This window comes from Sceloporus occidentalis, unplaced genomic scaffold (assembly GCF_023333645.1).
Source record: "Sceloporus occidentalis isolate IW3139 unplaced genomic scaffold, rSceOcc1.0.p SCAF_202, whole genome shotgun sequence".
NCBI classification, from domain to species: Eukaryota; Metazoa; Chordata; class Lepidosauria; order Squamata; family Phrynosomatidae; genus Sceloporus; species Sceloporus occidentalis.
This window is the reverse complement of record NW_028317182.1, coordinates 1-1,122,500: the sequence shown is the minus strand read 5'-3', so window position 1 is coordinate 1,122,500 and position 1,122,500 is coordinate 1. Positions and strand designations below refer to the sequence as shown.

At 43.9% G+C, this 1,122,500-nt stretch overlaps 19 protein-coding genes, 6 long non-coding RNA genes and 1 pseudogene across 29 annotated transcripts; 13 read left to right on the top strand and 13 right to left on the bottom strand.

Annotated features, from left to right (window-relative positions):
• Window positions 1–5,854: 5,854 nt before the first annotated feature.
• On the bottom strand, window positions 5,855–7,862 carry LOC149278079 (uncharacterized). The gene has a single exon (XM_089502437.1). It carries the CDS (start codon window positions 7,827–7,829, stop codon window positions 6,297–6,299), a length of 1,533 nt encoding a protein of 510 aa, XP_089358563.1. The 5' UTR covers window positions 7,830–7,862; the 3' UTR covers window positions 5,855–6,296.
• A 24,205-nt stretch (window positions 7,863–32,067) lies between these two features.
• On the top strand, window positions 32,068–37,063 carry LOC149278078 (uncharacterized). Its single transcript, XM_089502436.1, has 2 exons — window positions 32,068–32,245; window positions 35,711–37,063. Exons 1-2 carry the CDS (start codon window positions 32,212–32,214, stop codon window positions 36,421–36,423), a joined length of 747 nt encoding a protein of 248 aa, XP_089358562.1. The 5' UTR covers window positions 32,068–32,211; the 3' UTR covers window positions 36,424–37,063.
• Window positions 37,064–141,412: 104,349 nt separating this feature from the next.
• Window positions 141,413–144,742, top strand: LOC149278077 (uncharacterized). Its single transcript, XR_016278797.1, has 3 exons — window positions 141,413–141,444; window positions 142,301–142,421; window positions 144,698–144,742. It is a non-coding gene; the product is annotated as an uncharacterized LOC149278077 (long non-coding RNA).
• A 69,439-nt stretch (window positions 144,743–214,181) lies between these two features.
• LOC149278076 (uncharacterized) lies at window positions 214,182–216,247 on the top strand. The gene is made up of 3 exons (XR_016278795.1): window positions 214,182–214,362; window positions 215,206–215,374; window positions 216,230–216,247. It is a non-coding gene; the product is annotated as an uncharacterized LOC149278076 (long non-coding RNA).
• A 1,568-nt stretch (window positions 216,248–217,815) lies between these two features.
• Window positions 217,816–225,728, top strand: LOC149278075 (uncharacterized). The gene is made up of 3 exons (XM_089502433.1): window positions 217,816–217,843; window positions 218,622–219,437; window positions 225,697–225,728. The coding sequence occupies exons 1-3, from the start codon at window positions 217,816–217,818 to the stop codon at window positions 225,726–225,728; spliced, it is 876 nt and encodes a 291-aa protein (XP_089358559.1).
• Window positions 225,729–239,061: 13,333 nt separating this feature from the next.
• Window positions 239,062–246,766, top strand: LOC149278074 (uncharacterized). The gene is made up of 3 exons (XM_089502432.1): window positions 239,062–239,850; window positions 244,721–245,200; window positions 246,741–246,766. The coding sequence occupies exons 1-3, from the start codon at window positions 239,664–239,666 to the stop codon at window positions 246,764–246,766; spliced, it is 693 nt and encodes a 230-aa protein (XP_089358558.1). The 5' UTR covers window positions 239,062–239,663.
• Window positions 246,767–272,814: 26,048 nt separating this feature from the next.
• Window positions 272,815–771,774, top strand: LOC149278062 (uncharacterized). Its single transcript, XM_089502431.1, has 5 exons — window positions 272,815–272,820; window positions 273,586–273,706; window positions 753,912–754,255; window positions 754,415–754,502; window positions 771,050–771,774. Exons 1-5 carry the CDS (start codon window positions 272,815–272,817, stop codon window positions 771,772–771,774), a joined length of 1,284 nt encoding a protein of 427 aa, XP_089358557.1.
• On the bottom strand, window positions 316,387–327,402 carry LOC149278073 (uncharacterized). Of its 4 annotated transcripts, none has more exons than XM_089502414.1 (4): window positions 327,378–327,402; window positions 324,325–324,490; window positions 323,354–323,474; window positions 316,387–317,901 (listed from the first exon to the last, which is right to left on the bottom strand). In XM_089502414.1, exons 2-4 carry the CDS (start codon window positions 324,397–324,399, stop codon window positions 316,664–316,666), a joined length of 1,434 nt encoding a protein of 477 aa, XP_089358540.1. In that variant the 5' UTR covers window positions 324,400–324,490; window positions 327,378–327,402; the 3' UTR covers window positions 316,387–316,663. The 4 variants fall into 4 exon arrangements, with proteins under 4 accessions (XP_089358540.1, XP_089358537.1, XP_089358538.1 ...); XM_089502411.1 differs by lacking the exon at window positions 327,378–327,402 and adding an exon at window positions 326,502–326,632; XM_089502412.1 differs by lacking the exon at window positions 327,378–327,402 and adding an exon at window positions 326,384–326,447.
• On the bottom strand, window positions 374,966–379,270 carry LOC149278072 (uncharacterized). The gene is made up of 3 exons (XM_089502426.1): window positions 379,247–379,270; window positions 378,297–378,417; window positions 374,966–376,427 (listed from the first exon to the last, which is right to left on the bottom strand). Exons 1-3 carry the CDS (start codon window positions 379,268–379,270, stop codon window positions 375,361–375,363), a joined length of 1,212 nt encoding a protein of 403 aa, XP_089358552.1. The 3' UTR covers window positions 374,966–375,360.
• LOC149278071 (uncharacterized) lies at window positions 451,210–454,714 on the bottom strand. The gene is made up of 3 exons (XR_016278794.1): window positions 454,696–454,714; window positions 454,069–454,195; window positions 451,210–451,345 (listed from the first exon to the last, which is right to left on the bottom strand). It is a non-coding gene; the product is annotated as an uncharacterized LOC149278071 (long non-coding RNA).
• On the top strand, window positions 456,178–483,730 carry LOC149278070 (uncharacterized). The gene is made up of 2 exons (XM_089502425.1): window positions 456,178–456,208; window positions 481,874–483,730. Exons 1-2 carry the CDS (start codon window positions 456,178–456,180, stop codon window positions 483,265–483,267), a joined length of 1,425 nt encoding a protein of 474 aa, XP_089358551.1. The 3' UTR covers window positions 483,268–483,730.
• Window positions 521,041–532,786, bottom strand: LOC149278068 (uncharacterized). Its single transcript, XM_089502424.1, has 4 exons — window positions 532,677–532,786; window positions 525,372–525,492; window positions 523,283–523,969; window positions 521,041–521,078 (listed from the first exon to the last, which is right to left on the bottom strand). Exons 1-4 carry the CDS (start codon window positions 532,749–532,751, stop codon window positions 521,041–521,043), a joined length of 921 nt encoding a protein of 306 aa, XP_089358550.1. The 5' UTR covers window positions 532,752–532,786.
• LOC149278069 (uncharacterized) lies at window positions 528,525–529,332 on the bottom strand. Its single transcript, XM_089502417.1, has one exon. It carries the CDS (start codon window positions 529,306–529,308, stop codon window positions 528,586–528,588), a length of 723 nt encoding a protein of 240 aa, XP_089358543.1. The 5' UTR covers window positions 529,309–529,332; the 3' UTR covers window positions 528,525–528,585.
• Window positions 552,346–553,862, bottom strand: LOC149278067 (uncharacterized). The gene has a single exon (XM_089502435.1). The coding sequence runs from the start codon at window positions 553,788–553,790 to the stop codon at window positions 552,747–552,749; it is 1,044 nt and encodes a 347-aa protein (XP_089358561.1). The 5' UTR covers window positions 553,791–553,862; the 3' UTR covers window positions 552,346–552,746.
• On the top strand, window positions 595,262–611,820 carry LOC149278066 (uncharacterized). The gene is made up of 3 exons (XM_089502423.1): window positions 595,262–596,177; window positions 601,162–602,397; window positions 611,693–611,820. The coding sequence occupies exons 1-3, from the start codon at window positions 595,997–595,999 to the stop codon at window positions 611,818–611,820; spliced, it is 1,545 nt and encodes a 514-aa protein (XP_089358549.1). The 5' UTR covers window positions 595,262–595,996.
• On the bottom strand, window positions 613,184–616,282 carry LOC149278065 (uncharacterized). Its single transcript, XR_016278800.1, has 4 exons — window positions 616,130–616,282; window positions 614,352–614,426; window positions 614,111–614,261; window positions 613,184–613,495 (listed from the first exon to the last, which is right to left on the bottom strand). It is a non-coding gene; the product is annotated as an uncharacterized LOC149278065 (long non-coding RNA).
• Window positions 698,767–700,284, bottom strand: LOC149278064 (uncharacterized). The gene has a single exon (XM_089502422.1). The coding sequence runs from the start codon at window positions 700,271–700,273 to the stop codon at window positions 698,906–698,908; it is 1,368 nt and encodes a 455-aa protein (XP_089358548.1). The 5' UTR covers window positions 700,274–700,284; the 3' UTR covers window positions 698,767–698,905.
• LOC149278063 (uncharacterized) lies at window positions 736,227–738,660 on the bottom strand. Its single transcript, XR_016278796.1, has 3 exons — window positions 738,193–738,660; window positions 737,562–737,727; window positions 736,227–736,333 (listed from the first exon to the last, which is right to left on the bottom strand). It is a non-coding gene; the product is annotated as an uncharacterized LOC149278063 (long non-coding RNA).
• A 20,028-nt stretch (window positions 771,775–791,802) lies between the features above and the next one.
• On the top strand, window positions 791,803–801,923 carry LOC149278061 (uncharacterized). Its single transcript, XM_089502429.1, has 5 exons — window positions 791,803–791,861; window positions 792,155–792,311; window positions 793,139–793,259; window positions 796,516–797,195; window positions 801,909–801,923. Exons 2-5 carry the CDS (start codon window positions 792,237–792,239, stop codon window positions 801,921–801,923), a joined length of 891 nt encoding a protein of 296 aa, XP_089358555.1. The 5' UTR covers window positions 791,803–791,861; window positions 792,155–792,236.
• A 29,764-nt stretch (window positions 801,924–831,687) lies between these two features.
• On the top strand, window positions 831,688–914,216 carry LOC149278059 (uncharacterized; annotated as a pseudogene).
• LOC149278060 (uncharacterized) lies at window positions 875,253–897,613 on the bottom strand. The gene is made up of 4 exons (XM_089502421.1): window positions 897,604–897,613; window positions 896,967–897,058; window positions 878,694–878,814; window positions 875,253–876,503 (listed from the first exon to the last, which is right to left on the bottom strand). The coding sequence occupies exons 1-4, from the start codon at window positions 897,611–897,613 to the stop codon at window positions 875,770–875,772; spliced, it is 957 nt and encodes a 318-aa protein (XP_089358547.1). The 3' UTR covers window positions 875,253–875,769.
• A 44,490-nt stretch (window positions 914,217–958,706) lies between the features above and the next one.
• LOC149278058 (uncharacterized) lies at window positions 958,707–980,466 on the top strand. Its single transcript, XM_089502419.1, has 3 exons — window positions 958,707–958,762; window positions 962,495–963,571; window positions 979,494–980,466. Exons 1-3 carry the CDS (start codon window positions 958,714–958,716, stop codon window positions 980,072–980,074), a joined length of 1,707 nt encoding a protein of 568 aa, XP_089358545.1. The 5' UTR covers window positions 958,707–958,713; the 3' UTR covers window positions 980,075–980,466.
• Window positions 980,467–992,160: 11,694 nt separating this feature from the next.
• Window positions 992,161–1,011,360, bottom strand: LOC149278057 (uncharacterized). Its single transcript, XM_089502428.1, has 4 exons — window positions 1,011,215–1,011,360; window positions 998,220–998,388; window positions 997,261–997,381; window positions 992,161–993,481 (listed from the first exon to the last, which is right to left on the bottom strand). Exons 1-4 carry the CDS (start codon window positions 1,011,358–1,011,360, stop codon window positions 992,664–992,666), a joined length of 1,254 nt encoding a protein of 417 aa, XP_089358554.1. The 3' UTR covers window positions 992,161–992,663.
• A 2,503-nt stretch (window positions 1,011,361–1,013,863) lies between these two features.
• On the top strand, window positions 1,013,864–1,018,573 carry LOC149278056 (uncharacterized). Its single transcript, XM_089502418.1, has 2 exons — window positions 1,013,864–1,013,952; window positions 1,017,230–1,018,573. The coding sequence occupies exons 1-2, from the start codon at window positions 1,013,904–1,013,906 to the stop codon at window positions 1,017,874–1,017,876; spliced, it is 696 nt and encodes a 231-aa protein (XP_089358544.1). The 5' UTR covers window positions 1,013,864–1,013,903; the 3' UTR covers window positions 1,017,877–1,018,573.
• Window positions 1,018,574–1,036,151: 17,578 nt separating this feature from the next.
• On the top strand, window positions 1,036,152–1,044,882 carry LOC149278055 (uncharacterized). Of its 2 annotated transcripts, XR_016278799.1 has the most exons (5): window positions 1,036,152–1,036,186; window positions 1,037,820–1,037,959; window positions 1,039,755–1,039,921; window positions 1,041,504–1,041,624; window positions 1,044,822–1,044,882. It is a non-coding gene; the product is annotated as an uncharacterized LOC149278055 (long non-coding RNA). The 2 variants fall into 2 exon arrangements; XR_016278798.1 differs by lacking the exon at window positions 1,036,152–1,036,186 and having other exon boundaries at window positions 1,037,600–1,037,959.
• Window positions 1,044,883–1,090,512: 45,630 nt separating this feature from the next.
• LOC149278054 (uncharacterized) lies at window positions 1,090,513–1,097,488 on the bottom strand (the record flags this gene model as incomplete). Its single annotated transcript, XM_089502427.1, has 3 exons — window positions 1,090,513–1,090,529; window positions 1,094,739–1,095,470; window positions 1,097,368–1,097,488. Coding segments are annotated over 3 exons (870 nt in total), but the record flags the coding sequence as incomplete, so codon positions are not given.
• Between the last annotated feature and the right edge of the window lie 25,012 nt (window positions 1,097,489–1,122,500).

The window sequence follows — 1,122,500 nt, the reverse complement described above, 5'->3', positions numbered from 1 at the left end:
CTGTACAATATGATTTTAGGTAGAGTATTAGAATAAAAAAGCAATGAAGTAGACCCATTGAAATCACTGAGAGACATGAGTCCCACCCAGCCCTTCTCCCATTGACTTCTTTGGGAATGAAGAAGGCTGGGACCAACCCTAGGACTGCAATTCTGACCCCATTTTCTTGAAGTTGAATCCCAGTGCTGAAATGATGATGAAGATGGTCATCATGGTCAGGATTATGATAATAATAAGACTCTTCCCTTCAAAACGAAAAGCCTTGTTGAACTTCAAAGACTAATAGAGGTCCAAATCACATGGCAGAAATAATCCACTTAGAGTTCACTTTAACTGCCTTTGTTCAGCAATAGACAGTCCTGGGGATTGTAGTTTACTGTGGCACCAGAGCTCTGTGACAAAGAAGGCTAAATGTCTCACAAAACTACAGTTCCCAGAATTCCCTAGCATTGAGCCAGGGCAGTGAAAGCAGTCCCAAACTGGAGTATTTATTCAATGTGTTTTGGATCTCTGTTAGTCTTTGTTTTCACAAGGCTCTGTGGTTTTGTTGACAAGAGATTTATTATTATTATTATTATTATTATTATTATCCCATTAACCCCCCCATAAAGGTACACAACACAGATTACAAATTTAAAAAATATAATTAAAACATATGAAAATAGGCATTAAAATAGAATTTAAAAGAATTAAACCAATTTAGCTCTCCCTCTGGAAGTGGAAGCAAAGGGACCTGAAAGTGACACGAAAAGGGAAGAAGGGAAAAGGGGAAAATGCTGAGGGGGGATCTCTTTTCCTGGAGTTTGCACCCATTTCTCCGTCTCCCGGTCTCCTCCGCTGGGAGGAAGGGTGAGAGTGGAATTCTGGGAGAGGCTGGCAGTTGGCTTGGAGCCTGAATAGGGTTCTAGATGGCTGGTGGGTTTGACTGTTGGCTGGTTTGGGAAAAGGGCTCCTTCTAGATTTTCTTGGCAGGAAAGGGAAGGTGAGGACCCCCAAATTTGGTTCCTATGTGAGAATGATGACTGAAGGGGGAACAGCTCCCATTTTGGAGTCAATGATGGGAGCAGGAGGGTCCTCTTTGGGGGCTGGAAGCAAAGAAGGCCTCCTCCTCCTCTTTCCTCCCCCAAAAGGCAGTAAGGCTCCTAGGGCTGCCAGGCCTCCTTTCCCCCCTTGGGAGTCTCCATGGGGCCATGAGATTTCAGAGGGGGGATTAAAGGGAGGGTATGCATATGTTTACGTGTGAATATACATTTGCTTCTTTTCAGGAAAAAGAAGACTATCTCTGGTGTTGAATCTCTTTGCAGACTCCTCACTGAAGGCTGGAACCTGGAGGAAGGGGCTCTGACTCTGTTTCCTTCATTGCATACAGTTGGTTCTCTTTCAACTGGGATGGACATCCTATAGCCCAGAAGATATTGACAGACTATAGCTCTCATCAGCTGGGAATTGTAGTACCTGACACCCGAATTCCCATCCCTAGTTTAGGACTAAGCCTTGTGCGTAATCCCAGCTAGAGGGGTTTTATTTTTCTGTTGAAGAAAGAAGGAACACAAGACCCTTTTCCTGTTCCTCTGTTCTGTTCAGTTGGTTTCGGTCTAGATCAGGACCGCTCAACGTGGCAGTCGGCAAGGGCCAAAATTTTAAAGGCTTAACTTATTTGGGCCGCAGATAGGTTTTTAATGGCTCGCTTTCCAACTTTTCACTTGAAGGCGAGTGTTGACCCTTCCTCTGCCGCCAACGTCCAGCTCCTTTCCAGGAGCAAGATGGAAAGCCTTGAGGGGTAAGCACTGAGGTCTATAGTGTAAATGCAGACTGAAAGGAAGAAGTTGGAAGCATGAGCTTTTGTAGATTTGAGCTTACTTCCTCAGATGCAAGAACTTTCAGTTAGTCTCAGGGGTGCTATAAGATGGGCAGAGGTGCCTTTGGCAGTGCCTCCCCCCGGCCTTCAGAGCCCCACAGAGCTGCTGCCTGGTGGGACTCCAAAGGCACTGCTGCTTCCAACCCCCAGGCCTCCAGAGTAAAGGAGAGGGAAAGGAATAGAGGGAGGTGCCCCACTACTCCAACTTTATGCTACTCTCCTGTGGGGCCAGCCAGTGTGGCACAGTGGCATAAGTCCCACCCCCCAGTATTAAGGAGGCAGTGTGCATGCGGGGGGAGTGTGTGTGGGGGGCCCTCAAGCCCCAGGGACTCAGGAGAGAGGATCCTTCAGAGCCCCATGGGAGTCTGAAGGCTTGGGGGCAGGGTCTGAGGAGGAGGAGGAGCACGAGGCAGGCAGAGGGAGGGAGGGAGCGAGGGTGGGAAGAAAATGGCTACTGGGGTCTGTTTTGCAAGGATTATGGGGCTTGGTGCAGGTCTGCACAACATGCAGCCTTGACCATAGCCACCAACATCCTACAAATCTTTGCGGGCCACCTGAAATCCTTTGGTGGGCCTTATGCGGCCCGTGGGCCATATGTTTTGCAGGCCTGCTCTAGAGCCACCCTAAGAAGGAGGGACCTCCAAAATGCCTTGCTTTTCACTGGCTGAACAAGGTCTTGCAACTCAACCTTTTGGCTTTGTTGACTGAGTCCACCTGGAGTGCACTCTTTCTCTTTTCCTGCTGCCTTCCACCTTACAGACCATCATCTTTCTTTCAATGAGTCATATCATGTCGCAGGGCAGTTAAACCAGTCCCAAACTAGGTTATTTCTGCAGTGTCTTTTGGACCTCTTTTAGTCTTTGAGTTTTCACAAGGCTCTGTAGTTTAGAAGAGACTAATAATTATAAATATATTAATAATAATGAATAGGAATAAAAAGAGAATTAAATAACAATTAAATAATAAAAACTGAATAAAAACATAAAAAGTAGACATTAAAATAGAATTAAAACCAAATTGAACAAACTCAGCTCCCTCTTTGGAAAGTGTAAGCAAAGAGGCTTGGAAGGGGCATTAAATGGGAAGAAGGGGGAAGGGGTAAATGTTGAGGGGGTCCCTTTTCCTGGAGTTTGCACCCATTACTTCTTCTCCCTGTCTCTGGGGGGGTCTGCTGGGGGAGGGAGTGCATGGAATTCTGGGAGTGGGATTTTAGAGCTATGCCTAAGGTCCGATACACTCGATTTATTTGGTCTTCTAGGGAAGGTTGAGGCTTGCTTTGCTCTGAGAGCCATTGAATTATAATTTTGGTGGTCCGTGGAAGACTGCATAAGTGTTGCACATGTAAAACACCTCTATTTGAACTTTCTTCAGGTGTGCAAAGAACCAAGATGGCCTCCAAAGGAAGGAAGAGAGGAGAAACTACCCTCAGTTCCTCCTTCGTGGAAGAAATTGGAGGAAAGAAGGCCTGGGACAGTTAATGTCCAGCCCTTCTTTGTTATAGTGAAGCCATTGGGAATCTGACAGACTGGGATGTAATGGGGGTCAGTTATGTACAATCCTCTGTCTTTCAGTGATTAGTTGATCCATGTTCCCTGGCATCTTGCCCTTGCTTCCCCTCCCAGCCAATCAGCGTGAAGTCATAATGAGCCTGAGTTCAAATTGGGCCAATCTGAATCCTTCAGGTGAAGTCACAATAGTACCATCTCAGTTCTTCAGGCAAGGAACCTCAGGCTGAGATCACAATGGTCCAGTTTCAATCCTTCAAGTAAGGAGCATCAGCCTGAGGTTGCAATGGGCCATTCTCAGTCTTTCAGGCAAGTAGCATCAGCATAAAGTCACAATGGGCCAGTCTCAGTCTTTCAGGCAAGGAGCATCAGCGTGAAGTCATAATGAGCCTGAGTTCAAATTGGACCAATCTGAATCCTTCAGGTAAAGAGCACTACCCTGAAGTCACAATAGTACCATCTCAATTCTTCAGGCAAGGAACCTCAGACTGAGATCACAATGGTCCAGTTTCAATCCTTCAGGAAAGGAGCATCAGCCTGAGGTTGCAATAGGCCAGTCTCAATCCTTCAGGTAAAGAGCACCACCCTGAAGTCACAATAGTACCGTCTCAATCATTCATCTATGGAGCATCAGACTGAAGTCACAATGGGCCAGTCTTAATCTCTCAGGCAACGAGAATCAGCCTGAGATCACAATGGGCCAGTCTCAGTGTTTCAGGCAAGAAGCATCAGCCTCAGGTTGCAATGGGCCAGTCTCATTCAGGTAAGGAGCACCAGCCTGAAATCACAATATGTCATGAATACCTTTATTCATGCATTTATTCATTTGGGATTCATGCCATTAAGGTTATAGTTTTAGGTTTAGATTAGAGTTAAGACAGATGGGATTTATGGTGGGTTACAATAATAGGTTTTAATATGTGCTTTAATAGAAGATACTAGAAAGAGGTAGGGAGATCATGGCTAAAGAATGTGATTGTTTGCTAGGATTGGAATGTGTGGGAACCACCCTTATAAGAGAGGATTGATTTTAAAAGACTAGTCTCTGTAAAAGGAGGGTGAACATAGAGAGTTATTGGTATCGTTATATTGTATTATGTTGTTATGGGTTTATGCTTATTAAATATTTATACGATATCATATTAGATTGGGATTGATGGGGTTTCATTTTATATATATATATATATATATATATATATATATAGTTAAGCCATAATGTTAATTAAACTGTTGTGTTGCTGAGTTCTATGGTCCAAAGCCACAGGTGCAGTGGTTGAGAGAAGGCACATGAGAGCTTAATTGTCTTTAGAAACACTGCCAGAATCCCGGATGGGAGGACACTGCGCAGAAAAGGGCAGGAGAACGCTGTGCGGGAAAGGGCTATCAAATTAATTAGCTTTATTGGTTAATGGGGTGGGATTGATTGATATGGTTATAAAAGTGATATATCTATACTTTCTTTCATTCCTGACAAAAAAAGTCACTTCTATTGCATGTATCTCCTTCAATGAAAGCTGTTCCTTTTCCAAGGTACTGCCTTTTGTGTTGTAAAAGGAGCTGCAATTAGGAGCCTGACAAATATCTCTCTCCCCTTCCATTCACCCTGCTATCCCAAAAGAGCAGGAGAGCATACCAAACCAGCCACAGACCCTTTCCCTGCTCTTGTGTAATGCCAGGTCAGTCAAAAATACAACACAGATAGTACATGATCTCCTATTGGATGAAGAGGCTGACCTGGCTTGTTTCACGGAGACCTGGCTGGGTGATGATAGCTCAGCCTCCTGGGCTCAGGCCTTACCAGCCGGGTTCTCCCTCGGTGAGCAGGTAAGGGGAACGTTGCTTTGGTCCATAAAGATAATCTTGCTTTGGCCAGGATACCCATCCGTAAGATGGACTACATCGAATGTGTTTGCCTCTGCTTAAAGACTAGTCAGAATTGCTTAACAGATTTCCTAGCAGAGCTGCTTCTGGATTTGCCTAGGATTTTGGTCCTGGGCGACCGCAACATCCCCTCGATGCCCCTCCTGAGTATGCCCAGGGATTGCCAGGGCCTAAATGCTGCTGCTTATTCTGCGGGCTGCCTTTGCGGGAAAGGAAGGTATGTTCTGTGGTTTCAGCGGCCTCCCCTTCCTTCCCTCCTTTCTTCCTTTGAGAAGACCGCAATGGAGCCCAAGGTGCAGAGCTGGACTCAGGAGGGAAAGGCAGGAAAGGAAGGTTCTAGTTTGGAAATATAGCTCTCTCTGTGTATATTGTATGCATGTGTGTGTGTGTGTTTGCCTCTGCTGTTCTTATGGCTGGGAATGGAGCTGAGGACTGAGGAGAGAAGAAAGGGTCAGTTTTGGGCAAATTCAGAACTTCTGTGCATCAAAGAGTCCAGTGTGTTGAAACAGCAAAGAACTTTATTGAGAACATATAGAAATTCAATGTTTAAGCCAGAACTGCCCACTCCAATCCAAACAATACATTAAAACCCCAAAACCTAAAACTCCACCCTCTTCCAAATCTAGCCCCCACCTCCAATTCCCACAGTCTATGCCCCACAAGAAACAAGACCCCCTTTGCCATTCCCACAAACTAGCTCTTTCTGTTAATACGGCCTCCAACTTTCTTCAGCCAACATCCCACACATTGCAAAAGCTATTATTCCCATAACTATCATTTCCATAACTAATAAAGCCAGCTGCAACAAATCCCAACCCCCCATCTATCTAACCTATACCACAACCCACAATCCCCAGCCAAATAGACAACCGAAAGTAATTATCTATACAATTAGCAATGAAAACCTGAATTTAACAAAATACAACCTTAAAACATAAACAGACATATGGACAGACAAACCTTACAAGCAAAATCACAAGGACCTTTTCTTAGCACGACTGGATGGAAAATATAATTTTTGTATTACTAAATGACAAAAAAATATTAGATCACTACTGGGATTTGTGTGGCTTCTCTCCTGTGTGGACTCTCTGATGTGTCACTAGGTTTGACTTCAAAGAAAAACATTTCCCACAATACTGGCATTTGTATGGCTTCTCTCCTGTGTGGACTCTCTGATGTTTCACTAGGTTTGACCTCTGAAGAAAACATTTCCCACAATGCTGGCATTTGTATGGCTTCTCTCCTGTGTGGACTCTCATATGTCTCACTAGGTTTGACCTCTGAAGAAAACATTTCCCACAATGCTGGCATTTGTATGGCTTCTCTCCTGTGTGGACTCTCCGATGTACCACTAGGTATGACTTCTGAGGAAAACTTTTCCCACAATGCTGGCATTTGAATGGCTTCTCTCCTGTGTGCACTCTCTGATGTGTCACTAGGTCTGACCTCCAAGAAAAACATTTCCCACACTGCTGGCATTTGAATGACTTCTCTCCTGTGTGGACTCTCTGATGTGTCACTAGGTGTGACTTCAAACAAAAACACTTCCCACAATGCTGGCATTTGTATGGCTTCTCTCCTGTGTGGACTCTTCGATGCATGACAAGGACTGACTTGTAGGCAAAACATTTCCCACAATGCTGGCATTTGAATGGCTTCTCTCCTGTGTGGACTCTCTGATGTGTCACTAGGTGTGACTTCCGAGGAAAACACTTCCCACAATGCTGGCATTTGTATGGCTTCTCTCCTGTGTGGACTCTCTTATGTCTCACTAGGTCTGACTTCACAGAAAAACATTTCCCACAATGCTGGCATTTGTATGGCTTCTCTCCTGTGTGGACTCTCTGATGTGTCACTAGGTGCGACTTCGAGGAAAAACATTTCCCACAATGCTGGCATTTGTATGGCTTCTCTCCTGTGTGGACTCTCTTATGTCTCACTAGGTCTGACTTCACAGAAAAACATTTCCCACAATGCTGGCATTTGTATGGCTTCTCTCCTGTGTGGACTCTCTTATGTCTCACTAGGTCTGACTTCCGAGAAAAACATTTCCCACAATGCTGGCATTTGTATGGCTTCTCTCCTGGGTGGACTCTTCGATGCATGACAAGGACTGACTTGTAGGCAAAACATTTCCCACAATGCTGGCATTTGAATGGCTTCTCTCCTGTGTGGACTCTCTGATGTGTCACTAGGTGTGACTTCCGAGGAAAACACTTCCCACAATGCTGGCATTTGTATGGCGTCTCTCCTGTGTGGACTCTCTTATGTCTCACTAGGTTTGACTTCAAAGAAAAACATTTCCCACAATGCTGGCATTTGTATGGCTTCTCTCCTGTGTGGACTCTCTGATGTGTCACTAGGTGTGACTTCCGAGGAAAACACTTCCCACAATGCTGGCATTTGTATGGCTTCTCTCCTGTGTGGACTCTCTTATGTCTCACTAGGTCTGACTTCCAAGAAAAACATTTCCCACAATGCTGGCATTTGTATGGCTTCTCTCCTGGGTGGACTCTCTGATGTCTCACTAGGTATGACTTGTAAGCAAAAATTTCCCCACAATGCTGACATTTATGTGACATCTTTCTTGTGTGGATTCTTTCATGACTGACAAGTGATTCTATAAACAAGGAAAATGACAGACAAGACAATCTCAGCATTAAGGGAGGAAGATGTTACCCCAAGATTTAGCCCCACGTTCACCCCTCCCTATTTCAGATTAGATTAATAAAGTTGGTGTGAGTGGCCTGAGCATGACACTGTTCTGGATGCCCCCAAATCCATATAATGATTGTATCCTTACTCATAGGAGCTACCAAAGAAGAGACTGAGGGAACTTTGATGAGGGAATCAGTGGAAGCAGATACTCAAAGGACGGTTGAAAAAATATTCCATTAACATGTGGAAAAATTACTTTGATTCACATGTGGCATCATATCCTGTGAGACGGCCATAGAGTCCTGAGTCAGAGCCCAAGGCATGATGGAAGCTAACAGTAGAGGTCCCTTCATGGTGTTTGGCACCTGGAGATGACTCACAACCAATACAGTATACAGCTCACATGCAGATTGGTGTGGATTGGACTGGAGTTGTGTGTATAAGAGATGGTGAAGTTGATGGAAGTCAGAGGGGAAAGCTTGCAAATATTTGTATTATTTTGCAACTCAAGATAGAGAACCTCCATGAATTTAAATAAAACCAATTGTGTTTCTGATTTATTTTTAAGTGAAAAGTGGCCAGTGTATTGCCAATATCTGTATCTGGATATTTGTTTCCATATTTTGCTATGTTATTGTTGAGCTGCATCTGGGAGTGTCACCCTCAGATTGTGCTGTATATTGGCTTTTGAATAGGAATTCAGAGCCAAGAAGGACCAAGAGCCAGTGTGCTAATCCTTTTTGTCTGAGATATTTCCACCAAGCACCCATTGCATTCAATTTAGTTTCAAACCATTCTCTCCCCCAGGAATCTTTCTAAAATGATATAAACCTTTTTGAACACTTGGTTTCTGACCCCAAGAAACAATTACAGTATAAATATCTTCCCTGATTGACTGTTCTTTGACGTCAGTCCAATTACAGACAGACAGTCTGTCAGTTTTCATTGCTAAACACCTCATTACACTCACCAGCTCCACTTGCTATGGAACTTACTGACTTCTCTCACCATTCTGGACCCTCAACAATTGCAATCAAGATCCACCTAGGTAAAGTTTTACCATTAGCAAAGCCTCACACTATTCACCACTCCCACCTCTGCTACTAGTTCTTGTGTGTGTGTGAACACCTATATCTGTATATGCATGTATATTGCTTTCCCCCTAAATAAAACATAAAAACCTATTTCAAATGCATTTGGAGTTCTCTGTGCTTCCGGGCCTGGTATAGTTGAGCTGAATCCCAAGGTTGCTTTTGCCCCAACCAAACTATATGTCTACTTTCAGCTAGGTACAGTGGAACCTCGCCATACGCGGGGATCCGTTCCGGATCCCGCCGCGTATGGCAATTTCCGCCTATGCTCGAGCCCCATTGTAAACAATGGGGCTCGTGCACAGCGGTGCGGAGATGCACGGGGCGCAACGGGCACGCGCGTGGTGCAACAGGCGCACACGCCCATTCAACTGAATGGGACGTGCCGCCGCTTCCGCCCCACGCGTGCCCAGTGGCTTGAGCGCGTATGCTCAAAGCCGCTTATAAAAAGTCCGCGTATGCGGAGGCCCCACTGTACCACATTCCCCTAAAGGCATAGCACTTGGGAGTATCCTTCCCAGACTCCAGCATGTTGGGTAACAAAGGGCCTCTGGAATCAACCAAGGAACTAAGCAAGCTCAGGTAGGAAAAGAAACATTAGAGAAAAAGCAGGTTTGTGCCCCCCCCTTCCTCCCTTCATAGTTATTACTCATAATTGCTTAATGGAACCCCTAAATATGTCTGAAAACAAGGATTTCAGCCGATTCTCAGAGGTTCTCTCAAACCAGTTCTTAAAATCTGTCAAGTTCGTGGCTGTCTCCCAATCCCCAATGCCCCTCTCCTTTGGTGTCTCTCCAATAGTGCCTCACTAAACTACAAATTCAAATATTCTACAGGATGTTGCTTTCGACATTTAAAGCCCTCCATGGACTGGCCCCTTCTTACTTATCAGACCTTCTTTCTCCTCACCTTCCCACCAGGGCCCTCCATTCTGGTAGTCAAAGTCTGCTGTCCCAGCCCAGGATTTCCTCTGCCCCATCCCGGATTCGCCCCTTTTCACTTGCTGCCCCTCACTCCTGGAACTTTCTTCCCCCACAAGCAAGAGCCATCACTTCTTTAACCAGCTTCAAAACGGAGTTGAAAACCATCCTGTTCAGAGTAGCCTTCCAGGCATTGCATAATTGTCGCTTACTATCTGATGTTCTTTTGTTGCATGTTTATCAAACCATTTCCTGTATTGCTATGTATTGTATATGTATTATCCTACTTGAGAGTATGTATTTCCCCTGGAAAATGATTAACCATCCATTATGAAGCCAAGCCCTCCCTCCACTCCATCTGCCTTGGTTCAGGCCTCGGAGGTAGAGAGGAACTGCTGGACCTCTTACCCTTTCCCACCACCACTCCCTTCTCCTTCTGTGTCATGTCTTTTTAGATTGTAAGCCCGAGGGCAAGGATCCGTCTAACTAAAAAGATTGCATGTACAGCGCTGTGTAAATTTACAGCGCTTCATAAATAAAGGTTAATAATAATAATAATTAAACTGCACTTGAAAGGGATCTAGGACTCCTAAAGGCCAATGTGATTCTAGGCTGCATCAATATGAGTATAGTTTCTAGATCAAGGGAAGTAATAGTGCCACTCTATTCTGCTTTGGTCAGGCCTCACTTAGAATAATCCTGTGTCCGGTTCTGGGCTCCACAATTCAAAAAGGATGTTGACAAGTTGGAACATGCCCAGAGGAGCGCAACCAAAATGGTGAATGATCTGGAAACCATCAAGCCCTATGAGGAGCAGCTTAGAGAGCTGGGTATGTTTACCCTGGAGAAAAGAAAGTTAAGAGTGGATATGATATTCATGTTTAAATATCGGAAAGGGTCCTCGTATTGAGGATGGAGCAAGCTTGCTTTCTGCTACTACAGAAAAAAGGAGACACCACAGTGGATGCAAGCCACAGGGAAAGAGGTTCCACCTAAACATTAGGAGGAATTTTGGGACATTAACAGCTCTTCAACAGTGGAATATACTCCCTTAGAGCTTGGTGGAGTCCTCTTCTTTGGAGGGCTTTAAACAGAGGCTAGATGGTGCTTGGAATGTGTATTCATGCATGGCAGAAGAGGGTTGAACTGGATCGCCCTTGTGGTCTATTCCAACTATGATTTTATAATGCCAGTGGATTCCGGTTCCTTACCCACAGAGGCCACATTCTCATAATTCTCCATCATTATATAATTGTACATAAGTCTCTGTTTCTCCGTTAACAGTTTCCATTCATCCTCGGTGAAATATACTGCCACATCCGCAAAGGTCACCTGCAACAGAAAATAGGCCTCATCCACATAGTGCCTAACCAAAAGGGGAGGAAAGCATATGGTGCATCCAAATATTATTTGATCACTTTAGAATTCAGTCCAGGAAATAAACTTTACATTCTGTCAGCAAGAGAAAAGCTACTGCCTGTGAGATCAGTTTGTCTTGAATCCTTTCAATATAAAATACAATATAATTTAGGCCATAGCTGGGATGAGGATGGATTAGGATACTGACTATCACAACACATACAGTACATTTAGCCACCAAAGAAATATAGTGCATTTAGACATTTCTTGCCACATTTCAGAGGCAAAAGTTAATTTTAAAAAACTGTTCTGGGGAGCACTGTGGGCTTGAGGGCCCCTGGGCCCTCCCCATATTTAGACCCAGAGATGTTCTCCCATATCCTCCAACATTTCATAGATGAGAAAAGCAAGACACATGTGGACAAGCAAAACCAAAAGGCGGTGAAGATGGCCAAAGTTGTTTATGAGGAAGGTCACACAAACGGAGAAGGCCACAGCAGTTTGATTTTGCTTCGGCCTCCTGGGAAGGGCAATACCTTGCCTACGTCTTTCCTGTCTTCTCCCCACTTTTGAACTGATGGGGTGCAAACTGAATGGCACTCAGGAATTGAAGTGAGCTGAGAAGGGGGAAAGTGGGACGATGAGAGATCAACCGGGACATTTTTAAAAGCCTCTAAAAAAGTGGGGTGACAGAGGGTTAACCAGGACTGTCTCTGCCATATTGGGAGAATATGTTCTCCGCTTGCTTTCATGAACTGGCCCAGCAGTGACACAGATGAAAATTAATAGTCAAGAACTTCAACTCACCATAGAATTCTTGTACCTCCAAAGCCTCTTTCTTTTGGAGCCCAACTCCCTCCGCTTGGCCATTGTGTCGGACATCAGGTGGGCAGGGAGTCCTGGTGGTCTTGCACTTGGGTCACTTCCAGCAAGAGAGGCCCCAAAGCCGTGTAGAAGGAAGCAGAAATGAAGTTCCTGAGAAAAGGGACCAGGGTTAGGATTGACTTGGCAAGAAACCGTGCAGCACTCAAAGAGACAGAGAAAAGCATCCTGCTGGTGACATACGCAGGTGACACATGCCTCCTTTGGGCCGATGCAGAGATGGACATCCATTTCCTCCCTCTGCACCAAGCAAAGTCCCCTGGACCTAGCATAGATTCACTGCAGCTAGGTAGGGGACTACACAACAGATACTCCATGCCTTATTAGAGTGGTTGGGGATTAGGGGATGGGGAATTGGAGAGGGCCCTGTTTATGTCCCTGTAGCTAGATGTGAAATGACTGCATCATAAATAAATCATCTGCTGAAACCTCCAGAGGTCCCCAGTGCTTACCCCCAGCACCATCCCCTTTCCAAAGAAGGCTGCATCCGCACTATGGAAATAAGGCACTTTGACACCGCTTTAACCGCTCAGTCCTATGGAATCCTGGGCTTTTATCTTTGGGATACTCAGCCTTCTCTGCCGCAACGAACTACAAATTCCAGGATTCCACAGGAAGGAGCCAGAAGAGTTAAAGTGGTTTCAAACCGGATTATTTCTCTAGAGCAGATACAGCCTAAATCGGTTGTAAAAGGATAGAAGCACTCAAGTCTTGTTTTTACCCTCCAAATAATGGTTTTCCTTTTAAAAAATAAGTAGTTTGTTTTATCTGTAATCCTTATTTTTGTTGTTCTTGTTTGTTTCTATATTTATTTGGTCATTTGAGATGACTTCCTTCTTGAGTGAAAATCTCTTAATAAGAAAACTGTGGAGATTTTTAAAACCTCCCAAAGGAGCCACTTTTGGCCTTTTTTGGGGACAAGCCTCCTCCTAGAAGCCAAAGCCCAATGTTTGTGAAGAAGATGAATAAGGCTTGTATTAAAACTATCCTCCCATTTCTGACCCCTTTTAAAACCCTTGTTCCCCAGAAGGAGCAGAGCTGTGTAATAAGAAAACCCTCTCAGAAAAGAGACACAAAAGACACACAGAGACACACTTCCTTCCTTTTGGCAAAAGGAGCCTGGCCTCCTTCTCTCTCTGGAGCCTCAGGAGAGAAAGAGAAGCCTCTGTTCAACTGAGGCCTCAGAGAAGGTTCTGGAACATTATTCCCAACAGTCACAAGCAGCACACAAAATGGCTGCCAGAAAACAAAATGGCCTCCTCTTCCTCAGCGCTTGGCAGTTGGCAGTTTGAGGCCTTCAGGGAACCCAAAATGGAGGATGAAAAGACCCCAAAGTCAGAAGGGTCCTCAAATAGGATTTCCAAACCTTAACAACAGCTAAAATCTTTGCTGATACTATAATACAGAGAATAACTGAGATACTAGAACATGGCCACATAGCCTGAAAAACCCACAAAAAACTATCACTGAGATACTGTTTATAAATATTTTTATGTCTTTATAAGTAAATAAAATTTAATAATAATAATAAGAAGAAGAAGAAGTTACAACCAGGAGCTAGTTCTCCCTGTGGCTTTTCCCCCAGGAGCCCTTTCTCCTTCTCCTTCTTCCCCTGAAGAATCCTCATCAGAGGCCTCTCTGCTCGTCCTCCTCCTCAGGCCCTTCCTCTATGCCTTCCTCCTCCTCCTAGGACTGCATTCCTGGCCCCACTTTCTTGGAGTTAAGTCCCAGTGATTTCTGGTTCAAAACACACTGCAGGAATGATGATGATGATGATGAAGATGATGATGATGATGAGTCTCTTCCTTCAAAAGCACAAAGCCTTGTGGAAGCTCAAAGGCTAACAGAGGTCCAAATCACATGGCAGAAATAAATAACCCTCTTTCAGATAGCTTTAACTGCCTTTGCTCAGTGCTAGGGAATCCTGGGGATTGTAGTTTATTGTGGCACCTCAGCTCTCTGACAGAGAAGGCTAAATGTCTCACAAAACTGCAGTTCCCAGAATTCCCTAGCATTGAGCCAGGGCAGTTAAAGCAGTCTCAAACTGGACGATTTATACAGTGCATTTTGGATCTCTGTTAGTCTTTGAGTTTTCACAAGGCTCTGTGGTTTTGGGAACAAAAAACTAATTATCATAATTGTTGTTGATGATGGTGATAATAATAATAATAATAATAATAATAATATCCCATTCCCCCTCATAAAGGGACACAACTGAAATTACAAGTTTAAGAACATTGAATTATAACATACAAAAGTATACATTAAAATAAAAGTAAAAAGAATTAAACTAATTCAGCTCCCCCTCTGGAAAGTGGGAGAGACCTGAAAGGGACATGAAATGGGAAGAGAGGAAAAAGGGGGAGATGCTGAGGGGGGGTCTCTCATGTCCTGGAGTTTGCACCCCTTGCTCCATCTCCTGGTCTCCTCCGTTGGGAGGAAGGGAGCGTGTGGAATTCTGGGAAAGGCTGGCAGTTGGCTTGGAGCCTGAATAGGGTTCTAGAGGGCTGATGGCTTTGACTGTTGGCTGCTTAGGAAGAAGGGCTCATCTGGATTTCCCTGGCAGTGAAGGAAAGATGGGTGCCTCAATGAGGAGCTCTCAAATTTGGTTCCTATGTGATAATGATGAATGAGAGTGAAAGGCCCCCAGGTTGGAGTCAATGATGGGGGGCTGGAAGCCCTCCTCCTCCCTCTGAAAGAGGCCTCAAGGCTCCTCTGGCTGCCAGGCCTCCTCTCCTCTCTTGAGAGTTTCTGTGGGGCCATGATATTTTGGAGGGGAATCCCAAAGGGAGTCTGTGACCAAGGAACCTCAGAGTATGATCAAGATTGCAAGGTTGTTCCTGAGGGAGGAGAGGCAAACTAGGAGAGGCTGCAGCTGTTTGCTTTTGCCTGAGTCTCTGGGAAGGGCCCCTCTTTTCCTTTCTCCTTGGCTGTCTTCATGGAGGGCAGACTGCCTTTACGCTTTGGACTCCGTTTGCAGCAATGGCAATGAGCTGAAGAGGAGGGAGAAATGGCAGGAGGAGAAAGAAGAAACCAGCTGAGAAGGTGGGAGGGCAGAGGATGAATCAGGGGGAATGTCCCTTCCAAACTGGGAGAGTTGGAGGGCATGCAGAAGGAGCTGGGCCTGGAAATGGAGGAGGAGAAGGGGGCTTGCAAAATGACCTCCATGGATGAGAAAGTTGGGCCTAGTCCATGAAATGTAATGGCCCAGTGAAATGGTGTCCATAATATAGGAGCCAGTGTGGCATAGTGGTTTGAGCATAGCTGAACTATGTTTCTGGAGATCAGATTTGGAATCCCAGCTCTGCCATGGAAAACCATTGGGTGACCTTAGGCAAGTCACACTCTCTCAGCCTCAGGGAAAGGCAACAGGAAAGCTATTCTGAAGATATTTGCCAAGGAAACGCTGTGATAGGTCTGCCTTAGGGTCACCATAAATTCAAAACGACTTGGAGATACACAATAATAACAACAACAAAAGAAACGTCTATTATGTAAAATGGCAAAACCAAGAATTGCTCTTGGAATTTACATTATTTTTCTATATTTTCAAGCCTTGAATGGTTCAATCCACAGATAAAGAATTCTGTAGATAGAGAGGGCTATCATCATCATAATCATCATCATCATCATGAAAAAGTATAGGGTCTTCTTTATCAAATTTGTACCAGGAGGGCGACTAAAATGGTGAAGCGTCTGGAAACCAAGACCTTTGGCTTAACAAGGCTACAGGCCTCTTCCCCCACAAAAAACTCTAATGCACCCCTGAAAGGAGCTCCTCCCTCTCACTTCTTCTTTTTGTGGAGAGCCCCTTCTTCCCCCCCCAATGCCCCTCTCTCTTCTCCTCACAACCACAATCACAACAACAACCCTGTAAGGTTGTTCTGCCAGGCAACAGAGACCAGTCCCTCCATGGTCTCCTTCTGGGTCAGAGGAAGGGGATGGAGAGAAGGCCTTGGCAGCCATTGCTTTGTGTGTGTGTGTGTGTGTGGGGGGGAGGCAATTGCCTTCATGCCATAGACCAATACCTACCCCAAAGGAGAGTATTCATTGAGACCTTTCCTCCTTCCCCCCATGGCCAACTCTCCCTCCTCCTTCTAGGCCTGCCCCCCACAATCACCTTTCCTCTCCTGGCAATGGGAAATGGGGGCTCTAAGACTTTTCCTGTCCCCCTTTGAGAAGCAGCTCCCCTACACAACAGATACTCCATGCCTTCTTAGAGTGGTGGGGGATTAGGGGATGGGGAATTGGAGAGGACCCTGGTTATGTCCCTATAGCTGGATGTGAAATGAGTGCATCATAAATGAATAAATAAACAAATAATCTGCAGAAACCTCCAGACGTCTCCAGTGCTTTTCCTCATCATCGGCCCATTTCCCAAGAAGGTGTCATCCACACAACAGAAATAAGGCACTTTGACACCACTTTAACCGCTCAGTGCTATGGAATCCTGGGATTTTACCTTTGTACACTTAGCCTTCTCTGCCAGAGAGCTCTCATGCCACAACAAACTAAAAGGCCCAGGATTCCATAGGATGGAACAAGGAGAGTTAACACACTTTAGAACTGGATTATTTCTGTAGTGCAGATACAGCCTGAGTTGTTTGTAAAAGGATAGAAGCACCAAAGTTGATTTTTAACCTGTTAAAAATGGTTTTGCTTTTTAAAAACATAAGCAGTTTGTTTTTCTGTCTAATCCTTATTCTTGTTGTTCTTGTTTGTTTGTATGTTTATTTGTTTCATTCTTGGTAATATGAGTTATTTTGGTCTGTCTCCTTCCTTCTTGCCTGAAAATCTATTAATAAGAAAACTGGGGAGACTTTTAAAACCTCCCAAAGGAACCACTTTTGGCCTTTTTTGGGGGACAAGCCTCCTCTTAGAAGCCAAAGCCCAATGTTTGTGAAGAAGAAGAAGGAAGAAGGCTTGTATTAAAACTATCCTCCCATTTCTGACCCCTTTTAAAACTCATGTTCCCCAGAAAGAGCAGAGCTGTGTAATAAGAAAACTCTCTCAGAAAAGAGCCACAAAAGACACACAAAGAGACACACTTCCTTCCTTTTGGCCCAAGGAGCCTGGCCTCCTTCTGACTCTGGAGCCTCAGGAGAGAAAGAGAAGACTCTGTTCAACTGAGACTCAGAGAAGGTTCTGGAACATTATTCCCCACAGTCACAAGCAGCACAAAATGGAATTCTGGGAAATGTAGTTTTGTGAGACATTGCGCCTACTCTGTCAGGGAGCTGTGGTGCCACAATAAACTCAATTTCCCAGGATTCCCTAGCACTGGGCCAGGGCAGTTAAAGCGCTCTCAAACTGGACTATTGCTGCCGTGTGTTTTGGATCTTACTTGGCCGCAAAGTGTCCATAGCCTGCAATGCATCTCCTAATTCTGTTGGCAGTCCCTCCCTCCCAACACTTTCTCATTTCCCCCCAAAATCAGAGCAAAGCTGGCAGATGGAAAGAGGTTTTAAAGCAGCATTTAAATCTGCCATATTTGTTTTTAAAAGACTAAATGTCCCAAATGCTATTATCCGTTTTGTAGCTATTACTGTATTACAGAAAGATGTAGAGTGCAAACTCCTCAAGTACCTTTATTTTCTGGAGTGAGATGGGCTTTTCCAAATGACTCACTGTGATGATCTCCGGTGGTCCAAGCAGCCAAACCGCGGTTCTGTAATAATAATAATAATAATAATAATAATAATAATAATAATAATAATAGTTTTATACCTCTCTCTTCAGCCAAAAGGTTATCAGAGTGTCTTACAAATTCTTAATTAGCCATTTAGACATTATGGCTCTTAGCCCAGGAGACCCTTAAATTCCTGAAATCACGCTGCCATCATCCAGTGAATCATAAAAGGGCTTCCCTTAAGCTTCACTGGGACCAGTTAAGGAAACTTATTTCTACTCCTTTACTGATTTTCCCAAGCATCAACTGATCCAAGACATGTGTAAAAGGAGCGTCGAGTAGTAGATACTCCAAGGAGGTATTTATTATAGTTAACAAAATATAAGTAAAACATAAGTCATACAAGATATTAAGAATCTTGCAGGTACAATATTTGTAAGTATATAATATTCAATTCATACAAGCTATTAAAAAATAGACCTAAGCGTCCAATTCTGAGACTAACTTCCAAGATCCTCTCTTTAACTCTCTCTCTCTATCTCCAACCGACACAATTCCCCCAACTGTCTCTTGGTCTCTCAGGCCTTATATCTCCTTCTCACGGAAACTTCCAGAAGGACCTTTATCTTGCTCTCTGATTGGTCAAGAGAGCCTTCCGTAGCAGTGATGTCATTCTGCGTTTGCATAAACCTCCCTTTACTGCCTGAAGAAGACCTCCATTGACTGGAGCCCAGTCATTACAACAACAACAACAACAAGAACCCCTCTTTTCTTTGGAAGAGATTCACAACTATACCTTGCTTCCTGGCTTTAAAGAATAAGAGAGTTCAAGAGGTTCCCATTTCCACTAAGATTCAGGGCTCCCAAATTCCCATGGAAGAGGTTTCCTAAGGCATGTGCCAGGACAGGGGTGGGGGAGGTGGGTTCAGCATGGGCAAATTGCCATTTGTCAGCTGAACTTGAGGCTCAGGGTCCCTAAGAAGGGGAGGTGCCCATGTCCCCCAGAATCCCCTCTGAGCCTCCAGGAGAGAAAGACTCAAGGAAGGGACAGCCTGCCAGGGGCTGAGAGCCGTTTGGACTAAACCTTGAGGGCACTTTCCCAAAAGCTGGCCAGGATTGGTTTCAGGGGCTGGCATTTTCCTCTCAGAGGACCATCAGGATCTCAAAGATCACTCCCCATTTTGGATTTTGTCTTTTGACTGTGCTGCCCTCAGTGGAGACTTGCTTGCTCCTAAGGTGCCATGGAGGTGAGCATGGAACGTACAGGGAAGGTGGCTTTTGCAGTCTTTTCCACCATTGAGCTTACCTTGTGTGGTCTTCAAGCCTGTCAGAAGAGAGCCGGAAAGTAACCGGGGGGATAAAGCAAAGTCCCACATTTGCTCCCATAAGCTCCCCTGAAGCTTTTCCCAGCATGCCCTAGTCCCCAGTCTCCCTCCCTGGCTCCACTGTTTCCTAGAGAGATGGAAAGCTTCAAGGGAGAGTCCTTGGGGGTCCAGGCAAGCTCTCCTCTGCTTCACCAAGGCCTCCTTCTCCATCCACTGCTGCTCTTTGGAAGGGAGACCTAGACTGCTCTTGGGAAAGTTTATTTTGGAGGAACAGGGACTCCCAAAACCTCCCAGTCGTGCTCTAACATTAAGTACGTCAAATATCTGCAATGAACTGGGCCAGGTCTTAGGCCAGGAGTTGGGATCCTGTGACCCTTGCTCCGTATCCCCATTAAGAAAAAGACTGAATCTCCATGACTGGTGCTATGTTTCATACTCTTGGGATGGGCAGCCAGGAAAACAGAATGCTTCAGAGAACTCAAAGGTTTATTGGATGGAGATAGAAGTGTAAGATGCCTTAAAATCATATGTTCTGAATCAAAAACAGCATCAAAGGGGGCTCTAATAGTTTTACAGGACAGAATCTGGATAGACTCTCCCTCCAAACAAAAAGTATTTCGCACTTCCACTTTCTCTCCTTTCTGGAAATGCTGATGCCTCAAGGGCTGGATCCTAAGCAAAACAGAGATACGGTTTGAACTGCAATTCAGAGGTCAAGGTTTGTATGTGGTTTTTTGATGCAATTTACTATTTTCAAGGTCCAACTGTATAAATGATTTAATTTTTTTAAAAAAAATAGTTATAATTTTAATCCCTTTGCATTGTTTTGAATTTGTACTGTATTAAATTTGCTGTTAGCCACCCTGAGTCCCTATATTGGGAGAAAGGATGGATGTACATAAATAAAATACATAAACTGGAGATTCCTTGAAGATCCATGGGTTTCTTGGTGTAAATAGCCCCTCTACCGACAGAGACAGAGACTGAATGAGTCTGTCCAGAATTGCTATGGGTCATTTTTGGCACCTGGGTTGTATCTCCATTGCCCAAACCTAGCACTTTGACACCATTAAACTTCCAGGACTCTGTCCAACAGAATCCTGGGATTTGTTATTTCATGAAGTACTTAGAATTATATAGCAACTCAGGAAGGACTGCACTGGGGCTCTCTACCAAGCATCCAGTTCTAAGCATCCCATTCCCAGGTTTCTGTAGGATGGATCCACAGCCGTTAACATGGCACCAAACTGGTACAATTGGATAATATGCATAGGACTTTGGTTGTCTACTTTCTGGTGTCCCTCCATCTCTCTTATAAGGTTGTGAATTCAGGTCCTGAGGTTTGTGAGCTAAAACCTAGGACCTGGGGCAGGGCCTCTAGCGATCTCATTCAGCCTAATGCATAAATTACAATCCACAGTCGCTCACAGTTTGTCATTCAAATCTACTCAATATACTTTCCTGTGTAGAAATGAAGAGAGAAAATTTTAAAGGTCTGTTCCCAGATCAAAGGGAAATGAGAGAATTATTCTTTCTCACTTGCTTGGAGAGACAGGATAAAAAGCGTGAAGTCGAAGGCTTTCATGGCTGGCTTCCATAGCTTTTTATGGGTTTTTCAGGCTATGTGGCCACGTTCTAGAAGAGTTTCTTCTGATGTTTTGCCAGCATCTGTGTCTGGCATTTTGAGAGATGCCAGCCACAGATGCTGACGAAATGTCAGGAAGAAACTCTTCTAGAACATGGCCACATAGTCCCAAAAATCCACAAAAAACTAGGGATAAAAGGCATTTAATTTAGCCTCCTTCTTTCTAGCCAGATGGCGAATGCAGAGTATAGTAGTGAGCCCTTGTACCACAACAACTGAGAGAAAGCAAGAAACTGCACCAATCCATAGACCCCTGCAATTTTCCTAGTTGAAGAAACCAATGAACTAAGCCTTGCAAATTATATTAAGCTACTGCTCTCACATCTGATCTGGATGTTTGCACAGAGCCCTTTCCTCTTCCCTGGAATTGGGCTCCCTCCAAAATGGAGAAGAGGCAGCCTCATCTCCTGTCTGAAGATCATGCATGAAAACTGGAAGCTCAATGCCAGGCCCTGCTGTATCGTATCTTTACTGCCACGTGTAAAAAGGGCAAGGAAAAACACCTGTTACAGGAGAAGAAAGCAAATAAAACCTGATCCTTTCTGGTCCAGGTTTAGGTCCTTGGCAAAAGAAGGGAAACCAGGATTTGACTTGGGAGTTAGCGAATAATAATAATAATAAAATTTTATTTATATACCGCCTTTCCAGAGATCAAGGCGGTTTCACAACACAACACATATAACAATAAAAACCATTAAAAACATCATAAAAACAAATCATACAGTAAACAGTCTCACGCTAGCTCAACAATGCTGCTGAGAGGAGAGAGGAAGGGAGTACATCAGGGGTCATCAGGGGTCAGGGTACGCCTGCTGGAATAGGTGTGTTTTTAACCTTTTTAAATTGTTCCAGCGAGGCGGCTGAGTGGAGCTCAACGGGAAGTGAGTTCCAGAGCTTGGGGGCCGAGGTAGAAAAGGCTCTCAGCGTGGTGGTGACATATCTAGCCTCTGGAACACTTAGCAATTGCTTCCCGGCAGACCTGAGTGTGCGGGGCGGATTGTATGGAGAGAGGCGGTCCTCCAAGTACCCTGGGCCCAAGCCATTTAGGACTTTATAGGTAATAACCAACACCTTTTATTGCACCCGGAAGTAAATAGGCAGCCAGTGAAGGTCTTTAAGGACCGGTGTTATATGACTGGTCCTGGAAGTACCAGTGACCAGTCTTGCTGCCATATTCTGCCCCAATTGCAGCTTCCGGGTATGGTACAAGGGTGGACCCATGTAGAGCGCATTGCAGAAATCCAACCGAGAGGTTACCAGAGCTTGTACTACCATTTCAAGGTCCCTCTGGCCCAGGTAGGGTCGCAACTGGTGTATCAGCCTAAGCTGATAACAGGTGCTCCTGACCGTCGCATCCACCTGAGATGTAAGGTGGAGCGACGAGTCAAGGAGCACCCCCAAACTGCGTACTGAGTCCTTCACGGGAAGCGTGACCCCGTTCAGAACAGGTGGAACCACCACCATCCCTGGGCCAGGAGAACCTATCACAAGCACTTCCGTTTTCTTTGGATTCAGGCTGAGTCTGTTTTCCCTCATCCAGCCCATTACCGACTCCAGACAGGCAACGAGAGGAGAGATGCCATCCTTGGTCGCTGAATCAGTCGGAGACATAGAGAAGACTATTTGGGTGTCATCAGCGTACTGAAAACCCCGCGCCCCATGCCTCCAGATGATCTCTCCCAGCGGTTTCATGTAATTGTTAAAAAGCATGGGGGACAGAATGGCTCCTAGAGGGACCCCAGATGTAAGGACCCTCTTGTCGGAGCACACGTCCCCCAGCTGCACCATCTGGAATCTCCCAGAGAGATAGGATCGGAACCACTGGAGCGCAGTGCCCCCGATTCCCACCTCTGCTAGGCGCTCCAGAAGAATACCATGGTCAATGGTATCGAAAGCCGCTGAGATGTCCAAGAGCACTAACAGGGACACATTACCCCTGTCCATGCCCAGACGGAGATCATCGACCAAGGAGACCATGGCGGTCTCAACCCCGTAACCCACCCGAAAGCCGGTTTGAAATGGGTCTAGATAATCCGTTTCATCCAAGATCGATTGAAGCTGGATTGCAACTGCCCTCTCAATCACCTTCCCCAAAAATGGCAATAGCGATACTGGCCGATAATTACTATGCATCAGGGGGTCAAGGGAGGGCTTTTTTAGCAAGGGTTTTACAATGGCCAATTTTAAGCTAGATGGAAATTGCCCATCCCTCAGTGATGTATTAATTATGCGGTGTAACATGGAAGTTACCACCGTCCCCCCCTGAGCCGCTAGCCACGAGGGACAGGGATCGAGAGAGCAAGTTGTCTTCCGAACGCTTCTAAGGATCTTGTCCACATCCTCGGTGCTGACAGACTCAAAATGATCCAGTACAATCGAGTCCACGGAAGCTCTGGAAACCTCTACTCTGGTATCTGCACTAATACTAGCATCAAGACCTTCCCTTATCTGAGGTGTTTTATCCGCGAAGAAGTTGTTAAATTGGTCACAGCAGGCTTTAGATGGTTCCAATAGGGTTCAGGGCAGGGGGGAGCCGGGTGAGCTCCCTCACTACCCTGAACAGCTCTGTTGGAAGCGACTCCGCGGACGCTATATGTGCAGCAAAGAACGAATTCTTTGCTGCATCTATCGCCTCTCCATAGTCCTCCAACAGGAGGTCTAGGAGAGCCTTGTCGGGTAAGTGCTGGTGTCTACGCCAGTCGCGCTCTAGACGTCGCAGCACCCGCTTCCTAGCCCAGAGATCTTCCGTGAACCAGGGCTGTTTTTTGGAAGCAGGCCTGAGAGGACGCTTGGGAGCAATGTTGTGTATAGCCCTGGGGAGATCAGTATCCCAGATGTTAGTCAGGGCATCAACAGAATCGCCGTCATTTCCAACCATATAGCTCTCTAGGGCTTCTTGGAACCTATTGGGTTCCATCAGCCTTCGAGGGTGGACCATTCTAATAGGTCCTTCACCCCGGGAGGGATCTGGGTAGATGCCTTGATTTTTGCCTCCACCAGGAAATGATCCGTCCATGACAGGGCGGAAATATTAGTTATTTCCACCCACGGAATTTCCATGTCCGTACAAAATACCATATCAAGTGTATTACCCGCAGAATGCGTGGACCCCGTGACCAGTTGTGACAGACCCATGGCTGTCATGGTATCCATGAATTCCCGAGCTGCACCTGATGGAATATAATTGGTCGCGAAGGGGATGTTGAGGTCTCCCAGGACCAAAAGCCTGGGGCCTCCAGCACCAGCTCCGAGATCAACTGTGTCAGCTCGGTCAGGGAATCTGTTAGCACACGAGGTGGCCGGTAGACCAACAGAATCCCTAGACTGTCCCTGGCCTTCAGGGTCAAGTAAATGCACTCAATGTAGGAAGTTTGTCTTACATGGTTCCTGGATAGTGCCAAGGTGCTCTTATGGATCAAGGCAACACCCCCCCCCCGCCCACCTAACCTGGTCTGGTCCTTCACTGAGTACCCGGCAGGTAGGGCCTGAGCCCACACAGCTTCCCCTTCAGGCCCAAGCCAGGTCTCAGTAATGCAAGCCAGGTCACAGTTGTTATCCTCCAGCAGGTCATAGATAATGTGGGTCTTGTTTTTAATGGACCTAGCATTGCACAGGAGCAGAGACAGGGTTTGTGGTACGGTTGGAATGACCCTCAGACCTCTTTGGTTAGAAGAGGGACAGGAAGGAGGGATAGATATTAAGCATCGATCTTGCCCTGCCCTGCCTGCCCTGGGGCCTCCCTGGGGACCAAATCCATCACCCTTCTCTTCCCCCTCAGTCAGCATTCTCACAAAGGAACCAAATTTAGGGGTCTCCCATCGACATCTTGAGGCACCCACCTTTCTTTTCCTTTCCTGCCAAGGAAACCCAGAAGGAGCCCTTCTTCCCAAGCAGCCAACGACCAAAGCCACCAGCCTTCTAGAACCCTATTCAGGCTCCATGCCAACCACTAACAATGGTCCAAGTTCAGGGCTGCTTTATTTGTCTGGCTGAATGCTAGGGAATTCTGGGAACTGTAGTTTTGTGAGATATTTAGTCTTCTCTGTCAGACAACTCAGATGCCATAATAAACTAAAATTCCCAGGATTCCCGAGTACTGAAACAGGGCAGTTGAAGTGGTTTATTTCTGCAAACTGGATTATTTCTGCAATGTGTTTTTGACCTCTGTTACTATTTGAGCGTCCACAAGGCTCTGTGGGTTTGAAGGAAAGATTTATCATCATCATCATCATCATCATCATCATCATTTCTGCAGTGTTTTAGAACCAGATCTGAGAGAGCCCTGCAGCCTGGATCAGCCCAAATGCCAAATATTGCCCGCTCAGCAAAGCCTGGAGATATTAACCTTTAAGGACCAGAGCTCCTCAAAGGCTGACTTTCCCAATCTCTCCTGAGAGACCCTCCTGGACCTAGAGCAGCCTCAGAGAAAGGGGTCCCATTGAATGGGGGCCCCATGTCTTTCTGAGTCTCTGGGTCCAGAGGAAGAGGACTGTTTTCCAGGACCCTCTTCCTAACCTCACAAGACAGCTCTTAGCATTTGCCCAACATGCAAAGATCAGGCAAGCAAGATCTGCTTTGCTGTTTGCAAAAAAAAAGATGGAAAAACAGTGTGCCCTTGGTATCCTTTGGGATTTGGTTTGGATAGCAAAATCCATGGGTGCTAAAGTCCTATTATATAATATGGGTGACCTTGGGTAAGTCACACTCTCTCAGCCTTAGAGGAAGACGAATGGCCAGCTGGAACGCATACAACACACACACATCTACATGAAGAAAATGGCATTCAGTCTGGGCCATGAAACCAACTGCGGGGGAAGCTTGGGCAGCAGACACTCTCTCAGCCTCAGAGGAAGACAAAGGGCAAAATGGAAGGCAAACCTGAAGGCAAGGAAAACCTGGGAATAGGGTCACTAGACACAAGTTCAAGGCACGCAGCACACTCCCAACCCCCAAGGCACACTCTCTCAGCCTCAAAGGATGGCAATGGCAAACCCCCTTCGACAAAACCTACAAAGAGACTCCTGTGACAGTGTTGCCTTAGGATCGCCAGGAAGGAATTGAAGGCACACAACACTCCCCCAAAGTCTGGGAGGAAAAGGAGGAGGAAGGCTTAGAGGAAGGGTTGGAGGAGGAGGAAGTCTTAGAGGAAGAGGAGGAGGAGGAGGAGGAGGAAGGGCTGGAGGCGGAGGAAGGCTTAGAGGAAGAGGAGCAGGAGAAAGGCTTAGAAGAAGGACCTGAGGAGGAGGAGGAGGAGGAGGAGGAAGGCTTAGAGGAAGGGCCGGAGGAGGAACAGGAGAAGGAGGAGGAGGACGGCTTACAGGAAGGGCCTGAAGAAGAGGAGAAGAGTAGGAAGGCTTAGAAGAAGGACCTGAGGAGGAGGAGGAGGAGGAGGAGGAGGAGGAGGAGGAGGAGGAGGAGGAGAAAGGCTTAGAGGAAGGGCCTGAGGAGGAGGAGGAGGAAGAGGAGAAAGGCTTAGAAGAAGGACCTGAGGAGGAGGAGGAGGAGGAGGAGGAAGGCTTAGAGGAAGGGCCGGAGGATGAACAGGAGAAGGAGGAGGAGGACGGCTTACAGGAAGGGCCTGAAGAAGAGGAGAAGAGTAGGAAGGCTTAGAAGAAGGACCTGAGGAGGAGGAGGAGGAGGAGGAGGAGGAGGAGGAGGAGGAGGAGGAAGGCTTGGAGGAAGGGCCTGAGGAGGAGGAGGAGGAAGAGGAGAAAGGCTTAGAAGAAGGACCTGAGGAGGAGGAGGAGGAGGAGGAGGAAGGCTTAGAGGAAGGGCCGGAGGAGGAACAGGAGAAGGAGGAGGAGGACGGCTTACAGGAAGGGCCTGAAGAAGAGGAGAAGAGTAGGAAGGCTTAGAAGAAGGACCTGAGGAGGAGGAGGAGGAGGAGGAGGAGGAGGAGGAGGAGGAGGAAGGCTTAGAGGAAGGTTCTGAGGAAGAGGAGGAGGAAGAGGAGAAAGGCTTAGAGGAAGGTTCTGAGGAGGAGGAGGAGGAGGAGGAGGAGGAAGAGGAAGGCCTTACAGGAAGGGCCTGAGGAAGAGGAGGAGGAAGAGGAGAAAGGCTTAGAGGAAGGTTCTGAGGAGGAGGAGGAGGAGGAGGAGGAAGAGGAAGGCCTTACAGGAAGGGCCTGAGGAAGAGGAGGAGGAAGAGGAGAAAGGCTTAGAAGAAGGACCTGAGGAGGAGGAGGAGGAGGAGGAGGAGGAAGGCTTAGAGGAAGAGCCTGAGGAGGAGGAGGAGCAGAGAGACCTCTGGAGGATTCTGCAGAGGAAGAAGGAGGAGAAGAAGAAGGGGCTCCTGAGCATACGCAGAGGCCTCTGGGGCAGAAGCCACAGGGAGAAATCTCCTGGTTGTAACTTAATATTACTATTATTAGTAGTAGCATTAGTATTATTAAATTTTATTTATTTATAAAGACATGGCAAGACGTATTTATAAAGAGTATCTCAGTGAGTCTCTATATTATAGCATCAGGAAAGATTTTAGGTGTTGTTCAGGTTTGGAAATCCTATTGGGGTCCCTTCTGACTTTGGAGCCCTTTCATCCTCCATTTTGGGTTCCCTGAAGGCTGCCAACTGCCAACTGCCAAGCGCTGAAGCAGAGGCAGCCATCTTGTGTTTCAGTGGCGGAGGTGGCCATTTTGTGTTGTGGCAGCCATTTTGTTCTGCTTGTGACTGTGGGGAATAATGTTCCGGAACCTTCTCTGAGCCTCAGTTGAACAGAGGCTTCTCTTTCTCTCCTGAGGCTCCAGAGAGAGAAGGAGGCCAGGCTCCTTTGGCCAAAAGGAAGGAAGAGTGTCTCTTTGTGTGTCTTTTGTGTCTCTTTTCTGAGAGGGTTTTCTTATTACACAGCTCTGCTTCTTCTGGGGAACATGGGTTTTAAAAGGGATCAGAAATAGGAAGATAGTTTTCATACAAGCCTTATTCTTCTTCTTTACAAACACTGGGCTTTGGCTTCTAAGAGGAGGCTAGTCCCCCCAAAAAGGCCAAAAGGAGCTCCATTTGGAGGTTTTAAAAGTCTCCTCAGTTTCCTTATTAAGAGACTTTAAGGGAAGAAGGAAGGAGGCAGACCAGACCTTCTCATATTATGACCAAATAAACATAGAAACAAACAAGAACAACAAAAATAAGGATTAGACAGAAAAGCAAACTGCTTTTATTTAAAAAAAGCAAAACCATTTTCACCAGGATAAAAGTATGAATTGGGTTCTTCTATCCTTCATAACCGACTAAGGCTGTATCTGCACTTCAGAAATAATCTGGTTGGAAACTACTTTTTTTCTTTTGTAATTTGTTTATAAACAATCCTTTACAAACAAAAATGAAAAAACATACCAAGACATTTGCATAAGAAATACAGCTACAACAACAAAAAAGTACAAATACCTATAACATAGACATACAACATGCAATAAATAACACCCTAATATACAAAACTGTAAGAAATATACTATTAAGTTACTTCCCAGTTAAGCTAAGATGACCCTTTTATTTAATTTACTTAAATTCCTACAAGGTATCAATATGTGTTAAACCTCTAATGTTCATGTAGACTTTCCATATGAAATCTGGGATTGTAAATTAAAAATTAGTATTACAAAATAAATCAAAGCATGACCAGTCCTCTTTAGTTTTCTCAACTGGTTTATCCCTCATGATTGCGGTTAAAATGTCCAATCCCTTTGCTTCTCTTAGTTTAATTATCCACTCCTCTATTTTAGGAATTTGGATGTTTTTCCAATACTGTGAGTGACCATCTACAAAATTAGTCTGGAAAATCTTTTAGCTACTTCCTTTTTCAGTTTACATGTCATATTGAGATCAAAGGGTTTAAAGGTATTTCTTCCTGTAAATGCCATCAAAGAAAATGCCATCAAAATAAACCATTATCCTGAAACATGGAAACAAGCTAATATAACTTTGCTGTTAAAACAAGATAGAGATGCAACTGAGGTAAAGAGCTATAGGCTAATTTCCTTATTAAATATTGATTATACATTATTTTCTATGATTTTGGCCCATAGACTCAAAAAGGTTCTTAAAGACTGGATTCATAAGGACCAATCAGGATTTCTCCCTCACAGAAAACTCAGTGATAAGATATGAAACATCTTAAATATAATTGAATATTTTCAAAGGCACAACGAAAAAAACACTTATCTTTTTAGAAAAGGCTTTCAATAACATAGGATGGGATATGTTATTTGCGACACTTGAAAAAATCGGAATAGGAGCTTCTTATTTAAGATGGATAAAGGCAATGTATAAAGATCAAAGAGCAAAACTAATTGTTAACTATAAAAAAACAGAGGAATTTAAGATTTCTAAAGGTACCTGGCAAACTTTCCCACTATCACCCTTTTGTTCATTCTGATCCTTGAAGAACTGAATAATAGGATAAGATTAGAAAATAAGATCAATGGGATAAAAATTAAAAACAACTGAGTTTAAAATGAGAGTCTTCTCAGACGACATTTGTATTCCCTGGAGAACCCAGAAAAGAGCACAAGGCAATTGATCGATGTAATAGTGGAATTGGAATATGATTCAGGACTAAAAGTAAACAGAGACAAAATAACATTAATAACAAAAAATATGGGGAAAAGGAAGAACAAATGCAGGAAGAAATTAGTGGATTTAAAGTGAGAAAGAAAGTTACATATTTAGGAATAAATGTAACAAATAAAAACTCAGATCTATTTCACAATAACTATGAGACACATGGAAGGAAATCAGAAAAGAACTAGAAAAATGGGGGAAATTACACTTATCACTATTAGGAACAATATCACTGATCCAAATGAGTTTCCTTCCTGAGATACTGTTTCTGTTTCAAGCAATAACCATCATCCAGAATGAAAAACCCTTGAATCTATGGCAAAAGGAAATCTCAAAATGTATTTGGAATAAAAAAAGAGCCAAGATAAAAACGAAAATACTTTGAGATGACAAAAGTAGAGGAGGGCTGGGTTTACCAAACTGAAAACTTTATGATGCTGCTTGTTGTTTAGTTTGGATTAGAGAATGGTTTGTGTCAGAGAATGAACAGTTGTTATGTCTGGAGGGTGAACATTTAAGATTTGGGTGGAATGGATACCTAATTTACGGCAAAGAGAAAGTTCATAAAGAAAGCTCAAATCGTTTGGTATGAAAAGCTCTATTGAAGATCTGGGGAAAAACAAGTGTAGAATATGTCCAAAAATACCTTTATGGTGTTTGCCGCATGAGGCTCTTTTTGGGAGGAAAGGTATCCAGAAAACTAACTGGTTAAGATACAAGGATGTCCTGAAAGAATCGCAAGGAAAACTAGAGATCAAAACACAAGAAGAACCTAAAGAATCTGGCCTAGATTGTCACTGGTATCTTTATCATCAAATGAGGGAGAGATTTAAAATAGATGTGAAATCAGAAGGAATACAAAATGAAAAATGGGAATTGTGGAAGGCATGCTCCATGTTCATTCCATGCCTGATGAGAGTCTTGGGTGCGAGGCATTGGAGAAGCCTCCAGCTGTGTTTCTCTAGCCAGAAGCCAAAGGAAGGCATTCTCCTCTGAGGGCCACTGGGGAGGTCAGGAGGTTTCAGCAGATGATGCGCTCATTTCACATCTAGCTACAGGGACATAGCCAGGGTCCTCTCCAATTCCCCATCCCCTGACCCCCCTCCACTCTCACAAGGCATGGAGTGTCAGGACCATGGTGAACAGGTCTGAGGAAATGACATGCATGTGGCCACTAGAAGGAGCTGTTGTGGAAGTCATTGACAGCTCTAGTGGCAGTTATATGTGTCAGCATTTAAACAGTGCATCATTGGAATGTTGATGCAACTGTCAACTGTCATTCTCAGCTGTCACTGAGGAAGAGTCAGACAGTGTGTGCCTCAGAGTGGGTTGTTACTGGTGTGGATGGTGGAGGGTGTCGATGTATATAGTGTTGTACACAGTGGAACTTCTTATATGAATAAAAGCCTCATCTGAGAGAAGATTACAGTGTCTCTTTGCTCACTGAGAAAGCGACAGGTGTTTCTTCAGTTCACAATCTACTGACTACAGTCAAGGTGGAGAATCTGGCGCCATACGTAAACATGTTGCCTCACGTGCTGCGCAACATAGCAATGTCAAAAGCATTTTAACATGGAGTATCTCTTGTGTAGGGGAGCTGCAGTGAATCTATGCTAGGTCCAGGGGGCTTTGGTGAAGAGGGAGGAAGGGGATACCCATCTCTGCATTGGCCCAAAGGAGGCATATGTCACCTGTGTATTTCACTAGCAGCATGCTGTTCTCTGTGTCTTTGAGTGATGCGGGATTTTTTGACAAACAAAGCCTAACCCTAGTCTCTTTTCTCAGGAACTTCATCTCGGTCTCCTTGTACACAGCTTTGGGCATATTTTGCTGGAAGAGACCCAAGTGCAGGGCCACCAGGACACCCTCCCCCTTACCCACCTAATGGCCAACACAGAGGCCAAGCAGAGGAAGTTGGGCTCCAAGAGAAAGAGGCGGTTGAAGTACAACAACTCTTTGGTGAGTTGCCATCCTTACTATTAGTTTCATTTGTGTCATTGTTGGGCCAGCTCATGAAAGCAAGTGGAGAACATATTGTCCCAGTTTGGCAGAGAAAGTTCAGGTTAATCCTCTGTCACCCTACTTTTTCAGATGCTTTCAAAAATATCCCGTTTTCTCTCTCCTCCAGCCACTTTCCTCCTTCTCCTCAACTCATTTCAGTTGCTGCAAAATGACTTCCAAGGAGTTTGGACCCCATCAACTCAAAAGCGGGGAGAGGAGAGGAGATACATTGCCAGGGTCTTCCCTTGCCAGGCGGCTGAGGCAAAAGCAAACTGCTGTGCCCTTCATAGCTTGTGTGATCTTCCCAATAAACAACTTTGGCCATCCTCACCACCTTCTGGTGTTGCTTGTCCACATGTGCCTTGCTTTTTCGGTCTGTGAAATGTTGGGGATATGGGAGACCATCTCTGGATCTAAACTGAGGATGGGCCCAGTGGCCCTCAAGTCCAGAGTGCTCCCCAGAACTGTTTTTTAAAATGACATTTGCCTCCGAAATTTGGCAAGAAATGGCTAAATGCACCATAATTCTTTTGTGGCTAAATATAATGTATGTGTTTGGATGGTCAGTATCCTAATCCATCCTCAATAGCTGAACCATGACCTAAATTATATTTTTTATTACTGTATATTGTAGATTATATTGAAATGATTCAGGAGAAACATCTCAAAGGCAGTAGCTTTTTTCTGGCTGACGGCATTTAAAGTTTATTTCCTGGACTGAATTCTGAAGCGATCAAATAATATTTGGATGCACCATGTTCTTTCCTCCCCTTTTGCTTAGTCACTCTCTGGATGAGGGCTATTTTCTATTTCAGGTGACCTTTGCAGATGTGGCAGTATATTTCTCTGAAGAAGAATGGAATCTGTTGACAAAGAAACAGAAACTTTTGTACAATTCTGTAATGATGGACAATTATGAGAATGTGGCTTCTGTAGGTAAGGAACCTGAACCCATTGCTCTTGCTATAAAGACTATGGTCCCTTTCATACTATATTATCATATCGCTATGGTTCCACTAGAATTATAGAATCATAGAGTTGGAATAGACCACAAGGGCCATCCAGTTAAACCCCCTTCTGCCATGCAGGAATACACATTCAAATCACCCCCAAGAGATGGCCATCCAGCCTCTTGAAAGACCTCCAAAAAAGAGGACTCCACCAAACTCTAAGGGAGTATATTCCACTGTATAAGAGCTCTTACTATCACAAAGTTCCTGCTAATGTTTCGGTGGAACCTCTTTCCCTGTGGCTTGCATCCATTGTGGTGTCTCCCTTTCTCTGTAGCAGCAGAAAGCAAGCCTTTTCCTTGCGCAAAATGACACCCTTTCAAATATTGAACAATGGCTATCATATCCACTCTTTATCTTCTTTTACCCAGGCCAAACATAACCAGCTCTCTAAGCTGCTCCTCATAGAGCCTGATGTTTTCCAGACCCTTTACCACTTCGGTTGCCCTCCTTTGGACATGCTCCAATTTGTCAACATCCTTTTTGAATTGTGGGGCCCAGAACTGGACCCAGGATTATTCCAAGTGAGGCCTGACCAAAGCAGAATAGAGTGGCACTATTACTTCTCTTGATCTAGAAACTGTTCTTGTAATGATGCAGCCTAGAATCACATGGGCCGTTGTAGCTGCTGCATCACACTGTTGGCCCATGTTCCACTTGTGGTCTCCTTGGAATCCTTGAGCCCTTTAAAGCATAGTTTAATTGTGATAGCAACATCCTGTAGAATATCTGAATTTGTAGTTCAGTGAGGCACTATTGCTCTCCAGTTTCTAAGGATTCTAAATACGCCATCCTAAACTTCCTATTCTAGGATTTTGTGGGGAAAAGCCATAGAGATTAATGCTTTTCACACCCAAATTGTACTCAGCACATCCCTGGGCAGGTTTCCTACTTTTTTTGGTGCCTATTCCATCCTTTTAAAGCTCTGGAGAGTCTTCTTGGGGGAAAGACCTCTCTTGGGCCTGCAGTGGCTCAGAGAGAGCTCAACAGTGGTAAAATGGCCTCCGCTTCCCCAAAGGGATGCTGTGGGATGCTGAGGGGCAAAATATTATTTCATTCTGACCCCCCTCCCCCCCAGCAATACAATGTGGGGTTGCCCCTGAGATCTCCTACAAACCCCATCAGTAGTCCATGCCTGTCTTATAAATGTTTTAAGGCTGTTTTAAGGCTGCTCCCTGGTGCTTGACCCTCACCAAAATTGAAGTCCAGGTCCCAGCTCCTTTGCTCTGCCTTTTCCAGTGAATTATTTGTATATTGATTATACCACCTTTCTCAAGAAATGGGCCTCAAAGTGTCCCTTTTATGCATCACACTCTGTGGGTATGTGTCTGTGATAAAGAGACGGACGGAAAGTGAAAAAGTGAAAGGCAGGGAAGAGATGCTGAAAATGAGATGCTGATGGGCAAGAAAGAAAGTTAGATCACAGAGGGAGAAAGTGAAGGGGATCAGGCCTCTGGGAGCCAGGAGGGGAAGGCAGGAGCCAAGCCAGGATCGCCTACCTCTATGTGGAGAGGAAGGGACCCCTGGGAAGGGCCAGGAGAGGGGCCTTGGGGATTGGGAGGCAGTTCTGACAGATTTTCAGAACTGGTTTCAGTGAACTAATGAGAACTGGCTCAGGTCCTTGTTTTCAGACATATTAAGTGGTTTTATTTAGCAATTATGAGTAATATTTAGGAAGGACGGAAAGGAGGACACAGTTAGAGAAAAAGCACTTTTATTTTCCAACCTGAGCTTGCTTAGCTGCCTTTTTGGTTCCAGAGGCCCTTTGTTACCCAAAATGCTGGAGTCTGGGGAGGACACTTGCAAGTGCTATGCTTTGGGGGGGGGGATTTGGTACTTAGCCCAAAGAAGAGACTGTGATGTTTATCACACTATGCTCTTAAAGAGGTACTATTCCAGTGTGACTCCTCTAGCTGCCTCCTGTTGCATGCTGGGATTGGCAGTTCTCTGCCTGAGAATTCTAAATACCCCTCCTTAAAACTGCCAATCCCACAATGCAACAGGTGGCTGCTAGAGGAGTCACACTGGAATAGTACCTCTTTAAGAGCATAGTGTGATAAACATCATAATTTTCGTCAGGCAACAGTGACCTCGGAGGTCAGCCCAACTATACCAGGCACGCAATCTCACATAACTCCAGAGGCATTTCAAATGGGTTTTTATGTTTTATTTAGGGAAAAAGCAAAATACATGCACCCACACGGCGCGCGCGCGCGCGCACACACACACACACACAAGCATTCATACATACACACAAGAGGTAAGTAAAAAAGGTGGGATTGGTGAATAATTTAAGGCTATACTAATGGTAATACATTTCCTAGAATGTTCTTGATTCGAATTGCTGAGGGTCCTGCAAGGGAACAGAAAGTGGTTTTGTTGAGTATATTGAGGCGCTTAGCCATGTAAACCAACAGAGTTTCTCTCTGCAATGGGACTGACGCCAAAGAACAATAACTATCGGGGTGGACATTTATACTGAAATTGTTGCTTACAGACAGAGACTGAGTGTTCAAAATGGTTTAAATGGCTTTAGTATGTTTCCTGGGTGGGGAAAGAACTGTCTGAATCCAAATTCAATGCAGCAGATGCTTGATGCAAATACCTCAGACAAAGGGGATTAGCACACCAGCTCTCAGGTCCTTCTTGGCTCTGAATTCTAGTCCTGTTCATAAGCTAATGCACAGCGCGATCTGAAAGCAACACTTCCAGATTCAGCTCAAAAATAACATAGCAGAGTACGGAAACAAATATCCAGATATAGGTTTTGGCAATGCACTGACTACTGTCCACACTTAAAAGTAACTCACAGACACAGTTGATTTCACCCAAGTCCTTGGAGGTTCTCTATCCTGAGTTGCAAAATAATACAAATCTTTGCAAGCTCTCTGACTTCCATCAACTTCACAATCTCTTGTATACACAACTCCAATCCAGTCTACACCAATCTGCAGATGAGCTGTATAGTGTATTGGTTGTGAGTCATCTGGTGCAAAAGAGCATGAAGTGACCTCTGCAGTTAGATTGCATCATGCTTTGGGCTCTGACTCAGTACTCTATGGCAGCCTCATAGGAAATGATGCCACTTGTCAATCAAAATATTTTAAATCATGTTTAATGGAATATTTTTTCAACAGCCCTTTGACTATCTGCTTCGTCCAATTCCCTTAAGGGAGTTCTAATACAATCTCTTCTTTGCTCCTGTCAGTAGGGATACAATTGTTTCATGGATTTCGGGACATCTGCAATAGTGTCATGCTCGGGTCACTCTCACCAACTTAATTAATTTAATATCAAATAGGGAGGGTTCAGCAAGGGCTAAAAATTGGGGTAACACCCTCCTCTCTTAATTCTGATATTCATTCTTGACTGTGATTGTCCTTCTTTACAGAAGAACTTGTGAGTCATGAGAGAGTCCACACAGGAGAGAAACCATACAAATGCCAGCATTGTAAGAAAGGTTTTTCTTCAAAGTCACACCTAGTGAGACATCAGAGAGTCCACACAGGAGAGAAACCATACAAATGCCAGCATTGTAAGAAAGGTTTTTCTTCAAAGTCACACCTAGTGAGACATCAGAGAGTCCACACAGGAGAGAAGCCATACAAATGCCAGCATTGTGGGAAATGTTTTTCTCGGCAGCCACACCTAGTGATACATCAGAGAGTCCACACAGGAGAGAAGCCATACAAATGTCAGCGTTGTGGGAAATGTTTTTCTCGGCAGCCACACCTAGTGATACATCAGAGAGTCCACACAGGAGAGAAGCCATACAAATGCCAGCATTGTGGGAAAAGATATGCCTACAAATCAGTCCTTGTCATGCATCAGAGAATCCACACAGGAGAGAAGCCATACAAATGCCAGCATTGTGGGAAATGTTTTTCTCGGCAGCCACACCTAGTGATACATCAGAGAGTCCACACAGGAGAGAAGCCATACAAATGTCAGCGTTGTGGGAAATGTTTTTCTGAGAAGTCAAGCCTAGTTAAACATCAAAGAGTCCACACAGGAGAGAAGCCATACAAATGCCAGGATTGTGAGAAATGTTTTTCGTCAAAGTCAAATCTAGTGAAACATCAGAGAGTCCACACAGGAGAGTAGCCATACAAATGCCAGCATTGTGGGAAATGATCTTCTTCAAAGTCAGACCTAGTGAAACATCAGAGAGTCCACACAGGAGAGAAGCCGCTCCAATCTCAGCAGTAAACTAACATTGTTTTTGTCAATAAGAAATACAAAAAGGATATTTTCAATCCAATAATGCAAAGAAATGCCCTTGTGATTTTGTGTGTTACGTTTGTCTGTCTATATGTCTGTTTCTGTTTTAAAGTTATAGTTTGTTAAGTTTAATTGCTATTAGTATAGATAATTGCTTCAGGTTATAAACTTGGCTGGGGATTATGGGTCATGGCATAGGTCAGCTAGATAAGGGGTGCTGGGATTTTTTTTACAACTGGCTAGAATAGTTATGGGAATGATAGCTTTTGGAAAGTGTGGGATGTTGTCTGAAGAAAGGTGGGGGCAGGTATTAACAGAAAGGGGTCTAGTTTCTGGGAATGGCAAAGGGGGCTTTGTTTCCTTTGGGGCATAGACTGTGCGACTGTGGAGGTGGAGGCTAGGATTGGAAGAGGGTGGGTTTTAGGTGTTGGGGTTTCAATGTATTCTTTGTCTTGGGGAGGGCAGTTCTGGTTTAAACACTGAATTTCTGATGTTTTCTCAATAAAGTTATTTGTTGTTTCAATGTGTTGGACTCTTTGTTGTACAGAAGTTCTGAATTTACACAAAATACACTTTTTTCTCTCATCAGTCCTCAGCTCCATTCCCAGCCATAAGCAGAAAAGAGGCAAACACACACAAACACATACCAAACAGACAGATAGAGCTCTATGTACAAAGCAGAGCCTTCCTTCCTTCCCTTTCCCTCCTGCGTCCAGCTCCTCCTTGGGCTCCATTCTGGCATCCTCCAAGTCTCCTCAAAGGAAGGAAGAAAGGAAAGAAGGGTGCACTCCTTCCCTTTCCGCAAAGGCTGTCAACAGAATAAGCCTCAGCAGCAGCAGCAAGGCCCTGGCGATCCCTGCGCATGCTCAGGAGGGGCCTTTGGGGCATGTGCACATGCTCAGGCCCTGAAGCCATTGCTGACCTCACAGTCTGTTCAGAGGTAGAAAGAGATGGAAGTGGGGGAGAGAAATGTATGAGAAAAAGGGGGCAGGGGGCACTTGAGGAGAGGCATGGCCATGGGGGGAGGGGCAGGGTCCTCAAGATGTAAAAAGGGCTTTAAGGAGCCCCTCCCTCCTGGAAAGTGGGGCAGAGGAGAGACTCTCCCTTCCTTCCTCCTCATTTGGGGGGAGATAAGGGCTGGCAAGCCCCCCTCTTTGGTCTTCCAATGGGGGCACCCTCTTCATCTCTGGGAAGAGGGGAGGCTCCCAGTCAAAAGACTTTTGTGACAAATAAAAAGCATCAGATAGCATAGGCTTCAATAGCATTGGAAACAACAGCTTTCTGGGGGGAAGGGGTTTTCCCTGGAGGAAGGGGGCTCTGTCTGTGGGGGAGAGAAGAGCCCAGATTTAGGCCAAAGCCAAGAACAGGCAGACGGAGGGAGCTCAAAGCCCCTTCTGGGGAGAGGGATACCCCCCTGGCAACTAGGCTTAGAGGCCCACAGGATCTGAATTAGCCCCCCCCACACACACACACACACATCCTTTAGTTACCCTTCACAACAACCCTGCAAAGCTCAGTGATCCTCCTCTGGGAACAAGCAGAAAGGACATGGAAGCCATTGTTAGTTCTTTGCCTGAAAGTCCCCTTCCTTGAAGGGATGGAGGTTAAAGGAAGGAAAGAAGGAAAGTGCCAAGGGAAGAGATGGCATAAAGGGGGCTGCTGAAAGACAGGGGGCATTTGGATAGGACTCCCTCAGCAGCCATTTTGGGAAAGAGGGCTCTGCCTCTGGACAGAGAGAGACGGAGAATGTGCTCATTTGGGAAATGTTAGGGTCCCTCTATTGGGCCACATTCTCCTCTGCCCTGGAGCCTTCTTTTGAAGCCCCATAGACAGGGAAGATCTAGACCATGCCCTCCCCAGGAAAGGAAGCCCCCTCCCTTTGCAGGCCCCATAGACGGAGGGAAGATAAGAGGGTTATAAAGAGAGGAAATCCCCTGGAGTGGACGGATTTACATCTAGATATTACAAAATATTTCAAGGGGAACTAGTGGATCTACGATATAAATGGTTTAATCCTATTAATGCAGAGGGGATTCCAGACTCATGGGAGCTAGCGAGTATCACTTTAATTCCCAGAGAAGGATAAGACAGCTTGTTAATGACTAATTATAGACCAATAAGTTTGCTGAACACTGATTATAAGATATTCACACAAATACTTGCCAGCAGACTGAAGGGAATTTTGAATTCGACAATTGGGAAGGAGCAAAACGGTTTTTTACCGGGAAGACAGATTAGGAACAATATCAGAACGATTATAAATTGTCTTGAATTTTACCAGGTCAATAATGAGAAAAAATGTGCCCTAATTGCTATTGACACGGAGAAAGCCTTGGACAGCGTGAGATGGGATTTTTTGATAGAAGTGGTAAAAAGTATGGAAATGGGAGACAATAAGGCAAATATATAATCGGCAAAGAGCTTAATTATCAACGGAGAAAGATCCCAAGAATGTATGATCAATAAGGGCACAAGGCAAGGATGCCCGATATCACCGCTCTTATTCTTAGTAGTGATGGAAATTTTGATTTCCTCTGTTAAAGGTAATCCAAATATAAAAGGGATTAACAGGAAATGAAACCAAGATAAGAGCGTTTGCGGATGACGTGGAAACAGTTTTGGAGGACCCAAATCGGGGCAGAGAACCGCTGCTACAGGAGCTAAACAAATTCACAGGACTGAAAATCAATACAGACAAGACAGTGTTGATAACTAAAAATATGACTGGAGAAGAGGTAGAGGAATGAAAGAGGAAACCGGGCTTCCAAGTAGGAAAGAAACTGAGGTGCTTAGGAATTTGGATTTCTAAAGACAATAATTATTTAGGGGTATGGAAAGACATAAGAGAACATTTAAGGAGATGGAGCTGGTTAAATCTTTCACTACTAGGCAGAATTGCCGTCATCAAAATGGCACTTCTACAGAAAAGTATGTTTCTGCTACAAAATTTGCCAATAGAGATTAAGGATAAGATGTTTAAAGGTTGGGAAGCCAAGCTAAAAAGATTCATATGGAAAGGACACAAACCTCGGATTAAATGGGAGGCGCTCAAAGATGCTTCAGAGAGAGGGCTATTCGCTCCCAGACTTCAGATTATATTATTGGGCATGTAATCTAATTTGGATACAAAGATGGATTAAATTAGAGGACAAAGAAATGCTTGATCAAGAGGATGTGCAGTTAAGATTTGGTTGGCAGGCCTTCTTATGTTATGAGAAGTTGGGGATGAATATAGATTTCAATAATCATCCAATGAGGAAATCTTTACTACTCACTTGGAACAAGATTAAAAAGACATTTTAAGTTAGCACTTCGGACATCGGCCCAGAAGGCACTCTTCGGTAGATGGATAAGCATCAGTAATTGGCTCACTTAATTAAGAAGGATCAATCAGGGAATTGGCCGATAAGATCTAGGGAAGATATTAACAAGGATGGACATAATATACAGTGGTTTAATTCCTACCAGCTAAAACAAAGATTTCTGGTAGATGACAAAACAATAGGGATCGAAGCTAGACTAAACGGATTGGATGATTTGTTCTGGCAACCTGATAAGAAAAGGATATCCAAATGACACAAACTACTGTTGAGGAGGAATATGGAACAGGAGACTGTGAAAGAGTATATGGTGAAATGGGCGCAGGATATGGGATGCAAAATAGAAATGGAAGAATGGCAAAACGCCTGGAATAGAACAAATAAATTTATAGTAGAGCAGGATCTAAAAGAGAATCACATGAAAATAATGAACAGGTGATATTACACCCCATGGAAGCTAAACAAACACCTTATAAATTAGCACAGGGGAATTAATTGTTGGGGGTGTGATTGTGAAAACGGAAACATCTATCATATATGGTGGCATTGCAGGGAAATTCAGAAACTTTGGAAGAAAGTACATGACTCAATACAGCAGATATTGGGAATAAAATGAGCCCTAAATTGTACTTACTCAATATAACTTTGATTTTAAGCCCACCGGACGAAAGACAATATTGGAGGATTATATTAGAGCTATATTAGAGCAGCTAGAATTGAAATTGCAAAGTTATGGAAGTCAGATGAGACTCCAAGACGGGAAAATTGGATGCAGAGAGTTAATGATTGCAGGGAACAGGACAAACTCTCTTGTAGGGCTCAGAATTACGATATGGAAAAAGAGAAGAGGAATGGGAAAAGAATGGAACTTAAATCTGAAGCTCATTGAGGTTTGAATTAACTGGAATTGAATCTACAAAGTCTGTTCTTCAAAAATTGGTTTAAATGTGTATCTTTATTTCCTGATTAATTATAGTTCAGTAGAAGAAATTTGAGTCTCCTGCTTAAAGTAAAGCATGATAAAGAAGGAATCGAATACTGCAAAGTTATGCATACGTTATTTTGACAATAGATAAGAACATAAATGAAAACTGATACTATCAATAAACAATTGGGATATATTGTGTTCATACGTTTTAGAGTTGTGCATAAAATGTGTGTTTAAAAGCAGGGTTCGGTTATAATATGATGAAAGTGAGATCTTTGAAAGGCCAAGAAGACAGAAAGCAGAAAGTGGGTCCAAGGAAACTGAAAGATTTGTGACAGTGATGTTATGGATACTGGATTTGTGTGGTTTCCCCCCCCTATTTTTATGACTCAGAAAATAATAAAGATTATATAAACGTCAAATTTGTAATGAAAATTACTATGTATTGTGGAAAGAAATGGTAATATCTGGGGGAATATGTACAAAGGATTTACGTTGAAAAGGGGAGGGAATAATTCCAATTCAAAATAAAATTGGTATAGGTCAAGTATGACGACAAATAGAGAATTATGGACTCTCATCCATAGGGTCACCATGAGTCTAAATTGACTTGAGAACAAGAAAAGATGGAAAGACTAATTAGCCAGAGATAAAAGAGGATTATTTAAAGAAAGGAGCTAGCTGCCGCTTTAGGTTTGGAAGTTTATTCTAATGTATTTTGCATTTAGAATTATATGTATATATGGTATTCCTATGTATGTTTGGTAATTTAAATGTTGTTCATTTGTTTAGTATAAGTTATATGTATGTTTTTAATTCATCTTTATTTAAGTTTCCAAATACATAAAACACGACCAATACATAATCCAAATAAAAATTGCTTGTAAAAGCAAATCTGAGTCTTGACTGGTCATTTGGGACCCTCTTAAGTCTTCCTTTTCCGTCTTCTGAATCTGAGCCCATTTCAATGTCCTTCGCCTTGAAACCTCCCTCCGAAATACGATGTCTAGCTGTGAATTATTCCTTTACAATTTAAGTCAAAAAAGAAAGACACTGCAATTTTTTCATTCGATTTTACATAGAAAATTTGTCTACTTCTCTTACTATTTTGTAAGGTTAACAACAACTGAAGAAATATATATTGATACAGATGTTTACATCAATTTCATTGTATGGATCTCTCTCTATTGTTTTTAATATACACAGTGAGTCATTCAATCATTCTTTGTTGACCTGGGATTTATATAAGAAAGCAAAGAGAAACAGAATATTCTTATATTCAATTTATAACATGCATAGCATAATATTCTTAAAGGTTCTTAAATTTCATTCTCCCAAATCGACTGAGAACAGTAAAAAGAGAGGACTTTGATTAGTCCTCCACTAGCGACAAGTTTAATTCCCATTCTTTTCCCTTATCAAAACTTTCCTCCACTCCTCCTTTCTTTCGCCTTTATCATGATTTTGGGCTATACATGAAAGTCTATCCAATTCCCTGGACTCATTTACTTTCAGCATCCAGTTTCACCAAGTTGGTCTCTTATCAGATTTCCATAATTTAGCTATTTCTGTTCTAGCTGCCGTAACAAAATATGTCTTTTAATACAATAAAGATTTAAAAAAGAAACCTTCTGGGTGACCTTGGGGAAGTCGCACTCTCTCAGCCTCAAGGGAAGGCAATGGCAAAGCTCCTCTGAACAAATCTTGCCAAGAACAATCCAGGATAGCGTCGCCATAAATCAGAAACCACTTCAAGACACACAACAAAAACAACGGTTGTTTTAATGGTCAGAACCTGCCTTGTGTCCCAAATCGGGGGAAGCAGAATATTAATGAAAACGGCAAGACTAAGAAGGGGTCCCAACTCCTGAGAGCAGCCCCCAAGCAGCCCTCTCCTGCCTTCCCCCCAAATGCACCTGAGAGTTTCCTGGGACAGCAACCAGGGCCTCCCCAGAAGATCCCAAAACCAGGACAGGTTTCATGCAGGAAAGCAGAGGAAGATCGGTTGCAAAATACATATCTGGCACATTTTTTGAATGAGGAAGTACTAGAGTATCTCAGATAAGAGCCTGCTCCCTTGCGGCTGAGGAAGACCTCTTGTCTTGAAATGTCCTCCATCAATTCCCAAAGACAGGGATAACAGCACTTTATTTAGTTTCATATCATCTATTTTAGCATGTCACCTAGAGCAGATATATTGGAGGGAGTTTGTGTCTTGTAATTGTTCCTTTTGTTGTTTTGTTGTAGCCCATTCTTAATTATATGTATTGTCATTGTACTGAAGCCTTTGTGTAACTGTACTCACAATTGCCCTTGTTTATATACAGTCATTCTGTATTACTTACATTAGTAGGTTATTCATAGTAATAAACTGAAATTAGTTTTTACATTATCATTGTTTAGATGTTATTCTGCATTACATCAGTATGTTATTCGGAGTAGATAAATTGAAGCTGATTTGTGTATTGTAATTGTTCTTTGTATACATAATACATACATACATATTATCAGACATAACTCCAGAGAATGTTAGCCTTTTGGATGCCAGAAGGTTCCTCTCCTTCTTCAGTCCAAGAAGCAACACTTCAGCTGCCTTCTAGAAGATAAAGCAAAAAGGCTTCCAAAAGGACTGAAGCCTTGGACAAGTCACACTCTCTCAGCCTCAGAGGATGGCCATGGGAAACCCACTCTGAAGAAACCTGCCAGGAAAACCCCTTCAGAGACTCCCATAAGGTCACCATAAGACCTGGAAACAACTGGAAGGCAGACCCCTTCTTTGAAAAAGGAACAGCTTGCATTGAAAAGGTTTAGACACTTCAGAGACAGCTTAGACTTATTAATGGACCCTTCTGCCTGAGTTTCTCAATAAACCTTTTCGTGGAAGCAAAGGACTTTTTAATTCTGAAACTAAGTTCCGCCCCCAGATATCTCACCAATGCTAGGATTTTGTAGGAAGACAGCATGGAGATTACTAGTAATGCATTTCTCATTGAAATGGTAGCACATCTCTGAGTATGTTTCCTTTTTTGGCCCTCTTCCAGCCTTTTGAGGTTCTGCTTCACTTCCCGAAAGGGATGCAATGGGATACTGAGGCACAAAACTTTATTCCTATTTTAAGGCAATACAATGTGTGGTTGACCCTGAGATCCCCAGGGGGCCAATGTGACGCCCCCAATCCCCAACAGTAGCCCATCCCTGTCTTAGAGATGTCTTAATACTGCTCCCTGGTGCTTGATCCTCACCAAAACAGAAGTCCAGGAGCCAGCCCCCTTGCTTTGCCTTTCCCAATGAGTAATTTGCATATGGATTATCCTGCCTTTCTCAACAAATGAGCCTCAAAGTGTCCCTTTTATGCATCACACTCTGTTGGTGTGTGTCTGTGATAGAGAGAAAGAGCGAATGTGAAAAACAGAAAGGCAGGAAAGAGATGGTGAAGATGAAATACTGAAGCAGTGCAGATGGGCAAGAAGGAAGGTTGGAGAGCGGAGGGAGAAAGGGAAGGGGATCAGGCTTAAGAGGGAGATGAAATGCACAGATATAAGATGGGGGATACCTGGCTGAATGAAACTACGTGTGAAAGGGATCTAGGAGTCCAAGTAAACCACAAGTTGAACATGCGTCAACAGTGCGATGCGGCAGCTAACAAGGCCAATGTGATTTTAGGTTGCATCAATAGAAGTATAGTGTCAGGATCAAGGGAAGTAATAGTGCCATGGTATTCTGCTTTGGTCAGGCCTCACCTGGAATATTGTGTCCAGTTCTGGGCACCACAATTCAAAAAGGATGTGGAGAAACTGGAGCATGTCCAAAGGAGGGCGACTAAAATGGTGCAGGATTTGGAAACTATGAGGAACGACTTGGGTAACTAGGGATGTTTAGACTGGAGAAGAGAAGGTTAGCCCTGTTTAAATATTTGAAGGAATGTCAAGCTTGTTTTCTGCTGCTCCAGAGACTAGAACACTGAACAACGGATGCAAACTACAGTAAAAGAGATTCCACTTCAACATTAGAAGGAACTTCCTGACAGTAAGGTCTGTTCGACAATGGAACAAACTCCCTCTGAGATTTTGGTGGAGTCTCCTTTCTTAAAGATCTTCCAACAGAGGCTGGATGGCCATCTTTCAGGGATGCTTTGATTCCTACGTGGCAGAATGGGGTTGGACTGGATAGCCCTTGTAGTCTCTTCCATCTCTATGATTCTAGGCCAATGGGAGCCAGGAGGGGGAGGCAGGAGCAAAGCCAGGATCGCCTAGCTCTGTGCGGAGAGAAAGGGACCTCTGGGAAGGACCAGGAGAGGAGCCTTGGGGATTGGGAGGCAGCCACCAACCTCACAGATTATACTGATAATAATAATAAGTTTTATTTGTATTTACCCGCCTCTCTCAATGGAGCGAGGCGGTATTACAACCGTAAAATAGCCACAAAACAACAATAGCATCCAATTTACACACAGTAAAACAACAAAACGCTTAAAACTCAATTTGGGACAAATAAAAACATCATTTAAAATGCACAGTTGTGATCAGAAGTGGGATTTTTCCTTAAGTTCTTTACAAGAGGTCAGCTGGGTAAGCCTGCCGGAAGGGATCCGTCTTAAGTCCTTTCTTGAAAGCATCCAAGGTGGTGTTAAGATGGATCTCCTCCGGCAAGTTGCTCCATAACTTGGGGGCCATGGCTGTGTATGCGCTGTGAGAAGTTGTTTTTAGCCTGACCTTTGGGTAATCTAATAGATTCTTCCCAGATGTTCTGAGAGTGAGGGGCGGATGATGTAGGGAGAGGAGTTCCCTCAAGTAGCTCAGGCCCAAGCCATGTAGGGCTTTAAAGGTAATAAGCAATGCTTGGTATTGCGCCCGGAAGCTAATTGGCAGCCAATGTAAGGATACTGGTGTTATATGGTCTGACCTAGATGTTCAGGTGACCAATCTGGCTGCCACGTTTTCAACTCACTGAAGCTTCCAAATTTGGTACAAAGGTAGCCCCATGTAGAACACTGAATTTAGGAAATGAACTTAAAATCATGCCCTTGTTTTCATACATATTAAGGGTTCCATTTAGCAATTATGAGCAATGTCTATGAAGAGAGGAAAGGGTATCACAAAAATTCCTTTTTCTCTATTGTTTCTTTTCCAACCTGAGCTTTCTTAGCTCTGTGGTTGATTCCAGAGGCCCTTTGTCACTCGAAATGCTCGAGTCTCGGGAGGACACCCACAAGTGCTATGCTTTTAGGGGAATTTCATACTTAGCTCAAAGGAGAGATTGAGGCAACAGTGACCTCGGGATTCATCCCAACTATACCAGGCCCAGAAGCACACAGAACTCCAGAGGCATTTCAGATAGGTTTTTGTGTTTTATTTAGGGGAAAAGCAAAATACATGCACGCACACACACATATACACATATAGGTGTTCACGCACCACATGCAAGAACTAGGTAACAAAGGTGGGAGTGGTGAATAGTGTAAGGCTTTGCTAATGGTAATACGTTACCTAGATGGATCTTGATTCCAATTGCTGAGGGTCCAGAATGGGGAGAGAAGTCAGTAACTGCTATAGCAAGTGGGGCTGGTGAGTGTAGTGAGGTGTTTAGCAATGTAAATCAATGGAGGGTCTGTCTGCAACTGGACTGATGCTGAAGAACAGCCAGTTGGGGCTGATATTTATACTGAAATTGTTGCTTGGGGGCAGAAACTGAGCATTCGAAAAGGTTTAAATTGCTTTAGGATGTTTCCTGGGTGGGGAAAGAATTGTCTGAAACTGAATTAAATGAAATGGGTGCTTGGTGGAAATACTTCAGCCAAAAAGGATTATCACACCGGCTCTCAGCTCCTTCTTGGCTCTGAATTCTGGTCCCATTCAAAGCCAATGTAAAGCACAGTCTGAAGGCGACACTCCCAGAGTTCAATAATAACATAGCAGAGTACAGTAGCAAATCTCCAGATATAGGCATTGGCAATGCATTAACCACTCTCTACACTTAAAAATAACTCACAGACACAGTTGATTTCCTCCAAGTCCTTGGAGGTTCTTTAGCTTGAGTTGCAATAGAAAACAAATATGTACCAGCTCTCCTCTCTGACTTCCATCAACTTCACAATCTCTTGTACACCCAACTCCAACCCACATCAATCCACATGTGCGCTGTATACTGTATTGATTGTGAGTCATCTCCTGGTGCCACACAGCATGAAGCATCCTATACAGTTAGCTTGCATCATGTCATGTGCTCTGACTCAACACTCTATGGCAGTCTCACAGGAAATGATGCCACTTTTCAATCAAAGTATTTTTACATAGATTTATTATTATTATTATTATTATTATTATTATTATTAACCTTTATTTATAAAGCGCTGTAAATTTATGTACATAATTTTTTTAGTCAGATGGTTCCCTGCCCTCAGGCTTACAATCTAAAAGACACGACACAAAAGGAGAAGGGAGTGGTGGTGGGGAATAGGATCAGGTCCAGCAGATCTTCTCCACCTCCGAGGCCTGGACCAAGGCAGATGGACTGGAGGAAGGGCTTGGCTTCTTGATAGATGGTTAGAAGGAGGATTCCTGGGTCAGAGAGGGGCTCACCTCTGGGAATGCTTCTCTAAACAATATAGTCTTTAATTCAGTTTTGAAACTGGGTAGAGAAGTGATGAGGTGTGCATGTGGGGGGAAGAAGGTTCCAGGAGTAAGGGGCAACAAGCAAGAAGGGACAAATTCGAGAGGGGGCAGTAGTAGAGGGGGCAGTAGTAGTCCTACACTGTGACAGGAGACCCTGACTACCAGAGCGGAGGGTGCGAGTAGGAATGTAAGGAGAAAGAAGGTCAGATAAGTAAGGAGGGGCCAACCCATGGAGGGCTTTGAAAGTCAGTAACAAAAGCTTGTACCGGATGTGGAAGGGGAAGGGGAGCCAATGAAGGGAGGAGAAAAGAGGAGAAATGTGGTCAAAGCGGCGAGCAGATGTGACAATACGGGCAGCTGAATACTGGACAGAAATTAAAGCATGGAGGTGTGAAAGAGGAAGCCCTGTTAGAAGGAGGTTACAATAATCTAGTCGTGAAACCACTAGGACATTGTCCAGAGTCTTGGCAGTAGAGATTGAGAGGAATGGACGGATCTTGGCAATGTTGTGGAGAAAGAATCTACAGGCCTTGGTGGTGGCCTGGATCTGGGGAATAAATGACAGAGAAGAGTCAAAAATGAAGCCAAGACTGCAGGCTTGATTAACCGGTTGAATAGAAGTGTCGTCGACAGAAACAGAAAAGGAATAATGAAGGATGGGTTTAAGTGGAAAGACGAGAAGCTCAGTCTTAGACATGTTGAGCTTCAAGCGCCGAAGCCGTATCCACTGAGAGTTGGCAGTTAGACAAGAAGAAACTTGCTATTCAAGCCCCGTCGAAAGGTCAGGGGTGGAGCGATACAGCTGAGTGTCGTCGGCGTACAGATGATAGGAGAAACCAAAAGAACTGATGAGTTTACCTAGAGACAGTGTGTATAGAGAGAACAGAAGGGGACCCAAGACAGAGCCCTGGGGAACTCCAATAGATAGCGGAACAGAGGATGAAGTCTGACCACCCGTGACCACTGCAAAAGATCTATCTGACAAGTAAGATTTAAACCAGTCGAGAGCAGAGTCGGCGAACCCAAGGTCAGAAAGTAAATCAACCAGGAGACAGTGATCCACAGTGTCAAAGGCTGCAGACAAATCAAGAAGAATGAGAATAGAGTAGAGGCCGTTTGCCTTGGCCCGCAAGTGATCGTTTGAGCTCTTGGTGAGGGCTGTCTCTGTAGAGTGCCGTGGGCGGAAGCCAGATTGGAAAGGGTCCAGGATGGAGTTGGCTTCAAGAAACTTAATACAGCGAGAATAAACGACCCATTCTAGGACCTTAGAAAGAAAAGGAAGAAGAGAAATTGGACGATAGTTAGACAAAGAAGAAGGGTCGAGAGAGGGTTTCTTCAGAATTGGGGAAACGAGAGCATGTCTGAAGTCAGAAGGGAAGGAACCCATAGAGAGAGAGAGATTAAAGATATAGAGGAGCGAGGGCAGAAGAGAAGGGGCTATAGAGATTAGGAGACGGGAGGGAATAGGATCAAGAGAACCGGTAGTAGGTTTGGAAGAATTTAGCAGCTTAGAGAGTTCACCCAGAGAAACAGAGGGAAACACAGAGAGTTTATTAGTAGAAGGTACCTGGAGGTTAGTGTTAGGGGGCAAGTCGGGAGGAACTATTTCAGATCGAATAGTAGTGACTTTTGTGATGAAGTAGTTGGCGAAGTCAGTGGGGGAAAATGATGAGAAGACAGGGGGAGAGGAAGGTTTGAGTAGTGTATTGAAGCATTGAAAATATTGGAATATTTTCAAATGCCTGACTATCTGCTTCTACTGATTTCTTCATGACAGTTCCCCTTCAATTTCTTCTTCGGCGTAGCTCTGAGTAAGGATACAGTCATTATGTGGATTTGGGGCATCCAGAACAGGGTCATGCTCAGGTCACTCACACCAACATTATTAATTTAATCTCAAGTAGGGAGGGATGAAAGTGGGGCTAAGTCTTGGGGTAACCCTTTCCTCTCTTAACACTGAGATTCAGTCTTGTCTGTCATTGTCCCCCTTTACAGAAGAATTTGTCAGTCACGAGAGAGTCCACACAGGAGAGAAGCCACATAAATGCCAGCATTGTGGGAAATGTTTTTCTTCAAAGGCACACCTAGTGACACATCAGAGAGTCCTCACAGGAGAGAAGCCATACAAATGCCAGCATTGTGGGAAAAGTTTTTCTCGGAAGTCAAACCTATTGGCACATCAGAGAGCACACACAGGAGAGAAGCCATACAAATGCCAGCATTGTGGGAAATGTTTTTCTCGGACGTCACACCTATTGACACATCAGAGAGTCCACACAGGAGAGAAGCGATACAAATGCCAGCATTGTGGGAAATGTTTTGCCTACAAGTCAGTCCTTGTCATGCATCGAAGAGTCCACACAGGAGAGAACCCAAACAAATGCCAGCATTGTGGGAGATGTTTTTCTAATAAGTCAAACCTAGTGACACATCAGAGAGTCCACACAGGAGAGAGGCCACACAAATGCCAGCATTGTGGGAAATGTTTTTCTTCGAAGTCACACCTAGTGAGACATCAGAGAGTCCACACAGGAGAGAAGCCACACAAATTCCAGAAATGAACTAACATTATATTTATCAAGAAGCAAAACAAAGAATATATTTTAAATCTTGTGGTGATAAGAAAAAGCCCTTGTGATTTCGTGTGTTAGGTTTGTGTGTCCATATGCCTGTTTATGTTTTTCAATTATATTTTGTTATTTTGAGGTTTTATTTGCCTTTATTATAGCTTATTGCTTTCGTTTATAAATTTGAGTGGGGATCATGGTGGTGGAATAGGTTAGTTAAACAGAGGTTTGGGATTGGCTGCAGCTGGTTAAAATAGTTATGGGAATGATAGCATTTGGAATTTGTTCGATGTTGGCTGAAGAAAGTTGGGGACAGGTATTAACAGAAAGGGCTAGTTTGTGGGAATGGCAAAAGGGCCTTGTTATCTGTGGGACATAGACTGTGGGAATTGGAGGGGGGCTAGGTTTAGAAGAGGGTGATGTTTTAGGTTTTGGGGTTTTATGTTTGCTTTGGGGAGGGCAGCTCTGACTTAAACACTGAATTTCTGATTATGTGTTTGAAATAAAGTTTTTGTTGTTTCAACACACTGGACTCATTGGTGTACAGAAATTCTGCATTTGCACAAAATGTACCCTTTCTTCTCTCCTCAGCCCTCAGCTCCATTCCCAGACATAAAAAAAGAGGCAAACACACATATATACTCAGAGAGACAGAGCTATATGTACAAAGCAGAGCCTTCCCAGCCTTTCCCTCCTGAGTCCAGCTCCGCAGCTTGGTCTCCATTCCGGAAGGAAGGAAGGAAAAAAGGCCGTAGTCCTTCCCTTTTTCCAAAGGCCGACGATGGAATAAACAGCAGCAGCAGCAAAGGCCTTACAATCCCTGCGCATGCTGAGAAGGGGTCTTTGGGGCATCTGAAAGGAATGAAAGCGCCAAGGGAAGAGAAGCATAAAGGGACTGCTGAAGTAGGGGGGGAGGATTTGGGACCTGTTTCAGGCACCTTCCCCCCGGAACCCATTACTAGAGCCTTCCACAGCTAACTATAATGCTTTAAATGACTATTTCACAGATAATGTCTCTCAGATAAGAGCCAAATTGGACGTCAGCTTTATTGCGGAGGCTATAAGTGAGGTGTCCATGAGTAAGATCATACTGTATCAGTTTGAATCTGAGTACTGAGGAAGTGGACAAGCTCCTTGTAAGTGTGAAGAGGAGAACTTGCCCTCCCAACCCTTGCCCTTTTTATATCACCTGAGATATATCATAGATGCATCTCTTAGTTAGGGCTATTTTCCATCATGCTTAAAAGAAGCAGTGTTACGGCCGTTTATGGAAAAGCCCTCCCTAGATCCCTTGGACATGAACAATTACAGACTGGTCTCCCGTCTTCCATTTCTAACCAACATAATTTTGAGGATAGTTGCTCTTCATCTCCAAGCGGTCTTGGATGAGACAAATTATCTGGACCCATTTCAAACTGGCTTCAGGATGGGATACGGAGTCCAAACTGTTATGATTGACTTAGTAAATGATCTTTGCTTCAAGAGGGGGAATGTAACTTACCAAACTTTAAGCTGTATTATTATGCAGCTTGTTTCAAATGGTTAGAAGAATGGTTCAAATTAGAAAACAAGAATTTACTGAATATAGAAAAAGCTAACCTGAATCTTGGTATACCTGCATATATGTGGTATACAAAACCAAAAGATAATGATACTTTTAACCATCATGTTATAAGAAGATCATTGCTTAAAGCATGGTATAAAATGAGACATCAATTTTGGGTGTCATTGCAAGAAGCCTATTACAATAGAACAAAGGACAAAGATACTTCATGGCTAAGATATGGAGATTTAATAAACAAAACACCAGAAGGAAAATACAATATGAAATCTATAGAAGAACTTAATGAAAAAGGAAACATGAAGGATTGGTTTTTATACAACCAATTAAACAGTCGTTTTAAGGCAGATAATAAAGCTCCTGGGTTAACGATGGATAACAATGCAATAGATAAAATTATGATGGACAAAAAAGGTAAACACATATCCAAATATTATAAACTATTCAAAGAAAGAGATCTAGAAGATGACATTATTAAACACAGCATGGTAAGATGGGCACATGATATAGATAAAACTATGACTATAGAGGAATGGGGAAAATCATGGAAAGGAACAAATAAATTAACTCTGTGCCAAAACTATAAATGAAATTATATCAAAATGTTATACAGGTGGTATCTAACCCCCCAGAAATCCACCAGATGTACAAAACTGTCAATACTAAGTGATGGAAATGCGGGGAACCCGAGGGAAGCTTCTTTCATATTGGTGGAGATGCATTAAAGGATTCTGGCAAAGGATTCATGGAACCATCCAAAACATTCTGGATATAAATATTCCCTTTGAACCAAATTTATTTTTACTAAACATGACACACAACATAAAGTCAGTAAAATACAATAGAATTGTTTTATATATGGTCTCATGTGCAAGGATCTTATTTGCTCAAGTTTGGAAATCTACAATTAATCCTTCTATCGAAGATTGGTTGATTAAGATATATGAAGCTAGAAATATGGATGTAGTATCTGCTTTACTCAGAGGGAAATCAAAAGAAGATTTAGAAATGGAATGGAGTTGTCTTAAAACATTTGAAGAAAAGGGTAATAAAATCCCGTTAAATTAATAGTTAATATTTGGTCAATATTTGGTAATTTAAATACTATCATGGGAATATCTCAGTGTAATAAGAAATTTGAAAATAAGAAAAGGAAGACCCACATCATTGTTGTTGGAAACGCCACACACGGAGTTGTTTAGCCACATTCTTTGCTGCTCCTGGCCTTGCTGCAGTTGAGTGATTGACAGTTCAAGGGCGGCGACACGCTCCAACGCTGCAATGGTAAAAGGAAGTGTTTAGACTTTGCTTGTTGTTTCTTGCTCCCTTCACCCTTAAATATAAGGCCATTCAGACTACAATTTACCCTGGTTCCCAAACCGGTTTAAAAGTTGGAAGTTCACACTCACACCAATTTTAACACAACTCTGTCAGGGGCTTGCACAAGAGATCCAGGGCAAATCCCCCTTAGTGCGTTTTTTCTGAAAGCGGACTATGGACCCTTTCCTTTTGAAAACAACCGGCTCTTCCCTGTTGCCGACAAATATGAACTCAGCCCCGGTCATGATTGGGTCAAGTTCAGGGGGTAGATTACCCTGATTGAGGTAAAGGGTAGTAGGAACTTGTTTCTGGGGAGATTTGATATGGGGGCACCCGGATCTGCCCAGTTCTATCCAGGGCAAATGAGGGAGTGGGAATGGGGCCTTTGTGACCTTCCTGGTGCTGGCCCTCCAGGTGAGCGATGCATTGGGCAAGGAGTCCCTCTCCTCATCGCCTGCAGCTTCTGGTTCCGCTGGAGGCAGGGCCTCTTCTCCAGCATCACCTGGAACAACGGACCAGAACAATGGACAACAACAGATGGATGTGTGCATGTGTGTTTGTGCATATTCATATATGTATATATGTGGAGGCATCTCTATCTAAGACCACTCAGACTTATACCTTTATGAATATATATATATATATATATATATATATATATATATATTAATAATAAATTTTATTTCTACCCCGCCCTTCCATGGAAATGATCAGGGCGGCTTACAAAATTTATAAAAACATTACAGTACAAGATTAAAAATTCAATATAACAGTTAAAACCATTACTACAAAAAACAGGAACAGGAAACAGTAAAATAGGAAAATACACATATCAGGGGCAGAAGAAAAATGCAAAAAAGTTCCATCGATCCAGGGTCAGAAGGGAAAGAAGTGGCAGGAAGAATAGACAAACAAATTAAGGTGGGAAGGCCAGCCGGAATAGATATGTTTTCAGCTGTTTTTTAAAGACAGCTAATGAGGCGGCGGAGCGAAGCTCTGCAGGGAGCTTATTCCAAAGTAAAGGGGCAGCAGTAGTAAAAGCCCTCTGTGAGGTCCGAGTAAGGTTAGACCTAGGGACCTCCAACAATTTAGTCCCGGATGTTCTGAGTGTGCGGGGTGGATTATATGGGGAGAGGCGGTCCTCCAAGTACCCTGGGCCCAAGCCATTTAGGGCTTTATAGGTCAAAACCAACACCTTGTATTGAGCTCGGAAGCGAATAGGCAGCAAGTGAAGGTCTTTTAAAATAGGTGTTATATGGTCCGACCTGGAGCTACCAGCGACCAATCTGGCTGCCATGTTCTGCACCAATTGCAGCTTCCGAGTTTGGTACAAGGGTTGCCCCATGTAGAGCGCATTGCAGAAATCCAATCGAGAGGTTACCAAAGCATGTACAACAGATTCTAGGTCCTTTCGGTCCAGGTAGGGACGCAGCTGGCGTATCAGCCGAAGCTGATAACAGGCACTCCTGACCGTCGCATCCACCTGAGAAGTCAGCTGGAGCGACGAATCAAGGAGTACTCCCAAGCTGCGCACCGAGTCCTTCAGGGGGAGCGTGACCCCGTTCAGGGCCGGGTGACAGATCTCACCACCAGAAACCGGGGAACTTATCACCAGTACTTCCGTTTTCCCTGGATTCACACTGAGTTTGTTCTCCCTCATCCGGCCCATTACCGACGCCAAGCAGGCATCTAGAGGAGAGATGCCATCCTTAGTTACTGCATCAGTCGGAGACATAGAGAAAATTATCTGGGTGTCATCAGCGTACTGATAACACCGCGCCCCATGTCTCCGGATGATCTCTCCCAGCGGCTTCATGTAAATGTTGAATAGCATAGGAGACAGAATCGCTCCCTGAGGGACACCAGATGCCAGGGCCCTCCTATCGGAGCGACAGTCCCCCAGCTCCACCATCTGGGACCTACCTGAGAGGTAGGAACGGAACCACTGCAAAGCAGTGCCCCCAATTCCCAACTCCCTCAGGCGTCCCAGAAGGATACCATGGTCGATGGTATCGAAGGCCGCTGAGATGTCCAAGAGCACTAACAGGGACAGGCTCCCCCTGTCCTTGCCCATATAATGTTTCAAGTCTATAGATCTTGCATACAACATCCATAGATACACCTATACATATCCATAGATACCTGTCTGAACGTGTGCATGTGTATGCGCACGTATTTAAACACACACACACACACACACACACACACATATATATATATACGCACAGAGAGAGAGAGAGAGAAAGAGAGAGAGAGAGATGCAAGCACATGTACACATATGTGTTGGATTATATACACACACACACACACACACACACACACACACGTATATACACACACACACACATTTATATATACTCTTCTACTTGCGTACAATTTAAACTTAAGCAAACGCATGGAGAAATATGCGGGTACATAAGCATGCACATGGACGCACCTGCACATGTATACACCGCCCACGTTCTGTTCAACATCAGTGTGTATATATAATTATAATTGCATATATGTTTACTTCCAGTCATAACAGCATAACTGCCCTGCGATTACTGTAACTGGAATGTTTATACTTTGTGATGTTTTTATGATATGTAAAGTCGAAGGCGTTCATGGCTGTCATACACAGTTTTTTGTGGGGTTTTCAGGGGGCTCTGTGGCCATGTTCTGGCAGAGTTTCTTTCTGACGTCTCTCCAGCATCTGTGGCTGGCATTTTCAGAGAATGCTTTGCCTCGAAAAATGCTTTGCCTGGAAAAAGGACCAGAGAGACCCTCTCACAGCCGCAGGAGTTTACTGCAAACCATGTTTAATGGAATATGTTTTTCAGCAGTCCTTTGACTATCTGCTTCCACTGATTCCCTCATCAAAGTTCCCTCAGTCTCTTCTTTGCTAGATCCTATGAGTAAGAATACAAACATTATATAGATTTGGGGGCATCCAGAACAGGGTCATGCTCAGGTCTCTCACACCAACTTTATTAATCTAAACTGAAATAGGGAGGGGTGAACGTGGGGCTAAATCGTGGGGTAACATCTTCTTCTCTTAATGCTGAGATTGTCTTGTCTGTCATTGTCCTTGTTTACAGAAGAACTTGTCAGTCATGGGAGAGTCCACACAGGAAAGAAGTCACATAAATGTCAGCATTGTGGGGGAAAATTTGCCTACAAGTCAGTCCATCAGAGAGTCCACACAGGAGAGAAGCCATACAAATCCCAGTAATGAATTAACATTATTTTTCTCAATAATGAATACAAAAAATATATTTTCAATCCAGTGGTGCTAAGAAAAGGCCCTTGTGGTTTTGTTTGTAAGCTTTGTCTGTCGATATGTCTGTTTGTGTTTTAAAGTTGTATTTTGTTATTTTAAGGTTTTAATAGCTAATAGTATACATAATTACTTTGGGTTGTAAATTTGGCTGGAGATTGTGGGTCGTAGTATAGGTTTGGTAGTTTGGGGGCTGGGATTTGTTATAGATGTCTAGAATAGTTATGGGAATGATAGCTTTTGCAATGTGTGGGGTGTTGGCTGAAGAAAGTTGGGGGCAGGTATTGACAGAAAGGGTTAGTTTCTGGGAATGGCAAAGGGTCCTTGTTACCTGTGGGAATTGGAGGTGGGGGCTAGGTTTGGAAGAGGGTGGAGTTTTAGGTTTTGGGGTTTTAATGTATTGTTTGGATTGGAGTGGGCAGTTTTGGCTTAAATACTGAATTTCTATGTGTTCTCAATAAAATTCTTTGCTGTTTCAACACACTGGACTCTTGAATGCATAGAAGTTCTGAATCTGCCCAAAACTGACCCTTTCTTCTCTCCTCAGTCCTCAGCTCCATTCCCAGCCATAAGAACAGCAGAGGCAAACACGCACAGAAACACACAAACATACAGGATACAGAGAGCTATATTTCCAAACTAGAGCCTTCCTTTCCTGCCTTTCTCTCCTGAGTCCAGCTCTGCACCTTGGGCTCCATTGCGGTCTCCTCAAAAGAAGGAAGGAAGGAAGGAAGGAAGGAAGGAAGGGGAGGCTACTGAACCCCCAGAGCATACCTTCCTTTCCCACAAAGGCCCCCAGTGGAATAAGCAGCAGCATCTAGGCCCTGGCAATCCCTGCGCATGCTGAGGAGGGGCATCGAGGGGGATGTTGCAGTCGCCCAGGACTAAAAGCCTAGGTGAATCCAGAAGCAGCTCAAAGACCAGTTGTGTCAGCTCCGCTAGAGAGTCTGTTAAGGAATGGGATGGATGGTAAACCAACACAATCCCTAGACTTTCCCTAGTCTTTAAGCTGAGGTAAATAAATTCGATGTGGTCCATTTTACGGATAGGTATCCTGGCCAAAGCAAGATTGTCTTCATGGACCAAAGTCACTCCCTTTACCTGCTCACTGACGGAGAACCCGGCTGGGAAGGCCTGATCCCAGGTGGCTGAGCTATCTTCACCCAGCCAGGTCTCCGTGAAACAAGCCAGGTCAGCCTCTTGGTCCAGTAGGAGATCATGGACTATGTGTGTTTTATTTTTGACTGACCTGGCATTAAACAAGAGCAGGGGAAGGTTCTGTGGTTGGTTTGGTATGCTCTCCAGCCCTTTTGGGAAAGCAGGGAGAATGGAAGGGGAGATAGATATCTGTCAGGGTCCTAATTGCAGCCCCCTCTTGCAACACAAAAGGCAGTACTTTGAAAAAGGAACAGCTTTTATTGAAGAAGAAGATACATGCAATAGAAGTGACTTTTGTCAGGAATGAAAGAAAGTATAGTTATATCACTTTTATATCCATAAATTAACGCCACCCCATTAACCAATAAAGCTAATTAATTGGATAGCCCTTCCCTGCGCAGTGTCCTCCCATCTGGGATTGTGGCAGCGTTTCTAAAAACTATTAAGCTCTCATGTGCCTTATCCCAACCACTGCACCTATCTCCTTGGACCACAGAACTCAGCCACACAACAGTTTTAATTAACATTATGGCTTAACTATATATATATATATATATATATAATGAAACCCCATCAATCCTAATCTAATATGATACCGTATAAAAATATAGTAAGCATAAACACATAACAACACAATACAATATAACAATACCAATAACTCTCTATGTTCCCCCTCCTTTTACAGAGACCAGTCTTTTAAACTCAAGCCTCTGTTAGAAGGGTGATTCCCACACATTCCAATCCTAGCAAACAATCACATTCTTTAGCCATGATCTCTCTACCTTTTTCTAGTACAGTGGGCCCTCGCCTTACGCGGGGATCCGTTCCGGATCCCTCCGCGTAAGGCAAATTCTGCCTATGCTCAAGCCCCATTGTAAAGAATGGGGCTCGTGCATGGTGGCGCGGTGGCGCGCGGGGTGCAACAGGCGCGTGCGCCCATGCAATTGAATGGGACGTGCCACCCCTTTTGCCCTGCGCGCGCCCCGCGGCTTGATAGCGTATGCTCAAGCCGCGTAAAGCGCACCCGCGTATGGCGCGGGCGCGCTGCATCTTCTATTAATGCACATATTAAAACATATTATTTTAACCCACCATAAATCCCATCTATCTTAACTCTAATCTAAACGTAAACCTAGAATCCCAAATGAATAAATGCATGAATAAAAGTATTCATGACATATTGTGATTTCAGGCTGGTGCTCCTTCCCTGAATGAGACTGGCCCATTGCGACCTCAGGCTGATGCTTCTTGCCTGAAACATTGAGACTGTCCCATGGTGACTTCAGTCTGATGCTCCTTGGATGAAGGATTGAGATGGTACAATTGTGACTTCAGGGTGGTGCTCTTTATCTGAAGGATTGAGACTGGCCCATTGCAACCTCAGGCTGATGCTTCTTTCCTGAAGGATTGAAACTGAACCATTGTGATCTCAGCCTGAGGTTCTTTGCCTGAAGAATTGAGATGGTACTATTGTGACTTCACCTGAAGGATTCAGACTGGCCCAATTTGAACTCAGGCTCATTATGACTTCACGCTGATGCTCCTTGCCTGAAAGACTGAGATGGGAGAATTGTCACTTCAGACTGGTGATGTATACCTGAAGGATTGGGACTGGTCCATTGTGTGTCAGAAACAGTATATAAGGGTTCTGTCATAAAGAGTAAAAATATTAGGATTTGGTTATTAAAGAGGAGTTATAGTTGTAGTTCATAGTAGGTAGTGTAGAGTGATGGGTTATAGAAAGCATGTAGTGGGAAATGTTAGGAAGACAAATAGAGTGGCTTTTAGATGAAGGATGGCGTTTGGAAAGAGGGATGGGGTTGCAGCTGGAGATGGTTATCAAGGAGGAGGGAAGCTGGCTTGGGAACACCGCTCTTCAAGGTGAGGCTGTCTGGGGGAAGGGAAGGGGGAGTATACACAACGTTGGTATCTATGCAACCTCCGCTTGTGTTGCTTTAGCTTGGGAATTGGGGGCTGGCTTAGGGAGGGATCGAGCAAGTCCCTTTGGACTTCAGACTTTGCAAAAAGGTGTTAATGGGTGTTTCTGCCTGGATTCATCAATAAAGCTTCTTTTGTTTCAAATGAGTTTTATTTTTTGAGCACAGGACTGACTCCAGATCTCACCGATTGCAAAGTCTCACAGTTTTAACTCCAATGGAGACTCAGGAACAAGAAGAGTCCTTGGGGAACCAGGTGGTTCTGGAGATCCCGGTGGTGGAGGAGCAGGTGCCTTCTTCAGAGGAACTAGGGCCAAGCCCAAGACTGTGAAACCTCCTGAAGCTCACACCATCCAGGCCACCACTGGAGGATTTGGGTTTCTGGCCCCAGAATGGGGAAAGGAAGGCCGTCGGGGGGCAGAGGGACAGCCTGGGACCTGGCAGTGGGGGAGTCACTTGATAGCCGCCCCAGGACAGAAGAACCCCAGGTAGACGTTTATTGAATGGAGGAAGACATAAAGGAATTAAAGGACCTTATGAAGTGGATAGTGCCCAAGTTAAAGATGCGGAGGAGGAAGATGTCAGAGGCGAACCGAGGGCAGCTGATGCTCCTTGCCTGAAGCATTGAGACTGTCCCATTGTGATCTTAGGTTTCCAAATCCTTCACCATTTTAGTCGCCCTCCTTTGGACGTGTTCCAGTTTCTCAACATCCTTTTTCAGTTTTGGTGCCCAGAACTGGACACAGTATTCCAGGTGGGGGCTGACCAGAGCAGAATAGTGGCACTATTATTTCCCTTGATCTAGACACTATACTTATATAGATGCAGCCTAACAACGCAATGGCCTTGTTAGCTGCCACATCGCACTGTTGACTCATGTTCAACTTGTGGTCTACCTGGGACTCTCAGATCACTTTCACACGTAGTTTCATTCAGCCAGGTGTCCCCCATAAGTCTATATCTGTGCATTTCATTTTTCTGCCCTTAATGCAGTACCTTACATTTCTCCATATTGAATTTCATTTTGTTAGCTTTGGCCCAGCTTTCTAGTCTATTCAGGTCATTTTGAATTTTGATCCTGTCCTCTGGGGTATTAGTTACTCCTCCTAATTTGGTGTCATCTGCAAATTTGATAAGTATGCCCTCATTCCTGTCATCCAAGTCATTGATAAAGATGTTGAACCGCACTGGGCTCAGGACAGAACCCCACTGGACACCCCATTGGTCATTTCTCTCCAGGATGAAAAGGAGTCATTGTTGAGTGCCCTTTAGGTTTTCGCAGGTCAGCTAATTACAAATCCATGTAACAGTTTCCTTGTCTAACTTGTTTCATGTTTTTGTTTTATATACTGTTTAATTTGGTTAACTGCTATTAGTGAATTGCCAAGAGTGGCCACCAGATGGCGCTCCAGGATAGAAGTTGGTGAGAAGCCCAAGGAGACTGCAGTACCCTGAGTATCCACAAGAGGGCGGCGTTGTATTAGGAATGTTCTTGATTGATAAAACCAAAGTCTATGGGGACTAATGTGATTTTCCCATTGGCTCCCCATTCCTGAAGGGCGTGGCCTCCTTCCCTTTACCTGGACCTTCCTCCACTCCCATTGGCTGCCTATCTCCCCCCCTCGGTTGCCCTGAAAGCGAAAGGACCACCGGAAGGAAATGGGGGGAATTGCAGCGCTGCATCATGGGAAATTTGCAACCGGGGGGTTTGCGGTGGTGGAACAGAGCAGAAGGAAAGCTGCATTCCACACCAGACCAATTTGGAGTGGAATCGGAGTGAGCTTGGAAGCAATTTCTGAGCATTCGCTTGTTACCTATTTCGCCAAAATGAGGGGTCACTTTGGAATCACTGCGGAAGCCCCACGGAAGGAGCCCCCAATTAGACTATTTCGATCATGCCAAGAAGGAAGGGAGATGGTTAGCCCTTAAATTAGAAGAGAAGAGAAATAGAAACCAAATCTTAAAAATCAAGAAAGATGGGAAAATATTATCAAGACAAGAGGATATTAAACAGACCTTCTTTGAATACTTTAAAAACTTATACGGAAGTGAAAATCTCAAGGTGGAAAACTTACTTGATTGGCGTAACATAGAAGAAAGAGTGAAACTAGACGAAGGACAGAGAAATTTCTTAGAGCCAGATATAACTATGGATGAAATTTTGGAAGAAATAGAGGAAGGAAAGCCCATAAAACCCCAGATGGCTTTCCCTTAGATTTGTATCAAGCCTTTAAAGAAGAGTTATGCCAAGTTTCCAAAGAAGCTCTTACTGGTAAAATACCAGATACATGGAAAGAAGCGAATGTGACCTTAATTGTGAAAGAAAGCAAAGCAGGCGATGACCCCGCTAATTATAGGCCTCTCTCGGACTACAAAATATACACAGCAGTTTTGGCTAAAAGATTTAAAACGATCTTAAGTAAAATTATTGATGTAGATCAGAAAGGTTTTCTCCCTGGAAGACAACTAAAAGAGAAAACACGGCATGCCTTGAATATTTTGGAGGACTATCATAGACATAATGGCAAGTGGCCAGGTTTATTTCTTTTAGACCTACAAAAAGCATCCGATTCTGTAAATTGGAACACAATGTTTAAAATCTTAGATGCGATGGATATAGGAGATAGTTTTCGTAGACGGAAAGAGAGATTGTATTCGGATCAAAAGGCTAATATTTTAAGAAAGGGAGAGAAAACCCCCTCCTTTCCAATTAAAAAGGGAACGCGTCAAGGATGCCCCTTATCTCCCCTTCTCTTCTTAGTTGTGATTGAGATCTTAATTAGGGAGGGAAAATTGGATATTGATTTGAAGGGAGTAACAATTAAAAAACATACATATGAAATAAAAGCCTATGTGGATGATTTGTTTATAGATCTAGAGGAGCCCTTAGATAATGCAGATAAGCTTATCAAGGCTCTAAAAAACATTGGAGACTTTAGTGGTTTCAGAGTGAATTTACCAAAATCCGCGATTTTAACGAAAAATATGAATAAAGAACAAATGTCCAAACTAACCGGATTCACTGGAATTGAAGTTAAAGGGAAAATTAGATATTTAGGATTAATTATTTCAAATGAAAGAAATGAACTCTTCAGGAATAACTATGGCTCTCTGTGGAAAAACAATTAAAATGAAATTAATAATTGGAATAAACTGCACTTATCTTCTTAGGTAAGATAGCTGCCATTAAAATGAAGATATTACCTTAAATCCTCTTTTTATTTCAAACTCTCCCTATTATAATCCCAGGGAAAATGCTTAAGGATTGGCAAAGGGATTTAACAGACTTCATTTGGGAGGGAAAAACCCTGGAGTAAAACTAAAGGTCTTACAAGAGGCAAAGGAAAGAGGAGGGTTAATGGTTCCAAATATTAAATTATATGATGAGGCTAATTAAAAACTGGATTAATTTGCAGGATAAAGAATCATAGGAATTGGAAGGCGAAGGCCTTAAATTTGGAAGACATGCTTTTCTCTTATATGACAAAGAAAAAGCAGATCCCTCGATTAACAATCATTGTATTAGACATGCGTTGTTTAGGATTTGGAACAAGTATAAAGGTCGGATAGTTATAGGATTCCCAAAATGGGCCTCGCCTTAGAAGCCATTTACAGAACGAAAATGGAGAGAGAAGGGAATTGTTTATGATGATCTCTTAAAGTTTAAGGGTGAAGAAATAGAAATTAAAACACAAAATGATTTAAATTTACAGTACAAGGTTTTAGTCTGAATTGGTTTGAATATCAACAAATTTACTCCAAAACGCAGCAAGACCTAAAATCACGGGAGAAAAAGATGATAGTTCAGAGCTAGAAAAGCTTTTATTGATCAAAGGATATCAAAAAGGTCTGATGGGTAAAATATAAAAGGTGTTGCTAAGCTGGGACTCAGAGCAAGAAATAATCAAGCAATCAAGGATAAAATTGGGCAAAGAAGGTTAGAGTATGTATGAACGAGGAGGAAGAGACACGGAAAGTGGGATTAGTTGGATGAGTGAGATAAGAAAGATAAAAGGAGCGAGGAGCTGATCTGAAGAAGGTATGAGATGGGAGAAGCCAAAGAACTGACTGTTCAACCTCTGAGTATAAAAGGCTGCATACAAATATTGATACCTCATATACCTTGTCAATGTAACTGTTGGTTCTTTTTAGAAAGATGTATGTATGTATGTTTTACTTTAAACTCAATAAACTTTATTTAAAAAGAAGAAGAAAGGAATCGCCTGTGATAACACAAAATGTTGTCGCGTGGATTCGCATCATTGGACCCGCAGTGGCTTCGGATCTGAGCTGCAAAGAGCTGCAAAAACCTCCGTGTGAGAAACACAGTCTTTGAGATTTCACAAGGCTCTGTGGTTTTGGGAACAAGAAGCTAATTATCATAATTGTTGTTGATAATAATAATAATCTCATTCTCCCTCATAAAGGGACACAACTGGAATTACAAGTTTAAGACAATAAACTCTCTTTCCCTGGAGTTTGCACCCATTGCTCCATCTCCCGGTCTCCTCCGCTGGGAGGAGGGAGAGCATGGAATTCTGGGAAAGGCTGGCGGTTGGCTTGGAGCCTGAATAGGGTTCTAGAAGGCTGGTGGCTTTGACCGTTGGCTGCTTAGGAAGAAGAAGGGCTCCTTCTGGGTTTCCTTGGCAGGAAAGGGAAGGTGGGGGCCTCGAGATGGCGATGGGAGACCCCCAAATTTGGTTCCTCTGTGAGAAGGATGGCTGAGGGGTAAGAGCCCCCATTTTGGAGCCAAGGGTGGGGGTCTGGAGGGTCTTCAGTAGGGAGTCAGCTTTGGGGGCTGGAAGCAAGGAAGCCCCCCCCCTCCCCTCTTCTCCGGCTGCCAGGCCTCCTCTCATCTCCTCTCTTGGGAGTCTCTGTGGGGCCCTGAGATTTTAGAGAGGGATCAAAGAGAATCAAAGGGAGGCTCTTAAATCCCTCCACTTGCAAGATACAAGGTGTTGGTTGTAACCTTTAAAGCCCTACATGGCTTGGGTCCAGACTACTTGCAAGATTGCCTTCTTCCACACAATCCTCCCTGCACTGGAAAAAGTCTCCTAAAGCCTAAGAAGACTAGATTGGCTCCAACAACCCAGAGGACCTTTTCTTCTGCCTCTCCTAGGCTTTGGAATGACCTGCCAGAAGAGATCCATCACATCTCCACCTTAGAAGCCTTTAAAAAGGCTGTTAAGACAGATCTCTTTCGGCAGGCCTTTCCAGATTAGACTTTTCACTGTCACTGACACTGTTATTGATACCGATACCCCGGCTACCCTGCATAGATAGAAGTTCTCCCCTCAGCCTCTCCACCCTAATGTTAGACCATTTTATCTTTCTCTTATCTGTATTGTAATTTATCTTACTTAGAGCCCATAGAGACAGGCCAAAACAAAGCTCCTTTGGATCACTTTGGAGGTATACTATTTAAATGATGCATGTGTCCGAAGAGGCCAGAAGCCATGCCAAAGCCATGCTACAGTCCTAAGGACTGGGGTACAGCTTTGGTGCAGCTTCTGGCCTCTTAAGATGCATGTGTCTCTGAACAGCATTCCTCCAAAGTGACCCAAAGCAGCTTTATTTTGGCCTTTCTGTTCAGGCCCATAATTTACTTCTATAATTGGGACTGGGGTGCAGGAGGGAGGGTTAGGGTTTGGCTATTATTTTAAATGTATATTGTATTTTATTACTTTTTCTTGTAACCCACCTTCATTCCTTCGGGAAAAGGCGGGATCTAAATATATCATCATCATCATCATCATCATCATCATCATCATATTCACCCAGAGTTAGAGGGCATAGGAGTGGAGTGGAGTCATCACTGTTTTATATAATGATGCAGAAATGCATCAGTCAGCAGCCTTCAAAGGAGATAGAAGGAGATGACATTGTAGATTCTTTTCTGTGTATTAAGTGAACTTTGGATAGAGTAGAAGAATGTAAATTGAGTAACAAGATAGAAGTGTAGTAGTAAAGTAAATATGAAATAGAGAAAGAAAGGAAAGTTATGATACATGGTAAAGTATAGAATAAATTAGAAGTGAGGAAGCTGAAATAAGATCTTCTTTCCTATTCTTCTAGAAGTGAGAAAGAAAGGGAGTAAGAAGATAGATGTGGTAAAAAGAGAGTTATGTATGTAGTTGAAGGTATGTGTAAGTGTATAAGGTAGAGGTTACAGTTGGGTAGAGTGGAATGATGAGAAAGAGAGTGGTACAAGTATGAAGGAGAGAGAGAGAAAAGAGGAGAAAGGTGGAAAGAATGAGAAAGAAGGTAGTAGGAAGGTAGGATGACATGCGGTTTAAAGAATAGAGGAGGTAGGAAGGAGAAAGATGTAGATGGAAGAAGTAGATGCTAATAATAAGAACAAAAAAAGAATAAGTGTGATGTATTTTTGAATCGTAATTTTATTGATTATATGGTTGTTTATTCTGAAAATAAAAAGAATTTGAACATTATTTACAGTTTGACCTCAGTATCTGCTGAAGTTTGGTTTCAAGACCCCACGTAGTAACCAAAATCTGTGGATGTTCAAGTCCTATTACAAACAATGGGGTTGTAGTATGATATTCCTTACATAAAATGGCAGAATCAAGGTTGGCTTTTTGGGGATATATTGAGATGCAGAATCTGTGGATACTGAGAGCTGACTGTGAAATGTTAAAAAGCAGTTGAAATCATCTTATTAAGAGAAATGCAACCCATGTAATTGGACTCATGGAGAAGTGGTCAGATGGGACCAAGGAGAATGTGTTTTTTGGTTGGTTTCCCTGGAAAGAACTGAGAATCTTGGCCAAGGAGGGAGTTGAGTCACTTGAAGCTGAGAGAAGGAGGAGAGACCTCAGGAGAAGAGCATTTCTCTGGGTTAGTTTGCCTGTTTCCTATTCTATGTTAGTGTTTTGAGTACTGTCTTTCTTACAGTGGAACCTACTCCTGCTTTGTGAAGGCATCACAAGTTGGACTGGTTGATCTCACCTGAAAGCATCCTTCTTATTCATTCATTCCTATTGTACGTTCCTTGAACTGTATGGTTGTGATATTTATTACATTTCATCCCACCTTTCTCCCATGGGTGGGTCTCAAGGTGGCTTAGGATACAAAATATAGAATAAACAAAAGCGTTGTTTAAAAAAGAGCACATACTAGTAAAATAAGGATATTGCTATTCCTTCGGTTGGAAGTTCGTTCTCCAAGGTCTGCAAGGGATAATCTTCAAATGTTAACTGGGAGGGAAAGAGGACATTGGAGGACAAAGGCTTGGAGTTATATCACATAGACAGTAGTGAATGGAGACTTCCATGTTAGTGGGTTGGTGAATCTGCTCTGTCTTTTAGTCTGAGCTCTCTCTGGTGCTGACTCTATTTTGGAAATGGGCTCCAGCCCCATGGATGAAAACCTGGAGGAAATTCAATGCTCCAATAATATGGAAGTCACAGTCTGACAAAGTTTACATGAACTGTGTGAATGTGGTTTTTGTTTGCTGTCCTGAATTTCCCATCTCCACTAAATGACCCCAAGATCAAGCAAGAAGAGAGAAGGAGAAAACTGTGTCTCCTTCCACTTTCTCAACCCCATGCAGAAATGTATGGACCTCTTTCATGGCCATGTTTTGCTCCTTAAAAAACGCAAGGCTTGTAATCTTTCACAGAAGACATATTATTTGGGAGGCAGTTCAAGAAAAATCCTACCAGGAAGGTGCCCTCAATTTCTTTTCTAGGCATAGAGGCTGGTGGGCTTTTCATCCACAGTTTTATGGTGGAGGTGGCCTATGGGAAACCTCCTTTGAACACAGATAAATGAAGAACTGCCTTCAACTTGACCACTAGCGAACCTGTTAAAGGTTTACATGATGAAGAGAGTTCTGCCTGATATATCCTATGATGCTTCTTCTGAGTTTCACTTAATTTGCTGAGGTTAAATTGTATTTATTTATTAGACTGTTATTATCTTTTTTAAAAAAATCTTCTCCAAAGGACTTGGAAAGAAGAAAGGTCCCTCCACAAAATTGTCTGGCCTTAAGATGAATGACAAAGGCATCATGCGAAATGAAGAAGAGACGGTGATCGTGAACCAGACAATTCTTTCTGACCCAGAGGAAGGGAGCCAAGTGAGTCTGGGACACTTTTATGCAAGAGGTTCTTGGCCTTAGGAGAAAAGACGCAATATGGAAAAGGGGCACCAGCTCATCTTTCTATTCTTTGTTCAAATGGACAGGTTTTCTCTGACTTGGATGTTGAATGCGGATTGGAGGATGACTCACATTTGCAGCTGGGATCTTACTGGCATGGCTACAGGAACATGGATCTCATAGAATCAGACGACCTGGAACTAACTGACAAGGTACAGAAGAAGCCTCATGCACTTTCCATGGTGTTTTAGAGTTGGGCAGCGTGTTCGCATCTGGCTGTCTTGCAAAGAGAGTTAGTTTTTCCTTCCCACTGAGAATTTATCCTTTAAGTAATGGAGGTCAGGGCAGGGGAGCATTAAATCCACCCCAAACTTTTTACTGAACTCTCTTCCCCCCAATAAATTCAATGCTTCAGACAGTCACGATTAAAACCAACATTATGTCATCTACGTATATTTTCATGTTTAAAATATTTTGTAGTAGTTTTTCCTTAGGGCTTGGGAAGCTGTGTATTTTATCCTCCTTTTCCAACTTAACTCCTATTCTTCCATCTCAATATTGTGTCCTAGATTTCTTGGCCATTGAATCATGTTTTCTTTAACCACTTCAGATTCCATCTCATGTTTTAACAGGATTGTATACAATCTCCCCACAAGTGAACCTTTCCCAATAGCAAGCACATTTCCTAATATTTCTGTACTAATTATTTCTATTCCATATGTTTTCATATCCAACAAAAACCTCTCCCTTATTTGCCAGAAAATAAGCCAATTACATTGTTTACCTTCTTCTCTTATTTCCTCTAATGTTTTAAATTTAATCATATTGCCTTGCTTATTTATCAAATCATTGTATTATTATTATTGTTGTTGTTGTTGTTGTGCTTCTCCAAACAGATCAAAGCAGCTAACAGTAAACACATCAGTAAAATACTGTAGCAACTTACCATCGTTGCTTCCAAAACCCTCCCAACTCCTTCCATCCAGAATAAAATACAATTAAATCTTAAGCAATTATTAAAACAATTATTAAAAATAGAGCAGGCATTTAGAGCAGTTGTTGAACAATTTATTAAATTAGTAGGAGATTGCTGTAATGTTAATCTGGAAAGCTCTGCTGGAAGATATACATCTTGATCGCCTTTTTAAAACCTTCATGACTGGTGATATATCAGATCTCTTCCGGAGGCTATTCCATAAACTGGGAGCAACAGAAGAGAAAGTCCTCTGGGTAACTGCATGGAGCCTTGTTATTGCTGGCTGCCGTAAGCTTTTACAAGAGGACCTCAGTGTGTGGGGCAGATTATATGGGAGAAGGCAATCCTGTAAATAAGCTGGACACAAGCCATGAAGGTTATAACCAAGATCTTGTACTGTCCCCAGAAATTAATGGGCAGCCAGTGAAGAGATGTTAGAATAAGTGTGATGTGGTCACCTCTAGATTTTCCAGTGACCTCTCTGCTGCCATATTTTGGATTAGTGAAGTTTCCGGACTTGATACAAGGGTAGCCCTATGTAGAGCACATTACAGAAGTCAAGACATGAGGTTACCGGCGCATGCACCATAGTTTGTAGGTCTTCGGGTTCCAGGAAGGGACGCAGTTGGCGTATCAACTGAAGCTGATAACAGGCACTCTTGGCCATCACATCTATCTGATCTGACAACTGGATAGATAGATCCAGGAGCACCACCAAACTGCAAACACAGTCCTTTAGGGGAAGTGTGACTCCATCCAGGACCAGTTGACAGACCTCCATACCCAGATTAGGATCTCCAACAACACGCACCTCCGTCTTGTCTGGATTCAGGTTCAATCTCTTTTTCCTCATCCAGCCCATTGCTGCCTCAAGACATTCATTCAGAGGGGAGATGCCTTCTTTAGTTGACACTGAGATATCTCTGGATGTCATGAGCATACAGATAGCACCCACCCCATGTCTCCAGATGAACTCTCTTGGCGGTTTCATGTAGATGTTGAATAGCATTGGGGATAGGATGGCGCCCTGAGGAACGCCGGATTTAAGCTCCCTTTTAGAGTAGCAACTGTCCCCAAGCATCTCCATCTGGAATCTGCTTGAGAAATAGGACTGGAACCATTGCAATGCATTGCCCCAATCCCCAATTCCCTCAGACGTTCCAGAAGGATGCCATGGTCAATAGTATCAAAAGCCACTGAGAGGTCCAAAAGCATCAATAGGGTCACACTTCTCCTGTCGATACTCAAGCGGAGATCATCTAAAGTGAGCATAGCAATCTTGACTTCACCTCCCATCCTGAAGCCAATTTGAAAAGGGTCTAGATAATCTAATTCTTTCAAGACCACTTGGACTTGAAGAGCAACTGCCCTCTCAATCACCTTGTTTAGAAATGGAAGATGGGGGACCAGTCTGTAATTGTTCATGTCCAAGGGATCTAGGGAGGGCTTTTTCAGAAGCGGCCGTACCACCGCTTCTTTTAAGCAAGATGGAAAATAGCCCTCACTAAGAGATGCATCTATGATATAGCTCAGGAGAGTCCTAAGTGCATCTCCTCCTTGGAGGACTAGCCATGAAGGGCAAGGGTCGAGGGGGCAAGTTGTCTTCTTCACACTTCCAAGGAGCTTGTCCCCATCTTCAGTGCTCACAGATTCAAATTGATCCAGTATGATCTTACTCACAAAGTCACTGGACACCTGACCTATAGCCTCTACAATTTGAATCAAATGTTTTTACTGTTTTCCTGTTTTTATACTATCATTGTTTAATCCAGTTTTTGTATTGGGATCGGGGCATAGGGATTGATTTCTCTTGGATTTTATTGTAACATCGATGTATTTTATTGTTGTACCCTGTCCTGTTTCTCCATGATCGGGCGGCCTAGAAATAAATCTATCATCATCATCATCATCATCATCATCATCATCATCATCATCATCATCTTATGCTGGCATCGTAGATGTTGGTTCTTCTGTGAGAGATTTTATCTGCGAAATGATCATTCAAAGCATCACACTGAGCTGTGGTAGGCTCTAACAATGCGTTCTGGGAGGTGGGTTTCTGGATCAGGTCCCAGATGCTCCCCTCCCCACTTCAGCAGTCCCTTTATGCTTCTCTTCCCTTGGCACTTTCCCTCCTTCCCTCCTTCCTTCCTTCTCATCCTTTAACCTACATCCCTTCAAGGGGGTCCAAGGCCCTTGCAGCATTTTCCCAGAACCAGGAGGGGGGTAATCTTTCTGGGGCTCAGGGTCTTTCTGCTGGTCCTCCTTTGCAGGGTTGTTGTGAAGGAAAATCCAGATCCTGTGGGCCAATAAGCCTAGTTCTCAGGTTGCCAGGAGGGTGTCCCTCTCCCCAGAAGGGTCTTTGGGTTCCTCCGTCTGCCTTCTCTTGGCTGTGTCCTAAATTGGGGCTCTTCTCTCCCTCCCAGACAGAGCCCCCTCCCCGAGACCCCAGGGAAAACTCCTCCCACCCGAAAAATGTTGTTTCCAATGCTATCCTGTGTGATGCTCTTTATTTGGCACAAAATATTCTCCAAATGAGGCATCAGAATGGGGGGGGGGGGGTCTTTCCTCTGCCCCACTTTCCAGGAGGGAGAAGGCTCCCCAAAGCCCTTTTTACATTTGGATCCTGATCCCCTCCATGGCCATGTCTTTCTCCAAGGGTCCCTCCTGACGTCTTTTCTCATAATAACCCCCCAAGTACCTGGGCCCAAGGAATCCCCCGAGGAGGAGGCAGGAAAGGAAAGAGGGAGAGGAGGCCTGGCAGGCCCACTTCCTTTGAGGAAGAAGAGGGGCTTCCTTCCTTCTTATAACACCCAGGGTCCCCAGAAGACCTTCCAGCCATTCCTCTAAACCAGTGATGGAGAACCTTTTACAGACCGAGTGCCCAAACTGCAACCCGGACCCCACTTATTTATTGCAAAGTGCCACGTTCCTCTGGCTTTCTAGTAAGAAACTCTGCCAAACTCTGTGCTAGGTCGATAGCATGTGTGCCCACAGAGAGGGCTCTGAGTGCCACCTCTGGCACACGTGCCATAGGTTCGCCATCACTGCTCTAAACGAACGAGGGTTGTCCCCCATTTCCATCCCTCAGAACAGACTGTGAGGGCAGCAATGCTTCAGGTAGGAGATTGCGCATGCGCACATACATCCAAAAGCCCCTTCTAATCATGCATACAGATCACCAGGGCTTTACTGCTGCTGTTGTTTATCCCACTGGCGGCCTTTGAGGGAAGGAAAGGAGTGCACCGGGATTTCAGCAGCCTCCCCTTCCTTCCTTCCTTCCTTCCTTCCTTCCTTCCTTCCTTCCTTCCCTCCCTCCTTCCTTCCTTCCTTCCTTCTTTTGAGGAGATTTTGAAGAGGCCACAATGGAGCCCAGGAAAGGCAGGAAAGGAAAGCTCTGCTTTGGAAATTGTCTCTCTGTGTATACTGTATATACACACATAGATAGATAGATAGATAGATAGATAGATAGATAGATAGATAGATGATAGATAGAGATAGATAGATGTGTGTTTGTCTCTGCTGTTCTTATGGCTGGGAATGGAGCTGAGGACTGAGGAGCGAAGAAAGGGTCAGTTTTGTGCAAATTCACAACTTCTACGCATCAAAGAGTCCAGTGTGTTGAAATAGCAAAGAACTTTATTGAAAACACACAGTCAGAAAATCAGTATTTAAGCCAGAACTGCCCTCCCCAAGCCAAAGAATATATTGAAACCCCAAAACCTAAAACTCCACCTTCTACCAAACCTAGCCCCCACCTACAATTCCCACCATCTATCCCCCACTATTACCCAGCCCCACTTTGCCATCCTTCTCACACGCACAATCTCTCCCTGCCAAAGACATTCCAAGAGGCTAGATCCCTTTCTGTTACTACCAGTCCCCAACTTTCTTCAGCCATCATCCCACAAATTCCGAATGCGATCATTGCTATTCTAGCTAGCTGCAACAAATCCTAGCCCCCCCCATCTAAACTAACCTAAACCACGACCCATAATCCCCAGCCAAATTTATAACCCAAAGCAATTATCTATATTATAGAAATTAAAACCTAAACTTAAAACATACATTTCAAACATAAACAGACATATTGACAGAAAAACCTTACAAATAAAATCATAAGGGCCTTTTCTTAGCACCGCTGGATTGAAAAAAATATTTTTGTATTCCTTCTTTACAAAAAAAATGTTTGTTCACTGCTTAGATTTGTGTTGCTTCTCTCCTATGTTGCTTCTCTGGTGATTGAATAGGCCTGACCTCCGAGAAAAGCATTTTCCACACTGCTGGCATTTCTATGGCTTCTCTCCTGTGTGGACTCTCTGATGTCTCACTAGGTTTGACTTCAAAGAAAAACCTTTCCCACAATGCTGGCATTTGTATGGCTTCTCTCCTGTGTGGACTCTCTGATGTAACACTACGCTTGACTGCCGAGAAAAACATTTCCCACAATGCTGGCATTTGTATGGCTTCTCTCCTGTATGGACTCTCTGATGTCTCACTAGGTGTGACTTCCGAGAAAAACCTTTCCCACAATGCTGGCATTTGTATGGCTTCTCTCCTGTGTGAACTCTCTGATGTAACACTAGGCATGACTTTGAAAAAAAGCATTTCCCACAATGCTGGCATTTGTATGGCTTCTCTCCTGTGTGGAATCTCTGATGTATCATTAGGGTTGACTTCCGAGAAAAACATTTCCCACAACTCTGGCATTTGTATGGCTTCTCTCCTGTGTGGAATCTCTGATGTCTCACTTGGACTGACTTAGAAGAAAAACCTTTCCCACAATGCTGGCATTTATGTGACTTCTCTCCTCTTTGGACACTCTCTTGACTCACAAGTTCTTCTGTAAAGAAGGACAATGACAGATAAGTGAAAATCAGAGTTAAGAGAGGAGGGTGTTACCCCCAGATTTAGCCCCCATTTACCCTTCCCTATTTGACAGTAAATTAATAAAGTTGGTGTGAGTGACTGAAGCATGATCCTGTTCCAGATACCCTAAATCCATGGAACGATTGTATCCTTACTCATAGCAGCTAGCAAAGAAGAGACTGGATGGGGACTGCCTTGAGGGAATCAGTGGAAGCAAATAGTCAAAGGACTGTTGAAAAAATATTCCATTAAAAATGTCCAAAATACTTTGATTGACAGTTGGCATCATTTCCTGTGAGACTGCCATAGAGTTAGAGCCCAAGGCATGATGCAAACCAACTGCAGAGGTCACTTCATGCTGTTTGGCTCCAGATGACTCACAGCCAATACAGTATACAGCTGACATGCGAATCAGTGTGGATTGGATTGGTGTGTGAACAAGAGATGGTGAAGTTGATGGAAGTTGGAGAGGAGAGCTTGCAAATATTTGCATTATTAGGAGCAGGTAACTGTTGAAGTTGCCAGATATTGTGCAGATGTGATTATTTGTCGCAGAAATTTTTTGAAACTGATGCAGAAACAACCATGAAATATCGTCCAGTTAGTCTGACATCAATACTAGGAAAGATTCTAGAGCAGATCATTAAACAGAGAGTCTGAACATCTAGAAAGCAATGCCATAATCACAAAAAGTCAACATGGGTTTCAGAGAAAGAAGTCATGCCAGACAAACCTGATCTCTTTTTTTGATAAAATTACCAGCTTGTTAGATGAAGGGAATGCTGTGGATATAGTATATCTTGATTTCAGTAAGGCCTTTGACAAAGTTCCCCATGATATTCTTGCAAACAAGCTTGTAAAATGTGGGCTAGACAAGGCAACTGTTACATGGATTTGTAATTGGTTGACCGGCCAAACCCAAAGGGTGCTCAAAAATGGCTCCTTTTCATCCTGGAGAGAAGTGACCAGTGGGGTCCTACAGGGCTCTGTCTTGGGCCCAGTGCTATTCAACATCTTTATCAATGACTTGGATGACAGAATGGGAGCATACTTATCAAATTTGCAGATGGCATCAAATTAGGAGGAGTAGCTAATACTCCAGAGGGCAGGATCAAAATTCAAGATGACCTGAATGGACTAGAAAGCTGGGCCAAAGCTAATAAAATGAAATTCAACACGGAGAAATGTAAGATACTGCACTTAGGGCGGAAAAATGAAATGCACAGATATAGGATGGGCGACACCTGGCTGAATGAAACTATGAGTTAAAGAGATCTAGGAGTCCAAGTAGACCACAACTTGAAAATGAGTCAACAGTGCGACGCAGCAGCTGAAAAGGCCAATGCAATTTTAGGCTGCATCAAGAAAAGTATAGTGTCTAGATCAAGGGAAGTAACATTGCCACTCTATTCTGCTTTGGTCAGGACCCACTTGGAATATTGTGTCCAGTTCTGGGCACCACAGTTTAAAAAGGATGTGGAGAAACTGGAGCATGTCCAAAGGAGAGCAACTAAAATGGTGAAGGAAGCCATGCCCTACGAGGAATGACTTAGGAAGCTGGGGATGTTTAGCCTAGAGAAGAGAAGGTTGTGATATGATGGCCCTGTTTAAATATTTGAAGGGATGTCATGTTGAGGAGGGAGCAAGCTTGTTTTCTGCTGCTCCAGAGCTTAGGACCTGGAACGATGGATGCAAGCTAAAGCAAAAGAGATTCCATATCACCATTAGGAAGAACTTCCTGACAGTAAGGGCTGTCCGACAGTGGAACACACTCTTTCCTCGGAGTGTAGTGGAATCTCCCTCCTTGGAGGTCTTTAAGCAGAGGCTGGATGGCCATCTGTCGGGGATACTTTGATTTGGATTTCCTGCATGGCAGGGGATTGGACTGGATGGCTCTTGCGGTCTCTTGAAATAATTATGACATAGAATCAGTCTACTGTTTCAAGTCTATATTTCTCAAAGTTATTTGGGACAATTTTTACCTGCAAAGTTTAGGATTTCATTTTATGAACTGATGTTTATCCTTATTGCTAGGATGCAGTTTACTTATTGTGATGCTTTGTGATACTTGTTTTTACTTTGTTTGTTTTTTTAAGCTGGCCATGTGCCATAATAAATTATTCATTTATTCATTTGAATTATTTTGCAGCTCAAGATAAAGAACCTCCAAGGACCTGAATGAAATCTACTGTGTCTGTGACTTATTTTTAAGTGTGGAAAGTGGTCAGTGTATTGCCAATACCTATATCTAGATATTTGCTTCCATACTCTGCCATGTTATTGTTGAGCTGCATCTGGGAGCGTCACCCTCAGATTGTAGTGTACGTTGGATTGTGAACGCGATTGAAATTCAGAGCCAACAAGGACCTGAGAGGCGGTGTGGTAATCCCTTTTGTCTGAGGTATGTGCATCAAACACCCACTGCATTCAATTTGTGTTCACGCCATTCTTTCCCCACCCAGGAAATATTCTAAAGAGATATAAACCTTCCCGAACCCTCAGTTTCTGCCCAAGCACCAATTTCAGTATAAATGTCAGGCCCAACTTGCTGTTCTTCAGTGTCAGTCCAGTTACAGACAGACACTCTGTTTTCTTGGCTAAGCACCTCAATGCACTCACCAACCCCAATTGTCGCAGGAACCACTGACCTCTCCCCATTCCAAATCCTCAACAATTGGGATAAAGCTCTGGATAGGTAATAGATACCTTTAACATCTATTCACCACTCCCACCTTTGTTACCTAGATCTTGAAAACACTTATATATATAGTATGTGTGTCTGTGTATTTTCCTTTCCCCCTAAATGAAACACAAAAACCTATTTCAAATGCCTCTGACATACTGTTTGATTCAGGACCTGCTATAGCTGGGCTGGATCCAGAGGTCACTGTTGCCCCAGTAAAACTATCTCGTTCTATTGAGCTAAGTACCAAATTCCTCTAAAAGCATAGCATTTGCGGGTGTCCTCCCCAGACTCCAGCATTTTGGGTAACAAAGGGCCTCTTGAATCAATCATGGAGCTAAGCAAGCTCAGGATGGAAAAGAAACATTAGAGAAAAAGCAGATTTTTTGTTCCCCATTCTTCCCTTCATAGACATTACTCATAACTGATCATAGAATCATAAAATCGTAGAGTTGGAAGAGACCACAAGGGTCATCCAGTCCAACTGACTGCCCTGCAGGAACTCTCAATCAAAGCATCGCCGAAAGATGGCGATTCAATCTCTGTTTAAAGACCTCCAAGGAGGGAGACTCCACTACACTTCGAGGAAAGAATGTGTTCCAATATCAAACAGCCCTTACTGTCAGGAAGTTGCTTTAATTCTATAATTCTAAAGTGGAACCAAAGCACTCTGACAGTGAATGATGAAAGGGCCCTCAGTCTTCACTGGAAGGGCAATGGATTCAGGTTCCTTACCCACAAAGGCCACATTCTCATAATTCTCCAACATCACAGAACTGTATGTAAGTTTCTGCTTCTTTGTCAACAGTTTCCATTCCTCCTCGGTGAAATATACTGCTACATCCGCAAAGGTCACCTGCAATAGAAAATAGCCTTATCCAGAGAGTAACTAAGCAAAAGGGGAGGAAAGCACATGGTGCATCGCAAATATTATTTCAACACATCAGAAATCAGTCCAGGAAATAAACTTTAAATTCTGCAAGAAAGCAAAAAGCTACAGCCTTTGAGATCCAGTTTGTCTCGAATCCTTTCAATATAATAAACAATATAATTTAGACCATTTCTGAGATATTATTGGTTGATTGGGATACTGATTAGCCCAACATGTAAAGTACATTTAGTCACCAAGGAATTATAGTGAATTTAGCCATATCTCTCCTAATTTCAAAAACAGTTCTGGGGAGTACTCTGGGCTTGAGGGCCACTGGGCCCATCCCCAATTTAGGTTCAGAGAAATTCTTCCATATCCCTCAGTATTTCACAGATGGGCAAAGCAAGACACATGTGGACAAGCAACAGCAGAAGGAGTTCAAGATGGCCAGAGTTGTTAATGATGAAGATCGCACAAGTGAGGAAGGGCACAGCAGTTTGCTTTTGCTTCTGACTCCTGGCAAGGGCAAGGCCCTGCCCCTTTCTCTCCTCCCCTCTCCCTCTTTTGAGTTGATGCGCTGGACACGTCTTTTGAACTTGGAACACATTTTGCAGCAACTGAAGTGAACTGAGAAGAAGAGGGAAAGTGGGAGCAGGAGAGAGAAATGGGTCATTTTCAAAGCCCTTGAAAAAATGAGGTGACATTAAGCAGGACTCCCTCTGGCAAACTTGGACAGTTGTTCTCCGCTTGCTTTCATGAGCCAGCCCAGCAGTGACCCAGATGAAACTAATAGTCAAGATGGCAATTTACCAAAGAGTTGTTGCACCTCGGCATCCTCTTCTTCTTGGAGCTCAACTCCCTCCGCTTGGCCTCTGTGTCAGCCATCAGGTAGGCAGGGGGTTCCTGGTGGGCCTGCACTTTGGTCACTTCCAGCAAAAGATACCGCAAAGCAGTGTACAAGGGGGCCAAGATGAAGTTCCTGACAAAAGAGACCAGGGTTAGGCTTGGTTTGGAAAGAAACCCTATAGCACTCAAAGTCACAAAGATTGGCATCCTGCTGGTGACATATGCAGGTGACATATGCCTCCTTTGGGCCAACTGGGCGGTGGGCATCCCTTCCTCCCTCTGCACCAAACAAAGCCCCTTGGACCTAGCATAGACTCACAACAGCTCCCCTACACAACAGTTACTCCATACCTTGTTAGATTAGCTAGGGATCAGGGGATGGGAAATTGGGAAAAGGCCCTGGTTATGTCCCCATAGCTAGATGTGAAATGAGGGCATCACCTGCTGAAACCTGCAAAGGTCCCCAGTGACCCTCAGAAGAAAATGTCTTTGTTTTGCTTCTGGCTACAGAAACACAGCTGGATGCATCTCCAATACCTCGCACCAAACACTCTCACCAGGCATGGAATGGTCATGCGGGATGGCTTCCACAACTCTATGGTAATACCTGGGTCAGTGAATGGTCAGTTGTAGCCTGATTCCGCCTGGAGCAACACTGAAGCATAGAGGGTTCTGCTGGGTCAGGCTGTCTGGCCTGATGGCCCCTCATTCTCCCAGTGGCCAAACCAGTTGCTGTCCATCCCCCAGAGAGTCCCCCGGTCAGGCAGGGCAGAAAAGCAGCTCTCTCTTCTCTGGTTGCCCCCCTTCCTTGGGATCCAGCCCTCCTCCCCAATTGCCATGGCAGCCTTCTGCATGCAGAGAAGTCACAATTTTGAGAGTGTCTTTGCCCACGTAGAGATTGCCTATTTTCCACACTATTGCCTGGCCATGTTGGCTTGGGAATGTCCTGTTCTAGCCATATAGAATCACAGAATAATAGAATCGTAGAGTTGGAAGAGACCCCAAGGGCCATCCAGTCTAATCCCATTCTGCCATGCAGGAACTCTAAATCAAAGCATCCCCAACAGATGGCCATCCAGCCTCTGCTTGAAGACCAAGGAAGGAGACTTGACTGCACTCCGAGGAAGGAGTCTGTTCCACTGTCGGACAGCCCTTACTGTCAGGAAGTTTCTCCTAATGTTGAGGTGGAATGTTTTTTCCTGGAGCTTGCATCCATTGTTCCGGGTTCTAGTCTCTGGAGCAGCAGAAAACAAGCTTGCTCCCTCGTCTATATGACATCCCTTCAAAAATTTAAACAGATTTATCATATCACCTCTTAACCTTCTCTTCTCCAGACTAAACATCCCGACCTCCCTAAGTCATTCCTCATAAGGCATCGTTTCCAGACCCTTCACCATTTTAGTCGCCCTCTATGATTCTATGATGTATATCCCAGGTGGAGAAACTCTGGCCCCTGGGCTGGATAAGACCTATATTACTTTATGGATCTGATCCACGACTTCCCCTCATTACGCCCCCTTTTTCATTTAGACACTGGTGAAAATAATCATTTCATTTTTCCAAGTGAGACAAATCTCTTTGCTTAACTGCTGCGTTTATACTACTACTAATAATAATAATAAATTTATGTCTATACTACCTTTCCAAAAAAATCAAAATGGTTTAAAAATTGACAATTACAAAATGTGTGTGTTTGTGTGTGTCAGTCATAGCAGGAGCATGAGGTACGTACCTCCTCCCTCTGCTTGCTAAAGCCACACAGAAATTGAGGGATGTACATTTGTGTACATTGTTTCTGAATGGATCTATTGTCAGTATCACAATTTCTTCACTTTTCCTTGTATATTTTTTAAAAAGATGCACACTTCTGAATATGTTGCATTTATACAACAAAAATATATAAATGTATAGGTTTATGAGTGAAGATTGCATCCTGGATTATGCTTATTTTTGGGAAGTGAAGACCTATGTAAATTCATTTTGTAAACCCAGTGAAACAAATATCTCACAAAGCTCTAGAAAACAACACATACACACAGTCCCCACACAAAGGACTCACTAGCGCACTGTGTGTCTGGGTCTGGAAATCTCACTTCCACTTTCTGGAAAGACAATGCTGCCAGACACTCAATCTGGGGCTTTATGCCTGCAAAGCATGGACTCACTCTCTCAGCTGCAGCCCTTCCACACAATCCTGGACTGAAGCGTTTACACATAACTCCTCTTTCAGCTCCAGGAGTAAAGGCGTACCTTCAGTACAAAGACCCTGATTCCTGCAGCCCCAGGAAGGCCTCTTCCGCAGTCCTTTATGGCCGGAGCTTCCCTGGGTCAGAGGCCGTCTCCTCAGCCGTAGAGAAGGGTTGCTCTGAGTGCGAAGGAGGAGGAGGTCCAAGGGCTGAGGGAGGGAAGGCAATGGGAAAAGGTCAGTGCCAATGGTCATGGAGGGCAGAAGGTGACAATGCCTAGGAAACTCCTCTGAATCCCAGCCCTAGGAATCAGTGGCAGGAGTGAGTTCAGGAGGCTGAGGGGGTCTCCTTTCCCAAAGGGGGAGGCAAGTACCGGTGGTCCCTCCCCAGCTAGGGCCCAAAGGGAGGGTCTCTTTCCCCACCTCTCTCTCCCAGCCAGTGTTGCCAATCTTGTGACTTTCACACGAAAATGGGTACTTTTCAGAGCCTTTGGTGTGATTTTGGTGATTGGTTTTAATGGTAATTTTGAGAGTTGAAATCAGTATTTGGTGAGATATGGGAGGGATTTGGTGAGTTTTGGCCAAACGTTTGGGGAATTATCTTTGAGGCTTGTTGGCAACACTGCTCCCAGCCCCCAAAGCCCAGCCTCCCCACTGGTCCTGAGTCCCCTGCCTCCCTTCCTCAGACCCCCCACAGACCCCTTCCTTCCTTCCTTCCTTTGCCCCAAAATGGAGAACCAGAGGCACAAAAAGACACACTTCCTTCCTTTTGGCCCAAGGAGCCTGGCTCCCTTCTCACTATGGAGCCTCAGGAGAGAAAGAGGAGCCTCTGTTCAACTGAGGCCTCAGAGAAGGTTCCGGAACAGTATTCCCCACAGTCACAAGCAGCACAAAATGGCTGCTAGAACACAAAGCAGCAGCTAGAACACAAAATGGCCGCCTCTGCCTCAGTGCATTGGAGTTGGCAGTTTGACGCCTTCAGGGAACCTAAAATGGAGGATGAAAGGGCCCCAAAGTCAGAAGGGACCCAAACAGGTTTTCTGAACCTTAACAACACCTGACCATTTTCCTGATGCTATTGAAAGGAGGAACCTGATTAATTACAATCAATAGTGAAAGATATTAGTATTGATATTAAGAGTGCCCATTGTCCACAACCCAGCTCAGGTCTTGACCGCTCAAGGAGGCCAGTCCAGCTGCAGGTGGCCCTCCGTCCGTCCGTCCGTCTGTCCTCCTTTCCTTCTGCATTCCTCCTCTTTTCCCCAGCATCAGCCCCTTTCCCAAGAAGGCTGCATCCGCACTATAGAAATAAGGCACTTTGCCACCGCTTTAACCCTCAGTGCTATAGAATCCTGGGATTTTACCTTTGGGACACTTAGCTTTCTCTGCCAGACAGGTCTCATGCCATAACAAACTACAAATCCCAGGATTCCGTAGAATGGAGCCAGGAGGGTTAAAGTGGTTTCCAACTAGATGATTTCTGTAGTGCAGATAAAGCCTAAGTCGGTTGTAAAAGGATAGAGGCACCCAAATTGAATTTTTATCCTGTAAAAAATGGTTTTGCTTTTTTAAAATATAAGCAGTTTGATTTTCTGTCTAATCCTTATCCTTCTTCTTCTTATTTGTGTTTGTTTGTATGTTTGTATTATCATTCTTGGTAAAATGAGATGGTCTGGTCTGTCTCCTTCCTTCTTCCCTGAAAATCTATTAATAAGAAAACTGGGGAGACTTTTAAAACCTCCCAAAGGAGCCACTTTTGGCCTCTTTTGGGCGACTAGCCTCCTCTTAGAATCCAAAGCCCAATGTTTGTGAAGAATGATAATAAGGCTTGTATTAAAACTATCCTCCCCATTTCTGATCTCTTTTAAAACCCATGTTCCCCAGAAGGAGCAGAGCTGTGTAATAAGGAAACCCTCTCAGAAAAGACACACAAAGGGACACACTTCCTTCCTTTTGGCCCAAGGAGCCTGGCCTCCTTCTGACTCTGGAGCCTCAGGAGAGAAAGAGAAGCCTCTGTTCAACTGAGGCCTCAGAGAAGGTTCCGGAACATTATTCCCCACAGTCACAAGCAGAACAAAATGGCCGCCAGAACACAAGGAGGCTGGGACTGAGACTCCAGCCAATCAGGGCCAGGGATGGTGGGAGGCACTGGGATTCCAGGCAATCAGGGCCAGGGATGGTGGGAGGGACTGGGATTCCAGCCAATCAGGGCCAGGGATGGTGGGAGGGACTGTACTTCCAGCTAATCAGGGCCAGGGATGGCTCATAAAGGTATAAGTCTGAGTGCACTTAGATAGAGATGCCTACATATACATATACATATATATACACAGATGTACAGATGTATTTGCACAAACACACATGCACACATGCATCTGTTGTTCTCCATTGTTCTGGTTCGTTCTTCCAGGTGATGCTGGAGAAGAGGCCCCCCTCCAGTGGAACCAGAGGCTGCAGGCGATGAGGAGAGGGACTCCTTGCCCAATGCATCACTCACCCGGAGGCCCAGCACCAGGAAGGCCAGTCCCCCCACCTTCACAAAGGCCCCATTCCCACTCCCTCATTTGCCCTGGACAGAACTGGGCAGATCCAGGTGCCCCATACTGAATCTCCCCGGAAACAAGTTCCTACTACCCTTGACCTCAATCGGGGCAATCTACCCCCTGAACTTGACCCAATCATGACCGGGGCTGAGTTCATATTTGTCAGCAACAGGGAAGAGCCGGTTGTTTCCAAAAAGAAAGGGTCAATAGTCCACTTTCAGAAAACCACACTAAGGGGGATTTGCCCTGGATCTCTTGTGCAAGCCCCTGACAGAGTTGTGTTAAAATTGGTGTGAGTGTGAACTTCCAACTTTTAAACCGGTTTGGGAACCAGGGTAAAATGTAGTCTGAATGGCCTTATATTTAAGGGTGAAGGGAGCAAGAAACAACAAGCAAAGTCTAAACACTTCCTTTGACCATTGCAGCGTTGGAGCGTGTCGCCACCCTTGAACTGTCAATCACTCAACTGCAGCAAGGCCAGGAGCAGCAAAGAATGTGGCTATACAACTCCGTATGTGGCGTTTCCAACAACAATGATGTGGGTCTTCCTTTTCTTATTTTCAAATTTCTTATTACACTGAGATATTCCCATGATAGTATTTAAATTACCAAATATTGACCAAATATTAACTATTAATTTAACGGGATTTTATTACCCTTTTCTTCAAATGTTTTAAGACAACTCCATTCCATTTCTAAATCTTCTTTTGATTTCCCTCTGAGTAAAGCAGATACTACATCCATATTTCTAGCTTGATATTTCTTAATCAACCAATCTTCAATAGAAGGATTAATTGTAGATTTCCAAACTTGAGCAAATAAGATCCTTGCACATGAGACCATATATAAAACAATCCTATTGTATTTTACTGACTTTATGTTGTGTGTCATGTTCAGTAAAAATAAATTGGGTTCAAAGGGAACATTTATATCCAGAATGTTTTGGATGGTTCCATGAATCCTTTGCCAGAATCCTTTAGCTTTAATGCATGTCCACCAATATGAAAGAAGCTTCCCTCGGGTTCCCCGCATTTCCAGCACTTAGTATTACCAGTTTTGTATCTCTGGTGGGTTTTTGGGGGGTTAGATACCACCTGTATAACATTTTGATATAATTTCATTTATAGTTTTGGCACAGAGTGAATTTATTTGTTCCTTTCCAAGATTTTCCCCATTCCTCTATACTTATAGTTTTATCTATATCACGTCCCCATCTTACCATGCTGTGTTTAATAATGTCATCTTCTAGATCTCTTTCTTTGAATAGTTCATAATATTTGGATATGTGTTTACCTTTTTTATCCATCATAATTTTATCTATTGCATTGTTATCCATCGTTAACTCAGGAGCTTTATTATCTGCCTTAAAACGACTGTTTAATTGGTTGTATAAAAACCAATCCTTCATGTTTCCTCTTTCGTTAACTTCTTCCGTAGATTTCATATTGTATTTTCCTTCTGGTGTTTTGTTCATTAAATCTCCATATCTTAGCCATGAAGTATCTTTGTCCTTTGTTCTATTGTAATAGGCTTCTTGCAATTACACCCAAAATAGATGTCTCATTTTATACCATACTTTAAGCAATGATCTTCTTCTAACATGATGGTTAAAAGTATTATCATCTTTTGGTTTTGTATACCACATATATGCATGTATACCAAGATTCAGGTTAGCTTTTTCTATATTCAATAAATTATTGTTTTCTAATTTGAATCATTCTTCTAGTCATTTGAGACAAGCTGCATAATAATACAGCTTAAAGTTTGGTAAGTTACATCCCCCCTTGAAGCAAAGATCATTTACTAAGGCAACCATAACAGTTTCGACTCCGTATCCCATCCTGAGGCCAGTTTGAAATGGGTCCAGATAATCTGTTTCATCCAAGACCGCTTGGAGATGAAGAGCAACTGCCCTCTCAATCATATTGCTTAGAAATGGGAGACTGGTCTGTAATTGTTCATGTCCAAGGGATCTAGGGAGGACTTTTCCATAAAGGGCCGCATCACTGCTTCTTTTAAGCATGATGGAAAATAGCCCTAACTAAGAGATGCATCTATGATATATCTCAGGTGATATAAAAAGGGCAAGGGTCGGGAGGGCAAGTTCTCCCCTTCACACTTCCAAGGAGCTTGTCCACACTCTCAGTACTCAGATTCAAATTGATCCAGTATGATCTTACTCAGCGACACCTCACTTACAGCCTCCGCAATAATGCTGATGTCCAAGTTGGCTCTTATCTGAGAGATATTATCTGTGAAATAGTCATTTAAAGTATCATAGTTAGCTGTGGAAGGCTCTAATAATGGGTTCCAGGAGGAAGGTGCCTAATCAGGTCCCAGATCTCCACCCCCCCACCCCCCGACTTCAGCAGTCCCTTTATGCTTCTCTTCCCTTGGCACTTTCATTCCTTTCAGATGCCCCAAAGACCCCTTCTCAGCATGCGCAGGGATCGTAAGGCCTTTGCTGCTGCCGCTGCTTATTCCGCTGGCGGCCTTTGGAAGAAGGGAAGGACTACGGCCTTTTTTCCTTCCTTCCTTCCGGAATGGAGCCCAAGCTGTGCAGCTCGACTCAGGAGGGAAAGGCTGGGAAGTCTCTGCTTTGTACATATAGCTCTGTCTCTCTGAGTATATACGTGTGTTTGCCTCTGTTTCTATGGCTGGGAATGGAGCTGAGGGCTGAGGAGAGAAGAAAGGGTACATTTTGTGCAAATGCAGAATTTCTGTACACCAATGAGTCCAGTGTGTTGAAACAACAAAAACTTTATTTCAAACACATAATCAGAAATTCAGTGTTTAAGTCAGAGCTGCCCTCCCCAAACCAAACATTAAAACCCCAAAACCTAAAACATCACACTCATCCAAACCTGGCCCCCACCTCCAATTCCCACAGTCTATGTCCCACAGATAACAAGGCCCCCTTTGCCATTCCCACAAACTAGCCCTTTCTGTTAATACCTGTCCCCAACTTTCTTCAGCCAACATCGAACAAATTCCAAATGCTATCATTCCCATAACTATTTTAACCAGCTGCAGCCAATCCCACCCCTCTGTTTAACTAACCTATTCCACCACCATGATCCCCACTCAAATTTATAAACGAAAGCAATAATCTATAATAAAGGCAATTAAAACCTCAAAATAACAAAATATAATTGAAAAACAAACAGGCATATGGACACACAAACCTAACACAGGAAATCACAAGGGCTTTTTCTTATCACCACAAGATTTAAAATATATTCTTTGTTTTGCTTCTTGATAAATATAATGTTAGTTTATTTCTGGAATTTGTGTGGCTTCTCTCCTGTGTGGACTCTCTGATGTCTCACTAGGTTTGACTTCAAAGAAAAACATTTCCCACAATGCTGGCATTTGTGTGGCTTCTCTCCTGTGTGGACTCTCTGATGTGCCAATAGGTGTGACTTCGAAGAAAAACATTTCCCACAATGCTGGCATTTGTATGGCTTCTCTCCTGTGTGGACTCTCTGATGTGCCAATAGATATGACTTGGAAGAAAAACATTTCCCACAATCCTGGCATTTGTTTGGGTTCTCTCCTGTGTGGACTCTCTGATGTGCCAATAGGTATGACTTTGAAGAAAAACATTTCCCACAATGCTGGCATTTGTATGGCTTCTCTCCTGTGTGGACTCTGTGATGTGCGAATAGGTATGACTTGGAAGAAAAACACTTCCCACAATCCTGGCATTTGTATGGCTTCTCTCCTGTGTGGACTCTCTCATGTGCCAATAGGTATGACTTTGAAGAAAAACATTTCCAACAACGCTGGCATTTGTATGGCTTCTCTCCTGTGTGGACTCTCTGATGTGCCAATAGGTCTGACTTCTGAGAAAAACATTTCCCACAATGCTGGCATTTGTATGGCTTCTCTCCTGTGTGGACTCTCTGATGTCTCACTAGGTGTGCCTTTGAAGAAAAACATTTCCCACAATGCTGGCATTTGTATGGCTTCTCTCCTGTGTGGACTCTCTGATGCATCTCTAGGACTGACTTCCAAGAAAATCTTTTCCCACAATGCTGGCATTTGTATGGCTTCTCTCCTGTGTGGACTCTCTCGTGGCTGACAAATACTTCTGTAAAGGAGGACAATGACAGACAAGACTGAATCTCAGTGTTAAGGGAGGAAAGTGTTGCCCCAAGATTTAGCCCCACGTTCATCCCTCCCTATTTGAGATTAAATTAATAATGTTGGTGTGAGTGACCTGAGCATGACCCTGTTCTGGATGCCCCAAATCCATATAATGACTGTATCCTTACTCAGAGCTACCAAAGAAGAAATTGAAGGGGAACTGTCATGAGGAAATCAGTAGAAGCAGATAGTCAGGCATTTGAAAAATATTCCAATATATATATGTAAAAATACTTTGATTGAAAAGTGGCATCATTTCCTGTGAGACTGCCATAGAGTCTTGAGTCAGAGCACATGGCATGATGCAAGCTAACTGCAGAGGATGCTTCATGCTGTGTGGCACCAGGAGATGAATCACAGCCAATACAGTATACAGCTCACATGTGGATTGATGTGGGTTGGAGTTGTGTGTACAAGAGATTGTGAAGTTGATGAAAGTCAGAGAGGAGAGCTGGTACATATTTGTTTTCTATTGCAACTCAAGCTAAAGAACCTCCAAGGACTTGGAGGAAATCAACTGGGTCTGTGAGTTATTTTTAAGTGTGGAAAGTGGTTAATGCATTGCCAATGCCTATATCTGGAGATTTGCTACTGTACTCTGCTATGTTATTATTGAACTCTGGGAGTGTCGCCTTCAGACTGTGCTATACATTGGCTTTGAATGGGATCAGAATTCAGACCAGAATTCAGAGCCAAGAAGGAGCTGAGAGCCGGTGTGATAATCCTTTTTGGCTGAAGTATTTCCACCAAGCACCCATTTCATTTAATTCAGTTTCAGACAATTCTTTCCCCACCCAAGAAACATGCGAAAGCAATTCCAAGTTATGGAACAACTTGCCGGAGGAGATCCGTCTTAACACCACCTTGGATGCTTTCAAGAAACGACTTAAAACGGATCCCTTCCGGCAGGCTTACCCAGCTGACCTCTTGTAAAGAACTTAAGGAAAAATTCCACTTCTGATCACAACTGTGCATTTTAAATGATGTTTTTATTTGTCCCAAATTGAGTTTTAAGCGTTTTGTTGTTTTACTGTGTGTAAATTGGATGCTATTGTTGTTTTGTGGCTATTTTACGGTTGTAATACCGCCTCACTCCATTGAGAGAGGCAGGTAAATACAAATAAAACCTATTATTATTATTAGTATAATCTGTGAGGTTGGTGGCTGCCTCCCAATCCCCAAGGCCCCTCACCTGGCCCTTCCCAGAGGTCCCTTTCTCTCCGCACAGAGCTAGGAAATCCTGGCTTTGCTCCTGCCTTCCCCTCCTGGCTCCCATAGTCCTAGAATCATAGAGATGGAAGAGACTACGAGGGCCATCCAGTCCAACCCCATTCTGCCATGTAGGAATCAAAGCATCCCTGACAGATGGCCATCCAGCCTCTGTTTGAAGACCTCTAAGAAAGGAGACTCCACCAAAATCTCAGAGGGAGTTTGTTCCATTGTCGAACAGACCTTACTGTCAGGAAGTTCCTTCTTATGTTGAAGTGGAATCTCTTTTACTGCAGTTTGCATCCATTGTTCCGTGTTCTAGTCTCTGGAGCAGCAGAAAACAAGCTTGACATTCCTTCAAATATTTAAACAGGGCTATCATATCACCCCTTAACCTTCTCTTCTCCAGGCTAAACATCCCTAGTTACCCAAGTCGTTCCTCATAGTTTCCAAATCCTGCACCATTTTAGTCTCCCTCCTTTGGACATGCTCCAGTTTCTCCACATCCTTTTTGAATTGTGGTGCCCAGAACTGGGCACAATATTCCAGGTGAGGCCTGACCAAAGCAGAATACCATGGTACTATTACTTCCCTTGATCCTCACACTATACTTCTATTGATGCAACCTAAAATCGCATTGGCCTTGTTAGCTGCCGCATCACACTGTTGACTCATGTTTAACTTGTGGTTTACTTGGACTACTAGATCCCTTTCACACGTAGTTTCATTCAGCCAGGTGTCCCCCATCCTATATCTGTGCATTTCATCTCCCTCTTAAGCCTGATCTCCTTCCCTTTCTCCCTCCGCTATCCAACCTTCCTTCTCGCCCATCTGCGCTGCTTCAGTATTTCACCTTCACCATCTCTTTCCTGCCTTTCTGTTTTTCACATTCGCTCCTTCTCTCTATCACAGACACACACCCATTTATGTGATGCATAAAAGGGACACTTAAAGGTTCATTTGTTGAGAAAGGCAGGATAATCCATATGCAAATTACTCATTGGGAAAGGCAAAGCAAGGGGGCTGGGTCCTGGACTTCTGTTTTGGTGAGGATCAAGCACCAGGGAGCAGTATTAAGACATCTCTAAGACCGGGATGGGCTACTGTTGGGGATTGGAGGCGTCACATTGGCCCCCTGGGGATCTCAGGGGCAACTGCACATTGTATTGCCTTAAAATAGGAATAAAGTTTTGTGCCTCAGTATCCCATTGCATCCCTTTGGGGAAGTGAAGCAGAACCTCAAAAGGCTGGAAGAGGGCCAAAAAAGGAAACATACTCAGAGATGTGCTACCATTTCAATGAGAAATGCATTACTGGTAATCTCCATACTGTCTTCCTACAAAATCCTAGCATTGGTGTGATATCTGGGGGTGGAACTTAGTTTCAGAATTAAAAAGTCCTTTGCTTCCACCAAAAGGTTTATTGAGAAACTCAGGCAGAAGCGTCCATTAATAAGTCTAAGCTGTCTCTGAAGTGTCTAAACCTTTTCCCTCTGTCATTAACTACCTTCACACTCCTCCCTTTTCCTCCCCTTCAGCCCCTAAACAGCCCGGCTGCCAAGGTACCTCTTGCCTTCTTCTTCCACTGTTCACATACACCACTCACCCCTGGAGCATGTCTGCCACCCAGAGTTCACAGAACAGGCAGTTAACAGCCTCCACAACTGCTTCCCTTCCCTGAAGCCATTCTAGGCCCCAATATCCTTACCAACTACTTAAAACTACTATCGTTTAAACGACTAACAATTTCTCCCTAAACCCCAAAAACATTCTGGATGAATGACAGAAGCTGGATTTGGCAATTGGCAATTTACAATGCGGTATTTAGAATCCTTATAAAGTGGAGAGCAATAGTGCCTCACTAAACTACAAATTCAAATATTCTACAGGATGTTGCTATCACAATTAAACTATGCTTCAAAGGGATCTAGGACTCTTAGTAAACTACAAGTTGAACTTGGACCAACAGTGTGATGCGGCAGCTAAAAAGGCCAATGTGATTCTAGGCTGCATCAATACAAGTATAGTTTCTAGATCAAGGGAAGTAATAATGCCGCTCTATTCAGCTTTGGTCAGGCCTTACTTGGAATAATCCTGTGTCCAGTTCTGGCCTCCGAAATTCAAAAAGGATGTTGACAGGTTGGAACATGCCCAGAGGAGGGCAACCAAAATGGTGAAAGATCTGGAAACTATAAAGCCCTCTGAAGAGTGGCTTAGAGAGCTGGGTATGTTTACCCTGGAGAAAAGAAAATTAACAACAAATATGATATCCATGTTTAAATATTGGAAAGGGTCGTTTTGAGGATGAACCAAGCTTGCTTTCTGCTGCTACAGAGAAAGGAGACACCACAATGGATGCAAACCACAGGGAAAGAGGTTCCACCTAAACATTAACAGTAAGACCTATCGGACAGTGCAATATACTCCCTTAAAATTTGGTGGAGTCCTCTTCTTTGGAGGTCTTTAAACAGAGGCTGGATGGTGTTTGGAAATGTATTCCTGCATGGAAGAAGTGGGTTGAACTGGATGGCCCTTGTGGTCTATTCCAACTCTATGATTCTATAATGCTAGTGGATTCCGGTTCCTTACCCACAGAGGCCACGTTCTCATAATTCTCCATCATTACAGAACTGTACATAAGTCTCTGCTTCTTCGTCAACAGTTTCCATTCGTTCTCCGTGAAATATACAGCCACATCCGCAAAGGTCACCTGCAACAGAAAATAGCCCCCATCCAGAGAGTGACTAAACAAAAGGGGAGGAAAGCACAAGGTGCATCCAAATATTATTTCATCACTTTAGAATTCAGTCTAGGAAATAAACTTTAAATGCCGTCAGCCAGAAAAAAGCTACTGCCTTTCAGATCCAGTTTGTCTTTAATCTTTTCAATATAATATACAATATAATTTAGGCCATAGGTGGGATGTTGATGATGTCCCAAAATATATAGTACATTTAGCCATAAAAGAATTATGGTGCATTTAGCCATTTCTTGCCACATTTCGGAGGCAAATGTCATTTTTATAAAGCAGTTCTGCGGAGCACTCTGGGGTTGAGGGTCATTGGGTCCACCCCCAATTTATATCCAGAGACATTCTCCCATAGCCCCCAACATTTCTTAGATGGGAAAAACAAGACACATGTGGATAAGCAACCCAGAAGGCAGTGAAGATGGCCAAAGTTGTTTATGAGGAAGATCACACAAGCTAGGAAAGGCACAGCAGTTTGCTTTTGCTTCAGCCTCCTGGGAAGGGCCATATCCAGTCTCCCTCTTTCCTCTCCTCTCCCCACTTTTGAGCTGATAGACTGCAAACTCAATTGCACTCAGGAACTGAAGTGAGCTGAGAAAGGGGAAAGTGGGAGGAGGATAGACCAACTGGGACATTTTTAAAAGCCCCTGAATAAGTGGGGTGACAGAGGATTAACCAGGACTGTCTCTGCCAAACTCTGACAGTATATTAATTGCTTCCTTTCATAAATTGGCCCAGCAGTAACACAGATGAAGCTAATAGGATAGTGACTCACCAAAGAGCTATTGTTCCTGGGCATCCTCTTTCTGTTGGAGCCCAGCTCCCTCTGTTTGGCCTCTGTGTCGGCCATCAGGTGGGCAGGGGTCCTGGTGGCCCTGCACTTGGGTCACTTCCAGCAAGAGAGGCCCCAAAGTCGTGTCCAAAGAGGCTGAGATGAAGTTCCTGAGAAAAGGGACCAGGGTTAGGATTGGCTTGGCAAGAAATCCTGCAGCACTCAAAGACACAGAGAACAGCATCCTGCTCATGACATACACAGGTGGCATATGCCTCTTTTGGGCTGATGCAGAGGTGGATATCCCCTTCCTCCCTCTGCACCAAACGAAGCTTCCCAGACATAGGATAGATTCACTGAAGTTCCCCTACACAACAGATACTCCATGCCTTCTTAGAGTGGAGAGGGATTAGGGGATGGGGAATTGGAGAGGGCCCTGGTTATGTCCCTGTAGCTAGATGTGAAATGAGGGCATCATAAATAAATGAATCATCTGCTGAAACCTCCAGAGTTCCCCAGTGCTTTTCCCCATCATCAGCCCTTTTCCCAAGAAGGCTGCATCTGCACTATAGAAATAAGGCACTTTGACACCAGTTTAACCACTCAGTGCTATGGAATCCTGGGATTTTACATTCTCTGCCAGAGAGTTCTCATGCCACAAAAAACTACAAATCCCAGGATTCCACAAAATGGAGCCAGGAGAGTTAAAGCGGTTTCAAACTGGATTATTTCTTCAGTGCAGATACATCCAGAGTTGCTTGTAAAAGGGTAGAAGCGCCCAAGTCTTGTTTAATTCTTGGTAATATGTGTTATTCTGGTCTTTCTTCTTCCTTCTTGCCTGAAAATCTCTCAATAAGAAAACTGGGGAGACTTTTAAAGCCTCCCAAAGGAGCCACTTTTGGCCTTTTTTGGGGGACTAGCCTCCTTCTGACTCCGGAGCCTAAGGAGAGAAAGAGAAGCCTCTGTTCAACTGAGGCTCAGAGAAGGTTCTGGAACATTATTCCCAACAGTCACAAGCAAAACAAAATGGCCGCCAGAACACAAAATGGCCACCTTCACCTCAGCGCTTGGCAGTTGGAGGCCTCAGCACAGCAGTGAAGCCTACCGCTTCCAGGCCTTGTCCCTCCCCTCTCCACTCCCCTCCTTCCTTCCCTCCTTGTCTCTATCTCTCTCTGTCCCTTTCTCACTCTCTGCTCCTCGCTCACTCTTCCGCGCGCAGAGCTAAATAGAGAGGCAGAAGCTCCTCCCCTTCTTCATTCTGGCCAATGAGGGCAAAGGAGTTGGAAGGCCCCGCCCCCTGCCCCACCCTCACAGGCTCCTCCTGCAGTTAATATGGAAGAAGGCAGGAGGGACTGAGGGTCCCTGGAGCCCCAGCCACACGGACACTGGCCAAAGGCACACATTCCCAAAGCCTAAGACCCATGAGATGGCAGCCTATGCAGGGCAGGACCCTCCCCTCTCTGTCCATGTGGATGCTGGGAGATCCAGTCCAGGGAATGCACAGTAAATCCCATTGGCAAGAGGAAAGGCTACTACTGCTCTCTGATGTCTCACTAGGTGTCAGAACCTGTTATTAAGATCAGTTATAAGGTCATATCTTTTCAGTTCATGAACATTCACTTGATTTTAAAACCTCCCAAAGGAGCTACTTTTGGCGTAGTTTGGGGGACAATCGTCGTCTCAGTGGCCCTCCTATTAGAGACCCCTCCTCTTTTGACCCAAATCCTTATGAGGCCCAAAACCCCTTTGTTAGGAAGCGAACACCGAATGTCTCAGGAAGGCTCTATATCTGTGAGGGTTGGAATCCTCTGATCAATGGCCCACAACCAAACGTATACCAAAAGTAGAAAGTCTATTGTAAGAGCATTGCAGTAGTGATCTGTAACCCTTTTTTGCGGAGTCTGAGGCTTCAGAGAAAAATGTACACTTTTAAAATTATTATTATTATGATGATTAACCTTTATTTATAAAGCGCTGTAAATTTACACAGCGTTGTACATACAAAAGCGCCCCCTCCTTTCTCCCCCCTGCTAGTTCCCCACCCCAGACACACTTAGCCAGGTCCCCATCACAACCCAGCCTCACTCAAGGCATTTGCAACATTGCCAGCTAGTTGTCTAAAACAACACTCCAAAGCAGTTAATAGGGCCCCACTTAGAAACTAACACCAACTTTAATATTCTCCCCATATACTCTCCACCCCCCACCCCCCAACATCTTAGCTAACAGAACAATATAGATCAGATATCTCAAAACATACATGAAGTGATTATACATGAACTGAATATATACAGCATTATAACTGATCTCAATAACAGGTTCTGGCAATATCTCCCAAGGCCCCCTCCCTCCAGGACCCCCTTCCACTCTTCCCCTCAGTCTCTCTCTCTCTCTCCTCTGAAGGCCTCAAACTGCCAACTGCCAAGAGCTCAGGCAGAGGCAGCCATTTTGTGTTCCAGTGGCCATTTTGTGTTCTGGGGCCATTTTGTGCTGTTTATGAGTATGGAGAATGTTCCAGAACCTTCTCTTAGGCCCCAGTTGAACAGAGGTATTGCTTTCTCTCCCTGAGGCTCCAGAGAGAGAAGGAGGCCAGGCTCCTCGGGCCAAAAGGAAGGAAGTGTGTCTCTTTATGTGTCTAGTCCTCTCCTCTCTTGGGAGACTCTGTGGGGCCATGAGATTTTTTTGGGGGGGAGGGGGAATCCCAGAGAAACCATGGAACCTCAGAGTATGATCAAGATTACAGGGTTGTTTCTCAGGAAGGAGAAGCAAACTAGGAGAGGATACAGCCTTTTGCTTTTGCCTGAGCCTCTGGGAAGGGCCCCTCTTCTCCTTTCTCCTCTGCTGTCTTCATGGAGGGCAGACTCCTTTTCCCCTTTGGACTCAGTTTGCAGCAATGGCAGTGAGCTCAAGAGAAGGGGAGAAATGGCAGGAGGAGGAGGAAACTGTGGCCTTTGAAGAGCAGCTGAGAAGGTGGGAGGGCAGAGGATGAATCGGGTAATGTCCCTTCCAAACTGGGAGAGTTGGAGGGCATGCAGAAGGAGCTGGGCCTGTAAATAGAGGAGGAGAAGGGGGCTTATAAAATGACCTCCATGGATGAGGAAGCTGGGCCATGTCCATGACATACAATGGCCCAGTGAAACCATGTCCACGTTGTAGGAGCCAGTGTGGCCTAGTGGTTTGAGCATAGTGGAACTACGACTCTGGAGTTCAGATTTGGAATCCTAGTTCTGCCATGGAAGCCCATTGGGTGACTTTGGGCAAGTCACACTCTCTCAGCCTCAGGGAAAGGCAATGGGAAAACTATTCTGAAGACATTTGCCAAGGAAACCCTGTGATAGGTCTGCCTTAGGGTCACCATAAATTCAAAACGACTTGGAGACACGCAATAATAACAACAACAAAAGCAATGTCTATTATATAAAATGGCAAAAACAAGAGTTGCTCTTGGAATTTACATTGTTTTTCTATGTTTTCAAGCTTTGGATGGTTCAATCCATGGGTAAAGAAATCTCTAGATAGAGAGGTCCATCATCATCCTCATCATCATCATCCTGAAAAAATAGAGGGTCTTCTTTATCAGATTTTTATCAGGAGGGCGACTAAAATGGTCAAGGGTCTGGAAACCATGAAACCCTATGAGGAACGCCTTAGGGAGCTGGGGATGTTTAGCCTGGGGAAGAGAAAGTTAAGAGGTGATATGATAGCCCTGTTTAAATACTTGAAGGGATGTCATATTGAGGAGAGAGCAACCTTGTTTTCTTCTGCTCCAGAGACTAGGACCCAGAGCAATGGAGGAATGCAAAGGAAAAGAGATTCCAGTTCAACATTAGGAGGGACTTCCTGACAATAAGGGCTGTTCGACAGTGGAGCAAACTCCCTCAGAGATTTTGGTGGAGTCTTCCTCCTTGGAGGTCTTTAAACAGAGGCTGGATGGCCATCTGTCAGGGATGCTTTGATTGAAAGTTCCTGCATGGCAGAATGGGGTTGGACTGGATGCCCCCTGCGGTCTCTTCCAACTCTACAGTTCTATGATCAAAAGTGTTAAAAATCAAACAGGAGAAAGGCACCACTGTTTTGTGCATTTTGGATGTTATTGTTTACAGTGTGACCAAAACACCTTCTCCTGGATATGCTTTCTAGATTCCAGGATACTACATTTTTTTAACTTTGGTGCTAAAAGGAAAAAAACCATATAGGACCAACAACAATAACACAGATACAATTAAGAGACCTGACAAAATACAAATATTCACAAGCAACAAAACTTGTGAAACATACTAAGGCGGGGTACAGGCTGCCAGAAAGAGGCGCGTCCCTGGCCCTACTTCTAATAACTTGTCAATTAGTATTTTTCAGGTGTTTTTTTTTTGTTTGTTTGTTTGTTTGTTTGCTTGTCCTTTGCCTGGGAAAAGCAGGGGGGGGCACAGATGAAGATAAGAGGAACAGGTGCATGTCCCATTTTCACACCCCACTGAAATGGGCACCACCTTGGACTTCAATCAAGTTTGAGCTGAAGCTTCATCAAAAGAATTTTTTTTGAGACATTGCCTCTTTTTCTTGTCTATATTCCTTGTTTGTGTTCTTCATTTATGTTTCTGTTTGTTTTCTGTCAACAACTGAGGTTTTTATAAGTGATAAATGATAAGAGTGATAAAGTTCAATCATACACAATCCCAAATCAAATCACATCCCAAAACATAAGCCTACATATACATGCACATATGTTCCTGACATAAGCAACAAACATGTGATTTTCACAATAAAGTTAATAAAGCTATCCTATTGAAAAGAAGAAATAAGCTCATCAAGCTCCATGATCAAAGACATAATTGTGTTTGTCGTCAGGATTCCTATTGTTAAGTGTGGAATTGGCATGAAATTCAAGTCAAGCATGGTAAGTTTTTTCTCAGGACGCTCTTTGAAAGGAGGGAGACCTTTATATCACATCTGAATACATTTGGAGATAGTCTTAAAGTGTGAAGGCCAGATCTATTCTGATTAAATGGCGTTACACAAGAAGAGCTATTTCCATAGTGATCTCCCTGAGGAAACGTGAGATGGGAAAGATGCCCCTGGAGTGGAAGACACCCTGGTCATTCCTATTCTGTTATGAGGGCAGTCCAGAGAAGCATAATAAGAGTTGCTTGGCAAGAGTCTGTAACATCAGGCTAAAAATTATAGTTTTTCAATGAGATGTGATTCTGACAGCAGATACAATATTCTTTATAATGGAGTTCTCCTGTTGAAGCATGAAACAAATATACAATACATCACTATCAGAAGATTAGCTTGGTGTCCAGAATAAATAAACTCCGGAGAATCAGATCCAAGAAAAGTGTCAAAGGGTTAAAAGGCAATGAGAATATGTGTGTTTAATTAATGCTATACACTGTCTTTCTGAAATTGGACCGACTGGAAGATGTTATTGCCTGGTGATGGTAAGAATGTTAATATTTTGGTAACTGCTAGACAGGTTTGTGGTGTTCTGAGTTTAGAGTGTCATATAAACATAGTTAATAGTTGATAGTATCATGCAATATGAATATTGATGAAACATCAAAAGGGGGGAATGTGGTGGAAATATTCCTTGTTGAAATAAAAAGCTATAGAAAGATGGAGTCACCTTTGTCAGCCAGAGAGATGGTTTTTGAAATAAAGGCTTGGAGTTTAGAAAAACTAGAGCAAAGGAATAATGAGTGCGTCTTGACCTGGATGGAAGCTGGCACCAGTAAAAAGACATAACATAAACTACTGAGATAAGGACACATAGTTGACATTCAGAAGCAAGGTTAGGAGGAAAGCCACTGAATTCCTACAGGAGGGGGTAAGGAGTGATGATGCAGTTTTAATGTATGCATGTATTTCTGTTCTGATTGTAAGAATTCTGTATGTTTAAATTGTAATTAGCCAATCAGGTGTATTGAAGAAGCTTCTTTGTCTTGAATAATATAAAAAGAGCCATTTTGTCTTGTTCTGGGCCTCAGCTTTTTGGAACTTGAATTCCACTGAGTTCAATGTTTTCCTTTGTCCACAATTGGAAATAAACTTATGGATTTTCAATTTAAAAATTTTAAAAAAATCCTCTTGCCAATTCTTTTGCTCTGTCAGTCCTAGATTTTTAAGTTTCCTGAAATTTCTGTTACAAAACAAATAAACCTAAGCGTCCAATTCTGAGACTAACTTCCAAGATCCGCTCTTTAACTCTCTCTCTCGATCTCCAACCGACACAATTCCCCCAACTGTCTCTTGGTCTCTCAGGCCTTATATCTCCTTCTCACGGAAGCTTCCAGAAGAACCATTATCTTGCTCTCTGATTGGTCAAGAGAGCCTTCCGTAGCAGTGATGTCATTCTGCATTTGCATAAACCTCCATTTACTGCCTGAAGGAGACCTCCATTGACTGGAGCCCAGTCATTACACTTTCCCAAGGCAAGGCTTGCACCTATTTCCCAATGTTGTTCTTGGGGTCTGCCTTCCAGTTGTTTCCAGGTCTTATGGTGACCTTATGGGAGTCTCTGAAGGGGTTTTCTTGGCAGGTTCCTTCAGAGTGGGTTTCCCATGGCCATCCTCTGAGGCTGAGAGAGTGAGACTTGCCCAAGGCTTCAGTGGTTTTGAAGCCTTTTTGCTTTATCTTCTAGAAGGAAGCTGAGGAGTTGCTTCTTGCTCTGAAGAATGAGAGGAACCTTCTGGCATCCAAAAGGCTAGCACTCTCTGGAGTTATGTCTGATAATATGTATATATAGGATTGCAATACCTGTTCATTTATTAAAAGTTTTATAGTGCACCCCATATCATAGAATCTCATAGATATGTCCCTTAATAGCAGTTAACCAAATTAAAGAGTTTATAAAACAAAAACATGAAACATGCCAGAAAAGGTAACTGTTACATGGATTTGTAATTGGTTGACTGGCCGAACCCAAAGGGTATTGAACAATGGATCCTTTTCATCCTGGAGAGAAGTGACCAGTGGGGTGTCCAGTGGGTTCTGTCCTGGGCCCAGTGCTATTCAACATCTTTATCAATGACTTGGATGACAGAATTGGGGGAATACTTATCAAATTTGCAGATGGCACCAAATTAGGAGGAGTAGCTAATACCCCAGAGGACAAGATCAAAATTCAAAATGACCTGAATAAAGCTGGGCCAAAGCTAACAAATTGAAATTCAACAGGGAGAATTGTAAGGTACGGCATTAAGGGCAGAAAAATGAAATGCATAGATATAGGATGGGGGAGACCTGTCTGAATGAAACTATGTGTGAAAGGGATCTAGGAGACCACAAGGTGAACATGAGTCAACAGTGTGATGCAGCAGCTAACAAGGCAAATGCAATTTTAGCTTGCATCAATAGAAGTATAGTGTCTAGATCAAGGGAAGTAATAGTACCACTCTATTCTGATTTGGTCAGGCCTCACCTGGAATATTGTGTCCAGTTCTGGGCCCCACAATTAAAAAAAGAAGTTGAGAAACTGGAGTGTGTCCAAAGGAGGGCAACTAAAATGGTGAAAGGACTAGAAACCATGTCCTATGCGGAAGGCCTTAGGGAGCTGGGGATGTTTAGCCTGGAGAAAAGGTTAAGGGTGATATGATAGCTCTGTTTAAATATTGAAGGGATGTCATATTGAGGGAGCAAGCTTGTTTTCTGATGCTCCAGAGACTTGAACCCGGAGCAACGGATGCAAGCTACATGAAAATAGATTCCACCTCAACATTAGGAGGAACTTCCTGATAGTAAGGGCTGTTTTTTTTAATTGACAAATTTTTACTAGTTTAAAATATATATATATATATATAACACACACTACATTCCTTAAATTAATACAAGCTCTTCTTTCCTCAAGTCAGATTCATATTTAAGCTTCTTATTTACATTATGAGAGACACTCTATCTTGATCCTCTTCTTTCTCTTTCTTTCTTCTTTAACCTGAACCTTTGCTTTCCTTGATTCTTCTTGTCATATGCTTGTTTGTAAGTCAGTCACTTGCTTTGCCTTTTGCCCCTTTTTTTCTTAAACACTAACTTTTTCTCTCTTCTCTTACATTCATAACACACACATTCCTACTTATCTGTGACTTCCTCCACTTTGTGAGAATGATCCAACTAAATACTCTCTTATACCTTGCTCTATCACTTATACCCTCCTCCTTCAATATCTTAACAATGCTATACTTTCCAAATGTCCCAACTACTATTTTGTATCTGATACGAATATCTTTGACACAGATAATAACCACTAGGTTTTCCAGTCTTCTTTTTCTTTCTCTATAATCATCATCGTCGAGATTCTATAATACGCTATATCGCTTTATTATTTATTTGTTTGTTTCTATACTGCTTCCTTAGTTTATCTCTTTCTCTAACAAAATACACATTATTTTCTTATATCATAAAATTAAAAATACACAGTAGAATAACACAGTTAGTAAATTAAAGTGCAACAAGAAGAATCAGCAATAGATAATCAAATCATTTCTTTGTTTCTTCTTAATGAAGCCTAATACTTTCCCCCAGTCTTCTGATGTAGTTTCTCCCTAATTTTCTCTCAATATGCATGATACTTTCTCCATCTGCAATAAATCATAGAGTTAATCCGTTCTTCTGTTTTGTCTTCCATTTCCTCACGTATAAACCCTGGCGCTAGATAACACAGACATCCATATCCTCCCATACTTCTCTCTCAAGCTTTGTGCCAATGTAAATTTGATCTCTTTCTTCCATATCTTTTCCCATTTATCGTAATCAATCGCGTGTCCTATGTCCTTCGCCCAACTGAGCATTACCTCTTTAACTGTTTCTTGCTCTGTGTCCCACAATATTAATACTTTATGAATTTTGCCCATTATATCTTTTTTGTTTTCTCTAATTTCTAATATTTCTTCTAATTCAGATTTTTTGTATCCCTCCCCATTCTTTTAAATCACATCCTGTTCTCTCTTGAATTTGTCAATATTCAAACCAATTTAAATCAATTCCTTCAGCTTTTAACTCTTCCTGAGATTCTTCCCTTCTCCCAGACAGCCTCACCTTGAAGAGCGGTGTTCCCAAGACAAGGCTGAAGTCCAAAGGATCTTGCTCAACCCCTCCCTAAGCCAGCCCCCAATTCCCAAGCTAAAGCAACACAAGCGGAGGGTGCATAGATACCAAGGTTGCATAGATACTTCCCTTCCCTTTTCCCAGACAGCCTCACCTTGAAGAGCGGTCTTCCCAAGCCAGCTTCACTCCTCCTTGAGAACCAGTCTACAGCTGCAACCCATCCCTCTCCAAACGCCCTCCTTCATCTAAAAGCCACTCCATCTGTCTTTCTAACATTTCCCACTACATGCTTTCTATAACCCATCACTCTACACTACCTACTATGAACTACAACTATAACTCTTACTTTAACTCTAATAATCAAACCCTAACATTTTTACTCTTTATGACAGATATATACTGTTATATACTGTTTCTGACATGCAATGGGCCAGTCTCAATCCTTCAGGTATACAGCAGCAGTCTGAAGTGACAATTCTCCCATCTCAACCATTCAGGCAAGGAGCATCAGCATGAGGTTGCAATGGGCCAGTCTCAATCCTTCAGGTAAAGAGCACCACCCTGAAGTCACAATAGTACCGTCTCAATCCTTCATCCAAGGAGCATCAGACTGAAGTCACAATGGGCCAGTCTCAATCTCTCAGGCAAGAAGCATCAACCTCAGGTTGCAATGGCCATGTCTCAACCCTTCAGGTAAGCAGCATTAGCCTAAATTCACAACGGTCCCATCTCATTGCTGCAGGCAAGGAGCATCAGCCTGAAGTCATAATATGTCATGAATCCCTTTATTCATGCATTTATTCATTTAGGGATTCATGCCATAAAGGTTATTGGTTTAGGTTTAAATTAGAATTGAGATAGATGGGATTTATGGTGGGTTAAAATAATATTTTTTAATATGTGCTTTAATAGAAGATACTAGAAAGAGGTAGAGAGATCATGGCTAAAGAATGTGATTGTTTGCTAAGATTGGAATGTGTGGGAATCATCCTTCTAACAGAGGCTTGGGTTTAAAAGACTGGTCTCTGTAAAAGGAGGGGAACATAGAGAGTTATTGGTATTCTTATATTGTATTATGTTATTATGGGTTTATGCTTATTATATTTTCATACTGTATTATATTAGATTGGGATTGATGGGGTTTCATACTATATATATATATATATATATATATATATAGAGAGAGAGAGAGAGAGAGAGAGAGAGAGAGCGAGCAGTGGTTGAGATAAGGCACATGAGAGCTTAATTGTTTTTAGAAACACTGCCAGAATCCTGGATGAAGGGCTATCCAATTAATTAGCTTTATTGGTTAATGGGGTGGGGTTAATTGTTATGGTTATAAAAGTGATATATCTATACTTTCTTTCATCCCTGACAAAAAAAGTCACTTTTATTGCATGTATCTTCTTCAACAAAAGCTGTTCCTTTTTTAAAGTACTGCCTTTTGTGTAGCAAGAGGGGCTGCAGTTAGGACCCTGACAAATATCTCCCTCCCCTTCCATTCACCCTGCTATCCCAAAAGAGCTGGAGAGCATACCAAACCAACCACAGAACCTTTCCCTGCTCTTGTGTAACTCCAGGTCAGTCAAAAATACGACACAGACAGTCCAGGATCTCCTACTGGACGAAGAGGCTGACCTGGCTTGTTTCACGGAGACCTGGCTGGGTGAAGATAGCTCAGCCACCTGGGATCAGGCCTTACCAGCCGGGTTCTCCATCAGTGAGCAGGTAAGGGGACATCGCTTTGGTCCATGAAGACAATCTTGCTTTGGCCAGGATACCTATCCGTAAGATGTACCAACATCGAATGTATTTGCCTCAGCTTAAAGACTAGGGAAAGTCTGGGGATTCTGTTGGTTTAATGTCCTCTCCGTTCCTTAACAGACTCCCTAGCGGAGCTGACACAACTGGTCTCGGAGCTGCTGCTGGATTCGCCTAGGCTTTTAGTCCTGGGCGACCGCAACATCCCCCTCGATGCCCCTCCTCAGCATGCGCAGGGATTGCCAGGGCCTAGATGCTGCTGCTTATTCCACTGGGGGCCTTTGCGGGAAAGGAAGGTATGCTCTGGGGGTTCAGTAGCCTCCCCTTCCTTCCTTCCTTCCTTTGAGGAGACCACAATGGAGCCCAAGGTGCAGAGCTGGACTCAGGAGGGAAAGCCAGGAAAGGAAGGCTCTGCTTTGGAAATATAGCTGTCTCTGTGTATCCTGTATGTTTGTGTGTATTTGCCTCTGCTGTTGTTATGGCTGGGAATGGAGCTGAGGACTGAGGAGAGAAGAAAGGGTCAGTTTTGGGCAAATTCAGAACTTCTCTGCATCAAAGAGTCCAATGTGTTTAAATAACAAAGAATTTTATTGAGAACACATAGAAATTCAGTGTTTAAGCCAGAACTGTCCACTCCAATCCAAACAATACATTCAAACCCCAAAACCTAAAACTCCACCCTCTTCCAAACCTAGCCCCCACCTCCAATTCCCACAGTCTCTGCCCCACAGGTAACAAGGACCCTTTGCCATTCCCACAAACTAACCCTTTCTGTCAATACCTGCCCCCAACTTTCTTCAGCCAACACACATTGCAAAAGCTATAATTCCCATAACTATTCTAGACATCTATAACAAATCCCATCCCCCGAACTACCTAACCTATACCACAACCCACAATCCCCAGCTAAATTTACAACCCAAAGTAATTATCTATACTATTAGCAATTAAAACCTTAAAATACCAAAATACAACTTTAAAAGACAAACAGACATATCGACAGACAAAGCTTACAAACAAAACCACAAGGGCCTTTTCTTAGCACCACTGGATTGAAAATATATTTTTTGTATTCATTATTGAGAAAAATAATGTTAATTCATTACTGGGATTTGTATGGCTTCTCTCCAGTGTGGACTCTCTGATGCTTGACAAGGACTGACTTGTAAGCAAATTTCCCCCCACAATGCTGACATTTATGTGACTTCTTTCCTGTGTGGACTCTCCCATGACTGACAAGTTCTTCTGTAAACAAGGAAAATGACAGACAAGACAATCTCAGCATTAAGAGAAGAAGATGTTACCCCACGATTTAGCCCCACGTTCACCCCTCCCTATTTCAGATTAGATTAATAAAGTTGGTGTGAGAGACCTGAGCATGACCCTGTTCTGGATGCCCCCAAATCCATATAATGTTTGTATTCTTACTCATAGGATCTAGCAAAGAAGAGACTGAGGGAACTTTGATGAGGGAATCAGTGGAAGCAGAGAGTCAAAGGACTGCTGAAAAACATATTCCATTAAACATGGTTTGCAGTAAACCCCTGCGGCTGTGAGAGGGTCTCTCTGGTCCTTTTTCCAGGCAAAGCATTTTTCAAGGCAAAGCATTCTCTGAAGATGCCAGCCACAGATGCTGGCGAAACGTCAGAAAGAAACTCTGCCAGAACATGGCCACATAGCCCAAAAAAACCACAAAAAACTGTGTATGCCGGCCATGAAAGCCTTCGACTTTACATATCATAAAAACATCACAAAGTATAAACATTCCAGTTACAGTAATCGCAGGGCAGTTATGCTGTTATGACTGGAAGTAAACATATATGCAATTATAATTATATATACACACTGATGTTGAACAGAACGTGGGCGGTGTATACATGTGCAGGTGCGTCCATGTGCATGCTTATGTACCCGCATATTTCTCCATGCGTTTGCTTAAGTTTAAATTGTACGCAAGTAGAAGAGTATATATAAATGTGTGTGTGTGTGTATATACGTGTGTGTGTGTGTGTGTATATATCTATATAATCCAACATATATGTGTACATGTGCTTGCATCTCTCTCTCTCTCTCTCTCTCTCTCTCTGTGCGTATATGGACAGGTTGCTTACCTGTAACAGTATTTCTTCGAGTGGTCATCTGCGAATACATACAAATGGGTTTCACTGCGCCTGCGCAGTGCTGTTCGGAAACTTCTGGAATCACTGGGCAAAGTTAACTTTGCAACATATAGAAACTTTTTGGCGGTAACTCCGCCCACCCGTTATAAGGCCCCTGCGTTCCCGCTCTTTCCCCAGTTCCGCAAATTTTTTCCGCCAAGAGGCGATGGAAAGAGCCAATCAGAGCAGGACACTGAGGGGACGGACGGGTGGGATTTGTATGTATTCGCAGATGACCACTCGAAGAAATACTGTTACAGGTAAGCAACCTGTCCTTCTTCTTCGTGGTCTCTGCGAATCATACAAATGGGTATAGACTAACAAGCTAAGGTAGCGGCGGAGGGAGTGTCCTGAGACCAAAGCTATGGTAAACCAAAGGTACATTTATTACAACAATAAACACCTTGAACCATAAAAGTAGTCAGTCTTTTGTTATTGTACAAACCCAACATAGCAACCACATTGCTAAACCTGAGAAGAGGATATAAGGTCGTGCAAGACCTAATCCAACGAAACCGTGCAAAGTAACATTGAGCACATTGTAAACGTAAAGGCATTATATACAGAAATGCTGGAACACAACCATCAGTAGTGCAATTAGTGCAACCCTGAAACCAGCACAGCCCTCCCAAAGGCTGCATCTCGAATAGCCCTGGTGTCCAACCTATAATGCTTGATAAAAGTCAAAGGTTGGGACCAAATAGCAGCCCTGCAAACATCTTCCAAGGGAATGCCTGATAGGAATGCAGAGGATGCTGCCACTGCCCTTGTGGAGTGGGGTCGAACCCTACCAGGGAGAGGTTTGCCCAGGAGCTCGTAGCAGAGGTGGATGGTACCAGCCACCCATTTGGAAAACCTCTGCGGAGACACAGGCAACCCCTTTTTCGGTTCCGAGTAGCAATGGAACAGTCTCTCGGACCGACTGGAGGCCGCAGTCCTGTCCAAGTAAAAGGCCAGCGCCCTCCTGACATCAAGGGAGTGCAGGGCCCGCTCCGCATCCGAGGTCGGGTTGGAAGCGAGGGTTGGCAACACAATGTCCTGGCACATATGAAAAGCAGAGACAACCTTAGGTAAAAAAGTAATGTCAGTCCGGAGGACCACCTTGTCCTTGTGAAACCTCAGGAAAGGTTGGTCCCTCCGCAAGGCACATAGTTCACCCGCACGGCGGGCAGAGGTGATGGCCACAAGGAAGGCGGTCTTCCAAGTCAATAGTCTCAAGTCCGCTGTGGCCATCGGTTCAAAGGGCTTGGACTGGAGTGCGGCCAGCACCACCTCCAGGCTCCAAGCCGGAGTCGGTACCGACACGGGAGGGTACAGGTTGGCACATCCCTTAAGGAACCCCTTTACCAAGGGATCCTTGAAAAAAGAAGCCCTCCCCCCGAATTGGTACTTGGCACAAATAGCAGATAAGTAGCACTTGATGGACGAGAGGCACAGCCCCTCATCCAACAGCGCCATCAAGAACTCCAGCACCACCGGGGTGGAGATCTCAGCAGGAGACAAGCCCTTCTCCTCAAGGAAGAGACCGAACCTCCTCCACTTGAGGGCATAGGATCGTTGGGTGGAAGGTCTATGTGCAGCCAGGATTACCCTGCGTACCGGATCTGGTAATGTAGTCAGGGACGAAGCCTCCAGGCCACCAAGGGTAGACTCTCGATGTCTGGGTGTCGAATCCGTCCCTCCCGCATCGTGAGGAGATCGGGACGGGACTCGAGGCGGAGGTGTTCTCCGTTGGAGAGTTGAAGGAGTACCGGGAACCACGGTTGCCTCGGCCACCAAGGGGTGATGAGGATTGCCTCCGGGCGATCCGCGGACATCTTGGAGACTACTCTGGTTATTAGTGGAAACGGTGGGAAGGCGTACAGCTTCCGCCCCGACCAAATGAACCCGAACGCGTCTCCAAGGCACCTGTGGTTCGGCGTCCGGGAGCAGAACTGGGGACAGTGCGTGTTGTGGACGGTTGCGAAGAGGTCGATCTGGGCTCGGCCCCACCTGTCGAAGAGGTCCTTGACTGTGTCTGGGTGTAGCCTCCACTCGTGGCAGGCGGATGAGGACCTGCTGAGTTGATCCGCTAGGTCGTTCTCGTCTCCGGGCAAGTGAATTGCTTGGAGGGTGATCCGCCTTTGTATGCACCAGTCCCAGATCCGCAGAGTGATGTCCAGTAAGGTCCTGGACTTGGTGCCTCCCTGCTTGTTTATGTAGAACATCACCGTGGTGTTGTCGGTCCTGAGCAGCACCACTTTGTTCATAACATTGGGCTCGAAAGAACGGAGGGCCTTCTCCACCGCCAGCATTTCCAGTGCATTGATGTGGAGGCAACTCTCTTCCAGGGACCAAGTGTTCCTTATCACGAGGTCGAGGAGGTGGGCCCCCCAGCCTTCCAGCGATGCGTCCGTCGTGAGGGTTATTTGTGGTTGTGGTGGAACGAACGGCATGCCAGCGCAGACGTTGCGGGAGTCTAGCCACCATTGCAGAGAAGAGGCGACAGGTCTTGGGACGGTGAGCCACTTGGAGGGGTGATCCTCTATTGGGTTGAAGACCGAAAGGAACCAGGCCTGTAATGGTCGGAGGCGAAGCCTTGCGAAGGGGGTGACATAGGTGGTCGATGCCATGTGGCCCAGGGCTATCTGAATGACCTTGGCCGTGACCCTTCTGTGAGCCAAACACGCCCGAACCGCTGTCGACAGGGTCTGGAAACGGTCTCGAGGGAGATAAGCGGTGCATAGCACGGAGTCGAGGATGGCGCCAATAAACCTGATGCGCATGGATGGGACGAGATGGGATTTGTCTAAATTGACTACCAGTCCTAGAGATGATAGAAGCTCCAGTGCAAATCTGGACGCCTCGAGAAGTTGGTCTCGTGAGGTCGCTGCAAAGAGCCAATCGTCCAGGTATGGAAACACCATATAGCCCCTTTGATGGAGATAGGCTACTATCGGCGCCATGCACTTGGTGAACACCCTTGGAGCCGTGGCCAGGCCGAAGGGAAGGACGTTGTAGTGGTAAGCATCGGGTCCGACGGCAAAGGCAAGAAAACGTCTGTGGGACTCCCTGATCCCTATGTGGAAGTAGGCGTCCTTGAGATCGATGGTTGCAAACCAAAGTTCCTGGTGGAGTAAAGGCAGGATAGAAGCCAACGTTACCATGCGGAAATGGTGGTGGTCAAGGAATTGATTCAGATCTCTTAAGTCTAGAATTGGTCTGATGCCACCACCTGCCTTGGGCACTGTGAAGTACCGTGAGAAGAAAGATCTATGGAGAAGTTCAGGAGCCAAAGGTGAGATTGCTCCCTTGGCAAGGAGAGAGCGCACTTCGTCGAGAAGGGTGTCCGAGGGTGGGGTGGAAACAAAAAATCCAGTCGGGGGGAGGTCAAAAAACTCGAGGGCATAACCCCTACGGACAATTTTGAGGACCCACGAGTCAGATGTTATGGAGGCCCAGATGTTACTGTGAGGCCTCAAAATATCAAGATAGGAGGGAGGAGAAGAGGAGACGAAGCGCGCTGGAACCCTTCAGGACCTCTTCTTAGATTGGTCGGGCTCCTGTTGACGGTTCTTTCGGTACTTACCAGTGTTGCGTCGACCAGAGGAGGAGGAAGACTGAGAGGGGTATCTCTGCCTCTGGGGACCCTGTTGCTGAAAGGAACGGTCCTGCTGGAAAGGTCGCTGGGACTGACCTTGAGTGTGCCAGGGGCGCTGCCTCTTCCTAAACGGTTGGGTGGGTGCCGAAGACATGCCGTGCTTTCTGGCGGCCGCTTTCATACGATACTTCTTATTGAGAGTCTCATCAGTGTCGGTATGAAACAGGCCGGACCCGTCAATTGGCATCTCCTCAATAGCGGCCCTGGCGTTGAGGTTGAGATCAGAGCTCCGGAGCCATGCATGTCGGCGAAGGGCGATAGCAGCTGACATAGCCCTGCCCACACAATCTGTGATGTTCCTAGAAGTGGTGATGAGCCAGCTTCCTATAGAGTGGGCCTCATCCCTGATCTCTACCAGCTTGCGTTGAACATCGTCTGGCACATCAGGGATGAGAGGAGAGATGCCCTCCATTAGAGTCTGGACATATGCTCCCATGCACGCATTATAATTTGTAGCCTTGGCAGCAAGGGCGGCGGCGGAGTAGGCCTTCTTCGCCAAGGCATCCACTTTCTTAGCCTCACGGTCTGCTGGAGATGCGGCTTGTTTTTGAGTGAAAGTCTGCTGGGAGCCCTCCACAATAGCAGAATTTTGCTTCGGATGCGAAGCCAGCCATGGGCAGGAGGAGGGTGAGACCCTGTAGAGAGTCTCCACCTTTCGGGATGAACCCGCCAGCGAAGTAGGGGAATCCCACGCCCGCTTCAGTATGGTCTCCAGTGACGGTAGCAATGGAATCGAAGGGGGAGTCGGGACCTTGCCTTGAACTCGACGCTCGACGGGGTCTTGGGCACCATCGTTAGCGTAAGAGAGTTCAATCTCAAGAGCATTGGCCATCTTGATGGTATGCTCACTGAAAGACCTAACGTCATCAGATGGGGAGGCTGGACCCGGACAATGCATCTCCTGCGGAGAGCCTGGAGGTGACAGCTCCGCCTCAGAAGGTTCGTCTGAGGACACAACAATCTCGGGCTCAGAGTCAAGTTCATCAGGCTCCTGAAGCACCACTGGACGATCCGGACGGGGCGCCCTCTTGGGAGGCGCTGGGGCTGCGGGTGCCATGGAACCGCGTCCAGGGCGTGAGGGAGATGCAGGCGGATGCCTCGGTTTCGGTACAGCTGGGTCTAGGGCACGGCGCTTAGGATGCTTGGATGAGAAGCACTCAAAGGCATGCTCCTTGGAGACCGACATATAATATTGGTCCGTCTCCGAGTCATAGAAGAAGTCAGGTGCCTTTCGTCGAGAGACCTCCCGTGCGGGCGCCGGAATCGGAGTCGGGGACCGGCGTCCGGAAGACAACGAATCTTCATCCCCGGAATGGATGAACGGCACCGTAGACGCGTCCCGAGGTGTATTGACGGGGACTATGTCGGTCCGACGGCATGCGGAGCTGGGCTCGGAAGGAGGTATACAAGATACCGATGACGGACCTTCCCTGGTGGTTTCAGGCCGCTCAGAAGGCCCAGAGGATGACCTGGACTTCTTTGAAATCGGGTCGGGCTCGAAGAGGTTGTCGGGGGCCGCCGGATGAGAGGCCTTATCCAAGCTCTTCTTCCTTTTCTTGGAAGACTTGGAAGGGTCCCGGTCTCCATGGGGTCGTGAACCATCTCCTTTGGGCAGAGAGGTGGTGCGAGCCCCTGCATCAAGCTTGGAGGCGTCCGAAGACATCAGAGAGGTTGACGACTTCGATTTTTTGGATGAGCTGCCTCCGGGCGTAGGGGTCTTGGAGATCGAAGCCTCGATCCCGGTCCCATGGGTCTTCGGGGCCCCTGGACTCTCTGGGGTCGAAACCGGACCGCGACCCGAGATCTCGGATGGAGTCTTAGAGACCTTGGGGCTGGTCTGAGATGGAGTGGCCCGATCCTTTTTCTTCTGGACAACAGAAGAACTGGAAGACTCCCCCGTACCCGAAGCTTTATGAGGGCGTTTCGGGGGTTTGGTGGTGGCTCTGGGTGCATCAAGACCACGGGCCACAGCGGTGGCGGCACTGGGTTCGGCGGAACCACGGGCCGCATCGGCCGGGGGAGCTGAAGGCACGCCGGCCGGACTGTCACGAGCCGGAGCGGAGCTCATTACCGGGGCTGAGGACGGTCGCGGGTCACTTTCATCTGGTCTCTTCAGGGCTCCCTGGGCAATAGCGGAGGTGAGACGAGACTCCCGGTTCTTCCGGGCCTGAGAAGTCATGGACCTACAGAGTGGACAGGCCCTGACGTCGTGGTCCCTCCCCAGACAAAGAAGGCAGGAGGTGTGGGGATCCTGGATAGGTACTTTACCACCACAGACGTCACACTTCTTGAAAGGAGCCGGAGACATGGTCGACGGAGAAAACGAAGCCAACGTCAAAAGCGGTCCGGAGTCACCAAAAACACGGGGGATGTGGAAGAAGAGTTGTCAAAAGCAGTCCGAAGTCAGAAAAAACCAGTGATTCAAGCCAAAAAAGCTAGCAAAAGCAAGCGAAGTTCCCTACAACAGCCAACGCGGCGGAAAAAAAGGAACTGGGGAAAGAGCGGGAACGCAGGGGCCTTATAACGGGTGGGCGGAGTTACCGCCAAAAAGTTTCTATATGTTGCAAAGTTAACTTTGCCCAGTGATTCCAGAAGTTTCCGAACAGCACTGCGCAGGCGCAGTGAAACCCATTTGTATGATTCGCAGAGACCACGAAGAAGAAATATATATATGTGTGTGTGTGTGTGTGTTTAAATACGTGCGCATACACATGCACACGTTCAGACAGGTATCTATGGATATGTATAGGTGTATCTATGGATGTTGTATGCAAGATCTATAGACTTGAAACATTATATATACATATATATATATATATAGGTTCATAAAGGTATAAGTCTGAGTGGTCTTAGATAGAGATGCCTCCACATATATACATATATGAATATGCACAAACACACATGCACACATCCATCTGTTGTTGTCCATTGTTCTGGTCCGTTGTTCCAGGTGATGCTGGAGAAGAGGCCCTGCCTCCAGCGGATCCAGAGGCTGCAGGCGATGAGGAGAGAGACTCCTTGCCCAATGCATCGCTCACCTGGAGGCCCAGCACCAGGAAGGCCAGTTCCCCCACCTTCACAAAGGCCCCATTCCCACTCCCTCATTTGCCCTGGATAGAACTGGGCAGATCTGGGTGCCCCCATATCGAATCTCCCCAGAAACAAGTTCCTACTACCCTATACCTCAATCGGGGTAATCTACCCCCTGAACTTGACCCAATCATGACCGCGGCTGAGTTCATATTTGTCAGCAACAGGGAAGAGCCGGTTGTTTTCAAAAGGAAAGGGTCCATAGTCCGCTTTCAGAAAAAACGCACTAAGGGGGATTTGCCCTGGATCTCTTGTGCAAGCCCCTGACAGAGTTGTGTTAAAATTGGCACAAGTGTGAACTTCCAACTTTTAAACCGGTTTGGGAACCAGGGTAAAATGTAGTCTGAATGGCCTTATATTTAAGGGTGAAGGGAGCAAGAAACAACAAGCACAGTCTAAACACTTCCTTTTACCATTGCAGCGTTGGAGCGTGTCGCCACCCTTGAACTGTCAATCACTCAACTGCAGCAAGGCCAGGAGCAGCACAGAATGTGGCTAAACAACTCCGTGTGTGGCGTTTCCAACAACAATGATGTGGGTCTTCCTTTTCTTATTTTCAAATTTCTTATTACACTGGGATATTACCATGATAGTATTTAAATTACCAAATATCGACCAAATATTAACTATTAATTTAACGGGATTTTATTACCCTTTTCTTCAAATGTTTTAAGACAACTCCATTCCATTTCTAAATCTTCTTTTCATTTCCCTCTTAGTAAAGCAGATACTACATCCATATTTCTAGCTTCATATTTCTTAATCAACCAATCTTCAATAGAAGGATTAATTGTAGATTTCCAAACTTGAGCAAATAAGATCCTTGCACATGAGACCATATATAAAACAATTCTATTGTATTTTACTGACTTGATGTTGTGTGTTATGTTTAGTAAAAATAAATGTGGTTCAAAGGGAATATTTATATCCAGAATGTTTTGGATGGTTCCATGAATCCTTTGCCAGAATCCTTTAGCTTTAATGCATGTCCACCAATATGAAAGAAGCTTCCCTCGGGTTCCCCGCATTTCCATCACTTAGTATTGACAGTTTTGTATATCTGGTGGATTTCTGGGGGGTTATATACCACCTGTATAACATTTTGATATAATTTCATTTATAGTTTTGGCACAGAATGAATTTATCTGTTCCTTTCCATGATTTTCCCCATTCCTCTATAGTTATAGTTTGATTTATATCACCTGCCCATCTTACCATGCTGTGTTTAATAATTTCATCTTCTAGATCTCTTTCTTTGAATAGTTTATAATATTTGGATATGTGTTTACCTTTTTTGTCCATCATAATTTTATCTATTTCATTGTTATCCATCATTAACCCAGGAGCTTTATTGTCTGCCTTAAAACAATTGTTTAATTGGTTGTATAAAAACCAGTCCTTCATGTTTCCTCTTTCATTAACTTCTTCCATAGATTTCATATTGTATTTTCCTTCTGGTGTTTTGTTTATTAAATCTCCATATCTTAGCCATGGAGTATCTTTGTTCTTTGTTCTATTGTAATAGGCTTCTTGCAATTACACCCAAAATAGATGTCTCATTTTATACCATACTTTAAGCAGTGATCTTCTTATAACATGATGGTTAAAAGTATTATCATCTTTTGGTTTTGTATACTACATATATGCATGTATACCAAGATTCAGGTTAGCTTTTTCTATATTCAATAAATTATTGTTTTCTAATTTGAATCATTCTTCTAGTCATTTGAGACAAGCTGCATAATAATAATACAGCTTAAAGTTTGGTAAGTTACATCCCCCCTTGAAGCAAAGATCATTTACTAAGGCAACCATAACAGTTTCGACTCTGTATCCCATCCTGAAGCCAGTTTGAAATGGGTCCAGATAATCTGTCTCATCCAAGACCGCTTGGACATGAAGAGCAACTATCCTCAAAATTATGTTGGTTAGAGATGGAAGACGGGAGACCGGTCTGTAATTGTTCATGTCCAAGGGATCTAGGGAGGGCTTTTCCATAAACGGCCGTAACACTGCTTCTTTTAAGCATGATGGAAAATAGCCCTAAGAGATGCATCTATGATATATCTCAGGTGATATAAAAAGGGCAAGGGTCGGGAGGGCAAGTTCTCCTCTTTACACTTACAAGTAGCTTGTCCACGTCCTCAGTACTCAGATTCAAATTGATCCAGTATGATCTTACTCATGGACACCTCACTTATAGCCTCCGCAATAATGCTGACGTCCAATTTGGCTCTTATCTGAGAGACATTATCTGTGAAATAGTCATTTAAAGCATTATAGTTAGCTGTGGAAGGCTCTAATAATGGGTTCCCGGAGGAAGGTGCCTGAAACAGGTCCCAAATCCCCCCCCCCCCCCCGACTTCAGCAGTCCCTTTATGCTTCTCTTCCCTTGGCACTTTCATTCTTTTCAGATGCCCCAAAGACCCCTTCTCAGCATGCGCAGGGATCGTAAGGCCTTTGCTGCTGCTGCTGTTTATTCCATTGTCGGCCTTTGGAAGAAGGGAAGGACTACGGCCTTTTTTCCTTCCTTCCGGAATGGAGCCCAAGCTGCGGAGCTGGAGTCAGGAGGGAAAGGCTGGGAAGGCTCTGCTTTGTACATATAGCTCTGTCTCTCTGAGTATATATGTGTGTTTGCTTCTGTTTTTATAGCTGGCAATGGAGCTGAGGGCTGAGGAGAGAAGAAAGGGTACATTTTGTGCAAATGCAGAATTTCTGTACATCAATGAGTCCAGTGTGTTGAAACAACAAAAACTTTATTTCAAACACATAATCAGAAATTCAGTGTTTAAGTCAGAGCTGCCCTCCCCAAACCAAACATTAAAACCCCAAAACCTAAAACATCACACTCGTCCATACCTGGCCCCCACCTCCAATTCCCACAGTCTATGCCCCACAGATAACAAGGCCCCCTTTGCCATTCCCACAAACTAGCCCTTTCTGTTAATACCTGTCCCCAACTTTCTTCAGCCAACATCGAACAAATTCCAAATGCTATCATTCCCATAACTATTCTAACCAGCTGCAGCCAATCCCACCCCTCTGTTTAACTAACCTATTCCACCACCATGATCCCCACTCAAATTTATAAACGAAAGCAATAATCTATAATAAAGGCAATTAAAACCTCAAAATAACAAAATATAATTGAAAAACATAAACAGGCATATGGACACACAAACCTAACACACGGAATCACAAGGGCTTTTTCTTATCACCACAAGATTTAAAATATATTCTTTGTTTTGCTTCTTGATAAATATAATGTTAGTTCATTTCTGGAATTTGTGTGGCTTCTCTCCTGTGTGGACTCTCTGATGTCTCACTACGTGTGACTTCGAAGAAAAACATTTCCCACAATGCTGGCATTTGTGTGGCCTCTCTCCTGTGTGGACTCTCTGATGTGTCACTAGGTTTGACTTGGAAGAAAAACATTTCCCACAATGCTGGCATTTGTATGGCTTCTCTCCTGTGTGGACTCTCTGATGTCTCACTAGGTATGACTTTGAAGAAAAACATTTCCCACAGTCTTGGCATTTGTATGGCTTCTCTCCTGTGTGGACTCTCTGATGTGTCACTAGGTTTGACCTCAAAGAAAAACATTTCCCACAATGCTGGCATTTGTTTGGCTTCTCTCCTGTGTGGATTCTCTGATGTCTTTCTAGGTTTGACTTCAAAGAAAAACATTTCCCACAATGCTGGCATTTGTGTGGCTTCTCTCCTGTGTGGACTCTCTGATGTCTCACTAGGTTCGACTTCAAAGAAAAACATTTCCCACAATGCTGGCATTTGTTTGGGTTCTCTCCTGTGTGGACTCTCTGATGTGCCAATAGATATGACTTGGAAGAAAAACATTTCCCACAATGCTGGCATTTGTATGGCTTCTCTCCTGTGTGGCTTCTCTGATGTCTTTCTAGGTTTGACTTCAAAGAAAAACATTTCCCACAATGCTGGCATTTGTGTGGCTTCTCTCCTGTGTGGACTCTCTGATGTCTCACTAGGTTCGACTTCAAAGAAAAACATTTCCCACAATGCTGGCATTTGTTTGGGTTCTCTCCTGTGTGGACTCTCTGATGTGCCAATAGATATGACTTGGAAGAAAAACATTTCCCACAATGCTGGCATTTGTATGGCTTCTCTCCTGTGTGGACTCTCTGATGTGCCAATAGATATGACTTGGAAGAAAAACATTTCCCACAATGCTGGCATTTGTTTGGGTTCTCTCCTGTGTGGACTGTCTGATGTGCCAATAGGTATGACTTGGAAGAAAAACATTTCCCACAATGCTGGCATTTGTATGGCTTCTCTCCTGTGTGGACTCTCTGATGTGCCAATAGATATGACTTGGAAGAAAAACATTTCCCACAATGCTGGCATTTGTATGGCTTCTCTCCTGTGTGGACTCTCTGATGTGCCAATAGATATGACTTGGAAGAAAAACATTTCCCACAATGCTGGCATTTGTATGGCTTCTCTCCTGTGTGGACTCTCTGATGTGCCAATAGATATGACTTGGAAGAAAAACATTTCCCACAATGCTGGCATTTGTTTGGGTTCTCTCCTGTGTGGACTGTCTGATGTGCCAATAGGTATGACTTGGAAGAAAAACATTTCCCACAATGCTGGCATTTGTATGGCTTCTCTCCTGTGTGGACTCTCTGATGTGCCAATAGGTATGACTTGGAAGAAAAACATTTCCCACAATGCTGGCATTTGTTTGGGTTCTCTCCTGTGTAGACTCTCTGATGCATCTCTGGGACTGACTTCCAAGAAAATCTTTTCCCACAATGCTGGCATTTATGTGGCTTCTTTCTTGTGTGGACTCTCTCGTGGCTGACAAATTCTTCTGTAAAGGAGGACAATGACAGACAAGACTGAATCTCAGTGTTAAGAGAGGAAAGTGTTGCCCCAAGATTTAGCCCCACGTTCATCCCTCCCTAATTGAGATTAAATTAATAATGTTGGTGTAAGTGACCTGAGCATGACCCTGTTCTGGATGCCCCAAATCCATATAATGACTGTATCCTTACTCAGAGCTACCAAAGAAGAAATTGAAGGGGAACTGTCATGAGGAAATCAGTAGAAGCAGATAGTCAGACAGTTGAAAAATATTCCAATAAATATATGTAAAAATACTTTGATTGAAAAGTGGCCTCATTTCCTGTGAGACTGCCATAGAGTCTTGAGTCAGAGCACATGGCATGATGCAAGCTAACTGCAGAGGAAGCTTCATGCTGTGTGGCACCAGGAGATGACTCACAACCAATACAGTATACAGCTCACATGTGGATTGATGTGGGTTGGAGTTGTGTGTACAAGAGATTGTGAAGTTGATGGAAGTCAGAGAGGAGAGCTGGTAAATATTTGTTTTATGTTGCAACTGAAGATAAACAACCTCCAAGGACTTGGAGGAAATCAACTGTGGCTGTGAGTTATTTTTATGTGTGGAAAGTGGTTAATGCATTGCCAATGCCTATATCTAGAGATTTGCTACTGTACTCTGCTATGTTATTATTGAACTCTGGGAGTGTCGCCTTCAGACTGTGCTATACATTGGCTTTGAATGGGACCAGAATTCAGAGCCAAGAAGGAGCTGAGAGCCGGTGTTATAATCCTTTTTGGCTGAAGTATTTCCACCAAGCACCCATTTCATTTAATTCAGTTTCAGACAATTCTTTTCCCACCCAGGAAACATCCTAAAGCAATTTAAACCTTTTCGAATGCTCGGTTTCTGCCCCCAAGCAACAATTTCAGTATAAACATCAGCCCCAACTGGCTGTTCTTCAGCATCAGTCCAGTTGCAGACAGACCCTCCATTGATTTACATTGCTAAACACCTCACTACACTCACCAACCTCACTTGCTATAGCAGTTACTGACTTCTCTCCCCATTCTGGACCCTCAGCAATTGGAATCAAGATCCATCTAGGTAACGTATTACCATTAGCAAAGCCTTACACTATTCACCACTCCCACCTTTGTTACCTAGTTCTTGCATGTGGTGCGTGAACACCTATATGTGTATATGTGTGTGTGCGTGCATGTATTTTGCTTTTCCCCTAAATAAAACACAAAAGCCTATCTGAAATGCCTCTGGAGTTCTGTGTGCTTCTGGGCCTGGTATAGTTGGGATGAATCCCGAGGTCACTGTTGCCTCAATCTCCCCTTTGAGCTAAGTGTGAAATTCCCCTAAAAGCATAGCACTTGTGGGTGTCCTCCCCAGACTCCAGCATTTCGAGTGACAAAGGGCCTCTGGAATCAACCACAGAGCTAAGCAAGCTCAGGTTGGAAAAGAGACATTAGAGGAAAAGGAATTTTTGTGTTGCTCTTTCCTCTCTTCATAGACATTGCTCATAATTGCTAAATGGAACCCTTAATATGTATTAAAACAAGGGCCTGATTTCGAGTTCAGTTCTTAGGTTTAGTGCTCTACATGGGGCTACCTTTGTACCAAGTTCGGAAGCTTTAGTTAGTTCAAAACGCGGCAGCCAGATTGGTCACCAGAACATCTGGGTCAGACCATATAACACCAGTATCCCTACATTGGCTGCCAATTAGATTCCGGGCGCAATACCAAGCGTTGCTTATTACCTTTAAAGCCCGACATGGCTTGGGCCTGAGCTACTTGAGGGAAGGCCTCTCCCTACACCATCCGCCCCTCACTCTCAGAACATCTGGGAAGAATCTATTAGATTACCCAAAGGTCAGGCTAAGAACAACTTCTCACAGAGCATACACAGCCATGGCCTCCAAGTTATGGAGCAACTTGCCGGAGGAGATCCGTGTTGACACCACCTTGGATGCTTTCAAGAAAGGACTTAAGACAGCTCCCTTCTGGCAGGCTTACCCAGCTGACCTCTTGTAAAGAACTTAAGGAAAAATTCCACTTCTGATTACAACTGTGCATTTTAAATGATGTTTTTATTTGTCCCAAATTGAGTTTTAAGTGTTTTGTTGTTTTACTGTGTGTAAACTGGATGCTATTGTTGTTTTGTGGCTATTTTACGGTTGTAATACCGCCTCGCTCCATTGAGAGAGGCGGGTAAATACAAATAAAACTTATTATTATTATCAGTATAATCTGTGAGGTTGGTGGCTGCCTCCCAATCCCCAAGGCCCCTCTCCTGGCCCTTCCCAGAGGTCCCTTCCTCTCCTCACAGAGCTAGGCGATCCTGTCTTTGCTCCTGTCTTCCTTTCCTGGCTCCCAGAGGCCTAGAATCATAGAGTTGGAAGCGACCGCAAGGGCCATCCAGTCCAACCCCATTCTGCCACGTAGGAATCAAAGCATCCCTGACAGATGGCCATTCAGCCTCTGTTTGAAGATCTCTAAGAAAGGAGACTCCACCAAAATCTCAGAGGGAGTCTGTTCCATTGTCGAACAGACCTTAGGAGCCCTGGTGGCGCAGTGGTTAAATGCCTGTACTGCAGCCATTCACTCAAAACCACAAGGTTGTGAGTTCAAGACCAGCAAAAGGGCCCAAGCTTGACTCAGGCTTGCATCCTTCCGAGGTCGCTAAAATGAGTACCCAGACTGTTGGGGGCAAATTAGCTTACTTGCTGTTCACCACTATGATCTTTGGAATAGCGGTATATAAATAAAACAAATTATTATTATTATTATTATTGTCAGGAAGTTCCTTCTAATGTTGAAGTGGAATCTCTTTTACTGCAGTTTGCATCCATTGTTTCGTGTTCTAGGATCTGGAGCAGCAGAAAACAAGCTTGACATTCCTTCAAATATTTAAACAGGGCTATCATATCACCCCTTAACCTTCTCTTCTCCAGGCTAAACATCCCTAGTTACCCAAGTCGTTCCTCATAGTTTCCAAATCCTGCACCATTTTAGTTGCCTTCCTTTGGACATGCTCCAGTTTCTCCACATCCTTTTTGAATTGTGGTGCCCAGAACTGGGCACAATATTCCAGGTGAGGCCTGACCAAAGCAGAATACCATGGCACTATTACTTCCCTTGATCCTCACACTATACTTCTATTGATGCAACCTAAAATCGCATTGGCCTTGTTAGCTGCCGCATCACACTGTTGACTCATGTTCAACTTGTGGTTTACTTGGACTACTAGATCCCTTTCACACGTAGTTTCATTCAGCCAGGTGTCCCCCATCCTATATCTGTGCATTTCATCTCCCTCTTAAGCCTGATCCCCTTCCCTTTCTCCCTCCACTCTCCAACCTTCCTTCTCGCCCATCTGCGCTGCTTCAGTATTTCACCTTCACCATCTCTTTCCTGCCTTTCTGTTTTTCATATTCGCTCTTTCTCTCTATCACAGACACACACCAACAGAGTGTGATGCATAAAAGGGACACTTTGAGGCTCATTTGTTGAGGAAGGCAGGATAATCCATATGCAAATTACTCATTGGGAAAGGCAAAGCAAGGGGCCTGGGTCCTGGACTTCTGTTTTGGTGAGGATCAAGCACCAGGGAGCAGTATTAAGACATCTCTAAGACAGGGATGGGCTACTCTTGGGGATTGGGGGCGTCACATAGGCCCCCTGGGGATCTCAGGGGCAACTGCACATTGTATTGCTTTAAAATATGAATAAAGTTTTGTGCCTCAGTATCCCATTGCATCCCTTTGGGGAAGTGAAGCAGAACCTCAAAAGGCTGGAAGAGGGCCAAAAAAGGAAACATACTCAGAGATGTGCTACCATTTCAATGAGAAATGCATTACTGGTAATCTCCATGCTGTCTTCCTACAAAATCCTAGCATTGGTGAGATATCTGGGGGCGGAACTTAGTTTCAGAATTAAAAAGTCCTTTACTTCCACCAAAAGGTTTATTGAGAAACTCAGGCAGAAAGGTCCATTAATAAGTCTAAGCTGTCTCTGAAGTGTCTAAACCTTTTCCCTCCGTCGTTAACTATCTTCACACTCCTCCCTTTTCCTCCCCTTCAGCCCCTAACCAGCCCGGCTGCCAAGGTACCTCTTGCCTTCTTCCACCGTTCACAGGCGCCTCTCCCCCCGGGGACATGTCTGCCACCCAGAGTTCACAGACCAGGCAGTTAATAGCCTCCACAACTGCTTCCCTTCCCCGAAGCCACTCTAGGCCCCAATATCCTTACCAACTACTTAAAACTACTAGCATTTAAACTACTAATATTCTCCCCTAAACCCCAATAATATTCGGATGAACCACAGAACCTGCTTCTGACAATTGGCAGTTTACAATGCGGTATTTGGAATCCTTATAAAGTGGAGAGCAATAGTGCCTCACTAAACGACAAATTCAAATATTCTACAGGATGTTGCTATCACAATTAAACTACGCTTCAAAGGGATCTAAGACTCCTAGTAGACCACAAGTTCAACTTGGACCAACAGTGTGATGCGGCAGCTAAAAAGGCCAATGTGATTCTAGGCTGCATCAATACGAGTATAGTTTCTAGATCAAGGGAAGTAATAATGCCGCTCTATTCAGCTTTGGTCAGGCCTTACTTGGAATAATCCTGTGTCCAGTTCTGGCCTCCGAAATTCAAAAAGGATGTTGACAGGTTGGAACATGCCCAGAGGAGGGCAACCAAAATGGTGAAGGATCTGGAAACCATCAAGCCCTATGAGGAGCGGCTTAGAGAACTGGGTATGTTTACCCTGGAGAAAAGAAAATTAACAGCGGATATGATATCCATGTTTAAATATTGGAAAGGGTCGTATTGAAGATGGAGCAATCTTGCTTTCTGCTGCTACAGAGAAAAAGAGACACCACAATGGATGCAAACGACAGAGAAAGAGGTTCCACCTAAACATTAGGAGGAACTTTGGGACAGTAAGAGCTCTTCGACAGTGGAATATACTCCCGTAGAGTTTGGTGGAGTTCTCTTCTCTGGAGGTCTTTAAACAGAGGCTGGATGGTGCTTGGAATGTGTATTCCTGCATGGCAGAAGAGGGTTGAACTGGATGGCCCTTGTGGACTATTCCAACTCTATGATTCTATAATGCTAGTGGATTCCGGTTCCTTACCCACAGAGGCCACATTCTCATAATTCTCCATCATTACAGAACTGTACATAAGTCTCTGCTTCTTCGTCAACAGTTTCCATTCGTCCTCAGTGAAATATACTGCCACATCCGCAAAGGTCACCTGCAACAGAAAATAGCCCTCATCCACAGAGTGACTAAACAAAAGGGGAGGAAAGCACATGGTGCGTCCAAATATTATTTGATCACTTTAGAATTCAGTCCCAGAAATAAACTTTAAATTCTGTCAGCAAGAAAAAAGCTACTGCCTTTGAGATCCAGTTTGTCTCGAATTCTTTCAATGTATTATACAATATAATACACAATATAATTTAGGCCATGGCTGGGATATTGAGGATGGATTAGGATACTGACTATCCCAACACATACAGTACATTTAGCCACCAAAGAATTATGGTGCATTTAGACATTTCTTGCCAGGTTTCAGAGGCAAATGTCATTTTTATAAAGCAGTTCTGGGGAGCACTTTAGGCTTAAGGGTCACTGGGCCCACCCCCAATTTATATCCAGAGACATTCTCCCATAGCCCCCAACACTTGATTGATGGGAAAAACAAGACACATATGGACAAGCAACCCAGAAGGCAGTGAAGATGGCCAAAGTTGTTTATGAGGAAGATCACACAAGCTAGGAAAGGCACAGCAATTTGCTGTTGCTTCAGCCTCCTGGGAAGGGCCATATCCTGTCTCCTTCTTTCCTCTCCTCTCCCCACTTTTGAGCTGAACTGAAGTGAGCTGAGAAAGGGGAAAGTGGGAGGAGGATAGACCAACTGGGACATTTTTAAAAGCCCCTGAATAAGTGGGGTGACAGAGGATTAACCAGGACTGTCTCTGCCAAACTCTGACAGTACAGTGGACCCTTGTTATACGCTGGGGTTTGGTTCCAAGGTCCCCCGTGTATAACAAAATTCGTATATGCTTAAGTCCCATTACATATAATGACATAGCAAAATGGTGTCCCTTATAAAAAATGGAAAATCAAGGTAAATTTGTTCTTTTTTGGAACATTTCCAATCCGTGTATGCTTGAATCCGTGTATAAAAAATCAGTGTATAAGAAGGGCCGACTGTATTTTATTTGCTTCCTTTCACAAACTGGACCAGCAGCGACACAGATGAAGCTAATAGGATAGTGACTCACCAAAGAGCTGTTGTACCTTGGCAGCCTCTTTCTGTTGGAGCCCAACTCCCTCCGCTTGGCCTCTGTGTCGGCCATCAGGTGGTGAAGGGGTCCTGGTGGCCTGCACTTGGTCACTTCCAGAAAGAGAAGCCCAAAGCCGTGTACAAAGAGGCTGAGATGGAGTTCCTGAGAAAAGAGACCAGGGTTAGGATTGGCTTGGCAAGAAACCCTGCAGCACTCAGAGACACAGAGAACAGTATCCTGCTGGTGACATACGCAGGGGACATATGCCTCCTTTGGGCTAATGCAGAGGTGGGCATCCCCTTCCTCCCTCTTCACCAAACAAAGCCCCTGGACTTAGCATAGATTCACTGCAGCTCCCCTTCACAACAGATACTCCATGCCTTATTCAAGTGGGGGGGGGATTAGGGGATGGGGAATTTGAGAGGGCCCTGGTTATGTCCCCGTAGTTAGATGTGAAATGAGTGCATCATAAATAAATAAATCATCTGCTGAAACCTCCAGAGGTCCCCAGTGCTTTTCCCCATCATCAGCCCTTTTCCCAAGAAGGCTGCATCCGCACTATAGAAATAAGGCACTTTGACACCAGTTTAACCACTCAGTGCTATGGAATCCTGAGATTTTACATTGTCTGCCAGAGAGCTCTGGTGCCACAACAAACTACAAATCCCAGGATTCCACAAAATGGAGCCAGGAGAGTTAAAGCGGTTTCAAACTGGATTATTTCTTCAGTGCAGATACAGCCAGAGTTGGTTTTAAAAGGGTAGAAGCGCCCAAGTCTTGTTTCATTCTTGGTAATATGAGTTATTCTGGTCTGCCTCCTTCCTTCTTCCCTGAAAATCTCTTAATAAGAAAACTGGATCCTCCCAAAGAAGCTACATTTGGCCTGTTTTGGGGGAGAAGCCTCCTCTTAGAAGCCAAAACCCAATGTTTGTGAAGAATCAGAATAAGGCTTGTATTAAAACTATCCTCCCTTTTCTGATCCCTTTTAAAACCCATGTTTCCCAGAAGGAGCAGAGCTCTGTAATAAGAAAACCCTCTCAGAAAAGAGACACAAATGTAATACAAAGGGACACACTTCCTTCCTTTTGGCCCAAGGAGCCTGGCCTCCTTCTGACTCTGGAGCCTCAGGAGAGAAAGAGAAGCCTCTGTTCAACTGAGGCTCAGAGAAGGTTCTGGAACAAAATGGCCACTGGAACACAAAATGGATGCCAGAACACAAGATAGCCAGGGATGGTGGGAGGGAAGGCTATTCCAGCCAATCAGGGCCAGGGATGGTGGGAGGGACAGGCATTCCAGCCAATCAGGGCCAGGGATGGTGGGAGGGACGGGGATTCCAGCCAATCAGGGCCAGGGATGGTGGGAGGGATGGGGATTCCAGCCAATGGCAGCCCTCAGAGTGTCCTCATGTTTAAAATTGATATCTCCCCCATATTTTCCCCTGAAAGACAGAGACATTTTCCATTTGATTGCTCTGTCTTTCTATTTCAACCCACTTTATATCATGGTTATATTCTGCCTCTATCATTCTTAGCCATTGAACTGCCTCAAAATATCATTCAAGGGATGGAGCTCCCCATCCTCCATTACTTTGATGCTCATTTAATAATGCCTTAGATAACCTGGCTTTTTTGTTCCTTGATATCCATTTTAATATTGACTTTTCCCATTTCTTTAAAACTTTACTAGGAATTATTTCTGGGATCATTTGAAATAAATATAAAATCTTTGGTAATACCATCGTTTTAAACATTCTAAGTTTTCTTAACATTTTCCCATTTTTTCTTGTCCATTTAGAAATCTGATTATTAATTTCCCCCTTAATTGACTATAATTACCTTGTAGAATATTATCTAACTTAATTGGTAAATTTACACCTAAATATCTCACATTTTTAATCCCCAATTTCAATCCTGACACAATTTGGGTTTCTTTTTGTTCCGGCCAATTCGTATTCCTAAACATTATCTCTGATTTATCCATATTAAATATTAATTAATATTAATTAATATTAAGCCCAGAAATGTTTTCAAATGTCTGAAATATTTCCAATAACTTGGTTACAGCTTCATTAGGTTTCTGTGTCATAAATTCAACTTTATCTCTTCTTTATCTAGAATCATAGAATCAAAGAGTTGGAAGAGACCACAAGGGCCATCCAGTCCAACCCCATTCTGCCATGCAGGAAATCACAATCAAAGCATCCCCGACAGATGGCCATCCAGACTCTGCTTGAAGACCTCCAAGGAAGGAGACTCCACTGCACTCCGAGGAAGGAGTGTGTTCCAGTGTCGAACAGCCCTTACTGTCAGGAAGTTCCTCCTAATGTTGAGGTGGAATCTCTTTTCCTGCAGTTTGCATCCATTGCTTCGGGTCCTAGTTTCTGGAGCAGCAGAAAACAAGCTTGCTCCCTCCTCAATATGACATCCGTTCAAATATTTGAACAGGGCTATCATATCACCTCTTAACCTTCTTTTCTCCAGGCTAAACATCCCCAGCTCCCTAAGTCGTTCCTCATAGGGCTTCATGGTTTCCAGATGAGCTACATCCAAGGGTGTTAAAAGAACTGGCAAATGTAATATCGGAGCCATTGGCAATAATCTATTTCATATCGCTTTATCTCTTCTGATCCCGAATCATATTTGCAAACGCTTCCATTGCTAATATAAATAATAAATAATAAAGGGGAAAGCGGGCAACTTGCCTTACTCCACTTTTCATTTTAGATTTTCTTGATCTCTCTCCATTTATCATAATTTGTGCTTCTGTATCATTATAGATTTCTTTGATGGTTTCACTAAACCTTTTCCCTAATCCAAAATCCCTACAGATTTTATATAGATATTCATGATTTATTGAATTGAATGCTTTGTAAACATCTAGTTTTATCAAAGCTAATTTATTTTTGTATTGTTTGGCATGATGTAGTATATTAAATATATTCCTTATTGGTTCATAAATATATCTGCCTTCCTCAAATCCATATTGTTCTTCTTTAATTAAAGTAGGTAAATATTCTTTTTAATCTATTGGCTTAGATTTTCATTAAAATGTTATAATTATGATTGCTTAATGTGATCGGACGATAAGATTTGGAATTGGCTGGATCTTTATTGGGTTTAAGTATTGATATAATTTCAGATAGTTTCCATGTTTCTGGGATTGTTTTATTACCCAATATTTCATTGTAAATTTTAGTCAAATGCTCGCTCAGTTCATTTTTAAAGGTTTTATAAAATATAGATGTGAATCCATCTGGGCCAGGAGATTTAATTCCTTTTAAATCTTGTATTACTCTTTCTACATCTTGTTTAGTTATTGGGGAATTAATATGATCACTCTCTATTTCCGTTCCGTCAAGTGTTTCGCTTTTCATCCTTTGTTGGGCTGCAACTTGTGCAGCCCTGCTTTAATAGAGGACATGTTTATCAAATGTGCAGATGATGCCAAACTAGGAGGAGTAGCTAATACCCCAGAGGACAGGATCAACATTGACAAGTTTGGAGTGTGTCCAGAGGAGGGTCACCACAATGGAGAGACTTAGGGAGCTGGGGCTGTTTAGCCTGGAGAAGAGAAGGTTAAGACATGATACGAAAGCCCTGTTTAAATATTTGAAGGGATGTCATACTGAGAAGGCAGCTAGCTTGTTTTCTGCTGCTCCAGAGAAGAGAACCCAGAACAATGGATGCAAGCTCCAGGAAAAGAGATTCCAGCTCAACATTAGGAGGAACTTCTTGACAGAAAGGGCTGTTTGACAGTGGAACACACTCCCTCAATGGAGAATGATGGAGTCTCCTTCTTTGGAGGCCTTTAAACAGAGTCTGGATGGCTATCTGTCAGATATGCTTTGATTGAGATTTTCTTCATGGCAGAAGGAGGTTGGACTGGATGGCTTTGAGATTACAATGTGACAATCTCAATGCTTCAGGTAAGGATCTCAATGGTCCAGTCTCAATCCTTCAGGCAAGGAGCATCAGTCTAAACTCATAATAGGCCCGTCACAATCTTTCAGGAAAGGTGCCTCAGGCTGAGATCTCAATGGGACAGCCTCAATGCTTCAGACAAGGATCATAACCCTTTGGTCGCTATGAGCCAGGCTCAATCCTTCAGGTAAGGAACGCCTGCCTGTAGTCTATAAACCCATCTTAATCCTTCAGGGAAGGAACATCAGCCCAAAGTCACAATGAGTTAGTGTCAGTCCTTCAGAAAAGGAGCATCAGTCTGAGATAGCAATGGGCCAGTCTCATGTGTTCAGGTAAGGAAGGAGAAGCCTGAAGTCACAATCTCGCAGGCAACAAGAATCAGCCTGAGGTCACAATGAGCCATCCCCAGTCTTTCAGGAAAGAAGCATCAGCCTGAAGTCACAATGGGATAATCTATCCCCCCAAAGGCCCCTCCTCAGCATGCGCAGGGATTGCCAGGGCAAAGCTGCTGTTACTTATTCCGCTGGTGGCCTTTGCGGGAAAGGAAGGTATGTGCCGGGGGGTCAGCGGCCTCCCCTTCCTTCCCTCCTTTCTTCCTTTGAAGAGACCGCAATGGAGCCCAAGGTGCAGAGCTGGACTCAGGAGGGAAAGTCAGGAAAGGAAAGCTCTGATTTAGAAATATAGCTGCCCCTGTGTATCCTGTATGTTTGTGTGTGTATTTGCCTCTGCTGGGCAATGGAGCTGAGGACTGAGTAGAGAAGAAAGGTTCAGTTTGGGCAAATTCAGTACACTGGTGCCTCGGGATACGAAATACCCAGGTTACGAAATTTTCGGGATACGAAAAACGTGGATTGGAAAAAACTGTTTCGGGTTACGAAATGTTTTTCGGGTTACGAAATTCATTTCGGCGCGAAATTCAAATGATGCAAAGTGCAGCTACACGCTTTCCAGGGATTTCCAGGGCTAACGGAAACCTAAGGGGGCTGGGTTAGGGGTTAGCTTTGGCGCGAATTTTGAATTTCGTTAGCAGCAGTGATTGGCTTGCGAAATCAAGCTGATCAACTGTATTGGCTAACGAAATTGGGGGGGTGGCCTGGCTTGAGATACAAAAGCCGGCTTCCATTGATCTGCTCCTTTGTCTGGCCCTGTGGACTGTGTGAGGAAGAGTTGATATTCTGAGCTCTGACTCTTTGGTTCCACTTGAGGTTCGGACTTTGCCTGGCCTTTGGACTTTTTCTGCCTTTGCCAGGTGTATCTTCGGATCAAGACCGACCATCAGGAATTTCTCTACAGGTAGGTTGATGGATTTTTACCTTCTTCTTGTGGGGTGGGGTGGGGTGAGACAGTGTGACCATGCTTTTGCTGTGGGGTGCTGGGTTTTTTTTTTTTTCAAAGTGTGGATTGTGGGTTTTGCTACTGGCATGTTCAGATGTGTGGATTATGGGCTTGGGGTGCTGGGTTGCCTTTTTTGGCTTTTTTTCCTTTTAGGGTGGCATGTTCAGATGTGTGGATTATGGGCTTGGGGTGCTAGCTTGCCTTTTTTGGCTTTTTTTCCTTTTAGGGTGGCATGTTCAGATGTGTGGATTATGGGCTTGACATGCTGGCTTGCCTTTTTTGGCTTTTTTTCCTTTTAGGGTGGCATGTTCAGATGTGTGGATTATGGGCTTGACATGCTGGCTTGCCTTTTTTGGCTTTTTTTCCTTTTAGGGTGGCATGTTCAGATGTGTGGATTATGGGCTTCACATGCTGGCTTGCCTTTTTTGGCTTTTTTTCCTTTTAGGGTGGCATGTTCAGATGTGTGGATTATGGGCTTCACATGCTGGCTTGCCTTTTTTGGCTTTTTTTCCTTTTAGGGTGGCATGTTCAGATGTGTGGATTATGGGCTTGACATGCTGGCTTGCCTTTTTTGGCTTTTTTTCCTTTTAGGGTGGCATGTTCAGATGTGTGGATTATGGGCTTGACGTGCTGGCTTGCCTTTTTTGGCTTTTTTTCCTTTTAGGGTGGCATGTTCTGATGTGTGGATTATGGGCTTGACGTGCTGGCTTGCCTTTTTTGGCTTTTTTTCCTTTTAGGGTGGCATGTTCAGATGTGTGGATTATGGGCTTCACATGCTGGCTTGCCTTTTTTGGCTTTTTTTCCTTTTAGGGTGGCATGTTCAGATGTGTGGATTATGGGCTTCACGTGCTGGCTTGCCTTTTTTGGCTTTTTTTCCTTTTAGGGTGGCATGTTCAGATGTGTGGATTATGGGCTTCACATGCTGGCTTGCCTTTTTTGGCTTTTTTTCCTTTTAGGGTGGCATGTTCAGATGTGTGGATTATGGGCTTCACATGCTGGCTTGCCTTTTTTGGCTTTTTTTCCTTTTAGGGTGGCATGTTCAGATGTGTGGATTATGGGCTTCACATGCTGGCTTGCCTTTTTTGGCTTTTTTTCCTTTTAGGGTGGCATGTTCAGATGTGTGGATTATGGGCTTCACATGCTGGCTTGCCTTTTTTGGCTTTTTTTCCTTTTAGGGTGGCATGTTCAGATGTGTGGATTATGGGCTTCACATGCTGGCTTGCCTTTTTTGGCTTTTTTTCCTTTTAGGGTGGCATGTTCAGATGTGTGGATTATGGGCTTCACATGCTGGCTTGCCTTTTTTGGCTTTTTTTCCTTTTAGGGTGGCATGTTCAGATGTGTGGATTATGGGCTTCACATGCTGGGTTTTTTTTTTCTGTTTTCAAAGTGTGGAGTGTGGGTTTTGAAACTTTGGCCATGGTCCCATGTGGGCCAGAGAGTCCCACCATAGGGTGGCATTTTCAGATTTTGGGTTTCTGGCCTATGGGCTTGTGTTCTTGTGTGCTTTGGCCATGGCTGTGATGATTTGAGAGTGTGGGGTGGGACTTTTGCAAGTTTGGGCCAGAGAGTGTGACCATGGGGGTGGGGGTGGTTTCCAATTGTGGCTTTTGCTCACTGCCTGTGCCTTTTGTCCTTTTTAGGCTTGAGCTATGGCTCCCAAGCCAAGCGGTGAGAAAAAGAAGAGGGCTCCCTTGTCCTTGGAGGACAAGAAGGACATCATCGCCAAGCACGAGAGGGGCGTGCGCTTGGTGGACATTGCCAAGGAGTATGGACGAAACCCTTCGACAATTGGCACTGTCCTCAAGCAGAAGGAGGCCATCAGAGCTGTTGTGGCTCCAGCGAAAGGCGTGACGACGATCGCCAAGCAGAGGACACCGAAGCACGAGGAGATGGAGCGCCTGCTTCTCCTCTGGATCAAGGAAAAGGAGCGAGTCGGGGACACTGTGACCACCTCGGTCATCTGCGAGAAGGCCATCACCATTTTCGAAGACCTGGCCAGCAGGGAGGCAGGCGAAGGAACTTCTTCGCAGGAGGAGCCAGCCACCCCGGACTTCAAAGCATCACGTGGCTGGTTCGAGAAGTTCAAGAGGAGGACCGGGATCCACTCTGTCGTCCGTCACGGCGAGGCGTCCAGCGCAGACCACCAGGCCGCCGAAGCATTCGTCGTCGCGTTCAAGGCCATGGTGAAGGAGGAAGGCTACGTCCCGCAGCAAGTCTTCAATTGCGACGAGACGGGCCTCTTCTGGAAGAAGATGCCTCGCCGCACCTACATCACCCAGGAGGAGAGGAGACAGCCAGGCCACAAGCCTATGAAGGACCGCTTCACACTTGCGTTGTGTGCCAATGCCAGCGGGGACTGTAAGGTCAAGCCCCTGTTGGTGTACCACTCCGAAAATCCAAGGGCTTTCAAGGCACACAACATCCAGAAGGACAGGTTGCCAGTGATGTGGCGCTCCAATGGCCGCGCATGGGTCACACGCCTCCTTTTCGTCGAGTGGATCAACAGTGTCTTCGCCCCGACAGTGAAGCGGTACCTGGAGGAAGAAGATTTGCCCTTGAAGTGCCTCCTCCTCTTGGACAATGCTCCTGCGCACCCGCATGGCCTGGAGAAGGACATCCTCGCGGAGTTCTCCTTCATCAAGGTCCAGTTTCTGCCACCCAACACGACCTCCCTCTTGCAACCCATGGACCAGCAGGTGATCGCCAACTTCAAGAAGATCTACACCAAGCACATGTTCAAGCGTTGCTTCGATGTGACAGAGAGCACACAGCTGACCCTTCGAGAGTTCTGGAAGCAGCATTTTGATATCGTGGTGTGCTTGAAGATGGTGGACTTGGCCTGGCAGGAGATCACCAGGCGCAACCTGATTGCTGCGTGGAGGAAGCTGTGGCCTGATGCTTCTTCCTTGGAAGGGTCACAGTCCGAGGGTGCTGAGCCAGGTGAAGAGGAAGAGGTGCACGAGATCGTCTCCATCGCAAGGTCCCTGGGACTCGACGTGGACAACGAGGACGTGGAGGAACTCATCGAGGAGCACAACGAGGACCTGACAACAGAGGACCTGAAGGCCTTGGCGGCGATGCAACACTCGGCCGTGGATGAAGACGTGCTCCATTTCGACAGGGGCCAGGAGGAGGAGGCTGCGGGGGCATCTTTGCCAACGGCAGAAATTAAAGACATTTTGCGGCAATTCCACAATGTGTCTTCATATGTGGAGAAGCACCACCCTGAGAAGGTGCTCACCAGCCATGCCATTGCCCGTTTTGATAATGTCTGCCTTAGCCATTTTAAGAACCTGCTTAAGGGCCGGCAAAAGCAGACATCCTTGGACCAGTTCTTCACTAGAGAGGGAGAACCGTCATCCAAGAAGGCAAAAGGTGACCCTTAAAAAAAAGGTGACCCTTAAAAAAAACACCAAATTCTTTTTAAAAAAATGGTTAACTTTGTTAAATTGGTGGCATTGGCTAAATTGGCTGAATTGGTTAAATTGCTTGAATTGGCTAAATTGGCTGAATTGGTTAAATTGCTTGAATTGGCTAAATTGGCTGAATTGGTTAAATTGCTTGAATTGGATAAATTGGCTGAAGTGGTTAAATTGCTTGAATTGGCTGAAGTGGTTAAATTGCTTGAATTGGTTTAAATTTGGCTTTTTGGGCTGCCCCTCTCCTCCTCCTCCTCCTCCTGCCTCACTCCGAGATGCCAGGACCAGATGCCAAGACCAGCAAAGATAAGAAAAACACTTTTGTACTGTATGGTCATGGGTGTGATGATTTGAGAGTGTGGGATGTGAGGTTTGCATGTTTGGCCTTGATTTGATGTGGGCCAGAGAGTGTGACCATGGGGTTGCTTTTTTAGATTTGGGGTTTCTGGCCTTTGAGTTTGGGTTCTGGGGTGGTTTGGTCATGGGTGTGATGATTTGAGAGTGTGGGATGTGAGGTTTGCATGTTTGGCCTTGATTTGATGTGGGCCAGAGAGTGTGACCATGGGGTTGCTTTTTTAGATTTGGGGTTTCTGGCCTTTGAGTTTGGGTTCTGGGGTGGTTTGGTCATGGGTGTGATGATTTGAGAGTGTGGGATGTGAGGTTTGCATGTTTGGCCTTGATTTGATGTGGGCCAGAGAGTGTGACCATGGGGTTGCTTTTTTAGATTTGGGGTTGCTTTGGTCATGGCTATGATGATTTGAGAGCTCCTCCTCCTCCTTCTCCTGCCTCACTCTGATGCCAAGACCAGCAAAGATAAGAAAAACGCTTTTTTTCTTTATCCTTTAGAATGGGCCTGACCATGGGGTTGCTTTTTTAGATTTGGGGTTTCTGGCCTTTGGGTTTGGGTTCTGGGGTGGTATGGTCATGGGTGTGATGATTTGAGAGTGTGGGCATCGATTTTTGCAAGTTTGGCCTTGATTTGATGTGGGCCAGAGAGTGTGACCTTGGGGTGGCATGTTCAGATTTGGGGTTTCTGGCCTTTGGGTTTGGGTTCTGGGGTGGTATGGTCATGGGTGTGATGATTTGAGAGTGTGGGCATCGATTTTTGCAAGTTTGGCCTTGATTTGATGTGGGCCAGAGAGTGTGACCTTGGGGTGGCATGTTCAGATTTGGGGTTTCTGGCCTTTGGGTTTGGGTTCTGGGGTGGTATGGTCATGGGTGTGATGATTTGAGAGTGTGGGCATCGATTTTTGCAAGTTTGGCCTTGATTTGATGTGGGCCAGAGAGTGTGACTTTGGGGTGGCATTTTCAGATTTGGGGTTTCTGGCCTTTGGGTTTGGGTTCTGGGGTGGTTTGGTCATGGCTGTGATGTTTTCAAAGTGTGGGATGTGAGGTTTGCATGTTCGGCCTTGATTTGATGTGGGCCAGAGAGTGTGACCATGGGGTTGCTTTTTTAGATTTGGGGTTTCTGGCCTTTGAGTTTGGGTTCTGGGGTGGTTTGGTCATGGGTGTGATGATTTGAGAGTGTGGGATGTGAGGTTTGCATGTTTGGCCTTGATTTGATGTGGGCCAGAGAGTGTGACCATGGGGTTGCTTTTTTAGATTTGGGGTTTCTGGCCTTTGGGTTTGGGTTCTGGGGTGGTATGGTCATGGGTGTGATGATTTGAGAGTGTGGGCATCGATTTTTGCAAGTTTGGCCTTGATTTGATGTGGGCCAGAGAGTGTGACTTTGGGGTGGCATTTTCAGATTTGGGGTTTCTGGCCTTTGGGTTTGGGTTCTGGGGTGGTATGGTCATGGGTGTGATGATTTGAGAGTGTGGGCATCGATTTTTGCAAGTTTGGCCTTGATTTGATGTGGGCCAGAGAGTGTGACCTTGGGGTGGCATGTTCAGATTTGGGGTTTCTGGCCTTTGGGTTTGGGTTCTGGGGTGGTATGGTCATGGGTGTGATGATTTGAGAGTGTGGGCATCGATTTTTGCAAGTTTGGCCTTGATTTGATGTGGGCCAGAGAGTGTGACCATGGGGTGGCATTTTCAGATTTGGGGTTTCTGGCCTTTGAGTTTGGGTTCTGGGGTGGTTTGGTCATGGGTGTGATGATTTGAGAGTGTGGGATGTGAGGTTTGCATGTTTGGCCTTGATTTGATGTGGGCCAGAGAGTGTGACCATGGGGTTGCTTTTTTAGATTTGGGGTTGCTTTGGTCATGGCTATGATGATTTGAGAGCTCCTCCTCCTCCTTCTCCTGCCTCACTCTGATGCCAAGACCAGCAAAGATAAGAAAAACACTTTTTTTCTTTATCCTTTAGAATGGGCCTGACCATGGGGTTGCTTTTTTAGATTTGGGGTTTCTGGCCTTTGGGTTTCGGTTCTGGGGTGGTATGGTCATGGGTGTGATGATTTGAGAGTGTGGGCATCGATTTTTGCAAGTTTGGCCTTGATTTGATGTGGGCCAGAGAGTGTGACCTTGGGGTGGCATGTTCAGATTTGGGGTTTCTGGCCTTTGGGTTTGGGTTCTGGGGTGGTATGGTCATGGGTGTGATGATTTGAGAGTGTGGGCATCGATTTTTGCAAGTTTGGCCTTGATTTGATGTGGGCCAGAGAGTGTGACCTTGGGGTGGCATGTTCAGATTTGGGGTTTCTGGCCTTTGGGTTTGGGTTCTGGGGTGGTATGGTCATGGGTGTGATGATTTGAGAGTGTGGGCATCGATTTTTGCAAGTTTGGCCTTGATTTGATGTGGGCCAGAGAGTGTGACTTTGGGGTGGCATTTCCAGATTTGGGGTTTCTGGCCTTTGAGTTTGGGTTCTGGGGTGGTTTGGTCATGGGTGTGATGATTTGAGAGTGTGGGCATCGATTTTTGCAAGTTTGGCCTTGATTTGATGTGGGCCAGAGAGTGTGACTTTGGGGTGGCATTTTCAGATTTGGGGTTTCTGGCCTTTGGGTTTGGGTTCTGGGGTGGTTTGGTCATGGCTGTGATGTTTTCAAAGTGTGGGATGTGAGGTTTGCATGTTTGGCCTTGATTTGATGTGGGCCAGAGAGTGTGACCATGGGGTTGCTTTTTTAGATTTGGGGTTTCTGGCCTTTGAGTTTGGGTTCTGGGGTGGTTTGGTCATGGCTGTGATGATTTGAGAGTGTGGGATGTGAGTTTTGCATGTTTGGCCTTGATTTGATGTGGGCCAGAGAGTGTGACCATGGGGTTGCTTTGGTCATGGGTGTGATGATTTGAGAGCTCCTCCTCCTCCTCCTGCCTCACTCTGAGATGCCAGAACCATCAAAGATAAGAAAAAAACTTTTTTTCTTTATCCTTTAGAAAGTTTAGAATGGACCATTGTTAAGCTCTTTAGTGCCTCAGGCAACTTGTATTGTAGGGTACTTAGCTTAATAGGCCTCTATTGTGCGTTTGTTTTGACTTGCAGGTTCAGTCTGAGGTCATAGAACGCATTAGTTATTTTCAATGGAAAATGTGTTTCGGGTTACGAAATTTTCGGCTTACGAAAGGAATAGCGGAACGAATTAATTTCGTAACCCGAGGTACCAGTGTATATATAAATATAAGAACCAACAGAGAGGAGTGGAAGTGATATATTTCCATGGTATTAGTATGTTTTATTTGTATGTTTGTTGTCTGATGAGTTAAGTTTTATGTTTATTGTTTCTGACTTTTAATAACAAATATATTTTTAATAAATACTGATGTTCCATAATTAATGCTGTCTTTCACAGATTCAAGATATGAAACGAAGAATGAGAATGCTTCAGTTAATGCAAAGGTTTATTGAATGTCCCTATAAGGGCAAGATACTTTCAAACCAACAATTTTGTAGCAGAAGTAGTATAAATGAAGATTGCAATAGACCTTTACAAAATACAACAAAATATATGAAAGCTGCTTCTCCAAAAAAGTATTTTCAACCACTAACATTTGCACACTTTGTCCCTAATGTGGATTTTTGCATGCCTCTAAAAGTGTAACTTCTGAGAAAGACATTTTCCACAGTCTTTCTTTTCTATAGCTTCTCTTCTATATGAATGCTATGGTGGCGTGTAAGGTTGGTACCTGAATCAAAACACTTGCCACACTCCTGGCATTTGGATGGTTTCTCTCCTGTGTGGTGGACCCTTTGATGTCTCAAAAGGTCTGACTTCTAAGCAAAGCGTTTTCCACACTGCTGGCATTTGTAAAGTTTCTCTTCTGTGTGGACTCTCTGATGTTCCATAAGGTGAGTTCTGAGGAAATCATTTCCCACACTCCTGGCATTTGGATGGTTTCTCTCCTGTGTGGACTCTTTGATGCCTGAAAAGTGTTGACTTGCAAGCAAAGCATTTTCCACACAGCTGGCATTTGTGTGGTTTCTTTCCTTTGTGGACTCTCTGATGTAAAACAAGGTGAAACCTCCAAGCTAATCATTTTCCACACTGCTGGCATTTGTATGGTTTCTCCAGAATGTCGATTCTCTGGTGAGCCACAACTTCTACAAAGAAGAGGAAAGTCAGAAAATACTCATCTCAGCATCATGAGAGGAGAGGTCTCTGGAATCTACAATGGATCTAAGCAAGCTCTACTATGAAAAGAAACAAGAGAGATAATGGATGTTTAGTGTTCCCTTTCCCTGCCCTCATAGATATTAGTCATAACTGCTACATGGAATACCTTAAAATGTCTCAAAACAAGGATTTGAGCTGGTTCCCACCAGTTTACTTGTTTAGTTATTAGTTTTTCAGATTCATGGCTGCCTGACAATACTCTTCTAGCTGTTTTATGGACACCTCTTCTGGCTCTATTGTGGGCTTTCCCTGAGTTACTTTCCTGTCCAAACAGAGCTAGACTTTGGCCTTCTTCCCAAGAGGATACTGGAGGCCTCTCCAGAACATAGAAACACTGAAACACAGATCAAAAAGGCCTCAAACCTTGCTAAGGGATGTAATGAAGAGCATTTGGGGCCAAAAGATATCAAGTGCCATGGTTCTTTCCTAGGATATCCTAGGATTTGCAGTTTAGCAAAGGGCATTTACAATCATAACTAGAGAGCTTTAGTGGCTCCGTAAAGTAAGTACAAATCCCAAGATTCCCAGGATGTTGCTTTGACCATTAAAGTGGAACCATAGAGCCATGTCTATAGCATGCAAGGCCCCCTGTTCTGAAGGAAGAGCAATGGATCCAAGTTCCTTTCCCAGAGAGGAGACATTTCCATAGGTTTCCATCATCACCTCATTGTACAGAAACTTCTGCTCCGGACTCAAGAGTGGCCCTTCCTCCTCAGAGAAGAAGACGTCCACGTCTGGAAAGGAGATCTGCAACAGAAGATAGCCCTCATCCAGAGACTGACTGAGCAAAAGGGGAGGAAGAACACAGAGCATCCCAAATATGATTGATCCCTTCAGAATATCAACAGAGTGGGATACATTGGGATACCCTCCCTTCCCTTTTCCTTGGCTCCCTGGATCTTCATGAATGGTGAGAGAGGGGAAGACAAGGCTGCAATCTTGGTCCCTGATCCTCTAGATTTCTCCTTGATGGAGACTGTGTTTAGCAATGGAGGCTCTTCCCTGGAGGTCTTCCCAATCTGCTTCAATGAACTGACAGAAGTCTAGGGCAGCCTTTGTAGTCTGTCTGGAGGTCAAGTTCTCTTTGGATGCAAGGCAGAGAACACTCCAGGGCCCTCTTCCCTTCCCTGGGAATAGAAATAGGAACACCACTATTCAGTCATTAGGAATGGGTTCCTTTCATCATGGCTCCAAACCAACTGCCTTCACCAGGAGCATCACTGCATCAAAATGGAGGACCAGTCCTGTCTCAAAGCCATGAGTGCAATGCTCTTTTAGGAACAGAAGAAGTCCTCCTGAGGACACTCTGAGGGCTGCCATTGGCTAGAATCCCCTCCCTCCCACCATCCCTAGCTCTGATTGGCTGGAATCCCACATCCAACAAAGAATGACATCACTGCTACGGAAGGCTCTCTTGACCAATCAGAGAGCAAGATAAAGGTCCTTCTGGAAGCTTCCGTGAGAAGGAGATATAAGGCCAGAGAGACCAAGAGACAGTTGGGGGAATTGTGTCGGTTGGAGATCGAGAGAGAGAGAGTTAAAGAGCGGATCTTGGAAGTTAGTCTCAGAATTGGATGCTTAGGTCTATTTATTATTTTAATAGCTTGTGTGAATTGAATATTATATACTTACAAATATTGTACCTGCAAGATTCTTAATATCTTGTATGACTTATATTTTAGTTATATTTTGTTATTTATAGTAAATATCTCCTCGGAGTATCTACTACTCGACGCTCCTTTTACACATGTTTTGCCTCGGTTGATGCTTGGGAAGATCAGTAAAGAAGTAGAAATAAGGTTCCTTAACTGGTCCCAGTGAAGTTTAAGGGAAACCCTTTTATAATTCACTGGATAATGGCAGCGGGATTTCAGGAATTTAAGGGTCTGCTGGACTAAAAGCCATGATGTCTAAATGTCTAATTAACAATTTGTAATCCACTCTGATAGCCTTTTGGCTGAATAGAAAGGTATAAAATTATTATTATTATTATTATTATTATTATTATTCCAGGGCCGCAGTTTGGTTGCTTGGACCACCGGAGATCATCACAGAGAGTCAGTTGGAAAAGCCCATCTCACTCCAGAAAATCAAGGTACTTGAGGAGTTTGCACTCTACGTCTTTCTGTAATAATAGCTACAAAACTGATGATAGCATTTGGGACATTTAGTCTTTTAAAAACAAATAGTGCAGATTTAAATGCTGCTTTAAAACCTCTTTCCATCTGCCAGCTTTGCGCTGGTTTTGGGGGGAAATGAGAAAGTGTTGGGAGGGAGGGACTGCCAACAGAATTAGGAGATGCATTGCAGGCTATGGACAATTTGTGGCCAAGAAAGGTCCAAAACACACGGCAGCAATAGTCCAGTCTGAGAGCGCTTTAACTGCCCTGGCCAGTGCTAGGGAATCCTGGGAATTGGAGTTTATTGTGGCACCAGAGCCCTCTGACAGAGAAGGCTCAATGTCCCACAAAACTACATTTCCCACAATACCCTAGCACTGAGCCAGGGCAGTTAAAGCAATCTCAGATTGGATTATTGTTGCAGTGTGTTTTGGACTTAGGTGACCCTTGGCAAGTCACACTCTCTCAGCCTCAGAGGATGGCAATGGCATCCCCTCGCTGAATAAACCTGCCAAGGAAACCCCATGATAAGTTTGCCTTAGGGTTGCCATAAATTGGATTAGACTTGAAGACACACATGAAGAACATAAAAAAGTCTGCTATTATTTCTCAGGTTGTACATGGGAATGGGAGGCAGTGTGGTGCAATGGTTTGAGTGTTGGGTTACAACTCTGGAGTCCAGGCTCCAGTGCCCCACTCATCCATGAAATCAGCTGGGTCCCTTGGGCAAGAAGTCACACTCTCTCAGCCTCAGAGGAAGGCAATGGCAAACCTCCTCTGAACAACTCTTGCCAAGAAAACCCCAGGGAAGGCTCCCCAGAAGTCGGCAATGACTTAGAGCCACTCCACAAAAAACTACAAAGCCTCAAGAAAGAGCCAGCGTGGTTTAGTGGCTGGAGCATTAGACTATGACCCTGGAGCCCAGGGTCCGAATGCCCTCTTGGCCACAGAAATCCACTGAGTGACCTTAGGCAAGAAGTCACACTCTCTCAGCCTCAGAGGGAGGCACTTACTAAACCACTTCTGGACAAATCTTGCCAAGAAAAGCCTTCAATGGACTTCCCTTAGGGTCACCATAAGTCAGAAACAACTTAGAAGCACACAACGACAACAAGAGCAGTAACAGCACTAACACAAGGCAGCTTGGGAGAAAAGAAGGAAGGAAGGAAGAAGGAAAGTAACAAAGAAAGAAAGAAAGAAAGAAGACTTGGGAGTTGTAGTCCTCGGTTGAGAGGGATTGGAGGGGCCTTACTGCAGGGCAGGACCAGTGTTGGTAAGAAGCCTTGAACTTATTTCCCGGCATGTTTTACCAAAATCCATGGAATCCACCCCATATTACACGGAATATTCAGTCAAAATCCCTTGAAAGTTCCCGTAATGTTAATAATAATAATAATAATAATAATAATAATAGGATTTATTTATATTTTTATTAATATGGTGGATCTTTAGCAAATAAATGTAAACCTAATTGAATAAAAATAATTGTAACTTATTTCAACTCTCAAAATTACCATTGGACCAAACAAAGAATCTTTCAGTCCTTCTAATACCTTTAAGATACTTATTTGGACATCAAGGGGGGCCAGGAAGATTTATGCAAAATAGAAACGTGTTCGGCTGCAACCACACTGCAGAAATAATCCAGTTTGACACCCCTTTAATTGCCCAGGCTCGGTGCTATGGAATCCTGGGAATTCTCGTTCTGTGAGACATTGAACCTTCTCTCTCAGCAAACTCTGGTATGATAACAAACTACAATTACCGGGACTTCATAGCACTGGGCCATGGCAGTTAAAACGGTATGAAACTGGATTGTCTCTGGAGTGAAGATGCAGCCTGAGTTGGTTCCAAGACACACTGCAGAAATAATCCAGTTCAAGACCACTTTAGCTGCTGTGGCTCAGTGCTAGGGAACCCTGGGAATTGTAGTTTTGTGAGAAAGAGCTCTGGTGCCACAATAAACTACAATTCCCATACATCTGAGGAAGTACGCGTAAGTCTAGGAAAGCTCATGCTGCCAACTTTTCTTTTAGTGAGTCTCAAAGGTGCTACACGATCTATCTATCTGTCTAGCTATCTATCATCATCATCACCATTATTATTATCATTATTAAATTCAAATGCAGCTGAAAAAGTGGACTTAAATTGGCAATGCTGATATACTGTAGAGACTTTTTCTCTGGGGCTGTGATCTGGAAGCGTGGAGGCAATTCCCTTGTCAAATCAGGGAATCCTGGGAATTGTAGTTTGTTGTGACACGTATGTATATATACAGTATATGTATGTGTATATATGTCTGTGTGTGTGTGTGTGTGTGTATATATATATATAATGTGTGTATATGTGTGTCTGTATGTCTCTCTGTGTGTGTGTATCTGTGTGTGTTTATGCATGTTCAACTGAGGACTCAGAGAAGGTTCTAGAACATACTCCATAGTCACAAACAGCACACAAAATGGCCGCCAGAACACAAAATGGCCGCCAGTGTGGCTGGGGCTCCAGGGTCCCTCAGTCCCTCCTGCCTTGTTCCATATTAACTGCAGGAGGAGCCTGTGAGGGTGGGGCAGGGGATGGGGGTCTTCCAGCTCCTCTGTCCCCATTGGCCAGAATGAAGAAGGGGAGGAGCTTCTGCCTCTCTATTTAGCTCTGCGCAAGGAAGAGTGAGTGAGAAGGGGACAGAGGGAGGAAGGAGGCAGAGAGAGAGGGGAGAGGGAGCAGAGGGACAAGGCCTGGAAGTTGTGGGTTTCACTACTGCACTGAGGCCTCCAAGTGCTGAGCCAGAGGCATCCATTTTGTGTTCTGGCAGCCATTTTGTGCTGCTTGTGACTGTGGGGAATAATGTTCCAGAACCTTCTCTGAGGCCTCAGTTGAACAGAGGCCTCTCTTTCTCTCCTGAGGCTCCAGAGAGAGAAGGAGGCCAGGCTCCTTGGGCCAAAAGGAAGGAAGTGTGTCCCTTTGAGTGTCTTTTGTGAGAGGATTTTCTTAGCTCTGCTCCTTCTGGGGATCATGGGTTTTAAAAAGGATCAGAAATGGAGATGATAGTTTTAATACAAGCCTTATTCTTCTTCTTCACAAACATTGGGCTTTGGCTTCAAAGAGGAGGCTAGTCCCCCAAACAAGGCCAAAAGTGGCTCCTCTGGGAGGTTTTAAGAGTCTCCCCAGTTTCCTTATTAATAGATTTTCAGGCAAGAAGGCAGGAGACAGACCAGAATAACTCATATTACCAAGAATGAAACATAAAACAAACAACAAAAATAAGGATTATAGACTAAAACAAACTACTTAATTTTTTAAAGGAAAACCATTATTAGGAGGATAAAAACAAGACATGGGTGCTTCTATCCTTTTACAATCGACTCAGGATGTATCTGCACTGCAGAAATAATCCAGTTTGAAACTCCTGGCTCCATTCTATGGAATCCTGGGATTTGTAGTTTGTTGTGGCATGAGAACTCTCTGGCAGAGAAGGCTAAGGGTCCTAAAGGTAAAATCCCAGGATTCCATAGCACTGAGCAGTTAAAGCGGTCTCAAAGTGCCTTATTTCTACAGTGTGCATGCAGCCTTCTTCTGAAAGGGGCTGATGCTGGGGAAAAGCACTGGCGACCTCTGCAGGTTTCAGCAGATGGTTTATTTATTTATGATGGACTGATTTCACATCTATCTATGGGGACATAACCAGGGGCCTCTCTAATTCCCCATCCCCTAATCCCCCCCCCCCACTCTAATAAGGCATGGAGTATCTGTTGAGTAGGGGAGCTGAAGTAAATCTATGCTAGGTCCAGGGAGCTTTGTTTGGTGGAGAGGGAGGAAGGGGATGCGCACCTCTGCATTGGGCCAAAGGAGGCATTTGTCACCTGCGTATGTCTCCAGCAGGATGCTGTTCTTTGTGTCTTTGAGTGCTGCAGGGTTTCTTGCCAAGTCAATCCTAATCCTGGTCCCTTTTCTCAGGACCTTCATCTTGGCCTCCTTGTACACGGCTTTGGGCCTCTCTTGCTGGGAGTGACCAAGTGCAGGGCCACCAGGACCCCTGCCCACCTGATGGCCGAAACAGAGGCCAAGCGGAGGGAGTCGGGCTCCAACAGAAAGAGGCTCCTGAGGTACAACAGCTCTTTGGTAAGTTGCCATCCTTACTAGTAGTTTCATCTATGTCTCGTCCGGCTCATGAAAGCAAGCGGAGAACATACTGTCCCAGTTTGGCAGAAAGAGTCCTGGGTAATCCTCTGTCACCTCATTTTTTCAGGGGCTTAGAAAATGTCCTATTTCTCTCTCCTCCTCCCACTTTCCCCATTCTCCTCAGGTCAGTTCAGTTGCTAAAAAATTTGTTCCAAATTCAAAAGAGTGTTCATCCCTTCCACTCAAAAGAGGGGAGAAGGGAGGAGAGGAGGAAGCAGGGTCTTGCCCTTGCCAGGAGACGGAGGCAAAAGCAAACTGCGGTACCCTTCCTCGCTTGTGTGATCTTTATCATACAACTTTGGCCATCTTGACCACCTTCTGGTGTTGCTTAGCCACATGTGTCTTGCTTTCCTCATCTGTGAAATGCTGGGGGATATGGGAGAATATGTCTAGGCCTAAACTGAGGGTGGGCCCAGTGGTCCTCAAACCCAGAGCACTCCCCAGAACTGTTTTTAACAATGAAATATACCTCTGAAATTAGGTGAGATATGGCTAAATGCACTATAATTCATTGGTGACTAAATGTACTAAACATGTTGGGATAGTCAGTATCCTAATCAATCAATAATATTCCAGAAATGGCCTAAATTATATTCGTTATTATATTGTATATTATATTGATAGGATTCGAGACAAACTGGATCTCAAAGGCTGCAGCTTTTTTCTGGCTTGCAGAATTTAAAGTTTATTTCCTGGACTGAATTCTAAAGTGATCAAATAATATTTGCAATGCACCATGTGCTTTCCTCCCCTTTTGTTTAGTCACTCTCTGGATGAGGGCTATTTTCTGTTGCAGGTGTCCTTTGCGGATGTGGCGGTATATTTCACCGAAGAGGAATGGAAAATGTTGACGAAGAAGCAGAAACTTATGTACAGTAATGTGATGATGGAGAATTACGAGAATGTGGCCTCTGTGGGTAAGGAACCTGAATCCATTGCCCTTCCTGTTAAGACTGAGGGCCCTTTCATAATTCACTGTCAGAGAGCTATGATTCCACTTTAGAATTATAGAATCAAAGAGTTGAAACAGACCACAAGGACCATCCGTTTCAGTCTTCTGCCATGCAGGAATAGACATTCAAAGCACCCCCCAAGAGATGGCCATCCAACTTCTGTTTAAAGACCTCCAAAGAAAGAGACTCCACCAAACTCTGAGGGAGTATATTCCACTGTTGAAGAGCCCTTACTGTCAGGAAGTTCCTCCTAAAGGTTAAGTGGAATCTCTTGTCCCTGTGGCTTGCATCCATTGTTCCATGTCCTTTTCTCTGGAGTAGCAGAAAGCAAGCCTGCTTCATCCTGAATATGACATCTCTTCAAATATTTGAACAGGGCTGTCATATCCACTCTTAACCTTCTCTTCTCCAAGCTAAACATGCCCAGCTCCCTAAGTCATTCCTCAGAGAACATGGTTTCCAGACCATTCACCATTTTGGTTTCCCTCCTCTGGACATGCTCCAGCTTCTCAACATCTGTTTGAATTGTGGTGCCCAGAACTGGACACAGGATTATTGCAAGAGAGCCCTAACCAAAACAGAATAGAGTGGCACTATTACTTCCCTAGATCTTGACACTATACTCCTATTGATACAGCCTAGGACCACATTGGCCTTTTTAGCTGCTGCATAACACTGTTGACATATGTTCAACTTGTGCTGTACTACCATTCCTAGTTCCCTTTCACACATAATTTAATTATCATAACAACTTCCTGCAGAATCGTGAAATTTCTAGTTTTAGTGAGGCACTCTTATTCTCCACATTGTAAGGTTTCTAAATATCCAATCCTAAACTGCCAATTCTGGAATGTTGTGGGACGCAAGTGCTATGCTTTTAGGGGATTTTGGTACTTAGCTCAATAGAGTGAAATAGTTTTACTGGGGCAATAGTGACCTCTGGACTCAGCCAATCTATAGCAGTTCCTGAATCAAACAGATCTTCAGAGGCATTTGAAATAGGTTTTTATGTTTTATTTAGGGGTAAAGCAAAACACACAGACACATACATATAAGTGTTCACGCACACACACAAGAACTAGGTAACAAAGGTGGAGTGGTGAATAGATGTAAGGCTTTGATAATGATGATACGTTATCTATCCAGATCTTTATTCCAATTGTTGAGGATTTGAAATAAGGAGAGATCAGTAGTTCCCATGACAATTGGGGTTGGTGAGTGCATTGAGGTGTTTAGCCATGAAAACAAACAGAGTGTCTATCTGTAACTGGACTGACACCGAAGAACAGCAAGTCGGGGCTGATATTTATACTGAAATTGGTTTCTGCTTGGGAGCAGAAACTGAGGGTTCAGAAAGGTTTATATCACTTTAGAATATTTCCTTTGTGGGGGAAGAATGGTGTGAAACAAACTGAATGCAATGGGTGTTTGATGCAAATACATCATACAAAAGGCATTAGCTCACCGCCTCTCAGATTCTTGTTGGCTCTGAATTTTGACCGCGTTCACAAGCCAATGTACACTACAGTCTGAGAGTGATGCACCCAGATACAGCTAAAAAATATCATAGCAGAGTATGGAAGCAAATATCCAGATATAGGCATTGGCAATGCAATTACCACTTTTCACACTTAAAAATAAGTCACAAACACCGTCGATTTCATTGAAATCCTTGGAGGTCCTCTATCTTGAGTTGCAAAATAATACAAATATTTACAAGCTCTCCTCTCCGACTTCCATGAACTTCACCATCCCTTGTACACACAACTCCGATCCAATCCACTCCAATCCTCATGTGAGCTGCATACTGTATTGGTTGTGAGTCCTCGCCTGGTGCCAAACAGCATGAAGCATCCTCTGCAGTTAGTTTGCATATGCCATGTGCTCTGACTCAGCAGTCTATGGCCGTCTCACAGGATATGATGCCACCTGTCAATCAAAGTATTTTTGCACATGTTTAATTAAATATTTTTTTTCAACAGTCCTTTGACTATCTTCTTCCACTGATTCCCTCAAGGCAGTTCCCATATGGTCTCTTCTTTGCTAGCTCCTATGAGTAAGAATGCAACCATTCAATGGATTTAGGGGCATAAGCAGCAGGGTCATGCTTGGGTTACTCACAGCAACTTTATTAATTTAATCTCTAAGAAGGAGGGATTAATGAGGGCTAAATCATGTGGTAACACCCTCCTTTGTTAAGTCTGATTTTCAGTCTCATCTGTAATTGTCCTTCTTTACAGAAAAACATTTGAGTCATGAGAGAGTCCACACAGGAAAGAGGTCACAAAAATGCCAGCATTGTGTGAAATGTTTTCCTTTCCAGTCAGTCCTTGTCATACATCAGAGAGTCCACACCGGGCAGAAGCCATACAAATGCCAGCGTTGTGGGAAATGTTTTTCTCGGAAGTCAATCCTAATGATACATCAGAGAGTCCACACAGGAGAGAAGCCATACAAATGCCAGCGTTGTGGGAAATGTTTTTCTCAGAAGTCAATCCTAATGATACATCAGAGAGTCCACACAGGAGAGAAGCCATACAAATGCCAGCGTTGTGGGAAATGTTTTTCTTCGAAGTCAAACCTAGTGAAACATCAGAGAGTCCACACAGGAGAGAAGCCATACAAATGCCAGCATTGTGGGAAATGTTTTTCTCGGAAGTCAACCCTAATGATACATCAGAGATTCCACACAGGAGAGAAGCCATACAAATGCCAGCGTTGTGTGAAATGTTTTTCTTCGAAGTCAAACCTAGTGAAACATCAGAGAGTCCACACAGGAGAGAAGCCATACAAATGCCAGCGTTGTGTGAAATGTTTTTCTCGGAAGTCAGACCTAGTGAAACATCAGAGAGTCCACACAGGAGAGAAGCCATACAAATGCCAGCGTTGTGGGAAGTGTTTTTCTCGGAAGTCAATCCTAATGATACATCAGAGAGTCCACACAGGAGAGAAGCCATACAAATGCCAGCATTGTGGGAAATGTTTTTCTCAGAAGTCACACCTAGTGAAACATCAGAGAGTCCACAGAGGAGAGAAGCCACACAAATCCTAACATTATATTTGTCAATAACGAATACAAAAAATACAGAATACAGAAAAGGCCCTTGTGATCTTATTTGTAAAATTTCTCTGTCAAAATTTCTGTATGTTTTCAAGTTGGATTTTGTTAAGTTTAGGTTTTAATTGCCAATAGTATAGATAATTGCTTTGGGTTGTCAATTTGGCTGGGGATTGTGGGTTGTGGTATAGGTTAGGTAGATGGGAGGTTGGGATTTGTTGCAGCTGGTTAGAATAGTTATGGGAATTATAGCTTTTGCAATGTGTGGGATTTTGGCTTAAGAAAGTTGGGGGCAGGTATTAACAGAAAGAGCTAGTTTCTGGGAATGGCAAAAGGGGGCCTTGTTACCTGTGAGGCGGAGACTGTGGGAATTCAAAGTGGGGGCTATGTTTGGAAGAGGGTCATGTTTTAGGTTTTAGGGGTTTTAATATATTGTTTGTATTGGAGTGGTCAGTTCTGGCTTAAACACTGAATTTCTATGTGTTCTCAATAAAGATCTTTACTGTTTCAACACACTGGACTTTGATGCACAGAGTTTCTGAATTTGCCCAAAACTGACCCTTTCTTCTCTCCTCAGTTCTCAACTCCATTCCCAGCCATAAGAACAGCACAGACACACAGACACAAACATACAGGATACACAGAGAGAGCTATATTTCAAAAGCAGAGCCTTCCTTTCCTGCCTTTCCCTCCTGAGTAGGGTTGCCATAAGGCAGGACCTCCAAGCCGGGACAAATGTAGGACAAATGTAGAGCCACATTTTCAAATGTAGGACACATTTTTACAAAAAATGGAGGACACATGAAAAAATTGATAATTTTTTTAAAATGTTAATATAAATGCATGTTTCTTAGGCATGCTCAAAATGGAGGACATTTTGGCATTATTCCTAGACAGAAGGCTGAAATGTACGTCTCTTTCTGGCCAAACATCCCCCCTGCCCAATTCTACATTTCCCACTCCCAAGCAGGCATAGCATTTGCAAGATCACAGGCAGCCCCTTGTGCCATTGCAAACTACATTTCCATTTGCAAGATCACAGGCAGCCCCTTGTGCCACTGCAAACTACATTTCCATTTGCAAGATCACAGGCAGCCCCTTGTGCCATTGCAAACTACATTTCCATTTGCAAGATCACAGGCAGCCCCTTGTGCCATTGCAAACTACATTTCCATTTGCAAGATCACAGGCAGCCCCTTGTGCCACTGCAAACGACATTTCCATTTGCAAGATCACAGGCAGCCCCTTGTGCATTTGCAAACTACATTTCCATTCGCAAGATCACAGGCAGCCCCTTGTGCCATTGCAAACTACATTTCCATTCGCAAGATCACAGGCAGCCCCTTGTGCCATTGCAAACTACATTTCCATTCGCAAGATCACAGGCAGCCCCTTGTGCCATTGCGAACTACATTTCCATTCGCAAGATCACAGGCAGCCCCTTGTGCCATTGCAAACTACATTTCCATTTGCAAGATCACAGGCAGCCCCTTCTGCATTTGCAAACTACATTTCCATTTGCAAGATCACAGGCAGCCCCTTGTGCCATTGCAAACTACATTTCCATTTGCAAGATCACAGGCAGCCCCTTGTGGCATTGCAAACTACATTTCCATTTGCAAGATCACAGGCAGCCCCTTGTGCCATTGCAAACGACATTTCCATTTGCAAGATCACAGGCAGCCCCTTGTGCCATTGCAAACTACATTTCCATTCGCAAGATCACAGGCAGCTCCTTGTGCCATTGCGAACTACATTTCCATTCGCAAGATCACAGGCAGCCCCTTGTGCCATTGCGAACTACATTTCCATTCGCAAGATCACAGGCAGCCCCTTGTGCCATTGCAAACTACATTTCCATTTGCAAGATCACAGGCAGCCCCTTGTGGCATTGCAAACTACATTTCCATTTGCAAGATCACAGGCAGCCCCTTGTGGCATTGCAAACTACATTTCCATTTGCAAGATCACAGGCAGCCCCTTGTGGCATTGCAAACTACATTTCCATTCGCAAGATCACAGGCAGCCCCTTGTGCCATTGCAAACTACATTTCCATTCGCAAGATCACAGGCAGCCCCTTGTGCCATTGCGAACTACATTTCCATTCGCAAGATCACAGGCAGCCCCTTGTGCCATTGCAAACTACATTTCCATTTGCAAGATCACAGGCAGCCCCTTGTGCCATTGCAAACTACATTTCCATTTGCAAGATCACAGGCAGCCCCTTGTGCCATTGCAAACTACATTTCCATTTGCAAGATCACAGGCAGCCCCTTGTGGCATTGCAAACTACATTTCCATTTGCAAGATCACAGGCAGCCCCTTGTGCCATTGCAAACGACATTTCCATTTGCAAGATCACAGGCAGCCCCTTGTGCCATTGCAAACTACATTTCCATTCGCAAGATCACAGGCAGCCCCTTGTGCCATTGCGAACTACATTTCCATTCGCAAGATCACAGGCAGCCCCTTGTGCCATTGCGAACTACATTTCCATTCGCAAGATCACAGGCAGCCCCTTGTGCATTTGCAAACTACATTTCCATTCGCAAGATCACAGGCAGCCCCTTGTGCCACTGCAAACGACATTTCCATTCGCAAGATCACAGGCAGCCCCTTGTGCCACTGCAAACGACATTTCCATTTGCAAGATCACAGGCAGCCCCTTGTGCCACTGCAAATGACATTTCCATTTGCAAGATCACAGGCAGCCCCTTGTGCCACTGCAAACGACATTTCCATTTGCAAGATCACAGGCAGCCCCTTGTGCCACTGCAAACTACATTTCCATTTGCAAGATCACAGGCAGCCCCTTGTGCCACTGCAAACTACATTTCCATTTGCAAGATCACAGGCAGCCCCTTGTGCCATTGCAAACGACATTTCCATTTGCAAGATCACAGGCAGCCCCTTGTGCCACTGCAAATGACATTTCCATTTGCAAGATCACAGGCAGCCCCTTGTGCCACTGCAAACGACATTTCCATTTGCAAGATCACAGGCAGCCCCTTGTGCCACTGCAAACGACATTTCCATTTGCAAGATCACAGGCAGCCCCTTGTGCCACTGCAAACGACATTTCCATTTGCAAGATCACAGGCAGCCCCTTGTGCCACTGCAAACGACATTTCCATTTGCAAGATTACAGGCAGCCCCTTGTGCCACTGCAAACTACATAGAATCATAGAGTTGGAAGAGACCACAAGGGCCATCCAGTCCAACCCCCTGCCATGCAGGAATCCAGATCAAAGCATCCCACTCCCAAGCCTTCTTAGCAATCCCCCCCCTTCCTCCTTTTCCTTGCCCCCTCCAACCCCCCCAAACCCCTCGCCCCCTCTTTTTCCCAGGTATGTCTCAACTTAGGAGGGATTTATGGGACAGATCCAAAGCCTTTTTTTCTTTTCTAATGGGGGCAAAGCCTTGAGAAGCCCTGGACCCCTGAGAAGAAGAGGAGGGGGGCTTAGAGAGAGGAAGAAAGAGAAAAAGAAGATGCGGAGGGGAAGAAAGGAAGAAAAAGGAGAGGAGGAAGAGGAGGGGAAGAGGAGGAGAAAAAAAACGGAATAACAAGAAGAAGAGAAGGAGGGGAAAGAGAAAGAGGGGAAGGACTAAAAGAAGCTTGCCTGAGTGCAAAGCCCTCCCTGCTTCGACGTTGGAACAAGCCAAATAAGGAAGCAGAGGGCTGGCCAATAGAGGCAGGGCAGAGCAGCAGACCCCGCCCCTGCTAGTTTCAGTCGTCCTGCTGCTTGCTCCAAACATGCTGCACTGCACAGCACTCTATAGAAGGCAGGCAGCAGCCCTGGGAGCTCAGAGTCGGGCAGCCACCCGGGAATGGGGGCGGGGGCGGGGCGGGGCGGGACCAGGCACGCCCCCAGGGGGCGGGAAAGTCCCGCCCACCACCGTGAAATGGCAACCCTACTCCTGAGTCCAGCTCTGCACCTTGGCCTCCATTGCGGTCTCCTCAAAGGAAGAAAGGAGGGAAGGAAGGGGAGGCCACTGAACCCCGGCGCATACCTTCTTTCCCACAAAGGCCGCCAGCGGAATAAGCAGCAGCATCTAGGACATGGCAATCCCTGCGCATGCTGAGGAGGGGCCTTTGGGACTATATGCACCTGCACAGTCTCAGCCCCAGAAGCCATTGCTGCCCTCACAGTCTGTTCTGAGGGAGGGAGGGAAGTGGGGAGAGCCCTTGTTCATTCAGAGGAATGGCTGGAGGGGAGAAGCCCCTCTTCTCCCCCCAAAGAAAGGCAGGGGTCCTGCAAGGCCTCCTATCCCTCTTTCCTTCCCTGCCCCCTCCTTGGGGGATTCCTTGGGTCCAGGGTACTTGGGAAGTTGTTATGATAAATGAAGGCCGGTGGGACCCTTGGAGAGAGGCATGGCCATGGAGGGGAGGGGGATCCAAAGGTAAAAAGGTCTTTGAGGAGCCCCCTCCCTTGTGGAAAGTGGAGCCGAGGAGAGACCCTCTCTTCTGATGCTTCATTTGGGGAAGAGTTTTGAGCCAAATAGAAAGCATCGCACAGGATAGGATTCAATAGCATTTTTCTTGGGGGAGGGGAGTTTTCTCTGGAGTCCTGGGGGAGGAGGCTCTGGGGGGGAGAGAAGAGCCAAAATCCTCTTGACCAAAGCCAAGAGGAGGGAGACGGAGGGACCTCAAAACTCTAGCAATCCCCTGTCAACCTGGGAACTAGGCTTAGAGACCCACAGGATCCAGATTGGGCACCCCCTCACATACTTACCTTTTCCTTCACAACAACCCTGCAGAGGAGGACCAACAGAGAGACCCACATCCCCAGAAACACCCCCCCCCCCAGTTCTGGGAGCATACTGAAAGGGCTTTTGACCCCCTTGAAGAGAAGTTGTTGTTGTTATTATTATTATTATTATTATTATTCTTTTTCCTCAATGGAATCAAAGAGGATTACAGTAATAAAATAACATACAATTTAAGAAATACAATTAAAATTCCAAACCCCCAACCCTTCTCCCAATTATAAAAACATTAATCAACCTTTAAAAATCCTATTAAACAGCAAGAAAATTTAAAACTTTCATAACACAATACAGTAAAAAAGTTTTATTCGGGCAAGAAATGGGTCATTTTCTGAAGGAGAGGTGGGAGGGCAGGAACGATATACATCAATAGCAATTTTCATCACACTAACGATGGCAAGGGTAAGGGTCAGGAGGAGGGGGAGGCAAGTCAATAGATCTCATCTAGTCTGGAAAGAGGTCCGTCTTAATAGCCTTCCTAAAGGCTTCCAAGGTGTTAATAGGATGGATCTCATCCGGAGGTCGTTCCAGAGTGAACCAACACCTTGTATCTTGTCCAGAAACTAATGGGCAGCCAGTGAAGGGATTTAAGAACCGGTGTAATGTAGTCAGTTCTAGAAGAGCCCGTAACCAACCTGGCTGCCATATTCTGTACCAATTGAAGTTTCTGAACTTGGCACAAGGATAGCTCCATGTAGAGTGCGTTACAGAAGCTGAGCACATGTACTACTGTTTCAAGGTCTCCCTGCTCCCCGCCCCATGTCTCCAGAAGATCTCACATAACAGCTTCATGTAAATGTTGAATAGCATTGGGGACAGAATCACGCTTTGAGGGACGCCCGACTTGAGCTCCCTCTTGGGTGAAGAACTGTCCCTAAGTGACAGGAATCTGCCTGAGATGTAGGACCTGAACCACTGGAAAGCAGTGCCCCAATTCCCAACTCTCCCATATGTTCCAGAAGGATACTGTGGTCAATGGTATTGAAGGCCGCTGAGAGGCCTTCAATAGCACCAGAAGGGTCAGACTTCCCCTTTTCAAAGAGCTGTCGATGCTCAGACGGAGGTCATCGACTAATGTGACCATGGCTGTCTCAACTCTGTAACCCATCCTAAATCCAGTTTGAAATGGATGTAGAAAAATCCATTTCTTCCAAGACTCCTTGGAGTTGAATGGCGACTTCCCTCTCAATTGCCTTGCCTAAGAATATTAAGATCCAAACTGGCCTGTAATTGTTTCTGTCCAGAGGGTCAAGGAAAGGCTTTTTGTAGAAGTGGTTTAACCACCGCCTCTTTGAAGCAAGATGGAAGACAGCCTTCCCTGAAAGATGCATTAGTTATATGTTTAGCAGCATCTTGATGGTATCTCCCGCTGGACAGCCAGCCAAGACGCACAAGGATCAAGAGAGCAAGTCGTCGTTTTCATACTCCCAAGGAGCTTGTCCACATCCACTGTACTAATGACTCAAATTGATCCAGAATAACAGTATGGGCGGAGGCTCTGGATACCTCTCCTGTCACTTCTGTCGTAAGGCCAGCATCCAAATCGGCTCTCATCTGAGAGATTTTGTCCGTGAAGTAGTTATTAAAAGCATTACAACAGGCTTTTGTAGGTTCTAATAAAGAGTTCAGGGTTCTGGAAGCTATATATTAAATGGGACAATGTTGAAAAATATGTAGTTTGGCAAATGGGTGATATAACCCAAGAAAATGGTTTAGTTCACAGAGACTGGAAGAATCTTAAAGTAAAAGTTGAAAGAATAGATATGTATATGCAGAACATGTTCACCTCTATAAACTTCGCTGTCAAACATACTGGTGGCGACCAGATGACAGACAAGCGTTGGTGGGACCCCAAAAGCCATCAACCAACTGGAAAAGGAGATTCAACAGAGGGGGAAAGACCAAAGATTGTGATGAACTATCTAGAGAATGGGATGATTTTGATAAGGGACACTTTACGGTCTACAGAAGAAGATGTAAAGATTGCTCAGCGCACTCAAGGAATGTGGTCCAGTGAAACAGGAGGAAGCAAAGACTTTTTACTAGATGAGGTGTTAAGTCCACAGCCGGTAAAAAGAAACACGTGGTCAGTTACAAGGACTGATCCAGAGAAGACTCCTAAAAAGGACAAGGATATAATTGAGTTGATAGACTAGAAAACCAATATATTGTAGTTTGCCATTAGTATAATGGAAGATGAAATGTTTTCAAAACCATACTGGGAACGGGGCAAAGTAGTTGGAGAGGATGATCCATCAGTCTTTAATCTAATAAGATAAAAGGGTTAAAAGATTAAGTATGTTTGATAAAGACATTTAAATGGAACATATAAAGATCTAAAGTTGGGAAAAGGGTTATTTAAGTGTTATTAAAATATTAAAACCCAACAAGTGATGGATATAATATTCTAAACATATAAGAAAATGATGGTAAGTTGTTATAACAGGTAGAACTGATATTAGACATATGTTTAAAAGGGGAACATACAGGAAAATACCAAGATATTTAAGTTGGAAATGGTTATTGATAAAACAAGTATATGAAGTATATCACATGTGTCACCTGATGTGTGTATAATGTTATATATAATGGGTAAGTATAATTGATAACTGGGAGTTCCTTGGACCATAGAACCGTTTGGTTCTGTGTCTCAATGAACCTATTAAAGGGGGAGGCGTGTCATGGACTGACTTACAAACCAGCCAATCAGAAGCCAGAGACTCTAAGCCAATCAGGTGCTGGCTGAGGAGTTTGAAGATTCCGCTTGGCAGTTGGGTGGAGTCAGTTAGGGTTTGCAATCCTGAGGGATGAAGCGGGAGTTCAGTGGGAGATAGTTATAGAGAGGATGGGAACCGTAGAGTCCAAGAGAGGACTGGGTTCCCATAGTTCCTGAGGGATGGTTACTTAAGGAACTGCTTTGTCCAGAGAGGGACAGGATTAGTTCTGGAGAGTCTAGAGGAGAGAGACTCAGTGGAACCAGACTCAGGAAGAGGGCTTTGGCTTACATCATTTTTTGAGTGATAGTAATAGCCTGTGTGGCAGAGTTATTATTATTATTATTATTATTGAGTTAAAACCAGCCCTGTATATAAATAACAAAAGAAGACAGAGTAACAACTCCATGTCAAAGATACCTTTGCCTATTCTGTTTTAAAAATAAACTTATATTCTTGTTTAACCAGCCGCTTGGTCTGTGTTTTACAATCCATCCACACGACTGTCCTTCAAACACCCAAAGAAGTGTCAGGTCAAAATAGAAGAGAGGATTGTGAATCATTACATCATCTATTAGAGATTTAAATCTGGATCTAGGTCTTTTCCTGTCCAGATGGATTTTTGCAGGTCCTTCTGCCGTTCTAAAAATGGTTTGTCATTAAGAAGGATATTATAGTCTGAAATGAAAACAGTAATTTAGGCGGTACGTTCATTTTAACTGCCCTGATCCTACTCAAGAGGGATAGGTTGAGTTTAGCCCATCTATTGGGATCTTGGTTGATATCACCCCATATTTTCTTGTAGTTGCTTTTAAAGAGGTCTCGGTTTTTAGAGATGAACTCAACACCTAGATATTTGACCTTTTTTCTACTTTAAAGCCAGTCACTTCTTGTAGATTTTCCTGATCATTCTTTTGTTAAATTGATTGGTAAAATTTTTGTCTTATCCCTGTTAATCCGGAAACCTGAATGCTGTCCATGTTCCTTTAATTTATAAAGCAGGGGATTAACACTTTCTAGTGGGTCAGATAAGTATATCACCATGTCGTCCGCGTATAGTTTAAGTTTGTACTCTTCCTGTTTTATTTCCAGGCCTTTGGTCTTCTTATCTTCTTTAATGCTAGGACTCAGAGTCTCTAAAGTGGCCATAAATAACAAAGGCGAGAGGGGTATCTCTCTTATTATCCCCATGAATAATAAGTCTCAATGTTTGTTTTCTATAGATTGCATCTATCCAGCTGATAAAGTTATCTCCTAGAACCATTTTTCTTATGGTTTCCAGCATGAAGTTCCAATTAACTTCATCGAACGCCTTTTCGGCCTCAAGAAAAATCATAGCTGCTTTTTAATCTGTTTTCTTCTCATAGAAGTCTATAATATCTATTAAATTCCTCGTGTTGTTTCTAAGGTGCCTTTTTGGGAGGAAGCCTGTTTGGTCTTCGTTTATGATATTTTGTAGGGTTTTCAAAAATCTTTCTGCTAAAACCATTGCAAAGATTTTATAATCGTTGTTAAAGCGAGAAATCGGTCTGAAATGTTTCACCTCCAGCAGCTCCTTACTTTCTTTAGGAATCAGTGCAATATCATCTATCTTCCAAGAGTCAGGTGTTCTTCTTTGTGAGAGTCTATTTGTGATTTCTACTAGGGGTTTAATTAGCTCTTTCTGTAAGCTCTTGTAATATACTGCGCTTAGGCCATCTGGCCCTGGAGCTTTGGATGTCTTGGTTTTACTGATTGCTTCTAGCACCTCAGGAGCCGTTATTGGTTTATTAAGTTCGATTCTCTGTTCTTCATCAATATTTACTACATCTTCTCTATCCAAAGATTCTTGTATCCTCTCCTGGGAAATATATTCTTCTTTGTATAGATTTGTGAAATATTTATATACACATTCTTTCATATGTTTTTGGTTGGAATAAATCTTGTCCTCTTCTTTAACCCTTGAAAAGATTTGTTTCTCCTTTCCCTTTTTCAGTTTCCTTGCTAACCATTTGCCAGGTTTATTAGCATTCTCAAAGTGTTTCTGTTTGATGTATCTTGATTTTTCCTCCTGGTCTTCTATTAGCCTTGTGGATATTTCCTTTTGAATCTTCTTAATCTGTTGTTGAATCATTTTGTTTTGGGGGTTTTCTTTAAGTAATTGTTCCTTATCCTTTCACTTTTCCTGTAGTTCTTTCCAATTCTTTTCTCTATTTTTGTTTCCTTTCGTAAGACTGTTTCAAAGAGAAACCCCTCATTACCACTTTCCTTGTCCCAGACGATCTCTGGGCTGACTTCTCCATTCAGATTTTCTTCAAAGAAGGATTTAAGTGGGTTTGTTTTTGCTTTATCTAGAATTTTTCCATCTTTTAACAAAGTCTCATCTAGTCTCCATATGAGTTCCTTAGGTTTATTCTTCAAAGACAATAAAATTGGGTTGTGAACCAACAGGATTTTTGTTAGGGTTTCTCCTGCTTCCACCATTGTGCTAATAGTTGGGGAAGTCAAGAACATATCTATTCTCAACCAGGATTGATGGGTGTTTGAAAAGAACGTAAATCCTTAGACAGACCATACTTGATTCTCCAGTATCTTCTAATGTGAAGGCTTCTTTTGATTCAAAGAAAGATTTCGGCAATTTCCCTTGCTTTAAGTATGTTTTGTTGTCTGCTTTTCTATCTATCTGGGGGTCTATCACTCCATTCCAATCTCCCATCATTAAGGTCCTATCGCTCATATGGTCTGGCATTTGTTTTTTCTATATTTCAAAAAACAGGCCTTTATTTCCTAAGGGTACATAAACTCCCACCATTAGGATCCTTTGGTCTTGTAAAGTAACTTCTACACCAAACAAGTATCCATTAGGGTCTGAGAATAACTCTTTAGATTCTCATTTATCCTTTACATATATCACTACACATTTTTCCCTCTTTTTTGAGGCTGCTATGTATTCTTTCCCGAATTTGTCATTTTCCAACAATCTTATATCCTCTTTCTTTATATGAGTTTCCTGAAGGCAAATTACATCAAGTCTCTGTTCCCCTCAATAATGGAAAAGTTTGCCTCTTTTTTGGGCTGTTGATTCCTTTATCATTCGATGATAGGATGTCTGTCTTTTCCCGTTTCATCGTCACGTTCTCCATCTATATCATCCTCTCTTGTGTTTGGATCTGGTTTCCTAAGCAATTCTCCTTCTTCTATTTCTTCTTCTATGCTCTCTTCCTCCTTATCCTCTTCTCGTTTTCCCGGTTTTTTTCTTTCTTCTTTCTGACTTTCTCCTTTATTAAGTTCTTTTTCATTCTCATGTAGAACATTTCTTTCTTTTTGTACCATTGATTTGGTATCTTTTTTGCTTTAATTTAAAAGATAGGCCCTGAGTTAGTTCCCATTTGTAGTAGATTGCATTGCTGCGTAAAACCTTAGTCAGTGGTCCATATTCCTTCCTCTTCCTTAACAGTTTCCCAGAGATATCTTTAAACAATAAAAATTCATTTTCTTCAGTGTTGAATCTTGTATGAAAGTGTTGTTGGAGAATTGCTTCTTTCATTTGAGTCCTAACAAAATAAACCATGATATCTCTGGCCAGTCTCTTCTGTTTTGCGACCCAGGAGCTTACTCTAAACATCTTGTCCACCTCAAGGAGAAAAGTTTCATTATCTGAGTCCATAAATTCAGCCATGACCGAATTATCCTTTTATATAGCTCTTCGTCCTTCTGTTTGGGAAGACCTCTTATTCTAAGACATCTCTCCCTAAATCGTTCCTCTAATTTAATTCTTTCTGCTGTATCTTCAGTATGTTCTTTTGTTAATCTCTCTATCTCTTTTCCCAAATTTTTATATTCTTCCTCCAGGAATGTCACTCTTTCCCTGGTTTGTGTTAATTCTGATGTTATCTTTTCCAGAGAGTATTTATGTTAAGCAACGGGGTGGACATTAAACCAACAGAATCCCCAGACTTTCCCTAGTCTTTAAGCTGAGTCAAATACATTTGATGTGGTCCATCTTATGGATAGGTATCCTGGCCAAAGCAAGATTGTCTTTATGGACCAAAGCAACGTCCCCTTACCTGCTCACTGATGGAGAACCCAGCTGGTAAGGCCTGATCCCAGGTGGCTGAGCTATCATCACCCAGCCAGGTCTCCCTAAAACAAACCAGGTCAGCCTCTTTGTCCAGTAGGAGATCATGGAGTATCTGTGTTGTATTTTTGACTGGCCTGGCATTACACAAGAGCAGGGAAAGGTTCTGTGGCTGGTTCGGTATGCTCTCCAGCTCTTTTGGGATAGCAGGCTGAATGGAAGGGGAGAGAGAGATATGTCAAGGTCCTAACTGCAGCCCTTCTTGCAACACAAAAGGCAGTACTTTGAAAAAGGAACAGCTTTTATTGAAGAAGATACATGCAATAGAAGGGACTTTATTTGTCAGGATTGAAAGCAAGTATAAACATATCACTTTTATAACCACATCAATTAACCCCACCCTATTAACCAATAAAGCTAATTAATTGGATAGCCCTTTCCTGCGCAATGTCCTCCCATCTGGAATTCAGGCAGTGTTTCTAAAGAGAATTAAGCTCTCATGTGCCTTATCTAGGGTTGCCATAATTGTCCACTTTTACCAGGGACAAAATGTGGAACAAATTCAAGACCAAACTGTAGGACAACTGCAGGACAAAACTCAGCCCAAAATGTAGGACATTGAAGAAAAATGGTGGACCTTAAATGTCCTACATTTTGAGCTGAGTTTTGTCCTGCAGTTGCCCTACAGTTTGGTCTTGAATTTGTCCTACATTTTGTCCCTGGTAAAAGTGGACAATTATGGCAGCCCTAGCCTTATCTCAACCAATGCACCTGTGGCCTTGGACCACAGAACGCAGCCACACAACAGTTTTACTTAACATTATGGCTATATATATAATATGAAACCCCATCAATCCCAATCTAATATGATACCATATGAAAATATAAGCATAAATCCATGACAACATAATGCATTATAACAATACCAATAACTCTCCTTTTACAGACAGTCTTTTAAACCTCTGTTAGAAGGATGATTCCCACAGATTCCAATCCTAGCAAACAGTCACATTCTTTAGCCATGATCTCCCTACCTCTTTCTAGTATCTTCTATTAAAGCACATATTTAAACATATTATTTTAACCCACCATAAATCCCATCTGTCTTAACTCTAATTTAAACCTAAACCTATAACCCTTATGGCATGAATCCCAAAATTAATAAATACATGAATGAAGGGATTCATGACATATTGTGACTTCAGTCTGGTGCTCCTTGCCTGCAGCAATGAGATGGGACCATTGTGAATTTAGGCTAATGCTGCTTACCTGAAGGTTTGAGACGTGACCATAGCAACCTGAGGCTGATGCTCTTTGCCTGAATAATTGAGACGGTACTATTGTGACTTCAGGGTGGTGCTCTTTACCTGAAGGATTGAGACTGGCCCATTGTGACTTCAGTCTGATGCTCCTTTCCTGAAAGATTGAGATGGGAGAATTGTCACTTCAGACTGGTGCTGTATACCTGAAGGATTGGGACTGGCCCATTGCGTGTCAGAAACAGTGTATAAGGGTTCTGGCATAAAGAGTAAAAATATTAGGGTTTGGTTATTAGAGTTATAGTTGTAGTTCATAGTAGGTAGTGTAGAGTGATGGGTTATAGAAAGCATGTAGTGGGAAATGATAGAAAGACAGATGGAATGGCTTTGAGATGAAGGAGGGCGTTTGGAGAGGGATGGGGTTGCATCTGGAGACTGGTTCTCAAGGAGGAGTGAAGCTGGCTTGGGAACAACGCTCTTCAAAGTGAAGCTGTCTAGGAGAAGAGAAGGGAAGTATAGACAAAGTTGGTATCTATGCAACCTCTGCTTGTGTTGCTTTAGCTTGGAAATTGGGGGGTGGCTTAGGGAGGGATTGAGCAAGTTCCTTTGGACTTCAGACTTGGCTTGGGAACACCTCTCTTCAAGGTGAGGCTGTCTGGGAGAAGAAAGAATCTCAGGAAGAGTTAAAAGCTGAAGGAAGCATTGAGACTGTCCTATTGTGATCTCAGAATCATAGAATCCTAGAGTTGGAAGAGATCTCAAGGGCCATCCAGTCCAACCCCCTTCTGCCATGCAGGAACTCTCAATCAAAGTATCACCAACAGATGGCCATCCAGACTCGGTTTAAAGGCCTTCAAAGAAGGAGACTCCGTAATTCTCCATTGAGGGAGTGTGTTCCACTGTCAAACAGCCCTTTCTGTCAGGAAGTTCCTCCTAATGTTGTGCTGGAATCTCTTTTCCTGTAGCTTGCATCCATTGCTTCGGGTCCTAGTCTCTGGAGCAGCAGAAAACTAGCTCCCTTCTCAATATGACATTCCTTCAAATATTTAAACAGTGCTATCATATCACCCCTTATCCTTCGCTTCTCCAGGCTAAACATCCTCAGCTCCCTAAGTCGTTCCTCATAGGACATGGTTTCCATTTTGGTCGCCATCATTTGGACACGCTCCAGTTTCTCAACTTCTTTTTTGAATTGTGGTGCCCAGAACTGAACACAATATTCCAGGTGGCTCTCACCAAAGCAGAATAGAGTGGCACTATTACTTCCCTTGATCTAGACACTATACTTCTGTTGATGCAGCCTAAAATCGCATTGGCCTTGTTAGCTGCTACATGACACTGTTAACTCATATACAACTTGTGGCCTACTTTGACTCCTAGATCCATTTTACATGTAGTTTCATTCAGCCAGGTGTCCCCCATCCTATATCTGTGCATTTCATTTTTCCGCCTTAAGTGCAGTACCTTACATTTCTCTGTGTCAAATTTCATTTTGTTAGCTTGGGCCCAGTTTTCTAGTCTATTCAGGTCCTTTTGAATTTTGATCCTGTCCTCTGAGGTATTAGCTACTCTTCCTTATTTGCTGTCATCTGCAAAGTATACCCCCAATTTTGTCGTCCAAGTCATTGATAAAGATGTCGAATAGCACTGGGCCCTGGACAGAGCCCCACTGGACACCCCACTGGTTACTTGTCTCCAGGATGAAAAGGAGCCATTGCTGAGAATCCTTTTGGTTCGGCTGGTCAAACAATTACAAATCCATGTAACAGTTACCTTGTCTAGCTTGTTTTCATGTTTTTGTTTTATATACTGTTTAATTTGGTTAACTACTATTAAGGACATAGCTATGAGATTCAATGATACGAAACCTTTTAATAAATGAGCATGTATTGCAATCCTATATATACATATTATCAGACATAACTCCAGAGAATGTTAGCCTTTTGGATGCCACAAAGTTCCTCTCATTCTTCAGAGCAAGAAGCAACACCTCAGCTGCCTTCTAGAAGATAAAGCAAAAAGGCTTTCAAAAGAACTGAAGCCTTGGTCAAGTCACACTCTCTCAGCCTCAGAGGATGGCCATGGGAAACCCACTCTGAAGGAACCTGCCAAGAAAACCCCTTCAGAGACTCCCATAAGGTCACCATAAGACCTGGAAACAACTGGGAGGCAGAGACCAAGAACAACATTGGGAAATAGGTGCAAGCCTTGCCTTGGGAAAGTGTAATGACTGGGCTCCAGTCAATGGAGATCTTCAGGCAGTAAAGGGAGGTTTATGCAAATGCAGAATGACATCACTGCTACGGAAGGCTCACTTGACCAATCAGAGAGCAAGATAAAGGTCCTTCTGGAAGCTTCCGTGAGAAGGAGATATAAGGCCTGAGAGACCAAGAGACAGTTGGGGGAATTGTGTCGGTTGGAGATCGAGAGAGAGAGTTAATGAGCGGATCTTGGAAGTTAGTCTCAGAATTGGACATTTAGGTCTATTTAATATTTTATACGTTGTATGAATTGAATATTATATACTTACAAATATTGTACCTGCAAGACTCTTAATATCTTGTATGGCTTATATTTCAGTTATATTTTGTTATCTACTTCTCACACTCCTTTCAGACGTTTCTTGGCTCGGTTGATGCTTGGGAAGACCAGTAAATAAGTAGAAATAAGATTCCTTAACTGGTCCCAGTGTAGGTTAAGGGAAACCCTTTTATAATTCACTGGATGATGGCAGAGAGATTTAAGGAATTTGAGGGTCTGTTGGGCTAAGAGCCATAATGTCTAGATGTCTAATTAACCATTTGCAAGCCACTCTGAAAGCCTTTTGGCTGAAGAGAGGGGTATAAAATTATTATTATTATTATTATTATTATTATTATTATTATTATTATTCCAGGGCCGCAGTTTGGCTGCTTGGACCACCGGAGATCATCACAGTGAGTCAGTTGGAAAAGCCCATCTCACTCCAGAAAATAGAGATATTTCAGGAGTTTGCACTCTACGTCTTTCTGTGATAATAGCTACAAAACTGATAACAGCATTTGGGACATTTAGTCTTTTAAAAACAAATGATGCAGATTTAAATGCTGCTTTGAAACCTCTTTCCATCTGCTAGCTTTGTGCTGGTTTTGGGGGAAATGAGAAAGTGTTGGGAGGGAGGGACTGCCAACAGAATTAGGAGATGCATTGCAGGCTATGGACAGTTTGTGGCCAAGTAAGGTCCAAAACGCACGGCAGCAATAGTCCGTTTTGAGAGCGCTTTAACTGCCCTGGCCCAGTGCTAGGGAATCCTGGGAAATGGAGTTTATTGTGGCACCAGAGCTCTCTGAAAGAGAAGGCTCAATGTCTCAGAAAACTACATTTCCCAGAATTCCCTAGCACTGAGCCAGGGCAGTTAAAGCAATCTCAGATTGGATAATTGCTGTAGTGTGTTTGAGACTTAGGCGACCCTTGGCAAGTCACACTCTCTCAGCCTCAGAGGATGGCAATGGCAACCCCTCTCTGAAGAAACCTGCCAAGGAAGCCCCATGATAAGGTTGCCTTAGGGTCGCCATAAGTTGCAAACGACTTGAATACAGGGCCGGCTCTAGATATTTGGCCTTCCTAGGCAAGAAATATTTTGGCACCCCAAGGGCACGATGTAGAACAAAATGTAGGACGTTCAAGAAAAATGGAGGACACGACCAACTAAAAGCCAACAACGTTAATAAAAAACAATATAAATTCATGTTTCTCAGTCATGCTCAAAATGGAGGACATTTTGACATGCCTATCAGCACAACTCCAAGACCCAAGTTCAAAACTACTAATTCACTGGGATGAGGAGGAGCAGAGAGGCCTCTGGAGGATTCTGTAGAGGAAGAAGAAGAAGAAGAAGGGGCTCCTGAGCATGTGCAGAGGCCTCAGTAGGGTTGCCATAATTGTCCACTATTACCAGGGACAAAATGTGGAACAAATTCTAGACCAAACTGCAGGACAACTGCAGGACAAAACTCAGCCCAAAATGTAGGACATTTAAGAAAAATTGAGGACCATAAGCATCCTACATTTTGGGCTGAGTTTTGTCCTGCAGTTGTCCTACAATTTGGTCTCGAATTTGTCCTACATTTTGTCCCTGGTAATAGTGGACAAGAAGCCACCGGGAGAAAAAGCTCCTGGTTGTACCTTATTATTACTATTATTAGTATTAGTATTATTAAATTTTATTTATTTATAAAGACATATAAAGGCAGATTTATAAAACGTGTTTCAGGGAGTCTCTATATTATAGCATCAGGAAAACTTGTAGGTGTCATTGGGGAAACCTGTTTGGGGTCCTTTCCAACTTTTGGCCCTTTCACCCTCCAATTTGGGTTCCCTGAAGGCCTCAAACTGCCAACTGCCAAGCACTGAGGCAGAGGCAGCCATTTTGTGTTCTGGCAGCGCTTTTGTGTTCCGGCGGCCATTTTGTGTTCCGGCGGCCATTTTGTGTTCCGGTGGCCATTTTGTGCTGCTTGTGACTGTGGGGAATAATGTTCTGGAACCTTCTCTGAGGCCTCAGTTGAACAGAGGCCTCTCTTTCTCTCCTGAGGCTCCAGAGTCAGAAGGAGGCTAGGCTCTTTGGGCCAAAAGCAAGGAAGTGTGTCTCTTTGTGTGTCTTTTGTGTCTCTTTTCTGAGAGGGTTTTCTTATTACACAGCTCTGATCCTTCTGGGGAACATGGGTTTTAAAAGGGGTCAGAAATGGGGAGGATAGTTTTAATACAAGCCTTATTCTTCTTCTTCACAAACATTGGGCTTTGACTACAATCCCTGTTTTTAATAACTGTTGCAATAACTGTCCAGTAATTTAATGGTATTTTATTTTGGATGGGAGTGTTAGGGTTAGAGTTTCGGAGATCATGAAACATGTTTTTATTGTATTGTATGGATATTTTTTATTGTAAGCTGCTAAAAGGTGGCCATTCTTGTGTAGTAATTGTCTTGTGATTAACTCTCACAACAGCCTTGTAAGGTAGGCTTCATAGGCTCCTCGGGCTGGAAGGGAGCCCCAAGGGACATCCATTCAGCCCCATTCTGCCCTCCAAGTCCTCCAAAGAGATGGCCATCCAGCCAGAGACTTCTCCAATGCGCTTTGAGGCAGCACATTCCATAGATTTGCTCAGAGGTCATGGGGGTCCACAGTCCCATGGGAACCGTTCCTTTCCACGCCACTTTGGGAAAGGAGACCCCCCCCCCCCTCAGCCCCCTGGACTATTTACTACCAGGAGTTACTATGGCTGGGACTCAGGAGTTTCCTAGGCATTGTCACCTTCTGCCCTCCATGGCCATTTGCCATGTGGCCTATTCCAACTTTTCTGTGACTCTATGGTTCTTTAATTCTTTAATGGATGTTGTTAGTGAAGGGGCCTGAGGGGAGGAGCAGGGGGTCTGCATGATTAAGGTCCCCCTGGAAGGACTCCCGTCCTCCACTCTGTCCTCCAAAGGGCAAGAGGGCTCAGCTTCCCAGAGGGGGGCAAGGAAAGGCTTTGGAGGGAGAGAAGAAGAGCTCCCAGTTCCCATTTCAAAGAGAGGAATGGCAGTTGTGGGGGGAAGGCCTAGTGGGGGGCAGGAAGGAGAGAGAGGAGGAGGGAAAGGGGGCCATGGGAGGAAGGACGAAGGGCCTCAAAGGATGCTTTCTTTCCAGGAGGGGTCTTGGTCCATGGCCTGAAGGGACCCCCCCAAATAATGGTGGCCACAGTCTTCCCTTCATCCCCTCTTCTGATCAAAAAGGAGGTCATGGAAGAGCTGGGCTCTGCTGCCTGGCAGAACCAAACTTCAACATTTTAATCTTAATTTGTTTTTAAATTAATCTTTAAAAGTTATCCTTTTTAATTTTTCTTTTTAAACATCACATTTTCACAAAATCTTCACTATGTATCTGTAAATACATTTAGGTTGTGCCTATGATATATATGATATTGTTAATTGTGATAGTTTTTTATGTCACAACTATTAGCATTACATTCAGTGGAATATGAGAATTATGATTTTCAAGTAACATTAGTGGGAAAAAAGCACTACTAAGAAGTCTGTATGGCGTGAAATGGGAGGAGGAGGCGGTCAAACCGGGTGACACCAACCCTAGGGACCCCACTGATCTGGCCCCATCTCCTGCCAAGGTGGGAAATGCTATACATTAGGTATTTTTCCACAAAACCAAAGCAGAGGAAAAGCTTTCTTTAAAACATTATCTCTCACAAAATGTCTGAACAGAAATCCTCAGCTCCCCCTTAAACTTGGCCTTCTCCATAAGACTGTTTTGGGGCAGAAGTGGGGCTGTGCCACAGGAGAGGTGACCAATGCAGGCAGGATTCAGAAGACAAAATGCCAGCAGCCGCTTTGTACCCCTGCACCCCACTGGGAAGGGAATATAGCCCAGTGGTTGGAGCAGCTGCTTTGCATGGAGAAACTCTGAGGTTCTGGCTTCCCAGCCTCTCCCTCCCTTCTCCTGACCCTAACACTAGCCCTGGAGACCCACAGCTGGCCCTCCCTCTGGACCCCATGGCTCTATCGGGGGCTAGGGTTGCCATAAGTCAGGAGCTCCAAACCGGGACAAATGTAGGAAAAATGTAGGGCAACATTTTCAAATGTAGGACACATTTTTATAAAAATGGAGGACGTGCAAAAAATTGAGGATTTTTAAAAAATGTTAATATAAATGCATGTTTTTTAAGCATGATCAAAATGGAGGACATTTTGGCATTATTCCTAGACAGATGGCAGAAATGTATTTGCCCTCGGGTTCAATTGTACTTCTCAGAAGTGTGTACTTGGTCAAGGGACTGTGGTTTTTTTTCACTGCGCATGAGTTTGTAAAAATCATAGCAAGTTACATTGGCCATGCCTCAGAGGCTTGTTGATATCAATATCACCACCACCACCACCATCATCATCACTATAATTGTCCAAGAAAGGCAGACTTGTTAGCATTCAAAGCACCATAAATACACAGAAAATGCACTTCCATATATTTAATAATAAAAAATAATGGGGAAAAATAAAAAACAAGGCAGGGGTGTATATATTTCATAATAACAATTAATGTAATAAAATAAAACAAGCAATAATAAAAATTAATGAAATAAAATAAAACAAGCAATAATAAAAATTAATGTAATAAAATAAAACAAGCAATAATAAAAATTAATGTAATAAAATAAAACAAGCAATAATAAAAATTAATGTAATAAAATAAAACAAGCAATAATAAAAATTAAAGAAATAAAAAATAAAAAGCAATAATAAAAATTAATAAAATAAAATAAAATAAGTATTTATATTTTTAAAAATAATTTAAAACCCCCAAAAAACCAAGGCAGACCTAATGGGCACTGACTCAGCTTTCCTCCTCCGCCCCAATTCTGCCCTGGCCCCTTCAAGGCACCCTTCCTCCGGCTCCTTCCTCCTCCTCCTTAGGATGGCTGGCGAGAGAAGTGAGGCAGGCGCGCACGCGCGCGGGGAGGGAAGCAGGGGAGGTGCGCGCGCTGCCACTGGCCCCTGCTGAGGCCTGGGCAGTGGGCGCCGAGGAGCCCGTCCTCTTTGGCCAGCTGGCCAATGGCTGGCTGGCCAAAGCAAGGGATGAGCTCCCGTTTTGGAGCCCCGTGCGCGCGCGCGTGGGTGGGCAAGCCCTGACACGGTGGCGGCGGCGCTTCTGCCGCCGAGGAGGAGGAGGAAGGCGGAGCCGGAGGAGGAGGTGGGTTGGCGCTGCCAGCCCACCACGAAGAGGAGGAGGAGGAGGTGGGTTGGCGCAGCAGCCAGACGCATTAGCGGCAGCGGCTATGGCTGCAGGAGGAGCAGACCTCGAACCGGGAACAAGGCGTGGGGGCCCCCAAACCGGACCGTGACCGGGAGGGCCCCCCCAAAAGCGTGATTGTCACGGGGGCCGCCGAGTTATGGCATCCCTAATCAGGGGAGAGACCCTCAAGCAGGATGACCAGATGTCCTCCCCAAAAACGAGGACAAGGCACTGCAAAGTGGAAGACATTCAAGGAAAATGGAGAGCGTGACGAAATAAAAGCTAAAAACCTTCAGAGAAATGTACATTCATGCTTCTTAGTCAGGCTAAAAACAGATGACCTTTTGGGCCTCCTCCTGGACAGCAGGCTGAAATGTAGGACATGTCCTGGGAAAGGAGGACAACTGGTCAGCCTGCATTTAAACTGCCTTTTCTGCTTCCCCCTGAAAACACCTTTCCTTCTCCACAAAGTCCTCCAGCAAGATTTCCTCTTTTGCTTTGGCTCAGGAGGAGAAGGCAAAGCAAGGCCCTGCAGAGATTGTTGTACTGCAGTTCCCAGCATCCCCCTCCAGAGCATCCCTCAGAGCCCTATGGAGCCCACTCTCCTGCTCCAGGGGAGCCTTGGCATCCCCCCAGGACTCAGGATAAGGCAGTCTCTCTGGGAGCAAAGAAAGAGCAACTTTATCCATAGGATCCCAACATTTATAAGCTTGACTGGAAATTTTCGTGTACATTATTGATATTCCCATGACTTCATTTAGTGTGTATTTTAACAGTCAACAATAGAGCCTTTAATTTATTCCTCTTTAGTCAGCCCCTGTACATAAAATGCATCAAAAGGAATGCATCTCATTCTGGGAAGGGCAGTCTCCAACAGTCCTGCAGCTGGAACCGTATTGCTCTCAGTTCTTCAGTTGCTCAAGGCTGCTTCTCAACGGTCAGGACTCTGTAGTAGGGCTGTAGTAGGGGACCCAATCTACTCCTGTCAGTCCCATAGATATTGATCTGCTCATTTTATTTTGATTCTGTGCTACCTAGGTGTTGAAGGCAGTGGTTTGATGGGGAGAAATATTAATATATTTTACTATTGATTGTAATGAGGGAGAGGGATCAGGTTTCTTCTTTCGATAAAAGCAACAGGATAATTTTTAGGAGTTGTTAAGGTTTGGAAATCATGTTTGGGCTCCCTTCCGACTTTGGAACCCTTTCATTCTCCATTAAGGGTTCCCTGAAGGCCTCCAACTGACAAACACTGAGGCAGAAGCAGCCATTTTGTGCTGCTTGTGACTGTGGGGAATAATGTTCCAGAACCTTCTTTGAGGCCTCTTCAGTTGAACCGAGAGGCTCCTGTTTCTCTCCCTGAGGAGAAGGAGACCAGGCTCCTTGGGCCAAAAGGAAGGAAGTGTGTCCCTTTGTGTGTCTTTTCTGAGAGGGTTTTCTTACACAGCTCTGCTTCTACTGGGGAACATGGGTTTTAAAAGGGATTAGAAATGGGAAGGATGGTTTTAATAGAAGCTTTGTTATTATTCCCAAACATCGGGCTTTGGCTTCTAAGAGGAGGCTTGCCCCCAAAACTAGCCCAAAAGTAGCGCCTTTGGGAGGTTTTAAAAGTCTCCCCAGTTTCCTTATTAAGAGATTTTCAGGCAAGAAGGAAGGTGCCAAACCAGACCATCTCATATTATTACCAAATAAACATAGAAACAAACAAGAACATCAAAAATAAGGATTAGACAGATAAGCAGACAGCTCATTTTTTTTAAAGGAAAACCGTTATTAGGAAGGTAAAAACAAAACTTTGGTGCTTCTGCCCTTTTACAACCAACTCAGGCTGTATCTGCAATGCAGAAATAATCCAGTTCTAAACTCTCCTGGCTCCATCCTATGGAATCCTGGGATTTGTAGTTCGTTGTGGCACCAGAGCTCTCTGGCAGAGAAGGCTAAGTGTCCCAAAGGTAAAAGCCCAGGATTCCATAGCATTGAGCAGTTAAAGTGGTGTCAAAGTATCTTATTTCTGCAGTGTGGATGCAGCCTTCTTGGGAAAGGACTGATGATGGGGAAAAGCACTGAGGACCTCTGGAGGTTTCAGCGGATGATTTATTGATTTATTGATTTATGATGCACTCATTTCACATCTAGCTACAGGGACATAACCAGGGCCCTCTCCAATTCCCCATCCCCTCATCCTTCACCACTCTAAGAAGGCATGGAGTATCTGTTGTGTAGGGGAGCTGCAGTGAATCTATGCTAGGTCCACGGGGCTTTGTTTGGAGGAGAGGGAGGAAGGGGATACCTGTCAGGGATGATGGGAGTTGTGGCTCTTCACCTCTGGCCTGGAACTCACCACCTGGTTGTGCACCACGCTGACCAGTTTTGGCCAGTTGTTAAAGCTTTGCAAGAGTTGCAGAGAATAGGCTGAAGACCCTGACAAACTCTCCAAGCCTTCTCACTCTTGCTTCCACAGAAGTCTTCACCCTTCTTCACCAGGGTCCTGCTGGTTCTTGTAGCTTCACCCAAGACACCAGACAACTCAGTAGTCTTATATAAAAGATCTACTTTATTCTACTATATACACAGCTCCAAATTATCCAACACAACAATACTCAACTCCTCACTCTCCAATCCACTACTACTACCCACTGCTACTACCCACAAAACATACTGGGATTCATAGTCATTATTATAGTCAAACCAAGGTACCACCTACTGTTGTCTGTTTCCACCCAGTAGGCGTGTACGTCATTCCCATTGGTTCTCTTGTTTCTATCCAGATTAGATGATTTCATCATCTCAGCCTTGACCACTTTACAATTGTCAGGTGTGTCCAATTATTCATTATGCATTTCTTGTCCTTGGCACTCAGGACTTGTTAATTCTATTACCATGTACACCTGTGTGGTTCTCCATTGGCTTCTGCTGAGTCACTCTGACTCTCACATACATGTTTTATTTCACTTACTGTATATCCCATGTGGCTTTTTCCTTAACAATCCCCTCCGAAATAAAATATTGTATGTGACTTAAAATGTCATTCCAACCATTTGTGTTAACCTTTCATGTTTCTCCACTGTTAGTGCTTTCGTGAACAAATCTGCAATGTTATATTGTGTCTCTATGTACCTTAACTCTATTTCTCCTTTTTGTACCATGTCTCTTACATTTTGGTATCTTACACCCACATATTTGGTTCTGTTTTTCAAACTTTCTGTTTCAGCCATTGCTATGCATGATTGTGAATCTTCTTGAATTTCCACTGGTACTCTGAAGTTTTCATTCAGGTCAATTAACAATTGTTCAATCCACTGTACCTCGTTCACTATTTCGTTCAGTGCTGCAAATTCTGCCTCAGTTGTACTTAACGCTACGTTTGTTTGTTTTCTACTTCTCCAAACTATGGGACTTTCACTATACTTGATTATCATTCCTGTGACTGACTTCTTGTCTCCTGATTCTGATGCAAACGAACTGTCAACAAAACAATCTAGATCAGCGTTGCTGCTTCTTATGATCAACTTCTTGTCTAAAGTCCCTTTCAAGTATCTCAACAAATGTTTCACGGCTGTCCAATCCTCAATTTTAGGATTAGAAACTCTTCTAGATAAAATGTTCACAGAATACGCAATGTCTGGTCTAGTGTGGCAAGAAATGAATTGTAAAGATCCTATTACGCTCCTGAAAAATGTTTTGTCTTCAAAATCTCTGGTTGTTGGCTCAGAAACGAAACCAGTCGTCATTGGAGCTCTAACTGTCTTAGCATTCTGTAGTCCACACTTTTCTATCAAATTCTCAATCTTTTTCCTCTGACTCAACAAACAATGTCCTTCTTGTGTCCACTCAACATTGATGCCTAAATATGACTTTAACAAACCTAAATCCTTCAAAACAAACTTTTCTGACAATTCTCTCTTGACTGACTCTATGTCCTGTTTTGACTTTGCTGCCACGCACAAGTCATCAACATAAATCACAGGCACTATGTCTCCTTTTGTATATACACAAGCATCTGCCACGCTTCTCTTGTAACCTAGCTTCACTAGCTCATCATTGATGCACAAATTCCATGCTCTGGCACTTTGTTTCAAACCATACAATGCCTTCTTCAATCTATAAACTTTCTGACTTCCATTCTCCTCAAAACCTTGTGGCTGTTCCATAAAAATTTCTTCATCCAAATTTGCATTTAAGTAAGCCGTTTCAAAATCAAAATGCTCTACTACTAAATTCCTTCTTGCTGCTACAGCTAACACCATTCTCAAACTTTCTGGCTTTGCTGTTGGAGAATAAGTCTTATCATAATTCTCATATTGCTGTTGTGCAAAACCCTTAGCTACTAATCTTGCTTTGTACTTAATGCTACCATCAGGCATTTCCTTTCTCTTATACACCCATTTACAACCAATCACTTTCTTATCTTTGGGTCTATCCACAACTTCAAACACATCTTTGTTCACTAAGCAACTAAATTCACTATCCATTGCTTCACACCATCTTTCCTGTTCTTCCCTAGAAAAGGTTTCCAATTCTTCAAAACTTTCAGGCTCTTCTATTACTGTACAAGCTCTTGCCTGTGTCACAACAAACCTATCTGGTGACTTTCTAACTCTGTGACTTCGCCTGGGTACGAATTCTGTCGTTCTGCCTCTTTCCTCATCACTGTCTGCACTAGAAGATGTTGTCTTTTTGCTAAACCTTTTGTCCTCTGTCATTCTAGTGGTCACTGGTCTTGTTTGTGACTCTCCATCTGAGGTACTACCACTACTGCTAGTAGAGGCTTCTGGCTTGACTGATACCCCTCCGTTTCCTGAAGTTGGTTCAGTCTGTGCTTGCTGCTCACTTGAGCTACCTAATCTCAAAAACACTTCCTTATTGGCATGCAGCTTGTCCCAGCCAGCATGTCTCTCAAAATTTGCAGACCTGGAGTACTGTATCTCTTTTCCTCTCATTAGAAACTTGTAGCCGTTCCCTGAATAACCTAGGAACATTAGCCTTTTGCTTTTAGCTTCTCCTTTCCTTCTGAAACAGGCAGGTATGTACACATGTGCAAATTGACCAAACACTCTTAGATATTTGAAATTTGGCACTCTCCCATACAAAACCCTGTAGGGAATGTCTTCAATCTCAGAGTGGTACATCCTATTACTTATATGTATTGCAGTCAGCGTAGCTTCTCCCCAGAGACTTTCACCTACGCCTGCATCTGCCATCATACATGCAGAAATCCTTTTGATGTCCTGGATTTTTCTCTCTGCTAAACCATCCTCACTTGGACAAGCAGGATTTGTGGTTTCATGCCTTATCCCCACTTTCTGAAACCAATTGTACAGTTGATTATTTAAAAATTCGCCACCTCTATCTGTGATAATAGTCCCAACTTGACTATCAAACTGTCTTTCCACCATTCTTACCCATGCTTTTAAACTTTGCCCAGCTTCTGACTTATTTTTCAATATTCTTACATATGCAAATCTTGAAAATCTATCAACAATAACAAGAAAATATTTGCTTCCCCCTAGTGACAAACAATTAGCTTGGGCTACATCAACATGTACATATTGAAAAGCTCTTTGAGCAATCCTTTTAGACTTCTTAGCAACTGGATACGCTCTGACCTTCACTTGGTTACATACAGTACAGTCTAAATGATTTTTGCATTCTGCTACTTTCAGATCTGGACACATGCTTATTAAACTCTTCAAACACTTAAAGCTTGCATGGCCAAATTTTCTGTGCAGTTCATGTATGCAGTCTTTGTGCAACGGAACATTATCTATAGTATTAGCATTCTCTATCTTATAACTATCAACATTCTCTTCCAGAAAATAAAGCTTATCTTTCTTTAAGCCTATGCCACGCAGTTCCCCATTCAAAGTTATTTTACACAGGTTCTTTTCAAAAGTTACTATATAGTCTCTGTCTGTTAATTTGCTTACTGATAACAAATTGTTTTCTAATTCCTTAACATGCAAAACATCATTAAAGTTTTCTTTCAGCCCTGGAATGTAAACTGTTCCCATTTGATTCACAGTACTAAGCTCATTCCCATCTGCCAAAACTACGGCATTAACATTTGCTGGCTTTCTCTCACTAATTAAGTTAATGTTGTTACACATAGAGGACGAAGCTCCTGAATCTACAAGCCATTTAGAGTTTGCTTTTTGTTTTTCCTTTATCATTGTTGCAAACCCCTTATTATTATTCTTATTGTCCTTCAAAAATGGCGGCTTGGATTGCTTCTGCCTCTGGTCATGTCGAGGTTGCCACCTGCTCTGTTGCTTGCTTCTATCAGCAGCCAAAAGATTACAGTGCCTCTGCAGGTGTCCTATCTTTTTGCAGTAGAAACATCTCCGTTGCTCCCTTGAAGAAGCTGCCTGGACCATCCCACGCACATCAGGCTTGGCTTGCTCCCTTGGCACAGTCCTGGAAGTTGCTGCGTCATCTCTCTCAGACAGTCTCCTCTGGTTTTCTTCCAGAATTCTGGCCACAACTAAGTCTCTCGTTAATTCTTCAGTTGGTAAGTTCTGCAGAGCATTGGTAATGTTGCCCCAAGTAGAGTCTAGGGACTCAATCAAGATGTAACACTGTTGTTCTCTGCCAATTTTCACGCCTCTAAGCTCAGCTTGCACAAACAAATCTTGCATCTTTTTCAAATGCTCCACTACACACTGGCCCTTTTCCATCTTCTGCCTATAAATTCTTTTAGACCATAGCATTTTTGCAAAGGCAGTGGAAGGAGTGTGTAATCTCTGCAGAGTGTCCCACACATCTTTGGCGGTTTCCTTATCTCTAACGTCGTTAATCAAGTCTTCTTCCAGCATTAGGAAAAGACAAGCCTTAGCTTTACTATCTTTTTCTTTCGTAGCTGCATTAGCATCGGCTGGCAGCCCGGCTAGAACAGTGTCCCATAAACTTTCTTTTACAAGCAGAGACTGGGCATAAATCTTCCAGGTGGAGTAGTTGCTTCTATTCAATTTGCTAAACTTCAAAATCTCCATTTTAATTTGTGCAGTGACTCAATTGACACAGTCCTTCTGAGTATGCACAGCTGACCCCTTTTGGGCTTAATCAAAACACAAGAGGAGTTACTCACGGAGCTTATCAGTGCAGCGTAAAAAGCTTGCTCTGATCTGTCTTCCACTCTCTGGAACTTTCAGCTTCTGTGGATGCTGGGTGCTGCAGTGACTGGGCCCGTAACCCTTGTCAGGGATGATGGGAGTTGTGGCTCTTCACCTCTGGCCTGGAACTCACCACCTGGTTGTGCACCACGCTGACCAGTTTTGGCCAGTTGTTAAAGCTTTGCAAGAGTTGCAGAGAATAGGCTGAAGACCCTGACAAACTCTCCAAGCCTTCTCACTCTTGCTTCCACAGAAGTCTTCACCCTTCTTCACCAGGGTCCTGCTGGTTCTTGTAGCTTCACCCAAGACACCAGACAACTCAGTAGTCTTATATAAAAGATCTACTTTATTCTAGTATATACAGCTCCAAACTATCCAACACAACAATACTCCTCACTCCTACTATCCACAACTACTACCCACTGCTACTACCCACAAAACATACTGGGATTCATAGTCATTATTATAGCCAAATCAAGGCACCACCTACTGTTGTCTGTTTCCACCCAGTAGGCGTGTACATCATTCCCATTGGTTCCCTTGTTTCTATCCAGATTAGATGATTTCATCATCTCATCCTTGACCACTTTACAATTGTCAGGTGTGTCCAATTATTCACTATGCACTTCTTGTCCTTGGCACTCAGGACTTGTTAATTGTATTACCATGTACACCTGTGTGGTTCTTCATTGGCTTCTCCTGAGTCACTCTGACTCTCACATACATGTTTTATTTCACTTACTGTATATCCCATGTGGCTTTTTCCTTAACATTACCATTAGGAAAGCCTTACACTATTCACCACTCCCACCTTTGTTACCCAGTTCTTGTGTGCGCATGTGAACACCTATATGTGTAAATGTGTGTGTATGCGTGTATTTTGCTTTCCCCCTAAATAAATCACAAAAACCTATTTGAAATTCCTCTGGAGTTCTGTGTGCTTTCAGGCCTGGTATAGTTGGGATGAATCCCGAGGTCACTGTTGCCTTAATCTCTCCTTTGAGCTAAGTATGAAATTACCCTAAAAGCATAGCACTTGCGAGTGTCCTCCCCAGACTCCAGCATTTCGAGTGACAAAGGGCCTCTGGAATCAACCACGGAGCTAAGCAAGCTCAGGTTGGAAAGGAAACATGAGAGAAAAAGGAATTTTGGTGTTACCCTTTCCTCTCTTCATAGAGATTGCTCATAATTGCTAAATGAAACCCTTAATATGTATGAAAACAAGGGCCTGATTTCAAGTTCAGTTCTTAAGTTCAGTGCTCGACATGGGGCTACCTTTGTACCAAGTTCGGAAGCTTCAGTTAGTTCAAAATGCGGCAGCCAGATTGGTCACTGGAACCATCCATTAGGAACCCAAGCCCTCCCTCCAGTCCATCTCCCTTGGTCCAGGCCTCGGAGGTAGAGAAGAACTGCTGGACCTCATCCCCTTCCCCACCACCACTCACTTCCTCTTTTGTGTCGTTTCTTTTTTGTCTTATCACCACCTTGGATACTTTCAAGAAAGCACTTAAGACGGATCCCTTCTGGCAGGCTTACCCAGCTGACCTCTTGTAAAGAACTTAAGGAAAAATCCCACTTCTGATCACAACTGTGCATTTTAAATGATGTTTTTATTTGTCTCAAATTGAGTTTCAAGCGTTTTGTTGTTTTACTGTGTGTAAATTGGATGCTATTGTTGTTTTGTGGCTATTTTACGGTTGTAATACCGCCTTGCTCCATTGAGAGAGGTGGGTAAATACAAATAAAACTTGTTATTATTATTATTATTATCATCATCATCATCATCAGTATAATCTGTGAGCTTGGTGGCTGCCTCCCAATTCCCAAGGCCCCTCTCCTGGCCCTTCCCAGAGGTCCCTTTCTCTCTGCACAGAGCTAGGAAATCCTGGTTTTGCTCCTGCCTCCCCCTCCTGGCTCCCATAGGCCTAGAATCATAGAATCATAGAGATGGAAGAGACAACAAAGGCCATCCAGTCCAACCCCATTCTGCCATGTAGGAATCAAAGCATCCCTGAAAGATGGCCATCCAGCCTCTGTTTGAAGACCTCTAAGAAAGGAGACTCCACTAAAATCTCAGAGGGAGTTTGTTCCATTGTCGAACAGACCTTACTGTCAGGAAGTTCCTTCTAATGTTGAAGTGGAATCTCTTTTATTGCAGTTTGCATCCACTGTTCTGTGCTCTAGTCTCTGGAGCAGCAGAAATCAAGCTTGACATTCCTTCAAATATTTAAACAGGGCTAACCTTCTCTTCTCCAGTCTAAACATCCCTAGTTACCTAAGTCGTTCCTCATAGTTTCAAATCCTGCACCATTTTAGTCGCCCTCCTTTGGACATGCTCCAGTTTCTCCACATCCTTTTTGAATTGTGGTGCCCAGAACTCAACACAATATTCCAGGTGAGGCCTGACCAAAGCAGAATACCATGGCACTATTACTTCCCTTGATCCTGACACTATACTTCTATTGATGCAACCTAAAATCGTATTGGCCTTATTACCTGCTGCATCACACTGTTTACTCATGTTCAACTTGCGGTTTACTTGGCCTCCTAGATCCCTTTCACACGTAGTTTCATTCAGCCAGGTGTCCCCCATCCTATATCTGTACATTTCATCTCCCTCTTAAGCGTAATCTCCTTCCCTTTTTCCCTCCGCTCTCCAACCTTTCCTCTTGCCCATCTGCACTGCTTCAGTATTTCACCTTCACCATCTCTTTCCTGCCTTTCTGTTTTTCACATTCGCTCCTTCTCTCTATCACAGACACACACCCATTTATGTGATGCATAAAAGGGACACTTAAAGGTTCATTTGTTGAGAAAGGCAGGATAATCCATATACAAATTACTCATTGGGAAAGGCAAAGCAAGGGGACTGGGACCTGGACTTCAGTTTTGGTGAGGATCAAGCACCAGGGAGCAGTATTAAGACATCTCTAAGACAGGGATGGGCTACTGTTGGGGATTGGGGGTGTCACATAGGCCCCCTGGGGATCTCAGGGGCAAACACACATTGTATTGCCTTAAAATAGGAATAAAGTTTTGTGCCTCAGTATCCCATTGCATCCCTTTGGGGAAGTGAAGCAGAACCTCAAAAGGCTGGAAGAGGGCCAAAAAAGGAAACATACTCAGAGATGTGCTACCATTTCAATGAGAAATGCATTACTGGTAATCTCCATGCTGTCTTCCTACGAAGTCCTAGCATTGGTGAGATATCTGGGGGCGGAACTTAGTTTCAGAATTAAAAAGTCCTTTGCTTCCACCAAAAGGTTTATTGAGAAACTCAGGCAGAAGGATCCATTAATAAGTCTAAGCTGTCTCTGAAGTGTCTAAACCTTTTCCCTCCGTCGTTAACTACCTTCACACTCATCCCTTTTCCTCCCCTTCAGCCCCTAAACAGCCCGGCTGCCAAGGTACCTCTTGCCTTCTTCTTCCACCATTCACATGCGCCTCTCCCTCCTGGGGCATGTCTGGCACCCAGAGTTCACAGACCAGGCAGTTAACAGCCTCCACAACTGCTTCCCTTCCCCGAAGCCATTCTAGGCCCCAATATCCTTAGCAACTACTTAAAACTACTAGCATTTAAACTACTAACAATCCTCCCTAAACCCCAATACCATTCTGGATGAACCACAGAACCTGCTTCTGACAATTGGCAGTTTACACTGCAGTATTTGGAATCCTTATAAAGTGGAGAGCAATAGTGCCTCACTAAACTACAAATTCAAATATTCTACAGGATGTTGCTATCACAATTAAACTACACTTGACAGGGATCTAGGACTCCTAGTAGACCACAAGTTGAACTTGGACCAACAGTGTGATGCGGCAGCTAAAAAGGCCAATGTGATTCTAGGCTGCATCAATACGAATATAGTTTCTAGATCAAGGGAAGTAATAGTGACGCTCTATTCAGCTTTGTTCAGGCCTTACTTGGAGTAATCCTGTGTCCAGTTCTGGCCTCCGAAATTCAAAAAGGATGTTGACAGGTTGGAACATGCCCAGAGGAGGGCAACCAAAATGGTGAAGGATCTGGAAACCATCAAGCCCTATGAGGAATGGCTTAGAGAGCTGGGTATGTTTACCCTGGAGAAAAGAAAATTAACAGCGGATATGATATCAATGTTTAAATATTGGAAAGGGTCGTATTGAGGATGGAGAAAGCTTGCTTTCTGCTGCGACAGAGAAAAAGAGACACCACAATGGATGCAAATGACAGAGAAAGAGGTTCTACCTAAACATTAGTAGGAACTTTGCGACAGTAAGAGCTCTTCGACAGTGGAATATACTCCCTTAGAGTTTGGTGGAGTCCTCTTCTTTGGAGGTCTTTAAACAGAGGCTGGATGGTGCTTGGAATGTGTGTTCCTGCATGGCAGAAGTGGGTTGAACTGTATGGCCCTTGTGGTCTATTCCAACTCTATGATTCTATAATGCTAGTGGATTCTGGTTCCTTACCCACAGAGGCCACGTTCTCATAATTCTCCATCATTACAGAACTGTACATAAGTCTCTGCTTCTTCGTCAACAGTTTCCATTCGTCCTCAGTGAAATATACTGCCACATCCGCAAAGGTCACCTGCAACAGAAAATAGCCCTCATCCACAGAGTGACTAAGCTAAAGGGGAGGAAAGCACATGGTGCCTGCAAATATTATTTGACCACTTTAGAATTCAGTCCAGGAAATAAACTTTAAATGCTGTCAGCAAGAAAAAAGCTACTGCCTTTGAGATCCAGTTTGTCTCAAATCTTTTCACTATAATATGCAATATAATCAACAATATAATTTAGGCCATGGCTGGGATATTGATGATGGATTAGGATACTGACTATCCCAACACATACAGTACATTTATACACCCAAGAATTATAGTGCATTTAGACATTTCTTGCCAGATTTCGGAGGCAAATGTCATTTTTATAAAGCAGTTCTGGGGAGCACTTTGGGCTTAAGGGTCACTAGGCCCACCCCCAATTTATATCCAGAGACATTCTCCCATAGCCCCCAACATTTCATTGATGGGAAAAACAAGACACATGTGGACAAGCAACCCAGAAGGCAGTGAAGATGGCCAAAGTTGTTTATGAGGAAGATCACACAAGCTAGGAACGGCACAGCAGTTTGCTTTTGGTTCAATCTCCTGGGAAGGGCCATATCCAGTCTCCCTCTTTCCTCTCCTCTCCCCACTTTTGAGCTGATAGACTGTAAACTCAATTGCACTCAGGAACTGAAGTGAGCTGAGAAAGGGGAAGTGGGAGGAGGATAGACCAACTGGGACATTTTTAAAAGCCCCTGAATAAGTGGGGTGACAGAGGATTAACCACGACTGTCTCTGCCAAACTCGGACAGTATATTATTTGCTTCCTTTCATAAATTGGCCCAGAAGTGACACAGATGAAGCTAATAGGATAGTGACTCACCAAAGAGCTGTTGTACCTTTTCATGCTCTTTCTGTTGGAGCCCAACTCCCTCCGCTTGGCCTCTGAGTTGGCCATCAGGTCTGCGGGGGGCCCTGGTGGTCCTGCACTTGGTCACTTCCAGCAAGAGAGGCCCAAAGCCGTGTCCAAAGAGGCCGAGATGGAGTTCCTGAGAAAAGGGACCAGGGTTAGGTTTGGCTTGGCAAGAAACCCTGCAGCACTCAAAGACACAGAGAACAGCATCCTGCTGGTGACAAACGCAGGTGACATATGCCTCCTTTGGGCCAATGCAGAGGTGGACATCCCCTTCCTTCTTCTGCACTAAACAAAGCACCCTGGACTTAGCATAGATTCAAAGCAGCTCCCCTACACAAGAGATACTCCATGCCTTCTTAGAGTGGTGGGAGATTAGGGGATGGGGAATTGGAGAGAGCCCTGGTTATGTCCCCATAGATAGATATGAAATGAGGGCATCATAAATAAATAAATAAATAAATCATTTGCTGAAACCTCCAGAGTCCCCCTGTGCTTTTCCCCATCATCAGCCCTTTTCCCAAGAAGGCTGCATCTGCACTATAGAAATAAGGCACTTTGACACCGGTTTAACCACTCAGTGCTATGGAATCCTGGGATTTTACATTCTCTGACAGAGAGCTCTCATGCCACAACAAACTACAAATCCCAGGATTCCACAAAATGGAGCCAGGAGAGTTAAAGCGGTTTCAAACTGGATTATTTCTTCAGTGCAGAAACAGCCTGAGTCGGTTGTAAAAGGGTAGAAGCGCCCATGTCTTGTTTAATTCTTGGTAATATGAGTTATTCTGGTCTGTCTCCTTCCTTCTTCCCTGAAAATCTCTCAATAAGAAAACTAGAGAGACTTTTAAAACCTCCCAAAGGAGCCACTTTTGGCCTTTTTTGGGGGACTAGCCTCCTCTTAGAAGCCAAAGCCCAATGCTTGTGAAGAAGAAGAATAAGGCTTGTATTAAAACTATCTTTCCCATTTCTGACCCCTGTTAAAACCCTTATTCCCCAGAAGGAGCAGAGCTGTGTAATAAAAAAACCCTCTCAAAAAAGAGACACAAAAGACACACAAAGGGACACACTTCCTTCCTTTTGGCCAAAGGAGCCTGGCCTCCTTCTGACTCTGGAGCCTCAGGAGAGAAAGAGAAGCCTCTGTTCAACTGAGGCCTCAGAGAAGGTTCCGGAACATTATTCCCTCAGACACAAGCAGAAGAAAATGGCCACTGAAACACAAAATGGCCACCTTCACCTCAGCGCTTGGCAGTTGGAGGCTTCAGCACAGCAGTGAAGCCTACCGCTTCCAGGCCTTGTCCCTCCCCTCTTCACTCCTCTCCTCTCCCCTCCTTGTCTCTGTCCCTCTCCTTCCTCCTTGTCTCTCTCTGTCCTTTTCCCACTCTCTGCTCCTCGCTCTCTCTTCCGCGCGCAGAGCTAAATAGAGAGGCAGAAGCTCCTCCTCTTCTTCATTCTGGCCAATGGGGGCAAAGGAGCTGGAAGTCCCCACCCCCTGCCCCACCCTCACAGGCTCCTCCTGCAGTTAATATGGAAGAAGGCAGGAGGGACTGAGGGACCCTGGAGCCCCAGCCACACGGACACTGGCCAAAGGCACACATTCCCAGAGCCTAAGACCCATGAAATGGCAGCCTATGCAGGGCAGGACCCTCCCCTCTCTGTCCATGTGGATGCTGGGAGATCCAGTCCAGGGAGTACACTGCAAACCCCATTGGCAAGAGGAAAGGCTACTACTACTCTCTGATGTCTCACTAGGTGTCAGAACCTGTTATTAATATCAGTTATAAGGTTATATCTTTTCAGTTCATGAACATTCACTTGATTTTAAAACCTCCCAAAGGAGCTACTTTTTGGCATAGTTTGGGGGACAATCATCGTCTCAGTGGCCCTCCTATTAGAGACCCCTCCTCTTTTGACCCAAATCCTTTATGAGGCCCAAAACCCCTTTGTTAGGAAGCAAACACCGAATATCTCAGGAAGGCTCTATATCTGTGAGGTTTGGAATCCTCTGATCAATGGCCCACAAATAAACTTATACCAAAAGTAGAAAGTCTATTGTAAGAGCATTGCAGTAGTGATCTGTAACACTTTTTTGCAGAGTCTGAGGCTTCAGAGAAAAATGTACCCTTTTAAAATTATTATTATTATTATTATTATTATTAACATTTATTTATAAAGCACTGTAAATTTACACAGCATTGTACATACAAAAACGCCCCTCCTTTCTCCCCCTGCTAGTTCCCCACCCCACACACACTTAGCCAGGTCCCCATCACAACCTAGCCTCACTCAAGACATTTGCAACATTGCCAGCTAGTTATCTAAAACAACTTCCAAAGCAGTTAATAGGGCCCCACTTAGAAACTAACACCAACTTTAATATTCTACCCATATACTCTCCACACACACACACCCAACATCTTAGCTAACAGAACAATATAGATCAGATATCTCAAGACATACATGAAGTGATTATATAGCAATTGAATATATACAGCATTATAACTGATCTCAGTAACAGGTTCTGACAATATCTCCCAAGGCCCCCTCCCTCCAGGACCCCCTTCCACTCTTCCCTCAGTCTCTCTCTCTCCTCTGAAGGCCTCCAACTGCCAACTGCCAAGCTCTCAGGCAGAGGCAGCCATTTTGTGTTCTGGGGGCCATTTTGTGCTGTTTGTGACTATGGAGAATGTTCCAGAACCTTCTCTGAGGCCCCAGTTGAACAGAGGTATCGCTTCTCTCCCTGAGGCTCCAGAGAGAGAAGGAGGCCAGGCTCCTTGGGTCAAAAGGAAGGATGTGTGTCTCTTTGTGTGTCTAGTCCTCTCCTTTCTTGGGAGTCTCTGTGGGGTCATGAGATTTTTTTTTTGGGGGGGGGGGAATCCCAGAGAATCAAAGGGACCCTGTGACCATGGCACCTCAGAGTATGATCAAGATTACAAGGTTATTTCTGAGGAAGGAGAGGCAAACTAGGAGAGGCTGCAGCTGTTTGCTTTTGCCTGAGCCTCTGGGAAGGGCCCCTCTTCTCCTTTCTCCTCTGCTGTCTTCATGGAGGGCAGACTCCTTTTTCCCTTTAGACTCAGTTTGCAGCAATGGCAGTGAGCTCAAGAGAAGGGGAGAAATGGCAGGAGGAGGAGGAGGAAACTGTGGCCTTTGAAGAGCAGCTGAAAAGGTGGGAGGGCAGAGGATGAACCAGGGGAGGGTCCCTGCCAAACTGGGAGAGTTGGAGGGTATGCAGAAGGAGCTGGGCCTGTAAATGGAGGAGGAGAAGGGGGCTTATAAAATGACCTCCGTGGATGAGAAAGCTGGTAACTATTCGTGATCCTATTAATGACTCTAAAGCACTAATAAAGGTATTCAAGGATTTTGAATTAATTTCAGGACTGAAATTAAATAAAGATAAAACAACGATACTAACTAAAAATATGACGATATCAGAAGTAAAAGAGTTAGAATCAATTACAGGTTTTAACTCAAGTAAAAGAACTAAATATCTAGGAATTTGGGTCTCAAGTAAGAACTCTGATTTATTCCCGAATAAATATGAAAGATTGTGGTCCAGTGTTAAAAAGGATTTAGGAAATTGGAAAAACTTGAACCTATCACTGTTGGGAAGAATTGCTGTGGTCAAAATGAATATATTGCCAAGATTTCTTTCTTTATTTCAATCTATCCCAATTATTGTAAATGAAAAGCCATTTGTAGAATGGCAAAAGGGCTTGTCTAAGGTTATCTGGAAGGGTAAGAAAGCAAGAGTGAAAGTGAAATACCTTCAGGATTCAAAAGAGAGACTTGCCATGCCAAATCTCAAAGTATATTACGATGAAGCCTGTCTGTTGTGGTTAAAAGATTGGATCATTCTAAAAGAGGAGGATTTATTAAATCTGGAAAGCGTGAATTTGAGATTTGGCTGGCACTTCTACCTACTTTATGACAAGGATAAAGTAAACCGGGACTTTAATAATCACATTGTGAGACACGCTCTACTCAGAACTTGGAAAGAATACAAAAACTAATATGTCCTAAAATCCCTGTTTGGGCATCTGCCCATGAAGCCCTTTTTAAATATAACCCTAAGAAAGAGAGTTGGATTATCAATGAAGATTCAATGGTGATAAATAATAATGGATATGAGATAAAAACATGGGAAAACCTTACTGAAGAAGGGTATCAAATATCATGGTTCTTTTGCAGACAGCTAAGGGAACGATTTCTTATGGACAAAAACAGTATGAGATTGGTAAAGTAGATTCGGAGTTAGAGCGGAAGTTAATGCTAAATAAAGATGCCTTATTGTCAAGACTGTATAAATGTATTCTTAAAATGTATATGGAAGAAGAAGTTGTCAAAGACAATATGATTAAGTGGTCCCAAAACTTTGGTTTTTCTATTGATTTGGACCAATGGGAATATATGTGGATAAAGCGACTGAAATATACCTATAGCCAGAACCTTAGAGAAAACTATTGCAAAGTCTACTTCCGATGGTACCTAACTCCCCTTAAGATCAGCAAAATGTATACTAATTGTACCAACCTGTGTTGGAAATGTGGGAAAGAGCAAGGCTAAATCTCTCACATGCGCTGGACTTGTCGGGAAGCATGTAAACCTTGGAAATCAATCTTCTTTGAAGTCAAGAAAATAACTGCCATAACTCTGAAGTCTTTTTGGCAAATATAATTGATCTTGATTTAGAGAGTAAATATGGTAAAATATTATTTTATATGTCATCAGTGGGAAGAATAGTCTGCACCCAGAAATGGAAGCTGAAAGGAATCCCTACTAAAGAGGACTGGATGTTCAAGTGATTAGACACGATGGAGATGGACAAGCTCTCGAGAGCAATCAGGAATGGATCCAAGAATGTATATAAAGAAGATTGGAATGACATTATGCTCTTCCTCCAAAAAGAATGGGGTAAAATGCTGTTCTGGGTATAGATTAAGTTCAAGTGGAAGTAAAGGTTTTGTTTCTCAGGGTGATAACAGCTGACAGAATGTATATCTGTATATTGGTTAACTCTAATGATATGTAATTTAGATGTCAACTTGAAAGCAGTTAACAACAACAACAACAATAAAAGAATTGGTGCTTAGGTGATGCCTATCTACTGACTGTATGAAGTAAAGCTGTAGTAACTGAAGCATGATTGACTGAATTGAATAAGATCTGGAAATTGTTGTGTGTTTATCTTCTTACAGTAGCCACCAAAATCTCTCATGCAGTGAACTTTAAGGTGGAAGTTTTATAAAAATTGGCATTGTGGACTGATTTTCAATGACCCCGCTTTGATGTCTTACTAAACATTTGTAGAGCCCTAAGCTCCTTAACTTAACTTTAGTCTCCAGTCCAAGCAGATGCCAGTTCATCCCTTGTTTACCTTCAGCAGCATTCCCCAAACATTCTTGAGCTCTTCACATCAGATTACTAGATGATAAAAATTTACACATGATTGTGGAATGATCCAGCCTGAAATTTGATACCACTGGGATTGTGAGTGGATGGAAACAGCCACATGTTTTATGTCAAGCTGAGAATTTAAAGGCAAGACTTTCTTTTAAAAACGAACATATAAGATTAATTAATCATCATTCAGAAAGTTATCTTTTAGAAAATTACGATGTTTTAAATACCCATGCTGTTAATACCCTTGCCTGAGTTTCAGCATGAAATAGCTAAAATGTACAGTATAATGGAAAGCTATAATTGATATAATTGATTTAGAGGGTACGCCGCTTCCGGCTTCGTTTGTGAGGCGTTTATGAGCGTCCAGGAGACTAGGAGCAGTTTGGACGCAGTTTAGAAGCGGTTTAGTCATCGTTAGGCAGAAACCCTTGAAGTGTTTGTGTAATGACTGGGCTCCAGTCAATGGAGGTCTTCTTCAGGCAGTAAAGGGAGGTCTATGCAAATGCAGAATGACATCACTGCTACGGAAGGCTCTCTTGACCAATCAGAGAGCAAGATGAAGGTTCTTCTGGAAGCTTCCGTGAGAAGGAGATATAAGGCCTGAGAGACCAAGAGACAGTTGGGGGAATTGTGTCGGTTGGAGATCGAGAGAGACAGTTAAAGAGCGGATCTTGGAAGTTAGTCTCAGAATTGGATGTTTAGGTCTATTTATTATTTTAATAGCTTGTATGAATTGAATATTATATACTTATAAATATTGTACCTGAAAGATTCTTAATATCTTGTATGACTTATATTTTAGTTATATTTTGTTATTTATAGTAAATACCTCCATGGAGTATCTACTACTCAATGCTCCTTTTACATGTGTCTTCGCTCAGTTGATGCTTGGGAAGATCAGTAAAGAAGTAGAAATAAGGTTCCTTAACTGGTCCCAGTGTAGATTAAGGGAAGTCCTTTTATAATTCACTGGATGATGGCAGCGAGATTTAAGGAAGTTAAGGGTTTGCTGGGCTAAGAGCCATAATGTCTAAATGTCTAATTAACAGTTTGTAAGACACTCTGATAGCCTTTTGGCTGAAGAGAGGGGTATAAAATATTATTATTATTATTATTATTATTATTATTATTATTATTATTATTACAGGGCCGCAGTTTGGCTGCTTGGACCACCGGAGATCTTCACAGTGAGTCAGTTGGAAAAGCCCAGCTCACTCCAGAAAATAAAGGTACTTGAGGAGTTTGCACTCTACGTCTTTCTGTAATAATAGCTACAAAACTGATAATAGCATTTGGGACATTTAGTCTTTTAAAAACAAATATGGCAGATTTAAATGCTGCTTTAAAACCTCTTTCCATCTTCCAGCTTTGTGCTGGTTTTGGGGAAAATGAGAAAGTGTTGGGAGGGAGGGACTGCCAACAGAATTAGGAGATGCATTGCAGGCTATGGACAGTTTGCGGCCAAAAAAGGTCCAAAACACACGGCAGCAATAGTCCAGTTTGAGACAGCTTTAACTGCCCTGGCCCAGTGCTAGGGAATCCTGGGAAATGGAGTTATTGTGGCCCCAGAGCTCTCTGACAGGGAAAGCTCAGTGTCTGACAAAACTACATTTCCCAGAATTCCCTAGCACTGAGCCAGGGCAGTTAAAGCGGTCTCAAATTGGATTATTGCTGCAGTGTGTTTTGGACTTAGGTGACCATTGGCAAGTCACACTCTCTCAGCCTCAGAGGATGGCAATGGCAACCACTCTCTGAAGAAACCTGCCAAGAAAACTCCATGGAAAGGTTGCCTTAGGGTTGCCATAAGTTGGAAACGACTTGAAGACAAAAATGAAGAATAGGAAAAAAAGTGCAATTATTTCTCAGGTTGAACATGGGAACAGGAGGCAGAATGAAGAAGAGGAGGAGCTTCTGCCTCTCTACTTAGATCTGTGTTGGGAAGAGAGAGTGAGGAGGAGAGACAAACAGAAAAGAAGGAAGGAAAGAAAGAAAGTGTGGGGAGTGGAGAGGAAGCAGAGGGACAAGGCCTGGAAGTGGTAGGCTTCACTGGTGCGCTGTGGCCTCTAACTGCCAAGCAACTGCCAAGGCCATTTTGAGTTCTGGCAGCCATTTTGTGCTGCTTGTGACTGTTGGGAATAATGTTCCAGAACCTTCTCTGAGGCCTCAGTTGAACAGAGGCCTCTCTTTCTCTCCTGAGGCTCCAGAGTGTGTCTTTTGTGTCTCTTTTCTGAGAGGGCTTTCCTATTACACAGCTCTGCTCCTTCTGGGGAACATGGGTTTTAAAAGGGATCAGAAATGGGGAGCATAGTTTTAATATAAGCCTTATTCTTCTTCTTCACAAACATTGGGCTTTGGCTTCTAAGAGGAGGCTTGTCCCCAAAAAAGGCCAAAAGTGGCTCCTTTGGGAGGTTTTAAAAGTCTCCCCAGTTTCCTTATTAAGAGATTTTGAGGCAAGAAGGAAGGAGACAGACCAGAATAACTCATATTACCAAGAATGAAACAAACAAACGTACAAACAAACAACAACAAAAATAAGGATTAGAGACTAAAAGAAACTACTTTTTTTAAAGGAAAACCATTATTAGGAGGGTAAAAACAAGACTTTGGTGCTTCTACTATTTTAAAGCTGACTCAGGCTGTATCTGCACTGCAGAAATAATCCAGTTCTAAAGTGTGTTAACTCTCCTGTTTCCATCCTATGGAATCCTGGGATTTGTAGTTTGTTTTGGCATGAGAGCTCTCTGGCAGAGAAGGCTAAGTGTCCAAAGGTAAAATCCCAGGATTCCATAGCATTGAGCGGTTAAAGTGGTATGAAAGTGCCTTATTTCTAAGTGCGAATGCAGCCTTCTTGGGAAAGGGGCTGATGCTGGGGAAAAGCACTGGGGACCTCTGAAGGTTTCAGCAGATGAATTATTTATTTATGATGCCCTCATTTCACATCTAGCTTTGGGGACATAACCAGGGCCCTCTCCAATTCCCCATCCCCTAATCCCCCCCCCCACTTGAATAAGGCATGGAGTATCTGTTGTGTACGGGAGCTGTAGTGAATCTATGCTATGTCCAGGGGGCTTTGTTTGGTGCAGAGGGAGGAAGGTGATGCCCACCTGTGCATCGGCCCAAAGGAGACTTATGTCACCTGCGTATGTCACCAGCAGGATGCTGTTCTCTGTGTCTTTGAGTGCTTCAGGGTTTCTTGCCAAGTCAATCCTAATCCAGGTCCCTTTTCTCAGGACCTTCATCTCAGCCTCCTTGTACACGGCTTTGGGGCCTCTCTTGCTGGAAGTGACCAAGTGCAGGGCCACCAGGACCACCTTCCCACCTGATGGCCGACACAGAGGCCAAGCCGAGGGAGCTGGGCTCCAACAGAAAGAGGCTGCTGAAGTACAACTCTTTGGTAAGTTACCATCCTGATTATTACTTTCATCTATGTCTGGACTGGCTCATGAAAGCAAGCGGGAAACATACTGTCCCAGTTTGGCAGAGGGAATCCTGATTAATCCTCTGTAACCTGATTTTTTTCAGGGATTTTGAAAATGTCCTATTTTATTCTCTTCCTCCCACTTTCCCCCTTGTTTTCAGGTCAGTTCAGTTGCTGCAAAATGTGTTCCAAGTTCAAAAGAGTGTGCATTTGATTCACTCAAAAGAGGGGAGAGGGGAGGAAAGAAGGGCGCAGGGTCTTGCCCTTGCCAGGAGTCGGAGGCAAAAGCCAACTTTTGCACCCTTCCTCGCTTGTGTGATCTTTATCATTAACAACTTGGGCCATCTTGATCCCCTTCTGGTGTTGCTTAGCCACATGTGTCTTCCTTTCCCAGTCTGTGAAATGCTGGGGGAGATGGAAAAATATCTCTGTACCTAAATTGAGGGTAGGCCAAGTGGTCCTCAAGTTTGAGTACTCCCTAAACTGTTTTTTAAAATTTGCCTCTGAAATTAGGTGATATATGGCTAAATGTACTATAATTCATACATGTTGTGATAGTCAGTATCCTAATCAATCAATAATATTCCAGAAATGGCCTACATTATATTGTTTATCATAGTATATATTATTTTGAAAGGATTCGAGACAAACTGGATCTCAAAGGCTGTAGCTTTTTCTTGCTTGCAGAATTTAAAGTTTATTTCCTGGACTGAATTCTGAAGTGTTGAAATAATATTTGCGATGCACCATGTGCTTTCTTCCCCTTTTGTTTAGTCACTCTATTTTCTGTTGCAGGTGACCTTTGCGGATGTGGCGATATATTTCACCGAGGAGGAATGGAAGCTGTTGACGAAGAAGCAGAAACTTATGTACAGTTCTGTAATGATGGAGAATTATGACAATGTGGCCTCTGTGGGTAAGGAACCTGAATCCATTGCCCTTCCTGTGAAGACTGAGGGCCCTTTCATAATTTACTGTCAGAGCGCTATGATTCCACTTTAGAATTATAGAATCAAAGAGTTGAAATAGACCACAAGGATCATCTGGTTCAATCTTCTGCCATGCAGGAATAGACATTCAAAGCACCCCTGAGAGATGGCTATCCAGCCTCTGTTTAAAGACCTCCAAATAAAGAGACTCCACCAAACTCTGAGGGAGTATATTCCACTGTTCAAGAGCTCTTACTGTCAGGAAGTTCCTCCTAAAGTTTAAGTGGAATCTCTTGTCCCTGTGGCTTGCATCCATTGTTCCATGTCCTTTTCTCTGGAGTAGCAGAAAGCAAGCCTGCTCCATCCTGAATATGACATCTCTTCAAATATTTGAACAGGGCTGTCATATCCACTCTTAACCTTCTCTTCTCCAAGCTAAACATACCCAGCTCCCTAAGTCATTCCTCAGAGAGCATGGTTTCCAGACTGTTCACCATTTTGGTTTCCTTCCTCTGGACATGCTCCAGTTTCTCCACATCTGTTTGAATTGTGGTGTCCAGAACTGGACACAGGATTATTGCAAGAGAGCCCTGACCAAAACAGAATAGAGTGGCACTATTACTTCCCTTGATGTTGACACTATACTATTGATACAGCCTAGGATCACATTGGCCTTTTTAGCTGCTGCATAACAATGTTGACACATGCTCATCTTGTGCTCTACTACCATTCCTAGTTCCCTTTCACACGTAATTTAATTGCCATAACAACTTCCAGTGGAATCTTGGAATTTCTAATTTTAGTGAGGCACTATTGTTCTCCACTTTGTAAGGATTCTAAATCTCCAATCCTAAATTGCCAGTTCTGGAATTTTGTGGGAAGGAGCCATGAAGATTAATGCTTTTTGCCCCTAAATGGTCCTCAGCCCATTCCTGAGCAAGTTTCCTGGCTTTTGTGGCCCCTCTTCCAGCCTTTTGAGGCTCTGGAGAGGCTTTGTGGGAAAAGGACTTCCCTTGCCCCTGCAATGGATCAGAGAGGGTACAACAGTGGCAAAATGGCCCCCACCTCCGCTCTGAGATCTTCTGGGGCCCAATATGCCCTCCCCCCAAACCCCAACAGTAATCCATCCCAGTCTTGGAGATGTCTTAAAGTCTCCCATCTTCCATTTCTAACCAACATAATTTTGAGGGCAGTTGCTCTTCATCTCCAAGCGGTCTTAGATGAAACAGATTATCTAGACCCATTTAAGGTGGACCCTGGCACTTGACCCGCACTAATATCAAAAACCAGGTACCAGACCCCTTGTTCTGCCTTTCCTAATGCATTAGTTGTATATTGATGGCCCTGCCTTTCTCAAGAAATGAGCCTCAAAGTGTCCCTTTTATGCATCACACTCTGTGGGTGTGTGTCTGTGATCGAGCGATGGAGGCAATGTGAAAAACAGAAAGGCAAGAAAGAGATGCTGAAGGAGAAAAGGTAAAGCAGTGCAGATGGGCAAGAGGGAAGGTTGGAGAGCGGATGGAGAAAGGGAAGGGGATCCGGCCTCTGGGAGCCAGGAGGGGAAGGCAGGAGCAAAGCCAGGATTGCATAGCTCTGTACGGAGAGGAAGGGACCTCTGGGAAGGGCAAGGAGAGGGGTCTTGGGGATTGGGAGGCAGCCACCAACCGGACAGATAATAATAATAGGGTTTATTTGTATTTACCTGTATAATAGCCACAAAACAATAATAGCATCCAATTTACACACAGTAAAAAAACAAGTTGCTTAAAACTCAGTTCGGGACAAATAAAAACATCGTATAAAATGCACAATTGCGATCAGAAGAGGGATTTTTCCTTAAGTTCTTTAGAAGAGGTCGGGTGGGTAAGCCTGCCGGAACGGATCAGTCTTAAGTGCTTTCTTGAAAGCATCCAAAGTGGTGATAAGACAGATCTCCTCCGGCAAGTTGTTCCATAACTTGGGGGCCATGGCTGTGTATGCTCTGTGATTACCTTTGGGTAATCTAATAGATTCTTCCCAGATGTTCTGAGAATGCAGGGCAGATTGTGTAGGGAGAGGCCTTCCCTCCGTGGTTGATTCCAGAGGCCCTTTGTCACTCAAAATGCTGGAGTCTGGGGAGGACACCCACAAGTGCTATGCTTTTAGGGGAATTTCATACTTAGCTCAAAGGAGAGATTGAGGCAACAGTGACCTCAGGATTCATCCCAACTATACCAGGCCCAGAAGCACACAGAACTCCAGAGGCATTTCAAATAGGTTTTTGTGTTTTATTTAGGGGGAATAGCAAAATACATACACGCACACACAAATATACACATATAGGTGTTCACGCACACACACAAGAATTGGGTAACAAAGGTGGGAGTGCTGAATAGTGTGAGGCTTTGCTAATGGTAATACGTTACCTAGATCGATCTTGATCCCAATTGCTCAGGGTCCAGAAAGGGGAGAGAAGTCAGTAACTGCTATAGCAAGTGGGGCTGGCGAGTGTAGTGAGGTGTTTAGCAATGTAAACCAATGGAGTGTAAGTCTGCAACTGGACTGACGCTGAAGAAAAGCCAGTTGGGGCTGATATTTATACTGAAATTGTTGCTTGGGGGTAGAAACCGAGCATTCGAAAAGGTTTAAATTGCTTTAGGATGTTTCCTGGGAGGGGAAAGAATTATATGAAACTGAAATAAATGCAATGGGTGCTTGGTGGAAATACTTCATCCAAACAGGATTGTCCCACCGGCTCTCAGGTCCTTCTTTGCTCTAAATTCTGGTCCCATTCACAAGCCAATACATAGCACAGTCTGAAGGCGACACTCCTGGAGCTCAACAATAACATAGCAGAGTACAGAAGCAAATCAACAGATATAGTTATTGGCAATGCACTAACCACTATCCACACTTAAAAATAACTCACAGACACAGTTGATTTCCTCCAGGTCCTTGGAGGTTCTTTAGCTTGAGTTGCAATAGAAAACAAATATGTACCAGCTCTCCTCTCTGACTTCCATCAACTTCACAATCTCTTCTACACTCATCTCCAATCCGCATGTGAGCTCTATACTGTATTGGTTGTGAGGCATCTCCTGGGGCCACACAGCATGAAGCATCTTCTGCAGTTAGCTTGCATCATGCCATCTGCTCTGACTCAACACTCTATGGCCGTCTCACAGGAAATGATGCCACTTTTCAATTAAAATAGTTTTACATATATTTAATGGAATATTTTTCAACGACCTGACTATCTCCTTCCACTGATTTCCTCATGGCAGTTCCCCTTCAATCACTTCTTTGGTAGCTCCTATGAATAAGAATACAGTCATTATATGGATTTGGGGGCATCTAGAACAGGGTCATGCTCAGGTCATTCACACCAACTTTATTAATTTAATCTCAAATAGGGAGGTGTGAAAGGGGGGCTAAATGTTGGGGTAACCCTTTCCTCTCTTAACACTAAGATTCAGTCTTGTCTGTCATTGTGCTCCTTTACAGAAGAATTTGTCAGTCACGAGAAAGTCCACACAAGAAAGAAGCCACATAAATGCCAGCATTGTGGGAAATATTTTGCTTACATGTCAGTCCTAGTCATGCATCGTAGAGTCCACACAGGAGAGAAGCCATACAAATGCCAGCATTGTGGGAAAGGTTTTTCTTTAAAGGCACACCTAGTGATACATCAGAGAGTCCACACAGGAGAGAAGCCATACAAATGCCAGCATTGTGGGAAAGGTTTTTCTTCAAAGTCATACCTATTGGCACATGCAAGTTGCCACACAGGAGAGAACCCAAACAAATGCCAGCATTGTGGGAAAGGTTTTTCTTCAAAGTCATACCTATTGGCACATGCAAGTTGCCACACAGGAGAGAACCCAAACAAATGCCAGCATTGTGGGAAAGGTTTTTCTTCAAAGTCATACCTATTGGCACATCAGAGAGTCCACACAGGAGAGAACCCAAACAAATGCCAGCATTGTGGGAAAGGTTTTTCTTCAAAGTCATACCTATTGGCACATGCAAGTTGCCACACAGGAGAGAACCCAAACAAATGCCAGCATTGTCGGAAAGGTTTTTCTTCAAAGTCATACCTATTGGCACATCAGAGAGTCCACACAGGAGAGAACCCAAACAAATGTCAGCATTGTGGAAAATGTTTTTATATGAAGTCAGTCCTAGTGACGCATCAGAGAGTCCACACAGGAGAGAAGCCATACAAATGCCAGCATTGTGAGAAATGTTTTTCTTCAAAGGCACACCTAGTGATACATCAGAGAGTCCACACTGGAGAGAAGCCATACAAATGCCAGCATTGTGGGAAATGTTTTTCTTCAAAGTCAAACCTAGTGAAACATCAGAGAGTCCACACAGGAGAGAAGCCATACAAATGCCAGCATTGTGAGAAATGTTTTTCTTCAAAGGCACACCTAGTGATACATCAGAGAGTCCACACAGGAGAGAAGCCATACAAATGCCAGCATTGTGAGAAATGTTTTTCTTCAAAGTCAAACCTAGTGAAACATCAGAGAGTCCACACAGGAGAGAAGCCATACAAATGCCAGCATTGTGAGAAATGTTTTTCTTCAAAGGCACACCTAGTGAAACATCAGAGAGTCCACACAGGAGAGAAGCCATACAAATGCCAGCATTGTGGGAAATGTTTTTCTTCAAAGTCAAACCTAGTGAAACATCAGAGAGTCCACACAGGAGAGAAGCCATACAAATGCCAGCATTGTGAGAAATGTTTTTCTTCAAAGTCATACCTATTGTCACATCAGAGAGTCCACACAGGAGAGAACCCAAACAAATGCCAGCATTGTGGGAGATGTTTTTCTAGTAAGTCAAACCTAGTGACACATCTGAGAATCCACACAGGAGAGAAGCCATACAAATGCCAGCATTGTGGGAGATGTTTTTCTGATAAGTCAAGCCTAGTGAGACATCACAGAGTCCACACAGGAAAGAAGCCACACAGATCCCAGAAATGAACTAACATTATATTTGTCAATAAGCAATACAAAGAATATATTTTAAATCCTGTGGTGATAAGAAAAGGCCCTTGTGATTTTGTGTGTTAGGTTTGTGTGTCCATATGTCTGTTTATGTTTTTCAGTTATCTTTTGTTGAGTTGAGGTTTTAATTGCTATTATTATAGATTATTGCTTTAGTTTATAAATTTGAGTGGGGATTATGGGTGGTGGAATAGGTTAGTTAAACAGAGGGGTGGGATTGGCTGCAGCTGGTTAGAAAAGTTATGGGAATTGATAGCATTTGGAATTTGTGGGATGTTGGCTGAAGAAAGTTCGGGACAGGCATTAACAGAAAGGGCTATTTTCTGGGAAGGGCAAAGGGGGCCTTGTTATCTGTGGGGCATAGACTGTGGGAATTGGAGGGGAGCTAGGTTTGGAAGAGGGTGATGTTTTAGGTTTTGGGGTTTTAATGTATTGTTTGGCTTGGGGAGGGCAGCTCTGATTTAAACGCTGAATTTCTGATTATGTGTTTGCAATAAAGTTTTTGTTGTTTCAACACACTGGACTCATTGGTGTACAGAAATTCTGCATTTGCACAAAATGTACCCTTTCTTCTCTTCTCAGCCCTCAGCTCCTTTCCCAGCCATAAAAACAGAGGCAAACACACATATATACTCAGAGAGACAGAGCTATATGTACAAAGCAGAGCCTTCCCAGCCTTTCCCTCCTGAGTCCAGCTCCGCAGCTTGGGCTCCATTCTGGAAGGAAGGAAAAAAGGCCGTAGTCCTTCCCTTCTTCTAAAGGCCAACAGTGGAATAAACAGCAGCAGCAGCAGCAGCAAAGGCCTTATGATCCCTGCGCATGCTGAAGAGGGTCCTTGGGGGCATCTGTGCATGTACACTCTCAGCCCCTGATGCTGCTCTGAGGGAGGGAAGTGGGGAGAGCCCGCATTCATTTGGGGGAACCTCCCGGTTCTGGGACCATGCTGAAAGGGCTTTGGACCCCCTTGAAGCGATGTATGTAAAAAGAGGAGAAGGAAGGAATAAAGGAATGAAAGTGCCAAGGGAAGAGAAGCATAAAAGGACTGCTGAAGTCGGGGGGGCGGGGGGGCGGATCTGTGACCTGTTTCAGGCACCTTCCTCCCGGAACCCATTATTAGAGCCTTCCACAGCTCACATTGATGCTTTAAATGACTATTTCACAGAAAATATCTCTCAGATAAGAGCCAAATTGGACATCAGCATTATTGCGGAGGCTATAAGTGAGGTGTCCATGAGTAAGATCATACTGGATCAATTTGAATCTGAGTACTGAGGATGTGGACAAGCTCCTTTTAAGTGTGAAGAGGAGAACTTGTCCTCCTGACCCTTGCCCTTTTTATATCACCTGAGATATATCATAGATGCATCTCTTAGTTAGGGCTATTTTCCATCATGCTTAAAAGAAGCGGTGCTACGGCCCTTTCTGGAAAAGCCTTCCCTAGATCCCTTGGAGATGAACAATTACAGACCGGTCTCCCATCTTCCATTTCTAACCAACATAATTTTGAGGGCAGTTGCTCTTCATCTCCAAGCGGTCTTGGATGAAACAGATTATCTGGACCCATTTCAAACTGGCCTCAGGATGGGATACGGAGTCGAAACTGTTATGGTTGCCTTAGTAAATGATCTTTGCTTCAAGGTGGGATGTAACTTACCAAACTTTAAGCTGTATTATTATGCAGCTTGTTTCAAATGGTTAGAAGAATGGTTCAAATTAGAAAACAAGAATTTATTGAATATAGAAAAAGCTAACCTGAATCTTGGTATACATGCATATATGTGGTATACAAAACCAAAATATAATAATGCTTTTAACCATCATGTTATAAGAAGATCATTGCTTAAAGTATGGTATAAAATGAGACATCAATTTTGGGTGTCACTGCAAGAAGCCTATTACAATAGAACAAAGGACAAAGATACACCAAGGCTAAGATATGGAGATTTAATAAACCAAACACCAGAAGGAAAATACAATATGAAATCTATGGAAGAAGTTAACGAAAGAGGAAACATGAAGGATTGGTTTTTATACAACTAATTAAACAATCGTTTTAAGGCAGATAATAAAGCTCCTGAGTTAACGATGGATAACAATGAAATAGATAAAATTATGATGGACCCAAAAGGTAAACACATATCCAAATGTTATAAACTATTAAAAGAAAGAGATCTAGAAGATGAAATTATTAAACACAGCATGGTAAGATGGGCACGTGATATAAATAAATCTATAACTATAGAGGAATGGGAAAATCATGTAAAGGAACAAATAAACAGGGCCAAGTGGGAATGGGGCCTTTGTGAAGGTGGGGAACTGACCTTCCTGGTGCTGGACCTCCAGGTGAGCAATGCATTGGGCAAGGAGTCCCTCTCGCTCATCGCCTGCAGCCTCTGGTTCCGCTGGAGGCAGGGCCTCTTCTCCAGCATCACCTGGAACAACGAACCAGAACAATGGACAACAATAGATGGATGTGTGCATATATGTATATACGTGGAGGCATCTCTATCTAAGTGCACTCAGACTTATACCTTAATCTGAACACCTAGTGGCTGCAGAAATGAGCTCCAGTGCCTGAAGGCAACTCATAACCGTTGCAAGTCTCTAAACATAAATCTTGCATAGAACATGTCTTTGCATACATAACCATAGATATCTGTCTGAACGTGTGCATCTTCACACACACGTACTTACATACATATGTGTATGTATATATAATTATATTTTATATATACATAAATGTGTGTGTATATATATATATCATATATGTATATATATTAACTGTGTGTGTGTGTGTATACATATATATACAGTATATATTCATAAGCCAACCTTTAGGGTGATGGCGTGGACTCCCATTGTCTTCCTCCTCCGGGCGAGGTGGACTCCGCATGGCCGCCCTGTGTCGCCTCCCCAGGTGTTCTGTGTGGAGGAAAGTGGAACAGGAGACACAAGTGCAGAAATGAGCTCAGGTGCCTCAAGACAACCAATCATAGCACCCCAGTACAGGAAATGTCAACAACCAAGACTCACCCGCAGTGGCATTGAGGTCCAATATAGGACCCCCAGCCAGCATCCAGAGATGCCACATCTCATAAAAAACCAGAGGTTTGTGTCATGGTGCGCAGCTGTTGCCATGCTCGCGCATGGCAAGATAGAAGGCTGTCCTCATCACCTTCACTTTGGAGGCCACCTGCTTCTGTGACGTCTCAGACCCCTTCTCCTCATCTTTCTGGCAATCTTTGAGTAGTTTGCCCTCTTAGGGTGGGATGTGGACCCCATTATGAGGTCCAGGTCCACATTCCTCTCCAGACAGTGATAGAGGTACTGGGCCTCCCCATCTGTCCAGCGATTCCACTCTCTGGGCATTGTCTCTGGGCAGAGTAAAGCAAAGCACACTACCAATACTCCCAGCCTTAGGACCCAAAACTCACCTCAGGAGTTTGGGCCTGTGAGGGTCAACCTTTCTACTGTGGCAGGTGCTTGGGACTTTTGTTACTCCACCACTGCCACCAAAATATGTGTGAGGCACACCAAAGATTTTAAACTATAGGTAGCATTGCTGTTTTTAACCTCACCATGAGTAGGGTTGCCATAACCCTCCTGCCGGCGGGACATTCCCGGTTTTTCACCACTAGGGGGCGTCCCTGCACGGTTTCCTCCTTGACTCCCGGTCTGTTGCCAATCTGGTGGCTTTCACACCAAAATGGGTACTTTTCAGAGCCTTTGGTGTGATTTTGGTGCTTGGTTTTAATTGTAATTTTGAGAGTTGAAATAAGTTCCAATTATTTTTATTCAATTAGGGCTACGGTTTATTGCCATATTAACATTACAGGGACTTTTCAGGGATTTTGACTGAATATTTGGTGAGATATGGGGGGATTTGGTGAGTTTTGGCCAAACGTTTGGGGAATTATCTTCGACGTGTAACAGAAATTTCAGGAAACTTAAATTTCTAGGACTGACAGAGCAAGGATTGGCAAGAGGACCTAGTAATTGAAAATCCATAAGTTTATTTCCAATTGTCGACAAAGGAAAACAATGAACTCAGTGGAATTCAAGTTCCAAAAGCTGAGACCCCGAACAAGACAAAATGGCTCTTTTTATATTATTCAAGACAAAGAAGCTTCTTCTATACACCTGATTGGCTAATTACAATTTAAACATACAGAATTCTTACAATCAGAACAGAAATACATGCATACATTAAAACTGCATCATCACTCCTTACCCCCTCCTGTAGGAATTCAGTGGCTTTCCTCCTAACCTTGCTTCTGAATGTCCTTATCTCAGTAGTTTATGTTATGTCTTTTTACTGGTGCCAGCTTCCATCCAGGTCAAGATGCACTCCTTATTCCTTTGCTCTAGTTTTCTAAACTGCAAGCCTTTATTTCAAAAACCATCTCTCTGGCTGACAAAGGTGACTCCATCTTTCTATAGCTTTTTATTTCAACAAGGAATATTTCCACCACATTCCCCCCTTTTGATGTTTCATCAATATTCATATTGCATGATACTATCAACTATTAACTATGTTTATATGACACTCTAAACTCAGAACAAAACAAACCTGTCTAGCAGTTACCAAAATATTAATATTCTTACCATCACCAGGCAATAACATCTTCCAGTCAGTCCAATTTCAGAAAGACAGTGTATAGCATTAGTTAAACACACATATTGTCATTGCTTTTAACCCTTTGACACTTTTGTTGGATCTGATTCTCTGGAGTTTACTCTTGACACCAAGCTAATCTTCTGATAGTGATGTATTGTGTATTTGTTTCATGATTCAATAGGAAAACTCCACTATAAAGAATATTGTATCTGCTGTCAGAATCACCTCTCATTGAGAAACTATAATTTTTAGCCTGATGTTACAGACTCTTGCCAAGCAACTGTTACTATGCTTCTCTGGACTACTCTCATAACAGAATAGGAATGCCCAGGGTGCCGCATGTTTCAGATGTTCCTCCACTCCAGGGGCATCTTCCATCTCACGTTTCCTCAGGGAGATCACTATGGAATAGCTCTTGTTGTGTAATGCCATTTAATCAGAATAGATCTGGCCTTCACACTTTAAGACTATCTCCAGATGTATAAAGGTCTCCCTCCTTTCAAAGAGCGTCCTGAGAAAAAAACTTACCATGCTTGACTTGAATTTCATGCCAATTCCACAATTAACAATAGGAATCCTGACGACAAACACAATTATGTCTTTGATCATGGAGCTTGATGAGCTTCTTTCTTCTTTTCAATAGGATTGCTTTATTAACTTTATTGTGAAAATCATATGTTTATTGCTTATGTCAGGAACATATATGTATGTATATGTAGGCTTATGTTTTGGGATGTGATTTGATTTGAGAATATGTATGATTGAACTTTATCACTTTTAGCATTAATCACTTATAAAAACCTCAGACAACAAACAGAAACATAAATAAAGAACACAAACAAGGAATATAGACAAGAAAAAGAGGCAATGTCTCTGAAAGGAAAAAATTCTTTTGATGGAGCTTCAGCTCAAACTTGATTGAAGTCCAAGGTGGTGCCCATTTCAGCTTCCGGGGTGTGAAAATGGGACATGCACTTGTATGTGTATTCTTTTTATTATTTTTGTGTAATCACTTATAACAGACATATAGGAAATCATAAAAGAGAAAAGGGGTGATAGAGAGCATTTGAAATCTTAATAATAATAATAATAATAATAATAATATGTTTTATTTATAGACCGTTATTCCGCGATGATCATAGTGGTGTACAGTAAAATCGTAATACAATACAAAATAAATACAAAATAAAATCTTTCTTTCAGAGGAGCTGGCGTAGAGCACGTGAAGTCCTGGAAAGGTGCAGCCTAGCTTTTCTTGATTGATGGCGAAGTAGAGCCCACTCAGCTTCCGGTTGTAAGTGGGGCTTAAACTTCGTTCCTCTTGTCTGTGCCCCCCCCCCCTTTTCCCAGGCAAAGGAAAAACAAAAAACTGAAAAATACTAATTGACAAGTTATTAGAATGTTATGAATACATTAAAGGTATACTTTAGCCACATTTCATTAACTCCTCTCTTATAGGCTTTGCTAAGATATTTCTCTTCTAGAATTTATATCTCACTGCTAACTCTAACTAACAACAGATCCCCTGGGTCATTCTTGGGTCATCCTGAGCGCTTTATGCTTTAGGTTTTTATCTATGCCTGCATCTTTGGACCTTTTGAATGCTTTTTTTTAATACATATGTAACCTTAATTTTACAGACTGCATTTACATGTACATACTGAATATGAAACTTTAACTCTGACCCAATGTACTCACAGCTTTATCTCATTTGAATCCATAACAGTTTGACAACAGAACAGGGAACAGGAAAAAACAAAACTATGATAGAGTGACTTCTTTGCTTTTTACTCAAGACTCAAAAAAATCAGTTCATGCTCTTTTATTTTAGTCACTCCTCTCAGGCCAAAATGATATATTCTAGCTTGGAATTAGGATACAATTTCACACATGCTGGCTTGAATTTAACTTGATTAACTTTGATTAAGTCTGGCAGTGGAAACCAGAATTTGAATTTGTAAAGTGTTTCCAAATTTTCTCTTGCTACAATATAATAGAATACCAATCTCTTTAATACTTTCATATCGTTCCTTATTCCATTCCAGAACCACATAATAATTCAACATAGGATCAACTGGCTCGCCATGTTATTTTTCAAAATAACAACAATTATAAATTTCAATGAGTGTGAATCAAATTGACAATCACTAATTAGCCAGAATATAACAATTATATTCTGGATCTCTGGGTTCCAAAATCACAAAAAGAAACTTCGGGTGCTTTCAAAAATACATTTAGGTATTATAAAAATAAAAATAAAAATAAAAATTCAAGCTTGGATGGGCCATTTTCAAAACTTAAAAATATAAAAATAGTTCTCAGCGTCTGTTATAACAAGAAATCATTTCAAAAACTTTAGGCCAGGCATTTAAAACAAAAAAAAATAAAAACAATACCAATTACTGCAGTCAATAATCAGGAATCAAAACAAATCAAAATATTCAAGAGCAAAATTAAAAATTGAAACCAGGAACAAAAAATGATTTAAAACAAGCCAATTTAACATGACATTGGCAAGACTTTGCAGGCATCTTTGAGCTCAAAAATACAAAAGCTATGGCCTCAAAAATTAGCAGTTGAAATAAGTACAAAACAAGCACACAATATTCAGAAAAAGCGAAAATTCAATAGGCCAAGGAATAGGCCATGAAACTCATGGATCACAACTTAAAACTCAAAAAATAAAAAATAAACCAATTCTAACCAGGCAGCAGCAAAACTTTGCATGACCTCAGGCGAATGCTCATGATTGCAATAGCTGTTTCGGCCTAGCACAGCTGTAGCCTTACAAAACCAAAACATCCTAACTTTTCCCCAGGCTTCAAAAGAATTCAGGCCTAACACACTAATCTTATCAACTTTAATTGGAAAAATAATTTAGCTGGATTGCCAATCAGAAGATTGCAGGTTTATAATTTAAAACCCAAAAAGCACACTGGAGAATTCAAAAACAAAAAGTCTCTTTGGTCTTCACTAAAAACAATTGCATTTAAAAAACATATATAAATTCCCAAAGGCACAACTTAAACTTCATTTTAAAAACCCATGAGAGCATCTTGAGGCCAGAAAATAAAAACAAAATATTGAGCAAAAAGCTGCTTGCCTGTAAATTAAAAATACCAAAAACAAGCTTGCATTCTCTGGTCAGATAGAATCCAGTCTGGCTGCTATTCATATAATATGAACTCTCTCTACAAACACACACACACTTCCCTCTCAAAGAAAAACAAACCATCTTAATGCAATCTCTTTTAACAAGCACCTTCATAGATCACCCTTAACAAGACATTTACTATTTGTTCATCTAAGTCTAAAGCACAACATCTATTCTATGAACTTAAGAAAAAATCCTTTGCCTTTAAAAATAGTCTACAAAAATCTCAGCCAGAGGGGAAGAGAAAAATTTTTTAAAACAAGCTTTGAACTTACAACTTACAACGCTGTGCTGCTGCTCCATCTCCTTTAGCCACAGCCAGGAAAAAACCTCTCACAAACAGTGTAGCCAAGAAGCCTCGAAGATAATTCCCCAAACGTTTGGCCAAAACTCACCAAATACTTAACTTTCAAAATTACTATTAAAACCAATCACCAAAATCACACCAAAAGCTCTGAAAAGTACCCATGTTGGTGTGAAAGTCACCAGATTGGCAACACGAAACTCCATTCCAGGTTTTCTTTCCAACATAGCTTCTACTATTGCTTTAGCTTTAGCCAAAGGAAAAGTTTTAAAATGCAAACCGTGGGCTTTCTCTAACCCCCCTTTCTCTCTCTAACTCACTCTAGTTTGTCCATCTGCACCAAACCCATTTCTAAATCTTTCTCAGCCACTTAAACATACTCAAACCTTCTGCAACATTCTTGAGCCTTCAATTTCAATTCAAACCTTGTTTATACTTTCCTCTGTAAACATTTTCCAACCATTTTCCAAACCATTATCAACTCGCTCCATAAGCTATCTCCTTTCACACACCATCATTTTCACATCCTCATTCCTTCAAACACTTTCTTTTATCTTTCTCACAATTTTCTCCACTCTTAGATCAACTTCCAACCACAGTCCAGTTCACAAAATCAGGCCACAGCTGAAGCTTATTGGCTAAGCTTAAAACTCACTATTTTATTATTACTATGCCATAACAACACCACCACTATAAAGCACTTCTTTCTGCCCATCTTCTTAAAACTTTCACTGACAAAAGAATTTGCAATGTCTCTGGGAAGGCACAGGCTTAATATTCAATTTAGATATGCATTCAAATTTAGGGCAGAACTTTCCCAAAGGCACTGATCATTTAAAATCATGAAAACCTCAAGTTAAAACACCAATTTTCCCAAAATGTATCTACAATATACACAAAAGCAATTTCCAATTTTTATAATTTAAACAATTTCAATTTCCCCAAACAACAAGTTTCTACCTCTGGGTTGCTCCTGGCCACTGTCTAACACACAAAGCTAATTCAAAACCCTCTTTTCTTGTCATGTGGGGGCCTTCTTCCCTGATTTGCACCTCTCTCTACAGAGTCTATCTCTATCTTTTCTATCTCTTCCACAATTTGGGCCAAATCAATCTGAACCTTGAACACAGCTTCTTTAATACTAGTTAATCTCTCATCCTTTTTAAACACCAATTCTCTGCAATTATTCAACCCAGGTGGGCTTTTTAAAACAGTCTTATACCAATAGAAAATATACAAATAATCATTGAGTAACCCTCTTTCTGGCTCCAATGTTTTAGAATACAACTGCAAGACAATGTCAATGTCTGTACTACCCTCTCTTGGCCAATTTGGCAAAATCTGACTCCAAACATCTTTACACAAAAAGATTAATCGCTCCTTTTTCAAACGTTTCCCCATGCCTTTCCTAATGTAATCCAAAGGAGTTTTACCTTCCTCAGCCATCCTTAGACACAAAACAACAAAAGACCACAAGCACAATTTCAACAGGCGCAAACACTATAGGATTAGGATTTAAAAGTACACACTGGACAGATTGCAAAACCCACAAATCTCAGACACTACTCAACAGACAAATTCCACACGTTATATACCTACGTTTTACTCTTTACTGGAGTTCAACAGTCTTTACTGGAGCCTCCACCACAACCAGACAGAATGAAACAAAATACCACAACCATAATTTATACTCACAATAGACCAATGCTCTCCTCCAACTCTCCACCAGCACCTAACTTCTAGCTATTTAAAACAAAATACCACAGAAGGGAAAGGTTTGCCACCACACAAAAGGTAAAACAATTTATTGGCACTTGGAGATCAGTAGATTAACTACCCCCAGCACAACTGAGCAAGTGCCTTATACTTCCACACTGATCCCACACTTTGGCAATCAATACTTACACCACAATCTACCTCCATTCAGTTCCCAGTTCCTTGCTTATGTTCCCTAGGGGCCCGGTTCCTGAGTTTTGGCAAGAAGGCTTCTCTGGGCAGAACCTTTGCTACTGGCTCAGCTAACACAGGGAGGGGGTCCTTTCTCCCACTCGCATCCAAAGATTTGGACCGGTCAACGAGGCTCCCTTTTTAGTGCACTTTTCCCTATATTTTATACTTTACCTGTTCCTGAAGAGATGATTCTTTTTCTATTTTTTCCCCTTTCCTTTTTCCCCCAGTGAATTTTCAAATTACTAAATGGTCTCCTTAGCTAGACTCTGACTCCACCACTTGAGCCAATCCTTATTTTAGCCCTCTTCAATTAAAGGTATTGAAGTGTGCGCAGGGCCTTGATAAGAATCTACCCATAGTAGAAACATGTGCAGCCAGGAAAGAGTTAATTTCTCCCACTCTTTGCGAATTCCTGCTTGCCTTGGCTCCTGGCTGGCTCGCCAAATATGTAACAGAAATGTCAGGAAACTTAAATTTCTAGGATTTGCAGAGCAATAGGATTGGCAAGAGGACCCAGTAATTGAAAATCCATAAGTTTATTTCCAATTGTCGACAAAGGAAAACAATGAACTCAGTGGAATTCAAGTTCCAAAAGCTGAGACCCCGAACAAGACAAAATGGCTCTTTTTATATTATTCAAGACAAAGAAGCTTCTTCAATACACCTGATTGGCTAATTACAATTTAAACATACAGAATTCTTACAATCAGAACAGAAATACATGCATACATTAAAACTGCATCATCACTCCTTACCCCCTCCTTTAGGAATTTAGTAGCTTTCCTCCTAACCTTGCTTCTGAATGTCCTTATCTCAGTAGCTTATGTTATGTCTTTTTTACTGGTGCCAGCTTCCATCCAGGTCAAGATGCACTCCTTATTCCTTTGCTCTAGTTTCTCTAAACTCCAAGCCTTTATTTCAAAAACCATCTCTCTGGCTGACAAAGGTGACTCCATCTTTCTATAGTTTTTTATTTCAACAAGGAATATTTCCACCACACTTCCACCCACCCACCTTCTGTCTTTTCCCCAGCCCTGGGACTGCAGGAGTGGCTAACAAGAATTAAAACCAATGCTGACCAAAGAATATGCAAAAGCACAAGTAAAGACCTCAAAAGGTTATTCCTAAAACCCAATTAAACAAACTCTCCACAGAATTAACACCACTAAAAACAAATCAACAAAAAGGGAAAGATACCCCAACAATAACCTTCCCTTAGAGTTCATTGCACTTGTCATCTTTTTCTCCCTTAATCAATTTTCCACAGAAGGACAAAGGCAGGAGCAGAAGAAGTCCTCCTGAGGACACTCTGAGGGGCCATCATTGGCTGGAATCCCAATCCCTCCCTCCATCCTTGGCTCTGATTGGCTGGAATCCTAGTCCCTTAATCCATCCCTGGCTCTGGTTGGCAGGAATCCCAGTCCCATCCCTGGCCCTGATTGGCTGGGAGGGGAAGCAAGGGCAAGATGGCAGGAACCACGGATCAACTAATCACTGAAAGACAGAAGATTGTACATAACTGACCCCCATTGCATCCCAGTCTCTCAAATTCCCAATGGCTCCACTTCAAAAAAGAAGGGCTGAACATTTACTGTCCCAAGGTCTTCTTTCCTCCATTTTCTTCCTCGAAGGAGGAACTGAGGGTAGTTTCTCCTCTCTTCCTTCCCTTGGAGGCCATCTTGGTTCTTTGCAGACCTGCAGAAAGTACAAATGGAGGTGTTTTACATGTGCAACACTTATGCAGTCTTCCATGGACCACCAAAGATAGAATTCAATGGCTCTCAGAGCAAAGCAAGCCTCAACCTTTCCTAGAAGATCAAACAAATCCATTGAAGCTATTGTACTTTGGGCAGATAGTTAGATGACATGACTCCCTGGAAAAAAGGAGGATGGTCAGTAAAGTGGAAGGCATCAGGAAAGAGAAAGAGTGGCTGGAGGTGGACTGAGTGAAGGAAAGGAAGACTTTCAACTTGCAAGACCTTGTTCAGTCAGTTAATAACAAGGTCTTTGGAGTTCCCTCCTTCTTAGGGTTGCTCCAGAGTGAAGCCAGCTGAACAGAGGAAGGAACAGGAAAAGGCTCTTGTCTTGGGTTCCTTCTTTCTTCATTAAGAAAACCAACCCCAAACCCCTCTAGCTGGGATTACGCACAAGGCTTAGTCCTAAACTAGGGATGGGATTTCTTTTGGCCTCCAGGTGTCAGTGTACTACAACTCCCAGCATCCTTCTTTTATTTGTTATGCTGTCCAAGGGGATGATGGGAGCTGTAGTCTGTCAACATCTGGTGGGCGATAGGATGTCCATCCCAGTTGAAAGAAGAGCAACTGTTTGCAATGAAGGAAACAGAGCCAGAGCCCCTTCCCTCCAGGATCCAGCCTTTGGAGAGGAGTCTGGAAAGAGCTTCAACACCAGAGATGGTCCTCTTTTGCCTGAACAGAAGCAGATGTATATATTCACACAGAGACACCCTTTGATTCCCCTCTGAAATCTCATAGACCCACAGAGACCCCCAAGAAGGAAGAGGAGGCCTGGCAGCCAGAGGAGCCTTTGGAGGAGGAGGAGGAGAAGGGGCCTTCCTTGCTTCCAGCCCCAAAGCTGCCTCCCTACAGAAGGCCCTCCATCCCCCATCTCTGGCTCCAAAATGGGGCTCTTCCCCTCCCGTCCTCATTCTCACAGAGGAACCAAACTGGGGAGTGCCCCATGGAGGCCCCACTTTCCCTTCCCTGCTAAAGAGACCCAGAAGGAGCCCTTCTTCTTCCTAAGCAGCCAATGGTCAAAGCCACAGCCTCCTAGAACCCCATTCAGGCCTCTGTAGTCTCAGCAGCCACCTTCTAGTAGCTTCTTCCCCAACAGCTGCCCTCTGATTGGACGGTTGCCCACCAGTGATGTCATCCCCCCAGAGGAGTGTCTTTGTGCCTCTGAGAATGGCCTCCTTCACTGTTGCCAGGCAGAGTCTGTTGTCGCCATGGAAACACCAAGGGAGGGAGGGAGAGTACTGAGCATGGTCCTCAAGAGATCTGGGCATGCTCAGTAGCAGCCACTGAAGCCCCTCTGCCCTGAAGGAAGATGGCTGCCCAGGCTGCCACTGAGCATGCTCAGTCCCTCCAGAGGAGAAACTGGAGGAGGAGGAAGGGGCCTCAGCCTTTAAGGGCTTGAGCCATTCCCAGAAAGAAGGACTTATTAATAGTTAATAGTAATTATAATGAGTCAGTTGGAAAAGCCCATCTCACTCCAGAAAATAAAATAAAGATACTTGAAGAGTTTGCTCTCTACCTCTTTTCTAATGTAAGGGGAAAATACAGGAAAGGGCAAAATATCAGTACAGAATATATAGGTTATGCCAAGATAATAAAAAGAACATGTATTGGAAGGTATTAGAAGTTGTAAATATGATCAATCTGTAAATATTGTGTATGTTCAAGAGATGCTGGCAGAAGTTATAAATAACTGGAGAGTACAATCGCAAATGTATAACTGTATGTGAAATTATAAATAAAGCTCACCTGAACCTAAACAAATAAATAAATAAATTGTCACAGTGAGCTGCCATATTTTGAATCAGTTTAAGTTTCCAGACTTACTGCAAGGGGAGCCCTATGTAGAGCGCATTACAGAAGTCAAGATGTGAGCTTACCAGTGCATGAACCATAGTTTCTGGGTCTTCAGGTTCCAGGAAAGGGCGCAGCTGGCGTATCAACTGAAGATGATAACAGGCACTCTTGGCCGTCGCATCTATCTGAGCCGACATCTGGAGCAAAGGAACCAGGAGCACCCCCAAACTGCAAACAGAGTCCTTTAGGGGAACTGTGACCCCGTCCAGGAGCGGTAGACAAACCTCCATACCTGGGTTAGAGGCTCCAACAAGAAGTACTTCTGTCTTAAATGGATTCATTTTCAATCTGATTTCCTCATCTTGCCCATTACTCCCTCAAGACATTCATTCAGAGGGGAGATGCCTTCCTTAGTTGACGCTGAAGTCTGGGGCATGGAGAGATATTGGATGTCATAAGCGCACTGATAAAACCCTATCCCATACTTCCGGATGATCTCTCCAGGGGTTTCATGTAGATGTTAAATAGCATTCAAGACAGGATGATGCGATGAAGGATGGCAAATTTAAGATCCCTTTTGGTGCCATCTGCAAATTTGATAAGTATGCCCCCAATTCTGTCATCCAAGTCATTGATAAAGATGTTGAATAGCACTGGGCCCTGGACAGAACCCCACTGGACACCCCACTGGTCACTTCTCTCCAGGATGAAAAGGAGCCATAGTTGAGCACCCTTTGGGTTCAGCCAGTCAACCAATTACAAATCCATGTAACAGTTTCCTTGTCTAGCTTGTTTCATGTTTTTGTTTTATATACTCTTTAATTTGGTTAACTGCTATCATTCTATGATAAAACTTTTAATAAATGAACAGGTATTACAATCCTATACAGTATATACATATTATCAGACATAACTCCAGAGAATGTTAACCTTTTGGTTGGCACAAGGTTCCTCTCATTCTTCAGTGCAAGAAGCAACACCTTCTAGAAGACAAAGCAAAAAGGCTTTCAAAAGGACTGAAGCCTTGGGCAAGCCTCACTCTCTCAGCCTTCCAGACCCTTCAACATTTTAGTTGCCCTCCTTTGGACAGATGGGGGCCTGGGATTTGTTGCAGGCCAGAAGATGGCAGTTATGGAGGGAGGAGTCTCTTCTTCCAGGCTAGCCCTGATGGAGCTCGGCCTGCCTGGTCAACTCCCTCACAGGCCGGAAGACGACAGTTATAGATGGAAGAGTTTCTTCTTGCAGGCTAGCCCTGACGGAACTGGCCAGGATTGGTTTCAGGGTCTGTCAAGAAGAGAAAGGGACAGACCTCTTAGCCTCTTGAAGTTATTGGCTGTGTTTGCAGAGTACTCCAACAGGAATGTGGATTTCAACAGGTCCTATGAAATGGTTCCTTTGGTTTGACGCCCAGAGAATTACACCACAAGGATTCTACTTTAACAGATATGACACCACTGTGGGGAATCCCGCAGGCTTTGCACATTTGGAAGGGATACTGGAGTTTTCTGCAAAAAGGTTCTAGTGCTGACTACACTACAAATCCCAGGATCCCGTAAGATGTAGTCTAAACAGATAAAGAGGAATCAAAGGGTTCTTTCACACTACACTGTCACAGCACTGTTTCTTTTTGGAGTTTTAATGCCTACATGCTATGAAATGGTGGGATGTGTAGTTTACGAGGCACTAGGTCTCTCTGGCTTGGATTTCTAAATGCCTCTCTCTGTATGCTGCAAATCCCGCATGGATTGTGGTTAGCTCATCCCCACATGCAAGAGCCAGCCTTTGGGGACTGGAAAGTACAGAATGGCCTCTTTGGTCTGTCTCCTTTCCCATCCTAAGGTGGGTTTCTGAGGACAAACCAGTCTTTCTTTTTTGCATCTGAAGAACACCATAAGCCGGTTCTCCTCCTTCTGCCATAAGCTCCACTTGCGCTAGCCCTACTAAACAGCCAAATAAGCCAAGGGTCCAGAAAAAGCCCAGCGAGCCCCGTCTCCTTTTCCCAGGAAGAGGCAGGCCAAGAAATGCCTTTCCATTGCTCCGAAGGGAGAGCCTTCCTCTGCTGAGGTTGCTCTCCTCCTGGGCAGCTGGGATTCAGAGGGAAAGGGCCGCCTGCCTCTCGACACGGAGGCTCTCTTTAGCCAAGAGACAGTGGGGAAACCCACCCACCGTGGGTCCATGCCATCCTCCCCACAGGCCTCTCTACACCAGGGACTGTCATGGCATCTTGGAGCAAGGCTGGCCAACACTTTGTGGAAAGAAGGGCTGGTTTTCTCCCTCCAGAACCAGAACCATTTCAAGAAAGGAGATGGGGAAATCTTTGTGTAGTACTCAGCATCATAGCTAGATGTCAAAGGGAAGCCATGTTCTCTGGGAGGGAGAAGCAGAGGGATTTTGGAAAAACCCCTTAGTCTTTAAGAAGACTCTCTTGTCTGTAAACCCCCAAGAATAGGATTCCAATGAAGAACAAACCCACTCTCACTGGGAAATTAAAAGCGGTCAGGAACAGTCTAAGAGCCTGAGTCCTTCTTTCCCATCCCATCACATCCTAGGGTTGGTTTTCAGTTGAACTTTCTTCTTCCTACTCCAGAATTACTACATGAACTGACCTTGTGTTGTCTTCAAGCCTGACAAAAGAGTGCAGGAAAGCAACCAGGAGGAGAAGGCAACGTTCCCCATTGGCTCCCATAAGCTCTCCCTGAATCCTCCCAGGACCTGAGGGTTGGGAGCTGAATCCTAGCTCCTGGGGCAGGGCCTCTAGCAACGCCATTCAGCCTAATGCATAAAGTACCAACCAGAGTTGCTTTCAGCTTGTCATTTAATGATTCACAATATATTTTCCTGTGTGGAAACGATGATTGACATTTTTAACTGGCTCTTCCCAGATCATTGGGAACTGAGAAGAATACTCTTTTCCACTTCCTTGGAGAGACAGGATGAAGAAGATGTAATTTAGCCTCCTTGTTTCTAGCCAGATGGAGGATGCAGAGTAGAGAGTGATTCCCCTGCAATCTTTGCCAGTTGAAGCAACAAATCCATTAAGCCCTGCAATTATAACATTAGCAATCAATCAGTTATTAATACTTAGAACAAAGGCCATTTGCATACAAAATGTTAAAATACAATACAGCTGTAGGAACAGCATAATAAAAGTACAACACAAGTAAATTACATAATAATCTTGCATGTAAAAGGTATAAAATTCAATTCGGTTAAAATATAGACAACAAAACTATAACTAAATGAGGGCGTCCTCAAAGCAATCAACAGCAATATCGGTAATATATCTAGCCCCAATCTTCACTGCTGTCAGGGAAAAAGGAGAAACCTTAAGAGTTAAAATCAGACAGGAAATTAAAAAAGAAAAACCCTTTCTGAAAGAATAGTCGAATCCAAAGGAGGCAGAATAGATCGCCCCAAAATTACTTCTCCTTCTTTGTCTTCACAGCTAGCGCTCATTGACTCCATTATGTTCTATGCATGTGTCTTCTCTGTTTTAAAAGGGCCTTAGAAGTTGACCTCAGAACAGCAGAAGTGTCAGGGGAAGTCGTACTATCGCTATAAACTCACCTTGTTATTATTTCAAAGTTGGTCAAAAACCCCTTCATTTTCACCAACTGAAGAGGAATTGGAGATGGTTCAAATGTTAGCACAATACTCTTATGTGCAGATATACTGGGAAGCCACTCCACAGCAAGCATATCAATGCTATAGGGGTGTCTATGTAGAAGTATAATAGCTCTATAGGAACTCCATCTGCCGTTGCTTGATCAATCCTAGGCCATTTGCAGCATGGCTTGGTGTGCTTGCAGAGTCCTCTTGCGTTTTCCTTTCCCAGCTCCTTTGAAACAGCTGCTGAACTGCTCCTAGGATCATGGATTCTGTTCTCTTTGCAGCCCAGCTTTCCTTCCTTTCTGGGTCCTGTGCCGCTGGATTGACCCAAGCTTTCTTTTAGAGCTGTAGCTTTTGGTATAAAGTTATCAAAGGGGAGTTTAAGACGCTTAAGTTGATTACCAGTTTTTTGTCTAAGAGTTCATACACTGAGATAACACTATGGGCTGTTGAAAAGCATGGTTTGCTCACAAAGTCTGGAGGGCATGGTTGCTGTTCAATATGTTGTTTCTTCTCAGCAATGAGTAAATCCTCAAGGACAGGCTCCTCTGCCCCATTTGGCTCCAAGGATGGAAATTCCACTGCAGTGGCTCCAGGCAAAGAGACGGCGCTGTTGCCGGACGCTCTAGCTTTCCTTAAGCCACGCATCTTGTCCCTCCACTTACAGTACGCTGCTTCCGGCTTCATTTGCGAGGCGTTTCTGAGCGTCAAGAAGACCAGGAGCGGTTTGGATGCAGTTTAGAAGCGGTTTAGTCATCGTTAGGCACAAACCCTTGAAGTGTTTGTGTAATAACTGGGATCCAGTCAATGGAGGTCTTCTTCAGGCAGTAAAGGGAGGTTTATGCAAATGCAGAATGACATCACTGCTACAGAAGGCTCTCTTGACCAATCAGAGAGCAAGATGAAGGTCCTTCTGGAAGCTTCCGTGAGAAGGAGATATAAGGCCAGAGAGACCAAGAGACAGTTGGGGGAATTGTGTCGGTTGGAGATCGAGAGAGAGAGTTAAAGAGCAGATCTTGGAAGTTAGTCTCAGAATTGGACGCTTAGGTTTATTTATTATTTTAATAGCTTGCATGAATTCAATATTATATACTTACAAATATTGTACCTGCAAGATTCTAAATATCTTGTATGACTTATATTTCAGTTATATTTTGTTATTTACAGTAAATATCTCCTTGGGGTATCTGCTACTCAACGCTCCTTTTACAGGTGGTTTGGCTCAGTTGATGCTTGGGAAGATCAATAAAGAAGTAGAAATAAGGTTCCTTAACTGGTCCCAGTGTAGGTTAAGGGAAACCCTTTTATAATTCACTGGATGATGGCAGCGAGATTTCAGGAATTTAAGGGTCTGCTGGGCTAAGAGCCATAATGACTAAATATCTAATTAACAATTTGTAATCCACTCTGATAGCCTTTTGGCTGAAGAGAGAGGGATATAAAAATATTATCATTATCATCATTATTATTATTATTACAGGGCCGCAGTTTGGCTGCTTGGACCACCGGAGATCTTCACAGTGAGTCAGTTGGAAAATCCCATCTCACTCCAGAAAATAAAGGTACTTGAGGAGTTTGCACTCTGCGTCTTTCTGTAATAATAGCTACAAAACTGATAATAGCATTTGGGACATTTAGTCTTTTATAAACAAATATGGCAGATTTAAATGCTGCTTTAAAACCTCTTTCCATCTGCCAGCTTTGTGCTGGTTTTGGGGGGAAATGAGAAAGTCTTGGGAGGGAGGGACTGCCAACAGAATTAGGAGATGCATTGCAGGCTATGGACAGTTTGCGGCCAAGAAAGGTCCAAAACACATGGCAGAAATAGTCCAGTTTGAGAGAGCTTTCACTGCCCAGGCCCAGTGCTAGGGAATCCTGGGAAATGGAGTTTATTATGACACCAGAGGTCTCTGAAAGAGAAGGCTCAATGTCTCACAAAACTACATTTCCCAGAATTCCCTAGCACTGAGCCAGGGTAGTTAAAGCAGCCTCAGATTGGATTATTGCTGCAGTTTGTTTTGGACTTAATGACCCTTGGCAAGTCACACTCTCTTAGCCTCAGAGGATGGCAATGGCAACCCCTCTCTGAAGAAACCTGCCAAGAAAACCCCATGGTAAGGTTGCCTTAGGGTTGCCATAAGTTGGAATTGAATTGAAGACACACATGAAGAACAGATAAAAGTCTGCAATTATTTCTCAGGTTGTACATGGGAACGGGAGGCAGTGTGGTGCAGTGGTTTGAGTGTTGGGTTACAACTCTGGAAGCCATGGTCCAGTGCCCCAATCCTCCATGAAACCAGCTGGGTCCCTTGGAGAAGAAGTCACACTCTCTCAGCCTCAGGGAAGGCAATGGCAAACCTCCTCTGAACAACTCTTGCCAAGGAAACCCCAGGAGAGGCTCCCCAGAAATCGGCAATGACTTGGAGCCACTCCACAAAAAACGACAAAGCCTCAAGAAAGAGACAGTGTGGTTCAGTGGCTGGAGCATTGGACTGTGACCCTGGAGCCCAGGGTTTGAATGCCCTCTTGGCCACGGAAACGCACTGAGTGACCTTAGGCAAGTCACACTCTCTCAGCCTCAGAGGAAGGCACTTGCAAAACCACTTTTGGACAAATCTTGCCAAGAAAAGCCTGCAAAGGGCTTTCTTTAGGGTTGCCATAAGTCAGAAACAAAGCATTGAAAGCACACAATGACAAAAGAGAAGTAACACCACTAACACAAGGCAGCTAGGGAGAAAGAAAGAAAGAAAGAAAGAAAGAAAGAAAGAAAGAAAGAAGACGTGGGAGTTGTAGTCCTTGTTTCTGAGGGACTGGAGGGGCCTTACTGCAGGGCAGGACCCCTCCTCTTTCTGGCCATGTGGATGCTGGGATGCCTAGTCCAGGAAATACACTGTGAATCCCATTGGCAAGAGAAAATGCTACTACTGCCTTTCAGATCCAGTTTGCCCCAAATCCTTCATGAGGCCAGAAACCACTTTGTTAGGAAGCGAACACCGAATATCTCAGGAAGCTCTCTATTTCCCAAGACCCCCTCCCTCCAGGGCCTCCTTCCACTCTTCCCTCAGCCTCTCTCTCTCTCCCCTGAAGGCCTCAAACTGCCAACTGCCAAGCGTTGAGGCAGAGGCAGCCATTTTGTGTTCTGGCAGCGCTTTTGTGTTCCGGTGGCCATTTTGTGTTCTGGTGGCCGTTTTGTGCTGCTTGTGACTGTGGGGAATAATGTTCTAGAACCTTCTCCGAGGCCTCAGTTGAACAGTGGCTTCTCTTTCTCTCCTGAGGCTCCAGAGAGAGAAGGAGGCCAGGCTCCTTGGGCCAAAAGGAAGGAAGTGTGTCCCTTTGTGCCCCTTACTCTCCATTTTGGGGGGGAGGAAGGAAAGAAGGAAGGGGCCTGTGGTGTCTGAGAAAGGGGAGGCAGGGACTCAGGGCCAGTGGGGAGGCTGGGCTTTGGGGGCTGGGAGAGAGAGGTGGGAAAGAGACTTTTGGGCTCTAGTTGGGGAGGGTCTCACCGGTCCTTGCCTCCCCCTTTGGGAAAGGAGACCCCCTCAGCCCCCTAGACTTACTCCTGTCACTCATTCCTAGAATGGCTGGGACTCAGAGGAGTTTCCTAGGCATTGCCACCTTCTGCCCTCCATGGCCATTGGCACTGACCTTTCCCCATTGCCTTCCCTCCCTCAGCCCTGTGGACCTCCTCCTCCTTCGCACTCAGAGCAACCCTTCTTATGGCTGAGGAGACGGCCTCTGACCCAGGGAAGATCCAGCCATAAAGGACTGCAGAAGAGCCCTTTCTGGGGCTCCAGGAATCAGTGTTTTTGTACTGAAGGTAGGCCTTTATTCCTGGAGCTAAAAGAGGATCTTTCTTTAAATGTTTCAGTCCAGGATTGTGTGGAAAGGTTGCAGCTGAGAGAGTGAGCCCATGCTTTGCAGGAATAAAGCCCCAAATTCAGTCTCTGGCAGCAATGTCTTCCCAGAAGGTGGAAGTGAGATATCCAGACCCAGACACACAGTGTGCCAGTGAGTCCTTTGTGTGGGGACTGTGTGTGTATGTGGTGTTTGCTAGAGTTTTGTGAGGTATTCATTTCACTGGGTTTATAAAATGAGTTTACATACATCTTCACTTCCCCCAAATGAGCATAATCCACGGTTCAATGTTCAGTCATAAGCCTATACATTTATAGATTTTTGTTGTATAAGTGCAACATATTCAGCAGTGTGCATCTTTTTAAAAAATATACAAGGAAAAGTGAAGAAATTGTCATTTTGACAATAGATCCATTCAGAAACAATGCACACAAATGTACATGCCTCAATTTCTATGTGGCTTTAGCAAGCAGAGGGAGGAGGTGCATACTTCATGCTCCTGCTATGACTGACATAACAAAAACAGTAGTTAAGTTTAGAGAAATAGTATCATCTACAAAAATGAAATAATTATTTTGACCAGTGTCTAAATGGGGAGGGGGCCATGATGAGGGGAGGCCATAGATCAGATCTCTATGGTAATGTAGCTCTTATTTAGCCCAGGAGCTACAGCTTCTCCACCTGGGACATAAAGCAGGTCCTCCCACTCCTCCTCTTTGTGAAAGAGAAGTCATGATGATATAGTGACTTTGAGTGCTGCAGGGTTTCTAGCCAAACCAAGCCTAACCCTTGTCTCTTTTCTCAGGAACTTCATCTTGGACACTTTGTACACGGCTTTGGAGTGTCTTTTGCTGGAAGTGACCGAAGTGCAGGGCCACCAGGATCTCCCTTCCCACATGATGGCCAACACAAAGGCCAAGCAGAGGGAGCTGGGCTCCAACAGAAAGAGGCTTCAGAGGTACAACAGCTCTTTGGTAAGTTGCCATCCTGACTGTTAATTTCATCTGTATCTGGGCCAGCTCATGAAAGCAAGCAGAAAACATACTGTCACAGTTTGGCAGAGAGAGTCCTGGTTAATCCTCTATTACCTCATTTTTTGAGGGGGCTTTGAAAATGTCCTATTTCACTCTCCTCCTCCCACTTTCCCCCTTCTCCTCAGGTCAGTTCAGTTGCTGCAAAATGTGTTCCAAGTTCAAAAGAGTGTGCGGCCCATCAACTCAAAATAGGGGAAAGGGGAGGAGGGAAGGGGGCAGGATCTTTCCCTTGCCAGGAGTCGGAGCAAAAACAAACTTCTGTACCCTTCCTCACTTGTGTGATCATTATAATTAACAACTTTGGCCATCTGGACCACCTTCTGATGTTGCTTGTCCACATGAGTCTTTCTTTCCCAATCTGTGAAATGCTGGGGGATATAGAAGAATATCTCTGGACTTAAATTGAGGGTGGGCCCAGTGACCCTGAAGCCCAGAGTACTCCCCAGAACTGTTCTTTAAAAAGGAAATTTGCCTCTGAAATTAGGTGAGATATGGCTAAATGATTCATTGGTGACTAAATGTACTATACATGTTGACATAGTCAGTATCTTAATCAATCAATAATATTCCAGAAATGGCCTAATTTATATTGTTTATCATATTATATATTATATTGAATTTAAGAATTTAAGACAAACTGGATCTCAAAGGCTGTAGCTTTTTCTTGCTTGCAGAATTTAAAGTTTATTTCCTGGACTGATTTCTGCAGTGTTGAAATAATATTTGCAATGCACCATGTGCTTTCCTCTCCTTTTGTTTAGTCATTTTCTGGATGACTGCTATTTTCTGTTGCAGGTGACCTTTGCGGATGTGGCAATATATTTCACTGAGGACGAATGGAAACTGTTGACGAAGAAGCAGAGACTGATGTACAGTTCTGTTATGATGGAGAATTATGAGAATGTGGCCTCTGTGGGTAAGGAACCTGAATCCATTGCCCTTCCTGTTAAGACTGAGGGCCCTTTCATAATTCACTGTCAGAGGGCTATGATTCCACTTTAGAATTATAGAATCATATAGTTGAAATAGACCACAAGGACCATCCGGTTCAATCTTCTGCCATGCAGGAACAGACATTCAAAGCATCCCCAAGAGATGGCTATCCAGCCTCTGTTTAAAAACTCCAAAGAAAGAGACTCCACCAAAATCTGAGGGTGTATATTCCACTGCTGAAGAGCTTTTACTCTCAGGAAGTTCCTCCTAAAGTTTAAGTGGAATCTCTTGTCCCTGTGGCTTGCATCCATTGTTCCATGTCCTTTTCTCTGGAGTAGCAGAAAGCAAGCCTGCTCCATCCAGAATATGACATCTCTTCAAATATTTGAACAGGGCTGTCATATCCAGTCTTAACCTTCTCTTCTCCCAGCTTAACATATCCAGCTCCCTAAGTTGTTCCTCAGAGAGCATGGTTTCCAGATTGTTCAACATTTTGGTTTTTTTCTTCTGGACATGCTCCAGCTTCTCAACATCTGTTTGAATTGTGGTGCCCAGAACTGGACACAGGATTATTGCAAGAGAACCCTAACCAAAACAGAATAGAGTGGCACTATTACTTCCCTTGATCTTGACACTATACTCCTATTGATACAGCCTAGGATCACATTGGCCTTTTTAGCTGCTGCATAACACTGTTGACATATGTTCAACTTGTGCTCTACTACCATTCCTAGTTCCCTTTCACACGTAATTTAATTGTCATAACAACTTCCTGTGGAATCTTGGAATTTCTAGTTTTAGTGAGGCACTATTGTTCTCCACTTTGTAAGGATTCTAAATATCCAATCCTAAACTGCCAATTCTGGAATGTTGTGGGACGCAAGTGCTATGCTTTTAGGGGAGTTTGGTACTTAGCTCAATAGAGTGAAATATGTTTACTGGGGCAATAGTGACCTCTGGACTCAGCCAATCTATAGCAGTTCCTGAATCAAACAGATCTTCAGAGGCATTTGAAATAGGTTTTTATGTTTTATTTAGGGGGAAAGCAAAACACACAGACACATACATATAAGTGTTCATGCACACACACAAGAACTAGGTAACAAAGGTGGAGTGGTGAATAGATGTAAGGCTTTGATAATGGTGATACGTTATCTATCCAGATCTTTATTCCAATTGCTGAGGATTTGAAATAAGGAGAGGTCAGTAGTTCCCATGACAATTGGGGTTGGTGAGTGCATTGAGGTGTTTAGCCATGAAAACAAACAGAGTGTCTATCTGTAACTGGACTGACACCGAAGAACAGCAAGTCAGGGCTGATATTTATACTGAAATTGGTTTCTGCTTGGGAGCAGAAACTGTGGGTTCAGAAAGGTTTATATCACTTTAGAATATTTCCTTTGTGGGGAAAGAATGGTGTGAAACGAACTGAATGCAATGGGTGTTTGATGCAAATACCTCAGACAAAAAAGATTAGCTCACTACCTCTCAGATTCTTGTTGGCTCTGAATTTTGATCGCGTTCACAAGCCAATGTACACTACAATCTGAGGGTGATGCACCCAGATACAGCTCAAAAATATCATAGCAGAGTATGGAAGCAAATATCTAGATATAGGCATTGGCAATGCAATGACCACTTTTCACACTTAAAAATAAGTCACAAACACAGTCGATTTAATTGAAATCCTTGGAGGTTCTCTATCTTGAGTTGCAAAATTATACAAATATTTGCAAGCTCTCCTCCAACTTCCATCAACTTTACTATCCCTTGTACACACAACTCTAATGCACTCCACACCAATCCGCATGTGAGCTGCATACTGTATTGGTTGTGAGTCATCTCTTGGTGCCACATAGCATGAAACATCCTATGCAGTTAGCTTGCATATGCCATGTGCTCTGACTCAGCAGTCTATGGCCGTCTCACAGGATATGATGCCACCTGTCAATCAAAGTATTTTTGCACATGTTTAATTAAATATTTTTTTCAACAGTCCTTTGACTATCTTCTTCCACTGATTCCCTCAAGGCAGTAATCATATGGTCTCTTCTTTGCTAGTTCCTATGAGTAAGAATGCAACCATTCAATGGATTTAGAGGCATAAGCAGCAGGGTCATGCTTGGGTTACTCACAGCAACTTTATTAATTTAATCTCTAAGAAGGAGGGATTAATGAGGGCTAAATCATGCGGTAACACCCTCCTCTTTTAACGCTGATTTTCAGTCTAATCTGTAATTGTCGTTCTTTACAGAAAAACATTTGAGTTATGAGAGAGTCAACACAGGAAAGAGGTCACAAAAATGCCAGCATTGTGGGAAATGTTTTCCTTTCCAGTCAGTCCTTGTCATACATCAGAGAGTCCACACCGGGCAGAAGCCTTACAAATGCCAGCGTTGTGTGAAATGTTTTTCTCGGAAGTCAATCCTAATGATACATCAGAGAGTCCACACAGGAGAGAAGCCATACAAATGCCAGCGTTGTGGGAAATGTTTTTCTCGGAAGTCAATCCTAATGATACATCAGAGAGTCCACAAAGGAGAGAAGCCATACAAATGCCAGCGTTGTGGGAAATGTTTTTCTCAGAAGTCAAACCTAGTGAAACATCAGAGAGTCCACACAGGAGAGAAGCCATACAAATGCCAGCATTGTGGGAAATGTTTTTCTCAGAAGTCAGACCTAGTGAAACATCAGAGAGTCCACACAGGAGAGAAGCCATACAAATGCCAGCATTGTGGGAAATGTTTTTCTCGGAGGTCAAACCTACTGACACATCAGGGAGTCCACACAGGAGAGAAGCCATACAAATGCCAGCGTTGTGGGAAAGGTTTTTCTCAGAAGTCAAACCTAGTGAAACATCAGAGAGTCCACACAGGAGAGAAGCCATACAAATGCCAGCATTGTGGGAAAGGTTTTACTCAGAAGTCAATCCTAGTGAAACATCAGAGAGTCCACACAGGAGAGAAGCCATACAAATGCCAGCGTTGTGGGAAAGGGTTTTCTCAGAAGTCAGACCTAGTGAAACATCAGAGAGTCCACACAGGAGAGAAGCCATACAAATGCCAGCATTGTGGGAAAGGTTTTTCTTCAAAGTCAAACCTACAGACACATCAGAGAGTCCACATAGGAGAGAAGCCACACAAATCCTAACATTATATTTGTGAATAACGAATACAACAAATATATTTTCAATCCAGCAGTGCAAAGAAAAGGCCCTTGTGATCTTATTTGTAAAAGTTGTCTGTCGATATGTCTCTATGTTTTCAAGTTGGATTTTGTTAAGTTTAGGTTTTAATTGCCAGTAGTATAGATAATTGCTTTGGGTTGTCAATTTGGCTGGGGATTGTGGGTTGTGGTATAGGTTAGGTAGATGGGAGGTTGGGATTTATTGCAGCTGGTTAGAATAGTTATGGGAATTATAGCTTTTGCAATGTGTGGGATTTTGTCTTAAGAAAGTTGGAGGCAGGTATTAACAGAAAGGGCTAGTTTCTGGGAATGGCAAAAGGGGCCTTGTTACCTGTGGGGCATAGACTGTGGGACTTGGAGGTGGGGGCTAGGTTTGTTTTAGGTTTAAGGGGTTTTAATGTATTGTTTGGATTGGAGTGGTCAGTTCTGGCTTAAACACTGAATTTCTATGTGTTCTCAATAAAGTTCTTTATTGTTTCAACTCACTGGACTTTGATGCACAGAATTTCTGAATTTGCCCAAAAATGACCCTTTCTTCTCTCCTCAGTTCTCATCTCCGTTCCCAGCCATAAGAACAGCACAGACACACAGACACAAACATACAGGATACACAGAAAGAGCTATATTGCCAAATCAGAGCCTTCCTTTCCTGCCTTTCCCTCCTGAGTCCAGCTCTGCACCTTGGCCTCCACTGCGGTCTCCTCAAAGGGAGGGAAGGAAGGGGAGGCCACTGAACCCCGGCGCATACCTTCCTTTCCCACAAAGGCCGCCAGCGGAATAAACAGCAGCATCTAGGACCTGGCAATCCCTGCACATGCTGAGGAGGGGCCTTTGGGACTATATCCGCCTGCACAGTCTCAGCCCCAGAAGCCATTTCTGCCCTCACAGTCTGTTCTTAGGGAGAAAAGTGGGGAGAGCCCTTGTTCATTCAGAGGAATGGCTGGAGGGGAGAAGCCCCTCTTCTCCCCCCAAAGAAAGGCAGGGGTCCTGCAAGGCCTCCTATCCCTCTTTCTTTCCCTGCCCCCTCCTTGGGGGATTCCTTGGGTCCCGGGTACTTGGGGAGTCATTATGAGAAATGAAGGCCGGTGGGACCCTTGGAGAGAGGCATGGCCATGGAGGGGAGGGGGATCCAAAGGTAAAAAGGTCTTTGAGGAGCCCCCTCCCTCGTGGAAACTGGGGCCGAGGAGAGACCCTCTCTTCTGATGCCTCATTTGGGGAAGCATCGCACAGGATAGGATTCAATGGCATTTTTCTTGGGGGGGGGGTGAGTTTTCTCTGGAGTCCTGGGGGAGGGGGCTCTGGGGGGGGAGAGAAGAGTTTTGAGGGACCTCAAAACTCTGGCAATCCCCTGTCAACCTGGGAACTAGTCTTATAGACTCACAGGATCCAGATTGGGCATCCTCCCTCACATACTTATCTTTTCCTTCACAACAACCCTGCAGAGGAGGACCAACAGAGAGACCCACAGCCCTAGAAACATCCCCCCCCCCCGTTCTGGGAGCATACTGAAAGGGCTTTTGACCCCCTTGAAGAGATGTAATAATAATAATAATAATAATAATAATTCCACCTTTTCTCAAAGGAATCAAAGATAATTACAGTAATAAAATAACATACAATTGAAGAAATACAATTAAAATTCCAAACCCCCAACCCTTCTCCCAATTATAAAAACATTAATCAACCTTTAAAAATCCTATTAAACAGCAAGAAAATTTAAAACTTTCATAACACAATACAGTAAAAAAGTTTTATTCGGGCAAGAAATGGGTTATTTTCTGAAGGAGAGGTGGGAGGGCAGGAACGATATACATCAATAGCAATTTCCATCACACTAACGATGGCAAGGGTCAGGGTCAGGAGGAGGGGGAGGCAAGTCAATAGATCTCATCTAGTCTGGAAAGAGGTCCATCTTAATAGCCTTCCTAAAGGCTTCCAAGGTGTTAATAGGACGGATCTCATCCGGAGGTCGTTCCAGAGTGAACCAACACCTTGTATCTTGCCCAGAAACTAATGGGCATCCAGTGGAGGGATTTAAGAACCGGTGTAATGTGGGCAGTTCTAGAAGAGCCCGTAACCAACCTGGCTGCCATATTCTGTACCAATTGAAGTTTCCAAACTTGGCACAAGGATAGCCCCATGTAGGGTGTGTTACAGAAGTCGATCCAAGAGGTGAGCAGTGCATGTACTACTGTTTCAAGGTCTCCCTGCTCTCCGCCCCATGTCTCCGAATGATCTCACCTAACAGCTTCATGTAAATGTTGAATAGCATTGGGGACAGAATTGCACCTTGAGGGACGCCCAACTTGAGCTCTCTCTTGGTCGAACAACTGTCCCTAAGTGACAGCATCTGGAACCTTGACGAAATGTAATACTCCAATTCCCAACTCTCCCATATGTTCCAGAAGGATACTGTGGTCAATGGTATTGAAGGCCGCTGAGAGGTTGAAGAGCACCAGCAGGGTCCCACTTCCCCTTTTCAAAGAGCTGTCGATGCTCAAACCGAGATCGCCAACTAAGGCGACCATGGACATCTCAACTCTGTAACCCGTTCTAAATCCAGTTTGAAATGGATGTAGAAAAATCCATTTCTTCCAAGACTGCTTGGAGTTGAATGGCGACTGCCCTCTCCATTACCTTGCCTAAGAATATTAAGATCCAAACTGGACTGTAATTGTTTCTGTCCAGGGGGTCAAGGGAAGGCTTTTTTAGAAGTGGTTTAACCACCACCTCTTGGAGGCAAGATGGAAGACAGCCTTCCCTCAAAGATGCATTAGTTATGTTTTTAGCAGCCTCTTGATGGTATCTTTCCCCTGGATGGCCAGCCTATATGGGCAAGGATCGAGAGAGAGCAAGTCTTCCTTTTCATACTCCCAAGGAGCTTCTCCACATCCTCTGTACTAACTGACTCAAATTCATCCAGAAGAAGAGTATAGGCAAAAGCTCTGGATACCTCTCCTGTCACTTCTGTCGTAAGGCCAGCATCCAAAGTGGCTCTTATCTGAGAGATTTTGTCTGCCAAGTAGTTATTAAAAGCATCACAGTAGGCTTTTGTAGGTTCTAATAAAGAGTTCAGGGTTCTGGAAGCTATATATTAAATAGGACAGTGTTGAAAGATATGTAGTTTGGCAAATGGGTGATATAACCCAAGAAAATGGTTTAGTTCACAGAGACTGGAAGAATCTTAAAGTAAAAGTTGAAAGAATAGCTGTGTATATGCAGAACATGTTCACCTCTATAAACTGCACTGTCAAACATACTGGTGGCGACCAGATGACAGACAAGCGTTGGTGGGACCCCAAAAGCCATCAACCAACTGGAAAAGGAGATTCAACAGAGGGAAAAAGACCAAAGATTGTGATGAACTATCTAGAGAACGGGATGATTTTGATAAGGGACACTTTATGGTCTACAGAAGAAGATGTAAAGATTGCTGAACGCACTCAAGGAATGTGGTCCAGTGAAACAGGAGGAAGCAAAGACTTTTTACTAGATGAGGTGTTAAGTCCACAGCCGGTAAAAAGAAACACGTGGTCAGTTACAAGGACTGATCCAGAGAAGACTCCTAAAAAGGACAAGGATATAATAGAGTTGATAGACTGGAAAACCAATATATTGTTGTTTGCCATTAGTAAAATGGAAGATGAAAGGTTTTCAAAACCATACTGGGAACGGGGCAAAGTAGTTGGAGATGATGCTCCATCAATAAGAGAAAAGGGTTAAAAGATTAAATATGTTTGATAACAACATTTAAATGGAACATATAAAGATCTAAAGTTGGGAAAAAGGTTATTTAAGTGATATTAAAATATTAAAACCCAACAAGTGATAAGGGATATGGATATAATATGCTAAACTTATCAGAAAATGATGGTAAGTTGTTATAACAGGTAGAACTGATATTAGACATATGTTTAAAAGGGGAACATACAGGAAAATACCAAGATATTTAAGTTGGAAATGGTTATTGATAAAACAAGTATATGAAATATATCACATGTGTCACCTGATGTGTGTATAATGTTATATATAATGGGTAAGTATAATTGATAACTGGGAGTTCCTTGGACCATAGAACCGTTTGGTTCTGTGTCTCAATGAACCTATTAAAGGGGGAGGCGTGTGACGGACTGACTTACAAACCAGCCAATCAGAAGCCAGAGACTCTAAGCCAATCAGGTGCTGGCTGAGGAGTTTGAAGATTCCGCTTGGCAGTTGGGTGGAGTCAGTTAGGGTTTGCAATCCTGAGGGATGAAGCAGGAGTTCAGTGGGAGATAGTGATAGAGAGGATGGGAACAGTAGAGTCCAAGAGAGGACTGGGTTCCCATAGTTCCTGAGGGGATGGTTACTTAAGGAGCTGCTTTGTCCAGAGAGGGACAGGATTAGTTCTGGAGAGTCTGGAGAAGAGAGACTCAGTGGAACCAGACTCAGGAAGAGGGCTTTGGCTTACATCATTTCTTGAGTGATAGTATAGTATAATATTATTATTATTATTATTATTATTATTATTATTATTATTGAGTTAAAACCAGACCTGTATATATGTAACAAAAGAAGACATAGTAACAACTCCATCTCAAAGATGCCTTTGCCTATTCTGTGTTAAAAATAAACTTATATTCTTCTTTAACCAGCCGTTCGGTCTGTGTTTTACAATCCATCCACACGACTGTCCTTCAAACACCCAAAGAAGTGTCGGGTCAAAATAGAAGAGAGGATTGTGAATCGTTACATCATCTATTAGAGATTTAAATCTGGATCTAGGTCTTTTCCTGCCCAGATGAATTTTTGCAGGTCCTTCTGCCGTTCTAAAAATGGTTTGTCATCAAGAAGGATAGGTATAGTCTGAAATGAAAATAATAATTTAGGCGGTACGTTCATTTTAACTGCCCTGATCCTTCCCAAGAGGGATAGGTTGAGTTTAGCCCATCTATTGAGACCTTGTTTGATATCACCCCATATTTTCTCGTAGTTGTTTTTAAAGAGGTTATCGGTTTTTAGAGGTGAACTCAACACCTAGATATTTGACCCTTTTTTCTACTTTAAAGCCAGTCACCTCTTGTAGATTTTCCTGATCATTCTTTTGTTAAATTCATTGGTAAAATGTTTGTCTTATCCCTTTTAATCCAGAAACCTGAGTGCTGTCCATATTCCTTTAATTTATAAAGCAGGGGATTAACACTTTCTATTGGGTCAGATAAGTATATCACCACATCATCCGCGTATAGTTTAAGTCTGTACTCTTCCTGTTTTATTTTCAGGCCTTTGGTCTTCTTATCTTCTTTAATGCTAGGACTCAGAGTCTCTAAAGTGGCCATAAATAACAAAGGTGAGAGGGGTATCTCTCATTACAGGTAACGCCTTCGCTTTTCCCCCATCAATAATAAGCCTCGCTGTTTGTTTTCTATAGATTGCATCTATCCAGCTGATAAAGTTATCTCCTAGAACCATTTTTCTTAAGGTTTCCAGCATGAAGGTCCAATTAATTTCATCAAACGCCTTTTTGGCATTAAGAAAAATTGTAGCTGCTTTTTAATCTATTTTCTACTCATAGATTTCTCTAATATCTAGTAAATTCCTCGTGTTGTTTTAAGGTGCCTTTTTTGGAGGAAGCCCATTTGGTCTCCGTTTAAGATATTTTGTAGGGTTTTAAAAAATCTTTCTGCTAAGACCATTGCAAAGATTTTATAATCGTTGTTAAGGAGAGAAATCCTTAACAGCTCCTTACTTTCTTTAGGAATCAGTGCAATATCAGCTCTCTTCCAAGAGTCAGGCGTTCTTCTTTGTGAGAGTCTATCCGTGATTTCTACTAGGGGTTTAAGTAGCTCTTTCTGTAAGCTCTTCTAATACATTGCTCTTAGGCCATCTGGCCCTGGAGCTTTGGGTGCCTTGGTTTTACTGATTGCTTCTAGCACCTCAGGAGCCATTATTGGTTTATTAAGTTCGATTCTCTGTTCTTCATCAATCTCTACTACGTCTTTTCTGTCCAAAGATTCTTGTATCCTCTCCTGGGAAATATATTCTTATTTGTATAGATTTGTGAAATATTTATATAAACATTCTTTCATATGTTTTTGGTTGGAATAAATCTCGTCCCCTTCTTTAACCCTTGAAAAGATTCATTTCTCCTTTTCCTTTTTCAGTTTCCATGCTAACCATTTGCAAGGTTTATTAGCATTCAAGAAGTGTTTCTGTTTGATGTGTCTTAATTTTTTCTCCTGGTCTTCTATTAGTCATGTGGATATTTCCTTTTGAATCTTCTTAATCTGTTGTTGAATCATTTTGTTTTGGGGGTTTTCTTGAAGTAATTGTTCCTTATCCTTTAACTTTTCCTGTAGTTCTTTCCAATTCTTTTCTCTATTTTTGTTTCCTTTCGTAAGACTGTTTCAAAGAGAAACCCCTCATTACCACTTTCCTTGTCCCAGACGATCTCTGGGCTGACTTCTCTATTCAGATTTTATTCAAAGAAGGATTTAAGTGGGTTTGTTTTTGCTTTATCTAGACTTTTTCCATCTTTTAACAAAGTCTCATCTAGTCTCCATATCAGTTCCTTAGGTTTACTCTTCAAAGAGAATAAAATTGGATTGTGACCCAATAGGATTTTTGGTAGGGTTTCTCCTACTTCCACCATTGTGCTAATAGTTGGGGAAGTCAAGAACATATCTATTCTTGACCAGGATTGATGGGTATCTGAAAAGAACGTGAATCCTTAGACAGACCATACTTGATTCTCCAGTATCTTCTAATGTGAAAGCTTCTTTTGATTCAAAGAAAGATTTCGGCAATTTCCCTTGCTTTAAGTATATTTAGTTGTCTGCCTTTCTATCTATCTGGGGGTCTATCACCCCATTTCAATCTCCCATCAATAAGGTCCTATCGCACATATGGTCTGGCATTTGTTTTTTTCAATTTTCCAAAGAACAGGCCTTTATTTCCTAATGGTACATAAACTCCCACCATTAGGATCTTTTGGTCTTGTAAAGTAACTTCTACACCAACCAAGTATCCATTGGGGTCTGAGAATACCTCTTTAGATTCTGATTTATCCTTTACATATATCACTACACCTTTTTTCCTCTTTTTTGAGGCTGCTATGTATTCTTTCCCCAATTTGGCGTTTTCCAACAATCTTATATCCTCTTCCTTTATAGGAGTTTCCTGAAGGCAAATGCCATCAAGTCTCTGTTTCCCTAAATAATGAAAAAGGTTACCTCTTTTTTTGGGCTGTTAATTCCTTTAACATTCGATGATAGGATGTCCATCTTTTCCCGTTTCATCCTCATATTCTCCATCTATATCGTCCTCTCTTGTGTTTGGATCTGGTTTCCTAAGCAATTCTCCTTCTTCTGTATCTTCTTCTGAGCTCTCTTCCTCCTTATCCTCTTCTCCTTTTCCGGGGTTGTTTCTTTCTTCTTTCTGACTGTCTCCTTTATTAAGTTCTTTTTCATTCTCATGTAGAAAATGTCTTCCTTTTTGTACGGAGTTGGTTTGGTATCTTTTTTGCTTGAATTAAAAGATAGGCCCTGAGTTAATTCCCATTTGTAGTAGATCCCATTGCTGTGCAAAACCTTAGTCAGTGGTCCATATTCCTTCCTCTTCCTTAACAGTTTCCCAGAGATACCTTTAAACAATAAAATTTCATTTTTTTTCAGTTCTGAATCTTGTATGAAAGTGTTGTTGAAGAATTGCTTCTTTCATTTGAGTCCTATGAAAATAAATGACGATATCTCTGGGCAGTCTCTTCTGTTTTGTGACCCAGGAGCTTACTCTAAACATCTTCTCCACCTCAAGGAGAAAAGTTTCATTATCTAGGTCTATAAATTCAGCCAAGGCCGGTATTATCCTTTTATACAGATCTTTGTCCTTCTGTTCAAGAAGACCTTTTATTCTAAGACATCTCTCTCTAAATCTTTGCTCTAATTTAATTCTTTCTGCTGTATCTTCAGTATGTTCTTTTGTTAATCTCTCTATCTCTTTTCCCAATTTTTTATTTTCTTTCCCCAGGAATGTCACTCTTTCCCTGGTTTGTGTTAATTCTGATGTTATCTTTTCCAGAGAGTATTTATGTTAAGCAACGGGGTGGACATTAAACCAACAGGATCCCCTGACTTTCCCTAGTCTTTAAGCTGAGATAAATACATTTGATGTGGTCCATCTTATGGATAGGTATCCTGGCCAAAGGAAGATTGTCTTAATGGACCAAAGCGATGTCCCCTTACCTGCTCACTGATGGAGAACTCGGCTGGTAGGGCCTGATCCCAGGTGGCTGAGCTCTCATCACCCAGCCAGGTCTCTGCGAAACAAGCCAGGTCAGCCTCTTCGTCCAGAAGGAGACCATGGACTATGTGTGTTTTATTTTTGACTGACCTGGCATTACACAAGAGCAGGGAAAGGTTCTGTGGTTGGTTTGGTATGCTCTCCAGCCCTTTTGAGATAGCAGGGTGAATAGAAGGGGAGATAGATATCTGTCAGGGTCCTAATTGCAGCCCCTCTTGCAACACAAAAGGCAGTACTTTGAAAAAGGAACAGCTTGTAATGAAGAAGATACATGCAACAGAAGTGACTTTTATGTCAGGAATGAAAGAGAGTATAAACTTATCACTTTTATATCCATATCAATTAACTCCACTCCATTAACCAATAAAGCTGATTAATTGGATAGCCCTTTCCTGCACAGCGTTCTCCCGCCCTTTTCTGCTCAGTGTCCTCCCATCTGGGATTCTGGCAGCTTTTCTAAAAACAATTAAGCTCTCATGTGCCTTATCTCAACCACTGCATCTGTGGCCTTGGACCACAGAACTCAGCCACACAACAGTTTTAATTAACATTATGGCTTAACGATGTGTGTGTGTGTGTCTGTGTGTATAATGAAATCTCATCCATCCCAATCTAATATGATACCATATGAAAATATAATAAGCGTAAATCCATAACAACATAATACAATATAAAAATACCAATAATTCTCTATGTTCCCCCTCCTTTTACAGAGACCAGTCTTTTAAACTCAAGCCTCTGTTGGGATGATTCCCACACATTCCAATCCTAGCAAACAATCACATTCTTTAGTCATGATCTCCTTACCTCTTTCTAGTATCTTTTATTAAAGCACAGATTAAGTCATATTATTTTAACCCACCATAAATCCTGTCTATCTTGACTCTAATTTAAACCTAAACCTATAACACTTATGGCATGAATCCCTAAATGCATGAATGAAGGGATTCGTGACATATTGTGACTTCAGGCTGGTGCTCCATACCTGAATGGGACTGGCCCATTGTGATCTCAGACCAATGCTCCTTGTCTGCTGCCATGAGATGGAACCATTGTGAATTTAGGCTAATGCTGATTACCTGAAGGATTGAGATGTGACCATTTTGACTTCAGTCTGATGCTCCTTGGATGAAGGATTGAGACAGTACTATTGTGACTTCAGGGTGGTGCTGTATACCTGAAGGATTGAGACTGGCCCTTTGCAACCTCAGGCTCATGCTTCTTGCCTGAAAGATTGAGATGGGAGAATTGTCACTTCAGACTGGTGCTGTATACCTGAAGGATTGGGACTGGCCCATTGCATGTCAGAAACAGGGTATAAGGGTTCTGTCATAAAGGGTAAAATATTAGAGTTTGATTATTAGAGTTAAAGTAGGAGTTATAGTTGTAGTTCATAGTAGGTAATGTAGAGTGATGGGTCATAGAAAGCATGTAGTGGGAAATGTTACAAAGACAGATGGAGTGGCTTTTAGATGAAGGAGGACGTTTGGAGAGGGGCTGGGGCTGCAGTTGGAGAATGGTTATCAAGGAGGAGTGAAGCTGGCTTGGGAACACTGCTCTTCAAGGTAAGGCTGTCTGGGAGAAGGGAAGGGAAGTAAGAGAACCATGGTATCTATGTAACCTCCCCTTGTGTTGCTTTAGCTTGGGAATTGGGGGCTGGCTTAGGGAAGGGTTGAGCAAGTTTCTTTGGACCCCAGACTTGTCTTGGGAACACCGCTCTTCAAGGTGAGGCTGTCTGGGAGAAGGAAGGAATCTCAGGAAGAGTTAAAAGTTGAAGGAATTGGTTTCAATTGTTTTGAATATTGACAAATTTAAGAGAGAACATGATGTGATTTAAAAGAATGGGGACGGATTAAAAAAATCTGAATGAGAAGAAATATTAGAAATTAGAGAAAACAAAAAGGTATGATGGGCAAAATTTATAAAGTATTATTATTGTGGGACACGAGGCAAGAAACAGTGAAAGAAGTAATGCTCAGTTGGGCAAAGGACACAGGAGACGCGATTGATTACGATAAATGGGAAAGCATATGGAAGAAAGATATCAAATTTACATTGGCACAAAGTTTGAGAGAAAACTGGTTGAAAATGTACTTGAGATGGAATCTAACCCCAATAAAAATAGCCAAAATGTATAAGAAAAGGAAGAATTTATGTTGGAAATGTGAAAAAACATCAGGCTCCTATTTTCATTGTTGGTGGAAATGCGGAAAAGCGAAAGAATACTGGAGGCAGAGAATAGATGCAATAAATACGATGCTAGAAATTACACCAGAAGAAACCCCAGGATAAATGTTATTAAGGATGTTGGAGGAGAATACAGATAAGAAGCATGGGAGGATATGGATGTCTATGTTAGCTAGCGCCAGGGTTTATACGCGAGGAAATGGGAGACAAAAGGAATACCAAAAACAGAAGGATGGATTAACTATCTCTATGATTTATTGCAGATGGACAAACTATCACTCATATTGAGAGAAAATTCGGGAGAAAGTATATCAGAAGAGTGGGGGAAAGTATTAGGTTTCATTAGGAAGGAATGGGGAAATGATTTGATTATCTATTGACGATCCTTCTTGTTGCACTTTAATTTACTAACTATGTTATTCTACTGTGTATTTTTAATTTCATGATATAGGAAAATAATGTGTATTTTTGTTAGAGGGAGAAAGAGATAAACTAAGGAAGCAGTATAGAAACAAACAAACAAATAACAAAAAAGCGATATAGCTTATTATAGAATCTCGACGATGACTAATATAGCGAAAGAAAAAGAAGACTGGAAAACCTAGTGGTTATTATCTGTGTGAAAGATATCCGTATCAGATACAATATAGTAGTTGGAACATTTGGAAAGTATAGTATTGTTAAGACATTGAAGGAGGAGGGTATAAGCGAGAGAACAAGGTATAAGAGAGTATTTAGTTGGTTCATTCTCACAAAGCGGAGGAAGTCACAGATAAGTAGTAATGTGTGTGTTATGAATGTAAGAGTAGAGAGAAAGTGTTAGTGTTTAAGAAGAAAGGGGCAAAAGGCAAAGTAAGTGACTGAGTTACAAACAAGAATATGACAAGAAGAATCAAGGAAAGCAAAGGTTCAGGTTAAAGAATGAGAGATTACAGAAGAAAGAAAGAGAAAGAAGAGGATCAAGATAGAGTGAGAGAAATTTATAAAAACCAGTCAGCTTGTCTAAAAATTAATAGAGAACTAAGAAAAGAATTTAATATAAGAAGAGGAAGGAGACAAGGATGTCCGCTCTCGCCATTATTATTCATGATTGTATTGGAATTTTTGTTAAATAAGATTAGAAATAATTCAAGGATAAAAGGACTTAAAATAAAGGGAGAAGAAACAAAGGTGAGAGCCTTTGCGGACGACCTAGTTGTGATTCTTGAAGACCCAATAAATAATACCGAACATTTAATGTGTGAAATAAATTGGTTCGGAAGATTTAAGATCAACAAGGGAAAATCTATGATAATACCCAAAAAATTGAATAAGCAAGAAAAAGAATTATTGAAACAAAAAACGGGATTTCAAGTCACAAATAAAGTAAAATATTTAGGAGTCTGGTTATCCAATAACAACATGAATCTTTTTGATAATAATTATAAAACAATGTGGAATAAGATATGTAAATAATTGTATAGATGGTCAAACCTAAATTTATCCCTCCTTGGCAGAATAAATGCAATAGACATGGCCATACTCCCTAAGTTTCTATTCCTTTTTATGAATTTACCAATTAGTATAACCCCAAGAATCATAGATCAATGGAATAAAGAACTTAAACAAATTATTTGGAAAGGGGGTAAAGCAAGAATTCAGTGGAACAATTTAAAAGAGAAGAAAGAGGATGTGCCATGCCAGATATAAACATCTTTAGATGGGCATGTAAGATGATATGGCTACAGGAGTGGATTAAATTAAATGATAAAACAACATTAAATGTGGAAAGACCAGACATACGATTTGGGTGGCATGCGTTCCTATGGTACAATAAAGCTTTGGTGAATAGAGACTTCAATAACAACCCAATTCGAAGAGCACTGTCGGAAACATGGAAATTTGTAAAAGAAAATTTTTATTACAAAATACTGGGTTGGGGATCAAGACAGGAGGCTTTCGCTAATAGATGGGACTCAAAAAAAGATTGGTTAAGATATAATGATATAATTAAAATAAATAAAAAACAAGAAATTTGTATGAAATCTAGGCAGGAATTTATTCTGGGGAAAAAGAAATAAATTGGTATAGTTACTATCGAATGAAATATAGATTTAATGAGGACATGAAGACGGTGGAAATTGAGATACAACAGAATTTGACGAATTAATAATAAAAGAAGAAGATAAAAAATAGCTAAATATTATAAATTATTCAGAGATAGAGAGTGAGAAAAAGAAGCAATAAAGCAATACATGATAGACTGGGCAAAGGATATTGGACATGAAATCCCGTTAGAAGCATGGGAGAAAGCTTGGGAAAAACAAACTCTTTCACCAAATGTCAGGATTTAAGGGAAACATTTTAATAATCAGCAATAACCTTCTCTTCTCCAGGCTAAACATCCCTAGTTCCATAAGTCTTTCCTCATAGCACATGGTTTCCAGACCCTTCACTATTTTAGTCGCCCTCCTTTGGACACACTCCAGTTTCTCCACATCCTTTTTTAATTATGGTGACCAGAACTGGACCCAGTATTCCAGGTGGAGCCTGACCAGAGCAGAATAGAGTAGAGTCGCACTATTACTTCCCTTGTTCTAGACACTATACTTCTATTGATGCAGCCAAAAATCGCATTGGCCTTGTTAGCTGACGCATCACATTGTGGACTCATGTTCAACTTGTGTTCTACCTGGAGTCCTAGATCCCATTCAGCCATTTGTCACCCATCCTATATCTGTGCACTTCATTTTTCCGCCCTAAGTGCAGTACCTTACATTTCTCTGTGTTGAATTTCTTTTTGTTCGCTTGGACCCAGCTTTCTTGTCTGTTCAGGTCATTTTGAATTTTGATCCTGTCCTCTGGGGTATTATCTACTCCTCCTAATTAGGTGCCATACGCAAATTTGATAAGTATTCCTCCATTTCTGTCATCCAAGTCATTGATAAAGATGTTGAATAGCACTGGGCCCAGGACAGAGCCCCACTGGACACTCCACTGGTCACTTCTCTCCAGGATGAAAAGGAGCCATTACTGAGCATCCTTTGGGTTCGTCCGGTCAACCAATTACAAATCCATGTAACAGTTTCCTTGTCCAGCTTGTTTTCATGTTTTTGTTTTATATACTGTTTAATTTTGTTAACTGCTATTAAGGGACATAGCTATGAGATCCTATGATATGGGGTGCACTATAAACCTTTTAATAAAAGAACAGGTATTTCAATCCTATATATGCATATCATCAGACATAACTCCAGGGAATGTTAGCCTTTTGGATGCCATAAGGTTCCTCTCATTCTTCAAGAAGCAACCCCTCAGCTGCCTTCTAGAAGAGAAAGCAAAAAGGCTTCCAAAAGAACTGAAGCCTTGGACAAGTCTCACTCTCTCAGCCTCAGAGGAAGGCCATGGGAAACCCACTCTGAAGGAACCTGCCAAGAAAACCCCTTCAGAGACTCCCATAAGGTCACCATAAGACCTGGAAACAACTGGAAGGCAGACACCAAGAACAACATTGGGAAATAGGTGCAAGCCTTGCCTTGGGAAAGTGTAATGACTGGGCTCCAGTCAATGGAGGTCTTCCTCAGGCAGTAAAGGGAGGTTTATGCAAATGCAGAATGACATCACTGCTACGGAAGGCTCTCTTGACCAATCAGAGAGCAAGATAAAGGTTCTTCTGGAAGCTTCCGTGAGAAGGAGATATAAGGCCTGAGAGACCAAGAGACAGTTGGGGGAATTGTGTCGGTTGGAGATCGAGAGAGAGAGAGTTAAAGAGCGGATCTTGGAAGTTAGTCTCAGAATTGGATGTTTAGGTCTATTTATTATTTTAATAGCTTGTATGAATTGAATATTATATACTTACAAATATTGTACCTGCAAGACTCTTATTCTTATTCTTCTTCTTATTATTATTAACCTTTATTTATATAGCACTGTAAATTTAATATCTTGTATGACTTATATTTCAGTTATATTTTGTTATTTATAGTAAATACCTCCTTGGAGTATCTACTACTCGACGCTACTTTTACACGTGTCTTGGATCGGTTGATGCTTAGGAAGATCAGTAAAGAAGTAGAAATAAGGTGCCTTAACTGGTCCCAGTGTAGGTTAAGGGAAGTCCTTTTATAATTCACTGGATGATGGCAGCGAGATTAAAGGAAGTTAAGGGTTTGCTGGGCTAAGAGCCATAATGTCTAAATGTCTAATTAACAATTTGTAATCCACTCTGATTGCCTTTTGGCTGAAGAGAGGCGTATAAAAACATTATTATTATTATTATTATTATTATTATTATTATTATTACAGGGCCGCAGTTTGGCTGCTTGGACCACCGGAGATCATCAAAGTGAGTCAGTTGGAAAAGCCCATCTCACTCCAGAAAATAAAGGTACTTGAGGAGTTTGCACTCTACGTCTTTCTGTAATAATAGCTACAAAACTGATAATAGCATTTGGGACATTTAGTCTTTTAAAAGCAAATATGGGAGATTTAAATGCTGCTTTAAAACCTCTTTCCATCTGCCAGCTTTGTGCTGGTTTTGGGGGGAAATGAGAAAGTGTTGGGAGGGAGGGACTGCCAACAGAATTAGGAGATGCATTGCAGGCTATGGACAGTTTGCGGCCAAAAAAGGTCCAAAACACACGGCAGCAATTGCCCAGTCTGAGAGTGCTTTAACTGCCCTGGCCCAGTGCTAGGGAATCCTGGGAACTGGAGTTTATTGTGGCACCAGAGCTCTCTGTCAGAGAAGGCTCGATGTCTCACAAAACTACATTTCCCAGAATTCCTTAGCACTGAGCCAGCGCAGTTAAAGCCGTCTCAGATTGGTTTATTACTGCAGTGTGTTTTGGACTTAGGTGATCCTTGGCAAGTCACACTCTCTCAGCCTCAAAGGATGGCAATGGCAACCCATCTCTGAAGAAACCTGCCAAGGAAACCCCATGATAAAGTTGCCTTAGTGTTGCCATAAGTTGGAAACGACTTGAAGTCACACATGAAGAACAGAAAAAAGTGTGCACTTATTTCTCAGGTTGTACATGGGAATGGGAGGCAGTCTGGTGCAGTGGTTTGAGTGTTGGGTTACAACTCTGGAGGCCAGGGTCCAGTGCCCCACTCCTCCATGAAACCAGCTGGGTCCCTTGGACAAGAAGTCACACTCTCTAATACCTTTAAGATATTTATTTTGACATGAAGGGGGTCCAGGAAGCTTTGTGCCAAATAGAAACGTGTTCGGCTGCAACCACACTGCATAAATAATCCAGTTTGACACCCCTTTAGCTGCCCTGGCTCAGTGCTAGGGAGCCCTGGGAATTGTAGTTTTGTGAGACATTGAGCCTTCTCTATCAGAAAGAGCTCTGGTGCCACAACAAACTACAATTCCTAGGATTCCCTAGCACGGAGCCAGGGCAGTTAAAGCGGTCTCAAGCTGGATTATTTCTGCAGTGTGTTTTGGACCTTTGTTATTATAAATGCTCAAGATCCAATCCATACTGCAGAAATAATCCAGTTTGAGACTGCTTTAACTGCCCTGGCTCAGTGCTAGGGAACCCTGGGAATTGTAGTTTTCTGAGAAAGAGCTCTGGTGCCACAATAAACTACAATTCCCATGCATCTGAGGAAGTACGCTTAAGTCTAGGAAAGCTCATGCTGGCAACTTTTCTACAAGATCTATCTCTCTATCATCATCACCATTATTATTATCATTATTAAATCCAAATGCAGCTGAAGAAGTGGACTTAAAATGGCAACACTGATGTACTGTAGACTCTTTCTCTGGGGCTGTGATCTGTAAGCGTGGAGGCAATTCCCTTGTCAAACCAGGGGATCCTGGGAATTGTAGTTTGTTGTGACATGTATGTGTATATATGTGTGTGTGTGTTGTGTGTATATATATATATATGTGTGTGTGTGTGTGTGTGTGTATAAGAGCCTTGTCTCCCGCACGTCTGCCCTGGCTGAGCTTTTCCTGAGGGTGGGGGGGGTGGGGGCGGACGACCACTCTCCTCTCTCTGATTGCCTGAAAACTCTCCGTGTGACTCCCAACAGGACTGGTTGCTCTGTAGCCTTGCTCTCAGAGTCAGGGCTGCTGGTGCCAATTTCGGGGGTTTGTTTTTTTTCAGGGCTGGAGCTGAAATGTGCAAAAGTCCCTGAATCTCCACAGAATAGAGCCAGGCAGGAAATCACACGGAAAGCACTCAAAAATCCCAATTTCCGTGTGAAAGTCACAAAATTGGCAACAGTGTACCTCTGTTCAACTGAGGCTTCAGAGAAGGTTTTGGAACATTCTCCACACTCACAAACAGCACACAAAATGGCCATTGGAACACAAAATGGCCACCAGAAAACAAAATGGCTGACAAAACACAAAATGGCTGTCTCTGCCTGAGTGCTTGGCAGTTGACATTTGAGGCCTTCAGGGGAGAGAGAGACTGAGGGAAGGAGGTCCTGGAGGGAAGGGGCCTTGGGAGATATAGGGCTTTCCTGAGATATTTGGGGTTGCTTCCTAACAAAGGGGTTTCTGGACCCATAAAGGATTTGGGGCAAACTGGTTCTGAAAGGCAGTAGCAGCCTTTTCTCTTGCCAATGGGATTTACAGTGTATTTGCTTGACTGGATCTCCCAGCATCCACATGGCCAGAAAGAGGAGGGGTCCTGCCCTGCATTTCATGGGTCTTAGGCTCTGGGAACGTGTGCCTTTGGCCAGCGTCCGTGTGGCTGGGGCTCCAGAGTCCCTCCTGCCTTGTTCCATATTAACTGCAGGAGGAGCCTGTGAGGGTGGGGCAGGGGGCGGGGCCTTCCAGCTCCTCTGCCCCCATTGGCCAGACTGAAGAAGGGGAGGAGCTTCTGCCTCTCTATTTAGCTCTCTGCGCGGAAGAGTGAGTGAGGAGTAGAGAGTGAGAAGGGGTTAGAGAGAGAGACAAGGAGGAAGGAGAGGGACAAGGCTTGGAAGTGGTAGGCTTCACTGCTGTGCTGAGGCCTCCAACTGCCAAGCGCTGAGGTGGAGGTGGCCATTCTGTGTTCCAGCAGCCATTTTGTGTTCTGGTGGCCATTTTGTGCTGCTTGTGAATGTGGGGAACAATGTTCCAGAACCTTCTCTGAGGCCTGAGTTGAACAGAGGCTTCTCTCTCTCTCCTGAGGCTCCAGAGTCAGAAGGAGGCCAGGCTCCTTGGGCCAAAAGGAATGAAGTGTGTCTCTTTGTGGGTCTTTTGTGTATATTTCCTGAGAGGGTTTTCCTATTACACAGCTCTGCTCACCTGTGTATGTCACCAGCAGGATTCTGTTCTCTGTCTCTTTGAGTGCTGCAGAGTTTCTTTCCAAGCCAATCCTAATCCTGGTCCCTTTTCTCAGGAACCTCATCTCGGACTCCTTGTACACGGCTTTGGGCCTCTGTTGCTGGAAGTGACCCAAGAGTAGGGCAACCAGGACCCCTGCCCACCTGATGGCCGACACAGAGGCCAAGCAGAGGGGGTTGGGCTCCAAGAGAAGGAGGCTGCGGAGGTACAACAGCTCTTTGGTGAGTCCCCATCCTGGTTATTAGTCTCATGTGTTTCACTGCTGGGCCAGTTCATGAAAGCAAGTGGAGAACATACTCTCCCAATTTGGCAGAGACAGTCCTGGTAAATCCTCTGTCACCCCACTTTTTCAGGGGCTTTCAAAAATGTCCCGGTTTTGTTCTCCTCCTCCCACTTTCCCCTTTGTCCTCAGCTCACTTCAGTTCCTACAAAATGAGTGCCAAGGATTTTGAACCCCATCAACTCAAAAGTGGAGAGAGAAGAGGAAAGAAGGGAGCAGGGACTTGTCCTTGCTAGGAGTCTGAGGCAAAAGCAAACTGCTGTGCCCTTCCCCGCTTTTGTGACCTTCCTCATAAACATATTTGGCCATCTTGACCACCTTCTGGTGTTGTTTGTCCATGTGTGTCTTTCTTTTCCCATCTGTGAAATGTTGGGGGATATAGGGGAACATCTCTGGATCTAAACTGTGGCCCTCAAGCCCACAGCGTTCTCCAGAACTGTTTTTTAAATATGACATTTGCCATGAAATTTGGCAACAAATGGATAAATGCACTATAATTCTTTGGTGGCTAAATGTAGTATATGTTTTGGGATAGTCAGTATCTTAATCTATCCTCAGTATCCCAGCCATAGCCTAAATTATTTTGTTTTTATCTTATCTTTGGTTTATATATGATATATTGTGTATATCGAGCTAGAATAGACCCTTTCAATCAACTACTAAACGATTCTTCAACAGATAGGTAAATTCAGCTGATTCAGTGGGTCTACTCTGGTGAGGACCAGAGGCAGTTTTGCTTATGTGAAATTGCAATACTTGTGAAACTCAGCTTATTCCACACATGGTTGTAAATCCTATGGGATCAATAGGTCTTCTTGGGCTAAGACTAACAGTATGATTCAGGCCCTTATCATGGTAATGAAAATCATTTGATGGTTCAGACTGAATAATAGTGAATCAAATATGATTGGGTGGGTTATACTTATAAGATGTAGTGATTGTGTGCAGAGGGATTTTGCAGCACCCTTTAGACCAACTGTGTGAAAGATATTGCAGCATTGAACCTGGTCTGTGCCCCTTCCTCTGGCAACAGCCCCTGACCCTCTCCTCTCACCCCCTCAGAGCTCAGCCCCAGTGGTCAGTGGAACGGAAACGGGTCTTCCCAGCCACAACACATTGCTATGGGCTACATTCCTCTGGCCATGCAAGCAACTGCACAAGACCATTCCTGAGAAGAACAAGAAGGGATAGGAAATGTCCAAGACCCAGGTAGCCCCCTGTCCTTTTGGACTCTCACTCTGTGGGGCTCTTGCTACTGAGATGGCCTCAGGGAAGGCAGAGCACCTGACTTCTAACCTCTGGTGATGGTGGGGCTGGGGTGTCTTTTCCAGGCATTCCTCACCCTCCTCAAGGGCTGCCCCACCTTCGACCAGAGCCAGTAATGCAGCCACCATGGTTCTCCAGCTCTGGCAGTGTTTGTCCTTCAGCCCTCCCTGTTAGCTCACCATTTCCTCCAAAAGAGGCCATACTTGAAGGCCACAGACCCGGTCAGTCCCTTGGAGGGGAGAGAGAGCTGGGGGGCTCTGGAAGAAAATGGAGTGGGGTGAACCCAGGAGGAAATGGATGGGAAACAGGATGATGTGAAAAGACCTTCCTATTGACACCCAGAGAATGTCAGAAACTCAGAGCTTTGCTTCCCAGATTTTATCCTACACAAACACACACACAATTGACATATCCAGCGGGAGCCATGTTGGCCATATAGCAGTAGCATCCCAAATCCACAAAACTAGGATATCGGATATGTTATATGGATGTGAATATACCACATTTTAGGCTTCACGGGAGAATGATAAAGAGAAGGCCAATGGATGGGACCTGTACTATTGGAGGTTGCTACCTCCAACAAAGGTTTTAAAATATCTTTTAAATTGGGACAGCATTGGCATGTTTTACCTTATCAACACCTACAAGTTTTCCTGTGTAAAAGCATGGAGCCTGCCTGAGAAATTCAGTTTTCTCTTCCAAACAGAGGGGCTTGTAGCCTCACAAAGGATTCGAGACAAACTGGATTTCAAAGGCAGTAGCTTTTTGCTTGCTAACATTATTTAAAGTTTGTTTCCTGGGATAAATTCTGAAGTAATGAAATAATATTTGGGATGCACCATGTGCTTTCCTTCCCTTTTATTAGTCACTCTCTGGATCAGGGCTATTTTCTATTGCAGGTGACTTTTGCGGATGTGGCGATATATTTCACCGAGGATGAATGGAAACTCTTGACAAAGAAGCAGAGACTTCTGTACAGCGATGTTATGATGGCGAATTATGAGAATGTGGCCTCTGTGGGTAAGGAACTTGACTCCACTGCCCTTCCTGTGAAGACTGAGGGTCCTTTCATACTACATTGTTATGGTGTTATGTTTCTACTTTAGAATTATGGAATCATAGAGTTGGAATAGGCAACAAGGGCCATCCAGTTAAACCCCTGGCCATGCAGGAATACACATTCAAAGCACCCCCAACAGATAGTCATCCAGCCTTTGTTTAAAGATCTCCAAAGAAGGAACGCTTTAGAAATAAATCTTAATAATAATAACAATGGCTCAGTACAGATTAGAAGAAAGGGGTGGCCACAGGCTGTCCCTTTCTCCTCCGGATCATTGCCGCAGCAACCTCATGGCTGCAAGAACGATCTGCAGCCAAAAGGAGCTCAGAAATGGAACTCCTTCCTGTGATGCCACCAAGGCGCCATTTGCACCTTGGAGCGTCACGGTGATATGTCTTATGCGCCGTGCTGTTTGGACGCGTCACACAAGACACGTCATGGATGCATGCGCCGTATGGATGGCACTGCGTCAAGATTGTGCTGCCCATAAGTATTAGGCTTTGGGAGTGTGCAGTTACTGCATGCTCCCAAACCCTAAAATCACCGCCGGCATGCCACAAAGTGCCCATTTGTACCAGGCCAATAATAACAATAATGATACTCCACCACGTTCAGAGGAAGTATATTGCACTCTCGAACAGCCCTTACTGTCAGCAAGTTCCTCCTAATCTTTAGGTGGCATCTCTTTTCCTTTGGCTTGCATCCACTGTTCCTCTCCTTTTCTCTGGAATAGGAGAAAGCAAGCTTGATCCATCAAGGTGACATCTCTTCAAATATTTGAACAGGGCTATTATATCCACTCTTAACCTTCTCTTCTCCTGGATAAATATAGCCAGCTCCTAAGCCACTTCTCATAGGGCTTGATGGTTTTCAGTTCCTTCGCCTTTTTGGTTGCCCTCCTTTGGATACTCTCCAGATTCTCAACATCCTTTTTGAATTGTGGTGCCAAGAACTAGACACAGGGTTATTTCAAGTGAGGCCTGACCAAAGCAGAATAGAGTGGCACTATTACTTCTCTTGATCTAGACACTATACTTTTATTGATAAAGCCTAGGATCATATTGACCTTTTTAGCTGCCTCATGTTCAACTTGTGGTCTACTATGAGTCCTAAGCTACTTTCACACGTAGTTTAATTGTCATAACAATATCCTGTGTAATCTTGGAATTTGTAGTTTGGTGAGGCACTATTGCTCTCCACTTTCTAAGGATTCTAAATATCCCATTCTAAACTGCCAATTCTAGGATTCTGTGGGAAGGAACTATGGAGATAAATGCTTTTCACCCCCAAATGCTCCTCAGCACATCCCTCAGTAGGGCGGTTTACAGACTGCCCCTTTGGGGTGGCCTGTACCTGCCCCTTTCATCAACGGATCGGGGCCTCAGCTGCCACAGCGGCAGCCCTGAGGCCCCAATCCACCGCTTTTCCACGCCGTGGCCTGGAAAAAGTGTCCTTGGGGCTTCAAGCCCCAAAGACACCCCAACAGCGGCGTGGAAAGGAGAAAGGGGCCACTCTGCACCTTTCTCTTTTGTATCGCTGGCGCAGCTCTCTAAAGGCTGCACCAGCGACACAAATGAACGAAGGAGCTCCAAAATGGAGTTCCTTCCTGCGCCGTGGAAAGGGCGCCACAAGCGCCCTTTCATGACACCAGGACGTCACGTCCATGCCGCTCCGTTTGAATGCGGCACAGTCGTGACATCCTAATGGGCATCACCATCTGCATGTAGAATGGGCACCACCATTTTGTACGTACTGTGTGCGTACTAGGGTTGGGGGCGTCTGAAAAAGATGCCCCCGGGCAACCCTAGTACGTACACAGTACGTACTAGGGTGCCCTTCTGGAAAGGTCCTAAGTTTCCTGGCTTTTTTGGCCCTTCTTCCAGGCTTTTCAGGCTCAGGAGAGTCTTCTTGGGGAAAAGGCCTCCCTTGGCCCTACAATGGCTCAGAGAGAGCCCAATAGTGGCAAAATGGCCTCTGGTTCCCCAAAGGGATGCTGTGGGATACTGAGGAGAAAATAGTATTTCATTTCACCCCCAGACAATACAATGTTAGGTTGCTCCTGAGATCCCCTGTGGGCCAGTGTGACCCCCCCATCCCCAACATTAGGCCATCCCTGTCTTATAGATGCCTTAAGGCTGGCACTTGACCCTCACCAAAATTGGAGTCCAGGTCCCAGCCCCCTTGCTCTTGCTTTCCCAATGACTTATTTGTATATTGATTATCCTGCCTTTCTCAACAAATGGGACTCAGAATGTCCCTTTTGTGCATCACATGCTGTGGATGTGTGTCTGTGATAGAGAGATGGAGGGAATGGGAAAAACAGAAAGGCAGGAAAGAGATGCTGAAGGTGAAAGCTGAAGCAGTGCGGATAGGCAAGAGGGAAGGTTGGAGAGTGGAGGGAGAAAGGGAAGGGGATCAGGTCTCTGGGAGCCAGGAAAGGAAAGCAGGAGCAAAGCCAGGATTGCCTAGCTCTGTGTTGTTGTTGTTGTTGTTATTATTAACCTTTATTTATAAAGCGCTGTAAATTTACACAGTGCTGTACATACAATCTTTTTAAATGGACGGTTCCCTGCCCTCTGTCTTACAATCTAAAAAGACATGACACAGAAGGAGAAGGGAGTGGTGGTGGCTAAGGGGCCTGTCTACTAAGATAATACATATAAAATACATAGCAATACCGGAAATGATTCAATAAAACAGACAAGAAAAGAACATCAAATAGCAAGTGACAATTATGCAATGCCTGGGAACGCTTCTCTGAACAGGATGGTCTTCAGCTCCGTTTTGAAGCTGGTTAATGAAGTGATGGCTCTTGCTCGCGGGGGAAGAAGGTTCCAGGAGTGAGGGGCAGCGAGTGAGAAGGGGCGAATCCTAGATGGGGCAGAGGAAATCCTGGGCTGGGACAGCAGGCTTGACTACCAGAACGGAGGGCCCTAGTGGGAAGGTGAGGGGAAATAAGGTGAGGTATGTGGACAGGAAAGGACCTCTGGGAAGGGTCAAGAGAGGGGCCTTGGGGACTGGGAGGCAGCCACCAACCTGACAGGTTTTAAGAACTGAACTGGTGAGAACCGGTTCAGGCCCTGGTTTTCAGACATATTAAGGGCTTCCATTTAGCAATTATGAACAATGCTATGAAGAAAGGAAAGGCAACACAAAAATTCCTTTTTCTCTAATGTTTCTTTTTCCTACCTGAGCTTGCTTAGGGTCTTTTACCTGAAATGCTGGAGTTTGGGGAAGACACCTGCAAGTGCTATGCTTTTAGGGGAATTAGATACTTAGCTCAAAGGGGAGATATAGTTTGATTGGGGCAACAGTGACCTCAGGATCCAGCAAAGCTATAGCAGGTCTGCAATCACACAGAACTCCAAAGGCATTTGAAAGGCAAAATGAACACACATGCACACAGAGAATTAGGTAACAAAGGTGGGAGTGGTGAATAAATGTAAGCCTTTGCTAATGGTAATAAGTTGCCTGGATGGATCTCAATCCCAGTTGCTGAGAATCCGGAATGGGGAGAGAAGTCAGTAGCTCCCATGGCAAGTGGGGTTGGAGAGTGTATTGAGGTGCTTAGCCATGTAAACCGACAGAGGACCCTATCGCATGGGATAAAAAAAGCCAGCTTAACTTTTCTGAATTGAATTCTGATTCGGGCTGCATCCGAGTCCTATCATATGTGAATCTCCGCTGAATCCACCAGCCAAATCCATCCTGGATTCAGCCCGAATCCCCACAGCACTTCAGCGGCCATTTTTTTAGTGTTGGAAGCTTCCACTTAAAAAAGAGGGGGATGGCTGAGCATGCCTCGGACCCAGGCTACATCTGGGATGGATTTGGCCAATAGATTCAGCAGTGATTTACATAAGATTGGACCCGGACATAGCCCGAATTAAAATTCTCTTTGGGAAAGGTAACCTGGCTTTCTTACCCCATGCAACTGCCTGCAACTGGACTGAGGCTGAAGAACAGCCACTAGGAGCAGATATTTATGCTGTAATTGTTGCTTAGTGGCAGAAACTGAGGGTATGAAAAGGTTTAAATTGCTTTAGAATGTTTCCTGGGTGAGGAAAGAATGGTCTGAAACCAAACTTAATGCAAAGAGGGCTTGGTTTAACCTCTCCCCATTTACTGTGACTTCCTTCACTCTGTCCATCACTTCTTCTCTTAAATTAATGAGGAGAATTAAATTAAATTAAATTAAATTAAAATTATATTCTGGCCTCAAAAAGAAGAGCCCTCCCTCCGCCCCAACTGTCATCACCAGACCTAGGAGGGAGTGAAAAAGACAGGCCCAATTTCCATCAGGCCTAACTGTGAATTTTACTGTAACTCACGTCGCTCTGTTTTATTTTACTGTATTGTATTTATTTTTGTATTTTATTTTATTCTCTTTATTTTTATTGTTGTAACCCACCAGGATTCCTTGTGATTGGGCAGGCTATAAATAAATCATCAGCATCATTATTATTATTGGTGCAAGTACCTCAGACAAAAGGGATTAGCATACTGATTCTCAGAGCCTTTTTCTGACTATTTCCTTCCCGTCCCATTCCTTAGCCATAATCCCTTCAACCTCTACAGACATAAATGGATCATGCAGCTAAATCCATTCATTTTCTCAAGGCAGGTTCTCCTACAATCTCTTCTTTGCTACCTCCTATGAGTAGGGATCCATACCTGCAAAAATGCTAAATTCAGGGCACCCACTCCAACTTTATTAATTTTCTATCAAATAGAGAAGGGTTAACAGGTGGCTAAATCTTGGGGTAACACATTCCTCTCTTGATTCAGAGAGTCAGTCTTGTCTGTCATTGTTCTTTTTTTTTTTTTCAGAAGAACATGTCAGTCTTGAGAGAGTCCATACATGTGAGAAGCCACATAAATGCCAGCATTGTGGGAAATGTTTTTCTTCAAAGTCAGACCTTGTGAGACATCAGAGAGTCCACACAGGAGAGAAGCCATACAAATGCCAGCGTTGTGGGAAAGGTTTTTCTTCGAAATCACACCTAGTGAGACATCAGAGAGTCCACACAGGAGAGAAGCCATACAAATGCCAGAATTGTGGGAAATGTTTTTCTTCGAAATCACACCTAGTGAAACATCAGAGAGTCCACACAGGAGAGAAGCCATACAAATGCCAGCGTTGTGGGAAAGGTTTTTCTCAGACATCAAGCCTCCTGATTCATCTGAGAATCCACACAGGAGAGAAGCCACACAAATGCCAGCATTGTGGGAAATGTTTTGCCTATAAGCCAGTCCTTGTCATGCATCGAAGAGTCCACACAGGAGAGAAGCCATTCAAAGGCCAGCATTGTGGGAAAGGTTTCTCTCAGAAGTCAAACCTCCTGATACATCAGAGAGTCCACACAGGAGTGAAGCCATTCAAATGCCAGCATTGTAGGAAAGGTTTTTCTCAGAAGCCCAACCTAGTGACACATCAGAGAGTCCACACAGGAGAGAAGCCATTCAAATGCCAGCATTGTAGGAAAGGTTTTTCTCAGAAGCCCAACCTAGTGACACATCAGAGAGCCCACACAGGAGAGAAGCCATTCAAATGCCAGCATTGTAGGAAAGGTTTTTCTCAGAAGCCCAACCTAGTGACACATCAGAGAGGCCACACAGGAGAGAAGCCATACAAATGCCAGCATTGTGAGAAATGTTTTTCTTCAAGGTCACACCTAGTGAAACATCATAGAATCCACACAGGAGAGAAGCCATTCAAATGCCAGCATTGTGGGAAATATTTCTCTCAGAAGTCAAGCCTAGTGACACATCAGAGAGTCCACACAGGAGAGAAGCCATACAAATGCCAGCATTGTGGGAAATGTTTCTCTTCGAAGTCAAACTTAGTGATACATCAGAGAGTCCATGCAGGAGAGAAAGCACATAAATGCCAGCAGTGAACTAACACTGTTTTTGTTAAGAAGTATTACAAGAAAAATATTTTCAATGCATTGGTGATAAGAGAAAGCCCTTGTGATTTTGTTTTTAAGGGTTGTCTGTTCATAAAGTTATTGATTTTTGTATGTTGTTGTGTTGTGTTGGGTTGTTGTTGTAGTTGTTTTTATTTTTTTTATAGAATTTTAGAATAAGAATGAACCACAAGACCCATGTAGTCCAACAACCGACACACAGGATGACAAAGCATGGATTTATAGGATTCTGGCTTTGTAAGGCACCACAAGTGCCATCGAGTCCAAGCCCCTGCCATACAGGAAGACGTAGCATGGTGGGTAGGTGTGTTATGTGTGAATATGACAGAATTAGAAGATGAAGTATGAGATGAAGGATCTGGCACAGAGAAGCAAGAAAAGTTCAAACTGAATGTGCAAAAGATAAAGACACCATAATGCAAGGACATGAAACTGAATGTACTAAAAGAAGAATGGACTGTGTATAACACAACTTGATGTAAAGAGCACCAGAACAAGAACGGAATGGGAACAAGAAGTCACTCATCAGGAAAAATGATGCACATATTAAAAAGCATAAAGGAATCTTCAAAACCATGGTGATAGTGTGCCAAAATCAGCTGGAACTGGCACCCATCGCTCTTTCAGAAAACTGACCGACCTCTGGGAAGATTTGTGTGCATGAGCATTGTATGAATGTGTGCATGATTTGAGGCCTCTTGACATGTAATATATTAGAATGAATGTCCCTAATGTTAGAATAAATGTTACATACAAAGTGTTTGAACCCAGATCTGGTCTCTTATGTGTCTGATTAAAAGTTTTATAGTCCAATTCTGTATTTACTCACCACTCTGGATGTAAAGAAGAACACCTAGATTGGTGACAGGTGTGTGATCTCTCATTTCACCTTATGGAGCTTCTGCACTGATCCCTGAAAGCGGAAAGAGAACTAACCAAGCAGTGAGGCCACACTTCCTTTGTTAACCCATTACGATTCCACTATAAGAGGCAGGCTTTGGAGTTCTTATCCACTGCCAGCCGTAAGGTTTGGTTTAAAATATGGGGGCTGGGTCATCTCCTGCAGCCTCTGGTTCCGTTGGAGGCAGGGGCTCTTCTCCAGCATCACCTGGAACAACGGACCAGAACAATGGACAACAACAGATGGATGTGGCATGTGTATTTGTGCATATACATCTGTATGTATACATCTGTATATATATGTATGTATGTGGAGGCATCTCTGACTAAGTGCATTCAGACTTATACTTTTAAGAGCTTACACACACACAGACATGAAATGTTTAAAGTCTATAGATCTTGCATACAATACCCATAGATACATCTATACATACCCATAGATACCTGTGTACGCACATGTATATATATATATATATATATATAGAGAGAGAGAGAGAGAGAGAGATGCAAACACATGTACACATATATGTTGGATCATATATATATGATTTATATATTTATATATACTCTTCTACTTGCATACAATTTAAACATAAGGAAATGCATAGAGGAATATGTAAGTACATATGAATGCGCATGTATACACCCCACAGGTTCTGGTCAACATCAGCATGTGTATATAATTATAATTGTATATATGTTTACTTCCGGTCATAACAGCATAACTGCCCTGCAATTGCTGTAATTGGAATTTATACTTTGCGATGTTTTTATGATATGTATTTTACACATGAATGCCTCCTGAGGACACTCTGAGGGACTGCCATTGGCTGGAGTCCGCACCCTCCCACCATCCCTGGCCCTGATTGGCTGGAATCCCAGTCCCTCCCACCATCCCTGGCCCTGATTAGCTGGAATCTCAGTCCATCCATCCATCCCTGGCCCTGATTGGCTGGAATCCCAGTCCCTCCCACAATCCTTGGCCCTGATTGGCTGGATTCCCTGTGCCTCCCACAGTCTCTGGCTCTGATTGGCTGGAATCCCAGTCCTTCCCACCATCCCTGGCCCTGATTGGCAAGAATCCCAGTCCTGCCCACAATCCTTGGCCCTGATTGGCTGGATTCCCTGTCCCTCCCACAGTCTCTGGCTCTGATTGGCTGGAATCCCAGTCCTTCCCACCATCCCTGGCCCTGATTGGCAAGAATCCCAGTCCCACCCACAATCCTTGGCCCTGATTGGCTGGATTCCCTGTCCCTCCCACAGTCTGTGGCTCCAGAACCTTCTCTGAGTCCTCAGTTGAACAGAGGCTTCTCTTTCTCTCCTGAGGCTCCAGAGTCAGAAGGAGGCCAGGCTCCTTGGGCCAAAAGGAAGGAAGTGTGTCCCTTTGTGTGTCTTTGTGTGTCTTTTCTGAAAGGGTTTCCTTATTACAAAGCTCTGCTCCTTCTGGGGATCATGGGTTTTAAAAGGGATCAGAAATGGGGAGGATAGTTTTAATACAAGTCTTATTCTTATTCTTCACAAGCATTGGGCTTTGGCTTCTAAGAGGAGGCTAGTCCCCCAAAAAAGGCCAAAAGTGGCTCCTTTGGGAGGTTTTAAGAGTCTCCCCAGTTTCCTTATTAAGAGATTTTCAGGGAAGAAGGAAGGAGGCAGACCAGAATAACTCATATTACCAAGAAGGAAACAAATAAACATACAAACAAACAAACAAACAACAACAAGAAGAATAAGGATTAGACAGAAAAACAAACTGCTTATATTTTAAAAAAGCAAAACCATTTTTAACAGGATAATAATTCGACTTTTACATCCGACCCAGGCTTTATCTGCAATATAGAAATAATCCAGTTCTAAAGTGTGTTAACTCTCCTGTTTCCATCCTGTGGAATCCTGGGATTTGTAGTTTGTTGTGGCATCAGAGCTCTCTGGCAGAGAAGGCTAAGGGTCAAAAGGTAAAATCCCAGGATTCCATAGGAATGAGCGGTTAAAATGGTGTCAAATTGCCTTATTTCTATAGTGCGGATGAAGCCTTCTTGGGAAAGGGGCTGATGCTAGGAAAAAGAGGAGGAATGAAGAGGGAAAGGAGGATGGACAGATGGAGGGCCACCTGCAGCTGGACTGGCCTCCCTGAGCGGTCAAGACCTGAGCTGGGTTGTGGACAATGGGCATGCTTAATATTAATATATTTCACTATTGATCGTAATTAAGGAGGGGATCAGGTTCCTCCTTTCAATAGCATCAGGGAAATGTTTAGGTGTTGTTAAGGTTTGGAAATCCTGTTTGGGGACTTTTTGTGTTCTCACAGCCATTGGGTGCCATCAGGAAAACCTTTCTGAGTTGTTTAGGGTCAGAGATCCTGTTTGGAGTCCCTTCCGACTTTGGGGCCCTTTCATCCTCCATTTTGGGTTCCCTGAAGGCCTCAAACTGCCAGGTGCTGAGGCAGAGGCAGCCATTTTGTGTTCTGGAAGAAACTTTGTGCTGCTTGTGACTGTGAGGGTCCACCGGTCCTTGCCTCCCCCTTTGGGAAAGGAGACCCCCTCAGCCCCCTGGACTCACTCCTGACACTCATTCCTAGAATGGCTGGGACTCAGAGGAGTTTCCTAGGCATTGTCACCTTCTGCCCTCCATGGCCATTGGCACTGACCTTTCCCCATTGCCTTCCCTCCCTCAGCCCTTGGACCTCCTCCTCCTTCGCACTCAGAGCAACCCTTCTCTACGGATGAGGAGACGGCCTCTGACCCAGGGAAGCTCCGGCCAGAAAGGACTGAAGGAGAGGCCTTTCTGGGGCTGCAGGAATCAGGGTCTTTGTACTGTAGGTAGGTCTTTATTCTTGGAGATGGAAGAGGACCTTTGTTTAAATGCTTCAGTCCAGGATTGTATGGAAGGGTTGCAGCTGAGAGAGTGAGACCTTGCTTTGGAGGAATAAAGCCCCAAATTCAGTCTGTGGCAGCATTGTCTTCCCAGAAGGTGGAAGTGAGATTTCCAGACCCCAGACACACAATGCACCAGTGAGTCCTTTGTGTGGCGACTGTGTGTACGTGTTGTTTACTAGGGCTTTGTGAGGTATTTGTTTCACTGGGTTTATATAATGAATTTACATAGGTCTTCACTTCCCCAAAATGAGCATAATCCAGGATGCAATCTTCACTCATAAACCTATACATTTATAGATTTTTGTTGTATAAATGCAACATATTCAGTAGTGTGCATCTTTTTAAAAAATATACAAGGAAAAGTGAAGAAATTGTGATTTTGACAATAGATCTGTTCAGAAACAATGCACACAAATGTACATACCTCAATTTCTGTGTGGCTTTAGCAAGCAGAGGAAGGAGGTACATACCTCATGCTCCTGCTATGACTGACACACACAAACACACAAATTTTGTAATTGTCAATTTGTAAACTGCTTTGATCTTTTTGGAAAGGCGGTATATAAATAAATGTATTATTATTATATTATGATATTACAAACACAGCAGTTAAGCTCAGAGATTTGTCTCATTTGTAAAAATGAAATGATTATTTTCACCAGTGTCTAAATGGGGAAGGGGGTGTGATGAGGGGAAGCCATTGATCAGATCATTGAAGAAATACAGGTCTTATTCAGCCCAGGGGCTGTAATTTCTCCACCTGGGATACAAATCATAGAATCATAGAGGGCGACTAAAATGGTGAAGGGTCTGGAAACCATGCCTTATGAGGAATGACTTAGAGAGGTGGAGATGTTCAGCCTAGAGAAGAGAAGGTTAAGAGGTGATATGATAGATCTGTTTAAATTTTTGAAGGGATGTCATATTGAGGAGGGAGCAAGCTTGTTTTCTGCTGCTCCAGAGAACAGGATCCAGAACAATGGATGCAAGCTACAGGAAAAGAGATTCCAACTCACCATTAGGAAGAACTTCCTGAGAGTAAGGGCTGTTCGACAGTGGAACAGACTCCTTCCTCGGAGTGCAGTCGAGTCTCTTTCGTTGGTCTTCAAGCAGAGGCTGGATGGACATTTGTCGGGGATGCTTTGATTGAGAGTTCCTGCATGGCAGAATGGGGTTAGACTGGATGGCCCTTGGGGTCTCGTCCGACTCTACGATTCTATGATTCTATGAATCTATGTGGCTAGAACAGGACATTCCCAAGCCAACATGGCCAGGCAATAGTGTGGAAAATAGGCAATCTCTACATGGGCAAAGACACTCTCTGAATTGTGACTTCTCTGCATGCAGAAGGCTGCCATGGGAATTGGGGAGGAGGGCTGGATCCCATGGAAGGGTGGCAACCAGAGAAGAGAGAGCTCCTTTCCTGCCCTGCCTGACCGGGGGCCTCTCTGGGGGATGGACGGCAACTGGTTTGGCCACTGGGAGAATGAGGGGCCACCAGGCCAGACATGCCTGACCCAGCAGAACCTTCTATGCTCCAGTGTTGCTCCAGGTGGAATCAGGCTGCAACTGGCCATTCAATGACCCAGGTATTACCATAGAGTTGTGGAAGCCATCCCGCATGACCATTCCATGCCTGGTGGGAGTGTTGGGTGCAAGGTATTGGAGATGCATTCAGCTGTGTTTCTATAGCCAGAAGCAAAACGAAGACATTTTCCTCTGAGGGCCACTGGGGACCTCTGCAGGTTTCAGCAGGTGATGCCCTCATTTCACATCTAGCTATGGGGACATAACCAGGGCCTTTTCCAATTTCCCATCCCCTGATCCCCAGCTAATCTAACAAGGTATGGAGTAACTGTTGTGTAGGGGAGCTGCTGTGAGTCTATGCTAGGTCCAAGGGGCTTTGTTTGGTGCAGAGGGAGGAAGTGATGCCCACCTGTCAATTGGGCCAAAGGAGGCATATGTCACCTGCGTATATCACCAGCAGGATGCCGATCTTTGTGACTTTGAGTGCTGCAGGGTTTCTTTCTAAACCAAGCCTAACCTTGATCTCTTTTCTCAGGAACTTCATCTTGGCCCCCTTGTACACTGCTTTGCAGTATCTTTTGCTGGAAGTGACCAAAGTGCAGGCCCACCAGGAACCCCCTGCCTACCTGATGGCTGACATAGAGGTCAAGCAGAGGGAGTTGAGCTCCAAGAAGAAGAGGCTGCCGAGGTGCAACAACTCTTTCGTAAATTGCCATCCTGATTATTAGTTTCATCTGGGTCACTGCTGGGCCAGCTCATGAAAGCAAGCGGAGAACAACTGTCCCAGTTTGGCAGAGGGAGTCCTGCTTAATCCTCTGTCACCTCATTTTTTCAGGGGCTTTGAAAATGACCCATTTCTCTCTCTTCCTCCCACTTTCCCTCTTCTCTTCAGTTCACTTCAGTTACTGCAAAATGTGTTCCAAGTTCAAAAGACATGTGCAGCGCATCAACTCAAAAGAGGGTGAGGGGAAGAGAGAAAGGGGCAGGGTCTTGCCCTTGCCAGGAGTCGGAAGCAAAGGCAAACTGCTGTGCCCTTCCTCGCTTGTGCGATCTTCATCGTTAACAACTTTGGCTATCTTGACCCCCTTCTGGTGTTGCTTGTCCACATGTGTCTTGCTTTCCCCATCTGTGAAATGCTGAGGGATATGGAAGAATTTCTCTGAAAATAAATTGGGGATGGGCCCAGTGGCCCTCAAGCCCAGAGTACTCCCCAGAACTCTTTTTGAAATTAGGAGAGATATGGCTAAATTCACTATAATTCCTTGGTGATTAAATGTACTTTACGTGTTGGGGTAATCAGTATCCCAGTCAATCAATAATATCTCAGAAATGGTCTAAATTATATTGTTTATTATATTGTGTATTATATTGTATATTATATTGAAAGGATTCAAGACAAACTGGATCTCAAAGGCTGTAGCTTTTTGCTTTCTTGCAGAATTTAAAGTTTATTTCCTGGACTGATTTCTGAAGTGTTGAAATAATATTTGCAATGCACCATGTGCTTTCCTCCCCTTTTGTTTAGTCACTCTCTGGATGAGGACTATTTTCTATTTCAGGTGACCTTTGCAGATGTGGCAGTATATTTCTCTGAGGATGAATGGAAACTGTTGACAAAGAAGCAGAAACTTACATACAGTTCTGTGATGATGGAGAATTATGAGAATGTGGCCTTTGTGGGTAAGGAACCTGAATCCATTGCCCTTCCTGTGAAGACTGAGGGCCCTTTCTTCATTCACTGTCAGAGCACTTTGTTTCCACTTTAAAATTATAGAATCAAATCAACTTCCTGACAGTAAGGGCTGTTTGATAGTGGAACACAATCCTTCCTCGGAGTGTAGAGGACTCTCCCTTCTTGGAGGTCTTTAAACAGAGACTGGATCACCATCTTTCGGGGATGCTTTGATTGAGAGTTCCTGAATGGCAAGGGGTTGGACTGAATGACCCTTGTGGCCTCTTCCAACTCTACGATTCTATGATTCTATGATCAGTTATGAGTAATATCTATGAAGGGAAGAAAGGGGGACACAAAACCTGCTTTTTCTCTAATGTTTCTTTTCCATCCTGAGCTTCTTAGCTCCATGGTTGATTCCAGAGGCCCTTTGTTACCCAAAATGCTGGAGTCTGGGGAGGACACCCGCAAGCGCTATGCTTTTAGGGGAATTTGGTACATAGCTCAATAGATCGAGATAGTTTTACTGGGGCAACAGTGACCTCTGGATCCCGCCCAGCTCTAGCAGGTCCTGAATCAAACAGTACGTCAGAGGCATTTGAAATAGGTTTTTGTGTTTTATTTAGGGGATACACAAAGAAGTATTAAAGCTCTATGTTCTTTCTATTATAATAAGGGAGGCCAATACATTCCAGCAGCTCTCCAAGTCTTTGTTATTAATATCTTAGCACAACTATTATACGGTTCTGAGATTTGTACTTTCAGTAGCTTTACAACCTTCGAGGCAGTTCAAGCAAAAATTTTAAGAACAATTTTACGTGCCCCAAATTGTGTTTCGAATCCCATTCTCCGTCTAGAAACAGGGATGCTATCTGTTGAGGTGCGTGTATGGATATGCAAATTAAATTTATTGTTCAAAATGTTTTTTGTTCCGATCGGTTTAGTGCCATTAATTCTAACAGACTCCTTTTTGTCCCCTGGAAGGAGACGCTGACCTTGAAACTATTATCTCTTGGACTCTCACTATCTGAAATAACTCTACTAGGCTATGATAAAGCAAAATCTGTGATTTCTCAACGCATCAAGGATATTGATTTCCAGACTCATATAAGCCAACTAACTTTACACCCTGTTAGGGAATCCAGTAGACCTGGCAAATATGCGAAATATTTTGAGAATTTGAATGTCCAGAAATTCAGAAGAGCTTTCATGTCAGCAAGGTTTAACATCTTACCATCAGCAGTCCTGGAGGGCAGATTTAAAAAGATCCCTTACGAACACAGATACTGTCCTTGTGGCTCGGAGGAAATCGAAAATATTAATCATGTTCTCTTTGGCTGTTCTTTGTATACAGAAATACGTGCTTTATATATAACACCAATTGTGTTGCAGTTTCCAGGCAGACAAGAGCAATTTTATACCAATTTTCTACTTGCAGATCAGAAGGAAGTTATAACGCAAGCAGTTCTTTTGCAGTTGCTATTACAAATCGTTAACAGCTTGTTAAACAGATGTAATATGTTATAATCTCAAAATCTGTATAGATGGCTTGATTTAACGGTAAAATTTGTAAAGGAGGAGGTATGGCCGTATTTTACCATACCATCAAACTAACCTAGTTGGGGACTAAAGTCTAATGAAGTTACCCCAATCAGTTGCATCTGATTAATGGCACTTTGTTGTTTAGCTCTTGGTTGGACAGGGGATATGACTGTGGTTTTGAACTAATATGTCTTGAATGTGGTACTCTATTACACAATATGATAGAGCTGTTTGTGAGGTGATGGCAGCCTACTCAATGTCTGTTTACCTGATCGTGCAGCCCTATCCTTACTTTTTATCCTTACTTTTTAGCCTTACTGTTTATAAACTATCATTTGGTTATACTCTCCAATCTGCCTGTACATGAACCTATGTTGTGTTTTAAATTGGAATTTTGTAATTGTGCTGGCCAAATGGCTGTAATAAAGTTATATTATTTATTTAGGGGGAAAGCAAAATACACAGACACACATACTATATATATATAAGTGTTCATGCGCACACACAAGATCTAGGTAGCAAAGGTGGGAGTAGTGAATAGATGTAAGGCTTTGTTAAAGGTATTTATTACCTATCCAGAGCTTTATTCCAATTGTTGGAATGGGGAGAGGTCAGTAGTTCCTGCGACAATTGGGGTTGGTGAGTGCATTGAGGTGCTTAGCCAAGAAAACAGAGTGTCTGTCTCTAACTGGAGTGACACTGAAGCACAGCAAGTTGGGCCTGATATTTATACTGAAATTGGTGCTTAGGGCAGAAACTGAGGGTTCGGAAAGGTTTATAGCTCTTTAGAATATTTCCTGTGAGGGGAAAGCGTGGCATGAACACGAATTGAATGCAGTGTGTGTTTGATGCAAATACCTCAGACAAAGACCACACTGCCTCTCAGGTCCTTGTTGGCTCTGAATTTCGATTGCGTTCACAATCCAATGTACACTACAATCTGAGGGTGACGCTCCCAGATGCAGCTCAACAATAACATGGCAGAGTATGGAAGCAAATATCTAGATATAGGTATTGGCACTGCACAGACCACTGTCCACACTTAAAAATAAGTCACACAGTAGATTTCATTCAAGTCCTTGGAGGTTCTTTATCTTGAGTTACAAAATAATACAAATGAATAAATGAATAATTTATTACGGCACATGGCCAGCTTAAAAAAAAAGAAGAAGTAAAAACAAGTATTACAAAGAATCACAATAAGTAAACTGCATCCTAGCAATAAGGGTAAAATCAGTTCATAAAAAGAAATCCTAAACCTTGCAAGTAAAAATTGTCCCAAATAACTTTAAGAAATATAGACTTAAAACAGTAGACTGACTCTATGTCATAATTATTTCAAGATACAATCATAGAATAATAGAGTTGAAAGAGACCGCAAGAGTCTAACCCCCTGCCATGCAGGAAATCCAAATCAAAGCATGCCCAGCAGATGGCCATCCAGCCTCTGCTTGAAGACCTCCAAGGAGGGAGACTCCACTACACTCCAGGGGAGTTTGTTCCACTGTCGAACAGCCCTTACTCTCAGGACGTTCTTCCTAATGGTGAGTTGGAATCTCTTTTCCTGTAGCTTGCATCCATTGTTCCGGGTCCCTGTCTCTGGAGCAGCAGAAAACAAGCTTGCTCCCTCCTCAACATGACATCCCTTCAAATATTTAAACAGGGCTATCATATCACCACTTAACCTTCGCTTCTCTAGGCTAAACATCCCCAGCTCCCTAAGTCATTCCTCGTAGGGCATGGCTTCCAGAACCTTCACCATTTTAGTCGCTCTCCTTTGGACATGCTCTAGTTTCTCCACATCCTTTTTAAACTGTGGTGCCCAGAACTGGACAGAATAGTCCAGGTCGGTCCTGACCGAAGCAGAATAGAGTGTCACTATTACTTCCCTTGATCTAGACACTATACTTTTATTGATGCAGCCTAAAATTGCATTGGCCTTTTTAGCTGCTGCGTCGCACTGTTGACTCATTTTCAACTTGTGGTCTATTTGGATTCCTAGATCTCTTTCACTCATAATTTCATTCAGCCAGGTGTCCCCCATCCTATATCTGTGCATTTCATTTTTCTGCCCTAAGTGCAATACCTTACATTTCTCCATGTTGATTTTCATTTTATTAGCTTTGGCCCAGCTTTCTAGTCTATTCAGGTCATCTTGAATTTTCATCTTGTCCTCTGAAGTATTAGCTACTCCTCCTAATTTGGTGTCATCTGCAAATTTGATAAGTATGCTCCCAATTTTGTCATCCAAGTCCTTGATAAAGATGTTGAATAGCGCTGGGCCCTGGACAGAACCCCACTGGACACCCCACTAGTCACTTCTCTCCAGGATGAAAAGGAGCCATTGTTGAGCACCCTTTGGGTTCGGCCGGTCAACCAATTACAAATCCATGTAACAGTTGCTTTGTCTAGCCCACATTTTACAAGCTTGTTTGCAAGAATGTCATGGGGAACTTTGTTAAAGGCCTTACTGAAATCAAGATATACTATATCCACAGCATTCCCTTCATCTAACAAGCTGGTAATTTTATCAAAAAAAGAGATCAGGTTTGTCTGGCATGACTTCTTTCTCTGAAACCTGTGTTGACTTTTTGTGATTATGGCATTGCTTTCTAGATGTTCACAGACTCTCTGTTTAATGATCTGCTCTAGAATCTTTCCTGGTATTGATGTCAGACTAACTGGACGATATTTCATGGTTGTTTCTGCATCAGTTTCAAAAAATTTCTGTGACAAATAATCACAGCTGCACAATATCTGGCAACTTCAACAGTTACCTGCTCCTAATAATGCAAATATTTGCAAGCTCTCCTCTCCAACTTACATCAACTTCACCATCTCTTGTTCACACACCAATCCAATCCACACCGATTCGCATGTGAGCTGTATACTGTATTGGCTGTGAGTCATCTGGAGCCAAACAGCATGAAGTGACCTCTGCAGTTGGTTTGCATCATGCCTTGGGCTCCGACTCTGTACTTTATGGCAGTCTCACAGGATATGATGCCACCTGTCAATCAAAGTATTTTTGCACATTTTTAATGGAACATTTTTTCACCAGTCCTCTGACTATCTGCTTCCACTGATTCCCTCAAGGCAGTCCCCATCCAGTCTCTTCTTTGTTAGCTGCTATGAGTAAGGATACAATCGTTCCATGGATTTAGGGTATCTGCAACAGGATCATGCTCGGGTCACTCACACCAACTTTATTAATTTACTGTCAAATAGGGAAGGGTAAATGGGGGCTAAATCTGGGGGTAACACCCTCCTCTCTTAACTCTGATTTTCACTTATCTGTCATTGTCCTTCTTTACAGAAAAACTTGTGAGTCAAGATAGAGTCCAAAGAGGAGAGAAGTCACATAAATGCCAGCATTGTGGGAAATGTTTTTCTACGAAGTCACACTTAGTGAGACATCAGAGAGTCCACACAGGAGAGAAGCCATACAAATGCCAGCATTGTGAGAAATGTTTTTCTCAGATGTCACACCTTTTAGAACATCGCAGGATCCACACAGGAGAGAAGCCATACAAATGCCAGCATTGTGGGAAAAGTTTTTCTACGAAGTCACACTTAGTGACACATCTGAGAGTTCACATAGGAGAGAAGCCATTCAAATGCCAGCATTGTGGGAAAAGTTTTTCTACGAAGTCACACTTAGTGACACATCTGAGAGTTCACATAGGAGAGAAGCCATATAAATGCCAGCATTGTGGGAAATGTTTTTCTTGGAAGTCATACCTAGTGATACACCAGAGAGTCCACACAGGAGAGAAGCCATTCAAATGTCAGCATTGTAGGAAAGGTTTTTCTCAGATGTCACACCTTTTAGAACATCGCAGGATACACACAGGAGAGAAGCCATACAAATGCCAGCATTGTGGGAAAGGTTTTTCTCGGAAGTCAGTCCTAATGACACATCAGAGATTCCACACAGGAGAGAAGCCATATAAATGCCACCATTGTAGGAAATGTTTTTCTTCGAAGTCAGTCCAAGTGAGGCATCAGAGAGTCCACACATCAGAGAAGCCATATAAATGCCAGCATTGTAGGAAATGTTTTTCTTCGAAGTCAGTCCAAGTGAGGCATCAGAGAGTCTACACAGGAGAGAAGCCATACAAATGCCAGCATTGTGGGAAATGTTTTTCTTCGAAGTCAAACCTAGTGACACATCAGAGAGTCCACACCGGAGAGAAGCCATACAAATGCCAGCATTGTGAGAAATGTTTTTCTTGGAAGCCTGACCTAGTGAAACATCAGAGAGTCCACCCAGGAGAGAAGCCATACAAATGCCAGCATTGTGAGAAATGTTTTTCTTGGAAGCCTGACCTAGTGAAACATCAGAGAGTCCACACAGGAGAGAAGCCATACAAATGCCAGCATTGTGGGAAAGGTTTTTCTATGAAGTCATACCTAGTGACACATCAGAGAGTTCACACACGAGAGAAGCCATTCAAATGTCAGCATTGTAGGAAAGGTTTTTCTCAGATGTCACACCTTTTAGAACATCGCAGGATTCACACAGGAGAGAAGCCATTCCAATGCCAGCATTGTGGGAAAGGTTTTGCTTCGAAGTCAGACCTAGTGACACATCAGAGAGTCCACACAGGAGACAAGCCATACAAATGCCAGCATTGTGGGAAAGGTTTTGCTTCGAAGTCACACCTAGTGACACATCAGAGAGTCCACACAGGAGACAAGCCAAAAAAAATCCCAGTAGTGAACTAATATTATTTTTGTAAAGAAGGAATACAGAAAATATATTTTCAGAAAAAAAGGTTCTTTTCTTGATTTTTCAATTCAAATCAACTATCAAAACATATATAAATTAGGATGAATTAATCTCCTCTTAAAGAGTAGAAACAAGAACCAAGTAAAAATGGAGATTGGGTTTTTGTTTATCTAGCTCTATTTTTCTTTGCTGAAAGATTAAAACAGGAAACTAGAAGAAATGAAAATTTAAGAGGTTTAGAGACCATCTAGGAAGTATACATAGTTTAGAGATACAGAAACTTACTTGGCTTTTTTCATATATATATATATATATATATATATATACTTTGTATATTGTGTAAATATGTTTCAGTGTGTACTAATGTTTTGTTTTGTATGTCTTTTTAATGAATGTTCAATAATTTTTAAAAGAAAATATATTTTCAATGCAGCCGTGAAAAGGCCCTCATGATTTTGTTTGTAAGGTTTGTCTGTCCATATGTCTGTTTATGTTTTAAAGTTATATTTTGTTAAGTTTATGTTTTAATTGCTATTAGTATAGATTATTGCTTTGGGTTATAAACTTGGCTAAGGATTATGTGTTGTGGTATAGGTTAGCTAGATGGGGAGCTGGGATTTGTTGCAGCTGTCTAGAATAGTTATGGGAATGATAGCTTTTGCAATGTTTGGGATGTTTGCTGAAGAAAGTTGGAGGCCAGCATTAAGAGAAAGGGCTAGTTTCTGGGAATGGCAAAGGGGTCTTGTTTCCTGTGGGGCAGAGACTGTGGGAATTGGAGGTGGGGGCTAGTTTTCGAAGAGGGTGGAGTTTTAGGTTTGGGGGTTGTAATGTATTCATTGGATTGGGGAGGGCAGTACTGGCTTAAACACTGAATTCCTGACTATGAACTTTATTGACACACTGGACTCATTGATGCACAGAAGTTCTGCATTTGCACAAAATTGACCCTTTCTTCTCTCCTCAGGCCTCAGCTCCATTCCCAGCCATAAGAACAGAGGCAATCGCATACATATTTATAGACAGACAGACAGACAGACATCAGAGCAATATGTACAAAGCAGAGCCTTCCCAGCCTTTCCCTCCTGAGTCCAGCTCCGCAGCTTGGGTTCCATTCTGGAACCAACAAAAAACAAACAGCTTCATTTATATACCGCTTCATACTGAACTAACAGTGTCTAAGCGGTTTCCAATTATAAGCTAATTGCCCCCCCCCCCCAAAAAAAATCTGGGTACTCATTTTAGCGACCTCAGAAGGATGCAAGCCTGAGTCAAGCTTGAACCCTTTCACAGGTATTGGACTCACAACCTTATGGTTTTGCAGTACAGGGTTTTAAACACTGCGCCACCAGGGCTCCTTCCTTTCTTCCAAAGGCCGACAGTGGAGTAAGCGGCAGCAGCAGCATGGTCCTTGCGGTCCCTGCACATGGTCAGGAGGGGCCTTTGGTGGCAAATGTGTATGCACAGTCTCAGCCCCTGAACCTGCCGCCCTCACAGCCTGCTCTGAAGGAGGGAAGTGGGGAGAGCCATCGTTCGTTCGAAGATTTGGCTGCAGGGTCTTCTGGAGGGGGGGAGTTGGGGGGGTTGTAAGAAGGAAGGAAACCCTGATCTCCTCCCCCAAAGAAAGGCAGGGGCTCTGCCAGTCCTCCTCTTCCTCCTCTCCCTTCCCTGCCCCCTCTTCAAGGGATTCCTTGAGGCCCAGGTACTTGGGGGATTATTATGAGAAAAGAGGGCAGGAGGGATCTTTGCAGAGAGGCATGGCCTTGGGGCCCAGGTACTTCAAAGCATTGGAAACAACATTATTTGGGAGGGGTGGAGTTTTCTCTGGGGGGGGGGAATGGGGATCTGTCTGGAGGGAGAGAAGACCCAAATCTAGGCCAAAGCCAAGAGGAGGGAGATGGAGGGACCCCAAAGCCCCTTCTGGGGATACTGACACCCCCCGGCAACCTGGGAACTAAGCTTATAGGCCCACAGGATCCGGATTAGGCACCCCCCCCACCCCACATACATACCTTTTCCTTCAAAACGACCCTGTGGAGGAGGACCAGCAGAGCGACCCTCAGCCCCAGAAAGAATGCCCCCCTCCCCGGTTCTGGGAACATGCTGAAAGGGCTTTGGACTCCCTTGAAGGGATGTATGTTAAAGGAGGAAAAGGCAGGAATGGAGTGAAAGTGCCAAGGAGAGAAAAGCATAAAGGGAGTGCTGAAGTCAGGGGGGGGACATCTGGGACCTGACTCAGGCACCTCCCCCCCCCAAACTCATTATTAGAGCCTTCCACAGCTCACTTTGACAATTTAAATTACTATTTCACAGAGAACATCTCTCAGATAAGAGCCGAATTGGACATTGGCATTATTGCAGAGGCTATAAGTGAATAAGATCATACTGGGTCAATTTGAATCTGTGAATATTGAGGACATGAACAAGCTCCTTGGAAGTGTGAAGAAGACAACTTGCCCTCTTGACCCTTGCCCTTCATGGCTGGTCATCCAAGGAGGAGATGCACTTAGGACTCAACTGAGATATGCTTCTCTTAGGGAGGGCTATTTTCCATCTTGCTTAAAAGAAGCGGTGTTACGGCCCTTTATGGAAAAGCCCTCCCTAGATCCCTTGGACATGAACAATTACAGACCGATCCCCCATCTTCCATTTCTAAACAAGGTGATTGAGAGGGCAGTTGCTCTTCAACTCCAAGCGGTCTTGGATGAAACAGATTATCTGGACTCATTTCAAACTGGCTTAAGGACAGGATACAGAGTCGAAACTGTTATGATTGCCTTAGTAGCTGATCTCCTCTTGAATATCAACAGGGAAAATGTGATCCTGCTGGTGCTTTTGGATCTCTCAGTGACTTTCGATACCAGCGACCATGGCATCCAGAAAGGTCTGAGGAAATTGAGGATAGGGGGCAATGCATTGTGGTGGTTCTAGTCCTATCTCTCAAGCAGATTCCAGATGGTGATGCTTGGGGACAGTTGTTCCTCTAAAAGGGAGTTTAAATCTGGATTTTAAATCAGGGCGGCATCCTGTCACCAATGCTGTTTAACATCTGCATGAAACCACTGGGAGAGATCATCTGGAGGCATGGAGTGGGGTATTATCAGTACACTGATCAGATACTCAACTATACCTCTTCATACACCAGGCCTCAGTGTCAACTAAGGAAGGCATCTCCCCTCTGAATGAATGTCTTGGGGCAGTAATGTGTTGGATGAGGAAAAACAGATTAAAACTGAGTCCAGGTAAAAGAGAGGTCCTTGCTGTTGGAAGTCCTAATCTGGGTATGGAGGTTTGTCAACCGGTCCTGGATGGGATCACACCTCCCCTAAAGGATTGTGTTTGCAGTTTGGAGGTGCTCCTGGATCTGTCCATCCAGATGTCAGGTCAGATAGATGCAATGGCCAGGAGTGCCTGTTATCAGCTTCGGTTGATACGTCCCTTCCTGGAACCTGAAGGAGCTGATAACCTCACGTCTTGACTTTTGCAATGCGGTCTACAAAGGACTGCCCTTGCACCAAGTCCGGAAACTTCATCTAATTCAAAATATGGCAGACGGAGTGGTCACTTGAAGATCTAGAGGTGACCATATTAAACCTATACTAAAATCTCTTCACTGGCTGCCTGTTAATTTCTGGGCAAAGTACAAGATCTTAGTAAAGGCAAAGTACAAGGTCTAACCTGTAAAGCCCTTCATGGCTTCGGTCCAGCTTATTTACGGGATCGCCTTCTCCCATATAATCCGCCCCACACATTGAGGTCCTCTTGTGAAAACTTACTATTAAAAACTAGCAAAGACAGCATCAAAGAGGGCTCTAATAGTTTGACAGAACAGAATCTAGATAGACTCACCCTCCAAACAAAAAGTATTTCACACTTCCACTTTCTCTCCTTTCTGGATATGCTGATGCCTCAAGGGCTGGATTCTTAGCAAAACAAGGTATGAGGTTTGAACTGCTGTATAATTCAAAGGTCAAGGTTTCTATTTTATTTTTTGATAAACTATTATTTTCAAGGTGCAACTTTATAAATGGTTATATATATATATATATATATATATATATATATAGTTATAGTTGTTATAGTTATAGTTATAGTTTTAATGCCTTTGCATTGTTTTGAATTTCTGCTGTTTAAAATTTGTTATTATCCACCTTGAGTCTCTATATTGGGAGAAAGGCTGGATACAAATAACTAAATTAAATAAACTAGAGATTCTATGGAGATCTTAGAGTTTCTTGGTTTAGATAGCCCCTCCACCAACAGAGACGGAGACTTCAGAGACTTGATGAGTCTCTCCAGAATTCCTATGGGCCAATTTTGGCACCTGAGGATACATCTCTTTTGCCAAACATAGCACTTTGATAACACGAAACTTTCTCGGTCCAACACAATCCTGGGATTTCTTGTTTCACGAGGTACAACTCTCACTAGAAGTTAGCTCACAAACCTTGTTCTCACTAGAACTGCACTAGGGCTCTATACCTAGCAGCCAATTCTAAGCACCCCATTCACCAAACTACAATCCCCAGGATTATATAGGATGGAAGCACAGCTGTTAACATGGCACCAAACTGCTATGATTGGGAAGTATGACTAGGCCTTTGGTTGCCAACTTTCTGGTGTCCCTCCATCTCTCTAGTAAGGTTGTGAATTCAGGATTGTCTTAGGTGCCATGGTTTGTGAGCTAAAACCTAGGTCCTGGGGCAGCTCATGCATAAAGTACCAACTAGAATTGCTCACATCTTGTCATTCAAATATATTCCATATACTTTTCTGTATGGAAGTGAAGAGAGACATGTATGCAGAGTAGTGAGCCCCTGTAACACCACAGCCAATCCATAGACCACTGCAATCTTTGCCAGTTGAAGCAACCAATGAATTAAACCTTGCAAATTCTAATAAGCTACTGCTCTTCCATATGAGCTGGATATTAGTGTAGAGCCATTTCCTCTTGACTGGAGCCCCAAAAATGGAAAAGAGGCACAATCATCACCTTCCTGAAAATGATCCCTGAAAACTGGAAGCTCAATGCCAAGCCCTGATGTACAGCCCCCCTACTGCTCCATGCAAAAAGGGCAAGGAAAAACACAGGTTACAGGAGAAGATCCCAAATAAAACCTGATCCTTTCTAGCCCAGGTTTAGATCCTGGGGACAGGGAGGGAAATCAGAGTTTGACTCGGGAGTCAGTGCATGTTGTGTGTGTCGATATAGGGCTAGATAGGAGACAGAAATTCATCTTCAGCATCCTTTCTCATCATCACAACCAGTTGAATTGTAGCAACACCTCATTTATGCTAAAACTGATGCTTCCATAATTGACACTGTCCTTCAGATTCTATAGACTCATTATAGAATACAGGATGCTCAAAATAGGGCAGAGGTTTATTTAATGTTTCTGTAAAGACAAGATACTTTCAGAACAAGAACTTTTTAGCAGAAGTAGCATAAATGAAGATTATAATAGAGCTTTACAAAATACAGTAGCCCCTCCCAATTCATGAGGGATCCGTTCTGGACCCCTCGCGAAAGTAATGACTCTCACATATTCAAGTCCCATAGAAAATAATGGGCGGTACACCTATGGCACCAGGAGGGGAGGCGTATGCAGGAGCATGCCGTTTTATTAATGGTCGCCTGTCGCTCCCGCGAGGAGTGAGGCTGCGGATACTAAGTCCGCAAAAAGGGAGTGACAACTGTACAACAAAATGTATGAAGGCTGCCTCTCCAAAAAAATAAATAAATTCCTATTTAATTTTTTTAATTAAGTCTTATCAAATAATAAACTTATAAACAACCAAAAACGTACTTTCAACTGCTCACATTTCTACACTTTCTCTCTAGTGGATACCTCTAAAGGTATAAAAGCAAAGCATTTCACACATTTCTTTGATTTCTCCTCAGTTTCTATTCTCTGATGAGTCTCAGGTTCTTCTATAAAAAAGGGCAAAGACAGAGAAGAGTCATATCAGCATTAAGAGAGGAGGGACGCCTGGGATCTACCCTGGAGCTAAGCAAAGGTCATCTAGGAAAATAGATGAGAGATAAAGTAGTTTCAGTGTCCCCTTTCCTTCCTTTCATAGATATTAGTCACAGTTGCTAAATGGAACTCCTTAAAATGTTGGAAAACAAGGACTTGAGCTGGTTCACACCAATTACTTGAACCAGTTGAACCAGGTGTCAGAACCAGGATGGGAAATTTGGATTCTTCCGTAAATGTTGGTGTATAATTGGATTCTTCCAAATTTGTTGTTGGAGAAATATGGAAGAATCCGAACTGAATGTAATTATATAGTTTATAGAAAATGGTAGTGGTGTTATATATTTGGAAAAAGGGGTTGAGTGAAGTTTGTGGAACAGGATGGTGGGAAGGTTAATTCACTGAGTTTGTGGAGCTGGATAGCGGAAGGATTGATTCCTGGATTGAACATAACGTGGAGGGAAAGGAATGGGACCCATAGCAAGCAGCCAAGCCTCACTCGCCCACATGCCCCCTCCTCGCCCCCCAACCCTGATGGGAAAGCTGAGAAGGGGAAAGGGTTGGTTTGAGTTAATTTTAATATATATTATTTGGCCAGATTGCTTGACTGGGTTTATTGGTACTTTGGTTGAATTTAAGGTTGCAAAATGGTGGGAGCAGATGGGAATTATCTCACTGTTTTGGGGAGGTTTGCTGGGAACTTGCTGACCATTCAGTGGTTCTCAAAACAACATATTTGGGGGGAGATTTTGGATGATGAGGTAATTAACTTGTCAATTATATTTTTAGCAGGAATAAAATACCCAATAGGTCTTGTTGTGGGGTGGGATGTTAATTGGGGATATAAAATGGTCAAATCTTTATTGTTATTTAGATCTGACTATAACGCCACGAACCGTGCCTTTATGCAATCTCTTTCTTTCAACAAAGTTTTGAGTTTAGACTCCTGTTCTGAAATTTGACTTTGTTGATGAAGACTTTGTTAGACTTGCTTCTGACAATCATTAACAAAGCCAAAATACGAGTAAAAGGAGTGTCAAGTAGTAGATACTCTAAGGAGGTATTTATTATTGATAACGAAATATAAGTAAAATATGTCATACAAGATATTAAGAATCTTGCAGGTGCAATATTTGTAAGTATATAATATTCAATTCATACAAGCTATTAAAAAATAGACCTAAGCGTCCAATTCTGAGACTGACTTCCAAGATCCGCTCTTTAGCTCTCTCTCTCGATCTCCAACCGACACAATTCCCCCAACTGTCTCTTGGACTCTCAGGCCTTATATCTCCTTCTCACGGAAGCTTCCAGAAGAACCTTTATCTTGCTCTCTGATTGGTCAAGAGAGCCTTCCGTAGCAGTGACGTCATTCTGCATTTGCATAAACCTCCATTTACTGCCTGAAGAAGAACTCCATTGACTGGAGCCATGTTATTAAAACAACAACAACCCCTCTTGTCCTTGGAAGAGATTTCCAACGATGCCTTGCTTCCCAGCTGGGAAAAAGAGGAGAATTCCAGAGGTTCCCATTTCCACTAAGATTAGGAGCTTCCTAATTTCCATGGAAGAGGTTTCCTAAGGCATATCCCAGGACAGAGGGGGGAAGGTGGGTTCATCATGGGCGAATTACCATTTGTCAGCTGAACTTGGGGCTCAGGGTCCCTAAGAAGAGGAGGTGCCCAGGCCCCCCAGAATCTCCTCTGAGCCTCCAGGAGAGCAAAATTCAGGGAAGGGACAGTCTGCAAGGGCCTCAGAGTCCATCAGGGCAAACCTTGAGGGCCCTTTCCCAAAAGCTGGCCAGGATTGGTTTCAGGGGCTGGCATTTTCCTCTCAGAGGACCATCAGGATCTCAAAGACCACTCCCCATTTTGGATTTTGTTCCTTGACTGTGCTGCCCTCAGTGGAGACTTGCTTGCTCCTAAGGTGCCATGGAGGTGAGCATGGAACGTATAGGGAAGATGGCTTTTGCAGTCTTTTCCACCATTGAGCTTACTTTGTGTTGTCTTCAAGCCTGTCAAAAGAGAGCAGGAAAGTAGTTGGGGGGAGAAAGCAAAGTCCCACATTTGCTCCCATAAGCTCCCCCTGAAGCTTTTCCCAGCATGCCCTAGTCCTCAGTCTCCCTCCCAGGCTCCTCTGTTTCCTAGAGAGATGGAAACATTCAAGGGAGAGTCTTTGGGAGTCAAGCCAAGCTCTCCTCTGCTTCCCCAAGGCCTCCTTCTCCATCCACTGCTGCTCTTTGGAAGGGAGACATAGGCCTGTTACAGACTGCCAAAATAAAGCTGCTTCGGGTCTCTTTGAAGGTATGCTGTTTAAATGATGCATGCACCCTAAGAATCCGGAAGCTGCACCAAAGCTGCGACTCTTAGGACCCATGCGTCATTTAAATAGCATACCTCCAAAGAGACCCGAAGCAGCTTTATTTTGGCAGTCTGTAACAGGCCATAGACTGCTCTTGGGAAAGTTGCTTTTGGAGGGACAGGGACTCCCAAAACTCTCAGTCTGCCTCTAACATTAAGTATGTGAAATATCTGCAATGAACTGGGCAAAATGTTATGTCAGGAGTGGGGATCCTGTGGCCTTCGCTCTGTATCCCCATCAAGAAAAAGACTGAATCTCCATGACTGGTGCTATGTTTCATACTTTTGGGATGGGCAGCCAGGAAAACAGAATGCTTGAAAGAGTTCAAAGGTTTATTGGATGGAGATAGAAGTGCAAGATGCCTTAAAATCATATGTTCTGAATCAAAGACAGCATCAAAGGGGCTCTAATAGTTTTACAGGACAGAATCTGGATAGACACTTCCTCCAAACAAAAAGTATTTCACGCTTCCACTTTCTCTCCTTTCTGGAAATGCTGATGCCTCAAGGGCTGAATCCTAAGCAAAACAGAGATAAGGTTTGAACTGCTGTGCAATTCAGAGGTCAAGGTGAAATTGTATATGGTTTTTTTCAAGGTGTAATTATATAAATGGTTTAATTTTAAAAAATAGTTATAATTTTAATCCCTTTGCATTGTTTTGAATTTGTACCATATTAAATTTATTGTTAGCCACCCTGAGTCCCTATATTGGGAGAAAGGATGGATGTATATAAATAAACTAAATAAACTGGAAATCTTTTGAAGATCCATGGGTTTCTTGGTGTAAATAGCCCTCCACCAATAGAGACAGAGACTGAATGAGTCTGTCCAGAATTGCTATGGGTCATTTTTGGCACCTGGGTTGTATCTCCATTGCCCAAACCTAGCACTTAGATACCATGAAACTTAAAGGACTCTGTCCAACAGAATCCTGGGATTTCTTATTTCATGAAGTACTTAAAATTATATAGCAACTCTCATGAAGGACTGCACTGGGGCTCTCTACCAAGCATCCAATTCTAAACACCCCATTCCCAGGTTTCTGTAGGATGGATCCACAGCCGTTAACATGGCACCAAACTGGTACAATTGGATAATATGTACAGGACTTTGGTTGCCTACTTTCTGGTGTCCCTCCATCTCTCTTATAGGGCTGTGAATTCAGGTCCTGAGGTTTGTGAGCTAAAGCCTAGGACCTGGGGCAGGGCCTCTAGCGATCTCATTCAGCCTAATGCATAAATTACAAACCACAGTCGCTCACAGTTTGTCATTCAAATGTACTCAATATACTTTCCTGTGTAGATATGAAGAGAGAAATTTTTAAAGGTCTGTTCCCAGATCAAGGGGAAATGAGAGAATTATTCTTTCTCACTTGCTTGGAGAGACAGGATAAAAAGTGTGAAGTCAAAGGCTTTCATTGCCGGCTTCCATAGCTTTTTGTGGGTTTTTCGGGCTATGTGGCCACGTTCTAGAAGAATTTCTTCTGATGTTTCGCCAGCATCTGTGTCTGGCATCTTCAGAGATTCCAGCCACAGATGCTGACGAAACGTCAGGAAGAAACTCTTCTAGAACATGGCCACATAGCCCAAAATATCCACAAAAAACTAAGGATAAAAAGCATTTAATTTAGCCTCCTTCTTTCTAGCCAGATGGCGAATGCAGAGTATAGGAGTGATCCCTTGTACCACCACAACGGAGAGAAAGCAAGAAACTAAACCAATCCATAGACCCCTGCAATTTTTCTAGTTGAAGAAACCAGTTAACCAAGCCTCGCAAATTATAATAAGCTACTGCTCTCACATCTGATCTGGATGTTTGCACAGAGCCCTTTCCTCTTTCCTGGAATTGGGCTCCCTCCAAAATAGAGAAGAGGCAGCCTCATCTCCTGTCTGAAGATCATGCATGAAAACTGGAAGCTCAGTGCCAGGCCCTGCTGTATGGCATCTTTACTGCCACGTGTAAAAAGGGCAAGGAAAAACACCTGTTGCAGGAGAAGAAAGCAAATAAAACCTGATCCTTTCTGGTCCAGGTTTAGGTCCTGGGCAAAAGAAGGGAAACCAGGATTTGACTTGGGAGTTAGCGAATGTTGTGTGGCCTGCCCTGCCTGACCGGGGGCCTCCCTGGGGACCAAATCCATCTCCCTTCCCTTCCCCCTCAGTCAGCATTCTCACAAAGGAACCAAATTTAGGGGTCTCCCATCGGCATCTCGAGGCACCCACCTTTCCTTTCCTTTCCTGCCAAGGAAACCCACCAGCCTTCTAGAACCCTATTCAGGCTCCAAGCCAACCACTAACAATGGTCCAAGTTCAGGGCTGCTTTAGCTGTCTGGCTGAATGCTAGGGAATTCTGGGAACTGTAGTTTTGTGAGATATTTAGTCTTCTCTGTCAGACAACTCAGATGCCATAATAAACTAAAATTCCCAGGATTCCCGAGTACTGAACTAGGGCAGTTAAAGTTGTTTATTTCTGCAAACTGGATTATTTCTGCAATGTGTTTTTGACCTCTGTTACTATTTGAGCATCCACAAGGCTCTGTGGGTTTGAAGGGAAGATTCATCATCATCATCATCATCATCATCATCATCATCATCATTTCTGCAGTGTCTTTGAACCAGATCTGAGAGAGCCCTGCAGCCTGGATCTGCCCAAATCCCAAATATTGCCCTCTCAGCAAAGCCTGGAGATAGTAACCTTTAAGGACCAGAACTCTTCAAAGGCTGACTTTCCCAATCTCTCCTGAGAGATCCTCCTGGCCCCAGAGCAGCCCCAAAGAAAGGGGTCCCATTGATTGGGGGCCCATGTCTTTCTGAGTCTGTGGGTCCAGAAGAAGAGGACTGTTTTCCAGGAACCTCTTGCTAACCTCACAAGACAGCTCTTAGCATTTGCCCAACATGCAAAGATCAGGCAAGCAAGATCTGCTTTGCTCTTTGCAAAAAAAGATGGAAAAACAATAGGCCCTTGGCATCCTTTGGGATTTGGTTTGGATAGAAAATCCATGGGTGCTAAAATCCCATTATATAAAACGGGTGACCTTGGGTAAGTCACACTCTCTCAGCCTCAGAGGAAGACCAATGGCCAACTGGAAGGCACACAACACACACACACACAAACACACATCTACATGATGAAAATGGCATTCATTCTGGGCCATGAAACCCACTGCGGGGGAACCTTGGGCAGCACTCTCTCAGCCTCAGAGGAAGACAATGGGCAAAGTTGAAGGCAAACCTGAAGGCAAGGAAACCCTGGGAATAGGGTCACTAGACGCGAGTTCAAGGCAAGCAGCACACCCCCAGCCCCCAAGGCACACTCTCTCAGCCTCAAAAGATGGCAATGGTAAACACTCTTCGACAAAACCCACAAAGAGACTCCTGTGATAGTGTTGCCTTAGGATCCCCAGAAAGGAATTGAAGGCACACAATTGTCCCCCCAAAGTCTGGGAGGATAAGGAGGAGGAAGGCTTAGAGGAAGGGCTGGAGGCAGAGGAAGGCTTAGAGGAAGAGGAGGAGAAGGAGGAAGGCTTAGAGGGCCTGATGAGGAGGAGGAGAAGGAGGAGGAAGAGGAAGGGCTTACAGGAAGGTCCTGAGGAAGAGGAGGAGGAAGGCTTAGAGGAAGAGCCTGAGGAGGAGGAAGAGCAGAGAGACCTCTGGAGGATTCTGTGGAGGAAGAAGAAGGAGAAGAAGAAGGGGCTCCTGAGCATACGCAGAGGCCTCTGGGGAGAAGCCACCGGGAGAAATCTCCTGGTTGTACCTTATTATTACTATTATTAGTAGTACTTGTAGCATTAGTATTATTAAATTTTATTTATTTATAAAGACATGTAAAGACGTATTTATAAAGAGTATCTCAGTGAGTCTCTATATTAAAGCATCAGGAATGATTTTAGGTGTTGTTTAGGTTTGGAAATGCTGTTTGGGGTCCCTTCTGACTTTGGAGCCCTTTCATCCTCCATTTTGGATTCCCTGAAGGCCTCAAACTGCCAAGCATTGAGGCAGAGGCGGCCATTTTGTGTTCTGGCGGCCATTTTGTGCTGCTTGTGACTTTGGGGAATAACGTTCCAGAACCTTCTCTGAGGCCTCAGTTGAACAGAGGCTTCTCTTTCTCTCCTGAGGCTTTAGAGAGATAAGGAAGCCAGGCTCCTTGGGCCAAAAGGAAGGAAGTGTGTCTCTTTGTGTGTCTTTTGTGTCTCTTTTCAGAGAGGGTTTTTATATTACACAGCTCTGCTCCTTCTGGGGAACATGGGTTTTAAAAGGGATCAGAAATGGGGAGGAGAGTTTTAATACAAGCCTTATTATTATTATTATTCACAAACATTGGGCTTTGGCTTCTAAGAGGAGGTTTGTCCCCCAAACAAGGCCAAAAGGAGCTCCTTTGGGGTTTTTTAATAGTCTCCCCAGTTTCCTTATTAATAGATTTTCAGGCAAGAAGGAAGGAGGCAGACCAGAATAACTCATATTACCAAGAACGAAACAAACAAACGTACAAACAAACAACAACAAAAATAAGGATTAGAGACTAAAAGAAACTACTTTTTTTAAAAAGAAAAACCATTATTAGGGGGGTAAAAACAAGACTTTGGTGCTTCTGCTATTTTAAAGCTGACTCAGGCTGTATCTGCACTGCAGAAATAATCCAGTTCTAAAGTGTGTTAACTCTCCTGGTTCCATCCTATGGAATCCTTGGCCTTTTAGTTTGTTGTGGCATGAGAGCTCTCTGGCAGAGAAGGCTAAGTGTCCAAAGGTAAAATCCCAGGATTCCATAGCATTGAGCGGTTAAAGTGGTATGAAAGTGCCTTATTTCTAAGTGCGGATGCAGCCTTCTTGGGAAAGGGGCTGATGCTGGGGAAAAGCACTGGGGACCTCTGAAGGTTTCAACAGATGAATTATTTATTTATGATGCCCTCATTTCACATCTAGCTTTGGGGACATAACCAGGGCCCTCTCCAATTCCCCATCCCCTAATCCCCCACCCCCACTTGAATAAGGCATGGAGTATCTTTTGTGTAGGGGAGCTGTACTGAATCTATGCTATGTCCAGGGGGCTTTGTTTGGTGCAGAGGGAGGAAGGTGATGCCCACCTGTGTATCGGCCCAAAGGAGACTTATGTCACCTGCGTGTGTCACCAGCAGGATGCTGTTCTCTGTGTCTTTGAGTGCTGCAGGGTTTCTTGCCAAGTCAATCCTAATCCAGGTCCCTTTTCTCAGGAACTCCATCTCAGCCTCCTTGTACACGGCTTTGGGGCCTCTCTTGCTGGAAGTGACCAAGTGCAGGGCCACCAGGACCCCCTTCGCACCTGATGGCCGACACAGAGGCCAAGCCGAGGGAGCTGGGCTCCAACAGAAAGAGGCTGCTGAAGTACAGCTCTTTGGTAAGTTACCATCCTGATTATTACTTTCATCTATGTCTGGACTGCCTCATGAAAGCAAGCGGGAAACATACTGTCCCAGTTTGGCAGAGGGAATCCTGATTAATCCTCTATAACCTGATTTTTTTCAGGGATTTTGAAAATGTCCTATTTTATTCTCTTCCTCCCACTTTCCCCCTTGTTTTCAGGTCAGTTCAGTTGCTGCAAAATGTGTTCCAAGTTCAAAAGAGTGTGCATTTGATTCACTCAAAAGAGGGGAGAGGGGAGGAAAGAAGGGCGCAGGGTCTTGCCCTTGCCAGGAGTCGGAGGCAAAAGCCAACTTTTGCACCCTTCCTCGCTTGTGTGATCTTTATCATTAACAACTTGGGCCATCTTGATCCCCTTCTGGTGTTGCTTAGCCACATGTGTCTTCCTTTCCCAGTCTGTGAAATGCTGGGGGAGATGGAAAAATATCTCTGTACCTAAATTGAGGGTAGGCCAAGTGGTCCTCAAGTTTGAGTACTCCCTAAACTGTTTTTTAAAATTTGCCTCTGAAATTAGGTGATATATGGCTAAATGTACTATAATTCATACATGTTGTGATAGTCAGTATCCTAATCAATCAATAATATTCCAGAAATGGCCTACATTATATTGTTTATCATAGTATATATTATTTTGAAAGGATTCGAGACAAACTGGATCTCAAAGGCTGTAGCTTTTTCTTGCTTGCAGAATTTAAAGTTTATTTCCTAGAATGAATTCTGAAGTGTTGAAATAATATTTGCAATGCACCATGTGCTTTCTTCCCCTTTTGTTTAGTCACTCTATTTTCTGTTGCAGGTGACCTTTGCGGATGTGGCGATATATTTCACCGAGAAGGAATGGAAGCTGTTGACGAAGAAGCAGAAACTTATGTACAGTTCTGTAATGATGGAGAATTATGACAATGTGGCCTCTGTGGGTAAGGAACCTGAATCCATTGCCCTTCCTGTGAAGACGGAGGGCCCTTTCATAATTTACTGTCAGAGCATTCTGATTCCACTTTAGAATTATAGAACCAAAGAGTTGAAACAGACCACAAGGACCATCCAGTTCAGTTCTCTGCCATGCAGGAATAAACATTTAAAGCACCCCAAAGAGATGGCCATCCACCCTCTGTTTAAAGACCTCCAAAGAAAGAGACTCCACCAAACTCTGAGGGAGTATATTCCACTGTTGAAGAGCTCTTACTCTCAGGAAGATCGTCCTAAAGTTTAAGTGAAATCTCTTCTCCCTGTGGCTTGCATCCATTGTTCCATGTCCTTTTCTCTGGAGTAGCAGAAAGCAAGCTTGCTTCATCCTGAATATGACATCTCTTCAAATATTTGAACAGGGCTGTCATATCCACTCTTAACCTTCTCTTCTCCAAGCTAAACATACCCAGCTCTCTAAGTCATTCCTCAGAGAGCATGGTTTCCAGACTGTTCACCATTTTGGTTTCCTTCCTCTGGACATGCTCCAGTTTCTCCACATCTGTTTGAATTGTGGTGTCCAGAACTGGACACAGGATTATTGCAAGAGAGCCCTGACCAACAAAGAATAGAGTGGCACTATCACTTCCTTGATGTTGACACTATACTATTGATACGGCCTAGGATCACATTGGCCTTTTTAGCTGCTGCAGAACAATGTTGACCCATGCTCATCTTGTGTTCTACTACCATTCCTAGTTCCCTTTCACACGTAATTTAATTGTCATAACAACTTCCTGTGGAATCTTGGAATTTCTAGTTTTAGTGAGGCACTATTGTTCTCCACTTCGTAAGGATTCTAAATATCCAATCCTAAATTGCCAGTTCTGGAATTTTGTGGGAAGGAGCCATTGAGAGTAATGCTTTTTGCCCCTAAATGGTCCTCAGCCCTTTCCTGAGCAGGTTTCCTGGCTTTTGTGGCCCCTCTTCCAGCCTTATGAGGCTCTGGAGAGGCTTCATGGGGAAAAAGGCCTCCCTTGGCCCTTCAATGGATCAGAGAGGGCCCAACAGTGGCAAAATGGCCTCCACTTCCACAAAGGGATGCTGTGGGATATTGAGGGGCAAAACATTATACCATATTTTTAGGCAACACAATTTGGGGTTTCCCCTGAGTTCCCCTGGGGTCCAATGTGACCACCCCACTTCCCAACAGTAGTTCATCCCTGTCTTAGAGATGCCTTAAGGTTGTTTTAAGGCTCATCCCTCACACTTGACCCTCACTAATATCAGAAACCAGGTCCCAGACTCCTTGTTCTGCCTTTCCTAATGCATTAGTTGTATAATGATTGTCTTGCCTTTCTCAAGAAATGAGCCTCAAAGTGTCCCTTTTGTGCATCACACTCTGTGGGTGTGTATCTGTGATAGAGAGATGGAGGCAATGTGAAAAACAGAAAGTCAGGGAAGAGATGCTGAAGGTCAAATGGTAAAGCAGTGCAGATGGGCAAGAGGCAGGGTTGGAGAGCGGAGGGAGAAAAGGAAGGGGATCAGGCCTCTGGGATCCAGGAGGGGAAGGCAGGAGCAAAGCCAGGATCGCCTAGCTTGAAAAACACACAAAGCATCACAAGAAGTAATTTGTATTGTAGCAATAAGGGTAAACATCAATCCATAAAATGAAATCCTAAACCTGGCAGGTAAAAATTGTCCCAAATAACTTTGAGAAATATAGACTTAAAGTAGTAGCTTTGGCACGGTTGCTTAGAAAGTTGTATCCTAATCGAGTATCTCCCAAGCTGAGTTATATAACATTTCAAGCAGAATACAAGCTGCACATGGCGTGTTTATAGTGTTTATAGTGGCAACCCACTCATTAACTTCAAACTTCTAAAATGATTCATATAAAACAGAACAGTCAAATGGATATAGTGCAGAAAACACCGTATACAATCCTATTAATTCCAAAATGGAAGTTGTATAAAAATGTAATAGCCTGACTCTTGGTCATAATTATTTCAAGATATTACATGGGTGTTTCTACATCTGTTCCAAAAAAAAATCTGCTACAAATAATCGCAGATGCACAATATCTGGCAACTTTAACAGTTACCTGCTCCTAATAATACAATTATTTGCAAGCTCTCCTCTCCGACTTCCATCAACTTCACCATCCCTTGTACACACAACTCTAATCCACACCAATCCACATGTGAGCTGTATACTGTATTGGTTGTGAGTCATCTCCTGGTGCCACACAGCATGAAGGGACCTCTGCAGTTAGCTTCCATCATGCCTTGGTCTCTGACTCAGGACTTTATGGCAGTCTCACAGGATATAATGCCACTTGCCAATCAAACTATTTCTCCACATGTTTAACAGAATATTTTTGCAACATTCCTTTTTCTCACTATCTGCTTCCAGTGATTCCCTTAAGTCCCCTCCAATATCTTCTTTGTTAACTCCTATAAATAAGGATACAATTGTTCCATGGATTTAGGGGCATAAGTAGTACGGTCATCCTTGGGTTACTAACAGAAACTCTCTTAATTTAATCTCTAATAAGGAGGGGTTAATGAGGGCTAAATCATGGGTAACACCCTCCTCTCTTAACACTGATTTTCAGTCTTATCTGTCACTGTGCTTCTTTACAGAAAAAGATTTGAGTCATGAGAGAATCCACACAGGAAAGAAGTCACATAAATGCCAGCATTGTGGGAGACATTTTGCTTACAAGTCAATCCTTGTCATGCATCGAAGGGTCCATACAGGAGAGAAGCCATACAAATGCCAGCATTGTGGGAAATGTTTTTCTCAGAAGTCAGACCTAGTGAAACATCAGAGAGTCCACACAGGAGAGAAGCCATACAAATGCCAGCATTGTGAGAAATGTTTTACTTCAAAGTCACACCAAGTGAGACATCAAAGAATCCACACTGGACAGAAGCCATAAAAATGCCAGCAGTGAACTAACATTATTTTTGTCAATAAGGAATACAAAAAATATATTTGCAATCCTGCTGTGCTAAGAAAAGGCCTTTCTGATTTTGTTTTTCTGTCCATATGTCTGTTTATGTTTTAAAATTGTATTTTGTTAGATTTAGGTTTTAATTGCTAATAGGATAGATAATTGTTTCGGGTTGTAACTTTGGCTGGGGATTGTGGTTTGTGGTATAAGTTAGCTAAATGGGGGGCTGGGATTTGTTGCAGTTGGTTAGAATAGTTTTGGGAATGATAGCGTTTGGAATTTGTGGGATGTTGGCTGAAGAAAGTGGAGGCTGATATTAACAGGAAGGTGGCTAGTTTCTGGGAATGGCAAAAGGGGGCTTGTTACCTGTGGGGCCTAGACTGTGGGAATTGAAGGTGGGGGCTAGGTTTTAAGAGGGTGGAGTTTTAGGTTTGGGGGTTTTAATGTATTGTTTGGATTGGAGTGGGCAGTTCTGACGTAAACGCTGAATTTCTGACTATGTGTTCTCAATAAAATTCTTTGTTGTTTCAACAGACTGGACTCATTGGTGTACAGAAGTTCTGCATTTGCCCAAAATTTACCCTTTCTTCTCTCCTCAGCCATCATCTCCATTCCCAGCTATAGGAACAGCAGAGGCAAACACACATACATTTATATATATGTATATATGTGTGTTTGTGTGTATTATATCTACATACATACAGTATACATAGACTATATTTCCAATGCAGAGCCTTCCTTTCTTGCCTTTCCTGGGCTCCATTGTGGCCTCTTCGAAGTGTCCTCAAAATAAGGAAGGAAGGGGAGGTTGCTGAACCCCCGGCACACTCCTTCCCTTCCCTCAAAGGCCGCCAGTGGAATAAACAGCAGGAGCAGTAAAGCCCTGGTGATCCCTGCACATGATCAGAAGGGGTCTTTGGATGTATGTGCGCATGCACAGTCTCAGCCCTAAAGCCATTGCTGCCCTCACACTCTGTTCTGAGGGAAGGAAGGATGGAAATGGGGGGAAACCGTTGTTTGTTCAGAGGAATGGCTGGAATGTCTTCGGGGGGAGGGGGGCTTGGGGATTATAAGAAGAAGGAATCCCCTCTTCTCCCCCCAACCAAAACACAGGGGGCCTGCCAGGTCTCCTCTCCCTCTTTCCTTCCCTGCCCCCTCCTTGGGGGATTCCTTGGGGCCCTGGTACTTGGGGGTTATCATGAGAAGAGAGGACAGGGGGGACCATTAGAGAGAGGCATGACCATAGAGGGGGGTCCAAAGATAAAAAGGGCTTTGAGGAGCCCCCTCCATCCTGGAAAGTGGGGCAGAGGAGAGGCCCTCCCTTCTGATGCCTCATTTGGAGAAGATTTTTGTGCCAAATAAAGAGCACTACACAGCATAGGCTTCAATAGCATTGGAAACAACATTATTCGGGGGGGGGGGGAGTTTTCTCTGGGGTCTTGGGGGGAGGAGGGGGAAATCTGGGACCTGACTCAGGCACTCCCCCCCAGAACCCATTATTAGAGCCTTCCACAGCTCACTGTGATGCTTTAAATGACCATTTTGCAAATAAAATCTCTCAGATAAGAGCCAACTTGGATGCTGACATTATTGCTGATGCTATAGGTGAGGTGTCCAGTGACTCTGTGAATGGGATCATCCTGGATCAATTTAAATCTTTGAGTACTGAAGACATGGACAAGCTCCTTGAAAGTGTGAAGAAGACAACTTGCCCTCTCAACCCTTGCCCTTCATGGCTAGTCATCCAAGGAGGAGATGCACTTAGGACTCACCTGAGATATATCATAGATGCATCTCTGAGGGAGGGCTATTTTCCATCTTCCATAAATGAAGCGGTGGTACAGCCGCTTCTGAAAAAGCCCTCCCTAAATCCCTTGGACATGAACAAATACAGACCGGTCTCCCATCTTCCATTTCTAAACAAGGTGATTGAGAAAGCTGTTGCTCTTTAACTCCACGTGGTCATGGATGAAACAGATTATCTAGACCCATTTCAAATTGGCTTCAGGATGGGATACGGAGTCGAGACTGTTATGGTCGCCTTAGTAGATTATCTCCGCTTGAGTATGGACAGGGGAAGTGCAACCCTGGTGGTGCTTTTGGATCTCTCAGGGTCCTTCGATACCATCAACCATGGCATCTTTCTTGAACGTCTGAAGGAATTGGGGACGAGAAGGCAATGCATTGCAGTGGTTCTGGTCCTATCTCTTGGGCAGATTCTAGATGGAGATTCTTGGGGATAGTTGGTCCTCTAAGAGGGAGCTTAAATCTGATGTTCCTTAGGACACATAAACATGAAGCTGCTGGGAGAGATCATCTGGAGACATGGCATTGGGTGTTATCAGTATGCTGAGGAATCCCAGATATATCTCTCCATGTCCCGGACTTCAGCGTCAACTAAGAAAGGCATCTCCCCTCTGAATGAATGTCTTGAAGAATTAATGGGCTGGGTGAGAAAAAAACAGAATGAAGCTGAATCCAGATAAGACAGAGCTGCGTAATGCTGGAGATCCTAATCCAGGTATGGAGGTTTGACACGTGTGATCCACCTGTATAAGGGGTCACACTTTCCCTAAAGGACTATGTTAGTAGTTTGGGGGATGCTCCTGGATCCATCACTCCAGATGTCAGCTCAGATACATGTGACGGCGAGGAGTGCCCTATTATCTCCTTCAGTTGATATGCTAACTGCACCCAGTCCTGGAAGCTGAAGACCTAAACACTATAGTTCTGATCTTAATTTTATTTCATTATATTTATCAATTATTTCTATTAACTGATTTTCTGAATATATATCTGCTCACCTTTTTCCTCAAATAATTTTTCAAAATATGTAGTGAAAGTATTTTTAATTTTCCCTTGTTCCGTTATGATTGTGTTATTTTGTTTAATTTTAGTTATCATTTTCTTTTCTCTCTCATTCTTTAATCTATTAGCCATCCGTCGGCTTATTTTATTAGCATTCTCAAATTGATTTTGCTTTGATCTTCTTAAATTTATAGCTATGTCCTCTGTCATTTTTTTCTCTAATTGTTCTTTCAATAGTTTTATTTCATTCATTATTTTTTATCCCCTTTTGTTTGTTGTAGTTTTTGTTCTCTAATTTTAAATTCATTCCTAATTTTTTCCTCTTTCTGCTTTTCTCGTTTTTTTATTTCCATTGTTCTTTGTATAAATAGACCCCTTACAAATGCCTTACTAGTATCCCATACAACCTTCATTTTTACCTCCTTTCCACTGTTTTCTTTGAAAAACATCTTTAACTCTCTCTTTACCTTATTTACAAATTCTTCGTCATCCTCTTTCATTCTCCATCCTATATTTTTGTCCCAATTTATATTTAATTCCAGCTCTATCATATTATGATCCGACATCGTCCTTGGCCAAATTTCCATTTTTTTCACTTTAGTAACCAGTTGCTTCGTCACGAAAAACATATCCAACCTTGAGAAGGATTTATGTGCATCTGAATAGAAGGTATACCCTCCTTTGTTCCCATTACAATGTGACCAAACATCTAACAAATTAAATTCCTCTTTTAAAACAAAAAACCTCTTGGTAATTTTCCTTGTGTTTTCTTAATTACTTTTTTCTGGGATTTCCTGTCCCAAATTGGATTTCGAACTCCATTGAAATCTCCTGTCAAGATTAATTTGTCATTATCAACTTCTCTCACAACCTCTGCCAAATTTCTATAATAGGTTTCCTTCTTCTCTAATGGCCCATAAACATTAATCAGTACATATTTAACATTATCTATCAAAATCTCCACACACAAGAATCTACCGTCTTTATCTTTCTTCTTTATATCTCCATCTTTTATTTTTGTTTCCTGTAAACACAATAAATCAAAATTATTCTTCCCTAGATACTGCATTACATGCTTTCTCTTTCTCTCTTGGCTTATTCCTTTTACATTCCACGAAACTATTTTAAGCCCCATTTTCCTTTTAGAGAGGTTCTTATGTCTTTTATGTAGACTTTCCTATCTCTCCTGAGTAACCCTTTTCTGAGCTTTTGTTTCCCAAATTGTCAGTATTTTCCTCCTTAATCCCTAGATTATCTCTCCTTCCTTGCCCTTTTCTCTGGGTCTTTTCTTCTCTTTGTCCATTTACACTTTCTCCTTCCTTCTTGTCCCTTTCTTTATTTCTTTCTTCTTGCTCTCTGTTATCTCTGCTTAATCTCTCATAAAAGGCTTTTGCTTGTTCTATTGTACTTATCCTATATCTCCTCTGATGGTAATGAAAGATCACTCCTTCTATCTTATCCCATCTGTACAGTATCTCATTCTTACTGCAAAAGAATATTGTTAGGAATTTATATTCCTGTCTCTTTCTAATTATTTGCAATGATAAATCCTTATAAATGTCCACTATTCTATCTTCCACAATCAATTTTTTCTCATAATTTCTTTGCAATATTTGCTCTCTCATCCTTGAGCTTGTAAAACATACCGTAATGTCTCTGTCCAATTTCCTTTCCTTTGCTATCTTTGAGCTAAGTCTAAATATCTTATCAATCTGTGCCTCCATCAAATCCTCCTCAATATCCACATATTTTGCCAGCATAGGTATAATTTTGTCATATATTTGTTTGTCTTGTTCTTCTTTAATTTCCCTAATTTTAATTGCCCTTTCCCTATATCTGACCTGCTGCAGAAGATTACTCTGTTGTTCCCTTAATTGAGCCTTTTCCAATTCTTCTGTTTTTTCCAGACTTTCCGTTCTTTCTAATACTTCCTCCACCTCCACTTTCACTCCTGATATCTCTTTAGCTAAGTTCTCTATTTCCACCCCTAATCCATCTAGAGGAAAGGAGATTAAATGATGGTCAGAAAGTGGAAAGTCAGGTGCCAGGTAGTCAGAAATGGCACAGTTTGCAGCAAGAACCAGGTCAAGACAGTGACCAAGAGAATGAGTTGAAGAGTTGGAGTGTGGTTGGAGGCCAAAAGAAGCCAGGAGAGAGTTAAAGCGAGATGTTGTCGGGTTATTGGAATCATCAACGTGGATATTAAAGTCACCTAGGATCAAAGTGGGGACTGAATCTGAAAGAAAGAATGTCAGCCATGATTCGAAGTCTGAGAGGAACTGGGTGGCAGAACCAGGAGGGCGATAGATAACTGCAACACGGAGCTGTAGAGGAGAAAAGAGTCTAATAGGATGAAACTCAAAAGAAGAGGAATGATAGCTGGTGGGGAAGATAGAACTTGAAACTGGCAGGAGTTAGATAGCAAGATACCAACCCCTCCTCCTCGACCCTCAGGGCGGCTGGAGTGGGTGAAGGAGAGACCACCAAAAGAAAGGGCAGCGGAGGTTGTAGTATCATGGGCTGGGAGCCAGGTTTCTGTGAGAACGAGGAGGTTAAAGGGTTTAGAGAGAAAAAGGTCATGAATTGCTGTTGCTTTAGGGGCAGCAGAGCGGCAGTTCCAGAGGGAACAGAGGAAGGGAAGCAGGGAGACAGGGAGAGGCCGAATGGGGATCAGGTTAGGAGAAATGTGGGGAGCCATGGGAGGGATAGGATTCACTGCCCAGTGATTAACGGGGAAAGGTGTGACACAACAGCAAGGATGACCCTAGCAAAAACAGCAAGGATGACCCTAGCAAAAGAATGGAGACAAAGGAAAGTTCTTGAAGTAGAGGAAGGCTGTTAGGACTATTTGATGCATTGGAAGCAGATAAACTCACAAGGATCTTACAGAAACAAAACAAAACTAAAATGTATAGACTGATAGAAGACTGGGATAAAGTGCTGGACTATATCAAAAAAGAAAAGAAGACTGAAGGGCATAAAACGGATAAAAAGAAAACAAAGACACAGCAAAGAACATACACTTTGGAAGTCTTTTAGTTTGTTTGTTGTGGAATCTGAGGTTGGATGTATGGTGAGTTTGGATGTAATTTAGTATGTTTTACAAGTTTTGTCGCTTGTGAATATTTGTATTTGTCAAGTCTTTTAATTGTATCTGTGTTATTGTTGATGGTCCTATATGTCCCCCCCCCCCTTTTACCAATAAAGTTTTAAAAAGTACAGAATCCTGAAATCTAGAAAGCATATCCAGGAGAAGGTATTTAGGCCACACTGCAAACAACAACCTCCAAACCCCACAAAACAGTGATACCTTTCTCCTGTTTGATGTTTAACACTTTTTCCCAACTAAGAACCCAGTTGAGCTTCAAAAGCTTGTTTTAACTATTTTGTGCATTTTGGTTGGCCACTAAAGGTTTCCCTGTTTTGTGGATTGTGGGTGTGATTGTGGTTTGCTGTATGGTCTCGCCAGCATGGCAACCTCTGGATATGATCCCTAGAGTAGGAATCCCTCTTCGTCTCATGGCTGTTTGGGGCTTTTCTCCCTCCCTCCCTCCCTCCCTCTCTGCCCCATAGAAGTCAAGGGTACTTACCTTTGCTAAGGTCTCTTCCAAGGGGCTAGGATTCAGAGACATAGGTTCAATTTGCATTACAGAAATCATGCATTTCAACACTGCTTTAACTGCCATGGCTCAATTCTATGGAGATCTGGGATCTGTAGTTTTGTGAGCTATGTCGCCTCTCTCAGGGAGCTCTAGTGTGAAAAGAGACTACAAGTCCCAGAATCCCATAGCACTGAGAAATGGCAGTTAAAGTGATGTCAAACTGCATGAATTCTGCAGTGCATATTCAACCATAAGCCATGTTATTCAGGAATATCAGTATCCTAAGGGATCTTGTAGCACCTTTGAGACTAACAGAGTGAAAAAAGTTGTAGCATATGCTTTTGTAGACTTGCATCTGGAGTTTTGTGGAAGAGAGTTATGGCAACCCTAGTAGCCAGACCCTTCTTTTGTCCTCCATTTTGGGAGAGGAGAGAGGGAGGCTGAATGGAGAGCTCCCTGGGAAAGAAGCTGTGTCTCTCCAGGCTGAGAGGCCAGAGACCTAGGAGCAAGGGCCTCTGCGGTTGGGGAAGAGTCGCTGTCTGAAGCATTGGACCTTCGGGGACCTTCCTTTTGTGCCCCTGGAATACAACTGCTTCTTCCCACCAAGAACCCAAAGTAGTCCTCTCCGAAATCCCTTTCTGGGAGCATTGGTGAACTGCCCTGGGCCCTAGTACATTGCAAGAAATAAAAATACACATTTGAAATAATGTAAAACAGCTCATGCTTAAATAACACATGCCTTAAAAGTGACACCAGATTCTCCCCATCCCACCTGGGCTTCCCTTTCAGGTTAAAATGTAGTGGGCAAAGCATGACCCACGGCTCCATGCATCAGGGACTTCTCTGTAACCCACAGCGGTCAAAAATGTCTGGGGTCTTTTCGTGATCTTGGGATGTGAGGGGCACTTCCGCCATGTTTTGTGGGACCCCTGGGTCAATTTAACACCATAAGATGAGGTGTCCTCTGCTTGCTTCCCAGAAGCATGGCGAAAACGTCACTCATGTTGATGTTGATGTTTCTAATTGTTGCTTGCTTATTTTAACCAATTCTATTTTATATTATGCCTATTGTTTTATACATATTTTGTAGATTTGCAGGTTTTATTTTTATTGACTTGATCATTTGTATGTACAGCACTGTGTACATTTACAGCGCTATAGAAATAAATGATGATGATGATGATGATAAAGTTGCACTCTCTCAGCCTCAGAGGATGGCCATGGGAAACCCACTCTGAAGGAACCTGCCAAGAAAACCCCTTCAGAGACTCCCATAAGGTCACCATAAGACCTGGAAACAACTGGAATGCAGACCCCAAGAACAACATTGGGAAATAGGTGCAAGCCTTGCCTTGGGAAAGTGTAATGACTGGGCTCCAGTCAATGGAGGTCTTCTTCAGGCAGAAAAGGGAGGTTTATGCAAATGCAGAGTGACATCACTGCTATGGAAGGCTCTCTTGACCAATCAGAGAGCAAGATGAAGGTTCTTCTGGAAGCTTCCGTGAGAAGGAGATATAAGGCCTGAGAGACCAAGAGACAGTTGGGGGAATTGTGTCGGTTGGAGATCGAGAGAGAGAGAGTTAAAGAGCGGATCTTGGAAGTTAGTCTCAGAATTGGACGCTTAGGTTTATTTATTATTTTAATAGCTTTTATGAATTGAATATTATATACTTACAAATATTGTACCTGCAAGATTCTTAATATCTTGTAGGACTTATATTTCAGTTATATTTTGTTATTTATAGTAAATATCTCCTTGGAGTATCTTCTACTCGACGCTCCTTTTCCACGTGTTTTGGCTCAGTTGATGCTTAGGAAGATCAGTAAAGAAGGAGAAATAAGGTTCCTTAACTGGTCCCAGTGTAGGTTAAGGGAAACCCTTTTATAATTCACTGGGTGGAGGCAGAGAGATTTAAGGAATTTAAGGGTCTGCTGGGCTAAGAGCCATAATGTCTAAATGTCTAATTAACAATTTGTAAGCCACTCTGACAGCCTTTTGGCTGAAGAGAGGGGTTTAACATCATCATCATCATCATTATTATTATTATTATTATTATTATTATTCCAGGGCCGCAGTTTGGCTGCTTGGACCACCGGAGATCATCACAGTGAGTCAGTTGGAAAAGCCCATCTCACTCCAGAAAATAAAGGTACTTGAGGAGTTTGCACTCTACGTCTTTCTGTAATAATAGCTACAAAACTGATAATAGCATTTGGGACATTTAGTCTTTTATAAACAAATATGGCAGATTTAAATGCTGCTTTAAAAGCTCTTTCCATCTGCCAGCTTTGTGCTGGTTTTGGGGGGAAATGAGAAAGTGTTGGGAGGGAGGGACTGCCAAGAGAATTAGGAGATGCTCTGCAGGCTATGGACAGTTTGCGGCCAAGAAAGGTCCAAAACACACGGCAGCAATAGTCCAGTTTGAGAGCACTTTAACTGCCCTGGCCCAGTGCTAGGGAATCCTGGGAAATGGAGTTTCTTGTGGCCCCAGAGCCCTCTGACAGAGAAGGCTCAATGTCTCACAAAACTACATTTCCCAGAATTCCCTATCATTGAGCCAGGGCAATTAAAGCGGTCTCAGATTGGATTATTGTTGCAGTGTGTTTTGGACTTAGGTTACCCTTGGCAAGTCACACTCTCTCAGCCTCAGAGGGATTGTTACCTGTGGGGCATAGACTGTGGGAATTGGAGCTGGGGGCTAGGTTTGGAAGAGGGTGGAACACAAAATGTGAGTCTGGGGCAGGGGGGTGGGGTCTTCCAGCTGCTCTGCCCCCATTGGCCAGCCTCAAAAAGAGGGGAGCTTCTGCTTCTCTATTTAGCTCTGCACGCGGAAGAGTGAGTAAGGAGAAAGGAGCAGAGTTTTAGAGGGAGAAGGAGACAGACAGACAGGAAAGAGAGGGGGGGGGGAGTGAAGCTACAGCAGAGAGACAAGGCCTGGAACCACTAGGCTTCACTGCTGCCCTGAGGGCTGCCTGGGCCTGGCTTGGGTCTACTGCTGCTGCTGCTTTCCTTTGGCCACTGCCATTAAGGTGGGGAGGAAGGAGGCCCAGCAGTCCTTCTAGGCATGGCCCACTCTCTCTGAAGGAGGGAGAGTATGACTCCCTAAAGGGGATTTCAATGCTATTAATGGTGGCTCTCATGCTGTAGCGATGATGATGATGATGATGATGATGATGATGATGATGATGATGATGATGTCAGGCCTTGGGGGAGGATGGAGGTGCTGCCAGACCTTAATCATCATTAATGCCACCATCGCTGGGCATTCTTGCTTTGCACCACTGTAATGGCCATGGCTCAGTGCTATGGAACTCTGGGAATGTTCTTTTGGTTTGACATTTTAGGTGTTGTTAAGGTTTGGAAATCCTGTTTGGGGTTCTTTCGTCCTCCATTTTGGGTTCCCTGAAGGCCTCAGACTGCCATCTGCCAAGCTCTGAGACAGAGGCAGCCATTTTGTGTTCTGACAGCCATTTTGTGCTGCTTGTGACTGTGCGGAATAATGTTCCAGAACCTTCTCTAAGCCTCAGTTGAACAGAGGCTTCTCTTTCTCTCCTGAGGCTCCAGAGGAAAAAGGAGGCCAGGCTCCTTGGGCCAAAAGGAAGGAAGGGTTTCTCTTGGTGTGTCTTTTGTGTCTCTTTTCTGAGAGGGTTTTCTTACACAGCTCTGCTCCTTCTGGGGAACATGGGGTTCAAAAGGGATCAGAAATGGAAAGGATAGTTTTAATACAAGCTTTATTCTTCTTCTTCACAAACATCGGGCTTTGGCTTCTAAGAGGAGGCTTGTCCCTCAAAAAAGGCCAAAAGTAGCTCTTTTGGGAGGTTTTAAAAGTCTCCCCAGTTTCTTATAAAGAGATTTTCAGGGAAGAAGGAAGCCATCTCAAATGACCAAATAAAAATAGAAAGAAACAAGAACAACAAAAATGAGGATTACAGACTAAAACAAACTACTTATTTTTTAAAAGGAAAACCATTATTTGGAGAGTAAAAACAAGACTTGGGTGCTTCTATCCTTTTACAACCGATTTATGCTGTATCTGCTCTACAGAAATAATCCAGTTTGAAACCACTTTAACTCTCCTGGCTCCGTCCTGTGGAATCCTGGGATTTGTAGTTCATTGCAGCAGAGAAGGCTAAGTATCCCAAAGGTAAAAGCCCAGGAGTCCATAGCCCTGAGCGGTTAAAGCGGTGTCAAAGTGCCTTATTTCTATAGTGCGGATGCAGCCTTCTTTGGACAGGGGATGGTGCTGGGGGTAAGCACTGGGGACCTCTGTACGTTTCAGCAGATGATTTATTTATGATGCAGTCAGTTCACATCTAGCTACAGGGGCATAACCAGGGCCCTTTCCAATTCCCCATCCCCTCATCCTTCACCACTATAATAGGGCATGGAGTAACTGTTGTGTAGGGGAGCTGCAATGAATCTATGCTAGGTCCAGGAGGCTTTGGTTGGAGCAAAGGTAGCAAGGAGATGCCCACCTCTGTATTGGCTCAAAGGAGGCATATGTCACCACCAGGATGCTATTCTCTGTGTCTTTGAGTGCTGCAGGGTTTCTTGCCAAGTCAATCCTAACCCTGGTCCCTTTTCTCAGGAACTTCATCTCTGCTTCCTTGTACACGGCTTTGGGGCCTCTCTTGCTGGAAGTGACCCAAGTGCAAGACCACCAGGACCCCTGCCCACCTGATGGCCAACACAGAGGCCAAGCGGAGGGAGTTGGGCTCCCAAAGAAACAGGCTGCGGAGGTACAAGAATTTTTTGGTGAGTTGAAGTTCTTGACTATTTATTTCTTTTTTTTATAATTATTATTTATTTATTAAAATTAAAACAATACAAAATATATAAACATACAAACAACATTCACACCTATCCATTTATACCTTTACATAGATCATATTACATAATAAAGATACTCATTATAAAATTGTGCTATATATTTGTAAAAACTCCCCATTCCATCTATCTATCAACTTATCTATCTAACCCTAAATTTACTTAACTCTTCTTCACTTCTTCTTAACTACACTAAGCTAAATATTTCTCTCCTTCTTCCCTAACACATAGATTCTTCTTCTCTTCGTTATGGTCCCAATTTCTTACTCTAAGCGCTCTCTAAACTAAAATTCTAGGCTTCCAAATTGTACTTTTCGTATCTTCCACTCTTCTTCAAAATCTCATTCTCTCTTCATTCTTACACGCTAATTGGCTTCCTTCTTACCAGTATGTACTACCTTGATTAATTTACTTTCTTAAAATTTAACAGAAAGGTAGTATGGGTTCTATCTTACCAAATCAAGGTATATTAATAGCTGCTACATTCCCCAAATTCTCTTTCAAAAATTTGATAACCACACTCCATTCTTCCGTTAATTTCCCCTTATTTTCATTCCTCAATGTCTGAGTTAATTTGTCCATTTCTATTCCATCATACAATTTTATCATCCAGTCCTCCTTTGTTGGAATATCACTACATTTCCATTTTTGAGCAAAACATATCCGGGCAAGAGAAGCCATATAAAAAACAATTTTTCCATATTTAGAGGGAATTTCATCTCCAAATATACCCAAAAGATAACATTCGGGTTTTAAATGTAAATTGATATTTAAAATTTCGCTGATCCTTAATCATTGCCCAAATTTTTTTAGCCCAATCACACGTCCACCAGCAGTGGTAAAAGGTGCCAATATCCTTTTTACATTTCCAGCATCTGTTGCTATTCTTTTTATAGAAGTTTACTAGTTTGTCTGGTGAGAGATACCTTTGATAAAACATTTTGCAAAAATTCTCCCTCAAGTTTTGAGAAGCTGTATATCTAAATCCATTTTTCCAAACTCTTTCCCATTGTGAAAGTAATATAGGGTGGCCGACACTCCTTGCCCATTTAATCATCTGGTGTTTTACCACCTCCTCTTCTGTGTCATACTGTAATAGTGTTTTATAGGTTTTGCTAATTAATTTATTTTCTTCAAGGGCCAAAATCTTTCCTAAATGACAGTCATCCTCCTTTCTTACAAAACCATATGTTTTCTCATCTAACCTAAATCGTTCCTAGATCTGTCTGTATGTGAACCATGTTCCTTTCCATCCTTCTTCCAGTAGTTTTTCTCTTGTTTTAATTACCCAATTTCCTTTCTGAAATTCCAACAAATCATTATAATTATGCCATTTTGAGTCTTTGGCCATTTCCTTTCTAAAGAAGGCTTCATGAGGGGAGACCCATCCGTTCAATTTAGGTAGGATTCTATCTTTTTAACGGTTCCAAATTTCTAACAGGGGCTTCCTAATACAATGATCCATAAAATTTTTATTTTGTTGGGATTTGCCAAGTAAGCATGCCAACCAAATTTCAACCCATTCATTTCCAATTCCAGAAGTCTTTCATCCTCTAGAGTTACCCAATCCTTAACTCACAACAACATGAAAGCAAGCGGAGAACATATTCTCCCAATATGGCAGAGACAGTCCTGGTTAACCCTCTGTCACCCCACTTTTTCAGGGGCTTTTAAAAATTTCTCGGTTGCTCTCTCATCCTCCCACTTTCCCCCTTCTCAGCTCACTTCAATTCCTGAGTGCCATTCAGTTTGCACCCTATCAACTCAAAAGTGGGGAGAGGAAAGACGGAGGCAGGATATTGCCCTTCCCAGGAGGCTGAAGCAAAAGCAAACTGCTGTGCCCTTCCCCGTTTGTGTGACCTTCCTCATAAATAACTTTGGCCATCTTCACCGCCTTCTGGATTGCTTGTCCACATGTGTCTTGCTTTTCCCATCTGTGCAATGTTGGAGGATATGGGGGAACATCTCTGGATCTAAATATGGGGTAGCCCCAGTGGCCCTCAATCCCAGCCTGCTCCCCAAAACTGTTATTAAAAATGACGTTTGCCTCTGAAATGTGGCAAGAAATTTCTAAATGCACTATAATTCTTGGGTGGCTAAATGTTCTGTATGTGTTGGGATAGTGAGTATCCTAATACATCCTCAATATCCCAGCAATGGCCTAAATAATATTGTTTATGATATTAGAATCATAGAGTTGGAAGAGAGCACAAGGCACATCCAGTCCAACCCCCTGCCATGCAGGAACTCTCAATCAAAGCATACACATCAGATGGCCATCCAGCCTCATCTTAAAGACCTCCAAGGAAGGAGACGCCACTGCATTCCGAGGAAGGAGTGTGTTCCACTGTCAAACAGCACTTACTGTCAGGACGTTCCTCCTAATGTTCAGGTGGAATCTCTTTTCCTGGAGCTTGCATCCATTGTTCCAGGTCCTATTCTCTGGAGCAGCAGAAAACAAGCTTGCTCCCTCCTCAATATGACATCCCTTCATATATTTAAACAGGGCTACCACTGTGAGACTTCGGAAATACTCTGACCCAAAAATCCACAACAACCTTCATATAGTATAGCAAAGTTTATTGGAGGACTTGGGATTAAGTATTCTAGACACGTCTTTGTCGAAACTGAGGGGTCCCCAATAGAGGCAGAACTTTAAAATCCCCCAAACCCTCCCCTTTGACTCGATATCCTACTCTCCTGCCTTTGATGTAACATCCCTCCCTTTGATCTGCAGGAAGGAAGGAGGGGGGGGGTTGAGCATTTGTTTCTTGCCTCTTCCACCAAGTAGAGATCTAAGGCTGTATACAGGTTGGGTTTCCGATTCTTAACAACCCCCTCATAAACTCCCCCGACTGCCTGGTCCTATGAGCCTGCTCTACGTGACCATCCAGCTTAGTCCCCATGGTGGCATTCCCCCCTATTCTTCCCTTGACCATCTATCTATACATCTATCTACATCCATCTATCCATCCCTCTATCTGTCCGTCTGCTTGTCTGTCTGTCGGTCTGTCTGTTTACTATCTATCGCTACTATCTATCTGGCATCTATCTATCTATCTATCTATCTATCTATCTATCTATCTGGCATCTATTCCTCTATCCCTCTATCGATCCATCCATCTCTCTCTCTATCTATATATCTATCCCTCTATCCATCTATCTATCTATCTATCTATCTATCTATCTATCTATCTATCCCTCTATCCATCTCTCTATCTGACAGAATACACCCCGAAGGCTTGACTGAAGGTGGATTCTGACAGTCTGCCTCCCCAAGCTTTATCTCCCCCCCCTTGGCTTGTCAGGATAAGCCAAATGAAACTCTTTAACCAACTTGTCAGCATTTACATCTTTTACATTCACCCATTCAGCCATGTCGACAGGGAAATGTTTCCATTGCACCAAATACTCTAACTGCCCCCTCATCACCCTAGAGTCCAAAACTTTTACAATTTCAAAGTGTTCTTCCCCCCCAATCAGCAAAGGCAATGGTTCCCTCTTCTCTTCGTCTTCAGTACTCCTCGGAGTCGCTGGTTTCAACAAACTGAAATGGAAAACATTGTGTAAATGTCTGTACATTTTAGGAAGGTCTAGCTCGGCCGTCACTTCTGTGATCAGCCTCTTAACCTCAAAAGGACCCACAAATTTAGGTCCCAGTTTCTTGCAAGGTAGTCGGCACTTTAAGTTTTTTGTAGACAGGAACACTTTGTCCCCCACTTTAATATCCCAACTTGGTTTTCGATGCTGGTCTGCGAACCTTTTGTAGTCTAACTTGGCTTGCTTGAGGGCATCCTCAATCTTTCCCCAATTGTCTCTTAACAGTTGGCTCCAATTCCCCACCGATGTTGGATCCTCGGGGGCTGGGGCCAGTTGGGGAATTACCCTTGGCTCGTAGCCATACACAGCCTGAAATGGCGACACTCCCGTGCTGGAATGTACCGCCATATTAAAAGCCACCTCCGCGTGGGGCAACAAGTCCATCCAATTGTCCTGGAGGTGGTTTACGTAGCATCTTAAATATCGTTCCACACTCTGGTTAGTGCGTTCCACCTGACCATCTGTGGCTGGGTGAAAAGCTGTGCTCAGCGCTAACTGCACCCCCAATTTGTCCTGTAAGCACCTCCAGAATTGAGAAATGAAGGTCCCCCCCCTATCAGAGACTATCTTATCGGGCAAACAATGTAGACGGTACACATTTTCTATAAACAAGTCTGCCAACCGTGGCGCACTGGGCACCCCCTTACACCCCACATAATGCACTTGCTTGGAGAACAAGTCCGCGATCACCCAAATGGTGTCTCTGCCCCTGCTGACAGGTAAGTCTGTGATGAAATCCATACCTATGTGTTGCCAGGGTCGATTGGGAGTTTCCAACGGCCTCAACAACCCACTAGGCTTCCCTGTGCTGGGCTTAGCTCTGGCGCAAACCACACAGCTTTGTACATAGTTCTCCACTTCCTTTCGCACACCTGGCCACCAATATTTGCTTCGTAGCGTGTGCCAGGTTTTCACAAATCCCCAATGACCCGCTGCTTTAACATCATGGCAGGTTGCCATCACCTTAGCCCTTAATTTCTCCGGCACATATGTTTTATTGCCCTTCCCCCACAGTCCATGTTCCGCTTGTTGTAATTCACTCCTCAAACTATTAAATCCTTGGTCCCCCTCGTAGGCTTGGCTGATCTCTAGTAGCAGCGGGTCTAAGCCTGAGGGGCCCTGTTCTTGTTTTTTTTTTGTCTGGGCTCGAGTGGTCACCCCTAGCCCCAGTTGTTGTGTGGTGAACAGCGCCTGTTTATCCAACTCCTTCTTCTCCCCAGGTCCGTGCATCCGTGAAAGGCCATCAGCCAACCCATTCTCCCTCCCTGGGATGAACTTTATGACGAAATTGAATTTAAAAAATTCTTTAGCCCATCGACGCTGTTTTGGGCTTAACTGTCTAAGAGTCTGCAGTGCCTCTAAGTTCCTGTGATCTGTCCATACTTCGAAGGGATGGGCAGCCCCCTCCAGGAAATGCCTCCAAGTTTCTAAAGCCCACTTAATAGCATACGATTCCTTTTCCCAGCATGGCCAATGTAATTGCGTCGAATCAAACTTCTTGGACGAGTAGGCACAAGGTCTGAGCTGACCCCCCTCATCCCGCTGCAACAACACTGCCCCCGTTGCCACATCCGAAGCGTCCACCTGCACTACGAACGGCAGTTCGGGGTTGGGGTGCTTAAGTATTGGTTCTGAGCTAAACAACTGCTTCAAAGTCTCAAACGCCTTGGTGCACTCCTGGGTCCAAAGAATCTTGGTAGAGGGTTTGGGCTTTTCCGTCCCAGGGGAACTCTGGCCTCGCCTCTTTCTCCCTTCCCCGGTGGAGGTTTTTAACAGATTAGTAATAGGCAGAGCCACTTGGGCAAAATCAGGGATAAATTGTCTATAGAAGTTTGCAAACCCCAGGAACCTCTGCACCTGCTTGCGCGTTTTGGGCTCAGGCCAATTCAGAACATCCTCGACCTTATGTGGGTCCATGTGCAGACCCAGGGTAGAGACTCTGTAGCCCAGGAAGTCAAGTTTATCTGTGTGGAAGTGGCATTTGGACAGTTTCACATACAGTTTGTGGTCCAACAGCCTCTTCAACACCTTTCTGACAAGCTGCACATGGCTATTCAGGTCCTGAGAATATATCAAAATGTCATCTAGGTACACTAACACTCCTTCGAAAAGTAGATCATGCAGGACTTCGTGTATCAGCTTCATGAAACACGAAGGCCCTCCCGCAAGGCCAAACGGAAGAACCAGATATTCAAACGCCCCCAAAGGACAGTGGAATGCTGTCTTGTACTCATCTCCTTCCTTGATTCTTACTCTAAAGTAAGCATCCCGCAAATCCAATTTAGTGAACACTTTCCCTGTGGATAGCCAGCTCAGCATATCCTTCATCAGGGGAAGTGGATACTTACTGCAGGTGCTTATGGCATTCAGGTTTTTATAGTCCGTTACTAGTCTCAGAGTTCCATCTTTCTTTTCCCTGAAAAATACTGGCGCCCCAAAAGGCGAGCTGGAAGGGCGAATAAACCCCCTGGCCAGGTTTTTCTCAATAAATTCCTTGAGGGTGCTCATTTCCCGGGGCGTCATGGGATACATCTTTGGTTTGGGTGGGGCCACCCCTGGGTTCAATTCTATCGCGCAGTCGGTGTCCCTGTGGGGGGGCAGCACATCGCATTCCTTTTCTTCAAAAACCTCCCTCAGATCTCGGTATACCTCTGGGAATCCTAATGGAGGTTGGAGCCCTGTTTCTGCGCTCATGGCGCAGGGTTCCCTCATTTTTATTGTCAAGGCTTGATTAATCTCGGCGGACGAGTGTCCTTTCAGCCTCAGGTGCTGCTCGCATCCTGGGTCGTTAAAAGTCAGCAGCTTATTCCTCCAGTTAATATCAGGGTTATGAAGCGCCAGCCAATCAATGCCTAACACCAAGTCCCAGCCCTGGGTCGCTCCAATTACAAACTGTATGGGTTCCTGGTGTCCAGCAATTTTCAAGGTTAAAAGTTCTGTCTGAGTCCTGCTGGGCACCCCCCCCCCCATCATGGAGCCATCCATCTGCATGAAAGGGATCTCCACAGGCAAAGGCTCTTGTTTAATTTCCCAAGTCTGCACTATTTTGGGACTCATTAAGCACCTAGTGCAGCCCGAGTCCAGGGCTGCCAACAAAGTTCCCATAGTTCCTTTGCGCTTGTGCCCAAGTTCTACCTCCAAGAAATAAATGGGCACTCCCCCACTCACCCCGTTTGGGACGCTCTGGTCCTGGTCTGCATCCTTCGGGTGCGCCTCCAAGCGTGAAGTTCCAGTCTCCGGGTGGGTGGCTTGCCCCGCATTCTCTCTCCTCGGTCCTCCTCCGGAGCTCGGCGGCGCCTGGCGAGTTGCTTTGTCCTCAGCCTTTTCTGGGCACTTTGCGATGAGGTGCCCCTTCCTTCCGCAAGCCAAGCAGAGCCCCAGCCTCATCCTACGCTGTCGCTCCGTCTCCCTCGTAGATTTTTGATGGGTCTGGGCGCCTCCGCCGGATGGTTTAACCAGTGCCCTCCCCTGTTGGAGAGCAGCCCGCTGCTTGGCCAACCGCACCCTCTCCTTGGTGGTTTCAGCCTCTCCGGCCCACTGCATCCACTCCTGAAGCCCCGCTGGGTTGCCTCGCATCATCACCCACTCTAGCAGTTCGGAGTTGAGTCCGTCCTGAAACTGGCGCACCAGCATGGGCTCTGAGAAATCTGGGATCTGTGCGGCCACGCTTCTAAACTCCAACACATACTCGGCCACTGACCGCTTGCCTTGCTGCAGAGTCATGAATTTAGTTTTGGCGCGGTCTACTCGAAAGGGGTCTTCAAATCGTGCCCTCAACGCCGTCATGAAGGCCGCCAGGTTCTGAAGCTCCGGTGCCCTGCAGTCGTACAGCTGCACCAGCCACTGGGCCGCCTGGCCTTCCAGCCTGCCAGCCACGCAGCGCACCTTTTCGCCTTCGTCTGGAAAGTAAGCTCCTCGGGTCCTCATATGCCCTGCCACCTGGGCCAGGAAGAATGGGAGCTGCTCTGGATCCCCATTGAATTTGGCTTCCAGCTTACTCGCCAGGAGCTCCCTCAACGCCTCGGCTTCCCCTCTCCCCCTTCTCGGGACCGTGCTCGGTCTACCTTGACGTGAGGGGGGTCGCGAGTTGGTCTCTGCCTCCTCATCGCTCGCCTCCTCCGAGCCCTCGCCGAGCGACTCCGTCTCTGGATTGGGAGTGGAGCAAGTCTCCCTTTTCTCCGACGCTCGGGTCGTCAGTTGAGACATCAGGGATTTTAGTTCCCTCAAATCCGCCTTAAGGCCAGCCACCTCATCTGCCAGGTTCTCCTTCCTTGGCGTCCTCAGCATGGCCTCTCCTACGGCTTGGTCCCAAGCCGTTACTCTGCCTGCTCTGCGGCGTTTCTTCTCGTCCTCCGGGAGTGGGAACCACAGATCCTCTGGCATCCCGACTCCATCGCCCCTTGGTTTGGGCTTGGCTCCCCACTGCTCACCGGCCTCTAGAGATTTCTCCCAGTCTGAGATCTCTCCTGCCGCAGCTGGCATCCTTTCCAGTGGCGGGGATTCCTTGGACGTCATGAAGATGGGAGTTTCGACAAACTGTGAGACTTCGGAAATACTCTGACCCAAAAATCCACAACAACCTTCATATAGTATAGCAAAGTTTATTGGAGGACTTGGGATTAAGTATTCTAGACACGTCTTTGTCGAAACTGAGGGGTCCCCAATAGAGGCAGAACTTTAAAATCCCCCAAACCCTCCCCTTTGACTCGATATCCTACTCTCCTGCCTTTGATGTAACATCCCTCCCTTTGATCTGCAGGAAGGAAGGAGGGGGGGGTTGAGCATTTGTTTCTTGCCTCTTCCACCAAGTAGAGATCTAAGGCTGTATACAGGTTGGGTTTCCGATTCTTAACAACCCCCTCATAAACTCCCCCGACTGCCTGGTCCTATGAGCCTGCTCTACGTGACCATCCAGCTTAGTCCCCATGGTGGCATTCCCCCCTATTCTTCCCTTGACCATCTATCTATACATCTATCTACATCCATCTATCCATCCCTCTATCTGTCCGTCTGCTTGTCTGTCTGTCGGTCTGTCTGTTTACTATCTATCGCTACTATCTATCTGGCATCTATCTATCTATCTATCTATCTATCTATCTATCTATCTAGCTATCTAGCTATCTGGCATCTATCTATCTATCTATCTATCTATCTATCTATCTATCTGGCATCTATTCCTCTATCCCTCTATCGATCCATCCATCTCTCTCTCTATCTATATATCTATCCCTCTATCTATCTATCTATCTATCTATCTATCTATCTATCTATCCCTCTATCCATCTCTCTATCTGACAGAATACACCCCGAAGGCTTGACTGAAGGTGGATTCTGACAATCACATCACCTCTTAACCTTGTCTTCTCCAGGCTAAACATGTCCAGCTCCCTAAGTATATTATATTGAAAGGATTCGAGACAAACTGGATTTGAAAGGCAGAAGGTTTTTGCTTGCTAACATAATTTAAAGTTTATTTCCTGCACTGAATTCTGAAGTGATGAAATAATATTTGGGATACACCATGCGATTTCCTTCCCTTTTCCTTAATCACTCCCTGGATGAGGGCTATTTTCTGTTGCAGGTGACCTTTGCAGATGTGGCAGTATATTTCACCAAAGACGAATGGAATCTGTTGACGAAGAAGCAGAGGCTTATGTACAATTGTGTAATGATGGAGAATTATGAGAATGTGGCTTCTGTGGGTAAGGAACCTGAATCCATTGTCCTTTCTATGAGACTGAGGTCCCTTTTGTGCTAAATTATCATGGTGCTATGATTCCACTAGCATTATAGAATCATAGAGTTGGAATAGACCACAAGGGCCATCCAGTTCAACCCCCTTCTGCCATGCAGGAATACATTTCCAAACACCATCCAGCCTCTGTTTAAAGACCTCCAAGGAAGAGGACTCCACAAAAGTAAGGGAGTTGCACTGTCAAAGAGCTCTTACTGTCGCTCCTCAAAGGGCTTGATGGTTTCAAGATCCTTCACCACTTTGGCTGCCTTCCTCTGGGCATGTTCCAACTTGACAACATCCTTTTTAAATTGTGGGGCCCTCAAGTGGACACAGGATTATTCTGACTAAAGCAGAATAGAGTAGCACTATTACATCCCTTGATCTAGAAACTTTACTCGTATTGATGCAACCTAGAATGATATTGGAGTTTTTAGCTGTATACTGTATTGGTTGTGAGTCATCTCCTAGTGCCACACAGCATTAAGCATCCTCTGCCGTTAGCTTGCATCATGCCATGTGCTCTGACTCAGCACTCAATGGCAGTCTCACAGGAAATGATGCCACTTTTCAATCAAAGTATTTTTACATATATTTATTGGAATATTTTTCAACTGCCTGACTATCTGCTTCCACTGATTTCCTCATGGAAGTTCCCCTACAATCTCTTCTTTGCTAGCTCCTATGAGTAAGGATACAATCGTTATATGGATTTGGGGGCATCCAGAACAGTGTCATGCTTGGGTCACTCACACCAACTTTATTAATTGAACCTGAAATAGGGAGGGGTGAACGTAGGGCTAAATCTTGGGGTAAAACCTTCCTCTCTTAACACTGAGATTCAGTCTTGTCTGTCTTTGTCCTTGTTTACAGAAGAACTTGTCAGTCATGAGAGAGTCCACACAAGAAAGAAGTCACATAAATGTCAGCATTGTGGAAAAAGATTTGCCTACAAGTCAGTCCTTGTCAAGCATCAGAGAGTCCACACAGGAGAGAAGCCATACAAGTGCCAGCATTGTGGGAAAGGTTTTTCTTGGAAGTCAGACCTAGTGAAACACCAGAGAATCCACACAGGAGAGAAGCCATACAAATGCCAACATTGTGGGAAATGTTTTTCTTCAAAGTCATACCTAGTGATACATCAGAGATATCACACAGGAGCAAAGCCCTACAAATGCCAGCATTGTGGACAGTGTTTTGCTCAGAAGTCAAACCTAGTGACACATCAGAGAGTCCACACAGGAGCAAAGCCATACAAATGCCAGCATTGTGGGAAATGTTTTCCTCTACAGTCAAGCCTAGTGACACATCAGAGAGTCCACACAGGAGAGAAGCCATACAAATGCCAGCATTGTGGGAAATGTTTTTCTCGTAAATCAATCCTTGTGACACATCAGAGAGTCCACACAGGAGCAAAGCCATACAAATGCCAGCATTGTGGACAGTGTTTTGCTCAGAGGTCAAGCCTAGTGACACATCAGAGAGTCCACACAGGAGCAAAGCCATACAAATGCCAGCATTGTGGGAAATGTTTTCCTCTAAAGTCAAGCCTAGTGACACATCAGAGAGTCCACACTGGAGAGAAGCCATACAAATGCCAGCATTGTGGGAAAAGTTTTTCAGTGAAGTCAAACCTACTGACACATCAGAGAGTCCACACTGGAGAGAAGTCATACAAATGCCAGCATTGTGGGAAATGTTTTTCTTTGAGGTCAAATCTAGTGAGACATCAGAGAGGCCATACAGTAGAGAAGCCACACAAATCCCAGAAGTGAACTAACTTTATTTTTTCAAGAATTAATACAGAAAATATATTTTAATCCAGCAGCGAAAATGCCCTTATGCTTTTGTTTGTAAGGGTTGTCTAGCCATATGTCTGTGGTTTGTCTGTGGATAAGTCTGTTTATGTTTTAAAGTTATATTTTGTTAAGTTTAGGTTTTCATTGCTGTTAGTATAGATCATAGTTTATAAATTTGACTGGAGATTGTAGTATAGGTTAGCGAAATAGAGGGGTGGGATTTGTTGCAGCTGGCTTGAATAGTTATGGGAATGTTAGTTTTTGCAATGGGTGAGATGTTGGCTTAAGAAAGTTGGGGGCCGATATTAACAGAAAGGGGGTTAGTTTCTGGGGGTGGCAAAGGGGTCTTGTTACCTGTGGGGCATAGACTGTAGAAATTGGAGATGGGGGCTAGGTTGGGAAGAGGGTGGTGTTTTAGGTTTGGGGTTTTAATGTATAGTTTGGCTTGGAGGGGGCAGTTCTGGCTTAAATACTGAATTCCTTGTATGTGTTCTCAATAAAGTTCTTTGCTATTTCAACACACTGGACTCTTTGATGCAAAGAAGTTCTGCATTTGCACAACATTGATACTTTCTTCTCTCCTCAGTCCTCAGCTCCATTCCCAGCTATAAGAACAGCAGAGGCAAACACACACACACACACACACACACACACACTGAGAGAGAAAGAGCTATATGTACAAAGCAGAGTCTTCATAGCCTTTCTCTCCTGAGTCTAGCTCCGCAGCTTGGGCTCCATTCCGAAAGGAAGGAAGAAAGGGCGTATTCCTTCCCTTATTCCAGAGGCTATAGGTGAGGTGTCCACTAACTCCGTGAATAAGATCATACTGGATTAATTTAAATCTGTGCATACTCAGGACGTGGACAATCTCCTTGGAAATGTGAAGAAGACAACTTGCTCTCTCAACCCTTGCCCTTCGTGTCTAGTCCTCCAAGGAGGAGATGCACTTAGGACTGACCTGAGATGTATCATAGATGCATCTCTTAGGGAGGGCTATTTTCCATCTTGCTTAAAAGAAGCTGTGGTTCAGCATCTTCTGGAAAAGCCCTCCCTAGATCCCTTGGACATGAACAATTACAGCTCCATCTTCCATTTCTAAGCAAGGTGATTGAGAAGGAAGTTGCTCTTCAACTCCAAGCATTCTTGGAAGAATCAGATTATCTAGATCCATTTCAAACTGGCTTCAAGACGGGATACAGAGTCGAGAATGCTATAGTCGCCTTAGTAGATGAACTTTGCTTGAACACCGACAGATGAAGTGTGACCCTGTTGAAGCTTTTGGATCTCTCAGTGGCTTTCAATACCATCGACCATGGTATCGTTCTGGAAAGCCTGAGGGAATTGGGGATCAGGGGCAATGCATTACAGTGGGTCCGGTCCTATCTCTCAAGCAGATTCCAGACAGAGATGCTTGGGGACAGTTGTTCCTTTAAAAGGGAGTTTAAATTTGGTGTTCCTCAGGGCATCATCCTGTCACTAATGCTGTTTAACATCTACATGAAACTGCTGGGAGAGATCATCTGGAGACATGGAGTGAAGTGCTATCAGTACGCTGATGACACCCAACTATATCTCTTTATGCCCCAGACCTCTGCATCAACTAAGGAAGGCATCTCCCCTCTGAATGAATGTCTTGGGGCAGTAATGTGCTGGATGAGGAGAAACAGATTAAAACTGAATCCAGATAAGACAGAGGTACTTGATGGAGATCCTAATCCAGGTATGGAGGTTTGTCAACCGTTCCTGGATGGGGTCACATTTCCCCTAAAAGACTGTGTTTGCAGTTTGGGGGTGCTCCTGAATCCGTTGTTCTAGATGTGAGTTCAGATAGATGCGATGGCCAGGAGTGCCTGTTATCAGCTTTGGTTGATATGCCAACTGCGCACCTTCCTGGAACTTGTAGACCCGAAAACTATCATGCATGCTCTGGTAACCTCACATCTTTACTTCTGTAATGCACTCTACTATAGCTACCCTTGTACCAAGTCTGGAAAATTCAACTCATCCAAAATATGGCTGCCAGAATGGTCACTGTAAGATCTAGAGGTGACCATATCACACCTATATTAAAATCTCTTAATTGGCTGCCTATTAATTCCAGGGCACAGTACAAGGTCTTGGTTATAACCTTACTTACGGGATTGCCTTCTCCCATACAATCCGCCCCACACATTGAGGTCCTCTGGTAAAAACCTTGCTACCATTGCCTTCTTCTGAGACTGAGAAAGTGCAAGTTGCCCAAGGGCAGCCAGTGAGTTTCTATAGCCGAGTGGGGATTTAAACTTTCTCAGAGTACTAGCCCGATACTCAAACCACTGTATAATACTTAGTCGTAGGGGTCTCTTTTATGTCTATATTTATTCAGCAGAGCCTTCCTTTGAGGCTGAGAGAGTGTGATATATGCAGGCTCACCCATTGATTTCCAAGGCTGAGTGAGGATTCGAATCCTGGTCTCCCGGTCCTAGTCCAGCCCTCAGTCCATGGCACCATGCTGTTTCTCTTTCAGACCTTTCTTGCTGGCTAGACGTGGCTCCAGCTTAATCCCAGAAGATGGACTAGTCTGCCTTTCTTCTTAGATAACATAAAATTAGACTGTTTCTGGACCAGCTGTGGAGGCTCCCTGGGATGCCAAAGGGAATTTCTAGAGGTCTGCTTGCAATCTGGGACTGCTTTGTTTCCCAGCTGATTTCCACAGATGTTTGTCCATGGATTCAAGCATCCAGACCTTGAAAATATTTTCAAAATTTATCAGTTCCAAAAAGTAACTCTTTTTATTTTATTTTATTTAAGGGACACTATTTTAGTATGCCCTTGTATTTAAGGTACAGTCAGCCCTTCTTATACATGGATTATTTTATACACAGATTCAAGCATACACGGTTTGAAAATGTTAAAAAAAAGTGTAAATTTCAAATATCAGACCTTGATTTTCCATTTTTTATAAGGGACACCATTTTGCTATGTCATTGTATTGAATGGCACTTGAGCATACACAGATTTTGTAATACACAGGGGATCTTGGAACCAAACCCCAGCGTATAACAAGGATCCACTGTAACTTGAGCATGCATGGGTTTTGGCATCCACCGTGGGTCCTGGAACCAAACCACAGTGTATAACAAGGATCCACTGTAACTTGAGCATGCATGGGTTTTGGCATCCACCGTGGGTCCTGGAACCAAACCCCAGCGTATACCGAGGACTGACAGTACTTTTATTTCACATGGTCACTGACTTCCTCAGAATCTTCGTATATTCTGCTTGAATAAGATTATTGAAGCCAGAGATTCCCATTCCACGCAAAGGCAAGCATTTCCTCCAGCACTGTCCAGAGAACCTCAGTCAGGGCACCGACTATAACTTGGTGTGAGAGATCAGGAAGGGAGACGGCCCAGTGCCTGACTGGCCCAGGCCAGAAAGATGTCCAAGAACATTGCCAGGAGGGTGCAGGGGGTGTCACCTAGTGTGCTGCTGGGAAGGGGTGCTGAAGTTATGGGTCTGGCAAGAGAAAGCAAGCCTTGCCCTCTTCTGCTTGTCCAGCAGCTCCACTGGGCCTGAAAAGGCAGTGGAAGAGAGGGATGATTGATGAATGATTTGCACAAATATACTAGGAATGCCTCTGAGTGTGGCAGCTCTTCCCTGGCTCAGGCGAGGTCAAGCGTGAGGGTGGCAGGAACACCATCCTGGCAGAGATGCCAGTCCTGAGCTGATTGTCCAACAAATTTGGGGGCAAGTCACCCTCCACAAACTCCTTAAAAGCAACCCAACCTTTCCAACAGGGATGGGAATCAGGTAGATTTTCAGATGTTGATGGACTGCAAGTCCCACTCTCCCTCACCATTGGTCATGCTTGCTAGAAGCTGCTGGGAGCTGCAATCCAGTTCTATCCAGAGGAACAGGTGATTCCGGCTCCTGTTCTCCGCCGCACCTCCCTCTCTCTTCCTCTTCCCCAAATGGGTGCCTTCCAAATGTGTTGCCCTACAACTGCATCTCACCAGAAACACCTCAAACCTCACAGCCAATTGGCCCTACAAGACTCTGCAGGGAAGGTCTCTGGGAACTTTCCCCCTTTGGGGTTTGAAATGAAGGTGGCGCTCCAGGTGAGGGCTTGCCATGCCCTGCCGCCAGGAGCCAGGTCTGTCCTCTGAGTCTGAGGTGGAGGCTGAGATCCCAGGGACAAGCCAGGGCTGCAGCCACTGTCCAGATCCTCCGGAGTTAAGCCTGCAGCCAGTCCCAGGGTCAGGTTCCCAGCAGCAAGGTTTCCCTCCTCCTGAGCCAGATTGACTGGGACCTACTCCCACAGAGAGACCCCAGGAAAAAGAGAGACAAGGGCATTCTCTATGGCTAAGTAGGAAGCCAACAGCTAGAACATGTGAGACCCAGATGGGTTAGAAATATCCCAGCACCTCCCTCGGTCCAGCATGGTTGAGAACCATCTGTGGTGCTTGGGAGACACCTTGCTCTTGCCTTGAATGTTGGCTGAATGCCTGTTACCTGGAATTCTGCTCGGACCTGGAGGACTCTCAGATTTCCCCTTTGAACCTGATGGACTGGAATGACTGAAGCCTCGTGATGAACATGGACTGGATTATACCACCACTGCTTTTGCTACACAGGACTTGGTGAGACAACCATCCCTTCTCCCTTTCACTCAGTGCTTGAAACACTGAGATTCTGGACTGAGGGTTGGCTAGCCTTGCAAGGGCAAAACAGGACAGAGCTGGAGGTGGCTCTGGGAAGAGTGGATCCTTCTCCTCCTCTGCTTTCATCATCATTCTTCCACCCACCCACCTTCTGTCTTTTCCCCAGCCCTGGGACTGCAGGAGTGGCTAACAAGAATTAAAACCAATGCTGAACAAAGAATATGCAAAAACATAAGTAAAGACCTCAAAAGGTTATTCCTAAAACCCAATTAAACAAGCTCTCCACAGAATTAAAACCACTAAAAACAAATCAACAAAAAGGGGAAAGATACCCCAACAATAACCTTCCCTTAGAGTTCATTGCATTTGTCATCTTTCTCTCCCTTAATCAATTTTCCACAGAAGGACAAAGGCAGGAACAGAAGAAGTCCTCCTGAGGACACTCTGAGGGGCCATCATTGGCTGTAATCCCAATCCCTCCCTCCATCCCTGGCCCTGATTGGCTGGAATCCCAATCCCTCAATCCATCCCTGGCCCTGATTGGCTGGGAGGGGAAGCAAGGGCAAGATGGCAGGAACCACAGACCAACTAATCACTGAAAGACAGAGGATTGTACATAACTGACCCCCATTGCATCCCAGTCTCTCAAATTCCCAATGGCTCCACTTCAAAAAAGGAGGGCTGAACATTTACTGTCCCAAGGTCGTCTTTCCTCCATTTTCTTCCTCAAAGGAGGAACTGAGGGTAGTTTCTCCTCTCTTCCTTCCTTTGGAGGCCATCTTGGTTCTTTGCACACCTGCAGAAAGTACAAATGGAGGTGTTTTACATGTGCAACACTTGTGCAGTCTTCCATGGACCACCAAAGATAGAATTCAATGGCTCTCATAGCAAAGCAAGCCTCAACATTTCCTAGTAGATCAAACAAATCAATGAAGCTATTGGACTTTGGGCAGATAGTTAGATGACATGACTCACTGGGAAAAAGGAGTATGGTCAGTAAAGTGGAAGGCATCAGGAAAGAGAAAGAGTGGCTGGAGGTGGACTGAGTCAAGGAAAGGAAGACTTTCAGCTTCCAAGACCTTGTTCAGTCAGTTAATAACAAGGTCTTTGGAGTTCCCTCCTTCTTAGGGTTGCTCCAGAGAGAAGCCAACTGAACAGATGAAGGAACAGGAAAAGGCTCTTGTCTTGGGTTCCTTCTTTCTTCATTAAGAAAACCAACCCCAAACCCCTCTAGCTGGGATTATGCACAAGGCTTGGTCCTAAACTAGGGATGGGATTTCTTTTGGCCTCCAGGTGTCAGTGCACTACAACTCCCAGCATCCTTCTTTTATTTGTTATGCTGTCCAAGGGGATGATGGGAGCTGTAGTCTGTCAACATCTGGTGGGCGATAGGATGTCTATCCCAGTTGAAAGAAGAGCAACTGTTTGCAATGAAGGAAACAGAGCCAGATCCCCTTCCCTCCAGGATCCAGCCTTTGGAGAGGAGTCTGGAAAGAGCTTCAACACCAGAGATGGTCCTCTTTTGCCTGAACAGAAGCAGATGTATATATTCACACAGAGACACCCTTTGATTCCCCTCTGAAATCTCATAGACCCACAGAGACCCCCAAGAAGGAAGAGGAGGCCTGGCAGCCAGAGGAGCCTTTGGAGGAGGAGGAGGAGAAGGGGCCTTCCTTGCTTCCAGCCCCAAAGCTGCCTCCCTACAGAAGGCCCTCCATCCCCCCATCACTGGATCCAAAATGGGGCTCTTCCCCTCCAGTCCTCATTCTCACAGAGGAACTAAACTGGGGAGTGCCCCATGGAGGCCCCACCTTCCCTTCCCTGCCAAGGAGACCCAGAAGGAGCCCTTCTTCTTCCTAAGCAGCCAATGGTCAAAGCCACAGCCTCCTAGAACCCTATTCAGGCCTCTCTAGTCTCAGCAGCCACCTTCTAGAAGCTTCTTCCCCAACAGCTGCCCTCTGATTGGACGGTTGCCCACCAGTGAGGTCATCCCCCCAGAGGAGTGTCTTTGTGTCTCTGAGAATGGCCTCCTTCACTGTTGCCAGGCAGAGTCTGTTGTCACCATGGAAACACCAAGGGAGGGAGGGAGAGTACTGAGGATGCTCCTCAAGAGATCTGGGCATGCTCAGTAGCAGCCACTGAAACCCCTCTGCCCTTAAGGAAGATGGCTGCCCTGGCTGCCACTGAGCATGCTCAGTTCCTCCAGAGGAGAAAATGGAGGAGGAGGAAGGGGCCTGAGCCTTTAAGGGCTAGAGCCATTCCCAGAAAGAAGGACTTATTAATACACTGGTGCCTCGGGATACGAAATGATCGGGTTACGAAATTTCCGGGATACGAAAAACTTGGATTGGAAAAAACTGTTTCGGGTTACGAAATATTTTTCGGGTTACGAAATTCATTTCGGCGCGAAATTCAAATGCTGCAAAGTGCAGCGATAGGCTTTCCAGGGCTAACGGAAAGCTAAGGGGGCTGGGTTAGGGGTTAGCTTTGGCGCGAATTTTGAATTTCGTTAGCAGCAGTGATTGGCTTGAGAAATCAAGCTGATCATCTGGATTGGCTAACGAAATTGGGGGGGTGGCCTGGCTTCAGAAACAAAAGCCGGCTTCCATTGATCTGCTCCTTTGTCTGGCCTTGTGGACTGGAGAGAAAGAGTTGCTTCTGCACTCTAACTCTTTATTCCAGTAGAGGTTTGGACTTGTTCTGGCTTTCTGCCTTTGGACTTGTTCTGGCTTTCTGCCTTTGGACTTGTTCTGGCTTTCTGCCTTTGGACTGTACAGTACTGTACACTTCGGATCAAGACCTGCCATCAGGAATTTCTCTACAGGTAGGTGGATGGATTTTTACCTTCTTCTTGTGGGGTGAGACAGTGTGACCATGCTTTTGCTGTGGGGTGGTGGTTTGGTTTGCTCATGGCTGTGATGTTTTCAAAGTGTGGTGTGTGAGTTTTAAAAGTTTGGCCTTGGTCCCATGTGGGCCAGAGAGTGTCACCATAGGGTGGCATTTTCAGATTTGTGGATTCTGGGCTTCAGCTGGTGGTGTGCTGTGCTCATGGCTGTGATGTTTTCAAAGTGTGGTGTGTGAGTTTTAAAAGTTTGGCCTTGGTCCCATGTGGGCCTCAGAGTCTCACCATAGGGTGGCATTTTCAGATTTTGGGGGTTTTGGCCTATGGGTTTGTGTTCTTGGGTGCTTTGGCCTTGGCTGTGATGATTTGAAAGTGTGGGCATCGATTTTTGCAAGTTTGGCCTTGATTTGATGTGGGCCAGACAGTGTGACCTTGGGGTTGCATTTTCAGATTTTGGGTTTCTGGCCTTTGGGTTTCTGTTCTTGGGTGCTTTGGCCTTGGCTGTGATGATTTGAAAGTGTGGGCATCGATTTTTGCAAGTTTGGCCTTGATTTGATGTGGGCCAGACAGTGTGACCTTGGGGTTGCATTTTCAGATTTTGGGTTTCTGGCCTTTGGGTTTCTGTTCTTGGGTGCTTTGGCCTTGGCTGTGATGATTTGAAAGTGTGGGCATCGATTTTTGCAAGTTTGGCCTTGATTTGATGTGGGCCAGACAGTGTGACCTTGGGGTTGCATTTTCAGATTTTGGGTTTCTGGCCTATGGGTTTGTGTTCGTGGGTGCTTTGGCCTTGGCTGTGATGATTTGAGAGTGTGGGCATCGATTTTTGCAAGTTTGGCCTTGATTTGATGTGGGCCAGACAGTGTGACCTTGGGGTTGCATTTTCAGATTTTGGATTTCTGGCCTTTGGGTTTCTGTTCTTGGGTGCTTTGGCCTTGGCTGTGATGATTTGAAAGTGTGGTGTGTGAGTTTTGCAAGTTTGGGCCAGAGAGTGTGACCATGGGGGTGGGGGTGGTTTCCAATTGTGGCTTTTGCTCAGTGCCTGTGCCTTTTGTCCTTTTTAGGCTTGAGCTATGGCTCCCAAGAAAGCCACAGATAAAAGCGGCGGTGACAAAAAGAAGAGGGCTCCCTTGTCCTTGGAGGACAAGAAGGAAATCATCGCCAAGCATGAGAGGGGCGTGCGCTTGGTGGACATTGCCAAGGAGTATGGAAGAAACCCTTCGACAATTGGCACTGTCCTCAAGCAGAAGGAGGCCATCAGAGCCGTTGTGGCTCCTGCGAAAGGCGTGACTATGATTGCCAAGCAGAGGACACCAAAGCACGAGGAGATGGAGCGCCTGCTGCTCCTCTGGATTAAAGAAAAGGAGCGAGTCGGGGACACTGTGACCACCTCGGTCATCTGTGAGAAGGCCACCACCATTTTTGAAGACCTGGCCAGCAAGGAGGCAGGCGAAGGAACTTCTTCCCAGGAGGAGCCAGCCACCCCGGAATTCAAAGCATCACGTGGCTGGTTTGAAAGGTTCAAAAGGAGGACCGGGATCCACTCTGTCGTCCGTCACGGCGAGGCGTCCAGCGCAGACCACCAGGCCGCCGAAGCATTTGTCATCGAGTTCAAGGCCATGGTGGAGGAGGAAGGCTACGTCCCGCAGCAAGTGTTCAATTGCGATGAGACGGGCCTCTTCTGGAAGAAGATGCCTCGCCACACCTACATCACCCAGGAGGAGAGGAGATTGCCAGGCCACAAGCCTATGAAGGACCGCTTCACACTTGCGTTGTGTGCGAATGCCAGCGGGGACTGTAAGATCAAGCCCCTGTTGGTGTACCACTCGGAAAATCCAAGGGCCTTCAAGACACACAACATTCAAAAGGACAGGTTGCCAGTGATGTGGCGTTCCAATGGCCGCGCATGGGTCACACGCCTCCTTTTCGTGGAGTGGATCAACAGTGTCTTCGCCCCGACTGTGAAGCAGTACCTGGAGGAAGAGGATTTGCCCTTGAAGTGCCTCCTCCTCTTGGACAATGCTCCTGCGCACCCGCATGGCCTGGAAAAGGACATCCTTGCTGAGTTCTCCTTCATCAAGGTCCAGTTTCTGCCGCCCAACACGACCTCCCTCTTGCAACCCATGGACCAGCAGGTCATTGCCAACTTCAAGAAGATCTACACCAAGCACCTGTTCAAGCGGTGTTTTGATGTAACGGAGAGCACACAGCTGACCCTGCGAGAGTTCTGGAAGCAGCATTTTGATATCGTCGTGTGCTTGAAGATGGTGGACTTGGCCTGGCAGGAGATCACCAGGCGCAACCTGATTGCTGCGTGGAGGAAGCTGTGACCTGATGCTTCTTCCTTGGAAGGGTCACAGACCGAGGGTGCTGAGCCAGGTGAAGAAGAAGAGGTGACTGAGATTGTCTCCATCGCAAGGTCCCTGGGACTTGACGTGGACAACGAGGACGTGGAGGAACTCATCGAGGAGCACAGCGAGGACCTGACAACAGAGGACCTGAAGGCCTTGGCGGCCATGCAACACTCGGCCGTGGATGAGGACGTGCTCCATTTTGACAGGGGCCAGGAGGAGGAGGCTGCGGGGGCATTTTTGCCAACGGCAGAAATTAAAGACATTTTGCGGCAATTCCACAATGTGTCTTCTTATGTTGAGAAGCATCACCCTGAGAAGGTGCTCACCAGCCATGCCATTGCCCATTTTGATAATGTCTGCCTTAGCCATTTTAGGAACCTGCTTAAGGCCCGGCAAAAGCAGACATCCTTGGACCAGTTCTTCACAAAAGAGGGAGAACCGTCATCCAAGAAGGGCAAAGGTGCTCAGGACCCTTAAAAAAAACACCAAATTTAAAAAAAAATGTTGTTAAAATGGTTAACTTTGTTAAAATGGTTAACTTTGTTAAATTGGTTGAATTGGTTAAATTGGTTGAATTGGTTAAATTGGTTAAATTGGTTGAATTGGTTAAATTGGTTGAATTGGTTAAATTAGTTGAATTGGTTAAATTGGTTTAAATTTGGTTTTTTGGCTGCCCCTCTCCTCCTCCTCCTCCTCCTGCCTCACTCTGAGATGCCAGGACCAGTAAAGATAAGTCAAAACCTTTTTTTTTTCTTTATCCTTTAGAAACTTTAGAATGGACCTGCATGTCATTCTTAAGCTCTTTAGTGCCTCAGGCAACTTGTATTGTAGGGTACTTAGCTTAATAGGCCTCTATTGTACCTTTGTTTTCACTTGCAGGTTCAGTCTGAGGTCATAGAACGCATTAGTTATTTTCAATGGAAAATGTGTTTCGGGTTACGAAATTTTCGGGTTACGAAAGGAATAGCGGAACGAATTAATTTCGTAACCCGAGGTACCAATGTAGTTAATACTAATTATAAGTGACTCAGTTGGAAAAGCCCATCTCACTCCAGAAAATAAAATAAAGATACTTGAAGAGTTTGCTCTTTGCCTCTTTTCTAATGTAAAGGGAAAATACAGGAAAGGGCAAAATATCAGTACAGAATATATAGGTCAGGGGTCAGCAACCTACGGCCCGCGGGCCGGATGCGGCCCGTGAGCACTGTAGGACTGGCCCCTGGCCGACCCTGCCGCCGATTGCCGCCACCGGAGCGCTCCTTTTCCCCGCGCTTCTGGCCTCCCAGGGGGCGGGGACAAGTGCTGGGGCCGCCGAGCGCTCCTTCCCCCCGCCCCCTGGGATGGCCTCTGGCCTCCCAGGGGGCGGGGGCAAGCGCTGGGGCCGCCGAGCGCTCCTTCCCCCCGCCCCCTGGGATGGCCTCTGGCCTCCCAGGGGGTGGGGGCAAGCGCTGGGGCCGCCGGAGCGCTCCTTCCCCCGCCCTCTGGGATGGCCTCTGGCCTCCCAGGGGGCGGGGGCAAGCGCTGGGGAAGAAGGAGGAATGGAGGAGGAGGAGGGAGGAAGGGAAGAGGAAGGATGAAGAAGAGGAGGAAGAAGGAGGAAGGAAGGAAGGAGCAAGAGGAGGAGAATGGGAGGGAGGATGAAGAAGAGGAGGAAGAAGGAGGAAGGAAGGAAGGAAGGAGCAAGAGGAGGAGGGAGGGAGGGAGGATGAAGAAGAGGAGGAAGAAGGAGGAAGGAAGGAAGGAAGGAGCAGGAGGAGGAGGGCGGGAGGGAGGATGAAGAAGAGGAGGAAGAAGGAGGAAGGAAGGAAGGAGCAAGAGGAGGAGGGTGGGAGGGAGGATGAAGAAGAGGAGGAAGAAGAAGGAAGGAAGGAGCAGGAGGAGGTGGGAGGGAGGATGAAGAAGAGGAGGAAGAAGGAGGAAGGAAGGAGGGAAGGAGCAAGAGGAGAAGGGAGGGAGGATGAAGAAGAGGAGGAAGAAGGAGGAAGGAAGGAGCAGGAGGAGGAGGGAGGGAGGATGAAGAAGAGGAGGAAGAAGGAGGAAGGAAGGAGCAAGAGGAGGAGGGTGGGAGGATGAAAAAGAGGAGGAAGAAGAAGGAAGGAAGGAGCAGGAGGAGGAGGGAGGGAGGATGAAGAAGAGGAGGAAGAAGGAGGAAGGAAGGAGGGAAGGAGCAAGAGGAGGAGGGAGGGAGGATGAAGAAGAGGAGAAAGAAGGAGGAAGGAAGGAGAGAAGAAGCAAGAAGAGGAGGGAGGGAGGGAGGGAGGATGAAGAAGAGGAGGAAGAAGGAGGAAGGAAGGAAGGAGCAAGAGGAGGAGGGAGGGAGGGAGGATGAAGAAGAGGAGGAAGAAGGAGGAAGGAAGGAAGGAAGGAGCAGGAGGAGGAGGGAGGGAGGATGAAGAAGAGGAGGAAGAAGAAGGAAGGAAGGAAGGAGCAAGAGGAGGAGGGAGGGAGGGAGAATGAAGAAGAGGAGGAAGAAGGAGGAAGGAAGGAAGGAAGGAGCAAGAGGAGGAGGGAGGGAGGGAGAATGAAGAAGAGGAGGAAGAAGGAGGAAGGAAGGAAGGAGCAGGAGGAGGAGGGAGGGAGGGAGGGAGGAGGAGGAAGATGAAGACATGCAGTCTTTCTGAAGGTGAGACAGTGTGACTTTCCAAAGTGCATTTCTGTGTATTTTCAGTGCTTTCAATGCTGAAGGGTGTGCTTTTACAAGGAGAGTGGTAGTGATGGTGATATGTCAGTTTGTGGGACATGCAGTCTTTCTGAAGGTGAGACAGTGTGACTTTCCAAAGTGCATTTCTGTGTATTTTCAGTGCTTTCAATGCTGAAGGGTGTGCTTTTACAAGGAGAGTGGTAGTGATGGTGATATGTCAGTTTGTGGGACATGCAGTCTTTCTGAAGGTGAGACAGTGTGACTTTCCAAAGTGCATTTCTATGTATTTTCAGTGCTTTCAATGCTGAAAGGTGTGATTTTACAAGGAGAGTGGTAGTGATGGTGATATGTCAGTTTGTGGGACATGCAGTCTTTCTGAAGGTGAGACAGTGTGACTTTCCAAAGTGCATTTCTATGTATTTTCAGTGCTTTCAATGCTGAAAGGTGTGATTTTACAAGGAGAGTGGTAGTGATGGTGATATGTCAGTTTGTGGGACATGCAGTCTTTCTGAAGGTGAGACAGTGTGACTTTCCAAAGTGCATTTCTATGTATTTTCAGTGCTTTCAATGCTGAAAGGTGTGCTTTTACAAGGATAGTGGTAGTGATGGTGATATGTCAGTTTGTGGGACATGCAGTCTTTCTGAAGGTGAGACAGTATGACTTTCCAAAGTGCATTTCTATGTATTTTCAGTGCTTTCAATGCTGAAAGGTGTGCTTTTACAAGGAGAGTAGTAGTGATGGTGATATGTCAGTTTGTGGGACATGCACTCTTTCTGAAGGTGAGACAGTGTGACTTTCCAAAGTGCATTTCTGTGTATTTTCAGTGCTTTCAATGCTAAAAGGTCTGCTTTAACAGTGAGAGTGGTTTCGGCCTTCCCCTTTGGCTGAAAGGGCCCCTTGGAGCCCTTTTGGCTGAAAGAAGGGGCGAAGGAGGAGAGGGCAGGCACATGCCTCCTCCTCCCCGTGGGGCTTTGGCAGCCCTGAGGTGTCTTTTGGAGGACACCTCAGGCCTGGCAAAGCCCCGAGGACAGGAGCTGGGGCCGCGCGCCTGTTGCTCCTGCCCCTCATGGGCCCTTACTGCTTCTCTGAGAGGCAGCTGGGGGCCACAGAAGGGCAGGAGGAGCAGGCGCGCACCTGTCACCCCCTCTCCCAATCCACCCCTTCTAGCTGTCTCTCAGACAGCGGGAGGTTGGGAAAGGGAGCAGAGAAAGCCCCGCCCCCAGAGGATGGATGCTCCGCCCCTGGCATGCAGCCCCACCCCTGGAGGGTGGAAGCTCCGCCCCCAGCATGCAGCCCCACCCCCGGAGGGTGGAAGCTCCACCCCTGGCATGCTGCCCCGCCCCCGGAGAGTGGAAGCTCCCCCCCCTTTCGGCCCCCCAGTTGTCTCAGGGACAGCAACCCGGCCCCCGGCTCAAAAAGGTTGCCTACCCCTGATATAGGTGATACCAAGATAATAAACAGAACATGTATTGGAAGGTATTAGAAGTTGTAAATATGATCAATCTGTAAATATTGTGTATGTTCAAGAGATGCTGGCAGAAGTTATCAATAACTGGAAAGTACAATCGCAAATGTATAACTGTATGTGGATTTATAAATAAAGCTCACCTGAACCTAAATCAATCAATCAATCAATAGTCACAGTGATCTGCCATATTTTGAATTAGTTGAAGTTTCCAGACTTACTGCAAGGGTAGCCCTATGTAGAGCACATTACAGAAGTCAAGATGTGAGCTTACCAGCGCATGAACCATAGTTTCTGGGTCTTCAGGTTCCAGGAAAGGGCGCAGCTGGCGTATCAACCGAAGCTGATAACAGGCACTCTTGGCCGTCGCATCTATCTGAGCTGACATCTGGAGCAAAGGAACCAGGAGCACCCCCAAACTGCAAACATAGTCCTTTAGGGGAACTGTGACCCCGTCCAGGAGCGGTAGACAAACCTCCATACCTGGGTTAGAGGCTCCAACAACAAGTACTTCTGTCTTAAATGGATTCATTTTCAATCTGATTTCCTCATCTTGCCCATTACTCCCTCAAAACATTCATTCAGAGGGGAGATGCCTTCCTTAGTTCACGCTGAAGTCTGGGTCATGGAGAGATATTGGATGTCATAAACGTACTGATAAAACCCCATCCCATACCTCCAGATGATCTCTCCAGGCGGTTTCATGTAGATGTTAAATAGCATTCGGGACAGGATGATGCGACGAAGGATGCCAAATTTAAGATCCCTTTTGGAGGAGCCACTGTCCCCAAGCATCACCATCTGGAATCTGCTTCTGAGATAGGACCAAAACCACCGCAACGCAGTGCCCCCGATCCCCAGTTCCCTCAGGCTTTCCAGAAGGATACCATGGTTGACGGTATGGAAAGCCACTGAGAGGTCCAAAAGCACCGACAGGGTCATACTTCCCCTGTCGATGCTCAAGCAGAGATCATCTAAGGAGACCATAGCAATCTTGACTCTGTATCCCATCCTGAAGCCAGTTTGAAAAGGGTCCAGATAATCTGTTTCATCCAAGAACACTTGGACTTGAAGAGCAACTGCCCTCTCAATCACCTTGCTTAGAAATGGAAGATGGGGGACCGGTCTGTAATTGTTCATGTCCAAGGGATCTAGGGAGGGCTTTTTCAGAAGCGGCCGTACCACTGCTTCTTTTAAGCAAGATGGAAAATAGCCCTCCCTAAGAGATGCATCTATGATATAGCTCAGGTGAGTCCTAAGTGCATCTCCTCCTTGGAGGACCAGCCATGAAGGGCAAGAGTCAAGGGGGCAAGTTGTCTTCTTTACACTTCTAAGGAGCTTGTCTACGTCCTCAGTACTCACAGATTCAATTTGATCCAGTGTGATCTTATTCACAGAGTCACTGGACACCTCACCTATAGCCTCTGCAATAATGCTGGCATCCAAGTCAGCTCTTATCTGAGAGATATTATCTGTGAAATAGTCATTTAAAGCATCACAGTGATCTGTGGTAGGCTCTAATGATGGGTTCTGGGGGGCAGGTGCCTGGATCAGGTTCCAGATCCCCCCCCCCCACTTAAGCCGTCCCTTTATGCTTCTCTTCCCTTAGCATTTTCACTTCTTTATTCCTTCCTTCTACTCCTTTTACCTACATCCTTTCAAGGGGTCCAAGGCCTGTTCAGCATGTTCCCAAAACCGGGAGGAGGGTGTGCTTTTTGGGGCTGAGGGTCTCTCTGCTGCTCCTCCTCTGCAGGTTTGGTGTGAAAGGAAAGGTATGGATATGTGGGGAATGCCTAATTTGGAAACTGTGGGCCTTTAAGCCTAGTTCCCAGGTTGCCAGGGAAGTGTCAGTCTCCCCAGATGGGGCTTTAGGGTCCCTCCATCTCCCTCCTCTTGGATTTGGCGTAGATTTTGGCTCTTTCCCCCCACCCAGACAGAGCCCCCTCCCCCCAGGACACCAGAGAAAACGTCTCCCCCCCCCAAAAAAAAATGTTGTTTCCAATGCTATTGAACCCTATCCTGTGTGATGCTTTGTATTTGGCACAAAACTCTTCCCTAAATGAGTCCTCAGAAGGGAGGGTCTCTCCTCTGCCCCACTTTCCAGTCCCTTTTACCTTTGAATCCCCCTCCCCTCCATGGCCACGCCTCTCTCCAAGGGTCCCCCCTTTCCTCTTTTCTCAAAATAACCCCCCAAGTACCTGGGCCCCAAGGAATCCCCAGAGGAGGGGGCAGGGAAGGGAGAGAAGGGAGAGGAGGCCTGGCAGGCTCCCTGCCTTTCTTTGGGGGGAGGAGATCGGGCTTTCCGTCCTTCTTACATCACCCCTCCCCCAGAAGATCCTCCAGCCATTCTGAATGAATGAGGGCTCTCCCCACTTCCCTCCCTAAGAGCAGGCTGTGAGGGCGGCACATTCAGGGGCTGAGACTGTGCATGCACATTTGCCACCAAAGGCCCCTCTTGAGCATGCGCAAGGCATGGCAAAGCCCTAGCTGCTGCTACTTATTCCATTGTCGGCATTTGGAAGAAGGCAAGGACTACACCCTTCCTTCCTTTTTTCTTCCTTCCTTCCGGAATGGAGCCCAAGCGGCGGAGCTGGACTCAGGAGGGAAAGGCTGTGAAGACTCTGCTTTGTGCATACAGATCTGTCTCTCTGAGTGTGTGTGTGTGTGTGTGTGTGTGTTTGTGAGTGTGTTTGCTGCTGATATGGCTAGGAATGGAGCCGAGGACTGAGAAGAGAAGAAAGGGTCAGTTTTGTGCAAATTCAGAACTTATATGCATCAATGAGTCCATTGTGTTGAAATAACAAAGAACTTTATTAAGAACACAATGGCGGGATACAGACCACCCAAAAAGGGAGGTCTCCCGCCAACCTGGTTTCCTCCGCAAGGGAGCCAAAGTGAACAAACCACGTGGCTCCAACGTGGAACAAAAAGAACCAAGAAAAAGCAGGTTCTTCTTGTGGCACCTTTGTGATGTCGCAAGGCGCCAATGGCGCACTTGCCATGTCACAAAGGCACCGGGAAGTGCATACGCTACGCATCCATCACGTCAAAATGGCAGCACCCGTGTGTACAGGGCACCGCCATTTTGACGCCCCCATCATATGCTAGGAGTGAGGCCAGTATGGATGCTACGTTCTCGGCCAACCCCTTGCACGTGACGGGGGTTGCACAAAGGCCCATTTAAATCAGGTCAGAGTCAGAAATTCAGCATTACAGTCAGAACTGCCAACCCCAAGGCAAATAATACATTAAAACCCCAAAACCTAAAACGCCACCCTCTTCCAAACCTAGCCCCCACCTCCAATTCCCACAGTCAATGGCCCACAGGTAACATGGCTACCTTTGTCATTCCCAGAAACTAGGCCCCTTTCTGTTAATACCTCCCCACCAACTTTCTTCAGCCACCATTCCACACATTCCAAAGGCTATCAGTCAAATAACTATTCTAGCCAGCTGCAACAAATCCCACCCTCTATCTAGCTAACCCATTCCACAACCCATAATCCCCAGTCAATTTGTAAACTAAAGCATCTACACTAATAGCTATTAAAAGCTAAAATTAAGAAAATAGAACTTTAAAACATAAAGACATATGGACAGACAAACCTAACACACAAATCACAAGGGCATTTTCTTATCACCACAGGAATAAAAATATATTCTTTGTATTCCTTCTTCACAAAAATAATGTTAGTTCATTTCTGGGATTTTTGTGGCTTCTCTCCTGTGTGGACTCTCTGATGTAACACAAGGTATGACTTTGAAGAAAAACCTTTCCCACAATGCTGGCACTTGTATGGCTTCTCTCCGGTGTGGACTCTCTGATGTTTCACTAGGTGTGTCTTCAAAGAAAAACCTTTCCCACAATGCTGGCATTTGTGTGGCTTCTCTCCTGTGTGGACTCTCTTATGTTTCACTAGGTTTGACTTCTGAGAAAAACATTTCCCACAATGCTGGCATTTGTGTGGCTTCTCTCCTGTGTGGACTCTCTGATGTATCACTAGGTTTGACTTCAAAGAAAAACTTTTCCCACAATGATGGCATTTGTATGGCTTTGCTCCTGTGTGGATTCTCTGATGTGTCACTAGGTGTGCCTTTGAAGAAAAACCTTTCCCACAATGCTGGCATTTGTATGGCTTCTCTCCTGTTTGGACTCTCTGATGTGTCACTAGGTGTGACTTCGAATAAAAACATTTCCCACAATGCTGGCATTTGTATGGCTTCTCTCCTGTGTGGATTCTGCGATGTTCCAAAAGGTGTGACATCTGAGAAAAACATTTCCCACCATGCTGGCATTTGTATGGCTTCTCTCCTGTGTGGATTCTGCGATGTTCCAAAAGGTGTGACATCTGAGAAAAACATTTCCCACAATGCTGGCATTTGTATGGCTTCTGTCCTGTGTGGACTCTCTTATGTTTCACTAGGTTTGACTTCTGAGAAAAACATTTCCCACAATGCTGGCATTTGTATGGCTTCTCTCCTGTGTGGACTCTCTTATGTTTCACTAGGTTTGACTTCTGAGAAAAACATTTCCCACAATGCTGGCATTTGTATGGCTTCTGTCCTGTGTGGACTCTCTGATGTATCACTAGGTTTGACTTCAAAGAAAAACATTTCCCACAATGCTGGCATTTGTATGGCTTCTGTCCTGTGTGGATTCTCTGATGTATCACTAGTTTTGACTTCCAAGAAAAACATTTCCCACAATGCTGGCATTTGTAAGGCTTCTGTCCTGTGTGGACTCTCTGATGTATCACTAGTTTTGACTTCCAAGAAAAACATTTCCCACAATGCTGGCATTTGTATGGCTTCTCTCCTGTGTGGACTCTCAGATGCTTGACAAGGACTGACTTGTAAGCAAAATGTTTCCCACAGTGCTGGCATTTATGTGACTTCTTTCTTGTGTGGATTCTCTCAAGACTGACAAGTTCTTCTGTAAAGAATGACAATGACAGAGAAGACTGAATCTCAGCATTAAGAGAGGAAGGTGTTACCCCAAGATGTAGCCCCATGTTCACCCCTCCCTATGTGAGAGTAAATTAATTTGGGCGCGTTACACACATGCTGAAAGTACGCGCTCCGCACGTACTAGGGTTAGTAAGGGGCGTACTAGGGTTAGAAACCTAGTACGCGCGGAGCGTGTACAAAATCGCGGTGCCCTTCCACACGGGCGCCGCCATTTTGATGTCGTAGAGGCATAGCGTCCAGACATTGCATGGTGGAAGTGACACCGCGAGTGCACGACTAGCATCTCACAGCGCCACTTCTGGGGTGCAGAAAGAAGCGCCATTTTCGGGCTTCTTTTTTGCTGCGTCCAGGTTTGGCCGCTGCTGTTCCTGGACGCAGCAACCGGCAGTGCCGGCAAACCACCGCTTTCAGGCGGTCACTAACACGCCATAGTTGGTGTGAGTGACCCAAGCATAACCCTGTTCTGGATGCCCCCAAATCCATATAATGATTGTATCCTTACTCCTAGGAGCTATCAATGAAGACATTGTAGGGTAACTGCCATGAGGAAATCAGTGGAAGCAGATAGTCAGACTTTTGAAAAATATTCCAATAAATATATGTAAAAATACTTTGATTGAAAAGTGGCATCATTTCCTGTGAGACTGCCATAGAGTGTTGAGTCAGAGCACATGGCATGATGCAAGCTAAGTGCAAAGGATGCTTCATGCTGTTTGTCACCAGAAGATGACTCACAACCAATATAGTATACAGCTCACATGTGGATTGATGTGGGTTGGAGTTGTGTGTACAAGATATTGTGAAGTTGATGAAAGTCAGGGAGGAGAGCTGGTACATATTTGTTTTCTATTGCAACTCAAGCTAAAGAACCTTGAAGGACTTGGAGGAAATCAACTGTGTCTGTGAGTTATTTTTAAGTGTGGAAAGTGGTTACTGCATTGCCAATACGTATGTCTGGAGATTTGCTTCTGTTCTGGCTGTGTTATTATTGAGCTCTGGGAGTGTCGCCTTCAGACTGTGCTATACATTGGCTTTGAATGGGACCAGAATTCAGAGCCAAGAAGGACCTGAGAGCTGGTGTGATAATCCTTTTTGGCTGAAGTATTTCCACCAAGCACCCATTGCATTTATTTCAGTTTCAGACAATTATCTTCCCCCCCCCCCCCCCAGGAAACATCTTAAAGCAATTTAAACCTTTTCGAATGCTCGGTTTCTGCCCCCAAGCAACAATTTCAGTATAAATATCAGCCCCAACTGGCTGTTCTTCAGCTTCAGTCCAGTTGCAGACCCTCTGTTGATTTACATTGCTAAACACCTCTCTACACTTGCCAGCCCCACTTGCCACCAAAGTTACTGTCTTCTCTCCCCATTCTGGACCCACAGCAATTGGATTCGAGATCCATGTACGTCAGTGATGGCGAAACTATGGCACGTGTGCCAGAGGTGGCACTCAGAGCCCTCTCTGCGGGCACATGTGCCATCACCCCAGCAAGGATTTTGCCAGAGTTTGTTACTAGAAAGCCAGAGGGACACGGCAATTTGCAATAAATAAGTGGGTTTTGGGTTGCAGTTTGGGCACTCGGCCTCTAAAAGGTTCACCATCACTGATCTAGATAATGTATTACCTTTAGCAAAGCCTCACACTATGCACCACTCCCACCTTTGTTACCTAGTTTGTGTGTGTGTGTGTGTGTGTGCACGTGCACATGAACACGTATATGTATGTGTGTGTGTGTTTTACTTTCACCCTAAATAAAACACAAAAACCTATTTGAAATGCCTCTGGAGATCTGTGTGTTTCCCGGCCTGGTATAGTTGGGATGAATCCTGAGGTCACTGTTGCCCTAATCTCTCCTTTGAGCTAAGTATGAATTTCCCCTAAAATCATAGCACAATGATGGCGAACATTTTTAGGTTCAGGTGCCAGGGGGCAGGGCTTCTGGCCCCTCGGGATGGGGCTGCGTGTTGGGACGGGGCTTCTGGCCCAGGGGATGTGGCTTCTACCCTCCATGGGCGGGGCTTCCACCCTCTAGGTGGGGCTTCCCCTTGCCTTTTTCCTGGCCCGCACTTTCTCTCAGAGACAGCTGGGGGTCAGCAAAGGCCCATGAGGGGGTGGAGCTATGGGCACAGCCCCAGTCCTCCTCTTCCTGGACCTTTCTTCACCCCAAGGGGCTCTCTGCAGCCCTTTGGGGGTGAGGAAAGGCAAAAGGGGAAGAAGAGGAATGGGCAGGCCCCCTCTCTTCCTCACCACAGACCTTTCCCTGCCCTCCAAGTGCCCCGTTTGGGACACCTGGAGGGCAGGAAGGATAAGTGGAGAGATAGGTGGCTGGGGAACCCCCCTGCCATCCTCCTCACAGACCTTTCCCTGCCCTCCAAGTGCCTCGCTTGGGACACTTAGGGGGCAGGAAGAGTAAGTGGAGAAGAAGGGGGCTGGGCAGCCCCCCTGCCATCCTCCCCACAGACCTTTCGCTGCTCTCCAAGTGCCCTGTTTGGGACACTTGGAGGGGAGGAAGAGTAAGTGGAGAGGAAGGGGGCTGGGCAGCACCCCTGCCATCCTCCCCACAGACCTTTCCCTGCTCTCCAAGTGCTCCGTTTCGGACACTTGGAGGGGAGAAAGAGTAAGTGGGGAGGAAGGGGCTTGGGCAACCCCGTGCCTCCCTCCCCACAGACCTTTCCCTGCCCTCCAAGTGCCTCGTTTGGGACACTTGGAGGGCAGGAAGGATAAGTGGGGAGGAAGGGGGTTGGGCAGCCCCCCTGCCTCCCTCCCCACAGACCTTTCCCTGCCCTCCAAGTGCCCCATTTGGGACACTTGGAGGGCAGGAAGAGTAAGTGGAGAGGAAAGGAGCAGGGCAGCCCCCGTGCCTCCCTCCCCATGGACCTTTTCCTGCTCTCCAAGTGCCCCATTTGGGACATTTGGAGGGCAGGAAGAGTAATTGGAGAGGAAGGGGGCTGGGCAGCCCCCCTGCCATCCTCCCCACAGACCTTTCCCTGCCCTCCAAGTGCCCCGTTTGTGATACTTGGAGGGCAGGAAGGATAAGTGGGGAGGAAGGGGGCTGGGCAAAGTGCCACTTCTGGCACGCATGGTATAGGTTCACCATCACTGTCATAGCACTTGTGAGTGTCCTCCCCAGACTCCAGAATTATGAGTGACAAAGAGCCTCTGGAATCAACCATGGAGCTAAGCAAGCTCAGGTTGGAAAAGAAACATTAGTGAAAAAGAAATTTATGTGTTGCCATTTCCTCTCTTCATATACATTGCTCATAATTGCTAAATGATACCCCTAAATATGTCTGAAAACAAGGGTCTGAGCCGGTTCTCACCAATTCAGCTCTTAAAATCTGTGAGGTTGGTGGCTGCCTCCCAATTCCCAAGGCATCTCTCCTGGCCCTTCCCAGAGGTCCCTTCCTCTCCACACAGAGCTAGGCGATCCTGGCTTTGCTCCTGCCTTCCCCTCCTGGCTCCCAGAGGCCTGATCCCCTTTCCTTTCTCCCTCCGCTCTCCAACCTTCCCTCTTGCCCATCTGCACTGCTTCCGCATTTCACCTTCATCATCTGTTCCCTGCCTTTCTGTTTTTCACATTCCCTCCTTCTCTCTATCACAGACACACACCCACAGAGTGTGATGCATAAAAGGGACACTTTGAAGCCCATTTGTTGAGAATGGATGGATAATCAATATACAAAGGATTCATTGGGAAAGGCAGAGCAAGGGGGCTGGGAACTGGACTCGAATTTTGGTGAGGACCAAGCACCAGGGAGCAGCCTTAAAACAGCCTAAAGACATCTCTAAGACAGGGAGGGACTACTATCACATGTGGGGGGGGGGGTTCATATTGGCTCCCAGGGGATCTCAGGGACACCCCCACATTGTATTGCCTCATGGAATAATGTTTTGCCCCTCAGTATCCCATTGCATCCCTTTGGGGAAGTGGAGGCCGTTTTACCACTGTAGAGCCCTCTCTGATCTATTGCATGGCCAAGGGAGATATTTTCCCCAAGAACCCTCTCCAGAGCCTCAAAAGGCTGGAAGAGGGACCAAAAAGGGTAGGAAACTTGCTCAGCGATGTGCTAAGTACCATTTGGGTGAGAAAAGCATTAATTTCAAGCTTCCTTCCCACAAAATCCTAACTTTCAGAATTAAAAATCCCTTTGCTTGAACCAAAAGGTTTATTGAGAAACTCCGGCAGAAACATCCATTAACACATCTAAGCAGTCTCTGAAGAGTCGAAATCTTTTCCCTCCGTTGTTTACTATCTCCACACTCCTCCCTTTCCTCCCCCTTCAGCCCCCAACCAACCCAGCTGCCAAGGTAGCTCTTGCCTTCTTCTTCCACCGTTCTCATACGTCTCTCCCCCTGGGGCATGCCTGCCACCCAAATCTCACAAACCAGTCAGTTAATAGCCTCCGCAACTGATTCCCTTCCCCCAAGCTGTTCTAGGCCCCATTATACTTACCAACGACTTAAAACTACTAAGATTTAAACTACTTACAATTGCCCCCTAAACCGCAATACCATTGTGGATGAACCACAGAAGGTGGTTCTGGCAATTGGCAGTTTACGATGGGGTATTTAGTACTGTATCCTTATAAAGTGGAGAGCAATAGTGCCTCTCTAAAACACAAATTCAAATATTCTACAGGATGTTGCTATCTCAATTAAACTACACTTGAAAGGGATCTAGGACTCCCAGTAGACCACAAGTTGAACATGGGCCAAGAGTGTGATGTGGCAGCTAAAAAGGCCAATGTCATTCTAGGCTGCATCAATACGAGTATAGTTTCTAGATCAAGGGAAGTAATAGTGCCACTCTCTTCTGCTTTGGTCAGGCCTCCCTTGGAATAATCCTGTGTCCAGTTCTGAGCCCCACAATACAAAAGGATGTTGAAAAGTTTGAAAATGCCCAGAGGAGGGCAACCAAAGTGGTGAAGGATCTGGAAATCATCAAGCCCTATGAGGAATGGCTTAGAGAGCTGGGTACGTTTAGCCTGGAGAAAAGAAAGTTAAGAGTGGCTATGATATCCATGTTTAAATAGTGGAAAGGGTCGTATTGAGGATGGAGCAAGCTTGCTTTTTGCTGCTACAGAGAAAGGAAGACACCACAATGGACGCAAGCCACATAGAAAGAGGTTCCACCTGAACATTAGGAGGAACTTTGGGACAGTAAGAACTCTTTGACAGTGGAATATACTCCTTTAGAGTTTGGTGGAGTCCTCTTCCTTTGAGGTCTTTAAACAGAGGCTGGATGGTGCTTGGAATGTGTATTCCTGCATGGCAGAAGAGGGTTGAAGTGAATGGCCCTTGTGGTCTATTCCAACTCTATGATTCTATAAGTCTAGTGGAATCATAGCACCATGATAATTTAGCATAAAAGGGACCTCAGTCTTCATAGAAAGGAGAATGGATTATGGTTCCTTACCCACAGAGGCCACATTGTGATAATTCTCCATCATCACATAACTGTACATCAGTCTCTGTTCCTTTGTCAACAGTTTCCATTCCTCCTCAGTGAAATATACAGCCACATCTGCAAAGGTCACCTGCAACAGAAAATAGCCCTCATCCAGAAAGTGACTAAGCAAAAGGGGAGGAAAGCACATGGTTCATCCCAAATATTATTTCATCACTTCACAATTCAGTCCAGGAAATAAACTTTAAATTCTATCAGCAAGAAAAAAAGCTACTGCCTTCGAGATCCAGTTTGTCTTGAATCCTTTCAATATAATATACAATATAATAAACAATATAATTTAGGCCATGTCTGGGATATAGAGGATGGATTATGATACTCACTATCCCACCACATACAGTACATTTAGCCACCAAAGAATTATAGTGCATTTAGATATTTCTTGCCACATTTCAGAGGCCAAAGTTAATTTTAACAAACTGTTGTGGGGAGCACTGTGGGCTTGAGGGCCACTGGGACCACCCCATATTTAGACCCAGACATGTTCTACCATGTCCCCCAACATTTCACAGATGGGAAAAGGAAGACACATGTGGACAAGCAACACCAAAAGGTGGTCAAGATGGCCAAAGTTGTTTATGAAGAAGATCACACAAGCTAGGAAGTGCACAACAGTTTGCTTTTGCTTCAGTCTCCTGGGAAGGGCAATATCCTGCCTCTTTCTTTCCCCTCCTCTCCCCACTTTTGAGTTGATGGGGGCAAACTGAATGGCATTCAGGAGCTGAAGTGAGCTGAGAAGGGGGAAAGTGGGAGGAGGGGAGACCAACCGGGACATGTTTGGAAGCCCCTGAAAAAGTGGGGCGACAGAGGATTAACCAGGACTGTCTCTGCTAAATTGGGAGAGTATGTTCCCCGCTTGCTTTCATGAACTATCCCAGCAGTGACACAGATGAAACTAATAGTCAAGAACCTCGACTCACCAAAGAGTTCTTGTACGTCTGCATCCTCTTTCTCTGGGAGCCCAACTCCCTCCGCTTGGCCTCTGTGTCGGCCATCAGGTGGGCAGGGGTCCTGGTGGTCTGGCCCTTGGGTCACTTCCAGCAAAAGGTGCCCCAAAGCTGTGTCCAAGGGGCCGAGATGCAGTTCCTGAGAAAAGAGACCAGAGATTCAAAAAAGGACGCAAATTGGATCTCCTATAAAGAATCGATGCAAATAGAACTGGTTCTAGAATAAAGACACAAGAAGATCGTAATTATCAGGGTATTATCTTTCATGGTTCTTTTACAGACAATTAAGAAAGCTCTTCCTAATGGATAAAAAACAATCCGGTATTTGCAAATCAGACTCTGATCTAGAACAAGAAATTATGTCTAATAAAGATGCCTTGTTAGCAAGACTTTATAATTGTATTCTTAAAATCTGTACATAAGAGAACATTATTAAAGAAAATGTGATCAGATGGTCTCAAAACTTTGGTTTTGTAATTGAATTAGACCAGTGGGAATACACTTGGGGAAAAAGACTGAACTATACTTGCAGCCAAAACATCAAACAGAGAGTTATTATAAAACATTTTGATGGTATTTAACACCAGAGAGAATAAGCAAGATGTATAAGCATTGCAGTAATTTGTGTTGAAAATGTGAAAAGGAGCAGGGCTCAATCTATCAAATGTGGTGGAATTGTGGGAAAGCGACACAATTTTGGAAGTTGATTTATTATTAGTTTCCGGGCCTATTAGTTTCTGGGCACAGTAGAAGGTGTTGATTATAACCTTTAAAAACCTACACGGCTTGGGTCCAACCTATTTGAGGGATCGCCTGCTTCCATATAATCTGCCCCACTGCACCCTCAGGTCCTCTGGGAGGAATCTATTGCAGCCTTTAAAAACCAGACTGTGTAAATTTACAGCGCTTCATAAATAAAGGTTAATAATAATAATAATAATAATAATAATAATAATAATGGTACCCTCCTCTCCTTAAAAAAGTATTAAATCCAAAGCAATATTTAAAAAACAGAAAAAACAACAAACAAACAAACAAAATGGACAAACTCTCAAGAGGAATTAGATAGGAGCCTCCTTCTCTCTCTGGAGCCTCAGGAGAGAAAGAGAGGCCTCTGCTCAACTGAGACTCAGAGAAGGTTCTGGAACATTATTCCCCTCAGTCACAAGCAGCACAAAATGGCCATAAGAACACAAAATGGCCTCCGGAACACAAAATGGCCGCCAGAACACAAAATGGCCTCTGGAACACAAAATGGCCACCAGAACACAAAATGGCCTCCGGATCACAAAATGGCCTCCGGAACACAAAATGGCCGCCAGAACACAAAATGGCCTCTGGAACACAAAATGGCCGCCAGAACACAAAATGGCCTCTGGAACACAAAATGGCCGCCAGAACACAAAATGGCCTCTGGAACACAAAATGGCCGCCAGAACACAAAATGGCCTCCGGATCACAAAATGGCCTCCGGAACACAAAATGGCCGCCAGAACACAAAATGGCCTCTGGAACACAAAATGGCCGCCAGAACACAAAATGGCCTCTGGAACACAAAATGGCCACCAGAACACAAAATGGCCTCTGGAACACAAAATGGCCACCAGAACACAAAATGGCCTCTGGAACACAAAATGGCTGCCTCTTCCTAAGCACTTGGCATTTGGCAGTTTGAGGCCTTCAGGGAACCCAAAAGGGAGGATGAAAGGGCCCCAAAGTCGGAAGGGTCCTCAAACAGGATTTCCAAACCTTAACAACACCTAAAATGCCAAACCAAAAGTACATTCCCAGAGTTCCATAACACTGAGCCATGGCCATTACAGTGGTGCAGAACAAGAAGGCCCAGTGATGGTGGCATTAATGATGATTAAGGTCTGGGGGCAGCTCTATCCTCCCCCCCAGGCCTGATATCATTATCATCATCATCATCATCATCATCATCATCATCATCATCATCATCATCATCTTTGCTACAACATGAGAGCCACCATTAAAAGCACTGAAATTCCCTTTGGGAGTCCCACTCTCCCACCTTCAGAGAGAGTGGGCCATGCCTAGAAGGACTGCTGGGCCTCCTTCCTCCCCACCTTAATGGCAGTGGCCAAAGGAAAGCACCAGCAGCAGTAGACCCAAGCCAGGCCCAGCCGGACCTCAGTGCAGCAGTGAAGCCTAGTGGTTCCAGGCCTTGTCTCTCTGCTGTCGCTTCACTTCACTTCACTCCCCTCTCTCTCCTTCCTTCCTTCCTCCCTTAATGTCTGTCTGTCTCCTTCTCCCTCTAAAACTCTACTCCTCTCTCACTCTTCTGCGCGCAAAGCTAAATAGAGAAGCTGAAGCTCCGCCTCTTCTTGAAGCTGGCCAATGGGACTATGGTCACTTCAGACTGGTGCTCCATACCTGAAGGAATGAGACCAGCCCATTACCTCAGGCTGATGCTCATTGCCTGAGAGATTGAGATTGGCCCATCGTGACTTCAGTCTGATGCTCCAAACCTGAAGGATTAAGATGGGACTATTGTGACGTCCGGCTGATGCTCCTTTCCTGAAGATTGAGACTGGCCCATTGTGATCTCAGACTCAAGCTCCTTGCCTTAAAGATTTAGATAGGACTATTATGAGTTGAGGCTGGTGCTCTTTACCTGAAGGATTGCGACTGTCCCATTGTGACTTCAGTCTGATGCTCCAAACCTGAAGGATTAAGATGGGACTATTGTGACGTCCAGCTGATGCTCCTTTCCTGAAGATTGAGACTGGCCCATTGTGATCTCAGACTCAAGCTCCTTGCCTTAAAGATTTAGATAGGACTATTATGATTTGAGGCTGGTGCTCTTTACCTGAATGATTGAGACTGGCCCATTGTGACTTCAGCCTGAAGCACCTTCTCTGAAGGACTGAGAATGGCCCATTGTGACCTAAGGCTGATGCTCCTACCCTCATGCATTGAGTCTGCCCATTTTGATTTCAGGCTGATGCACCTTGCTTGAAGTATTCAGATGGCGCTATTTTTTACTTCAGGTTGCTGCTCCTTACCTTAAGCATTGAGACTGTCCCATTGTAATCTCAGAATCAGAGAATTAGAGACGCATAGAGTTGGAAGAGACCACTGGGGCCATCCAGTCCCCCCTGCCATGGAGGAACTCTCAATCAAAGCATAGTGAGAGATGGCCATCCAGCCCCTATTTAAAAACCTCCAAGGAAGGAGACTCCAATACACTCTGAGGAAGGAGTGTGTCCCAATGTCCCTCCTAATGTTGAGGTGGAATCGCTTTTCCTGGAGCTTGCATCCTTTCCTCCGGTTCTTGTTCTCAGGAGAAGCAGAAAACAAGCTTGCTCCCTGCACAATATGGCATCCCTTCAAATATTTATACAGGGCTGTCATATCACCTCTTAACCTTCACTTCTCCAGGCTAAACATCCACAGTTCTCTAAGTCGTTCCTCATAGGATATGGTTTCCAGACCCTTCACTATTTTAGTCGCCCTCCTTTGGACACACTCCAGTTTCTCAACATCCTTTTTTGAGTTGTGGGGCCCAGAACTGGACACAATATTCCAGGTGGGGCCTGACCAGAGTAGAATAGAGTGGGACTATTACTTCACTTCATCTAGACACTATACTTCTATTGATGCAGGTTAAAATTGCATTTGCCTTGTTAGCTGCTGCATCACACTGTTGACTCATGTTCAACTTGTGGTCTACTTAGACTCCTAGATCCCTTTCACACGTAGTTTCATTCATCCAGGTGCCCCCCATTCTGTATCTGTGCATTTCATTTTTATGCCCTTAATGCAGTAACTTACATTTCTCTGTGTCAAATTTCATTTTGTTAGCTTTGGCTCAGTTTTCTAGTCTGTTCAGGTCATTTTGAATTTTGATCCTGTCCTCTGGGGTTTTAGTTACGCCTCCTAATTTTGTGCCATCTGCAAATTTGATATGTATGCCCCTATTTCTGTCCTCCAAGTCATTGATAAAGATGTTGAATAGCCCTGGGCCCAGGACAGAGCCACACAGGACACCCCACTGGTCACTTCTCTCCAGGATGAAAAAGAGCCACTGTTGACTATCCTTTGGGTTTGGCCAGTCAACCAATTATAAATCCATGTAACAGTTTCCTTGTCTAGCTTGTTTCATGTTTTTGTTTTATATACTGTTTAATTTGGTTAACTATTAAGGGACATAGCTATGAGATTCTATGATATGGGGTGCACTATGAACCTTTTGATAAATGAACAAGTATTTCAATCCTATATATACATATCATCAGACATAACTCCAGAGAATGTTAGCCTTTTGGATGCCAGAAGGTTCCTCTCATTCTTCAGAGCAAGAAGCAACACTTCAGCTGCCTTTTAGAAGACAAAGCAAAAAGGCTTCCAAAAGAACTGAAGCCTTGGGCAAGTCACACTCTCTCAGCCTCAGAGGATGGCCATGGGAAACCCACCTGCCAAGAAAACCCCTTCAGAGACTCCCATAAGGTCACCATAAGACCTGGAAACAACTGGGAGGCAGACCCCAAGAACAACATTGGGAAATAGGTGCAAGCCTTGCCTTGGGAAAATGTAAAGACTGGGCTCCAGTCAATGGAGGTCTTCTTCAGGCAGTAAAGGGAGGTTTATGCAAATGCAGAATGACATCACTGCTGCGGAAGGCTCACTTGACCAATCAGAGAGAAAGATGAAGGTTCTTCTGGAAGCTTCCGTGAGAAGGAGATACAGTGCTACCTCGGGTTACGAATTTAATTCGTTCCGCGGCGCCGTTCGTAACCCGATACATTTCGCAACCCGAAAAGCCGCTGGAAAGCCGCTAGCCGCTAGCCGCGCTTTGAATTTCGCGCCGAAACGCGCCGAAAAGATTTTCGTAACCCGAAAAATCCTTCGTAACCCGGAACAGTTTTTTTAAATCTAACTTTTTCGTACCCCGGAAATTTCGTAACGCGGTGAATTCGTATCCCGGGGTACCACTGTATAAGGCCTGAGAGACCAAGAGACAGTTGGGGGAATTGTGTCGGTTGGAGATTGAGAGAGAGAGAGTTAAAGAGCGGATCTTGGAAGTTAGTCTCAGAATTGGACACTTAGGTCTATTTCTTTAATAGCTTGTATGAACTGAACATTATATACTTACAAATATTGTAACTGCAAGGTTCTTAATATCTTGTATGACTTATATTTTAGTTATATTTTGTTATCTATAATAAATACCTCCTTGGAGTATCTACTACTCAACGCTCCTTTTACACTTCTCTTGGTTGATGCTTGGGAAGATCAGTAAAGAAGTAGAAATAAGGTTCCTTAACTGGTCCCAGTGTAGGTTAAGGGAAACCCTTTTATAATTCACTGGATGGAGGCAGCGGGATTTAAGGAAGTTAAGGGTCTGCTGGGCTAAGAGCCATAATGTCTAAATATCTAATTAACAATTTGTAATCCACTCTGATAGCCTTTTGGCTGAAGAGAGGGGTATAAAATTATTATTATTATTATTATTATTATTATTATTACTATTATTATTACAGGGCTGCGGTTTGGCTGCTTGGACCACCGGAGATCATCACAGTGAGTCAGTTGGAAAAGCCCATCTCACTCCAGAAAATAAAGGTACTTGAGGAGTTTGTACTCTACGTCTTTCTGTAATAGTAGCTACACAACTGATAATAGCATTTGCGACATTTAGGATTTTAAAAACAAATATGGCGGATTTAAATGGTGCTTTAAAACCTCTTTCCATCTGCCAGCTTTGTGCTGGTTTTGGGGGGAAATGAGAAAGTGTTGGGAGGGAGGGACTGCCAACAGAATTAGGAGATGCATTGCAGGCTATGGACAGTTTGAGGCCAATTAAGGTCCAAAACACAGGGCAGCAATAGTCCAGTTTGAGAGAGCTTTCACTGCCCTGGCCCAGTGCTAGGGAATCCTGGGAAATGGAGTTTATTGTGGCACCAGAGCTCTCTGACAGAGAAGGCTCAATGTCTCACAAAACTACATTTCCCAGAGTTCCCTAGCACTGAGCCAGGGCAGTTAAAGCAGTCTCAGAGTGGATTATTGCTGCAGTGTGTTTTGGACTTAGGTGAGCCTTGGCAAGTCACACTCTCTCAGCCTCAGAGGATGGCAATGGCAACCTCTCTCTGAAGAAACCTGCCAAGAAAACCCCATGATAAGGTTGCTTTAGGGTTGCCATAAGTTGGAATTGAATTGAAGATACACTTGAAGATCAAATAAAAGTCTGCAATTATTTCACAGATTGTATATGGGAATGGGAGGCAGTGTGTGCAGTCGTTTGAGTGTTGGGTTACCACTCTGGAAGCCATGGTCCAGTGCCTTAATCCTCCATGAAACCAGCTGGGTCCCTTGGACAAGATGTCACACTCTCTCAGCCTCAGGGAAGGCAATGGCAAACCTCCTCTGAACAACTCTTGCCAAAGAAACCCCAGAAGAGGCTCCTCAGAAGTCGACAATGACTTGGAGCCACTCCACAAAAACAACAAAACCTCAAGAAAGAGACAGCGTGTTTTAATGGCTGGAGCATTGGACTATGACCCTGGAGCCCAGGGTTCGAATGCCTTCTTGGCCACGGAAACCCACTGAGTGACATTAGGCAAGTCACACTCTCTCAGCCTCAGAGGGAAGCACTTGCAAAACCACCTCTGAACAAATCTTGCCAAGAAAAGCCTGCGAAGGGCTTTCCTTAGGGTTGCCATAAGTCAGAAACAACTTGAAAGCACACAATGACAAAAGAGAAGTAACACCACTGACACAAGGCAGCTAGGGAGAAAGAAAGAAAGAAAGAAAGAAAGAAAGAAAGAAAGAAAGACGTGGGAGTTGTAGTCCTTGTTTCAGAGGGACTGGAGGGGCCTTACTGCAGGGCAGGTCCCCTCTTCTTTCTGGCCATGTGGATGCTGGAGATCAAGTCCAGGGAATACACTGTAAATCCCATTGGCAAGAGAAACGGCTACTACTGCCTTTCAGATCCAGTTTGCCCCAAATCCTTTATGAGGTCAGAGACCCCTTTGTTAGGAAGTGAACACTGAATATCTCAGGAAGGCCCTATATCTCCCAAGGCCCCCTCCCTCCAGGACCTCCATCCTCTCTTCTCGTCAGTCTCTCTCTCTCTCTCCCCTGAAGGCCTCAAACTGACAACTGCCAAGCGCTGAGGCAGAGGCAGCCATTTTGTGTTCTGGCAGCCATTTTGTGTTCCAGTGACCATTTTGTGTTCTGGCAGCACTTTTGTGTTCTGGCAGCCATTTTGTCCTGCTTTGTGACTCTGGGAATAATGTTCCTGAACCTTCTCTGAGGCCTCATTTGAACAGAGGCATCTCTTTCTCTCCTGAAGCTCCAGAGAGAGAAGGAGGCCAGGCTCCTTGGGCCAAAAGGAAGGAAGTGTGTCCCTTTGTGCCTCTGACTCTCCATTTTGGGGAGAAGGAAGGAAGGAAGGAAGGAAGGAAGGAAGGAAGGGGCCTGTGGGGGTCTGAGGAAGGGGAGGCAGGGACTCAGGGCCAGTGAGGAGGCTGGGCTTTGGGGGCTGGTAGAGAGAGGTGGAAAAGAGACCCTCCCTTTGGGCCCTAGCTGGGGAGGGTCCACCGGTCCTTGCCTCCCCCTTTGGGAAAGGAGACCCCCTCAGCCCCCTGGACTCACTCCTGCCACTCATTCCGAATGGCTGGGACTCAGAGGAGTTTCCTAGGCATTGTCACCTTCTGCCCTCCATGGCCATTGGCACTGACCTTTCCCCATTGCCTTCCCTCCCTCAGCCCTGTGGACCTCCTCCTCCTTCGCACTCAGAGCAACCCTTCTCTACGGCTGAGGAGACGGCCTCTGACCCAGGGAAGCTCCGGCCATAAAGGACTGCATAAGATCCCTTTCTGGGGCTGCTGGAATCAGGGTCTTTGTACTGAAGGTAGGCCTTTATTCCTGGAGCTGGAAGAGGACCTTTGTTTAAATGTTTCAGTCCAGGATTGTATGGAAGGGTTGCAGCTGAGTGAGCAAGCAATGGTTTGCAGGAATAAAGTCCCAAATGCAGTCTCTAGCAGAACTGTCTTTCCAGAATGTGGAAGTGAGATTTCCAGACCCCAGACACACAGTGCGCCAGTGAGTCCTTTGTGTGGGGACTGTGTGTGTATGTGCTGTTTGCTAGAGTTTTATGAGGTATTCATTTCACTGGGTTTATAAAATGAGTTTACATACTTCTTCACTTCCCCCAAATGAGCATAATCCACGGTTCAATGTTCAGTCATAAACGTATACATTTATAGATTGTTGATATTTCAAGTGCAACACATTCAGCAGTGTTCATCGTTTTAAAAAATGTACAAGGAAAAGTGAAGAAATTGTCATTTTGACAATAGATCCATTCAGAAACAATGCACACAAATGTACATGCCTCAATTTCTATGTGGCTTTAGCAAGCAGAGGGAGTAGGTGCATACTTCATGCTCCTGCTATGAGTGACATAACAAAAACAGCAGTTACACTTAGAGAAATAGTATCATCTACAAAAATGAAATAATTATTTTGAACAGTGTCTAAATGGGGAGGGGGCCATGATGAGGGGAGGCCATAGATCAGATCTCTAAGGTAATGTAGCTCTTATGCAGCCCAGGAGCTACAGCTTCTCCACCTGGGACATAAAGCAGGTCCTCCCGCTCCTCCTCTTTGTGAACGAGAAGTCATGATGATACAGTGATTTTGAGTGCTGCAGGGTTTCTAGCCAAACCAAGCCTAACCCTTGTCTCTTTTCTCAGGAACTTCATCTTGTACACGGCTTTGGAGTGTCTTTTGTTGGAAGTGACCGAAGTGCAGGGCCACCAGGATCCCCCTTCCCACATGATGGCCAACACAAAGGCCAAGCAGAGGGAGCTGGGCTCCAACAGAAAGAGGCTTCAGAGGTACAACAACTCTTTGGTAAGTTGCCATCCTGACTGTTAGTTTCATCTGTGTCTGGGTCGGCTCATGAAAGCAAGCAGAGAACATACTGTCGCAGTTTGGCAGAGAGAGTCCTGGTTAATCCTCTATCACCTCATTTTTTGAGGGGGCTTTGAAAATGTCCTATTTCACTCTGTTCCTCCCACTTTCCCCCTTCTCCTCAGGTCAGTTCAGTTGCTGCAAAATGTGATCCAAGTTCAAAAGAGTGTGCGTCCTATCAATTCAAAAGAGGGGAGAGGGGAGGAGGAAAGGGGGCAGGGTCTTTCCCTTGCCAGGAGTCGGAGCAAAAACAAACTTCTGTACCCTTCCTCGCATTAACAACTTTGGCCATCTGGACCGCCTTCTGGTGTTGCTTGTCCACATAAGTCTTTCTTTCCCAATCTGTGAAATGCTGGGGGATAGGGAAGAATATCTCTGGACTTAAATTGAGGGTGAGCCCAGTGGCCCTAAAGCCCAGAGTACTCCCCATAACTGTTTTTTAAAAAGGAAATTTGCCTCTGAAATTAGGTGAGATATGGCCAAATGATTCATTGGTGACTAAATGTACTATACATGTTGGGATAGCCAGTATCTTAATCAATCAATAATATTCCAGAAATGGCCTAATTTATATTGTTCATCATATTTTATATTACAGTGGTACCCCGGGTTACGAAAATAATTCGTTCCGCCGCCGCGTTCGTAACCCGAAAGCTTTCGCAAGCCGAAAAAGCCATAGGCGCTAATGGGGAAAAGCCGCGATTTCGTGTGAAATAGCGCCGAAAAGCACCAAAAAGTTTTTCGTAACCCGAAATAACCTTCGTAACCCGGAACAGTTTTTTCCTATTGATTTTTTTCGTAACCCGGAAATTTCGTAAGGCGGTGCTTTCGTATCCCGGGGTACCACTGTATATTGAAAGAATTCGAGACAAACTGGATCTCAAAGGCTGTAGCTTTTTCTTGCTTGCAGAATTTAAAGTTTATTTCCTGGACTGAATTCTGAAGTGTTGAAATAATATTTGCAATGCACCATGTGCTTTCCTCCCCTTTTGTTTAGTCATTTTCTGGATGAGGGCTAATTTCTATTGCAGGTGACCTTTGCGGATGTGGCATTATATTTCACTGAAGAGGAATGGAAACTGTTGACGAAAAAGCAGAAACTGATGTACAGTTCTGTAATGATGGAGAATTTTGAGAATGTGGCCTCTGTGGGTAAGGAACCTGAATTCATTGCCCTTCCTGTGAAGACTGAGGGCCCTTTCATAATTCACTGTCAGAGCACTATGATTCCACTTTAGAATTATAGCATCAAAGAGTTGAAATAGACCACAAGGACCAGCCAGTTCAATCTTCTGCCATGCAGGAATGGACATTCAAAGCACCCTGAGAGATGGCCATCCCGCCTCTGTTTAAAGACCTCCAAACAAAGAGACTCCACCAAACTCTGAGGGAGTATATTCCACTGTTGAAGAGCTCTTACTCTCAGGAAGTTCCTCCTAAAGTTTAAGTGAAATCTCTTGTCCCTGTGGCTTGCATCCATTGTTCCATGTCCTTTTCTCTGGAGTAGCAGAAAGCAAGCCTGCTCCATCCTGAATATGACATCTCTTCAAATATTTGAACAGGGTTGTCATATCCACTCTTTTTTTTTTTCAAACTTTAAGAGATTTTTAATAAGAAGTTAATGTTATTATAATAAATTGATAAAATATTGATTAAATTCACCTTACAATAATATATAAAAAAGACTTTTACATTATATTACCCATACATATAATATATCCCTTTATATTCCATTCTTTACTACTTTATCTAACTTTACTTCATATTTCTTTTCATCATATATGTTTCATAATTCCCCCCTTCCCCCAAGTGCTCCCCATCCCCTGAGCCTAATATCTTCTTATTACTCTATCTCCAGAATTGTAACTCTTCCTCTGGTGGTAAAACACCTCCTTCTTTTCCTAAAACTTTTTGTACAAATGTTTCCCATATTGCTTCGAAATCATTTCTCTTGATTATTCCTCTTAATTTAATTTCTTAATTTCTTAAACTTAATTTCACTAGTTAACTTATCATTAATTGCTATTTGCCAAATCTCTCTATACCAATCTTGTATTTGTAAATCTCCCTGGTCTTTCCACTTTTTTGCTATCATTAATCTCGCCGCTGTTAATAAATTTGTAATTAGATCCTTTATAACTTGGGTGCAGTTAATTTTATCATATAAAGATAATAACGCTATTTTTGGACTAAATTCTAAATCAATTTTTGTTATTTCTTTTATCTCCTCAAATACCATTTGCCAAAATTTCCTTACGGTTCTGCAACCCCACCACATATGCATATAAGTGCCTATCTCTTGACTCCCTCTCCAACATAACCTTGAGTAATTCTTATTTATATGACTTAACCTTACAGGCGTTAAATACCATTTCCAAATTATTTTGTAGTAGTTCTCTTTTATTCGTATAGAATAAAATTTTAAATGGCGTTGATTCCAAATTTTCCCCCATTCGTGGTCATTTATTTTTTGTACTAAATCATCCTCCCATGTTGTCTTTAAATAATCTTCTTTCTCATTATATTTTAATGATAATTTATATATTTCACTTGTGACCCCTTTCAAAGTTTCATTCTCCTCTATACTTTCTCTTTCTCTATAATCAACTGTTCAAATTTTGTGTATTCTCTAATCTCTCCTATATTTTTCTCATACTTCTTTATCCATTGTTCCAATTGAATACAATTATACCAAGTTAATTTTGATCCTTGCAATTTCTCCTTTATTTTCCCTTTCTCCCTCATAGTCTTCATCCATTCTTTTATCCTATATATTTCTTGACCTTTTACTAATTTCCCTACTTCTTCCTTTAAATTTACTGGAAAATTTTTTAGCATTATAACTGGTGTTAAAGGTGAGATAGCTGGCATTAGTTTTTCTTTATTTTTTTTCCAAATTTCTAATATATTCTTTAAAAAGGGGTTTTCTATTTCCTTCATTTCTTTCATAGTAAGTTCTTTAAAAATTATATTTTCCAATTTTTCCTCTATTCCTGTTGTTTCCATCTCTAACCAATCTAATTCCCCTTTCTCTATGATTCCATCTATAATATATCTTATTTGGTTTGCATTATAGTACAATTTTAAATTTGGGAGACCCAAACCTCCTTCTTTTTGGGGTTTATACCAATATCTTTTATTAATCCTTGCTTTTTTATTCCCATTACAATAGTTATTCGCTAATACTTCTCAATTTTTAATTTCAACCTCTGATATTTGTATTGGCAACATCCTAAACAAGAAATTAATCTTAGGCAGAATTTTCATTTTTATTAATGCGATTCTACCGAACCATGATAATTTTATATTTTTATATTCTTCTAATTTCCTTTTAATTTCTATTCTTAATTTTTTATAGTTCTGATCCTCTAATTTGTGTAGATTTTTTGTAATTTTTATTCCTAGATATTTAATTGTATCTTTTACCTTTATATCTATCTTTCCATCCTTTACAAATTCCTGTTCTTCCGTTTTTGGATAATTGAACAACATTAGCTCTGATTTATTCCAATGGACTCTTAGTCCTGTCATTTGTCCAAACTCCTTTAAATGTTTTTTCACATTGTTCATTTTTTCCAAGGGGTCTCTAATTGTTAATAGAGTATCATCTGCAAATAAACTTATCTTATTCAATTTTCTCATCCCAATTCCTTCCAGATTTTTATCCCCCCTAATAATATTTGCTAATATTTCAATAATTATTGCAAATAAAACCGGGGAAAGAGGGCATCCTTGCCTTGTTCCTCTAGAAATTGAAATGTGTTCTGTTATTCCATCATTTATTGTTACTACTGCTGTATTATTTAAATATAACTGATCTATCAATCCTCTAAACTTTTCTCCCATACCTAATTTCTTCAATGTTATTTTTAATGCTGGCCATTCCACACAATCAAAAGCTTTATAAATATCTAATGCCATTATTCCTGCTTTCTGCTTTCTTTTCTCTATTATATTTATTTTATTCAGTACTCTTCCTATTAAATTTGACATTTGTCTTCCTTGCACAAATCCACATTGATCATTTTGAATATATTTATATATAAACTTATTCATTCTTTTTGCCATTATGGCTGTTAATATTTTAGCATCCTGATTGATAAGGGATATAGGTCTGTATGAGCCTGGATCTGACAAATCTTTATCCGGTTTTGGAATCAATATTATCATTGAGTGGTCCCATGATGGTGGGATCCTTTCTCCATTTAAAAATTTATTGTATAACACTTCTAATTTAGGTATTAAAACCTTTTTAAAAGTTTTATTATATTCTGGTCCTAATCCATCCATTCCTGGTGATTTCCCTCCTTTTAATTTATCTATCACTTCTTCAATTTCTTTTTTTGAAACTGGTTGTTCCATTATTTCTTTATCCTCTTCTTCTATCTTTGTTCTCCAATTTTTCTCTATATATTCCTCAATTTTGTCAATTGAACTATCCCCTACTGTATATAAATCTTTGTAGTATTGTTCAAATATCTTTATCTTTTCTTTCATCAGCATACATTTTTCCCTGTTTTGTCCTTTATAACCCCTATCAGATTTTTCTCTTTCTTTTTTTGTGTTAATCTTGCTAACATTTTCGAATTTTTGTTACTATATTCAAAAAACTCCCTCCGTAAATATATCAAATTTTTCTGGATCTGATCTATTTCTATCTTCTCTAATTCCTTTCTTTTCGCTTGCAGCTTTATATATATATATTTACTTCTATTCTTTATATAATCCTTATTTAATTTTTCAATTTCCGTTTCCAATTTGATTTTTCTCTCTTCCTTTTGTCTCCTTACCTTGCATGTTTCCCTAATACAAATCCCTCTTGCCACTGCTTTCATAGTATCCCATAATAAAGCTTGAGAAATCTCTTTGTTATTAATATCCCATATAACCTGCCATTCTTCCTCTATTTTATTCACTATTTCTTTATTATTAAGTATGCTAGTGTCTAACCTCTATCTTTTTGCTTCTCTATAATCTTTTTTAATTATGAAATCCATGTTTGCTATTCCATGATCTGTAACTTTTATTCCTTCTATTTCACTATTTAATACCCTTGACATCATATTTTTGGATACAAAAATGAAATCTATTCTAGAATAATTTTTATGAACCGCTGAATAGTAAGTATAGTTCTTTTCATCTCCTTTAATCAATCTCCATACATCTTTCAATTCTTTCCTATTCATTATTTTGTTCAAAGGTGTAATCTTATTAAGTCTGTCCCTTATTGTTGGGTCTGATTTATCTTTAACCTTATCCATGACCATATTGAAATCTCCTGCCATAATTGTGTAATCTCCCTGCATATCCTCCATTTCCTTAAATACTTTTTCATAAAATTCCATTTGATTTTCATTTGGAGCATACACATTTACCAACAAGTATTTTTCTCCCCCCATCGTTCCTTGCACCAATACAAATCTTCCTTTTTCATCTGACTTAACTTTTAGTATATCAAACCCACATTTCTTAGATATTAAGGTTGCTACTCCTCTTGCTTTAGAAGTACCATATGCTTTTTCATATGTGGCAACCCAGTTCATCTTCAATTCTGACGATCCTGATTTCGCTTGGTGCGTTTCCTGAATAAAAAAAATATCCGCTTTCTGTTTTTTCATTAATGATTCAATCCTTTTCCTTTTAATTACAGACCCCAGACTATTTAATTACAGACTATTTCCAAAGCAGAACCTTTCTTTCCTGCCTTTCCTGGGCTCCATTGTGGCCTCTTCAAAATCTCCTCAAAAGAAGGAAGGAAGGAAGGAAGGAAGGAAGGAAGGAAGGAAGGAAGGGGGGCTGCTGAACCCCTGGCGAACTCCTTTCATTCCCTCAAAAGCCGACAGTGGAATAAAGAGCAGCAGCAGGAATGATTTGATAAATAAGCAAGGCAATATGATTAAATTAAAAAGTTAGAAGAAATAAGAGAAGAAGGTAAACAATGCAATTGGTTTATTTTCAGGCAAATAAGAGAGAGATTTTTGTTGGATATGAAAACATACAGAAATACTAGGAAATGTGCTTTCTATCGGGAAAGGTTCACTTGTGGGGAGAGTGTATAAAATCCTGTTAAAACATGAGATGGAATCTGAAGTGGTTAAAGAAAACATGGTTCAATGGCCAAGAAAACAGGACACAATATTGAGATGGAAGAATGGGAGTTAACTTGGAAAAGGAGGATAAAATACATAGCTTCCCAAGCCCTAAGGAAAAACTACTACAAAATATTTTTTCAATGGTATTTGAAACATGAAAATATACCTAATGACATAACGTTGGTTTTAATTGTGACTGTCCAAGGCATTGAATTTATTGGGGGGAAGAGAGTTCAGTAAATGTTTAGGGTGGATTTAATGTTCCCCTGCCCTGACCTCCATTCCTTTAAGGATAAATTCTCAGTGGGGAGGAATAGCTAACTCTCTTTGCAAGACAGCCAGATGCAAACCTGCTGCCCAACTCTAAAACACATGGAAAGTGCATGAGGCTTCTTCTGTACCTTTTCAGTTAGATCCAGGTCGTCCTCTGATTCTATGAGATCCATGTTCCTGTAGCCATGGCAGTAAGATCCCAGCGGCAAATGTGAGTCATCCTCCAATCCGCATTCAACATCCAAATGGGCTGCTTTGACTCCGTAGGTCAGAGAAAACCTGTCCATTTGAACAAAGAGTAGAAAGAGGAGCTGGTGCCCCTTTTCCATATTGCGGCTTCTCTCCTAAGGCCAATAACCTATTGCATAAAAGTGTCCCAGACTCACTTGGATCTCTTCCTCTGGGTCAGAAAGAATTGTCTGGTTCAGGATCGCCGTCTCTTCTTCATTTCACATGATGCCTTTCTCATTCATCTTAAGGCCAGACAATTTTGTGGAGGGACCTTTCTTCTTTCCAAGTCCTTTGTCTGGAGAAGATTTTTTTAAAGTATAAGAACAGTCTAACAAATAAATACAATTTTACCTGAAGAAATTAAGTGAAACTCAGAAGAAGCATCATAGGATCTATCAGGCAGAACTCTCTTCATCATGTAAACCTTTAACAGGTTCGCTAGTGGTCAAGTTGAAGGCAGTTCTTCATTTATCTGTGTTCAAAGGAGGTTTGTCATAGGCCACCTCCACCGTATGACTGTGGATGAAAAAGCCCACCAGCCTCTATGCCTAGAAAAGAAATTGAGGGCACCTTCCTGGCAGGATTTTTCTTGATCTGCCTCCCAAATAATATGTCTTCTGTGAAAGATTACAAGCCTTGTGTTTTTTAAGGAGCAAAGCTGTGTCTAAACATGGCCATGGAAGAGGTTCATACATTTCTAAATGGGGTTGAGAAAGTGGAAGGAGACACAGTTTTCTCCTTCTCTCTTCTTGCTTGATCTTGGGGTCATTTAGTGGAGATGGGAAATTCAGGACAGACAACAGCAAAACGAAAACCACATTTCACACAGTTCATGTAAACTTTGACAGACTGTGACTTCCATATTATTGGGGCATTGAATTTCAACAACAATTATGATAATTAGCTTCTTATTCCCCAAACCACAGAGTTTTCTGAAATCTGAAAGAGTGTGTTTATCACACGGAGGTTTTTGCAGCTCTTTGCAGCTCAGATCCGAAGCCACTGCAGGTCAAACGATGCAAATCCATGCAAAAATGTGAGTGTCATCACACAGGATTCCTTTCTATGGGGGCTCCTTCCATGGGGCTTCCACAGTGGTTCCAAAGTGACCCCTCATTTTGGTGAAATAGGTAACAAGCGAATGCTCAGAAATCTCTTCCAAGCTCACTCCGATTCCACTCCGAATTGGTCTGGTGTGGAATGCAGCTTTGCTTCTGCTCTGTTTCACCACTGCAAAACCCCCGGTTGCAAATTTCCCATGATGCAGTGCTGCAATTCCCCCCACTTCCTTCCGGTGGTCCTTTCGCTTCCAGGGCAACCAAGGGGGGGGGGGAATAGGCAGCCAATGGGAGTGGAGGAAGGTCCAGGTAAAGGGAAGGAGGCCACGCCCCCTCAGGAATGGGGAGCCAATGGGAAAATCACATTAGTCCCCATAGACTTCGGTTTTATCCATAAAGAACATTCCTAATACAACGCCGCCCTCTTGTGGATACTCAGGGCACTGCAGCCTCCTTGGGCTTCTCACCAACTTCTATCCTGGAGCGCCATCTGGTGGCCACTCTGGGCAATTCACTAATAGCAATTAACCAAATTAAACGGTATATAAAACAAAAACATGAAACAAGCTAGACAAGGTAACTGTTACATGGAATTGTAATTGGTTGACCAGCCGAACCGAAAGGGTGCTCAACAATGACTCCTTTTCATCCTGGATAGAAGTGACCAGTGCTGTGTCCAGTGGGGTCCTTTCCTGGGCCCAGTGCTATTCAACATCTTTATCAATTATTTGGATGACAGAATTGGGGGCATACTTATCAAATTTGCAGATGACACCAAATTAGGAGGAGTAGCTAATACCCCAAAGGACAGGATCAAAATTCAAAACAACCTGAATAGACTAGAAAGCTGGGTCAAAGCTAACAAAATGAAAATTAACATGGAGAAATGTACGGTACTGCATTAAGGGCAGAAAAATGAAATGCACAGACATAGGATTATGGGGGACACCTTGATGAATGAAACTATGTGTGAAAGGGATCTAGGAGTCCAAGTAGACCACAAGTTGAACATGAGTCAACAGTGCGATGTGGCAGCTAAGAAGGCCAATGCAATTTTAGGCTGCATCAATAGAAGTATAGAGCCTAGATCAAGGGAAGTAATAGTACTACTCTATTCTGCTCTGGTCAGGCCCCATATGGAATACTGTGTCCAGTTCTGGGCCCCACAATTCAAAAGGATGTTGAGAAACTGGAGGACACCCAAAGGAGGGCAACTAAAATGGTGAAGGATTTGGAAATCACAATGGGACATCCTCAGTGCTTCAGCCAATGAGCATCAGCTGCCCTCGGTTCGCCTCTGACATCTTCCTCCTCCATATCTTTAATTGTGACACCATCCACTTCATAAGGTCCTTTAATTCCTTTATGTCTTCCTCCATTCGATAAACGTCTACCTGGGGTTCTTCTGTGCTGGGACAGCTATCAAGCGATTCCCCCACTGCCAGGTCCCAGGCTGTCACTCTGCCCCCCGACGGCCTTCCTTTCCCCAGTCTGGGGCCGGAAACCCAATTCCTCCAGTGGTGGCCTGGGTGGTGTGAGCTTCAGGAGGTTTCCCAGTCTTGGGCTTGGCCCTAGTTCCTCTGAAGAAGGCACCTGCTCCTCCACCACCGGGATCTGCAGAACCACCAGGTTCCCAAAGAACTCTTCTTGTTCCTGGGTCTCCATTGGAGGTAAAACTGTGAGACTTTGCAAACAGTGAGATCTGGAGTCAGTCCTGTGCTCAGAAAATAAAACTCATTTGAAACAAAAGAAGCTTTATTGATGAATCCAGGCAGAAACACCCATTAACACCTTTTTGCAAAGTCTGAAGTCCAAAGGTACTTGCTCAATCCCTCCCTAAGCCAGCCCCCAATTCCCAAGCTAAAGCAACACAAGCGGAGGTTGCATAGATACCAAGGTTGTGTATACTTCCCTTCCCTTCTCTCAGACAGCCTCACCTTGAGGAGCGGTGTTCCCAAGCCAGCTTCACTCCTCCTTGATAACCATCTACAGCTGCAACCCCAGCCCCTCTCCAAACGCCTCCTTCATCTAAAAGCCACTCCATCTGCCCTTCTATCATTTTCCATTATGGGCTTTCTATAACCCATCACTCTACACTGTCTACTATGGACTGCAACTATAACTCCTACTTTAATACCCAAACCCTAATATTTTTACCCTTTATGACAGAACTCTGACACACAATGGGCCAGTCTCAATCCTTCAGGGACACACCACCAGTTTGAAGTGACAATTCTCCCATCTCAATCGTTCAGGCAAGGAGCATCGGCCTGAGGTTGCAATGGGTCAGTCTAAATCTTTCAGGTAAAGAGCACCACCCTGAAGTCACAATAGTACTCTCTCAATGCTTCAGCCAAGGAAACTCAGGCTGAGATCACAATGGGCCAGTCTCAGTGTTTCAGGCAAGCAGCATCAGCCTCAGGTTGCAATGGTCACATCTCAAACCTTCAGATAAGCAGTATTAGCCTAAATTCACAATGATCCCATCTCATTGCTGCAGGCAAGGAGCATCAGCCTGAGGTCGCAATGGGCCAGTCTCATTCAGGTAAGGAGCACCAGCCTGAAGTCACATTATGTCATTAATACCTTTATTTATGCATCTATTCATTTAGGGATTCATGTCATAAGGGTTATAGGTTTAGGTTTAGGTTAGAGTTCAGATAGATGGGATTTATGGTGGGTTAAAATAACATGTTTTAATATGTGCTTTAATAGAATATACTAGAAAGAGGTAGAGAGATCATGGCTAAAGAATGTGCTTCTTTGCTAGGATTGGAATGTGTGGGAATCACTCTTCTAACAGAGGCTTGAGTTTAAAAGACTGGTCTCTGGAAAAGGAGGGGAAACATAGAGAGTTATGGATATTTTTATATTATATTATGTTGCTATGGGTTTAGGCATAATATATTTTCATGTGGTATCATATTATGTGGAGATTGATAGGGTTTTATATTATAGATAGCTATATATATTGCTAAGCCATAATGTAAATTAAAACCGTTGTGTGGCTGAGTTCTGTGGTCCAAGGCCACAGGTGCAGTGGTTGAGAAAAGGCACATGAGAGCTTCATTGCTTTTAGGAAAGCTGCCAGAATCCCGGATGGGAGGACACTGCACCTAAAAGGGTGGGAGAACGCTGTGCGGGAAAGGGCTACCCGATTAATTAGCTTCATTGGTAAATGGAGTGAGGTGGATGCATATGGTTATAAAAGGGATATGTTTATACCTTCTTTAATTCCTGACAAAAAAGTCACTTCCATTACTTCTTCTTCAATAAAAGCTATTCCTTTTTCAAAGTACTGCCTTTTGTGTTGCAAGAGGGGCTGCAATTAGGACCCTGACAGATATCTCTCTCCTCTTCCATTCACCCTTCTATCCCAAAAGGGCTGGAGAGCATACCAAACCAACCACAGAACCTTTCCCTGCTCTTGTGTAATGCCAGGTCAGTCAAAAATACAACGCAGATAGTCTAGGATCTCCTACTGGACGGAGAGGCTGACCTGGTTTGTTTCATGGAGACCTGGCTGGGTGATGATAGCTCAGCCACCTGGGATCAGGCCTTACCAGCCGGGTTCTCCGTCAGTGAGCAGGTAAGGGGACATCATTTTGGTCCATAAAGACAATCTTGCCTTGAGCAGGATACCTATCCATATGATCGACCACATCAAATGTATTTGCCTCAGCTTAAAGACTAGGCGAAGTCTAGGGATTCTGTTGGTTTAATGTCCACCCCGTTCCTTAACAGACTCCCTAGCGGAGCTGACACAACTGGTCTCTGAGATGCTGCTGGAGTCACCTAGGCTTTTGGTCCTGGGCGACCTCAACAACCCCTTCGAGGCCCCTCCTCAACATGCGCAGGATTTGCAAGGGCCTCTCTGCTGCTGCTGCTTATTCCACTGGTGGCCTTTGCGGGAAAGGAAGGTATGCGCTGGGGATTCAGCAGTCTCCCCTTTCTTCCCTTCTTTCTTCCTTTGAGGAGACTCCAGGCGAGCCCAAGGTGCAGAGCTGGACTCAGGAGGAAAAGGCAGGAAAGGAAGGCTCTGCTTTGGAAATAAAGCTCTCTCTGTGTATCTTCTATGTTTGTGTTTGTGTGTATTTGCCTCTGCTGTTCTTATGGCTGGGAATGGAACAGAAAACTGAGGAGGGAATAAAGGGTCAGTTTAGCACGAATTCACAACTTCTGTGCATTTAAGAGTCCAGTGTGTTGAAATAGTAAAGAACTTTATTGAGAACACAGAGTCAAAAATTCAGTGGTTAAGCCAGAACTGCCCATTCCAAGCAAACAATACATTAAAACCCCAAACACCTAAAACTGCTCCCTCTTCCAAGCCTAGCTCCCCCCTCCAATTCCTACAGTCTATGCCCCACAGGTAACAAGCCCCCCTTTGCCATCCCTAGAAACTAGCCCTTTCTGTTAATACCAGCCTCCAACTTTCTTCAGCCAACATCCCACACAATGCAAAAGCTATCATTCCCATAAATATTCTAGACAGCTGCAACAAATCCCAGCCCCTCATCTAGCAAACCTATACCATGACCCAGAATCCCCAGCCAAATAGACAACCCATAGCAACTATCTATACTATTAGCAAATAAAACCTAAACTTAACAAAATACAACTTTAAAACAAACAGACATATGGACAGAGAAACCTTACAAACAAAATCACAAGGGCCTTTTCTTAGCACCGTTGGATTGAAAATATTTTATATTCCTTACTGACAAAAATAATGTTAGTTTACTGCTGAGATTTGTGTGGCTTCGCTCCTATGTGGACTCTCTGATGTGTAACTAGGCTTGACCTCTGAGAAAAACATTTCCCACAGTGCTGGCATTTGTATGGCTTCTCTCCTGTGTGGACTCTCTGATGTGTCACTAGGTTTGACTTCGAAGTAAAACATTTCTCACAATGCTGGCATTTGTGTGGCTTCTCTCCTGTGTGGACTCTCTGATGTGTCACTAGGTCTGACTTCTGAGAAAGACATTTCCCACAATGCTGGCATTTGTATGGCTTCTCTCCTGTGTGGCCTCTCTGATGTATCACTAGGTGTGACTTCATAGAAAAACATTTCCCACAATGCTGGCATTTGTATGGCTTCTCTCCTGTGTGAACTCTCTGATGTGTCACTAGTACTGACTTCTGAGAAAAACATTTCCCACAATGCTGGCATTTGTATGGCTTCTCTCCTGTGTGGCCTCTCTGATGTATCACTAGGTGTGACTTCATAGAAAAACATTTCCCACAATGCTGGCATTTGTATGGCTTCTCTCCTGTGTGAACTCTCTGATGTGTCACTAGGACTGACTTCTGAGAAAAACATTTCCCACAATGCTGGCATTTGTATGGCTTCTCTCCTGTGTGGACTCTCTGATGTGTCACTAGGTGTGACTTCGAGGAAAAACATTTCCCACAACGCTGGCATTTGTATGGCTTCTCTCCTGTGTGGACTCTCTGATGTGTCATTAGGTGTGACTTCGAGGAAAAACATTTCCCACAACGCTGGCATTTGTATGGCTTCTCTCCTGTGTGGACTCTCTGATGTATCACTAGGTGTGACCTCCGAGGAAAACATTTACCACAACGCTGGCATTTGTATGGCTTCTCTCCGGTGTGGACTCTCTGATGTTTCACTAGGTCTGACTTCTGAGAAAAACATTTCCCACAATGCTGGCATTTGTATGGCTTCTCTCCTGTATGGACCCTTCGATGCATGACAAGGATTGACTTGTAAGCAAAATGTCTCCCACAGTGCTGGCATTTATGTGACTTCTTTCTTGTGTGGATTCTCTCATGACTCAAATATTTTTCTGTAAAGAAGCACAGTGACAGATAAGACTGAAAATCAGCGTTAAGGGAGGAGGGTGTTACCCATGATTTAGCCCTCATTAACCCCTCCTTATTAGAGATTAAATTAAGAGAGTTTCTGTTAGTAACCCAAGCATGACCGTACTACTTATGCCCCTAAATCCATGGAACAATTGTATCCTTATTTATAGGAGTTAACAAAGAAGAGATTGGAGGGGGACTTAAGGGAATCACTGGAAGCAGATAGTCAGAAAAAGGAATGTTGCAAAAATATTCTATTAATCATGTGGAGAAATAGTTTGATTGTCAAGTGGCATTATATCCTGTGAGACTGCCATAAAGTCCTGAGTCAGAGACCAAGGCATGTTGGAAGCTAACTGCAGAGGATGCTTCATGCTGTGTGGCACCAGGAGATGACTCACAACCAATACAGTATACAGCTCACATGTGGATTGGTGTGGATTAGAGTTGTGTGTACAAGGGATGGTGAAGTTGATGGAAGTCGGAGAGGAGAGCTTGCAAATAAATGTATTATTAGGAGCAGGTAACTGTTAAAGTTGCCAGATATTGTGCATCTGCGATTATTTGTAGCAGATTTTTTTTTTTTGGAACAGATGTAGAAACACCCATGTAATATCTTGAAATAATTATGACCCAGAGTCAGGCTATTACATTTTTATACAACTTCCATTTTGGAATTAATAGGATTGTATACGGTGTTTTCTGCACTATATCCATTTGACTGTTCTGTTTTATATGAATCATTTTAGAAGTTTGAAGTTAATGAGTGGGTTGCCACTATAAACACTATAAACACGCCATGTGCAGCTTGTATTGTGCTTGAAATGTTATATAACTCAGCTTGGGAGATACTCGATTAGGATACAACTTTCTAAGCAACCGTGCCAAAGCTACTATTTTAAGTCTATATGTCTCAAAGTTATTTGGGACAATTTTTACCTGCCAGGTTTAGGATTTCATTTTATGGATTGATGTTTACCCTTATTGCTACAATACAAATTACTTCTTGTGATGCTTTGTGTGTTTTTCAAGCTAGGCGATCCTGGCTTTGCTCCTGCCTTCCCCTCCTGGATCCCAGAGGCCTGATCCCCTTCCTTTTCTCCCTCCGCTCTCCAACCCTGCCTCTTGCCCATCTGCACTGCTTTACCATTTGACCTTCAGCATCTCTTCCCTGCCTTTCTGTTTTTCACATTGCCTCCATCCCTCTATCACAGACACACACCCACAGAGTGTGATGCACAAAAGGGACACTTTGAGGCTCATTTCTTGAGAAAGGCAAGACAATCACTATACAACTAATGCATTAGGAAAGGCAGAACAAGGAGTCTGGGATCTGGTTTCTGGTATTAATGAGGGTCAAGTGTGAGGGATGAGCCTTAAAACAACCTTAAGGCATCTCTAAGACAGGTATGAACTACTGTTGGGAAGTGGGGTGGTCACATTGGACCCCAGGGGATCTCAGGGGAAACCCCAAATTGTGTTGCCTACAAATATGGTATAATGTTTTGCCCCTCAATATCCCACAGCATCTCTTTGTGGAAGTGGAGGCCATTTTGCCACTGTTGGGCCCTCTCTGATCCATTGAAGGGCCAAGGGAGGCCTTTTTTCCCATGAAGCCTCTCCAGAGCCTCATAAGGCTGGAAGAGGGGCCACAAAAGCCAGGAAACCTGCTCAGGAAAGGGCTGAGGACCATTTAGGGGCAAAAAGCATTAATCTCCATGGCTCCTTACCACAAAATTCCAGAATTGGCAGTTTAGGATTGGATATTGAGAATCCTTACAAAGCGGAGAACAATAGTGCCTCACTAAAACTAGAAATTCCAAGATTCCACAGGAAGTTGTTATGACAAATTACGTGTGAAAGGAAACTAGGAATGGTAGTAGAGCACAAGTTGAACATGTGTCAAGAGTGTGATGCAGCAGCTAAAAAGGCCAATGTGATCCTAGGCTGTATCAATAGGAGTATAGTGTCAAGATCAAGGGAAGTAATAGTTCCACTCTATTCTGTTTTGGTCAGGGCTCACTTGCAATGATCCTGTGTCCAGTTCTGGGCACCACAATTCAAACAGATGTTGAGAAGCTGGAGCATTTCCAGAGGAAGGAAACCAAAATGGTGAATGGTCTGGAAACTATGCTCTCTGAGGAATGACTTAGGGAGCTGGGTATGTTTAGCTTGGAGAAGAGAAGGTTAAGAGTGGATATGACAGCCCTGTTCAAGTATTTGAAGAGATACTGAGTATGGAGCAAGCTTGCTTTCTGCTGGTCTAGAACAAAGGACACAGAACAATGGATGCAAGTGTTAGGAAAGATCGCATCAGGGGAATTTAATTAGCTCAAATTTACAAGAGGCGTGTCCTAACAACGCACGCAGCGGATTGGATCCCTATGTGTATACTAGAGGTCATATAGTCCAACCCCAAGAAACAGAGACTGCAATGTCAATGAGTTGCAATTAAAATATAAACATTTATTAAAGCCACACAACCAAAAAGGGATCACACACGCACACGCACATTCAATGCTAAAACAAGGGAGGGGAAGAGTTGGGGGTAAAGGAGAAAAGATAGAGGCACCGTTGAAATATTTACCTTAGGAGTCTTCTCCAAGCGACAGATGTGAGGGATGTTGGTAAGTGAACACGGCAGCGGGAAACAGAAAGCAAGCGGCAACCGCGATGGCTAGGAGCTAAGTTCCAGCGGGCTAAGCTAACAAGAGGCCCGAAAGAGACAGTGGGCTTTGGCTTGCCCAAGTGATTTCAGCAGGGCACAGTGCCCAAGAGAGCTCCGGAGCGATTGCTCAACAGAGTTGAGGTTTGGAACTGTAGCTCAGAAAGCCCAAAGGAGGGCTGGAGTCTGGGTTTTATTTATACTGCGAAACGTATCCTCAGGCTATAGCTACCTGCGGAACAAAGGTCTTCATGGCTATCTATTGACTAAGACTAAAGTTAAACAATGGATACACAAAAGGGTCTGCCACTTCTTTGGGAGAAGACTACTATGTAGATGGCTGGGTACTTAATACCATCAATAGGTGAGGCAAACTTCCTTTGTCCTCATTCAGGTTGCCTGCGACAATGGCAACTCCCAGAACTGGTTTTAAAGGTTTACCTTTCTGCTTTAGCCATGGCCTGCTAGGCTTGTCTGGCTACGTGGTCAGCTCGCTTTTGGGATAATGGCGGCTGTGATGGGGTCAGTCAGGGGTCATGATTTTTGATTGCTTGGTACCCAAAATTTATATAAATCCAAACTCGATCACACAAGCCACAGGAAAAAAGGTTCCACCAAAATATTAGGAGGAACTTCCTGACAATAAGAGCTATTCAACAGTGGAATATACTCCATCAGAGCATGGTGGCATCGCATTATGGTTATTATTATTATTATTATTATTATTATTATTAATTTCAAATTAATGGACATGGAACAATGGAAGCAAGCCACAGGGACAAGAGATTCCACTTAAGCTTTAGGAGGAACTTCCTGATAGTAAGAGCTCTTCAAAAGTGGAATATACTCCCTCAGAGTTTGGTGGAGTCTCTTTCCTTGGAGGTCTTTAAACAGAGGCTGGATGGCCATCTCTTGGGGGTGCTTTGAATGTCTATTCCTGCATGGCAGAATATTGAACCAGATGGTCCTTGTGGTCTATTACAACTCTTTGATTTTATCATTCTAAAGTGGAATCTGACAGTGAATTATGAAAGGGCCCTCAGGGTTCACAGGAAGGGCAATGGATTCAGGTTCCTTACCCACAGAGGCCACATTCTCATAATTCTCCATCATCACAGAACTGTACATAAGTTTCTGCTTTTTCGTCAACAGTTTCCATTCCTCTTCAGTGAAATATACCGCCACATCCACAAAGGTCACCTGCAACATAAAATAGCCCTGATCCAGAGAGTGACTAAACAAAAGGGGAGGAAAGCACATGGTGCATTGCAAATATTATTTCATCACTTCAGAATTCAGTCCAGGAAATAAACTTTAAATTCTGCAAGAAAGCAAAAAGCTACAGCCTTTGAGATCCAGTTTGTCTCGAATCCTTTCAATATAATATACAATATGATAAACAATATAATTTCGGCCATTTCTGGAATATTATTGATTGATTAACATACTGGCTATTCCAACATGTATATTAGTTTTCATTTAGCCATATTTCACCTAATTTCAGAGGCAAATTTCATTTTTAATAAACAGTTCTGGGGAGTACTCTGGGCTTCAGGGCCACTGGGCCCACCCTCAATTTAAGTCCAGAGATATTCTTCCATATCATCCAGCATTTCACAGATGGGGAAAGCAACACACATGTGGACAAGCAACACCAGAAGTGGGTCAAGATGGCCAAAGTTGTTAATGATAAAGATCACACAAGCGAGAAAGGGTACAGCATTTTGCTTTTGGCTCAGACTCCTGGCAAGGGCAAGACCCAGCCCCCTTCTCTCCTCCCCTCTCCCCTCTTTTGCATTGATGGGCTGTAGACTCTTTTGAACCTGTAATGCACTTTGCAGCAACTGAACTGACCTGAGGAGAAAGGAAGAAATGGGAGGAAGAGAGTGAAATAGGACATTTCCTAAGCCCCTGAAAAAATGAGGAGACAGAGGATTAACCAGGACTCTCTCTGCCAAACTGGGACAGTATCTTCTTCGCTTGCTTTCATGATCCAGCACAGACACAGATAAAACGAATAGTCAGGATGGCAACTTACCAAAGAGCTGTTAACCCTCGGCAGCCTCTTTCTGTTGGAGCCCAGCTCCGTCTGCTTGGCCTTTGTGTTGGCCATCAGGTGGGCAGGGGGATCCTGGTGGCCCTGCACTTTGGTCACTTCCAGCAAACAATGTCCCAATGCTGTGTACAAGGGGATCGCAATGAGGTTCCTGAGAAAAGAGACCAGGGTAAGGCTTGGTTTAGCAAGAAACCCTGCAGCAGTCAAAGACACAGAGAACAGCATCCTGCTGATGACATATGCAGGTAACATATGCCTCCTTTGGGCCGATGTAGATGTGAGCATCCCCTTCCTCCCTCTGCACCAAACAAAACCCCCTGGACCTAGCACAGACTCACTGCAGCTCCCCTACACAACACTTACTCCATGCCTTGTGAGAGTAGCTGGGGATCAGGGGATGGGGGATTGGAAAGGGTCCTGACTATGTCCTCATAGCTGGATGTGAAATGAGTGCATTATCTGCTGAAACCTGCAGAGGTCCACAATGCCCTCAGAGGAAGATTTCTTCATTTTGCTTCTGACTACAGAAACACAGCTGGATGCTTCTCTAATACCTCACACCAACACTCTCACCAGGCATGGAATGGCCATGCGGGATGCCTTCCACAACTGTATGGTAGGATCTGGGTCACTGAATGGCCAATTGCAGTCTGATTCCACTCGGAGCAACACTGGAGCATAAAGGGTTGTGCTGGGTCAGGCTGTCTGGCCTGGTGGTTCCTCATTCTCCCAGTGGCCAAACCAGTAGAACTCTCTATGCTCCAGTGTTTCTCTGGGTGGAATGAGTCTACAAATGGCCCTTCTCCAGGGAGGCCCCCAGTCAAGAAGGGCAGGAAAGGCGCTCTCTCTTCTCAGGCTGCTCCCCTTCCATGGGATCCAGCCCTTCTCCCAGGATCAGGGGGCACCAGAGGATTGAGCTGATGGAAAGGGAGCACCCAATTCCCATGGCAGCCTTCTGCATGCAGAGAAATCACAATTCTGAGAGTGTCTCTGCCAGTGTGGAGAGTGCCCATTTTCCACACTGTTGCCTGTCCATCTTGTCTTGGGAATATCCTGTTCCAGCCACATGCAGGCCTAAATCCTAGCCTGTATCCTATGCCTAGTCCTGATCAGAGTAGAATCACTGAATCAGTTGGATTTATCTATATATTGACTCACCAGTCACTTATGGTTTCAGTGGGTCTGCTCTCTAGGGTTAACCAACAGGATTCAGGACTCCTCAGATTTTTAAATTCAGGAATGCAAATTTTTCATGCTATGTCATCATCACTGATGAGAATTTGACTTCTCTTTCACACAGAGGAGGAGGAGGAGGACCTGCTTTATGTCCCAGGTGAAGAAGCTCTAGCTCTTGGGCTGGATGAGACATGAATTACCTTACAGATCTAATCCATGCCCTCCCATCATCATGGCCCCCTCCCCATTTAAACACTGGTCAAAATAGTTACTTTATTTTTTGCAGATGAGACTATTTTTCTAAGCTTAACTGCTGTGTTTCCTATGTCAGTCATAGCAGGAGCATGAAGTATGAACCTCTTCCCTCTTCTTGCTAAAGCCACATAGAAATTGAGGCATATACATTTGTGTGCATTGTTTCTGAATGGATCTATTGTTAAAATCACAATTTCTTCATTTTTCCTTGAATATTTTTTAAAAAGATGCAAACTGCTGAATATGTTGCACTTGATATAACAAATATCTATAAATGTATAGGTTTATGACTTGAATACTGCACCCTGGATTATGCTCATTTGGGGTAAGTGAAGACGTATATAAATTCATTTTATAAACCCAGTGAAACTAATATCTCACAAAGTTCTAGTAAACAACACATACACACACAGTTCCCATAAAAAGGACTCACTGTGTGTCTGAGGTCTGGAAATCTCCCTTCCACCTTCTGGGAAGACAATGCTGTTAGAGAGCGAATTTGGGGCTTTATGCCTGCAAAGCATGGGCTCACTCTCTCAGCTGCAACATTTCCATACAATTCTGGACTGAAACATTTAAACAAAGGTCATCTTTCAGCTCCAGGAATAAAAGCCTACCTTCAGTACAAAGACACTGACTTCTTCAGCCCCAGAAAGGCCTCCTCTGCAGTCCTTTATGGCCGGAGCTTTCCTGGGTCAGAGGCCGTCTCTTCAGCCGTAGAGAAGGGTTGCTCTGAGTGCGAAGGAGGAGGAGGTCCACAGGGCTGAGGGAGGGAAGGCAATGGGGAAAGGTCAGTGCCAATGGCCATGGAGGGCAGAAGGTGACAATGCCTAGGAAACTCCTCTGAGTCCCAGCCATTCTAGGAATGAGTGGCAGGAGTGAGTCCAGGGGGCTGAGGGGGTCTCCTTTCCCAAAGGGGGAGGCAAGGACCGGTGGACCCTCCCCAGCTAGGGCCCAAAGGGAGGGTCTCTTTCCCCACCTCTCTCTCCCAGTCCCCAAAGCCCAGCCCCTCCACTGGTCCTGCCTCCCTTCCTCAGACCCCCACAGGCCCCTTCCTTCCTTCCTTCCCCCCAAAATGGAGGGTCAGAGGCACAAAGGGACACACAGCCCTCTTTTTGGCCCAAGGAACCTGGCCTCCTTCTCACTCTGGAGCCTCAGAGAGAGAAAGAGGAACCTCTGTTCTGTTGGGGCGTGTGGAAAGACGCACTGTGTCCACCACAACCACCTGCAGAGTTGAACCACTTCGACAGGACGCCAGGGAGAAGGAATCTGTGGAGATGTCTGCAAAGGTATTCTGGTCAAGAAGGACATATTCCTTCACCACTGCATACGGACATGAGCTCCAGGCTTGAGAAATAACTACAGAACAAGCCTTCACTCTTCACTTTAATCTTTGTTTGCAATATTTACAAAATATATATACATAGTGTATTGGACAACTGTCTCTAATACACACTATTTACACCAACCAACAATAATAACACAACCTGTGACGCAGCCACAGTAATACCATCCACAGAGAGGCAGTTGCTCTCACACACCAATTGTCTCACTCTGTCTCTCAGTGACAGTTAGGAAGGACAGTTGACAGTTGCATCAACATTGTGATGATGCACTGTTCGAATGCTGACACATATAACTGCCACTAGAGCTGTATATAACTTGCACAACAGCTCCACCTAGTGGCCACATCCATGTCATTTCCTGACATGTTCAACTGAGGCTTCAGAGAATGTTCCGGAACATTATTCCCCAAAGTCACAAGCAGCACAAAATGTCCACCAGAACACAAAATGGCTGACAGAAGCGAAAAAGGCCACCAGGACACAAAATGGCTCCCTCTGCCTCAGTGCTTGGCAGTTGGCAGCCTTCAGGGAACCCAAAATGGAGGATGAAAGGGCCCCAAATTCGAAAGGGACCCCAAACAGGATTTCCAAATTTAAGAACACCTAAACATTTTCCTGATGCTACTGAAAGGAGGAACCTGATCCCCTCCTTAATTACAATCAATAATGAAGGCTATTAATATTAATATTAATAGTGCCCATCATCCACAACCCAGCTCAGGTCTTGACCGCTCAGGGAGGCCAGTCCAGCTGCAGGTGGCCCTCAGTCCGTCCGTCCGTCCGTCCGTCCTCCTTTCCTTCTGCATTCTTCCTCTTTTCCCCAGCATCAGCCCCTTTCCCAAGAAGGCTGCATCTGCACTATAGAAATAAGGCACGTTGGCACCGCTTTAACCGCTCAGTGTTATGGAATCCTGGAATTTTACCTTTGGACACTTAGCTTCTCTGCCAGAGAGCTCTCATGCCACAACAAACTACAAATCCCAGGATTCCATAGGATGGAAACAGGAGAGTTAAAGAAGTTTTGAACTGGATTATTTATGTAGTGCAGATACAGCCTGAGTCAGTTGTAAAAGCATCCAAGTCAAATCTTATCCTGTTAAAATGGTTTTCCTTTTTTAAAATATATGCAGTTCGCTTTTATGTCTAATCCTTATTCTTCTTGTTGTTGTTTGTTTCTCTTTTTGTTTGTTTCATTCTTGGTAATATGAGTTGTTCTGGTCTGTCTCCTTCCTTCTTGCCTCAAAATCTATTAATAAGGAAACTAGGGAGGCTTTTAAAACCTCCCAAAGGAGCCACTTTTGGCCTTTTTCGGGGGAGAAGCCTCCTCTTAGAAGCCAAAGCCGCATGTTTGTGAAGAAGAATAATAACACTTATATTAAAAGTATCCTCCCCATTTCTGATCCCTTTTAAAACCCATGTTCCCCAGAAGGAGCAGAGCTGTGTAATAAGAAAACCCTCTCAGAAAAGACACACACATCCTTCCTTTTGGCCCAAGGAGCCTGGCCTCCTTCTCTCTCTGGAGCCTCAGGAGAGAAAGAGAGGCCTCTGTTCAACTGAGGCCTCAGAGAAGGTTCTGGAACATTATTCCCCACAGTCACAAGCTGCACAAAATGGCCACCTCTGTCTCAGCACTTGGCAGTTGGCAGTTTGAGGCCTTCAGGGGACACAAAACAGAGGATGAAAGGGCCCCAAATTCGAAAGGGACCCCAAACAGGATTTCCAAATTTAAGAACACCTAAACATTTTCCTGATGCTACTGAAAGGAGGAACCTGATCCCCTCCTTAATTACAATCAATAATGAAGGCTATTAATATTAATATTAAGAGTGCCCATCATCCACAACCCACCTCAGTTCTTGACCACTCAGGGAGGCCAGTCCAGCTGCAGGTGGCCCTCAGTCCGTCCGTCCGTCCGTCCGTCCGTCCTTCTTTCCTTCTGCATTCCTCCTCTTTTCCCCAGCACCATCCCCTTTCCCAAGAAGGCTGCATCTGCACTATAGAAATGAGGCACTTTGGCACCGCTTTAACCGCTCAGTGTTATGGAATCCTGGAATTTTACCTTTGGACACTTAGCTTCTCTGCCAGAGAGCTCTCATGCCACAACAAACTACAAATCCCAGGATTCCATAGGATGGAAACAGGAGAGTTAAAGAAGTTTTGAACTGGATTATTTATGTAGTGCAGATACAGCCTGAGTCAGTTGTAAAAGCATCCAAGTCAAATCTTATCCTGTTAAAATGGTTTTCCTTTTTTAAAATATATGCAGTTCGCTTTTATGTCTAATCCTTATTCTTCTTGTTGTTGTTTGTTTGTATGTTTGTTTGTTTCATTCTTGGTAATATGAGTTATTCTGGTCTGTCTCCTTCCCTCTTTCCTGAAAATCTATTAATAAGGAAACTGGAGAGACTTTTAAAACCTCCCAAAGGAGCCACTTTTGGCATTGTTTGGGGGACTAGCCTCCTCTTAGAAGCCAAAGCCTAATGTTTGTGAAGAAGAAGAATAAGGCTTGTATTACAACTATCCTCCCCATTTCTGATCCCTTTGAAAACCCATGTTCTCCAGGAGCAGAGCTGTGTATTAAGAAAACCCTCTTTGAAAAGAGACACAAAAGACACACAAAGAGACACACTTCCTTCCTTTTGGCCCAAGAAGCCTAGCATCCTTCTGACACTGGAGCCCCAGGGGAGAAAGAGAAGCCTCTGTTCAACTGAGGCCTCAGAGAAGGTTCTGGAACAACATTCCTCACAGTCACAAGCAGCACAAAATGGCTGCCAGAATACAAAATGGCCACTGGGACACAAAATGGCTGCCTCTGCCTGAGCACTTGGCATTTGGCAGTTTGAGGCCTTCCGGGAGAGAGAGAGACTGAGGGAAGAGGGGAAGGAGGTCCTGGAGGGAGGGGGCCTTGGGAGATATAGGGCCTTCCTGAGATATTCGGTGTTCGCTTCCTAACAAAGGGGTTTCTGGCCTCATAAAGGATTTGGGGCAAACTGGATCTGAAAGGCAGTAATAGCCTTTTCTCTTTCCAATGAGATTTAAAGTGTATTTCCTGGACTCGATCTCCCAGCATCCACATGGCCAGAAAGAGGAGGGGCCCTGCCCTGCAGTAAGGCCCCTCCAAACTAGGACTACACCTCCCACGTCTTCTTTCTTTCTTTCTTTCTTTCTTTCTTTCTTTCTTTCTCCCTAGCTGCCTTGTGTTAGTGGTGTTACTCCTCTTGTTGTCATTGTGTGCCTCCAAGTTGTTTCTGACTTATGGCAACCCTAAAGGACGCCCTTCGCAGGGTTTTCTTGCCAAGATTTGTCCAGAAGTGTTTTTGCAAGTGCCTCCCTCTGAGGCTGAGAGAGTGTGACTTCTTGCCTAAGGTCACTCAGTGGGTTTCCGTGGCCAAGAGGGCATTCGAACCTTGGTCTCCAGGGTCATAATCCAATGCTCCAGCCACTAAACCACGCTGGCTCTTTCTTGAGGTTTTGTGGTTTTTTGTGGTGTGGCTCCAAGTCATTGTCTACTTCTGGGGAACCTCTCCTGGGGTTTTCTTGGCAAGAGTTGTTCAGAGGAGGTTTGCCATTGCCTTCCCTGAGGCAGAGAGAGTGTGACTTCTTGCCCAAGGGACCCAGCTGGTTTCATGGAGGAGTGGGGCACTGGACCCTGGCCTCCAGAGTTGTAACCCAACACTTAAACCACTGCACCACACTGCCTCCCATTCCCATGTACAACCTGTGAAATAAGTGCAGACTTTTTTCTGCTCTTCATGTGTGTCTTCAAGTTGTTTCCAACTTATGGCAACCCTAAGGCAACCTTATCATGGGGTTTCCTTGGCAGGTTTCTTCAGAGAGGGGTCGCCATTGCCATCCTCTGAGACTGAGAGAGTGTGACTTGCCAAGGGTCCAAAACACATTGCAGCAATAATCCAATCTGAGACCGCTTTAGTGCTAGGGAATTCTGGGAAATGTAGTTTTGTGAGACATTGAGCCTTCTCTGTCAGAGGGCTCTGGTACCACAATAAATTCCAGTTCCCAGGATTCCCTAGCACTGGGCCAGGGCAGTTAAAGCGTTCTCAAACTGGACTATTGCTGCTGTGTGTTTTGGACCTTTCTTGGCCGCAAACTGTCCATAGCCTGCAATGCATCTCCTAATTCTGTTGGCAGTCCCTCCCTCCCAACACTTTCTCATTTCCCCCCAAAACCAGGGCAAAGCTGGCAGATGGAAAGAGGTTTTAAAGCAGCATTTAAATCTGCCATATTTGTTTTTAAAAGACTAAATGTCCCAAATGCTATTATCAGTTTTGTAGCTATTATTACAGAAAGACGTAGAGTGCAAACTCCTCAAGTACCTTTATTTTCTGGAGTGAGATGGGCTTTTCCAACTGACTCACTGTGATGATCTCCGGTGGTCCAAGCAGCCAAACTGCGGCCCTGTAATGATAATAATAATAATAATAATAATAATAATAATAATAATATTTTTATACCCCTCTCTTCAGCCAAAAAGCTATCAGAGTGGCTTTCAAATTGTTAATTAGATATTTAGACATTATGGCTCTTAGCCCAGCAGACCCTTAAATTCCTTTAATCTCGCTGCCTCCATCCAGTGAATCATAAAAGGGCTTCCCTTAACCTACACTGGGACCAGTTAAGGAACCTTATTTCTACTTCTTTACTGATCTTTCCAAGCATCAACCGAGCCAAAACACGTGTAAAAGGAGCGTCGAGTAGTAGATACTCCAAGGAGGTATTTATTATAGATAACAAAATATAAGTAAAATATAAGCCATACAAGATATTAAGAATCTTGCAGGTACAATATTTGTTAAGTATATAATATTCAATTCCTACAAGCTATTATAATAATAAATAGACCTAAACGTCCAATTCTGAGACTAACTTCCAAGATCCGCTCTTTAACTCTCTCTCTCTCGATCTCCAACCGACACAATTCCCCCAACTGTCTCTTGGTCTCTCAGGCCTTATATCTCCTTCTCACGGAAGCTTCCAGAAGAACCTTCATCTTGCTCTCTGATTGGTCAAGAGAGCCTTCCGTAGCAGTGATGTCATTCAGTGTGGGATGTGGGAGGGACTGGGATTCCAGCCAATCAGGGCCAGGGATGGTGGGAGGGAGTGGAGTTCCAGCCAATGGCAGCCCTCAGAGTGTCCTCGGGAGGATTTATTTTGTTCCTAAAAGAGCATTGAACCCATGGCTTTGAGACAGGGCTGGTCCTCCATTTTGATGCAGTGAGGCTCCTGGTTTGGAGTGATCATGGAAGGAAGTCATTCCTAATGGCTGAATATGTGGTCTTCCTATTTTCATTGTCAGGGAAGGGAAGTCTTCCCTGGAGTGTTCTCTGCCTTTTGTGGTAAAAGAACTTGACCAAACAGACTGGAAATCAAATACATAAATAATAAAAATTGGATAATTAGGAGAGGCTGCCATAGACTTACATCAGTTTAGTGAAGCAAACTGTCAGGACCTACCTGGAAAACCTTTCATGTGCTAAAAATGTCTCCCATCATACAAGAAATCTAGATGACCAGGAAGAAAGATTGCAGCCTTGTCTTTTCCCTCTCACCCCATTCTTGAAGATCCAGGGAGCTAAGGAAAAGAGAAGGGATGATATTCCAATATTGATATCCTGAAGGGATTAAATCATATTTGGGATTCACCCTGTGCTTCCCTCCTTAATCGCTCTCTGGATGAGGGCTATTTTCTATTGCAGATCACCTTTTCAGATGCCACAGTGTTTTCTTCACAGAAGAGGAAAGGCCATGCTTCAGTCTGAAGCAGAAATGTTTCATAGGATTTGGAACCCATTAAGCCCTATGAGGAAGGACTTAGGGAACTAGGGATGTTTAGCATGGAGAAGAGAAGGTTAAGGGGTGATATGACAGCCCTGTTTAAATATTTGATGTCATACTGAGGATGGAGCAAGATTGTTTTCTGCTGCTCCAGGGACTATGGATGCAAAGTGCAGGAAAAGAGATTCCACCTCAACATTAGGAGGAACCTCCTGACAGAAAGGGCTGTTTGACGGTGGAACAAACTCCCTCAGAGATTTTGGTGGAGTCTCCTTCCTTGGAGGTCTTTAAGCAGAGGCTGGATGGCCATCTGTCAGGGATGCTTTGATTGAGAGTTCCTGCATGGCAGAATGGGGTTGGACTGGATGGCCCTTGGGGTCTCTTCCAACTCTGAGTTGTAATTCATTTTGGTTGCATCTACACTGCAGAAATAGTCCACCTTTAACTGCCATGGCTCTCAGTGATATTGAATTTTGGGATTTGTAGTTGTGTGACTGTACAGAGGCATTCCAGGGGGAAAAGTCACTGTGTGCTTAACAGACTATAGCAGTGTTTCCTAAACTTGTTCCCAGGATTGCAGCTCCGCCGTTTACTGACCAGTAAAGTCCAAACCACTTGGAAGACCAGAGTTTGTGAAACACTGGTCATTATAGCAAAGCTTTTGACTGCATAGATCATGAAAGGCTATGGAAAGCCCTTAAAGCCATGGGAGTGCCAAGACATCTGATAGTCCTGATGAGGAATCTGTTCTCAGGACAAGAGGCTACTGTCAGAACAGAACATGGAGAAACAGAATAGTTCTCAATTGGCAAAAGGCTGCATCTTATCACCCCAAGTGTTCAGTTTACATGCAGAAAATAAACGAAGAGCTGGTTTGAAAAGGAGGAGGGAAGAGAAGAGGAAGGAACATCAGTAGTCTTAAGATACATGGACTATACAATACTACTATCGGAAAATACCACGGACTTGGAACAATTACTAAGGAAGGTCAAGGAAGAAATGGCAAAGGCAGGCTTGTTACTGAACATAAAGAAAACAAAAATAATGTCTAGGGAAGATCTACATAAATCCAACCTAGATAATGAGGAAGTTAAAAGGTTTCTTGTATCTTGGAGCAAACATTGATCAGAATGGGAAACTGCAGTCAAGAAACCGAAACAAGACTATGAATGGGAAGGGTAGCCATGAAGGGACTGGACAAGGTCCTGAAGTCTAAACATATACAACTGAGCACTAATGTCCAGTCCATTGTATCCTCTGATGCCATGTACAGCTGGGAGAGCTGGGCAGTAATGGAAGTGGATGAGAAGAACATCAATTCATTTGAGATGTGGTGCTGGAGAAGAGGCTGAGGATACCGCAGACAGTCAAAAAGACAAACAAATGGGTCCGAGAAGAGACCAAGCCTGAAATCTCCCTGGAAGCCAAAATGACTAAACTGAGTCTGTTGTATTTTGGCCACATCATGAGGAGGCAAGAATAATTAAGAAGGAGAGTAATGCTAGGAAAGGTAGAAGGCAGTAGAAAGAGAGGAAGGCCGCATGCCAAATGGCTAGACATAATTCGGGAGGTTACAGGGCTGAATCAAGGGAACCTGAGCAGAGCAATGGAGGATAGGGGGGTTTGGAGGTGGCTCATCCACAGCGTTGCTGTGAGTTGAAGGCAGCTAATAACAACAAAGCAAGTAAAGACTTAAGGGTTTTATTTCAGCATCAACTTCTGTGGGTTGTGATTCATTTCGGCTGCATCTGCACTACAGAAATCATCTCATCTGACACCACTTTAACTGCCCTGGCTCAATGCTATGGGATTCTGGGAATTATAGTTTTGTGAGTTTTGTGTTAGCCTTCTGTGTCAGAGAGCTCTGGTGCCACAACAAACTACAGTTCCCAGGATTCCATAGCACTGAGCCATGGTAGTCGAAGTGGTGCCAAACTGGATTATTTCTGCAGTGCAGATACAGCCTTTCTCGGATTCTTGGGGTACAGTATTGTAAGATTATATGCACACACACACACACACACACACACACATGCATACAGACATGTACATAAACATGCACACACACAGTTAAATGATTGTGGATTGAGATCAGAATGAAAAAAAGATGGAGGCAGTAGCTATTATAATACTATTATAGGTGATATATAAGGGCTCCCTTAATTGTCCTAATCCTAAATGGGTATTTCGAAGTTGTGTTTGCCCCCTCTCCTCCTCTCTGATGCTGTTTTTAAATTAAACATGTTGAATTTGTAAGATGCCTGAGTGGCTGCTAGGAAATGAAAATGGTGACATTGTAAGATAAATTTATTTTGTATGATCCAGTTAAGGATCCTATTGATTCCTTTGGGGACACATCTGTGGTCTAAACCTATGCTTTATTTTCCTTCTCCAAGATTAGTACACATAGAATTATAGGCCCCAAATGCATCATTAATGATTCCTTTTGAAGTGAATGAAATGGAAACATGCTGAACTATGGCTATATTACGGCCATTTTCCATTCTATTTTGTCTACCTTCAGTACATGAGGAGGAGGCTTAGGGCTCCATGTTGGGTCTGATGAAAGTGATGCTCTCCTTAATGCCATCCATTGCCCTTTCTCTCAAGGATTTCCAAGATGTGTCTGTATGTGGGAAGACACAGCAGCTGCACAAGAGTTGTGGGAATTCGCTTGTAGTGTAGGTGTATTTGGCCTAAAAACTCTAAAGGCACCAATGCCCATTTTATCTTAGAAGCTAAGCAGAGTCAGCCCTGGGTAGTAATGGAGTGGGAGACTGCCAACCAAGGTCAGGTGCTGCAGGCTATATTTCAGAGGAAGGGATTAGCAAAACCATGGCTGAGTCTTTCCTTGCCTGTGAAGACGCATGAAATTCATGGGGTCACCATAAGTGATGATACCCAGCTGTACCTTTCCACCCCTAATCTCTCACCAGAGCTAGAGCAGCAAGTGTCATCCTGTTTAACAGCTGTCTCCCACTGGATGCACCATCGGCGTTTGAAGCTCAATATGTCCAAGACTGAGCTTCTTGTTTTCCCTCCTAAGCCCACCCTTCACTATTCCTTTTCTATTTCCGTCAATAACATCTCGATCCAGCCGGTCCAGGAAGCCCGCAGTCTCGGTTTCATCTTTGACTCCTCTTTGTCATTTATCCCTCAGATCCAGACTACAGCCAAAGTCTGTAGATTTTTTCTCTATAATATCGCCAAAATCCGCCCATATCTCTCAGCTTCTACCGCAAAGACACTGGTCCATGCCCTAGTGGTCTCACGATTAGACTACTGTAACCTCCTCCTGGCAGGGCTTCCTCTCTCTCACCTCCACCCATTAATTTCTGTTCAGCATTCAGCTGCACGCATTATTTCACTCGCTCGCCGTTATGATCATGTCTCCCCTCTGTTGTCTTCCCTTCACTGGCTCCCTCTTCCTTTCCGCATCAGGTACAAACTTTTGCTACTCACCTTTAAAGCCCTGCATGGGCTGGCCCCTCTTTATTTGACTGATCTTCTCTCTCCCTACATCCCTACTCGCACTCTCCGCTCTGGTAGCCAAAATCTCCTCTCTCAACCCAGGATCTCCTCTGCCCCGTCCCGGATCCGTCCCTTCTCTCTAGCTGCCCCTCATTCCTGGAACCTTCTTCCTCTGCATGCACGGCTCATCACTTCCCTAACCAGCTTTAAAGCTGAGCTGAAAACCATATTGTTTAGGGAAGCGTTCTCAGGGAATTTGTGATTGTCATCTGGCTGTCTGACAATATTTGATGTGATGTGATTTGTTTGATATTTGATGTTGTTAATCTGTTTTTTCCTTTCTATATGGTAATTTTATCTATTCCTCTTTTAATTGTTATTATCTTAGAATGTACGCCTTGGGCAGGCTTTTATTTACTCCCAATTTTACCGACTTTGTACAGCGCTGTGTATAATTACAGCGCTCTAGAAATAAAGTTTAATAATAAATAAATAATAAGTTGACAGGTGACTTGAAGGTGCACACAGACGCTCACAGACACACCTATTTGTATGTAATTCAGTGAAAGTCGCCTTCTCCCCCAAATTCTATGACAATATAATACTTGCAAGATACACAGTCCTACACTTTTCCCTTTTCTGGCACAAAAAGATATGAAGCTGCTTTTTAGCTTTATGGAGTAGAGTTGTCCCTCCACGTTTGCAGCTTTGACTTTTGCGGATTTGGTTATTTGAAGTTTTGATTGATATGTTCTCTCTAGGAATCTCTGGCACAACTGTGCCAGAAGTTGGCCATAGGTTTATTCCCTGCTGCTGGTTTTCTCTTTGCTGTTTTTCATCACTGTTTTGTTGAATCACTGTTGTACTGTGTTTTGTATTTCCAACAAATTCTATTCCATGCAGAGAATTGTGGTCAGTGAGTGACAGCGAATGAATGACTGTATTCTCAGAATAGTAATAAATGGTAGACGGAGAGTGATCTTCCACCCCCCCATCCTCTGGTGCTTCCTTTTAAAGTATTGGGTGGAAGGTGGCTGTTGATGTGCCAGTCATCTGCTGGACATTGTCCATGTCATCAGTGGTCACAAAGGATTTCCCTCTAAAGCTTGTGACATCTTCAGTATCCTATTTTAAAAACCCTGTAACCTCTTTGTTTAAGCATTTTCTTACTATGTGGGCTGATCTCATGCTGAAAAGGGGGTGTCCCTTCTTCACCTCCAAATCATGTATCTCCTGTTCTACAGGTTATAGCTCCTGGTATGTGTTTTTACCATATTGCAAGAAGGGTGCTATAATGCACTGACAGCATTCATGCTTTGCATGTAGGAGGTTCTGTGTTCAGTTTTTGTGTAGGATCTTATGCAGTAAGGAAGCTAAGAAAGATCTATCCCTGTCCCTGAAAAGCCAGTCAGAGCTTTCCCCAATCTTCTAGGTATTTTGAACAGTAACTTGTGTATATATTCCACTTTAGGAACTGATAGGGATTTGTAGTTCAAAATGCCAGGAGAAAATCCCCCGAGGCAAGTCTGTTACTGATATAGCTGACCAGAGATTTCCATATGAGGCAGTATATAAAACATTTTGTCTTCTTCTTACACACTTGGTGACACTGACCTGCTCCATGCGACAGTTTTCCTTATATCTTCTGTGTGCTACTGAGTGTGTTTTTCAGCATCAAGCCCTATCTAATGTACATGCTGCCCTGGTATTATTGTAATGGGAAACCGTGGTTTCTTGTGACATGAATAGTGTATGAGCCTTGAGCTCTCATACTCTGCCCTCCTCTTTTTGCTCGATGGAGAAGGGGCTTGAAAGCATTTGCTTCCAATTCTTTTTTAATTGAAAAAACAAAAGAACTTTCTTGAAGACCATCAGGATAGAAGTGATCAGCAATGCATTTAGGTCAGATCTGAGGTTTCCTTCCTCTGTTATGCCCAAGATTGTAAGGGCAACCTGTTTATCCTGAGAGCGTGTAATGAAAACCTCTCCCTCTGTGGACCTATTCACAGCAAGGCTGAGAAAGACATTGAGACACCAAATTTGGTTTTAAACACCATGCATGTAACATTTATTGAATCACACAAGTAACACAACCATTGATTATCAAGAGCTCTTTCACTCACACATTCATACAATACTCACACACACTTTCCTTCCGCCGAACATTGATCAGTTGTTCTCGAAGGCTGGGGATGACACCGTTGCCGCGGTAGATGCCAACAAAATGGAGATGAAAGTCCAGGGTCTTTATACTTTTTCTTCTCTCTGGCTCTTGGCTGCTGAAGTCTTGCAATATTGCAGCCCATTACTCAACTTCCTCTTTTGGGAGGACAGACAGGTTGTTCAGATCAGTCCATGTTCAAAGCAACTCGTTCTGTTCAAAGTTCTCCATTGTCCTGTCAGTTCCTCATCATGGCGACTCAGGAGATAAGGTTCTTCCCGGTCATGGTTTGTCACACCTGGACGGCACCCCGCTTCAGCTTCCAAGTTTTCAGACTTTCCTCGCCTCGGTTGCCAAATACCTTCGTCACATCAGTGCTTTGCGCGGAACCATCTTGTTTGTTCCTTTAGCTATGTTTAAAGCTCAATTCCTTGGTTCTTCGGTTCTTCAGCTCTGGGTTTAAGTCAGAACTCACTCATTCGTCTTACATACACCCCCTCTTGATAACCAATTAATTCAAAATTGATTGTCACAAAGTTATTGCTATAAAAGGTTACATAAGCTGGTTACAGAAATTGGTTAAATGTAATAATGAGGTATGTGTGATAATACTATGAGGTATATTGTGAGAAAAGGAAAGAAAGAAAGAAAAGAAAACAATAGCACACCCAATCATGATTCATAATGCAAATTCATCTTCTTTCTTCTTAGGTATCACTGAAACGATACTAAGTTGACACATACGAATTAGAATTGGAAAACAACAGGTTATCACACAAATCATAACCACCACCATAGCTATTACCATAAGGATTTCCTTTTGCCCATACAGCAGATGGCCACAAATCACTTAGCCATCCGAAAAGAGACCAATTCCCTTCTATTCCTTTATCTCCTTCAATATCATTTTACAAAAAAAACCACCTCCTTTTGAAGCTAACAAATAATCTAAGGCTAATCTGTGCTTCATTATCATTTGACTTAATTCTTCAATTTCAAATTGTAACATTCATACTATTTCTCCAGTAGCATTTATTGAATTTTCCAGTCCGTAGGCAGGTCACAGTATGCTCTTCCAATTTTCCTGTGCTATCATTCCCAGATATGCTCCCAAAGTGAGGATTCCTGTGAAAGCTCCTTTGACAGCCCTCCCAATTGATGTACCATCTGACAATTGATATCTGTGATCATAGTGTCAGAACAGTCTGGTCCTAAAACCCCACCACAGGCATCCCGCTTTTGCCTAACTTGGAGATCCTGAGACTTATATACAAGAACTGGAAAAATTAAGTATCCCACCCCTACACATTGATAGCTTCTTGGATGAAAATTGGTAGTCCATTTGTCAAAGAAGAACCATATGTTCAGGTCTCGAGGTTGCCAACCCGAACATATGCTTCCCTGTCCCAACCCAAACATAACACTCCCATTTACACGAAACATTGGGTATTTTGGATACCTCTCATTCAATTCAGTTTGATTTAAGTCTTCTGGCATATAACTTTGATTATAAGTTCTATACAAATAAAATTTATTCATAGGTTCCGGATCCTGAAGGGGCTAAGTCCGATTTGCCCCTTGGAGGTCTTTCCATCTCTTGCTTCCTGTGATTTAATCCTAGAAAAGAAAATATACAACCAAACAAACTTGTTATTTTTCAACTCAATATACTTTTATCTGGTTTCAGTGGACCCATTTCGGTTTTCCATCTTTTTCAATTAAATAATTGGTAGGCCATATATGATCCATTATGATATATGGCCCCTTCCACTTGGGTCTCAGAGCATGCTCTTTTGGTCCCAAATGGAGGTACAACACTTGAGTTCCAAATGGTATCATTTCTTTTAACTCATTTTTTTTTTCATGATCCAAATCTACAGTTTCATTTGTTCTTACTATATTTGAGTTCATACAAATTGTACGTTTTGATTGCAAATAGGGTTTCTAATTTTTTTCATTCTTTTCAGTCTGTTTTAATGCCATCAATTTTATCTGCCACATTGATTCTTTTATTTTATAACCCAAAATTTTATATCTTGACTAAAAATCTGTATGAACCCAACATTTCAATCTTTTTATTTTTACCAAATATTTTTCTATAGTTCCCATATAAAGCTACACATCTCAGGTTTATCAACAGCTCAGGTTCAGCACAGCAGCAGCAACAGCAAGTATAACCAGGAGCTGAAAATCAAGAACAGCTGAGGCAAGAAGCAAGCAGAAAGCAAGCAGGACGCATTTTGGAGGACATAGAAACTGAATGATTAAATTGACTGTACAGTACTTGAGTAAGAAGTTCTAATACAACTATCAAATGGGTTATACAGTATCCAAGAAAAATATCTTTTGCATTTTAAACAAAACCTGTTGAGGCAACAATAGATCAGATGTCCTGGTACCTTCTATATTCTGAAAAGAACATTATAATGAGCAAATATAAAAATACAAAAGAAATAACAAAAAAGTGAAAGTATGTTTTTATGTCTTTAAAACCGAATATGGAGCCTCTGCTCCCTTGTCTTGAACTTTATCCCAAACAGGAAATTTTATTTATGTGTACCTTTAAATTATACCATCCATATAAATATTTTACAATTTCAAATCCTTTTTTAAGCCATCTCTTTCTCTCTTTTTCATAGTTGCTATTACTATATATGGAGGGGTATCACATCTTTACCCTCCCCCTCTTGTTCTTTTGACATTAACATCAAAAGGACATTTAACATCAAAAGAACATCTATAACTGTCTATATTTTAACATCTTATGCCCTCATATCATTATTAATATTTCCCTTTCCCCCCCCTCTTGTTTCTGATGTGATTGTCTTATCTTCATATCCTGAACTGAGCAGCAATTTAAAATAGGATTTGTCCTACTCACAACATATATCAAAGGAAAGGGGAACACACACAAACCCATAAACTCACACACTGTAGCCGGCTAACTTCACACACTCAAACACACACAGCCACACAGTCATTTTCTCAAGGTAAAACATAATACTCTAGAGTTTTTAAACCAAGCCCCATGGTTTTTCATATATCAACAACACAAAAGCAATTCCAATAAATAACATAAAACACACACATGTCCATTTTTAAATTCTCTACCACAAACCCACATTTATGACACAATTTGTTAGAAACACACACAGAGACAAAAACCAACAACAGCCTTTTATTCATTATATAAAAACACTTATTAGCTTATACTAAAGACAAAGACAAACAAAGTTCAAATGAGGATTCTGTTTTTATTTTATTCTTCTAACCACCATTTTAAAAAACTTTATATATTAGCACCTTCTTTTCCACATGGAGAACTTATCCTTTATACTTTTATCAAAAGTCCATCTATGAGGCTAAAATGTTCTCTGCTGATCTGTTAACTTATCAGCAGGGTTGTATAGCGTTCTTAAGTTTCTCACTGTCCAGAAGGAAAGCTGGCTGGGAGGAAAGAGTTAATTCTTTTAAAACAAAGGCAATTTCCAATAATATTGTTTGCAGGGATTTACTCCCTGGTAACCAAGTTCTAACATTGGCTCCTGAGTCCATTAAAGTAACATATTCTTTTCATTTTTGATCAGTGGCTGTGGCAAATTTTCTGTGAGAAGCATAGAATCATAAGTTTCCTGTTTGTAATGCCAATTTGTCAGGGGTGGCAAAAGGTGTTTTGTCACTGCCAGCAAAACAGGTTCTTTTTGTTTTTACCAGTCCCTTGGCAAGCTACACATTTAGTTTTCTTCAATGGGATTTTACTATCTACCAAAACTTCTTTCAGCACACCCACTCTTTGTTTCTGTATTTTACATTCCTGCTCTTTTTCCTCCAAAGCATTCAAACAGACCACTTCACTCATTGACTCAAATAATCCAAACCAACCTGCACCAACAGCAATCCAACTTTCATCTGCTCTATCTTGTCAGTAGAAGCTGTATGAAAGCAAAACATTCCAATTCCCTCATACAAAGCTTCCCAGCGGTCATGTTTTTCCAATGCCTGTTGAAACCATTCTGAAACCTTATTCAAAGCTATTTCGTACTTATTTCCCTTCAAAAGGGACCTCTTTAAATGCAAACCCCAATCTTTACTCTCTTCAGTAAGAACATCAGCAGGAGAAACTTTCCTGATCTCTCCATCCACAGTACAAAAAAGGTTATCCGAGACGGAGTTCCTGCCTTCCCCCGTCCCCCTTCTGTTTTTCTTTCCAAACATTATGTCAACTGCGGGAGAAAGCACGCTGACTCTCTCCCTCAAAGAACAGAGAAGTTGTGTAAACAGGCTTCCAAACCTCCACCTGTTCCCCCTCTGCTCTTGTTACACCTGCAGGAGAAAGCACGCCGACTCTCTCTCTCAAAGAACAAAGAAGTTGTGTGAACAGGCTTCCAAACCTCCACCTGTTCCCTCTTTGCTCTTGGCTCCAAACTTTTTCTTACAACTGCGGGAAGAAGCACGCCGACTTCCTCCCTCAAAGAACAAAGAAGTTGTGTAAACAGGCTTCCAAACCTCCACCTGTTCCCTCTTTGCCCCTTGTTCCCAGCAAGGGCGTCCCCTTGCACCAAGTCTCAAGATCTGTCCCCCCAGCTATGAGAGTCCCCAGAAAGAAAGAATCTCACCACGCTCTAGGATCCCACTTCTGACACCAAATATGTTATGCCCAAGATTGTAAGGGCAACCTGTTTATCCTGAGAGCGTGTAATGAAAACCTCTCCCTCTGTGGACCTATTCACAGCAAGGCTGAGAAAGACATTGAGACACCAAATTTGGTTTTAAACACCATGCATGTAACATTTATTGAATCACACAAGTAACACAACCATTGATTATCAAGAGCTCTTTCACTCACACATTCATACAATACTCACACACACTTTCCTTCCGCCGAACATTGATCAGTTGTTCTCGAAGGCTGGGGATGACACCGTTGCCGCGGTAGATGCCAACAAAATGGAGATGAAAGTCCAGGGTCTTTATACTTTTTCTTCTCTCTGGCTCTTGGCTGCTGAAGTCTTGCAATATTGCAGCCCATTACTCAACTTCCTCTTTTGGGAGGACAGACAGGTTGTTCAGATCAGTCCATGTTCAAAGCAACTCGTTCTGTTCAAAGTTCTCCATTGTCCTGTCAGTTCCTCATCATGGCGACTCAGGAGATAAGGTTCTTCCCGGTCATGGTTTGTCACACCTGGACGGCACCCCGCTTCAGCTTCCAAGTTTTCAGACTTTCCTCGCCTCGGTTGCCAAATACCTTCGTCACATCAGTGCTTTGCGCGGAACCATCTTGTTTGTTCCTTTAGCTATGTTTAAAGCTCAATTCCTTGGTTCTTCGGTTCTTCAGCTCTGGGTTTAAGTCAGAACTCACTCATTCGTCTTACACCTCCCCATGAAAGTATTAAGACTCAAACTAATTAGCTCCACCTACTCAATTATAAATAATCCTTTGGAGAAGCCACAGTGTTGCTTTTTATGGGTAAACTCTGGTTAAAACAAACCAAGATTTGACACCTTAGTTCATATTTCGTTGGTTTTCGTCAAGTTGTGTTTAGGGAAATCACATGTTCATGTTTGGATGTCAGAGAGATCTGTTTAAGTCCATAGAAGGAATGACCCATCTCTTCTTCCAAGGTATGAAAATGCAGGAGTGGAGATGGGAAACTGCCTGTGTGAGCATAAAGCTTTTGTTCTTAATATTGGAAAGGTCGTATCTCTTTATATAAACCAAGGTGTGCATTGACATCTAAAGGGAGGGCTTCCTCACAGTCCCACCATCCTCACAGACATGGTTAGTAAGGATTCGGGAGAGAGCCTTATCCGTGGCTGCTCCCAATAGATAGGACTTGGCTCCACAGAAAGTCCAGTTGGCTCCTTCCCTCCTGTCTTTCTGTGGCAGATGGAGGCATTTCTATTTGGGCAGGCTTTGGGGTTTTAACTATGGAGCTGCAGTGTGTGACACGGTATGCTCTCTCTCTGTAGATATATACTGAATGTATAAAAACTGTTTTAAATACGTTTTTGTTTTTAGTGTTTTAGTCATCTTTTCAATGCTGACGCTGAATTTCTTTATAGCTTTTGTAAATTAATGTTTTAGTTGAATATTTTAAAAATTATTGTAACCCTCCTTGTATCCCATTTTGGGAGAAAAGCAGGAATGTAAGTGCAATAAACATATTAAAGAAAGAAAGTGTGGCTCGTTCATGTAATGGGGTTGAATTCTGTGTAAACCACCTCACTCTCTGATCTACAAAAGTTATAATGTGTAATGTTGTTATGAAGGATGTTACTTATTACATATGCCTGAAATCTCCCACATTTGGGGGAGGCAGTGGGCATATTGACCATTTTTCCAATGGATGCAGACATGCACTTAATGCCTTGTGTGTCTGTGAGGGAGGGATAAGTCTTAGAGAGTCTTTTTTTCTCATACAAAAGGAAAATATGGAGGGAGAGGAGAGAGAGAAAGAGAGAAAGTGAAGTGGGAGATTAAGAGAGAAAATCCGTGGGGATAGAAAGAAAAAAATCAGTGAGGAAGAAAAACTGTGAGAGAAACAGATCCTCACACACAAAGAAGCAAAACAGCAAAGGGATGAGGTGTGTGATGACATGTATGATGTGCCCATGAAACCACTGTGTGTGTTGTGATCAGTGGTGTGACACTGAAAGTCAGGCCTTTGCTTATATTTCTGAGTGATTGTTTGTATATGATGTGAAAAGGGCTGATGTGAAAGTGTAAAGGCAGGATTACTGCTGAACATAAAGAAAACAAAAATAGCGACCATGGAGAAGCTGCATAAATTTAACTTAGACTGTGAGGAAATCGAAAGTTAGAGTTCCTTGGATCAAGCACTGATCAGAATGGAGACTGCAGTCAAGAAATCAGAGGAAGACTAGGAATGGGGAGGGCAGAGATGAAAGAACGAGACGAGATCCTAAAGATAAACAACTGAGCACTAAAACTAGAACCGTCCAAGTCATGGGATTCCTCATCACTTTATACACATGTGAGAACTGGACAGTTAAGAAAGCCAACAGGAAGACAATCAACTCATTCGAGATGCGATGGTGGGGAAAAGTGCTAAGGATCCCATGGACAGCCCAAAAGCCAAACAAAGGGGTTCTAAAGCAGATCAAGACAGAACTCTCTCTGGAAGCCAAGATGACTAAATTGAGCCTGTCGTATTTAGACACATCACAAGAAGGCATGACTCATTAGGAAGGACAATGATGCTAGGAAATATAGAAGGTAGAGGAAACCGCATGCCCAATGGGTAGAGTCAATAATCGGACCTGAATCTGCAGGACCTAAGCAGAGCAATGTTGGACAGGGGTTTTGGAGATGTCTCATCCACAGGGCCAGCATGAGTCGGGGGCCTTGGGACCAGTTTAAGGGCAGTTAACAACATGTATATGATGTGACAATGACAGACTCGAGTCTGTAAACAGTACGATGTAATCTGATTTCCTTATTCAGCTTCTTCAGAATATTCCAACTGTCATATTTTGGAATTAAATGAAGTTTGCAGCAATATTATACTCTGGTTATTTGGCTTAAACGTCATACAACAAAGAAATACTACATTAGCCACACAGAGAAGAAAGTAAAGGGTATGTTGAATTGTCTAGACTAGAAGATTGTGGAGAACCTGGGGCACTGGTGGTGCAGTGGTTAAATGTCAGTGCTGCAGCCACGGTTGTGAGTTCGATCCCAGGCAAGGCTCCAAGGTCCACTCAGCCTTCCATCCTTTTGTAGGTCATTCAAATGAGTATCCAGCTTGTTGGGGGCAATTGGCTTACAGATTGTAAACCATTTAGGGAGTGCTGAGTGCACTGATAAGCAGTACAGAAATGTACATGCTATATTGCTAATGCTATAACACAATAATTTGGGAATTGTTGCTTCTAAACTTAGAGTATTTATTCTTTTCTCTTCAGCCACAAAGGATCCCAGGGCAGCTTACAGATGGTTAATTACTCAATTCCCTGCCCCTCAGGCTTACAATCTAAAAAGACACGACACAAAAGAGAAGGGAATGGCAGTGGGGAAGGGGATCAAGTCAAGCAGGTACTGCTGGTTTTTCTCTCCCTTCAAGACCAGGGCAGTGGCATTTGGAATGAAGGGAGCACCTCTAAACCTAGTTCCCAGGTTACCAGGGGATTGCCAGAGTTTTGAGGTCCCTCTGTTTCGCTCCTCTTGGCTTTGGCCTAGATTTTGGCTTTTCTCTCCCCCCCCCCACCCCCCGCCGAACCCTCTCCCCTCAGGACTCCAGAGAAAACTTCTCCCCCAAAAAATGTTGCTTCCAATGCTATTGAACTCTGTCCTGTGTGATTCTCTCTATTTGGCACAAAATTCCCCAAATGACACATCAGAAGGGAGAGTCTCTCCTCTGCCCCACTTTCCAGGAGGGAGGGGGCTGCTCAATACCCTTTTAATTTTTGGATCCTGATTCCCTCCATGGCCATGCCTCTCTCCAAGGGTCTTCCCTGCCCTCTTTTCTCATAATAATCCCCCAAGTACCTGGGCCCTAAGCAATCCCCCAAGGAGGGAGCAGGAAAGGAAAGAGGGAGAGGAGGCCTGGCAGGACCGCTGACTTTCTTTGGGGGGAGAAGAGGGGCTTCCTTCCTTCTTATAATTCCCACAAGTGCCCCCAAGAAGACCCTCCAGCCATTCCTCTGAATGAACGAAGGCTCTCCCCCTTCCCTCCCTCCTCAGAACAGACTGTGAGGGCATCAATGGCTTCAGGGGCTGTTAATGCACAGATGCCTCCGAAAGCCCCTCATCAGAAAGCACAGGGATTGCCAGGGCCTAGATGCTGCTTCTTATTCCGCTGGCAGCTTTTGCGAGAAAAAAAGGTATGCGCCAGGGGTTCAGCGGCCTCCCCTTCCTTCCCCCCTTTCTTCCTTTGAGGAAACAGCAATGGAGCCCAAAGTACAGAGCTGGACACAGGAGGGAAAGTCAAGAAAGGAAGGCTCTGATTTGGAAATAAAGCTATCTCTGTGTATCCTGTATATGTGTGCGTGTGCGTGTATGTTTGCTTCTGCTGTTCTTATGGCTGGGAATGGAGCTGAGGACTGAAGAGAGAAGAAAGGTTCAGTTTGGGCAAATTCAGAACTTCTGTGCATCAAAGAGTCCAGTGTGTTGAAACAGCAAAGAACTTTATTGAGAACACATAGAAATTCAGTGTTTAAGCCAGAAGTGCCCACTCCAATACAAATAATACATTAAAACCCCAAAACGTAAAATATCACCCCCTTCCAAATATAGCCCCCAATTCCCATTCCTACAGTCCATGCCCCACAGGTAACAAGTCCCCTTTGCAATCCCACAAACTAGCCCTTTCTGTTAATACCTGTCCCCAACTTTCTTCAGCCAACATCCCACACATTGCAAAAGCTATCATTCCCTTAAGTATTCTATCCAGCTGCAACAAATCCCCGTCCCCCATCTAGCTAACCTATTTCACACCCGAAATCCCCAGCCAAATTTATAAACTAAAGCAATTATCTATACTAACAGCAATTACAATCTAAATTTAACAAAATACTACTTTAAAAGATAAACAGACATATGGACAGACAAACCTTACAGGCAAAATCACAAGGGCCTTTTCTTAGCACCACTGGATGGAAAATATATTTTTTGTATTTCTTATTGACAAAAATAGTATTAGTTCACTACTGGGATTTGTGTGGCTTCTGTCCTGTGTGGACTCTCTGATGTGTCACTAGGTTTGACTTCTGAGAAAAACATTTCCCACAGTGCTGGCAATTGTATGGCTTCTCTCCTGTGTGGACTCTCTGATGTGTCACTAGGTCTGACTTCTGATAAAAACATTTCCCACAACGCTGGCATTTGTATGGCTTCTCTCCTGTGTGGACTCTCTGATGTGTCACTAGGTCTGACTTCTGATAAAAACATTTCCCACAATGCTGGCATTTGTATGGCTTCTCTCCTGTGTGGACTCTCTGATGTCTCACTAGGTCTGACTTCTGATAAAAACATTTCCCACAACGCTGGCATTTGTATGGCTTCTCTCCTGTGTGGCCTCTCTGATGTGTCACTAGGTGTGACTTCTGAGAAAAACATTTCCCACAATGCTGGCAATTGTATGGCTTCTCTCCTGTGTGGACTCTCTGATGTCTCACTAGGTCTGACTTCTGATAAAAACATTTCCCACAGTGCTGGCAATTGTATGGCTTCTCTCCTGTGTGGACTCTCTGATGTCTCACTAGTTGTGACTTCCAAGAAAAACACTTCCCACAATGCTGGCATTTGTATGGCTTCTCTCCTGTGTGGATTCTCTGATGTTCCACTAGGTTTGGTTTCCAAGAAAAACACTTCCCACAATGTTGGCATTTGTATGGCTTCTCTCCTGTGTGGCCTCTCTGATGTATCACTAGGTATGACTTTGAATAAAAACATTTCCCACAATGCTGGCATTTGTATGGCTTCTCTCCTGTGTGGACCCTCTGATGTATCACTAGGCATGACTTCTGATAAAAACATTTCCCACAATGCTGGCATTTGTATGGCTTCTCTCCTGTGTGGACCCTCTGATGTATCACTAGGCATGACTTCTGATAAAAACATTTCCCACAATGCTGGCATTTGTATGGCTTCTCTCCTGTGTGGACTATCTGATGTCTCACTAGGTATGACTTCCAAGAAAAACGTTTCCCACAATGCTGGCATTTGTATGGCTTTTCTCCTGTGTGGACTCTCTCATGACTCAAGTGTTCTTCTGTAAAGAAGAACAATGACAGATGAGACTAAAAATCAGAGTTAAGGGAAGAGAGTGTTACCCCATGATTTAGCCCACATTAACCCCTCCTTATTAGAGATTAAATTAAGAAAGATTCTGTGAGTAACCCAAGCAAGATCCTGCTGCTTATGCCCCTAAATCCATGGAACGATTGTATATTTACTTATAGGCGTTAACAAAGAAGAGATTGGAGGGGGCCTACCTTAGGGGAATCACTGGAAGGAGATATTCAGAGAAAGGACTGTTGAAAAAATATTCAATTAAACATGTGCAAAAATACTTTGATTGACAGGCGGCATCATATCCTGTGAGACTGCCATGGAGTCCTGAGTCAGAGCACAAGACATGATGCAAGCTAACTGCAGATGCTACTTAATGCTGTTTGGCACCAGGAGATGACTCACAACAATACAGTATGCAGCTCACATGTGGATTCGTGTGGATTGGATTGGAGTTGTGTGTACAAGGGATGTTGAACATGATGGAATTTGGAGAGCATAGCTTGCAAATATTTGTATTATTTTGCAACTCAAGATAGAGAACCTCCAAGGATTACGATAAAATCAACTGTTTGTGACTTTTTTATAAGTGTGAAAAGTGGTCAGTGCATTGCCAATATCTATATCTGGCTATTTACTTCATTACTCTGCTATGTTATTGCTGAGCTGCATCTGAGAGTGTCACCCTCAGATTGTAGTGTACACTGGCTTTTGAACGTAATCGAAATTCAGAGCCGAGAAGGACCTGAGAGCCAGTGTGATAATCCTTTTTGTCTGAGATATTTGCACCAAGCACCCATTGCATTCAATTTGGTTTCAGATCATTTCCCCTCCACAGGAAATATTCTAAAGTGACTTAAACCTTTTTGAACACTCAGTTACATGGATTTGTAACTGGTTGACTGCTGAACCCAATGGGTGCTCAATAATGGCTCCTTTTAATCCTGGAGAGAAGTGACTTGTGGGGTGCCACAGGGTTTTCTCCTGGGCCCAGTGCTATTCAACATTTTTATCAATGACTTGGATGACAGAATTGAGGGTATACTTATCAAATTTGCAAATTAGGAGTAGTAGTTAATACCCCTGAGGACTGGATCAAACTTCAGAATGACCTGAATAGACTAGAAAGCTGGGTCAAAGCTAAAAGAATGAATTTCAACACAGAGAAATGTAAGGTACTGCACTGAGGACGAAAAAATGAAATGCACAGATATAGGATGGGTGACACCTGGCTGAACGACACTACATGTGAAAGAGAGTCCAATTAGACCACAAGTTGAACATGAGTCAACAGTGTGATGTGGCAGCTAAAAAGGCCAATGCAATTTTCGGCTGCATTAATAGAAGTATAGTGTCTAGAACAAGGGAAGTAATAGTGTCACTCTATTTTGCGTTGGTCAGAGCCCACCTGGAATATTGTGTCCAGGTCTGGGCACCACAATTCAAAAAGGACAGAACAATGGAAGCAAGGCACAGGAAAAGAGGTTCAACCTAAACATTAGGAGGAACTTCCTGACAGTAAGAGCTATTCAACAATGGAATATTCTCCCTCAGAGCATGGTGGAATCTCATTATTGTTATTATTATTATTATTATTAATTTCTAAATCACTCCTTCCTTGAAGGGTTTTAAAGGTCTTTGAAGGTCTATAAACAAAGGCTGGGTGGTATCTGGTGGAGATGCTTTCAATGTGTATTCCTGCATAGCAAGGGGTTGAACCAGATGGTCCTTGTGGTCTATTCCAGCTCTATGATTCTATGATTCTAAAGTGGAATCATAGTGCCATGATAATGTAGTATGAAAGGGACCTCAGTCTTCATAGGAAAGGCAATGAAGTCAGCTTCCTTACCCACAGAGGCCACATTCTCGTAATTCTCCATCATCACATAATTGTACATAAGTCGCTGCTTCTTCGTCAACAGATTCCATTCATCCTCGGTGAAATATACTGCCACATCCGCAAAGGTCACCTGGAACAGAAAATAGCCCTCATCCACAGAGTGACTAAGCAAAGGGGGAGGAAAGTACATGGTGCATCCAAATATTATTTGATCACTTTAGAATTCAGTCCAGGAAATAAACTTTAAATTCTGTCAGCAAGAAAAAAGCTACTGCCTTTGAGATCCAGTTTGTCTCGAATCTTTTCAATATAATACACAATATAATTTAGGCCATAGCTGGGATATTGAAGATGGATTAGGATACTGACTATCCCAACACATACAGTACATTTAGCCACCAAAGAATTCTGGTGCATTTAGACATTTCTTGCCACATTTCAGAGGCAAACATCATTTTTAATAATAGTTCTGGGGAGCACTCTGGGCTTGAGGGCCACTGGGCCCACCCCATATTTAGATCCAGAGATGTTCTCCCATAGCCCCCAACATTTCACAGATTGGAAAAGCAAGATACATGTGGACAAGCAACCCAGAAGGCAGTAAAGATGGCCAAAGTTGTTTATGAGGAAGATCATACAAGCTAGGAAGGGCAAAGGAGTTTCCTTTTGCTTCAGCCTCCTGCAAAGGGCCATATCCTGTCTCCTTCTTTCCTCTTCTCTCCCCACTTTTGAGTTGATGGGCTGCAAACTCAATTGCACTCAGGAACTGAAGTGAACTGAGAGGGGAAAAGTGGGAGGAGGAGAAAGCAACCGGGACATTTTTAAAATCCCCTGAAAAAGAAGTTTGACAGAGGATTAACCAGGACTGTCTCTGTCAAACTTGGACAGTATTTTATTTACTTCCTTTCATAAATTGGCCCAGCAGTGGCACAGATGAAGCTATTAGGATAGTGACTCACCAAAGAGTTGTTGTACCTTGGCATCCCCTTTCTGTTGGAGCCCAACTCCCTCCGCTTGGCCTCTGTGTCAGCCATCAGGTGGGCAGGGGGTCCTGGTGGTCTTGCACTTGGTCACTTCTAGCAAGAGAGGCCCCAAAGCCGTGTACAAGGAGGCCGAGATGAAGTTCCTGAGAAAAGGGACCAGGGTTAGGATTGAATTAGCAAGAAACCCTGCAGCACTCAAAGATACAGAGAACAGCATCCTGCTGGTGACATACACAGGTGACATATGCCTCCTTTGGGCCGATGTAGAGCTGGGTATCCCCTTCCTCCCTCTGCTTCAAACAAAGCCCCCTGGAGCTAGCATAGATTCAATCCAGCTCCCCTACCCAACAGATACTCCATGCCTTCTTAGAGTGGTGGGGGATTAGGGGATGGGGAATTGGAGAGGGCCCTGGTTATGTCCCCGTAGCTAGATGTGAAATGAGTGTATCATTTGTTGACGCCTCCTGACCTCCCCAGTGGCCCTCAGAGGAAGATGTCTTCATTTTGCTTCTCACTACATAAACACAGCTGGATGCTTCCCTTAAACCTCACACCCAACACTCTCACTAAGCATGGAATGGCGATGTGGGATTGCTTCCACAATTCTTTGGTAGGACCTGTGTCAGTGAATGGCCAGTTTTAGCCTGATTCCACCTGGAGCAACAGTGGAGAATAGAGGGTTCTGCTGGGTCAGGCTGTCTGGCCTGGTGGTTCCTCATTCCTCATGGCTGGAGCTTCCCTGGGTCAGAGGCCGTCTCCTCAGCCGTAGAGCAGGGTTGCTCTGAGTGCGAAGGTGGAGGAGGTCCAAGGGCTGAGGGAGGGAAGGCAATGGGCAAAAGGTCAGTGCCAATGGCCATGGAGGGCAGAAGATGACAATGCCTAGGAAACTCATCTGAGTCCCAGCCCTAGGAATGAGTGGCAGGAGTTAGTCCAGGGGGCTGAGGGGGTCTCCTTTCCCAAAGGGGGAGGCAAGGACCGGTTATTATTATTTATTATTATTTCTATAATGCAGATAAAGCCTAAATTGGTTATAAAAGGATAGAAGCACCCAAGTCAAATTTTTATCCTTTTAAAAATGGTTTTGCTTTTTTAAAATATAAGCAGTTTGTTTTTCAGTCTAATCCTTATTCTTCTTGTTGTTCATTGTTTGTATGTTTGTTTGTTTCGTTCTTGGTAATATGAGTTATTCTGGTCTGCCTCCTTCCTTCTTGCTTGAAAATCTATTAATAAGGAAACTGGGGAGACTTTTAAAACCTCCCAAAGGAGCCACTTTTAGCCTTTTTTGGGGACTAGCTTAAAAGCCAAAGCCCAATGTTTGTGAAGAAGAAGAATAAGGCTTGTATTAAAACTATCCTCCCCATTTCTGATCCCTTTTGAAACCCATGTTCCCCAGAAGGAGTAGAGCTGTGTAATAAGAAAACCCTCTCAGAAAAGAGACCCAAAAGACACACAAAGAGACACACTTCCTTCCTTTTGGCCCAAGGAGCCTGGCCTCCTTCTGACTCTGGAGCCTCAGGAGAGAAAGAGGAGCCTCTGTTCAACTGAGGCTCAGAGAAGGTTCCGGAACATTATTAGCCACAGTCACAAGCAGCACAAAATGGCCGCCAGAACACAAAATGGCCACTGGAACACAAAATGGCCGCCAAAACACAAAATGGCCATCAGAACACAAAATGGCCGCCAGAACACAAAATGGCTGCCAGAACACAAAATGGCCACTGGAACACAAAATGGCTGCCAGAACACAAAATTGGCAGCTGAAACACAAAATGGCTTCCTCTGCCTGAGTGCTCAGCAGTTGACATTTGAGGCCTTCAGGGGAGAGAGAGAGACAGAGGGGAAGAGTGGAGGGAGGTCCTGGAGGGATGGGGCCTTGGGAGATAGAGAGCCTTCCTGAGATATTTGGGGTTTGCTTCCTAACAAAGGGGTTTCTGGCCTCATAAAGGATTTGGGACAAACTGGATCTGAAAGGCAGTAGAAGCCTTGTCTCTTGCCAATGGGATTTAAAGTGTATTTCCTGGACTGGATCTCCCAGTATCCACAGGGCCAGAAAGAAGAGGGGTCCAGCCCTGTAGTAAGGCCCCTTCAATCCCTCTGAAACAAGGACTACAACTCCCACATCTTTTTTCTTTCTTTCTTTCTTTCTTTCTTTCTTTCTTTCTTTCTTTCTTTCTCCTTAGCTGCCTTGTGTTAGTGGTGTTACTTCTCTTGTTGTTGTTGTGTGCCTCCAAGTTGTTTCTGACTTATGGCGACCCTAAGGGAAACCCTTTGCAGGCTTTTCTTGGCAAGATTTGTCCTGAAGTTGTTTTTCAAGTGCCTCCTTCTGAGGCTGAGAGAGTGTGACTTGCCTAAGGTCACTCAGTGGGTTTCCGTGGCCAAGAGGGCATTCGAACCCTGGTCTCCAGGTTCATAGTCCAATGCTCCAGCCACTAAACCACGCTGGCTCTTTCTTGAGGCTTTGTTGTTTTTTGTGCAGTGGCTCCAAGTCATTGTTGACTTCTGGGGAGCCTCTCCTGGGGTTTTCTTCGCAAGAGTTGTTCAGAGGAGGTTTGTCATTGCCTTCCCTGAGGCTTGGAGAGTGTGACTTCTTGCCCAAGGGACCCAACTGGTTTCATGGTGGAGTGGGGCACTGGCCTCCAGAGTTGTAACCCAACACTCAAACCACTGCACCACACTGCCTCCCGTTCCCATGTACAACCTGAGAAACAATTGCAGACTTTCTTCTGTTCTTCATTTGTGTCTTCAAGTAGTTTTCAACTTATGGCGACCCTAAGGCAACCTTATCACAGGGTTTCCTTGGCAGGTTTCTTCAGAGAGGGATTGCCATTGCCATCCTCTGAGGCTGAGAGAGAGTGACTTGCCAAGGGTCACCTAAGTCCAGAAGACACTGCAGCAATTATCCAATCTGAGACCACTTTAACTGCCCTGGCTCAGTGCTAGGGAATTCTGGGAAATGTAGTTTTGTGAGACATTGAGCCTTCTCTGCCAGAGAGCTCTGGTGCCATAATAAATAAATCCAGTTCCCAGGATTCCCTAGCACTGGACCAGGGCAGTTAAAGCGCTCTCAATCTGGACTATTGCTGCAGTGTATTTTGGACCTTTCTTTGCCACAAATTGTCCATAGCCTGCAATGCATCTCCTAATTCTGTTGGCAGTCCCTCCCTCCCAACACTTTCTCATTTCCCCCCAAAACCAGCACAAAGCTGGCAGATGGAAAGAGGTTTTAAAGCAGAATTTAAATCTGCCATATTTGTTTTTAAAAGACTAAATGTCCCAAATGCTATTATCAGTTTTGTAGCTATTATTACAGAAAGACGTAGAGTGCAAACTCCTCAAGTACCTTTATTTTCTGGAGTGAGATGGGCTTTTCCAACTGAGTCACTGTGATGATCTCCGGTGGTCCAAGCAGCCAAACTGCAGCCCTGTAATAATAATAATAATAATAATAATAATAATAATAATAATAATAATTTTATACCCCTCTCTTCAGCCAAAAGGCTATCAGAGTGGCTTACAAAGTGCTCATTAGACATTTAGACATTATGGCTCTTACCCCAGCAGACCCTTAAATTCCTTAAATCATGCTGCCATCATCCAGTGAATTATAAAAAGATTTCCCTTAACCTACACTGGGACCAGTTAAGGAACCTTATTTCTCCTTCTTTACTGATCTTCCCAAGCATCAACCAATCCAAGACACGTGTAAAAGGAGCGTTGAGTAGTAGATACTCTAAGGAGGTATGTGTTATGAATAACAAAATGTATAACTGAAATATAAGTCACACAAGATATTAAGAATCTTGCAGGTACAATATTTGTAAGTATATAATATTCAATTCATACAAGCTATTAAAATAATAAATAGACCTAAACGTCCAATTCTGAGACTAACTTCCAAGATCCGCTCTTTAACTCTCTCTCTCGATCTCCAACCGACACAATTCTCCCAACTGTCTCTTGGTCTCTCAGGCCTTATATCTCCTTCTCACGGAAGCTTCCAGAAGGACCTTTATCTTGCTCTCTGATTGGTCAAGAGAGCCTTCTGTAGCAGTGATGTCACTCTGCATTTGCATAAACCTCCCTTTTCTGCCTGAAGAAGACCTCCATTGACTGGAGCCCAGTCATTGCACTTGCCCAAGGCAAGGCTTGCACCTATTTCCCAATGTTGTTCTTGGGGTCTGCCTCCCAGTTGTTTCCAGGTCTTATGGTGACCTTATGGGAGTCTCTGAAGGGGTTTTCTTGGCAGGTATCTTCAGAGTGGGTTTCCCATGGCCATCCTCTGAGGCTGAGAGAGTGAGACTTGCCCAAGGCTTCAGTTCTTTTGGAAGCCTTTTTGCTTTATCTTCTAGAAGGCAGCTGAGGAGTTGCTTCTTGCATTGAAGAATGAGAGGAACCTTCTTGCATCCAAAAGGCTAACATTGTCTGGAGTTATGTCTGATAATATGTATATATAGGATTGCATTACATGCTCATTTATTAAAAGGTTTATAGTGCACCCCATATCATAGGATCTCATAGATATGTCCCTTAATAGCAGTTAACCAAATTAAATAGTATATAAAACAAAAACATGAAACAAGCTAGACAAGAGGCCTCCAGGCTGCACTGGCCCTTTCGCGTTGGCGGCAGCAATGGAGCTGTGGCTGCAAGGAGGTCAAGCCTCAGACTCCTCTCCACTGCCGCCTCTGCCTCTGAGTGAGGGCCGGGTGACTAGGCTGGGGGCTTCTTGGTCTCCAACACACGAACCTGGCTCTTTTGTGCCAGCGGTGGCGGTGAGGAGGCTGAGGAGGCCTCTTATGTTGCTGCTCCACCACCTTGGCCTCCTCGTTGCCAAGGCCAGGGGAAAGGCCAGGTGTTGCTGCTGGAGGCCAAGAGGCCTTTCCCCCGGAAGTGTGCTGGCAGTGGAGAGGAGGCCGAGGAGCAGTGACAGAGGCCTCCTCGGCCTCCTCTCCACCGCTGCCACGGCGCAAGGGCCGTGTGGGACTATTGGAGGCCAAGAGGCCTCCGGGTGACCACCCGGCCGTTCCGCGGTGGCGGCAGCGGGGGCATGCAGGCTGAGGTGGAGAGGAGGCCTCTGGCGCTGCTCCTCCACCTCCTCTTCGCTGCCACTGCCACAATTACTGCTACCTCCGCTGGCCTCCAACACTCCCACGTGGTCTTTCCCCCGACCGTGGCAGCGAGGAGGGAAAAAGTTGGGGAGGGGAGGAGAGGAGATGGACTTTTGTTCCCAATGTCCGTGCGCATGGACTTGAGCATACGCGGATTTTGGAATACGTGGGGGAGTCCAGAAGGGATCCCCCGTGTATACCAGGGGCCCACTGTATTCGCAAGCAAAGGAGGGCCCAGAGAGCCCTGGAGAGCCTTGCCTTGGAGTGGCTCTGGATCTCTGGTGCCGCAAAAACTACCAATCCCAGGATTCCACAGGAAGGAGCCAGGAGAGTTAAAGCAGTTTCGAACGGGAATATTTCTGCAGTGCAGATACAGCCTGAGCTGGATGTAAAAGGGCAGAAGCACCCAAGTCTGGTTTTTTCCCTCTTAATAATGGTTTTACTTTAAAAAAATAAGCACTTTGTTTTTCTGTCTAATCCTTATTTTTGTTGTTGTTTGTTTGATTCATTCTTGGTAATATGAGATGGTCTGGTTTGTCAACTTCCTCCATGCGTAAAAATCTCTTAATTAGAAAACTGGGGAGACTTTTAAAACCTCCCAAAGGAACTACTTTTGGCCTTTTTGGGGGGACTAGCCTCCTCTTAGAAGCCAAAGCCCAGTGTTTGTGAAGAAGAAGAATAAGGCTTACATTAAAACTCTCCTCCCCATTTCTGATCCCTTTTAAAACCCATGTTCCCCAGAAAGAGCAGAGCTGTGTAATAAGAAAACCCTCTCAGAAAAGAGACACACTTCCTTCCTTTTGGCCCAAGGAGCCTGGCCTCCTTCTCGCTCTGGAGCCTCAGGAGAGAAAGAGAGGCCTCTGTTCAACTGAGGCCTCAGAGAAGGTTCTGGAACATTATTACCCACAGTCACAAGAAGCACAAGATGGCTGCCAGAACACAAAATGGCCAGGGACTGGGATTCCAGCCAATGGCAGCCCTCAGAGTGTCCTCAGGAGGCAATCATATGTAAAATACATATCATAAAAGCATCAGAAACAGGGAGGTAGCCAGGATTTTGGGAAGGCGGGGGTCCAGACTAAGTGCCTCCATTTTGAGAGGCTAAGAGCCCCCCAGACACAAAAAGAGGGTCAGCGTTTACCTGAGGAAAGAGAAAGAGGAGGGGAGAGCTGCTCCATTCCAGCCACATTGCAAAGGGCCCTCAGGTTCATTCAGGGAAGGAGAGCCAGGAGAGCTGTCTTTTGGGGAAGGGACATAAAGGAAGCCAGGGCTGCAGGGAAGCCTTTGAGTCAGTGGAGAAGTTTGCCCTTGGAGTGAAGGGAAGGAGGGAAAGAGAAGAGAGGGCTTGCTCCCTGGCTTTCTCCTCTCAGGGGCTCTACTGCCCTGACTCCTTTCCCAATCTGGCTGAGTGTCGCCAACAAGCCTCAGAGACATTCCCCAGAATGTACATACAGGCACTTTATTCCTCTTATAAGGTTAATACTCCTTCAATATTAACAGCATATTTTTATAAGTTAGGCCTAAAACTTGACAAAATAATAACAATATAAAGGCACAAAACATGATAAATGGAGAGCAATATGAAAAATCATTTAAATATTAGTCCTATTCACAAGGAAGAGACCTAAAAACAGGGAACCTTTACAAACTTGTCTCAGTGCCTCAATGCTTTGTTATGGTTTATATTGATTTGAGGTGTATAAGTCTAAACACACAACAAGGTCACAAAGTCTCAGGGCTTGTGAAATAGCAGCAAGTCCTATGCTCTCAGCCTCTGAGGATGGCAATGGCAGGACCCCATTTGTTTTACAGAAATGACCCTATCATTACATAACAGATTCTGGCTGGATTAGATGGCCTTTGAGGGTTCCTTCCAGCTCTAAATGAATGGAGGCGGGTTGGATGTAACCTCCTCTACAGCCATGGAGTCCCTTGGGCAAGAAGAAGTCACACTCTCTCAGCCTCCTCAGGGGAAGGCAGTGGCAAACCTCCCTCTGAAGAAACCTTGCCAAGAAAACCTCACGATAGGGTCGCCATAATTAAAAAAATGACTTGAAGGCACAGAAGACACACAGCAGCAGCAGCAATAATAATAATAACCACACAGTTAACATGACTGATAGGATCAAGAGCCATAATGATAATAATAAATAACCCAAAGCTGTTTTGGGTCCCAATCTGAGGAGAAAGGTGGGATACAAACATCACCACCACCAGTTATTATTATTGTTGTTGCTGTTGTTATATTTCTGCCTGGGTTGGAGCCCTCTTACTAGGAAAACCTGCCCCCTTCCTGCCTTCAAGTGACCCTCTTTCCCCCAGTCCTGCCTTGCAAAAGGGGTCTGTGTGCTCTTTTCCCACCCACCCCCCAAAACCCGCAAAATGTTGGCAACCTGTTTGGTCTACTCTGGGCCTTCACCCTGCAGCCATCCTTCCCCATGATCCCTGGCTTTGGAGGCACCAGGAGCCCACCCAGCGAGGAACGAGAAAGGCAGAGGGAACAACAACATTACCTGCCCTCCCTCCTGACCCTCCCTCCCTCAAAAAAGGCACCAATTCTGGGGAGGGACGGCCCCCTTTATCTCCCCCAGAGGGAGGGACAGTGTGGACTGCACAGGAAGGGTGGGTGGGTATGGGGTGGAAGGAAAGAGTCCCTTCCTTCGTTCCTTCCCTCCCTCCCTCCCTCCTTGTCTATCATTGTTCCTTCCTTTTTTCCTTCTTTCTTTCCTGTCTTCCTTCCTTCCTTCCCTTCCTCCTGTTTGTATCTCTCTCTCTCTATATATATATATATATACACACACACACACACACACACACACACATATTTAAATACGTTCGTGTACACATACAGACGTTCAGACAGATATCTATGGGTATATTGTATATAGATGTATCTATGGGTGTTGTATGCAAGATCTATAGACTTGAAACATTCCATATATATATATAGGCTCATAAAGGTATAAGTCTGAGTGCACTTAGATAGATAGATAGATAGATAGATAGATAGATAGATAGATAGATAGATATGCCTCCACATATATACATATATGTATATGCACAAACACACATGCACACATCCATCTGTTGTTGTCCATTCTTCTGGTTCGTTGTTCCAGGTGATGCTGGAGAAGAGGCCCCCCTCCAGTGGAACCAGAGGCTGCAGGCGATGAGGAGAGGGACTCCTTGCCCAATGTATTGCTCACCTGGAGGGCCAGCACCAGGAAGGCCAGTCCCCCCACCTTCACAAAGGCCCCATTCCCACTCCCTCATTTGCCCTGAATAGAACTGGGCAGATCTGGGTGCCCCCATATTGAATCTCCCTGGAAACAAGTTCGTAATACCCTTTATCTCAGTTGGGGTAATTACCCCCTGAATTTGACCCAATCATGACCGCGGCTGAGTTCATATTTGCCGGCAGCAAAAAGAAAGGGTCAATAGTCCGCTTTTAGAAAAACCGTGCTAAGGGGGATTTGCCCTGGATCTCTTGTGCAAGCCACTGATGGAGTTGTGTTAAAGTCAGTGCAAGTGTGAACTTCCAGCTTTTAAACCGGTTTGGGAATCGGGGTAAAATGTAGTCTGAATGGCCCCTACATTTAAGGGTGAAGGGAGCAAGAAACAACAAGCAAAGTCTAAACACTTCCTTTGACCATTGCAGCGTTGGAGCGTGTCGCCACCCTCGTACTGTCAATGGCTCACCTGCAGCAAGGCTAGGAGCAGCACAGAACGTGGCAAAACAACTTGGTGTGTGGCACTCCCCACAACAATGATGTGGGTCTTCCTTTTTTTATTTTCATTTTTTTATTACACTGAGACATTCCCATGATACTATTTAAATGACCAAATATCGACCAAATATTAACTGTTAATTTAACGGAATGTTATCACCCTTTTCTTCAAATGTTTTAAGACAACTCCATTCCATTTCTAAATCTTCTTTTGGTTTCCCTCTTAGTAAGGCAGATACTATATCCATATGTCTAGCTTCATATATCTTAATCAACCAATCTTCCATAGAAGGATTAATTGTAGATTCCCAAACTTGAGCAAATAAGATCCTTGCACATGAGACCATATATAAAATACTTCTATTGTATTTTATTTACTTTATGTTGTGTGTCATGTTTAGTAAAAATAAATTTGGTTCAAAGCGAATATTTATATCAAGAATGTTTTGGATGGTTCCATGAATACTTTGCCAGAATCCTTTAGCTTTAATGCATGTCCACCAATATGAAAGAAGCTTCCCTCGGGTTCCCCGCATTTCCAGCACTTAGTATTGCAAGTTTTGTATATCTGGTGGGTTTTTTGGGGGGTTAGATACCACCTGAATAACCCATTCCTCTATAGTTATAGTTTTATCTATATCACGTGCCCATCTTACCGTGCTGTGTTTAATAATTTCATCTTCTAGATCTCTTTCTTTTAATAGTTTATAATATTTGGATATGTGTTTACCTTTTTGGTCCATCATAATTTTATCTATTTCATTGTTATCCATCGTTAACCCATGAGCTTTATTGTCTGCCTTAAAACGATTGTTTAATTGGTTGTATAAAAACCAATCCTTCATGTTTCCTTTTTGATTAAGTTCTTCCATAGATTTCATATTGTATTTTCCTTCTGGTGTTTTGTTTATTAAATCTCCATATCTTAGCCATGGAGTATCTTTGTCCTTTGTTCTATTGTAATAGTCCTCTTGCAATGACACCCAAAATTGATGTCTCATTTTATACCATACTTTAAGCAATGATCTTCTTATAACATGATGCTTAAAAGTATTATTATCCTTTGGTTTTGTATACCACATATATGCATGTATAGCAAGATTCAGGTTAGCTTTTTCTATATTCAATAAATTCTTATTTTCTAACTTGAACCATTCTTCTAACAATTTGAGACAAGCTGCATAATAATAATACAGCTTGAAGTTTGGTAAGTTACATCCCCCCTTGAAGCAAAGATCATTTACTAAGGCAACCATAACAGTTTCGACTCCATATTCCATCCTGAAGCCAGTTTGAAATGGGTCCAGATAATCCATTTCATCCAAGACCGCTTGGAGTTGAAGAGCAACTGCCCTCTCAATCATGTTGTTTAGAAATGGGAGATTGGAGACCGGTCTGTATTTGTTCATCTCCAAGGGATCTAGGGAGGGCTTTTTCAGAAGTGGCCATACCACCGCTTCTTTTCAGTAAGATGGAAAATAGCCCTAACTAAGAGATGCATCTATGATATATCTCAGGTGATATATGAAAGGCAAGGGTCGACAGGGCATGTTCTCCTCTTCACACTTCCAAGGAGCTTATCCACATCCTTAGTACTCACAGATTCAAATTGATCCAGTATGATCTTAGTCATGGACACCTCACTTACAGCCTCTGCAATAATGCTGCCGTCCAATTGGCTCTTATCTGAGAGATATTATCTGTGAAATAGTCATTTAAAGCATCATAGTGAGCTGTGGAAGGCTCTAATAACGGGTTCCGGGGGGAAGGTGCCTGAGTCAGGTCCCAGATCTCCCTCTCCCCCGACTTCAGCAGTCTCTTTATGCTTCTCTTCCCTTGGCACTTTCACTCCTTCATTCCTTCCTTCTCCTCTTTTAACTATTATTATTATTATTATTAACCTAATATCCCTTCAAGGGGGTCCAAGACCCTTTCAACATGTTCCCAGAACCGGGAGGAGTGCATTTTTTCTAGAGCTGTGGGTCTATCTGTTGGTCCTCCTCTGCAGGGTTGTTGTGTATATATATATATATATATATATATATATGGGGAGGGGGTTGCTTAATCCGGATCCTGTGGGCCTTTAAGCCTAGTTCCCAGGTTGCCAGGGGTGTCATTCTCCCCAGAAGGGGCTTTGGGGACCCTCCATCTCCCTCCTCGTGGCTTTGTCCTAAATTTGGGCTCTTCTCTGCCCCCCAGACAGAGCCCCCTCCCCCGAGGACCCCCCCCCCCCGAATAATGTTATTTCCAATGCTATTGAAGCCTATGCTGTGTGATGCTATTTAGCACAAAACTCTTCTCCAAATGAGGCATCAGAAGGGAGGGTCTCTCCTCTGCCCCACTACACTGACAGGAGGGAGTGGGCTCCTCAAAGCCCTTTTTACCTTTGGATCCCCCTCCCCTCCATGGCCATGCCTCTCTTCAAGGGTCCCCCCTGCCCTCTTTTCTCATAATAATCCCCCAAGTACCTGGGCCCCAAGGAATCCCCTGAGGAGGGGGAAGGGAAGGAAAGAGGGAGAGGAGGCCTGGCAGGCACCTTGCAGTTCTTGCGGGAGGGAGAGATCTGGGTTTCCTTCCTTCTTACAACAACCCAAACCCCCCAGAAGACCCACCCCCAACCATTCCCCCAAATGAATGAGGGCTCTCCCCACTTCCCTCCCTCAGAGCAGACTGTGAGGGCAGAAGCTTCAGGGGCTGAGAGTGTGCATGTGCAGATGCCCCAAAGGTCCCTTCTGAGCATGCGCAGGGATCGTAAGGCCCTTGCTGCTGCTGCTTATTCCGCTGGTGGCCTTTGGAAGAAGGACTACAGCCTTTTATCCTTCCTTCCAGAATGGAGCCCAAGCTGCAGATGTGGCCTCAGAAGGGAAAGACTGGGAAGCTTCTCCTTTGTACATATAGCTCTGTCTCTTTGTGTGTGTGTTTGCCTCTGTTTTTATGGCTGGGAATGGAGCTGAGGACTGAAGAGAGCAGAAAGGGTCAGTTTGGGCAAACTCAGAACTTCTGTGCATCAAAGAGTCCAATGTGTTGAAACAGCAAAGAACTTTATTGAGAACACATAGAAATTCAGTGTTTAAGCCAGAACTGCCCACTCCAATCCAAACAACACATTAAAACCCCAAAACCTAGAACTCCACCCTCTTCCAAACCTAGCCCCCACCTCCCACAGTCTATGCCCCACAGGTAACAAGGCCCCTTTGCCATTCCCAGAAACTAGCCTTTCTGTTAATACCTGGGCCCAACTTTCTTCAGCCAACATCCCACACATTGCAAAAGCTATCATTCCCATAACTATTCTAGCCAGCTGCAGTAAATCCCACCCTCTGTCTAGCTAACCTATTCCACCACCCATAGTCCCCACTCAAATTTATAAACTCCATAAAGCAATAATCTATACTAATAGCAATTAAAAGCTCAACTTAACAAAATATAACTGAAAAACATAAACAGATATATGGACACACAAACCTAACACACAAAATCACAAGGGTCTTTTCTTATCACCACAGGATTTTTTTTTGTTCCTTTTATTTATTGAATCCATTTCTTCTATTTACATCCATCCTTCCATTACATTCACAATATGTACATAGATATCTCTATATCTTCTATCTACCTACCTCTCTTCCTCCCCCTTAACTATACCCCCAACCCTTATCTCTCCTTCCCCCCTCCCAATCTATCCCCTTCTACATTCCCCAACCTATTTTTCTCTCTTTACTTCTTATCTGCGTCTATCTCTATATCTCTTTACACCTTTCCCTTCCCTATCTCAATTTTTCTTAAATTCCATAAACCAGTCTTTCACTCTGGTTCTTACGTATTCCTGTCCCAATACTGTATTACTATATTCCAATCTTCTTCTTCATCATCCCTCCCTTCCTCCTTCTCTCCTTTTATTTTTCTAGACAATCTATCAGCCTCTCTCATGTCCAGTACTTTGTTGAACCATTCCTCTACCGTTGGGATCTGGGTTGATTTCCACTTTTGTGCTTATAGCAATCTGGCTGTAGTAACCATGTATAATATTATTTTCCAGTGTTTTCTCTGTATTTCCCTTTCTATCTTGAATGTCATTTTCAGTAAATATAATTCTGGATTTTTTTGGAACTTTCGCCCTAGTATCTCTCTTATTGCTAGATGTATCTTATTCCAGAATTGCTTTGCCTTTTTACAGGACCACCACATGTGGTAAAAGGATCCTTCTGTTTTTCTGCACTTCCAATATGTTTTATTTACAGTTTTATATATTTTTGAGAGCTTAACTGGTATTATATACCACAAATAAAACATTTTATAATAATTCTCCTTTAAGTTCTGTGCCAGGGTAAACTTATTAGTTTTTATCCATGCTTTTTCCCATTCTTCTAGGCTTACCACAGGATTTAAAATATATTCTTTGTGTTGCTGCTTGACTAATATAATGTTAGTTTATTTCTGGGATTTGTCAGTCTTCTCTCCTGTGTGGACTCTCTGATGTTTCACTTGGGCTGACTTGTCAGAAAAACATTTCCCACAGTGCTGGCATTTGTATGGCTTCTCTCCTGTGTGGACTCTCTGATGTGTCACTAGGTTTGACTTCGAAGAAAAACATTTCCCACAATGCTGGCATTTGTATGGCTTCTCTCCTGTGTGGACTCTCTGATGTGTCACTAAGTATGACTTTGAAGAAAAACATTTCCAACAATGCTGGCATTTGTATGGCTTCTCTCCTGTGTGGACTCTCTGATGTTTCACTAGGCCTGACTTGTAAGCAAAATATTTCCAACAATTTTGGCATTTATGTGACTTCTTTCTTCTGTGGACTCTGTCTTGACTGACAAATTCTTCTGTAAAGGAGGACAATGACAGACAAGACTGAATCTCAGTGTTAAGAGAGGAGGGTGTTACCCCAAGATTTAGCCCCACATTCACCCCTCCCTATTTGAGATTAAATTAATAAAAATGGTGTGAGTGCCCTGAGCATGACCCTGTTCTGGATGCCCCCAAATCCATATAATGATTGTATCCTTACTCATCGGAGCTACCAAAGAAGAGATTGAAGGGGAACTGCCATGAGGAAATCAGTAGAAGCAGATAGTCAGGCTGTTGAAAAATATTCCATTAAATATATCTAAAACTATTTTAATTGAAAAGTGTCATCATTTCCTGTGAGACTGCCATAGAGTGTTGAGTCAGAGCACATGGCATGCTGCAAGCTAACTGCAGAGGATGCTTCATGCTTTGTGGCACCAGGAGAGGACTCTGGAGTTCTGTGTGCTTTCAGGCCTGGTATAGTTGGGATGAATCCTGAGGTCACTGTTGCCTCAATCTCTCCTTTGAGCTAAGTATGAAATTCCCCTAAAAGCATAGCACTTGTGAGTGTCCTCCCCAGACTCCAGCATTTCAAGTGACAAAGGGCCTCTGGAATCAACCACGGAGCTAAGCAAGCTCAGGTTGGACAAGAAGCATTAGAGAAAAAGGTATTTTTGTGTTGCCCTTTCCTCTCTTCATAGACATTGCTCATAATTGCTAAATAGAACCCTTAATATGTATGAAACCAAGGGCCTGATTTCAAGTTCAGTTCTTAAGTTCAGTGCTCTACATGGGGCTACCTTTGTACCAAGTTCAGAAGCTTCAGTGAGTTGAAAACGCGGCAGCCAGATTGGTCACCAGAACATCTAGGTCAGAGCATATAACACCAGTATCTCTACATTGGCTGCCAATTAGCTTCCGGGCGCAATACAAAGTGTTGGTTATTACCTTTAAAGCCCTACATGGCTTGGGCCCGAGCTACTTGCGGGAACGCCTCTCTCTACACAATCCGTCCCACACTCTCAGAACATCTGGGAAGACTCTATTAGATTACCCAAAGGTCAGGCTAAGAACAACTTCCCACAGAGTGTACACAGCCATGGCCCCCAAGTTATGGAACAACATGCGGGAGGAGATCCGTCTTATCACCACCTTGGATGCTTTCAAGAAAGCACTTAAGACGGATCTCGTCCGGCAGGCTTACCCACCCCACTTTAGACCTCTTCTAAAGTATTTAAAGAAAAATCCTACTTCTGATCACAATTGTGCATTTTAAACAATGTTTTTATTTTTTCCGAATTGAGTTTAAGCAACTTGTTGTTTTACTATGTGTAAATTGAATGCTATTGTTGTTTTGTGGCTATTTTGTGGTTGTAATACCACCTCGATCCATTGGGAGAGGGGGGAAAATACAAATAAAACTTATTAATATTATTATTGTTATTGTTAAAATCTGTGAGGTTGGTGGCTGCCTCCCAATCTCCAAGCCCCCTCTCCTGGCCCTTCCCAGAGGTCCCTTCCTCTCCTCACAGAGCTAGGCGATCCTGGCTTTGCTCCTGTCTTCCCTTCCTGGCTCCCAGAGGCCTAGGCCCTAGAATCATAGAGATGGAAGAGACCACAAGGGCCATCCAGTCCAACCCCATTCTGCCACGCAGGAATCAAAGCATCCCCAACAGATGGCCATCCAGCCTCTGTTTGAAGACCTCTAAGGACGGAGACTCCATAACAATCTGAAGCAGCATATTCCTTTATCAAACAGCCCTTACTGTCAGGACATTCCTCCTAATGTTGAGGTGGGATCTCTTTTCCTGCAGTTTGCATCCATTGTTCCTTTTTCTAGTCTCTGGAGCAGCAGAAAACAAGCTTGTTCCATCCTCAATATGACATCCCTTCAAGTATTTAAACAGGGCTATCATATCACCTCTTAACCTTCTCTTCTCCAGGCTAAACATACCCAGCTCGTTTAGGCGCTCCTTATAGGGTATGGTTTCCAGACTGTTCCCCATTTTAGTTGCCCTCCTTTGGACACGTTCCAGTTTCTCCACATCCTTTTTGAATTGTGGTGCCCAGTATTCCAGGTGAGGTCTGACCAAAGCAAAATAGAGCGGCATTATTACTTCCCCTGATCTGAACACTATATTTCTATTGATGCATTAGCCTTGTTAGCTGCTGCATTGCACTGTTGACTCATGTTCAACTTGTGGTCTACTTGGACTCCTAGAACCCTCTGACACATATTTTCATTCAGCCAGGTGTCCCCCATCCTATATCTGTGCCTTTCATCCCCCCACAAGCCTGATCCCCTTCCGTTTCTCCCACCACTCCCCAATCTTTCCTCTTGCCCATCTGCACTGCTTCAGCATTTCAACTTCACCTTCTCTTTCCTACCTTTCTGTTTTTCACATTTCCTCCATCTCTCTATCACAGACAAAAACCCATTTATGTGATGCATAAAAGGGACACTTTGAGGCTCATTTGTTGAGAAAGGCAGGATGATCAATATAGAAATAACTCATTGGGAAAGGCAGAGCAAGGGGGCTGGGACCTGGACTCAAATTCTGGTGAGGATCAAGCACCAGGGAACAGCCTTAAGACATCTCTAAGACAGGGATGGGCTACTGTTGGGGATTGGGAGGCATCACATCGGCCCCCAGGGGATCTCAGGGGCAACCGCACATTGTATTGCCTTAAAATAGGAATAATGTTTTGCCCCTCCATATCCCATTGCATCCCTTTGGGGAAATGGATGCCATTTTGAAACTGTTGGGCCCTCTCTGAGCCATTGAAGGGCCAAGGGAGGTCTTTTCCCCAAGAAGCCTCTCTAGAGCCTCAAAAGGCTGGAAGAGGGCCAAAAAAGGTAGGAAACATACTCAGAGATGTCCTGAGTACCATTTCAGGGAGAAATGCATTAATCTCCATGCTGTCTTCCCACAAGATCCTAGAACTGGTATGATATCTGGTGACGGAACGAAGTTTCAGAATTAAAAGGTCCTTTGTTTGCACCAAAAGGTTTATTGAGAAACTCGGGCAGAAGCGTCCATAAACATGTCTAAGCAGTCTGAAACATCTAAACCTTTTCCCTCCATCATTAACTACCTTCACACTCCTCTCTTTTGCTTCCCCTTCAGTCCCTAACCAGCCCGGCTGCCAAGGTACCTCTTGCCTTCTTCTTCCACTGTTCCCATATGCCTTTCTCCCCCGGGGCATGTCTGCCACCCAAATCTCACAAACCAGTCAGTTAAGAGCTTCCACAACTGCTTCCTTTCCCCAAGCCATTCTAGGCCCCACTATCCTTACCAACTACTTAAAACTACTAGCATTTAAACTACTAACAATCCCCCCCTAAACCGCAATACCATTCTAGATGAACCACAGAAGCTGCTTCTGACAACTGGCAGTTTACATTGGGGTATTTAGAATCCTTATAAAGTGGAAAGCAATAGTGCCTCACTAAACTACAAATTCAAATAGTCTACAGGATGTTGCTATCACAATTAAACTACGCTTGAAAGGGATCTAGGACTCTTAGTAGACTACAAGTTGAACATGGGCCAACAGTGTGATGCGGCAGCTAAAAAGGCCAATGTGATTCTAGGCTGCATCAATACGAGTATCTAGATCAAGGGAAGTAATAGTGCCACTTTATTCAGCTTTGGTCAGGCCTCACTTGGAATAATCCTATGTCCAGTTCTGGGCCCCACAATTCAAAAAGGATGTTGACAAGTTTGAACATGCCCAGAGGAGGGCAACCAGAATGGTGAAGGATCTGGAAACCATCAAGCCCTATGTGGAGTGGCTTAGGGAGCTGGGTTTGTTTACCCTGGAGAAAAGAAGGTTAAGAGGTGATGTGAAAGCCCTGTTTAAATATTTGAAGGGATGTCATACTGAGAAGGCAGTTAGCTTGTTTTCTGCTGCTCCAGAGAAGAGAACCCAGAACAATGGATGCAAGCTCCAGGAAAAGAGATTCCACCTCAACATTAGGAGGAACTTCTTGATAGAAAGGGCTGTTTGACAGTGGAACACACTCCCTCAATGGAGAATGAGGGAGTCTCCTTCTTTGGAGGCCTTTAAACAGATTCTGGACGGCCATCTGTCAGATATGCTTTGATTCAGATTTCCTTCATGGCAGAAGGAGGTTGGACTGGATGGCTTTGAGATCACAATGGGACAATCTCAATGCTTCAGGTAAGGATCACAGTGGACCAGTCTCAATCCTTCAGGCAAGGAGCATCAGTCTGAATTCATAATAGTCTCATCACAATCTTTCAGGAAAGGTGCCTCAGGCTGAGATCACAATGGTACAACCTCAATGCTTCAGACAAGGATCATAACCCTTTGGTCGCTAAGGGCCAGGCTCAATCCTTCAGGTAAGGAACACCTGCCTGAAGTCAATAAGCCCATCTTAATCCTTCAGGGAAGGAACATCAGCCCAAAGTCACAATGAGTTAGTCTCAGTCTTTCAGAAAAGGAGCATCAGTCTGAGATTGCAATGGGCCAATCTCATGTGTTCAGGTAAGGAAGGAGCAGCCTGAAGTCACAACCTCTCAGGCAACAAGAATCAGCCTGAGGTCACAATGAGCATCCCCAGTCTTTCGGGAAAGAAGCATCAGCCTGAAGTCACAATGGGATAGTCTAAATCCTTCAACCCAGGAGCATCAGCTTGAATGCACAGTCTCAATGCTTCAGGCAAGGAGCATTAGCCTGAGATCACAATGGGACAGTCTCAATCCTTCAGGAAAGAACATCTTCCTGAACTAACAATAGTTTGGTCTCAATTCATCAGGAAAGGAGCATCAGCCTGAGGTCACAATATGACAGTTCCTATTGTTCAGGCAAGGAGCATCAGACTTAAGTCACACTGCGCCAGTCTCAATCTCTCAGGCAGTGAGCGTCAGCCTGAGGTCGTAATGGGCCAGTATCAATGCTCCAGGTATGAAGCACCAGTCTCAAATGACAATAGTCCCATCTCATTCCTGCAGGTAAGAGGCACCAACCTTAAGTCACAATAGTCCCATCTCCATCTTTCAGGCAACAGCATCAGACTGAATTCACAGTGGGCCAGTCTCAATGCTTCAGGAAAGAAGCATCTTTGCGAAGTCACAATAGTCCTGTCTCAATCCTTCATGCAAGGAGCATCAGCCTGAGAGCACAATTTCAACAGTCTCAATGCTTCTGGTAAAGAGCACGAGCCTGAAGTCATAATAGTCCCATCTCAGTCTTTCTGGCAAGGAACCTCAGGGTGAGATCACAATAATCCCGTCTCAATGCTTCAGGCAAGGAGCATCAGAATGAGGTCACAATGGACAGTCTCTATCTCTCAGGCAAAGGGCATCAGCCTGAAGTTGCAATGTGAGATCTGGAGTCAGTCCTGTGCTCAAAAAATAAAACCCATTTGAAACTAAAGAAGCTTTATTGATGAATCCAGGCAGAAACATCCATTAACACCTTTTTGCAAAGTCTGAAGTCCAAAGGAACTTGCTCAACCCCTCCCTAAGCCAGCCCCCAATTCCCCAGCTAAAGCAACACAAGCGGAGGTTGCATAGATACCAAGGTTGTCTATACTTCCCTTCCCTTTTCCCAGACAGCCTCACCTTGAAGAGCTGTGTTCCCAAGCCAGCTTCACTCCTCCTTGATAACCAGTCTACAGCTGCAACCCCATCCATCTTTCCAAACGCCCTCCTTAATCATCTGTCTTTCTAACATTTCCCACTACATGCTTTCTATAACCCATCATTCTACACTACTTACTATGAACTACAACTATAACTCTTACTTTATCTCTAATAATCAAACCCTAATATTTTTAATGTTTATGACACTTATACACTGACACGCAATGGGCCAGTCCCAATCCTTCAGGTATATAGCACCAGTTTGAAGTGACAGTTCTACGGTCTCAACCTTTCAGACAAGGAGCATCAGCCTGAGGTTGCAATGGGCCAGTCTCAGTCCTTCAGGTAAAGAGCACCATCCTGAAGTCACAATAGTACCGTCTCAATCCTTCATCCAAGGAGCATCAGACTGAAGTCACAATGCGCCAGTCTCAACCTCTCAGGCAACGAGAATCAGCCTGAGATCACAATTGGCCAGTTTCAATGTTTCAAGCAAGAAGCATCAGTCTCAGGTTGCAATGGTCAAGTCTCAAACCTTCAGGTGAGCAGCATTAGCCTAAATTCACAATGATCGCTTCTTATTGCTGCAGGCAAGGAGCATCAGTCTGAGGTCGCAATATGTCATTAATCTCTTTATTCATGCATTTATTCATTTATTCATTTAGGGATTCATGCCATAAGGGTTATAGGTTTAGGTTTAAATTAGAGTTAAGATAGATGGTATTTATGGTGGGTTAAAATAATATGTTTTATTATGTGCTTTAATAGAAGATACTATAAAGAGGTAGGGAGATAATGGCTAAAGAATGTGCTTCTTTGCTAGGACTGGAATGTGTGGGAATCATCCTTGTAACAGAGGCTTGATTTTAAAAGACTGTTCTCTGTAAAAGGAGCGGGGAACATAGAGAGTTATTAGTAGTTTTATATTGTATTATGTTGTTATGGGTTTGTGCTTATTATATTTTCATATGGTATCATATTACATTGGGATTGATGGGGTTTCATTTTATATATATATATATATATATATATATATATATATATAGTTAATCATGAATCCTGGATGGGAGAACACTGCGTGGGAACAGGCTATCCAATTAATTAGCTTTACTGGTTAATGGGGTGGGGTTAATTGATATGGTTATAAAAGTGATATGTTTATACTTTCATTCCTGACAAAAAAGTCACTTCTATTGCATTTATCTTCAATACAAGCTCTTCCTTTTTCAAAGTACTGCCTTTTGTGTTGGAAGAGGGGCTGCAATTAGGGGCCTGACAAATATCTATCTCCCCTTCCATTCACCCTGCTATCCCAACATAGTCAAATGGAATCCAGGTAAAATGGAGGTACTTGTAAGAGGGACCTTAATCTGGGAATGGAGTTATATCAGCCAGTTCTGGATGGGGTCACACTTCCCCTGAAAGGCTCTGTCTGCAGTTTGGGAGTGCTCCTGGGTTCATCACTTCATCTGACAGCTCAGGTGGATGCAAAGGTCAGGAGCACTTGTTATCAGCTTCGGCTGATATGCCAACTGCGCCGCTTCCTGGAGCAGGGAGACTTTGAAACAGAAGTACATGCGCTGGTCACCTCTTGGCTAGACTTCTGTAACTCACTCTACATGGGGCTACCCTTGTGCCAAGTTCAGAGACTTCAATTGGTACAGAATATGGCAGCCAAGTTGGTTATGGGCACTTCTAGAACTGCCCACATTACAACGGTTCTTAAATCCCTCACTGGCTGCCCATTAGTTTCCTGACAAGATACAAGGTATTGGTTTTAACCCATAAAGCTCTCCATGGCTTGGGTCCTGACTACTTGAGGGAGAGCCTCCTCCCATACAATCCACCGCAGACTCAGGTCCTCTGGGAAGAACCTGCTACAACTCAAGAAGACCAGACTTTCAGCAGTGACCCAGAGGTCCTTCTCATCAGCCGCTCCCAGGCTCTGGAACGACCTCCGGATGAGGTCCATCATATTTCCACCTTGGAAGCCTTTAGGAAGGCTATTAAGATGGATCTCTTCCAGCAGGCCTTTCCAGAGTAGATTAGATCTATTGACTTGCCTCCCCCTCCCCCTGACCCTTACCCTTGCAATCTTTACTATTATGGAAATTGTTATTCATGTGTTGTTCCTGCCTTCCCCTCTCACCTTCAGAAAATGACCCATTTCCTGCCCGAAAAAACTTTTTTACTGTATTGTGTTTTGGATGTTTTACATTTTCTTGCTGTTTATTAGCTTTTTAGGGGTTGATTAATACTTCTTATAATCGGGGGGAGGGTTGGGAGTTTTGGAATTTTAATTGTATTTCTGAAATTGTATGTTATTTTATTACTGTAATCCGCTTTGATTCCTTTGAGAAAAGGCAGAATATAAATAAATAATAATAACAACATCCCTTCAAGGGGCTCTAATGCCCTTTCACTATGCTCCCAGAACTGGGGCGGGGGGGTGTTTCTCGGGCTGTGGGTCTCTCTCTTGGTCCTCCTCTGCAGGGTTGTTGTGAAGGAAAAGGTAAGTATGTGAGGGGGGTGTCCAATCCAGATCCTGTGAGCCTCTAAACCTAGTTCCCAGGTTGCCAGGGGATTGCCAGAGCTTTGAGATCTTCTGTCTCCCTTCTCTTGGCTTTGGCCTAGATTTTAGCTCTTCTCCCCCACCCCAGACCCCCGTCCCCCAGGACTCCAGAGAAAACTTCTCTTCCCCCCCCCCCCCACAAAAAAAAATGTTGCTTCCAATGCTATTGAACCCTATCCTGTGTGATGCTTTCTATTTGGCACAAAACCCTTCTCCAAATGAGGCATCAGAAAGGTCTCTCCTCTGCCCCAATTTCCAGGAGGGAGGGAGCTCTCTCCAAGGGTCCCCCCTGCCCCCTTTTAACATAATAACCCCCCAAACACCTGGGCCCTAAGGAATCTCCCGAGGAGGGGGCAGGGAAGGAAAGAGGGAGAGGAGGCCTGGCAGGACCCCTGCCTTTCTTTGGAGGGAGAAGAGGGGCTTCCTTCCTTCTAATAACCCCCAAGTGTCCCCCAGAAGATGCTCCAGCCATTCCTCTGAATCAACAAGGGTTCTCCCCACTTTCCTCCCTCCCTCAGAACAGACTGTGAGGGCAGCAATGGCTTCAGGGGCTGAGACTGTGCATGAGCAGATGCCCCCAAAGGCCCCTCCTCAGCATGCGCAGGGATTGCCAGGGCAAAGCTGCTGTTACTTATTCCGCTGGTGGCCTTTGCGGGAAAGGAAGGTATGCGCCGGGGGGGTCAGCGGCCTCCCCTTCCTTCCCTCCTTTCTTCCTTTGAAGAGACCGCAATGGAGCCCAAGGTGCAGAGCTGGACTCAGGAGGGAAAGTCAGGAAAGGAAGGCTCTGATTTGGAAATATAGCTCTCTCTGTGTATCCTGTATGTTTGTGTGTGTATTTGCCTCTGCTGGGCAATGGAGCTGAGGACTGAGGAGAGAAGAAAGGTTCAGTTTGGGCAAATTCAGAACTTCTGTGCATCAAAGAGTCTAGTGTGTTGAAACAGCAAAGAACTTTATTGAGAAAACATAGAAATTCAATTTTTAATCCAGAACTGCCCACTCCAACCCAAACAATATATTAAAACCCCAAAACCTAAAATATCACACTCTTCCAAATATAGCTCCCACCTCCAATTCCCACACTCTATGCCCCACAGGTAACAAGGCTCCTTTGCCATTCCCACAAATTAGCCATTTCTTTTAATACCGGACTCCAAATTTCTTCAGCCAACATCCCACAAATTCCAAAAGCTATCATTCCCATAACTCATATATAACAACTCCCAGCCCCCCAACTACCTAACCAATACCACGACCCACAATTTACAACCCAAAGTAATTATCTACATATACTGTTACCAATAAAAACCCAAACTTAACAAAATACAACCTTAAAACATAGACATATAGATAGACAAAGCTTACAAACAAAATCACAAAGGCCTTTCCTTAGCACCACTTGAATGAAAATATATTTTTTATATTCCTTATTGACAAAAAGAATATTAGTTCACTGTTGGGATTTGTGTGGCTTCTCTCCCTTGTGGACTCTCTGATGTTTCACTAGATTTGACCTCTGAGAAAAACATTTCCCACAATGCTGGCATTTGTATGGCTTCTCTCCTGTGTGGACTCTCTGATGCATGACAAGGACTGACTTGTAGGCAAAACAATTCCCACAATGCTGGCATTTGTATGTCTTCTCTCCTGTGTGGACTCTTTGATGCATGACAAGGACTGACTTGTAGGCAAAACAATTCCCACAATGCTGGCATTTGTATGGCTTCTCTCCTGTGTGGACTCTCTGATGCTTCACTAGGTCTGGCTTCTGAGAACAACATTTCCCACAATGCTGGCATTTGTATGGCTTCTCTCCTGTGTGGACTCTCTGATGTATCACTAGGTGTGCCTTTGAAGAAAAACATTTCCCACAATGCTGGCATTTGTATGGCTTCTCTCCAGTGTGGATTCTCTGATGTGTCACTAGGTTTGACTTTAGAGGAAAACATTTCCCACAATGCTGGCATTTGTATGGCTTCTCTCCAGTGTGGACTCTCTGATGTGTCACTAGGTTTGACTTCTGAGCAAAACACTGTCCACATTGCTGGCATTTGTATGGCTTCTCTCCTGTGTGGACTCTCTGATGCTTGACAAGGACTGACTTGTAGGCAAATCTTTTTCCACAATGCTGACATTTATGTGACATCTTTCTTGTGTGGACTCTCTCATGACTGACAAGTTCTTCTGTAAACAAGGACAATGACAGACAAGACTGAATCTCAGTGTTAAGAGAGGAAGGTGTTACCCCAAGATTTAGCCCTACGTTCACCCCTCCCTATTTCAGGTTCAATTAATAAAGTTGGTGTGAGTGACCTGAGCATGACACTGTTCTGGATGCCCCCAAATCCATATAATGACTGTATCCTTACTCATAGGAGCTAGCAAAGAAGAGATTGTAGGGGAACTGCCATGAGGAAATCAGTGGAAGCAGATAGTCAGGCAGTTGAAAAATATTCCAATAAATATATGTAAAAATACTTTGATTGAAAAGTGGCATCATTTCCTGTGAGACTGCCATTGAGTGCTGAGTCAGAGCACATGGCATGATGCAAGCTAACTGCAGAGGATGCTTCATGCTGTGTGGCACTAGGAGATGACTCACAACCAATACACTATACAGCTAAAAACGCCAATATCATTCTAGGTTGCATCAATATGAGTAAAGTTTCTAGATCAAGGGATGTAACAGTGCTACTCTATTCTGCTTTAGTCAGAATAATCCTGTCTCCAGTTGAGGGCCCCACAATTTAAAAAGGATGTTGTCAAGTTGGAACATGCTCAGAGGAAGGCAGCCAAAGTGGTGAAGGATCTTGAAACCATCAAGCCCTTTGAGGAGCGACAGTAAGAGCTCTTTGACAGTGCAACTCCCTTACTTTTGTGGAATCCTCTTCCTTGGAGGTCTTTAAACAGAGGCTGGATGGTGTTTGGAAATGTATTCCTGCATGGCAGAAGGGGGTTCAACTGGATGGCCCTTGTGGTTTATTCCAACTCTATGATTCTATAATGCTAGTGGAATCATAGCACCATGATTATTTAGCACAAAAGGGACCTCAGTCTCATAGAAAGGACAATTGATTCAGGTTCCTTACCCACAGAAGCCACATTCTCATAATTCTCCATCATTACACAATTGTACATAAGCCTCTGCTTCTTCGTCAACAGATTCCATTCGTCTTTGGTGAAATATACTGCCACATCCGCAAAGGTCACCTGCAACAGAAAACAGCCCTCATCCAGAGAGTGACTAAGGAAAAGGGGAGGAAATCGCATGGTGTATCCCAAATATTATTTCATCACTTCAGAATTCAGTGCAGGAAATAAACTTTAAATTATGTTAGCAAGCAAAAACCTGCTGCCTTTAAATCTAGTTTGTCTCAAATCCTTTCAATATAATATACTTAGGGAGCTGGACATGTTTAGCCTGGAGAAGACAAGGTTAAGAGGTGATGTGATAGCCCTGTTTAAATATATGAAGGGATGTCATATTGAGGAGGGAGCAAGCTTGTTTTCTGCTGCTCCAGAAAACAGGATCCAGAACAATGGATGCAAGCTCCAGGAAAAGAGATTCCACCTGAACATTAGGAGGAACGTCCTGACAGTAAGGGCTGTTTGACAGTGGCACACACTCCTTCCTCAGAATGCAGTGGCGTCTCCTTCCTTGGAGGTCTTTAATATGAGGCTGGATGGCCATCTGATGTGTATGCTTTGATTGAGAGTTCCTGCATGGCAGGGGGTTGGACTGGATGGCCCTTGTGGTCTCTTCCAACTCTATGATTCTAATATCTTAAACAATATAATTTAGGCCATTGCTGGGATATTGAAGATGTATTAGGATACTCACTATCCCAATACATACAGAACTTTTAAGCCACCAAAGAATTATAGTGCATTTAGAAATTTCTTGCCACATTTCAGAGGCAAACGTCATTTTTAATAACAGTTTTGGGGAGCACACTGGGATTGAGGGCCACTGGGGCTACTCCATATTTAGATCCAGAGATGTTCCCCGATATCCTCCAACATTGCAGAGATGGGAAAAGCAAGACACATGTGGAGAAGCAATCCAGAAGGCAGTGAAGATGGCCAAAGTTGTTTATGAGGGAGGTCACACAAACAGGGAAGGGCACAGAAGTTTGCTTTTGCTTCAGCCTCCTGGGAAGGGCAATATCCTGCCTCCGTCTTTCCTCTCTTCTCCCCACTTTTGAGTTGATGGGGTGCAAACTGAATGGCACTCAGGAATTGAAGTGAGCTGAGAAGGGGGAAAGTGGGAGGAGGAGAGAGCAACCGGGAAATTTTTAAAAGTCCCTGAAAAAGTGGGGTGACAGGGGGTTAACCAGGACTGTCTCTGCCATATTGGGAGAATATGTTCTCCGCTTGCTTTCATGAACTGACCTAGCAGTGACACAGATGAAATTAATAGTCAAGAACTTCAACTCACCAAAGAATTCTTGTACCTCCGCAGCCTCTTTCTCTGGGAGCCCAACTTCCTCTGCTTGGCCTCTCTGTCAGCCATCAGGTGGGCAGGGGTCCTGGTGGTCTTGCACTTGGGTCACTTCCAGCAAGAGAAGTCCAAAGCCGTGTAGAAAGAAGCAGAGATGAAGTTCCTGAGAAAAGGGACCAGGGTTAGGATTGACTTGGCAAGAAACCCTGCAGCACTCAAAGACACAGAGAATAGCATCCTGCTGGTGACATACGCAGGTGACACATGCCTCCTTTGGGCCGATGCAGAGGTGGGCATCCCCTTCCTCCCTCTGCACCAAACAAAGCCCCCTGGACTTAGCATACACTCACTGCAGCTCCCCTACACAACAGATACTCCATGTCTTAGTAGAGTGATGGGGGATTAGGGGGTGGGGAATTGGAGAGGGCCCTGGTTATGTCCCTGTAGCTGGATGTGAAATGAGTGCATCATAACTAAATAAATGAATAATCTGCTGAAACCTCCAGAGGTCCCCAGTGCTTTCCAGCATCAGCCCCTTTCCCAAGAAGGCTGCATCCACACTGCAGAAATAAAACACTTTGACACCGCTTTAACTGCTCAGTGCTATGGAATCCTGGGATTTTACCTTTGGGACACTTAGCCTTATCTGCCAGAGAGCTCTGGTGCCACAACGAACTACAAATCCCAGGATTCCACGGGACAGAGCCAGGAGAGTTAAAGTGGTTTCGAACCGGATTATTTCTGTAGAGCAGATACAGCCTAAATTGGATGTAAAAGGATAGAAGCACCCAAGTCTTGTTTTTACCCTCCAAATAATGGTTTTCCTTTTAAAAAATAAGTGGTTTGTTTTAGTCTGTAATCCTTATTTTTGTTGTTCTTGTTTGTTTCTATTTTTATTTGGTCATTTGAGATGGCTTCCTTCTTGAGTGAAAACCTCTTAATAAGAAACTGGAAAAATTTTAAAACTTCCCAAAGGAGCTACTTTTGGCCTTTTTGGAGGGGACAAGCCTCCTCTTAGGAGCAAAAGCCCGATGTTTATGAAGAATAATAATAAGGCTTGTATTAAAACTATCCTTCCCATTTCTGATCCCTTTTAAAACCCATGTTCCCCAGAAGGAGCAGAGCTGTGTAATAAGAAAAGACACACAAAGAGACACACTTCCTTCCTTTTGGCCCAAGGAACCTGGCCTCCTTCTGACTCTGGAGCCTCAGAAAGAAAGAGAAGCCTCTGTTCAACTGAGGCCTCAGAGAAGGTTCTGGAACATTATTCCCCACAGTCACAAGCAGCACAAAATGTCCACCAGAGGACAAAATGGCTGCCACAACACAAAATGGCCACCAGAACACAAAATAGCCGCCAGAACACAAAATGGCTGCCAGAACACAAAATTGCCACTAGAACACAAAATGGCAGCTGAAACACAAAATGGCTGCTTCCGCCTAAGCACTTGGCAGTTAACATTTGAGGCCTTCAGGGGAGAGAGAGAGACTGAGGGGAAGAGTGGAAGGAGGTCCTGGAGGGAGGGGGCCTTGGGAGATATAGGGCCTTCCTGAGATATTCAGTGTTCGCTTCCTAACAAAGGGGTTTCTGGCCTCATAAAAGATTTGGGGCAAACTGGATCTGAAAGGCAGTAGTAGCCTTTTCTCTTTCCAATGAGATTTAAACTGTATTTCCTGGACAGGATCTCCCAGCATCCACAGGGCCAGAAAGAGGAGGGGGCCCTGCCCTGCAGTAAGGTCCCTCCAATCCCTCTGAACTGAGGACTACAACTCCCATGTCTTCTTTCTTTCTTTCTTTCTTTCTTTCTTTCTTTCTTTCTTTCTACCTAGCTGCCTTGTGTTAGTGGTGTTACTGCTCTTGTTGTCGTTGTGTGCCTCCAAGTTGTTTCTAACGTATGGCAACCCTAAGGAAAGCCTGTTGCAGGGTTTTCTTGGCAAGATTTGTTCAGAAGTGGTTTTGCAAGTGCCTCCCTCTGAGGCTGAGAGAGTGTGACCTGCCTAAGGTCACTCAGTGAGTTTCCATGGCCAAAAGGGCATTCGAACCCTGGGCTCCAGGGTCACAGTCCAATGCTCCAGCCACTAATCCACACTGTCTCTTTTTTCAGGCTTTGTTGTTTTTTGTGGAGTGGCCCGAATTCATTGCCGACTTCTGGGGAGCCTCTCCTGGGGTTTTCTTGGCAAGAGTTGTTCAAAGGAGATTTGCCATTGCCTTCCCTGAGGCTGAGAGAGTGTGGCTTCTTGCCCAAGGGACCCAGCTGGTTTCATGGAGGAGTGGGGCACTGGACCCTGGCTTCCAGAGTTGTAACCCAACACTCAAACCATTGCACCACAATGGCTCCCATTCCCATGTACAACTTGTGAAATAATTGCAGACTTATTTCTGTTCTTCATGTGTGTCTTCAAGTCATTTCTAACTTATGGTGACCCTAAGGCAACCTTATCATGGGGTTTTCTTGGTATGTTTCTTCAGAGAGGGGTCTCCAATGCCATTGAGGCTGAGAGAGTGTGACTTGCCAAGGGTCACCTAAGTCCAAAACACACTGCAGCAATAATCCAATCTGAGATTGCTTTAACTGCCCTGGGTCAGTGCTAAGGAATTTTGGGAAATGTAGTTTTGTGAGACATTGATCCTTCTCTGTCAGAGGGCTCTGGTGCCACAATAAGTCCCTCCCTCCCAACACTTTCGCATTTCCCCCCAAAACCAGCACAAAGAAAGCTGGCAGATGGAAAGAGGTTTTAAAGCAGCATTTAAATCTCCCATATTTGTTTTTAAAAGACTAAATGTCCCAAATGCTATTATCAGTTTTATAGCTATTATTACAGAAAGACGTAGAGAGCAAACTCCTCAAGTACCTTTATTTTCTGGAGTGAGATGGGCTTTTCCAACTGACTCACTGTGATGATCTCCAGTGGTCCAAGCAGCCAAACTGCGGCCCTGGAATAATAATAATAATAATAATAGTTTTATAACCTCTCTTCAGCCAAAAGGCTATCAGAGTGGATTACAAATTGTTAATTAGACATTTAGACATTATGGTTCTTAGCCCAGGAGACCCTTAACTTCCTGAAATCACTCTGCCATCATCCAGTGAATTATAAAAGGACTTCCCTTAACCTACACTGGGACCAGTTAAGGAACCTTATTTCTACTTCTTTACTGATCTTCCAAGCATCAACTGATCCAAGACACGTGTAAAAGGAGCGTCGAGTAGAAGATACTCCAAGGAGATATTTACTATAAATAACAAAATATAACTAAAATGTAAGTCATACAAGATATTAAGAATCTTGCAGGAACAATATTTGTAAGTATATAATATACAATTCACACAAGCTATTAAAATAATAAATAGACCTAAACATCCAATTCTGAGACTAACTTCCAAGATCCGCTCTTTAACTCTCTCTCTCGATCTCCAACCGACACAATTCCCCCAACTGTCTCTTGGTCTCTCAGGCCTTATGTCTCCTTCTCACGGAAGCTTCCAGAAGAACCTTCATCTTGCTCTCTGATTGGTCAAGTGAGCCTTCCGTAGCAGTGATGTCATTCTGCATTTGCATAAACCTCCCTTTTCTGCCTGAAGAGGACCTCCATGGACTGGAGCCCAGTCATTACACTTTCCCAAGGCAAGGCTTTCCCCTATTTCCCAATGTTGTTCTTGGTGTCTGCCTCCCAGTTGTTTCCAGGTCTTATGGTGACCTTATGGGAGTCTCTGAAGGGGTTTTCTTGGCAGGTTCCTTCAGAGTGGGTTTCCCATGGCCATCCTCTGAGGCTGAGAGAGTGTGACTTGCCCAAGGCTTTAGTTCTTTTGGAAGCCTTTTTGCTTTATCTTCTAGAAGGCAGCTGAAGTGTTGCTTCTTGCTCTGAAGAATGAGAGGAACCTTCTGGCATCCAAAAGGCTACCATTCTCTGGAGTTATGTCTGATAATATGTATAAATAGGATTGCAATTCCTGTTCATTTATTAAAAGGTTTATAGTGCACCCCATATCCTAGATTCTCATAGCTTTGTCTCTTAATAGCAGTTAACTGTAAAAAGTTTGTTAAACAGATGTAATATGTTATAATATAATCTCAAAATCTGTATAGATGGCTTGATTTAGCAGTAAAATTTGTAAATGAGGAGTTATGGCTGTATTTTACCATACCATCAAACTAATCTAGTTTGGGAATAAAGTCTAATGAAGTTACCCCAATCAGTTGCATCTGATTAATTTGTATTCATTAATTAAATTAGTTTGCTGAGGCACCAGAGCTCTCTGGCAGAGAAGGCTCAATGTCTCAGGACACTACAGTTCCCAGAATTCCATAGCACTGAACCAGGACAGTTAAAGTGGAGTTAAACTAGATTATCTCCTCAGTGTGGATGCAATTTAAGAGAAGGCAACTGTTACGAAGGGAAGGAGAGATGTAGATGAAATAGATGAGGAGAATGACAGGAGGATAGATGTAGACGTGGCTGAAATGGATGGGGCTCTGACACAGAGGACCCCGTTTGAATTTGGCTGCTAGGGATGGGGAAATGGAAGGGAGGAAGAAAGGTGCAGCTGTCATTCAGGTGAGGCTAGCATTCAGGTGAAAGTGGAACCAGGCTCCTTTCTTCACCCCGGAAGTGCAAAGGTTCAGGATGCGTTCAGACCCCCACTGAGCATGCGCAAGGGTCCCAGTTAAAATCGTTGAATCTGAATGGTATGCACCGTGTGGTGATACAATTTGCACTCGCTCCGCTTTGCCTGAATCCGCATCATGTGACTTGCCTTGGATTCAATTCCCATCTATTCGGAAGAGTAATGGAAGGGCACTTTGTAGTTTACCTCTTGCTTGGACAGGGGATATGATTGTGGTTTTGAACTAATATGTCTTGAATGTGGTGCTCTATTACACAATATCATAGAGTGGTTTGTGAGGTGTATTAAAACTATATTCCCCATTTCTGATTCCTTTTAAAACCCATGTTCCCCAGAGGAAGCAGAGCTGTGTAAGAAAACACTCTCAGAAAAGAGACACAAAAGACACACTTCCTCCCTTTTGGCCCAAGGAGCCTGGCCTCCTTCTCTCTCTGGAGCCTCAGGAGAGAAAGAGAAGCCAATGGTCAGTTCAACTGAGGCCTTAGAGAAGGTTCTGGAACATTATTCCCCACAGTCACAAGCAGCACACAAAATGGCTGCCAGAAAACAAAATGGCTGCCAGAAGGCAACATGTGAGTCTGGGGCAGGGGGCGGGGTCTTCCAGCTGCTCTGCCCCCATTGGCCAGCTTCAAGAAGAGGCGGAGCTTCAGCTTCTATATTTAGCTCTCGGTGGGGAAGAGAGAATGAGGAGAGAGCAGCAGCGTTTTAGAGGGAGAAAGAGATAGACAGACAGACATTAAGGGAGGAAGGAAGGAAGGAGAGAGAAGGGGGAGTGGAGTGAAGCGACAGCAGAGAGACAAGGCCTGGAACCACTAGGCTTCACTGCTGCCCTGAGGTCTGGCTGGGCCTGGCTTGGGTCTACTGCTGCTGGTGCTTTCCTTTGGCCACTGCCATTAAGGTGGGGAGGAAGGAGGCCCAGCAGTCCTTCTAGGCATGGCCCACTCTCTCTGAAGGTGGCAGAGTGGGGCTCCCCAAAAGGGATTTCAATTATGTTAATGGTTGCTCTCATGCTGTAGCAAAGATGATGATGATGATGATGATGATGATGATGATGATGATATCAGGCCTGGGGGGGGGGGGGATGGAGCTGCCGCCAGACCTTAATCATCATTAATGCCACTGTCGCTAGGCCTTCTTGCTCTGAAGCACTGTAATGGCCATGGCTCAGTGCTATGGAACTCTGGGACTGTTCTTTTTGTTTGGCATTATAGGTATTGTTAAGGTTTGGAAATCCTGTTTGGGATCCCTTCCGACTTTGGGGCCCTTTCATCCTCCATTTTGGGGTCCCTGGAGGCCTCAAACTGCCAAATGCCAAGCACTGAGGAAGAGGCAGCCATTTTGTGTTCTGGCGGCCATTTTGTGTTCTGCTTGTGACTGTGGGGAATAATGTTCCAGAACCTTCTCTGAGGCCTCAGTCGAACAGAGGCTTCTCTTTCTCTCCTGAGGCTCCAGAGTCAGAAGGAGGCCAGGCTCCTTGGGCCAAAAGGAAGGAAGTGTGTCTCTTTTCTGAGAGGGTTTTCTTGTTTCAGAGCTCTGCTTCTTCTGGGGAACATGGGTTTTAAAAGGGATCAGAAATGGGGAGGATAGTTTTAATACAAGCCTTATTCTTCTAATTCACAAACATCGGTCTTTGGCTTCTAAGAGGAGGCTAGTCCCCCCAAAAAAGGCCAAAAGGAGCTCCTTTGGGAGTTTTTAAATGTCTCCCCATTTTCCTTATTAAGAGATTTTCAGGCAAGAAGGAAGACCAGACCATCTCATATTATCAAGAATGAAACAAACAAGCAAACATATAAACAAACAAACAAGGATAAGGGACTGTTTGGGGACTTTTGTGCTCTCACAGCCATCGGGTGCGATCAGGAAAACCTTTCTTTAGGATCAGAAATCCTGTTTGGGGCCCTTCCGACTTTGAGGCCCTTTCATCCTCCCTTTTGGGTTCCCAGAAGGCCTCAAACTGCCAACTGCCAAGCGCTGAGGCAGAGGCGGCCATTTTGTGTTCTGGTGGCCATTTTGTGCTGCTTGGGACTGTGGGGAATAATGTTCTGGGGACTCAGGGCCAGTGGGGAGGCTGGGCTTTGGGGGCTGGGAGAGAGAGTTGGGACAGAGACCCTCCCTTTGGGCCCTAGCTGGGGGGGTCTCACCGGTCCTTGCCTCCCCCTTTGGGAAAGGGGACCCCCTCAGCCCCCTGGACTCACTCCTGCCTCTCATTCCTAGAATGGCTGGGACTCAGAGGAGTTTCCTAGGCATTGTCACCTTCTGACCTCCATGGCCATTGGCACTGACCTTTCCCCATTGCCTTCCCTCCCTCAGCCCTTGGACCTCCTCCTCCTTCGCACTCAGAGCAGCCCTTCTCTACGGCTGAGGAGACGGCCTCTGACCCAGGGAAGCTCCGGCCATAAAGGACTGCAGAAGAGGCCTTTCTGGGGTCGCAGGAATCAGGGTCTTTGTACTGAAGGTAGGTCTTTATTCCTGGAGCTGAAAGAGGACCTTTGTTTAAATGTTACAGTCCAGGATTGTATGGAAATGTTGCAGCTGAGAGGGTGAGCCCATGCTTTGCAGGCATGAAGCCCCAAATTCGCTCTCTAACAGCACTGTCTTCCCAGAAGGTGGAAGGGAGATTTCCAGACCTCAGACACACAGTGCGCAAGTGAGTCCTTTTTATGGGAACTGTGTGGGTATGTGTTGTTTACTAGAACTTTGTGAAATATTAGTTTCACTGGGTTTATAAAATGAATTTATATACGTCTTCACTTACCCCAAATGAGCATAATCCAGGGTGCAATATTCAAGTCATAAACCTATACATTTATGGATATTTGTTATATCAAGTGCAACATATTCAGCAGTGTGCATCTTTTAAAAAAATATTCAAGGAAAAATGAAGAAATTGTGATTTTAACAATAGATCCATTTAGAAACAATGCACACAAATGTATATGCCTCAATTTCTATGTGGCTTTAGCAAGAAGAGGGAGGAGGTTCATACTTCATGCTCCTGCTATGACTGACATAGACAAACACAGCAGTTAAGCTTAGAAAAATAGTCTCATCTGCAAAAATAAAGTAATTATTTTGACCAGTGTTTAAATGGGGAGGGGGCCATGATGATGGGAGGACATGGATTAGATCTGTAAGGTAATTCATGTCTCATCCAGTCCAAGAGCTAGAGCTTCTTCACCTGGGACATAAAGCAGGTCCTCCCCCTCCTCCTCTGTGTGAAAGAGAAGTCAAATTCTCATCAGTGAAGATAACATAGCATGAGAAATTTACATTCCTGCATTTAAAAATCTGAGGAGTCCTGAATCCTGTTGGTTAACCCCAGAGAGCAGACCCACTGAAACCATAAGTGACTGGTGGGTCAACATGTAGATAAATCCAACTGATTCAATGATTCTACTCTGATCAGGACTAGGCATAGGATACAGGCTAGGATTTAGGCCTGCATGTGGCTGGAACAGGATATTACCAAGACAAGATGGACAGGCAACAGTGTGGAAAATGGGCACTCTCCACATGGGCAAAGACATTATCAGAATTGTGACTTCTCTGCATGCAGAAGGTTGCCATGGGAATTGGGTGCTCCCTTTCCATCAGCTCAATCCTCTGGTGCCCCCTGATCCTGGGAGAAGGGCTGGATCCCATGGAAGGGGAGCAGCCTGAGAAGAGAGAGCTCCTTTCCTGCCCTTCTTGACCGGGGGCCTCCCTGGGGAAGGGCCATTTGTAGACTCATTCCACCCAGAGAAACACTGGAGCATAGAGAGTTCTACTGGTTTGGCCACTGGGAGAATGAGGAACCACCAGGCCAGACAGCCTGACCCAGCACAACCCTCTATGCTCCAGTGTTGCTCCGAGTGGAATCAGACTACAACTGGCCATTCAGTGACCCAGGTCCTACCATACAGTTGTGGAAGGCATCCCGCATGGCCATTCCATGCCTGGTGAGAGTGTTGGGTGTGAGGTATTAGACAAGCATCCAGCTGTGTTTCTGTAGTCAGAAGCAAAATGAAGAAATCTTCCTCTGAGGGCATTGTGGATCTCTGCAGGTTTCAGCAGATAATGCACTCATTTCACATCCAGCTATTAGGACATAGTCAGGACCCTTTGCAATTCCCCATCCCCTGATCCCCAGCTACTCTCACAAGGCATGGAGTAACTGTTGTGTAGGGGAGCTGCAGTGAGTCTGTGCTAGGTCCAGGGGGTTTTGTTTGGTGCAGAGGGAGGAAGGGGATGCTCACCTCTACATTGGCCCAAAGGAGGCATAGGTTACCTGCATATGTCATCAGCAGGATGCTCTTCTCTGTGTCTTTGACTGCTGCAGGGTTTCTTGCTAAACCAAGCCTTACCCTGGTCTCTTTTCTCAGGAACTTCATCGCAATCCCCTTGTACACAGCGTTGGGACATTGTTTGCTGGAAGTGACCAAAGTGCAGGGCCACCAGGATCCCCCTGCCCACCTGATGGCCAACACAAAGGCCAAGCAGACGGAGCTGGGCTCCAACAGAAAGAGGCTGCCGAGGGTTAACAGCTCTTTGGTAAGTTGCCATCCTGACTGTTATTTTCATCTGTGTCTGTGCTGGATCATGAAAGCAAGCTGAGAAGATACTGTCCCAGTTTGGCAGAGAGAGTCCTGGTTAATCCTCTGTCTCCTCATTTTTTCAGGGGTTTAGGAAATGTCCTATTTCACTCTCCTCCTCCCATTTCCTCCTTTTTCCTCAGGTCAGTTCAGTTGTTGCAAAGTGCATTCCAGGTTCAAAAGAGTCTACAGCCCATCAATGCAAAAGAGGGGAGAGAGGAGGAGAGAAGGGGGCAGGGTCTTGCCCTTGCCAGGAGTCTGAGCCAAAAGCAAAATGCTGTACCCTTTCTCGCTTGTGTGATCTTTATCATTAACAACTTTGGCCATCTTGACCCACTTCTGGTGTTGCTTGTCCACATGTGTGGTGCTTTCCCCATCTGTGAAATGCTGGATGATATGGAAGAATATCTCTGGACTTAAATTGAGGGTGGGCCCAGTGGCCCTCAAGCCCAGAGTACTCCCCAGAACTGTTTTTTTTTAAAATGAAATTTGCCTCTGAAATTAGGTGAAATATGGCTAAATGAAAACTAATATACATGTTGGGATAGTCAGTATGTTAATCAATCAATAATATTCCAGAAATGGCCTAAATTATATTGTTTATCATATTGTATATTATATTGAAAGGATTTGAGACAAACTGGATCTCAAAGGCTGTAGCTTTTTGCTTTCTTGCAGAATTTAAAGTTTATTTCCTGGACTGAATTCTGAAGTGATGAAATAATATTTGGGATGAACCATGTACTTTCCTCTCCTTTTGTTTAGTTACTCTCTGGATGAGGGCTATTTTCTGTTGCAGGTGACCTTTGCGGATGTGGCTGTATATTTCACTGAGGAGGAATGGAAACTGTTGACACCAAAGCAATAATTTATGTACAGTTCTGTAATGTTGGAGAATTATGAGAATGTGGCCTCTGTGGGTAAGGAACCTGAATCCATTGCCCTTCCTGTGAAGCCTGAGGGCCCTTTCATAATTTACTATCAGAGTCCTATGATTCCACTTTAGAATAATAGAATCAAAGAGTTGAAATAGACCACAAGGACCATCCGGTTCAATCTTCTGCCATGCAGGAATAGACATTCAAAGCACCCCCGAGATATGGCTATCCAGCCTCTGTTTAAAGACCTCCAAAAAAGAGACTCCACCAAACTCTGAGGGAGTATATTCTATTTTTGAAGAGCTCTTACTCTCAGGAAGTTCCTCCTAAAGTTTAAGTGGAATCTCTTGTCCCTGTGGCTTGCATCCATTGTTCCATGTCCTTTTCTCTGGAGAAGCAGAAAGCAAGCCTGCTCCATCCTGAATATGACATCTCTTCAAATATTTGAACAGGGCTGTCATATCCACTCTTAACCTTCTCTTCTCCAAGCTAAACATACCCAGCTCCCTAAGTCATTCCTCAAAGAGCATGGTTTCCAGACCATTCACCATTTTAGTTTCCTTCCTCTGGACATGCTCCAGCTTCTGAACATCTGTTTGAATTGTGGTGCCTAGAACTAGACACAGAGTTATTACAAGTGAGCCCTGACCAAAACAGAATAGAGTGGCACTATTACTTCCCTTGATCTTGACACTATACTCCTATTGATACAGCCTAGGATCACATTGGCCTTTTTAGCTGCTGCATCACAATGTTGACACATGTTCAACTTGTGCTCAACTACCATTCCTAGTTCCCTTCCACACGTAATTTGTCATAACAACTTCCTGTGGAATCTTGGGATTTCTAGGTTTAGTGAGGCACTATTGTTCTCTACTTTGTAAGGATTATAAATATCTAATCCTAAACTGCCAATTCTACGATTTTGTGGAAAGAAGCCATGGAGATTAATGCTTTTTGTCCCTAAATGGTCCTCAGCCCATTCCTGAGCAAGTTTCCTGGCTTTTGTGGCCCCTCTTCCAGCTTTTTGAGGCTCTGGAGAGGCTTCATGGGGAAAAGGCCTCCCTTGGCCCTGCAATGGCTCAGAGTGGGCCCAACAGTAGCAAAATGGCCCCCACTTTCCCAAAGGGATGCTGTGGGGTATTGAGGGGCAGAACATTATGCCATAGTTTTATTTTTATTTTTTAAAATTTTTATTAATAACAGACATCACATTACAAACATTGCAAGCATATAAACAAACATACATAAAACATTGGTTTCAATACCAAAACACAAAACAAAACAAACATTAAAAAGTAACAACTATGTAGATCTAAAACATTATATTATATTATTTAATTCTAATATGTATCGTGGCTTCCTCAAAGTAAAATTCATATTTTACGTTACTAACCATATCATATCTCCTAGGTATACATCTTCAAATAAAAAGTTTTTTACTTCTTAATTAGCTTTTTACTTCAATTTTTTTTAGGCATTCCCATTCCCTTTCTGTCTTTTCCTTATCCAGATCCTTTAGCAATGCAGTCAATATATCCATCTCCATTGTTTCTTCTAATTTATTTATCCACTCATCTTCTGTTGGAATTCTTTTCTGTTTCCAGGAACTAGCATAAACAATTCTAGCTATTGTAACCATATATAAAATAATACATCTATTTTTTTCACTTTTTCTAATAATCCTGTCATATTTAATAAAAATAGTAAAGGACTAAATGTTTGACATCAAAGTGTGTATTTTCCCACAGTATTTCCCCGCTTCTGTACACTTCCACCAAAGGTGGTAAAAAGTTCCTCTTTGTTTAACAGCATTTCCAACAACTACTGCTTCCATTCTTGTACATTTTGCTTAGTTCATCTGGGGATATATATATACCAGCGATACATCATTTTAATATAATTTTCTTCATAATTTTGACAAAGTGTGAAAGAATTAGTATCTCACCAAGATTTTCCCCATAGGTCAATTTCTATTGTATTTTTTGTGTCCTTTGCCCATTTTATCATACAATGCTTCACACTTTCCTGTTCCAAATTCCTTTGCTTCAATAATTTGTAATATTTTGAACTATGTCCGCATTTATCATCAAAGATTATAGCATCCATTTCATTTTTCTTATCTGTAAGACCATGCTCTTTTTTTTTATCAATTTTATACCTTTCAAAAATTTGTCTAAACAGAAACCAATTCTTATTAATCTTGTTCTCTCTCTCATTGCTAGGTTTCATTATTAAAGAATTTTTTCCTGTTGTTAACAGGTCCCTGTATGTTAACCATTTCTGACCCTCCATTTTTGTTCTTCTATAGAAAGCTTCTTGAATAGAGACCCATGATATTATCTGTCTATAAAATAGTTTTTTTAATTTTAACCCCTACTCTAAACAATAAATTTCTTATAAAGTGATGGCAAAAATCTGTATTAGCTTTAATTTGGTCATACCACAAGAAGGCATGATATTCAAACCTTTTTGTGTTTTCCATTTCTAATAACTTATCATATCTTAATCATATCCATTCTTCGATCCACTGTAAACAGACTGCATAATAATACAAGTATTCCATATTTTAAGGTGACACAATGTGGGATTGCTTCTGAGATCCCCTGGGAGACAATGTCACCCCCCCCCATCCCCAAGAGTAATCCATCCCAGTCTTGGAGATGTCTTAAAGCTGTTTTAAGGATCCTCTCTGGCATTTGACCCTCGCCAAAATTGGAATCCAGGTCCCAGCCCCCTTGTTCTGCCTTTCCTAATACATTATTTGTATACTGAATATCCTGCCTTTCTCAACAAATGGGCCTCAAACTGTCCCTTTTATGCCTCACACACACACTGTGTTTCTGTCTGTGATAGAGAGATGGAGGGAATGTGAAAAATAGAAAGGGAGGGGAGAGATGCTGAAGGTGAAATGCTGAAGCAGTGCAGATGGGCAAGAGGGAAGGTTGGAGAGAGGAGGGAGAAAGGGAAGGGGACCAGGCCTCTGGGATCCAGGAGGGGAAGGCAGGAGCAAAGCCAGGATCACTTAGCTCTGTGCGGATAGGAAGGGACCTCTGGGAAGGGCCAGGAGAGGGGCCTTGGGGATTGGGAGGCAGCCACCAACCTGACAGATTTTAAGAATTGGATTGAGTGAACTGGTGAGAACATGGCTCAGGCCCTTGTTTTCAGGGATATTAAGGCGCTCCATATAGCAGTTATCAGCAATGTCTATGAAGAGAGGAAAGGTGACACAAAAATTCCTTTTTCTCTAATGTTTTTGTCCAAACTGAGTTTGCTTAGGTCCATGGTTGTTTCCAGAGGCCCTTTGTTATCCCAAATGCTTGTGTTTGGGTAGGACACCCACAAGTGCAATGCTTTTAGGGGAATTTAGCACTTAGCTGAAAAGAGAGATATAGTTTGGTTGGGGCAAGAGTGACCTCGGGATTCAGCCCAATTATACCAGGCCCGGAAGCACACAGAACTCCAAATGCATTTGAAATAGGTTTTTATATTTTATTTAGGGGAAAAGCAAAACACACACACACACACACGTAAGCATTCACACACATGCAGAAGAACTAGACAACAATTGGGAGTGGTCAAGAGATGTAAGACTTTCATAATGATAATACTTTACTTAGGCGGATCTGTATTCCAATTGCTGAGGGTTCAAAATGGGAAGAGAAGTCAGGAGCTCCTGTGACAAGTGGGGTTGGCGAGAGCACTGAGATTCTTAACTATGTAAACCAACAGACTGTCTGTCTGTAATTGGACTGACGTCAAAGAACAGTCATCCAGGGGAGATATTTATACTGTAATTGTTGCTTGAGGGCAGAAACCGAGTGTTCAAAAAGGTTTAAATCGATTTAGAATGTTTCCTGGGGGGAAGAATGGTCTGAAACCAAATTGAATGCAAGGGGTGCTTGGTACAAATATCTTAGAAAAAAAGGATTAGCACACTGGCTCTGAAATCCAATCGCGTTGAAAAGCCAATATACAGCACAATCTGAGGGTGACGCTCCCAGATACAGCGCAACAATAACATAGCAGAGTACAGAAGCCAATGTCCAGATATAGATATTAGCAATGCACTGACCACTTTCCACACTGAAAAATAAGTCAAAAACACAGTTGATTTCATTGAAATCCTTGGAGAATTTCTCTCTTTAGTTGCAAAATAATACAAATATTTGCAAGCTCTCCTCTCCGACTTCCATCAATTTCACCATCTCTTGTACATACAACTCCAGTGCAATCCACACCAATCCGTATGTGAGCTGCATACTGTATTGATTGTGAGTCATCTCCTGGTGCCAAACAGCATGAAGGAACCTCTGCAGTTAGCTTGCATCATGTCTTGGCTCTGACTCGGGACTCAATGGCAGTCTCACAGGATATGATGACACCTGTCAATCAAAGTATTTTTGCACATGGTTAATAGAATTTTTTGCAACAGTCCTTTGACTATCTGCTTCCACTGATTCCCTCAAGGCAGTCCCCATTCTTTGCTAGCTCCTATGAGTAAGAATACGATCAGTACATGGATTTAGGGGCATAAGCAGCAGGTTCATGCTTGGGTTACTCACAGCAACTTTAATAATATAATCTCAAATAAGCAGGGGTTAATGAGGGCTAAATCATGGGGTAACACCCTCCTCTATTAAGTCTGATTTTCAGTCTTATCTGTCACTGTCCTTTACAGAAGAACATTTTAATCATGAGAGAATGCACACAGGAAAGAAGTCACATAAATGCCAGCATTGTGGGAAACGTTTTGCTTACAAGTCAATCCTTGCCATGCATTGGAGGGTCCACACCGGAGAGAAGCCATACAAATGCCAGCATTGTGGGAAATGTTTTTCTCGGAAGTCAGTCCTAGTGATGCATCAGAGAGTCCACACAGGAGAGAAGCCATACAAATGCCAGCATTGTGGGAAATGTTTTTATTCGAAGTCACACCTAGTGACACATCAGAGAGTCTACACAGGAGAGAAGCCATACAAATGCCAGCATTGTGGGAAAGGTTTTTCTCAGAAGTCAATCCTAGTGACACATCAGAGAGTCCACACAGGAGAGAAGCCATACAAATGCCAGCATTGTGGGAAAGGTTTTTCTGAGAAGTCAAACCTAGAAAGACATCAGAGAGTCCACACTGGAGAGAAGCCACACAAATCCCAGAAATGAACTAACATTATATTTGTCAATAACGAATTCAAAAAGCATATTTTCAATCCAGCAGTGCAAATAAAAGGCCCTTTTGATTTTGTTTGTGAGATTTGTCTGTCCATATGTCTGTTTATGTTTTAAGATTGTGTTTTGTTAAGTTTAGGTTTTCATTGCTAATAGTATAGATAATTGTTTTGGGTTGTAAATTTGGCTGGGGATTGTGGGTCGTGGTATAGGTTAGGCAGATGGGGGCTGGGATTTGTTGCAGAATAGTTATGGGAATGATAGCTTTTGGAATATTTGGGATGTTGGCTGAAGAAAATTGGGGACAGGTATTGACAGAAACGGCTATTTTGTGGGAATGGCAAAGGGTCCTTGTTACCTGTGGGGCATAGACTGTGGGAATTGGAGGTGGGGGCTAGGTTTGGAAGAGGGTGGGATTTTAGGTTTGGGGATTTTGATGCATTGTTTGGGTGGAGTGGGCAGTTCTCGCTTAAACACTGAATTTCTTTTTGTTCTCAATAAAGATTTTTGCTTTTTCAACACACTGGACTCTTTGATGCACAGAAGTTTGGAATTTGCCCAAAACTGACCCTTTCTTCTCTCCTCAGTCCTCAGCTCCATTCCCAGCCATAAGAACAGCAGAGGCAAACACACAAACACATAGGATACAGAGGGACAGCTATATTTCCAAACTAGAGCCTTCCTTTCCTGCCTTTCCCTCCTGAGTCCAGCTCTGCACCTTGGAGTCCATTGCGATTTCCTCAAAGGAAGAAATGAGGGAAGGAAGGGGAGGCTGCTGAACCCCCGGCACATACCTTCCTTTTCTGCAAAGGCCCCCAGCGGAACAAGCAGGAGCGTCTAGGCCCTGGCAATCCCTGCGCATGCTGAGGAGGAGCCTTTGTGGGCATCTATGCATGCATAGTCTCAGCCCCTGAAGCCATTGCTGCCCTCACAGTCTGTTCTGAGGGTGGGAGGGAAGTGGGGAGAGCCCTCGTTCATTCAGAGGAATGGCTGGGGGGTCTTCTGGGGGACCCTTGGGGGGTATAAGAAGGAAGGAAACCCCTCCCCCCAAAGAAAGGCAGGGGTCCTGCCAAGCCTCCTTTTCCTATTGCCTTCCCTGCCCCCACCTCGGGGGATTCCTTGTGTCCCAGGTACTTGGGGGGTTATTATGAGAAAAGAGGGCAGAGAGAGCCCATGGCCATGGAGAGGAGGGGAATCCAAGGGTAAAAAGGTCTTTGAGGAGCCCCCTCCCTCCTGGAAAGTGGGACAGAGGAGAGACCCTCCCTTCTGATACCTCATTTGGGGAAGGGTTTCGTGCCAAATAGAAAGGATCACACAGGATAGGGTTCAATAGCATTGGAAGCAACATTTTTCGGGGGAGGGGGTTCTCTGGAGTCCTGGGGGAGGGGGCTCTGGGGGGAGAGAAGAGCCAAAATATAGGCCAAAGCCAAGAGGAGGGAGACGGAGGGACCTCAAAACTCTGGCAATTGCCTGGCAACCTGGGAACTAGACTTAGAGGCCCACAGGATCCGGATTAGGCACTTCCCTCAAATACTTACCTTTTCCTTCACAACAACCCTGCAGAGGAGGACCAACAGAGAGACCCACATCCCCAGAAACATCCCCACCCTCCTGGTTCTTGGAGCATAGTGAACAGGCATTAGAGCCCCTTGAAGAGATGTATTTATTTATTTATTTATTTATTTATTTTCCACCTTTTCTCAAAGGAATCAAAGCGGATTACAGTAATAAAATAACATACAATTTCAGAAATACAATTAAAATTCCACCCCCCCCCCCAACCCTCCTCCCAATTATAAGAACATTAATCAACCCTTAAAAAGCTAATAAACAGCAAGAAAACGTAAAAGATCTAAAACACAAGACAGTAAAAAAGTTTTTTTGGGCATTTTCTGAAGGTGAGAGGGGAGGGCAGGAATGATACATCAATAACAATTTCCATAACAGTAACGATGGCAAGGGTAAGGGTCAGGGGGAGGGAGAGGCATTCAATAGATCTAATCTAGTCTGGAAAGGACTGCCAGAAGAGATCCTTCCTAAAGGCTTCCAAGGTGGAAACAGGACGGATCTCATCCGGAGGTCGTTCCAGAGCCTGGGAGCGGCTGAAGAGAAGGACCTCTGGGTCACCGCTGAAAGTCTGGTCTTCTTGAGTTGGAGCAGGTTCTTCCCAGAGGACCTGAGTCTGCGGGTGGATTGTATGGGAGGCAGCTCTCCTGCAAGTAGTCAGGACCCAAGCCATGTAGGGCTTTAAAGGTTAAAAGCAACACCTTGTATCTTGCCGAGAAACTAATGGGCAGCCAGTGGAGGAACTGGTGTAATATAGGCAATTCTAGAAATGCACGTAACTAACCTGGCTGCCATATTCTGTACCAACTGAAGTCTCTGAACTTGGCACAAGGGTAGCCCCATGTAGAGTGCGTTACAGAAGTCGAATCAAGAGGTGACCATCACATGTACTACTGTTTCAAGGTCTCCCTGCTCCAGGAAGCAGCGCAGTTGGTGTATCAGCCGAAGATTATAACAAGTGCTCCTGCCCTTTGCATCCACCTGAGCCATCAGATGAAATGATGAATACAGGAGCACTCCCAAACTGCGGACAGAGTCTTTCAGGGCAAGTATGAACACATCCAGAACTGGCTGATATAACTCCATTCCCGGATTAGGGTTCCCTATTACAAGTACCTTCGTTTTACCTGGATTCCATTTGACTATGTTGGGATAGCAGGGTGAATGGAAGGGGAGATAGATAATTGGCAGGCTCCTAATTGCAGCCCCTCTTGCAACACAAAAGGCAGTACTTTGAAAAAGGAACAGCTTGTATTGAAGAAGATACATGCAATAGAAGTGACTTTTTTGTCAGGAATGAAAGTATAAGCATATCACTTTTATAACCATATCAATTAACCCCAACCCATTAACCAATAAAGCTAATTAATTGGATAGCCTGTTCCCGCGCAGTGTTCTCCCATCCAGGATTCATGATTAACTCTATCTATCTATCTATCTATCTATCTATCTATCTATCTATCTAATATGAAACCCCAGCAATACCAATCTAGTATGATACCATATGAAAATATAATAAGCATAAACCCATAACAACATAATACAATATAAAAATACCAATAACTCTCTATGTTCCCCCCTCCTTTTACAAAGACCAGTCTTTTAAAGTCAAGCCTCTGTTAGAAGGATGATTCCCACATATTCCAATCCTAAGAAAGAAGCATATTCTTTAGCCATGATCTCCCTACCTCTTTATAGTATCTTCTATTAAAGCACATATTAAAACATATTATTTTAACCCACAATAAACCCAATGTATCTTAACTCTAATTTAAACCTAAACCTATAACCCTTATGGCATGAATCCCAAATGAATAAATGAATAAATGCATGAATAAAGGAGTTCATGACATATTGCGACCTCAGGCTGGTGATCCTTGCCTGGAGCCATGAGATGGGACCATTGTGAATTTAGGCTAATGCTGCTTACTTGAAGGTTTGAGATGCGACCATTGGAACCTGAGGCTGATGCTTCTAGCCTGAAACATTGAGACTGGCCCATTGTGACTTCAGTCTAATGCTCTTTGGATGAAGGACTGAGACAGTACTATTGTGACTTCAGACTGGTGCTGTATACCTGAAGGATTGAGACTGGCCCATTGCGTGTCAGAAACAGTGTACAAGGGTTCTGTCATAAAGGGTAAAAATATTAGGGTTTGGTTATTAGAGTTAATGTAGGAGTTATAGTTGTAGTTCATAGTAGGTAGTGTAGAGTGATGGGTTATAGAAAGCATGTAGTGGGAAATGTTAGAAAGACAGATGGAGTGGCTTTTAGATGAAGGAGGGCATTTGGAAAGAGGGATGGGGTTGCAGCTGGAGATGGTTATCAAGGAGGAGTGAAGCTGGCTTGGGAACACCGCTCTTCAAGGTGAGGCTGTCTGGGAGAAGGGAAGGGAAGGGAAGTATAGACAACCTTGGCATCTATGCAACCTCTGCTTGTGTTGCTTAACTTGGGAATTGGGGTCTGGCTTAGGGAGGGGTTGAGTAGGTTAAGAAGGGAGCAAGTGCCTTTGGACTTCAGACTTTGCAAAAATATGTTAATGGATGTTTCTGACTGGATTCATCAGTAAAACTTCTTTTGTTTCAAATGAGTTTGATTTTTTGAGCACAGGACTGACTCTAGATCTCACATTGCAACTTCAGTCTGATGCCCCTTGCCTGAGAGATTGAGACTGGCCCATTGTGACCTCCGTCTGCTGCTCCTTTCCTGACGGATTGAGACAGGACTATTGTGATCTCACCCTGAGGTTCCTTGCCTAAAAGACTGAGATGGGACTATTATGACTTAAGGCTGGTACTCCTTACCCGGAGGATTGATACTGGTCCATTACAACCTCAGGCTGACACTCATTGCTTGAGAGATTGAGACTAGCGCACTGTGACTTCAGGCTGATGTTCCTTTCCTGAAAGACTGGGAATGGCTCATTGTGACCTCAGGCTGATTCTTGTTGCCTGAGAGATTGAGATGGGCTCATTGTGTCTTAAGACTGGTCCTCCTTACCTGAATAAATGAGACTGGCCCATTGCGATCTCAGACTGATGCTCCTTATCTGAAGGACTGACACTAACTCATTGTGACTTCGGGGTGATGTTCCTTCCCTGAAGGATTAAGATGGACTTATAGACTACAGGCAGGTGTTCCTTACCTGAAGGATTGAGCCTGGCCCATAGCAACCAAAGGGTTATGATCCTTGCCTGAAGGATTGAGTCTCCCTCAAGGCTGATGTTCCTTACCTGAAGCATTGAGACTGTCTCATTGTGATCTCAGCCTGAGGCACCTTTCCTGAAAGATTTTGACGGGACTATTATGAGTTCAGACAGATGTTCCTTGCCTGAAGGATTGAGACTGGCCCATTGTGATCCTTACAGGAAGCGTTGAGATTGTCACATCGCAAAGCCATCCACTCCAAACCCCTTCTGCCATGCAGGAACTCTCAATCAAAGCATACCTGACAGATGACCATCTAGACTCTGGCCGGTTACAAACCGGCAGTTTAGCGCGTGACGAGCACGCACTAGGGTTACAAAAGGGCGGTGCTTCCGCACTGCCCTAACCCTAGTGCGTGCTCGTCACGCACTAAACGGTGGCGGCCCTTCCATATGGCCGCCGCCGTGAGGACGTCACGGCCGCGCCGCCTCTAGACGGAGCGGCGCGGACGGGGCGTCCTGGCTCCATGCCAGGGCGCTTAGTGCGCCCTGAACACGGAGCAGGAAGGAGCTGCATTTTGGAGCTCCTTCCTGGTTTAGTCCGCTGGGCGCAGCCTTCAGACGGCTGCGCCCAGCGGACTGAAAGAGAAAGGGGCCAGGCAGCCCCTTTCTCTTCTCCCCGCCGCCGCGGGGTGTCCTTGGGGCTTGAAGCCCCAGGGACACCCCTTTTCTGGCTGCGGGGAAGCGGCGTTTTGCTGCTTCCCCGCAGCCTGAAAAGCGGCGGATCAGGGCCTCAGCGGGTGTAGCCGCTGAAGCCCTGATACTCTGGGGGAAGGGGCGGGTCCAGACCGCCCCAAATGGGTGGTCTATAACCTGCCAGAGTTTAAAGGCCTCCAAACAAGGAGACTCCATCATTCTCCATTGAGGGAGTGTGTTCCACTGTCAAACAGCCCTTTCTGTCAGGAAGTCCCTCCTAATGTTGAGCTGGAATCTCTTTTCCTGGAGCTTGCATCCATTGCTCCAAGTCCTGTTCTCTAGAGCAGCAGGAAACAAGCTAGCTGCCTTCTCAATATGACATTCCTTAAAATATTTAAACAGGGCTATATATCACCTCTTAACCTTCTCTTCTCCAGGCTAAACATCCCTAGTTTCCTAAGTAGTTCCTCATAGGGCATGGTTTCCAAATCCTGCACCATTTTAGTCACCTTCCTTTGGACATGCTCCAGTTTCTCAATGTCCTTTTTGAACCGTGGTGCCCAGAACTGGACACAATATTCCAGGTGGGGCATGACCAAAGCAGAATAGAGTTGCACTATTACTTCTCTTGATCTAGACACTATACATCTATTGATGCAGCCTAACATTGCATTGGCCTTTTTAGCTGCCGCATCACACTGTTGACTCATGTTCAACTTGTTGTCTACTTGGACTCCTAGATCCCTTTCACACTTTGTTTCATTCACTGGTTTGTCCTAGATCTCATTATTCACACAAAGCAAATCTTTTAGGAAAATTTGAGGGGAAAAACAAGATCAATTATCCTAGGTTTTGTTGCTTTTTTGGCACACATACACACACACACACACACACACACAACAACAACAACAACAACAACAACATACTCAGCTGCATGCAATTGCAGGATTTGTCCAATTTCTGTGTATGTTGATTTTGGATTAAGGCTCAGCGTGTCCGAAAACATTCCCGCTTTTGTGGATTTAAATCCCATTTCTGCACAGGATTTGGCCGGTTGCCTCCCGTGTGATAAACTCCTAGGAACTGGAAGAGCAACTATGAACTAACTATACAAAATCTGCCCCGAAGTCATGTCCGGTGATCACCATTTCCTTTGGCTAAAAACAAGTGATGGAGAAAAGCTTTGGACCAGAAATCTTTGGGCCATCATCAGCTTCTCTATTCTTTAGACTTGACTGAAGTGTTCTAAACTAGTAGATAGTAAAGCTATTAAAATCTCATTTTGGGATCTCAGGAAGGAGATGGGGAGAGATTTGCATGTTTGTTTTTAAATTACATGTCATAATTCAAAACTCTCTCCCACTCTGTCCTGGTTTTTTTTAAATTTATTTTATTAAGAAAACATATAAAGAAGACATAATACAAAACATACAAGACAAAACAACAACAACAACAACACAATACATAAATGATTATATGATAATCCACATTAGTTTCATACACTTCCAACATAACACATGGTACCCTACTTTTATAACACCATTTATATTCCTCCAAATTGGTATTAAATCATCAGCTTCTATGAAAACATATGAATATCACAAATATATTTATGTTATGCAAAAAAGTTAAAACAAGGAGAGTTAGGCAAATTAGACAAAGTTAAGCAGCAGAGGTTATAAAACCTTAAGTCCACAGTATCTATCTAAGTATTTCCAGTCCTTAACTACAACATTTATGTCTTTATTCCTCAGTCTTTCTGTCAAAATACCCAATTTCTTAGCTTCCCACAACTTAATAAACCATTCCTCTTCAGTTGGTACCACATTGTTTTTCCAATATTGAGCACAGAGAATCCTAGCCAGCGTTTCCATGTAGAGAATTAGACGTGGCAATTTCTTAGCCTAGACATCCTCCAATATACATGTCATGTTTAACAGAAAAATACGGGGATCTAAAGGAATATCTGTGTGGAGTATATTTGTCATTAAATTATGAATGTTGCTCCAAAATCCCTTGGCTTTGTCACATTTCCACCAAAGGTGGAAGAAAGTGCCATCCTGTTTCCCACATTTCCAACGTTTAATGTTAGCAGTATTATACATTTTGTTAATTTTGAGAGGGGTCATAGACCATCTATGTAACATTTTGGCATAGTTCTCCTTGTAATTTTGACACAAGGTAAATTTCCTTGTCTCTTTCCAAGGTGTTTCCCAGGGATCTTGTCGATGGCTTTCTGCAAATCCTGTGACCATTTTACCATGGAAAGTTTAACAATTTCATCCTCCAAATCTCTCTCTTTCAAGATCTTATAATATTTTGAAAGATGTTTACTCTCTTTATCCACAAAAATTTTGTCCAAGCTGTTCTCTTCGTAAGAAATATCCATCAATTTTTGGTCAGACCTAAACCTTTCAGCTACCTGAAAATAGAAATACCAATCAATATCCTTACCTTCAGAAACAAGTATTTCTCTCGGTTCCAATGACACAATATTACTGGGTTTCCACTGAATCAAATCTTTATATATTATCCATCTATTCTTGAAGTCTTTAGTTCTTTTATAAAAGGCTTCTTGGGGCGATACCCATTGTGGAAGATTACTATAGAAAAGGTCTTTAACCTTCTTCCAGACATAAAGCAGAGCATTTCTAAGAAAACGATGTTTAAAGTCTTTATGTTCTTTGACCTTTTCATACCACAAATAGGCATGAATCCCAAACCTCAAGTCACAGCATCCTAAAGATAACAGTCTATCATTGCTTAGATTAATCCAGTTCTCTAGCCAACACAGACAAGATGCATAATAATATAGCTTAAAGTTTGGTAAAGCACAACCCCTCGTCATATTCGTCTGTCGAAATTTCCCATCTCACCCTAGTAATAATAATAATAATAATAATAGGATTTATTTACATACCGCCCAATCACTGGGAATCTGAGCGGTTTACAACAGAGGGGATAATAGACGGTTCCCTGCCCTCCGGCTTACAATCTAAATTTGGCTCATTACCTTCCCAAAGAAATCCAGAGAACTCTTTTTGCCAAATTGCAAAGTGTTTGTCTTCGGCTACAATTGGTATGTTCTGAAATAAGTACAGAAAACGGGGAAGGATATTCATTTTTAATGTTGCTATTCTCCCATAGAATGAGAGATGCAATTTGGACCATGCAGACATATCCTTTGTTACTTCATTCTATAGTCTTCCATAGTTGTTGTGGAACAAGTCAATGTTCTTGGTCGTTAAGTATATTCCCAGATATTTAGCTTTATTAACGACTCTATACCCCGATACATTACTTAACTCCAGTTGTTCTTCTTTGTTTAAATTCTTCGTAATAAACACAGTTTTGTTTTGATTCACCGTTAACCTCGATATTTCAGCAAATGCCTCCAGAGTATAACTGAGAGCTGAAATGCTATTAAGTGGGTGATCTAAGAAGCAAATGAGATAGTCGACAAATGCTCTAGCTTTATAAACATAATTCTTAATCTTCACTCCCTTAATGTCCACATTGCTTCCAATATTATTTAATAACACTTTGAAGGCAACTCTAAACAAAAGAGGTGATAAGAGGTGACACACACACACACACATATGGAACGTTTCAAGACTATAGATCTTGCATACAACACCCATAGATACATCTATAGATACCCATAGATATCTGTCTGAATGTGTACATGTATTTAAATATATGTATATATATATACACACAGAGAGAGAGAGAGAGACAGAGACAGAGACAGAGACAGAGATGAAAGCACATGTACACATATCATATATATATAAAACACATTTATATATATACTCTTCTACTTGTGTACAATTTAAACATAATCAAATGCATGGAGAAATATGTGCATGTATACACCCCACAGGTTCTGGTCAACATCAGCATGTATATATAATCATAACTGTGTATATGTTTACTTCCGGTCATAAGAGCATAACTGCCCTGTGATTACTGTAATTGGAAATTTATACTTTGTGATGTTTTATGATATGTATTTTACACATGATTGGCTCAGAGGACACTCTGAGGGCTGCCATTGGCTGGAATCCCCTCCCTCCCACCATCCCTGGCCCTGATTGGATGGAATCCCAGTCCCTCCCACCATTCCTGGCCCTGATTGGATGGAATCCCAGTCCCTCTCATCATCCCTTGCGCTGACTGGCTGGAATTCCAGTCCCTCCCATCTTCCCTGGCCATTTTGTGTTGCTTGTGACTGTTGGGAATAATGTTCCGGAACCTTCTCTGAGGCCTCAGTTGAACAGAGGCCTCTCTTTCTCTCCTGAGGCTCCAGAGTCAGAAGGAGGCCAGGCTCCTTGGGCCAAAAGGGAGGAAGTCTGTCTCTTTGTGTGTCTTTTGTGTCTCTTTTCAGAGAGAGTTTTCTTATATAGCTCTGCTCCTTCTGGGGAAGATGGGTTTTAAAAGGGATCAGAAATGGGGAGGATAGTTTTAATACAAGCCTTATTCTTATTCTTAACAAACTTTGGGCTTTGGCTCCTAAGAGGAGTCTTGTCCCCCAAAAAAGGCCAAAAGTGGCTCCTTTGGGAGTTTTAAAAGTCTCCCCAGTTTCCTTATTAAGAGATTTTGAGGCAAGAAGGAAGGAGACAGACCAGAATAACTCAGATTACCAAGAACGAAACAAACAAACATAGATACAAACAAGAACAACAAAAATAACGATTAGACAGAAAAACAAACTGCTTATATTTTAAAACACTTTATATTTTTAACAGGATAAAAATTCGACTTGGGTGCTTCTGTCCTTTCACAACCAATTTAAACTGCATCTGCACTGCAGAAATAATCCTGATTGAAACCGGATTAAATCTCCTGGCTCCATCCTGTGGAATTCTGGGATTTGTAGTAAGTTGTGGCATGAGAGCTCTCTGGAAGAGAAGGCTAAGTGTCCAAATGTAAAATCCCAGGATGTGCCCAGGTCATTTCCTAATATCTATGAATAATACCTTTGTCCTACAAGGCTTTCTTCCCTACAAAACCAGGCAAAGCGGCTTCCGGTTGCGAAGCCGAGGTGAGTGGAAGCAAGAAGCTTCGGCTCTGCTCCCTTTCTACCTCAACGTGACCCGTTCAAAGGTCCCCCGACAATTGGGGAGGCCAGAAGGGTACTCGAAACGTGGGAGTTTTGAGGCGAGGGTCTGCTGGGGGCTCGAGAATCCCACCTGCCTGCGAAGACAACAGGCGCCAGGGTTCCGCGAAAGCCGCAAGACTGTCGACGTTGAGGATTAGTAAGTCACTGGACAACAGCCTCGGGGCAACCTTTTATTAATATCACAATTATCCCGGGAGGACCCGACGGGATAAGTCTACAACTTTCTTCTATTCCAAGAAGGAAAACATCTTGCAGATTCCTACCTAAGTTTTGAAAAGGAACTCAAGACCTTCGTTAACCGTTCTTTCATTCAGTATTTGGGCGATAAGGCAGAAATATTCTTTTGATTTTGTGCAACAATTGATGAAGGGAGAATGAAAGAAAAGGACATGGGATATATAAACTTTGTGAACTCTAATTGAAAGATCCCGGTTTATCCTTGGTTTGAAACAAAAAGAAAACGTCTTTTTGCCTTCGTTAATTGACTAAATGGTCTATTGAGGACTGACAGCTGTGAAAGAACACAGCTGTAACAGAGTTCACTGAATCTCGACAAGGGAAATATAACTTTAAGGGGAAGGGAGGAGGGAATCCCTCCCCTACCCTTCTTTTGGATTTGCTTTGGTATCTGAGACCATACAAGAGGCTTTCGGAGACGAAGGTTGGGCGACATCAGGCTTTCCACTTTGACTTGGCGGACAGTCCCATTCCTTTTTCGGTGAACACAAAGAAAGACTGTTATCAGGACTGTAGTAGATGGAAACAAGAGGAGCTAAGAACATAAAAGAAATCATGAGCGGGGGAGGATACTCAAACCCAAGAGTAATTCCATGGAATGGGGAAGTAAGCAACCAGATATATCCTCAATAATATTACAGGAATCGCGAGAATTTAAAAAAAATTTCAAGTTGGAAATAAGGGAAGAACAGAAAGCCTTACGAGAGGAGATAAGAGAAGACATGATTATACAAACAGAGACTTTATCCCGCAAAATTGATTCGATTAACAAGGATATTTCAGAGATTAAAAAGGAGGTTAAATCCACAATAAAAAAAACAGTGGAACTAGAAAAGAAATTTATGAAATTAGAAAAGCAACAAATTCACGAAGATGTTCTAATGCAAGTACAAGAAAAAAGGCATAGAGATAAAGCCATTAAGATCAGGGGACTGGTGGAAATTGAAAATGAGAATTTAGAGGAGAGGCTACTACCCCCGTTGGCTAAATTTTTGGATGTTTCACCTGATATGCTAGAGTCACAAATCGATAAAATCTTTAGAGTGACCTCTAAAATTGCCAAGGAAAAAGGCTTACCTAGAGACATTGTCTTTTGTTTTACCTCCACGAGACTAAAAGAGAAATGTATCCAAAGAAATTATAAAGAGAATCTGGTAATACAAGGTTCCCAAATTAGTATATTTAAGGATCTCCCAATACAAACCATTAAACAGAGGCAGCAGTATAGACCCCTCACTGCCCTACTTCAGAAGCGGAATATTAATTACAGATGGTCGAATCCAGAGGGTATAACATGTTGGTTCAACAAGAAAAGAATAAGAATAAACTCGCTGGAAAAAGCAAAGGAATTTCAAAAAAATCTATTATTGCAAGAGCGGCAAGAATACGACTCAGATCAGGACTTGTCGTGCGAAGAAGGAGAAATCAGTGAAAAGGATTTGCATAGTGATTTAGAAAGGGAACATTCATTTGACAATTTAAATCCACCAAAAGAGAATCCGGAGGGAGCATTGGAAAATCTAACAAATTTAGACAGTTAATTGTCTCCTGGCTTCTGGGTAAAATATCAAAAGCATTGTGAGCTGTTTAATATCTATATTCTTCCAGTATTTGCTCCTTGTAACTGTTAGATAAATATTGTTTAGGTTTAGAATATACTTGCGATATCAGGGGATTTAACTAGACACAATAATATCAACATGGTTAAGATAGCTTCATGGAACGTGGGCGGCTTAAATAAGGAGAGGAAGAGGAAGCAAATTTTTCACTTTTTGGAAAAAAGAAAATATGACATAATCTTTTTACAAGAAACAAAAATTCAAACGAGGGAACAAAAATATTTAAGAAACCCTAGATTGGGCAACTGTTTTGCTGCGACAATAAATAAAAAAAAGGGGGGATTGGTGACATATGTTAATAAGAGGTTTCAAACAAAGGTGATAGAAACGGACAAGGAAGCAAGATTTCAGATTATGGAAATAAACACAGGGCTAGCAATATTAAAAGTGGTTAACATCTATGGACCCCTAGATAATAAAAAAGATTTCTTCCAAAATTTAAATAATAAATCAATGAGCTATGGTAGCAATAACCTTATTCTGGCGGGGGATTTTAACGGGGTATTGAACCCCAAGAAAGATAGAAAGTCGTTAAAGAAAATAAAAATTAATCAGGGTTCTCTCCCAAATACGTGCCGGGATATAATTAAAGAGCATAATCTAGTTGATGTATGGCCCCTAAAAAATGGGGATAAAGTGGGTTACACATACTATTCGGGAGCCCATAAATCCTGGTCAAGGATTGATCTATTCTTAATTTCTAGAAAGTTGGCTCTTAGAACAAAAAACGTTGAAGTAGATTGTAAAACTTTTTCAGATCACAACTTAATAGACATGATACTACAGGAAAAGGAAAGTAAGGAGTTCACATGGCGACTGCAAAATGAAATATTGGAGGATGAGCTTTTCATAAGAAAAATGAGGGAGGAGATTGAATCTTATTTCCATATAAACGATTCACCAGAATTAAAAATGAAAACGATTTGGGATGCTGGGAAGGCTGTCTTTAGAGGGATACTGATAAAAAGAGCAGCTGAAATTAAAAAGGAAAAAGCTGAGGGGGAAAGTAAGCTATTAGCAGCCATTAAAGAAAAGGAACAGCAGAAACAGGAATATCCAGGAAATAAAAAATTAACAAATGAATTAAAAATATTACACAATCAGTATCAAAGTAAAATTAATTCAGAAATAGCAAGAGATTTAAAAAGAACTAAGCAAAATATTTTTGAGAATGGGAATAAGGTGGGGAAGTGGCTTGCTAAGAAATTGAAAAGAGAGAGAGAAATAGGGTCTGTTATAGAAATTAAAAAAGGAAATAATATTTTAACAACCCAGGAAGAAATTCTTAGAGAATTCAGGAACTATTACAAGAAGTTATTCAGGGGGAAAATTCAGAGTGGCGAGGGAGATAATCTTATAAAGAAGTATATAGAAGACAAAATCAACCATAAGTTGAACTTGGAACAAAGATAAATTTTGAATAAAAAAGTAACTAAACAAGAAATTATTTCGGCTATATCTGCTTTGAAGGAAGGGAAATCACCTGGGGAAGATGGATTCTCACCTTTATTTTACAAAAAATTCCAACCCGAACTATTAGCTCCTCTTGAGAAGCTTTTTGGTTCCATAGAAAAAGAAGGGATTCCCATATCATGGGAGAAAGCAGTCATTACCTTGATTCCGAAAGAAGGGAAGGATTCCAGATTGACAGCGAGCTATCGTCCAATTAGCTTGCTTAATGTAGATTATAAGATCTTTACCTCTATTCTGGCAACGAGGCTTAAGAAAATCTTATCTCAGTTTATAGGATCAGACCAGAATGGATTTCTGCCAGGAAGGCAAATACGTGATAACATTAGACCAATTCTGAATAGCTTGGAGTTTTATCATGTTAACAATAATAAAAAATTTGCTCTTATAGCTCTCGACATGGAAAAAGCTTTCGACCATTTGAGATGGGATTTTTTGTTTGAAATTATGAGAGTAATGGATTTGGGTAAGAGCTTTTCCAAACTGGTGCAACAGATTTATTCTAGACAGTCGGCTAGAGTAACGGTAAATGGGAGAAGTGTCAGGGATGATGGGAGTTGTAGCTCTTCACCTCTGGCTCGAACTCACCACCTTGTTGCGCACCGACGCTGACCAGTTTTGGCCAGTGGATAAAGCTTTGCTCAAAAGCAGCAGAGTTACAGAGAATAGGCTGAAGACCCTGACAAACTCTCCAAGCCTTCTCACTCTTGCTTCCACAGAAGTCTTCCCACTTCTTCAGGATCCAGCTGGCTCTTGTGTCTTCACCCAAGACACCAGACAACTCAGTAGTCTTATATAAAAGATCTACTTTATTCTACTATATACAGCTCCAAAACTATCCAATACAACTCCTCACTACTATCCACTACTACCCACAAAATACATTGGGATTCATAGCCATTATTATAGTCATTGCAAAATACCACCCACTGTTGTCTGTTTCCACCCAGTGGGCGTGTACATCCACTCTCATTGGCTCTCTTGGTTCAACCCACAATTAATGATTTCATCATCTCAGCCTTGACCACTTAACAATTCTCAGGTGTGTTCAATTATCCACTTTGCATTTCTGTCCTTGGCATTTAGGACTTGTTAATTCCATTACCTTCTACACCTGTGTGGCTCTTAATTTGCTTCTGCTGAGTCACCCTGACTCTCACATACATGTTTTATTTCAATCACTGTATGTCCCATGTTGCTTTTTCCTTAACAAGAAGATCTTCAGAGTTTCAGGTAGAAAGAGGAGTGAGGCAGGGATGCCCCCTCTCCCCTCTGCTCTTTTTATTAGCAATGGAAATATTAATCTTTGCAATTAATAAAAATAACTTAATTAAGGGCTGTAAGAAAGGCAAGAAGGAAATCAAAATGAAAGTATTTGCGGACGATGTGGCTTTGTTAGTGGAGGATCCTCAATTAAGCATTGATATAATCTGTAAAGAACTAAAGTTATTTGGAACATATTTGGGGTTGAATATTAATAAGGAAAAGACAGTTATGTTAACAAAGAATTTACCATTAACAGATCTAGAGATTATCACCAAAAAGTCAGGATTTAAAGAGGCAAAGAAGATTAGATATCTGGGGATCTGGCTTTCAAAGGATAATTTACAATTATACGATAATAATTACCTGAAGACGTGGAAAGAAATAAGAGAGGATTTATGTAGGTGGAACAAACTTAGTTTGTCTTTGTTTGGCAGAATGGCATCTATAAAAATGTCTATCCTACCAAAAATAATGTTTTTGTTCCAAAATCTTCCTATTACATTGAACGAGAAATTATTTAAGGAATGGGATAATGAATTGAAAAAATTTTTATGGAAGGGACAAAAACCCAGGGTAGATTGGTTGGTCCTGAACGATGTAAAATCAAGAGGAGGATACAGTTTACCAGACTTGAAAATCTACTATTGGGCTTGCTCCCTATTATGAATCCAAAATTGGGTTAGACTAGATAATAAGGAGACACTGGAACTAGAAAGAGAACAACTCAGATTTGGATGGCATGCCTTTATTTGTTATGGGAAATTGAATCAGAACAGGGATTTCACCAATCACCCCATTCGAAAGGCACTCCTAGGAGTGTGGAACAAGGCCTCTAAATTATTTTACTTTCACTTGCCGGTCTGGACCTCGCCACAGGAGGCTTTCTTTGGTAGGTGGCATAGGCAAGATAGATGGATAACATATAGTAATTTTATGACAACAGGTACTCAGGGAGGTATAGCCCCGAAGGGTTTGGACAAACTTAAAGAGGAGGGATTTGAATTGACATGGTTTAATTATATTCAGTTAAACCAGAGATTTAAAAGTGATTTAAAAAGTATAGGGATTGAGACCGAATTTAACGAACTAGACAAAATCTTTTGGCAACCAGATAAAAACAAAATCAGTAAATTTTATCATTTAATTTTGAAAAGAGTAACGGAACATATCACCGTTAAGGATTACATGATAAAATGGTCAAAAGATTTGCGAACGACAATAGAATACGAAGAATGGCAAAGAGCATGGGAGAGAACAGATAAGTTTACTGTGGCTCAAAGCCTCAAAGAGAATCACTTTAAGATAGTTAACAGATGGTATGTCACCCCATGGAGACTTAAGAGGATGTTTAAAACTAGCGAAGGTCTGTGTTGGAGATGCAATACTAAAAAAGGAACGTTGTATCATATGTGGTGGGGTTGTAGCATGATTAAAATATTTTGGAAAGTGGTGCACGAGTCTTTACAAAGCATCTTACAATATAAATTTGCATTGGACCCCAAGTTATATCTATTGAATATAACCACTTCGTTAAAGACGATGGAGACAAAATATTGGAGATTAGTACTATATCTCATTACGGCAGCCAGAATAATAATAGCAAAATTGTGGAAATCTAAAGAGATCCCATCATGGGAAAGTTGGATGCTTAAAGTGCTCGAATTTAGAGAAATGGATAGAATTTCCTGTGAGGTGCAAAATAGGGACGGGAAGAAAAGAAAGGAGCAATGGGAAAAAGTTTTACAGCACATTAATAAGGAATGGGACATAAATGTGGCATTGATTAGCATTTAAGAGAGGAAACTAAAAGCAATGAGGTTTTATATAATTGATTGGGACCAAGGTATTTTTCTTTTGTTGTAATTTACTATATCTCATGCTATGTATTCTTTTTCTTCTTTAATCAACAGTTAAGTTATAGACCCGAGGAAGTGTAACAAGACGATCCTGGAAACATGATAGATATACGGACATGCCATTTACTATCCTCTTTGGGGGAATTTCTTTACTTTGTTTTTTATTTTTTGGCTTCCCCAAATAGGGATAAAAGAAAGATACGGTGGACAATTATTACATGAAGTTTTTTCTGATGCAAGGGTTTAAAATAAGAGTGATTTAAGTATTTTCTCTCCTTGACACAAAGTATTCAGATACATTGTTACTGTGAAAATGGTAGAAATTTACATTTAGTAACAATGTAGTGTTAAGAGAAATTATCTCAAGGTGATTACTACAATACGCATCGTTTTTCTTTTCTTTAATGGTTGAAGATTGAGTACTGTATAAGGAATAACATCTTTGATTATTAGGTCTATAAAGAGACCTTATTTTTACCTATTTCAGAAGCAAGGTAGGAATCGACACAAGGAAGTCATTGGGTTACAACCTTATAGAGAGAGAACAGAGAGGGTTCATGGTTTGCCTTATACCTCTCTTGTTTCTTTTCTTGCTTTTCTCCTCCAAACTGTAGTATTGCATAATCGCTTAAATGTATAAATCTGTAAACATTGTAACTGGCAGTGGTACAATGGAGGCAATCAGCATGGTTATAAATCATTTACTTTGTTACGTTGTTTTATAAAAATTTAATAAAGAATATTTTTTAAAAAATTATATGATGAGGCTAATTAAAAACTGGATTAATTTGCAGGATAAATAACCATGAGAATTGGAAGGAGAAGGCCTTAAATTTGGAAGGCATGCTTTTCTCTTATATGACAAAGAAAAAGCAGATCCCTCGATTAACAACCATTGTATTAGACATGCGTTGTTTAGGATTTGGAACAAGTATAAAGGTCGGATAGTTATGGGATTCCCAAAATGGGCCTCGCCTTAGAAGCCATTTACAGAATGAAAATGGAGAGAGAAGGGAATTGGATTATTTATGACGATCTCTTAAAGTTTAAGGGTGAAGAAATAGAAATTAAAACACAAAAAGATTTAAACTTACATGGTTTTAATCTGAATTGGTTTGAATATCAACAAATTTACTCCAAAACGCAGCAAGACCTAAAATCATGGGAGAAAAAAGATGATAGTTCAGAGCTAGAAAAGCTTTTATTGATCAAAGGCTATCAAAAAGGTCTGATGGGTAAAATATAAAAGGTGTTGCTAAGCTGGAACTCAGAGCAAGAAATAATCAAGGAATCAATGATAAAACGGGCCAAAGACTGTGGTCACACTATCAATTTAAATCAATGGGGAAAAGCATGGAATCAAAGCATTAAATTGACAGCGGCCCAAAACCTTAGGGAACATTGGTACAAGATGTATTTCAGATGACATCGAGCACCAGCAAAATTGGCTAAAATACATAAAAATACAAATAATATATGCTGGAAATGTAACAAAGCTATAGGTTCCTACTTCCATTAACCCCTGAAGCTTTGTTATTAGGAAAGTTTGAAGGTAATCTGGATAAGAAACATGAGAAAACCTTAATGTATATGGTTTCTATCGCCAGGATCCTGTATGCAAAGGAATGGAGATCGAAAGAGCTGCCCAGTCTTGAAGGATAACTATTTTCACCAAATTCAGAATTATAGTAAAGGGTAAACCGTTCCAACAACAAAGTAACCCAATAGATTTCTTCCAGCATGGTTTCAGAGAGAGAAAAGTAATCATCTCTTTAACCTCTAACATAGTATCTCAAGATCTAGCTGATAATAGCATATAATTATATCACTCCATTTCTTCTTAATGTGGTCTAAGGCTTTGCACCAGTCCTTAGGAACAGTCTCCCAGGAGCCTTCTTAAATCCTAAAGGAGAGTTTATCCATTTGTATCATTTCATATCAGTAAACAGACCATCTTCTAGAACTTATACTTCAAATGGACAACTCAACCGACAGAAGAGAAGTGGATTGCAAGAGAGGACTAAGCTTTATAAATCAATGGTGGCAGAAGCCTTTTAGTGCGGAAGATGAGAACGTTAGAAGAAGTAGTTGATAGATTAGCAAGGTGTGTAGAAGATGGAGATTCAGAGGCAGATTCGTAAAGAGAAGAGAGAAGAGTAAGTAAGTCAAGGAGGTTAGAGTATGGATGAACGAGGAGGAAGAGACACGGAAAGTGTGATTAGTTGGATGAGTGAGATAAGAAAGATAAAAGGAGCGGGGAGCTGATCTGAAGAAGGTACGAGATGGGAGAAGCCAAAGAACTGACTGTTGAACCTCTGAGGATAAAAGCCTACATACAAATATTGGTACATCTTATACCTTGTCAATGTAACTGTCGGTTGTTTTTAGAAAGATGTATGTATGTATGTTTTATTTTAAACTCAATAAACTTTGTTTAAAAAGAAGAAGAAAGGAATCGCCTGTGATAACACAAAACGTTGTCGCCTGAATTTGCATCATTGGACCCGCAGTGGCTTCAGATCTGAGCTGCAAAGAGCTGCAAAAGCCTCTGTGTGATAAACACAGTCTTTGAGATTTCACAAGGTTCTGTGGTTTTGGGAACAAAAAGCTAATTACCATAATTGTTGTTGTTGTTGATAATAATAATAATAATAATAATAATATCTCATTCTCCCTCATAAAGGGACACAACTGGAATTACAAGTTTAAGAGAACAAACTCTCTTTCCCTGGCGTTTGCACCCATTGCTCCGTCTCCCGGTCTCCTCCGCTGGGAGGAGGGAGAGTGTGGAATTCTGGGAAAGGCTGGTGGTTGGCTTGAAGCCTGAATAGGGTTCTAGAAGGCTAGTGGCTTTGACCGTTGGCTGCTTAGGAAGAAGAAGGGCTCCTTCTGGGTTTCCTTGGCAGGAAAGGGAAGGTGAGTGCCCCAAATTTGGTTCCTCTGTGAGAAGGATGGCTGAGGGAGAAGAGCCCCCATTTTGGAGGCAAGGATGGGGGTCTGGAGGGTCTTCTGTATGGAGGCAGCTTTGGGAGCTGGAAGCAAGGAAGCCCCCCTCCTCCATCCCTCTTCTCCGGCTGCCAGGCCTCCTCTCCTCTCTTGGGAGTCTCTGTGGGGCCCTGAGGTTTTGGAGAGGGATCCAAGAGAATCAAAGGGAGGCTGGGACCAAATAACCTCAGAATATGATCAAGATTGCAAGGTTCTTTCTGAGGAAGGAGAGGCAAACTAGGAGAGGCTGTTATGAGAACGTGGCCTCTGTGGGTAAGGAACCGGAATCCACTAGCATTATAGAATCATAGAGTGGTATAGACCACAAGGGCCTTCCAGTTCAACCCACTTCTGCCATGCAGGAATACACATTCCAAGCACCATCCACCTCTGTTTAAAGACCTCCAAAGAAGAGGACTCCACCAAACTCTAAGGGAGTATATTCCACTGTGGAAGAGATCTTACTGTCCCAAGTTTCCTCCTAATGTTTAGGTGGAACCTCTTTCTATGTGGCTTGCATCCACTGTGGTGTCTCCTTTTTCTGTAGTAGCAGATAGCAAGGTTGCTCCATCCTCAATATGATGACCGTTTCCAATATTTAAACATGGATATCATATCCACTCTTAACTTTCTTTTCTCCAGGGTAAACATACCCAGCTCTCTAAGGTGCTTCTCATAGGGCTTGATGGTTTCCAGATCCTTCACCATTTTGGTTGCCCTCCTCTGGGCATGTTCCAACTGAATTGTGGAGCCCAGAACCAGACACAGGATTATTCCAAGTGAGGCCTGACCAAAGCAGAATAGAGTGGCACTATTACTTCCCTTGATCTAGAAACTATACTCGTATTGATGCAGCCTAGAATCACATTGGCCTTTTTAGCTGCCGCATCACACTGTTGGCCCATGTTCAACTTGTGATCTACTTGGAGTCCTAGATGCCTTTCAAGCTCAGTTTAATTGTGTTAGCAGCATCCTTTAGAATATTTGAATTTGTAGTTTAGTGAGGCGCTATTGGTGGAGAGACACCAAAGGAGAAGGGCCTTGGGGATTGGGAGGCAGCCATGAACCTGACAGATTTTAAGAACTGGTTTGAGATAACTTCTGAGAATTGGCTCAAATCCTTGTTTGTAGACATATTTAGGGGTTCCATTAAGCAATTATGAATAATATCTATGAAGGGAGGAAAGGGGGGCACAAACCTGCTTTTCCTCTAATATTTCTTTTCCAACTTGAGCTTAGCTCCATGGTTGATTCCAGAGGCCCTTTGTTACCCAAAATGCTGGAGTCTGGGAAGGACACCCGCAAGAGCTAAGCTTTTAGGGGAATGTGGTACTTAGCTGAAAGCAGACATATAGTTTGGTTGGGGCAAAAGTAACCTTGGGATTCAGCTCAACTCTACCAGGCCTGGAAGCACACAGAACTCCAAAGGCATGTGAAATAGGTTTTTATGTTTTATTAGGGGAAAAGCAATATACACACATATACAGATATAGGTGTTCACACACACACACAAGAACTAGTAACAAAGGTGGGTGAACAGTGTGAGGCTTTGCTAATGGTAAAACTTTACCTAGATGGATCTTGATTGCAATAGCTGAGGGTCCAGAAAGGGGAGAGAAGTCAGTAACTCTAATGGCAAGTGGGGCTGGTGAGTGCATTGAGGTGTTTAGCAATGTAAACTGACAGACTGTCTGTCTGTAATTGGACTGATGTCAAAGAACAGCCAGTCAGGGCAGATATTTATTCTGTGATTGTTTCTTGGGGTCAGAAACCAAGTGTTCAGAAAGGTTTATATCATTTTAGAAAGATTCCTGGGGGAGAGAATGGTTTGAAACCAAATTGAATATAATGGGTGCTTGGTGGAAATATCTCAGACAAAAAGGATTAGCACATTGGCTCTTGGGTCCTTCTTGGCTCTGAATTCCTATTGCGTTCAAAAGCCAATATACAGCGCAATCTGAGGGTGACACTCCCAGATGCAGCTCAAGAATAACATAGCAAAATATGGAAACAAATATCCAGACATAGATATTGGCAATGCACTGACCACTTTTCACTTAAAAATAAATCAGAAACACAATTGGTTTCATTTAAATCCTTGGAAGTTCTCTATCTTGATTTGCAAAATAATACAAATATTTGCAAGCTCTACTCTGACTTTCATCAACTTCACCATCTCTTGCTCACACAACTCCAATCCAATCCACACCAATCTGCATGTGAGCTGTATACTGGTTGTGAGTTATCGCCTGGAGCCAAACAGCATGAAGTGACTTCTGCAGTTATCTTGCATCATGCCTTGGGCTCTGACTCAGGACTCTATGGCAGTCTCACAGGACATGAATCCACCTGTCAATCAAAGTATTTTTTCACATGTTTAATGGAATATTATTTCAACAGTCCTTTGACTATCTGCTTCCACTGATTCCCTCATCAAAGTTCCCTCAAACTCTTCTTTGGTAGCTCCTATGAGTAAAGATACAATCATTATATGGATTTGGGGGCATCCAGAACAGGGTCATGCTCAGGTCACTCACACCAACTTTATTAATCTAATCTGAAATAGGGAGGGGTGAACGTGGGGCTAAATCTTGGGGTAACATCTTCTCTTAACACTGAGATTGTCTTGTCTGTCATTTTCCTTGTTTACAGAATCACTTGTCAGTCATGAGAGAATCCACACAAGAAAGAAGTCACATAAATGTCAGCATTGTGGGAAAAATTTTGCTTACAAGTCAATCCTTGTCAAGCATCAGAGAGTCCACACAGGAGAGAAGCCATACAAATGCCAGCATTGTGGGAAGTGTTTTCCTCAGAAGTCACACCTGGACTACTGGAGCCCTGGTGGCGCAGTGGTTAAATGCCTGTACTGCAGCCACACTCAAAACCACAAGGTTGCGAGTTCAAGACCAGCAAAAGGGCCCAAGCTCGACTCAGGCTTGCATCCTTCCGAGGTCGCTAAAATGAGTACCCAGACTGTTGGGGGCAAATTAGCTTACTTGCTAATTAGCTTACTTGCTGTTCACCGCTATGATCTTTGGAATAGCGGTATATAAATAAAACAAATTATTATTATTAGTAGTAGTAGTGAAAGATTTAACCAGCTCCATCTCCTTAAATTTTCTCTTATGTCTTTCCATACCCCTAAATAATTATTGTCTTTAGAAATCCAAATTCCTAAGCACCTCAGTTTCTTTCCTACTTGGAAGCCCGGTTTCCTCTTTCATTCCTCTACCTCTTCTCCAGTCATATTTTTAGTTATCAACACTGTCTTGTCTTTATTGATTTTCAGTCCTGTGAATTTGCCCAATTTGTTTAGCTCCTGTAGCAGCGGTTCTCTGCCCCGATTTGGGTCCTCCAAAACTGTTACCACGTCATCCGCAAACGCTCTTACCTTGGTTTCATTTCCTTTCCTGTTAATCCCTTTTATATTTGGATTACCTTTAACAGAGGAAATCAAGATTTCTATCACTTCTAAGAATAAGAGCGGTGATATCAGGCATCCTTGCCTTGTGCCCTTATTGATCATACATTCTTGGGAACTTTCTTCGTTGATAATTAAGCTCTTTGCCGATTATATATTTGCCTTATTGTCTCCTATTTCCATACTTTTTACCACTTCTATCAAAAAATCCCATTTCACGCTGTCGGAGGCTTTCTCCATGTCAATAGCAATTAGGGCACATTTTTTCTCATTATTGACCTGGTAAAATTCAAGACAATTTATAATCGTTCTGATATTGATCCTAATCTGTCTGCCCAGTAAAAGTCCGTTTTGCTCCTTCACAATTGTCGAATGCAAAATTCCCTTCAGTCTGCTGGCAAGTATTTGTGTGAATATCTTCTAATCAGAGTTCAGCGAACTTATTGGTCTATAATTAGTCATTAACAAGCTGTCCTTTCCTTCTTTAGGAATTAAAGTGATACTCGCTAGCTCCCATGAGTCTGGAATCCCCTCTGCATTAATAGGATTAAACCATTTATATAGTGGATCCACTAGTTCCCCTTGAAATATTTAATAATATCTAGCTGTAGATCCATCCACTCCAGGGGGTTTCCCCTCTTTATCATCTTCTTATCTTCCCTCCGTCTATGGGGCCTGCAAAGGGAGGGGGCTTCCTTTCCTGGGGAGGGCATGGTCTAGATCTTCCCTGTCTATGGGGCTTCAAAAGAAGGCTCCAGGGCAGAGGAGAATGTGGCCCAATAGAGGGACCCTAACATTTCCCCAAATGAGCACATTCTCCGTCTCTCTGTCCAGAGGCAGAGCCCTCTTTCCCAAAATGGCTGCTGAGGGATTCCTATCCAAATGCCCCCTGTCTTTCAGCACCCCCCTTTATGCCATGTCTTCCCTTGGCACTTTCCTTCTTTCCTTCCTTTAACCTCCATCCCTTCAAGGAAGGGGGCTTTCAGGCAAAGAACTAACAATGGCTTCCATGTCCTTTCTGCATGTTCCCAGAGGAGGATCACTGGGATCTTTGCAAGGTTGTTGTGAAGGGTAAGGAAAGGATGTGTGTGTGTGTGTGTGTGGGGGCTAATTCAGATCCTGTGGGCCTCTAAGCCTAGTTGCCAGGGGGGTATCCCTCTCCCCAGAAAGGGCTTTGAGCTCCCTCCTTCTGCCAGCTCTTGGCTTTGGCCTAAATCTGGGCTCTTCTCTCCCCCAGAGATGGAGCCCCCTTCCCCAGGGAAAACCACTTCCCCCCAGAATGCTGTTGTTTCCAATGCTATTGAAGCCTATGCTATCTGATGCTTTTTATTTGTCACAAGTCTTTTGACTGGGAGCCTCCCCTCTTCCCAGAGATGAAGAGGGTGCCCCCATTGGAAGACCAAAGAGGGGGGCTTGCGATCCCTTATCTCCCCCCAAATGAGGAGGAAGGGAGGGAGGGAGATGATGAGAGAATAAAGTGTATTTTGTGCAAATTCAGAACTTCTGTGCATCAAAGAGTCCAACACATTGAAACAACAAATAAATTTATTGAGAACACATAATCAGAAATTCAGTGTTTAAACCAAAACTGTCCTCCCCAAGACAAAGAATACATTGAAACTCCAACACCTAAAACCCCACCCTCTTCCAATCCTAGCCCCCACCTCCACAGTCGCACAGTCTATGCCCCAAAGGGAACAAGGCCCCCTTTGCCATTCCCAGAAACTAGACCCCTTTCTGTTAATACCTGCCCACACCTTTCTTCAGACAACATCCCACACTTTCCAAAAGCTATCATTCCCATAACTATTCTAGCCAGTTGTAAAAAATCCCAGCACCCCTCATCTAGCTGACCTATACCATGACCCATAATCCCCAGCCAAGTTTATAACCTGAAGCAATTATCTATAATAATAGCAATTAAACTTAACAAACTATAACTTTAAAACAGAAAGAGACATATAGACAGACAAACGTAACACACAAAATCAGAAGGGCCTTTTCTTTTCACCATTGGATTGAAAATATACTTTTTGTATTTCTTATTGACAAAAACAATGTTAGTTTACTGCTGAGATTTGAGTGGCTTCTCTCCTGTGTGGACTCTCTGATGTCTCACTAGGTGTGACTTTGAAGAAAAACATTTTCCACAATGCTGGCATTTGTATGGCTTCTCTCCTGTGTGGACTCTCTGATGTCTCACTAAGATTGCCTTCAAAGAAAAACATTTCCCACAATGCTGGCATTTGTATGGCTTCTCTCCTGTGTGGACTCTCTGATGTCTCACTAAGATTGCCTTCAAAGAAAAACATTTCCTACAATGCTGGCATTTGTATGGCTTCTCTCCTGTGTGGACTCTCTGATGTCTCACTAGGTGTGACTTCTCAGAAAAACATTTCCCACAATGCTGGCATTTGTATGGCTTCGCTCCTCGGTGGATTCTCTGATGTATCACTAGGTTTGACTTTGATGAAAAACATTTCCCACAATGCTGGCATTTGTGTGGCTTCTCTCCTGTGTGGACTCTCTGATGTGTCACTAGGTCTGACTTCTGAGAGAAACATTTCCCACAATGCTGGCATTTGTATGGCTTCTCTCCTGTGTGGACTCTCTGATGTCTCACTAGCTCTGACTTTGAAGAAAAACATTTCGCACAATGCTGGCATTTGTATGGCTTCTCTCCTGTGTGGACTCTTTGATGTATGACTAAGACTGACTTGCAAGCAACATTTTTTCCACAATGCTGGCATTTATGTGACTTCTTTCTTGTGTGGACTCTCTCATGACTCACAAGTTCTTCTGTAAAGAAGGACAATCACAGTCAAGAATGAATATCAGAATTAAGAGAGGAGGGTGTTACCCCAATTTTTAGCCCTTGTTGAACCCTCCCTATTTGATATTAAATTAATAAAGTTGCTGAGAGTGACCTGAGCATGACACTATTGCAGATGTCCCGAAATCCATGGAACAATTGTATCCCTACTGACAGGAGCAAAGAAGAGATTGTAGTAGAACTGCCTTAAGGGAATCAGTCGAAGCAGATAGTCAAAGGGCTGTTGAAAAAATATTCCATTAAACATGATTTAAAATATTTTGATTGACAAGTGGCATCATTTCCTGTGAGACTGCCATAGAGTACTGAGTCAGAGCCCAAGGCATGATGCAATCTAACTGCAGAGGTCACTTCATGCTGTTTGGCACCAGCAGATGAATCACAACCAATACAGTATACAGCTCACATGCGGATTGCTGTGTACTGGATTGGAGTTGTGTGTACAAGAGATGGTGAAGTTGATGGAAGTCAGAGAGCTTGCAAAGATTTGTATTATTTTGCAACTCAGGATAGAGAACCTCGAAGGACTTGGGTGAAATCAACTGTGTTTGTAAGATACTTTTAAGTGTGGACAGTAATCAGTGCATTGCCAAAACCTATATCTGGATATCTGTTTCCATACTCTGCTATGTTATTGTTGAGCTGCACCTGGAAGTGTTGTTTCCAGATCGCACTGTACATTGGCTTATGAACAGGACTGGAATTCAGAACCAAGAAGGACCTGAGAGCCAGTGTGCTAATCCCTTTTGTCTGAGGTATTTGCATCAAGCATCCATTGCATTTAATTTGGATTCAGACAATTTTTTCCCCACCCAGGAAACATACTAAAGCAATTTAAACCATTTTGAACCCTCAGTCTCTGTCCGTAAGCAACAATTTCAGTATAAATGTCCGCCCCGATATTTACTGTTCTTTGGCGTCATTCCCATTGCAGAGAAACACTCTGTTGAGTTACATGGCTAAGCTCCTCAATATACTCAACAAACCCACTTTCCGTTCCCTTGCAGGACCCTCAGCAATTGGAATCAAGAACATTCTAGGAAATGTATTACCATTAATATAGCTTTACATTATTCACCAATCCCATCTTTGTTACCTACCTCTTGTGTGTATGTACGAATGCTTGTGTGTGTGTGTGTGTGTGTGTGTGCGCGCGCGCGTGCAAGCGTGTATTTTGCTTTTTCCCTAAATAAAACATAAAAACCCAATTGAAATGCCTCTGGAGTTATGTGAGATTGCATGCCTGGTATAGTTGGGCTGACCTCCGAGGTCACTGTTGCCTGAACAAAATTATGTCTCTTCTTTGAGCTAAGTACCAACCCCCCCCCCCCCAAGCATAGCACTTGCAAGTGTCCTCCCCAGACTCCAGCATTTTGGGTAACAAAGGGCCTCTGGAACCAAAAATGCAGCTAAGCAAGCTCAGGATGGAAAATAAAAGTGCTTTTTCTCTAATTGTGTCCTCCTTTCCTTCCTTCCTAAATATTACTCATAATTGCTAAATAAAACCACTTAATATGTCTGAAAACAAGGACCTGATCTGGTTCTCATTGGTTCACTGAAACCAGTTCTGAAAATCTGTCAGAACTGCCTCCCAATCCCCAAGGCCCCTCTCCTGGCCCTTCCCAGGGGTCCCTTCCTCTCCGCACAGAGCTAGGCGATCCTGGCTTGGCTCCTGCCTTCCCCTCCTGGCTCCCAGAGGCCTGATCCCCTTCACTTTCTCCCTCTGCTCTCTAACCTTTCTTGCTCATCAGCATCTCATTTTCAGCATCTCTTCCCTGCCTTTCACTTTTTCACTTTCCGTCCGTCTCTTTATCACCGACATATACCCACAGAGTGTGATGCATAAAAGGGACACTTTGCTGCCCATTTGTTGAGAAAGGCGGGATAATCAATATACAAATAATTCATTGGCAAAGGCAGAGCAAAGGAGCTGGGACCTGGACTTCAATTTTGGTGAGGGTCAAGCACCAGGGAGCAGCCTTAAAACAGCCTTAAAACATTTATAAGACAGGCATGGACTACTGATGGGGTTTGGAGGAGATCTCAGTGGCAACCCCACATTGTATTGCTGGGGGGGGGGGGGGGGCGGAATGAAATAATATTTTGCCCCTCAGCATCCCACAGCATCCCTTTGGGGAAGTGGAGGCCATTTTACCACTGTTGGGCCCTCCCTGAGCCACTGCAGGTCCAAGAGAGGTCTTTCCCCCAAGAAGACTCTCCAGAGCTTTAAAAGGATGGAAGAGGCACCAAAAAAGGTAGTAAACTTGCTCATGGGTGTTCTGAGTACCATTTGGGTGTGAAAAGCATTAATCTCAATGACTTCTTTCCACAAAATCCTAGAATAGGCAGTTTAGGATGGAGTATTTAGAATCCTTAGAAACTGGAGAGCAATAGTGCCTCACTGAACTACACATTCAAATATTTTACAGGATGTTGCTATCACAATTAAACTAGGCTTGACAGGGATCTAGGACTCCTAGTAGACCACAAGTTGAACATGGGCCAACAGTGTGATGCGGCAGCTACAAAGGCCCATGTGATTCCTGACTACATCTATACAAGAATAGTTTCTAGATCAAGAGAAGTAATAGTGCCATTCTATTCTGCTTTGGTCAGGCCTCCCTTGGAATAATACTGTGTCCATTTCTGGGCCCCACAATTCAAAAAGGATGTTGACAAATTGGAGCATGTCCAAACGAGGGCAACCAAAGTGGTGAAGGGTCTGGAAACCATCAAGTTCTATGAGGAGTAGCTTAGAGAGCTGGTTATGTTTAGCCTGGAGAAAAGAAGATAAAGAGTGGCTATGATATCCATTTTTAAGTATTTGAAAGGGTGTCATTTTGCGCAAGGAGAAGGCTTGCTTTTTTCTGCTACAGAGAAAAGGAGACACCACAACGGATGCAAGCCACAGGGAAAGAGGTTCTACCTAAACATTAAAAGGAACTTTGTGACAGTAAGAGCTCTTTGACAGTGGAATATACTCCTTTAGAGTTTGGCGGAGTCCTCTTCTTTAGGGGGCTTTAAAAAGAGGCTGGATGGTCATCTCTTGGGGGTGATTTGAATGTGTGTTCCTGCATGGCAGAAGGGGATTGAACTGGGTGGCCCTTGTGGTCTATTCCAACTCTATGACTCTATAATTCTAGTGGAACCATAGCGACATGATAATATAGTATGAAAAGGCCCTCAGTCTTTATAGAAAGAGCAATGGATTCAGGTTCCTTACCTACAGAAGCCACATTCTCATAATTGTCCATCATAACATAATTGTACAAAAGTTTCTGTTTCTTCGTCAACAGATTCCATTCGTCTTTGGAGAAATATACTGCCACATCTGCAAAGGTCACCTGAAATAGAAAATAGCCCTCATCCAGAGAGTGACTAAACAAAAGGGGAGGAAAGCACATGGTGCAACCAAATATCATTTCATCACTTCAGAATTCTGTCCAGGAAATAAACTTTAAATTCTGTCAACAAGAAAAAAATCTACTGCCTTTGAGATCAATTTGGTTTGCATCCTTTCAATATAATAAACAATATAATTTAGGCCATGGCTGGGATACTGAGGATGGATTAGGATACTGACTATTCCAACACATATAGTACATTTAGCCACAAAAGAATTAAGGTGCATTAAGCCATTTCTTCCCAAATTTCAGAGGCAAATTTCATTTTTAAAAAACAGTTCTGGGGAGGACTCTGGATTTCAGGGCCACTGGGCCCACCCCCAATTTAGATCCAGATATGGTCCCCCATATCCCCAACATTTCACAGACAGGAAAAGCAAGGCACATGTGGACAAGCAGAAGCAGAAGGTGGTGAGGATGGCCAAAGTTGTTTATGAGGAAGATCACACAAACTAGGAAGGGCACAGTAGTTTGCTTTTGCCTCCACCTCCTGAGCCAAAAAGGAAGACCCTTGCTACTTATCTCCTCTCCTCTCCCCCCTTTTGAGTTGATGGGGTGCAAACCCCTTAGAAGTCATTTTTCAGCAACCCAAGAGACCTGAGGATAAGGGGGAAAGTGAGAGGAGGAGAGAGAAACCGGGACATTTTTGAAAGCCACTGAAAAAGTGGGGTGACAGAGGATTAACCAGGACTTTCTCTGCCAAACTGGGACAAGATGTTCTCCACTTGCTTTCATGAGCTGGCCCAGCAGTGACACAAATAAAACTAATAGTCAGGATGGCGACTCACCAAAGAGTTGTTCTTGGACCACCTCTTTCTCTTGGAGCCCAACTCCCTCCGCTTGGCCTCTGTGTTGGCCATTAGGTGGGAAGGGGGGGTCATGGTGGCCCTGCACTTGGGTCTCTTCCAGCAAAATATGCCCCTTAGCTGTGTACAAGGAGGCCAAGATGAAGTTTCTGAGAAAAGAGACTAGAGTTAGGCTTGGTTTGTCAAGAAATCCTGCGTCACTCAAAGACATAGAGAACAGCATGCTGCTAGTGAGATACACAGGTGACATATGCCTCCTTTGATCCAATGCAGAGGTGGGTATCTCCTTCCTCCCTCTTCACCAAACAAAGCCCCCTGGACCTAGCATAGATTAACTTCAACTCCCCTACACAACAGATACTCCATGTTAAAATGCTTTTCATGTCGCTATGTTATGCAGCACGTGAGGCAACATGTTAACGTATGGTGACAGATTCTCCACCTTGACTGCAGTCAGTAGCTTGTGAGCTGAAGAAACACCTGTCGCTTTCTCAATGAGCAGAAAGACAATGTAATCTTCTCTCAGATGAGGCTCTTATTCATATAAGAAGTTCCACTGTGTACAACACTATATACATCGACACCCTCCACCATCCACACCAGTAACAACCCACTCTGAGGCACACACTGTCTGACTCTTCCTCAGTGACAGTTGAGAATGACAGTTGACAGTTGCATCAACATTCCAGTGATGCACTGTTTAAATGCTGACACATCTAACTGCCACTAGAGCTGTCAATGACTTCCACAACAGCTCCACCTAGTGGCCGCATGCATGTCATTTCCTCAGACCTGTTGACCATGGTCCTGACACTCCATGCCTTGTGAGAGTGGAGGGGGGTCAGGGGATGGGGAATTGGAGAGGACCCTGGCTATGTCCCTGTAGCCAGATGTGAAATGAGCACATCATCTGCTGAAACCTCCTGACCTCCCCAGTGGCCCTCAGAGGAGAATGCCTTCACTTTGCTTCTGGCTAGAGAAACACAGCTGGAGGCTTCTCCAATGCCTGGCACCCAACACTCTCATCAGGCATGGAATGACCATGGAGCATGGCTTCCACAATTCCCATGTTTCATTTTGTATTCCTCCTAATTTCACATCTATTTTAAACCTCTCCCTCATTTGATGATAAAGATACCAGTGACAATCTATGTTCTTCTTGTGTTTTGATCTCTAGTTTTCCTTGCGATTCTTTCAGGACATCCTTGTATTTCAACCATTTAGTTTTCTGGATACTTTTCCTCCCAAAAAGAGCCTCATGCGGCAAACACCATAAACGTATTTTTGGACATATTCTTCACTTGTTTTCCCCCAGATCTTCATTAGAGCTTTTCTTACGAAATTATTTATGCTTTCTTTATGAACTTTCTCTTTACCGTAAATTATGAATCCATGCCACTCAAATCTTAAATGTTCACCCTCCGGACAACTGTTCATTCTCTGACATAAACCATTCTCTAGTCCAAACTAAACAACAAGCAGCATAATAAAGTCCTCTTCTACTTTTGTCATCACAAAGTATTTTCGTTTTTATCCTGGCTCTTTTTTTATTCCAAATAAATGTTGAGATTTCCTTTTGCCATAGATTCAATGGTCTTTCATTCTGGATGATGGGTATCGCTTGAAACAGAAATAGTATTTCACGAAGGAAACTCATTTGGATCAGTGATATTGTTCCTAATAGCGATAAGTGTAATTTCCCCCATTTTTCTAGGTCTTTTCTGATTTCCTTCCATGTGTCTCATAGTTAATGTAAAATGGATATGAGTTTTTATTTGTTACATTTATTCCTAAATATGTAACTTTCTTTCTCACTTTAAATCCACTAATTTCTTCCTGCATTTGTTCTTCCTTTTCCTCATATTTTTTGTTTTTAATGTTATTTTGTCTCTGTTTACTTTTAGTCCTGAAACGTATTTGAAACCCACTATTACATCCATCATTTGTCTTGTGCTCTTTTCTGGGTTCTCCAGGGAATACAAATGTCATCTGAGAAGACGCTCATTTTAAACTCAGTTGTTTTTAATTTTTATCCCATTGATCTTATTTTCTAATCTTATCCTATTATTCAGTGCTTCAAGGATCAGAATGAACAAAAAGGGTGAAAGTGGGAAAGCTTGCCATTTACCTTTAGAAATCTTAAATTCCTCTGTTACTTTATAGTTAACAATTAGTTTGGCTCTTTGATCTTTATACATTGCCTTTATCCATCTTAAAAAAGAAGCTCCTATTTCGATTTTTCAAGTGTTGCAAATAACATATCCCATCCTATGTTATTGAAGGCCTTTTCTAAATCAACAAAGAGAAGTGCAAGTTGTTTTTTGTTGTGCCTTTCAAAATATTGAATTATATTTAAGATGCTTTGTATGTTATCACTGAGTTGTCTGTGAGGGAGAAATCCCAATTGGTCCTTTTGAATCCAGTCTTTAAGAAATTTTTTGAGTCTATCGGCAAAAATCATAGAAAATAATTTATAATCCATATTTAATAAAGAAATTATAGCTCTTTACCTCAGTTGCATCTCTATCTTCTTTTAACAGCAAAGTTATATTATATTGTTTCCATGTTTCAGGATAATGGTTTTCTTTGATGGCATTTAATTTTAATTTGAGTGGTGTTAACAATTGATCCTCAAATACTTTATAATAACTGACGGTGAAGCCATCAGTCCTCGTGTTTTCCCTTTTTTAAACTTTTTCTTATTACTTCAATGATTTCTGCTGCTGTGATCGGTCCATTTAATCTATTTCTTTCTATTTCTATACTCATTTTGGGGATATGTAAATTCATTTTATAAACCCAGTGAAACTAGAAACTTACAAAGCTCTAGTAAACAGCATGTACACACAAAATCCCCACACAAAGGACTCACTGGCGCACTGTGTGTCTGGGGTCTGGAAATCTCACTTCCACCTTCTGGGAAGACAATGCTGCCAGAGACTGAATTTGGGGCTTTATTGTTGGGGCGTGGAAAGATGCGCTCTGTCCACCATGACCACCTGAAAAAGTTGAACCACATCAACAGGACGCCAGGGAGAGGGAATCTGAAGAGATGTCTGCAAAGTTATTCAAGGAAAATATTTCTTCACCACTGCAAACGGCCTTGAGCTCCCAGCTTGAGAAATAAGAACAATAGCACTTCAAGCTTTCACCCTACACGAGGGCTTTAATAAATAAGTTACTTTGTCAACCAATCAACAATAACAACAAAACAGAGAGGCGGTTACTCTAACACCAACTGTCTTAATTGACACTCTCTCTCAGAAGGACTGGCAGCATCAACATTCCATAATGCAAGTGTCAACTGTTAACTGCCACTGGAATTTGACTGTTTACAATACTTAGCTCACAGCTGGTCTTGTGGTCACACACGTGTCATTTTCTAACATTTAAGCCAGCAAATCATGGGATCAGTCTCTCAGCGGCAACCCTTCCTCACAATCCTGGACTGAAAGATTTAAAGAAAGGTCCTCTTTCAGCTCCAGGAATAAACACCTACCTTCAACACAAAGACCCTGATTCCTGCGGCCCCAGAAAGGGCTCTCCTTCAGTCCTTTATGGCCGGAGCTTCCCTGGGTCAGAGGCCGTCTCCTCAGCCGTAGAGAAGGGTTGCTCTGAGTGCGAAGGAGGAGGAGGTCCAAGGACTGAGGGAGGGAAGGCAATGGGAAAAGGTCAGTGCCAATGGCCATGGAGGGCAGAAGGGGACAATGCCTAGGAAACTCCTCTGAGTCCCAGCCATTCTAGGAATGAGTGGCAGGAGTGAGTCCAGGGGGCTGAGGGGATCTCCTTTCCCAAAGGGGGAGGCAAGGACGGAAGGACCCTCCCCAGCTAGGGCCAAAAGGGAGGGTCTCTTTCCCCACCTCTCTCTCCCAGCCCCCAATGGACAGCCTCCCCACTGGCCCTGAGTCCCTGTTTCCCCTTCCTCAGACCCCCACAGGTCCCTTCCTTCCTTCCTTCCTTCCTTCCTTCCTTCCTTCGCCCCAAAATGGAGGGCCAGAGGCACAAAGAGACAGACTTCCTCCCTTTTGGCCCAAGGAGCCTGGCCTCCTTCTGACTCTGGAGCCTCAGGAGAGAAAAAGAAGCCTCTGTTCAACTGAGGCCTCAGAGAAGGTTCCGGAACATTATTCCCCACAGTCACAAGCAGCACAAAATGGCCGCCAGAACACAAAATGGCTGGGTCTGCCTGAGTAGTACATTCTCCAAGGAGATGTTTATTACAAATAACAAAATATAACTAAAATATAAGTCATATAAGATAATAAGAGTCTTGCAGGTACAATATTTGTAAGTATATAATATTCAATTCATACAAGCTATTAAAGTAATAAATAAACCTAAGCGTCCAATTCTGAGACTAACTTCCAAGATCCGCTCTTTAACTCTCTCTCTCGATCTCCAACCGACACAATTCCCCCAACTGTCTCTTGGTCTCTCAGGCCTTATATCTCCTTCTCACGGAAGCTTCCAGAAGGACCTTCATCTTGCTCTCTGATTGGTCAAGAGAGCCTTCCGTAGCAGTGATGTCACTCTGCATTTGCATAAACCTCCCTTTTCTGCCTGAAGAAGACCTCCATTGACTGGAGCCCAGTCTTTACACTTTCCCAAGGCAAGGCTTGCACCTATTTCCCAATGTTGTTCTTGGGGTCTGCCTTCCAGTTGTTTCCAGGTCTTATGGTGACCTTATGGGAGTCTCTGAAGGGGTTTTCTTGGCAGGTTTCTTCAGAGTGGGTTTCCCATGGCCATCCTCTGAGGCTGAGAGAGTGCAACATACTATTATTATTATTATCATCATCATCATCATCATCATCATCATCATTTATTTCTATAGCGCTGTAAATGTACACAGTGCTGTACATACAAATGGTCAAGTCAATAAAAATAAAACCTGCCAATCTACAAAATATGTATAAAACAATAGGCAATAATATAAAATAGAATTGGTTAAAATAAGCAAGCAACAATTAGAAACATCAACATCAACATGAGGGACGTTTTCGCCATGCTTCTGGGAAGTGAGCGGAGGACACCTCATCTTATGGCGTTATATTGACCCAGGGGTCCCACAAAACATAGTGGAAATGCCCCTCACATCCCAAGATCACGAAAAGACCCCAGACATTTTTGACCGCTGTGGCTTACAGAGAAGTCCCTGATGCATGGAGCCGTGGGTCTTGCTTTGCCCACCACATTTTAACCTGAAAGGGAAGCCCAGGGTGGGATGGGAAGAATCTGGTGTCACTTTTAAGGCATGTATTATTTAAGCATGAGCTGTTTTACATTATTTCAAATGTGTATTTTTATTTCTTGCAACATAGTAGGGCCCAGGGCAGTTCACCAATGCTCCCAGAAAGGGATTTCGGAGAGGACTATTTTGGGTTCTTGGTGGGAACAAGCAGTTGTATTCCATGGGCACAAAAGGAAGGTCCCAGAAGGTCCAATGCTTCAGACAGCGACTCCTCCCCAACCGCAGAGGCCCTGCTCCTAGGTCTCTGGCCTCTCATCCTGGAGAGACACAGCTTCTTTCCCAGGGAGCTCTCCATTCGGCCTCCCTCTCTCCTCTCACAAAAAGGAGGACAAAAGAAGGTTCTGGCTACTAGGGTTGCCATAACTCTCTTCCACAAAACTCCAGACGCAAGTCTACAAAAGCATATACTACAACTTTTTTCACTCAGTTAGTCTCAAAGGTGCTACAAGATCCCTTAGGATACTGATATTCCTGAATAACATGGCTTATGGTTGAATCTGCACAGCGGAATTCATGCAGTTTGACATTGCTTTAACTGCCATTTCTCAATGCTATGGGATTCTGGGATTTGTAGTCTCTTTTCACACTAGAGCTCCCTGAGAGAGGCGACATAGCTCACAAAACTACATATCCCAGATCTCCATAGAATTGAGCCATGGCAGTTAAAGCAGTGTTGAAATGCATGATTTCTGTAATGCAAATTGAACCTATGTCTTTGAATCCTAGTCCCTTGGAAGAGACCTTAGCAAAGGTAAGTACCCTTGACTTCTATGGGGCAGAGAGGGAGGGAGGGAGGGAGGGAGAAAAGCCCCAAACAGCCATGAGACGAAGAGGGATTCCTACTCTAGGGATCATATGCAGAGGTTGCCATGCTGCCTGGACCATACAGCAAACCACAATCACACCCACAATCCACAAAACAGGGATACCTTTAGTGGCCAGCCAAAATGCAAAAAATAGATAAAACAAGCTTTTGAAGCTCAACTGGGTTCTTCATTGGGAAAAAGCGTTAAACATCAAACAGGAGAAAGGTATCACTGTTTTGTGGGGTTTGGAGGTTATTGTTTGCAGTGTGGCCTAAATACCTTCTCCTGGATATGCTTTCTAGATTTCAGGATTCTGTACTTTTTTTAACTTTATTGGTAAAAGGGAAAAAAAAAAAAACCTATGGGACCAACAACAATAACACTGATACAATTAAAAGACTTGACAAATACAAATATTCACAAGCGACAAAACTTGTAAAACATACTAAATTACATCCAAACTCACCATACATCCAACCTCAGATTCCACAACAAACAAACTAAAAGACTTCCAAAGTGTATGTTCTTTGCTGTGTCTTTGTTTTCTCTTTATCCGTTTTATGCCCTTCAGTCTTCTTTTCTTTTTTGATATAGTCCAGCACTTTATCCCAGTCTTCTATCAATCTATACATTTTAGTTTTGTTTTGTTTCTGTAAGATCCTTGTGAGTTTATCTGCTTCCAATGCATCAAATAGTCCTAACAGCCTTCCTCTACTTCAAGAACTTTCCTTTGTCTCCATTCTTTTGCTAGGGTCATCCTTGCTGTTTTTGCTAGGGTCATCCTTGCTGTTGTGTCACACCTTCCCCCGTTAATCACTGGGCAGTGAATCCTATCTTTCCCATGGCTCCCCACATTTCGCCTAACCTGATCCCCATTCGGCCTCTCCCTGTCTCCCTGCTTCCCTTCCTCTGTTCCCTCTGGAACTGCCGCTCTGCTGCCCCTAAAGCAACAGCAATTCATGACCTTTTTCTCTCTAAATCCTTTAACCTCCTCGTTCTCACAGAAACCTGGCTCCCAGCCCATGATACTACAACCTCCGCTGCCCTTTCTTTTGGTGGTCTCTCCTTCACCCACTCCAGCCGCCCTGAGGGTCGAGGAGGAGGGGTTGGTACCTTGCTATCTAACTCCTGCCAGTTTCAAGTTCTATCTTCCCCACCAGCTATCATTCCTCTTCTTTTGAGTTTCATCCTATTAGACTCTTTTCTCCTCTACAGCTCCGTGTTGCAGTTATCTATCGCCCTCCTGGTTCTGCCACCCAGTTCCTCTCAGACTTTGAATCATGGCTGACATTCTTTCTTTCAGATTCAGTCCCCACTTTGATCCTAGGTGACTTCAATATCCACGTTGATGATTCCAATAACCCTACAACATCTCTCTTTAACTCTCTCCTGGCTTCTTTTGGCCTCCAACCACACTCCAACTCTTCAACTCATTCTCTTGGTCACTGTCTTGACCTGGTTCTTGCTGCAAACTGCGCCATTTCTGACTACCTGGCACCTGACTTTCCACTTTCTGACCATCATTTAATCTCCTTTCCTCTAGATGGATTAGGGGGTAAAATAGACAACTTAGCTAAAGAGATATCAGGAGTGAAAGTGGAGGTGGAGGAAGTATTAGAAAGAACGGAAAGTCTGGAAAAAAACCAGAAGAATTGGAAAAGGCTCAATTAAGGGAACAACAGAGTAATCTTCTGCAGGAGGTCAGATATAGGGAAAGGGCAATTAAAATTAGGGAAAGTAAAGTACAAGACAAACAAATATATGACAAAACTATACCTATGCTGGCAAAATATGTGGATATTGAGGAGGATTTGATGGAGGCACAGATTGATAAGATATTTAGACTTAGCTCAAAGATAGCAAAGGAAAGGAAATTGGACAGAGACATTACGGTATGTTTTACAAGCTCAAGGATGAGAGAGCAAATATTGCAAAGAAATTATGAGAAAAAATTGATTGTGGAAGATAGAATAGTGGAAATTTATAAGGATTTACCATTGCAAATAATTAGAAAGAGACAGGAATATAAATTCCTAACAATATTCTTTTGCAATAAGAATGAGATACTGTACAGATGGGATAAGATAGAAGGAGTGATCTTTCATTACCATCACAGGAGATATAGGATAAGTACAATAGAGCAAGCAAAAGCCTTTTATGAGAGATTAAGCAGAGATAACAGAGAGCAAGAAGAAAGAAATAAAGAAAGGGACAAGAAGGAAGGAGAAAGTGTAAATAGACAAACAGAAGATAAGACCCAGAGAAAAGGGCAAGGAAGGAGAGATAATCTAGGGATTAAGGAGGTAAATACTGACAATTTGGGAAACAAAAGCTCAGAAGAGGGTTACTCAGGAGAGATAGGAAAGTCTACATAAAAGACATAAGAACCTCTCTAAAAGGAAAATGGGGCTTAAAATAGTTTCGTGGAATGTAAAAGGAATAAGCCAAGAGAGAAAGAGAAAGCATGTAATGCAGTATCTAGGGAAGAATCATTTTGATTGATTGTGTTTACAGGAAACAAAAATAAAAGATGGAGATATAAAGAAGAAAGATAAAGACGGTAGATTCTTGTGTGTGGAGATTTTGATAGATAATGTTCAATATGTACTGATTAATGTTTATGGGCCATTAGAGAAGAAGGAAACCTTTTACAGAAATTTGGCGGAGGTTAAGAGAGAAGTTGATAATGACAAATTAATCTTGACAGGAGATTTCAATGGAGTTCTAAATCCAATTTGGGACAGGAAATCCCAGAAAAAAGTAATTAAGAAAACACAAGGAAAATTACCAAGAGGTTTTTTGTTTTAAAAGAGGAATTTAATTTGTTAGATGTTTGGTCACATTGTAATGGGAACAAAGGAGGGTATACCTTCTATTCAGATGCACATAAATCCTTCTCAAGGTTGGATATGTTTTTCGTGACGAAGCAACTGGTTACTAAAGAGAAAAAAATGGAAATTTGGCCAAGGACGATGTCGGATCATAATATGATAGAGCTGGAATTAAATATAAATTGGGACAAAAATATAGGATGGAGAATGAAAGAGGATATCCTAGATGACGAAGAATTTGTAAATAAGGTAAAGAGAGAGTTAAAGATGTTTTTTAAAGGAAACAGTGGAAAGGAGGTAAAAATGAAGGTTGTATGGGATACTAGTAAGGCATTTGTAAGGGGACTATTTATACAAAGAACAATGGAAATTAAAAATGAGAAAAGCAGAAAGAAGAAAAAATTAGGAATGAATTAAAAATTAGAGAACAAAAACTACAACAAACAAAAGGGGATAAAAATAATGAATGAAATAAAACTATTGAAAGAACAATTAGAGAAAAAAATGACAGAGGAAATAGCTATAAATTTAAGAAGATCAAAGCAAAATCAATTTGAGAATGCTAATAAAATAAGCTGATGGATGGCTAATAGATTAAAGAATGAGAGAGAAAAGAAAATGATAACTAAAATTAAACAAAATAACACAATCATAACGGAACAAGGGAAAATTAAAAATACTTTCACTACATATTTTGAAAAATTATTTGAGGAAAAAGGTGAGCAGATATATTCAGAAAATCAGTTAATAGAAATAATTGATAAATATAATGAAATAAAATTAAGATCAGAACTATAGTGTTTAGGTCTTCAGCTTCCAGGACTGGGTGCAGTTAGCATATCAACTGAAGGAGATAATAGGCACTCCTCGCCGTCACATGTATCTGAGCTGACATCTGGAGTGATGGATCCAGGAGCATCCCCCAAACTACTAACATAGTCCTTTAGGGAAAGTGTGACCCCTTATACAGGTGGATCACACGTGTCAAACCTCCATACCTGGATTAGGATCTCCAGCATTACGCAGCTCTGTCTTATCTGGATTCAGCTTCATTCTGTTTTTTTCTCACCCAGCCCATTAATTCTTCAAGACATTCATTCAGAGGGGAGATGCCTTTCTTAGTTGACACTGAAGTCCGGGACATGGAGAGATATATCTGGGATTCCTCAGCATACTGATAACACCCCATGCCATGTCTCCAGATGATCTCTCCCAGCAGCTTCATGTTTATGTGTCCTAAGGAACATCAGATTTAAGCTCCCTCTTAGAGGACCAACTATCCCCAAGAATCTCCATCTAGAATCTGCCCAAGAGATAGGACCAGAACCACTGCAATGCATTGCCTTCTCGTCCCCAATTCCTTCAGACGTTCAAGAAAGATGCCATGGTTGATGGTATCGAAGGACCCTGAGAGATCCAAAAGCACCAGCAGGGTTGCACTTCCCCTGTCCATACTCAAGGGGAGATAATCTACTAAGGCGACCATAGCAGTCTTGACTCCGTATCCCATCCTGAAGCCAATTTGAAATGGGTCTAGATAATCTGTTTCATCCAAGACCACGTGGAGTTGAAGAGCAACAGCTTTCTCAATCACCTTGTTTAGAAATGGAAGATGGGAGACCGGTCTGTATTTGTTCATGTCCAAGGGATTTAGGGAGGGCTTTTTCAGAGGCGGCTGTACCACCGCTTCATTTATGGAAGATGGAAAATAGCCCTCCCTCAGAGATGCATCTATGATATATCTCAGGTGAGTCCTAAGTGCATCTCCTCCTTGGATGACTAGCCATGAAGGGCAAGGGTTGAGAGGGCAAGTTGTCTTCTTCACACTTCCAAGGAGCTTGTCCATGTCTTCAGTACTCACAGATTTAAATTGATCCAGGATGATCCCATTCACAGAGTCACTGGACACCTCACCTATAGCATCAGCAATAATGTCAGCATCCAAGTTGGCTCTTATCTGAGAGATTTTATTTGCAAAATGGTCATTTAAAGCATCACAGTGAGCTGTGGAAGGCTCTAATAATGGGTTCTGGGGGGGGGGGGAGTGCCTGAGTCAGGTCCCAGATTCCCCCCTCCTCCCCCCAAGACCCCAGAGAAAACTCCCCCCCCCCCCCCCCCCCGAATAATGTTGTTTCCAATGCTATTGAAGCCTATGCTGTGTGGTGCTCTTTATTTGGCACAAAAATCTTCTCCAAATGAGGCATCAGAAGGGAGGGACTCTCCTGTGCCCCACTTTCCAGGATGGAGGGGGCTCCTCAAAGCCCTTTTTATCTTTGGACCCCCCTCCATGGTCATGCCTGTCTCCAATGGTCCCCACTGTCCTCTCTTCTCATGATAACCCCCAAGTACCAGGGCCCCAAGGAATCCCCCGAGGAGGGGGCAGGGAAGGAAAGAGGGAGAGGAGACCTGGCAGGCCCCCTACGTTTTGGTTGGGGGGAGAAGAGGGGATTCCTTCTTCTTATAATCCCCAAGCCCCCCCCCCCCGAAGACATTCCAGCCATTCCTCTGAACAAACAATGGTTTCCCCCCATTTCCATCCTTCCTTCCCTCAGAACAGAGTGTGAGGGCAGCAATGGCTTTAGGGCTGAGACTGTGCATGCGCACATACATCCAAAGACCCCTTCTGATCATGTGCAGGGATCACCAGGGCTTTACTGCTCCTGCTGTTTATTCCACTGGCGGGCTTTGAGGGAAGGTAAGGAGTGTGCCAGGGGTTCAGTGACCTCCCCTTCCTTCCTTATTTTGAGGACACTTCGAAGAGGCCACAATGGAGCCCAGGAAAGGCAAGAAAGGAAGGCTCTGCATTGGAAATAAAGTCTATCTATACTGTATGTATATAGATATAATACACACACACACAAACACACATATATACATATATATATAAATGTATGTGTGTTTGCCTCTGCTGTTCTTATAGCTTGGAATGGAGATGATGGCTGAGGAGAGAAGAAAGGGTAAATTTTGGGCAAATGCAGAACTTCTGTACACCAATGAGTCCAGTCTGTTGAAACAAAGAATTTTATTGAGAACACATAGTCAGAAATTCAGCGTTTACGTCAGAACTGCCCACTCCAATCCAAACAATGCATTAAAACCCCCAAACCTAAAACTCCACCCTCTTACAACCTAGCCCCCACCTTCAATTCCCACAGTCTAGGCCCCACAGGTAACAAGCCCCCCTTTGCCATTCCCAGAAACTAGCCACCTTCCTGTTAATATCAGCCTCCACTTTCTTCAGCCAACATCCCACAAATTCCAAACGCTATCATTCCCAAAACTATTCTAACCAACTGCAACAAATCCCAGCCCCCCATTTAGCTAACTTATACCACGAACCACAATCCCCAGCCAAAGTTACAACCCGAAACAATTATCTATTCTATTAGCAATTAAAACCTAAATCTAACAAAATACAATTTTAAAACATAAACAGACATATGGACAGAAAAACAAATTCACAAGGGCCTTTTCTTAGCACAGCAGGAGTGCAAATATATTTTTTGTATTCCTTATTGACAAAAATAATGTTAGTTCACTGCTGGCATTTTTATGGCTTCTCTCCAGTGTGGACTCTCTGATGTGTCACTAGGTTTGACTTCTGAGAAAAACATTTCCCACAATGCTGGCATTTGTATGGCTTCTCTCCTGCGTGGACTCTCTGATGTGTCACTAGGTTTGACTTCGAAGTAAAACATTTCTCACAATGCTGGCATTTGTATGGCTTCTCTCCTGTGTGGACTTTCTGATGTGTCACTAGGTTTGACTTCGAAGTAAAACATTTCTCACAATGCTGGCATTTGTATGGCTTCTCTCCAGTGTGGACTCTTTGATGTACCACTAGGTGTGACTTCATAGAAAAACATTTCCCACAATGCTGGCATTTGTATGGCTTCTCTCCTGTGTGGACTCTCTGATGTGTCACTAGGACTGACTTCATAGAAAAACATTTCCCACAATGCTGGCATTTGTATGGCTTCTCTCCTGTGTGGACTCTCTGATGTGTCACTAGGACTGACTTCATAGAAAAACATTTCCCACAATGCTGGCATTTGTATGGCTTCTCTCCTGTGTGGACTCTCTGATGTGTCACTAGGACTGACTTCACAGAAAAACATTTTCCACAATGCTGGCATTTGTATGGCTTCTCTCCTGTGTGGACTCTTTGATGTCTCACTTGGTGTGACTTTGAAGTAAAATATTTCTCACAATGCTGGCATTTGTATGGCTTCTCTCCTGTGTGGACTCTCTGATGTGTCACTAGGACTGACTTCTGAGAAAAACATTTCCCACAATGCTGGCATTTGTATGGCTTCTCTCCTGTGTGGACTCTCTGATGTGTCACTAGGTCTGACTTCTTAGAAAGACATTTCCCACAATGCTGGCATTTGTATGGCTTCTCTCCAGTGTGGACTCTTTGATGTATCACTAGGTGTGACTTCATAGAAAAACATTTCCCACAATGCTGGCATTTGTATGGCTTCTCTCCTGTGTGGACTCTCTGATGTGTCACTAGGACTGACTTCATATAAAAACATTTCCCACAAAGCTGACATTTGTATGGCTTCTCTCCTGTATGGACCCTTCGATGCATGACAAGGATTGACTTGTAAGCAAAATGTCTCCCACAATGCTGGCATTTATGTGACTTCTTTCTTGTGTGGATTCTCTCATGACTCAAATATTTTTCTGTAAAGAAGCACAGTGACAGATAAGACTGAAAATCAGCGTTAAGAGAGGAGGGTGTTACCCATGATTTAGCCCTCATTAACCCCTCCTTATTAGAGATTAAATTAAGAGAGTTTCTGCTAGTAACCCAAGCATGACCGTACTACTTATGCCCCTAAATCCATGGAACAATTGTATCCTTATTTATAGGAGTTAACAAAGAAGAGATTGGAGGGGGACTTAAGGGAATCACTGGAAGCAGATAGTGAGAAAAAGGAATGTTGCAAAAATATTCTATTAAACATGTGGAGAAATAGTTTGATTGGCAAGTGGCATTATATCCCGTGAGACTGCCATAAAGTCCTGAGTCAGAGACCAAGGCATGATGGAAGTTAACTGCAGAGGTCCCTTCATGCTGTGTGGCACCAGGAGATGACTCACAACCAATACAGTATACAGCTCACATGTGGATTGGTGTGGATTAGAGTTGTGTGTACAAGGGATGGTGAAGTAGATGGAAGTCAGAGAGGAGAGCTTGCAAATAATTGTATTATTAGGAGCAGGTAACTGTTAAAGTTGCCAGATATTGTGCATCTGCGATTATTTTTTTTTTGAACAGATGTAGAAACACCCATGAAATATCTTGAAATAATTATGACCCAGAGTCAGGCTATTACAATTTTATACAACTTCCATTTTGGAATTAATAGGATTGTATACGGTGTTTTCTGCACTATATCCATTTGACTGTTCTGTTTTATATGAATCATTTTAGAAGTTTGAAGTTAATGAGTGGGTTGCCACTATAAACACTATAAACACGCCATGTGCAGCTTGTATTCTGCTTGAAATGTTATATAACTCAGCTTGGGAGATACTCGATTAGGATACAACTTTCTAAGCAACCGTGCCAAAGCTACTATTTTAAGTCTATATTTCTCAAAGTTATTTGGGACAATTTTTACCTGCCAGGTTTAGGATTTCATTTTATGGATTGATGTTTACCCTTATTGCTACAATACAAATTACTTCTCGTGATGCTTTGTGTGTTTTTCAAGCTAGGCGATCCTGGCTTTGCTCCTGCCTTCCCCTCCTGGATCCCAGAGGCCTGATCCCCTTCCTTTTTTCCCTCCGCTCTCCAACCCTGCCTCTTGCCCATCTGCACTGCTTTACCATTTGACCTTCAGCAACTCTTCCCTGCCTTTCTGTTTTTCACATTGCCTCCATCTCTCTATCACAGACACACACCCACAGAGTGTGATGCACAAAAGGGACACTTTGAGGTTCATTTCATGAGAAAGGCAAGACAATCATTATACAACTAATGCATTAGGAAAGGCAGAACAAGGAGTCTGGGACCTGGTTTCTGTTATTAGTGAGGGTCAAGTGTGAGGGATGAGCCTTAAAACAACCTTAAGGCATCTCTAAGACAGGGATGAACTACTGTTGGGAAGTGGGGTGGTCACATTGGACCCCAGGGGATCTCAGGGGAAACCCCAAATTGTGTTGCCTATAAATATGGTATAATGTTTTGCCCCTCAATATCCCACAGCATCCCTTTGTGGAAGTGGAGGCCATTTTGCCACTGTTGGGCCCTCTCTGATCCATTGCAAGACCAAGGGAGGCCCTTTTCCCACGAAGCCTCTCCAGAGCCTCAAAGGGCTGGAAGAGGGGCCACAAAAGCCAAGAAACTTGTTCTGGGATGGGCTGAGGACCATTTAGGGGCAAAAAGCATTAATCTCCATGGCTCCTTCCCACAAAATTCCAGAATTGGCAGTTTAGGATTGGATACTGAGAATCCTTACAAAGTGGAGAACAATAGTGCCTCACTAAAACTAGAAATTCCAAGATTCCACAGGAAGTTGTTATGACAATTAAATTACATGTGAAAGGGAACTAGGAATGGTAGTAGAGCACAAGCTGAACATGTGTCAACAGTGTTATGCAGCAGCTAAAAAGGCCAATGTGATCCTAGGCTGTATCAATAGGAGTATAGTGTCAAGATCAAGGGAAGTAATAGTTCCACTCTATTCTGTTTTGGTCAGGGCTCACTTGCAATGATTCTGTGTCCAGTTCTGGGCATCACAATTCAAACAGATGTTGAGAAACTGGAGCATGTCCAGAGGAAGGAAACCAAAATGGTGCATGGTCTGGACACCATGCTCTCTGAGGAATGACTTAGGGAGCTGGGTATGTTTAGCTTAGAGAAGAGAAGGTTAAGAGTGGATATGACAGCCCTGTTCAAGTATTTGAAGAGATACTGAGTATGGAGCAAGCTTGCTTTCTGCTGCTCTAGAACAAAGGACACAGAACAATGGACGCAAGTGTTAGGAAGGATCGAATCAGGGGAATTTAATTAGCTCAAATTTACAAGAGGCGTGTCCTAACTGTTAAGGAAAAAGCAACATGGGACATACAGTGATTGAAATAAAACATGTATGTGAGAGTCAGGGTGACTCAGCAGAAGCAAGTAGCAACCACACAGGTGTACATGGTAATACAATTAACAAGTCCTGAATGCCAAGGACAAGAAATGTAAAGTGGATAATTGAACACACCTGAGAATTGTTAAGTGGTCAAGGCTGAGATGATGAAATCATTAATTCTGGATAGAAACAAGAGAGCCAATGAGAGTGGTTGTACACGCCCACTGGGTGGATACTGACAAGAGTGGGTGGTATGATCCAAGGACTATAATAATGACTATGAATCCCAGTGTGTTTTGTGGATAGTAGTGAGGAGTATTGTATTGTTGGATAGTTTTGGAGCTGTATATAGTAGAATAAAGTAGATCTTTTATATAAGACTACTGAGTTGTCTGGTGTCTTGGGTGAAGATACAAGAGCCAGCTGGATCCTGAAGAAGTGGGAAGACTTCTGTGGAAGCAAGAGTGAGAAGGCTAGGAGAGTTTGTCAGGGTCTTCAGCCTATTCTCTGAAACTCTGCTGCTTTAGAGCAAAGCTTTATCCACTGGCCAAAACTGGTCAGCGTCGGTGCGCAACAAGGTGGTGAGTTCGAGCCAGAGGTGAAGAGCTACAACTCCCATCATCCCTGACATGCAGCAGATTGGATCCCTATGTGTATACCAGAGGTCATATAGTCCAACCCCAAGAAACAGAGACTGCAATGTCAATGAGTTGCAAATAAAACATAAACATTTATTAAAGCCACACAACCAAAAAGGGATCACACACGCACATGCACATTCAATGCTAAAGCAAGGGAGGGGAAGAGTTGGGGGTAAAGGAGAAAGGATACAGGCACCGTTGAAATATTTACCTTAGGAGTCTTCTCCAAGCGACAGATGTGAGGGATGTTGGTAAGTGAACACGGCAGCAGGGAACAGAAAGCAAGCGGCAACCGCGATGGCTAGGAGCTAAGTTCCAGCGGGCTAAGCTAACAAGAGGCCTGAAAGAGACAGTGGGCTTTGGCTTGCCCAAGTGATTTCAGCAGGGCACAGTGCCCAAGAGAGCTCCGGAGCGATTGCTCAACAGAGTTGAGGTTTGGAACTGTAGCTCAGAAAGCCCAAAGGAGGGCTGGAATCTGGGTTTTATTTATACTGCGAAACGTATCCTCAGGCTATAGCTACCTACAGAACAAAGGTCTTCATGGCTATCTATTGACTAAGACTAAAGTTAAACAATGGATACACAAAAGGGTCTGCCACTTCTTTGGGAGAAGACTACTATGTAGATGGCTGGGTACTTAATACCATCAATAGGTGAGGCAAACTTCCTTTGTCGTCATTCAGGTTGCCTACGACAACGGCAACTCCCAGAACTGGTTTTAAAGGTTTAAATCTACCTTTCTGCTTTAGCCATGGCCTGCTAGGCTTGTCTGGCTACGTGGTCAGCTCGCTTTTGGGATAATGGCGGCTGTGATGGGGTCAGTCAGGGGTCATGATTTTTGATCGCTTGGTACCCAAAATTTATATAAATCCAAAGTCGATCACACAAGCCACAGGAAAAAAGGTTCCACCAAAATATTAGGAGGAACTTCCTGACAATAAGAGCTATTCAACAGTGGAATATACTCCATCAGAGCATGGTGGCATCGCATTATGCTTATTATTATTATTAATTTCAAATTAATGGACATGGAACAATGGATGCAAGCCACAGGGACAAGAGATTCCACTTAAACCTTAGGAGGAACTTCCTGATAGTAAGAGCTCTTCAAAAGTGGAATATACTCCCGCAGAGTTTGGTGGAGTCTCTTTCTTTGGAGGTCTTTAAACAGAGGCTGGATGGCCATCCCTTGGGGTTGCTTTGAATGTCTATTCCTGCATGGCAGAATATTGAACCGGATGGTCCTTGTGGTCTATTTCAACTCTTTGATTTTATAATTCTAACGTGAAATCATAGCACTCTGACAGTGAATTATGAAAGGGCCCTCAGTCTTCAAAGGAAGTGAAATGGATTCAGGTTCCTTACCCACAGAGGCTACATTTCCATAATTCTCCATCATCACATAACTGTACATCAGTCTCTGTTTCTTCGTTAACAGTTTCCATTCCTCCTCAGTGAAATATACAGCCACATCCGGAAAGGTCACCTGGAATAGAAAATAGCCCTGATCCAGAGAGTGACTAAACAAAAGGGGAGGAAAGCACATGGTGCATTGCAAATATTATTTCAACACTTCAGAATTCAGTCCAGGAAATAAACTTTAAATTCTGCAAGAAAGCAAAAAGCTACAGCCTTTGAGATCCAGTTTGTCTCGAATCCTTTCAATATAATATACAATATGATAAACAATATAATTTCGGCCATTTCTGGAATATTATTGATTGATTAACATACTGGCTATTCCAACATGTATATTAATTTTCATTTAGCCATATTTCACCTAATTTCAGAGGCAAATTTCATTTTTAATAAACAGTTCTGGGGAATACTCTGGGCTTGAGGGCCACTGGGCCCACCCTCAATTTAAGTCCAGAGATATTCTTCCATATCATCCAGCATTTCACAGATGGGGAAAGCAACACACATGTGGACAAGCAACACCAGAAGTGGGTCAAGATGGCCAAAGTTGTTAATGATAAAGATCACACAAGCGAGAAAGGGTAGAGCATTTTGCTTTTGGCTCAGACTCCTGGCAAGGGCAAGACCCTGCCACCTTCTCTCCTCCCCTCTCCCCACTTTTGCATTGATGGGCTGTAGACTCTTTTGAACCTGGAATGCACTTTGCAACAACTGAACTGACCTGAGGAGAAAGGAGGAAATGGGAAGAAGAGAGTGAAATAGGACATTTCCTAAGCCCCTGAAAAAATGAGGAGACAGAGGATTAACCAGGACTCTCTCTGCCAAACTGGGACAGTATCTTCTCCGTTTGCTTTCATGATCCAGCCCAGACACAGATAAAACGAATAGTCAGGATGGCAACTTACCAAAGAGCTGTTAACCCTCGGCAGCCTCTTTCTGTTGGAGCCCAGCTCCGTCTGCTTGGCCTTTGTGTTGGCCATCAGGTGGGCAGGGGGATCCTGGTGGCCCTGCACTTTGGTCACTTCCAGCAAACAATGTCCCAACGCTGTGTACAAGGGGATCGCGATGAAGTTCCTGAGAAAAGAGACCAGGATAAGGCTTGGTTTAGCAAGAAACCCTGCAGCAGTCAAAGACACAGAGAACAGCATCCTGCTGATGACATACGCAGGTAACATATGCCTCCTTTGGGCCGATGTAGAGGTGAGCATCCCCTTCCTCCCTCTGCACCAAACAAACCCCCCTGGACCTAGCACAGACTCACTGCAGCTCCCCTACACAACAGTTACTCCATGCCTTGTGAGAGTAGCTGGGGATCAGGGGATGGGGAATTGGAAAGGGTCCTGACTATGTCCTCATAGCTGGATGTGAAATGAGTGCATTATCTGCTGAAACCTGCAGAGGTCCACAATGCCCTCAGAGGAAGATTTCTTCATTTTGCTTCTGACTACAAAAACACAGCTGGATGCTTCTCTAATACCTCACACCAACACTCTCACCAGGCATGGAATGGCCATGCGGGATGCCTTCCACAACTGTATGGTAGGACCTGGGTCAGTGAATGGCCAGTTGTAGTCTGATTCCACTCGGAGCAACACTGGAGCATAGAGGGTTTTGCTGGGTCAGGCTGTCTGGCCTGGTGGTTCCTCATTCTCCCAGTGGCCAAACCAGCAGAACTCTCTATGCTCCAGTGTTGCTCTGGGTGGAATGGGTCTACAAATGGCCCTTCCCCAGGCAGGCCCCTCGTCAGGAAGGACAGGAAAGGAGCTCTCTCTTCTCAGGTTATTCCCCTTCCATGGGATCCAGCCCTTCTCCCAGGATTGAGCTGATGGAAAGGGATCACCCAATTCCCATGGCAGCCTTCTGCACGCAGAGAAGTCACAATTCTGATAGTGTCTTTGCCCATGTGGAGAGTGCCCATTTTCCACACTGTTGCCTGTCCATCTTGTCTTGGGAATATCCTGTTCCAGCCACATGCAGTCCTAATCCTAGCCTCTATCTTGTGCCTAGTCCTGATCAGAATAGAATCACTGAATAATTTGGATTTATCTATATGTTAACTCACCAGTCACTTATGGTTTCAGTGGGTCTGCTCTCTAGGGTTAACCAACAGGATTAAGGACTCCTCAGATTTTTAAATGCAGGAATGCAAATTTTTCATGCTATTTCATCATCACTGATGAGAATTTGACTTCTCTTTCACACAGAGGAGGAGGGGAGGACCTGCTCTATGTCCCAGGTGAAGAAGCTCTAGCTCTTGGGCTGGATGAGACATGAATTACCTTACAGATCTAATCCATGTCCTCCCATCATTGTGGCCCCCTCCCCATTTAAACACTGGTCAAAATAATTACTTTATTTTTGCAGATGAGACTATTTTTCTAAGCTTAACTGCTGCGTTTCCTATGTCAGTCATAGCAGGAGCATGAAGTATGAACCTCCTCCCTCTTCTTGCTAAAGCCACATAGAAATTGAGGCATGTACATTTGTGTGCATTGTTTCTGAATGGATCTATTGTTAAAATCACAATATCTTCATTTTTCCTTGAATATTTTTAAAAAAGATGCACACTGCTGAATATGTTGCACTTGATATAACAAATATCTATAAATGTATAGCTTTATGACTTGAATATTGCACCCTGGATTATGCTCATTTGGGGTAAATGAAGACGTATATAAATTCATCTTATAAACCCAGTGAAACTAATATCTCACAAAGTTCTAGTAAACAACACATACACACACAGTTCCCATAAAAAGGACTCACTTGCGCACTGTGTGTCTGAGGTCTGGAAATCTCCCTTCCACCTTCTGGAAGACAATGCTGTTAGAGAGCGAATTTGGGGCTTTATGCCTGCAAAGCATGGGCTCAGTCTCTCAGCTGCAACATTTCCATACAATCCTGGACTGAAACATTTAAACAAAGGTCCTCTTTCAGCTCCAGGAATAAAGGCCTACCTTCAGTACAAAGACACTGATTCCTGCAGCCCCAGAAAGGCCTCTCCTTCAGTCCTTTATGGCCGGAGCTTCCCTGGGTCAGAGGCCGTCTCCTCAGCCGTAGAGAAGGGTTGCTCTGAGTGCGAAGGAGGAGGAGGACCAAGGGCTGAGGGAGGGAAGGCAATGGGGAAAAGATCAGCGCCAATGGCCATGGAGGGCAGAAGGTGACCATGCCTAGGAAACTCCTCTGAGTCCCAGCCATTCTAGAAATGAGTGGCAGGAGTGAGTCCAGGGGGCTGAGGGGGTCCGCTTTCCCAAAGGGGGAGGCAAGGACCCGTGGGACCCCCCCAGCTCGGGCCCAAAGGGAGGGTCTCTGTCCCAACTCTCTCTTCCAGTCCCCAAAGCCCAGCCTCCCCACTGGCCCTGAGTCCCCAGAACATTATTCCCCACAATCCCAAGCAGCACAAAATGGCCACCAGAACACAAAATGGCCGCCTCTGCCTCAGCGCTTGGCAGTTGGCAGTTTGAGGCCTTCTGGGAACCCAAAATGGAGGATGAAAGGGCCTCAAAGTCGGAAGGGCCCCAAACAGGATTTCTGATCCTAAAGAAAGGTTTTCCTGATCGCACCCGATGGCTGTGAGAACACAAAAGTCCCCAAACAGTCCCTTATCCTTGTTGTTTGTTTATATGTTTGCTTGTTTGTTTCATTCTTGATAATATGAGATGGTCTGGTCTTCCTTCTTGCCTGAAAATCTATTAATAAGGAAACTGGGGAGACATTTAAAAACTCCCAAAGGAGCTCCTTTTGGCCTTTTCTGGGGAACAAGCCTCCTCTTAGAAGCCAAAGACCGATGTTTGTGAATTAGAAGAATAAGGCTTGTATTAAAGCTCTCCTTCCCATTTCTGATCCCTTTTAAAACCCATGTTCTCCAGAAGGAGCAGAGCTGTGTAATAAGAAAACCCTCTCAGAAAAGAGACACACTTCCTTCCTTTTGGCCCAAGGAGCCTGGCCTCCTTCTGACTCTGGAGCCTCAGGAGAGAAAGAGGAGCCTCTGTTCAACTGAGGCCTCAGAGAAGGTTCTGGAACATTATTCCCACAGTCACAAGCAGCACAAAATGGCCGCCAGAACACAAAATGGCTGCCTCTGCCTCAGTGCTTGGCATTTGGCAGTTTGAGGCCTCCAGGGACCCCAAAATGGAGGGTGAAAGGGCCTCAAAGTCAGAAGGGATCCCAAACAGGATTTCCAAACAGTCCCAGAGTTCCATGACACTGAGCCATGGCCATTACAGTGCTTCAGAGCAAGAAGGCCTAGCGACAGTGGCATTAATGATGATTAAGGTCTGGCGGCAGCTCCATCCCCCCCCCCCCAGGCCTGATATCATCATCATCATCATCATCATCATCATCATCATCATCTTTGCTACAGCATGAGAGCAACCATTAACATAATTGAAATCCCTTTTGGGGAGCCCCACTCTGCCACCTTCAGAGAGAGTGGGCCATGCCTAGAAGGACTGCTGGGCCTCCTTCCTCCCCACCTTAATGGCAGTGGCCAAAGGAAAGCACCAGCAGCAGTAGACCCAAGCCAGGCCCAGCCAGACCTCAGGGCAGCAGTGAAGCCTAGTGGTTCCAGGCCTTGTCTCTCTGCTGTCGCTTCACTCCACTCCCCCTTCTCTCTCCTTCCTTCCTTCCTCCCTTAATGTCTGTCTGTCTATCTCTTTCTCCCTCTAAAACGCTGCTGCTCTCTCCTCATTCTCTCTTCCCCACCGAGAGCTAAATATAGAAGCTGAAGCTCCGCCTCTTCTTGAAGCTGGCCAATGGGGGCAGAGCAGCTGGAAGACCCCGCCCCCTGCCCCAGACTCACATGTTGCCTTCTGGCAGCCATTTTGTTTTCTGGCAGCCATTTTGTGTGCTGCTTGTGACTGTGGGGAATAATGTTCCAGAACCTTCTCTAAGGCCTCAGTTGAACTGACCATTGGCTTCTCTTTCTCTCCTGAGGCTCCAGAGAGAGAAGGAGGCCAGGCTCCTTGGGCCAAAAGGGAGGAAGTGTGTCTTTTGTGTCTCTTTTCTGAGAGTGTTTTCTTACACAGTTCTGCTCCCTCTGGGGAACATGGGTTTTAAAAGGGATCAGAAATGGGGAAGATAGTTTTAATACACCTCACAAACCACTCTATGATATTGTGTAATAGAGCACCACATTCAAGACATATTAGTTCAAAACCACAATCATATCCCCTGTCCAAGCAAGAGGTAAACTACAAAGTGCCCTTCCATTACTCTTCCGAATAGATGGGAATTGAATCCAAGGCAAGTCACATGATGCGGATTCAGGCAAAGCGGAGCGAGTGCAAATTGTATCACCACACGGTGCTTACCATTCAGATTCAACGATTTTAACTGGGACCCTTGCGCATGCTCAGTGGGGGTCTGAACGCATCCTGAACCTTTGCACTTCCGGGGTGAAGAAAGGAGCCTGGTTCCACTTTCACCTGAATGCTAGCCTCACCTGAATGACAGCTGCACCTTTCTTCCTCCCTTCCATTTCCCCATCCCTGGCAGCCAAATTCAGAGCCCCCATCCATTTCAGCCACATCTACAACTAGCCTCCTGTCATTCTCCTCATCTATTTCATCTACATCTCTCCTTCCCTTCGTAACAGTTGCCTTCTCTTAAATTGCATCCACACTGAGGAGATAATCTAGTTTAACTCCACTTTAACTGTCCTGGTTCAGTGCTATGGAATTCTGGGAACTGTAGTGTCCTGAGACATTGAGCCTTCTCTGCCAGAGAGCTCTGGTGCCTCAGCAAACTAATTTAATTAATGAATACAAATTAATCAGATGCAACTGATTGGGGTAACTTCATTAGACTTTACTACCCAACTAGATTAGTTTGATGGTATGGTAAAATACGGCCATACCTCCTCATTTACAAATGTTACCCTTAAATCAAGCCATCTATACAGATTTTGAGATTATATTATAACATATTACATCTGTTTAACAAACTTTTTACAGTTAACTGCTATTAAGAGACAAAGCTATGAGAATCTAGGATATGGGGTGCACTATAAACCTTTTAATAAATGAACAGGAATTGCAATCCTATTTATACATATTATCAGACATAACTCCAGATAATGTTAGCCTTTTGGATGCCAGAAGGTTCCTCTCATTCTTCAGAGCAAGAAGCAACACTTCAACTGCCTTCTAGAAGATAAAGCAAAAAGGCTTCCAAAAGAACTAAAGCCTTGGGCAAGTCACACTCTCTCAGCCTCAGAGGATGGCCATGGGAAACCCACTCTGAAGAAACCTGCCAAGAAAACCCCTTCAGAGACTCCCATAAGGTCACCATAAGACCTGGAAACAACTGGAAGGCAGACCCCAAGAACAACATTGGGAAATAGGTGCAAGCCTTGCCTTGGGAAAGTGTAATGACTGGGCTCCAGTCAATGGAGGTCTTCTTCAGGCAGTAAAGGGAGGTTTATGCAAATGCAGAATGACATCACTGCTACGGAAGGCTCTCTTGACCAATCAGAGAGCAAGATGAAGGTCCTTCTGGAAGCTTCCGTGAGAAGGAGATATAAGGCCTGAGAGACCAAGAGATGGTTGGGGGAATTGTGTCGGTTGGAGATCGAGAGAGAGAGTTAAAGAGCGGATCTTGGAAGTTAGTCTCAGAATTGGAGGTTTAGGTCTATTTATTATTTTAATAGCTTATATGAACTGAATATTATATACTTACAAATATTGTACCTGCAAGATTCTTAATATCTTGTATGACTTATATTTCAGTTATATTTTGTTATTTATAGTAAATATCTCCTTGGACTATCTACTACTCATTGCTCCTTTTACACGTGTCTTGGATCAGTTGATGCTTGGGAAGATCAGTAAAGAAGTAGAAATAAGATTCCTTAACTGGTCCCAGTGTAGATTAAGGGAAACCCTTTTATAATTCACTGGATGATGGCAGTGTGATTTGAGGAAGTTAAGGGTCTCCTGGGCTAAGAGCCATAATGTCTAAATGTCTAATTAACAATTTGTAATCCACTCTGATAGCCTTTTGGCTGAAGAGAGGTTATAAAACTATTATTATTATTATTATTATTATTATTATTATTACAGGGCCGCAGTTTGGCTGCTTGGACCACCGGAGATCATCACAGAGAGTCAGTTGGAAAAGCCCATCTCACTCCAGAAAATAAAGGTACTTGAGGAGTTTGTAATAATAGCTATAAAACTGATAATAGCATTTGGGGCATTTAGTGTTTTAATAACAAATATGGTAGATTTAAATGCTGCTTTAAAACCTCTTTCCATCTGCCAGCTTTGTGCTGGTTTTGGGGGGAAATGCGAAAGTGTTGGGAGGGAGGGACTTATTGTAGCACCAGAGCCCTCTGACAGAGAAGGATCAATGTCTCACAAAACTACATTTCCCAAAATTCCTTAGCACTGACCCAGGGCAGTTAAAGCAATCTAAGACTGGATTATTGCTGCAGTGTGTTTTGGACTTAGGTGACCCTTGGCAAGTCACACTCTCTCAGCCTCAATGGCATTGGAGACCCCTCTCTGAAGAAACATACCAAGGAAACCCCATGATAAGGTTGCCTTGGGGTCACCATAAGTTAGAAATGACTTGAAGACACACATGAAGAACAGAAATAAGTCTGCAATTATTTCACAAGTTGTACATGGGAATGGGAGGCAGTGTTGTGCAGTGGTTTGAGTGTTGGGTTTCAACTCTGGAGGCCAGAGTCTAGTGCCCCACTCCTCCATGGAACCATCTGGGTCCCTTGGGCAAGAAGCCACACTCTCTCAGCCTCAGGGAAGGCAATGGCAAATCTCCTTTGAACAACTCTTGCCAAGAAAACCCCAGGAGAGGCTCCCCAGAAGTCGGCAATGAATTCTGACCACTCCACAAAAAACAACAAAGCCTGAAAAAAGAGACAGTGTGGATTAATGGCTGGAGCATTGGACTGTGACCCTGGAGCCCAGGGTTCGAATGCCCTTTTGGCCATGGAAACTCACTGAGTGACCTTAGGCAGGTCACACTCTCTCAGCCTCAGAGGGAGGCACTTGCAAAACCACTTCTGAACAAATCTTGCCAAGAAAACCCTGCAACAGGCTTTCCTTAGGGTTGCCATACGTTAGAAACAACTTGGAGGCACACAACGACAACAAGAGCAGTAACACCACTAACACAAGGCAGCTAGGTAGAAAGAAAGAAAGAAGACATGGGAGTTGTAGTCCTCAGTTCAGAGGGATTGGAGGGACCTTACTGCAGGGCAGGGCCCCCTTTTCTTTCTGGCCATGTGGATGCTGGGAGATCCTGTCCAGGAAATACACTTTAAGTCCCATTGGCAAGAGAAAAGGCTACTACTGCCGTTCAGATCCAGTTTGCCCTAAATCCTTTATGAGGCCAGAAACCCCTTTGTTAGGAAGCGAACCCCGAATATCTCAGGAAGGCCCTATATCTCCCAAGGCCCCCTCCCTCCAGGACCTCCTTCCACTCTTCCCCTCAGTCTCTCTCTCTCCCCTGAAGGCCTAAAATGTTAACTGCCAAGTGCTTAGGCGGAAGCAGCCATTTTGTGTTTCAGCTGCCATTTTGTGTTCTGGCAGCCATTTTGTGTTCTAGTGGCAATTTTGTGTTCTGGCAGCCATTTTGTGTTCTGGTGGCCATTTTGTGTTGTGGCAGCCATTTTGTGTTCTGGTGGACATTTTGTGCTGCTTGTGACTGTGGGGAATAATGTTCCGGAACCTTCTCTGAGGTCTCAATTGAACAGAGGCCTCTTTTCCTCTCCTGAGGCTCCAGAGTCAGAAGGGGGCCAGGCTCTTTGGGCCAAAAGGAAGGAAGTGTGTCTCTTTTCTGAGAGAGTTTTCTTATTACACAGCTCTGCTCCTTCTGGGGAACATGGGTTTTAAAAGGGATCAGAAATGGGGAGGACAGTTTTAATACAAGCCTTATTATTATTCTTCACAAACACTGGGCCTCTATTCTCCAGTGTTGCTACAAGTGGGATCAGGCTAAAACTGGCCATTCACTGACACAGGTCCTACCATAGAATTGTGGAAGCAATCCCATATGGCCATTCCATGCCTAGTGAGAGTGTTGGGTGTGAGGTATTGAAGAAGCATGAAGCTGTGTTTATGTAGTGAGAAGCAAAATTGAAGGCATCTTCCTCTGAGAGTCACTAGGGAGGTCAGGAGGTTTCAACAAATGATGCAACCATTTCACATCTAGCTACGGGGACATAACCATGGCCCTCTCCAATTCCCCATCCCCTGATCCCCCACCACTCCAAGAAGGAATGGAGTATCTCTTGTGTAGGGGAGCTGCAGTGAATCTATGCTAGGTCCAGGGGGCTTTATTTGATGCAGAGGGAGGAAGGGGATGACCACCTCTGCATTGGCCCAAAGGAGGCATATGTCACCTGCATATCTCACCAGCAGGATGATGTTCTTTGTGTCTTTGCGTGCTGCAGTGTTTCTTGCCAAGCCAATCCTAATCCTGGTCCCTTCTCTCAGGAACTTCATCTCGGCCTCCTTGGACACGGCTTTGGGCCTCTCTTTCTGGAATTGACCAAGTGCAGGGCCACAAGGACCCCCTGCCCACCTGATGGCTGACACAGAGGCCAAGCGGAAGGAGTTGTGCTCGAAGAGAAAGAGGCTGCCGAAGTACAACAGCTCTTTGGTGAATCACTATCCTAATAGCTTCATCTGTGTCACTGCTGGGCCAATTTATGAAAGGAAGCAAATAAAATACTGTCGGAGTTTGGCAGAGAAAGTCCTGGTTAATCCTCTGACACCTCATTATTTCAGGGGCTTTTAAAAATGTCCTGGTTGCTCTGTCCTCCTCCCACTTCCCCCTTCTCAGCTCACTTCAGTTCCTGAGTGCAATGGAGTCTGCACCCCATCAACTCAAAAGTGGGGAGAGGAGAGGAAAGAAGGAGACAGGATATGGCCCTTCCCAGGAGGCTGAAGCAAAAGCAAACTGCTGTGCCCTTCCTAGCTTATGTGTTCTTCTTCAGAAACAACTTTGGCCATCTTTACTGCCTTCTGGGTTGCTTGTCCACATGTGTCTTGCTTTTCCCATCTATGAAATGTTTGGGGCTATGGAAGAACATCTCTGGATCTAAATATGGGGTGAGCCCAGTGGCCCTCAAGCCCAGAGTGCTCCCCAGAAGCATTATTAAAAATGACGTTTGTCTCAGAAATGTGGCAAGAAATGTCTAACTGCACCATAATTCTTTGGTGGTTAAATGTACTGTATGTGTTGGGATAGTCAGTATCCTAATCCATCATCAATATCCCAGGCATGGCCTAAATTATATTATGTATTATATTGAAAAGATTCTAGACAAACTGGATCTCAAAGGCAGTAGCTTTTTTCTTGCTAACAGAATTTAAAGTTTATTTCCTGGACTGAATTCTAAAGTGATCAAATAATATTTGGATGAACCATGTGCTTTCTTCCCCTTTTGCTTAGTCATTCTCTGGATGAGGGCTATTTTCTGTTTCAGGTGACCTTTGCGGATGTGGCGATATATTTCACTGAGGACGAATGGAAACTGTTGACGAAGAAGCAGACACTTATGTACAATTATGTGATGATGGAGAATTACGAGAATGTGGCCTCTGTGGGTAAGGAAGCTGACTTCATTGCCTTTCCTATGAAGACTGAGGTCCCTTTTATACTACATAATCATGGCACTATGATTCCACTTTAGAATCATAGAATCATAGAGCTGGAATAGACCACAAGGACCATCTGGTTCAAGCCCTTACCATGCAGGAAACACATTGAAAGAATACCCAGTAGATGGCAACCCAGCCTTTGTTTAAAGTCCTTCAAAGACCTTTAAAACCCTTCAAAGAAGGAATAATAGTAATAACCAGAATGAGACGCTAATATGCTCTGAAGGAGTATATTCCACTGTTGAATAGCTCTTACTGTTAGGAAGTTCTTCCTAATGTTTAGGCTGAACCTCTTTTCCTGTGCCTTGCTTCCATTGTTCTGTCCTTTTTGAATTGTGGTGTCTAGAACTGGACACAGTATTCCAGGTGGGCTCTGACCAAAGCAGAATAGAGTGGCACTATTACTTCCCTTGTTCTAGACACGATACTTCTATTGATGCAGCCAAAAACTGCATTGGCCTTTTTAGCTGCCGCATCACACTGTTGACTCATGTTCAACTTGTGGTCTACTTGGACTCCTAGATCCCTTTCACATGTAGTTTCATTCAGCCAGGAGTCACGCAGCCTTGCCTCAAGAAGAAGAGCCCTCCCTCCATGACATCATCATCAGACCTGGGAGGGAGTGAAAAAGAGAGGCCCAACTTCAATCAGGCCTAACTGTGAATGTACTCACTTCGCTCTCTGTAATTTTATTGTATTTTATTTATTTATTTATTTATTGTATTTTATTTTATTATCTTTATTTTTACTGTTGTAACCCGCCTGGATTCCTTGTGATTGGGCGGGCTATAAATAAATCATTATTATTATTATTATTATTATTATTATTATTATTATTATTATCCTATATCTGTGCATTTATTTTTCCGGCCTGAGTACAGTACCTTACATTTCCCTATGTTGAAATTCATTTTTTTAGCTTTGGCCCAGCTTTGTCTATTCAGGCCATACTGAAGTTTGATCCATTCCTCAGAGGTATTAGCTACTCCTCCTTATTTGGTGTCATCTGCAAATTTGATAAGTATACCCTCAATTCTGTCATCTAGGTCATTGATAAAAATTTTGAATAGCACTGGGCCCAGGACAGAACCCTGTGGGACCCCACTGATCACTTCTCTCCAGGATGAAAAGGAGCCATCATTGGGTTCAGCCAGTCAACCAGTTACAAATCCATGTAACCGAGTGTTCAAAAAGGTTTAAATCACTTTAGAATGTTTCTGGTGGGGGGGGGGGGGATGGTCTGAAACCAAATTGAATGCAATGGGTCCTTGGTGCAAATATCTCAGACAAAAATCATTAGCACATAGCATCTTGAGTCCTTCTTGGCTCCGAATTTCGATTGTGTTCAAAATCCAGTGTACACTACAATCTGAGGGTGACACTTTGAGATGCAGCTCAGCAATAACATAGCAGAGTACGGAAGTAAATAGCCAGATATATAGATATTGGCAATGCACTGACCACTTTTCACACTTAAAAATAAGTCACAAACACAGTTGATTTCGTCTAAATCCTTAGAGGTTCTCTATCTTGAGTTGCAAAATAATACAAATATTTGCAAGCTCTCCTCTCTGAATTCCATCATCTTCAACATCCCTTGTACATACAACTCCTATCCTATCCACACCAATCCGCATGAGAGCTGCATACTGTAATGGTTGTGAGTCATCTCCTGGTGCCAAACAGCATGAAGGGACCTCTGCATTTAGCTTCCATCATGCCTTGGGCTGTGACTTAGGACTCGATGGCAGTCTCACAGGATATGATGCCACCTGTCAATCAAAGTATTTTTGCACATGTTTAATGGAATATTTTTTCAACAGTCCTTTGTCTGAATATCTCCTTCTAGTGATTCCCTTAAGGTAGACCCCCTCCAATCTCTTCTTTGTTGACTCTTATAAGTAAATATACAATCGTTCCATGGATTTAGGGCCATAAACAGCAGGGTCATGCTTCAGTTACTCACAGAAACTTTCTTAATTTTATCTCTAATAAGGAGGGATGAATGAGGGCTAAACCATGGAGTAATACCCTCCTCTCTTAACTCTGATTTTCAATCTCATCTGTGCTTGTCTTTCTTTACAGAAGAATACTTGAGTCATGAGAGAGTCCACAGAGGAAAGAAGTCACATAAATGCCAGCATTGTGGGAAACATTTTGCTTACAAGTCCATCCTTGTCATACATCAGAGAGTCCACACAGGAGAGAAACCATACAGATGCCAGCATTGTGGGGAATGTTTTTGTTTGAAGTCACACCTAGTGACACATCAGAGAGTCCACACAGGAGAGAAGCCATACAAATGCCAGCATTGTGGGAAATGTTTTTCTTCGAAGTCAGTCCAAGTGATCCATCAGAGAGTCCACACAGGAGAGAAGCCATACAAATGCCAGCATTGTGGGAAATGTTTTTCTCAGAAGTCAGACCTAGTGACACATCAGAGAGTCCATACAGGAGAGAAGCCATACAAATGCCAGGATTGTGGCAAATGTTTTTCTCGGAAGTCAATCCTCGTGACACATCAGAGAGTCCACACAGGAGAGAAGCCATACAAATGCCAGCATTGTGGGAAATGTTTTTGTTTGAAGTCACACCTAGTGACACATCAGAGAGTCCACACAGGAGAGAAGCCATACAAATGCCAGCATTGTGGGAAATGTTTTTCTACGAAGTCAGTCCAAGTGACCCATCAGAGAGTCCACACAGGAGAGAAGCCATACAAATGCCAGCATTGTGGGAAATGTTTTTATTTGAAGTCAGTCTTAGTGAGACATCAGAGAGTCCACACAGGAGAGAAGCCACACAAATGCCAGCATTGTGGGAAATGTTTTTCTTGGAAGTCATACCTAGTGAAACATCAGAGAGTCCATACAGGAGTGAAGCCATACAAATGCCAGCATTGTGGGAACTGTTTTTCTCAGCAGTCACACCTAGTAACACACAAGAGAGTCCACACAGGAGAGAAGCCATACAAATGCCAGCATTGTGGGAACTGTTTTTCTCAGCAGTCAAGCCTAGTGACACACCAGAGAGTCCACTCAGGAGAGAAGCCACACAAATGCCAGCATTGTGGGAAACATTTTGCTTACAAGTCAATCCTTGTCATACATCAGAGAGTCCACACAGGAGAGAAGCCATACAGATGCCAGCATTGTGGGAAATGTTTTTGTTTGAAGTCACACCTAGTGACACATCAGAGAGTCCACACAGGAGAGAAGCCATACAAATGCCAGCCTTGTGGGAAATGTTTTTCTCAGAAGTCAGACCTAATGACACACCAGAGAGTCCACACAGGAGAGAAGCCACACAAATGCCAGCATTGTGAGAAATGTTTTGCTCAGAGGTCAGACCTAGTAAAACATCAGAGAGTCCACACAGGAGAGAAGCCACAGAAAACCCAGTAGTGACCTAATGTTATTTTTGTCATTAAGGAATACAAAAAATATATGTTCAATCCAGTGGTGCTAAGAATAGTCCCTTGTGATTTTGCTTGTAAGGTTTGTCTATCTATATGTCTATGTTTTAAGGTTGTATTTTGTTAAGTTTGGGTTTTTATTGGTAATAGTATATGTAGATAATTACTTTGGCTTGTAAATTGTGGGTTGTGGTATAGTTTAAGTAGCTGGGGGGGGCTGGGATTTGTTATATATGAGTTATGGGAATGATAACTTTTGGAATTTGTGGCATGTTGGCTGAAGAAAGTTGGAGGTCGGTATTCAAAGAAAGGGCTGGTTTGTGGGAATTGCGAAGGGGCCTTGTTACCTGTGGGGCATAGACTGTGGGAACTGGAGGTGGGGGCTAGGTTTGGAAGAGGGTGATATTTTAGGTTTTGGGGTTTTAATATATTGTTTGGATTGGAGTGGACAGTTCTGGCTTAAACACTGAATTTCTACGTGTTCTCAATAAAGTTATTTGCTATTTCAACACAGTGGACGCTTTGATGCAAAGAAGTTCTGAATTTGCCCAAACTGAACCTTTCTTCTCTCCTCAGTCCTCCGCTCCATTCCCAGCCATAACAACAGCAGAGGCAAATACACACACACACACACACACAAACATACAGGATACACAGAGAGAGCTATATTTCCAAATCAGAGCCTTCCTTTCCTGACTTCCCCTCCTGAGTCCAGCTCTGCACCTTGGGCTCCATTGCTGTCTCCTCAAAGGAAGAAAGGAGGGAAGGAAAGGGAGGCTGCTGAATCCCTGGCACATACCTTCATTTCCTGCAAAGACCGCCAGTAGAATAAGCAGCAGCATCTAGGCCTTGGCAATCCCTGCGCATGCTGAGGAGGGGTCTTTGGGGGCATCTGTGTATGCACAGTCTCAGCCCCTGAAGCCATTGCTGCCCTCACAGTCTGTTCTGAGGGAGGGAGAGAATTGGGGAGAGCCCTCGTTCATTCAGAGGAATGGCTGGAGGGTCTTCTGGGGGCCCTTGAGGGGTTACAAGAAGGAAGGAAGCCCCTCTTCTCCCCCAAAGAAAGGCAAGGGGCTTGTCAGGCCTCCTCTCCCTCTTTCCTTCCCTACCCCCTCCTTGGGGGATTCCTTGGGGCCCAGGTGTTTGGGGGGTTATTATGATAAAAGGGGGCTGGGGGGACCCTTGGAGAGAGGCATGGCCATGGAGGGGAGGGGGATCCAAAGGTAAAAATGGCTTTGAGGAGCCCCCTCCCTCCTGGAAAGCGGGACAGAGGAGAGACCCTTCTGATGCCTCATTTGGAGAAGGGTTTTGTGCCAAATAGAAAGCATCACACAGGATAGGGTTCAATAGCATTGGAAGCAACATTTTTTTTGGGGGGGGGAGAGAAGTTTTCTCTGGAGTCCTGGGGGAGGGGGCTCTGTCTGGGGGGGGGGGGAGAGAAGAACCAAAATCTAAGCCAAAGCCAAGAGAAGGGAGACAGGGACCTCAAAGCTCTGGCAATCCCCTGGCAACCCGGGAACTAGGCTTAGACATCCACAGGATCCGAATTGGGCACCCCCTCACATACTTACCTTTTCCCTCACAACAACCCTGTAGAGGAGGACCAACAGAGAGACCCCACAGTCCCAGAAACACCCCCCTTGGTTCTGGAAGCATTCTGAAAGGGCCTTGGATACCCCTGAAGGGATGTTGTTGTTGTTGTTGTTGTTGTTATTATTATTATTTCTTTATATTTCACCTTTTCTCAAAGGAATCAAAGTGGATTACAGTAATAAAATAACATACAATTTCAGAAATACAATTAAATTTCCAAACCCCCAACCCTCCTCCCAATTATAAATGGGTCATTTTCTGAAGGCAAGAGGGGAGGGCAGGAACGATACATCAGTAACAATTTCCATAACAGTAACGATGGCAAGGGTAAGGGTCAGGGGGAGGGAGAGGCATTCAATAGATCTAATGTAGTCTGGAAAGGCCTGCCAAAGAGATCCATCTTAATAGCCTTCCTAAAGGCTTCCAAGGTGGAAATATGACGGATCTCATCCGGAGGTCGTTCCAGAGCCTGGGAGCGGCTGATGAGAAGGACCTCTGGGTCACTGCTGAAAGTCTGGTCTTCTTGAGCTGCAGCAGCTTCTTCCCAGAGGACCTGAGTCTCCGGATGGATTGTATGGGAGGAAGCTCTCCCTCAAGTAGTCAGGACCCAAGCCATGGAGAGCTTTACAGGTTAAAACCAATACCTTGTATCTTGTCAGGAAACTAATGGGCAACCAGTGGAGGGATTTAAGAACCATTGTAATGTGGGCAGTTCTAGAAGTGCCCATAACCAACTTGGCTGCCATATTCTGTACCAATTGAAGTCTCTGAACTTGGCACAAGGGTAGCCCCATGTAGAGTGTGTTACAGAAGTCTAGCCGAGAGGTGACCAGCGCATGTACTTCTGTTTCAAAGTCTCCCTGCTCCAGGAAGCGGCGCAGTTGGCATATCAGCCGAAGCATATTATTTTAACCCACCATAAATACCATCTATCTTAACTCTAATTTAAACCTAAACCTATAACCCTTATGGCATGAATCCCTAAATGAATAAATGAATAAATGCATGAATAAAGGGATTAATGACATATTGTGACTTCAGGCTGGTGCTCCTTGCCTCCAGCAATGAGAAGGGACCATTGTGAATTTAGGCTAATGCTGCTTACCTGTAGGTTTGAGATGAGACCATTGCAAGCTGAGGCTGATGCTTCTAGCCTGAAACATTGAGACTGGCCCATTGCAATCTCAGGCTGATTCTCATTGCCTGAGAGATTGAGACTGGCCCATTGTGACTTCAGTCTGATGCTCCTTGGATGAAGGATTGAGACGGTACTATTGTGACTTCAGGATGGTGCTCTTTAACTGAAGGACTGAGACTGGCACTTTGCAACCTCAGGCTGATGCTCCTTGTCTGAAAGTTTGAGACCGGAGAACTGTCACTTCAGACTGGTGCTATATACCTGAAGGATTGGGACTGGCTCATTGCATGTCAGTGTATAAGTGTCATAAACATTAAAAATATTAGGGTTTGATTATTAGAGTTAAAGTAGGAGTTATAGTTGTAGTTCATAGTAAGTAGTGTAGAGTGATGGGTTATAGAAAGCATGAAGTGGGAAATGTTAGAAAGACAGATGATTAAGGAGGGCGTTTGGAAAGACGGATGGGGTTGCAGCTGGAGACTGGTTATCAAGGAGGAGTGAAGCTGGCTTGGGAACACCGCTCTTCAAGGTGAGGCTGTGTGGGAGAAGGGAAGGGAAGTATAGACAACCTTGGTATCTATGCAACCTTTGCTTGTGTTGCTTTAGCTTGAGAATTGGGGTCTGGCTTAGGGAGGGGTTGAGCAAGTTCCTTTGGACTTCAGACTTTACAAAAAGGTGTTAATGGATGTTTCTGCCTGGATTCATCAATAAAGCTTCTTTAGTTTCAAATGGGTTTTATTTTTTGAGCACAGGACTGACTCCAGATCTCACATTGTAACTTCAGGCTGATGCTCTTTGCCTGAGAGATAGAGACTGTCCATTGTGACCTCAGTCGGATGCTCCTTGCCTGAAGGATTGAGACAGGACTGTTGTGATCTCACCCTGAGGTTCCTTGCCTGAAAGACTGAAATGGGACTATTATGACTTCAGGCTCGTGCTCTTTACCCAAAGCATTGAGACTGTCCAAATTGTGATCTCAGGCTGATGCTCCTTGCATGAAGGATTGAGACAGGACTATTGTGACTTCGCAAAGATGCTTCTTTCCTGAAGCATTGAGACTGGCCCACTGTGAGTTCAGTCTGATGCTGTTGCCTGAAAGATGGAGGCAGGACTATTGTGACTTAAGGTTGGTGCCTCTTACCTGCAGGAATGAGATGGGACTATTGTCATTTGAGACTGGTGCTTCATACCTGGAGGATTGATACTGACCCATTACGACCTCAAGCTGACGCTCATTGCCTGAGAGATGGAGACTGGCGCAGTGTGACTTAAGTCTGATGCTCCTTACCTGAACAATAGAGACTGTCATATTGTGACCTCAGGCTGATGCTCCTTTACTGATTGAGACCAAACTATTGTTAGTTCAGGAAGATGTTCTTTCCTGAAGGATTGAGACTGTCCCATTGTGATCTCAGGCTAATGCTCCTTGCTTGAAGCATTGAGACTGTGCATTCAAGCTGATGCTCCTGGGTTGAAGGATTTAGACTATCCCATTGTGACTTCAGGCTGATGCTTCTTTCCCGAAAGACTGGGGATGGCTCATTGTGACCTCAGGCTGATTCGTGTTGCCTGAGAGGTTGTGACTTCAGGTTGCTCCTTCTTTACCTGAACACATGAGACTGGCCCATTGCTATCTCAGACTGATGCTCCTTTTCTGAAGGACTGACACTAACTCATTGTGACTTTGGGCTGATGTTCCTTCCCTGAAGGATTAAGATGGGCTTATTGACTTCAGACAGGTGTTCCTTACCTGAAGGATTGAGCCTGGCCCATAGCGACCAAAGGGTTATGATCCTTGTCTGAAGCATTGAGGCTGTCCCATTGAGATCTCAACCTGAGGCACCTTTCCTGAAAGATTGTGACAGGACTATTATGAGTTCAGACTGATGCTCCTTGCCTGAAGGATTGAGACTGGCCCATTGAGATCCTTACCTGAAGCATTGAGATTGTCACATTGTGATCTCAAAGCCATCCATTCCAACCCCTTTCTGCCATGAAGAAAATCTCAATCAAAGCATATCTAACAGATGGCCGTCCAGACTCTGTTTAAAGGCCTCCAGAGAAGGAGACTCCATCATTCTCTATTGAGGGAGTGTGTTCCACTGTCAAACAGCCCTTTCTGTCAAGAAGTTCCTCCTAATGTTGAGCTGGAATCTCTTTTCCTGGAGCTTGCATCCATTGTTCTGGGTTCTCTTCTCTGGAGCAGCAGAAAACAAGCTAACTGCCTTCTCAGTATGACATCCCTTCAAATATTTAAACAGGGCTTTCATATCACCTCTTAACCTTCTTTTCTCCAGGCTAAACAGCCCCAGCTCACTAAGTCTCTACATTGTGATGACTCTCCTCTGGACATACTTCAAACTTGTGAATGTTGATCCTGTCCTCTGGGGTATTAGCTACTCCTCCTAGTTTGGCATCATCTGCAAATTTGATAAACATGTCCTCTATTAAAGCAGGGCTGCACAAGTTGTGTCCCACCAAAGGATCAAAAGCGAACGACTCAACAGAACGGAAATACAGAGTAATCATATTAATTCCCCAATAACCAAACAAGAGGTAGAAAGAGTAATGCAAGATTTAAAAGGAATTAGATCTCCTGGCCCAGATGGATTCATATCTATATTTTATAAAACCTTTAAAAATGAACCGAGTGAGCATTTGTCTAAAATTTACAATGAAATATTGGATAATAAAATAATCCCAGAAACATGGAAACTATCTGAAATTATATCAATACTTAAACCCAATAAAGATCCAGCCAATTCCGAATCTTATCGTCCGATCACATTAAGCATTCAAGATTGTAAAATTTTAATGAAAATCCTAGCCAAGAGATTAAAAGAATATTTACCTACTTTAATTAAAGAAGAACAATATGGATTTGTGGAAGGCAGATATGTTTATGAACCGATAAGGAATATATTTAACATACTACATCATGCCAAACAATACAAAAATAAATTAGCTTTGATGAAACTAGATGTTTACAAAGCATTCGATTCAATAAATCATGAATATCTATATAAAATCTGTAGGGTGTTTTTGGATGAGGGGAAAGGTTTAGATAAACCCTCAAAGAAATATCTAATGATACAGAAGCACAAATTATTATAAATGGAGAGAAATCAAGAAAATCTAAAATGAAAGTGGAGTAAGGCAAGGTTGCCCAGTTTCCCCTTTATTACTTATATTAGCAATGGAAGCGTTTGCAAATATGATTCGGGATCAGAAGAGATAAAGGGACATGAAACAGATAAAGAAGAGATGAAGTTGGATTCATTTGCAGATGATGATCCTCTGATAATGACACAGAAACCGAATGAAGCTGTAACCAAGTTATTGGAAATATTTCAGACATTTGAAAACGTTTCTGGGCTTAATATTAATTAATATTAATTAATATTAATTAATATTTAATATGGATAAATCAGAGATAATGTTTATGAATACGAATTGGCCGGAACAAAAAGAAACCCAAATTGTGTCAGGATTGAAATTGGGGATTAAAAGTGTGAGATATTTAGGTGTAAATTTACCAATTAAGATAGATAATATTGTACAAGGTAATTATAATCAATTATGGGGAAATTAATAATCAGATTTCTAAATGGAAAAGTAAAAATGAGAAAATGTTAACAAAAATCAGAGTGTTTAAAACGAAGGTATTACCAAAGATTTTATATTTATTTCAAAGGATCCCAGAAATAATTCCTAGTAAAGTTTTAGAGAAATGGGAAAGGTCAATATTAAAATGGCTATCAGGGAACAAAAAAGCCAGGTTATCTAAGGCACTATTATATGAGGATCAAAGTAATGGAGGATGGGGAGCTCCATCCCTCGAATGATATTTTGAGGCGGTTCAATGGCTAAGAATGATAGAGGCAGAATAGAACCATGATATAAAGTGGGTTGAATTAGAAAGACAGAGCAATCAAATGGAAAATGTCTCTGTCTTTCAGGGGAAAATATGGGGGGGGGGGTGTGATATGAATTTTAAACATGAGGACACTCTGAGGGGCTGCCATTGGCTGGAATCCCTGTCCCTCCCACCATCCCTGGCCCTGATTGGCTGGAACCCCTGTCCCTCCCACCATCCCTGGCTACTTTGTGTTCTGGCATCCATTTTGTGTTCCAGTGGCCATTTTGTTCCAGAACCGTCTCTGAGGCCTCAGTTGAACAAAGGCCTCTCTTCCTCTCCTGAGGCTCCAGAGTCAGAAGGAGGCCAGGCTCCTTGGGCCAAAAGGAAGGAAGTGTGTCTCTTTGTGTGTCTTTTCTGAGAGGGTTTCCTTATTACACAGCTCTGCTCCTTCTGGGGAACATGGGTTTTAAAAGGGATCAGAAATTGGGAGGATAGTTTTAACACAAGCCTTATTATTATTATTCTTCACAAACATTGGGCTTTGGCTTCTTAGAGGAGGCTAGTCCCCCCAAAAAAGCCAAAAATGGCTCCTTTGGGAGGCTTTAAAAGTCTCCCCAGTTTCCTTATTGAGAGATTTTCAGGGAAGAAGGAAGGAGACAGACCAGAATAACTCATATTAAAAAGAATGAAACAAGACTTGGGCGCTTCTACCCTTTTAAAACCAACTCTGGCTGTATCTGCACTTAAGAAATAATCCAGTTTGAAACCGCTTTAACTCTCCTGGCTCCATTTTGTGGAATCTTGGGATTTGTAGTTTGTTGTGGCATGAGAGCTCTCTGGCAGACAATGTAAAATCCCAGGATTCCATAGTACTGAGCGGTTAAACTGGTGTCAAAGTGTCTTATTTCTATAGTGCGGATGCAGCCTTCTTGGGAAAAGGGCTGATGATGGGGAAAAGCACTGGGGACCTCTGGAGGTTTCAGCAGATGATTCATTTATTTATGATGCACTCATTTCACATCTAGCTATAGGGACATAACCAGGGCCCTCTCAAATTCCACATCCCCTAATCCCTCTCCACTCTAATAAGGCATGGAGTATCTCTTGTGTAGGGGAGCTGCAGTGAATCTATGCTAGGTCCAGGGGGCTTTGTTTGGTGCAGAGGGAGGAAGGGGATGCCTACCTCTGCATTGACCCAAAGGAGGCATATGTCACCTGCGTATCTCACCAGCAGGATACTGTTCTCTGTGTCTTTGAGTGCTGCAGTGTTTCTTACCAAGCCAATCCTAACCCTGGTCTCTTTTCTCAGGAACTCCATCTCGGCCTCTTTGGACACAGCTTTGGGGCCTCTCTTTCTGGAAGTGACCAAGTGCAGGGCCACCAGGACCCCTGCCCACCTGATGGCTGACACAGAGGCCAAGCGGAGGGAGTTGGGCTCCAACAGAAAGAGGCTATCGAGGTACAACAGCTCTTTGGTGAGTCACTATCCTATTAGCTTCATCTGTGTCGCTGCTGGGCCAGTTTGTGAAAGGAAGCAAATAAAATACATTCGGCCCTTCTTATACACTGATTTTTTATACACGGATTCAAGCATACACAGATTGAAAATGTTCCAAAAAAGTATAAACTTACCTTGATTTTCCATTTGTTATACGGGACACCATTTTGCTATGTCATTATATGTAATGGGACTTCAGCATACACGGATTTTGTTATACACGGGGGACCTTGGAACCAAAGCCCAGCGTATAACAAGGGTCCACTGTACTGTCAGAGTTTGGCAGAGACAGTCCTGGTTAATCCTCTGTCACCCCACTTATTCAGGGGCTTTTAAAAATGTCCCAGTTGGTCTATCCTCCTCCCACTTTCCCCTTTCTCAGCTCACTTCAGTTCAGCTCAAAAGTGGGGAGAGGAGAGGAAAGAAGGAGACAGGATATGGCCCTTCCCAGGAGGCTGAAGCAAAAGCAAATTGCTGTGCCTTTCCTAGCTTGTGTGATCTTCCTCATAAACAACTTTGGCCATCTTCACTGCCTTCTGGGTTGCTTATCCACATGTGTCTTGTTTTTCCCATCAATGAAATGTTGGGGGCTATGGGAGAATGTCTCTGGATATAAATTGGGGGTGGGCCCAGTGACCCTTAAGCCCAGAGTGCTCCCCAGAACTGCTTTATAAAAATGACATTTGCCTCCAAAATGTGGCAAGAAATGTCTAAACGCACCATAATTCTTTGGTGGCTAAATGTACTGTATGTGTTGGGATAGTCAGTATCCTAATTCAGCATCAATATCCCAGCCATGGCCTAAATTATATTGTTGATTATACTGCATATTATATTGAAAAGATTCGAGACAAACTGGATCTCAAAGGCAGTAGCTTTTTTCTTGCTGACAGCATTTAAAGTTTATTTCCTAGACTGAATTCTAAAGGGATCAAATAATATTTGGATGCACCATGTGCTTTCCTCCCCCTTTGCTTAGTCACTCTGTGGATGAGGGCTATTTTCTGTTGCAGGTGACCTTTGCGGATGTGGCGATATATTTCACTGAGGACGAATGGAAACTGTTGACGAAGAAGCAGAGACTGATGTACAGTTATGTCATGATAGAGAATTATAAGAATGTGGCCTCTGTGGGTAAGGAACCGGAATCCACTAGCATTATAAAATCATAGAGTTGGAATAGACAACAAGGGCCATCCAGTTCAACCCACTTCTACCATGCAGGAATACACATTCCAAGCACCATCCAGCCTTGGTTTAAAGACCTCCAAAGAAGAGAACTCCACCAAACTCTAAGGAAGTATATTCCACTGTCGAAGAGCTCTTACTGTCCCAAAGTTCCTCCTAATGTTTAGGTGAAACCTCTTTCTCTGTCGTTTGCATCCATTGTGGTGTCTCTTTTTCTCTGTAGCAGCAAAAAGCAAGCTTGCTCCATCCTCAATACGACCCTTTCCAATATTTAAACATGGATATCATATCCGCTGTTAATTTTCTTTTCTCCAGAGTAAACATACCCAGCTCTCTAAGCCGCTCCTCATAGGGCTTGATGGTTTCCAGATCCTTCACCATTTTGGTTGCCCTCCTCTGGACATGTTCCAACCTGTCAACATCCTTTTTGAATTTCGGAGGCCAGAACTGGACATAGGATTATTCCAAGTAAGGCCGGACCAAAGCTGAATAGAGCGGCACTATTACTTCCCTTGATCTAGAAACTATACTCGTATTGATGCAGCCTAGAATCACATTGGCCTTTTTAGCTGCCGCATCACACTGTTGGTCCAAGTTCAACTTGTGATCTACTAGGAGTCCTAGATCCCTTTGAAGCATAGTTTAATTGTGATAGCAAAATCCTGTAGAATATTCGAATTTGTAGTTTAGTGAGGCACTATTGCTTTCCACTTTATAAGGATTCTAAATACTGCATTGTAAAGTGCCAATTGTCAGAAGCAGGTTCTGTGGTTCATCCAGAATGGTATTAGGGTTTAGGGGGGATTGTTAGTAGTTTAAATGCTAGTAGTTTTAAGTAGTTACTAAGGATATTGGGGCCTAGAATGGCTTCGGGGAAGGGAAGCAGTTGTGGAGGGTATTAACTGCCTGGTCTGTGAACTCTGGGTGGCAGACATGCCCCCGCGGGGAGAGGCGCATGTGAACGGTGGAAGAAGAAGGCAAGAGGTACCTTGGCAGCCGGGCTGGTTAGGGGCTGAAGGGGAGGAAAAGGGAGGAGTGTGAAGGTAGTTCATGACGGAGGGAAAAGGTTTAGACACTTCAGAGACAGCTTAGACTTATTAATGGATCCTTTTGCCTGAGTTTCTCAATAAACCTTTTGGTGGAAGCAAAGGACTTTTTAATTCTGAAGCTAAGTTCTGGCCCCAGATATCTCACCAATGCTAGGATTTTGTAGGAAGACAGCATGGAGATTACTAGTAATGCATTTCTCATTGAAATGGTAGCACATCTCTGAGTATGTTTCCTTTTTTGGCCCTCTTCCAGCCTTTTGATGTTCTGCTTCACTTCCCCAAAGGGATGCAATGAGATACTGAGGCACAAAACTTTATTCCTATTTTAAGGCAATACAATGTGTGGTTGCCCCTGAGATCCCCAGGGGGCCAATGTGACGCCCCCAATCCCCAACAGTAGCCCATCCCTGTCTTAGAGATGTCTTAATACTGCTCCCTGGTGCTTGATCCTCACCAAAACAGAAGTCCAGGTCCCAGCCCCCTTGCTTTGCCTTTCCCAATGAGTAATTTGTATATGGATTATCCTGCCTTTCTCAACAAATGAGTCTCAAAGTGTCCCTTTTAGGCATCACATAAATGGGTGTGTATCTGTGATAGAAAGCAGGAGCGGATGTGAAAAACAGAAAGGCAGGAAAGAGATGGTGAAGGTGAAATACTGAAGCAGTGGAGAAGGGCAAGAGGAAAGGTTGGAGAGCGGAGGGAAAAAGGGAAGGGGATCAGGCTTTAGAGGTGGATGAAATGCACAGATATAGGATGGAGGACACCTGGCTGAATGAAACTACGTGTGAAAGGGATATAGGAGTCCAAGTAAACCACAAGTTGAACATGAGTCAACAGTGTGATGCGGCAGCTAACAAGGCCAATGTGATTTTAGGTTGCATCAATAGAAGTATAGTGTCAGGATCAAGGGAAGTAATAGTGCCATGGTATTCTGCTTTGGTCAGGCCTCACCTGGAATATTGTGGAGAAACTGGAGTATGTCCAAAGGAGGGCAACTAAAACGGTGCAGGATTTGGAACCTATGAGGAACGACTTGGGTAACTAGGGATGTTTAGCCTGGAGAAGAGAAGGTTAAGGGATGATATGATAGCCCTGTTTAAATATTTGAAGGAATGTCAAGCTTGTTTTCTGCTGCTCCAGAGAGTAGAACACGGAACAATGGATGAAACTGCAGTAAAAGAGATCCCACTTCAACATAAGAAGGAACTTCCTGACAGTAAGGTCTGTTCGACAATGGAGCAAACTCCCTCTGAGATTTTGGTGGAGTCTCCTTTCTTAGAGATCTTCAAATAGAGGCTGGATGGCCATCTGTTGGGGTTGCTTTGATTCCTACATGGCAGAATGGGGTTGGACTGGATGGCCCTTGTAGTCTCTTCCATCTCTATGATTCTAGGCCTCTGGGAGCCAGGAGGGGAAGGCAGGAGCAAAGCCAGGATCGCCTAGCTCTGTGCGGAGAGAAAGGGACCTCTGGGAAGGGCCAGGAGAGGGGCCTTGGGGATTGGGAGGCAGCCACCAACCTCACAGATTATACTACTACTACTAATAATAATAATAATAATAAGTTTTATTTGTATTTACCCGCCTCTCTCAATGGAGCAAGGCGGTATTACAACCGTAAAATAGCCACAAAACAACAATAGCATCCAATTTACACACAGTAAAACGACAAAACGCTTAAAACTCAATTTGGAACAAATAAAAACATCATTTAAAATGCACAGTTGTGATCAGAAGTGGAATTTTTCCTTAAGTTCTTTACAACAGGTCAGCTGGGTAAGCCTGCCGGAAGGGATCCCTTGAGTCCTTTAAGAAACCGTGAATGGCACGGGGGCCGCCGGGTTATGGCAAGCCTACATGTAGAGCACTAAACCTAAGAACTGAACTCGAAATCAGGCCCTTGTTTTAATACATATTAAGGGTTCCATTTAGCAGTTATGAGCAATGTCTATGAAGAGAGGAAAGGGCAACACAAAAATTCCTTTTTCTCTAATGTCTCTTTTCCAACCTGAGCTTTCTTAGCTCTGTGGTTGATTCCAGAGGCCCTTTGTCACTTGAAATGCTGGAGTCTGGGGAGGACACACACAAGTGCTATGCTTTTAGGGGAATTTCATACTTAGCTCAAAGGAGAGATTGAGGCAACAGTGACCTCGGGATTCATTCCAACTATACCAGGCCCAGAAGCACACAGAACTCCAGAGGCGTTTCAAATAGGCTTTTGTGTTTTATTTAGGGGAAAAGCAAAATACATGCACGCACACACACATATACACATATAGGTGTTCATGCACACACACAAGAACTGGGTAACAAAGGCGGGACTGGTGAATAGTGTAAGGCTTTGCTAATGGTAATACATTACCTAGATGGATCTTGATCCCAATTTCTCAGGGTCCAGAAAGGGCAGAGAAGTCAGTAACTGCTAAAGCAAGTGGTGCTGGTGAGTGTAGTGAGGTGTTTAGCAATGTAAACCAATGGAGTGTCTGTCTGCAACTGGACTGATGCTGAAGAACAGCCAGTTGGGGCTGATATTTATACTGAAATTGTTGCTTGGGGGCAGAAACCGAGCATTCAAAAAGATTTAAATTGCTTTAGGATGTTTCCTGGGTGGGGAAAGAATTGTCTGAAACTGAATTAAATTAAATGGGTGCTTGGTGGAAATACTTCAGCCAAAAAGGATTATCACACCAGCTCTCAGCTCCTTCTTGGCTCTGAATTCTGGTCCCATTCAAAGCCAATGTAAAGCACAGTCTGAAGGCGACACTCCCAGAGTTCAATAATAACATAGCAGAGTACAGTAGCAAATCTCCAGATATAGGCATTGGCAATGCATTAACCACTCTCCACACTTAAAAATAACTCACAGACACAGTTGATTTCCTCCATGTCCTTGGAGGTTCTTTAGCTTGAGTTGCAATAGAAAACAAATATGTACCAGCTCTCCTCTCTGACTTTCATCAACTTAACAATCTCTTGTACACACAACTCCAACCCACATCAATCCACATGTGCGCTGTATACTGTATTGATTGTGAGTCATCTCCTGGTGCCACACAGCATGAAGCATCCTCTGCAGTTAGCTTGCATCATGTCATGTGCTCTGACTCAACACTCTATGGCAGTCTCACAGGAAATGATGCCACTTTTCAATCAAAGTATTTTTACATAGATATATTATTATTATTATTATTAACCTTTATTTATAAAGTGCTGTAAATTTATGTACATAATTTTTTTAGTCAGATGGTTCCCTGCCCTCAGGCTTACAATCTAAAAGACACGACACAAAAAGAGAAGGGAGTGGTGGTGGGGAATAAGATCAGGTCCAGCAGATCTTCTCCACCTCCGAGGGCTGGACCAAGGCAGATGGACTGGAGGAAGGGCTTGGCTTCTTGATAGATGGTTAGAAGGAGGATTCCTGGGTCAGAGAGGGGCTCACCTCTGGGAATGCTTCTCTAAACAATATAGTCTTTAATTCAGTTTTGAAACTGGGTAGAGAAGTGATGAGGTGTGCATGTGGGGGGAAGAAGGTTCCAGGAGTAAGGGGCAACAAGCAAGAAGGGACAAATTCGAGAGGGGGCAGTGGTAGTCCTACACTGTGACAGGAGACCCTGACTACCAGAGCGGAGGGTGCGAGTAGGAATGTAAGGAGAAAGAAGGTCAGATAAGTAAGGAGGGGCCAACCCATGGAGGGCTTTGAAAATCAGTAACAAAAGCTTGTACTGGATGCGGAAGGGGAAGGGGAGCCAATGAAGGGAGGAGAAAAGAGGAGAAACGTGGTCAAAGCGGCAAGCAGATGTGACAATACGGGCAGCTGAATACTGGACAGAGATTAAAGCATGGAGGTGTGAAAGAGGAAGCCCTGTTAGAAGGAGGTTACAATAATCTAGTCGCGAAACCACTAGGGCATGGACCAGAGTCTTGGCAGTAGAGATTGAGAGGAATGGACGGATCTTGGCAATGTTGTAGAGAAAGAATCTACAGGCCTTGGCAGTGGCCTGGATCTGGGGAACAAATGACAGAGAAGAGTCAAAAATGAAGCCAAGACTGCGGGCTTGATGAACCAGTTGAATAGAAGTGTCGTCGACAGAAACAGAAAAGGAATAATGAAGGGTGGGTTTAGGTTGAAAGACGATAAGCTCAGTCTTAGACATGTTGAGCTTCAAGCGCCGAAGCCGCATCCACTGAGAGATGGCAGTCAGACAAGAAGAAACTTGCTGTTCAAACCCCGTCGAAAGGTCAGGGGTGGAGCGATACAGCTGAGTGTCGTCGGCGTACAGATGATAGGAGAAACCAAAAGAACTGATGAGTTTACCTAGAGACAGTGTGTATAGAGAGAACAGAAGGGGACCCAAGACAGAGCCCTGGGGAACTCCAACAGATAGCGGAACAGAGGATGAAGTCTGACCACCCGTGACCACTGCAAAAGATCTATCTGACAAGTAAGATTTAAACCAGTCGAGAGCAGAGTCGGAGAACCCAAGGTCAGAAAGTAAATCAATGAGGAGACAGTGATCCACAGTGTCAAAGGCTGCAGACAAATCAAGAAGAATGAGAATAGAGTAGAGGCCGTTTGCCTTGGCCCGCAAGAAATCGTTTGAGCTCTTGGTGAGGGCTGTCTCTGTAGAGTGCCGTGGGCAGAAGCCAGACTGGAAAGGGTCCAGGATGGAGTTGGCTTCAAGAAACTTAATACAGTGAGAATAAACGACCCATTCTAGGACCTTAGAAAGAAAAGGAAGAAGAGAAATTGGATGATAGCTAGACAAAGAAGAGCGGTCGAGAGAGGGTTTCTTCAGAATTGGGGAAACGAGAGCATGTTTGAAGTCAGAAGGGAAGGAACCCATAGAGAGAGAGAGATTAAAGATATAGAGGAGCGAGGGCAGAAGAGAAGGGGCTATAGAGATTAGGAGACGGGAGGAAATAGGATCAAGAGAACAGGTAGTAGGTTTGGAAGAATTTAGCAGCTTAGAGAGTTCACCCAGAGAAACAGAGGGAAACAGAGAGTTTATTAGTAGAAGGTACCTGGAGGTTAGTGTTAGGGGGCAAGTCGGGAGGAACTATTTCAGATCGAATAGTAGTGACTTTTGTGATGAAGTAGTTGGCTAAGTCAGTGGGGGAAAATGATGAGAAGACAGGGGGAGAGGAAGGTTTGAGTAGTGTATTGAAGCATTGAAAATATTGAAATATTTTTCAAATGCCTGACTATCTGCTTCTACTGATTTCTTCATGACAGTTCCCCTTCAATTTCTTCTTCGGCGTAGCTCTGAGTAAGGATACAGTCATTATGTGGATTTGGGGCATCCAGAACAGGGTCATGCTCAGGTCACTCACACCAACATTATTAATTTAATCTCAAATAGGGAGGGATGAACGTGGGGCTAAGTCTTGGGGTAACCCTTTCCTCTCTTAACACTGAGATTCAGTCTTGTCTGTCATTGTCCCCCTTTACAGAAGAATTTGTCAGTCACGAGAGAGTCCACACAGGAGAGAAGCCACATAAATGCCAGCATTGTGGGAAATGTTTTTCTTCAAAGGCACACCTAGTGACACATCAGAGAGTCCACACAGGAGAGAAGCCATACAAATGCCAGCATTGTGGGAAATGTTTTGCCTACAAGTCAGTCCTTGTCATGCATCGAAGAGTCCACACAGGAGAGAAGCCATACAAATGCCAGCATTGTGGGAAATGTTTTTCTCAGAAGTCACACCTATTGGCACATAAGAGAGTCCACACTGGAGAGAAGCCACACAAATGCCAGCATTGTGGGAAATGTTTTTCTTCAAAGTCATACCTATTGGCACATCAGAGAGTCCACACAGGAGAGAACCCAAACAAATGTCAGGATTGTGGGAAATGTTTTTCTTCAAAGTCATATCTATTGGCACATCAGAGAGTCCACACAGGAGAGAACCCAAACAAATGCCAGGGTTGTGGGAAATGTTTTTCTTCCAAGTCAAACCTAGTGACACATCAGAGAGTCCACACAGGAGAGAAGCCATTCAAATGCCAGCATTGTGAGAAATGTTTTTCTTCAAAGTCAGACCTAGTGAGACATCAGAGAGTCCACACAGGAGAGAAGCCACACAAATGCAAGCATTGTGGGAAATGTTTTTCTCAGAAGTCAAACCTAGTGAGACATCAGAGAGTCCATGGAGGAGAGAAGCCACACAAATTCCAGAAATGAACTAAGATTATATTTATCAAGAAGCAAAACAAAGAATATATTTTAAATCTTGTGGTGATAAGAAAAAGCCCTTGTGGTTTCGTGTGTTAGGTTTGTGTGTCCATATGCCTGTTTATGTTTTTCAATTATATTTTGTTATTTTGAGGTTTTATTTGCCTTTATTATAGCTTATTGCTTTCGTTTATAAATTTGAGTGGGGATCATGGTGGTGGAATAGGTTAGTTAAACAGAGGGGTGGGATTGGCTGCAGCTGGTTAGAACAGTTATGGGAATGATAGCATTTGGAATTTGTTCGATGTTGGCTGAAGAAATTTGGGGACAGATATTAACAGAAAGGGCTAGTTTGTGGGAATGGCAAAGGGGGCCTTGTTATCTGTGGGACATAGACTGTGGGGATTGGAGGTGGAGGCCAGGTTTGGACGAGTGTGATGTTTTAGGTTTTGGGGTGTTAATGTTTGGTTTGGGGAGGGCAGCTCTGACTTAAACACTGAATTTCTGATTATGTGTTTGAAATAAAGTTTTTGTTGTTTCAACACACTGGACTCATTGGTGTACAGAAATTCTGCATTTGCACAAAATGTACCCTTTCTTCTCTCCTCAGCCCTCAGCTCCATTCCCAGACATAAAAACAGAGGCAAACACACATATATACTCAGAGAGACAGAGCTATATGTACAAAGCAGAGCCTTCCCAGCCTTTCCCTCCTGAGTCCAGCTCCGCAGCTTGGGCTCCATTCCGGAAGGAAGGAAAAAAGGCCGTAGTCCTTCCCTTCTTCCAAAGGCCGACGATGGAATAAACAGCAGCAGCAGCAAAGGCCTTACGATTCCTGCGCATGCTGAGAAGGGGTCTTTGGGGCATCTGAAAGGAATGAAAGTGCCAAGGGAAGAGAAGCATAAAGGGACTGCTGAAGTCGGGGGGGGGGTGGATTTGGGACCTGTTTCAGGCACCTTCCTCCTGGAACCCATTATTAGAGCCTTCCACAGCTAACTATGATACTTTAAATGGCTATTTCACAGATAATATCTCTCAGATAAGAGCCAAATTGGACATCAGCATTATTGCGGAGGCTATAAGTGAGGTATCCATGAGTAAGATCATACTGGATCAATTTGAATCTGAGTACTGAGGGTGTGGACAAGCTCCTTGTAAGTGTGAAGAGGAGAACTTGCCCTCCCAACCCTTGCCCTTTTTATATCACCTGAGATATATCATATATGCATCTCTTAGGCCCCATTCATACTGGTCTAAAAGACCTGGAAGGAACTGGGCTGATCCGGATGCCCCTCCCCCGAATCGCTCCGTTAGCAAGTGCCCACTACAAATTTGAAATCGAATGCATTTTGACCTGCAAATTAGAAATCGAATGCATTCTGTGTCTGCTGGCGAGGTGGCCGCTGCCAATCAAGCTATCGTCATGGTGACGTTTGCAGGGCATCGGGGAAAGTGTCCTCCCTTTTTAAAGAGCCAGGCACAGGGGTTTCAGCGGCTGAAGCAGGGAGAGAGATGCCTCTCTCTCTCTCTCTTTTTTTATAAACCTGTGGGCTTTGGGGTCAGATCTGCCTCTGTCCCAGGCAAAGGATGGGATTGCCATGCATTTTTTTATGCTTTTAAAAGCAACATTAGCTTTCCCTTTGCTTCCCTTGCTGTATCTGCTCAAGAAGACAAACCATGCGCATATTCGCTCCAAAAAAATTGTTAAAAATGTAACATTGATTGTTTGCAACATTTGTAGCTTCCCCCTCTGCAGAAGGCAAGGAGATCCAAGGATATAAAGTGCAAGCCCAGCTCCATCTGCCTCTGGAATAGAAACATAATGTATTCAATGCGCATATTTGCTCCAAAAAATTGTTTGAATTTGAAAAGGGGGGGGGGGTGTTGCCTGACATGAGCTCCGTTCGTGACCTGAATTTTTTCCTCCTGCAAGGGAAGGAATGCCCAGCGACAGAGGGCTTTGGGCAGGGGATGCAGGGAAAAGAGGCTCCTAAAGAATGCCTTCCCTTGCTCCCTTCTTCCCAGGGCTCTTTCCTCCTCCCCCTCCCCTCCGATGAGGGGAGGAAATGCCTTGCCCTTTGCCCACCCTCTGACCTAAATCCCTCCCTCAATTTGCCTCGATCGTGATCGAGGCCAAGTTCTCATTCCCAGGACCCGGGGTTTTCCAAAAGAAACGGTATTTGCGCCGATTTCAAAAACACCGCGCTAGGGGCCATTTAACACGGAACGGGTGTGCAAGCCCCGGATTCGCTTGTGTGAGATTCGGGGTGAGTAGGAACTTCACGTGATTGAATCGGATTCAGAACTGATTTTTTTTGTAATGTGAATGGGCCCTTAGTGAGACACCAGAGAGTCCACACAGGAGAGAAGCCATAGAAATGCCAGCATTGTGGGAACTGTTTTTCTCAGCAATCAAACTTAGTGAGACACCAGAGAGTCCACACAGGAGAGAAGCCATAGAAATGCCAGCATTGTGGGAACTGTTTTTCTCAGCAATCAAACTTAGTGAGACACCAGAGAATCCACACAGGAGAGAAGCCTTACAAATGCCAGCAGTGTGGAAAATCCTTTTCTTGGAGGTCAGGCCTATTCAGTCACCAGAGAGGCTACACAGGAGAGAAGCCACACAAATCCAAGCAGTGAACGAACTTTATTTTTGTAAAGAAGGAATACAAAAATCTTTTTTCAATCCAGCAGTGCTAAGAAAAGGCCCTCATGATTTTATTTGTACGGTTTTTATGTCCATATGTCTGTTTATGTTATATTTTGTTAAGTTTAGGTTTTCATTGCTACTAGTATAGATAATCACTTTGGGTTATAAATTTGGCTGGGGATTATGGGCTGTGGTTTAGGTTAGTTAGATGGGGGGCTGGGATTTATTGCAGCTAGCTAGAATAGCAATGATAGCATTCAGAATTTGTGGGATGTTGGCTGAAGAAAGTTGGGGACCGGTAGTAACAGAAAGGGAACTAGCTTCTTCGAATGTCTGGGGCGGGGAGAGATTGTGCGTGTGAGAAGGATGGCAAAGTGGGGCTGGTTAATAGTGGGGGATAGATGATGGTAATTGTAGGTGGGGGCTAGGTTTGGTAGAAGGTGGAGTTTTAGGTTTTGGAGTTTCAGTATATTCTTTGGCTTGGGGAGGGCAGTTCTGGCTTAAACACTGAATTTCTGGCTGTGTTTTCAATAAAGGTCTTTGTTATTTCAACACATTGGACTCTTTGATGCACAGAAGTTGTGAATTTGCACAAAACTGACCCTTTCTTCTCCCCTCAGTCCTCAGCAACATTCCCAGCCATAAGAACAGCAGAGGCAAACACACACACACACATATATATATATATATATAGCTAATACCCCAGAGGACAGGATCAAGATTCAAAATGACCTGAATAGACTAGAAAGCTGGGCCAAAGCTAACAAAATGAAATTCAACACAGAGAAATGTAAGGTATTGCACTTAGGGCGGAAAAATAAAATGCACAGATATAGGATGGGTGACACCTGGCTGAATGAAACTACTTGTGAAAGGGATCTAGGAGTCCAAGTAGACCACAAGTTGAACATGAGTGAACAGTGTGATGCGGCAGCTAAAAAGGCCAATGCTATTTTAGGCTGCATCAATAGAAGTATAGTGTCTAGATCAAGAGAAGTAATAGTGCCACTGTATTCTGCTTTGGTCAGGCCCCACCTAGAATATTGTGTCCAGTTCTGGGCACCACAATTCAGAAAGGACATTGAGAAACTGGAGCGTGTCCAAAGGAGGGCGACAAAAATGGTGAAGGGTCTGGAAACCATGCCCTATGAGGAACGACTTAGGGAGCTTGGGATGTTTAGCCTGGAGAAAAGAAGGTTAAGAGGTGATATGATAGCCCTGTTTAAATATTTGAAAGGATGTCATATTGAGGAGGGAGCAAGCTTGTTTTCTGCTGCTCCAGAGAACAGGACCCGGAACAATGGATGCAAGCTACAGGAAAAGAGATTCCACCTGAACATTAGGAGGAACTTCCTGACAGTAAGGGCTGTTCGACAGTGGAATGCACTTCCTTGGAAGGTGATAGAGTCTCCTTCCTTGGAGGTCTTTAAACAGAGGCTGGATGGCCATCTGTCAGGGATGCTTTGATCTGGATTTCCTGCATGGCAGGGGGTTGGACTGGATGGCCCTAGTGGTCTCTTCCAACTCTACGATTCTATGATTCTATGATTCTATTGACAGTGCTGAACCATATCCCTCAAACTCAGCATCTTAGAGGGTATTAAAACTGAGAACAGGTCGACATGGAAGCCAAGACCCATGATTGCTCCTGCATTCAACTATGTTCCAGACTGCAATCTGCCGTGTCCATTGGACCTCAAGGGGAGCCACCGAGAGCCAAACAAGCTCCCTTTCTATAGCCCTGTCCTGGGTTTTCCGTCGGGGTCATTGGATTCCATGGTAAAAGGCCTGGCAGGAAAGTAGCTGAGGCTTACCTTCGCCAAAGTATAGTTTCCTGCTTGTTGGAATAAGCTTTCAAGCACTCGCCGATGTAGTCGCCTATCTCAACAGACAGCTGAGCATAAGATTCTCCAGTTCTTCCACCAAGTGCCCTTTGCCTGGGTTGTCCAGATCTTGTATGGCCTTCCTGACTGGCTGCATCTTCTCTTCGCACTGAAGAGGGGAACAAACAGAGAGGAGCCATGTGAAAGTGAAGGGTGGGAGGGAAGGTGGGAGGAATTTTTTTAACTTGCCTATTGCTTTGGACAGTTAAGTAAAGAGGAAAATCAGCTCATCTAAAATGTGATGCAGGAGAAGAGTTCAATGGATACTCTTTTCTGCATGTTTTCAGCATGATAAGAGTGGCAGAAAACGTACAATGTCAAATGTTTCCTGGTTATATACTCTTCCTCCTCTTCTTCCTCCTGTTCCGCAATGGCTATGGGCTCACTCCCAGCTGCAACGTAGACAGGGCCCTGTGGTGGGTTCCCTTTATCTCCAACTTTGGCCAGTGAAAGAAGAAAATTGGGCAGATTAGTCCTAAAGCAAAATTAGGGATGTGACAAAATCAGGGATCTGACCATTGAAAGAAAGGAGGGGAAGAAGGTGTGACATTGCCTTGTTGTGGTGCTGCTGGTGGTGGTGCTGGTGTGTCTCCAAGTCATTTTGGACTAATGGAGACCCAAAGATGCTTTTGTTCATTCTACATTTTGTATTCTAAGCCACCTTGAGACCCACCCATGGGAGAAAGATGGGATGAAATGTAATAAATAACACAACCATACAGTTAAAAGAAGGTACAATAGGAATGAATGAATAAGAATCATAGAATCATAGAATCGTAGAGTTGGAAGAGACCACTAGGGCCATCCAGTCCAACCCCCTACGATGCAGGAAATCCAAATCAAAGCATCCCTGACAGATGGTCATCCAGCCTCTGCTTAAAGACCTCCAGAAGGATGCTTTCAGGTGAGATCAACCAGTCCAACTTGTGATGCCTTCACAAAGCAGGAGTAGGTTCCACTGTAAGGAAGACAGTACTCAAAACACTAACATAAAATAGGAAACAGGCAAACTAACCCAGAGAAATGCTCTTCTCCTGAGGTCTCTCCTCCTTCTCTCAGCCTCAACTGACTCAACTCCCACCTTGGCCAAGATTCCCAATTCTTTCCAAGGAAACCAACTAAAGAAACACATTCTCCTTGGTTCCATCTGACCACTTCTCCATGAGTCCAATTACATGGGTTACATTTCTCTTAATAGGATGATTTCAACTGCTTTTTAACATTTCACAGTCAGCTCTCAGGATCCACAGATTCTGCATCTCAATATATCCCCAAAAACCCAACCTTAATTTTGCCATTTTATGTAAGGCTCATCATACTACAACCCCATTGTTTGTAATAGGACTTGAACATCCACGGATTTTGGTTACTAAGTGGGGTCCTGAAACCAAACCTCAGCAGATACTGAGGTCAAACTATAAATAATGTTCAAATTCTTTTTATTTTCAGAATAAACAACCATACAATAATAAAATTACAATTCAAACATACATCACACTTGTTCTTGTTTTCTTATTATTACCATCTACTTCTTCCATCCACATCTTTCTCCTTCCTACCTCCTCCATTCTTTAAACCGCATGTCATCCTACCTTCCTACTACCTTCTTTCTCATTCTTTCCATCTCTCTCCTCCTTTCTCTCTCTCTCCTTCATAACTGTACCACTCTCTTTCTCATCATTACACTCTACCCAACTGTATCCTCTACTTTCTACACTTACAACTACTTTCAACTACATACCTCTCTTTTTTCCACCTCTATCTTCTTACTCCCTTTCTTTCTCACTTCTAGAATAGGAAAGATCTTATTTCAGCTTCCTCACTTCTAATTTATTCTATACCTTTCTATGTATCATAAGTTTCCTTTCTCTATTTCATACTTACTTTACTACTACACTTCTATCCTGTTACTCAATTTACATTCTTCTACTCTATCCAAAGTTCATTTAATACACAGAAAAGAATCTACAATGTCATCTCCTTCTATCTCCTTTGAAGGCTGCTGACTGATGTATTTCTGCATCATTATATACAACAGTGAAGACTCCACTCCACTCTTATGCCCTCTAACTCTGGGTGAATTTATAAATAATAACAACAATAATAATAATAATAATAATAATAATAATAATAATAATATATTTGGACCTCCCCTTTTCCTGAAGGAATAAAGGCAGGTTACAAGAAAGAGTAATAAAATACAATATGTGTAAACTGTACATTTAAAATAATAGCCAAACCCTAATCCTCCCTCCCGGACCCAAGTCCCAATTATAAAAGTAAATTATGGGCCTGAACAGACAGGCCAAAATAAAGCTGCTTTGGGTCACTTTGGAGGAATGCTGTTCAGAGACACATGCATCTTAAGAGGCCAGAAGCTGCACCAAAGCTGCGCTCCAGTCCTTACGATTGTAGCATGGCTTTGGCATGGCTTCCGGCCTCTTAGGACACATGCATCATTTAAATAGCATACCTCCAAAGTGACCTGAAGCAGCTTTATTTTGGCCTGTCTCTCTGGGCTCTAAGTAAGATAAATTACAATATAGATAAGAAAAAGATAAAATGGTCTAACATTAGGGTGGAGAGGATGAGGGGAGAACTTCTATCTATGCAGGGTAGCCGGGGTATCGGTATCAATAACAGTGTCAGTGACAGTGAAAAGCCCTAATCTGGAAGGGCCTGCTGAAAGAGATCCATCTTAACAGCCTTTTTAAAGGCTTCTAAGGTGGTGATGTGATGGATCTCTTCTGGAAGGTCAAACCAAAGCCTAGGAGAGGCAGAAGAAAAGGTCCTCTGGGCTGACATGCTTCCAGGCAAGATGACGCCGAGAGGAGACGCGGGTGTTTGAGCTCCGCAACCTGGTCTCCCAACAGGGCGGTTCTTGGAGGAACGGGGACAATATCGACCCGTCCATAGCTCTCCTGATAAGGAGACCTAACTAAACAGCTTGAAGTGGGTCCTGAGGAGGAGCGAGGGACTTGCCAGGTGGGCTGCCGGCAAGTAAAACCCAAGCCCCAAAGGACCGAAGAGCTGAAGCCTCCCGTCCCTGTCTCTCAGCACGGTGAGAACAATGGGCGCCCTAATGCCTCAATAAATAGAAAGATAAAGCTGGGGAAAGATTTACTTAAGGTGGTTTGCTACCACTCTACCAGAAGAGTTTCCAACAAAAAGCTTAAAGTTTGAGACTCTTGGTAAGAAGTAAGAGGTAAAATCAAGAACTGTGGGACTTTTCACTATTCAAAGATACTGTGCCTTTAAAAACAGATATCAGCAGCTACAGCTGCAGCTGCAATCGAAGCGTGGGCAGTGACACCTTAAATATTGAGCTCTCAGGACTCTAAGTAGACTTTAAAACGGAGGTAGCGTCTCCTTTTGGAGAGAGAGAAAAGAGAGTAGAAGAAACTAAACAACAGGGAGAGAAAGAAGCCAGGAGCGGTGGTAGGAGAAGGAAAAGGTGAAGGCTATCTCGGGGGAAAAAGGTGAAGGTTACTGGGCAGCAGAGAGAAGAGAAGAGAAAAAGAGAAGGAGAGAGAGGCAACAACTGAGACAACAACGGAGCTACAGAAATTGAGTAAGGAAAGGACTCTGTTTGCCTTTACTGTGCCTTCAACTCTAAGACCCAACATCCCCTACAACTGGAAAGGACTCTGTTTGCCTTTACTGTGCCTTTAACTCTAAGACCCAACATCCCCTACAATTGGAGAGGACTCTGTTTGCCTTTACTGTGCCTTTAACTCTAAGACCCAACATCCCTTACAACTGGAAAGGACTCTGTTTGCCTTTACTGTGCCTTTAACTCTAAGACCCAACATCCCCTACAACTGGAAAGGACTCTGTTTGCCTTTACTGTGCCTTTAACTCTAAGACCCAACATCCCCCATAACTGGAAAGGACTCTGTTTGCCTTTACTGTGCCTTTAACTCTAAGACCCAACATCCCCTACAATTGGAGAGGACTCTGTTTGCCTTTACTGTGCCTTTAACTCTAAGACCCAACATCCCTTACAACTGGAAAGGACTCTGTTTGCCTTTACTGTGCCTTTAACTCTAAGACCCAACATCCCCTACAACTGGAAAGGACTCTGTTTGCCTTTACTGTGCCTTTAACTCTAAGACCCAACATCCCCTACAATTGGAGAGGACTCTGTTTGCCTTTACTGTGCCTTTAACTCTAAGACCCAACATCCCTTACAACTGGAAAGGACTCTGTTTGCCCTTACTGTGCCTTTAAGGTGTAACTCTTAAGACCCAACATACCCTACAACTGGAAAAGACTTTGTTTTGCCCTTACTGTGCCTTTAAGGTGGAACTCTGAGACCCAACATCCCTCACCACTGGAAAGGACTCTGTCTGCCTTCACTGTGCCTTTAAAGTGTAACTCTAAGACCCAACATCCCTCACCACTGGAAAGGACTCTGTTTGCCTTTACTCTGCCTTTAAAGTGTAACTCTAAGACCCAGCATCCCTTAAAACTGGAAAGGATTCTGTTTGCCCTTACTGTGCCTTTAAGGTGGAACTCTGAGACCCAACATCCCTCACCACTGGAAAGGACTCTGTTTGCCTTTACTCTGCCTTTAAAGTGTAACTCTAAGACCCAGCATCCCTTAAAACTGGAAAGGATTCTGTTTGCCCTTACTGTGCCTTTAAGGTGGAACTCTGAGACCCAACATCCCTCACCACTGGAAAGGACTCTGTTTGCCTTCATTGTGCCTCTAAGGTGGAACTCTAAGACCCAGCATCCCTTACCACTGGAAAGGATTTTGTTTGCTCTCACTGTGCCTTTACTGTGGAACTGTAAGACCCAACATCCCTCACCACTGGAAAGGATTTTGTTTGCTCTCTTTGTGCCTTTACTGTGGAACTGTAAGACCTAACATCCCCCACCACTGGAAAGGTTTCTGTTTGCTTTTACTGTGCCTTTACTGTGGAACTCTAAGACCTAACATCCTTCACCACTGGAAAGGATTCTGCTTGCTTTTATTGTGCATTTACTGTGGAACTCTAAGACCCAACATCCTTTACCACTGGAAAAAGATTTTGCTTACCTTTATTGTGCCCTTAAGGTGCCTAATGACACCCAATTTTGGATAAACTATTATGTGAAACAGAGAACTCTGGAGCAATTATTAGAGGCTGAAACTAGAATGAGAGGAAAATAAGGACATTGATCTTCATCTGTATTTATATCTATTGGATATATTTATTCTTCCAGATAAGAGATAAGATAAGGTTATATACATTTAATTACCTGATAAGATTGCCTCTTAATATAAGATATTGAAAATCTGTGACAAAAACAGATAGACTCATACAGATTTGAATGGAAACAAGAGGTGCACAAGCAAGAAGAGAGAAAGCAGAAAAAGCAGGAAAAACTGAAGAAGACAAGGTGGAGAAAGTGGATAAAATGGCATCTAATAAGAAGACACAAAATATAGGCCAGAGTGCACAGAGAAGAGGCTCGTTCGAAGGTACTATCAAAATAACGGACCCAACAGTGCATATATTAGATGAAATACGCAAAATGCGCCAGGAAATGAAAGACCTCCGACAGGAAATGAAAGAGGACCTGAAAGAATCAATTCAAGAACTAAGAGAGGAGATAAAAGAGGTCAGAACTGAAATGAAGAAAGATTTTAAGAAGGAGTTAGATATATACGGGAAAAAAATGGAGAAAATGACAACAGAAATTAAAAACACCCAAAAGGAAGTACAAGAAATAAAAGAACGAACTAAGGACTTAGAATCTATATCCCGGAAAGTTATAGATAAACAACAACAACAACAAAACCTAGAATTGAACAATGAACTTCGTTACCGCGACAGATGCATTAAGATTAGAGGAATCCAAGAGAAAAATAACGAGGATCTAACTGAAAGAATCCTTCCGGATCTGGCAAAATATATGGGACTAACAGAGAGTATAATGGAACTGGAAATCGATAAAACATTTAGAGTGAATTCAGTACAAGCTCGAGAAAGGAAGATCCCACGTGACGTAGTGGTATGTTTAGTCCGGACCAAATTTAGAGATTTAATAATACAGAAAAACTACGACACGAAGCTATATATTGAGGGGAATGAAATTAAAATATTCAAAGATTTGCCCCCACAGATTTTGATTGCAAGAAATAAATATAAATCACTAACACAAACATTGGCTAATATGGATATCAACTACAAATGGGAAAGAATCGAGGGATTAACTTTTTTTTATAACCAAAAAAGATTTAAAATTGACAATGAAGAAAAAGCGGCAGAAGCAGAAAGAAGATTAAAGGAAAAACATAAAGACAGAGATACAAGAAAAGGAGAGAATGCTTATTACAAAAGAGAATGGCGAAACAGAAGTAATAGAAAGGAAAGTAAGGAAGTGAACGGGGAAGAATCTCCTAATTTAAAAGAAGGGGAGGAAAGGAAAGAGAAAGAGAAGGAAGGACTACGAGAAGAAAGTGAAGAGGAAGCTATCAGAACACTAGTATCCCCAAAAGAAAGAGATCTGGAATTGCTACTGGACCTGTGAGATCTAGAAAGGAAGTCCAAGAGATAATGTTTTAAACTAAATATCTGTGGGTTTTTTTAAACCTTCGGTTTCTTTATTCTCATTTTATTTGAAAACCTATATAAGATTACAATTAAACCAAAATAAAGATTTGAAAAGGGGCGGAAGGGGTGGAATAAAACAAAACAAAACAAAACAAAACCAAAAACAAAACCAAATTAAGAACATTAATAAATAAGAACGATAACCAAAAGTGAGAGATGAAAATAATCTCTTGGAATGTCAAGGGAATTAACTCAAAATATAAACGTAGCATTGTATTCCATTATTTGGAAAAAACAAAGTGTGATATATCATGTATCCAAGAAGTAAAGATAAAGGAGAAAGACAGCAAATATATTAGGAACCCTAAGCTTGGACAATGTTTTTCCGCATTAGCGGAGAAAAGAAAAGGAGGCGTCTCGATATATGTAAATAGAAAATATCAAGCAAAAGAAATCTTTAAAGATAAAGAAGGTGCACATATTGCAGTGGAAGTTAAAACACAAAATGGAATACTCTTGGTAATAGGGATATATGCTCCCACAAACAATCAGAATAAATATTACGCAAATCTCCATGGACAAATAAAAAATACTGAATACACAAATATACTACTGCTGGGAGACTTTAACGCGGTTATAGAACCGAAACAAGACAGGAAATCTAACAAAGGGAGAAAAATACGGAAGAATCAAGGCAAACTGCCTCTCACTTTTTTTGAATTGATGGACGACTACACATTAACAGACATCTGGAGACATAAGTATAAGGAGACTCAGGGCTCTACTTTTTACTCAGACCGCCATGACTCTTTTTCCCGAATTGACCTTTTTCTAATTACAAAAAATTATGTGAATCAGATCCAGGATATGGAAATTCTTCCAAAAAGAACATCAGACCATAACCCGATACTATTAAAATTATATGAAAGGAAATTTCAAAGCAATTGGAAATTACAGAATACGCTCCTAAACAATGGAAAAATTAGAAATCAGATCAAAAAGGCATTGAAATTATATTTTGAGGAAAACAGAACAGAAGAACTAAAAAGCAAAACGGTATGGGATGCCAGCAAAGCTGTAATCAGAGGATTATTTATTAAGATACAATCTGAAATTAAAAGAAATGAAACAGAAAAGGAAAGAATAATTATGGAAAAATTAATAATGAAAGAGAAAGCTTGGAAAAAGACAGGAGATAAAAAATTGAAACATGAAATGGATGAACTACAACATCAGCTAAGACTTCTAACACTGAAAGAGATAGAAAACAAACTCAAAAAAGTGAGGCAAAGACACTTTGAAGCTGGAAATAAAGCAGGAAAGCTATTAGCAAATAAACTCAGGAAAAGAGAAAGTGGGAAAATAATTCTAGAATTAAAAAATAAAGGTAAAAGGGTAACGGACCCAGACGAAATCAGTGAAACTTTCAGACAATTCTTCCAAGAGCTATATAAGGCAAATCCAGAAAATGCAGAAGATAGAGAGAGATTAACCTTATACTTAGAGAAACAAAACCTACCTATATTGAGTGAAATGGAAAAAAACAACTTAAACAAAGATTTTACCACAACTGAAATATCAGAAGCAATTAAAAAATTGCGCCCAAATAAAACACCTGGGCCAGATGGCTTACCAGCAGCATACTATAAACACCTTGAAGAAATAATCATAAATCCCCTGAAAGATACACTGAACGACATACAGCAACACGGTGTCCCTGAATCTTGGAAATCTGCTTATATTACATTAATCCCGAAGGAAAATAAAGAAAGAGATGAACCGAAAAATTATAGACCGATATCACTACTTAATACCGACTATAAGATCTTTACTTTAATTCTAGCAGAAAGACTGAAAGGAATCTTAAATCGAGTAATACATAAAGATCAAAATGGGTTTCTCCCAAAAAGACAGATGAGAGATAATATAAGAGGTACAATTGATGTTTTAGAATACTTTGAACACCATAGTGAAAAAAAAATTAGCAATGATCCTATTGGACGCCGAAAAAGCGTTCGACAGGGTCAGATGGCCCTTTATATTTGAAACTATTAAAAAAATTGATGCTGGCGAGAACTTTGTGAAATGGATTAAAGCCATATACAGAGAGCAGAAGGCTCAAATTATAGTCAATAATACAAGGACAAAAGATATCGAGATCGAAAGAGGAACCAGACAGGGTTGCCCCCTGTCCCCTTTATTGTTCATCTTGACCTTGGAGATTTTAAACAATCAAATAAGGGTAGATCAAAGGATTCAAGGAGTTAAGATACAAGACCAAAACTTTAAACTAAATGCTTTCGCAGACGATATCATCTTGTATCTGGAAGATCCCTCCCTTAGTATATCCCACCTTAAAAGCATAATACAGGAATATGGCTCACATTCAGGATTTAAGGTTAATGAAGAAAAAACAATTATAATAACTAAAAATATGCCAGAAAATGAAGAAAAATTACTAAAAGAAAAATCGGGCTATAAAATTGAAAAGAAAGCTAAATATCTAGGGATTACCATAACGAAAAGAAATATTGATCTTTTTAATAACAATTACATCATGACATGGAAAAAAATAAAAGCTGATCTTGAAAAGTGGTCTAAATTAAAACTATCCTTTCTGGGGAAAATAGCAACGATCAAAATGAACGTGCTTCCAAGATTAAACTTCCTATTTCAAAACCTACCTATCATCTCTCATATGAAGTGCATAGACAGCTGGCAAAAAGAACTATCTGAATTTATTTGGAATGGCCGAAAGGCAAGAATAAAATGGAAAATACTATCTGAAGAAACATCGAGAGGTGGATGTGCGCTACCAAACCTCAAAGCCTATTATTTCACATCTTGTCTATGTTGGATTGAAGAATGGGTTAAACTGAGAAATAAGAGGATGTTATTACTAGAAAGCACACAGCTACAATATGGCTACCACGCATTCATGTGGTATAATAAAAACAAAGCCAATAAAGCCTTCTCGCATCATTTCATAAGAAACTCGCTGTTAAAGGTTTGGACAAAAATTAAAGAACTTTTTTACCCCAAGATACCCTTATGGGCCTCTAGTCAGGAAGCGCTATTTAAAAGAACTAAAACACATGCCTCTTCTCAATGGCTAACGTATAAAGATCTCTTAGACAAATCAGGAAAATTTAAATCTCTACAACTTATGAAATCAGAAGGTTTATTGGAGGATTGGTATCTATACAGGCAACTGTGGGAAAGATTCAAGATAGATAAAGCAATTCTGAATATAAAAGGAAAATCTGAAATGGACGAGATATTTTTTGATGATAAAGGAGGTCATATGTCTAAGTTTTATAAAATCATAAACAGAAGATCCCTAGAACAGGAAATAGTAAAAGATACCATGTTAAAATGGGCAGCAGAAATCGGTAAACCCATTGAGCTGGAAAAATGGGAAAAGACCTGTCGGGATAGCAACAAATATACACTGTGCCAAAGCTACAAAGAAAATTTTTTGAAGATGTTTCATCATTGGTACATGTCACCGAATAAGCTGAACTTGATATATAAGATAGGAAACGCAAGATGCTGGAAATGTCAAAAACTCGATGCCAACTTTTTTCATATGTGGTGGAATTGCAAATATGCCTGCCAATATTGGAAAGAAATCTATGCGGTGATGTCGGAAATGCTTCAAATCTCAATCCCCTACGACCCTCTCCTCTACCTTTTAAATATGACAGCCATAATAACAGACAAAGATATAGAAAAGAGATATAGAAGAATAATCTTATACATGGTAACCTCAGCAAGAATCATATATGCTAAACAATGGAAAAAACCTACAATACCTACAAAAGAGGAATGGCTTCAGAAATTGCTTGAAGCAATGGAAATGGATATCCTAACCGCTCGACTAAAGAATGCTCAAACAGAGGCAATAAACGAAAGAGAAAAAGAATGGCTATGTGTAGAAAAATATATAGAGAAAAATAAATAAGTATGTAAATATGACTGAAAAGTTAGAAAGGCTATGAATATTAACTTCTCCTAATATAAGTAACTATGTTATAGATAAAATTTCACATTGATAGATAGTAAAGAGGAATTTGCAGGCTGCGGACCCTTTTATTTTCTTTGTATCTCCTTACTTACTTCTTTTGTCAAAAGGACACTTAAGATAAATACACACCAGATGAGAGGAAACAAATGGATATAAACAAATAAGAGTGGTAAAGACCACCTAGGAAGTACAAAATAGTGGATGTAAGTTTTGGTTTAGAATCTAGAATATGACTAATAGATAATGGAAAGCTATTATGTCTTTTCATTTTGTTGTTGATGTCTTCTTTGCCATGTTATTGTGTTTTGTATTTTGTGTATATATGTATGTTATGTTTTTGGTATATGTGTTTTATAAATAAACAAATTAAAAAAAAAAAAAAAACCACATACAAACCTTGACCTCTGAATTGCAGTTCAAACCTTATCTCTCATTTTGCTTAGGATCCAGCCTTTGAGGCATCAGCATTTCCAGAATGGAGAGAAAGTGGAAGTGCGAAATACTTTTTGTTTGGAGGAAGTTTCTATCCTTTAAAACTATCAGAGCCCCCATTGATGCTGTCTTTGATTCAAAACATATGATTTTAAGGCATCTTGCACTTCAATCTCCATCCAATAAACCTTTGGATTCTTTCAAGCATTCTGTTTTCCTGGCTGTCCATCCCAAGAGTATGAAACATAGCACCAGTCATGGAGATTCAGTCTTTTTCTTAATGGGGATACGGAGCGAGTGCCCCAGGTTCCCCACTCCTGGCCTAAGACCTGGCCCAGTTCATTGGAGAGATTTGACAAACTTAATGTTAGAGCCACACTGGGAGGTTTTGGGAGTCCCTGTCCCTCCAAAAGTAACTTTCCCAAGAGCATTCTAGGTCTTCCTTCCAAAGACCAGCAGTGGATGGAGAAGGAGGCCTTGGGGAAGCAGAGGAGAGCTTGGCTTGACCCCCAAGGACTCTCCCTTGAAGGTTTCCATCTCTCTAGGAAACATTGGAGCCTGGGAGGGAGACTGAGGACTAGGGCATGCTGGGAAAAGCTTCAGGGGGAGCTTATGGGAGCAAATGTGGGACTTTGCTTTCTCCCCCCGTTTACTTTCCGGCTCTCTTTTGAAAGGCTTGAAGACAACACAAGGTAAGCTCAATGGTGGAAAAGATTGCAAAAGCCATCTTCCCTGTACGTTCCATGCTCACCTCCATGGCACCTTAGGAGTAAGCAAGTCTCCACTGAGGGCAGCACAGTCAAAACTCAAAATCCAAAATGAGGAATGGTCTTTGAGATCCTGATGGTCCTCTGAGAGGAAAATGCCAGTCCCTGAAACCAATCCTGGCCAGCTTTTGGGTAAGTGCCCTCAAGGTTTGGTCCAAGAGGTTCTCAGTCCCTTTCCTGAGCCTTGCTTTCCTGGAGGTTCAGAGGAGATTCTGGGAACCTGGGCACTTCCTCTTCTTAGGGACCCTCAGCCCCAACTTCAGCTGACAAAGGGCCATTCGCCCATGAGGTGCCCCCCGTTCCCCGCTCTGTCCTGGCACATGCCTTAGGAAACCTTTTCCATGGGAATTTGGGAGCTCCTAATCTTAGTGGAAATGCGAACCTCTGGAACTCTCCTATTCTTCCCAGCCGGGAAACAAGGTATAGTTGTGAATCTCTTCCAAGGAAAAGAGGTGTTGTTGTTGTTGTAATAACAGGGCTCCGGTCAATGGAGGTCTTCTTCAGGCAGTAATGGGAGGTTTATGCAAACGCAGAATGACATCACTGCTATGGAAGGCTCTCTTGACCAATCAGAGAGCAAGATAAAGGTTCTTCTGGAAGCTTCCGTGAGAAGGAGATATAAGGCCTGAGAGACCAAGAGACAGTTGGGGGAATTGTGTCGGTTGGAGATCGAGAGAGAGAGTTAAAGAGCGGATCTTGGACGTTAGTCTCAGAATTGGACACTTGGGTTTATTTGTTTTTTTAATAGCTTGTATGAACTGAATATTATATACTTACAAATATTATACCTGCAAGATCCTTAACATCTTGCATGACTTATATTTCACTTATATTTTGTTATTTATAATATCTCCTTAGAGTATCTCCTACTTGACGCTCCTTTTACACATGCTTTGGCTTGGTTGATGATTGTCAGACACAAGTCTAACAAAGTTTTCATCAGCAAAGTCAAATTTCAGAACAGGAATCTAAACTAAAAATTTTATTGAAAGTAAGAGATTGCATAAAAGGCACAGTTCATGGCGTTATAGTCAGATCTAGCTAACGATAAAAATTTGACCATTTTATATCCCCAATTAACATCCCACCCCCCAACAAGACCTATTGGGTATTTTATTCCTGCTAAAAATATAATTGACAAGTTAATTACCTCATCATCCAAAATCTCCCCCCAAATATGTTGTTTTGAGAACCACTGAATGGCCAGCAAGTTCCCACCAAACCTCCCCACAACAGTGAGATAATTCCCATCTGCTCCCACCATTTTGAAACCTTAAATTAAACCAAACAAGGTCCCAATAAACCCAGTCAAGCAATCTCACCAAGTTAACATACATTAAACTTATCTCCAACCAACCCTTTCCCCTTCTCAGCTTTCCCATTGGGGGTGGGGGGTGAGGAGGGGGCATGTGGCCGAGTGAGGCTTGGCTGCTTGCTATGGTTCCCATTCCTTTCCCTCCACATTATTTTCACTCCAGGAATTAACCCTTCCGTTAGCCAGCTCCACAAACTCAATGAATTAACCTTCCCACCATCCAGTTGCACTAACTTTACTCAACCATAACACCATTACCTTTTTCTATAAACTATATAATTACATTCAGTTTGGATTCTTCCATATCTCTCCAACAACAAATATGGAAGAATCCAATTATACATCAACATTTATGGAAGAATCCAAATTTTACTGGTTCAACTGGTTCAAGTAATTGGTGTGAACCAGCTCAAGTCCTTGTTTTCCAACTTTTTAAGGAGTTCCATTTAGCAACTGTGACTAATATGAAGGAAAGGGGACACAGAAACTACTTTATCTCTCCAGTTTTTTTGCCTAGATGACCTTTGCTTAGCTCCATAGTAGATCCCAGGCGTCTCTCCTCTCTTAATGCTGATATGACTCTTCTCTGTCTTTGCCCTTCTTTATAGAAGAACTTGAAACTCGTCAGAGAATCGAAACTGAGGAGAAATCAGACAAATGCCAGCAGTGTGCGAAATGCTTTGCTTTTAAGTCAAAGCTTTTCAGGCATCAGAAAGTCCACAGTGGAGAAAAACACACAAATGTCAGCAGTGTGGGAAATGCTTTGTTCAGAAGTCAACCCTTTTGAGGCATCAGAGAGTCCACACAGGGGAGAAGCCATACAAATGCCAGGAGTATGGCAAGCCTTTTACTTTAGGTACCAACCTTACTCGCCACCATAGCATTCACACAGGAGAGAAGCATAGTAATGTAAGGCTTTGGAAAGCATTTTTTTCTCAGAATTTATACCTTTAGAGGTATCCACTAGAGAGAAAGTGTAGAAATATGAGCAGTTGAAAGTACGTTTTTGATGGTTTATAAGTTTATTATTTGATAAGACTTAATTAACAAAAACTAAATAGGAATTTTTTTTTTTTTGGAGAAGCAGCCTTCACACATTTTGTTGTACAGTTGTCACTCCCTTTTTGAGGACTTGGTATCCGCAACCTCACTCCTCGTGGGAGGACAGGTGACCATTAATAAAACGGCATGCTCCTGCATACGCCTCCCCTCCCGGTGCCATGGGTGTGCAGCCCATTATTTTCTATGGGACTCGAGTATGTGAGAGTCATCATTTTCGTGAGGGGTCCGGAATGGATCCCCCGTGAATTGGGAGGGCTACTGTATTTTGTAAAGCTCTATTATAATCATCATTTATGCTACTTCTGCTACAAAGTTCTTGGTCTGAAAGTATCTTGTCCTTTCAGAAACATTCAAATAAACCTCTGCCCTATTTTGAGCATCCTGTATTCTTCACTGAGAATCTGAAGGGCAGTGTCAATTACGGAAGCATCACTTTTAGCATAAATGAGGTGTTGCTACAATTCAACTGGTTGTGACTATGAGAAAGGATGCTGAAGATGAATTTCTGTCTCCTATCTAGCCCTATATCGACACACACAACATGCACTGACTCCCGAGTCAAACTCAGATTTCCCTCTCTGTCCCCAGGATCTAAACCTGGGCTAGAAAGGATCAGGTTTTATTTGGGATCTTCTCCTGTAACCTGTGTTTTTCCTTGTCCTTTTTACATGGAGCAGTAGGGGTGTAGCCAAGGGTCCGTTAGGGGAATTTTATTATTGTTGTTATTAGCTCAAATATTGCAAGAGGGGGCCTGCTACGACGGTCCCTCCCAGGATCGCCCTCCCGATATTTATACCAAGAGACCAGGGTATCCCAATAACTGAAGCTGAGACAGATTGCAATAACTAAATGTTTACTCTATTGAAAACAAGGGGGAACACACTCAATGCACACACTCACACACACACATTCAAGGCTCAGGAAGGTAGGTTGGAAATATGGAAAAGATGTTTTAGGCTTTGCTAATGGTATACTCACCAAGATGTAGTCTTCCTCCGGGAAACGAATGGGATGTGGGACAGTGGGACAAGTCTGCTCCGCAACCTGGGTTTGAGCAGAAATGCCGGCTACCAGAACAGAGGTCTAACTGACGTGGAGTAAGTAGACCTTTGGGATGGCGCGCTGAGCAGCAAAAGTTGGGACTTTTTATAGGCGAAATCTCGCCTGAGGCAAAGAGGCTGGCTTGGCCGAAACAAAGGTGTTTAATTGTTTTCTTTTCACCTGGATGTCTGAATCTGATAGTATCACTGACTTAAGTTGTTCGGACAACAGACTTGAGGAGGGGGTGATAGCTTCAGGGAAGGCAAACCTTTTTACTCTTCCTTGCTTAAGATAATCCCTTCATGCGACTTCCCAGACCTTCTAAGATGTTAATGTGGCTGCTCCCCTCAGGGGAGGTGTACATGTCCTCTCGCTTTGCCAGTAATGGCGGACAGGCTTGGAGTCTGGCCAGGGGTCATCCAAGGGTTATCATTGATTCCAAAATTTATATAAACCAGCATGGGTAACAGGGGGGCTGTACATCAGGGCTTGGCATTGAACTTCCAGTTTTCTGGGATCATTTTCAGGAAGGTGACGATTGTGCCTCTTTTCCATTTGGGGGGGGGGGGCAACTCAAGAGGAAAGGACTCTGCACTAATAATCCAGCTCATATGGAAGAGCAGTAGCTTATTGGAATAGGGAAGGCTTAATTCATTGGTTGCTTCAACTGGCAAAGATTCTACACTACCTACTATGAACTACAACTATAACTCCTACTTTAATAACCAAACCCTAATATTTTTACTCTTTATGACAGAACCCTTATACACTGTTTCTGACACGCAATGGGCCAGTCCCAATACTTCAGGTATACAGCACCAGTCTGAAGTCACAATTCTCCCAACTCAATCTTTCAGGCAAGGAGCATCAGCCTGAGGTTGCAATGGGCCAGTCTCAGTTTTTCAGGCAAGGAGCATCAGCATGAAGTCTTAATGAGCCTGAGTTCAAATTGGACCAGTCTGAATCTTTCAGGTAAAGAGCTCCATCCTGAAGTCACAATAGTACCATCTCAATTCTTCAGGCAAGGAACCTCAGGCTGAGATCACAATGGTCCAGTTTCAATCCTTCAGGAAAGGAGCATCAGCCTGAGGTTGCAATGGGCCAGTCTCAATCCTTCAGGTAAAGAGCACCACCCTGAAGTCACAATCCTTCATCCAAGGAGCATAAGACTGAAGTCACAATGGGCCAGTCTCAATCTCTCAGGCAACGAGAATCAGCCTGAGGTTGCAATGGGCCAGACTCAATTTTCAGGCAAGAAGCATCAGCCTGAGGTTGCAATGGGCCAGTCTCATTCAGGTAAGGAGCACCAGCCTGAAGTCACAATATGTCATGAATATCTTTATTCATGCATTTATTCATTTAGGGATTCATGCCATAAGAGTTATAGGTTTAGGTTTAGAATAGAGTTAAGATAGATAGGATTTATGGTGGGTTAAAATAATATGTTTTAATATGTGCTTTAATAGAAGATACTAGAAAGAGGTAGGGAGATCATGGCTAAAGAATGTGATTGTTTGCTAGCATTGGAATGTGTGGGAATTATCCTTCTAACAGAGGATTGAGTTTAAAAGCCTGCTCTGTAAAAGGAGGAGGAACATAGAGAGTTATTGGTATTTTTATATTGTATTATGTTGTTATGGGTCTATTATATTTTCATATGGTATCATATTAGATTGGGATTGATGGGGTTTCTATATATATATACACACACACACACACACACACACACATACATATACATATATATAGTTAAGCCATAATGTTAATGAAAATTGTTGTGTGGCTGAGTTCTGTGGTCCAAGGCCACAGGTGCAGTGATTGTGAGAAGGCACATGAGAGCTTAATTGTTTTTAGAAACGCTGCCACAATCCCAGATGGGAGGACACTGTGCAGGAAAGGGCTATCCAATTAATTATCTTTATAGCCTAATTGGGTGGGGTAAATTGATATGGTTATAAAAATGATATGTTTATACTTTCTTTCATTCCTGACATAAAAAAGTCACTTCTATTACATGTATCTTCTTCAATACAAGCTGTTCCTTTTTCAAAGTACTGCTTTTTGTGTTGCAAGAGGGGCTGCAATTAGGACCCTGACAAATATCTATCTCCCCTTCCATTCACCCTGCTATCCCAAAAGGGCTGGAGAGCATACCAAACCAACCACAGAACCTTCCCCTGCTCTTGTGTAACTCCAGGTCAGTCCAAAATACAACGCACATAGTCTATGATCTCCTACTGGACGAAGAGGCTAACCTGGCTTGTTTCACGGAGACCTGGCTGGGTGATGATAGCTCAGCCACCTGGGATCAGGCCTTCCCAGCCGGGTTCTCTGTCAGTGAGCAGGTAAGAGGACGTCGCTTTGGTCCATGAAGACAATCTTGCTTTGGCCAGGATACCTATCCGTAAGATGGACCACATCTTGGAGCCCAAGATGCAGAGCTGGACTCAGGAGGGAAAGGCAGGAAAGGAAGGCTCTAGTTAGTCTCTGTGTGTATGTATTTTCCTCTGCTGTTCTTATGGCTGGGAATGGAGCTGAGGACTAAGGAGAGAAGAAAGGGTCAATTTTGGGCAAATTCAGAACTTCTGTGCATCAAAGAGTCCAGTGTGTTGAAATAGCAAAGAATTTTATTGAAAATACATAGAAGGAATTCAGTGTTTAAACTAGAACTACCTCCCGAATCCAAAGAATATATTAAAACCCCAACACCTAAAACTCCCCCCTCTTCCAAACCGAGCCCCCACCTCCAGTTCCCACAGTCTATGCCCCACAGGAAACAAGGCCCCCTTTGCCATTCCCACAAACTAGCCCTTTCTGTCAATACCTGCCCCCAACTTTCTTCAGCCAACATCCAACACATTGCAAAGCTATAATTCCATAACTATTCTAGACAGCTCTAACAAATCCCAGCCCCCCATCTACCTAACCTATACTTCGACCCACAATCCCCACCCAAATTTACAAACTAAAGAAATTAACTATACTATTAGCAATTAAAACCTAAAAATAACAAAATACAACTTTAAAACACAAACAGACATATCGACAGACAAAGCTTACAAACAAAATCACAAGGGCCTTTTCTTAGCAACACTGGATTGAAAATATATTTTTTTTGTATTCATTATTGACAATAATAATGTTAGTTCACTATTGGGATTTGTGTGGCTTCTCTCCTGTGTGGCCTCTCTGATGTGACACTAGGATTGACTTCAAATAAAAACCTTTCCCACAATGCTGGCATTTGTATGGCTTCTCTCTTGTGTGGACTCTCTGATGCCTCACTAGGTGTGACTTTGTAGAAAAACATTTCCCACAATGCTGGCATTTGTGTGGCTTCTCTCCTGTGTGGACTCTCTGATGTGTCAGAAGGCTTGACTTCCGAGAAAAACATTTCCCACAATGCTGGCATTTGTATGGCTTCTCTCCTGTGTGGACTCTCTGATGTGTCACTAGGTGTGACTGCCGAGAAAAACATTTCCCACAATGCTGGCATTTGTGTGGCTTCTCTCCTGTGTGGACTCTCTGATGTCTCACTAGGTGTGACTTTGTAGAAAAACATTTCCCACAATGCTGGCATTTGTATGGCTTCTCTCCTGTGTGGACTCTTTGATGTGACCCTAGGATTGACTTCAAATAAAAAGATTTCGCACATGCTGGCATTTGTATGGCTTCTCTCCTGTGTGGGCTCTCTGATGTGCCAATAGGTATGACTTTGAAGAAAAAGATTTCCCACAACGCTGGCATTTGTATGGATTCTCTCCAGTGTGGACTTTCTGACGTCTCACTAGGTGTGACTTTGTAGAAAAACATTTCCCACAATGCTGGCATTTGTATGGCTTCTCTCCTGTGTGGATTCTCTGGTGTGTCATTAGGCTTAACTTCCAAGAAAAACATTTCTCACAATGCTGGCATTTGTATGGCTTCTCTCCTGAGTGGATTCTCTGGTGTGTCATTAGGCTTAACTTCCAAGAAAAACATTTCCCACAATGCTGGCATTTGTATGGCTTCTCTCCTGAGTGGATTCTCTGGTGTGTCATTAGGCTTAACTTCCAAGAAAAACATTTCCCACAATGCTGGCATTTGTATGGCTTCTCTCCTGAGTGGATTCTCTGGTGTGTCATTAGGCTTAACTTCCAAGAAAAACATTTCTCACAATGCTGGCATTTGTATGGCTTCTCTCCTGTGTGGATTCTCTGGTGTGTCATTAGGCTTGACTGCCGAGAAAAACATTTCCCACAATGCTGGCATTTGTATGGCTTCTCTCCTGTGTGGATTCTCTGGTGTTTCAATAGGTTTGACTTGAAAGAAAAACATTTCGCACAATGCTGGCATTTGTATGGCTTCTCTCCTGTGTGGATTCTCTGATGTTTCAATAGGTCTGACTTCCAAGAAAAACCTTTCCCACAATGCTGGCATTTGTATGGCTTCTCTCCTGTATGGACTCTCTCATGACTGACAAGTTCTTCTGTAAAGAAGGATAATGACAGACAGTACTGAATATCAAAGAGAGAAAAGTGTTAGCCCAAGATTTAGCCCTATGTTTACTCGCCCCTATTTGATATTAAATTAAGTTGGAGTCAGATCCCAATAACTCATTGCCAAAGGCAGAATAATGGGGCTGGGACCTGGACACCAATTTTGATGAGGGTCAAGTGCCAGGGAGCAACCTTAAAACATCTATAAGACAGGCATGGAGTACTGATGGGGTTTGGAGGAGATCTCAGGGGCAACCCCCCATTGTATTGCCTGGAAAGGGGGGGGGGGGGAGAAATGAAATAATATTTTGCCCCCAACATCCAACAGCATCCCTTTGGGGAAGTGGAGGCCATTTTGCCACTGTTGGGCCCTCTCTGTGCCATTGCAGGGCCAAGGGAGGTCTTTCCCCCTTAAAAGGATTGAAGAGGGGCCAAAAAAGGTAGGAAACCTGCTCAGGAATGTGCTGAGTACCATTTGGGTGTGAAATGCATTAATCTCCATGGCTACTTCCCATAAAATCCTAGAATTGGTAGTTTAAGATGGGGTATTTACAATCCTTAGAAACTGGAGAGCAATAGTGCTTCACTGAACTACAGATTCAAATATTCTACAGAATGTTGCTATCACAATTAAACTAGGCTTGAAAGGGATCTAGGACTCCTAGTAGACTGCAAGTTGAACATGGGCCAACAGTGTGATGCGGCAGCTACAAAGGCCCATGTGATTCTAGGCTGCATCTATGCAAGAATAGTTTCTAGATCAAGGGAAGTAATAGTGCCTCTCTATTCTGCTTTGGTCAGGCCTCACTTGGAATAATCCTGGGTCCAGTTCTGGGCCCCACAATTCAAAAAGGATGTTGACAAATTGGAGCATGTGCAAAGGAGGGCAACCAAAGTGGTAAAGGGTATGGAAACCATCAAGCTCTATGAGGAGCAGCTTAGAGAGGTGGTTATGTTTAGCCTGGAGAAAAGAAGATAAAGAGTGGATATGATATCCATGTTTAAATATTTGAAAGGGTGTCATGTTGTACAAGGAGCAGCCTTGCTTTTTGTTCCTACAGAGAAAAGGAGACACCACAATGGATGCAAGCCACAGGGAGAGAGGTTCCACCTAAACATTAGGAGGAACTTCATGACAGTGAGAGCTCTTTGACAGTGGAATATACTCCCTTAGAGTTTGGTGGAGGTCTTTAAAGAGAGGCTGGGTGGCCATCTCTTACGGGTGATTTGAATGTGTATTCCTGCATGGCAGTAGGGGTTGAATTAGATGGCCCTTGTGGTCTATTCCAACTCTATGATTCTATAATTCTAGTGGAACCATAGTGACATGATAATATAGTATGAAAGGGACCTCAGTCTTTGTAGAAAGAGCAATGGATTCAGGTTCCTTACCTACAGAAGCCACATTCTCATAATTGTCCATCATTACATAATTGTACAAATGTTTCTGTTTCTTCGTCAACAGATTCCATTCATCCTCAGAGAAATATACTGCCACATCTGCAAAGGTCACCTGAAATAGAAAATAGCCCTTATCCAGAGAGTGACTAAACAAAAGGGGAGGAAAACACATGGTGCATTTCAAATATTATTTCATCACTTCAGAATTCAGTCCAGGAAATAAACTTTAAATTCTGTTAGCAAACAAAAAGCTACTACCTTTGAGATCAGATTGTCTTGAATACTTTCAATATAATATACAATATAATAAAAATATAATTTAGGCCATGGCTGGGATACAGTTCTAGGGAGCACTCTGGACTTGAGGGACACTGGGCCCACCCCCAATTTAGATCCAGAGGTGGTCTCCCATATCCTCTACATTTCACAGATGGAAAAGCAAGGCACATGTGGACAAGCAACACCAGAAGGTGGTGAGTATGGCCAAGGTTGTTTAGGAGGAAGATCACACTAGCTAAGAAGGGCACAGCAGTTTGGTTTTGCCTCAGCCTCCTGGCAAGGGAAGACCCTGGCAACTTCTCTCCTCTCCCCCTTTTGGAGTTGATGGGGTGCAAACCCCTTGGAAGTCACTTTGCAGCAACCCAAAAGAGATGAGGAGAAGGGGTAAAGTGGGAGGAGGAGAGAGAAACCAGGACATTTTTGAAAGTCACTGAAAAAGTGGGGTGACAGAGGATTAACCAGGACTTTCTCTGCCAAAGTGGGACAAGATGTTCTCCACTTGCTTTCATGAGCTGCCCCAGCAGTGACACAAATGAAACTAATAGTCAGGATGGCGACTCACCAAAGAGTTGTACTTCAACAGCCTCTTTCTCTTGGAGCCCAACTCCCTCTGCTTGGCCTCTGTGTTGGCCATTAGGTGGAAAGGGGTCCTGGTGGCCCTGCACTTGGGTCTCTTCCAGCAAAATATGGCCCAAAACTGTGTACAAGGAGGCCAAGATGAAGTTCCTGAGAAAAGAGACTAGGGTTAGGCTTGATTTGTCAAGAAATCCTGCATCACTCATAGACACAGAGAACAGCATGGTGCTAGTGAGATACGCAGGTGACATATGCCTCCTTTGGGCCAATGCAGAGGTGTGTATCTCTTTCCTCCCTCTTTGTTTGTTTGCACCAAAGAAAGCCCCATGGAGCTAGCATAGATTCACTGCAACTCCCTTACACAACCGATACTCCATGTTAAAATGCTTTTGATGTTGCTATATTGCGCAGCACGTGAAGCAACACGTTAATAGTATCAAAAGCCACTGAGAGGTCCAAAAGCATCAACAGGGTCACACTTCCCATGTTGATACTCAAGCGGAGATCGTGTAAGGTGAGCATAGCAATCTTGACTCCGTATCCCATCCTGAAGCCAGGTTGAAATGGATCTAGGTAATCCGTTTCATCCAAGACCATTTGGAGTTGAAGAGAAATGAAAGACGGGAGACCGCTCTGTAATTCTTCATGTCCAAGGGATCTGGGGAGGGCTTTTTCAGAAGCAGCCGTATCACTGCTTCTTTTAAGCAAGATGGAAAAGAGCCCTCCCTAAGAGATGCATCTATGATGTATCTTAGGTGAGTCCTCAAAGCACCTCCTCCTTGGAAGATCAGCCATGAAGGGCAAGGGTTGAGAGGGCAAGTTGTCTTCTTCATGCTTCCAAGGAGCTTGTCCACATCCTCGGTACTCACAGATTCAAATTGATCCACTATGATCTTATTCACAGAGTCACTGGACACCTCACCTATAGCCTCTATAATTTTAATCAAATGTTTTTACTGTTTTACTGTTGAGGTATGGAGCAGCATTGAAAATGTTCAGATGTGGCAGAGAAGCTAATGGACACTCGCTGCTCTTAACCAGGAATTAGTTGCAGCTGTGGCTCCAGACAGCAGGTGATTGTCCAAGATTGTGGCGGAGTGTGCCAGAGAGCGCATAGCACTTATGGAAATATGCTGTGTCATCTGGAATGGTGGACAGTAGTCCAGGTAACACAGGAAATTGTACAGGAAGGGGCGGAGCTAGATTGCCACATGGCAAAAGTGTATATAAGCTCAAATCATCACTGTACAGTGTGGGTTTTGTAATTGGTGGATGGTGTTGGTCTAGCTCTCGTGTATGTTTTGCAACCAAAAATAAACAGTGCCTCTTTGGAGAAAAGCCAGCCTACAGTGCTTTAATCTAGCAGCTGTGATTCCTGGCAAAGCTCCAGTCTGCCAGTTTGTCTATCTACTGACAAGCTTCCAAGATTACTCTGAGTTCATCTCTGCATTTTCTCCCAACATCATTTATACTGTCATTGTTTAATCCAGTTTTAGTACTGGGATCGGGAGGGGGGTAGGCATAGGGACTGATTTCTTTTGGATTTTATTGTAACCTCAATGTATTTTATTGTTGTAACCAGCCCAGTTTCTCCTTCATAGAGCGGGCTAGGAATAAATCTCTTCTTATTGTATTATGTTGGCATCCAAGTCGGCTCATATCTCGTGTGTGTGTTTGCCTTTGCTGTTATTATGGCTGGGAATGGAGCTGAGGACTCAGGACAGGAGAAAGTGTCAGTTTTGTGCAAATTCACAACTTCTGTGCATCAAAGAGTCCGGTGTCTTGAAATAGCAAAGAAGTTTATTGAAAACACATAGTCAGAAAATCAGTGTTTAAGCCAGAACTGCCCTCCCAAGCCAAAGAATATTTTGAAACCCCAAAACCAAAAACTCCACCTTCTACCAAACCTAGCCCTCACCTACAATCCCCACCATCTATCCCCCACTATTAACCAGCCCCACTTTGCCATCCTTCTCAAATGCACAATCTCTCCCTGCCCCAGACATTCAAAGAAACTAGCTCCCTTTCTGTTACTAAGGGTCCCCAACTTTCTTCAGCCAACATCCCACAAATTCTGAATGCTATCATTGCTATTCTAGCTAGCTACAACAAATCCCACCCCCCCATCTAACTATCCTAAACCATGACCCATAATCCCCAGCCAAATTTATAACCCAAAGCAATTATCTATACTAGTAGCAATTAAAACCTAAACTTAACAAAACATAACTTTAAAACATAAACAGACATATGGACACAAAAACTGTACAAATAAATTCATAAGGGCTTTTTAGCACCGCTGGATTGAAAAAATATTTTTGTATTCCATCTTTACAAAAATAATGTTCGTTCACTTCTTGGATTTGTGTGGCTTCTCTCCTGTGTGGCTTCTCTTGTGATTGAATAGGCCTGACCTCCATGAAAAGCATTTTCCACACTGCTGGCATTTGTATGGCTTCTCTCCTGTGTGGATTCTCTGGTGTGCCAATAGGTTTGACTGCCAAGAAAAACATTTCCCACAATGCTGGCATTTGTATGGCTTCTCTCCTGTGTGGACTCTCTGATGTCTCGCTAAGTCTCTCTTCGAAGAAAAACATTTCCCACAATGCTGGCATTTGTATGGATTTTCTCCTGTGTGGATTCTCTGGTGTGTCAGTAGGTTTGACTGCCGAGAAAAACCTTTCCCACAATGCTGGCATTTGTATGGCTTCTCTCCTGTGTGGACTCTCTGGTGTCTCACTAAGTCTCTCTTCAAAGAAAAACATTTCCCACAATGCTGGCATTTGTATGGCTTCTCTCCGGTGTGGATTCTCTGGTGTGTCATTAGGTGTGACTGCAGAGAAAAACATTTTCCACAATTCTGGCATTTGTATGGCTTCTCTCCTGTGTGGATTCTCTGGTGTGTCACTAGGTTTGACTTCAAATAAAAACATTTCCCACAATGCTGGCATTTGTATGGCTTCTCTCCTGTGTGGACTCTCTGATGTCTCACTAGGACTGACTTCTGAGAAAAACATTTCCCACAATGCTGGCATTTGTATGGCTTCTCTCCTGTATGGACCCTTCGATGCATGACAAGGATCGACTTGTATGCAAAATGTTTCCCACAATTTGGGCATTTATGTGACTTCTTTCTTGTGTGGACTCTCTCATGACTGACAAGTTTTTCTGTAAAGAAGGAAAATAATACTGAATATCAGAGTTAAGAGAGGAAAGTGTTAGCCAAAGATTTAGCCTTACGTTCACTCCTCCCTATTTGATATTAAATTAATAAAGCTGGGGTGGGTGACCTGAGCATGACCCTGTTGCAGATGCCTGAAATGCATGAAACGATTATATCCTTACTCACAGGAGCTGGCAAAGAAGAGATTGTGGGGAACTACTTTGAGGTAATCAGTAGAAGCAGATAGTCATACAGACTGTTGAAAAAAGATGCCTTTAAACATGTGTAAAAATATTTTGAATGAAAAGTGGCCTCATATCCTGTGAGACGGCCAGAGAGTGCTGAGTCTGAGCACATGGCATGATGCAAGCTAACTGCAGAGGACGCTTCATGCTGTGTGGCAGCAGGAGATGAATCACAACCAATACAGTATACAGCTCACATGTGGATTGTTGTGGATAGGATTGGATTGGAGTTGTGTATACAAGAGATGGTGAACATGATGGAAGTCAGAGAGCAGAACTTGCAAATATTTTTATTATTTTGCAACTCAAGATAGAGAACCTCCAAAGATTCGGATGAAATCAACTGTCTGTGACTTATTTTTAAGTGTGAAATGTGGTCAGTGCATTGCCAATACCTGTATCTGGAAAGTTGTTTCCATATTGTGCTATGTTATTCTTGAGCTGCATCTGGGAGCATCATGCTCACATTGCGCTGTACATTGGCTTGTGAACAGGACTGGAATTTAGAGCCAACAAGGACCTGAGGACCAGTGTGCCAATCCCTTATGTCTGAGGTATTAGCACCAAGCACCCATTGCATTCTATTTTAGCATTAGCAAAGCCTAACATCTATTCACCACTCCTACCTTTGTTACCTAGTTCATGTGTGTTTTTGTGAACACCTATATGTGTGTGCATGCGTGTACAGTGTATCTGCATCATACGCGGGCACGCCTTACGTGGATTTCAACATACACTAAAAGCCACACTGGGAAAAGGGGCGACGTGCCCCATAAGGGTTAATGGCGCCTGTGTCTGTGGAGGGAGCAGCCGCTCCACTGCGCGGAGTCCCATTCAATTAAATAGGGCCCAAGAATAAACAAATTCCCCTAATGCCGGGGGGGGGGGAGGGATTCTGGATCGGGATGACTCCCAAGGTTTCTTGGGCCCAGAGTACTTGAGTGAACGCCTTCTTCCCAACTGTCTGTCCCGCACACTAAGGTCCTCTGGAAGAAATCTACTAGGCTAACATCAGTCTCCCAGAGGGCCTTTTCTATTACTGCTCCAAAACTATGGAACAACTGCCGGAGGAGATCCATCACATTCCCACTCTGACAGCTTTTAAGAAAGCACTTGAGACAGATCTCTTCCATGCTGAGTACCATTTGGGTGTGAAATGCATTAATCTCCATGGCTTCTTTCCCCAAAATCCTAGAACTGGCAGTTTAGGATGGAGTATTTAGAATCCTTAGAAACTGGAGAGCAATAGTGCCTCACTCAACTACAGATTCAAATATTCTACAGGATGTTGCTATCACAATTAAACTATGCTTGAAAGGGATCCAGGACTCCTAGTAGACCGCAAGTTGGGCCAACAGTGTGATGAGGCAGCTACAAAGGCCAATAGGATTCTAGGCTGCATCAATATGAGTATAGTTTCTAGAACACGGGAAGTAATAGTGCCATTCTATTCTGCTTTGGTCAGGCCTCACTTGGAATAATCCTGTGTCCAGTTCTGGGCCTCACAATTCAAAAAGGATGTTGACAAATTGGAGCATGTCCAAAGGAGGGCAACCAAAGGGTGAAACCATCAAGCTCTATGAGGAGCAGCTTAGAGAGCTGGTTATCTTTAGCCTGGAGAAGAGAAGATAGAGTGGATATGATATCCATGTTTACGTATTTGAAAGGGTGTCATGTAGCGGAAGGAGCAAGCTTGCTTTTTTCTGCTACAGAGAAAATGAGACATCACAATGGATGCAAGCCACAGGGAAAGAGGGTCCACCTAAACATTATGAGGAACTTTGTGACAGTAAGAGCTTTTTGACAGTGGAATATACTCCCTTAGAGTTTGGTGGAGTCCTCTTCTTTGGAGGTCTTTAAAGAGAGGCTGGATGGCCATCTCTTGGGGGTGATTTGAATGTGTATTACTGCATGGCAGAAGGGGGTTTAACTGGATGGCCCTTGTGGTCTATTCCAACTCTATGATTCTTTAATTCTAGTGGAACCAAAGCGACATGATAATATAGTATGAAAGGGCCCTCAGTCTTTATAGAAAGAGCCATAGATTCAGGTTCCTTACCTACAGAAGCCACATTCTCATAATTGTCCATCATTACATAATTGTACAAACGTTTCTGTTTGTTCGTCAACAGATTCCATTCATCTTCGGTGAAATATATTGCCACATCTGCAAAGGTCACCTGAAATAGAAAATAGTCCTCATCCAGAGAGTGACTAAGCAAAAGGGGAGGAAAACACATGGTGCATCCAAATATTATTTCATCACTTCAGAATTCAGTCCAGGAAATAAACTTTTAATTCTGTTAGCAAGGAAAAAGCTACTGCCTTTGAGATCAGATTGTCTTGAATACTTTCAATATAATATACAATATAATAAACAATATAATTTAGGCCATGGCTGGGATACTGAGGATGGGTTAGGATACTGACTATCCCAACACATATATTATATTTAGCCACAAAAGGATTATGCTGCATTTAGCCATTTCTTGCCAAATTTCAGAGGCAAATGTCATTTTAAAAATCAGTTCTGGGGAGCACTCTGGACTTGAGGGCCACTGGGCCCACCCCCAATTTAGATCCAGAGATGGCCTCCCATATCCCTCAACATTTCACAGATGGAAAAGCAAGGCACATGTGGACAAGCAACACCAGAAGGTTGTGAGGATGGCCAAGGTTGTTTATGAGGAAGATCACACAAGCTAGGAAGGGCACAGCAGTTTGCTTTTGTCTCAGCTTCCTGGGAAGGGAAGACCCTGGCAACTTATCTCATCTCCTGTCCCCGCTTTTGAGTTGATGGGGTGCAAACTCCTTGGAAGTCACTTTGCAGCAAGCCAAGAGAGCTGAGGAGAAGGGGGAAAGTGGGAGGAGGAGAGAGAAACTGGGACATTTTTGAAAGCCCCTAAAACATGGGGTGACAGAGGATTAACCAGAACTTTCTCTGCCAAACTGGAACAATATGTTCTCCACTTGCTTTCATGAGCTGCCCCAGCAGTGACACAAATGAAATTAATAGTCAGGATGGTGACTCACCAAAGAGTTCTTGTACTTCGCCAGCCTCTGTCTCTTGGAGCCAAACTCCCTCTGCTTGGCCTCTGTGTTGGCCATTAGGTGGGAAGGGGTCCTGGAGGCCCTGCACTTGGGTCTGTTCCTGTAAAATATGCCCCAAAACCTGTATACAAGGAGGCCGAGATGAAGTTCCTGAGAAAAGAGTCTAGGGTTAGGCTTGATTTGTCAAGAAACCCTGCATCACTCAAAGACACAGAGAACAGCATGCTGTTGGTGAGATATGCAGGTGACATATGCCTCCTTTGAGCCAATGCAGAGGTGGGTATCCCCTTCCTCCCTCTTCACCAAACAAAGCCCCATGGACCTAGCATAGACTCATTGCAGCTCCCCTGCACAGCAGATACTCCATGTTAAAACGCTTTTGACATTGCTATGTTGCGCAGCACATGAGGCAACACGTTAACTTTTGACGCCAGATTCTCCACCTTGACTGTAATCAGTAGATTGTGAACTGAAGAAACACCTGTCGCTTTCTCAATGAGCAAAGAGACACTGTAATCTTCTCTCAGATGAGGCTTTTATTCCTATAAGATGTTTCACTGTGTACAACACTATATACATCGACACCCTCCACCATCCACACCAGTAACAACCCACTCTGAGGCACACATTGTCTGACTCTTCCTCGGTGACAGTTGAGAATGACAGTTGACAGTTGCATCAACATTCCAATGATGCACTGTTTAAATGCTGACACATTTAACTGCCACTAGAGCTGTCAATGACTTCCACAACAGCTCCAACAAGTGGCCACATGCATGTCATTTCCTCAGACCTGTTCACCATGGTCCTGACACTCCATGCCTTGTGAGAGTGGAGGGGGGGGGGTCAGGGGATGGGGAATTGGAGAGGACCCTGGCTATGTCCCTGTAGCTAGATGTGAAATGAGCGCATCATCTGCTGAAACCTCCTGACCTCCCCAGTGGCTCTCAGAGGAGAATGCCTTCCTTTGGCTTCTGGCTAGAGAAACACAGCTGGATGCTTCTCCAATGCCTCGCACCCAAGACTCTCATCAGGCATGGAATGACCATGGAGCATGGCTTCCACAATTCCCATTTTCCATTTTGTATTCCTTCTAATTCCACATCTATTTTAAACCTCTCCCTCATTTGACGATAAAGATACCAGTGACAATCTAGGCCAGATTCTTTAAGTTCTTCTTGTGTTTTGATCTCTAGCTTTACTTGCGATTCTTTCAGGACATCCTTGTATCTTAACCATTTAGTTTTCTGGATACTTTCCTCCCGAAAAGAGCCTCATGCGGCAAACACCATAAAGGTATTTTTGGACATATTCTACACTTGTTCTCCCCATATCTTCAATAGAGCTTTTCTCATGAAATGATTTGTACTTTCTTTATGAACTTTCTCTTTACCGGAAATTAGGAATCCATGCCACCCAAATCTTAAATGTTCACCCTCCAGACATAATAATTGTTCATTCTCTGACATAAACCATTCTCTAATCCAAAATAAACAACAAGCAGCAAAATAAACTTTTAAGTTTGGTAAACCCAGCCCTCCTCTACTTTTGTCATCACAAAGTATTTTCGTTTTTATCCTGGCTCTTTTTTTATTCCAATTAAATTTTGAGATTTCCTTTTGCCATTGATTCAATGGATTTTCATTCTGGATGATGGGTATCACTTGAAACAGAAACAGTATTTCAGGAAGGAAACTCATTTGGATCAGTGATATTTTTCCTAATAGCGATAAGTGTAATTTCCCCCATTTTTTCTAGGTCTTTTCTGATTTCCTTCCATGTGTCTCATAGTTATTGTGAAATGGATATGAGTTTTTATTTGTTAAATTTATTCCTAGATATTTAACTTTCTTTCCCACTTTAAATCCACTAATTTCTTCCTGCATTTGTTCTTCCTTTTCCCCATATTTTCTGTTATTAATGTTGTTTTGTCTCTGTTTACTTTTAGTCCTGAAACATATTCCAATTCCACTATTACATCCATCAATTGTCTTGTGCTCTTTTCTGGGTTCTCCAGGGAATACAAATGTCGTCTGAGAAGACTCTCATTTTAAACTCAATTGTTTTTAATTTTTATTCCATTGATCTTATTTTCTAATCTTATCCTATTATTCAGTGCTTCAAGGATCAGAATGAACAAAAGGGGTGAAAGTGGGAAAACTTGCCATTTACCTTTAGAAATCTTAAATTCCTCTGTTTCTTTATAGTTAACAATTAGTTTGGCTCTTTGATCTTTATACATTGCCTTTATCCATCTAATATAAGAAGCTCCTATTTCGATTTTTTCAAGTTGCTTAAATAATATATCCCATCCTATGTTATCGAAGGCCTTTTCTAAATCAACAAAGATAAATGAAAGTTATTTTTTATAAACCCAGTGAAACAAACACCTCACAAAGCTCTAGTAAACAACACATTCCCCACACAAAGGACTCACTGGCGCACTGTGTGTCTGGGGTCTGGAAATCTCACTTCCACCTTCTGGGAAGACAATGCTGCCAGAGACTGAATTTGGGGCTTTATGCCTGCAAAGCTTGGGCTCAGTCTCTCAGCTGCAACCCTTCCACACAATCCTGGACTGAAGCATTTAAACAAGGGTCCTCTTTCAGCTCCAGGAATAGAGACCTACCTTCAGTACAAAGACCCTGATTCCTGCAGCCAAAGAAAGGCCTCTTCTGCAGTCCTTTATGGCCGGAGCTTCCCCGGGTCAGAAGCCGTCTCCTCAGCCGTAGAGAAGGGTTGCTCTGAGTGCGAAGGAGGAGGAGGTCCACAGGGCTGAGGGAGGGAAGGCAATGGGGAAAGGTCAGTGCCAATGGCCATGGAGGCAGAATGTGACAATGCCTAGGAAAGTCTTCTGAGTCCCAGCCCTAAGAATGATTGGCAGGAGTGAGTCCAGGGGGCTGAGGGGGTCTCCTTTCCCAAAGAGGGAGACAAGGACCGATGGACCCTCCCCAGCTAGGGCCCAAAGGGAGGGTCTCTTTCCCCACCTCTCTCTCCCAGCCCCCAAAGCCCAGCCTCCACCTAGCCCTGAGTCCCTGCCTCCCTTCTTCAGACCCCCACAGGCCCCTTCCTTCCTTCACCCCAAAATGGAGGGCCAGAGGCACAAAGAGACACACTTCCTTCCTTTCGGCCCAAGGAGCCTGGCCTCCTTCTCTCTCTGGAGCCTCAGGAGAGAAGGAGATATCTCTGTTCAACTGAGGCTCAGAGAAGGTTCCAGAACCTTATTCCCCACAATCAAAAGCAATACACAAAATGGCCGCCTCTGCCTCAGCGCTTGGCAGTTGGAAGTTTGAGGCCTTCAGTGAACCCAAAATGGAGGAGGAAAGGGCCCCAAACAGGATTTCCAAACATGAACAACACCTAACCATTTTCCTGATGCTATTGAAAGGAGGAATCTGATCCCCTCCTTAATTACAATCAATAGTGAAAGATATTAATATTGATATTAAGAGTGTCCATCGTCCACAACCCAGCTCAGGTCTTGACTGCTCAGGGAGGCCAGTCCAGCTGCAGGTGGCCCTCCGTCCGTCCTCCATCCTCCTTTCCTTCTGCATTCCTCCTCTTTTCTCCAGCATCAGCCCCTTTCCCAAGAAGGCTGCATCCGCACTATAGAAATAAGGCACCTTGACACCGCTTTAACCCTCAGTGCTATGGAATCCTGGGATTTTACGGTTGGGACACTTAGCTTCTCTGCCAGAAAGCTCTCATGCCACAACAAAATACAAATCACAGGATTCCACAGGATGGAACCACGAGAGTTAAAGCGGGTCTGGTATAAGATTTAAAATCTTTATTATAGAAACATACTATTATGGATATGTCCTGAAGAGGCTCTTTATGTTAGAACTAGAACTAATATAAAAAACTGGATTACCTATAAAGATATTTTATTGTAGGATAATAGTAATATCCTAATTCTGAAAACAAGGGATCAGTTAGAAGCAGCAGATATTCAAATTGATTGGTTTTTACATTTTCAATTGGCAGAAAGATTTAAAGTAGATCTCAAAAAATTTGGTTTTATTAATCCAATTTTATTAATACAAAGAATGAGTTAGATACTATTATAGAAGATAATGGAAAGAAACATGAAAATATTACAATGTGTTGAAAGAAAGAGATTTGGAAGATGAGGTAATAAAGCATTCTATATTTTGGGCTACAGATGTTGGAAACCCGATAGAATTAGAGAACTGGGAGCATTCTTGGAAGGAAACAAAGAATTTTACTGTCTGTCGAAATTGTAAAGAGAATTATGTGAAAATGTTATTTAGGTGGTACATGACTCCCACAAAAATCAATAAAATTTACAATACCAGAGACAAGAGATGCTGGAAATGCTTGAAACATGAAGGGTCCTTCCTCCATCTCTGGTCGAGTTGTGATAAGGCTAAGGAATATTGGATGTATATAAAATCAACTATGTCTGAGTTCTTACAGGTAGATATACCTTTAAAGCCTTTGATCTTTTTGCTCAATATGACATGTAAACTGAAAAAGGAAGTAGCTAAAAGATTTTACAGACTAATTTTGTAGATGGTCCGCCACAGTATTGGAAAAACATCCAAATTCCTAAAACAGAGGAGTGGATAATTAAACTAAGAGAAGCAAAGGGATTAGACATTATAACCGCAATCATGAGGGATAAACCAGTTGAGAAAACTAAAGAGGACTGGTCATGCTTTGATTTATTTTGTAATACTAATTTTTAATTTATGATCCCAGATATCATATGGAAAGTCTACATGAACATTAGAGGTTTAACACGTATCGATACCTTGTAGGAATTTAAGTAAATTAAATAAAAGGGTCATCTTAGCTTATCTTGGAAGTAACTGAATAGTATATTTCTGACAGTTTTGTATATCAGGATGTTATTTATTGCATGTTGTATGTGTATCATATAGGTATTTCTACTTTTTGTTGTTGTAGTTGTATTTGTTATGCAAATGTCTTGGTATGTTTTTTTCATTTTTGTTTGTAAAGGATTATTTATAAATAAATTACAAAAGAAAAAAAGTGGTTTCCAACCGGATTATTTCTGTAGTTCAGATACAGCCTCAGTCGGTTATAAAGGATAGAAGAACCCAATTCATACTTTTCTCCTGTTAAAAATGGTTTTGCTTTTTTAAATAAAAGCAGTTTGGTTTTCTGTCTAATCCTTATTTTTGTTGTTCTTGTTTGTTTGTATGTTTGTTTGTTTCATTCTTGGTAATATGAGTTATTCTGGTCTGTCTCCTTCCTTCTTGCCTAAAAATCTATTAATAAGGAAACTGGGGAGACTTTTAAAACCTCCCAAAGGAGCCACTTTTGGCCTTTTTTGGGGGCAATCCTCCTCTTAGAAGCCAAAGCCCAATGTTTGTGAAGAATCAGAATAAGGCTTGTATGAAAACTATCCTCCCATTTCTGATCCCTTTTAAAACCCATCTTCCCCAGAAGGAGCAGAGCTTTGTAATAAGAAAACCCTCTCAGAAAAGACACACAAAGAGACACACTTCCTTCCTTTTGGCCCAAGGAGCCTGGCCTCCTTCTGACTCTGGAGCCTCAGGAGAGAAAGAGAAGCCTCTGTTCAACTGAGGCCTCAGAGAAGGTTCAGGAACATTATTCCATACAGTCACAAGCAGCACAAAATGGCCGCCAGGACACAAAGCGGCAGCCAGAACACAAAATGGCTGCTGGAACACAAAATGGCTGCCTCTGCCTCAGCCCTTGGCAGTTGGCAGTTTGAGGCCTTCAGGGAACCCAAAATGGAGGATGAAAGGGCTCCAAAGTCAGAAGTATTTCCAAACCTTAACAACACCTAAAATCTTTCTGATGCTATAATACAGAGATTCACTGAGATACTCTTTATAAATACATCTTTCCATGTCTTTATAAATAAATAAAATAATACTAATGCTACTACTAATAATAAGTTACAACCAGGAGCTTTCTCCCTGTGGCTTCTCCCCCAGAGGCCTCTGCGTATGCTCAGGAGCCCCTTCTTCTTCTCCTTCTTCTTCCTCTGCAGAATCCTCCAGAGGTCTCTCTGCTCCTCCTCCTCCTCCTCAGGCTCTTCCTCTAAGCCTTCCTCCTCCTCCTCCTCAGGTCCATCCTGTAAGGCCTTCCTCTTCCTCCTCCTCCTCAGGCCCTTCCTCTGAGCCTTTCTCCTCCTCCTCCTCCTCAGGTCCTTCTTCTAGCCTTCCTCCTCCTCCTCAGGCCCTTCCTCCAAGCCTTCTTCCTTCTCCTCCTCCCCTTCCTCCTCCTCCTCCTCCTCAGGCCCTTCCTCTAAACCTTCCTCCTCCTTTTCCTCCCAGACTTTGGGGGAGTGTTGTGTGCCTTCAATTCCTTTCTGGGGACTCCAAGGCAACACTGTCACAGGAGTTTCTTTGTACGTTTTATTGCAGAGGGTTTGCCATTGCCATCCTTTGAGGCTGAGAGAGTGTGCCTTGGTGACTGGGGTGTGTGCTGCGTGCCTTGAACTCGTGTCTAGTGACTCTATTCCCAGGATTTCCTTGCCTTCAGGTTTGCCTTCCACTTTGCCCTTTGTCTTCCTCTGAGGCTGAGGAAGCTGCCCAAGGTTCCCCTGCAGTGGGTTTCATGGCCCAGAGTGAATGGCATTTCATGTAGATGTGTGTGTGTGTTGTGTGCCTTCCAGCTGGTCATTGGTCTTCCTCTGAGGCTGAGAGAGTGTGACTTACCCAGTCACCCATTTTATATAATGAAACCTGAGCACCCATGGATTTTCTATCCAAACCAAATCTCAAAGGATACCAAGGGCCCATTGTTTTTCCATCTTTTTTTGCAAAGAGCAAAGCAGATCTTGCTTGCCTGAACTTTGCATGTTCAAGATCAGTGTTGGGCAAATGCTAAGAGCTGCCTTGTGAGGTTAGGAAGAGGGTCCTGGAAAACAGTCCTCTTCCTCTGGACCCACAGACTCAGAAAGACATGGGCCCCCCATTCAATGGGACACCTTTCTTTGAGGCTGCTCTAGGTCCAGGAGGGTCTCTCCGGAGAGATTGGGAAAGTCAGCCTTTGAGGAGTTCTGGTCCTTAAAGGTTAATATCTCCAGGCTTTCCTGAGAGGGCAATATTTGGGATTTGGGCAGATCCAGGCTGCAGGGCTCTCTCAGATCTGGTTCAAAGACACTGCAGAAATGATGATGATGATGATGATGATGAATCTTCCCTTCAAACCCACAGAGCCTTGTGGATGCTCAAATAGTAACAGAGGTCAAAAACACATTGCAGAAATAATCCAGTTTGCAGAAATAAACCACTTTAACTGCCCTAGTTCAGTACTTGGGAATCCTGGGAATTTCAGTTTATTATGGCATCTGAGTTGTCTGACAGAGAAGACTAAATATCTCACAAAACTACACTTCCCAGAATTCCCTAGCATTCAGCCAGACAGCTAAAGCAGCCCTGAACTTGGACCATTGTTAGCGGTTGGCTTGGAGCCTGAATAGGGTTCTAGAAGGCTGGTGGGTTTGGTCATTGGCTGCTTGGGAAGAAGGGCTCCTTCTGGGTTTCCTTGGCAGGAAAGGAAAGGAAAGGTGGGTGCCTCAAGATGTTGATGGGAGACCCCTAAATTTGGTTACTTTGTGAGAATGCTGACTGAAGGAGAAGAGAAGGGAGATGGATTTGGTCCCCAGGGAGGCCCCCAGTCAGGCAGGGCAGGCCACACAACATTCGCTCACTCCCAAGTCAAATCCTGGTTTCCCTTCTTTTGCCCAGGACCTAAACCTGGACCAGAAAGGATCAGGTTTTATTTGCTTTCTTCTCCTGTAACAGGTGTTTTTCCTTGCCCTTTTTACACGTGGCAGTAAAGATACGATACAGCAGGGCCTAGCATGGAGCTTCCAGTTTTCATGCATGATCTTCAGACAGGAGATGAGGCTGCCTCTTCTCCATTTTGGAAGGAGCCCAATTCCAGGAAAGAGGAAAGGGCTCTTTGCAAACATCCAGATCAGATGTGAGAGCAGTAGCTTATTATAATTTGCGAGGCTTGGTTAATTGGTTTCTTCAACTAGAAAAGTTGCAGGGGTCTATGGATTGGTTTAGTTTCTTGCTTTCTCTCAGTTGTGGTGGTACAAGGGCTCACTACTATACTCTGCATTTGCCATCTGGCAAGAAAAAAGGAGACTAAATTAAATGCTTTTTATCCTTAGTTTTTTGTGGATATTTTGGGCTATGTGGCCATGTTCTAGAAGAGTTTCTTCCTGACGTTTCGTCAGCATCTGTGGCTGGCATCTCTGAAGATGCCAGACACAGATGCTGGCGAAACATCAGAAGAAGCCTAGAACGTGACCACATAGCCCACAAAACCCACAAAAACCTATGGAAGCCGGCTATGAAAGCCTTCGACTTCACGCTTTTTATCCTGTCTCTCCAAGCAAGTGAGAAAGAATAATTCTCTCATTTCCCCTTGATCTGGGAACAGACCTTTAAAATTTTCTCTCTTCATTTCTACACAGGAAAGTATATTAGTACAGTGGAACCTCGCCATACGCGGGGCATCCGTTCCGGATCCCGCCGCGTATGGCGATTTCCGCCTATGCTCGAGCCCCATTGTAAACAATGGGGCTCGTGCACGGCGGCGCGGAGGTGTGCGGGGCGCAACGGGCGCGCGCGCCCATTCAACTGAATGGGACGCGCCGCCCCTTCCGCCTCGCATGCGCGCCGCGGCTTGAACGCGTATGCTCAAGGCCGCGTATGGCGCGCCTGCGTATGGCGAGGTTCCACTGTAGATTTGAATGACAAACTGTGAGCGACTGTGATTAGTAATTTATGCATTGGGCTGAATGAGATCGCTAGAGGCCCTGCCCCAGGTCCTAAGTTTTAGCTCACAAACCTCAGGACCTGAATTCACAACCCTATAAGAGAGATGGAGGGACACCAGAAAGTAGGCAACCAAAGTCCTATACATATTATCCAATTGTACCAGTTTGGTGCCATGTTACCGGCTGTGGATCCATCCTACAGAAACCTGGGAATGGGGTGCTTAGAACTGGATGCTTGGTAGAGAGCCCCAGTGCAGTCCTTCATGAGTTGCTATATAATTCTAAGTACTTTATGAAATAAGAAATCCCAGGATTCTGTTGGACAGAGTCCTTTAAGTTTCGTGGTGTCAAAGTGCTAGGTTCGGGCAATGGAGACACAACCCAGGTGCCAAAAATGACCCATAGCAATTCTGGACAGACTCATTCAATCTCTGTCTCTATTGGTGGAGGGCTATTTACACCAAGAAACCCATTGATCTTCAAAGGATCTCCAGTTTATTTAGTTTATTTATATACAGTGGGTCCTCGCCTTACGCCGGGATCCGTTCCGGATCCCTCCGCATAAGGTGATTTCCGCCTATGCTCAAGCCCCACTGGAAACAATGGGGCTCGTGCACAGCGGCACGGCGGTGCGGGGGGCGCAACGGGCGCATGCGCCCATTCAATTGAATGGGACGCTCCGCCCCACGCACGCCCCATGGCTTGAGCGCGTATGCTCAAGCCGCGTAAAGCGCGCCCGCATATGAAGCGGGCGCGCTGTACATCCATCCTTTCTCCCAATATAGGGACACAGGGTGGCTAACAATAAATTTAATACAGTACAAATTAATGACAATGCAAATGTATTAAAATTATAACTATTTTTTAAAATTAAACTATTTATATAATTACACCTTGAAAAAACCATATACAATTGCACCTTGACCTCTGAACTGCACAGCAGTTCAAACCTTATCTCTCGTTTTGCTTAGGATCCAGCCCTTGAGGCATCAGCATTTCCAGAAAGGAGAGAAAGTGGAAGAGCAAAATACTTTTTGTTTGGAGGAAGTGTCTATCCAGGTTCTGTCCTCTAAAACTATTAGAGCCTCTTTGATGCTGTCTTTGATTCAGAACATATGATTTTAAGGCATCTTGCACTTCTATCTCCATCCAATAAACCTTTGAATTCTTTGAAGCATTCTGTTTTCCTGGCTGCCCATCCCAAGAGTATGAAACATAGCACCAGTCATGGAGATTCAGTCTTTTTCTTGATGGGGATACAGAGCGAAGGCCACATGATCCCACTCCTGACATAACATTTGGCCCAGTTCATTGCAGATAATTGACATACTTAATGTTAGAACCAGACTGGGAGGTTTTGGGAGTCCCTGTCCCTCCAAAAGTAACTTTCCCAAGAGCACTCTAGGTCTTCCTTCCAAAGACCATTAGTGGATGGAGAAGGAGGCCTTGGGGAAGCAGAGGAGAGCTTGGCTTGACCCCCACGGACTCTCCCTTGAAGGTTTCCATCTCTCTAGGAAACGGAGGAGCCTGGGAGGGAGACTGAGGACTAGGGCATGCTGGGAAAAGCTTCAGGGGAGCTTATGGGAGCAAATGTGGGTCTTTGCTTTCTCCTCCCGATTACTTTCCTGCTCTCTTTTGACAGGCTTGAAGTCAACACAAGGTAAGCTCAGTGGTGGAAAAGATTACCAAAGCCATCTTCCCTGTCTATTCCATGCTCACCTCCATGGCACCTTAGGAGCAAGCAAGTCTCCACTGAGGGCAGCACAGTCAAAAAAACAAAATCCAAAATGGGGAGTGGTCTTTGAGATCCTGATGGTCCTCTGAGAGGAAAATGCCAGCCCCTGAAACCAATCCTGGCCAGCTTTTGGAAAAGTACCATCAAGGTTTGGTCCAAGCAACTCTCAGCCTCTGGCAGACTGTCCCTTCCCTGAGTCTTGCTCTCCTGAAGGCTCAGAGGAGATTCTGGGGGCCTGAGCACCTCCGCTTCTTAGGGACCCTGAGCCCCAGTTCAGCTGACAAATGGTAATCCGCCCATGAGGAACCCCCCCGTTCCCCGCTCTGTCCTGGCACATGCCTTAATAATAATAATAATAATAATAATAATAATTTGTTTTATTTATATACCGCTATTCCAAAGATCATAGCGGTGAACAGCAAATAAGCTAATTAGCAAGTAAGCCAATTTGCCCCCAACAGTCTGGGTACTCATTTTATCAACCTCGGAAGGATGCAAGCCTGAGTCGAGCTTGGGCCCTTTTGCTGGTCTTGAACTCGCAACCTTGTGGTTTCGAGTTAATGGCTGCAGTACAGGCATTTAACCGCTGCGCCACCAGGGCTCCTTCCATGGAGCCCTCTTCCATGGGAATTTGGGAGCTCCTAATCTTAGTGGAAATGGAAACTTCTGGAATCCTCCTATTCTTCCCAACCAGGAAACAAGGTATAGTTGTGAATCTCTTCCAATGAAAAGAGGGGTTGTTGTTGTTGTTGTTGTAATAACAGGGCTCCAGTCAATGGAGATCTTCTTCAGGCAGTAAAGGGAGGTTTATGCAAATGCAGAATGACATCACTGCTACGGAAGGCTCACTTGACCAATCAGAGAGCAAGATAAAGGTTCTTCTGGAAGCTTCCATGAGAAGGAGATATAAGGCCTGAGAGACCAAGAGACAGTTGGGGAGATTGTGTCGGCTGGAGATCGAGAGAGAGAGAGTTAAAGAGCGGATCTTGGAAGTTAGTCTCAGAATTGGATGCTTAGGTTTATTTATTTGTTTTAATCCCTTGTATGAAATATCTTGCATGACTTATAATTTAGTTATATTTATTATTTATAATACATATCTCCTTGGAGTATCTACTACTTGACTCTCCTTTTACACGTGTCTTGGATTGGTTGATGCTTGGGAAGATCAGTAAAGAAGTAGAAATAAGGTTCCTTAACCGGTTCCAGTGTAGGTTAAGGGAAGTCCTTTTATAATTCACTGGATGGAGGCAGCGTGATTTAAGGAATTTAAGGGTCTGCTGGGCTAAGAGCCATAACAGGGCTGTGGTTTGGCTGCTTGGACCCCAGGAGATCATCACAATCTCTGATCCCACGCATTGTGCAGGTCATACTCTCGCTGTGGTCTTCTGTATGGAACAGGCACATCCGTGGGTGGAGGTAGTCCATATCTCCGCATTGCCATGGACCATGGATCGTTTCCTGGTCAAGGTTGGGCTGAAGGTCACTATTCCCTCCGTTGGGGGCAGAGAAGCTTACATTCCCAAAGCTTAGGCAGGCTTTTACAGCTCTTCGTTTCCAAACAATGCCTCCAGCCATGATTGATGGTATATATTCACACACACCTACGGATTCCCGTTTATGTATTTGTGGAGCTCCAGAAATAGAGGACTTAACTCATTATCTGCTTTTTTGCTCATTATATACTGATCCAAGAACTAAATTTATGGGATCTATTCTGTCCAATTTACAGTGAAAAGATTTTTTTCTCCTGTCTGATAGTGATTCTCAGGTAACTTATAAGGCTTCACTGTTTGCCTCAGCAGCAATCAAAATTCAGGCAAAGGTTAATAGCGGACATAGCAGTTGATTGTCATGGGGATGATCTTATCTAAACGTTGAAGTTGTTTTTAATGTTGTTTTATTTAAATGTCTGGAATTTTATTATGTTTAATGTATAAAATTTGGATGTTAGTTATTTGATGGAGCATTTTATAATTCTGAATTTCTGTCACCGATTTTACATTTTAATCATGCGAATGGCCTTTGGCTTAAGCATTAATAAAAAAAATTGATTGATTGATGTAATGCTATTGAAGACTCTGCTGTGTGATGTTCTTTATTTGGCACAAAAATCTCCCCCAAATGAGGCATCAGAAGGGAGGGTCTCTCCTCTGCCCCACTTTCAAACAGGAAGGGGGCTTCTCAAACCCCTTTTTACCTTCAGATCCCCCTCCCCTCCATGGCCATGCCTCTCTCCAAGGGTCCCCCCTGCCCTCTTTTCTCATAATAACCTCTGAAGTACCTGGGCCCCAAGGACCCCCTGAAGGAGGGGGCAGGGAAGGAAAGAGGGAGAGGCGGACTAGCAGGTCCCCTGCCTTTCTTTTGGGGGAGATCGGGGTTTCATTCCTTCTTACAACACCCCAATCCCCCCCAGAAGACCCTCCAGCCAATCCTTCAAACGAACAAGGGCTCTCCTCCACTTACCCTCCCTCAGAGAAGGCTGTGAGGGCAGCAATGGCTTCAGAGGCTGAAACTCTGCATGCACATTAGCAACCAAAGGCCCCTCCTGAGTATGCGCAGGGATCGCAAGGCCCTTGCTGCTGCTGCTTATTCCACTCTCGGCCTTTGGAAGAAGAGAAGGAGTACGCCCTTCCTTCCTTCCATCCTTCTTTCCTTCCTTCCGGAATGGAGCCCAACCAGCGGAGCTGGACTCAGGAGAGAAAGGCTGGGAAGGCTCTGCTTTGTACATATAGCTCTGTTTCTCTGAGTATGTGTTTGCGTGTGTGTGTGTTTGCCTCTGTTCTTATGGCTGGGAATGGAGCTGAGGACTGAGGAGAGAAGAAAGTGTCAATTTTGTACAAATTCACAACTTCTGTCCATCAGTGAGTCCAGTGTGTTGAAACAGCAAAGAACTTTATTAAGAACACATAGTGAGAAATTCAGCTTTTAAACCAGAGCTGCCCTCCCCAAGCCAAAGAATACATTAAATCCCTAAAACCAAAAACTCCAACCTCTTCCAAACCTAGCCCCCACCTCCAATTCCCACAGTCTACGCCTCATAGGCAAAAAAGCCCCCTTTGCCATGCCCAGAAACTAGCCCTCTTTATGTTACTACCGACTACCAACTTTCTTCATCCAATATCCCACAAATTCCAAAAGCTATCATTCCCTTAACTATTCTAGCCAGCTGCAAGAAATCCCACCCCTCTATCTAGCTAATCTACTCCACAACCCATAATCCCCAGCCAAATTTATAAACTAATGCAAAGAAATATACTAATAGCAATTAAAACCAAAACTTAACAAAATATAGCTTTAAAACTTAAACAGACATATCGACAGACAAACCTAACACACAAAATCACAAGGGCCTTTTCTTATCACCAGCGGACTGAAAATATATTCTTTGTATGCATTCTTGAGAAAAATAATGTCATTTCACTTCTGGGATTTGTGTGGCTTCTCTCCAGTGTGGACTCTCTGATGTCTCACTAGGTTTGACTTCAAAGAAAAACATTTCCCACAATGCTGGCATTTGTATGGCTTCTCTCCAGTGTGGACTCTCTGATGTCTCACTAAGTTTGACTTTGAAGAAAAACATTTCCCACAATGCTGGCATTTGTAGGGCTTTGCTCCTGTGTGGATTCTCTGATGCAACGTGGCAAACTTTACTTTATACATTGAAGAAGGAAGAAGATTTTGATAACTCTCTGTGTTATAATTGAATCTCTGAGCAGTAGCTCCTTACCAGGAAGAATGTGGGAAAAGAAAACCTTGGACTGAGGAAAGCTGGACTCTGTTGTAAATTACTGATAAACATGTTGGTAAAAAAGAGGAGTAAGCTTCTGAACTTATTTTTCTGTGGTAGTTGCCTGCTACTCCTTTACAGACTATTTGTTGTATCTAAGCTGAAAGTCACTAAGTATTGAGTTGTAAGAAATTGATGTAGAGAGTTAATAACGGATCCTAAAGCATTGGAATACCTGAATGTTTGTGTTTACAAAAGGGGTTTTCTTTGGTGCATTTGAATTAACAGAAGGATTTGAATAAGATTGGATACTGGACACTGGACTGGACATTTGATATCTTGATAAAACAAACTTTAAACATTAATTTGGAGAGTGTAATTGTTGGACAATGAAAGAAATTGGAAATATTGGGAGTTGACTGCAGACAGCTGGGAAGACAGCAATTCAAAAGTGAGATAAAACAGCAAAAGGAACACATCTGGAGCTCATTACGGACAGCTGGGAGGACAGGCTGAGTAAATTAAGAGAGAGAAATAACAGCGTAAAGATAACAACCAGACCTCACTGTAAACAGCTGGAAAGAAGGTGGAATTAAAAGACTAGACAGTGATGGAAGAGAGAATCAGACTCAAGGCACCCACATTTTAAGGGGAAAACATGTAAAGCAATAAGGACTATAATTATCTGATTCCCATATTGGTATTTGATATATGGATACTTAATGTTTAGTACGGATATTGGTTTTGCATGAATAGTAAATTAGGGATTGTAATCCTCTAAAGTGAGTAAGGAAAATAGGAGAAAAGGTAATAGGTAAAACATAAGTGAATGCAAACTAGAAGTATGACGGCGAGAAGAGGATCATTGGGGCAAGCAGACATCTCTGCTATAATACTACAAGAACTAAGGGAATTTAAAAAAAATTAAGAAGGAGATACGGGATGAATTGAAGGATAACAGGAATGAGATAAGGGAGGATATGCAGAAAGAGATAGATGGATGGGGGGGAAATAGACAGCTAAAGAGATATCAGGAGTGAAAGTGGAGGTGGAGGAAGTATTAGAAAGAACAGAAAGTCTGGAAAAAAACAGAAGAATTGGAAAAGGCTCAATTAAGGGAACAACAGAATAATCTTCTGCAGCAGGTCAGATATAGGGAAAGGGCAATTAAAATTAGGGAAATTAAAGAACAAGACAAACAAATATACGACAAAATTATACCTATGCTGGCAAAATATGTGGATATTGAGGAGGATTTGATGGAGGCACAGATTGATAAGACATTTAGACTTAGCTCAAAGACAGCAAAGGAAAGGAAATTGGACAGAGACATTACGGCATGTTTTACAAGCTCAAGGATGAGAGAGCAAATATTGCAAAGAAATTATGAGAAAAAAATTATTGTGGAAGATAGAATAGTGGAAATTTATAAGGATTTACCATTGCAAGTAATTAGAAAGAGACAGGAATATAAATTCCTAACAATATTCTTTTGCAGTAAGAATGAGATAATGTACAGATGGGATATGATAGAAGGAGTGATCTTTCATTACCATCAGAGGAGATATAGGATAAGTACAATAGAACAAGCAAAAGCCTTTTATGAGAGATTAAGCAGAGATAACAGAGAGCAAGAAGAAAGAAATAAAGAAAGGGACAAGAAGGAAGGAGAAAGTGTAAATAGACAAAGAGAAGAAAAGACCCAGAGAAAAGGGCAAGGAAGGAGAGATAATCTAGGGATTAAGGAGGTAAATACTGACAATTTGGGAAACAAAAGCTCAGAAGAGGGTTACTCAGGAGAGATAGGAAAGTCTACATAAAAGACATAAGAACCTCTCTAAAAGGAAAATGGGGCTTAAAATAGTTTCGTGGAATGTAAAAGGAATAAGCCAAGAGAGAAAGAGAAAGCATGTAATGCAGTATCTAGGGAAGAATCATTTTGATTTATTGTGTTTACAGGAAACAAAAATAAAAGATGGAGATATAAAGAAGAAAGATAAAGACGGTAGATTCTTGTGTGTGGAGATTTTGATAGATAATGTTAAATCTGTACTGATTAATATTTATGGGCCATTAGAGAAGAAGGAAACCTATTATAGAAATTTGGCAGAGGTTATGAGAGAAGTTGATAATGACAAATTAATCTTGACAGGAGATTTCAATGGAGTTCTAAATCCAATTTGGGACAGGAAATCCCAGAAAAAAGTAATTAAGAAAACACAAGGAAAATTACCAAGAGGTTTTTTGTTTTAAAAGAGGAATTTAATTTGTTAGATGTTTGGTCACATTGTAATGGGAACAAAGGAGGGTATACCTTCTATTCAGATGCACATAAATCCTTCTCAAGGTTGGATATGTTTTTCGTGACGAAGCAACTGGTTACTAAAGTGAAAAAAATGGAAATTTGGCCAAGGACGATGTCGGATCATAATATGATAGAGCTGGAATTAAATATAAATTGGGACAAAAATATAGGATGGAGAATGAAAGAGGATATCCTAGATGACGAAGAATTTGTAAATAAGGTAAAGAGAGAGTTAAAGATGTTTTTCAAAGAAAACAGTGGAAAGGAGGTAAAAATGAAGGTTGTATGGGATACTAGTAAGGCATTTGTAAGGGGACTATTTATACAAAGAACAATGGAAATAAAAAATGAGAAAAGCAGAAAGAGGAAAAAATTAGGAATGAATTTAAAATTAGAGAACAAAAACTACAACAAACAAAAGGGGATAAAAAATAATGAATGAAATAAAACTATTGAAAGAACAATTAGAGAAAAAAAATGACAGAGGAAATAGCTATAAATTTAAGAAGATCAAAGCAAAATCAATTTGAGAATGCTAATAAAATAAGCCGACGAATGGCTAATAGATTAAAGAATGAGAGAGAAAAGAACATGATAACTAAAATTAAACAAAATAACACAATCATAACGGAACAAGGGAAAATTAAAAATACTTTCACTACATATTTTGAAAAATTATTTGAGGAAAAAGGTGAGCAGATATATTCAGAAAATCAGTTAATAGAAATAATTGATAAATATAATGAAATAAAATTAAGATCAGAACTATAGTGTTTAGGTCTTCAGCTTCCAGGACTGGGTGCAGTTAGCATATCAACTGAAGGAGATAATAGGCACTCCTCGCCGTCACATGTATCTGAGCTGACATCTGGAGTGATGGATCCAGGAGCATCCCCCAAACTACTAACATAGTCCTTTAGGGAAAGTGTGACCCCTTATACAGGTGGATCACACGTCTCAAACCTCCATACCTGGATTAGGATCTCCAGCATTACGCAGCTCTGTCTTATCTGGATTCAGCTTCATTCTGTTTTTTTCTCACCCAGCCCATTAATTCTTCAAGACATTCATTCAGAGGGGAGATGCCTTTCTTAGTTGACGCTGAAGTCCGGGACATGGAGAGATATATCTGGGATTCCTCAGCATACTGATAACACCCCATGCCATGTCTCCAGATGATCTCTCCCAGCAGCTTCATGTTTATGTGTCCTAAGGAACATCAGATTTAAGCTCCCTCTTAGAGGACCAACTATCCCCAAGAATCTCCATCTAGAATCTGCCCAAGAGATAGAACCAGAACCACTGCAATGCATTGCCTCCTCGTCCCCAATTCCTTCAGACGTTCAAGAAAGATGCCATGGTTGATGGTATCGAAGGACCCTGAGAGATCCAAAAGCACCAGCAGGGTTGCACTTCCCCTGTCCATATTCAAGCGGAGATAATCTACTAAGGCGACCATAACAGTCTCGACTCCGTATCCCATCCTGAAGCCAATTTGAAATGGGTCTAGATAATCTGTTTCATCCAAGACCACGTGGAGTTGAAGAGCAACAGCTTTCTCAATCACCTTGTTTAGAAATGGAAGATGGGAGACCGGTCTGTATTTGTTCATGTCCAAGGGATTTAGGGAGGGCTTTTTCAGAAGCGGCTGTACCACCGCTTCATTTATGGAAGATGGAAAATAGCCCTCCTTCAGAGATGCATCTATGATATATCTCAGGTAAGTCCTAAGTGCATCTCCTCCTTGGATGACTAGCCGTGAAGGGCAAGGGTTGAGAGGGCAAGTTGTCTTCTTCACACTTCCAAGGAGCTTGTCCATGTCTTCAGTACTCACAGATTTAAATTGATCCAGGATGATCCCATTCACAGAGTCACTGGACACCTCACCTATAGCATCAGCAATAATGTCAGCATCCAAGTTGGCTCTTATCTGAGAGATTTTATTTGCAAAATGGTCATTTAAAGCATCACAGTGAGCTGTGGAAGGCTCTAATAATTGGTTCAGGGGGGGGGGAGTGCCTGAGTCAGGTCCCAGATTCCCCCCTCCTCCCCCCAAGATCCCAGAGAAAACTCCCCCCCCCCCCCCCCGAATAATGTTGTTTCCAATGCTATTGAAGCCTATGCTGTGTGGTGCTCTTTATTTGGCACAAAAACCTTCTCCAAATGAGGCATCAGAAGGGAGGGCCTCTCCTCTGCCCCACTTTCCAGGATGGAGGGGGCTCCTCAAAGCCCTTTTTATCTTTGGACCCCCCTCCATGGTCATGCCTCTCTCCAATGGTCCCCCCTGCCCTCTCTTCTCATGATAAGCCCCAAGTACCAGGGCCCCAAGGAATCCCCCGAGGAGGGGGCAGGGAAGGAAAGAGGGAGAGGAGACCAGGCAGGCCCCCTACGTTTTGGTTGGGGGGAGAAGAGGGGATTCCTTCTTCTTATAATCCCCAAGCCCCCCCTAGAAGATATTCCAGCCATTCCTCTGAACGAACAACGGTTTCCCCCCATTTCCATCCTTCCTTCCCTCAGAACAGAGTGTGAGGGCAGCAATGGCTTTAGGGCTGAGACTGTGCATGCGCACATACATCCAAAGACCCCTTCTGATCATGCGCAGGGATCACCAGGACTTTACTGCTCCTGCTGTTTATTCCACTGGCGGCCTTTGAGGGAAGGAAAGGAGTGTGCCGGGGGTTCAGCGACCTCCCCTTCCTTCCTTATTTTGAGGACACTTCGAAGAGGCCACAATGGAGCCCAGGAAAGGCAAGAAAGGAAGGCTCTGCATTGGAAATAAAGTCTATGTATACTGTATGTATGTAGATATAATACACACACACACACACATATATATACATATATATATATATGTATGTGTGTTTGCCTCTGCTGTTCTTATAGCTGGGAATGGAGATGATGGCTGAGGAGAGAAGAAACGGTAAATTTTGTGCAAATGCAGAACTTCTGTACACCAATGAGTCCAGTCTGTTGAAACAACAAAGAATTTTATTGAGAACACATAGTCAGAAATTCAGCGTTTACGTCAGAACTGCCCACTCCAATCCAAACAATACATTAAAACCCCCAAACCTAAAACTCCACCCTCTTAAAACCTAGCCCCCACCTTCAATTCCCACAGTCTAGGCCCCACAGGTAACAAGCCCCCCTTTGCCATTCCCAGAAACTAGCCACCTTCCTGTTAATATCAGCCTCCACTTTCTTCAGCCAACATCCCACAAATTCCAAACGCTATCGTTCCCAAAACTATTCTAACCAACTGCAACAAATCCCAGCCCCCCATTTAGCTAACTTATACCACGAATCACAATCCTCAGCCAAAGTTACAACCCGAAACAATTATCTATCCTATTAGCAATTAAAACCTAAATCTAACAAAATACAATTTTAAAACATAAACAGACATATGGACAGAAAAACAAAATCACAAGGGCCTTTTCTTAGCACAGCAGGACTGCAAATATATACTGTATTTTGTATTCCTTATTTACAAAAATAATGTTAGTTCACTGCTGGCATTTTTATGGCTTCTGTCCAGTGTGGAATCCCTGATGTCCCACTAGGTCTGACTTCTGAGAAAAACATTTCCCACAATGCTGGCATTTGTATGGCTTCTCTCCAGTGTGGACTCTCTGATGTGTCACTAGGAATGACTTGCGAGAAAAACATTTGCCACAATGCTTGCATTTGTATGGCTTCTCTCCAGTGTGGACTCTTCGATGTCTCACTAGGTCTGACTTCTGAGAAAGACATTTCCCACAATGCTGGCATTTGTATGGCTTCTCTCCAGTGTGGACTCTTTGATGTACCACTAGGTCTGACTTCTGAGAAAAACATTTCCCACAATGCTGGCATTTGTATGGCTTCTCTCCTGTGTGGACTCTCTGATGTGTCACTAGGACTGACTTCATAGAAAAACATTTCCCACAATGCTGGCATTTGTATGGCTTCTCTCCAGTGTGGACTCTTTGATGTACCACTAGGTGTGACTTCTGAGAAAAACATTTCTCACAATGCTGGCATTTGCATGGTTTCTCTCCAGTGTGGACTCTTTGATGTGTCACTTGGTGTGACTTTGAAGTAAAACATTTCCCACAATGCTGGCATTTGTATGGCTTCTCTCCAGTGTGGACTCTTTGATGTGTCACTTGGTGTGACTTTGAAGTAAAACATTTCCCACAATGCTGGCATTTGTATGGCTTCTCTCCAGTGTGGACTCTTTGATGTGTCACTTGGTGTGACTTTGAAGTAAAACATTTCCCACAATGCTGGCATTTGTATGGCTTCTCTCCAGTGTGGACTCTTTGATGTCTCACTTGGTGCGACTTTGAAGTAAAACATTTCCCACAATGCTGGCATTTGTATGGCTTCTCTCCTGTGTGGACTCTCTGATGTGTCACTAGGACTGACTTCATAGAAAAACATTTCCCACAATGCTGGCATTTGTATGGCTTCTCTCCAGTGTGGACTCTTTGATGTACCACTAGGTGTGACTTCTGAGAAAAACATTTCTCACAATGCTGGCATTTGCATGGCTTCTCTCCTGTATGGACCCTTCGATGCATGACAAGGATTGACTTGTAAGCAAAATGTCTCCCACAATGCTGGCATTTATGTGACTTCTTTCTTGTGTGGATTCTCTCATGACTCAAATATTTTTCTGTAAAGAAGCACAGTGACAGATAAGACTGAAAATCAGCGTTAAGAGAGGAGGGTGTTACCCATGATTTAGCCCTCATTAACCCCTCCTTATTAGAGATTAAATTAAGAGAGTTTCTGTTAGTAACCCAAGCATGGCCGTACCACTTATGCCCCTAAATCCATGGAACAATTGTATCCTTATTTATAGGAGTTAACAGAGAAGAGATTGGAGGGGGACTTAAGGGAATCACTGGAAGCAGATAGTGAGAAAAAGGAATGTTGCAAAAATATTCTATTAAACATGTGGAGAAATAGTTTGATTGGCAAGTGGCATTATATCCTGTGAGACTGCCATAAAGTCCTGAGTTAGAGACCAAGGCATGATGGAAGCTAACTGCAGAGGTCCCTTCATGCTGTGTGGCACCAGGAGATGACTCACAACCAATACAGTATACAGCTCACATGTGGATTGGTGTGGATTAGAGTTGTGTGTACAAGGGATGGTGAAGTTGATGGAAGTCGGAGAGGAGAGCTTGCAAATAATTGTATTATTAGGAGCAGGTAACTGTTAAAGTTGCCAGATATTGTGCATCTGCGATTATTTGTAGCAGATTTTTTTTGGAACAGATGTAGAAACACCCATGTAATATCTTGAAATAATTATGACCCAGAGTCAGGCTATTACATTTTTATACAACTTCCATTTTGGAATTAATAGGATTGTATATGGTGTTTTCTGCACTATATCCATTTGACTCTTCTGTTTTATATGAATCATTTTAGAAGTTTGAAGTTAATGAGTGGGTTGCCACTATAAACACTATAAACACGCCATGTGCAGCTTGTATTCTGCTTGAAATGTTATATAACTCAGCTTGGGAGATACTCGATTAGGATACAACTTTCTAAGCAACCGTGCCAAAGCGACTATTTTAAGTCTATATTTCTCAAAGTTATTTGGGACAATTTTTACCTGCCAGGTTTAGGATTTCATTTTATGGATTGATGTTTACCCTTATTGCTACAATACAAATTACTTCTTGTGATGCTTTGTGTGTTTTTCAAGCTAGGCGATCCTGGCTTTGCTCCTGCCTTCCCCTCCTGGATCCCAGAGGCCTGATCCCCTTCCTTTTCTCCCTCCGCTCTCCAACCCTGCCTCTTGCCCATCTGCACTGCTTTACCATTTGACCTTGAGCATCTCTTCCCTGCCTTTCTGTTTTTCACATTGCCTCCATCTCTCTATCACAGACACACACCCACAGAGTGTGATGCATAAAAGGGACACTTTGAGGCTCATTTCTTGAGAAAGGCAAGACAACCATTATACAATTAATGCATTAGGAAAGGCAGAACAAGGAGTCTGGGACCTGGTTTCTGATATTAGTGAGGGTCAAGTGTGAGGGATGAGCCTTAAAACAACCTTAAGGCATCTCTAAGACAGAGATGGACTACTGTTGGGAAGTGGGGTGGTCACATTGGACCCCAGGGGATCTCAGGGGAAACCCCAAATTGTGTTGCCTAAAAATATGGTATAATGTTTTGCCCCTCAATATCCCACAGCATCCCTTTGTGGAAGTGGAGGCCATTTTGCCACTGTTGGGCCCTCTCTGATCCATTGCAGGGCCAAGGGAGGCCTTTTTCCCCATGAAGCCTCTCCAGAGCCTCAAAAGGCTGGAAGAGGGGCCACAAAAGCCAGGAAACTTGCTCAGGAATGGGCTGAGGACCATTTAGGGGCAAAAAGCATTAATCTCCATGGCTCCTTCCCACGACATTCCAGATTTGGCAGTTTAGGATTGGATATTGAGAATCCTAACAAAGTGGAGAACAATAGTGCCTCACTAAAACTAGAAATTCCAAGATTCCACAGGAAGTTGTTTTGACAATTAAATTACGTGTGAAAGGGAACTAGGAATGGTAGTAGAGCACAAGTTGAACATGTGTCAACAGTGTGATGCAGCAGCTAAAAAGGCCAATGTGATCCTAGGCTGTATCAATAGGAGTATAGTGTCAAGATCAAGGGAAGTAATAGTTCCACTCTATTCTGCTTTGGTCAGGGCTCACTTGCAATGATCCTGTGTCCAGTTCTGGGCACCACAATTCAAACAGATGTTGAGAAACTGGAGCATGTCCAGAGGAAGGAAACCAAAATGGTGAATGGTCTGGAAACCATGCTCTCTGAGGAATGACTTAGGGAGCTGGGTACGTTTATCTTGGAGAAGAGAAGGTTAAGAGTGGATATGACAGCCCTGTTCAAGTATTTGAAGAGATACTGAGTATGGAGCAAGCTTGCTTTCTGCTGCTCTAGAACAAAGGACACAGAACAATGGACGCAAGAGTTAGGAAGGATCGAATCAGGGGAATTTAATTAGCTCAAATTTACAAGAGGCGTGTCCTAGCAACGCACGCAGCGGATTGGGTCCCTATGTGTATACCAGAGGTCATATAGTCCAACCCCAAGAAACAGAGACTGCAATGTCAATGAGTTGCAAATAAAATATAAACATTTATTAAAACCACACAACCAAAAAGGGATCACACACGCACACGCACATTCAATGCTAAAGCAAGGGATGGGAAGAGTTGGGGGTAAAGGAGAAAGGATAGAGGCACCATTGAAATATTTACCTTAGGAGTCTTCTCCAAGCGACAGATGTGAGGGATGTTGGTAAGTGAACACGGCAGCAGGGAACAGAAAGCAAGCGGCAACCGCGATGGCTAGGAGCTAAGTTCCAGCCGGCTAAGCTAACAAGAGGCCCGAAAGAGACAGTGGGCTTTGGCTTGCCCAAGTGATTTCAGCAGGGCACAGTGCCCAAGAGAGCTCCGGAGCGATTGCTCGACAGAGTTGAGGTTTGGAACTGTAGCTCACAAAGCCCAAAGGAGGGCTGGAATCTGGGTCTTATTTATACTGCGAAACGTATCCTCAGGCTATAGCTACCTGCAGAACAAAGGTCTTCATGGCTATCTATTGACTAAGACTAAAGTTAAACAATGGATACACAAAAGGGTCTGCCACTTCTTTGGGAGAAGACTACTATTTAGATGGCTGGGTACTTAATACCATCAATAGGTGAGGCAAACTTCCTTTGTCCTCATTTAGGTTGCCTGCGACAACGGCAACTCCCAGAACTGGTGTTAAAGGTTTAAATCTACCTTTCTGCTTTAGCCATGGCCTGCTAGGCTTGTCTAGCTACGTGGTCAGCTCGCTTTTGGGATAATGGCGGCTATGATGGGGTCAGTCAGGGGTCATGATTTTTGATCGCTTGGTACCCAAAATTTATATGAATCCAAACTCGATCACACAAGCCACAGGAAAAAAGGTTCCACCAAAATATTAGGAGGAACTTCCTGACAATAAGAGCTATTCAACAGTGGAATATACTCCATCAGAGCATGGTGGCATCGCATTATGGTTATTATTATTATTAATTTCAAATTAATGGACATGGAACAATGGATGCAAGCCACAGGGACAAGAGATTCCACTTAATCCTTAGGAGGAACTTCCTGATAGTAAGAGCTCTTCAAAAGTGGAATATACTCCCTCAGAGTTTGGTGGAGTCTCTTTCTTTGGAGGTCTTTAAACAGAGGCTGGATGGCCATCCCTTGGGGGTGCTTTGAATGTCTATTCCTGCATGGCAGAATATTGAACCGGATGGTCCTTGTGGTCTATTTCAACTCTTTGATTTTATCATTCTAAAGTGGAATCTGAAAGTGAATTATGAAAGAGCCCTCAGTCTTCAAAGGAAGTGAAATGGATTCAGGTTCCTTACCCACAGAGGCTACATTTCCATAATTCTCCATCATCACATAACTGTACATCAGTCTCTGTTTCTTCGTTAACAGTTTCCATTCCTCCTCAGTGAAATATACAGCCACATCCGCAAAGGTCACCTGGAATAGAAAATAGCCCTGATCCAGAGAATGACTAAGCAAAAGGGGAAGAAAGCACATGGTTCATCCAAATATTATTTGATCACTTTAGAATTCAGTCCAGGAAATAAACTTTAAATTCTGCAAGAAAGCAAAAAGCTACAGCCTTTGAGATCCAGTTTGTCTCGAATCCTTTCAATATAATATACAATATGATAAACAATATAATTTCAGCCATTTCTGGAATATTATTGATTGATTAACATACTGGCTATTCCAACATGTATATTAGTTTTCATTTAGCCATATTTCACCTAATTTCAGAGGCAAATTTCATTTTTAATAAACAGTTCTGGGGAGTACTCTGAGCTTCAGGGCCACTGGGCCCACCCTCAATTTAAGCCCAGAGATATTCTTCCATATCATCCAGCATTTCACAGATGGGGAAAGCAACACACATGTGGACAAGCAACACCAGAAGTGGGTCAAGATGGCCAAAGTTGTTAATGATAAAGACCACACAAGCGAGAAAGGGTACAGCATTTTGCTTTTGGCTCAGACTCCTGGCAAGGGCAAGACCCTGCCCCCTTCTCTCCTCCCCTCTCCCCTCTTTTGCATTGATGGGCTGTAGACTCTTTTGAACCTGGAATGCACTTTGCAGCAACTGAACTGACCTGAGGAGAAAGGAGGAAATGGGAGGAGGAGAGTGAAATAGGACGTTTCCTAAGCCCCTGAAAAAATGAGGAGACAGAGGATTAACCAGGACTCTCTCTGCCAAACTGGGACAGTATCTTCTCCGCTTGCTTTCATGATCCAGCCCAGACACAGATGAAAATAACAGTCAGGATGGCAACTTACCAAAGAGCTGTTAACCCTCGGCAGCCTCTTTCTGTTGGAGCCCAGCCCCGTCTGCTTGGCCTTTGTGTTGGCCATCAGGTGGGCAGGGGGATCCTGGTGGCCCTGCACTTTGGTCACTTCCAGCAAACAACGTCCCAACGCTGTGTACAAGGGGATCGCAATGAGGTTCATGAGAAAAGAGACCAGGGTAAGGCTTGGTTTAGCAAGAAACCCTGAAGCAGTCAAAGACACGGAGAAGAGCATCCTGCTGATGACATATGCAGGTAATATATGCCTCCTTTGGGCCGATGTAGAGGTGACCATCCCCTTCCACCCTCTGCACCAAACAAAACCCCCTGGACCTAGCACAGACTCACTGCAGCTCCCCTACACAACACTTACTCCATGCCTTGTGAGAGTAGCTGGGGATCAGGGGATGGGGAATTGCAAAGGGTCCTGACTATGTCCTCATAGCTGGATGTGAAATGAGTGCATTATCTGCTGAAACCTGCAGAGGTCCCCAGTTGCCCTCAGAAGAAGATTTCTTCATTTTGCTTCTGACTACAGAAACACAGCTGGATGCTTCTCTAATACCTCACACCAACACTCTCACCAGGCATGGAATGGCCATGCAGGATGCCTTCCACAACTCTATGGTAGGACCTGGGTCAGTGAATGGCCAGTTGTAGCCTGATTCCACTTGGAGCAACACTGGAGCATAGAGGGTTTTGCTGGGTCAGGCTGTCTGGCCTGGTGGTTCCTCATTCTCCCAGTGACCAAACCAGTAGAACTCTCTATGCTCCAGTGTTGCTCTGGGTGGAATGAGTCTACAAATGGCCCTTCTCCAAGGAGGCCCCCAGTCAAGAAGGGCAGGAAAGGAGCTCTCTCTTCTCAGGCTGCTCCCCTTCCATGGGATCCAACCCTTCTCCCAGGATCAGGGGGCACCAGAGGATTGAGCTGATGGAAAGGGAGCACCCAATTCCCATGGCAGTCTTCTGCATGCAGAGAAGTCACAATTCTGAGAGTGTCTCTGCCCATGTAGACAGTGCCCATTTTCCACACTGTTGCCTGTCCATCTTGTCTTGGGAATCTCCTGTTCCAGCCACATGCAGGTCTAAATCTTAGCCTGTATCCTATGCCTAGTCCTGATCAGAGTAGAATCACTGAATCAGTTGGATTTATCTATATATTGACTCACCAGTCACTTATGGATTCAGTGGGTCTACTCTCTAGAGTTAACCAACAGGATTCAGGACTCCTCAGATTTTTAAATTCAGGAATGCAAATTTGTCATGCTGTGTCATCATGACTGATGAGAATTTGACTTCTCTTTCACACAGAGGAGGAGGGGAGGGCCTGCTTTATGTCCCAGGTGGAGAAGCTCTAGCTCTTGGGCTGGATGAGACATGAATTACCTTACAGATCTAAACCATGTCCTCCCATCATCATGGCCCCCTCCCCATTTAAACACTGGTCAAAATAATTACTTTATTTTTGCAGATGAGACTATTTTTCTAAGCTTAACTGCTGTGTTTCCTATGTCAGTCATAGCAGGAGCATGAAGTATGAACCTCTTCCCTCTTCTTGCTAAAGCCACATAGAAATTGAGGCATATACATTTGTGTGCATTGTTTCTGAATGGATCTATTGTTAAAATCACAATTTCTTCATTTTTCCTTGAATATTTTTTAAAAAGATGCAAACTGCTGAATATGTTGCACTTGATATAACAAATATCTATAAATGTATAGGTTTATGACTTGAATATTGCACCCTGGATTATGCTCATTTGGGGTAAGTGAAGACGTATATACATTCATTTTATAAACCCAGTGAAACTAATATCTCACAAAGTTCTAGTAAACAACACATACACACACAGTTCCCATAAAAAGGACTCACTGTGTGTCTGAGGTCTGGAAATCTCCCTTCCACCTTCTGGGAAGACAATGCTGTTAGAGAGCGAATTTGGGGCTTTATGCCTGCAAAGCATGGGCTCACTCTCTCAGCTGCAACATTTCCATACAATTCTGGACTGAAACATTTAAACAAAGGTCATCTTTCAGCTCCAGGAATAAAAGCCTACCTTCAGTACAAAGACACTGACTTCTTCAGCCCCAGAAAGGCCTCTTCTGCAGTCCTTTATGGCCGGAGCTTCCCTGGGTCAGAGGCCGTCTCCTCAGCCGTAGAGAAGGGTTGCTGTGAGTGCGAAGGAGGAGGAGGTCCACAGGGCTGAGGGAGGGAAGGCAATGGGAAAAGGTCAGTGCCAATGGCCATGGAGGGCAGAAGGTGGCAATGCCTAGGAAACTCCTCCGAGTTCCAGCCCTAGGAATGAGTGGCAGGAGTGAGTCCAGGGGCTGAGGGGGTCTCCTTTCCCAAAGGGGGAGGCAAGGACCGGTGGACCCTCCCCAGCTAGGGCCCAAAGGGAGGGTCTCTTTCCCCACCTCTCTCTCTCTCAGCCCCCAAAGCCCAGCCTCTCCACTGGTCCTGCCTCCCTTCCTCAGACCCCCACAGGCCCCTTCCTTCCTTCCTTCCTTCCTTCCTTCCTTCCTTCCTTCCTTCCTTCCTTCCCCCCAAAATGGAGGGTCAGAGGCACAAAGGGACACACAGTCCTCTTTTTGGCCCAAGGAACCTGGCCTCCTTCTCGCTCTGGAGTCTCAGAGAGACAAAGAGGAACCTCTGTTCTGTTGGGGCGTGTGGAAAGACGCACTGTGTGCACCACAACCACATGCAGAGTTGAACCAGCTCGACAGGACGCCAGGAAGAAGGAATCTGTGGAGATGTCTGCAAAGGTATTCTGGTCAAGAAGGACATATTCCTTCACCACTGCATACGGACATGAGCTCCAGGCTTCAGAAATAACTACAGAACAAGCCTTCACTCTTCACTTTAATCTTCGTTTGCAATATTTACAATATATATATATACACAGTGTATTGGACAACCGTCTCTAATACACACTATTTACACCAACAAACAATAATAACACAACCTGTGACGCAGCCACAGTAACACCATCCACAGAGAGGCAGTTGCTCTCACACACCAACTGTCTCACTCTGTCTCTCAGTGACAGTTAGGAAGGACAGTTGACAGTTGCATCAACATTCCGATGATGCACTGTTCGAATGCTGACACATATAACTGCCACTAGAGCTGTATATAACGTGCACAACATCTCCACCTAGTGGCCACATCCATGTCATTTCCTGACATGTTCAACTGAGGTGAATGTTCCGGAACATTATTCCCCACATTCACAAGCAGCACAAAATGTCCACCAGAACACAAAATGGCTGACAGAAACGAAAAAGTCCACCGGGACACAAAATGGCCGCCAGGACACAAAATGGCTCCCTCTGCCTCAGTGCTTGGCAGTTGGCAGCCTTCAGGGAACCCAAAATGGAGGATGAAAGGGCCCTAAAGTCGGAAGGGACCCCAAACAGGATTTGCAAACTTAACAACACCTAAACATTTTCCTGATGCTATTGAAAGGAGGAATCTGATCCCCTCCTTAATTACAATCAATAGTGAAAGATATTAATATTGATATTAAGAGTGCCCATTGTCCACAACACAGCTCAGGTCTTGACCGCTCAGGGAGGCCAGTCCAGCTGCAGGTGGCCCTCCGTCCGTCCGTCCTCCTTTCCTTCTGCATTCCTCCTCTTTTCCCCAGCATCAGCCACTTTCCCAAGAAGGCTGCATCCGCACTTAGAAATAAGACACTTTGACACCGCTTTAACTGCTCGGTGCTATGGAATCCTGGGATTTTACCTTTGGGACATTAGCCTTCTCTGCCAGAGAGCTCTCATGCCACAACAAACTACAAATCCCAGGATTCCATAGGATGGAATCAGGAAAGTTAAAGCAGTTTCGAAACAGATTATTTCTGCAGTGCAGATACAGCCTAAGTTGGTTGTAAAAGAATAGAGGCACCCAAGTCAAATTTTTATCCTGTAAAAAATGGTTTTGCTTTTTTAAAATATAAGCAGTTTGTTTTTCTGTCTAATCATTATTTTTGTTGTTCTTGTTTGTTTCTCTTTTTGTTTGTTTCATTCTTGGTAATATGAGTTATTCTGGTCTGTCTCCTTCCTTCTTGCCTCAAAATCTATTAATAAGGAAACTAGGGAGGCTTTTAAAACCTCCCAAAGGAGCCACATTTGGCCTTTTTCGGGGGAGAAGCCTCCTCTTAGAAGCCAAAGCCCCATGTTTGTGAAGAATAATAATAACACTTATATTAAAACTATCCTCCCCATTTCTGATCCCTTTTAAAACCCATGTTCCCCAGAAGGAGCAGAGCTGTGTAATAAGAAAACCCTCAGAAAAGAGACACAAAGAGACACACTTCCTTCCTTTTGGCCCAAGGAGCCTGGCCTCCTTCTCTCTCTGGAGCCTCAGGAGAGAAAGAGAGGCCTCTGTTCAACTGAGGCCTCAGAGAAGGTTCCGGAACATTATTCCCCACAGTCACAAGCAGCACAAAATGGCCGCCAGAACACAAAATGGATGCCTCTGGCTCAGCGCTTGGCAGTTGTCAGTTTGAGGCCTTCAGGGAAGCCATAATGGAGGAGGAAAGGGCCCCAAAGTCGGAAGGGTCCTCAAACAGTATTTCCAAACCTTAACAACACCTAAAATGTCAAACCAAAAGAACATTCCCAGAGTTCCATAGCACTGAGCCATGGCCATTACAGTGGTGCAAAGCAAGAAGGCACAGGAAGGTGGCATTAATGATGATTAAGGTCTGGCAGCAGCTCTATCCTCCCCCCTAGGCCTGATAAAATCATCATCATCATCTTTGCTACAGCATGAGCGCCACCATTAAAAGCACTGGAATCCCCTTTGGGACTTCAGAGAGAGTGGGCCATGCCTAGAAGGACTGCTGGGCCTCCTTCCTCCCCTCCTTAATGGCAGTGGCCAAAGGAAAGCAGCAGCAGTAGACCCAAGCCAGGCCCAGCCAGATCTCAGTGCATCAGTGAAGCCTAGTGGTTCCAGGCCCTGTCCCTCTGCTGTCGCTTCACTCCCCTCACTCCTTCCTCCCTTCCTGTCTGTCTCTTTATCTCTTACACTCTACTCCTCTCTCCTCCTTCCTTCCTGTCTCTCTATCTGTCTCTTTCTCCCTCTGACACTCTGCTTCTCTCCTCGGTCACTTTTCCGCACGCAGAGCTAAATAGAGAAGCAGAAGCTCCTCCTCTTCTTGAGGCTGGCCAATGGGGGCAGAGGACCTGGAAGACCCCACCCCCTGCCCCAGACTCACATTTTCTGTTCCAGAGGCCATTTTGTTTTCTGGCAGCCATTTTGTGTCCCTGGCCCTGATTGGCTGGAATCCCAGTCCCTGCCTCCTTGTGTTCTGGCGGCCATTTTGTGCTGCTTGTGACTGTGGTGAATAATGTTCCAGAACCTTCTCTGAGGCCTCAGTTGAACAGAGGCATCTCTTTCTCTCCTGAGGCTTTAGAGAGATAAGGAAGCCAGGCTCCTTGGGCCAAAAGGAAGGAAGTGTGTTTATTTTTGTGTGTTTTGTGTGTCTTTTCAAATAGACACAGCTCTGCTCCTTCTGGGGACCATGGGTTTTAAAAGGGATCAGAAATGGGAGGATAGTTTTAATACAAGCATTATTATTATTCTTCATAACATCAGGCTTTGGCTTCTAAGAGGAGGATTCCCCCCCCCCCCCGCCAAAAGGCTAAAAGTAGCTCCTCTGGGAGGTTTTAAAAGTCTCTTCAGTTTTATTATTAAGAGATTTTAATGCATGAATGAAGTTGCCAAACCAGACCATCTCATATTACCAAGAATGAAACAAACAAACAACAACAAAAATAACAAAACAAAGCGCTTAGTTTTTGAAAGTAAAAGCATTATTAAGAGAGGAAAAAAACCAGACTTGGGCACTTCTACCCTTTTACAACCAGCTCAGGCTGTGTCTGCACTGCAGAAATATTCCAGTTCTAAACTGTGTTAACTCTCCTGGCTCCATCCTGAGGAATCCTGGGATTTGTAGTTTGTTAGGCACCAGAGATCCAGAGCCACCCCAAGGCAAGGCTCTCCAGGGCTCTCTTGGCCCTCCTTTGCTTGCAAATATAGTGGGGCCCTGGTATACGTGGGGGATCCGTTCCGCCCCCCGGCGTATACCAAAATCCGCGTATGCTCAAATCCACACGTGCCAACATTGGGGACAAAAGTCCCTCTCCTCTCCTCCCCTCCCCAACTTTTTCCCTCCTCACCGCCACGGTTGGGGGAAAGGCCGCATGGGGATGTTGGAGGCCAAGAGGGCTCCAGCCCACCATCCGGCCCTTCTGCGGAGGTGGCAGTGATTGCTGCGGTGGCAGCGAAGAGGAGGCAGAGGATCAGCGCCAGAGGCCTCCTCTCCACCTCGGCCTACATGCCCCCACTGCTGCCACCGTGGAAGGGCTGGGTGGTGACCCAGAGGCCTCTTGGCCTCCAATAGCCCCACACGGCCCTTGCGCCATGGCGGCAGTGGAGAGGGGGCCGAAGAGGCCTCTGGCAGTACTCCTCGGCCTTCGCTCCACTGCCAGCACACTTGGCCTCCAGGAAAAACACCTTGCCTTTCCCCTGGCCTTGGCAACGAGGAGCCCGAGGTGGCGGAGCAGCAACACCAGATGCCTCCTCAGCCTCCTCGCTGCCACCGCAAGCACAAAAGGGCCAGGTTTGGGTGTTGGAGGCAAAGAAGACTCCAGCCCAGCACCTGGCCCTCCCGCAAAGGCGGCGGCGGAGAGGACGCCTCTGGCACTCTCCTTGGCCTCCTCTCCGCCGTCACCATCACCACCACAGGAGTTGCCGGCGGCGACGGCGGAGAGGTGTCTGAGGCTTGGCCTCCTCACAGCCGCAGCTCCACTGCCGCCACCAATGCAAAAGAGCCAGGTGGAGCCTGGAGGCCTCTTGTCTAGCTTGTTCCATGTTTTTGTTTTATATACTGTTTAATTTGGTTAACTGCTATTAAGGGACATAGCTATGAGATTCTATGATATGGGGTGTACTATAAACCTTTTAATAAACGAACAGGGATTGCAATCCTATATATTCATATTATCAGACATAACTCCAGAGAATGTTAGCCTTTTGGATGCCAGAAGGTTCCTCTCATTCTTCAATGCAAGAAGCAACACCTCAGCTTCCTTCTAGAAGATAAAGCAAAACGGCTTCCAAAAGAACTGAAGCCTTGGGCAAGTCACACTCTCTCAGCCTCAGAGGATGGCCATGGGAAACCCACTCTGAAGACACCTGCCAAGAAAACCCCTTCAGAGACTCCCATAAAGTCACCATAAGACCTGGAAACAACTGGAAGGCAGACCCCAAGAACAACATTGGGAAATAGGGGCAAGCCTTGCCTTGGGAAAGTGTAATGACTGGGCTCCAGTCAATGGAGGTCTTCTTCAGGCAGAAAAGGGAGGTTTATGCAAATGCAGAATGACATCACTGCTACGGAAGGCTCTCTTGACCAATCAGAGACCAGGATAAAGGTTCTTCTGGAAGATTCCGTGAGAAGGAGATATAAGGCCTGAGAGACCAAGAGACAGTTGGGGGAATTGTGTTGGTTGGAGATCCAGAGAGAGAGTTAAAGAGCGGATCTTGGAAGTTAGTCTCAGAATTGGAAGTTTGGGTCTATTTATTATTTTAATAGCTTGTATGAATTGAATATTATATACTTACAAATATTGTAACCTGCAAGATTCTTAATATCTTGTATGACTTACATTTTAGTTATATTTTGTTATTTATAGTAAATATCTCCTTGGAGTATCTTCTACTCGACGCTCCTTTTACACGTGTTTTGGCTCGGTTGATGCTTGGGAAAATCAGTAAAGAAGTAGAAATAAGGTTCCTTAACTGGTCCCAGTGTAGGTTAAGGGAAGTCCTTTTATAATTCGCTGGATGATGGCAGCGAGATTTAAGGAAGTTAAGGGTTTGCTGGGCTAAGAGCCATAATGTCTAAATGTCTAATTAACAGTTTGTAAGACACTCTGATAGCCTTTTGGCTGAAGAGAGGGGTATAAAAATATTATTATTATTATTATTATTATTATTATTATTATTATTATTATTACAGGGCCGCAGTTTGGCTGCTTGGACCACCGGAGATCATCACAGAGAGTCAGTTGGAAAAGCCCATCTCACTCCTGAAAATAAAGGTACTTGAGGAGTTTGCATTCTATGTCTTTCTGTAATAATAGCTACAAAACTGATAATAGCTTTTGGGACATTTAGTCTTTTAAAAACAAATATGGCAGATTCAAATGCTGCTTTAAAACCTCTTTCCATCTGCCAGCTTTGCTCTGGTTTTGGGGGAAATGAGAAAGTGTTGGGAGGGAGGGACTGCCAACAGAATTAGGAGATGCATTGCAGGCTATGGACAGTTTGCGGCCAAGTAAGGTCCAAAACACACGGCAGCAATAGTCTAGTCTGAGAGCGCTTTAACTTCCCTGGCCCAGTGCTAGGGAATCCTGGGAACTGGAGTTTATTGTGGCACCAGAGCTCTCTAACAGAGAAGGCTCAATGTCTCAGAAAACTAAATTTCCCAGAATTCCTTAGCACTGAGCTCAGCTAGGGCAGTTAAAGCAATCTCAGATTGGATTATTGCTGCAGTGTGTTTTGGACTTAGGCGGCCCTTGGGAAGTCACACTTTCTCAGCCTCAGAGAATGGCAATGGCAACCCCTCTCTGAAGAAACCTGCCAAAGAAACCTCATGATAAGGTTGCCTTAGGGTTGCCATAAATTAGAAGTGACTTGAAGATACACCTGAAGAAAAAAACCTGCAGTTATTTCTCAGGTTGTACATGGGAATGGGAGGCAGTGTGGTGCAGTGGTTTATGTGTTGGGTTAGAACTCTGGAGGCCAGAGTCCAGTGCCTCACTCCACCATGAAACCAGCTGGGTCCATTGGGCAAGAAGTCACACTCTCTCAGCCTCAGGGAAGGCAATGGCAAACCTCCTCTGAACAGCTCTTGCCAAGAAAACCCCAGGAGAGGCTCCCCAGAAGTCGACAATGACTTAGAGCCACTCCACAAAAAACGACAAAGCCTCAAGAAAGAGCCAACATGGTTTAGTGGCTGGAGTATTGGACTATGACCCTGGAGCCCAGGGTTCGAATGCCTTTTTAGCCACGGAAACCCACTGAATGACCTTAGGCAAGTTACACTCTCTCAGCCTCAGAGAGAGGCACTTACAAAACCACTTCTGGACAAATCTTGCCAATAAAAGCCTGCAAAGAGCTTCCCTTAGGGTCGGCATAGGTCAGGAACAACTTGGAGGCACACAACGACAACAAGTCCAGTAACACCACTAACACAAGGCAGCTAGGGAGAAAGAAAGAAAGAAAGAAAGAAAGAAAGAAAGAAGATGTGGGAGTTGTAGTCCTTGGTTCAGAAGGATTGGAGGGGCCTTACTGCAAGGCACGACCCCTCCTCTCTCTGGCCATGTGGATGCTGGGAGATCCAGTCCAGGAAATACACTTTAAATCCCATTGGTAAGAGAAAAGGCTACTACTGCCTTTCAGGTCCAGTTTGCCCCAAATCCTTTATGAGGCCAGAAACCCCTTTGTTAAGAAGTGAACACCGAATATCTCAGGAAGGCCCTATATCTCCCAAGGCCCCCTCCCTCCAGGACCTCCTTCCACTCTTCCCTCAGTCTCTCTCTCTCCTGAAGGCCTCAAACTGCCAACTGCCAAGCACTCAGACAGAAGTAGCCATTTTTTGTCCCAGCGGCCATTTTGTGTTCCAGTGACCATTTTGTGTTCTGGCAGCCATTTTGTGGTACAGCAAACATTTTGTGTTCCGGCAGCAATTTTGTGTTCTGGTAGTCATTTTGTCTTCTAGCAGCCATTTTGTGTTCTGGTGGCCATTTTGTGTTCTGGCAGCCATTTTGTATTCTAGCAGCCATTTTGTGTTCTGGTGGCCATTTTGTGCCACTTGTGACTGTGGGGAATAATGTTTCAGAACCTTCTCTGAGGCCTCAGTTGAACAGAGGCCTCTCTTTCTCTCCTGAGGCTCCAGAGTCAGAAGGAGGCCAGGCTCCTTGGGCCAAAAGGAAGGAAGTGTGTCTCTTTGTGTGTCTTTTGTGTCTCTTTTCTGAGAGGGTTTTCTTATTACAAAGCTCTGCTTCTTCTGGGGAACATGGGTTTTAAAAGGGATCAGAAATGGGAGGATAGTTTTAATACAAGCCTTATTATTATTATTCAGAAACATAGGGCTTTGGCTTCTAAGAGGAGGTTAGTCCCCCAAACAAGGCCAAAAGTGGCTCCTCTGGAAAGTTTAAAAAGACTCCCCAGTTTTCTTATTAATAGACTTTCAGGCAAGAAGGAAGGAGACCGACCAGAATAACTCATATTACCAAGAATGAAACAAACCAACATACAAAGAAACAACAACTAGAAGAATAAGGATTAGACAGAAAAACAAACTGCTTATATTTTAAAAAAGTAAAACCATTTTTAACAGAATAAAAATTTCACTTGGTTGCTTTTATCCTTTTACAACTGACTTGGGCTCTATCTGCACTACAGAAATCATCTGGTTAGAAACCACTTTAACTCTCCTGGCTACATCCTATGGAATCCTGGGATCTGTAGTTTGTTGTGGCATGAGAGCTCTCTGGCAGAGAAGGCTAAGTGTCCAAAGATAAAATCCCAGGATTCCATAGCACTGAGCGGTTAAAGCGGTGTCAAAGTGCTTTATTTCTATAGTGCAGATGCAGTCTTCTTGGGAAAGGGGCTGATGCTGGGGAAAAGAGGAGGAATGCAGAAGGAAAGGAGGACGGACGGACGGACGGACGGACGGACGGACGGATGGAGGGCCACCTGCAGCTGGACTGGCCTCCCTGAGCGGTCAAGACCTGAGCTGGGTTGCGGACGATGGGCACTCTTAATATTAGTATTAACATCCTTCACTATTGATTGTAAATAAGGAGGGGATCAGTTTCACTTTCAATAGCATCAGGAAAATGTCTAGGTGTTGTTAAGGTTTGGAAATCCTATTTGGGATCCCTTCCAACTTTGGGGCCCTTTCATCCACCAATTTGGATTCCCTGAAGGCCTCAAACTGCCAACTGCCAAGCGATGAGGAAGGGGCAGCCATTTTGTATCCCAGTGGCCATTTTGTGTTCTGGTGGCCATTTTGTGTTCTAGAATCCCAGTCCCTCCCACTATCCCTAGAACTGATTGCTTGGAATCCCAGTCCCTTCCACCATCCCTGGCCATTTTGTGTTCTGGCGGCCATTTTCTGCTGCTTGTGACTGTGGGGAATAATGTTCCGGAACCTTCTCTGAGGCCTCAGTTGAACAGAGGCCTCTCTTTCTCTTCTGAGGCTCCAGAGTCAGAAGGAGGCCAGGCTCCTTGGGCCAAAAGGAAAGAAGTGTGTTCCTTTGTGCCTCTGCCCCTCCATTTTGGGGGGAAGGAAGGAAGGAAGGGGCCTGTGGGGGGCTCTGAGGAAGAAGAGGCAGGGACTCAGGGCCAGTGGGGAGGCTGGGATTTGAGGGCTGGGAGAGAGAGTTGGGAAAGAGACCCTCCCTTTCGGCCCTAGCTGGGGAGGGTCCTTCCATCCTTGCCTCCCCCTTTGGGAAAGGAGACCCCTCAGCCCCCTGGACTCACTCCTGCCACTCATTCCTAGAATGGCTGGGACTCAGAGGAGTTTCCTAGGCATTGTCACCTTCTGCCCTCCATGGCCATTGGACTGACCTTTCCCCATTGCCTTCTCTCCCTCAGCCCTGTGGACCTCCTCCTCCTTCGCACTCACAGCAACCCTTGTCTACGGCTGAGGAGACGGCCTCTGACCTAGAGAATCTCCGGCCATAAAGGACTGCAGAAGAGGCCTTTCTGGGGCTGAAGAAGTCAGTGTCTTTGTACTGAAGGTAGGCTTTTATTCCTGGAGCTGAAAGATGACCTTTGTTTAAATGTTTCAGCCCAGGTTTGTGTGGAAGGGCAGCAGCTGAGAGAGTGAGTCCATGCTTTGCAGGCATCAAGCCCCAAATCAGTCTCTTGCAGCATTGTCTTCCCAGAAGGTGGAAGTGAGATTTCCAGACCCCAGACACACAATGCGCCAGTGAGTCCTTTGTTTGGGGACTGTGTGTGTATGTGGTGTTTTCTAGAGTTTTGTGAGGTATTTGATTCACTTGGTTTATATAATGAATTTACTTACATCTTCACTTCCCAAAAATGAGCATAATCCAGGGAGCAATCTTCATGCATAAACCTGTACATTTATAGACTTTTCATGTATCAAGTGCAACACATTCAGCAGTGTGCATGCTTTTAAAAAATACGCAAGGAGAAGTTTAGATGAATGTGATTTTGACAATAGGTCCATTCTGAAACAATGCACACAAACGTACATGCCTCAACTTCTATGTGGCTTTAGCAAGCAGAGGGAGGAGGTGCACACTTCTTGCTCCTACTATGACTGACATAGACAAACACAGCAGTTAAGCTCAGAGAAATAGTCTCATTTGCAAAAATGAAATAATTATTTTCACCAGTGTCTAAATGGGAGGGGGCCATCTGTCAGGGATGCTTTGATTGAGATTTCCTGCATGGCAAGGGGTTGGACTGGGTGGTCTTTGTAGTCTCCTCCAGCTCTACAATTTTATGATTCTACGTGGAGAGTGCCTATTTTCCACACTGTTACCAGTCCATCTTTGCTTGGAAATTTCTTGTTCTAGCCACATGCATTCCTAAATCCTAGCCTGTATCCTATCCTATTCTTAGTCCTGATCAGAAGAGAATCACTGAATCAGTTGAATTTACCTATAGATTGACTCACCAGTCACTTATGGTCACATGGGCAGAGGCACTCTCAGAATAATGACTTCTCTGCATGCAGAAGACTGCCATGGCAATTGGGTTCTTTCTTGCCATCAGCTCAATGCTCTGGTGCTCCTCGATCCTGGGAGGAGGGATGGATCCCATGGAAGGGGGGCAACCACCGAAGAGAATGCTCCTTTCCTCATTTGCTTGACCGGGGGCCTCCCTGGGGGATGGAGGGCAACTGGTTTGGCCAATGGGAAAATGAGAGGCCACCAGGCCAGAAAGCCTGACCCAACAGAACCCTCTATAATCCAGTGTTGCTCCAGGTGGAATAAGACTACAACTGGCCATACACTGACACAGGTCCTGCCATAGAGTTGTGGAAACTATCCCGCATGGCCATTCCATGCCTGGTGAGAGTGTTGGGTGCAAGGTATTGGAGAAGCATCCAGCTGTGTTTATGTAGCCAGAAGCAAAATGAAGACATCTTCCTCTGAGGGCCACTGGGGAGGTCAGGAAGTTTCAGCAAATGATGCACTCATTTCACATCTAGCTATGGGGACATAGCCAGGGCCTTCTCCAATTCCTCATCCCCTAATCCCCCACCACTCTAAGAAGGCATGTAGTATCTGTTGTGTAGGGGAGCTGCAGTGAATCTATGCTAGGTCTGGGGAGCTTTGTTTGGTGCAGAGGGAGGAAGCAAATGCCCACCTCTGCATTGGCCCAAAAGAGGCATATGTCATCTGTGTGTGTCACCAGCAGGATGCTGTTCTCTGTCTCTTTGAGTGCTGCAGGGTTTCTTACCAAGCCAATCCTAATCCTGGTCCCCTTTCTCAGGAACTTCATCTCGGCTTCCTTGTACACGGCTTTCGGGCCTCTCTTGCTGGAAGTGACCAAGTGCAGGGCCACCAGGACCCCCTGCCCTCCTGATGGCCAACACAGAGGCCAAGCGGAGGAAGTTGGGCTCCAGCAGAAAGAGGCTGCACTCTTTGGTGAGTCACTATCCTAATAGCTTCATCTGTGTCACTGCTGGGCCAATTTATGAAAGGGAAGCAAATAAAATACTGGCCGAATTTGGCAGAGACAGTCCTGGTTAATCTTCTGTGACCCCATTATTTCAAGGGCTTTTAAATAGTCTGGTTTCTCTCTCCTCCTTTTACTTTCCCCTTTCTTCAGCTCATTTCAATTTCTGCATAAGGAGTGCCAAGGAGTTTGCACCCCATCAATTCAAAAGTGGGGAGAGGAGAAGAAAGAAGGGGGCAGGGACTTTCCTTTCTTAGGAGCCTGAGGGAAAAGCAAACTGCTGTGCCCTTTCCTGCTTGTGTGATCTTCCTCTTCCATCTTCACCATTTTCTGGTGTTGCTTGCCCACATGTGTTTTGTTTTTCCCATCTGTGAAATGTTGGGAGAATGTCTCTGGATATAAATTGGGGGTGGCCCCGTGGCCATCAAGTTCACAGGGCTCCCCAGAACTGCTTTTTAAAAATGACATTTGCCTCTGAAATTTGGCAACAAATGGCTAAATGTACTATAGGTGTTGCGATAGTCAGTATCCTAATCCATTATCAATATCCCAGCAATATATTGTTTATTATATTGTATATTATATTGAAAGAATTTGAGACAAACTGAATCTCAAAGGCAGTAGCTTTTTTCTTGCTAACAGAATTTAAAGTTCATTTCCTGGACTAAATTCTGAGGTTATCAAATAATTTTGGGATGCATCATGTGCTCCTCCCCTTTTTTTTTGTATTAGTCATTCTCTGAATGAAGGCTATTTTCTATTGCAGGTGACCTTTGCAGATGTGGCAGTACATTTCACTCAGGAAGAATGGAAACTGTTGACAAAGAAGCAGAAACATATGTACAATTATGTGATGATCGAGAATTATGAGAATGTGGCTTTTGTGGGTAAGGAAGCTGAATTCATTGCTCTTCCTATAAAGACTGAGGGCCCTTTCATACTACATTATCATGGCACGATGATTCCACTTTAGAATCATAGAGCTGGAATAGACCACAAGGACAATCTGGTTCCGCCCTTTGCCATGCAGGAATACACACTGAAAGCATCCCCGGTAGATGGCAACCCAGCCTTTGTTTAAAGACCTTTAAAGCCTTTCAAAGAAGAAGTGCTTTAGAAATTAATAACAACAACAACAACAACAACAACCATAATGAGACACCACCATGCTCTGAGGGAGGATATTCCACTGTTGAATAGCTCTTACTGTCAGGAAGTTCCTCCTAATATTTTTTCCCTGTGCCTTGCTTCCATTGTTCCATGTCCTTTGCTCTAGAGCAGCAGAAAGCAAGCTTGCTCCCTCCTCAGTATATCTTCAAATATTTGAACAGGGTTATCATATCCACTCTTTAACCTTTTCTTCTCCAGGCTAAACATTTCCAGCTCCCTAAACCACTCCGCATAAGGCTTGATGGTTACCAGACCCTTCACCATTTTCATTGCTCTCCTTTGGATACACTCCAGCTTCTCAACATTTATTTTGAATTGTGGTGACCAGAAGTGGACACAGTATTCCAAGTGGGCCCTGATGAAAGCAGAATAGAGTTGCACTATTACTTACCTTAAGAGTTGAAAAACTATAAGGGCCATCCAGTCCAACCCCCTGCCATAACACTATACTCGCATTGATGTAGACTAGGATCACATTGGTCTTTTTAGCTGCTGCATCACACTGTTGGCCCATGTTCAACTTGTGGTCTACTAAGAATCCTAGATCCCTTTCATGAGTAGTTTAATTGTGATAGCAACATCCTGTAGAATATTTGAATTTGTAGTTTAGTGAGGCACTATTGCTCTCCATTTTCTAGGGATTCTAAATATCATATCTTAAACTGGCAATTCTAGGATTTTGTGGGAAGGAACCATGGAGAAAAATGTTTTTTTGGCTCCAAATGCTCCTCAGCCCATCCCTGACCAAGTTTGCTGCCTTTCTTGGTGCCTCCTACAGCGTTTTGAGACTCTGGAGAGGCTTCTTGTGTAAAATGGCTCCCTTGACCCTGCAATGGCTCAGAGAACAGGGGCAAAGGGGATGCTGTCGGATATTGAGGGGCAAAATATTATTTATCATCCCCCCGGGAATACCATGTGGAGGTGCCCTTGAGATCCCCTGGGTGGCAATGTGACCACACACCCATCAACAACAGTAGTCCATCCCTGTCTTAGAGATGTTTTAAGGCTGCTCTCTGGCACTTGACCCTCACCAAAATTGGAGTCCAGGTCCCAATCCCCCTTGCTCTGCCTTTGCCAATGAGTTATTTGTATATTGATTATCCTTCCTTTCTCAACAAATGGGCCTCAAAGTGTCCCTTTTATGCATCACACACACTCTGTGGGTGTATTTCCGTCTGTGATAGAGAGAAGGAGGGAATGTGAAAAACAGAAAGGCAGGGAACAGATGGTGAAGGTGAGATGCTGAAGCAGTGCAGATGGGCAAGAGGGAAGGTTGGAGAGCGGAGGGAGAAAGGGAAGGGGATCAGGCCTCTGGGATCCAGGAGGGGAAGGCAGGACGAAAGTCAGGATCGCCTAGCTCTGTGCGGAGAGGAAGGGACCTCTGGGAAGGGCCAGGAGAGGGGCTTTGGGGATTGGGAGGCAGCCACCACCTCACAGATTTTAAGGACTGGATTGAGTGAACTGGTGAGAACAAGGCTCAGGCCCTTGTTTTCAGACATATTAAGGGGCTCCATTTAGCAGTTATCAACAATGTCTATGAAGAGAGGAAAGGCGACACAAAAATTCCCTTTTCTCTAATGTTTTTGTCCAACCTGAGTTTGCTTAGCTCCATGGTTGATTCCAGAGGCCCTTTGTTACCCAAAATGCTGGAGTTTGGTAAGGACACCCGCAAGTGTGATGCTTTTAGGGAAGTTTGGTACATAGCTGTAAAGAGAGGTATAGTTTGGTTGGGACAAGAGTGACCTCGGGATTCAGCCCAATTATACCAGGCCCAGAAGTACACAGAACTCCAAAGGCATTTGAAATAGGTTTTATCTTTTATTTAGGGGAAAAGCAACACACACACATGTAAGGGTTCACACACATGCACAAGAACTAGATAACATGTGGGAGTGGTCAAGAGATGTAAGACTTTCATAATGGTAATACTTTACATAGGCGGATCTGGATTCCAATTGCTGAGGGTTTCATATGGGAAGAGAAGTCAGGAGCTGCTGCGACAAGTGGGGTTGCCGAGTGCATTGAGGTGCTTAGCCATGTAAACCAACAGACTGTGTGTCTGTGATTGGACTGGCATCAAAGAACAGCCATCCAGGGCAGATATTTATACTGTAATTGTTGCTTGGGAGCAGAAACTGAGGCCTGATACAGACAGCCAAAATAAAGCTGCTTCGAGTCACTTTGAAGGTATGGTGTTTCAATGATACATGTGTCCTAAGAGTCCAGAAGCTGCACCAAAGCCATGCTCCAGTCCTAAGGACTGGAGTGCAGCTTTGGTGCAGCTTCCAGACTCTTAGGACGCATGCATCATTGAAACACCATACCTCCAAAGTGACTCGAGGCAGCTTTATTTGGGCCTGTCTGTATAGGGCCATAGTGTCCAAAAAGGTTTAAATCGCTTTAGAATGTTTCCTGGGTGGAAGAATGGTCTGAAACCAAATTGAATGCAATGGGTGCTTGATGGAAATATCTCAGACAAAAGCGATTAGCACACTGGCTCTCAGATCCATCTTGGCTCAACAATAACATAACAGAGTTGGAAGCAAATATCCACATATAGATATTGGCAATGCACTGACCACTTTTCACACTGAAAAATAAGTCACAAACACAGTTGATTTCATCAAAATCCTTGGAGATTCTCTCTCTTGAGTTGCAAAATATTACAAATATTTGCAAGCTCTCCTCCTCGACTTCCATCAACTTCACCATCTCTTGTACACACAACACCAATCCAATACACACCAATCCGCATGTGAGCTGTATACTGTATTGGTTGTGAGTCATCTCCTGGTGTCAAACAGCATGAAGGGAACTCTGCAGTTAGCTTGCATCATGCCTTGGGCTCTGACTCAAGACTCAATGGCAGTCTCACAGGATATGATGCTACCTGGCAATCAAAGTATTTTTGCACATGGTTAATGGAATATTTTTTTCAAAAGTCCTTTGTATGAATATCTCCTTCCAGTGATTCCCTTAAGGTAGACCCCATTCTTTGCTAGCTCCTATGAGTAAGGATGCAACCGTTAAATGGATTTAGGGGCATAAGCAGCGGGGTCATGCTTGGGTTACTCACAGCAACTTTATTAATTTAATCTATAATAAGGAGGTGTTAATCATGGGGTAACACCCTCCTCTCTTTACTCTGATTTCCATTCTCATCTGTCATTGTCCTTCTTTACAGAAAAACATTTGAGTCATGAGAGAGTCCACACAGGAAAGAAGTCACATAAATGCCAGCACTGCGGGAAACATTTTGCTTACAAGTCAGTCCTTGTCATGCATCAGAGAGTCCACACGGGAGAGACACCATACAAATGCCAGCATTGTGGGAAATGTTTTTCTCGGAAGTCACACCTACTGAGACATCAGAGAGTCCACACCGGACAGAAGCCATACAAATGCCAGCATTGTGGGAAATGTTTTCCTCGGAAGTCAAACCTAGAGACACATCAGAGAGTCCACATAGGAGAGAAGCCATACAAATGCCAGCATTGTGGGAAATATTTTTCTCAGAAGTCAGACCTAGTGAGACATCAGAGAGTCCACACAGGAGAGAAGCCATACAGATGCCAGCATTGTAGGAAATGTTTTTCTCGGAAGTCATTCCTAATGACACATCAGAGAGTCCACACAGGTGAGAAGCCATAGAAATGCCAGCATTGTGGGAAAGGTTTTTCTTTGAAGTCAAACCTAGTGAAACACCAGAGAGTCCACACAGGAGAGAAGCCATACAAATGCCAGCATTGTGGGAAATGTTTTTCTCGGATGTCAAACCTAGAGACACATCAGAGAGTCCACACAGGAGAGAAGCTACACAAATCCCACTAGTGAACTAATTATTTTTGTCAATAAGAAATACAAAAAATATCTTTTCCATCCAGTGGTGCTAAGAAAAGGCTCTTGTGATTTTGTTTGTAAGGTTTGTCTGTCCATATGTCTGTTTATCTTTTAAAGTAGTATTTTGTTAGATTTAGATTTTAATTGCTGTTAGTATAGATAATTGCTTTAGTTTATAAATTTGGCTGGGGTGTGTGGGTCGTGGTATAGGTTAGGTAGATGGGGGCTGGGATTTGCTACAGCTGGATAGAATACTTAAGGGAATGATAGCTTTTGCAATGTGTAGGACGTTGACTGAAGAAAGTTGGAGGACGGTATTAACAGAAAGGGATAGTTTGTGGGAATGGGAAAGGGGGCCTTGTTACCTGTGGGGCATAAACTGAGGGAACTGGAGGTGGGGCTAGGTTTGGGAAAGGGTGATGTTTTTAGTTTTGGGGTTTTAATGTATTGTTTGTATTGAAGTGGGCATTTCTGATTTAAACACTGAATTTCTATGTGTTCTGAATAAAGTTCTTTGCTGTTTCAACACACTGGACTCTTTGATGCACAGAAGCTTTGAACTTGCCCAAACTCACCCTTTCTTCTCTTCTCAGTCCTGAGCTCCATTCCCAGCCATAAGAGCAGCAGGGGCAAACACCCGCCCACCCACCCACACAAATATACATTATACGCAGAGAGAGCTATATTTCAAAACTAGACCATTCCTTTCTTGCCTTTCCCTCCTGAGTCCAGCTCTGCACCTTGGGCTGCATTGCAGTTTCCTCAAAGGAAGAAAGGAGCAAAGGAAGGGGAGGCTGCTGAACCCCCAGCGCATACCTTCCTTTCTCGCAAAGACTGCCAGCAGAATAAGAAGCAGCATCTAGGCCCTGGCAATCCCTGCGCATGCTGAGGAAGGGACTGTGAGGCCATATGCGCACGCACAGTCTCAGCTCCTGAAGCCATTGCTGGCCTCACAGGAGGGAGGGAAGGGGGAGAGCCCTCATTCATTCACAGGAATGGCTGGAGGGTCTTCTGGGGGGCACTTTGGGGGTTATAAGAAGGAAGGAAGCCCTTCTTCTCCCCCCAAAGAAAGGCAAGGGACCTGCCAGGCCTCCTCTCCCTCTTTCCTTCCCTGCCCCCTCCTCAGGGGATTCCTTGGGGCCCACGTACTTGTGGGGTTATTATGAGAAGAGAAGGCAGGGGGGACCCTTGGAGAGAGAAATGGCCATGGAGGGGAAGGGGCTCCAAAGGAAAAAGGGGCTTTGAGGAGCCCCTTCCCTCCTGGAAAGTGGGGCAGAGGAGAGACCATCCCTTCTGATGCCTCATTTGGGGAAGGGTTTTGTGCCAAATAGAAAGCATAACAGAGGATAGGGTTCAATAGCATTGGAAACAACATTTTCCGGGTGAGGGGAGTTTTCTCTGGAGTCCTGGGGGGAGGGGGCTCTGGGGGGGGGGGAAGAGAAGAGCCAAACTTTAGGTCAAAGCCAAGAGGAGGGAGACAGGGGAACCTCAAAGCTCTGGCAATCCCCTGGAAACCTGGGAACTAGGTTTAGAGGTCCTCCCTTCATTCCAAATGCCACTGCCCTGGTCTTGAAGGGAGAGAAGAACCAGAAGTACCTGCTTGACTTGATCCTCTTCCCCACTGCCATTCCCTTCTCTTTTGTGTTGTGTCTTTTTAGATTGTTAGATGAGGGGCAGGGAATTGTCTAATTTACTATCTGTAAGCTGCCCTGGGATCCTTTGTGACTGAAGAGAAAAGAATAAATACTTTAAATAAATAAGTATAGAAGCAACAATTCCCAAATTACTGTGTTATAGCATTAGCAATATAGAATGTACACTTCTGTACCACTTGTCAGTGCACTTAGCACTCCCTAATGGTTTACAACCTGTAAGCCAATTGTCCCCAACAAGCTGGCTACTCCTTTGACTGACCTATGAAAGGATGGAAGGCTGAGTGGACCTTGGAGCCTTGCCTGGGATCGAACTCACAACCGTGGCTGCAGCACTGACATTTAACCACTGCGCCACCAGTGCCCCAGGTTCTCCAACATCTTCTAGTCTAGACAATTCACCATCTCCCTTCCTTTCTTCTCTGCGTGGCTAATGTAGTATTTCATTGTTGTATGACCTTTAAGCAAAATAACCAGAGTGCAATATTGCTGCAAACTTCATTTAATTCCAAAATATAACACATTTGGAATATTCTGAATAAACTGAATAAGGAAATCAGATTATATTGTACTGTTTACAGACTCCAGTCTGTCATTGTCACATCATATATACGTTGTTAACTACCCTTGAACTGGTCCCAAGGCCCCCGACTCATGCTGACCCTGTGGATGAGACATCTCCAAGACCCCTGTCCTCCATTTCTCTGCTTAGGTCCTGCAGATTCAGGTCCGATTATTGACTCTACCCATTGGGTATGCGGTTTCCTCTACCTTCTATATTTCCTAGCATCATTGTCCTTCCTAATGAGTCATGCCTTCTTGTGATGTGTCCAAATACGACAGCCTCAATTTAGTCATCTTGGCTTCCAGAGAGAGTTCTGTCTTGATCTGCTTTAGAACCCCTTTGTTTGGCTTTTTGGCTGTCCATGGGATCCTTAGCACTTTTCCCCACCATCGCATCTCGAATGAGTTGATTTTCTTCCTGTTGGCTTTCTTAACTGTCCATTTCTCACATGTGTATAAAGTGATGATGAATCCTATGACTTGGACGGTTCTAGTTTTAGTGCTCAGTTGTTTATCTTTAGGATCTCGTCTAGTTCTTTCATCGCTGCCTTCCCCATTCCTAGTCTTCCTCTGATTTCTTGACTCCAGTCTCCATTCTGATCAATGCTTGATCCAAGGTACAAGAACTCTTTAACTATTGTGATTTCCTCACAGTCTAAGTTAAATTCATGCAGCTTCTCCATGGTTGTTATTTTTCTTTTCTTTATGTTCAGCATTAATCCTGCCTTTACACTTTCACATCAGCCCTTTTCACATCATATACAAACAATCACTCGGAAATATAAGCAAAGGCCTGACTTTCAGTGTCACACCACTGATCACAACACACATAGTGGTTTCATGGGCACATCATACATGTCATCACACACCTCATCCCTTTGCTGTTTTGCTTCTTTGTGTGTGAGGATCTGTTTCTCTCACAATTTTTCTTCCTCGCTGGTTTTTTTCTTTCTATCCCCACGGCTTTTCTCTCTATTAATATCCCACTTCACTTTCTCTCTTTCTCTCTCTCCTCTTCCTCCCTATTTTCTTTTTGTATGAGAAAAAAGAAACTACGTTCCTGACACTCTAAGACTTATCTCTCCCTCAGACACACACAAGCCATTAAGTGCATGTCTGCATCCATTTGGAAAATGGCCAATATGCCCACTGCTACCCCCCCCAAAACGTGGGAGATTTCAGGCATATGTAATGAGAAGTAACATCCTCGATAACAACATTACACATTATAACTTTTGTAGATCAGAGAGTGAGCTGGTTTACACAGAATTCAACCCCATTACATGAATGAGCCACATTTTCTTTCTCTAATATGTTTATTGCACTTACATTCCTGCTTTTCTCCCAAAATGGGATACAAGGTGACTTACAAGCATTTTTAAAATATTCAACTAAAACATTAATTTACAAAAGCTATAAAGAAATTAAGCGTCAGCATTGAAAACATGACTAAAACACTAAAAACAAAAATGTATTTAAAACAGTTTTTATATATACAGTATATATCTACAGAGAGAGCGCATACCATGTCACACACTGCAGCTCCATAGTTAAAATCCCAAAGCCTGCTCAAATAGAAATGCCTCCATCTGCCAGAAGAAAGAAAGGAGGGAAGGAGACAACCGGACTTTCTGTGGACCCAAGTCCTACCTATTGGGATCAGCCACGGATAAGGCTCTCTCCTGAATCCTTACTAACCATGTCTGTGAGGATGGTGGGATTGTGAGGAAGCCCTCCCTTTAGATGTCAATGCACACCTTGGTTTATATCAAGAGATACGACCTTTCCAATATTAAGAACAAAAGCTTTATGCTCACACACGCAGTTTCCCATCTCCACTCCTGCTTTTTCATACCTTGGAAGAAGAGATGGGTCATTCCTTCTATGGACTTAAACAGATCTCTGTGACATCCAAACATGAACAATGTGATTTCCCTAAACACCACTTGATGAAAACCAACCAAATATGAACTAAGGTATCAAATCTTGCTTTGTTTTAACCAGAGTTTACCCATAAAAAGCAACGCGGTGGCTTCTCCAAAGGATTCTTTAAAACTGAGTAGATGGAGCTAATTAGTTTGAGTCTTAAAACTTTCGTGGGGAGGCGGGAAGTCTCAGATCTGACCTAAATGCATTGCTGATCACTTCTATCCTAAAGGTCTTCAGTAAAGTTATTTTGTTTATTCAATTAAAAAGAAGAATTGGAAGCAAATGCTTTCAAACCACTTCTCCAGCGAGCAAAAAAAGGAGGGCAGAGTATGAGAGCTCCAGGCTTATATACTATTCATGTCACCAGAAACCATGGTTTCCCATTACAATAATACCAGGGCAGCATGTACATTAGATAGAGCTTTAAGCACCAAATGCTGAAAAACACACTCAGTAGCACACAGAAGATATAAAGAAAACTGTCACATGGAGCAGGTCAGTGTCACCAAGTGTGGAAGAAGAAGAAGGAAAAGTGTTTTATATACTGCCTCATATGGAGATCTCTGGTCAGCTATATCAGTAACAGACTTCCCTCGGGGGATATTCTCCTGGCATTTTTGGACTACAAATCCCTATCAGTTCCTATACTAGAACGATATACACAAGTTACTGTTCAAAATACCTAGAAGATTGGGGAAAGCTCTGACTGACTTTTCAGGGACAGGGATAGATCTTTCTTAGCTTCCTTTCTACATAAGATCCTACACAAAAACTGAACACAGAGCCTCCTACATGCAAAGCATGAACGCTGTCAGTGCATTATAGCACCTTTCTTGCAATAGGGTAAAAACACATACCAGGACCTATACCCTGTAGAACAGGAGATCCATGATTTGGAGGTGAAGAAGGGACATTCCTTTTTCAACGTGAGATTAGCCCACATGGACAGTAAGAAAATGCTTAAACAAAGAAGTTACAGGTTTATTTAAATAGGGTACTGAAGATGTCACAAGCTTTAGGCTGAAATCATTGGTGACCACTGATGACATGGGCAATGTCCAGCAGATGACTGACACGCAAACAGCCACATTGCACCAAATACTTTAAAAGGAAGCACCAGAGGATGGGGGTGGAAAATCCTTCTCCGTCTACCATTTATTATTATTCCGAGAAAACAGTCATTCATTCGCTGTCACCCACTGACCACAATTCTCTGCATGGAATAGAATTTGTTGGAAATACAAAACACAGTACAACAGCGATTCAACAAAACAGTGGTGAAAAACAGCAAAGAGAAAACCAGCAGCAGGGAATAAACCTATGGCCAACTTCTGGCAGAGATTCCTAGAGAGAACATATCAGTTGAAACCTCAAATAATCACATCCGCAAAAGTCAAAGCCGCAAACGTAGAAGGCCAACTCTACTCCATAAAGCTAAAAAGCAGCTTCATATTTTTTTGTGCTAGAAAAGGAAAAAGTGTAGAAAGACTATGTATCTTGCAGGTATTACATTGGCATAGAATTTGGGGGAGAAGGCGACTTTCACTGAATTACATCCAAACAGGTGTGTCTGTGAGCGTGTGTGTGCACCATCTTCAAGTTGCCTGTCAACTTATGGTGACCCCATGAATTCCATGCGTCTTCATAGGCAAGGAAAGACTCAGCCATGGCTTTGCTAATCCCTTCCTCTGAAATATAGCCTGCAGCACCTGACCTTGATTGGCAGTCTCCCACTTCATTACTACCCAGGGCTGACTCTGCTTAGCTTCTAAGATAAAATGGGCATTGGTGCCTTCAAAGTTTTTAGGCCAAATACACCTACACTACAAGCGAATTCCCACAACTCTTGTGCAGCTGCTGTGTCTTCCCACATACAGACACATCTTGGAAATCCTTGAGTGAAAGGGCAATAGATGGCATTAAGGAGAGCATCACTTTCATCAGACCCAACATGGACCCCTAAGCCTCTTCCTCATGTACTGAAGATAGACAAATAGAATGGAAAATGGCCATAGTATAGCCATAGTTCAGCATGTTTCCATTTCATTAACTTCAAAAGGAATCATTAATGATGCATTTGGGGCCTATAATTCTATGTGTAATAATCTTGGAGAAGGAAAATAAACCATAGGTTTGGACCACAGATGTATCCCAAAGGAATCAATGGGATCCTTAACTGGATCATACAAAATAAATCTCTCTTACAATGCAACCATTTTCATTTCCTAGCAGCCACTTAGGCATCTTACAAATTCAACATGTTTAATTTAAAAACAGCATCAAAGAGGAAGAGTGGGGCAAACCCGACTTCGAAAGACCCATTTAGGATTAGGGCAATTAAGGGAGCTCTTATAGATCACCTATAATAGTATTATAATAGCTACTGCCTCCATTGTTTGTTCATTCTGATCTCAATCCACAATCATTTAATTGTGTGTGCGTGTGTATGTCTGTGTCTATATGCGTGTGTGTGTGTGTGTGCATATGATCTTACAATACTGTACTCCAAGCATCTGAGAAAGGCTGTATCTGCACTGCAGAGATAATCCAGTTTGGCACCACTTCGACTACCATGGCTCAATGCTATGGAATCCTGGGAAGTGTAGTTTGTTGTGGCACCAGAGCTCTCTGACACAGAAGGCTAACACAAAACTCACAAAACTATCATTCCCAGAATCCCATAGCATTGAGCCAGGGCAGTTAAAGTGGTGTCAGATGAGATGATTTCTGCAGTGCAGATGCAGCTGAAATGAATCACAACCCACAGAAGTGATGCTGAAATAAAACCCTTAAGTCTTTACTTGCTTTGTTGTTATTAGCTGCCTTCGACTCAACCCCGACTCACAGCAACGCTGTGGATGAGCCACCTCCAAACCCCTCTATCCTCCATTGCTCTGCTCAGGTTCCCTTGATTCAGCCCCATAACCTCCCAAATTATGTCTAGCCATTTGGCATGCGACCTTCCTCTCTTTCTACTCCCTTCTACCTTTCCTAGCATTACTCTCCTTCTTAATTATTCATGCCTCCTCATGATGTGGCCAAAATACAACAGACTCAGTTTAGTCATTTTGGCTTCTGGGGAGATTTCATCCTTGGTCTGTTCTTGGACCCATTTGTTTGTCTTTTTGACTGTCTGCGGTATCCTCAGCCTCTTCTCCAGCACCAGATTTCAAATGAATTGATGTTCTTCTTATCCACTTCCATTACTGCCCAGCTCTCACAGCCGTATATGGCAACAGGGGACACAATGGACTGGACATTAGTGCTCAGTTGTATATCCTTAGACTTTAGGACCTTGCCCAGTCCCTTCATGGCTACCCTTCCCATTCATAGTCTTGTTTCGATTTCTTGACTGCAGTTTCCCATTCTGATCAATGTTTGCTCCAAGATACAAGAAACCTTTTAACTTCCTCATTATCTAGGTTGGATTTATGTACATCTTCCCTAGTCATTATTTTTGTTTTCTTTATATTCAGTAACAAGCCTGCCTTTGCCATTTCTTCCTTGACCTTCCTTAGTCATTGTCCCAAGTCCATGGTGTTTTCTGATAGTAGTATTGTATTGTTGCTGATGTTCCTTCCTCTTATCTTCCCTCCTCCTTTTCAAACCAGCTCTTCATTTATTTTCTGCATGTAAATTGAACAGTTAGGCTGATAAGGTTCAGGCTTTTTCCAATTGAGAACTATTCTGTTTTTCCATGTTCTGTTCTGAGAGAAGCCTCTTGTCCTGAGTACAGATTCCTCATCAGGACTATCAGAGGTCTTGGCACTCCCATGGTTTTAAGGGCTTTCCATAGCCTTTCATGATCTATGCAGTCAAAGGCTTTGCTATAATGACCAGTGTTTCACAAACTCTGGTCTTCCAAGTGGTTTGGACTTTACTGGTCAGTAAACGGGGGAGCTGTAATCCTGGGAACAAGTTTAGGAAACACTGCTATAGTCTATTAAGCACACAGTGATTCTTCCCCCTGGAAGGCCTCTTACAGTCACACAACTACAAATCCAAGACTTCCATATCACTGAGAGCCATGACAGTTAAAGGTGGGCTATTTCTGCAGTGTAGATGCAACCAAAATGAATTACAACTCATAGAGTTGGAAGAGACCCCAAGGGCCATCCAGTCCAATCCCATTCTGCCATGCAGGAACTCTCAATCAAAGCATCCCTGACAGATGGCCATCCAACCTCTGCTTAAAGACCTCCAAGGAAGGAGACTCCACCAAAATCTCCAAGGGAGTTTGTTCCACTGTCAAACAGCCCTTTCTGTCAGGAAGTCCCTCCTAATGTTGAGCTGGAATCTTTTTTCCTGCACTTTGCATCCATAGTCCCTGGAGCAGGAGAAAGCAATCTTGTTCCATCCTTAATATGACATCCCTTCAAATATTTAAACAGTGCTGCCATACCACCTCTTAACCTTGTCTTCTCCAGGCTAAACATACCTAGTTCCCTAAGTCCTTCCTCATAGGGCTTCATGGTTTCCAAATCCTGTATAAAGATTTCTGCTTCAGACTCAAGCATGGCCTTTCCTCCTCTTCTGTGAAGAACACTGCGACATCTGAAAAGGTGATCTGCAATAGAAAATAGACCTCATCCAGAGAGTGATTCAGGAGGGAAGCACATGGTGAATCCCAAATATGATTTGATCACTTCAGGATATCATAAGAGTGGGACATATTGGAATATCCTCCCTTCTCTTTTCCTTAGCTCCCTGGATCTTCAAGAATGGGGTGAGAGGGAAAAGACAAGGCTGCAATCTGTGTTCCTGTCATCTAGATTTCTTGTGTGATGGGAGACTTTTTTAGCACATGAAAGGTTTTCCATGAAGGTCCTGACAATCTGCTTTTCTAAACTGATATAAGTCTATGGCAGACTCTCCCAATCATCCAAGTTTTATTATTTATGTATTTGATTTTCAGACTCTATGGTCAAGTTTTTTTACCACAAAAGGCAGAGAACACTCCAGGGCCCTCTTCCCTTCCCTGACAATAGAAATAGGAAGACCACTATTCAGTCATTAGGAATGGCTTCCTTTCATCATGGCTCCAAACTAGGTGCCTCTTCGCATCAAAATGGAGGACCAGCCCTGTCTCAAAGTCATGGGTTCAATGCTCTTTTAGGAACAGAAGAAATCCTCCTGAGGACACTCTGAGGGCTGCCATTGGCTGGAGTCCCAGTCCCTCCCACCATCCCTAGCTCTGATTGGCTGGAACCCCAGTCCCTCCCACCATCCCACACAGAATGACATCACTGCTATGGAAGGCTCTCTGGACCAATCAGAGAGCAAGATAAAGGTTCTTCTGGAAGCTTCCGTGAGAAGGAGATATAAAGCCTGAGAGACCAAGAGACAGTTGGGGGAATTGTGTCGGTTGGAGATCGAAAGAGAGAGAGAGTTAAAGAGCGGATCTTGGAAGTTAGTCTCAGAATTGGACGCTTGGGTCTATTTATTTCTTTAATAGCTTTTATGAACTGAATATTATATACTTACAAATATTGTACCTGCAAGACTCTTAATATCTTGTATGACTTATATTTTAGTTATGTATTGTTATTTATAGTAAATATCTCCTTGGAGTATCTTCTACTCGACGCTCCTTTTACACGTGTTTTGGCTCGGTTGATGCTTGGGAAGATCAGTAAAGAAGGACAAATAAGGTTCCTTAACTGGTCCCAGTGTAGGTTAAGGGAAGTCCTTTTATCATTCACTGGATGGAGGCAGACAGATTTAAGGAAGTTAAGGGTCTGCTGGGCTAAGAGCCATAATGTCTAAATGTCTAATTAACAATTTGTAATCCACTCTGATAGCCTTTTGGCTGAAGAGAAGGGTATAAAATATTATTATTATTATTATTATTATTATTATTATTATTATTATTACAGGGCCGCGGTTTGGCTGCTTGGACCACCGGAGATCATCACAGTGAGTCAGTTGGAAAAGCCCATCTCACTCCAGAAAATAAAGGTACTTGAGGAGTTTGCACTCTACGTCTTTCTGTAATAATAGCTACAAAACTGATAATAGCATTTGGGACATTTAGTCTTTTAAAAACAAATATGGCAGATTTAAATGCTGCTTTAAAACCTCTTTCCATCTGCCAGCTTTGCGCTGGTTTTGGGGGGAAATCAGAAAGTGTTGGGAGGGAGGGACTGCCAACAGAATTAGGAGATGCATTGCAGGCTATGGACAGTTTGCGGCCAAGTAAGATCCAAAACACACGGCAGCAATAGTCCAGTTTGAAAGCGCTTTAACTGCCCTGGCACAGTGCTAGGGAATCCTGGGAATTGGAGTTTGTTGTGGCACCAGAGCTCTCTGACAGAGAAGGTTCAATGTCTCACAAAACTACATTTCCCAGAATTCCCTAGCACTGAGCCAGGGCAGTTAAAGGGGTCTCAGATTGGATTATTGCTGCAGTGTGTTTTGGACTTAGGTGACCCATTGCAAGTCACACTCTCTCAGCCTCAGAGGATGGCAATGGCAACCCCTCTCTGAAGAAACCTGCCAAGGAAACACCATGATAAAGATGCCTTGGGGTCGCCATAAGTTGGAAACGATGTGAAGACACACATGAAGAACAGAAAAAGTCTGCTATTATTTCTCAGGTTGTACATGGGAAAGGGAGGCAGTGTGGTGCAGTGGTTTGAGTTTTGGGTTACAACTCTGGAGGCCAGGGTCCAGTGCCCGACTCCTCCATGAAACCAGCTGGGTTTCTTGGGCAAGAAGTCACACTCTCTCAGCCTCAGGGAAGGCAATGGCAAACCTCCTCTGTACAACTCTTGCCAAGACAACCCCAGGAGAGGCTCCCAGAAGTCGGCAATGACTTGGAGCCCCTCCACAAAAACGACAAAGCCTCAAGAAAGAGCCAGCTTGGTTTAGTGGTTGGAGCATTAGCCCAGGGTTCGAATACCCTCTTGGCCATGGAAACCCACTGAGTGACCTTAGGCAAGTCACACTCTCTCAGCCTCAGAGGCAGGCACTTGCAAAACCACTTCTGGACAAATCTTGGCAAGAAAAGCCTGCAAAGGGCTTCCTTTACGATTACCATAAGTCAGAAACAACTTGGAGGCACACAATGACAACAAGAGCAGTAACACCACTAACAGGGCTTAATCACAACTCAAAACCCAGATATCGAGAAAGAAAGAAAGAAAGAAAGAAAGAAAGAAAGAAAGAAAGCTATTGACCATATGTCTGGTGAATAGGGTTTCCATAATTGTCCACTATTACCAGGGACAAAATGTGGAACAAATTTGAGACCAAACTGTAGGACAACTGCAGGACAAAACTCAGCCCAAAATGTAGGACATTTAAGAAAAATGGAGGACCTTAAATGTCCTACATTTTGGGCTGAGTTTTGTCCTGCAGTTGGTCTCGAATTTGTCCTACATTTTGACCCTGGAAATAGTGGACAATTATGGCAACCCTACTGGTGAAGAAGACATGGGAGTTGTAGTCCTCAGTTCAGACGGATTGGAGAGGCCTTACTGCAGGGCAGGACCCCTCCTCTCTCTGGCCCTGTGGATGCTGGGAGATCAAGTCCAGGAAATACACTGCAAATCCCATTGGCAACAGAAAAGTCTACTACTGCCTTTCAGATCCAGTTTGCCCCAAATCCTTTATGAGGCCAGAAATCCCTTTGTTAGGAAGTGAACCCTGAATATCTCAGGAAGGCCCTATATCTCCCAAGACCCCCTCCCTCCAGGACCTCCTTCCACTCTTCTCTCAGTCTCTCTCTCTCCCCTGAAGGCCTCAAATGTCAACTGCCAAGCGCTGAGAGAGAGGCAGAGGCAGCCAGTTTGTGTTCTGGCAAACATTTTGTGTTCTGCTCTCGAGAGCAATCAGGAATGGATCCAAGAATGTATATAAAGAAGATTGGAATGACATTATGCTCTTCCTCCAAAAAGAATGGGGGAAATGCTGTTCTGGGTATAGATTAAGTTCAAGTGGAAGTAAAGGTTTTGTTTCTCAGGGTGATAACAGCTGACAGTATGTATATGCGTATATTGGTTAACTCTAATGATATGTAATTTAGAGAGGACTCATTATGATAATTACACATATGAAATGAAGATGATGGGGGAAATGTAATTGTCGGAACAAGCATAATTAGAACGTCTATTATTATTGTTTAATACATAATTTAAACTAGAAAACGACGGGATAAAGAAATAGTCTGACAGTAAGGAAGTAATGTTTGAGAACATAAACACGACAGATAGTACTTTTGTGTTATGATATATTATGGATGATCGTCAAATGTTGTTTTTTGTTATGGGCTGTTGAAAGGCATTGTCTGGTCACAAAGTCTGGAGGGCATGGTTGCTGTTCAATAGGTTGTTTCTTCTCAGCAATGAGTAAATCCTTAAGGACAGGATCCTCTGCCCCATTTGGCTCCAAGGATGGAAATTCCCCTGCAATGGCTCCAGGCAAAGAGACGGCGCTGTTGCCGGACACTCTAGCTTTCCTTAAGCCGCGCGTCTTGTCTCTCCACTTACGGTACGCCGCTTCCGGCTTCGTTTGCGAGGCGTTTCTGAGCGTCCAGGAGACTAGGAGCGGTTTGGACGCAGTTTAGAAGCGGTTTAGTCGTCGTTAGGCACAAACCCTTGAAGTGTTTGTGTAATGACTGGGCTCCAGTCAATGGAGGTCTTCTTCAGGCAGAAAAGGGAGGTTCATGCAAACGCAGAATGACATCACTGCTACGGAAGGCTCTCTTGACCAATCAGAGAGCAAGATAAAGGTTCTTCTGGAAGCTTCCGTGAGAAGGAGATATAAGGCCTGAGAGACCAAGAGACAGTTGGGGGAATTGTGTCGGTTGGAGATTGAGAGAGAGAATTGAAGAACAGATCTTGGAAGTTAGTCTCAGAATTGGACGTTTAGGTCTATTTATTATTTTAATAGCTTGTATGAATTGAATATTATATACTAGTGATTCCCAAAGTGGTCCAGGTGGACCCCCAGAGGTCCACGGGAGACTCGACGGGGGTCTATGTTGGCATGAAAAAAAATGGGGGGGTTCACAATTTGAAAGTGGGGGGTCCACGAAAATTTATCTGGTTTCGATAATGAAGAACAAAAATGTTGGTTTGGCTTTACCTATCAATGTTAAAATCACCTTATGATTACTAAAACAAAGATTTTTTTCTTTACATGTAGGTAACTGAAATGAAACATGACTGAATACAAGAAGAAATGTTGACAGTACAGTACAGTGCGCCCGCGTCATACGTGGGCGTGCCTTACGCGGCTTGAGCATACGCGCTCAAGCTGCGGGACGCGCACGGGGCGGAAGGGGCAGCGTGTTCCATTCAATTGAATGGGAGCATGCGCCCGTTGCACCCCACGCGCCGCAGTGCCGCCATGCCCCCATGCACGAGTACCATTGTTTACAATGGGGCTTGAGCATAGGCGAAATTCGCCTTACGCAGAGGGATCCGGAACGGATCCCCGCATAAGGCAAAGGCCCACTGTACTGATTATTTGAAATTTGGTTTTCTTCCATCAAAGGCAGACAAATGATTTCCCATATGCCGGAAAAATATGAAAAGAGACCCGCCGTGCACAGTATGTTCACTTCAACCTCTTAAAGTAACGATGATGGCTTGCGGGCATCTTACAATATCTCATTGCTTATAGCGAAATCTGGAAAACCGCACACCATCGGAGAACAGTTAATTTTACCCGCTGTTGATGAGGTTTTAAAAACTGTTCTGCACAAACCTCCATTTGAAGTACTCAAAATAATTCCTTTGAGTAACAACACTGTACCAAGATGTATTGATGAAATGCCCTGATATTGAAAGCTTCTTGTGTAAATATCTGCTAACAACTCATTTTTCTATTCAACTGGACGAGTCAACTTTACCTGATAATGAAGCATTATTACTGGCATACATTCGATTTGTTATGGATGAAGAAATCCATGAAGAGCTGCTATTTGTGAAAATTTTGGAGACGGACACATATTTAATGTCCTGAGTGATTTTTTAAAGGAAAAATCGATTCCATTTACAAACATTATTTTGGTAGCAACAGATGGAGCTCCTGCCATGTTCGGGCGATATTGTGGGTTTATAAGCCATCTTAAAAGAATTATACCAGGAGTAACTGCAATTTACTGTGTCATCCACCTGGTAGCGAAAAAATTGAGTGATAGATTGCACCAATCGCTTCAATTTGTGATTAAAGCAGTTAACAAAATAAGAAGCAATGCATTGAATACCCGTTTATTTGCACAATTGTGCGACGAAAATGATGAAGACTTCCAACGATTGTTCTTACTTACTGAAGTATGCTGGTTGTCGAAAGGCGCATGTTTAACAAGATTTTACTCACATTTTGAATCAGTTTTAGAGTTTCTGGAAAGTAAAGATCCAGATTTAAAAGAAAACCTGATCAAATTGAAAGCAGACATCGCGTATTTGACAGATTTGTTAAAAAAAATGTAATGACATTAACTTGCAGTTACAATGGGACAGCCTAAATTTAATAAAAACAAAGGGTGTAATTTCGGCTTTTCTTGAAAATTGAAATTTATGAAGCAAAATATTAGTCGGCACGAATTCTCCCAGTTTCCAAACTTGTCACAGGCAGAATGTCTTGATGAGGATATTCAGGCATATGTTCAACATTTAAATGCCCTGCATGATGACTTCAAAAACAGATCTGAAGATATTCTGACGATGGAACTACCACCATGGATCATAAATCCATTTGATGAAACGGAAGTGGCGAATTACAAGAGGAGCTACTCAAGCTTAGCACCAATGAGGAGCTGAAGGTGAAATTTTAAAAAGGCTATCAAACATTTTAGCTGCAGGCAGAAATACCCGAAAAATATCCTGGGCTGTGGGAAATTGCGAGAAAACTTTTGAATAGTGTTTCCCTCGTCATACCTTGTCGGAAAAGGTTTTAGTGTCGTTACAAACCTATTAACAACAACAAAAAAAGGAGCAGATTGAACATCACAGAACGGGGAGATTTGTAGTTATTCCTTACAAAACTGAAGCCAAATATTGATAATTTGCTGTGAATCCATCAAGTACATTTCTTCCATTAAAATTATGACTATTTTTTGTTGATTTGCATTGTTGAAGTTATGTTACATTATTAATGTTTAATTTTAATTCTATTAAGTCTGTAATCATATTATTTTAATAAACAGAACACAAGAAAATATACTATTTTTATTTTTATTTTTACCACTCCGAAATTAGGCTTGGAACTCAGCCGCGACACAAATTTCCATCGTTAGATCTAATCTTCACATTTTTGATCACTTTATAAATAAAGGTTAATAATAATAATAATAATAATAATAATAATAATAAATATGGTAGAAATGTAGCAGCAGGAGTTCCACCGAAACCAGCAAAATTTTGAAAGTGGTCTACGAGAAAAAAAAGTTTGGGAACCTCTGGCTTAGAGGAAGGGTCTGAGGAGGAGGAAGAGGAGGAAGGCTTAGGGGAAGAACCTGAGGAGGAAGAGGAAGAGGAGGAAGACATAGAGGAAGGATCTGAGGAGGAAGGCTTAGAGGAAGGGCCTGAGGAGGAGGAAGGCTTAGGGGAAGGGCCTGAGGAGGAAGAGGAAGAGGAGGAAGACATAGAGGAAGGATCTGAGGAGGAAGGCTTAGAGAAAGGGCCTGAGGAGGAAGAAGAGGAGGAAGTCTTAGGGGAAGGGCCTGAAGAGGAAGAAGAAGAAGAGGAAGACATAGAGGAAGGATCTGAGGAGGAAGGCTTAGAGGAAGGGCCTGAGGAGGAGGAAGAGGAGGAAGGCTTAGGGGAAGGGTCTGAGGAGGAAGAGGAGGAAGGCATAGAGGAAGGATCTGAGGAGGAGGAAGGCTTAGGGGAAGGGCCTGAGGAGGAGGAAGAGGAGGAAGGCATAGAGGAAGGATCTGAGGAGGAGGAAGACTTAGAAGAAGGGCCTGAGGAGGAGGAGGAAGGCATAGAGGAAGGATCTGAGGAGGAGGAAGACTTAGAAGAAGGGCCTGAGGAGGAGGAGGAAGGCATAGAGGAAGGATCTGAGGAGGAGGAGGAGGAGAAAGGCTTTAGAGGAAGGGCCTGAGGAAGAGGAGGAGGAGGAGGAGAAGAAGAAGAAGAAGAAGCAGCAGCAATTCCTGGGCAGAATACTTTTTGGTTGTTGCTTATTATTATTATTAAATTTTATGTATTTATTTATAAAGGCTTATAAAGATTTATTTATAAAGATAATCTCAGGGAGTCTCTATATCATCACATCAGGAAAACGTTTAGGTATTGTTAAGGTTTGGAAATGCTATTTGGGTCCTTTCTGACTTTGGGGCCCTTTCATCCCCCATTTTGGGTTCCCTGAAGGCCTAAAACTGACAACTGCCAGCGCTGCGGCAGAGGCAGCCATTTTGTGTTCTAGGGGCCATTTTGTGCTGCTTGTGACTGTGGGGAATAATGTTCCAGAACCTTCTCTGAGGCCTCAGTTGAACAGAGTCCTCTCTTTCTCTCCTGAGGGTCCAGAGTCAGAAGGAGGCCAGGCTCCTTGGGCCAAAAGGAAGGAAATGTGTCTCTTTGTGTGTCTTTTGTGTCTCTTTTCTGAGAGGGTTTTCTTATTACACAGCTCTGCTCCTTCTGAGGAACATAGGTTTCAAAAGGGATCAGAAATGGGAGGATAGTTTTAATACAAGCCTTATTATTTTTATTCTTCACAAACATTGGGCTTTGGCTTCTAAGAGGAGGCTTGTCCCCCAAACAAGGCCAAAAGTGGCTCCTTTGGGAGGTTTTAAAAGTCTTCCCAGTTTCCTTATTAATAGATTTTCAGGCAAAAAGGAAGGAGACAGACCAGAATAACTCATATTACCAAGAATGAAACAAACAAACAACAACAACAAAAATGAGGATTATAGACTAAAACAAACTACTTATTTTTTTAAAGGAAAACCATTATTAGGAGGCTAAAAAGAAGACATGGGTGCTTCTACCCTTTTACAACTGACTCAGGCTTTATCTGCACTACAGAAATAATCCAGTTCGAAACCACTTTAACTCTCCTGGCTCCATTCTATGGAATCCTGGGATTTGCAGTTTATTGTGGCATGAGAGCTCTCTGGCAGAGAAGGCTAAGTGTCCCAAGGTAAAATCCCAGGGTTCCATAGCACTGAGTGGTTAAAGCGGTGTCAAAGTGCCTTATTTCTATAGTGCGGATGCAGCCTTCTTGGGAAAGGAGCTGATGATGGGGAAAAGCACTGGTGAACTCAGAAGGTTTCAGCAGATGATTCATGTATTTATTCATTTATTTATTTATGATGTACTCATTTCACATCTAGCTACGGGGACATAATCAGGGCCCTCTCCAATTCCCCATCCGCTAATCCCCCACAACTCTAATAAGGCATGGAGTATCTGTTGTGTAGGGGAGCTGCAGTGAATCTATGCTAGGTCCAGGGTGTTTTGTTTGGTGCAGAGGGAGGAAGGGGATGCCCAGCTCTGCATCGGCCCAAAGGAGGCATATGTCACCTGCATATGTCACCAGCAGGATGCTGTTCTCTGTCTCTTTGAGTGCTGCAGGGTTTCTTGCAAAGCCAATCCTAACCTTGGTCCCTTTTCTCAGGACCTTCATCTCGGCCTCCTTGTGCACGGCTTTGGGGACTCTCTTGCTGGAAGTGACCAAGTGCAGGGCTACCAGGACCCCCTGCCCACCTGATGGCCAACACAGAGGCCAAGCAGAGGAAGTTGGGCTCCAACAGAAAGAGGCTGCCGAGGTACAACAGCTCTTTGGTGAGTCACTATCCTATTATCTTCATCTGCGTCACTGCTGGGCCAATTTATGAAAGGAAGCAAATAAAATACTGTCCGAGTTTGGCAGAGAGTCCTGGTTAATCCTCTGTCACCTCATTATTTCAGGGGCTTTTAAAAATGTCCTGGTTGCTCTCTCCTCCTCCTACGTTTCCTGTTTCTCAGCTCTCTTCAGTTCCTGAGGGCAATTGAGTTTGTAGCCCATCAACTCAAAAGTGGGGAGAGGAGAGGAAAGAAGGAGGATATGGCCCTTTCCAGGAGGCTGAAGCAGAAGGAAACTTCGTAGCTTGTGTGATCTTCCTCATAAACAACTTTGGCCATCTTCACTGCTTTTTGGGTTGTTTGTCCATATGTGTCTTGCTTTTCCAATCTGCAAAATGTTGGGGGATATGGGAAAACATCTCTGGATCTAAATATGGGGTGGGCCCAGTGGCCCTCAAGCCCAGAGTGCTCCCCAGAACTGTTATAAAAAATGATATTTGCCTCTCAGATTTGGCAAGAAATGTCTAAATGCACCATGATTCTTTGGTGGCTAAATGTACTGTATGTGTTGGGACAGTGAGTATCCTAATCCATTATCAATTTCCCAGCCATGGCCTAAATTATATTATGTATTATATTGTATATTATATTGAAAAGATTCAAGACAAACTGGATCTCAAAGGCAGTAGCTTTTTTCTGGCTGACGGCATTTAAAATTTATTTCCTGGACTTAATTCTAGTGATCAAAAAATATTTGGATGCACCATGTGCTTTCCTCCCCTTTTGCTTAATATCTCTGTGGATGAGGGCTATTTTCTGTTGCAGGTGACCTTTGCGGATGTGGCGGTATATTTCACCGAGGATGAATGGAAACTTTTGACGAAGAAGCAGAGACATATGTACAATTACATAATGATGGAGAATTATGAGAATGTGGCCTCTGTGGGTAAGGAACTGGAATCCACTAGCATTATAGAATCACAGAGTTGTAATAGACCACAAGGGCCATCCTGTTCAACCCCCTTTTGCCATGCAGGAATACACATTCCAAGCACCATCCAGCCTCTGTTTAAAGACCTCCAAAGAAGAGGACTCCACCAAACTCTAAGGGAGTATATTCCACTGCCAAAGAGCTCTTACTGTCCCTAAGTTCCTCCTAATGTTTAGGTGGGAACTCTTTCTCTGTGACTTGCATCCATTGTGGTGTCTCTTTTTCTCTGTAGCAGCAGAAAGCAAGCTTGCTCCATCCTCAATACGACCCTTTCCAATATATAAACATGGATATCATATCCGCTGTTAATTTTCTTTTCTCCAGGGCAAACATACCCAGCTCTCTAAGCTGCTCCTCATAGGGCTTGATGGTTTCCAGATCCTTCATCATTTTAGTTGCCCTCCTCTGGGCATGTTCCAACTTTTCAACATCCTTTTTGAATTGTAGAGCCCAGAACTGGACACAGTATTATTCCAGGTGAGGCCTGACCAAAGCTGAATAGAGTGGCACTATTACTTCCCTTGATCTAGAAACTATACTTGTATTGATGCACCCTAGAATCACATTGGCCTTTTTAGCTCCTGCATCACACTGTTTCCCCCTGTTGAACTTGTGGTCTACTAGGAGTCCTAGATCCCTGTCAAGCGTAGTTTAATTGTGATAGCAACATCTGTAGAATATTTGAATTTGTAGTTTAGTGAGGCTCTATTGCTCTCCACTTTATAAGGATTCTAAATACCCCATTGTAAACTGCCAATTGTCAGAACCATCTTCTGTGGTTCATCCAGAATGGTATTGCGGTTTCAGGGTGAATTGTTAGTAGTTTAAATGTTGGTAGTTTTAAGTAAGGATAGTGGGGCCTAGAGCGGCTTGGGGAAAGGAAGCAGTTGGGGAGGCTCTTAACTGACTGGTTTGTGAGTTTTGGGTGGCAGACATGTCCCTGAGGGGAGAGGCGTATATGAACGGTGGAGGAGAAGGCAAGAGGTACCCGAGCTGTTTAGGGGCTGAAGGGGGAAGAAAAGGGAGGAGTGTGAAGATAGTTAATGACGGAGGAAAAAGGTTTCGAAGCTTCAGAGACTGCTTAGATGTGTTAATGGACACTTCTGCCGGAGTTTCTCAATAAACCTTTTGGTGCAAGCAAAGGACTTTCTAATTCTGAGACTTAGTTCTGGCACCAGATATCACACCAATTCTAGGATTTTGTGGGATGACAGCATGGAGATTAATGAATTTCTCACCCAAATGGTACTCAGCACATCTCTGAGTATGTTTCCTACCTTTTTTTGCCCTCTTCCAGTCTTTTGAGGCTCTGGAGAGGCTTCTTGGGGAAAAGCCCTCCCTTGGCCCTTCAGTGGCTCAGAGAGGGCCCAACAGTGTCAAAATGGCCTCCACTTCTCCAAACAGATGCAATGGGATACTGAGGGTCAAAACATTATTCCTATTTTAAGGTAATACAATGTGCGGTTTTCCCTGAGATTTCCAGGGGGCCAATGTGACGCCCCCCCCCAGTCCCCAACAGTAGACCATCCCTGTCTTAGAGATGTCTTAAGGCTGTTTTAAGGCTGCTCCCTGGTGCTTGATCCTCACCAAAATTGGAGTTCAGGTCCCAGCCCCATTGCTCTGCCTTTCCCAATGAGTTATTTGTATATGGATTATCCTGCCTTTATCAAACAATGAGCCTCAAAGTGTCCCTTTTATACATCAAATAAATGGGTGTGTCTGTGATAGAGCGAAGGAGCGAATGTGAAAAACAGAAAGGCAGGAAAGAGATGGTGAGGCTGAAATGCGGAAGCAGTGCAGATGGGCAAGAGAGAGAACAGAGGGAGGAAGGGAAGGGGATCAGGCTTAGGGCGGAAAAATGAAATGCACAGATGGGGGACACCTGGCTGAATGCAACTACGTTTGAAAGATATCTAGCAGTCCAAGTAGAACACAAGTTGAACATGAGTCAACAGTGCTGTGCAGCAGCCTACAAGGCCGATCAATTTTAGGCTTAATCAATTGAAGTATAGTGTATAGATCAAGGGAAGTAATAGTGCTACTCTATTCTGCTTTGGTCAGGCCCCACCTGGAATACTGGGCACAACAATTCAAAAAGAATGTGGAGAAATGAGCGTGTCCAAAGGAGGGCAACTAAAATGGTGAACAGTCTGGAAACCATGCCCTACGAGGAATGCCTTAGGGAGCTGGGGATGTTTAGCCTGGAGAAGAGAAGGTTAAGAGGTTATATGATAGCCCTGTTTAAATATTTGAAGGAATGTCAAGCTTCTGCTGCTCCAGAGACTAGAACACGGAACAATGGATGCAAACTGCAATAAAAGAGATTTCACCTCAACATTACTTGAACAGACCTTACTTCCTGACAGTAAAGTCTGTTCAACAGTGGAACAAGCTCCATCGGAGATTTTAGTGGAGTCTATTTCCTTAGAGGTCTTCAAACAGAGGTTGGATGGCCATCTGTCAGGGATGCTTTGATTCCAGCATGGCAGAATAGGTTTGGACTGGATGGCCCTTGTGGTCTCTTCCAACTCTATCATTCTAGGCCTCTGGGAGCCAGTAGGGGAAGGCAGGAGTAAAGCCAGGATCGCCTAGCTCTGTGCAAAGAGGAAGGGACCTCTGGGAAGGGCCAGGAGAGAGGCCTTGGGGATTGGGAGGCAGCCACCAACTGGACAGATAATGATGATGATGATGATGATGATGATGATGATAATACTAATAATAAGTTTTATTTGTATTTCACCCATCTCCTACAGGATTGAGGTGGTATTACAACCTTAAAATAGCCATAAAACAACAATAGCATACAATTTACACACAGTAAAACAACAAGTCACCTAAAACTCAATTCAGGACGAATAAAAACATTGTTTAAAATGCACAATTGTGATCAGAAGTGGGATTTTTCCTTAAGTTCTTTACAAGAGGTCGGGTGGGTAAGCCTTCCGGAAGGGATCCGTCTTAAGTGCTTTCTTGAAAGAATCCAAGGTGGTGATAAGACGGATCTCCTCCGGCAAGTTGTTCCATAACTTGGTGGCCATGGCTATATACGCTCTGTGTGAAGTTGTTCTTTGCCTGACCTTTGGTAATCTAATAGATTCTTCCCAGCTGTTCTGAGAGTGTGGGGCAGATTGTGTAGGGAGAGGCCTTCCCTCAAGTAGCTCGGGCCCAAGGCATGTAGGGCTTTAAAGGTAATAACCAACACTTTGTATTGCGCCCGGAAGCTAATTGGCAGCCAATGTAGAGATTTTAGAACTGGTGTTATACGGTCTGACCTAGATGTTTCAGTGGCCAATCTGGCTGCCGCGTTTGGAACTAACTGAAGGTTCCGAACTTGGTACCAAGGTAGCCCCATGTAGAGCACTGAACTTAAGAACTGAACTCGAAATCAGGCCCTTTGTTTCATTCATATTAAGGGTTCCATTTAGCAATTATGAGCAATGTCTATGAAGAGAGGAAAGGGTAACACAAACATTCCTTTTTCTCTAATGCTTCTTTTCCAACCTGAGCTTTCTTAGCTCTGTGGTTGATTCCAGAGGCCCTTTGTCACTCGAAATGCTGGAGTCTGGGGAGGACACCCACAAGTGCTATACTTTTAGGGGAATTTCATACTTAGCTCAAAGGAGAGATTGAGGCAACAGTGACCTCGGGATTCATCCCAACTATACCAGGCCTGAAAGCACACAGAACTCCAGAGGCATTTCAAATAGGGTTTTGTGTTTTATTTAGGGGAAAGAAAAATGCACGCAGACACACACACATGTACACATATAGGTGTTCACACACACACAAGAACTGGGTAACAAAAGTGGGAGTGGTGAATAGTGTAAGGCTTTGCTAATGGTAATACATTATCTAGATGGATCTTGATTCCAATTGCTGAGGGTCCAGAAAGGGAAGAGAAGTCAGTAACTCCAATGGCAAGTGGGGCTGGCGATTGTAATGAGGTGTTTAGCAATGTAAACCAGTGGAGTGTCTGTCTGCAACTGGACTGATGCTGAAGAACAGCCAGTTGGGACTGATATTTATACTGAAATTGTTGCTTGGGGGCAGAAACCGAGCATTCGAAAAGGTTTAAATTGCTTTAGGAGGTTTCCTGGGTGGGGAAAGAATTGTCTGAAACTGAAATAAATGCAATGGGTGCTTGTTGGAAATACTTCAGCCAAAAAGGATTGTCACACCGGCTCTTAGGTCCTTCTTGGCTCTGAATTCTGGTCCCATTCACAAGCCAATGTATATCACAGTCTGAAGGTGACACTCGCAGAGCTCAACAATAACATTGCAGAGTACAGAAGCAAATCTCCAGATATAGGTATTGGCAATGCACTAACCACTTTCCACACTTAAAAATAACTCACAGACACAGTTGATTTACTCCAAGTCCTTAGAGGTTCTTTAGCTTGAGTTGCAATATAAAACAAATATTTACCAGGTCTCCTCTCTGACTTCCATCCACTTCACAATCTCTTCTACATACAACTCCAACCCACATCAATCCACATGTGAGCTGTATACTGTATTGGTTGTGAGGCATCTCCTGGTGCCACACAGCATGAAGCATCCTCTGTAGTTAGCTTGCATCATGCCATGTGCTCTGACACAACACTCTATGGCAGTCTCACAGGAAATGATGCCACTTTTCAGTTAAAATAGTTTTACATATATTTAATGGAATATTTTTCAATGGTCTGACTATCTGCTTCTACTGATTTCCTCATGGCACTTCCCCTTCAATCTCTTTTTGGTAGCTCCTATGAGTAAGCATACAGTCATTATATGGATTTGGTGGCATCCAGAACAGGGCCATGCTCAGGTCACTCACACCAACTTTATTAATTTAATCTGAAATAGGGAGGGGTGAATGTGGGGCTAACTCTTGGGGTAACACTTTCCTCCCTTAACACTGAGATTCAGTCTCGCCTGTCATTGTCCTCCTTTACAGAAGAATTTGTCAGTCAAGAGAGAGTCCACACAAGAAAGAAGTCACATAAATGCCAGCACTGTGGGAAATATTTTGCTTACAAGTCAGTCCTTGTCATGCATGGAATAGTCCACACAGGAGAGAAGCCATTCAAATGCCAGCATTGTGGGAAAGGTTTTTCTTGGAAGTCATACGTACTGACACATCAGAGAGTCCACACAGGAGAGAAGCCGTACAAATGCCAGCATTGTGGGAAAGGTTTTTCTTCAAAGCCACACCTAGTGACACATCAGAGAGTCCACACTGGAGAGAAGCCATACAAATGCCAGCATTGTGGGAAATGTTTTTCTCAGAAGCCAAACCTAGTGACACATCAGATATTCCACACAGGAGAGAAGCCACACAAATGCCACCATTGTGGGAAATGTTTTTCTAAGAAGTCAAACCTATTGATGCATGAGAGAGTCCACAAAAGAGAGAAGCCATACAAATGCCAGCATTGTGGGAAATGTTTTTCTCGGAAGTCAGACCTAGTGACACATCAGAGAGTCCACACAGGAGAGAAGCCATACAAATGCCAGCATTGTGAGAAATGTTTTTATTCAAAGTCAGTCCTAGTGAAACATCAGAGAGTCCACACAGGAGAGAAACCATTCATATGCCAGCATTGTGAGAAATGTTTTTATTCAAAGTCAGTCCTAGTGAAACATCAGAGAATCCACACTGGAGAGAAACCATTCATATGCCAGCATTGTGAGAAATGTTTTTATTCGAAGTCAGACCTAGTGAAACATCAGAGAATCCACACTGGAGAGAAGCCATACAAATGTCAGCATTGCGGGAAATGTTTTTCTCAGAAGTCCAACCTAGTGAAACATCAGAGAGTCCACACAGGAGAGAAGCCATACAAATGCCAGCATTGTGGGAAATGTTTTGCCTACAAGTCAGTCCTTGTCATGCATCGGAGAGTCCACACAGGAGAGAAGCCATACAAATGCCAGCATTGTGAGAAATTTTTTTATTCGAAGTCAGACCTAGTGAAACATCAGAGAATCCACACTGGAGAGAAACCATTCATATGCCAGCATTGTGAGAAATGTTTTTTTTCAAAGTCAGTCCTAGTGAAACATCAGAGAATCCACACTGGAGAGAAGCCATACAAATGTCAGCATTGCGGGAAAGGTTTTTCTCAGAAGTCCAACCTAGTGAAACATCAGAGAGTCCACACAGGAGAGAAGCCATACAAATGCCAGCATTGTGAGAAATGTTTTCATTCGAAGTCAGACCTAGAGAAACATCAGAGAATCCACACTGGAGAGAAACCATTCATATGCCAGCATTGTGAGAAATGTTTTTATTCAAAGTCAGTCCTAGTGAAACATCAGAGAATCCACACTGGAGAGAAACCATTCAAATGCCAGCATTGTGGGAAATGTTTTTCTACAAAGTCACACCTAGTGAGACATCAGAGAGTCCACACAGGAGAGAAGCAACACAAATCCCAGCAGTAGACTAACATTATATTTGTCAATAAGGAATACAAAAATATATATTTTAAATCCTGTGGTGATAAGAAAAGGCCCTTGTGATTTTGCTTTTAAAGTTTGTCTGTCCATATGTGTCTTTATGTTTTAAGGTTGTATGTTGTTAAATTTAGGTTTCATTGCTAATAGTATAGATAATTACTTTGGGTTGTAAATTTGGCTGGGGATTGTGGGTCGTGGTATAAGTTAGTTAGATGCGGGGCTGGGATTTGTTACAGCTGTCTAGAATAGTTATGGGAATGATAGCTTTTGCAATGTGTGGGATGTTGGCTGAAGAAAGTTGGAGGCCGGTATTAACAGGATGAGCTAGTTTGTGGAAATGCCAAAAGGGGTCTTGTTACCTGTGGGGCATAGACTGTGGGAATTGGAGGTGGGGGCTAGGTTTGGAAGAGGGTGATGTTTTAGGTTTTGGGGTTTTAATGTATTGTTTGGCTTAGAGTGGGCAGTTCTGGCTTAAACACTGAATTTCTATGTGTTCTCAATAAAGTCCTTTGCTATTTCAACACACGGGACTCTTTGATGCACAGAAGTTCTGAATTTGCACACACACACACACACACACACACACACACACACACACGATACACAGAGAGAGTTATATTCCCCAACTAGAGCCTTCCTTTCCTGCCTTTCTCTCCTGAGTCCAGCTCTGCACCTTGGGCTCCATTGCAGTCTCCTCAAATGAAGAAAAGAAGGAAGGAAGTGGAGGCCGCTGAACCCTTGGCACATACCTTCCTTTCCCGCAAAGGCTGCCAGCAGAATAAGCAGCAGCATCTAGGCCCTGGCAATCCCTGCACATGCTGAGGAGGAGCCTTTGAGGCCATATGTGCATGCACAGACTCAGCCCCTGAAGCCATAGCTGCCCTCACAGTCTGTTCTGAGGAGGGAGGGAAGTGGGGAGAGCCCTCGTTCATTCAGAGGAATGGCTGGACCATCTTCTGGGGGGCCCTTGCGTGGTTATTAGAAGGAAGGAAGCCCCTCTTCGCCCCCCCCCCCAAGAAAGGCAGGGGGGACTGCCAGGCCTCCTCTCCCCCTTTCCTTCCCTGCCCCGTACTCGGATATTCTTTGGGTCCCATGTACTTGGGGGGTTATTATGAGAAAAGAGGGCAGGGGGTCCCTTGGAGAGAGGCGTGGCCATGGAGGGGAGGGGGATCCAAAGGTAAAAAGGGCTTTGAGGAGCCCCCTCCCTCCTGGAAATTGGGGCAGAGGAGAGACCCTTCCTTCTGATGCCTCATTTGGGGAAGAGTTTTGTGCCAAATAGAAAGCATCACACAGGATAGGGTTCAATATCATTGGAAGCAACATTTTTCGGTGGAGTAACGGTGGCAAGAGTAAGGGTCAGGGGGAGGGGGAGGCAAGTCAATAGATCTAATCTAGTCTGGAAAGGCCTGCCAGAAGACATCCATCTTAATAGCCTTTCTAAAGGCTTCCAAGGTGGAAATATGACGGATCTCATCCGGAGGTCGTTCCAGAGACTGGGAGCGGATGACGAGAAGGACCTCTGGGTCAATGCTGAAAGTCTTGACTTCTTGAGTTGTAGCAGGTTCTTACCAGAGGACCTGAGTCTGCGGGTGGATTGTATGGGAGGAGACACTCCCTCAAGTAGTCAGGACTCAAGCCATGTAGTGCTTTAAAGGTTAAAAGCAACACCTTGTATCTTGCCCAGAAACTAATGGGCAGCCAGTGGAGGGATTTAAGAACCGGTGTAATGTGGACAGTTCTAGAAGTGCCTGTAACCAACCTGGCTGCCATATTCTGTTCCAGTTGAAGTTTCTGAACTTGGCACAAGGGTAGCCCTATGTAGAATGTGTTACAGAAGTCGAGCCGAGAGATGACCAGCGCATGTACTACTGTTTCAAGGTCTCCCTGCTCCAGGAAGCGGCGCAGTTGGCGCATCACCCGAAGCTGATAACAAGTGCTCCTGTCCTTTGCATCCACCTGAGCCATCAGACGAAGTGATGAATCCAGGAGCACTCCCAAACTGTAGACAGAGTCTTTCAGGGGAAGTGTGACCCCATCCAGAACTGCCTGACACAACTCCATTCCTGGATTAGGGGTTCCTATTACAAGTTCCTCCATTTTACCTGGATTCAATTTGAGTTTGTTTTCCCTCATCCAGTCCATTGCCGCATTAAGACAGGCATTCAGAGGAGAGACGCCATCCTTCATCACTGCATCAGTCTGAGACATAGAGAAATATATTTGGGTGTCGTCAGCATATTGATCACATCCCGCCCCATGTCTCTGGATGATCTCACCCAGCAGCTTCATGTAAATGTTGAATAGCTTTGGGGACAGAGTCGCGCCTTGTGGGACGCCCGAATTGAGCTCCTTCTTGGACGAACAACTGTCCTCAAGCGACACCATCTGGAATTGCCAGAGATGTAGGACCTGAACCACTGGATAGCAGTGCCCCCAATTCCCAACTCTCCCAGGCGTTCCAGAAGGATACCGTGGTCAATGGTATTGAAGGCCGCTGAGAGGTCCAAGAGTACCAGCAGGACCACACTTCCCCTTTTCAAAGCGTTTTCGATCCCAAGATGGACCATGGCCGTCTCAACTCCGTAACCCATCCTAAATCTGGTTTGAAATGGATCTAGAAAATCCGTTTCTTCCAAGACTGCTTGGAGTTGAATGGCGACTGCCCTCTCGATTACCTTGCCTAAGAATGGTAAGAGCCAAACTGGCCGGTAATTGTTTCTGTCCAGGGGGTCAAGGGAAGGCTTTTTTAGAAGTGGTTTAACCACCGCCTCTTTGAGGCAAGATGGAAGACAGCCTTCCCTGAAAGATGCATTAGTTATGTATTTAGCAGCATCTTGATGGTATCTCCCCCCTGGACAGCCAGCCAAGACGGTCAAGGATCAAAAGAGCAAGTCGTCTTTTCGTACTCCCAAGGAGCTTGTCCACATCCTCTGTACTAACTGACTCAAATTGATCTAGAATCCAAATCAGCTCTTAACTGAGAGATTTCAGCGGGATACAGACGGGCAGGGGAAGACGTCTTGGAGGTGTATTCTGCTGAATACGGAGCCTCCAGACCGCCCGCCCTGGGGGCCTGGCTAAGGTGGATGGGGCTTCCACACGGGGGGCAGTGAAGACACCTCACCTGGGGCCGTTTCTGACCCGTAGCTTCCATACCGCCGCCTCGGAGGACGCCGCAAAGAGAGAGGCAGCTTCCGCACGGGCAGCCAAAAACGGGGCTTTTTTTTTTCTTTTGCTGGCTGGTGGATGCGCAGCTGGGCAGCTGCGGCGCTCAGCACCGGCGGCAGAAAGCATACGTGCACATTTAAAGCACCCAGGCCCCTTTAAACTTTTCCCCCCGTCCTGCCCAAGAACAATGGTGGTCTCCTGCCAGCTGGTGATCAGCTGGTGTTGGCATCCTTGTCCGCTTGCACGTTGCCAATGTCACCAGCATCATTGATGCCTCCTCTCCTTTGATCCCCGCGCTCCTGCTGAATCTGCAATGCACAGCCACAGCTGTCGCCGCTGCCACCGCTGTCCCCCTGCCATCCCCCATCACCTCCCTTGTACATATCTAAATATTTAAAGTTTTAGCTTTTTTTATTGTTAGGTGAAAATGGCACAGGAATATGTGTAGGGGTTCACTTTAAATTCCAAACTTTCCACAATTCTAGCAGCGCATGCGTACATGTTGCTCTAGGGTTAGGGTTAGGGTTAGGGTTAGGGTTAGGGTTAGGGTTAGGGTTAGGGTTAGGGTTACGAGTCTTAAAATGCGCTGCAACTGTGCTGCAGCTTCCACATCTGCATGGCATCTGATGCTGCAATTAAAGCCTGACTGCAAACTGCGCATGTTCCAGGACCCCGACTCATTATGCGACGCAGCAGACACGGAGCTTTTAAATGGGCAACATAAATTAGCGGCGTAGCAATTCTGGCGTACCGGTGCAGCAGCTTATAGACGGAGATGTGCAGCTGCGCACTATATAGAAAAGAAGCGGAAAAAAGCGGCACCTTTTTAATGCCGCTTCTTCCCGCTTGGGGCGTGCGGGCGGCGTGTTCATGACGGCATTCAGGTAAGGGCCGTCTGAAGGCTATACCTTCATGACGTCATGAACACACCCCTTTTTGCCCGTCTGTATCCCGCCTTTGTCTGCAAAGTAGTTATTAAAAGCATCAGAGCAGGCTTTTGTAGGTTCCAATAAGGAGTTCTAATAAAGGGGGACATTTAAGCCAAGTCCCTTACCGCCCTGAATAGCTCTGCAGGACGAGACTTTGCAGACTTAATAAATGCAGAATAGAAGGACTTCTTATCTGCATCTATTGCCACTCCATAGGATTTTTTAAAAAAAAACTCTTATCAGGTATGGGTCGATATTTCTGCCAGCGGCGCTATAGCTGTTGTCCAGCCCCCTTCATTATTTTGAGATCTTGAGTATACCACAAATTGTGATTTGAAGCGGGTTGGAAAGGGCACTTGGAAGCGATAGTGTCTATAGCTCTGCTAAGACCGTTGTTCCAAGTATTGACCAGAGCTGCAACAGAATCACTGGCATTATCAGCCTTCAAAGACTCTAAGGCCTCTTGGAACCTTGTGGGTTCCATCAACCTTCGAGGGCAGACCATTTTAATAGGTCCTCCACCCCCAGAATATTGGCCTTCAGCCTGACCTTGACCTATGATCTATGGTCCATGACAATGCGGAGATATTGACTACCTCCGCCCATGGATGTGCCTGTTCCGTACAGAAGACCACATCGAGAGTATGACCTGCACAGTGCGTGGGCTCAGAGACTATCTGGGAAAGGCCCATGTTTGTCATGCTGATCATGGACTCCCGATCTGCACCAGATATGTTCGTTAAACCGGCCTCGAGGGGGACGTTGAGGTCGCCCAGGACTAAAAGCCTAGGCGACTCCAGCAGCAGCTCCGAGACCAGTTGTGTCAGCTCTGCTAGGGAGTCTGTTAAATAACGGGGCGGACAGTAAACCCACAGAATCCCCTGACCTTCCCTAGTCTTTAAGCTGAGGTAAATACATTCAATGTGGTCCATCTTACGGATAGGTATCCTGGCCAAAGCAAGATTGTCTTCATGGACCAAAGCAACATCCCCTTACCTGCTCACTGACATAGAAACCGGCTGGTAAGGCCTGAGCCCAGGTGGCAGAGCTCTCATCACCCAGCCAGGTCTCCATGAAACAAGCCAGGTCAGCCTCTTCATCCAGGAGATCATGGACTATCTGTGTTTTATTTTTGACTGGCATTACAGAAGAGCAGGGAAAGGTTCTGTGGTTGGTTTGATATGCTCTCCAGCCCTTTTGGGAAAGCAGGGTGAATGGAAGGGGAGACAGATATTTGTCAGGCTCCTAACTGCAGCCCCTCTTGCAACACAAAAGGCAGTACTTTGAAAAAGGAACAACTTTTAATGAAGAAGATACATGCAATAGAAGTGACTTTTTTGTCAGGAATGAAAGGAAGTCTAAACATATCACTTTTGTAACCATATCAATTAACCGCACCCCATTAACCAATGAAGATAATTAATTGGATAGTCCTTTCCCGTGCAGTGTCCTTCCATCTGGGATTCTGGCAGCATTTCTAAAAACAATTAAGCTCTCATGTGCCTTCTCTTAACCACTGCATTATCTATCTATCTATCTATCTATCTATCTATCTATCTATCTATCTATGAAACCTCATCAATCCCAATCTAATATGATACCATATCAAAATATAATAAGCATAAACCCATTACAATATAACAATACCAATAACTCTATATGTTCCCCCTCCTTTTACAGAGACCAGTCTTTTAAACCCAAGCCTCTGTTAGAAGGATGATTCCCACATATTCCAATCCTAGCAAACAATCACATTCTTTAGCCATGATCTCCCCACCTCTTTCTAGTATCTTCTATTAAAGCACATATTAAAAAATATTATTTTAACCCACCATAAATCTCATCTATCTCAATTCTAATTTAAACCTAAACCTATACCCTTTATGGCATGAATCCCTAAATGAATAAATGCATGAATAAAGGGATTCATGACATAATGTGACTTCAGGCTGATGCTCCTTGCCTGCAGCAATGAGATGGGACCATTGTGAATTTAGGCTAATGCTGCTTACCTGAAGGATTGAGATGTGAGCATTGCAACCTGATGCTGATGCTTCTTGCCTGAAACATTGAGACTGGCCCACTGTGACCTCAGGCTGATTCTCGTTGCCTGAGAGATTGAGACTGGCCCATTGCAACTTCAGTCTGATGCTCCTTGGATGAAGGATTGAAAGGGTACTATTGTGACTTCAGGGTGGTGCTCTTTACCTGAAGGATTGGGACTGGCCCATTGCAACCTCAGGCTCATGCTCCTTGCCTGAAAGATTGAGATGGGAGAATTGTCACTTCAGACTGGTGCTGTATACCTGAAGGATTGGGACTGGCCCATTGCGTGTCAGGGTTAGGGTTAGGGTTAGGGTTAGGGTTAGGGTTAGGGTTAGGGTTAGGGATTTATCTCCAGAATCAAATCTCTTACCCTTTCCCTTGTTAAAAAAAACCATTATATCCCTAGGTAAATTATGGTTTCTTGCCACCCATGAATCACCCCTATACAATTTATCAATTTCCAAATCCAGCTGCACCTCTGCCCAGTCAATAAATTGTGCCGATGCTGGGACAATCCTAATCATCAGATCTTCATTAGGTTGTTCTTGGACCCCTCTTAATTTAATTGCTCTTCTTTGTAGCCTTAATTCTATATTTGTTTTATAGTAGTCTTCCTCTATCTGTCTTTTCTCTAGATTACCAATTTTTTCTTCTAACGCTGCTGTCTTTTCCTGTGTCTCTGTCATTGTTTTGTTTATCTTTCTAATTTCTCCTGTAATTTGAGATATGCTAGTTTTAAACATTTCTATTTCTTTTTGTATATCTCTCTTTATTTCATCCTTTAATTCCTGCATTTCTTCCTTAATCTTCTTAGAAATTTCTACTTTTATCTCCATTCCTATCTTTTTTTAATTCTTCTACTATCACTGAATAGTTTTCATTATTCACTAATGTTTTGGTTTCTTCCATCTTGCGGCTGTTAGATATTCTCTTAAATTTTCCCTCCTTCTACACTTCTATGTTTTCTATCTGGGTTCCTATTATTGTCTGTCCTTATTATCCCGCCCTCGTCAACCAAAATACTAGAATTTTAATGAATATAATTGAATATTATGAACTTCATAAGGAGAAGAAACTAGGTATTATACTACTTGATTTAGAAAAAGCATTTGATAATGTTAATTGGCTCTTCTTGAAGGAGGTATTAAAACAAAGCAAAATTGGAGAAAGATTTTCAAACTGGGTTAATACAATATACGCAAATCAAAATGCACAAATAATAATTAATGGTGAAAGATCTGAAAGCTGTAAAATTAACAAAGGAACAAGGCAAGGCTGCCCTTTGTCCCCACTCTTGTTTATAATGATGATTGAAGTTATGTTAAAGAAAATTAGAGAAGATGACCAAATTAAAGGTGTACAGATTAATAATTATCAATTTAAGCTAAAAGCTTTTGCAGATGATATTGTTTTATTTGTAGATAATCCGATCAGCAGCATTCCTAGAATGGAGGCAACTTTGGAGAAAGCGTGTGACATGACTGGATTAAAAATTAACAAACAGAAAAGTGTCATTTTGACAAAAAATATGTCCAACTCAGAAGAAAAAGAATTAGAGGAGAAAACGGATTTAAAGATTGTTAAAAAAAGCAAAATACTTAGGTATTACTATCACAAACAAAAATTCTGAGTTAATAGAAAATAATTATACTATAACTTGGGATAAGGTGAGAAACAATTTGAAAAAATGGAAAAATCTACAACTATCACTATTGGGAAGAATAGCACTAATTAAAATGTATGTGCTCCCTAAGATGATTTTCTTTTTTCAGACCATTCCAGTCATAACGTCTAATAAAATATTCAAGCGGTGGAATAAAGATATTCAAGACTTTATCTGGCAAGGGAAAAAATCAAGAATCAGAATAACTTATTTGCAAGACCAAAGGGAGAAAGGGGGGCTAGGTCTACCTAATTTAGAAGTGTAAAACAGAGGTATCTAGTGTATAGACATATATATATATATATATATATATATATATATATATATATCATTTTTTAGTTATGTCTTGTTCATTTGTTTGTTAGTTAATGACAATTAAATGAATCACAATGTAAATATGTTTCATATGTTTATTTGTTTTATGTGTTTTATGTTTCTATAAAATTTGTATGTCTTGCTAATCATAAATAAATAAAAAATTATAAAAAAAAGAAACAGGGTATAAGGATTCTGTCATAAAGAGTAAAATATTAGGGTTTGATTATTAGAGTTAAAGTAGGAGTTATAGTTGTAGTTCATTGTAGGTAGTGTAGAGTGATGGGTTATAGAAAGCATGTAGTGGGAAATGTTAGGAAGACAGGTGGAGTGGCTTTTAGATGAAGGAGGCGTTTGGAGAGGGGCTGGGGTTGCAGCTGGAGATGGTTATCAAGGAGGAGTGAAGCTGGCTTGGGAACACCGCTCTTCAAGGTGAGGCTGACTTGGAGAAGGGAAGGGGAAGTATACACAACCTTGGTATCTATGCAACCTCCGATTGTGTTGCTTTAGCTTGGGAATTGGGAGCTGGCTTAGGGAGGGGTTGAGCAAGCTCTTTTGGACTTCAGACTTCGCAAAAACGTGTTAATGGATGTTTCTGCCTGGATTCATCAATAAAGCTTCTTTTGTTTCAAATGGGTTTTATTTTTTGAGCACAGGACTGACTCTAGATCTCAGATTGCAGCTTCAGGCTGATGGTCCTTGCCTGAGAGATTGAGACTGTCCCATTGTGACCTCCGTCTGCTGCTCCTTACCTGAAGGATTGAGACAGGACTGTTGTGATCTCACCATGAGGTTCTTTGCCTGAAAGACTGAGATGGGACTATTATGACTTCAGGCTCATGCTCTTTACCTGAAGGATTGAGACTGGCCCACTGTGACTTCACTCTGATGCTCCTTACCGGAAGGTTTGAAACGGGACTATTGTGATTTAAGGCTGGTGCTCCTTACCTGCAGGAATGAGATGGGACTGTTGTCACTCCAGACCTGGAGGATTGATAATGGTCCATTACAACCTCAGGCTGACACTCATTGAGATTGAGAAATTGAGACTGGTGAAGTGTGACTTCAGTCTGATGCTTCTTTCCTGAAAGACTTTGAATGGCTCATTGTGACCTCAGGCTGATTCTTGTTGTTTGAGAGATTGAGACGGGCCCATTGTGACTTCAGGTTGGTCCTCTTTACCTGAATGAATGAGACTGGCCCATTGTGATCTCAGACTGATGCTCCTTATCTGAAGGATTAAGACTAACTCATTGTGACTTTGGTCTGATGTTCCTTCCCTGAAGGATTAAGATTGGCTTATTGTCTTGAGGGAGGTGTTCCTTACCTGACCTGGCCCATAGCGACCTCAGGGTTATGATCCTTGCCTGAAGGATTGAAACTCTCCCATTGTGGTCTCAGAATCATAGAATCATAGAGTTGGAAGAGACCTCAAGGGCCATCCATTCCGACCCCCCCTTCTGCCATGCAGGAAATCTCAATCAAAGCATCCCTGACAGATGGCCATCAAGATTCTGTTTAAAGGCCTACAAAGAAGGGCTCCATTATTCTCCATTGAGGGAGTGCGTGCCACTGTCAAACAGCCCTTTCTGTCAGGAAGTTCCTCCTAATGTTGAGGTGGAATCTCTTTTCCTGAAGCTTGCTTGCATTGCTCCAGATCCTATTCTCTGGAGTAGCAGAAAACAAGCTAGCCACCTTCTCAATATGACATCCCTTCAAATATTTAAACAGGGCTATCATATCACCTCTTAACCTTCTCTTCTCCAGGATAAACATACCCAGCTCCCTAAGGCGTTCCTCATAGGGCATGGTTTCCAGACCCTTCAACATTTTAGTTGCCCTCCTTTGGACACGCTCCAGTTTCTCAACATACTTTTTGAATTGTGGTGCCTAGAACTTGACACAGTCTTCCAGGTGAGGCCTGACCAGAGCAGAATATAGTGGCACTATTACTTCCCTTGATCTAGACATTATACTTCTATTGATGCTAAAATTGCATTGGCCTTGTTAGCTGCCGCATCGCACTGTTGACTCATGTTCAACTTGTGGTCTTCTGAACTCCTAGATCCCTTTCACATGTAGTTTCATTCATCCAGGTGTCCCCTATCCGATATCTGTTCTTTTCATTTTTCTGCCCTTATTGCAGTACCTTACATTTCTCCCTGTTGAATTTCATTTTGTTAGCTTTGGCCCAGCTTTCTAGTCTTTTCAGGTCATCTTGAATCTTGATCCTGTCCTCTGGAGTATTAGCTCCTACTCCTAGTTTGGTGTCATCTGCAAATTTGATAAAGGATGTTCTCTATTCCTTCATCCAAGTCGTTGATAAAGATGTTGAATAGCACTTAACACAGAAAAAGTTAACCACTCCATCCTATAAATATTCTCTTTATTTACTTTATGTCTAGGACTTGCTATTACCTTCTATGAACAGAAATCGCATTGGCCTTTTTAATACATAGCAAAGCTTTCCGAAATAGTGAAAAAGTCACAAATGTAGAAGAGTGCATGAAATACATGCATCATCAAAACTCTCAGTTTGAACAGCTGCTGAGAAATTGGTCTGTTCCTTTCGCAACAGAATTTTTAAACAGATCAGTGTCTTTCTGTCACCTTTTCTCTTTGCTGTTTCTGTGGATCAAGGATTGTCTTTGTGACTGGCAGAACCAGTCAGTTAAATTCAATGGTACTTTAAAATTTACAATGAGTGTCTAGTGGGGATAAAAGACATAGATTTATAACAATAATACCTATATACAATGTCTAAATAATAATATTGTCACATGTACTAAAAAAGCAGGGATTAAAAAAGACAGGAAATGCTACTTTTTCCCAGTCCTCATGTAGTTTTAACTACAGTCGGCTCTCCTTATCCACAGATTTTTTTTATCCATGGATTTGAGCATCCACAGCTTGCAAATATTCCAAAAAAAGTATAAATTCCAAATAACAACCCTTAATTTTCCATTTTATATAAGAGACACCATTTTGTTGTGCCATTTTATTTAATGGGACTTGAGCATCCACAGATTTTGTTATCTGTTTTTAAATGGTATTTTTTAAAATTTCCTGTTCGCTACCTTCTGCTCTTATATTGGAGAAAGACAGGATATTCGTAAATAATAACATCATTACATTATGTTATATTAATATATATTATATTACAATATTATATCATTGTTATACCATTTAATGTTTTAAATAATAAAAAATACAATGCCATATCCAATAAACAATTGCATAAGAGAGGAAAAAAGCTCTAGCAATTTGCCTGATATTCTGAAGCCAAATACAATGTAAATCTTCAACAAACCCAGTAAACTCACCTCCAGAAAGCTTGCCACATACTGAAGAAAATATATTCCGCAATCCCAGGAACCGTCTTGCCTTTGGCACGTTTACACTGAAATCTTTCATTACTGTTTGGAAAAACTTCGTTTGCTACCTTTTTTCATTTCTGACTCCACTTCCAAGTATCTGCAATACAAGAGTGAGTCCCAGAATAATGTTTTTATAAGAGCTCCGTTTTAGGTATAAACAACTCTAAATTATATGTTAAATACTCACTCCCTGAATGTTGTAATGACATGTGATACTGATTTGTATAGTCTACCCAATGAATCCATGAGAAGAATACAAGGCCTACAAGTAAAAACAATTTGGATTAAAGAAACACTTGACAGGATAGAGAGGAAATACACAAATTAGATGAGTGATAGGAAATAAGAGATAAGAACGTATTCCTTATGACCCTTTGCAGAATAGTGTTTATTTTGCCTATAGTCTTCTAGACTGTTCAGCCAGATATGGGAGTCAGATATGGAAATATTTATTTGCCTACCCATCATACCTAAATCTGGTTTCTTGACTAAAGCTCTAAACCCATATGGGACTTTGCTTTCATTGAGTTCTGTACAAATGCAAATTAAAGTGAGATTTTACATATGCCTAAATACAGATAGTGTAAAAGCCATTTACACGTCCTTCTGAATATTGTGTCCAGTTCTGGGCACCACAATTTACAAAAGACATTGAAAAACTGGAGCGTATCTAAAGGAGGGCGAATAAAATGGCGAAGGATCTGGAAACCATATCCTATGAGGAGAGACTCAGGGAGCTGGGGATGTTTAGCCTGGAGAAGAGAAGGTTAAGAGGTCATATGATAGCCCTGTTTAAATATTTGAAGGGATGTCATATTGAGGAGGGAGCAAGCTTGTTTTCTGCTGCTCCAGAGACTAGGACCTGGAGCAAAGGATGCAAGCTAGAGGGAAAAAGATTCCACCTCAACATTAGGAAGAATTTTGTAACAATAAGGGCTGTTTGACAGTGGAACACACTCCTTCCTTGGAGATTTTGGTGGAGTCTCCTTCCTTGAAGGTCTTCAAACAGAGGCTGGATGGCAATCTGTCGGGATGCTTTGATTGAGATTTCCTGCATGGCAGAATGGGGTTGGACTGGATGGCCCTTGTGGTCTCTTCCAACTCTATGATTGTATGTTACATTGTTGTATTGTACTATTATAAAATATTACACACACACACACACACACAGTTGGCCCTTAACTTTCATGGAGGTTGGGGTGTAGATATTTCCAGACCCCCTTCTCCCCCAAATGTATTTAACATACAGAGAAGGTGAGTGAGGCAGTTATAGAAAGTTAGCACTAAGACCTTGAGAGTTTGAAGCTTATAAATATAAAATGGCTACGCTCATGCTAAGAAATAGGAACAGAGGCTAGAAATGCCACGTAGACAAGCTCTGCTTAAACAGCAATGCTTCACTTGAATAGTAAGACCATTGGCAATTCTGCTCTTTGCTCTCCCCCTCCCCTATCAGTTTCATGTAGCTTAACCACAAAGCTATTTTTGACAGTTAGCAGTTTCTGCAGAGACACCTGGTTATCTAGCTAGCAAACTTTGAAACCTGCTCATGAACTTTTGAATCTTTTTTTAACAATTCTTGATCACCGCATGACTGAGTAGGAAATATAACCCAAATTAGGAACTGGCTATTTTGCTTCTGTAATTTGCTTACGCTAGACACAGATAGAGTAGAAAATGTATAAGTATGAAACTCAAACAAGGGGGGTTGCGGCAGTCTTGGTATCGCCATTCAGGCGTGCTGTCGCCCTGCGCAGCAATAAAGCGTTTTTTTAACCTGGACCATCTCGGACTCCTGACTTCTTCTTTGTGCCGGATAGCTCAAGGACCCCTCCCGGTCTCATGGGGTTAGAGTCCCCGTTACAACCTTATTTGGCTAGTTATTTCTCAACTCAACAACTTAATTCTACAATGCATCTGTCATATGTACAGAAAACTATCAACATATTACATTAAAAAACTTACTGTTTAGTGGACTTCAGATGACACTGTCCTAATTCTGTATTACAATTATCATTTACAAGGCCGTCACTATCATTCCTATTGTCATAAAAGGAAAACAACACCAAGGTTATTTGAGAAGAGATTTCTTAAGATTTCCTACTATAACAGAACAGGAAATTCCCTTCTGGCCTGAGTCACAACATGTATAAGACATCTCAACATACTGACAACTACTGTCCTATTAAAGTAATATTCATCTGCATATCATCAGGTTGCTAGCACTGAGAACACATGCAAAGGAGGAGGATTTCACCTGCGCGGATGCATCTTCCTGGTAGCATGGATGGGCCACCATTGGGGGCAATGCAATGGGGGAGGGCATGGGAGCAGGGCCTTCTCTGCTGGGGCTCCCTTTTCTGAGATCCCTTCCTCTTGGGCATCCAACTGGAAACAACGCTGATTTCTTTTTGTTACCAAGGCAAGACATGCTTTTGAATTAAAGACTTAGGACTTAATTACTTTAATTGTGCAAGTGCGTGATTTTTAATTGTTGTAACCTTTTAAGCTGTTTTCCCATGTTGGGTGTGATGTACTTTTATCCTATGTAAGTTGCTTCATTCTTTGAATCTCTCTCACACAGAAACCTGAGCCAGCAGCAGGGTAGCAATTACAGTGGAATCATAGTGCCATGCAATGTAGCATGGAAGGCCCACACTCCCTTGAATTAAAAATGAATGGTCTTTCCTCTTCTGTGAAGAACACTGCGACATCTCAAAAGGTGATCTGCAATAGAAAATGGTCCTCATCCAGAGAGTGATTCAGGAGGGAAGCACATGGTGAATCACAAATATGATTTGATCACATCAGGATATCAATAGAGTGGGACATATTGGAATATCCTCCCTTCTCTTTTCCTTAGCTCCCTGGATCTTGAAGAAAGGGGTGAGAGGGAAAAGACAAGGCTGCAATCTTTGTTCCTGGTCATCTAGATTTCTTGTATGATGTGAGACGTTATTAGCACATGAAATGTTTTCCATGTAGGTCCTGACAATCTGCTTTACTAAACTGATATAAGTCTATGGCAGCCTCTCCCAATCATCCAATCTTTATTATTTATGTATTTGATTTCCAGTCTGTATGGTCTTTTACCACAAAAGGCAAAGAACACTCCAGGGCTCTCTTCCCTTCCCTGACAATACAAATAGGAAGACCACATATTCAGTCATTAGGAATGGCTTCCTTTCATAATGGCTCCAAACCAACTGCCTGCACCAGGAGCCTCGCTGCATCAAAATTGAGGACCAGCCCTGTCTCAAAGCCATGGGTTCAATGCTCTTTTAGGAACAGAAGAAGTCCTCCTGAGGACACTCTGAGGGCTGCCATTGGCTGGAGGCCCAGTCCCTCCCACCATCCATGGCCCTGATTGGCTGGAGGCCCAGTGCCACCCACATCCCACATGTAATGACATCATTGCTACAGAAGGCTCTCTTGACCAATCAGAGAGCAAGATAAAGGTTCTTCTGGAAGCTTCCATGAGAAGGAGATATAAGGCCTGAGAGACCAAGAGACAGTTGGGGGAATTGTGTTGGTTGGAGATCGAGAGAGAGAGTTAAAGAGCGGATCTTGGAAGTTAGTCTCAGAATTGGACGCTTAGGTTTATTTGTTTTAATAGCTTGTATGAATTGAATATTATATACTTACAAATATTGTACCTGCAAAACTCTTAATATCTTGTATGGCTTATATTTCAGTTATATTTTGTTATCTATAGTAAATACCTCCTTGGAGTATCTACTACTCACACTCCTTTTACACATGTCTTGGCTCAGTTGATGCTTGGGAAGATCAGTAAAGAAGTAGAAATAAGGTTCCTTAACTGGTCCCAGTTTAGTTTAAGGGAAACCCTTTTATAATTCACTGGATGGAGGCAGAGAGATTTAAGGAAGTTAAGGGTCTGCTGGGCTAAAAGCCATAATGTCTAAATGACTAATTAACAATTTGTAAGACACTCTGACAACCTTTTGGCTGAAGAGAGAGGGGTATAAAACTATTATTATTATTATTATTATTATTATTATTATTATTATTATTATTACAGGGCCGCAGTTTGGCTGCTTGGACCACCGGAGATCATCACAGTGAGTCAGTTGGAAAAGCCCATCTCACTCCAGAAAATAAAGGTACTTGAGGAGTTTGCATTCTACGTCTTTCTGTAATAATAGCTACAAAACTGATGATAGCATTTGGGACATTTAGTCTTTTAAAAACAAATATGGCAGATTTAAATGCTGCTTTAAAACCTCTTTCCATCTGCCGCTTTGTGCTGGTTTTGGGGGGAAATGAGAAAGTGTTGGGAGGGAGGGACTGCCAACAGAATTAGGAGATGCATTGCAGGCTATGGACAATTTGAGGTCAAGTAAGGTCCAAAACACACGGCAGCAATAGTCCAGATTGAGAGCGCTTTAACTGCCCTGGACCAGTGCTAGGGAATCCTGGGAACTGGAGTTTATTATGGCACCAGAGCTCTCTGACAGAGAAGGCTGAATGTCTCACAAAACTACATTTCCCAGAATTCCCTAGCACTGAGCCAGGGCAGTTAAAGCGGTCTCAGATTGGATTATTGCTGCAGTGTGTTTTGGATTTAGGTGACCCTTTGCAAGTCACACTCTCTCAGCCTCAGAGGATGGCAATGGCAACCCCTCTCTGAAGAAACCTGCCAAGGAAACCCCATGATAAGGTTGCCTTAGGGTCGCCATAAGTTGGAAACAACTTGAATACAGGGCCGGCTCTAGATATTTGGCCTTCCTAGGCAAGAAATATTTTGGCACCCCAAGGGCACGATGTAAAACAAAATGTAGGACATTCAAGAAACATAGAGGACATGACCAACTAAAAGCCAACAACGTTAATAAAAAAACAATATAAATTCATGTTTCTCAGTCATGCTCAAAATGGAGGACATTTTGACATGCCTATCACCACAACTCCAAGACCCAAATTAAAACTATTAATTCACTTGGATGAGGAGGAGCAGAGAGGCACCTGAGCATGTGCAGAGGCCAGTCAGGGGAGAAGCCACTGGGAGAAAAAGCTCCTTATTATTACTATTGTAAGTTATAAGTATTATTAAATTTTATTTATTTATAAAGACATATAAAGGCAGATTTATACAGAGTGTTTCAGGGAGTTTCTATATTATAGCATCAGGAAAACTTGTAGGTGTTATTAAGGTTGGGAAATCCTGTTTGGGGTCTCTTCTAACTTTGGGGCCCTTTCATCCTCCATTTTGGGTTCCCTGAAGTCCTCAAACTGCCATCTGCCAAACACTGAGGCAGAAGCAACCATTTTAGCACTGAACCAGGGCAGTTAAAGGGGTCTCAGACTGGATTATTGCTGCAGTGTGTTGTGGACTTAGGTGACCCTTTGATGGTCACACTCTCTCAGCCTCAGAGGATGGCAATGGCAACCCCTCTCTGAAGAAACCTGCCAAGGAAACCCCATGATAAGGTTGCCTTAGGGTTGCCATGAGTTGGAAACTATTTGAAGACACACATGAAGAACAGAAAAAAGTCTGCAATTATTTCCCACGTTGTACATGGGAATGGGAGGCAGTGTGGTGCAGTGGTTTAAGTCTTGGGTTATAACTCTGGAGGCCAGGGTCCAGTGCTCCACTCCTCCATGAAACCAGCTGGGTCCCTTGGGCAAGAAGCCACACTCTCTCAGCCTCAGAGGGAGGCACTTGCAAAACCACTTCTGGACAAATCTTGCCAAGAAAAGCCTGAAAAGGGCTTCCCTTAGGGTTGCCATAAGTCAGAAACAACTTTGGAGGCACACAACGACAACAAGAGGAGTAACACCACTAACACAAGGCAGCTATGGAGAAAGAAAGAAAGAAAGAAAGAAGACGTGGGAGTTGTAGTCCTCAGTTCAGAGGGATTGGAGTGGCCTTACTGCAGGGCAGGACTCAGTTTGCCCCAAATCCTTAATGAGGCCAGAAACCCCTTTGTTAGGAAGCGAACACCGAATATCTCAGGAAGGCCCTATATCTCCCAAAGACCCTCCCTCCAGGAACCCCTTCCACTCTTCCCCTCAGTCTCTCTCTCTCTCTCCCTGAGGGCCTCAAATATCAACTGCCAAGCACTCAGGCAGAGGCAGCCATTTTGTGTTCTGGCAGCCATTTTGTGCTGCTTGTGACTGTGGGGAATAATGTTCCGGAACCTTCTCTGAGGCCTCAGTTGAACAGAGGCTTCTCTTTCTCTCCTGAGGCTCCAGAGTCAGAAGGAGGCCAGGCTCCTTGGGCCAAAAGGAAGGAAGTGTGTCTCTTTGTGTGTCTTTTGTGTCTCTTTTCTGAGGGGGTTTTCGTATTACACAGCTCTGCTCCTTCTGGGGAACATGGGTTTTAGAAGGGATCAGAAATGGGGAGCATAGTTTTAATACAAGCCTTATTATTATTCTTCACAAACATCCAATAATTTAATGGCATTTTCTTTTGGATGGGAGTGTTAGGAAGGGTTTGGGATATAATGAAAGATGTTGTTATTGTATTCTATAGATATATTTATTGTAAGCTGCTAAAAGGTGGCCATTCTTGTGTAGTAATTGCCTTGTGATTAACTCTCACAACAACCTTGTAAGGTAGGCTTCATAGGCTCCTATAGCTGGAAGGGAGCCCCAAGGGTCATCCATTCAGCCCCATTCTGCCCTCCAAGTCCTCCAAAGAGATGGCCATCCAGCCAGAGACTCCTCCAATGCTCTTGGAGGCAGTGTATCCCATAGATTTGCTCAGAGGTCATGGGGCCCACAGTCCCATGGGAACCGGTCCTTACCCCCCACTTTGAGAAAGGAGACCCCCTCAGCCCCTGGACTATTTACTACCAGGAGTTACTATGGCTGGGACTCAGAGGACTAGTTTCCTAGGCGTCATGTTCTGCCCTCCATTGCCATTTGTCATGTGGTCTATTCCACCTCTATGCTCCTTTAATGCTTTTTAATGGATGCTCTTAGTGAAGGGTCCTGAGGAGAGGAGCAGGGGGTCTGCATGATTTAGGTCTCCCCCAGAAGGACTCCAGTCCTCCGCTCCGTCCTCCGAAGGGCAAGAGGGAGGCAGGGAAAGGCTTGGTCCTGGAGTTTGGAGGGAGAGAAGAAGAGCCCCCAGTTCCCATTTCCAGGAGAGGAATGGCGGTTGTGGGGGACAGGCCTAGTGGGGGGTCAGGAAGGAGAGAGAGGAGGAGGGAAAGGGGGCCATGGGAGGAAGGAAGAAGGGCCTCAAAGGATGCTTTCTTCCCAGGAGGGGTCTTGGTCCGTAGCATGAAGGTACCCCCCCAAGTAATGGTGGCCACGGTCTTCCCTTCATCCCCCTCCTCTGATCAAGAAGGAGGTCGTGGAGGAGATGGGCTCTGCTACCTGGAAGAACAACATTTCTAAATTTTAATCTTAATTGCAGTGGGTCCTCGTCATACGCTGCCTTTTTATAGGCAGCTTTGAGCATAGGCACTCAAAGCCGCCGGCGCACGCGGGGCGGAAGGGGTGGCGCGTCCCATTCAATTGAATGGGAGCGAGCACCTGTTGTGCCCCATGTGCGTCTGCGCTGCTGCGCCGCCGCGCACGAGCCCCATTGTTTCCAATGGGGCTCGATCATAGGCAGAATTCGCCTTACGCGGAGGGATCCGGAATGGATCCCCCGCGTAAGGCAAGGACCCACTGTATTTTAAGTGAACTTTAAAAAAATTAACCTTTTTAATTTTTCTTTTGAAACATCTGATTTTCACCAAATCTTCACTAGGTATATGTAAATACATTTAGGTTGCGCCTGTGATATTGTAATTTGAAGGTATCATTTTAATTTTGCTGTTTGTTGATGTCACAACTCTTAGCATTACATTCAGTGGAATATGGGAATTAGGATTTGCAAATAACATTAGTGGGGGGAAAAGCAATACTAAGGATTCTGTTTGGTGTGAAATGGGAGGAGGAGGGGGTCAATGGGGGTGACACCAGGAGTGACCAAACCGGGTGACACCAACCCTAGGGATCCCACTGATTTGGCCCCATCCCCTGCCAAGGTGGGAAAGGCTTGACATTTGGTGTTTTGTCAGAAAACCAAAGCAGAGGAAAAGCTTTCTTTAACATTTTGACAAAAGGTGTGAACAGACACACTCATCTCCCCCTTGAACTGGGCCCTCTCCGTAAGACTGTGGTGGGGCAGGAGTGGGGCTGTGCCACAGGAGAGGACACAATTCAGGAGGGATTCAGAAGACAAAATGCCAGCAGCCACTTTGTACTCCTGCACCCATTGGGAAGGGAGTATAGCTCAGTGGTTGGAGCAGCTGCTTTGCAGGTTTTGTCTTCACAGCCTCTCCCTCCCTTCTCCTGACCCTAAACTAGCCCTGGAGACTCACGGCTGGCCGTCCCTCAGGACCCATGGCTCTATCGGGGGGAGAGACCCTCAAGGAGGTGACCAGATGTCCTCCCCACAAAGGAGGACAAGGCACTGCAAAGTGGAAGACATTCAAGGAAAATGGAAGGCATGACCAAGTAAAAGCTAAAAACACAGAGAGAAATGTACATTCATGCTTCTTGGTCATGCTCAAAATGGATGACCTTTTGGAATACCTCCTGGACAGAAGGCTGAAATGTAGGACATGTCCTGGGAAAGGAGGACCTCTGCTCAGCCTGCCCTCAAGGACCTCCCTGCATATAATCTGCCTTCTCTGCTTCCCCCTGAAAACACCTTTCCTGCTCCACAAAGTCCTCCAGCAAGATTTCCTCTTTCGGTTTGGTTCAGGAGGAGTAGGCAAAGCAAGGCCCTGCAGAGATTGTTGGACTGCTGTTCCCAGCATCCCCCACCAGATCATCCCTCAGACCCCTATGGAGCCCTCTCTCCTGCTCCAGGGGAGCCTTGGCATCCTCCAGGACTCAGGACAAGGCAGTCTGTCTGGGACCAAAGAAAGAGCAACTTCATCCATAGGATCCCAACAGTTATAAGCTTTCAAGGCAATGTTATAGATGACTAGATATTTGCATGTACATTATTAATATTCCCATGACTTCATTTAGTGTATATTTTAACAGTCAACACTAGAGCCTTCAATTTATTTCCCTTCAATCAGCTCTTGTACATAAATTGTACCAAAAGAGATGCATCTCATTCTGGGAACTGCAGTCTCCAACAGTCCTGCAGCTGGAACCGTATCTCTCACAGTTCTGCAGTTGCTCAAGGTTGTTCCTCAACGGTTAGGACTCTGTAGTAGGGCTGTAGTAGGGACCCAATCTACTCTTGTCAGTCCCATAGATATTGATCTGCTCATTTTATTTTGATTCTGTGCTGCCTACGTGTTGAAGGGAGTGGTTTGAATGGGAGAAAATATCAATATTTTTCACTATTGATTGTAATGAGGGAGGGGGGTCAGGTGTCTACTTTCAATAGAAGCATCAGGAAAACCTTTCTGTGTTGTTAAGGTTTGGAAATCCTCTTTGGGATCCCATCTGACTTTGGAGCCCTTTCATCCTCCATTTTGGGTTCCCTGAAGGCCTCCAACTGCCAAACGCTGAGGCAGAGGCAGCAATTTTGTATTCTAGCGGCCATTTTGTGCTGCTTGTGACTGTGGGAATAATGTTGCAGAAACTTCTCTGAGGCCTCTTCAGTTGAACTGAGAGGCTCCTCTTTCCCTCCCTGAGGAGACCAGGCTCCTTGGGCCAAAAGGAAGGAAGTGTGTCCCTTGGTGTGTCTTTTGTGTGTCTTTTGTGAGAGGGTTTTCTTACACAGCTCTGCTTCTACTGGGGAACATGGGTTTTAAAAGGGATCAGAAATGGAAAGGATAGTTTTAATAGAAGCCTTGTTATTATTCTCAGACATTGGGCTTTGGCTACTGAGAGGAGGCTAGTCCCCCAAACAAAGCCAAAAGTAGCTCCTTTGGGAGGTTTTAAAAGTCTCCTCAGTTTTCTTATTAAGAGATTTTCAGGCAAGAAGGAAGCTGACCGACCAGACCATTTCATATGACCAAATAAACATAGAAACAAACAAGAACAACAAAAATAATTAGACAGATAAGCAGATTGCTTTTTTTTTTTAAAGGAAAACCGTTATTTGGTGCTTCTGCCCTTTTACAACCAACTCAGGCTGTATCTGCACTGCAGAAATAATCCAGTTCTAAAATGTGTTAACTCTTCTGTTTCAATCCTATGGAATCCTGGGATTTGTAGTTCGTTGTGGCACCAGAGCTCTCTGGCAGAGAGGGTTAAGTGTCCGAAAAGTAAAAGCCCAAAAGTCAAAGTGTCTTATTTCTGCAGTGTGGATGCAGCCTTCTTGGGAAAGGGGCTGATGATGGGGAAAAGCACTGGAGAACTCTGGAGGTTTCAGCAGATGTTTTATTTATTTATTTATGATGCACTCATTTCACATCTAGCTATGGGGACATAACCAGGGCCCTCTCCAATTCCCCATCCCCTCATCCTTCACCACTCTAAGAAGGCATGGAGTATCTGTTGTGTAGGGGAGCTGCAGTGAATCTATGATAGGTCCAGGGGGCTTTGTTTGAAGCACAGGGAGGAAGGGGATACCCACCTCTGCATCGGCCCAAAGGAGGCATATGTCACTTGCGTATCTCACAAGCAGGATGCTGTTCTCTTTAGTCAACATTATTTCCTGTTCTAGATCAGTGTCTGAGTTGCCAATAAAGTATTGTTTTTTATCGGTTAGGAAGAGCTTTCTTAATTGTCTGTCAAAGAACCATGAAAGATCATAACCCTGATCATTAGGATCTTCTCGTGTCTTTACTCTATAATCAGTTCTATCTATTTGGATTAATTCTTTATAGGAGATCCAATTTGCGTCCTTTTTTGAATCTTTGGTCTCTTTTCGCAGGAACTTCATCTCGGCCCCCTTGGACACAGCTTTGGGACACCAAGTGCAAGACCACCAGGACCCCTGCCCACCTAATGGCCAACACAGAGGCCAAGCGGAGGGAGTTGGGCTCCAACAGAAAGAGGATGCAGAGATACAAGAACGCTTTGGTGAGTTGAGGTTCTTGACTATTACTTTCATCTGTGTCACTGCTGGGCCAGCTCTTGAAAGCAGGAGGAGAACATACTCTTCCAATTTAGCAGAGACAGTCCTGGTTAATCCTCTGTCACCCCACTTCTTCAGGGGCTTTTAAAAATGTCCCGGTTGCTCTCTTATCCTCCCACTTTCCCCCTTCTCAGCTCACTTCAGTTCCTGAGTGCCATTCGGTTTGCCCCCCATCAACTCAAAAGTGGGGAGAGGAGAGGAAGGAAGGAAGCAGGGTATTGCCCTTCCCAGGAAGCTGAAGCAAAAGAAAACTGCTGTGCCCTTCCTAGCTTGTGTGATCTTCCTCATAAATAACTTTGGCCATCTCCACCGCCTTCTGGATTACTTGTCCACATGTGTCTTGCTTTTCCAATCTGTGAAAAGTTGGGAGATGTGGGAGAACATCTCTGGATCTAAATATGGGTTGGGCCCAGTGGACCTCAAGTCCAGATTGCTTCCCAGAAATGTTTTTTAATAATGACATTTTGTTCTAAAATTTGGCAAGAAATGGCTAGATGCACCATAATTCTTTGGTGGCTAAATGTACTGTAACTGTTGGTTACCACCAGTCAGTATCCTAATCCATCCTCAGTATCCCAACCGTGGCCTAAATTATATTGTATATTATATTGAAAGGATTCAAGACAAACTGGATCTCAAAGGCAGTAGCTTTTTTCTTGAGGACAGCATTTAAAGTTTATTTCCTGGACTGAATTCTGAAGTGATGAAATAAATATTTGGATGCACCATGTGCTTTCCTCCCCTTTTGCTTAGTCTCTCTGTGGATGAGGGCTATTTTCTGTTGCAGGTGACCTTTGCGGATGTGGCGATATATTTCACCGACGACGAATGGAAGCTGTTGACGAAGAAGCAGAGGCTTATGTATAATTATATAATGATGGAGAATTATGAGAATGTGGCCTCTGTCGGTAAGGAACCGGAATCCACCAGCATTATAGAATCATAGAGTTGGAATAGATCGCAAGGGCCATCCAGTTCAACCCACTTCTGCCATGCAGGAATACACATTCCAAGCACCATCCAGCCTCTGTTTAAAGACCTCCAAAGAAGAGGACTCCACCAAACTCTATGGGAGTATATTCCACTGTCAAAGAGATCTTACTGTCTCAAGTTTCCTCCTAATGTTTAGGTAGAACCTCTTTCTATGTGGCTTGCATCCACTGTGGTGTCTCCTTTTTCTGTAGTAGCAGATAGCAAGGTTGCTCCATCCTCATTACGATGACCCTTTCCAATATTTAAACATGGATATCATATCCACTCTTAACTTTCTTTTCTCCAGGGTAAACATACCCAGCTCTCTAAGGTGCTTCTCATAGGGCTTGATGGTTTCCAGATCCTTCACCATTTTGGTTGCCCTCCTCTGGGCATGTTTCAACTGAATTGTGGAGCCCAGAACCAGACACAGGATTATTCCAAGTGAGGCCTGACCAAAGCAGAATAGAGTGGCACTATTACTTCCCTTGATCTAGAAACTATTCTTGTATTGATGCAGCCTAGAATCACATTGGCCTTTTTAGCTGCCGCATCACACTGTTGGCCCATGTTCAACTTGTGGTCTACTTGGAGTCCTAGATCCCTTTCAAGCACAGTTTAATTGTGATAGCAACATCCTGTAGAATATCTGAATTTGTAGTTTAGTGAGGCACTATTGGAGAGACACCAAAGGAGAGGGGCCTTGGGGATTGGGAGGCAGTCATGAACCTGACAAATTTTAAGAACTGGTTTGAGAGAACTTCTGAGAATCGACTCAAATCCTTGTTTGTAGATATATTTAGGGGTTCCATTAAGCAATTATGAGTAATATCCATGAAGGGAGGAAAGGGGGGCACAAACCTGCTTTTCCTCTAATGTTTCTTTTCCAACTTGAGCTTAGCTCCATGGTTGATTCCAGAGGCCCTTTGTTACCCAAAATGCTGGAGTCTGGGAAGGACACCCGCAAGAGCTATGCTTTTAGGGGAATGTGGTACTTAGCTGAAAGCAGACATATAGTTTGGTTAGGGCAAAAATAACCTTGGGATTCAGCTCAACCATACCAGGCCCGGAAGCACACAGAACTCCAAAGGCATTTGAAATAGGTTTTTATGTTTTATTTAGGGGAAAAGCAATATACACACATGTACAGATATAGGTGTTCACACACACACACAAGAACTAGTAACAAAGGTGGGTGAAAAGTGTGAGGCTTTGCTAATGGTAAAACTTTACCTAGATGGATCTTGATTGCAATAGCTGAGGGTCCAGAAAGGGGAGAGAAGTCAGTAACATCCATGGCAAGTGGAGCTGGTGAGTGTAGTGAGGTGTTTAGCAATGTAAACCGACAGACTGTCTGTCTTTAATTGGACTGACGTCAAAGAACAGCCAGTCAGGGCAGATATTTATTCTGTGATTGTTTCTTGGGGTCAGAAACCAAGTGTTCAGAAAGGTTTATATCATTTTAGAAAGATTCCTGGGGGAGAGAATGGTTTGAAACCAAATTGAATACAATGGGTGCTTGGTGGAAATATCTCAGACAAAAAGGATTAGCACACCGGCTCTCTGTCCTTCTTGGCTCTGAATTCCTATTGCGTTCAAAAGCCAATATACAGCGCAATCTGAGGGTGACACTCCCAGATGCAGCTCAAGAATAACATAGCAGAGTATGGAAACAAATATCCAGACATAGATATTGGCAATGCACTGACCACTTTTCACTTAAAAATAAATCAGAAACACAATTGGTTTCATTTAAATCCTTGGAGGTTCTCTATCTTGAGTTGCAAAATAATACAAATATTTGCAAGCTCTACTCTGACTTTCATCAACTTCACCATCTCTTGCTCACACAACTCCAATCCAATCCACACCAATCTGCATGTGAGCTGTATACTGGTTGTGAGTTATCACCTGGAGCCAAACAGCATGAAGGGACCTCTGCAGTTACCTTGCATCATGCCTTGGGCTCTGACTCAGGACTCTATGGCAGTCTCACAGGACATGAATCCACCTGTCAATCAAAGTATTTTTTCACATGTTTAATGGAATATTATTTCAACAGTCCTTTGACTATCTGCTTCCACTGATTCCCTCATCAAAGTTCCCTCAGTCTCTTCTTTAGTATCTCCTATGAGTAAGGATACAATCATTATATGGATTTGGGGGCATCCAGAACAGGGTCATGCTCAGGCCACTCACACCAACTTTATTAATCTAATCTGAAATAGGGAGGGGTGAACGTGGGCTAAATCTTGGGGTAACATCTTCTCTTAACACTGAGATTGTCTTGTCTGTCATTTTCCTTGTTTACAGAATCACTTGTCAGTCATGAGAGAATCCACACAAGAAAGATGTCACATAAATGTCAGCATTGTGGGAAAAATTTTGCTCACAAGTCAATCCTTGTCAAGCATCAGAGAGTCCACACAGGAGAGAGGCCTTACAAATGCCAGCATTGTGGGAAGTGTTTTCCTCAGAAGTCACACATAGTGAGACATCAGAGAGTCCACACAGGAGAAAAGCCATACAAATGCCAACATTGTGGGAAATGTTTTTCATTGAAATCTAGCCTAGTGAAACATCAGAGAGTCCACACAGGAGAAAAGCCACATAAATGCCAAGGTTGTGGGAAATGCTTTTCTTGGAGGTCAAACCTAATAACACATCAGAGAGTCCACACTGGAGAGAAGCCACACAAATGCCAGCATTGTGGGAAATGTTTTGATTGGAAATCATACCTAGTGAAACATCAGAAAGTCCACACAGGAGAGAAGACATACAAATGCCAGCATTGTGGGAAATATTTTACTTGGAAGTCAGACCTAGTGAGACATCAGAGAGTCCACACAGGAGAGAAGCCATACAAATGCCAGCATTGTGGGAAATGTTTTTATTTGAAGTCAATCCTAGTGACACATCAGAGAGTCCACACAGGAGAGAAGCCATACAAATGCCAGCAGTGTGGGAAATGTTTTTCTCGGAAGTCACACCTAGTGACACATCAGAGAGGCCACACAGGAGAGAAGCCATACAAATGCCAGCATTGTGGGAAATGTTTTGCCTACAAGTTAGTCCTTGTCATGCATCGAAAAGTTCACACTGGGGAGAAACCATACAAATGCCAGCGTTGTGGGAAATGTTTTCCTCAGAAGTCAAGCCTTGTGAAACATCAGAGAGTCCACACAGGAGAGAAGCCATACAAATGCCAGCCTTGTGGGAAATGTTTTTCTCAGAAGTCAAGCCTAGAGAGACATCAGAGAGTCCACACAGGAGAGAAGCCTTACAAATGCCAGCATTGTGGGAAAGGTTTTTCTCGGTGGTCAAACCTAGCGAGACACAAGATAATCCACACAGGAGAGAAGCCATATAAATCCCAGTAGTGAATTAACATTATTTTTTATCAATAATGAATACAAAAAATATTTCATTCTATGAAATATTCTATGAAAAAATATATTTTTAATCCAGTGGTGCCAAGAAAAGGTCCTTGTGATTTTGTTTGTGAGCTTTGTCTGTTGATATGTCTGTTTGTGTTTTAAAGTTGTATTTTGTCATTTTTAGGTTTTAATTGCTAATAGTATAGATAATTACTTTGGGTTGTAAATTTAGCTGGGGATTGTGGGTTGTGGTATAGGTTAGGTAGTTCGGGGGCTGGGATTTGTTATAGATGTGTAGAAGAGTTATGGGAATGATACCTTTTGCAATGTGGGGGATGTTGGCTGAAGAAAGTTTGGGGGCAGGTATTGACAGAAAGGGATAGTTTCTGGGAATGGCAAAGGGGGGCTTGTTAATTGTGGGGCAGAGACTGGGAATTGGAGGTGGGGGCTAGGATTGGAAGAGGGTGGAGTTATAGGTGTTGGGGTTTTAATGTACTGTTTGCTTGGCGTGGGCAGTTCTGGCTTAAACACTGGATTTCTATGTGTTCTCAATAAAGTTCTTTGCTTTTTCAACACATTGGACTCTTTGATGCACAGAAGTTCTGAATTTGCCCGAAACTGACCTTTTCTTCTCGCCTCAGTCCTCAGCTCCATTCCCAGCCATGAGAACAGAAGAGGCAAACACACACACAGACAAGCATACAGGATACACAGAGAGAACTATATTTCCAAAGCAGAGCCTTCCTTTCCTGCCTTTCCCTCCTGAGTCCAGCTCTGCACCTTGGGCTCTGTTGCGGTCTCCTCAAAGGAAGGAAGGGGAGGCCGCTGAACCCGCAGAGCATAACTTCCTTTCCTGCAAAGGCCCCCAGCGGAATAAGCAGCAGCATCTAGGCCCTGGCAATCCCTGCGCATGCTGAGGAGGGGCATCAAGGGGGATGTTGAGGTCACCCAGGACCAAAAGCCTAGGCGAATCCAGCAGCAGCACAAAGACCAGCTGTGTTAGCTCCGCTGGGGAATCTGTTAAAGAGCGGGGCAGACAGTAAACCCACAGAATCCCCAGAGTTTCCCTAGTCTTTAAGCTGAGGCAAATACATTTGATGTGGTCCATCGTATGGATAGGTATCCTGGCCAAAGCAAGATTGTCTTTATGGACCAAAGCGACGTCCCCTTACCTGCTCACTGATGGAGAACCCGGCTGGTAAGGCCTGAGCCCAGGTGGCAGAGCTATCATCACCCAGCCAGGTCTCCGTGAAACAAGACAGGTCAGCCTCTTCGTCCAGTAGGAGATCCTGGACTATCTGCATTGTATTTTTGACTGACCTGGCATTACACAAGAGAAGGGAAAGGTTCTGTGGTTGATTTGGTATGCTCTCCAGCCCTTTTGGGATAGCGGGGTGAATGGAAGGGGAGAGAGATATCTGTCAGGCTCCTAACTGCAGCCCCTCTTGCAACACAAAAGGCAGTATTTTATTGAAGGAAATACATGCAATAGAAGTGATTTTTTTGTCAGGAATGAAAGGAAGTATACATATATCACTTTTATAACCATATCAATTAACCTGACCCCATTAACCAATAAAGCTAATTAACTGGATAGCCCTTTCCCACACAGTGTCCTTCCATCCCGGATTCTGGCAGCGTTTCTAAAAACAATTAAGCTCTCATGTGCCTTTTCTCAATCACTGCACCTGTGACTTTCGACCACAGAACTCAGCCACACAACAATTTAATTAACATTATGGCTTAACTATATATATATATATCCCATCAATCCCAATCTAATATGATACTATATGAAAATAGAATAAGCATAAACACATAACAACATAATACAATATAATGATACCAATAACTATGTTCCCCCTCCTTTTACAGAGACCAGTCTTTTAAACTCAAGCCTCTGTTAGAAGGGTGATTCCCACACATTCCAATCCGATCAAACAAGGACATTCTTTAGCCATGATCTCTCTACCTCTTTCTAGTATCTTCTATTAAAGCACATATTAAAACATATTATTTTAACCCACCATAAATCCCATCTATCTTAACTCTAATCTAAACCTATAACCTTTATGGCATAAATCCCAAATTAATAAATGCACGAATAAAGCTATTCATGACATATTGTGACTTCAGTCTGATGCTCCTTGGATGAACGATTGAGATGGTACTATTGTGACTTCAGGGTGGTGCTCTTTACCTGAAGGATTGGGACTGGCCCATTGCAACCTCAGGCTGATGCTTCTTGCCTGAAAGACTGAGACGGGAGAATTGTCACTTCAGACTGGTGCTCCATACCTGAAGGATTGGGACTGGCCCATTGTGTGTCAGAAACAGTGTATAAGGGTTCTGTCATAAAGAGTAAAATATTAGGGTTTGGTTATTAAAGTAGGAGTTATAGTTGTAGTTCATAGTAGGTAGTGTAGAGTGATGGGTTATAGAGAGCATGTAGGGGGAAATGTTAGAAGGACAGATCGAGTGGCTTTTAGATGAAGGCAGGCGCTTGGAGAGGAGGATGGGGTTGCAGCTGTAGATGGTTATCAAGGAAGAGTGAAGCTAGCTTGGGAACACTGCTCTTCAAGGTGAGGCTGTCTGGGAGAAGGGAAGGGAAGTATAGACAACCTTGGGATCTATGCAACCTCCGCTTGTGTTGCTTTATCTTGGGAATTGGGGGCTGGCTTAGGGAGGGGTTGAACAAGGTCCTTTGGACTTCAGACTTTGCAAAAAGGTGTTAATGGATGTTTCTGCTTGGATTCATCAATAAAGCTGCTCTTGTTTCAAATGGGTTTTATTTTTTTGAGCACAGGACTGACTCCAGATCTCACCGTTTGCAAAGTATCACACTTTTAACTCCAAAGGAGACCCAGGAACAAGAAGAGTCCTTGGAGAACCCGTTGGTTCTGGAGAGTCTGGTGGTGCCTTCTTCAGAGGAACTAGGAGCCAAGCCCAAGACTGGGAAACCTCCTGAAGCTCACACCATCCAGGCCACCACTGGAGGATTTAGGTTTCCAGCCCCAGACTGGGGAAAGGAAGGGCGTTGGGGGCCAGAGTGACAGCCTGGGACCTGGCAGTGGGGGAGTCGCTTGATAGAAGAACCCCAGCAAAGATGAACTCCAGGTAGACGTTTATTGAATGGAGGAAGACAGAAAGGAAATAAAGGACCTATGAAGTGGATGGTGTCCAAGTTAAAGATGTAAGACAAATGTGTGAGTTCTGACTTAAACCCAGAGGAGAAGAAGAAACAAGGAATGGTGTTTTAACACAAGCTAAAGAACTAAACAAGATGGTTCCGTGCAGAGCATTGATGTGAAGGAGGGATTTGGCAACTGAGACGAGGAAAGGCTGAGGAATTTGGAAACTGAAGTGGGGAGATGTTCAGGTGTGTCGAACTATGACCGGGAAGGTGCTTTTTCTCCTGAGTCACAATAAAGCAACTGACAGGACAATGGACTAATTTGAACAGAACAACCTGCCTTTGAACAGCTGTCTCCTCCCGAAAAGGAGAAGTTGAGTAATGGCGGCAATATTGCAAGACTTCAGCAACCAAAAGCCAGAGAGAAGAAAAGTATAAGGAGCCTTGGCTTTCACCCTAATTTTGTTGGCACCAAAAGCGCGGCAACGATGTCATCTCCAGCCTTCGCGGACAACTGATCAATGTCCGGCGGAAGGAAAGTGTGTGTGAGTATTGTATGGATGTGTGAGTGAATGAAAGATCTCTTGATAATCAATGCTTGTATTATTTTTGTGATTTAATAAATGTTGCATGTATAGTGTTTAAACCCAAATTTGGTGTCTCACTATCTGTGTTAGCCCTGCTCTGAATAAGTCCTCAGAAAGAGAAATTTTCATTACACGCTCTCAGGTTAAACAGGTTGCCCTTACAAACTTGGGCATAACAAAGATGTGCAGGAGGAAGATGTCAGAGGCGAACTGGGGGCAGCTGATGCTCCTTGCCTGAAGCATTGAGACTGTCCCATTGTGACTTCAGTCTGATGCTCCTTGCCTGAAGCATTGAGACTATCCCATTGTGACTTCAGTCTGATGCTCTTTGCTTGAAGCATTGAGACTGTCCCTTTGTGACTTCAGTCTGATGCTCCTTGCCTGAAGCATTGAGACTATCCCATTGTGACTTCAGTCTGATGCTCTTTGCTTGAAGCATTGAGACTGTCCCTTTGTGACTTCAGTCTGATGCTCCTTGCCTGAAGCATTGAGACTATCCCATTGTGATTTCAGTCAGATGCTCCTTGCCTGAAGCATTGAGACTGTCCCATTGTGACTTCAGTCTGATGCTCCTTGCCTGGAGCATTGAGACTGTCCCATTGTGACTTCAGTCTGATGCTCCTTGCCTGAAACATTGAGACTGTCCCATTGTGACTTCAGTCTGATGCTCCTTGCCTGAAGCATTGAGACTGTCCCATTGTGACTTCAGTCTGATGCTCCTTGCCTGAAGCATTGAGACAGTCCCATTGTGACTTCAGTCAGATGCTCCTTGCCTGAAGCATTGAGACTGTCCCATTGTGACTTCAGTCTGATGCTCCTTGCCTGAAGCATTGAGACTGTCCCATTGTGACTTCAGTCTGATGCTCCTTGCCTGAAGCATTGAGACTGTCCCATTGTGACTTCAGTCTGATGCTCCTTGCCTGAAGCATTGAGACTGTCCCATTGTGACTTCAGTCTGATGCTCCTTGCCTGTAGCATTGAGACTATCCCATTGTGACTTCAGTCTGATCTCTCTTTGCTTGAAGCATTGAGACTGTCCCTTTGTGACTTCAGTCTGATGCTCCTTGCCTGAAGCTTTGAGAGTGTCCCATTGTGACTTTAGTCTGATGGTCCTTGCCTGAAGATTTGAGACAGTCCCATTGTGACTTCAGTCTAATACTCCTTGCTTGAAGCATTGAGACTGTCCAATTGTGACTTCAGTCTAATGCTCCTTGCCTGAAGCATTGAGACTGTCCCATTGTGACTTCAGTCTAATACTCCTTGCTTGAAGCATTGAGACTGTCCAATTGTGACTTCAGTCTAATGCTCCTTGCCTGTAGCATTGAGACTGTCCCATTGTGACTCCAGTCAGATGCTCCTTGCCTAAAGCACTGAGACTGTCCCATTGTGACTTCAGTCTGATGCTCTTTGCCTGAAGCATTGAGACTGTCCCACTGTGACTTCAGTCTAATGCTCCTTGCCTGAAGCATTGAGACTATCCCATTGTGACTTCAGTCTGATGCTCCTTGCCTGAAGCATTGAGACTCTTTGTCGCTGGGCCCCGAGCTCCTTCGGGGGGTGGGGAGAGGTGGCCCCATGGGTTCCATAACAAACAGTAGGGAGCCTGAAGTATGCTGCAAATAACTTTAATTAAACATAAACGTAGGCCCAAAGGCAACACAACTCTAGCAGTTCAACACACTGCCAAAAAGAAAGTAAAGTCTCATCAATGCGTGGCTACCTGGCCGCTTGGTTCTCTTCACCTGGCTAGGGCTGCCTAAGGAGCTCTGGTGTCCGTGTCAGCTAGGGCAGTCCCAGGCTCCTGACTAAGGCATCCCCAGGTTCCCCGGTCTGGAGGCCAACACCAGCCCCTAATATCCCACAACAGCCGGGGTCCAGGATGGATTACCGGTCGGGCTTGATATGGTTCAGGGTCATCAGCCGTGAGATGAGCCCACAGAGGCCGCCAATTTTCGCCTGACAGATGCGCCTCGCCTCGCCTGCCAGGGCCTGCATGCTGACCTCTGAAGTGGCACTGGTTAATCTCAGCTGTGAAGGTGTCCCACATGCGAGCTTCTACCTCTGCCACGTATCCGGTCTGTCCTCCGTCCCACAACGCATTAAGCCCCACAGACTCTGCCTTCCACCCCCCATTGCCTCTGGCGTTTCCCCTTTTCTATCCCCTAGCCCCGCCCTTTCGTCGGCCTCCTCCCCAGATACAGCTACTTCTCTTTCCGCGGGCCCAACTTCGCCCCTCTGGGCGTCCTTTGGGTCCTCCAGGGCGCTGTCCTCTATGGCGGGATCCCAAGCTCATCCTCCTCTACCCTCTGACACTGTTCCATTGTGACTTCAGTATGATGCTCCTTGTCTGAAGCTTTGAGACAGTCCCATTGTGACTTCAGTCTGATACTCCTTGCCTGAAGCTTTGAGACTGTCCGATTGTGACTTCAGTATGATGCTCTTTGCCTTAAGCTTTGAGAGTGTCCCATTGCGGTTTCCAAATGCTTCACCATTTTAGTCGCCCTCCTTTGGAGGTGCTCCAGTTTCTCAACATCCTTTTTGAATTGTGGTGCCCAAAACTGGACACAGTATTCCACGTGGGACCTGACCAGAGCAGAATAGAATGGCACTATTACTTCCCTTGATTTAGACACTATACTTCTATTGATGCAGCCTAAAATTGCATTGGCCTTTTTAGCTGCTGCATTGCACTGTGGACTAATGTTCAGCTTGTGGTCTACTTGAACTCCTAGATCCATTTCATACGTATTTTCATTCATCCAGGTGACCTCCATCCTATATCGGTGCATTCCATTTTTCTGCCCTTAATGCAGTACCTTACATTTCTCCGTGTTGAATTTCATTTTGTTAGCTTTGGACCAGCTTCCTAGTCTATTCAGGTCATTTTGAATTTTGATCCTGTCCTCTGGGGTATTAGCTACTCCTCCTAATTTGGTGTCATCTGCAAATATAAGTATGGCCCCAATTCTGTCATCCAAGTCATTGATAAAGATGTTGAATAGCACTGGGCCCAGGACAGAACCCCACTGGACACCCCACTGGTCACTTCTCTTCAGGATGAAAAGGAGTCATTGTTGAGCACTCTTTCGGTTCGGCTGGGCAACCAATTACAAATCCATGTAATGTTACCTTGTCTAGCTTGTTTCATGTTTTTGTTTTATATACTGTTTAATTTGGTTAACTGCTATTAGTGAATTGCCAAGAGTGGCCACCAGATGGCGCTACAGGATAGAAGTTGGAGAGAAGCCCAAAGAGGCTGCAGTGCCCTGAGTATCCACAAGAGGGCGGCCTTGTATTAGGAATGTTCTTTATTGAGAAAACCAAAGTCTATGGGGACTAATGTGATTTTCCATTGGCTCCCCATTCCTGAGAGGGCATGGCCTCCTTCCCTTTACTGGACCTTCCTCTGCTCCCATTGGCTGCCTATTCCCCATAAAAGGTTTCAGCCTTATCCCAGCAACAACGGAGCAAACAAGGCCCCCCTCTCAGTTGCCCTGAAAGCAAAAGGACCACTGGAAGGAAGTGGGGGGAATTGCAGCGCTGCATCATGGGAAATTTGCAACTGGGGGGTTTGTGGTGGTGAAACAGAGCAGAAGCGAAGCTGCATTCCACACCAGACCAATTCGGAGTGGAATCGGAGTGAGCTTGGAAGCGATTTCTGTGCATTCGTTTGCTACCGGTTTTCCCCAAAATGAGGGGTCACTTTGGAATCATTGCGGAAGCCCCACGGAAGGAGCCCCCATAGAAAAGAATCACCTGTGATAACACTCACATTATTGCATGAATTTGCATCATTGGACCCACGGTGACTTCGGATCTGAGTTGCAAAGAGCTGCAAAAACCTCCGTGTGATAAACATAGTCTGAGATTTCACAAGGCTCTGTGGTTTTAGGAACAAGAAACTGATTATCATAATTGTTGTTGATAATAATAATAATAATAATAATAATAATAATAATAATAATAATATCCCATTCTCCCTCATAAAGGGACACATATGAAATTACAAGTTTGAGAAAACAAACTCTCCTTTCCTGGCATTTGCACCCATTGCTCCGTCTCCCGGTCTCCTCCGCTGGGAGGAGGGACAGCGTGGAATTCTGGGAAAGGCTGGCGGTTGGCTTGGAGCCTGAATAGGGTTCTAGAAGGCTGGTGGCTTTGACCGTTGGCTGCTTAGGAAGAAGAAGGGCTCCTTCTGGGTTTCCTTGGCACGAAAGGGAAGGTGGGGGCCTCGAGATGGCGATGGGAGACCCCCAAATTTGGTTCCTCTGAGAGAAGGATGGCTGGGGGGAAGAGCCCCCAATTTGGAGCCAAGGATGGGGGTCTAGAGGTTCTTCTGTAGGGAGGCAGCTTTGGGGGCTTGAAGCAAGGAAGCCCCCTCCTCCTCCCCTCTTCTCCGGCTGCCAGGCCTCCTCTCCTCTCTTGGGAGTCTCTGTGGGGCCATGAGATTTTGGAGAGGGATCCAAGAGAATCAAAGGGAGGCTGGGACCAAATAACCTCAGATTGGCGGGGTACAGACCGCCGCTTTGCAGCGGTCTGGCACCGCCGCCAGAAGGTCCGCGGGGGAGCCGGAGCCTTCAAACGGCCCGACTCCCGCGCGGACCGAAAAAAGAAGCTCCAAAATGGAGCTTCTTTTTGCGTCGCGTTTGCGACGTAGCGAGGCGCCAGGGGCGCGCTCGCTACGTCAGCAGCGGCGCGACGCGTCTGGACGCTGTGCGTCCGATGCGTAAAGATGGCGGCGCCCATGTAGAAGGGGCGCCGCCATCTTGTACGGACGGAGTCCGTACTAGACCATGGGGCGTCTAAAAGAGACGCCCCTTTTTTAAAATGGGACGTCCGGAGGACGTCCCAAAGGGCTGTTTAGAAAGCCCCAATATGATCAAGATTGCAAGGTTCTTTCTGAGGAAGGAGAGGCAAACTAGGAGAGACTGCAGCTGTTTGCTTTTGCCTGAGCCTCTGGGAAGGACCTCTCTTCTCCTTTCTCCTTGGCTGTCTTCATGGAGGACAGACTCCTTTTGCCCTTTGGACTCAGTTTGCAGCAATGGCAGTGAGCTGAAGAGAAGGGGAGAAATGGCAGGAGGAAGAGGAAACTGTGGCCTTTGAAGAGCAGCTGAAAAGGTGGGAGGCAGAGGATGAACCAGGGAAGGGTCCCTGCCAAACTGGGAGAGTTGGAGGGCATTCAGAAGGACCTGGGCCTGGAAATGGAGGAGGAGAAGGGGGCTTCTAAAATGACCTCCATGGGTGAGGAAGCTGGGCGAAGTCCATGACATACAATGGCCCAGTGAAACGATATCCATGTTGTAGGAGCCAGTGTGGCCTAGTGGTTTGAGCATAGTGGAACTTCGACTCTGGAGATCAGTGTTTGAATCCCAGCTGCAACATAGAAACTCACTGGGTGACTGAGCAAGTCATACTGTCTCAGCCTTAGCGGAAGGCAATGGGAAACATTAAATATAGATATATAATATTGCAGTTGCTATGGTTGTTGTTACTGGGTAGTTATTGTTGTTGTTATTGCTGTCTATCTATACATTATGATTTTATGTAGATTATTGGAAGAAAAAATAAATCAAAAATAGACCCATTAATATCAATCAGACACATGAGTCCTACCCAGCCCTCCTCCTATTGACATCTTTGGGAGTGATGAAGGCTGGGGCCAACCCTAGGACTCCAATCTTAGCCCCATTTTCTAGAAATTAAGGGGATGTACAGGCCGCCCCTTTTAGCACCAGATCAAGGCCATGGCAAACACATTGCTTTTTGCAGCTCCTTTTTGCACTATGATAAGGCTACACCGTGGCCTTTCTGTGGGGCAAAACGGAGCTCCTTTCTGCGCTGCGGAAAAAGTGCCATATCCGCCAACAGTGTGGCTTTTCTGGACTGCTTTGGCACTGCGTCATCTGGATGTAGCACCAGAGGAACGCCATGTCGTCACCTGCAATGTGGTGCAGTGTGCAGCGTCACACCGGCATGCGGGAAGAGTCAGGGAGTGTGCTGTGCAGACGCCATCTTCACCCTCATGCCGGCTAACGATGCTGGTCTCTACGCCCCAAAAGGCCCAGTGAACTGTCTTAGTCTTTCAGCATTCACAAGATTCTCTCTCTGCGGGTTTGGAGGCGAGACTCCCTCTCTTTCTTGCCAAGATAGAGACTTGTTCAGGGAAGGCTTGCCATGGCCTTCCCCTGAGGCTGAGAGAGTGTGAGTCCCCCAAAGTCACCCAGTGGATTTCCATGGTCCCATTTCTCTCCCCCCCATAACTCCTTCCTCCTTCCCACACTTTGGCCCTATTCTTCCATATCCACCCACCTTTGCCTCCCTTCCCATCACTTGTTGTTGTTGTGTGCCTTCAAGTCCTTTCTGCCTCCTCGCCACCCGCTCATGGGGTTTTCTTGGCAAGGTTTGTTCAGAGGAGGCTCACCATGGCCTTCCTCTGAGGCTGAGAGAGTGTGATGCCCCACCCAGTGGATTTCCATGGCCGAGCTGGGATTTGAACCCAGAGTCATAGTCCAATCAATGCTCAAACAACTAGTCCACACTGGCTCCAACAATCCACTTTAAAAGCTTGGTCTTTTTCCCAGATGTCTTCACCGCAAAGGAAGGCACCACAAAATGGAAGACATTCAAGAAAAAGGGAGGACAGGACTCAAGAAAAGCTCCAAACACTCCTAGAAATGTTAATGCATGCTTCTTAGTCATGCTCAAAATGGAGGATACTTTAGAATACCTCCTGGACAGAAGGTTGGAATGGAGGACATGTCCTGGAAGAGGAGGAGGTCTGTCCTGCCCTGAGGTGAACCTACCATGGGGGTTTCTTGGCAATATGAGTTCAGAGAAGCTTTGCCATGGCCTTCCTTTGAGGCTGAGAGAGTGTGGCTTGCCACTCTTGGTGGCTGTGCCTACTATGTGTCTTTTCTTTCTCAACCTGGAGCCATTCCCATCCTTTTTTCATAGGCTGCATCTACACTGCAGAAGTAATGCCATTTGACACCGCTTTAACTGCTCTGACACCATGCTATGGAATCCTGGGATTTAAATTTTGGGAGGAGAATTCGCCTTCTCAGTCAGAGAGCAGTGGAGCCACAACAAACTACAAATCCCAGGGGTCCATAGCATGGAACCCGCAGGATGACCAGATGTCCTCTTTTTCTGGGGTATACCTTACATTTCAGTCTTCTGTCCAGGAGGAATTCCAAAAATGTCCTCCCTTTTGAGCATCACTAAGAAGCATGAATTTATATTTATATGAAGGGTTTCAGCTTTTACTGGTCATGTCCTCCATTTTACTTGAAAGCCCTACATTTTGCGGTGCCTTGTCCTCCTTTGCGGTTAGTACAACTGGTCACCATGGGAGCCAAAGGCGGCTAAAGTGGTGTCAAACTGCAGCCCTGGTCCTCTCACCTGGAGACCCTATGGGTTTTCTTTCTTGTGACACCCTTTTCTGCCCCTTGGGTGAAGATTTCTAGTTTTTAGGGGTCATACATGGACCACTACTACCCCATAAATTCATGGGATGGGACCCAGATTTTCCCACATCATTAGAATGAATAATGCTTCCAGATTGCAAAAGGAAGATGTGTGCATTAGTCGCCATTCCAAATATCACAACAGTCAATTAACCTGTAAAAACCTAATTGGCTTTTTGACTAATTCTCAATATTGTGATGAGAGATTGGAACCTAAGTTTTATGTCATGTTTAGCTTTAATAAATGAAACAGTGGAAATCAAGGAGTGAAAATAATTATGAGGGGCGACGGGTGCCAAAATATTTCTCGCCTAGGGTGGCAAAATACCTAGAGCCGGCCCTGGGAACAACTGTCCCCAAGCGTCTCCATCTGGAATCTGCTTGAGAGATAGGACTAGAGCCACCGCAACGCATTGCCCCCTATCCTCAATTTCCTTCTGGATGCCATGGTCGATGGTATCAAAAGTCGCTGAGAGATCTAAAAGCACCAGCAGGGTCACGCTTTCCCTGTTGATATTCAAGTGGAGATCATCTACTAAGGCGACCATAACAGTTTCGACTCTGTATCCCATCCTGAAGCCAATTTGAAATGGTCTAGATACTCTGTTTCATCCAAGACCGCTTGGACTTGAAGAGCAACTGCCCTCTCAAGCACCTTGTTTAGAAATGGGAGATGAGAGACTGTCTGTAATTGTTCATGTCCAAGGGATCTAGGGAGGGCTTTTCCATAAACGGCCGTACCACCGCTTCTTTTAAGCAAGATGCAAAATAGCCCTCCCTAAGAGAAGCATATCTCAGGTGAGTCCTAAGTGCATCTCCTCCTTGGATGACCAGCCATGAAGGGCAAGGGTCCAGAGGGCAAGTTGTCTTCTTCACACTTCCAAGGAGCTTGTCCATGTCTTTGGTACTTACAGATTCAAATAGACCCAGTATGATCTTATTCACAGAGTCACTGGACACCTCACCTATAGCCTCTGCAATAATGCCAGTGTCCAATTCGGCTCTTATCTATGTTCTCTGTGAGATAGTAATTTAAATGGTCAAAGTGAGCTGTGGAAGGCTCTAATAATGAGTTCTCGGGGGAAGGTGCCTGAGTCAGGTCCCAGATGCCCCCCCCCCCCCCCAACTTCAGCACTCCCTTTATGCTTTTCTTTCCTTGGCACTTTCACTCCATTCCTTCCTTCTTCTCCTTTAACATACATCCCTTCAAGGGAGTCCAAGGCCCTTTCAGCATGTTCCCAGAACCGGGGGGGGGGGGCATACTTTCTGGGGCTGAGGGTCTCTCCTCTGATCCTCCTCCACAGACTTGTTTTGAAGGGAAAGGTATGTATGTTGGGGAGTGCCTAATCTGGATCCTGTGGGCCTTTAAGCCTAGTTCCCAGGTTGCCGGGGGGTGTCAGTGTCCCCAGAAGGGGCTTTGGGGTCCCTCCATCTCCCTTCTCTTGGCTTTGGCCTAGATTTGGGTCTTCTCTCCCCCCAGACAGAGCCCCATCCCCCCAGAGACAACTCCACCCTTCCCGAATAATGTTGTTTCCAATGCTATTGAAGTACCTGTGCCCCAAGGCCATGCCTCTCTCCAAAGATCCCCCTGCCCTCTTTTCTCATAATAACCCCCCCCCCAAGTACCTGGGCCCCGAGGAATCCCCTGAGGAGGGGGCAGTGTTTTGTCCCAAGAGCAACGCTATGGACTTTGGGTGTAGTAAGGCCTCTGGCTCTCAGGAACACAGCCAGAACAAAAGACTTGTCCACAAATTTCTTAAGTTTCCAAAAGCTTTACTGGTTATAAACACAAAAACATGAAACTGATCTCCTTTTTCCCAATAGTCCTTCCTTAATACCTTGCCCTCTTCTTGGTGGACTCTTATCTTTCTTCTTCTGAGGACTATCTTTCTTCTTTTGTGGACTTATCTTTTTGTCAAAGGAAAATACTCTCTCCAGGTATGACTTGGCTGAAATCTTACTACACACTGAAACTAACTAGACAGCATAAGACCCTGGGATTTTCCACAATCCTTGTCTTTCTTAAAGCTGTAGATTTCTATTTCCCCTCCTAAACTGATACATAGAAAGCCTAATATAATCTCAACTAAATATATGTCTCAAGAGCATCAAAGATGCTCTGGAGGCATGACAATAATAATAATGTCTCTTGTCCACAAAACCACAGAGCCTTGTGAAAACTGAAAGACTAACAGAGATCCAAAACACACTATCCAGTTTGGGACTGTTTAACTGCTCTGGCTGAATGCTAGGGAGTTCTGGGATCTGTAGTTTTGTGAGACATTTAGCCTTCTCTGTCAAAGAGCTCTGGGGCCACAATAAACAACAATTCCTAGTATTCTCTAGTATTGAACAAAGGCAGTTAAAGCAATCTCAAAGTGGGTTATTTCCGCCATGTGACTGGGACCTCTGTTAGTCTTTGAGCTTCCACAAGGCTTTGAGACCACTTTAGCTGCCCTGGCTCAGTTCTAGGGCATTCTGGGAAATGTTGTTTTGTGAGAAAGAGCTCTGGTGCCACAATAAACTACAATTCCCATGCATCTGAGGAAGTACGCTTAAGTCTAGGAAAGCTCACACTGCCAACTTTTCTTTCAGTGAGTCTCAAAGGTGCTACAAGATCTATCTCTCTATTATCATCACAATTATTATTATTATCATTATTAAATCCAAATGCAGCTGAAGAAATGGATTTAAATTGGCAACACTGATATACTGTAGACTCTTTCTCTGGGGCTGTGATCTGGAAGCGTGGAGGCAATTCCCTTGTCAAACCAGGGAATCCTGGGAATTGTAGTTTGTTGTGACATGTATGTATATATATGTGTGTGTGTGTGTTTGACTGTATATATATATATATGTGTGTGTGTGTGTGTGTATGTAATATATGTATATATTATGTGTGTGTATATGTGTGCGCGCATATATATAGATATAGATATATAGAGAGATATAGATATATAGATATAGATATAGATATACCTTGAAGTCTGAAGAATAGCCAAGAAAATCCGACAAGAAAGAGGGCAAGGTAGGGCCTGAGGAAGAGGAGGGAGGAGAAGAAGGCTTAGAGGAAGGGCCTGAGGAGGAGGAGGAGGAGGAAGAAGTCTTAGAGGAAGGGCTTGAAGAGGAGGAGGAGGAAGACGTCTTAGAGGAAGAGCCTAAGGAGGAGGAGGAGGAGGAGGAGGAGGAGGAGGAGGTCTTAGAGGAAGGGCCTGAGGAGGAAGAGGAGGAGAAGAAGGCTTAGAGGAAGGGCCTGAGGAGGAGGAGGAAGAGGAAGAAGTCTTAGAGGAAGGGCCTGAGGAGGAGGAGGAGGAGGAGGAAGTCTTAGAGGAAGGGCCTGAGGAAGAGGAGGAGGAGGAGGAAGAAGTCTTAGAGGAAGGGCCTGAGGAGGAAGAGGAGGAGGAGGAAGAAGGCTTAGAGGAAGGGCCTGAGGAGGAGGAGGAAGAGGAAGAAGTCTTAGAGGAAGGGCCTGAGGAGGAAGAGGAGGAGGAGGAAGAAGGCTTAGAGGAAGGGCCTGAGGAGGAGGAGGAAGAGGAAGAAGTCTTAGAGGAAGGGCCTGAGGAGGAGGAGGAGGAGGAGGAAGTCTTAGAGGAAGGGCCTGAGGAGGAAGAGGAGGAGGAGGAAGAAGGCTTAGAGGAAGGGCCTGAGGAGGAGGAGGAAGAGGAAGAAGTCTTAGAGGAAGGGCCTGAGGAGGAGGAGGAGGAGGAGGAAGAAGGCTTAGAGGAAGGGCCTGAGGAGGAGGAGGAAGAGGAAGAAGTCTTAGAGGAAGGGCCTGAGGAAGAGGAGGAGGAGAAGGAAGAAGTCTTAGAGGAAGGGCCTGAGGAGGAGGAGGAGGAAGAAGTCTTAGAGGAAGGGCCTGAGGAAGAGGAGGAGGAGGAGGAAGAAGTCTTAGAGGAAGGGCCTGAGTAGGAAGAGGAGGAGGAGGAAGAAGGCTTAGAGGAAGGGCCTGAGGAGGAGGAGGAAGAGGAAGAAGTCTTAGAGGAAGGGCCTGAGGAGGAGGAGGAGGAGGAGGAAGAAGGCTTAGAGGAAGGGCCTGAGGAGGAGGAGGAAGAGGAAGAAGTCTTAGAGGAAGGGCCTGAGGAAGAGGAGGAGGAGAAGGAAGAAGTCTTAGAGGAAGGGCCTGAGGAGGAGGAGGAGGAAGAAGTCTTAGAGGAAGGGCCTGAGGAAGAGGAGGAGGAGGAGGAGGAAGAAGTCTTAGAGGAAGGGCCTGAGGAGGAAGAGGAGGAGGAGGAAGAAGGCTTAGAGGAAGGGCCTGAGGAGGAGGAGGAAGAGGAAGAAGTCTTAGAGGAAGGGCCTGAGGAGGAAGAGGAGGAGGAGGAGGAAGTCTTAGAGGAAGGGCCTGAGGAGGAAGAGGAGGAGGAGGAGGAAGTCTTAGAGGAAGGGCCTGAGGAGGAAGAGGAGGAGGAGGAGGAAGAAGGCTTAGAGGAAGGGCCTGAGGAGGAGGAGGAAGAGGAAGAAGTCTTAGAGGAAGGGCCTGAGGAGGAAGAGGAGGAGGAGGAAGAAGTCTTAGAGGAAGGGCCTGAGGAGGAAGAGGAGGAGGAGGAGGAAGTCTTAGAGGAAGGGCCTGAGGAGGAAGAGGAGGAGGAGGAGGAAGAAGGCTTAGAGGAAGGGCCTGAGGAGGAGGAGGAAGAGGAAGAAGTCTTAGAGGAAGGGCCTGAGGAGGAGGAGGAGGAAGTCTTAGAGGAAGGGCCTGAGGAGGAGGAGGAGGAAGAAGTCTTAGAGGAAGGGCCTCAGGAAGAGAAGGAGGAGGAAGGTTGAAAGGAATAAGGAGAAGAAGAAACAACTCCTGGGCAGAATCCTTTTTGGTTGTTGCTTATTATTATTATTAAATTTAATTTATTTGTTTATAAAGACTTATTTATAAGGATAATCAGGGAGTTTCTATAGCATCACATTAGGAAAACATTTAGATGTTGTTAAGGCCTGGAAATGCTGTTTGGGGTCCCTTCCAACTTTCCAGCCTTTCAGCCTCCATTTTCGGTTCCCTGAAGCCCTCAAACTGCCAAGTGATCAGGCAGAGGTGGCCATTTTGTGTCCTGGGGGCCATTTTGTGTCCTGGGGGCCATTTTGTGTCCTGGAGGCCATTTTGTGTTCTGCTTGTGACTGTGGGGAATAATGTTCCAGAACCTTCTCTGAGGCTTCAGTTGAACAGAGGCTCCTCTTTCTCTCCTGAGGCTCCAGAGAGAGAAGGAAGCCAGGCTCCTTGGGCCAAAAGGAAGGAAGTGTGTCTCTTTGTGTGTCTTTTGTGTCTCTTTTCTGAGAGGGTTTTCTTATTACAAAGCTCTGCTCCTTCTGAGGAACATGGGTTTTAAAAGGGATCAGAAATGGGGAGGAGAGTTTTAATACAAGCCTTATTATTATTATTATTCACAAACATTGGGCTTTGGCTTCTAAGAGGAGGCTAGTCCCCCTAAAAAGGCCAAAAGTGGCTCCTTTGGGAGGTTTTAAAAGTCTCCCCAGTTTCCTTAATAATAGATTTTCAGGCAAGAAGGAAGGAGACAGACCAGAATAACTCATATTACAAAGAATGATGTATACAATCATACAAACAAACAAGAACAACAAAAATAAGGTTTGGAGACTAAAAGAAATTACTTATTTTTTTTTAAAGGAAAACCATTATTAGGAGGGTAAAAGCAAGAATTGGGTGCTTCTACCCTTTACAACCAACTCAGGCTGTATCTGCACTGCAGAAATAATCCAGTTCTGAAGTGAGTTAACTCTTCTGTTTCCATCCTATGGAATCCTGGGATTTGAAGTTTGTTGTGGAATGACAGCTCTCTGGCAGAGAAAGCTAAGTGTCCAAAGGTAAAATCCCAGGATTCCATAGCACTGAGTGGTTAAAGCGGTGTCAAAGTGTCATATTTTTATAGTGTGGATGTAGCCTTCTTGGAAAAGGGGCTGATGATGGAGAAAAGCACTAAGGAACTCTGGAGGTTTCAGCAGATGATTTATTTATTTATGATGCACTCATTTCACATCTAGCTATGGGGACATAACCAGGGCCCTCTCCAATTCCCCACCACTCTAAGAAGGCATGGAATATCTGTTGTGAAGGGGAGCTGCAGTGAATCTATGCTAGGTCCAGGGGGCTTTGTTTGGTGCAGAGGGAGGAAAGGGATGCCCACCTCTGCATTGGCCCAAAGGAGGCATATGTCATCTGCGTATGTCACCAGGAGGATGCTGTTCTCTGTGTCTTTGAGTGCTACAAGGTTTCTTGCCAAGCCAATCCTAACCCTGGTCCCTTTTCTCAGGAGCGTCATCTCAGACTCCTTGTACACGTCTTTGGGGCCTGTCTTTCTGGAAGTGACCCAAGTGCAGGACCACCAGGACCTCTGCCCACCTGATGGCCAACACAGAGGCCAACCAGAGGGAGTTGGGCTCCAAGAGAAGGAGGCTGCCGAGGTACAACAACTCTTTGGTGAGTCACTATCCTATTAGCTTCATCTGTGTCTCTGCTGTCCCAGTTTATGAAAGGAAGCAAATAAAATACTGCCCGAGTTTGGCAGAGACAGTCCTGGTTAATCTTCTGTCACCCCATTATTTTGGGGGCTTTTAAAATGTCCTGGGTTCTTTTTCCTCCTCCCACTTTCCTTCTTCTTCAGCTCACTTCAATTTCTGCATAAGGAGTGCAAAGGGGTTTGCACCACATCAACTCAAAAGTGGGGAGAGAAGAGGAAAGAAGGAGGGTATGGCCCTTCCCAGGAGGCTGAAGCAAAAGCAAACTGCTGTGCACTTCCTAGCATGTGTGATCTTCCTCATAAACAACTTTGGCCATCTTGACCACCTTTTGGTGTTGCTTGTCCACCTGTGTCTTGCTTTTCCAATCTGTGAAACGTTGGGGGCTATGGGAGAACATCTCTGGATATAAATACGGGGTGGGCCCAGTGGCCCTCAAGCCCACAGTGCTCCCCAGAACAGTTATTAAAATGATGCTTGCCTCTCAAATGTGGCAAAAAATATCTAAATGCACCACAATTCTTTGGTGGCTAAATATACTGTATGTGTTGGGATAGTCAGTATCCTAATCCATCATCAGTATCCCAAACATGTTCTCAATTATATTGTGTATTATAGTGTATATTATATATTATATTGAAAAGCTTCGAGACAAACTGGATTTCAAAGGCAGTAACTTTTTTCTGGCTGACAGAATTTAAAGTTTATTTCCTGGACTGAATTCTAAAGTGATCAAATAATATTTGGATGCACCATGTGCTTTCCTCCCCTTTTGCTTAGTCACTCTGTGGATGAGGGCTATTTTCTGTTGCAGGTGACCTTTGCGGATGTGGCAGTATATTTCACTGAGGACGAATGGAAACTGTTGTCGAAGAAACAGAGACTTATGTACAATCATATAATGATGGAGAATTATGAGAACGTGGCCTCTGTGGGTAAGGAACCGGAATCCACTAGCATTATAGATTCATAGAGTTGGAATAGACCACAAGGGCCATCCTGTTCAACCCCCTTCTGCCATGCAGGAATACACATTCCAAACACCATCCAGCCTCTGTTTAAAGACCTCCAAAGAAGAGGACTCCACCAAACTCTAAGGGAGTATATTCCACTGTCAAAGAGCTCTTACTGTCCCAAAGTTCCCCCTAATGTTTAGGTGAAATCTCTTTTTCTGTGACTTGCATCCATTGTGGTGTCTCTTTTTCTCTGTACCAGCAGAAAGCAAGCTTGTTCCATCCTCAATACGACCCTTTCCAATATTTAAACATGGATATCATATCCACTCTTAACTTTCTTTTCTCCATGGTAAACATACCCAGCTCTCTAAGCTGCTCCTCATAGGGCTTGATGGTTTCCAGATCCTTCACCATTTTGGTTGCCTTCCTCTGGGCATGTTCCAACTTGTCAACATCCTTTTTGAATTGTGGAGGCCAGAACTGGACACAGGATTATTCCAAGTGAGGCCTGACCAAAGCTGAATAGAGTGGCACTATTATTTCCCTTGATCTAGAAACTATACTCATATTGATGTAGCCTTTTTAGCCGCCACATCACATTGTTGGCCTATGTTGAACTTGTGGTCTACTAGGAGTCCTAGATCCCTTTCAAGCGTAGTTTAATTGTGATAGAAACATCCTGTAGAATATTTGAAGTTGTAGGTCAGTGAGGCACTATGGCTCTCCACTTTATAAGGATTCTTAATACCGCATTGTAAACTGCCAATTGTCAGAACCAACTTCTGTGGTTCATCCAGAATGGTATTGGTGTTTAGGGGGGATTGTTAGTAGTTTAAATGCTAGTAGTTTTAAGTAGTTGGTAAGTATAATGGGGCCTAGAACGGCTTGGGGAAAGGAAGCAGTTGTGGAGGCTCTTAACTGACTGGTTTTCCTTAAGTTCTTTACAAGTGGGTAAGCCTGCCAGAAGAGATCCGTCTTAAGTGCTTTCTTGAAAGCATCCAAGGTGGTGATAAGACAGATCTCGTTCAGCAAGTTGTTCCATAACTTGGGGGCCATGGCTGTGTACGCTCTGTGAGAAGTTGTTAAAGGTAATAACCAAAACTTAGTAATGTGCCCGGAAGCTAATTGGCAGCCAATGTAGGGATACTGGTGTTATATGGTCTGACCTAGATGTTCTGGTGACCAATCTGGCTGCCACGTTTTGAACTAACTGAAGCTTCCGAACTTGGAACAAAGGTAGCCCCATGTAGAGCACTGAACCTAAGAACTGAACTCGAAATCAGGTCCTTGTTTTCATACATATTAAGGGTTCCATTTAGCAATTATGAGCAATGTCTATGAAGAGAGGAAAGGGTGACACAAAAGTTCCTTTTTCTCTAATGTCTCTTTTCTAACCTGAATTTGCTTAGCTCCATGGTTGATTCCAGAGGCCCTTTGTCACTCGAATTGCTGGAGTCTGGGGAGGACAAACCCAAATGTTATGCTTTTAGGGGAATTTCATACTTAGCTCAAAGGAGAGATTGAGGCAACAGTGACCTCAGGATTCATCCCAACTATACCAGGCCTGAAAGAACACAGAAGTCCAGAGGCATTTCAAATAGGTTTTTGTGTTTTATTTAGGGGAAAAGCAAAATATATGCATACACACACATATACACATATAAGTGTTCACGCACACACATATGAACTGGGTAACAAAGGTGGGAGTGGTAAATAGTGTAAAGCTTTGCTAATGGTAATACATTACCTACATGGATCTTGATCCCAATTGCTGAGGGTCCAGGAAGGGGAGAGAAGTGAGTAACTCCAATGGCAACTTGGGCTGGCGAGTGTAGCGAGGTGTTTAGCAATGTACACCAATGGACTGTCTGTCTGCAACTGGACTTACGCTGAAGAACAGCCAGTTAGGGCTGATATTTATACTGAAATTGTTGCTTGGGGGCAGAAACAGAGCATTCGAAGAGGTTTAAAATGTTTTAGAATGATTCCTGGGTGGGGAAAGTACTGTCTGAAACTGAAATGAATGTAATGGGTGCTTGGTAGAAATACTTCAACCAAAAAAGATTGTCACACCCGCTCTTAGGTCCTTCATGGCTCTGAATTCTGGTCCCATTCACAAGCCAATGTATAGCACAGTCTGAAGGCAACACTCCCAGAGCTCAACAATAACAGAGTACAGAAGCAAATCTCCAGATATAGGTATTGGCAATGCACTAACCACTTTCCACACTTAAAAATAACTCACAGACACAGTTGATTTCCTCCAAGTCCTTGGAGGTTCTTTATCTTGAGTTGCAATAGAAAACAAATATTTACCAGTTTTCCTCTCTGACTTCCATCAACTTCACAATCTCTTGTGCACACAACTCCAACCCACATCAATCCGCGTGTGAGCTGTATACTGTATTGGTTGTTATTCATCTCCTAGTGCCACACAGCATGAAGCATCCTCTGCAGTTAGCTTGCATCATGCCATGTGCTCTGACTCAACACTCTATGGCAGTCTCACAGGAAATGATGCCACTTTTCCATTAAAATAGTTTTACATATATTTAATGGTATATATTTCAACTGCCTGACTATCTGCTTCTACTGATTTCCTCATGGCAGTTCCCCTTCAATCTCTTCTTTGGTAGTTCCTATGTGTAAGGATACAATCATTATATGGATTTGGGGTATCCAGAACAGCGTCATGCTCAGGTCACTCTCACCAACTTTATTAAGTTAATCTCAAATAAGGAGGGGTGAACGTGGGGCTAAATCTTGGGACAAGACTTTCCTCTCTTAACACTGAGATTCAGTCTTGTCTGTCATTGTCCTCCTTTACAGAAGAATTTGTCAGCCACGAGAGAGTCCACACAAGAAAGAAGTCACATAAATGCCAGCATTGTGGGAAATATTTTGCTTACAAGTCAGTCCTTGTAAAGCATCAAAGATTCCACACAGGAGAGAAGCCATACAAATGCCAGCATTGTGGGAAATGTTTTTCTCAGAAGTCAAGCCTAGTGACACATCAGAGAGTCCACACCGGAGAGAAGCCATACAAATGCCAGCGTTGTGGGAAATGTTTTCCTTGGAGGTCACACCTAGTGAGACATCAGAGAGTCCACACAGGAGAGAAGCCATACAAATGCCAGCGTTGTGGGAAATGTTTTTCTTCAAAGTCAAACCTAGTGACACATCAGAGAGTCCACACAGGAGAGAAGCCATACAAATGTCAGCATTGTGGGAAATGTTTTTCTTTGAAGTCACACCTAGTGACACATCAGAGAGTCCACACAGGAGAGAAGCCACACAAATGCCAGCATTGTGAGAAATGTTTTTCTTTGAAGGGAGACTTAGTGAGACATCAGAGAGTCCACACAGGAGAGAAGCCACACAAATCCCAGAATTGAACTAACATTATATTTGTAAAGAAGCATTACAAAGAATATATTTTTAATCCTGTGGTGATAAGAAAAGGCCCTTGTGATTTCGTGTGTTAGGTTTGTGTGTCCATATGTCTGTTTGTTTTTCAGTTATATTTTGTTAAGTTGAGGTTTTTATTCCATTAGTATAGATTATTGCTTTAGTTCATAAACTTGACTGGGGATTATGGGTGGTGGAATAGGTTAGCTAGACAGAGGGGTGGGATTTGTTGCAGCTGATTAGAATAGTTTTGGAATGATAGCTTTTGTAATTTGTGGGAAGTTGGCTGAAGAAAGTTGGGGACAGGTATTAACAGAAAGGGCTAGTTTTTGCGAATGGCAAAGGGGCCTTGTTACCTGTGGGGCATAGACTGTGGGAATTGGAGGTGGGGGCTAGGTTTGGAAGAGGGTGATGTTTTAGGTTTTGGGGTTTTAATGTATTGTTTAGCTTTGGGAGGGCAGTTCTGATTTAAATGCTGAATTTCTGATTATGTGTTCTGAATAAAGTTCTTTGCTGTTTCAACACATTGGACTCTTTGATGCACAGAAGTTCTGAATTTGCCCAAAACTGACCCTTTCTTCTCTCTTCAGTCCTCAGCTCCATTCCCAGCCATAAAACAGAGGCAAACACACACACACGCACACACACTCTCAAAAAGACAGAGCTATATGTACAAAGCAGAGCCTTCCCAGGCTTTCCCTCCTGAGTCCAGCTCCGCAGCTTGGGCTCCATTCCGGAAGGAGGAAAAAAAGGTAATAGTCCTTCCCTTCTTCCAAAGGCCTACAGTGGAATAAACAGCAGCAGCAGCAAGGGCCTTACAATCCCTGCACATACTCAGGAGCGGCCTTTGGGGCATCTGCGCATACACACTCTCAGCCCCTTAAGCTGCTGCCCTCGCAGCCTGCTGTGAGGGAGGGAAGTGGGGAGAGCCCTTGGTCATTTGGAGGAACCTCCCAGTTCGGGGACCATGCTGAAAGGGCCTTGGGCCCCCTTGAAGGGATCTACGTTAAAAGAGAAGAAGGAAGGAATAAAGGAGTGAACGTGTCAAGGGAAGAGAAGCATAAAGGGACTGCTGAAGCTTTCTGGGATCTGACCCAGGCACCTTCCCCTCAGAATCCACAGCTCACTATGATGGTTTAAATGACTATATCACAGATAATATCTCTCAGATAAGAGCCAAATTGGACGTCAGCATTATTGCATAGGCTGTAAGTGAGGCGTCCAGTGACTGTGAGTAAGATCATAGTGGATCAAATTGAATCTGAGTACTGAGGACGTGGACAAGCTCCTTGGAAGTGTGAAGAGGAGAACTTGCCCTCTCAACCCTTGCCCTTCATATATCGCCTGAGATATATCATAGATGCATCTCTTAGGAAGGTCTATTTTCCATCATGCTTAAAGGAAGCGGTGTTATGGCCGTTTATGGAAAAACGCTCCCTAGATCCCTTGGAGATGAACAATTACAGACCAGTCTCCCACCTTCCATTTCTAACCAACATAATTTTGAGGGCAGTTGCTCTTCATCTCCAAGCGGTCTTGGATGAAACAGATTGTCTAGACCCATTTCAAACTGGCTTCAGGATGGGATACGGAGTCGAAACTGTTATGGTTCCCTTAGTAAATGATCTTTGCTTCAAGGGGGGATGTAACTTACCAAACTTTAAGCTTTATTATTACAGTGGTACCCCGGGTTACGAAATTAATTGGTTCCGCTGCCGCTTTCGTAACCCGGAAACTTTCGCTAGCCGAATAGCCCATAGGCGCTAATAGCGAAAGCCGCGATTTCGTGTGAAATCGCGCCGAAAAGCACCAAAAAATTTTTTCGTAACCCGAAAAAAAAACCGTAACCCGGAACAGTTTTTTCCTTTGGAATTTTTTCGTATCCCGGGAATTTCGTAAGGCGGTGCTTTCGTATCCCGGGGTACCACTGTATTATGCAGCTTGTCTCAAATGGTTAGAAGAATGGTTCAAATTAGAAAACAAGAATTTATTCAATATAGAAAAAGCTAACCTGAATCTTGGTATACATGCATATATGTGGTATACAAAACCAAAAGATAATAATGCTTTTAACCATCATGTTATAAGAAGATCATTGCTTAAAGTATGGTATAAAATGAGAAATCAATTTTGGGTGTCATTGCAAGAAGCCTATTACAATAGAACAAAGGACAAAGATACTCCATGGCTAAGATATGGAGATTTAATAAACCAAACACCAGAAGGAAAATACAATACGAAATCTATGGAAGAACTTAATGAAAAAGGAAACATGAAGGATTGGTTTTTATACAGCTAATTAAACAATCGTTTTAAGGCAGATAATAAAGCTCTTTAGTTAACGATGGATAACAATGAAATAGATAAAATTATGATGACAAAAAAGGTAAACACATATCCAAATATTATAAACTATTAAAAGAAAGCGATCTAGAAGATGAAATTATTAAACACAGCATGGTAAGATGGGCACGTGATATAAATAGAACTATAACTATAGAGGAATGGGAAAAATCATGGAAAGGAACAAATAAATTCACTCTGTGCCAAAACTATAAAGAAAATTACATCAAAATGTTATACAGGTGGTATCTGACCCCCCAAAATCCACCAGATATACAAAACTGGAAATGCTAAGTGCTGGAAATGCGGAGAACCTGAGGGAAGCTTCTTTCATATTGGTGGACATGCACTAAAGCTAAAGGATTCTGGCAAAGGATTCATGGAAGCATCCAAAACATTTTTGATATAAATATTCCCTTTGAACCAAAGTGATCTTTACTAAACATGACACACAACATAAAGTCAGTAAAATACAATAGAATTGTTTTATGTATGGTCTCATGTGCAAAGATCTTATTTGCTCAAGTTTGGAAATCTGCAATTAATCCTTCTATCGAAGATTGGTTGATTAAGATACATGACGCTAGAAATATGGATGCAGTATCTGCCTTACTAAGAGGGAAATCAAAAGGATATTTAGAAATGGAATGGAGTTGTCTTAAAACATTTGAAGAAAAGGGTGATAACATTCCGTTAAATTAATAGTTAATATTTGGTCGATATTTGGTAATTTAAATGCTATCATGGGAATATCTCAGTGTAATAAAACATTTTGAAAATAAGAAAAGGAAGACCCACATCATTGTTGTGGGGAGCGCCACACACCGAGTTGTATAGCCACATTCTGTGCTGCTCCTGGCCTTGCTGCAGGTGAGCGATTGACAGTTTGAGGGTGGCGACATGCTCCAATGCTGCAATGGTAAAAGGAAGTGTTTAGACTTTGCTTGTTGTTTCTTGCTCCCTTCACCCTTAAATGTAGGGGCCATTCAGACTACGTTTTACCCCGGTTCCCAAACCGGTTTAAAAGTCAGAAGGTCATACTCACGCTGATTTTAACACAACTGGATCAGGGGCTTGCGCAAGAGATCTAGGGCAAATCCCCCTTAGCGCGGTTTTTATGAAAGCGGACTATTGACCCTTTCTTTTTGGAAACAACCAGCTCTTCCCTGCTGCCGGCAAATATGAACTCAGCCCCGGTCATGATTGGGTGAAGTTCAGGGGGTAGATTGCACCGATTGAGGTCAAGGGTAGTAGGAACTTGTTTCCGGGGAGATTCCATATGGGGGCAGCCGGATCTGCCCAGTTCTGTCCAGGGCAAATGACGGAGTGGGAATGGGGCCTTTGTGAAGGTGGGGGGACTGGCCTTCCTGGTGCTGGCCCTCCAGGTGAGCCATGCATTGGGCAAGGAGTCCCTCTCCTCATCGCCTGCAGCCTCTGGTTCCCCTGGAGGCAGGGCCTCTTCTCCAGCATCACCTGGAACACGGAACCAGAACAATGGACAACAACAGATGAAGAAATATGGGGGTACATATGAATGCACATGGATGCACCTGTGTGTGTGTGTGTGTGTGTGTGTGTGTGTATAACTTCAAGTGAATTCTTAAACAGGATAGCACTTTCATGCACAACCCACCCTCTTCCATGCTCTAAAGAGTTGTATTACACACTGGGACAGTGTGGTGTAGTGGTTTGAGAGTTCAAATCCTCTGGGCGACCTTGGGCAAGTGGCTCTCTCTGCCTCAGAGGATGGGAACGGCAGAAACTTGCCAAGGTTCACCTTAGGGTAGACCAAAGTTAAAACAACTTGAAGGCCAGGGTGACCAGGCCTCCTCCTTTCACAGGACAGGTCCTACATTCCAACCTTCTTCTGTCCAGGAGGAATTTCAAAACATCCTCCATTTATAGCATGACTAAGAAGCACGAATTGACACATATATGAACGTTTTGAGCTTCTATTTGGTAATGCCCTTACATTTTTTCTTGAATGTCTTGCATTTTGCAGCACCTTGTCCTGTGAGGACATCTGGTCACCCTGCCTTTGGGTTGCCATAAGTAGCAGTATCTTGAAGACAAACAATAATAATAATAATAATAATAATAATAATAATATGTTTTATTTATAGACCGCTATTCCGCGATGATCATAGTGGTGTACAGTAAAATCGTAATACAGTACAAAATACAGTTAAAGGAGGGAGAAGTCTCGTCCTTCAGGCAGTCCAAGATGTTGCTGGTCTGCCTGATGGCTCCCTCTGAGGCCGAGATGACAGTTGAGGAGGGAGGGGCCTCTTCCTTCAGGCAGTCCCTGATGTTGCTGGGTCTGCCTAATGGCTCCCTCTGAGGCCGAGATGACAGTTGAGGAGGGAGGGGCCTCTTCCTTCAGGCAGTCCCTGATGTTGCTGGGTCTGCCTGATGGCTCCCTCTGAGGCCGAGATGACAGTTGAGGAGGGAGGGGCCTCTTCCTTCAGGCAGTCCAAGATGTTGCTGGGTCTGCCTGATCTCTCCCTCTGAGGCCAAGATGACAGTTGAGGAGGGAGGGGCCTCTTCCTTCAGGCAGTCCAAGATGTTGCTGGGTCTGCCTGATGGCTCCCTCTGAGGCCGAGATGACAGTTGAGGAGGGAGGGGCCTCTTCCTTCAGGCAGTCCCTGATGTTGCTGGGTCTGCCTGATGGCTCCCTCTGAGGCCGAGATGACAGTTGAGGAGGGAGGGGCCTCTTCCTTCAGGCAGTCCCTGATGTTGCTGGGTCTGCCTGATGACTCCCTCTGAGGCCGAGATGACAGTTGAGGAGGGAGGGGCCTCTTCCTTCAGACAGTCCAAGATGTTGCTGGTCTGCCTGATGGCTCCCTCTGAGGCCGAGATGACAGTTGAGGAGGGAGGGGCCTCTTCCTTCAGGCAGTCCCTGATGTTGCTGGGTCTGCCTGATGACTCCCTCTGAGGCTGAGATGACAGTTGAGGAGGGAGGGGCCTCTTCCTTCAGGCAGTCCCTGATGTTGCTGGGTCTGCCTGATGGCTCCCTCTGAGGCCGAGATGACAGTTGAGGAGGGAGGGGCCTCTTCCTTCAGGCAGTCCCTGATGTTGCTGTGTCTGCCTGATGGCTCCCTCTGAGGCCGAGATGACAGTTGAGGAGGGAGGGGCCTCTTCCTTCAGGCAGTCCCTGATGTTGCTGTGTCTGCCTGATGGCTCCCTCTGAGGCCGAGATGTCAGTTGAGGAGGGAGGGGCCTCTTCCTTCAGACAGTCCAAGATGTTGCTGGGTCTGCCTGATGGCTCCCTCTGAGGCCGAGATGACAGTTGAGGAGGGAGGGGCCTCTTCCTTCAGGCAGTCCCTGATGTTGCTGTGTCTGCCTGATGGCTCCCTCTGAGGCCGAGATGTCAGTTGAGGAGGGAGGGGCCTCTTCCTTCAGACAGTCCCTGATGTTGCTGGTCTGCCTGATGGCTCCCTCTGAGGCCGAGATGACAGTTGAGGAGGGAGGGGCCTCTTCCTTCAGACAGTCCCTGATGTTGCTGGGTCTGCCTGATCGCTCCCTCTGAGGCCAAGATGACAGTTGAGGAGGGAGGGGCCTCTTCCTTCAGACAGTCCCTGATGTTGCTGGGTCTGCCTGATGGCTCCCTCTGAGGCCGAGATGACAGTTGAGGAGGGAGGGGCCTCTTCCTTCAGGCAGTCCCTGATGTTGCTGGGTCTGCCTGATGGCTCCCTCTGAGGCCGAGATGACAGTTGAGGAGGGAGGGGCCTCTTCCTTCAGGCAGTCCCTGATGTTGCTGGGTCTGCCTGATGACTCCCTCTGAGGCCGAGATGACAGTTGAGGAGGGAGGGGCCTCTTCCTTCAGACAGTCCAAGATGTTGCTGGTCTGCCTGATGGCTCCCTCTGAGGCCGAGATGACAGTTGAGGAGGGAGGGGCCTCTTCCTTCAGGCAGTCCCTGATGTTGCTGGGTCTGCCTGATGACTCCCTCTGAGGCCGAGATGACAGTTGAGGAGGGAGGGGCCTCTTCCTTCAGGCAGTCCAAGATGTTGCTGGGTCTGCCTGATGGCTCCCTCTGAGGCCGAGATGACAGTTGAGGAGGGAGGGGCCTCTTCCTTCAGGCAGTCCCTGATGTTGCTGTGTCTGCCTGATGGCTCCCTCTGAGGCCGAGATGACAGTTGAGGAGGGAGGGGCCTCTTCCTTCAGGCAGTCCCTGATGTTGCTGTGTCTGCCTGATGGCTCCCTCTGAGGCCGAGATGTCAGTTGAGGAGGGAGGGGCCTCTTCCTTCAGACAGTCCAAGATGTTGCTGGGTCTGCCTGATGGCTCCCTCTGAGGCCGAGATGACAGTTGAGGAGGGAGGGGCCTCTTCCTTCAGGCAGTCCCTGATGTTGCTGTGTCTGCCTGATGGCTCCCTCTGAGGCCGAGATGTCAGTTGAGGAGGGAGGGGCCTCTTCCTTCAGACAGTCCAAGATGTTGCTGGTCTGCCTGATGGCTCCCTCTGAGGCCGAGATGACAGTTGAGGAGGGAGGGGCCTCTTCCTTCAGACAGTCCCTGATGTTGCTGGGTCTGCCTGATCGCTCCCTCTGAGGCCAAGATGACAGTTGAGGAGGGAGGGGCCTCTTCCTTCAGACAGTCCCTGATGTTGCTGGGTCTGCCTGATGGCTCCCTCTGAGGCCGAGATGACAGTTGAGGAGGGAGGGGCCTCTTCCTTCAGACAGTCCCTGATGTTGCTGGGTCTGCCTGATCGCTCCCTCTGAGGCCAAGATGACAGTTGAGGAGGGAGGGGCCTCTTCCTTCAGGCATTCCCTGATGTTGCTGGGTCCGCCTGATGGCTCCCTCTGAGGCCGAGATGACAGTTGAGGAGGGAGGGGCCTCTTCCTTCAGGCAGTCCCTGATGTTGCTGGTCTGCCTGATGGCTCCCTCTGAGGCCGAGATGACAGTTGAAGAGGGAGGGGCCTCTTCCTTCAGGCAGTCCAAGATGTTGCTGGGTCTGCCTGATGGCTCCCTCTGAGGCCGAGATGACAGTTGAGGAGGGAGGGGCCTCTTCCTTCAGACAGTCCCTGATGTTGCTGGTCTGCCTAATGGCTCCCTCTGAGGCCAAGATGACAGTTGAGGAGGGAGGGGCCTCTTCCTTCAGACAGTCCAAGATGTTGCTGGGTCTGCCTGATGGCTCCCTCTGAGGCCGAGATGACAGTTGAGGAGGGAGGGGCCTCTTCCTTCAGGCAGTCCCTGATGTAGCTGTGTCTGCCTGATGGCTCCCTCTGAGGCCGAGATGACAGTTGAGGAGGGAGGGGCCTCTTCCTTCAGGCAGTCCAAGATGTTGCTTAGTTAGTTAGTTAGACGGCTCCCTGCCCTCGGGCTTACAATCTAAAAAGACATGACACAGAAGGAGAAGGGAGTGGTGGAGGGAAAGGGTAAGAGGTCCAGCAGTTCCTCTCTACCTCCGAGGCCTGGACCAAGGCAGATGGACTGGAGGGAGGCCTTGGCTTCATAATGGAAGGTTAATTATTTTCCTGGGAAAATACATACTCTCAAGTAGGATAATACATATACAATACATATCAAACGATGCCACTTTTTAATCAAAGTATTTTTGCACATGTTTAATGGAATATTTTTCAAGAGCCTGAATCTCTGATTCCACTGATTCCCTCATGAAAGTTCCCTCAATCTGTTCTTTGGTAGCTCCTATGAGTACGGATACAATCATTATATGGATTTGGGGGCATCCAGAACAGGGTCATGCTCAGGTCACTCACACCAACTTTATTAATGTAATCTGAAATAGGGAGGGGTGAACTTGGAGCTAAATCTTGGGGTAACATCTTCCTCTCTTAACGCTGCAATTGTCTTGTCTCTCATTTTCCTTGTTTACAGAAGAACTTATCAGTCATGAAAGAGTCCACACAAGAAAGAAGTCACATAAATGTCAGCATTGTGGGGAAAAATTTGCTTACAATTCAATCCTAGTCATGCATCGGAGACTCCACACAGGAGAGAAGCCATACAAATGCCAGCATTGTGGGAAATGTTTTTCCTTGAAGTCATACCTACTGACACACCAGAGAGTCCACACAGGAGAGAAGCCATACAAATGCCAGCAGTGTGGAAAATGCTTTTCTTGGAGGTCAGGCCTTTTCAATCACCAGAGAGACCACACAGGAGAGAAGCAACACAAATCCCAGCAGTGAACTAACATTATTTTTATCAATAAGAAATACAAAAATATTTTTTCAATTCAGAGGTGCTAAGAAAAGGCCCTTGTGATTTTGTTTGTAAGGTTTGTCTGTCCATATGTCTGTTTGTGTTTTAAAATTGTATTTTGTTAAGTTTAGGTTTTATTTACTAATATTATATATAGTTGCTACGGGTTGTTCATTTGGCTGGGCATTATGGGTCATGGTATAGGTTAGCTAGATGGGGACTGGGATTTGTTGCAGCTGTCTAGAATAGTTGTGGGAATTATAGCTTTTGCAATGTGTGGGATGTTAGCTGAAGAAAGTTGGAGGCTGGTATTAACAGAAAGGGGTCTAGTTTCTGGGGATGGCAGAGGGGGGCTTGTTAACTGTGGGGCAGAGACTGTGGGAATTGGAGGTGGGGGCTTGGTTTGGAAGAGGGTGGAGTTTTAGGTTTTGAAGTTTTAACGTTTTTGCTTGGAATGGGCAGTTCTGGCTTAAACACTGAATTGTTAAGTGTTCTTAATAAAGTTCTTTGCTATTTCAACACACTGGACTCTTTGATGCAGAGAAGTTCTGAATTTGCCCAAAACTGACCCATTATGTTCTCCTCCAGGGGTAGGCGGCCCGTGGGCCGGATGCGGCCCGGCAAGGCCTTGGGACCGGCCCCAGCCCGGTCCTGCCGCCGATTGCCGCCGGGGCCTTTGGGGGGCAATTGTCTATAGAAGCCTCAGAAACATGCATTTATATTAACATTTTTTAAAAAATCAGCAAATTTTTTCGCGTGTCCTCCATTTTTTTTTTAAAAAGTGTCTTCCATTTGAAAATTTTGTCCTACATTTGTCCTGGTTTATTTATATATTTAATTTTTTTTTAAAAAAAATATTTAATTATTTATTTTTTGGCTTCGGCCCCCCAGTTGTCTGAGGGACAGCAACCCGGCCCCCGGCTCAAAAAGGTTGCCTACCCCTGAAAATCTCCTCAGTCCTCAGCTCCATTCCCATCCATAAGAGCAGCAGAGGCAAACACATACACAAACATACAAGATACACAGAGAGCTTGATTTCCAAAGCAGAGCCTTCCTTTCCTGCCTTTCCCTCCTGAGTCCAGCTCTGTGCCTTAAGCTCTATTGCAGTCTCTTCAAAGGAAGAAAGGAGGGAAGGAAGAGGATGCAGCTGAACCCCCAGCGCATACCTTCCTTTCCCGCAAAGGCCTTAGCAGAATAAGCACTCCATTTACCAATAAAGCTAATTAATTGGGTAGCCCTTTCCCGCACAGCGTTCTCCCGCCCTTTTCTGTGCAGTGTCCTCCCATCCGGGATTCTGGCAGCTTTTCTAAAAACAATTAAGCTCTCATGTGCCTTTTCTCAACAACTGCACCTGTGGCCTTGGACCACAGAACTCAGCCACACAACAGTTTAAGGCGGGTTACACACCGCCATTAAAGTACGGAGTCAGTCCGTACTAGGGTTAGGAAGGTGCGGTGCTTCCGCACCCCCTAACCCTAGTACAGACTGAGTCCGTACAAAATGGTGGCTCCCCTTCCACAAGGGGGCCGCCATGATGACGTCACGACCGCGCCGCCTCTATACAGGGCGGCGCGGACGTGACGTCATTGGTCCACGCCAGGGCGCTTACTGCGCCCTTTCCGCGGACCAGGAAGGAGCTCCATTTCGGAGCTCCTTCCTGGTTTGCGGCGCCGCTTTGCCTCGCTGGGCATTGCAGCTGGGGTTGCAGCTGTAGACTGGTTATCAAGGAGGAGTGAAGCTGGCTTCGGAACACCGCTCTCCAAGGTGAGGCTGTCTGGGAGAAGGGAAATATAGACAACCTTGGTATCTATGCAACCTCCGCTTGCGTTGCTTTAGCTTGGGAATTGGGGGCTGGCTTAGGGAAGGGTTGAGTGGGTTAAGAGGGGAGCAAGTTCCTTTGGACTTCAGACTTTGCAAAAAGGTGTTAATGGATGTTTCTGACTGGATTCATCAGTAAAACTTCTTTTGTTTCAAATGAGTTTTATTTTTTGAGCACAGGACTGACTCCAGATCTCACCGTTTGCAAAGTCTCACAGTTTTAACTCCAAGGGAGACCCAGGAACAAGAATAGTTCATGGAGAACCCTGTGTGATAAATACAGTCTTTGAGATTTCACAAGGCTCTGTGGTTTTGGGAACAAAAAACTAATTATCATAATTGTTGTTGATAATAATAATAATAATAATAATAATAATATCCCATTCTCCCTCATAAAGGGACAGTTGAAATTACAGATTTAAGAAAATAAATTCTCTTTTCTTGGAGTTTGCACCCATTGGTCCGTCTCCCGGTCTCTTCCGCTGGGAGGAGGGAGAGTGTGGAATTCTGGGAAAGGCTGGCGGTTGGTTTGGAGCCTGCATAGGGTTCTAGAAGGCTGGTGGCTTTGACTGTTGGCAGCTTAGGAAGAAGAAGAAACCCTTCTGGGTTTCCTTGGCAGCAAAGGGAAGGTGTGGGCCTCGAGATGGTGATGGGGGACCCCCAAATTTGGTTCTTCTGTGAGAAGGATGGCTGAGGGGGAAGAGCCCCCATTTTGGAGCCAAGGATGGGGGTCTGGAGGGTCTTCTGTAGGGAGGCAACTTTGGGGGCTGGAAGCAAGGAAGCCCCCCTCCTCCTCCCCTCTTCTCCGGCTGCCAGGCCTCCTCTCCTCTCTTGGGAGTCTTTGTGGGGCCCTGAGATTTTGGAGAGGGATCCAAGAGAATCAAAGGGAGGCTGGGACCAAACAACCTCAGAATATGATCAAGACTGCAAGGTTCTTTCTGAGGAAGGAGAGGCAAACTAGGAGAGGCTGCAGCTGTTTGCTTTTGCCTGAGCCTCTGGGAAGGGCCCCTCTTCTCCTTTCTCCTTGGCTGTCTTCATGGAGGGCAGACTCCTTTTGCCCTTTGGACTCAGTTTGCAGCAATGGCAGTGAGCTCAAGAGAAGGGGAGAAATGGCAGCAGGAGGAGGAAAGTGTGGCATTTGAAGAGCAACTGAAAAGGTAGAGGGCAGAGGATGAACCAGGGGAGGGTCCTTGCCAAACTGGGAGAGTTGGAGGGCATTCAGAAGGAGCTGGGCCTGGAAATGGAGGAGGAGAAGGGGGCTTCTAAAATGACCTCCATGGATGAGGAAGCTGGGCCAAGTCCATGACATACAATGGCCAAGTGAAACAATGTCCATGGTATAGGAGCCAGTGTGCCCTAGTGGTTGGAGCATAGTGGAACTACGACTATGGAGATTAGGTTTTAAATCCCATTTCCAACACAGAAACTCTCTGGGTGACTGGGCAAGTCACTCTCTCAGCCTTAGGGGAAGGCAATGGGAAACATTAAATATAGACATTTACATATTGCAATTGCTATGGTTGTTTTTATTGAGTTGTTGTTGTTATTGCTGTCTATCTATACATTATGATTTCATGTAGATTATTGGAAGAAAAGAATAGACCCATTAAAATCAGTCAGACACTTGAGTCCTACCCAGCCCTCCTCCTATTGACATCTTTGGAGTGATGAAGGCTGGGGCCAACCCTAGGACTCCAATCCTAACCCCATTTTCTGGGAATTAAAGGGCTGTGCAGGCCACTCTTTTTAGCACCAAATCAGAACTATGGCAAACACATACCACTTTTTGCAGCTCCTTTTTGCACTGTGATAAGGCTATGCTGTGGCCCTGATCTGGCCTTTCCATGGTGCAAAAAGGAGCTAGATAGAAGTCCTCCCCTCAGCCTCTCCACCCTAATTTTAGTCCATTTTTCCTTTTGTAATTTATCTTACTTAGATCCTATACAGAGAGGCCAAAATAAAGCTGCTTCAGGTCACTTTGGAGGTATGCTATTTAAATGATGCATGTGTTCTAAGAGGCCAGAAGCCATGCCAAAGCCATGCCATACTCTAAGGACTGGAGCTCAGCTTTGGTGCAGCTTCTGGCCTCTTAAGACGCATGTGTCATCTGAACAGCATTCCTCCAAAGTGACCCGAAGCAGCTTTATTTTGGCCTGTCTGTTCAGGCCCATAATTTACTTTTATAATTGGGACTGGGGTGCAGGAGGGAGGGTTAGGGTTTGGCTATTATTTTAAATGTATAGTTTACACATATTGCATTTTATTACTTTTTCTTGTAACCCACTTTGATTCCTTCGGGAAAAGGCAGGATCTAAATATATTATTATTATTATTATTATTATTATTATTATTATTATTATTATATTCAGCCACAGTTAGAGGGCATAAGAGTGGAGTGTAGCCATCACTGTTGTATATAATGATGCAGAAATGCATCAGTCAGCCTTCAAAGGAGATAGAAGGAGATGGCATTGTAGATTCTTTTCTGTGTATTAAGTGAACTTTGGATAGAGTAGAAGAATGTAAATTGAGTAACAGGATAGAAGTGTAGTAGTAAAGTAAATATGAAATAGAGAAAGAAAGGAAAGTTATGATACATGGTAAAGTATAGAATAAATTAGAAGTGAGGAAGCTGAAATGAGATCTTCTTTCCTATTCTTCTAGAAGTGAGAAAGAAAGGGAGTAAGAAGATAGAGGTGGCAAAAAGAGAATTAGGTATGTAGTTGAAGGTAGTTGTAAGTGTAGAAGTTAGAGATTATAGTTGGGTAGAGTGAAATGATTAGAAAGAGAGTGGTACAGTTATGAAGGAGAGAGAATGAAAGTAGGAAAGAGGTGGAAAGAATGAGAAAGAAGGTAGTAGGAAGGTAGGATGACATGCGGCTTAAAGAATAGAGGAGGTAGGAAGGAGAAAGATGTGGATGGAAGGAGTAGATGTTTATAATGAGAACAAAAATAAGAACAAGTGTGATGTATGTTTGAATTGTAATTTTATTGATTGTATGGTTGTTTATTCTGAAAGTCAAAAGCATTTGAACATTATTTACAGTTTGACCTCAGTATCTGCTGAGGTTTGGTTTCAGGACCCCACTTAGTAACCAAAATCCGTGGATGTTCAAGTCTATTGCAAACAATGTGGTTGTAGTATGATGTGCCTTACATAAAATGGCAAAATCAGGGTTGTCTTTTTGGGGATATATTGAGATGCAGAATCTGTGGATCCTGAGAGCTGACTGTGAAATGTTAAAAATCAGTTGAAATCATCCTATTAAGAGAAATGTAAACCATGTAATTGGACTCATGGAGAAGTGGTCAGATGGAACCAAGGAGAATGTGTTTCTTTGGTTGGTTTCCCTGGAAAGAACTGAGAATCTTGTCCAAGGTGGGAGTTGAGTCAGTTGAGGCTGAGAGAAGGAGGAGAGACCTCAGGACAAGAGCATTTCTCTGGGCTAGTTTGCCTGTTTCCTATTTTATGCCAGTGTTTTGAGTACTGTCTTCCTTACAGTGGAACCTACTCCTGCTTTTTGAAGGCATCACAAGTTGGACTGGTTGATCTCACCTGAAAGCATCCTTCTTCTTCATTCGTTCCTATTGTAAGTTCTTTGAACTGTACGGTTCTGTTATTTATTACATTTCATCCCACCTTTCTCCTATGGGTGGATCTCAAGGTGGATTAGAATTCAAAATGTAGAATCAAGAAAAGCATCTTTGGGTGTCCACTAGTCCAAAATGACTTGGAGACACACCAGCACCACCAGCAGCAGCACCACAACAAGGCAATGTCACACCCTGTCACCCTCCTTTCTTTCATTGGTCAGGTCCCTGATTTTGTCACATCCCTAATTTTGCTTTAGGACTAATCTGCCCAGTTTTCTTCTCTCACAGGCCAAAGAGAGTGAGGCCAAAGTTGGAGATAAAGGGATCCCACCACAGGGCCCTTTCTACGTCTCAGCTGGGAGTGAGCCCATAGCTATTGTGGAACAGGAGGAAGAAGAGGAGGAAGAGCAACTGGACCTGGAAACATTTGACATTGGCGCGTTACAGACCGCCTCTTTTGGGCGGCCTGTAGGCGCTCCTTTCCTCACTGGATCAGGGCCTCAGCTGCCAGAGAAGCAGCCTCCAAGGCCCCAATCCGCCGCTTCCCACGGCCTGGAAAGGAGTGTCCTTGGGGCTGTTTTCTTTCTTTCTTTCTTTCTTTCTTTCTTTCTTTCTTTCTTTTTTGCCCGAAGTGCAGTACCTTACATTTCTCCATGCTGAAGTTCATTTTGTTAGCTTTGACCCAGCTTTCTAGTCTATTCAGGTCATTTTCAATTTTAATCCTGTCCTATGGAGTATTAAGTGCTCTTCCTAATTTGGTGTCATCTGCAAATTTGATAAGTATGCCCCCATTTCTGTCATCCAAGTCATTGATAAAGATGTTGAATACAACTGGACCCAGGACAGATCCCTGTGGGAACCCAGAGCACCCAAGGGAGGGGACCTCAGTTGCTGGGATTTGTAGCACCCCAGGGACTTTGGGAAAAGGGAGAGAGAGGAAAGCAGACTCACTCCGGTTCCTGGATCTGCAACAATTCGGAGTCACTCAGATCGGAGAAGCCCCAGGCTGCTTCTGGCTCTTCAGGATCAGGATCCAGCCCAGCCATGCTGCCTTTGCAAGCCTTGAGTTGCCTGGGAGATCCGCCTCTTCCCAGGAAGAGTTTCCTTGCTGCCTCCCCTTCCTTGCTTAATAAGCAGACCCTTGGAAGGAAGGAGGGACCTGGGTTCGAGTCATGGCTTGGGCAAGAGATCTGGGACTGACTTGGCCAGATTCACAACTTCCAAGATGAAAAATAAAATAAAATATATAAATATATATATTTGCAAATGTGAATCTGCAATGCCTTCCAAGCGCAGGTTTTTATTTTATTTTATTTTATTTTTCATTTTGAGAGCTGTGAATCTGGCCAACTCAGATATCTTGCTCAAGCCAGGACTCGAACCTAGATCCATATATATATATATAATTTGCAAAATGCCTTGCCAAACTAGACATCCCAAATACGTAGAGAGCTTGCAGCCCCTTTGAGACTCACTGAAAGAGAGAGGTTGACAGAAGGAGCCTTCCTAGACTTAGGTCTACTTCCTCAGATGCATTTATTATTATTATGTATAGAGATCTTGTAGCACCTTTGGGACTAACTAAAAGAAAGAAGTTGGCAAATGCATCTCAGGAAATAGACTTAAGTCTAGGAAAGCTCTTGCTGCCAATTTCTTTCTTTCAGTTAGTCTCAAAGGTGCTACAAGATCTCTGTACATACTGATTCTACTGACTTACATGGCTATGTCTTTGAAGAATCATAGAGTTGGAAGAGACCACAAGGGCCATCCAGTCCAACTCCCTGACATGCAGGAACTCTCAATCAAAGCATCCCCGACAGATGGCCATCCAGCCTGTGTTTAAAGACCTCCAAGGAAGGAGACTCCACCACTCTCCGAGGAAGGAGTGTGTTTCACAGTTGAACAGCCCTTATTCTTAGGAAGTTCCTCCTAATGTTGAGGTGGAATCTCTTTTCCTGGAGCTTGCATCCATTATTCCAGGTCCTAGTCTCTGGAGAAGCAGAAAACAAGCTTGTTCGCTCAATATGACATCCCTTCAAGTATTGAAACAGGGCTGTCATATCACCTCTTAAACTTCTCTTCTCCAGGCTAAACATCCCCAGCTCCCTAAGTCGTTCCTCATAGGACATGGTTGCCAGACCCTTCACCTCCTTTGGACACGCTCCAGTTTCTCAACATCCTTTTTGAATTGTGGTGCAAAGAACTGGACACAGTAGTCCAGGTCCGGACTGATTAGAGCAGAATAGAGCGGCACTATGACTTCCCTTGATCTAGACACTATACTTCTATTGATGCAGTCTTTCCTGTGCCCTACTTTCCAGGAGGGAGAAGGCTCCTCAAAGCCCCTATTACATTTGGACCCTGATCCCCTCCATGGATATGCCTCCCTCCAAGGGTCCCACTGCCCTCTTTTCTCATAATAACCCCCGAAGTACTGGGGCCCTAAGGAATCCCCTGAGGAGGAGACAGGGAAGGAAAGAGGGAGAGAAGGCCTGGAAGGCACCCTGCCTTTCTTTGGGGGGAGAATAGGCCTTCCTTCCTACTTATGACCCCTCAAGTGCCCCCCAGAAGACCCTCCAGCCATTCCTCCATAGGAAAGAGGGATCTCCCCACTTCCCTACCTCCCTCAGAACAGCAGCAATGGCTTCAGGTCCGAGACTGCGCATGCGCACATACATCCAAAGGCCCCTTCTGATCATGTGCAGGGATCACCAGGGTCTTACTGCTGCTGCTGTTTGTTCCACTGGCGGCCTTTGAGGGAAGGGAAGGAGTGCGCTAGGGGTTCAGCAGCCTCCCCCTCCTTCCTTCCTTCCTTCCTTCCTTCCCTCCTTCCTTCCTTCCTTCCTTTCTTCTTTTGAGGAGATTTTGAAGAGGCCCCAATAGAACCCATGAAAAAGCAGGAAAGGAAGGCTCTGCTTTGGAAACAGTCTCCCTGTGTATACTATATGTATATAGATAGATATAGATATAGATATAGATATAGATATAGATAGATGTAGTGTCTTTGCCTCCTCTGTTCTTATGGCTGGGAATGTTGCTGAGAACTGAGGAGAGAAGAAAGTGTCAGTGTTGTGCAAATTCACAACTTCTGTGCATCAAAGAGTCCAGTGAGTTGAAATAGCAAAGAACTTTATTGAAAACACATAGTCAGGAATTCAATGTTTAAGCCAGAACTGCCCTCCCCAAGCCAAAGAATATATTGAAACCCTAAAACCTAAAACTCGACCTGCAAACCAGTACCAAACCTAGCCCCCACCTGCAATTCACACCATCTATCCCCTACTATTAACCAGCCCCTCTTTGCCATCCTCACACGCACAATCTCTCCCTGCCCCAGACATTCAAAGAAGCTAGCTCCCTTTCTGTTACTACCGGTCCCCAACTTTCTTCAGCCAACATCCCTGCTCCCCAGCTACCTATCCTATATTATGACCCACAATCCCCAGCCAAATTTATAACCGAAAGCAATTGTCTATATTAGTAGCTATTAAAACCTAAACTTAACAAATCATAACTTTAAAACATAGACAGACATACAGACAGAAAAACCGTACAAATAAAATCATAAGGGCCTTTTCTTAGCGCCGATTAATTGAAAAAATATTTTTGCATTCCTTCTTTACAAAAATAATGTTTGTTCACTGCTTGGATTTGTGTGGCGTCTCTCCTGTGTGGCCTCTATGATGATTGAATAGGCATGACCTCCAAGAAAAGCATTTTCCACACTGCTGGCATTTGTATGGCTTCTCTCCTGTGTGGACTCTCTGATGTTTCACTAGGTCTGACTTTGAAGTAAAACATTTCCCACAATGCTGGCATTTGTATGGCTTCTCTCCTGTGTGGACTCTCTGATGTTTCACTAGGTTTGATTTCAATGAAAAACATTTCCCACAATGCTGGCATTTGTATGGCTTCTCTCCTGTGTGGACTCTCTGGTGTGTCACTAGGTGTGACTTCAAGGAAAAACATTTCCCACAATGCTGGCATTTGTATGGCTTCTCTCCTGTGTGGACTCTCTGGTGTGTCACTAGGTGTGACTTCAAGGAAAAACATTTCCCACAATGCTGGCATTTGTATGGCTTCTCTCCTGTGTGGACTCTCTGATGTGTCACTAGGTGTGACTTCCGAGAAAAACCTTTCCCACAATACTGGCATTTGTATGGCTTCTCTCCTGTGTGGACTCTCTGATGTCTCACTAAGTGTCCCTTCCAAGAAAAACCTTTCCCACAATGCTGGCATTTGTATGGCTTCTCTCCTGTGTGGACTCTCTGATGTCTCACTAAGTGTCCCTTCCAAGAAAAACATTTCCCACAATGCTGGCATTTGTATGGCTTCTCTCCTGTGTGGACTCTCTGATGTATCACTAGGTGTGCCTTCAAAGAAAAACATTTCTCACAATGCTGGCATTTGCATGGCTTCTCTCCTGTGTGGACTCTCTGATGCATGACAAGGATCGACTTGTACGCAAAATGTTTCCCACAATTCTGGCAGTTGTATGGCTTCTCTCCTGTGTGGACTCTCTCATGACTGACAAGTTTTTCTGTAAAGAAGGATAATGACAGACAATACTGAATATCAGAGTTAAGAGAGAAAGGTGTTAGCCCAAGATTTATCCCTAAATTCACACCTCCCTATTTGATATAAAGTTGGACTGGGAGACCTAAGCATGACCCTGTTGCAGATGCCCCAAATCCATGAAACGATTATATCCTTACTCACAGTAGCTGGCAAAGAAGAGATTGTGGGGGAACTATCTTGAGGTAATCAGTAGAAGCAGATAGTCATACAGACTGTTGAAAAAAGATTCTTTTAAACATGTGTAAACATATTTTGATTGAAAAGTGGCCTCATATCCTGTGAGACGGCCAGAGAGGGTTGAGTCAGAGCACATGGCATGATGCAAGCTAGCTGCAGAGGACACTTCATGGGAGTTAGAGTATGTTGTGGCACCAGGAGATGACTCACAACCAATACAGTACACGGGTCACATGTGGATTGATTGGATTGGAGTTGTGTATACAAGAGATGGTGAGCATGATGGAAGTCAGAGAGGAATGCTTGCAAATGTTTTTATTATTTTGCAACTCAAGATAGAGAACCTCCAAAGATTCGAATGAAATCAGCTGTTTCTGTGACTTACTTTTAAGTGTGAAAAGTGGTCAGTGTATTGCCAATACCTGTATCTGGAAATTTGTTTCCATACTGTGCTAATATTGTTGAGCTGCATCTGGGAGCATCGTGTTCATATTGCGCTGTACATGGGCTTGTGAACAGGACTGGAATTCAGAGCCAACAAGGACCTGAGGACTGGTGTGCCAAACCCTTATGTCTGAGGTATTTGCACCAGGGCCGGCTCTTCCATATAGGCCACATAGGCAGCCGCCCAGGACGCAACAAGTTCAAGGGCACCATTAGCGCTCCTCTTGGAGCACGCACGTGTGCACGCACGCTCAGCTCCAGCCCCAGGCAAGCACCAGGGCAGCAAAAGCGCTCCTCCTGGCTTTGCTGGGCTGTGCGCCGCCCGGAGGAGATGAAAGGGCACTTGCTGGAGCGCGCACACGTGCATACACACAGCCCCAAACAAGCACCAGGGCGCCACTTGCGCTCCTGTAGGCTTCAGGAGGAGCGCAAGTGGCACCCTTGCGCTTGTTTGAGGCTGCGCACAGGCACTCCAGCAAGCGCCCTTTCCTTTCCTCCTGGCCCTGACTCCTTTCTGCAAAGCCAGTAAAAAACCCTGAAGGAGAGGCAGAGAGGGACAAGAGGCTGCATCAGGCTGCATCCACACTGAAGAAGTAACCCGGTTTGGCAGCGCTTTAACTCATTTCTGGCTCAAGGCTATGGATTCTGGGAGTGTGAGCATGTTGTGGGGCCCAGATATCAAGGCTTAACTCTTTTCTGGCTCATGGCTATGGGATTCTGGGAATTAGAGCATGTTGTGGGGTCCAGATATCAAGGCTTAACTCTTTTCTGGCTCATGGCTATGGAATTCTGGGAGTTAGAGTATGTTGTGGAGCCCAGATATCAAGGCTTGACTCTTTTCTTGCTCAAGGCTATGGAATTCTGGGAGTCAGAGTATGTTCTGGGGTCCAGATATCAAGGCTTAACTCTTTTCTGGCTCATGGCTATGGAATTCTGGGAGTTGGAGTATGTTGTGGGGCCCAGATATCAAGGCTTGACTCTTCTGGCCTCTTTTTATAGGACACGTCCTACATTTCAGATTTCTACCCAGAAGGAATTTCAAAACACCCTTATTTTTTGTAAGATGAGCAGATGTCCTCCTTTTCTAGGACGTGTCCTATGTTTCAGCCTTCTGGCCAGGATGAATGTCAAAATGTCTTCCATTTTTGGTTGGATGACCACACATCCTCCTTTATCCAGGATATGGCACACATTTGAGCCCTGCCCAGGAGCAATGTCAAAACATCCTCCATTTTACCAGGGTGACCAGACGTCATCCTTTATCCAGGGCACATCCTACATTTCTGCCCAGGAGGAATTTCAAAACATCCTGGTTTGTTCAGAGAGTTTGCCTTTGCCAGTCTTTCCTTGAGGATGAGAGTGTGTGACTTACTTGCCTAGTGGGTTTTCTTGGTTTGTTCAGAGAGTTTGCTTTTGGTGACTTGGGGGTGTGCGAGTGAATGGGTGTGTGCCTTCAAGAGGTTTTCTTGGGAGGTTTGTCAGAGAGGGTTTGTCTCTGCCATCCTCTGAGGCTGAGAGAGTATGACTTGCCCAATGGTTTTCTTGGAAGATTTGTTCAGAGGGGATTTGCCTTCACCTTACCTTAAAGCTGAGAGAGTGTGACAAGCACTGTGATGTCCCTCGTGGGCCACACCATTTGGACACGGCGCATGAGCCACGTCATCGACACGTGCCCCATGTAAGATATTTAGCCTTCTCTGTTGGAGAGAATCAGATTTTCATTGAAGCCTGGTATCCAGAGTCATAGAATCATAGAATCATAGAGTTGGAAGAGACCCCAAGGGCCATCCAGTCCAACCCCATTCTGCCATGCAGGAACTCTCAATCAAAGCATCCCCAACAGATGGCCATCCAGCCTCTGCTTAAAGGCCTCCAAAGAAGGAGACTCCGCCACTCTCCAAGGGAGCGTCTTCCACTGTTGAACAGCCCTTACTGCCAGGAAGTTCCTCCTAGTCCAACACACAAAGCTATATCCCAACCTCCTACCCAGGAAGAATGTCAAAATGTTCTCCATTTTGAGCATGACTGAGAAACATGAATTTATATTGTTTTTTTATTAATGTTTTTGGCTTTTAGTTGGTTGTGTTCTCCATTTTTGAACAGCCTACAATTTGTCCTACATTTTGTCGTACATAATGTCCTACATTTTCCCTACATTTTGAGGGCTTACCGGAGGGGGACCAAAATATTTCTCGCCTAGGGTGGCCAAATGTCTAGAGCCAGCCCTGATTTGCACCAAGCACCCATTGCATTCAATTTGATTTTGGACCATATTTTCCCCACCCAGGAAACATTCTAAAGCGATTTAAAGCTTATAGAAAACTCAGGTTTTGCCCACTAGCAACAATTTCAGTATAAATATACCAACTGGCTGTTCTTCAGCACCAGTCCAGTTGCAGACAAACACTCTGTTGGTTTACATTACTAAACCCCTCACTACACTCGCCAGCTCCACTTGCCATGGGAGTTACTGACTTCTTTCCCATTCTGGACCCTCAGCAATTGGAATTAAGTTTCATCTAGGTTATGTATTACCATTAGCAAAGCCTAACATCTGTTCATCACTCCCACCTTTGGTACCTAGTTCTTGTGTGTGTGCGTGAACACCTATATGTGTGTGCATGCGTGTACAGTGCACTTGCGTCATACGCGGGCATGCCTTATGCGGATTGCAGCATACATTAAAAGCTACACTGAGAAAAGGGGTGGTGTGCACCATAAGGGTTAATAGCGAGTGTGCCTGTCAGGAGCGTGTCCGCTCCACTGCACGGAGCCCCATTCATTTAAAGAGGGCTTGAGAATACACTGAATTCTCCTAACGCCAGGGGGGCGGGGGGGGGGGGCGGAACAGGATGACTACCGAGGTCACTGTTGCCCCACTCTCTTCTGTGAGCTAAGTATGAAATTTCCCTAAAAGCATAGCACTTGGGAGTATCCTCTCCAGACTCCAGCATTTCGGTTAACAAAGGGCTTCTGAAATCAACCATGGAGCTAAGCAAGCTCAGGTTGGAAAAGAAACATTAGAGAAAAAGGAATTTTGGTGTCGTCCTTTCTTCTCTTCATAGACATTGCTTATACTTTCTAAATGGAACCCCTTAACATGTTTCAAAACAAGGATCTGAGCTGGTTCTCACCATTTCAGGTCTTAAAATCTGTCAGGTCCATGGCTGCCTCCCAATCCCCAAGGCACCTCTCCTGGCCCTTCCCAGATTCCCTTCCTCTCTGCAAAGAGCTAGACAATCCTGGCTTTGCTCCTGCTTTCCCCTCCTGGCTCCCATCTGCCTGAGCCCCTTCCCTTTTTCCATCCGCTCTACAACAGGGACGTAGCCAGGATTTTAGGAAGGGGTTCCAGACCAAATGCCACCATTATATTGGGGCTTGGGTGCGGCAGAACCCCCCCCCCCCCCCTTGGCTACGTCCCTGTCTACAATCTTCCCTCTTGCCTATCTGCACCGCTTCAGCATCTCATTTTCAGCATCTCTTCCCTGCCTTTAAATATTTCACTTTCCCTCCGTCTCTCTATTACAGACACATACCCACAGAGTGTGGTGCATAAAAGGGATTGTTTGAGGTCCATTTGTTGAGAAAGGCAGGATAATCAATATACAAATAACTCATTGGTAAAGGCAGAGCAAGGGGGCTGGGCCCGGACTCCAATTTTGGTGAGGGTCAAGGGCCAGGGAGGAGCCATAAAACATCTATAAGACAGGCAAGGACTACTGAGGGGGCCACCCCACATTGTATTGCTGGGGGCGGGGGGGGGATGAAATAATATTTTGCCCCTCAACATCCCACAGCATCCCTTTGGGGAAGTGGAGGCCATTTTGACACTGTTGGGCCCTCCCTGAGCCACTGCAGGCCCAAGAGAGGTCTTTCCACCAAGAAGACTCTTCAGAGCTTAAAAAGGATGGAAGAGGGGCCAAAAAAGGTAGGAAACTTGCTCAGGGATGTACTGAGGAACATTTGGGTGTGAAAAGCATTAATCTCCATGGCTTCTTTCCACAAAATCCTAGAATTGGCAGTTTAGGATGGAGTATTTACAATCCTTAGAAACTGTAGAGCAATAGTGCCTCACTGAACTAAAGATTCAAATATTCTACAGGATGTTGCTATCACAATTAAACTACGCTTTAAAGGGCTCTAGGACTCCTAGTAGACCGCAAGTTGAACAAGGGCCAAAAGTGAGATGCGGCAGCTAAAAAGGCCAATGTGATTCTAGGCTGCATCAATACGAGTATAGTTTCTAGATCAAAGGAATTAATGGTGCCACTATATTCTGCTTTGGTCAGGCCTCACTTGGAATAATCCTGTGTCCAGTTCTGGGCCCCACAATTCAAAAATGATCTTGACAAATATTCAAAGGAGGGCAACCAAAGTGGTTAAGGCTCTGGAAACCATCAAGCTCTATGAGGAGCAGCTTAGAGAGCTGGGTATGTTTATCCTGGAGAAGAACAGGTTGCTCACCTGTAACTGTGTTTCTTCGAGTGGTCATCTGCGAATTCACACAAATGGGTTTATTCTGCGCCTGCGTAGCAATCCTCGGAAACTTCTGGAATCTCCAGGCAGAAAGCAATGTATCTTTCTGCAACTTTTTGGCGGTAGCCCCGCCCACCCATATATAAGGCCCCTGGTGGCCCGCTCCTCTTCAGTTCCGAATGAGCCGCAAACAGCGCGGCAACAAGCGTTGTCAAATGAACAGACACTGAGGGGATGGATGAGCGGGTTTGTGTGAATTCGCAGATGACCACTTGAAGAAACACAGTTACAGGTGAGCAACCTGTTCTTCTTCTTCGTGGTCTCTGCGAATCACACAAATGGGTTTAGACTAGCGAGCTGTAGTCAGTGGAGGAGGGAGTGTCAAACATAATCAATGAAATCAACAATCAGTAAACAGTGTAACCCAGCACCTTGTATCTATTAACAATGCCGTGGGTTCAGTGAATGGCAGAAGTAACACTGCCCTCCCAAAGCCTGCGTCTTGTCTGGCCCTGGCGTCGAGCTTTAACGTCTGAAGAATGTCAAAGGCTGGGACCAGACAGGAGCCTTGTACACATCCTCAAGGGGGAATCACCCATCAAGAAGGCTGAGGATGCGGCTACCGCCCTAGTTGCATGGGCTCTAACCCGACCTGGCAAGGGCTTCCCAGCCAGTTCGTAGCAGAGGCAGATGGTGTCGCCGACCCATTTGAAGAACCTCTACGGTGAAACCGGCAGCCCTTTTTTGGCTTCGGAGTAGCAAACAAGAGTTTCCTCGAGCGTCTGTAAGCAGATGTTCTGTCCAGGTAGGACGCAGCGCCCTCTGGACATCCAGGACATGAAACTGACGTTCAGAGTCTGTGGTCGGATTAGGAGCCAGAGTCGGCAAAACAATGTCCTGATTGATGTGAAAGGCAGACAACACTCTAGGTAAGAGGGGGATGTCTGTATGGAGAACAACCCTGCCCTTGTGAAATGGAGAAAGGGTTGATCCACCCTGAGGGGACACAGTTCACCAGCCCAGCAGACAGATGTGATGGCTACTAGGAAAGCTGCCTTCAAAGTAGGGAGTCTCAGATCCGTAGTAGCTAAGGGTTGAAAGGGTTAGACACCAGATGCGCCAGGACGGCGTCTAGTCTCCACTGCGGAGGAGGAACCGCAGCTGGTGGATGCAGGTTATTGAATCCTTTAAGAACCTCTCTATGTGAGGGTCTCTAAGCAAAGGGGCTTTGTTCTTAAACAAATAGTGAGAGGAGATGGCAGACAGGTAACACTTTATAAAACTTAAAGAGAAACCTGTTCCAGTCAGTGTCATCAGAAGTCCAGAACCACTGGGATGGAGACACGGGTTGGTGGAACGTCCTTGGTCTGTAGGAAGGCAAGGAATTTGTTCCATTGTAAGCATGGGCCGTCTGGGTAGACGGTCTCTACGCTGCCCTAATTATTTGTTATATACTGGGTGGAAGAGCCCTCAGTACTGAATCCTCCATGCCACCAATGGGAGAGCTTGCATCTCGGGATGGTGGACTTGCTCGTCGTGAAGTGAGAGTAGGTTGGGCCGGTATTCCAAGCGGAGATACTCTTGGGCTCGTCGTAGTAAAGGGGCGAGTGAACCAAGGTTGTGTGGGCCACCACGGAGTTATTAAAATTGAGTCCGTCCGGTCGGCCAACATCTTCGAGAACACTCTTGTGATCAGAGGAAACGGAGGAGGGGCATATGGTAGGCCTTGAGTCCACTTGAGCTGGAAGGCATTTCCTTCTGATCTCGGCTCTCCGGTGGGAGAGCAGAACCTCGGTGTGTGAGCGTTTGACAGGGAAGCAAACAGGTCCATCCGAGGGGTTACCCAGTGGGCGAAAGTTGGTTCACCACATCCGGGCGTAGCCTCCATACGTGGCAAGTGGAGGACGACATGCTCAGTTAGTCCGCGAGGTTGTTTTGATCACCGGCAGGTGAATGCACTGCAACAGCGTCCCGCGCTGTATGCACCTTCCCAAATGAGGATGGTGACAGCTAGTAGCATCTCTGATCTCGTACCACCTTGTTTGTTGAGGTAGTGTACGGCGGTGGTGTTGTCTGTGAGCAGAAGCACGACTTTATCGGAAAGAACCATCCGAAAGCTCTGAGTGACTTTCCCACGGCCAGGATCTCCAAGATGTTGATGTGGAGAGCGGCCTCTGCGGACGACCACTTGTCCCTTATAGCAAGGTCCGAGTGTGGGCGGCCCAACCTTGCAGGGAGGCGTCCGTGGTCAAGGAGAGGACCAGTTGTGGAGGCAGGAATGGCATCCCTATGCAGACATTGTCATGTTGGAGCCACTAGGATCTCTGTACGGTCCGTGGGATGGTGAGCACCTTGGAAGGAACGTCTTGATTGTGAAGTCGAGAGCTTGGTAGGGAGCAGGTTAGACTTGTCAAAGTTGACCTGCAGGCCCAGGGCAAGAAGGAGCGAGGGGGCAAATGGAGGTCCTCGAGGAGAGTCTCTTGGAGGACGCCCTGAAGAGTCAATCGTCCAGGTACGGGAAGACTGCGATCCCCTTTTTTGAGCAGGTAGGCCACCACGGGCGCCATGCCCTTGGTGAAGACCTGTGGAGTTCTAGAGAGGCTGAAGGGAAGGGCCTTGTACAGGTAAGCCTCTATGGCAACAGCAAGGGGAAGAACCTCCAGTGGTCCTTCAATACTGAAATGTAAAAACAGGCGTCCTTTAAATCCAGTGTCACAAAACAGGAATCTTCCTGTAGGAGTGGTAAAATCGAGGCAAGATTCACCATCCTGAACTTCTTGCACAGAATAAAGGCATTCATGGGCTGAAGGTCCATTATGGGCCGGAGGCCCGAGCTTCTCTTCGGTACAGTGAAGTACCTGGAGAAAAAATACCGTTGAACCCTCCAAGGGGGAACAGGTTTAGTAGCACCCTTGACTAAAAGAGTGTGCACTCCGTCGAGAAGAGGCGAAGAGGTGTGCAGGAGCACATTAGAACCTCTTCCTGCTGGGAGCCGGGGTACCAGGAGTGTCGGCCAGAATAATTTTGACGTGTCTTAACTGAAGAGGCCCGAGTTGTCAAAGGGCATATCTTCAATCGCCGCTTTTGCCTGGGGGTTGAGTTCGGAGGCCCGGAGCCACGCGTAACGGCGAAAGGCTATGGGCCATATAGCACTTGGATGCACAGTCCATGGTGTGCTTGACAGAAATGATCTGTTGGCCTGCTATCAGATGGATCTCATTTCGCAGAGTGACCATCATGCGTCTCCTATCGTCTGGGAGATCAGCGATGGTAGGGCCCATCCCCTCGACCAGAAACTGTATATAGGCCCCATACAGGCTGCATAGTTGGCGATCTTAAAGTCAAGAGCAGCTGAGGCAAAAAAATAAAAGTTTTTTTTTTTAATTCTATCCAGCTTCTTGATGTCTCTGCCTACTGGCGAAGAGACGTCCTAGGAGCAAAAGTAGCCTGGGCTCCTTCCCCTATATCAGAATTCAGCTGAGGGTGGCTGGAGAGCCAGGACGAAGTGGACAGAGTGACCCGGTAGAAGTTGTCGATCCGTAGATAGTCTTTTCTACTGGGTCGAGGGCGTCATCATCAGGGTGGGCCACCTCTAACTTGAGGGCGCCAGCCATCCATATGACCCTGTCAGCAAAGGCCCTGACATCGTCGGTGGGCGATGGCAGTGTAGGGCCCTCAGGAACGAACTATGATCCTTTGTCCGAGAGAGGTGATCTTAGGAGAGTCATCTCTGTCAAAGTCGTCGGGCCCCTAGGTGACGTCCACGGCCTGAGTGGGGAGGCGTGTCCGTGTGGGGCCACGAATGCTACGACACAGATGGGAAGGTGCCACTGGGAGTAGGTACTATCCCGTGGGCTGGTCATAGACAAGGTCTGGGAACGACTCGAGTGGGTCCTGATCTGGCTCGACCGTGTCGGTCGTTCATAGGCCAAAGCCTCATCAGCCTCTGAACCAAGGGCGCCCCTGCCCTTCCGTGAAGGAGAACGTATGTGCCATTTGTCCCGAGAGGGAGAGCGTGGCTTTGATCTTGACCTCTGTAGGGATAGAGGCGCATCGGAGTCTGAGGGTTCTCCCTCCGATTCAGAATCCATGCTGACTATCTGCAGGCTGTCTGCCAGTACAGAAAGGTGGCTCACAAGGAGGACCCTGGGCTCCAAGAGCACTGTCCGGGAAGATGCCGGCACAGGCAGCGTCGGAGTCTTAATTGACGTAATGTCAGAAGACGGAGCAGGTACTGGCCTCGATCCTGGCGGAGGCACTGAGACCATGGTCGGAGGTCCTTTGCGCCGGATTTTGGCGTCGGTGTAGGGGTCTTGATTGACCCAATGTCAGGAGACGGAGCAGGTCTTGGCCTTGAGTATGGTGGAGGCACTGACATCGTGCTCAGAGGCCCGTTACGCCGGGTTCTGGCGTCGGCGTCTTGATTGACCCAGTGTCAGGAGACGGAGCAGGTACTGGCCTCGACTATGGCGGAGGCACTGAGACCGTGCTCGGAGGCCCTTTACGCCGGATTCTGGCGTCGGCGTCGGGGTCTTGATTGATCCAGTGTCAGGAGACGGAGCAGGTACTGGCCTCGACTACGGTGGAGGCACTGAGACCGTGCTCGGAGGCCCTTTGCGCCGGATTTTGGCGTCGGCGTCGGGGTCTTGATCGACCCAGTGTCAGGAGACGGAGCAAGTACTGGCCTCGACTATGGCAGAGGCATTGAGACCGTGCTCGGAGGCCCTTTACGCCGGGTTCTGGCGTCGGCGTCTTGATTGACCCAGTGTCAGGAGACGGAGCAGGTATTGGCCTCGACTATGGCGGAGGCACTGAGACCGTGCTCGGAGGCCCTTTACGCTGGGTTCTGGCATCGGCGTCGGGGTCTTGATTGATCCAGTGTCAGGAGACGGAGCAGGTACTGGCCTCGACTACGGTGGAGGCACTGAGACCGTGCTTGGAGGCCCTTTATGCCGGGTTTTGGCGTCGGCGTCGTGGTCTTGATTGACCCGATGTCAGGAGGCGGAGCAGGTACTGGCCTTGACTATAGCAGAGGCACTGAGACCGTGCTCGGAGACCCTTTATGCCGGGTTTTGGCGGCGGCGAGGATGAGCAAGCCCGCTGCTTGTTGCGGTCGGAGCAGTTGTCCCTTTTCCTTTTGAGGACATAGAGGTGGTATCACCTGTCTCTCCGGAGGCTCCAGAACCGCCAGGCTGGCTTAAAGCTTTTTCGTACAGCGCAGCCTTCAATGTCCGGCCCCGCTTCAGGGTCCGGTGGACATTGCCGTTGGCCATGGGGATTTTAACCCTGCACTTTGTGCTCCTCCTAAAGGAGGCCATGGCAAGAGAAGTCCGTTAGGTCAGAGAAGTGGTCAAGCCGAAGGAGAGTCCAAACGAATGGACAAAGAGATTCCTAATGTAAGAGCAAGCGAAATGCTAGCGAAGTTCCTCGAGCTGCTTAGCGCGGCGGAATGAAGGAACTGAAGAGGAGCGGGCCACCAGGGGCCTTATATATGGGTGGGCGGGGCTACCGCCAAAAAGTTGCAGAAAGATACATTGCTTTCTGCCTGGAGATTCCAGAAGTTTCCGAGGATTGCTGCGCAGGCGCAGAATAAACCCATTTGTGTGATTCGCAGAGACCACGAAAAAGAAAAGGAGATAAAAAGTGGATATGATATCCATGTTTAAATAGTTGAAAGGGTGTCATGTTGCACAAGGAGCAGGCTTGCTTTTTGCTGCTACAGAGAAAAGGAGACACCACAATGGATGCAAGACACAGGGAAAGAGGTTCCACCTAAACATTAAGAGCTCTTTGACAGTGAATATACTCCCTCAGAGTTTGGTGGAGTCCTCTTCTTTGGAGGTCTGTAAGAGAGGCTGGATGGCCATCTCTTGGGGGTGATTTGAATGTGTATTCCTGCATGGCAGGAGGTTCAACTGGATGGCCCTTGTGGTCTATTCCAACTCTACGATTCTATAATTCTAGTGGAACCAAAGCGACATGATAATATAGTATGAAAGGGCCCTCAGTCTTTAGAGAAAGAGCAATTGATTCAGGTTCCTTACCTACAGAAGCCACAGTCTCATAATTGTCCATCATTACATAATTGTACAAAAGTTTCTGTTTCTTCGTCAACAGTTTCCATTCATCTTCGGAGAAATATACTGCCACATCTGCAAAGGTCAGCTGAAATAGAAAATAGCCCTCATCCATAGAGTGACTAAGCAAAACGGGAGGAAAGCACATGGTGCATATTCAAATATTAGTATTTCATCACTTCAGAATTCAGTACAGGATATAAACTTTAAATTCTGTTAGCAAGAAAAAAGCTACTGCCTTTGAGATCCACTTTGTCTCGAATCCTTTCAATATAATATAATAAACAATATACAGTGGACCCTTGTTATACGCTGAGGTTCCAAGATCCCCCGTGTATAACAAAATCCATGTATGTTCAAGTCCCATTAAACATAATGACATAGCAAAATGGTGTCCCTTATAAAAAATGGAAAATCAAGGTAAATTTATACTTTTTTGGAACATTTTCAAACCGTGTATGCTTGAATCCGTGTATAAAAAAATCCGTGTATAAGAAGGGCCGACTGTAATTTAGGCCATGGCTGGGCTATTGAGGATGAATTAGGATACTGACTATCCCAAAATATATAGTACAAGAAATGTCATTTTTAAAAAAGAGTTCTGGGGAGCACTCTGGACTTGAGGGCCACTGGGCCCACCCCCAATTTAGATCCAGAGAGGATCTCCCATATCCCCATCATTTCACAGACAGGAAAAGCAAGGCACATGTGTGCAAGCAACACCAGAAGATGGTGAGGATGGCCAAAGTTTTTATGAGAAAGTTCACACAAGCTAGGAAAGGCACAGCAGTTTGCTTTTGCCTCAGCTTCCTGGCAAGGGAAGACCCTAGCAACTTATCTCCTCTCCTCGCTCCCTTTTTGAATTGATGGGGTGCAAACTCCTTGGAAGTCATTTTGCAGCAAGCCAAGACAGCTGAGGAGAAGAGGCAAAGTGGGAGAAGGAGAGAGAAACCGGGACATCTTTGAAAGCCGCTGAAAAAGTGGGGTGACAGAGGATTAACCAGGACTTTCTCTGCCAAACTGGGACAATATGTTCTCCACTTGCTTTCATGAGCTGCCTCAGCACTGACACAAATGAAATTAATAGTCAGGATGGCGACTCACCAAAGAGTTATTGTACTTCGACAGCCTCTTTCTCTTGGAGCCCAACTCCCTCCGCTTGGCCTCTGTGTTGGCCATTAGGTGGGCAAGGGGGGGGGGGGTCCTGGTGGCCCTGCACTTGGGTCTCTTCCAGCAAAATATGCCCCAAAGCTGTGTACAAGGAGGCCGAGATGAAGTTCCTGAGAAAAGAGACTAGGATTAGACTTCCTTTGTCACGAAACCCTGCATCACTCAAAGATACAGAGAACAGCATGCTGCTAGTGAGATGCCAATGCAGAGGTGAGCATCCCCTTCCTCCCTCTTCACCAAACAAAGCCCTCTGGACCTAGCATAGATTCACTGCAGCTCCCCCTACATAATAGATTCTACATGTTAAAACGCTTTTGAGGTTGCTATGTTGCGCAACACATGAGGCAACACGCTAACATATGGCGCCAGATTCTCCACCTTGACTGTAGTCAGTAACTTGTGAGCTGAAGAAACACCTGTCGCTTTCTCACTGAGCAGAGAGACACTGCAATCTTCTCCCAGATGAGGCTTTTATTCCTATAAGAAGTTCCACTGTGTACAACACTATATACATCGACACCCTCCACCATCCACACCAGTAACAACCCACTCTGAGGCACACACTGTCTGACTCTTCCTCAATGACAGTTGAGAATGACAGTTGACCGTTGCATCAACATTCCAATGATGCACTGTTTAAATGCTGACACATCTAACTGCCACTAGAACTGTCAATGACTTCCACAAGAGCTCCCCCTAGAGGCCACATGCATGTCATTTCCTCAGACCTGTTCACCATGGTCCTGACACTCCATGCCTTGTGAGAGTGGAGGGGGATCAGGGGATGGGGAATTGGAGAGGACCCTGGCTATGTCCCTGTAGCTAGATGTGAAATGAGCGCATCATCTGCTGAAACCTCCTGACCTCCCCAGTGGCCCTCAGAGGAGAATGCCTTCCTTTTGCTTCTGGCTAGAGAAACACAGCTGGAGGCTTCTCCAATGCCTCACACCCAACACTCTCATCAGGCATGGAATGACCATGGAGCATGGCTTCCACAATTCCCATTTTTCATTTTGTATTCCTTCTAATTTCACATCTATTTTAAACCTCTCCCTCATTTGAAGATAAAGAGACCAGTGACAATCTAGGCCAGATTCTTTAGGTTCTTCTTGTGTTTTGATCTTGCGATTCTTTCAGGACATCCTTGTATCTCAACCATTTAGTTTTCTGGATACTTTTCCTCCCGAAAAGAGCCTCATGCGGCAAACGCCATAAAGGTATTTTTGGACATATTCTACACTTGTTTTTCCCCAGATCTTCAATAGAGCTTTTCTTACGAAATGATTTGAGCTTTCTTTATGAACTTTCTCTTTACCGTAAATTAGGTATCCATTCCACCCAAATCTTAAATGTTCACCCTCCAGACATAACAACTGTTCATTCTCTAACAAAACCCATTCTCTAATCCAAACTAAACAACAAGCAGCATAATAAAGTTTTAAGTTTGGTAAACCCAGCCCTCCTCTACTTTTGTCATCAGAAAGTATTTTCGTTTTTATCCTGGCTCTTTTTTAATTCCAAATAAATTTTGAGATTTCCTTTTGCCATAGATTCAAGGGTTTTTCATTCTGGATGATGGGTATCGCTTGGAACAGAAACAGCATTTCAAGAAGTAAACTCATTTGGATCAGTGATATTTTTCCTAATAGCAATAAGTGTAATTTCTCCCATTTTTCTAAGTCTTTTCTGATTTCCTTCCATGTGTCTCATAGTTATTCTGAAATAGATCTGAATTTTATTTGTTAAATTTATTCCTAGATATTTAACTTTCTTTCCCAATTTAAATCCACTAATTTCTTCCAGGATTTGTTCTTCCTTTTCCCCATATTTTGTGTTATTAATGTTGTTTTGTCTCTGTTTACTTTTAGTCCTGAAACATATTCCAGTTCCACTATTACATCCATCAATTGCCTTGTGCTCTTTTCTGGGTTCTCCAGGGAATACAAAATATCATCTGAGAAGACTCTCATTTTAAACTCAGTTGTTTTTAATTTTTATCTCATTGATCTTATTGTCTAATCCTATCCTATTATTCAGTGCTTCTAGGATCAGAATGAAGAAAAAGGGTGATAGTGGGAAAGCTTGCCATTTACCTTTAGAAATCTTAAACTCTTCTGGTTTTTATAGTTAACAATTAGTCTTTGATCTTTATACATTGCCTTTATCCATCTATAATAAGAAGCTCCTATTTCCATTTTTCAAGTGTCACAAATAACATATCCCATCCTATGTTATTGAAGGCCTTTTCTAAAAAGATAAGTGTTTTTTCGTTGTGCCTTTGAAAATATTCAATTATATTTCAGACGTTTTGAATGTTATCACTGACTTGTCCTTATGAATCCAGTGTTTAAGAACTTTTTTGAGTCTATGGGCCAAAATCATAGAAAATAATTTATAATCCATATCTAATAAGGAAATTAGCCTATAGCTGTTTACCTCAGTTGCATCTCTATCTTCTTTTAACAGCAAAGTTATATTAGCTTGTTTCCATGTTTCAGGATAATGGTTTTCTTTGATGGCATTTTCTTTGATGGCATTTACAGGAAGAAATACCTTTAAACCCTTTGATCTTTTTGCTCAATATGACATGTAAACTGAAAAAGGAAGTAGCTAAAAGATTTCCCAGACTAATTTTGTACATGGTCACTCACAGTATTGGAAAAACATCCAAATTCCTAAAATAGAGGAGTGGATAATTAAACGAAGGCCTGTTACAGACAGGCCAAAATAAAGCTGCTTCGAGTCACTTTGGAGGTAAGGTATTTCAATGATGCATGCGTCCTAAGAGTCCAAAAGCCGCACCAAAGCTGCACTCCAGTCCTTAGAAATGGAGTGTGGCTTTGGTACAGCTTTTGGACTCTTAGGACGCACGCATCATTGAACTACCATACCTCTAAAGTGACTCGAAGCAGCTTTATTTTGGCCTGTCTGTAACAGGCCGAAGAGAAGCAAAGGGATTGGACATTTTAACCGCAATCATGAGGGATAAACCAGTTGAGGAAACTAAAGAGGACTGGCCATGCTTTGATTTATTTTGTAATACTAATTATTAATGTACAATCCCAGATATCATATGGAAAATCTACATGAACATTAGAGGTTTAACACGTATTGATACCTTGTAGAAATTTAAGTAAATTAAATAAAAGGGTCATCTTAGCTTAACTTGGAAGTAACTTAATAGTACATTTCTGACAGTTTTGTATATCAGGATGTTATTTATTGCTTGTTGTATGTCTATGTTATAGGTATTTGTACTTTTTTGTTGTTGTAGCTGTATTTGTTATGCAAATGTCTTGGTATGTTTTTTTTTTCATTTTTGTTTATAAAGGATTGTTTATAAATAAATTACAAAAGAAAAAAAAAGTGGTTTCCAACCAGATTATTTCTGCAGTGCAGATACAGCCTCAGTCGGTTATAAAGGATAGAAGAACCAAATTCATACTTTTATCCTGTTAAGAATGGTTTTGCTTTTTTAAATAAAAGCAGTTTGCTTTTCTGTCTAATCCTTATTTTTCTTGTTCTTGTTTGTTTGTATCTTTGTTTGTTTCATTCTTGGTAATATGAGTTATTCTGGTCTGCCTCCTTCCTTCTTGCCTTAAAATCTATTAATAAGGACACTGGGGAGACTTTTAAAAGCTCCCAAAGGAGCCACTTTTGGCCTTGTTTGGGGGACTAGCCTCCTCTTTGAAGCCAAACCCAATGTTTGTGAAGAATAATAATAAGGCTTGTGTTAAAACTATGCTCCCCATTTCTGATCCCTTTTAAAACCCAGGTTCCCCAGAAGGAGCAGAGCTGTGTAATAAGAAAACCCTCTCAGAAAAGACACACAAAGGGACACACTTCCTTCCTTTTGGCCCAAGGAGCCTGGCCTCCTTCTGACTCTGGAGCCTCAGGAGAGAAAGAGGAGCCTCTGTTCAACTGAGAGAGAAGGTTCTGGAACATTATTCCCCACAGTCACAAGCAGAACAAAATGGCCCCCAGAACACAAAATGGCTGCCTCTGCCTGAGCGCTTGGCAGTTTGAGGCCTTCAGGGAACCGTAAATGGAGGATGAAAGGGCCCCAAAATCAGAAGGGACCCCAAACAGCATTTCCAAACATTAACAACACCTAAAATCTTTCCTGATGCTATAATACAGAGACTCACTGAGGTACTCTTTATAAATACGTCTTTACATAAATTTAATAATACTAATGCTACTACTACTAATAGTAATAATAAGTTACAACCAGGAGCTTTCTCCCGGTGGCTTCTCCCCCAGAGGCCTCTGCCTATGCTCAGGAGCCCCTTCTCCTTCTCCTTCTTCTTCCTCTGCAGAATCCTCCAGAGGTCTCTCTGCTCCTCCTCCTCCTCCTCCTCCTTAGGATCTTCCTCTAAGCCTTCCTCCTCCTCCTCCTCCTCCTCAGGTCCTTCCTCTAAGCCTTCCTCCTTTTCCTCCTCCTCTTCTTCAGGCCCTTCCTGTAAGCCCTTCCTCTTCCTCCTCCTCCTCCTCCTCCTCAGGCCCTTCCTCTAAGCCTTTCTCCTGCTCCTCTTCCTGTAAGCCTTCCTCCTCCACCTCGCTCCCTTCCTCTAAGCCTTCCTCTTCCTCTTCCTCAGGCCCTTCCTATAAGCCCTTCCTCTTTCTCCTCCTCCTCCTCTTCCTCCTACAGGACCTTCCTCTAAGCCTTCCTCCTCCTCCTCCTCCTCCCCCTCCTCCTCAGGCCCTTCCACTAAGCCTTCCTCCTCCTCCTCCACCTCACTCCCTTCCTCTAAGCCTTCCTCCTCCTTTTCCTCTTCCTCTAAGCCTTCTTCCTCCTCCAGCGCTTCCTCTAAGCCTTCCTCCTCCTCCTTCCTTCTCCTCCTCCTCCACCTCAGGACCTTCCTCTAAGCCTTCCTCCTCCTCCTCTTCCTCTAAGCCTTCCTCCTCCTCCTCCTCCTCAGGACCTTCCTCTAAGCCTTCCTCCTCCTTTTCCTCCCAGACTTTGGGGAGAGAATTGTGTGCCTTCATTTCATTCCTGGGGATCCTAAGGCAACACTGTCACAGGAGTCTCTTTGTAGGTTTTGTCAAAGGGGCTTTGCCATTGCCATCCTTTGAGGCTGAGAGAGTGTGCCTTGGGGGCTGGGGGTGTGCTGCGTGCCTTGAACTCGTGTCTAGTGACCCTATTCCCAGGGATTTCTTGCCTTCAGGTTTGCCTTTCACGTTGCCCTTTGTCTTCCTCTGAGGCAGAGAGATTGTCTGCTGCCCAAGGTTCCCCTGCAGTGGGTTTCATGGCCCAGAATGAATGCCATTTCCATCATGTAGATGTGTGTATGTGTGTGTGTGTGTGTTGTATGCCTTCCAGTTGGCCATTGGTCTTCCTCTGAGGCTGAGAGAGTGTGACTTACCCAAGGTCACCCATTTTATATAATGGGACTTGAGCACCCATGGATTTTGCTATCCAAACCAAATCCCAAAGGATACCAAGGGCCTATTGTTTTTCCATCTTTTTTTGCAAACAGCAAAGCAGATCTTGCTTGCCTGATCTTTGCATGTTCAAGAGCAGTGTTGGGCAAATGCTAAGAGCTGCCTTGTGAGGTTAGGAAGCAGGTCCTGGAAAACAGTCCTCTTCCTCTGGACCCACAGACTCAGAAAGACATGGGCCCCCATTCAATGGGACCCCTTTCTTTGAGGCTGCCCTAGGTCCAGGAGGGTCTCTCAGGAGAGATTGGGAAAGTCAGCCTTTGAGGAGCTCTGGTCCTTAAAGGTTAATATCTCCAGGCTTTCCTGAGAGGGCAATATTTGGGATTTGGGCAGATCCAGGCCGCAGGGCTCTCTCAGATCTGGTTCAAAAACACTGCAGAGATGATGATGATGATGATGATGATGATGATGATTAATCTTTCCTTCAAACCCACAGAGCCTTGTGGATGCTCAAATAGTAACAGAGGTCAAAAACACATTGCAGAAATAATCCAGTTTGCAGAAATAAACCACTTTAACCGCCCTAGTTCAGTACACAGGAATCCTGGGAATTTTAGTTTATCATGGCATCTGAGTTGTCTGACAGAGAAGGCTAAATATCTCACAAAACTACAGTTCCCAGAATTCTCTAGCATTCAGCCAGACAAATAAAGCAGCCCTGAACTTGGACCTTTGTTAGCGTTTGGCTTGGAGCCTGAATAGGGTTCTAGAAGGCTGGTGGCTTTGGTCATTGGCTGCTTAGGAAGAAGGGCTCCTTCTGGGTTTCCTTGGCAGGAAAGGAAAGGAAAGGTGGGTGCCTCAAGATGCCTTTGGGAGACCCCTAAATTTGGTTCCTTTGTAAGAATGCTGACTGAGGGGGAAGAGAAGGGAGATGGATTTGGTCCCCAGGGAGGCCCCCGGTCAGGCAAGGAAGGCTACACAACATTCACTCACTCCCAAGTCAAATCCTGGTTTCCCTTCTTTTGCCCAGGACCTAAACCTGGACCAGAAAGGATCAGATTTTATTTGCTTTCTTCTCCTGTAACAGGTGTTTTTCCTTGCCCTTTTTACACGTGGCAGTAAAGATACGATACATCAGGGCCTGGCATTGAGCTTCCAGTTTTCATGCATGATCTTCAGACAGGAGATGAGGCTGACTCTTCTCCATTTTGGAGGGAGCCCAATTCCAGGAAAGAGGAAAGGTCAGATGTGATGTGAGAGCAGTAGCTTATTATAATTTGCAAGGCTTAGTTCATTGGTTTCTTCAACTAGAAAAAATGCAGGGGTCTATGGATTGGTTTAGTTTCTTGCATTCTCTCAGTTGTGGTGGTACAAGGGCTCACTACTATACTCTGCATTCACCATCTGGCTATAAAGAAGGAGACTAAATTAAATGCTTTTTATCCTTAGTTTTTTGTGGATTTTTGGGACTATGTGGCCATGTTCTAGAAGAGTTTCTTCCTGACGTTTCGCCAGCATCTGTGGCTGGAATCTCTGAAGATGCCAGACACAGATGCTGGCAAAACATCAGAAGAAATTCTTCTAGAACATGGCCAAATAGCCTGAAAAACCCACAAAAAGCTATGGAAGCCGGCCATGAAAGCGTTCGACTTCACACTTTTTATTCTGTCTCTCCAAGCAAGTGAGAATGATTATTTCTCTCATTTCCCCTTGATCTGGGAACATACCTTTAAAAATGTCTCTTTTCATTTCTACACAGGAAAGTATATTGAGTAGATTTGAATGACAAACTGTGAGCATCTGTGGTTTGTAATTTAGGCATTAGGCTGAATGAGATCGCTAGAGGCCCTGCCCCAGGTCCTACGTTTAAATCACAAACCTCAGGACCTGAATTCACAACCCTATAAGAGAGATGGAGGGACACCAGAAAGTAGGCAACCAAAGTCCTATACATATTATCCAATTGTAGCAGTTTGGTGCCATGTTGCCGGCTGTGGATCCATCCTACAGAAACCTGGGAATGGGGTGCTTAGAACTGGATGCTTGGTAGAGAGCCCCAGTGCAGTCCTTCATGAGAGTTGCTATATAATTCTAAGTGCCTGAAAGATGAAATCCCAGGATTCTGTTGGACAGAGTCCTGGAAGTTTCATGGTATCTAAGTGCTAGGTTTGGGCAATGGAGATACAACCCAGGTGCCAAAAATGACCCATAGCAATTCTGGACAGACTCATTCAGTCTCTGTCTCTATTGGTAGAGGGCTATTTACACCAAGAAACCCATGGATCCTCAAGGGAGCTCCAGTTTATTTAGTTTATTTATATACAGAAATCTTTTCTCCCAATATAGGGACTCAGGGTGGCTAACAATAAATTTAATACAGTACAAATTCAAAACAATGCAAAGGGATTAAAATTATAACTATTTTTTTTAAAATTAAACCATTTATATAATTACACCTTAAAAATAGTAAATTGCATCAGAAACCACATACAAACCTTGACCTCTGAATTGCAGTTCAAATCTTATCTCTGTTTTGCTTAGGATCCAGCCCTTGAGGCATCAGCATTTCCAGAAAGGAGAGAAAGTGGAAGTGTGAAATACTTTTTGTTTGGAGGAAGTGTCTATCCGGATTCTGTCCTGTAAAACTATTAGAGCCCCTTTAATGCTGTCTTTGATTCAGAACATATGATTTTAAGGCATCTTGCACTTCTATCTCCATCCAATAAACCTTTGAATTATTTCAAGCATTCTGTTTTCCTGGATGCCCATCCCAAGAGTATGAAGCATAGCACCAGTCATGGAGATTCAGTCTTTTTCATTATGGGGATACGGAGCGAGGGTCACAGGATCCCAACTCCTGGTGTAAGACCTGGCCCAGTTCATTGTAGATGTCTGACATAATGTTAGAGTGAGACTGAGAGGTTTTGGGAGTCCCTGTCCCTCCAAAATTAACTTTCCCAAGAGCAGTCTAGGTCTCCCTTCCAAAGACCAGCAGTGGATGGAGAAGGAGGCCTTGGGGAAGCAGAGGAGAGCTTGGCTTGACCCCCAAGGACTCTCCCTTGAAGGTTTCCATCTCTCTAGGAAATGGTGGAGCCTGGGAGGGAGACTGAGGACTAGGGCATGCTGGGAAAAGCTTCAGGGGAGCTTATGGGAGCGAATGTGGGACTTTGCTTTCTCCTCCCGATTACTTTCTTGCTCTCTTCTGACAGGCTTGAAGACCACACAAGGTAAGCTCAATGGTGGAAAAGACTGCAAAAGCCATCTTCTCTGTTTATTCCATGCTCACCTCCATGGCACCTTAGGAGCAAGCAATCTCCACTGAGGGCAGCACAGTTGAAAAATGATATCCAAAATGGGGAGTGGTCTTTGAGATCCTGATGGTCCTCTGAGAGGAAAATGCCAGACCCTGAAACCAATCCTGGCCAGCTTTTGGGAAAGTGCCCTCAAGGTTTGGTCCAAGCGGCTCTCAGCCCCTGGCAGACTGTCCCTTCCTTGAGCCTTGCTCTCCTGGAGGCTCAGAGGGGATTCTGGGGGCCTGGGCACCTCCTCTTCTTAGGGACCCTCAGCCCCAGGTTCAGCTACAAATGGTAATTCGCCCACAATGTACCCCCCCCATTCCCTGCTCTGTCCTGGCACATGCCTTAGGAAACGTCTTCCATGGACATTTGGGGGCTCCTAATGTTAGTCAAAATGGAAACCTCTGGAATCCTCCTATACTTCCCAACCGGGAAACAAGGTATAGTTGTGAATCTCTTCCAAGAAAAAGAAGGGTTGTTGTTGTAATAAGAGGGCTCCAGTCAATTGAGATCTTCTTCAGGCAGTAAAGGGGGGTTTATGCAAATGCAGAATGACATCACTGCTACGGAAGGCTCTCTTGACCAATCAGAGAGCAAGATGAAGGTTCTTCTGGAAGCTTCCGTGAGAAGGAGATATAAGGCCTGAGAGACCAAGAGACAGTTGGGGGAATTGTGTCGGTTGGAGATCGAGAGAGAGCGTTAAAGAGCGGATCTTGGAAGTTAGTCTCAGAACTGGACGTTTAGGTCTATTTATTATTTTATAGCTTGTATGAATTGAATATTATATACTTACAAATATTGTACCTGCAAGATTCTTAATATCTAGTATGACTTATATTTTAGTTATATTTTGTTATCTATAATAAATACCTCCTTGGAGTATCTACTACTCGACTCCCCTTTTACACGTGTTTTGGCTCGGTTGATGCTTGGGAAGATCCGTAAAGAAGTAGAAATAAGGTTCCTTAACCGGTCCCAGTATAGGTTAAGGGAAGTCCTTTTATAATTCACTGTGTGGAGGCAGCATGCTTTAAGGAATTTAAGGGTCTGCTGGGCTAAGAGCCATAACAGGGCTGTGGTTTGGCTGCTTGGACCCCAGGAGATCATCACAATCTCTGATCCCACGCATTGTGCAGGTCATACTCTCGATGTGGTCTTCTGTATGGAACAGGCACATCCGTGGGTGGAGGTAGTCCATATCTCCGCATTGCCATGGACCATGGACCGTTTCCTGGTCAAGGTTGGGCTGAAGGTCACTATTCCCTCCGTTGGGGGCAGAGGACCTATTAAAATGGTCCCACATAGAAGCTAGTAGAGCAATGGCTGTGAGATCTATTGGAGCAATCCTTAGATCCTACAACCAGGCAGGGGGTCATCTGGTCGCACCAGCTCTAAAGTTATAGCTCAGATCCTATATGGTGCTCTGTGTGGGGATGGGATGAGAATAATAATAATAATAATAATAAAGTTTTTATTTATATCCCGCACCTTCCTTCGATCAGGGCGGCTTACAGTATAAAATTTCAAACAACAATACATACAATAAAATCCAAAATACATCACATATAAACAATAATAAAAAATACAGGCAAAAAAGCCCCAAAGCCCTTCCTCTTGGCTACGAAAGAGGAGGGAGGCCCACAGGCTGTTGGAACAGGAAGGTCTTCAAATCCTTCCTGAATTGGGCCAGGGTGGTAGTCAAGCGGAGCTCAGTGGGCAGCGTATTCCAAAGGGCTGGGGCAGCAGTGGAAAATGTCCTCCTTGTGGTGGAGGACAATCTAGCCCCAGGCACCTTCAGTAGCTGCTGCCCAGATGTCCTGAGGGTGCGAGGCGGAATGTACGGGGAGAGGCGGTCCTTTAGGTAACCTGGACCCAAGCCATTTAGGGCTTTATAGGTAATAACCAACGCCTTATATTGGGCCCGGAAGCGGATAGGCAACCAATGGAGATCTTTCAATACCGGTGTTATATGGCTGGTCCTGGGAGCACCAGTGACCAGCCGGGCTGCCATGTTCTGAACCATTTGCAGCTTCCGAGTTTGATATAAGGGTTGCCCCATGTAGAGTACATTGCAGAAATCCAATCTCGAGGTTACCAGAGCATGTACAACAGTTTCTAGGTCCCTCTGGGCCAGGTATGGGCGCAGCTGGCGAATCAGCCGAAGCTGATAACAGGTGCTCTTGACCGTCGCATTCACCTGAGCAGTCAGGTGAAGCGACGAGTCAAGAAGCACCCCCAGACTGCGCACGGAGTCCTTCACAGGGAGCGTGACCCCGTTCAGGACAGGTGGAACCACCGCCATTCCTGGACCAGGGGAACCTATAACTAGTACCTCCGTTTTCTCTGGATTCAATTTGAGTCGGTTTTCCCTCATCCAGCCCATTACTGACTCCAGGCACGCCACGAGAGGAGAGACCCCATCCCCAGTCACTGCATCAGTCGGAGACATAGAGAAAATGATTTGGGTGTCATCAGCGTACTGATAACCCCGCGCCCCATGTCTCCGGATGATCTCTCCCAGCGGTTTCATGTAAATGTTAAATAGCATGGGAGACAGAATGGCCCCTTGAGGGACCCCGGTTTTAAGGGGCCTCTCGTCGGAGCACACGTCTCCCAGCTGCACCATCTGGGACCTCCCAGAGAGGTAGGACCGGAACCACTGCAGCGCGGTGCCCCCGATTCCCACCTCTGCCAGGCGTCCCAGAAGGATACCATGGTCTATGGTATCGAAAGCCGCTGAGATGTCCAAGAGCACCAACAGGGACACGCTTCCCCTGTCAATGCCCAGACGGAGATCATCGACCAAGGCGACCATGGCTGTCTCAACCCCGTAGCCCGCCCGGAAGCCAGTTTGAAATGGGTCTAGATAATCCGTTTCATCCAAGACCGCCTGAAGCTGGATTGCAACCGCTCTCTTGATCACCTTTCCCAAAAATGGTAGCAGCGAAACAGGCCGATAATTATTATGAACCAGGGGGTCGAGGGAGGGCTTTTTTAGAATAGGTTTTACTATGGCCAATTTCAGTTGTGATGGAAATTGCCCATCCCTCAAAGATGTATTAACTATCTGGCGTAACAAAGTTGTTACCGCCGATCCCCCCTGGGCCGCTAACCACGAGGGACAGGGATCGAGAGAGCAGGTTGTCTTCCGAACACTTCCGAGGATCTTGTCCACATCCTCGGTACTTACCGACTCAAACCGATCTAGTTTAATAAAGTCCACGGAGGCTGCGGACACCTCTACCTTAGGTTCTGCTAAAATGTCGGCGTTCAGACCTTCGCTTATCCGAGAGGTTTTATCCGCAAAAAAGTCGTTAAATAAGTCACAGCAGGCCTTAGTAGGTTCAAGGATCTGGTTCTGAGCGGGAGGGAGCTGAGTTAGCTCCCTGACCACCCTGAACAACTCTGCCGGACGCGACTCTGCGGACGCAATACGAGCACCATAGAACAAATTCTTTGCTGCTCGTATTGCCTCTCCGTAGTCCTCTAACAGTTGGTCTAGGAGAGCCTTGTCGTCTAAGCAAAGGTGTTTCCGCCAACGGTACTCTAGCCGTCGCAGTGACCGCTTCCTTGCCCGGAGATCTTCCGTATACCAGGGCTTGCATTTGGAAGCGGGCCTGAGAGGGCGCTTAGGAGCGATACTGTATATAGCCCTTGAAAGACCGGTATTCCAGATAGCGGTGAGGGCATCAACAGAGTCGCCGTCACTTCCAACCATGGACCCCTCTAAGGCTTCCTGGAACCTTTTGGGTTCCATCAGCCTTCGAGGGTGGACCATCCTAACTGGTCCGCCAACCCCGGGGGGGATCTGGGTAGAGACCTTGATTTTCGCCTCTACCAGGAAATGATCCGTCCATGACAGGGGGGAAACATTAGCTATTTCCACCCACGGATTCTCCGCCTCCGAACAGAAGACCAAATCGAGAGTATTACCCGCACAATGCGTAGGACCCTGTATGAGCTGGGACAGGCCCATGGCCGCCATGGTATCCATGAATTCCCGAGCCGCACCGGATGGAACATAGCTGGCCGTGAGGGAGATGTTGAAATCACCCAGGACAAGTAGCCTGGGCGTCTCCAGCATCAGCTCCGCGACCAGCTGTGTCAGCTCGTTAAGGGAGTCCGCTAGCGCACGGGGTGGCCGATACTGAAACTGGGGGCCATCCAGAATACATTTTTCAAGAAATTGCTCTTACTTTCACCTGAATCACCTGCAGCTTTGGTTTGGGCTGAGGTCAGCCTCCCTTCCATCAGAACTCATATTCATTTTGCTTTATTTAACTACTGGAGATCTGTAATAGATTCTCCGGTTAAGGTTTTTCCTAAGTTGTGTTTCCAACATTTACCAAGCTGCAGAGTCTGGAGTTTAAGATACAATAGGTTGCTTGAATCATAACTGAAAATCCTTCTACCTGGAATTCAAGAGAGAAGCTTCGTGAATACATTTTTAACCATGATGTTTATCTGGATACACTGGCTATTAACAATTCGACATTTTCCAAATGGTTTAGATTATATAAATTGGACCATCAGATGGCTGTTTATCTAGGGAAGCTTACATTCCCAAAGCTTAGGCAGGCTTTTACAGCTCTTCATTTCCAAACAATGCCTTCAGCCATGATCGATGGTAGATATTCACACACACCTATATTCCGGTTTATGTATTTGTGGAGCTCCAGAAATCGAGGACTTGCCTCATTATCTGCTTTTTTGCTCACTATATACTGATCCAAGAACTAAATTTATGGGATCTATTCTGTCCAATTTACAGTCTAATACCATTTCTGCAAAGATTTTTTTTCTCCTGTCTGATATTGATTCTCAGGTAACTTATAAGGTTTCACTGTTTGCCTCAGCAGCAATCAAAATTCGGGCAAGAGTAATAGCGGACATAGCAGTTGATTTTCATGGGGATGATCTTATCTAAACTTTGAAGTTGTTTTTAATGTTGTTTTATTTAAATGTCTGGAATTTTATTATGTTTAATGTATAAAATTTGGATGTTAGTTATTTGATGGAGCATTTTATAATTCTGAATTTCTGTCACTGATTTTACATTTTAATCATGCGAATGGCCTTTGGCTTAAGCATTAATAAAAAAAATTGATTGATCTAATGCTATTGAAGACTCTGCTGTGTGATGTTCTTTATTTGGCACAAAAATCTCCCCCAAATGAGGCATCAGAAGGGAGGGTCTCTCCTCTGCCTCATTTTCCAGGAGGAAGGGGGCTCCTCAAACCCCTTTTTACCTTCAGATCTCCCTCCCCTCCATGGCCATGCCTCTCTGCAAGGGTCCCCCCTGCCCTCTTTTCTCATAATAACCTCCCAAGTACCTGGGCCCCAAGGACCCCCTGAAGGAGGGGGCAGGGAAGGAAAGAGGGAGAGGCGGACTGGCAGTTCCCCTGCCTTTCTTTGGGGGGAGATTGGGGTTTCATTCCTTCTTACCCCAACCCCTCCCACCAGAAGACCCTGCAGCAAATCCTTCAAACCAACAAGGGCTGTCCTCCACTTCCCTCCCTCAGAGCAGGCTGTGAGGGCAGCAATGGCTTCAGAGGCTGAAACTCTGCATGCACATTAGCAACCAAAGGCCACTCCTGAGTATGCGCAGGGATTGCATGGCCCTTGCTGCTGCTGCTGCTGCTGCTGATTCCACTCTTGGCCTTTGGAAGAAAGGAAGTAGTATGCCCTTCCTTCCTTCCTTCCTTCCTTCCTTCCTTCCTTCCAGAATGGACCCCAAGCAGTGGAGCTGGACTCAGGAGAGAAAGGCTGGGAAGGCTCTGCTTTGTACATATAGCTCTGTTTCTCTGAGTGTGAGTTTGTGTGTGTGTGTGTGTGTGTGTTTGCCTCTGTTCTTGTGGCTGGGAATGGAGCTGAGGACTGGGGAGAGAAGAAAGTGTCAGTTTTGTGCAAATTCACAACTGTCCATCAATGACAAGGTTTCCCATGACATTCTTGCAAATAAGCTTGTAAAATGTGGACTAGACAAGGTAACTGTTACATGGATTTGTAACTGGTTGACCGGCTGAACCCAAAGGCTGCTCAACAATGGCTCCTTTTCATCCTGGAGAGAAGTGACCAGTGGGGTCCCACAGGGCTCTGTCCTGGGCCCAGTGCTATTCAACATCTTTATCAATGACCTGGATGACAGAATTGGGAGCATACTTATCAAATTTGCAGATGACACCAAATTAGGAGGAATAGCTAATACCCCAGAGGTCAGGATCAAGATTCAAAATGACCCGAATAGACTAGAAAGCTGGGCCAAAGCTAACAAAATGAAATTCAACACGGAGAAATGTAAGGTATTGCACTTAGGGCAGAAAAATAAAATGCACAGATATAGGATGGGTGACACCTGGCTGAATGAAACTACGTGTGAAAGGGATCTAGGAGTCCAAGTAGACCACAAGTTGAACATGAGTGAACAGTGTGATGCGGCAGCTAAAAAGGCCAATGCAATTTTAGGCTGCATCAATAAAAGTATAGTGTCTAGATCAAGAGAAGTAATAGTGCCACTGTATTCTGCTTAGGTCAGGCCCCACCTAGAATATTGTGTCCAGTTCTGGGCGCCACAATTCAGAAAGGACATTGAGAAACTGGAGCGTGTCCAAAGGAGGGCGACAAAAATGGTGAAGGGTCTGGAAACCATGCCCTATGAGGAATGACTTAGGGAGCTTGGGATGTTTAGCCTGGAGAAAAGAAGGTTAAGAGGTGATATGATAGCCCTGTTTAAATACAGTGGTACCCCGGGATACGAATTGACCGCGTTACGAAATTTCCGGGGTACGAAAAAGTTAGATTTAAAAAAACTGTTCCGGGTTACGAAGATTTTTTCGGGTTACGAAATTTTTTTCGGTGCGAAATTCAAATGTGAAGCGCGCCTAGCGGCTTTCCAGCGCCTTTTCGGGTTGCGAAATGTATCAGGTTACGAACGGCGCCGCGGAACGAATTAATTTCGTAACCCGAGGTCCTACTGTATTTGAAAGGATGTCATATTGAAGAGGGAGCAAGCTTGATTTCTGCTGCTTCAGAGAACATGACTCGGAACAATGGATGCAAGCTGCAGGAAAAGAGATTCCACCTCAACATTAGGAGGAACTTCCTGACAGTAAGGGCTGTTCGACAGTGGAATGCACTTCCTCGGAGGGTGATAGAGTCTCCTTCCTTGGAGGTCTTTAAACAGAGGCTGGATGGCCATCTGTCAGGGATACTTTGATTTGGATTTCCTGCATGGCAGGGGGTTGGACTGGATGGCCCTAGTGGTCTCTTCCAACTCTACAATTCTATGATTCTACGAATAAGTCCAGTGTGTTGAAACAGCAAAGAACTTTATTAAGAACACATAGTGAGAAATTCAGCTTTTAAATCAGAGCTGCCCTCCCCAAGCCAAAGATTACATTAAATCCCTAAAACCAAAAACTCCAACCTCTTCCAAACCTAGCCCCCACCTCCAATCCCCACAGTCTACGCCTCATAGGTAAAAAAGCCCCCTTTGCCATGCCCAGAAACTAGCCCTCTTTATGTTAATACTCACTGCCAACTTTCTTCATCCAACATCCCACGAATTCCAAAAGCTATCATTCCCTTAACTATTCTAGCCAGCTGCAAGAAATCCCACCCCTCTATCTAGCTAACCTATTCCACAGCCCATAATCCCCAGCCAAATTTATAAACTAAAGCAAAGAAATATACTAATAGCAATTAAAAGCAAACCTTAACAAAATATAACTTTAAAACTTAAACAGACATATGGACACACAAACCTAACACACAAAATCACAAGGGTCTTTTCTTATCACCAGCGTATTGAAAATATATTCTTTGTATTCCTTCTTGAGAAAAATAATGTCATTTCACGTCTGGGATTTGTGTGGCTTCTCTCCAATGTGGACTCTCTGATGTATCACTAGGCTTGACCTCTGAGAAAAACATTTCCCACAATGCTGGCATTTGTATGGCTTCTCTCCTGTGTGGATTCTCTGATGTAACACAAGGTATGACTTTGAAGAAAAACATTTCCCACAATGCTGGCACTTGTATGGCTTCTCTCCGGTGTGGACTCTCTGATGTTTCACTAGGTCTGACTTCCAAGAAAAACCTTTCCCACACTGCTGGCATTTGAATGGCTTCTCTCCTGTGTGGACTCTCTGATGTTTCATTAGGTATGATTTTGACGAAAAAAATTTCTCACAATGGTGGCATTTGTACGGATTCTCTCCAGTGTGGCCTCTCTGATGTATCACTAGGTAATATTTCGACGAAAAACATTTCCCACAATGCTGGCATTTGTATGGCTTCTCTCCAGTGTGGACTCTCTGATGTATCACTAGGTTTGATTTCGACGAAAAACATTTCTCACAATGCTGGCATTTGTACGGATTCTCTCCAGTGTGGCCTCTCTGATGTATCACTATGTATGATTTCGACGAAAAAAATTTCCCACAATGCTGGCATTTGTATGGCTTCTCTCCAGTGTGGACTCTCTGATGTATCACTAGGTAAGATTTCGACAAAAAACATTTCTCACAATGCTGGCATTTGTATGGCTTCTCTCCAGTGTGGCCTCTCTGATGTATCACTAGGTTTGATTTCGACGAAAAACATTTCCCACAATGCTGGCATTTGTATGGATCATCTCCTGTGTGGCCTCTCTGATGTGTCACTAGGACTGACCTCTGAGAAAAACATTTCCCACAATGCTGGCATTTGTACGGATTCTCTCCAGTGTGGCCTCTCTGATGTATCACTAGAATTGATTTACGAGAAAAACATTTCCCACAATGCTGGCATTTGTATGGTTTCTCTCCAGTGTGGACTCTCTGATGTATCACTAAGTTTGATTTCAATGAAAAACATATCCCACAATGCTGGCATTTGTATGGCTTCTCTCCAGTGTGGCCTCTCTGATGTATCACTAGGCTTGACCTCTGAGAAAAACATTTCCCACAATGCTGGCATTTGTATGGCTTCTCTCCAGTGTGGCCTCTCTGATGTATCACTAGGTTTGACCTCTGAGAAAAACATTTCCCACAATGCTGGCATTTGTACGGATTCTCTCCAGTGTGGACTCTCTGATGTATCACTAGGTAAGATTTCGATGAAAAACATTTCCCACAATGTTTGCATTTGTATGGCTTTGCTCCTGTGTGGATTCTCTGATGTATGACAAGGATTGACTTGTAAGCAAAACATTTCCCACAATGGTGGCATTTATGTGACATCTTTGCGGTGTAGACTCTCTGATGACTCAAATGTTCTTCTGTAAATAAGGACAATGACAGATAAGACTGAAAATCAGAGTTAAGAGAGGAGGGTGTTACCCCATGATTTAGCCCTCATTAACCCCTCCTTATTTGAGATTAAATTAATAAATTTGCTGTGAGTAACCCAACCATGACCCTTCTGCTTATGCCCCTAAATCCATGGAACGATTGTATCCTTACTCATAGGAGCTACCAAGGAAGAGCCTGTATGGGGACTGCCTTGAGGGAATCCATGGAAGCAGATAGTCAAAGGCCTGTTGAAACAATATTCCATGAAACATGTGCCAAAATACTTTGATTGACAGGTGGCATCATATTCTGTGAGAGTGCCATAGAGTGCTGAGTCAGAGACCAAGGCATGATGCAAGCTAACAGCAGAGGTCACTTCATGCTGTTTGGCACCAGGATGTGACTCACAACCAATACAGTATACAGCTCACATGCAGATTGGTGTGGATTGGATTGGAGTTGTCTGTACAAGAGATGGTGAAGTTGAAGGAACTCGGAGAGGAGAGCTTGCAAATATTTCTATTATTTTGTAACTCAAGATAGATTTTTAGTGTAAAAAGTGGTCAGTGCATTGCAAATATCTATATCTGGATATTTGCTTCCGTACTCTGCTATGTTATTGTTGAGCTGCATCTGGGAGTGTCACCCTCAGATTGTGGTGTATATTGGCTTGTGAACACGATAGGAATTCAGAGCCAAGAAGGACCGAGAGCCAGTGTGCTAATCCTTTTTGTCTGATTTATTTGCTCCAAGCACCCATTGCATTCAATTTGGTTTCAGACCGTTCTTCCCCCCAGGACATATCATAAAGCGATTTAAACCCTTTTGAACACTTGGTTTCTGCCCCCAAGCAACAATTACCGTCTAAATATCTGCCCTGGGTGGCTGTTCTTTGACTTCAGTCCAATTACAGACAGACAGTCTGTGGGTTTACTTGGCTAAGCACCTCAATGAAGCCGCCAACCCCACTTGTCGCAGGAGCTCCTGACTTCTCTTCCCATTTCGAACCCTCAGCCATTGGAATCAAGATCCGCCTAGGTAAAGTATTACCATTAAGAAAGTCTTACATCTCTTGACCACTCCGACCTGTTATCTAGTTCTTGTGCGTGTGTGTGAACACTTACGTGTGTGTGTGTGTGTGTTATGCTTTTCCGCTCAATAAAACAAAACAAAAAAAACCAACCCTATTTCAAATGCCTTTGGAGTTCTGGGTGCTTCCAGGCCTGGTATAGTTAAGCTGAATCCCACGGTCGCTCTTGCCCCAACCAAACTTTATCTCTCCTTTCAACTAAGTACCTAATTCCCCTAAAAGCATAGCACTTGCGGCTGTCCTCCCCAGACTCCAGCATTCTGGGTAACAAAGGGCCTCTTGAATCAACCATGGAACTAAGCAAGCTCAGGAAGGAAAAGAAACATTAGAGAACATTGCCATTGTTGTCTAAACCATTGCAGGGCCAACAGAGGGATTTTACCCAAGAAGACTCTCCAGAGTCTCAAAAGGCTTGAAGAGGGGCCAAAAAAGCCAGGAATCTTGGTCAGGGATGGGCTGAGGAGCATTTGGAATCAAAAAGCATTTATCTCCATGGTTCCTTCCCACAAAATCCTAGAATTGACAGTTTAGGATAGGATATTTAGAATCCTTAGAAAGTGGAGAGCAATAATGACTCACTAAACTACAAATTCCAAGATTTCACAGAAAGCTGCTACGACAAACTATGTGTGAAAGGGATCTATGAGTCCTGGTAGACCACAACTTAAACCTGGGTCAACAGTTTGATGCAGCAGCTAAAAAGGCCAATGTGATTCAAGGCTGCATAAATATGGGTATAGTGTTATGGCAGGGGGTTGGACTGGATGGCCTTTCTAGTTTCTTTCAACTCTTTGATTCTGTGTTATAGATTAAGGGAAGTAATAGTGCAATTCTGTTCTACTTTGGTTAGGCCCTCACTTGGAATATAGTGTCCATTTCTGGTCACCACAATTCAAAAAGGATGTTGAGAAGCTGGAGTTTATCCAAAGGAGGGCAATAAAAATGGTGAAGGGTTTGGAAACCATCAAGCCCTATGAGGAGTGGTTTAGGGATCTGGGAATGTTTAGCCTGGAGAAGAGAAGGTTAAGAGTGGATAGCCCTGTTCAAATATTTGAAGAGATACTGCTGCTCTAGAGCAAAGGACATAGAACAATGGAAGCAAGGCACAGGAAAAGAGGTTCCACCAAAACATTAGGAAGAACTTCCTGACAGTAAGAGCTATTCAACAGTGGAATATACTCCCTCAGAGCATGGTGGCATCTCGTTGTTGTTGTTGTTGTTATTATTATTATTATTATTATTATTATTATTATTATTAATTTCTAAAGTGCTCCTTCTTTGAAGGTCTTTAAAGGTCTTTGAAGGTCTTTAAACAAAGGCTAGGTGGCCATCTGCTGGTGATGCTTACAATGTGTTTCCTGCATGGCAAGGGGTTGAATTAGATGGTCCTTGTTATCTGTTTAAGGTCTTTGATTCTATAATTCTAAAGTGGAATCATAGTGCCATGATAATGTAGAATGAAAGGGCCCTCAGTCTTCATAGTAAGGGCAATGAATTCAGCTTCCTTACCCACAGAGGCCACATTCTCGTAATTCTCCATCATCACATCATTGTACATAAGTCTCTGCTTCTTCGTCAGCAGTTTCCATTCCTCCTCAGTGAAATATACCGCCACATCTGCAAAGGTCACCTGCAATAGAAAATAGCCCTCATCCAGAGAATGACTAATAAAAGGAGAGGGAGAAGCACATGATGCATCCCAAAAATTATTTGATCACCTCAGAATTTAGTCCAGGAAATAAACTTTAATTGCTGTTAGCAAGAAAAAAGCTACTGCCTTTGAGATCCAGTTTGTCTCAAATTCTTCCAATACAATATACAATATAATAAAAAATATAATTTAAGCCATGGCTGGGATATTGAGGATGGATTAGGATACTGACTATACCAAAATGTATCGTACATTTAGCCTCCAAAGATTATAGTGCATTTAGCCATTTGTTGCCAAATTTCAGAGGCGAATGTCATTTTTAAAAAGCAACAGCAGAAAGTGGTGAAGATGGACAAAGTTGTTTATGAAGAAGATCACACAAGTGGGAAAGGGCACAACACTTTGTTTTTGCCTCAGACTCCTAGCAAGGGCAAGTCCCTGCCCCCTTCTTTCTTCTCCAACCCCCACTTTTGAGTTGATGGGCTGCAAACTCCTTGGCAATCATTATGCAGAAATTGAAATGAGCTGAAGAATTGGGAAAGTGGGAGGAGAAGAGAGAAACCAGGACATTTTAAAAGCCCTTGAAATATTGGGATGACAGAGGATTAACCAGGACTGTCTCTGCCAAACTCAGACAGTACTTTATTTGCTTCCTTTCATAAATTGGCCCAGCAGTGACCCAGATGAAGCTAATAGAATAGTGACTCACCAAAGAGTTGTTGTACCTCGGCAGCCTCCTTCTCTTGGAGCCCAACTCCCTTCGATTGGCCTCTGTGTTGGCCATCAGGTGGGCAGGGGTCCTGGTGGTCCTGCACTTGGGTCACTTCCAGAAAGAGAGGCCCCAAAGCCGTGTACAAGGAGGCCGAGATGAAGGTCCTGAGAAAAGGGCCCAGAGTTAGGATTGGTTTCGCAAGAAACCCTGCAGCACTCAAAGACACAGAGAACAGCATCCTGCTGGTGACACACGCAGATGACATATGCCTCCTTTGGGCCAATGCAGAGGTGGGCATTTGCTTCCTAGCCTGATTCCACAGGGAGCAACACAGGAGCATAGAGGGTTCTGCTGGGTCAGGCTTTCTGGCCTAGTGGCCTCCCATTCTCCCATTGGCCAAAGCAGTTGCCCTCCATCCCCCAGGGAGTTCCCCGGTCAAGCAGGGCAGGAAAGGAGCTCTCTAGTTGCCCCCCTTCCATAGGATCCAGCCCTCCTCCCAGGATCGGGGGGGGGGGGCACCAGAGGATTGAGCTGATGTGAAGGGAACAACCAATTCCCATGGCAGCCTTCTGCATGCAGAGAAGTCACAATTCTGAGAGTGACTCTGCCCATGTGGAAAGTGCCTATTTTCCACACTGTTGCCTGGCCATCTTGGCTTGGGAATGCCTTGTTCTAGCCACAAATAGGACTAAAGATTAGCCTGTATCCAATCCTATACTTAGTCCTGATCAGAGTAGAATCACTCAGTCTCTTGGATTTACCTATAGATTGACTCACCAGTCAATTACGGGTTGAGTCGGTCTACGCTAGGTTTAACCAACAGGATTCAGGCCTCCTCAGACTTTAAATTCCGATAAGTTGCAATAGAATGTAGAATATATATATATATATATATATATATATATATATATACACATACATAATTATGCATTGTATAAAATTCATTGTATGTACTTTAGTTTCAATAAAAATTATTTTTAAAAAAGACTTTAAAGGCAGGAATGTTAATTTTTCCATTCTGCGTCATCATCACTGATGAGAATTTGATTTCTCTTTCATGCAGAGGAAGAGGAGGAGGACCACCTTCTTTATGGAAAGATTAAAGAGCAGATCATTAAACAGAGAGTCTGTGAACATCTAGAAAGCAATGCCATAATCACAAAAAGTCAATATCAGTTTCAGAGAAAGAAGTCATGCCTGACAAATCTAATCTCGGTAGATGATCCTGGTAGATGAAGATAATGCTATGGATATAGTATATCTTGATTTCAGTAAGGCCTTGGTAGATGAAGGGAATGCTATGGATATAGTATATCTTGATTTCAGTAAGGTTCCCCATGTCATTCTTGCAAAGAAGAGATTTTGGGCTGCATCAATAGAAGCATAATGTCTAGATCAAGGGAAGTAATAGTGCCACTCTATTCGGCTCTGGTCAGGTCCCACCTGGAACATTTTGTCCGGTTCTGGGCACCACAATTCAAAAAGGATGTTTAGAAACTGGAGTGTGTCTAAAGGAGGGCAACTAAAGTGGTGCAGGATTTGGAAACCATGACCTATGAGGAATGACTTAGGGAGCTGGGGATGTTTAGCCTGGAGAAGATAAAGTTAACAGGTGATATGATAGCTCTGTTTAAATTTTTGAAGGGATGTCATATTGAGGATGGAGCAAGCTTGTTTTCTGCTGCTCCAGAGAACAGGACCCAGAACAATGGATGCAAGCTACAGGAAAGAAATTCCAGCTCAACATTAGGAGGAACTTCCTGATAGTAAGGGCTGTTCGAGAGTGGAACACACTTCTTCCTTGAAGTGCAGTGGAGTCTCCTTCCTTTGAGGTCTTTAAGCAGAGGCTGGGTGGCCATCTGTCAGGGATGCTTTGATTGAGAGTTCCTGCATGGCAAAATGGGGTTGGACTCGATGGCCCTTGAGGTCTCTCTCAACTCTATGATTCTTTGATTCTATTATTTATATTCCAGGTGGAGAAACACTGGCCCCTGGCCTGGATAACACCTGTATTTTTTCAATGATCTGATCAATGGCCTCCCCTTATCATGCCCCCTTCCCCATTTAGACACTGGTGAAAATAATCATTTCATTTCTGCAAATGAGAAAAATCTCTGAGTTTAACTGCTGTGTTAATAATAATAATAATAATAATAATAAAAATTTTGTGTATACCACCTTTCCAAAAAGATCAAAGCAGTTTACAAATGTGCAATTACAAGATTTGTGTGTTTGTGTGTGTCAGTCATAGCAGGAGCATGAGGTATGTACCTCCTCCCTATGTTTGCTAAAGCCACACAGAAATTGAGGCATGTACATTTGTGTGCAGTGTTTCTGAAAGGATCTATTGTCAAAATCACAATTTCTTCACTTTTCCTTGTATATTTTTTAAAAAGATGCACACTGCTGAATATGTTGCACTTATACAACAAAAATCTATAAATGTATAGGTTTATGAGTGAAGATTGCATCCTGGATTATGCTCATTTTTGGGAAGTGAAGACCTATGTAAATTCATTTTATAAACCCAGAGGAAAAAATACCTCACAGAGTTCTAGTAAACAACACGTACACACAGTCCCCATAAAAAGGACTCAGTGACGCACTGTGTCTTTGGGGTCTGGAATCTCACTTCCACATTCTGGGAAGACAATGCTGCCAGAAGCTGAATTTGGGACTTTATGCCTGCAAAGCATGGGCTCACTGTCTCAGCTGCAGCCCTTCCACACAATCCTGGACTGAAGCATTTAAACAAAGGACCTCTTCCAGCTCCAGGAATAAAGGCCTACCTTCAGTACAAAGACCCTGATTCCTGCAGCCCCAGAAAGGGCTCTTCTGCAGTCCTTTAAGGCCGGAGCTTCCCTGGGTCAGAGGCAGTCTCCTCAGCCGTAGAGAAGGGTTGCTCTGAATGCGAAGGAGGAGAGGTCCAAGGGCTGAGGGAGGGAAGGCAATGGGGAAAGGTCAGTGCCAATGGCCATGGAGGGCAGAAGGTGACAATGCCTAGGAAACTCCTCTGAGTCCCAGCCATTCTAGGAATGAGTGGCAGGAGTGAGTCCAGGGGGCTGAGGGGGTCTCCTTTCCCAAAGGGGGGGGGGGCAAGGACCGGTGGACCCTCCCCAGCTAGGGTCCAAAGGGAGGGTCTCTTGCTCTACCTCTTTCTCCCAGCCCCCAAAGCCCAGCCTCCGCACTGGCCCTGCCTCCCCTTTCTCAGACCCCTTCCTTCCTTCCTTCCTTCCTTCCTTCTTTCCTTCCTTCTCCCCAAAATGGAGGGCCAGTGGCAGAAAGGGACACACTGCCTTCCTTTTGGCCCAAGGAGCCTCGCCTCCTTCTCACTCTGGAGCCTCAGGGAGGGAAAGAGGAGCCTCTTGGTTCAACTGAGGAGGCCTCAGAGAAGGTTCCGGAACATTATACCCCATAGTCACAAGCAGCACAAAATGGCTGCCAGAACCCAAAACGGTTGCTTCTGCGTCAGTGCGTGGCAGATGGCAGTTTGAGGCCTTCAGGGAACCCAAAATGGAGGATGAAAGGGCCACAAAGTCAGAAGGGACCCCAAACAGGATTTCTGAACCTAAACAATACAGAAAGGTTTTCCTGATCGCACCCGATGGCTGTGAGAACACAAAAAGTCCCCAAACAGGATTTCTGAATGTTAACAACAGCTAAATATTTTCCTGATGCTATTGAAAGGAGGAACCTGATCCCCTCCTTAATTACAATCAATAGTGAAAGATATTGATATTAATATCAAGAGAGCCCATCATCCACAACCCAGCTCAGGTCTTGACCGCTCAGGGAGGCCAGTCCAGCTGCAGGACTGGGACCACTTTAGCTGCCCTGGCTCAGTGCTAGGGAATTCTGGGAAATGTAGTTTTGTGAAACATTGATCCTTCTCTTTCAGAGACCTCTGGTGCCACAATAAACTCCATTTCCCAGGATTCCCTAGCACTCGCCCAGGGCAGTTAAAGCACACTCAAACTGGACTATTGCTGCCGTGTGTTTTGGACCTTTCTTGGCCGCAAACTGTCCATAGCCTGCAATGCATCTCCTAATTCTGTTGGCAGTCCCTCCCTCCCAACACTTTCTCATTTCCCCTCAAAACCAGCGCAAAGCTGGCAGATGGAAAGAGGTTTCAAAGCAGCATTTAAATCTGCATTATTTGTTTTTAAAAGACTAAATGTCCCAAATGCTATTATCAGTTTTGTAGCTATTATTACAGAAAGATGTAGAGTGCAAACTCCTCAAGTACCTTTGTTTTCTGGAGTGAGATGGGCTTTTCCAACTGACTCACTGTGATGATCTCCGGTGGTCCAAGAAGCCAAACTGCAGCCCTGTAATAATAATAATAATAATAATAATAATAATAATACTTTTATACTGCTCTTTCTTCAGCCAAAAGGCTATCAAAGTGGCTTACAAATTGTTAAATTCCTTAAATCACGCTGCCACCTCCCAGTGATTTATTTTTTAATTTTTAAAAATATTTTATTATTAAAACATATATCCAAACACACATATATCAATCTTCATATACAAACACACACATACATATATATATATATATATATATACACACACACATACCTACTTATGCATTTCTATTTTACATATTCATCTTTCATCCTTTATTTATACTAACAAAAATATTCTAAAGAGGGGTCACTTTTCTCTTGCCTCAGCTCTTACTCTAACCTTTATCTCTCCACTTTAATCCTTTCCAAAACACACACACACACTCTCTCTCTCTCTCTCTCTCCACCTCCCAGTGAAATATAAAAGGATTTCCCTTAACCTACACTGGGACCAGTTAAGGAGACTTATTTCTACTATTTTACTGATCTTCCCAAGCATCAACCGAGCCAAATCATGTGTAAAAGGAGTGTTGAGTAGTAGATACTCCAAGGAGATATTTACTATAAATAACAAAACATAACTAAAATATAAGTCATACAAGATATTAAGAGTCTTGCAGGTACAATATTTGTAAGTATATAATATTCAATTCCTACAAGCTATTATAATAATAAATAAACCTAAACATCCAATTCTCAGCCTAACTTCCAAGATCCGCTCTTTAACTCTCTCTCTCGATCTCCAACCGACACAATTCCCCCAACTGTCTCTTGGTCTCTCAGGCCTTATATCTCCTTCTCACGGAAGCTTCCAGAAGAACCTTTATCTTGCTCTCTGATTGGTCAAGAGAGCCTTCCGTAGCAGTGATGTCACTCTGCATTTGCATAAATCTCCCTTTACTGCCTGAAAAAGACTTCCATTGACTGGAGCCCAGTCATTACACTTTCCCAAGGCAAGGCTTGCACCCATTTCCCAATGTTGTTCTTGGGGTCTGCCTTCCAGTTGTTTCCAGGTCTTATGGTGACCTTATGGGAGTCTCTGAAAGGGTTTTCTTGGCAGGTCCCTTCAGAGTGGGTTTCCCATGGCCATCCTCTGAGGCTGAGAGAGTGTGACTTGCCCAAGGCTTCAGTTCTTTTGGAAGCCTTTTTGCTTTATCTTCTAGAAGGTAGCTGAAGTGTTGCTTCTTGCATTGAAGAATGAGAGGAACCTTGTGGCATCCAAAAGACTAACACTCTCTGGAGTTATGTCTGATAATATATATATATATATATATATATATATATATAGGATTGCAATCCCTGTTCATTTATTAAAAGGTTTATAGTGCACCCCATATCATAGAATCTCATAGATATGTCCCTTAATAGCATTTAACCAAATTAAACAGTACTGTATATAAAACAAAAACATGAAACAAGCTGGACAAGAGGCCTCCAGGCTGCACCCGGCCTTTCGCATTGGGGGGCGGCAGTGGAGCTGCGGCTGCAAGGAGGCCAAGCCTCAGACTCCTCTCCGCCGTCGCCGCCGGCACCTCCTGTGTTGGTGATGGTGGCAGTGGAGAGGAGGCCAAGGAGAATGCCAGAGGCCTCCTCTTTGCCACCACCTCTGTCTCTGTGCGAGGGCCATGTGGGGCTACTGGAGGCCAAGAGGCCTCCAAGTCACCACCCGGCCCTTCTGCGGTGGCAGCATCGGGGGCATGCAGGCCGAGATGGAGAGGAGGCCTCTGGCGCTGCTCCTCCGCCTCCTCTTCGCTGCCACCGCCACAATCACTGCCACCTCTGCGGAAGGACCAGATGGTGGGCTGGAGGCCCCCACGCGACCTTTCCCCCGACCGTGGCGGCGGGGAGGCAAAAAGTTGGGGAGGGGAGGGGAGGAGAGGAGAGGGACTTTTGTCCCAAATGTCTGCACGCATGGACTTGAGCATACGCGGATTTTGGTATACGCTCCAGGGGCCCACTGAATTCGCAAGCAAAGGAGAGCCAAGAGAGCCCTGGAGAGCCTTGCCTTGGGTGGCTCTGGATCTCTGATACCGCAACAAACTATAAATCCCAAGATTCCACAGGATGGAGCCAGGAGAGTTAAAGCGGTTTCGATCTGAATTATTTCTTCAGTGCAGATACGGCCTGAGTCAGTTGTAAAAGTGTAGAAGCACCAAAGGCTGATTTTTACCCTTAAAAATGGTTCTACTTTTTAAAAGATAAGCAGTTTGTTTTTCTGTCTAATCCTCATTTTTGTTCTTCTTGTTTTGTTTGTTTGTTTCATTCTTGGTAATATAAGATGGTCTGGTCTGCCTCCTTCCTTCTTGCCTGCAAATCTCTTAATAAGAAAAGGGAGGAGATTTTTAAAATCTCCCAAAGGAGCTCTTTTTGGCCTCCTCTTAGAAGCCAAAGCCCAATATTTGTGAAGAATAACAAGGCTTCTATTAAAACCATCCTCCCCATTTCTGTAGAAGAAACCCCTCTCTGGAAAGAGACACAAAAGACACACCAAGAAACACACTGACTCCCTTTTGGCCCAAGGAGCCTGGCCTCCTTCTCTCTCTGGAGCCTCAGGAGAGAAAGAGGAGGCTCTATTCAACTGAGGCTTCAGAGGTTCTGGAATATTATTCCCCACAGTCACAAACAGCAGAAAATGGCCGCCGTAACACAAAATGGCTGCCTCTGCCTCAGCACTTGGCACTTGGCAGGTGGAGGCCTATAGGGAATCCCTAATGCAAGATGAAAGGGCCCCAAAGTCAGAAGGGACCCCAAAGAGGGTGGCCAGAGGCATGGACTGCAAAGGATCTCCCTTATTAACCACTTCTGAGCCTAGAATAAGATGGAGGCTTTTAAGTTCTGCAGAATTCTTTTGGTCTAGAGAGGCTGAAGTGGGGAAGGCAAGGGCCGAAAGTCCCAAATGGGGTTAGGACACACTGCTTTAATTAGTGCCAACTGAGTTTGAAGCAAAGTCATTTGTCCTCTATAAAATGGGAAGAGAAGAAAATCTGAGAGCCCTAGAATTGGAAATGATCCCCCAAGGGCCATCCAGTCCAGCCTCCTTCTGCCATGCAGGAATACACAGAATCCTAGACCCCAAGGGCCATCCAGTCCATCCCCTTGTGCTATGCAGGAATACCCAAAATCCTAGACCACGAAGAGCCATGCAGCCCAGCATCCTTCTTCCATGCAGGAATACACAGAATCCCAGACCCCCAAGGGCCATCCAGTCCAGCCTCCTTCTGCCATGCAGGAATACACAGAATCCCAGACCTCCAAGGGCTATCCAGTCCAGCCTCCTTCTTCCATGCAGGAATACACAGAATCCCAGACCTCCAAGGGCCATCCAGTCCATCCCCCTTCTGCCATGCAGGAATACACAGAATCCTAGAGTTGGGGGGAGATCCTGGCAGGGAGGGCAGTGAAAAGAGATCCTTAGAAGGAGGGAGGATTGAGAGATATAGTTCTGGAAATCACGTTGTTAAAGACTCCTTGGTTTTTTGCCTTTGCCACCCACTGAAGCTAAGCAAACGAGATCTGAACTCTGGTCTCCAGAGTCTTAGTCCAGCAACAAAAGGCTTCCTCTGAACACTGTATTTCCAGGAAACCAAATCATGTCCTGGGTGACTCTGGAGCCCAGGGTTCGAGTACAGGCTTGGCTGTATAAACCCACTGGATGAACTGGGGCAATAAGCCACACTCTCTCAGCCGTCAGTGGATGGATATGATGGCAAAACCACTCTGAAGAATTCCTGCCAAGGCACACTGCAATAACAGCAACAACAACAACAACATGCTTGTCCTGACCTCAGTGAGTCTTGCTTGTGAATAGACAGGTGCAGTCTTGTTCTGAACGTGTGCATATGTGGATCCGCTGGTACTATTGAATCCTTATATCCACAGATTTATAGCAGGATCAAACCTATCTCCTCACCAAGGACTCTGACAGAGATCAGTGTTTACGTTTAGCCTGTTGGCCTTAAAATGGATCCTAGATCCAAAATAGTCCCTCCAGAAAAGGGGCAGATGTCTCCTGCCCATCCTGTCCTTGGATCAATTCTTAAATTCCAAGATTTAGGCTGGGGAGGAGGTCTGTCCCTGCCCTCTTCTGAGGCTGAGAGAGTGTGACTTCTGCAGGGAAGAAATGAATCCTAACCTTCCTGTCAGCTTCAGGGCTTAATGGCTGGGATCAAGGGAGCCGCCATGGGCTTGAGCCTCTGCCCAACCGTTGCCTCCGCAAAGAAGGCAGTGGCTGGTGGCTGGGGCACTGTTGACCTTTCCACCATCAAGTGCTCCATGGCTGCTGCAGTGTGAAAGACTGGGGGCACACTTGGCTGAGCGATTCCTGTCACTACTGTGCTCTGAGGCTGAGAGAGTGTGACTTGCACAGGGCAAGACTTGCACCTATTTCCCATTATTGTGACTGGTGTGTGTGTGCCTTCCAGTTGTTTCCAGGTCTTATGGTGACCTGATGGGAATCTCTGAAGGGGTTTTCTTGGCAGGTTTCTTCAGAGTGGGTTTCCCATGGCCATCCTCTGAGGCTGAGAGAGTGTGACTTGTCCAAGGCTTCAGTCCTTTTGGAAGCCTTTTTGCTTTATCTTCTAGAAGGCAGCTGAGGTGTTGCTTCTTGGATTGAAGAATGAGAGGAACCTTCTGGCATCCAAAAGGCTAACACTCTCTGGAGTTATGTCTGATAATATGTATATATAGGATTGAACTCTGAAAAGACACACAAAAGTCACACAAAGAAACATTCCTTCCTTTTGGCCCAAGGAGCTGGGCCTCCTTCTCACTCTAAAGCCTCAGGGAGAGAAAGAGAAGCCAATGGTCTGTTCAACTGAGGTCTCAGAGAAGGTTCTGGAACATTATTCCCCACAGTCACAAGCAGCACACAAAATAGCTGCCAGAACACAGAATGGACGCCGGAACACAGGGGGCGGGGTCTTCCAGATGCTCTGCCCCCATTGGCCAGCCTCAAAAAGAGGCGGAGCTTCTGCTTCTCTATATAGCTCTGCGCGTGGAAGAGAGAGAGTGAGGAGAAAGGAGCAGAGTTTTAGAGGGAGAACAGACAGAGAGGAAGGAGTGGAGTGAGAGCAGAGAGACAAGGCCTGGAACCACTAGGCTTCACTGCTGCCCTGAGCTCTGGCTGGGCCTGTCTTGGGTCTACTGCTGCTGCTGCTTTCCTTTGGCCACTGCCATGAAGGAGGGGAGGAAGGAGGCCCAGCAGTCCTTCTAGGCAAGGCCCACTCTCTCTGAAGGTGGGAGATTATGACTCCCCAAAGGGATTTCAATGCTTTTAATGGTGGCTCTCATGCTGTAGCAATGGTGCTTGTGGTGATGATGATGATGATATTATCAGGCCTGCGGGGGAGAGGATGGAACTGCCGCCAGACCTTAATAATCATAAGGCAGAGGCATCCAGTTTGTGTTCCGGCAGCCATTTTGTTTTCAAGCAGCCATTTTGTGTTCCGGTGGCCATTTATTTTTCTGGCAGCCATTTTGTGCTGCTTCTGACTGTTGGGAATAATGTTCTGGAACCTTCTCTGAGGCCTCAGTTGAACAGAGGCTTCTCTTTCTCTCCTGAGGCTCCAGAGTCAGAAGGAGGCCAGGCTCCTTGGGCCAAAAGGAAGGAAGTGTGTCTCTTTGTGTGTCTTTTGTGTGTCTTTTCTGAGAGGGTTTTCTTATTACAAAGCTCTGCTCCTTCTGGGGAACATGGGTTTTAAAAGGGATCAGAAATGGGGAGGATAGTTTTAACACAAGCCTTATTATTATTCTTCACAAACATCAGGCTTTGGCTTCTAAGAGGAGGCTAGTCCCCCAAAAAAGGCCAAAAGTAGCTCCTTTGGGAGGTTTTAAAAGTCTCCCCAGTTTCCTTATTAAGACATTTTCAGGGAAGAAGGAAGGAGGCAGACCAGAATAACTCATATTATTCCCAAATAAACACAGAAACAAACAATAACAACAAAAATAAGAATTAGACAGAAAAACAAACTGCTTCTTTTTTTTAAATGAAACCCATTATTAGGAAGGTAAAAGCAAGACTTGGGTGCTTCTGCCCTTTTACAACCGACTCTGGCTGTATCTGCACTGCAGACATAATCCAGTTCAAAACCACTTTAACTCTCCTGGCTCCATCCTGTGGAATCCTGGGATTTGTAGTTCGTTGTGGCACCAGAGCGCTCTGGCAGAGAAGGCTAAGTGTCCAAAGGCAAAATCCCAGGATTCCATAGCACTGAGGGTTAAAGACAAACCTATTACATTTACCATCCGCTGCTTCCAAACTACCACACTAACTTTTATTTCTATCTCATTCGTTTTTAATTATCTGTTAATAAGTAAAAAGTAAATATATATTGTTCTACTTATCCTTATCCTTACAAATCATTTATTTTCTCTTTCAGGCCTCATTTAAATTGTAAAACAGTTGATACAAAATCGCTCTCATTAGATTAAACTCAACATCATTGGGCTTTTAACCTCCCAACATACTTCTGTTTTACCGATGTTATATTTCTTTGAATAAATTAAAACACTTCAAATTAAATTAGTCTTGTCTCTAAAGTAACATTTTCCCTCCATGCTTCTGGAGATATTCAGTTATATTATTCCAGTCTCCTTTATATAAATTTGATGGTTAATTTCTAATTCCTCTTGAGAGTTTGTCCATTTCCATCATGTCCAGAAGCTTAAATATCCAATCTTCTTTTGAAGGAATTTCTTTACTTTTCTATCTCTGAGCAAACACTATTCTTGCAGATGACAACATATAAAATAATAATAAACCATTTTCCCCCTATGGATTGTTCTATTATATTAAGCAAAAAAATTCAGGCACGAATTTAAAAGATAGTTACAACTTTCTTAATTTCAAAATAAATCAACTTCCAATATTGTATCGCTTTCCCAAAGTCCACCACAAATGATAGATTGAGCCCTTCTCTTTTTCACATTTCCAATACAAATTACTGCAATTCTTTTTTTTTTTAGTATAATCTTTATTAGGCATTAAAAACACATAAAGATACACATAACAATATATAAGATGAACAACGTATACAGCATTACATCTTAAATAAATGTATTAGTTATAAACTATACACAATTTATAGTATTCTAATCTAAAAATAAAGCAAGATTAAGTAAGACTTCCAAGAGAAAGAGGGGACACAATTATGCCAAATTATAGCCCTTAATGCAATCAGATCTAAACGAATAGAATTAATCCATGCACATTTAAATATAGTAAAAAAAGTCATATATCATATATTATACTTATGTTTTTGCTTCTGTGCCTAATCTCATATCCTTCCCGATAAGATAAATCAAAAATCATAGCTACCATATAAAATTAGGGGCTAGGCCTTCCTTCTTAATAAACAACATAAAAGGATGCCGTACTTTCTTTGTTATTTCCCAGTCAAGGTTTTCCATGTAGCAAGTGAGTTTCTCCAATTCCATATAATCCAATAGTTTCATCGTCCAGTCCTTCCACAAGGGCTGCCCTGACCCTTTCCAACAAGAAGCATACACCAATCTGGCCGCTGAAAGCATATAAAACAGTAATTTTCCATGCATATTCTCAAGTTTAACATCCATAATCATATTCAACAAAAACATTCTCGGGTCAAACTGGGATTTATAATTAAGAATCATTTGCATCTTCTGATGAATCACTTTCCAGTATTTCTTGGCATGCTGACATTGCCACCACATATGTACCAGGGATCCTGGGGAGTTACCACACTTCCAGCAGTCCAAATTTTGGTTTTTGTAAATTTTGGAGAGCTTTAAAGGAGTTACATGCCACCTATTCTGCATCTTGTAATAATTTTCTCTGATTGCTATACAAGCAGTATATTTCATTTGGACCCGCCAGTTTTCCCCCCACTGTTCTAAGGGTAAATTTTCACCCAAATCTTGTGCCCATTTTATCATTGACGGCTTAATTCGCTCGTCATGCATTTGAAGGTTTAACAAATACTTATAAAGCTTAGAGATTCTACCTACATTTTTTCCAAAAATTATTTTGTCAAATTCAGATAAAACAGGATTAATACCAATGGTCTTATTATCCAATACAAATCTTTCCTTGATTTGTCTATAAAGAAACCAGTTCAGTGTTATTCCTTCTTCATCCAATTCGTTCATGGTTTTAATAAACAATACATTTGTCCTTTTATCATAAGTCATCATATGTTAACCAACGACCCGGAATAATAGTATTGTTTCTACGGAAAGCCTCATTGACTGAAGTCCAGAGTGGGAGCTTTGGATATAATAATTTTTTAAACTTAGTCCAAGTTTTAAAGAAAGCTTTTCTAACAAAATGTAACGTAAATGCATTATTAGCCTTGATCTTATCATAGAAAAGATATGCGTGTGTCCCAAACACATTTCCGGACATTTCCAAATTCAAAAGAGATTTCTCTTCCAAATTAAACTATTGTATTAACCAATCAAAACAACATGCAAAGAAGTATGTCTTTAAATCAGGAAGTCCCAAGCCCCCGTTTTTACATCATCCTGCATTATCCGAAAGCGGACTCTAGGTTTCTTGCCTCCCCACAAAAACTTGCTAATATCTCGATTCCACGTTACAAATGGTGCTTCATTAGTTAAGATTGGGATAGTTTGAAACAAGAAAATCATTCTAGGTAAAACTAACATTTTAATAGCAGCCACTTTACCCAACCAGGATAAGCCGATTTTATTCCAACGGGATAAAGCTGCTTTAATTTTAAGCCATGTTTTACAGTAATTATTCTTATACAGTTCCGAATTTTTAGTGGAGAGCCAAACCCCCAGGTATTTAACTGTATCAAATTACTGCAATTCTTATACATCTTGCTTATTCTCTCTGGTGTTAAATACTACCAAAAATGTTTTATAATAACTCTCTTTGATGTTTTGGCTGCAAGTATAGTTCAATCTTTGTTTCCAAGTGTACTCCCAAGGGTCTAATTCAATTGCAAAACCAAAGTTTTGAGACCATCTAACCATATTTTATTTAATAACTTCCTCTTCTGTACAGATTTTTTAAGAATACAATTATAAAGTCTTGCTAATAAGGCATCTTTATTCAACATTTTTCCTGTTCTAGATCAGAGTCTGATTTGCAAATACCGTATTGTTTTTATCCATTAGGAAGAGTTTTCTTAATTGTCTGTAAAAGAACCATGAAAGATCATAACCCTGATCATTAGGATCTTTTCATGTCTTTATTCTATAACCAGTTCTATCTATTTGCATTAATTCTTTATAGGAGATCCAATTTGCGTCCTTTTTTGAATCTCTGGTCTCCTTTCTCAGGAACTTCATCTCGGTTCCCTTGGACACATCTTTGGGGCACCTTTTGCTGTAAGTGACCCAAGTGCAAGACCACCAGGACCCCTGCCCACCTGATGGCCGACACAGAGGCCAAGCGCAGGGAGTTGGGCCCCAAGAGAAAGAGGATGCAGAGATACAAGAACTCTTTGGTGAGTCGAGGTTCTTGACTATTAGTTTCATCTGTGTCACTGCTGGGCCAGCTCTTGAAAGCACACAGAGAACATACTTTCCCAATTTACCAGAGACAGTCTTTCGGTAAGTCACTATCCAATTAGCTTCATCTGTGTCACTGCTGGGCCAATTTATGAAAGGAAGCAAATCACATACTGTCTGAGTTTTGCAAAGACAGTCCTGGTTAATCCTCTGTCAACCCACTTTTTCAGGGGCTTTTAAAAATGTCCCGGTTGCTCTCTCCTCCTCCCACTTTCCCCCTTCTCAGCTTACTTCAGTTTCTGAGTGCCATTCAGTTTGCACCCCATCAACTCAAAAGTGGGGAGAGGAGAGGAAAGAAAGAGGCAGGATATTGCCCTTCCCAAGAGGCTGAAGCAAAAGCAAACTGTTGTGCCCTTCCTAGCTTGTGTGACCTCGGAGGGTGATAGAGTCTCCTTCCTTGGAGGTCTTTAAACAGGCTGGATGGCCATCTGTCAGGGATGCTTTGATTTGGATTTCCTGCATGGCAGGGGGTTGGACTGGATGGCCCTAGTGGTCTCTTCCAACTCTACGATTCTATGATTCTATGATTCTATCTTTCTCATAAACAACTTTGTCCATCTTGACCACCTTTTGGTGTTGCTTTTCCACATATGTATTGCTTTTCCCGTCTGTGAAATGGGGGATATGGGAGACCATCTCTGGATCTAAATATGGGGTGGGCCCAGTGGCCTTCAAGCCCACAGTGCTCCCCAGAACAGTTTTTTAAAATTAACTTTTGCCTCTGAAAAGTGGCAAGAAATGTTTAAATGCACTATAATTCTTTGGTGGCTAAATGTACTGTATGTGTTGGGATAGTGAGTATCCTAATCCATCCTCTATATCCCAGCCATGGCCTAAATTATATTGGTTATTATATTGTATATTATATTGAAAGGATTCGAAACAAACTGGATCTCGAAGGCAGTAGTTGTTTTTTCCCTTTGCTGACAGAATTTAAAGTTAATTTCCTGGATTGAATATTGAAGTGATGAAATAATATTTGGGATGAACCATGTGCTTTCCTCCCCTTTTGCTTAGTCACTCTCTGAATGAGGGCTATTTTCTGTTGCAGGTGACCTTTGCGGATGTGGCGATATATTTCACTGAGGAGGAATGGAAACTGTTGACGAAGAAACAGAGACTGATCTACAGTTATGTGATGATGGAGAATTATCAGAATGTGGCCTCTGTGGGTAAGGAACCGTAATCCATTCTCCTTTTTATGAAGACTGAGGTCCCTTTTATGCTAAATTATCATTGTGCTATGATTCCCCTAGAATTATAGAATCATAGAGTTGGAATAGAACGCAAGGGCCATCCAGTTCAACCCTCTTCTGCCATGCAGGAATACACATTCCAAGCACCATCCAGCCTCTGTTTAAAGACCTCCAAAGAAGAGGACTCCACCAAGCACTAAGGGAGTATATTGCACTGTCGAAGAGCTCTTACTGTCCCAAAGTCCCTAATAATGTCTAGATGGAACCTCTTTCTATGTGGCTTGCATCCATTGTAGTGTCTCCTTTTCTCTGTAGCAGCAGAAAGCAAGCTTGTTCCATCATAAATACGACCCTTTCCGATATTTAAACATGGATATCGTATCCACTCTTAACTTTCTTTTCTCAAGGCTAAACATACCCAGCTCTCTAAGCCATTCCTCATAGGGCTTCATGGTTTCCAAATCCTTCACCACTTTGGATGCCCTCCTCTGGGCATGTTCAAACTTTTCAACATCCTTTTGAATTGTGGGGCTCAGAACTGGACACAGGATTATTCCAAGGGAGGCCTGACCAAAGCAGAAGAGAATGACACTATTACTTCCCTTGATCAAGAAACTATACTCATATTGATGCAGCCTAGAATGACATTGGCCTTTTTAGCTGCCGCATCACACTGTTGGCCCATGTTCAACTTGTGGTCTACTGGGAGTCCTAGATCCCTTTCAAGTGTAGTTTAATTGAGATAGCAACATCCTGTAGAATATTTGAATTTGTGATTTAGTGAGGCACTACTGCTCCCCACTTTATAAGGATACTAAATACCCCATTGTAAACTGCCAATTGTCAGAACCAGCTACTGTGGTTCATCCAGAATGGTCTTGAGGTTTAGGGGGGAGTTGTTAGTAGTTTAAATGTTAGTAGTTTTAAGTCGTTGGTAAGTATAATGGGGCCTAGAATGGCTTGGGGGAAGGGAATCAGTTGCGGAGGCTATTAACTGACTGGTTTGTGAGATTTGGGTGGCAGGCATGCCCCTGGGGGAGAGGCGTATGAGAACGGTGGAAGAAGAAGGCAAGAGGTACCTTGGCAGCTGGGTTGGTTAGGGGCTGAAGGGCCGGGAAACACACAGAACTCCAGAGGCATTTCAAATAGGTTTTTGTGGGTTTTTTAGGGGGAAAGTAAAACACACATAGACATACATATACGTGTTCCATTGCGCACACACACACACACACACAAACTAGGTAACAAAGGTGGGAGTGGTGAATACTGTGAGGCTTTGCTAATGGTAATACATTACCTAAATCAGTGATGGTGAACCTTTTAGAGGCCGAGTCCCCAAACTGCAACCCAAAAGCCACTTATTTATTGCAAACTGCCGTGTCCCTCTGGCTTTCTAGTAACAAACTCTGGCAAAATCTGTGCTGGGGTGATGGCACACGTGCCCACAGAGAGGGCTCTGAGTGCCACCTCTGGCACATGTTCTTTAGTTTCGCCATCACTGATCTAGATGGATCTCGAATCCAATTGCTGCGGGTCCAGAATGGGGGAGAGAAGACAGTAACTTCAATGGCAAGTGGGGCTGGCGAGTGTAGAGAGGTGTTTAGCAATGTAAATCAACAGAGGGTCTGTCTGCAACTGGACTGACACTGAAGAACAGCCAGTTGGGGCTGATATTTGTACTGAAATTGTTGCTTGGGGGCAGAAACCGAGCATCCAAAAAGGTTTAAATTACTTTAGAAAGTTTTTTGTGTGGGGAAAGAATTGTCTGAAACTGAATTAAATGAAATGGGTGCTTGGTGGAAATACTTCAGCCAAAAAGGATTATCACACCAGCTCTCAGGTCCTTCTTGGCTCTGAATTCTGGTCCCATTCAAAGCCAGTGTATAGCACAGTCTGAAGGCGACACTCCCAGAGCTCAATAATAACACAGCAAGAACAGAAGCAAATCTCCAGATATAGGTATTGGCAATGCACTAACCACTTTCCACACTTAAAAATAACTCAGAGACACAGTTGATTTCCTCCAAGTCCTTGGAGGTTCTTTAGCTTGAGTTGCAATAGAAAACAAATATGTACCAGCTCTCCTCCCTGACTTTCATCAACTTCACAATATCTTGTACACACAACTCCAACCCACATCAATCCACATGTGAGCTGTATACTGTATTGGTTATGAGTCATCTTCTGGTGCCACACAGCATGAAGCATCCTCTGCAGTTAGCTTGCATCATGCCATGTGCTCTGACTCAACACTCTATGGCAGTCTCACAGGAAATGATGTCACTTTTCAATCAAAGTATTTTTACATATATTTATTGGAATATTTTCCAACTGTCTGACTATCTGCTTCCAATGATTTCCTTATGGCAGTTCACCTACAATTTCTTCTTTGCTAGCTCCTACGAGTAAGGATACAATCATTATATGGATTTGGGGCATCCAGAACAGGGTTATGCTCGGGTCACTCACACCAACTATGGCGCGTTACAGATGGCCTGAAAGCGGTGGTTTGCCGGTGCTGCCTGTTGCTGTGTCCAGGAACCGCAGTGGCCAAACCGCGTAGTTTCCAGACACAGCAAAAAAGCAGCTCAAAAATGGCGCTTCTTTTCTGCACCCCAGAAGTGGCGCTGAGAGGCGCTAGTCGCACACTTGCAGCGTCACTTCTGCCGCGCAACATCTGGACGCTATGCGTCCGTGACATCAAAATGGCGGCGCCTGTGTGGAAGGGTGTCAATTTGTACGCTCTCTGCGCATACTAGAGTTCAGGGGTGTCTAGAATAGACCCCCCCCTTTCTAACCCTAGTACGCCCCTTCCTAACCCTAGTATGTGCGGAGCGCGTACTTTCGGCGCATGTGTAACGTGCCCAAATTAATTTAATCTCACATAGGGAGGGGTTAACGTGGGGCTAAATCTTGGGGTAACACCTTCCTCTCTTAATGCTGAGATTCAGTCTTGTCTGTCATTGTCATTGTTTACAGAAGAACATGTCAGTCATGAGAGAGTCCATACAAGAAAGAAATCACATAAATGCCAGCATTGTAGGAAATGTTTTGCCTACAAGTCAGTCCTTGTTATGCATCGCAGAATCCACACAGGAGAGAAGCCATACAAATGCCAGCGTTGTGGGAAATGTTTTCCTTTAAAGTCACACCTAGTAACACATCAGAGAGTCCACACAGGAGAGAAGCCATACAAATGCCAGCATTGTGGGAAATGTTTTTCTCAGAAGGCACACCTAGTGAAACATCAGAGAGTCCACACAGGAGAGAAGCCATACAAATGCCAGCATTGTGGGAAATGTTTTTCTTGGAAGCCTGACCTAGTGAAACATCAGAGAGTCCACACAGGACAGAAGCCATACAAATGCCAGCATTGTGGGAAAGGTTTTTCTTTGAAGGGAGACTTAGTGAGACATCAGAGAGTCCACACAGGAGAGAAGCCATACAAATGCCAGCATTGTGGAAAATGTTTTTCTTCCAAGTCATACCTATTGGCACATGAGAGAGTCCACACAGGAGAGAAGCCACACAAATGCCAGCATTGTGGGAAATGTTTTTCTTCAAAGTCAAACCTATTGGCACATCAGAGAGTCCACACAGGAGAGAAGCCACACAAATGCCAGCATTGTGGGAAATGTTTTTCTTTGAAGGGAGACTTAGTGAGACATCAGAGAGTCCACACAGGAGAGAAGCCATACAAATGCCAGCATTGTGGGAAATGTTTTCCTTTAAAGTCACACCTAGTAACACATCAGAGAGTCCACACAGGAGAGAAGCCATACAAATGCCAGCATTGTGGGAAATGTTTTTCTCAGAAGGCACACCTATTGACACATCAGAGAGTCCACACAGGAGAGAAGCCACACAAATGCCAGCATTGTGGACAATGTTTTGCTCAGAACTCAAACCTAGTGACACATCAGAGAGCCCACACGGGAGAGAAGCCATACAAATGCCAGCATTGTGGGAAATGTTTTTCTTCAAAGCCAAACCTAGTAAGACATCAGAAAGGCCACACAGGAAAGAAGCCACAAAAATCCCAGAAATGAACTAACATTATTTTTGTGGAGAAGGAATACAAAGAATATATTTTTCTTCCTTTGGTGATAAGAAAATGCCCTTGTGATTTGTGTGTTAGGTTTGTCTCTCCATATGTCTTTATGTTTTAAAGTTATATTTTCTTAATTTTATCTATTAATTGCTATTAGAGTAGATCATTGCTTTAGTTTATAAATTTGACTGGGAATTATGGGTTGTGGAATGGGTTAGCTAGATAGAGGGTGGGATTTGTTGCAGCTGGCTAGAATAGTTGTTTGATTTATAGCCTTTGGAATGTGTGGGATGTTAGATGAAGAAAGTTGGGGGGAAGGTATTAACAGGAAGGGGACTAGTTTCTGGGAATGACAAAGGTAGCCTTGTTACCTGTGGGCCATTGACTGTGGGAATTGGAGGTGGGGGCTAGGTTTGAAAGAGGGTGGAGTTTTAGGTTTTGGGGTTTTAATGTATTATTTGGCTTGGGGTGGGCAGTTCTGATTTAAATGCTAACTTAAATGCTGGCCTGATTTAAATGGGCCTTTGCGCAGCCCCCGTCACATGCTAGGGGTTGGCCGAGAACGTAGTGTCCATACCGACCTCACTCCTAGCACGTGATGGGGGCGTCAAAATGGCGGCACCCTGAACACACAGGCGCTGCCATTTTGATGCAATGGATGCGTAGCGTATGCACGTCCCGGCCCCTTTGTGACACTGCAAGTGCGCCTTTGGTGCCTTGCGGCGTCACAAAGGCACCACAACAAGAACCTGCTTTTTGTGGGTTCTTTTTGTTTGGCGATGGAGCCACACAGTTTGTTCACTTTGGCTCCCTTGCGGAGCAAACCAGGGTGGCGAGAGACTGCCATTTTTGGGCAGTCTGTATCCCGCCATTGTGTTCTTAATAAAGTTCTTTGTTATTTCAACACAATGGACTCATTGATGCATATAAGTTCTGAAGTTGCACAAAACTGACCCTTTCTTCTCTTCTCAGTCCTCAGCTCCATTCCCAGCCATATGAGCAGCAGAGGCAAACACACACACACACACACACACACTTGTGTGTATACACACATACACACACACACACACAGAGAGAGAGAGAGAGAGAGAGAGAGATCTGTATGTACAAAGCAGAGTCTTCACAGCCTTTCCCTCCTGAGTCCAGCTCCGCAGCTTGGGCTCCATTCCGGAAGGAAGGAAGGAAAAAGGAAGGAAGGAAGGGTGTAGTCCTTCCCTTCTTTCAAATGTCGACAATGGAATAAACAGCAGCAGCTAGGGCTTTGCGATCCCTGCGCATGCTCAAGAGGGGCCTTTGGTGGCAAATGTGCATGCTCAGTCTCATCCCCTGAATCTGCCGCCCTCACAGCCTGCTCTGAGGGAGGGAAGTGGGGAGAGCCCTCATTCATTCAGAATGGCTGGAGGATCTTCTGGGGAGGGGTGATGTAAGAAGGACGGAAACCCCGATCTCCTCCCCACAAAGAAAGGCAGGGAGCCTGCCAGGCCTCCTCTCCCTTCCCTGCCCCCTCCTCTGGGGATTCCTTGGGGCCCAGGTACTTGGGGGGTTATTTTGAGAAAAGAGGAAAGGGGGGACCCTTGGAGAGAGGCATGGCCATGAAGGGGAGGGGCATTCAAGGGTAGAAAGGATTTTGGGGAGCCCTCTCCCTCCTGGAAAGTGGGGCAGAGGAGAGACCCTCCCTTCTGATGACTCATTTGGTGAAGAGTTTTGTGCCAAATACAAAGCATCACACAGGATAGGGTTCAATAGCATTGGAAACAACAGTGTTGTGTTTTTTTTTTTGGGGGGGGGAGACGTTTTCTCTGGGGTCCTGGGGTGAGGAGGCTCTGTCTGGGTGGGGGAAAGAGGCAAAATCTAGGCCAAATCCAAGAGGAGGGAGATGGAGGGACCCCAAAGCCCCGTCTGGGGAGACTGACACTTCCCTGGCAACCTGGGAACTAGGCTTAAAGGCCCACAGGATCCATATTAGGCATACCCCACAACTACATACCTTTCCCTTCACAACAACCCTGCGGAGGAGGACCAACAGAGAGACCCTCAGCCCCAAAAAGAACACCCTCCTCCCGGTTTTGGGAACATGCTGAAAAGGCCTTGGACCCCCTTGAAAGGATGTAGGTAAAAGGAGTAGAAAGAAGGAATAAAGGAATGAAAACACCAAGGGAAGAGAAGCATAAAGGGACGGCTTAAGTGGGAGAGGGGGAGATCTGGAACCTGATCCAGGCACCTGCCCCCCAGAACCCACCATTAGAGCCTACCACAGATCACTGTGATGCTTTAAATGACTATTTCACAGATAATATCTCTCAGAGAAGAGCTGACTTGGATGCCAGCATTATTTTGAGGCTATAGGTGAGGTGTCCAGTGACTCTGTGAATAAGATCATACTGGATCAAATTGAATCTGTGAGTCCTGAGGACGTAGACAAGCTCCTTAGAAGTGTAAAGAAGACAACTTGCCCTCTCAACCCTTCCCCTTCATGGCTGGTCCTCCAAGGAGGAGATGCACTTAGGACTCACCTGAGATGTATCATGGATGCACCTCTTAGGGAGGGCTATTTTCCATCTTGCTTAAAAGAAGCGGTGGTACGGCTGCTTCTGAAAAAGCCCTCCCTAGATCCCTTGGACATGAACAATTACAGACCGGTCCCCCATCTTCCATTTCTAAGCAAGGTGATTGAGAGGGCAGTTGCTCTTCAAGTCCAAGTGGTCTTGGATGAAACAGACTATCTGGACCCTTTTCAAATTGGCTTCAGGACGGGATACAGAGTCAAGATTGCAATGGTCTCCTTAGATGATCTCCGCTTGAGCATTGACAGGGGAAGTATGACCCTGTCGGTGCTTTTGGACCTCTCAGTGGCTTTCAATACCGTCAACCATGGTATCCTTCTGGAAAGCCTGAGGGAATTTGGGATCGGGGGCACTGCGTTGCAGTGGTTTTGGTCCTATCTCAGAAGCAGATTCAGATGGTGATGCTTGGAAGTTTAATTTGGCATCCTTCGTCGCATCATCCTGTCCCGAATGCTATTTAACATCTACATGAAACCGCCTGGAGAGATCATCCGGAGGTATGGGATGGGGTTTTATCAGTACGCTTATGACATCCAATATCTCTCCATGCCCCAGACTTCAGCGTCAACTAAGGAAGGCATCTCCCCTCTGAATGAATGTCTTGAGGGAGTAATGGGCAAGATGAGGAAATCAGATTGAAAGTGAATCCATTTAAGTCAGAAGTACCTGTTGTTGGAGCCTCTAACCCAGGTATGGAGGCTTGTCTACTGCTCCTGGACGGGGTCACAGTTCCCCTAAAGGACTATGTTTGCAGTTTGGGGGTGCTCCTGGTTCCTTTGCTCCAGATGTCAGCTCAGATAGATGTGACGGCCAAGAGTGCCTGTTATCAGCTTCGGTTGATATGCCAGCTGCGCCCTTTCTTGAAACCTGAAGACCCAGAAACTATGGTTCATGCGCTGGTAAGCTCACATCTTGACTTCTGCAATGCACTCTACATAGGGCTACCCTTGCAGTAAGTCTGGAAACTTCTCATTCAAATATGGCAGCTCACTGTGACAATTTATTTATTTATTTGTTTAGGTTCAGGTGAGCTTTATTTATAAATTCACATACAGCTATACATTTGAGATTGTACTTTCCAGTTATTGATAACTTCTGCCAGCATCTCTTGAACATACACGATATTTACAGATTGATCATATTTACAACTTCTAATACCTTCCAATACAAGGTCTATTTATTATCTTGGCATCACCTATATATTCTGTACGGATATTTTGCCCTTTCCTGTATTTTCCCCTTACATTAGAAAAGAGGTAGAGAGCAAACTCTTCAAGTATCTTTATCTTATTTTCTGGAGTGAGATGGGCTTTTCCAACTGACTCACTTATAATTAGTATTAACTATTAATAAGCCCTTCTTTCTGGGAATGGCTCAAGCCCTTAAAGGCTCAGGCCCCTTCCTCCTCCTCCATTTTCTCCTCTGGAGGGACTGAGCATGCTCAGTGGCAGCCAGGGCAGCCATCTTCCTTCAGGGCAGAGGGGCTTCAGTGGCTGCTACTGAGCATGCCCAGATCTCTTGAGGACCATGCTCAGTACTCTCCCTCCCTCCCTTGGTGTTTCCATGGCGACAACAGACTCTGCCTGGCAACAGTGAAGGAGGCCTTTCTCAGAGGCACAAAGACACTCCTCTGGGGGGATGACATCACTGGTGGGCAACCGTCCAATCAGAGGGCAGCTGCTGGGGAAGAAGCTTCTAGAAGGTGGCTGCTGAGACTAGAGAGGCCTGAATGGGGTCCTAGGAGGCTGTGGCTTTGACCATTGGCTGCTCAGGAAGAAGAAGGGCTCCTTCTGGGTCTCCTTGGCAGGGAAGGGAAGGTGGGGCCTCCATGGGGCACTCCCCACTTTGGTTCCTCTGTGAGAATGAGGACTGGAGGGGAAGAGCCCCATTTTGGAGCCAGTGATGGGGGATGGAGGGGCTTCTGTAGGGAGGCAGCTTTGGGGCTGGAAGCAAGGAAGGCCCCTTCTCCTCCTCCTCCTCCTCCAAAGGCTCCTCTGGCTGCCAGGCCTCCTCTTCCTTCTTGGGGGTCTCTGTGGGTCTATGAGATTTCAGAGGGGAATCAAAGGGTGTCTCTGTGTGAATATATACATCTGCTTCTGTTCAGGCAAAAGAGGACCATCTCTGGTGTTGAAGCTCTTTCCAGACTCCTCTCCAAAGGCTGGATCCTGGAGGGAAGGGGATCTGGCTCTGTTTCCGTCATTGCAAACTGTTGGTCTTCTTTCAACTGGGATGGACATCCTATCGCCCACCAGATGTTGACAGACTACAGCTCCCATCATCCCCTTGGACAGCATAACAAATAAAAGAAGGATGCTGGGAGTTGTAGTACACTGACACCTGGAGGCCAAAAGAAATCCCATCCCTAGTTTAGGACTAAGCCTTGTGCGTAATCCCAGCTAGAGGGGTTTGGGTTTGGTTTTCTTAATGAAGAAAGAAGGAACCCAAGACAAGAGCCTTTTCCTGTTCCTTCCTCTGTTCAGTTGGCTTCACTCTGGAGCAACCCTAAGAAGGAGGGAACTCCAAAGACCTTGTTATTAACTGACTGAACAAGGTCTTGCAAGCTGAAAGTCTTCCTTTCCTTGACTCAGTCCACCTCCAGCCACTCTTTCTCTTTCCTGATGCCTTCCACTTTACTGACCATCCTCCTTTTTTCCAGGGAGTCATGTCATCTAACTATCTGCCCAAAGTACAATAGCTTCATTGATTTGTTTGATCTTCTAGAAAAGGTTGAGGCTTGCTTTGCTCTGAGAGTCATTGAATTCTATCTTTGGTGGTCCATGGAAGACTGCATAAGTGTTGCACATGTAACACACCTCCATTTGTACTTTCTGCAGGTGTGCAAAGAACCAAGATGGCCTCCAAAGGAAGGAAGAGAGGAGAAACTACCCTCAGTTCCTCCTTCGAGGAAGAAAATGGAGGAAAGAAGACCTTGGGACAGTAAATGTTCAGCCCTCCTTTTTTGAAGTGGAGCCATTGGGAATTTGAGAGACTGGGATGTAATGGGGGTCAGTTATGTACAATCCTCTGTCTTTCAGTGATTAGTTGATCCGTGGTTCCTGCCATCTTGCCCTTGCTTCCCCTCCCAGCCAATCAGGACCAGGGATGGCGGGAGGGACTGGGATTCCAGCCAACCAGAGCCAGGGATGGAGGGAGGGACTGGGATTCCAGCCAATGATGGCCACTCAGAGTGTCCTCAGGAGGACTTCTTCTGTTCCTGCCTTTGTCCTTCTGTGGAAAATTGATTAAGGGAGAAAAAGATGACAAGTGCAATGAACTATAAGAGAAGGTTATTGTTGGGGTATCTTTCCCCTTTTTGTTGATTTGTTTTTAGTGGTTTTAATTCTGTGGAGTTTAATTGGGTTTTAGGAATAACCTTTTCAGTCAGCATTGATTTTAATTCTTGTTAGCCACTCCTGCAGTCCCAGGGCTGGGGAAAAGACAGAAGGTGGGTGGGTGGAAAAATGATGATGAAAGCAGAGGAGGAGAAGGATCCACTCTTCCCAGAGCCACCTCCAGCTCTGTCCTGTTTTGCCCTTGCAAGGCTAGCCAACCCTCAGTCCAGAATCTCAGTGTTTCAAGCACTGAGTGAAAGGGAGAAAGGATGGTTGTCTCACCAAGTCCTGTGTAGCAAAAGCAGTGGTGGTATAATCCAGTCCACGTTCATCACGAGGCTTCGGTCATTCCAGTCCATCAGGTTCAAAGGGGAAATCTGAGAGTCCTCCAGGTCCGAGCAGGATTCAAGGTAACAGGTATTCAGCCAACATTCAAGGCAAGAGCAAGGTGTCTCCCAAGCACCACGGATGGTTCTCAACCATGCTGGACCGAGGGAGGTGCTGGGATATTTCTAACCCATCTGGGTCTCGCATGTTCTAGCTAGTGGCTTCCTACTTAGCCACAGAGAATGCCCTTGTCTCTCTTCTTCTTGGGGTCTCTCTGTGGGAGTAGGCCCCAGTCAATCTGGCTCTGGAGGAGGGAAACCTTGCTGCTGGGAACCTGACCCTGGGACTGGCTGCAGGCTTAACTCCGGAGGATCTGGACAGTGGCTGCAGCCCTCGCTTGTCCCTGGGATCTCAGCCTCCACCTCAGACTCAGAGGACAGACCTGGCTCCTGGCGGCAGGGCATGGCAAGCCCTCACCTGGAGCGCCACCTTCATTTCAAACCCCAAAGGGGGAAAGTTCCCAGAGACCTTCCCTGCAGAGTCTTGTAGGGCAACACATTTGGAAGGCACCCATTTGGGGAAGAGGAAGAGAGAGGGAGGTGCAGCGGAGAACAGGAGCCGGAATCACCTGTTCCTCTGGATAGAACTGGATTGCAGCTCCCAGCAGCTTCTAGCAAGCATGGCCAATGTTGAAGGAGAGTGGGAGTTGCAGTCCATCAACATCTGAAAATCTACCTGATTCCCATCCCTGTTGGAAAGGTTGGGTTGCTTTTAAGGAGTTTGTGGGGGGTGGCTTGCCCCCAAATTTGTTGGGTAATCAGCTCAGGACTGGCATCTCTGCCAGGATGATGTTCCTGCCACCCTCACGCTTGACCTCGCCTTGAGCCAGGGAAGAGCTGCCACACTCAGAGGCATTCCTAGTATATTTGTGCAAATCATTCATCAATCATCCCTCTCTTCCACTGCCTTTTCAGGCCCAGTGGAGCTGCTGGACAAGCAGAAGAGGGCAAGGCTTGCTTTCTCTTGCCAGACCCATAACTTCAGCACCCCTTCCCAGCAGCACACTAGGTGACACCCCCTGCACCCTCCTGGCAATGCTCTTGGCCATCTTTCTGGCCTGGGCCAGTCAGGCACTGAGCCGTCTCCTTTCCTGATCTCTCACACCAAGTTATAGTCGGTGCCCTGACTGAGGTGCTCTGGCCAGTGCTGGAGGAAATGCTTGCCTTTGCGTGGAATGGGAATCTCTGGCTTCAATAATCTTATTCAAGAAGAATATACGAAGATTCTGAGGAAGTCAGTGAGCATGTGAAATAAAAGTACTGTCAGTCCTTGGTATACGCTGGGGTTTGGTTCCAGGACCCACGGTGGATGCCAAAACCCATGCATGCTCAAGTTACAGTGGATCCTTGTTATACGCTGGGGTTTGCTTCCAAGATAATAATAATAATAATAATAATAATAATAATAATATGTTTTATTTATAGACCGCTATTCCGCAATGATCATAGCGGTGTACAATAAAAATTGCAGTACAAAATTAGCCCCTACCCACCCCCTCACTCCCTCCAGGCTGGACGATGACAGTTGGCCGTGGAGGGAGGGCTCTGTCCCTTCAGGGCAGTCCCGATGGTGTTGGACTCGCCCTCTCACTCCCTCCAGGCTGGACGATGACAGTTGGCCGTGTATTACAAAATCTGTGTATGCTCAAGTGCCATTCAATACAATGACATAGCAAAATGGTGTCCCTTATAAAAAATGGAAAATCAAGGTCTGATATTTGAAATTTACACCTTTTCTTAACATTTTCAAACTGTGTATCCTTGAATCTGTGTATAAAATAATCAGTGTATAAGAAGGGCCGACTGTACCTTAAATACAAGGGCATACTAAAATAGTGTCCCTTAAATAAAATAAAATAAAAAGAGTTACTTTTTGGAACTGATAAATTTTGAAAATATTTTCAAGGTCTGGATGCTTGAATCCATGGACAAACATCCGCGGAAATTAGCTGGGAAACAAAGCAGTCCCAGATTGCAAGCAGACCTCTAGAAATTGCCTTTGGCATCCCAGGGAGCCTCCACAGCTGGTCCAGAAACATTCTATCTAAGCAGAAAGGCAGACTAGTCCATCTTCTGGGATTAAGCTGGAGCCACGTCTAGCCAGCAAGAAAGGTCTGAAAGAGAAACAGCATGGTGCCATGGACTGAGGGCTGGACTAGGACCGGGAGACCAGGATTCGAATCCTCACTCAGCCTTGGAAATCAATGGGTGAGCCTGCATATATCACACTCTCTCAGCCTCAAAGGAAGGCTCTTCTGAATAAATATGGACATAAAAGAGACCCCTACGACTAAGTATTATACAGTGGTTTGAGTATTGGGCTAGTACTCTGAGAAAGTTTAAATCCCCACTCGGCTATAGAAACTCACTGGCTGCCCTTGGGCAACTTGCACTTTCTCAGTCTCAGAAGAAGGCAATGGTAGCAAGGTTTTTACCAGAGGACCTCAATGTGTGGGGCGGATTGTATGGGAGAAGGCGATCCCGTAAGTAAGGTTATAACCAAGACCTTGTACTGTGCCCTGGAAATAATAGGCAGCCAATTAAGAGATTTTAATATAGGTGTGATATGGTCACCTCTAGATCTTCCAGTGACCACTCTGGCAGCAATATTTTGGATTAGTTGAATTTTCCAGACTTGGTACAAGGGTAGCTTAGGTAAAGCGCATTACAGAAGTCAAGACGTGAGGTTACAAGAGCATGCATGATAGTTTTCGGTTGTACAGGTTCCAGGAAGGGGCGCAGTTGGCATATCAACCAAAGCTGATAACAGGTACTCTTGGCCATTGAATCTATCTGACTTGACATCTGGAGCAACGGATTCAGGAGCACCCCCAAACTGCAAACACAGTCCTTTAGGGGAAGTGTGACCCTATCCAGGACCGGTTGACAAACCTCCATACCTGGATTAGGATCTCCATCAAGTACCTTGGTCTTATCTGGATTCAGTTTTAATCTGTTTCTCCTCATCCAGCACATTACTGCCCCAAGACATTCATTCAGAGGGGAGATGCCTTCCTTAGTTGATGCAGAGGTCTGGCGCATGAAGAGATATAGTTGGGTGTCATCAGCGTACTGATAGCACTTCACTCCATGTCTCCAGATGATCTCTCCCAGCAGTTTCATGTAGATGTTAAACAGCATTAGTGACAGGATGATGCCCTGAGGAACACCAAATTTAAACCCCCTTTTAAAGGAACAACTGTCCCCAAGCATCTCTGTCTGGAATCTGCTTGAGAGAGAGGACCGGACCCATTGCAATGCATTGCCCCCAATCCCCAATTCCCTCAGGCTTTCCAGAACGATACCATGGTGGATGGTATTGAAAGCCACTGAGATCCAAAAGCTTCAACAGGGTCACACTTCATCTGTCGGTGTTCAAGCAAAGTTCATCTACTAAGGCGACTATAGCATTCTCGACTCCGCATCCCATCTTGAAGCCAGTTTGAAATGGATCTAGATAATCTGATTCTTCCAAGAATGCTTGGAGTTGAAGAGCAACTTCCTTCTCAATCACCTTGCTTAGAAATGGAAGATGGAGCTGTAATTGTTCATGTCCAAGGGATCTAGGGAGGGCTTTTTCAGAAGACGCTGAAGCACTGCTTCTTTTAAGCAAGATGGAAAATAGCCCTCCCTAAGAGATGCATCTATGATACATCTCAGGTCAGTCCTAAGTGCATCTCCTCCTTGGAGGACCAGCCGTGAAGGGCAAGGGTTGAGAGGGCAAGTTGTCTTCTTCACATTTCCAAGGAGATTGTCCACGTCCTGAGTATGCACAGATTTAAATTAATCCAGTATGATCTTATTCACGGAGTTAGTGGACACCTCACCTATAGCCTCTGGAATAAGGGAAGGAATACGCCCTTTCTTCCTTCCTTTCGGAATGGAGCCCAAGCTGCGGAGCTAGACTCAGGAAAGGCTATGAAGACTCTGCTTTGTACATATAGCTCTTTCTCTCTCAGTGTGTGTGTGTGTGTGTGAGTGTGTGTGTGTGTGTGTGTGTGTTTGCCTCTGCTGTTCTTATAGCTGGGAATGGAGCTGAGGACTGAGGAGAGAAGAAAGTGTCAATGTTGTGCAAAGGCAGAACTTCTTTGCATCAAAGAGTCCAGTGTGTTGAAATAGCAAAGAACTTTATTGAGAACACATACAAGGAATTCAGTGGTTAAGCCAGAACTACCCACTCCAAGCCAAACTATACATTAAAACCCCAAAACCTAAAACACCACCCTCTTCCCAACCTAGCCCCCATCTCCAGTTCCTACAGTCTATGCCCCACAGGTAACAAGGCCCCCTTTGCCACCCCCAGAAACTAACCCCCTTTCTGGTAATATCGGCCCCCAACTTTCTTCAGCCTACATCTCACCCATTGCAAAAACTAACATTCCCATAACTATTCAAGCCAGCTGTAACAAATCCCACCCCTCTATTTCGCTAACCTATACCACAATCTCCAGTAAAATTTATAAACTATGATCTATACTAAGAGCAATGAAAACCTAAACTTAACAAAATATAACTTTAAAACATAAACAGACTTATCCACAGACAAACCACAGACATATGGATAGACAACCCTTACAAACAAAAGCATAAGGGCCTTTTCACTGCTGGATTGAAAATGTATTTTCTATATTAATTCTTGAAAAAATAAAGTTAGTTCACTTCTGGGATTTGTGTGGCTTCTCTACTGTGTGGCCTCTCTGATGTCTCACTAGGCATGACTTGGATGAAAAACATTTCCCACAATGCTGGCATTTGTATGGCTTCTCTCCAGTGTGGACTCTCTGATGTGTCGCTAGGTTTGACTTCTGAGCAAAACATTTCCAACAATGTTGGCATTTGTAGGGCTTTGCCCCTGTGTGAGATCTCTGATGTATCACTAGGTATGACTTTAAAGAGAAATATTTCCCACAATGCTGGCATTTGTATGGCTTTGCTCCTGTGTGAAATCTCTGATGTATCACTAGGTATGACTTTGAAGAAAAACATTTCCCACAATGTTGGCATTTGTATGGCTTTGCTCCTGTGTGAGATCTCTGATGTATCACTAGGTATGACTTTGACGAAAAACATTTCCCACAATGCTGGCATTTGTATGGCTTCACTCCTGTGTGGACTCTCTGATGTGTCACAAGGATTGATTTACGAGAAAAACATTTCCCACAATGCTGGCAGTTGTATGGCTTCTCTCCAGTGTGGACTCTCTGATGTGTCAATAGGCTTGACTTTAGAGGAAAACATTTCCCACAATGCTGACATTTGTATGGCTTTGCTCCTGTGTGAGATCTCTGATGTATCACTAGGTATGACTTTGATGAAAAACATTTCCCACAATGCTGGCATTTGAATGGCTTCTCTCCAGTGTGGACTCTCTGATGTGTCACTAGGCTTGACCTCTGAGCAAAACACTGTCCACAATGCTGGCATTTGTATGGCTTTGCTCCTGTGTGGATTCTCTGGTGTCTCATTAGGTGTGATTTCAGAGAAAAACATTTCTCACAATGCTGGCATTTGTATGGCTTTGCTCCTGTGTGGACTCTCTGATGTATCACTAGGTATGATTTCAAAGAAAAACATTTCCCACAATGCTGGCATTTGTATGGCTTCTCTCCTGTGTGGACTCTCTGATGTGTCACTAGGCTTGACTTTAGAGGAAAACATTTCCCACAATGCTGGCATTTGTATGGCTTTGCTCCTGTGTGAGATCTCTGATGTTTCACTAGGATTGACTTCCAAGAAAAACATTTCCCACAATGCTGGCACTTGTATGGCTTCTCTCCTGTGTGGACTCTCTGATGCTTGACAAGGACTGACTTGTAGGCAAATCTTTTTCCACAATGCTGACATTTATGTGACATCTTTCTTGTGTGGACTCTCTCATGACTGACAAGTTCTTCTGTAAACAAGAACAATGACAGACAAGACTGAATCTCAGTGTTAAGAGAGGAAGGTGTTACCCAAGATTTAGCCCTACGTTCACCCCTCCCTATTTCAGGTTCAATTAATAAAGTTGGTGTGAGTGACCTGAGCATGACACTGTTCTGGATGCCCCCAAATCCATATAATGATTGTATCCTTACTCATAGGAGCTAGCAAAGAAGAGATTGTAGGGGAACTTCCATGAGGAAATCAGTGGAAGCAGATAGTCAGGCCATTGAAAAATATTCCATTAAATACACTCTTACCTCGGGATACGAATGCGCCGGGATACGAAATTTCCGGGTTACGAAAAAAAATAAAAATAAAAAGTATTTCCGGGTTACGAAGGTTATTCCGGGTTACGAATAACCTTTTGGTGCTTTTCGGCGCTATTTCGCACCAAATCGCGGCTTCTCTCCATTAGCGCCTATGGCTTTCTCGGCTTACGAAGCCTTCCGGGTTACGAAAATGGCGGCGGAACGGATTAATTTCGTAACCCGAGGGCCGAGTGTATTTTGATTCAAAAGTGGCATTATTTTCTATGAGACTGCCATAGAGTGTTGAGTCAGAGCACTTGGCATGATGCAAGCTAAGTGTAGAGGATGCTTAATGCTGTGTGGCACTAGGAGATGACTCACAACCAATACAGTATACAGCTAAAAACGCCAATATCATTCTAGGTTGCATCAATTCGAGTAAAGTTTCTAGATCAAGGGATGTAACAGTGCTACTCTATTCTGCTTAAGTCAGAATAATCCTGTGTCCAGTTCAGGGCCCCACAATTTAAAAAGGATGTTGTCAAGTTGGAACATGCCCAGAGGAAGGCAGCCAAAGTGGTGAAGGATCTTGAAACCATCAAGCCCTTTGAGGAGCAACAATAAGAGCTCTTTGGCAGTGCAACTCCCTTAGTTTCACAGAGTCCTCTTCCTTGGAGGTCTTTAAACAGAGGCTGGATGGTGTTTGGAAATGTATTCCTGCATGGCAGAAGGGGGTTCAACTGGATGGCCCTTGTGGTTTATTCCAACTCTATGATTCTATAATGCTAGTGGAATCATAGCGCCATGATAATTTAGCACAAAAGGGACATCAGTCTCATAGAAAGGACAATGGATTCAGGTTCCTTACCCACAGAAGCCACATTCTCATAATTCTCCATCATTACACAATTGTACATAAGCCTCTGCTTCTTCGTCAACAGATTCCATTCGTCTTTGGTGAAATAGACCGCCACATCCGCAAAAGTCACCTGCAACAGAAAGCAGCCTTCATCCAGAGAGTGGCTAAGGAAAAGGGGAGGAAATTGCATGGTGCATCCCAAATATTATTTCATCACTTCAGAATTCAGTGCAGGAAATAAACTTTAAATTATGTTAGCAAGCAAAAACCTGCTGCCTTTAAATCTAGTTTGTCTCGAATCCTTTCAATATAATATACTTAGGGAGCTGGACATGTTTAGCCTGGAGAATGCAAGGTTAAGAGGTGATGTGATAGCCCTGTTTAAATACTTGAAGGGATGTCATATTGAGGAGGGAGCAACCTGGGAGGGCTCCAGAAAACAGGATCCGGAACAATGGATGCAAGCTCCAAAAAAAGAGATTCCACCTGAACATTAGGAGGAACGTCCTGAGAGTAAGGGCTATTTGACAGTGGGACACACTCCTTCCTCAGAATGCAGTGGCCTCTCCTTCCTTGGAGATCTTTAAGATGAGGCTGGATGGCCATCTGACTTGTATGCTTTGATTGAGAGTTCCTGCATGGCAGGGGGTTGGACTGGATGGCCCTGGTGGTCTCTTCCAACTCTATGATTCTATGATTCTAATATCATAAACAATATAATTTAGGCCATTGCTGGGATATTGAAGATGTAGTAGGATACTCACTATCACAATACATACAGAACTTTTAGCCACCAAAGCATTATAGTGCATTTAGAAATTTCTTGCCACATTTCAGAGGCAAACGTCATTTTTAATAACAGTTTTGGGGAGCACACTGGGATTGAGGGCCACTGGGGCTACTCCATATTTAGATCCAGAGATGTTCCCCCATATCCTCCAACATTGCAGAGATGGGAAAAGGAAGACACATGTGGACAAGCAATCCAGAAGGCAGTGAAGATGGCCAAAGTTGTTTATGAGGAAGGTGACACAAATGGGGAAGGGCACAGCAGTTTGCTTTTGCTTCAGCCTCCTGGGAAGGGCAATATCCTGCCTCCCTCTTTCCTCTCTTCTCCCCACTTTTGAGTTGATGGGGTGCAAACTGAATGGCACTCAGGAATTGAAGTGAGCTGAGAGGGGGAAAGTGGGGGGAGGAGAGAGCAACCGGGACATTCTAAAAGCCCCTGAAAAAGTGGGGTGACAGAGGGTTAACCAGGACTGTCTCTGCTAAATTGGGAGCATATGTTCTCCGTTTGCTTTCATGAACTGGCCCAGCAGTGACACAGATGAAATTAATAGTCAAGAACGTCAACTCACCAAAGAATTCTTGTACCTCCGCAGCCTCTTTCTTTTGGAGCCCAACTCCCTCCGCTTGGCCTCTCTGTCAGCCATCAGGTGGGCAGGGGTCCTGGTGGTCTTGCACTTGGTCACTTCCAGCAAGAGAGGCCCCAAAGCAGCGTAGAAGGAAGCAGAGATGAAGTTCCTGAGAAAAGGGGCCAGGGTTAGGATTGACTTGGCAAGAAACCCTGCAGCACTCAAAGACACAGAGAACAGCATCCTGCTGGTGACATATGCAGGTGACATATGTCTCCTTTGGGCCAATACAGAGGTGGGCATCCCCTTCCTCCCTCTGCACCAAACAAAGCACCTTACATAGGTGCACTGCAGCTCCCCTACACAACAGATACTCCATGCCTTCTTAGAGTGGTGAAGGATGAGGAGATGGGGAATTGGAGATGGCCCCGGTTATGTCCCTGTAGCTAGATGTGAACTGAGTGCATCATAAATAAATCATCTGCTGAAACGTCCAGAGCTCCCCAGTGCTTACCCCCAGCACCATCCCCTTTCCAAAGAAGGCTGCATCCGCACTATAGAAATAAGGCACGTTGACACCGCTTTAACCGCTCAGTGCTATGGAATCTTGGGATTTTACCTTTGGGACACTTACCCTTATCTGCCAGAGAGCTCTGGTGCCACAACGAACTACAAATCCCAGGATTCCACAGGATGGAGCGACGAGAGTTAAAGTGGTTTCGAACCGGATTATTTCTCTAGAGCAGATACAGCCTAAATCAGTTGTAAAAGGATAGAAGCACCCAAGTCTTGTTTTTACCATCCCAATAATGGTTTTCCTTTAAAAAAATAAGTAGTTTGTTTTAGTCTGTAATCCTTTGGTTTAAGCATTAATACACTTATATATAAAAAGTCTGTAATCCCTATTTTTGTTGTTCTTGTTTCTTTCTATTTTTATTTGGTCATATGAGATGGCTTCCTTCTTGAGTGAAAATATCTTAATAAGAAACTTGGGAGACTTTTAAAACCTCCCAAAGGAGCCACTTTTGGCCTTTTTTGGGGTACAAGCCTCCTCTTAGAAGCCAAAGCCCAATGTTTATGAAGAATAAGAATAAGGCTTACATTAAAACTATCCTCCCCATTTCTGATCCCTTTTAAAACCCATGTTCCCCAGAAGGAGCAGAGCTGTGTAATAAGAAAACCCTCTCAGAAAAGAGACACAAAAGACACACAAAGAGACACACTTCCTTCCTTTTCGCCCAAGGAGCCTGGCCTCCTTCTCTCTCTGAAGCCTCAGGAGAGAAAGAGAGGCCTGTGTTCAACTGAGGCCTCAGAGAAGGTTCTGGAACATTATTCCCCACAGTCATAAGCAGCACAAAATGGCCGCTGGAACACAAAATGGCTGCCTCTGTCTCAGTGGTTGGCAGTTTGAGGCCTTCAGGGATCCCAAAATGAAGGATAAAAGGGCCCCAAAGTCAGAAGGGACCCCAAATAGGATTTCCAAACCTTATCAACAGATAAAATCTTTGCTGATACTATAATACAGAGAGTGACTGAGATACTAGAACATGGCCACATAGCCTGAAAAACCCACAAAAACTATCACTGAGATAGTATTAATAAATATTTTTATGTCTTTATAAATAAATAAAATTTAATAATAAGAATAAGAATAATAAGAAGTTACAAACAGGAGCTAGTCCTCCCTGTGGCTTTCCCCCCAGGAGCCCCCTTCTCAATCTCCTTCTTCCCCTGAAGAATCCTCAGAGGGCTCTCTGCTCCTCCTCCTCCTCAGGCCCTTCCTCTATGCCTTCCTACTCCTCCTAGGACTGCATTCCTGGCCCCACTTTCTTGGAGTTAAGTCCCAGTGATTTCTGGTTCAAAACATACTGCAGTAATGATGATGAAGATGATGATGATGATGAGTCTCTTCCTTCAAAAGCACAAAGCCTTGTGGAAGCTCAAATGCTAACAGAGGTCCAAATCACACGGCAGAAATAACCCTCTTTCAGACAGCTTTAACTGCCTTTGCTCAGTGCTAGGGAATCCTGGGGATTGGAGTTTATTCTGGCACCTCAGCTCTCTACAGTTCCCAGAATTCCCTAGCATTGAGCCAGGGCAGTTAAAGCAGTCTCAAACTGGACTATTTATGCAGTGCATTGTGTATCTCTGTTGGTCTTTGAGTTTTCACAAGGTTCTGTGGTTTTGGGAACAAGAAACTAATTATCATAATTGTTGTTGATGGTGATAATAATAATAATAATATCTCATTCCCCCTCATAAAGGGACACAACTGAAATTACAAGTTTAAGAACATTGAATTATAACACACAAAAGTATACATTAAAATAGAAGTAAAAAGAATTAAACTAATTCAGCTCCCCCTCTGGAAAGTGGGAGAGACCTGGAAGGGACATGAAATGGGAAGAGAGGAAAGGGGGGGGGGGATGCTGAGGGGGGGGGGTCTCTCATGTCCTGGAGTTTGCACCCATTGCTCCGTCTCCCGGTCTCCTCTGCTGGGAGGAAGGGAGCGTGTGGAATTCTGGGAAAGGCTGGCAGTTGGCTTGGAGCCTGAATAGGGTTCTAGAAGGCTGGTGGCTTTGACTGTTGACTTCTTAGGAAGAAGGGCTCATCTGGATTTCCCTGGAAGTGAAGGAAAGATGGGTGCCTCAATGAGGAGCTCCCAAATTTGTTTCCTATGTGATAATGATGAATGAGAGTGAAAGGCCCCCAGGTTGGAGTCAATGATGGGGGGCTGGAGGGTCTTCTGTAGGGAGGCAGCCTTGGGGGCTGGAAGCAAAGAAGCCTCCTCCTCCTCCTCCCTCTGAAAAAGGCCTCAAGGCTCTTCCGGCTGTCAGGCCTCCTCTCCTCTCTTGGGAGCTTCTGTGGGGCCATGATATTTTGGAGGGGAATCCCAAAGGGAGTCTGTGACCAAAGAACCTCAGAGTATGATCAAGATTTCAGGGTTGTTCCTGAGGACGGAGAGGCAAACTAGGAGAGGCTGCAGCTGTTTGCTTTTGCCTGAGCCTCTGGGAAGGCCCCCTCTTCTCCTTTCTCCTCAGCTGTCTTCTTGGAGGCAGACTGCCTTTACGCTTTGGACTCAGCTTGCAGCAATGGCAGTGAGCTGAAGAGAAGGGAGAAATGGCAGGAGGAGAAAGAAGAAACCAGCTGAGAAGGTGGGAGGGCAGAGAATGAATCAGGGGGAATGTCCCTTCCAAACTGGGAGAGTTGGAGGGCATGCAGAAGGAGCTGGGCCTGGAAATGGAGGAGGAGAAGGGGGCTTGCAAAATGACCTCCGTGGATGAGAAAGCTGGGCCAAGTCCATGAAATGAAATGGCCCAGTGAAATGGTGTCCATAATATAGGAGCCAGTGTGGCATATTGGTTTGAGCATAGCTGAACTATGTCAGATTTGGAATCCCAGCTCTGCCATGGAAAACCATTGGGTGACCTTGAGCAAGTCACACTCTCTCAGCCTCAGGGAAAGGCAATAGGAAAGCTATTCTGAAGATATTTGCCAAGGAAAGCCCTGTGATAGGTCTGCCTTAGGGTCACCATACATTCAAAATGACTTGGAGACACACAATAATAACAACAACAAAAGCAACGTCTATTATATACAATGACAAAACCAAGAATTGCTCTTGGAATTTACATTATTTTTCTATATTTTCAAGACTTGAATTTTTCAATCCACAGGTAAAGAAATCTGTAGATACAGAGGGCTATCATCATCATCATAATCATCATCATCATGAAAAAGTAGAGGGTCTTCTTTATCAAATTTGTACCCGGAGGGCGACTAAAATGGTGAAGCGTCTGGAAACCAAGACCTTTGGCTTAACAAGGCTACAGGCCTCTTCCCCCACAAAAAACTCTAATGCACCCCTGAAAGTAGCTCCTCCCTCTCACTTCTTCTTTTTTGTGGAGAGCCCCTTCTCCCCCCAATGCCCCTCTGTCTTCTCCTCACAACCACAATCACAACAACAACCCTGTGAGGTTGTTCTGCCAGGCCAGGCAACAGAGACCAGTCCCTCCATGGTCTCCTTCTGGGTCAGAGGAGGGGGATGGAGGGAAGGCCTTGGCAGCCATTGCTTTGTGTGGGGGGGAGGGGAGAGGCAATTGCCTTCATGCCATAGACCAATACCTCCCCCAAAAGAGAGTATTCATTGAGGCCTTTCCTCCTTCCCCCCATGGCCACCTTTCCCTCCTCCTTCTAGGCCTGACCCCCACAATCACCTTTCCTCTCCTGGCAATGGGAAATGGGGGCTCTTCTTCTATCCCCCCAAACTCCAGGTCAAAGACTTTTCCTGCCCCCCCCCCCCTGAGAAGCTGTGCCCTCTTGCCCTTCAGAGGACCGAGTGGAGGACTGGGCTCCTTCCGGGGGGATGAAGGCATACAGACTCTCCTCCTCCTCCTCTTCTCAGGCCCCTTAACTAAGAGCATTCATTAAAGAGCATTAAATGTTTTTTCTCTGCTCCTTTAGGCATTTCGCGACATTTACTGCTCTCTCCATCCAGAGCATTTTGTGGCCTAACAAAAGGCATCCTCAAAGGATTGATACTTCAGGAACAGAAGATATTTCATCACACTAAGACAGGAAGAAAAAGGATTCAGAATTTTCATTTCAATTACTCCTAGTTTGATATATATTTTTTTATTTTTTAGTCATGCAAGGTGGCTAATATGAAGAAGAGGACAGCCATGGCCCTCATGGCTGAGTTCCTCAGGAGCCCACGTGCCATTTAGACCATGGACCGTTCTACCATCAGACAGCATCTGGAGGAAGGGACTGCCTCTTCCAACCCCTCCATTTTCAATCCAGATAAGCTTAAGCATTTGTGGGACCAGCTCCTGATGCTTATGGAGTCAATCTTCAGTGAACAAGAGCAGGATGTTGTGAAGGATATAATGGCCACTCTCCATGACTTGGATGCCCAGGGTATTGAGGACCTCACCCTGGAGATCCCAATGAATGTTCGCTCCTTCTTTGGGCCAGCATCCATTGCAATGCCTTCTCCTTGTTTGGACAGCAGTTGATGGGCGTTTCGGGGCTGATAAGGCCTTCTTGAGGAAAGAGGTGATCTTCAGCCTCCTCCCGCTGCTCCTCCATCTGATGGACCAGGACTTCACTATCGCCACGAGCTGCAAACTGGACCTGCTGGACTGTGGCCTCTTCCTTGGATGGGCAGATCTCCCCCACAGCCTGGCCTGGGAAGACCTCCAGAGCTGCGTCTTCGACACCTTGATATACCTGATGAGGAACCTCTGTGAGAGCATCCATGTCTTCATCTCCCAGGCCCTGGAATATCTCCACCACCCTCATGCCAAAATAAGATGGACCACAACAGAGTTCATAGGATAGACACTGATGTCTTGCTGTTCAGAACTCTCAAAAAACCTGGAGCAGGAGGACATTCTGTACCTTAAAAAAGTTTTCCAGGGGTTGGAGTTGCACACAGATCCTAACCTGGTGCACTTTGCAAAAACTATGCCACAGCTCTGCAAAAACTATCCCACATGAAGAGCGCCTGAAGAAGGCCTAGTGTGACCAAAACACATTCACTGAATGAACACTGAATAAACAGTTGACCATCTTCAAAAAAAAATCTCCATAATTTTTTTGTGTCAGAAAGTGTGAGATGTGGGAGTAATGATAGAAAAGAGATGAGGAATAACAAATAGTAGCTATATGAATAACTTTGTTAATTCTGTATATATGAATATGTATATAGGGGAAAGGGGGATGATGCAAGGTAGGACTGTTAACATGTATGAATATCTCTTGGAATATTGCTTATATGGTTTTTAAAGAGTTCAATAACTTGGAGGTCTGTAGCAGGCTCCCACAATAATGTGGAATAAAGGAAAGAGAAGGATTGAGTGAGGAGAGGACTTGCCATTGGTACCCATATCTGCCACTAAAAGAAAAAGTGAAGAAAGTCAACATGGGTTTCAGAGAAACAAGTTATGCCAGACTAATCTAATCTCTTTCTTTGATAAAATTACCAGCTTGGTAGATGAAGGGAATACTGTGGATATAGTATATCTTATTTCAGTAAGGCCTTTGACAAGGTTTCCCATGATATTCTTGCAAACAAGCTTGCAAAATGTGGGCTAGACAAAGTAACTGTTACATGGATTTGTAATTGGTTGACTGGCCGAACCGAAAGGGTGCTCAACAATGGCACCTTTTCATCCTGGAGAGAAGTGTCTAGTGGGATCCCACAGGGCTCTCTCCTGGGCCCAGTGTTATTCAACATCTTTATCAATGACCTGGATGACAGAATTGGGAGCATACTTATCAAATTTGCAGATGACACCAAATTAGGGGGAATAGCTAATATCCCAGAGGACAGGATCAAGATCCAAAATGACCTCAATAGACTAGAAAGCTGGGCCAAAGCTAACAAAATGAAATTCAACACGGAGAAATGTAAGGTACTGCACTTAGGACAGAAAAATAAAATGCACAGATATAGAATGGGAGACACCTGGCTGAATGAAACTACATGTGAAAGGGCTCTAGGAGTCCAAGTAGACCACAAGTTGAACATGAGTGAACAGTGTGATGAAGCAGCCAAAAAGGCCAATGCAATTTTAGGCTGCATCAATAAAAGTATAGTATCTAGATCAAGAGAAGTAATAGTGCCACTGTAATCTGCTCTGGTCAGGTCCCACCTGGAACATTTTGTCCGGTTCTGGGCACCACGGTTCAAAAAGGATGTTGAGAAACTGGAGTGTGTCCAAAGGAGAGCAACTAAAGTGGTGCAGGATTTGGAAACCATGCCCTATGAGGAATGACTTAGGGAGCTGGGGATGTTTAGCCTGAAGAAGAGAAAGTTAACAGGTGATATGATAGGTCTGTTTAAATGTTTGAAGGGATGTCATATTGAGGAGGGAGCAAGCTTGTTTTCTGCTGCTCCAGAGAACAGGACCCAGAACAATGGATGCAAGCTACAGGAAGGAAATTCCACCTCAACATTAGGAGGAACTTCCTGACAGTAAAGGCTGTTCGACAGTGGAACACACTCCTTCCTTGAAGCACAGTGGAGTCTCCTTCCTTTGAGGTCTTTAAGCAGAGGCTGGGTGGCCATCTGTCAGGGATGCTTTGATTGAGAGTTCCTGCATGGCAGAATGGGGTTGGACTGGATGGCCCTTGGGGTCTCTTCCAACTCTAGGATTCTATGATTCTATTATTTATATCACAGGTGGAGAAACTCTGGCCCCTGGGCTGGATAAGACCTGTATTTCTTCAATGATCTGATCATCACGCCCCTTCCCCATTTAGACAATGGTGGAAATAATCATTTCATTTTTACAAATGAGAAAAATCTCTGAGCTTAACTGCTGTGTTTATAATATAATAATATAATAATAATACATTTATTTATATAACACCTTTCCAAAAAGATCAAAGCAGTTTACAAATTTACCATTACAAGATTTGTGGGTTTGTGTGTGTCAGTCATAGCAGGAGCATGAGGTATGTACCTCCTTCCTCTGTTTGCTAAAGCCACACAGAAATTGAGGGATGTACATTTGTGTGCATTGTTTATGAATGGATCTATTGTCAAAATCACAATTTCTTCACCTTCTCTTGTATATTTTTTAAAAAGATGCACACTGCTGAATATGTTGCACTTATACAACAAAAATCTATAAATGTATAGGTTTATGAGTGAAGATTGCATCCTGGATTATGCTCATTTTGGGGAAGTGAAGACCTATGTAAATTCATTTTATAAACCCAGTGAAACAAATACCTCACAAAGCTGTAGTAAACAACACATACACATAGTCCCCATAAAAGGGACTCACTGGCGCACTGTGTGTCTGGGGTCTGGAATCTCACTTCCACCTTCTGGGAAGACAATGCTGCCACAGTCTGAATTTGGGGCTTTATGCCTGCAAAGCATGGGCTCACGCTCTCAGCTGCAGCCCTTCCACACAATCCGGGACTGAAACATTTAAACAAAGGTCCTCTTTCAGCTCCAGGAATAAAGACCTAACTTCAATACAAAGACCCCGATTCCTGCAGCCCCAGAAAGGCCTCTTCTGCAGTCCTTTATGGCCGGAGCTTCCCTGGGTCAGAGGCCGTCTCCTCAGCCGTAGAGAAGGGTTGCTCTGAGTGCGAAGGAGGAGGAGGTCCACAGGGCTGAGGGAGGGAAGGCAATGGGGAAAGGTCAGTGCCAATGGCCATGGAGGGCAGAAGGTGACAATGCCTAGGAAACTCCTCTGAGCCCCAGCCATTCTAGGAATGAGTGGCAGGAGTGAGTCCAGGGGGCTGAGGGGGTCTCCTTTCCCAAAGGGGGAGGCAAGGACCGGTGGACCCTCCCCAGCTAGGGCCCAAAGGGAGGGTCTCTTTCCCACCTCTCTCTCACAGCTCCCAAAGCCCAGCCTCCCCATTGGCCCTGAGTCCCTGCCTCCCCTTCCTCAGACCCCCACAGACCCCTTCCTTCCTTCCTTCCTTCCCCCCAAAATGGAGGGCCAGAGGCAGAAAGGGACACACTGCCTTCCTTTTGGCCCACGGAGCCTGGCTTCCTTCTCTCTCTGGAGCCTCAGGAGAGAAAGAGAGGCCTCTGTTCAACTGAGGCTCAGAGAAGGTTCCGGAACATTATTCCCAACAGTCACAAGCAGCACAAAATGGCTGCCAGAACACAAAATGGCCGCCTCTGCCTCAGCACTTGGCAATTGGCAGTTTGAGACCTTCAGGGAACCCAAAATGGAGGCTGAAGGGGCCTCAAAGTCGGAAGGGACCTCAAACAGGATTTCCAAACCTTAACAACACCTAAATATTTTCCTGATGCTATAATTTAGAGACTCCCTGAGGCAGTCTATACAAGTAACTCTTTATAAGTCTTTATAAATAAATAAAGTTTAGGAATAATAATAATAAGAAGGAACATTAACCAAGAGCTATTTCTCCCTGTGGCTTTTCCCTCTGAGGCCTCTGCGCATGCCCAGGAGCCCCTTCTTCTTCTTCTCCTTCTTCCCCTGAAGAATCCTCCAGAGGCCTCTCCTAAGCCTTCCTCCTCCTCTTCCTCAGGCCTTTCCTCTAAGCCTCCCTCCTCCTCCTCCTCCTCCTCCTCTTCAGGCCCTCCCTCTTAGCCTTCTCCTCCTCCTCCGTCCCTTCCTTTAAGCCTGCCTCCTCAGACTCTTCCTCTAAGCCTTCCTCCTCCTCCTCTTCCTCTAAGCCTTCCTCCTCCTCAGCCCCTCTGTCTTAGCCTTCTCTTCCTCCTCCACCCTTTCCTCTAAGCCTTCCTCTTCCTTAGGCTCTTCCTCTAAGCCCTCGTGCTCTTCCTCCTCCTCAGGTCCTTCCTATAAATGCCCTCCTCCTCCTCCTCCTCCTCCTCCTCCTCCTCCGGCCGTTCCTCTAATCGTTCCTCCTCCTCACAAAATGGCTGGGTCTGCCTGAGTAGTAGATACTCCAAGGAGATATCTATTATAGATAACTAAATATAACTGAAATATAAGTCCTACAAGATATCAAGAGTCTTGCAGGTACAATATTTGTAAGTATATAATATTCAGTTCATACAAGCTATTAAAGAAATAAATAAACCTAAGCGTCCAATTCTGAGACTAACTTCCAAGATCCACTCTTTAACTCTCTCTCTCAATCTCCAACCGACACAATTCCCCCAACTGTCTCTTGGTCTCTCAGGCCTTATATCTCCTTCTCACGGAAGCTTCCAGAAGAACCTTCATCTTGCTCTCTGATTGGTCAAGAGAGCCTTCCGTAGCAGTGATGTCACTCTGCATTTGCATAAACCTCCATTTACTGGCCCCCGTTGGCCACTTTCAAGAAGAGGAGGAGTTTCAGTTTCTCTATTTAGTTCTTTGTGAGGAGCAAAGTGTCAGAGGGAGAAAGACAGAAAGGAGCAGAGTGACAGCAGAGAGACAAGGCCTGGAACCACTAGGCTTCACTGCTGCCCTGAGGTCTGGCTGGGCCTGGCTTGGGTCTCCTGCTGCTGCTGCTGGTGCTTTCCTTTGGCCACTGCCATTAAGGGGGGAGGAAGGAGGCCCAGCAGTCCTTCTAGGCATGGCCCACTCTCTCTGAAGGTGGGAGACTGGGACTCCCCAAAGGGCATTTCAATGCTTTTAATGGAGGCGCTCACGCTGTAGGAAAGATGATGATGATGATGATATCATCATCATCATCATCAGGCCTGGGGTGGGGGAGGAAAGAGCTGCCGCCTGACCTTAATCCTCATTAATGCCACCATCGTGGGACTTCTTGTTCTGCCCCACTGTAATGGCCATGGCTCAGTGCTATGGAACTCTGGGAATGTTCTTTTGGTTTGGCATTTTAGATGTTGTTAAGGTTTGGAAATACTGTTTGAGGACCTTCTGACTTTGGGGCCCTTTAGTCCTCCATTTTGGGTTCCCTGAAGGCCTCAAACTGCCAACTGCCAAGCACTGAGACAGAGGCAGGCATCTTGTGTTCTGGCAACCATTTTGTGTTCCAGCGGCCATTTTGTGTTCTGCTTGTGACTGTGCGGAATAATGTTCTGGAACCTTCTCAGAGGCCTCAGTTGAACAGAGGCCTCTCTTTCTCTCCTGAGGCTCCAGAGTCAGAAGGAGGCCAGGCTCCTTGGGCCAAAAGGAAGGAAGTGTGTCTCTTTTCTGAGAGGGTTTTCTTATTACAAAGCTCTGCTCTTTCTGGGGAACATGGGTTTTAAAAGGGATCAGAAATAGGATGATAGTTTTAATACAAGCCTTCTTCTTCTTTTTCACAAACATTGAGCTTTGGCTCCTAAGAGGAGGCTAGTCCCCAAGAAGGCCAAAAGTGGCTCATTTGGGAGGTTTTAAAAGTCTCCCCAGTTTCCTTATTAAGAGATCTTCAGGCAAGAAGGAAGGAGAGAGACCAGAATAACTCATATTACCAAGAATGAAACAAACAAACATAGAAACAAACAAGAACAACAAAAATAAGGATTAGACACTAAGACAAACTACATATTTTTTTTAAAGGAAAACTATTATTAGGAGGGTAAAAAGATGAATTGAGTGCTTCTATCCTTTTAAAACCGACTCATGCTGTATCCGCACTTCAGAAATAATCCAATTCGAAACCGCATTAACTCTCCTAGCTCCATCCTATGGAATCCTGAGATTTGTAGTTCATTGTGGCATAAGCTATCTGTCACTGAAGGCTAAGTGTCCCAAAGGCAAAATCCCAGGATTCCATAGCACTGAAAGGTTTCAGCGGTGTCAAAGTGCTTTATTTCTATAGTGTGGATGCAGCCTTCTTGGGAAAGGGGCTGATGCTGCGGAAAAGCAGTGGTAAACTCTGCAGGTTTCAGCACATTATTTATTTATTTATTTATGTATTTATGGGGCACTCATTTCACATCTATCTACAGAGACATAACCAGGGCCCTCTCCAATTCCCCATTCTCTAATCCCCCACCACTCTAAGAAGGCATGGAGTATCTGTTGTTAGAGAAGCTGCAGTGAATCTATGCTAGGTCCAGGGGGCTTTGTTTGGTGCAGAGGGAGGGAGGGGATGCCCTCCTCTGAATTGGCCCAAAGGAGGCATATGTCACCTGTGTATGTCACCAGCAGGGTGCTGTTCTGTGTGTCTTTGAATGCTGCAGGGTTTCTTGCCAAGCCAATCCTAACCCTGGTCTCTTTTCTCAGGAACATCATCTCGGCTTCCTTGTACACGGCTTTGAGGCTTTCTTGCTGGAAGTGACCAAGTGCAGGGCCACCAGGACCCCATGCGCACCTGATGGCTGACACAGAGGCCAAGCGGAGGGAGTTGGGCTCTAACAGAAAGAGGCTGCTGAGATACAACAGCTCTTTGGTAAGTTGCCATCCTGACTATTCGTTTCATCTATGTCACTGCTGGGCTGGCTCATGAAAGCAAGTGGAGAACATACTGTCCCAGTTTAGCAGAGAGAGTCCTGGTCAATCCTCTGTCACCTTATTTTTTCAGGGGCTTTGAAAATGTCCTATTTCTCTCTCCTCCTCCCACTTTCCCCCTTGTCCTCAGGTCAAGTTCAAAAGATGTGTGCACTCCATCAACTCAAAAGAGGGGAGAGGGGAGAGGGGAGGAGAGAAGGGAGCAGGGTCTTGCCCTTGCCAGGAGTCAGAGCCAAAAGCAAACTGCTGGACACACACCTTCCTCGCTTATGTGATCTGTATCATTAAGAGCTTTGGCCATCTTGATCCCCTTCTGGGGTTGCTTGTCCACATGTGTCTTCCTTTCCCAATCTGTGAAATGCTGGGTGATACGGAAGGATATCTCTGGACTTAAATTGAGGGTGGGCCCAGTGGCCCTCAAGCCCAGAGGACTCCCCAGAACTGTTTTTAAAAATGAAGTTTGCCTCTGAAATTAGGTGAGATATGGCTAAGTGCACTATAATTCATTCGTGACTAAATGTACTATACAATGTTGTGATAGTCAGTATCTCAATCAATCAGTAATATCCCAGAAATGGCCTAAATTGTATTCTTCATTATATTGTATATTATATTGAAAGAATTCGAGACAAACTGGATCTCAAAGGCAGTAGCTTTTTGCTTGCTTGCAGAATTTAAAGTTTATTTCCTGGACTGAATTTTAAAGTGTTGAAATAATATTTGCAATGCACCATGTGCTTTCCTCCCCTTTTGCTTAGTCACTCTCTGGATGAGGGCTATTTTCTATTGCAGGTGACCTTTGCAGATGTGGCAGTATATTTCACTGAGGAGGAATGGAAAATGTTGACGAAGAAGCAGAGACTGATGTACAGTTCTGTGATGATGGAAAATTATGACAATGTGGCCTCTGTGGGTAAGGAACCTGAATCTATTGCCCTTCCTGTTAAGACTGAGGGCCCTTTCATAATTCACTGTCAGAGCGCTATGATTCCACTTTAGAATTACAGAATCAAAGAGTTCAAATAGACCACAAGGACCATCCGGTTCAATCTTCTGCCATGCAGGAATAGACATTCAAAGCATCCCCAAGAGATGGCTATCCAGCCTCTGTTTAAAGACCTTCAAAGGAAGAGACTCCACCAAACTCTTTGGGAGTATATTCCACTGTTGAAGAGCTCTTACTCTCAGGAAGTTCCTCCTAAAGTTTAAGTGAAATCTCTTGTCCCTGTGGCTTGCATCCATTGTTCCATGTCCTTTTCCCTGGAGGAGCAGAAAGCAAGCCTGCTTCATCCTGAATATGACATCTCTTCAAATATTTGAACAGGGCTGTCATATCCACTCTTAACCTTCTCTTCTCCAAGCTAAACATAACAAGCTCCTTAAGTAATTCCTGAGAGAGGATGGTTTCCAGACCATTCACCATTTTGGTTTCCCTCCTCCGGACATGCTCCAGCTTCTCAACATCTGTTTGAATTGTGGTCCCAGAACTGGACATAAGATTATTGCAAGTGAGCCCTGACTAAAACAGAATAGAGTGGCACTATTACTTCCCTTGATCTTGACACTATACTCCTATTGATACAGCCTAGGATCACATTGGCCTTTTTAGCTGCTGCGTCACACTGTTGACACATGTTCAACTTGTGCTCTACTACCATTCCTAGTTCCCTTTTACATGTAATTTAATTGTCATAACAACTTCCTGTGGAATCTTGGAATTTCTAGTTTTAGTGAAGCACTATTGCTCTCCACTTTGTAAGGTTTCTAAATATCCAATCCGAAACTGCCAATTTTGGAATTCTGTGGGAAGGAGCCATGGAGATTAATGCTTTTTGCCCTAAATGGTCCTCAGCCTATTCCTGAGCAGGTATCCTGGCTTTTGTAGCCCCTCTTCCAGCCTTTTTTGGCTCTGGAGAGTCTGTTTTAATGCTCATCCCTGGCACTTGACCCTCACTAATATCAGAAACCAGGTCCCAGACCCCTTGTTCTGCCTTTCCTAATGCATTATTTGTATATTCATTGCCTTTCCTTTCTCAAGAAATGAGCCTCAAAATGTCCCTTTTATGCATCACACTCTGTGGGTGTGTTTCTGTCTGTGATAGAGAGATGGAGGCAATGTGAAAAACAGAAAGGCAGGAAAGAGATGCTGAAGGAGAAAAGGTAAAGCAGTGCAGATGGGCAAGAAGGAAGGTTGGAGAGCGGAGGGAGAAAGGGAAGGGGATCAAGCCTCTGGGAGCCAGGAGGGGAAGGCAGGAGCAAAGCCAGGATCGCCTAGCTCTGTGCGGAGAAGAAGGGACCTCTGGGAAGGGCCAGGAGAGAGGCCTTGGGAATTGGGAGGCAGCCGCCAACCTCACAGATTTTAAGAACTGGTTTGAGTGAACTTCTCAGAACCAGCTCAAATCCTTGTTTTCAGACATATTTAGGGGTTCCATTTAGCAATTATGAGTAATTACTATGAAGGGAAGAAAGGGACACAAAATCTGCTTTTGTCTAATGTTTCTTTTCTTACCTGAGCTTGCTTAGCTCCATGGTTGATTCAAGAGATCCTTTGTTATCCAATATGCTGGAGTCTGGGGAGGACATTCACAAGTACTATGCTTTTAGGGGAATTTGGTACTTAGCTCAATAGAACAAAATAGGTTTACTGGGACAATAGAGACCTCTGGACTCAGCCAAGTTATAACAGGTCCTGAATCAAACAGATCTTCAGAGGCATTTGAAACAGGTTTTAGTGTTTTATTTAAGGGGAACGCAAAACACACAGACACATACATATAAGTGTTCATGCACACACGCAAGAACTAGGTAACAAAGGTGGGAGTGGTGAATAGATGTAAGGCTTTGATAATGGTAATAGGCTACCTATCCAGATCTTTATTCCAATTGCTGAGGATTTGGAATGGGAAGAGGTCAGTAGTTCCCGTGAAAACTGAGGTTGGTGAGCGCATTGAGGTGCTTAGCCATGAAAAGAATGTCTGTCTGTAACTGGACTGACACCAAAGAACAACAAGTCGGGGCTGATATTTATATGGAAATTGGTGCTTGGGGGCAGAAACTGAAGGTTCAGAAAGGTTTATATCACTTTAGAATATTTCCTGTGAGGGGAAAGAATGGCATGAAACCAAATTGAATGCAGTGGGTGTTTGATGCAAATACTTCAGACAAAAGGTCACCTCTCAGATCCTTGTTGGCTCTGAATTTTGATCGTGTTCACAGACAATGTACACTAGAATCTGAGGGTCCCAGATGCAGCTCAAAAATATCATAGCAGAGTACAGAAGCAAATATCCAGAGATAGGTTTTGGCAATACACTGACCAGTTTCCACACTTAAAAATAAGTCATGGACACAGTAGATTTCATTTGGTTCTTTATCTTGAGTTGCAAAATAATACAAATAAATGAATGAATAATTTATTACGGCTCATGGCCAGATTAAAACAAACAAACAAAATAAATACAAATATTACAAAGCATCACAATAATAAATTATATTCTAGCAATAAGGGTAAACATCAATCCATAAAATGAAATCCTAAACCTGGCAGGAAAAAATTGTCCCAAATAACTTTGAGAAATATAGATTTAAAATAGTAGCTTTGGCACGATGGCTTAGAAACTTGTATCCTAATCGAGTATCTCCTAAGCTGAGTTATATAACATTTCGAGCAGAATACAAGCTACACATCATTTGTTTGTTGTATTTATAGTGGCAACCCACTCATCCACTTCAAACTTCTAAAATGATTCATATAAAACATAACAGTCAACCGAATATAGTGCAGTAAACACCATATACAATCATATTAATTTCAAAAAGGAAGTGTATAAAAATGTAATCGCCTGACTCTGTGTCATAATTATTTCAAGATATTTCATAGGTGTTTCTGCATCTGTTTCAAAAAAATTCTGCAACAAATAATCACAGCTGCACAATATCTGGCAATTTTAAAAGTCACCTGCTCCTAATAATACAATTGTTTGCAAGCTCTCCTCTCCGACTTCCATCAGTTTCACCATCCCTTGTACACACAACTCCAATCCACACCAATCCGCATGTGAGCTGTATACTGTATTGGTTGTGAGTCATCTCCTGGTGCCACACAGCATGAAGGGACCTCTGCAGTTAGCTTCCAACATGCCTTGGGCTCTGACTCAGGACTCTATGGCAGTCTCACAGGATATGATGCCACCTGTCAATCAAAATATTTCTTCACATGTTTAATAGAATATTTTTTCAACAATCCTTTGTCTGACTATTTGCTTCCAGTGATTCCTTTAAGGCAGTCCCCCTCCAATCTCTTCTTTGCCAGCTCCTATGAGTAAGGATACAATTGTTCCATGAATTAAGGGTATCTGCAACAGGATCATGCTCAGGTCACTCACACCAACTTTATTAATTTAATCTCAATTTGGGAAGGGTTAAAGGGGGCTGGATCTTGGGGTAACACTCTCCACTCTTAACTCTGATATTCAGTCTTGACTGTCATTGTCCTTCTTTCCAGAAGAACATTTGAGTCACGAGAGAGTCCACACTGGAGAAAAGCCACACAAATGCCAGCATTGTGAGAAATGTTTTTCTCAGAAGTCACACCTAGTGAGACATCAGAGAATCCACACCGGAGAGAAGCCATACAAATGCCAGCATTGTGGGAAATGTTTTTCTATGAAGTCAGACCTAGTGAGACATCAAAGGGTCCACACCAGAGAGAAGCCATACAAATGCCAGCATTGTAGGAAATGTTTTTCTCGGAAGTCACACCTAGTGAAACATTGGAGAATCCACACCGGAGAGAAGCCATACAAATGCCAGCATTGTGGAAAATGTTTTTCTCGGAGGTCAAACCTAGTGAAACATTGGAGAATCCACACAGGAGCAAAGCCATACAAATGCCAGCATTGTGGGAAATGTTTTTCTTTGAATTCATACATAGTGACACACCAGAGAGTCCACACAAGAGACAAGCCATACAAATGCCAACATTGTGAGAAATGTTTTTCTTTGAAGGCAATCTTAGTGAGACATCAGAGAGTCCACACAGGAGAGAAGCCATACAGATGCCAGCATTGTGGGAAATGTTTCTCTCAGAAGTCAAGCCTAGTGAGACATCAGAGAGTCCACACAGGAGAGAAGCCACTCAAATCTCAGCAGTAAACTAACATTGTTTTTGTCAATAAGGAATACAAAAAGTATATTTTCAATCCAATGGTGCAAAGAAAAGGCCCTTGTGATTTTGTGTGTTATGTTTGTCTGTCTATATCTCTGTTTATGTTTTAAAGTTATAGTTTGTTAAGTTTAATTGCTATTAGTATAGATAATTGCTTCAGGTTATAATTTTGGCTGGGGATTATGGGTCATGGTATAGGTCAGCTAGATGGGGTGCTGGGATTTTTTTACAACTGGCTAGAATAGTTATGGGAATGATAGCTTTGGGAAAGTGTGGGATGTTGTCTGAAGAAAGGTGGGGGCAGGTATTAACAGAAAGGGGCTAGTTTCTGGGAATGGCAAAGTTGGCCTTGTTCTCTTTGGGGCATAGACTGTGCAACTGTGGATGTGGGGGCTAGGATTGGTAGAAGGTGGAGGTTTAGGTGTTGGGGTTTCAATGTATTCTTTGTCTTGGGGAGGACAGTTCTGGTTTAAACACTGAATTTCTGATTATGTGTTCTCAATAAAGTTATTTGTTGTTTCAATGTGTTGGATTCTTTGATGCACAGAAGTTCTGAATTTGCACAAAATACATTTCATTCTCTCATCAGTCCTCAGCTTCATTCCCAGCCATAAGAAGAACAGAGGCAAACACACACAAAAACATACCAAACAGACAGATAGAGCTATATGTACAAAGCAGAGCCTTCCTTCTTTCCCTTTCCCTCCTGAGTCCAGCTCCTCCTTGGGCTCCATTCTGGCATCCTCCAAGTCTCCTCAAAGGAAGGAAGGAAAAAAGACAGGAAGGAAGGAATGAAGGATGCACTCCTTCCCTTTCCGCAAAAGCTGCCAATGGAATAAACCTCAGCAGCAGCAAGGCCCTGGTGATCCCTGCGCATGTTGAGGAGGGGCCTTTGGAGCATGTACACATGCTCAGTCTCAGGCCCTGAAGCCATTGCTGCTTTCACAGGAACCCTTCACACCAACCCTGCAAAGATCAGTGATCCTCCTCAGGGAACATGCAGAAAGGACATGGAAGCCATTGTTAGTTCTTTGCCTGAAAGTCCCCTTCCTTGAAGGGATGGAGGTTAAAGGAAGGAAAGAAGGAAAGTGCCAAGGGAAGAGATGGCATAAAGGGGGCATCTGGATAGGAATCCCTCAGCAGCCATTTTGGGAAAGAGGGCTCTGCCTCTGGACAGAGAGACGGAGAATGTGCTCATTTGGGGAAATGTTAGGGTCCCTCTATTAGGCCACATTCTCCTCTGCCCTGGAGCCTTCTTTTGAAGCCCCATAGAGAGGGGATCTAGACCATGCCCTCCCCAGGAAAGGAAGCCCCCTCCCTTTGCAGGCTCCATAGACGGAGGGAAGATAAGAAGATGATAAAGAGGGGGAATTCCCTGGAGTGGACGGATCTACAGCTAGATATTATAAAACATTTCAAGGGGAACTAGTGGATCCACTATATAAATGGTTTAATCCTATTAATGCAGAGGGGATTCCAGACTCATGGGAGCTAGCGAGTATCACTTTAATTCCTAAAGAAGGAAAGGACAGCTTGGTAATGACTAATTATAGACCAATAAGTTTGCTGAACATTGATTATAAGATATTCACACAAATACTTGCCAGCAGACTGAAGGGAATTTTGAATTCGACAATTGGGAAGGAGCAAAACGGACTTTTACTGGGCAGACAGATTAGGAACAATATCAGAATGATTATAAATCGTCTTGAATTTTACCAGGTGAATAATGAGAAAAAATGTGCCCTAATTGCTATTGACACGGAGAAAGCCTTCGACGGTGTGAGATGGGATTTTTTGATAGAAGTGGAAAAAAGTATGGAAATGGGAGACAATAAGGCAAATATATAATCGGCAAAGAGCTTAATTATCAACGAAGAAAGTTCCCAAGAATGTATGATCAATAAGGGCACAAGGCAAGGATGCACGATATCACCGCTCTTATTCTTAGTAGTGATGGAAATTTTGGTTTCCTCTGTTAAAGGTAATCCAAATATAAAAGGGATTAACAGGAAAGGAAATGAAACCAAGATAAGAGCGTTTGCGGATGACGTAGTAACAGTTTTGGAGGACCCAAATCGGGGCAGAGAACCGCTGCTACAGGAGCTAAACAAATTCGGCAGATTCACAGGACTGAAAATCAATAAATACAAGACAGTGCTGATAACTAAAAATATGACTGGAGAAGAGGTAGAGGAATGAAAGAGGAAACCGGGCTTCCAAGTAGGAAAGAAACTGAGGCGCTTAGGAATTTGGATTTCTAAAGACAATAATTATTTAGGGGTATGGAAAGACATAAGAGAAAATTTAAGGAGAGGGAACAAGGTTAAATCTTTCACTACGAGGCAGAATTGCCGTAATCAAAATGGCACTTCTACAGAAAAGTATGTTTCTGCTACAAAATTTGCCAATAGAGATTAAGAATAAGATATTTAAAGGTTGGGAAGCCGAGCTAAAAAAATCCATATGGAAAGGACACAAACCTCGGATTAAATGGGAGGAGCTCAAAGATGCTTCAGAGAGAGGGGCTATTCGCTCCCAGACTTCAGATTATATTACTGGGCATGTAATCTAATTTGGATCCAAAACTGGATTAAATTAGAGGACAAAGAAATGCTTGATCTAGAGGATGTGCAGTTAAGATTTGGTTGGCACGCCTTCTTATGTTATGAGAAGTTGGGGATGAATAAAGATTTCAATAATCATCCAATGAGGAAATCTTTACTACTCACTTGGAACAAGATTAAAAAGACATTTTGTTTTAAGTTAGCACTTCGGACATCGGCCCAGGAGCCACTCTTCGGTAGATGGAGAAGCATCAGTAATTGTCTCACTTACAAACATTGGCTTAAGAAAGATCAATCAGGGAATTGGTCGATAAGATCTAGGGAAGATATTGACAAGGATGGACATAATAGACAGTGGTTTAATTTCTACCAGCTAAAACAAAGATTTCTGGTAGACAACAAAACAATAGGGATCGAAGCTAGACTAAACGGATTGGATGATTTGTTCTGGCAACCTGATAAGAACAAGATATCCAAATGACACAAACTACTGTTGAGCAGGAATATGGAACAGGAGACTGTGAAAGAGTATATGGGGAAATGGGCGCAGGATATGGGAGCAAAATGGAAATGGAAGAATGGCAAAACGCCTGGAATAGAACAAATAAATGTACAGTAATAATAATAATTTGTTTTATTTATATACCGCTATTCCAAAGATCAAGTAGCACAGGATCTAAAAGAGAATCACATGAAAATAATGAACAGGTGATATTACACCCCATGGAAGCTAAACAAACCTTATAAATTAGCACAGGGGAATTGTTGGGGGTGTGATTGTGAAAAGGGAAACATCTATCATAGATGGTGGCATTGCAGGGAAATTCAGAAATTTTGGAAGAAAGTACATGACTCAATACAGCAGATATTGGGAATAAAATTCCCAATGAGCCCTAAATTGTACTTACTCAATATAACTTCGATTTTAAGCCCACCGGACGAAATACAATATTGCAGGATTATATTATATCTTGTAACAGCAGCTAGAATTGAAATAGCAAAGTTATGGAAGTCAGATGAGACTCCAAGACGGGAAAATTGGATGCAGAGAGTTAATGATTGCAGGGAACTGGACAAACTCTCTTGTAGGGCTCAGAATTAGGATATGGAAAAAGAGAAGAGGAATGGAAAAAGAATGGAACTTAAATTTGAAGCTCATTGAGGTCTGAATTAACTGGAATTGAATCTACAAAGTCTGTTCTTCAAAAATTGGTTTAAATGTGGATTTTTATTTCCTGATTAATTATAGGTCAGTAGAAGAAAGTTTGAGTCTCCTGCTTAAAGAAAACCATGATAAAGAAGGAATCGAATACTGTGAAGTTATGCATACGTTATTTTGACAATAGATAAGAACATAAATGAAAACTGATATTATCAATAAGCAATTGGGATATATTGTGTTCATACGTTTTAGAGTTGTGCATAAAATTTGTGTTTAAAAGCAGGGTTCGGTTATAATATGATGAAAGTGAGCTCCTTGAAAGGCCAAGAAGACAGAAAGCAGAAAGTGGGTCCAAGGAAACGGAAAGATTTGTGACAGTGATGTTATGGATACTGGATTTGTGTTGTTGTTTTCTATTTTTATGACTCAGAAAATAATAAAGATTATATAAAAGTCAAATTTGTAATGAAGATTACTATGTATTGTGGAAAGAAATGGTAATATCTGGGGGAATATGTACAAAGGATTTACATTGAAAAGGGGAGGGAATAATTCCAATTCAAAATAAAACTGGTATAGGTCAAGTATGAAGACAAATAGAGAATTATGGACTCTCATCCATAGGGTCGCCATGAGTCTAAATCGACTTGAGAACAAGAAAAGATGTAAAGACTAATTAGCCAGAGATAAAAGAGGATTATTTAAAGAAAGGAGCTAGCTGTCGCTTTAGGTTTGGAAGTTTATTCCAATGTATTTTGCATTTAGAATTATATGTATATATGGTATTCCTATGTATGTTTGGTAATTTAAATGTCGTTCATTTGTTTGTTATAAGTTATATGTATTTTTTAAATTCATCTTTATTTAAGTTTCCAAATACATAAAACACGACCAATACATAATCCAAATAAAAATTGCTTGTAAAAGCAAATCTGAGTCTTGACTGGTCATTTGGGACCCTCTTCAGTCTTCCTTTTCCGTCTTCTGAATTCGAGCCCATTTGAATGTCCTTCGCCTTGAAACCTCCCTCCGAAATATGAAGTCTAGCTGTGAATTATTCCTTTACAATTTAAGTAAAAAAAGAAAGAAACTGCAAATTTTTTCATTCGATTTTACATAGAAAATTTGTCTACTTCTCTTATTTCTCTTACTATTTTGTAAGGTTAACAACAACTGAAGAAATATATATTTATACAGATGTTCACATCAATTTCATTGTATGGATCTCTCCCTATTGTTTTTAATATACACAGCGATTCATTCAATCATCCTCTGTTGACCTGGGATTTATATAAGAAAGCAAAAAGAAACAGAATATGTTTATATTCAATTTATAACATGCATAGCATAATATTCTTAAAGATCCTTAAACTTCATTCTCCCAAATCCACTGAGAAGAGTAAAAAGAGAGGACTTTGATTAGTCCTCCACTAGCGACAAGTTTAATTCCCATTCTTTTCCCCACTTTATCAAAACTTTCTTCCACTCCTCCTTTCTTCTGCCTTTATCATGATTTTGGGATATACATGAAAGTCTATCCAATTCCCTGCACTCATTTACTTTCCCAGGTTTCCCAAGTTGGTATCTTTTCATATTTCCATAATTTAGCTATTTCTGTTCTAGCTGCTGTCACAAAATATGTCTTTTAATACAATAAAGATTTAAAAAAGAAACCTTCTGGGTGACCTTGGGGAAGTCGCACTCTCTCAGCCTCAAGGGAAGGCAATGGCAAAGCTCCTCTGAACAAATCTTGCCAAGAACAACCCAGGATAGCGTCGCCATAAGTCAGAAACCACTTCAAGACACACAACAAAAACAACGGTTGTTTTAATGGTTAGAACCTGCCTTGTGTCCCAAATCAGGGGAAGCAGAATATTAATGAAAACAGCAAGACTAAGAAGGGGTTCCCAATCCTGAGAGCAGCCCCCAAGCAGCCCTCTTGCCTTCCACCAAATGCACCTGAAAGGTCCGTGGGACAGCAACCAGGGCCTCCCCAGAAGATCCCAAAACCAGGACAGGTTTCATGCAGGAAAGTAGAGGAAGATCGGTTGCAAAAGACATCTCTGGCACATTTTTTGAATGAGGAAGAACGAGAGTATCTCAGATGACAGCCTGCTCCCTTGCGGCTGAGGAAGACCTTTTGTCTTTAAATGTGCTCCATCAATTCCCCAATACAGGGATAACAGCACTTTATTCAGTTTCATATCATCTATTTTAGCATGTCACCTAGAGCAGATATATTGGAGGGAGTTTGTGTCTTGTAATTGTTCCTTTTGTTGTTTTGTTGTAGCCCATTCTTAATTATATGTATTGTCATTGTACTGAAGCCTTTGTGTAACTGTACTCACAATTGCCCTTGTTTATATACAGTCATTCTGTATTACTTACATTAGTAGGTTATTCATAGTAATAAACTGAAATTAGTTTTTACATTATCATTGTTTAGATGTTATTCTGCATTACATCAGTATGTTATTCAGAGTAGATAAATTGAAGCTGATTTGTGTATTGTAATTGTTCTTTGTATACATACCTTTTCCTCTCATTACATAGCATTACTTTCTTATTACATGTTTCATGTTCACTTAGAATCATAGAATCATAGAGTTGGAAGCGACTACAAGGGCCATCCAGTCCAACCCCATTCTGCCATGCAGGAACTCTCAATCAAAGTATCCTCGACAGATGGCCATCCAGCCTCTGTTTAAAGACCTCTAAAGATCACTGCACTCCGAGGAAGGAGTGTGTCCCAATGTCGAACAGCCCTCACTGTCAGGAAATTCCTCCTAATGTTGAGCTGGAATCTCTTTTTCTGTAGCTTGCATCCATTGTTCAGGGTCCTAGTCTCTGGAGCAGCAGAAAACAAGCTTACTCTCTCCTCAATATGACATCCCTTCAAATATTTAAACAGGGCTCTCATATCACCTTCTCTTCTCCAGGATAAACATTCCCACTCCCTCATAGGGCATGGATTCCAGATCCTTCACCATTTTAGTCGCCCTCCTTTGGACACGCTGCAGTTTCTCAATGTCCTTTTTGAATTGTGGGGCCCAGAACTGGACACAATATTCCAGGTGGGGCCTGACCAGAGCAGAATATAGTGGCACTATTACTTCCCTTGATCTAGACACTATACTTCTATTGATGCAGCCTAAAATCGCATTGGTCTTGTTAGCTGCCTCATCACACTGTTGACTCATGTTAAACTTGTGGTCTACTTGGACCCCTAGATCCATTTCATAAGTATTTTCATTCAGCCAGGTGTACCTCATCCTATATCTCTGCATTTCATATTTCCACCCTAAGTGCAATACCAAACATTTCTCCGTGTCGAATTTCATTTTGTTAGCTTTAGCCCAGCTTTCTAGTCTATTCAGAACATTTTGAATTTTGATCCTGTCTTCTGGGGTATTAGCTACTCCTCGTAATTTGGTTTCATCTGCAAATTTGATAAGTATGCCCCCAATTCTGTCATCCAAGTCCTTGATAAAGATGTTGAATAGCACTGGGCCCTGGACAGAGCCCCACTGGACACCCCACTGGTCACTTCTCTCCAGGATGAAAAGGAGCCACTGTTGAATATCCTTTGGGTTTGGCCAGTCAACCAATTACAAATCCATGTAACAGTTTCCTTCTCTAGCTTGTTTCATGTTTTTGTTTTATATACTGTTTAATTTGGTTAACTGCTATTAAGAGACATATCTATGAGAGTCTATGATATGGGGTGCACTATAAACATTTTAATAAATGAACAGGTATTTCAATTCTATATATTCATATTATCAGACATAACTCCAGAGAACGTTAGCCTTTTGGATGCCATAATGTTCCTCTCCTTCTTCAGAGCAAGAAGCAACACTTCAGCTGCCTTCTAGAAGAGAAAGCAAAAAGGCTTCCAAAAGGACTGAAGCCTTGGGCAAGTCACACTCTCTCAGCCTCAGAGGATGGCCATGGGAAACCCACTCTTAAGAAACCTGCCAGGAAAACCCCTTCAGAGACTCCCATAAGGTCACCATAAGACCTGGAAACAACTGGAAGACAGACCCCAAGAACAACATTGGGAAACAGGGGCAAGCCTTGCCTTGGGTAAGTGTAATGACTGGGCTCCAGTCAATGGAGGTCTTCTTCAGGCAGAAAAGGGAGGTTTAGGCAAATGCAGAATGACATCACTGCTATGGAAGGCTCTCTTGACCAATCAGAGAGCAAGATAAAGGTTCTTCTGGAAGCTTCCATGAGAAGGAGATATAAGGCCTGAGAGACCAAGAGACAGTTGGGGGAATTGTGTCGGTTGGAGATCGAGAGAGAGAGAGTTAAAGAGCGGATCTTGGAAGTTAGTCTCAGAATTGGACGCTTAGGTTTATTTATTTCTTTATTAGCTTGTATGAATTGAACATTATATACTTACAAATTTTGTACCTGCAAGATTCTTATTCTTATTCTTATTAACCTTTATTTATATAGCACTGTAAATTTAATATCTTGTATGACTTATATTTCAGTTATATTTTGTTATTAATAGTAAATTCCTCCTTGGAGTATCTACTACTCATTGCTCCTTTTACACGTGTTTTGGTTCGGTTGATGCTTGGAAGATCAGTAAAGAAGTAGAAATAAGGTTCCTTAACTGGTCCCAGTGTAGGTTAAGGGAAACCCTTTTATAATTCACTGGATGGAGGCAGCGGGATTTAAGGAATTTAAGGGTCTGCTGGGCTAAGAGCCATAATGTCTAAATGTCTAATTAACAATTTGTAAGACACTCTGATAGCCTTTTGGCTGAAGAGAGGGGAATAAAAATGTTGTTGTTGTTGTTGTTGTTACAGGGCCGCAGTTTGGCTGCTTGGACCACCGGAGATCATCACAGTGAGTCAGTTGGAAAAGCCCATTTCACTCCAGAAAATAAAGGTACTTGAGGAGTTTGCACTCTATGTCTTTCTGTAATAATAGCTACAAAACTGATAATAGCATTTGGGACATTTAGTATTTTAAAAACAAATGTGGCAGATTTAAATGCTGCTTTAAAACCTCTTTCCATCTGCCAGCTTTGCGCTGGTTTTGGGGGGAAATGAGAAAGTGTTGGGAGGGAGGGACTGCCAACAGAATTAGGAGATGCATTGCAGGATATGGACAGTTTACGGCCAAGAAAGGTCCAAAACACACGGCAGCAATAGTCCAGTCTGAGAGCGCTTTAACTGTCCTGGCCCAGTGCTAGGGAATCCTGGGAATTGGAGTTTATTGTGGCACCAGAGCCCTCTGACAGAGAAGGCTCAATGTCCCACAAAACTACATCTCCCACAATACCCTAGCACTGAGCCAGGGCAGTTAAAGCAATCTCAGATTGGATTATTGCTGCAGTGTGTTTTGGACTTAGGTGACCCTTGGCAAGTCACACTCTCTCAGCCTCAGAGGATGGCAATGGCATCCCCTCTCTGAATAAACCTGCCAAGGAAACCCCATGATAAGTTTGCCTTAGGGTTGCCATAAATTGGATTAGACTTGAAGACACACATGAAGAACAGAAAAAAGTCTGCTATTATTTCTCAGGTTGTATATGGAAACGGGGGGCAGTGTGGTGCAATGGTTTGAGTGTTGGGTTACAACTCTGGAGTCCAGGCTCCAGTGCCCCACTCCTCCATGAAACCAGCTGGGTGCCCTTGGGCAAGAAGTCACACTCTCTCAGCCTCAGAGGAAGGCAATGGCAAACCTCCTCTGAACAACTCTTGCCAAGAAAACCCCAGGGAAGGCTCCCCAGAAGTCGGCAATGACTTGTAGCCACACCACAAAAAACTACAAAGCCTCAAGAAAGAGCCAGCGGTGGTTTAGTGGCTGGAGCATTGGACTATGACCCTGGAGCCCAGGGTCCGAATGCCCTCTTGGCCACGGAAATCCACTGAGTGACCTTAGGCAAGAAGTCACACTCTCTCAGCCTCAGAGGGAGGCACTTGCAAAACCACTTCTGGACAAATCTTGCCAAGAAAAGCCTTCAATGGACTTCCCTTAGGGTCACCATAAGTCAGAAACAACTTAGAAGCACACAACGACAACAAGAGCAGTAACAGCACTAACAGAAGGCAGCTTGGGAGAAAAGAAGGAAGGAAGGAAGAAGGAAAGTAACAAAAAAAGAAAGAAAGAAAGAAAGAAAGAAAGAAAGAAAGAAAGAAGACTTGGGAGTTGTAGTCCTCGGTTGAGAGGGATTGGAGTGGCCTTACTGCAGGGCAGGACCAGTGTTGGTAAGAAGCCTTGAACTTATTTCCCGGCATGTTTTACCAAAATCCATGGAATCCACCCCATATTACACGGAATATTCAGTCAAAATCCCTTGAAAGTTCCCGTAATGTTAATAATAATAATAATAATAATAATAATAATAATAGGATTTATTTATATTTTTACTAATATGGTGGATCTTTAGCAAATAAATGTAAACCTAATTGAATAAAAATAATTGTAACTTATTTCAACTCTCAAAATTACCATTGGACCAAACAAAGAATCTTTCAGTCCTTCTAATACCTTTAAGATACTTATTTGGACATGAAGGGGGGCCAGGAAGATTTATGCAAAATAGAAACGTGTTCCGCTGCAACCACACTGCAGAAATAATCCAGTTTGACACCCCTTTAATTGCCCAGGCTCGGTGCTATGGAATCCTGGGAATTCTAGTTCTGTGAGACATTGAACCTTCTCTCTCAGCAAACTCTGGTATGATAACAAACTACAATTACCGGGACTTCATAGCACTGGGCCATGGCAGTTAAAATGGTATGACACTGGATTGTCTCTGGAGTGAAGATGCAGTCTGAGTTGGTTCCAAGACACACTGCAGAAATAATCCAGTTCAAGACCACTTTAGCTGCCCTGGCTCAGTGCTAGGGAACCCTGGGAATTGTAGTTTTGTGAGAGAGAGCTCTGGTGCCACAATAAACTACAATTCCCATACATCTGAGGAAGTACGCTTAAGTCTAGGAAAGCTCATGCTGCCAACTTTTCTTTTAGTGAGTCTCAAAGGTGCTACACGATCGATCGATCTATCTATCTATCTATCTATCTATCTATCTATCTATCTATCTATCATCATCATCATCACCATTATTATTATCATTATTAAATTCAAATGCAGCTGAAAAAGTGGACTTAAATTGGCAATGCTGATATACTGTAGAGACTTTTTCTCTGGGGCTGTGATCTGGAAGCGTGGAGGCAATTCCCTTCTCAAATCAGGGAATCCTGGGAATTGTAGTTTGTTGTGACACGTATGTATATATACAGTGGTGCCTCGGGTTACGAAATTAATTCGTTCCGCTGTCAATTTCGTAACCCGAAAGGCTTTCGCAAGCCGAATTCCCATAGGCGCTAATGGGGAAAAGCCGCGATTCCGTGTGAAATCGCGCCGAAAAGCACCAAAAGTTTTTTCGTAACCCGAAAAAACTTTCGTAACCCGGAACAATGTTTTCCAATGGGATTTTTTCGTATCCCGAAAATTTCGTAACCTGGGTATTTCGTATCCCGAGGTACCACTGTACAGTATATGTATGTGTATATATGTCTCTCTGTGTGTGTGTGTGTATATAATGTGTGTATATGTGTGTCTATATGTCTCGCTCTCTCTCTCTCTGTGTATCTGTGTGTGTTTATGCATGTTCAACTGAGGACTCAGAGAAGGTTCTAGAACATACTCCATAGTCACAAACAGCACACAAAATGGCCGCCAGAACACAAAATGGCCGCCAGTGTGGCTGGGGCTCCAGGGTCCCTCAGTCCCTCCTGCCTTGTTCCATATTAACTGCAGGAGGAGCCTGTGAGGGTGGGGCAGGGGGCGGGGCCTTCCAGCTCCTCTGCTCCCATTGGCCAGATTAAAGAAGGGGAGGAGCTTCTGCCTCTCTATTTAGCTCTGCACGCGGAAGAGTGAGTGAGAAGGAGGAAAGGAAGGACAGACAGACAGACAGACAGACAGACAAGGAGGAAGGAAGGAGGCAGAGAGAGAGGGGAGAGGGAGCAGAGGGACAAGGCCTGGAAGTGGTAGGTTTCACTACTGCACTGAGGCCTCCAAGTGCTGAGCCAGAGGTGGCCATTTTGTGTTCTGGCAGCCATTTTGTTCTGCTTGTGACTGTGGAGAATAATGTTCCGGAACCTTCTCTGAGTCTCAGTTGAACAGAGGCTTCTCTTTCTCTCCTGAGGCTCCAGAGTCAGAAGGAGGCCAGGCTCCTTGGGCCAAAAGGAAGGAAGTGTGTCTCTTTGTGTGTCTTTTGTGTCTCTTTTCTGAGAGGGTTTTCTTATTAAACAGCTCTGCTCCTTCTGGGGAACATGGGTTTTAAAAGGGGTCAGAAATGGAGAGGAGAGTTTTCATACAAGCCTTATTCTTCTTCTTCACAAACATTGGGTTTTGGCTTCAAAGAGGAGGCTAGTCCCCCAAACAAGGCCAAAAGTGGTTTTAAAAGTCTCCCCAGTTTCCTTATTAATAGATTTTTAGGCAAGAAGGAAGGAGACAGACCAGAATAACTCATATTACCAAGAATGAAACATAAAACAAACAACAAAAATAAGGATTATAGACTAAAACAAACTACTTAATTTTTTAAAGGAAAACCATTATTAGGAGGGTAAAAACAAGACATCGGTGCTTCTATCCTTTTACAATCGACTCAGGATGTATCTGCACTGCAGAAATAATCCAGTTTGAAACTCCTGGCTCCATTCTATGGAATCCTGGGATTTGTAGTTTGTTGTGGCATGAGAACTCTCTGGCAGAGAAGGATAAGTGTCCTAAAGGTAAAATCCCAGGATTCCATAGCACTGAGCAGTTAAAGCGGTGTCAAAGTGCCTTATTTCTATAGTGTGCATACAGCCTTCTTCTGAAAGGGGCTGATGCTGGGGAAAAGCACTGGGGACCTCTGCAGGTTTCAGCAGATGGTTTATTTATTTATGATGCACTGATTTCACATCTATCTATGGGGACATAACCAGGGGCCTCTCTAATTCCCCATCCCCTAATCCCCCCCCCCCACTCTAATAAGGCATGGAGTATCTGTTGAGTAGGGGAGCTGAAGTAAATCTATGCTAGGTCCAGGGAGCTTTCTTTGGTGCAGAGGGAGGAAGGGAATGCCCACCTCTGCATTGGGCCAAACGAGGCATATGTCACCTGCGTATGTCTCCAGCAGGATGCTGTTCTTTGTGTCTTTGAGTGCTGCAAGATTTCTTGCGAAGTCAATCCTAATCCTGGTCCCTTTTCTCAGGACCTTCATCTTCGCCTCCTTGTACACGGCTTTGGGCCTCTCTTGCTAGAAGTGACCCAAGTGCAGGACAACCAGGACCCCCTGCCCACCTGATGGCCGAAACAGAGGCCAAGCAAAGGGAGTCGGGCTCCAACAGAAAGAGGCTCCTGAGGTACAACAGCTCTTTGGTAAGCTGCCATCCTTACTATTAGTTTCATCTATGTCTGGTCCGGCTCATGAAAGCAAGCGGAGAACATACTGTCCCAGTTTGGCAGAAAGAGTCCTGGGTAATCCTCTGTCACCTCATTTTTTCAGGGGCTTAGAAAATGTCCTATTTCTCTCTCCTCCTCCCACATTCCCCCTTCTCCTCAGGTCAGTTCAGTTGCTGAAAATTTTGTTCCAAATTCAAAAGAGTGTTCATCCCTTCCACTCAAAAGAGGGGAGAAGGGAGGAGAGGAGGAAGCAGGGTCTTGCCCTTGCCAGGAGACAGAGGCAAAAGCAAACTGCGGTACCCTTCCTCGCTTGTGTGATCTTTATCAAACAACTTTGGCCATCTTGACCACCTTCTGGTGTTGCTTAGCCACATGTGTCTTGCTTTCCCCATCTGTGAAATGCTGGGGGATATGGGAGAATATGTCTAGGACTAAACTGAGGGTGGGCCCAGTGGCCCTCAAACCCAGAGCACTACCCAGAACTGTTTTTAACAATGAAATATACCTCTGAAATTAGGTGAGATATGGCTAAATGCACTATAATTCATTGGTGACTAAATGTACTATACATGTTGGGATAGTCAGTATCCTAATCAATCAATAATATTCCAGAAATGGCCTAAATTATATTCTTTATTATATTGTATATTATATTGATAGGATTCGAGACAAACTGGATCTCAAAGGCTGCAGCTTTTTTCTGGCTTGCAGAATTTAAAGTTTATTTCCTGGACTGAATTCTAAAGTGATCAAATAATATTTGGGATGAACCATGTGCTTTCCTCCCCTTTTGTTTAGTCACTCTCTGGATGAGGGCTATTTTCTGTTGCAGGTGACCTTTGCGGATGTGGCGGTATATTTCACCGAAGAGGAATGGAAAATGTTGACGAAGAAGCAGAAACTTATGTACAGTAATGTGATGATGGAGAATTACGAGAATGTGGTCTCTGTGGGTAAGGAACCTGAATCCATTGCCCTTCCTGTTAAGACTGAGGGCCCTTTCATAATTTACTGTCAGAGCGCTATGATTCTGCTTTAGAATGATATAATCAAAGAGTTGAAATAGACCACAAGGACCACCCGGTTCAATCTTCTGCCATGCAGGAATAGACATTCAAAGCACCCCCCAAGAGATGGCCATCCAACTTCTGTTTAAAGACCTCCAAAGAAAGAGACTCCACCAAACTCTGAGGGAGTATATTCCACTGTTGAAGATCTCTTACTCTCAGGAAGTTCCTCCTAAAGTTTAAGTGGAATCTCTTGTCCCTGTGGCTTGCATCCATTGTTCCATGTCCTTTTCTCTGGAGTAGCAGAAAGCAAGCCTGCTCCATCCTGAATATGACATCTCTTCAAATATTTGAACAGGGCTGTCATATCCACTCTTAACCTTCTCTTCTCCAAGCTAAACATACCCAGCTCCCTAAGTCGTTCCTCAGAGAACATGTTTTCCAGACCATTCACCATTTTAGTTTCCCTCTTCTGGACATGCTCCAGCTTCTCAACATCTGTTTGAATTGTCGTCCCAGAACTGGACACAGGATTATTGCAAGTGAGCCTTGACCAAAACAGAATAGAGTGGCACTATTACTTCCCTTGATCTTGACACTATACTCCTATTGATACAGCCTAGGATCACATTGGCCTTTTTAGCTGCTGCATCACACTGTTGACACATGTTCAACTTGTGCAGTACTACGATTCCTAGTTCCCTTTCACACGTAATTTAATTGTCATAACAACTTCCTGCGGAATCTTGGAATTTCTAGTTTTAGTGAGGCACTATTGTCTCCACTTTGTAAGGTTTCTAAATATCCAATCCTAAACTGCCAATTCTGGAATGTTGTGGGACGCAAGTGCTATGCTTTTAGGGGAGTTTGGTACTTAGCTCAATAGAGCAAAATAGTTTTACTGGGGCAATAGTGACCTCTGGACTCAGCCAATCTACAGCAGTTCCTGAATCAAACAGATCTTCAGAGGCATTTGAAATAGGTTTTTGTGTTTTATTTAGGGGGAAAGCAAAACACACAGACACATACATATAAGTGTTCACGCACACACACAAGAACTAGGTAACAAAGGTGGGTGTGGTGAATAGATGTAAGGCTTTGATAATGGTGATACGTTATCTATCCAGATCTTTATTCCAATTGCTGAGGATTTGAAATAAGGAGAGGTCCATAGTTCCCATGACAGTTGGGGTTGGTGAGTGCATTGAGGTGTTTAGCCATGAAAACAAACAGAGTGTCTATCTGTAACTGGACTGACACCGAAGAACAGCAAGTCGGGGCTGATATTTATACTGAAATTGGTTTCTGCTTGGGGGCAGAAACTGTGGGTTCAGAAAGGTTTATATCACTTTAGAATATTTCCTTTGTGGGGGAAGAATGGTGTGACACGAACTGAATGCAATGGGTGTTTGATGCAAATACATCAGACAAAAGGCATTAGCTCACCGGCTGTCAGATTCTTGTTGGCTCTGAATTTTGATCGCGTTCACAAGCCAATGTACGCTACAATCTGAGGGTGATGCACCCAAATACAGCTCAAAAATATCATAGCAGAGTACGGACGCAAATATCCATATATAGGCATTGGCAATGCAATGACCACTTTTCACACTTAAAAATAAGTCACAAACACAGTCGATTTCATCGAAATCCTTGGAGGTTCTCTATCTTGAGTTGCAAAATAATACAAATATTTGCAAGCTCTCCTCTCCGACTTCCATCAACTTCACCATCCCTTGTACACACAACTCTGATCCAATCCACTCCAATCCTCATGTGAGCTGCATACTGTATTGGTTGTGAGTCCTCTCCTGGTGCCAAACAGCATGAAGCATCCTCTGCAGTTAGCTTGCATCATGCCTTGGGCTCTGACTCAGCATTCAGTGGCCGTCTCACAGGATATGATGCCACCTGTCAATCAAAGTATTTTTGCACATGTTTAATTGAATTTTTTTTTTCAACAGTCCTTTGACTATCTTCTTCTACTGATTCCCTCAAGGCAGTTCCCATACGGTCTCTTCTTTGCTAGCTCCTATGAGTAAGAATGCAACTGTTCAATGGATTTAGGGGCATAAGCATCAGGGTCATGATTAGGTTACTCACAGCAACTTTATTAATTTAATCTCTAAGAAGGAGGGATTAATGAGGGCTAAATCATGCAGTAACACCCTCCTCTGTTAAGTCTGATTTTCAGTCTCATCTGTAATTGTCGTTCTTTACAGAAAAACATTTGAGTCATGAGAGAGTCCACACAGGAAAAACGTCACATAAATGCCAGCATTGTGGGAAACATTTTGCTTACAAGTCAAAGAAGTCAGACCTAGTGACACATCAGAGAGTCCACACAGGAGAGAAGCCATACAAATGCCAGCGTTGTGGGAAATGTTTTCCTTGGAAGTCATACCTAGTGAAACATCAGAGAGTCCACACAGGAGAGAAGCCATACAAATGCCAGCGTTGTGGGAAATGTTTTCCTTGGAAGTCACACCTAGTGACACATCAGAGAATCCACACAGGAGAGAAGCCATACAAATGCCAGCGTTGTGGGAAATGTTTTTCTCGGAAATCAATCCTAATGATACATCAGAGAGTCCACACAGGAGAGAAGCCATACAAATGCCAGCGTTGTGGGAAATGTTTTTCTGAGAAGTCAAACCTAGTGAAACATCAGAGAGTCCACACAGGAGAGAAGCCATACAAATGCCACCATTGTGGGAAATGTTTTCCTCAGAAGTCACACCTAGTGGCACATCAGAGAGTCCACAGAGGAGAGAAGCCATACAAATGCCAGCGTTGTGGGAAATGTTTTTCTCAGAAGTCAATCCTAATGATACATCAGAGAGTCCACACAGGAGAGAAGCCATACAAATGCCAGCGTTGTGGGAAATGTTTTTCTCAGAAGTCAATCCTAATGATACATCAGAGAGTCCACACAGGAGAGAAGCCATACAAATGCCACCATTGTGGGAAATGTTTTCCTCAGAAGTCACACCTAGTGGCACATCAGAGAGTCCACAGAGGAGAGAAGCCACACAAATCCTAACATTATATTTGTCAATAACGAATACAACAAATATATTTTCAATCCAGCAGTGCAAAGAAAAGGCCCTTGTGATCTTATTTGTAAAAGTTGTCTGTCAATATGTCTCTATGTTTTCAAGTTGGATTTTGTTAAGTTTAGGTTTTAATTGCCAATACTATAGATAATTGCTTTGCGTTGTCAATTTGGCTGGGGATTGTGGGTTGTGGTATAGGTTAGGTAGAAGGGAGGTTGGGATTTGTTGCAGCTGGTTAGAATAGTTATGGGAATTATAGCTTTTGCAATGTGTGGGATTTTGGCTTAAGAAAGTTGGAGGCCGGCATTAAGAGAAAGGGCTAGTTTCTGGGAATGGCAAAAGGGGGCCTAGTTACCTGTGGGGCAGAGACTGTGGGAATTGGAGGTGGGGGCTAGGTTTGGAAGAGGGTCATGTTTTTGGTTTTAGGGGTTTTAATGTATTGTTTGGATTGGAGTGGTCAGTTCTGGCTTAATCACTGAATTTCTATGTGTTCTCAATAAAGTTCTTTACTGTTTCAACACACTGGACTTAGATGCAGAAAATTTCTGAATTTGCCCAAAACTGACCCTTTCTACTCTCCTCAGTTCTCAACTCCATTCCCAGCCATAAGAACAGCAGAGACACACAGACACAAACATACAGGATACACAGAGAGAGCTATATTTCCAAAGCAGAGCCTTCCTTTCCTGCCTTTCCCTCCTGAGTCCAGCTCTGCACCTTGGGCTCCATTGCAGTCTCCTCAAAGGAAGAAAGGAGGGAAGGAAGGGGAGGCCACTGAACCCCGGCGCATACCTTCCTTTGCCACAAAGGCCACCAGCGGAATAAGCAGCAGCATCTAGGACCTGGCAATCCCTGCGCATGCTGAGGAGGGGCCTTTGGGACTATATGCACCTGCACAGTCTCAGCCCCAGAAGCCATTGCTGCCCTCACAGTCTGTTCTGAGGGAGGGAGGGAAGTGGGGAGAGCCCTTGTTCATTCAGAGGAATGGCTGGAGGGGAGAAGCCCCTCTTCTCCCCCCAAAGAAAGGCAGGGGTCCTGCAAGGCCTCCTCTCCCTCTTTCCTTCCCTGCCCCCTCCTTGGGGGATTCCTTGGGTCCAGGGTACTAGGGGAGTTGTTATGATAAATGAAGGCCGGTGGGATCCTTGGAGAGAGGCATGGCTATGGAGGGGAGGGGGATTCAAAGGTAAAAAGGTCTTTGAGGAGCCCCCTCCCTTGTGGAAAGTGGGGCCGAGGAGAGACCCTCTCTTCTGATGCTTCATTTGGGAAAGAGTTTTGTGCCAAATAGAAAGCATCACACAGGATAGGATTCAATAGCATTTTTCTTGGGGGAGGGGAGTTTTCTCTGGAGTCCTGGGGGAGGGGGCTCTGGGGGGGAGAGAAGAGCCAAAATCCTCTTGGCCAAAGCCAAGAGGAGGGAGACGGAGGGACCTCAAAACTCTGGCAATCCCCTGTCAACCTGGGAACTAGGCTTAGAGACCCACAGGATCCAGATTGGGCACCCCCTCACATACTTACCTTTTCCTTCACAACAACCCTGCAGAGGAGGACCAACAGAGAAACCCACAGCCCCAGAAACACCCCCCCCCCCCAGTTCTGGGAGCGTACTGAAAGCGCTTTTGACCCCTTTGAAGAGAAGTTATTATTATTATTATTATTATTATTATTATTATTCTACTTTTTCCTCAATGGAATCAAAGTGGATTACAGTAATAAAATAACATACAATTTAAGAAATACAATTAAAATTCCAAACCCCCAACCCTTCTCCCAATTATAAAAACATTAATCAACCCTTAAAAATCCTATTAAACAGCAAGAAAATTAAAAACTTTCATAACACAATACAATAAAAAAAGCTTTTCGGGCAAGAAATGGGTCGTTTTCTGAAGGAGAGGTGGGAGGGCAGGAACGATATACATCAATAGCAATTTCCATCACACTAACGATGGCAAGGGTAAGGGTCAGGAGGAGGGGGAGGCAAGTCAATAGATCTCATCTAGTCTGGAAAGAGGTCCGTCTTAATAGCCTTCCTAAAGGCTTCCAAGGTGTTAATAGGACGGATCTCATCCGGAGGTCGTTCCAGAGTGAACCAACACCTTGTATCTTGTCCAGAAACTAATGGGCAGCCAGTGAAGGGATTTAAGAACCGGTGTAATGTAGTCAGTTCTAGAAGTGTCCGTAACCAACCTGGCTGCCATATTCTGTATCAATTGAAGTTTCTGAACTTGGCACAAGGATAGCTCCATGTAGAGTGCGTTAACAGAAGTTGAGCACATGTACTACTGTTTCAAGGTCTCCCTGCTCCCCGCCCCATGTCTCCAGAAGATCTCACATAACAGCTTCATGTAAATGTTGAATAGCACTGGGAACAGAATCACGCTTTGAGGGATGCCCGACTTGAGCTCCCTCTTGGACGAAGAACTGTCCCTAAGTCACAGGAATCTGCCAGAGATGTAGGACCTGAACCACTGGAAAGCAGTGCCCCAATTCCCAACTCTTCCATATGTTCCAGAAGGATACTGTGGTCAATGGTATTGAAGGCCGCTGAGAGGCCTTCAATAGCACCAGAAGGGTCAGACTTCCCCTTTTCAAAGAGCTGTCGATGCTCAGACGGAGGTCATCGACTAATGTGACCATGGCTGTCTCAACTCTGTAACCCTTCCTAAATCCAGTTTGAAATGGATGTAGAAAAATCCATTTCTTCCAAGACTGCTTGGAGTTGAATGGCGACTTCCCTCTCAATTGCCTTGCCTAAGAATATTAAGATCCAAACTGGCCTGTAATTGTTTCTGTCCAGAGGGTCAAGGGAAGGCTTTTTGTAGAAGTGGTTTAACCACTGCCTCTTTGAAGCAAGATGGAAGACAGCCTTCCCTGAAAGATGCATTAGTTATATGTTTAGCAGCATCTTGATGGTATCTCCCCCTGGACAGCCAGCCAAGACGCACAAGGATCAAGAGAGCAAGTCCTCTTTTCATACTCCCAAGGAGCTTCTCCACATCCTCTGTACTAACTGACTCAAATTGATCCAGAATAACAGTATGGGTGGAGGCTCTGGATACCTCTCCTGTCACTTCTGTCGTAAGGCCAGCATCCAAATCGGCTCTCATCTGAGAGATTTTGTCCGTGAAGTAGTTATTAAAAGCATCACAACAGGCTTTTGTAGGTTCTAATAAAGAGTTCAGGGTTCTGGAAGCTATATATTAAATGGGACAGTGTTGAAAGATATGTAGTTTGGCAAATGGGTGATATAACCCAAGAAAAGGGTTTAGTTCACAGAGACTGGAAGAATCTTAAAGTAAAAGTTGAATGAATAGCTGTGTATATGCAGAACATGTTCACGTCTATAAACTTGGCTGTCAAACATACTGGTGACGACCAGATGACAGACAAGCGTTGGTGGGACCCCAAAAGCCATCAACCAACTGGAAAAGGAGATTCAACAGAAGGAAAAAGACCAAAGATTGTGATGAACTATCTAGAGAATGGGATGATTTTGATAAGGGACACTTTACGGTCTACAGAAGAAGATGTAAAGATTGCTCAGCGCACTCAAGGAATGTGGTCCAGTGACACAGGAGGAAGCAAAGACTTTTTACTAGATGAGGTGTTAAGTCCACAGCCGGTAAAAAGAAACACGTGGTCAGTTACAAGGACTGATCCAGAGAAGACTCCTAAAAAGGACAAGGATATAATTGAGTTGATAGACTGGAAAACCAATATATTGTAGTTTGCCATTAGTATAATGGAAGATGAAATGTTTTCAAAACCATACTGGGAACGGGGCAAAGTAGTTGGAGAGGATGATCCATCAGTCTTTAATCCAATAAGAGAAAAGGGTTAAGATTAAGTATGTTTGATAAAAACATTTAAATGGAACATATAAAGATCTAAAGTTGGGGAAAAGGTTATTTAAGTGTTATTAAAATATCAAAACCCAACAAGTGATAAGGGATATGGATATAATATGCTAAACTTACAAGAAAATGATGGTAAGTTATTATAACAGGTAGAACTGATATTAGACATATGTTTAAAAGGGGAACATACAGGAAAATACCAAGGATATTTAAGTTGGTAATGGTTATTGATAAAACAAGTATATGAAGTATATCACATGTGTCACCTGATGTGTGTATAATGTTATATATAATGGGTAAGTATAATTGATAACTGGGAGTTCCTTGGACCATAGAACCGTTTGGTTCTGTGTCTCAATGAACCTATTAAAGGGGGAGGCGTGTGACGGACTGACTTCCAAACCAGCCAATCAGAAGCCATAGACTCTAAGCCAATCAGGTGCTGGCTGAGGAGTTTGAAGATTCCGCTTGGCAGTTGGGTGGCGTCAGTTAGGGTTTGCAATCCTGAGGGATGAAGCGGGAGTTCAGTGGGGAGATAGTGATAGAGAGGATGGGAACAGTAGAGTCCAAGAGAGGACTGGGTTCCCATAGTTCCTGAGGGATGGTTACTTAAGGAACTGCTTTGTCCAGAGAGGGACAGGATTAGTTCTGGAGAGTCTGGAGAAGAGAGACTCAGTGGAACCAGACTCAGGAAGAGGGCTTTGGCTTACATCATTTCTTGAGTGATAGTATAGCCTGTGTGGAGGAGTTGTTGTTGTTGTTGTTATCATTGTTGTTATTGTTATTATTATAGAGTTAAAACCAGACCTGTATATATGTAACAAAAGAAGACATAGTAACAACTCCATCTCAAAGATACCTTTGCCTATTCTATTTTAAAAATAAACTTATATTCTTGTTTAATCAGCCGCTTGGTCTGTGTTTTAAAATCCATCCACACGACTGTCCTTCAAACACCCAAAGAGGTGTCAGGTCAAAATAGAAGAGAGGGTTGTGAATCGTTACATCATCTATTAGAGATTTAAATCTGATTCTAGGTCTTTTCCTGCCCAGATGGATTTCTGCAGGTCCTTCTGCCGTTCTAAAAATGGTTTGTCATTAAGAAGGATAGTATAGTCTGAAATTAAAATAGTAATTTAGGGAGGTGGAGCCAAGATGGCGGAGTGGTAAGTCGCAAACTACTGTAGCGGGTGGTTTGAGGCATCAATCTGCGGGCAAATAGCTTGTCTCTTTGGAAGATCGAGGCTCAAATAACTGGCTATTAACCCTCTCGATAAGGGGGGCTCAGATGGGCCATCTGGGGTCCTTGAAGAAAGAGGATTGAGTCTGATTCCAGAAGGGATCAAGACATCTCCTCTGAGACAGTAAAGGACGAAGGCACCCGCGCTCGCAGACTGAGGCTGGAATCAGCAAAGCTCTGCCAAGCTCCTTTTTATTCCTTTGCATTGTGGGGGAGAGAGGCAAAATTGAGGAATTTAATACCAAGAGAAGATCCTCAATCTTTCAGAACCCATCCGGGTAATGAAGAGAAGTCCAGACTCTTAAGTAAAGGGCTGGACACAAAGTTTAAAGAGACACAGAAGGGAGTGTATTAAAAAAAAAAAAAGGAAGAGCGGCGGGAAGCAGAAAGGAGTTGGAAGTGGAGACGAACAAGAGAGAGTGAGAGAAAGGGTGGAAAAAGGGAGTAGAAGGCGGTAACAGAAACGCCGGGTTGGAGAGAAAGGAGACTAAAGGAGTCTAGGACGAGAAGCAGACGACGACGGAGCTGGGCGAGAAGCAGACGAAGGGAAACTAGGACGAGAAGTAGACGATACTAGGTAAAAAGCAGAAGCAGACAGAGCGGCTGGGAAAGAAAGGAGGACAGGTTAAAAAGCAGAACAGAAGCGGCAGAAAGCTTTGTGAAGGCGCAAAGGGTGGAAAAGTTTAGAAGAGGAAGATACAAAGACGGAGCAAAGGGGAGAAAAGACAAAACCAAGAAGGAGAAAGACTTACAGCGGAGCGTTTTCAAGGTCAGGAAGCACATGTTACCCAATACAAACAATAAAGCATAAAGGAAGCGCGTAAGAAAGGCAAGAGGGAAGAAGAAGTAAAAGAGGAGGGGGAAGAAAAGAAAGAGATAACTATAAGAGGGAATTCTAACAGGACAACAGTGCCACCCTGAGGGCGGAGGTGTAAACTACATAAGAACAGCAAGAAGGAAGAAGAAGAAAAAGAGGAGAAGGAAAGAAAACAAGAGAGGACCACAAGAGGGAAGCCATAACAAGACAACAGCGCCACCGTGAGTTGGGAGGCCTAAACTACATAAGAAAGATAAGAAGGAAGAAGAAGTAAAAGAGAGGAAGGACAATAAGAAACAACTACGAGAAGGGAAGATACAGTAAAGGCAATAGCGCCACCGTGTGGGCGGAGGAGAAAATTACACCAAAGCCAATTTCAGTGTAAAAAATATATATATAAATATAACATCAATGTCTACATCAATAGTAACAAGAGATTGGCTAATAAAGAGAAAGACAAAAAGTCACCACAGTGGCAAGACCCTAAACAAAATTTAATAAGAAGAGTTTCTCAAGAATTTAAAGCATCAGATCCCAACTTTAAATTGTTAGAAGCAATTCAAAGAATTGAAATCAATATAAGACAAGAAATAAAGGACTCCAGAAATGAGTTGAGACAGGATTTTAAGGAAGATTTAGAGGAAGTAAAAGAAGCAATAAAAGGAATTTCAGAAGAAGTGAAAGATGTGAAAAAAAGAGTAGGAACACTGGAAATGAGAACAACAGAAGTGGAAAAGACAACGAAATTAGTAATCCAAGAACGCCAACAGGAAAGAACCTCGAATATTCTAAGAGAAATAAAGGATAGAAGAAAATGTATTAAAATCAGAGGTCTAGAAGAAAAGAAGAATGAGGATTTGTATGAATGTTTGGTACCAGCCCTCGCAGAAATGATAGAATGTACCCCTGAATATCTGGACTTGGACATTGATAAAATCTTTCGAATCTCCTCTTCAGCAGCTAGGAACAGAAATCTTCCCAGGGATATAGTAGTTTATTTCATCAGAGAAAGAATTAAGGACAAAATTATCCAGGCAAACTATGAGAAGAAATTAGTAATTGATGGAAAAGAGATAATGATTTATAAAGATGTGCCCAGTGAAATATTAAGGAAAAGAAGAGAGTACATGACCTTGACGAGAATGTTACAGAGGGAAAATATCAGATACAGATGGGAACCCATTGAAGGAGTGTCATTCAACTGGAGGCAAAAACTGTATAAAATTAACTCGGCTGAAAAAGCCAAAAGGTTTTACAACAGATGGTGTAGAGAGGAGGAGATTGGAAAAGAGAAGGAACAAGAGGAAGAAAAGAAAAGAGAAGAGGAAAAGAATAAAGATAAGGATCAGGAACCCCAAGATGGCACAACAGGGGAAAGAGACATTTGCCTACCAATGAATGAAGATCTGACAGAAGAGATTAATGACGACAATGAGGAGGTAAACCCAGAAGAAGACCCAATGTTTGGATATGAAGAGGACTGATACATAAGTAGCAAATTGTAAAATAAGATAGAAAATGAAATTCCTTTCTTGGAATGTAAAAGGGGTAAATTCAAAATATAAAAGAAATCAGATTTTTCATATATTAGAAAAAGAAAAAGCAGACATAATTGGCATTCAGGAAACAAAAATAAAGAAAAAAGAGGGAAAGTATTTGAAAACCCCTAAATTAGGGCAAGTATTCATAAGTGCGGGGGAGAAAAGAAAAGGGGGAACAGCAATATATGTCAAGAACACCATACCAGCAAAAGAGATTATAAATGATATAGAGGGAAGGATAATCGGTATAGAAATTGATCTAAAAGAAACAAAAACTTTAGTATTAAATGTGTATGCTCCTACTGAGGGGAAAAGCAAATTTTTCAAAAAACTCCTAAACAAAATTAAAGATTTAAGTTATGATCAGTTTATTTTTATGGGAGACTGGAATGGTGTACTTGACCCAACAATGGACAGATTCTCCAAGAAAGGAATTTCAGAAAAACAAGGGAAATTACCAGACTCATTCTTTAAACTTAAAGACTGTCTTTCCTTAACAGACCCATGGAGATATAAACACAAAAATGAAAGGGACTATACTTTTTATTCAATTCCCCAAAACTCGAGATCAAGAATTGACATGTTTTTTACTTCAAAAGACCTGATAAAAGAAATTAGAGAGGTTAAAATAAAACCCAATAAAATTTCGGACCATAATCAAATTTTACTGGACATTGAGCATATAAGACAAGAATATTTCTGGAAGTTAGATGAGAATCTGTTGAAAGATGAAAATGTAAGGAAACAAGTGAAAGAGGAACTAATTTGGTTTTTTAAAATAAACAAAGATGACGAAGTAAAGATGAAAACAATATGGGACACATCGAAAGCGTTCATTAGAGGCTTTTTGATAAAGAAAAAAGCTGAGAGAAATAAAACAAAGAAAAAGGAAATAGAAGAAATCTCAAAGAAAATACAGGAACAGGAAAAAAAATTAACTAAAGACCCAGATAGCAGTAAAGCTAAAAATAAACTACAGATGTTAAAAAATCAACTAGAGGGCAAAATGTCAGAGGAATTGAGCAAAAAGTTAAGATTCATAAAACAAAAACAATTTGAATGGGGAAATAAAATTGGGAAATGGTTAGCTTATAAAGTTAGAAAGAAAAAGGAAAAAAAATACAATAAACGAAATTCATGAGGGGGATGTAACCTATACAGGACAGAAAGAAATTAGAAATATTTTTTTAAATACTATGAGAAACTGTACAAAGAGACTAAAGATATACAACAACACAATGAAAAAGTAATAAAGTATCTAAAGGGGACTAAAAAAATAAAATGCAATGAGGAAATTCTGAATAAGTTGAATGGAGAAATTACAGAGGGAGAGATAAATGAGACTATAGATAAAATGAAAGAGGGGAAGGCCCCGGGACCGGATGGGTTCTCAAAAGGATATTATAAATATTTTAAAGAGGAATTAGTAGGCCCCTTAAGATATTTATTTAATGATATACAAAGGAATGGAATTCCAGAGACGTGGAAAGAAGCAAATATAGTTTTAATACCCAAGGAGGGCAAAGATTTGACATTGACAAGGAATTATAGACCAATATCTCTTCTAAATTTAGACTACAAAATATTTACCTCTATTCTAGCGGAAAGAATTAAAAAAATCAAAAAGATTGGATAAGAGAGGACCAAAGTGGGTTTTTGCCACAAAGACAAATTAAACAAAATATGAGGGTAGTGATAAACCTAATAGAATATTACGAAAAGAACCCAGGAAAGGAGGCAGCAGTGGTTTTCCTAGACGCTGAAAAGGCGTTTGATAGGGTGAATTGGCAGTATATAATACAATTAATAAAAAATCTGGACATGGGAGGAAACATAATAAATTGGATAGAGAAAATATATACCAATCAGAGGGCGAGTATAATTGTAAACGGGGCCAAAACAAAAGCTTTTCAAATTAATAAAGGAACCAGACAGGGCTGCCCACTATCTCCACTCTTATTCATCATGGGTTTGGAGATATTATGCAACAATATAAGAGAAAATAATCAAATTAAAGGGGCTAAAATAAAGGGACAAGAATTTAAAATCCGGGCCTATGCAGATGACATAGTTTTGATAATTGAAGATCCTATACAGGGAATACCCAAAGTTTATGAAATACTAGGTGAATATGGATCATGCGCAGGGTTAGAGATTAATAAGAATAAGTTTGCTCTTATGACATTCAACATGACAAAGCAAAGACAAGAACAACTGCAAAAAATATCGGAAATACAAATAGAGAAAAAAATCAAATACCTAGGTATAACACTAACAAAAAGAACAGTAGACTTATTTAAAAACAATTATGAAACGAGTTGGAGAGAAATAAAGTCGAAATTAAATAAGTGGACGAATTTAAGGCTTTCCTTCCTAGGGAAGATAGCATTAATTAAGATGAACATAATACCAAAGATACTTTTTATGTTTCAAAACTTACCAATTATAGTGAATGACTCAAATTTTGTAAAATGGAGACAGGACCTGACTAAATTCATATGGGGAGGAAGGAAAGCGAGGATAAAATGGAATTCATTAATCGATACCAGGGAAAGAGGCGGCTTAGCGATGCCGGATTTAAAAATATATTATCATGCATGTTGTATGGCATGGATTCGAGAATGGATAAAACTGGAAAATAAACAACTGTTAGATTTGGAAGGCTTTAACAACATCTATGGGTGGCATGGGTACCTTTGGTATGGAAAAACAGAAAAAAACAGACAATTTAATGAAAATATAATTAGAAGATCCTTGCTGAGAGTATGGAAACTATACAAAAAGAAAATATATACAAAGATACCAGATTGGGTATCACCTCAAGAAGCGTTTTACATCAGAATTGAAGCCCGAGGAAAGAGATGGCTGAAATATAAAGACATAATTTATACGGAAAATAAAAAAATACGCATGAAAAGTCAGGAGGAACTAAGGATGGAAGGGATAAACATAAGTTGGTTTCCATACTATCAACTCAAAGGTAGATTTGAGACAGATATGAACCAAGAAGGAATAACACAAATAAAAACGGAACTGGACATACTTTGGGAAAAAGGAGAAAAGGGAATAATCTCAAAATTTTATAAGGTCTGCTTGAAGTTACAACTAGAAGCTACTGAGACAATTAAAGGTAATATGATCCAATGGGCAAAGAATATAACACGAACTATTTCATTAACAAATTGGGAAAGAGCATGGGGAAAAGACTTGAAATTTAGATGTACATTCTCAAAGATGAAATATTTCTTAGCATAAGATAAGAAATAGAAAGACTGAGATGGTTCTAGGGAATAGACAGTCAAGGAGGAACGAAGAAGAAAGCTGAATAAGCTATGTAAGAAGATGTGTGTAAGAGACATCTAGATGGTAAAAGAATATATGCAAAGGGAAGCGGGGGTGGTGGTGGAAGGGATGGTATATGGTAACATTGTAATAGCGGAAATGTAAATATATATGTGATTTATTTTAGATTTCAAATAAAATTTAATTTAAAAAAAAAAGAAAGAAAGAAATCCACTATGGGGGAACCTTGGGCAGCTTCCTCAGCCTCAGAGGAAGACAAAGGGCAAAGTGGAAGGCAAACCCGAAGGCAAGGAAACCCTGGGAATAGGGTCACTAGACACGAGTTCAAGACACACAGCACACCCCCAGCCCCCAAGGCACACTCTCTCAGCCTCAAAAGATGGCAATGGTAAACACTCTTCGACAAAACCTACAAAGAGACTCCTGTGACAGTGTTGCCTTAGGATCCCCAGGAAGGAATTGAAGGCACACAACACTCCCCCAAAGTCTGGGAGGAAAAGGAGGAGGAAGGCTTAGAGGAAGGGCCTGAGGAGGAGGAGGAGGAGGAGGAGGAGGAGAAGGGCTTAGAGGAAGGGCTGGAGGAGGAAGAAGGCTTAGAGGAAGAGGAGGAGGAGGAAGGCTTAGAGGAAGGGCCTGAGGAGGAGGAGGAGGAGGAGGAGGAGGAAGGGCTTACAGGAAGGGCCTGAGGAAGAGGAGAAGAGGAGGAAGGCTTAGAAGAAGGACCTCAGGAGGAGGAGGAGGAGGAGGAAGGCTTAGAGGAAGATCCTAAGGAGGAGGAGGAGGAGCAGAGAGGCCTCTGGAGGATTCTGCAGAGGAAGAAGAAGGAGGAGAAGAAGAAGGGGCTCCTGAGCATACGCAGAGGCCTCTGGGGGAGAAGCCACAGGGAGAAAGCTCCTGGTTGTAACTTATTATTACTATTATTATTAGTAGCATTAGTATTATTAAATTTTATTTATTTATAAAGACATGGAAAGACGTATTTATAAAGAGTATCTCAGTGAGTCTCTATATTATAGCATCAGGAAAGATTTTAGGTGCTCTTAAGGTTTGGAAATGCTGTTTGGGGTCCCTTCTGACTTTAGGGCCTTTCATCCTCCATTTTGGCTTCCCTGAAGGCCTCAAACTGCCAACTGCCAAGCATTGAGGCAGAGGTGGCCATTTTGTGTTTTGGAGGCCATTTTGTGCTGCTTGTGATTGTGGGGAATAATGTTCCGGAACCTTCTCTGAGGCTTCAGTTGAACAGAGGCTTCTCTTTCTCTCCTTAGGCTCCAGAGAGAGAAGGAGGCCAGGCTCCTTGGGCCAAAAGGAAGGAAGTGTGTCTCTTTGTGTGTCTTTTGTGTCTTTTTTCTGAGAGGGTTTTCTTATTACACAGCTCTGCTCCTTCTGGGGATCATGGGTTTTAAAAGGGACCAGAAATGGGGGGGCATAGTTTTAATACAAGCCTTATTCTTCTTCTTCACAAACATCAGGCTTTGGCTTCTAAGAGGAGGCTAGTCCCCCAAACAAGGCCAAAAGTGGCTCCTTTGGGAGGTTTTAAAAGTCTCCCCAGTTTCCTTATTAATAGATTTTCAGGTGAGAAGGAAGGACACAGACCAGAGTAACTCATATTACCAAGAATGAAACAAACAAACATACAAACAAATAACAACAAAAATAAGGATTAGACAGAAAAACAAACTGCTTTTATTTATAAAAGCAAAACCATTTTTAACAGGATAAAAGTATGAATTGGCTTCTTCTATCCTTTATAACCGACTGAGGCTGTATCTGAACTACAGAAATAATACGGTTGGAAACCACTTTTTTTTTCTTTTGTAATTTATTTATAAACAATCCTTTACAAACAAAAATGAAAAAAAAAACATACCAAGACATTTGCATAACAAATACAGCTACAACAACAAAAAGTACAAATACCTATAACATATGCATACAACATGCAATAAATAACATCCTGATATACAAAACTGTCAGAAATGTACTATTAAGTTACTTCCAAGTTAAGCTAAGATGACCCTTTTATTTAATTTACTTAAATTCCTACAAGGTATCGATACGTGTTAAACCTCTAATGTTCAAGTAGACTTTCGATATGATATCTGGGATTGTAAATTAATAATTAGTATTACAAAATAAATCAAAGCATGACCAGTCCTCTTTAGTTTTCTCAACTGATTTATCCCTCATGATTGCAGTTAAAATGTCCAATCCCTTTGCTTCTCTTAGTTTAATTATCCACTCCTCTATTTTAGGAATTTGGATGTTTTTCCAGTACTGTGAGTGACCATCTACAAAATCAGTCTGGAAAATCTTTTAGCTACTTCCTTTTTCAGTTTACATGTCATATTGAGCAAGAAGATCAAAGGGTTTAAAGGTATTTCTTCCTGTAAATGCCATCAAATAATGTCATCAAAGAAAATGCCATCAAAGAAAACCATTATCCTGAAACATGGAAACAAGCTAATATAACTTTGTTGTTAAAACAAGATAGAGATGCAACTGAGGTAAAGAGCTATAGGCTAATTTCCTTATTAGATATGGATTATAAATTATTTTCTATGATTTTGGCAGGTACTCAAAAAAGGTCTTAAAGACTGGATTCATAAGGACAAGTCAGTGATAACATACAAAACACCTGAAATATAATTGAATATTTTCAAAGGCACAACAAAAAAAGACTTATCTTTTTAGAAAAGGCCTTTGATAACATAGGATGGGATATGTTATTTGTGACACTTGAAAAATGGAAATAGGAGCTTCTTATTTAAGATGGATGAAGGCAATGTATAAAGATCAAAGATCCAAACTAATTGTTAACTATAAAGAAACAGAGGAATTTAAGATTTCTAAAGGTAAAATGGCAAGCTTTCCCACTATCACCCCTTTTGTTCATTCTGATCCTTGAAGCACTGAATAATAGGATAAGATTAGAAAATAAGATCAATGGAATAAAAATTAAAAACAACTGAGTTTAAAATGAGAGTCTTCTCAGACGACATTTGTATTCCCTGGAGAACCAAGAAAAGAGCACAAGACAATTGATGGATGTAATAGTGGAATTGGAATATGTTTCAGGACTAAAAGGAAACAGAGACAAAACAACATTAATAACAAAAAATATGAGGAAAAGGAAGAGCAAATCCTGGAATAAATTAGTGGATTTAAAGTGGGAAAGAAAGTTAAATATCTAGGAATAAATTTAACAAATAAAAACTCAGATCTATTTCACAATAACTATGAGACACATGGAAGGAAATCAGAAAAGACCTTATCAATATTAGGAAAAATGTCACTGATCCAAATGAGTTTCCTTCCTGAAATACTGTTTCTCTTTCAAGCGATACCCATCATCCAGAATGAAAAACCATTGAATTTATGGCAGAAGGAAATCTCAAAATTTATTTGGAATTAAAAAAAGAGCCAGGATAAAAACGAAAATACTTTGTGATGACAAAAGTAGAAGAGGACTTTATTATGCTGTTTGTTGTTTAGTTTGTATTAGAGAATGGGTTTTGTTAGAGAATGAACAGTTGTTATGTCTGGAGGGTGAACATTTAAGATTTGGGTGGCATGGATACCTAATTTACAGTAAAGAAAACACAAATCATTTCGTAACAAAAGCTCTATTGAAGATCTGGGGAAAAACAAGCGTAGAATATGTCCAAAAATACCTTTATGGTGTTTGCCGCATGAGGCTCTTTTCGGGAGGAAAGGTATCCAGAAAACTAACTGGTTAAGATACAAGGATGTACTGAAAGAATCTCAAGGAAAACTAGAGATCAAAACACAAGAAGAACTTAAAGAATCTGGCCTTGATTGTCCCTGGTATCTTTATCGTCAAATGAGGGAGAGGTTTAAAATAGATGTGAAATTAGAAGGAATACAAAATGAAAAATGGGAATTGTGTAAAAATTTCTAAAGGCGTTAGGCAAGGTTGTCCACTTGCCCCGCTATTATTTATAGCGACTTTGGAGGTACTATTGAATAAGATTAGAAATGATACTGTAATTGGTGGAACAAGGATCAAAAACTATAATTACAAACTTCGAGCATACGCTGATGATGTGGTCCTTACCATATCTAATATTTCAGAATGTGCAGACCACCTCATGAAGATTCTTAAGGACTACGGTAAAGTATCATGGTATAGGATTAATCAGAAAAAAACAATGATGTTGACTATGAATATCCCAGATAAAGACATAGAAAAAATCGTGAAGATAACAGCTTTCCAAAGGAAAAAGCAAGTAAAATATTTAGGGATCACTCTGTCGACAAAGAACACAGAATTATATCAAAACAACTATATAAAGGTATGGCAGCTGGGCGCCTCCTTCCCGTTTTGCATTCAATTCCCTTTGATGTGCTCAATGGTCTTCTCACATATAACTTAGACTGGTGTTCTCCTCTCTGTCTTAATCCACTCTAGCCTTCCGACAAGGTATTATTGAGGAGAATCTGTTTTGTAAAGCAGTAGAATATGTCCTCTTTGTTTCTCCCTCCCCTAAAAGTCCGGCTCGGCGAGGCTTGGCTTTACCCCAGCTTGCAGTCGCGGCTTGCTCTCGTCTCCCTGCTTCTCTCCCTTATTCTGAGGTCTGAGAACCCCAGTCTAAGAGAAAAAAGGCAGGTCTGAGACCCCGAGAGCCCACCTGAGTCCCCCTTAACGAGGGGATCGCTTTGACCCCAAAATAGTCACTGCAAGCGGCACAGCTTTCCTCCTGCTACTGAGAATTGCTGTTGGCGCTCCGCCATCTTTACCGGAAGTGGTTCTAATAGTTGAAGAACCCATTGAAAATATCTCAAATGTATTTAAAATAGTAACTGAATTTGGCGAAAATGCAGGATTAAAAATCAATAAAGATAAATCAGCGATGATCACCTGTAATATGACAAAAAAGAGACAGGAGATATTACATGGGAAAACAGGGATAAAAATTCAAGAAAAAGTTAAATATTTAGGGATTTATATAACAAAGAAAAATAGTGATCTGTTTGATAATAATTACAAAAAGAATTGGCAGGATATAAAAAACAATTTGGAAAAATGGAATAAATTACAATTATCATTATTAGGAAGAATTGCTCTAATAAAAATGAGTGTTTTACCAAAAATCCTATTTTTATTTCAAAATCTACCAATAATTCATAACGAGGGGATCTTCACTACATGGGATAGGGACCTAAAAAGATTTGTGTGGGCGAGAAGGAAAGCCAGAATTAATTGGACAATTTTAACGGACAGCAAAGAAAGAGGAGGATTAGGGATGCCAAACTTGAAACTATATTTTCATGCATGTTGCCTGGAATGGATAACAAAATGGGTGGAATTAAAGGATGAGCAATTACTAGATTTAGAGGGATTTAATTTAAGATACGGGTGGCACGCCTACATGTGGTGGAATAAAGTTGAACTAAACAAGGAATTCAAAGAGCATATTGTAAGGAAAGCATTATATAAAGTATGGACAAAATATAAGGAAAAATATTATACAAAGTTACCAGATTGGGCTTCTCCTCACGAAGCAATATTAAAGAAGGGCAGAATTGAGGGAAGAGATTGGCTAAAATATAAAGATTATGTAAAGATAATAGAGGGAAAAATTACAATGAAATCTAGGGAATAAATGCTAAAAGGGAATTAAAATAGATTGGTACTTATATTACCAATTAACGGAAAAATATAAAGCAGACAGAAAAAATGTAGGTATAATGTTAAAGAAGACAGAATTGGATGTCATATGGATGGATAAGGATAAGAAAAAAATAACAAATTTCTATAATCTAATTTTGAGACTTGAATTGGAACAAGAACAAATTAAGCATTGTATGATTGTTTGGGCACAGAATATAGGGAAGAACATACAGTACGAGGCATGGAAAAGAGCTTGGGGACAGGATTTAAAATTTACATTGTGTATGGATCTAAAAGAAAATTTTTACAAAATGATGCACAGATGGTATATGACACCGAATAGATTAGCGAAAATATATAAAAATGATAAAGGAAAATGTTGGAAATGTGAACGAACTACGGGAAGCTTTTTCCACATGTGGTGGAGCTGTCCTCTGATTAAAAAATTCTGGAGAGAAGTACACAAGAAAATTGAAATAATTTTACAATTGGAATTCCCTCTGGTCCCGGAGCTCTGTCTTTTAAACATAGTAGAAAACAAGGATTTAAGATCAAAATTGAAACCACTATTATATTTAATCACCGCTGCCAGAATAACAATTGCCAAAGTCTGGAGAAATAAGGAAGTGCCGAAAGTGGAGGACTGGTTAGGAAAGTGTTTAGAAATCATAGAAATGGATACCATAACCTCGAAATTAAAAGATGAAATGCGAGAAGATAATTTAACTTGGTCGAGAGTAAGAGAATTGTTTCAAAAGGGAAAGGTTAAATAAGGTAATAAGGCGTGAAGGGAAATTACGTTAGATACGTGATACCGTTGTTGTGTAGTATTATAGATAAAGAGTTAATTATTGTATAAACTTAGGATTTAAGCAAAATAGAATGAAAGGTGATGAGATAAGGAAGTAAGGATGATAGATCTTTGAGAAATAGAGATTTTATAGCTAATAAATAAGCAGTAAGTGAAATAGAAAGTGAGGGGGTGGGGTGGGGGAGGGGAGGGGTAAGAAATATTGGAATAAGAATTTGGAAATGTTTTGGTACTGCCCTTTTTATGTTGTAAATAATTTAATAAAGATTATAAAAAAAACAACAACTATATAAAGGTATGGAAAGAAATTAAAAAGGACCTGGAGAGGTGGCAGCATCTACAAATTTCCTGGCTTGGTAGGATAGCAGTAGTAAAGATGGCAATACTCCCTAAATTGATGTTTCTATTCCAAAACATTCCTATTATTACGAAGGATTCGGTATTTAAAGATTGGCAAAAAGATATTTCAAAATTTGTTTGGCAAAATAAAAAACCTAGAATTAAAATGAAGATTATGCAGGATAAGACGGAAAAAGGCGGTCTGGGTCTCCCTAATTTTAAATGGTACTTTTATGCTTGTGTATTTGATTGGTTACTTGACTGGTTTAAATTGGAGAAAGATAGAATGCTGTCGTTGGAAAGCTTTGGGCTAAAATTCGGTCTTCATGCTTACTTATTTTACGAAAAAGTTAAAGTAGACAGAGAATTTAATTGCCATTACGTTCGTAAAACATTATTGCGGGTATGGGCGAAATATAGAAGAAGATGGTGCCCAAAGATACCCTTATGGGCATCTCCGGGTGAGGCCTTTTTGAAGAGGGAAGTGTATAGTGAGGATAGATGGATTACGTATAAGGATATCATCAAAATGGATCAAGGTAAAGAGAAAATTAAAACGCAGGAAGAGATTAGTAGTGAGGGTTTTGCCATCAACTGGTTTTCCTACAGACAGCTGTACGAGAGATTTAAAAATGACCAGACTGGAATAGGTTTTACATTAGCTATCCCAGAGCTAGAAAAAATAATCACAGGTGGCTCTAAAATAAAAGTAATATCCAATTTTTATAATATGATCCTGGGAATGGAAATGGAAGAGGAGGTTGTCAAAGAATATATGATTGCGTGGGCAAGAGACTTGAATCGAAGTATAAGGTTAGAGCAGTGGGAAAGAACATGGAAAAAAAGAATTAAATTTACAAACAATGTAGATCTTAAAGAGAACTGTTATAAGTCAATCTTCAGGTGGTACTTAACCCCACACAGGATATCTAAAATGTACAAGGGCACGGAGGGTTTATGTTGGAAATGCCAAAAAGAACTAGGGACTTATTTGCATAGCTGGTGGTTATGTGATAAGGCCAAACAATATTGGAAGAGGATTCACGGAGAAATGAAAAAGATATTTAAATTTACCATGTCTCCCGACCCGATGGTGTATTTGTTAAATATGATAGAAGACCAGGAACTGGAAAGGACAAATGGCAAACTGATTTTTCTGTTCATAGTCGCGGCTAGAATGCTTTATGCAAAGTATTGGAAGTCTAAGGAGGTTCCATCAATAGATGAATGGAAAATCAAATTATATGAAATGTACGAAACGGACAAACTAGTATGCCTGATGAAAACAGACTCAATGTCAGAGTTTTTAAAGGACTGGGAACCATGGATCTCCTATTTATATCAAGAAGAGAGTCCTAATAGATATATAGCTGTTGTAGATTAAAGTTAAACGTTTATGAGGGTGCCAGATTTATTGATACAAAGATACGAGTGTATTATTTATTTATGTTATGTGATATAGTGGCCACACGTTGGATTATAGAGGGTGGTTAGTAGAGTATTAGCGGGAGGATTAAGGAACTGGATCCATGGGCAATAAAAATAGAGAGTGTGGATGGCAACGCTCTTTTAAATATGACTGTATTTAACGCAGAGATCAGTTTGGATACACAGTTGGGATTTAATGAATGTGGAATAAGTTTTCTAGATTGGATACTTAACGATTATTAAGAGTATGTTTTGAATATAGATCACTCATATCAAGCAACAAGGGCTCAGCTAAGGAAGTTACGTTTTGTATTTGCGTCTGTACGTTTATGTTTGTGTAGTTTAAGGGGTGGTGGTGGTTGTAGGGGCTTGGATGGTTTTATATTTTGTATGGGTGTATGTTACAGTTTGTAATACTGTATATTGTATATTGTGTTTCCTCGTTTGTACTGCTTTTAATTAATAAAAACTATTAAAAAAATGGGAATTGTGGAAGCCATGCTCCATGGTCCTTCCATGCCTGATGAGAGTGTTGGGTGCGAGGCATTGGAGAAGCCTCCAGCTGTGTTTCTCTAGCCAGAAGCCAAAGGAAGGCATTCTCCTCTGAGGGCCACTGGGGAGGTCAGGAGGTTTCAGCAGATGATGCGCTCCTTTCGCATCTAGCTACAGGGACATAGCCAGGGTCCTCTCCAATTCCCATCCCCTGACCCCCCTCCACTCTCACAAGGCATGGAGTGTCAGGACCATGGTGAACAGTTCTGAGGAAATGACATGCATGTGGCCTCTAGGGGGAGCTCTTGTGGAAGTCATTGACAGCTCTAGTGGCAGTTAGATGTGTCAGCATTTAAACAGTGCATCATTGGAATGTTGATGCAACTGTCAACTGTCATTCTCAACTGTCACTGAGGAAGAGTCAGACAGTGTGTGCCTCAGAGTGGGTTGTTACTGGTGTGGATGGTGGAGGGTGTCGATGTATATTGTGTTGTACACAGTGGAACTTCTTATAGGAATACAAGCCTCATCTGAGAGAAGATTACAGGGTCTCTTTGCTCATTGAGAAAGCGACAGGTGTTTCTTCAGCTCACAAGCTACTGACTACAGTCAAGGTGGAGAATCTGGCGCCATACGTTAACGTGTTGCCTCATGTGTTGCACAACTTAGCAATGTCAAAAGCATTTTAACATGGAGTATCTGTTATGTAGGGGAGCTGCAGTGAATCTATGTTAGGTCCAGGGGGCTTTGTTTGGTGCAGAGAGAGGAAGGGGATGCCCACCTCTGCATTGGCCCAAATGAGGCATATGTCATCTGCATATCTCACTAGCAGCATGTTCTTCTCTGTGTCTTTGAGTGATGCAGGATTTCTTGAGAAATCAACTCTAACCCCAGTCTCTTTTCTCAGGAACTTCATCTCAGCCTCCTTGTACACAGCTTTGGGGCATATTTTGCTGAAAGAGACCCAACTGCAGGGCCACCAGGACTTAATGGCCAACACAGAGGCCAAGCAGAGGAAGTTGGGCTCCAAGAGACAGAGGCTGTCAAAGTACAACTCCTCTTTGGTGAGTCACCATCCTGACTATTAATTTCATTTGTATCACTGCTGGGCCAGCACATGAAAGCAAGCGGAGAACATATTGTCAAAGTTTGGCAGAGAAAGTCCTGGTTAATCCTGTCACCCCACTTTTTCAGGGGCTTTCAAAAGTGTAGGTTTCTCTCTCGTCCCACCTTGCCCCTTCTCCTCAGCTCTCTTGGGTTGCTGAAAAATGACTTCCAAGGAGTTTGCACCCATCAACTCAAAAGGAGAGGAGATAAGTTGTCAGGGTCTTCCCTTGCCAGGAGGCTGAGGCAAAAGCAAACTACTGTGCCCTTCCCCGCTTGTGTGATCTTCTTCATAAACCACTTTGGCCACCCTCTCTACCTTCTGGTGTTGCTTGTCCACATGTGCCTTGCTTTTCCTGTCTGTGAAATGTTGGGCATATGGGAGACCATCTCTGGATCTAAATTGGGGGTGGGCCCAGTGGCCCTGAAGTCCAGAGTGCTCCCCAGGACTGTTTTTTGAAAAATGGTATTTGCCTCTGAAATTTGGCAAGAAATGGCTAAATGCACCATAATTATTTTCTGGCTAAATGTACTATATGTGTTCGGATAGTCAGTATCCTAATCCATCAGCAATATCCCAGCCATGGCCTAAATTATATTGTTTATTAAATTGAAAGGATTCAAGACAAGCTGATCTCAAACGCAGTAGCTTTTTTCTTGCTGACAGAATTTAAAGTTTATTTCCTGGACTGAATTCTGAGGTGGTGAAATAATATTTGAATGAACCATGTGCTTTCCTCCCCTTTTGCTTAGTCACTCTCTGGATGAGGGCTATTTTCTATTTCAGGTGACCTTTGCAGATGTGGCAGTATATTTCTCCGAGGATGAATGGAATCTGTTGACGAAGAAACAGAAACTTTTGTACAATTATGTAATGATGGACAATTACGAGAATGTGGCTTCTGTAGGTAAGGAACCTGAATCTTTTGCTCTTTCTATAAAGACTGAGGGCCCTTTCATACTCTATTATCATGACGCTTTGGTTCCACTAGAATGATAGAGTCATAGAGTTTGAATAGACCACAATGGCCATCCAGTTCAACCCCTTCTGCCATGCAGGAATATACATTCAAATCACCCCCAAGAGATGGCCATCCAGCCTCTCTTTAAAGACCTCCAAAGAAGAGGACTCCACCAAACTCTAAGGGAGTATATTCCACTGTCAAAGAGCTCTTACTGTCACAAAGTTCCTTTTAATGTTTAGGTGGAACCTCTTTCCCTGTGGCTTGTATCCATTGTGGTGTCTCCTTTTTTCTGTAGCAGAAAAAAGCAAGCCTTCTCCTTGTGCAAAATGACACCCTTTCAAATACTTAAAAATGGATATCATATCCACTCTTTATCTTCTTTTCTCCAGGATAAACATAACCAGCTCTCTAAGCTGCTCCTCATAGAGCTTGATGGTTTCCAGATCCTTCACCACTTTGGTTACCCTCTTTTGGACATGCTCCAATTTGTCAACAACCTTTTTGAATTGTGGGGCCCAGAACTGGACACAGGATTATTCCAAGTGAGGCCTGACCAAAGCAGAATACAGTGGCACTATTACTTCTCTTGATCTAGAAACTATTCTTGTAATGATGCACCCTAGAATCACATGGGCCTTTGTAGCTGCTGCATCACACTGTTGGCCCATGTTCCACTTGAGGTCTACTTGGAATCTTAGAGCCCTTTCAAGCGTAATTTAATTGTGATAGCAACATCCTGTAGAATATTTGAATCTGTAGTTCAGTGAGGCATTATTGCTCTCCAGTTTCTAAGGATTGTAAATACTCCATCCTAAACTGCCAGTTCTAGGATTTTGTGGAAAGAAGCCATTGAGATTAATGCTTTTCACATCCAAATGGTACTCAGCACATCCCTGGGCAAGTTTCCTACCTCTTTTGGCCCCTCTTCCATCCTTTTAAGGCTCTGGAGAGTCTTCTTGGGGGAAAGACCTCCCTTGGGCCTGCAATGGCTCAGAGAGGGCCCAACAGTGGCAAAATGGCCTCCACTTTCCAAATGAGATGCTGTGGGATGCTGAGGGGCAAAATATTATTTCATTCCGCCCCCGACCCCCCCAGGCAATACAATGTGGGGTTGCCCCTGAGATCTCCCCCAAGCCCCATCAGTAGTCCATGCATGTCTTATAAATGTTTTAAGGCTGTTTTAAGGCTGCTCCTTGGCTCTTGACCCTCACCAAAATTGGAGTCCAGGTCCCAGCTCCTTTGCTCTGCCTTTGCCAATGAATTATTTGTATATTGATTATCCCGCCTTTCTCAACAAATGGACCTCAAAGTGTCCCTTTTATGCATCACACTCTGTAGGGATGTGTCTGTGATAAAAAGACAGACGGAAAGTGAAAAATTGAAAGGCAGGGAAGAGATGTTGAAAATGAGATGCTGATGGGCAAGAAAGAAGGTTAGAGAGCAGAGGGAGAAAGTGAAGGGGATCAGGCCTCTGGGAGCCAGGAGGGGAAGGCAGGAGCCAAGCCAGGATCGCCTAGCTCTGTGCGGAGAGGAAGGGACCCCTGGGAAGGGCCAGGAGAGGGGCCTTGGGGATTGGGAAGCAGTTCTGACAGATTTTCAGAACTGGTTTCAGTGAACTAATGAGAACCGGCTCAGGTCCTTGTTTTCAGACATATTCAGTGGTTTTATTTAGCAGTTATGAGTAGTATTTAGGAAGGAAGGAAAGGAGGACACAATTAGAGAAAAAAGCACTTTTATTTTCCAACCTGAGCTTGCTTAGCTACATTTTTGGTTCCAGAGGCCCTTTGTTACCCAAAATGCTGGAGTCCGGGGAGGACACTTGCAAGTGCTATGCTTTGGGGGGGGGGGGGGGATTTGGTACTTAGCCCAAAGAAGAGACATAATTTTGTTCAGGGAACAGTGACCTCAGAGGTCAGCCCAACTATACCAGGCACACAAACTCACATAACTCCAGAGGCATTTCAAATGGGTTTTTATGTTTTATTTAGGGAAAAAGCAAAATACACGCTTGCACGCGCGCGCGCACACACACACACACACACACACAAGCATTCGTACATACACACAAGAGGTAAGTAACAAAGGTGGGATTGGTGAATAATGTAAAGCTATATTAATGGTAATACATTTCCTAGAATGTTCTTGATTCCAATTGCTGAGGGTCCTGCAAGGGAACGGGAAGTGGGTTTGTTGAGTATATTGAGGAGCTTAGCCATGTAAACCAACAGAGTGTCTCTCTGCAAAGGGACTGACGCTGAAGAACAGTAAATATCGGGGCGGACATTTATACTGAAATTGTTGCTTACGGACAGAGACTGAGGGTTCAAAATGGTTTAAATCGCTTTAGTATGTTTCCTGGGTGGGGAAAAAATTGTCTGAATCCAAATTAAATGCAATGGATGCTTGATGCAAATACCTCAGACAAAAGGGATTAGCACATCAGCTCTCAGGTCCTTCTTGGCTCTGAATTCCAGTCCTGTTCATAAGCCAATGTACAGCGCAATCTGAAAGCAACACTTCCAGATTCAGCTCAACAATAACATAGCAGAGTATGGAAACAAATATCCAGATATAGGTTTTGGCAATGCACTGACTACTGTCCACACTTAAAAGTAACTCACAGACACAGTTGATTTAATCCAAGTCCTTGGAGGTTCTCTATCCTGAGTTGCAAAATAATACAAATATTTGCAAGCTCTCTGACTTCCATCAACTTCACCATCTCTTGTACACACAACTCCAATCCAATCCACACCAATCCGCATGTGAGCTGCATACTGTTTTGGTTGTGAGTCATCTCCTGGTGCCAGACAGCATGAAGTGACCTCTGCAGTTAGCTTGAATCATGCCTTGGGCTCTGACTCAGGACTCTATGGCAGTCTCACAGGAAATGATGCCACTTGTCAATCAAAATATTTTAAATCATGTTTAATGGAATATTTTTTTCAACAGCCCTTTGACTATCTGCTTCGACTGATTCCCTTAAGGCAGTTCCACTCTTCTTTGTTTCTGTCATCAGGGATACAATTGCTCCATGGATTTCAGGACATCTGCAATAGTGTCATGCACGGGTCACTCTCAACAACTTTATTAATCTAATATTAACTAGGGAGGGTTCAACAAGGGCTAAATTTTGGGGTAACACCCTCCTCTCTTAATTCTGATATTCATTCTTGACTGTGATTGTCCTTCTTTACAGAAGAACTTGTGAGTCATAAGAGAGTCCACACAAGAAAGAAGTCACATAAATGCCAGCATTGTGGAAAAAATGTTGCTTGCAAGTCAGTCTTAGTCATACATCGGAGAGTCCACACAGGAGAGAAGCCATATAAATGCCAGCATTGCGGGAAATGTTTCTTTCAGAAGTCAAGCCTAGTGGCACATCACAGAGTCCACACAGGAGAGAAGCCATACAAATGCCAGCATTGTGGGAAATGTTTTCCTCAGAAGTCAAGCCTTGTGATACATCAGAGAGTCCACACAGGAGAGAAGCCATACAAATGCCAGCATTGTGGGAAATGTTTTCCTCAGAAGTCAAGCCTTGTGATACATCAGAGAGTCCACACAGGAGAGAAGCCATACAAATGCCAGCATTGTGGGAAATGTTTTCCTCAGAAGTCAAGCCTTGTGATACATCAGAGAGTCCACACAGGAGAGAAGCAATACAAATGCCAGCATTGTGGGAAATGTTTTTATTTGAAGTCAATCCTAGTGACACATCAGAGAGTCCACACAGGAGAGAAGCCATATAAATGCCAGCATTGTGGGAAAGGTTTTTCTTCAAAGTCACACCTAGTGAGACATCAGAGAGGCCACACTGGAGAGAAGCCATACAAATGTCAGCATTGTGGGAAAGGTTTTTCTTCAAAGTCACACCTAGTGAGACATCAGAGAGGCCACACTGGAGAGAAGCCATACAAATGTCAGCATTGTGGGAAAGGTTTTTCTTCAAAGTCACACCTAGTGAGACATCAGAGAGGCCACACTGGAGAGAAGCCATACAAATGTCAGCATTGTGGGAAAGGTTGTTCTCAGAAGTCAGACCTATTGACACACCAGAGAATCCACACAGGAGAGAAGCCATACAAATGCCAGCGTTGTGGGAAATGTTTTTCTTTGAATTCAGACCTAGTGAGACATCAGAGAGTCCACACTGGAGAGAAGCCATACAAATGCCAGCGTTGTGGGAAATGTTTTTCTCGGAAATCAATCCTAATGATACATCAGAGAGTCCACACAGGAGAGAAGCCATACATATGCCAGCATTGTGGGAAATGTTTTTCTTCAAAGTCACACCTAGTGAGACATCAGAGAGTCCACAGAGGAGAGAAGCCACACAAATCCTAACATTATATTTGTGAATAACGAATACAACAAATATATTTTCAATCCCGCAGTGCAAAGAAAAGGCCTTTGTGATCTTATTTGTAAAAGTTGTCTGTCAATATGTCTCTATGTTTTCAAGTTGGATTTTGTTAAGTTTAGGTTTTAATTGCCAATAGTATAGATAATTGCTTTGGGTTGTCAATTTGGCTGGGGATTGTGGGTTGTGGTATAGGTTAGGTAGATGGGAGGTTGGGATTTGTTGCAGCTGGTTAGAATAGTTATGGGAATTATAGTTTTTGCAATGTGTGGGATTTTGGCTTAAGAAAGTTGGAGGCCGGCATTAAGAGAAAGGGCTAGTTTCTGGGAATGGCAAAAGGGGGCCTAGTTACCTGTGGGGCAGAGACTGTGGGACTTGGAGGTGGGGGCTAGGTTTGGAAGAGGGTGATGTTTTAGGTTTTAGGGGTTTTAATATATTGTTTGTATTGGAGTGGTCAGTTCTGGCTTAAACACTGAATTTCTATGTGTTCTCAATAAAGATCTTTACTGTTTCAACACACTGGACTTTGATGCACAGAATTTCTGAATTTGCCCAAAACTGACCCTTTCTTCTCTCCTCAGTTCTCATCTCCATTCCCAGCCATAAGAACAGCACAGACACACAGACACAAACATACAGGATACACAGAGAGAGCTATATTTCCAAAGCAGAGCCTTCCTTTCCTGCCTTTCCCTGCTGAGTCCAGCTCTGCACCTTGGCCTCCATTGCGGTCTCCTCAAAGGAAGAAAGGAGGGAAGGAAGGGGAGGCCACTGAACCCCGGCGCATACCTTCCTTTCCCACAAAGGCCGCCAGCGGAATAAGCAGCAGCATCTAGGACCTGGCAATCCCTGTGCATGCTGAGGAGGGGCCTTTGGGACTATATGCGCCTGCACAGTCTCAGCCCCAGAAGCCATTGCTGCCCTCACAGTCTGTTCTGAGGGAGGGAGGGAAGTGGGGAGAGCCCTTGTTCATTCAGAAGAATGGCTGGAGGGGAGAAGCCCCTCTTCTCCCCCCAAAGAAAGGCAGGGGTCCTGCAAGGCCTCCTATCCCTCTTTCCTTCCCTGCCCCCTCCTTGGGGGATTCCTTGGGTCCCGGGTACTTGGGGAGTTATTATGAGAAATGAAGGCCGGTGGGACCCTTGGAGAGAGGCATGGCCATGGAGGGGAGGGGGATCCAAAGGTAAAAAGGTCTTTGAGGAGCCCCCTCCCTTGTGGAAAGGGGCCGAGGAGAACCCCTCTCTTCTGATGCCTCATTTATGCAAGAGTTTTGTGCCAAATAGAAAGCATCGCACAGGATAGGATTCAGTAGCATTTTTCTTGGGGGGGGGGGGGGTTCTTTAGAGTCCTGGGGGAGGGGGCTCTGGGGGGAGAGAAGAGCCAAAATCCTCTTGACCAAAGCCAAGAGGAGGGAGACAGAGGGACCTCAAAACTCTGGCAATCCCCTGTCAACCTGGGAACTAGGCTTAGATACCCACAGGATCCAGATGGGGCATCCTCCCTCACATACTTATCTTTTCCTTCACAACAACCCTGCAGAGGAGGACCAACAGAGAGACCCACAGCCCCAGAAACATCCCTCCCCCAGTTCTGGGAGCATACTGAAAGGGCTTTTGACCCCCTTGAAGAGATGTAATAATAATAATAATAATAATAATAATTTATATTCCACCTTTTCTCAATGGAATCAAAGAGGATTACAGTAATAAAATAACATACAATTTAAGAAATACAATTAAAATTCCAAACCCCCAACCCTTCTCCCAATTATAAAAACATTAATCAACCCTTAAAAATCCTATTAAACAGCAAGAAAATTAAAAACTTTCATAACACAATACAGTAAAAAAAGCTTTTCAGGCAAGAAATGGGTCGTTTTCTGAAGGAGAGGTGGGAGGGCAGGAACGATATACATCAATAGCAATTTCCATCACACTAACGATGGCAAGGGTAAGGGTCAGGAGGAGGGGGAGGCAAGTCAATAGATCTCATCTAGTCTGGAAAGAGGTCCGTCTTAATAGCCTTCCTAAAGGCTTCCAAGGTGTTAATAGGACAGATCTCATCCGGAGGTCGTTCCAGAGTGAAGCAACACCTTGTATCTTGCCCAGAAACTAATGGGCATCCAGTGGAGGGATTTAAGAACCGGTGTAATGTGGGCAGTTCTAGAAGAGCCCGTAACCAACCTGGCTGCCATATTCTGTTCCAACTGAAGTTTCTGAACTTGGCACAAGGGTAGCTCCATGTAGAGTGCGTTACAGAAGTCCAGCCGAGAGGTGACCAGCGCATGTACTACTGTTTCAAGGTCTCCCTGCTCTCCGCCCCATGTCTCCGAATGATCTCACCCAGCAGCTTCATGTAAATGTTGAATAGCACTGGGAACAGAATCACGCTTTGAGGGATGTCCGACTTGAGCTCCCTCTTGGACGAAGAACTGTCCCCAAGTGACAGGAATCTGCCCGAGAGGTAGGACCTGAACCACTGGAAAGCAGTGCCCCAATTCCCAACTCTCCCATATGTTCCAGAAGGATACTGTGGCCAATGGTATTGAAGGCCGCTGAGAGGCCTTCAATAGCACCAGCAGGGTCACACTTCCCCTTTTCAAAGAGCTGTCGATGCTCAAACGGAGATCGCCGACTAAGGTGACCATAGCTGTCTCAACTCTGTAACCCTTCCTAAATCCAGTTTGAAATGGATGCAGAAAAATCCACTTCTTCCAAGACTGCTTGGAGTTGAATGGCGACTTCCCTCTCCATTACCTTGCCTAAGAATGGTAAGAGCCAAACTGGCCTGTAATTGTTTCTGTCCAGAGGGTCAAGGGAAGGCTTTTTTTAGAAGTGGTTTAACCACCGCCTCTTTGAGGCAAGATGGAAGAAAGCCTTCCCTGAAAGATGCATTAGTTATATTTCTTAAGTACCATCTTGATGGTATCTCCCCCTGGATGGCCAGCCAAGACGGGGAAGGATTGAGAGAGCAAGTCGCCTTTTTCATACTCCCAAGGAGTTTGTCCACATCCTCTGTACTAATGACTCAAATTGATCCCGAATAACAGTATAAGCAGAGGCTCTGGATACCTCTCCTGTCGCCTCTGTCATAAGGCCGGCATCCAAATCGGCTCTTATATGAGAGATTTTGTCTGTGAAGTAGTTATTAAAAGCATCACAACAGGCTTTTGTAGGTTCTAATAAAGAGTTCAGGGTTCTGGAAGCTATATATTAAATGGGACAGTGTTGAAAGATATGTAGTTTGGCAAATGGGTGATATAACCCAAGAAAATGGTTTAGTTCACAGAGACTGGAAGAATCTTAAAGTAAAAATTGAAAGAATAGATGTGTATATGCAGAACATGTTCATGTCTATAAACTTCGCTGTCAAACATACTGGTGACGACCAGATGACAGACAAGCGTCGGTGGGACCCCAAAAGCCATCAACCAACTGGAAAAGGAGATTCAACAGAAGGAAAAAGACCAAAGATTGTGATGAACTATCTAGAGAACGGGATGATTTTGATAAGGGACACTTTACGGTCTACAGAAGAAGATGTAAAGATTGCTCAACGCACTCAATGAATGTGGTCCAGTGAAACAGGAGGAAGCAAAGACTTTTTACTAGATGAGGTGTTAAGTCCACAGCCGGTAAAAAGAAACACGTGGTCAGTTACAAGGACTGATCCAGAGAAGACTCCTAAAAAGGACAAGGATATAATTGAGTTGATAGACTGGAAAACCAATATATTGTTGTTTGCCATTAGTATAATGGAAGATGAAATGTTTTCAAAACCATACTGGGAACGGGGCAAAGTGGTTGGAGATGATGCTCCATCAATAAGAAAAAAGGGTTAAAAGATTAAATATGTTTGATAAAAACATTTAAATGGAACATATAAAGATCTAAAGTTGTGGGAAAAGGTTATTTAAGTGTTATTAAAATATTAAAACCCAACAAGTTAAATGGAGTATGGATATAATATGCTAAACTTATAAGAAAATGATGGTAAGTTGTTATAACAGGTAGAACTGATATTAGACATATGTTTAAAAGGGGAACATACAGGAAAATACCAAAGATATTTAAGTTGGAAATGGTTATTGATAAAACAAGTATATGAAGTATATCACATGTGTCACCTGATGTGTGTATAATGTTATGTATAATGGGTAAGTATAATTGATAACTGGGAGTTCCTTGGACCTTAGAACCGTTTGGTTCTGTGTCTCAATGAACCTATTAAAGGGGGAAGGCGTGTGACGAACTGACTTACAAACCAGCCAATCAGAAGCCAGAGACTCTAAGCCAATCAGGTGCTGGCTGAGGAGTTTGAAGCTTCCGCTTGGCAGTTGGGTGGAGTCAGTTAGGGTTTGCAATCCTGAGGGATGAAGCGGGAGTTCAGTGGGAAACAGTTATAGGGAGGATGGGAACAGTAGAGTCCAAGAGAGGAGTGGGTTCCCATAGTTCCTGAGGGATGGTTACTTAAGGAACTGCTTTGTCCAGAGAGGGACAGGATTAGTTCTGGAGAGTCTAGAAGAGAGACTCAGTGGAACCAGACTCAGGAAGAGGGCTTTGGCTTACATCATTTCTTGAGTGATAGTATAGCCTGCGTGGCGGAGTTATTATTATTATGTTATTATTATAATAGAGTTAAAACCAGCCCTGTATATATGTAACAAAAGAAGACAGAGTAACAACTCCATCTCAAAGATACCTTTGCCTATTCTGTGTTAAAAATAAACTTATATTCTTGTTTAACCAGCCGCTTGGTCTGTGTTTTAAAATCCATCCACACGACTGTCCTTCAAACACCGAAAGAGGTGTCAGGTCAAAATAGAAGAGAGGATTGTGAATCGTTACGTCATCTATTAGAGATTTAAACCTGATTCTAGGTGTTTTCCTGCCCAGATGGATTTTTGCAGGTCCTTCTGCCGTTCTAAAAATGGTTTGTCATTAAAAAGGATAGTACAGTCTGAAATGAAAACAGTAATTTAGGCGGTACATTCATTTTAACTGCCCTGATCCTTCCCAAGAGGGATAGGTTGAGTTTAGCCCATCTATTGAGACCTTGTTTGATATCACCCCATATTTTCTTGTAGTCGTTTTTAAAGATGTCTCAGTTTTTAGAGGTAAACTCAACACCTAGATATTCGACCCTATTTTCTACTTTAAAGCCAGTCTCCTCTTGTAGATTTTCCTGATTATTCTTTTGTTAAATTCATTGGTAAAATTTTTGTCTTATCCCTGTTAATCCGGAAACCTGAATGCTGTCCATATTCCTTTGATTTATAAAGCAGGGGATTAACACTTTCTATTGGGTCAGATAAGTATATCACCACGTCGTCCGTGTATAGTTTAAGGGTTATCTCTCATTACAGGTAACGCCTTCGCTTTTCCCCATTAATAATAAGTCTCACTGTTTGTTTTCTATAGATTGCATTTATCCAGCTGATAAAGTTATCTCCTAGAACCATTTTTCTTAAGGTTTCCAGCATGAAGTTCCAATTAACTTCATCAAATGCCTTTTCGGCCTCAAGAAAAATCATAGCTGCTTTTTAATCTATTTTCTTCTCATAGAAGTCTATAATATCTAGTAAATTCCTCGTGTTGTTTCTAAGGGGCCTTTTGGGAGGAAGCCCATTTGGTCTCCATTTATGATATTTTGTAGGGTTTTTAAAAATCTTTCTGCTAAGACCATTGCAAAGATTTTATAATCGTTATTAAGGAGAGAAATGGGTCTGAAATGTTTCACCTCCATCACCTCCTCACTTTCTTTAGGAATCAGTTCAATATCCGCTATCTTCCAAGAGTCAGTCATTCTTCTTTGTGAGAGTCTATCTGTGATTTCTACAAGGGTTTAATTAGCTCTTTCTGTAAGCTCTTCTAATACATTGCGCTTAGGCCATCTGTCCCTGGCGCTTTGGGTGCCTTGGTTTTACTGATTGCTTCTAGCACCTCAGGAGCCGTTATTGGTTTATTAAGTTCGATTCTCTGTTCTTCATCAATCTTTACTACGTCTTCTCTGTCCAAAAATTCTTGTATCCTCTCCTGGGAAATATATTCTTCTTTGTATAGATTTGTGAAATATTTATATAAACATTCTTTCATATGTTTTTGGTTGGAATAAATCTCATCCCCTTCTTTAACCCTTGAAAAGATCCGCTTCTTCTTTTCCTTTTTCAGTTTCCATGCTAAGCATTTGCCAGGTTTATTATCATTCTCAAAGTGTTTCTGTTTGATGTCTCTTGATTTTTTCTCCTGGTCTTCCATTAGCCATGTGGATATTTCCTTTTGAAACTTTTGAATCTGTTTTTGAATCTTTTTGTTTTGGGGGTTTTCTTTAAGTAATTGTTCCTTTAACTTTTCCTGTAGTTCTTTCTCTATTTTTGTTTCCTTTCGTAAGATTGTTTCAAATAGAAACCCCTCATTACCGCTTTGCTTGTGTCCCAGACGATCTCTGGGCTGACTTCTCCATTCAGATTTTCTTCAGAGAAGGATTTAAATGGGTTTGTTTTTGCTTTATCTAGAAATTATTCTGTCTTTTAACAAAGTCTCATCTAGACTCCATATCAGTTCCTTAGGTTTATTCTTCAAAGACAATAAAATTGGGTTGTGATCCGATAGGATTTTTGGTAGGGTTTCTCCTGCTTCCACCATTGTGCTAATAGTCGGGGAAGTCAAGAACATATCTATTCTCCACCAGGATTGATGGGTGTTTGAAAAGAACGTGAATCCTCAGACATACCATACTTGATTCTCCAGTATCTTCTAATGCGAAGACTTATTTTAAGTCAAAGAAATATTTCCGCAGTTTCCCTGGCTTTAAGTATGTTTTCTTGTCTGCTTTTCTATCTATCTGGGGGTCTATCAGTCCATTCCAATCCTCTATCATTAAGGTCCTATCACACATATGGTCTGGCATTTGTTTTTTCTATATTTCAAAAAACAGGCCTTTATTTCCTAAGGGTACATAAACTCCCACCATTAGGATCCTTTGGTCTTGTAAAGTAACTTATGCACCAACCAAGTATCCATTGGGGTCTGAGAATACCTCTTTAGATTCTCATTTATCCTTTACATATATCACTACACTTTTTCCCCTCTTTTTTGAGGCTGCTATGGCCTGTTACAGACTGCCAAAATAAAGCTGCTTCGTGTCTCTTTGGAGGTTATTAAATGATGCATGGGTCCTAAGAGTCCGGAGGTCGCGCCAAAGCCACACTCCATTCCTAAGCACCAGAGTGCAGCTTTTGGTGCAGCTTCCAGATTCTTAAGATGCATGCATCATTTAAATAGCATACCTCCAAAGAGACCCGAAGCAGCTTTATTTTGGCAGTCTGTAACAGGCCTATGTATTCTTTCCTCAATTTGGCGTTTTTCAACAATCTTATATCCTCTTTCTTTATATGACTTCAGTCTGATGCTCCTTGGATGAAGGATTGAGAGGGTACTATTGTGACTTCAGGGTAGTGCTCTTTACCTGAAGGATTGAGACGGGAGAATTGTCACTTCAGTCTGGTGCTGTACACCTGAAGGATTGAGACTGGCCCATTGCGTGCCAGACTGAGGAAAGGAAGGCCGTCGGGGGGCAGAGTGGCAGCCTAGGACCTGGCAGTGGGGGAGTTGCTTGATAGCCACCCCAGGACAGAAGAACCCCAGGTAGACGTTTATCAAATGGAGGAAGACATAAAGGAATTAAAGGACCTTATGGAGTGGATGGTGCCCAAGTTAAAGATGTAAAACAAATGTGTGAGTTCTGACTTAAACCCAGAGCAAAAGAACCAAAGAACCAAGGAATGGTGTTTTAAAACAAGCTAAAGAACTAAACAAGATGGTTCCGCGCAGAGCATTGATGTGAAGGAGGGATTTGACAACTGAGACGAGGAAAGGCTGAGAAATTTGGAAGCTGAAACGGGTGCTGTTCAGGTGTGTTGAACTTTTCTCCAGAGTCGCAGTAAAGAGGAACTGACAGGACAATGGACTAATTTGAACAGAACGACCTGCCTTTGAACAGCATGGACTGTTTGAATAGCTGTCTCCTCCCGAAAAGGAGAAGTTGAGTAATGGCGGCAATATTGCAAGACTTCAGCAACCAAAAGCCAGAGAGAAGAAAAATATAAGGAGCCTTGGCTTTCACCCTAATTTTGTTGGCTCCAACCGCGCGGCAACAATGTCATCTCCAGCCTTCGAGGACAAATGATCAATGTCCGGCGGAAGGAAAGTGTGTGTGAGTATTGTATGAATGTGTGAGTGAATGGAAGAGCTCTTGATAATCAATGTTTGTATTATGTTTGTGATTTAATAAATGTTACGTGTATAGTGTTTAAACCCAAATTTGGTGTCTCACTATCTGTCTTAGCCCTGCTCTGAATAAGTCCACAGAAAGAGAAATTTTCTTTACATGCTCTCAGGTTAAACAGGTTGCCCTTACAAACTTGGGCATAACAAAGATGTGGAGGAGGAAGATGTCAGAGGCAAACTGAGGGCAGCTGATGCTCCTTGCCTGAAGCATTGAGACTGTCCCATTGTGACTTCAATCTGATGCTCTTTGCCTGAAGCACTGAGACTGTCCCTTTGTGGTTTCCAAATCCTTCACCATTTTAGTCGCCCTCCTTTGGACACGCTCCAGTTTCTCAATGTCCTTTTTGAATTGTGGGGCTCAGAACTGGACACAATATTCCAGGTGGGACCTGACCACAGCAGAATAGAGTGGCACTATTACTTCCCTTGATCTAGACACTATACTTCTATTGATGCAGCCTAAAATTGCATTGGCCTTTTTAGCTGCTGCATTGCACTGTGGACTCATTTTCAACTTGTGTCTACTTGATTCTTAGATCCCTTTCACACGTAGTTTCATTCATCCAGGTGTTCCCCATCCTATATCTGTGCATTTCATTTTTCTGCCCTTAATGCAATACCTTACATTTCTCCGTGTTGAATTTCATTTTGTTAGCTTTGCAACAGCTTCCTAGTCTATTCAGGTCATTTTGAATTTTGATCCTGTCCTCTGGGGTATTAGCTACTCCTCTTAATTTGGTGTCATCTGCAAATTTGATAAGTATGGCCCCAATTCTGTCCTCCAAGTCATTGATAAAGATGTTGAACAGCACTGGGCCCCAGACAGAACCCCATTGGACACCCCAGTGGTCACTTCTCTCCAGGATGAAAAGGAGTCATTGTTGAGCACCCTTTGGGTTCAGCCAGTCAACCAATTACAAATCCATGTAACAGTTACCTTGTCTAGCTTGTTTAGTGTTGTTGTTGTATATACTGTTTAATTTGGTTAACTGCTATTAGTGAATTGCCAAGAGTGGCCACTAGATGGCGCTCCAGGATAGAAGTTGGTGAGAAGCCCAAGGAGGCTGCAGTGCCCTGAGTATCCACAAGGGGGCAGCATTGAATTAGGAATGTTCTTTATTGATAAAATTGAAGTCTATGGGGACTAATGTGATTTTCCCATTGGCTCCCCATTCCTGAGGAGGCACGGCCTCCTTCCCTTTACCTGGACCTTCCTCCGCTCCCATTGGCTACCTATTCCCCACGAAAGGTTTCAGCCTTATCCCAGCAACAATGGAGCGAACAACGATCCCCCCCCCTCGGTTGCCCTGATAGCGAAAGGACCACCGGAAGGAAATGGGGGGCAATTGCAACGCTGCATCATGGGAAATTTGCAACTGGGGGGTTTGCAGTGGTGAAACAAAGCAGAAGTGAAGCTACATTCCACAGCAGACCAATTCGGAGTGGAATCGGAGTGAGCTTGGAAGCGATTTCTGTGCATTCGCTTGTCACCGATTTCGCCAAAATGAGGGGTCATTTTGGAATCACTGCGGAAGCCCCACGGAAGGAGCCCCCATAGAAAGGAATTGTGTGTGATAACACAAAACGTTATCGCCTGAATTCACATCGTTGGACCTGCAGTGACTTCGAATCTGAGCTGCGAAGAGCTGCAAAAACCTCCGTGTGATAAACACAGTCTTTGAGATTTCACAAAGTTCTGTGGTTTTGGGAACAAGAAGCTAATTACCATAATTGTTGTTAATAATAATAATAATAATAATATCCCCTTTTTCTCTCATTAAGGGACACAACTGGAATTACAAGTTTAAGACAATAAACTCTCTTTCCCTGGAGTTTGCACCCATTGCTCCGTCTCCCGGTCTCCTCCGCTGGGAGGAGGGAGAGCGTGGAATTCTGGGAAAGGCTGGCGGTTGGCTTGGAGCCTGAATAGGGTTCTAGAAGACTGGTGGCTTTGGCTGTTGGCTGCTTAGGAAGAAGAAGGGCTCCTTCTGGGTTTCCTTGGCAGGGAAGGGAACTTGGGGGCCTCGAGATGGCGATGGGGGACCCCCAAATTTGGTTCCTCTGTGAGAAGGATGGCTGAGGGAGAAGAGCCCCCATTTTGGAGCCAAGGATGGGGGTCTGGAGGGTCTTCTGTAGGGAGGCAGCTTTGGGGGCTGGAAGCAAGGAAGCCCCCCTCCTCCTCCCCTCTTCTCCGGCTGCCAGGCCTCCTCTCCTCTCTTGGGAGTCTCTGTGGGGCCATGAGATTTTGGAGAGGGATCCAAGAGAATCAAAGGGAGGCTGGGACCAAATAACCTCAGAATATGATCAAGATTGCAAGGTTATTTCTGAGGAAGGAGAGGCAAACTAGGAGAGGCTGCAGCTGTTTGCTTTTGCCTGAGCCTCTGAAGGGCCCCTCTTCTCCTTTCTCCTTGGCTGTCTTCATGGAGGGCAGACTCCTTTTGCCCTTTGGACACAGTTTGCAGCAATGGCAGTGAGCTCAAGAGAAGGGGAGAAATGGCAGGAGAAGAAGGAAACTGTGGCATTTGAAGAGCAGCTGAAAAGGTGGGGGGCAGAGGATGAACCAGGGGAGGGGTCCTGCCTAACTGGGAGAGTTGGAGGGTATGCAGAAGGACCTGGGCCTGGAAATGGAGGAGGAGAAGGGGGGCTTATAAAATGACCTCCATGGATGAGTAAGCTGCCCAAGTCCATGACATACAATGGCCCAGTGAAACAATGTCCATGTTGTAGGAGTCAGTGTGGCCTAGTGGTTTGAGCATAGTGGAACTATGACTCTGGAGATCAGGGTTTGAATCCCACCTCCAACATAGAAACTCACTGGGTGACTGGGCAAGTCACACTCTCTCAGCCTTAGGAGAAGGCAATGGGAAACATTAAATATAGACATATAATATTGCAGTTGCTATGGTTGTTGTTATTGGGTTGTTGTTATTATTGCTGTCTATCTATACATTATGATTTTATGTAGATTTTTGGAAGAAAAAAAATCAAAAATAGACCCATTAATATCAATCAGACACATGAGTCCTACCCAGCCCTCCTCCTATTGACATTTTTGGGAGTGATGAAGGCTGGGGCCAACCCTATGACTCCAATCTTAGCCCCATTTTCTAGAAATTAAGGGGATGTACAGGCCGCCCCTTTTAGCGTCAGATCAGGGCCACAGCAAACACACTGCTTTTTGCAGCTCCTTTTTGCACTATGATAAGGCTACACCGTGGCCTTTCTGTGGGGCAAAAAGGAGCTCCTTTCTGCACTGCAAAAAAAGTGCCATATCCGCCAACGGTGTGGCTTTTCTGCACTGCTTTGGCACTGCGTCATCTGGATGTAGCACCAGAGGAATGCCGTGGTGCGATGTGGTGCAGTGTGCAGCGTCACACCGGCATGTGGGAAGAATCAGGGAGTGCGCTGTGCAGACGCCATCTTCACCCTCATGCCGGCTAACGATGCTGGTCTCTACGCCCCAAAATGCCCAGTGAACTGTCTTAGTCTTTCAGCATTCACAAGATTCTCTCTGTGCGGGTTTGGAGGTGAGACTCCCTCTCTTTCTTGCCAAGATAGAGACTTGTTCAGGGAAGGCTTGCCATGGCCTTCCCCTGAGGCTGAGAGAGTGTGACTCTCCCAAAGTCACCCAGTTGATTTCCATGGTCCCATTTCTCTCCCCCCCCCCCATAATTCCTTCCTCCTTCCCACACTTTGCCCTATTCTTCCCTATCCACCCACCTTTGCCTCCCTTCCCATCACTTGTTGTTGTCCTTTCTGCCCCCTGGCCACCCTCTTATGGGGTTTTCTTGGCAAGGTTTGTTCAGAGGAGGCTCACCATGGCCTTCCTCTGAGGCTGAGAGAGTGTGATGCCCCACCCAATGGATTTCCATGGCTGAGCTGGGATTTGAACCCAGAGTCATAGTCTAATCAATGCTCAAACAACGTCCACACTGGCTCCAACAATTCACTTTAAAAGCTTGGTCTTTTCCCCAGATGTCTTCACCGCAAAGGAAGGCCCCACAAAATGGAAGACATTCAAGAAAAAGGGAGGACAGGACTCAAGAAAAGCTCCAAACACCCCTAGAAATGTTAATGCATGCTTCTTAGTCATGCTCAAAATGAAGGATGCTTTAGAATACCTCCTGGACAGAAGGTTGGAATGGAGGACATGTCCTGGAAGAGGAGGAGGTCTGTCCTGCCCTGAGGTCAACCTTCCATGGGGTTTTCTTGGCAATATGAGTTCAGAGAAGGTTTGCCAGGGCCTTCCTTTGAGGCTGAGAGAGTGTGGCTTGCCACTCTTGGTGGCTGTGCCTACTATGTGTCTTTTCTTTCTCAACCTGGAGCCATTCCCATCCTTTTTTCATAGGCTGCATCTACACTGCAGAAGTAATGCAATTTGACACCGCTTTAACTGCTCTGGCACCATGCTATGGAATCCTGGGATTTAAATTTTTGGAGGAGAATTCGCCTTCTCAGTCAGAGAGCAGTGGAGCCACAACAAACTACAAATCCCAGGGCTCCATAGCATGGAACCCGCAGGATGACCAGATGTCCTCTTTTTCTGGGGTATACCTTACATTTCAGTCTTCTGTCCAGGAGGAATTCCAAAAATGTCCTCCCTTTTGAGCATCACTAAGAAGCATGAATTTATATTTATATGAGGGGTTTCAGCTTTTACTGGTCATGTCCTCCATTTTACTTGAAAGCCCTACATTTTGCAGTGCCTTGTCCTCCTTTGCGGTTAGTACAACTGGTCACCATGGAAGCCAAAGGAAGCTAAAGTGGTGTCAAACTGCAGCCCTGGTCCTCTCACCTGGTGACCCTACTGGTTTTCTTTCTTGTAACACTCTTTTCTGCCCCTTGGGTGAAGATGTTTAGTTTTCAGGGGTCATACATGGACCACTACTACCCCATAAATTCATGGGATGGGACCCAGATTTTCCCACATCATTAGAATGAATAATGCTTCCAGATTGCAAAAGGAATATGTGTGCATTAGTCGCCATTCCAAATATCACAGCAGTCAATTAACTTGTAAAAACCTAATTGGCTTTTTGACTAATTCTCAGTACTGTGATGAGAGATTGGAACCTACGTTTTATGTCATGTTTAGCTTTAACAAATGAAACAGAGGAAATCAGGGAGTGAAAATAATTATGAGGAGCGACAGGGGTGCCAAAATATTTCTCGCCTAGCGCCGCAAAATACCTAGAGCCGGCCCTGGGAACAACTGTCCCCAAGCATCTCCATCTGGAATCTGCTTGAGAGCTAGGACTAGAACCACCACAATGCATTGCCCCCTATCCTCAGTTTCCTCAGACCCTTCTGGATGCCATGGTCGATGGTATCAAAAGTCGCTGAGAGATCTAAAAGCACCAGCAGGGTCACACTTTCCCTGTTGATATTCAAGTGGAGATCATCTACTAAGGCGACCATAACAGTTTCGACTCTGTATCCCATCCTGAAGCCAATTTGAAATGGTCTAGATACTCTGCTTCATCCAAGACCACTTGGAGTTGAAGAGCAACTGCCCTCTTAAGCACCTTGTTTAGAAATGGAAGATGGGAGACCGATCTGTAATTGTTCATGTCCAAGGGATCTAGGCAGGGCTTTTCCATAAATGGCTGTACCACTGCTTCTTTTAAGCAAGATGGACAATAGCCCTCCTTAAGAGAAGCATATCTCAGGTGAGTCCTAAGTGCATCTCCAGCCATGAAGGGCAAGCGTCCAGAGGGCAAGTTCTCTTCTTCACACTTCCAAGGAGCTTGTTCGTGTCCTCGATATTCACAGGTTCAAATTCACCCAGCATGGACACCTCACCTATAGCCTCTGCAATAATGCCAGTGTCCAATTTGGCTCTTATCTGAGAGATGTTCTCTGTGAAATAGTAATTTAAATTGTCACAGTGAGCTGTGGAAGGCTCTAATAATGAGTTCTGGGGGGAAGGTGCCTGAGTCAGGTCCCAGATGTCCCCCCCCCCCCCGACTTCAGCACTCCCTTTATGCTTTTCTTTCCTTGGCACTTTCACTCCATTCCTTCCTTCTTCTCCCTTAATATACATCCCTTCAAGGGAGTCCAAGGCCCTTTCAGCATGTTTCCAGAAACGGGGGGGGGGGGGGGGGATACGTTCTGGGGCTGAGGGTCTCTCCGCTGGTCCTCCTCCACAGGCTTGTTTTGAAGGGAAAGGTATGTATGTTGGGGAGTGCCTAATCTGGAACCTGTGGGCCTTTAAGCCTAGTTCCCAGGTTGCTGGGGGGTGTCAGTCACCCCAGAAGGGGCTTTGGGATCCCTCCATCTCCCTCCTCTTGGCTTTGGCCTAGATTTGGGTCTTCTCTCCCCCCAGACAGAGCCCCATCTCCCCAGAGACAACTCCACCCCCCCGCCCCCCACCCCTGAATAATGTTGTTTCCAATGCTATTGAAGTACCTGGGCCCCAAGGCCATGCCTTTCTCCAAAGATCCCCCTGCCCTCTTTTCTGATAATAACCCCCCCAAGTACCTGGGCCCCAAGGAATCCCATAAGGAGGGGGCAGTGTTTTGTCCCAAGAGCAACGCTATGGACTTTGGGTGTAGTAAGGCCTCTGGCTCTCAGAAACACAGCCAGAACAAAAGGCTTGTCCACAAATTTCTTAAGTTTTCAAAGGCTTTACTGGTTATAAACACAAAAACATGAAACTGATCTCCTTTTTCTCAATAGTCCTTCCTTAATACCTTGTTCTCTTTTTGGTGGACTCTTATCTTTCTTCTTCTGAGGACAATCTTTCTTCTTTTGTGGACTTATCTTTTTGTCAAAGGAAAATACTCTTTCCAGGTATGACTTGGCTGAAATCTTACTACACACTGAAACTAACTAGACAGCATAAGACCCTGGGATTTCCCAAAATCCTTGTCTTTCTTAAAGCTGTAGATTTCTGTTTCCCCTCCTAAACTGATACATAGAAAGCCTAATATAATCTCAACTAAATATATGTCTCAAGAGCATCAAAGATGCTCTGGAGGCATGACAATAATAATAATGTCTCTTGTCCACAAAACCACAGAGCCTTGTGAAAACTGAAAGACTAACAGAGATCCAAAACACACTATCCAGTTTGGGACTGTTTAACTGCTCTGGCTCAATGCTAGGGAGTTCTGGGATCTGTAGTTTTGTGAGACATTTAGCTTTCTCTGTCAAAGAGCTCTGGGGCCACAATAAACAACAATTCCCAGGATTCTCTAGTATTGAACAAAGGCAGTTAAAGCAATCTCAAAGTGGGTTATTTCCGCCGTGTGACTGGGACCTCTGTTAGTCTTTGAGCTTCCACAAGGCTTTGAGACCACTTTAGCTGCCCTGGCTCAGTTCTAGGGCATTCTGGGAAATGTTGTTTTGTGAGAAAGAGCTCTGGTGCCACAATAAACTACAATTCCCATGCATCTGAGGAAGTACGCTTAAGTCTAGGAAAGCTCAAACTGCCAACTTTTCTTTCAGTGAGTCTCAAAGGTGCTACAAGATCTATCTCTCTATTATCATCACAATTATTATTATTATCATTATTAAATCCAAATGCAGCTGAAGAAATGGATTTAAATTGGCAACACTGATATACTGTAGACTCTTTCTCTGGGGCTGTGATCTGGAACCTCAAACCAGGGAATCCTGGGAATTGTAGTTTGTTGTGACATATATATATATGTGTGTGTGTGTGTGTGTGTGTGTGTGTTTGACTGTATATATATATATGTGTGTGTGTGTGCGTGTGTATGTAATATATGTATATATTATGTGTGTGTATATGTGTGTGCGCATATATATAGATATAGATATATATAGAGATATAGATATATAGATATAGATATACCTTGAAGTCTGAAGAATAGCCAAGAAAATCCGACAAGAAAGAGGGCACGGTAGGGCCTGAGGAAGAGGAGGGAGGAGAAGAAGGCTTAGAGGAAGGGCCTGAGGAGGAGGAGGAGGAGGAAGAAGTCTTAGAGGAAGGGCTTGAGGAGGAGGAGGAGGAGGAAGAAGACGAAGTCTTAGAAGAAGGGCTTGAAGAGGAGGAGGAGGAAGAAGTCTTAGAGGAAGGGCCTGAGGAGGAAGAGGAGGAGGAGGAAGAAGGCTTAGAGGAAGGGCTTGAAGAGGAGGAGGAGGAAGAAGTCTTAGAGGAAGGGCCTAAGGAGGAGGAGGAGGAGGAGGAGGAGGAGGAGGAGGAGGAGGAGGAGGAGGAAGTCTTAGAGGAAGGGCCTGAGGAGGAAGAGCAGGAGGAGGAGGAAGAAGGCTTAGAGGAAGGGCCTGAGGAGGAGGAGGAAGAGGAAGAAGTCTTAGAGGAAGGGCCTGAGGAGGAGGAGGAGGAGGAGGAAGTCTTAGAAGAAGGGCCTGAGGAAGAGGAGGAGGAGGAGGAGGAGGAGGAGGAGGAGGAAGAAGTCTTAGAGGAAGGGCTTGAAGAGGAGGAGGAGGAAGAAGTCTTAGAGGAAGGGCCTAAGGAGGAGGAGGAGGAGGAGGAGTAAGTCTTAGAGGAAGGGCCTGAGGAGGAAGAGGAGGAGGAGGAAGAAGGCTTAGAGGAAGGGCCTGAGGAGGAGGAGGAGGAGGAAGTCTTAGAAGAAGGGCCTGAGGAAGAGGAGGAGGAGGAAGAAGTCTTAGAGGAAGGGCTTGAAGAGGAGGAGGAGGAAGAAGTCTTAGAGGAAGGGCCTAAGGAGGAGGAGGAGGAGGAGGAGGAGGAGAGGAGGAGGAGGAGGAGGAGGAGGAGGAAGTCTTAGAGGAAGGGCCTGAGGAGGAAGAGGAGGAGGAGGAAGAAGGCTTAGAGGAAGGGCCTGAGGAGGAGGAGTAAGAGGAAGACGTCTTAGAGGAAGGGCCTGATGAGGAGGAGGAGGAGGAAGTCTTAGACGAAGGGCCTGAGGGAGAGGAGGAGGAGGAGGAGGAGGAGGAAGAAGTCTTGGAGGAAGGGCTTGAAGAGGAGGAGGAGGAAGAAGTCGTAGAGGAAGGGCCTAAGGAGGAGGAGGAGGAGGAGGAGGAAGTCTTAGAGGAAGGGCCTCAGGAGGAAGAGGAGGAGGAGGAAGAAGTCTTAGAGGAAGGGCCTGAGGAGGAGGAGGAGGAGGAAGTCTTAGAAGAAGGGCCTGAGGAAGAGGAGGAGGAGGAAGAAGTCTTAGAGGAAGGGCTTGAAGAGGAGGAGGAGGAAGAAGTCTTAGAGGAAGGGCCTAAGGAGGAGGAGGAGGAGGAGGAGGAGGAGAGGAGGAGGAGGAGGAGGAGGAGGAGGAAGTCTTAGAGGAAGGGCCTGAGGAGGAAGAGGAGGAGGAGGAAGAAGGCTTAGAGGAAGGGCCTGAGGAGGAGGAGGAAGAGGAAGACGTCTTAGAGGAAGGGCCTGATGAGGAGGAGGAGGAGGAAGTCTTAGACGAAGGGCCTGAGGGAGAGGAGGAGGAGGAGGAGGAGGAGGAAGAAGTCTTGGAGGAAGGGCTTGAAGAGGAGGAGGAGGAAGAAGTCGTAGAGGAAGGGCCTAAGGAGGAGGAGGAGGAGGAGGAGGAGGAGGAAGTCTTAGAGGAAGGGCCTGAGGAGGAAGAGGAGGAGGAGGAAGAAGTCTTAGAGGAAGGGCCTAAGGAGGAGGAGGAGGAGGAGGAAGTCTTAGAGGAAGGGCCTGAGCAGGAAGAGGAGGAGGAGGAAGAAGGCTTAGAGGAAGGGCCTGAGGAGGAGGAGGAAGAGGAAGAAGTCTTAGAGGAAGGGCCTGAGGAGGAGGAGGAGGAGGAGGAAGTCTTAGAGGAAGGGCCTGAGGAAGAGGAGGAGGAAGAGGAAGAAGTCTTAGAGGAAGGGCCTGAGGAGGAGGAGGAGGAGGAGGAAGTCTTAGAGGAAGGGCCTGAGGAAGAGGAGGAGGAGGAGGAAGAAGTCTTAGAGGAAGGGCCTGAGCAGGAAGAGGAGGAGGAGGAAGAAGGCTTAGAGGAAGGGCCTGAGGAGGAGGAGGAAGAGGAAGAAGTCTTAGAGAAAGGGCCTAAGGAGGAGGAGGAGGAGGAGGAAGTCTTAGAGGAAGGGCCTGAGCAGGAAGAGGAGGAGGAGGAAGAAGGCTTAGAGGAAGGGCCTGAGGAGGAGGAGGAAGAGGAAGAAGTCTTAGAGGAAGGGCCTGAGGAGGAGGAGGAGGAGGAGGAAGTCTTAGAGGAAGGGCCTGAGGAAGAGGAGGAGGAAGAGGAAGAAGTCTTAGAGGAAGGGCCTGAGGAGGAGGAGGAGGAGGAGGAAGTCTTAGAGGAAGGGCCTGAGCAGGAAGAGGAGGAGGAGGAAGAAGGCTTAGAGGAAGGGCCTGAGGAGGAGGAGGAAGAGGAAGAAGTCTTAGAGGAAGGGCCTGAGGAGGAGGAGGAGGAGGAGGAAGTCTTAGAGGAAGGGCCTGAGGAAGAGGAGGAGGAAGAGGAAGAAGTCTTAGAGGAAGGGCCTGAGGAGGAGGAGGAGGAGGAGGAGGAAGTCTTAGAGGAAGGGCCTGAGGAAGAGGAGGAGGAGGAGGAAGAAGTCTTAGAGGAAGGGCCTGAGCAGGAAGAGGAGGAGGAGGAAGAAGGCTTAGAGGAAGGGCCTGAGGAGGAGGAGGAAGAGGAAGAAGTCTTAGAGAAAGGGCCTGAGGAGGAGGAGGAGGAGGAGGAGGAAGTCTTAGAGGAAGGGCCTGAGGAGGAGGAGGAGGAGGAGGAAGAAGTCTTAGAGGAAGGGCCTCAGGAAGAGAAGGAGGAGGAGGAAGGTTGAAAGGAAGAAGGAGAAGAAGAAACAACTCCTGGGCAGAATACTTTTTGGTTGTTGCTTATTATTATTATTATTATTATTAAATTTAATTTATTTGTTTATAAAGACTTATTTATAAGGATAATCAGGGAGTTTCTATAGCATCACATTAGGAAAACATTTAGATGTTGTTAAGGCCTGGAAATGCTGTTTGGGGTCCCTTCCAACTTTCCAGCCCTTTCAGCCTCCATTTTCGGTTCGCTGAAGCCCTCAAACTGCCAAGTGATCAGGCAGAGGTGGCCATTTTGTGTCCTGGGGGCCATTTTGTGTCCTGGGGGCCATTTTGTGTCCTGGGGGCCATTTTGTGTTCTGGGGGCCATTTTCTGTGCTATTTGTGATAGTGGGGAATAATGTTCCGGAACCTTCTCTGAGCCTCAGTTGAACAGAGGCCTCTCTTTCTCTCCTGAGGCTCCAGAGTCAGAAGGAGGCCAGGCTCCTTGGGCCAAAAGGAAGGAAGTGTGTCTCTTTGTGTGTCTTTTCTGAGAGGGTTTTCTTATTACAAAGCTCTGCTCCTTCTGGGGAACATGGGTTTTAAAAGGGATCAGAAATGGGGAGGAGAGTTTTAATACAAGCCTTATTATTATTATTATTATTATTCACAAACATTGGGCTTTGGTTTCTAAAAGGAGGCTAGTCCCCCAAACAAGGCCAAAAGTGGCTCCTTTGGGAGGTTTTAAAAGTCTCCCCAGTTTCCTTAATAATAGATTTTCAGGCAAGAAAGAAGCTGACATACCAGAATAACTCATATTACCAAGAATGATGTATACAATCATACAAACAAACAAGAACAACAAAAATAAGGTTTGGAGACTAAAAGAAATTACTTATTTTTTTTTAAAGGAAAACCATTATTAGGAGGGTAAAAGCAAGAATTGGGTGCTTCTACCCTTTACAACCAACTCAGGCTGTATCTGCACTGCAGAAATAATCCAGTTCTGAAGTGAGTTAACTCTTCTGTTTCCATCCTATGGAATCCTGGGATTTGAAGTTTGTTGTGGAATGACAGCTCTCTGGCAGAGAAAGCTAAGTGTCCAAAGGTAAAATCCCAGGATTCCATAGCACTGAGTGGTTAAAGCGGTGTCAAAGTGTCATATTTTTATAGTGTGGATGTAGCCTTCTTGGAAAAGGGGCTGATGATGGAGAAAAGCACTAAGGAACTCTGGAGGTTTCAGCAGATGATTTATTTATTTATGATGCACTCATTTCACATCTAGCTATGGGGACATAACCAGGGCCCTCTCCAATTCCCCACCACTCTAAGAAGGCATGGAATATCTGTTGTGAAGGGGAGCTGCATTGAATCTATGCTAGGTCCAGGGGGCTTTGTTTGGTGCAGAGGGAGGAAGGGGAGGCCCACCTCTGCATCGGCCCAAAGGAGGCATATGTCACCTGCGTATGTCACCAGCAAGATGCTGTTCTCTGTGTCTTTGAGTGCTGCAGGGTTTCTTGCCAAGCCAATCCTAACCCTGGTCCCTTTTCTCAGGAGCGTCATCTCAGACTCCTTGTACACGTCTTTGGGGCCTGTCTTTCTGGAAGTGACCCAAGTGCAGGACCACTAGGACCTCTGCCCACCTGATGGCCAACACAGAGGCCAACCAGAAGGAGTTGGGCTCCAAGAGAAGGAGGCTGCCGAGGTACAACAACTCTTTGGTGAGTCACTATCCTATTAGCTTCATCTGTGTCTCTGCTGTCCCAGTTTATGAAAGGAAGCAAATAAAATACTGCCCGAGTTTGGCAGAGACAGTCCTGGTTAATCTTCTGTCACCCCATTATTTTGGGGGCTTTTAAAATGTCCTGGGTTCTTTTTCCTCCTCCCACTTTCCTTCTTCTTCAGCTCACTTCAATTTCTGCATAAGGAGTGCAAAGGGGTTTGCACCACATCAACTCAAAAGTGGGGAGAGAAGAGGAAAGAAGGAGGGTATGGCCCTTCCCAGGAGGCTGAAGCAAAAGCAAACTGCTGTGCACTTCCTAGCATGTGTGATCTTCCTCATAAACAACTTTGGCCATCTTGACCACCTTTTGGTGTTGCTTGTCCACCTGTGTCTTGCTTTTCCAATCTGTGAAACGTTGGGGGCTATGGGAGAACATCTCTGGATATAAATACGGGGTGGGCCCAGTGGCCCTCAAGCCCACAGTGCTCCCCAGAACAGTTATTAAAATGATGCTTGCCTCTCAAATGTGGCAAAAAATATCTAAATGCACCACAATTCTTTGGTGGCTAAATATACTGTATGTGTTGGGATAGTCAGTATCCTAATCCATCATCAGTATCCCAAACATGTTCTCAATTATATTGTGTATTATAGTGTATATTATATATTATATTGAAAAGCTTCGAGACAAACTGGATTTCAAAGGCAGTAACTTTTTTCTGGCTGACAGAATTTAAAGTTTATTTCCTGGACTGAATTCTAAAGTGATCAAATAATATTTGGATGAACCATGTGCTTTCCTCCCCTTTTGCTTAGTCACTCTGTGGATGAGGGCTATTTTCTGTTGCAGGTGACCTTTGCGGATGTGGCAGTATATTTCACTGAGGACGAATGGAAAATGTTGTCGAAGAAACAGAGACTTATGTACAATCATATAATGATGGAGAATTATGAGAACGTGGCCTCTGTGGGTAAGGAACCGGAATCCACTAGCATTATAGAATCATAGAGTTGGAATAGACCACAAGGGTCATCCTGTTCAACCCCCTTCTGCCATGCAGAAATACACATTCCAAGCACCATCCAGCCTCTGTTTAAAGACTCCAGAGAAGAGGACTCCACCAAACTCTAAGGGAGTATATTCCACTGTCAAAGAGCTCTTACTGTCCCAAAGTTCCCCCTAATGTTTAGGTGAAATCTCTTTTTCTGTGACTTGCATCCATTGTGGTGTCTCTTTTTCTCTGTAGCAGCAGAAAGCAAGCTTGTTCCATCCTCAATACGACCCTTTCCAATATTTAAACATGGATATCATATCCACTCTTAACTTTCTTTTCTCCATGGTAAACATACCCAGCTCTCTAAGCTGCTCCTCATAAGGCTTGATGGTTTCCAGATCCTTCACCATTTTGGTTGCCTTCCTCTGGGCATGTTCCAACTTGTCAACATCCTTTTTGAATTGTGGAGGCCAGAACTGGACACAGGATTATTCCAAGTGAGGCCTGACCAAAGCTGAATAGAGTGGCACTATTATTTCCCTTGATCTAGAAACTATACTCATATTGATGTAGCCTTTTTAGCCACCACATCACATTGTTGGCCTATGTTGAACTTGTGGTCTACTAGGAGTCCTAGATCCCTTTCAAGCGTAGTTTCATTGTGATAGAAACATCCTGTAGAATATTTGAAGTTGTAGGTCAGTGAGGCACTATTGCTCTCCACTTTATAAGGATTCTTAATACCGCATTGTAAACTGCCAATTGTCAGAACCAACTTCTGTGGTTCATCCAGAATGGTATTGGTGTTTAGGGGGGATTGTTAGTAGTTTAAATGCTAGTAGTTTTAAGTAGTTGGTAAGTATAATGGGGCCTAGAACGGCTTGGGGAAAGGAAGCAGTTGTGGAGGCTCTTAACTGACTGGTTTTCCTTAAGTTCTTTACAAGTGGGTAAGCCTGCCAGAAGAGATCCGTCTTAAGTGCTTTCTTGAAAGCATCCAAGGTGGTGATAAGACAGATCTCGTTCAGCAAGTTGTTCCATAACTTGGGGGCCATGGCTGTGTACGCTCTGTGAGAAGTTGTTAAAGGTAATAACCAAAACTTAGTATTGTGCCCGGAAGCTAATTGGCAGCCAATGTAGGGATACTGGTGTTATATGGTCTGACCTAGATGTTCTGGTGACCAATCTGGCTGCCACGTTTTGAACTAACTGAAGCTTCCGAACTTGGAACAAAGGTAGCCCCATGTAGAGCACTGAACCTAAGAACTGAACTCGAAATCAGGCCCTTGTTTTCATACATATTAAGGGTTCCATTTAGCAATTATGAGCAATGTCTATGAAGAGAGGAAAGGGTGACACAAAAGTTCCTTTTTCTCTAATGTCTCTTTTCCAACCTGAATTTGCTTAGCTCCGTGGTTGATTCCAGAGGCCCTTTGTCACTCGAATTGCTGGAGTCTGGGGAGGACAAACCCAAATGTTATGCTTTTAGGGGAATTTCATACTTAGCTCAAAGGAGAGATTGAGGCAACAGTGACCTCAGGATTCATCCCAACTATACCAGGCCTGAAAGAACACAGAAGTCCAGAGGCATTTCAAATAGGTTTTTGTGTTTTATTTAGGGGAAAAGCAAAATATATGCATACACACACATATACACATATAAGTGTTCACGCACACACATAAGAACTGGGTAACAAAGGTGGGAGTGGTAAATAGTGTAAAGCTTTGCTAATGGTAATACATTACCTAGATGGATCTTGATCCCAATTGCTGAGGGTCCAGGAAGGGGAGAGAAGTCAGTAACTCCAATGGCAACTGGGGCTGGCGAGTGTAGTGAGGTGTTTAGCAATGTACACCAATGGACTGTCTGTCTGCAACTGGACTTACGCTGAAGAACAGCCAGTTAGGGCTGATATTTATACTGAAATTGTTGCTTGGGGGCAGAAACAGAGCATTCGAAGAGGTTTAAAATGTTTTAGAATGATTCCTGGGTGGGGAAAGTACTGTCTGAAACTGAAATGAATGTAATGGGTGCTTGGTAGAAATCCTTCAACCAAAAAAGATTGTCACACCCGCTCTTAGGTCCTTCATGGCTCTGAATTCTGGTCCCATTCACAAGCCAATGTATAGCACAGTCTGAAGGCAACACTCCCAGAGCTCAACAATAACAGAGTACAGAAGAAAATCTCCAGATATAGGTATTGGCAATGCACTAACCACTTTCCACACTTAAAAATAACTCAGAGACACAGTTTATTTCCTCCAAGTCCTTGGAGGTTCTTTATCTTGAGTTGCAATAGAAAACAAATATTTACCAGTTTTCCTCTCTGACTTCCATCAACTTCACAATCTCTTGTGCACACAACTGCAACCCACATCAATCCGCATGTGAGCTGTATACTGTATTGGTTGTGAGTCATCTCCTGGTGCCACACAGCATGAAGCATCCTCTGCAGTTAGCTTGCATCATGCCATGTGCTCTGACTCAACACTCTATGGCAGTCTCACAGGAAATGATGCCACTTTTCCATTAAAATAGTTTTACATATATTTAATGGTATATATTTCAACTGCCTGACTATCTGCTTCTACTGATTTCCTCATGGCAGTTCCCCTTCAATCTCTTCTTTGGTAGTTCCTATGTGTAAGGATACAATCATTATATGGATTTGGGGCATCCAGAACAGCGTCATGCTCAGGTCACTCTCACCAACTTTATTAAGTTAATCTCAAATAGGGAGGGGTGAACGTGGGGCTAAATCTTGGGACAAGACTTTCCTCTCTTAACGCTGAGATTCAGTCTTGTCTGTCATTGTCCTCCTTTACAGAAGAATTTGTCAGTCACGAGAGAATCCACACAAGAAAGAAGTCACATAAATGCCAGCATTGTGGGAAATATTTTGCTTACAAGTCAGTCCTTGTCAAGCATCTGAGAGTCCACACTGGAGAGAAGCCATACAGATGCCAGCATTGTGGGAAATGTTTTCCTCGGAGGTCACACCTAGTGAGACATCAGAGAGTCCACACAGGAGAGAAGCCATACAAATGCCAACGTTGTGGGAAATGTTTTTCTTCAAAGTCAGACCTAGTGAGACATCAGAGAGTCCACACAGGAGAGAAGACATACAAATGCCAGCGTTGTGGGAAATGTTTTTCTTTGAAGTCACACCTAGTGAGACATCAGAGAGTCCACACAGGAGAGAAGCCACACAAATGCCAGCATTGTGAGAAATGTTTCTCTCAGAAGTCAGACCTAGTGATACATAAAAGAGTCCACACAGGAGAGAAGCCATACAAATGTCAGCATTGTGGGAAATGTTTTTCTTCAATGTCATACCTAGTGAAACATCAGAGAGTCCACACCGGAGAGAAGCCATACAAATGCCAGCATTGTGAGAAATGTTTCTCTCAGAAGTCAGACCTAGTGACACATCAGAGAGTCCACACAGGAGAGAAGCCATACAAATGCCAGCGTTGTGGGAAATGTTTTTCTTCAACGTCAAACCTAGTGAAACATCAGAGAGTCTACACAGGAGAGAAGCCACACAAATCCCAGAATTGAACTAACATTATATTTGTAAAGAAGCATTACAAAGAATATATTTTTAATCCTGTGGTGATAAGGAAAGGCCCTTGTGATTTTGTGTGTTAGGTTTCTGTGTCCATATGTCTGTTTATGTTTTTCAGTTATATTTTGTTAAGTTGAGGTTTTAATTCTATTAGTATAGATTATTGCTTTAGTTCATAAACTTGACTGGGGATTATGGGTGGTGGAATAGGTTAGCTAGACAGAGGGGTGGGATTTGTTGCAGCTGATTAGAATAGTTTTGGAATGATAGCTTTTGTAATTTGTGGGATGTTGGCTGAAGAAAGTTGGGGGCAGGTATTAACAGAAAGGGCTAGTTTCTGCGAATGACAAAGGGGCCTTGTTACCTGTGGGGCATAGACTGTGGGAATTGGAGGTGGGGGCTAGGTTTGGAAGAGGGTGATGTTTTAGGTTTTGGGGTTTTAATGTATTGTTTAGCTTTGGGAGGGCAGTTCTGATTTAAATGCTGAATTTCTGATTATGTGTTCTGAATAAAGTTCTTTGCTGTTTCAACACATTGGACTCTTTGATGCACAGAAGTTCTGAATTTGCCCAAAACTGACCCTTTCTTCTCTCTTCAGTCCTCAGCTCCATTCCCAGCCATAAAACAGAGGCAAACACACACACACACACACACTCAAAAAGACAGAGCTATATGTACAAAGCAGAGCCTTCCCAGGCTTTCCCTCCTGAGTCCAGCTCCGCAGCTTGGGCTCCATTCCGGAAGGAGGAAAAAAAGGTAATAGTCGTTCCCTTCTTCCAAAGGCCTACAGTGGAATAAACAGCAGCAGCAGCAAGGGCCTTACAATCCCTGCACATACTCAGGAGCGGCCTTTGGGGCATCTGCGCATACACACTCTCAGCCCCTTAAGCTGCTGCCCTCGCAGCCTGCTGTGAGGGAGGGAAGTGGGGAGAGCCCTTGGTCATTTGGAGGAACCTCCCAGTTCGGGGACCATGCTGAAAGGGCCTTGGGCCCCCTTGAAGGGATCTACGTTAAAAGAGAAGAAGGAAGGAATAAAGGAGTGAACGTGTCAAGGGAAGAGAAGCATAAAGGGACTGCTGAAGCTTTCTGGGATCTGACCCAGGCACCTTCCCCTCAGAATCCACAGCTCACTATGATGGTTTAAATGACTATATCACAGATAATATCTCTCAGATAAGAGCCAAATTGGACGTCAGCATTATTGCATAGGCTGTAAGTGAGGCGTCCAGTGACTGTGAGTAAGATCATAGTGGATCAAATTGAATCTGAGTACTGAGGACGTGGACAAGCTCCTTGGAAGTGTGAAGAGGAGAACTTGCCCTCTCGACCCTTTGCCCTTCATATATCGCCTGAGATATATCATAGATGCATCTCTTAGGAAGGTCTATTTTCCATCATGCTTAAAGGAAGCGGTGTTACGGCCGTTTATGGAAAAACGCTCCCTAGATCCTTTGGAGATGAACAATTACAGACCGGTCTCCCGTCTTCCATTTCTAACCAACATAATTTTGAGGGCAGTTGCTCTTCATCTCCAAGCGGTCTTGGATGAAACAGATTATCTGGACCCATTTCAAACTGGCTTCAGGATGGGATACGGAGTCGAAACTGTTATGGTTCCCTTAGTAAATGATCTTTGCTTCAAGGGGGGATGTAACTTACCAAACTTTAAGCTGTATTATTATGCAGCTTGTCTCAAATGGTTAGAAGAATGGTTCAAATTAGAAAACAAGAATTTATTGAATATAGAAAAAGCTAACCTGAATCTTGGTATACATGCATATATGTGGTATACAAAACCATAAGATAATAATGCTTTTAACCATCATGTTATAAGAAGATCATTGCTTAAAGTATGGTATAAAATGAGTCATCAATTTTGGGTGTCATTGCAAGAAGCCTATTACAATAGAACAAAGGACAAAGATACTCCATGGCTAAGATATGGAGATTTAATAAACAAAACACCAAAAGGAAAATACAATATGAAATCTATGGAAGAACTTAATGAAAAGGGAAACATGAAGGATTGGTTTTTATACAACAAATTAAACAATCGTTTTAAGGCAGACAATAAAGCTCCTGGGTTAACGAGGATAAATAGATAAAATTATGATGACAAAAAAGGTAAACACATATCCAAATATTATAAACTATTAAAAGAAAGCGATCTAGAAGATTAAATTATTAAACACAGCATGGTAAGATGGGCACGTGATATAAATAGAACTATAACTATAGAGGAATGGGAAAAATCATGGAAAGGAACAAATAAATTCACTCTGTGCCAAAACTATAAAGAAAATTACATCAAAATGTTATACAGGTGGTATCTGACCCCCCAAAATCCACCAGATATACAAAACTGGAAATGCTAAGTGCTGGAAATGCGGAGAACCTGAGGGAAGCTTCTTTCATATTGGTGGACATGCACTAAAGCTAAAGGATTCTGGCAAAGGATTCATGGAAGCATCCAAAACATTCTGGATATAAATATTCCCTTTGAACCACATTTATTTTTACTAAACATGACACACAACATAAAGTCAGTAAAATACAATATAATTGTTTTATATATGGTCTCATGTGCAAGGATCTTATTTGCTCAAGTTTGGAAATCTGCAATTAATCCTTCTATCGAAGATTGGTTGATTAAGATATATGAAGCTAGAAATATGGATATAGTATCTGCCTTACTAAGAGGGAAATCAAAAGGATATTTAGAAATGGAATGGAGTTGTCTTAAAACATTTGAAGAAAAGGGCGATAACATTCCGTTAAATTAATAGTTAATTAATTAATTAATTAATTAATAGTTAATATTTGGTCGATATTTGGTAATTTAAATGCTATCATGGGAATATCTCAGTGTAATAAAACATTTTGAAAATAAGAAAAGGAAGACCCACATCATTGTTGTGGGGAGCGCCACACACCGAGTTGTATAGCCACATTCTGTGCTGCTTCTGGCCTTGCTGCAGGTGAGCGATTGACAGTTTGAGGGTGGCGACATGCTCCAATGCTGCAATGGTAAAAGGAAGTGTTTAGACTTTGCTTGTTGTTTCTTGCTCCCTTCACCCTTAAATGTAGGGGCCATTCAGACTACATTTTACTCTGGTTCCCAAACCGGTTTAAAAGTTGGAAGTTCACACTCGCTTCGATTTTAACACAACTCGATCAGGGGCTTGCGCAAGAGATCCAGGGCAAATCCCCCTTAGCGCGGCTTTTCTGAAAGCAGACTATTGACCCTTTCTTTTTGGAAACAACCGGCTCTTCCCTGCTGCCGGCAAATATGAACTCAGCCCCGGTCATGATCAGATCAAGTTCAGGGGGTAGATTGCCCCGATTGAGGTCAAGGGTAGTAGGAACTTGTTTCCGGGGAGATTCCATATGGGGGCAGCCGGATCTGCCCAGTTCTATCCAGGGCAAATGAGGGAGTGGGAATGGGGCCTTTGTGAAGGTGGGGGAACTTCCCTTCCTGGTGCTGGCCCTCCTGGTGAGATATGCATTGGGCAAGGAGTCCCTCTCCTCATCGCCTGCAGCCTCTGGTTCCGCTGGAGGCAGGGCCTCTTCTCCAGCATCACCTGGAACACGGAACCAGAACAATGGACAACAACAGATGAAGAAATATGGGGGTACATATGAATGCACATGGATGCACCTGTGTGTGTGTGTGTGTGTGTGTATAACTTCAAGTGAATTCTTAAACAGGATAGCACTTTCATGCACAACCCACCCTCTTCCATGCTCTAAAGAGTTGTATTACACACTGGGACAGTGTGGTGTAGTGGTTTGAGAGTTCAAATCCTCTGGGTGACCTTGGGCAAGTGGCTCTCTCTGCCTCAGAGGATGGCAATGGCAGAAACTTGCCAAGGTTCACCTTAGGGTAGCCCAAAGTTAAAACAACTTGAAGGCCAGGGTGACCAGGCCTCCTCCTTTCACAGGACAGGTCCTACATTCCAACCTTCTTCTGTCCAGGAGGAATTTCAAAACATCCTCCATTTATAGCATAACTAAGAAGCACGAATTGACACATATATGAACGTTTTGAGCTTCTATTTGGTAATGCCCTTACATTTTTTCTTGAATGTCTTGCATTTTGCAGCACCTTGTCCTGTGAGGACATCTGGTCACCCTGCCTTTGGGTTGCCATAAGTAGCAGTATCTTGAAGACAAACAACAAGAAGACAAAAGTGAATCTGCATAGCCATAAATGAAACCAGGGAGGGTCAGTCCGGAACAAGGGGGAAATACCAGGTCCTTGGAAGTGATAACATGCACTTTATCTCAACTGCTGAAAGTAAGTGGTGAATGAGCACATGAAGGGCAGGGTGACCAGATGTCATAAAAGGAGGGCAGGGCACCTCAGTATGGAGGACAGGACCAAATAAAAGCTCCTATAAATATAATTCAAAGACATAGCCATAATAGTCTGGATGTATACACCTCCCACGTTCTGGTCAACATCCGCATGTATATGTAATTACAATTGTGTATATGTTTACTTCCAGTCATAAGAGCATAACTGCCCTGAGATTACTGGAATTGGAATGTTTATACTCTGTGATGTTTTTATGATATGTATTTTACACTTGATCGCCTCCTGAGGACACTCTGAGGGCTGCCATTGGCTGGAATCCCAGTCCCTCCCACCATCCCTGGCCCTGATTGGCTGGAATCCCAGTCCCTCCCACCATCCCTGGCCCTGATTGGCTGGAATCCCAGTCCCTCCCACCATCCTAGCCCTGATTGGCTGGAATCCCAGTCCCCCCACCATCCCTGGCCCTGATTGTCTGGAATCCCAGTCCCTCCTACCATCCCTGGCCCTGATTGGCTGGAATCCCAGTCCCTCCCACCATCCCTAGCCCTGATTGTCTGGAATCCCAGTCCCCCCCACCATCCCTGGCTCTGATTCGCTGGAATCCCAGTCCCTCCCTCCATCCCTGGCTCTGATTGGCTGGAATCCCAGTCCCTCCCTCCATCCCTGGCTCTGATTGGCTGGAATCCCAGTCCCTCCCTCCATCCCTAGCCCTGATTGTCTGGAATCCCAGTCCCCCCCACCATCCCTGACTCTGATTGGCTGGAATCCCAGTCCCCCCCCCCACCATCCCTGGCTCTGATTGGCTGGAATCCCAGTCCCCCCCCCACCATCCCTGGCTCTGATTGGCTGGAATCCCAGTCCCCCCCCCCCACCATCCCTGGCTCTGATTGGCTGGAATCCCAGTCCCCCCCCACCATCCCTGGCTCTGATTGGCTGGAATCCCAGTCCCCCCCCCCACCATCCCTGGCTCTGATTGGCTGGAATCCCAGTTCCCCCCCCCCCCCACCATCCCTGGCTCTGATTGGCTGGAATCCCAGTCCCTGCCTCCTGTTCTGGCAGCCATTTTGTGCTGCTTGTGACTGTTGGGAATAACGTTCTGGAACCTTCTCTGAGCCTCAGTTGAACAGAGGCCTCTCTTTCTCTCCTGAGGCTCCAGAGTCAGAAGGAAGCCAGGCTCCTTGGGCTAAAAGGAAGGAAGTGTGTCTCTTTTCTGAGAGGGTTTTCTTATTTCAGAGCTCTTCTCCTTCTGGGGAACATGGGTCTTAAAAGGGGTCAGAAATGGGGAGCATAGTTTTAATACATGCATCATTATTATTATTCACAAACATTGGGCTTTGAGTACTATCCCTGTTTTAATAACTGTTTCAATAACTGTCCAATACTTTAATGGCATTTTATTTTGGATGGGAGTGTTAGGAAGGGTTTGGGATATAATGAAAGATGTTTTAATTGTATTGTATGGATATTTTTTATTGTAAGCTGCTAAAAGGTGGCCATTCTTGTGTAGTAATTGTCTTGTGATTAACTCCCACAACAACCTTGTAAGGAAGGCTTCATAGGCTCCTAGGGCTGGAAGGGAGCCCCAAGGGCCAAACAGTCAGCCCCATTCTGCCCTCCAAGTCCTCCGAAGAGATGGCCATCCAGACTCCTCCAATGCTCTTGGAGGCAGCGGATCCCATAGATTTGCTCAGAGGTCATGGGGGCCCACAGTCCCATGGGAACCGGTCCTTACCCCCCACTTTGGGAAAGGAGACCCCCTCAGCCCCCTGGACTCACTCCTGCCACTCATTCCTAGAATGGCTGGGACTCAGAGGAGTTTCCTAGGCATTGTCACCTTCTACCCTCCATGGCCATTGGCACTGACCTTTCCCCATTTCCTTCCCTCCCTCAGCCCTGTGGACCTCCTCCTCCTTCGCACTCAGAGCAACCCTTCTCTACGGCTGAGGAGACGGCCTCTGACCCTGGAAGCTCCGGCCATAAAGGACTGCAGAAGAGCCTTTTCTGGGGCTGCAGGAATCAGGGTCTTTGTATTGAAGGTAGGCCTTTATTCCTGGAGCTGAAAGAGGACCTTTCTTTAAATGTTTCAGTCCAGGATTGTGTGGAAGGGCTGTAGATGAGAGACTGAGCCCATGCTTTGCAGGCAGAAAGCCCCAAATTCATTCTCTGGCAGCATTGTCTTCCCAGAAGGTGGAAGTGAGATTTCCAGACCCCAGACACACAGTGCGCCAGTGAGTCCTTTGTGTGGGGACTGTGTGTGTATGTGTTGTTTACTACAGCTTTGTGAAGTTTTTATAAAATGAATTTACATAGCTCTTCACTTCCAAAAAATGAGCATAATCCAGGCTGCAGTCTTCACTCATAAACCTATACATTTATAGATTTTTGTTGTATAAATGCAACATATTCAGCAGTGTGCATCTTTTTAAAAAATATACAAGGAAAAGTGAAGAAATTGTGATTTTGACAATAGATCCATTCAGAAACAATGCATACAAATGTACATGCCTCAATTTCTGTGTGGCTTTAGCAAGCAGAGGAAGGAGGTACATACCTCATGCTCCTGCTATGACTGACACACACAAACACACAAATCTTGTAATTGCACATTTGTAAACTGCTTTGATCTTTTTGGAAAGGTGGTATATACATAAATTTATTATTACTATTATATTATAAACACAGCAGTTAAGCTCAGAGATTTGTCTCATTTGGGAAAATGAAATGATTATTTTCACTAGTGTCTAAATGGGGAAGGGGGCGTAATGAGGGGAGGCCATTGATCAGATCATGGAAGAAATACAGGTCTTATCCAGCCCAGGGGCCAGAGTTTCTCCACCCGAAATATAAATCATAGAATCAAAGAATGATAGAGTTGGAAGAGACCTGAAGGGCCATCCAGTCCAACCCCATTCTACCATGCAGGAACTCTCAATCAAAGCATCCCTCACACATGGTTCCATCCAGCCTCTGCTTAAAGACCTCAAAGGAAGGAGACTCCACTGCACTCCAAGGAGGGAGTTTGTTCCACTGTTGAACAGCCCTTACTGTCAGGAAGTTCCTCCTAATGTTGAGCTGGAATCTCTTTTCCTGTAGATTGCATCCATTGTTCTGTGCCCTGTTCTCTGGAGCAGCAGAAAACAACCTTGCTCCCTCCTCAATATGACATCCCTTCAAATATTTAAACAGAGCTATCATATCACCTGTTAACTTTCTCTTCTCCAGGCTAAACATCCCCAGCTCTCTAAGTCATTCCTCATAGGTCATGGTTTCCAAATCCTGCACCACTTTAGTTTCCCTCCTTTGGACACACTCCAGTTTCTCAACATCCTTTTTGAATTGTGGTGCCCAGAACTGGACAAAATGTTCCAGGTAGGACCTGACCAGAGCAGAATAGAGTGGCACTATTACTTGATCTAGACATTATACTTCTATTGATGCAGCCCAAAATCGCTTGTTTGCCAGAATGACAAGGGGAAACTTGTCAAAGGCCTTATGGAAATCAAGATATACTGTATCCACAGCATTCCTTTCATCTACCAAGATCATCTATGGAGATTAAATTTGTTTGGCATGACTTGTTTTTCTGAAACCCATGTTGACTTTTTGTGATTATGGCATTGCTTTCTAGATGTTCACAAACTCTCTTTTTAATGATCTGCTATAGAAGCTTTCCATAAAGAAGGTCCTCCTTCTTCTTCTCCTCCTCTGCATTTAAGAGAAATCAAATTCTCATCAGTGATGATGACGCAGCATGGAAAAATTAACATTCTTGCATTTAAAGGCTTTTTAAAAAATATTTTGTATTGAAACTAAAGTCCATACATTGAATTTTATACAATACATAATTATGTATATATATTTTCTACATTCTATTGCAACTTATCTGAATATAAAGTCTGAGGCGCCCTGAATCCTGTTGGTTAACCCTAGAATAGACCCACTGAACCCATAATTGACTGGTGAGTCAATCTATAGGTAAATCCAAGAGAGTGAGTGATTCTACTCTGATCAGGACTAAGTATAAGATAGGATACAGGCTAAGATTTAGTCCTGCATGTGGCTAGAACAGGACATTCCCAGGCCAAGATGGCCAGGCAACAGTGTGGAAAATAGGCACTCTCCACATGGGCAGAGACACTCTCAGAATTGTGACTTCTCTGCATGCAGAAGGCTGCCATGGGAATTGGGTGTTCCCTTCCCATCAGCTCAATCCTCTGGTGCCCCTCCCCCGATCCTGGGAGGAGGGCTGGATCCCATGGAAGGGCGGGCAACCAGAAAAGAGATAGCTCTTTTCCTGCCCTGCCTGACCGGGGGCCTCACTGGGGGGTGGAGGGCAACTGTTTTGGCCACTGGGAGAATGAGGAGCCACCAGGCCAGATAGCCCGATCCAGCAGTACCCTCTATCCTCCAGTGTTGCTCCATGTGGAATCAGGTTACAACTGCCCATTCACTGAACCAGGTACTACCATAGAGTTATGGAAGCCATCTCGCATGGCCATTCAATGCCTGGTGAGAGTGTTGGGTGTGAGGTATTGGAGAGGAATCCAGCTGTGTTTTTGTAGCCAGAAGCAAAATGAAGACATCTTCCTCTGTGGTCCACTGGGGAGGTCAGGAGGTTTCAGCAAATGATGCAATCATTTCACTTATAGCTACTGGGACATAGCCAGGGTCCTCTCCAATTTCCCATGCCCTAATCCCCCATCACTCTAATAAGGCATGGAGTATCTGTTGTGTAGGGGAGCTGCAGTGAATCTATGCTAGATCCAGGGGGCTTTGTTTGGTGCAGAGGGAGGAAGGGGATACCCACCTCTACATCAGCCCAAAGGAGGCATATGTCACCTGTGTATGTCACCAGCAGGATGCTGTTCTCTGTGTCTTGGAGTGCTGCAGGGCTTCTTGCCAAGCCAAGCCAATCCTAACCCTGTTCCCTTTTCTCAGGACCTACATCTTGGCCTCCTTGTACAAGGCTTTGTGGCCTGTCTTTCTGGAAGTGACCCAAGTGCAGGACCACCAGGACCCCTGCCCACCTGATGGCCAACACAGAGTCCAGGTGGAGAGAGAGAAAGAGGCTGCCTAGGTGCAAGATCTCTTGGGTGAGTCATTATTTCATTAGCTTCATCTGTGTCACTACTGGGCCAATTTATGAAAAGAAGCAAATAAAATATTATTATTAACCTTTATAAAGCACTGTAAATTTACACAGCGCTGTACATACAGTCTTTTAGTTAAACGGTTCCCTGCCCTCAGGCTTACAATCTAAGAAGACACGACACAAAAGGAGAAGGGAGTGGTGGAGAGGAATGGGATCAGGTCCAGCAGTTCTTCTCCACCTCCAAGGCCTGGACCAAGGCAGATGGACTGGAGGAAGGGCTTGGCTTCTTAATGTATGGTTAAAAGGAGGCTTCCTGGGTCAGAGAGGGGCTAGCAACTGGGAATGCTTCTCTAAATACTGTACGAGTTTGGCAGAGACAGTCCTGGTTAATATTTGTCACCCCATTATTTCGAGAGCTTTTCAAATGTCCTGGTTTCTCTCTCCTCCTCCCACTTTCCCCCTTCTTCAGCTCACTTCCATTTCAGCATAATGAGGGCCAAGCAATTTGCACCCCATCAAGTCAAACGTGGGGAGAGGAGAAGAAAGAAGGAGACAGGGTCTTGTCCTTGATAGGAGTCTGAGGCAAAGGCAAACTGCTGTGCCCTTCCCCACTTGTGTGATCTTCCTCATAAACAACTTTGACCATCTTCACCACTTTCTGGTGTTGCTTGTCCACATGTGTCTTGTTCTTCCCAGCTGTGAAATGTTGGGGGATATGGAAGAATGTCTCTGGATATAAATTGGGGGTGTCCCCATGGCCTTCAAGCCCACAGTGCTCCCCAAAACTGCTTTTTAAAAAAGACATTTGCCTCTGAAATTTGGCAACAAATGGCTAAATGCACTATACTTTGGAGGCTAAATGTACTATACGTGTCGGGATAGTCAGTATCCTAATCCATCCTCAATATCCCAGCCATGGCCTAAATTATATTGTTTATTATATTGAAAGAATTTGAGACAAACTGGATCTCAAAGGCAGTACTTTTTTCTTGCTAACAGAATTTAAAGTTTATTTGCTGGACTAAATTCTGAGGTGATCAAATAATTTTTGAGATGCATCATGTGCCCCCCCCCCCGCCCTTTTATTAATCATTACCTTGATGAGGGCTATTTTATATTGCAGGTGACCTTTGCGGATGTGGCAGTATATTTCACTGAGGGTGAATGGAAACTATTGACGAAGAAGCAGAGACTTATGTACAAGGATGTGATGATGGAGAATTACGAGAATGTGGCCTCTGTGGGTAAGGAAGCTGAATTCATATGAAGACTTAGGGCCCTTTCATTCTACATTATCATGGCACTATGATTCCACTTTAGAAATATAGAATCATAGAATTGGAATCACAAGGACCATCTGGTTTAACCCCATGCCATGCAGGAATACACACTGTTTAAAGCCTTCAAAGACCTTTAAAGACTTTCAAGAAGGAGTACTTTAGAGATTAATAATGATGATGATAATGATGATGATGATGATGATGAGACGCCACCATGCTCAGAGGGAGTATATTCCACTGTTGTATAGCTCTTAGTGGCAAGATGTTACTCCTAATGTTTAGGTGAAACCTCTTTTCCTGTGGCTTGTGTCCATTGTTCTGTGTCCTTTGCTCTAGAGCAGCAGAAAGCAAGCTTGCTCCATCCTCAGTATCTCTTCAAATATTTGAACAAGGCTATCATACCCACTCTGAACCTTCTCTTCTCCAGGCTAAACATTCCCAGCTCCCTAAACCACTCCTCATGGGGCTTGATGGTTTCCAGATCCTTCACCATTTTCATTGCTCTCCTTTGGATACACTCCAGCTTCTCAACATCCTTTTTGAATTATGGTGACCAGAAGTGGACACAGTATTCCAAGTGAGGGCCTGACCAAAGCAGAATAGAGTTGCACTATTACTTCCCTGAATCTATAACATAGAATCAAAGAGTTGAACAGAAGTAGAAGGGCCATCCAGTCCAACCCCCTGCCATAACACTATACTCGTACTGATGTAGCCTAGGATCACATTGGCCTTTTTAGCTGCTGACCCTCACCAAATTGGAGTCCAGATCCCCAACACCCCCCCCCCCCGGTGCTTTGCCTTTCTTAATGAATTATTTGTATAGTTATTATCCTCACTTTCTCAACAAATGGGCCTGAAAGTGTCCCTTTTATGCATCAGGCACTTTGGGTATGTCTCTGTGATAGAGAGATGGAGAGAATGTGAAAAACAGAAAGGCAGGGAAGAGATGTTGTAGGTGAAATGCTGAAACAGTGCAGATGGGCAAGAGGGAAGCTTGGAGTGCGGAGGAAGCAAGGGAAGGGGATCAGGCATCTGGGAGCCAGGAGGGGAAGGCAGGAGCAAAGCCAGGATCGCCTAGCTCTGTGCGGATAGAAGGGACCCCTGGGAAGGGCCAGGAGAGGGGCCTTGAGGATTGGGAGGCAGCTACGAATCTGACAGAGTGAATTTCTGAGAACCAGCTGAAATCTTTGTTTTCAGACATATTTAGGGGTTCCATTTAGCAATTATGTGTAATATCTATGAAGGGAGGAAAGGGGGACACATGCCGAGAAGCACACAGAACTCCAAAAGCATTTCAAATAGGTTTTTGTGTTTTATTTAGGGGAAATCAAAATACAGACACACACGTAAGTATTCACACACATGCACAAGAACAAGAACAGGTTGGAATGGTAAAGAGATGCAAGACTTTCATAATGGTAATGCCTTACCTAGGCGGATCTTGATTCCAATTGCTGAGGGTTCGAAATGGGAAGAGAAGTCAGGACATCCTGTGACAAGTGGGTTTGGCGAGTGCATTGAGGTGCTTAGCCATGTAAACTGACAGACTGTCTGCAATTGGACTGACATCAAAGAACAGCCAGTCGGGGCAGATATTTATACTGGAATTGTTGCTTGGGGGCATAAACTGAGTGTTCAAAAAGGTTTTACTCACTTTAGAATGTTTCCTGGGGGGAAGAATGGTCAGAAACCAAATTGAATGCAATGGGTGCTTGGTGCAAATATCTCAGACAAAAAGGATTAGCACATAGCTCTTGGATCCTTCTTGGCTCTGAATTCCGCACAATCTGCAAGTGATGCTCCCAGATGCCGCTCAACAATAACATAGCAGAGTATGGAAGCAAATACCCAAATATAGATATTGGCAATGCACCGACCACTTTTCACACTTAAAAATAAGTCACAAACACAGTTGATTTCATCTAAATCCTTGGAGGTTCTCTATTTTGAATTGCAAATTAATACAAATATTTGCAAGCTCTCCTCTCCAACTTCCATCAAATTCACCATCTCTTGTACACACGCCTCCAATCCAATCCACACCAGTCCGCATGTGAGCTATATACTGTCTTGGTTGTGAGTCATCTCCTGGAGTCAAACATCACGAAGTGACCTCTGCAGTTAGCTTGCATCATACCTTGGGCTCTGACTCGGCACTGTCTGGCAGTCTCACAGGATATGATGCCGCCTGTCAATCAAAGTATATTTGCACATGTTTCATGGAATATTTTTTCAACAGTCCTTTGACTATCTGCTTCCACTGATTCCCTCAAGGCAGTCCCCATCCAGTCTCTTCTTTGCTAGCTGCTATGAGTAAGGATATAATCATTCCATGGATTTAGGGGCATAAGCAACAAGTTCATGCTTGGGTTACTCACAGCAACTTTATTAATTTAATCTCAAATAGGGAGGGTTCAAAAGGGGCTAAATCTTGGGGTAACACACTCCTCTCTTAAGTCGGATTTTCAGTCTTATGTGTCATTGTCCTTCTTTACAGAAGAACATTTGAGTCATGAGAGAGCCCACACAGGAAAAAAGTCATATAAATGCCAGCATTGTGGGAAATGTTTTGCCTACAAGTCAGTCCTTGTCATGCATCAAAGAGTCCACACAGGAGAGAAGCCATACAAATGCCAGCATTGTGGGAAATGTTTTTCTCGGAAGTCAGACCTAGTGACACATCAGAGAGTCCATACAGGAGAGAAGCCATACAAATGCCAGCGTTGTGGGAAATGTTTTTCTCAGCAGCCACACCTAGTGATACATCAAAGAGTCCACACAGGAGAGAAGCCATACAAATGCCAGCATTGTGGGAAATGTTTTTCTCGGAAGTCAGACCTAGTGACACATCAGAGAGTCCATACAGGAGAGAAGCCATACAAATGCCAGCGTTGTGGGAAATGTTTTTCTCAGCAGCCACACCTAGTGATACATCAAAGAGTCCACACAGGAGAGAAGCCATACAAATGCCAGCATTGTGGGAAATGTTTTTCTCGGAAGTCAGACCTAGTGACACATCAGAGAGTCCATACAGGAGAGAAGCCATACAAATGCCAGCGTTGTGGGAAATGTTTTTCTCAGCAGCCACACCTAGTGATACATCAAAGAGTCCACACAGGAGAGAAGCCATACAAATGCCAGCATTGTGGGAAATGTTTTTCTCGGAAGTCAGACCTAGTGACACATCAGAGAGTCCATACAGGAGAGAAGCCATACAAATGCCAGCATTGTGGGAAATGTTTTTCTCGGAAGTCAGACCTAGTGACACATCAGAGAGTCCATACAGGAGAGAAGCCATACAAATGCCAGCATTGTGGGAAATGTTTTTCTCGCAAGTCAGACCTAGTGACACATCAGAGAGTCCACACAGGAGAGAAGCCATACAAGTGCAAGCATTGTGGGAAACGTTTCTCTCAGAAGTCAGACCTAGTGAGACATCAGAGAATCCACACGGGAGAGAAGCCATACAAATGCCAGCATTGTGGGAAATGTTATTCTCGGAGGTCAAACCTAGTGACACATTGGAGAGACCACACAGGAGAGAAGCCATACAATTGCCAGCATTGTGGGAAATGTTTTTCTGACAAGTCAGCCCAAGTGAAACATCAAAGAAGCCACACAGGAGAGAAGTCACACAAATCCCAACAATGATATAACAAGAAGTCAGGAAGGAATACAAAAATATATATTTTCAGTTCAGTGATGATAAGAAATGACCCTTGTGATTTTTTGTGTTTGTCTGTCCATATGTCTGTTTTAAAGTTATATTTTATTAAGTTTAGGTTTTAATTGCTATTAGTATAGATAATTCCTTTGGGTTATAAATTTGGCTGGGGATAGGGGGTCGTGGTATAGGTTAGGTAGATGGGGGGCTGGGGTTTATTACAGCTGGCTAGAATAGTTATGGGAAGGATAGCTTTTGGAATGTGTGGGATATTGGCTGTAGAAAGTTGGGGTCTGGTAGTGCTAGAAAGAGGGCTAGTTTCTGGGAATTTTAAAGGGGGGGCTGGTTAACTGTGGGGCATAGACTGTGGGAACTGGAGGTGGGGTAAGAATAGTAAAGGGTGGAGTTTTGGTTTTGGTGTTTTAATGTATTGTTTGCTTTGGAGTGGGCAGTTCTGGCTTAAATACTGAATTTATGACTATGTGTTTTCAGTAAAGTTCTTTGTTGTTTCAACACACTGGACTCTTTGATGCATAGAAGTTCTGAATTTGCACAAAACTGATACTTTCTTCTTTCCTCAGTCCTCAGCTCCATTTGCAGCCGTAAGAAGCAAACACACAACACGCACACACACTCTTATATATATCCACACAGACAGACAGAGCTATATTCACAATGCAGAGCCTCCTTCCCTGCCTTTCCCTCCTGAGTCCAGCTCCTTACCTTGGGCTCCATTCCAGCCTCATCCAATTCTCATCAAAGGAAGGAAGGAAGGAAGGAAGGAAGGAAGGAAGGAAGGAAGGGGAGGTCACTGAATCCCCTCACACTCCTTCCCTTCCTGCAAAGGCAGCCAGCAGAATAATCAGCAGCAAGGCCCTACAGATTCCTGTGGATGCTCAGGGGGGCCTTTGGGGGCATGTGCGCATGCGCAGTCTCCGCATCTGAAGCCATTGCTGCCCTCACACTCTGAGGGAGGAAAGTGGGGGAGAGCCTCTTTCATTCGGACGAATGGCTAGAGAGTCTTCGGGGGGCTATAAGAAGGAAGGCAGCCCCATCTCCTCCCCCCAAACAAAGCTGGGGGAAAATATTTTTGTGCCAAATAAAGAGCATCACAGAGGATAGCATTGGAAATAACATTTTTTCAGTGGGGGGCTTCCCCTGGGGGGAGGGGGCTTTGTCTGAGGAGAGGAAAAACCTCCAATTTAGGCCACAGCCAAGAGGTCACAAACGGAGGGAACCCAAATCCCCTCCTGGGGAGAAGGACAACCCTCCTGGCAACCTGAGAACTAGACTTAGAGGCCTATAGGATCCAGAGTAGACACATGCACCCACATACATACCTTCACAACAACCCTGTGGAGGAGGCCCAGCAGAGAGACCAACCGCCCCAGAAATATCCCCCCTCCCCCAGTTCTGGGTACAGGTACCTTCCCCCAGGAACCCATTACTAGAGCCTTCCACAGCTCTCTGTGATGTTTTAAATTACCATTTTGCAGATAAAATCTCTCAGATAAGAGCTGACTTGGATGTCAACATTATTACAGAGGCTAAAGGTGAGGTGTCCAGTGACTCCATAAATAAGATCTTACTGGATCAATTTGAATCTGATTACCAAGGATGTGGACACGTTCCTTAGAAGTGCGAAGAAGACAACTTCCCCTCTGGACCCTTGCCCTTCATGGCTGGTCATCCATGGAGGAAATGCACTTAGGACTCACCTGAGATATATCATAGATACATCTCTTAGGGAGGGCTATTTTCCATCTTGCTGAAAAGAAGTGGTGGTACGCCCGCCCTAGATCCCTTGGACATGAACCATTGCAGATTGGTCTTACATCTTCCATTTCTAAGAAAGATGATTGAGAGGGCAGTTGCTCTTCAACTCCTAGTGGTCTTAGATGAAACAGATTATCTAGACCCATTTCAAACTAACCCGCTTTGATCTACTAAGGAAAAGTGGGATATAAATAAACAGTTTATTATTATTATTAAACTGGCTTCAGGATGGGATATGGAGACGAGACTGCCTTAGTAGATTATCTTTGTTTGAGCATCGACATGTGAAGTGTGACCCTGTTGATGCTTTTGGATCTCTCAGTGGCTTTCAATACCATTGACCATTGCATCCTTCTGGATCGCCTGAGGAAATTGGGGATCAGAGGCAATGCATTGAAGTGGTTCTGGTGCTATCTCTCAAGCAGATTCCAGATGGTGATGCTTGGGGACAGTTGTTCCTTTAAATAGGAGTTTAAATCTGGCGTTCCTCAGGCGTCATCCTGTCTCCAATGCTGTTTAACATCTACATGAAACTGGAGAGATCATCCGGAGGCATGGAGTGGGATGCTATCAGTACACTCATGACACCCAACTATACCTTTTCATCCCCCAAACCTCAGCGTCAACTAAGGAAGGAATCTCCCCTCTGAATAAATGTCTTGGGGCAGTAATGTGCTGGATGAGGAAAAACAGATTGAAACTGAATCCAGATAAGACGGAGGTGCTTGTTGTTGGAGGTCCTAACCCAGGTATGGAGATTTGTCAACTAGTCCTGTATGGGATCAAACTTCCCTTAAAGTCCTGTGTTCACAGTTTGGGGGTGCTCCTCGATCTGTCGCTCCAGATGTCAGATCAGATAGATGCGATGGCCAGGAGTGCCTATTATTAGCTTTGGTAGATACGACAACTGTGTCCTTCCTGGAACCTGAAGGCCGGAAAACTATGATACACTTGCTGGTAACTTCACGTCTTGACTTCTGCAATGCGGTCTACAAAGGGCTACCCTTGCACCAAGTCCGAAAACTTCAATACGGCAGGCAGAGTAGTCACTGGAAGATCTAGAGGTGATCATATTAAACCTATACTAAAGTCTCTTCACTGGCTGCCTATTACTTTCTGGGCACAGTACAAGGTGTTGGTTATAACCTTTAAAGCCCTTCAGGGCTTGGGTGTAGCTTTCTTACAGGATCTCCTTCTCCCATAAAATCTGCCCACACATTGAAGTCCTCTAGTAAAAACTTACTACAGCCAGCAAAAACTAGGCTGGCTGCATTTACCCAGAGGATCTTCTCTTCTGTTGCTCCCAGTTTATGGAATAGCCGGCCGGAAGAGATCCAATATTTCACAAGTCTTGAAAGGTTTAAAAAAGCAGTCAAGATGTATCTCTTCCGGCAGGCCTTTCCAGATTAACATTCCAGCAATCTCCAATTAATTTAATTAATCCTATTGATTTAGTCCAACAATTGCTCTAACTGCCTCTGCCCTATTTTTAATAATTGTTTTAATAATAATAACAAAGTACTTTTTTGACGGTATTTGAAACCTGAAAAAATACATGAAACATCTAAGAATAGTTTGGATAGGTGCTGGTTGTGCGGAAATGGAAAAGGCACATTTTTCCATCTCTGTTGGTCCTGTGTAAAAATGAAAGAATACTGGCATAAAGTACAGTGTATAATATTTAAAATGTTGCAAGCGAATCTAAAATTTGCTTGAGAAGTATTTTTATTAAATATTATCGAAAATGGAGTGGAAAAATTGCATGGTAGAGTATTGTTTTATCTTTTATCAACAGCAAGGATGACCCTAGCAAAAGAATGAAGACAAAGGAAAGATCCCGAAGGAGAAGAACGGCTGTTAAGACTATTTGATGCATTGGAAGCAGATAAACTCACCAAACTGGGATAAAGTGATGGATATATCAAAAAAGGATGGAAGACTGAAGGGAATACAATGGATAAAACATCCCAACTTTAAAGGAAGTTACATCAATGTTATTTAATTAAGTGATATTAATTTTAAACTATTATGGGTAAAGGCACCTCTTTTTATCAAAAAACTAAAACCAAAAAGGTGGATTAGTTAAAGAGGGGGGGGGAAAGGGGGAAAAATAAATTCTCTGACAACTAAACAAGTGATCAAGAGAAGTATGAAATGTAGAAAAGAAAAGAAAGACACAGCAAGAGAACATAAACTTGGGAAGTCTTTTGTTTGTTTGTTGTGGGATCTCAGGTTGGATATAGTATGAGTTTGGATTAAATTTAGTATGTTTTACAAGTTATGTTGCTTGTGATTATTTGTATTTGTCAAGTCTTTTAATTGTATCTGTGTTATTGTTGTTGGTCCTATATGGTATTTTCTTTAGTAATAAAGTTAAAAAACATACAGTATCCTGAAATCTAGAAAGCATATCCAGGAGAAGGTGTTTTTGGCCACACTGCAAACAATAACCTCCAAAATCCACAAAACTGTGATACCTTTCTCCTTTTAGCTGTTTAACACTTTTTCCCAATGAAGAAGCTAGTTGAGCTTCAAAAGTTTTTTCCTCCATCTTTTTTGTGCATTTTGGTTGGCCACTAAAGGTATCCTTGTTCTGTGGATTGTGGCTGTTATTGTGGTTTGCTGTATGGTCCGGCCAGCGTGGCAACCTCTGGATATGATCCCTAGAGTAGGAATCCCTCTTTGTCTCATGGCTCTTTGGGGCTTTTCTCCCTCCCTCCCTCTCTGCCCCATAGAAGTCAAGGGGGACTCACCTTTGTGAAGGTCTCTTCCAAGGGGCTAGGATTCAGACAGAGTTTTAATTTGCATTACAGAAATCATGCATTTCAACACTGCTTTAACTGCCATGGGTCAATTCTATGGAGATCTGGGATCTGTAGTTTTGTGAGCTCTGTAGCCTCTCTCGGGAGCTCTAGTGTGAAAACAGACTACAAATCCCAGAATCCCATAGCATTGAGAAATGGCAGTTAAAGCGATGTCAAAGTGCATGAATTCTGCTGTGCAGATTCAACCATAAGCCATGTTATTCAGGAATATCAGTATTTTAAGGGATCTTGTAGCACCTTTGAGACTGTGTGAAAAAAGTTGTAGCATACGCTTTTGTAGACTTGCGTCTGGAGTTTTGTGGAAGAGAGTCATGGCAACCCTAGTAGCCAGAACCTTCTTTTGTCCTCCATTTTGGGAGAGGAGAGAGGGAGGCCGAATGGAGAGCTCCCTGGAAAGAAGCTGTGTCTCTCCAGGCTGAGAGGCCAGAGACCTAGGAGCAGGGCCTCTGCGGTTGGGGAGGAGTCGCTGTCTGAAGCATTGGACCTTCTGGGACCTTCCTTTTGTGCCCATGGAATACAACTGCTTCTTCCCACCAAGAACGCAAAGTAGTCCTCTCCGAAATCCCTTTCTGGGAGCATTGGTGAACTGCCCTGGGCCCTACTACGTTGCAAGAAATAAAAATACACATTTGAAATGATGCAAAACAGCTCATGCTTAAATAATACATGCCTTAAAAGTGACACCAGATTCTCCCCATCCCACCCTGGGCTTCCCTTTCAGGTTACAATGTGGTGGGCAAAGCATGACCCACGGCTCCATGCATCAGGGACTTCTCTGTAACCCACAGCGGTCAAAAATGTCTGGGGTCTTTTCGTGATCTTGGGATGCGAGGGGCACTTCCGCCATGTTTTGTGGGACCCCTGGGTAAATTTAACACCATAAGATGAGGTGTCCTCTGCTTGCTTCCCAGAAGCATGGCGAAAACGTCCCTCATGTTGATGTTGATGCTTATTTTAACCAATTCTATTTTATATTATTGCCTATTGTTTTATACATATTTTGTAGATTGGCAGGTTTTATTTTTATTGACTTAACCATTTGTATGTACAGCACTGTGTACATTTACAGCGCTATAGAAATAAATGATGATGATTATGATGATGATGATGATAAAGTTGCACTCTCTCAGCCTCAGAGGATGGCCATGGGAAACCCACTCTGAAGGAACCTGCCAAGAAAACCCCTTCAGAGACTCCCATAAGGTCACCATAAGACCTGGAAACAACTGGGAGGCAGACACCAAGAACAACATTGGAAATAGGTGCAAGCCTTGCCTTGGGAAAGTGTAATGACTGGGCTCCAGTCAATGGAGGTCTTCTTCAGGCAGAAAAGGGAGGTTTATGCAAACGCAGAGTGACATCACTGCTACGGAAGGCTCTCTTGACCAATCAGAGAGCAAGATGAAGGTTCTTCTGGAAGCTTCCGTGAGAAGGAGATATAAGGCCTGAGAGACCAAGAGACAGTTGGGGGAATTGTGTCGGTTGGAGATCGAGAGAGAGAGAGTTAAAGAGCGGATCTTGGAAGTTAGTCTCAGAATTGGAGGTTTAGGTCTATTTTTTATTTTAATAGCTTGTATGAATTGAATATTATATACTTACAAATATTGTACCTGCAAGATTCTTAATATCTTGTATGACTTACATTTTAGTTATATGTTGTTATTTATAGTAAAGATATCCTTGGAGTATCTACTACTCAGGCAGAGGCAGCCATTTTGTTTTCTGGCAGCCATTTTGTGTTCTGGTGGTCATTTTGTGTTTTGGCGGCCATTTTGTGTTCTGGCGGCCATTTTGTGCTGCTTGTGACTGTGGGGAATAATGATCTGGAACCTTCTCTGAGGCTTCAGTTGAACAGAGGCCTCTCTTTCTCTCCTGAGGCTCCAGAGCAAGAAGGAGGCCAGGCTCCTTGGGCCAAAAGGAAGGAAGTGTGTCTCTTTGTGTGTCTTTTCTGAGAGGGTTTTCTTATTTCAGAGCTCTGCTCCTTCTGGGGAACATGGGTTTTAAAAGGGATCAGAAATGGGGAGGATAGTTTTAATACAAGCCTTATTCTTATTCTTCTTCACAAACATCGGTCTTTGGCTTCTAAGAGGAGGCTTGTTCCCCAAACAAGGCCAAAAGGAGCTCCTTTGGGAGTTTTTAAATGTCTCCCCAGTTTCCTTATTAATAGATTTTCAGGCAAGAAGGAAGACCAGACCATCTCATATTATCAAGAATGAAACAAACAAGCAAACATATAAACAAACAAACAAGGATAAGGGACTGTTTGGGGACTTTTTGTGTTCTCACAGCCATCGGGTGCAATCAGGAAAACCTTTCTTTAGGATCAGAAATCCTGTTTGGGTCCCTTCCGACTTTGAGGCCCTTTCATCCTCCATTTTGGGGTCCCAGAAGGCCTCAAACTGCCAACTGCCAAGCGCTGAGGCAGAGGAGGCCATTTTGTGTTCTGGTGGCCATTTTGTGCTGCTTGGGACTGTGGAGAATAATGTTCTGGGGACTCAGGGCCAGTGGGGAGGCTGGGCTTTGGGGACTGGAAGAGAGAGTTGGGACAGAGACCCTCCCCTTTGGGCCATAGCTGGGGAGGGTCCCACCAGTCCTTGCCTCCCCCTTTGGGAAAGGAGACCCCCTCAGCCCCCTGGACTAGGCTTGCCATATCCCGCCTGGGGGCGGGACTTTCCCAGTTTGGGGCGGGGCCACACGGTCCCACCCCAGTTTGGCCCCTCCCCCGGGACCTCCCCCCCCCCCCCAGCAAGGCCCTGGAGGCAGCTCCAGCCCTCCCCATGGCTGTGTGCCACCCTCCCCGCCTCCCTGCCTGGCTTAGCCTAGAGAGCAGGTCTTCAAGACATCTGCCACTCAGAGCTATTGCCAGCCCACTTGGTATATATACCCTGCAAGAGGCATTACTTTCAGGTTACAGTGAGCAAAGAAAAAAAGGCCATCAATCGTTCCTGTTTCCCTGGGAGTCTAAATGCCTCCTCATCTTTTAAATGTATACCACTCAGTATTGTTGTAATTCTTTATCACAGGGTCGTTTTTGAGGCCCTAAACACCTTTCCTTGTAATATGCAAATTTCTCCCGAAGCTGACCAATGGGAAAGAAGCAATCAGCCCCCCTCCACTTGGGTTGCTTTTCAATGGCTTGGAAGGAAGAGATTTTGCCTTGCAAGTTGCTGGTAAATAATAGAAGGCTTTGGGGTTGCAAAAGGCTGCAGAAATAGTTTGACCCCCCCCCCTTAAACATCCATGGCTCAGTGCTATGGGATTCTGGGAATTGTAGTTTCTTGTGGCACCAGAGCTCTTTTGACAAAAGGAGACTGAATGGAGGCGTTGCCTGGCTGGGGGCAGAGCCTCTTGCCAGCAGTGAGAAGGCTGCGATGATGAGGAAAAGCAGGGGCTCCTCTGGTGGTCCTGGCCACTTCCCTTGGCTCCCTCCCTCCCTCCTCCTCCTCCTCCTCCTCCTCCTCTTCCTCTCAGAGCTCATTCACACTCCCTGGCTTTTCTCCCCCCCCCCCCCTCTGCACTTTGAGACCCCTTTAACTGACAAAGCTCAATGCTCTGGAATTCTGGGGTCTGTGAGGCATTTGGCCTTCTCTGTCAGAGAGCTCTGGTGCCACAATAAACTACCATTCCCAGGATTCCATAGCACTGAGCCCTGGCAGTCCAAGCAGTGTGTTTTGGACACAGAGATCTTCCAAATGAATCCAGTCCCTAGCTTTTATATCTCTCACACACACTGCAGGAATAATAACCCACTTTGAGACTGCTTTAACTCAGTGCTAGGGAATCCTGGGAATGCAAGTGTTTCGGAGCCATTGAGACTTCTCTGTCAGTCATGGCTCTGAGGCCACAATAGACTACAATTCCCAGGATTCCCCAGCACTGAGCAGTCTCAAACTGGACCATTTCCTCAGTGTGGATGCACCTGGGGAGGAATTCTGGGCACTGCAGTTCAACTACGTTTGGAGGGTTATGGGACTCCCTGTCAGAGATAGCTCTGGGGCCACAATGTACTACAATTCCCAGCATTCCCCAGCACTAACCCAGGACAGTTAAGTCACTCTCAAACTGGATTATTTCCTCAGTGCGGATGCAGCTTTGGTGAGGAACTCTAGGCATTTCAGTCCAGCATTGTTTTATTTCTGCAGTGTCTTTTGGACCAGAGACAAGGTGACCAGGCATCCTCCTCCTTTTCCAGGACATGTCCTCCATTTGGATCATGGCTAAGAAGCATGGATTTATAATTACATGGGTGTTTTTAGCTTTTATTTTTGGCCATGTCCTACATTTTTTTGCTTGGGTGCCCTACATTTTGGGGTGAGGGCATTGGTCACCTTGGTCAGACAGCTTTCCAGGGGTTAACTGCCATTCTGCTGTGGTGCTGGAACAAACCACCATTCCCAGAATTCCATAGCATTCAGCCGAGGCAGTTAAAGTGGTCTCAAACCAGATTATTTTTCCAGTGTAGATGCAGCCCAAGCCTTTTGCCTCTCTTATGCCTGAGATTTCAAAGCCCAGCCTTGCCACCACAACAAACTACAAATCCCAGGATTCCATAGGATGGAGTGATGAGAGTGAAAGCAGTGTGGCAGCAGCCTAAGTATGCTTAATGCAGTTCTTAACATGGTGCACCTCTTGCCTACAGAGTCTCACAAGACTTTTTTGTTTAACAACTTGTACCCATTAACTCCATTTCATGTCTCCTTTATTTAGTGGGGAGGAATACAGACAAAACAAGTCAAAATGAAGAAAAACCAAAGTCTCTTAACCAAAGGGTTTGGTTGTGGAATAAGCCTCTGAAATATGCAAGAGGCAATGTTAAAATAAAGCCATGTTCAATGCTCAAATGTGCTGTTTGGAATGGGGAGAGGGGGGTGGCCAGAAAGGGAAGTAGATTTCCGTGATCTGTCTACGAATAATGTCAAAATGTCCTCCATTTTGATCATGCCTAAGAAAGATGCATTTATATTAACATTTCTAAAAAAGCCTCAATTTTTTTGCGTGTCCTCCATTTTTAAAAAAATGTGTCCTACATTTGAAAATGTTGTCCTGCATTTGTCCTACATTTGTCCCGGTTTGGAGGTCCTCACTTATGGCAACCCTAGATGCTCCCCACTTCAGCAGTCCCTTTATGCTTCTCTGCCCTTGGCACTTTCCCTCCCTCCCTCCTCCTTCCCATCCTTTAACCTACATCCCTTCAAGGGGGTCCAAGGCCCTTTCAGCATTTTCCCAGAACCGGGAGGGGGGTAATCTTTTAGGGGCTGAAGGCCTTTCTCCTTTTCCTCCTTTGCAGGGTTGTTGTGAAGGAAAATCCAAATCTTGTGGGCCTCTATGCCTAGTTCCGAGGTTACCATGGGGGTGTCCCTCTTCCAGAAGGGGCTTTGGGTCCCTCCATCTGCCTTCTCTTGTCTGTGTCCTAAATTTGGGCTCTTCTCTCCTGCCCAGATAGAGCCCCTTCCCCAAGACCCCAGGGAAAACTCCTCCCACCCAAAAAATGTTATTTCCAATGAGGCATAAGAATGGAGGGTCTTTCCTCTGCCCCACTTTCCAGGAGGAAGGGGGCTCCTCAAAGCCCTTTTTACCTTTGGATCCTGATCCCCTCCATGGCCATACCTCTCTCCAAAGGTCCCTCCTGCCCTCTTTTCTCCTAATAACCCCCCAAGTACCTAGGCCTCAAGGAATCCCCTGAGGAGAACAAAGGGAAAGAAAGAAGGAGAGGAGGCCTGGGAAGCCCGCTCCCTTTCTTTGGGGAGAGAAGAGGGGCTTTCTTCCTTCTTATAACCCCGAGCCCTCCCCCCCTGGGAGACCCTCTAGCCATTCCTTCAATAGAACGAGAGCTCTCCCCACTTCCTTGCCTCTCTCAGAACAGACTGTGAAAGCAGCAATGGCTTCAGGTGTGAGACTGCGCAAGCACACATACATCGAAAGGCCCCTTCTGATCATGCACAGGGATCACCAGGGCCTTACTGCTGCTGCTGTTCATTCTGCTGGCGGCCTGTTCTTATAACTGGGAATGGAGCTGAGGGCTGAGGAGAGAAGAAGGTGTCAGTTTTGTGCAAATTCAGAACTTCTGTGCATCAAAGAGTCCAATGTGTTGAAATAGCAAAGAACTTTATTGAAAACATAGTCAGAAATTCAGTGTTTAAGCCAGAACTGTCCTCCCCAAGCCAAAGGATATATTGAAACCCAAAACCTAAAACTCCACCTTCTACCAAACCTAGCCCCCACCTACAATTCCCACCATCTATCCCCCATTATTAACCAGCCCCACTTTGCCATCCTTCTCACATGCACAATCTCTCCCTGCCCCAGACATTCAAAGAAGCTAGCTCCCTTTCTGTTACTACCGGTCCCCAACTTTCTTCAGCCAACATCAAACAAATTCTGAATGCTATCATTGGTATTCTAGCTAGCTCCAACAAATCCCAGCCCCCCGTCTAACTAACCTAAACCATGACCCATAATCCCCAGCCAAATTTATAACCCAAAGCAATTATCTATACTAGTAGCAATTAAAACCTAAACTTAACAAAACATAACTTTAAAATATAAACAGACATATGGACAGACAAACCGTACATATAAAATCATAAGGGCCGTTTCTTAGCACCGCTGGATTGAAAAATAGTTTTTATTCCTTCTTTACAAAAATAATGTTGGTTCACTGATTGGATTTGTGTGGCTTCTCTCCTGTGTGGATTCTCTGGTGTGTCAGTAGGGTTGACTGCTGAGAAAAACAGTTCCCACAATGCTGGCATTTGTATGGTTTGTCTCCTGAGTGGATTCTCTGGTGTGTCAGTAGGGTTGACTGCCGAGAAAAACAGTTCCCACAATGCTGGCATTTGTATGGTTTCTCTCCTGTGTGGACTCTCTGATGTCTCACTAAGTCTCCCTTCAAAGAGAAACATTTCCCACAATGCTGGCATTTGTATGGCTTCTCTCCCGTGTGGATACTCTGGTGTTTCAGTAGGGATGACAGCTGAGAAAAACAGTTCCCACAATGCTGGCATTTGTATGGCTTCTCTCCTGTGTGGACTATCTGGTGTGTCACTAGGTTTGACTTACAATTAAAATATTTCCCACAATGCTGGCATTTGTATGGCTTCTCTCCTGTGTGGATTCTCTGGTGTGTCACTAGGCTTGACTGCCGAGAAAAACATTTCCCACAATGCTGGCATTTGTATGGCTTCTCTCCTGTGTGGACTCTCTGGTGTGTCACTAGGCTTGACTGCCGAGAAAAACATTTCCCACAATGCTGGCATTTGTATGGCTTCTCTCCTGTGTGGATTCTCTGGTGTGTCAGTAGGTGGGACTTTTGAGAAAAACATTTCCCACAATGCTGGCATTTGTATGGCTTCTCCCCTGTATGGACTCTCTGATGTGTCACTAGGCTTGACTTCAAATAAAAACATTTCCCATAATGCTGGCATTTGCATGGCTTCTCTCCGGTGTGGACTCTCTGATGCATGACAAGAATCGACTTGTAAGCAAAATGTTTCCCACAATGCTGGCAGTTGTATGGCTTCTCTGATGTGTGGACCCTCTCATGACTGACAAGTTCTTCTGTAAAGAAGGATAATGACAGATAATACTGAATATCAGATTTAAGAGAGGAACGTGTTAGCCCAAGCCCACCTCTCTATGAGGTGAAGAAACCCAAATATCAGTGTTTGGTAATATGCAAGAATCAATGTATATATAGATGGAATAAAGTGTGAGAGTGAACCAAAGTACACATTTTAGAATAGAGGCCTCTGGGAGAGTGGAATGCAGAAGGGAGGCAGATGTGAAGTTCTTCAAGGTGAAGCATTTGTCCAAGCACTTAAAGGAAACAAAGAGCATTAGGAAAAGACTAATATAGAATGTAATTTCACTGGCAGAGGTTCCTCTGAGTGCCACCATATCTGATAAGGAGCAAAGGGGTGTAGCCAAAGGTATTTTAAAGTATATTTAAATGTATTCATGTATCTGAACTATGATTGTTGGAAATGTATATGTTTGGAGTGCAAAGTGCCCAATAAAGTGATGAAGATGAGTTTTCTTTGTTTGTTTTCCTATAAAGGTAGCCATTTTCTTTGGCTCTGGGCCTCAGTTTTGTTAGAATGGGAATTCTACTGAGGACAGCTAGCTTTGAATAAATCTGAATTGTTAACAAAATCTGGCTCCTCTGCCTTACTCTATTCTGTCACAACCTTTTAAAGCCTATCATCCATAACACCTATTTGATATTAAATTAATAAAGTTGGAGTGGGTGACCTGAGCATGATCCTGCTGCTTATGCCCCTAAATACATGGAACGATTGTATCCTTACTCATATGAGCTAGCAAAGAAGAGACTGGATGGGGACTGCCTTGAGGGAATCAGTGGAAGCTGATAGTCAAAGGGCCGTTGAAAAAATATTCCATTAAACATGAGTAAAAATATTTTGATTGACAGGTGGCATGATTTCCAGTGAGACTGCCATAGATTCTTAAGTCAGAGCACATGGCATGATGCAAGCTAACTGCAGAGGATGCTTCATGCTGTGTGGCACCAGAAGATGAATCACAGCCAATACAGTATACTCCTCACATGTGGATTGCTGTGGATAGGATTGGATAGGAGTTGTATATACAAGAGATGGCGAGCATGATGGAAGTCAGAGAGGAGAGCTTGCAAATACTTTTATTATTTTGCAACTCAAGATAGAGAACTCCCAAAGATTCAGATGAAATCAACTGTGTCTGTGACTTATTTTTAAGTGTGAAAAGTAGTCAGTGCATTGCCAAAACCTGTACCTGGAATTTTTTTCCCATACTTTGCTAAGTTGAGCTGCATCTGGGAGCATCATGCTCACATTGCGCTGTACATTGGCTTTTGAACAGGACTGGAATTCAGAGCCAACAAGGACCTGAGGACCGGTGTGCTAATCCCTTATGTCTGAGGTATTTGCACCAAGCACCTATTGCATTCAATTTGATTTTGGACTATATTTTCCCCACCCAGAAAACATTCTAAAGTGATTTAAACCTTATAGAAAACTCAGGTTCTGCCCACTAGCAACAATTTCAGTATAAATATTTCAGTCTTGTTGCAGACAGACTCTCTGTTGGTTTACATTGCTAAACATCTCACTACACTCACCAGCTCCACTTGCCTTGGGAGTTACTGACTTCTCTCCCCATTCTGGACCCTCAGCAATTGGAATCAAGTTCTGTCTAGGTTATGTATTACCATTAGCAAAGCCTAACATCTATTCACCACTCCCACCTTTGTTACCTAGTTCTTGTGTGTGCGTGTGAACACTTATATGTGTGTGCAAGCGTGTACAGTGCACCTATGTCACATGCGGGCACGCCTTGGGCGGATTTCAGCATACACTAAAAGCCACACTAGGAAAAAGGGAGGTGTGCCCCATAAGGGTTAATGGCGCCTGTGACTGTGCCGGGCACAGACATTCCACTGCGCGGAGCACCATTCATGTAAATAGGGCTCGAGAATACACTGAGTTCCCCTAATGCCGGGGGGGGGGGGGAGAACGGGATGACTCCCGAGGCCACTGTTGCCCCAATCTCCCCTTTGAACGAAGTATGAAATTCCCCTAAAAGCATAGCACTTGGGAGTGTCCTCCCCAGACTCCAGCATTTCGGGTAACAAAGAGCCTCTGGAATCAACCATGGAGCTAAGCAAGCTCAGGTTGGAAAAGAAACATTAGAGAAAAAGGAATTTTTCTGTCGCCTTTTCCTCTATTCATAGACATTGCTCATAATTTCTAAATGGAACCCCTTAATATGTTTGAAAACAAGGACTTGAGCCGGTTCTCACCAGTTCAGTTCTTAAAATCTGTCAGGGTGGTGGCTGCCTCCCAATCCCCAAGGCCCCTCTCCTGGCCCTTCCCAGAGGTCCCTTCCTCTCCGCACAGAGCTAGGCGATCCTGGCTTTGCTCCTGCCTTCCCCTCCTGGCTCCCATAGCCTGATCCCCTTCCCTTTCTCCCTCTGCTCCCCAACCTTCCCTCTTGCTCATCTGCACTGCTTCAGCATCTCATATTCAGCTTCCCTGCCTTTCAATTTTTCACTTTCTCTCCGTCTCTCTATCACAGACACATACCCACAGAGTGTGATTCAAAAAAAGGATACTTTGAGGCTCATTGGTTGATAATGGCAGGATAAGCAATATACAAATAACTCATTGGCAAAGGCAGAGCAAGGGGGCTGGGACTTGGACTCCAATTTTGGTGAGGGTCAAGCACCAGGGAGCAGCCTTAAAACATTATAAGACAGGCATGGACTACTGATGGGGTTTGGAGGAGACCTCAGGGGCAACCCCACATTGTATTGCCTGGGGGAGGGGAGTGAAATAATATTTTGCCCCTCAACATCCCACAGCATCCCTTTGGGGAAATGGAGGCCATTTTGCCACTGTTGGGCCCTCTCTGAGCCATTGCAGACCCAAGGGAGGTCTTTCCCCCAAGAAGACTCTCCAGAGCCTTTAAAGGATGGAAGAGGGGCCAAAAGAGGTAGGAAACTTGCCCAGGGATGTGCTGAGTACCATTTGGGTGAGAAAAGCATTAATCTCTATGGCTTTTCCCCACAAAATCCTATAATAGGCAGTTTAGGATGGAGTATTTAGAATCCTTAGAAACTGGAGAGCAATAGTGCCTCAGTGAACTACAGATTCAAATATTCTACAGGATGTTGCTATCACAATTAAACTAGGCTTGAAAGGGATCTAGGACTCCTAGTAGACCGCAAGTTGAACATGGGCCAACAGTGTGATGAGGCAGCTACAACGGCCCATGTGATTCTAGGCTGCATCAATACAGGAATAGTTTCTAGATCAAGGGAAGTAATGGTGCCACTTTATTCTGCTTTGGTCAGGCCTCCCTTGGAATAATCCTGTGTCCAGTTCTGGGCCCCACAATTCAAAAAGGATGTTGACAAATTGGAGCATGTCCAAAGGAGGGCAACCAAAGTGGTGAAGGGTATGAAAGCCATTAAGCTCTATGAGGAGCAGCTTAGAAAGCTGGTTATGTTTATCCTGGAGAAAAGAAAATAAAGAGTGGATATGATAGCCATGTTTAAATATTTGAAAGGGTGTCATGTTGCGCAAGCAGCAGGCTTGCTTTTTGCTGCTACAGAGAAAAGGAGACACCACAATGGATGCAAGACACAGGGAAAGAGGTTCCACCTAAATATTAGGAGGAACTTCATGACAGTAAGAGCTCTTTGACAGTGGAATATACTCCCTTAGAGTTTGATGGAGTCCTCTTCTTTGGAGGTCTTTAAAGAGAGGCTGGATGGCCATCTCTTGGGGGTGATTTGAATGTGTATTCCTGCATGGCAGAAGGGGGTTGAACTGGATGGCCCTTGTGCTCTATTCCAACTCTATGATTCTATTATTCTAGTGGAACCAAAGCAACATGATAATATAGTATGAAAGGAGCCTCAGTCTTTATAGAACAAGCAACGGATTCAGGTTCCTTACCTACAGAAACCACATTTTCATAATTGTCCATCATTACATAATTGTACATCAGTCTCTGTTTCTTGGTCAACAGTTTCCATTCATCCTCTGAGAAATATACAGCCACATCCGCAAAGGTCACCTGCAACAGAAAATAGCCCTCATCCAGAGAGTGACTAAGCAAAAGGGGAGGAAAGCACATGGTGCATCCAAATATTATTTCATCACTTCAGAATTCAGTCCAGGAAATAAAAGTTTAAATTCTGTTAGCAAGCAAAAAGCTACTGCCTTCCCCCCCTTTTTTTATTGTGGTAATACATCTTTTTTTTTTTTTTTACAAAGCTTGCATGTTTACAACAAGATAAATAAAAACATATATCAACAAGCTATAAATCTGTTATATATTAGGCTTATTCCTGATAACTCTCCACAAGAAACTGTATAATTTTATCTTTTAATACAACATCTTATTCCCCTATCTCTAGGTATGAATAGAAAGGTTTTGTTTCTTGTACCTCTCCTTACTGAGCAGCCGCTAAATAAAGTCTTACAACTTCCCAATCCTTTCTCCATTTAACCATATCCTTCTTGTTTATTAATGCTGTTAATCTGTCTAGATCTTTCAATTCTTGAATTTCGTTTTGCCAAGTCTCTATTTGTGGGATTATTATAGGTAATTTCCACTTCTTTGCTATTATCCTTCTGGCAGCCGATATTAAGTATAATAATATTTCCCAATATTTCCTTTCTTCCTCTGGGTCTAGTAATGAGGTCTTGTTTAACAGATATATTTCTGGTCTGAACTCAAAATCATTTTTTAATATTAACTTTATTTCCAAATGAATCTTCACCCAAAATGACTTTATATATATGCTTTGCCACCACATATGCAAATATGTACCTATTTCTTTTTGGCATCTCCAACACCGGTTATCCTTTAATTTATAATTTTTTCTAGTCAGCATGATGTTTGATACCATCTACACTGGTACCTCGGGTTACGAAATTAATTCGTTCCGCTATTCCTTTCGTAAGCCGAAAATTTCGTAGCCCGAAACACATTTTCCATTGAAAATAACTAATGCGTTCTATGACCTCAGACTGAACCTGCAAGTCAAAACAAAGGCACAATAGAGGCCTATTAAGCTAAGTACCCTACAATACAAGTTGCCTGAGGCACTAAAGAGCTTAACAATGACTGGCAGGTCCATTCTAAACTTTCTAATGATCTTAACAATGACTGGCAGGTCCATTCTAAACTTTCTAATGATCTTAACAATGACTGGCAGGTCCATTCTAAACTTTCTAATGATCTTAACAATGACTGGCAGGTCCATTCTAAACTTTCTAATGATCTTAACAATGACTGGCAGGTCCATTCTAAACTTTCTAATGATCTTAACAATGACTGGCAGGTCCATTCTAAACTTTCTAATGATCTTAACAATGACTGGCAGGTCCATTCTAAACTTTCTAATGATCTTAACAATGACTGGCAGGTCCATTCTAAACTTTCTAATGATCTTAACAATGACTGGCAGGTCCATTCTAAACTTTCTAATGATCTTAACAATGACTGGCAGGTCCATTCTAAACTTTCTAATGATCTTAACAATGACTGGCAGGTCCATTCTAAACTTTCTAATGATCTTAACAATGACTGGCAGGTCCATTCTAAACTTTCTAATGATCTTAACAATGACTGGCAGGTCCATTCTAAACTTTCTAATGATCTTAACAATGACTGGCAGGTCCATTCTAAACTTTCTAATGATCTTAACAATGACTGGCAGGTCCATTCTAAACTTTCTAAAGGATAAAGAAAAAAAGTTTTTTTCTTATCTTTGCTGGTCTTGGCATCAGAGTGAGGCAGGAGAAGGAGGAGGAGGAGCTCTCAAATCATCACACCCATGACCAAAGCAACCCCAAATCTAAAAAAGCAACCCCATGGTCACACTCTATGGCCCACATCAAATCAAGGCCAAACATGCAAAACTCACATCCCACACTCTCAAATCATCACACCCATGACCAAACCACCCCAGAACCCAAACTCAAAGGCCAGAAACCCCAAATCTAAAAAAGCAACCCCATGGTCACACTCTCTGGCCCACATCAAATCAAGGCCAAACATGCAAAACTCACATCCCACACTCTCAAATCATCACACCCATGACCAAAGCAACCCCATGGTCACACTCTCTGGCCCACATCAAATCAAGGCCAAACATGCAAACCTCACATCCCACACTCTCAAATCATCACACCCATGACCAAACCACCCCAGAACCCAAACTCAAAGGCCAGAAACCCCAAATCTAAAAAAGCAACCCCATGGTCACACTCTCTGGCCCACATCAAATCAAGGCCAAACATGCAAAACTCACAGCCCACACCCCACACTCTCAAATCATCACACCCATGACCATACAAAAGTGTTTTTCTTATCTTTGCTGGTCTTGGCATCAGAGTGAGGCAGGAGAAGGAGGAGGAGGAGCTCTCAAATCATCACACCCATGACCAAAGCAACCCCAAATCTAAAAAAGCAACCCCATGGTCACACTCTATGGCCCACATCAAATCAAGGCCAAACATGCAAAACTCACATCCCACACTCTCAAATCATCACACCCATGACCAAACCACCCCAGAACCCAAACTCAAAGGCCAGAAACCCCAAATCTAAAAAAGCAACCCCATGGTCACACTCTCTGGCCCACATCAAATCAAGGCCAAACATGCAAAACTCACATCCCACACTCTCAAATCATCACACCCATGACCAAAGCAACCCCATGGTCACACTCTCTGGCCCACATCAAATCAAGGCCAAACATGCAAACCTCACATCCCACACTCTCAAATCATCACACCCATGACCAAACCACCCCAGAACCCAAACTCAAAGGCCAGAAACCCCAAATCTAAAAAAGCAACCCCATGGTCACACTCTCTGGCCCACATCAAATCAAGGCCAAACATGCAAAACTCACAGCCCACACCCCACACTCTCAAATCATCACACCCATGACCATACAAAAGTGTTTTTCTTATCTTTGCTGGTCTTGGCATCAGAGTGAGGCAGGAGAAGGAGGAGGAGGAGCTCTCAAATCATCATAGCCATGACCAAAGCAACCCCAAATCTAAAAAAGCAACCCCATGGTCACACTCTCTGGCCCACATCAAATCAAGGCCAAACATGCAAAACTCACATCCCACACTCTCAAATCATCACAGCCATGACCAAACCACCCCAGAACCCAAACTCAAAGGCCAGAAACCCCAAATCTAAAAAAGCAACCCCATGGTCACACTCTCTGGCCCACATCAAATCAAGGCCAAACATGCAAAACTCACATCCCACACTCTCAAATCATCACACCCATGACCAAAGCAACCCCATGGTCACACTCTCTGGCCCACATCAAATCAAGGCCAAACATGCAAAACTCACATCCCACACTCTCAAATCATCACACCCATGACCAAAGCAACCCCATGGTCACACTCTCTGGCCCGCATCAAATCAAGGCCAAACATGCAAAACTCACAGCCCACACCCCACACTCTCAAATCATCACACCCATGACCATACAAAAGTGTTTTTCTTATCTTTGCTGGTCTTGGCATCAGAGTGAGGCAGGAGAAGGAGGAGGAGGAGCTCTCAAATCATCATAGCCATGACCAAAGCAACCCCAAATCTAAAAAAGCAACCCCATGGTCACACTCTCTGGCCCACATCAAATCAAGGCCAAACATGCAAAACTCACATCCCACACTCTCAAATCATCACACCCATGACCAAACCACCCCAGAACCCAAACTCAAAGGCCAGAAACCCCAAATCTAAAAATGCAACCCCATGGTCACACTCTCTGGCCCACATCAAATCAAGGCCAAACATGCAAAACTCACATCCCACACTCTCAAATCATCACACCCATGACCAAACCACCCCAGAACCCAAACTCAAAGGCCAGAAACCCCAAATCTAAAAATGCAACCCCATGCTCACACTCTCTGGCCCACATCAAATCAAGGCCAAACATGCAAAACTCACAGCCCACACTCTCAAATCATCACAGCCATGACCAAACCACCCCAGAACCCAAACTCAAAGGCCAGAAACCCCAAATCTAAAAATGCAACCCCATGGTCACACTCTCTGGCCCGCATCAAATCAAGGCCAAACATGCAAAACTCACAGCCCACACCCCACACTCTCAAATCATCACACCCATGACCATACAAAAGTGTTTTTCTTATCTTTGCTGGTCTTGGCATCAGAGTGAGGCAGGAGAAGGAGGAGGAGGAGCTCTCAAATCATCATAGCCATGACCAAAGCAACCCCAAATCTAAAAAAGCAACCCCATGGTCACACTCTCTGGCCCACATCAAATCAAGGCCAAACATGTAAAACTCACATCCCACACTCTCAAATCATCACACCCATGACCAAACCACCCCAGAACCCAAACTCAAAGGCCAGAAACCCCAAATCTAAAAATGCAACCCCATGGTCACACTCTCTGGCCCACATCAAATCAAGGCCAAACATGCAAAACTCACATCCCACACTCTCAAATCATCACACCCATGACCAAACCACCCCAGAACCCAAACTCAAAGGCCAGAAACCCCAAATCTAAAAATGCAACCCCATGGTCACACTCTCTGGCCCACATCAAATCAAGGCCAAACATGCAAAACTCACAGCCCACACTCTCAAATCATCACAGCCATGACCAAACCACCCCAGAACCCAAACTCAAAGGCCAGAAACCCCAAATCTAAAAATGCAACCCCATGGTCACACTCTCTGGCCCGCATCAAATCAAGGCCAAACATGCAAAACTCACAGCCCACACCCCACACTCTCAAATCATCACACCCATGAACATACAAAATTGTTTTTCTTATCTTTGCTGGTCTTGGCATCTGGTCCTGGCATCTCGGAGTGAGGCAGGAGGAGGAGGAGGAGGAGAGGGGCAGCCCAAAAAGCCAAATTTAAACCAATTCAAGCAATTTAACCACTTCAGCCAATTCAAGCAATTTAACCACTTCAGCCAATTTATCCAATTCAAGCAATTTAACCAATTCAGCCAATTTAGCCAATGCCACCAATTTAACAAAGTTAACCATTTTTTAAAAAAGAATTTGGTGTTTTTTTTAAGGGTCACCTTTTTTTTAAGGGTCACCTTTTGCCTTCTTGGATGACGGTTCTCCCTCTCTAGTGAAGAACTGGTCCAAGGATGTCTGCTTTTGCCGGCCCTTAAGCAGGTTCTTAAAATGGCTAAGGCAGACATTATCAAAATGGGCAATGGCATGGCTGGTGAGCACCTTCTCAGGGTGGTGCTTCTCCACATATGAAGACACATTGTGGAATTGCCGCAAAATGTCTTTAATTTCTGCCGTTGGCAAAGATGCCCCCGCAGCCTCCTCCTCCTGGCCCCTGTCGAAATGGAGCACGTCCTCATCCACGGCCGAGTGTTGCATCGCCGCCAAGGCCTTCAGGTCCTCTGTTGTCAGGTCCTCGTTGTGCTCCTCGATGAGTTCCTCCACGTCCTCGTTGTCCACGTCGAGTCCCAGGGACCTTGCGATGGAGACGATCTCGTGCACCTCTTCCTCTTCACCTGGCTCAGCACCCTCGGACTGTGACCCTTCCAAGGAAGAAGCATCAGGCCACAGCTTCCTCCACGCAGCAATCAGGTTGCGCCTGGTGATCTCCTGCCAGGCCAAGTCCACCATCTTCAAGCACACGACGATATCAAAATGCTGCTTCCAGAACTCTCGAAGGGTCAGCTGTGTGCTCTCCGTCACATTGAAGCAACGCTTGAACATGTGCTTGGTGTAGATCTTCTTGAAGTTGGCGATCACCTGCTGGTCCATGGGTTGCAAGAGGGAGGTCGTGTTGGGTGGCAGAAACTGGACCTTGATGAAGGAGAACTCATCAAGGATGTCCTTCTCCAGGCCATGCGGGTGCGCAGGAGCATTGTCCAAGAGGAGGAGGCACTTCAAGGGCAAATCTTCTTCCTCCAGGTACCGCTTCACTGTCGGGGCGAAGACACTGTTGATCCACTCAACGAAAAGGAGGCGTGTGACCCATGCGCGGCCATTGGAGCGCCACATCACTGGCAACCTGTCCTTCTGGATGTTGTGTGCCTTGAAGGCCCTTGGATTTTCGGAGTGGTACACCAACAGGGGCTTGACCTTACAGTCCCCGCTGGCATTGGCACACAACGCAAGTGTGAAGCGGTCCTTCATAGGCTTGTGGCCTGGCTGTCTCCTCTCCTCCTGGGTGATGTAGGTGCGGCGAGGCATCTTCTTCCAGAAGAGGCCCGTCTCGTCGCAATTGAAGACTTGCTGCGGGACGTAGCCTTCCTCCTCCACCATGGCCTTGAACTCGACGACGAATGCTTCGGCGGCCTGGTGGTCTGCGCTGGACGCCTCGCCGTGACGGACGACAGAGTGGATCCCGGTCCTCCTCTTGAACTTCTCGAACCAGCCACGTGATGCTTTGAAGTCCGGGGTGGCTGGCTCCTCCTGCGAAGAAGTTCCTTCAGCTGCCTCCCTGCTGGCCAGGTCTTCGAAAATGGTGATGGCCTTCTCGCAGATGACCGAGGTGGTCACAGTGTCCCCGACTCGCTCCTTTTCCTTGATCCAGAGGAGAAGCAGGCGCTCCATCTCCTCGTGCTTCGGGGTCCTCTGCTTGGCAATCGTCGTCACGCCTTTCGCTGGAGCCACAACAGCTCTGATGGCCTCCTTCTGCTTGAGGACAGTGCCAATTGTCGAAAGGTTTCGTCCATACTCCTTGGCAATGTCCACCAAGCGCACGCCCCTCTCGTGCTTGGCGATGATGTCCTTCTTGTCCTCCAAGGACAAGGGAGCCCTCTTCTTTTTCTCACCGCTTGGCTTGGGAGCCATAGCTCAAGCCTAAAAAGGACAAAAGGCACAGGCACTGAGCAAAAGCCACAATTGGAAACCACCCCCACCCCCATGGTCACACTCTCTGGCCCAAACTTGCAAAAGTCCCACCCCACACTCTCAAATCATCACAGCCATGGCCAAAGCACACAAGAACACAAGCCCATAGGCCAGAAACCCAAAATCTGAAAATGCCACCCTATGGTGGGACTCTCTGGCCCACATGGGACCATGGCCAAAGTTTCAAAACCCACACTCCACACTTTGAAAACAGAAAAAAAAACCCAGCATGTCAAGCCCATAATCCACACATCTGAACATGCCACCCTAAAAGGAAAAAAAGCCAAAAAAGGCAAGCCAGCATGTCAAGCCCATAATCCACACATCTGAACATGCCACCCTAAAAGGAAAAAAAGCCAAAAAAGGCAAGCCAGCATGTCAAGCCCATAATCCACACATCTGAACGTGCCACCCTAAAAGGAAAAAAAGCCAAAAAAGGCAAGCCAGCATGTCAAGCCCATAATCCACACATCTGAACGTGCCACCCTAAAAGGAAAAAAAGCCAAAAAAGGCAAGCCAGCATGTCAAGCCCATAATCCACACATCTGAACATGCCACCCTAAAAGGAAAAAAAGCCAAAAAAGGCAAGCCAGCATGTCAAGCCCATAATCCACACATCTGAACGTGCCACCCTAAAAGGAAAAAAAGCCAAAAAAGGCAAGCCAGCATGTCAAGCCCATAATCCACACATCTGAACGTGCCACCCTAAAAGGAAAAAAAGCCAAAAAAGGCAAGCCAGCATGTCAAGCCCATAATCCACACATCTGAACGTGCCACCCTAAAAGGAAAAAAAGCCAAAAAAGGCAAGCCAGCATGTCAAGCCCATAATCCACACATCTGAACATGCCACCCTAAAAGGAAAAAAAGCCGAAAAAGGCAAGCCAGCATGTCAAGCCCATAATCCACACATCTGAACGTGCCACCCTAAAAGGAAAAAAAGCCGAAAAAGGCAAGCCAGCATGTCAAGCCCATAATCCACACATCTGAACATGCCACCCTAAAAGGAAAAAAAGCCGAAAAAGGCAAGCCAGCATGTCAAGCCCATAATCCACACATCTGAACGTGCCACCCTAAAAGGAAAAAAAGCCAAAAAAGGCAAGCCAGCACGTCAAGCCCATAAACCACACATCTGAACGTGCCACCCTAAAAGGAAAAAAAGCCAAAAAAGGCAAGCCAGCACGTCAAGCCCATAAACCACACATCTGAACGTGCCACCCTAAAAGGAAAAAAAGCCAAAAAAGGCAAGCCAGCACGTCAAGCCCATAAACCACACATCTGAACGTGCCACCCTAAAAGGAAAAAAAGCCAAAAAAGGCAAGCCAGCACGTCAAGCCCATAATCCACACATCTGAACGTGCCACCCTAAAAGGAAAAAAAGCCAAAAAAGGCAAGCCAGCATGTCAAGCCCATAATCCACACATCTGAACGTGCCACCCTAAAAGGAAAAAAAGCCAAAAAAAGCAACCCAGCACCTCAAGCCCATAATCCACAAATCAGAGCATGCCACCCTAAAAGGAAAAAACCCAAAAAAAGCAACCCAGCACCTCAAGCCCATAATCCACAAATCAGAGCATGCCACCCTAAAAGGAAAAAAAGCCAAAAAAGCAACCCAGCACCTCAAGCCCATAATCCACAAATCAGAGCATGCCACCCTAAAAGGAAAAAAAGCCAAAAAAGCAACCCAGCACCTCAAGCCCATAATCCACAAATCAGAGCATGCCACCCTAAAAGGAAAAAAACCCAAAAAAAGCAATCCAGCACCTCAAGCCCATAATCCACAAATCAGAGCATGCCACCCTAAAAGGAAAAAAAACCAAAAAAAGCAACCCAGCACCTCAAGCCCATAATCCACAAATCAGAGCATGCCACCCTAAAAGGAAAAAAACCCAAAAAAAGCAACCCAGCACCTCAAGCCCATAATCCACAAATCAGAGCATGCCACCCTAAAAGGAAAAAAACCCAAAAAAAGCAATCCAGCACCTCAAGCCCATAATCCACAAATCAGAGCATGCCACCCAAACAGCAAAAAAACCCAAAAAAAGCAACCCAGCATGTCAAGCCCATAATCCACACATCTGAACATGCCACCCTAAAAGGAAAAAAAGCCAAAAAAAGCAACCCAGCACCTCAAGCCCATAATCCACAAATCAGAGCATGCCACCCTAAAAGGAAAAAACCCAAAAAAAGCAACCCAGCACCTCAAGCCCATAATCCACAAATCAGAGCATGCCACCCTAAAAGGAAAAAAAGCCAAAAAAGCAACCCAGCACCTCAAGCCCATAATCCACAAATCAGAGCATGCCACCCTAAAAGGAAAAAAAGCCAAAAAAGCAACCCAGCACCTCAAGCCCATAATCCACAAATCAGAGCATGCCACCCTAAAAGGAAAAAAACCCAAAAAAAGCAATCCAGCACCTCAAGCCCATAATCCACAAATCAGAGCATGCCACCCTAAAAGGAAAAAAAACCAAAAAAAGCAACCCAGCACCTCAAGCCCATAATCCACAAATCAGAGCATGCCACCCTAAAAGGAAAAAAACCCAAAAAAAGCAACCCAGCACCTCAAGCCCATAATCCACAAATCAGAGCATGCCACCCTAAAAGGAAAAAAACCCAAAAAAAGCAATCCAGCACCTCAAGCCCATAATCCACAAATCAGAGCATGCCACCCAAACAGCAAAAAAACCCAAAAAAAGCAACCCAGCACCTCAAGCCCATAATCCACAAATCAGAGCATGCCACCCTAAAAGGAAAAAAACCCAAAAAAAGCAACCCAGCACCTCAAGCCCATAATCCACAAATCAGAGCATGCCACCCTAAAAGGAAAAAAACCCAAAAAAAGCAACCCAGCACCTCAAGCCCATAATCCACAAATCAGAGCATGCCACCCAAACAGCAAAAAAACCCAAAAAAAGCAACCCAGCACCTCAAGCCCATAATCCACAAATCAGAGCATGCCACCCAAACAGCAAAAAAACCCAAAAAAAGCAACCCAGCACCTCAAGCCCATAATCCACACATCTGAACATGCCAGTAGCAAAACCCACAATCCACACTTTGAAAAAAAAAAAAAACCAGCACCCCACAGCAAAAGCATGGTCACACTGTCTCACCCCAGCCCACCCCACAAGAAGAAGGTAAAAATCCATCAACCTACCTGTAGAGAAATTCCTGATGGCCGGTCTTGATCCGAAGATACACCTGGCAAAGGCAGAAAAAGTCCAAAGGCCAGGAAAAGTCCGAACCTCAAGTGGAACCAAAGAGTCAGAGCTCAGAATATGAACTCTTCCTCACACAGTCCACAGGGCCAGACAAAGGAGCAGATCAATGGAAGCCGGCTTTTGTATCTCAAGGCAAGCCACCCCCCCAATTTCGTTAGCCAATACAGTTGATCAGCTTGATTTCGCAAGCCAATCACTGCTGCTAACGAAATTCAAAATTCGCGCCAAAGCTAACCCCTAACCCAGCCCCCTTAGGTTTCCGTTAGCCCTGGAAATCCCTAGAAAGCCTGTAGCTGCACTTTGCATCATTTGAATTTCGCGCCGAAATGGATTTCGTAACCCGAAAAACATTTCGTAACCCGAAACAGTTTTTTCCAATCCACGTTTTTCGTATCCCGAAAATTTCGTAACCTGGGTATTTCGTATCCCGAGGCACCAGTGTATTTACAACTTTCAAATAAATTTCTTTTATTTTTTGTGCTACAGTAATTATTTTTGTTTTTAATCTAGCTTTTCCCCATTTTTCCAAGTCTAAATTGTATCCCAATTCTTGTGCCCATTTTGTCATAGAATCATTAATTTCCACTTCTTCAAGGGATCTTTTCAGTAAGATGTTATATATTTTACATAATATATTTTTTCATCTTCTTTCATTAATATTCATTATATTCTTTCTCAAAACCAAATAAACTCTTATCCTTTGTAAATCTGGCTTGGTAAACCTATTGTGACAAGGTCTATCATGCACATGATGAATTGGCCACAAGGCCATGAAGGTTCATGTTGCGAATCTCTTCCTTTTAGTTGGTTTCAAGGTGCTACAAGATTGCTTTGCATACTGTTGGGCATGCTTTGATGGTGAATTCCTGCATGGTAGGGGTTGGACTTGATGGCCCTTCTGGTCTCTTCCAACCCTACGATTCTATGATTCCTTCTTTAAGTTGAATATAATTCAACCAATTCATATGGCCTAGTTTAGTTATGATTTCTTCCTTTAATCTTAATATAACGTTTCCTTCATTATCATGAGTTCATATTTCTCTGTACCTTATCCATTTCTGATCTTTTCCCCATTGGCCTAAAAAAGCCTCTTGTGGGGAAACCCAAAGTGAAAGTCCAATGTAAAACATTTTTTCACAGTTAGCCAGTTATTAATGAAAGGTTTCCTCAATAGATCTTCATTAAAGACTTTGTCTCGTTTGTGCCCATCATACCCATCATACATATGCAAAAAAGGTACTGCCTTTGAGATCCAGTTTGTCTCAGATATTTTCAACATAATATACAATATAATGAACAGTATACTTTAGGCCATGACTGGGATATTGAGGATGGATTAGGATACTGACATTCCCAACACATATAGAACATTTAGCCACAAGAGAATTATGGTGCATATAGCCATTTCTTGCCAAATTTTGGAGGCAAATGTCATTTTTAAAAAACAGTTCTGGGGAGCACTCTGGACTTGAGGGCCACTGGCCCACCCCCAATTTAGATCCAGAGATGGTCTTCCATATCCCCAACATTTCACAGAAAGGAAAAGCAAGGCACATGTGGACAAGCAACACCAGAAGGTGGTGAGGATGGGCAAGTTGTTTATGAGGAAGATCACACAAACTAGGAAGGGCACAGCAGTTTGCTTTTGCCTCACCCTCCTGGCATGGGAAGACCCTGGCAACTTTTCTCCTCTCCTCTCTCCCCTTTTGAGTTGATGGGGTGCAAACTCCTTGGAAGTCATTTTTCAGCAACCCAAGAGAGCTGAGGAGAAGGGGTAAAGTGGGAGGAGGAGAGGGAAACCGGGACATTTTTGAAAGCCCCTGAAAAAGTGGGGTGAGAGAGGATTAACCAGGACTTTCTCTGCCAAACTGAGACAAGATGTTCTCCACTTGCTTTCATGAGTTGGCCCAGCAGTGACACAAATGAAATTAATAGTCAGGATGGTGACTCACCAAAGAGTTGTACTTCGACAGCCTCTTTCTCTTGGAGCCCAACTCCCTCTGCTTGGCCTCTGTGTTGGCCATTAGGTGGGCAAGGGGGGGGGGGGGGTCCTGGTAGCCTTGCACTTCGGTCTCTTCCAGCAAAATATGCCCCAAAGCTGTGTAGAAGGAGACCAAGATGAAGTTCCTGAGAAAAGAGACTAGGGTTAGGCTTGGTTTGTCAAGAAATCCTGCATCACTCAAAGACACAGAGAACAGCATGCTACTAGTGAGATACGCAGGTGACATATGCATCCTTTGAGCCAATGCAGAGGTGGGTATCCCCTTCCTCCCTCTGCACCAAACAAAGCCCCCTGGACCTAGCATAGATTCACTGCAGCTCCCCTACACAACAGATACTCCATGTTAAAATGCTTTTGACATTGCTATGTTGCGCAGCACGTGAAGTAACACGTTAACGTATGGTGCCAGATTCTGCACCTTGACTGTAGTCAGTAGATTGTGAACTGAAGAAACACCTGTCGCTTTCTCAATGAACAAAGAGACACTGTAATCTTCTCTCAGATGAGGCTTGTATTCATATAAGAAGTTCCACTGTGCACAACACTATATACATCGACACCCTCCACCATCCACACCAGAAACAACCCACTCTGAGGCACACACTGTCTGACTCTTCCTCAGTGACAGTTGAGAATGACAGTTGACAGTTGCATCAACATTCCAGTGATGCTCTGTTTAAGTGCTGACACATCTAACTGCCACTAGAGCTGTCAATGACTTCCACAACAGCTCCACCTAGTGGCCACATGCATGTCATTTCCTCAGACCTGTTCACCATGGTCCTGACACTCCATGCCTTGTGAGAGTGGAGGGGGGTCAGGGGATGGGGAATGGGAGAGGACCCTGGCTATGTCCCTGTAGCTAAATGTGAAATGAGCGCATCATCTGCTGAAACCTCCTGACCTCCCCAGTGGCCCTCAGAGGAGAATGCCTTCCTTTGGCTTCTGGCTAGAGAAACACAGCTGGAGGCTTCTCCAATGCCTCGCACCCAACACTCTCATCAGGCATGGAATGACCATGGAGCATGGCTTCCACAATTCCCATGTTTCATTTTGTATTCCTTCTAATTTCACATCTATTTTAAACCTCTCCCTCATTTGACGATAAAGATAACAGTGACAATCTAGACCAAATTCTTTAAGTTCTTCTTGTGTTTTGATCTCTAGTTTTCCTTGCGATTCTTTCAGTACATCCTTGTATCTTAACAATTTAGTTTAATGGATACTGTTCCTCCCGAAAAGAGCCTCATGCGGTGAATGCCATAAAAGCATTTTTGAACATATTCTACACTTGTTTCCCCCAGATCTTTAATAGAGCTTTTCTTATGAAATGATTTGTGCTTTCTTTATGAACTTTCTCTTTACTGTAAATTAGATATCCATGCCACCCAAATCTTAAATGTTCACCCTCCAGACATAACAACTGTTCATTCTTTATCATAACCCATTCTCTAATCCAAACTAAACGACAAACAGCATAATAAAGTCCTCTTCTACTTTTGTCATCACAAAGTATTTTCCTTTTTATCCTGGCTCTTTTTTTATTCCAAATAAATGTTGAGATTTCCTTTTGCCATAGATTCAATGGTTTTTCATTCTGGATGATGGGTATCTCTTGAAACAGAAACAGTTTTTCAGGAAGGAAACTCATTTGGATCAGTGACATTTTTCCTAATACCGATAAGTGTAATTTCCCCCATTTTTCTAGGTCTTTTCTGATTTCCATCCATGTGTCTCATACTTATTGTGAAATGGATATGAGTTTTTATTTGTTAAATTTATTGCTAGATATTTAACTTTCTTTCCCACTTTAAATCCACTGATTTATTCCAGGATTTGTTCTTCCTTTCCCCCGTATTTTTTGTTATTAATGTTGTTTTGTCTCTGTTTACTTTTAGTCCTGAAACATATTCCAATTCCACTATTACATCCATCAATTGTCTTGTGCTCTTTTCTGGGTTCTCCAGGGAATAAAAATGTCATCTGCAAAGACTCTCATTTTAAACTCAGTTGTTTTTAATTTTTATTCCATTGGTCTTATTTTCTAATCTTATCCTATTATTCAGTGCTTCAAGGATCAGAATGAACAAAAGGGGTGATAGTGGGAAAGCTTGCCATTTACCTTTAGAAATCTTAAACTCTTCTGGTTTTTATAGTTAACAATTAGTCTTTGATCTTTATACATTGCCTTTATCCATCTATAATAAGAAGCTCCTATTTCCATTTTTCAAGTGTCACAAATAACATATCCCCATCCTATGTTATCGAAGGCCTTTTCTAAAAACATAAGTGTTTTTTCGTTGTGCCTTTGAAAATATTCAATTATATCTCAGACGTTTTGAATGTTATCACTGACTTGTCCTTATGAATCCAGTGTTTAAGAACTTTTTTGAGTCTATGGGCCAAAATCATAGAAAATAGTTTATAATCCATATTTAATAAGGAAATTAGCCTATAGCTCTTTACCTCAGTTGCATCTCTATCTTCTTTTAACAGCAAAGTTAAATTAGCTTGTTTCCATGTTTCAGGATAATGGTTTTCTTTGATGGCATTTTCTTTGATGGCATTTACAGGAAGAAATACCTTTAAACCCTTTGATCTTTTTGCTCAATATGACATGTAAACTGAAAAAGGAAGTAGCTAAAAGATTTCCCAGACTAATTTTGTAGATGGTCACTCACAGTATTTGAAAAACATCCAAATTCCTAAAATAGAGGAGTGGATAATTAAACTAAGAGAAGCAAAGGGATTGGACATTTTAACTGCAATCATGAGGGATAAATCAGTTGTGAAAACTAAAGAGGACTGGTCATGCTTTGATTTATTTTGTAATACTAATTATTGATTTACAATCCCAGATATCATATGGAAAGTCTACTTGAACATTAGAGGTTTAACACATATCGATACCTTGAAGGAATTTAAGAAAATTAAATAATCAGGTCATCTTAGCTTATCTTGGAAGCAACTGAATAGTACATTTCTGACAGTTTTGTATATCAGGATGTTATTTATTGCAAGTTGTATGTGTATGTTATAGGTATTTCTACTTTTTTGTTGTTGTAGTTGTATTTGTTATGCAAATGTCTTGGTATGTTTTTTTCATTTTTGTTTGTAAAGGATTATTTATAAATAAATTACAAAAGAAAAAAAGTGGTTTCCAACCGGATTATTTCTGTAGTTCAGATACAGCCTCAGTCGGTTATAAAGGATAGAAGAACCCAAGTCGATTTTTATCCTGTTAAAAATGGTTTTGCTTTTTTAAATAAAAGCAGTTTGCTTTTCTGTCTAATCCTTATTTTTGTTGTTCTTGTTTGCTTCTATGTTTGTTTGTTTCATTCTTGGTAATATGAGTTATTCTGGTCTGCCTCCTTCCTTCTTGCCTCAAAATCTATTAATAAGGAAACTGGGGAGACTTTTAAAACCTCCCAAAGGAGCCACTTTTGGCCTTGTTTAGGGGACTAGCCTCCTCTTAGAAGCCAAAGTGCAATGTTTGTGAATAATAAGAATAATAAGGCTTGTATTAAAACTATCCTCCCCATTTCTGATTCCTTTTAAAACCCATGTTCCCCAGAAGGAGCAGAGCTGTGTATAAGAAAAGACACACAAAGAGACACACTTCCTTCCTTTTGGCCCAAGGAGCCTGGCCTCCTTCTCTCTCTGGAGCCTCAGGAGAGAAAGAGAGGCCTTTGTTCAACTGAGGCCTCAGAGAAGGTTCCGGAACATTATTCCCCACAGTCACAAGCAGCACAAAATGGCCGCCAGAACACAAAATGGCTGCTGGAACACAAAATGGCCGCCGAACACAAAATGGCCACCGGAACACAGAATGGCTGCCAGAACACAAAATGGCCGCCGGAACACAAAATGGCCGCCTCTGCTTCAGCGCTTGGCAGTTTGAGGCCTTCATTGAACCCAAAATGGAGGCTGAAAGGGCTCCAAAGTCAGAAGGGACCCCAAACAGCATTTCCAAACCTTAACAACAGCTAAAATCTTTCCTGATGCTATAATACAGAGACTCCCTGAGATACTCTTTATAAATACGTCTTTACATGTCTTTATAAATAAATAAAATTTAATAATACTAATGCTACTACTAATAATAGTAATAATAACTTACAACCAGGAGATTTCTCCCTGTGGCTTCTCCCCCAGAGGCCTCTGCGTATGCTCAGGAGCCCCTTCTTCTTCTCCTTCTTCTTCCTCTGCAGAATCCTCCAGAGATCTCTCTGCTCCTCCTCCTCCTTAGGCTCTTCCTCTAAGCCTTCCTCCTCCTCCAGCCCTTCCTCTAAGCCTTCCTCCTCCTCCAGCCCTTCCTCTAAGCCTTCCTCCTACTTTTCCTCCCAGATTTGGGGGAGTGTTGTGTGCCTTCAATTCCTTTCTGGGGACCCCAAGGCAACACTGTCACAGGAGTTTCTTTATAGGTTTTGTTGTAGAGGGTTTGCCATTGCCATCCTTTGAGGCTGAGAGAGTGTGCCTTGGGGGCTGGGGGTGTGCTGCGTGCCTTAAACTCATGTCTAGTGACCCTATTCCCAGGGTTTTCTTGCCTTCAGGTTTGCCTTCCACTTTGCCCTTCCGCTTCCTCTGAGGCTGAGAGAGTGTCTGCTGCCCAAGGTTCCCCCGCAGTGAGTTTCATGGCCCAGAATGAATGCCATTTTCATCATGTAGATGTGTGTTTGTGTGTGTGTGTGTGTTGTCCGCCTTCCACTTGGCCATTGGTCTTCCTCTGAGGCTGAGAGAGTGTGACTTACCCAAGGTCACCCACTTTATATAATGGATCTTGAGCACCCATGGATTTTGCTATCCGAACCAAATCCCAAAGGATACCAAGGGCCTATTGTTTTTCCATCTTTTTTTGCAAACAGCAAAGCAGATCTTGCTTGCCTGATCTTTGCATGTTGGGCAAATGCTAAGAGCTGTCTTGTGAGGTTAGGAAGAGGGTCCTGGAAAACAGTCCTCTTCCTCTGGACCCACAGACTCAGAAAGACATGGGGCCCCCATTCAATGGGACCCCTTTCTTTGAGGCTGCTCTAGGTCCAGGAGGGTCTCTCAGGAGAGATTGGGAAAGTCAGCCTTTGAGGAGCTCTGGTCCTTAAAGGTTAATATCTCCAGGCTTTGCTGAGCGGGCAATATTTGGGATTTGGGCAGATCCAGGCTGCAGGGCTCTCTCAAATCTGGTTCAAAAACACTGCAGAAATTATGATGATGATGATAATAATGATGATGATGATGATGATGATGATGAATCTTCCCTTCAAACCCACAGAGCCTTGTGGACGCTCAAATAGTAACAGAGGTCAAAAACACATTGCAGAAATAATCCAGTTTGCAGAAATAAACCACTTCAACTGCCCTAGTTCAGTACTCAGGAATCCTGGGAATTTTAGTTTATTATGGCATCTGAGTTGACTGACAGAGAAGACTAAATATCTCACAAAACTACAGTTCCCAGAATTCCCTAGCATTCAGCCAGACAGTTAAAGCAGTCCTGAACTTGGACCATTGTTAGTGGTTGGCTTGGAGCCTGAATAGGGTTCTTGAAGGCTGGTGGGTTTGGTCCTTGGCTGCTTAGGAAGAAGGGCTCCTTCTGGGTTTCCTTGGCAGGAAAGGAAAGGAAAGGTGGGTGCCTCAAGATGCCTTTGGGAGACCCCTAAATTTGGTTCCTTTGTAAGAATGCTGACTGAGGGGGAAGAGAAGGTGATGGATTTGGTCCCCAGGGAGGCCCCAGGGCAGGCAGGGCAGGCCACACAACATTCGCTGACTCCCAAGTCAAATCCTGGTTTCCCTTCTTTTGCCCAGGACCTAAACCTGGACCAGAAAGGATCAGGTTTTATTTGCTTTCTTCTCCTGTAACAGGTGTTTTTCCTTGCCCTTTTTACACGTGGCAGTAAAGATACGATACAGCAGGGCCTGGCATTGAGCTTCCAGTTTTCATGCATGATCTTCAGACAGGAGATGAGGCTGCCTCTTCTCCATTTTGGAGGGAGCCCAATTCCAGGAAAGAGGAAAGGGCTCTGTGCAAACATCCAGATCAGATGTGAGAGCAGTAGCTTATTATAATTTGCGAGGCTTAGTTCATTGGTTTCTTCTACTAGAAAAATTGCAGGGGTCTATGGATTGGTTTAGTTTCTTGCTTTCTCTCAGTTGTGGTGGTACAAGGGATCACTACTATACTCTGCATTCGCTATCTGGCTAGAAAGAAGGAGGCTAAATTAAATGCTTTTTATCTTTAGTTTTTTGTGGATTTTTTGGGCTATGTGGCCATGTTCTAGAAGAGTTTCTTCCTGATGTTTCGTCAGCATCTGTGCCTGGCATCTCTGAAGATGAACGTCAGAAGAAACTCTTCTAGAACATGGCCACATAGCCTGAAAAACCCAAAAAAGCTATGGAAGCCGGCCATGAAAGCGTTCGACTTCACGCTTTTTATCCTGTCTCTCCAAGCAAGTGAGAAAGAATAATTCTCTCATTTCCCCTTGATCTGGGAACAGATCTTTAGAAATTTCTCTCTTCATTTCTACACAGGAAAGTATATTGAGTAGATTTGAATGACAAACTGTGAGCGACTGTGGTTAGTAATTTATGCATTAGGCTGAATGAGATCGCTAGAGGCCCTGCCACAGGTCCTAGGTTTTAGCTCACAAACCTCAGGACCTGAATTCACAACCCTATAAGAGAGATGGAGGGACACCAGAAAGTAGGCAACCAAAGTCCTATACATATTATCCAATTGTAGCAATTTGGTGCCATGTTAAGGGCTGTGGATCCATCCTACAGAAACCTGGGAATGGGGTGCTTAGAACTGGATGTTTGGTTTGTCAGGGATGATGGGAGTTGTAGCTCTTCACCTCTGGCTCGAACTCACCACCTTGTTACGCACCGGCGCTGACCAGTTTTGGCCAGTGGTTAAAGCTTTGCTCTAAAGCAGCAGAGTTACAGAGAATAGGCTGAAGACCCTGACAAACTCTCCAAGCCTTCTCACTCTTGCTTCCACAGAAGTCTTCCCACTTATTCAGGATCCAGCTGGCTCTTGTATCTTCACCCAAGACACCAGACAACTCAGTAGTCTTATATAGAAGATCTACTTTATTCTACTATATACAGCTCCAAAACTATCCAACACAACTCCTCACTACTATCCACTACTACCCACACAATACATTGGGATTCATAGTCATTATTATAGTCTTTGGATAATACCACCCACTCTTGTCAGTATCCACCCAGTGGGCGTGTACATCCATTCTCATTGGTTCTCTTGTTTCTACCCAGAATTAATGATTTCATCATCTCAGCCTTGACCACTTAACAATTCTCAGGTGTGTTCAATTATCCACTTTGCATTTCTGTCCTTGGCATTTAGGACTTGTTAATTACATTACCTTATACACCTGTGTGGCTCTTAATTGCTTCTGCTGAGTCACCCTGACTCTCACATACATGTTTTATTTCATTCACTGTATATCCCATGTTGCTTTTTCCTTAACATGGTAGAGAGCCCCAGTGTAGTCCTTCATGAGTTGCTATATACTTCTAAGTACCGGAAAGATGAAATCCCAGGATTCTGTTGGACAGAGTCATGGAAGTTTTATGGTGTCAAAGTGCTAGGTTTCAGCAATGGAGATACAACCCAGGTGCCAAAAATGACCCATAGCAATTCTGGACAGACTCATTCAGTCTCTGTGTCTATTGGTGGGGGGCTATTTACACCAAAAACCCATGGATCTTCAAGGGATCTACAGTTTATTTATTTTATTTATATACATCCATCCTTTCTCTCAATATAGGAACTCAGGGTGGCTAACAATAAATTTAATACAGTACAAATTCAAAACAATGCAAAGGGATTAACATTATATTTTTGAAAAAGATTAAACCTTTTATACAGTTGCACCTTGAAAACCATATACAAATCTTGATCTCTGAATTGCATAGCAGTTCAAACCTTATCTCTCATTTTGCTTAGAATCCAGCCCTTGAGGCGTCAGCATTTCCAGAAAGGAGAGAAAGTGGAAGTGCGAAATACTTTTTGTTTGGAGGGAGAGTCTATCCAGATTCTGTCCTGTGAGACAGAGCCCCTTTGATGCTGTCTGATTAAAAACATATGATTTTTAGGCATCTTGCACTTCTATCCCCATCCATCCAATAAACCTTTGAATTCTTTGAAGCATTCTGTTTTCCTGGCTTCCCATCCCAAGAGTAAGAAACATGGCCCTAGTTATGATGAATCAATCTTTTTTTTAATGGAGATACAGAGCGAGGGCCCCAGGATCCCCACTCCTGGCGTAAGACCTGGCCCAGTTCATTGCAGATATCTGACATACTTAATATTAGAGCCAAACTGAGAGGTTTGGGGAGTCTCTGTCCCTCCAAAAGTAACTTTCCCCAGAGCATTCTAGGTCTCCCTTCCAAAGACCAGAAGTGGATGGAGAAGGAGGCCTTGGGACGCAGAGGAGAGCTTGGCTTAACCCCCAAGGACTCTCCCTTGAAGGTTTCCATCTCTCTAGGAAACCCTGGAGCCTGGGAGGGAGACTGAGGACCAGGGCATGCTGGGAAAAGCTTCAGGGGGAGCTTATGGGAGCAAATGTGGGTCTTTGCTTTCTCCTCCTGATTACTTTCCTGCTCTCTTTTGGCAAGGAAAGCTCAATGGTGGAAAAGACTGCAAAAGCCATCTTCCCTGTACGTTCCATGCTCACCTCCATGACACCTTAGGAGCAAGCAAGTCTCCACTGAGGGCAGCACAGCCAAAAAACAAAATCCAAAATGGGGAGTGGTCTTTGAGTTCCTGATGGTCCTCTGAGAGGAAAATGCCGGCCCCTGAAAGCAATCCTGGCCAGCTTTTAGGAAAGGGCCTTCAAGGTTTGGTCCAAACAACTCTCAGCCCCTGGCAGACTGTCTCCTGAGTCTTGCTGTCCTGGAAGCTCAAAGGAGATTCTGGGCGGCCCTGGCACCTCCTCTTCTTAGGGACCCTGAGCCCCAGGTTCAGCTAATTCACCCAGGATGAACCCCGTTTCCCACTCTGTCCTGGCACATGCCTTAGGAAACCTCTTCCATGGGAATTTGGGAGCTCCTAATCTTAGTGGAAATGGGAACCTCTGGAATCCTCCTATTCTTCCCATCCAGGAAAGAAGGGATAGTTGTGAATCTCTTCCAAGGAAAAGAGGTGTTGTTGTTGTTGTTGTTGTAATAACAGGGCTCCAGTCAATGGAGGTCTTCTTCAGGCAGTAAAGGGAGGTTTATGCAAATGGGTGAAGGCAACGTGATTTAAGGAATTTAAGGGTCTGCTGGGCTAAGAGTCATAACAGGGCTGTGGTTTGGCTGCTTGGACCCCAGGAGATCATCACAATCTCTGATCCCACGCATTGTGCAGGCTGAAACTCTGCATGCACATTAGCAACCAAAGGCCCCTCCTGAGTATGCGCAGGGATCGCAAGGCCCTTGCTGCTGCTGCTTATTCCACTCTTGGCCTTTGGAAGAAGGGAAGGAGTACGCCCTTCCTTCTTTCTTTCCTTCCTTCCTGGATGGAGCCCAACCAGCGGAGCTGGACTCAGGAGAGAAAGGCTGTGAAGGCTCTGCTTTGTACATATAGCTCTGTTTCTCTGAGTGTGAGTGTCTGTGAGTATGTGTGTCTGTGTGTGTATGTTTGCCTCTGTTCATATGGCTGGGAATGGAGCTGAGGACTGAGGAGAGAAGAAAGTGTCAATTTTGTGCAAATTCACAACTTCTGTCCATCTATGAGTCCAGTGTGTTGAAACAGCAAAGAACTTTATTAAGAACACATAGTGAGAAATTCAGCTTTTAAATCAGAGCTGCCCTCCCCAAGCCAAAGAATACCTTAAATCCCCAAAACCAAAAACTCCAACCTCTTCCAAACCTGGCCCCCACCTCCAATTCCCACAGTCTTCGCCTCATAGGTAAAAAAGCCCCCTTTGCCATGCCCAGAAAATAGCCCTCTTTATGTTAATACCGACTACCAACTTTCTTCATCCAACATCCCACAAATTCCAAAAGCTATCATTCCCTTAACTATTCTATCTAGCTGCAACAAATCCCACCCCTCTATCTAGCTAACCTATTCCACAACCCATAATCCCCAGCCAAATTTATAAACTAAAGCAAAGAAATATACTAATAGCAATTAAAACTAAAACTTAACAAAATATAACTTTAAAAACTTAAACAGACATATGGACACACAAACCTAACACACAAAATCACAAGGGCCTTTTCTTATCACCAGCGGACTGAAAATATATTCTTTGTATTCATTCTTGAGAAAAATAATGTCATTTCACTTCTGGGATTTGAGTGGCTTCTCTCCAATGTGGACTCTCTGATGTCTCACTAGGTTTGATTTTGATGAAAAACATTTACCACAATGCTGGCATTTGTAGGGCTTCGCTCCTGTGTGGATTCTCAGATGTATCACTAGGTTTGATTTTGACAAAAAACATTTCCCACAATGCTGGCATTTGTAGGGCTTCGCTCCTGTGTGGATTCTCAGATGTGTCACTAGGTTTGACCTCTGAGAAAAACATTTCCCACAATGCTGGCATTTGTATAGCTTCACTCCTGTGTGGATTCTCAGATGTCTCACTAGGTTTGATTTTGACGAAAAACATTTCCCACAATGCTGGCATTTGTATGGCTTCGCTCCTGTGTGGATTCTCTGATGCATGAGAAGGACTGATTTGTAGGCATAACTTTTCCCACAATGCTGGCATTTGTATGGTTTCTCTCCAGTGTGGACTCTCTGATGTATCCCTAGGTAAGATTTCGATGAAAAACATTTCCCACAATGCTGGCATTTGTATGGATTCTCTCCAGTGTGGACTCTCTGATGTATCACTAGGTATGACTTCGAAGAAAAACATTTCCCACAATGTTGGCATTTGTATGGCTTTGCTCCTGTGTGGATTCTCTGATGTATGACAAGGGTTGACTTGGAAGAAAAACGTTTCCCACAATGGTGGCATTTATGTGACTTCTTTGCTGTGTGGACTCTCTGATAACTCAAATGTTCTTCTGTAAAGAAGGACAATGACAGATAAGACTGAAAATCAGAGTTAAGAGAGGAGGGTGTTACCCCATGATTTAGCCCACATTAACCCCTCCTTATTTGAAATTAAATTAATGAAGTTGTTGTGATTAACCCAAGCATGACCCTGCTGCTTATGCCCCTAAATGCTTGGAATGATTGTATCCTTACTCATAGGAGCTAGCAAAGAAGAGCCTGTATGGGGACTGCCTTGAGGGAAGCAGTGGAAGCTGATAGTCAAAGGATTGTTGAAAGAATATTCCATGAAACATGTGCAAAAATACTTTGATTGACAGGTGGCATCATATCCTGTGAGAGTGCCACAGAGTGCTGAGTCAGAGCACAAGGCATGATGCAAGCTAACTGCAGAGGATGCTTCATGCTGTGTGGCACCAGGATATGATTCACAACCAATACAGTATACAGCTCACATGCAGATTGGTGTGGATTGGATTCGAGTTGTGTGTACAAGAGATGGTGAAAGTGAAGGAACTCAGAGAGGAGAGCTTGCAAATATTTGTATTATTTTGTAACTCAAGATAGAGAAACTCCAAGGATTTCGATGTAATCAACTGTGTTTGTGATTCATTTTTTGTGTAGAAGGTGGTCAGTGCATTGTCAATATCTATATCTGGATATTTGCTTCTGTACTCTGCTATGTTATTGTTGCGCTGCATCTGGTAGCGTCACCTTCAGATTGTGCTGTATATTGACTTGTGAACACGATAGGAATTCAGAGCCAAGAAGGACTGAGAGCCAGTGTGCTAATCCTTTTTGTCTGATTTATTTGCTCCAAGCACCCATTGCATTCAATTTGGTTTCAGACCATTCTTCCCCCCAGGACACATTCTAAGGCAATTTAAACCCTTTTGGACACTTGGTTTCTGTCCCCAAGCAACAATTAAAGCATAAATATCTGCCATGACTGGCTGTTCTTTGACTTCAGTCCAATTACAGACAGACAGACAGTTGGTTTACATGGCTAAGCACCTCAATTCACTCGCCAAACCCATTTGTCTCAGGAGCTCCTGACTTCTCTTCCCATTTCGAACCCTCAGCAATTGGAATCAAGATCCGCCTAGGTAAAGTATTACCATTATGAAAGTCTTACATCTCTTGACCACTCCCACCTGTTATCTAGTTCTTGTGTGTGTGTGTGTGTATACTTACGTGTGTGTGTGTATGTGTGTATTATGCTTTTCCCCTCAATAGAAAAATAAACAAACCTATTTCAAATGCCTTTGGAGTTCTGTGTGCTTCCAGGCCTGGTCTAGTTAAGCTGAATCCCACAGTCGCTCTTGCCCCAACCAAACTTTATATCTTCTTTCAGCTAAGTACCCAATTCCCCTAAAAGCATAGCACTTGCGGGTGTCCTCCCCAGACTCCAGCATTCTGGGTAACAAAGGGCCTCTGGAATCAGCCATGGAACTAAGCAAGCTCAGGTAGGAAAAGAAACATTAGAGAACATTGCCATTGTTCTTTAAGCCATTGCAGGGCCAACAGAGGGATTTCACCCAAGAAGTCTCTCCAGAGTCTCAAAAGGCTTGAAGAGGGGCCAAAAAAGCCAGGAAACCTGGTCAGGGATGGGCTGAGGAGCATTTGGAGTCAAAAAGCATTTAACCTCCATTGTTCCCTCCCACAAAATCCTATAATTGACAGTTTCGGATAGGATATTTAGAATCTTTATTAAGGGGAGAGCAATGACTCACTAAACTTCAAATTCCAAGATTTCACAGAAAGCTGCTATGGCAAACTATGTGTGAAAGGGATCTAGGAGTCCTGGTAGACCACAACTTGAACCTGGGTCAACAGTTTGATGCAGCAGCTAAATAGGCCAATGTGATTCTAGGCTACATAAATATGGGTATAGTGTTATGGCAGGGGTTGGACTGGATGGCCTTTCCAGTTTCTTTCAACTCTTTGATTCTGTGTTATAGATTAAGGGAAGTAATAGTGCAATTCTGTTCTACTTTGGTCAGATCCTCACTTGGAATACTGTGTCCATTTCTGGTCACCAAAATTCAAAAAGGATGTTGAGAAGCTGGAGTTTATCCAAAGGAGAGCAATAAGAAAGTCTTTGATTCTATAATTCTAAAGTGGAATCATAGTGCCATGATAATGTAGAATGAAAGGGCCCTCAGTCGTCATAGTAAGGGCAATGAATTCAGCTTCCTTACCCACAGAGGCCACATTCTCGTAATTCTCCATCATCACATCCTTGTACATAAGTCTTTGCTTCTTCGTCAGCAGTTTCCATTCCTCCTCAGTGAAATATACCGCCACATCTGCAAAGGTCACCTGCAATAGAAAATAGCCCTCATCCAGAGAATGACGAGTAAAAGGAGAGGGAGAAGCACATGATGCATCCCAAAAATTATTTGATCACCTCAGAATTTAGTCCAGGAAATAAACTTTAAATTCTGTTAACATGAAAAAAGCTACTGCCTTTGAGGTCCACTTTGTTTCGAATTCTTTCAATGTAATATACAATATAATTTAGGCCATGGCTGGGATATTCATGATGGATTAGAATACTGACTATCCCGACACGTATAGTACATTTAGCCTCCAAAGATTATAGTGCATTTAGACATCTGTTGCCAAATTTCAGAGGCGAATGTCATTTTTAAAAAGCAGTTCTGGGGAGCACTCTGGGCTTGAGGGCCACGGAGCCACCCCCAATTTAGATCCAGAGACATTCTCCCATATCCCCCAACATTTCACAGATGGAAAAAACAAGACATATGTGGACAAGCAACAGCAAAAAGTGGTGAAAATGGACAAAGTTGTTTATGAAGAAGATCACACAAGTGGGAAAGGGCACTCCTAGCAAGGGCAAGTCCCTTCCCCCTTCTTTCTTCTCCAACCCCGACTATTGAGTTGATGGGCTGCAAACTCCGTGGCAATAATTATGCAGAAATTGAATTGAGGTGAAGAATCGGGAAAGTGGGAGGAGAAGAGAGAAACCAGGACATTTTAAAAGCCCTTGAAATATTGGGATGACAGAGGATTAACCAGGACTGTCTCTGCCAAACTCGGACAGTACTTTATTTGCTTCCTTTCATAAACTGGCCCAGCAGTGACCCAGATGAAGCTAATAGAATAGTGACTCACCAAAGAGTTGTTGTACCTCAGCAGCCTCCTTCTTTTGGAGCCCAACTCCCTCTGGTTGGCCTCTGTGTTGGCCATCAGGTGGGCAGGGGTCCTGGTGGTCCTGCACTTAGGTCACTTCCAGAAAGAGAGGCCCCAAAGCCGTGTACAAGGAGGCCAAGATGTAGGTCCTGAGAAAAGGGACCAGGTTTAGGATTGGTTTGGCAAGAAATCCTGTAGCACTCAAAGAGACAGAGAACAGCATCCTCCTGGTGACATACGCAGATGACATATGCCTCTGTTGGGCCAATGCAGAGGAGGGCATTTGCTTCCTAGCCCGATTCCACACGGAGCAACACTGGAGCATAGAGGGTTCTGCTGGGTCAGGATTTCTGGTCTAGTGGCCTCCCATTCTCCCATTGGCCAAAGCAGTTGCCCTCCATCCCCCAGGGAGTTCCCCGGTCAAGCAGGGCAGGAAAGGAGCTCTCTAGTTGCCCCCCTTCCATAGGATCCAGCCCTCCTCCCAGGATCGGGGGGGCACCAGAGGATTGAGCTGATGGGAAGGGAACAACCAATTCCCATGGCAGCCTTCTGCATGCAGAGAAGTCACAATTCTGAGAGTGCCTCTGCCCATGTGGAGAGTGCCTATTTTCCACACTGTTGCCTGGCCATCTTGACTTGGGAATGTCCTGTTCTAGCCACAAGTAGGACTAAATCTTAGCCTGTATCCAATCCTATACTTAGTCCTGATCAGAGTAGAATCACTCAGTCTCTTGGATTTACCTATAGATTGACTCATGTCAATTATGGGTTGAGTCGGTCTACGCTAGGTTTAACCAACAGGATTCAGGCCTCCTCAGACTTTAAATTCCGATAAGTTGCAATAGAATGTAGAAAATATATATGCATCATTACGCATTGTATAAAATTCATTGTATGTACTTTAGATTCCATAAAAATTATTTTAAAAAAAGATTTTAAAGGCAGGAATGTTAATTTTTCCAAGCTGCGTCATCATCACTGATGTGAATTTGATTTCTCTTTCATGCAGAGGAAGAGGAGGAGGAGGAGGACCACCTTCTTTATGGAAAGATTAAAGAGCAGATCATCAAACAGAGAGTCTGTGAACATCTAGAAAGCAATGCCATAATCACAAAAAGTCAATATTAGTTTCAGAGAAAGAAGTCATGCCTCACAAATCAATCTTGGTAGATGATCCTGGTAGATGAAGGGAATGCTATGGATGTAGCCTATCTTGATTTCAGTAAGGCCTTGGTAGATGAAGGGAATGCTATGGATATAGTATATCTTGATTTCAGTAAGGCCTTGGTAGATGAAGGGAATGCTATGGATATAGTATATCTTGATTTTAGTAAGGTTCCCCATGTCATTCCTGCAAAGAAGCGATTTTGGGCTGCATCAATAGAAGTATAATGTCTAGATCAAGGGAAGTAATAGTGCCACTCTATTCTGCTCTGGTCAGGTCCCACCTGGAACATTTTGTCCAGTTCTGGGCATCACAATTCAAAAAGGATGTTGAGAAACTGGAGTGTGTCCAAAGGAGGGCCACTAAAGTGGTGCAGGATTTGGAAACTATGCCCTATGAGGAATGACTTAGGGAGCTGGGGATGTTTAGCCTGGAGAAGAGAAAGTTAACAGGAGATATGACAGCTCTGTTTAAATTTCTGAAGGGATGTCATATTGAGGAGGGAGCAAGCTTGTTTTCTGTTGCTCCAGAGAACAGGACCCAGAACAATAGCTGCAAGGTGCAGGAAAAGAGATTCCACCTCAACATTAGGAGAACCTTCCTGACAGTAAGGGCTGTTCGACAGTGGAATACACTTCTTCCTTGAAGTTCAGTGGAGTCTCCTTCCTTTGAGGTCTTTAAGCAGAGGCTGGATGGCCATCTGTTGGGGATGCTTTGATTGAGAGTTCCTGCATGGCAGAATGCGGTTGGACTGGATGGCCCTTGGGGTCTCTTCCAACTATATGATTCTATTATTTATATTCCAGGTGGGGAAACTCTGGCCCCTGGGCTGGAGAAGAACTGTATTTCTTCAATGATCTGATCAATGGCCTCTGCTCATTACGCCCCCTTCCCCATTTAGACACTGGTGAAAATAATCATTTCATTTTTACAAATGAGAAAAATCTCTGAGCTTAACTGCTGTGTTAATAATAATAATAATAATAAATTTATGTATATACCACCTTTCCAAAAAGATCAAAGCAGTTTACAAATTGACAATTACAAGATTTGTGTGTTTGTGTGTGTCAGTTATACCAGGAGCATGAGGTATGTACCTCCTTTCTCTGCTTGCTAAAGCCACACAGAAATTGAGGTATGTACATTTGTTTGCATTGTTTCTGAATGGATCTATTGTCAAAATCACAATTTCTTCACTTCTCTCCGTGTATATTTTTCAAAAAGATGCACACTGCTGAATATGTTGCAATTATACAACAAAAATCTATAAATGTATAGGTTTGTGAGTGACGGTTGCACCCTGGATTACGCTCATTTTTGGGAAGTGAAGACCTATGTAAATTCATTTTATAAACCTAGAGAAAAAAATACCTCACAAAGCTCTAGTAAACAACACGTTCACACACAGTCCCCACACAAAGGACTCACTGGTGCATTGTGTGTCTTGGGTCTGGAAATCTTACTTCCACATTCTGGGAAGACAGTGCTGCCAGAGAGTGAATTTGTGGCTTTATGCCTGCAAAGCAAGGGCTCACTCTCTCAGATGCAACATTTCAATACAATCCTGGACTGAAACATTTAAACAAAAGGCCTCTTTCAGCTCCAGGAATAAAGGCCTACCTTCAGTACAAAGACCCTGATTCCTGCAGCCCCAGAAAGGCCCTCTTCTGCAGTTCTTTATGGCCGGAGCTTCCCTGGGTCAGAGGCCGTCTCTTCAGCCGTAGGGAAGGGCTGCTCTGAGTGCGAAGGAGGAGGAGGTCCACAGGGCTGAGGGAGGGAAGGCAATGGGGAAAGGTCAGTGCCAATGGCCATGGAGGGCAGAAGGTGGCAATGCCTAGAAAACTCCTCTGAGTCCCAGCCATAGTAACTCCTGGTAGTAAATAGTCCAGGGGGCTGCGGGGGGTCTCCTTTCCCAAAGTGGGGTGGAAAGAACAGGTTCCCATGGGACTGTAGGCCCCATGACCTTTGAGCAAATCTATGGGAGATGCTGCCTCAAAGAGCATCGGAGGAGTCTCTGTCTGGATGGCCATCTCTTCGGAGGACTTGGAGGGCAGAATGGGTCTGACTGTTTGGCCCTTGGGTCTCCCTTCCAGTCCTAGGAGCCTATGAAGCCTACCTTACAAGGTTGTTGTGGGAGTTAATCACAAGGCAATTACTACACAAGAATGGCCACCTTTTAGCAGCTTACAATAAAAAGATCCATACAATACAATAAAAACATGTTTCATGATCTCCCAAACCCTTCCTAACCCTCCCATCCAAAATAAAATACCATTAAATTACTGGACAGTTATTGAAACAGTTATTAAAAACAGGGATAGTAGTCATAGCCCAATGTTTGTGAATAATAATAAGAATAAGGCTTGTATTAAAACTATCCTCCCCATTTCTGATCCCTTTTAAAAACCATGATCCCCAGAAGGAGCAGAGCTGTGTAATAAGAAAACCATCTCAGAAAAGAGACACAAAAGACACACAAAGAGACACACTTCCTTCCTTTTGGCCCAAGGAGCCTGGCCTCCTTCTGACTCTGGAGCCTCAGGAGAGAAAGAGAAGCCTCTGTTCAACTGAGGCCTCAGAGAAGGTTCCGGAACATTATTCCCCTCAGTCACAAGCAGAACAAAATGGCCGCCAGAACACAAAATGGCTGCCTCTGCCTCAGCACTTGGCAGTTTGAGGCCTTCAGGGGAGAGAGAGAGAGAGAGAGAGAATGAGGGGAAGAGTGGAAGGAGGTCCTGGAGGGAGAGGCCTTGGAGATACAGAGCCTTCCTGAGACATTCGGTGTTCGCTTCCTAAGAAATCCAATCTGAGACCTCTTTAACTGCCCTGGCTCAGTGCTAGGGAATTCTGGGAGATGTAGTTTTCTGAGACATTGAGCCTTCTCTGTCAGAGAGCTCTGGTGCCACAATAAACTCCAGTTCCCAGGATTCCCTAGCACTGGGCCAGGGCAGTTAAAGTGCTCTCAAACTGGACTATTGCTGCCGTGTGTTTTGGACCTTTCTTGGCCGCAAACTGTCCATAGCCTGCAATTCATCTCCTAATTCTGTTGGCAGTCCCTCCCTCCCAACACTTTCTCATTTCCCCCCAAAACCAGCACAAAGTAGTAGTAGACACTCTAAGGAGGTATTTATTATAAGTAACAAAATATTACTAAAATCATACAAGATATTAAGAGTCTTGCAGGTACAATATTTGTAAGTATATAATATTCAATTCATACAATCTAATAAATAAACCTAAGCGTCCAATTCTGAGACTAACTTCCAAGATCCGCTCTTTAACTCTCTCTCTCGATCTCCAACCGACACAATTCCCCCAACTGTCTCTTGGTCTCTCAGGCCTTATATCTCCTTCTCACGGAAGCTTCCAGAAGGACCTTTATCTTGCTCTCTGATTGGTCAAGAGAGCCTTCTGTAGCAGTGATGTCACTCTGCATTTGCATAAACCTCCCTTTTCTGCCTGAAGAAGACCTCCATTGACTGGAGCCCAGTCATTACACTTTCCGAAGGCAAGGCTTGCACCTATTTCCCAATGTTGTTCTTGGGGTCTGCCTCCCAGTTGTTTCCAGGTCTTATGGTGACCTTTTGGGAGTCTCTGAAGGGGTTTTCTTGGCAGGTTTCTTCAGAGTGGGTTTCCCATGGCCATCCTCTGAGGCTGAGAGAGTGTGACTTGGCCAAGGCTTCAGTTCTTTTGGAAGCCTTTTTGCTTTATCTTCTAGAAGGCAGCTGAATTGTTGCTTCTTGCATTGAAGAATGAGAGGAACCTTCTGGCATCCAAAAGGCTAACATTCTCTGGAGTTATGTCTGATAATATGAATATATAGGATTGAAATACTTGGTCATTTATTAAAAGTTTTATAGTGCACCCCATATCATAGAATCTCATAGATATGTCCCTTAATCGTTAACCAAATTAAACAGTATATAAAACAAAAACATGAAACAAGCTAGACAAGGAAACTGTTACATGAATTTGTAATTGGTTGACTGGCAAAACCCAAAGAGTGCTCAACAATGGCTTCTTTTCATCCTGGAAAGAAGTGACCAGTGAGGTGTCCAGTGGGGCTCTGTCCAGGGCCCAGGGCTATTCAACATCTTTATCAATGACTTGGATGCCAGAATTTGGGGCATACTTATCAAATTTGCAGATGAAACCAAATTAGGAGGAGTAGCTAAAACCCCAGAGGACAGGATCAAAATTCAAAATGACCTGAATAGACTAGAAAACTGGGCCAAAGCTAACAAAATGAAATTTTACACAGAGAAATGTAAGTTACTGCATTAAGGGCAGAAAAATGAAATGCACAGATACAGGATGGGGGGCACCTGGCTGAATGAAACTATGTGTGAAAGGGATCTAGGAGTCTAAGTAGACCACAAGTTGAACATGAGTCAACAGTGTGATGCAGCAGCTAACAAGGCAAATGCAATTTTAGCCTGCATCAATAGAAGTATAGTGTCTAGATGAAGGGAAGTAATAGTCCCATTCTATTCTACTCTGGTCAGGCCCTACCTGGAATATTGTGTCCCATTCTGGGCCCCACAATTCAAAAATGATGTTGAGAAACTGGAGTGCATCCAAAGGAGGGTGACTAAAATAGTGAAGGGTCTGGAAACCATATCCTATGAGGAACGACTTAAGAACTGTGGATGTTTAGCCTGGAGAAGTGAAGGTTAAGAGGTGATATGACAGCCCTGTTTAAATATTTGAAGGGATGCCATATTGTGCAGGGAGCAAACTTGTTTTCTGCTGCTCCAGAGAACAAGAACCGGAGGAATGGATGCAAGCTCCAGGAAAAGAGATTCCACCTCAGAATTAGGAGGGACATTGGGACACACTCCTTCCTCAGAGTGTATTGGAGTCTCCTTCCATGGAGGTTTTTAAATAGGGGCTGGATGGCCATCTCTCACTATGCTTTGATTGAGAGTTCCTCCATGGCAGGGGGGACTGGATGGCCCCAGTGGTCTCTTCCAACTCTATGATTCTCTAATTCTCTGATTCTGAGATTACAATGGGACAGTCGCAATGCTTAAGGTAAGGAGCAGCAACCTGAAGTCACAATAGTGCCATCTGAATACTTCAGGCAAGGTGCATCAGCCTGAAATCAAAATGGACAGACTCAATGCATGAGGGTCGGAGCATCAGCCTTAGGTCACAATGGGCCATTCTCAATCCTTCAGAGAAGGTGCTTCAGGCTGAAGTCACAATGGGCCAGTCTCAATCCTTCAGGTAAAGAGCACCCGCCTCAACTCATAATAGTCCTATCTAAATCTTTAAGGCAAGGAGCTTGAGTCTGAGATCACAATGGGCCAGTCTCAGTCTTCAGGAAAGGAGCATCAGCCTGAGGTCACAATAGTCCCATCTTAATCCTTCAGGTTTGGTGCATCAGACTGAAATCACAATGGGCCAATCTAAATCTCTCAGGCAATGAGCATCAGGCTGAGGCAATGGGCCGGTCTCATTCCTTCAGGTATGGAGCACCAGTCTGAAGTGACAATAGTCCCATCTAAATCCTTCAGGAAATGAGGATAAGCCTGAGATCATAATAGGCCAGTCTCGGTTATTCAGGTAAGATGCATGAGCCTGAAGTCACAATGGGCCAGTCTCAGTCCTTCAGGCAAGGAGCATCAGCCTGAGATCACAATGAGACACTATCAATGCTTCAGGTAAGGGGCATCAGACTGAGGTCACAATGGGACACTATCAATGCTTCAGGTAAGGAGCATCAGACTGAGGTCACAATGGGCACTTTCAATGCTTCAGGTAAGGAGCATCAGACTGAGGACACAATGGGACACTATCAATGCTTCAGGTAAGGAGCATCAGACTGAGGTCACAATGGGACACTTTTATTGCTTCAGGTAAGGATCATCAGACTGAGGTCACAATGGGACACTATCAATGCTTCAGGTAAGGATCATCAGACTGAGGTCACAATGGGACACTTTCAATGCTTCAGGTAAGGAGCATCAGACTGAGGTCACAATGGGACACTTTCAATGCTTCAGGTAAGGAGCATCAGACTGAGGTCACAATGGGACACTATCAATGCTTCAGGTAAGGAGCATCAGACTGAGGTCACAATGGGACACTATCAATGCTTCAGGTTAGGATCATCAGACTGAGGTCACAATGGGCACTTTCAATGCTTCAGGTAAGGAGCATCAGACTGAGGTCACAATGGGACACGATCAATGCTTCAGGTAAGGAGCATCAGACTGAGGTCACAATGGGACACTTTCAATGCTTCAGGTAAGGAGCATCAGACTGAGGTCACAATGGGACACTTTCATTGCTTCAGGTAAGGATCATCAGACTGAGGTCACAATGGGACACTATCAATGCTTCAGGTAAGGATCATCAGACTGAGGTCACAATGGGACACTTTCAATGCTTCAGATAAGGAGCATCAGACTGAGGTCACAATGGGACACTATCAATGCTTCAGGTAAGGAGCATCAGACTGAGGTCACAATGAGACACTATCAATGCTTCAGGTAAGGAGCATCAGACTGAGGTCACAATGGGACACTATCAATGCTTCAGGTTAGGATCATCAGACTGAGGTCACAATGGGCACTTTCAATGCTTCAGGTAAGGAGCATCAGACTGAGGTCACAATGGGACACTATCAATGCTTCAGGTAAGGAGCATCAGACTGAGGTCACAATGGGACACTTTTATTGCTTCAGGTAAGGATCATCAGACTGAGGTCACAATGGGACACTATCAATGCTTCAGGTAAGGATCATCAGACTGAGGTCACAATGGGACACTTTCAATGCTTCAGGTAAGGAGCATCAGACTGAGGTCACAATGGGACACTATCAATGCTTCAGGTAAGGAGCATCAGACTGAGGTCACAAAGGGACACTTTTATTGCTTCAGGTAAGGATCATCAGACTGAGGTCACAATGGGACACTATCAATGCTTCAGGTAAGGATCATCAGACTGAGGTCACAATGGGACACTTTCAATGCTTCAGGTAAGGAGCATCAGACTGAGGTCACAATGGGACACTTTCAATGCTTCAGGTAAGGAGCATCAGACTGAGGTCACAATGGGACACTATCAATGCTTCAGGTAAGGAGCATCAGACTGAGGTCACAATGGGACACTATCAATGCTTCAGGTAAGGAGCATCAGACTGAGGTCACAATGGGACACTTTCAATGCTTCAGGTAAGGAGCATCAGACTGAGGTCACAATGGGACACTTTCAATGCTTCAGGTAAGGAGCATCAGACTGAGGTCACAATGGGACAGTATCCATGCTTCAGATAAGGAGCATCAGACTGAGGTCACAATGGGCCAGTCTCAAAATGGCCGCTGGATCACAAAATGGCCGCCTCAACCTTAGTGCTTCACAGTTGGCAGTTTGAGGCCTTGAGGAAACCCAGAAGGAGCCCTGGTGGCGCAGTGGTTAAATGCCTGTACTGCAACCATTCACTCAAAACCACAAGGTTGCGAGTTCAAGACCAGCAAAAGGGCCCAAGCTCGACTCAGGCTTGCATCCTTCCGAGGTCGCTAAAATGAGTACCCAGACTGTTGGGGGCAAATTAGCTTACTTGCTAATTAGCTTACTTGCTGTTCACCGCTATGATCTTTGGAATAGCGGTATATAAATAAAACAAATTATTAATTAATTATTATAATGGAGGATGTAAGGTCCCTAAAGTCAGAAGTGACCCCAAACAGGATTCCCCAACCTTAACAATACCTAAAGGTTTTCCTGATGCTCTAATATAGAGACTCCCTGAGATAGTCAGTATTCGCAAGCAAAGGAGGGCCAAGAGCCCTGGAGAGCCTTGCTTTGGGTGGCTTTGGATCTCTGGTGCCGCATCAAACTACAGATCCCAGGATTCCACAGGATGGAGCCAGGACTGTGTTGTTTCGAATGGGAATATTTCTGCAGTGCAGATACAGCCTGAGCTGGATGTAAAAGGGTCGAAGCACCCAAGTCTGGTTTTTACCGTCTTAATTATGGTTTTACTTTCAAAAACTAAGCACTTTCTTTTTCTGTCTAATCCTTATTTTTGACTTCCGGGTTGGAATGGCGGCCCGTCGGACGCAAACTCGGGGAGCTCCTGAGTAACCGTCCTCTCTTGCTGGCGCTTTCCCACTTGCAATCGACATCGCAAAGCAGGGAAAAACCCCTGGCACGGCACTGCCAGGGTGAAGAGGCTTCGTCATCCTTTCATGCTTTGCCTTGCAAGGGCACCCGCGGTCTCTCTCGGGACCCGAACAGGTAGAAGCGAGGGAGGCAAGAAGAGTCGGCGCCAGGTAGAGAGCCTTCTTGGCACAAGAGCTGCCACCAATTTTTTTTTTTAATTTTTTCTTGAAAAAGAACTGAGAAAATAACAGAAGCTATTTGTGTTTGGATTTAAGAGAAGATATCTATAACTAAGTTCCTTTGAAATAAACACCAAGAGAAAGCTAAACCCAGCTGCAATTGGCGGGTGAACTGCATTTAAAGCTTGTTTTTGTTCACCAATGTTCTTCTCAGAACCGGAGCTATAAAGTGCTGTTAAGAAGCTGTAAAGCTGAGAAGAACAAACAGACACTATCAATCTAATTTTTGTGTAAATATAACTTTTATTTGTCTTAAAATCCAAGAGAGGCAGCCAAGGACGGTTTGCGGATTGTGAGAACAGGCTCAGCTGCTTGCAATTGGAAGCAGCTATTATACCAAGGAGGAGTAACAGCTGCTCAGAATTTTGGAGGACAGTAGAGGCTTGGAGCCCTCAGAACTTCGGAGGACAGCAGAGGCTTGGAGTCCTCAGAACTTTGGAGGACAGTAGAGGCTTGGAGTACTTAGAACGTTGGAGGACAGTAGAGGCTTGGAGCTCTCAGAACTTTGGAGGACAGTAGAGGCGTGGAGTCCTCAGAACTTTGGAGGACAGTAGAGGCTTGGAGTCCTCAGAACTTCGGAGGACAGTAGAGACTTGGAGTCCTTAGAACTTTGGAGGACAGTAGAGGCTCGGAGTCCTTAGAACTTTGGAGGACAGTAGAGGCTTGGAGCCCTCAGAACTTTGGAAGACAGTAGAGGCGTGGAGTCCTTAGAACTTTGGAGGACAGTAGAGGCGTGGAGTTTCAGAACTTCGGAAGACAGTAGAGGAGTGGAGCCCTCAGAACTTTGGAGGACTGTAGAGGCTTGGAGCCCTTAGAACTTTGGAGGACAGTAGAAGCGTGGAGTCCTCAGAACTTTGGAGGACAGTAGAGGCTTGGAGCCCTCAGAACTTTGGAAGACAGTAGAGGCTTGGAGTCCTTAGAACTTTGGAGGACAGTAGAGGCTTGGAGCCCTCAGAACTTTGGAGGACAGTAGAAGCGTGGAGTCCTCAGAACTTTGGAGGACAGTAGAGGCTTGGAGCCCTTAGAACTTTGGAGGACAGTAGAAGCGTGGAGTCCTCAGAACTTTGGAGGACAGTAGAGGCTTGGAGCCCTCAGAACTTTGGAGGACAGTAGAAGCGTGGAGTCCTCAGAACTTTGGAGGACTGTAGAGGCTTGGAGCCCTTAGAACTTTGGAGGACAGTAGAAGCGTGGAGTCCTCAGAACTTTGGAGGACAGTAGAGGCTTGGAGCCCTCAGAACTTTGGAAGACAGTAGAGGCTTGGAGTCCTTAGAACTTTGGAGGACAGTAGAGGCTTGGAGCCCTCAGAACTTTGGAGGACAGTAGAAGCGTGGAGTCCTCAGAACTTTGGAGGACTGTAGAGGCTTGGAGCCCTTAGAACTTTGGAGGACAGTAGAAGCGTGGAGTCCTCAGAACTTTGGAGGACAGTAGAGGCTTGGAGCCCTCAGAACTTTGGAAGACAGTAGAGGCTTGGAGTCCTTAGAACTTTGGAGGACAGTAGAGGCTTGGAGCCCTCAGAACTTTGGAGGACAGTAGAGGCGTGGAGTCCTCAGAACTTTGGAGGACAGTAGAGGCTTGGAGCCCTCAGAACTTTGGAGGACAGTAGAGGCGTGGAGTCCTCAGAAATTTGGAGGACAGTAGAGGCTTGGAGCCCTCAGAACTTTGGAAGACAGTAGAGGCTTGGAGTCCTTAGAACTTTGGAGGACAGTAGAGGCTTGGAGCCCTCGGAACTTCGGAGGATAGAAGAGACCAAGGTTAAAAGCGGGTGTCTTGGCAGGAAAACCAAGGACAGCAAGGAGGACGAAAGGCAAAGCAAGAGGAAAAGTGGGCATAGTAAGAAAGTCTAAGTCAGAGAATTGGTCTTGGGGCTACTCCTCAGGAGACCAACGAGGAGGACGACAAGGCAGCATAAAGGGATAATCTATGAAAGAGACACTCAGAAGAAAGAAAATCTGGAGGAGTGGTATCAGGGTGGAATCAGAGGACAAAATAGGAATATATACATTGTAACAGTGTTAAGGGACAGAAAGGGATTGTTTAAGGGATTGTTTAAGAAAGTTATACAAACAAGAATTAAACATACTATTGACTGCAGGAGCAGCGCTACTGGAAAGAGCAACATTGTAAGACTGCACTTGGTTCCTTAAGCTGTTTTAGCCCAACAAGAAGCAGAGTGGAGGAATTAAGCAGGACAATATAAGGACAATAGGTTAACAGCTGTAGAGAAGACAACTGAGATTAGACAGACCAGTACCAACTTTTGTGCAGAAATTACTATAGGACATTGAGTCAATAATATATAATTTATAATTTAAAAAAACATTAAAAGATAAAACAAATAAATAATTTTTTTTAAAAAAAAATTAAAATTAATTTTTTTTTCAAAAAAAAAAAAAAACAGTGTGAAGGAGGAACTCAGGAATAAAAACAACAAATAATGACAACGAGGAGGGCAAAAGAATTAAGTCAACAGAGGCGTGATTCTTTAGAATCAATACCAAGAACTTCAGAGCAAATTGCAATTCTGGAGGAACTAAAAACTTTATATTATGACATGAAGGAAGATATTAAGGCAATGAAGAGAGATATGGCAGCTATGCGGAAGGAAATAAAGCAAGAAATACGACAGGAGATCAGAGCGGAATTAAAGGAAATTAAGGACTCTTTGGGTAAAGTCACAGAAGACATTAAACAAATGGAGAAGAATATAACCAGAATTGACGACAAAACAGAAAAAATAAACAAGAAAGTTGTGGATATAGAAAAAAGACAGGAAATCGATCTCGACGAGAGAGCCCTACAAGATCTAAAAGAACGTGAAAATTCTATCAAAATTAGAGGTTTAAAAGAAAAAGAAAATGAGGATTTATACGAATATCTAACCCCAATTTTGGCAGATTATGTTGGAGAAGATCTAGATGATTTTGAACGGGAAATTAGTAAAATGTATAGATTGAACTCCAAGATAGCTAAACAGAAAAAACTCCCGAGGGACGTGGTAGTTTACTTTACCAGGAAAAGAGTTAGAGATGAGATAATACAGATAAACTATGAAAGGAATTTAAGGATAGGAGATGAAGATTTGATTATATATAAAGATGTACCACTGAGACTCTTGAAGAAAAGAAACGAATACAAACCGCTTGCCAATCTTTTGAGAAGTAATAACATAGTATATAGATGGGACAGATTAGAAGGATTAATTTTTAAATACAAAGCCGAAATATACAGAATCAATTCGATACTGAAACTGAAGGACTTTCTTAAAAGATATGGTAAAGACTTAGAGAGAAGAGATAAGAAAGAGGAAGAATTAGAGAAACCGAAAGTAGTTAAAACCTCTCAAGAAGCAGCGGAAAGAAAGTGGGAGGCCTCAGAAGAACTGATAACTTTAATAACATAAATAAAATGGCCACAAAAAGGAATATCTCTAATGTTCCTAAAAATGATACCACAACTCTAAAAAGTTCAAAAATTAAACTTATATCATGGAACGTGAGAGGAATGAATTCACCTCAAAAGCGGAAAAAAATCTTCAATTATCTTAAGAAACAGAATGTAGAAATAGCTTGCCTACAAGAGACTCATATAAAACAAAAGGACACTAGATTGCTTAACAACAAAAAATTTGGCAAAGAGTTCACTTCAACTAATTTCAAAAAGAAAAATGGTGTGGTCATTTATGCGAAAGATAAATACAATCCCAAAAAGTTATTTGATGACAAAGACGGTAGAATCTTAGGAATAGAAATAACAATACAAAATGAGAAATGCTTAATAGTGGGTATATACGCACCCCTAGAAAAGAAATACCAATTCTTTAACAAACTAAATGGAATGTTAATCAACCATAAATACGAAAAGACATTGATAATGGGGGATTGGAATGGTGTGGTAAATCCTGACGTTGATAGGAAATCTGTTAAAAAAATAAAAAAGACACAAGGAAAACTACCCAAAGCTTTTGAAAACATGATTGAAGAACAAACACTACACGACATCTGGAGATTTAAATATGGGAACTCAAAAGACTTCACTTACTATTCAGAAAGACACAAGTCCCTATCCAGGATAGATATGCTTTTTGCAACCAAAGCGTGGTGTAAAGATGTTGTAAATATGACAAATGAACCCAGGTCAATCTCAGATCACAGTCCCCAAACAATCTTAATAAAAATAAATCCAATCCAGTATGCATGGAGATTAAATGAAAGCTTACTTCAAAAAGAGGAAATAGTAGAAAAAGCGAAAAAGACCCTGACACTATTCTTTGAAGAAAACATAAGCCCGGAGATAGATATAACGATTGTTTGGGAAGCCTCAAAGGCCTTCATGAGAGGTTTCTTCATTCAACAAAATCACATCGAAAAGAAAAGGAAAAAAGAAAAAATGGAGAAACTATACAATTTACTTAGACAGAAGGAAAAAGAACTGGGTGAAAACCCAGTTGATAAAAAAATTACTAAGGAAATTAAAACGATTAGGAAACAGATTGACTGGGAAGAAAATGAGGAGATCCAAAGAAACTTGAAATATTTGAAACAAAGACATTTTGAGTACTCCAACAAGCCGGGCCGTTGGCTAGCACATAGGCTGAAAAAACAAAGAGAAAGAAACATCATATCTGAAATAAGATCTAAAGATTCATTTATTACCTCAAATCAAGATGAAATCATGAAAGAATTTGTAAACTTTTATAGTCAGCTGTATCAAGGCAAAGAGATATCAAAACAAAAAATAGACGGTTTTTTAAATAAAGCATGCTTGCCAATTTTGGATACACAACAAAAAGAGATGTTAAATGGCCCTATTACAATCGCTGAGGTGGTGGAGGTAATAAAGAAAGCAAAAAATGGAAAAACACCGGGCCCAGACGGCTTTCCTGTGGAATACTACAAAAAATTTGAGGAACAAATCATTGTACCCTTTAAGCAAACAGTAAACGCCATTGGGCAACAGAAGTATCCAGAAACTTGGAGACAAGCCAATATTATCTTTTTGGCAAAAGAAAACAGGGACCCAAAAGAAGTTAAAAACTATAGGCCTATCTCCCTGTTGAACACGGACTACAAACTTTTTGCAATGATTTTGGCGGAGAGATTTAAAAAAGTCCTGAGAGATTGGATCCCAGAGGAACAGGGAGGTTTCCTACCTAATCGCCAACTAAAGGAGAATTTAAGACACATAATTGACACATTAGAATATTATGAACATCACAACGAGAAAAGCCTGGCTCTGATCTTCATGGACCTAGAAAAGGCCTTTGATAATGTTAATTGGGATATGATGCTGTTGTTGATGGATAAGGTGGGAGTGGGATTTGTGTATCGTAGATGGATTCAAGAAATCTATAGTGTACAAAATGCAAGATTGATTATAAATCAAGGTAAATCTGAAGCATTTCAAATCTCGAAGGGAACTAGGCAAGGGTGTCCCCTGTCGCCCCTTCTCTTTATTTTTGTTTTGGAAGCCCTCAATAATAGGATAAGGATGGAAAAAAGCATAAAAGGTCTGAAAATCAAAAAATATGAATACAAAATGCGTCTCTACGCGGACGACATTGTCTACATATTGGAAGATCCCTTAGCTAGTATCAAAAATATTACTTTAATTTTGGAGGAATTCCAAGAAGTGACAGGTCTTAAAGTAAACAAAGAGAAAACAGTAATGATAACAAAAAATATGGGCAGGGATGAAAAATCTAATTTGGAGGAAAAAAGTGGTTTCAAGATAGAAAACAAAGTAAAATACCTAGGCATAACCCTAACCAATAAAAATGTGGATTTATTTCACAACAATTATGAAAAAGTATGGGCGGAGGTGAAAAAAGATCTGGAAAAATGGGGTAATTTTCAATTCTCTCTCTTAGGTAAAATAGCTGTGGTACAAATGAACATTCTCCCTAGGATGCTATTTTTATTTCAGACCATTCCGATCTTACACACCCTTAAACCCCTAGAAAGCTGGCAAAAAGAAATTCAAAAATTTATTTGGAATAACAAAAAAGCCAGAATTAAAGCAAAGATATTGTGCGATGAGAGAAAAAGAGGTGGATTGGGTTTACCAAATCTTAAAATATACTACTTTGCGGCTGTTATGGTGTGGTTAACGGAATGGCTGTTATTGGAGGATGACAAATTATTAACTTTAGAAGGATTTCACATGAGGTTTGGATTTCATGGGTACTTGTTTTATGAAAAACGGAAAGTACACAAGAACAGTACCATTCATGTAGTATGTAAAGCACTGTTATATATTTGGGAAAAATTGAAACCGAATCTGTGTCGACATATCCCTTTAATATGCTCCCCACACGAGGCCTTAATGGGAAAAGAAAGTATACCGAGGTCCAAATGGTTAAGATATGGAGATTTAATTAAAGTCGAAAAGGAATTAGCTGATTTAAAATCCCAAGAGGATCTGAAACAAACAGGAATCGAGTGTCATTGGTACCTATATATGCAAATTAGAGAGAGATGGAAAATGGATAGAAAGACATATGGTATTAATGGGAAGAGGTCAAAATGGGAAGAAATAATAAACAAAGGAAAAAGAAAACTGATAACAAAGTTTTACAAAATGTTGTTAACCTGGGAGACAGAAGATGAGATAATAAGGGAAAGCATGATACGCTGGGCCCAAAATATAGGGAAGAGCCTGGATTATGAGATGTGGGTTAAAATGTGGAAATCTGTGAAATACACTGCTAACCAAGATATAAAAGAAAATATTTATAAGATGTCTTACAGGTGGCATATGTCACCACAAAAAATCGCACATATGTTCAAAAATAGCAGTCCACACTGCTGGAAATGTGAAAGTAAGGTTGGGTCATATTTTCATATGTGGTGGTTATGTAAGAAAACAAAAGAATTTTGGTTAAGAATATACAAAGTAATCACTGCAGATTTAAAAATACCAATTGTTTTTGCACCGGAAACTTTCTTACTAGGCATGATAGACGAAAAATTGGATAGAACATATGGTAAATTAATCTTCTATTTGTTAGCATGTGCTAGAATTGTTTTTGCTAAAGTTTGGAAGTCCAACCTAACACCTTCAACTGAACAATGGCTTATAAAAGTTCTGGAAACCGCCGAAATGGATAGAATGACTTCTTGGATGAAAGAGAAGAATGAAGAACAAATAAAAAGAGAGTGGGATCTTTTTTATGTCTATCTGAGAAAAGAGTGGAAAAATGTTTTCCCATGACAAACTGTAATAGAAATATTAGAGGCTTTAGTTATTTAGTTTGTTTTGATTGAAAGCGGGATTAAGACTGTTATGTGCCACATATTATATGCAATAAGCAGTTAAAGAGTTTACCAGAGGAAAAAAGATGTAATTAGCAAAGCAAGTTCTCTCAAATAAAGTAAGTATAGTATTCATAAATATATATAAATTCTTAATGGGTTGAGAGACAGGTTACGTGAAAGGAAGTAACTTGGAAAACATTAACAGATAGAACAAAGTATAATTTGATAAAAGAATTGTCAAACCAGATAGCCGGAAGCAAGATTTATGTTGCATGTTTTTTTTTACTGTAAGAGTCAAGAGAGACTATGTATTCTGTTTTTATGTCAAGCCAATTTGTATTATGTTATGTTATGTGGTGTTGTGTTGTGTTATGTTGTGTTTTGTTTTGTCTTTATAAAAACTGTAAAAATTAATAAAAAAAAAACAAAAAAATAAATAAATTCCTATTTAATTTTTTTAATTAAGTCTTATCAAATAATAAATTTATAAACAATCAAAAACGTACTTTGAACTGCTCACATTTCTACACTTTCTCTCTAGTGGATACCTCAAAAGGTATAAAAGCAAAGCATTTTGCACACTGCTGGCATTTGTTTGATTTCTCCTCAGTTTTGATTCTCTGATGAGTCTGAAGTTCTTCTATAAAGAAGGGCAAAGACAGAGAAGAGTCATATCAGCATTAAGAGAGGAGGGACGCCTGGGATCTACTATGGAGCTAAGCAAAGGTCATCTAGGAAAATAGATGAGAGATAAAGTAGTTTCTGTGTCCCCTTTCCTTCCTATCATAGATATTAGTCACAGTTGCTAAATGGAACTCCTTAAAATGTTGGAAAACAAGGACTTGAGCTGGTTCACACCAATTACTTGAACCAGTTGAACCAGGTGTCAGAACCAGGATGGGAAATTTGGATTCTTCCATAAATGTTGGTGTATAATTGGATTCTTCCATATTTGTTGTTGGAGAAAAATGGAAGAATCCGAACTGGATGTAATTATATAGTTTATAGAAAATGGTAGTGGTGTTATATATTTGGAAAAAGGGGTTGAGTGAAGTTTGTGGAACTGGATGTTGGGAAGGTTAATTCATTGAGTTTGTGGAGCTGGATAGCGGAAGGATTGATTCCTGGAGTGAACATAATGTGGAGGGAAAGGAATGGGACCCATAGCAAGCACTCAAGCCTCACTCGCCCACATGCCCCCTCCTCGCCCCCCACCCCTGATGAGAAAGCTGAGAAGGGAAAAGGGTTGGTTTGAGTTAATTTAAATATATATATTATTTGGCCAGATTGCTTGACTGGGTTTGTTAGTACTTTGGTTTAATTTAAGGTTGCAAAATGGTGGGAGCAGATGGGAATTATCTCACTGTTGTGGGGAGGTTTGCTGGGAACTTGCTGACCATTCAGTGGTTCTCAAAACAACATATTTGAGGGGAGATTTTGGATGATGAGGTAATTAACGTGTCAGTTATATTTCTAGCAGGAATAAAATACCCAATAGATCTTGATGTGGGGTGGGATGTTAATTGGGGATATAAAATGGTCAAATCTTTATTGTTAGTTAGATCTGACTATAAGGCCATGAACTGTGCCTTTTATGCAGTCTCTTTCCTTCAATAAAGTTTTTAGTTTAGATCCTGTTCTGAAATTTGACTTTGTTGATGAAGACTTTGTTAGACTTGCTTCTGACAATCATTAACAAAGCCAAAATACGAGTAAAAGGAGTGTCAAGTAGTAGATACTCTAAGGAGGTATTTATTATTGATAACGAAATATAAGTAAAACATAAGTCATACAAGATATTAAGAATCTTGCAGGTGCAATATTTGTAAGTATATAATATTCAATTCATACAAGCTATTAAAAAATAGACCTAAGCGTCCAATTCTGAGACTAACTTCCAAGATCCGCTCTTTAACTCTCTCTCTCGATCTCCAACCGACACAATTCCCCCAACTGTCTCTTGGTCTCTCAGGCCTTATATCTCCTTCTCACGGAAGCTTCCAGAAGAACCTTTATCTTGCTCTCTGATTGGTCAAGAGAGCCTTCCGTAGCAGTGATGTCATTCTGCATTTGCATAAACCTCCATTTACTGCCTGAAGAAGAACTCCATTGACTGGAGCCATGTTATTAAAACAACAACAACCCCTCTTGTCCTTGGAAGAGATTTCCAACGATGCCTTGCTTCCCAGCTGGGAAAAAGAGGAGAATTCCAGAGGTTCCCATTTCCACTAAGATTAGGAGCTCCCTAATTTCCATGGAAGAGGTTTCCTAAGGCATTTCTCAGGACAGAGGGGGGAAGGTGGGTTCATCATGGGCGAATTACCATTTGTCAGCTGAACTTGGGGCTCAGGGTCCCTAAGAAGAGGAGGTGCCCAGGCCCCCCAGAATCTCCTCTGAGCCTCCAGGAGAGCAAAATTCAGGGAAGGGACAGTCTGCAAGGGGCTCAGAGTCCATCAGGGCAAACCTTGAGGGCCCTTTCCCAAAAGCTGGCCAGGATTGGTTTCAGGGGCTGGCATTTTCCTCTCAGAGGACCATCAGGATCTCAAAGACCACTCCCCATTTTGGATTTTGTTCCTTGACTGTGCTGCCCTCAGTGGAGACTTGCTTGCTCCTAAGGTGCCATGGAGGTGAGCATGGAACGTGTAGGGAAGATGGCTTTTGCAGTCTTTTCCACCATTGAGCTTACTTTGTGTTGTCTTCAAGCCTGTCAAAAGAGAGCAGGAAAGTAGTTGGGGGGAGAAAGCAAAGTCCCACATTTGCTCCCATAAGCTCCCCCTGAAGCTTTTCCGAGCATGCCCTAGTCCTCAGTCTCCCTCCCAGGCTCCTCTGTTTCCTAGAGAGATGGAAACATTCAAGGGAGAGTCTTTGGGAGTCAAGCCAAGCTCTCCTCTGCTTCCCCAAGGCCTCCTTCTCCATCCACTGCTGCTCTTTGGAAGAGAGATATAGGCCTGTTACAGACTGCCAAAATAAAGCTGCTTCGGGTCTCTTTGAAGGTATGCTGTTTAAATGATGCATGCACCCTAAGAATCCGGAAGCTGCACCAAAGCTGCGACTCTTAGGACCCATGCGTCATTTAAATAGCATACCTCCAAAGAGACCCGAAGCAGCTTTATTTTGGCAGTCTGTAACAGGCCATAGACTGCTCTTGGGAAAGTTGCTTTTGGAGGGACAGGGACTCCCAAAACTCTCAGTCTGCCTCTAACATTAAGTATGTGAAATATCTGCAATGAACTGGGCAAAATGTTATGTCAGGAGTGGGGATCCTGTGGCCTTCGCTCTGTATCCCCATCAAGAAAAAGACTGAATCTCCATGACTGGTGCTATGTTTCATACTTTTGGGATGAGTAGCCAGGAAAACAGAATGCTTGAAAGAATTCAAAGGTTTATTGGATGGAGACAGAAGTGCAAGATGCCTTAAAACCATATGTTCTGAATCAAAAACAGCATCAAAGTGAGCTCTAATAGTTTTACAGGACAGAATCTGGATAGACACTTCCTCCAAACAAAAAGTATTTCACACTTCCACTTTCTCTCCTTTCTGGAAATGCTGATGCCTCAAGGGCTGAATCCTAAGCAAAACAGAGATAAGGTTTGAACTGCTGTGCAATTCAGAGGTCAAGGTGAAATTGTATATGGTTTTTTTTCAAGGTGTAATTATATAAATGGTTTAATTTTATAAAATAGTTATAATTTTAATCCCTTTGCATTGTTTTGAATTTGTACCATATTAAATTTATTGTTAGCCACCCTGAGTCCCTATATTGGGAGAAAGGATGGATGTATATAAATAAACTAAATAAACTGGAAATCTTTTGAAGATCCATGGGTTTCTTGGTGTAAATAGCCCTCCACCAATAGAGACAGAGACTGAATGAGTCTGTCCAGAATTGCTATGGGTCATTTTTGGCACCTGGGTTGTATCTCCATTGTCCAAACCTAGCACTTAGATACCATGAAACTTAAAGGACTCTGTCCAACAGAATCCTGGGATTTCTTATTTCATGAAGTACTTAAAATTATATAGCAACTCTCATGAAGGACTGCACTGGGGCTCTCTACCAAGCATCCAGTTCTAAGTACCCAATTCCCAGGTTTCTCTAGGGTGGATCCACAGCCGTTAACATGGCACCAAACTGGTACATATGCACAGGACTTTGGTTGCCTACTTGCTGGTGTCCCTCCATCTCTCTTATAGGGTTGTGAATTCAGGATTGTCCCAGGTCCTGAGGTTTGTGAGCTAAAGCCTAGGACCTGGGGCAGGGCCTCTAGCGATCTCATTCAGCCTAATGCATAAATTACTAACCATAGTCGCTCACAGTTTGTCATTCAAATCTACTCAAGATACTTTCCTGTGTAGAAATGAAGAGAGAAATTTTTAAAGGTCTGTTCCCAGATCAAGGGGAAATGAGAGAATTATTCTTTCTCACTTTCTTGGAGAGACAGGATAAAAAGTGTGAAGTCGAAGGCTTTCATGGCCGGCTTCCATAGCTTTTTGTGGGTTTTTCAGGCTATGTGGCCACGTTCTAGAAGAGTTTCTTCTGACGTTCATCTTCAGAGATTCCAGCCACAGATGCTGATGAAATGTCAGGAAGAAACTCTTCTAGAACTTGGCCACATAGCCCAAAAAATCCACAAAAAACTAAGGATAAAAAGCATTTAATTTAGCCTCCTTCTTTCTAGCCAGATGGCGAATGCAGAGTATAGTAGTGAGCCCTTGTACCTCCACAACTGAGAGAAAGCAAGAAACTAAACCAATTCATAGACCCCTGCAATTTATCTAGTTGTAGAAACCAATGAACTAAGCCTCGCAAATTATAAGCTACTGCTCTCACATCTGATCTGGATGTTTGCACAGAGCCCTTTCCTCTTTCCTGGAATTGGGCTCCCTCCAAAATGAAGATCTGTCTGAAGATCATGCATGAAAACTGGAAGCTCAATGCCAGGCCCTGATGTATCGTATCTTTACTGCCACGTGTAAAAAAGGCAAGGAAAAACACCTGTTGCAGGAGAAGAAAGCAAATAAAACCTGATCCTTTCTGGTCCAGGTTTAGGTCCTGGGCAAAAGAAGGGAAACCAGGATTTGACTTGGGAGTTAGCAAATGTTGTGTGGCCTGCCCTGGGGCCTCCCTCGGGACCAAATCCATTACCCTTCTCTTTTCCCTCAGTCAGCATTCTCACAAAGGAACCAAATTTAGGGGTCTCCCATCAGCATCTTGAGGCACCCACCTTTCCTTTCCTGCGAAGGAAACCCAGAAGGAGCGCTTCTTCCCAAGCAGCCAACTACCAAACCCACCAGCCTTCTAGAACGCTATTCAGGCTCCAAGCCAACAATGGTCCAAGTTCAGGGCTGCTTTATTTGTCTGGCTGAATGCTAGGGAATTCTGGGAAGTGTAGTTTTGTGAGATATTTAGTCTTCTCTGTCAGACAGCTCAGATGCCATGATAAACTAAAATTCCCATGATTCCCAAGCACTGAACTAGGGCAGTTAATGTGGTTTATTTCTGCAAACTGGATTGTTTCTGCAATGTGTTTATGACCTCTGTTACTATTTGAGCATCCACAAGGCTCTGTGGGTTTGAAGGGAAGATTCATCATCATCATCATCATCATCATTATCATCATCATAATTTCTGCAGTGTTTTTGAACCAGATCTGAGAGAGCCCTGCAGCCTGGATCTGCCCAAATCCCAAATATTGCCCTCTCAGCAAAGCCTGGAGATATTAACCTTAAAGGACCAGAACTCCTCAAAGGCTGACTTTCCCAATCTCTCCTGAGAGACCCTCCTGGGCCTAGAGCAGCCTCAAAGGAAGGGGTTCCATTGAATGGGGGGCCCATGTCTTTCTGAGTCTGTGGGTCCAGAGGAAGAGGACTGTATTCCAGGACCCTCTTCCTAACGTCACAAGGCAGCTCTTAGCATTTGCCCAAAACTGCTCTTGAACATGCAAAGATCAGGCAAGCAAGATCTGCTTTGTTGTTTGCAAAAAAAGATGGAAAAACAATAGGCCCTTGGTATCCTTTGGGATTTGGTTTGGATAGCAAAATCCATGGGTGCTAAAATCCCATTATATAAAATGGGTGACCTTGGGTAAGTCACACTCTCTCAGCCTCAGAGGAAGTCCAATGGCCAGCTGGAAGGCATACAACACACACACACAAACACACATCTACATGATGGAAATGGCATTCATTCTGGGCCATGAAACCCACTGCGGGGGAACCTTGGGCAGCAGACACTCTCTCAGCCTCAGAGGAAGACAAAGGGCAAAGTGGAAGGCAAACCTGAAGGCAAGGAAACCCTGGGAATAGGGTAACTAGACACGAGTTCAAGGCACGCAGCACACCCCCAGCCCCCAAACCACACTCTCTCAGCCTCAAATGATGACAATGGTAAACACCCTTCGGCAAAACCTACAAAGAGACTCCTGTGACAGTGTTGCCTTAGGATCCCCAGGAAGGAATTGAAGGCACACAATTCTCCCCCAAAGTCTGGGAGGAAAAGAGGAGGAAGGCTTAGAGGAAGGTCCTGAGGTGGAGGAGGAGGAGGAAGAGGAAGGTCTTACAGGAAGGGTCTGAGGAAGAGGAGGAGGAAGAGGAGGAAGGCTTAGAAGAAGGCCCTGAAGAGGAGGAGGAGGAGGGGCTTACTGGAAGGGCCTGAGGAAGAGGAGGAGGAAGAGAAGGAAGGCTTAGAAGAAGGGCCTGAGGAGGAGGAGGAGGAGGAGGAAGAGGAAGGGCTTACAGGAAGGGTCTGAGGAAGTGGAGGAGGAAGAGGAGGAAGGCTTAGAAGAAGGCCCTGAAGAGGAGGAGGAGGAGGGGCTTACTGGAAGGGCCTGAGGAAGAGGAGGAGGAAGAGCAGGAAGGCTTAGAAGAAGGGCCTGAGGAGGAGGAGGAGGAGGAGGAAGAGGAAGGGCTTACAGGAAGGGTCTGAGGAAGTGGAGGAGGAAGAGGAGGAAGGCTTAGAAGAAGGCCCTGAAGAGGAGGAGGAGGAGGGGCTTACTGGAAGGGCCTGAGGAAGAGGAGGAGGAAGAGAAGGAAGGCTTAGAAGAAGGGCTTGAGGAGGAGGAGGAAGAGGAAGGGCTTACAGGAAGGGCCTGAGGAAGAGGAGGAGGAAGAGGAGGAAGGCTTAGAAGAAGGGCCTGAGGAGGAGGAGGAGGAGGAGGAGGAGGAGGAGGAAGGCTTAGAGGAAGGGCCTGAGGAGGAGGAGGAAGAGGAAGGGCTTACAGGAAGGGCCTGAGGAAGAGGAGGAGGAGGAGGAGGAGGAGGAGGAGGAGGAAGAGGAAGGGCTTACAGGAAGGGCCTGAGAAAGAGGAGGAGGAAGAGAAGGAAGGCTTAGAAGAAGGGCCTGAGGAGGAGGAGGAAGAGGAAGGGCTTACAGGAAGGGCCTGAGGAAGAGGAGGAGGAAGAGGAGGAAGGCTTAGAAGAAGGACCCGAGGAGGAAGAGGAGAAAGGCTTAGAGGAAGGGCCTGAGGAGGAGGAGGAGAGGAGGAGGAAGAGGAAGGGCTTACAGGAGGTGCCTGAGGAAGAGGAGGAGGAAGACGCTTAGAAGAAGGACCTGAGGAGGAGGAGGAGGAGAAAGGCTTAGAGGAAGAGCCTGAGGAGGAGGAGGAGCAGAGAGACCTCTGGAGGATTCTGCAGAGGAAGAAGAAGGAGAAGAAGAAGGGGCTCCTGAGCATACGCAGAGGCCTCTGGGGCAGAAGCCACCGGGAGAAATCTCCTGGTTGTAACTTATTATTACTATTAGTAGTCGTAGCATTAGTAATATTAAATTTTATTTATATATAAAGACATGGAAAGACGTATTTATAAAGAGTATCTCAGTGAGTCTCTATATTATAGCATCAGGAAAGATTTTAGGTGTTGTTAAGGTTTGGAAATGCTGTTTGGGGTCCCTTCTGACTTTGGGGCCCTTTCATCCTCCATTTTGGGTTCAATGAAGGCCTCAGACTGCCAAATGCTGAGGAAGAGGCGGCCATTTTGTGTTCTGGCAGCCATTTTGTGCTGGTTGTGACTGTGGGGAACAACGTTCTGGAACCTTCTCTGAGGCCTCAGTTGAACAGAGGCCTCTCTTTCTCTCCTGAGGCTCCAGAGAGAGAAGGAGGCCAGGCTCCTTGGGCCAAAAGGAAGGAAGTGTGTCTCTTTGTGTGTCTTTTGTGTCTCTTTTCTGAGAGGGTTTTCTTATTACACAGTTCTGCTCCTTCTGGGGAACATGGGTTTTAAAAGGGATCAGAAATGGGAGGATAGTTTTAATACAAGCCTTATTATTATTATTCTTCACAAACATTGGGCTTTGGCTCCTATCCCTGTTTTTAATAATTGTTTTAATAACTGTCCAATACTTTAATGGCATTTTATTTTGGGAGGGAGTGTTAGGAAGGGTTTGGGACATAATGAAAGATGTTGTTATTGTATTGTATGGATATATTTATTGTAAGCTGCAAAAAGGTGTCCATTCTTGTGTAGTAATCGCCTTGTGATTAACTCCCACAACAACCTTGTAAGGTAGGCGTATGGAGCTATAGGGAGCCCCAAGGGCTAACCAGTCAGCGCCATTCTGCCCTCCAAGTCCTCCGAAGAGATAGCCATCCAGCCAGAGACTCCTCCAATGCTCTTGGAGGCAGCGTATCCCACAGATTTGCTCAGGGGTCTTGGGGGCCCACAGTCCCATGGGAATGGGTTCTTCCCACCCCACTTTGGGAAAGGAGACCCCCTCAGCCCCTGGACTATTTACTACTACTATATACTAACCGAGTTACTATGGCCCAAATTCAGACCCAAATTCAGTCTCTGGCATGATTGTCTTCCCAGAAGGTGGAAGAGAGATTTCCTGGCCCCAGACACACAGTGCGCCAGTGAGTCTTTTGTGTGGGGACTGTATGTGTACGTATTGTTTATTAGAGCTTGATAAGATATTGAGTTTATATAATGAATTTACACACATCTTCACTTCCCAAAAATGAGCATAATCCAAGATGTAATCTTTAATCTTAAAACTATATATTTATAGATATTTGTTATATCAAGTGCAACACATTCAGCAGTGTGTATCTTTTTCAAAAAATATACAAGGAAATGTGAAGAAATTGTGATTTTCACAATAGATCAATTTATATACAATGCATACAAATGTACATGCATCAATTTGTGTGTGGTTTCAGGAAATAAAGAGAGGAGATGCTCCTTCTATGACTGACACATAAACACAGCAGTTACACTCAGATAAATGGTCTCATTGCAAAAATGAAATAATGATTTTCACCATGATTTTCACTACATCCGGAGAGGGGAAGTATGAGGGGAGGCAGTGGATGAGATCCATAAAGTAATGCAGGTCTTATCCAGTCCGGGAACTTGAACATCTCCACATGGGACATAAAACAGGTCCTTCTCCTCCTCCTCTGCATGAAAAGGAAGTCTAATTCTCATCAGTGATGCTGACACAGCATGGAATAATTAGCATTCCGGCATTTAAAAGTCTGAGGATGCCTGAATCCTCTGTGTTAACTGAAGAGAGTAGATCCACTGAACCCATAAGTGACTGGCGAGTCAACCTATAGGTAAATCCAACTGATTCAGTGATTCTCCTCTGATTAGAACTAAGCATAGGATTGGATACAGGCTAAGATTTAGTCCTACTTGTGGCTAGAACAAGAAATTCCCAAGCCAAGATGGCCAGGCAACAGTGTGGAAAATGAGCACTCTACACATGGGCAGAGACACTCTCAGAATTGTGACTTCGCTGCATGCAGAAGACTGCCATGGGTATTGGGTGCTCGCTTCCCATCAGCTCAATCCTCTTGTGACCCCCAATCCTGGGAGGAGTGCTGGATCCCATGGAAGGGGAGCACCCTGAGAAGAGAGAACTCTGGGAGAATGAAAGGCCACCAGACCAGACAGGCTAACCCAGCAGAACCCTCTAAGCTCCAGCTCCGGGTGGAAAGAGGCTACAACAGGCCATTCACTGACCTAGGTAGATCTACAGAGTTGTCAAAGCCATCCTGGATATTCTATGCCTGGTGAGAGTCTTGGGTGCGAGGTACTGGAGAAGCACCCAGCTGTGTTTATGTATCTGGGAGCAAAATGAAGACATCTTCCTCTGAGGGCCACTGTGGCGGTCAGAAGGTTTCAGCTGATGATGGACTCATTTCACATCTCGCTACAGGGACATAACCAGGGCCCTCTCCAATTCCCCATTTGCTAATCCCCCACCACTCTAAGAAGGCATGGAGTATCTGTTGTGTAGGGGAGCTGCAGTGAATCTATGCTAGGTCTAGGGGACTTTGGTACAGAGGGAGGGAAGGCATACCCACCTCTGCATTGGGCAAAGGAGGCATATGTCACCTGCGTATGTCCCCAGCAGGATGCTGTTCTCTATGTCTTTGAGTGATGCAGGGTTTCTTGCCAAGCCAGTCCTAACCCTGGCCCCTTTTCTCAGGAACTTCCTCTCGGCATCATTGGACATGGCTTTGGGCCTCTCTTGCTGGAAGTGACCTAAGTGCAGGGCCACCAGGACCCCCTGCCCACCTGATGGCCGACACAGAGGCCAAGCCGAGGGAGCTGGGCTCCAAGAGAAAGAGGATGCAGAGGTACAAGAACTCTTTGGTGAGTCGCTATCCTATTAGTTACATCTGTGTGACTGCTGGGCCAATTTATGAAAGGAAGCAAATAAATTACTGTCCGGGTTTGGCAGAGATAGTCATGGTTAATCCTGAGTCACCCTATTATTTCGGGGCTTTGAGAAAGTTCTGATTTCTATCTCCTCCTCCCACTTTCCTCCTCCTTCAGCTCACTTCAATTTCTGCATAATGAGTGCCAAGGATTTTGAACCCCATCAACTCAAAAGTGGGAAGAGGAGAAGAAAGAAGGGGTCAGGGACTTGCCCTTGCTAGGAGTCAGAGGCAAAAGCAAACTGCTGTGTTCTTCCCTGCTTGTGTGATCTTCCCCTAAACAACTTTGACCATCTTCACCGCTTTCTGGTGTTGCTTGTCCACGTGTGTCTTGTTTTTTTTTTCCATCTGTGAAATGTTAGTGGATATGGGAGAATGTCTCTGGATATAAATTGAGGGTGGCCCCTTGGCTCTCAAGACCAGAGTGCTCCCCAGAACTGCTTTTTAAAAATGACATTTGCCTCTGAAATTTGGCAACAAATGGCTAAATGTACTATATGTGTCGGGATTGTCAGTATCCTAATCCATCATCAATATCCCAGCCATGGCTTAAATTATATTGTTTATTATATTGTGTATTATATTGAAAGAATTTGAGATCAACTGGATCTCAAAGGCAGTAGCTTTTTTCCTGGACTAAATTCTGAGGTGAGCAAATAATTTTGGGATGCATCATGTGCCCCCCCCCCCCCCCCTTTATTAGTCATTCTCTGAATGAGGGCTATTTTATATTACAGGTGACCTTTGCAGATGTGGCGGTATATTTCACTGAGGATGAATGGAAACTGTTGACAAAGAAGCAGAAACATATGTACAATTATGTGATGATCGAGAATTATGAGAATGTGGCCTCTGTGGGTAAGGAAGCTGAATTCATTGCCCTTACTGTGAAGAATGAAGGCCCTTTCATACTACATTTTCATGGCACTATGATTCCACTTTAGAATCATAGAATCATAGAGCTGGAATGGACCACAAGGACCATCTGGTTCCACCCCTTGCCATGCAGGAATACACATTTAAACCATCCCCAGCAGATGGCCACCAAGCCTTTGTTTAAAGACCTTCAAAGATCTTTAATGACCTTCAAAGAAGGAGCGCTTTATAAACTAATATTAATAATAATAACAATAACAATAATAAGACAACACCATGCTCTGTTGAATAGCTCTTACTGTCAGGAAGTTTAGGTGGAACCTCTTTTCCTGTGGCTTGTGTCCATTGTTCCGTGTCCTTTGCTCTAGAGCAGCAGAAAGCAAGCTTGCTCCATCTTCAGTATCTCTTTAAATATTTGAATAGGGCTATCATATCCACTCTTAACCTTCTCTTCTCCAGGCTAAACATTCCCAGCTCCCTGAATCACTCCTCATAGGGCTTGATATTTTCCAGACCCTTCACCATTTTCATTGCTCTCCTTTGGATACATTCCAGCTTCTCAACATCCACTTTGAATTGTGGTGACCAGAAGTGGACACAGTATTCCAAGTGAGGGCCTGACCAAAATAGAATAGATACTATTACTTCCCTTAATCTATACCATAGAATCATAGAGTTGAAAGAAACTAGAAGAGCCATCCAGTTAAAACCCCTGCCATAAAACTATACTCGCATTGATGTAGCCTAGGATTACATTGGCCTTTTTAGCTGCTGCATCTCACTGTTGACCTATGTTCACGTTGTGGTCTAACAGGACTCCTAGATCCCTTTGACATGTTGTTTAATTGTCATAGCAACTTTATGTGAAATCTTAGAATTTGTAGTTTAATGAGGCACTATTGCTCTCCACTTTCTAAGGATCTTAAAATGTCAGTTCTAGGATTTTGTGGGTAGGAACCATGGGGATAAATGCTTTTTGGCTCCAAATGCTCCTCAGCCAATCCCTGCCCAAGTTTCCTGGATTTTTGTCCCCTCTTCCAGCCTTTTGAGACTCTGGAGAGGCTTATTGGGTAAAATGCCTCCCTTGGTCCTGCAATGGCTCAGAGAACAGTGGTAAAATGGATACCACTTTCCCAAATGGATGCTGTTGGATATTGAGGGGCAAAATATTATTTATACCCCCAAAGGGAATACAACGTGGGGTGGCCCTGAGATCCTCTGGGGGGCAATGTGATTGATTATCCTGCCTTTCTCAAAAATGGGCCTCAAAGTGTATCTTTTATGCATCACACACACTCTGTGGGTGTGTTTCTGTCTGCGATAGAGAGATGGGGGGGGAATGTAAAAAACAGAAAGGCAGGGAAGAGATGCTGAAGGTGAGATGCCGAAGCAGTGCAGATGGCAAGAGGGAAGGTTGGGGAGCGGAGGGAGAAAGGGAAGGGGATCCAGGCCTCTGGGATCCATTTTTTCCCATTTTTTTTAATTGAAAAAGACAAACATACACAGTCATAATAACATAACACAACAAATACAACATCCACCATCACATCCTACTACAAATAAATCCTAATCTCTAACCACATCTAACATAAAACATAAAATCAAAAAAGAGGTTCTTCGAGATATATTGAACATTCTCTATTCGTCTACTTCCAGTTTTCATTCTTTCATCCTTGTCATAATCATTTATAACTCTAGTCCCTGGCTACATAATTTACCAGTAATTAAAAGTTCTGTGTATTTGTGTTAAATTTATGGCACTAATTATAAACATGTTTTCCTGCCAGATATTCTATTTGCTTTAAATACATTGTTATTACAAAGGGAAAGGAAGATGAAACCGTGACTTTTAAGAGTACTATCATCTTTTCTAAGACAGTCATGTTTTTAACAACTTAGCAAATTACATTACATTAAAGGTCCATCCTTGCTTCTTATAAAATTCTTTTACACAATCTCAATCCCTTATTGTATCTTTTGAGGATTCATTTTTCATCAATGACGTAAGTATATCCATGTCCATATTCTCTCTCACTTTCAATAGCCATTCCTCTATAGATGGTATTTGTGCTTTTTTCCAATATTTGGCATATAAGATTCTTGCGGAGGTGACCAAGTATATTATGATTTTATCATATCTTTATTATGGATATTTATCTTAGATTTTTTATCTATCATATTAAGCAGGAACAATTCAGGGATTAAGGGAATGATTATCTGTAATATATCACTCATTATTTCTTGTATTGATTTCCAATATTCCTTTGCTTTATTACATTCCCACCAGCAATGGTAAAAGTTCCCTTCCTGAGTGTCACATTTCCAGCACTTTTTTGTTCCTGTGTTATATAATTTGTTTATTTTGCATGGTGTCATATACCACCGATAGAACATTTTTGAATAATTTTCTTTTAGATTTTGACATAACGAGAATTTATTTGTAATAGTCCAAGATTTTTCCCAGGACTTGAGGTCTATAGTTCTTCCTATATCTCTAGCCCATAATATCATTGTGTGTTTTATCGTCTCTGATTCTAAATCCCTTTCTTTAAGTGTTTTATAAAATTTTGCTAAATAATGTCCCTTCTTGTCAAAGAAAATTTCATCCAGCTCATTAGATGTTTTAGTTATTCCTTGTTCCTTCTTGTCTTGTTTAAATCGTGCATAAAGCTGGTTATATACAAACCAGTTTATATTTACCTTTTCTTTTTGTAGTTGTTCTATAGATTTCATTCTATATTCTTTCTTATCCTCCATTATTAGTAAATCTTTGTATTTCAACCAGGGCTCTTTCTCTTTTCTAGTTCTGTATAGAAATGCCTCTTGTGCTGATGTCCATCCAGGGATTTCTTTATAAAATTGCTTTTTAATTTTTATCCATACCTTAAATAGGGAGCGTCTTATAAAGTGATGTTCAAAGTTACTATCAACTTTAGCTTTTCCATACCACATATAGCTGTGGTATCCATATCACATATTATCACCTTCCAAACATAGTAAACGATCATTATCTAGTTTTACCCATTCGTCTAACCATAACAGACAAGATGCCTGAAAAAAGAGTTTAAGGTTTGGCAGGGCCCATCCCCCCTTCTTTTCTCATCTGTTAGTATCTTCCATTTGCTCCTAGCCCTTTTGCCTTGCCATATAAATTTTGATAGTTCTTTTTGCCATTTTTCTAAGTATTTTTCTCTGCAGATTATAGGTAGATTTTGGAATAGAAACAAGATTCTAGACAAAATATTCATCTTGATAACAGAGGCTCTTCCCATTAATGATAACCGTAAGCCAGACCATCTCTCTAAATCATGTTTAACTTCTTTCCATAGCTTTTCGTAATTATTTATAAATAAGACGATATTCCTTTTGGTTATTACCACTCCTAAATATTTTGCTTTACTTTCTATTTTGAATCCTGTTTTCAATTGTATTTCTCTTTCTTCTGATGCATTCATATTCTTCAAAATGACCGATGTTTTTTCTTGATTTATCATAAAACCTGAATGTTTACCAAAATCTGTTATCTCAGAGATTAAATGATCCAGGCTTCTTTGTGGATCTTCTACATAACAGATTAAATCATCGGCAAAAGCGTTTAATTTCCACTGATGATCTTTTATTTTGACACCTTTTATATTTGGATTTAGCCTTATCCTGTTATTCAGGATTTCTAAAATTAGTAGAAATAGGAGCGGTGATAATGGGCACCCTTGCCTGGTGCCTTTCTCTATACATATTGATTCCGATCTTTCTTGGTTCACTTTAAGTTGTGCCTTTTGTTCTCTATAGATAGCCTTTATCCAAGATAGAAATCTATCTCCCATGTTCATCTTTTCTATAGTTTTCAAAAGAAAGAACCTATTAACTGTGTCGAATGCCTTCTCTGCGTCCACCATGACTATAGCCAAAATTTTTTCGATATGATGTTCATAATGTACTATTATATTAATCGCTGTTCTAATATTGCTCTTTATTTGGTGGTTTGAGGGGAAGGTAGGAGCAAAGCCAGGATCGCCTCGTGCGGAGAGGAAGGGACCTCTGGGAAGGGCCAGGAGAGGGGCCTTGGGGATTGGGAGGCAGCCACCAACCTGACAGATTTTAAGAACTGGTTTGAGTGAACTGGTGAGAACCAGCTCAAATCCTTGTTTTTCAGACATATTTAGGAGTTCCATTTAGCAATTATGAGTAATATCTATGAAGGTAGGAAAGGGAGACACAAAACTTGCTTCTTCTCTAATGTTTCTTTTCCTACCTGAGCTTGCTTAGTTTCATGTTGATTCCAGAGACCCTTTGTTACCTAAAATGCTTGAGTCTGGGGAGGACACTCGCAAGTGCTATGCTTTTAGGGGAATTTAGTACTTTGCTGAAAAGAGAGATATAGTTTGGTTGGGGCAAGAGTGACCTCGGGATTCAGCCCAACTGTGCCAGGCCCAGAAGCACACTGAATTCCAAATGCACTTGAAATAGGTTTTATCTTCTATTTAGGGGAAAAACAAAACACACAGACACATAAGGGTTCACACATGGACAACAACTAGATAACAGGTGGGAGTGGTCAAGAGATGTAAGACTTTTATAATGGTAATACTTTAGCTAGGCGGATCTGGATTCCAATTGCTGAGGGTTCGAAATGGGAAGAGAATTCAGGAGCTCCTGCGACAAGTGGGGTTGGCGAGTGCATTGAGGTGCTTAATCATGTAAACCGACAGACTGTCTGTAATTGGACAGATGTCAAAGAACAGCCAGACTGGGCAAAAATTCATAATGTAATTGTTGCTTCAGGGCAGAAACTGAGTGTTCAAAAAGGTTTAAATGGCTTTTAAACTCTCTCTTGAGTTGCAAAATAATACAAATATTTGCAAGCTCTGTTCTCCGACTTCCATCAACTTCATCATCCCTTGTACACACAACTCCAGTCCAATCCACACCAATCCGCATGTGAGCTGCATACTCTATTGGTTGTGAGTCATCTCCTGGTGCCAAACAGCATGAAATGACCTCTGCCTTGGGCTCTGCTTCAGGACTCTATGGTCATCTCACAGAATATGATTCTACCTGTCAATAAAAGTATTTTTGCACATGGTTAATGAATTATATTTTTTTCAACAGTCCTTTGACTATCTGCTTCCACGGATTCCCTCAAGACAGTCCCTATTCTTTGCTAGCTCCTATGAGGAAGGATACCACTATTCCATGGATTTAGGGGCATAAACAGCAGGGTCATCCCTGGGTTACTCACAGCAACTTTATTAATCTTATCTCAAATAAGGACGGTTTAATGAGGGCTAAATCATGGGCTAACACTCTCCTCTCTTAACTCTGATTTTCAGTCTTATTTGTCACTGTCCTTTTTTACAGAAGAACATTTGAATCATGAGAGAATCCACACAGGAAAGAAGTCACATAAATGCCAGCATTGTGGGAAACGTTTTGCTTACAAGTCAATCCTTGTCATGCATCGAAGAGTCCACACAGGAGAGAAGCCATACAAATGCCAGCATTGTGGGAAATGTTGTTATTCGAAGTCATCCCTAGTGAGACATCAGAGAGTCCACACAGGAGAGAAGCCATACAAATGCCAGCATTGTGGGAAATGTTTTTCTCGGAAGTCATCCCTAGTGATACATCAGAGAGTCCACACAGGAGAGAAGCCATACAAATGCCAGCATTGTGGGAAATGTTTTTCTCAGAAGTCATACCTAATGACACATGAGAAAAGTCACATTGGAGAGAATCCATACAAATGCCAGCATTGTGGAAAATGTTTTTCTCAGAAGTCAGACCTAGTGAGACATCAGAGAGTCCACACAGGAGCAAAGCCATACAAATGCCAGCATTGTGGGAAATGTTTTTCTCGGAAGTCATACCTAATGACACATGAGAAAAGTCACATTGGAGAGAATCCATACAAATGCCAGCATTGTGGAAAATGTTTTTCTCAGAAGTCAGACCTAGTGAGACATCAGAGAGTCCACACAGGAGCAAAGCCATACAAATGCCAGCATTGTGGGAAATGTTTTTCTCAGAAGTCATACCTAGTGATACATCAGAGAGTCCACACAGGAGAGAAGCCATACAAATGCCAGCATTGTGGGAAATGTTTCTCTCGGAAGTCAGACCTAGCGAAACATCAGAGAGTCCACACAGGAGAGAAGCCATACAAATGCCAGCATTGTGGGAAATGTTTTTCTCAGAAGTCAGACCTAGTGAGACATGAGAAAAGTCACACATGAGAGAAGCCACACAAATCCCAGAAGTGAATTAAGATTATTTTTGTCAAGAAAGACTACAAAGAATATATTTTTAAGCCAGTGGTGATAAGAGAAGGCTGTTGTGATTTTGTGTGTTCATATGTCTGCTTATATTTTAAGTTTAGGGTATAATTGCTATTAGTATAGATCATAGCTTTATTGTTTAAATTTGACTGGGGATGATGGGTTGTGGAATAGCTTAGCTGAATAGATGGGTGGGATTTTTTGCAGCTGGCTTGAATAGTTGTGGGAATGATAGGTTTTGGAATTTGTGGGATGTTTGCTGAAGAAAGATGGGGACCGGTATTAATAGAAAGGACTGCTTTCTGGGAATGGCAAAGGGGGGCTTGTTATCCGTGGGGCATAGACTGTGTGAATTGGAGGTCGAGGTTAGGTTTGGAAGAGGGTTGAGTTTTAGGTTTGGGTGTTTTAATTTATTCTTTGCCTTGGAGTGGGCAGTTCTGGCTTAAACACAGAATTTCTGACTATGGCCCTGTCCAGACGGACCCTTTGCGGTGCGTCCATGACGTGCTAGGGTTGCCTCGGGCAGCGCGTGCACACGTCCCACAACCCTAGCACGTCCTGTAGGCGCTGCAGTTGAGTAGCAGCTCAACCAAATAGCGCTGCGCAACTGCGATGTAACCATGCCATCTTTGGCGCTTTGTGATACTGCAAAAAGCCACTTTTTGGAGCTCCTTTGCTGTGCAGCAGCGCCACACAATTTGTAAGCTGCGGTGCTCCTGTGCAGCAGAGAGAGGCGCCAAAGAGGCGTCTCTTTTTGGTGGTCTGTACCCCGCCTGAGTGTTCTTAATAAAGTTCTTTGTTGTTTCAACACACTGGACTCTTCTATGCGCAGAAGTTCTGAATTTGCACAAAACTGACCCTTTCTTCTCTCTTCAGTCCTCAGCTCCATAATAACAGAGGCAAACACACACACACACACACACACACATCGGAGAGACACAGCTATATGTACAAAGCAGAGTCTTCCCAGCCTTTCCCTCCTGAGTACATCTCCACAGCTTGGGCTCCATTCTGGAAGGAAGGAAGGAAGGAAGGAAGGAAGGAAGGAAGGGTGTTCTCCTTCCCTTCTTCCAAAGGCCGCAAGTGGAATAAGCAGCACCAGCAGCAAGGGCCTTGTTATGCCTGCGCATGCTGAGGAGGGACCTTTCAGGCATATGTGCAGTCTCAGCCACTGAAGCCATTGTTGCCCTCACAGTCTGTTCTGAGGGAGGGGGGAAGTGGGGAGAGCCCTTATTCATTCGAAGGAATGGCTGGAGGTTCTTCTGGTGGGCTCTTGAGGGGTTATAAGAAGGAAGGAAACCCCAATCTCCTCTCCCTCTTTCCTTCCCTGCCCCCTCCTTGGTGTATTCCTTGGGGCCCAAGTACTTGGGGGGTTATTATGAGAAGAGAGGGCAGGGGAAACCTTGGAGAGAGGCCTGACCATGGAGGGGAGGGGGATTCAAATGTAAAAAGGGCTTTTAAGAGCTCCCTCCCTCCTGGAAAGTGGGGCAGAGGAAAGACCCTTCTCGTACCTCATTTGGGGAATATTTTTGTGCCAAATAAATAGCATCACACAAGATAGCATTGGAAACAACATTTTCACAGGGGAGCAGTTTTCCCTGGGGGAGAGAGAGCTCTGTCTGGGGGGAGAGAAAAGCCCAAGTTTAGGCCAAATCCAGGAGGAGGCAGACAGAGCGAACCTAAAGCTCCTTCTGGGGAGACTGACACATCCCTGGCACACTGGGATCTAGGCTTAGAGGCTCACAGGATCCCAGTGCATCCCCCACACAAATATATACCTAGTCCTTCACAACAATCCTCTGGAGGAGAACCAGTAGAGAGACCTATGGCGCCAGAAAGGTCCCCCCCCATTCTGGGAACATGCTGAAAGGGTCTTGGACCCCTTTGAAGGGATATAGGTTAAAGAAAAAGGAACGAGGGAGGGAGGGAAAGCTACAAGGGAAGAGAAGCATAAAGGGAATGCTGAAGTGAGGGGGGGGGGACGCATCTGGGACCTGACTTGGGTCTCTGCCTCCCAGAACCCATTATTAGAACATACCACAGCACACTGTGACGCTTTAACTGATCATTTCACACATGAGATCTCTCAGCATAGAGCTGACTTGGACACCAGCATTAAGGCAGAGGCTATAAGTGAGGTTTCCAGTGACTCCGTGAATAATATCATATTGGATCAATTTCAATCTCTGAGTACCGAGGACATGGACAAGCTCCTTGGAAATGAGAAGAAGATGACTTGCCCTCTCCACCCATGCCCTCTATGGCTGGTCATCCAAGAAGGAGATGGACTTAGGACTCACCTGAGATATATCATAGATGCATCTCTTAAGGAGGGCTATTTTCCATCTTGCTTAAAAGAAGCGGTTGTATGGCTGCTTATGAAAAAGCCCTCCCTAGATCCCTTGGACATGAACGATTACAGACCAGTCCCCCATCTTCCATTTCTAAGCAAGGTGATTGAGAGGGCAATTGCTCTTCAACTCCAAGTAGTCTTGGAAGAATCAGCTTATCTAGACCCGTTTCAAACTGGCTTCAGGACAGGATACGGATTCAAGACTGGTTTGGCCGCCTTAGTAGATGATCTGCACTTGAGTATCGACAGGGGAAGTGTGACCCTCTTGATGCTTTTGGACCTCTCAGTGGCTTTAGATACCATCAACCATGGCATCCTTCTGGAAAGCCTGAAGGAATTGGGGATCGGGGGCAATTCTGGTCCTATCTCTCAACCAGATTCCAGATGGTGATACTTGGAGACAGTTGTTCCTTTAAAAGGAAGCTTAAATATGGTGTCCCTCAGGCATTATCCTGTCACCAATGCTGTTTAACATCTACATGAAACGCTGGGAGAGATCATCTGGAGGCATGGAGTGGGGTGTTATCAGTACGCTGATGACACCCAGATATAACTCTCCATGCCCCAGGCCTCAGCGTCAACTAAAGAAGGCATCTCCCCTATGAATGAATGTCTTGAGGGGAAAAAATTGGCTGCATGAGGAAAAAAAGACTGAAACTGAATCCAGATAAGACGGAGGTACTTGTTGTTGGGGGTCCTAATCTGGGTATGAAGGTTTGTCAGCCGGTCCTGGATGGGGTCACACTTCCACTACAGGACTGTGTTTGCACTTTGGGGGTGCTGTTGGATCCTTCGATCCAGATAGATGCAATGGCCAGGAGTGCCAGTTATTAGCTTCAGTTGATACACCAACTGCGTCCCTTCCTGGAACCTGAGGACCTAACAAACTATGGTGTAGATGCTGGTAATGACACGACTTGACTTCTGCAATGTGGCCTATGAAGGGCTACCCTTGCACCAAGTCCGGAAACTTCATTAAATTCAAAATATGGCAGCCGCAGTTGTCACTGGAAGTTCTAGAGGTGACCATATTAAACCCATTATAAAGTCACTTCACTTGCTGCCTGTTAATATCCAAGAACAGTACAAGGTCTTGGTTATAACCTTTAAAGCCCTTCATGGATTGGGTCCAGCTTGCTTACGGGATCTCCTTCTCACATCAATCTGCCCCACAAATTAAGGACCTCTGGTAAAAACTTACCATTAAAAAGTAGACTGGCTGCATTTACCCAGAGGACCTTCTCTTCTGTCACTCCCAAGTTATGGAATAGCCTCCGGAAGAGATCCGATATATCACCAGTCTTGAAGGCTTTAAAAAGGCACCCAAGATGAATCTCTTCTGCTAATCTCCTATTAATTTAATTAATTGTTCAACAACTGCTCTAACTGCCTCTGACCTTGTGATGATTTCCTGTACTAGGGTTGCCTCGGGGCATCTTTTCCACACTCCACACAACCCTAGTACATTGTAATGGCGGTGCCCTTTCTGCATGGGAGCCACCATTACAACGTCACGGCCACGCCGACTCCACATGGGGCGGCGCGGACGGGATGTCTTCATGCTGCTGAAGGGCACCTGTGGCGCCCTTTCTGCGGCACCGGCAGGAGCTCCGAAACGGAGCTCCTTCCTTGCTTAGTGTCACTGGCGCAACCTTTACATGGCTGCATCAGCGACACAAAGGAGAAATGGGCTGAGCGGCCCCATTCTCCATTTCCCCGCTGCTGTCCCAAGCCCCAAGGACACTTCTTTCTAGGCTGTGGGGAGGCGCCATTTTGCCACTTCCCCGCTGCCTGGAAAAGCGGCAGATCGGGGCCTTGGGGCTGCCGCTGTGGCAGCTGAGGCCCCGATTCGTCGGGGAAAGGGGTGGGTGGAGGCCGCCCCAAAAGGGTGGTCTGTAAACCGCCTCAGACATTATGGCTCTTAGCCCAGCAGACCCTTAATTTCCTTAAATCTTGCTGCCACCACCCAGTGAATTATAAAAGGGTTTCCCTTTAACTATACTGGGACCGGTTAAGGAACCTTATTTCTACTTCTTTACTGATCTTCCAAGCATCACCCGAGCCAAGACCCGTGTAAAAGGAGCGTCGAGTAGTAGATACTCCAAGGAGAAATTTACTATAAATAACAAAATATAACTAAAATATAAGTCATACAAGATATTAAGAGTCTTTCAGGTACGATATTTGTAAGTATATAATATTCAATTCAGACAAGCTATTAAAGAAATAAATAGACCCAAGCGTCCAATTCTGGGACTAACTTCCAAGATCCGCTCTTTAACTCTCTCTCTCGATCTCCAACTGACACAATTCCCCCAACTGTCTCTTGGTCTCTCAGGCCTTATATCTCCTTCTGACAGAAGCTTCCAGAAGGACCTTTATCTTGCTCTCTGATTGGTCAAGAGAGCCTTCCGTAGCAGTGATGTCATTCTGCATTTGCATAAACCTCCCTTTTCTGCCTGAAGAAGACCTCCATTGACTGGAGCCCAGTCATTACACTTTCCCAAGGCAAGGCTTGCACCTCTTTCCCAATGTTGTTCTTGGTATTTGCCTCCCAGTTGTTTCCAGGTCTTATGGTGACCTTATGGGAGTCTCTGAAGGGTTTTCTTGGCAGGCTTCTTCAGAGTGGGTTTCCCATGGCCATCCTCTGAGGCTGAGAGAGTGTGACTTGCCCAAGGCTTCAGTTCTTTTGGAAGCCTTTTTGCTTTATCTTCTAGAAGGCAGCTGAAGTGTTGCTTCTTGCATTGAAGAATGAGAGGAACCTTCTGGCATCCAAAAGGCTAACACTCTCTGGAGTTATGTCTGATAATATGTATACATAGAATAGCAATACCTATTCATTTCTGAAAAGGTTTATAGTGCACCTCATATCATAGAATGTCATAGCTATGTCCCTTGATAGCAGTTAACCAAATTAAACAGTATATAAAACAGAAACATGAAACAAGCTGGACAAGGCAACTGTTACATGGATTTGTAATTGGTTGACTGGTCGAACCCAAAGGATATTCAACAGTGGCTCCTTTTCATCCTGGAGAGAAGTGACCAGTGGGGTGTCCTGTGGGGCTCTGTCCTGGGCCCAGTGCTATTCAACATCTTTATCAATGACTTGGATGACAGAAATAGGGGCATACTTATCAAATTTGCATATGGCACCAAATTAGGATGAGTAGCTAAGACCTCAGAGGACAGGATCAAAATTCAAAATGACCTGAATAGACTAGAAAACTGGGCCAAAGCAAACAAAATGAAATTCAACACGGAGAAATGTAAGGTACTGCATTAAGGGCAGAAAAACTAAATGCACAGATACAGGATGGGGGGCACCTGGTTGAATGAAAATACGTATGAAATGGATCTAGGAGTTCAAGTATACCCCAAACTGAACATGAGACAACAGTGCAATGCGGCAGCTAAAAAGGCCAATGCGATTTTTGGCTGCATCAATAGAAGTATAGTGTCATCAAGGGAAGTAATAGTCCCTCTCTATTCTACTCTGGTCAGGCCCCACCTGGAATATTGTGTCCAGTTCTGGCCCCCACAATTCAAAAAGGATGTTGAGAAAGTGGAGCGTGTCCAAAGGAGTCCGACTGAAATGGTGAAGGGTCTGGAAACCATGCGCTATGAGGAAAGACTCAGGGAGCTGGGGATGTTTATCCCGGAGAAGAGAAATTTAAGAGGTAATATGACAGCCCTGTTTAAATATTTGAAGGGATGTCATATTGAGGAGGGATCAAGCTTGTTTCCTGCTGCTCCAGAGAACAGGACCTGGAACAACAAATGTGAGCTCCAGGAAAAGCGATTCCACCTGAACATTATGAGGAATTAACTGACAATAAGAGCTGTTGGACAGTGAAACATAGTCCTTCCTAGGAGTGTGGAGAATTCTCCTTCCCTGGACAACTTTAAACAGAAGCTGGATGGCCATCGGTCAGCGATGCTTTGATTGAGAGTTCCTGCATGGCAGGGGGTGGACTGGATAGTCCTAGTGGTCTCTTCCAGCTCTAGGATTCTGTGAGTCTATGATTCTGAGATCACAATGGGACAGTCTCAATGCTTCAGGTGAGGAGCATCAGCCTGAGGTTGCAATGGGCCACTTTAAATAGTTCAGGTAAAGAGCTCCACCTTGAAGTCACAACAGTATCACCTCAATCCTTCAGGTTCGGAGCACCAGCCTGAACTCGTAATAGTCCCGTCTCAATCCTTCAGGCAAGCAGAATCAGCCTGAGGTTGCAATGGGCCAGTGTCAATCCTTCAGGTAAGGTAAGGAACACAGGCCTTGAGTCACAATAGTCTCATCCCAATCCTTCAGGTAAGGAGAATCAACCTGAGGTTGCAAGAGGCCAATGTCAATCCTTCAGGTAAGGTAAGGAGCACAGGCCTTGAGTCACAATAGTCTCGTCCCAATCCTTCAGGTAAGGAGCACCAGCCTGAACTCGTAATAGTCCCGTCTCAATCCTTCAGGCAAGGAGAATCAGCATGAGGTTGCAAGCGGCCAATGTCAATCCTTCAGGTAAGGCAAGGAGCATAGCCCTTAACTCACAATAGTCTCGTCCCAATCCTTCAGGTAAGGAGCATGAGCCTGAAGTTACAATGGGCCAGTCTATAGACTTCAGGAAAGAAGCCACAGCCTAAAGTCCCAACAGGCCACTCTCAATGCTTCAGGTAAGGAGCATCAGCCTGAGATCCCAATGGGGCAGTCTGGATCCTTTAGGCAAGGAGTCTCAGTCGGAGGTCGCAATGGACCAGTCTCAGTCCTTCAGGCTTTTCTGGGATAGATTTTGACTTCCAGTTTTGCGCAAACATTATTCTAGCGAAGGTTGTCATATAAAACAGCGCCTTCCCATATTTATTGTCCAAATTTTCTTCAAACATCCTTAATAAATAATATTCTGGTATTAGTTATTATTATTATTATGTTTGTATTATTATGTTGGTATTATTATTATTAAGGTTCAGTGTAGTTTGCAGTCAATGAAGGCATTTTGGAGGCAATGATGGGGGCTGCAGGGTCTCCTGTAGGGAGGCAGATTTGGGGGGCTGGAGCAAGCAAGGCTCTTCTCCTCCTCCTCCTCCAACGGCCTCTTCCCCTTCAGTCCTTATTCTCACAGAAGAACCCAATTGGGGGGTCCCCCATGGAGGCCCCCACCTTCCCTTCCCTTCCCTGCTAAGGCAGAAAGGCTCCTCTGGCTGCCAGGCCTCCTTCTCTCTCTTGGGAGTCTCTGTGGGTCTATGATATTTCAGAGGGGAATCAAAGGGTCTGTGTGTGTGAATATACATTGGCCTCTTTTCAGGCAAGAGAGGACCATCTCTCTTTTTGAAGCTCTTTCCACTCTCCTCTCCCAAAACAGAAAGAAACAAAGGCCTGTTCCAGATGGACCTTGGCTCCACCCCCGTACATACTAGGGGTTGGCTGAGGACGCAGCGTCCAATCAGGCCTCACCTGTAGTACGTACTGGGGACGTCAAAATGGCGGCGCCCTATACACATGGGCGCCGCCATTTTGACGTGTCGGATGCTTAGTGTCTGCACATCGTGGTGTGGATGTGACACTGCAAGTGCACCATTGGCGCCTTGCGGCGTCACAACTGCGCCGCTTTATGTGGGTTCTTCTTGCTGCGCAGGGGAGTCACGCGGTTTGTCCGCTGCGACTCCCTCGCACAGCAAACACAGGCGCTGGCAGAGCGCCCTTTTTGGGTGGTCTGTGAAGTGCCAAAACAAAAAAGAAAGGCCTCCTTCACTGTTGCCAGGCAGACTCTGTTGTCACCACAGAAACACTGAGGGAGGGAGATGCTTCTTGGGAGACCTAGGCATGCTCAGTAGCAGCCCCTGAAGCCCCTCTGCCCTGAAGGAAGATGGCTGTCCTGGCTCCCACTGAGCATGCTCAGTCCCTCCAGAAAGAGAAGGAGGAGGAGGAGGAGGAAGGGCCCTGAGCCTTTAAGGGCTTGAGCCATTCCCAGAAAGGAGAAATTATTAATAATTAATAGTAATTATATGTGAGTCAGCTGGAAAAGCCCATCTCACTCCAGAAAATAAAGGTACTGGAGGAGTTTGCACTCTGCGTCTTTCTGTAATAAAAGCTACAAAACTGATAATAGCATTTGGGACATTTAGTTTTGTAAAAACAAATAGTGCAGATTTAAATGCTGCTCTAAAACGTCATGCCTATATAAGCACAGACATAGTAAAATAAGAATATTTTCAGAAAAATAGGGATTAAGGAATGGAATATAGAATATAAAGATAAGGACATTTGATAGTATCTGCTCAGATAAAAACTGGACATGGGTTGAACAAAGACAATAAAACAAAACTAAAAAGGGAGAAGGGAGGGAGGTATTATGTCAGGGGAAAATACAGGGAAGAGCAAAATATCAGTACAGAATATATAGGTTGTGCCAAGATAATAAATAGAACATGTATTGGAAGGTATTAGAAGTTGTAAATATGATCAATCTGTTAATATCGTGTATGTTCAAGACATGCTGGCAGAAGTTATAAATAACTGGAAAGTACAATCGCAAACATATAACTGAATGTGAATTCATAAATAAAGCTCACCTGAACCTAAGAAAGAAAGAAAGAAAGAAATGGTCACAGTGAGCTGCCATATTTTGAATTAGTTGAAGTTTCCAGACTTACTGCAAGGGTAGCCCTATGTAGAGCGCATTGCAGAAGTCAAGATGTGAGCTTATCAGCACATGAACCATAGTTTCTGGGTCTTCAGGTTCCAGGAAAGGGCACAGCTGGCATATCAACCGAAGCTGATAACAAGCACTCTTGGCCGTCACATCTATCTGAGCTGACATCTGGAGCAAAGGAACCAGGAGCACCCCAAAACTGCAAACATAGTACTTTAGGGGAACTGTGACCCCGTCCAGGAAGAGTAGACAAACCTCCATACCTGGGTTAGAGGCTCCAACAACAAGTACTTCTGTCTTAAATGGATTCACTTTCAATCTGATTTCCTCATCTTGCCCATTACTCCCTCAAGACATTCATTCAGAGGGGAGATGCCTTCCTTAGTTGACGCTGAAGTCTGGGGCATGGAGAGATATTGGATGTCATAAGCGTACTGATAAAACCCCATCCCATACCTCCGGATGATCTCTCCAGGCGGTTTCATGTAGATGTTAAATAGCGTTCGGAACAGGATGATGCGACGAACGATGCCAAATTTAAGATCCCTTTTGGAGGAGCAACTGTCCCCAAGCATCACCATCTGGAATCTGCTTCTGAGATTGGACCAAAACCACCGCAACGCAGTGCCCCCGATCCCCAATTCCCTCAGGCTTTCCAGAAGGATACCATGGTGGACGGTATCGAAAGCCACTGAGAGGTCCAAAAGCACCGACAGGGTCATACTTCCCCTGTCGATGCTCAAGCGGAGATCATCAAAGGAGACCATAGCAATCTTGACTCTGTATCCCGTCCTGAAGCCAATTTGAAAAGGGTCTAGATAATCTGTTTCATCCAAGACCACTTGGACTTGAAGAGCAACTGCCCTCTCAATCACCTTGCTTAGAAATGGAAGATGGGGGACCGGTCTGTAATTGTTCATGTCCAAGGGATCTAGGGAGGGCTTTTTCAGAAGCGACCATAACACCCCTTCTTTTAAGCAAGATGGAAAATAGCCCTCCCTCAGAGATGCATCTATGATATAGCTCAGGTGGGTCCTAAGTGCACCTCCTCCTTGGAGGACCAGCCATGAAGGGCAAGGGTCGAGGGGGCAAGTTGTCTTCTTTACACTTCTAAGGAGCTTGTCTACGTCCTCAGTACTCACAGATTCAATTTGATCCAGTATGATCTTATTCACTGAGTCACTGGACACCTCACCTATAGCCTCAAAATAAATGCTGGCATCCAAGTCAGCTCTTATCTGAGAGATGTTATCTGTGAAATAGTCGTTTAAAGCATCACAGTGATCTCTGGTAGGCTCTAATGATGGGTTCTGGGGGCAGGCGCCTGAATCAGGTTCCACATCCCCCCCCCCCCTTAAGCCGTCCCTTTATGATTCTCTTCCCTTGGCATTTTCACTCCTTATTCCTTCCTTCTACTCCTTTTACCTACATCCTTTCAAGGGGGTTCAAGGCTTGTTCAGCATGTTCCCAAAACTAGGAGGAGGGTGTTCTTTTTGGGGCTGTGGGTCTCTCTGTTGGTCCTCCTCCGCAGGGTTGTTGTGAAGGGAAAGGTATGTATGTGTGGGGGATGCCTAATTTGGAAACTGTGGGCCTTTAAGCCTAGTTCCCAGGTTGCCAGGGAAGTGTCAGTCTCCCCAGATGGGGCTTTGGGGTCCCTCCATCTCCCTCCCCTTGGATTTGGCCTAGATTTTGGCTCTTTTCCCCACCCAGACAGAGCTCCCTCCCCCAAGACCCCAGAGAAAACGTCTCTCCCCCCACCACCCAAATGTTGTTTCCAATGCTATTGAACCCTATTCTGTGTGATGCTTTGTATTTGGCACAAAACTCTTCCCTAAATGAGGCATCAGAAGGGAGGGTCTCTCCTCTGCCCCACTGCCCAGGAAGGAAGGGGCTCCTGAAAGTCCTTTTTACCTTTGAATCCCCCTCCCCTCCATGGCCACACCTCTCTCCAAGGGTCCCCCCTTTCCTCTTTCCTCAAAATAACCCCCCAAGTACCTGGGCCCCAAGGAATCCCCAGAGGAGGGGCAGGGAAGGGAGAGAAGGGAGCGGAGGCCTGGCAGGCTCCCTGCCTTTCTTTGCGGGGAGGAGATCAGGTTTCCGTCCTTCTTACATCACCCCTTCCTCAGAAGATCCTCCAGCCATTCTGAATGAATGAGGGCTCTCCCCACTTCCTCCCTCAGAGTAGGCTGTGAGGGCGGCAGATTCAGGGGCTGAGACTGTGCACATTTGCCACCAAAGGCCCCTCTTGAGCATGCGCAGGGATCGCAAAGCCCTAGCTGCTGCTGCTTATTCCATTGTCGGCATTTGGAAGAAGGGAAGGACTACACCCTTCCTTCCATTTTCCTTCCTTCCTTCCGGAATGGAGCCCAAGCTGCGGAGCTGGACTCAGAAGGGAAAGGCTGTGAAGACTCTGCTTTGTGCATACAGATCTGTCTCTCTGAGTGTGTGTGTGTGTTTGCCTCTGCTGCTCATATGGCTGGGAATGGAGCTGAGGACTGAGAAGAGAAGAAAGGGTCAGTTTTGTGCAAATTCAGAACTTATATGCATCAATGAGTCCATTGTGTTGAAATAACAAAGAACTTTATTAAGAACACAATGGCGGGATACAGACCGCGCAAAAAGGGAGGTCTTCTGCCACCCTGGTTTGCTCCGCAAGGCAGCCAAAGTGAACAAACCACGCGGCTCCGTCGCAGAACAAAAAGAACCCGCCAAAAATCGGTTCTTCTTGTGGCACCTTTGTGGCACCGCAAGGCGCCAATGGCGCACTTGCGTTGTCACAAAGGCGACGGGACGTGCACACGTTATGCGTCCATCACGTAAAAATGGCAGCGCCCGTGTGTACAGGGCGCAGCCATTTTGATGCCCCCATCACGTGCTAGGAGTGAGGCCAGTATGGACGCCACGTTCTCGGTCAACCCCTAGCACATGATGGGGGCTGCGCAAAGGCCCATTTAAATCAGGCCAGAGTCAGAAATTCAGCATTTCAGTCAGAACTGCCCACCCCAAGCCAAATAATACATTAAAACACCAAAACCTAAAACTCCACCCTCTTCCAAATTTAGCCACCACTTCCAATTCCCACAGTCAATGGCCCACAGGTTACAAGGCTACCTTTGTCATTCCCAGAAACTAGTCCCCTTTCTGTTAATATCTTCCCCCCAACTTTCCTAAGCTAACATCCCACACGTTCCAAAGGCTATCAATCAAATAACTATTCTAGCCAGCTGCAACAAATCCCACCCTCTATCTAGCTAAGCCACTCCACAACCCATAATCCCCAGTCAAATTTATAAACTAAAGCAATGATCTACACTAATAGCAATTAAAAGCTAAAATTAAGAAAATATAACTTTAAAAGATAAAGACATATTGACAGACAAACCTAACACACAAATCACAAGGGCATTTTCTTATCACCACAGGAATAAAAATATATTCTTTGTATTCCTTCTTCACAAAAATAATGTTAGTTCATTTCTGGGATTTTTGTGGCTTCTTTCCTGTGTGGCCTTTCTGATGTCTTACTAGGTGTGACTTTGAAGAAAAACATTTCCCACAATGCTGGCATTTGTATGGCTTCTCTCCTGTGTGGACTCTCTGATGTATCACTAGGTATGACTTTGAAGAAAAACATTTCCCACAATGCTGGCATTTGTATGGCTTCTCTCCTGTGTGGACTCTCTGATGTATCACTAGGTATGACTTTGAAGAAAAACATTTCCCACAATGCTGGCATTTGTATGGCTTCTCTCCTGTGTGGACTCTCTGATGTAACACTAGGTATGACTTTGAAGAAAAACATTTCCCACAATGCTGGCATTTGTATGGCTTCTCTCCTGTGTGGACTCTCTGATGTTTCACTAGGTCGGACTTGCAAGGAAAACATTTCCCACAATGCTGGCATTTGTATGGCTTCTCTCCTGTGTGGACTCTCTGATGTTTCACTAGGTCGGACTTGCAAGGAAAACATTTCCCACAATGCTGGCATTTGTATGGCTTCTCTCCTGTGTGGATTCTCTGATGTGTCACTAGGTATGACTTCAAAGAAAAACATTTTCCACAATGCTGGCATATGTATGGCTTCTCTCCTGTGTGGACGCTCCGATGTTTCACTAGGTGTGCCTTCTGAGAAAAACATTTCCCACAATGCTGGCATTTGTGTGGCTTCTCTCCTGTGTGGACTCTCTGATGTGTCACTAGGTATGACTTCAAAGAAAAACATTTTCCACAATGCTGGCATATGTATGGCTTCTCTCCTGTGTGGACGCTCCGATGTTTCACTAGGTGTGCCTTCTGAGAAAAACATTTCCCACAATGCTGGCATTTGTACGGCTTCTCTCCGGTGTGGACTCTCCAATGCCTGACCAAGACTGACTCGTAAGCATATTTTTCCCCAGAATGCTGACATTTATGTGACTTCTTTCTTGTGTGGACTCTCTCATGACTCACAATTTCTTCTGTAAACAAGGACAATGACAGACAAGACTGAAACTCAGCGTTAAGAGAGGAAGGTGTTACCCCAAGATTTAGCCCCACATTCACCCCTCCCTATGTGAGATAAGATTTATATAATAATAATAATGATTATTTATATACCGCTTTTCCAAATTAGATCAAAGCGGTGTAGAACAGTATAGTGTTGTCCAGTATAATGTTGTCCAGTATAGGTGTACAACAATATAGTTGGTGTGAGTGACCAGAGCATAACCCTGTTCTGGATGCCCCAAATCCATATAATGATTGTATCCTTACTCCTAGGAGCTACAAAAGAAGACATTGTAGGGGAACTGCCATAAGGAAATTAGTGGAAGCAGATAGTCAGACAGTTGAAAAATATTCCAATAAATATATGTAAAAATACTTTGATTGAAAAGTGGCATCATTTCCTGTGAGACTGCCATAGAGTGTTGAGTCTGAGCACATGGCATGATGCAAGCTAACTGCAGAGGATGCTTCATGCTGTGTGGCACCAGGAGATGACTCACAACCAATACAGTATACAGCTCACATGTGGACTGATGTGGGTTGGAGTTGGGTGTACAAGAGATTGTAAAGTAAAGAAAGTCAGAGAGGAGAGCTGGTACATATTTGTTTTCTATTGCAACTCAAGCTAAAGAACCTCCAAGGACTTGGAGGAAATCAACTGTGTCTGTGAGTTATTTTTAAGTGTGGAAAGTGGTTAGTGCATTGCAAATACCTATATCTGGAGATTTGCTTCTGTTCTTGATGTGTTATTATTGAGCTCTGGGAGTGTCGCCTTCAGACTGTGCTATACATTGGTTTTGAATGGGACCAGAATTCAGAGCAAAGAAGGACCTGAGAGCCGGTGTGATGATCCTTTTTGGCTGAAGTATTTCCACCAAGCACCCATTGCATTTAATTCAGTTTCAGACAATTCTTTCCCCACACAAAAAACTTTCTAAAGCAATTTAAACCTTTTTGAATGCTCAGTTTCTGCCCCTAAGCAACAATTTCAGTATAAATATCAGCCCCAACGGGCTGTTCTTCAGCGTCAGTCCAGTTGCAGACAGACCCTCTGTTGATTTACATTGCTAAAACACTTCTCTACACTCGCCAGCCCCACTTGCCATTGAAGTTACTGCCTTCTCTCCCCATCCTGGACCCGCAGCAAATGGATTCGAGATCCATCTAGGTCAGTGATGGCGAAACTATGGCACATGTGCCAGAGGTGGCACTCAGAGCCCTCTCTGCGGGCAAGTGTGCCATCACCCCAGCACAGATTTTGCCAGAGAGAAAGCCAGAGGGACATGGCAATTTGCTATAAATAAGTGGCTTTTGAGTTGCAGTTTGGGCACTCGGCCTCTAAAAGGTTCACCATCACTGATCTAGGGTATTACCATTAGCAAAGCCTCACACTATTCACCACTCCCACCTTTGTTACCTAGTTTGTGTGTGTGTGCGCGCGTGACCACATATATGTATGTGTGTGTGTGTTTTACTTTCCCTCTAAATAAAACACAAAAACCTATTTGAAATGCCTCTGGAGTTCTGTGTGTATCCCGGCCTGGTATAGTTGGGATAAATCCTGAGGTCACTGTTGCGCTAATCTCTCCTTTGAGCTAAGTATGAATTTCCCTGAAAATCATAGCACAATGATGGCGAACATTTTTAGGTTCAGGTGCCAGGGGGCAGGGCTTCTGGCCCCTCAGGATGGGGCTGCGTGCTGGGGCGGGGCTTCAGGCCCAGGGGATGTGGCTTCCACCCTCCATGGGCAGAGCTTCCATCCTCTAGGCGGGGCTTCCCCTGCCTTTTTCCTGGCCCCCAACTGTCTCTCATAGACAGCTGGGGGTCAGCAAAGTCCCATGAGGGGGCTGAACTATGAGCACAGCCCTGGTCCTCCTCTTCCCGGACCTTTCTTCACCCCAATTGGCTCTCTGGAGCCCTTTGCGGGTGAGGAAAGGCAAATGGGGCAGAAGAGGAATGGGCAGGCCCCCTCTCTTCCTCCCCACAGACTTTTCCCTGCCCTCCAAGTGCCCTGTTTGGGACACTTGGAGGGCAAGAAGGGTAAGTGGAGAGATAGGTGGCTGGGGAGCCCCCCTGCCTCCCTCCCCATGGACCTTTCCCTGCCCTTCAAGTGTCCTGTTTAGGACATTTGGAGGGCAGGAAGAGTAAGTGGAGAGGAAGGAGGCTGGGCAGCCCCCGTGCCTCCCTCCCCACGGACCTTTCCTTGCCCTCCAAGTGCCCCGTTTGGGACACTTGGAGGGCAGGAAGAGTAAGTGGAGAGGAAAGGAACAGGGCAGCCTCAGAGCCTCCCTCCCCACGGACCTTTCCCTGCCATCCAAGTGCCCCATTTGGGATACTTGGAGGGCAGGAAAGATAAGTGGGGAGGAAGGGTGCAGGGCAAAGTGCCACTTCTGGCATGCGTGGCTAAAAAGGCCAATGTCATTCTAGGCTGCATTAATATGAGTATAGTTTCTTGATCAAGGGAAGTAATAGTGCCACTCTTTTCTGCTTTGGTCAGGCCTCCATTGGAATAATCCTGTGTCCAGTTCTGAGCCCCACAATTCAAAAGGATGTTGAAAAGTTTGAACATGCCCAGAGGAGGGCAACCAAAGTGGTGGAGGATCTGGAAACCATCAAGCCCTATGAGGAGCGGCTGAAAGAGCTGGGTATGTTTACCCTGGAGAAAAGAAAGTTAAGAGTGGATATGATATCTAAGTATAGGAAAGGGTCATATTAAGAATGAAGCAAGCTTGCTTTCTGCTGCTACAGATAAAAAGAGACACCACAATGGATGCAAGCCATGGAGAAAAAGGTTCCACCTGAACATTAGGAGGAACTTTGGGACAGTAAGAGCTCTTCAACAGTGGAATATACTCCCTTAGAGTTTGGTGGAGTCCTCTTCTTTGGAGGTCTTTAAACAGAGGCTGGATGGTGCTTGGAATGTGTATTCCTGCATGGCAGAAGTGGGTTGAACTGGATGGCCCTTGTGGTCTATTCCAACTCTATGATTCTATAACTCTAGTGGAATCATAGCACCATGATAATTTAGCACAAAAGGGACCTCAGTCTTCAAAGAAAGCAGAATGGATTCCGGTTCCTTACCCAAAGAGGCCACGTTCTGATAATTCTCCAACATCACATAACTGTACATCAGTCTCTGTTTCTTGGTCAACAGTTTCCATTCATCCTCCGTGAAATAGACCGCCACATCTGCAAAGGTCACCTGCAACAGAAAATAGCCCTCATCCAGAAAGTGATTAAGCAAAAGGGGAGGAAAGCACATGGTTCATCCCAAATATTATTTCATCATTTCACAACTCAGTCCAGGAAATAAACTTTAAATTCTGTCAGCAAGAAAAAAAACTTCTACCTTCGAGATCCAGTTTGTCTTGAATCCTTTCAATATAATATACAATATAATAAACAATATAATTTAGACCATGGTTGGGATATAGAGGATGGATTAGGATACTCACTATCCCAACACATACAGTATATTAAGCCACCAAACAATTAGTGCATTTAGACATTTCTTGCCACATTTCAGAGGCAAAAGTTAATTTTAAAAAACTGTTCTGGGGAGCACTCTGGGCTTGAGGGCCACTGGGCCCACCCCATATTTAGATCCAGAGATGTTCTCCCATATCCCCCAACATTTCACAGATGGGAAAAGGAAAACACATGTGGACAAGCAACACCAAAAGGTGGTCAAGATGGCCAAAGTTGTTTATGAGGAAGATCACACAAGCTAGGAAGTGCACAGCAGTTTGCTTTTGCTTCAGCCTCCTGGGAAGGACGATATCCTGCCTCCTTCTCTCCTCTCCTCTCCCCACTTTTGTTGATGGGGGGCAAACTGAATGGCACTCAGGAACTGAAGTGAGCTGAGAAGGGGAAAGTGGGAGGATAACAGAGCAACCAGGACATTTTTAAAAGCCCCTGAAAAATTGGGGTGAAAGAGGATTAACCAGGACTGTCTGCTAAATTGGGAGAGTATGTTCTCCGTTTGCTTTCATGAACTGGCCCAGCAGTGACACAGATGAAACTGATAGTCAAGAATCTCGACTCACCAAAGAGTTCTTGTACCTCTGCATCCTCTTTCTCTTGGAGCCCAACTCCCTCCGCTTGGCCTCTGTGTCGGCCATCAGGTGGGCAGGGGTCCTGGTGGTCTTGCACTTGGGTCACTTCCACCAAAAGCTGCCCCAAAGCTGTGTCCAAAGGGGCCAAGATGAAGTCCCTGAGAAAGGAGATTCAAAACAGGATGCAAATTGGATCTCCTATAAAGAATGAATCCAAATAGACAGAACTGGTTATAGAGTAAAGACACGAGAAGATCCTAATGATCTTTCATGGTTCTTTTACAGACAATTAAGTGAGCTCTTCCTAATGGATAAAAAACAATACATTATTGGCAAATCAGACTCTGATCTAGAACAGGAAATAATGTTGACTAAAGAGAACAGCATCCTGCTGGTGATATATGCAGGTGACATATGCCTCCTTTGGGCTGATGCAGAGGTAGGTATCCCCTTCCTCCCTCTGCTTCAAACAAAGCCCCCTGGACCTAGCATAGATTGACTGGAGCTCCACTACACAACAGATACTCCATGCCTTATTCCAGTGCTGGGGGATTAGGGGATGGGGAATAGGAGAGGGCCCGGGTTATGTCCCTGTAGCTAGATGCGAAATGAGTGCATCATAACTAACTAAATAAATCATCTGCTGAAACCTCCAGAGGTCCCCAGTGATTTTCCCCATCATCAGCCCCTTTCCCAAGAAGGCTGCATCCACACTGCAGAAATAAGGCACTTTGACACCACTTTAAACACTCAGTGCTATGGAATCCTGGGCTTTTACCTTTGGGACACTTAGCCTTCTCTGCCAGAGAGCTCTGGTGCCTCAACGGACTACAAATCTCAGGATTCCATAAGATTGAAACAGAAGAATTAACACACTTTAGAACTGGATTATTTCAGCAGTGCAGATACAGCCTGAGTCGGTTGTAAAAGGGCAGAAGCACCCAGCTCTTGTTTTTACCTTCCTAATAATGGATTTCCTTTAAAAGAAATAAGCAGTCTGCTTATCTGTATAATCCTTATTTTTGTTGTTCTTGTTTGTTTCTATGTTTATTTGGTCATATGAAATGGTTTGGTCAGTCAGCTTTCTTCTTGCCTGAAAATCTCTTAATAAGAAAACTGAGGAGACTTTTAAAACCTCCCAAAGGAGCTACTTTTGGTCTTGTTTGCGGGGTAAGCCTCCTCTTAGTAGCCAAAGCCCGATGTTTGTGAATAATAAGGCTTCTATTAAAACTATCCTTTCCATTTCTGATCCCTTTTAAGACCCATGTTCCCCAGTAGAAGCAGAGCTGTGTAAGAAAAACCTCTCAGAAAAGAGACACAAAAGACACACAAAGAGACACAAACTTCCTTCCTTTTGGCCCAAGGAGCCTGGCCTCCTTCTGACTCTGGAGCCTCAGGAGAGAAAGAGAGGCCTCTGTTCAACTGAGGCCTTAGAGAACGTTCCGGAACATTATTCCCACAGTCACAAGCAGCACAAAATGGCCGCTAGAACACAAAATGGCTGCCTCTGCCTGAGCGCTTGGCAGTTGGCAGTTTGAGGCCTCCAAATGGAGGATGAAAGGGCCCCAAAGTCGGAAGGGACCCCAAACAGGATTTCCAAATCTTAACTACACCTAAAAATTATCCTGATGCTTTTGTTGAAAGTAGACACCTGACCTCCCCCTCCCTCATTACAATCAATAGTGAAAAATATTGATGTTTTCTCCCATTCAAACCACTCCCTTCAACACCTGGGCAGCACAGAATCAAAATAAAATGAGCAGATCAATATCTGTGGGACTGACAGGAGTAGATTGGGTCCCTACTAGAGTCCTGACCGTTGGGGAACAACCTTGAGCAACTGGGGAACTGAGAGAGATACGGTTCCAGCTGCAGGACTGTTGGAGACTGCACTTCCCAGGATGAGATGCATCCCTTTTGGTACAATTTATGTTCAAGAGCTGATTGAAGGGAAATAAATTAAAGGCTCTACTGCTGACTGTTAAAATATACACTAAATGAAGTCATTGGAATATTAATAATGTACATGCAAATATCTAGTCATCTATAGCGTCTCCTTGCAAGCTTATAACTCTTGGGATGCTATGGATAAAGTTGCTCTTTCTTTGGCCCCAGGCAGACTGCCTTGTCCTGAGTCCTGGGGGGATGCCAAGGCTCCCCTGGAGCAGGAGAGTGGGCGCCATAGGGGTCTGAGGGATGCTCTGGTGCGGGATGCTGGGAACTGCAGTCCAACAATAATCTCTGCAGGGCATTGCTTTGCCTTCTCCTCCTGAGCCAAAGTGAAAGAGGAAATGTTGCTGGAGGACTTTGTGGAGCAGGAAAGGTGTTTTCAGGGGGAAGCAGAGAAGATAGATTATATGCAGAGAGGTCCTTGAGGGCAGGCCGAGCAGATGTCCTCCTTTCCCAGGACATGTCCTACATTTCAGCCTTCTGTCCAGGAGGTGTTCCAAAAGCTCATCCATTTTGAGCATGACTAAGAAGCATGAATGTACATTTCACTCTGTGTTTTTAGTTTTTACTTGGTCATGCCTTCCAATTTCCTTGAATGTCTTCCACTTTGCAGTGCCTTGTCCTCCTTTGTGGGGAGGACATCTGGTCACCCTCCTTGAGGGTCTCTCCCTCGATAGAGTCATGAGTCCAGAGGGACGGCCAGTTGTGACTCTCCAGGGCTAGTTTAGGGTCAGGAGAAGGGAGGGAGAGGCTGTGAAGCAAAAACCTCAGAGTTCCTCCATGCAAAGCAGCTGCTCCAACCACTGAGCTATACTCCCTTCCCAATGGGTGCAGGAGTCCAAAGCGGCTGCTGGCATTTTGTCTCCTGAATCCTCCCTGACTTGGTCTCCTCTCCTGAGGCACAGCCCCACTCCTGCCCCACCACAGTCTTACGGAGAGGGCCCAGTTGAAGGGGGAGAGGAGTGTGTCTGTTCATACCTTTTGTCAGAGTTAAAGTGTTAAAGAAAGCTTTTCCTCTGCTTTGGTATTCTGAAGAAAAACCAAATGTAAAGCCTTTCCCACCTTGGCAGGGGATGGGGCCAGATCAGTGGGGCCCCTAGGGTTGGTGTCCCCCGGTTTGGTCACTCCTGGTGTCACCCCCATTCACCCCCTCCTCCTCCCATTTCACACCAAACAGGATCCTTAGGAATGCTTTATTATCACTAATGTTACTTGCAAATTATAATTCCCATATTCCACTGAAGTCCAGTCATCTGAGTCCCAGCCATACTGACTCCTGGTAGTAAATAGTCCAGGGGCTGAGGGGGTCTCCTTCCCCAAAGTGGGGGGTAAGGACCGGTTCCCATGGGACTGTGGGCCCTCATGACCTCTGAGAAAATCTATGGGCTACGCTGCCTCCAAGAGCATTCGAGGTGTCTCTGGCTGGATGGCCATCTCTTCGGAGGACTTGGAGGGCAGAATGGGGCTGAATGGATGGCCCTTGGGGCTCCCTTCCAGCCTTAGGAGCCTATGAAGCCTACCTTACAAGGCTGTTGTGGGAGTTAATCATAAGACAGTTACTACACAAGAATGGCCACCTTTTAACAGCTTACAATAAAAATATCCATACAATACAATAAAAACATGTTTCGTGATCTCCCAAACCCTGACCCTAACACTCCCATCCAAAATAAAATGCCATTAAATTATTAGAAAGTTATTAAAACAATTATTAAAAACAGGAGCCAAAGCCCAATGTTTGTGAAGAATAATAATACTAAGACTTGTATTAAAACTATGATCCCCATTTCTGATCCCTTTACAAAACCCATGATCCCCAGAAGGAGCAGAGCTGTGTAATAAGAAAACCCTCTCAGAAAAGAGACACAAAAGACCCACAAAGAGACACACTTCCTTCCTTTTGGCCCAAGGAGCCTGGCCTCCTTCTGACTCTGGAGCCTCAAGAGAAAAAGAGAAGCCTCTGTTCAACTGAGGCCTGAGAGAAGGTTCTGGAACATTATTCTCCACAATCACAAGCAGCACAAAATGGCCACCTCTGTCTCAAAGCATGGCAGATGGCAGTTTAAGGCCTTCAGGATGGTGGGAGGGACTGGGATTCCAGACAATCAGGGTCAGGGATGGTGGGAGGGACTGGGATTCCAACCAATCAGGGTCAGGGATGGTGGGAGGGACTGGGATTCCAGCCAATCAGGGTCAGGGATGGTGGGAGGGACTGGGATTCCAACCAATCAGGGTCAGGGATGGTGGGAGGGACTGGGATTCCAGCCAATCAGGGTCAGGGATGGTGGGAGGGACTGGAATTCCAGCCAATCAGGGTCAGGGATGGTGGGAGGGACTGGGATTCCAGCCAATCAGGGTCAGGGATGGTGGGAGGGACTGGGATTCCAACCAATCAGGGTCAGGGATGGTGGGAGGGACTGGTATTCCAACCAATCAGGGTCAGGGATGGTGGGAGGGACTGGGATTCCAACCAATCAGGGTCAGGGATGGTGGGAGGGACGGGGATTCCAACCAATCAGGGTCAGAGATGGTGGGAGGGACTGGGCTTCCAACCAATCAGGGTCAGGGATGGTGGGAGGGACTGGGATTCCAGCCAATGATGGCCCCTCAGAGTGTCCTCAGGAGGACTTCTTCTGTTCCTGCCTTTGTCCTTCTGTGGAAAATTGATTAAGGGAGAAAAAGATGACAAATGCAATGAACTCTAAGGGAAGGTTATTGTTGGGGTATCTTTCCCCTTTTGTTGATTTGTTTTTAGTGGTTTTAATTCCGTGGAGAGTTTGTTTAATTGGGTTTTAGGAATAACCTTTTGAGGTCTTTATTTATGTTTTTGCATATTCTTTGGTCAGCATTGGTTGTAATTCTTGTTAGCCACTCCTGCAGTCCCAGGCCTGGGGAAAAGACAGAAGGTGGGTGGGTGGAAGAATGATGATGAAAGCAGAGGAGGAGAAGGATCCACTCTTCCCAGAGCCCCCTCCAGCTCTGTCCTGTTTTGCCCTTGCAAGGCTAGCCAACCCTCAGTCCAGAATCTCAGTGTTTCAAGCACTGAGTGAAAGGGAGAAGGGATGGTTGTCTCACCAACTCCTGTGTAGCAAAAGCAGTGGTGGTATAATCCAGTCCACGTTCATCACGAGGCTTCAGTCATTCCAGTCCATCAGGTTCAAAGGGGAAATCTGAGAGTCCTCTAGGTCCGAGCAGAATTCCAGGTAACAGGCATTCAGCCAACATTCAAGGCAAGAGCAAGGTGTCTCCCAAGCACCACGGATGTTTCTCAACCATGCTGGACCGAGGGAGGTGCTGGGATGTTTCTAACCCATCTGGGTCTCTCATGTTCTAGCTGTTGGCTTCCTACTTAGCCATAGAGAATGCCCTTGTCTCTCTTTTTCTTGGGGTCTCTCTGTGGGAGTAGGCCCCAGTCAATCTGGCTCAGGAAGAGGGAAACCTTGCTGCTGGGAACTTGACCCTGGGACTGGCTTCAGGTTTACCTCCGGAGGATCTGGACAGTGGCTGCAGCCCTGGCTTGTCCCTGGGATCTCAGCCTCCACCTCAGACTCAGAGGACAGGCCTGGTTCCCGGCGGCAGGGCATGGCAAGCCCTCAACTGGAGCGCCACCTTCATTTCAAACCCCAAAGGGGGCAAGTTCCCAGAGACCTTCCCTGCAGAGTCTTGTAGGGCCAATTGGATGTGGAGGTGCTTCTGGTGAGATGCAGTTGTAGGGCAACACATTTGGAAGGCACCCATATTGGGAAGAGGAAGAGAGAGGGAGGTGCGGCGGAGAACAGGAGCCGGAATCATCTGTTCCTCTGGATAGAACTGGATTGCAGCTTCTAGCAAGCATGGCCAATGGTGAGGGAGAGTGGGAGTTGCAGTCCATCAACAACTGAAAATCTACCTGATTCTCATCCCTGTTGAAAAGGTTGGGTTGCTTTTAAGGAGTTTGTGGGGGGTGGCTTGCCCCCAAATTTGTTGGGCAATCAGCTCAGGACTGGCATCTCTGCCAGGATGATGTTCCTGCCACCCTCACGCTTGACCTCGCCTGAGCCAGGGAAGAGCTGCCACGCTCAGAGGCATTCCTAGTATATTTTTGCAAATCATTAATCAATCATCACTCTCTTCCACAGCCTTTTCGGGTCCAGCAGAGCTGCTGGACAAGCAGAAGAGGGCAAGGCTCGCTTTCTCTTGCCAGACCCATAACTTCAGCACCCCTTCCCAGCAGCACACTAGGTGATGCCCCCCACACCCTCCTGGCAATGCCCATGGCCATCTTTCTGGCCTGGGCCAGTCAGGCACTGGGCCATCTCCCTTCCTGATCTCTCACACCAAGTTATAGCCGGTGCCCTGACTGAGGTTCTCTGGACAGTGCTGGAGGAAATGCTTGCCTTTGCGTGGAATGGGAATCTCTGGCTTCAATAATCTTATTCAAGAAGAATACGCAAAGATCCCTAGGAAGTCAGTGAGCATGTGAAATAAAAGTACTGTCAGCCCTCGGTATACGCTGGGGTTTGGTTCCAGGACCCACGGTGGATGCCAAAACCCATGCATGCTCAAGTTAAAGTGGACCCTTGTTATACACTGGGGTTTGGTTCCAAGATCCCCTGTGTATTAAAAAATCTGTGTATGCTCAAGTGCCATTCAATACAGTGACATAGCAAAATGGTGTCTCTTATAAAAAAAATGGAAAATCAAGGTCTGATATTTGAAATTTACACCTTTTCTTAACATTTTCAAACCGTGTATCCTTGAATCTGTGTATAAAATAATCCGTGTATAAGAAGGGCCGACTGTACCTTAAATACAATGGCATACTAAAATAGTATCCCTTAAATAAAATAAAATAAAAAGAGTTACTTTTTGGAACTGATAAATTTTGAAAATATTTTCAAGGTCTGGATGCTTGAATCCATGGACAAACATCCGTGGAAATTAGCTGGGAAACAAAGCAGTCCCAGATTGCAAGCAGACCTCTAGAAATTGCCTTTGGCATCCCAGGGAGCCTCCACAGCTGGTCCAGAAACAGTCTAATTTTATGTTATCTAAGCAGAAAGCCAGAGTAGTCCATCTTCTGGGATTAAGCTGGAGCCACGTCTAGCCAGCAAGAAAGGTCTGAAACAGCATGGTGCCATGGACTGAGGGCTGGACTAGGACCGGGAGACCAGGATTCGAATCCTCACTCAGCCTTGGAAATCAATGGGTGAGCCTGCATATATCACACTCTCTCAGCCTCAAAGGAAGGCTCTTCTGAATAAATATGGACATAAAAGAGACCCCTACGACTAAGTATTATACAGTGGTTTGAGTATTGGCCTAGTACTCTGAGAAAGTTTAAATCCCCACTCGGCTATAGAAACTCACTGGCTGCCCTTGGGCAACTTGCACTTTCTCAGTCTCAGAAGAAGGCAATGGTAGCAAGGTTTTTACCAGAGGACCTCAATGTGTGGGGCGGATTGTATGGGAGAAGGCGATCCCGTAAGTAAGGGATCAAGACCTTGTACTGTGCCCTGAAATTAATAGGCAGCCAATTAAGAGATTTTAATATAGGTGTGATATGGTCACCTCTAGATCTTCCAGTGACCACTCTGGCAGCCATATTTTGGATTAGTTGAATTTTCCAGACTTGGGACAAGGGTAACTTAGGTAGAGCGCATTACAGAAGTCAAGACGTGAGGTTACAAGAGCATGCATGATAGTTTTCAGTTCTACAGGTTCCAGGAAGGGGCGCAGTTGGCATATCAACCAAAGCTGATAACAGGTACTCTTGGCCATTGAATCTATCTGAACTCACATCTGGAGCAACGGATTCAGGAGCACCCCCAAACTGCAAACACAGTCCTTTAGGGGAAGTGTGACCCTATCCAGGACCGGTTGACAAACCTCCATACCTGGATTAGGATCTCCATCAAGTATCTTGGTCTTATCTGGATTCAGTTTTAATCTGTTTCTCCTCATCCAGCACATTACTGCCCCAAGACATTCATTCAGAGGGGAGATGCCTTCCTTAGTTGATGCAGAGGTCTGGCGCATGAAGAGATATAGTTGGGTGTCATCAGCGTATTGATAGCACTCCACTCAATTTCTCCAGATGATCTCTCCCAGTGGTTTCATGTAGATGTTAAACAGTATTAGTGACAGGATGATGCCCTGAAGAACGCCAAATTTAAACTCCCTTTTAAAGGAACAACTGTTCCCAAGCATCTCTTTCTGGAATCTGCTGGAGAGATAGAACTGGATCCACTGCAATGCATTGCCCCTGATCCCCAATTCCCTCAGGCTTTCCAGAACGATACCATGGTCGATGGTATTGAAAGCCACTGAGAGATCCAAAAGCTTCAACAGGGTCACACTTCATCTGTCGGTGTTCAAGCAAAGATCATCTACTAAGGCGACTATAGCATTCTCGACTCCGTATCCCGTCTTGAAGCCAGTTTGAAATGGGTCTAGATAATCTGATTCTTCCAAGAATGCTTGGAGTTGAAGAGCAACTTCCTTCTCAATCACTTTGCTTAGAAATGGAAGATGGATCTGTAATTGTTCATATCCAAAGGATATAGGGAGGGCTTTTCCAGAAGATGTTGAACCACCGCTTCTTTTAAGCAAGATGGAAAATAGCCCTCCCTAAGAGATGCATCTATGATACATCTCAGGTGAGTCCTAAGTGCATCTCCTACTTGGAGGACTAGCCATGAAGGGCAAGGGTTGAGAGGGCAAGTTGTCTTCTTCACACTTCCAAGGAGCTTGTCCAGATCCTCAGTACTCACAGATTCAAATTGATCCAGTATGATCTTATTCACTGAGTTACTGGACACCTCACCTACAGCCTCTACAATAATGTCTGCCTCTGGAAGAAGGGAAGGAGTACGCCCTTTCTTCCTTCCTTCCATCTTTCCTTCCGGAATGGAGCCCAAGCTGCAGAACTGGACTCAGGAGAGAAAGGCTGGGAAGACTCTGCTTTGTACATATAGCTCTTTCTCTTTCTTTGTGTGTGTGTGTGTGTGTGTGTGTGTGTGTGTGTGTGTTTGCCTCTGCTGTTCTTATGGCTGTGAATGGAGGTGAGGACTGGGGAGAGAAGAAAGTGTCAATTTTGTGCAAATGCAGAACTTCTGTGCATCAAAGAGTCCAGTGTGTTGAAATAGCAAAGAACTTTATTGAGAACACATAGAAGGAATTCAGTGGTTAAGCCAGAACTGCCCACTCCAAGCCAAACTATACATTAAAACCGAAAACCTAAAACACCACCCTCTTCCCAACCTAGCCCCCACCTCCAATTCCTACAGTCTATGCCCCACAGGTAACAAGACCCCCTTTGCCACCCCCAGAAACTAACCCCCTTCCTGTTAATATCATTCCCATAACTATTCGAGCCAGCTGCAACAAATCCCACCCTTCTATTTCGCTAACCTATACTACAATCTCCAGTAAAATTTATAAACTATGGTCTATACTAACAGCAATGAAAACCTAAACTTAACAAAATATAACTTTAAAACATAAACAGACTTAACCACAGACAAACCACAGAGATATGGATAGACAACGCTTACAAACAAAACCATAAGGGCCTTTTCACTGCTGGATTAAAATATATTTTCTATATTAATTCTTGAAAAAATAATGTTAGTTCACTTCTGGGATTTGTGTGGCTTCTCTCCTGTGTGGCCTCTCTGATGTGTCACTAGGCATGACTTTGATGAAAAACATTTCCCACAATGCTGGCATTTGTATGGCTTCTCTCCTGTGTGGACTCTCTGGTGTGTCACTAGGTTTGACTTCAAAGAAAAACATTTCCCACAATGCTGGCATTTGTATGGCTTCTCTCTTGTGTGGACTCTCTGATGTCTCACTAAGTCTCCCTTCAAAGAAAAACTTTTCCCACAATGCTGACATTTGTATGGCTTCTCTCTTGTGTGGACTCTCTGATGTCTCACTAAGTGTCCCTTCAAAGAAAAACATTTCCCACAATGCTGGCATTTGTATGGCTTCTCTCCTGTGTGGATTCTCTGGTGTCTCACTAGGTGTGATTTCAGAGAAAAACATTTCTCACAATGCTGGCATTTGTATGGCTTTGCTCCAGTGTGGACTGTCTGATGTTTCACTAGGATTGACTTCCAAGAAAAACATTTCCCACATTGCTGGCATTTGTATGGCTTCTCTCCTGTGTGGACTGTCTGATGTTTCACTAGGCTTGGCTTCTGAGAAAAACATTTCCCACAATGCTGGCATTTGTATGGCTTCTCTCCTGTGTGGACTCTCTGATGCTTGACAAGGACTGACTTGTAGACAATTTTTTTTCCACAATCCTGACATTTATGTGACTTCTTTCTTGTGTGGACTCTCTCATGACTCACAATTTCTTCTGTAAACAAGGACAATGACAGACAAGACTGAATCTCAGCGTTAAGAGAGGAAGGTGTCACCCCAAGATTTAGCTCTACGTTCACCCCTCCCTATTTCAGGTTAAATTAATAAAGTTGGTGTGAGTGACCCGAGCTGTTCTGGATGCCCCCAAATCCATATAATGATTGTATCCTTACTCATAGGAGCTAGCAAAGAAGAGATTGTAGGGGAACTGCCATGAGGAAATCAGTGGAAGCAGATAATCAGGCCATTGAAAAATATTCCATTAAATTTGTGTAAAATTATTTTGATTGAAAAGTGGCATCATTTCCTGTGAGACTGCCATAGAGTAATGAGTCAGAGCACATGGCATGACTCACAACCATTACAGTTACAGGCCAGCTAAAAAGGCCAATGTCATTCTAGGTTGCATCAATACGAGTAAAGTTTCGAGATCAAGGGATGTAATAGTGCTACTCTATTCTGCTTTAGTTAGAATAATTCTGTGTCCAGTTCAGGGCCCCACAATTTAAAAAGGATGTTGTCAAGTTGGAACATGCCCAGAGGAAGGCAGCCAAAGTGGTGAAGGATCTTGAAACCATCAAGCCCTTTGAGGAACGACAGTAAGACCTCTTTGACAGTGCAACTCCCTTGGTTTCGTGTAGTCCTCTTCCTTGGTGGTCTTTAAATAGAGGCTGGATGGTGTTTGGAAATGATTCTATAATTCTAGTGGAATCATAACACCAGGATAATTTAGCATAAAAGGGACCTCAGTCTTCATAGAAAGGACAATGGAGTCAGGTTCCTTACCCACAGAAGCCACATTCTCATAATTCTCCATCATTACACAATTGTACATAAGTCTCTGCTTCTTCGTCAACAGATTCCATTCGTCCGCAGTGAAATATACTGCCACATCCGCAAAGGTCACCTGCAACAGAAAACAGCCTTCATCCAGAGAGTGACTAAGGAAAAGGGGAGGAAATCGCATGGTGCATCCCAAATATTATTTCATCACTTCAGAATTCAGTGCAGGAAATAAACTTTAAATTATGTTAGCAAGCAAAAACCTGCTGCCTTTAAATCTAGTTTGTCTCGAATCCTTTCAATATAATATACTTAGGGAGCTGGACATGTTTAGCCTGGAGAAGGCAATAATAATAATAATAATAATAATAATAATAATAATACATTTTATTTATAGACCACAATGATCATAAGTTAAGAGGTGATATGATAGCCCTGTTTAAATACTTGAAGGGATGTCATATTGAGGAGGGAGCAAGCATGTTTTCTGCTGCTCCAGAAAACAGGATCCAGAACAATGGATGCAAGCTCCAGGAAAAGAGATTCCACCTGAACATTAGGAGGAACGTCCTGACAGTAAGGGCTGTTCGACAGTGGAACACACTCCTTCCTCAGAATGCAGTGGCGTCTCCTTCCTTGGAGGTCTTTAAGATGAGGCTGGATGGCCATCTGATGTGTATGCTTTGATTGAGAGTTCTTGCATGGCAGGGGGTTGGACTGGATGGCCCTTGTGCTCTCTTCCAACTCTATGATTCTAATATCATAAACAATATAATTTAGGCCATTGCTGGGATATTGAAGATGTATTAGGATACTCACTATCCCAACACATACAGAACATTTAGCCACCAAAGAATTAGAGTGCATTTAGAAATTTCTTGTCACATTTCAGAGGCAAACGTCATTTTTAATAACAGTTTTGGGGAGCACGCTGGGATTGAGGGCTACTGGGGCTACCCCATATTTAGATCCAGAGATGTTCCCCCATATTCTGCAACATTGCAGAGATGGGAAAAGCAAGACACATGTGGACAAGCAATCCAGAAGGCGGTGAGGATGGCCAAAGTTGTTTATGAGGAAGGTCACACATATGGGGAAGGGCACAGCAGTTTGCTTTAGCTTCAGCCTCCTGGGAAGGGCAATATCCTGCCTCCATCTTTCCTCTCTTCTCCCCACTTTTGAGTTGATGGGGTGCAAACTGAATGGCACTCAGGAACTGAAGTGAGCTGAGAAGGGGGAAAATGGGAGGATGAGAGAGCAACCGGGACATTTTTAAAAGCCCCTGAAAAAGTGGGGTGACAGAGGGTTAACCAGGACTGTCTCTGCCATATTGGGAGAATATGTTCTCCGCTTGCTTTCATGAACTGGCCTAGCAGTGACACAGATGAAAATTAATAGTCAAGAACTTCAACTCACCAAAGAATACTTGTACCTCCGCAGACTGTTTCTTTTGGAGCCCAACTCCCTCCGCTTGGCTTCTGTGTCGGCCATCAGGTGGGCAGGGGTCCTGGTGGTCTTGCACTTGGGTCACTTCCAGCAAGAGAGGCCCCAAAGCCGTGTAGAAGGAAGCAGAGATTAAGGTCCTGAGAAAAGGGAGCAGGGTTAGGATTAACTTGGCAAGAAACCTTGCAGCACTCAAAGACACAGAGAATAGCATCCTGCTGGTGACATACGCAGGTGACATATGCCTCCTTTGGGTCAATGCAGAGGAGGGCATCCCTTCCTCTCTCTGCACCAAACAAAGCCATCTGGACCTAGCATAGATTCACTGCAGCTTCCCTACACAACAGATACTCCATGCCCTATTAGAGTGATGAAGGATGAGGAGATGGGGAATTGGAGAGGGCCCTGGTTATGTCCCTCCAGCTAGATGTGAAATGGGTGCATCACAAATAAATAAATAATCTGCTGAAACCTCCAGATGTCCCTAGTGCTTTTTCACAGCATCATCACCTTTCCGAAGAAGGCTGCATCCACACTGCAGAAATAAGGCACTTTGACACCGCTTTAACCGCTCAGTGCTATGGAATCCTGGGATTTTACCTTTGGGACACTTAGCCTTATCTGCCAGAGAGCTCTGGTGCCACAACAAACTACAAATCCCAGGATTCCACAGGATGGACCCAGGAGAGTTAAAGTGGTTTCAAACCGGATTATTTCTGTAGAGCAGATACAGCATAAATTGTTTGTAAAAGGATAGAAGCACCCAAGTCTTGTTTTTACCCTCCAAATAATGGTTTTCCTTTTAAAAAAATTAGTAGTTTGTTTTAGTCTGTAATCCTTATTTTTGTTGTTCTTGTTTGTTTCTATTTTTATTTGGTCATTTGAGATGGCTTCCTTCTTGAGTGAAAATATGTTAATAAGAAACTGGGGAGACTTTTAAAACCTCCCAAAGGAGCTACTTTTGACCTCTTTGGGGACAAGCCTCCTCTTAGAAGCCAAAGCCCAATGTTTGTGAAGAAGAAGAATAAGGCTTGTATTAAAACTATTCTCCCCATTTCTCATCTCTTTTAAAACCCATGTTCCCCAGAAAGAGCACAGCTGTGTAATATAAAAACCCTCTCTGAAAAGAGACACAAAAGACACACAAAGAGACACACTTCCTCCCTTTTGGCCCAAGGAGCCTGGCTTCCTTATCTCTCTAAAGCCTCAGGAGAGAAAGAGATGCCTCTGTTCAACTGAGGCCTCAGAGAAGGTTCTGGAACATTATTCCCCACAGTCACAAGCAGCACAAAATGGCCACCAGAACACAAAACGGCCGCCTCTGCATCAGCGCTTGGCAGTTGGCAGTTTGAGGCCTTCAGAGACCCCAAAATGGAGGATGAAAGGGCCCCAAAATCGGAAGGGATCCCAAATAGGATTTCCAAACCTTAACAGCGGCTAAAGTCTTTGCTGATACTATAATACAGAGACTGACTGAGATACTAGAACATGACCACATAGCCTGAAAAACCCACAAAAAACTATCACTGAGATACTGTTTATAAATATTTTTATGTCTTTATAAATAAATAAAATTTAACAATAATAATACGAAGAAGAAGAAGAAGAAGAAGAAGAAGAAAAAGAAGTTACAACCAGGAGCTAGTTCTCCCTGTGGCTTTTCCCCCAGGATCCCCTTCTCCTTCTCCTTCTTCCCCTGAAGAATCCTCATCAGAGGCCTCTCTGCTCCTCCTCCTCCTCAGGCCCTTCCTCTATGCCTTCCTACTCCTCCTAGGACTGCAATCCTGGCCCCGCTTTCTGGGAGTTAAATCCCATTGATTTCTGGTTCAAAACACACTGCAGGAATGATGATGATGATGATGATGATGATGATGATGATGATGATGATGAGTCTCTTCCTTCAAAAGCACAAAGCTTTGTGGAAGCTCAAAGGCTAACAGAGGTCCAAATCACACGGCAGAAATAACCCTCTTTCAGACAGCTTTAACTGCCTTTGCTCAGTGCTAGGGAATCCTGGGGATTGTAGCTTATTATGGCACCTCAGCTCTCTGACAGAGAAGTCTAAATGTTTCACAAAACTGCAGTTCCCAGAATTCCCTAGCATTGAGCCAGGGCAGTTAAAGCAGTCTCAAACTGGACTATTTATGCAGTGCATTTTGGATCTCAATTAGTCTTTGAGTTTTCACAAGGCTCTGTGGTTTTGGGAACAAGAAACTAATTATCATAATTGTTGTTGATGCTGATAATAATAATAATATCCCATTCCCCCTCATAAAGGGACACAACTTAAATTACAAGTTTAAGAACATTGAATTTTAACATACAAAAGTATACATTAATATAAAAGTAAAAAGAATTAAACTAATTCAGCTCCCCCTCTGGAAAGTGGGAGAGACCTAGAAGGGACTGGAAATGGGAAGAGAGGAAAAGAGGAGAGATGCTGAGGGGGGGGGGGGGTCTCTCACGTCCTGGAGTTTGCACCCATTGCTCCATCTTCCAGTCTCCTCCGCTGGGAGGAAGGGAGCGTGTGGAATTCTGGGAAAGGCTGGCAGTTGGTTTGGAGCCTGAATAGGGTTCTAGAAGGCTGGTGGCTTTGACTGTTGGCTGCTTAGGAAGAAGGGCTCATCTGGATTTCCCGGGCAGTGAAGGAAAGATGGGTGCCTCAATGAGGAGTTTCCAAATTTGGTTCCTATGTGATAATGATGAATGAGAGTGAAAGGCCCCCAGGTTGGAGTCAATGATGCGGGGCTGGAGGGTCTTCTGTAGGGAGGCAGTCTTGGGGGCTGGAAGCAAGGAAGCCTCCTCCTCCCTCTGAAAATGCCCTCAAGGCTCCTCCGGCTGCCAGGCCTCCTCTCCTCTCTTCAGAGTTTCTGTGGGGCCATGATATTTTGGAGGGGAATCCCAAAGGGACTCTGTGACAAAGGAACCTCAGAATATGATCTAGATTGCAAGGTTCTTTCTGAGGAAGGTGAAGCAAACTAGGAGAGGCTGCAGCTGTTTGCTTTTGCCTGAGCCTCTGGGAAGGGCCCCTCTTCTCCTTTCTCCCCTGTTGTCTTCTTGGAGGGCAGACTGCCTTTATGCTTTGGACTCAGTTTGCAGCAATGGCAATGAGCTGAAGAGGAGGGAGAAATGGCAGGAAAGGAAAGAAGAAACCAGGAAATTTGAAAAGCAGCTGAGAAGGTGGGAGGGCAGAGGATGAATCAGGGGGAATGTCCCTTCCAAAATGGGAGAGTTGAAGGGCATGCAGAAGGAGCTGGGCCTGGAAATGGAGGAGGAGAAGGGGGCTTGCAAAATGACCTCCGTGGATGAGAAAGCTGGGCCAAGTCCATGAAATGAAATGGCCCAGTGAAATGGTGTCCATAATATAGAAGCCAGAGTGGCATAGTGGTTTGAGCATAGCTGAACTATGACTCTGGAGTTCAGATGTGGAATCCCAGCTCCGCCATGGAAAACCATTGGGTGACCATGGGCAAGTCACACTCTCCCAGCCTCAGGAAAAGGCAATAGGAAAGCTATTCTGAAGATATTTGCCAAGGAAACCCTGTGATAGGTCTGCCTTAGGGTCACCATAAATTCAAAACGACTTGGAGACACACAATAATAACAACAACAAAAGCAACGTCTATTATATAAAATGGCAAAACCAAGAATTGCTTTTGGAATGTACATTATTTTTCTATATTTTCAAGCCTTGAATGGTTCAATCCACAGATAAAGAAATCTGTAAATACAGAGGGCTATCGTCATCATGATCATCATCATCATCATGAAAAAGTAGAGGGTCTTCTTTATCAAATTTGTACCAGGAGGGCGACTAAAATGGTGAAGCGTCTGGAAACCAAGACCTTTGGCTTAACAAGGCTACAGGCCTCTTCCCCCACAAAAAGCTCTAATGCACCCCTGAAAGGAGCTCCTCCCTCTCACTTCTTCTTTTTGTGGAGAGCCCCTTTCCCCCCCCCCCCAATGCCCCTCTCTCTTCTCCTCACAACCACAATCACAACAACAACCCTGTGAGGTTGTTATGCCAGGCAATAGAGAGCAGTCCCTCCATGGTCTCCTTCTGGGTCAGAGGAGGGGGATGGAGGGAAGGCCTTGGCAGCCATTGCTTTGTCTGTGTGTGTGTGTGTGGGGGGGGGGGAGGCAATGGCCTCCATTGCTTTGTCTGTGTGTGTGTGTGGGGGGGGGGAGGCAATGGCCTTCATGCCATAGACCAATACCTACCCCAAAGAGAGTATTCATTGAGGCCTTTCCTCCTTCCCCCCATGGCCACCTTTCCCTCATCCTTCTAGGCCTGCCCCCCACAATCACCTTTCCTCTCCTGGCAATGGGAAATGGGGGCTCTAAGACTTTTCCTGTCCCCCTTTGAGAAGCAGCTCCCCTACACAACAGATACTCCATGCCTTCTTAGAGTGGTGGGGGATTAGGGGATGGGGAATTGGAGAGGACCCTGGTTATGTCCCTATAGCTGGATGTGAAATGAGTGAATCATAAATGAATAAATAAACAAATAATCTGCAGAAACCTCCAGACATCCCCAATGCTTTTCCTCATCATCGGCCCATTTCCCAAGAAGGTGTCATCCACACAACAGAAATAAGGCACTTTGACACCACTTTAACCGCTCAGTCCTATGGAATCCTGGGATTTTACCTTTGGACACTTAGCCTTCTCTGCCAGAGAGCTCTCATGCCACAACAAACTAAAAGGCCCAGGATTCCATAGGATGGAACAAGGAGAGTTAACACACTTTAGAACTGGATTATTTCTGTAGTGCAGATACAGCCTGATTCACTTGTAAAAGGATAGAAGCACCAAAGTTGATTTTTTATCCTGTTAAAAATGGTCTTGCTTTTTAAAAATATAAGCAGTTTGTTTTTCTGTCTAATCCTTATTCTTGTTGTTGTTGTTTGTTTGTATGTTTATAGCTTTCATTCTTGGCAATATGAGTTATTCTGGTCTGTCTCCTTCTTTCTTGTCTGAAAATCTATTAATTAGGAAACTGGGGAGACTTTTAAAACCTCCCAAAGGAGCCACTTTTGGCCTTTTTGGGGGACTAGCCTCCTCTTAGAAGCCAAAGCCCAATGTTTGTGAAGAAGAAGAAGAAGGCTTGTATTAAAACTATCCCCCCCCCCCATTTCTGATCGCTTTTAAAACCCATGTTCCCCAGAAGGAGCAGAGCTGTGTAATACGAAAACCCTCTCAGAAAAGAGACACAAAGAGACACACTTCCTTCCTTTTGGCCCAAGGAGCCTGGCCTCCTTCTGACTCTGGAGCCTCAGGAGAGAAAGAGGAGCCTCTGTTCAACTGAGGCCTCAGAGAAGGTTCTGGAACATTATTCCCCACAGTCACAAGCAGCACAAAATGGCCACCAGAACACAAAATGGAATTCTGGGAAATGTAGTTTTGTGAGACATTGGGCCTTCTCTGTCAGAGAGCTCTGGTGCCCCAATAAACTCCATTTCCCAGGATTCCCTAGCACTGGGCCAGGGCAGTTAAAGTGCTCTCAGACTGGACTATTGCTGCCGTTTGCTTTGGACCTTACTTGGCCGCAAATTGTCCATAGCCTGCAATGCATCTCCTAATTCTGTTGGCAGTCTCTCCCTCCCAACACTTTCTCATTTCCCCCCAAAACCAGCACAAAGCTGGCAGATGGAAAGAGGTTTTAAAGCAGAAGAGGAGGTGCCCAGGCCCCCAGAATCTCCTCTGAGCCTTCAGGAAAGCAAGACTCAGGGAAGGGACAGTCTGCCAGGGGCTGAGAGTTGCTTGGACCAAACCTTGAAGGCACTTTACCAAAAGCTGGCCAGGATTGGTTTCAGGGGCTGGTATTTTCTTCTCAGAGGACCATCAGGATCTCAAAGACCACTCCCCATTTTGGATGTTGTTTTTGCACTGTGCTGCCCTCAGTGGAGACTTGCTTGCTCCTAAGGTGCCATGGAGGTGAGCATGGAACGTATAGGGAAGATGGCTTTTGCCATTGAGCGTACCTTGTGTTGTCTTCAAGCCTGTCAAAAGAGAGCAGGAAAGTAATCGGGGGGAGAAAGCAAAGTCCCACATTTGCTCCCATAAGCTCCCCCTGAAGCTTTTCCCAGCATGCCCTAGTCCTCAGTCTCCCTCCCAGGTTCCACCGTTTCCTAGAGGGATGGAAATCTTCAAGGGAGAGTCTTTGGGTGTCAAACCAAGCTCTCCTCTGCTTCCCCAAGGCCTCCTTCTCCATCCACTGCTGGTCTTGGAAGGGAGATCTAGATTGCTTTTGGGAACGTTACTTTTGGAGAGACAGGGACTCCCAAAACCTCCCAGTATGGCTCTAACCTTAAGGACTTGAAATATCTGCAATGAACTGGGCCAGGTCTTACGCTAGGAGTGGGGATCCTGGGGCTTTCGCTCTGTATCTCTACTAAGAAAAAGACCGAATCTCCATGACTGGTGCTATGTTTCATACTCTTGGGATGGGCAGCCAGGAAAACAGAATGCTTCAAAGAATTCAAAGGTTTGTTGGATGGAGATAGAAGTGCAAGATGCTTTAAAATCATATGTTTTGATTCAGACAGCATCAAAGGGGCTCTAATAGTTTTACAGGATAGAAACTTCCTCCAAACAAAAAGTATTTCACACTTACACTTTCTCTCCTTTCTGGAAATGCTGATGCCTCAAGGGCTGGATCCTAAGCAAAATGAGAGATTAGGTTTGAACTGCTATGCAGTTCAGAGATCAAGGTTTGTATATGGTTTTTGATACAATTTACTAATTTCAAGTTGCAACTGTATAAAAGGTTTAATTTTTTTCAAAAATATAACGTTAATCCCTTTGCATTGTTTTGAATTTGTACTATATTAAATTTGCTGTTAGCCACCCTGAGTCCCGATACTGGGAGAAAGGATGGATGTATATAAATAAAATACATAAACTGGAGATCCCTTGAAGATCCATGGGTTTCTTGGTGTAAATAGCCCTCCACCAATAGAGACAGAGACTGAATGAGTCTGTCCAGAATTGCTATGGGTCATTTTTGGCACCTGGGTTGTATCTCCATTGCCCAAACCTAGCACTTTGACGCCATGAAGCTTCCAGGACTCTGTCCAATAGAATCCTGGGATTTCTTATTTCATGAAGTACTTAGAATTAAATAGCAACTTTCATGAAGGACTGCACTGGGGCTCTCTACCAAGCAGCCAGTTCTAAGCAGCCCATTCCCAGGTTTCTCTAGGGTGGATCCACAGCCGTTAACATGGCACCAAACTGCTACAGTTGGGTAATATGTATAGGACTTTGGTTGCATCCTTTCTGGTGTCCCTCCATCTCTCTTGTAGGGTTGTGAATTCAGGATTGTGCCAGGTCCTGAGTTTTGTGGGCCTCTAGCGATCTCATTCAGCCTAATGCATAAATTACAAACCACAGTCGCTCACAGTTTGTCATTCAAATCTACTCAATATACTTTCCTGTGTAGAAATGAAGTGAGACATTTTTAAAGGTCTGTTCCCAGATCAAGGGGAAATGAAGGAGTTATTCTTTCTCTCTCACTTCAGGAGACATGATAAAGCACATTCAATTTAGCCTCTTTGTTTCTAGCCAGATGGCGGTTGCAGAGTAGAGAGGTGAGCCCTTATACCACCACAACTAGGAGAAAGCAGGAAACTGAGCAAATCCATAGACCCTACAATCTTTGTGAGTTGAAGCAACCAAGGAATCAAGCCTTGCAAATTAGAATCATAGAATCATAGAGTTGGAAGAGACCACAAGGGCCATCCAGTCCAACCCCTTTCTACCATGCAGGAAATCCAAATCAAAGCATTCCCAACAGATGGCCATCTAGCCTCTGCTTAAAGACCTCCAAGGAAGGAGACTCCACTACACTCCGGGGGAGTTTGTTCCACTGTCGAACAGCCCTTACTGTCAGGAAGTTCTTCCTAATGTTGAGGTGGAATCTCTTTTCCTGTAGCTTGCATCCATTGTTCCGGGTCCTGTTCTCTGCAGCAAGCTTATAATAAGCTACTGCTCTAGCAGCTGAATGGATATTTGCACAGGACCGTTTCCTTTTGTCTGGAGTTGGGCTACCCCCAAAATGGAGAAGAGGCTCCCTCATGTTCTTCCTGAAGATTATCCCTGAAAACTGGAAGCTCAATGCCAGGCCCTGGTATATGCATCCCTGCTGTCCCATGGAAAAAGAGCAAGAAAACACACACGTTACAGGAGAAGAACAGAAATAATCAATCAATAACTTTATTACAATCAAATCAAAAATGAAATAACACATATAACAAAACTACTCAGTTTTAAACACAATAGGGAGTTAAGAGGTCCTGGGGAAAAGGAGGGAAATCAGGATTTGACTTGAGAGTTAGCGAATGTTTTGTGTTTCAATGAAGAGCTAGAAAGGAGACAGTAATGCATCTTCAGCATCCCCTTTTATGGTTGCAAACAGTTGAATTCTGGCAGCACTTCATTAACACTAATGCTGATGCTTCCGTAATTAATGCTATCCTTCACAGATTCTCGATATGCAATGAAGAATGAGAATGCTCCAAATAATGCAAATGTTTATTGAATGTTCCTGTAAAGGCAAGGTGCTTTCAAACCAAAAACCTTGAAGCAGAAGTAGCATAAATAAAGATCATAATAGAACTTTACAAAATACAGCAAAATGTATGAAGGTTTGTTTTCCAAAAATGTATTTTCAACCATTAACATTTCTACACTTTCTCTCTAGTGTTGATTTTGAGGTCTCTAAAAGTGTGAATTCTGAGAAAATTGTTTAACACAGTCTTACATTTCTATGGCTTCTTTCCTATATGAATGCTTTGGTGATGTGTAAGGTTGGTACCTGAATTAAAACACTTGCCACAAATTTGTCTATAAGGTATTTTCCACTCTGCTGGCATATCTATGGCTTCTCTCCTGTGTGGACTCTCTTATGCACCACAAGGTGCGTCTTCTGAGCAAAGCATTTTCCACACTGCGGACATTTCTATGGTTCCTTCCCAGTCTCCATTCTTTCATGATTCTCAAATTCTTCTAGAAAGAAGGCCAAAGACAGACAAGGCTCAGCTCAGCATTAAGAGAGGAGAGACCTCACAATCTACAGTGGAGCTAAGGAAGCTCACTAGGAAAACAAATAAGAGATAAGGGAGTTTGGGTGTCCCTTCATAGATATCAGTCATAATGGCTGCAATGGAACCCCTTAAAATGTCTGAAAACAACAACTTGACCTGGGTCACACAAGTTTAGTTGCAGCGGTTGTTAACGTTTTTTAGGTTCACAGCTTCCTCACAATACTTGAGGCGCCTCTATTATGCACTTTCCCAGAGTCCCAAACTGAGTTCTGTCCAAACAGAGCCAGACATCTTTGCTCTGCTCCTTCCCTCCTTCCCTGGCTTCCAGATCCCTGATCCCCTTCCATTTCTCCCTCCTCTCTCCAACTTCGCCACCTGCTCTCTTCTCCATCTGCACTGATAAAGCATTTAACCTTCAGCATCTCTTCCTTGCCATTCTCTCTCTTAGACGGACTGAGATAGTATGGGGCAGGAAAGAGACACTTTCAGTTCCATTTCATGAGAAAGGTAGGATAACACATAGATAAATGAATCCATAGGAAAGGCTGGAGAAGGGGGCTTGGAATTAGACTCCAGTTTTGGTGAGGCTAGGGCTCAAGGGAGAAGCCTTGAAACAGCCTGGAGACATCTCCAAGACAGGGGTGGCCAGCCACACTGGGCCCCAGGGATCTCAGAGGTACCTCCCATTGAAATGAATACCCACCACTTTCCTTAGGGGAAGTAGAGGCAGTTTCGTCACTGTTGGGACCACTCTGAGGGCTTGTAGTAGGGCCAAGGGAGGCCTTTTCCCCAAGAGGACATTGGAAGTTTGTCCAGAGCATAGAAAAACAGGGACCAAAAAATCCCTGTAAACTTGCTGAAGGACATACTGGGGAACTTTTGGGGCCAAAAACATTAACTGACATGGTTCCTCCCTAGGAAATCCTTGGATTGGCAGTCAAGGAAGCAGTATTTATAACTCTTAACTAGAGAGATCCAGTAGCTCAAAGAACTATAATTTCCAAGATTTCAGACGATGTTGCTATGATAAAGTGGAATCATATTGCCATGTATGTAGCATACGAGACCACACCCCTGTTCTGAAGTAAGAGCAATGGATCCAGGTTTCTTCCCCAGAGAGGAGACATTTTCATAGGTTTCCATCATCACTTCATTGTACAGAGATTTCTGCTCTGGACTCAAGAGAGGCCCTTCCTCCTCAGAGAAGAAGACTTCCACGTCTGGAAGGGAGATCTGCAACAGAAAGTAACCCTCATCCAGAGACTGACTGAGCAAAAGGGGAGGAAGAACATGGAGCATCCCAAATATGATTGTATCCCTTCAGAATATCAACAGAGTGGGATACATTGGGATATTCTCCCTTATCTTTCCTTGGCTCCCTGGATCTTCATGAATGGAGAGAGAGGGAAAGACAAGGCTGCAATCTTGGTCCCTGATCCTCTAGATTTCTCCTTGATGGAGACTGTGTTTAGCAATGGAGGCTCTTCCCTGGAGGTCTTCCCAATCTGCTTCACTGAACTGACAGAAGTCTAGGGCAGCCTTTATTATCCATTGATTTATGTCTGTGTTTGATTTCTAGTCTGTCTGGAGGCCAATTTCTCCTTGGATCCAAGGCAGAGAACACTCCAGGGCCCTCTTCCCTTCCCTGGGAATAGAAATAGGAAGACCACTGTTCAGTCATTAGGAATGGCTTCCTTTCATGATGGCTCCAAAACCAGGAGCCTCTCTGCATCAAAATGGAGGACCAGCCCTGTCTCAAAGACATGAATTCAATGCTCTTTTGGGAACAGAAGAAGTCCTCCTGAGGACACTCTGAGGGCTGCCATTGGCTGGAATCCCAGGCCCTCCCACCATCCGTGGCCCTGATTGGCTGCAATCCCAGTCCCGCCTGCCATCCCTGGCCCTGATTGGCTGGAATTCCTGTCCTTCCCACCATCCCTGGCCCTGATTGGCTGGAATTCCTGTCCTTCCCACCATCCCTGGCCCTGATTGGCTGGAATTCCTGTCCTTCCCACCATCCCTGGCCCTGATTGGCTGGAATTCCTGTCCCTCCCACCATCCCTGGCCCTGATTGGCTGGAATTCCTGTCCCTCCCACCATCCCTGGCCCTGATTGGCTGGAATTCCTGTCCTTCCCACCATCCCTGGCCCTGATTGGCTGGAATTCCTGTCCTTCCCACCATCCCTGGCCCTGATTGGCTGGAATTCCTGTCCCTCCCACCATCCCTGGCCCTGATTGGCTGGAATTCCTGTCCCTCCCACCATCCCTGGCCCTGATTGGCTGGAATTCCTGTCCTTCCCACCATCCCTGGCCCTGATTGGGTAGAATCCCAGTCTCTGCCTCCTTGTATTCCGGTGACTGTGGGGAATATTGTTCCGGAACCTTCTCTGAGTCTTAGTTGAACATAGGCCTCTCTTTCTCTCCTGAGGCTCCAGAGTCAGAAGGAGGCCAGGCTCCTTGGGCCAAAAGGAAGGAAGTGTGTCTCTTGTGTGTCTGACCCTTCATTTTGGGGCGAAGGAAGGAAGGAAGGAAGGGGTCTGTGGGGGTCCTAAAGGCCATAAAGGACCGAAGGAGAGGCCTTTCTGGGGCTGCAGGAATCAGGGTCTTTGTACTGAAGGTAGGCCTTTATTCCTGGAGCTGAAAGAGGACCTTTGTTTAGATGTTTCAGTCCAGGATTGTTTGGAAAGGCTGCAGCTGAGAGACTGAGCCCATCCTTTGCAGGAATAAAGCCCCAAATTCACTCTCTGGCAGCATTGTCTTCCCAGAAGGAGGAAGTGAGATTTCCAGACCCCAGACACACAGTGCGCCAGTGAGTCCTTTGTGTAGGGACTGTGTGTGTATGTGTTGTTTACTAGAGCTTTGTGAGGTATTAGTTTCACTGGGTTTATATAACGAATTTACTTACATCTTCACTTCCCAAAAATGAGCATAATCCAGGGAGTAATCTTCACTAATAAAGTGGTCTTCCCATGCTTTTTAAAAATACAGAAGGAGAAGTTAAGATGAATGTGATTTTGACAATAGGTCCATTCAGAAACAATGCACACAAATGTACATGCATCAATTTCTCTATGGCTTTAGGAAGCAGAGGGAGGAGGTGCATACCTCTCGCTCCTGCTATGACTGACATAGACAAACACAGCAGTGAAGCTTAGAGAAATATTCTCATTTGTAAAGATGAAATAACTATTTTCTCCAGTGTCTAAATGGGGAGGGGTCCATCCGTCGGGGATGCTTTGATTGAGATTTCCTGCATGGCAGGGGTTGGACTGGGTGGCCCTTGTGGTCTCTTCCAACTCTACGATTTTATGATTCTACGTGGAGAGTGCCTATTTTCCACACTGTTACCAGTCCATCTTTGCTTGGAAATTTCTTGTTCTAGCCACATGCATTCCTAAAACCTAGCCTGTATCCTATCCTATTCTTAGTCCTGATCAGAAGAGAATCACTGAATCAGTTGGATTTACCTATAGATTGACTCACCAGTCACTTATGGTCACATGGGCAGAGGCACTCTCAGAATAATGACTTCTCTGCATGCAGAAGGCTGCCATGGCAATTGGGTGCTCTCTTCCCATCAACTCAATCCTCTGGTGCTCCCTGATCCTGGGAGGAGGGCTGGATCCCATGGAAGGGGGCAAACAGAGAAGAGAACACTCCTTTCCTGCCCTGTTTGACCGAGGAACTCCCTGGTGGATGGGGGGCAACTGGTTTGGCCAATGGGAAAATGAGAGGCCACCAGGCCATACAGCCTGACCCAGCAGAACCCTCTATTCTCCAGTGTTGCTCCCAGTGGAATGAGGCTACAACTGGCCATTCACTGACACAGGTCCTCCCATTGAGTTGTGGGAGCCATTCCGCATGGCCATTCCATGCCTGGTGAGAGTGTTGAGTGCAGGCTATTAGAGAAACATCCAGCTGTGTTTATGTAGCCAAAAGCAAAATGAAGACATCTTCTTTGAGGGCCACTGGGGAGGTCAGGAGGTTACAGCAGATGATGCACTCATTTCACATCTAGCTATGGGGACATAACCAGGGCCCTCTCCAATTCCTTATCCCTTAATCCCCCACCACTCTAAGAAGGCATGGAGTATCTATTGTGGGAGCTGCAGTGAATCTATGCTAGGTCCAGGTGGCTTTGTTTGGTACAGAGGGAGGAAGGGGATGCTCACCTCTGCATCAGCCCAAAGGAGGTATTTGTCACCTATGTATGTCACCAGCAGGATGCTGTTCTCTGTGTCTTTGAGTGCTGCAGTGTTTTCTGCCAAGCCAATCCTTACCCTGGTCCCTTTTCTCAGGAACTTCATCTCGACCTCCTTGTACACGGCTTTGGGGCCTCTCTTGCTGGAAGTGACCAAGGGCACGGCCACCAGGACCCCCTGCCCACCTGATGGCCGACACAGAGGCCAAGCGGAGGGAGTTGGGCTCCAACAGAAAGAGACTGCCGAGGTACAACAGCTTTTCGGTGAGTCACTATCCTATTAGCTTCATCTGTCTCACGTCTGGCCAATTTATGAAAGGAAGCAAATAAGATACTGTCCCAGTTTGTCAGAGAAAGTCCTGCTTAATCCTTTGTCAACCCACTACTTCAGGGGCTTTTAAAAATGTCCCGGTTGCCCTCTCCTCTTACCAATTTCCCCGTTCTCAGCTCTCTTCAGTTCATGAGTGCAATTGAGTTTGCAGCCCTTCAACTCAAAAGTGGGGAGAGGAGAGGAAAGAAGGAGACAGGATATGGCCCTTCGCAGGAGGCTGAAGCAAAAGGAAACTCGTGTGTCCTTCCTAGCTTGTATGATCTTCCTCATAAACAACTTTGGCCATCTTCACTGTCTTCTGGGTTGCTTGTCCACATGTGTCTTGCTTTTGCAATCTGTGAAATATTGGGGGCTATGGGAGAACATCTCTGGATCTTAATATGGGGTGGGTCCAGTGGCCCTCAAGCCCAGAGTGCTCCCCAGAACTGTATTAAAAATGATGCTTGCCTCCGAAATGTGGCAAGAAATGTCTAAATGCAACATAATTCTTTGGTGGCTAAATGTACTGTATGTGTTGGGATAGTCACTATCCAAATCCATCCTCAATATCCCAGCCATGGCCTAAATTATATTGTGTATTATATTGTATATTGAAAAGATTCGAGACAAACTGGATCTCAAAGGCAGTAGCTTTTTTTCTTGAAGACAGAATTTAAAGTTTATTTCCTGGACTGAATTCTAAAGTGATCAAATAATATTTGGACGCACCATGTGCTTTCCTCCCCTTTTGTTTAGTCACTCTCTGGATGAGGGCTATTTTCTGTTACAGGTGACCTTTGCGGATGTGGCGATATATTTCACTGAGGACGAATGGAAACTGTTGACGAGGAAGCAGAGACTTATGTACAGTTCTGTAATGATGGAGAATTATGAGAATGTGGCCTCTGTGGGTAAGGAACCGGAATCCACTAGCATTATAGAATCATAGAGTTTGAATAGACCACAAGGGCCATCCAGTTCAACCCACTTCTGCCATGCAGGAATACACACTCCAAGCATCATCCAGCCTCTGTTTAAAGACCTCCAAAGAAGAGGACTCCACCAAACTCTAAGGGAGTATATTCCACTGTCGAAGAGCTCTTACTGTCCCAAAGTTCCTCCTAATGTTTAGGTGGAACCTCCTTCTCTGTGACTTGCATCCATTGTGGTGTCTCCTTTTCTCTGTAGCAGCAGAAAGGAAGCTTGCTCAATCCTCAATATGGCCCTTTTCAATATTTAAACATGGATATCATATCCACTCTTAACTTTCTTTTCTCCAGGGTAAACATTCCTAGCTCTCTATGTCGCTACTCATAGGGCTTGATGGTTTCCAGATCCTTCATCACTTTGGTTGCCCTCCTCTGGGCATGTTCCAACTTGTCAACATCCTTTTTGAATTGAGGGGCCCAGAGCTGGACACAAGATTATTCCAAGTGAGGCCTGACCAAAGCATAAAAGAGTTGCACTGTTACTTCCCTTGATCTCGAAACTAAACTCGTATTGATGCAGTCTAGAATCACATTGGCCTTTTTAGCTGTTACATCACACTGTTAGCCCATGTTAAACTTGCGGTCTACTAGAAGTCCTAGATCCCTTTCAAGCCTAGTTTAATTGTGATAGCAACATCCTGTAGAATATTTGAATTTGTAGTTTAGTGAGGCACTATTGCTCTACACTTTATAAGGGTTCAAAATACCCCACTGTAAACTGCCAATTGTCAGAACCAGCTTCTGTGGTTCATCCAGAATGGTATTGGGGTTTAGGGGGTAATTGTTAGTAGTTTAAATGCTAGTAGTTTTAAGTAGTTGGTAAGAATAGTGGGGCTTAGAACGGCTTGGGGAAAGGAAGCAGTTGTGGAGGCTCTTGACTGACTGGTTTGTGAGCTTTGGGTGGCAGACATGCCCCAGGGGTGAGAGGCATATATGAATGGTTAAAGAAGAAGGCAAGAGGCACCTTGGCAGCCAGGGTGTTTAGGTGCTGAAGGGGGAGGAAAAGGGAGGAGTGTGAAGGTAGGTAATAACGGACGGAAAAGGTTTAGACGCTTCAGAGAATGCTTAGACCTATTAATGGATGCTTCTGCCTGAGTTTTTCAATAAACCTTTTGGTGCAAGCAAAGGATTTTTTAATTGTGAAACTTAGTTCTGCCCCGAGATATCACACCAATTCTAGGATTTTGTGGGAAGACAGCATGGAGATTGACGCATTTCTCACCCAAATGGTATTCAGCACATCTCTGAGTATCTTTCCTACCTTTTTTGGCCCTCTTCCAACCTTTCGAGGCTCTGTAGAGGCTTCTTGGGGAAAAGACCTCCCTTGGCCCTGCAATGGCTCAGAGAGGGCCTAACAGTGTCAAAATGGCCTCCACTTCCCCAAAGGGATGCAATGGGATACTGAGGGGCAAAACATTATTCCTATTTTAAGGCAATACAATGTTTGGTTGCCCCTGAGATCCCCTGGGGACCAATGTGACGCCCCCAATCCCCAACAGTAACCCACCTCTGTCTTAGAGATGTCCAAGTAGACCCCATGTTGAACATGAGTTAACAGTGCGATGCAGCAGCTAACAAGGCCAATGCGATTTTAGGCTGCATCAATAGAAGTATAGTTTCTTGATCAAGGGAAGTAATAGTGCTACTCTATTCTGCTTTGGTCAGGCCCCACCTGGAATACTGAGCACCACAATTCAAAAAGGATGTGGAGAAACTGGAGCGTGTCCAAAGAGGACAACTAAAATGGTGAAGGATCTGGAAAACATGCCCTATGAGGAACGCCTTAGGGAGCTGGGGATGTTTAGCCTGGAAAAGAGACAGTTAAGATGTGATATGATAGACCTGTTTAAATATTTGAAGGGATGTCATATTGAGGAGGGAACCAGCTTGTTTTCTGCTGCTCCAGAGATTAGAACATGGAACAATGGATGCAAACTGTAGTAAAAGAGATTCCACCTAAACATTAGGAGGAACTTCCTAACAGTAAGGGTTGTTTGACAGTGGAACATACTTCCTCGGAGATTTTGGTGGAGTCTCCTTCCTTTAAACAGAGGCTGGATGGCCATCTGTCGGGGATGCTTTGATTCCTGCATAGCAGAATGGGGTTGGACTGGATGGCCTTGTGGTCTCTTCCAATTCTATGATTCTATGATTCTAGGCCTCTGGGAACCAGGAGGGGAAGGCAGGAGCAAAGCTAGCATCGCCTAGCTCTGTGTGGACAAGAAGGGACCTCTTGGAAGGGCCAGGAGAGTTGCTTTGGGGATTGGGAGGCAGCCACCAACCTGACAGATTTTAATAATAATAATAATAATAATAATATTTCCCAATGGATCGAGGTGGTATTACACCCCAAAAAACCCACAAAACAATAGCATCCAATTTACACAAAGTAAAACAACAAGTCGCTTAAACTCAATTCGGGACAAATAAAAACATTGTTTGAAATGCACAATTGCAATCAGAAGTGGGATTTTCCCTTAAGTTCTTTACAAGAGGTCGGGTGGGTAAGTCTGCCGGAAGGGATCGATCTTAAGTGCTTTCTTGAAAGTATCCAAGGTGGTCTTAAGACACATCTCCTCTGGCATGTTGTTCCATAACTTGGGGGCCATGGCTGTGTACGCTCTGTGGGAAGTTGTTCTTAGCCTGACCTTTGGGTAATCTAATTGATTGTTCCCAGATGTTCTGAGAGTGTGGGGCGGATTGTGTAGGGAGAGGCCTTCCCTCAAGTAGCTCAGGCCCAAGCCATGTAGGGCTTTAAAAGTAATAACCAACACTTTGTATTGCACCAGGAAGCTAATTAGCAGCCAATATAGAGATACTGGTTTTATATGGTCTGACCTAGATGTTCCGGTGGTCAATCTGGCTGCCACATTTTGAACTAACGGAAGCTTCCGAACTTGGTACAAAGGTAGCCCCATGTAGAGCACTGAACTTAAGAACTGAACTTGAAATCAGGCCCTTGGTTTCAAACATATTAAGGGTTCCATTTAGCAATTATGAGCAATGTCTATGAAAAAAGGAAAGGGTAACACAAAAACTCCTTTTTCTTCCATGTTTCTTTTCCAACCTGAGCTTGGGTTGATTCCAGAGGCCCTTTGTCACTCGAAATGCTGGAGTCTGGGGAGGACACCCACAAGTGCTATGCTTTTAGGGGAATTTCATACTTAGCCCAAAGGAGAGATTGAGGCAACAGTGACCTTGGGATTCATCCCAACTATACCAGGCCCAGAAGCACACTCCAGAGTCCTCTCCTGGTGCCACACAGCATGAAGCATCCGCTGCAGTTAGCTTGCATCATGCCATGTGCTCTGACTCAAGACTCTATGGCAGTCTCACAGGAAATGATGCCACTTTTCAATTAAAATAGTTTTACATATATTTAATGGAATATTTTTCAAGAGCCTGACTATCTGTTTCTACTGATTTCCTCATGGCAGTTCCCCTTCAATCTCTTTGGTAGCTCCGATGAGAAAGGATACAAACATTATATGGATTTGGGGGCATCCAGAATAGGGTCATGCTCAGGTCACTCACACCAACTTTATTAATTTAATCTCAAATAGGGAGGGGTGAACGTGGGGCTAAATCTTGGGGTAACGCATTCCTCTCTTAACACTGAGATTCAGTATTGTCTGTCATTGTCCTTGTTTACAGAAGAATTTGTCAGTCATGAAAGAGTCCACAGAAGAAAGAAGTCACATAAATGCCAGCATTGTGGGAAACATTTTGCTTACAACTCAAACCTTGTCATGCATTGGAAGGTCCACACCGGACAGAAGCCATACAAATGCCAGCATTGTGGGAAATGTTTTTCTTGGAAGTCACACCTAGTGATACATCAGAGAATCCACACAGGAGAGAAGCCATACAAATGCCAGCATTGTGGGAAATGTTTTTCTTTGAAGTCAGTCCTAGTGACACATCAGAGAATCCACACAGGAGAGAAGCCATACAAATGCCAGCATTGTGGGAAATGTTTCTCTTCAAAGTCACACCTAGTGTTACATCATAGAGTCCACACAGGAGAGAAGCCATACAAATGCCAGCATTGTGGGAAAGGTTGTTCTTGTAAGTCAGACCTAGTAAAACATCATAGAGTCCACACAGCAGAGAAGCCATACAAATGCCAGCATTGTGGGAAAGGTCTTTCTTCAAAGTCATACCTAGTGTTACATCAGAGAGCCCACACGGGAGAGAAGCCATACAAATGCCAGCATTGTGGGAAATGTTTCTCTTCAAAGTCACACCTAGTGTTACATCATAGAGTCCACACAGGAGAGAAGCCATACAAATGCCAGCATTGTGGGAAAGGTTGTTCTTGTAAGTCAGACCTAGTAAAACATCATAGAGTCCACACAGCAGAGAAGCCATACAAATGCCAGCATTGTGGGAAAGGTCTTTCTTCAAAGTCATACCTAGTGTTACATCAGAGAGTCCACACAGGAGAGAAGCCACACAAATGCCAGCATTGTGGGAAATGTTTTTCTTTGAAGGGACATTTAGTGAGACATCAGAGAGTCCACACAGGAGAGAAGCCATACAAATGCCAGCATTGTGGGAAATGTTTTTCTCAGAAGTCACACCTAGTGACACATCAGAGAATCCACACAGGAGAGAAGCCATACAAATGCCAGCATTGTGGGAAATGTTTCTCTTCAAAGTCACACCTAGTGTTACATCATAGAGTCCACACAGGAGAGAAGCCATACAAATGCCAGCATTGTGGGAAAGGTTGTTCTTGTAAGTCAGACCTAGTAAAACATCATAGAGTCCACACAGCAGAGAAGCCATACAAATGCCAGCATTGTGGGAAAGGTCTTTCTTCAAAGTCATACCTAGTGTTACATCAGAGAGTCCACACAGGAGAGAAGCCATACAAATGCCAGCATTGTGGGAAATGTTTTTCTCAGAAGGCACACCTAGTAAGACATCAGAAAGGCCACACAGGAGAGAAGCCACAAAAATCCCAGAAATGAACTAACATTATTTTTGTGAAGAAGGAATACAAAGAATATATTTTTATTCCTTTGGTGATAAGAAAATGCCCTTGTGATTTGTGTGTTAGGTTTGTCTGTCCATCTGTCTTTAGGTTTTAAAGTTATATTTTCTTAATTTTATCTTTTAATTGCTATTAGTGTAGATCATTGCTTTAGTTTATAAATTTGACTGGGGATTATGGGTTGTGGAAGGGGTTAGCTAGATAGAGGGTGGGATTTAAATGCTAACTTAAATGCTGGCCTGATTTAAATGGGCCTTTGCGCAGCCCCTGTCACGTGCTAAGGGATGGCCGAGAACATAGCGTCCATACTGGCCTCACTCCTAGCACGTGATGGGGGCGCCCTGTACACACGGGCGCTGCCATTTTGACACGACGGACGTGTAGCGTATGCACGTCCCGTTGCCTTTGTGACACCACAAGTGCGCCATTGTCGCCTTGCGGCGTCACAAAGGCGCCACAAGAAGAACCCACTTTTTACAGGTTATTTTTGTTCCGCGACAGAGCCGCGCAGTTTGTTCACTTTGGCTGCCTTGCGGAGCAAACCAGGGTGGCGGGAGACCGCCCTTTTTGGGCTGTCTCTATTCCGCCATTCTGTTCTTAATAAAGTTCTTTGTTATTTCAACACAATGGACTCATTGATGCATATAAGTTCTGAATTTGCACATAACTGACCCTTTCTTCTCAGTCCTCAGCTCCATTCCCAGCCATATGAGCAGCAGAGGCAAACACACACACACACACCCTCAGAGAGACAGATCTGTATGTACAAAGCAGAGTCTTCACAGCCTTTCCCTCCTGAGTCCAGCTCCGCAGCTTGGCCTCCATTCCGGAAGGAAGGAAGGAAGGAAGGAAGGAAGGAAGGAAGGAAGGAAGGGTGTAGTCCTTCCCTTCTTCCAAATGCCGACAATGGAATAAGCAGCAGCAGCTAGGGCTTTGCGATCCCTGCGAATGCTCAAGAGGGGCCTTTGGTGGCAAATGTGCATGCACAGTCTCAGCCCCTGAATCTGCCACCCTCACAGCCTGTTCTGACGGAGGGAAATTGGGAAGAGCCCTCATTCATTCAGAATGGCTGGAGGATCTTCTGGGGGAGGAGTGATGTAAGAAGGACGGAAACCCCAATCTCCTCCCCTCAAAGAAAGGCAGGGAGCCTGCCAGACCTCCTCTCCCTTCTCTGCCCCCTCCTCTGGGGATTCCTTGGGGCCCAGGTACTTGGGGGGTTATTTTGAGAAAAGAGGAAAGGGGGGACCCTTGGAGAGAGGTGTGGACATGGAGGGGAGGGGGATTCAAAGGTAAAAAGGCCTTTGAGGAGCCCCCTCCCTCCTGGAAAGTGGGGCAGAGGAGAGACCCTCCCTTCTGATGCCTCATTTAGGGAAGAGTTTTGTGCTAAATACAAAGCATCACACAGGATACGGTTCAATAGCATTGGAAACAACATTTTTTTGGGGGGGATGTTTTATCTGGGGTCCTGGGGGGAGGGGGCTCTGTCTGGGTGGGGGGAAAGAGCCAAAATCTAGGCCAAATCCAAGAGGAGGGAGATGGAGGGACCCCAAAGCCCCATCTGGGGAGACTGACACTTCCCTGGCAACCTGGGAACTAGGCTTAAAGGCCCACAGGATCCAAATTAGGCATCCCCCACACATACATACCTTTTCCTTCACAACAAGCCTGCGGAGGAGGACCAACAGAGAGACCCTCAGCCCCAAAAAGAACACCCTCCTCCCGGTTTTGGGAACATGCTGAACAGGCCTTGGACCCCCTTGAAAGGATGTAGGTAAAAGGAGTAGAAGGGAGGAATAAAGGAGTGAAAATGCCAAGGGAAGAGAAGCATAAAGGGGTGGCTTAAGTGGGGAGAGGGGATCTGGATCCTGATCCAGGCACCTGCCCCCCAGAACCCATCATTAGAGCCTGCCACAGATCACTGTGATTCTTTAAATGACTATTTCACAGATAACATATCTCAGATAAGAGCTGACTTGGATGCCACAATTATTGCAGAGGCTATAGGTGAGGTGTCTAGTGACTCTGTGAATAAGATCATATTGGATTAAATTGAATCTGTGAGTACTGAGGACATAGATATGCTCCTTAGAAGTGTAAAGAAGACAACTTCCCCCCTCGACCCTTGCCCTTCATGGCTGGTCCTCCAAGGAGGAGATGCACTTAGTACTCACATGAGCTATATCATAGATGCACCTCTTAGTTAAGGCTATTTTCCATCTTGCTTAAAAGAAGCGGTGGTACGGCTGCTTCTGAAAAAGCCCTCCCTAGATCCCTTGGACATGAACAATACAGACCGGTCCCCCATCTTCCATTTCTAAGCAAGGTGATTGAGGGCAGTTGCTCTTCAAGTCCAAGTGGTCTTGGATGAAACAGATTATCTATACCCTTTTCAAATTGGCTTCAGGATGGGATACAGAGTCAAGATTGCTATGGTCTCCTTAGATGATCTCCGCTTGAGCATCAACAAGGGAAGTATGACCCTGTCGGTGCTTTTGGACCTCTCAGTGGCTTTCTATACCGTCAACCACGGTATCCTTCTGGAAAGCCTGAGGGAACTGGGGATCGGGGGCACTGCGTTGCGGTGGTTTTGGTCCTATCTCAGAAGCAGATTCCAGATGGTGATACTTGGGGACACTTGCTCCTCCAAAAGGGTTCTTAAATTTAGCATCCTGTCCCGAATGCTATTTAACATCTACATGAAACCGCCTGGAAAGATCATCCGGAGGTATGGGATGGGGTTTTATCAGTACGCTTATGACATCCAATATCTCTCCATGCCCCAGACTTCAGTGTCAACTAAGAAGGCAGATCCCCTCTGAATGAATGTCTTGAGGGAGTAATGGGCAAGATGAGGAAATCAGATTGAAAGTGAATCCATTTAAGACAGAAGTACTTGTTGTTGGAGCCTCTAACCCAGGTATGGAGGTTTGTCTACCGCTCCTGGATGGGGTCACAGTTCCCCTAAAGGACTATGTTTGCAGTTTGGGGTGCTCCTGGTTCCTTTGCTCCAGACGTCAGCTCAGATAGATGCGACGGCCAGGAGTGCCTGTTATCAGCTTCGGTTGATACGCCAGCTGCGCCCTTTCCTGGAACCTGAAAACCGAAAAACTATGGTTCATGCACTGGTAAGCTCGCATCTTGACTTCTGCAATGCGCTCTACATAGGGCTACCCTTGCAGTAAGTCTGGAAACTTCAACTAATTCAAAATATGGCAGCTCACTGTGACCATTTCTTTCTTTCTTTCTTTCTTAGGTTCAGGTGAGCTTTATTTATGAATTCACATTCAGTTATATGTTTGCGATTGTACTTTCCAGTTATTTATAACTTCTGCCAGCATGTCTTGAACATACACGATATTAACAGATTGATCATATTTACAACTTCTAATACCTTCCAATACATGTTCTATTTATTATCTTGGCACAACCTATATATTCTGTACTGATATTTTGCTCTTCCCTGTATTTTCCCCTGACATAATACCTCCCTCCCTTCTCCCTTTTTAGTTTTGTTTTATTGTCTTTGTTCAACCCATGTCCAGTTTTTATCTGAGCAGATACTATCAAATGTCCTTATCTTTATATTCTATATTCCATTCCTTAATCCCTATTTTTCTGAAAATATTCTTATTTTACTATGTCTGTGCTTATATAGGCAAGACGTTTTAGAGCAGCATTTAAATCTGCACTATTTGTTTTTACAAAACTAAATGTCCCAAATGCTATCATCAGTTTTGTAGCTATTATTACAGAAAGACGCAGAGAGCAAATTCCTGCAGTACCTTTATTTTCTGGAGTGAGATGGGCTTTTCCAGCTGACTCACATATAATTACTATTAATTATTAATAATTTCTCCTTTCTGGGAATGGCTCAAGCCCTTAAAGGCTCAGGGCCCTTCCTCCTCCTCCTCCTCCTTCTCTTTCTGGAGGGACTGAGCATGCTCAGTGGGAGCCAGGACAGCCATCTTCCTTCAGGGCAGAGGGGCTTCAGGGGCTGCTACTGAGCATGCCTAGGTCTCCCAAGAAGCATCTCCCTCCCTCAGTGTTTCTGTGGCGACAACAGAGTCTGCCTGGCAACAGTGAAGGAGGCCTTTCTTTTTTGTTTTGGCGCTTCACAGACCGCCCAAAAAGGGCACTCTGCCAGCGCCTGTGTTTGCTATGCGAGGGAGCTGCAGCGGACAAACCGCGCGACTCCCCTGCGCAGCAAGAAGAACCCGCATAAAGCGGCGCAGTTGTGACGCCACAAGGCGCCAATGGTGCACTTGCAGTGTCACATCCACACCACGATGTGCAGACACTAAGCATCCGACACGTCAAAATGGCGGCGCCCATGTGTATAGGGCGCCGCCATTTTGACGTCCCCAGTACGTACTACAGGTGAGGCCTGATTGGACGCTGCGTCCTCAGCCAACCCCTAGTATGTACGGGGGTGGAGCCAAGGTCCATCTGGAACAGGCCTTTGTTTCTTTCTGTTTTGGGAGAGGAGAGTGGAAAGAGCTTCAAAAAGAGAGATGGTCCTCTCTTGCCTGAAAAGAGGCCAATGTATATTCACACACACAGACCCTTTGATTCCCCTCTGAAATATCATAGACCCACAGAGACTCCCAAGAGAGAGAAGGAGGCCTGGCAGCCAGAGGAGCCTTTCTGCCTTGGTAGGGAAGGGAAGGGAAGGTGGGGGCTTCCATGGGGACTCCCCAATTGGGTTCTTCTGTGAGAATAAGGACTGAAGGGGAAGAGGCCGGAGGAGGAGAAGGGCCTTACTTGCTCCAGCCCCCAAATCTGCCTCCCTACAGGAGACCCTGCAGCCCCCATCATTGCCTCCAAAATGCCTTCATTGACTGCAAACTACATTGAACCTTAATAATAATAATACCAACATAATAATACAAACATAATAATAATAATAACTAAAACCAGAATATTATTTATTAAGGATGTTTGAAGAAAATTTGGACAATAAATATGGGAAGGCGCTGTTTTATAGGACAACCTTTGCTAGAATAATGTTTGCGCAAAACTGGAAGTCAAAATCTATCCCAGAAAAGGAGTTTGCCTGAAGGACTGAGACTGGTCCATTGCGACCTCCGACTGATACTCCTTGCCTAAGGGATGCAGACTGCCCCATTGGGATCTCAAGCTGATGCTCCTTACCTGAAGCATTGAGACTGGCCTATTGGGACTTTAGGCTGTGGTTTCTTTCCTGAAGTCTATAGACTGGCCCATTGTAACTTCAGGCTCATGCTCCTTATCTGAAGGATTGGGACGAGACTACTGTGACTCAAGGCCTGTGCTCCTTACCTTACCTGAAGGATTGACATTGGCCTCTTGCAACCTCATGCTGATTCTCCTTATCTGAAGGATTGAGACGGGACTATTACGAGTTCAGGCTGGTGCTCCTTACCTGAAGGATTGAGGTGATACTGTTGTGACTTCAGGGTGGAGCTCTTTACCTGAACTATTTAAAGTGGCCCATTGCAACCTCAGGCTGATGCTCCTCACCTGAAGCATTGAGACTGTCCCATTGTGATCTCAGAATCATAGACTCACAGAATCCTAGAGCTGGAAGAGACCACTAGGACCATCCAGTCCACCCCTGCCATGCAGGAACTCTCAATCAAAGCATCGCCGACAGATGGCCATCCAGCTTCTGTTTAAAGTTGTCCAGGGAAGGAGAATCCTCCACACTCCTAGGAAGGAGTATTTTTCACGGTCCAACAGCTCTTATTGTCAGTTAATTCCTCCTAATGTTGAAGAGGAATCGCTTTTCCTGGAGCTCGCATCCATTGTTCTAGGTCCTGTTCTCTGGAGCAGCAGGAAACAAGCTTCCTCCCTCCTCAATATGACATCCCTTCAAATATTTAAACAGGGCTGTCATATTACCTCTAAAATTTCTCTTCTCCAGGCTAAACATCCCCAGCTCCCTGAGTCTTTCCTCATAGCGCATGGTTTCCAGACCCTTCACCATTTCAGTCGGACTCCTTTGGACATGCTCCAGTTTCTCAACATCCTTTTTGAATTGTGGGGCCCAGAACTGGACACAATATTCCAGGTGGGGCCTGACTAGAGCAGAATAGAGTGTCACTATTACTTCCCTTGATCTAGACACTAGACTTCTATTGATGCAGCCTAAAATCGCATTGGCCTTTTTAGCTGCCGCATTCCAATGTTATCTCATGTTCAGCTTGTGGTCTACTTGAACTCCTAGATTCATTTCATAAGTATTTTCATTCAGCCAGGTTCCCCCCATCCTGTATCTGTGCATTTCATTCTTCTGCCCTTAATGCAGTGCCTTACATTTCTCTGTGTCAAATTTCATTTTGTTAGCTTTGGCCCAGGTTTCTAGTCTGTTTAGGTCATTTTGAATTTTGATCCTGTCCTCAGCAGTATTAGCTACTTCTCCTAATTTGGTCCCATCTGCAAATTTGATAAGTATGCCTCTATTTCTGTCAACCAAGTCCTTGATAAAGATGTTGAATAACACTGGGCCCAGCACAGAATCCCATTGAACACCCCACTGGTCACTTCTCTCCAGGATGAAAAGCAGCCATTGTTGAATATCCTTTGTGTTTGGCCAGTCAACCAATTACAAATCCATGTAACAGTTGCCTTGTGCAGCTTGTTTCATATTTTTGTTTTATATACTCTTTATTTGGTTAACTGCTATTAAGGGACATAGCTATGAGATTCAGTGATGTGGGGTGCCCTATAAACCTTTTAATAAAGACAAAGCAAAAAGGCTTCCAAAAGACTGAAGCCTTGGGCAAGTCACACTCTCTCAGCCTCAGAGGATGGCCATGTGAAACCCACTCTGAAGGAACCTGCGAAGAAAACCCCTTCAGAGACTCCCATAAGGTCACCATAAGACCTGGAAACAACTGGAAGGCAGACCCCAAGAACAACATTGGGAAATAGGGGCAAGCCTTGCCTTGGGAAAGTGTAAAGACTGGACTCAAGTCAATGGAGGTCTTCTTCAGGCAGTAAAGGGAGGTTTATGCAAATACAGAATGACATCACTGCTACGGAAGGCACCCTTGACCAATCAGAGAGCAAGATAAAGGTTCTTCTGGAAGCTTCCATGAGAAGGAGATATAAGGCCTGAGAGACCAAGAGACAGTTGGGGGAATTGTGTCGGTTGGAGATCGAGAGAGAGAGATAAAGAGCGGATCTTGGAAGTTAGTCTCAGAATTGGACACTTAGGTTTATTTATTATTTTAATAGCTTTTATGAATTGAATATTATATACTTACAAATATTGTACCTGCAAGATTCTTAATATCTTGTATAACTTATATATCAGTTATATTTTGTTATTTATAATACATATCTCCTTGGAGTATCTACTACTCGACGCTCCTTTTACACGTTTCTTGGCTTGGTTGATGCTTGGAAGATCAGTAAAGAAGGAGAAATAAGGTTCCTTAACTGGTCCCAGTGTAGGTTAAGGGAAGTCCTTTTATAATTCACTGGATGATGGCAGCCAGATTTAAGGAATTCAAGGGTCTGCTGGGCTAAGAGCCATAATGTCTAAATGTCTCATTAATAATTTGTAAGACACTCTGATAGCCTTTTGGCTGAAGAGAAGGGTATAAAATTATTGTTGTTGTTGTTGTTGTTGTTGTTATTCCAGGGCCGCAGTTTGGCTGCTTGGACCACCGGAGATCATCACAGTGAGTCAGTTGGAAAAGCCCATCTCACTCCAGAAAATAAAGGTACTTGAGGAGTTTGCACTCTACGTCTTTCTGTAATAATAGCTACAAAACTGATAATAGCATTTGGGACATTTAGTCTTTTAAAAACAAATATGGCAGATTTAAATGCTGCTTTAAAACCTCTTTCCATCTGCCAGCTTTGTGTTGGTTTTGGGGAGAAATGCGAAAGTGTTGGGAGGGAGGGACTGCCAACAGAATTAGGAGATGCATTGCAGGCTATGGACAGTTTGCGGCCAAGAAAGGTCCAAAACACACGGCAGCAATAGTCCAGTTTGAGAGCGCTTTAATTGCCCTGGCCCAGTGCTAGGGAATCCTGGGAAATGGAGTTTATTGTGGCACCAGAGCCCACTGACAGAGAACGCTCAATGTCTTGCAAAATTATATTTCCCAGAATTCCCTAGCATTGAGCCAGGGCAGTTAAAGCAGTCTCAGATTGGATTATTGCTGCAGTGTGTTTGGGACTTAGGTGACCCTTGGCAAGTCACACTCTCTCAGCCTCAGGGAAGGCAATGGCAAACCTCCTCTGAACAACTCTTGCCAAGAAAACTCCAGGAGAGGCTCACCAGAAGTCGGCAATGATTTGGAGCCACTCCAAAAAAACGACAAAGCCTCAAGAAAAAGACAGTGTGGTTTAGTGGATGGAGCATTGGACTATGACCCTGGAGCCCAGAGTTTAAATGCCCTCTTGGCCATGGAAACCCACTGAGTAACCTTAGGCAAGTCACACTCTCTCAGCCTCAGAGGGAGGCACTTGCAAAACAACTTCTGGACAAATCTTGCCAAGAAAAGCCTGCAAAGGGCTTCCCTTAGGGTTGCCATAAGTCAGAAACAACTTGGGAGGCACACAACATGACAACAAGAGGAGTAACACCACTAACAGGGCTTAATCACACCTCACAAGACAGCTAGGGAGAAAGAAAGAAAGAAAGAAAGAAAGAAAGAAAGAAAGACAGACAGACAGACATGGGAGTTGTAGTCCTTGGTTCAGAGGGATTGGAGTAGCCTTACTGCAGGGCAGGACCCCTCCTCTTTCTGGCCATTTGGATGCTGGGAGATCAAGTCCACGAAAGGTACTTTAAATCTCATTGACAAGAGAAAAGGCTTCTACTGTCTTTCAGATCCAGTTTGCCCCCTAATCCTTTATGAGGCCAGAACCACTTTGTTGGGAAGTGAACCCAAATATCTCAGTAAGACTATGTCTCCCAAGGCCCCCTCCCTCCAGGACCTCCTTCCTCTCTTCCCCTCAGTCTCTTTTTCTCTCCCTGAAGGCCTCCAACTGACAACTGACAATCGCTGAGGAAGGGGCAGCCATTTTGCGTTCTGGCGGCAATTTTGTGCTGCTTGTGAGACTGTGGGGAATAATGTTCTGGAACCTTCTCTGAGGCCTCCTCAGTTGAATTGAGAGGCTCCTGTTTCTCTCCCTGAGGCTCCAGAGTCAGAAGGAGGCCAGGTTCCTGGGGCCAAAAGGAAGGAAATGCGTCCCCTTGTGCCTCTGGCCCTCCATTTTGGGGCAAAGGAAGGAAGGAAGGAAGGAAGGAAGGAAGGAAGGAAGGAAATAAGGAAGGGGCCTGTGGGGGTTTGAGGAAGAGCCAGTGGGGAGGCTGGGCTTTGGGGGCTGGGAGAGAGAGGTGGGGAAAAGACCCTCCCTTTGGGCCCTAGCTGGGGAGGGTCCCAGTGGTCCTTGCCTCCCCCTTTGGGAAAGGAGACCCCCTCAGCCCCCTGGACTCACTCCTGCCACTCATTCCTAGAATGGCTGGGACTCAGGGGAGTTTCCTAGGCATTGCCACCTTCTGCCCTCCATGGCCATTGGCACTGACCTTTCCCCATTGCCTTCCCTCCCTCAGCCCTTGGACCTCCTCCTTCTTCGCACTCAGAGCAACCCTTCTCTACGGCTGAGGAGACGGCCTCTGACCCAGGGAAGCTCCAGCCATAAAGGACTGCAGAAGAGCCCTTTCTGGGGCTGCTGGAATCAGGGTCTTTGTACTGAAGGTAGGCCTTTATTCCTGGAGATGGAAGAGGACCTTTGTTTAAATGTTTCAGTCCAGGATTGTGTGGAAGGGCTGCAGCTGAGAGACTGAGCCCATGCTTTGCAGGCATAAAGCCCCAAATCCAGCATCTGGCAGCATTATCTTCCCAGAAGGTGGAAGTGAGATTTCCAGACCCCAGAGACACAGTGCGCCAGTGAGTCCTTTGTGTGGGGACTGTATTTGTCTGTGTTGTTTACTAGAGCTTTGTGAGGTATTTGTTTCACTGGGTTTATAAAATAATAAATAATAATAATAATAATAAAAACTTTATTTATATACCGCCCTTCGAAACATCAGGGCGGTTAACAACAATAACAACATACATCCAATATAGATTAAAAACAATGCAATTAAAACAATAAAAGAACTTGTGCCAAATCACAAACTACTAACGGGGGGGGGGGGGGGAGAGGGGGCTCTCAGGGCAAAGAATCAGGGGTAAGCCTGCTTGAAGAAGAACGTTTTCAGCCCCTTCTTAAATTGGACCAGGGAGGTTGCTGAATGGAGCTCAATGGGCAGCGAGTTCCAGAGGGTAGGGGCCGAGGTGGAAAAGGCCCTTCTGGTGGTATTAACTAATCTAGCCTCCGGAACTCTTAACAAGTGCTGCCCGGTGGATCTCAGTGTGCGGGGCGGATTGTACGGAGAGAGGCGGTCCTTTAAGTACTCTGGGCCCAAGCCATTTAGGGCTTTATAGGTTATAACCAACACCTTGTATTGTGCCCGGAAGCGAATAGGCAGCCAATGTAGGTCTTTTAAGACCGGTGTTATATGACTGGTCCTAGATATGTTAGTGACCAGTCTTGCTGCCATATTTTGCACTAATTGCAGCTTCCGGGTATGGTACAAGGGTTGCCCCATGTAGAGCGCATTGCAGAAATCAAACCGAGAGGTTACCAGAGGGTGTACCACTGTTTCTAGGTCCCCCCGGCTCAGGTAGGGACGCAGCTGGTGTATCAGCCGAAGCTGATAGCAGGTGCTCCTGACCGTCGCATCCACTTGAGATGTAAGGTGGAGCGACGAGTCAAGGAGCACCCCCAGACTGCGTACAGAGTCCTTCACAGGAAGCGTGATCCCATTCAGGACAGGTGGAACCACCGCCATCCCTGGGCCAGGAGAACCTATCACGAGTACTTCCATTTTCTCTGGATTCAAGCTGAGTCTGTTTTCCCTCATCCAGCCCATTACTGAGTCTAGGCAGGCATCAAGAGGAGAGATGCCATCCCCGGTCACTGCATCAGTCAGAGACATAGAGAAAATTATTTGGGTGTCATCAGCGTACTGATAACCCCGCGCCCCATGTCTCCGGATGATCTCTCCCAGCGGTTTCATGTAAATGTTAAAAAGCGTGGGAGACAGAATGGCTCCTTGAGGGACCCCAGATGTTAGGGGTCTCTTGTCAGAGCACACGTCTCCCAGCTGAATTTCTATAGGTCTTCATATCCCATATCTAAACAAAGGAATTTTGTACAACCTAACAAGCCAGGAAGATGGCTTGCCAATAAAATAAGAGAGTTAAAAGAAAAAAACATCATAACAGAAATTAAAAAAGATTCAACATTAACATCTGGCCAAAATAAAATTAAGAAGACCTTCCAAAAATTCTATGCTAAATTGTATAAAGGATCTCAAACGTCTAGAGCCAAAATAGAGGAGTTTTTGGAAATCAGTAGATTTATGAAAGAAAGTTAAATATCTAGGAATAAATTTAACAACTCAAACTCAGATCTGTTTCACAATAACTATGAGACACATGGAAGGAAATCACAAAAGACCTATAAAAATGGGGGAAATTACACTTATTGCTATTAGGAACAATATCACTGATCCAAATGAGTTTCCTTCCTGAAATACTGTTTCTGTTCCAAGCGATTCCCATCATCCAGAATGAAAACCCTTGAATCTATGGCAAAAGGAAATCTCAAAATTTATTTGGAATAAAAAAGAGCCAGGATAAAAACAAAAATACTTTGTGATGACAAAAGTAGAGGAGGGCTGGGTTTACCAAACTTAAAACTTTATTATGCTTCTTGTTTGGATTAGAGAGTGGGTTCTGTCAGAGAATGAACAGTTGTTATGTCTGGAGGATGAACATTTAAGATTTGGGTGGAATGGATACCTAATTTAAGGTAAAGAGAAAGTTCATAAAGAAAGCTCAAATCATTTCATAAGAAAAGCTCTATTGAAGATCTGGGGAAAAACAAGTGTAGAATATGTCCAAAAATACCTTTATGGCGTTCGCCGCATGAGGCTCTTTTCGGGAGGAAAAGTATCCAGAAAACTATATGGTTAAGATACAAGGATGAACTGAAAGAAAACTAGAGATCAAAACACAAGAAGAACTTAAAGAATCTTGCCTAGATTGTCACTGGTCTCTTTATCATCAAATGAGGGAGAGGTTTAAAATAGATGTGAAATTAGAAGGAATACAAAATGCAAAATGGGAATTGTGGAAGCCATGCTCCATGGTCATTCCATGCCTGATGAGAGTGTTGGGTGTGAGGCATTGGAGAAGCATCCAGCTGTGTTTCTCTAGCCAGAAGCCAAAGGAAGGCATTCTCCTCTGAGGGCCACTGGGGAGGTCAGGAGGTTTCAGCAGATGATGCGCTCCTTTCACATCTAGCTACAGGGACATAGCCAGGGTCCTCCCCAATTCCCCATCCCCTGACCCCCCTCCACTCTCACAAGGCATGGAGTGTCAGGACCATGGAGAACAGGTCTGAGGAAATGACAGGCATGTGGCCACTAGGTGGAGCTGTTGTGGAAGTCATTGACAGCTCTAGTGGCAGTTAGATGTGTCAGCATTTAAACAGTGCATCATTGGAATGTTGATGCAACTGTCAACTGTCATTCTCAACTGTCACTGAGGAAGAGTCAGACAGTGTGTGCCTCAGAGTGGGTTGTTACTGGTGTGGATGGTGGAGGGTGTCGATGTATATAGTGTTGTACAGAGTGGAACTTCTTATATGAATAAAAGCCTCATCTGAGAGAAGATTACAGTGTCTCTTTGCTCATTGAGAAAGCGACAGGTGTTTCTTCAGCTCACAATCTACTGATTACAGTCAAGATGGAGAATCTGATGCCATACGTTAACGTGTTGCCTCACGTGCTGCGCAATATAGCAACATCAAAAGCATTTTAACATGGAGTATCTGTTGTGTAAGGGAGTTGCAGTGAATCTATGCTAGCTCCATGGGGCTTTCTTTGGTGCAAACAAACAAAGAGGGAGGAAAGAGATACCCACCTCTGCAATGGCCCAAAGGAGGCATATGTCACCTGTGTATCTCACCAGCACCATGCTGTTCTCTGTGTCTATGAGTGATGCAGGATTTCTTGACAAATCAAGCCTAACCCTAGTCTCTTTTCTCAGGAACTTCATCTTGGCCTCCTTGTACACAGTTTTGGGCCATATTTTGCTGGAAGTGACCCAAGTGCAAGACCACCAGGACCCCTTTCCACCTAATGGCCAACACAGAGGCCAAGCAGAGAAAGTTGGGTTCCAAGAGAAAGAGGCTGTCGAAGTACAACTCTTTGGTGAGTCGCCATCCTGACTATTAGTTTCATTTGTGTCACTGCTGGGGCAGCTCATGAAAGCAAGTGGAGAACATCTTGTCTCACTTTGGCAGAGAAAGTCCTGGTTAATCCTCTGTCACCCCACTTTTTCAGTGGCTTTCAAAAATGTCCCGGTTTCTCTCTCCTCCTCCCACTTTCCCCCTTCTCCTCATCTCTTTTGGGTTGCTGCAAAGTGACTTCCAAGGGGTTTGCACCCCATCAACTCAAAAAGGGGGAGAGGAGAGATGTTGCCAGGGTCTTCCCTTGCCAGGAGGCTGAGGCAAATCCAAACTGCTGTGCCCTTCCCCTCTATTGTAAACCGCTCGGATTCCCAGTGATTGGGCGGTATATAAATAAAACCTATTATTATTATTATTATTAGTGTGATCTTCCTCCTAAACAACCTTGGCCATACTCACCACCTTCTGGTGTTGCTTGTCCACATGTGCCTTGCTTTTCCATCTGTGAAATGTAGAGGATATGGGAGACCACCTCTGGATCTAAATTGGGGGTGGGCCCAGTGGCCCTCAAGTCCAGAGTGCTCCCCAGAACTGTATCCCAGCCATGGCCTAAATTATATTTTTTATTATATTGTATATTATATTGAAAGTATTCAAGACAATCTGATCTCAAAGGTAGTAGCTTTTTGTTTGCTAACAGAATTTAAAGTTTATTTCCTGGACTGAATTCTGAAGTGATGAAATAATATTTGAAATGCAACATGTGTTTTCCTCCCCTTTTGTTTAGTCACTCTCTGGATGAGGACTATTTTCTATTTCAGGTGACCTTTGCAGATGTGGCGATATATTTCTCCGAGGATGAATGGAATCTGTTGACGAAGAAACAGAAACATTTGTACAATTATGTAATGATGGACAATTATGAGAATGTGGCTTCTGTAGGTAAGGAACCTGAATCCATTGCTCTTTCTACAAAGACTGAGGTCCCTTTCATACTATATTATCATGTCACTATGGTTCCACTAGAATAATAGAATCATAGAGTTGGAATAGACCACAAGGACCATCTAATTCAACCCGTACTGCCATGCAGGAATACACATTCAAATCACCCACAAGAGATGGCCACCCAGCCTCTCTTTAAAGACCTCCACCAAACTCTAAGGGAGTATATTCCACTGTCAAAGAGCTCTCACTGTCATGAAGTTCCTCCTAATGTTTAGGTGGAACCTCTCTCCCTGTGGCTTGCATCCATTGTGGTGTCTCCTTTTCTCTGTAGCAACAAAAAGCAAGGCTGCTCCTTGTACAACATGACAACCTTTCAAATATTTAAACATGGATATCATATCCACTCTTTATCTTCTTTTCTCCAGGCTAAACATAACCACCTCTCTAAGCTGCTCCTCATAGAGCTTGATGGTTTCCATACTCTTTACCACTTTGGTTGCCCTCCTTTGGACATGCTCCAATTTGTCAACATCCTTTTTGAATTGTGGGGCCCAGAACTGGACCCAGGATTATTACAAGTGAGGCCTGACCAAAGCAGAATAGAGTGGCACTATTACTTCCCTTGATCTAGAAACTATTCTTGCATAGATGCAGCCTAGAATCACATTGGCCTGTGTAGCTGCTGCATCACACTGTTGGCCCATGTTCAACTTGCAGTCTACTAGGAGTCCTAGATCCCTTTCAAGCCTAGTTTAATTGTGATAGCAACATTCTGTAGAATATTTGAATCTGTAGTTCAGTGAAGCACTATTGCTCTCCAGTTTCTAAGGATTGTAAATACCCCATCTTAAACTGCCAATTCTAGGATTTTATGGGAAGTAGCCATGGAGATTAATGCATTTCACACACAAATGGTACTCAGCACATTCCTGAGCAGGTTTCCTACCTTTTTTGGCCCCTCTTCAATCCTTTTAAGGGGGAAAGACCTCCCTTGGCCCTGCAATGGCACATAGAGGGCCCAACAGTGGCAAAATGGCCTCCACTTCCCCAAAGGGATGCTGTTGGATGTTGGGGGCAAAATATTATTTCATTTCTCCCCCCCCCCCTCTAGGCAATACAATGGGGGGTTGCCCCTGAGATCTCCTCCAAACCCGATCAGTACTCCATGCCTGTCTTACAGATGTTTTAAGGTTGCTCCCTGGCACTTGACCCTCATCAAAATTGGAGTCCAGGTCCCAGCCCCATTATTCTGCCTTTGGCAATGAGTTATTGGGATCTGACTCCAACTTAATTTAATATCAAATAGGGGGGAGTAAACATAGGGCTAAATCTTGGGCTAACACTTTCCTCTCTTTGATATTCAGTACTATCTGTCATTATCCTTCTTTACAGAAGAACTTGTCAGTCATGAGAGAGTCCATACAGGAGAGAAGCCATACAAATGCCAGCATTGTGGGAAAGGTTTTTCTTGGAAGTTAAGCCTAATGACACATCAGAGAATCCACACAGGAGAGAAGCCATATAAATGCCAGCATTGTGGGAAATGTTTTTCTCGGCAGTCAAGCCTAATGACACACCAGAGAATCCACACAGGAGAGAAACCATACAAATGCCAGCATTGTGGGAAAGGTTTTTCTTGGAAGTCAGACCTATTGAACCATCAGAGAATCCACACAGGAGAGAAGCCATACAAATGCCAGCATTGTGGGAAATGTTTTTCTCGGCAGCCAAGCCTAGTGACACACCAGAGAATCCACACAGGAGAGAAACCATACAAATGCCAGCATTGTGGGAAAGGTTTTTCTTGGAAGTCAGACCTATTGAAACATCAGAGAGTCCACACAGGAGAGAAGCCATACAAATGCCAGCATTGTGGGAAATGTTTTTCTGGGAAGTCAAACCTAGTGAGACATCAGAGAGTTCACACAGGAGAGAAGCCATACAAATGCCAGCATTGTGGGAAATGTTTTTCTTGGAGGTCAGGCCTATTCAATCACCAGAGAGGCTACACAGGAGAGGAGCCACACACATCCAAGCAGTGAAGGAACATTATTTTTGTTTTTTAATAATCTTTATTAAATTTTACAATAAAAAACACAGAAATCAAGAAGATTGACAAAATTTCAAATAAAGTTTTAAAGTTATGGTTTGTTAAATTTAGGTTTTAATTGCTACTAGTATAGACAATTGTTTTGGGTTATAAATTTGGCTGGGGATTATGGACTGTGGTTTAGGTTAGTTAGAGGGGGGCTGGGATTTGTTGCAGCTATCTAGAATAGCAATGATAGCATTTGGAATTTGTGGGATTTTAGCCAAAGAAAGTTGGGGACCGGTAGTAACAGAAAGGGAGCTAGTTTCTTCAAATGTCTGGGGCAGGGAGAGATTGTGTGTGTGAGAAGGATGGCAAAGTGGGGCTCATAGTGGGGGATAGATGGTGGGAATTGTAGGTGGGGGCTAAGTTTGGTAGAAGGTGGAGTTTTAGGTTTTGAGGTTTCAATATATTCTGGCAGTTCTGGCTTAAACATATTTCTGATATGTGTTTTCAATAAAGGTCTTTGCTGTTGCAACACACTGGATTCTTTGATGCACAGAATTTGTGAATATGCACAAAACTGACACTTTCTTCTCTCCTCAGTCCTCAGCTCCATTCCTAGCTGTAAGAACAGCAGAGAGAAACACACATCTATCTATCTATCTATCTATCTATCTATCTATCTATCTATCTATGTGTGTATATACAGTATACATAGAGAGAGCAAAGCCTTTCCTGCCTTTCCTGGGCTCCATTGCAGCCTCTTCAAAATCTCCTCAAAAGAAGGAAGGAACGAAGGGAGGGAGGGAGGGAGGGAGGGGAGGCTGCTGGACCCCAGTACACTCCTTCCCTTCCCTCAAAGGCCGCCAGTGGAATAACAGCAGCAGCAGTAAGGCCCTGGTGATCCCTGCACATGATCAGAAGGGGCCTTTGGATGTATGTGCGCATGCCCTCACAGTCTGTTCTGAGGGATGGAAATGGGGGACAACCCTCGTTCCTTTAGAACAATGGCTTGAGGATCTTCTGGGGGGGGGGGGCTTCGGGATAACAAGAAGGAAGGAAGCCCCTTTTTCCTCAAAGAAAGGCAGGGGGGGTGCCAGGCCTCTCTCTCTTTCCATCCCTGCCTCCTCAGAGGAGGACTCCTTGGGGCCCAGGTACTTAGGGGGTTATTATGAGAAAAGAGGGCGGGGGTCCCTTAGAGAGAGACATGGCCATGGAGGGGATCATGATCCAAATATACAAAGGTCTTTGAGGAGCTCCCTCCCTCCTGGAAAGTGGAGCAGAGGAAAGACCCTAGAATAATGTGTCCATTCTTGGCACCATAATTTAAAAAGGATGTGGAGAAAGTGGAGCATGTCCAAAGGAGTGTGAATAAAATGATGAAGGGTCTGAAACCATGCCCTATGAAGAACACCTTAGCGAACTGGGGGTGTTCAGCCTAGAGAAGAGACGGTTAAGAGGTGATATGATAGCCCTGTTTCTTGAAGGGATGTAATCTTGAGAAGGGAGGAAGCTTGTTTTCTAATGCTCCAGAGACTTGGACCCGGAACAATGGATGCAAGCTCCAGGAAAAGAGATTTCACCTCAACATTAGGAAGAAGGAACTGACAGTAAGAGCTGTTCAACACTGGAATACACTCCTTCCTCAGAGTGCAGTCGAGTCTCCTTCGTCAGAGGTCTTTAAACAGAGGCTGGATGGCCATCTGTCGGGGATGCTTTGATTGAGATTTCCTGCATGGCATAATAGGGTTGGACTGGATGGCCCTTGGGGACTCTTCCAACTCTATGATTCTATGAGTGTATACAGAATAGCCCCCAGAATTCCAAAGCATGGATCTGTCAATCTGCATTAATCCTACAGTGTAGGTGCAGCTTTATTATCTGTCTTTTATTGCCCTTTGTCCATATGAGCAAGAAGGGGAATGGCCTCTGCCTGCACTGAGTTCCTTCACTATCATCTTAACTGAGAAGCTCTACAGACCACCCCAAAGGGACGGCCTGCACTCGCCCCTTTTTGCGATGGATCAGGGCTGCAGCAGGCTCACCCTGTGGCCCTGATCTGGCCTTTCAAGGGTGCGAAAAGGAGCCGCAAAAAGCAGCTCCTTTTTGCGCCCTCAAAAGGGCACCATAGCCACATTGCCACAGCTATGCAGCACTTCTTTGGGGCTGTGTCATGTGGAGCAGCACATGGCATCAGAGTGTCCTGGGAAGCAGAGTTGGGCATGCATCGTGAGGACACTATGCCCTGATACCGCCCCCATGCCGGCCTTAATGGCCGGTGTGTACAGGGCCTGAGTAGCATCAGAGGCAGCATGTAGGCCTGTGGCTCCATCACAGAGTGGTTTGAACGCTGGTTTATGACTGGGGACCAGGGTTCGAATTGTAGCCCAACCATGAAAGCCACTGAGTGACCGTAGTCAGGCTACACTCTCCCAGCCTCAGAGGATGATCAAGGTCAAGCCCCTCTGAAGAAATGTGACAAGAAACCTCCTGATAGGGTTGCTATAAGTCAGAAATGATTTGAAGGCACACAACAACAGTTATTCGTTTATTGTAACCTAAAACATAACATAAACTAATGACATGACATACAAAATGACATAAAATATATAATAAGAATTCCTTTCATTCTTTCTCTCCTTCCTAAGATATCTATGCTTGGTGTTTATACATATTTTTGGTAATGTTCCTTCCTTATATACACATGATAATAGATAATAATAAAGGCTGCACCTACAATGTAGAATCAATGCTGTTACTTATATACAAGTGATTTTTGGATCTATCTTAAATATATGGATCATCCCAAATTCTGAATAACTATACAACAGCTTCTCTTACTTAATCCTGAAAACCAACAGTTGACATTTCTCCCAACATGTTACTTAAATATTTCATTATCATTTCCGAAATACTGACAAGTTTCCCTAGGCTTTCGGGTTTCATGGCTTTTATATGGGGTAGATGTATTAGATAATGCGTTTTCACTTTTGTATGTTTTTAACCTTAATTTTATACTGTTTTAATGGTCTTATTTTAAATTGGTTTTTAAAAATTGTTTTAAAGGTGTTTTATCTTGAGAGCCGCCTTGGGACAAAGGCGGTGTATAAATAAATAAACAAATGCATGAGACATATCCATTTGTCTATTTCAGTCATTTCCAATAGTTTTAATGACCAATCTTGCACCAAAAGGATTGAACTCTTTCCATTTCGATGCTATTAAGATTCTGGCTACCAATGTCACATAACTCAATATCTTAGCATCTCTGCCGGACGAAGAAGCCAGTGAAGCTTTGAAAATTTGCACGATGCAATTTTTCCCCCATTTTGGGAGGCCAATAAAGGTATACATTTTGTATTGTGGACAAATCTTGGTTTCCAAATCTTTAATCATCTTCACTCATCCTTCCCTGGAGACATTATTCCAGCTTGTCCACATCCTCTTGAATTGTGCTGCCCAGAACTGGACATAGGATTCCAGCAGAGGCTTGACCAGAGTAGAATACAGTGGCACTATTACTTCCTATGATCTAGAGTCCTGCTGATTCAGCCTGGAATCATTCTAGCTTTTCTGCCTGCTACTCCACACTGTTGACATGTTTAGCTTTGCGTCTACTAAGACCCCAAGATCTGTTTCACATGTGCTCCTTTCAAGCAAGGTGTCACCCATCCCAAGTTGAGCCTGTCATACTTTGGACATGCCACGAGAAGACCTGAATCACTAGAAAAAGACAATAAAGCTTGGCAAGGTAGACCACGGGAGTAAGGGTGGAGTAGTGGACTCCTCCTGCCCTTCCTCTGGCCTCCAGTTGTGGACGATGGATCTGGAGACCAGGGTTCAAATCCCCGCTCGGCCATGTAAACCCACTGGGTGATCTTGGGCAAGTCATAGGCTCTCAGCCTCAAGGGAAAGCCATGGCAAACTTCCTCTGAACAAATCTTACAAGAAAATCCCATAATAGGTTCACCTTGGGGTCACCATAACATCCTGCATTTTGCATTGCCTCGGCCTCCTTTGCGGTGATGGCGAACATTTCTAGGTCCGCGTGCCGGGGGCGGGGCTTCTGCCCTCTGTGGGTGGGACTTCTGCCATCCATGGGCAGGGCTTCCACCATCGGAAGTGGGGCTTCCAGGGCAGGAAGAGACAGCTAGAAGCCAGGGGAAATTAGGGGGGTGACGGGCACGTGCTGTTGCTCCTGCTCCTCCTGCTCTTCCCCTGGCCTCCAGCTGTCTCTCAGGTGGGGGAGAGTAGGGGCCCATGGTGGGGAGGAGCAATGGGCCTCTGCTGCCCTCCGCGAGGCTTTGCCAGTCCTGAGGTGTACTTCCAGGGACCATTGGATTTGATTCAAATTTCTGCATGTCTTTCGCTTCAAATGGTTTTAAAAGGCTGCTGGCTCTTCTCTTTTAATTTGCCATATTTTAAAATTCAGATTAAGCCCACTTAAATCACTCTTGTCTTAAATTGCATTGCCATCTTGTGGCACCTGTGAGACTAACTGAGCAACAGAAGTTGAAGCATAAACTTTTGTAGACTTGGTCTCCGTCCTCAGATGCATGGAGTCAACAGGTGCCCAAGAAAGACCTTAGATCCTTCCGGAGCACCCTCTCACTCCTTGCATCTGCCGAAGGAGATCAAGTCTACAAAAGCTGATGCTAAAACTTATTTCGAAGGCAAAAGACCTGGTCCAGCTCCTCTTGGCTTCTCCACTGGGTTTTTGGCACAACTGGCCTCACTTGTATCTTTCACACAGTCCTTTCTCTTCTCCATTTCTGGACTAAATTCAGCAGGTAGTCAACTTGGGCTTGGAGCTGCTTCTCCTGTGGCCTTTTGTATCTCTCAACTAACATGACCTTTGGATGGGAAAATAAAGAACAAAAAGAAAAGAAAATCTCACCTAGTTTTTAATTAAAATTCCCTGCCGGAGCAGGAAAAGCAAGAGTTGGAAGGTGAGATTGTGAACCTGATGTGAACATTGTTTTCTGGGGGAAGGTTGTAAGTGGCACATCTGGTTCACATGGTCATCATGGTATTACTGGTTGTTCTTTTGTAATTGGAAAACAACAATATATGCTCTTTGATTGCAGTTTTTCTCCTTCTGATTCTGTATTAATAAACATAACACTGAGAAATAACAGACACATAAAGGTAATGATGCAATAAACAAACAAATGAGTTTCGACAACGATTTCCAAATCATGTCAGATAGGAAAACCCAGCAAGACAAATCATTTGGACCTGTGTACCTTTCTACAAATAGATGCAGGAGGTTTAAAGGGAGATGTGTCTATTTTTGTTTACATATGCAATGCAGATATCCCAAATCTCCAACAAAAATGTTGTATAATCAAAAACTCTCTTGTATCTGGGAAATGTCTAATTAACAGTTTGTAAGCCACTCTGATAGCCTTGGTTGAAGAGCGGGGTATAAGTAAATTATTATTATTATTTTTATTATTATTATTAGTTGTGTGTTTATTTTGGTAAGGAATTCACTTTATATACTTTCCCCCCCAGTAGTGATAGGCATTGATTTGCACCTTTTAATATATCTAAATGATAGGCTCTGACCTGCACCTTGATATCAAAAGTGCATCTTGGCATGAGTAGCTGTATGGCCCTAGCATGGGATCCAAATAACAGGTTCCCACTGAAACAAGGGGAAGCCATGGGTTTTGATATGTAAACGAATTTCCTTTCCCAGCTCTGAAGAGGAGCTGCTTAGCTGCTATCAGGCAGATGTCTTAAGGAAGTGTTTCTCTCTTGTGATAGAGGGGGAGTCATTTGAATCAAAGGAATGGCATTTGCATAGCCATTTGGGTCCCTACTCTAGCAGAAACATTTGGTGAGATCACAACATGGACCTAAGATGTGAAACACACCTCAAACAGTTTCAGACTGACTGCCCTTTGTCTAGAGACCCTGCTAAACCCTTAAAAGGTCTCCTAAATTTAGGGATGTGCTGCTGCTAGCCACTCTCAGCTGCCTCCCTCACCCAGGTCTCTGGTCATTTTGCAGCCAACATCTATGTCAGACTAAAATCAGAGTCGCTCTGACCTGGTCTGCTAAGCCTTAAATATTAAGCAGACTTACAAACCCTCACACAAATTGGACTTCCCAAGATAGAACCTCTACTTCAGGTGAGTATTACCATAAGAAAAGCCTATTATCTATCCCACATCTACCTGAGCCTTCTATGAATGCATGTGCGTATGTGTCTCTGTGTGTTTGAACCCGTTTCCAATAAAAGAGTCATTGATTGTACTTAGAGCCTCTGCCTCGTTTCTGGATTTCTAGTTCCTAGTATCCAGATCGAAGGGGCGAATCCTGAGGTGTAGCAACAGGCCTCCTCTTGTGACCCTGAGCTAATTAAATTCCCCATTGATAATTTGGTCACTGTTCACTGTTATAGTAGAAAGGTGGTATGTAAATAAACCTGACTTGCCTCATAAAATTCATTGAATGGCTCTCACTAAAGACAAAGGTCTGTGTCCCATTATATCCAACCTCCTTAGTGGCTTCCATCTTAGTGGGACAGTGAATCCATGTTGGTTTTAATCTTGACTGTCCAAGACATTGAATTTATTGGGGGGAAGAGAGTTGAGTAAAAAGTTTGGGATGGATTTAATGCCCTGACCTCCGTTACTTTAAGGATAAATTCTCAGTGGGGAGGAATAACTAACTCTCTTTGCAAGACAGCCAGATTTGAACATGCTTTCCAACTCTAAAACACCATGGAAAGTGCATGAGGCTTCTTCTGTACCTTCTCAGTTAGTTGCAGGTCGTCCTCTGATTCTATGAGATCCATGTTCCTGTAGCCATGCCAGTAAGATCCCAGCGGCAAATGTGAGTCATCCTCCAATCTGCATTCAACATCCAAATGGGCTCTTTGACTCCGTGGGACAGAGAAAACCTGTCCATTTGAACAAAGAGTAGAAAGATGAGTTGGTGCCCCTTTTCCATATTGCGCCTTTTCTCCTAAGGCCAAGAACCTATTGCATACAAGTGTCCCAGACTCACTTGGATCTCTTCCTCTGGGTCAGAAAGAATTGTCTGGTTCACAATCACCGTCTCTTCTTCATTTTGCATGATGCCTTTCTCATTCATCTTAAGGCCAGAAAATTTTGTGGAGGGACCTTTCTTCTTTCCAAGTCCTTTGTCTGGAGAAGATTTTTGTTAAGTATAAGAACAGTCTAACAAATAAATACAATTTTACCTGAAGAAATTAAGTGAAACTCAGAAGAAGCATCATAGGATCCATCAGGAAGAACTCTCTTCATCATGTAAACCTTTAACAGGTTTGCTAGTGGTCAAGTTGAAGGCAGTTCTTCATGTGTCTGTGTTCAAAGGAGGTTTGTCATAGGCCACCTCCACCATAAAACTGTGGATGAAAAGCCCACCAGCCTCTATGCCTAGAAAAGAAATTGAGGGCACCTTCCTGGTAGGATTTTTCTTGAACTGCCTCCCAAATAATATGTCTTCTGTGAAAGATTACAAGCCTTGTGTTTTTTAAGGAGCAAAGCTGTGTCGAAGTATGGCCATGGAAGAGGTCCATACATTTCTGCACTGGGTTGAGAAAGTGGACGGAGACACAGTTTTCTCCTTCTCTCTTCTTGCTTGATCTTGGGGTCATTTAGTGGAGCTGGGAAATTCAGGACAGACAACAGCAAAACGAAAACCACATTTCACACAGTTCATGTAAACTTTGACAGACTGTGACTTCCATATTATTGGGGCATTGAATTTCAACAACAATTATGATAATTAGCTTCTTATTCCCCAAACCACAGAGTTTTCTGAAATCTGAAAGACTGTGTTTATCACACGGAGGTTTTTGCAGCTCTTTGCAGCTCAGATCCGAAGCCACTGCAGGTCAAACGATGCGAATCCACGCGAAAATGTGAGTGTCATCACACAGGATTCCTTTCTATGGGGGCTCCTTCCATGGGGCTTCCGCAGTGGTTCCAAAGTGACCCCTCATTTTGGTGAAATAGGTAACAAGCGAATGCTCAGAAATTGCTTCCAAGCTCACTCCGATTCCACTCCGAATTGGTCTGGTGTGGAATGCAGCTTTGCTTCTGCTCTGTTTCAACACCGCAAACCCCCCAGTTGCAAATTTCCCATGATGCAGTGCTGCAATTCCCCCCACTTCCTTCCGGTGGTCCTTTCACTTTCAGGGCAACCAAGGGGGGGGGGAATAGGCAGCCAATGGGAGCAGAGGAAGGTCCAGGTAAAGGGAAGGAGGCCACGCCCCCTCAGGAATGGGGAGCCAATGGGAAAATCACATTAGTCCCCATTGACTTCTGTTTTATCCATAAAGAACATTCCTAATACAACGCCGCCCTCTTATGGATACTCAGGGCACTGCAGCCTCCTTGGGCTTCTCACCAACTTCTATCCTGGATCGCCATCTGGTGGCCACTCTGGGCAATTCACTAATAGCAATTAACCAAATTAAAACAAAAACATGAAACAAGCTAGACAAGGTAACTGTTACATGGAATTGTAATTGGTTGACCAGCCGAACCAAAAGGGTGCTCAACAATGACTCCTTTTCATCCTGGATAGAAGTGACCAGTGCTGTGTCCAGTGGGGTCCTTTCCTGGGCCCAGTGCTATTCAACATCTTTATCAATTATTTGGATGACAGAATTGGGGGCATACTTATCAAATTTGCAGATGACACCAAATTAGGAGGAGTAGCTAATACCCCAAAGGACAGGATCAAAATTCAAAAGGACCTGAATAGACTAGAAAGCTGGGCCAAAGCTAACAAAATGAAAATTAACATGGAGAAATGTAAGGTACTGCATTAAGGGCAGAAAAATGAAATGCACAGATATAGGATTATGGGGGACACCTTGATGAATGAAACTATGTGTGAAAGGGATCTAGGAGTCCAAGCAGACCACAAGTTGAACATGAGTCAACAGTGCGATGTGGCAGCTCAGAAGGCCAATGCGATTTTAGGCTGCATCAATAGAAGTATAGAGCCTAGATCAAGGGAAGTAATAGTACTACTCTATTCTGCTCTGGTCAGGCCCCACATGGAATACTGTGTCCAGTTCTGGACCCCACAATTCAAAATGATGTTGAGAAACTGGAGGACACCCAAAGGAGGGCAACTAAAATGGTGAAGGATTTGGAAATCACAATGGGACAGCCTCAGTGCTTCAGGCAATGAGCATCAGCTGCCCTCGGTTCGCCTCTGACATCTTCCTCCTCCATATCTTTAATTTCGACACCATCCACTTCATAAGGTCCTTTAATTCCTTTATGTCTTCCTCCATTCGATAAACTTCTACCTGGGGTTCGTCTTTGCTGGGGCGGCTATCAAGCGACTCCCCCACTGCCAGGTCCCAGGCTGTCACTCTGCCCCCCGACGGCCTTCCTTTCCCCAGTCTGGGGCCGGAAACCCAATTCCTCCAGTGGTGGCCTGGATGGTTTGAGCTTCATAAGGTTTCCCAGTCTTGGGCTTGGCCCTAGTTCCTCTGAAGAAGGCACCTGCTCCTCCACCACCGGGATCTCCAGAACCACTGGGTTCCCCAAGAACTCTTCTTGTTCCTGGGTCTCCATTGGAGGTAAAACTGTGAGACTTTGCAAACAGTGAGATCTGGAGTCAGTCCTGTGCTCAGAAAATAAAACTCATTTGAAACAAAAGAAGCTTTATTGATGAATCCAGGCAGAAACACCCATTAACACCTTTTTGCAAAGTCTGAAGTCCAAAGGGACTTGCTCAATCCCTCCCTAAGCCAGCCCCCAATTCCCAAGCTAAAGCAACACAAGCGGAGGTTGCATAGATACCAAGGTTGTGTATACTTCCCTTCCCTTCTCCCAGACAGCCTCACCCTGAAGAGCGGTCTTCCCAAGCCAGCTTCACTCCTCCTTGATAACCATCTACAGCTGCAACCCCAGCCCCTCTCCAAACGCCTCCTTCATCTAAAAGCCACTCCATCTGTCCTTCTATCATTTTCCATTACGGACTTTCTATAATCCATCACTCTACACTGCCTACTATGGACTGCAACTATAACTCCTACTTTAATAACCAAACCCTAATATTTTTACCCTTTATGACAGAACTCTGACACACAATGGGCCAGTCTCAATCCTTCAGGGACACACCACCAGTTTGAAGTGACAATTCTCCCATCTCAATCATTCAGGCAAGGAGCATCAGCCTGAGGTTGCAATGGGTCAGTCTAAATCTTTCAGGTAAAGAGCACCACCCTGAAGTCACAATAGTACTCTCTCAATGCTTCAGCCAAGGAAACTCAGGCTGAGATCACAATGGGCCAGTCTCAGTGTTTCAGGCAAGCAGCATCAGCCTCAGGTTGCAATGGTCACATCTCAAACCTTCAGATAAGCAGTATTAGCCTAAATTCACAATGATCCCATCCCATTGCTGCAGGCAAGGAGCATCAGCCTGAGGTCGCAATGGGCCAGTCTCATTCAGGTAAGGAGCACCAGCCTGAGGTCACATTATGTCATTAATACCTTTATTTATGCATCTATTCATTTAGGGATTCATGTCATAAGGGTTATAGGTTTAGGTTTAGGTTTAGGTTAGAGTTAAGATAGATGGGATTTATGGTGGGTTAAAATAATATGTTTTAATATGTGCTTTAATAGAAGATGCTAGAAAGTGGTAGGGAGATCATGGCTAAAGAATGTGCTTCTTTGCTAGGATTGGAATGTGTGGGAATCACTCTTCTAACAGAGGCTTGAGTTTAAAAGACTGGTCTCTAGAAAAGGAGGGGAAACATAGAGAGTTATGGATATTTTTATATTATATTATGTTGCTATGGGTTTAGGCATATTATATTTTCATGTGGTATCATATTATGTGGAGATTGATAGGGTTTTATATTATAGATAGCTATATATATTGCTAAGCCATAATGCAAATTAAAACCGTTGTGTGGCTGAGTTCTGTGGTCCAAGGCCAGAGGTGCAGTGGTTGAGAAAAGGCACATGAGAGCTTCATTGCTTTTAGGAAAGCTGCCAGAATCCCGGATGGGAGGACACTGCACCTAAAAGGGCGGGAGAACGCTGTGCGGGAAAGGGCTAACCGATTAATTAGCTTCATTGGTAAATGGAGTGAGGTGGATGCATATGGTTATAAAAGGGATATGTTTATACCTTCTTTAATTCCTGACAAAAAAGTCACTTCCATTACTTCTCCTTCAATAAAAGCTATTCCTTTTTCAAAGTACTGCCTTTTGTGTTGCAAGATGGGCTGCAATTAGGACCCTGACAGATATCTCTCTCCCCTTCCATTCACCTTGCTATCCCAAAAGGGCTGTAATGTCAGGTCAGTCAAAAATACAACGCAGATAGTCTAGGATCTCCTACTGGACGAAGAGGCTGACCTGGCTTGTTTCACAGAGACCTGGCTGGGTGATGATAGCTCAGCCACCTGGGATCAGGCCTTACCAGCCGGGTTCTCCGTCAGTGAGCAGGTAAGGGGACATCATTTTGGTCCATAAAGACAATCTTGCCTTGAGCAGGATACCTATCCATATGATCGACCACATCAAATGTATTTGCCTCAGCTTAAAGACTAGGCGAAGTCTAGGGATTCTGTTGGTTTAATGTCCACTCCGTTCCTTAACAGACTCCCTAGCGGAGCTGACACAACTGGTCTCTGAGATGCTGCTAGGCTTTTGGTCCTGGGCGACCTCAACATCCCCCTCGAGGCCCCTCCTCAACATGCGCAGGATTTGCAAGGGCCTCTCTGCTGCTGCTGCTTATTCCACTGGTGGCCTTTGCGGGAAAGGAAGGTATGCGCTGGGGATTCAGCAGTCTCCCCTTTCTTCCCTTCTTTCTTCCTTTGAGGAGACTCCAGGCGAGCCCAAGGTGCAGAGCTGGACTCAGGAGGAAAAGGCAGGAAAGGAAGGCTCTGCTTTGGAAATAAAGCTCTCTCTGTGTATCTTCTATGTTTGTGTTTGTGTCTGTTTGCCTCTGGTGTTCTTATGGCTGGGAATGGAACAGAAAACTGAGGAGGGAATAAAGGGTCAGTTTAGCACAAATTCACAACTTCTGTGCATTTAAGAGTCCAGTGTGTTGAAATAGTAAAGAACTTTATTAAGAACACAGAGTCAAAAATTCAGTGGTTAAGCCAGAACTGCCCATTCCAAGCAAACAATACATTAAAACCCCAAACACCTAAAACTGCTCCCTCTTCCAAGCCTAGCTCCCCCCTCCAATTCCTACAGTCTATGCCCCACAGGTAACAAGGCTCCCTTTGCCATCCCTAGAAACTAGCCCTTTCTGTTAATACCAGCCTCCGACTTTCTTCAGCCAACATCCCACACAATGCAAAAGCTATCATTCCCATAAATATTCTAGACAGCTGCAACAAATCCCAGCCCCTCATCTAGCTAACCTATACCATGACCCACAATCCCCAGCCAAATAGACAACCCATAGCAACTATCTATACTATTAGCAAATAAAACCTAAACTTAACAAAATACAACTTTAAAACAAACAGACATATGGACAGAGAAACCTTACAAACAAAATCACAAGGGCCTTTTCTTAGCACCGTTGGATTGAAAATATTTTATATTCCTTACTGACAAAAATAATGTTAGTTTACTGCTGAGATTTGTGTGGCTTCGCTCCTGTGTGGACTCTCTGATGTGTCACTAGGCTTGACCTCTGAGAAAAACATTTCCCACAGTGCTGGCATTTGTATGGCTTCTCTCCTGTGTGGATTCTCTGATGTGTCACTAGGTTTGACTTCAAAGAAAAACATTTCCCACAACGCTGGCATTTGTATGGCTTCTCTCCTGTGTGGATTCTCTGATGTGTCACTAGGTTTGACTTCGAAGTAAAACATTTCTCACAATGCTGGCATTTGTATGGCTTCTCTCCTGTGTGGACTCTCTGATGTGTCACTAGGTCTGACTTCCAAGAAAAATATTTCCCACAATGCTGGCATTTGTATGGCTTCTCTCCTGTGTGGACTCTCTGATGTGTCACTAGGACTGACTTCTGAGAAAAACATTTCCCACAATGCTGGCATTTGTATGGCTTCTCTCCTGTATGGAGTCTCTGATGTTTCACTAGGTCTGACTTCTGAGAAAGACATTTCCCACAATGCTGGCATTTGTATGGCTTCTCTCCTGTGTGGACTCTTTGATGTCTCACTAGGACTGACTTCATATAAAAACATTTCCCACAATGCTGGCATTTGTATGGCTTCTCTCCTGTGTGGACTCTTTGATGTGTCACTAGGACTGACTTCATATAAAAACATTTCCCACAATGCTGGCATTTGTATGGCTTCTCTCCTGTATGGACCCTTCGATGCATGACAAGGATTGACTTGTAAGCAAAATGTCTCCCACAATGCTGGCATTTATGTGACTTCTTTCCTGTGTGGATTCTCTCATGACTCAAATATTTTTCTGTAAAGAAGCACAGTGACAGATAAGACTGAAAATCAGCGTTAAGGGAGGAGGGTGTTACCCATGATTTAGCCCTCATTAACCCCTCCTTATTAGAGATTAAATTAAGAGAGTTTCTGCTAGTAACCCAAGCATGACCATACTACTTATGCCCCTAAATCCATGGAACAATTGTATCCTTATTTATAGGAGTTAACAAAGAAGAGATTGGAGGGGGACTTAAGGGAATCACTGGAAGCAGATAGTCAGAAAAAGGAATGTTGCAAAAATATTGTATTAAACATGTGGAGAAATAGTTTGATTGGCAAGTGGCATCATATCCTGTGAGACTGCCATAAAGTCCTGAGTCAGAGACCAAGGCATGATGGAAGCTAACTGCAGAGGTCCCTTCATGCTGTGTGGCACCAGGAGATGACTCACAACCAATACAGTATACAGCTCACATGTGGATTGGTGTGGATTAGAGTTGTGTGTACAAGGGATGGTGAAGTTGATGGAAGTCGGAGAGGAGAGCTTGCAAATAATTGTATTATTAGGAGCAGGTAACTGTTAAAGTTGCCAGATATTGTGCATCTGTGATTATTTGTAGCAGATTTTTTTTTGGAACAGATGTAGAAACACCCATGTAATATCTTGAAATAATTATGACCCAGAGTCAGGCTATTACATTTTTATACAACTTCCATTTTGGAATTAATAGGATTGTATACGGTGTTTTCTGCACTATATCCATTTGACTGTTCTGTTTTATATGAATCATTTTAGAAGTTTGAAGTTAATGAGTGGGTTGCCACTATAAACACTATAAACACGCCATATGCAGCTTGTATTCTGCTTGAAATGTTATATAACTCAGCTTGGGAGATACTCGATTAGGATACAACTTTCTAAGCAACCGTGCCAAAGCTACTATTTTAAGTCTATATTTCTCAAAGTTATTTGGGACAATTTTTACCTGCCAGGTTTAGGATTTCATTTTATGGATTGATGTTTACCCTTATTGCTACAATACAAATTACTTCTTGTGATGCTTTGTGTGTTTTTCAAGCTAGGCGATCCTGGCTTTGCTCCTGCCTTTCCCTCCTGGATCCCAGAGGCCTGGTCCCCTTCCTTTTCTCCTTCCGCTCTCCAACCTTCCCTATTGCCCATCTGCACTGCTTTACCATTTGACCTTCAGCATCTCTTCCCTGCCTTTCTGTTTTTCACATTGCCTCCATCTCTCTATCACAGACACAAACCCACAGAGTGTGATGCACAAAAGGGACACTTTGAGGCTCATTTCTTGAGAAAGGCAAGACAATCATTATACAACTAATGCATTAGGAAAGGCAGAACAAGGAGTCTGGGACCTGGTTTTTGATATTAGTGAGGGTCAAGTGTGAGGGATGAGCCTTAAAACAACCTTAAGGCATCTCTAAGACAGAGATGGCCTACTGTTCGGAAGTGGGGTGGTCACATTGGACCCCAGGGGATCTCAGGGGAAACCCCAAATTGTGTTGCCTAAAAATATGGTATAATGTTTTGCCCTTCAATATACCACAGCATCCCTTTGTGGAAGTGGAGGCCGTTTTGCCACTGTTGGGCCCTCTCTGATCCATTGCAGGGCCAAGGGAGGCCTTTTTCCCATGAAGCCTCTCCAGAGCCCCAAAAGGCTGGAAGAGGGGCCACAAAAGCCAGGAAACTTGCTCAGGAATGGGCTGAGGACCATTTAGGGGCAAAAAGCATTAATCTCCATGGCTCCTTACCACAAAATTCCAGAATTGGCAGTTTAGGATTGGATATTGAGAATCCTTACAAAGTGGAGAACAATAGTGCCTCACTAAAACTAGAAATTCCAAGATTCCACAGGAAGTTGTTATGACAATTAAATTACGTGTGAAAGGGAACTAGGAATGGTAGTAGAGCACAAGTTGAACATGTGTCAACAGTGTGATGCAGCAGCTAAAAAGGCCAATGTGATCCTAGGCTGTATCAATAAGAGTATAGTGTCAAGATCAAGGGAAGTAATAGTTCCACTCTATTCTGTTTTGGTCAGAGCTCATTTGCAATGATCCTGTGTCCAGTTCTGGGCACCACAATTCAAACAGAAGTTGAGAAACTGGAGCATGTCCAGAGGAAGGAAACCAAAATGGTGAATGGTCTGGAAACCATGCTCTCTGAGGAATGACTTAGGGAGCTGGGTACGTTTAGCTTGGAGAAGAGAAGGTTAAGAGTGGATATGACAGCCCTGTTCAAGTATTTGAAGAGATACTGAGTATGCAGCAAGCTTGCTTTCTGCTGCTCTAGAACAAAGGACACAGAACAATGGACGCAAGTGTTAGGAAGGATCAAATCAGGGGAATTTAATTAGCTCAAATTTACAAGAGGCGTGTCCTAACAACGCACGCAGCAGATTGGATCCCTATGTGTATACCAGAGGTCATATAGTCCAACCCCAAGAAACAGAGACTGCAATGTCAATGAGCTGCAAATAAAATACAGTATAAACATTTATTAAAGCCACACAACCAAAAAGGGATCACACACGCACATGCACATTCAATGCTAAAGCAAGGGAGGGGAAGAGTTGGGGGTAAAGGAGAAAGGATAGAGGCACCGTTGAAATATTTACCTAAGGAGTCTTCTCCAAGCGACAGATGTGAGGGATGTTGGTAAGTGAACATGGCAGCGGGGAACGGAAAGCAAGCGGCAACCGCGATGGCTAGGAGCTAAGTTCCAGCGGGCTAAGCTAACAAGAGGCCTGAAAGAGACAGTGGGCTTTGGCTTGCCCAAGTGATTTCAGCAGGACGCAGTGCCCAAGAGAGCTCCGGAGCGATTGCTCGACAGAGTTGAGGTTTGGAACTGTAGCTCACAAAGTCCAAAGGAGGGCTGGAATCTGGGTCTTATTTATACTGCGAAACGTATCCTTAGGCTATAGCTACCTGCGGAACAAAGGTCTTCATGGCTATCTATTGACTAAGACTAAAGTTAAACAATGGATACACAAAAGGGTCTGCCACTTCTTTGGGAGAAGACTACTATGTAGATGGCTGGGTACTTAATACCATCAATAGGTGAGGCAAACTTCCTTTGTCCTCATTCATGTTGCCTGCGACAATGGCAACTCCCAGAACTGGTTTTAAAGGTTTAAATCTACCTTTCTGCTTTAGCCATGGCCTACTAGGCTTGTCCGGCTACGTGGTCAGCTCGCTTTTGGGATAATGGCGGCTGTGATGGGGTCAGTCAGGGGTCATGATTTTTGATCGCTTGGTACCCAAAATTTATATAAATCCAAACTCGATCACACAAGCCACAGGAAAAAAGGTTCCACCAAAATATTAGGAGGAACTTCCTGACAATAAGAGCTATTCAACAGTGGAATATACTCCATCAGAGCATGGTGGCATCGCATTATGGTTGTTGTTGTTATTATTATTATTATTCTTAATTTCAAATTAATGGACATGGAACAATGGATGCAAGCCACAGGGACAAGAGATTCCACTTAAACCTTAGGAGGAACTTCCTGACAGTAAGAGCTCTTCAACAGTGGAATATACTCCCTCAGAGTTTGGTGGAGTCTCTTTCTTTGGAGGTCTTTAAACAGAGGCTGGATGGCCATCTCTCGGGGGTGCTTTGAATGTCTCTTCCTGCATGGCAGAATATTGACCGGATGGTCCTTGTGGTCTATTTCAACTCTTTGATTTTATAATTCTAAAGTGGAATCATAGCACTCTGACAGTGAATTATGAAAGGGCCCTCAGTCTTCAAAGGAAGTGAAATGGATTCAGGTTCCTTACCCACAGAGGCTACATTTCCATAATTCTCCATCATCACATAACTGTACATCAGTCTCTGTTTCTTCGTTAACAGTTTCCATTCCTCCTCAGTGAAATATACAGCCACATCCGCAAAGGTCACCTGCAATAGAAAATAGCCCTGATCCAGAGAGTGACTAAACAAAAGGGGAGGAAAACACATGGTGCATTGCAAATATTATTTCAACACTTCAGAATTCAGTCCAGGAAATAAACTTTAAATTCTGCAAGAAAGCAAAAAGCTACAGCCTTTGAGATCCAGTTTGTCTCGAATCCTTTCAATATAATATACAATATGATAAACAATATAATTTCGGCCATTTCTGGAATATTATTGATTGATTAACATACTGGCTATTCCAACATGTATATTAGTTTTCATTTAGCCATATTTCACCTAATTTCAGAGGCAAATTTCATTTTTAAAAAACAGTTCTGGGGAGTACTCTGGGCTTGAGGGTCACTGGGCCCACCCTCAATTTAAGCCCAGAGATATTCTTCCATATCATCCAGCATTTCACAGATGGGGAAAGCAACACACATGTGGACAAGCAACACCAGAAGGGGGTCAAGATGGCCAAAGTTGTTAATGATAAAGATCACACAAGCGAGAAAGGGTACAGCATTTTCCTTTTGGCTCAGACTCCTGGCAAGGGCAAGACCCTGCCCCCTTCTCTCCTCCCCTCTCCCCTCTTTTGCATTGATGGGCTGTAGACTCTTTTGAACCTGGAATGCACTTTGCAGCAACTGAACTGACCTGAGGAGAAAGGAGGAAATGGGAAGAGGAGAGTGAAATCGGACATTTCCTAAGCCCCTGAAAAAATGAGGAGACAGAGGATTAACCAGGACTCTCTCTGCCAAACTGGGACAGTATCTTCTCAGCTTGCTTTCATGATCCAGCACAGACACAGATGAAAATAACAGTCAGGATGGCAACTTACCAAAGAGCTGTTAACCCTCGGCAGCCTCTTTCTGTTGGAGCCCAGCTCCGTCTGCTTGGCCTTTGTGTTGGCCATCAGGTGGGCAAGGGGATCCTGGTGGCCCTGCACTTTGGTCACTTCCAGCAAACAATGTCCCAACGCTGTGTACAAGGGGATCGTGATGAAGTTCCTGAGAAAAGAGACCAGGGTAAGGCTTGCAAGAAAGCCTGCAGCAGTCAAAGACACAGAGAAGAGCATCCTGCTGATGACATACGCAGGTAACATATGCCTCCTTTGGGCCAATGTAGAGGTGAGCATCCCCTTCCTCCCTCTGCACCAAACAAAACCCCCTGGACCTAGCACAGACTCACTGCAGCTCCCCTACACAACAGTTACTCCATGCCTTGTGAGAGTAGCTGGGGATCAGGGGATGGGGAATTGGAAAGGGTCCTGACTATGTCCTCATAGCTGGATGTGAAATGAGTGCATTATCTGCTGAAACCTGCAGAGGTCCACAAAGCCCTCAGAGGAAGATTTCTTCATTTTGCTTCTGACTACAGAAACACAGCTGGATGCTTCTCTAATACCTCACACCAACACTCTCACCAGGCATGGAATGGCCATGTGGGATGCCTTCCACAACTGTATGGTAGGACCTGGGTCACTGAATGGCCAGTTGTAGTCTGATTCCACTCGGAGCAACACTGGAGCATAGAGGGTTGTGCTGGGTCAGGCTGTCTGGCCTGGTGGTTCCTCATTCTCCCAGTGGCCAAACCAGCAGAACTCTCTATGCTCCAGTGTTGCTCTAGGTGGAATGCGTCTAAAAATGGCCCTTCCCCAGGGAGGCCCTCAGTCAAGAAGGGCAGGAAAGGAGCTCTCTCTTCTCAGGTTGCTCCCCTTCCATGGGATCCAGCCCTTCTCCCAGGATCAGGGGGCACCAGACGATTGAGCTGATGGAAAGGGAGCACCCAATTCCCATGGCAGCCTTCTGCATGCAGAGAAGTCACAATTCTGATAGTGTCTTTGCCCATGTGGAGAGTGCCCATTTTCCACATTGTTGCCTGTCCATCTTGTCTTGGGAATATCCTGTCCCAGCCACATGCAGACCTAAATCCTAGCCTCTATCTTGTGCCTAACCTGATCAGAGTAGAATCACTGAATCAGTGGGATTTATCTATAAGTTGACTCACCAGTCACTTATGGTTTCAGTGGGTCTGCTCTCTAGGGTTAACCAACAGGATTCCGGACTCCTCAGATTTTTAAATTCAGGAATACAAATTTGTCATGCTGTGTCATCATCACTGATGAGAATTTGACTTCTCTTTCACACAGAGGAGGAGGGGGAGGACCTGCTCTATGTCCCAGGTGGAGAAGCTCTAGCTCTTGGGCATGATCTTACAGATCTAATCCATGTCCTCCCATCATCATGGCCTCCTTCCCATTTAGACACTGGTCAAAATAATTACTTTATTTTTGCAGATGAGACTATTTTTCTAAGCTTAACTGCTGTGTTTCCTATGTCAGTCATAGCAGGAGCATGAAGTATGAACCTCCTCCCTCTTCTTGCTAAAGCCACATAGAAATTGAGGCATATACATTTGTGTGCATTGTTTCTGAATGGATCTATTGTTAAAATCACAATTTCTTCATTTTTCCTTGAATATTTTTTAAAAAGATGCAAACTGCTGAATATGTTGCACTTGATATAACAAATATCTATAAATGTATAGGTTTATGACTTGAATATTGCACCCTGGATTATGCTCATTTGGGGTAAGTGAAGACGTATATAAATTCATTTTATAAACCCAGTGAAACTAATATCTCACAAAGTTCTAGTAAACAACACATACACACACAGTTCCCATAAAAAGGACTCACTTGTGCACTGTGTGTCTGAGGTCTGGAAATCTCCCTTCCACCTTCTGGGAAGACAATGCTGTTAGAGAGCGAATTTGGGGCTTTATGCCTGCAAAGCATGGGCTCACTCTCTCAGCTGCAACATTTCCATACAATTCTGGACTGAAACATTTAAACAAAGGTCATCTTTCAGCTCCAGGAATAAAAGCCTACCTTCAGTACAAAGACACTGACTTCTTCAGCCCCAGAAAGGCCTCTTCTGCAGTCCTTTATGGCCGGAGCTTCCCTGGGTCAGAGGCCGTCTCCTCAGCCGTAGAGAAGGGTTGCTCTGAATGCGAAGGAGGAAGAGGTCCACAGGGCTGAGGGAGGGAAGGCAATGGGAAAAGGTCAGTGCCAATGGCCATGGAGGGCAGAAGGTGACAATGCCTAGGAAACTCCTCTGAGTCCCAGCCCTAGGAATGAGTGTCAGGAGTTAGTCCAGGGGCTGAGGGGGTCTCCTTTCCCAAAGGGGGAGGCAAGGACCGGTGGACCCTCCCCAGCTAGGGCCCAAAGGGAGGGTCTCTTTCCCCACCTCTCTCTCTCTCAGCCCCCAAAGCCCAGCCTCTCCACTGGTCCTGCCTCCCTTCCTCAGACCCCCACAGGCCCCTTCCTTCCTTCCTTCCTTCCTTCCTTCCTTCCTTCCTTCCTTCCTTCCCCACAAAATGGAGGGTCAGAGGCACAAAGGGACACACAACCCTCTTTTTGGCCCAAGGAACCTGGCCTCCTTCTCGCTCTGGAGCCTCAGAGAGAGAAAGAGGAACCTCTGTTCTGTTGGGGCGTGTGGAAAGACGTGCTTTGTCCACCACGACCACCTGCTGAGTTGAACCACATCGACAGGACGCCAGGGAGAAGGAATCTGTGGAGATGTCTGCAAAGGTATTCTGGTCAAGAAGGAAATATTCCTTCACCACTGCAAACGGTCATGAGCTCCAGGCTTGAGAAATAACCACAGAACAAGCCTTCACTCTTCATGAGGACTTTAATCTTCGTTTGCAATATTTACAATATATATATATATATATATATATATATATATATACACACACACACACACACAGTGTATTGGACAACCGTCTCTAATACACACTATTTACACCAACCAACAATAATAACACAACCTGGGACGCAGCCACAGTAACACCATCCACAGAGAGGCAGTTGCTCTCACACACCAACTGTCTCACTCTGTCTCTCAGTGACAGTTAGGAAGGACAGTTGACAGTTGCATCAACATTCCGATGATGCACTGTTCGAATGCTGACACATTTAACTGCCACTAGAGCTGTATATATATAACTTGCACAACAGCTCCACCTAGTGGCCACATCCATGTCATTTCCTGACATGTTCAACTGAGGCTTCAGAGATTGTTCCGGAACATTATTCCCCACATTCACAAGCAGCACAAAATGTCCACCAGAAGACAAAATGGCTGACAGAAACGAAAAAGTCCACCGGGACACAAAATGGCCGCCAGGACACAAAATGGCTCCCTCTGCCTCAGTGCTTGGCAGTTGGCAGCCTTCAGGGAACCCAAAATGGAGGATGAAAGGGCCCTAAAGTCGGAAGGGACCCCAAACAGGATTTGCAAACTTAACAACACCTAAACATTTTCCTGATGCTATTGAAAGGAGGAATCTGATCCCCTCCTTAATTACAATCAATAGTGAAAGATATTAATATTGATATTAAGAGTGCCCATCGTCCGCAACCCAGCTCAGGTCTTGACCGCTCAGGGAGGCCAGTCCAGCTGCAGGTGGCCCTCCGTCCGTCCTCCTTTCCTTCTGCATTCCTCCTCTTTCCCCAGCATCACCCCTTTCCCAAGAAGGCTGCATCCGCACTTAGAAATAAGACACTTTGACACCGCTTTAACTGCTCGGTGCTATGGAATCCTGGGATTTTACCTTTGGGACATTAGCCTTCTCTGCCAGAGAGCTCTCATGCCACAACAAACTACAAATCCCAGGATTCCATAGGATGGAACCAGGAGAGTTAAAGCAGTTTCGAAACAGATTATTTCTGCAGTGCAGATACAGCCTAAGTTGGTTGTAAAAGAATAGAGGCACCCAAGTCAAATTTTTATCCTGTAAAAAATGGTTTTGCTTTTTTAAAATATAAACAGTTTGTTTTTCTGTCTAATCCTTATTCTTCTTGTTGTTGTTTGTTTCTGTGTTTGTTTGTTTCATTGTTGGTAATATGAGTTATTCTGGTCTGTCTCCTTCCTTCTTGCCTCAAAATCTATTAATAAGGAAACTGGGGAGACTTTTAAAACTTCCCAAAGGAGCCACTTTTGGCCTTTTTTGGGGGACTAGCCTCCTCTTAGAAGCCAAAGCCCCATGTTTGTGAAGAATAATAATAACACTTATATTAAAAGTATCCTCCCCATTTCTGATCCCTTTTAAAACCCATGTTCCCCAGAAGGATCAGAGCTGTGTAATAAGAAAACCCTCTCAGAAATGAGACACAAAAGACACACAAAGAGACACACTTCCTTCCTTTTGGCCCAAGGAGCCTGGCCTCCTTCTGACTCTGGAGCCTCAGGAGAGAAAGAGATGCCTCTGTTCAACTGAGGCCTCAGAGAAGGTTCCGGAACATTATTCCCCACAGTCACAAGCAGCACAAAATGGCCGCCAGAACACAAAATGGATGCCTCTGGCTCAGCGCTTGTCAGTTGTCAGTTTGAGGCCTTCAGGGAAGCCATAATGGAGGAGGAAAGGGCCCCAAAGTCGGAAGGGTCCTCAAACAGTATTTCCAAACCTTAACAACAGCTAAAATGCCAAACCAAAAGAACATTCCCAGAGTTCCATAGCACTGAGCCATGGCCATTACAGTGGTGCAAAGCAAGAAGGCACAGGAAGGTGATATTAATGATGATTAAGGTCTGGCAGCAGCTCTATCCTCCCCCCCTAGGCCTGATAAAATCATCATCATCATCATCATCTTTGCTACAGCATGAGCGCCACCATTAAAAGCACTGGAATCCCCTTTGGGACTTCAGAGAGAGTGGGCCATGCCTAGAAGGACTGCTGGGCCTCCTTCCTCCCCTCCTTAATGGCAGTGGCCAAAGGAAAGCAGCAGCAGTAGACCCAAGACAGGCCCAGACAGACCTCAGTGCATCAGTGAAGCCTAGTGGTTCCAGGCCGTGTCCCTCTGCTGTCGCTTCACTCCCCTCACTCCTTCCTCCCTTCCTGTCTGTCTCTTTATCTCTCTTACACTCTACTCCTCTCTCCTCCTTCCTTCCTGTCTCTCTATCTGTCTCTTTCTCCCTCTGACACTCTGCTCCTCTCTCCTTCCTTCCTTCCTTCCTTCCTTCCTTCCTTCCTTCCTTCCTCCCTCTCTGTCTGTCTCTTTCTCTCTCTTACACTCTGCTCCTCTCTCCTTCCTTCCTTCCTTCCTTCCTTCCTTCCTCCCTTCCTGTCTGTCTCTTTATCTCTCTTACACTCTGCTCCTCTCTCCTTCCTTCCTTCCTTCCTCCCTTCCTGTCTGTCTCTTTATCTCTCTTACACTCTACTCCTCTCTCCTCCTTCCTTCCTGTCTCTCTATCTGTCTCTTTCTCCCTCTGACACTCTGCTTCTCTCCTCGGTCACTTTTCCGCACGCAGAGCTAAATAGAGAAGCAGAAGCTCCTCCTCTTCTTGAGGCTGGCCAATGGGGGCAGAGGACCTGGAAGACCCCACCCCCTGCCCCAGACTCACATTTTCTGTTCCGGAGGCCATTTTGTTTTCTGGCAGCCATTTTGTGTCCCTGGCCCTGATTGGCTGGAATCCCAGTCCCTGCCTCCTTGTGTTCTGGCGGCCATTTTGTGCTGCTTGTGACTGTGGTGAATAATGTTCCAGAACCTTCTCTGAGGCCTCAGTTGAACAGAGGCCTCTCTTTCTCTCCTGGGGCTTTAGAGAGATAAGGAAGCCAGGCTCCTTGGGCCAAAAGGAAGGAAGTGTGTTTATTTTTGTGTGTTTTGTGTGTCTTTTCAAATAGACACAGCTCTGCTCCTTCTGGGGAACATGGGTTTTAAAAGGGATCAGAAATGGAGAGGATAGTTTTAATATAAGCATTATTATTATTCTTCATAACATCAGGCTTTGGCTTCTAAGAGGAGGATCCCCCCCCCCCCCCCGCCGCCAAAAGGCTAAAAGTAGCTCCTCTGGGAGGTTTTAAAAGTCTCTTCAGTTTTATTATTAAGAGATTTTAATGCATGAATGAAGTTGACAAACCAGACCATCTCATATTACCAAGAATGAAACAAACAAACAACAACAAAAATAACAAAACAAAGCGCTTAGTTTTTGAAAATAAAAGCATTATTAAGAGAGGAAAAAAACCAGACTTGGACGCTTCTACCCTTTTACAACCAGCTCAGGCTGTGTCTGCACTGCAGAAATATTCCAGTTCGAAACTGTGTTAACTCTCCTGGCTCCATCCTGAGGAATCCTGGGATTTGTAGTTTGTTAGGCACCAGAGATCCAGAGCCACCCCAAGGCAAGGCTCTCCAGGGCTCTCTTGGCCCTCCTTTGCTTGCAAATATAGTGGGGCCCTGGTATACGTGGGGGATCCGTTCCGCCCCCCGGCGTATACCAAAATCCGCGTATGCTCAAATCCACACGTGCCAACATTGGGGACAAAAGTCCCTCTCCTCTCCTCCCCTCCCCAACTTTTTCCCTCCTCACCGCCACGGTCGGGGGAAAGGCCGCGTGGGGATGTTGGAGGCCAAGAGGGCTCCAGCCCACCATCCGGCCCTTCTGCGGAGGTGGCAGTGATTGCTGCGGTGGCAGCGAAGAGGAGGCAGAGGATCAGCGCCAGAGGCCTCCTCTCCACCTCGGCCTGCATGCCCCCACTGCTGCCACCGTGGAAGGGCTGGGTGGTGACCCAGAGGCCTCTCGGCCTCCAATAGCCCCACACAGCCCTTGCGCCATGGAGGCAGTGGAGAGGGGGCCAAAGAGGCCTCTGGCAGTACTCCTCGGCCTTCGCTCCACTGCCAGCACACTTGGCCTCCAGGAGAAACACCTCGCCTTTCCCCTGGCCTTGGCAACGGGATCCCGAGGTGGCGGAGCAGCAACACCAGATGCCTCCTCAGCCTCCTCGCTGCCACCGCAAGCACAAAAGGGCCAGGTTTGGGTGTTGGAGGCCAAGAAGACTCCAGCCCAGCACCTGGCCCTCACGCAAAGGCGGCGGCGGAGAGGACGACTCTGGCACTCTCCTTGGCCTCCTCTCCGCCGTCACCATCACCACCACAGGAGTTGCCGTCGGCGACGGCGGAGAGGTGTCTGAGGCTTGGCCTCCTCACAGCCGCAGCTCCACTGCCGCCACCAATGCAAAAGAGCCAGGTGCAGCCTGGAGGCCTCTTGTCTAGCTTGTTCCATGTTTTTGTTTTATATACTGTTTAATTGGGTTAACTGCTATTAAGGGACATAGCTATGAGATTCTATGATATGGGGTGCACTATAAACCTTTTAATAAACGAACAGGGATTGCAATCCTATATATTCATATTATCAGACATAACTCCAGAGAATGTTAGCCTTTTGGATGCCACAAGGTTCCTCTCATTCTTCAATGGAAGAAGCAACACCTCAGCTTCCTTCTAGAAGGTAAAGCAAAAAGGCTTCAAAACCACTGAAGCCTTGGGCAAGTCACACTCTCTCAGCCTCAGAGGATGGCCATGGGAAACCCACTCTGAAGGAAACCTGCCAAGAAAACCCCTTCAGAGACTCCCATAAAGTCACCATAAGACCTGGAAACAACTGGAAGGCAGACACCAAGAACAACATTGAGAAATAGGTGCAAGCCTTGCCTTGGGAAAGTGCAATGACTGGGCTCCAGTCAATGGAAGTCTTCTTCAGGCAGAAAAGGGAGGTTTATGCAAATGCAGAATGACATCACTGCTACGAAAGGCTCTCTTGACCAATCAGAGAGCAAGATAAAGGTTCTTCTGGAAGCTTCCGTGAGAAGGAGATATAAGGCCTGAGAGACCAAGAGACAGTTGGGGGAATTGTGTCAGTTGGAGATCCAGAGAGAGAGTTAAAGAGTGGATCTTGGAAGTTAATCTCAGAATTGGACGCTTAGGTTTATTTTATTTTTTTAATAGCTTGTGTGAATTGTATATTATATACTTACAAATATTGTAACCTGCAAGATTCTTAATATCTTGTAGGACTTATATTTCAGTTATATTTTGTTATTTATAGTAAATATCTCCTTGGAGTATCTTCTACTCGACGCTCCTTTTACACGTCTTTTGGCTCAGTTGATGCTTGGGAAGATCAGTAAAGAAGGAGAAATAAGGTTCCTTAACTGGTCCCAGTGTAGGTTAAGGGAAGTCCTTTTATAATTCGCTGGATGATGGCAGCGAGATTTAAGGAAGTTAAGGGTCTGCTGGGCTATGAGCCATAATGTCTAAATGTCTAATTAACAATTTGTAAGACACTCTGATAGCCTTTTGGCTGAAGAGAGGGGTATAAAATTATTATTATTATTATTATTATTATTAGTATTATTAGTATTATTATTATTATTCCAGGGCTGCAGTTTGGCTGCTTGGACCACCGGAGATCATCACAGTGAGTCAGTTGGAAAAGCCCATCTCACTCCAGAAAATAAAGGTACTTGAGGAGTTTGCATCTACGTCTTTCTGTAATAATAGCTACAAAACTGATAATAGCATTTGGGACATTTAGTCTTTTAAAAACAAATAGTGCATATTTAAATGCTGCTTTAAAACTTCTTTCCATCTGCCAGCTTTGCGCTGGTTTTGGGGGGAAATGAGAAAGTGTTGGGAGGGAGGGACTGCCAACAGAATTAGGAGATGCATTGCAGGATATGGACAGTTTGCGGCCAAGTAAGGTCCAAAACACACGGCAGCAATAGTCCAGTCTGAGAGCGCTTTAACTTCCCTGGCCCAGTGCTAGGGAATCCTGGGAACTGGAGTTTATTGTGGCACCAGAGCTCTCTGACAGAGAAGGCTCAATGTCTCAGAAAACTAAAGTTCCCAGAATTCCTTAGCACTGAGCTCAGCTAGGGCAGTTAAAGCAATCTCAGATTGGAGTATTGCTGCAGTGTGTTTTGGACTTAGGCGGCCCTTGGGAAGTCACACTTTCTCAGCCTCAGAGAATGGCAATGGCAACCCCTCTCTGAAGAAACCTGCCAAAGAAACCTCATGATAAGGTTGCCTTAGGGTTGCCATAAATTAGAAGTGACTTGAAGATACACATGAAGAAAAAAAACTGCAATTATTTCTCAGGTTGTACATGGGAATGGGAGACAGTGTGGTGCAGTGGTTTATGTGTTGGGTTAGAACTCTGGAGGCCAGAGTCCAGTGCCCCACTCCTCCATGAAACCAGCTGGGTCCATTGGGCAAGAAGTCACACTCTCTCAGCCTCAGGGAAGGCAATGGCAAACCTCCTCTGAACAGCTCTTGCCAAGAAAGCCCCAAGAGAGGCTCCCCAGAAGTCGACAATGACTTAGAGCCATTCCACAAAAAACGACAAAGCCTCAAGAAAGAGCCAACATGGTTTAGTGGCTGGAGTATTGGACTATGACCCTGGAGCCCAGGGTTCGAATGCCTTCTTAGCCACGGAAACCCACTGAATGACCTTAGGCAAGTTACACTCTCTCAGCCTCAGAGAGAGGCACTTACAAAACCACTTCTGGACAAATCTTGCCAATAAAAGCCTGCGAAGAGCTTCCCTTAGGGTCAGCATAGGTCAGGAACAACTTGGAGGCACACAACGACAACAAGTCCAGTAACACCACTAACACAAGGTAGCTAGGGAGAAAGAAAGAAAGAAAGAAAGAAAGAAGATGTGGGAGTTGTAGTCCTTGGTTCAGAAGGATTGGAGGGGCCTTTCTGCAAGGCAGGACCCCTCCTCTCTCTGACCATGTGGATGCTGGGAGATCAAGTCCAGGAAATACACTGTAAATCCCACTGGCAAGAGAAAAGGCTACTAATGCCTTTCAGATCCAGTTTGCCCCAAATCCTTTATGAGGCCAGAAACCCCTTTGTTAGGAAGCGAACCCCAAATATCTCAGGAAGGATCCCCATCTCCCAAGGCCCCCTCCCTCCAGGACCTCCTTCCACTCTTCCCTCGGTCTCTCTCTCCCTGAAGGCCTCCAACTGCCAACTGCCAAGCGCTCAGACAGAAGTAGCCATTTTTTGTCCCAGCGGCCATTTTGTGTTCCAGTGACCATTTTGTGTTCTGGCAGCCAATTTGTGTTCTGGCAGCCATTTTGTGGTACAGCAAACATTTTGTGTTCTGGTAGCCATTTTGTCTTCTAGCAGCCATTTTGTGTTCTGGTGGCCATTTTGTGTTCTGGCAGCCATTTTGTATTCTACCAGCCATTTTGTGTTCTGGTGGCCATTTTGTGCTGCTTGTGACTGTGGGGAACAATGTTCCAGAACCTTCTCTGAGGCCTCAGTTGAACAGAGGCTTCTCTTTCTTTCCTGAGGCTCCAGAGAGAGAAGGAGGCCAGGCTCCTTGGGCCAAAAGGAAGGAAGTGTGTCTCTTTGTGTGTCTTTTCTTATTACACAGCTCTGCTCCTTCTGGGGAACATGGGTTTTAAAAGGGATCAGAAATGGGGAGGATAGTTTTAATATAAGCCTTATTATTTTTATTCAGAAACATAGGGCTTTGGCTTCTAAGAGGAGGTTAGTCCCCCAAACAAGGCCAAAAGGAGCTCCTCTGGAAAGTTTAAAAAGACTCCCCAGTTTTCGTATTAATAGACTTTCAGGCAAGAAGGAAGGAGACCGACCAGAATAACTCATATTACCAAGAATGAAACAAACCAATATAGAAAGAAACATCAACTAGAAGAATAAGGATTAGACAGAAAAACAAACTGCTTATATTTTAAAAAAGTAAAACCATTTTTAACAGAATAAAAATTTCACTTGGTTGCTTCTATCCTTTTACAACTGACTTGGGCTCTATCTGCACTACAGAAATCATCTGGTTAGAAACCGCTTTAACTCTCCTGGCTCCATCCTATGGAATCCTGGGATCTGTAGTTTGTTGTGGCATGAGAGCTCTCTGGCAGAGAAGGCTAAGTGTCCAAAGATAAAATCCCAGGATTCCATAGCACTGAGCGGTTAAAGCGGTGTCAAAGTGCTTTATTTCTATAGTGCAGATGCAGTCTTCTTGGGAAAGGGGCTGATGCTGGGGAAAAGAGGAGGAATGCAGAAGGAAAGGAGGACAGACAGAGGGCCACCTGCAGCTGGACTGGCCTCCCTGAGCGGTCAAGACCTGAGCTGGGTTGCGGACGATGGGCACTCTTAATATTAGTATTAACATCCTTCACTATTGATTGTAATTAAGGAGGGGATCAGTTTCACTTTCAATAGCATCAGGAAAATGTCTAGGTGTTGTTAAGGTTTGGAAATCCTATTTCGGATCCCTTCCGACTTTGGGGCCCTTTCATCTACCAATTTGGATTCCCTGAAGGCCTCAAACTGCCAACTGCCAAGCAATGAGGAAGGGGCAGCCATTTTGTGTCCCAGTGGCCATTTCGTGTTCTGGTGGCCATTTTGTGTTCTAGAATCCCAGTCCCTTCCACCATCCCTGGCCATTTTGTGTTCCAGAGGCCATTTTCTGCTGCTTGTGACTGTGGGGAATAATGTTCCGGAACCTTCTCTGAGGCCTAAGTTGAACAGAGGCCTCTCTTTCTCTCCTGAGGCTTCAGAGTCAGAAGGAGGCCAGGCTCCTTGGGCCAAAAGGAAAGAAGTGTGTTCCTTTGTGCCTCTGCCCCTCCATTTTGGGGGGAAGGAAGGAAGGAAGGGGCCTGTGGGGGGCTCTGAGGAAGAAGAGGCAGGGACTCAGGGCCAGTGGGGAGGCTGGGATTTGAGGGCTGGGAGAGAGAGTTGGGAAAGAGACCCTCCCTTTGGGCCCTAGCTGGGGAGGGTCCTTCCGTCCTTGCCTCCCCCTTTGGGAAAGGAAACGCCCTCAGCCCCCTGGACTCACTCCTGCCACTCATTCCTAGAATGGCTGGGACTCAGAGGAGTTTCCTAGGCATTGTCACCTTTCTGCCCTCCATGGCCATTGGCACTGACCTTTTCCCATTGCCTTCCCTCCCTCAGCCCTGTGGACCTCCTCCTCCTTCGCACTCACAGCAACCCTTCTCTACGGCTGAGGAGACGGCCTCTGACCCAGGGAAGCTCTGGCCATAAAGGACTGCAGAAGAGCCCTTTCTGGGGCTGCAGGAATCAGGGTCTTTGTACTGAAGGTAGGCCTTTATTCCTGGAGCTGAAAGAGGACCTTTGTTTAAATGTTTCAGCCCAGGTTTGTGTGGAAGGGCAGCAGCTGAGAGAGTGAGTCCATGCTTTGCAGGCATCAAGCCCCAAATCAGTCTCTTGCAGCATTGTCTTCCCAGAAGGTGGAAGTGAGATTTCCAGACCCCAGACACACAATGTGCCAGTGAGTCCTTTGTTTGGGGACTGTGTGTGTATGTGGTATTTTCTAGAGTTTTGTGAGGTATTTGTTTCACTTGGTTTATATAATGAATTTACTTACATCTTCCCTTCCCAAAAATGAGCATAATCCAGGGAGTAATCTTCATGCATAAGCCTGTACATTTATAGACTTTTCATGTATCAAGTGCAACACATTCAGCAGTGTGCATGCTTTTAAAAAATAGGCAAGGAGAAGTTTAGATGAATGTGATTTTGACAATAGGTCCATTCTGAAACAATGCACACAAACGTACATGCCTCAACGTCTATGTGGCTTTAGCAAGCAGAGGGAGGAGGTGCACACTTCTTGCTCCTACTATGACTGACATAGACAAACACAGCAGTTAAGCTCAGAGAAATAGTCTCATTTGCAAAAATGAAATAATTATTTTCACCAGTGTCTAAATGGGGAGGGGGCCATCTGTCAGGGATGCTTTGATTGAGATTTCCTGCATGGCAAGGGGTTGGACTGGGTGGTCTTTGTAGTCTCCTCCAGCTCTACAATTCTATGATTCTACGTGGAGAGTGCCTATTTTCCACACTGTTACCAGTCCATCTTTGCTTGGGAATTTCTTGTTCTAGCCACATGCATTCCTAAATCCTAGCCTGTATCCTATCCTATTCTTAGTCCTGATCAGAAGAGAATCACTGAATCAGTTGGATTTACCTATAGATTGACTCACCAGTCACTTATGGTCACATGGGCAGAGGCACTCTCAGAATTATGACTTCTCTGCATGCAGAAGACTGCCATGGCAATTGGGTTCTTTCTTGCCATCAGCTCAATGCTCTGGTGCTCCTCGATCCTGGGAGGAGGGCTGGATCCCATGGAAGGGGGGCAACCACCGAAGAGAATGCTCCTTTCCTCATTTGCTTGACCGGGGGCCTCCCTGGGGGATGGAGGGCAACTGGTTTGGCCAATGGGAAAATGAGAGGCCACCAGGCCAGAAAGCCTGACCCAACAGAACCCTCTATAATCCAGTGTTGCTCCAGGTGGAATAAGACTACACTGGCCATACACTGACACAGGTCCTGCCACAGAGTTGTGGAAGCTATCCCGCATGGCCATTCCATGCCTGGTGAGAGTGCTGGGTGCGAGGTATTGGAGAAGCATCCAGCTCTGTTTATGTAGCCAGAAGCAAAATGAAGACATCTTCCTCTGAGGGCCACTGGGGAGGTCAGGAAGTTTCAGCAAATGATGCACTCATTTAGGGTTGCCATATCCTGCCGGGGGGCGGGACAATCCCGGTTTGGGCGGTGCCAACCCGGTCCCGGTCTGGTTTGGCGCCCAAACCGGGATGGCCCCGCCCACCGCGGCCACCTCAGGCCCCGCTGCGGCTCCAAGGCCTTGCTGAGGCCTGGGAAGGCTCTCCGTGGTTGGAGCTCCAGCCGCGGAGACGCTCCCTCCCGGGCCCCAGCGAGGCCTTGGAGGCGGCTCCGCGGTCGGAGCTCCGGCCGCGGGGTCCTCCAAGGCCTCCGCGAGGCCATGGAGGAGGAGGAGGCCGCTTCCCACCGCGGCGATCGCCGCAATGAGGGGCGGCCCCCGCCTCCTTCCCGGCCTGGGAGCAGGCCTAGGCTCTCTCTCAGGCCGGGAGGAGGAGGAGGCAGCCTGGCACCGCGGCGATCGCCGCGATGCCAAGCTTCCCCGCGCCCCTTCCCGGCCTGGGAGCAGGCCTAGGCTCTCTCCCAGGCCGGGAGGAGGAGGAGGAAGCCTGGCACCGCGGCGATCGCCGCGATGCCAAGCTTCCCCCTGCCCTTCCCGGCCTGGGAGCCGGCCTAGGTGTCCTCCGAAGCCGGGAGGAGGAAGAGGCTACTGGAACCGTGGCAATCGCCGCGATTCCAAGCAGCCCCCGTTCCTCCTCCCGGCTTGGGAGAGAGCCTAGGCGTCCTCCGAAGCCGGGTGGAGGAGGACAGGGTTTGAAAATGTAGGACTTTTTTTTTTAATTTCCTAGCCAGGAAATTGAAAAAAAAAGTCCTACATTTTCAAACCTGGTCCTACATTTGTCCCGGTTTGGAGGTCCTCCATTATGGCAACCCTACACTCATTTCACATCTAGCTACGGGGACATAACCAGGGCCTTCTCCAATTCCTCATCCCCTAATCCCCCACCACTCTAAGAAGGCATTTCGTATCTGTTGTGTAGGGGAGCTGCAGTGAATCTATGCTAGGTCTGGGGAGCTTTGTTTGGTGCAGAGGGAGGAAGCAAATGCCCACTTCTGCATTGGCCCAAAAGAGGCATATGTCATCTGTGTGTGTCACCAGCAGGATGCTGTTCTCTGTCTCTTTGAGTGCTGCAGGGTTTCTTACCAAGCCAATCCTAATCCTGGTCCCCTTTCTCAGGAACTTCATCTCGGCTTCCTTGTACACGGCTTTCGGGCCTCTCTTGCTGGAAGTGACCAAGTGTAGGGCCACCAGGACGCCCTGCCCTCCTGATGGCCAACACAGAGGCCAAGTGGAGGAAGTTGGGCTCCAGCAGAAAGAGGCTGCACTCTTTGGTGAGTCACTATCCTAATAGCTTCATCTGTGTCACTGCTGGGCCAATTTATGAAAGGGAAGCAAATAAAATACTGGCCGAATTTGGCAGAGACAGTCCTGGTTAATCCTCTGTGACCCCATTATTTCAAGGGCTTTTAAATAGTCTGGTTTCTCTCTCCTCCTTTTACTTTCCCCTTTCTTCAGCTCATTTCAATTTCTGCATAAGGAGTGCCAAGGAGTTTGCACTCCATCAATTCAAAAGTGGGGAGAGGAGAAGAAAGAAGAGGGCAGGGACTTTCCTTTCTTAGGAGCCTGAGGGAAAAGCAAACTGCTGTGCCCTTTCCTGCTTCTGTGATCTTCCTCTTCCATCTTCACCATTTTCTGGTGTTGCTTGCCCACATGTGTTTTGTTTTTCCCATCTGTGAAATGTTGGGAGAATGTCTCTGGATATAAATTGGGGGTGGCCCTGTGGCCATCAAGTTCACAGGGCTCCCCAGAACTGCTTTTTAAAGATGACATTTGCCTCTGAAATTTGGCAACAAATGGCTAAATGTACTATAGGTGTTGCGATAGTCAGTATCCTAATCCATTATCAATATCCCAGCAATATATTGTTTATTATATTGTATATTATATTGAAAGAATTTGAGACAAACTGAATCTCAAAGGCAGTAGCTTTTTTCTTGCTAACAGAATTTAAAGTTCATTTCCTGGACTAAATTCTGAGGTTATCAAATAATTTTGGGATGCATCATATGCTCCCCCCCCCCTTTTTTTTTTTTTGTATTAGTCATTCTCTGAATGAAGGCTATTTTCTATTGCAGGTGACCTTTGCGGATGTGGCAGTACATTTCACTGAGGAAGAATGGAAACTGTTGACAAAGAAGCAGAAACATATGTACAATTATGTGATGATCGAGAATTATGAGAATGTGGCTTTTGTGGGTAAGGAAGCTGAATTCATTGCTCTTCCTATAAAGACTGAGGGCCCTTTCATACTACATTATCATGGCACTATGATTCCACTTTAGAATCATAGATTCATAGAGCTGGAATAGACCACAAAGACCATCTGGTTCAACCCCTTGCCATGCAGGAATACTCATTGAAAGCATCCCCGGCAGATGGCAACCTAGCCTTTGTTTAAAGACCTTTAAAGCCTTTCAAAGAAGAAGTGCTTTAGAAATTAATAATAATAATAATAATAACAACAACAACAACAACAACAACAACAACAACAACCATAATGAGACACCACCATGCTCTGAGGGAGGATATTCCACTGTTGAATAGCTCTTACTGTCAGGAAGTTCTTCCTAATATTTTGGTGGAACCTTTTTTCCCTGTGCCTTGCTTCCATTGTTCCGTGTCCTTTGCTCTAGAGCAGCAGAAAGCAAGCTTGCTCCCTCCTCAGTATATCTTCAAATATTTAAACAGGGTTATCATATCCACTCTTTAACCTTTTCTTCTCCAGGCTAAACATTTCCAGCTCCCTAAACCACTCCTCATAAGGCTTGATGGTTACCAGACCCTTCACCATTTTCATTGCTCTCCTTTGGATACACTCCAGCTTCTGAACATTTATTTTGAATTGTGGTGACCAGAAGTGGACACAGTATTCCAAGTGGGCCCTGATGAAAGCAGAATAGAGTTGCACTAATACTTACCTTAAGAGTTGAAAAACTATAAGGGCCATCCAGTCCAACCCCCTGCCATAACACTATACTCGCATTGATGTAGACTAGGATCACATTGGTCTTTTTAGCTGCTGCATCACACTGTTGGCCCATGTTCAACTTGTGGTCTGCTAAGAATCCTAGATCCCTTTCATGCGTAGTTTAATTGTGATAGCAACATCCTGTAGAATATTTGAATTTGTACTTTAGTGAGGCACTATTGCTCTCCATTGTCTAGGGATTCTAAATATCATATCTTAAACTGGCAATTCTAGGATTTTGTGGGAAGGAACCATGGAGAAAAATGTTTTTTTGGCTCCAAATGCTCCTCAGCCCATCCCTGACCAGGTTTGCTGCCTTTCTTGGTGCCTCCTACAGCGTTTTGAGACTCTGGAGAGGTTTCTTGTGTAAAATGGCTCCCTTGACCCTGCAATGGCTCAGAGAACAGGGGCAAAGGGGATGCTGTCGGATATTGAGGGGCAAAATATTATTTATCATCCCCCAGGGAATACCATGTGGGGGTGCCCTTGAGATCCCCTGGATGGCAATGTGACCACACACCCATCAACAACAGTAGTCCATCCCTGTCTTAGAGACGTTTTAAGGCTGCTCTCTGGCACTTGACCCTCACCAAAATTGGAGTCCAGGTCCCAATCCCCCTTGCTCTGCCTTTCCCAATTAGTTATTTGTATATTGATTATCCTTCCTTTCTCAACAAATGGGCCTCAAAGTGTCCCTTTTATGCATCACACACACTCTGTGGGTGTATTTCCGTCTGTGATAGAGAGAAGGAGGGAATGTGAAAAACAGAAAGGCAGGGAACAGATGGTGAAGGTGAGATGCTGAAGCAGTGCAGATGGGCAAGAGGGAAGGTTGGAGAGCAGAGGGAGAAAGGGAAGGGGATCAGGCCTCTGGGATCCAGGAGGGGAAGGCAGGACGAAAGTCAGGATCGCCTAGCTCTGTGCGGAGAGGAAGGGACCTCTGGGAAGGGCCAGGAGAGGGGCCTTGGGGATTGGGAGGCAGCCACCACTTAAAGATTTTAAGGACTGGATTGAGTGAACTGGTGAGAACAAGGCTCAGGCCCTTGTTTTCAGACATATTAAGGGGCTCCATTTAGCAGTTATCAACAATGTCTATGAAGAGAGGAAAGGCGACACAAAAGTTCCCTTTTCTCTAATGTTTTTGTCCAACCTGAGTTTGCTTAGCTCCATGGTTGATTCCAGAGGCCCTTTGTTACCCAAAATGCTGGAGTTTGGTAAGGACACCCGCAAGTGTGATGCTTTTAGGGAAGTTTGGTACGTAGCTGTAAAGAGAGGTATAGTTTGGTTGGGACAAGAGTGACCTCGGGATTCAGCCCAACTATACCAGGCCCGGAAGCACACAGAACTCCAAAGGCATTTGAAATAGGTTTTATCTTTTATTTAGGGGAAAAGAAACACACACACATGTAAGGGTTCACACACATGCACAAGAACTAGATAACATGTGGGAGTGGTCAAGAGATGTAAGACTTTCATAATGGTAATACTTTACATAGGCGGATCTGGATTCCAATTGCTGAGGGTTTCATATGGGAAGAGAAGTCAGGAGCTGCTGCGACAAGTGGGGTTGCCGAGTGCATTGAGGTGCTTAGCCATGTAAACCAACAGACTGTGTGTCTGTGATTGGACTGGCATCAAAGAACAGCCATCCAGGGCAGATATTTATACTGTAATTGTTGCTTGGGAGCAGAAACTGAGTGTCCAAAAAGGTTTAAATCACTTTAGAATGTTTCCTGGGTGGAAGAATGGTCTGAAACCAAATTGAATGCAATGGGTGCTTGATGGAAATATCTCAGACAAAAGCGATTAGCACACTGGCTCTCAGATCCATCTTGGCTCAACAATAACATAACAGAGTCGGAAGCAAATATCCAGATATAGATATTGGCAATGCACTGACCACTTTTCACACTGAAAAATAAGTCACAAACACAGTTGATTTCATCAAAATCCTTGGAGATTCTCTCTCTTGAGTTGCAAAATATTACAAATATTTGCAAGCTCTCCTCCTCGACTTCCATCAACTTCACCATCTCTTGTACACACAACACCAATTCAATACATACCAATCCGCATGTGAGCTGTATACTGTATTGGTTGTGAGTCATCTCCTGGTGTCAAACAGCATGAAGGGACCTCTGCAGTTAGCTTGCATCATGCCTTGGGCTCTGACTCAGGACTCTATGGCAGTCTCACAGGATATGATGCTACCTGGCAATCAAAGTATTTTTGCACATGGTTAATGGAATATTTTTTTCAAAAGTCCTTTGTATGAATATCTCCTTCCAGTGATTCCCTTAAGGTAGACCCCATTCTTTGCTAGCTCCTATGAGTAAGGATGCAACGGTTAAATGGATTTAGGGGCATAAGCAGCAGGGTCATGCTTGGGTTACTCACAGCAACTTTATTAATTTAATCTATAATAAGGAGGGGTTAATCATGGGGTAACACCCTCCTCTCTTTACTCTGATTTCCATTCTCATCTGTCATTGTTCTTCTTTACAGAAAAACATTTGAGTCATGAGAGAGTCTACACAGGAAAGAAGTCACATAAATGCCAGCACTGTGGGAAACATTTTGCTTACAAGTCAGTCCTTGTCATGCATCAGAGAGTCCACACGGGAGAGACACCATACAAATGCCAGCATTGTGGGAAATATTTTTCTTGGAAGTCACACCTACTGAGACATCAGAGAGTCCACACCGGACAGAAGCCATACAAATGCCAGCATTGTGAGAAATGTTTTTCTTTGAAGGCAGACTTAGTGAGACATCAGAGAGTCCACACAGGAGAGAAGCCATACAAATGCCAGTGTTGTGGGAAATGTTTTTCTTTGAAGTCAAACCTAGTGATACATCAGAGAATCCACACAGGAGAGAAGCCATACAAATGCCAGCATTGTGGGAAATGTTTTGCCTACAAGTCAGTCCTTGTCATGCATCGGAGAATCCAAACAGGACAGAAGCCATACAAATGCCAGCATTGTGAGAAATGTTTTTCTTTGAAGTCAAACCTAGTGAAACACCAGAGAGTCCACACAGGAGAGAAGCCATACAAATGCCAGCATTGTGGGAAATGTTTTTCTCGGAAGTCAAACCTAGAGACACATCAGAGAGTCCACACAGGAGAGAAGCTACACAAATCCCAGTAGTGAACTAATTATTTTTGTCAATAAGAAATACAAAAAATATCTTTTCCATCCAGTGGTGCTAAGTAAAGGTCCTTGTGATTTTGCTTGTAAGGTTTGTCTGTCCATATGTCTGTTTATCTTTTAAAGTAGTATTTTGTTAGATTTAGATTTTAATTGCTGTTAGTATAGATAATTGCTTTAGTTTATAAATTTGGCTGGGGTGTGTGGGTCGTGGTATAGGTTAGGTAGATGGGGGCTGGGATTTGCTACAGCTGGATAGAATACTTAAGGGAATGATAGCTTTTGCAATGTGTAGGATGTTGACTGAAGAAAGTTGGAGGACGGTATTAACAGAAAGGGATAGTTTGTGGGAATGGGAAAGGGGGCCTTGTTACCTGTGGGGCATAAATTGAGGGAACTGGAGGTGGGGCTAGGTTTGGAAAAGGGTGATGTTTTTAGTTTTGGGGTTTTAATGTATTGTTTGTATTGAAGTGGGCATTTCTGATTTAAACACTGAATTTCTATGTGTTCTGAATAAAGTTCTTTGCTGTTTCAACACACTGGACTCTTTGATGCACAGAAGCTTTGAACTTGCCCAAACTCACCCTTTCTTCTCTTCTCAGTCCTGAGCTCCATTCCCAGCCATAAGAGCAGCAGGGGCAAACACCCGCCCACCCACCCACACAAATATACATTATACGCAGAGAGAGCTATATTTCAAAACTAGACCATTCCTTTCTTGCCTTTCCCTCCTGAGTCCAGCTCTGCACCTTGGGCTGCATTGCAGGTTCCTCAAAGAAAGAAAGGAGCGAAGGAAGGGGAGGCTGCTGAACCCCCAGCGCATACCTTCCTTTCTCGCAAAGGCCGCCAGCAGAATAAGAAGCAGCATCTAGGCCCTGGCAATCCCTGCGCATGCTGAGGAAGGGACTGTGAGGCCATATGCGCACGCGCAGTCTCAGCTCCTGAAGCCATTGCTGGCCTCACAGGAGGGAGGGAAGGGGGAGAGCCCTCATTCATTCACAGGAATGGCTGGAGGGTCTTCTGGGGGGCCCTTTGGGGGTTATAAGAAGGAAGGAAGCCCTTCTTCTCCCCCCAAAGAAAGGCAAGGGACCTGCCAGGCCTCCTCTCCCTCTTTCCTTCCCTGCCCCCTCCTCAGGGGATTCCTTGGGGCCCACGTACTTGTGGGGTTATTATGAGAAGAGAAGGCAGGGGGGACCCTTGGAGAGAGAAATGGCCATGGAGGGGAAGGGGCTCCAAAGGAAAAAGGGGCTTTGAGGAGCCCCTTCCCTCCTGGAAAGTGGGGCAGAGGAGAGACCATCCCTTCTGATGCCTCATTTGGGGAAGGGTTTTGTGCCAAATAGAAAGCATAACAGAGGATAGGGTTCAATAGCACTGGAAACAACATTTTCCGGGTGAGGGGAGTTTTCTCTGGAGTCCTGGGGGGAGGGGGCTTTGGGGGGGGGAAGAGAAGAGCCAAACTTTAGGTCAACGCCAAGAGGAGGGAGACAGGGGAACCTCAAAGCTCTGGCAATCCCCTGGAAACCTGGGAACTAGGTTTAGAGGTCCTCCCTTCATTCCAAATGCCACTGCCCTGGTCTTGAAGGGAGAGAAGAACCAGAAGTACCTGCTTGACTTGATCCTCTTCCCCACTGCCATTCCCTTCTCTTTTGTGTTGTGTCTTTTTAGATAGTTAGATGAGGGGCAGGGAATTGTCTAATTTACTATCTGTAAGCTGCCCTGGGATCCTTTGTGGCTGAAGAGAAAATAATAAATACTTTAAATAAATAAGTATAGAAGCAACAATTCCCAAATTACTGTGTTATAGCATTAGCAATATAGAATGTACACTTCTGTACCACTTGTCAGTGCACTTAGCACTCCCTAATGGTTTACAACCTGTAAGCCAATTGCCCCCAACAAGCTGGCTACTCCTTTTACTGACCTATGAAAGGATGGAAGGCTGAGTGGACCTTGGAGCCTTGCCTGGGATCGAACTCACAACCGTGGCTGCAGCACTGACATTTAACCACTGCGCCACCAGTGCCCCAGGTTCTCCAACATCTTCTGGTCTAGACAATTCACCATCTCCCTTCCTTTCTTCTCTGCGTGGCTAATGTAGTATTTCATTGTTGTATTACCTTTAAGCAAAATAACCAGAGTGCAATATTGCTGCAAACTTCATTTAATTCCAAAATATAACACATTTGGAATATTGAGAATAAGCTGAATAAGGAAATCAGATTACATCGTACTGTTTACAGACTCGAGTCTGTCATTTTCACATCATATACACGTTGTTAACTGCCCTTGAACTTGTCCCGAGGCCCCCGACTCATGCTGACCCTGTGGATGAGACATCTCCAAGACCACTGTCCTCCATTTCTCTGCTTAGGTCCTGCAGATTCAGGTCCAATTATTGATTCTACCCATTGGGCATGCGGTTTCCTCTACCTTCTATATTTCCTAGCATCATTGTCCTTCCTAATGAGTCATGCCTTCTTGTGATGTGTCCAAATACGACAGACTCAATTTAGTCCTCTTGTCTTCCAGAGAGAGTTCTTTCTTGATCTGCTTTAGAATCCATTTGTTTGGCTTTTTGGCTGTCCATGGGATCCTTAGCACTTCTCCCCACCATCGCATCTCGAATGAGTTGATTTTCTTCCTCTTGGCTGCCTTAACTGTCCAGTTCTCACATGTGTATAAAGTGATGAGGACTCCCATGACTTGGACGGTTCTAGTTTTAGTGCTCACTTGTTTATCTTTAGGATCTCGTCTAGTTCTTTCATCACTGCCCTCCCCTTTCCTAGTCTTCCTCTGATTTCTTGACTGCAGTCTCCATTCTGATCAATGCTTGATCCAAGATACAGGAACTCTTTAACTCTTTCAATTTCCTCGCAGGCTAAGTTGAATTTATGCAGCTTCTCCACGGTTGTTATTTTTGCTTTCTTTATGTTCAGCAGTAATCCTGCCTTTACACTTTCACATCAGCCCTTTTCACATCATATACAAACAGTTACTCGAACATCTAAGCAAAGGCCTGACTTTCAGTGTCACACCGCTGATCACAACAACACACATAGTGGTTTCATGGGCACATACATGTCATCACACACCTCATCCCTTTGCTGTTTTGCTTCTTTGTGTGCGAGGATCTGTTTCTCTCACAATTTTTCTTCCTTGCTGATTTTTCTCTTTCTATCCCCATGGCTTTTCTCTCTATTAATCTCCCACTTCACTTTCTCTCTTTCTCTCTCTCCTCTTCCTCCCTATTTTCTTTTTGTATGAGAAAAAAGAAACTACGTTCCTGACTCTCTAAGACTTATCTCTCTCTCACACACACATCTCTCATTAAGTGCATGTCTGCATCTATTTGAAAAATGGTCAATATGCCCACTGCTACCCCCCCCCCCCCAAAACGTGGGAGATTTCAGGCGTCTGTAATGAGAAGTAACATCCTTGATAACAACATCACACATTATGACTTTTGTAGATCAGAGAGTGACCTGGTTTACACAGAATTCAACCCAGTACATGAATGAGCCACATTTTCTTTCTTTAATATGTTTACTGCACTTACATTCCTGCTTTTCTCCCAAAATGGGATACAAGGTGGCTTACAGTAATTTTTAAAATATTCAACTAAAACATTAATTTACAAAAGCTATAAAGAAATTAAGTGGCAGCATTGAAAACATGACTAAAACACTGAAAACAAAAATGTATTTAAAACAGTTCTTATATATATAGTCTATATCTACAGAGAGAGAGAGCATACCGTGTCACACACTGCAGCTCCATAGTTAAAACCCCAAAGCCTGCCCAAATAGAAATGCCTCCATCTGCCAGAAGAAAGACAGGAGGGAAGGAGCCAACCGGACTTTCTGTGGAGCCAAGTCCTATCTATTGAGAGCAGCCACGGATAAGGCTCTCTGCCGAATCCTTACTAACCATATCTGTGAGGATAGTGGGACTGTGAGAAAGCCCTCCCTTTAGATGTCAATGCACACCTTGGTTTATATCAAGAGATACGACCTTTCCAATATTAGAAACAAAAGCTTTATGCTCACACACGCAGTTTCTCATCTCCACTCCTGCTTTTTCATACCTTGGAAGAAGAGATGGGTCATTCCTTCTATGGACTTAAACAGATCTCTGTGACATCCAAACATGAACAATGTGATTTCCCTAAATGCAACTTGACAAAAACCAACCAAATATGAACTAAGGTATCAGATCTTGGTTTGTTTTAACCAGAGTTTACCCATAAAAAGCAACGCTGTGGCTTCTCCAAAGGATTCTTTAAAATTGAGTAGATGGAGCTAATTAGTTTGAGTCTTAATACTTTCGTGGGGAGGAGGGAAGCCTCATATCTGACCTAAATGCATTGCTGATCACTTCTATCCTGACGGTCTTCAATAAAGTTCTTTTGTTTATTCAATTAAAAAAGAACTGGAAGCAAATGCTTTCAAACCCTTCTCCAGCGAGCAAAAAGAGGAGGGCAGAGTATGAGAGCTCAAGGCTCATATACTATTCATGTCACAAGAAACCACGGTTCCTCATTACAATAATACCAGGGCAGTATGTACATTAGATAGGGCTTTAAGCACCAACTGCTGAAAAACACACTCAGTAGCACACAGAAGATAAAAGGAAAACTGTCGCATGGAGCAGGTCAGTGTCACCAAGTGTGGAAGAAGAACACATAATGTTTGATATACTGCCTCATATGGAGATCTCTGGTCAGCTCTATCAGTAACAGACTTCCCTCGGGTGATATTCTCCTAGCATTTTTGGACTACAAATCCCTATCAGTTCCTATAGTGGAATGATAGACACAAGTTACTGTTCAAAATATCTAGAAGATTGGGGAAAGCTCTGACTTTTCAGGGACAGGGATAGATCTTTCTTAGCTTCCTTTCTTCATAAGATCGTACACAAAAACTGAACACAGAACCTCCTACATGCAAAGCATGAACGCTGTCAGTGCATTATAGCACCTTTCTTGCAATATGGTAAAAACAAATACCAGGACCTATACAGGAGAGACATGATTTGGAGGTGAAGAAGGGACACCCCTTTCTCAGCATGAGATTAGCCCACATGGACAGTAAGAAAATGCTTAAACAAAGAGGTTACAGGGTTTTTAAAATAGGGTACTGAAGATGTCACAAGCTTTAGAGGGAAATCCTTTGTGACCACTGATGACAAGGGCAATGTCCAGCAGATGACTGGCACATCAACAGCCACCTTCCACCCAATACTTTAAAAGGAAGCACCAGAGGATGGGGGGTGGAAGATCACTCTCCGTCTACCGTTTATTACTATTCTGAGAATACAGTCATTCATTCGCTGTCACCCACTGACCACAATTCTCTGCATGGAATAGAATTTGTTGGAAATACAAAACACAGTACAACAGTGATTCAACAAAACAGTGATGAAAAACAGCAAAGAGAAAGCCAGCAGCAGGGAATAAACCTATGGCCAACTTCTGGCACAGTTGTGCCAGAGATTCCTAGAGAGAACATATCAATCAAAACTTCAAATAATCAAATCCGCAAAAGTCAAAGCCGCAAACGTGGAGGGACAACTCTACTCCATTAAGCTAAAAAGCAGCTTCATATCTTTTTGTGCCAGAAAAGGGAAAAGTGTAGGACTGTGTATCTTGCAAGTATTATATTGTCATAGAATTTGGGGGAGAAGGCGACTTTCACTGAATTACATACAAATAGGTGTGTCTGTGAGCGTCTGTGTGCACCTTCAAGTCACCTGTCAACTTATGGTGACCCCATGAATTTCATGCGTCTTCACAGACAAGGAAAGACTCAGCCATGGTTTTGCTAATCCCTTCCTCTGAAATATAGCCTGCAGCACCTGACCTTGGTTGGCAGTCTCCCACTCCATTACTACCCAGGGCTGACTCTGCTTAGCTTCTAAGATAATAATAATAATAATAATAATGTTTATTTATATACCGCTTTTCCAAAGTAGATCAAAGCGGTGTACAACAGGAAGTACAATACAAAGTAAAAAAACAAACAAACAAACATAACAGGCCTCTCTCCCCTCAAGATGGTGGCTGAAGGGAGGGCTTTTCTTCTTCAGAAGATAAAATGGGCATTGGTGCCTTTAGAGTTTTTAGGCCAAATACACCTACACTACAAGCGAATTCCCACAACTCTTGTGCAGCTGCTGTGTCTTCCCACATACAGACACATCTTGGAAATCCTTGAGAGAAAGGGCAATGGATGGCATTAAGGAGAGCATCACTTTCATCAGACCCAACATGGACCCCTAAGCCTCTTCCTCATGTACTGAAGATAGACAAAATAGAATGGAAAATGGCCATAGTATAGCCATAGTTCAGCCTGTTTCCATTTCATTCACTTCAAAAGGAATCATTAATGATGCATTTGGGGCCTATAATTCTATGTGTACTAATCTTGGAGAAGGAAAATAAACCATAGGTTTTGGACCACAGATGTGTCCCCAAAGGAATCAATAGGATCCTTAACTGGATCATACAAAATAAATCGCTCTTAACAATGCAACCATTTTCATTTCCTAGCAGCCACTCAGGCATCTTACAAATTCAACATGTTTAATTTAAAAACAGCATCAAAGAGGAAGAGTGGGGCAAACCCGACTTCGAAAGACCCATTTAGGATTAGGGCAATTAAGGGAGCTCTTATATATCACCTATAATAGTATTATAATAGCTATTGCCTCCATCTTTTTTTCATTCTGATCTCAATCCACAATCATTTAACTGTGTGTGTGTGTGTATGTATATGTCTATATGCATGTGTGTGTGTGTGTGCAAATGATCTTACAATACTGTACTCCAAGGCTGTATCTGCACTGCAGAAATAATCCAGTTTGGCACCACTTCGACTACCATGGCTCAGTGCTGTGGAATCCTGGGAAGTGTAGTTTCTTGTGGCACCAGAGCTCTCTGACAGAGAAAGGTAACACAAAACTCACAAAACTATAATTCCCAGAATCCCATAGCATTGAGCCAGGGCAGTTAAAGTGGTGTCAGATGAGATGATTTCTGTAGTGCAGATGCAGCCGAAATGAATCACAACCCACAGAAGCTGATGCTGAAATAAAACCCTTAAGTCTTTACTTGCTTTGTTGTTATTAGCTGCCTTCGACTCACAGCAACGCTGTGGATGAGCCACCTCCATGTGAGACTTCGGAAATACTTTGACCCAAAAATCCACAACAACCTTCATATAGTATAGCAAAGTTTATTGGAGGACTTGGGATTAAGTATTCTAGACACGTCTTTGTCGAAATTGAGGGGTCCCCAATAGAGGCAGAACTTCAAAATCCCCCAAACCCTCCCCTTTGACTCGATATCCTACTCTCCTGCCTTTGATGTAACATCCCTCTCTTTGATCTGCAGGAAGGAAGGAGGGGGGGGGGATTGAGCATTTGTTTCTTGCCTCTTCCACCAAGTAGAGATCTAAGGCTGTATACAGGTTGGGTTTCAGATTCTTAACAACCCCCTCATAAACTCCCCCGACTGCCTGGTCCTATGAGCCTGCTCTACGTGACCATCCAGCTTAGTCCCCATGGTGGCATTCCCCCCTATTCTTCCCTTGACCATCTATCTATACATCTATCTACATCCATCTATCCATCCCTCTATCTGTCCGTCTGCTTGTCTGTCTGTCGGTCTGTTTACTATCTATCGCTACTATCTATCTGGCATCTGTCTATCTATCTATCTATCTATCTAGCTATCTAGCTATCTAGCTATCTGGCATCTATCCATCTATCTATCTATCTATCTATCTATCTATCTATCTATCTATCTGGCATCTATTCCTCTATCCCTCTATCGATCCATCCATCTCTCTCTCTATCTACATATCTATCCCTCTATCCATCTATCTATCTATCTATCTATCTGACAGAATACACCCCGAAAGCTTGACTGAAGGTGGATTCTGACAGTCTGCCTCCCCAAGCTTTATCTCCCCCCCCCCTGGCTTGTCAGGATAAGCCAAATGAAACTCTTTAACCAACTTGTCAGCATTTACATCTTTTACATTCACCCATTCAGCCATGTCGACAGGGAAATGTTTCCATTGCACCAAATACTCTAACTGCCCCCTCATCACCCTAGAGTCCAAAACTTTTACAATTTCAAAGTGTTCTTCTCCCCCAATCAGCAAAGGCAATGGTTCCCTCTTCTCTTCGTCTTCAGTACTCCTCGGAGTCGCTGGTTTCAACAAACTGAAATGGAAAACATTGTGTAAATGTCTGTACATTTTAGGAAGGTCTAGCTCGGCCGTCACTTCTGTGATCAGCCTCTTAACCTCAAAAGGACCCACAAATTTAGGTCCCAATTTCTTGCAAGGTAGTCGGCACTTTAAGTTTTTTGTAGACAGGAACACTTTGTCCCCCACTTTAATATCCCAACTTGGTTTTCGATGCTGGTCTGCGAACCTTTTGTAGTCTAACTTGGCTTGCTTGAGGGCATCCTCAATCTTTCCCCAATTGTCTCTTAACAGTTGGCTCCAATTCCCCACCGATGTTGGATCCTCGGGGGCTGGGGCCAGTTGGGGAATTACCCTTGGCTTGTAGCCATACACAGCCTGAAATGGCGACACTCCCGTGCTGGAATGTACCGCCATGTTAAAAGCCACCTCCGCGTGGGGCAACAAGTCCATCCAATTGTCCTGGAGGTGGTTTACGTAGCATCTTAAATATCGTTCCACACTCTGGTTAGTGCGTTCCACCTGACCATCTGTGGCTGGGTGAAAAGCTGTGCTCAGCGCTAACTGCACCCCCAATTTGTCCTGTAAGCACCTCCAGAATTGAGAAATGAAGGTCCCCCCCCTATCAGAGACTATCTTATCAGGCAAACAATGTAGACGGTACACATTTTCTATAAACAAGTCTGCCAACCGTGGCGCACTGGGCACCCCCTTACACCCCACATAATGCACTTGCTTGGAGAACAAGTCCGCGATCACCCAAATGGTGTCTCTGCCCCTGCTGACAGGTAAGTCTGTGATGAAATCCATACCTATGTGTTGCCAGGGTCGATTGGGAGTTTCCAACGGCCTCAACAACCCCCTAGGCTTCCCTGTGCTGGGCTTAGCTCTGGCGCAAACCACACAGCTTTGTACATAGTTCTCCACTTCCTTTCGCACACCTGGCCACCAATATTTGCTTCGTAGCGTGTGCCAGGTTTTCACAAATCCCCAATGACCCGCTGCTTTAACATCATGGCAGGTTGCTATCACCTTAGCCCTTAATTTCTCCGGCACATATATTTTATTGCCCTTCCCCCACAGTCCATGTTCCGCTTGTTGTAATTCACTCCTCAAACTATTAAATCCTTGGTCCCCCTCGTAGGCTTGGCTGATCTCTAGTAGCAGCGGGTCTAAGCCTGAGGGGCCCTGTTCTTGTTTTTTTTTTTGTCTGGGCTCGAGTGGTCACCCCTAGCCCCAGTTGTTGTGTGGTGAACAGCGCCTGTTTATCCAACTCCTTCTTCTCCCCAGGTCCGTGCATCCGTGAAAGGCCATCAGCCAACCCATTCTCCCTCCCTGGGATGAACTTTATGACGAAATTGAATTTAAAAAATTCTTTAGCCCATCGACGCTGTTTTGGGCTTAACTGTCTAAGAGTCTGCAGTGCCTCTAAGTTCCTGTGATCTGTCCATACTTCGAAGGGATGGGCAGCCCCCTCCAGAAAATGCCTCCAAGTTTCTAAAGCCCACTTAATAGCATACGATTCCTTTTCCCAGCATGGCCAATGTAATTGCGTCGAATCAAACTTCTTGGACGAGTAGGCACAAGGTCTGAGCTGACCCCCCTCATCCCGCTGCAACAACACTGCCCCCGTTGCCACATCCGAGGCGTCCACCTGCACTACGAACGGCAGTTCGGGGTTGGGGTGCTTAAGTATTGGTTCTGAGCTAAACAACTGCTTCAAAGTCTCAAACGCCTTGGTGCACTCCTGGGTCCAAAGAATCTTGGTAGAGGGTTTGGGCTTTTCCGTCCCAGGGGAACTCTGGCCTCGCCTCTTTCTCCCTTCCCCGGTGGAGGTTTTTAACAGATTAGTAATAGGCAGAGCCACTTGGGCAAAATCAGGGATAAATTGTCTATAGAAGTTTGCAAACCCCAGGAACCTCTGCACCTGCTTGCGCGTTTTGGGCTCAGGCCAATTCAGAACATCCTCGACCTTATGTGGGTCCATGTGCAGACCCAGGGTAGAGACTCTGTAGCCCAGGAAGTCAAGTTTATCTGTGTGGAAGTGGCATTTGGACAGTTTCACATACAGTTTGTGGTCCAACAGCCTCTTCAACACCTTTCTGACAAGCTGCACATGGCTATTCAGGTCCTGAGAATATATCAAAATGTCATCTAGGTACACTAACACTCCTTCGAAAAGTAGATCATGCAGGACTTCGTGTATCAGCTTCATGAAACATGAAGGCCCTCCCGCAAGGCCAAACGGAAGAACCAGATATTCAAACGCCCCCAAAGGACAGTGGAATGCTGTCTTGTACTCATCTCCTTCCTTGATTCTTACTCTAAAGTAAGCATCCCGCAAATCCAATTTAGTGAACACTTTCCCTGTGGATAGCCAGCTCAGCATATCCTTCATCAGGGGAAGTGGATACTTACTGCAGGTGCTTATGGCATTCAGGTTTTTATAGTCCGTTACTAGTCTCAGAGTTCCATCTTTCTTTTCCCTGAAAAATACTGGCGCCCCAAAAGGCGAGCTGGAAGGGCGAATAAACCCCCTGGCCAGGTTTTTCTCAATAAATTCCTTGAGGGTGCTCATTTCCCGGGGCGTCATGGGATACATCTTTGGTTTGGGTGGGGCCACCCCTGGGTTCAATTCTATCGCGCAGTCGGTGTCCCTGTGGGGGGGCAGCACATCGCATTCCTTTTCTTCAAAAACCTCCCTCAGATCTCGGTATACCTCTGGGAATCCTAATGGAGGTTGGAGCCCTGTTTCTGCGCTCATGGCGCAGGGTTCCCTCATTTTTATTGTCAAGGCTTGATTAATCTCGGCGGACGAGTGTCCTTTCAGCTGCAGGTGCTGCTCGCATCCTGGGTCGTTGAAAGTCAGCAGCTTATTCTTCCAGTTAATATCAGGGTTATGAAGCGCCAGCCAATCAATGCCTAACACCAAGTCCCAGCCCTGGGTCGCTCCAATTACAAACTGTATTGGTTCCTGGTGTCCAGCAATTTTCAAGGTTAAAAGTTCTGTCTGTGTCCTGCTGGGCACCCCCCCCATCATGGAGCCATCCATCTGCATGAAAGGGATCTCCACAGGCAAAGGCTCTTGTTTAATTTCCCAAGTCTGCACTATTTTGGGACTCATTAGGCACCTAGTGCAGCCTGAGTCCAGGGCTGCCAGCAAAGTTCCCATAGTTCCTTTGCGCTTGTGCCCAAGTTCTACCTCCAGGAAATAAATGGGCACTCCCCCACTCACCCCGTTTGGGACGCTCCGATCCTGGTCTGCATCCTTCGGGTGCGCCTCCAAGCGTGAAGTTCCAGTCTCCGGGTGGGTGGCTTGCCCCGCATTCTCTCTCCTCGGTCCTCCTCCGGAGCTCGGCGGCGCCTGGCGAGTTGCTTTGTCCTCAGCCTTTTCTGGGCACTTTGCGATGAGGTGCCCCTTCCTTCCGCAAGCCAAGCAGAGCCCCAGCCTCATCCTACGCTGTCGCTCCGTCTCCCTCGTAGATTTTTGATGGGTCTGGGCACCTCCGCCGGATGGTTTAACCAGTGCCCTCCCCTGTTGGAGAGCAGCCCGCTGCTTGGCCAACCGCACCCTCTCCTTGGTGGTTTCAGCCTCTCCGGCCCACCGCATCCACTCCTGCAGCCCCGCTGGGTTGCCTCGCATCATCACCCACTCTAGCAGTTCGGAGTTGAGTCCGTCCTGAAACTGGCGCACCAGCATGGGCTCTGGGAAATCTGGGATCTGTGCGGCCACGCTTCTAAACTCCAACACATACTCGGCCACTGACCGCTTGCCTTGCTGCAGAGTCATGAATTTAGTTTTGGCGCGGTCTACTCGAAAGGGGTCTTCAAATCGTGCCCTCAACGCCGTCATGAAGGCCGCCAGGTTCTGAAGCTCCGGTGCCCTGCAGTCGTACAGCTGCACCAGCCACTGGGCCGCCTGGCCTTCCAGCCTGCCAGCCACGCAGCGCACCTTTTCGCCTTCGTCTGGGAAGTAAGCTCCTCGGGTCCTCATATGCCCTGCCACCTGGGCCAGGAAGAATGGGAGCTGCTCGGGTTCCCCATTGAATTTGGCTTCCAGCTTACTCGCCAGGAGCTCCCTCGACGCCTCGGCTTCCCCTCTCCCCCTTCTCGGGACCGTGCTCGGTCTACCTTGACGCGAGGGGGGTCGCGAGTTGGTCTCTGCCTCCTCATCGCTCGCCTCCTCCGAGCCCTCGCCGAGCGACTCCGTCTCTGGATTGGGAGTGGAGCAAGTCTCCCTTTTCTCCGACGCTCGGGTCGTCAGTTGAGACATCAGGGATTTTAGTTCCCTCAAATCCGCCTTAAGGCCAGCCACCTCATCTGCCAGGTTCTCCTCCCTTGGCGTCCTCAGCATGGCCTCTCCTACGGCTTGGTCCCAAGCCGTTACTCTGCCTGCTCTGCGGCGTTTCTTCTCGTCCTCCGGGAGTGGGAACCACAGATCCTCTGGCATCCCGACTCCATCGCCCCTTGGTTTGGGCTTGGCTCCCCACTGCTCACCGGCCTCTAGAGATTTCTCCCAGTCTGAGATCTCTCCTGCCACAGCTGGCATCCTTTCCCGTGGCGGGGATTCCTTGGACGTCATGAAGATGGGAGTTTCGACAAACTGTGAGACTTCGGAAATACTTTGACCCAAAAATCCACAACAACCTTCATATAGTATAGCAAAGTTTATTGGAGGACTTGGGATTAAGTATTCTAGACACGTCTTTGTCGAAACTGAGGGGTCCCCAATAGAGGCAGAACTTCAAAATCCCCCAAACCCTCCCCTTTGACTCGATATCCTACTCTCCTGCCTTTGATGTAACATCCCTCTCTTTGATCTGCAGGAAGGAAGGAGGGGGGGGGGATTGAGCATTTGTTTCTTGCCTCTTCCACCAAGTAGAGATCTAAGGCTGTATACAGGTTGGGTTTCAGATTCTTAACAACCCCCTCATAAACTCCCCCGACTGCCTGGTCCTATGAGCCTGCTCTACGTGACCATCCAGCTTAGTCCCCATGGTGGCATTCCCCCCTATTCTTCCCTTGACCATCTATCTATACATCTATCTACATCCATCTATCCATCCCTCTATCTGTCCGTCTGCTTGTCTGTCTGTCGGTCTGTTTACTATCTATCGCTACTATCTATCTGGCATCTATCTATCTATCTATCTATCTATCTATCTATCTAGCTATCTAGCTATCTAGCTATCTGGCATCTATCTATCTATCTATCTATCTATCTGGCATCTATTCCTCTATCCCTCTATCGATCCATCCATCTCTCTCTCTATCTACATATCTATCCCTCTATCCATCTATCTATCTATCTATCTATCTATCTGACAGAATACACCCCGAAAGCTTGACTGAAGGTGGATTCTGACACTCCAAACCCCTCTATCCTCCATTGCTCTGCTCTGGTTCTCTTTATTCAGCCCCATAACCTCCCGAATTATGTCTAGCCATTTGGCATGCGGCCTTCCTCTCTTTCTACTCCCTTCTACCTTTCGTAGCATTACTCTCCTTTTTAATGATTCATGCCTCCTCATGATGTGGCCAAAATACAACAGACTCAGTTTAGTCATTTTGGCTTCCGGGGAGATTTCAGGCTTGGTCTGTTCTCGGACCCATTTGTTTGTCTTTTTGACTGTCTGCGGTATCCTCAGCCCTCTTCTCCAGCACCAGATCTCAAATGAATTTATGTTCTTCTCATCCATTTTCATTACTGCCCAGCTCTCACAGCCGAACATGGCAACAGAGGATACAATGGACTGGACATTAGTGCTCAGTTGTATATCTTTAGATTTTAGGACCTTGCCCAGTCCCTTCATGGCTACCCTTCCCATTCATAGTCTTGTTTCGGTTTCTTGACTGCAGTTTCCCATTCTGATCAATGTTTGCTCCTAGATACAAGCAAACTTTTAACTTCCTCATTATCTTGGTTGGATTTACGTAGATCTTCCCTAGACATTATTTTTCTTTTCTTTATATTCAGTAACAAGCCTGCCTTTGCAATTTCTTCCTTGACCTTCCTTAGTCATTGTTCCAAGTCCGTGGTGTTTTGTATGGTCCATGTATCTTAAGATTGCTGATGTTCCTTCCTCTTATCTTCCCTCCTCCTTTTCAAACCAGCTCTTCATTTATTTTCTGCATGTAAACTGAACAGTTGGGGTGATAAGATTCAGGCTTTTTCCAATTGAGAACTATTCTGTTTCTCCATGTTCTGTTCTGACAGAAGCCTCTTGTCCTGAGTACAGATTCCTCTTCAGGACTATCAGAGGTGTTGGCACTCCCATGGCTTTAAGGGCTTTCCATAGCCTTTCATGATCTATGCAGTCAAAGGCTTTGCTATAGTGACCAGTGTTTCACAAACTCTGGTCTTCCAAGTGGTTTGGACTTTACTGGTCAGTAAATGGCGGAGCTGCAATCCTGGGAACAAGTTTAGGAAACACTGCTATAGTCTATTAAGCACACAGTGACTTTTCACCCTGGAATGCCTCTGTACAGTCACACAACTACAAATCCCAAAATTCAATATCACTGAGAGCCATGGCAGTTAAAGGTGGACTATTTCTGCAGTGTAGATGCAACCAAAATGAATTACAACTCAGAGTTGGAAGAGACCCCAAGGGCCATCCAGTCCAACCCCATTCTGCCATGCAGGAACTCTCAATCAAAGCATCCCTGACAGATGGCCATCCAGCCTCTGCTTAAAGACCTCCAAGGAAGGAGACTCCACCAAAATCTCTGAGGGAGTTTGTTCCACCGTCAAACAGCCCTTTCTGTCAGGAGGTTCCTCCTAATGTTGAGGTGGAATCTCTTTTCCTGCACTTTGCATCCATAGTCCCTGGAGCAGCAGAAAACAATCTTGCTCCATCCTCAATATGACATCAAATATTTAAACAGGGCTGTCATATCACCCCTTAACCTTCTCTTCTCCAGGCTAAACATCCCTAGTTCCCTAAGTCCTTCCTCATAGGGCTTAATGGGTTCCAAATCCTATGAAACATTTCTGCTTCAGACTGAAGCATGGCCTTTCCTCTTCTGTGAAGAAAACACTGTGGCATCTGAAAAGGTGATCTGCAATAGAAAATAGCCCTCATCCAGAGAGCGATTGAGGAGGGAAGCACAGGGTGAATCCCAAATATGATTTGATCCCTTCAGGATATCAATATTGGAATATCCTCCCTTCTCTTTTCCTTAGCTCCCTGGATCTTCAAGAATGGGGTGAGAGGGAAAAGACAAGGCTGCAATCTTTGTTCCTGGTCATCTAGATTTCTTGTGTGATGGGAGACTTTTTTAGCACATGAAAGGTTTTCCATGTAGGTCCTGACAATCTGCTTTTCTAAACTGATGTAAGTCTATGGCAGCCTCTCCCAATCATCCAAGTTTTATTATTTATGTATTTGATTTCAAGTCTGTTTGGTCAAGTTCTTTTACCACAAAAGGCAGAGAACACTCCAGGGCCCTCTTCCCTTCCCTGGCAATAGAAATAGGAAGACCACATATTCAGCCATTAGGAATGACTTCCTTCCATGATCGCTCCAAACCAGGAGCCTCACTGCATCAAAATGGAGGACCAGCCCTGTCTCAAAGCCATGGGTTCAATGCTCTTTTAGGAACAAAATAAATCCTCCCGAGGACACTCTGAGGGCTGCCATTGGCTGGAACTCCAGTCCCTCCCACCATCCCTGGCCCTGATTGGCTGGAGTCCCAGTCCCTCCCACATCCCACACTGAATGACATCACTGCTACGGAAGGCTCTCTTGACCAATCAGAGAGCAAGATGAAGGTCCTTCTGGAAGATTCCGTGAGAAGGAGATATAAGGCCTGAGAGACCAAGAGACAGTTGGGGGAATTGTGTCGGTTGCAGATCGAGAGAGAGAGAGTTAAAGAGCGGATCTTGGAAGTTAGTCTCAGAATTGGATGCTTAGTTTTATTTAGCTTGAATGAATTGAAGATTATATACTTACAAATATTGTACCTGCAAGATTCTTAATATCTTGTATGACTTATATTTCAGTTATATTTTGCTATTTATAATAAATACCTCCTTGGAGTATCTACTACTCAACGCTCCTTTTACACGTGTTTTGGCTCAGTTGATGCTTGGGAAGATCAGTAAAGAAGTAGAAATAAGGTTCCTTAACTGGTCCCAGTGTAGGTTAAGGGAAGCCCTTTTATGATTCACTGGATGATGGCAGCGAGATTTAAGGAATTTAAGGGTCTGCTGAGCTAAGAGCCATAATGCCTAAATGTCTAATTAACAATTTGAAAGCCACTCTGATAGCTTTTTGGCTGAAGAGAGGGGTATAAAAATATTATTATTATTATTATTATTATTATTATTATTATTACAGGGTCGCAGTTTGGCTGCTTGGACCACCGGAGATCATCACAGAGAGTCAGTTGGAAAAGCCCATCTCACTGCAGAAAATAAAGGTACTTGAGGAGTTTGCGCTCTACGTCTTTCTGTAATAATAGCTACAAAACTGATAATAGCATTTGGGACATTTAGTCTTTTAATAACAAATAGTGCAGATTTAAATGCTGCTTTAAAACCTCTTTCCATCTGCTTTGTGCTGGTTTTGGGGGGAAATTGGAAAGTGTTGGGAGGGACGGACTGCCAACAGAATTAGGAGATGCATTGCAGGCTATGGACAGTTTGCGGCCAAGTAAGGTCCAAAACACACGGCAGCAATAGTCCAGTTTGAGAGCGCTTTAACTGCCCTGGCCCAGTGCTAGGGAATCCTGGGAACTGGAGTTTGTTGTGGCACCAGAGCTCTCTGACAGAGAAGGCTCAATGTCTCACAAAATTACATTTCCCAGAATTCCCTAGCACTAAAGCGGTCTCAGATTGGATTATTGCTGCAATGTGTTTTGGACCCTTGGCAAGTCACACTCTCTCAGTCTCAGAGGATGGCAATGGCGACCCCTCTCTGAAGAAACCTGCCAAGGAAACCCCATGATAAGGTTGCCTTAGGGTTGCCATAAGTTGGAAACGACTTGAAGACACACATGAAGAGCAGAAAAAAGTCTGCACTTATTTCACAGGTTGTACATGGGAATGGGAGGCAGTGTGGTGTAGTGGTTTAAGTGTTGGGTTACAACTCTGGAGGCCAGGGTCCACTCCTCCATGAAACCAGCTGGGTCCCTTGGGCAAGAAGTCACACTCTCTCTGCCTCAGGGAAGGCAATGGCAAACCTCCTCTGAACAACTCTTGCCAAGAAAACCCCAGGAGAGGCTCCCTAGAAGTCGGCAATGACTTGGAGCTACAGCACAAAATACAACACAGCCTCAAGAAAGAGACAGCATGGTTTAGTGGCTGGAGCATTGGACTATGACCCTGGAGACCAGGGTTCGAATGCCCTCTTGGCCATGGAAACCCACTGAGTAACCTTAGGCAAGAAGTCACACTCAGGGAGAGGTCCTTGCAAAACCACTTCTGGACAAATCTTGCCAAGAAAAGCCTGCAAAGGGCTTCCCTTAGGGTTGACATGTCAGAAACAACAATAGAAGTAACACTACTAAGGGGGCTTAGTCACAACTCAAAATCCAGATAGGTAGAAAGAAAGAAAGAAAGAAAGAAAGAAAGAAAGAAAGAAAGAAAGAGACATGGGAGTTGTAGTCCTAGTTCAGAGGGATTGGAGGGGCCTTACTACAGGGCAGGACCCCTCCTCTTTCTGGCATTCTGGATGCTGGGACATCCAGTCCAGGAAATACACTGTAAATCCCATTGGCAAGAGAAAAGGCTGCTACTGCCTTTCAGATCCAGTTTGCCCCAAATCCTTTATGAGGCCAGAAACCCCTTTTTTAGGAAGCGAACACCAAATATCTCAGGAAGGCTCTCTATCTCCCAAGGCCCCCTCCCTCCAGGACTTCCTTCCTTTCTTCCCTTCAGTCTCTCTCTCTCCCCTGAAGGCCTCAAACTGCCAACTGCCAAGCGCTGAGGCAGAGGCAGCCATTTTTTGTTCTGGTGGCCATTTTGTGTTCCATCGACCATTTTGTGTTCCGGTGGCCAACCTTCTCTGAGGCCTCAGTTGAACAGAGGCTTCTCTTTCTCTCCTGAGGCTCCAGAGTCAGAAGGAGGCCAGGCTCCTTGGGCCAAAAGGAAGGAAGTGTGTCCCTTTGTGTGCCATTTGTGTCTCTTTTCTGAGAGAGTTTTCTTATTACAAAGCTCTGCTCCTTCTGGGGAACATGGGTTTTAAAAGGGATTCAGAAATGGGGAGGATAGTTTTAATACAAGCCTTATTCTTCTTCTTCAGTAACATCGGGCTTTGGCTCCTAAGAGGAGGCTAGTCCCCCAAAAAAGGCGTAAAGTGGCTCCTTTGGGAGGTTTTAAAAGTCTCCTCAGTTTCCTTATTAATAGTTTTTCAGGCAAGAAGGAAGGAGACAGACTGCAATAACTCATATTACCAAGAATGAAACAAACAAACATACAATCAAAGAACAACAAGAAGAATAAGGATTAGACAGAAAAAAAAAACTCCTTATTTTTTAAAAAAGCAAAACCATTTTTAACAGGATAAAAATTCGACTTGGGTGCTTCTATCCTTTTACAACCAACTCGGGCTTTATCTGCATTATCGAAATAATCTGGATCGAAACCTTTTTAACTCTCCTGGTTCTGTCCTATGGAATCCTGGGATTTGTAGTTTGTTGTGGCATGAGAGCTCTCTGGCAGAGAAGGCTAAGTGTCCGAAAGGTAAAATCCCAGGATTCCATAGCACTGAGTGGTTAAGGCAGTGTCAAAGTGCCTTATTTCTATAGTGCGGATGCAGCCTTCTTGGGAAAGGGGCAGATGCTGGGGAAAAGAGGAGGAATGCAGAAGGAAAGGAGGATGGACGGACAGACGGAGGGCCACCTGCAGCTGGACTGGTCTCCCTGAGCGGTCAAGACCTGAACTGAGTTGTGGACGATAGGCACTCTTGATATCAATATTAATATCTGTCACTATTGTACAATAGTGAACAATTAAGGAGGGGATCAGATTCCTCCTTTCAATAGCATCAGGAAAATGTTTAGGTGTTGTTAAGGTTTGGAAGTCCTATTTGGGGACTTTTTGTGTTCTCACAGCCATCGGGTGCCATCAGGAATACTTTTCTTTAGGATCAGAAATCCTGTTTGGGGTCCCTTCCGACTTTAGGGCCCTTTCATCGCCCATTTTGTGTTCTCTCAAGGCCTCAAACTGCCAACTGCCAAACACTGAGAATCAAGGTGCCATTTTGTGTTCTGGAAGCCATTTTGTGCTGCTTGTGACTGTGGGGAATAATGTTCCAGAACCTTCTCTGAGGCCTCAGTTGAACAGAGGCTTCTCTTTCTCTCCTGAGGCTCCAGAGTCAGAAGGAGGCCAGGCTCCTTGGGCCAAAAGGAAGGCAATGTGTCCCTTTGTGCCTCGGGCCCTCCATTTTGGGGCGAAGGAAGGAAGGAAGGAAGGAAGGAAGGAAGGAAGGAAGGAAGGGATCTGTGGGGGGGTCTGAGGAAGGGGAGGCAGGAGACTCAGGGCCAGTGGGCTTTGGAAGCAGGGAGAGAGAGGTGGGGAAAGAAGCCCTCCCTTTGGGCCCTAGCTGGGGAGGGTCCCACCGGTCCTTGCCTCCCCCTTTGGGAAAGGCGACCCCCTCAGCCCCCTGGACTCACTCCTGCCTCTCATTTCTAGGGCTGGGACTCAGAGGAGTTTCCTAGGCATTGTCACCTTCTGTCCTCCATGGCCATTGGCACTGACCCCTTTTCCCATTGCCTTCCCTCCCTCAGCCCTGTGGACCTCCTCCGCATTCAGAGCAACCCTTCTCTACTGCTGAGGAGACGGCCTCTGACCCAGGGAAGCTCCAGCCATAAAGGACTGCAGAAGAGACCTTTCTGGGGCTGCAGGAATCAGGTTCTTTATACTGAAGGTAGGCCTTTATTCCTGGAGCTGGAAGAGGATCTTTGTTTAAATGTTTCAGTCCAGGATTATGTGGAAAGGTTGCAGCTGAGAGAGTGAGTCCATGCTTTGTAGGCATAAAGCCCCCAATTCCATCTCTAGCACCATTTTCTTCCCAGAAGGTGGAAGTGAGATTTCCAGACCTCAGACACACAGTTCGCCAGTGAGCCCTTTTTATGGGGACTGTGTGTGTACATGTTGTTTACTAGAGCTTTGTGAGATGTTAGTTTCACTGGGTTTACATACATCTTCACTTCCCTCAAATGAGCATAATCTAGGGTGCAATGTTCAGTCATAAGCCTATATATTTATACATTTTTGTTATATCAAATGCAACACATTCAGCAGTGTGCATCTTTTTCAAAAATATACAAGGAAAAGTGAAGAAATTGTGGATTTTACAATAGATCCATTCAGAAACAATGCAGACAAATGTACATGCCTAAATTTCTATGTGGCTTTAGCAAGCAGAGGGAGGAGGTGCACACCTCATGCTCCTGCCATGACTGACATAGACAAACACAGCAGTTAAGCTTAGAGAAATAGTCTCATTTGAAAAAATGAAATAATTATTTTGACCAGTGTCTAAATGGGAAGGGGGCCATGATGATGGGAGGGCATGGATCAGATCTGTAAGGTAATTCATGTCTCATTCAGCCCAAGAGCTAGAGCTTCTCCACCTGGGACATAAAGCAGGTCCTCCTCCTCCTCCTCTCTGTGAAAGAGAAGTCAGATTCTCATCAGTCATGACGACACAGCATGAAAAATTTGTATTCCTGAATTCAAAATCTGAGGAGTCCTGAATCCTGTTGGTTAACTGTCGAGAGTAGACCCATTAAACCCATAAGGGACTGGTGAGTCAACATATAAATAAATCAAACTGATTCAGTGATTCTACTCTGATCAGGACTAGGCATAGGATACAGGCTAGGATTTAGGTCTGCATATGGCTGGAACAGGATATTCCCAGGTCAAGATGAACAGGTAACAGTGTGGAAAATGGGCATTCTCCACATGGGCAGAGAAACTCTCAGAATTGTGACTTCTCTGCATGCAGAAGTCTGCCATAGGAATTGGGTGCTCCCTTTCCATCAGCTCAATCCTCTGGTGCCCCCTGATCCTGGGAGAAGGGCTGGATCCCATGGAAGGGGAAAAACTTGAGAAGATAGAGCTCCTTTCCTGCCCTTCCTGACGAGGGGCCTCCCTGGGGAAGGGACAGTTGTAGACCCATTCCACCCAGAGCAACACTGGAGCATAGAGAGTTCTGCTGGTTTGGCCATTGGGAGAATAAGGAACCACCAGGCCAGACAGCCTGACCCAGCAGAACCCTCTATGCTCCAGTGTTGTTCCGGGTGGAATCAGGCTACTGGATGTGAGGTATTAGGGAAGCATCCAACTGTGTTTCTGTAGTCAGAAGCAAAATGAAGACATGTTCCTCTGAGGGCCACTGTGGACCTCTGCAGGTTTCAGCAGATAATGCACTCATTTCACATCTAGATATGAGGAAATAGTCAGGACTTTTTCCAGTTCCCATCCCCTGATCCCCAGCTACCCTCACAAGGCATGGAGTACCTGTTGTGTAGGGGAGCTGCAGTGAGTCTTCTAGGTCCAGGGGGCTTTGGTTGGTGCAGAGGGAGAAAGGAGATGCCTCGGCCCAAAGGAGTCATTCGTTACCTGCCTATGTCACCAGCAGGATGCTGATCTCTGACTTTGAGTGCTGCAGGGTTTCTTGCTAAACCAAGCCTTACCCTGGTCTCTTTTCTCAGGAACTTCATCTCGACCCTCTTGACACAGTGTTGGGACATCGTTTGCTGGAAGTGACCCAAGTACAAGGCCACCAGGATCCCCTGCCCACCTAATGGCCAACACAAAGGACAAGCAGAGGGAGTTGGGCTCCAACAGAAAGAGGCTACCAAGGTACAAAAACTCTTTGGTAAGTTGCCATCCTGACTATTAGTTTCATATGTGTCATTGCTGGACCGGCTCATGAAAGCAAGCGGAGAACATCCTGTCCCAGTGTGGCAGAGAGAGTCCTGGTTAATCCTCTGTCACCTCATTTTTTCAGGGGCTTAGAAAATGTCCTATTTCTCTCTCCTCCTCCCACTTTCCCCCTTCTCCTCAGGTCAGCTCAGTTGCTGCAAAGTACATTCCAGGTTCAGAAGAGTCTGCAGCCCATCAACGCAAAAGAGGGGAGAGGGGAGAGGGGAGGAGAAAAGTGGGCAGGGTCTTGCCATTGCCAGGAGTCTCCACCAAAAGCAAAATGCTGTACCCTTCCTCACTTGAGTGATATTTATCATTAATAATTTTAGCCATATTGATCCCCTTCTGGTGTTGCTTGTCGACATGTGTCTTGCTTTCCCAATCTGTGAAATGCTGGGGGATATGGAAGAATATCTCTGGACCTAAATTGAGGGTGGGCCCAGTGGCCCTCAAGCCCAGAGTACTCCCCAGAAGTTCTTTTTAAAAATGAAATTAGGTGAGATGTGGCTAAATGTACTATAATTTATTGGTTATTAAATGTACTATACATGTTGGGATAGTCAGTACCCTAATCAATCAATAATATCCCAGAAATGGCCTAAATTATATTCTTTATTATGTTGTATATTATATTGAAAAAATTTGAGACAAACTGGATCTCTACCTGGACCGGGGGAGCCTTGAAACAGTGGTACACGCTCTGGTAACCTCTCGACTTGATTTCTGTAATGCGCTCTACATGGGGCAACCCTTGTACCAAACTCGGAAGCTTCAGTTGGTTCAGAATATGGCAGCCAGGCTGGTCACTGGTTCTTCCAGGGTCAGCCACATAACACCTATCTTGAAAGATCTGCATTGGCTGCCTATTCGCTTCCGGGCGCAATACAAGGTGTTGGTCGCGACCTATAAAGCCCTAAATGGCTTGGGCCCAGAGTACTTGGAGGACCGCCTCTCCCCATATAATCCGCCCCGCACACTTAGGTCAGGAGGGAGACACTTCTGCGAGTTCCTGTGACGAGATTGGTAATAACAGCGCAGAGGGCTTTTTCAGTCGCTGCCCCGCAGTCCTGGAACTCTCTCCCTATCGAGCTCCGCTCAGCCCTCTCCCTTGAGTCCTTTAAGAAGAATTTGAAGACCCATTTGTTTCGGCAAGCTTTCCCTACCATGTCCTGAATTATCTGCTCCTGTAATGATGTTTGATCGTGTTTTAGCTAGGGGGTTTTATTGATGTTTTTATTGGTCTTAAGTTAGGAATGAATGATGGCTTTTATGATGTTGTATGGTTTTATCTTGGGGGGTTCCTATGTTACATAATGTATTGTTATTGTTTTGTTATTATTGTTAACCGCCGTGATCATTGGAACGGCAGTATATAAATAAACCTTCATTCATTCATTCATTCATTCATTCATTCAAAGGCTGTAGCTTTTTGCTTTCTTGCAGAATTTAAAGTTTACTTCCTGGACTGAATTCTGAATTGTTGAAACAATATTTGTGATGCACCATGTCTGGATAAGGGCTATTTTCTGTTGCAGGTGACCTTTGCAGATGTGGCGATATATTTCACTGAAGAGGAATGGAAACTGTTGACGAAAAAGCAGAAACTTATGTACAGTTCTGTGATGATGGAGAGTTATGAGAATGTGGCCTCTGTGGGTAAGGAACCTGAATCCATTGCCCTTCCTGTGAAGACTGAGGGCCCTTTCATAATTCACTGTCAGAGCGCTATGATTCCACTTTAGAATTATAGAATCAAAGAGTTGAAATAGACCACAAGGACCATCCGGTTCACTCTTCTGCCATGCAGGAATAGACATTCAAAGCACCCCCGAGAGATGGCTATCCAGCCTCTGTTTAAAGACCTCCAAAGAAAGAGACTCCACCAAACTCTGAGGGAGTATATTCCACTGTTGAAGAGCTCTTACTCTCAGGAAGTTCCTCCTAAAGTTTAAGTGGAATCTCTTGTCCCTGTGGCTTGCATCCATTGTTCCATGTCCTTTTCTCTGGAATAGCAGAAAGCAAGCCTGCTCCATCCAGAATATCACATCTCTTCAAATATTTGAACAGGGCTATCATATCCACTCTTAACCTTCTCTTCTCCAAGCTAAACATATCCAGCTCCCTAAGTCGTTCCTCAGAGAGCATGGTTTCCAGACCGTTCACCATTTTGGTTTCCTTCTTCTGGACATGCTCCAGCTTCTCAACATCTATTTGAATTGTGGTGCCCAGAACTGGACACAGGATTATTGCAAGTGAGCCCTGACCAAAACAGAATAGAGTGGCACTATTACTTCCCCAGATCTTGACACTATACTCCTATTGATACAGCCTAGGATCACATTGGCCTTTTTAGCTGCTGCATCACACTGTTGACACATGTTCAACTTGTGCTCGGCTACCATTCCTAGTTCCTTTTCACACGTAATTTAATTGCCTTAACAACCTCCTGTGGAATAGTGGAATTTCTAGTTTATTGTTCTCCACTTTGTAATGTTTCTAATTATCGAATCCTAAACTACGAATTCTGGAATTTTGTGGGAAGGAGCCATGGAGATTAATGCTTTTTGCCCTTAAATGGTCCTCAGCCCATTCCTGAGCATGTTTCCTGGCTTTTGTGGCCCCTCTTCCAGCCTTTTGAGGCTCTGGAGAGGCTTTCTGGGGAACAGGCATCCTTTGGCCCTGCAATGGCTCAGAGAGGGCCCAACAGTGGCAAAATGGCCTCCACTTTCCCAAAGGGATGCTGTGGGATATTGAGGGGCAAAACATTATTCCATATTTTTAGGTGACACAATGTGGGGTTGCCTCTGAGATCCCCTGGGAGCCAATGTAATCCCCACCCCTAATAGTAATCCATCCCAGTCTTGGAGATGCCTTAAAGCTGTTTTAAGGCGCCTCTCTGGCATCTGACCCTCACCAAAATTGGAATCCAGGTCCCAGCCCCCTTGTTCTCCCTTTCCTAATACATTATTTGTATATTGATTATCCTGCCTTTCTCAACAAATGGGCTTCAAGGTGTCCCTTTTATGCATCACACACACTATGTGGGTGTGTTTCTGTCTGTGATAGAGAGATGGAGGGAATGTGAAAAACAGAAAAGCGGGAAAGAGATGCTCAAGGTGAGATGCTGAAGCAGTGCAGATGGGCAAGAGGGAAGGTTGGAGAGCGGATGAAGAAAAGGAAGGAGATCAGGCCCTTGGGAGCCAGGAGGGGAAGGCAGGAGCAAAGCCAGGATCTCCTAGCTCTGTGCGGAGAGGAAGGACCTCTGGGAAGGGCCAGGAGAGGGGCCTTGGGGATTGGGAGGCAGGTACCAACTTCACAGATTTTAAGAACTGGTTTGAGTGAACTGTGAGAACATGGCTCAGGCCTTGTTTTCAGACATATTAAGGAGCTCCATATTGCAGTTATCAGCAATGTCTATGAAGAGAGGAAAGTTGACATAAAAATTCATTTTTCGCTAATGTTTCTTTTCCTACTTAAGCTTCCTTAGCTCCATGGTTGATTCAAGAAGTCCTTTGTTACCCAAACTGCTCGAGTCTAGGGAGGATACCTGCAAGTGCTATGCTTTTAGAGGAATTAGCTGAATAGAACGAAATAGTTTTACTGGGGCAATAGTGACCTCAGGACTCAGCCAAGCTATAGCAGGTCCTGAATCAAACAAATATTCAGAGGGATTTGAAGTAGGTTTTTGTGTTTTATTTAGGGGGAAAGCAAAACACACAGACACATACAAATAAGTGTTCATACACACACGCAAGAACTAGGTAACAAAGATGGGTGTGGTGAATAGATGTAAGGCTTTGTTAATGGTGATACGTTATCTATCCAGATCTTTCTTCCAATTGCTGAGGATTTGGAGTGGGAAGAGGTCAGTAGTTCCCGCGACAATTGGGGTTGGTGAGTGCATGGAGGTGCTTAGCCAAGAAAACAAACAGTGTCTGTCTGTAACTGGACTGACACTGAAGAACAGCAAGTCTGGGCTGATATTTATTAGTGAAATTGGTGCTTGGGGGCAGAAACCAAGGGTTCAGAAAGGTTTATATCACTTTAGAATATTTCCTGTGTGGGGGAAGAATGGTTTGAAACCAAATTGAATTCAGTGGGTGTTTGATGCAAATGCCTGAGACAAAAGGGATTAGCACACTGAATCTCAGGTCCTTGTTGGCTCTGAATTTTGATTGCGTTCACAAGCCAATGTACATTGCAATCTGAGGTGATGCACCCAGATGCAGCTCAAAAATAACATAGCAGAGTACAGAAGCAAGTATCTAGATATAGGCGTTGGCAATGACTGAACACTTTTCACACTAAAAATAAGGCACAAACACAGTTGATTTCCTCGAAATCCTTGGAGGTTCTCTCTCTTGAGTTGCAAAACAATACAAATATTTGCAAGCTCTCCTCTCCGACTTCCATCAACTTGACCGTCTCCTGAACACACAACTCCAATCCAATCCACATGTGAGCTGCATACTGTATTGGTTGGGAGTCATCTCCTGGTGCCAAATAAGCATGAAATGACCTCAGCAGTTAGCTACCATCATGCCTTGGGCTCTGACTCAGGACTCTTTGGCAGTCTCACAGGATATGATGCCAGCTGTCAATCAAAGTATTTTTGCACATATTTAATTGAATTTTTTTAACAGTCCTTTGACTATCTTCTTCTACTGATTCCCTCAAGGCAGTCCCCATTCTTTCCTAGCTCCTATGAGTAAAGATGCAACCGTTCAATGGATTTAGGGGCATAAGCAGCAGGGTCATGCTTGGGTTATTCACAGCAACTTTATTAAATGGGGCAACACCCTCCTCTCTTAACTCTGATTTTCAGTCTTGTCTGTCATTGTCCTTCTTTACAGAAAAACATTTGATTCATGAGAGAGTCCACAGAAGAAAGAAGTCACACAAATGCCAGCATTGTAAGAAACGTTTTGCTTACAAATCAATCCTTGTCATGCATCAGAGAGTCCACACTGGAGAGAAGCCATACAAATGCCAGCATTGTGGGAAATGTTTTTCTCAGAAGTCAGTCCTAATGATACATCAGAGAGTCCACACAGGAGAGAAGCCATACAAATGCCAGCATTGTGGGAAATGTTTTTCTTGGAAGTCTGACCTAGTGAAACACCAGAGAGTCCACACAGGAGAGAAGCCATACAAATGCCAGCATTGTGAGAAATGTTTTTCTTTGAAGGCAGACTTAGTGAGACATCAGAGAGTCCACACAGGTGAGAAGCCATACAAATGCCAGCATTGTGAGAAATGTTTTTCTTTGAAGTCAAACCTAGTGAAACACCAGAAAGTCCACACAGGAGAGAAGCCATACAAATGCCAGCATTGTGAGAAATGTTTTTCTCGGAAGTCAGACCTAGTGACACATCAGAGAGTCCACACAGGAGAGAAGCCATACAAATGCCAGCATTGTGGGAAATGTTTTTCTTCAAAGTCAGACCTAGTGAAACATCAGAGAATCCACACAGGAGAGAAGCCATACAAATGCCAGCATTGTGGGAAAGGTTTTTCTGACAAGTCAGCCCAAGTGAAACATGAGAGAGGCCACACAGGAGAGAAGCTACAGAAATCCCAGTAATGAACATTATATTTGTCAAGAAGGAGTACAAAGAATATATTTTTAATCCTGTCGTAATAAGAAAAGGCCCTTATTATTTTGTTTGCTTTGTCTGTTCATATATCTGTTTGTGTTTTAAAGTCATATTTGTTTAGTTTAGATTTTAATTGCTAATATTATAGGTAATTGCTTTGGGTTGTATATTTGTCGTGGATTGTGGATTGTGGTATAGGTTAGGTAGATGAGGGGTGGGATTTGTTGCAGCTGGATAGAATAGTTACGGGAATGATATCTTTTGCAAAGTGTGAGATGTTGTTTGAAGAAAAATTTGGGGTATTAAGAGAAAGGGCTAGTTTCTGGGAATGGCAAAGGGGGCCTTGTTACCTGTGGGGCATAGACTGTGGGAATTGGGGGTAAGGCTAGGTTTGGAAGAGGGTGATGTTGAACGTTTGGGGTTTTAGTGTATTGTATGGATTGGACTGGGCAGTTCTGGCTTAAACACTGGGTTTCTGTGTGTTCTCAATAAAGTTCTTTGCTATTTCAACACACTGGACTCTTTGATGCACAGAAGTTCTGAATTTGCCCAAAACTGACCCTTTCTTCTCTCTTCAGTCCTCAGCTCCATTCCCAGCCATAAGAACAGAAGGGGCACACACACACATACGTGCACAGAAACACACAAACATACAGGATACATAGAGACAGCTATATTTCAAAACTAATGCCTTCCTTTCCTGGCTTTCCCTCCTGAGTCCAGCTCTGCACCTTGGACTCCATTGCGATCTCCTCAAAGAAAGAAATGAGGGAAGGAAGGGGAGGCTGCTGAACCTCTGGTACATACCTTCCTTTCCCGCAAAAGTCGCCAGCAGAATAAGCAGCAGCAGCTAGGCCCTTGCAATCCCTGCGAATGCTGAGGAGGGGCCTTTGGGGGCATCTATGTATGCACAGTCTCAGCCCCTGAAGCCATGGCTGCCCTCACAGTCTGTTCTTAGGGAGGGAGGGAAGTGGGGAGAGCCCTTGTTCATTCAGAGGAATGGTTTTCTGGGGGGCCCTTGGGGGGTTATAAGAAGGAAGAAAACCCCTCTTCTCCTGCCAAAGAAAGGCAGGGGGCCTGCCAGGTCTCCTCTCCCTCTTTCATTCCCTGCCCCCTACTAGGAGGATTCCTTGGGTCCCAGGTACTTGGATGGTTATTATGATAATAGACGCCGTGGGGACCGTTGGAGAGAGGCATGGCCATGAAGGGGAGGGGGATCCAAAGGTAAAAAGGGCTTTGAGGAGCCGCCTCCTTCCTGGAAAGTGGGGCAGAGGAGAGACTCTCCCTTCTGATGCCTCATTTGGGGAAGAGGTTTGTGCCAAAGAGAAAGCATCACACAGTATGCAATCGTTATGCAATATCGTTATCGTTAATAGCAATGTTTTTTGAGGGGGGGAGAGAAGTTTTCTCTGGAGTCCTGGGGGAGGGGGCTCTGGGGGGGTAGAAAAGAGCCAAAATCTAGGCCAAAGCCAAGAGGAAGGAGAAGGAGGGACCTCAAAGCTCTGGCAATCCCCTGGCAACCTGGGAACGGCTTAGAGGCCCACAGGATCTGGATTGGGCACCCCCCTCAAATACTTACCTTTTCCTTCACAACAACCCTGCAGAGGAGGACCAACAGAGAGACCCACAGCCCCAGAAACATACACACACCTGTTCTGGGAGCATACTGAAAGGGCCTTGGACCCTTTTGAAGGGATGTAATAATAGTAATAATAATAATAATAATAATAATAATAATAATAATTTAAACTCCACCTTTTCTCAAAGGAATGAATATAGATTACAGTAATAAAATAACATACAATTTAAGAAATACAACAGAGTGCGTTACAGAAGTCGAGCCGAGAGGTGACCAGCGCATGTACTACTGTTTCAAGGTCTCCCTGCTCCAGGAAGGAGTGCAGTTGGCGTATCAGCCGAAGCTGATAACAAGTGCTCCTGACCTTTGCATCCACTTTAGTCATCAGATGAAGTGATGAATCCAGGAGTTTTCCCAAACTGCAGACAGAGTCTTTCAGGGGAAATGTGACCCCATCCAGAACTGGCTGACGTAACTTCATTCCTGGATTAGGGGTCCTTCTTACGGTTGTAGTTGTAGTTATAGTAGTAATGGGTTATAGAAAGCACGTAATGGAAAATTATAGAAGGACAGATGGAGTGGCTTTTAGATGAAGGAGGGCGTTTGGAAAGGGGCTGGGATTGCAGCTGTAGACTGGTTATCAAGGAGGAGTGAAGCTGGCTTGGGAACACCGCTCTTCAAGGTGAGGCTGTCTGGGAGAAGGGAAGGGAAGTATAGACAACCTTGGTATCTATGCAACCTCCGCTTGCGTTGCTTTAGCTTGGGAATTGGGGGCTGGCTTAGGGAGGGGTTGAGCAAGTTCCTTTGGACTTCAGACTTTGCAAAAAGGTGTTAATGGATGTTTCTGCCTGGATTCATCAATAAAGCTTCTTTCGTTTCAAATGAGTTTGATTTTGTGAGCACAGGACTGACTCCAGATCTCACATTGCAACTTCAGGCTGATGCCCCTTGCCTGAGAGATTGAGATTGTCGCATTGTGACCTCAGTCTGCTGCTCCTTACCTGAAGCATTGAGACAGGACTATTGTGATCTTACCCTGAGGTTCCTTGCCTGAAAGACTGAGATGGGACTATTATGACTTCAGGCTCGTGCTCTTTAACTGGAGGATTGATGCTGGTCCATTATGACCTCAGGTTGATGCTCATTGCCAGAGAGATCGAGACTGGTTCAGTGTGACTTCACGCTGTTGCTCCTTTCCTGATGGATTGAGAAAGGACTATTGTGAATTCAGGCTGATGCTTCTTTCCTGAAAGACTGGGAATGGCTCATTGTGACTTCAGGCTGTTTCTTGTTGCCTTAGAGATTGAGAGGGGCCCATTGTGACTTCAGGTTGGTCCTCCTTACCTGAACGAATGAGACTGGCCCATTGTGATCTCAGACTGATGCTCCTTATCTGAAGGATTGACACTAACTCATTGTGACTTCAGGCTGATGTTCCTTCCCTGAAGGATTAAGATGGGTTTATAGACTACAGGCAGGTGTTCCTTACCTGAAGGATTGAGCCTGGCCCTTAGCAACCAAAGGGTTATGATCCTTGTCTGAAGCATTGAGGCTGTCCCATTGAGATCTCAGCCTGAGGCACCTTTCCTGAAAGATTGTGACGGGACTATTATGAGTTCAGACTGATGCTCCTTGCCTGAAGGATTGAGACTGGCCCATTATGATCCTTACCAGAAGCATTGAGATTGTCACATTGTGATCTCAGAATCATAGAATCATAGTTTAAGGAGAGATCTGAAACAGGACATGGAGGTTTTCCAGAACAATGACAACTCTAGGAAATTATGTTAGGGGAAAAACCAGTCATGTAATCCAGATTATACAAAAAGCTATTGGAGTATCACTTAGAAGGAGCAATGATAAAGGAGAACATGATAAAGTGGGCTAAGGACTGTAGAAAGCCTTTGGGATTAAGACCATGGGAAATATCTTGGGGGAAAAGATTACAATATTCTGCCAGTCAAGAGATAAATAATATATAGATGACATCTCTCCCATGATAAATGTGCAAAAGTCCCTGAATCTCCACAGAATAGAGACAGACACAGAAATCACACTGAAAGCACTCTGAAATGCCAGTTTCCCTGTGAAAGTCAAGAAACTGACAACAGTGCTCTAAGCCATGGGTTCAATGCTCTTTTAGGGGAACAGAAGAAGTCCTCCTGAGGACACTCTGAGGGCTGCCATTGGCTGGAATCCCCGTCCCTCCCACCACCCCTGGCCCTGATTGGCTGGAATCCCAGTCCCTCCACTATCCCTGGCCCTGATTGGCTGGAATCCCAGTCCTTCCCACCATCCCTGGCCCTGATTGGCTGGAATCCCAGTCCCTCCCACCATCCCTGGCCCTGATTGGCTGGAATCCCAGTCCCTCCCACCATCCCTGGCCTTGATTGGCTGGAATCCCAGTCCCTCCCACCATCCCTGGACCTGATTGGCTTGAATCCCAGTCCCTCCCACCATCCCTGGCCCTGATTGGCTGGAATCCCAGTCCTTCCCACCATCCCTGGCCCTGATTGGCTGGAATCCCAGTCCCTCCCACCATCCCTGGCCCTGATTGGCTGGAATCCCAGTCCCTCCCACCATCCCTGGCCTTGATTGGCTGGAATCCCAGTCCCTCCCACCATCCCTGGCCCTGATTGGCTGGAATCCCAGTCCCTGTTCCTTGTGTTCTAGTAGACATTTGTTCAGGCGGCCATTTTGTGTTTCAGTGGCCATTTTCTTCTGCTTGTGTCTGAGGGAATATTGTTCCAGAACCTTCTCTGATTCTTCAGCTGAACAGAGGCTTCTCTTTCTCTCCTGAGGCTCCAGAGTCAGAAGGAGGCCAGGCTCCTTGGGCCAAAAGGAAGGAAGTGTGTGTCTTTTCTGAGAGGGTTTTCTTATTACAAAGCTCTGCTCCTTCTGGGGAACATGGGTTTTAAAAGGGATGAGAAATGGGGAGGATAGTTTTAATACAAGCCTTATTCTTCTTCCTCACAAACATTGGGCTTTGGCTTCTAAGAGGAGGACTGCCCCCCAAACAAGGCCAAAAGTGGCTCCTTTGAGAGTTTTTAAAAGTCTCCCCAGTTTCTTATTAAGAGATTTTCAGGCAAGAAGGAAGGAGACAGGCCAGAATAACTCATATGACCAAGAGTGAAACAAACAAGAACAAAAAGAATAAGGATTATAGACTAAAAAACCTTATTTTTTAAAAGGAAAACCATTTTTAACCAGATAATAATTTGACTTTTACAACAGAGCTAGGCTGTATCTGCACTACAGAAATTATTTGCACTGAAGAAATAATCCGGTTCGAAACCGCTTTAACTCTCCTGGCTCCATCCTGTGGAATCCTGGGATTTGTAGTTTGTTGTGGCATGACAGCTCTCTGGCAGAGAAGGCTAAGTGTCCAGTGGTAAAATCCCAGGATTCCATAGCACTGAGCGGTTAAAGTGCCTTATTTCTATAGTGCGGATGCAGCATTCTTGAGAAAGGGGCTGATGCTGGGGAAAAGTACTGGAAACCTCTGGATATTTTGGCAGATTGTTTGTTTGTTTGTTTATGATACACTCATTTCACATCTATCTACAGAGACATAACCAGGGTCCTCTCCAATTCCCCATCCACTAATTCCCCCCCCCCCACTCTAATAAGTCATGGAGTATCTGTTGTGTAGGGGAGCTGCAGTGAATCTATGCTAGGTCCAGGGGGCTTTGTTTGGTGCAGAGGGAGGAAGGGGATGCCCACCTCTGCATCGGCCCAAAGGAGACATATGTCACCTGCGTATGTCACCAGCAGGATGCTGTTCTCTGTGTCTTTGAGTGCTGCAGGGTTTCTTGCCAAGTCAATCCTAACCCTGGTCCCTTTTCTCAGGAACTCCATCTCGGATTCCTTGTACACAGCTTTGGGGCCTCTCTTTCTGGAAGTGCAGGGCCACCAGGACCCCTGCCCACCTGATGGCCGAAACAGAGGCCAAGCGGAGGGAGTTGCGCTCCAAAAGAAAGAGGCTCCTGAGGTACAACAGCTCTTTGGTAAGTTGCCATCCTTACTATTAGTTTCATCTATGTCTGGTCCGGCTCATGAAAGCAAGCGGAGAACATACTGTCCCAGTTTGGCAGAAAGAGTCCTGGGTAATCCTCTGTCACCTCATTTTTTCAGGGGCTTAGAAAATGTCCTATTTCACTCTCCTCCTCCCACTTTCCTTCTTCGCCTCAGGTCAGTTCAGTTGCTGAAAAATGTGTTCCAAGTTCAAAAGAGTCTGCATCCCATCAACTTAAAAGAGGGAAGATAGGAGGAGGGATGGAGTCAGGGTCTTGTCCTTGTCAGGAGTTGGAGGCAAAAGCAAACTGCGGTACCCTTCCTTGCTTGTGTGATCTTTATCATTAACAACTTTGGCCATCTTGACCCCCTTCTGGTGTTGCTTAGCCACATGTGTCTTCCTTTCCCCATCTGTAAAATGCTGGGGGATATGGAGGAATATCTCTGGACCTAAATTGAGGGTGAGCCTAGTGGCCCCAAGCCCAGAGTACTTCCCAGAACTGTTTTTTAAAAAGGAAATATGCCTCTGAAATTAGGTGAGATATGGCTAAATGCACTATAATTCATTGGTGACTAAATGTACTATACAATGTTGTGATAGTCAGTATCCTAATCAATCAATAATATATCAGACATGGCCTAAATTATACTGTTTATCAAATTGTATATTATTTTGAAAGGATTGAGACACTTTTTGCTTGTTTGCAGAATTTAAAGTTTATTTCCTGGACTGAATTCTGAATTGTTGAAACAATATTTGCAATGCACCATGTGCTTTCCTCTCCTTTTGTTTAGTCACTCTCTGGATGAGGGCTATTTTCTGTTGCAGGTGACCTTTGCAGATGTGGCTGTATATTTCACCGAGGAGGAATGGAAACTGTTGACGAAGAAACAGAGACTTATGTACAGTTATGTGATGATGGAGAATTATGGGAATGTGGCTTCTGTGGGTAAGGAACCTGAATCCATTGTTCTTTCTATGAAGACTGAGGGCCGTTTCATAATTTACTGTCAGAGCGCTATGATTCTACTTTAGAATGATATAATCAAAGAGTTGAAATAGACCACAAGGATCATCTGGTTCAATCTTCTGCCATGCAGGAATAGACATTCAAAGCACCCCAAGAGATGGCCATCCAGCTTCGGTTTAAAGACCTCCAAAGAAAGACTCCACCAAATTCTGAGGGAGTATATTCCACTGTTGAAGAGCTCTTACTGTCAGGAAGTTCCTCCTAAAGTTTAAGAGGAATCTCTTGTCCCTGTGGCTTGCATCCATTGTTCCATGTCCTTTTCTCTGGAGTAGCAGAAAGCAAGCCTGCTCCATCCTGAATATGGCATCTCTTCAGATATTTGAACAGGGCTATAATATTACCTCTTAACCTTCTCTTCTCCAAGCTAAACATACCCAGTTCCCTAAGTCGTTCCTCAGAGAGCATGGTTTCAAGACCGTTCTCCATTTTGGTTTCCCTCCTCTGGACATGGTCCAGCTTCTCAACATCTGTTTCAATTGTAGTGCCCAGAACAGGACACAGGATTATTGCAAGTGAGCCCTGACCAAAACAGAATAGAGTGGCACTATTACTTCCCTTGATCTTGACACTACACTCCTATTGATACAGCCTAGGATCACATTGGCCTTTTTAGCTGCTGCATCACACTGTTGACAAATGTTCAACTTGTGCTCTACTACCATTCCTAGTTCCCTTTCACACGTAATTTAATTGTCATAACAACTTCCTGTGGAATCTTGGAATTTCTAGTTTTAGTGAGGCACTATTGTTCTCCACTTTGTAAGGATTCTCAATATCCAATCCTAAACTGCCAGTTCTGGAATTTTGTGGGAAGGAGCCATGGAGATTAATTCTTTTTGCCCCTAAATAGTCCTCAGCACATTCCTGAGTAAGTTTCCTGGCTTTTGTGGCCCCTCTTCCAGCCTTTTGAGGCTCTGGAGAGGCTTCATGTGAAAAAGGCTTCCTTGGCCCTGCAGTGGATCAGAGAGGGCCCAACAGTGGCAAAACAGCCCCCACCTCCGCTCTGAGATCTCCTGGGGTCCAATATACCCCCCCCCAAACCCCAACAGTAATCCATCCCAGTCTTGGAGATGTCTTAAAGCTGTTTTAAGGCTCCTCCCTGGCACTTGACCCTCACTAATATCAGAAACCAGGTCCCAGACCCCTTGCTTTGCCTTTCCCAATGAGTTATTTGTATATTGATTATCCTGCCTTTCTCAACAAATGGGACTCAAAGTGTCCCGTTTATGCATCACACACACTCTGTCTGTGATAGAGAGATGGAAGGAATGTGAAAAACAGAAAGGCAGGAAAGAGATGCTGAAGGTGAAATGGTAAAGCAGTGCAGATGGGCATGAGGGAAGGTTGGAGAGTGGAGGGAGAAAGGGAAGGGGATCAAGCCTCTGGGAGCCAGGAGGGGAAGGCAGGAGCAAAGCCAGGATCGCCTAGCTCTGTGTGGACAGGAAGGGACCTCTGGGAAGGGCCAGGAGAGAGGCCTTAGGGATTGGGAGGCAGCCACCAACCGGACAGATAATAATAATAGGTTTTATTTGTATTTACCTGTAAAATAGCCACAAAACAACAATAGCATCCAATTTGCACACAGTAAAAAAACAAGTTGCTTAAAACTCAGTTAGGGACAAATAAAAACACGTATAAAATGCACAATTGCGATCAGAAGTGGTTTTTCCCTTAAGTTCTTTAGAAGAGGTCGGGTGGGTAAGCCTGCCTGAAAGGATCCGTCTTAAGTGCTTTCTTGAAAGCATCCAAGGTGGTGATAAGACAGATCTCCTCTGGCAAGTTGTTCCATAACTTGGGGGCAATGGCTGTGTACGCTCTGTGGGAAGTTGTTCTTAGCCTGACCTTTGGGTAATCTAATAGGTTCTTCCCAGATGTTCTGAGAGTATGGGGCATATTGTGTAGGGAGAGGCCTTCCCTCAAGAAGCTCGGGCTCAAGCCATGTAGGTCTTTAAAAGTAATAACCATCACTGTGTATTGCACCTGGAAGCTAATTGGCAGCCAATAAAGAGATTTTAGAACTGGTGTTAAGTGGTCTGACCTAGATGTTCCGATGACCAATTTGGTGCAGCATTTTAAACTAATTGAAGCTTCCGAACTTGGGACAAAGGTAGCCCCTTGTAGAGCACTGAACTTAAGAACTGAACTTGAAATCAGGCCCTTGTTTTCATACACATTAAGGGTTCCATTTAGCAATTATAAGCAATGTCTGTGAAGAGTGGAAAGGGTAACACAAAAATTCCTTTTTCTCTAACGCTTCTTTTCCAACCTGAGCTTGCTTAGCTCCGTGGTTGATTCCAGAGGCCCTTTGTCACTCGAAATGCTGGAGTCTGGGGAGGACACTCCCAAGAGCTATGCTTTTAGGGGAATTTCATCCTTAGCTGAAAGGAGAGATTGAAGCAACAGTGACCTCAGGATTCATCCCAACTATAGCAGGCCCAGAAGCACACAGAACCCCAGAGGCATTTCAAATAGTTTTTTGTGTTTTATTTAGGGGAAAAGCAAAATACACGCATACATAGACATATACACATATAGGTGTTCACGCATACACACAAGAACTGAGAAACAAAGGTGGGAGTGGCGAATACTTTGAGGCTTTGCAAATGGTAATACATTACCTAGATGGATCTTGATTCCAATTGCTGAAGGTCCAGAAAGGGGAGAGAAGTTAGTAAGTCCTGTGGCAAGTGGGGCTGGCGAGTGTAGTGAGATATACACCAATGGACTGTCTGTCTGCAACTGGACTGAAACTAAAGAACAGCCAGTTGGGGCTGATATTTATACTGAAGTCGTTGCTTGGGGGCAGAAACCGAGCATTCAAAAAGGTTTAAATTGCTTTAGGATGTTTCCTGGGTGGGGAAAGAATTGTCTGAAACTGAAATAAGTGCAATGGGTGCTTGGTGGAAATACTTCAGCCAAACAGGATTGTCACACCGGCTCTTAGGTCCTTCTTGGCTCTGAATTCTGATCCGATTCACAAGCCAGTGTATAGCACAGTCTGAAGGCGACACTCCCAGAGCTCAACAATAACATAGCAGAGCACAGAAGCAAATCTCCAGATATAGGCATTGGCAATGCACAAACCACTTTCCACACTTAAAAATAACTCACAGACACAGTTGATTTCCTCCAAGTCCTTAGAGGTTCTTTATCTTGAGTTGCAATATAAAACAAATATTTACCAACTCTCCTCTCTGACTTCTATCCATTTCACAATCTCTTACACACCCAACTCCAACCCACACCAATCCGCATGTGAGCTATATACTGTATTGGCTGTGAGTCATATCCTGGTGCCAAACAGCATGAAGCATCCTCTGCAGTTAGCTTCCATCATGCCTTGGATTCTGACTCAGCACTCTATGGCAGTCTCACAGGAAATGATGCCACTTTTCAATTGAAATAGTTTTATATACATTTAATGGAATATTTTTTAACTGCCTGACTATCTCCTTCCCTGATTTCTTCATTTTTTTTTGTTTTTTATTTATATACCGCTATTCCAAAGATCATAGCGGTGAACAGCAAGTAAGCTAATTAGCAAGTAAGCTAATTTGCCCCCAACAGTCTGGGTACTCATTTTAGCGACCTCGGAAGGATGCAAGCCTGAGTCGAGCTTGGGCCCTTTTGCTGGTCTTGAACTCGCAACCTTGTGGTTTTGAGTGAGTGGCTGCAGTACAGGCATTTAACCACTGCGCCACCAGGGCTCCATAATGGCAGTTCCCCTTCAATCACTTCTTTGGTAGCACCTATGAGTAAGAATACAGTCATTATATGGATTTGGGGGCATCTAGAACAGGGTCATGCTCAGGTCATTCACACCAATTCTATTAATTTAATCTCAAATTGAGAGGGGTGAACGTGGGGCTGAATCTTGGGGTAACCCTTTCCTCTCTTAACACTGATATTCAGTTTTGCCTGTCATTGTCCTCCTTTACAGAAGAATTTGTCAGTCATGAGAAAGTCCACACAAGAAAGAAGCCACATAAATGCCAACACTGTGGGAAATATTTTGCTTACATGTCAGTCCTAGTCATGCATCTGAGAGTCCACACAGGAGAGAAGCCTTACAAATGCCTGCGTTGTGGGAAATGTTTTTCTTCAAAGCCATACCTATTGGCACATCAGAGAGTCCACACAGGAGAGAAGCCTTACAAATGCCAGCGTTGTGGGAAAGGTTTTTCTTCAAAGTCAAACCTATTGGCACATCAGAGAGTCCACACAGGAGAGAAGCCATACAAATGCCAGCATTGTGGGAAATGTTTTTCTTCAAAGTCATATCTATTGGCACATCAGAGAGTCCACACTGGAGAGAATCCATACAAATGCCAGCGTTGTGGGAAAGGTTTTTCTTCAAAGTCATATCTATTGGCACATCAGAGAGTCCACACAGGAGAGAACCCAAACAAATGCCAGCATTGTGGGAAATGGTTTTCTTCCAAGTCATATCTATTGGCACATCAGAGAGTCCACACAGGAGAGAATCCATACAAATGCCAGCATTGTGGGAGATGTTTTTCATCGAAATCAAGCCTAGTGAGACATCAGAGAGTCCACACAAGAGAGAAGCCATACAAATGCCAGCATTGTGGGAAATGTTTTTCTTTGAAGTCAGACCTAGTGAGACATCAGAGAGTCCACACAGGAGAGAAGCCTTACAAATTCCAGCATTGTGGGAAATGTTTTTCTTCCAAGTCATACCTATTGGCGCATCAGAGAGTCCACACAGGAGAAAACCCAAACAAATGCCAGCATTGTGGGAAATGTTTTTCTTCGAAGTCAAACCTAGTGAGACATCAGAGAGTCCACACAGGAGAGAAGCCCCACAAATTCCAGAAATGAACTAACATTATATTTATCAAGAAGCAAAACAAAGAATATATTTTAAATCTTGTGGTGATAAGAAAAAGCCCTTGTGATTTAGTATGTTAGGTTTGTGTGTCCATATGCCTGTTTATGTTTTTCAATTATATTTTGTTATTTTAATTGCCTTTATTATAGATTATTGCTTTCGTTTATAAATTTGAGTGGGGATCATGGTGGTGGAATAGGTTAGTTAAACAGAGGGGTGGGATTGGCTGCAGCTGGTTAGAATAGTTATGGGAATGATAGCATTTGGAATTTGTTCGATGTTGGCTGAAGAAAGTTGGGGACAGGTATTAACAGAAAGGGCTAGTTTGTGGGAATGGCAAAGGGGGCCTTGTTATCTGTGGGACATAGACTGTGGGAATTGGAGGTGGGGGCCAGGTTTGGAAGAGGGTGATGTTTTAGGTTTTGGGGTTTTAATGTTTGGTTTGGGGAGGGCAGCTCTGACTTAAGCGCTGAATTTCTGATTATGTGTTTGAAATAAAGTTTTTGTTGTTTCAACACACTGGACTCATTGGTGTACAGAAATTCTGCATTTGCACAAAATGTACCCTTTCTTCTCTCCTCAGCCCTCAGCTCCATTCCCAGCCATAAAAACAGAGGCAAACACACATATATACTCAGAGACACAGAGCTTTATGTACAAAGCAGAGCCTTCCCAGCCTTTCCCTCCTGAGTCCAGCTCCGCAGCTTGGGCTCCATTCTGGAAGGAAGGAAAAAAGGCCGTAGTCCTTCCCTTCTTCCAAAGGCCGCCAGCGGAATAAGCAGCAGCAGCAGCAGCAAAGGCCTTACGATCCCTGCGCATGCTGAGAAGGGGTCTTTGGGGCATCTGCGCATGCAGACTCTCAGCCCCTGATGCTGCTCTGAGGGCGGGAAGTGGGGAGAGCCCTCATTCATTTGGGGGAAATCTCATGGTTCTGGGATCACGCTGAAAGGGCCTTGGACCCCCTTGAAGTGATGTATGTTAAAAGAGGAGAAGGAAGGAATAAAGGAATGAAAGTGCCAAGGGAAGAGAAGCATAAAGGGACTGCTGAAGTCGGGGGGGGGGGGGGGTGTTGGATCTGGGACCTGTTTCAGGCACCTTCCTCCCGGAACCCATTATTAGAGCCTTCCACAGCTCACTATGATACTTTAAATGACTATTTCACAGATAATATCTCTCAGATAAGAGCCAAATTGGACATCAGCATTATTGCAGAGGCTATAAGTGAGGTGTCCATGAGTAAGATCATACTGGATCAATTTGAATCTGAGTACTGAGGATGTGGACAAGCTCCTTTTAAGTGTGAAGAGGAGAACTTGTCCTCCCGATCCTTGCCCTTCTTATATCACCTGAGATATGTCACAGATGCATCTCTTAGGGCTATTTTCCATCATGCTTAAAAGAAGCGGCGCTACGGCCCTTTATGGAAAAGCCCTCCCTAGATCCCTTGGAGATGAACAATTACAGACCGGTCTCCCATCTTCCATTTCTAACCAACATAATTTTGAGGACAGTTGCTCTTCATCTCCAAGCGGTCTTGGATGAAACAGATTATCTGGACCCATTTCAAACTGGCCTCAGGATGGGATACGGAGTCGAAACTGTTATGGTTGCCTTAGTAAATGATCTTTGCTTCAAGGGGGGATGTAACTTACCAAACTTTAAGCTGTATTATTATGCAGCTTGTCTCAAATGACTAGAAGAATGATTCAAATTAGAAAACAAGACTTTATTGAATATAGAAAAAGCTAACCTGAATCTTGGTATACATGCATATATGTGGTATAGAAAACCAAAAGATAATAATGCTTTTAACCATCATGTTATAAGAAGATCATTGCTTAAAGTATGGTATAAAATGAGACATCAATTTTGGGTGTCACTGCAAGAAGCCTATTACAATAGAACAAAGATACTCCATGGCTAAGATATGGAGATTTAATAAACAAAAAACCAAAAGGAAAACACAGTATGAAATCTATGGAAGAACTTAATGAAAGAGGAAACATGAAGGATTGGTTTTTATACAACCAATTAAACAATCGTTTTAAGGCAGACAATAAAGCTCCTGGGTTAACGATGGATAACAATGCAATAGATAAAATTATGATGGACAAAAAAGGTAAACACATATCCAAATATTATAAACTATTCAAAGAAAGAGATCTAGAAGATGAAATTATTAAACACAGCATGGTAAGATGGGCACATGATATAGATAAAACTATAAGTATAGAGGAATGGGGAAAATCTTGGAAAGGAACAAATAAATTAACTCTGTGCCAAAACTATAAAGGAAATGATATCAAAATGTTATACAGGTGGTATCTAACCCCCCAAAAACCCACCAGATACACAAAACTGTTAATACTAAGTGATGGAAATGCGGGGAACCCGAGGGAAGCTTCTTTCATATTGGTGGACATGCATTAAAGCTAAAGGATTCTGGCAAAGGATTCATGGAACCATCCAAAACATTCTGGATATAAATATTCCCTTTGAACCAAATTTATTTTTACTAAACATGACACACAACATAAAGTCAGTAAAATACAATAGAATTGTTTTATATATGGTCTCATCTGCAAGGATCTTATTTGCTCAAGTTTGGAAATGTACAATTAATCCTTCTATCGAAGATTGGTTGATTAAGAAATATGAAGCTAGAAATATGGATGTAGTATCTGCTTTACTCAGAGGGAAATCAAAAGAAGATTTAGAAATGGAATGGAGTTGTCTTAAAACATTTGAAGAAAAGGGTAATAAAATCCCGTTAAATTAATAGTTAATATTTGGTCGATATTTGGTAATTTAAATACTATCATGGGAATATCTCAGTGTAATAAGAAATTTGAAAATAAGAAAAGGAAGGCCCACATCATTGTTGTTGGAAATGCCACACACGGAGTTGTATAGCCACATTCTTTGCTGCTCCTGGCCTTGCTGCAGTTGAGTGATTGACAGTTCAAGGGTGGCGACACGCTCCAACGCTGCAATGGTAAAAGGAAGTGTTTAGACTTTGCTTGTTGTTTCTTGCTTCCTTCACCCTTAAATATAAGGCCATTCAGACTACATTTTACCCTGGTTCCCAAACCGGTTTAAAAGTTGGAAGTTCACACTCACACCAATTTTAACACAACTCTGTCAGGGGCTTGCACAAGAGATCCTGGGCAAATCCCCCTTAGTGCGTTTTTTCTGAAAGCGGACTATGGACCCTTTCCTTTTGAAAACAACCAGCTCTTCCCTGTTGCCGGCAAATATGAACTCAGCCCCGGTCATGATTGGGTCAAGTTCAGGGGGTATATTACCCTGATTGAGGTAAAGGGTAGTAGGAACTTGATTCTGGGGAGATTCGTTATGGGGCACCTGGATCTGCCCAGTTCTATCCAGGGCAAATGAGGGAGTGGGAATGGGGCCTTTGTGACCTTCCTGGTGCTGGCCCTCCAGGTGAGCGATGCATTGGGCAAGGAGTCCCTCTCCTCATCGCCTGCAGCTTCTGGTTCCGCTGGAGGCAGGGCCTCTTCTCCAGCATCACCTGGAACAACGGACCAGAACAACGGACAACAACAGATGGATGTGTGCATGTGTGTTTGTGCATATTCATATATGTATATATGTGGAGGCATCTCTATCTAAGACGACTCAGACTTATACCTTTATGAACCTATATATATATATATATATATATATATATATAATAAATTTTATTTCTACCCCGCCCTTCCATGGAAATGATCAGGGCGGCTTACAAAATTTATAAAAACATTACAGTACAAGATTAAAAATTCAATATAACAGTTAAAACCATTACTACAAAAAACAGGAATAGGAAACAGTAAAATAGGAAAATACACATATCAGGGGCAGAAGGAAAATGCAAAAAAGTTCCATCGATCCAGGGTCAGAAGGGAAAGAAGGGGCAGGAAGAATAGACAAACAAATTAAGGTGGGAAGGCCAGCCGGAATAGATATGTTTTCAGCTGTTTTTTAAAGACAGCTAATGAGGCGGCGGAGCGAAGCTCTGCAGGGAGCTTATTCCAAAGTGAAGGGGCAGCAGTAGTAAAAGCCCTCTGTGAGGTCCGGGTAAGGTTAGACCTAGGGACCTCCAACAATTTAGTCCCGGATGTTCTGAGTGTGCGGGGTGGATTATATGGGGAGAGGCGGTCCTCCAAGTACCCTGGGCCCAAGCCATTTAGGGCTTTATAGGTCAAAACCAACACCTTGTATTGAGCTCGGAAGCGAATAGGCAGCCAGTGAAGGTCTTTTAAAATAGGTGTTATATGGTCCGACCTGGAGCTACCAGCGACCAATCTGGCTGCCATGTTCTGCACCAATTGCAGCTTCCGAGTTTGGTACAAGGGTTGCCCCATGTAGAGCGCACTGCAGAAATCCAATCGAGAGGTTACCAAAGCATGTACAACAGACTCTAGGTCCTTTCGGTCCAGGTAGGGACGCAGCTGGCGTATCAGCCGAAGCTGATAACAGGCACTCCTGACCGTCGCATCCACCTGAGAAGTCAGCTGGAGCGACGACTCAAGGAGTACTCCCAAGCTGCGCACCGAGTCCTTCAGGGGGAGCGTGACCCCATTCAGGGCCGGGTGACAGATCTCACCACCAGAAACCGGGGAAGCTATCACCAGTACTTCCGTTTTCCCTGGATTCACACGGAGTTTGTTCTCCCTCATCCAGCCCATTACCGACGCCAAGCAGGCATCTAGAGGAGAGATGCCATCCTTAGTTACTGCATCAGTCGGAGACATAGAGAAAATTAACTGGGTGTCATCAGCGTACTGATAACACCGCGCCCCATGTCTCCGGATGATCTCTCCCAGCAGCTTCATGTAAATGTTGAATAGCATAGGGGACAAAATCGCTCCCTGAGGGACACCAGATGCCAGGGCCCTCCTATCGGAGCGACAGTCCCCCAGCTCCACCATCTGGGACCTACCCGAGAGGTAGGAACGGAACCACTGCTTTGCAGTGCCCCCAATTCCCAACTCCCTCAGGCGTCCCAGAAGGATACCATGGTCGATGGTATCGAAGGCCGCTGAGATGTCCAAGAGCACTAACAGGGACACGCTCCCCCTGTCCATGTCCATATAATGTTTCAAGTCTATAGATCTTGCATACAACATCCATAGATACACCTATACATATCCATAGATACCTGTCTGAACATGTGCATGTGTATGCGCACGTATTTAAACACACACACACACACACAAACATATATATATATATATACGCACAGAGAGAGAGAGAGAGAGAGAGATGCAAGCACATGTACACATATATGTTGGATTATACACACACACACACACACACACACGTATATACACACACACACACACATTTATATATACTCTTCTACTTGCGTACAATTTAAACTTAAGCAAACGCATGGAGAAATATGCGGGTACATAAGCATGCACATGGACGCACCTGCACATGTATACACCGCCCACGTTCTGTTCAACATCAGTGTGTATATATACTTATAATTGCATATATGTTTACTTCCAGTCATAACAGCATAACTGCCCTGCGATTACTGTAACTGGAATGTTTATACTTTGTGATGTTTTTATGATATGTAAAGTCGAAGGCTTTCATGGCCGGCATACACAGTTTTTTGTGGGGGTTTTGGGCTATGTGGCCATGTTCTGGCAGAGTTTCTTTCTGACGTTTCGCCAGCATCTGTGGCTGGCATCTTCAGAGAATGCTTTGCCTTGAAAAATGCTTTGCCTGGAAAAAGGACCAGAGAGACCCTCTCACAGCCGCAGGAGTTTACTGCAAACCATGTTTAATGGAATATGTTTTCAGCAGTCCTTTGACTATCTGCTTCCACTGATTCCCTCATCAAAGTTCCCTCGGTCTCTTCTTTGCTAGCTCCTATGAGTAAGAATACAAACATTATATAGATTTGGGGGCATCCAGAAAAGGGTCATGCTCAGGTCTCTCACACCAACTTTATTAATCTAATCTGAAATAGGGAGGGGTGAACGTGGGGCTAAATCGTGGGGTAACATCTTCTTCTCTTAATGCTGAGATTGTCTTGTCTGTCATTGTCCTTGTTTACAGAAGAACTTGTCAGTCATGGGAGAGTCCACACAGGAAAGAAGTCACATAAATGTCAGCATTGTGGGGGGAAATTTGCTTACAAGTCAGTCCTTGTCAAGCATCAGAGAATCCACACAGGAGAGAAGCCATACAAATGCCAGCATTGTGGGAAATGTTCTTCTTCAAAGTCAGTCCTAGTGAGACATCAGAGAGTCCACACAGGAGAGAAGCCATACAAATCCCAGTAATGAATTAACATTATTTTTGTCAATAATGAATACAAAAAATATATTTTCAATCCAGTGGTGCTAAGAAAAGCCCTTGTGATTTTGTTTGTAAGCTTTGTCTGTCGATATGTCTGTTTGTGTTTTAAAGTTGTATTTTGTTATTTTTAGGTTTTAATTGCTAATAGTATAGATAATTACTTTGGGTTGTAAATTTGGCTGGAGATTGTGGGTCATGGTATAGGTTCGGTAGTTCGGGGGCTGGGATTTGTTATAGATGTCTAGAATAGTTATGGGAATGATAGCTTTTGCAATGTGTGGGATGTTGGCTGAAGAAAGTTGGGGGCAGGTATTGACAGAAAGGGTTAGTTTCTGGGAATGGCAAAGGGGGCCTTGTTACCTGTGGGAATTGGAGGTGGGGGCTAGGTTTGGAAAAGGGAGGAGTTTTAGGTTTTGGGGTTTTAATGCATTGTTTGGATTGGAGTGGGCAGTTCTTGCTTAAACACTGAATTTCTATGTGTTCTCAATAAAGTTCTTTGTTGTTTCAACACACTGGACTCTTTGATGCACAGAAGTTCTGAATTTGCCCAAACTGAACCTTTCTTCTCTCTTCAGTCCTCAGCTCCATTCCCAGCCATAAGAAAAGCAGAGGCAAACACACACACATACACACACACACACACACACACACACATATACAGGATACACAGGGACAGCTATATTTCCAAACTAGAGCCTTCCTTTCCTGCCTTTCTCTCCTGAGTCCAGCTCTGCACCTTGGGCTCCATTGCAGTCTCCTCAAAGGAAGGAAGGAAGGAACCCCCATTGTAAGTAGGTTAATGCATCGAGTATGTAAGCGTGTTAGTGTGTATGTTTGGTGTTTGTATATTTGATTGTCGGTTTTAAGTTTCAATAAAATTTAAAAAAAAAAAAAAAAAAGGAAGGAAGGAAGGAAGGGGAGGCTACTGAACCCCCAGAGCATACCTTCCTTTCCCACAAAGGCCCCCAGTGGAATAAGCAGCAGCATCTAGGCCCTGGCAATCCCTGCGCATGCTGAGGAGGGGCATCGAGGGGGATGTTGAGGTTGCCCAGGACTAAAAGCCTAGGCGAATCCAGCAGCAGCTCAAAGACCAGTTGTGTCAGCTCCGCTAGAGAGTCTGTTAAGGAATGGGATGGATGGTAAACCAACACAATCCCTAGACTTTCCCTAGTCTTTAAGCTGAGGTAAATAAATTCGATGTGGTCCATCTTATGGATAGGTATCCTGGCCAAAGCAAGATTGTCTTCATGGACCAAAGTCACTCCCTTTACCTGCTCACTGACGGAGAACCTGGCTGGTAAGGCCTGATCCCAGGTGGCTGAGCTATCAACACCCAGCCAGGTCTCTCTGAAACAAGCCAGGTCAGCCTCTTGGTCCAGTAGGAGATCCTGGACTATGTGCCTTTTATTTTGGACTGACCTGGCATTAAACAAGAGCAGGGAAAGGGTCTGTGGCTGGTTTGGTATGCTCTCCAGCCCTTTTGGGATAGCAGGGGGAATGGAAGGGGAGAGAGATATCTGTCAGGGTCCTAATTGCAGCCCCTCTTGCAACACAAAAGGCAGTACTTTGAAAAAGGAACAGCTTTTATTGAAGAAGAAGATACATGCAATAGAAGTGACTTTTTGTCAGGAATGAAAGAAAGTATAGTTATATCACTTTTATAACCATAAATTAACGCCACCCCATTAACCAATAAAGCTAATTAATTGGATAGCCCTTCCCTGCGCAGTGTCCTCCCATCTGGGATTGTGGCAGTGTTTCTAAAAACTATTAAGCTCTCATGTGCCTTATCCCAACCACTGCACCTATCTCCTTGGACCACAGAACTCAGCCACACAACAGTTTTAATTAACATTATGGCTTAACTATATATATATATATATATATATATATATATAATGAAACCCCATCAATCCTAATCTAATATGATACCGTATAAAAATATAGTAAGCATAAACACATAACAACACAATACAATATAACAATACCAATAACTCTCTATGTTCCCCCTCCTTTTACAGAGACCAGTCTTTTAAACCCAAGCCTCTGTTAGAAGGATGATTCCCACACATTCCAATCCTAGCAAACAATCACATTCTTTAGCCATGATCTCTCTACCTTTTTCTAGTACAGTGGGCCCTCGCCTTACGCGGGGATCCGTTCCGGATCCCTCCGCGTAAGGCAAATTCTGCCTATGCTCAAGCCCCATTGTAAAGAATGGGGCTCGTGCATGGTGGTGCGGTGGCGCGCGGGGTGCAACAGGCGCCTGCGCCCATGCAATTGAATGGGACGTGCCACCCCTTTTGCCCTGCGCGCGCCCCGCGGCTTGATCGCGTATGCTCAAGCCGTGTAAAGCGCACCCGCGTATGGCGCGGGCGTGCTGTATCTTCTATTAATGCACATATTAAAACATATTATTTTAACCCACCATAAATCCCATCTATCTTAACTCTAATCCAAACGTAAACCTAGAATCCCAAATGAATAAATGCATGAATAAAAGTATTCATGACATATTGTGATTTCAGGCTGGTGCTCCTTCCCTGAATGAGACTGGCCCATTGCGACCTCAGGCTGATGCTTCTTGCCTGAAACATTGAGACTGTCCCATTGTGACTTCAGTGTGATGCTCCTTGGATGAAGGATTGAGATGGTACAATTGTGACTTCAGGGTGGTCCTCCTTACCCAAAGGATTGAGACTGGCCCATTGCAACCTCATGCTGATGCTGCTTTCCTGAAGGATTGAAACGGAACCATTGTGATCTCAGCCTGAGGTTCCTTGCCTGAAGAATTGAGATGGTACTATTGTGACTTCACCTGAAGGATTCAGACTGGCCCAATTTGAACTCAGGCTCATTATGACTTCACGCTGATGCTCCTTGCCTGAAAGACTGAGATGGGAGAATTGTCACTTCAGACTGGTGATGTATACCTGAAGGATTGGGACTGGTCCATTGTGTGTCAGAAACAGTATATAAGGGTTCTGTCATAAAGAGTAAAAATATTAGGGTTTGGTTATTAAAGAGGAGTTATAGTTGTAGTTCATAGTAGGTAGTGTAGAGTGATGGGTTATAGAAAGCATGTAGTGGGAAATTAGAAGGACAGATCGAGTGGCTTTTAGATGAAGGAGGGCGTTTGGAGAGATCGATGGGGTTGCAGCTGGAGATGGTTATCAAGGAGGAGGGAAGCTGGTTTGGGAAGACTGCTCTTCAAGGTGAGGCTGTCTGGGGGAAGGGAAGGGGGAGTATACACAACCTTGGTATCAATGCAACCTCCACTTGTGTTGCTTAACTTGGGAATTGGGGGCTGGCTTAGGGAGGGGTTGAGCAAGGTCCTTTGGACTTCAGACTTTGCAAAAAGGTGTGAATGGATGTTTCTGCCTGGATTCATCAATAAAGCTTCTTTTGTTTCAAATGGGTTTTATTTTTTGAGCACAGGACTGACTCCAGATCTCACTGTTTGCAAAGTCTCACAGTTTTAACTCCAATGGAGACCCAGGAACAAGAAGAGTTCTTAGAGAACCCGGTGGTTCTGGAGATCCCGGTGGTGGAGGAGCAGGTGCCTTCTTCAGAGGAACTAGGGCCAAGCCCAAGACTGGGAAACCTCCTGAAGCTCACACCATCCAGGCCACCACTGGAGGATTTGGGTTTCTGGCCCCAGAATGGGGAAAGGAAGGCCGTCGGGGGGCAGAGTTACAGCCTGGGACCTGGCAGTGGGGGAGTCCCTTGATAGCCACCCCAGGACAGAAGAACCCCAGGTAGACATTTATCGAATGGAGGAAGACATAAAGGAATTAAAGGACCTTATGAAGTGGATGGCGTCGAAGTTAAAAATGCGGTGGAGGAAGATGTCAGAGACAAACCGAGGGCAGCTGATGCTCCTTGCCTGAAGCATTGAGACTGTCCCATTGTGATCTTTGGTTTCCAAACTCTTCATCATTTTAGTCGCCCTCTTTTGGACGTGCTCCAGTTTCTCAACATCCTTTTTGAATTGTGGTGCCCACAATATTCCAGATGACCAAAGCAGAATAGAGTGGCACTATTACTTCCCTTGATCTAGACACTGTACTTCTGTTGATGCAGCCTAAAATCGCATTGTCCTTGTTAGCTGCCACATGGCACTGTTAACTCATGTTCAACTTGTGGTCTACCTGGAACTCCCAGATCCCTTTCACACAAAGTTTCATTCATCCAGGTGTCCCCCATAAGTCTATATCTGTGCATTTCATTTTTCCTCCCTTAATGCATATTGAATTTCATTTTGTTAGTTTTGGCCCAGCTTTCTAGTCTATTCAGGTCATTTTTGAATTTTGATCTTGTCCTCTTGGGTGTTAGCTATTCCTCCTAGTTTGGTCTCATCTGCACATTTGATAATTATGCCTCCAATTCTGTCATCCAAGTCATTGATAAGGATGTTGAACAGAACCCCACTGGACACCCCACTGGTCACTTCTCTCCAGGATGAAAAGGAGCCATTGTTGAGTGCACTTTCTTTTCGGCCAGTCAACCAATTACAAATCCATGTAACAGTTTCCTTGTCTAGATTGTTTCATGTTTTTGTTTTATATACTGTTTAATTTGGTTAACTGCTATTAGTGAATTGCCAAGAGTGGCCACCAGATGGCGCTCCAGGATAGAAGTTGGTGAGATGCCCAAGAAGGCTGCAGTGCCCTGAGTATCCACAAGAGGGCAGCGCTGTATTAGGAATGTTTTTGATTGATTAAAAACGAAATCTATGGGGACTAATGTGATTTTCCATTGGCTCCCCATTCCTGAGGGGGCGTGGTCTCCTTCCCTTTACCTGGACCACCCTCCACTCCCATTGGCTGCCTATCCCCCCCCTCGGTTGCCCTGAAAGCGAAAGGACCACCAGAAGGAAATGAGGGGAATTGCAGCGATGCATCATGGGAAATTTGCCACCGGGAGGTTTGTGGTGGTGAAACAGAGACGAAGCAAAGCTGCATTCCACACCAGACCAATTTGGAGTGGAATCGGAGTGAGCTTGTTACCGATTTCGCCAAAATGAGGGGTCACTTTGGAATCACTGCAGAAGCCCCACAGAAGGAGCCCCCAATTAGACTATTTCGATCATGCCAAGAAAGTAGGGAGATGGTTAGCCCTTAAATTAAAAGAGAAGAGAAATGGAAACCAGATCTTAAAAATCAAGAAAGACGGGAAAATATTATCAAGACAAGAGGATATTAAACAGACCTTCTTTGAATACTTCAAAAACTTATACGGAAGTGAAAATCTCAAGGTGGAAAACTTACTCGATTGGCGTAACATAGAAGAAAGAGTGAAACTAGACGAAGGACAGAGAAATTTCTTAGAGCCAGATATAACTATTGATGAAATTTTGGAAGCAATAGAGGAAGGGAAAGCCCATAAAACCCCAGATGGCTTTCCCTTATATTTGTATCAAGCCTTTAAAGAAGAGTTATGCCAAGTTTCCAAAGAAGCTCTTACTGGCAAAATACCAGATACACGGAAAGAAGCAAATGTTACCTTAATTGTGAAAGAAAGCAAAGCAGACGATGACTCCGCTAATTATAGGCCTCTCTCGTTATTAAACTCTGACTCCAAAATATACACAGCAATTTTGGCTAAAAGATTTAAAAAGATCTTAAGTAAAATTATTGATGTGGATCAGAAAGGTTTTCTCCCTGGAAGACAACTAAAAGAGAAAACACAGCATGCCTTGAATATTTCGGAGGACTATCATAGACATAATGGCAAGCAGCCAGGTTTATTTCTTTTAGACCTACAAAAAGCATCCGATTCTGTAAATTGGAAGACAATCTTTAAAATCTTAGAGGCGATGAATATAGGACATAATTTTCATAGACGGAAAGAGAGATTGTATTCGGATCAAAAGGCTAATATTTTAAGAAACGGAGAGAAAACCCCCTCCTTTCCAATTAAAAAGGGAACGCGTCAAGGATGCCCCTTATCTCCCCTTCTCTTCTTAGTTGTGATTGAGATCTTAATTAGGAAGGTAATATTGGATATTGATTTGAAGAAAGTAACAATTAACAAACATACATATGAAATAAAAGCCTATGCGGATGATTTGTTTATAGATCTAGAGGAGCCCTTAGATAATGCAGATAAGCTTAACAAGGCTCTAAAAAACATTGGAGACTTTAGTGGTTTCAGAGTGAATTTACCAAAATCCACGATTTTAACAAAAAATATGAATAAAGAACAAATGTCCAAACTAACCGGATTCACTGGAATTGAAGTTTAAGGGAAAATTAGATATTTAGGATTAATTATTTAAAATAAAACAAATGAACTCTTCGGGAATAACTATGGCTCTCTGTGGAAAAACAATTACAATGAAATTAATAATTGGAATAAACTGCACTTATCCTTCTTAGGTAAGAAAGCTGCCTTTATAATGAACATAGTACCTAAAACCCTCTTTTTATTTCAAACTCTCCCTATTATAATCCCAGAGAAAATGCTTAAGAATTGGCAAAGGGATTTAACAGACTTCATTTGGGAGGGAAAACCCTAGAGCAAAACTAAAGGTTTTACAAGACGCAAAGGAAAGAGGAGGGTTAATGGTTCCAAATATTAAATTATATGATGAGGCTAATTAAAAACTGGATTAATTTGCAAGATAAAGAATCATAGGAATTGGAAGGCGAAGGCCTTAAATTTGGAAGGCATGCTTTTCTCTTATATGACAAAGAAAAAGCAGATCCCTCGATTAACAATCCTTGTATTAGACATGCGTTGTTTAGGATTTGGAACAAGTATAAAGGTTATGGGATAGTTATGGGATTCCCAAAATGGGCCTCGCCTTAGAAGCCATTTACAGAATGAAAATGGAGAGAGAAGGAAATTGGATTATTTATGATGATCTCTTAAAGTTTAAGGGTGAAGAAATAGAAATTAAAACACAAAAAGGTTTAAACTTACATGGTTTTAATCTCAATTGGTTTGAATATCAACAAATATACTCCAAAACGCAGCAAGACCTAAAATCATTGGAGAAAAAAGATTATAGTTCAAAAGCTTTTATTGATCAAAGGATATCAAAAAGGTCTGATGGTAAAATAGAAAAGGTGTTGCTAATCTGGGACTCAGAGCAAGACATAATCAAGGAATCAATGGTAAAATGGGCCAAAGATTGTGGTCACACTATCAATTTAAATCAATGGGGAAAAGCATGGAATCAAAGCTTTAAATTGACAGCGGCCCAAAACCTTAGGGAACATTGGTACAAGATGTATTTCAGATGGCATCTAGCATCAGCAAAACTGGCTAAAATATATAAAAATACAAATAATATATGCTGGAAATGTCACAAAGCTATAGGTTCCTACTTCCATTAACCCCTGAAGCTTTGTTATTAGGAAAGTTTGAAGGTAATCTGGATAGGAAACATGAGAAAACCTTAATATATATGGTTTCTATCGCCAGGATCCTGTATGCAAAGAAATGGAGATCGAAAGAGCTGCCCAGTCTTGAAGAATAACTATTTTCACCAAATTCAGAATTATAGTAAAGGGTAAACCGTTCCAACAACAAAGTAAACCAATAGATTTCTTCCAGCATGGATTCAGAGAGAGAAAAGTAATCATCTCTTTAACCTCTAGCATAGTATCTCAAGATCTAGCTGATAATAGCATATAATTATATCACCCCATTTCTTCTTAATGTGGTCTAAGGCTTTGCACCAGTCCTTAGAAACAGTCTCCCAGGAGCCTTCTTTAATCCCACAGGAGAGTTTATCCATTTGTATCATTTCATATCAGTAAACAGGCCATCTTCTAGAACTTATACTTCAAATGGACAACTGAACCGAGAGAAGAGAAGTGGATTGCAAGAGAGGACTAAGCTTTATAAATCAATGGAGGCGGAAGTCTTTTAGTGCAGAAGATGAGAACGTTAGAAGAAGTAGTTGATAGATTAGCAAGGTGTGTAGAAGATGTAGATTCAGAGGCAGATTCGTAAAGAGAAGAGAGAAGAGTAAGTAAGTGAAGAAGGTTAGAGTATGGATGAACGAGGAGGAAGAGACACAGGAAAGTGTGATTAGTTGGATGAATGAGGTAAGAAAGATAAAAGGAGCGAGGAGCTGATCTGAAGAAGGTATGAGATGGGAGAAGCCAAAGAACTGACTGTTGAACCTCTGAGGATAAAAGGCTAGATACAAATATTGGTACATCATAGACCTTGTCAATGTAACTGTCGGTTGTTTTTTAGAAAGATGTATGTATGTATGTTTTATTTTAAACTCAATAAACTTTATTTAAAAAGAAGAAGAAAGGAATCGCCTGTGATAACACAAAACGTTGTCGCCTGAATTCGCATTGTTGGACCCGCAGTGGCTTCGGATCTGAGCTGCAAAGGGCTGCAAAAACCTCCATGTGATAAACACAGTCTTTGAGATTTCACAAGGCTCTGTGGTTTTGGGAACAAGAAGCTAATTACCATAACTGTTGTTGTTAATAATAATAATAATAATATGCCATTCTCCCTCATAAAGGGACACGACGAAATTACAAGTTTAAGACAATAAACTCTCTTTTCCTGGCATTTGCACCCATTGCTCCGTCTCTGGTCTCCTCCGCTGGGAGGAGGGAGAGTGTGGAATTCTGGGAAAGGCTGGCAGTTGGCTTGGAGCCTGAATAGGGTTCTAGAAGGCTGGTGACTTTGACCGTTGGCTGCTTAGGAAGAAGAAGGGCTCCTTCTGGGTTTCCTTGGCAGGAAAGGGAAGGTGGGGGCCTCGAGATGGCAATGGGGGCCCCCAAATTTGTTTCCTCTGTGAGAAGTATGGCTGAGGGGGAAGAGCCCCCATTTTGGAGCCAAGGATGGGGGTCTGGAGGGTCTTCTGTAGGGAGGCAGCTTTGGGGGCTGGAAGCAAGGAAGCCCCCCCTCCCCTCTTCTCCGGCTGCCAGGCCTCCTCTCCTCTCTTGGGAGTCTCTGTGGGGCCCTGAGATTTTAGAGAGGGATCCAAGAGAATCAAAGGGAGGCTCTTAGATCCCTCCACTTGCAAGATACAAGGTGTTGGATGTAACCTTAAAGCCCTACATGGCTTGGATCCAGACTACTTGCAGGAGTGCCTTCTTCCACACAGTCCTCCCTGCACTGGAAAAAGTCTCCTAAAGCCTAAGAAGACTAGATTGGCTCCAACAACCCAGAGGACCTTTTCTTCTACCATTCCTAGTCTTTGGAATGACCTGCTGGAAGAGATCCATCACATCACCACCTTATAAGCCTTTAAAAAGGCTTTTAAGATGGATCTCTTTCAGCAGGCCTTTCCAGATTAGACTTTTCACTGTCACTGACACTGTTATTGTTAACGATAACCCGGCTACCCTGCATAGATAGAAGTTCTCCCCTCAGCCTCTCCACCCTAATGTTAGACCATTTTATCTTTCTCTTATCTGTATTGTAATTTATCTTACTTAGAGCCCATAGAGACAGGCCAAAACAAAGCTCCTTTGGATCACTTTGGAGGTATGCTATTTAAATGATGCATGTGTCCTAAGAGGCCAGAAGCCATGCCAAAGCAATGCTACAGTCCTAAGGACTGGGGTGCAGCTTTGGTGCAGCTTCTGGCCTCTTAAGATGCATGTGTCTCTGAACAGCATACCTCCAAAGTGACCCAAAGCAGCTTTATTTTGGCCTTTCTGTTCAAGCCCATAATTTACTTCTACAATTGGGACTGGGGTGCAGGAGGGAGGGTTAGGGTTTGGCTATTATTTTAAATGTATATTGTATTTTATTACTTTTTCTTGTAACCCGCCTTCATTCCTTCGGGAAAAGGCGGGATCTAAATATATCATCATCATCATCATCATCATCATCATCATCATCATCATCATCATCATCATATTCACCCAGAGTTAGAGGGCATAGGAGTGGAGTGGAGTCATCACTGTTTTATATAATGATGCAGAAATGCATCAGTCAGCAGCCTTCAAAGGAGATAGAAGGAGATGACATTGTAGATTCTTTTCTGTGTATTAAGTGAACTTTGGATAGAGTAGAAGAATGTAAATTGAGTAACAAGATAGAAGTGTAGTAGTAAAGTAAATATGAAATAGAGAAAGAAAGGAAAGTTATGATACATGGTAAAGTATAGACTAAATTAGAAGTGAGGAAGCTGAAATATGATCTTCTTTCCTATTCTTCTAGAAGTGAGAAAGAAAGGGAGAAAGAAGATTGATTTGGTAAAAAGAGAGTTATGTATGTTGTTGAAGGTATGTGTAAGTGTAGAAGGGAGAGGTTACAGTTGGGTAGGGTGGAATGATGAGAAAGAGAGTGGTACAAGTGTGAAGGAGAGAGAGAGAAAGGAGGAGAAAGGTGGAAAGAATGAGAAAGAAGGTAGTAGGAAGGTAGGATGACATGCGGTTTAAAGAATAGAGGAGGTAGGAAGGAGAAAGATGTAGATGGAAGAAGTAGATGCTAATAATAAGAACAAAAAAAGAATAAGAGGCCTGTTACAGACTACCAAAATAAAACTGCTTCGGGTCTCTTTGGAGGTATAATGATGCATGCATCCTAAGAATCCGGAAGCTGCACCAATGCTGCACTCCAGTGCTTAGGAATGGAGTGTGGCATTGGCGCAACCTCCGGACTCTTAGGACCCATGCATCATTTAAATAGCATATCTCCAAAGAGACCAGAAGCAGCTTTATTTTGGCAGTCTGTAACAGGCCAGTGTGATGTATGTTTGAATCGTAATTTTATTGATTATATGGTTATTTATTCTGAAAATAAAAAGCATTTGAACATTATTTACAGTTTGACCTCAGTATCTGCTGAAGTTTGGTTTCAGGACCCCACGAAGTAACCAAAATCTGTGGATGTTCAAGTCCTATTACAAACAATGGGGTTGTAGTATGATGTGCCTTTCACAAAATGGCAAAATCAACGTTGGCTTTTTGGGGATATATTGAGATGCAGAATCTGAGGATACTGAGAGCTGACTTTGAAAGGTTAAAAAGCAGTTGAAATCATCCTATTAAGAGAAATGCAACCCATGTAATTGGACTCATGGAGAAGTGATCAGATGGAACCAAGGAGAATGTGTTTCTTTGGTTGGTTTCCTTGGAAAGAATTGAGAATCTTGGCCAAGGTGGGAGTTGAGTCAGTTGAGGCTGAGAGAAGGAGGAGAGACCTCAGGACAAGAGCATTTCTCTGGGTTAGTTTGCCTGTTTCCTATTTTATGTTAGTGTTTTGAGTACTGTCTTTCTTACAGTGGAACCTACTCCTGCTTTGTGAAGGCATCACAAGTTGGACTGGTTGATCTCACCTGAAAGCATCCTCCTTATTCATTCATTCCTATTGTACGTTCTTTGAACTGTATGGTTGTGTTATTTATTACATTTCATCCCACCTTTCTCCCATGGATGATTCTCCAGGTGGATCAGAATACAAAATATAGAATGAACAAAAGCATTTCTTTAAAAAGAACACATGCTAGTAAAATAAGGATATTGCTATTCCTTCGGTTGGAAGTTCATTCTCCAAGATCTGCAAGGGATAATCTACAAATGTTAACTGGGAGGGAAAGAGGACATTGGAGGACAATAGCTTGGAGTTATATCACATAGACAGTAGTGAATGGAGACTTCCATGTTAGTGGGTTGGTGAATCTGCTCTGTCTTTTAGTCCGAGCTCTCTCTGGTGCTGACTCTATTTTGCAAATGGGCTCCAGCCCCATGGATGAAAACCTGGAGGAAATCCAATGCCCCAATAATATGGAAGTCAGAGTCTGACAAAGTTTACATGAACTGTGTGAAATGTGGTTTTTGTTTTGCTATTGTCTGTCCTGAATTTCCCATCTCCACTAAATGACCCCAAGATCAAGCAAGAAGAGAGAAGGAGAACACTGTGTCTCCTTCCACTTTCTCAACCCCATTCAGAAATGTATGGACCTCTTCCATGTCCATGCTTAGACACAGTTTTGCTCCTTAAGAAACACAAGGCTTGTAATCTTTCACAGAAGACATATTATTTGGGAGGCAGTTCAAGAAAAATCCTACCAGGAAGGTGCCCCAAATTTCTTTTCTAGGCATATAGGCTGTTGGGCTTTTTCATCCACAGTTTTATGGTGGAGGTGGCCTATGACAAACCTCCTTTGAACACAGACAAATGAAGAACTGCCTTCAACTTGACCACTAGCCAACCTGTTAAAGGTTTGCATGATGAAGAGTCTGCCTGATATATCCTATGATGCTTCTTCTGAGGTTCACTTAATTTGCTCAGGTAAAATTGTATTTATTTGTTAGACTGTTCTTATAAAGTTCCCCAGACAAAAGGAGAAAGGTCCCTCCACAAAATTGTCTGGCCTTAAGATGAATGACAAAGGCATCATGCGAAATGAAGAAGAGACGGCGATCGTGAACCAGACAATTCTTTCTGACCCAGAGGAAGGGATCCAAGTGAGTCTGGGACACTTTTATGCAATAGGTTCTTGGCCTTAGGAGAAAAGCTGCAATATGGAAAAGGGGCACCACCTCATCTTTCTACTCTTTGTTCAAATGGACAGGTTTTCTCTGACCTACGGAGTCAAAGAGCCCATTTGGATGTTGAATGCGGATTGGAGGATGACTCACATTTGCCGCTGGGATCTTACTGGCATGGCTACAGGAACATGGATGTCATAGAATCAGAGGATGACCTGGAACTAACTGAAAAGGTACAGAAGAAGCCTCATGCACTTTCCATGTGTTTTAGAGTTGGGCAGCATGTTCGCATCTGGCTGTCTTGCAAGGAGAGTCAGAGGTCAGGGCAGGGGAACAGTAAATCCACCGCAAACTTTTTACTGGACTCTCTTCCCCCCAATAAATTCAATGCCTTGGACAGTCATGATTAAAACCAAAATGGATTCACTGTCCCACTAGAATGGAAGCCACTAAGGAGGCTGGATACAATGGGACACAGACCTTTGTCTTTAGTGAGAGCCATGCAATGAATTTTACAATACAAGTCAGGTCAGATCTAGGATTCCAAGTAGACAACAAATTGAACATGAGTCGACAGTGTGATACGGCAGCTAAAAAGGCCTTGCTTATTTATCAAATAATTCCTGATGCTGCTGTTTATTCCACTGTCGGCTTTTGAGGGAAGGGAATGAGTTCGCCAGGGGTTCAGCAGCCCCTCCTTCCTTCCTTCCTTCCTTCCTTCCTTCCTTCCTTTTTTTCTTCCTTCCTTCGAAGAGATTTTGAAGAGGCCGCAATGGAGCCCAGGAAAGGCAGGAAAGAAAGGTTCTGCTTTGGAAATAGCCTCTCTGTGTATACTGTAGGTATATAGATATATATAGATGTATGTGTGTTTGCCTCTGCTGTTCTTATGGTTGGGAATGGAGCTGACGACTGAGGACCGAAGAAACGGTCAGTTTTGTGCAAATTCACAAGTCCAGTGTGTTGAAATAGCAAAGAACTTTATTGAGAACACATAGTCAGAAATTCAGTTTTTAAGCCACAACTGCCCTCCCAAGCCAAAGAATATATTGAAAACCCTAAACCTAAAACTCAACCTTCTACCAAACCTAGCCCCCACCTACAATTCCCACCATCTATCCTCCACTATTTACCAGCCCCACTTTGCCATCCTTCTCACACGCACAATCTCTCCCTGCCCCAGACATTCGAAGAAGCTTGCTCCCTTTGTGTTACTACCGGTCCCCAACTTTTGCCGGCCAACATCCCACAAATTTTGAATGCTATCATTGGTATTCTAGTTAGCTGCAACAAATCCCAGCCCCCCATCTAACTAACCTAAACCACGACCCACAATCCCCTGCCAATTTTATAACCCAAAGCAATTATCTTTACTAGTAGCAATTAAAAACTAAAGTTAACAAAACATAACTTTAAAACATACACAGGCATATGGACAGAAAACTTGTAGATATAAAATCATAAGGGCCTTTTAGCACCTCTGGATTGAAGAAATATTTTTGTATTTCTTATTTACAAAAATAATGTTTGTTCACTGCTTGGATTTGTGTGGCTTCTCTCCTGTGTAGCCTCTCTGGTGATTGAATAGGCCTGACCTCCAAGAAAAACATTTCCCACAATGCTGGCATTTGTATGTCTTCTCTCCTGTGTGGACTCTCTGATGTCTCACTAGGTATGACTGCTGAGAAAAACCTTTCACACAATGCTGGCATTTGTATGGCTTCTCTCCTGTGTGGATTCTCTGATGTGTCACTAGGTTTGACTTTGAAGAAAAACATTTCCCACAATGCTGGCATTTGCATGGCTTCTCTCCTGTGTGGATTCTCTGGTGTGTCAGTAGGGTTGAGTGCTGAGAAAAACCTTTCCCACAATGCTGGCATTTGTATGGCTTCTCTCCTGTGTGGATTCTCTTGTGTATCACTTGGTGTGACTGCCGAGAAAAACATTTCCCACAATGCTGGCATTTGTATGGCTTCTCTCCTGTGTGGATTCTCTGGTGTCTCACTAGGTTCGACATAAAAGAAAAACATTTCCCACAATGCTGGCATTTGTATGTCTTCTCTCCTGTATGGACTCTCTGATGTATCACTAGGTGTGCCTTCCGAGAAAAACCTTTCCCACAATGCTGGCATTTGTATGGCTTCTCTCCTGTGTGGATTCTCTGGTGTGTCAGTAGGTTTGAGTGCTGAGAAAAACAGTTCCCACAATGCAGGCATTTGTATGGCTTCTCTCCTGTGTAGATTCTTTGGTGTCTCACTAGGTTCGACATAAAAGAAAAACATTTCCCACAGTGCTGGCATTTGTATGTCTTCTCTCCTGTATGGACTCTCTGATGTATCACTAGGTGTGCCTTCTGAGAAAAACCTTTCCCACCATGCTGGCATTTGTATGGCTTCTCTCCTGTGTGGATTCTCTGGTGTCTCACTAGGTTCGACATAAAAGAAAAACATTTCCCACAATGCTGGCATTTGTATGTCTTCTCTCCTGTATGGACTCTCTGATGTATCACTAGGTGTGCCTTCCGAGAAAAACCTTTCCCACAATGCTGGCATTTGTATGGCTTCTCTCCTGTGTGGATTCTCTGGTGTGTCAGTAGGTTTGAGTGCTGAGAAAAACAGTTCCCACAATGCAGGCATTTGTATGGCTTCTCTCCTGTGTAGATTCTTTGGTGTCTCACTAGGTTCGACATAAAAGAAAAACATTTCCCACAGTGCTGGCATTTGTATGTCTTCTCTCCTGTATGGACTCTCTGATGTATCACTAGGTGTGCCTTCTGAGAAAATCCTTTCCCACCATGCTGGCATTTGTATGGCTTCTCTCCTGTGTGGATTCTTTGGTGTGTCAGTAGGTTCGACTTAAAAGAAAAACAGTTCCCACAATGCTGGCATTTGTATGGCTTCTCTCCTGTGTAGATTCTTTGGTGTGTCAGTAGGTTCGACTTAAAAGAAAAACAGTTCCCACAATGCTGGCATTTGTATGGCTTTTCTGGTGTCTGGACTCTCCCATGACTGACAAGTTCTTCTGTAAAGAAGGATAATGACAGATAATACTGAATATCAGAGTTAACAGAGGAAAGTGTTAGCCCAAGATTTAGCCCTATGTTTACTCCTCCCTAATTGATATTAAAGTAAGTTGGAGTCACATTCCAATAACTCATTGGCAAAGGCAGAGTAAGGGGGCTGGGACCTGGACTCCAATTTTGGTGAGGGTCAAGTGCCAGGGAGCAGCCTTAAAACAGCCTTAAAACATCTATAAGACAGGCATGGACTACTGATGGGGTTTGGAGGAGATCCATTTGAAAAATTTGTCCTACATTTGTCCCGGTTTATATATATATTTATTTTTTTTAAAAAAATTATTTAATTATTTATTTTTTGGCTCCGGCCCCCCAGTTGTCTGAGGGACAGCAACCTGGCCCCCAGCTCAAAAAGGTTGCCTACCCCTGGTCTAGATCTTTCAATTCCTGTTTTTCGTTTTGCCAAGTCTCTATTTGTGGGGTTATTATAGGTAATTTCCAGTTCTATGCTATTATCCTTCTTGCAGCCGATATTAAGTATAATAATATTTCCCAATATTTCCTTTCTTCCTCTGGGTCTAGTAATGAAGTCTTGCTTAACAGATATAGTTCTGGTCCAAACTCAAAATCAATTTTTAATATTAACTTTATTTCCAAATGAATCTTCACCCAAAAAGGCTTTATATATGTGCATTGCCACCACATATGTAAATATGTACCCATTTCTTTTTGGCATCTCCAACACCAGTTATCCTTTAATTTATAATTGAGTTTGATACCATCTATTTACAATTTTAAAATAATTTTCTTTTTTTTTGTGCAACAGTAATTTTTTTTTTGTTTTTCATTAGCTTTTCCCCATTTTTCCAAGTCTAAATTGTATCCCAATTCTTGTGCCCATTTTGTCATAGAATCTTTAATTTCCACTTCTTCAAGGGATCTTTTCAGTAAGATGTTATATATTTTACATAATTTTTTTTCATCTTCTTTCATTAATATTCATTATATTCTTTCTGAAAACCAAATAAACTCTTATCCTTTGTAAATCTGGCTTGGTAGACCTATTGTGACAAGGTCTATCATGCACATGATGAATTGGGCACAAGGCCATGAAGGTTCATGTTGCCAATCTCTTCCTTTTAGTTGGTTTCAAGGTGCTACAAGATTGCTTTGCATACTGTTGGGCATGCTTTGATTGTGAATTCCTGCATGGCAGGGGTTGGACTTGATGGCCTTTGTGGTCTCTTCCAACTCTACGATTCTATGATTCCTTCTTTAAGTTGAATATAATTCAACCAATTCATATGGCCTATTTTAGTTATGGTTTCTTCCTTTAATCTTAATATAACATTTCCTTCCTTATCATGAGTTCATATGTCTCTGTACCTTATCCATTTCTGATCTTTTCCCCATTGGCCTAAAAAAGCATCCTGTGGGGAAACCCAAAGTGGAAGTCCAATGTAAAACATTTGTTCACAATTAGCCAGTTTTCCTCAATAGATGTTCATTAAAGACTTTGTCACGTTTGGTCCCATCATACCAGACGTATGCAAAAAAGCTATTGCCTTTGAGATCCAGTTTGACTCGAATATTTTCAATATAATATACAATATAATAAATAAATATTATTTAGGGCATGGCTGGGATACTGAGGATGGATTCGGATACTGACTATCCCAACACATATAGTCTATTTAGACACAAAATAATTATGGTGCATTTAGCCACTTCTGGCCAAATTTCAGAGGCAAATGTCATTTTTAAAAAACAGTTCTGGGGAGCACTCTGGACTTGAGGGCCACTGGGCCCACCCCCAATTTAGATTCAGAGATGGTCTCCCATATACCCAACATTTCACAGACAGGAAAAGCAATGCACATGTGCACAAGCAACACCAGAAGGTGGAGAGGGTGGCCAAAGTTGTTTATGAGGAAGATCACACAAGCTAGGAAGGGCACAGCAATTTGCTTTTGGCTCAGTCTCGCAGCAAGGGAAGACACTTGCTACTTCTCTCCTCTCCTCTCCCCCCTTTTTAGTTGATGGGGTGCAAACTCCTTGGAAGTCATTTTGCAGCAACTGAAATGAGTTGAGGAGAAGGGGGAAAGTGGGAGGAGGAGAGAGAAACAGGGACATTTTTGAAAGCCCCTGAAAAAGTGGGGTGACAGAGGATTACCAGGAGTTTTACTGCCAAACTGGGACAATATGTTCTCCACTTGCTTTCATGAGCTGCCCCAGCAGTGACACAAATGAAACTAATAGTCAGGATGGCAACTCACCAAAGAGTTGTATTTCGACAGCCTCTTTCTCTTGGAGCCCAACTCCCTCTGCTTGGCTTCTCTGTTGGCCATTAGGTGGGAAGGGGGATCCTGGTGGCCCTGCACTTGGATCTCTTCCAGCAAAATATGCCCCAAAGCTGTGTAGAAGGAGACTGAGATGAAGTTCCTGAGAAAAGAGACTAGATTTAGGCTTGATTTGTCAAGAAACCCTGCATCACTCAAAGACACAGAGAACAGCATGCTGCTAGTAAGATACGCAGGTGACATATGCCTCCTTTGGGCCGATGTAGAGGTGAGCATCCCCTTCCTCCCTCTTCACCAAACAAAGCCCCCTGGACCTAGCATAGATTCACTGCAGCTCCCTTACACAACAGATACTCCATGTTAAAACACTTTTGACGTTGCTATGTTGTGCAGCATGTGAGGCAACACATTAACGTATGGTGCCAGATTCTCCACCTTGACTGTAGTCAGTAGCTTGTGAGCTGAAGAAACACCTGTCGCTTTCTCACTGAGCAAAGAGACCTTGTAATCTTCTCTCAGATGAGGCTTTTATTCATATAAGAAGCTCCACTGTGTTCAACACTATATACATCGACACCCTCCACCATCCACACCAGTAACAACCCACTCTGAGGCACACACTGTCTGACTCTTCCTCAGTGACAGTTGAGAATGACAGTTGACAGTTGCATCAACATTCCAGTGATGCACTGTTTAAATGCTGACACATCTAACTGCCACTAGAGCTGTCAATGCCTTCCACAACAGCTCCACCTAGTGGCCACATGCCTGTCATTTCCTCAGACCTGTTCACCATGGTCCTGACACTCCATGCCTTGTGAGAGTGGAGGGGGGTCAGGGGATGGGGAATTGGAGAGGACCCTGGCTATGTCCCTGTAGCTAGATGTGAAATGAGTGCATCATCTGCTGAAACCTCCTGACCTCCCCAGTGGCCCTCAGAGGAGAATGCCTTCCTTTTGCTTCTGGCCAGAGAAACACAGCTGGATGCTTCTCCAATGCCTCACACCCAACGCTCTCATCAGGCATGGAATGACCATGGAGCATGGCTTCCACAATTCCCATTTTGCATTTTGTATTCCTTCTAATTTCACATCTATTTTAAACCTCTCCCTCATTTGACGATAAAGAGACCAGTGACAATCTAGGCCAGATTCTTTAGGTTCTTCTTGTGTTTTGATCTCTAGTTTTCCTTGTGATTCTTTCAGTACATCCTTGTATCTTAACCATTTAGTTTTCTGGATACTTTTCCTCCCGAAAAGAGCCTCATGCGGCAAACACCATAAAGGTAATTTTTTGAACATATTCTACACTTGTTTTCCCCCCTAGATCTTCAAAAGAGCTTTTCTTACTAAATGATTTCTGCTTTCTTTATGAACTTTCTCTTTACCATAAATTAGGTATCCATGCCACCCAAATCTTAAATGTTCACCCTCCAGACATAACAACTGTTCATTCTCTAACAAAACCCATTCTCTAATACAAACTAAACAACAAGCAGCATCATAAAGTTTTGAGTTTGGCAAACCCAGCCCTCCTCTACTTTTGTCATCACAAAGTATTTTCGTTTTTATCCTGGCTCTTTTTTTTATTCCAGATACATTTTGAGATTTCCTTTTGCCATAGATTCAAGGGTTTTTCATTCTGGATGATGGGTATCGCTTGGAACAGAAACAGTATTTCAGGAAGGAAACTCATTTGGATGAGTGACATTTTTCCTAATAGCGATAAGTGTAGTTTCCCCCATTTTTCTAGGTCTTTTCTGATTTCCTTCCATGTGTCTCATATTTATTCTGAAATGGATCTGAGTTTTTATTTGTTAAATTTATTCCTAGATATTTAACTTTCTATCTTACTATAAATCCACTAATTTCTTCCAGGATTTCTTCTTCCTTTTCCCCATATTTTTTGTTATTAATGTTGTTTTGTCTCTGTTTCCTTTTAGTCCTGAAACATATTCCAATTCCACTATTACATCCATCAATTCTCTTGTGCTCTTTTCTGGGTTCTCCAGGGAATAAACAAATGTCGTCTGCAAAGACTCTCATTTTAAACTCAACGTATTTTAATGTTTATTTCCATTGATCTTATTTTCTAATCTTATCCTATTATTCAGTGCTTCAAGGATTAGAATGAACAAAAGGGGTGAAAGTGGAAAAGCTTGCCTTGTACCTTTAGAAATCTCAAATTCTTCTGTTTCTTTATAGTTAACAATTAGTTTGGCTCTTTGATCTTTATACATTGCCTTTATCCATCTTAAATAAGAAGCTCCTATTCTGATTTTTTCAAGTGTCGCAAATAACATATCCCATCCTATGTTATCGAAGGTTTATTCAAAATTGACAAAGATTAGTGCAAATTTTCTTCGTTCTGCCTTTCAAAATATTCAGTTATATTTAAGATGTTTAGTATGTTATCACTTTCCTTTAGATATTTAAGTTTATTCTGTATTTCCATTGCTTCTTCTGTATAGGGTTATGAGGGACGATTGCATCCTGGATTATGCTCATTTTTGGGATGTGAAGACCTATGTAAATTCATTTTATAAATCTAGTGAAACAAATACCTCACAAATCTCTAGTAAACAACACGTACACACACAGTCCCCACACAATTGACTCACTGGCGTACTGTGTGTCTGGGGTCTGGAAATCTCACTTCCTCTTTCTGGGAAGACAATGCTGCCAGAGACTGAATTTGGGACTTTATGTCTGCAAAGCATGGGACCATTCTCTCAGCTGCAACCCTTTCACACAATCCTGGACTGAAACATTTAAACAAAGTCCTCTTTCAGCTCCAGGAATAAATGCCTACCTTCAGTACAAAGACACAGACTTCTGCAGCCCCAGAAATGCCTCTCCTTCGGTCCTTTATGGCTGGAGCTTCCCTGGGTCAGAGGCCGTCTCCTCAGCCGTAGAGAAGGGTTGCTCTGAGTGCGAAGGAGGAGGAGGTCCAAGGGCTGAGGGAGGGAAGGCAATGGGGAAAAGGTCAGTGCCAATGGCCATGGAGGGCAGAAGGTGACAATGCCTAGGAAACTCCTCTGAGTCCCAGCCCTGGGAATGAGAGGCAGGAGTGAGTCCAGGGGGCTGAGGGGGTCTCCTTTCGCAAAGGGGGAGGCAAGGACCGGTGGACCCTCCCCAGCTAGGGCCCAAAGGGAGGGTCTCTTTCCCCACCTCTCTCTCCCAGCCCCCAAAGCCCAGGCCAGTGTTGCCAATCTGGTGACTTTCAAACCAAAATGGGCACTTTTCAGAGCCTTTGGTGTGATTTTGGTGATTGGTTTTAATGGTAATTTTGAGATTTGAAATAAGTATTTGGTGAGTTTTGGCCAAATGTTTGGGGAATTATCTTCGAGGCTTGTTGGCAACACTGCCAGCCTCCCTACTGGCCCTGAGTCCCTGACTCCCTTCCTCAGACCCCAAGGCCCCTTCCTTCCTTCCTTGGCCCCAAAATGGCAGGCCAGAGGTACAAAGGGACACGCTGCCTTCCTTTAGGCCCAAGGAGCCTGGCCTTCTTGCTCTGGAGCCTCAGTAGAAGAAGACATACTTCTGTTCAACTGAGGCCTCAGAGGGTCTGGAACATTATTCCCCACAGTCACAAGCAGCACAAAATGGCCGCCAGAATACAAAATGGTTGCCTCCGTCTCAGCGCTTGGCAGTTGATGGTTTGAGGCCTTCAGGGAACCCAAAATGGAGGATGAAAGGGCCCCAAAGTCGGAAGGGACCCGAAACAGGATTTCTGATCCTAAAGAAAGGTTTTCCTGATGGCATCCAATGGCTGTGAGAGCACAAAAAGTCCCCAAACAGGATTTCCAAAGCTTAACAACACCTAAACATTTCCCTGATGCTATTGAAAGGAGGAGCCTGATCCCTTCCTTAATTACAATTAATAGTGAAAAGTATTAATATTAAGAGAGCCCATCGTCCACAACCCAGCTCAGCTCTTGACCGCTCAGGGAGGCCAGTCCAGCTACAGGTGGCTCTCCGTCCGTCCGTCCTCCTTTCCTTCTGCATTCCTCCTCTTTTCCCCATTATCAGCCCCTTTCCCAAGAAGGCTGCATCCACACTATAGAAATAAGGCACTTTGGCACCACTTTAACCGCTCAGTGCTATGGAATCCTGGGATTTTACCTTTGGGACACTTAGCCTTCTCTGCCAGAGAGCTCTCATGCCACAAGAAACTACAGATCCCAGGATTCCATAGCATGGAGCAAGGAGAGTTAAAGCAGTTTCGAACTGGATTATTTCTGCAGTGCAGATACAGCCTGAGTTGGTTGTAAAAGGGCAGAAGCACCCAAGTCTTGTTTTTACCTTCCTAATAATGGGTTTCCTTTAAAAGAAAGAAGCAGTTTGCTTTTTGTCTAATCCTTATTCTTCTTTTTGTTTGTTTGTTTGTTTGTATGTATTATTCTTGGTAATATGAGTTATTCTGTTCTGCCTCCTTCCTTCTTCCCTGAAAATCTATTAATAAGAAAACTGGGGAGACTTTTAAAACCTCCCAAAGGAGACACTTTTGGCCTTTTTTGGGGGACAAGCCTCCTCTTAGAAGCCAAAGCCCAATGTTTGTGAAGAAGAAGAATAAGGCTTGTATTAAAACTATCTTCCCCATTTCTGACCCCTTTTAAAACCCTTGTTCCGCAGAAGGAGCAGAGCTGTGTAATAAGAAAACCCTCTCAGAAAAGAGACACAAAAGACACACAAAGAGACACACTTCCTTCCTTTTGGCCCAAGGAGCCTGGCCTCCTTCTGACTCTGGAGCCTCAGGAGAGAAAGAGAAGCCTCTGTTCAACTGAGGCCTCAGAGAAGGTTCTGGAACATTGTTCCCCACAGTCACAAGGAGCACAAAATGGCCGCCAGAACACAAAATGGCCACCTCTGCCTGAGTAGTAGATACTCTAAGGAAGTATTTACTATAAATAACAAAATATAACTAAAATATAAGTCCTACAAGATATTAAGAGTCTTGCATCTACAATGTTTGTATGTATATAATATTCAGTTCATACAAGCTATTAAAATAATTAATAAACCTAAGCGTCCAATTCTGAGACTAACTTCCAAGATCCGCTCTTTAACTCTCTCTCCCTCGATCTCCAACCGACACAGTTCCCCCAACTGTCTCTTGGTCTCTCAGGCCTTATATCTCCTTCTCACGGAAGCTTCCAGAAGAACCTTTATCTTGCTCTCTGATTGGTCAAGAGAGCCTTCCGTAGCAGTGATGTCACTCTGCATTTCCATAAACCTCCCTTTACTGCCTGAAGGAGACCTCCATTGACTGGAGCCCAAGGCAAGGCTTGCCCCTATTTCCCAATGTTGTTCTTGGTGTCTGCCTCCCAGTTGTTTCCAGGTCTTATGGTGACCTTATGGGAGTCTCTGAAGGGGTTTTCTTGGCAGGTTCCTTCAGAGTGGGTTTCCCAGGGCCATCCTCTGAGGCTGAGAGAGTGCGACTTTATCATCATCATCATCATCATCATCATCATCATCATTTATGTCTATAGCGCTGTAAATATACACAGTGCTGTACATACAAATGACCAAGTCAATAAAAATAAAACCTGCCAATCTACAAAATATGTATAAAACTAGGCAATAATATAAAACAGAATTGGATAAAATAAGCATCAACATCAACATGAGGGACGTTTTTGCCATGCTTCTGGGAAGCGAGCGGAGGACACCTCATCTTATGGCCTTATATTGACCCAGGGGTCCCACAAAACATGGCGGAAGTGCCCCTCGCATCCCAAGATCACGAAAAGACCCCAGACATTTTTGACCACTGTGGGTTACAGAGAAGTCCCTGATGCATGGAGCCGTGGGTCATGCTTTGCCCACCACATTTTAACCTGAAAGGGAAGCCCAGGTGGGATGGGAAGAATCTGGTGTCACTTTTAAGGCATGTATTATTTAAGCATGAGCTGTTTTGCATCATTTCAAATGTGTATTTTTATTTCTTGCAACGTAGTAGGGCCCAGGGCAGTTCACCAATGCTCCCAGAAAGGGATTTCAGAGAGGACTGCTTTGGGTTCTTGGTGGGAAGCAGCAGTTGTATTCCATGGGCACAAAAGGAAGGTCCCAGAAGGTCCAATGCTTCAGACAGCGACTCCTCCCCAACCGCAGAGGCCCTGCTCCTAGGTCTCTGGCCTCTCAGCCTGGAGAGACACAGCTTCTTTCCAGGGAGCTCTCCATTCGGCCTCCCTCTCTCCTCTCCCAAAATGGAGGACAAAAGAAGGTTCTGGCTACTAGGGTTGCCATGACTCTCTTCCACAAAACTCCAGACGCAAGTCTACAAAAGCATATGCTACAACTTTTTTCACACAGTTAGTCTCAAAGATGCTACAAGATCCCTTAGGATACTGATATTCCTGAATAACATGGCTTATGGTTGAATCTGCACTGCAGAATTCATGCAGTTTGACATCGCTTTAACTGCCATTTCTCAATGTGATGGGATTCTGGGATTTGTAGTCTCTTTTCACACTAGAGCTCCCTGAGAGAGGCTACATAGCTCACAAAACTACAGATCCCAGATCTCCATAGAATTGACCCATGGCAGTTAAAGCAGTGTTGAAATGTATGACTTCTGTAATGCAAATTAAACCTCTGTCTCTGAATCCTAGCCCCTTGGAGGAGACCTTAGCAAAGGTGAGTCCCCCTTGACTTCTATGGGGCAGAGAGGGAGGGAGGGAGAAAAGCCCCAAACAGCCATGAGATGAAGAGGGATTCCTACTCTAGGGATCATATCCAGAGGTTGCCATGCTGGCCGGACCATACAGCAAACCACAATAACACCCACAATCCACAAAACAGGGATACCTTTAGTGGCCAACCAAAATGCACAAAATAGATAAAACAAGCTTTTGAAACTCAGCTGGCTTCTTCATTGGGAAAAAGTGTTAAACATCAAACAGGACAAAGGTATCACTGTTTTGTGGATTTCTGAGGTTATTGTTTGCAGCATGGCCAAAAAAACCTTCTTCTAGATATGCTTTCTAGATTTCAGGATTCTGTACTTTTTAAAACTTTATTGGTAAAAGGGAAAAAAAACCTATGGGACCAACAACAATAACACAGATACAATTAAAAGACTTGACAAATACAAATATTCACAAGCGACAAAACTTGTAAAACATACTAAATGACATCCAAACTCACCATACATCCAACCTCAGATTCCACAACAAACAAACTAAAAGACTTCCAAAGTTTATGTTCTTTGCTGTGTCTTTGTTTTCTCTTTATCTGTTGTTTGCCCTTCAGTCTTTCTTTTTTGATATAGTCCAGCACTTTATCCCAGTCTTCTATCAATCTATACATTTTAGTTTTGTTTTGTTTCTGTAAGATCCTTGTGAGTTCATCTGCTTCCAATGCATCAAATAGTCCTAACAGCCTTCCTCTACTTCAAGAACTTTCCTTTGTCTCCATTCTTTTGCTAGGGTCATCCTTGCTGTTTTTGCTAGGGTCATCCTTGCTGTTGTGTCACACCTTCCCCCGTTAATCACTGGGCAGTGAATCCTATCTTTCCCATGGCTCCCCACATTTCTCCTAACCTGATCCCCATTCGGCCTCTCCCTGTCTCCCTGCTTCCCTTCCTCTGTTCCCTCTGGAACTGCCGCTCTGCTGCCCCTAAAGCAACAGCAATTCATGACCTTTTTCTCTCTAAATCCTTTAACCTCCTCGCTCTCACAGAAACCTGGCTCCCAGCCCATGATACTACAACCTCCGCTGCCCTTTCTTTTGGTGGTCTCTCCTTCACCCACTCCAGCCGCCCTGAGGGTCGAGGAGGAGGGGTTGGTATCTTGCTATCTAACTCCTGCCAGTTTCAAGTTCTATCTTTTCCCCCCAGCTATCATTCCTCTTCTTTTGAGTTTCATCCTATTAGACTCTTTTCTCCTCTACAGCTCCGGGTTGCAGTCATCTATCGCCCTCCTGGTTCTGCCACCCAGTTCCTATCTGACTGAATCATGGCTGACATTCTTTCTTTCAGATTCAGTCCCCACTTTGATCCTAGGTGACTTTAATATCCACGTTGATGATTCCAATAACCCGACAACATCTCACTTTAACTCTCTCCTGGCTTCTTTTGGCCTCCAACCACACTCCAACTCTTCAACTCATTCTCTTGGTCACTGTCTTGACCTGGTTCTTGCTGCAAACTGCGCCATTTCTGACTACCTGGCACCTGACTTTCCACTTTCTGACCATCATTTAATCTCCTTTCCTCTAGATGGATTAGGGGGAAAAATAGACAACTTAGCTAAAGAGATATCAGGAGTGAAAGTGGAGGTGGAGGAAGTATTAGAAAGAACGGAAAGTCTGGAAAAAAAACAGAAGAATTGGAAAAGGCTCAATTAAGGGAACAACAGAGTAATCTTCTGCAGCAGGTCAGATATAGGGAAAGGGCAATTAAAATTAGGGAAATTAAAGAACAAGACAAATAAATATATGACAAAATTATACCTGTGCTGGCAAAATATGTGGATATTGAGGAGGATTTGATGGAGGCACAGATTGATAAGATATTTAGACTTAGCTCAAAGATAGCAAAGGAAAGGAAATTGGACAGAGACATTACGGTATGTTTTACAAGCTCAAGGATGAGAGAGCAAATATTGCAAAGAAATTATGAGAAAAATTGATTGTGGAAGATAGAATAGTGGAAATTTATAAGGATTTACCATTGCAAATAATTAGAAAGAGACAGGAATATAAATTCCTAACAATATTCTTTTGCAGTAAGAATGAGATACTGTACAGATGGGATATGATAGAAGGAGTGATCTTTCATTACCATCAGAGGAGATATAGGATAAGTACAATAGAACAAGGAAAAGCCTTTTATTAGAGATTAAGCAGAGATAACAGAGAGCAAGAAGAAAGAAATAAAGAAAGGGACAAGAAGGAAGGAGAAAGTGTAAATAGACAAAGAGAAGAAAAGACCCAGAGAAAAGGGCAAGGAAGGAGAGATAATCTAGGGATTAAGGAGGTAAATACTGACAATTTGGGAAACAAAAGCTCAGAAGAGGGTTACTCAGGAGAGATAGGAAAGTCTACATAAAAGACATAAGAACCTCTCTAAAAGGAAAATGGGGCTTAAAATAGTTTCGTGGAATGTAAAAGGAATAAGCCAAGAGAGAAAGAGAAAGCATGTAATGCAGTATCTAGGGAAGAATAATTTTGATTGATTGTGTTTACAGGAAACAAAAATAAAAGATGGAGATATAAAATATTTGAGAAATAGTAAACTGGGGACATTATTTTGTGCCACAGTAAATAAAAGGAAGAGGGGAGTTGCAATCTTTGTGAATAAAAGGTATGCAGCAAAGCTACTGAAGAAAGATAAAGACGGTAGATTCTTGTGTGTGGAGATTTTGATAGATAATGTTAAATATGTACTGATTAATGTTTATGGGCCATTAGAGAAGAAGGAAACCTATTACAGAAATTTGGCGGAGGTTAAGAGAGAAGTTGATAATGACAAATTAATCTTGACAGGAGATTTCAATGGAGTTCTAAATCCAATTTGGGACAGGAAATCCCAGAAAAAAGTAATTAAGAAAACACAAGGAAAATTACCAAGAGGTTTTTTGTTTTAAAAGAGGAATTTAATTTGTTAGATGTTTGGTCACATTGTAATGGGAACAAAGGAGGGTATACCTTCTATTCAGATGCACATAAATCCTTCTCAAGGTTGGATATGTTTTTCGTGACGAAGCAACTGGTTACTAAAGTGAAAAAAATGGAAATTTGGCCAAGGACGATGTCGGATCATAATATGATAGAGCTGGAATTAAATATAAATTGGGACAAAAATACAGGATGGAGAATGAAAGAGGATATCCTAGATGATGAAGAATTTGTAAATAAGGTAAAGAGAGAGTTAAAGATGGTTTTTAAAGGAAACAGTGGAAAGGAGGTAAAAATGAAGGTTGTATGGGATACTAGTAAGGCATTTGTAAGGGGACTATTTATACAAAGAACAATGGAAATAAAAAAACAACAAAAGGAGAAAGAGGAAAAAATTAGGAATGAATTTAAAATTAGAGAACAAAAACTACAACAAACAAAAGGGGATAAAAAATAATGAATGAAATAAAACTATTGAAAGAACAATTAGAGAAAAAAATGACAGAGGAAATAGCTATAAATTTAAGAAGATCAAAGCAAAATCAATTTGAGAATGCTAATAAAATAAGCCGACGGATGGCTAATAGATTAAAGAATGAGAGAGAAAAGAAAATGATAACTAAAATTAAACAAAATAACACAATCATAACGGAACAAGGGAAAATTAAAAATACTTTCACTACATATTTTGAAAAATTATTTGAGGAAAAAGGTGAGCAGATATATTCAGAAAATCAGTTAATAGAAATAATTGATAAATATAATGAAATAAAATTAAGATCAGAACTATAGTGTTTAGGTCTTCAGCTTCCAGGACTGGGTGCAGTTAGCATATCAACTGAAGGAGATAATAGGCACTCCTCGCCGTCACATGTATCTGAGCTGACATCTGGAGTGATGGATCCAGGAGCATCCCCCAAACTACTAACACAGTCCTTTAGGGAAAGTGTGACCCCTTATACAGGTGGATCACACATGTCAAACATCCATACCTGGATTGGGATCTCCAGCATTACGCAGCTCTGTCTTATCTGGATTCAGCTTCATTCTGTTTTTTTCTCACCCAGCCCATTAATTCTTCAAGACATTCATTCAGAGGGGAGATGCCTTTCTTAGTTGACGCTGAAGTCCGGGACATGGAGAGATATATCTGGCATTCCTCAGCATACTGATAACACCCCATGCCATGTCTCCAGATGATCTCTCCCAGCAGCTTCATGTTTATGTGTCCTAAGGAACATCAGATTTAAGCTCCCTCTTAGAGGACCAACTATCCCCAAGATTCTCCATCTAGAATCTGCCCAAGAGATAGGACCAGAACCACTGCAATGCATTGCCTCCTCGTCCCCAATTCCTTCAGACGTTCAAGAAAGATGCCATGGTTGATGGTATCGAAGGACCGTGAGAGATCCAAAAGCACCAGCAGGGTTGCACTTCCCCTGTCCATACTCAAGCGGAGATAATCTACTAAGGCGACCATAACAGTCTCGACTCCATATCCCATCCTGAAGCCAATTTGAAATGGGTCTAGATAATCTGTTTCATCCAAGACCACGTGGAGTTGAAGAGCAACAGCTTTCTCAATCACCTTGTTTAGAAATGGAAGATGGGAGACCGGTCTGTATTTGTTCATGTCCAAGGGATTTAGGGAGGGCTTTTTCAGAAGCGGCTGTACCACCGCTTCATTTATGGAAGATGGAAAATAGCCCTCCCTCAGAGATGCATCTATGATATATCTCAGGTGAGTCCTAAGTGCATCTCCTCCTTGGATGACTAGCCATGAAGGGCAAGGGTTGAGAGGGCAAGTTGTCTTCTTCACACTTCCAAGGAGCTTGTCCATGTCTTCAGTACTCACAGATTTAAATTGATCCAGGATGATCCCATTCACAGAGTCACTGGACACCTCACCTATAGCATCAGCAATAATGTCAGCATCCAAGTTGGCTCTTATCTGAGAGATTTTATTTGCAAAATGGTCATTTAAAGCATCACAGTGAGCTGTGGAAGGCTCTAATAATGGGTTCTGGGGGGGGGGGGGAGTGCCTGAGTCAGGTCCCAGATTCCCCCCTCCTCCCCCCAAGACCCCAGAGAAAACTCCCCCCCCCCCCCCAAAAATAATGTTGTTTCCAATGCTATTGAAGCCTATGCTGTGTGGTGCTCTTTATTTGGCACAAAAATCTTCTCCAAATGAGGCATCAGAAGGGAGGGCCTCTCCTCTGCCCCACTTTCCAGGATGGAGGGGGCTCCTCAAAGCCCTTTTTATCTTTGGACCCCCCTCCGTGGTCATGCCTCTCTCTAATGGTCCCCCCGTCTTCTCTTCTCATGATAACCCCCAAGTACCAGGGCCCCAAGGAATCCCCCGAGGAGGGGGCAGGGAAGGAAAGAGGGAGAGGAGACCTGGCAGGCCCCCTGCGTTTTGGTTGGGGGGAGAAGAGGGGATTCCTTCTCCTTATAATCCCCAAGCCCCCCCCCCCCCCGAAGACATTCCAGCCATTCCTCTGAACAAACAATGGTTCCCCCCCCCCCCATTTCCATCCTTCCTTCCCTCAGAACAGAGTGTGATGGCAGCAATGGCTTTAGGGCTGAGACTGTGCATGCACACATACATCCAAAGACCCCTTCTGATCATGCGCGGGGATCACCAGGGCTTTACTGCTCCTGCTGTTTATTCCACTGGCGGCCTTTGAGGGAAGGGAAGGAGTGTGCCGGGGGTTCAGCAACCTCCCCTTCCTTCCTTATTTTGAGGACACTTCGAAGAGGCCACAATGGAGCCCAGGAAAGGCAAGAAAGGAAGGCTCTGCATTGGAAATAAAGTCTATGTATACACACACACACACACACACACACACACACATAAATGTATGTGTGTTTGCCTCTGCTGTTCTTATAGCTTGGAATGGAGATGATGGCTGAGAAGAGAAGAAAGGGTAAATTTTGGGCAAATGCAGAACTTCTGTACACCAATGAGTCCAGTCTGTTGAAACAACAAAGAATTTTATTGAGAACACATAGTCAGAAATTCAGCGTTTACGTCAGAACTGCCCACTCCAATCCAAACAATACATTAAAACCCCCAAACCTAAAACTCCACCCTCTTAAAACCTAGCCCCCACCTTCAATTCCCACAGTCTAGGCCCCACAGGTAACAAGCCCCCCTTTACCATTCCCAGAAACTAGCCATCTTCCTGTTAATATCAGCCTCCACTTTCTTCAGACAACATCCCACAAATTCCAAACGCTATCTTTCCCAAAACTATTCTAACCAACTGCAACAAATCCCAGCCCCACATTTAGCTAACTTATACCACGAACCACAATCCCCAGCCAAAGTTACAACCTGAAACAATTATCTATTCTATTAGCAATTAAAACCTAAATCTAACAAAATACAATTTTAAAACATAAACAGACATATGGACAGAAAAAACAAAATCACAAGGGCCTTTTCTTAGCACAGCAGGACTGCAAATATATTTTTTGTATTCCTTATTTACAAAAATAATGTTAGTTCACTGCTGGCATTTTTATGGCTTCTCTCCAGTGTGGATTCTTTGATGTCTCACTAGGTCTGACTTCTGAGAAAAACATTTCCCACAATGCTGGCATTTGTATGGCTTCTCTCCAGTGTGGATTCTTTGATGTCTCACTAGGTCTGACTTCTGAGAAAAACATTTCCCACAATGCTGGCATTTGTATGGCTTCTCTCCAGTGTGGACTCTCTGATGTCTCACTAGGTGTGACTTCATAGAAAAACATTTGCCACAATGCTGGCATTTGTATGGCTTCTCTCCTGTGTGGACTCTCTGATGTCTCACTAGGTGTGACTTCATAGAAAAACATTTCCCACAATGCTGGCATTTGTATGGCTTCTCTCCTGTGTGGACTCTCTGATGTGCCAATAGGTATGACTTGGAAGAAAAACATTTCCCACAATGCTGGCATTTGTTTGGGTTCTCTCCTGTGTGGACTCTCTGATGTGCCAATAGATATGACTTGGAAGAAAAACTTTTCCCACAATCCTGGCATTTGTTTGGGTTCTCTCCTGTGTGGACTCTCTGATGTGCCAATAGGTATGACTTTGAAGAAAAACATTTCCCACAATGCTGGCATTTGTATGGCTTCTCTCCTGTGTGGACTCTCTGATGTGGCACTAGGTTTAACTTCACTGAAAAACATTTCCCACAATGCTGGCATTTGTATGGCTTCTCTCCTGTGTGGACTCTCTGATGTTTCACTAGGTCTGACTTCCAAGAAAAAGATTTCCCACAATGCCGGCATTTGTGTGGCTTCTCTCCTGTGTGGACTCTCTGATGTATCACTAGGTGTGACTTCGTACAAAAACATTTCCCACAATGCTGGCATTTGTATGGCTTCTCTCCTGTGTGGACTCTCTGATGTGTCACTAGGTATGACTTCGTACAAAAACATTTCCCACAATGCTGGCATTTGTATGGCTTCTCTCCTGTGTGGACTCTCTGATGTGTCACTAGGTATGACTTCGTACAAAAACATTTCCCACAATGCTGGCATTTGTATGGCTTCTCTCCTGTGTGGACTCTCTGATGTGTCACTAGGTGTGACTTCATACAAAAACATTTCCCACAATGCTGGCATTTGTACGGCTTCTCTCCTGTATGGACCCTCCGATGCATGATAAGAATTGACTTGTAAGCAAAATGTTTCCCACAATGCTGGCATTTATGTGACTTGTTTCGTGGGTGGACTCTCTCATGACTCAAATGTTCTTCTGTAAAGAAAGACAATGACATATGAGACTGAAAATCAGAGTTAAGAGAGGAGTGTGTTACTCCATGATTTAGCTCTCATTAACCCCTCCTTATTAGAGATAAAATTAAGAAAGTTTCTGTGAGTAACCTAAGCATGACCCTGCTGCTTATGCCCCTAAATCCATGGAACAATTGTATACTTACTTATAGGAGTTAACAAAGAAGAGATTGGAGGGGAATTTGCTTAAGGGAATCAGTGGAAGCAGATAGTCAGACAAAGGATATTCTATTAAACATGTGTAGAAATATTTTGACTGACAGGTGGCATCATATCCTGTGAGACTGCCATAGAGTCCTGAGTCAGAGCCCAAGGCATGATGGAAGCTAACTGCAGAGGATGCTTCATGCTGTTTGGCTCCAGGAGATGACTCACAGCCAATACAGTATACAGCTCACATGCGGATTGGTGTGGATTGGATTGGAATTGTATGTACAAGAGATAGTCAAGTTCATGGAACTCGGAGAGGAGAGCTTGCAAATATTTGCATTATTAGGAGCAGGTAACTAGTGATTTGAGAAACCCATGTTTTTCTTGTCGTTCATTGAGAACTTGATGAGAATTTCTTTTAAAAATATTTGTTCCACAAATCCCACTTTCAAAAGGTGATTTCTTCTCTCCCTTTCAGCAGCTAGCGAAATATTTTTAACAGATTTCTCGAATGACAATAAAAGACAAGTCGAATAATTATGCTAATTACTTTGCATTTCAAACTCAATTACCATCTCAAAAGGAAGTTTGGCAGATGTTTAAAGACCATTCCTATGCTTAAAAAAAACCTGAAGGCACACACACAAAAGGGGGGGGGGATCCCAGTCTCAACAAATAAACTATGATCAAAGCCCCAACAAGAAATGGTAGAGTTGAGGGGACCCTCAAGGACCATCCAGTCCAACCCCCTTCTTCTTTGAAGTAATATATAGGAATACATGGTATCCTAGAGGACATGTAGTCTGACCCCTGTTCAACATCAGGATGGCACTGGAAGATGGGACAAACTGAGGGTTTTCTTGACATAAAGAGGAGTTTTGCCATGGGATGCCGCTGAAGTTGAGACAGTGTGGCCCTCACAGATGAGAAGGGGAGGGGTGGGGTGCCAATTGGAAATGCTCTTCTGCCAAGCAGGAATCCTCAAGAAGGAGCAGAGTGGGGTGCGATGGGAGGAATTTTGCCATGGATAAAACCTACCATGAAGGAATACCAGTGAATTTCTATGGTGAACTGGGAGGCTAGAGTTCTAATCTCAGCTCAGCCATGTAAATCCACAGGGTGACATTGGGTAAGTCACACTCTCTCACTCATGGATGTTCTGCACTCTCCTTACCTATTATTACCATTATTGTTATCATTGCATGATAGGTTTGGCCCTTACCATCACCATGGGAGAGGTGCAGAGAGAGAGTTGGCCATGTACTGCCTCTGAGGCTGAGAGATCGTGACCCTCACAAAAGAGAAGAAGGGGCAGGTTGGAGTGCAATAGCAGGAATTCTGCCATGGATAAAACCTACCATGAAGGAATACCTAGGAGTTGCAGTTGAAGCTGAGAGCAAGTGACTTGCCCAAGGTCAGCCAGTGAATTTCTATGGTGAAGTGGGAGAATGAAGATCTACTGAACTTTTCCCCTTCCCCACTGCCATACTGTTGTGTGCCGTAATAAATTATGTAGTAAGAGCTCTTCCACAGTGGAATATACTCTCTTAGAGTTTAGTGGAGTCCTCTTCTTTGGAGGTCTTTAAACAGAGGCTGGATGGTGTTTGGAATGTGTATTCCTGCATGGCAGAAGTGGGTTGAACTGGAAGGCCCTTGTGGTCTAGTCCAACTCTATGATTCTGTAATGCTGGTGGATTCCAGTTCCTTACCCACAGAGGCCACATTCTCATAATTCTCCATCATTATATAATTGTACATCAATCTCTGCTTCTTCGTCAACAGTTTCCATTCATCCTCAGTGAAATATACAGCCACATCCGCAAAGGTCACCTGCAACAGAAAATAGCCCTCATCCACAGAGTGACTAAGCAAAAGGGGAGGAAAGAACATGGTGCCTCCAAATATTATTTCATCACTTCAGAATTCAGTCCAGGAAATAAATTTTAAATGCTGTCCACAAGAAAAAAGCTACTGGCTGTGAGATCAGTTTGTATTGAATCCTTTCAATATAATAAAAATATAATTCAGGCCATGTCTGGAATACAGAGGATGGATTAAGATACTGACTATCCCAACACATATAGTATATTTAGCCACAAAAGACTTATGGTGCGTTTAGCCATTTCTTGCCAAATTTTAGAACCAAATGTCATTATTAAAAAAACATTTGTGGGAAACACTCTGGGCTTGAGGGCCACTGGGCCCACCCCATATTTAGATCCAGAGATGTTCTCCCATATCCCCCAACTTTTCACAGATTGGAAAAGCAATACACATGTGGATAAGCAATCTAGAAGGCGGTGGAGATGGCCAAAGTTGTTTATGAGGAAGATCACACAAGCTAGGAAGAGCACAGCAATTTGCTTTTGCTTCAGCCTCCTGGGAAGGGCAATACCTCGCTTCCTTCTTTCCTTTCCCCACTTTTGAGTTGATGGGGTGCAAACTGAATGGCACTCAGGAATTGAAGTGAGCTGAGAAGGGGGAAAGTGGGAGGATAAGAGAGCAACCGGGACATTTTAAAAAGCCCCTGAAAAAGTGGGGTGACAGAGGATTAACCAGGACTGTCTCTGCTAAATTGGGAGAGTATGTTCTCTGCCTGCTTTCAAGAGCTGGCCCAGCAGAGATACAGATGAAACTAATAGTCAAGAACCTCAACTCACCAAACAGTTCTTGTATCTCTGCATCCTCTTTCTGTTGGAGCCCAACTCCCTCTGCTTGGCCTCTGTGTCGGCCATCAGGTGGGCAGGGGTCCTGGTGGTCTTGCACTTGGGTCTCTTCCAGCAAAAGGTGCCCCAAAGCTCTTCCAGCAAAAGGTGCCCCAAAGGGGGCCAAGATGAAGTTCCTGCGAAAAGAGACCAGAGATTCAAAAAATGACACAAATTGGATTTCTTATAAAGAATTAATCCAAATAGATAGAACTGGTTATAGAATAAAGACACGAGAAAATCCTAATGATCAGGGTTATAATCTTTCATGGTTCTTTTACAGACAATTAAGAAAGCTCTTCCCAATGGATAAAAACAATACATTATTGGCAAATCAGACTCTGATCTAGAACAGGAAATAACGTTGACTAAATAGAACAGCATCCTGCTGGTGAGATACACAAGTGATATATGCCTCCTTCGGGCTGATGCAGAGGTGGATATCCCCTTCCCCCCTCTGTTCCAAACAAAGCCCCCTGGACCTAGCCTAGATTCACCGCAGATCCCCTACACAAAAGATACTCCATGCCTTATTAGAGTGGTGAAGGATGAGGGGATGGGGAATTGGAGAGGGCCCTGGTTATGTCCCTGTAGCTAGATGTGAAATGAGTGCATCATAAATAAATAAATAAATCATCCGCTGAAACCTCAGTGCTTTCCCCCATCATCAGCCCCTTTCCCAAGGCTGCATCCACACTGCAGAAATAAGATACTTTGACACCACTTTATACCACTACTAATCCCAGGATTCCATAGGATGGAGCCAGGAGAGTTAACACACTTTAGAACTGGATTATTTCTGTAGTGCAGATACAGCCTGAGTCAGTTGTAAAAGGGCAGAAGCACCCAAGTCTTGTTTTTACCTTCCTAATAACGGTTTTCCTTTAAAAAAAAAAAAAAGCAGTCTGCTTATCTGTCTAATCCTTATTTTTGATGTTCTTGTTTGTTTCTATGTTTATTTGGTAATAATATGAGATGGTCTGGTTTGGCACCTTCCTTCTTGCCTGAAAATCTCTTAATAAGGAAACTGAGGAGACTTTTAAAACCTCCCAAAGGAGCTACTTTTGGGCTAGTTTTGGGGGCAAGCCTCTCCTAAGAAGACAAAGCCCGATGTTTGGGAATAATAACAAGGCTTCTATTAAAACCATCCTTCCCATTTCTAATCCCTTTTAAAACCCATTTTCCCCAGTAGAAGCAGAGCTGTGTAAGAAAACCCTCTCAGAAAAGACACACAAAAGGACACACTTCCTTTCTTTTGGCCCAAGGAGCCTGGTCTCCTTCTTCTCAGGGAGAGAAACAGGAGCCTCTCGGTTCAACTGAAGAGGCCTCAGAGAAGGTTCTGGAACATTATTCCCACAGTCACAAGCAGCACAAAATGGCCGCTACAACACAAAATGGCCGCCTCTGCTGCTTGGCAGTTGGAGGCCTTCAGGGAACCCTTAATGGAGGATGAAAGGGCCCCAAAATAGGAAGGGAGCCCAAACATGATTTCCAAACCTTAACAACACCTAAAAATTATTCTGATCCTTCTATTGAAAGTAGAAACCTGATCCCTCTACCTCAATACAATCAATAGTGGAAGATATTAATATTTTCTCCCCATCCAACCACTGCCTTCAACACATAGGCAGCACAAAATCAATACAGCATGAGCAGATCAATATCTATGGGACTGACAGGAGTAGATTGGGTCCCCTACTACAGCCCTACTACAGAGTCCTGACCGTTGAGAAGCAGCCTTGAGCAACTGAGGATTTCAGACCGATACAGTTCCAGCTGCAGGACTGTTGGAGACTGCACTTCCCAGAATGAGATGCCTCCCTTTTGGTGCATTTTATGTAAAGGGACTGACTAAAGAGGACTAAATTAAAGGCTGTATTGTTGACTGTTAAAATACACACTAAATGAAGTCATGGGAATATCAATAATGTACACGAAAATTTCCAGTCAAACTTATAAATGTTGGGATCCTATGGATAAAGTTGCTCTTTCTTTGCTCCCAGAGGCTGCCTTGTCCTGAGTCCTGGGGGATGCCAAGGCTCCCCTGGAGCAGGAGAGAGGGCTCCATAGGGGTCTGAGGGATGCTCTGGTGGGGGATGCTGGGAACTGCAGTCCAACAATCTCTGCAAGGCCTTGCTTTGCCTTCTCCTCCTGAGCCAAAGCAAAAGAGGAAATCTTGCTGGAGGACTTTGTGGAGAAGGAAAGGTGTTTCCAGGGGGAAGCAGAAATGGCAGTTTAAATGCAGGCAGGTCCTTGAGGGCAGGCTGACCAGTTGTCCTCCTTTCCCAGGACATGTCCTACATTTCAGCCTGCTGTCCAGGAGGAGGCCCAAAAGGTCATCTGTTTTTAGCCTAACTAAGAAGCATGAATGTACATTTCTCTGAAGGTTTTTAGCTTTTATTTGGTCACGCTCTCCATTTTCCTTGAATGTCTTCCACTTTGCAGTGCCTTGTCCTCCTTTCTGGGGAGGACATCTGGTCACCCTGCTTGAGGGTCTCTTCCCCGATAGGGGGATGTGGTCCAGAGGGAGGGCCAGCCGTGGGTCTCCAGGGGTAGTGTTAGGGTCCAGAAAAGGGAGGGAGAGGCTGGGAAGCCAGACCTTCAGAGTTTCTCCATGCAAAGCAGCTGCTCCAACCACTGGGCTATATTCCCTTCCCAATGGGTGCAGGGGTACAAAGTGGCTGCTGGCAATTTGTCTTCTGAATCCTCCCTGCATTGATCACCTCTCCTGTGGCACAGCCCCACTTCTGCCCCAAAACAGTCTTACGTAGGGATGCCATATCCCGCCTGGGGGCGGGACTTTCCCAGTTTGGGGCGGGTCCACACGGTCCCGCCCCGGTTTGGCCCCGCCCCCGGGACACCCCCCCTGCGACGGACGCCAGGCAGGGAAAGGAGCCTCGCATGAGCGAGGCCCCTTCCCTGCTTGGCCTCCGCCGCCGAGGGAGGTGGCCTGGCTCTCCTCCCTCTTTCCAGGCCTCTGTGAAGGCCAAGCCTCCACAGAGGCTGGGAAAGGGAGGGGGCCGCCCGCGATCGCCGCGATCGCGGGCGCGCTCCTGGCTCTTTCCCGGCCTCTGTGAAGGCCAAGCCTCCACAGAGGCCGGGAAAGGGAGCGGATTCCTTCGCCACTTGGGCTCCGTGAACGGAGCCCAAGCGGAGAAGGAATCCTCGCTGAGCGGAGGGATTCTTTTTCCCTTGGGCTCCGTTGGCAAAAACGGAGTCCAAGGGGAAAAGAATGCCTCCCTGGGGGAAGATTCCTTCTCTGCTTGGGCTCCGTGAATGGAGCCCAAGCGGAGAAGGAATCCTCCCCTCAGCGAGGCTCTTTTTCAAATGTAGGACCCCCCCCAAAAAATAGGTCCTACATTTGAAAATTTTGTCCTACATTTGTCCCAGTTTGGAGGCCCTGACTAATGGCAACCCTAGTCTTACGGAGAAGGCCCAGTTCAAGGGGGAGTGAGGATTTCTGTTCATCCATTTTGTGAGAGATAATGTTTTAAAGAAAGCTTTTCCTCTGCTTTGGTTTTGTGGAAAATACGAAATGTATAGCATTTCCCACCTTGGCAGGGGATGGGGTCAGATCAGTGGGGTCTCTAGGGACTGTGGGCCCCATGACCTCTTAGCAAATCTATGGGAGACGCTGCCTCAAAGAGCATTGGAGGAGTCTCTGGCTGGATGGCCATCTCTTCGGAGGACTTGGAGGGCAGAATGCAATGGAGGAGTCTCTGGCTGGATGGCCATCACTTCAGAGGACTTGGAGGGCAGAATGGGGCTGACTGTTTGGCCCTTGGGGCTCCCTTCCAGCTCTAGGAGCCTACGAAGCCTACCTTACAAGGCTGTTGTGGGAGTTAACACAAGACAATTACTACACAAGAATGGCCACCTTTTAGCAGTTTACAATAAAAAAATATCCATTCAATACAATAAAAACATGCTTCATGATATCCCAAACCCTTCCTAACCCTCCCATCCAAAATAAAATACCATTAAATTACTGGACAGTTATTAAAACAGTTATTAAAAACAGGAATAGTAGCCAAAGCCCAATGTTTGTGAAGAATAATAATAAGGCTTGTATTAAAACTATCCTCCCAATTTCTGATCCCTTTTAAAACCCATGTTCCTCAGAAGGAGCAGAGCTGTGTAATAAGAAAACCATCTCAGAAAAGAGACACAAAAGACACACAAAGAGACACACTTCCTTCCTTTTGGCCCAAGGAGCCTGGCCTCCTTCTGACTCTGGAGCCTCAGGAGAGAAAGAGAGGCCTCTGTTCAACTGAGACTTCAGAGAAGGTTTTGGAACAATATTCCCCACATTCACAAGCAGCACAAAATGGCTGCCAGAAAACAAAATGGCCACTGGAACATAAAAATGTTGTCAAAACACAAAATGGCCACTGGAACACAAAATGGCTTCCAGAACACAAAATGGCTGCCTCTGCCTCAGTGCTTGGCAGTTGTCAGTTTGAGGCCTTCAGGGGGAGAGAGAGAGAGAGAGAGACTGAGGGGAAGAGAGGAAGGAGGTCCTGGAGGGAGGGGGTCTTGGGAGATAGAGAGCCTTCCTGAGATATTTGGGGTTCACTAACTAACAAAGGGGTTTCTGGCTTCATGAAGGATTTGGGGCAAACGGGATCTGAAAGACAGTAGTAGCCTTTTCTCTTGCCAATGGGATTTGCAGTGTATTTCCTGGGCTTGATCTCCCAGCATCCACAGGGCCAGAAAGAGGAGGGTCCTACCCTGCAGTAAGGCCCCTCCAATCCCTCTGAACCAAGGACTACAACTGACATGTCTGTCTGTGTTTCTTTATTTCTTTGTCCCTATCTGTCTTGTGAGGTGTGATTAAGCCCTGTTAGTGGTGTTACTCCTCTTGTTGTTGTTGTGTGCCTCCTAGTTGTTTCTGACTTATGGCAACCCTAACGGAAGTCCTTCATGAGCTTTTCTTGGCAAGATTTGTTCAGAAGTGGTTTTGCAAGTGCCTCCTTCTGAGGCTGAGAGAGTGTGACTTCTTGCCTAAGGTCACTCAGTGGATTTCTGTGGCCAAGAGGGCATTCGGACCCTGGGCTCCATGGTCATAGTCTAATGCTCCAGCCACTGAACCACACTGGCTCTTTCTTGAGGCTTTGTAGTTTTTTGTGGCTCCAAGTCATTGCCGACTTCTGGGGAGCATCTCCAGGAGTTTTCTTGGCAAGAGCTGTTCAGAGGAGGTTTGCCATTGCCTTTCCCTGAGGCTGAGTGTGACTTCTTGCCCAAGGGACCCAGCTGGTTTCATGGAGGAGTGGGGCACTGGACCCTGGCCTCCAGAGTTTTAACCCAACACTCAAACCACTGCACCACACTGCCTCCCATTCCCATGTACATCCTGGGAAATAATTGCAGACTTTCTTCTGTTCTTCATGTGTGTCTTCAAGTCGTTTCCAACTTATGGCAACCCTAAAGCAACCTTATCATGGGGTTTCCTTGGTAGGTTTCTTCAGAGAGGGGTTGCCATTGCCATCCTCTGAGGCTGAGAGAGTGTGACTTGCCAAGGGTCACCTAAGTCCACTGCAGCAATAATCCAATCTGAGACTGCTTTAACTCCCCCTGGCTCAGTGCTAGGGAATTCTGGGAAATGTAGTTTTCTGAGACATTGAGCCTTCTCTGTCATAGAGCTCTGGTGCCACAATAAATTCCATTTCCCAGGATTCCCTAGCACTGGGCCAGGGTAGTTAAAGTGCTCTCCGACTGGACTATTGCTACCATGTGTTCTGGACCTTACTTGGCCTCAAACTGTCCATAGCCTGCAATGCATCTCCTAATTCTGTTGGCAGTCCCTCCCTCCCAACACTTTCTCATTTCCCCCCAAAACCAGAGCAAAGCTGGCAGATGGAAAGAGGTTTTAAAGCAGCATTTAAATCTGCCATATTTGTTTTTAAAAGACTAAATTTCTCAAATGCTATTATCTGTTTTGTAGCTATTATTACAGAAAGACGTAGAGTGCAAACTCCTCAAGTACCTTTATTTTCTGGAGTGAGATGGGCTTTTCCAACTGACTCACTGTGATGATCTCCGGTGGTCCAAGCAGCCAAACTGCGGCCCTGGAATAATAATAATAATAATAATAATAATAATAATAATAATAATGATGATGTTATACCCCTCTCTTCAGCCAAAAGGCTATCAGAGTCTCTTACAAATTGTTAATTAGACATTTAGACATTATGGCTCTTAGCCCAGCAGACCCTTAAATTCCTTAAATCTCGCTGCCTCCATCCAGTGAATTATAAAAGGACTTTCCTTAACCTACACTGGGACCAGTTAAGGAACCTTATTTCCACTTCTTTACTGATCTTCCCAAGCATCAACCGATCCAAGACACATGTAAAAGGAGCGTTGAGTAGTAGATAATATAAGGAGGTATTTACTATGAATAACAAAATATAACTAAAATATAAGTCATACAAGATATTAAGGGTCTTGCAGGTACAATATTTGTAAGTATATAACATTCAATTCATACCAGCTGTTAATAAAACAAATAAACCCAAGAATCCAATTCTGAGACTAACTTCCAAGATCCGCTCTTTAACTCTCTCCCTCGATCTCCAACCGACACAATTCCCCCAACTGTCTCTTGGTCTCTCAGGCCTTATACCTCCTTCTCACGGAAGTTTCCAGAAGAACCTTCATCTTGCTCTCTGATTGGTCAAGGGAGCCTTCCGTAGCAGTGATGTCATTCTGTGTGGGATGTGGGAGGGACTGGACTTCCAGCCAATCAGGGCCAGGGATGGTGGGAGGGACAGGGATTCCAGCCAATGGCAGCCCTCAGAGTGTCTCCAGGAGGACTTCTTCTGTTCCTAAAAGAGCATTGAACCCATGGCTTTGAGGCAGGATTGATCCTCCATTTTGATGCAGTGAGGCTCGTGGTGAAGGCAGTTGGTTTGGAGCCACCATGAAAGGAAGCCATTCCTAATGGCTGAATATGTGGTCTTCCTATTTTCATTGCCAGGGAAGGGAAGAGGGCCCTGGAGTGTTCTCTGCCTCCAAAAAGAACTGGAACTCCATAAAGACTAGAAATCAAATAAATAAATAAATAAATCTGATTATTGGGTGATGCTGCCCTAGACTTCTGTCAGTTTAGTAAAGCAGATTGGGAAGACCTCCAGGGAAGAGCTTTCATTGCTAAACAAATAATCCAATCACAGGAGAAATCTAGATGACCAGGAACAAAGATTGCAGCCTTGTCTTTTCCCTCTCACCCCTTTCTTGAAGATCCAGGGAGCTAAGGAAAAGAGAAGGGAGGATATTCCAATATGTCCCACTCTATTGATATCCTGAAGTGATCAAATCATATTTGGGATTCACCCTGTGCTTCCCTCCTGAATCGCTCTCTGGATGAGGGCCATTTTCTATTGCAGATCACCTTTTCACAGTGTTCTTCACAGAAGAAGAAAGGCCATTCTTGAGTCTGAAGCAGACATTTTTATACAGGATTTGGAAACCAAGTTTAGGAAACGGTGCTATAGTCTATTAAGCACAGAGTGATTTTTCCCACTGGAATGCTTGTATAGTCACACAACTACAAATCTAACAATTCCATATCACTGAGAGCCATGGCAGTTAAAGGAAGCCCTATGAGGAACGACTTAGGGAACTAGGGATGTTTAGCCTGGAGAAGAGAAAGTTAAGAGGTGGTATGATATCCCTGTTTAAACATTTGAAGGAATGCCGTATTGAGAAGGGAGAAAGCTTCTTTTCTGCTGCTCCAGGGACTATGGATGCAAAGTGCAGGAAAAGAGATTCCACCTCAACATTAGGAGGAACTTCCCTACAGAAAGGGCTGTCCGACAGTGGAACAAACTCCCTCGGAGATTTTGGTGGAGTCTCCTTCCTTGGAGGTCTTTAAGCAGAGGCTGAATGGCCATCTGTCAGGGATGCTTTGATTGAGAGTTCCTGCATGGCAGAATGGGGTTGGACTGGATGGTCCTTGGGGTCTCTTCCAACTCTATGAGTTGTAATTCATTTTGGTTGCATCTACACTGCAGAAATAGTCCACCTTTAACTGCCATGGCTCTCAGTGATATGGAATTCTGGGATTTGTAGTTGTGTGACTGTAAGAGGCGTTCCAGGGGGAAGAATCACTGTGTGCTTAATAGACTATAGCAGTGTTTCCTAAACTTGTTCCCAGGATTACAGATCCCCCGTTTACTGACCAGTAAAGTCCAAACCACTTGGAAGACCAGAGTTTGTGAAACACTGGTCACTATAGGAAAGCCTTTGTCTGCATAGATCATGAAAGGCTATGGAAACAGGCGACTTGAAGATGGTGCACACACACACTCACAGACACACCTATTTTTATGTAATTCAGTGAAATTCGCTTTCTCCCCCAAATTCTATGCCAGTTCAATACCTGCAAGATACATAGTCCTTCTACACTTTTCCCTTTTCTAGCACACAAAAATGTGAAGCTGCTTTTTAGCTTTATAGAGTACAGTTGGCCCTCCACATTTGCGGCTTTGACTTTTGCGGCTTTGATTATTTGAGGTTTTGGTTGATATGTTCTCTCTAGGAATCTCTCGCATAACTCTGCCAGAAGTTGGCCATAGGTTTATTCCCTGCTTCTGGTTTTCTCTTTGCTGTTTTTCATCACTGTTTTGTTGAATCACTTTTGTGTTGTGTTTTGTATTTTCAGCTAATTCTATTCCATGCAGAGAATTGTGGTCAGTGGGTGACAGCGAATGAATGCCTGTGTTCTTGTAATAGTAATAAATGGTAGACGGAGAGTGATCTTCCACCCCCATCCCCTGGTGCTTTCTTTTAAAGCATTTGGTGGGATGTGGCTGTTCCTGTGTCAGTCATCTGCTGGACATTGCCCTTGTCATCAGTGGTCACAAATGATTTCAGCCTAAAGCTTGTGACATCTTCAGTACCCTATTTAAATAAACCTGTAACCTCTGTGTTTAAGCATTTTCTTACTGTCCATGTGGGCTAATCTCATGCTGAAAAAGGGGTGTCCCTTCTTCACCTCCAAATCATGTCTCTCCTGTTCTACAGGTTATAGGTCCTAGTATGTGTTTTACCATATTGCAAGAAAGGTGCTATAATGCACTGACAGAGTTCATGCTTTGCATGTAGGAGGTTCTGCGTTCAGTTTCCCCAATCTTCTACATATTTTGAACAGTAACTTGTGTATATGATTCCACTTTAGGAACTGATAGGGATTTGTAGTCCAAAATGCTAGGAGACTATCACCTGAGGGAAGTCTGTTACTGATATAGCTGACCAGAGATCTCCATATGAGGCAGTATAGAAAACACTTTTCCTTCTTCTTCTTCCACACTTGGTGACACTGACCTACTCCATGCGACAGTTTCCCTTATATCTTCTGTGTGCGACTGAGTGTGTTTTTCAGCATTTGGTGCTTAAAGCCCTATCTAATGTACATGCTGCCCTGGTATTATTGTAATGGGAAACCCTGGTTTCTTGTGGCATGAATAGTATATGAGCCTTGAGCTCTCATACTCTGCCCTCCTCTTTTTGCTCGCTGGAGAAGGGTTTGAAAGCATTTGCTTCCAGTCCTTTTTTAATTGAATAAACAAAAGAACTTTATTGAAGACCGTCAGGATAGAAGTGATAGCAATGCATTTAGGTCAGATCTGAGGCTGCCCTCCTCCCCACGAAAGTATTAAGACTCAAACTAATTAGCTCCAGCTACTCAATTTTAAAGGATCCTTTGGAGAAGCCACAGTGTTGTTTTTTATGGGTAAACTCTGGTTAAAACAAACCAAGATCTGATACCTTAGTTCATATTTGGTTGGTTTTTGTCAAGTGTGTTTAGGGAAATCACATTGTTCATGTTTGGATGTCACAGAGGTCTGTTTAAGTCCGTAGAAGGAATGACCCATCTCTTCTTCCAATGTATGAAAAAGCAGGAGTGGAGATGGGAAACTGCGTGTGTGAGCATAAAGCTTTTGTTTTGAATATTGGAAAGGTCGTATCTCTTGATATAAACCAAGGTGTGCATTGACATCTAAAGGGAGGACTTCCTCACTGTCCCACCATCCTCACAGACATAGTAAGGATTCAGGAAAGTGCCTTGCCCATGGCTGCACCCAATAGGTAGGACTTGGCTCCACAGAAAGTCCGGTTGTCTCCTTCCCTCCTGTCTTTCTTCTGGCAGATAGAGACATTTCTATTTGGGCAGGCTTTGGGGTTTTAACTATGGAGTTCCAGTGTGTGACATGGTATGCTCTCTGTATATATAAAAACTGTTTTAAATATATTTTTGTTTTTAGTGTTTTAGTCATGTTTTCAATGCTGGTGCCTAATTTCTTTATAGCTTTTGTAAATCAATATTTTAGTTGAATATTTAAAAAATGGAGATGTCTCATCCACAGGGTCAGCATGAGCCAGGGGCCTCGGGACCAGTTTAAGGGCAGTTAACAACATGTACATAATGTGAAAATGACAGACTGGAGTCTGTAAACAGTACGATGTAATCTGATTTCCTTATTCAGCTTGTTCAGAATATTCCAACTGTGTTATATTTTAGAATTAAATGAAGTTTGCAGCAATATTGTACTCTGGTTATTTGGCTTAAAGGTCATACAACAATGAAATACTACATTAGCCACACAGAGAAGAAAGTAAGGGGGATGTTGAACTGTCTAGACTAGAAGATTGTGGAGAACCTGGGGCACTGGTGGCGCAGTGGTTAAATGTCAGTGCTGCAGCCAGGGTTGTGAGTTCGATCCCAGGCAAGGCTCCAAGATCCACTTGGCCTTCCATCCTTTCGTAGGTTAGTCAAATGAGTAGCCAGCTTGTTGGGGGCAATTGGCTTACAGGTTGTAAACCATTTAGGGAGTGCTGAGTGCACTGTTAAGGGGTACAGAAGTGTACATGCTATATTGCTAATGCTATAACACAATAATTTGGGAATTGTTGCTTCTATACTTATTTATTTATTATATATTTAGAGTATTTATTCTTTTCTCTTCAGCCACAAAGGATCCCAGGGCATCTTACAGATAGTTAATTAGACAATTCCCTGCCCCTCAGACTTACAATCTAAAAAGAAATGACACAAAAGAGAAGGGAATGGCAGTGGGAAAAAGGATCAGGCCAAGCAGGTACTGCTGATTCTTCTCTCCCTTCAAGACAAGGGCAGTGGCATTTGGAACGAAGGGAGGACCTCTAAACCTAGTTCCCAGGTTGCCAGGGGATTGCAAGAGTTTTGAGGTTCCCCCATCTCCCTCCTCTTGGCTTTGCCCTACTCCCCCCCCCAGAGCCCACTACCCCCAGGACTCCAGAGAAAACTCTCCTCCCCTCCCCCACCCCAGAAAAATCTTGTTTCCAATGCTATTGAACCCTATCCTGTGTGATGCTTTCTATTTGACATCGGTTCTTAAATCTCTCCATGGCCTTCCCATTAGTTTCCAGGCAAAATACAAGGTGTTGGTTTTAACCTTTAAAGCCCTCCATGGCTTGGGTCCTGACTACTTGTGGAAGCGCCTCCTCCCATACAATCCACCGCAGACTCAGGTCCTCTGGGAAGAACCTGCTGCAACTCAAGAAGACCAGACTTTCAGCGGTGACCCAGAGGCTCTGGAACGACCTCCGGATGAGATCCGTCCTATTTCCACCTTGGAAGTCTTTAGGAAGGCTATTAAGACGGATCTCTTCCGGCAGGCCTTTCCAGACTAGATTAGATCTATTGACATGCCTCTCCCTCCCCCTGACCCTTACCCTTGCCATCGTTACTGTTATGGAAATTGTTACTGATGTATCATTTCTGCCCTCCGCTTCAGAAAACGATTCAATTCTTGACTGAAAAAACTTTTTTATTATATTGTGTTTTGGATGTTTTAAATTTTCTTGCTGTTTAATAGCTTTTTAGGGATTGATTAATGTTTTTATCATTGGGAGGAGGGTTGGGAGTTTTAATAGTAAGGAGCATCAGACTGAAGTCACAATGGGACAGTTTCAATGCTTCAGGCAAGGAGCATCAGACTGAAGTCACAATGGGACAGTCTCAATCCTTCAGGAAAGAAGCATCTTCCTGAACTCACAATAGTCTAGCCTCAATCCATCAGGAAAGGGGCATCAGCCTGAGGTCACAATAGTCCCTATCGTGCAGGCAAGGAGCATCAGCCTTAAATCACACTATGCCAGTCTCAATTTCTCAGGCAATGAGCATCAGTATGATGTTGTAATGGACCAGTATCAAACCTCCAGGTAAGAAGCACCAGCCTTAAGTCACAATAGTCCCGTCTCAATCTTTCAGGCAAGCAGCATCAGACTGAAGTTACAGTGGGCCAATCTCAATCCTTCAGGTAAAGAGCATGAGCCTGAAGCCATAATAGTCCCATCTCAGTCTTTCAGGCAAGGAACCTCAGGGCGAGATCACAACAGTCCTGTCTCAATCCTTCAGGTAAGGAGCAGCAGACTCAGTTCACAATGGGTCACAATATGTCATGAATCCCTTTATTTGTGAATTTATGCACAAGGATTGCTAGGGCCAGGCTGCTGCTGCTGCTTCTTATTCTGCTGGCGGACTTTGTGGGAAAGGAAGGTATGCACTGGGAGTTCAGGGGCCTCCCCTTCCTTCCCTCCTTTCTTCCTTTGAGGAGACCACAATGGAGCCCAAGGTGCAGAGCTGGACTCAGGAAGGAAAGGCAGGAAAGGAAGACTCTAGTTTGGAAATATAGCTCGCTCTGTGTATCTTGTATGTTTGTGTGTGTGTGTTTTCCTTTGCTGTTGTTATGGCTGGGAATGGAGGTGAGGACTGAGGAGAGAAGAAAGGGTCAGTTTGGGCAAATTCAGAACTTCTGTGCATCAAAGAGTCCATTGTGTTGAAACAGCAAACAACTTTATTGAGAACACTTAGGAATTCAGCGTTTAAACCAGAACTGCCCATTCCAATAAAAGCAATACATTAAAACACCAAAACCTAAAACTCCACACTCTTCTAAACCTAGCTCCCACCTCCAGTTCCCACAGTCTATGCCCCACAAGTAACAAGCCCCCCTTTGCCATTCCCAGAAACTAGCCCTTTCTGTTAATACCTGCCCCCAACTTTCTTAAGCCAACATCCCACACTTTGCAAAAGCTATCATTCCCAAAACTATTCTAGCCAGCTGCAACAAATCCCAGCCCTCCATCTACATAACCTATACCACGACCCACAATCCCCAGCCAAATTTACAACACAAAGTAATTATATATACAATTAGCAATGAAAACCTAAACTTAAGAAATACAACCTTAAAACATAAACATACATATGGACAGACAAACCTTACCAGGAAAATCACAAGGGCCTTTTCTTAGCACCAGTGGATTGAAAATATAATTTTTGTATTACTAATTGACAAAAAGATTATTAGTTCATTACTGGGATTTGTGCGGCTTCTCCCCTTTGTGGACTCTCTGATGTCCCAGATTTGGATTGGTTAGAAATGGTGGGAAAAGAGATAGATATGAAAATAGATATGAAATATAAGTCATACAAGATATTAAGAATCTTTCAGGTACAATATTTGTAAGTATATAATGTTCAATTCACACAAGCTATTAAAGAAATAAACCCAAGCGTCCAATTCTGAGACTAACTTCCAAGATCCGCTCTTTAACTCTCTCTCTCTCGATCTCCAACCGACACAATTCCCCCAACTGTCTCTTGGTCTCTCAGGCCTTATATCTCCTTCTCACGGAAGCTTCCAGAAGGACCTTTATCTTGCTCTCTGATTGGTCAAGAGAGCCTTCTGTAGCAGTGATGTCATTCTGCATTTGCATAAACCTCCCTTTACTGCCTGAAGAAGACCTCCATTGACTGGAGCCCAGTCATTACACTTTCCCAAGGCAAGGCTTGCCCCTATTTCCCAATGTTGTTCTTGGGGTCTGCCTTCCAGTTGCTTCCAGGTCTTATGGTGACTTTATGGGAGTCTCTGAAGGGGTTTTCTTGGCAGGTTCCTTCAGAGTGGGTTTCCCATGGCCATCCTCTGAGGCTGAGAGAGTGTGACTTGCCCAAGGCTTCAGTTGTTTTGGAAGCCTTTTTGCTTTATCTTCTAGAAGGCAGCTGAAGTGTTGCTTCTTGCATTGAAGAATGAGAGGAACCTTCTGGCATCCAAAAGGCTAACATTCTCTGGAGTAATGTCTGATAATATGTATGTATGTATTATGTATACAAAGAACAATTACAATACACAAATCAGCTTCAATTGATCTACTCTGAATATCATACTGATGTAATGCAGAATAACATCTAAACAATGATAATGTAAAAACTAATTTCAGTTTATTACTATGAATAACCTACTAATGTAAGTAATACAGAATGACTTCTACAACAAATAATATAAACAAGGGCAATTGTGAGTACAGTTACACAAAGGCTTCAGTACAATGACAATACATATAATTAAGAATGGGCTACAACAAAACAACAAAAGGAACAATTACAAGACACAGACTCCCTCCAATATATCTGCTCTAGGTGACATGCTATAATAGATCAGCTGAAACCAAATAAGTGTTATTATCCCTGTCTTTGGGAATTGATGGAGCACATTTCAAGGCTAGAGGTCTTCCTCAGCCACAATGGAGAGGCTGTTATCTGAGATACTCTCGTTCTTCCTCATTCAAGAAATGTGCCAGAGACGTATTTTGCAGCCAATCTTCCTGTTCTCTTCTGCATGAAACCTGTCCTGGTTTTGGGATCTTCTGGGGAGGCCCTGGTTGCTGTCCCATGAAACTCTCAGGTGCATTTGGGGGGAAGGCAGGAGAGGGCTGCTTGGGGGCTGCTCTCAGGATTGGGAACCCCTTCTTATCCTTGCCGTTTTCATTAATATTCTGCTTCCCCCCCGATTTGGGACACAAGGCAAGTTCTGACCATTAAGACAACCGTTGTTTTTGTTGTGTGTCTTGAAGTGGTTTCTGACTTATGGCGACGCTATCCTGGGTTGTTCTTGGCAAGATTTGTTCAGAGGAGCTTTGCCATTGCCTTCCCTTGAGGCTGAGAGAGTGCGACTTCCCCAAGGTCACCCAGAAGGTTTCTTTTTTCAATCTTTATTGTATTAAAATACGTATAACTTGAATAGATGGTACCTTACTCCCTGGAAAATGGGGAAAATGTATAGAGTATCAGACGGAAACTGTTGGAGATGTAAAAACAAAAAGGGTGCCCTTTACCACTCTATGTAAACCGCTTTGATCTTTATGGAAAAGTGGTATATAAATAAAATTTATTATTATTATTATTATTATTATTATTATTATATGTGGTGGGGTTGTGAGGAAATTCAGAAATTTTGGGAAATGATTCATGAATCCATTCAACAGATACTCGAAATTAAATTCCCAATGAACCCAAAGTTGTATCTTTTGAATATAACTTCGGTACTAAATTCAAAAGAAGAAAACAACATTTGGAGAATTTTACTTTATTTTGTGACGGCAGCAAGAACAGAAATAGCTAAATGATGGAAATCTGATAAGAAACCAACTTGGGGAAACTGGATGTGAAAGTAAATGAGTCCAGGGCATTGGATAGACTTTCATAGCCCAAAATCATGATAAAGGCAAAGGAAAGGAGGAGTGGAAGAAAGGTTTGATAAAGTGGGGGAAAAGAATGGGAATTAAACTTGTCGCTAGTGGAGGACTAATCTAAGTCCTCTCTTTTTACTGTTCTCAGTGGATTTGGGAGAATGAAATTTAAGAACCTTTAAGAATATTATGCTATGCATGTTATAAATTGAATATAAGAATGTTCTGTTTCTTTTAGCTTTCTTATATAAATCCCAGGTCAACAGAGGATGATTGAATGACTCACTGTGTATATTAAAAACAATAGAGAGAGATCCATACAATGAAATTGATGTGAACATCTGTATAAACATATATTTCTTCAGTTGTTGTTAACCTTACAAAATAGTAAGAGAAGTAGACAAATTTTCTATGTAAAATCGAATGAAACAATTTGCAGTTTCTTTCTTTTTTTACTTAAATTGTAAAGGAATAATTCACAGCTAGACTTCATATTTCGGAGGGAGGTTTCAAGGCGAAGGACATTCAAATGGGCTCAGATTCAGAAGACAGAAAAGGAAGACTTAAGAGGGTCCCAAATGACCAGTCAAGACTCAAATTCGCTTTTACAAGCTATTTTTATTTGGATTATGTATTGGTCGTGTTTTATGTATTTGGAAACTTAAATAAAGATGAATTTAAAAAAAAATACATATAACTTATAACAAACAAATGAACAACATTTAAATTACCAAACATACATAGGAATGCCATATATACATATAATTCTAAATGCAAAATACATTAGAATAAACTTCCAAACCTAAAGCGACAGCTAGCTCCTTTCTTTAAATAATCCTCTTTCATCTCTGGCTAATTAGTCTTTACATCTTTTCTTGTTCTTATCTGCCTTCAAGTCGATTTAGACTCATGGCGACCCTATGGATGAGAGTCCATAATTCTCTATTTGTCTTCATACTTAACCTGTACCAATTTTATTTTGAACTGGAATTATTCCCTCCCCTTTTCAATGTAAATCCTTTCTGCATATTCCCCCAGATATTACCATTTCTTCCCACAATACATAGTAATCTTCATTACAAATTTGACGTTTATATAATCTTTATTATTTTCTGAGTCATAAAAATAGAAAAAACGATACAAATACAGGATCCATAACATCACTGTCACAAATCTTTCCGTTTTCTTGGACCCACTTTCTGCTTTCTGTCTTCTTGGCCTTTCAAAGAGCTCACTTTCATAATATTATAACCGAACCCTGCTTTTAAACACAAAGTTTATGCACAACTCTAAAATGTACGAACACAATATATCCCAATTGCTTATTGATAATATCAGTTTTCATTTATGTTCTTATCTATTGTCAAAATAACGTATGCATAACTTCGCAGTATTCGATTCCTTCTTTATCATGCTTTACTTTAAGCAGGAGACTCAAACTTTCTTCTACTGACCTATAATTAATCAGGAAATAAAAATACACATTTAAACCAATTTCTGAAGAACAGACTTTGTAGATTCAATTCCAGTTAATTCAGACCTCAATGAGCTTCAGATTTAAGTTCCATTCTTTTTCCATTCCTCTTCTCATTTTCCATATCCTAATTCTGAGCCCTACAAGAGAGTTTGTCCCGTTCCCTGCAATCATTAACTCTCTGCATACAATTTCCCCGTCTTTCTGTCTCATCTGACTTCCATAACTTTGCTATTTCAATTCTAGCTGCTGTTACAAGATATAATATAATCCTCCAATATTGTATTTCGTCCTGTGGGCTTAAAATCGAAGTTATATTGAGTAAGTACAACTTAGGGCTCATTGGGAATTTTATTCCCAATATCTGCTGTATTGAGTCATGTACTTTCTTCCAAAATGTCTGAATTTCCCTGCATTGCCACCATATATGATAGATGTTTCCCTTTTTACAATCACACCCCCAAAAATTAATTCCCCTGTCCTAATTTATAAGGTGTTCGTTTATCTTCCATGGGGTGTAATATCACCTGTTCATTATTTTCATGTGGTTCCCTTTTAGATCCTGTGCTACTGTAAATTTATTTGTTCTATTCCAGGCGTTTTGCCATTCTTCCATTTCCATTTTGCATCCCATATCCTGCGCCCGTTTCCCCATATACTCTTTTACAGTCTCCTGTTCCATATTCCTCCTCAACAGTAGTTTGTGTCATTTGGATATCTTTTTCTTATCAGGTTGCCAGAACAAATCATCCAATCCGTTTAGTCTAGCTTCGATCCCTATTGTTTTGTTGTCTACCAGAAATCTTTGTTTTAGCTGGTAGGAATTAAACCACTGTATATTATGTCCATCCTTGTTAATATCTTCCCTAGATCTTATCGACCAATTCCCTGATTGATCCTTCTTAAGCCAATGTTTGCAAGTGAGCCAATTACTGATGCTTATCCATCTACCGAAGAGTGCCTTCTGGGCCGATGTCCGAAGTGGTAACTTAAAATAAAATGTCTTTTTAATCTTGTTCCAAGTGAGTAGTAAAGATTTCCTCATTGGATGATTATTGAAATCTTTATTCATCCCCAACTTCTCATGACATAAGAAGGCGTGCCAACCAAATATTAGCTGCACATCCTCTAGATCAAGCATTTCTTTGTCCTCTAATTTAATCCAGTTTTGGATCCAAATTAGATTACATGCCCAATAATATAATCTGAAGTCTGGGAGCGAATAGCCCCTCTCTCTGAAGCATCTTTGAGCTCCTCCCATTTAATCCGAGGTTTGTGTCCTTTCCATATGGATTTTTTTAGCTTGGCTTCCCAACCTTTAAATATCTTATCCTTAATCTCTATTGCCAAATTTTGTAGCAGAAACATAATCTTCTGTAGAAGTGCCATTTTGATTGCGGCAATTCTGCCTAGTAGTGAAAGATTTAACCAGCTCCATCTCCTTAAATTTTCTCTTATGTCTTTCCATACCCCTAAATAATTATTGTCTTTAGAAATCCAAATTCCTAAGCACCTCAGTTTCTTTCCTACTTGGAAGCCCGGTTTCCTCTTTCATTCCTCTACCTCTTCTCCAGTCATATTTCTAGTTATCAACACTGTCTTGTCTTTATTGATTTTCAGTCCTGTGAACTTGCCGAATTTGTTTAGCTCCTGTAGCAGCGGTTCTCTGCCCCGATTTGGGTCCTCCAAAACTGTTACCACGTCATCCGCCAACGCTCTTATCTTGGTTTCCTTTCCTTTCCTGTTAATGCCTTTTATATTTGGATTACCTTTAACAGAGGAAGTCAAAATTTCCATCACTACTAAGAATAAAAGCGGTGACATCGGGCATCCTTGCCTTGTGCCCTTATTTACCATACATTGTTGGGATCTTTCTCCATTGATAATTAAGCTCTTTGCCGATTATATATTTCCCTTATTGTCTCCCATTTCCATACTTTTTACCACTTCTATCAAAAAATCCCATTTCACGCTGTCGAAGGCTTTCTCCATGTCAATAGCAATGAGGGCACATTTTTTCTCATTATTGACCTGGTAAAATTCAAGACAATTTATAATCGTTCTGATATTGTTCCTAATCTGTCTGCCCGGTAAAAACCCGTTTTGCTCCTTCCCAATTGTCGAATTCAAAATTCCCTTCAGTCTGCTGGCAAGTATTTGTGTGAATATCTTATAATCAGTGTTCAGCAAACTTATTGGTCTATAATTAGTCATTACCAAGCTGTCCTTTCCTTCTTTAGGAATTAAAGTGATACTCGCTAGCTCCCATGAGTCTGGAATCCCCTCTGCATTAATAGGATTAAACCATTTATATAGTGGATCCACTGGTTCCCCTTGAAATATTTCATAATATCTAGCTGTAAATCCGTCCACTCCAGGGGATTTCCCCTCTTTATCATCTTCTTATCTTCCCTCCGTCTATGGGGCCTGCAAAGGGAGGGGGCTTCCTTTCCTGGGGAGGGCATGGTCTAGATCTTCCCTGTGTATGGGGCTTCAAAAGAAGGCTCCAGGGCAGAGGAGAATGTGGCCCAATAGAGGGACCCTAACATTTCCCCAAATGAGCACATTCTCCGTCTCTCTGTCCAGAGGCAGAGCCCTCTTTCCCAAAATGGCTGCTGAGGGATTCCTATCCAGATGCCCCCTTTATGCCATCTCTTCCCTTGGCACTTTCCTTCTTTCCTTCCTTTAACCTCCATCCCTTCAAGGAAGGGGACTTTCAGGCAAAGAACTAACAATGGCTTCCATGTCCTTTCTGCATGTTCCCTGAGGAGGATCACTGATCTTTGCAGGGTTGTTGTGAAGGGTTCCTGTGAAAGCAGCAATGGCTTCAGGGCCTGAGACTGAGCATGTGCACATGCTCCAAAGGCCCCTCCTCAACATGCGCAGGGATCACCAGGGCCTTGCTGCTGCTGAGGCTTATTCCATTGGCAGCTTTTGCGGAAAGGGAAGGAGTGCATCCTTCATTCCTTCCTTCCTCTCTTTTTTCCTTCCTTCCTTTGAGGAGACTTGGAGGATGCCAGAATGGAGCCCAAGGAGGAGCTGGACTCAGGAGGGAAAGGGAAAGAAGGAAGGCTCTGCTTTGTACATATAGCTCTATCTGTCTGTTTGGTATGTGTTTGTGTGTGTTTGCCTCTTTTCTTCTTATGGCTGGGAATGGAGCTGAGGACTGAGGAGAGAATGAAATGTATTTTGTGCAAATTCAGAACTTCTGTGCATCAAAGAGTCCAACACTTTGAAACAACAAATAACTTTATTGAGAACACATAATCAGAAATTCAGTGTTTAAACCAGAACTGTCCTCCCCAAGACAAAGAATACATTGAAACCCCAACACCTAAACCTCCACCTTCTACCAATCCTAGCCCCCACATCCACAGTTGCACAGTCTATGCCCCAAAGAGAACAAGGCCAACTTTGCCATTCCCAGAAACTAGCCCCTTTCTGTTAATACCTGCCCCCACCTTTCTTCAGACAACATCCCACACTTTCCCAAAGCTATCATTCCCATAACTATTCTAGCCAGTTGTAAAAAAATCCCAGCACCCCCATCTAGCTGACCTATACCATGACCCATAATCCCCAGCCAAAATTATAACCTGAAGCAATTATCTATACCAATAGCAATTAAACTTAACAAACTATAACTTTAAAACATAAACAGAGATATAGACAGACAAACATAACACACAAAATCACAAGGGCCTTTTCTTTGCACCATTGGATTGAAAATATACTTTTTGTATTCCTTATTGACAAAAACAATGTTAGTTTACTGCTGAGATTGGAGCGGCTTCTCTCCTGTGTGGACTCTCTGATGTCTCACTAGGCTTGACTTCTGAGAGAAACATTTCCCACAATGCTGGCATTTGTATGGCTTCTCTCCTGTGTGGACTCTCTGATGTCTCACTAAGATTGCCTTCAAAGAAAAACATTTCTCACAATGTTGGCATTTGTATGGCTTGTCTCTTGTGTGGACTCTCTGGTGTGTCACTATGTATGAATTCAAAGAAAAACATTTCCCACAATGCTGGCATTTGTATGGCTTTGCTCCTGTGTGGTTTCTCCAATGTTTCACTAGGTGTGACTTCCAAGAAAAACATTTCTCACAATGGTGGCATTTGTATGGCTTCTCTCCGGTGTGGCCTCTCTGATGTGTTATTAGGTATGACTTTGTAGAAAAACATTTTCCACAATGCTGGCATTTGTATGGCTTCTCTCCGGTGTGGATTCTCCAATGTTTCACTAGGTGTGACTTCCTAGAAAAACCTTTCCCACAATGCTGGCATTTGTATGGCTTTGCTCCTGTGTGGACTCTCTGATGTCTCACTAGGTTTGACTTCTGAGAAAAACATTTCCCACAATGCTGGCATTTGTATGGCTTCTCTCCGGTGTGGCCTCTCTGATGTGTTATTAGGTATGACTTCGCAGAAAAACATTTCCCACAATGCTGGCATTTGTATGGCTTCTCTCCGGTGTGGTTTCTCCAATGTTTCACTAGGTGTGACTTCCAAGAAAAACATTTCTCACAATGCTGGCATTTGTATGGCTTCTCTCTGGTGTGGACTCTCTGATGTGTCATTAGGACTGACTTCTGAGTAAAACCTTTCCCACAATGCTGGCATTTGTATGGCTTCTCTCCAGTGTGGACTCTCTGATGTCTCACTAGGTGTGACTTCTGAGAAAAACATTTCTCACAATGCTGGCATTTGTGTGGCTTTTCTCCAGTGTGGACTCTCTCGTGACTCAAATGTTCTTCTGGAAAGAAGGACAATGACAGTCAAGAGTGAATATCAGAGTTAAGAGTGGAGAGTGTTACCCCAAGATCCAGCCCCCTTTAACCCTTCCCAAATTGAGATTAAATTAATAAAGTTGGTGTGAGTGACCTGAGTATGATCCTGTTGCAGATACCCTTAATTCATGGAACAATTGTATCCTTACTCATAGGAGCTGGCAAAGAAGAGATTGGATGGGGACTGCCTTAAAGGAATCACTGGAAGCAAATTGTCAGACAGAGGATTGTTGAAAAAATATTCTATTAAACATGTGAAGAAATATTTTGATTGACAGGTGGCATCATATCCTGTGAGACTGCCATAGAGTCCTGAGTCAGAGCCCAAGGCATGTTGGAAGCTAACCGCAGAGGATGCTTCATGCTGTGTGGCACCAGGAGATGACTCACAACCAATACAGTATACAGCTCACATGCGGATTGGTGTGGATTGGAGTTGTGTGTACAAGGGATGGTGAAACTGATGGAAGTCGGAGAGGAGAGCTTGCAAACAATTGTATTATTAGGAGCAGGTGACTTTTAAAATTGCCAGATATTGTGCAGCTGTGATTATTTGTTGCAGAATTTTTTTGAAACAGATGCAGAAACACCCATGAAATATCTTGAAATAATTATGACACAGAGTCAGGCTATTACATTTTTATACACTTCCTTTTTGAAATTAATATGATTGTATATGGTGTTTACTGCACTATATTCGGTTGACTGTTATGTTTTATATGAATCATTTTAGAAGTTTGAAGTGGATGAGTGGGTTGCCACTATAAACACAACAAACAAATAATGTGTAACTTATATTCTGCTCAAAATATTATATAACTCAGCTTAGGAGATACTCGATTAGGATACAAGTTTCTAAGCCATCGTGCCAAAGCTACTATTTTAAATCTATATTTCTCAAAGTTATTTGGGACAATTTTTTCCTGCTGGGTTTAGGATTTCATTTTATGAATTGATGTTTACCCTTAATTGCTAGAATACAATTTATTATTGTGATGCTTTGTAATATTTGTATTTATTTTGTTTGTTTTTTAATCTGGCCATGAGCTGTAATAAATTATTCATTCATTTATTTGTATTATTTTGCAACTCAAGATAAAGAACCAAATGAAATCTACTGTGTCCGTGACTTATTTTTAAGTGTGGAAAGTGGTCAGTGTATTGCCAAAACCTATCTCTGGATATTTGCTTCCATACTCTGCTGTGATATTTTTGAGCTGCATCTGGGAGCGTCACCCTCAGATTCTAGTGTACATTGGCTTGTGAACACGATCAAAATTCAGAGCCAACAAGGATCTGAGAGGTGACCTTTTGTCTGAGGTATTTGCATCAAACACCCACTGCATTCAATTCGGTTTCACGCCACTCTTTCCCCACACAGGAAATATTCTAAAGTGATATAAACCTTTCCGAACCTTCAGTTTCTGCCCCCAAGCACCAATTTCCGTATAAATATCAGCCCCGACTTGTTGTTCTTTGCAGTCAGTCCAGTTACAGAAAGACATTGTTTGTTTTCATGGCTAAGCACCTCAATGCACTCACCAACCTCAGTTGTCACGGGAACTACTGACCTCTTCCCATTCCAAATCCTCAGCAATTGGAATAAAGATCTGGATAGGTAGCGTATTACCATTATCAAAGCCTTACATCTATTCACCACTCCCACCTTTGTTACCTAGTTCTTGAGTGTGTGCATGAACACTTATATGTATGTGTCTGTGTGTTTTGCTTTCCCCTTAAATAAAACAAAAAAAAACACCATATTTCTAATGCCTCTGAAGATCTGTTTGATTCAGGACCTGCTATAACTTCGCTGAGTCCAGAGGTCTCTATTGTCCCAGTAAACCTATTTTGTTCTATTGAGCTAAGTACCAAATTCCCCTAAAAGCATAGCACTTGCGAATGTCCTCCCCAGACTCCAGCATTTTGGGTAACAAAGGACCTCTTGAATCAACCATGGAGCTAAGCAAGCTCAGGTAAGAAAAGAAACATTAGACAAAAGCAGATTTTGTGTCCCTTTCTTCCCTTCATAGTAATTACTCATAATTGCTAAATGGAACCCCTAAATATGTCTGAAAACAAGGATTTGAGATGGTTCTGAGAAGTTCACTCAAACCAGTTCTTATCTCCAAGGCCCCTTCCCAGAGGTCCCTTCCTCTCCGCACAGAGCTAGGCGATCCTGGCTTTGCTCCTGCCTTCCCTTCCTGGATCCCAGATACCTGATCCCCTTCCCTTTCTCCCTCTGCTCTCCAACCTTCCCTCTTGTCCATCTGCACTGCTTTACCATTTCACCTTCAGCATCTCTTTCCCGCCTTTCTGTTTTTCACATTGCCTCCATCTCTCTATCACAGACAGAAA

Coding starts and splice junctions, on each gene's coding strand:
- LOC149278062 (XM_089502431.1), top strand. Junction 754,256..754,414: donor TTTCTCGGAGGTCAAACCTA/GTGAAACATTGG, acceptor TTTTCTTTGAAG/GCAATCTTAGTGAGACATCA. Junction 754,503..771,049: donor ATGTTTCTCTCAGAAGTCAA/GCCTAGTGAGAC, acceptor CAAAGAAGTCAG/ACCTAGTGACACATCAGAGA.
- LOC149278070 (XM_089502425.1), top strand. CDS start 456,178: ATGAGGGACGTTTTCGCCATGCTTCTGGGAA. Junction 456,209..481,873: donor TTTCGCCATGCTTCTGGGAA/GTGAGCGGAGGA, acceptor GGGATGAATGAG/GGCTAAACCATGGAGTAATA.
- LOC149278056 (XM_089502418.1), top strand. CDS start 1,013,904: ATGTACAATTATGTGATGATCGAGAATTATGAGAATGTGGCTTTTGTG. Junction 1,013,953..1,017,229: donor TGAGAATGTGGCTTTTGTGG/GTAAGGAAGCTG, acceptor TCTTCTTTACAG/AAAAACATTTGAGTCATGAG.
- LOC149278072 (XM_089502426.1), bottom strand. CDS start 379,270: ATGCCAAGGTACAACAACTCTTTG. Junction 378,418..379,246: donor CAAGGTACAACAACTCTTTG/GTGAGTCACTAT, acceptor TTTCTGTTCCAG/GTGACCTTTGCGGATGTGGC. Junction 376,428..378,296: donor CGAGAATGTGGCCTCTGTGG/GTAAGGAAGCTG, acceptor TCTTCTTTACAG/AAGAACACTTGAGTCATGAG.
- LOC149278060 (XM_089502421.1), bottom strand. Junction 878,815..896,966: donor TTGCTTTTATACCTTTTGAG/GTATCCACTAGA, acceptor TTTCTATTGCAG/GTGACCTTTGCAGATGTGGC. Junction 876,504..878,693: donor CGAGAATGTGGCCTCTGTGG/GTAAGGAAGCTG, acceptor CCTTCTTTACAG/AAGAACATTTGAGTTATCAG.
- LOC149278078 (XM_089502436.1), top strand. CDS start 32,212: ATGATGGACAATTATGAGAATGTGGCTTCTGTAG. Junction 32,246..35,710: donor TGAGAATGTGGCTTCTGTAG/GTAAGGAACCTG, acceptor CCTTCTTTACAG/AAGAACTTGTGAGTCATGAG.
- LOC149278066 (XM_089502423.1), top strand. CDS start 595,997: ATGTGCTTTCCTCCCCTTTTGCTTAATATCTCTGTGGATGAGGGCTAT. Junction 596,178..601,161: donor TGAGAATGTGGCCTCTGTGG/GTAAGGAACTGG, acceptor CCTCCTTTACAG/AAGAATTTGTCAGTCAAGAG. Junction 602,398..611,692: donor GCCATACAAATGCCAGCATT/GTGAGAAATGTT, acceptor CCTTACCGGAAG/GTTTGAAACGGGACTATTGT.
- LOC149278064 (XM_089502422.1), bottom strand. CDS start 700,273: ATGTCACATAAATGCCACCATTGTGGGAAATGTTTTGCTTACAAGTCA.
- LOC149278079 (XM_089502437.1), bottom strand. CDS start 7,829: ATGTCACATAAATGTCAGCATTGTGGGGAAATTTTTGCTTACAAGTCA.
- LOC149278061 (XM_089502429.1), top strand. CDS start 792,237: ATGGCCAACACAGAGGCCAAGCAGAGGAAGTTGGGCTCCAAGAGACAG. Junction 792,312..793,138: donor CAAAGTACAACTCCTCTTTG/GTGAGTCACCAT, acceptor TTTCTATTTCAG/GTGACCTTTGCAGATGTGGC. Junction 793,260..796,515: donor CGAGAATGTGGCTTCTGTAG/GTAAGGAACCTG, acceptor CCTTCTTTACAG/AAGAACTTGTGAGTCATAAG.
- LOC149278057 (XM_089502428.1), bottom strand. CDS start 1,011,360: ATGGGATCCAGCCCTCCTCCCAGGATCGAGGAGCACCAGAGCATTGAG. Junction 998,389..1,011,214: donor CATGTGACCATAAGTGACTG/GTGAGTCAATCT, acceptor CTCTTTTCTCAG/GAACTTCATCACGATCCCCT. Junction 997,382..998,219: donor CGAGGGTTAACAGCTCTTTG/GTAAGTTGCCAT, acceptor TTTCTATTGCAG/GTGACCTTTGCGGATGTGGC.
- LOC149278069 (XM_089502417.1), bottom strand. CDS start 529,308: ATGCATCGAAGGGTCCATACAGGAGAGAAGCCATACAAATGCCAGCAT.
- LOC149278068 (XM_089502424.1), bottom strand. CDS start 532,751: ATGGCCAACACAGAGGCCAAGCAGAGGGAGTTTGGCTCCAAGAGACAG. Junction 525,493..532,676: donor CGAAGTACAAGAACTCTTTG/GTGAGTCACCAT, acceptor TTTCTATTTCAG/GTGACCTTTGCAGATGTGGC. Junction 523,970..525,371: donor TGAGAATGTGGCTTCTGTAG/GTAAGGAACCTG, acceptor CCTTCTTTACAG/AAGAACTTGTCAGTCATGAG.
- LOC149278073 (XM_089502414.1), bottom strand. CDS start 324,399: ATGGCCGACACAGAGGCCAAGCGGAGGGAGTTGGGCTCCCAGAGAAAG. Junction 323,475..324,324: donor AGACGTACAAGAACTCTTTG/GTGAGTCGAGGT, acceptor TTTCTGTTGCAG/GTGACCTTTGCAGATGTGGC. Junction 317,902..323,353: donor TCACAATGTGGCCTCTGTGG/GTAAGGAACCAT, acceptor CATTCTTTACAG/AAGAACTTGTCAGTCTTGAG.
- LOC149278074 (XM_089502432.1), top strand. CDS start 239,664: ATGCACCATGTGCTTTCCTTCCCTTTTATTAGTCACTCTCTGGATCAG. Junction 239,851..244,720: donor TGAGAATGTGGCCTCTGTGG/GTAAGGAACTTG, acceptor TTTTTTTTTCAG/AAGAACATGTCAGTCTTGAG. Junction 245,201..246,740: donor GCCATTCAAAGGCCAGCATT/GTGGGAAAGGTT, acceptor GATCCCTGAAAG/CGGAAAGAGAACTAACCAAG.
- LOC149278067 (XM_089502435.1), bottom strand. CDS start 553,790: ATGCATCGAAGGGTCCATACAGGAGAGAAGCCATGCAAATGCCAGCAT.
- LOC149278058 (XM_089502419.1), top strand. CDS start 958,714: ATGTACAGTTCTGTAATGATGGAGAATTATGAGAATGTGGCCTCTGTG. Junction 958,763..962,494: donor TGAGAATGTGGCCTCTGTGG/GTAAGGAACCGG, acceptor CCTTGTTTACAG/AAGAATTTGTCAGTCATGAA. Junction 963,572..979,493: donor ATGCCAGCATTGTGGGAAAG/GTTGTTCTTGTA, acceptor ATTGTGGGAAAG/GTTTTTCTTGGAAGTTAAGC.
- LOC149278075 (XM_089502433.1), top strand. CDS start 217,816: ATGCAAATACCTCAGACAAAAAAGATTA. Junction 217,844..218,621: donor ACCTCAGACAAAAAAGATTA/GCTCACTACCTC, acceptor CGTTCTTTACAG/AAAAACATTTGAGTTATGAG. Junction 219,438..225,696: donor GCCATACAAATGCCAGCATT/GTGGGAAAGGTT, acceptor TTCCTTTTTCAG/TTTCCATGCTAACCATTTGC.